Source organism: Molossus molossus, unplaced genomic scaffold (assembly GCF_014108415.1).
Source record: "Molossus molossus isolate mMolMol1 unplaced genomic scaffold, mMolMol1.p scaffold_m16_p_11, whole genome shotgun sequence".
NCBI classification, from domain to species: Eukaryota; Metazoa; Chordata; class Mammalia; order Chiroptera; family Molossidae; genus Molossus; species Molossus molossus.
Window position 1 is genome coordinate 20,562,860 of NW_023425346.1, and position 1,153,433 is coordinate 21,716,292.

At 38.8% G+C, this 1,153,433-nt stretch overlaps 1 protein-coding gene and 4 pseudogenes across 1 annotated transcript; 3 read left to right on the top strand and 2 right to left on the bottom strand.

Moving 5' to 3' along the window:
* Positions 1-74,739: 74,739 nt before the first annotated feature.
* THSD7B (thrombospondin type 1 domain containing 7B) lies at positions 74,740-923,646 on the top strand. Its single transcript, XM_036254339.1, has 28 exons — positions 74,740-74,879; positions 195,894-196,066; positions 360,629-361,439; positions 393,437-393,685; positions 409,406-409,575; positions 447,623-447,778; positions 458,035-458,232; positions 529,556-529,747; positions 531,453-531,687; positions 539,751-539,866; positions 569,942-570,071; positions 573,520-573,623; positions 690,696-690,890; positions 695,789-696,052; positions 735,240-735,418; positions 830,166-830,299; positions 834,586-834,736; positions 875,646-875,787; positions 878,241-878,356; positions 880,869-880,986; positions 895,870-896,015; positions 901,371-901,530; positions 902,583-902,756; positions 902,848-902,943; positions 905,286-905,368; positions 906,804-906,996; positions 910,148-910,235; positions 922,467-923,646. Exons 2-28 carry the CDS (start codon positions 195,928-195,930, stop codon positions 922,546-922,548), a joined length of 4,821 nt encoding a protein of 1,606 aa, XP_036110232.1. The 5' UTR covers positions 74,740-74,879; positions 195,894-195,927; the 3' UTR covers positions 922,549-923,646.
* LOC118625503 lies at positions 296,207-314,993 on the bottom strand (annotated as a pseudogene).
* On the top strand, positions 613,983-618,840 carry LOC118625504 (annotated as a pseudogene).
* LOC118625907 lies at positions 743,152-743,245 on the bottom strand (annotated as a pseudogene).
* A 23,496-nt stretch (positions 923,647-947,142) lies between the features above and the next one.
* On the top strand, positions 947,143-948,303 carry LOC118625585 (annotated as a pseudogene).
* Positions 948,304-1,153,433: the final 205,130 nt, after the last annotated feature.

Consider the following 1,153,433-nt stretch of genomic DNA (forward strand, 5'->3'; position numbering starts at 1 on the left):
GTCCCTGACACGTGCAAGTATCTGAATGTTTCATCAAATTTCAAAATCAGTGTATGCAACACTAAAATTTATTATGTTCTCCTGAAAACAGACTTAAGTTCTGAATCTTTGTGAATATCACCAGTATCAGTTTTGATACACACACACACACACACACACACACACAGAAAATTAGTCCTGCTAGACTCTTCTCCCACACCAACTTATTTGAGTCAGTCACTAAGACACACCAATTTATCTTTCTAAATATATTTCAAAATTATACCCTTTCCTTATGCTCACTGCCATTGCTTTAGTTAAAAATATATCATCTCGCATCCCAACAATTTTAATAACCTCCTCACAGGTCACTCAACAGCCATTATCGTCCCCTCCAATTCATTATCTGCACTTCTGTGGAATGCTCATTTTTAGAACTCAAATCTGACTCATTTATTCAATAAATATTGATTGAGTACTGACTAAATTTCAGATGCTATGTAAGGCACTAAGAATATAGCAGCAAACAAAACATACTTTTGCCCTCATGGAGCTAACACCCTACTGAGAGATGATCATCTTGCTTCTCTAATTATGACCTTTCCCCAGTTCCCAATTGTTTGTGTGGTAAATTAAATTAAAAAATATTAAAATGATACACAAGTTTCCTTCACTATCCAGTTGGGTAACTCTCGACCTGTTGTGTGCATTTGAATCACCTGAATTCTTGTTTAAACTGTGTCTTTGTTGGCTGCTTCTTAAAAGATTTTGTCTTGGCTGAGTGGCTCAGTTGGTGGTAGCATTGTCCTATACACCAACAAAAGGTTGCAGGTTTGATTCCTGGTCAGGGAACATACATAAGTTATGGGCTTGGTCCCTTGTGGGGGAGGTTACAGGAGGTAACAGATTGATATTTCTAATTCACGTCGATGTTTTTCTCCCTCTCTCTCTTAAAAAAAAAAATCAGTGAAAACATATCCTCTGACGAGGATTTAAAAAAAAGATTCTGATTCTGTAGGTCTGGGGTGGAGCCCTCAAGACTGGAGCATCTTTAGACTCCCAAGTGATTTGAATACAGAGTTCATGGGCCACACTTTGAAAAACACTTATCTACACTTTGCCTACTTGTCAGGCCTGACTTCCTGCCACTTCTCCCTGTTAATCTTATGTTTTAACAGTATAAGCTGTCTTAGTTTCTTAACTACAATGTCATATTTCTTACCTCTGTGCACTCACTCATGTTGCTTCTATTAGTCAGGTTAATTAACACCACTTGCTGTAACAACAACAACAACAACAAAACCAGTGACTTAATACAATGGAATTTATTTCTCTTTTACTCAAAGTCCAATGTAGGTATTCCTGAATAGATGCCTTTTCTTGGTGGCTCTCTTTCAAGTGGATTTAGGCTTCTCTGTCCTCAGGTACTACAAATATTTGTCCATATAAAGGGAAAAAATATATGGGGAAGGAAGTCATATTTAGCCACTACAGACTAGAAAGAATGCATATCATGTCTACTCACATTCCATTGGCCAGAAATAGTCACATTATCCCACTTAAGTGCCTAGTGTTCTGGGAAATGTAGTCCTGGATGGAAAGTCTTTTTCCTAGCTGAAACTCGGCTTACAAACGTTGGTCATTAGAGACATGTACCCCTCTGATTACTAAATATCCACGTGCCTCCTTCTCTCCCCACACAGCACACATTCACTTCCCTCCCCATAAAGGCTCATCCCAAGTCCTGTCTAGTCACGGTATTTAGCTCACAGCCCATGACTTTTGAGTGATGTGCAATCTCCTCATTCAGTTCAGGTGTGGTTGCTAAAACATCTTGGCCAAGCAATCTGTGAACTGAAACGACGAGATATCCTTCCTGCTCCCACTCCCACATCCGGTGTGCAATGGTGGAGCACGGACAGGGTTACCTCTGGACAGACACTGATTTGGGGAAAGGAAGCATACAAGATACAGCACTGCTATGATCTTGGAAGTTATGGAACACTGAGCATTTTGAAGGCCTCTTACTTTAATGGTGGGGACATTTTTTTTTTTTTTTAGGCCCAGATACTGCTCCCCGGGGACAGCTGTCTTGTCCTTTGTTCTCAGTCCCTGGATCTGCCTTATGGGCCACGTTTTTCTTTTTCTTTCATTTGCAAGTCCTGTTTGGCCACATCTGAAAAAGGTGTTGAGGGGCATGCCCTCCTTGGGGACTGCATAGTTTTTATTCCCTTCTTCCTGCTCTGGCAAACTAGAGTACCCAAACGTTATTTACCACTGGACTAGTCCAAAACTTTTCTTTGGCAGTAATGTTTCTTCAAAACTTGATCACCTTCTGATCTATTTGCTTGTAGTCAATTTAGGTACCTGTAAGCATGCTCAAGAGTTACTAGAGGTAGCACTTGGTACTGATGTATTTCATAGCTTCTCTTCCTCCACGACCCTGTATGTTGCAACCTGATGATGACCACCTTTAATATGATCTTTTCACTAAACCACTTTAATCAATCAAAAGAAGTTTTAAGTGTCTGCGATTTGAGACTGTCTTTATTTTTTAAATTTCCAGTTTTTAGTGTTTGGAGTCCTAAAGCAGTCAGCCTTTTTTTATATATATATTTAATTTTTTTTTCTTTATTGATTTTAGAGAGAGAGGGAAGGAAAGGGAGAGAGAGAAACATTGATGGGAAGATCATCGACTCCTGCATGCTCCCCAATGGGAATCGGGCCCACAACCTGGGCATGTGCCCTGACCAGGAATCGAACCAGCAACCTCTTGGTGCATGTGTTGATGTATGACCACTGAGCCACACCGACTGGGAGTAGTCAGCTTTTCAATCATGCAAAGCCTTACGTATTTGCTGTCTGCTCTCTCATGTCTGCTTGTAAGTCAGCCAGTTCTTTCCAAATCAGGACATATTACTAACAGTCTGCTTTCCAGCCTCTTCTCTCAAAGCTACAGACTGAGTAGGCATGTCTGCCTTCCTAGTCACCACATGAAAAAGTTTGACAGGTGTTTTGCTTCTACATAGTGCAAACTGCCGTCTTTACAACCTTTGATATCAGTTTTTTTTGCCACCTGAGAGCCAAGACAATGTCACATTGCTCTATTTCACTCTTCGATAAATTCGTAACTTCAGTTGCCACCAGCCTGCAGGTACCAGCAGCATCCCATTAATAATAGCAACTCCAATGCCACTGGAACACACTCACAGTCCTGCATAAAGGGTCAGCAGAGCCTCGACAGGCCTTCCCCATGCTCATAAGAATCACAGTGGATTTCCAAGCAGGTTCGCTTGCATTAGGTTGCTTTTGCTGTTCTGCCAATATCCTCTGGACACTGCATATTGGTCCAGCTTCCATTATTTTCTACTAGGCAACTGCTAGGCATTTCTATGCCCACTGGGCATCTGCCACCTCCTGCTGAGCATCTCAGTTTCTGCAAATGCTCTTCTAAGTCACCCTTCCGTAATGAACTAAATTTCTCATTGCCAAAGTGTGCTATATTTTGCCCTGATTTGTCACCTACACTTGGTACCACCCTTTGGGGTCATTCATAGTGGCTGTGCATGATGTTTCAAAATTCCCCCATGTGCTTTTGCTCCACAGACTATTTCTGTGGCACTCTGTTCGTAGGGCTTAGACCACACCATCAAGCCTGTCCGTGGCCCAGATGCACCTCCTACACACACTGGCTTTCTCGTTTCTGTCTCCAGACAGTCCCCCAACTTTCTCCTGTCAGGTCTTTTTCTCATGGATAAATCAACTTATTCAACTGATCCCTTAGGATTCCTGGGCTCATACCTTTAGACATTTTAAAATCTAAGACTAGACTCTCCCATGACTCCTCTATAAATACAAAGCGAGTGGATAAATGTTCTCTTCCTAGGTTATCCTTCTTACTTTGTTTAGCCAGAGAACTGTTCAGTCTTCAAAACCCCAGTTCAAGAGTGACCTTGGTGAACCATCTCAGTCATCCCCACCCATCACCAGATAATCTCAGTTTCTGATCTGCACTAACTCAGTTTATAGCTTATTAGCTGATTGGCAAGTATTAACTTGCTTGTCTGTCTCCTGTATCTTTTTTTTTTTATCCTCACCCGAGGATATTTTTCCATTTTTTGTACTGATAGAGTGGGAGGGAGAGAGAGGAAGGGGGAGAGAGAGAGAAACATCGATGTGAAGGGACACATCGAATGGCTGCCACCCGCACAACCGACCAGGGCCGGGGACAAACTGCAACAGAGGTACATGCCCTTAGTGGGAATTGAACCTGGGTCTCTCCGGACCGCAGGCCAACGCTCTAACCGCTGAGCCAAACTGGCCAGGGCTGTCTCCTGTATCTTATAGCGAGATTCTTAAGTATATTCTGTGTCTGCCATGTAGAAGGTATTTGGTCAATGTTAATTTGTTTAATTTTACTAAATTCCCTCATCCTTTTCTCATCTTCAGAGATTGTGAAGGTGTTTTCAGCCTGGCCTCCCTGTCATATACCTGTGGCTTTACTGGCTGCCTCTCAGAGGGTTGGGAAGTGAGTGGGGACCGTGTGACCCTGACAGTGACACAGCAGGTAAAGATTGCTCCCTACCCCGCCCTCGCTCTCTGACGTACCCTTGATGTACCCTTGATGTGTCAAGGCTTTATCTGCTCCTCGTGTTTCAAAAGTTCTAAGATGATCAGTGTGCAGAACTGCATGTAGCAAGGAACAACATTTTGTCTTACAACATCATTCGAGTTGTGACACAAGGCTCCTTGACCTAAGTCATGAGAAAACACGATACCGTTTTGATCTAAAAACTGCTATAGAAAGTAATTGTCCTCTGAAACACTTCTCAGACAATGCAGATACCAACTTAATTTTTCTCCTTCACTACCGTTATTTATGAGGCAGAGGCTCAGAGAAGAGAGATGTTTCCAGATGAAAGGTGAAATATTCTATTGTGGAAGTATGTTTTATGAGGAAGAGAAAGAGATATATAATTTCTGACTCTGGGTTTGCATAGGCTCCAGATATCTTTTAAGTAACTATCTCAGCACATTATTTAAAGCTCTGTTCTCTGGGATCTTGAAATCTTTTAGATATAAAGTCCTATCATTCACAGGTAAACTCTCCCCTAAAAATCACTATGCCAAGGGCATTTTTTTCCCTTGCATCTTCAAGGTTAAAGGATTTCATTTGCTCAGAATATTTTTAATGAATACATATATCTTGTCTTAAATATGCTTTTAATGATTTTTGGCTTATATAGAATTATTGTCCACTAATTTATTTAATGATGGTGCCCTTCTCTGCTGTGGTTTGGACTTGGGAATAGGACCATAAGTAGAATGGGGGATTTAAGAACAAACGTGAGGCCTTACAAGGCGGAAGCATTTCCGGGAATTCTCTCAGTGAACCTGGTTCTAACCCTGACTGGCCACGGGCACTGACCTCACATGCCAGGTCTGCACAGGTGATTCCCACAGGGATGGTGGCAGGGCTGTTCTGGCATTTGAGAAGTCTTTTGGCTGAGCAAGGTCCCTTTCTTGCTGTCTCTTCCTGAAGGAAGAGAGACCTGGCCTGACCCTGAAAGGAGCTGAGGGTGTGGGCCGAGAGGGGTGCACGAGGAAGACAGCAATGGGCCAGAGAGAGGCTCCGAAGGCGGTGAGCACAGTGGAGACGGAGAGTGACGAGTTGGGGATTGCAGAAATGATAGCGAAGGGCTGTAAATTGCAAAGACACACATTCTAGTGGAACTCTTCTGGAAGATATCGGGCGTCAGATGTGGTTTTGGGGTCCCAGGAATGGCCCAGACCTCATTCTCCAGGCTGCACAGGAGTCAGGTCTGGTCTTCAAATCTCCTCTTACCTCTTATGCTCAGACCCCAAACCAAATGTTGAAATATCTGGAGTGCGCACCGTGGGGTGGTTGGGACTGCCTGAGAGGCAGCTGTAAAAGCTTTCCGTCTAGGCCGGGGTTTCTCATCTTGGCACCATCCACATTTCCGGCTGGATAACTCTTTATTGGAGAGGGGACTGTCCTGCGCACTGTAGGATGCTTACAACAGTCCTGATCTCTGCTTGCTAGATGCCTCTAAGCAACACCCTCGTGTGCAACAACCAAAAATGTCTCCAGATACTTCCACAGGCCCTGGAAGGGTAAAAGGGCTTCCAGTTGAGAACCACTCTCTAGGTCAACATGCAGACAAAGATCACATAGCCTCAAGTCCTTGTTTTACCTAGAGCATTCTAGAATATGACCCTAGAAGCTTGAGCTGTTCTCCTAGATTTCAATCTCTCAGTCTCCCTGAACAACACATCTTAAGCCTGAATGACGACCCCCGGAGAGCAGGCGGCGGTTATTGCTGCGTCCTCGACCTGGACTCCCAGTTCTGTAACTGGAAATTCCTTGGGAAACTCAGGTGGAGCAGGGAGGTGAGACATCTGAGAAGAGTCGGCCTGCTTTTGAATTCTCTTTCTGCCATGTAATAGCTGTGTGAATCCGAACAATTCACGGATGTCTTTGGGCCTGTTTTCTTATTGGTAAATCATGATATTAAAAGATCTGTCTCACCCAGTCAGTGTGGCTCAGTGGATTCAGAGTTGTCCCATGGAATGAGAGGTCCTGGTTCGGGTCCCAGTCAGGGCACATGCCCAGGTTGCAGGCTCAATCCCCAGTGGGGGGCGTGCAGGAGGTAGCCGGTTGATGTTTCTCGCTCACATCGATGTTTCTATCTTTCTCTCCCTTCCTCTCTCTCTAAATAAATCAATAAAAACATATTTTAAAAAAGAATTTTTAAAAATACATATATATATGTGTATACATATATATATATACACACAGCAGGTTTTCAAAGAAATAAACAGCAACAAGTACTGTGCTCGTATCACTTAGCAAGAATCTATATTTGGACTAATACTTACAAAGACAGACTTCAGACATGAACCAGAGAAGAGGGGATTGTGGCTGTGTCACTACTACAGCTTATTATAAATGATATTACTGTAGACCCCACTCCTTAGCAGCAATAGGTGCAGGGAGTGGGGTACAAAGAAATGCAAGCCCAGGCCATGGTCCCCAGTGCCTCAGAAAACCAAGTGTCGCTCAGTGAGCAGGGCAGGTATCAGTCACCTTTGAGCTCAGAGAAAGCGGGTTGTGAGCTGTCTCTGAATCCTTTTGTTAGACATGGAGGAGGAGAGAAGGGCACTCCAGGTGTGGAGAAGGAACATCCCAGGCCTCTTTGGGAAAGGCGGGGGGTGGGGGGGAGGGAGTGAGCAGCTCTGTCTGGCAGGGCCAGAGGAAAGCCAGAGCAGAAAGACTGGGGTGTGCACTGTGGGGGCTGGGCCCAGGGAGGGTCGTAGTGGCCCACAGTGAGAGAGTCTGCCTGGGGGGTGAGAGGCAATGAGAGTCAGTTAAAGAATAAAAGCTCAGGTCCAGAGGAGACCCAGGAGCTAAAGGGCCAGACAGAGGTGTGGCTGCAGCGAGATGCCTATTCATACGCATGCACTGTTCAAATTACAGAGGTTTAAAAACTCACTTTCATCTAATAACTAAATATTAATAAGGTACTAGTACCTTATTGCTAAAACATCGTGGAATTTTTAAACTAGCGTGCCCTTTTCTCATTTCAACTTAGCCAATATTCTCTTCTGTAATACTCATTTTCTTTTTCATTGCAGTGCAGGCTTATTGAGAATATACCATCTTTAGAGCCTTTCATTTTATAGCATAGAAAATGCAACCTTATTTCTTTCATAATATATTTTTAAACAGCAATAATGAATCTCTTGAAATTTTTAAGTGGCTATTTAATGATAGACTTACCCTGAGCTCAAAACTCTTCTAGACAATCAATGATTGTTCAATAAAAATGCAGGAATATTAATTATTGCTGATACCAACTCTCTTATCCTCCTAGCTGCATGATTCAATTTGTTTAAAACATCACTCATCTTACACATGAGGCTGGGAATAAATAGGACAGGAAAGTACTAAATTAATGATCACCTCATTGCAAGACAGACTCTTCTGTTTTTCTGAATGTTTTTAAGATTAGATAAGAGCACTGATTCCTGTGGGACTAGAGATGACACATGACAAGAGAGACTTTGAAAGCTCACAGGAAAGCTCGCTCTGCAGGGTCTGGAGTGTGTGTGTGTGTGTGTGTGTGTGTGTGTGTGTGTACCCATGGAAAAAGAGGAGGGGCCAGAGGCTAGAGACCAGGTTTGGATCTGAAGGGAAGCGAAGGAGCAAACATTGTCATTGATAGAGAAAGGAACTATCTCAGGTCCAGTAATGATCAAGGTCGTATCTTGGTCACTAAGTCAGCCTTAGGGAGTCAGTTTCTACTCACTCAGAAACTATTTTGAGTATTACGTGTCAGGCACTGTTGTAGGTACTGAAGGTATGGTAGGGAGCAACTCACACACAGTTTCATCCTCTTGAAGCTTATATTCAAATGAAGGACAGGTTTCATACACCTACAAATACATACAAGATGGTTCTACAGGGTGATAAGTGCTATGGAGAAAGAAATAGGGTTAAGGTAATAAAGAGGGGATGAGTTTTAGGTTCTTAGGAGGAAAATGGAAGGAGCGGCCCCCTCATGGTTCTGACAGGAAGAGAGGAAAATTAAGCATTTGGAAACACATCCATAGTGTTCTGTTCTTTTTAACAAAGGTCTTCCCTCAAGGAATACTGTTTTTATCAATCTAACCAAAGTGGGTTTTACCAAAGCCTAACCAACAAGAGGTGAGTGATAAACGCATCCCCAGCCTCCTCCAGCCTTCCTGTCTTAGCTCCAAAAGGCTGAGGGGCCCTGGTGAAGGTCACAGCCAGGGGCACAGGCCCACTGTGAGACTGAGTTCTAACCACAAGATTGTAGAATGCTACCCCCCACCCCCCACCCCCAAAACACACACCTCAGGGGATTACAAGGCAAAGAACTGCAAGGCTCAGACTCTATTTACAAAGGTCCCTCCAGGGAAACTCAAAGATAACAGAGGAGACAAATATAAAGACACTTTTGACACCAACAGCAAACAGTAAACCACTTCCCTCCTAGCCAGATAAACATAAGACCTCACACTAAAGGTCCATTTACTGCAGTTTCTTTTACCCAATAATCATGTTTGGCTTTCAAAAAAAATTACAAGGCATATGTGATATTGTGATATGATAAGAAATATGTATTTGCCTTATGTTTCCAGTTCCTGCATAGAGTTCCCTTGGAGTCTCCGAGTGTCTTTTGCATGCTAATAGATGGCTGGTGGCAGGGGACCCTTAGATAGCTTTAGGATGGGGGCTTGTCATCAGAAAGGCCAAAGAGGTGATTAGACTGTTGGAACTTTCAGCCTCACCCCACCCCCAGCCTCTGGGGAGAGGGAGGTGCTGGAGAGAGAGTTAATCGCCAATGGCCAATGATTTAATTAATTATGTCTACATAATGAAGCCTTTATAAAAATCCTAAACAGTGGGGTTCCAAGAGCTTCAGGTTAGTGAACACACAGGCGTTCCAGTGTGGCATGCCAAAGGGGGGCTTGGAAGCTCCAGCCTCTTCCCTCACTCCTTGCTCCATGCGTCTCGCCCACTGGCTGCTCCTTGACAGTAAGTCAGTGAATGTAAGTGAAGTGCTTTGCTGACTTCTGTGAGCCATTCTAGCAAATTGTGGGACCTGAGGAGGGGGTTGTGGGAACCCTTGACTTATAACGAATTTGCCAGAAGTCCAGGAAGTCCAGGTCTTGCGTCTGCAATGATCGGGGAGCAGTCTTGTGAAACTGAGCTTTCGACCTGCGGGGTCTACACTAATTCTGGGTAGTTGGTGTCAGATTTGAATTATATTATCGGGCACCCAGTTGGTATCTGGAGATTTGGTTGATGGGAGAAAAACAAAAAACAAATCCCATACATATCTGGTGTCAGAAGTGTTGGGAGAGAAAATGGAGCATCAGCCGGTGACAGCCCTGGAGGGTTTCTCTAAGAAGGTGACCCTGAGCCAAGGCCATTCACAATCAGAGGAAGAATGAACCAGACACTGATGAGCAAAGGCAAGGCACGGAGGTGGGACTAAGCTTTGACTGAACAAGAAACGAGACGGTGGTTGGTGAGGAGAGAGCAAAGGCAAGGTCACAGAAGTGGGCAGGAGCCATGCCACGTGGGATCTGGTAGACTATGGGTAGAAGTTGGGGTTGTATTTGATTTGAATCCAAGTATTTCCCCATCTCCCTTTCCCATGAACGCATCAACGTGGCCGCTCAGGAAGGACGTGTATGGGCCCCGAAGGTGAGATGGCCACTACCCAGCAGGGTCAGACTCTGTCCTCTTTCCCTTTCGCATTCCACAACCGGCCAGGCTCCTTTAGGACAATCACACTGTCCCTGTGGGAAGGGCTGCCAGGTAAACCCTGGTCAGTCCCATTACAGGCAACCTTTGGCAGCAACCTCCGCTGGCCTGACTTCCCTGGGAGCCTCCTGTGTCCCTGCCCGTGGCCTGAAGACCAGGCACTTGCCTGTTCTGCCCTGGACACAAGCTTGGTTGTCCGGTTAAGTCTTCCTCCTCCCAACCTAAGACAGCCTCAACTTTGCCCCTTAATCCTCATTATTTTTTTGACCCCTTTTGACCCATTATTAAGATAGGAACATTCATATCTAGGGTGGGGAGTCTGGTCCTGTTCTGGGCTTTCTCCTTTGCCCAAAACTAGCTTCTGTGGCCACCTGGGCCAGGGAGGAAGAAGCATGTCTCCAGTCCCGCAACATCCAGACGGACCTTCAACCAGCCACATGTGCCCCCCCATCAGTGCGTTCAGCTGCCCTGGCTCTTCCTGCCACCCTAAACTTTGACCCCTTGCAGCCAGGCAAAGCCCCTGGAGCCTGCCTTGAGCGTGGTTGTGACATGTGGCAGAGAAACACACAGAGAAACAAATCAAATAAAACGGTCATGCGGCTGCTGTCATTTCTGGATTCTTTATTTCACTGATTGATTTCCCTAGAATAGGCCTGTTCTTTAATACAGTGCATGTATCTGAGTGTTGCAGCTGACACAGATAGTCATGGGCTTACACACCAGGAGGAGTCACATTTATGCTCAGAAGTGTAGCAGATCTTTACCTAGTTGTTCTGGTTTACATTTATTCTTTGTGAGCTATATTTCCCTTTTGTGATAAGTTAAAGGTCACTCTCAAAATTTACATTCCCCATCCATCATAGCTATGATTATTATTAATAACCAGGATCAAAAGCACCACCATTCAATGAGCTCCTTCTCCATGCCAGCATGATCACTTGACACCCGCACCGCCACCACCCCGCGGTAAGTGCACACACAGACCTTAGAGCAAGGCTGCAGTGCAGAAACTTTCCACTTCTTCAGGTTAGGAAACTGATGCTCCTCGATAGCAGGAAATTTGCTCAAAGCTGCCTATCAAGAAAGTAGCAGAATTCAAATCTTGTCCTTTCAGAGTAAAAGCATCAATTCTATCTCAGCTTTCTCAGGCTGAAGCTCCTGAGACTGTCTGCAGAGGTGCATGCAGCTGGGGGAATTGCCAGTGTTTTGTCAAGCCAACCGGTCAAAACCCCTTTGATTGGTGTCCACAGCAGAAAAGTGAATTTACTTTGCAACAAATAAATATCTTAGTGGGTTGAGCAGTTATGTAAGAATATATCCTGCCACATTACTGCCCCTTATACCACTTATAATATTTTCTTATCTTTTCTGCATTGGAGTCTCTGAATCTTCTGTTAGTCTGGGAGTTTCCATCTGCCTCACCCATCTCTGCTGAGTAAAGTGCTTGGTGCAGAGTCAGCATTCTTTTGAGCAAATGACTCCTCTGCTGTCTTCTTTATTGGCATTCCCTCCTCTGCAGGTCAACCTCATCCACCCCTGCTCAGTCCCCACCCGCCCCAGGACAAGCTCCCTCCTCATCTTCACGCTTGGAGACTTTTAGAAGTTCGTCATACTGTTAAACCAGTTGGTATCATTTGATATATTTTTCAAATTTTTATGTTAAATGCTTTTTGATTTATTCCTAATGGGTTATCAAATATACCGTGTAAGGTTCCAAAGCTTCCAAAGGGTATGTAGCTACAAGTAAATCTAACTTCTGCTATTTCTTGTGTATCCTCATGTTTCTCATGTGTCCTTGCAGTGACAGTCTACATATACCTAAGCAAATGTACATGTGTGTGTAAAATTTAAACGTACAATTTAAATTTCCCCTTCTGAGAATTGCATATGCAATATGCTATCATATATGTTAAAAATGTGGAATATAATGAACAAAATAGACCCAGAGACATAGAAAGGAGTATGGTTCAGACTGACAAGCCTCAGAGGAGGGGGACGGGAGGATGGATGAGATGAACCAAAGAACTTATATGCATGTATGCATAACCAATGGACATGGACAACAATGCTGGAGAATGGGGTAGGATCGGGAGGAGGGTGTCTTGGGGGGTGAAAAGGAGAAACATCTGTAACAAAAATAAATTAATAAAAATTGCAAAAAAAAAAAAAAGAAACGATAAAAATATGTTTCATTTAGACAGTTTTTATTGGACTGTACCTGATGCATTTACTAAATGTATTATTTAGACAGTTTCTAGTGCCAAAGTACCAGGCACATTTACTGATAATTACACTGTGTTATTCGATACGGTGCCATACACATAACCATCAGATCTCTGCTTGGGCTGGACTGGATACCAGGTGTTGTGCAATAGAACTGCTGACTGGCTTCCTGGTGAGCCCAGTGGACTGCACAGCTCTGGACTGTGCCTTACAGGGGCAAATCCAACTAAGACTACCTGTGATGCTGCTCATACAAAGAAATTCAAGTGGCTTCAGGCAGACCCTGATCTCTGCTTAATAATTCTGGCCTCCCTACTGCCCTTCGGTCGGCAGGGCTCCTGAACCAGTTTGCAAGGCACAGGAAGGCCAGGGCAGAGTGGTCAACGGCGTTATGGGGGTCAGGCTGTTGAAAGCCTTAACTTTCATGAAAAGAAAAATAACAAAGGAAAATACAAAGAGAGAAGTTTCATTTTAGAAGTCCAATGGGAAGCTTTAGAAATTTTTTTATTTCCTTAAAAAAAAGAAAAAAAAAAGAAAGAAACTCATGTTCCTCGTGTTTTAGCTTGGCTTCAGGTGATGCCCTAAAGCAGGAACATCTTTCCATGCAGCTTGTCCTTATGGGCTGGTGGGTGTACCATATTTTGTGATTGCAATCCCGGGGACAGGTTCATGGACAGAATCAAATGGGAGGAAACTCGGGTTAGAGGAAAAGGGGGAAAAGGTATTTTTTTTTTTTTAATTTTTGTCAGGCTCCCCGACTTCCAAAGGGATTTCTCCAAACACTCTCCTGGAACTGTCCCCAACGGGACGCTGCTCTCCGGAAGGGCAGTGCCGCCTGTGCTTCGAGCCGCTCGGGGAGTGCGAGGCGCCACCGGGAGGGGCTACAGCTCCTGCATCCTGTCCTGCCCGCTTGCTTTTCCCCTTTAAGTACTATAGTAAAAACTCTTGAACCGTTTTTATTTGTAGTCTTATGTTCTGTTATAGGAGAACTGATCTGTCCGTATTATCTAAAAAAAAACACTCTATGCACTGGTCGGTTTGGCTCAGCAGTTAGAACGTGGGCCTGCGGAACAATGAGTCACGGGTTCGGTTCCCGTCAAGGGCATGCACTTCGGTTGCAGTTTGTCCCCGGCCCTGGTCGGGTCATGTAGGAGGCAACCAGTCGATGTGTCCCTCTCACATTGATGTTTCTCTCTCTCCCCCTCTCTCTCCTTCCCTCCCACTCTGTCTGAAGATAAATAGAAAAATATGTTTGGGTAAGGATCAAAAAATACAAAGCAATAAAAGAAAAGCACTCTAATTTGGCAGGCTTTGAGCTGCATTGTAGCCTGGGGCAATCGCAAGGTTCAGAGCTCTGCACCTCAAGTGTTTGTTTCATTTCTGTGATTCCTCCCTCGGAGGCACACGGAGATCTCCACTGATGCCGCTGTGATGAGCCCAGAAGCCTCTACTTCTCCCCTTTCTCCACAAAGGAAAGGGAACTTGGTGCTTGAAGCTTGGCGAGGCCTGGAGAAGGCAGTGGACCTCTGGCCAGAGGGAGAGGAAGGCAGTGACCCAGCATACAGGAGCCGATTAAGCCTAGTCCACACTGGACTTCGGCTGTGACTCTTTTCTGAGGATTCACAGGGTTGTTTGCAGCCGGGCTGTCTGTTTGGCTGGACTAATAGTTTCTTTTGGATACTCTTCTCTGGGGAAGGAGGATGGAGATGGAGGAGGTGCTTGATAAATACAGTGTGCTTCCTGTCCTTCCCTTATGCATCAACTTTCTTCTTGTCATGTCCATTCTTTCGGTAATAGCTGCAAACCTGCTCAGATGTGTGTAGCTGTTTTCCCCTAAGCCAGGAACCAGTATGGTGCTGTGGGAGGAGCTGGGTATGTGGAGCTCTGTCTGACGAATGGTTTCCCCAAGGGGACTGACTGCCCTCAGAAAGAGGATGCCAAAGGAAACGGAAGCCGCTGCGTGCACAGGCAAGTGGGCTAACCTTGGTGCCCAGGAGACAGAGCGACGTGGAGACGGGGAGGGGGCATACCCCTCACATCTGCACAGAATGTAGAGTGGCCCTGGCCCAGTGACTCCAAAGATTGTGATTCCTTTAGCACGTTGCAACTCAAACCTTCAGAACATGGAAAGCCCTCTTGATACAAACATCACTAGTCCTTTGGTGGACGCTCTGAGCTTTGTGCACTGATAATGGACAGCTGAGTGCTTTGCAAGAATCTTTATGAGACTTCCCTGGGGACTTTAGAGATACAGAGGTTGAGTACAGTAAAACCTGGGTATAACAGACTCATTCATGTGAGGGGGTGTTCGTTAAAGCTGAGAGTCCATAATACAATAAAGTAGGTTTTCCAGATATGTATGTTAAAAAATTGACAAATTAGTTACTTTGCAACAAATAAATATATTAGTGGGTTGACCAGTTATGTAAGAACATATCATGCCACGTTACTGCCCCTTATACCACTTATAATATTTTCTTATCTTTTCTGCATTGGAGTCTCTGAATCTTCTGTTAGTCTGGGAGTTTCCATCTGCCTCACCCATCTCTGCTGAGTAAAGTGCTTGGTTCAGAGTCAGCATTCTTTTGAGCAAATGACTCCTCTGCTGTCCAGAAAATGCGTGCATTCACTAGTAACTTTGAGTAGACAAATGCACATGGCAGGGCCGTGGCTTAGCGCAGTGGGACCATCACCAGCAAACCTTAAAAGTGCTGCAGAAAGTCACACCATGAGACAAGAGAGCCAGTTGCCGTGTGTGCATGCAGTGTGATCATGTGCTCATCATTGACTGAACATTGACTGAACATGTTTATGAGTAGTGACTGTTGGATTTAAATATGTAGACTATAGTTGTAGAGATGGAATGTTTACTTATGTCAGTGACATTACTACAATTCTTTTTTCCAACATATGGCCCATTCACTAAAATTTGTTAAAAATAACAGCGAATTAATAACAAAAAATAACTTGTGAATTTAATTATAAGGAAATCTTGGTTAAAAGCATTTAAAAATTAACAGGGTGTTAATTTTCACACATGACACATGGACCGGAAATTTTGTCTGTTAAATCTGAAGTCCATTAAATTGAGGTCCACGAAATCAAGGGTTCACTGTATTTTGCAAGTAATTACATTAAACAGGTGGGAGAAAAAGCAACAGAGAAATTAGGGCTTTTGCCTTTAATGTGATCCTATGTATATGTCTTGCTGTATTAGTTGTGGTGAAATTGGTACAAGCTATCCAAAGCATATTCTTCAGCTTGTTCTTCCATATCCAGTCACTATTAAATACTGACATGAAGTTAAACATTACTGGAATGTTGTTATACAGAGAGCACATTATTATACAGAAAACATTGAAAAAACAGGAACGAAACACGAAAACTCTACTCTGATATCTAATATTATGTACCGCCCTGTTCTGAGCATTTCACATAAATGACCCCATTTATGTGAAATGATCCCAAAAAGTCAGTGAGATTGCAGTACTATCCTTAGTTATAGATGAGGAAAGTACATTTAGAGATGTTAAGTAGTTTCCCCAAAGCAACATCATAACTTTTGGATCTTAGATATGAAGACAGTTCTCACTGGTTCCAAAGCCTATGCTTTTAATCACCAGACTAGGTTGCCTCTCCCGTGATTTACCTAAAACCCTGTGATTTTCTAAACTGGACTGGAACAGAAGCAATAGTTGCACCTTCTCCAGTCAGGGGAGCTACTGGAGAAGTCAACGTTCTTATCTCATTGCACTTAATGGGTGTATGGTCTAAGGTGAGATAAATATAGCTCCTGTGACATTTGCTGCTATATCTAAGAGAAGGGGAGAAAGTGGGAGAGCTATGTCCTCTCTTAAGGAAGGAGAGAGTTAGGGAACTATTATTTATCATATAGACACATGGCAGGCATAGTGTTGGACACTATCTATACTGCATTACACCTGTCTTTCTGGTGTGGACCCTATCTTAGGGTTTCAAGAAGGGCTCCTGGTGGCTTACCTGGGCTCAGATTTAAAACACAGAGCCTAGCAGCCATTTCTACACATGAGCTTCTCATGCAAACAGCCCGTCGGGGAAAAACCTGCAGTAAGCTGCCTGCGTCCTGCACTGAACTGACTGCTGTACGTGTCTGCCATCTGAGCCACCCTTATAAAGAAGTACCTGGAACTGTCCTTCAACCAGTAGGACTGCAGCTTTCCCCTCCAACTGGAGCTGTGCTGTGATAGCCCCATCAGTATCTTCACCAACCAATCAGAGCAGCTCCATTTCCCTTTCCACAGGAGACTGAAGACTGCATTTCCCTGGCTGGAGCTGAAACACCAAAAATGAAAGATGCCTCACTGGAGCGGAGTGGAGCAGACTGGCACAGGAGCAGAGCAGGGCAGAGCAGGGTAGAGCTGTCCCCTGGAGAGCCCCCCAGCCCCCCGCAACAGCTGTGCTACTTCACAGTCCTGCTGCTTCATAGTGGAGCTGGAACAATGTTAGGCTGGAACACAGCTGTGCTGTATCACAATTGAGCTGTTTGCATTGAATAAAGTTTCCTTCTTCATCACACCCCAAATTGGGGATTCTTGATGTTGAATTGATACCAACAACCATCAGTTGACAATGATGAATAGAGATACGTGAGTCCACTTCTACATTGTTTTGTTTGTTTGTAATTCCAAGTTCTTCATCAGTGAATGTAAAGTAACATAAATGCTAGATCTTTGGGTCTCGGGGAATTTAAAAGTGTGCTGAGTATCAGTTCATAATTCTTCAGTTTGATAGATTATATGATTATAATCATATTTATAATGCATACAAATGTATTTATTTTGTTGTGTATTATTATAGTAGTTTTATTCTGTAGCTCTATAAACAAGGGAAGTAAGCTAAAAGAGAATGAAATCATGTACTAAAATGCATGAGACAGAAATAAAAATGCCATTAAATTTCACAGACGAACGAGAACCATCAACCAGAGTAATAATAGCAAAGACTCTTCAAAGGAGGTATATGACTTGAGTTTGACTTTTGCTGAATAAAAAACTAGCTAGTTAGGCTCTGGCAAACTAGCTTGCATTAATGAGATCAACCCTCTCACCATCACTACAGAAAAAATTAGGTTTAAAAACTGTTGTTTAAAGGCACTGAAAGTTTCTAAGACAGCAAAGACTAGAGGATCCTGAAGGAAAAAAACGCAGGGATGCAGGTGTAACATTGGCACTGCCCTACCCTCCGAGACCTTGGCAAACTCCAAAGTAGCAGCTGAGAGGGGGCTTTGAGAGAACAATGAAATTAAGCATCTGCCAAGGGATAAAAGCCCTCATAAGGGCTTGAAGCTTTTCACTGGGACCCTTACAGGGCTACATTCTAGACGTAAAGATGAACTGGAAATAGACCAGCTCTCCCAGGGACGGAAACTCCATCTAAACCACCTGTCTGAGACTAGATGAAGATCTCTGCTCCCACTTCAATTCCTGCCACAAGCAAATGTGGAGCTTCTCTGGAGGAAAAGGACATCAGACAGAGCCGCAAGGTGGTCATAAAAATCAAACCAAAAACCAAACCCAAACAGCCCCCCCCCAAATATAAGCATGGGAAAATGTAAGAATTGACCAAAAACATGAAGGGGACCAAAGTCTGTGGACGTTCACACATACAGCCTTGGCTGGTGCGGTTAAGTTGCTTAGAGTGTTGTCCCATCGCCAGGTCATGGGTTTGATTCCTGGTCAGGGAGCCTACCCTGGGTGCAGGTTTGATCCCCAGTTGGAGCGTGTTTGGGAGGCAATCAATCAGTGTTTCTCTTTCACATCAATGTTTCTCTATCCTTCTCCTTCTCCCTTCTTCTCTCTCTCTCAAATCAATTAAAAATAAAACAAAACAAAACACATATCCTTGGGGTGAGGATTAAAACAAGAAACAAGCAAACAAAAAGAAATTCACACATAAAAGCCCACATATTTCAGTAAGTAAATTTAAGGAACTATTATTACTGTGTTCAAAAATTAACACAATGGGGAATTTTCATGGAGAAGTAAAAATGAAAATGTCAAGAGGAAATTCTAAAATCAAAAATTAGAGTAACTGAATTTAAGAACTTAATATATGGGGTTTAACAACAGATTAGGCACAATGTAAAAGTAAAAAAAAAATCGGACTCAATTATAGGAAAAAAATATATACATCAAAGATATTTGAAATTTGGTGGAAAGGCCAAATATTTATATCAGAAAGTTAGCAGAGAGAGAATGAGTGAGAAGCGATATTTGAAGAGCCATTGCTAAGATTTTCCCAAAACGTACAGGCCTTCAAGCCAAAAGATCCAAGAACTGCTTCAAAACCCCAAGCGGGATAAATACAAGATACCATGCCTAAGGACATCATAGTAAGATTGTTGAAAACTAAACACAAAGAGAAGATCTTAAAAGCAGCCAATAGAAAAAGAAACATTACCTTCAAAGAAATAATATCATACAGAAACAGTGGAAGCCAGGAGACTGTGATTGATGGCTTCAACTTGCTGGCAGCAAAAATTCCTGCTAACATAGAATTCTATACCCAGTGAAAATATTCCCCAAAAGAAGATAAAGTAAAGTTAATTTCAGACTAACAAAAACAGAGAAATTATTACCAGGAGACCCATACTGAAAGAAATAATAAAAGCTTTTCTTCAAGTAGAAGGAAAATGATTTCAGACAGAAGTATGGAAATGCAGGAAGAAATAAAGAACAAGTAAAAAGAATAAATATGTGGGTACATCAAAATGCATAAAACTCATATCTTAAATATAGTATTGGGTTTAAAGTATATTTGAGAAAGGACAATAAATACTCAAAAGGAAGAAGGGGTAGCTGGAGTTAAAATGTTGTAAGATCTTTGAGTTGTCTAAGATGTATAGGTATTAACTTGTGTTTTAATACGTTAAACATTAATCTTGTCATCTCTAGGGTAACCCCTTAAGGGGTAATGAATAGAGGAGAAAATTGTTATATTTAGGTTCACCCAAAAGAATTTCCTGTGACAAGGGCTTAAATACAAGCAGTTTATTTGGAAGATGACCTCCAGTAAAAGTGGGGGAGTGAGGGTGTAAGACTTGGTTGGGAAAGAAGCCAGTAGTGTGCATCATTAAGTGACTTACCTGTGGGAGCAGCTGGGGCTTTATGCTGGGGAACATCGGGAGCCAGGATAAAAATACTTTAGAATGATCTCATCCAAAATGTGACCCAATAATTATTTATTCCAGGTTGATAATTTCCCGGCACTTCTGGCCATGGTAGAGAGGACTCTGGTGGCAGAGCTTTCAAAGGTAGAGTCACAGGTGTGAGCAGTTGGGAGTTGGGCCAGAGTGCAAGGAAATGATAAACTCCAAGGGGATGTGGATGGGGTAACAACAGATGTTACAATAACCAGAAAAGTGTGTACATGTATGAACCAAAGACACATGGAACTATATACATAGTAGCATTATTGTAATGGTGCCAAACTAGAAACAACCCAACAGTAGAAATTTCCCAACAGTAGAGTAAATAAAATTTAATGTATTCATGCAATACCAATTATATAGCAATGAAAGCAAACTACAGCTATAAACAAGAAGATGGCTGTCTCGCAAACATACGAGTGAGCGAAAGAAGCCAGATGCTACGGAATGAATGCAAACTGAAGATTCCACTTATATAAAAGTTAAAAAGTCTGCAAACCTAATCTGTGGTGTTAGAGTAATGGATAACTTTGGAGATGAGAGGCTTTTTAACAGGGTGAGGGATAAAAGAGAGGCTTTCTGGGGTGCTGAGGCTGTTCTATTTCTCGATCTCAGAGGGGTTTACACAAGCATGCTCTCTTTATGGTGATTCATACCACTGTACATTGCCGATATGTGTACTTTTCTGTATTATCTTAAACTTCATCTTAAAATATTTATTAAAATGAAAAATAAATGAGCTGGGTGGAGAGACAAATGAAGTGCAATGGCCCACACCAATGACTATATTTGAAGCATCTCTGGCCATGAGGGGAGTGGAAACAAAAGGTCAATAATAGGAAGACAAGAATGAGCAGGATGTGTGGGGAACTGAGAAGACAATGTTCAGTGGGAGCTGTAAAACCCAATGGTAGACGCTATTGAGAATGTCAGGCTCAATGAGTGAGGCACGACCCGTTGTGGGAGATGGAGGGATTCAGCCTTGACCCCATGGAATATAAATTCACTGTTGCACAGGAAACTCCTGTCTCTGTTCCAATAGCCATCTGTCTTCACACATAACCCCATTCATTAGCATCTACTTTATTCACTTGATAAAGTGCATAACACAGGTAGGAACTTAATGGATAGTGATGAAATTAAAACTAGCAATGGTGGGGAACTTTGGTTTACTTAAAACAAAATGTGGAGAATATAGCATACCTTATCTGGTGCTTGTGAAAATCATTCATTTGGAAATTTCAATCTTCTGTCTTGAGGGCACTGAACTAGATTACCAGGTGCAAATATAATGGGTTCAGTTATGTCAACCGGTCCTACCTATATCATGAATGGGAGGGAATTCACTATCTGTGGTTGACGAGAAGAGAGAGTAAGGAGAAACATCTGTAACAAAAATAAATAAATAAGTAAAAAAAAAAAATTAAAAAAAAGGCAAGTTCAAAGTAATTGAATCTGATTTCTGGAGAGAAGTGTTTTGAATACAAATAGAGACAGGTTTAGGGATATTCTGTGTTTGGGGCCAAGACAGCATGTATTTAAGGAGGTGCATTATTGTGACAGACAGAGCTTTCTGATTAAGAGTATATTCTGATCTATCTGCCACTTTGTCTTTATTTTCCTCTAACATGAAAGGCAAGTGGAAATTAAAATGGAAACTCTGAAGGGGGCAAGTAATGAGTATTCTGATTGTTAAAGATTCCTTCCAAGTCTTCGCACAGCACGTGTGGTTGAAACAGTCTCTCTTGAAATCCCATTAAGAGCAGAACGGCTATGCCTGAGAGTGTTATGATGGTGTTTCCTGCCGAACCTTCCTTGTCAGCCCCAACCCAAGGAAAGTGAAGTTCCCCTCTGGTCAGATTGTGACTCATCTTTGGAGATTAACTTCATCACTGTTAAAGAGACATAATGGATTTCCCCGTAGCAATGGATGTTTGCCTGTGAGGCACCGGCTACCAGCTGAAGATCTGAAGGCAGGGCAGATGATGAAGTTCCCATATTCCGGAGTTGGGATATGAGAGATTTCTCTGATTTCAAAAGAAGAAGGAAAGGCTGGTACAGTGGAGGAATTATTATTATTTTTCATAACAATCGAAATTCATGAGAATTTAATGGGCATTTCTTATTTATTGACTGTTCTTGCAAGAACAGCTCATCTGCTTATGAACAAAATCCTGCTTTCAAATTCCGATGACTTCCATCAACACTGGGAGTGGAAATGAGTAGACTTCAATTGACTATCACAACTCCACATTTTAGAGTATTGTTGCAAAACCCAAGGCCAGTTCTACACAGTGTTTGTTTTTGTAAAAGCCAGTGTCCACAGGTGGTCACAAGCAGTGGCTGGAGGGGAGAGGGCCGTGGACTCCCACTGCCTTGGCTGCCTGGGCTCCCTTGCCCTCCTGCCTGGATTCCACATTCAGCCCGGGGGCTTCCAACAATGTCTATACTGACATGTGACAAGAAAGCACAATACAAACACCTGGGCAGCATGGGGAAGCTGCCTGCTACGTGTGACAAAGGAACCCTCAACAAGGCACCAGCAAATGAAAAGCAGGCGTAAAATTACTATATGCTCAGGTTTAGGAACTGCAGGTTTTTCTTTTGAGTTCCCCGTGCTGGGTGGTTACAAGCCTGTGTTTGCTCCAGCAGTGAAAAGCCTGGCTAGGTTGTCTTTGTCTGACAAATCATTACTAATGTGGAATAAAATTTTCTATCTTCCTTCTCACTCTTCTATGTTGCTTTTGCCATTAAATTGTAGCTTACAGTCTGGGTTTCTAGGTAAAATGTGGTGTGTGTGTGTGTGTGTGTGTGTGTGTGTGTGTGCAAAATAAATTAATATTTTCAAAAAGCTCCTCCATAAACTTCTCTGCATTGGTGAACAGCTTAGCTCTCCTTAACAGAGATATCGCCTCCTGTGTGGCCCTGCCTTGCAATGCCATTCTTCCAGGAAGAAAACCTAGTCCTAGGAAATGCACTTTTATCTTCAGAGAACCTCGAGGATCTTCTAATTAAAAAAAAAAAAATCCAGCAGAGTACCCTCTGCCTATATACCAACTAACACATATGCATACGGGAGGAAAGATGGCAAGCCAGCTCGTGCTTCCTGCCCAGGGCAGCATCTTCCAAGTGCTCGAGCTGATTTTCCACTGAGTACTGGGTAAAGAATAGTAGCTTGTCCTTTGAAAGCTTTTGCACTTGAATCAACTTATCAGTTCTTGAGGGTGAAAATCATACTGTCATAGAAAACTGTGATGGCTTTTCAGGGGCAGGACTGGTGGGCAATGTAAATACAGTGTGTGGGTGCTCATACCGGGGTGATGCTCAGAGCCCTGCCGGCTGCTGGGGGTCCTCTGCTGGGGCTTCACTCGCTCATGTGAAGCAGACAAGATGAAGGGAAATGAATTCTTCTTTCTCAGCCTCATTTGAGCATTCATTGTATGGCCATTAGAGAGCTGGGTGGGCCAGTGGAAGCCAGGTTGACCCTTCCAGATGTTTGGTTTCTTTATTTTTCTAACTCAACTACAAATTTCACAGGAAGAAATGAAACATACATCTAGTAGATGTTTTTCCTTTTGTCTTTCTGAAGAAAAAACAGTGGTGTTGCTCCCTAGTGTGAACTTTTTCAATAATAATGACAATAATGGTATAATGAACCCTTCCCTACCTACAAGTTTTAGGTAGAATAATCTTTGCTTCCTTGAATCCACAATCTTAATATAAATAACTGCACATTTATTTATTTATTTTTTATTTTTATTAATTAATTAATTTTTGTTATAGATGTTTCTCCTTTTGCCCCCACTGATTCCCCCCTCCCTCTCCCTCCCTGCCCTGTCCCCAGCTTTGTTGTCCATGTCCATTGTTTATGCATATATGCATATCAGACTGCTGCCATTTTTAAAAGCCAAGTTTGTTTTCTTGTTTTCAATTGTAGTTTTGGAGTTTCCCCTCACAACTGTGGGTGGAGCTGTCCAAAGTCTGTCTCAATTGCTTCCAATCTGCTTCTGACTTATGGTTCTACCTTCATGACAGACATGAAAGAAACATAGCAGAAGCGTCCCATTAAAGTGGCTATTGCCTCAGTTCTGAAAGGTTCTGGTTATCTGACTTTAGGTTTTCTTTTCTTTTTTTTTTTCTGTTCCCTCCCCCAGTTTTAATGAGATATAATTGACATGTAACATTGTATAAGTTTGTATGCAACATAATAACTTGATATATGTATATATTCTTTAATGATAACAATGAGTTTAGTTAACATCCATCACCTCACATAATTACATGTTTTTCTTGTGATAAGAATTTCTAAGACCTACTCTTAGCAACTTTCAAATACACAGTACACTATGATTAAATATAGTTACCATGCTATACATTAAACCCCCAGAACTTATTTATTTTATAACTGGAAATTTATATCATGTGACTATCTTCACCTAATTGTTCTATTCCTACTCCCTACCTCTGGTAGCCACCAATTTGTTCTGTTTTTATGAATTTGGTGTTTTTAGATTCCATATATAGATGAGATAATGCAGTATTTGTCTTTCTCTGCTTGACTTATTTCACTTAGCATTGTGTCCTCAAGGTCCATTTATGTTGTCATAAATGGTAGAATTTTTTTTTATGTTTGAATAATATTCCATTATATATGTAACCACATTCTCTTTATTCATTCATCTACTGAAATACACTTAGGTTGATTTCATGTTTTGGCTATTGCAAATAATGCTGCAATGAACATGGGGTGCAGATATCTCTTTGGGATAGTGATTTCATTTCCTTTTGGCATTACCCAGAATCGAAAGTGCTGGATGATATGGTAGTTGTAGTTTTAATTTTCCGAGGAACCTCAGTACTGTTTTCTATAGTTGTTGCACCAATTTACATTTCCACCAATGGTTTGCAAGAGTTCCCTTTCTCCACATGCTCACCAGCACTTGTCTCTTGTCTTTTTGATAAAGCCATTCTAGCAGCTGTGAGGTGATACCTTATTGTGGTTTTGATTTGCATTTTCCTGACAATTACTACTGTGGAGCACCATCTCATGAATGGTCCCTGAAATGGGCATGCCCAGGCCACATGGACAAACATGCACCGGCAAACACAGTTCTTCCCTTCTCCACTCAGTGTGGCTAAGTGAGACTGAACTTTTTTTCAAAAGCAACATTACTGAGAAGACCATAAAAGGGAATAAACAAAGGAAACACCAAACCACTGAGGCAAATGGGAATGTCCAACATTTCTTTCCAGTCACTACTGACTAAACATGCAGCCCTCCATCTCCTTCCTCAATCTGCCTCAGCAAACTGCCACCCAGGTGGCTTCTGGTTCGGGGCCTGTGCCTCTTCAGTGACTGTTTTCTAGTTCTCATTGCCTGCAGGTAAGAGTCCAAACTCTGTAAACTTTCACCCAGCTTTCTCCGTATTCTGACTCTACCTTATGGGCTCAGGACAGAATTACACTAGAAGATGTTAAATGTCCCTTCCAACATTCTCTCCCCATCTCTGCCAGTAGACTCTTCTCTGAGATTGCTTTACTAGTTTCTAAACACATCAAGCTTGTTTGCTCATGACCTTTCCCTGGAATCTTCCCCCAGTACTCTCAGGGGGTCCTATCTGGCTCTCTAGGACCCCCTCAAATCCCTTCCTTCCTGAGAGACCCTTATAGACCCAGGAGAGAGGTAATCATTGGTGCATTTCAAATCATACCCCAGAGCTAACTGTCTACTTTCTCTGTAAGACTGCTTCATGTGTCTCCACACAGGGCTACTGGATCTGGAGCAGAGACATTTCTCAGGTGCCTTTCTTCATAGTACAGGTCAACAATAACCATTCTTAACATTCTTATGTATCACTGAACCATTGTGTCTCAGGTTTAGAGATGAATCTACCTCCTGCCTCTGCCCAGTGTGTGAGTCTCCTCTGAGCACCCCAGTGCACAGTTGTCCACCTGCCAGAACATCTCACCCGGTGGTGACCTCACTACCTCACTAACATCTCATCCCCCAAAGCAGAATATCTTCCATTTATTTTAGAATTGGTATCATAGTCTGAACTTCAAGTCAGCAAAGCAAAGAGTGAAAAAAATAAAGTAATTGAACTAGTGATAAATTTGGAATGTGATCAGAGTGTTTGGGGTCTCTGGAAACGTATATTAAATATAGCCAGATTACTGAGATATAATGTTTGTTTAATATGCATCCTTGGCTACTTTCTCTTTAACGTGAATGTTGAAAAGGTAATGTCCTTTGAAACAGGTGGACTAGTCTTGAAAAATGTGTCACATTCTGAAATGGTTGAAGGCCAGAGAGGGCAGAGAACCATTGTTCTTAATCTGAATCTAAACCCATTTTCTGGGCACTGAAGGACTTAGTAAACAGAAGCTATTACAATTTCCTGGTGCAGGAATGACAAAACAGGCTTATTGCTGTGTAAGACAAAAACTTACATTGGCTTTGCCTTTGGGACATACATATGTTCTTGACAGTGTGGGGTGCTTGCTGACAATGTTGATTAGATTATTTTAAACACATGCACATTTGTGCTTTTCTTTACTTTTTGTTGTTGTTGTTGTTGCTTTGATATTGTTTTCATCTTTACAGCTTGCCTTAGTCTCAGGGGATCCTATTACTCACGATTCTTCAAAGGCCTGGGTAAGCCATGTCTTCAGCTTCCACTTGCCCAGATCCATGTTTAGTTCCGCTGTTGGCCTGATGTGCCACACTGACTCCTCCACTGATTTCTCTTTCGTGCAGTGGTTGATGATATTGAGACCACATTCAAGGCCTTACCACAGTCCTTAGACGTAAACACACATCTCTTCAAATGCTTTCAGTGAGCTAAAAATGAAAGACAAAAGTAGATGAAACTGGGTTATATTTTGTGGTTGCATTGTCTTTCACAGGTCAGGCAGTACCAACGGAAGGCAGGAGGTGCTGCCAAATCCCCCTGTGGTATGCAGAATAATGCCCTACCCCCTTCTGTAAAATGCCCATGTCCTAACCCTTTGAATACATTAATATACATTGCAGATGTAATTAAAAGGGCAGACCTTGAGGCGGGGAGGTTATCTCCGATTACCCAGATGAGTCCAATCTAATCACATGAGTGTTTAAAATAGAGAACCTTTCCCAGAAGCAGTCAGAGGGCAATGCTACTATGAATGGAGAATCAGAGACAGATTTAACTTGTTGGCTTTGAAGATGCCGAAAAGAGGACCATAAATCGAGGAATTTGAATGGCTTCTACAAGTGAGAAAGGGTGAGGAAACCTATTCTCCCTAAGAACTCCCAGAAAGAGTCACAGCCTGGCTGACACCTTGGTTGTAGCCTTGTGATAATTGTACTGGATTTCTGACCTACTATGAAAACACATTTGTGGAGGTTAAGGAACTAACTTGGTGGTAATTTTTTATAGCAAGAGTAGAAAGCTAATATGTATTTCGAAAGCTACAGTGAAAATACATATTTTATAAAAATGAATATATTTTTTTGTATTTATCATGAAAGTGGTCATTGTGTCCTGTACCTAGAAGAACTTGCAGCAGAGTCAAATTCAGTCGATCTCTATAACCCGAGAGCCTCTGGGAGGCGTGGGTGTCTAAATGCGCTGCTTGCTGCTTGTTTGGGAATCATTCAGAGTTGTAGTCGTGACTGACACCTCTTGTATTAAGTCTTAGAACTCCTTGGCGATCCAGCAATTGAAATTTTCATTTGGCTTCTACAAATGACCTTTCTAAAATGCTAAGTGGATGAGACTCCTCATCTTAAGTCCCTCAGTTGCTCTTCTTTTCCTTCAGTAAAATCCAAGCTTCTTAGCATGCTCTGCAGGGCTCTTTAGGAGACAGCCCCTGCCTGCTCCTCCAGCCTCCCCTTTGATCACTTCCTCTGTTGTGGCCATCTCATTGCCTATACTTCTGAAAGTCTTCTGTCCTTTCTCACCTCCATGCCATTGCACACGCTCAGCAGCCTCCTTCCCCCATGCCTTGCTCCTCATTCTTTCATGACCCCGCCCTGGCCTTACCTTTCCCATGGAGACATCCTTGCTCTGTCCAGCCATTCCCGATGCCCCTCTCCCAATCCTTCTCACTCCTGTACAGCGCTCACTTTAAATCCATATACCAAAGAACTTATATGCATGTATGCGTAACCAATGGACGTAGACAGCAATGCTTGGCGGGGGACGGGATAGGGAGGAGGGTGTCTAGGGGGGGAAGGGAGAAACATCTGTAACACAAGTAAATTAATAAGAAATAAATTAATCTAAAAAATCCATATTAGCACTTATAATATAGTGTTACAATGCATTACTTGTCTGTATTTTGTATGAGCTCTTTGTAGACAAGCAGGGCATCTTTCATCTCTCACCGTAATGACTGTGTTTGCCTGGCTGGCATCGGAGAGGTGCTCAGAAAGAACCTGCTGAATGAAAGATGCACCACACACTCACTGTCGTGAGAGCTCCGCAGCCTCGATTGGGAATCAAGAATTTGGCTCAGGAATTTGGAAAGCACAGTGCTTTCTTTTAATACCTTGCAGGTGGCCCAGAGTTTTTTGATTCTTCCTTTCTGTTTCTTTTTTTTACTTTCTTTCAGTATTAGATATTTTTCCCAGTTTGAGCAATGCAAGGAAGTATGGAGGATGGGGGAGAGCAAAGAATTTTGAAGAATTTTTAACCTAGAGCATAAAGACCCCTTAGAAATTCAATTTAGGGGCTTTATGGGGCCTTGAGGACTACCTGAAATATATACAGTATTTGTATCGATGTAGGTTTCTGGGAGAAAGGCAGAGCTTTTCTCATATTCTCAAACAAAAGTGGTCCAGGAATTCTGTTACAATATGGAATGGCGCAGCCAGGAGAAGATACGCACACACGCCTTCCTCTCATTCAGGCTGCTCCCAGACAATTCCAAGCTTCTCCCTCTTGGAAGATTTTTTTCAGCACTTTTGGATGCCAGAAAAAAAAAAAAAGTTTCTGTTGTTGCTTAATAGACAATTTGAGGAGGAAATCTGTCTGGAATGCTGGTCCAGGCTGATTGCTCTTTGCTAATAGGAGTGGACTTCTGTAAGCAAGTGGGCTGTCCGGGGTGGGGTGGCTTAAACACACCCAGGCAGGATGGCAGCATGGCCAGCTCTCCCCTGCTGGCCATGGGACTTCACACTCTCTTAGGAATGACAGGAGACTCTGAAGGATCACTTAGCTTAACCACCTTCTTTGAAGAAACACTTCAGATAAACCATATGAATTGGACTAAATTTCACCTGATTTGTAAGTATGCTTCCTCTACCCCTGGGAAAGGGGTTGCCCAGTCCTACCCAGGGCACTCCACAGTTCGAAGAAAACCAGAGATTAGCTGCTTGGAAAATACTTGGTATGCTGCTTTCCCATCAAGCACAGAGACGTGGGGAGAGACAAAAAGGCTTTTCATCCTTTGGTTCAGTGGTGTGTGGTCTTCCGAAGCTGGGCACGGACGCCAGCAGCACACGTGCATGGAGAAGCTCTTCTGCAAATAAACCACAAAGTCACAAACTAGGGCACAGCATTTGAATAAGAGCAAACAGAGAAAAGCTATTCCTTCCTCAAGCTCAATAGCTATGTTTCTGTGAGCTCGCTTGGGGGCTTGAAAAGACTATCTTAATCACTGGGAAGTTTTTCCTTGGAGAGCAGTTTTATGACTGCTGCATCCAATGCTCATCTAACATTGTCAAAACCGTGAGACCAGGGCAGGGAAAAGCTGGCCACACTGCCATTCTGCCTGGATTAATGATCTGTCTACATGGAATAATATGTTAGTGATTTGCGGGTGTGTGTGAATCAGGATCAAAGATTCAATCCAGCAATTTGAGTCCCTTGCATTCGCTCATTCATTCATCAAATGTCAGTTGTTTAGAGCCTCTACTGTGAGGCAGTCATTATACTAGTCCTGGGATCCTTCTAGATAGATCTGGCTACAAGGAGCCCAGTTATTTTGGCAGAACAAGCCAATGACTGCCTCTTAGCTTAGCTTATTCTTCTGAATATTAATTAATCTATATGCATTCATTAGGTTCATATTAATCCTCCTCTTCCTCGTGTGGAATTACGAGAGCGGTGTTGGCAGAGATGGCGTTGACAGAGTGCCCATCCTTGAGGAGTCTACTGTTTGCTGCTTAAGTTTCTTTTAATCCCTCTTTTAGAAACAGACGACTGATAAACTATAAATGAACCTGTTTTCCCTCTCTGTTTCCCCTTTCCTTCTGGAGGAAGAGATTGGTTATAAGAGAGCTGCTTCTAAATCTGCTTGACTGGCGAGGCAAGCTCAGTTTGGCTCTGACGGGTTGGTGCTCTCTCGCACCATCTAGACCCTTTGGGGGTCGAACGACCCTTTCAAGGGGTTGCCTAAGACATAACAGTAGCAAAATTACAGTTATGAAGTAGCAACAAAAATAATTTTATGGTTGGGGGTCACCACAAACGAGGAACTATATTAGAGGGTCGCGGCGTTAGGAAGGCGGAGAACCACTGCTCCAGAGCCGGTTTTGCTTAAACTCAGGCTCACCAAATTTCTAGGCATCAAAAATTCATAGAATTAGCAAACAGAAAATAATCTTATAAGGTTATTTTACTTCTTTTTTTTTTTCTTTACATAGAATATGATCTCAAGTAGTGCATGGAACAGACTTCATTTTTTCCATTATTTTTGCTTAGATTGTACACATTGTGAATTACCCCTGTATTTCTGAAGTCCACCCTCCTTCTACCTCCGAGGATCATTTACCCTCACTTTCCTGTATTTTCTCATATCTATGCATGTACATTTAGAGCTAGGACTTTTCCTTTGCTTTGAATTATGATGAAGTCTCCTAAATCTCGGTGCTCCTCCCACTTGGCGATCCTGTACAAAATGTGCTTTTTCTCTGCCATTGACTAATACTGACTGCAACTTGAAGTCAACCTAATTACATGACTGATGACGGCCCTTTGATCCATTATTGTAGTTAGCACAACTTGTACAGGATTAACTACACATGTAGAGTTATCTCCTTTTGGTTTCTTTTCCCTTCCTCGTTTTGTGCTACCTCTCTCTTTAAGTGGACGCCCTGGAGGCTAAAAGCAAATCAGAATAATTTTCTGTGAATATCCATCACTGTCCCCAGTATCTCTGGATCTGAAGATCATCATTGATTTGGAAATTTTTCATTTAACTAGAGAATAAAGAATTTTAAGATCATGTTAACAGTGCTTTTTGATGTTGAGTTTGAGGACGTTTTCTTAGTAAAAAAAGGTCTTATTTAAAATTCTTTGTAAATTATAATTTTATTAATAAGTAACAAAAATAGAGAAAGATATATGCAAATTTTTGTGCCATTTTTGAATACTTAAATGCTCTATATTTAGAAGAAAATATTAACTGATTGGCCGGAATGGCTATTTCTATTGATAATAGAGAAAAAAGTTTGCTTAGAAAGGATAAAGGCTAATAAATCCCTAATACCTTTATGTAATATAATAAATAATCTTACTACCTTTTAGTGACAGGCGTTTGATACTTCTAACTCTAGATAAGGAATGGGGTGACCCTCTTCTGTGCTAGCATAGCATCTAGTGCTTACATTTATTAAATATTTATCACACTGCATTATAATCATTAGTGTTCTTGTTTGACTAACTATAAGTTTCTCGATGGCAGTGAATAGTTTTCACTCTGTATCATTGCTTTCCTGGTTGGAATATCTTTTGGCTGCAAAAGACAAGAAACTGACTCAGAGAAGCTTGAGCATGGAAGAAAATCCATTGGCTCAAGTATTGAAAAGTCCTGGAACCAGGCAGGCCCTACGTCAGGGAATCAAATCATTTTTATCAGTAGTCCCTCTTTTGCTCACTGCCTTGCATGCAGATTGCATATGCACTGCGTGTTCTCTCACAGACGAAGGCACTCGCCGTACAGCTGCTGCATACTCGGAATGTGTAGCTTGCGACTGGGATTTCTCTGGCAGAATGCTTCCAGAGGCACTCCGAGCAGTTCTCCGTGGGTGCTACGCTTGTCCCAGTGTGGTCACGGGAATGGAGGGCTTAACTGCTCATGCTTGAGTCCCATGTCTCGTCTGAGGCAGGTGGAGATGGTCAGCCTCAATAAAACCATAGGAAATTGGAAATAGATGATTCCCAAAAGGATGGAATATTGGGAAAATAGTCACCCTGTTAATAACAGTTTGGGGCATATAAAAGATAATCCAGTAAATGTGGAAAACATATAAATATCACTACGTTCATTCCATTTGAACTATTAAATCTTGTCTCCCTCCAAAGTCCAGTTTGAATCCCTTTTCTTAGATACCTTCAGTTTATTGCAGCTCTGATATGCTTTTCCACCATTGGATCCATAGTTGATGTTTTTGGGCCATTAACTTGAGAACGTGGCATTGTCTTGAAGCTTTTCTGCATCGCTGTCTTGCCTTGACATCGGACTCAGTGTTACTATTTAACTTGGAATGTACCTGAGAGACTGTCACTAGAAAGAACCACATGGCATGCCAACTTCGAATATTGCTCTTAGATTTGGGGATGAACGCATTCTCTCTGTTTAGGCTCCCTTGGCCATTGTGGTTGAAGTACTGTGGACTTGTGACATGAATGAAGCTAACGGATTTCCTTCTTACTGGGCAGTGAGAAAATGATTCATATTCTTTACCGTATATTTCTCCATATATAAAATGTGAAGAAAAGAATCTCTATTCCAGGCTTGTGATAATACATTAAATCACATTTTATTTCATTGGCATCACAATTTTGACTATTTTGTCAGTAATGAAAGGTGTCTCTCTGCTGTCCAGAGTGCTGAATAAAGCCCTGTTATTAGAAATCAGGGGTATAGGACTGGAATGGGGCTAGGGAATCCTTAACTTCTAACAGTAACCCAGACAGGTCTAATACAAAGTTAATTGATCACAAAATATAAGATATATATATATATATATATATATATATATATATATATATCCTACCATATATATATATATATATGGATATAACATAGAAAAGTGATCTTTCATACATATTTGCTCATACTTCAAATAATGTCTATTATTTAATAATTCATTTATTCACCCTGGCTTGGTAGTGGGTTCCATCCCTGGTCAGGAGTTAACCAATGAGTGCCTGGGTAAGGGGAACAACAAATTAATGTTTCTCTCTCTCCCTCTCTCTCCCTCTCCTTTTCTCTCTCTCTTGAATCAATAAACAAAAAATAATTTACTCATTTATTCAATAAATATTTGTTGAACAAGTAACACAAGATGCCTGTTTTGCTTCTGGCTTAAGGATTGCAGACAATAGTTCTCAAGCATCTATGCATAGAGTCACAAGGTATGCTTGTCAAAATGTAAATTACAGGATCCCATTCCCAGAGAGTCTGACTCAGTAGGTCTGGTGTGAGATTCCCTAATCCTCCATTCACATATACCCCAGGTGGCCTTCAGAACAGGCTTTCAAAGCTAATGACCTGATATATGTGAAAATTCTCTGAAGTGGAATCACTATTCTGAGGAGGTAATGAGGATATTCTGTTGGATTTCACTAAAAGCATGGATTAGCAGATTTAGGGAAGAAATTTGTCACCCAACAATACCTAAGCCACGCCATGATAGGTTAGAAAAATGCCCAGTGTGATGGAGAAACCTAATACCCTTGAATCAAGGTTCACAAGACAGGGCTGATAGCAGCAGCTTTATTGCCAAGTAAAAGTGATAGCAAGGCACTCCCTGAATCATGTCTATTGAGTTTCCTAACATGGGTTTCAGCCTTGGAAACTTGCAGGTGAGTTGAACCTTCTCCCCTCCAGTTGCTGGGAGATCAAAGGTTTAACAAGAGATTTTTCTGACTCTAGATATCGATTCTGCCAAAAACCTTATTGGCTACCAGCTGCAGTTTGAGGGGCCTTTATTAATGTGTTACTCTAGTTCCTACAGGTTATCCCCAAGATCCAGCAGTCTTACAAGTTATAGTTTTGAAAGGAGTAGCTTATAAATTTATCCTACTTTTTAAATAGTCATTTCAGGTGTGCATGGCATTGCCTAAATATAGAACATACCCACGGTTTTCCCAGATCTGCAGGCCTCTCTCTGCACTCTGTATCGGAAGTGCTCCTGCTGGTGGCTGCTTGACTTATGAGCCCTAGAGGACTGCAGAGTATTCCTCCTTCTGTTCATCAGGAGACAAGTCTTCAGAATTGCTCCAGAATTTCTTTTATTCCAGATACAATTGTCTAAAACAAAAAATAAATTAGGATTGCATTTTTCTTTCTTGTAAGGCAAATATTATCAACTTGAAATTCAGTTGTAGGAATATTTGAATAATGAATATTTTTGGAAAAAAAGTTCAAAACAATATGTAGAAGCATAAACATTATTTTATTGTAAAGAATCTATATATCTGATTGCTTATATCCACCAAATTTTGTAGTTTAGTAGATTCTGCTAAGTAAAGACTTACATTTTTAACAATTTGTACAGCTAAATAAATAGCTGTATAAATCATTTCTTTTAGCATGCCAACAGGTAATATAAAAACACATAAGCTCTAAATGAGATTCCAGTCTCACCCAAAATATGATTTATCACCTTTATAGACAGTAAAAATACAATTTTCATGTAATCTTAGGCTCTGATGTCATAATAGCCACCAATTAAACAAACCAACATTTTCACTGGGATATTTCCTATTGAGATACCATTTACTAACTTGCACATTGCTGCAGACAAGTGGATAATGGACTCTTTAGAAATTAAAAGATATAACATTATAAAATAGGTTTTTCTTTTGAAGAACCTAAACACAGGCACATAGAAATGCATGAATTTATTTGTAGGGATCTGAGATCCAGAGACAAACCTTGATTTCTAATAACCCTCAATCAAATCATAGCATATTCTCTCAGGGGTCAGTCAAGGTCTGTCCCTCTCCTCTCTTTCCTGTGTGGAAATAAGATCACCCAAGTAAGAACAGGCCATTTATTCACAGCTTGCTACAGGAAAGGAGTCAGCCCCCATCACTTTATATTTGGCAGAGACTCAAAGCCAGGCAAGATGTTGGGAAATCTCGATGGTTCAAAAAGATGATGTCAGTTATGCCCTGCCTGGAAGTTGTTAGTGTGGGGAAGCTAGTGGCAGCCGACTAGCAGTTATGTGATTGGTTTGAGTAGCATATTTGGCTTTCTTTGGTTGGTTTTATGTTGGAAGATGAGACAAAAAATAGGGAAGGTGGTAAGTCATTGACCAAATCCTGACTGTTCTGGGACAATTGCTGCAGCCATTTTAGTTTGACTTTCTGGGCCAGTTGTCGCAAAAGTCTTGAGTTAGAGTTCTATTGTCATATGTGGGCCACCACTGTCTGTGTATTTGGTCTCTTCTTCCCCCTTCTGGTCACTCTCACAAGGATGAGTGGCTGAATAATAATTCATGGCAGCCCAGGGATTTCGATTTTCCTCTCGAGGATGATCTGGTTGTCTCCATAGTCAATAACATTGTGAGATTTCCTTCACCATTCTGTTTTCATATGATCACAGCAATCATCTGAGAGAGCAGGTGTACAGAAGCGCTTAAGACTCCGGATAGAATGCAGTGGTCTAGCATTATGATCACTATGGAAAAATAATAACAATGCATAATTCTTGTAAGATGCTTTGGAACCAGGAGCCTCAACTGCCCAACCCATGCCAAGAGAAAAAAAATCCCATAGGCCATAAGGTATATAGCCTATTCTATTTTGTCTGTTTTATTGATCCAAGTACAGACAGAAGTATTAGTAAGTAGAATGCTAATAATAGCGATCCAACAAAAAATCTAGAGCAGCCCGGCCGGTGTGGCTCAGTGGTTGAGTGTTGACCCATGCACCAAGAGGTCACCAGTTTGATTCCTGGTCAGGGCACATGCCCAGGTTGTGAGCCCAATCCTCAGTGAGGGGCGTGCAGGAGGCAGCCAATCGGTGTTCTCTCTCATTGATGTTTCTATCTCTCTCTCCCTCTCCCTTCCGCTCTTTCTAAAATCAATAAAGAAAAAAAATTTTTTTAAATGTAGAGCAGAGCAATTACCCATTAATACTGTGCCAACAAGTTTAGACTGTCTATCCATCTAGGTCAGAGGTGATATTGTTAATGACTTCTGCCGAGTTAGTGATAGATTTATTTCAGTCTCTGCTATGTATATAATTCCCACCATTGGGAGAGCTGCTCTTATTGTTCACATAAGAAATGAGTTAGTAAGTCCCCCATGTGGAGTACCTGAATAACTAAAGACGGGCCTCATTTTGGAGCTCTTGTCTGAGTTGGAGTTCCCAGCCTTGATGATTTCTAGAATTGGGATCTTTATATTTAGACAAGTGTCAGAATGCTATTCCTAAACTACATGAGGTGTCAGTCTGAGGCAAACAAGACCAGGCATCCTGGCCACAGAGGTGGTACTCTGGACCACCAGAATAGTAATGCCGGCCCTAGGAATAAAGGAGTTGTTCATGAGACAAGGTCAGCACCAAGACCTTACCTGACCTGGGTTACCTGTTTGGATCTGTATTAGTCTTGTAGAATTGGCAATGATTTGGCTCATAATCCTGTGAATTGTTGAATTCAAATTTAGAATTCTCTCAAGTCTGATCATTAGAGTGTAAGTATTGGTTATTTTTTTCTGGGAAAAAGGGACACTGGTTTTGTTTCAGGTTACTTGTTCATGTGGGAGCAGGTGCAAAGGGCGTCAGCTATAATTCCCTATGATCTCATTTGATGAGACTGGGATTCCCCAGAGGTATTTATCATGGGGATCTGGTGACTGATGACACTTTCAACAGTCTGTAAGGTTTGGAATAAGTATATTCAGATCTAACAATTATAATAAAGAGAGAAGAAAAGAGAAAAATGCCATTATAGGGATGACAATTAGATATTTATAGAAAATGAGAAGGAAAAATTATTATAAGTTAGCAAAAACCAAAACAAAAGTTAAACAGGGGTCTTGGTCTGATGTACTGGGTGAAACCTGTCCACTGTCTGAAGTCATCAGCTAGTTTTGAAGATATTGGGTCAGCTGCATACTTCCAAAGACTGGCTACTTCTAGAGGATCTATGGGAATCCTCCATTTGAAAGGCCTATTGTAGCTTTCCAATTCAGTCAATTTGGAATCGTTTTTTTTTGGTTGTGAAATATGAACCCATGGATGGACTACCTGAAGTCTCATTGCTGCATTTATTGTTAACAGTACTTTATAGTGTCTTTCCAATGAAATTTAAGAGATGTTTTTCTCTAATATCGCTTTCAATACCTAAAATCTTCTGGTTCAAGATCAAGAAGAATATGTTAAAGAAAATGTTTGGGAAGGTGGCCTTAAACTGCTGGTGTTAGGAATGGGTATATTATATGTATCCCTTGTGATATTTTTCCATAATTGCTATGGAAATCTGGTGTCTAGTATCAGAGGAGAAATTCTAAAATACATGACCTTCTAGTTACCAATTCATAAAGTGATAACTGATGTGTCCTCCAGGGAATGAACTTTATAACCATAGGACTAGAGGGAATATCTTTGGCTAAAGGGGTTCAAGGTTTCCTGAAATTTTGCTAATTTTAATTTAAGAATGATACTGGTTCTTTCAAATTTTCCAGAATATTGTGGGTGGTAAGGAAAGTGCAGTTGTTGAATAAGGGGTAATGCCTTACAGAGTTCTTATTTATAATGATTTTTATATAATGTGATCCTCAGTCACTTATTATAAACCTTGCTCTGCTCTGGGTTGGAAACACACAAATCAAACAGCTTTTTAGCAACTTTAGGGGCTGTGGCTTTGGGTCAGGGAAAATACTTCAATCCATTCTGAAAGTAGACATACGATCACTAAAGTAGATTCAAATCTCATGGAGAGTAAGAGCAGAGTAAAATCCATCTGAAGGTGTTCAAAAGGCCCCGAGGTTCTGGTTCCTGGCCCTGTCCTACCTTTATTGTTTTCCCAGGATTATATTGTGACAGGTGACACAGGACCTGCAAACAACATCAGTGGTCCTTCTAAAGTTTTCCCACCAGTACTGATTTACAACAGTAACTATTTTGTTTCCACCAAGAAGAGAGGTTTCTTGGAGAAATCTAGCTAATATATATTTTTTAAAACCAATTGATGGGATCATGTGGTTGCCCTGAGAGATCCAGAGATTATCTGAGTGGAGGATGTAACCAGATTTTTTCCTATTCTTTTTTTTTTGTAAGAATTATTTCTGAGATCTAGCCTTTGAGGATTTACATAGACTCACCTTGGTTAAGGCTACTTGCTTGGCATAATGGTCTGCGAGAATATTGTCTTTGGCTTCCATGGAATCTCTTTTTGCGTAGGCCACAACCGTCATGATAGCCACCTTGGTAGATAATAGAGTGCATCTGAAAGTTCCGTAATTTTTCCATTTTTCGTGGAGGTTCCAACTGAAGCAAGAAACATCCCTAACTCATGTACTATCCCATAAATGCTCTCTGTGTATATGATCACTTGCTGGTCTTTGGCTCATTGATAAGCTCTGGTAAGCGAGATAATGTCTGCCACCTGGGTTGATTTTATCTGAGGTAGAGGACATAGTCTAAAGTAGAACTTCAATTGGTGATGTCATATGCTGCTTGGTAAACCATGAGTTTTGGTTTCAGTTTTCCATCAGCAAATAACAGCTCAGACTCTCAGTGGGAGTCTGTAACAGATCTGAGTGAGACACAGGACAGTTCTTTAGAAGGTCCCCTTCTGGTGGGAGCAGGTGGGTGGCAGAATATAGGGCATGGCTGCAGGGAATAGTGATGTCAGGGAGAGGAGAGTAATCTCCTAGGCGGTTAATCGGCTGGCTGAAAGTGCTGTGTTCTCAATCAGATGCCATGTCTGTACCGTGTGAGAAACCATGAGGCTCCATTGCCCTAAGATAATGTGATGAACCTTTGCAACAGGATCAGGGGTGAGGTTATAGAAAGTGGGGGTTTTTAGTAGTTCCCATGAAGTTGAATTAAAATCCCAAGGGCTTATGGAGACCTCTCCTGCTCAAAGGGGCAAACGGGCTTTTTGTAGCTTGGGGTGTCTAGGGAAGGATGTGGGGAAGAGCCTTCTCCATGTTACAGAAGGCCTGTTCATGTTGGGGCTTCCAGAGGAGAGGTTGTCTTACTGAGGACTTGGTCAATTCATACAGAGGTGTCACAATCTCAGAAAAATTCAGCACTCTCTAGGTCGAGCTCAACCTAGAAATCCTCTCAGTTTTCATTTTGTGAGATCTAGGGTAAGTTAAGATGCTTTTTAACATGTCATGGGAGAGTTTTCTTCCCTCTTTAGATTGGTCATGCCCTAACTACAAAACTGTGGCTTGGCAAAATCTTTGTTCCCACTTTTGTTTTTGCTAAGACTGTGAGCAAGAAAATGGATTCCTCTTTCCAGGTTTGCTTTTTTACAAAAAGCTGGTAAAGGTGGCAGAGTTTCGTGTGGAAAGAGCAAGCCTCATTTCTACCAAGAATTGATGAGGTTGACCATCTAGATTTATAGTTCATTCATTTTCAGTTTGAGGATAAGCCAAGATATTGAGCACTTTTTCCTTCCTGGGAGCATTCTCACTGATGCGAACTTCCTGATTTTTCTTCGTCATGGTTTCTATTGTGCAAAATGGAACTATCTTTTTTTCCTAGTATCCCTTCTGTTAACAGTGGCCTTGTCAATAGGTGATCAGTGTGGAAGTGGGCCACCAGCTCTTTGATCTGCAGGACATAAACTTATATTGGGTTCTATCTGATTTTTGTTCTTAAATTCTTTCAAAATGTTCTACCATGAGCTGTAGTTCAGGTAAAGGGACTATTTCCCATTCTGATTACTGTTCTGTAGTTAGGTCTCTAATATGAGGTTTAACTCCAATGACAAAATGAGATAAAAGAGCTGCTGTTACCTCAGCACCTTCTTTAGCTCCTGAGTGCTGTTTGAAGGTATTTTTCTAAGGTGTCTCGAAAATATCCTATAGTTTCAAGTTTTATTTTTTATCTGTTTACCTGATTGAACTTTGGTTCAAGCAAATTTTATTGGAAATGTTCAGGTATAGTTTTTAAATAGCTTTAATTTATGTCCTCCCCCCCAATCTACACACACACACACACACACACACACACACACACACACACTTTTTCTTCTTCTTCTAATCCTTAGGTTTATTGTGGAAAGAGAAATCTTGTAGATCTTTTTCTGGGTCAGTCCAATCAACTTTTACCATGTAAGATTTAGCTTCTGAGGTTCTGTACAATGGGTGTTCAATTTAATATAGATCAGGTAACCCTGGGTCTTATGCATCCAAAATAATTATAAAATCTTCTGTGCTTAGTTGCTAATCTTCTCTGAGTTTAAGGAAATATTTAATTATAGCTCTTAATTCAGCTTGGGTCCAAGGGTTAAGTTCTACAGTTTCTACATACCTGGCTCATTGGAAAATATATCTTTAGAAGTAACTAGCATTTTGGAATCTTAGGAGAATCACTGGGAGAAAGCAGAGAGGTGTGGTAGGGGGAAGTAGGGGAACTGGATGAAAGGAGGCAACTGGAGGACAAGGATGGGAGGATTCACGTTGGGAATGAGTCTGGTTTATTGTTGCTTAACTTTGTCAAATTTCTCACTAGATTTGATCACAGAATCTTTTAGTAGAGCAATTTTTGATTCAGAATTCACCTGGTGGCCTTTGCCTAGCAATAAAAAAATGCTGTCAGTAGTGACTAAGCAGTCTTATTCTCTTTTCTTTCCTAAGATCTTTCTTCACTGAACAATTTTGTCCATGTCAAATGTTTCCCAGAGTGGCCACTGAAAGGCCCAAATCATGCTTGGAGAAGTTCTACCATTTAGAAAGACAAATGTAAGAATTAGGATTGTGATGAGAGTACATTCAGGAAACAAGAGTTGTTTCTGGAAGAACAGGAGATTTAGACTTGGGCAGCCCCGGGGAAGCTGACAACAGCTGGTAGAAGAGATTGTGAACTTCATGTCTGTGCACCCACCCTGACCCCTGTCTGTCTCTAAGTGAACACCCAATGATCTGCACCTCCAGCAGGCAGGACACCAGAAAGAACTATCTCTCTGTCAAAACCAGACTCTCAAGACAAAAGAGAGAGAGAGAGAGAGAGAGAGAGAGAGAGAGAGAGAGAGAGAGAGAGAGAGAGAGAGAGAAGGAAAACCTCATCTGGTTTTATTGGTGACCAAAAGCAAAAGTTTGCTAAAACTGTCCGGACTGCCACCAGTCTGGTGAGAATCTCACCCATGTATGAGGCCAGTTCCAACAACAGGCTTCAAGGGCTGGTGCCTGTGTTGTACCCTGTGATTCTCTTTCTTAAGAAAAGCAACATTTTCAGATAGCATGACACGAAATGAAAACACACAGGAGCAAAAGGAATGAAAAGAAAGGTCCTGATTCCATCAAAGACACCAAACGAAGGGTAAGCAATGAAAAAACCCAGGTAACAAAATGAGAATAAATAGTTGAGGAAAAATGTTTAAAGTGCAAAGCTGGGTCCTCTGCTCTGTTTACATAAAGGACTAAATGCTGCACATTCTCTATTCAGTTAATATTTGTAAGGTGTATAATTTTTTTTCTGGATCATCAGTTTTTTCTGCTTTACTGGATCATTGTAAACATATAATAATATTTTCCATATTTTAAAAAGTCCTCCTTGACTGCACATTTTACACACACACACACACACACACACACACACACACACACACAGAACCACTCTACTCTATTTTTCTTTGTAGAAAAACTTATCAAAAGTTATCGGTCTACATCCAACAACTTCTTCCACTCTTCAACTTCAACCCCAGTCATTATCTCTTAACCCATTCCGATAAGGTTTCCTTCCACACCACTGCAGCAAATACACTTTTGTCAAGGTCACCAATGACCTCCATGTTGCTAGATCCAATCTTAAGTCCTCATCTTGCCCCATCTATCAGGAGAAGTTGACTCAGCTGATCACTTCTTCCTTCTTGAAAGACTTTCTTTGATAAACTTTCAATAAGCCAGTTTTTCTTAGTTCTCCTACCTCTCTGTCTCCTTCTTACTCTTACTTGTTTGCTTCTTATCTCTCAGACATCTACGTAGATGAGACTGTAGGACTCAGGCTTTTTACTTCTCTTGTTTAGCTATGTTTATTCACTAAGTGACCTCATCCAGTTCTCATGGCTAAAAACTACATTATATACTGTTGGCTCTCAAACGTATAGTTGTAGTTTGGACCTCTCTACGGAACAACAGTTGGGTGCTTAATAACTTTTGTGTTTAATAGGTACCTACAATGAAACATGAGCCCAAGTTCACTCATGGTTTTGTTCCCTGAACCATTCCTTCCACAGTATCCCCAGGTTAGCCCTTTGCTACCTCGTCATTCAGACCCAAATCCTCAGCATCCTCCTTGACTCCTATCCTGCCCTCCATTCCACATCTGATTCAGAAGGGGACCTTATTGACTCAGTCTTCAAAATGTATCTGAAACCCAGACATTTCCCACTGCCTCCTGGGCAATGCAGTAGCGTCCTAACCGATCGCTCTACCTCCAGGACTGTTTCCTAACGTTGCAGTCTTCATCCACAGCCAGGATGCCTGGGTGACATTTAAACCAGATTATGTGGGTCCCCTTCTCCAGGCTCATTAATGGCTCCCCAACTCAGAATAAGTGACACATTTTTACAGTGCCCACAATATTTTGACCTCACCTGTTAGTGCTCTGAGTTCCTCCGCTCCAGCCACTCTCTGGGCCTTAAGTGTGCTAAGCACGTTCTTTAAATGTGCTAAGCAGGACCCAGCTGGAGGTTCCTCCACCCACAATACTCACTCTTCCCTGATATCTGCATGTTTTACATCTATGTTTCTTCAGATTCTGTACAAATATTGCCATGTCAATGAGGCCTTCCCTGTCTATTTTGCTTAACATAGTCCCTACTTCTATCCCCACAGCTCCAAACACTGTTCTGTATTATACACTCCTCCCCATAGCACCTCTCACCATTTGTTGTACTAGTTGTTTGCCTGTTTGTTTGTTTTTTTCTTTGTTTTATTAATTAATTTTTGTTACAGATGTTTCTCCTTTTCCCCCACTGATTTCCCTCTCTCTCCCTCCCTCTTTGCCCTGTCCCCGGCTTTGTTGTTCATGTCCATTGTTCATGCATACATGCATATAAGTTTTGTGGTTTATCTCTTCCCCACCATCCTCTCTTCTGGGGATTGTCACTCTGTACCCCACTTCCACGTCTCTGGGACTACCCATTTCTCGGACTGTTATGTTCATTATATTCCACAAATAAGTGAGATCATATGATACTTGTCTTTCTCTGCTTGGCTTGTTTCTCTTAGGATGATACTTTCCAGGTCCCTACATGTAGTCTCAAAGGATAAGAGATCTTTCTTTCTTACAGCTGTGTAGTACTCCATTGTGTATATGTACCACTGCTTTTTTATCCATTCCTCTACTGATGAACACTTGGGCTGTTTCCAGATCTTAGCTATTGTAAATAGTGCTGCTACAAACATGGGGATACATATATTCTTTCTGATTGGTGTTTCAGGCTTCTTAGGGTATATTCCTAGAAGTGGGATCACAGGGTCAAATGGAAGTTCAATTTTTAATTTTTTAAGGTAACACCATATTGTTTTCCATAGTGGCTGCACCAGTCTGCATTCCCACCAGCAGTGTACTAGAGTCCCCCCTTTTCTCCACACCCTCACCAACTTGTTTGATGATTTGTTGATGGTGGCCATTCTGACAGGTGTGAGGTGGTACCTCATTGTTGTTTTAATTTGCATCTCTCTGATGATTAGTGATGTTGAGCATTTCTTCATATGTCTCTTAGCCATTTGTATGTCCTGTTTGGAGAGGTGTCTATTTAGTTCCTCTGCCCATTTTTTAATTGGGTTCTTTGTCTACCTTTTGTGGACTTGTATGAGCACTCTATATATATTGGAAATTAACCCCTTATCTGATATATCATTCGTTTGCCTGTTTGTTGATGTCTGTCTCCCAGAACTAGAATGCAAGCTCCATAGAGGCAATGATGCTGTTTTGTTTCCTGCTGTATTTCTGTGCTCATAGCAGTCTCTACTACAAAGTTGAGTATATGCATAAACAAAACCATATCTAAATAAAATATTTAATAGGTGCCCACTTAGTGATGCTATTTAGCTATGATGCTGAATACTCTAGCAGATCCAAAAGGAATAAAAGGCAGTTTGAAATTGAAAGACAAGATTGTGGGGGGCTGGGGGAAGGCTAGGGAATGACTGTGCTGGCTCGACTACAAATACTATAGAAATTCAGAGGAGGGAAAGATGTTAAGGCTTAAGCAAGGAAGACTTTCTGGAGGGTGGGAAAAGGGGCCTAATAGACACCTTGAAGCTGAGTGAGAGGAGCCCAACAGAAGAGAGTGTCAGTCATGTACCATCTCTACTTTCTATCTTGAAAGTGATCAAGGCCAGACATTGAATGGGCAGGGATTCAGCCTGGACAAGAACCCATATTTCTTTCTTTCTTTCTTTTTTGGAGAGGGAGAGAGAGAAAAAAAAACATCAATGAGAAAGAAACATTTATTGGCTGTCTCCCTCACACTGCTCTCTGGGGATTGAGCCCAAAATTTGGGCATGTGCCCTGACCAAGAATTAAACCAGTGACCTCTTGGTGCATGGGTCGACACTCACACACTGAGCCACACCAGCCAGACAAGGAGCCACATTTCCTTCTTTCTTATTTTTTCATTATTCCTCACCCGAGGATATTTTTCTACTTATCTTCAGATAGAGAGGGAGGGAGGGAGAGAGAAAGAAACCTCGGTGTGAGAAGAACACATCGAATAGTTCCCTCCCATACTACCCTGATCAGGGCCGAGGATGAACTACAACTGAGGTATGTGTCCTTGATCGGAATAGAAGCCACAACTCTTTGATCCATGGGCTGATGCTCTAATGTGTGAGAAAGATCAGAGTGGGAAAGGAGCAGAAGCATTTTGACACATACTCTTTAAAATTATTGATTTTTATTAAAAAAATTGATCTGAAAGCACGACAAATGTTTACTCTGACACCCAGCACAGTAATACATTGAGCCAAAGCAGCCAGGGTGGAGCCACATTTTTTAACATTCAAAATCTCTGGCTTTAGAGTTCTTTGGATAAATCAAAGCAATGTCTTCCCTAATGAGTCATTCTTCATGTATGCACTCATTCATTTTTACTTTTATTCTCTCAAGTATTTATTGAACATTTCCTTTTTACTCAATATTGTGCTAGGGCTGAGGGTGATAAAAGATTTATAATATGATCTTTGGAAGATTTTACAAGCCAATTGAAGAAAGAAAGAAAACAAAAAACAAAACAAAAAACAAATGCACAAATTAGCCAAGTGAAAAAACAAGGCAGCATATAATTACATGCCTGATGACTGGCAGGGTCAAGGTCATTCTGTTTTTGGTGTGTCTTCCAGTTCACAGTTAGATGGATAACATTGCCTGTATCACAGCAGCTCCGTGCCTTACATGAGCTGTCATACAACAAGTACTTCGTGTACTGTCAAGTGCTGCTCAAACATTTATTATCACTATCTAGAAGCAGGCAGAGGACAGGCGACCCTGCAGAATTGATCTATGCTTCCAGTGAGAAATTATAACGCTTGAGATCCATTAATCTAAAGACCTTGAGAGCTGACCAACTTGAAACTGTGGAGGAAAGGTGGCAATACAGGATGTGTAAGTCTCAGAGAGGGCAATGAACTTGACTTCCCCAAACTTCTGACGTAAATAAGAATGTTTCAAACTCAGGAACCAGTAAGAAGCCACCCTTTTGTTGAATTATTTTGGAAAAAATACATTCTTTAAAGACCTTTCATGAATCAAAGTCAGTCGGTACGTTGTTTAACAAAGCCTTTAGGGAAAGTGGTCTTGGTTTGGTACTTCCAACTTCCTTTCTCCCTGTAGCATAGGAGGGAGTTTAGTCCCTGATGTGTCCTCCTGGCCAAACTTAGGCCCCCCAGAGCTGGTACCTTTCAGATTGTACCTTCTTCCAAAGTCCATATATTTGCAAGAATTACTCCTCTGGAAATGATCATTACCAGAGAGAACAAGCTTTGCGAAACCATTTTCTCTTCTTTGTCGACAAAGTTAGATTGAATGGTTCTATTTTTTTTTTTTTTCATTTTCAAGAATTGAGGAAATGGGGGGAAAGCGCTTAGGTTTTAGAAGCAAAAAAACTGAGGAAAACTTTTTAATGTGTGAGAAAGTTCAGAGTGGGAAAGGAGCAGAAGCATTTTGACACATACTCTTTAAAATTATTGATTTTTATTTAAAAAATTGATCTGAAAGCATGACAAATGTTTACTCTGACACCCAATACAGTATTAAAAAAACCCCAAATGTCAGGGTGAAAATCTGATGGGCTACACCCTGAGTGGAAGGAAGGATAAAATATCTTATGTGACCCAGGGGTGCTAAAAATGCCTAATTTTGTCTTTCTGATTTTTATTTGTTCACCTCAGTTCCACTCATCTAGGAAAGAGGAGGAGAGGTCATTTCTACTATGAATGTTACTTTGTTACTCTTCAATAAAGGGGATTTCTTCTCTTTGTTTAAGTAAGAATGAGTAAACTTGTTAGTATTGTACCTTATTCTTCTAGTAATAGACGTTCAATCATTACACGGCTACTTAGAAGTGATGAGTCAGCACTCTGTGGAAACAAGGGGCAGCCATGCCATGCTAAATAGTTTTTCTTGCAGACCTCACAAATATTCTTGGGCCCCAGAATGTATTGATTTTGTCAGATGTGCTAATTTGGCAATCCTCTGGTTTGAATACCATAATTACAACACAATATACAAACTATGTATACAGGCTTATTACAAGGAGAAAAACTTTTGCTTTCAATTTATTTACAGCAAATGTACACATTATTTTTCCTGCAAATGCTAGTTATAAATCTACCTTCTGTACCCACAGGCTCTGTTATTATAGTCTTTATTAATAAACTAAGCAATTTCATACAGTGTTAATGAGTTAGTGCTTATCTTGGGCTCTCTTTTATGGTTAAAATGTGCAGAAGAACTGGAAATTTTATCTAAGTATGTGGATAACTAAGGTACATGACAGTTTTAATAATTAGTTTCCATCTATCTCTATTTTCATTGATGAAAAAATGTTACACTTCATTTTCTCATTTTCATAGCTGTAACAGAGTTCAGAGAAAACAAATCAAACACAGTAATATGATAATAGAGCTGAATTATAGAGTATTTTCACTATAAGTGGATTTTTACTGCATTCTATGTACACTGTGCTTTTGAAACAATTACTAAAACATGAGGAGTAAATTAGGTTGTTCTTGTTATCTTTTAGAATACTAATTTTATTTAAGGCACAGCTGCCTGTTTGTAAATGCTTTCTCCCTTGCCACCCTATGTCAATTTTTTCTGAGAATCAATTGCACACCTATCATGTGCTGGGTACTGTGCAGATAATTTCCTCTTTGTTCTATCTACTTAGCTAGATTTATCAAGGGTGCAGGGGTGCTGGTGGAGGTATGTGTATATGTGCTGCCCTCTACTGGACTTGATTCCTAAATAAGTTTTGGGAGTTGTTGTTTTTTTTTCTTTTTTAAGGGAAAAGAGGACAATAATTTACGGAGAACTGTTTTTTTCTTCTTTGTGTTATTGCAGTTCAGGAGTAAGAAATGCATTTCATGTAGCCTAAGAGTCCCATAGTCTAGCATCATGTACAAAGTAGGTGCTCAATAAATGTTTATTAAGTAAATAAAGAGCTTACCAGAATTTTTCTCCCTGATAGATGGTGTCTGTAGTTATTCAACCACATCACCTCAACCTTGAAATCTATAACAGAGTCAGAAAAGGAAACCCACAAGTCTTAGAGATAGGGTAGGTCATTATAAGACCCCACATGTGAGTAAAAACTTGGTTTGTAAATTTTAGTACTAATACTTTGGTCTCACATAGTTAGGAGTCGGGAGCAGGAAGAAGAGTAGGCACTCACAGATCTGCTAGCAAATTTACCCAATTGGACAAAACCTTCAGACAGTGAATTTGGCCACAAATAAAGCAAATATATTATGGAGAAAGATGATCTTTTCACAAACATCTTGCATTTTCAGCCATAGAGCACATTTCCCCTCTCTTATACCCAGCCATAAAACAAGCAAGAAGAAAAGCCCTTTAAGTGTGCGTTCTAGAACAATGTGGGAGAGATGGCCAGTTGCCTCGTGAAATCTGTCTGCATCATTCACACGGTGCAGTCTTAGAGGGAGAATAGCTGCCTGGTCAGGGGCTGCACCTTGCAAGCCCCTTGCGTCTAGACGTAGCTTCCAGCTAGACCAGTCACAGACTGGTCCTCACTAATGAGATGAGAATGGAAGTGATGACTAGTGTTTCTGCTCAAGTCTTGAGAAGCTGGTGCACCTCTTGACTGTCTCTTTCCTTTTCCAATGACTGGAGCTGACAACAGCCTGGGCCCTGCCTGCTGTATTTATGAATTAGATGGCATACTACTGAAAAGGAGATAGGTTTTATATTAAGCCTCCAGGATTTGTTTGTTGTAGTAGCCAACATTACTTACTGCACTGTTCAGAAATATATATTTAGTATATTCTTCTATTGTACCAATCATACTATACTACTAATAGTAATACTATACTCTAGTACTGTACTGTTGTACTATGCTATAATGGTAATACTATAATATTAATATTATACTGTGCTATACTATACTACACTAATATATTAAGGTAGAAACATGTATCTTTTAGGAAGACACCCAAATACAATTCTTAAAATTAAAACAACAGCAAGAACAAGAACTTGGGTTAGTCACCCAGAGCACACCTAGCGGTGCCCAGTAGCAGGAAGCTCTGCAGCCTGTGCTGGTCTGAAGTGTGTAAATTTCCTTGTGGCTCAGAGAGGGGTGGCTGCGAATAAAAAGAGCAGAGTCTAAAGACACATGCATTAGATAATAGTGCACACACAAATTCCTTGGTCCGAGTAACAGTGAGGCATCACTGAAAGTGTTGGTGCCTGGGCATGAAGGGGAATGGGAACACTAATGCTCTACTTTTGTGTTAATTCATCATGGAAAAGCCAATATCTACTACCACTATGTAGCTAACTCTCCACAAAACCAGCATTTTTATCCTCAATGGACAACATACCAGTAGTTTTAGGATATCTTTAATTAATTAATAACTCAACTAATTAAATACATACTTGGTTTGTTATCTTCATTCATCTTGCAGTGAATAAGATATTTGCCTCTGTGTTTTAATAAGATTGCTACTGTGAGAAAACTGGAAAGTGTGTTTTGATGAATGTAGTTGAGATGTGCCAGAGGAGATGTCTTGACCCCTGCAGCATGCAAAACATCAAATAACGGGCCAGGCTATAACCAAGTTTTGATGCCTGCACTTCAGGGCCAATTGTTATCATCCTATTTCATAAAAGATCTTTGCATTTTTTAATGGGAAAAAGTGTATGTAAACACTCACTTGTTGGGTTAGAAGATGCTCAAACATATTATGTTTCTCTTTCTCTTTTTGTTCACATTTTATTGTACATTTCCCCGAGGGCTCTTGAATGAGATCATGTTTATTAATCCAATAAAGAAATACATGTAATGATGGTCATCTAGTTCTGACCTATAAGGAATAGGTATTTATTTTATTGGTGTAATGAAGTTTTATAGTTTCAGAAACTTTTTGTTCTTTAATTTCCCATAGAGTCCAGGGTTTTTTTAGTTTCAAAAATATAAAGAACATGTTGATATAAATCCACACTCCTGGAGTCTTTGGCCTGGACATAACTTTTTGAAATTCTCCTCCTGTTTGAGTTTTCATTTTCTGGCCCACTAAAATATATTTTGTTGGAAACTGCCCTATTGTTGGATGCGAGAGACCTTTTTATCATTTGGAGATGGGAATTATCATGGGTTATAATGAGGTTTGACCTGTAGACACAGACAGAAATGTGTTCATGACAGCTTTGTTGTAATTCTGCCTGGGGGCAAGGCCAGAGACTAGATAACCTCCCGAGGTGTGCCCTGTAACTCCATAATTCCACCATACTAATCTCTTTGAGTGAATCCAGCTTTCCTATTCCTCCTTTGAAGATGCTACTACCCTATGATTTGAAAATATGCTTCTCTTTGTTTCTGAGATATCAGAATATATTGTCAAAGAAAAAGTGGAACTTTTTATAAAATTGGTGAGCAAGAGGTCCACTTCATTTTTCTGAAGGAAGTGAGAAGATGGAAGAAATCTGTGGTTTCCATTCAATTCAATTTAATTCGATAAACAAATACCAAGAGTCTATTTATTTGGCAGGTACTGTGGTACACAAATGAGGAGATAGGGTCTGGCTTATCACAGGTCTGTTGTGAAGATGTAATGTGATCACAAATGTGCACAGAACCTGGCACACAGAAGGCCCTCAATACATGTAGTAACTACTGTCAGTAATAGGAGGCTCCTTGACAGCTTGAAAGAACTTTGACCTGTAATGTTTTATTGATGTCAAGTTCTCAATGTTAAGTACTACATAGAAGGCAGTGTTGAGTCTCCAGGAGATCTGGGTTTGAATTCTATTTACATCTTTGCTATATCACTTTTAAAATTAATTAAATGTAATATTTCCATCACCATTTATATATTCTATTCCCTCTTCTACATCCACCCCTCCCTTCCCCACCACTATCACCACACCGTTGTCCATGTCCATGAGTACTCTCTCTTTTTTTCTTTTCTGCTCAATCCCTCCAACCTCCATCCCCCACCCCCAATACCAGAGCTGTCAGCCTGCTCTCTATCTATGAGTCTGTCTCTATTTTTCTTGGTAGTTCAGTTTGTTTACTAAATTCCACACATGAGTGAGATCATATGGTACTTGTCTTTCTCTGGCTGGCTTAGTTCACTTAGCATAATGTTCTCCAGGTCCATCTGTGCTGTCAACAAGGGTAAAATGTACTTCCTTTTTATGGCAGAGTAGTATTCTATTGGGTAAATGTACCACAACTTTTTTATTCAGTCATCTATAATAGCCAAGATTTGGAAGTGTCAGTTTTCATATTAGGACTGTCAGCTCTGAGTAAAGTAACTGGCTCATGGCAGGCTCCCATTCAAAGGAAATGATGGGTATGATTAAGATATTCTAGATATGTTAGGCTGGGTCCTCCTCAAAGCAGAGTCTAAATCAGAGCCTTGGGTGTAGGTTGATGACTTGGGAAGTGAGACCAGGGCATAGAAGTAAGGAGCTGGGAAATAGGATGAGGAAGGAGAGAAACTAATGTAAGTGACTGAGTTGGCCCCTACTACAGATGACATATTGACTCTTGTCAGAACTTCTGGAGAGCCTTATGAAATGTGTCTCAAAACTGTCTAAAAAGGGAATTGTATTAGTCAAGGTTCTCTAGAAAAACAGAAGCAATAAGATATGAAAGGAGATTAAATATGAGGGATTGGCTTGCAAAATTATGGAAATTGGGAAGTCTCATGAGCTGCTCTTTGAAAGCTGGAGACCCAGGAAAGCCAGTGGTGTTGCTCAGTCTGAGTGTAAAGGCCCAAGAACCAGGGGAGCTGATGACATAAGTTCCAATTGGAGGGTAGGAGAAGATGAGATGAGATGGCCCAGCTCATTGATGAGGCAAGAAAAAGGTGAATTCCCCCTTCCTTGGCCTTTTGCTCTATTCAGGCCAAATATGGATGGGATGATGCCCACCCACATTACAGAGGGCAATTACTGAGTCCACCGATTCAATTGCTGATCTTATCCAGAAACACCTTAACAGAAATAATGTTTAATCTGGGCACCCTGTGGTTATTCATTGGCATATAAAATAAATTATCACAGGAAGAATTTACTCAATGGCTACCAGTCAGTGGAGGGCAGGAAGGGAAAGGTGGGGGCTCAGGTTTTAGTTTGGGGTGCAGCACCAAGTGAAGCTGATTGCTCAGTAAACTAGTTGTTACAGTGACTCAAGCAAGGGGCAAGGTCAAAAGAATATGAAACGGTGAATAGAAATGTCCACAGAGAAAGAAACGAGGTGGTCACACTGATGCTAAGGTAGGAAGAGATGCATACCTGTAAATATAAAATGAATTTAGAGGAGCTAATAAACTCAATTTAAAGTGTGACTTTGGGGATCCTCTGGTCTCAGTAGGCATGTTTCATTTGTTTCTGCTACATGTTCTTTAAACCTTAGAAGGTTCCCAACCTTGCAATGTAGTAAAATCTCTGAAGTAGATCATTTTTGCTATCTCTTCTCACTTTCGAATGTTGTGTAACCCATTCTCCTGAAGCAGAACTCCAAGAACATGACTTCTCAGTTGTAGGTTAGTCAGCAAATCTTTAACTAGATGAGGAAAATTAAATACAGATGTCTTAAATTGTAGCTCTATTCAGAAAAGTGTCCTCTTTACAATTTTTCTGAACCAAAAAAATTGTTTAATCTTTACCAATTGGTGGAAAATGATTTTAAAAAAGAGAGATTCCTTCTATTCTTCTTCCTTCAGAGCTATTAGAATTCACATTTATAGCAACTTTTTGTCCTCTCCAGAAGAAAACCTTTATTCACCTGTAAGAATAGTAGTGTAATATTAGCTTTCACAGGTTTCCCGGTAAGCCGCTATCAAGGACTCTATATTTCTATAGTCTGAGAGTGTGAGGGCAGAAGCTTTGGCATCGGAAGCAACTTTTACAATGGGAGAAAATTTGAGGCTGTCACCCAAATGCCATTCAGCCTTGCTTTGAACATTGTATAAAAGGAATCAAAAATAACTAATAAGATATGCTTGTCACTTAAAAATAATCTATTTAGCCATATAATACCTCTGAGTAGGGAGTATATCTAGCCTAAACAATGAAAGAGTCATGGTCTTATATTACTTAGTAAAAAATTTAAGAGTGACATGACTTTATTTCTTAGTGATAATTTAAGAGCTAAGGATTGGCTGAAAATAGTGAAATTCTAACTTCCCCTAAATTTCTATAGTTTAAGAAAATCTGCCATGATAAGACTATTTAATATTTTGGAGCTTCTCTTTCAAGAATATATACAAATCATCAATCATATCATAGGTCTACTTTGACTAACAAAGGCATCGATCTATCAAAATAGATGGGTTTAAGTTAATTCTTAATTAGGAAGAAAAAATAAAAAATCCATAGTTGTATTAATGACAAACTGGAAGAACATGCTTAACTTTAGCAATTAAAATGGTTCATTTTCCTCCATTCTCAGACATCTTTTGTCTTCCTCTAAATTACTTAAATGCTTGTGTAAAACTCAGAAATTCAATCAGAAGATGAAATAGTAAAAAATGTCTTTTTTCATTGTTGTTCTGTTGACTTAAGAATGAGAAATAGTTTACTGATTTTCATAATAATGAGTCAGCCCTGGCCGGGGAGGTCACTTGGTTGGATCATCCTCCTGAACACCAAGAAGGTCTGGACACAGACAGGAGGCAACCGATTGATGTTTCTCTCTCTCACATCAATGTTTTGCTTTGTTTTCTTCCTCTCTCTCGAAAAAAATTTTTTTAAAAGTGAATATTTTGAAAAAATGTTGAGTGAATTAAATGACATCTCTAGAGTTAATCAGCAATGCCTGTGTTTGCACAGAATTATTAGTTCATCTCTTTTCACTGAAATAATTGGTCACTTCCAACAAAGGACTTGAAAGATTTTGTAAGGTCAAGATGAAAAAAGACAAACGTTGTTTACATGCATTACATAACCATTGGGACTAAATTTTCCACTGTATTGACTAAATGACCTAATTAAGAGCTAGGTTTAGCATGTCTACATAAGGGTGACCTTCCAAGCATAGCCTGCACTCAGAAAACGGAAAGCCAGTGTCCCCAGACATCTATTTTGTGTGAGGACAGGGCCTTATTTTGGTGGACAGCCAGCTTCTTTTTTTTTTAATGTTGCTAATTTTGTCTATGCTTGTGTTCTCCGTTTATTTCAGAAAGATTGCTGCTTGTTATGTATCTATATACACCTGGGAAATGACATTTCTAAGACTAAGAATAGTATTCCTTTGGGAGCTAAAGATTGGTCAAAAAGCCTCTCATCTCCTGTAATTTTTAAAATTCAGCCTGAGTAAACTGTTGGCCTCATTTCAAGAGCTGTGTCTCTACCAGTCCATTGCATGGGAATGGCAAATGAAATATTTAGGTGGTGTTTTTGGAAAATTTCACCTATTTGGATATTTTTATTCTTCTCTTTCAGACAAAACATCTGAACAAATGAATGCAGATGTTCTCTTAGATTGAGCACATTTGAAAGCTGAGCCATATACTTCCAAAGTGAACTGGTAGATGAAAAGAAGTGCAGTGTTATGTGTTCCTCCGGCGCTACTTGTAGAGGTCTCGTCTCCCGTCAGACCCATGTGTACGTGGCAGGAATTGATTATCAGTTCATTGTTATCAGCCTCTTGGAAGGATTCATTAATTTTATAACACAACATCTCTTTACAGTGAATGGTGCTGCAACTGGGAGCTTTGTTATTCAGCCTGAGCCTGCTCGGCATGCTGCAGGATTCTTTGGGGATAGAGTTTTGTAGGATGAGACGATTCCTATTTTAAATAACCCACATCTGTTCATGCAGCGTCATCAGTAAAGCAAATAATAAACCACTCTCAACAGAACCTATAAAAGGCTCTTCTCCCCATCCCGAGCTGGAGCATAATCCTCCCCCAAATCAACTCTTATTCAGGCCCAGAAAAATGGTGTAAGTAAATTATCATGGCTATTAACCTGTCAGACCATGAAAGGAGAATGAAAAAATGATGCCTGAGTTAGGGAGCCAACAGATCTCTCTGAACTTTAACTTCCACGTCAGTAAAATGGGACAATAATGCCTTCCTCACAGAGCCAATATAATGATTGCATGAGAAAATATATGTGAAGGGTGAATGGACACCCTCAATTATTGCTCAAAATTTCAGTCAATAGTTTTATCACTTAGAATACTTTGTTTCAGGTCATGAAAACCCAACTCAAATGGCTTGCAAGAAATCTGAAGGTATAGCAGATCCAAGGTTGGTGAATTCAGTTGCATGGAGATGCCTGCAGAGATTCAGATTCTTCTGGGATTCCACTGGACCCTTCTTAATATTCTCCTTGGGATAATTTCTTTCACAAGACAGATTTTTTTTTTTTTTTTTTTAGTTTTAGAGATCATATCTTCATTAAGAAATGTCCAGAGTCAAAAAATGGGGCTTTTTAGTCCATCTATCACTTGCACTAGTTCAGGAAGCTTTCCTGGGATCCATCTGTCTCCCTCATCAGTAATGTGACTACACTTGTGTCCTATCCTCATACTCTCTGCTGTCTAGTCCCTGGGAAGAGAGATGGGGTCATCATGATCAGCATAAACCAACTGTGATTTGTTCCCTGAGCCGGGAGCTGGAGATGGAGCTCTTGCCCACTTCCTTTGGGGCACCTGGGCATGCCTACCTGATTGAAGTCTAGGTACCGTTAGCAAGATTTAAAGTGAGAAATAGCTGTTGGACAGGCAAGCAAAGAATCTGCTACACAAGGATTACCTTAAACCTCACCATAGACTTGTCATGGTACCAAATACTGAGCGAACACAAACATTCCTCCCACAGGTATAAGAATTGAGTTGGAGGAGATAGGAAACAACTCTAATGGAGTCTCATAGGGCACAGAGCAGTGCTTCGCAACCTTGAGTGGACATACAAATCCCTGAGGGATCTTACTAAAATGTAGACGCTGATAGAGTAGGTCTAGAGTGGGGCCAATACTTGGTACCTCTAACAAGCTTCCAGGTGATGCTGATGTTGCTGGTATGATGGGGGTAAAGACCTTATGTGAAGTTAGATGTGTAGAAGGAGTAAAAGCTGAATCATTCTGGAGTGCTTCCTGCAGGTGGCACAGTACTGTGTGGACCCCAAAGCGTGTAGGATTTTGACAGATGGGGGAGACAAAATATATGCTTTGGGGTCTTTTATGAAAACATATTTATTAACTTGATAACACCAAGGAAACTAATGTGGCTATTAAGATACAAGAACAGTGTATAAATTTGCTGGACTAAGCAGCTGGTACACTGTACCAGAAAGTCATAGCTCTTAGAATCACCTGCTCTTCTTTTCTTTTGATCTTAATGCCCGAAAAAGAAATGGACATGGCAACAATACTCCTGTGTCCCAGAGCAGAACTGCAAGCTGGATGAAGTCAGCCAGAATTTGGATATCTTTTTACAAACAGAAGTGGGCTTTGCCTAAAAATAATTAACCTCTGATTTTTTTCTGGTGTTCCTTACACCTTAAAAGACCAAAATAAAATACTATCTTAATGGTTACACTTTTTCTTTGTTGATCCTATTTGTTTTTTTATCTTCTGAGGACATTTTTGCATTCATCTTCAGATAGAGTGGGAGGGAGAGAGGGAGGAAGAGAGAGACTGAAACATCAATGTGAGAGCGACACATCGAATGGTCACCACCCACATGACCCCAAATGGGGCCAGGGACAAACTGCAACCGAGGTATGTACCCTTAGTGGGAACTGAACCCTGGTCTCTCTGGTTCATGGGCTGATGCTCTAACCGCTGGGCCAAACTGGCCAGGGTGATGCTATTTGTTTTATGAATAAGTCAGGTGAATCACTTCTCAGAAAATGAAGAAGGCAGTGAGGGAAATTAAATACTAACAAAGGATGTGTTCTTAAAATTAACTTCCTCTTAAAAAGTATGTATATATATGTAGGTAAAATGGCAATTGCAGTAGTTGATGTTGACCTGTCAATAGGGCCTGGGTTATAATAACGTAGTTTTTCTTTCGGAGGTATAACGAAGATGCCCTGCAGTCTCCAGAATAAACTGCAAGACATTAAAAGGGAGGAAATACAATTATGGAATGTCATTGATTACACAGCTAATTTGCAGACTGTTGCTTGAAAAGCATTTCTGTCCTTCCCTGTAAAGGCCAGGAGGCTGGTGTTTAGGAATATCTGGGAGGCTGTTTCATTTTTATATGGGTTAAAATGAACAGCAATTGGAAATGGAGAAATAGAAGAGATCCTAGGTCCAAATTCTGGGTTCTTCTGCATTTGGTGGGTCATAGGTGGAGCACTATATTTTACTATAATGCAGTGTTGTTAATCAAATGAAAAAAATAGGATTAGGTCATCAAAATAAATTAAGTTTGAAGATTGAGATGCTCACTCTGGCATTACAATGAATTACCTGTCTGACTCTCCATTTCCTGACTTGCAAAATGGGAGAGTTGAAATAAATAGTGTTTGCCAAACTACTTAACATCAGAGTAATCTGAGTTTTTTAAAAGCTCAAATTCCTTGGGCCCACTTGACTCTTGCTGAATTAGAATATCCCATGGTGGGACCCAGGGAATATGTATTTTTATATTTATTTTTAATCCTTACCTGAGACTATCTTTAGAGAGAGGAAGGGAAAAAGAGAGAGAGATTGCTTTGAGAGCAAAACATCGATTGATTGCCTTCTCTAGGTGCCCCCACTGGGGATGGAACCCACAACCTAAGTATGTGACCTGATTCAGAACCGAACCCACAACTTTCTGGTGCATGGAATGACGATCCAACTGACTGAGCCACTTACCCCTAGTGGAATAGGCATTTTCAAAAAGCTGTGGGCTGGCTCTCACAGAACACTCTCTTCCCAAGTCAGAGAGCACCATATTTGGGTACCACTGTGCTAGAAAAGCTTTTAAGATCCAATTCATCCCCAACACCTATGATTGTAATGCAACAGTTAGAGTGGTACTTTAGGAATGAGAATCCTGGGAATAAAATTATTTGGATAACCACAACCATCATCATATTCTTACATGATTAGTTTACCATGAAATGACTTTCCCAGTGATTGGACTCCCAGGATTGAGTCTTAATCTTGCCCTCACCTCACCTTTGCCTCTGGAATGCCCACCCATCCAAAGAAAAACTGACTTGGAGTCAGACAGGGGGAGAAAAACCACTATATTTACATTTACAGATCCTGGTCTGCATTTATTCAAGCACCATTAAAAACAGTAGGGTTTCCCAGTTAACATTTGGCAAAACTCACAAGAGATTGTTGTTTTGCTTATTTGGGAGGAAACAGGTTTTGTTTGCTATGGGGGAGGAAACAGGTTTTGATAAGAGTATAGTCTTAAATCTCCAAATGTGAAATGGTGTACGGGTTTATGCATCAGTGTAGGGGCTAAAATACCTTGTGGTCAACTTTGAGGGCCACTGGGAGCAGGAACTCTTCCTGAGTCTTCTTCATTAGCTGCTGTGGCTGGATTTCTTAAGAGGACTGAACCTTTTTTTTAAAAGGTGATGCATTATTGTTGGAGTCTTGTATTTTGGTGGTGCTTTTGCCTCATTGACTGTTAGAGAGGTGTTTAAGCCACACAGCTGGTCCCCAGAAGCAAGGGGCTTTGTTGTCCTGGCTGGCTTGTGTATGTGTGACAATTGTTCACATCCCAGTTGTGTTAGCTCCTGTCACCTCTATTCTGTGCCTGCATTTACCTGGCTCCTGGCCATCTGCCTGAGATGGATTTTGAGTGTTATTTTTGTCCCTCTTTCATAGACCCGTATTGTACTAGCCTTCTTATTTTATCTGCTACTTCAAGTAACCATCTGCTGAAGAAAATTCCAACCACCAATATTGCACCCCTGATACATCTGTCCATCCTCCTCACCACCACCCCCATTATGTTTCCTCTCTGTGTCTGTGCATGGAGACCGGTATATGAGACAAAGTGTATTTGTCTTATTTGAGACCTATCACAGCCCTGTGGAGATAACAGTGTAACTCGCTGCCTCTTAAACTGCAACATGCAGATGAATCATCTGAGGGTCTTATTAAATGCAGATTCTAATTCAGTAGATCTGGGGTGGGCTCTTCTAATAAGCTTCTAGGTGATATAATGTTGGCATCTGTGGACCACAATTTTCATAGCAAGAGTATAACTGATCCCAGAGGCGTGTAATAGAGAGCAAGGTTTTTCAACCTCTACTCTACTGGCACTTTGGGCCAGATAATTCTTTGTTTTTTGAGGAGGTGTTCTGTGCTTTATAGAATGCTAGGTGATGTCTCTGGTTTCTAACCACTAGATGCCAATAATGTTCTTCCTTTCTAGTCACGATCATCAAAACTGTATGTCTTCAGATTGCCAAATACCCCGGCAGTAAAATCACCCCTGGTTGAAAACCACTGGTATGAAGGTTATCATTAAAGGCTATGGGTTAGAATGTTTAAATTCAAATTCTGGCTCACCTATTTACTGGGTGAGTGGCCATGGACAAACTACTTAACTTTCCTGTGCCTCTGTTTTCTTCTCTATAAAATGGGGGTGATAAAGTTATTTACATTAGGTATTCATAGAGTTGCTGGGGGGATTAAGTGATTAAATATTCATCAAGTGCTAGAAGTATATGCATGTGCATATCAGGAAATTAATAAATGTTACAAATATTATCAACATTTTGCTCTGCACTGGCCTTTTCATTAAAGAATGCCAATTTACTAAGAATGTACTTTAGTCAATCAAAAAAATATAAATTTTACATATACTTCAATAAAAACAATGTAGTTTATTTACTTATCCTGATTAATACTAGAAAAACAGCTCATTAAATATACATCTTGGCATTTTGAATTGACTTAATTCAGTTAATCATGATTTTGTATGTGCCACCTAATTAATGTCACTGGAATCTCACATAGCAAGGGAGGTGAATAGTATACTTCTGCATCTGACTCTTAACAGAACAGTGGCTAATCACTATACAATCCAAGGAATTCTGAGATTTTAAAAAATTGTCCTGCAGTCTCCCAACCTTGTCTCAGAGCTTACTGTGTACATCTCCTTTGGTTGCAACAAACATAATAATATTTTCCAGGTTGACAGGGCTAGGATTTAGTTACTCATGTTCCGGTATTTAACATCTAATTAAAGCCACCTGTTTGCCTGATTGGGTTCTTTGGAATTCTTTCCTTTCATTATCAATATGTTTTCTTTCCCTTTATTAATTTTGGAGAGAAAGGAAATTAGAGGGAGAGAGAGATAGAAACATCAATGAGAGAGAACATCGATTGGCCGCCTCCTGCATGCCCCCCACTGGGGATCAGGCCCACAACCTGGGCATGTGTCCTGACTGGGAATCAAACCAGAGACCTCTTGGTGCATGGGTTGATGCTCAACCGCTGAGCAACACTGGCCAGACACTTGTCAAGATGGCAAATAGTTTACTTCGGAGAACTCTCTCCATCATGATATTTGTATTATTATTTTTTAATTATACATCATTCCTTGACCTTGCACAGAACTTTAGGAGTAAGATTTATTTAGAGTTTACAGGTCTCTATGTAAGGTTATGGGACAAGAAAGCACAATGTGTCAAAGGAAACATTCACTTAGGACACTTCTACATCATGATAGAACAGCTGTTCATTTCAGTGGGGAAAAGCCCACTGGTATTTGATTTTATGAAGATCAAAAACAAATGAATATAACAGCCTGAGGAATAGGGTAGACCCAGAAACACGAAAGTAGGGTACAGACTGACAACCCTCAGAAGAGGGAGTGGAGGGGGCTGGGAAGAGATAAACCACAGAACTTACATGCATGTATGCATAACCAATGGACATGGACAACAAAGCCGGGGATGGGGCAGGGGGATGGGGAGGAGGATGTCAATGGGGTAAAAAAGGAGAAACATCTGTAACAAAAATAAAATTAAACAAAAACAAATAAACAAAAAAACAAATGCACCAGGAGATAAAATTTTAAGTTGTGGACTGATATTTTTCCTTGCCACAGCATTGTGTCTCTAAGCAAAAATGATGTGAGATTCATAGCAACTGTATTTGTTATCCAACCGTAATCAATGTGGCCAACAGTAGAGTGCTTACTGTATGCTAGGCACTGTTGGGCATCTGATGTGAATTATCTTGGCTTATCCTCACTTCAAAACAATATGTTCTTATTTCCCCTTCCTCATTTTACAGAGGTGTAGAAAGATTAAATATCTTGCCCAAGGTCACAGGGCTAGTAAGTCTGTGGTATTAAGACCAATATTAAGTCTGAGGTATTAAGAGCTCTTTCTTGTGATGCTATCTCTATCAAGATTATGCAGTAATCCCCCCCCCAGCTATTATAGTTTGCATTATTATTACATGGGGGTCTGGGGGTAACCCTGCCTCTGCTTCAGTCATGTGGGTGCCAATCCCGTCAGTCACCGTGTTGCCAAAATTTGTTTTAAAAGTTTCTCAATTTTTATACTCTGGATGACAGTAATGACATTCTGAAGGCATGAAATAAAAAGTTCCTGGTTCTTTTGGTTGAAGAATCATTTAATTCACATAAGAAAAAAATACATATATTCTGCTTGGGTATCATTGGTTCACTGCCCAATTTTATTTTCTGTGTGCATTTTGAAGACATCTCTAACAATATCTTGACTTCTTAGGAGTACATATCTTCCTTTAACAGAATACTGTGTTTGCTATCTGTTTATATCTTTATGGAAAGAGAAGACTAATTTGCTGTTCTACCAACTACCTTTTTCTACTTATTAAAATGGCTGTGCATTCAGAGCTAGTGAAAAGTGTAGATTGATAACACTGCTCTAGGAAGCCACAGAAAGGAAGAGTAAATCTTTCCCTCACTTCCTGCCCATAATCTCTGACCAAAACCTGGGAGGTGCATTTTTAGAAAGGAGAGACTAATTTGTGGTATGAGACAGTCACTCTAAAATTTCCTTGCAAGTCCCAATTAGGATTTGAAACTATACACTCAAGAGGAGTTTAATTTTTTCGAGCTGTATGATTAAAAGAGAAAACAGCTTTGGAGAAAGAGACTTTGTATTTATTACTCACCTTTAAACTATTAGGAAATATGAGTTCCTTTTTATCTTCAAGGCTTATCGTCAAGTCCTGGTTAGTTTCTTAATAGTCCAGAGGAGCTAACCAGAAGGGAGCCATCCTCAAAACAATGTGATCTTGAAACTGATTGTAAGAAATGGGAATGTTTGGATTGAACAAGAGAATTATGAGTGGCCTATCATAATTATCCTGAAATATTTAAAAGAGCTGTTATATTAATAGTAATATCTGCCCTTTATCAACACCTCTAGGTATTAGGCATATTGCATACATCTCATGTAATTCCCACAACTTGAAGCTTTATGTACTATTATCACCCCCATTTTACAGATAGGAAATAAATTACAGTGGTGGTTCAGGGTGGAGTCAGGACGTCATTCGGTTCCACCTGCCTTAGTGCCCCTTTTCCCCACCACAGTGCACACCCCTCTTTGTGAATGACGGCTCGGGTAGACACTCAGCTCTTGAAAACAGACCCATTACTAAGGGGTAAAAGTGTCAGGGTGCATATTTAGGCTCAGCATGTCTAAATTTAAAGTACGTCAATTTGAAGTCAAGAATTTAAAATTTATTCTTTATATCAGTAGGGAGCCATGGAAGTGGTTTTTAGCAAAAGTGTATTGGATTTGGAGAAGGCAGGAAAAATAAGTTTCTTATCTTATTAGAAGTTTGTTTATAACAGTCTAGGCAAAAGATGACGGAGTCTGAACTTTGGGCAGATGATGAGGAAGAGGGAAAGAGTACAGGCGACAGATTCCAGAGCTACCTAAAATGTAGGCAGGAGAGACTAGTGATCAGCTGGGTGTGGTGAGTGAGTAGAAGAGTCAGGGATGATTCTGAGGGCTCAGCTTGGGAAGCTGAGTGTCCGGTGACACTAGTAACCTGAATAGGTTAGACAGGTTATAAAGAGAGGCTGATTTGGGGTCATGGGGCAGGAAGTAATGGGTTTTGTTTTAGACTTTCTGCATTTGAATGTCTCTGGCACATCAAAGTAGAGGTATACCTTGGGCAGTTACAAATAAGTTTAAAGTTCAAAAGAAAGGTCAGAGCTGGAGAATGAGTTGAGGCCCTTCCATGGGAGCTCTGGGAGTGGGCAGAAGCTCCCCGGGAGATCAGGAGGAGTGACGAGAGCCAAGGACCATTCACAGCGTAGTCATGTCTGTTCCGGCCATGTAGCAGGTGGTTGCTGGTGGAAGAGCACCACAAAGAGAAAATTAGATAATGGAGCCTCAAATCACAAGAGAACATGTTGTGTTTTTTTGAGACTGTCTGCTAAATAAAGCAATCTGTGTGCAGCTGAACATTTTCAGTCTCCTCTTTTTTTTTTTTTAATTAAAAAAAAATTTTTTTTTTATCTTCGTCCGAGGACATCCTTCCATTTTTTTTTTTTTTTTCAGACAGAGTGGCAGGGAGAGAGAGGAAGAGAGAGAGAGAGAAACATCACGTGAAAGGGGACCGGGAAAAAACTGCAACCGAGGTACCTGCCCCCAGCAGGAACCGAACCTGGGTCTCTCTGGAACAAGGACCGATGCTCCAACTGCCCAGCCAAACCAGCCAGGGCTCAGTTTTCTCTTACAAAAGGCTCCCAATAGAACAGAAGCAGGAGAAGCTGGTTCCAGGAACTATGACTTGGGTTGGCATTCTTAAGACTTCTCCTCCTCCCCCTCCCCCCATGCCTCTTCACCCCAGTGATCTGAGAATTAACCCGTTTTCAGAATTATGATTTGCCAACGTTCTATGTTTGGAAGAATTTCTCTTTGTTAATGACATACCATCCTTGAAGTGTGATAAAATACATAGAGAAGGCTTCAAGTTGATGTTTTTTGTTTGTTTTTGTAGTAGCCTAAAAATGTCCCTTTTTATCTTTTTAAACACTTTTCTTCAACTGCAGGGAGAATGGTAAGAAGGCCATCTTACATGTTATCTCCCCTTCTGTCTTTTGACAAGCTGTGACCTTGTGCAACACACCTCGGCTATTGGGGGCTCAACTATCCTTATCTTTAAAATACAGGAATCGCACTATATTTTCTCTGAGGTATCTTTCAGCTCAAAAGTTCTGTGATTCCATAATTCGGGCCCTGCACATAAATGCCACTTAAATGTCATTGGTTAGATCACCAAAAGGCTAATAATTGTATAATCAAGGATAGATCAAATACCAATGAAATACGGTTCCTTCAAGATTGAAAAAAAGTTCTCTTTATAGAAATGAAGTAAAACGTATTTTATTTTTTTTTTTATGAGGTCTAAACCTCCAGTTTGGTCTGAACTCTAATTAAATTAAATCTTGAGAAATTTAGACAAGAAATATAGAAGACCTCCCTCCCTCCCTCCCTCACTGACTCTAAAGGTTATAAGATAATAGAACATGGTTTTGGGAAAGAGTATAGACTTTTAAGAAAGGTGAATAACTATTGTCTTAGCTCAGGCTGCTATAACAAAATACCACAGTCTGGGTGGTTGCAACACCAGACATTTCTTTCTCACAGTTTAGGAGGACGGGAGTCCACAGTGAGAGTGTCAGTGTGGTCAGGCTTTGGGGAGGGCCCTCTTCCTGTCTTGATGGTGGCCACTTTCTTGCTGTTCCCTCACAACAAGAGGGAACAGAGAAATAGGAAAAGAAAGATCTTTGATCTCTCCTGACAAAGGCACTAATTCCATCATGAAAATGATGGGACCCCACTCTCATGACCTCATCTAAACGGAATGACCTTCCTAAGGGCTCCTCTTTCAAACATCATCACACTGGCATTTAGGGCTTCAACATATGAATGGGGGGGGGCGGGGCACGCACATTCTATGCATAGCTACTATCTTGCTGAGGAAGTTGTAGGTCTAAGATTATGGAATCAGCTTTGACAAATGAGGTTACGGAGGTCAGACTGGACTGTGTTGTACTAAAACAGTGGAAGCAATATCCCTTGAGAGATGAACCAAATCATGGTTGATGTGGAAGGCAAATGGTCCTCAGAGGAGAAGCATGCCAAGAGGTACTGAGGTAATGGATCAATAGGAGGCCATACACAGGAAGCCAAATCAGGGAGTCAGTGCTGGGGAGGATCAGAGGAAGTCCAGAAGCAAGACGTGAGAATATATTAAGGGGAATCAGTACTAGATAAAAGTTGATACACTACGAGGCCCCACCTTCCTGTCCTGGTAGTTTTGAGAAGCCAGGTAGAAGCAGACACGGGAAGACCAAGTGCCTTTAGTCTCTGGGCAGCTCAGTCTAGGGAGAGGAGACTGTCAAGGAATAGAGAGATCTTTTCTTCCTCGAGGGCTTTAGAAATTAGACCAAAGTTATGTAACGTTGTGGCATCAAGATGTGCCTGTGTGTCACAACACCTTTACTTTCTATCTTTCAGCGGACTTGGAAATAGACCCTCAGATCAGTCTATTTCTCTCTCCATCACTGCCCCTGCTTCCCCTTTCCCTCATCTTGGGTGAGTCAACCTTCCAGAACAGTGACAGCCGTCACCAAAATTGAAAACTCGGTGTGACAAAAGGGCTGTTTTCACAGTTCTCTTGCAACATAATATAAAAGTTCACCACATCAGGCACATCATCTTAATCACTGAGGTCAAAGGAACCTCTAGATGTGACAAGTAGCTGCCTCCTTAGTTAACTGCCTCCTTCTGATTGGCAAGCAGAGGACTGCAAATCACCAACGCATGGATGCTCACTTCCCTATTTCATTTCTTTAGATTTGTCTTCATGAGTTAAAAATAAGAACTTCAGCCTGAGTCTTTTGTATTTGAAGGATATTATGGAAAAGAAGCTAATGCTCATGCGTAAGATGTATATGAGTCTGTGCATAGCACCAGAGTCCCCAAGAGAACTGATGAATGCATTTCTTCAGTCCATGCCAGCCGAGCTCCTGCTCTGTGTGCCTGGCACTGTTCTCTAGGCCCTGAGGGGTCCAAGAGTGAGCAGGCAGACCAAGTTTGGCTATAATAGAGCCTATATTTCAGTGGACGAACAGATATAGAAATAGCAAAATAAATAGTGACAAGTACTATGCAAAAAAAACAAGTAGAGGGATGTGATAGAGAGTGACTGGTGGCTACTTTATTGGGGAGTTCAGAAAGGCCTCCCTGAGAAAATGACATCAGCACTGAGATTTGAATGATGAGAGGCAGCCGCATGTAGGCTTGGGGGTGAGCATCCCTAGCACGGGACTGAGTTGGCCCAAAGGTCCTGAGGCAGCAGTACAATTGGTGTGTCAGGCTGTAATGACAACACAGCTCAGAAGTAGCAGATGCCTGCTCAGAGAAAGATAGCAGCTAGACGTAAGGAATCTGAAATTTAGTCTAAGTGTATTGGGAAATCACTGGAAGGTTTTAAACAGGGAGAAGATTTTATAAATGTACTGTTCAAAAGGGTCAGTCTGGCAGATCGGTAGAAAACAGGCTGTTTTAAGGATGAGAATGTGAGAAAGGAGATCAGTCAGGCGGCTGCTACCATCACTACCGCGAAAGACTGTGGTGGCTTAGATCAGGGTGCTGGTGTGGGGAGGAGTGGATGCATGCAGGGTTTAATGTGGGGATAGAAATAGCAGAGCTAGTTATTTCCACGGGGGTAAAGTGTGAAAAAGAAAGAATGAGGGTGATTCTTAGAGTTTGGGGTGGGACAGTTAAATGGATGGTGATGTATACTGAGACAAGGAAGACTGAAAGAGAAGCAGAGTTGGGGGAGGAAATCGATGTTCCGATTGAAGAATACAGGCTTGGACGGTTAAAAAAATCAATGTTCATTTTGAAGTACACAGGTGATGGCAAAAAGAAGTCAAGTAAACACTTGGCTATGGAGCAGGACCGCCGGGGAAGCTCTGTGTTGGGGCGGTAGAGACAGTTATTACTCACTGTCCATTCATGTGCTTGTCTGTATTTTCAACCACTTTGCCTCTTTTGTTTGTTTGTTGAATCCTCACTGGACAATATGTTTTTTTATTGACTTTAGAGAGAGGAAGGGGTTGAGAGAGAGAATGAGAAAGTGAGAGAGAGAGAGACATTGATGTGGGAGAAGCACTGATCAGCTGCCTCCTGTATGTGTTCCAACAGGGGATCAAACCCACAACCTAGGCATATGCCCTGAATGGGAATTGAACCCACCACATTTAGGTGTAGGAGCGTGCTCCTAACCAACTGAGTCTCACTGGCTCGGGCTCCATCACTGCATTTTGGTGAGTGAAGAATGAATTGGAAATTCTTTACGATCTCTCCTTCTGTGGCCATAATGACCAGCAATGTTCCAGATGGCAGAACCCTTTTCCGATCAGGTCCTTGAGCTGGTTATGTGAAGCAGAGTCACCATTTCCTCTGCTAAACTGTGTTGGCCATTAGGATGAGAGAGAAATAAACCTTGTGTTAAGCCTTTGAGATAGAGGGTTCATAGGTTACTGTAGCACAATTTAGCCTATACTGACTACCGCAGCCAGAGAAATGGATTTAAGCATCTTCAGTAAAAGATACTACTTTAAATAATGAAAATGGATATAGTCATTTAAGGAGAAAGTGTAGATGGAGAGAAAAAGGGCTCCCAGCCTAGAACATTCTCAGATGCTTTAGGATACAGAGGTGGGGCAAAGAGGAAAGCCAGGACGGCGTAGTTCTTAGGATGCTTAGAAGAAGATGAGCTTTAAAAATAGGACCCCAGAGCTCCTGAGTACATGAGCATAAGGGATGCTTTGCAGCAGCCATAGACATTGCAATGACAGTGTGTGTTCCCTCGATTGCTGATTGTAAGAGGAAGCCTGTGTTGTGATTTCTTAGAATGACGTCACGGGTAGAGCAAAACACACTGTAAAAATGCTACACTGATAAACTATTTCCAGCTAGCAGGTCATACAACCAGAGGAATTTTTTCCTGACTCTGAATTTGGGCTCCAACCTGAGAAGCTTTTTCTGGCTCACTCTACGTGTGGTTAGATGGTCTTCCTTGCTATTTCCATTGTGTCCACAGGATGCCTCTAAGGCTTATTATATTGCAATTTAAGTGTCTGTTTCCTCAGAGAATCATCTCCTCCAGGATTCTCCCCAATGCTTACAATAGTATTTTCCACTAAGCAGATTTTTAGTGTTTGTTCAATGAATGAACAGTCTTGTCTGGCACCTGGCAAGACCAACTCCCAGGAACAAAGTGATAAGGGCGTTGGTTGTCACAAACATAAGGTGATAAGTGTTTCTGTTAATACCACATGATGAAATGAAGCCTAACCTCTTGGTTCAGATGCTTCACATACCTCCGCCATCAACAAGTGCTTACTGAATGCTTGCTGTGCCCCAAAAGTGTGCATTGAATGGGAAGAAAAGAAGCATCTCTCTTAGTTTCTACACTCGTGGAAGTAACAGTGCGGTCGAGAGGACTAGGCGAAGGCTATGAACCCATTTGAGAGCAATATGAGACGGTATGCAGTTAATTGAAATAGCACAGACAATGAGCATTCTAGGAGTTGGGTAAAGGAAAGAAATTGATAAATGTGAAATGAAATTAGATCAATACACATTCCTAGAGGTGGTGGGACTTTGAGGGGAGGTCAGGTCTGCAAGGCTGTGGAGGGAGACAGCGAGGTCCTGAATCAGAGCTTCATTGACTTTGAAAGGACAGGGAGAGGGATCCTGGGAAACAGAGGAAAGCATGTTACTGGACAGTGGCCAGAAACATGTTGAAAAGGTAGGGTGGGGCCTCATTAGAAAAGATTTCAAAGGTCAATAAACTAGTAATTTATGTCATGTATTCATTCATGAAACATTTATGGGGTGCCTACCATGTGCCAGGCATGCTTTTAAGTATGGGGTGTGTATGTGTGTGCTCACACGTTGTCCTGACCTCATGGGGCTTATGTTCTTGATGAGAGGAGAGATAATAACATTGAAACAACTACCTAATCAAAGTTCAGATTGAGACAAGTGCTCTGAAGCAAGCAAGCCAGGAGAAGGAGATAGAGAGATGGAACAGGCCATCTCCTCCAGGGGAGCATCAGGAAAGGCTTTTCTGAGGAGCCAATAATTATGACAGGAACAAGTGAGAAGGTAAAGAGAAGAGTAGTTTCCCGGGACGCCAAGTGGTGTGCCAGAGTATGTCAGGAGGACAGCGCATGACACAGAGAAAGGTGGGAAGTCAAGCAGCTGGCAGCAGGAAACATGGCATAACGTAGAATCTAAGAAGAATATGCTAGAAAGCTTTAGTTCCAAAAGATTCTCTTATATAGAGTTTCTTTCTAATATCATATTGGTGATTTTTTGTTTTCTAGGTAATGAGATACTACAGTTTAAATGAATAAGAAATAAAACCCTCTGACGTTTGTTCCACCCCACGGACCACACTCATGAGCAAGCTAATAGCACTGCCAGTTTCCAACATTTCTGTCCTCCTACCTGTAAGGGGACCTGCTGCCCATTAGATAGACTAATGTCCTTGGAAAACAGCAAAATAGAAGGTGTGGGCCCTCCTGCCCGTCTTGTCAAAGTCAGGCCTGTGAGTATTGCGTGGTAGCTTTGTGCCCAGTAGAAGGGGGTTAAGGTTGCCAAATCTTTCTATAATAACAAGCTTCAATCTACATAACACCTGGTCTTTACAAACCAAGTCATTATGAATACGATCCAAGTTGTCACTCCAGGGGTTTGATTATTTCCTAATTAGTCGGAGTAGTTTCTGATATGTATGGAATTTGCCTGCCTGTGTTCGCTTGTCAAGTGGGACTGCCTCTCCCGCCATCGCTGTGGCTCGGTGGCGTTAGAGCCAGTGGGGCAGAAGGGGCTGTGGCAACCCTCAATCCCGTGGTCAGTAAGTATTACAGAACGATGAGCAGCAAAACAAAAAACTCACTTTCTGAACCTGGAGGGGTATTCTAGGACAGGGCACAGACATTTAGGTCCCAGAGTTGGCCAAATGGTGAGCTCATCTTATCCACAATACACACATGTGGCAGGAGAACAGATCTAAGGTCCAGTAACTGAGATAAAGAATGTGGGATTTTGGATTCTGAGGTAAGTAACTGGTTGCAGATGTGGGAAGGGGTGGGAAGGCAGTAGCAGAAATGAAGAAGTAAACAGGGCTTTCCAAATAGTCATCCACCCATACGGTTCTCTCCCTTTCCATCAAGCCACAGTCAACTCTTGCCTGGATGACTGTTCCACTCTCTTTTCTTTGATTGTTTTCTCTGAACAGCTTGCAGATGATCTTTTAGAAGCTGAAATTAAAATGTTTCTATTGATGTATAATATATTAAAAATGCACCCATTTTATTTTTATTTTTTATTATTATTATTTTTAATCCTCACCCAAGGATATTTTTCCACTGAATTTTAGATTGAGTAGAAGGGAGGGAGGGAGAGAGAGAGAGAAACATTGATGTGAGAGAGACACATCGATTGGCTGCCTCCTGTAGGTCCCCAACTGGGGCGGTGATCAACCTGCAACCCAGATGTGTTTCCTTGACCAGGAATCAACCCTCCCCATTCGAGGGCCTACACTCTAACCGCTGAGCCAAACTGGCCAGAGAAAAACATGCACCCATTTTAAAAGGTAGAGTTTGAGTGATGCAAAATGTATACATTATTGTAACCACAACTAAAATTAAAACAAACATTACCAATACCCACCACCCCCCAGGCCAAATTAGGTCACATCACTCACAGGATTAAAACCACCCATTGGCTTACAAGGACCTGGGAGCTCTGACCCCAGCTGGCCCCTCCTCCCCTCCCTTCATGTCACTCTTCCCAGGCTCACTAGTCTCCAGATACTTTGAACTCTGATAGGTTCTTTGTGAGCCAAGCTCTTCAAGCCACAGGGACCTTGGTCATGTTATTCCTCTGTCCCCCTTCTTGGCTGATATCTACTTATGCGAGATGCAATGTTACCTTAGTGGTTAAAAATGTACACACTACAGACTATCATCTGTGTGAGTAAGTTGCTTAAAATCTCTCTGCCTCTGTTGCAAAATGGAGTTGATAGTAGTACCTGCCACCAGGGCTAGGGAGGAGGAGTAAAGGATATATGTAAAGGACTTAGCCTAATGCTTAACATCCAGAAACATTTTAATAAATGTTGCCTGTTATTGTCTTTGGGCTTCAGCCTAAACATCGCTCTCTCTGAGAAGTCTTGCCTGAACCCTATCCTACCTTCATAATATCCTCTATTATATTCCTTATTCTCCAAACCCTTTCCCTTCATTTTGTATGTTTATAATCGGTTGTGTATGTGTTTATTGTCTGATGCTCTTGTAAGACTGTAAACTCCAGGAGGGCAAGGACTCAGCCCACCGTGTCCCTGAATAATCAACATGTTGTATACTGTCAGGAACATAGCAGACACCAAGAAACATCTTGCTGAACGAATGACTAAAGGTGTGGTTCAGGAATGAGTGTGTGAAAGCTGAGTGTCTGCTGGGAAAGCCTTGGCCCCGCAGAGAGCCTGATTTGGGCCAGAAGCCAGGGGAGTTCCTCTCCACTATTTTTCAATACATTATCTTTACATTATATGTTGACACATCAAAATCAAATTACTGGACCAAGCTCAAAACTTACATTTGTATGCCAGTATTAAAAGGTTTTCTTCCTTTCTTTCTTTCTTTCTTTCTTTCTTTCTTTCTTTCTTTCTTTCTTTCTTTCTTTCTTTCTTTCTTTCTTTCTTTCTTTCTTTCTTTCTTTCTTGAAAGAAATGTTTGCATTCTCATCCAACCTGGAACTGGCCTGAATGAATCGTGTAGATGAGATAGCCATGGTTTCTTCCCCTCCTCTTTTGGGCCAGAGTAGACCTGGGTAGTGACTTTCTGGGAGGTAGGCCCAAGATGTTGGCTCAGGCTTCATTTCTCAATTCTGTTTTTCGGGCTTCTTTATTGACATGTCTTCTTGATCTCTTAATGGTAAAGTTTGTCTATTTTATTTACACAGCATTTTCCCATCCAAGCCTGTTAGACTGTATAGAGAACACTGTATTCAGAAAGAGCAAGGACAAATCCACACAACAAAGATGGAAATTTAAACCCCAGTGATATTTGGATGGTATAAGGTTACATTCCTCTGTGGCTCCCCCTTGGTTCTCACTAGGTACTGGGTCCCAAGAGACCTTCTCCTCCCACCCCTTCTCCTCTTCCATTGTTCTCTTGGACACGGTTGGAGCCTTTGACATCTGTGTGTAGAGGGTTATGGAAGTTTATAACCTCCAGCTTATTCCAGCTTATTTTCCACGTTGGAACTTTGATCTATTCCCTACACATTGTAATGTCACCTAGGTTTTTTAGGATTGCCTTCTTCCAAATCCTTTCTTTGATATAAAAATACCCCTACCCACCCTCAGTCAGTCATCACCGACAAGGTCTCTTTCCCTGCCTGGGTTATCCTTTAAATGTTACATTTGAGGGCAGTGCTCTTATTAAGGACCAAAGCTAACTATCCTGGCAAGAAATGCATATTATCAGTACAATATGTATTTAAAACATAAGTGAGGAGTGTGAGCTAGAACTTTCTGCCCTTCTTTCTACCAGATTTGTATGCAGTTGAACAACTTCAGAAAGAGTTCGGGCACCTTCCACTATTTGACTATACTGAAATACCTGTGGTCAGCATAGTGCCTTAATGAAAAGAGACTATTCTGTAGATTAAAGGAGTCAGTAAGCTAACAAAAGGTAGCAATGTTTAAAGTTCATGATTCTTTGTATTTTAGAAATAATTTAGCTTTTATTCTTATACATTACTTACTTTTGACTTTAAGAAGTCCAATGTCCAGGGCGTAATTACCCTATCTATTTTCCTAGATTCAAAAAACAAGAGACCAAATACAAACAGTGTGACCGAGGAGGTAAGTTAGTCCAAGTATTCTTTTTTTTTTAATCCTCACCCGAGGACATCTTTTCCCTATTTTGTTCAGATAGAGTGGGAGGGAGAGAGAGAGAGAAACATTGACGTGAAAGGGACACATCGAGTGGTTGTCACCCGCACAACCCAACCAGGGACGGGGACAAACTGCGACCGAAGGAACCAAACCCGGGCCTCTCTGGACCGCAGGCCAACGCTCTAACCGCTGAACTAAACCGGCCAGGGCAGTCCAAGTATTCTTATGAGCACTATACTTAATCACTGACACAGAGCAAGGGGCTAATGAGAATGGGCTGCCATTAAATTAGCATGTAGGTTGAGCTCAAATTGCCCATCAAAAGAAAACATGTCACTGCCTCTGAAGAGGGAGGAGGATGAATATATGTTCATAAATGACATACTCAGAAGTCCTTCTAGATGACCTCTTTCCAGAAGGACTGCATACACAATATGGTTGTTTGTGCAGAGGATGTAGTCTGAAAATGCTGCGTCGATTCTGGGAAGACTAAAATCTGGGAATCCTGAATGTAACATTTTAGGTAAATATAATTTTTTATTTTTTGGCTGGTGTTCCTGAAGTTACTTAAATGAGACTCACTGGCTATTGATCCATATCTATTGAGATCACAATAAAACATAATGGACTAGTTTTCCTTTTCCCAGGCTCAGAGGATTGGCATTTTATTTCTTGAGAGTATTAAGTCATGGTTTTGGATTTGGGAAAATAGTCTAGGATCTGGATGGCAGCTGATATATTTTTAAGACTGATATCAGAAAGAAAAGCATAACCCAGAGTGGGATGGCAGTAGCTCACTGGGAGAATAGCCATTGCTGCTTTAAATATTAACTAAGGTGCGTTCCCTTTCTCACTTTCTGAATCCAGTCCCACAGCAAGGTGGACCAGGATCCCTCACCATCCTATTCATTTTCCCTTCTTCAATGGCACTTAGCTTCTTTTGATTTTTTTTTGTGTGTGACAATCCTAGCTGCTCTGTTTATCTCTAAATTAATTTGCTCTGTGACATCAAGTTTTAATTTTCTTGTGATTATTTCGCTTCTTTTTAAGCACCCATGGTGTGCCAAGCATGGGATAAAATAGAAAAGATGCAATTGCTGCTGTCCCTGGGCTCACACATTAAAAGCAATATGACAGGCAAAATATCCTGCAATTGGCAATGGGTAGTCCTTATGCTTTTCCCCCCTTTCACTCTGTTAAAGAAACTTCCTCTCTCTGAACAAGCCTAAGAAACTCCCTAGATCAAAGGTATCAAAAACCAGGAGGGTTTAGAATAAGAGTCAGAGATTAAGCAAAGGAGTCTCAGAGCTGGGACTCTGCCCCCAGCCCGCCCACCTGCTCTCTGCCCTCCTGCCCTCCTGCCCTCCTGCCTCACCTGGGCAGACTCCCTCTCCACCTCCTCAGCTGCCACCTGCACCCCCACCACAGGGAACCAAAGGCTCTCTTCCCCACTCCTCACGCCCATCGCCACTTCCCCTGCCCCCCAAAGAGGGCAAACCCTGTGAAAAGCTTTTCTCAGGTTCTGGTCTGGGGGACTAGCAGTCTTGAGTAGCCCCTGAGCAAGGGGATGTCCAAGCAGGTGAGGACCCAGCTCCTGGTGTTCCCCTGACTCACCTCCAACTTTCCCCCTTCTCTCTTTTCCACATATTTAGGATCTTTGTTTTTCCGTGTAACACCGAAGCCCTCTCGTGCCTGGGACTGCAGAGGAACACGGGGCATGGACCGAGCGGCAGGCTCTGTGTGTGTGCACTTCATGGCGTGTGTCTCAGTGCCTGACGCCTGCCTGAGTGGGAGTGGAGGGGTTATAAACAGGGAGCAAAGCATCCCCCGCTGGCTCTTCCTCCTACCCTCTCCCCATCACTTTATGGTTCCCTGAGGTGCAAAGTGCTCGCCCCTGTCCCCTGCTATCAGTGGCTTGGGTACCCCAGGCTCAGGTCAGCTGGGGAGTTCCCCTCAACTGGTCCGCACCTGCACCCCACCCCGAAGCTTCAAAGTTGCAGAAAACAGCCTCGGGAGGCGGAGGAGCCAAGGTTGAGGCCAGCAAGCCTGCGGTTGTCCCCGTGGGGAGAGGGTGCGCTGGCTCTTAGATGGGGCGGAGGAGGCAGAGGGGCAGAGGGCGAGGGGCGGGGAGGTGGGGGGCAGCTGCGGGGGGAGGCTAGAAGCAAGGTGGCACCCCACTGCCGAGCAGCGGCTCTGGGGACGCACCAGGCAGCCAATGGCTGCGCAGAGTTGTACAGCAGATGGCGTCCGACTGCGCTGTTCCTTCCTCGTCCTCCTCCTCCTCTTGCTTCAGTGCTGAGGAGCCAGAGTCACCACCGGGTTGCCAGACGCTGGAATGGGTGGTCTCCCGACACACACCACCATCTTTCTTGCGCCTGGGAAGCTCGGGACGAGGTGGCTCCCAGAGGCTGCGGCAGCTCTGGCCAGGCTGGTGAGTGCGGGTGCGCGGGGGATGCCCGGCTTGCGGCCAGCAGGGGATCGGGGCAGGAGCGGGGTGGAGGGCTCACCAGGGGCACAGACTTTGCTCTTTCCTCCCTGGACAGCCTGCCTCACCCCTTCTCCCAGCCAGACGCAGGAACTTGCTGGCGGAGCTTCTCAGCGCTTCTGGCAGCCAGAGGCAGGGGGCTGTGGAAGGACAGGCTGCCAGGGCGCTGCGCCGAGACCCTGGGGCTGGGCGAGCACCCCACATGGAGACTTGGGCACAGAAATCAGGCAAGGGGACTGAGTCATGGAACTGGGGCTGCGGAGCGCTGTTCCCTCCACTCCAGCTTGCTTTGGCGGGTACTGAAGAAGGAAGTCTGGGTCCCCCATCCTGAAGGGGAACCTGGGAGCCAGGATGGGAGGGCAGGGAGTTCTGCGGGCTGTGGCTTTGCAAACAGGTTGACCCAGGGTTCCCTTTCCGTGTGCGGGCTGCGTACCTGCGGGGTGCTCGGTGGCTCTGGAGGATGGCCGAGCTAGCCAAGAAGTTTTGCAGCTTCCCCTGATTTCTCAGTGGAACGTCAGGAGGCTGCAGCAACAGTTTAAGGTTCCACTGTCCCCGCGGGGGCGAGGGGCCAGCCGGGGAGAATGGGATTCGGGTTTGGCGTGACATTAGGCAGCCCATCAAGAGAAAATTGGGAACAGAGCAGGAGAGTGAGGGGCAAGGAAGAGAACACGTGTAATTTTTAAAGCATTACCCATAGGCTCCTGTCACCTTTCCTTTCTGACATCCCGGGTGTAGGGTAGTATTCAAGTTATTTGAATAAGCAGGTGAAACCTCTACTTTTGGAAGTCCTCACAGTTTGAGTCTAGAAGTTGGAAAGCTTGAGTGTGTGTTTGGGGATGGAGGGCATTAAGCTCTTTCAATCTCTTTTTGAAACAAGCAGGGGTCTTTATTTCCGGGGGAAGGGCCAGTGACCTAATGCTATTTTTTTTTTTTTTAATCATTCAGAGCCTCCCTTAAGAGATATTACAATTTAGTTCCATTCCTCCATTCTGTATGGTCAAGGTGGAGTGGTACCTGGCATGTTCTCTGGTAGACTCCTTGGTTTTGTGGTGCCAGGGTGGTCTGCTAGTGACCTGCAGTTTTCCGTCTTTATGTGCATTTGTGCTCTTGTAAGGGACGAACAAGCCAGAGGAGCCTTCTTGGTGTTTTCCAGGAGTGAACCTGCGGGTGCTCTATTATCCTGGAAATGGTAACCCATGCAGGCTGGGTGCAGCTCAACCAGGTGCGTGTGTGTGGGGGGGCGGTGTGTGTTTGTGTGTGTCTGTGTGTGCACACGTGCATCTGGAGTGTCCTTTTGACAGGCAATTTTTGGATGTCAAAGTGATACATTTATCTCTCAGGCCGTCTGGATAGTATGGGCTTGTTGGGTAGCTGGGTGGCGGTGATCTCCAGGGAGGCCTTCCTGTGCTATAGATATACTATAGCTTTTTTCTTAAGGTGAAAGCCACTTAGGATGTTACCAAACAAATCAAGAAGTGCTGTCCAATGGTGAGTAAAATGCTCATGTAGTTGTGCGTTGAAAACTGTATAAAGTTTTCTGTTTCCTGCGGGTAGATAAGCCAACTGAGCAGGTTCCTGGGAATTGGCTTCCTATTTCTACCATTCCTGAGCACTGTGTTTGTTTGTTTGTTTTTCACCTACCAGCTGGGAGTTGAGGACTGAAAACTCTTCTTCACGCATATTTAAGAATCATAAAGATAATTTTTCTGTCCCTGTTACAACATACACAGATACAATTTTTGACTTAAAAAATGTGGGAAAGGCTCGCACATCAGCACAAACAGTTCCAGCAGCGCTAACACCTGCCAAGTATTTGGGGTTCTGAAGCCTGGAGATTATCTGTGATAAGTGCTTGGAGATGTGTGGTCCAGGGAAAACTGCCTGCTGCTGGTGGACTTTGGTAGCCCATTTTGAGGGTTCATACCACGTGGGATTACTTTATATCTACCTTAATATTTAAATTGATACTTGAAAAATGATCTTCACAATGTTTCTTAATCCTCTATCATCTCACACCCCATTGTGTTTAATCAAAGTGTTTGATTGTTAAAGAATTGAAGGTCTAAGAAGCAGAAAGACTCTTAGAGAGGTAGACAGTAATTACTGATCATAAAAACAATAATGCAGACTCTACAGTTTGAGGACTGATATTAATTAACTGGCAAATAAAGGTACCTTTTTGTTCTCTGCTGAGTGTGCTTTTTGAGAGAAAGAAGGTAAAGAATAAAAAGGTAGTACAACTAAAATGTACTTTATTAGGAAGGCTACTAGGACCTTGTCTACTTGCTGCAGATCCTGTTTCTGAGGGAATAATACTTGTTTTGACATTTGAAAAAAAAAAGTTTGTCTTTAAAGAACAGATTTAAAAAGCAGAATAAAAAATTAGGAGCTAAGTTAGTCGAACAGGACTGTCCAAACAACAACGACAAAACACTCCAAAGCATGTCAATTCATTTTAATTATACTCCACAGACTGAAGCTGGAGTCATATGATTTCTTCAAAGAAAATAAAATCCTGCCAAACCTGCAATTTTGCTGTTCTGCACACCTTCATAAAGATTAGGCATTAAGGCAATAACATCATTTCAAAGGTTTGAATAGAATGAAGAATAGTTGACTGGTCTTATTGAATTAAGAGTCAAGATGACAAATGATACAATATATTAAGTACACAATCAAGACAAACAGATTAAAAGATTCTAAGTAGTGATAACTATACTACTTGGTGGAGAAAAGAACAGCACCATTAACAACACAGCTTCAGAGACACTCTGCAGAAGAGTGTGAAGGATGGGGCTTTAACTGGAGGGTATTTCAGTTAGAAACTTTTTACATAAGCTACTTAGATATGCTTTTGCATTTTTGGAGTAAGGATCACTCATAGGTGCTTTGTGTTTTTGAAAGAAGACTTTCTTCACTGTGTAACTGTAAAAGAAGCAGGTGCATCCACTTCAACAGCAGGCAGCTTTCTAAATATAACACAGGCCCTTAACTTAGAGCTGTTAACAGGATTACTATCTAAGTGATAATTAACATGTTAAACCTGTGAAAGTAGATGGATTTTTTAAACTCCACTCTCAATTTTGAAACTCTAGAAGTTGTGAGTTCGAGTGGGATCAGTGTAGCAGCAGATGGGAAGCCTGTGGTCCCCTTGCTTCAAGATGTAAAACATTTTCTTCACCCTTTAAAACTTCTCCATTAGTTGGGATTATTTTGTGGGTGTATTGCTAGCATTTTCATGGGTGGTTTTCATAGCTAATGGTAGCTACTGATGAAAGCAAACAAAGAAGATTAGGTGCAGTTCCCTGCCAGCTCGTGTGTAGCTCTTGACGAAAGAGGAAATAGGGGTCACAATCACTGAATTCCTAGGATTAGGCTTTCATTCTGAGCCATGTTGCCTGGAGTGGGCCAGTTATACAAAATATAAAGACTTCGTTATTTTTTCAGTTGTAATCCACCTTTGCTTTGTTACAAGCATTCTATAGCCAGCAGATCAAGCACCTCATTTGAAGAGGAAACTAGAATATTAGTGAAATCCAGTTATTCCATGCTTGGCTTTTGGTTGACTCTTAGAATCAACCCTGGAGATGCTGTGGAAGAGAGTTCTGGGGCTGCTGGGAGCTCAGAGTTATTGCTGGTGTGGAGAGTTCAATGCAAGCTTGGTTTGTAAGCTGAGCAGTTAAATTGTCGAGTGTATGTAATAACTAATAACTACTCTACATTTGAAGAGTTTGTGTATATGCTTTTGTCCATGCTATTTACAATAGCTAAGATCTGGAAATGGCTCAAGTGTCCATCAGTAGAGGAGTGGATAACAAATCTGTGGTACATGTACACAGTGGAGTACTATGCAGCTGTAAGAGAGAAAGATCTCTTACCTTTTGAGGTGAGATGGAGGGACCTGGAGAGTATTATGCTCAGTGAAATAAGCCAAGCAGAGAAAGACAAATATCACATGATCTCACCTATGGAATATAATGAACAAAAATAAGCTGATGATCAAAATAGATCCAGAGACATGGAACTAGGGAACAGACTAACAAACCTCAGCTAGCAGGGGGATGGTGTTGGGAAGAGATAAACCAAAGAACTTATATGCATATAGGCATAACCAATGGACACAGGCAGGAAGGGGTGGGAGTGGGGAGGAGGGGGTCAATAGGGGAAAAAAGGAGGGGCATCTGTAATAGTTTCAACAATAAAAACAAATAAATAAATAAATAAAACATATTACATTTAAAAGCATCACTATTCATACCAGCTTTTGGTCATTTGGTATTTTTGTAATTAATAAATTCTAAAAAAGTACAACTCTCTGCTGTGATGTGGAAAGCTGTAGAATTTTTTGAAGTTAAAATAAAAGAGGTCCTCAGATCAGAAAAGGATGGACGTTGACCTAGATGCGAGGATCTGTAAAAACGTGGAACTGTTCCTCCGTGGAACAAAGGGCTATCATTGTGGAACTTAGGTATTTTGCAGCCAGGGACATGATACTTGCTTTTGATTTTGCCTCTCTAGGCATATTTTAATTACGAGCCTCTTGTAATTAAATATGCTGCAGCTAAAAACAGAATCCTGAGTAACTAATGCACAAACGATCCTTCAGTGCCTGGGCTGGAGGAGCTCCTTGCTGCGTCCCACCGCCTGCGTGGGGGTTTGGCCGCAGATCCGCGCCCCTCTGTGATGATAGGGAACAGCTCATTACTTCTGGAAGAATACAGTGTTGAGAAAAGCACTCAGCTTCATGGCAGTTAGGCACCATAGCCGTGGTCTGGTCTTAGATTGTAGTTTTGCAATAACGCATAATTTAATTTTGGGTTTATCAGGTGGTTATTTTTAAAAGCATGCCAGGCAGTACACATAAATGAAAGATTTTAATTATAACAAGACCAAGGCTCGGGCTAATCTCTCCTTGCAGAGTTTGCCTCTGGGCTCTCTGTTGATTTCTGCCTTTTGTGCTTATATTACGCATATTCAGGGTGAGTTGGCCAGTGTGCCCTGGGACAGTCTTACTGGTGATCAAAATATTGAAATACGTCTGTACCAGTAGATAAACAGTGGGTGCTGCTATAAGCTTCCTGAAGGCCTGCTGCAGCCTCCGCCCTACTGGCCACTCCCCTGTTACAGCCACTTGGTATGGCTGAGGGGCTGGGACCTGCTCCAGGGCTGTGGTGGGAGCCTGTTCTGACTGCTTGGTGCTTGAGCCCTGCCACTTGGTAAATATTCTTTATATTATCCCTTGATATTTTCACCCATAACATGAATCAGTGCAACCACTGGCATTATCAAGTAGTTGAACCTGAAATCTGCTTAACCTTACATTTTAAGTTTTTGTGTCTAACATTTTATATCTGCTAAAAACAGTTAAATATTATTTGCATATACTTATATTACTAAAGAGCCCACCGTTACCTAGATATCTTTTAGTTATCAATTCATTTCAAACCACTCTCCCTTCAATTTCATTTTTTTTCCCTGAAACATAAACTAACCATACTGAATCCTAATGAGAAGGGGCAGAGCCAAACTTCTTATCCAGGTCATCGGTCAGGACTGTATACCTCTTTCCACCCCACAGCTGTCTCAGACCACCTAATTATACTGTCTGCATAGAGGAGGAGTTAAATAGGCTTTTTTCTTTCTCTTCTGGTGGGGGGGGGCAATTATTTTTTCCATTTCTAGCCTTCAGAATTAACTCAGTTTGTTTGTATAGACTTTTATTCATTTTTGTGATTAAGTATTGTTAATGGGGCTTCGTTCATCTGAATCGACCCATTCTATGAACTGGAATGTCTTCCAGCCAGTCTCAGACGAGAAAGGGATGTTGACTACTTGGCAGGCCCTTTAATGAAAATTCTTTGGTTGTTTCTTCTGGATCTCTAATAGCTAAAACGCAAGCACTGCTGGATGGGTCCTGAAAACTACAACTTACGTTTTGCTTCTTTCTTAAACAGTGTTTCAGATCTTACATAAAATTGACTCATGCCAGCCAATTAACTTCCCATCACCCACCTTCTTCTTCGATAAAGTCATTCTCCTTTAAGTCACTCATAAAACCTGCACCTATTTATATTTATTTATTTTTCTATATTGATTTTAGAGAGAGAGGGACTGAGAAGAAGAGAGAGATCAAAACATCAATGAGAGAGAACACTGATTGGCCTCCTCCTGCATGCCTCCCACTGGGGATCGGGCCCACAACCTGGGCATGTGTCCTGACTGGGAATCAAACTGACGACCTCTTGGTGCATGGGTCAATGCTCAACCACTAAACCATACTGGTCGGATCACACCTATTTTTAAAAAGTATGTTTTTATTGATTTTTAGAGGGAGAGGAAGGAAAAGGGAGAGAGAGAGAGGGAGATAGAGATAGATAGAGAGAGAGAGAGAGAGAGAGAGAGAGAGAGAGAGAGAGAGATATCAATCAGTTGCTTCCTGACAGGAGATTGAACCTGCAACCTGGGTGTGTGCCCTGATGGGAAATCCAACTGGCGACCTTTTGGTGCACAGGATAATACTCAACCAAACGAGCCACACCAGCCAGGGCAACCCACACTGGCCAGAGTGACCCATGTGTATTTTCAAAGGCCCTCATTGCTGCTTTGGGCCCTGGGCCTCCAGTTATTCACATTTTATCTGTTAGTCAACACCCAGTTTTAGTTATACTTCCACTGAGCTCTCTCTGATTGTGCCAATTCACAAGGTCTTCTCTCCGTCTGAAGAACTCAGGTGGTAAATTCTAATTTTAATGTTTGATTGAATCTATTTTCCTATTAGCATCTACTTGTGGAGTTCTGATAGTAAAGGATTTGAATGAGAAAGGGCATCGCTCTCTACTGAGAATTCTGGAAAATGTTTGGGAGGAAAATGTGATGCAGAGTAGGGGCCTGGGTGATAACAGCCCTTGGAGGATCTCTAAGACAAGACTTCCCAACAAGAGTGGCTGGGTAGGCAACAAGAGTGGCTGTCATTTATTGATTATCTATGTCATGCTGCATGGCAGGCTAGTTACATTAGAATCAGTATGTCTAATCCTCATAATAAAGTTGCAAAGCGGGTTCTATTATTTAGTCCCATTTTTCATACAATGAAACAGAGGGTGAGGGACCTTTGGCACCTGGCGTAAGGCCAGTGCAGCTGGTTAACCACAGAGCCAAGATCTGCATTCCAGTCTGTTGGCTGCCAGGCCCGTTTTGCTTCTGATACACCAGACTGCCCTAGGGACTGAAGTTTGGGTCACTGAGTTTAGTCTTACCCTCTGCTGCAATTTCTCCCAAATGCAAGAGCGAGGCATGCACATGTACGTACACACACACACACACACACACACACACACACACATGCTCTCTCTCTTTCTCTCCCCCTCAGTGCCAGATCCTCACCCAAAGGAGAAGATTGACTGGCAGAGTATTGCTGAATCACTTCTTCCTGGACGTAGAAGTATCACTTGAAAATATGGGTAAAGGCTGCATTTTTGTTTTGGCACAAGCCTTATGCATGAAGATTATAATATCTTAGATTTGTAAAGAGCTTGAGGCATTTGTATGTAAAAGTGTTGGCTTCCTGAGGAATCACTGGAATTCAGAAAATCCAGACATACCTAGGAAAGCCACCTCTATTCCTTCCCACTAACAGCTTAGCAGTAAGACAGAATGGTTCTGCTGAACACGCACAGCATTAGCTTTTGAAATTAGCACAGAGAGCAGGAAAGGGGCAAAGCAGACTTCGGACGTGAGTGTGAGTGGACTGGCAGTGGCCTTGGTCACTCCAGGGATGGGGCTGAGCGATCTGGCCAGGTGAGTCCCCTCCTCTAGTCTGTCCTCTTTGTTCCATGCGCTTCTCCACAGGGAAATGTCCTTGGTGGACGGGGACAGCTTTGCTAAGAGGAGAAGGATGATTCTTTGGTGAAGCATGTATGAGAGACCGTGTTTCTGAAGGTCTGTTTTGCTGGGTCAGCATGAGGTGCCCTGATGTGAACTTCCATAGAAATATATAACATCCCCATTTCTTTTTTTCTTTAAATAGTTTTTATTGATTTTTTTAGAGAGAGAAAGGGAGAGAGAGATAGCAACATCGACGTGAGAGAGGTACATCGATCGGCTGCCTCCTGCGCACCTCCTTCTGGGGATCGAGCTCGAAACCTGGGCATATGCCCTGACCGGGAATCGAACCAGGACCCACCAGTTTATGCAAAGATGTCAATCCCCTGAGCCACGCCCGCCAGGTTAACATCCCATTTCTGACACCAATGTCTCATAACAATTTCTGTAGAAATGTGCTGTTGGAGTACAAACAGTTTCTATCCTTGCCTGTGGTACGATAATATATAAAGAAGTTGAGACGATTGGAAATTGTAAAGACATTAAGTTGACTTGTCCCAGGAATGAACTTCTTCGCATTCAGAGCTATCTACGAATGTGATAGGCTGTCTCACGGAAATGTGCATTCCCATCGTTGGGGGTATTTATACAGATGAGGAACAAGTACATGTGAGGGTATTCTACAGAGAGCACATGTGCATGGGATGTTAAGAACAGATTCATTGAACTTATACTATGTGCCAGACGCTGTGCTACATATGAAATCCTCTCAAAAAGCTTGGTGTTGATTGTGTTGTTATTCTTCCCATTCTGCAGATGCAGAAATAGTCAGTGAATTGCTCCGGGTCAGGATCTGATCTCGGGCAATCTGATTCTAGGGGAGTGAGTCACACATACACTTCATATATCATATCTTAAATTTTCTGGTGGCAATATTGTAAAAAGGAAAAAAAAAAGGAAGTTAACTATAATAATATATTTTACTAGCCTCTTATAGCTAGGATATTATAATTTTGACACATATTGATTATGAAACAGTTATTAATGAGATGTTTTAGATTTTTTTGTACTAAGTCCTTGAAATCCAGTCTGCATGTTACACTTGCAAGCACTTCTCAAGTCAGACTAGCCTTTTCTCAATAGCCAGCTACACGTGACCGTGGCCGCCACAGGAGACAGGCCAAGAACTCGCACCATGGACAGTTCCATTCTACTGGCTGTCTATCGCCTGCCAGTTTCCTTCCAAGGCCTAGAGCATCAGTCTTTGCACATGTGATCCCATTCATCTATTTATTAACTTCACCCTTATATATCAGCACAAATAATCTCTTAAATAAAAGACTTAAAACACTTTTATGTCTTCTCTCAGGAACACATTCACAAGATAAAAAGATTTGTCCGTATCGTATATGAAAAAATAAGTGCCTTTTGTTGGTGAAGACAGGACGTATCAGGATTGTTTACACTTCACAACTATGGGTGCACCTTGTGGAATCACTGTGCCCTTCTTGTTTATAGGCTGAATAGTGCCATTTTTGTCATCTTTGTTTGGTTTTGGTTTGCTGGTGTACGTGTGAAGCTTGGTGCATGTGAAAGGGGCGTAGCCTAGGGCCTACTCATCTCTGGTAACAATGAAGGGGAAAAATAACCTTTAACTACGGTCGAACATAACCAGTTTTTCTCACTTACATGTGGTGGGTACTTTTCCGTCTTTTTCTATATCTTTACTGTGATTACTGCAATCAGAAATGACACATGGCTCACCAAAATGATGTTTCTGATCAAATTGTGGTAATTTTTTTGGTAGGTTTGATTCATTTCCTGGCAGGCAGAATTCTTCTCAGTTATCCGAAGGGCTTTTCTCAAGTCGGATTTCTGGCAGTAACTGACCCTCTGGGCTGTGGAATGCTTCCATTGAAAAAGCGGAGTGTGACCTGCCTTTGATTGTGTGTTACATATAAAAAGTCCTGTGTTTCCTTTGTAAGGGCAAACTCTATTCAGCTGTACATGGTAGTATGAAACATTTTAATAATTCCAAGTCTCTGTCTGGAGGTGAGGGACATATTACACGATAGCTTAAATCTGACTTGTTGCTCATTTAAAAGAAAGTATTAAGAAGAAGGAAGGCTTCAACTGGAAACAAAGAAAAATGTTAAACTTCATAGGGAGGAAATTCCTTCACAGACTCTAAGGATGTGTTATCTAATATTATGTTCATAAATATTAGATATTTCATTTGGATTATAGAGTCAGTGGAATTAAAATATGATGCTTGTGGATATATTATATCCCCAGTGCAGCTCATCTTTCAGGTGTTTTTTGTTTTTTTTTTTTAAACAACTAAGCAGTTTTCACGCAATGAGACAAACCAATAGAAATTGCAAGATGCATTTGTGTGTAAGCTATATGAATACAGTCAAAAAGTACTTATTGAGCACCTACTGCATCCATGGTGCAGAGGGGATGACAGCAGCTATGTGACACCAGCCCTATTTCCCAGGAATTTGCAATCTGACTGGGAAAACGCGACATGCACCTCCTCTGCCTTGGCAAAGCCAAAGCACCTTGTTCAGACATATATGAGATTTTACTAAATAAAAGCAGAGACTGCGTCTTATTTATATTTGGACCTTCAGCACCTTGCAGAGAATGGGTATATACAATAGGTATGTGTTAAATTGAATGAAAAGGGTACATTGATTTAATTTATATGTGTGAATTAAAATATAGCTTTAACTCTGTATTTATAATGGGACCACCTGTATAAAAATCTCATTCTAAATAATGAAGATGAATGAAGTCTCTTCCCAGTCCCTTTGCTAATCCCTGGCTGGATCTGCTCTGCTGAGTGCAGTTGGTAACTTCTAACAGCTTAGCTGCAGTTGAAAAAGATGGTTTTTAACCTGAAGCAAGTGTGGGCCTCTCTTTTCAGCATGCCAGGGTCATATCAGGATTTAACTTCAGTCGCAAATTCCTTCAGAGGACCAAAAAAATCTGTTTTGAGGATGAAGAGTCTTGACATTCAATAATGCTAATACGTAATCCTTATAAGTGTGCATATGAGAGGTAGGGAGTAGGGTGGGATAAGAAACATATTTACAGCCCTGACTGGTGTGGCTGAGCAGTTAGCCTGTCAGCCCATGTGCCAAAGGTCTCAGGTTTGATTCCCTATCAAGGGCATGTACCTGGGTTGCAGGTTCAATCCTCACCCCAGCTGGGGTCGTGAGGGAGGCAACCAATTGATGTCTCTCTCTCACTCTCCCCCTCCCTTCTTTCCACTATCTCTAAAAACCAGTGGAAAAGTATCCTTGTTAAGGATTAACAACAACAACAAAGAAATATATTTACATATGTCTGCATTTGGGGTTCCAATGACTATTGAAGAATATAGAGCTAACCTGTATCGGGACGAACACTTTGTATTTGTGAGCAATATAAATCAGCTAATGATTTGGCAAGGTTATATATAACCTACAGAGGTGGAGCACCCTTTGATTAGCTTATCAAGCTACAGGAGGTGCTTCGTTGCTACTTTGGCTATTTGACCAGCTACAGAGGCGTTGATGTAAATAGCAAGGGCATCAGGGAGACATTTCTTTAACATTTTACAGGCAAGGACTTCAGTACACTTGCATAGATTAAAATAATTCTTCTCACCCTGCTATGTTCCTCAAGGAAAATTTAGCCAGTGGTTACGTACTGTTTTCTATGGTATGCAATGCACTGCGCTTGGCCCAGTGAGGTGGACAGCCATTCCCAAGAACTGGCCATGCCCTTGAGGACTTTCATGGAATTCATGTGAAAGTAGGAAACAAAAGAATGCTTCAAAGATAAGATTGCACCTGTGGAGTTTTCTGGATTAGTAGATTCAGCATGGGGAGGAAGAAATTGGGCTGCCTGTCGACCTGTTTGCTTTTCTTACCGCTTTCCCAACATCATTTATGATTCTGTGTTACACACGCTAGTCTTAAAACTGGTCGTTTGTGTTCTCTTTAACATAAAATCTGTGTCATATAGTGTTTGGAAGTCCATTGCTTGTGAATCCTCTCCAAGATGAATTCAAAAAAACAACAATAAACCCTCCTGCAGCCTGGCAGCGTGGGCAGATTAGCTTATCCCTGGATTACTGGTCTGCAGAGAACTTTATCCCATTCTCAAATTCTGTGTTTTGAAAACTTGTGATGCTCACAGACTAAATAAAGTAAGACCCAAATCCTTGTAATCTAAGGTAAACAGTTTTGTCTTGGCATGTGTCAGTGTGTGGCGGGGAAATGTACACAGGGGCAGAATTACCCATTGATCTGGCAACAGGGTTGGTTGGCAAGCATAGATGTTTGGTAAATGCCTACAAGATAAAAGCATCTGAAATAGCAAAGTAGTCAATCAGTCCCAAGAACTAAAAGCTAAGAGATGCTTAAAATAGTATGAAATCATTCTTGCTGTGAAGGCTTAAGATAGAATGATGGAAATTTGGTAAGGTGCATGTGTACAAATATCGTGCATATTTGAATGATAGGAAAGTGATAGCAAATGCAAGATGAGAAATGTCAGGAAAAGAGGAACAAAGGAAGGAAATTATTCAACTGAAAGGTGAAAAGCATTCTCAGCTGTTGAGACTAGACATATGCCCAGAAATGTCATTTAATTGAAACCAACAGATGAGTCGATTAGAAGGGAGTGGAGGAACGGCCTTGGAAAGAACACAAGCTGCCCCAGAGGTTGAGCCAGTTGCAAAGGAAAGACATCTGCATGACTCAATCAGATGATGCATTCTCTGGACTTAGAGAAACTTCATTTAAAAGGAGCAAGAATGAATGGGAGAGAAATGAAGCAGTGGGTAATAATAGTGAAATTTCATGCTAGGTATAATGCACATTAGAAGTTCATAGGTAGAATATGCAAGTCCAAGTCTTTCCCATTTAAAGCAAAGAATTTACTCTTGATTCCCCTTCTACTTAACTCCTTGTCTCTTGCCTTCCTTTCAAATGATACCTTCCCAAACTAGCAGACTTTATCACTTTCTGTAATTCACTCTTCAAGTTACCCAGCCTGGGTTCTGCCCCACACTGTTCCAACTGAAATAGTTCTTGCCCAGGTCACGAATTACTTCCCAGTTGTTAAATCCAATGGATAGTTTCCAGTCTTTTTTTATTGTGATGATTAAAAGAAGAATCTTAATATATTAGAGACGCCAAGAATGGATTGGCAAAACTCCCGTGATCTTGCCATTTTGATTCTGTCTTTTACAACTGCCAAAATAACTACTGAAGATTGAGACATGCAAAATGGGCAATTTTGGACGAAATGTAAACTGGAAGAGATTGAAATGTATGGGGCTTTGCCAAAAAGAACAGTTCCAAAATAAAGTTGTGATTGGAATATCAACCTTTGGAAATTGAGGAAGACATGGGTAAGTGAAAGGAAATTTAACTAGGATTTATTAGTAGCAAATATAGCAATCCTTTATGAAAGATACCCTGTTTACTGCACAGGGGACAAAGGAAAATTTTGTTTAGTATGAAGCCATATTCCTCTTCCTAGGAGACTTTGAAGTGTAAAGAAGAAGTTACAAGGAGCAAAGTTTTTTTGTTTGTTTGTTTGTTTTCAGACAGAGCAGGAGGGAGAGAAGGGGGAAGAGAGAGAGAGAAACATTGATGTGAGAGAGACACATTGACTGGTTGCCACCCACACAACCCCAACTTGGGCCAGGGACAAACTGCAACCAAGGTCCATGCCCTTAGTGGGAACTGAACCCGGGACTCTCTGGTCCACAGGCCAATGTTCCAACCGCTGAGCCAAACTGGCCAGGGCACAAGGGGCAAAGTTTTAAGGAAAGCATAGAGATAGACATGAACTCAGAGACAGATGCCCCCGTGAGCACCAAACTTATTGATCCAGAGTGTGGGGAAAATAAGGGTTTGCTTGTAGACTGTTCTGGCTGGCAGCATTACCACTGAAATCATCTTTCAAAGACCACATCAGTCCCTTCTCTAATCCTTGCTGGTGGGTGGGGTTTCCCAACCAAATTCAAAGGTAACTGTTTACAAACTCTAGGTTTCTTTCGTATTTACCTTTTCTTATCTTTCTTATTTGTTCAGAAACTGTCACTTTAAGAAAATTCAAGAGAAAGGATAAATGGAAGGGGATAAATGTTAGGTCAGTCCTTTTAAAAGAGAAAAGACACACTAATGCCGCTACCACCATCAAGAGCAGACATTTATTAAACAAACACCTGCTCTAGTCCTTTAAGTTATCTCTAAGGTCAGGAAAATTCTGAGTGCTCAGAAACTCTGCAGGGAGATTTGTCCAGAGAAAAAGAACACATCAGCTCATTTTTAAAAAAGACTTAGGCTATCAAGTCATCTCCAAAGCACCCCTTCAAACCCAACAAGTCAAGCAAAACTATGGTTAATGATATGCTTGTGTTTGTCAGAGCTGACCTGATGGCATTAAGTAAAATTTATGATATGTTAGAGTTTACATTAGTTTTATTTTTGTGCTTTGTGTATACTTGAATACACTGGATTTCATTGTATTATTTCTACATAATTATAATCTCATTTAGGGGACACTTGTGCTAAATGGTTACCAGAATATCTTGTAATTTTTGTTTGTGACATGTTAATGAATATGTGTGTACATAACTATATATGTATATATGGTTCATGTGTGTGTGCATTTGTGTGTGTGTGTGCACGCGTGCATGTGTGTATATGTATATTCTTTAAAATGTGAAGCCTTTGATCAGGAAAACAACCTCAACTTATAATTTATAACATTTTTCCATTGAGAAATATAATCCAATTGATGACCCAGATTCTCAGTGCACATTACAACAGAAAGTATCTTTGTTGGCAAGTGGCATTAATATAAATATTGTTATATTGTAGCTTAAATTATGTTCTGGCTTTTTTTATATGAGTATTGTAAGTGTTTTAAGGTCCCAAACCTTGTATTATATTTGGATTCTCTCCATTATGCTGAGCACATTACTATATATATAGTAGGAGCTAATTTAAGCATTTCTTAAATGAATCATATTAAAGTAAGAAAAAAAACCTTGAAAACCTTATTGAACATAGGTAATTCTTGCTTTGATGATTTAGCATTCCTTTAGGAACTTGGAGTATTCCCAGAAACACTAAGAAAATCAATTACCATTGAATGGCACTATAAATTGTGTTTATTTAGGTTTTCTGGGGTTTTAGATATATACTAAATGGGATTTTACTGTACATATGAATAGATATGCATGCACGTGGACCCCGTCAGTCTACAGGAGTCCTGTGGCAGAGTGCACGTGGCTGTGGATGCAAGTGGTGCTAGTCCAGCTGTCACGCCTGCTGCAGAATGCCGTGCACGCAGAGTACATGCGGAGAAATGATAGAGGAGCACTAGAGTCCGGTCTGAATCTGGGTGAAATTTAAAGGTCAGAGTTAAAGGAGTCGATTGGCAAAGGCTGCAGTCTGGCTGCCCAAAGATAGCTACATGTAAGAGTGTGCGTGCGTGTTTTTGGCCTGTGTTTATTTCTGTGTCCCCAGCCCCCACCCCAACTGACTTTGATTTCTTCTGTGCAGGGTTAGCAGATTCTGCTTTGCCCCAAGGCTCACCATTCTCCAGTGTCTATCATTGACCTGCTTTCCATGTTCACTGCATGTAAAGGACTCCCCTCTGCAAATCATCCCTTGGAGTAATGAGTCTTTAAATAAGGTTCTCTCAATACTAAATTTTGAATAAGTACTTAAACAAACATTTTAGATTCTTGATCCCAAACCTGATCTCTTGGTCCTGCATTTAAATCCATGAGCCTCTCACAGCTTCTCATACTCTCACTGATCAATCTAGGTGGCCCTTTGTTAGGGCTCCCCAACGTCTTTGAGTCCAAAGAGTTATAAAACAGGTCTCTATTTCCATCTATAATTGAAGAGATCAATAATCAGAGGAAGGGATGGCCACAGCGCAGGTAAACATTGGTGCCACTAGTGCACATAAAGAGCGTGTGTAAAATGCTTCCTGAAATGTGCAAACTGTCTTTTAAAATCACTGATTTCATTTTTTTATGATTTTTAATACTCACCTCAGGATATTTTTCTATTTATCTTCAGATAGAGTGGGAGGGAGAAGAGGGAGAGAAAGGGAGAAAGAGACACATCGACATGAGAGGGACACATCAACTGGTTGCCTCTAGCACGACCCCAACCAGGGCTGGGGCCAAACCACAACCGAGGTACTTGCCCTTGACTGGAATCAAACTCGACTCATTGGTCCGCGGACTGACACTCTACCGCTAAGCCAAACCAGCCAGGGCATGTTATGTGATTTTAAATGTGCGTGTTTAACAGGTTTAATAACAAAATTTTACAAGTAGATGTTTTCAGTTTTATATCTATACCAGAGGGGGTGGGAGGGAGGGAGGGAGAGAGAGACGAGAGAGAGAGAGAGAGAGAGAATCATTCAAGTTGGGCCAAACCCAAAACAAATTATTTTGCATTTTATCATTGGGAATGGAGACTTGCATTATATTTGGCCAGATTATCACTTGCTTTGGAGACTTGTCCAGGTGCCCAGCTCCCTCCTGTTGGTGCACCATGGCCTCTCACTGGTTCCCAGGTCTGGCAGGCTCACAGGCAGCCCCTGTCTGCCACTCAGACCATTGCTCTGGCCTCCTCCCAGACCAGTGCTCCTGGTTTCCAATTACCTGCCTGGCTGACCTCCAGTTCCTTGCACCTATGCCTTGCTCACTCTCTCCAGGGCAGGCTCCAAACTCCCTTTTATTGTAGTACATGCTTTCATAGCACCATTGCCCTTTCCTTCAAAGTATAATCAGTTTTGTTTTAATGCACCATATACATTTAAAAAATCACCATGTCATGCAAAATAGCATCATAAAAACCACAGGGCTGTTGGGAAAACGGGGTAGGAGCACAACGTTCAAGACTTACCCAGTGACACATTAACAAAAGAAAAGATCACCCTGGCTGGGTGGCTCAGTTAGTTGGAGCCTCATCTGTATACTAAAAAAGTTGCAGGTTCGATTCCCAGTAGGGTCACATGCAGGAGGCAACCAATTAATGTTTCTCTCTCACATAGATGCTTCTTTCTTTCTTTCTCTCTCTCTTACCCAAATCAATAAAAATATATCCTTGGTGACGATTTAAAAAAAAAAAAAAAAAAGATCAGAATCTAATACAAACTGGTAGCATGCTTTTGCACATGTAAAATTATGAATGCGCAAAGATTTCAAAATATTGTATTTTCCCTTGAAAAAGACCTGAGGTTTGCTTGTGGAAGTGGGCTTTGGAAAGGCTGCTGCTTGTGAGAGTTGCTGTGAAGTGGCAGAGGAGAGTTGTCTGAAATCCTTTGGAGAACTGTACCATCAGACGGTGTGGCCCAGGATAAACTGAGGTCCCTGGAAGAGGGTCCCCGGCTCATGTTCCATACCCTTTCCTACCTGGCTCTGTTCAGCTGAGTACAGGTTTTTGCTTGTTCATCTAGAGTTTCTCACAGATGAAATTACTGCATAAGCAAGCACAAAATCCTGTTATGCTCAAATTGTTCCCTAATATATCAATTTCACAATTTTAAAACAAACAAGTGTTAAAACAGAACTGATGTACACTGTAGTAAACTTACACTTATTTGTATTATTTTCCATGAATGCCTATGCTCCCCATTAGACTAGACACTAGAGCGGCAAGACCTGCTTGTACTCATCTTTGCAGCCCTGTCAGCTAATGTTGCCTGATTAGTGGTAGGCACTGAATGAATGAATGAATGAATGAATGAATGAAGAAATCTTTTCCTCTCATCTACTCTCTCAAGACCCTTATGCCTGGTGTATGCCCTAAGAGCGAAAAGTTTATGGCTGATTATGGCTTAGTGTGTTTTCTACCCAGAGAGCAAAATTTGGGGATGGTTTCTTCATTAATTATTCACATGGTCCCTGTATCAGGCAGAATTGAGCTGGAAAAACAGATTTCATGCCAGGTTGTTCAATGGAGGGAACTGAAGTTGGGCACTCATTCAGAGTGTGTTTTTGAAAGCTAAAAAACCTAAATGCCTGTCTGCGGATGGGTGGATAAAGAAATTGTGACACACACACACACATATATATATATATATATATATATATATATATATATATATATATATATATATATATATTTCCACCTTGAAAAAAGGTGATTCTGCCATTTGCAACCACATGGGTGAACCTGGAAGACAGTATGCTAAGTGTAATAAGCCAGACAGAGAAAGAAAAAATTGCATATCTCATTTATGCTGGAATGTAGAAAATTCAAGTACTTAGAAACAGAGAGTAGAATGTTGGTTACCAGGGCCAGGGAGGTGGGGGAAGAGGAGATGGGTACAAAGTAACAGTTAAGTTGGATGAATAAGTCTAGAGATCTAATGTGCAGCATGATGACTATAGTTAATAATACTGGATTGAATACTGGAAATTTGATGAGAGCAGATTTCAGGTGCTCTCATCAGACACACGGTAACTGTGAGAAGATATGTTAATTAGCCTGACTGCAGTAATCATTTCACTATGTTTATGTATATCAAATCATCATGTTGTACCCCTTAAATATATACAATTTTTATTGGAAACAAAAACAAGCTGGACGGTGAGGCAGCTCAGAGACTGGCGACAGCAGCAAGCTGCTACCCACTATCGGGCTGGAGGGAGGGGTCGCAACAGAATTAGGAAGGGCAACCAGAGGGACCTGGAACCACAGTCACAGCCATTGAGGATAATGCTGCCTAAGTGGGGGCGGGGTTAAAAACACCCAGTTTTCCTGTCCTGCCCCATGTCCTGCCAGTGCCTCCCTTGCAGAAATTTAACCAGAAGCCCTTTGGTCAGGGAGTCCTGGGGTGCAGGTCGAAGGCACCAGCTCCCTGCCCGCAGAGCAGGGCTGAGGCAGTGAGTGATGGGGCAAATGGTTGGCACCAACCCACTGTTTTATTACCCCCTTTTCAACAAGCAAATTGATCAGTGGTATCAATGCTGTCTATGGATCATTCTGTTAATGAAAGGCTTCTCCAACAATTCATTAAGAGAAGTATGCAACTGTTAAGACTTTAATTAGAGTTTTCTTGAGAAAACATACTGGTTAATGGATTATTTATATTCAGGTGTGAAGTGTGGGTCACATAGGTCCAGCTAACCAGAGGGGAGCAATGTGTGTCAGGATGAAACTTTTTTCCTAATGAGTCATAATGCAAAATATTTTTTAGAAAGTGAAGTCTCTGTCTAGCTTCAAGTCACAACAGCAATGCAGTGCCTCCCACCTTTACCCTGTATTATTTTCTTGCAGATTTTGGCGATATTGTCCTCCAGAAATTATATTTCCTGTTAATATTAAAGTATTCTCCAGGGCAAAACAAAAGTAATCAAAATGGAGCTTTTACAAATAATGATTTTGAGCACAGATTTTCCCTGAGACTGAGAACATCCTATTTGGGTTGCCTTTTTATTTAGTTCATTCCTTGTATTATTTAGCACAAGAAGGCCAAGTAATGCAGATATGGTTAGGAGAAGATTTGTTTTTTTTTTGTAAGATATTAAAGTCTCAGGCCAATAAAAAGACTATACTTACTTTGTAACCTCCATTCTTTGTTTTTGTAAAATATATGAAGAAATTTAAAATGCACAAATCAGAGGCTCTAAAAGTCATTGGCTAATTCCTCCTTATAAGGAGGAAGTATTACTGAAATAAAAAGTGCAATTTAATTTTAATAAGTGTATCTTAAATTTCAAAAAATATTGAATTTCCTTCTACATGTTCTATAGTTCTATTTCAGAACTAACATTTAGTTCTGACTTTCCAAGGCATTATATGCAAGATACCTTTTTTATTCTTAGTCTATAAAATTGCCATTGGAGGAAATATTTGTTAGCCTTTCCTCTGTTAGAAACATTGCGCATTGCAATTTACAAGGCAAGTTACAGGGACATCCACTGGCTCTGGAAGCGAGGATAAATTATGCTAGCTATATTATTTTTAAGCCTCATACTTAACAGCATAAATAACTAGATCTCTTTATTTTACTCTTGTGTGACAATCTCTGTTTTCAGAATGCCTTTCAGTCTAATGGCAGAATTGTGGGTTAACTTCATCTTGTCTGTCTTTTTTTTTCTCATTCAGTTCCGAATATTCCTCTTGCTTTTCTCCCCTGCATAGTATCTGCTGTGGGAGAGGTAGCTGGCCCTCGGGGGTCTGCCATGGGCTGAGCTGGCATCCTCTGAGATGTAAAATCTCTGCTGGTCCTTGGGCATTATTAGGTCTCCCTCATACTGGCCTCATCAGAAGATCCCGGTCCCCACCTGCTCTCTCCTGATTAGGTCCATCCTGCCCTCACAAGGCACCCTGCACCAGTGGGGGAGGCCCTCTGTGTCTGCCCCAGCCTTGCCCCTCTGGGTCATGAATGCAGTGTTTGCCTGCTCCCCTGTTTCATCAGTTCATGCAGAACTAGCTTCTCTGCTAGTCCCTTGCTGCCATCACTACCTCATCTTCTGGCCATGACACATGGGGACAATGAGATGTGTGGGGACAGGGGGCCACTTGCCATTTCTCAGGGCTCTAGAAGGAGAGCAGGACTCGCCTTATTGTTTTCCTCTACCCCAATTCTTAGAAATCCAAACTGTGTCCAACTATTCTGTTTCTTTGTAAACATTTCTGCTTTTTTCTTTTTTTACAAGCAAACATACAAGGCCACTTTTTAAGCCTAAAAGTCAAAGATTGGAAATTTCTGTTTTCTGATTCTCTTAGAGGCAATGAGCAATTCAGTAGAAGTCATGAGATTGGGAGAAAAAGTCTTATAGTCACAGGCAAGAAATTCAAAACAACTTGGGTGAGGGAGCCTCAGTTAATACCCAGTGCACTTTTATTATTTTACTTTATTTTTATTATCAACACTATTTCAGATGTTCACATTTTCCCCCCATTTGCCCACCTTCCCCCTGGCCATTACTACACTGTTGTCTGTGTCTCTTCTGGGTCATGTATATATGTTCTTAGGATAATCCCTTTATCTTCTTTCATCCAGACCCCCTCCCCCATCCCTTCTGAGATCTTTCTGTCTATTCCATATATCCAAGCCTATGTTTCTATTTTGTTGGTCAGTTTAGGTTGCTCATTAGATTCCACATATAAGTGATATCATATGGTATTTGTCTTTCTCTGACTGGTTTATTTCACTTAGCATCATAATCTCCAGGTTCATCCATGCTGCATAGGTTTTCATTGTGTAAATATACCACAGCTTTTATATCCACTCATCTTGGGCTATTTCCACATCTTGGCTATTGTAAATAATGCTGCTATGAACATAGGGGTGCATATATTCTTTTGAATTGGTATTTCAGGATTCTTAAGATATATTCCCAGAAGTGGGACCACTGGGTCAAAAGAAAGTTTTATTTTTAATTTTTTGAGGAAACTCCATACCATTTTCCATAGTGGCTGCACCTGTCTGCATTCCTACCAGCAGTGTACTAGGCTTTCCTTTTCTGCACATCTTCACCAGCACTTGTTGTTTGTTGATTTATTGATGGCAGCCATCCAGGCAGGTGTGAGATAATACCTCTTTGTAGTTTTAATTTGCATCTTTCTGATGATGAGTGATGTAGAACATTTTTTTTTATGTCTATTGGCCAACAGTATGTCCTCTTTAGAGAAGGGTCTATTCAAGTCCTTTGCCCATTATTTTAATTGGGTTGTTTGTCTTCTTGGTGTTGAGTTGTGCAAGTTTTTATATATTTTGGAAATTAACCCCTTATCAGATGTATCACTGGCAAATACATTCTCCCCTACAGTGGGTTCCCTTTTCATTTTGTTGATGGTTTCTTTTGCTGTGCAGAAACTTTTTAATTTGATGTAGTACCATTTGTTTATTTTTCCTTTGTTTCCTTTGCCCTAGGAGATATATTGGCATATTTCATAGATCTTGAACAGATATTCCAAAAATTTATATGGAACCAAAGAAGACTCTGAATAGCCTCAGCAATCTTGAGAAAAAAGAACAAAGTTGGAGGTATCACGCTACCTGATATCAAACTATACTACAAGCCATTGTAATCAAAACAGTCTGGTACTGGCATAAAAACAGGCATATAGATCAATGGAACAGAACAGAGAGCCCAGAAATCAACCCATGCCTTAATGGTCAATTAATATTTGACAAAGGTGGCAAAAACATACTATGGGGTAAAGACAGTCTATTCAATACATGGTGTTGGGAAAATTGGACAGATACATGAAAAAAAATGAAACTAGACCACCGAGTTATACCATACACAAGAGTAAACTCAAAGTGGATAAAAGACTTAAATGTAAGTCGCAAAACCATAAAAATGTTAGAAGAAACCATAGGCAGTAAAATCTCAGACATCTGATGTAGCAATATTTTTGCCAATATATCTCCCAGTACACTTTCTTAATGCACGTTGCGTCCCACCTGTAAAAGAGGGATTATAACACCCAGTTTATATGGTTATTAGGAAAATTAAATGCAGAAAATTAGGTCAAGTGTCAAACCCAGTGATCAGTCACAAATATTAGTCCTTTCCCCACCACATTTTCCTTCTCCTTTAGTTTAGAGACAGAGAAAGGTTTAGCTGATATAGATACACAGGAGCAAATAAAATCAGAGAGCCAACTGCAGGCTATAATCCAAAGTATTACTCATATATCTACTTTGAGGCAAAGCCTTAAAAAACAATCTCATATTATTATAGAAGTAGTACATGTGTGTTGTAGAAAATTTGACAACGCTGACAAGCAAAAATAAGTTAAAAAATCACCATATTCCAACATGTAGAGATTACTACTATAACATGTTAGTGTATATTCACTTTAATTTCTCAATTTCTCTCTGTACATATACATATGTATGTACATATAAATTTATAAGTTAAATTTTATCTCATTTAGAATTGAAGAAGGTTTCAATTTTCCCAGTTGGTCCCTACGTGCCTCGTTGCTGGCTATCCAATCAGCATCCAAAAGAGGATCACATATTCTTCGTGTTTGTAATGTCACTTAGCATTTCATCTAACAAGAGCAGTCTATTTTTTAATGCCATTGGCTTATTGAAATTTCTCACCTTCTGGGTTTGTCTAATTGATTCCTCCAGGTGTTGTTTAGCTTGTTCTCTTGCTATTTAACTGGACCATTTATATATTTTGTTTAACTTTGCTTCATCAGTGATGCTTCAGATTGCATCATATCAAAAGATAAAATTTTACCAATTCAAAAATTAATGGCTGGATTTGGGTGGCGACTCAATTGTGCAATTATATGTTTTTCCCTCTGTCTAGTTAGTGTGGGGCTGTTTTGGCATTATATGAATGTCTAATTCCCAATCAATGATTACCTAACAGTTTTAGCACCAATTATATTTATAAAGATATTTTGAATAAGAAGAAATGACTAGTCCTGGATGCTTTGGCTCAGCGGTTAGAGCGTCAGCCTACAGACCAATGAGTCTTGGGTTCAATTCTGGTCAAGGGCACGTACCTCGGTTGTGGTTTGTCCCCAGCCCTGGTTGGTTGTGTGGGAGCCAACCAGTCGATGTGGTTCTATTGCAGTGATGTTTCTCTCTCTCTCTCTCTATCTCTCTATCTATCTCTCTCTCCCTCCCTCCCTCTCACTCTATCTGATAAAATATCCTCCAGTGAGGAATAAAAAAAAGAAGAAATGATGAGACATGTTATAAGGATAGAGATTGACATGACAAATATTATTTAGAAAGTGGTTACATCAGCTTTTTTTCTGTTTAATTTAGGAAGTGGTCAGATCTCAGTAGTCTTTAGATAAGATGCATTTTGGTGGCCAGGATACACAGGATCACCAGAAATATCAAGCTTTGAGCATAAAATTCAGAAGAAAGCTTAGAGGGATTTTAACAAAGAATGATGCTGAGTTTGTGCCTGGCATGAGTATAAGGGGAGGGTGGAAGTTTAGAAAATGATGAAATTCATAGTCTAATATTTAAGTCCTTTAAAAATTAAATCTAAGGTGCTCCTAAAGTTGAAGTTGGATGACTCCTTGTTTTTTTCAAGGAAATTTTGAGTTAGATCTTTTTTATATCTGTATAGTACACTTTTGATTGAGTTCCAGATTTTTATGAACTCTGACAATTTGTTCATAAGTTCTTTCTTTTCAGCTCTCCAGATGTAAATTTTTGTTTGCCAAGAGTGAATTACCCTGTGCTCCAGCACAATGACTGCTGTGAGAATTAGATGATACTGCATTCTTAAAGAGTTTAAAGCCTGGTTTTTAGGAACAGGCTGCTTTGAGAAATATTCCTCGAGTGTAAGTTTAGGAAAGGAACAGATTTGGCTGATCTATTTGTTGCTTTGGATGACAGGATTAAAAGTCCCTCGGAGGGTTGGAGTAGAGACTGAAGTTTTCCTTGGGAAATATAAAGGTTGATGGTTTTAGAAGGTACAATAGATGTATTATTGTATTATTACCTTATTATCGCTTGTGTTGTTAGAAACTCATTGCCGTCTCTTGTTTCAGGGGCCTCCCATGCATAGCTTGGTCAATGAAATTATGAGTGTTATTTCCAAGCAGAAGTTTTAGGAACCACTGTGTGATTCAACCAGTGCTATTTTTCTCCCTCTTCTGGGAGTCTTGCGTGTCCCAGATAGTGGTGGCTGTTTCAAACTAGCTCTTAGATCTGTGATAAACGTGAAGCATATTTGAGAAATGAACCTTTTTTGGGGGGCTTGGAAGGCACTAAAATTTTGGTTTGTTTATTATTTCAACCTAACTTAGCCTAAACTGACTGCTGCAGAGGAGAAATGAGATTCATAAATACAATACAGGATTATGCTGATACCAACTATAGTTTAGGGTTGAGAATTATAAAGTCAGTAATCTGCTTTGCACAGTTGATGGGAAAGCATCTGGCTTTTCCATTCAGCTCTGTGACTCAGTGAAGTAAACTGCAAAACCAGAGTGGGGTTCAAGTGCCCACTGGCAGACACCTCAAGCTACCAGTCAGGTCTAGCACTACAAATCACGGTTGATTGCAAGAATGAGAAAGAACTGCTGATTGGCGCATTATTTAACTTTGAGGGTAGTGCTAGTGATCTGTTGGAACAATTAACTGAAAGTGAGCTGGGACTTTTTAATTACATTTCTTTCAGATATGCTGTTTGAGATAGTTATTTGAATTATAGTGTCACATCACGAAATAACACAATCTGCTGCTTTTATAGTCACACAAATTAATTTTCAACTTAAGAATGAATGTCAGCTGATGTATGTCATACTCAGCTTAGAAAAATATTCCTTTATATTCAGTGTATTTTTTTTTTAAGAGAACACATGCTCAGAATAAACTGTGAGAGCTATGAATTGAGAGGAAAACCAATCTCTCTTCAATTCAAATTAATTTCTCAGAACCAAAGCAGGATAAATACTCCTGCTGAAGTGTGTGCTGTAATTACAAACCTCAGGATCTGAGGTTATGGGGCTCATTTTGAGCATGCAAACCTGTGCCGCATGCCTGGAGTTAGCCAAGCTATCTGCTAGGTGGTTATACAGCATTATCCTGTATAAGGACAGTTACATAAAAATTAGGAATTAGAGACATTGCTTTTCACTTCACTGGTTGAATGAAGTTGTTCTTCAAAAGGATGTTTTCCTCTGCAGATTCTTTGCCACATATCGGACATTTCCAGATATAGGTAATTCAGGCAATTTAGAAACAGACGAGCTTCTATCATTTATAATTGAAATTTAGCCTTCAGATTAACTGCATTAGTAAGCAGCTGATTAGGACATATGTATTTATTAAATGAAATGACCTCTAGATTTGCATATTCAGTACAAAATAGGTTCTTGGAGGTGTAAGGATGTTTAAAATCACTATTTAAAGGGATATTATTGCCAAGATTTAATAATTAAAATGAGCCGTGGCCAGTTTGGCTCAGTGGTTAGACTGTCATCCTGCAGATCAAAGCTTGAGTGTTTGATTCCTGGTCAACAGTATGTACCTGAGTTGCAGGTTCGAGCCCTGGCCCTGGTTGGGGTCGTAGGGGAGGCAACCAGTTGATGTGTCTCCCTCACATATATGTTTCTCTCTCCCTCCCCCTCTCTCTTGTCCACTCTATCCAAAAATTAATGGGAAAATATCCTCAGGTGAGGATTAACAAAAATACAAAATAACAGTTAAAATGATAATAATTTTTTTTAAGTTTTTATAGTTTTTGAAAATGCTTTTAGGCCATTTTCTTCCACACTTCAGTCCCCACAAAAATAATCTTTATAACATTAAAAAAAAAACACACACCAAATTTTTAATTTTAAAGAATTGATGATTGCTACATAGTTTGAATTTGAATAAATAATTTCCCTTCAGTTCACAGAGCAGCTCCTGTGTATTGGTCACTGTGCTAAACTGATGATACAAAGATTAAGAGACTTGTCCTCTACCCTCAAGAGGCTTACAACTTAATAAAGGAGATAGACACTTAAAAAATAAGCAGTGCAGAGCTTTATATATTATATGATGGGGATATTATAGAGGAGAGAGTAATTAATTTTGTTATGGGGAAATAGGGAAAAATGAATAAAACATTATGAAAACATTATTTTCAAATTGGCTTCTGCATCTAAACAACAACAAACTAAAGATGAACATTAGTTTAGAGAATGAAGATAGGTAATGTTTTTATTCCCAGTTCTTACAGCACGTGACATTGTATGAGCCAGGTGTCCTTGCATTTCAAGTAGCAGAAAGCATGGGGCCCTGTGCAGCTGCATCCTACGCCGTTGTGTTTCCCACATGTATATTGGGGTCTTTCATGGCCTGGGGATGGGAAGGGGGTTTGTGCTCTGGGACTTACCACATTCTAAGCTCACCCTTTCTGTCTAACTCTGTCACCTACTAATGCCCAGGAATCTTTCCTAGTGGTGTGTGTGTGAGAGAGATCCATTCTACTTGCCCTGGGTTTTTTGGGGGAGTAGGCTCTTGAAACTCAATTTGTTTTCTCACCTCACTTTTGATGGATTACACTTCCTCACAGGCAATAAAGCCCACTTACAATAAAACATGAGAAAATGTTTTCAATAACATCTATTGAATATGTCAAATTATTAAAATAATATTTGGCCACTTTATGGAATTATTGTTATAGTATTGATTTTGATTCTGTAACAAATTGTATTTTTAATTAAATTAAAATAAAGTCCTGCCTGCTTTCTGAAGTTTTTATCAATAATTTGTCACAATTATCTTTATTTTTATTCCAGATTTCTACAACATTTATAATTTTTGTAAGTAATAGAACTTCAGTTATATATTGCCTTGTATCTTGTTTCCTACTGTCTGTGTTTAAACATTTTCTCCCTAAAAATGTAAAGGTCCTTGGAGATTTCAAGGACTGCAATTTACGCTATCTCTACCATGATAGTAAAAATGCTTTGTAGGACTTCTAGGTTCCCATTGGATAATGGCATTGAGATAACTCCAAATCTATCTGCACATCTTCCAAAGAAAGAATACTGTTTAGCAAAGAGAGCAAACAGCCCAGCCAGTGTGGTTCAGTGGTTAAACATTGACCCATGCACCAAGAGGTCGCCAGTTCGATTCCTGGTCAGGGCACATGCCCAGGTTGTGGGCCTGATCCCCAGGTGGGGGCATACAGGAGGCGGCCAGTTGATGTTTCTATTTCTTTCTCTACCTCCCATCCTCTCTCTCTCTAAAATCAATAAAGAAAAACAAACAAACAAACCCCACAAAAAACAAAGAGAGCAAATAAAACCGCAGCATACCTAAGAGATCTAGGGACACTATAAACTTCAAGTTACCTCTAACTAGAGAAACACCCAAGTCTAGCAAAAGAAACTCAGAAAGGAGGAGAAGGAAAATAAGAGGGTTGTTGGAAACAGAACACTTTCTGGGCAAAGAGGAAATACCACCTAGACTGGAGATTTTAAGAGGAGCTTTAAGACTTGGGAGATCAGTGTTGGATATATGGGAATTAAAAGGAAATAACTTGAATGTTTTTTGAAACAGACCTGGCTGTCTCAGGGAGGCGTTACTTCTGGTGGAGAAGGGCATGACTTGGCATGGGGTGGAGCATCCATCAGAGACTGGGTAGTAATGGGAAAAAAAGAAGAAAGAGGGAAACATTAAGCATCCCAGAGAATCAAAATCAGATGTAGCAACTCCCAGTCACCCCTCGCCCCAAACACTGTATTCTTCCTGCTCTTGGACAAAGAAACCTGGTGAGGTATAATTATGCAACCATCTCTACAAGTCAGTTGTTTTCTTTTTTCTTTTTATTTTCCTTTATTTTTTTTAGAGGTAAGTGAAAGGAAAGTTTTATTTGAAAGATAGACTCCCCGCAGTGGGGAGGGGACCCAAGTGGGTTACCCCAGTTGTTTTATTTTATTTTATTTAATACTTTTTTTCTTTATTGATTTTTAGAGAGAGAGGAAGGGAGAGGGAGAAATAGAAACATCGATGAGAGAGAACATCAATTGGCTGCCTCCTGCATGGCCCCCACTGGGGATTTGACTCACAACCTGGTCATGTGCCTTGACCAGGAATTGATGCATAGTGCATGGTGCACCTCTTGGTGCATGGGTTGATGCTCAACCACTGAGCCACACTGGCCAGGAAGTATTCACTTTTTAATTATCTAATAATAGCCAATTGCATGGATATACCACATTTCATTAGTCAGTTAATGGTCATTTACGTGTTTTCACTTTTTAGCTATTATGAGTAGTAATGCTGCTATGAACATTCTTTTTTTTAAATTTATTTTTATTGTTGAATGTATTACAAGTATCCCCCTTTTTTCCCCATTGACCCCCTCCTTCCTGCTCCCACAGTCCCTCCTGCCTTATTCAGGCTAGTGTCCATGTTGATTGGTTGTGCATAGATGCATGTAAGTTCTTTGGTTTATGTGATCCTAAGAAGCCTGATATACCAATCAGAAAGAATATATCACCCCTATGTTCATAGCAGTGCTTTTACAATAGCTAAGATCTGGAAACAGCCAAGTGTTCATCAGTAGACGAGTGGATAAAAAAAGTAGTGGTACATATACACAATAGAACACTATGCAGCTATAAGAAAGAGAGATCTCTTACCTTTGAGACAACTTGGAGGGACCTAGAGAATATTATGCTGAGCGAAATAAGCCAGTCAGAGAAAGACAAGTATCACATGATCTCACTTATTTGTGGGACATAATGCTATGAAAATTCTTATACAAGGTTTTGTGTGGGCCTTTTGAATTTTTCTTGTATATTTTCTAGGAGTGGAATTGCTGGATCATAGGGTAACTGTATGTTTAACCTTTCAAACTTCCAGACTGTTTTTCAAAACACCATTTTGCATTCCCACCAGCAGTGTATAGAATTTTATTTTTTTCATGTGTTTGCCAACCTCTGCTATTATCTGTCTTTTTTTATCCTGTTGGGTATGAGGTGGTATCTTGTGCTTTGGATTTGTGTTTTCCTGATGGCTAGTGATGCTGAACATCTTTCCATGTCATGACCTAGGGATAGTACTCTTCCATCATCTCTCAAAAATTCATCTGTGGGGAGCCATAAGTGCATATTACTAAGTGAAAGAAGCCATACTGTAAAGGTTACATACTATATGATTCCAACTCTATGACATTCTGGAAAAAGCAAAACTGGAGATGGTGACAAGATCAGTGGTTGCCAGGAGTTAGGGGAGGGAGGGGTGAAGAGGCAGAGCACAGGGTTTGTAGGGCAGTGAAACTGTTGTGTATGCTATTATAATGCTGGATATACGTCATCACACATTTGTCAAAACCCACAGAGTGTACAACACCAAGAGTGAACTTCTATGTGAATGATGGACTTTGGGTGATAATGACATGTCAGTGTAGGTTCATCCATTGTGACAAATGTGTCCCTAAGGTGAAGGATGTTGATAATGTGATGTGGGGGGAGGGGCTGTGTCTGTGTGGAAACAGGGAGTATATGGGAAATCTCAAATTTGCTGCAAACCCCAAATTACTCCAAAAATAGTCTAGTTTTTAAAAAGTGTCTCTGTTTACCTTCAATAAATCCCCATTCCAAAGACAAGCAACCGTTGATCTTTTTTATATCTCCATAGTTATATTGTCTATCTTAGAAATTTTATATAAATAGAATCATACAAGAATAATATTTTGTGTTAGGCTTCTTTCTCTTACCAGAGTATTTTTTAAATTCTCTCATGTTCAATAGTTAATGCCTTTTTATTGCTGAGTAGTATTCCATGATATTGATATATCACATTTTGTTTATTCTTTTTATAAAATTGTTATTTATTAAATTTGTTATTTAAATAATACAATATTACAGATATCCCCAATTTACTCACCTGTTTCCCTCCTCCACAGACCCTCCTCCCCTCCCCAGACCTTTACCACACTAGTATCTGTGTCCGTGGGTTGGGAATACATGCATGTATATTCTTTGGTTAATCTCTTTCCGTCCCCTTCACCCCCTTTCCTCTGAGATTTGTCAGTCTGTTCCATGTATTCATGTCTCTGGACCTATTTTGTTCATCAGTTTATTTTATTCATTAGATTCCACATATAAGTGAGATCATGTGTATTTCTATTCTTTTAACGTTTGAATTGTTTCTCTTTTTTTGGGCTGCTATTCAGTTTGTCATTTCCTTTGCTTAACAGTGTCTTTTGAAAAGAAAATTATTTGATTTTGACCCAGCATCATTTACAAATTTTGTCATATTTTTCATGTACCATCAATTGACTTTGAATATTAAACCAATCTTGCATTTCTGGAATGAAATGTTATATCATCCGTTTTATATATTGCTAAAATGTTGTTTAGGATTTTAGGTCTGTTTTCATGAGGAATAATGGTTTGTAGTTTCATTTCTTGTAATAACCTTCCTGAGTTTCAGTGTCAGAATTATCATAGCCTCGTAAAATAAATTGAACATTGTTTCTGCTTTGTTTATTCCATAAAGGTGTAGATTTAAATCTGGTATTGTTTCTTCCTTAGAAGTTCGAAGGTATTCATCAGTAAAACCTTCTGGGCATTTGTGGAAAGGTTTTGCATTATGGATTCAGATTTTTATTTATGTTTCCATATGTTTTGGTAATTTGTATTTTTCAGTTTTAATATTTCCCTTTTATCTAGGTTGACAAGTTTATTGCCATAAATTTGTTCATAATTTTCACTTATTATCTTTTGGTCTGTAGTGATCCCATCATCAATTCTTGATATGTGTTTTGCATTTTCTCTTTTTTTTCTTATTCTGTCTTACTAAGTGTATATCAATTTTACAAATCTTTTAAATTAGGCAACTTTTTGGATCTGTTGAATTCAGTATATCTGCTGTTTCACTAATTTTTGTCTCATCTCTCTTATTTCCTTTTTTATACTTTGTTCAGTTTTAATTTTTTGTTATTTTGGGGGCATAAGCTTAGATAATTGATTTTCCATCTTTATACTGTCAAATACATGTAGCTAAAATTTACCCCTAAACACTGATTTAGTTGCATTGTATACGTTTTGATAAGTTACATTTTCACTATAATTCACTTAAAAACAGTTTCTAATTTCTAATTTCTACTTTTTCCTATTCAGAAGTGTATTAATTAAATTTCAAACATTGATGGATTTTTCTAGTTATCTTTCTTCTTTTTAATTCTAAATTAATTCCTCTGGGATCAGAGCACATTGTCTATATGATTCAATTCCTTGGGATTTGTTGAGTTTTGCTTTAGGACCCAATGTATGATCTACTTTGGAAATGTTCTGTGTGCTGACAAGGCATGTGTGTTCTGCAGTTGTTGGGCATCATTCTATATACTTTGGTTAGATCAGTCTAATTCATTGTGTTGTTAATGTCTTGTGCACCCTTACTGGTTTTGTCTAGAGCTCTTTCACTTCTTGAGGGAAGGTTGTTCAAATCTCTAGTGATGATGGTGGATTTGTCTAGTTTCTTATATAGTTTTTGTTTTTCCTTGAGTTTAAATATTTAAGACTGTTATGCCTTCTGGTTTAACTGGGACTTTTATATTTATGAAATGTTCCCATTTCTGTGTTTTAATATGTTTTTATTTATTTATTTATTTATTTATTTATTTATTTATTTATTTATTTATTTATTTTAAAGGGAGAGAAAGGAGAGATGGAAACAATTGATGTGAGATACATCAATCAGCTGCCTCCTAGACGCCCCCTACTGGGGTCGAGCATGTAACCTGGGCATGTGCCCTGACCTGGAATGGAACCCGGACCCTTCAGTCCATGGACCAATGCTCAGTACACTGAGCCACACCAGCCAGGCTCCATTTATGTGTTTTAAAAGATCTTATCAAAGATTCTAATTGGTCTAGTAGTCATATAGCCATATTTGTTGACATATCTTTTATTATCCTTTACCTTTGACTTATCCATATGTTTATGTTTAAGATGTTTCTCTTATAACCTATTATTTTAGTTTCCTATCGCTGCTGAAAAAAATTGTCATAAGACTGTTGACTTGAAACAGTGCACATCTATTTTCTTGCAGTTCTAGAGGTTAGACGTTCACAATGGGTCTCAATGGACTAAAATCAAGGGGTTGACAGACCTGCATTCCTGCTGCAGTCTCTAGAGAAAATCTGCCTTTTCTAGCTTCTCGAGTCTGTCCACATTCCTTGGCTCATGGTCCACCATCATATTTAAGGCCAGCTATTGCCAGTCTGACGCTGACTGTCCTGAATCCCCCTTTCGCTTATAAAGACACTTGATTACACTGGGCTGCCTGGACATTCCAAGATAATATTCCTGTTTTAAGATCCTTAACTTTGCAACGATAGGTCACATATTAATCTGTTCTGGGGATTAGGCCATGGATGTCTTGTGAGACCTGTTATCCTGCCTAACACACCAGCATATAGTTAGATATGGTTTTTTTTTTTTCCTCACCTGAGGACATTTTTCCATTTTTTGTTCAGGTAGAGTGGGAGGGAGAGAGAGGAACAGAGAGAGAGAGAAACATCGATGTGAAAGGAACACATCGAGTGGCTGCCACCCGCACAACCGACCAGGGCCGGGGACAAACTGCAACCAGATATGGTTATTTTTATGTATTCTGACAATTTTTGTCTTTTGATTAGTCAGCCATTTATATGTAATACAATTAATGTGATGAGTTCACATGTGCCTTCTTGTTCCTTATTGTGTATTTGTTGTGCTTCTTATTTTTCATGTCTTCTTGTGGATTAAATAAGTATTTTATTATTTTCTCATATAATCTGTTTTAGTGATGCATAGTTGTATGACTTTTTAGTGGTTGCATTAGAAATTCCAATATGTATCCATGACATGATAGTTCATTTTAATGATCATCTTTATCACACACATTTTGTATGTTAGCTCTAACACCTGGGTCACATGCGAATCTGCTTCTGTTTCTTTCCTTTTCATTATCAGTCTCACTAGCATGTAAAATGCACATGTGTATTCATACATAATGTACACATAATATCTTACCCTTATTTACCCTCTTCCCACCTAGAGCGTGTCCTTCCTTCTCTGTATCTTGAGTTCATTTAGGCTTCATTTCTCCCACAGCTTTTTGATGGTTTTTAAAATTTTATTTTTGGAATTTATCCTTTTTTATAGTAGTTGCAGCAGGACCTCAACATGTGGCTATACCCTGTACAATGATTCTAAAAGCACAAGTCAGGGCGTATCGTTTATGAGGGAGAAACTCTAAAGGGACTGCACAGAGCATGACAGGCATGTTGTTAGACCGACACTGGACTGATCTCAGAAGGAGCATTAGCTGGTGTTTGCGAACCCCTCATTTTTGTTTTTCTGATTTTAGTAGTTTTTTCCTGAAAAGGTTTGTAAATTTTGACATGGCATGCATTCCTGCTGGGAACTATGGAACTTCAATAGTAGACTATATGGTTATCTCATTTATACCAACCTGAGAGGTTCTATTTGGAAACTAATCTAGTTATATCAAGGTCCCATTGAAATCTTTTGAGAGTGGATTATAAGAGTTGGGATTACCTGTAGGTGGCAATAGAGAGGCATTTAGTTATAAAATCTAATTCAATATCTTCAGTGATTAATTACTAAATTATAAAATCAAAATATTCTTCAGTATTTTAACCTTTACCCTTCTAAACAATTCTGGTATTTTTTTTTTTTAGCTTCTCTAAAGTTAATATTTGTTCAGATTTGTAACCACACTCTGAAGTTACAGGCATGTCACAATGTAAATTCTATCAAGACTGAGATTATGAATGTACCTTTCTCCTTGAAGAGCTTCCATTTTAATCTTAGAGGTTTTTAAATTTTATTTAAAATTATGAATAGAATTTGCTCTACTTCTATATTTGGGACATTTATGAAGAAATCCTAGTTAAATTGGAAAGTGTTTGGCAGATTATAACATTGTCAATTTTACTGGTCAAAATATCAAGATACCATATTTGATGACCTGCCAAAAAAAAAGGAAGTGAAGATTCATTTTTTTTTGTCAAAAGAGAGAAAGAATGTCAGTAATAAGTGAAGTGTCTGGGACATTTTTTTTTGTAGAAATCAAATTTTATTTTTACTAAAGGACCTTTGAAAAACAATAGAGTAATTACTTCTGTGTGTTACTGACCTTCAGATACTGGAACAGGTTGTTAAGAGAGGATGAGAAATTTTATTTCTGGGAAACTATTCCAGTCTTTACTGGCTGGTTTGGATACTCATCACTTCCCTTCACCTCCAAGTCAAGGGAAATAGTTAAACAACCACTTTCTCTAGTTCCCTCAAGGCCATGAATCACTAAAATGCACAAATTAATTATATAACCTCCCTGCATTTTGGATTAATGGATTTAAAAACAACTGAAGAGCACGTAAGTCTTTCCATAGGCAAGTTCATGATGAACAATGTCAGAGACGACATCATTCTAGTAGAGTCTCACCAGTGCAGGTGAAACTTCAGAGTAAAGACCACTGAGTAGGGCTTATTTAAAGTGGGCTTGTTCATGTATTACAGAAGAATAGGCCATTGATTACACTAATGATTGCTCATGCTCTTATTGAGACTGGTTAGATAGAATGCAGTACAATTCTGCTCACATTTTAATCATTTTTTATTGAGTGGTGGCACTTCTATTTTTCTGAACCTTTGGGGAATATTTCAGTCTTATCACTTAAAGCATTTAGCTTGATATCAAATTATGCTGGTTTCAAAGCATTAGAACCTTCTTATAAAGAAAATGACATTTCTAAGTAGTCTTTACTATATGCAAACACTTATAGTTATTTAAAACTAGAATTTTTATATGGGTTCTTTGTTTGCTTTTGCTTACCTATACCAGAGGGGCTGGTGAATTTTCTGTCTTGCCATTTAATATATCTGACCTTTCCTTGGATGTGATTATACACAAGACAAATCACATTCTTGCAAAAACTGGTATGTAGGACAATTTTCAGGGAACTCAAGACTGTCACTTCTAAAGTTATAAGCAAATAATCTAGAAAAATTATGCATTCCATTAAGTTTATTTTTTCTCTCTTTCATGCTGTCTTTTATGACCAGATTTCACTTGGAATATAATTTCTTGAGCCCCCAACTGAGACTCAAGGATGCCTATTGGTTGACACAGTACACTGAGTTCTAACATTATACCTTTTATCTAAATTAATTTCTCTAGTTTGACTGTCTTCTATCCCGTATTAGAAGAACAAGATTCAGAGGCTGGATTCCTCAAATCCTGCATGTTAGCAACTCCCATTCTACACATTAAGATATGCCTGATTTTCTTGAGTGTGGACTAGTCTTGGCTCACTACTAATCACTTGGGAACAGTTCCTTTAAAACTTTGTGTTCAGTTCTTGGGTGTCTTTACAACAGTGTAAAGTTACAAGGACTGCTTTAGACTCCAACTAACTGGAGTTTGAAGGAGGTGTGGTGGGTAGGGAAGTATTCCAATATTCTTTAATGAGGTCACTAATAGTATTCTAGGTGGGGTAGTTCTTTACTGTGTAAGATTATAATGTATATTCTAGAATGCCTAGCATTCTTTTCTTCTTCCCAATCTTCTAAATGCTAGTTTTTACTTTCAGTCATCCAAAAATATCTACACATGCATTTTCAAAAGACCCTGTGGAGAGGTGGTACAGTCCAGATTGAGAACCAATGACCTATCAACACTAACAAAAACCAAAACAAACCAACAACAACCAAACTGGCCAGTAAATATTTTTACTCTCTTGCATAATCAACATTGGCCAACATTGATTGACCACTTTCTCTTGAACTTCTGTAAAACAATAATTATTTATTTGCTGTTTATCTAGCCAGTTTCCTTTAAAAGCTCAAATTTTCATAAACTTTGATTAAATAGACAATAGAAGTAGTGTAGTAATGTTTTCACCTTGGTTTGGGAGTGTACACTCATTTCCTAGAGACGCTCTTGCCAGTGTTTGGCATCTTGCCCTACTAGACTTTCATATAGCTGCTCAGAATCTGAGATTTGGGGGATTTGTCTAAAGCTCCCCTTTGTAAGCTTCCTTGATGAAGGAACTCTTTTTCCTACTCTTCTTTACCAAACAAAAGAATATCTTCCATCTAAACTCGCCATGTAGGAGAGTGATAAACTAATAAGAAAAATAATTTATTTACATATAGCAAGAAAGATATTTCCTGGCTCTGGGATTTTATTATAGGGTTATTACTGACCTACACTGTAATGGTCCAATTTCTTAGTACAAAATACATTTTGGAGTGTTTTAGCTGATTGAAAAATAATTTTAACATTTAAGTTTCATGAATGTTACAAATGTTTTCTTTTAAACAGTTGGAACCATTAGCTAGAGCCTATTTATTTTTATTGCAGGGACAAAAAATGATTCCCTTCATCAAGAGTTTCCATAGATGGCATTTTTCCCCCCAGCTTGATTTCACCTTCAAATTCACTGACCTGTGTTCCAAGCATGTCTATAATTTAATTCAGGTCAGTTCAGATACATTGTAAGCCATTACTTCCTTTCCAGCCAATCAGCATTTGATTTTTCAAAGTCACTTTTTAATTTCCAAGAGTGTACATACACACCACACACAAAAACAAAGATATTCAAGCACATCTTTCTTTGTATATTATACACACTCCTTTTGTCACTGAAGTACTTCTCCTGGTTCAGTGTTACTTTGAAAGAAATACAGAGCTTTCATATATTGGAATATTGCTTTTTCAATGGCATCAACAGAAATTTCTACATGCCCAAGTAGGTTATTTCAAAAGGCCCATTCTATTTAATTTATCTCTGTACATACAAGGACATCTCCATTGTTCTAGATCCCAAGATGAGTCACTTTGGTTTCACTTCTGCCCTTAGTAACATGAATATGATTGAGTTATTGTGCAAATAAAATAACTGCAAGTGTGCTTTTTAAAAGGTATTTAAAAGATGAAAGCATTTAAAAATATAGAGTTTCCTTTGAAATACATATTCACTTTTAGTGGAATAAAAATTATTCTGATAAGTGGTGGTGTATAGAAATTTAATTTCACTTGAAAAACAATTTAAAATACCATGGTTTAAGGAAAACTGTTTGTATCTGAACTTTCACGCAATTTCTGATATTAAATTAGGTTCTATAGTCTTTTATGTAGTATATCCTTTTTTTATTAATTAATTTTTGTTATAGATATTTCTCCCTTTCCCCGCATTGACACCCTAGGATATATTCCTAGAAGTGGGATCACTGGGTCAAATGGCAGATCAATTTTTTATTTTTTAAAGAAACTCCATATTGTTTTCCATAGTGGCTGCACCAGTCTGCATTCCCACCAACAGTGTACTAAAGTCCCCTTTTCTCCACACCCTCACCAACACTTGCTGTTTGATGACTTGTTGATGGCAGCCATTCTGGCTGGTGGTGTGAGGTTAAACTTCATAGTCATTTTAATTTGAATCTCTCAGATGATTGGTGATCTTGAACATTTTCTCATATGTCTCCTGGACATTGTGTACGTGCTATTTAGAGAAGTGTCTATTCAGGTCCTCTGCCCATTTTTTAATTGAATTGTTTGTCTTCCTTTTGTTGAGTTGAATATTTTGGATATTATCTCTCTATATATTGGAAATATATATTAGGTATATATTTTGGATATTAACCCCTTATCCGGTATATCATTGGATATTAACTCTATATATTTTGGATATTAACCCCTTATCCGGTATATCATTGGCAAATAAGTTCTCCCAGAGAGTGGATTTCCTTTTCATTTTGATGCTGGGTTTTTTGTTTTGTTTTGTTTTGTTTTTTGCCATACAGAAGTTTTTAGTTTGATGTAGTCTAATTTATTAACTTTTTTCTTTGTTTCTCTTGCTCTAGGCAATGTATCAGTGAAAATTCTTATATATGATGTCTGAGATTTTTCTGCCTACATTTTTTTTCTAGGATTTTTATGGTTTAAATATTTAAATATTTTATCCATTTTGAGTTTATTCTTGTGTATCATGTAAGTTGGTAGTCTAGTTTTATTTATTTATTTTTGCATGTAGCTATCCAATTTTCCCAACAACCTTTATTAAAGAGACTGCCTTTACTCCACTATATGCTCTTGCCTCCTTTGTCAAATATTTTTTTTTTTTATTTGTTTGTTTTTTTATCCTCACCTGAGGATATTTTTCCATTTTTTGTACAGATAGAATGGGAGGGAGAGAGAGGAACGGAGAGAGAGAGAGAAACATCGACGTGAAGGGACACATCGAGTGGCTGCCACCCGCACGACCAACCAGGGCCGGGGACAAACTGCAACCGAGGTACATGCCCTTAGCGGGAACCGAACCCGGGTCTCTCCAGACCGCGGGCCGACGCTCTAACCGCTGAGCCAAACTGGCCAGGGCTCCTTTGTCAAATATTAATTGAGTGTAATGGCTTGGGTCAATTGCAGGGTTCTCTGTGCTGTTGTACTGATCTATATGCCTGTTCTTGTGCCAGCACCAGGTTGTTTTGATTATAATGGCTTTGTAGTATATCCTGATATTTGGTATTGTGATCCCTCCTACTTTGTTCTTTTTTAAGATTGTTGTGGCTATTTAGGCTCTTTTTTGGTTCCATATAAACATTCAGATTATTTGTTCTCATTCTGTGAAATATGTCATTGGTATTTTAATGGGGATTGCATTGAATCTCCAGATTGCTTTGGGTAGTATGGGCATTATAATGTTAATTCTCCCAATCTATGAACAAGGTATATGCTTCCACTCTTTTATATCTTCTTCTATTTCTTTTTTCAATGTCCTGTAGTTGTCTGAGAACAGGTCCTTTACTTCTTTGGTAAGTTTATTTCTAGGTATCTTAATTTTTTTTGTTGCAATCATAAATGGGATTGTATTTTTAGTTTCTCTTTCTCTGTGTTCATTATTGGTGTTTAAGAATGCCAACAATTTCTGGATGACAAACTTACAGCCAACATCATACTCAACAGGCAAAAACTAATTTTGCATCCTACTTCCTTGCTGATTTCATTTATTAAATCTAGTGGTTTTTTGATGAAGTCTTTAGGGTTTTCTATGTATAATATCATGTCATCTGTGAATAATGACAGTATCACTTCCTCCTTTCCAATTTGGATCCCTTTTATTTTTTCTTCTTGTGTGATTGTTGTGGTTAAGACTTCCAGTACTATGTTGAATAAGAGTGGTAAAAATGGACATCCCTGTTTTGTTCCTGTTCTTAAGGGAAATGCTTTTAGTTTTTGCCTGTTGAGTATGATGTTGGCTGTAAGTTTGTCATATATGGCCTTTATTATGATGATGTATGATCCTTCTATTCCCATTTTGCTGAGAGTTTTTATCAAAAATGGGTGCTGGATTTTGTCAAATGCTTTTTCAGCATCTATTGATATGATCATATTATTTTTATCTTTCATTTTGGCTATGTGATATATCTGTGTAATATACTCTTAAAAATATTTTTCAACTTCAAAACTTTGTCCATCCATTATATTTATATCAGTTTCAACTATTTTTACAATTGCTACTTTTTGTGACTACCTCCTATAAATATCATGTTAAGGATATAGATTCTTGGCTTTGACTGAATTTGAAACCTATCTCCACTATCTCATGATTTATTTTATCTCTCTGTGCCTCACATTCAGTATCTATCTGTAGGTCATTATTTTGTGGCATATTCTCCACAAAGTGCATTATAATATTGTATGACTTATTGCTGCCAAATCAGAACAGAAAAGTTTAAACCTGTAGTCAAGGGGAAAGTGGATTTGTTCATCTGTTAATTACACAGCTAAGTAAATCTGTTTAGAGTAATATATTGTTCAACTGGCATTGAGACTGCTGACATTATATTTTGGAAATAAAATGATTGCTGATGGAAGTTGGGGGTGGGGTGGGGTTCCTCATCCCTACCTGTTGCTCATTGGAGTGGAATTTTTACGATATCCCAATAAAAAGAATTTTCTGAGACTTGCACAGGAAAACAAGTGATTTTTATTTGTGTGGAATTAAATCCCCGAGTCCCCAAGTTCCCCTCTCCCTCAGTCCCATCATAAAAGAAATGTAGCTGTGGTTTCAGTAGGACTATAATTAGAGTCAGTGTCCAGAGCTTCCTTTTCATGTCTGCACACTCCAGTCCAGCATCAGGCTAGCTTAGCTTGTGTTCCTTGCTGCAGTCCATCAGCCCATTGCATGTGTGGTTTGCAGGGCCACATAGCTATAGAGGAAACATGGGTGAATGCAAGGAAGCAGGAACAAGAGATCCCCACAAGCCAAGACCTACTGAGCAACAAGAGCCAAAAGAGGGTCACAGGAGAGTGAATTCTTCTGTTTAAGGGATTATGTATTCCTAAATTTTCACAGGCTTGAAGTAGCTACATGCCGATTCTGACCAACCATCTTTGTCCCTAGGCTTGACTGACAGCCAAGTACCTTCCCCATGTCAGTCCAACTTCACTGGGCATTCATCTAGCTCCCCTTTGTTGGACCCCTTCCCCCAGTGATCTGAGGGGAAAAGCTAGGGTTCCCTGGGAGTGTGAAGTTGCAGCTTCCCAGTGAAGCAGTTCAAGTGACATGCCCATAATGTCTATCCCCCCTTTTGCTCCTTCCCTATTATTAATAACTAGCTAATTACAACAGTATCAACGTGTTTGCAACATGAGCTATTTTACAAGTAGATGTAGATTTGTATGAGCTTCCATAATTTTCTCGTGTTTTTCATCTTAACATTTGGGATGATGGGCTAAGCCTCTATAGGAGTGAACTGAGAGCAAAAGGTAAGACAGAGAGAGGGAGGGAAGGAAAAAGAGATAGAAAGATAGAGACAGATATATAACAGCTTTCTAGATTTTCTTAGCCTGAGCTTTCTAGCATCTCAGATAACACAGAACTTTGTAGCTCCATGCATACACTAGGATCTTGAAGACTTGAATATTTTGACCAATGCAGTTCCCTGAGCTTATCATAAGCTCACCTGTTTGTCTGCCAGGTAAACTCCTACTCATCCTTTAAAACATATCTGGAGCCACCTCACTCATGAAGTCTTTCCTGATGTTCCCAAGTAGACTTGGAGTTTTTTCTCCTAGTTCTCCCTCATCCACTGTGCACGTGTTCATTCTAGGAATGGCCCCAAATCTTGATGGTTTACATATCTCTGCCCCCCCCCCCATATAATTCATCTCTTGGAAGGCAGAGAAGTTTATTCTGATATATGATACGTTTTGTAGCACAGTCTGTCACAGCAACTAGAGAAACAGGTAACTTTTTAGTTCAGATTTCTCATTTAAAGGTAAGAAAAAATGAGGACTCCCAAAATTCTGTTTCCATTCAGTAGACTTGGTTGTATCCAGAATTATTTGGTTGCATCGGATGGACACATTTGGAATACACCCCATTTTAAGAAAGGGAGATGGTGGGGCTGGCTAGCCTGGTTTCTTCTCCAGCTTTTTAGAAAGTTGATCTCAGCCTGAGGTAGTGTAGATCACCTCTTCAGATACGGTTCACACAGTTTGCTTTTCTTCCTTCTGCAACCTGTTTTAATATTCTTTGGTTAGCATCTTCACTAGAAGGAGAAAAACAGCAATTTTTAAGCAAAAGAAGGGCCCATTAAAAAGGCTCTAGTAAGTGTAAGTAAGAGACACTTTGAAAGCAGGAAGGATGGTATTGAATAGTATTGTAATGCAATTGGCAAGGCAGCAAGTGGCAAGTGGCATTGTGTCTGAGGGCTGGGCTGTGATTGTGTAGCTTTGAATGGCTGAAAAGAGGCAGTAATTTTGAGCACATGCTGCGATCTGGAGGGCTAGAACTAAGAGGAGACTTCGCAGAAGGAAATGATAGTATCTTAAACCAGAGCATTATTTCATTCTGGTTGCATAATGTAGACTTGGTAGTTAAACTGTTATTGTAGAGAAATGGTTTATGCATAGTGAGCTGCCTGTATCCATATGAGTGGCTGTTACAATAACACAAATGCATGTGTGGTTTCCCAAACAGTTAATAATTGTTTAATAAGTAATTCCTCGTAAAACCCCCGAGTCATTATAACTTGGGTAGAGATGGATTATTCTTCTCCATTATTAGGGACAGAATAAAAAATAGCTGGTAACGAGGAAAACACTTTAAATATAAGGGGAACATTAAAGGGGTAAACTGCCAATTACCATCACGAGAGATTTTTCAAAGCTGATGGAAATGTACCATGTGGGAAAGGAAGTGAGAATAGCCGGAGGCAATACAATCTCATGAATCCTTGGAGAATTAACTTTCTTTCATTTCAAAATAGATTTAGCAATATATGTACAGTGAAGGCAAACAGGAAAGCCATGCGCTAGCAAGGGAGCCAAAGTATTTTGGCTGAAGTCCTGACTTCCTCTGTAACAGGAGCCGTGAGCATAGTTTCTCTTGATTTCAGCAGGGTGCAGGGCAGGAATAAAGTCTACCTGTCCTGAGGTCATTTCTCCTGAGAGGATAACACAATCATCCACAAACAAAATGCTGTAATTGCCTATGATAACCCAGCGTTGTGGTCCTTCAAGCATCGCCACCTGTGTACTGTTGACTGTAATGCCTTTTAAAATGATTTATGAATTAAAATTTTATATACTGGTGGTGTCTGATCACTGTTTTTGTACACAAGAGTGGGTCAAACCCACTATGATTTGTCTACAATGAAATATTAAGCAGCCCCCTAAATATTTAATTCACCAGCTGAACTGCAACAGAGTGGTTTAGAAATGTGAGTCCTTCCTCTTCACTTAGAGGGACGCTGCTGTATAACCAAATACATTATTAATGCCATTATTATTATTGAGATCTTTATTATCACCTAATAATGGGCATGCTAGGAAACATTTCTCCTGCAACAAATAGAGCTAATGTCTAACAACAAATTCAATGCTGTTGTTTGTCAGAGTGTAAATCTAAGCTCTTACCTTTTATGAGCCATAGGAAAATAAGGAAAAGGATGCTTATTTATAAAAACATTTGATAAACTATCTGGTAATGTTTCCAATATTATGCATTTCTACTTCATGGATTTAGATATATCATGGATCAAATCATATTTCCTGAAATATAAAAACATATATAAAAAAGACATTGATTTGTTCTAAAATTTTAGTAACATACAATAAATAGATATAAAATAAATATCCGAGACCATAAAAAGAAAGAAAAGGCAATTTCTCCACCAAAACATTAATCATGCTGTTGTGATTGAGTTTTAAATTTGAGGCTGGCCATCCTGACAGTCAAGCCTAGGCTGAGGCATATAATGGTGGGTTGCAAAATTCTCGTTATCGGGAAAGCGAGAACATGCCTATTTTTGAAGGTAAACTTATGTCCACAGCAGTTCTAACAGAAATATTTTCCATAGGAACACGTGTAGGAGACTTTGGGTGTGGTGAGAGTTAAATGTCAACAGTGGCTGTTTGATAGGAAAATGCAGATGGAACATTTTACCTGGCTGTTTAATAAAGAATAAAAAGGAGATCACATGCTCCTATATAAAGTTTGGTAGGATATGGTCTCTGTGACCACTAGTTTATCCATTTATAAACTGTGATCTTCAGTAATTCAATTACCATGTATGTATTTATTTATTTTTAAATCCTCACCCAAAGATATTTTTCCATTTATCTTCAGATGGGGGTGGGGGGGGGCGGGGAGAAGGAGAGAGAAAGAGAGGAGAAACATCTACTGGCTGACTCCCACAAGACCCCTACCAGGGTCTGGAACAAACCACAAGGGAGGTACGTGCCCTTGACCAGAATCAAACCCGAGACTCTTTGGTTCTCAGATCGACGTTCTAACTGCTGAGCCAAACCAGCCAGGGCTCAATTACCTTTTATAGTCAGTTTCCTCATCTGCAAAGACCTTCCTTGCAGCATTGTTGCAAGGGCATAACAGATTCATGCGGATAAGTAGAGGTTCAAGTTCACTGCCACTTTCTCTCTTTATACCTTAGCCCCTTAACACCAGTGTTATGGATGCTTGTACCACCACACACTCTTCCTCTCTTTTTCATTTGAGATGTATCCTTAAATATATTAATGCTGGGGAAATAGTCCTGATTGCTTATTAAATTTAAGGCTATGAGGATCAGTACGAATATCAAAGTTTAGCTTGAGGTGTTTCAGTGATGATACAGTGCAGAGTGTTAAGGTCTTGGGCATTCTTCTTTGCAAGGTTCAGCTGGTGGATTACCTTTCCTGCAGACAGGCTGGAGCTCTGCAGAAATTGGCTTTCCTTTTCTTGAAGTCATGGTTTCGGTTTGGATACCTTAAAAATACATTTAAAGTACTTCCTGTTTGGGTACTTGTTTTTTAAAAAAAGAAAACTTGCTTGATTGTTAAGACGGATAGGTCATGGTGCTGTCAGAGTTTCCTTGGGCCTTGAGTCAGGGCCAGCTGTTTAGACTAGTCCAGATTTACTCTCTCTTCTAGGGAAATGGTGCCCCCTACAGTCTACTGATGAAAATGGTGGTCCAGGAGTTAGGCAACACAGGGCCCTTTTCTGGCTGGTGACTAAACAAACTTAGGTTAGAATTGCATGGCGTCCACTTAGCAAACTGGTGAACTGAGCTAAGCCTTCACGAACTCAGGCCGTGACTGCTACTCTTTCCCTCTCCCTGGAAAGACTGAAAGCACACTGATTCCATGCAGTCCTTATCTCAGGGGAAATGAATCAACCAACAAGCAACGTCTCTCGTCATCTCCCTGCAACTGCAGAGCTTCTGCTAAAGTAGACTCTTGTACATGCGACAGTTAAACAATCCAGGGATCAAACTGAAATGTTTTTAGGTTCACTTGAACTAGAAACAGAGGGGGAAATATAGTGCAGTAAAACAGCATTTTTGTGACCTGACCACTGGGTGGGAGAGGTGGTCGTTGTGAGTTGGAATAAATAGCTCTCACTGAAGCAGTGGCACCGAGTCGGCTGTCACGGGTGCAGGGAGAGCTGGGAGCCTGGCTCCAGGTGTGGAACACCTGCTGTTTCCCCTCCGGATCCAGCCCACCCCCTTGTTTATCCTGTTGTGAACTTCAGGAGACAAAACCATATTGGTTGCTTCTTTGGTGTCTTTGCCCATTGGTTTCTGATGGGTCCCTGGGGTGGGAGAAAAATAAGATTGGAGCCTTTGCTCCCCCGGCTTCCTCCCTGAGAGGTCAGTAGTTCCTGTCAGGTGGCCTTCTTCACCTGGGCGATATCCCTGCTGCTGGCCCATGGGCCCCATGGTGAGGAGCAAAGTTGGAGACTCTGGTCATGGATTCATTCTGAATGAGTCTCAAGTTGGAGGAGGATTCTGAGCCTGGGAATGATGTGGTTTGATTTAAAACTGTAGTCCCCTCTTGCCTGCTGTATATGGAGAAACCTCGGAGTTAGTGAGGAACAAAGACAAGGGACCAGCTAGGAGGCCTCCGCCCTCGCCTGGGTAGAAGATTCTCATGCTTGGTCTTGGGTGGTGGTGGTGGTGGCGGTATGAGAAAAATGCCAGCTAGCACAGTTGTGTAGCTTGTGTGCTGCCCAAGGTAGGTGCAGAGTAGGCGGCGTGAGCTGGCAGCCCTGTCTTTTACACTGTGACTCATCCACTGTGAGGGAGATGCCCTTTTTGCCATTTCTTCCCCCCAGAAGGTAAGGGGTGGCCTTTGTAACTCCTGCAAAGGCAGGTGCGTGCCAGCTGTGCTCAGGGCAAGAAGTCTTGGATTCCGTTTGGAGGCCTGAGTAGTTAATGTGCAGAGAAGAGTGTGACAAAGGCCTTTCTCTTTCAGTTTTCACTTGCTCTGTCATGTGCTGCTGCCCGAGTTCACGGCCCGTGAAAGCTTTTCCTGGAGAGCAGAGCAGCCGCAGAGCAGCTGTGCTGAACTCTGAATTTTCCAGAGAGCAGTCTTTCAAAGAAATTGCTCCTGTCAGGGAAGGAAGAAAACAGACCCAGTCATTTGTTTCGGGCTTCTCTCCGTGAGCACATAGGAGTGAAATCTCTTTAAAAACGTCTCTATACGACTATAAAAGCGGTCACTAAATGTAACAGGAGAGAGCCAGCCACCGATGCCAGTTTGCAAGCTGCGCCTGGTGGTTAATCTCCCTACTGCAAACATGGTCTGAAGATAAGTCTTGTCCAAAAATGAAACCATAAAAAGATGTATCGTGGGTTCTTTGGCTGCTGAAAGGCTGTGGTTTCTCTGAGAATGTCTTCATCAAGCTGGGTGTCGGCAGGGGCTCACCTTAGGTTCCTTCACAGAAGGCAGCTGTGCCCTGACGGGTCCTCTGGCAGTGCGTGGACACCGCTGTGGGAGTTTCCTGGTTGTGTCCTTCGGCACTGTACACTCCAATTGGTCTGACTGCCCTTTTTGCTAACTTAGATCCTTCAGATGTGTTCCTGTAGATGATGCATTGGTACCTTGCCAAACCCTCTGGAAAGACACAGGAATAGATTGTGATATTATTACTGTGGCCCTTGGGGTGGCAGTGCTCCTGGCATGGATTGAGTTTCTTCATGGGGATGTCATGCTTCACTTGTTCATGAACATGAGGTGATAGGAACCATGGTAACAGAAGCTGGAGAGGCAGCAGGTCCTGGTGAGTCTCATTTGCTCCTCAGGTTTCCTCTGTTGAGCTGGACCCTACCCATAAACTCCTTTCTAAAACATGTCAAGTGCCGGTAAGTGGGAGTGTGTTGGCCAGATCTATCCAGGACTCATTTTATATTCATTTAGATAGGAGTTGGCATTAAACTCTCAGCTGCAAAACACGTTCTTGGACGAATTTATTCTCTAGAGCAGGAGACCCAACACCCAGCTCCTACTGAGACCAAGCATACACCAGTAATGAGCGTGGAGGCCTGTGGGCCTGGAGAGCATACAGACTTCAGAGGAGGATGGTCACCCACACGCTGGTGGTCACCGTGTGCAAATGCTGTCCCTGCGTGGCCATTTGGAGACATTTCAACAGAAGCCAGAAATTACAAGCCTTCTGTAACATCTACCACTTTTTAAATGATGGAAAGTAATTGAAAAATATTCTACACATTGTTCAGACCAGTTGCTTTAGACCAAGGGAACTATGTCCAAAGGCTAGATTCAGCCACTGAAATGCTGTTCTTTATATATATTATTGTTCACAGTATTACAGATGTCTCATTGTCCCATGCGCCAAAATGTCATCTGTCTGATTTCCAGTCAGGGCACCTGCCCAGGTGGTTGGTTAGATCCTCAGTAGGGGGTGTGCAGGAGGCAGCTGATGGATGTTTCTCTCTCTCCCTCTCCCTTTCTGTCTCTCTAAAAATCAATAAAAAGATATTTTTAAAAAATCAGAGCGGAGGAGGATAGGGAGGAGGGAAGAGATTAACCAAAAATGTATACACATGTATGCATAGCCCATGGGGCCTGGGGCAGGGCAGGAGCTGGGAGGAGGGGGTGAGAGGGGGAATTGGGGAACATCTGTAATACTGTCAACAATTATATATATATATATATAAATTGCTGTTCTTTTTTTAATATCCTCACCTGAGGACATTTTTGCATTCATCTTCATATAGAACGGAAGGGAGAGAGGGGGGAAGAGAGAGAGAGAAACATTAGTGTGAGAGAGACACATCAACTGGCTGCCACCTACACAACCCCCGGGGCCAGAAGCAAACTGCAACCGAGGTACGTGCCCTTAGCAGGAACCGAACCCTGGTCTCTCTGGACCGCGGGCCTCTCTAACCACTCAGCCAAACTGGCCAGGGCTGAAATGCTGTCCTTAAAGCTCAACCATAGTGTATGAATAGCTCGTCTTTTTCAAAATAGTGTTTTAACAATAATGATAAGCTAATGAGCTGAAAAGGAGCCATGGAAAAGAAAATTTCACAAAAAATAAATAATTCTTATGAGTGGCAGAATTGATGTATATAATCTAAAGAGGAAACCTAATGGTAATTGCTGAGCCTTCTGTAATCTAGAAAATAAATCATCCCAAGAAGTCAGAGGGCCAAGCTCCAAAGTAAGAAAGGTGAAAGTCCTCACCCTCATTCCTCCACTATGTCTCTCCCCTGGCAATTATTTACCTACCATGTGCTGTGCATTTATTCGAAGGTCCGTGGATCTACAAATGGGAAAAATACTATTCCCTACCTCTACTTAGTTAGTTTGTAAAATGAATTCCAATCTCTTAACCCAAAGAAGATAGACGTGTAGTCCAGGCCATGTCAGGATGTCCCATAGCAGGGAGCACAGGGGAGGGGGAAGCAGAGCCAGGACTTGGCTTTGTAGTTGGGCTACTTCCTAGTCCTATCTACACTAACATAGAATGAATTATCAAGGGCTACATGAAGGAAATTACTTCATTAGAGCAATAGTTTTGCACATTTTAGAATCATGTGAATCATGTATAACTGATTAATTCATTCTAAATCCAGTCTAGCTTTGTTTAAAAATATCAGTAATTTGAAATCTCATTTTAGAGCCCTTCAAAGTTGCTGGAGCATATTTTGAGCACACTTTGTATTTCAGCCTAGAAATGCTGATTTTTCTTCCTTCTTTAATTGGCCAACACCTTATCATGTTATTTGCATAGTGTTGGTAATAAGAAATTTTAATAATGTATCAGTGAATTATCTGAAAAGAATATAAAAAACATGCAGCACTGTGTTGACCTGAAGCTTAACAATTGACAATAGCATACTGTATTTGTTTGGTTCTTTGCAATATAAAAAGCACATTTTTATGCTGTAGCTTACATGATTCTGATACTATGCTAGTGAAATAGGTGTAACCTGAAACTCAGAAGTTGAGCAAAATGTTAATGCTCTTAATAACAGCTACTATTTATTGAGACGTTTCTATGTGCCAAGCACAGTGCTAAACACATACATCATTGTATTTATTCATCAGAGCAACTCAAAGAAGCAGGCACCAGTATCTTCATTTCTTCTGTGAAGGCACTGAAACCTGAAGCAAGTTGCTGGAGGTCACATGCAAATAGGTAGCAGAGTGGAGTTCAGCCTCAGGCCTGTGTAACTTGAATATCACCACCGTGCATTCTCTAAGTTATACACTAATAAATGACAACATTAGTATTCACACTTGAATCTTCTAATTTTAGATATCATTGTTTTTGTAGACTGTGCTAAGTTTTCCTCTAAAAGTACATTCGTTTTGAAAGTTCACACAAACAGTCTGTACTGGGAGACTATGAACCTGTTTGCATGTATCTGAAGACACCATTGAGCAACACCAGTTGGTAAATGAAATTCCCCAATTACATTAAATCAGTTTGCTTCAGGATAAGAGAATACTGTGGCTGGATAAAAGTGTGTCTTGTGTACCATGTTTTTCTTCTGTTACTCTTCCTCTTTTTAATTAATTTCCTTTCTGAAGCCTCATACTTGTTTCTTTTTGATGAATATGCAATGATTTTTCCCAGTATGCCTACACTGAGTTTGAAGGAAAAATATTGACCTATGTGTCAAATAATTTTTCTTTTTTATTATTACTCTTAATTAAAGCCATTTAGCCTACCCTCAGACCTGCTGGGCTTCACTGGAGACCGCTGTGCCTGCAAACCCTTTGGATTAGCCCCACAGTGTGATGACAAAGCTCCCATTGGCTGGAACATTAATGATGGATACCTCTCATTTCCCAAGAGAAGAAAAAATGAATTGACTGCTTTTGAAAGGACGTAAACACACACACAACTGACAAACAGCTTCACTGTATTTATACTGATATTAGTTTGGAGACCCTTGATGGTTTTTAAATCCTGCTTTCAAATTTGAACTCATACAACTTTGAACGTGAACTGAAAAAGTAAGAATAATATTTATGAAAATGCCATGATTTAACTTAAGTGTTACTCTGTCATTTGTTTTTTAAGCAAGCTCTACTGAATAATTTTTTTGTTGTTGTTTCCAGAGACGTAGAGTGAAATAATGACCATATTCTTCAAAGCGAGATTGCTTGTTATATTATGTAATGAGTATAATCAGCTTATTGTTAGGCTTCTAACACCACCCAATTTCTCTTTTGGATTTTATTAGTAATTTTCACATTTCTCCCCTCAGTTTACAGAGGGCTTTTCTCCTTTGATTCTCAGAAGAGTCTGTGAGTTAAGTGATCTCCGTTTTACATGTAAAGATCTGTGGCTCAGCAAGTGACAGGGTGACTTGCTCTCTGAGCTTGGTGTGGGCAGTGGAGGCTGGTGACCTCAGGTTTTCTGACCTGGGCTGTGGCAGGCTTTTGAAATTCTCAGTGTTTCCCAGCATTCTGTTGCATAAGATTTCCAGAGCTGCTGGTCAGGAACTTTGACTTCTATTTTTCTTTGAACTTTGAACTGAATTAGAATTTCCTTAGAGTAATTATTGAATAACAATTACATGAACTGCATACATTGATTTATTCCTGGATGAAGACACCTAAATTTGCATATAGAATAAAAACAGGTCTTTAGTAGGAAGAGGAGGGAAAGTTAAAGTTCTATTACTATTATTATTATTATTAATTGCTTTAGGGTAGGTGAATTGGTCCAGTATCAAGGGCACAAATATGGGGCATCAAATGTACATGAGTTAAAGTTCTTTTATTAATGTATACTCAGTTTCAGAATGGCCTTGCTGGTAAAATGTTTGTGTGATTAAATGGCACCAATTATAGTTCTTCTTATGTCCTTTTCAAAAATAATGTTTTTGGATAAAGTGCATGCCCTTTTTGCCTTGATAAGTAATATTTTGTATATACAAAGAAATCTTTCGGAAAAATTATTACAGACAATTGGACTTCGGCTTCCATCAATTATATGAGCAGTAAGATTGCCAACCCCAACGGTCTGATAAGCAGGGGTGCCAGACGGTGGCCTGGGAGGCAAGTCTAGCCTTCAATCTATATCTGTGTGGTTCTTGAGCTAAGGAAGATTTTTATGGCTGAAAATAAATTGAAAGAAGAACGATACTTCGTGATTTGTGAAATTACATCCTATTCAAAATTTAGTGTCTATGAGTAAAGTTTTATGGGGACACAGCCATGCTCAGTTCGTTTATTTGTGTATCTTCTGTGGCTATGTTCACAATGACAGTTGTATGGTTGTGACAGGCTCTATGGTCTACACATTTCAAAAGTTTTTACTATTTTGCTCTTTACAGAAAAAGTTTGCCAACTCTGAGCTAAAGGAAAGTTATAGAAAAGTGTATCTGTATTGTTTTAAGTACATATTTGATTTCATTGACTTTGGAAAGAAGAAGCATAGTATTCATTGATCTTCAGCAAGAATTGGCTTAAGTAGGCCAGTCAGGCAGAAAGATTAACTTTTGGCCCCTTCCAAGAGCTGCCCCCTTCAGGCTTCATGACTCTTGATGCTATAAGGGACAGTCATTAGCATTAAGACATTGTTTCTCCTGATAAACCCTGTTAAACTAGACCCAGGTCGCCTATCAGCATTCATTAAGTTGAAGTTCCCTGTTGGAATCAGTAGAAATGATGGAAACATATGAGATAGTTTAATAGATGCTTATTTTTCCGTGACCAGTGTATTTATTTTAAGATATTAGAAAAAAATAGTTACAACATCAACCTCTTGATTTCAAGGATGATGTGAGATTGAAGTATTCAAATAAAACATGAGCTGACATAAAGATAGAGAGTAGCAGATAATATGTTAATTTGGTAAATTTTTTTTTTATTCTCATTCGAGGACATTTTTCCATTTTTTGTACAGACAGAGTGGGAGGGAGAGAGAGGAAGAGAGAGAGAGGGAAACATCGATGTGAAAGGGACACATCGAGTGGCTGCCACCCACATGACCAACCAGGGTCGGGGACAAACTGCGACCGAGGTACATGCCCTTAGCGGGAACCGAACCCGGGTGTCTCCGGACCGCAGGCCGACGCTCTAACTGCTGAGCCAAAGTGGCCAGGGCAAATATTTTGAATTTAGTAAGCAAATGGTCAAAGTTTGGAAAACTCTACTTTAAAAAATAAAATAAAATTTGTTTTCAGTGTAGTTGGAAGATCCTGGGCATGCCAGAAACACAGACGTAAATTTTGGCTGAGGAAATGCCCTGACCAAAGTAAGGCTAATCTTCTAGTAGAGGGAGGGGCTCAGGGGAGGGAGATCAGAATTTGGTCTGGGATTATTTGGAACATTAATACAGCATTTCTCTGCACCATGCTTTTTTAGAGTTTATTCAGGTATTGAGTAAAGAGGTTCCTAACATTATTTTGTTATATCTGATTGTATTTTATGGGATACGTACAGATTTAAGGATTGGAAAGCTCAAAAGATATCTTTTTTATAATCTTTTGTCTATTACATGCATACTTCCTATGAAATGAGAATATTTCCCTCTTCAATTGGGTGTCTTGGTTTAATAGTTTATTGTTTGCCTTGGTGGTGTGGCTCAGTGGATTGAGTGTCGTCTCATGGACTGAGAGGTCCTGGTTCCTTCCATTCCTGGTCAGGGCACATGCCCAGGTTGTGGGCTTGATCCCTGGTAGGGAGTGTATAGGAGGCAGCTGACTGATATATCTCTCTCATCAATGCTTTTATATCTCTCTCCCTTCCTCTCTCTCTAAAAAATCAATTAAAAAATAGTTTATTGTTTAAGGCTACTTCATATGTTTGAAATCAAGGATTTTAATAGCTGCATAAGGTTCCATTGCATGAAAGAGACATAGTTCAATCAATTCTCCTTAAAGTTTTACATTTTTTGTTTTGTTTTGCTATTATAAATAATACTGAGATAAACAACCTTTATAGTGCATTACATTTCTGATAATCTCCTTAGGGTAGATTTTTATACTGGTTTCCTTGGTTTAAAGGATATACACATTTGTAAGATTTAATGTGTAATGTCAATTGCCCTCCAGAAAAGTTGTACAAATTTACATTGTGCATGAATGCAAAGTTTATTTGTTTACATATCAATATCCTGATATTGAAGAGAAGTTTTACAACTTTTTAAATATAGGACTGGCACATTTCTCATGAATATTCTAGCCAAAGATTTATCTGTTGTTATGATGAATGAAAATCTTTATTTCATTATATTTTCCATAGACTTACTAGTGGTACAATGGGAAAACAATAATTTTTGGTTAATTTTGTATATGGCTATATTGATGAACTCTCCTATTCATTCAAAAAATATTCTCTCTATTGGCATTTAGGCATCAGAGGTTAGAGTAGATTCTAGGAGTGAAAATATTTGAACTTTCCTGTCTGTTTGTAAAGATGCACATAGAAGACTCTGTTGTTGGTTGTTCTTACTAAGCCCCAAAACTATGCTAATAAGTAAAGTGCTGATTGAATTTGGATGAATACATCTGAATTAATCTACTATCTTGAATGCTTCGCTTTAAGAATAGAACATTTAGAAGGTCTTATTTGGTGTTACTCATCATATTTGTTTTAATAAGAGAGAATATGATTCTTCTTAGAAAACAGTTGAATTATGTTCAGCATTACAAAGAACCCGGGATAGATTAGGATATGGCTACAGTTCCTGCTTCTTTTAAAAGAGAAAATATGTTTTAATTTAGTTTTTTGTCTTTGTGTGAAATTGGTTAACAAAAGTGTTAAGGTCAATGGTACAATAAAATGTCACTGATTCCTCATTTCTAATTTTTTTTTTTCATTTAGCAATGTCCATTGGCTTTCAAGTAAGTTGATTTTGAGGGTACTGGATTCGGCTAATAAAATGATGCTGTTGTAAAGGAGAATTGTCATTTTAGGTGCTATCAGGCTTTTATGCTCTTGATATCCTGGCATCTCAGTGAAGAATTAGGTATTTATGCACCGGTGAAAGCCGACGTAATGAACATGAGAAGCACTGTGAGGCTGTGTGCTTAATACTGTGTTTTGCTTATTTCTTCTCAGTCTTCCCGTGTCAACACTGGGAACAAAGGGATCCATGCTAATGGCCTTAAAAACAATGTGATGGGCAAAATAATCCTAGTCAAATTGTCATTTATTAAGGACTTTTGAGTCAAGATTATTTATTTTAAAAGAGACAGTGTATAATTATGTCAATGCACTAATGATACATACAGGGTGGAGCAAATGTCAGTTTACATTTGCTTATATAGACAATAATACAGTGATTAATAAATAATAATACAAGAATAAACTCCATCTTGCATACTCATAAGCTGTAAACCTACTTTTGCCCCATGCTGTATGCTGTTTATTTTTTTTTCTGCTCAGTACACCTTCCTTTTCTTAGAATTAGGACCTTAACCTACCTCTAGAGAGAATCACCACTCATTCATTCTCTCCCTGTGTCCTAGGGAGAAATTGGCCTGATCGACACAGGTGGATTTGTGATCCAGACCTTGTCTGTGTCCAAACACTCCTTCCTTCCTCTTCTCTCTTCACCTCTTAGGGATTTACTCAGGATTGGACCTGAGCTAAGCAAGGCAAATGAATGAGGTTCTCAAGACGTGTCCTCAATATACTAGGGGGAGAGACATTCTTTTCTCATGGGGATGACGAAATAAATACAATGAAAGTCTGGATGCGAGATGGGCATCTGAGCCCCCTACCAAGGAGGATAAATTGGAGTCAAGGCAGAGAGAGATAAGCTCCTGAGGCCCTTGTTTTAGACCCTCAGTCAGTTTTGCTGAAATGAGCTCAATATTACATTGTTCTTCCCCCTCCCTTTCATTCATGTGGGAGTTTAGGAATGTTTGGTCAAATGTAAAAGGAAGAATCCTGAGAAATATATTATTCTGCTCCAGCCACATGGCTCTTTGTTGTCCCTCTGACATACAAGGCACCTCAGGCCATTTGCATTTGCTAGTCCTTTTGTCTGGAGGGCCCTCCCCTTTCCCTTGGCTCTGATCTTCACCCCTTCACATCTGTGCTGAGAAGTCCCTCCTTAGGGAGGCTGTCCCTGCATTTTTACTTAAAATGGAAACATGCAGAACTCTTCATGACCCACCCCTGATATGGCTTTTAGCATACAAAACCCCCAATTATTTGTACATCATCAGGATTCCCCCATCTCCACTGATATATGTGACTCATGAAGGAAAAGATTTGTGTCTGTTTTATTTCCTTTGGTATGCCTAGCACCTCAAAGGGTTCTTGAGAGGGTGGGTCCTCAATAAATATTTCTTGAACTGTGTGTAAAAATGATAGCTAATTACTCCAGAGATTACAGTCAAACCTCAGTTCTCAAAAGTCTTTCATCTCGAACAATTCAATTCTTGACCCAGTTGTTCACAGAAAATATGTCTCAGCTGTTGAACAAAACTTTGGTTCTCACCCCCACAACCCTTTCGTCTGATTACCTGTATGTTCAGTCATGCATCTCTCAGGTGACAAAGGAGAGAATGTGGGAGTAGGAATCCATTTACTGCTAAACGTCACATTGCTAACATCTCAGGAAATTGTGCTGTGACCATTTTCATGGTTTTTTGCTTTTGTTGCTACTTATTATTATTATTAAATGTGTAGAGTAAGTCACCATGAGTCCCAAGAAGGTTAGTGATAGTAGCAAGGTGAAAAAGAAAATTGTGAGAACAATGCTAGAGCTTAAAAAAGAAATAATAGCAAAGTGTTTATAGATTAAATAGTACGTTAGACATATACTGTATATGAGAAAGGTTAAAGCAGGGAATAATTTAGGGGTCCAGAATGGATTAATTCAATCTGCATTCTTTCTAATGGGGAAAAAAATGATTCAGTTTTCAAACAAATTACTTCTCGAACAGCCTCCCAGAACAAATTAATTCGAGAACTGTACTTATTAATTACAAAGGGAAAATGGTAGTTGATACAGTGGAACAACCTGGAGAATACCATGTTAACCAGGGATCGAAGTCAATGTCACCAACAATGGGATGGATGATGTCACATGCCTCCCTTTATGATGCAGGGAGAGGGACATAGCGTCCCTTCTGCATTATCGTGCCATAAATCAAGGAAACATAAGAAAACATCAGATAAATCCAATATGAGGAGCATTCTACAAGACATTGGATGTTATTTAAAAAAAATGCCAATCGTATAAATGAAAAAGAAAGCCTAAGTAGTCTTCTGGATGGAAGAAAACCAAAAAGACACGGCGAGCAAATGCAGTGTGTGGTCCTGGATTAGAAAGCATTGCCATGAAGGTTCTTATTGGGACGATGAAAAGAACTTAAATGTAGGCTGTATATTAGGTAACAGTAGTGTATCAATGCCATATTTCTGAATTTGATATTTATACTGTGATTATGTTTTTTTTATTCTTACAAAAACCACACTGACGTAGTTAAGTGTAAATTATTATAGTGTTTGCTACTTTCAAATATTTCAACACTCTATCTCTGCATCTGTAGCTATATGTTTATATCTGCAGCTAGCTATAATCTGCCTGCCTGTCAATCATTCAGTCAATCAAGAGAAAACAAAACAGCAAATGCCATAACATGTTAGTAATTAAAGAATTAAAATGAGCTGTAAATGAAAATTTATTGTACTAAAAAACTTACAGGTAAATTGCAAGAGTAATATTAGGTAGGGCCATATATAAAGTTACCAATATTAGGCCCTTTTTGACTTATAAAAATGCCAATTTCATATAGTTTATCTAATACTCGTAACTTGCCTGTTTGATTTTTTAAATGCAAATAAATAAAAGAAAGAAAATGTTGTGGGTGTGACTGGAAAATCTTTGCTGAGTAACGTATTTATGAGAACCTTTACTCCTCAATATTTATATCAGCTTGACTTTTTAAGATCCCCTATTCCACGAATTTGCTGAGCGAAAGAAAGAAAGAAGATGTAGAGTTGCCAATTAGTGGCTTCTCGGCCCTTGCTAATGATTTGCAATACTTGATATTCATTTATGAGCAGTTTGAAGCTCTGAACTCCTCCCCGTGCAAGTAGTTCTGAGCCCCTGGTCCTGGTGCATCTGGGATGTGTCTGCTGGGCCTGGCACACGTGGACTGTTCTCTCTCCTCACTCCCCCGCTCCTCCCAGCCCGTCTCCTAAGCAGCTGGTGGCGGGTGGGTAAAGAGGCCTCTTCTGTGAGTGACAAGCACAGCAGCTGGGCTAACTGAGGAGGTTCCTTTCTCTGCTACCACAGGCCTCGCTGGCTGGTGCTGAGATACAGGCCGTGACTTCGGGGGGCCCCCTTACTCTGTTTGGCCCTGGTCTGCTGCAGTTTCCCCTGCCTTGGCGTTCACAGCACAGGCAGTTCAGTGTTCTGCCCTGGCTCCGAACTCGGTGCCCTCTAGGAGAGCCTTTAGGTCTTTTTATAACCTTCACCCAGTGATACTGCCCAGTGTCACTTCGCACAGTGATACCTGTGACTGTGAATCTCCTTGCCCCCTTGCAAACGTAAGCAGGACAGCCTTGCAGTATGCGTGGGACCAGATAAGAGTTCAATAAATGTGTGCTGCCTACAGAGAACACAGCAAATGACATCAAGACACGAGTGTCCGGCAACATAATGGGATGGCTTGGCCCTGGATCATGGATCAAGCCCCTCTGAAGAGGGAGAGTGAGCCGTGTTCACACTAGACAGGATAAGGTAACTAGGGTATAATTGGAGTTACAAAGAGGCTATTCAATCCTCTTTCCTCCTGTATCTCCTGAAGGGTGCAGGGGCCAGTGCACTGGCAGTCTTGGTGAGTTCACTGGTCAGAGTTATGAGGCCCACAGTGCTAAAACCACATGCAAGCCTGTCTCCCCCAAACTCGCTTTAGGATCATTTAATTTCACAAAGAATCCCTGGGCTGTTTGTGTGGGTGCGTGTGCTGACATACAAAAGCCCAGGGGCATTCTGTCCTCCTGGGAGGTATCATACCCCACCCCAAGGTGGACTTCTGGTGCTGCTTCCACCAGGGGACTAACAACAGTCCTTCACTAAAGGACATGTGAGTGGCAGGCACACCTTTAGCGCCTGAAACACTTGGAGTCGTTTGGTCCTCAGATCAACAGAGCAAATTGGAGAAATGAGCATTATTGTTCCCATTTTACAGATGAAGAAACTGAGACTGAGGGAGGTGGCTTGGCTATTGCATTCTGTAGAGAGACTTGGACTCAAGCTCTGACGGGTTCAAAGTCTGTTGCTCTTAAGCCCTGTCTTGAAATATGCATAAGTATGTCTAATAAAAGAAGAAAATGTCCTGAAGAAGGAGCTAGTGGAAGAAGGCCCAGGATATGTTTACTATGTCTGAACATCACCGCAGAGAGCATGACTCAGTGGACGGGATGGGGAGTGTACTCTTTTCTTTTTTAATATGTTTTTATTGAATTTATAGAGAGAGAGGAAGGGAGACAGAGAGAGAAACATCAATGTGAGAGAGAAACATCGATCAGCTGCCTCCTGCACACCCTCTACTGGGGATCAAACCCACAACCTGGGCATGTGCCCTGACCGGGAATTGAACCAGGACCTCTCTGTCCATGGGACAACATTCAGTCCACTGAGCCACACTGGCCGGGAGGGAGTGTGGTATTTTTAAAGCACTCCAGGTGATTCTGATGTCCTTACTGCCCTGGAGAGTTAGCTAGATTTAGCTCTGGACATTCATTAAACTCTTTATTCTGGGTAAACATGTGAATCTAATTCATTTTGTGAAATACTGTTGGGGATCTTACCTTGAAGAAGTTTGGGCTCTAATTGCAAGGCAGTATGATCAATGAGCACCTTGTCCTGTGATTTGGGTAGTATTTACAATAATGGTGGGCATGGCACATGCTTTCTGTTAGTTGGCTGGTTATTTAATGCGGAAGAGATGAGTATCATCTAAAAAAGGTGCATTCCTGTAGGATATTGTAGTACAGATGGGTTTTCAAAGATAAAGACAGAGAGCCTGGATAGCCAAGGAGAATGAGCCTCTTAGTAATAACATTTAGAAATTCTACAACTATCCTCCAGTGTGGGCCATTAAGACTCGGCTCATTTGGCCCTGGCCAGTTTGGCTCAGAGGTTAGAGCATCAGCCTGTGGTCCAGAGAGACCCGGGTTCGGTTTCCGCTAAGGGCACGTGCCTCCGTTGCAGTTCGTCCCCGGCACTGGTTGGTCGTGCAGGTGGCAGCCACTCGATGTGTCCCGTTCATGTAGATGTTTCTTTCTCTCTCTCTCTCCCTCCCACTCTATCTGAACAAAAAAATGGAAAAATGTCCTCGGGTGAGGATACAAAAAAAAAAAAAAAAAAAAAGACTCGGCTCATTTGAAGATATCCAGTGGCTCAAGTACATCCCAGGTCGTTCTCTCTGAATTCTGGTTCCATACTCGTTTTTTCTTATGATGAACGATATTTACTGTGGTTAGCAGGAAGCAGATTTCTTTTTAAAGGTATAGTTAAATATATAAGCTCACCTCCTTACAATTATTAGTTAACCTTTCCTGCTCACATCTCTCTGCTTCATAAGGTCTTCTGTCTTTTGCCAGTAACATTTTTTTTTTCATTTTTAAAAATTAAATCTTTATACATGTACTTTTTAAAACATAAAAACTGGCCTAACTTTTACTTTTCATGACATTCCCATTTGCTCTTCATTCTCCACAAATATCTTATTTTAGCCAATTTATTACTTGGACACATTTTTCTTTTCTAAAGTTCATTCTTATTGTCTTCCTGATTTTTCTCCTCCTTTGCTCAGGGTTTAGAATTAATTAATGTGTACTTGCTTTTAATATTTATATCCCAAAGGAATTCCTCTGTGATTCTTTACTGAATTAACTAAGAATGTTTGAGTGAGTCCCTTCCTTTGAATTGTTACTGTTGGTATTAGGAAATCAACCAAGACATGGAAAACAATAGATCTGATGAATATTGATTCATTGACTGGATTATCTGGTAGATTCCTACCATGATGATGATGATGATCCTATTGATGAAAATAATCCTTAAGATGTGTTAAATGCGTACTGTGGCTTAGGTGGTTGGGCTAACATTTTGCACGTGTCATCCCCTTTATTCTTCATAGCAATGTGCTGAGCTCAGTATTTTTTGTTTGTTTTAGAGAAAAACAAAACAAAACAAAACACTGTTTCACTAGTGTGTGTGTGTGTGTGTGTGTGTGTGTGTGTGTGTGTGTATGTGCCTATGGAAGGAAAGAAGGGCTAAGGGTGAAGGCAGAACCTCCTGAGAGAGAACAGCCAAGAACAGGTGTCACTTGTGGCTCTGTTTAGCCTGATAATGCGAGAGGGATTGTTTCATGGGGTCCCATCTAACATCAAGACACTGTTTACCGTGCTCCTGCACCAGGGTGTCAGAGACGACAGGAATATACATTTTAATCAGTGTGCTGCCTCTGTTAACCACACGATTAACCCATTCTTTGTGGATTTTGATGCCACGGTGTGAATGAGAAGGTTTCACACAGAAATACTCTGGGGCGGTCTTTCTGACAAAAGGGCCAGACTTCTGGAGGGGTGGGGGAAGGAAGAGCAGAGTGAGGAGAGCAGGAGAGCAGAGCCCAAACTTGAAATGGTATATTAACTGCAAACTTTTAAAATGCTGTTAGGGCCTGGCCAGTGTGGCTCAGGGGTTGAGCATCAGCCCATGCACCAAAAAGTCGCCGGTTCGATTCGTGGTCAGGGCCCAGGCCCAGGTTGTGGGCCAGATCCCCACTGGGGGCATGCAGGAGGTGGCTAATCGATGTTCTCTCATCACTGATGTTTCTATCTCTCCTCTCTCCCTTCCTCTCTCTCTAAAATCAATAAAAAAATATTTTAAAAAATCCAGTAGCTGTTCAGGAGGCACTGATCCAGGCAGAAAGAAGCCCAACTAGTGTTTCCTGTAGGAAACAAAGGCAAGGGGTATTTGTGAGAGAGGAAGAGGAACGATTCCTTCAGAAGAAGGGAAGCCTTTCTGTTGGTGCAGATATAAGCTCACATAGTGACACCAGTTCAGTGTTTTCTATTTTCAGTCCAGTAACCATCAGTGGGTCCTCATAATATCTGCTTTCTTGTTATCTTCGTCAACTGTTGTTTTGGATACAGTGATGCTTTAGGCCCAGCCTAAAGGTTAATTTGCGCTGTTTCAACATTCCGAAGGTCTGAGGCATCGGACCTGCCAGGCACTTCTCTGGGGTAGCTGCTCTTACTCCATTTTAAAGTGGTTCACTTTATATTATTATTACTTTTTTTAACAAAGAAGTTAAGAATCTTTGCCAAAGTACAACGTAGTGTGTAATATAGCCGAGCTTTGAATGAAGATAGTTGCTGTGGACATGTTCTGTTCCTTTTCTGCTTTTCTTTAAAAATAAATAAATAAATATTAATTTTGGAACTTTTATTCTTTGTTACATGTAAATACTTTCCAATTATTTAATATTATATGAGGCTAAAATCTGTTTTATGTTCATTTCCACAAGATGATTTTCTGTTATACAAGCTTGGAAGCTAATTTTTTGGACCCATCTACTGTATAAACCCCAAACTTATTTCTTTTAAAGGGCTATTCCCAGAGTGTTGACAAATCATGTTGTGTGGGTGGGCCTCAGTATTTTGAGTGTACCAAATATAATCAGTGTTTGACTGATTAAATAGGTTACTTGAAAAATATTTTATAAGGTTTGCAAACTCTAATACATGGCCTACTGTCCTGTTTCTGATAGCTAAGGGTAGATATGGAAACTTTTAATACATGGTGTGTCTTCTCTTTGCTGATAGATGGTTCTGTAAAAAATGGATACGGTGATGAGATCAGAATCAGCTGTGTTTCTTATGCAGAACCAGCGCTTGAGATGCATGGTGAGTCCCTAGCTATGCATCTCATTAACTTGCCTAGTACTTGGAGATCTGCATACTGACTTGGAGAATATTTTATGACTATATTTTTCTGAGGAGGTTTTACATTAACCAAAGAACTGAAAAGATATGTGTCTCCATAACTCAACTAGTTGTATATTATGGTCAATCTGAAAGATTGCCTCTGATTACCTGGGGTTGCTCTGCAACTGCTAAGCTAGATTAGGTTTCTGGCTTATTTCCTGATTGACTGGGTCCTGTAAGGTTTAGGGAAAGGAAAGACCCTGAATTTTAAAATGTTATTTCATCCTATTCAGCTCTTTTCCTTAAACATCGTTGTCTACTATTTTCTTTTAATTTTTGCAACAATTTAAAAGAAAAATGAAGAGACAGTTGTGGCCATTTTACAGCTGGCAAAATATGAAGGAAAATGAGTTATTTTTCTATTGATTCTGCAACCAATCATCCTAAACTTAATGGCTTAAAATGAACAGATTTATTACCTGACTGATCCGTAGGTCACAGTCAGACATCGTCTCACTGGGCTGAAATCAAGGTGTCAGGCGGGCAGCGTTCCTTCCTCGAGGCCCCGGGGGTCTTCCCCCTTCCAGGGGCTCACGGCCCTTCCCCTGTCTTCAAGTCCAGCATCAACAGTCCAGTACCTGTAGTGGTTCCGATCTCTCTGCCCCCTTCCCGCACCTCTCTTTAACCTGCCCAGCAAAGGGTCTCTGCTTTTGAGGACACACGATGAGATTGGCTCCACCTTCATAGTCCAGGATAATCTCTTCATCTCAAAAACTGTCATTTTGCAGTGTTGTGACCTTCACAGATTCCAGGTATTAGAACATGGACATCTTCGGGGCTGGGGGCATTCTTCTGCCTAACTCAGGTCCTCCAGTGTCAGCATCATCCTTTTAGTTATGAAATTTAATACTTTGAAGTAGACTTTCTGAAATGTAGCATAGTTCATAATTATTTAAATGAACTCCAGTGAAATAGACTTCAGGAAATGACAGCTAGAAAGAAGGAGACTCTATTTACTTCATTTCCTCAGGGTAAGAAGCCAGCTCCCTAGGATTATAATTGAGAACATCTGTAATGGTCATCGGTGGTTTAAATTTCTTTGTGTGTTCATTATGGCTTCCACATCAACTGTAGCTCCCACACAGCCCGAAGGAGGTGAACCGGACCCGCCCTCTCTTCCCAAGAGGAAAACGCTCCGTGCCGAGCCCATGGTTGGTTGTCCATCTGTTGACTGCTGCTAAAAAGTTGTTTGCGTACCAAGGAGCTTCAGTAGGGCTGGTCAGACTGGGCTAGGCCCAGACTGTTCCAGTTTCAGCCTCTTTCTTCCTGTCTTCCTTTCTATGCCAGACTGTCCCACCTTCCTCTAGAAGGGAAGAGGAGCCTTTTGACCTAGCAAAATCTGCTGTTCAGTTCTTCACTCATGATTCCTGACAAAATGTGTTTGTTTGCATTGTAATAGTAATAAAATCTCCCAAAGAGAGATGTGATGGAACATCAGATGCAACCAATAACTGGAAGAGGAAATTTTTGGCAATAAGTCTTTCCACCCTGGCTGGGCTGCTCAGTTGGTTAGAGAGCCATCCCAATACGCCAAGGTTGCCGGTTAGATCCCCGGTCAAGGGTACTTACAAGAATTAACCAATCAATGCATAAATAAGTGGAACAACAAATCAATGTTTTTTGTTTTATTTTTTCTCTCTCTCCCATCCTCTCTCTCTAAAATCAACTAATTTTTAAAAAAGGACTTTCCTGGTGGTCCTCAAATCACATTACACTCTTTGTTTTCTCTGTACTGGATGATGTCCTCATTGCTACTAGACAAGATCTGAGAATAAGTGAGAGTCTAGTAAGAGCCTTGAGCAGTGCATCTACCTCTGGGTAGACTTACTGATTCATTGATTAGTTCATATACAGTCATCCTTTGCCACTTGGCGCTTCGACCTTCATGGCTTCACTCTATCACGGTTTTTTCAAATACAGTGTATGAAAAACACCGTGATAGAGTGAAGCCGCAAAAGTAGCAGGGACAACTGTATATAAATAAACAATTCTACTTCGTAGAAATTCATTTATCACGGTAGAGTCTGGAACTGATTAACTGCGATAAATGAGGGCCGACTGTATTTATATCCTCATCTCTTTGAAGACAGAGTTTTTGACTTTTTTGTTTTTTATCAAAGGGTATGTGCTAATAAATAGACACCTAGAATTTAGAAAAACAGAGCAAGGACATGATAAATATTAATGTAGTTAATACAGTTTCTGTGATTAACAAGCGGACTCAACCTTATAGTCACCACAGCTGAGAGAATCATGAGAAGCCACGGACCCCTCTGGAAATGACAGGTCAGCTGCAGACTTAGCCAGGGTTTTTGACCCAGTTTTTCAGAGGGAGGGACTGTTTGCCTCTCATTGACTTGGAATACACAGCATAATAAAGAGTGTCATAATGTGCAAGATATTTAGAAAACTCATATTCTGGTGTCTAGACCTATGCGGGTCAACATCCTGAAAAGAAAGATTAATGGATATTCCTAAAGTGTTTGGAACAAACAGAACAAGAATCATGTGGCCTTAAGCAGCAAAAAGAGAAAAATAAAAGTGTGGTTTTCCAGGCCAGGTGAATGGCAACAATGCATCTATACACTAAGGGATAAAAGTGAAGTCTTATTGGAGGAAAGGATATTCCTCAGTGGGCCAGCTCTGCTGCTGGGGTGTTTAGTGGTTTAGTGGAGGTTGACAGGGGATGAGTATAACGAGCACTAGAAAGTACCCTGCAGCCTCAGATGCCAGAGTGATACGGAGCAGGAAGCAGTGTTCAGTGTGTCATGGACTTTCTTTAGCAGCAAATACAGGCACATTTCTCGAGTTGATATTTACAAAGATGTTAGTTGCCAATGGAAATAAGATACTTAGAGACAGTTAAACAGAAAGGAAAAAGAAGAGGAGAGAGAGACAACGTAAGTAAATAAAAGAAGGAAATAATTTAATACTTTACTTTATTTCAGATTACAGAAATTTAATTTAGCCTTTTTCTTTTTTTACCTTTTTTAATTATTCAGGGGAGGGAGTACCAATTTCTAGTAGGTCATCTGAGTTGTGTGTTTGTTTTGAGTGTGTGTTTGTTCTTATGTGTTGCTGGTGGACATAACATAGGAGCCATGAAGATGCTAGCAGATAAGTAAAAGCTGACATACACTTTTCCTCTATTGTCTTTGCTTCTCAATCTTTAGCTCCTCCATCGCACACACTCATCTGTCACCTGACCTCTCACTCCACACAAAATTGCTGAGGTCTCTGGCAACCTTCATGATTTTAAGCTACAAGTCCTCATCTTACTTAATTCTCAAGAGCCTTTGGTACTTACCATCCTCTCCTTCTCAAAGCAGACTTTTCTGTGTTCCTGTCTCAGTTAATGGCACGAGCATTCGTTCTGTTATGCAAATCAGAAACCTAGAGCTATCCTTGATCACTCTCTCTTCCTAATATCTATATCCACTTAATCAGCAGATTTGGTCATCTTTTCCTCCTCCATCTCCACTGCCATCACTGTAGTCTAGCATGTCATCGCTTCTCGTCTGATCTGTTGAGGTTGATGTTTACAATACCTACCCATATTCATTCTTGCCTTGCTCTATTACTTTCCCCACATAGCTTCCAGAAATGTACATCTGAAGATGTTATTATTTTAAAGTAAAACTCCTAACATGGCTTACAGGGCCCAGTATGCCTGGTCTTGACTCCCTTTGAAGCATCATCTTGCGCTCTTTGTTCCTTGCTCCTCGCACACTAGCCACACGGCCTTTTTGCAGTTCCTAGGAACTGCCAAGCACTTACTAGCTGCAGGACCTTTGCACATGCTCTGTCCTTAGCTTTGCCTATTCTTTGCCTATTCTGTTCCACATGGTTAATGCCTTTTTGTTCTTAATATTTTAGCATGTGTCACTTCTGGGAAGTTCCCTCTGAATTTCCTTACAAGATTTTTTCTCCTTTTTATCTCTCACATAGCAGCATGACCCTCTCCTATTAATGACTATTTTCCACTAGATTGTAAGCTCCATGAGAGCAGGAACTGTGCCTACCTGACACAGAGTGTGTACTCAGTAAATATCTGTTGAATGAGTGGAATCTTACTTCCTCAACGAAATGTCCGTTAACTGTTTATACCATATAGTTCTCTGGTTTCTAGATTACTCTAGTGTTCATTACTCAAGTCTAAGTCTTCTCTTGTTCTCTTCTTCATTTATATTGGGGTGTTCTTCTAACTAGATATTAAGTCATATAAGGACAAGAATCATATCTTATGCATTAAAAAGTCCTCCACAGTACCTCAGATAATTCTGAGCAAGACTTGGGGATTGATTTACCTTTGTTCGTACGTGGAAGTTCAGCCATAATCTTTTACACATGGTGTCTCTTTTCTTGGCTTTCTCCTCCAGCGTCTTTAGATGTGGAGCTCGTGGGGGTAATGAGAAGTGGAAGCAGTGCCGTTGATTTGCACCCCTTCTCTGTGGGAGCTTTAGGGAACCTTAGAGAGAGCAGTGTTCCTCTCTTCACCCGTCAGATCAGGAGAGAGACCTGGAGAGCAGCGTCTCTCGCCTTACCCTAGGCAGGCGTGCCGTAAATTAGGCCAGGTTGCATAACTAATTGGAAGGAAAGCTGTGGCCATAACTTCGGTCCCCTGACTCCAGGCTCATTGTTCTTTGCGGGGTTGTATCATTTAAATTTAGAGAAGAAAGAGTAAGCTCTCATTAATAGGATGGGGCACACCTGCTGGGAAGCGAAATTAATAGGGATGGGAAAGCCAGGAAGCTCCTGGGGGAACCTATGGGTGTGTAGGTTGAATCAGGTGAGGGAGGGATGGCTTATATATTTGGTGAAAATCATTATCTAGAATTTATTTTTGTTTGATGCATTACATTATATCTAGTTTCTTTATGCCTCGCTACTTTAATTTTACTTATAGAATAACTATACATTAAAACAACCCTTTAAAATCTCCTTTTCTCTTGTCCCCTTTTATATTTTTTTATATGTTTACTGTAAAAGCCATATGTTGTGACCCAACAGGGTATCCCAGTCTGTAACTGAGTGGTTGTGTGTGTGGCTTAGTTTATGTCACACACACCTTGTTGCCCTTCCTCCTGGTCCTTTGCTGCTGTTCTTTTTTTAAAGTACCAGATGTCATGTCTTTTTTGTTCACCCATGTATGAGGGAGCGCACACATGTACACACACACACACACACACACCTGAATGTGCATAAACAAAGATTGCACTGAAGGAAAATACTGTGACATATGGTATCTGCAAATCCAGGGTCTCAATAGCAGGGCGGTAATCAAGGGTGCAGATGTTTTGCATTTGACAAATAAAATTTTTTATGTAAAACTGTTTTAGTGCATTAAGTTAGAAGATGGAAAATTAGCTGCATATTGTAATGAACATATCTTCCCATCGAAAAGGAATAAAATGGGGAACTTAAACAAATAAGGTAGGCCCCCAGTGATTTTCTGAATATGTTTTTCTAAGTTCTCAGATTTCGTGTGTATTTCCTCTTGGGGTATCTCTGTTTTTTGCTCTACGATTCAGCTTACACAGAGAGCTTGGCAAGGTGTTTTGAGTGTCACTTACCTTAAAACATTTGTAAATACATTATCAATAAGATGCTTTAATATTATCTTTCTTCAATGTCAAATTTTATTATCAATGCAATTTTTTTCTTCTCTTTATTCTTCCAGACTTTTTTTAAAAAGTTTTTTTTTCCTTTATTGATTTTTAGAGAGAGAGGAAGTGAAAGGGAGAAACAGAAACATTGATGAGAGAGAACATCAATTGGCTGCCTCCCACATGCCCCCCACTGGGGGTCAGGCCCACAATCTGGGCATGTATCCTGGCTGGGAATCGAACCAGCAACCTCTTGATACATGGGTCGATGCTCAACCACTGAGCCACACCGGCCGGACTATCCTTCTAGACTTTTTAGTTCCTCATTTTCTCCCAGTTTCTAAAACCTGTTTTCCCTCCTAACCACCTTCACTTAGGTATTTGAAATGGACAATGTTTTTTTTGTTTTTATTTCAAATATATTTCATTGGCTATATTATTGTCATTGAATTTAGCTCGATATACAATTTGTCACTTATTTATTCCCTGTCCAGAATGTTCCTTGTTTAATGTTTGCTAATTTTTACTCCCCCTTGATTGTAGATCTCTTAAAATTAGGAGTTAGATCTTGTGGTAAGTGATTCATAAATACCTGTTGATTCATTTTTAGATTGTTTTTAGAAAAAGGAGGAGTCACATTGCTTAGCAGAAAATGACATATGTGGATGAATGATAAATACATAAAACAATCATCAACCGGTGATTGCTATCAATAAAACTAGTCTGCATTTCTTCTCTCAGGCCCTTGGCACTGTGCCCTTACTGCCTAGTTTGCCTTATTTGGACGGTGCTTCAAGTTCTAGACTTGCAGAATAATTCTTTTCAGGCGTCTTCTCTTTGTCAATGGAGTTTTAAAAATTCTCTTTTTATCAGCGGCAACTCAAAATGCTATTTCCTAATAGTATCTTTTACAAAGAAATAAGGATCTTAACTAAAGATGGAAAATAAACATATTCAGTAACTGATAATTTTATATTTTCATTCATCTTTACATTTGGCCCTTATAACACACAATCCTTTAGGTAGGCAGACACTTATGTTCTCTTTGTGATGGTGAAACTGAAGGATCGAAGGATCAGGCAAAGGCCATGTAGGTGTTAAATAGCAGAGCTGGAGCTTCAGCCCAGTCAGCTGGCCTCAGTCAGATCCTTCACTTTCCTCTGCCTGCCTCCGGTACAGCGTTGGTAGAGGAGCTAGCCTGTGAGTGGACGCTGCATGCTTGCAGTTCCATGCAAAGAGGAGTTCTCCAAAATACACACTGAAAGCACTTCTCTGTGGGAAAGAAATCTGCTACACTGTTTTGCCTTGTAGCACAGACTTGATCAGTAATCCATGGACATCAGCTGTGGGTGGACATGCCACAGTTGGTGTACCAAGGAGAAAGGTCCAGTGGTTAAAGTCAAATGTTTTGGAGGCTTTAGGAAAATTTGAGGCTCTGCTAAGTATCAACCTTTGGGAGTCTACTCCCTAGTGTTGGCAGACGATCTTTGGTATGCATCCCCTCTTCTTCCCTAGCTCTCTAGAATAAAGGCTTTTTCTTCCTTAAAATCCGGCACAGCCTTCCTGTGCGCCTCCTCCATGTTTCCCAGGACACTTTGATCTCTTTCTTTTGGGACACTCCTGAAATAATTGTCTGCTCTGTTCATCCAGCACTGAGCAAATGTACTAGCTTACTGTTTTTGTAAACACTCTACTTCCTCGACTGGATTTAAGATATTTTGCAGATGGAACCAAGCTTATACTTTTTTTGCGTTACCAGTTTGGCCACAGTGGATGGGATGGTACTGTCCCCAATGGCCCAACCTCTTTGTCACCGACCATCCCAGTCTCCAGTCTTTCATGTACCATTTAAAAAATATAGCCATCATTTGTCTGCATATAGCAAGCACTATGCTAGCTAGATCGTCTGGTATCCGTCTCCCATTTTATAGTTGAGACACAGCAGCTCAGGGAGTTAAGTAGCTTGTGCAAGGTCACCCAGGACAGAGCAGATTTGGGGTGCACTTTCTCCCACCACACTGTCTCTTGGAGTCCAGTGCCCATCTTCTAAATATAACTTGAACCTTGCTTTTGCTTATGCGTTGTGTCCAGGAACATTGGTAGCTAGATAACAAGTTCTGGAGTTTTCAGATAAAACCATCACTCTTAAAAATCTCTTAATGGGCTCTGTGATGGGTGATTATCATACTGGTAGAAGTTAATATGAAAAGAGAACCCACTCTCTGGGAGAATATATTTGCCAACAATACATCTAATAGGGGTTAATCTCCAAAGTATATAACAAACTCACACAACTCAACAGAAGGAAGACAAACAATCTAATAAAAAAAAATGGGCAGAGGGCCTAAATAGACATCTCTCCAAAGAGGACATACAAATGGCCAAGAGACATATGAAAAAGTGCTCAATGTAATTAATTATCAGAGAGATGCAAATTAAAACTGCAATGAGGTATCACCTCACACCTGCCAGAATGGCTGCCATCAACAAATCATCAAACAACAAGTGTTGGCGAGGGTGTGGAGAAAAGGGGACTCTAGTAAACTGCTGGTGGGAATGCAGACTGGTGAAACCAGTATGGAAAATAGTGTGGCGTTTCCTCCAAAAATTAATAATGGAACTGCCATTGACCCAGTGATCCCACTTCTAGGAATATATCCTAAGAATCCTGGAACACCAATCAGAAAGAATATCTACAGTAGCAACATTATTTATAGTAGCCAAGATCTGGAAACAACCCAAGTGCCCATCAGTAGGTGAATGGATAAAAAAGCTGTGGTTTATTTACACAATAAAATACTATGCTGCTGTAAAAAATAAGGCTCTTTTACCCTTTGAGACCGTAGGAAGGGATCTAGAGATTGTTAAGCTAAGCGAAATAAGCCAGACAGAGAAAGACAAATATAATATGATTTTACTTATACCGTATGTGGAATCTAATGAGCAAAATAAACTGATGAATAAAATAGAACTAGAGACATGGAAGCATGGAACAGACTAATGAATAGGGGAAATGGGGGAGTTCGGTAAGGGGGGGAGAGATTAACTGAAGAATTTGTATGCATGTATGCACTGCCCATTGACACAGACAATAATGCGGTGAAGCCTGGGGAGGGTTGGGAACCTTGTGAAGGGGAAGCAGTAGGGTAAAAATTAGGAGGGACATCTGTAATACTCTCAACAATAAAGATTTTTAAAAAGTAAAGGACAATTAGGTGTACAGATCTTGATTACTTTCTAGAAACTTGCTCTCATTCTGTTTTTTTTTTTTTTTGTTACAATGAACTATTTGGTACTTTTAATGATCCATCTTTTTTCTTTTTAGATTTAATATAATTAGAGGTAATCTTGGCTGAATAATCACGAAGCAGCAAGAGTGGGTCTCATAATTAAAAAGTTCTGTAATGAATATTGTTAAGAATATCCTATTTTGGTCCTGGGCAGTTTGGCTCAGTGGTTGGAATGTCGGCTTGCGGACCAGAGAGTTTCAGGTTCGGTTTCCGCTGGGGGCACATACCAAAAAAAATAAGAATATCCTCGTTTGCAGTTTTACTTTTGTGTATCTAAGTCACATTTCTAAAAATTGCTGATTTAGAACTTAGTTCATAGAAGAAAGTGTTTTTCACTCAAAGTGCAAAAGGTGAAGTAGAATAATTTAGGCCATCATGAAGCACCTTTTCTTCCTCACGTGTGATAGGTCCACTTGCCCAGGCTTTGCTGAGGGCAGGAATGAAACGAGTTTGAGATCAGATGGAAGGAAAGTTTGTGGAGACATGGAAAGTCACTTTGACTCATCAAAATTATAAAATTCAGTAACATTAAAATAATTTTAAAAAAACACTATATTTTTACTTTTTGTCTAAAAGATGTCACATTCCCTCAAAATCCCTGTAGGATTTTTGAGATTTATTTCTGGAATTTTGAAGCTCACTAGTATAGCCAGAGCGTTTTCTGGCTAAGTTTTCCATGACTAATATGTAGCCAGTACTCGGCAGTGTGACCACGTTGCTTGTCAAAATATTCAAGTTTTCCTTGTTGGTTCATAAAATTTACTTCCCCAACCTGCTGAAAGGTCTCATAATCCAAGAGCAAAAGAGTTAACGTAGTTAATCTAGGCCCGGCTGGTGTGGCTCAGTGGACTGAGCGTCGTCCCATGGACTGAGAGGTGCGGGCTCGATCCCCGGTGTGGGGCATGCAGGAGGCAGCCGATCGATGTTTCTCGCTCCCATTGATGTTTCTCTGTCCCTCCTCTCTCTCTAACAAAATCAATAAAAACGTTAAAACATGTAAAAAATAAAAGAGTTAATGTCTAGTACATTAGAAGTCACCAAGGAACCCACTCCTCTCTGGCTTCCATCCTGCTGCTGCTAAGTGTTTTAAATCTCAGCCTTGACGGTTGTTACGGGCTCTTGGCTATAACACGCAGAGATGCGTAGCTCAGTGACCTGGATCATTCCTGCTCCTTTCCAAGTTTAGAGTTGCTTTTTAAATGTTTTTTTTTTCACAGATACTGTTCCAATTTAAAATTAATAGTAAAATCTTCCAATTGATAGATATGATGCCTTAAAAAAGCCCTACCTTTCTAGGCAGAAGTGAGTGGAACGATGCCTACTTTTGATGTCTTGTTTTCACTGGCATTATTTCCTGAAGGAATGCATATAGGTGACTGTGTGAAATATTCATGGAGTTCTCAGAGTTTTATGCTGTAGATATTTAGGATCGGGGATTATATGTTTATTTCTATGACTGTAGCTACAAATACATTCTATAGGTTGTTGAATTGTTTTGACTCCAGGATTTATTAAAAGAAGACTAAATTGTGATAACTGACACATCTGTGTCACCTTCTATATTTTGTGTAGCAATAAAATGTTCTAAATCATTAATGAAACATGGCTGGATATAAATAAATATTTAGATATACCCATTGTCTCATTTTATCCTCGTAAAATCAGTAAGAAGCTGCTACTATGTGTATTTCATAGATTAAGTGACTTGACAGAAGCCGATGCTTCTGAACAGTAGAGCTAAATCCAAGACCTTGGGTCTGCCCCAGAGCCCCACAAAACTGTGCCCCTCACTCAGAGACTGGGGCATCTCCCATTGATCAGGACCCTGTCTCCACACAAAGTCCAATGTTTTAAACAAGATACTTGTAAAATTAGGAAACAACCAAAAATGCCAGTTTAAATGTGAAACGGGGATGCTGTACTTGTGTTCTGGCATCATTTATATAAGGAGAGGGGCCAGGAAAATATTTTGAGCTCTTTAATTGAGTAGAGGTAAAATTCTCCAGTGACTGCTAAACCGTATTTTCTTTAGTTACTGAAATAGGATTATTAATGCTAGCTTGCTTCTTAGGAGATGTGATTGAGTGTTGAGAAACTTTTAAATTATGAATATTGATGATGTAAATGACCATGATGCAGAACTTGAATTCATTAAGTTTTTTCACCCTGAGGAGGCTCTGGCTGTCTTATCTGTCCCCCCACTGATGTCAGGAGTGGGTGAGGCACTTTGGCAAGATGACTTGTGTACCCTTTCTTGTCTTTACTTTGTGGACAATCCTTAAAATTGCATCCTTGGTCTTCTCAGAAAGGTAACTCTATTATCAGTAATTGGTTTTAACATTTTTGTGCTTAGGCATGAAGAATATCTAAAGTATAATCTCTTCAAGTTTTTGTTTCCCCATACACAATGGTGAAATAAAAGAGTTGGGTATATTTTTTTTTTTCCTTTCTGAAAACCATTCTATACTTTGTGAATGTTCCAGTCTCAAAAAGAGAGCCTGGTACACATTTGAGATGTTAGATAAAGGACTGTCTCTGTCCTTGCTGTTGATAAAAGAACACAGAAGTTTTAGATGCATAAGGACAGAAAATGACTGAGAATTAATGTCTGTTTATCTTTGCTTTAGGGGAAGAAATTAAACTAATCTCATCAAAGTTATTTAGGAAGTTTCTGACTCTACTCTTTAATCTTTGTTTCAGAAAACAGAGCCTGCATTATTAAAAAGGAGATCACTGCGTGTGGGGAGAGCATTCGGTGGGTGTCTGTTTTCAAATATGAAATTAAAAAATTTGCAGTTAATTCCAGAGAGAAAGGAACTGCTAGTCAAAGCAGTGTAGGCCATTTTGGAAATGCTATTACATTATTTAAAGCATATTTATTAAAATATGTGTATGTAAGCTGCTGTAAAGACATCCTATGGGTGTAATCACACAAAAACATCACTGATACTGAGCATCAGATACAAAGTGGATAAATATATTAATTTGATCTTTTTTTGTTTTTTGAGCTGGTACATATTCAACCTTCTCCAGAGTTGAGATGATAGAATTGAGAAGCCTTTTTCCATCGTCACTGTCAGGAGGTGTGTGCATGCACACCCATACACACACAATGTTTTAATTTCTATGGTTCAGTTCTGTGGTTAGCAGGAACGAGATTCATTAGTTAATGTGTGTTAACATTTTATATACAGTGTAACAATTGGTAAAACCACCTTGCATCCTAACATTCTCCAAGGGAGGTTAGCTCCTCACTGGTTGTCCTTTCTCCATCATTTTTCCTGGATCCCCATGCTTTGTTGACCTCTCAATGTTTGATGCATCAGGGCTCAGTTCTTGGACCACTCGTTTTATCTAACTACATTCACTCCTAAGGTGATTTAATCCAGTCCCATGTCTTTATGCCATTGATATGGTGAATATATCGATATTTTTATTTCCAGCCATAGTAGACTTCTGTGTCTATTGTTTATTGTATATATCTGCTTGGACATCTAAAGTCATCCCATACCCAGTTTGGCTAAATGATAACAATTGATTCCTGCCACACACATACACCTCCCCATCTTGCCCCTCTCTTGTCTTCTCCAACTCAGCATATGGCATTACCTTTTTCCCAGTTGCCCTGGACCAAAAACCTAAGGATTAAAGTTTATCTTTCTTATGCATTTCATATTCAATCCATTACCATGTCCTGTGAGCTGTACTTTTAAGATCTATCCCACATATATTCCAAGATAAATCACAGCAGCTCTTCCTTGATTGGTCTGACTCCATCTTTCTCAGATATCTCTTTGTGTCCCCTGTTAACCTGATGGTGGTCAATATATACTCTCTTATTCAGAGTGAGCCATCAAAAACATAAAACTAATCTTGTTGCCCCTCTTTTTCCAAAGGCTTTCTGCCCTACTGAGAATGAATTTTGAGTCTTTACCATGGCCTTCAAGGTTCACCATGGTTTGGTCATTGTCTATTTGGTCTTTATTTCTTTTCTACTGCTTCTCTTCTACTCCAGCCTCATTCACTCTGCTCTAGCTCTACTGGCCTCCCATCTTGGCCACCAACTCTCCACTTTAGGGTCTCTGTTCCCTTTGCTTGCAATGCACTTCCCCCAGATATGTGTATGGCTTACTCCCTCCCATCATTCAGAACTCCTTTCTGTTCCCCCAGATACTGCATGGTTTCCTTCCTCATCTCACTCAGAACTCTGTTCTTCGACTCCTCTAGCTAAAATAACAACATTATCACTCTCCCTTGTTGCCTAATATTTTATAGTAGTTCTCATTACCAGAAGTAATGTTGGTTATTTCACTTGTTCACTCATTGGCTTTTTGGAAAGTATAGAAGCTCCATTTAAACATGGCATTGCATATTTCTACAGCAATGATATCTGGCATATAATGAGTGAATGAATAAGTCATATGATTAAGTTCATTTGTCTTCCTTGATATCTTTGCCAATTCTCTATTTTCATCATATGATGATTTAAACTCTCTATGTCCATTTCTGTTTTGAAGACTCAACAATGTTCTGTTCCCTTTAGAATGGAGAAACAATTGATTTAAAGGGAAATCAAGAGAGCGTAATAATAATAAAAAAACTCAGAATTTTTTCTTTTGCCAAATCATGACCTTCGAGATTATTGTTTCACTATGGACTAATTCATTTAAGCTTTGAGACTCATTATCCATCATTGACCTTTTTCCTCTAGGCAAAACCTTCCCTCCACCTCTTAGGAGATACTTGACCTTCAAAGTGTAGGGTGTAAAGGGAAAAGACTTTCAAAGAAATAACCAATGGCTTTTTTTTAACATATTGATAATATTATGGTATTAAAGTGTTTTATATTCCCCTTTTTCTGCTGGTTCTATGGGGCTTGATAAGCATCTAGATCTCATTGTTTATATTGGTCTTGCTAATTTCATGCTATCCATCAATGAGATCAAACAGGTCTAGACAGATACATATACCTGAGTAGAGTCAATGGAATTTAAAATGGCATCTCTTATACATATGCATATGTCTTATATACATGTCTCATTTCAAGGACATGTGTTCATTAAGCATTTATTGAGTGCTGGCATGTGCCTGATATTATATTATTGTCTGGGGATATTAAAATGAAAAGACATGGGTTTTAGATTTCAGAAAAACTCATTCTAATAACAAAAACAGGTAAAAAATAAGTATAGGGCAGATTGACAGCACTGTAAAAGTATATATAAGAATGCATACGGAGTATGGACAGGGCATTGCTCATTTTACCGGGCAGTTGCAGGTCGGGTCAGTGAAGACTCTTTGAGGAAGTTACCACTGAGTTGGGGGTTGAAGAACAGCTTGACAGGCAGACAAAAAGGAAGTGGTACAAACAAGTCACTGAGGCAAACATGGCAAGTTGCAGGGACTCTAAGTAAATTTATATAATTAGGGCACAGGAATTTTGATGAATCGGCAAGAAATGAGGTGGTCAAAGTAAACAGAGTGCAGATCACCAACAGCCTTGGATGTCTTGCAAGACTGAACCTTATCCTAAAGATGGAGGCTACTACAGGATTTTAAACACAGGAGGGATATCATCTGACTGGTATTCCAGGGAACATGCTCTGGGCATCATATGGAGAATTGACTCTATGGGGACGAACCTGCTGGGAAACCAGGCAGGAAGCAGCAAAAGATGATAGGAAAAGTATAGAGTCAATAAGCATGCTAAGTAAAGTGATAGCGCAGGATGGATCTTAGGGCTGTGAGAAATGAGAGACAAAATATAGAATGATTCCAGTTTTGGGTTTGTTTAGTTGGATAGTTGGTGGTGCTATAAAGAACAGGGAACATAGCAAGGAGAGCTTCTCATACCATCATCACTGCAGGTAGCATTTACTGAGCACATGCTATATGCACCATGCCCTTTGCATTCATTATTCAATATCCCTGTGAGATACGTATCATCATTATCTCATAGTCTTCATACTAGAAACCTGAGCTCCAATGGGTTAGATGCCATGGCCAAAGTCATACAATCAGAAGTGTCAGCCAAAATTTGAACCCATTCTCACTCCAAAATCTGCTTTAAAATATTTTAAGTGTATATATATATAATTTTAATATAACTTAATTTTAAAGTTAATGAACATTCATTATATAAATGAGAAAATATCTAAAAATAGGAATAGGAGAAATGGTCATCCAAGTAGGGTTTTGCCACACAAGAAGCCAAGTCTTGGCTTTATCATTCTGGGTAAACTTTTTGGGGGCACAGAAGAACATCTCCAAGTTACACAGTTGGGTTTGAATATATGAATCTAGATCTCAGACTAGCAATCAGAGTTAGAGAAACATATTTGGAAATTGTCAATGGACAGGTGGTAAACCATATAAATGGAGAAAAAATATTTTTAAAATAAGAAAGAACCATATATAGTAACCAAACCTTTCTTACTTTTGCAACTCTATGGATGCTGACTCCTTACAAAGAAAATAAAAACTTTGGATTTTGTCTGAAGAAGTGAAAGGATCAGTTTGTGTAAGCAGATTGATATGGATTCTGATACTTATTATCATGATAAACTTTTATAATTGATTCTGAAGATTTCTAGCCGTTCCTATGTTAGTCTGTTGCTAATTTCTCAATGTCTTCTGCTTTACAATATGGGACCTAAGTCATTCACAGGCTAATTGAACTCTAAAAATGATACTCAGAGGAAGCTAAGCATAAATTTGTCAAAAAGAAGGATTTAAAGACAACTGTTTCTAAAGAATAGCTAGCACTCTTGCTTTATCACTTTCTTTTTTATCCACATGATTTCTGTGTTCTTGGGGAAATATTAACATTCATCATTGTTAAGTTGGAAAAAGAAATAACCACACCAGGTTATTTTATAGATGTCAAAAGCTACATAGGAAGTAAAGAATACTACAAGGTACTCACAGTGTGAAACATTTTGTATGCCTTGTACCTTGTCCAAAATTAATTGACTCATTAATCTCAACTATATCAATCTGGTCCCATTATCAGGGTCAAAGATAGGTTAATTTTAATAAGTGGATGAGTATCAGTTCACAGATAAGCATGCACTTAACAGATATTATCTTAGAAATGAAGCAATAATTAGAACAATTATTCTGAGGTGATTTGCCATGAATGAAACCCTCACTTTCTACCTCAGGATCATCAGGAGAATAAAAACTGAGATATCTTTCTAAAACTGACCTTTGGAAATACAGCACAAAGTACATTTCTCTTGTCTTTGGGAAAGTGTTTCTGAAAATAATAAAATATTTTCACAAAGGGAAGAATGATTTCAACCAAATCACCGAACAGTGTAGGTGAAGAAATAGGAGGATTTGACATCAGATTGCTTTAGCTTTGAATCCTGACCTCATCCCTTCACTATTTGACTTTGGGCAGGAAATTTAATCTTTACAGGTCTCTGTTTCTTTCTTTGTGAATGGGTCAATGATATATTTCACAAATTTATTTTAGGGATTGAACAAGAAAATATATGTGAAATCAGCGTGCACAATCCTTCATGTACTGTAATTGTTCAGTAAATATCCTTTTTTTTTCTTTCTGAATAATGAACTCTAATCAGGTACTTATTGGTATGATCTCCCTTTAAAAAAAAGCAACACCCTCCCCCAAACCTGTTATTGTAATTTTGAAGTTGAGCAAAGTAACTGTTCACTCATACCAAGTGGTTTCTTTCTTTTTCCTTTGCTTCTGACTAAGACATTACTTTCTTTCATTTAACTTAGCAGATTTAAAAGCACTGTTTATACTTCCATTGTCAAGGGTAATCATTCACTTGAAGTAAGGTAATATCCCATTGTTACAGTTATTGGTGCCTATTGGGGGAAAGTTAGAATTTTATCAAATCAGTTTAAACATCACATTCCTTACATTTCCCAAGAGGAATTCTTGCTTCATTGAAATTTCTCTCTGATGATACTTATATTACCATGCTTTTCCCTCATAATGGAATTGTATTCATGAGTGTCTTATTGTACTTTTCTCCTGCATCATCATCCCACGTGCATAGGTAAACCAAAAATAAGAAAAGGGAGAAAAAACGCTACATTTAAAAAATTTTAACATTCAAGAGAAAATTAATGAAATTGACTACATGCCATGCACTTTCTTACAGGTGGAATTTGATAAATAAGACAGAGCTGTTTCCATACTCCAATGGGAGAGAGAGACATGAAAAACCAATGGCAAAAACAGTAACATGATGGAGGCATGCATCTGTTGTTGGAGATCTCTAAAGATGAGTTGTGTGCAGGAACTTACCACCTGGTGTGCAGAAAAAAGGTACATATGTTAGTAAGGTTGCTTCTCTGTATTGGGCAGGTGAGGAGGTACCCAAAATAGGCCCTCTGACTGTTCTGAGGTGGCTGCTTATCCGCACTATTGTTGTGTGGTTGGGTTCTTGGGTAATCTTTATTGTTTCCTTTGAGCTCCAGGGATTTTCTCCAGCTTGCATGATTCTCCAATGGGCATGTGCTGTCCCCAGATGTGGGGGCAATGTGTAAAGTGGTCATTGAGGGTCATCCATTATGGATTGTGAACTGGACTCTGAGAGGCCAGAGTCCTGACTGGAACAGAGAACATGATGCTTTCCACCCCCTGTGGCCAGAGTTCCATGACTCTGATCATTTTAGATATCAGGCTTCTGCATATGGTTTTGCTCTTGACAAAGTTGTATTAGTCAGGGGTCAGTCAGGCAAACAGAAATCATTCTAGATATTACAAGCAGAGAGAATTTGACCTAGGAACATGGTAACACAGGTGATAGAGTTGAGAAGCTGGCCAGTGGACAATGTGGTAACTATGAGGTGACAGCTGGAAACTGTGACTATTCCTCAGTCTGGAGAAACAAGGTGGAGGGAGAGGTGTTGCCAGAGCCCAGGATCTGGGGCCACTTGGTGGAAGGCAGTTTTGGCTGTCTGTGTGTCAAATGCTGAATCTGCAGAGGGAAGGATGTTCCAGCAGGAGCTGGAATCAGGGAGGAGAGGCCACCCAAACAGAGTGACAGGGAAAGGATACCCTGGCTTCTCCTTTCTCCTGCTCCCTAATCGCCTCCTCTAAGCCAAACTTGGTAGGGGAATTGGGAACTGGTCAAAGGTAATTTGTAAGAGAATATCCAAGATTAAATCTGAGCCCAAAGAAGTCATGACCATGAAGAAGACATGGAAATGCACCCTCCTTCAGAGAACAACCAGCTGCAGGAAGTGTGTCCAGCAGATGACTTTCAAATGCCAGCCCCTTCCACTTATCTCAGCTGCAGACAGGCTGAGGTCATGCCCAGTTTGGGGCAGCCCACATCTGGTGACTGAGCTGGGAGAACATCCAAAGGTCTGGTCATCTGGGCTCCAGGTGGCACAGCTCTGACAGCAATGTTCCCTCAGTAGCTCCCAGATGTGTTGGCCAAGACTTTGTCAAGCTTGAATGCCAATTTGACTTCTCCTTCTGCCCAATTCCACTTCATCCTTTTTGTCTTTCACAGGTAAATGTTTTGTACTACAAATTGCACTTTAGCACCTGCTTCTAGATAACTAGACCTGGGACACAGACATATTTGTCAACTCTAATCTTTATAGATTCAAGAAGCAGCAGAAAAGGGAGAGTCCCTTGAACACTTGAGCAGCTGGACAAGTCATCAAGGAGGAGATAGAAAGACTGGGAGATTTGATAGGTGGGTAGCAGTGAAGGGAAGTTTAGGGAAGAGATGAAGGGTTCAATCAAAGGCATAACAGTAGAAATTATTATATTTAGTGTAATAAGTAGCACAAGAATTTAGGACCTGGCATTGATACTAAATTCTGCTCCAGGGAAGGATTAAAAGCCATGATAAGAGAAAGAGGTGTTTCTTTTAAACTTTGCCACATCTGGGGAAACATATTTCTTAGCATGGCAGAAAGAGGTGTACAGATTTTAAATAAGCTTCTAACAAGGTTTTGTATACAGGTTCATTTTTCCCCATACAAAGCTTTCGTCAAAAAAAGCATAATTAAGCCAGGTAGAAAAAAGTCATTGTTTTACTAAAATTTTTTTTTTATTTTCTGGGGTTTCATATTAGAAGGGAATAGAATCAGAAAGGCACTCTTAGAAACAATTACATAATGGAATGGTGTGCTAACCTACTTGAACTTTGGTTTAGCAAAGGAGTTATACTAGTACACAAAGGCAAGATGTACTTTTTTAGTTATTCCAGAATAGATTTAGGTTGTCTTTGGCCATGAATTTATCATGCTTCTAAAGAAAATGACTATGCTGAAAATGCAAATAATATTTTATAGCTAGGTTGAGGAAGAAAGGGACATCATTAAAAGTTATTCCTGAACACTTGGGAGCTTAAGTTGAACATTCCTACTGATTTCTTTTTTTTTTTTTTATCTTTAATATTAACTTTTACTTTTTAAATTTTTTGTGTAATTCTTTAAAATTTTCTTCTTTTTCTTTTTTTTTAAATTAATTAATTTATTTTTGTTACAGATGTTTCTCCTTTTCCCTCCTCTGATTCCTCCTCCCCCTCCCTCCCCGCCCTGTCTCCAGCTTTGTTGTCCATGTCCATTTTTCATGCACACATGCATATAAGTTCTGTGGTTTTTCTCTCCCCCACTACCCCCTCTTCTGGGGATTGTCAGTCTGTACCCCACTTCCACATCTCTGGGACTACCCCATTCCTCAGACTGTTATGTTCATTATATTCCACAAATAAGTGAGATCATAATACTTTTCTTTCTCTGTTTGTCTTGTTTCACTTAGGATGATGCTTTCCAGGTCCCTCCATGTCGTCTCAAAGGATAAGAGATCTTTCTTTCTTACAGCTGCATAGTACTCCATTGTGTATATGTACCACAGCTTTTTTATTTATTCGTCTACTGATGGACATTTGGGCTGTTTCCAGATCTTAGCTATTGTAAATAGTGCTGCTACAAACATGGGGATACATATATTCTTTCTGATTGGTGTTTTGGGCTTCTTAGGGTATATTCTTACTGGTTTCTTGGGATCCTATACAATCCTAGGATACGTGTGTATACAAAAGGAGTATTTGGGCCATCTTCAATGCTGGCCGGGATGTGGATGGCCTAATGAAGGAACTCTGGTGAGTGCAGGAGGCAGTCAGATGTCTTCCTGTCACTGTCTCTCATCGTGGCCCTGGGAATGCTGGTTAGGTTCCTGAAACCAACTTGAGAATTTCAATTTTTATTAATGATGGATGTTTATTACCAGGGAAAAAATCATGAGAGGAAAAACCTTCCTGATAAAATGAGGACTTTGTTGCCATGGATTGCCCCATCCACAGAGATGCGGGCTTTAGAGAGTGAGCTTCCCAGGCCGTTGCCTCTTCCGATAAGGATCGAAATGTGATGGCCAAGGAGACCCCAGGTACTGAGACACAGTTCTGAAAGCCACTCTTCGAATTTTCTTTATACTTCGTGTTGTGTGGGAAAGGAGCCAAAACTAGGTAGTGTAGTCATTTCGTTCATTAAATAAATGAAAACACTTTCTGCTGCAGTAATTTGATAATAAAATATATATATATACTGCAATAAACAGGAGCAAGACCCAGTACCTGCCTGATTTTCTTTACTTATGAAGCTGATGCTAAGTAATCAACATGAGAATCATTTACAGATGCCCTTGTTTTATTAAAAAGCACTTCATGATTCCATTTTAACCTTACTTAGTAATTCATACAGAGCACAACCAACAAAGGCATCATCATAATTATACATTGAAAATTGCCCTACTAGGATATTACTGTTTTACTCATATGATGTAGAGTTCAGCAAGCATATGTACAGAGCTTGGTTTGTGGGGAAGGAAATCACACGCTGAAGCAGTGTATGGGTTTTGTGATACACAGACCCCATCGTCACTTTAGGACAGCGTTAGAGTTTGCTGGCAATGTTCTTTCCTAGGACTCTATTGATAGGTAATAAATACCAATAATAAAAATAATGGTGAGCCCTGGCTGATGTGGCTCAGTGACTGAGCATCTTCTGGTACACCACAAGGTTGCCCGTTCAATTCCTGGTCAGAGCACATGCCTGGGTTGTGGGTTGGATCCCTGGTCAGGGTGCATGCAGGAGGCAGCCGATCGATGTTTCTCTCTCACATTGCTGTTTCTCTCTCTCTCCCTGTTCCTTCCTCTCTCTAAATATTAATAAAAATATATAAAAACATTATGATGAAAAGTTGAGATTTCAATTTTTATACATCCTACTGGATCTATGTGTAACCATATGGATTATTGAGAATTTAGGTAAAGCTTAGCTCTGGCCCCAGGAGACACATTTGAAAGGGCTTTTGTCTGACACGAATTCTTATGGTCCCTCTCACCCCCATGAGGAAGACTTTTACTACTGAATTAAATGTGAGAATGAAGATGTATTGTGGATACATGTTATTTTGGATGGAAATAAATAGAATCTCTGTGATTTTGAAATAAAAGCTCTGGCAAGGAAGCCTGCTGCCCTGTTGAGAAAACACTGTGCTACTGGTTGAGTCAGTGCTGATGAAAGTCATGGAGAAGCAATAATACTTGCAGAATGAGAAAGTCAGATCCAGCCAGTAGGATCTGAAAGTGGCCTTCCAGGATGGAGTGAGTGTGCACAGAGGGTTGCTGGGCTTTAGCACCGCCTAGAACTCTCTGGAAGGCAATCTTTGGAGTCATCAGGATACCCCTTTTTGTTGTGTAGGTATTATAGGTTGAGAAAGAATATTTGGTTGTAGGGAGGGGTTGGTGATGCTTTCTGTCTCCTGGATCAAAGCAGATGGATATTCTTGGGAGGAGCAACATGCCTTTTAGAGAAAGACTTTAGTGGACAGTTTAGAAACCTGAATAAATGTCTGGATTCAGTGTTAACTTTGAAATGGTAAAATATGTGATTTATCATATACAGCATATTAATTACAGTTCTTAAGGAGGTTTCTCTGTGTTAAGTAGGAATAAGAGATGCATATATATGTCAGCTGATTCTCAGTGGAGGCACAGAATCCTTAAACTTGATAAGGTCATTCTGTCAGTGCCCATGCAAGGTTGAGTACCTAAGGCTCACCTTCAAAGCTATGCCAAAGAGCATTTAAGCAGATATTTGTTGTTTGAGAATCTCATGACTGTCCTTGATTTTTTTTACTTGAGACACTGGCAGGGTTACTTCTCTACTTGAGGCTTTTATTTGGTGTGAATGAATACATTGAAAGCAAAGCATGTGGATTCTAAAACCACACACTCCAACTCAGCCTTATGCATCTAATTTTTTTTTTTTGGGGGGGGGGGTCAAATTAAGAGAGCTTTATTAGTTGTGCGGCGACTGTCCCATCCTACTCAGAGGAGAGAGCAGCCCTATGCATCAATTTTTCACGGGAAAACATTTGGTACGATAACAGCTTTCATTTGAGGGTTCTCCCCATCCCATATGGGTTGTCTATCACAGAACTTTGGGCTGGAAAGAACCTAAAAGGTGATCATATGTAATGCCTTTCTCTATGCTTTGAAGCACGTGAGTACAGAGACCATTACTTGTAGCATCAAGATGTAAGGGAGTGGAGAAGTCTAATCCAGGTCTAATCCAGATGAATTCCTTGACCAACACACCTCTGGCAGATGTGGTCAGGGCACTACAAGTAAGAGTGGGCTATTCGCAGGATTTGGAAACTGAGGCTCCTGTTACATAACCAAGTGCTGTCAGCTCTAGTTGGCCTCAGAATCACCTGGAAGGCGGTGAAACAGATTGCTGGGCTCTACACCCCCTCTCCCCCTGCCCGGCCGAATTTTTGACTCAGCAGGCCTGGGATGAGGCTCTAGAATTTCTAACAAATTTCCAGGTGCTGCTGGTGTAGAGACCATACTTAGAGAACAAAAATATAACCTATAGTTTTGGATGGTTCCTGAGATTTGAAAATTAAGATCATATAAAGAAAGATGCTAAATTAGGTAAACAATATGAATTCTAATAACTTTTTTTGAGAATGCTTATCAACTGACAATCTTAATTTTCAATTTTATTTTGATTATGAATATATTTGTTGAGAACAATGAAGACTTAAGACCTAAGCACTTGTAATATCTTTTAATTCACTTTTTGCCAAGAGGTAAGTCTACCAGTCATTTTGAGAAAGCTGTAGGGGTTTTAGTTATGCAAAGCTTTGTTGAGGAAAAAATGTTCTTATTCTCTTAAAAGCTGTGCCGAGACAAATTATATGGAACAAGAGTTTTAGTAGTTTCAAAATTCATAATTAATTTCTCACTCTGTGACCACAAATTCCAGTTTCTTCTTCTCTATCAGTTTTTTAGAGAATAGTAACATTGGCGACAACAATAATAATAGCAGCTACTGTTTACTGCATGACTGAGTGACTTTTTGTACCTAGCACTGTTTTTTTTTTTAATTCCTCACCTGAGGACACTCTTGCATTTATCTTCAGATAGAGCAGGAGTGAGAGAGGGAGGAAGAGAGAGAGAAAAACATCGATGTGTTGTTTTTGACTGGTTATCACCTACACGACCCCAACCGGAGCCAGGGACAAACTACAACCGAGGTATGTGCCCTTAGTGGAAACCGAACCTGGGCCTCTCTGGTCTGCAGGCTGACGCTCTAACCACTGAGCCAAACCAGCCGGGGCTATGCCTAGCCTTTTAATATTTGGGGCCTCCACGTCTCGCAATTACTCTGCAAGTTAAATGTTTTTATTCCTATTTTCCTGATGAGGAGATTGATACTAAGAAATGCCATGTAACTTATTGAAAGACATATGCAATTTGATATTTTAGTTTGTAAAGACTTATATTTTCTCCATTATAAAACACATTGCCTTCCCACCCCCGCCCAAATGAAACGTATGTTTTCTTAAGCATTTTGTCTTTGTTACATCAATATTGCTTGAAGGAAGTTTAAGATGCTGTGTGCCTGTTAGATGTCATACATTTCATATATGTGACTTCATTTATTCCTCTTGGTACCCTGCAATTGTAGTCACGCTAACCTAATGTTTAGGATGAGAATTCTGAAACTTCAGGAGAAGAAGAGACCAACCTAAATAATTTGAGGAGCAGCATTTGAACCTAAATCTTTCTGGCTCCTAAACATGTATACTTTTCGAAACACCACAGTGTTGCTGTAAGCTTTGAAATGGTTTTAAATGTTATTAAAGTTGATAACTGTTGTGGTTAGTTCAGACTTACCCCTGGGCAGGACAGGAAGTCTTGCGAAAGAGATGTGTGAATAGGAGGAAGTCCGGTCCCCACTCAGCCTCCCTGGTACACCAGCAGCCAATATGTATCCATTAGTGTTTCCTCGCTGTGAATGCAGCGTTGCTCTCCCCAGTTGTCCTCTGCAAATGCGTCCACCCTTGGGAGGGCTAATGCACTGAAATACCCTCCCAGGCTGCCTTTAATTCTCTGCCGAAATAAGCCAAATATTCTTTAGAGCAAATGTTCAGATATTTTTGTTACAGCATATTAGAGAAATCCGTAAAGGTAAAGCAAATAATATGACATTTGTGTGTATAGCACCCAGCTTTATCAAATTGTGATAATTTTCTGTATTTAGAAGAATTTTTTTTAATACGCTTTTTTTTTTTTAACATTGGAAACCTGTTATATTCTTTGTTGGAAACCCATTCTTTGTCACCCCATCTGCCGAGTTGAGCACTGCCCTATATTTGGTGTTTATAATTTCAGTGTATGTATTTTATACCATCTATATGCATATATTAAAATATATTCTACTCTTTGAGGTTTTTACACTTTACATAGTTTCATACTTCATGCATCATTCTGCAATTTGCTGTTTTGCTCAACCTTATTATTATTATTATTTTTAGATTTATCTGTGTTGGTCAATGTAATTTTAGTTTATCGATTTTCACACTGTATAATGCTGATTGTATGAGTCCACTACCACTGGTTTATTCATTCTCTTCTGAATGGCCATTTAGTTTGTTTCCATATTTTGCTATTAAATACGTTGACATAGTGACATTTTTGCATACTTCTCCTCTTGACTATATTTGAAAGATCTTTCTAATATGCCCACAAGAAAGGTGAACCAAGTAATCTAAGATATTCAGAAGTGGAGCTGCAGAAAGAAAGGCTGCACCTGCAACTTTCCTAGATAAGTCAGTTTTGCAAAAGGGTTGTGACAGTGACAGTACCTCCAGCAGTTTCTAAGAATTCCTAATGTAAGACTTTCTTCTTTTTTTTTTAATTCTCACCTGAGGATATTTTTCCATTTATCTTCAGATAGAGTGGAGGGAGGGAGAGGGGCAGGGAGAGAGAGAGAGAGAGAGAAACATGGACCTGAGAGAAACACTTCAATCTGTTGCTTCCCCCAGGACCCCAACTAGGGTCAGGGACGAACCACAACTGACGTCTGCGCCCTTGGCCGGAATCGAACCCAGGATTCTTTGGTTTGCAGACCGATGCTCTAACCACTGAGCAAAACTGGCCAGGGGGAGACATTCTAAAGTCAGATATTTAAATTTTTTTTAGTCTGGGGAGTATGAAATGGTATCTTAATGTGTTTTAATATTCATCTTTCTGATCAGTGCTGTTGAACATTTTTTTCTTATGTTCCTTGGTAATGGGTAAAGGATGGTTTTATCTATTTTTTAAGCTTAAAAAAAAACCCTTGTGTGACCCTGGCCAGTTTGGCTCAGTGCTTAGAGTGTCAGCTCGTGGATGGAAGAGTCAAGGGTTCAATTCCGGTCAAGGGCTTGTGTGGGAGGCAACCAATCTATCTCTTTCATGTCGATCTTTCTCTCTCTTTCCCCTCCTCCTTCCTTCCCTCCAACTCTATCTGAAAATCAATGGAAAAATGTCCTCGGATGAAGATTAAAAAAAGAAAACAAAAAACCTCTGTGGTAGCAAATGTTTAATTATATATTTAAAATACTAATTAATTTTTGTCAATTTTTTTTTATTATTATTTCTTATATTCCACATATTCTCTTTAGTTTCACTTTTCTTCTTTCTGAAGTGTATTCTTTAATGAGTTTCTTAATTTTCCTAGTATTTGTATGTCTAAAACTATTTTTATATTGAGCTTGGTCAGCAGTGATAATTTATCCAATTATAAAATTAGAGGTTCAAATTTATTTTCCCAACCATTTCAAGATATTGTTCCATTTTTTTTTGTTGTTGGTGGATCTTTGATGTCAAAATAATTGCTCCACTGTAGGTCATTTCTCTTCTCATTCTGAAAATGAATAGTCTTTTTAAAAAATTTATTGTCTCTTTTTTTTTTCTATGTCCAGATACAAATTTATTTTTAATTTTCTTTTTTGATACTCAACATATTCTTTTAATCTGAAGATTCATGGCTTTCCTAAATTATGTCAAATTCTATTCTATTTACCTCTGTATTCTTGTTCATCTCTTTTTATCCTTTTTTCTGTACCTACTATCAGTTGCATGTTACACTGCCCCTCATTCTACCTTCCACATCTCTTAGCTGCATCTTGTTGCTGATCTCTCCTTTGTCTTTGAAGGGATTTTGGATGCTTCTTATAATATTTTCTGATTATTTATATTTTTCTTTTACTCTGTGTAGGCTAGCATTTATCTCATTGTACTGTTAGCTACTGTTCCTCCAAACCACCTTCTGATTCAATGGCATAAAACAACTATCTCTTATTATTGTTTATTTGTTTGTGGGTCATCTGGAAATCAGCTGCTCTTGGCTGGGCTCAGCCATGGTGGCTTTTTTTGCAGGTGTTTCTCATCTTTAGAGAACCAGGACTAGAGAAGGATGTTCTTCTCATGGTGATTTTAGAGGAATAAGAGGAGAAATGGAAACACTCAATATTTCTAAGGCTTAGTCTTGCATCATTTATGATTCTTTCTGTTAAATAAAATAATTCATGTTGGCTGAGCCCAAAGTCAATGGGTGCAGGAGGAATTCCAAAGTCAATGGCAAAAGGTATAATAACTATGTGGAAAGATGAAAAATTGAAGGCAATAATGCAATCGGCAACAAATGTATATGTGTGTGTATACACATATACACACACACACACACACACACACACACACACACGTATAATTTCTGTAGTAGCAGAACAATAGCCCCCAAAAGATGTTCACACTCTAATCCCTGTGGATATGTTCTATTTGTAGATTTAATTAGTATTATGGTCCTTAAAATAAGGAAATGATCCTGGATTATCCAAGAGGCCCAGTATAATCTCATGAGCCCAGAAGAGCAGAGAACTTTCTCCAGCTCAAAGTGAATAATATGACAGAAGATGAAGGCAGTGAGATATAGCAGAAGGGGTAGTGAGAGAGAATCCAAGATTCCCCACGGCCAAACTTAGGTCATGGATTCTAGAGAGTATACCATAGAAATAAATCTGTGATCTTTTCAGTGTATGAAGTCAGGAGATGCACAGTGTTGACCCACCAAATCACCACTGATGCTAACCTTGATCACCTGGTCAGGATGATAACTGTAGGTTTCTTACCTTCAGAAACAACCATATTCCTTTGTGTTGTGTTAGCATTTTCTGGGAAGATACTGCTCTACTATGCCAAACTCCTCTGATCAGGTTTGCCATTCTTTGATATTTCTGCTTATATTAACTGCCGCTACCATGATTGGCAAATTATGATTATCTAGTTTCATCCTTTTCACATTTGCTGATTAGCATTTTGCTGTGAGAAATAATTTTCTCTGATTTCCATTTATCTGTTTATTCATTTATTTTAATTATATCAGCAAGGAGTCCTGGATTCCTGTTTTGTTCAACAGGGTGTAATTCTATACTGTCATTAGTTTGTTTGTTTGTTTATTTGTTTGATGCAGATTTTCCTTGATTAGCCTATGGTAGATCTTCAAGCTGGTTTCTGTCCTTCTAACAGATCCTCCTTGTTCTTTGAGCACTCTCTTACTTTCTGGCTTAGCAGGATGTTTCAGTCTCAGCTTGTCATTTTGTACTTTTTCTGACCCAGCCTGGAATCGGTGATTTTTTCGGGAGGATGGTATTTTAAGAGCAGATCAAGACATTCAATATGTTAACTGCTGCTTGAATGCTATTGCTTCTAGGATGACTGCATATCATTGCTCTTAAGAAGAATGTCATTTCCTCTTAAGAAACAGAGCTCATCCTCCATGGAAAATCACTTGATGTATAAGCATTAAATAAAAATTTAAATGGATTGTATTGACTTGAAATTGCCACCAATTTGGAAATGTGAGTTCATGAAATTATGTGACCAAGATTAGCTAAAGAACATATATGCAACCCATAGACACAGACAACAGTGTGGTGAAGGCCAGGGACTGGGGGAGGGGGCTGGGTGGAGGTGGACAAAGTGAGAGGGATGGGGACATCTGTGATGGTGTCAACGATAAAAAAAATAGTTTAACAACAAATGACAAGATCTTAAGTTGCCAGAGCCAGGCTTTCCGTGTGACATTTGGTATGTCCACTCTGTGCGGAGGCTGTGGGGTGGAAATGCTCTGATCCCACTAGGCCAATCCCATGGCTGGCCACATGCTTACGTTCCTACTAGATGCAGAGGTAACTGGCTAAAAGCAGCAGCAACTTGTTTCTCTGTTTCCTGACCCTGACCGTGTTAAAGCAGATTTCCCTTTTCCAAGTTCTTCTAGGCATCCCGTCTGTCTTTTCTTCTCCCTTGTTTATTTATTTATTTTTTTTGCATGTGGATCTATCTTATGCAATGCCTGTGAAATGTTTCTGTGGCTGTGTGAAATTTGCTGGCATAATATATTTGGGGTAGTGACTGGGCGGTCTACCAGATATGGGTTGCTAAATTCACACAAGACAACTCCAACAAAATCTCATACAAAATCTCATACAATAAATAGGTTTACAATAATTTGAGAGGGGGGGGGTGGATGGAGTCATGTCTTTTATAATATTTTCCATTGTTGAACATTGATATATTATCTTTCCTTTGTCCAAACTACATCTGCCTCCTGCACCTGCAGCTTAAGCCCATTTCTTGCTGTTTTAGCATCTGCAGAGAATAGCTGTTTGCCTCCCGTGTCTATTTACTACCCATTGTATTGCTGGAAGGCGGTTATATTTATTCACTGGCTGTCTTCTGTTGTATTCTGAAATATCTGTAGTTCCTGTAGCCTTTTTCTCTAAGCCTAATATCTTAACTTTTTACTCTGCATGGGTGTAGAATTGCAAACAGCTATCTTAAAAACATAACATTGAAGGAAAAACATAATGTTGGAGCAAACCATTGGAGGAAAATAAGGAACTATTTAAATGAATAGAGATTTGTTATTTAGATATGCTAATTAAAACCATTTAAAAGTAATGTTTATTAAATAAATATATATTTTTGGCTTGGGTAGCACATTTAAAAATTTTCTTTTCTTTTAGGGGTTGAGAATATCTAGTTTGAAGAAATCAACAAATAATAAAAGGGAGACTAGTTTTTTATTTAAAAAAGAATCTAGTTCTATTCGATGATAACTGGGTCTAATTTGGGAATTTCAGACATGCAGAAATGTGGTTCATCCCAGGCTTGTCTTAAATTGTTATTTCTAGTGTATTTTCATTTCGCATAATATAAGGCTAATGATGCTTCACGTTTTTGTCCATTTCCAGATCAACCTTGGGCATCGTGTGACGTGCTTAGGTAATATATCAAAAATATGTTCTTTTACCCAATACACACTATTTAAATAGTGATACCTTGCTTGACAGCAGCTTCTGCCAACACTGTGTTTTATTTATATGATCGAAAAGTGATACCATTGTGATCCTGTAGCTATATAAGTCCTATCCATTTGTGTTTTTATTTTTCTATTTCTTTTACGTATGTGTTGGAACACTATACTGGGAAATTGACCTAATATTTCTAGGTGATGAAGTACCTTTCTCCTTCCCATTATCTGAATTGCTCTTGCCACCCAGTGTGAAAATGGAAAAAAACTTAGGCTGACGTCCCATAATATCTTCCCATGGCGTGCCCTTATTGAATTATTTCCAGGTGGATGGGACAGATGTTCATCAAGTCGCTCCCGGCTTCCACTGTTAATTGAAGCATAATGGGAGTGACAGCAGGGAAGGACAAATTACGGGAGTAGAGATACAATTCGAACTCTGCATTCTTATGACCTTCATGGAAATGTGGGTTGGGCTGGCAATTTCTGGGCTTTGTGTTGTTGTTGTGTGTTTTTTCCTCCACATACATGGGAAAGAATGTGAGCTTGTTTCGTTTACAATATATCAACGAACTAATGTCCTCTGAAATTAGTCATGTCTTAGAGTTGACACCTGTTATCAATCAACTTGTCATTTCTTTAACTGTGATATGTTAACAGGCTACTAAACCAAGACTTATAAGTCCTAACTATGAATCATGGCTTTAGAGAAGTCACTTAAATGTGATGAACAATAATTTTATCATTTTCAAAAGGATAAAATGTTGCCTATGTGAAATGATACCTTCTTATGTTTGTTAATTATTTTTGGATTATCTTTTTTTTTTTTTTTATCCTCACCCGAGGACATTTTTCGATATTTTGTTCAGATAGAGTGGGAGGGAGAGAGAGAGAGAGAAACATAGATGTGAAAGGGACACATTGAGTGGTTGCCACCCACACCACCCAACCAGGTCTGGGGACAAACTGCAACTGAGGTATGTGCCCTTAGTGGGAACCAAACCCGGGTCTCTCTGGACTGCAGGCCAATGCTCTAACTGCTGAGCCAAACCGGCCAGGGCTGTTAATTATTTTTGAAAGGAGATAAGCATCATGCATATACTTATCTTGAAAGTCATTTAAACTAGAATAAAAAATTTTGTACTCAGATAATTGGATTTGGTGCAGAAGAGGGACTCAAAGTTGACCAAGTTTAACAAATACTGCATTGATGTGCTACTAGATGACTGTTATAGCAACCAACAGTCAGAGAAGGCTCTACACTGAGAATATAATTGACAAAGTTCCTGAAAATGAGTTTGGAGGATTCATTTGGTGAATGGCAGTCACCAAAGAAGATGACAAGAAAAGGGATTGAATGGAGGGGTGGGATGGCTGTGAATGTAAACCCCCTACCTGTGTGTGGCATCCGAGAGAATGCATGGTTATGCGTACACAGCCACAGGATGTTTTCAGTGTTCATTGGAAAGAGCCATCCTACAAGCTTGTTGGTGTTTTATTTGAAGAGACGTGGAATGACCACAAAAAAGAGTCCCAGAACAAAAATTGTCAGAAAGGGAGGGAAGGGAGAATCCAGACTCATTCCTTGAATTGTAGTGGGAATGACAGCAGGGACTGACACACCGTTCTCTTGTGTTTCTCAGCGGACCAGGGGAGAGCAAGAGTGACCAAATCAGTCCAGAAATGAAAATTGGAAGAGTTACGTGTAGAACCCAGTTTAATATTGGGGTATACTAAAGAAGATGGTTCATGGTTTATTTGAATTGTGGAGGGCAGTATCTCTGGAAGCCGGGAGTGGAAAGAGGCAGGACTCAGAAGAGATAAAGATGTGAGTGGAAGGAACATATATGATTGTTGATGGTGGGCGTGAAGCAATCCTTGGTCTCCTCTATCTTCACTCACATTACCTTGGTGACCTCATCCAACCTCACACTATTTATAGCTAATGCCTTCCAAATATCACCAGCTCTGGGCTCTCCCTAGAACTATAGATTCATGGATATAATTTTGTATTTGTCATCTCTACTAGGATGTATGATAAGCACTTCAATATGAATATCTGAAACTGAAGTCCTGACATCCCTCCTATCTCACATCTGCTCCTCATACCTCACAGCCTTCCCCTCTCTGCAAATTGCAATCTGTTCTTTCAGTTGTGTATGTCCAAAATCTTGAAGTCGTCCTCGATTCTTCTCTTTTACTCACATCTGGTCCATCAGCAAAGCGTGTTGGCACTGCCTTGAGACTATTGCTAGACCTTGACAAATTCCTGTCACCTTCACTCAGAGCTGCCTGATATCTAGTCTCCCCGTTTCTATATTTTCCCCTCTTGAGTCTATTCTCAACACAGCAGCTAAAAAGATCCTGCTAAATTATGTCACATAATGTTGCTGTTCTATTCAAAACACTCCAGTGGCTCCCCATCTCACTCACAGTAAAAACCAAAATTAGTGCAGTGATCTACAGAGGCCCTATACTCATTCTGTTGCTTTTCTGACATCATTTCCTCTATTTCTCTTTTGCTCACTTCACTCCAACTTCATTGACTTCCATGCCTCAGAACCTGGGCATTTACTATTCCTTCTCCCTAGAACACATTTTTTCAGATATCCACATAGCTCACTAATCTACTTTAAGTTTATGTTGTTTACTGCTGTAATTCTTTTTAATCAATAAAAGCAATACTTAGTATACAGTAGGCACTCACTAACTATGTATTGAGAGAACTGAATTATTTTGAATTCACATATGTACCTGAAGGTTAACCTACCTATTTGGGTACCATGGGAGGGATTTGCTGAGGAAGTGAGATAGACATATTCTGCCACAGGTAGAGGCAAAACCTGGTATAGAAATGAATTGTGTGAGGCAGAAATCTAGGACCTCATTATTTTGTGGATTACCTTCCTTAATGGTTTTTTCCACTTATTTTGTTTGTTTATTTATTTATTTTTGTTACAGATGTTTCTCCTTTTCCCCCCACTGCTACTCCCCTTCCCCTTCCTTCCCGCCCTGTCCCCAGCCTTGTTGTCCATGTCCATTGGTCATGCTTACATGCATATAAGTTCTGTGGTTTATCTCCCCCCCACCCCGTCTTCTAGGGATTGTCAGTCTATACCCTACTTCCACGTCTCTGGGACTACCCTGTTATTCAGACTGTTATATTCATTATATTCCACAAATAAGTAAGATCATATGATACTTGTCTTTCTCTGTTTGGCTTCTTTCGCTTAGGATGATACTTTCCAGGTCCCTCTATGTTGTCTCAAAGAATAAGAGATCTTTCTTTCTTACAGCTGCATAGTACTCCATTGTGTATATGCACCACTGCTTTTTTATTCGTTCATCTACTGATGGACATTTGGGCTGTTTTCAGATCTTAGCTATTGTAAATAAATAGTGCTATTATGAACATGGGGGTACATATATTCTTTTTGATTGGTGATTCAGGCTTCTTAGAGTATATTCCTAAAAGTGGGATCACTGGGTCAAATGACAATTCAATTTTTAATTTTTTGAGGTAACCCCATAGTGTTTTCCATAGTGGCTGCACCAGTCTGAATTCCCACCAGCAGTGTATTAGAGTTTCCTTTGCTCCACACCCTCGCCAATACTTGTTGTCTGATGATTTGTTGACGGCGGCCATTCTGACAGGTATGAGATGGATGATACCTCATTGTTGTTTCAATTTGCATCTCTCTGATGATTAGTGATTTTGAGCATTTCTTCATATGTCTCTTAGCTATTTGTATGTCCTGTTTGGAGAGGTATCTCTTTAGTTCCTCTGCCCATTTTTTAATTGGGTTATTTGTCTTCCTTTTGTTGAGCCATATGAGAACTCTATATATTTTGGAAATTAACCCCTTATCTAATGTATCATTGGCAATTATGCTCTCCCATAGAATGGGCTGAGATATGATCCCTTTATTCCCACATTGCTGAGTATTTTTATCAGAAATTGGTGCTAGATTTTGTTGAATGCTTTTTCAGTGTCTATAGATATAATGATATAAATTTTATGTTCATTTTGATTATGTGGTGTATCACATTTATTGATTTGTGAATATTGTACCAGCCTTGCATCCCACTTGGTCATGGTGAATAATTTTTTTGATGTATTGCTTGATCCGATTTGCTAGTATTTTGTTCAGAATTTTGGCATCTATGTTCATCAGGCTTTTTGGCCTATAGTTTTCTTTCTATGTAGTGTCTTTTTCTGGTTTTGGAATTAGAATTATGCTGGCCTCACAAAACAAGTTTGGATGTCTTTCTGCTTGAATTTTTTGAAATAGTTTTAGGAAAATGGCTATTAGTTCTTCTTTGAATTTTCGGTAAAACTTCCCCGTGAAGCTGTCCAGTCCTGGGCTTTTGTTTGATGGAAGAGTCTTGATTATATCTTCAATTTCCTTTGTTGTTATTGGTCTGTTCAAATTTTTTATCTCTTCCTGGTTCAGTTTTGGGAGACTAGGTGTTTCTAGAAATTTGCCCATTTCGCTTACATTATCAAATTTGTTGCCGTACATTTGTTCATAATATTTGTTAACAATTCTTTGTATTTCTGTTGTGTCAGTTATTATTTCTTCTTTTTTATTTCTGATGTTGTGTATTTGGATTCTCTCTCTTTGTTTCTTGGTGAGTCTAGCTAAGGGTCCATCAATCTTGTTTATCTTTTCAAATAAACAGCTCTTTGTTTCATTGATCCTTTGAATTGTTTGTTGTTTTCGTTTTTGGTCTCCATGTCATTTATTTCTGCTCTGATCTTTACTGTTTCCTTCCTTCTACTTGCTGTGGGGTTTTCTTTTTGTTTGCTTTCTAGTTCTTTAAGTTGTGTGGTTAGATGGTCTATTAGAAATGTTTCTTGCTTCTTGAGGTAGGCCTGTTGCTTATCTCTTTGTTTTTAATTTTTGGCATTTTAATTACTGTGTGTCTTGGTGTGGGCCTCTTTGGGTTCTTCTTACTTGGTGCTCTCTGTGCTTCTTGAACTTGAATGCCTTCTTTCTTCACCAAGTTAGGAAAGTTTTCTGTCACATCAAATATTTCTTTCATATTTTCTTTTTTTTTTTACCGACACCGAGGACATTTTTCCATTTTTATGCACAGACAGATTGGGAGGGAGAGAGAGGAAGAGAGAGAGAGGAAAATCGATGCGAAAGGGACACATCGAGTTGCCGCCACCCGCACGACCACAGGCGGGGACAAACTGCAACCGAGGCACATGCCCTAGGTGAACCGAACCAGGGTCTCTACGGACCGCAGGCGATCTTAACGATTGAGCAACCGGCCAGGCTCATAATATATTTTCTAACCCTTGCCCATTTTCTTCCTCTTTGGGCATTCCTATGATGCAAATGTTATTACGTTTTCAGTTGTCCCACAATCCTCTTAAGCTATCTTCTTGTTTTTTAATTGTTTTTTCCTTTTGGTTTTCTGATTGGTTGATTTTTTTCTGCCCTGTCTTCTAATTAACTGATCCAGTCCTCAGCTTCCTCTACTCTGCTGGTTAGTCCTTCCAATGTGTTCTTTATTTCTGCTGTGTCATTCTTCATTTCCACTTGGTTGGTTTTCATTGTTTCTATATCTTTACCCATGGTGCTGATGTCCTTACTCATGCTGTTGAGCTTCCTCAAGATCATGGCTCTGAACTCTACCTCTGATAATTTGCTTAAATGCTTTCCATTTATCTCACCTTCAATAGAGTTCTCTTGTTCTTTCATTTGGGATTTGTTTTTTTTGTTTTTTTGTTTCACCATTTTTGGCTATCTCAGTGGGTTTTGGAGCCTGCCAAATTTTCCTTGTGGGTGTTGGTGTTCTGCTGTTTGTGGCTCTCTTTACTGGGTTTGGATGAGCCTGGATGGGCCCACTTTAAACACCACTGTCAAGTCTTACTTTCCTGGGTACATTTGCAAGCCCACGAAAGGTTCAGTTATCCTCTAACTTTTTGCCTGGAGGATAATAGTTTCAGTTACTCAGGGCCTTGGAATGTAGCCCTGGTGTTCTGAGTAAGAGGATTTCCAGAGGGTGGGGCAGATGCTGGTTGTTAATGAGCCTCAACTGACATTTCTTTGCCTCACCTGTAAAAGGCTGAATCTCTGAGGGAAAGGCTGTTGCTTTTCCTCACAGCTCTTGGAAGGAGCAAACTGGCCACTGTCCTTTGTGGCCACAACTCAGCAAAACTCTGAGTGCCCTCCAAATCCTGGGTATTCGTGCACAGATTTCCAGTCCAGTCTGCCCTCTCTCTCCCGGAGCCCCAGGTGAGTGGCTGTAGCCAAACCAGTGCTCTGTTCCGGCTCTCTGTGCTGTGGAGCAAGCTTAGTATTTTATCCTCAGGGGCACTGCTCACAGCTAAGACCGCTACTGTTCGTGGGCTCCCAGCCCGCCACCCTCTTGCACCTCCACAGATCCTACTGGTGTCCCTGGTTATATGGTCCTGTCCCGCTGCTTTTCTGTTGCTTTCTTCCGAAGATTTGTCTTTCTTTAGTTGTAATTCCTGTTTGGTCCTGGGAGATCATCTGTGTAGCTTCCATTTACTCCGCCACCATTTTCCTCCTCCTCCACTTATTTCTTAGCTGTTTAATTTTTTTTATTTGTCTTTAGAATTTTATTGTTTATATTTCTTTTTTATTTATTTCTTTTTTATTTATTTATTTATTTTATTTAATTTTTTTATCCTCACCCGAGGACATTTTTCCATTTTTTGTTCAGGTAGAGTGGGAGTGAGAGAGAGGAACAGAGAGAGAGAGAAACATCGACGTGAAAGGGACACATCGAGTGGCTGCCACCCGCACGGCCAACCAGGGCCGGGGACAAACTGCAACCGAGGTACATGCCCTTAGCGGGAACCGAACCCGGGTCTCTCTGGACCACAGGCCGACGCTCCAACTGCTGAGCCAAACCGGCCAGGGCTGTTTATATTTCTTGAGCATCAACTATGTGCTAGGTCCTATGATGATGGGTGCTCAAGAAATTTTATCTCATTTAAGACACTACCACAATAAACCCATGCATTAGGCTTTTTTTTTTCCCTCATTTTGCAAGACAGGTGGAAATAGAGATTTAGAGTCACAGAGTAAGCCAGTGACAGAATGAGGACTTGAATATGGTTCTTTCAGTTTTGAGTCAGGTTCCCTACACTTTGTAGTCTTTAATCCATCAGCAGAATAATCATGTGTCTACTCTGTAAGAGTCATTGTCATTGATTGTCCCTTACGATCTTCCTTTTGGGGAAGTGATCTAGAGAAATAGAAAGAACCTAAGTGTATTAGTCATTTATTGCTGTGTAACAAATTTCCCCAAAATGTAATAGCCTAAAACAATAACAAACATGTATTGTTTCACAGACTCTCTATAGGTCAGGGATCTGATCAGGAGTCTTTTAAGGGGATGTAGTCAAGACATCAGTTGGGGCTGCAGTCATTTTCAGGCTTAACTGGGGCTGTAGGATCTGCTTCCAGAGGTACTTGCATAAATGCCTGGCACATTAGTGCCACTTGTTGGCAGGACGTCTCAGTTCTGTGCCACGTGGATTCTCAGTATACAGTGATACCTCGGTTCTCGAACGCCTCGGTTTTCGACCAAATCGGTATTCGACCAGGAGATTTGAGAAATTTTTGTCTCGGAATCCGAACAAATATTTGGAACTCGAACTTCCGAGATGAGCCGAGTTGAGCCGAATGGCGTTCATTCGGCCCAGCGCGCCTTGCTTGCGTCATCAGTGTGAGTGCAGAGAGAGAGTCATGCTTTGTGGAGTCACGCTTTCCTATTGGGTTTCATTGCTTCGGTTCTCGAACAATTCGGTTCATGACCGTCCTCCTGGAACGAATTATGTTCGAGAACCGAGGTATCACTGTATTTCCTGGAGTATCCTCATGATATGAAACTGAGTGTTTCAAGTGAATGAACAAGAGAGTGCAAGAAAAAAGCTGCAGTATCTTTTATGACCTAGTCTAGGAAGTCATCCACTATCACTTTCACAATTTTCTATTTAAAAATTGTGTGGGAGGGGACTGTACAAGGTGTGAATACCAAGACTGAGAACCATTGAAGGCATCTTGGAGTCTAGATTCCACAATGAGCCCTATTTCCCCCAGTGATTCCCTTCTTTCTCATTCACCCCCTTTCTAGATCCCTGCAAATCCCATAGCATCAGCTCATCATCTAAATTATGCCTAGGTATTATTACTATTATTCCACAAAATTTTGCTATTTTAGGTCCCCTTCTACCCATCAGGTCATTTTTTCTCAATTTTGCATTATATCAAATATTTAATAAACATTAAGCATTAAGGTACCATACTAGGAACATAAAAACTGATAAGGCAGAATCTTTGTCAATGTGGATTTCCCAGTCTGATGGTTGAGAGATGTATAAATAATCATTGTACAACATAATTTCGGATCATAAATTGAGTAGTAACTGCTCAGATAAGCTAGAGAAGATCCTACAGATGAGGCACCATTTGTGCTAACCTTGAGCATTGTAGACAAGTTTATAAGGCTGTCAAATAGAATGGAGCTTATTACTCAGAAGAGATGGCATGAGCAAAAAACTATTCTTGTCTTGAATATTAGCAGACTATAAGTTCCTTACCCTCCTTCTCTTTCCATACTAAAATCTCTCACTTGGAGAGCTTGCCCTATTTTCTACTTTCATGAACTTAACTACCAACTTGATATACCTGATTTTCCAAATTATAAGTCAACTTTGACTCCTTTCCATTCCATGTCTCCACTCTCTAACAGACATTGTTACTTGGATATTGCTTTACATCATTACATCAAACTCGTGACAAAGCAAAAATTGCCATCACGTTTAACTAGCTTCTCCTTCCACCTCTGTCAGCTTGAGACCTCTTCGTAAGCTATGACCATCTCCATTTTCCTCCAATGTGCACTTTTTTTTGTTTGTTTGTTATTTCTTTTGCTGTCTTTCCATTTTTCCTGTTCCATAGGAGTTCTGTATCTATAGCAGGTCTTTAAACATTAGTTATTGCTCTACTCTTCTACTCTGAGTTCATCTTCCTTAATTTACCCTATGTGCTACTGTCAGTTATATCCTGAAGTGCAGTTTCATATTACTTCTTGTGAGAGAAACAGTTGATCACCTCACCATTGACTGTGGAGTAAAATCAGAAGCTTTTACATTTCAGACCATTTTCCCTGTAGGTCCAATCTCCTTTTAAATCATTACCCCAACTCTTAGCACTTTACTTCATGCAATTGCCTTCTTAAAATTCCATGAGTGGCTCCACGGTCCAACCTTGTCTAAAATCTACTTATTTTTCAAAGCCTTCTATTTGAAGTCATTCTAGGAACTCCTAGAATGCTCATGGTCTGTAATAGGAAATTGGAACTTACATAGGCTACTTGGTTTAGTTAAGTAAATCTGTACTTACTATATGTCCAGTAATTTCAAATGGTTGGTAGGCATCCTAAAAAGAGGGACCATGTGTGAATCTTTTTGGTTTCACCTGAACCTAGCAAGCAAGCTACTTTGTCTCTACACTCTGGTATTCACTAAATATTTGATGATGGCAATATTTGATATGAAATGTGTTAGAGTAGGAGCAGAATCATGGGACTCTTTTCACTATATTTTTGAGACATAATATCATGGAGTTAGGTGTGTGTCAGATTTTAACAATACTGAAGGGACTATTTAGATCCTTTTACACTAGAAATCCATATAATATTAAATTAAATAAGTTTTCAGTTGGCTGGGGAAGTGACTATCACTGTGATAGAATTTGGCCTCACTTTTCTGAATGGACAGCCAACTGGAGCAGAGAATCTTGGGAAATATAATTACAGTGGATTTAAGTTGGGTTGGGGGACTAGGAAGAGAGACCCATGGCTGGTGCAAGTGTGAGGAATGGGAAAGGAAAGTAGAAAGAGTAGACGTCTTGATCTCAGATTTTAAGCTTTCATTACTGAAGGCACAAGCAGCTTCAGTAAAAATAAATCAAACTTGAAAGAGGCAAATTATTTACATGTAATTTAATTTTCATGATAAAAGATATAAAAATTATCTTGCAATAAACCTTGTTTTTTTCACAGGGACCACAAACCTCGAGGGTCTGCTTTTTGTCTTGCTCCAGGCATTTCCATTAAAAGTTGATAGGAACTGTGTTTAGATGAGCTTTGTGGAGCACAGAGGAGTGGGGGAAGCATGTCCCCTCTTCGCTACTTGGAGAAGAATGGCTACATGGGGAAATGATGCTTTTTTAAAAGTAGTTGTTAAAATTTCTTTTGCAGCAGATTATTTTCCTTCCTGGAAAAACATCACTTCACTGACAAATTGCCCATATCCACACAATGCAGTGGAATGGTCTCCCTGTAGCTGCCTCAAGGAGGCACACTCTGTGTGCTCCAAGATGTGCCGCATTTTGTGTTGAGTACACACAGTGTGTTCTGTGGGTTTTCTTTTTGAAAAATCTGTAATATAAAGGTCATTTGAACTATATTTCCTAATTCAAAATGTTTAAATCTTGGATAAGTAAGAAGACAAAAAAAAAAAATCTCTGATATTTCTATTGTCAAGACTAACATTTTTAGTATATTTTTTTTTTCCAAAAAATGTAATGCATATATTTTTTTTCTCACAAATTTAGTCAAATATGATATAATATTGAGGGTTTTTCAACTTACCATATACACATTTTAAAAAATATGTTTATACAATTTGTCATTGTATATTATGGCTACACAATACTCCATTGAGATGATATAACAAAGTTAATTAATTATTTCCTTATAGTAGATTCTTAGGTTACTGTCTCTCTAATTAGCATTATCATGTTTCTGATTAACACTAATAATAAGTCCTGATATAAATACTTCTGTGCAAAGCCCCCCCTTCCCCATTAAGATTGTTTTTAGAGCAGTTACCGTCTCACCCAAATCTCCTTCACTTGACTGGCCACAATGAATCAGGGTGCTAATGGCTCACCATCATGCCCTTCTCCAGAGAAATGCCCTTCATTCTCTGGAGGCATGTCCTGAGAAAGGGGCCATATTGGTGAGGAATGGAAGCCATGAATAAAGGGGAATGGTTGTAAGGGAGCCAGACATGGTTAGTCCAGAAAAAATAAAACTTGGAGTTTTGTTAAGGATGGACACATGAGATATATTTTTAGCTATAACTGCATGAGAAGTGTTTTAAGATCAAGGGCTTTAGATAAAGAAGGAAAAACAACTATCTGCATTGAGATGCATATCCTAATAATTGGAGCTATCCAAAAATGGAATGGGCTGCTTTGTGGGGGCATTGAATTAATTCCCTGTCACTGAAAATATTTAATTACTGCTAAGAATATTAGAGCAACTTTAGTTATCTCTTTTGGTATTCTTTTAATTCCTTGATCCTTTAAGCATTTGTGCCTGGGCTATCACTATTCTCTTAGATGTTTCCACATTGACTTCAGCATTCATTTCTTCCTGTGCATGTGAGCTAGAAGAAATGTGGGAAGCGTTACTCCACTGGAAGAAGGGACATATTTAGAAAAACAGTGGCATGAATTGGAAGTTGATGAGGGAATATAACATCATCAGTTAAGAATTGATATCATCTCTGTATTATAGTGATGGATATGTGCCATTATACATTTGTCCAAATTCATCACATTTACAACACCTAGAGTGAATGCTCAGGTAAACTATAGACCTTGGATGATTACGAGTTAATGTAGGATCATCTTTCATAAAGAGTGTACCATTCTGGAGTTAAGCTGATACTGGGGAGACTATGCATGTGTGGAGACAGGGGAAATCTCTATCTTCCTCTCAAATCTGTCTACTAAAACTGTCCAAAAAAGTAGTCGTTTAAAAAGTGGGGAAAGGGGGGAGAAATGACATCATCACTGGAAGCTGACATCATCAATTAAAACCAGTGTCATTCTCATAAGACTGTAAGAATCATTCTACTCTATTTTTTAAAATAGTGACAAAGGCTTGTTGAAGTGCACCATCTGCCCTTACCTAAGTCTGTTGAACACCCTGCTCTGTGACAAAAGCATGGATTTGTAAAGCAGATGGAGATTAAGGTACATCTGTGACCATAGACAGAGTGATCTGAGTAACCCACAAGGTGACACATTGTGTTTCTTTTTCTCTTGTTAATGTACAATTCCACATGAATATGATTTGATAAACTTGAATGATTCATTTTACCTCTGGTTCCCCAAAAGTATTATAAACACCTATGATGTGGGAGGGATTATCATTTTTCCAGTGATGTTCCCAACAGGGCAGAAGGGACATTTCATTTTTAAACATTTGTGAGAATGCCTATTTTAGTTTTATTCCTGTCATTTATCTGCTTCTTTTTTATTTATATATTTAATTAATTGATTTATTTTTGTTACATATGTTTCTCCTTTTCCCCCCACTGATACCCCCTTTCCCCTCCCTCCCCACCCTGTCTCCAGCTTTGTTGTCCATGTCCATTGTTCATACATACATGCATATAAGTTCTGTGGTTGATCTTCCCCCCACCCCCTCTTCTGGGGATTGTCAGTCTGTACCCCACTTCCACGTCTCTGGGACTACCCCATTCCTCAGACTGTTATGTTCATTATATTCCACGAATAAGTGAGATCATGTGATATTTGTCTTTCTCTGCTTGGCTTGTTTCACTTAGGATAATACTCTCCAGGTCTCTCCATGTCGACTCAAAGGATAAGAGATCTTTCTTTCTTACAGCTGCATAGTACTTCATTGTGTGTATGTACCACGCTTTTTTATCCATTTGTCTACTGATAGACATTTGGGCTGTCTCCAGATCTTAGCTATTGTAAATAGTGCTGCTACAAACATCGGGGTACATATATTCTTTCTGATTGGTGTTTCAGGCTTCTTAGAAGTAGGATTACGGGTTATCTGCTTCCTTCATAAGCAACAATACCTTGCATTTGCACTAATGCATTTGGATTGTGTCATTTCTGTTTGAATGATTTCAAGATATTTCTGGTATTTCTTTGCTCATTCTCAGACTAAGACTTGTGTTCCCACAGACATCTCTTCCTGACATTCAGATTTCTGAAGTGTATACCTCTTTTCCTAGCTGACAGTGGTTATGTCTATGTTGCTGTTAATATATAGTGCTCTGATATAGCAAAGATCAGATCTGTAAGAAATTATATTTTGAATTTTAATAAAAATTACTATGCTAGCACATATTATTTATTTGTTTTATTTATTTATTTAATCTTCACCAGAAGATATTTCCATTGATTTTTTTAGATAGAGTGAAAAGGAGGGAGGGAAGGAGAGAGAGAAACATCGATGTGATAGAGACATATCAATTGGGTGACTCCTGCATGACCATAGTCAGGGCCAGGGATTGAACCTGCAACCCAGGTACATGCCCTTGACTGGGACTCAAACCTGTGACACCTCAGTCCACAGCCTAACACTCTAACTACTAAGCCAAACCAGCCAGGGCAAGACATACTATTTTTAAAGGCTCAGGTTTTTTGAAAGCTTCTGAAATTTACTCTTAACTCTGTAAAATAGAGTGATTATTTCTATTGTCAATTATATTTTCTTTTTTTTTTTTTATCCTCACCCGAGGATATTTTTCCATTTTTTGTACAGATAGAGTGGGAGGTAGAGAGAGGAAGGGAGAGAGAGAGAGAAACATCGACGTGAAGGGACACATCGAGTAGCTGCCACCTGCATGACCAACCAGGGCCGGGACAAACTGCAACCGAAGTACGTGCCCTTAGCGGGAACCGAACCCGCGTCTCTCCAGACCGCAGGCCAACGCTCTAACCGCTGAGCCAAACTGGCCAGGGCTTTAAAGGCTCAGGTTTTTTGAAAGCTTCTGAAATTTACTCTTAACTCTGTAAAATAGAGTGATTATTTCTAAAAATATTAAGGCATCTGATAGTTTAAGACTATTAATACAATGGACACACGTCATTTAATTTTTTTTTAAAACAACTTTACCTAAACATTAAGTAATGTTTACTTATTTTATTAAAATATTTCTTTGGAATTTTATTTTTTGTGTACTATTACACTCAGAAAAATTTTACTTCTTCAGGCTTTAGAGATCATCCAATATCATACTTGTTGATATTTATTCCAGCTGTGGAATAGGTAAGTCCAGAAAGTGTTAGCAAAGTGTAATGTTGGTAGGGTAAATAGTAAAGGTCAGATGTCTAAGAAAATCTGTGAAATGGCATTTTTCACTTTTGGGGGTGGGCATAATTGGAATTTTTTTTTTGGTATGTGCTTGAGGTTACTGGCTTTTCCAGGTCAATTCTTTTATTTTTTAAATTAATTAATTTTTGTTACAGATGTTTCTCCTCCCCCCTCCCAGACACCCTACTTTCTATCCTGTCCCCCCAATACCCCCCACAGCATTGTTGTCTATGTCCATTGGTTATGCATACATGCATGTGTTGTTTGGTTTATCTCATCTATCCCCCCCCCACAACTCCCCTTTTCTCTGAAGTTTGTCAGTCTGAACCATACTCCTTTCTATGTCTCTGAGTCTATTTTGTTCATAAGCTTCTTCTGTTCATTAATTCCACAAATAAGTGAGATCATGTGGTATTTGTCTTTCTCTGATTGATTTATTTCGCTTAGCATAATATGCTCCAGATCCCTCCATGTCATCTCCAAGGATAAGAGATCTTTCTTTCTTACAGCTGCATAGTGTTCCATTGTGTATATGTACCACAGCTTTTTTATCCATTCGTCTACTGATGGACACTTGGGCTGTTTCTAGATCTTAGCAATTTTATCCCAATTCTTCTTGGTTCATTCTAATTTTATTAAACTAGAATGTACCCTGCTGTAGCTATTTTCTTCATTCATTCCCTTATTTATTCTACATTAACTGTGCACCTACTGGGTCTGGGTATTGGCTGCAAACTAGGAATACAAGAAGAAGGAAACACGGCTCCCAACTTCAAGGAACACACTTTTGGTTGGACAGTTCAGAGGCCACAAGACTATTATTGAGTCTTGTGTGTGTGTGTTTTAAGGTTTTATAATATTAAATATAATTATAAAATAGTTCCTAAAATGTGATGCTGTGAGAAAACAGCATTTGTCTATGTTGAAATATTTTTTCTCAGCCTTATTGAGGGATAATCAACAATTAAAATTGTAATATTTAAAATGTATGCATGACCATTTGATATACATATACATTGTGAAATGATTACCACAATCAAGTTGGTTAACACATCACCCCCTCACATAGTTAACCTGTATTTGGTGGGCGAGCAGGGGGTAAAGTGTTAAATAGAAATGAAAAGAAGCTCACTTTTACTTTCCTTACCTGTAGGCTATACAGATGGCCACAGTGTAACTAGTTAGAAGTTATCTGTATTTTCCTTCCATTCTGTGTATAAATAGAAATTTCTTTATGTGTGTTTTTTTATGACAGCTTCAATATTAATGATTAGAAGTCATTAAATCAGGCCCTTAATTGAATTCTTTATGTCCTCAACTATTTTGATAGCTATTTCAGAGTCAAATCTAAATACTGACCGATGAAGATTTTGTAACTCCTCATTCCATTCCTCTTCCTGAATAAACCAGGTACACTTTCTAAGAAATGCCTCTTCATCTTACCAGATCCGATTGTGTGTGTGTGTGTGTGTGTGTGTGTGTGTGTGTGTGAATAACTGGAAACTCATTCCTAATACCAGATTGCAGAAGACTTTTTTTTTAGTAGAACATCTAGCTTTCTTTTGTTTGATATGAAATTCATTTTACTTCCTTTTCAGATTCAGAAATCACTGTGATTTTTCCTTGTGGTATATTAAGTTTTTGAAACTGTATGTATTTAACAACCAAATATCCCAAGCAAATAAATGGATTAATGTCAAGAATAAAAGTACAGACATGTGAGGTTATTAAACACCAATCTCAGCTGCCCTCTTGGCTATCCTAGGTGGATTGCTTCTAACGTCAGTGGACTCTTCGGTGGTCACTGTTGGCTCATTTGCTTTATTCTGTAGCCTGTGGGTCTCTGTGCAGTGGAGCCAGTCTAGCTACAGTTGCCCAAGTACAGCATGCAAACAAGGAAATGATTTTCATTCCCACACTTCACCAATAGACCTGTTTCCTCTTCCATAACCACAGTTTTCTCTACCTTCATAACAAAAATGGAAAGGTTTAGGCATATTTTACAGAGTAGAATGGTGTCAAAGAATATACTCTACAGTAAATAGTGTTAGTGAACTGTTAGTAACAGTAATATCTTCTCACAGAAGATATCCAACCTTTTGCTCTTTAATTAAAATCTTTCCACTGATGAAAAGTTCTCTCTGGTGTTTTCTTTAATGCATTCATGATGCATCTATCTGGGCTCCCTGGCTAGAGATATCTTTCATTATAATCCACTTATCTAAGTTTGTAATTAAATTCTAAAGTAAAATTTCCAGTGGAAAATTGCCAGAGTGCCCAGCGAACTTGTCTTATTTATCCGAGAGAAATCACTTTGAAAATTTTGGTTTTGTGTTTTGATCATTTTATTATTTAAAAGTCTGTCTGTGTGTGTGTGCGTGTGATAATACAATGTGGTACATGAAGATGAAGAGTAGCATTTTGTGTGGTATCATCAATTTCTGTGAAATTAGAGGTAGGTGGCATTGGTTAAGTGAGTGTGTTGCATTTTTTTAAGGTAAGAAAATGGTAAATAAAATATATTTCAAGACAAGTGCCTCCAGGCTTTGTTGATCTAGAGAAAAAAGCAAAACAAAAAACAAAATAAAACAAAACCAACCCTTAGAGATGCTAGTAGAAATAATAAAATCTGTTTTCTGTTGGTCAAGTATGTTCTTACAAATTTCCTTGTGGTTTATGTAGTAAAGAATCTAAAATCACCTTTTGCATTTCAATTAAATTTGGAATGTTCTTTCTCAGATATTATTTTATGCTTTTGGGAACAATGAGATGAGACAGGATTAAAGTAAATTCTATCAGATATCCTGAATCTAATGAGAAAATTATTATTGCTTAATGCCCAGCCGTAATAAAGGAAAACTTATAAAAGATAATGGAAGAGACTGCTAGAAATTTTTATAGGCTTACAAACATGCTATTTTTTTATGTCAACAGTGGACACATTTTTCAATAAATTCCTTTGCAACAGTGGATGCATAATTAATCAAGAGAACACAATGCTATATTACAGTTTATCTGGATAGTTCTCTTGACATTAAATATTTATTATCTTACATTGCAGAAAATATTAATGAGTAATTAAGTATTTTTTAGTTTCAAAGGTCAATAGCTTGAGAAGGGGATATTATCTTGTTCATACATTCTAGGTATACTGAATTCTTGTAAAGCTTTTTAGAATAACTGTTATATATAAGCCCACAAAAATCACTCTCTCCATTTATACATATATATCTATGTATAAATATTTATATACAAATACAGGTATATAATATATCTTATATATTATATACATATATATAACATATTATAAATAAATGTATATTTATTAGGTAAATTTGGTCAAAAGGGATTATTGAATTGTTTCCTGCAACTTTAAGCAGAATAGGCTATAGTATAATATCATAAGTAAACTCTTTTATTTAAAAAAATCTACAGAAGCAATTGTAGTGACTTTATTACTCTTTCTAGAATGCAATGCTCTCCAATTTAATGTTTCTTTCTTTTTATAATTAACCTAAGCTCCTCCAGATTATAAAGATTTTATTTTTTTCTCTAGTGACTGCCTTAGGTATTTTCATATTATTTCCATTAAACTCTTTAACATTCATTTTTCCCCCCTTCTTTATAAAAAGAGTCCTCTACTTGAGGACTCTTTTTCTATTTTTTTGCTCTTTGGGGGATGATAGCATGGTATGTTTGTAATTTATTTATGAAATAGGAGACAATTCTCAGCTGTTTACCATCATCCAAATGATTTCCAGAGTTTTACAACTACTAAATTAACTTTACTGAGCACAGAAGAGGGACATTAGACACTCAAACCAAAAGAAACTCATTACATTATAAAGTTTACCATTGGCCTGTGCAAAACTAACCTAAACATTATTTGAGAGATAACCTATTGCTGTTCTCAATTGAAATAATTTTTATTTTTCTGTAAACTAAAAAAGTTAAAATGACAAATAGACATTTCAATCAACAATTTTCTTTTTGCTTTAATTGCAAAGATTAGGATCCTGATATCTTTTACTGAAGCAGATTAGCATTCAGTAGAGATAGTAGTTGTTGAATTAATAATGTAACAAATGTCCTAAGACAGTAAGTAGAAAAGTATACATTTTAGAAGCCATTCCTTTGAAATATTTTTCTTATAATTTTATTTTTTCCCATAAGAGGCAAAAACTTTATGTTTGAAAGCCAGATGTCTTTACTAGTGAATTCTACCAAACATTCTAACAAGATTTGATGCCTATCTTTCTCAAACTCTTCCAAAAAATTGAAGAAGAGGCAATACTTTCTAACACATTTTATGAGGCCAACATAACTTTGATACCAAAACCTGGAAAGTATAAACACACATGAAAACTACAGACCAATATCTCTCATGAATAAAAATAAAAAAATCCTAAACAAAATACGATCAAGGCAAATAGAACAATACATTAAAAAATAATACATCACAGTCAAGTGGGATTAATTCCAGGGGCACAAGGATGATTCAACAAATGCAAATCAATCAATGTAATACAGCACATTAACAAAACAAAAGTTAAAAATCATATGATTTTATCAATAGATGCAGAAAAAGCATTTGATAAGATACAACATCCATTTATGATTCAAATATTCAATTAAATGGGTATAGAAAGTACCTCCACAGTATAAAGACCACATATGACCAACCCTCTGCCAATATTGTATTCAATGGTGAAAAACTGAAAACTTTTCCTCTAAAATTAGAAACATGACAAGGACGTCCACTCTCACCACTCTTATTCAACATGGTTTTGGAAGTCCTAGTCAGAGCAATCAGCCAAGAGAAAGAAATAAAAGGCATCCAAATTGGGAATGATGATGTGAAAGTGTCACTTTTTGCAGATGACATGATTCTGTACATAGAAAACCCTAAAGACTCCTCCAAAAAAACAATTAGAAGTAATACACAAATACAGTAAAATGGCAGGATACAAAATCAATGTACAAAGATGTACTACATTTTAATAATGTAGTTTTTCTAAAATTTCAGAAAAAGAAGTGAAAAAATTTTTTTTGCAATTACAAGAATAAGAATAAAACACCTAGGAATAAACTTAACAAAGGATGTGAAGGACCTATATATTGAAAACTACCAGGCATTATTAAAAGAGATTGAAAAAGAAATAGTGAAATGGAAAGATATTCCATATTCATGGATTGGAAGAAACAACATAGTTAAAATGTCCTTATTACCCAATGCAATATATAGATTTAATGCACTGTCACTTTTTAAAGAAATAGAACAAAAATTATCAGATTTGTATGAAACCACAAAAGACTTCAAATAGCAAAGAAGTTCTGAGGAAAAAAGAATGAAACTGGAGGTAACACACAGTTCCTGACTTCAAAGTATTCTACAGAGCAATGATAATCAAAACAGCATGGTATTGGCAAAAAACAAACAAACAAACAAAAAAACAGACACACAAATCAATGGAATGGAATTGAGAACCCAGAAATAAAGCCACTTGTATATGGGTAAACAGTTTTTTACAAAGAAGGCAAAAACACACAGTGGAGAAAAAAGAAAAAAGCCTCTTCAATAAATGGTTCTGGGGAAATTGGAAAGCCACATGCAAAAGAATAAAATTAGATTACAGTTTGTCCCCATGTACAAAAATTAATTCAAAATGAATCAATGACCTAAATATAAGATCTGAAACAATAAATTACATAGAAGAAAACATAAGTATTAATCTCATGGACCTTGATCCTAGAGAACATTTTATAAATTTGATCTCAAAGACAAGAGAAGTAAAGGCAAAAATAAATGAATGGGACCATATCAAACTAAAAAGCTTCTGCACAGCTAGAAAAACTGCCAACAACAACAACAAAAAGGCAATAAACCAAATGGGAGATGATATCTGAAACAATAGACCTGACAAGAGGTTAATATCCAAGATATATAAAGAACTCATAAAACTCAACACCAATCAAACAATCCAATTAAAAAATGGGCAGAGGACCTGAACAGACACTTCTCCCAAAAAGACATGTAAATGGCCAGCAGATATATACAAAGATGTTCAACTTCACCAGCTATTAGGGAAATGCAAATAAAAAAAAAATACAATGAGATACTACCTCACACCTGTTACAATGGCTATTATCTACAAGACAAGTAATAACAAGTGTTGGAAAGGTTATGAAGAAAAAGGAACCCTCTTTCACTGCTGGTGGGAATGCAAACTGGTACAACCACTATGAAAAATAGTATGGAGTTTCCTCAGAAAAATTAAGAATAGAGTTACCATATGACCTAGCAATCTCTTTTCTAGGTATCTAACTAAAAATCTTGAAACCATTTATTCACAAAGACCTATGTACCCCTATGTTCATTGCAGCGCTATTTAGTGGCCAAGACATGGAGGCAAAGTGTCCTATGATAGAGGATTGGATAAAGAAGATGTGGTACATATATACTATACAATACTACTCAGCTATAAGAAAAGATAAAATATTCCCATTCGCGACAACATGGATGGACCTTGAGAATATTATGCTAAGCGAAATAAGTCAGACAGATAAAACAAAGAACCACATTATTTCATTCATATGTAGGATATAAAACTAAAACTCATAGACACAGTGTGGTGGTAACCAGAGGGAAGGGGGTGGGGAAGAATTACAGGGTAAAGGGAGCCAAATAATGGTGATGGAAGATGATTTGACTTTGGGTGGTGAACATACAGGTCATGTATCACAGAAATATACATTTGAAACCTATATAATATTATTAATTAATATCACCTCAATAAATTAAATTTTAAAAGGCTGATTAGAAAAAATAAAAAAGTAAAATTTTTATGTGAAAATATTATTTTTATAAAAATAAGAACCAGCATTTTTAGTTCTATCTTATGCAGCAGATAGTTCTGTATGTTGGATAGGATCTCATAACTGTGTGTTTGAACATATTATATATGTTTCAAATATTAGTATTTTATACATAATTTTTAGTATATTCCAAAGCAATCTAACTTTTTAGGTATATGGGTTTTTCTAGGCATCTGTCTCTCATTGTTTGCTAATATCAAATTTATGGTCCAAGAGCAAGAAAACTTAACTAGAAAATCATTTACAAATGTAGAGTAAATAATACATTTATTCATGTAGTAAATCTTTATTGAATATCTGTTTTCCAAGCAATACACAAGGCACTGGGCATATAACAGTGAACAAGATAAAGAATGCTAATAATACTTGAGAAGATGAAAATAAACAAACTAATATATATTAGATTGTCACATGTACATCTTTTCTAAGTGTTACAAACAAACAACAAACAAATGTCAAGAGGATAGAGTGGTTGCAACTGTGATGAACAGCCCCGGTGGTCTGGGAAGGCCTTTGAGAATAATTAAGTGAGAAAGCAAGCCATTTGGATACATAAAGGAGTGCAAGGACCTGCAGAGGGGGTGTCCTTGAAGAACAAGAGAAAGGCCAGTACATCTGGGCTAGAGACTGAATGAAGCATAGCAAAGAGAGGAAGCAAAAGTTCAACCAACAAAGACTTTAGATTTTATTCCGTAATGAGAAGCCATGAGATGCTTTTTAAGAATAGAAGTACAAAACCCAGATTATTCTGGATTTTCTATACAAAATACATCAATGGCAACCTTGAGTGAAAGCAGCGAAACCAGCGAGGCTGATACAGTATCTCAGGTGAGAAATGATGGTGGATTGCACCGGGAAGGCAGTGGCATAAACGTGGGAAGTGGCTTGGTACTGCATAGACTGTGAAGGTGTGGCCAACTAAGTTTGCTGATGGATGGTTTTCAGATGTGAGAAAAAGGATTTCAGGACAGCTCCTGGGCTTCTGGTCTAATAAAGTGTGGTGCCATTATTGAGACAGGAACAATGAAGGAGGAAGGGGGCTGTAGGCTACAGAAGGGAATCGGGAGCTCTGCTATGTGAGTTTTCTATCAGACATCCATGTGGAGATGTTCAGTGATAAGTTGGGTGTACAAATTCAGGAACAAGCCAGGACTAGAGATATGGGAATGGGTACGGAGAAATGGGAAATGTGAAACGTGGTATGTAAAGCTGAGAAGTGGGCAGAGCTGGAGAAGAAAAGGAGTCTGAGGACAGAGTCAGAGATATCAATGTAGAGGTCAAAATGAGAGCAGAGGCTGGAAAAGGAGGCTGAGAAGAAGTGGCCAGAGAGAAGTAAAAAGTGAGGAAAGCTTGAAGCCCCTGTCTCAAGTGATTAAGAATGGAGTGAAGATTTGAGCACCACCAGTACTAGGGGGTGATGAGAACATGATTTCATGAGGGGATGTCAGGGTAGTTCTATAAGTGTATCAATATATCCATAATACCTTTAGAATCAGAGAGGACTTGACAGCCACATAGAACATAACTCCATAACTCTATTCTTATTTTGGACTAGGTCTGTATAAATGGATTGGTTTTCATTGGGAGATCTGAGACAGTTCACCAGAGAAGTTACTACCTTTCTTCTTACATACGGTTGCTCACACATGATGCACCCTTTCTTCACTGCAATGGCACTTATAAAAAAATGACAGCAGCTATATGTTACTTTTCTTTGAATAATACATGTATTTTTAAAATATTTTTTCATTATTGATTTTAGAGAGAGGAAGGGTGAGGGAAAGACAGAGATAGAAACATCGATAAGAGAGAACATTGATTGGCCACCTCCTGCATGCCCCCACACTGGGGTTTGGGCCCACAACCTGAGCATGTGCCCTGACCAGGAATTGAACTAGCAACCTCTTGGTACATGGGTCGATGCTCAACCACTGAGTCACACCGGCTGGGCTGAATAATACATGTATTATGTGAAGAAGTCAATATAGAGATTACACCAACCTCAACTACTTAGAAATAGGGACATCACATTCAGATTGACGGGGTTCCCATGTGCTACTTGAAGTCATTGAGAAGCTATGTAGAGACACACGCACATGAGTAGTTATGTCTAGGGACGTGGATATGGTAAAAGTCATAGTTGCTGTCAGCTCATGTAACAGAAAACACACAAAAAGGTGGCTTAAACTGAAGGCAGTTATTTCTGTCACAGTGCAGAAAGTTCAGAGGATGACAATCTAGGATAGTTGCTAAAGTCTCTAATGGCATTGGAGTCTCAGGCTTCTCCTGCCTCCCTGACGTGATTCTTAATGGGTGGCATCCATCCTCATGCTCACAAGATGGCTGCTGTACCTCCAGACATTACATCTGTTTTCCAGGCAGGGATGATAGGAAAGGACCCAATGGCAAAGGATCACACTTCTATACTTTCTCCTTTGGGGTTTTATTTATTTATTTATTTTGGAGAAGGGAAGATATCCCCCCTCATCCTCTTGACACTCTTAACACCCTGCAAATCATTGGCTGGGAACTGTCATGTGGCCATTCTAGCTCAAAGAAATCTGGAAATATCATATGTATATATATATATATGAAATATATATTTATATATCTAATCAGGACAGGTGAACATTCTGAAAAAGTTGTAGTTCTAGAAAAAAGGGAGAACATAATTTTCTGCCACAGCTACCAAGATGTCTTAAAGGTTTTGTCAAACCTGTCTCAAACCCTCTTTTTGTCTATTACATTCTGTAGTAAAAGTTTGTTCAGAGATATGTCAATTATTTGGGTAGATTTTGTGCAAAATTTTCTATGACCTCATTACATGAAGCAAACCTATTGCAGTTATTAATACAGTAAACAAAACCTACAAGATTGTATATTTTTATGGTATCCTGTGCTTAAACGGATAGAATTTGGGATTCTGCAGAGTGAGGTGCATGGAGGAAGAGGTTGGTGGTTAAAAGGCTTGAGGAAGTTACTAAATGTCATGTATCTCCCAGCCAGAGGTAATTCTCTCATGAAATAGAGAAAAAAACTTGTTTTCCCCTTCACAGGGTCAGTGTGAATCTTTAACAGGGCTCTTCGTACAGGCTGCTTTTAGCTCATCGGAAATAAGGCACAAGTTTACAGGATTGGGTGGTTGGGAAAATCATCTCTCATTCCTCTGCTGCAGGGCAGGGTTGCACTCAAACCATTCCTTAAGTATTGCTGAAGAAAGAGTTTTTCTGAATTTTGAGAGAATGATGACAATTGCAACAATGGTCACCCTTTTGTGAGTGCTCATTCTCTGGCTGACACTCATCTAAAGTCTAAGTACTTCCCATCCACTATTTTATTCCATCCTTACCCCCTTGGGGATGTGGGATCACTGTCCTTCTCATTTTGTAGATGAGGACCCCAAGGCTTCGAGGTAGTGACCCTAGAAGGTCACCACATGTGGTGCAGTAAACAGACCAGCGCTGCTGTGTCAGTTTTGACATTTTCTGGCTGGCGTGACCTTGGAATAATTACTTAACATCCTTAGGATCAGTCTCTTTTACATCTGAACACTAGGAATACTTACTCATAATATTACAGGAGAATTCCGTGAAGTGATATGTAAATGTCCTGGCAGGACCTTCTGTGAGCAGGGGGTTTCCTGGATTATGAACATTTCTGGTGTCGGTGTTGGGTCACCAAGTTAGTTTCTCTCGTTCAGAGTAAGACCCCTGAGGTTACTGGCAAACAACCTTCTACCTCTGTGACCTTGGACTTGTCATTGAACTTTCCATGCCTTAGTTTCCTCATCTCTAAAATGGGGGGCGAGGGGGGGGGATAGGAATAACTATTTCACAGAGCTTTGGTTAGAGTTAAATGAAGTACTTAGGTCAATATTTTGTAAATTGGCAGATTACAAGAGAGGAAGAGGAGTGTACAATGTTGCAATCAGAAGCTAGGCAGCTGGTTGAGGAAGAGCAAATGCTTCTGTGCTTTCTTCAGCGTTATCCACTTAATAACCACTGGCATTGGCAGCTGGCTGGAGTGGCCATCCCGGCAGCGAGTCCGCCTGGACCGTGGGTGTCCTCACCTCTAGCCTGCTACTCACACATCTTCTCTGCACAGTTGCCATGAGATGGCGCTATGGGGATGGTTTACTTTTCTCCCACTTGCTGCTATTCCTTCAGGCTGAAAGCAAATTGGAGCAGTTTTTATTTTATTATTTTGAGTTTTGTGCTTTCTAAATATTCAAGAGCTTTGATGATAAGAATACGTTTAAGGGAAAATGAAATGCATATGAAGGTTAAGATACATTTTTCATAGTTTGAATGGCCTTTTAAATGATTAGAACACTGAGGCTAAAAGGAGAAACTGTATTTTTTATTTTCTTTTATTATTCATCAGTTTAGAACTAACCTTGCAAGAACATTTTAGATATATAGTAAATAAGTTGATTTGGAAACTCAGCGACTCTCATGATATAAATTATTCATGTCATCGTAGGTAGCACATATTTCTTGCATAATATATATTTTTATCATAGTTAAAGCATTTTTACATTTATGTTATACAAACAAAGGAGAGGAATCTAATTGTTTTCTTGTTTTCTCTCATGTTATTGTTAACTCTTATATGGCTTTTCAAGTGATGAATGAAAGAATGACTCACTGTGTCTTCCAGGGAATACTTTAGTGAGTTTCAGGCATTTGGAGGAAAGAGAGGCACCATAGTTTAGTGGAGTAAGACAGATTCCCATTTAAATTCCGTCCTGCACTGTCCATCAAGTCTCAGAGATTCTCGTTTTACTTACGTGTGTAAGCCACACAGCACGGCACATGATGGACTTCATCAAGCCTGCTTTCCTGCCCTGTTCTCAAGCTTCCTGGGAACAGAGAAGTAATGAGGTACAGGGTATGGGTACTACAAATATTGAAATGTGTGGGTGTTCTTAGAAATAAGATCACTGTGGCATCCTAAATTAAGATGCTTTTGGTCATTCTCTAAGATCTGTGTTTCATATATATTTTTATTTTTTTCAGAATAAGTCTTGGGTTTCTACTGGGTCTATCCTTGTTAGTCAGTGATAGCAGAGAGACAGGGTGTCTACAGGAGTCTAGTAGGCTTTCCGAGCCACTCAGCCCAGGGATCTTCCACAGAGGGGAGGGTCCTGGCTTAAGTGAACACAGAAGGAACCATAAAGACATGGGGTCCCTTGGCAGAGTCAGCACAGGGCTCTGGACCAGTGAGGAGGCCTATGTGGAAACCAGCATTCAGAGCAACCTAAATTCAGGTCATGTTAATGTGTTTTTTTGTTTGTTCATTTGTTTTCAGTAAAAATCCAAAGATTGACGCAAAATTCCAAGTATTGATACATAAATTATTGGCGAATCATTCCAGCTGACGTGTGGTGTCACTTGAATTCCTAATTCTTTTAAATCTCTTTTTGGCTTCCTGTCTATATAACCATTTATAATACAGCGAATATGCTTTTGTTCTTCCTTCTTTTTAGTTTACATCTTGATGATTTGAATATGCTTTGTATGTGCTTGATGTCTGTCTCCCACTCATGAGAATGGACAAAGTCATCTCCTATACCCTGGTGATGTCCTGTCGTAGAAGAGATGGTCTCAGTGGAGAGCTGGCCCTGCTCGCCAATTCCCTTATTAATAATAATAATAGCCTGGTATCAACTACCTGAAACACATGTCATCACTTTTATCAAAACTTTTCTAATACTTCAGTGACTCATGTCCATCATTATGCAGAAGACCAGTTTGTTTGCTTTCCCAGGGGTATATTTTTCAACTAATTTGTTTTACAGGATTCACTAGGATATTATATTGTTTTATGGGGATGATAGTTAGATGTTTTTTCAGCTGCCTCAATGATGTCTTCTAAAAAATGTCCCGAATCAAATCTATATTGTGAAGAAGTGATCACCCGTGTGTGTGTGTGTGCAATGATGTGCGGTAAGGGGGCACAATTCACATGGTAGACGGATGCTAACTTATATGGGAGTTTGTGGTGGGAGCTGAGATCCAGGGCTTCTGGATGGAAAGGAGAGCCCCTTCCTACATAAATCCATAATGACCCCTGTGGCCTTGGGCACTCAACAGAGTGGGTGTCAACACATTCCATTCCTAACCACTTGGGGGGTCTTTGAGGTGCATTAGCTCCCTACAGCCCCAACTCTGAATGTGAGACCATCTCCTTACCTAGAGCATAAGAGGGAGAGGGCAGAGTATGCTTCCTGATGGTAGCCTGCATGTCAGTAACTCTTCACGGTGTAGTGTCCCTGTGTATACTCACAGGCTAGGCTGCTGTCCAGGGGGCTCTGCAGAAGTCTTGTGGCCAGAACAAGTCAGGTTGTGTAATATTACACTAGTGAAAAATGTTTTTACTTTTTTTGATTCACACATAAATAACTAAAGGAGCTGGCAATAGCCTTAGAATAAACTAAAATTAATATCCATGTTGCCCAACCTTTAGCAAAACCATGGTTGTAGGAAGTCATCCTCTTGCATGTTTTCTACAAAGAAATGTGGACAGTTCCGTTCTTTAGGCCAGAGGTTTTTGAATTCGTCTAGTAATACCCAAAGGTTCCATGATATTCTAACAGGCCCTTGAGGACAAAGAGTCAAGCAAGAAAGCCCTATTTTATTTCTGCTACAGCACTCCACTTTTATGCTTCTCGATATTGGTATGTAAAACAGAAGTTTGAAGAAAAGCTTTGGTTGGGTATGAAGTATTCTCTTCATCTCTGCATCAAGGAAGGCCATCAGAGAGCTGTGTACTTGAACTTCATTGCTTGACTCCTTGCAGAATCATTTTTTATTGATTTGTACTTTGCCACTGCACCCTTAGTGTGTTCTAGAAGTGCTCTGAGATGCCACTCTATACAAATTTCCCTGTCTGTTTTATTGGTGAACACCTTCTGTATTTATGAGGACTCGGGGTAAATTCCATCAGTGCTTTGAATAGAGCTGTGGATTCTTCTAAAACAATACTAAAAAAAAAAAGAATACGTAATTTTCTCCTGTGTAGATCATGGCTGTGGTAACGACTTCTTTCCTTTGATCACTAAGATATCTGGTCTCCACGTTTAACTCATCTGTGGCTAAATATTTAGGGATAATAACTTCTACCCTTGATATTGTTGTATCGTTCAACCATGTTATCCCTTTTGAACTATGTCTCTTGATTTATTTTTCTAATACATGTAATTGTGGCAAGTTATTTAGGATCTCCTAACTCCAGGTAGAATTTTCTTATTATTGTCTGGAAAAATCTGCCTGGATATGTAGTAGGCACATCAGACTTATACTCTCTAAAGGGAATTCTTTGTGTCTTTCCTTTCAAACTTGCCCCTCTGCCTGTTTCTCCTCTTTGGTAAAGAGCTCCCAAGGGTCCAGACATCAGTTTGCCGTCTTGCCGTCTTTTGAAATCTCTCTGTCTCTCATATCCCAAGTCCTTTAATCCAGCCTCAACACTACCTTTCAAATTTTTCCTGACTCATCAGTACTGGCCTGGACCAGTTCTTGAGGTCCCTAGCTGGCCTCAAGTTCTCTGACATCTCTCCCCAGCAATCCCTTAACCCATTGATGTCAGTTATATAAAGCCATTTGCTCTCCAATCATTTTTTATTGCTATTTACAGAATGGAGCCAGATCCCCCACATACCATTCACGGCTCTTTATCATTCGCTCCCTAGCCTATGTTCTCAATCTCATCTCCGTCCCTTCCTTCCTCCCCTCTGTGTCTTTCACAGCCCTCATCAGACACTCTTCGAACACAAAATGCATTTTACACCTGGTTCTCTCAGCCTGAAATGCCCTTCCTGGCACCTGGACGCCCTTATATTTCCCTAAGGCTCTTCTCAAATATTATTGTGTGTGAGATTTCCCTCTCTTTTTTTTCTGACTACAGAAGCATGCTTTGCCTCCTCCTCAATCTTTCCATTTCACTTTCTTAACAGTACTGTTAGAGCAGTCCTCACCCTATTTTAGACTTTGTTTTGTATGTGTATCTTTCTCTGCGAATTGTGAGCTCCTCAAGGAGTTTGGCTGAATAGAAGGTGGGGATATACCAGGTATCTGCTATCGGTCCTTTTAAAAATCAAGGTAAACTGAATGAGGGACTGTGGAGATTCTAGAATTGATAATGCCGTCATTGGGTACGAACTGAAAACGTGGCTAATTAGCTGGTGACCTTAAAATGTTAATATTATATCTATTCTCTTTATGGTAATGGAAAATTTGTAATGCTTTCATGATAAAAGTTCTAGCAGTCAAAGTGAGTTTGTAGAATCTCTGTACGAAAGAAACTTATCCGATTTTCTTTTTTTCTTTTAGGAATAGGCAAGCCAAGAGGCTGAAAATCTGAAGAATGTTTCCAAAGGGTAATTTGGCTGTCACTTGCTGGGTATGGAGGAGCATGAGGAAGTTATTTCTATTCCTTTTTCTCTTGCTGTTCCATGCAGCTCATTTGGAAGGCAGAAAGGATAATCAGTTCATCTGGAAACCAGGTAGGAATGTCCTGGCTGTTCCTTTGTCCCATGTTCATTAATGAGAAGAATATTCTTTCCATCCTTATTCTAATTTGTGGAGTACTGGGGAAAAATCTAGAAAGAGGGAAATTAATTTATTTTTTATTATAATAAAACGTACACTTGATATTTATTCCGCCATAACGGTCACCTCCATCCCTGATGCTTGTTATCCTTCTGAATTTGTATAATATTGTCAATTAAAGACATGATTTCCACAGTTACATCTGCTTCTCCTTGGTCAAATATATCACCGCTGTGCAGTGTACTTGTAACAAAAATGACATCTGAATTTAGCTGATACCCTCAGCTCAAAATACTTTGGACCACTTCCGTATGTCTCTTTCTTTTAGGGTGCAAGTCAGTTAGCTATGTATTATTGTATAGTTTTTAGTAAACCTGTATACCTAGGCTTGGGAGCATGAAAAATTATCCTAGCAACTTGGCTCATTAGTTGTGACTATAAAGTCACCTTAATGTGTTTTTTACAAACCCATATTAATAAGTTGAATTGAGTTTTGGAGGCTTTCATGTAACTTACATTCTTTCTTCCCTAACTACTTCCTTAATTTGGCTGTAGAAAAGATCTGTTGAATATAGTTTTAGAGGCTAATAATTTATTAACTTAAATTATGAACCCCGGACATCTTGGCTCTTTGTATCATTGATATTTTTCTTTGCTCTGGATGTTAATTTTCTTAAAGTTCCCCAATCAGATCATTTAGAATATTTATTACCGTTTCAAGAGTCCATTCTTGTGAATACAGATAACTTATACGTTTAATATCTTGGAATGGAAAAATGTGATGTTGTAGAAGATATATGGTCCTCAAAGAGTTTTCATTTTAGTCTCATCATCTGTACATTAAATAGACTGCAAATGTATTGTGTCAGCATGAAAATATGTGTAAGAGATATTTGTAATATTTAAATGACTTTGCAAAAATGAAAGTAAATTATGCTTTAAAGTATATTAAGTTAAAAAAAAAAAACAGCACTATTAGAGATACAGTCTGAAGGAAGTTTAATTGTGTTAAAGCCACTGTAAGTTAATTTAATTATGGGCTCTAATATCACATTAGTGATATGCATTTTTTTTTTTTTTACCATGGTAGTTTTAGCAAGCTTTGGAAATAGTTCTAAAATATTGCATTTCTATGAATCAGGCTATTTTGTTTTAATTACAAAAGACTAAATATTTTTATCACATTTAAATAAGTACATTTATATGAATATACTCCTATCTAAAGTTCTCAAAAAAGTGCAATTAAAATGAAAGTAACAAATCTGAAATATGAAGGTGGGAACCCTGATGGGGAAAAAAAGAGACGTATTAAGAAGGGCTGCTCTTGGCTAATGGGGCTCACATTCTAACAAACAGCCTAGTGGCCATTTTCACACAGGGCCTGTCCTGCTAAGTGCACCTCACAGAGAAGTCAGCGCTGAACTCCTGCCTCTGCGCTGAGCTGCCTGCCTGCACTGTTCCTGCCACCGGGGCCAGCCCTTAGAAGGGAGTTCCTGGAATCCCACTTCAACCTATAGGAGCAAGGCTTTCCCCGTTCAATCAAAGCTGCACAGCTCTGGCCAATCAGAGCAGCTCTGTTCTGACTAGTCAGGACATTGCCTTTGGACTCATCAAACTTTGAGGATTTAGAGTCCTCATTTGCAGGAGGATGGACCAATCAGGGACCAGGGATGGGGACTCCTGACCATATAAGCCATTCTCCTCTGGCTTAGGGAACACACTTTCCCTCACCCTAGAGGATAAAGACTGCCTCTCCCTGGCTGAGCTGAAACACCTACGGTGTCTCACCAGAGCAGAGCAAAGCAGACCACCCTGGAGCGCAGCAGTCCATGCATCACAAAGCGGACTGGCATGGAGCAGACCAGACCATCAAGGAACAGAGCAGTGCTGTCTAGTTGAAGAGAGGTCTGGCTCCAGGGCTCACAGCCATGCTGTATCACTATTGAGCTATTTGCACTGAATAATTTCCTTCTTCACTACACCTCGCATTGGGGATCCTGTTAGCGTTGAATTGTGCCAACGACCGTTGGTTGACAAAGGAGATGTTTTAAGAAAATGGGCTTATTTTGAATAATATTTTAAAAGTAAGTCTGCTTTTCTAAAAATAGGTCAGTGGAACAAGGTAGTACAAATCCTCTCTACAGTGGATGAATACATTGATAATTGTCAAAGGAAGCTTCAGTGTGAGAGTCCTTCCCATCAGACACATTGCATTGTTCAAAATGAACATTGATGTCAACACTCTTATTTTCCCTGGTATTTGTTACTTCTTTCCTTCCTTAATGTGTCCTAGAAAAGGTAATATCTATTTTCATTTGGCTTTATTTTTGTATTACAAATTTATTACTTGTAGTTGACCAGGCATTTTAAAACTAGAAACAATTTAAAAGATACAATATTAAAACAAAAGTTTAGACCTATCTGAATGTGTAAATCACACAAAGCACACACACAAATATTTCTATTATCATTAATAGGGTTCTGCCAAAAAAATAAAATAAAGTAAATGGCACACACAAAGTAGGTAATTGAGAATCATGTAATAAGAGGATTATTTGCAATGGTGGGATAGTGTGAGCAGGGTTTAAGAACAGTTCCAAAGAATTGGAAAGTGCCCCTGGCTAGTATTAATCTTTATGACTTCTGGTTCTGCAGGGGCAAAGAAAGAAAGTGGTTTCTAGACTCTCAGGAGAAAGCTTTATGGAGAGGATGCTGGACAATGATGTGGCCTCTAGAGGGATATAACCACTTGCAATAAGAATAGGAAGGGGGAGTCAGCTCTTTGTGGCTCCACAGATGGAGACAGACTATAATTGTGGAAATGGAGACATTGAGCACCTCAGATGAATAGAAGTTCAGTATCTAAGTGACTTGCAGCTTATCAGCTAAATCAAGAACCTTGATTTAGTAGCAGTGGGTGTTCTCCTTTTGCATTATTTGGAGTGTGCAGAGGTAGCTACGCATGGGATAGAAGACCTACTAAAAGTACATTAACAGGAGAGATTCCAAAATGGCGACCCAGTGATCCCACTTCTAGGAATATACCTTAAGAAGCCTGAAACACCAATCAGAAAGAATATATGTACCCCCATGTTTGTAGCAGCACTATTTACAATAGCTAAGATCTGGAAACAGCCCAAATGTCCATCAGTAGACGAATGAATTAAAAGCTGTGGTACATATACCCAATGGAGTACTATGCAGGTGTAAGAAAGAAAGATCTCTTATCCTTTGAGATGGCATGGAGGGACCTGGAAAGTGTCATCCTAAGCGAAACAAGCCATACAGAGAAAGACAAGTATCATATGATCTTACTTATTTGTGGAATATAATGAACATAACAGTCTGAGGAATGAGGTAGTCCCAGAGACGTGGAACTGGGGTACAGACCGACAATCCCCAGAAGAGGGGGTGGTGGGGGAGAGATAAATCACAGAACTTATATGCATGTGTGCATAAACAGTGGACATGTACAACAAAGCTGGGGACAGGACGGGGAGGGAGTGGGAGGGGGGAATCAGTGGGAGAAAACGGAGAAACATCTGTAACAAAAAAAATTTAATTAATTGAATAATAATAATAAAAAGAATAGGAAGGGGGCCAGGGCTCCCATTGGCTGAATCCAAACAGAAGCTACAAGGCAAGGGAGCCCATTGATGTGTCCACATAGACAGCCTCCGGGGGAGGGAACATGGTGGAGAATGCTGGGGAATGTGGATGTGAAAATACCAAAATCATATGAATGTGTATGTGCATACACACACACACACACTTTGCCTCATACGATCAGAGCCATGCTCTGCATCATTTTTTGCAGTTTGCTTTTTATCATATAATGATGTCTTGCTGAACATTACTTGTGAGTTCACGTGGGTCAATTTTATCTTTCAGTGGTTGCATAGTATTCTTTTGTATTTTTATTCAATAATTTATTTAACCAGCACTCTGTTGCTTCATCTTTTCTTCCCTATTGCTTGGAATTTCAGTGATGTTTTTTGTTTTGCTATTACAAATAATACTGATATAAATAAACATAATTTTAAAGATAAACAATAGATCAATTTGAGGAGTCATAGGTCCTTAGAACAATACTGAGTCGTCATCACCTTCAAAGACAACCCCAATTGCTTATGGGTGAGCTTATTATGTTACACTTGGATTTTCTTTTTAAACTGCAGTTGGAATTTGCTGAGTTTTTTGGACTGTGTTATCAAATCTAGCCATTCAGGTCCAATGTAATCTAGAATTAAACAAATTTCCATGGAGACTCAGTTAAATATACTTTATTTTAGAAACCTAGAAACCATTCTCAGGTGTAGATTATAGGGTCAGCCACTTAAGCTCTGGTATCTGTTGTGTTTCCTTGAGTCCATAGGTTAGATGTTAGTTAACTTCATCCAATTTAGAGGCATTTCTAAATGAGTCATCGCTTCAGATAAACAATGAGTTGTTGAATAGTAAGAGAATGATATGAATGTTCTGAAGGATTTCTGATCTCAGGAAGAGACTGGAGAGCTCTAGGCTATAGGGACACTGATCTGGCAAGGTTGTTGAATGCCTGTCATCATTGTGATAAGATCCTCTGACCTTTGTTTAGTGTCAGACGATCTGTCATGTGTGCCAAGACAGAAGGATCACATCAGCAAGAATATCAGATAAGGTGTGATGTTTTCTGTTTAAGTAAATAAAACTATTCCTGTCTGCACACTTTGTAGAGATGAACAGGTCATGGTTTCTCAAGTCATGGTAACTAATGGCCTCTTAAAAATTTTCTCAGTATTAGTTCTCAGATGTTTGTTCATTCCACTAATACTTGTCAGGTCCTTATGCTGTGCCAGGTACTGTTATGAGCACGTGAGACAAATTGAGGATAAAATGGACAAATCCTCGGTCCTCATAAACAGGGTAAAAAACGCAATCAAGATGTTAAGTAGGGAACACGTTTGATGGTGTTAAGTGCTTACAAAGAAAGAAGGCAGGGACGAGTAGATACCCAGTGATAGGGGAGAGACGGACATTTTAAGTAGGTGGGCTATTGGGTGCCTCCCTAAGAAAGGGGATTTGAGTAGAGACTTGAAGGTAGTGAGGAGCCAGTCATGGGGATATCAGGGTGCAGAATATTCCAGGTGGAGGGAACACAGGCAGAAGGCCCTGAGGCAGGAGCACATGTATCAGATCTGAGGACCAGAGAGGAGCCTGTAGGTGGAAGAGTGAACATGGGATTGTCACAGTAGATTCGGTCAGAGAAGAAGGAGGCTCAAACCAGGCACATCCTCATAGTCAAATACAATGTTGGCTTTTATGCTAGATGAGATAGAAAGGCATTGGAGAGTTTTGAGAGAGTGGTGACATGGTCTGACTTTCCTTTTAATAAAATCTTAATTGAATCGTTGTGGGAAGTCAGTTGAGAATTGTAGAAAGGGAGGAGCAATTAGGAGGCTACATAGAAATAAAGAGAAGTTACAGCTTGGACCAATGTCCAGGCTGTGGCGGTGGTGAAAAGACATGGAATCTGGGCCCGACTGGTGTGGCTCACTGGTTATGTAGACCCATGTACCAAGAGGTCACCAGTTCAATTCCCAGTCAGGGCACATGCCCAGGTTGTGGGCCTGACCCCCAGTGGGGGGCAATGCAGGAGGCAGCCAGTTGATGTTCTTTCTCATTGATGTTTCTATCTCTCTCTCCCTTCCTCTCTCTCTAAAATCAATAAAGAAAAAAAAATTTTTTAAATAAAGAAATGAAATCTGGGATATACTTAAAGCCTTGGTTTTCAACCAGGGTTTATTTCTTCCTGTGGGGACATTGGCCATGTCTGGAGATATTTCTGATGGTCACAACTAGGGTGTGTTACTGACATCTGTGAGTAGAAGCCAGGGATGCTGCTGACCATCCTATGCACAGGACAGCCCCGCAACCGAGAATTACAGGGCCCAAAATGTCAGTAGTGCCAGACTGAGAAGCCCTGGTTTAGGGTGAAGCCATCCGGATGGTGGATTTACTGATGTGTGTATAGGGGAAGGGACACAGTGGGGATTCTGAGGCTTTGTGCTAAGCCACCGAAGAGTCCATCTGTCATCATTTAATAGGACTGACTGTGAAGGAGCTGGTGTGGAGGGAATATTAGGAAGCTGGTACTGGATGTGTTAGTGTTGGGCCCCCTGGAAATTCCTGTGGAGATATTAAACAGGTCGTCGGATATGTGGGTCTAAATTCAAGAGAGAGGTCTCTGCCAGAGATGTACATCTGGAAGTCATGCGCAAAGAGGTGGAATTCCAATGTGTAGCCTTAGAAATGAAGTGGTTGCCTTGAAATGTGTGACTCTATATATGCAGAGGATGCATTTCCAATGTACTTCCTTTGGTCCAGATGATATTTAAAAATTATTGTGGTAAAATACACAACATAAGCTTTACCATTTTAACCATTTTAAGGCATACAATCCAGTGACATTTAGTGTTTTCACAGTGTTATGAAACATCACCACTATGTATTTGCAGAATATTTTCATCACTCCAAATTATACTTGTAAGTGAATTTATAAAAAAGAGTGGAAAACAAATTTTGCTATGAATAGTAAGTTCTGAAAAAAATACACACTTTTCTCTTTGTGAGAGGTTCCTTTAATTGTCTTAAGTCATCCTAAGAGACCACTCTGGTATACTAGAGAGATCTGGAGCCTTGTACATAGGAAGAACCCACATTCAAATCCTGTCTCTAAACAGAAGAGGTATTGAACCTCTCTGGACTCTATTTATTCATCTGAAAGTGAAGATAATAAACACTTCACAGGACTGTTTTAAAAATTAAGTGAAATAACGTATTGAAATACCTGGTGTATATTGGCTGCTCAGTAAGTGGGAGCTATTAGTTGTCATTGTTATATAATAATTTGATGTTTAAAATAGTCTTTTTTTTTTTATGCTGTATAATTTTATATACTTTTTCCCCTTAGACACACAAAAAAGATCAGTTTGATAGCTATATAGATTTTATTAATAAATAGCCATAAGTAATATCACTGACTTTTTAGGTCTAAAACTTTCTATTTGATAGGCTCTTAGAAAGTTTTAATTTCAGAAGCTCCTTTACAGCAAATAAAAAGGGGTCAGAATAATGACCTGTGCTCTAAGAACTAAGTAGATGAGTTGAAATTAATGTTCTTGGAAGAAAAAAAGAGGGACTATGAAAATGACATAAATTAAGGAAAAAAAAGATTCTTATGTAAATTGATATTTAGTTATAAGTTAAATAATGATGTTTTCATTGTTGAAAATACTTTGAGAAAAATTTTGTATATAAAATATATGTACATTTTAAGTTTAGGAATCTTAGAGAAAATAAAATATTCTTAATAGAGAACTAATTTTGAGTATGTGCTAGAAGTCCATGAAATATTTCTTCTGGGAATTTGATTAAATTGAAATAATTTTAATTATTTTTATGGATATTAATTTATCTTAGAGGCATGTGTATAATGAACTCTCAGGGGTGTTATTTCTATGGTATCAAAAAGCATAGGCATGTATGGCATGGGATTCACAGCTAAAAGTTCTAATTATTTTTTCTTAGAGGGCATACATACTAATTTTATCATGCCCCCAGTAAGTCAGAAAAAAGTCTATTTTATCTGAGTAATATAAAATAAGTAATTCTCCCTTTTTTCCCCTAAATAGTACTATAATGTAGGTTCCCTGAGGACAGAGATCTTTGCCTATTTTATTCATTGATAAATTCAAAGTACCAAGCACATAAATAGCTGTTGCATATAATATTCCCAGTGCATTAAGTACAGGCAGAATAAGGGCCTCTGTGTGTGTGTGTGTGTGTGTGTGTGTGTGTGTGTGTGTGTGTATTTAGGTGGGCTGAGAAATAAGAAGACTGAAGGAAAAGAAAGTATAATCCTATTATTCTAGAACTTGAAATAAATATTCAGGAGATAATATACAATGAATGAAAACCAAAATCAAATGTATAAATCAGCAAATAAAAAAGAAATCTTCCACATTTTCTTACTTCTTGGCTCCAGCCCCTTTTCTAATCATCTCTGAGAAAGACGTTGCACACTTTTTAATGCAAAGGGGCAGGTACCCAAAGGTAGAAATTCATTGACTACTCCGGTTGTGACAATGAGATATAATTATGTGTCAGTTCCCAGTCCTTTCCACAGAGGCAGCCAGTTTCAACTCTTTTTCTGACGTTCTCCATATTTCTATGTAATATGCTCATTATTGATATTTCTGGATTTATAAATATTGGATATTTTCTATTGATTTTATGTAATGTTAGTTGAAGATTTATCTCTCATCTCCCTACCTACTTTCCTTTTTCGGTTTTTGTTAATCCTCACCTGAGGATATTTTTCCATTGATTTTTAGTAGAGTGGAAGGGAGGGAGAAAGAGACAGAGAGAGAAAAACATCCATGTGAGAGACACATTGTTTGGTTGCCTCCCGCACAACCCTGACTGAGGCCGGGGATCAAACCTACAACCCAGGTACCTGCCCTTGACTGGGAATCAAACCTGTGATCCTTTGGTACGCGGGCTGACATTCTAACCCATGAGCCAAACTGGCCTACTTTCCTTTTTTATTGCCTCCTCAAAAATAGTTACATCCAAATATTTAAATCAGTGAGCAGTGCTTTATGCTATTATGTCTGCATAGCTATTGTTCTCTGCTGAGCCAAGCAGGGCACTAAGCTTCTGTATCCCCTTCAGCTTTTTGCTTTACAGAGAAATAAATTTTAAAAAGCCTCATATTTTCTTTTGCTGCACCTTCTTTGAACCTACATGCCTTTTTTTTTTTTTTTTTTTTTTTTACATACTTATGCACTGTTTCAGACCATGTGTTTCCATTGGGGGATCTTTCCAGAGCCCAAGTCCTCTGGCTGGCTGGCTGCACAGTTGTCATCTTTGGAACCTCCTGCATTTCTCATCTTGAACCCCTTTGCTATTTTCTGAAACTGCTAGACTTACCCCGCAGAACTGCTAAAATAGCATACATTGGAAGCGATTTTTCACATCTGAAAGGGTCTAGTGCTTGTCACATACTTGACTGATAGCTTGCACATGGAGTTCAAGGTTAAAAAGCGTGTTTCCTTCAGGATTTTGCAGGAAATTCTGTGTTCCAGCCTCCACTGTTGTTACTGAGAAGTTTTACGTTATTTGGATCTCGTCTCTTTGTAGGTTCCTGTTTGTTTTTCTCTCTGGACTTTTCTTTTTACCCGTGAAGTTCTGAACTTTCATGATTACGTGCTCTCCTGAATTGTGTTGGCCTTGGGAAGGTATGACATCCCTCTGACCCTGCCCTACAGTTCTGAGATCGATTTGTTTCTGCGACGCCCCCCCACCCCCACCCCACACACATACTCTGTTGTCTCTGTTTCCTCTGAAACTCCTTAGACCAGTGGTTCTCAACCTGTGGGTTACAACCCCTTTGGGGGTCAAACGACCCTTTCACAGGGGTCGCCTAAGACATAACAGTAGTAAAATTACAGTTATGAAATAGCAACGAAAATAATTTTATGGTTGGGGGTCACCACAACATGAGGAACTGTACTAAAGGATCGCGGTGTTAGGAAGGTGGAGAACCCACTGCCCTAGACGGATATTTCACTTCTCCACCTGATCCTCAACTTTTAGATATTTTCCCTTTTGTTTGTATTTTTCTAATTTCTAAAATTTTTATTATCCTTCATCTTTCAACCCTTCCAGTTTGTTTGCTGTGCACAAGAATGTCTTCAGAGGAGTTGGATTTTGCTGTCTGTTTTCCTGCAGAGACTGAGGAAAAGACAGAGGAAGGGCTCTAAGCGGTTAATTCCATTGATAGACTTTTTTTATTTTTATTTTTTGGTATGTGCCTCTAGCAGGAACTGAACCCAGGACTCTCTTGTCAGCAGGCCAACGCTCCAACCGCTGAGCCAAACCAGCCAGGGCTCATTGATAGACTTTTAATTATTCCCCATCAAGCCTCAGCCTTACTCCTTCCTAGTGTCTCCAGGGTCCTAAGCTTCTCAGAGTTCTGCAAGTATAAATTGGCTTTACCTGTTGTTACCAGACTCTACTGTAGGCCTGAACGTCAGCTTCCTTTCTATTGTCAGGGTGCTTCCTGCTCCCCTCTTTGCTCTCTGTGTCCCAGAACTCAGGGCTATCTGTTCTGGACCTCTAGCTCTGTGCTCTTGATCCTTAAAGTGTTATATCTTTAAATGCTTTTACTGTCATTTCAGTGGGGTGTTAGGAGTGTTGGAGGGAGTAAAAATATGTATGTGTCATGTCCCCAAGTTAATAGGAAGTCTTCTCGCTTACTTTTCTGTCACTTCTACTAGAGGCGACTTATTCCAGAATAAAAAGGAGGTTGAGTAAGTTCATTTTATGGTGATTGGTTCAGTTACTCTCTTTGAGCATGTGCTACTAAATCTGTCTACAGTCAAATAATAGCAACCAAACTTTGCCCAGGTTAAAATTTTTAAAAATCAAATTCAAATGTTCATTGGCTTCCACATGATTGGAGTTGGATGGAGCTGTTGGGTTGGTGATTGATATGGGAATGATTCTTCCCTGGCCATCAGGACATCAATGGAGAAATTCCTCTATGACCACCTGGAATTGTCTCCTGTCACCCTTTTTCTCTATGACAGAATTTTGATATGTAACTTAATTTGAATAATTCTTAACTAGAAAAATATAGGATGCTGTGCAAAGAAAAACAAAAGTCAAAGATGAAGACAAGTCAGACCTATCAAAGTGGGATTCAAATAATAATTTAAGACTAAAAGACAGTATTATGAAGTCACAAAGCAACCCTAAAAGCTTATTTTATAAACATCTCCATGGCCATGACCTTAGGTACCATGCAGAGCTCAATTTTGGTTGGAACCAAATAACAAAAAGCCTACCCTGTGTATGCGTGTGTGTGTATTTGTGTGTTGATTATTAATGAACTCAATTCATGCAATTATTTTGATCTTTCAACAAAATTCTCCAAACTTACAGCCACAGGTGACATCTGAGCTAGAGACATGAGTGCCACATAATAGCTGAGACTCCATCAGAAAAACATTCAAAAGGTGTGCGTTTAATACCACTTACATGCACCACTCCCTTTAACACTATGTTCTGTTTAAGCTTATTTTTCTTAGCAAAAAATGAATATGAATTAACCATCTCATCTTTATCTTTCTTTTTTTAGTTACTATGGTAACCAAACTGTGGTTAATGTAGGGAATCTGAGATGCTATTACCCCCTTACATTGATAAATTTTGCCCCCAAAGAGGGAAATAATAAACTATTGTGGAAATACATAGTTTTATCTCACACTAATAGATTTCACTCATGGATACACTCCACTACAAAAACAACATAAGAAATGGTAAGAATAACATACGGATGCGGGTGTGTGTGTGTGTATGTACTTTTCCGCAGGGTTAACAATTTTTTAATTGAATGCAGCTGCTCAAAGATTGTTGTTGCTTAGCATATACTATGTTGGGAAGAAGTGGCTGCATATTTTTCTTTTAGAAAATGATTGGAGGTTTAATTACTCAGCTGTATTTTTATAGAACCCGTGAACAATAAAGATGCTGACACTACATCCTTGGATGGTGAGAGAGCTCAGAGCATGGACACTGGGTCAGACTGCATGCTACACTGAGCTGTGGGTGACCTCAACTTCATGCCTTTGCTCTCTCATCAGTAAAATGGGGATAAATGAAAAATTCTGGGAAAACACGTACCTTATATTAGAGTACATAATCAGAGTATGTTTTTTTATACTCAAAGTCAACATTACCTAATAAAAGTCATAATTTAATACTCAATTAATGCTACTTTTTATTATTTAGTGGTTGCTACTTTAAGAGACATAAGTCCTTCCCACCTTTGACATGTAGAATACAATTTAGTTTGGATATATAAACACACACATATAATAAATATCATTCCTCTTAAAAGGTCATTTGATATTAACTTTCTTCACTTTAAAGTTTATTTTCTAAAGTAAGTATTTCCATTTTATTGCTTATTTCTAGTGGTATTCCTCATGCACCGTAACTGTTTCAAGTATTGGACCTCTAATATTTCCCCTGACATTTCCATTCATAACACTGTATGTTATTGTTTTCAAAGCAAGAGCTGTGGGATTCTGTCAGAGAAATTCCCAGGCAGAATGCAATCTCAGAGATTTCTCAAGAGCCCAGAATTTGTGGCCTGTTTGACCACACTTGGGTCTGAATTTAGACGGGTCCAGAAGATTGACTTCTTCCATCTTCAGACTCGAAATGAGAAAGAGCAAGGATGTGAGCGACACCTTTATATTTGGCAACAGGTCAAACAATTATTATATTAGAACAACTTTTCTTTCATTTGTCTTATATGGTCCTCACAGCACCTGTGATGCTGTAGGTAGGGTAAGGACCTCAATTTATCCTACACAGGAAGACACCGAGTTTGAACAGCATAGATATTGAGTGATGGGCCTAAGACTAGCCCGGTGCCCTTTGAATCTTCATTTCTCAAAGGTCTTCGGTTTTCCATTTTGAAACTTTGAGTTGAGAACTGCTTATGATGCTGCCGTTCTCAGTAGAGAGTTTAGTGAACAAAAAAAATACTATTTTTGTATTTCCTCAGATTTCATGTTAATTGGTTATCATTCTGGTGGTTGATGATCCAGATAAATGTTTTATAAGTAGAGGCTTTTTTTTTTTTTACAGCATTCTACACCGTTACAATACTAGTAATTTTTAACATGAAGGACTCATTATTTTTGACAACTTTATTGAAGTGTAATTTATATACTGAAAATGTATTCATTTAAAATGGACATTTTAATTATTTTTACTACATTTACTAAGTTGTGCCTCCATCACCACCATCTAACTTCACAGTTAATCCCCATTCCCACCCCAGCCTTAGGCAATCGCTGATCTCCTCTCTGTCTCTGTAGACTGCCTTTTCTGAAAATTGCATATAAATGGAAAAACACAGGATGCATTATTTTTTGTGACGGGCTTCACTCACTTAGCATAACATTTTTTAACTCTTTTTCTATTACAGCCTATATCAATATTTCATATTCTGGTTTATTGACAGAGCATTTTATATCCACTCACAAGTTGATGGACATTTGGTTTGTTTTCATATTTTTGGCTGCTATGAATGGACATGTGCCAGTCTTGATGTGGACATACAAATATATATATATTTTTTCTTGGGGCTGGAATTGCTGGATTGTATGGCAAATAGATGCTTAACTTTTTTAGAAACTGCAAACTATTGTCCAAAGTATCAATACCTTTTATATTCCCACAGACAATATCTGAGAGTTCCTGTTTTTCCATAGTCTTGCTAACATGTTATTGTTTGTATTTTTTATTAAATTCGTTTTAGAGGGTATGTGATAGTATCTCATTGTGGTTTTGATTTGCAATTCACTAATGAGTAATGATGTTGTCTTTTCATGTATTTATTAGCCATTGGAACATTTTTGTGTGTGTGAGAAATATCTACTAAAAGCCTTTTGGAATTTTCTTTTAAATTGTGTTATCTTCTTGTTATTGAGTTCAAGAGTTCTTTTAATGTTTAGAATACACATTCTTTATCAGATGAAGTTCGCAAACATATTTTTTCAGTCTGTGGCTTGCCTTTTTAGTTTTTAATGTGTTTTTGGAGCAAACTGTAAAGGTTTTGATTTTGAAGTCCAGTTTATCATTTTTTTAATTTATGGATTGTACTTTTGATACCACAGCTAAGAGAACTTTGCCTTATTCGAGTACCCAGAGATTTTTCTCCTGTATTTTCTTCTAAAATTTTAATAATTGTTTAGCCCTTATATTTTGGTCTGTGATACTCTTTAAAACACTTTTTTTGGTATGATGTGGGTAAGGGTCTCAGTTTATTTATTTTGCATATGGATATCCAATTGCATTTGTATAATTTGTTGAAAAGACTATGCCTTCCTCATTGAATTGCCTACGCATGTCTGTGAAAATCAATGAACTGTAAATATGAAGCTTTATTACTGCACTTTGGGTTCTGCTCCACTGATCTATAGTCCTTGTGCCTGCGCCATACTGTTTTGATAACCAAAACTTATCTTGATAACTTTACAATACATTTTAAAATTGGGTAGTGAAAGTCCTTCAACTTTTCTCTTTTTAAACATTGCTTTTGCCATTTTGAATCTTTTGCATTTCCATTTCAGTTTCAGGGTCAGATTGTCAATTTCTGCATGAAACCTGCTGGAATTTTCAAAAAGATAATGATGAACCTATACATCAATGTAAAAAAAACTGCTGTCTTAACAATATTGAGTCTTCCAATCCATGAACATGGAGTATCTCTATTTCTTTTGTTTCTGCTTGTAATATTTTGTAATTTTCAGTGTACGCATCTTTGTTAAATTTATTCATAAGTATTATTCATTTTCGATGGAGTGCTCTTAATTTCCTTTTAAGATTGTTCACTGCAAAAAAAAAAAAAAATTCTTCACTGCTAGTACAAAGAGATGCACTGATATTTACTACAGATCTTGTATCTTGCCCTGAGTTGTTATTAAGCTTACTATTCAGTGTTTAAGCTACTCCCTGATTTAAAATTGATAATACTAGGGAGCTATTCACAGAAAACTATAGGACATTGAAAAAAGAAATAGAGGAAGATATAAAAAAGTGGAAGCACATACCTTGTTCATGGATTGGAAGAATTAACATCATTAAAATGTCCATACTACCCAAAGCAATCTATAGATTCAATGCAATCCCCATCAAAATACCAATGGCATACTTCACAGAACTAGAACAAATACTTCAAAAGTTCATATGGAACCAAAAAAGACCCCAAAGAGCCATACCAATCTTGAAAAAGAACAAAGTTGAAGGGATCACATTACCAGATTTCAGGTTATACTACAGAGCCACTGTAATCAAAACAGCCTGGTACTGGCACCAGAACAGGCAGAAAAATCAATGGAACAGAATAGAGAACCCAGAGATGGACCCAAGACAATATGCTCAATTAATATTTGACAAAGGTGGCAAGAGCATACAGTGGAGTCAAGACAGCCTCTTTAATAAATGGTGTTGGGAAAATTGGACAGCTACATGCAGAAAAATAAAACTAGACCATCAACTTACAACATACACAAGAATAAACTCAAAATAGATAAAAGACTTAAATTTGACTCATGAATCCATAAAAATTGTAGAAGAAAATGTAGGCAACAAAATTTCAGACATCATATGCAGCAGAATTTTCACTGATACATTACCTAAGGCAACAGAAAAAAAGGAGAAAATGAACACATGGGACTACATCAAACTACTTCTGCACAGCAAAAGAAACAACCACCATAATGGAAAGGCAACCCACTCTATGGGAGAGCATAATTACCAATGATATATCAGATAAGGGGTTAATTTCCAATATATATAGAGTGCTCATACAGCTCAACAAAAGGAAGACAAAGAACCTAATTAAAAAATGGGCAGAGTAACTAAATAGACACCTCTCCAAACAGGACATACAAATGGCTAAGAGATGCTCAACATCACTAGTCATCAGAGAGATCCAAATTAAAACAACAATGAGGTATCACCTCACACCTGTCAGAATGGACGCCATCAACAAATCATCAAACAACAAGTGTTGGCGAGGGTGTGGAGAAAAGGGGATTCTAGTACACTGATGGTGGGAATGCAGACTGGTGCAGCCACTATGGAAAACAATATGGTGTTACCTCAAAAAATTAAAAATCGAACTTCCATTTGACCCAGTGATCCCACTTCTAGGAATATACCCTAAGAAGCCTGAAACACCAATCAGAAAGAATATATGTACCCCCAGGTTTGAAGCAGCACTATTTACAATAGCTAAGATCTGGAAACAGCCCAAATGTCCATCAGTAGACGAATGGATAAAAAGCTGTGGTACATATACACAATGGAGTACTATGCAGCTGTAAGAAAGAAAGATCTCTTATCCTTTGTGACGACATGGAGGGACCTGGAGAATATTATCCTAAGTGGAACAAGCCAAGCAGAGAAAGACAAATATCACATGATCTCACTTATTTGTGGAATATAATGAACATAACAGTCTGAGGAACAGGGTTGTTCCAGGGACGTGGAAGTGGGGTATAGACTGACAATCCCCAGAAGAGGGGGTGGGGAGAGGGATAAACCACAGAACTTATATGCATGTATGCATGAACAATGGACATGGACAACAAAGCTGGGGACAGGGCGGGGCAGGTGGGGAAGGGGGTATCACTGGGGGGAAAAGGAGAAACATCTTTAACAAAACTAAATAAATTAATTAAATAAATAAAATAATAAAAAGAAATACTAGGGAGCTATCTAAAATTTTCTGGACTTTGTGGATATTAAATATAGGAGTAAATTTTCTTGCAATACTTCCTGCCTAACAGAAGCTTGTAGTGTGTTAAGACTCACTTGGGATGTAATACTTGGTTACTGAGCCTTTTAACGATCACTTCTATCTCTTATGTCCAGAAGGCCTCTCCTAGTGCCTTATCATGGTACAAATCTTTTTTTCCAGCAAACAAATCAATAGAACAAATATCCTTTAAATCACCAATGAACCATGTTAAGCAAAATAACCTTAGTGAAATAAGTAGACTATTAAGACAGAACAGAACCTGGTCAATGTCTTTTAGCTTATATTGTTGAGAGTACTGGTTTGAGAGCGGTTGTTATTCTGTTTCTTAAAACTTTGTTCAAAGATCAATCCTAAAGCCTGTGTCTAGTGCTCTATAATTCTAGCCTTGTGGGAGTTAAATTTCTTGTTTTTGTTTTAATACTTATCAAGATTGTGTATTATTGTATACTTCAACTACAATTGATCAATCAACTGTATAGCATAAAGGTGTTAACTGCATTCTTAAATGTGATTTTAAACCTGTATTTTGGCACTGTAATCTTTCTTCTGGGAACATATGTCCAATTTTATAAGTTAAGTCTATTGAACAGTGTATTTCAATGAACATAAATCGGTTTTGTATAAGAACATGCCTGTAGTTTCTAGTGAAGCACGGCTATATATACTGTCCAGAAATTGTGGGGAGCTTTAAAAAGTTCAAAAAGTAGAAGTAAGTGAGAATTTTGTTCACTTCATTTCAGTGAGTTTATGTTACAGTTGTAAGAAGGGTTCCTAAAACTGCTGGTGGGCAAATGTGAGGATTATGAATGACTAGACATTCGTGTTTGATACTTCCCAGAATTTATAGAAAGTTCAGAGAATCAGATAGATTCTGATTTTCCTGGGAGAATATTACATGTTGAGCATTGTACACTGATATTAAGATCCAATAATTGAATAATTTAGGCAAAGTGTAAGTTCTGTAGTTGTTAAGAGGTTGAGAAAATGCTGGGAGATATTTGGCTGGCATCTTTGGTAGCACTGCTCCCTGCACATGAGCATGTCTTGTATGGCTAGACATGAAAAATCACTTTTCAAATTAGAACTTAATAAAAACTTTCCTGATCTGAACACTAAGCTCTGCTCCCTGTGCGATTAGTGGTTTCATTTCTTTCTCAGCAGTTGGGTAATGATTATGGCCCCAGATGCAGTGAGAGTGGTAAAGAGATTGATTAATTTCACTTGAAAGGGCATATATTCAAAGAGAATCCAATTGGAACACTATGAATGAAGATCTGACATCTTTGCAGCTGAGAGTTGTACTCTTACTTATTGTCCCATTGAGGCTGAGAAGAGGATCTCTACACTGATGGGATCTCTTCCCACTTGGTCTATAGAATACTGGGTCTTGCTCATAATGCAGTATACATGTGTGTATGTGTGTGTGTGTGTGTGTGTGTGTGTGTGTGCGCGCACGCGCGCGTTCTTGTGGCCTTTCTCTGTCTTTTCAAAAAGCTATTTGTGACAGTTATAAAGCTTCCTTTATCCCTTTTACCCTAGGGGATGCCTTTGAGTTGTCTGTTGTTATTGATCAATACAAACAAGGTTGCCTCCAAACTAGGACTTGCTTAATTTAGAACACACACACACACACACACTCACACAGTATGCATACACACTGCATAACAAAACTTCTCTATAGTTTAGTGTGGAAAACATTTTGGAAATAAAAGCAGTGTGACCATAGAGAAAAACCTTATATTACATTTTATAAAAAACTAAAAAGGGGCTGTTTATTTAATGCTTTATGAGCTTACATCTATTTGATTCTTAATATTTCCTAGGGCACTTCAGCATGAAGATATCTATCCTATAACACTCTCTTTCAGTTTGATACATTCTGTAGCTTTTTAAATACTTTTGACAATTTACAAGTGATTGAAAACTTTTAAGACAAAAATAAAACCTCAAAAATGGTGGGCTAGCCCTGGCCGGTTTGGCTCAGCGGTTAGAGCGTCGGCCTGCAGTACTGAGAGACCCGGGTTCGGTTCCCGCTAAGGGTGGGTACCTCGGTTGCAGTTTGTCCCCAGCCCTGGTTGGTTGTGTGGGTGGCAGCTACTCGATGTGTCCCTTTCACATCGATGTCTCTCTCTCTCTCTCTCTCTCTCTCTCTGTTCCTCTCTCTCCCTCCCACTCTACCTGAACAACAAAAAAAAAAAAAATGGAAAAATGTCCTCGGGTGAGGATAAAAAAAAAAAAAAATGGTGGGCTAAGCCCTAGCTGGTGTGGCACAGTTGGTTGGAGAATCACCTTATAATCTTGTGTACTGAAAGGTTGCTGGTTTTATTCCTGATCAGGGTGCATATCTAGGTTGTGGGTTCAATAGATCTCTAGTTGGGGTGCATACAGGAGGCAACTGATCAATGTTTCTTTTTCACATTGATGTTTCTCTCTCTCTTTCTCTCTCTTCCTCTCTCTCTAAAATCAATAATAACATATCCTTGGATGTGGATTAAAAAAATGGAGGGCTAAAATTTTAATGCAAGAAAGGTAAGCAGGCACAGTTGTGATTTGAGCATGGATCTTGAATTTAATGAGTTTTGTTTCTGAGTCTGCAAATGAGTAGGTATATGTTCTTGGATAAGCAAAATACATGCCTCCTCCTCTTGGAAAGTGGCTCATATACAAATCTCTATCATAAGGCATGAGGTGAGCAAACTATATACATTCATGACACTACTTAGAAAACTGTCATAACTTTCACTCCGTGCTCCTGTAAGTCCGGGCCCTGTTCTCATTCCTTGGATTTTCTGATTGTTTTAATAGAGAAACAATTTGATTGGAAATACCTTAGATTCATTCTCTTGCCTGTATGCTTGGATGTTAAGATTCTGTTCATGTATCACACAGTCCTTGGTGTCACTACCTGACACAGCCCATGTCAGGCAGGGATTTCCTGACCCCGACTCGAGCCCTCACACCACTGCCCGCAAAGGCCCACGCTGAAGGAACCAGGGAAAAGTCTCCCTCTAAGTTGTACTGATACAAAACTTTGGGTGTCTTAAGAATATATTTGTTCCTCAGTGCTTTTCATTTTTTTAAAGCTCTAGAATATTATCTGAGAAAGCCCAAGTGCTTCCTAGTTATTAAATAATGAACTAGACAATAAGGTTGGTAACGGATGGTAACAAGGTAGGTGGAAAGGGCACATTTGAGAAGAGTTTTATGGATATGTAAGCACTCCTCAGCACTTAGGTTAACTTTTAAAAAATTATTGGAGAAGTCACTGTAGTTCTTTAAGTCCTTCTGATATTTGGAAGACATTTCCATTAGGGTGAACTTTGACAAGAAGAGATTCCCCCAGGGAGTTATATTTGTAACATTTAAGAAAGAGATTAACCAAAGAACTTATATGCATCTATGTATAACCCATGGATGGACACAGACAATAGTGCAGTGAAGGTGTGGGGGGTTAATGGGAAAAAAGAGGGGGGCGGGAACACCTGTAATACTTTTAACAATAAAGGAAATTTTTACAAATTCGTAGCATCTCAGATAATTCTGTCATGTCAATAAATATTTTTTTTTCTTTAATGAAAGAAACTGTGTTCTCACCAGGATTTTTACAAAATCAAGGATACATTTTGTTTTTAAAGTATTTTTGAAAAGCAGTTTGTATTCAATATTAAAGCCAGTGATAAATTAAAAGTTAGGCTTTACCATATTTTATTCCATCTCTGTTAGAATCTCTGCTGTGCTTGCCCTTGATTGATTTTTGAAATAGAGGATCCAGCTTTCAGAACAGGAGAATGATTTAATTATTACAGAGCCCAAGGCCCAGAATCAGATTTGAAGTTATGTTGAAACACTGTTCTGAATGAATTAGTGAACAGCTGTAGTATATGTTGCTGATACCGGATACTCACATGCTGACCTAAAAGGAATACATTTCATTGTAGGTCTTTTTTTTTTTTTTTTTTTAAGGTCCATCTGATTTTATTTTATTTTCCCCTTTAGGTCTTTAACTCTAACTGTTAAAGGGGTGAAGTTAATGGTGCCTTTTAATACAGAATGAGTTCGCTTTAGTCTCATAGTGGAAATTCTGAGACTGTAAAAGAATCTGGAGCTTAGAAAGGAGAGAAGAGGAAAAATGTATGCTGTGCTGAATGTATTGGATAGTTAGGGACCATGTTTTAAGGTGACAAAAATAGGAGTCTAAACACCAATGTCAGTACTGAATCAGAGATAAGCTAAAGTACAATTCATTACTTTGGTAGCTTCATAGGTTGCTATGATTGTTTGGATCATTATGAAACACGTATTTCAGCCAATGTTTTCAAAGAATTTTAGAGTTAGAAGAGACCTCACGGTGACTAAACTTGGCCATCTCAGTAACAGGTGAGCAAGCTGGGGGCCAGGAAGACAGGTTGGAGCAACAGAGATAGAACTGGGATATGCATCCTCTAAGCCCATCCTTCTTGACCCATTTCCAGTTTTGTTCACTTCCTTCTTCCAAAAGGATCGATGATGGAACGTACCACTGCCTGGCTATGAGTGAGCAGATGGTAGACTTCAGTGGTGCACATTCTACTTTTTATAGTCTAAATAGTAGGGCGTCATTAAAACGGGAGCTAAAAGTAGTGAATTCAAGCAAGAGTTTTCAAGAGAAAAGGCAGAGGAAAGGTTATAACAGATTTCTCTCCCATTGTTAGACAAAGGAGTAGCTCCTGAGAGATGGGACCTGCACTGGCAACTCCGGAACCTGGTGAACAGAAATGGCCACTTCAAATTATTTACATGGGGGAGACTTCATTTTAGCATCAGTGCCAAGAATGGCCAACCTTCCAGTTTAGTCCAGCATAGAGCCATTCTGAAGCTGAATGAACCTGGTTTGTGTCTGAGCCTTGCTCTTACTAGTGTGTGAGTTTGGGCCAGTGAGCATCCTCTTCCTGCCTTAGTATTCTCCTCAGCTCTGAATGCCTCCTCTCATTCATTTGGTAAACATGTTTGTAGCATTATTATGGTCCCTATAATATTCTGTAAAATAAGGCTATTAGTCTCTATCCCAGAAGGGTTTTTCAAAATATGAAATTGGATAACATGCTGAAACACTTAGCACAGTGCCTGGTATGTGTTAAATGTTCCACAGAAGATAAAAGTGAGCTAATGTTGAACTGTTGGCATAAGGAAACCAAGTTGGCAGACGGACGAGGCCTCATGCTGCATTGCAGAGGTCATCTCTGACCTGTCCAGGACACTAGGGTGGGACAGCGGGTGTCCAGCAGTAATGGCGCATCAAGTTGGGGAGAAGCAAGGAGTGGTCTGGAGACCTTCAGGAACCTTCAGTGATTGACCCTGGGATTTCATGGGGAGGTAATTTGGGGACAAATGAAATAATTTGGGAAAAGGAGTTAGAGAGAGCTGAGAAAAGAAATTGCTTTCAACAAATGTGTGTTTCATTTGATGTAATTTTTTGTTTTTGCTCAACTGATGTAGTTGATCCAGAGATTCCTCAGACTCATAAGTTGCTGGAGCTGGTGCCACCTCCCATGTTTCCACTGAGAAAACAGTCTGTGGGTGGGAATTGACTCTGATGGACTCCTTGGCCTTCATCTCCACATTTATCTAATGTGATTCTCATAGCAACCCTATGAGCTTAGTGCTGGAGTTTTATTCTCCAATTCCACATGGGTTGCTTAAAATAATGCAGAAAAGCACTGGTAGAGATGAAATAAAAATTAAGCTTTCCAGATACGTGGTTGAGTGCTCTCATCATTATCCTACTTAGTTTAATAGTGAAATTTCACAAAACTTAACTCTACCTTCATTCCTTTAATTGATTGTCAGATATTTATGAGGCATTTTCCATGGAGCTTGCCATATTTTAAACCCTGAGGATACAATGGGTATTTCCTTTTCTATACTCTAAGGAATTTTCCATCTAGTTGGTGATGTAACACATAAACAGATAATTACACACAAAAAAAGCTCACAGATATTTTAAAAGCATTATGAGAATATAACGATTACATGAGAACTATTGCTTTGAATAGTGGAGAAGAGCTGTAATAGTCTGTATAGCAGGCACTAGGCTAAGTGTTTAGCATGAATTGTGTTGCTTATGTATTAGAAAGACTGTTTCATGGGTTACGAATTAACAGCTAGGATTATAGTTATCTTCTCTAATCATGTTAGTGCTTCTACTCTTCACTAAGCTTTGATAGAAGGTTCTGGTATCTAATACAATATTGTATAACTTTGGTTTTTGACAGACAAACCAACCATAACCAATTTGACGTCATAACATTGAGGCAAATTATCATTATGGATAATCTGAGATTGAGGGAGCATGTAGTCTTGTGCGAAGACAGAAAAGCAGTAGTCAGATGGGAGAGGACACTGGGGCTAGCATTGGAGCCTGTTGTCCTGGGGAGGGGAGGAAGGCACGCAGGCGGCTCTGAATACTGAGCACCAGTGAGAGATGCTCACAGCTACCAGCAGATCAAGCTGTGGCAGAGGCTTGCCTGGGCAGCCGGCAAGCATAGACAGGCTCTCACTGCATTGCTGGTGGAATCAAGTGTCAATGTTGTAGCACATTTACCATGGTCTCCCCCCCACTTTCCTCCTCTGCTCTGCTTTTCCTGATCCCTTTTCTCATTTTTCTCCATTTCTTAATAGGGTTTTTTAAAAAATATTATTTATTTCCTCTTTTGTCCAATTTTGCTTGTTTGGAGGGAATTTTTAGGGGAGTCTGGGTTTAGGGGTGAACTTTTAGTCAGTTGCAGGAAGATACCCTGTGAGAGCCTCCTAACTTTAAAATACTTAGTCTTCTAAAGTTGTTGACTATCAGTTAGAAAGAAAAGAAATGTGCATTTTTATGTGTATGTATGGGGGAGGGAGGAGGGAGGGAGGTGCGTGATCGGGTTTTTTTTTGTCCTTATAGGGTATTTCCTGGGAGAAAAGGTGGATTCACTCGGGGTCAGCATACAGCCATTGAGGAAAGTATGGAGGTCCCTCAAAAAATTAAAAATAGCACTATCATATGACCCAGGAATCTTTCTTCTGGGTATATATCCAAAGGAAATGAAGAAATCACTGTTCCAAAGAAACATCTGCACCTCCACGTTCTTTGAAATATCATTTAGAACAGTCAAGACTTAGAAATCATCTAAGTTTCTATCGACATGTGAGTGGATAGCAAAAAGGTGGTGTATGCACAATGAAATACTTCTGAGCCATAAAAGAAGGAAATCGTGCCATTTATGACAACATGGATGGACCCTGAGGGAATTATGTGAAGTGAAATAAGTCAGAGAAAAACAAATATTGCATGATCTCATTGATATAGGAAATTAAAAAAGAAGCATAGAAATTCTCTAGACAAGAAATAGAAAAAAGATTTTCATGTTTTTTTTTTTTGTTTAAAAACAGACAAAAAAGGCCCTGGCCAGTGTAGCTCAGTGGTTAGAGTTTCTTTTGAAAAGACAACTGCTGTATTTCACTGGCCTGCAAAGATTTCTGCTTAGAAATTTGTGTCTTTTCCGCTGAAGCTGAAAAATAGAGGTCACCAACATTAAGCAGCAGGATGTCTGTTTGGTGCTGTATTTTAGGTGATAGAGATAATAGTAGAGGAAATTTGACAGGGTGGCTATCTCTGATGAAAAAAACATTTATCTGAAGTTTTTATATTTGACTGAAAATTGTATCTTCAAGTTCTCAAAATTGAGTGATTCTAAGTGATTCCATTAAATTTTTCCCAGGGAATTTATTAGACAGGTTTGATTTAAACAACTTCATGTTTTTTAATAGTTTTAATTTTTTTTTTTTGGTAGAGAAATGTTGAATATTACTGCCAAAATTTGCTTCGAAGGCTGATTTTGAAATCTCCAGAGCTGCATAAGATACTGTGTCATGTACAAAATGAATAATGTATAAGAAAAATATTATAAAAATTCCAAATGTGCTAGAAAAAAATTAGCAGCAGTACTATTTATGTTTAGTGACCAGTTAATACATCACGATTGTTTTTACATGCTTTATTCTACTGAATCTTCACAAATATCCTATGAGATTATATCTCCATATTACATCTGAGGAAACTGAGTCCCACAGAGGTGTGTGGCAGACATGGAATTCGAGCTAGAATTTCTTAATAGTAAATTTCTGCTCCTAAACAGTTGCTTTAAAAAAATGAAACACTGAGCCTCAGATGAGGGTCCGTCATAAACCTTGGAGTCTCATTAGGAGGAGAATACCTCCTCTAGAGCCCTAAGTCTATTGGTCATCCACCTCGGAGATAATCTGCACACATGGGGCCATAACACTTGCTTATTGAATGGACAGATAAAGGAGAACAGAGGTTCAAATGAATGGCATCACACCTTGGTTAATTACATTGGCTACATCAACAACAAGCTGCAAAGACTGAGTGAATTAGTGTTTTATAGGGGAAAAATAGGACATTTTGAGGCATGGATATTGTAGATTATATTTTCTGAATACATAAAAATGGAACATTACTTAATAAGTAAACATTATTATGGGAACAATGGGACACATTAATTAAAGGTGGGACTGCCCTAGAAAATGCAACTGAATTGTCCTTTAGCTTATGGTAGGGATTTTCAACCAGTGTGTTATAAGAATTTTTAAGACATATAATACCTGACTTAGTCAGGGACACTGACCTATTTTCCTTTAGATTGTCAAATAAAAAAATGACACCAGCGAACACAATAATAGATACCTGGTGTGAATGAATTCAAATTATACCTATATTTCATTAGATCAGCAAAAAATATATTTTTTGGGTGTGCCGCAGAATTTTAGTAATTAGTTTATGTGCGTCACAAGGGGAAAAAAGGTTGAAAATCGCTGGCTTATGGCACAAGAGAGTAGAACAGGAATGAAATGTGTAGTTTAGATGTTGACAAGATGGCAAGATTGGAGAGGAGTTGGAGAAATGAGGGCTGGGTGAGGAATGACACAGAGAAAGGACAGGGAGGGACAGCAAGAAAACATCTTTAAAAAAAATACGTTTTCATTGATTTTTTTTTTAGAGAGAGAGGAAGGGAGAGAGAAAGAGAAACATCGATGTGAAAGAGAAACATTGACTGGCTGCTTCCTGCATACCCCCTACTGGGGATCGGGCGCACAACCTGGGCATGTGCCCTGACCAGGAATCAAACCGGGACCTCGCGGTCCATGAAACAACTTTCAATCCACTGAGCCACACCAGCCAGGCAAGAGAATATTCCATCACTGATGATGGCTGGTACTCCTCTGTTTGCACTCCTGGAGTAGAAACCCTTTGAGATCACGACTATTTCTTACTCATCTTTGTATCTGTCACAGTTTTGATTCTATAGGCTTGCTCGTTTTGAGTTCAATAAATGTGTAGTGAACAGAAGAAGAAATGCATGACAAAATACATACATGACTTTGGAAAATCCAGTTTGAGCTCCTATTTCTCTGAGAAACTCCCAGTACTAATCAGGTTGTATCTGACGTAGAGTTCAAAATTACAAGTGCAAGGCATCATTAATTGAGGGAGTGTGAACATTTCCCAAACATGTTCAAAATGAATAAATCAGTAGAATCTACGTGATGCTTTCAGTATTCATAGTATGGCCAAACTGTTTAAGTCCTTTTTTTAAATTTAATTTAATTTTTTATCTTTATTGTTGAAAGTATTACAGATGTTACCCCCTTTTACTTCCATTGACCCGCTTCTCCCTCCCCCTCTCCCCTCCTGCTTTCCCCAAACTATTGTTTGTGTCCAATGGTTATGCATATATGCATATAAGTTCTTTGGGGTTGGGAAGAGATATTTCAGTGCTTTACTGTTGTTATTTATTGTTTTGTTTTGATTTTGGTTATTGTTACTGTTCATTTTTCTGCATGATTTCCTTGGGTGTGAACACATTACTGGCAGAATGCACTTGCTGAGCACCCTCAGAGAAGAGCATAGGGTGGAGTGTCGTTGGCAGGTGGACCAGGTAGACAAGCTCTTAGGTATATATTGATGGTAGGGGCTCCTCTGGAGTCAGTAGGGAGGTATCTGCCTTAGTTTGAAGTACTTTCAAAAGCAGGGTCTAGGTTTTGGGACTCCTGGAACAGTTTCTAGGGAAAGAGGAGTCAAACAGTGTGTCAGTGTCTGGAGAAACTCTGCCAGGGAGATGAAAATAATGCGAACTACACACATCTAGAATGGAGTGTAGGCTAAACAGTGTTAAACAGGAGGTACAGAGCGGGATGGCAGCCAAGAGAGAATGAAGAGAGACTTCAAAGAGGAAGGGCTGAGCCCTGGCTGCTGGTTCAATTGTTTGGAGCATTGTTCTGTACACCAAAAGTCTGCATGTCGATTTCTGGTCAGGCCACATACCTAGGGTGCCCAGTCGGGATGGTACAGGAGCCCCTTGATGTTTATCTCTCACATCAATGTTTGTCCCTCTCTTTCCCTCTTTTTATCTTTCTAAAAAAAATAAAAGGATATCCTTGGGTAAGGATTGATTTAAAAAAAAAAAAAAAGAGGGAGTCCTGAAAAAGCCAATGTGCAGATGGTTTTGAAACTAGAAATGTCCCTGGTGGTATCATTCTGGAATGTGGCACACACCCAGGGATAAGAAGTCAGAGATTGACTCCGCCATCTCCATAGGATTCATGATACTAATATAGATGGAAAACTACAGTAAGTAAGTTGAGCCTTAAGAATGTTTTCTTGTTTTGTCTTGTCTTCTAATGCACACATGGGATTTTTGGTTATTGACATTATACAGACATAGCTTCATTGGTCCAAAAATTAGTGATCCTGGAGCTTTAATGAATGTTATAAAATATGTATTTGTTCAAAGGCTGTATTATGCACGGGGAGAATCAAAGTCCTTTGCATATAGGAACTATTCAAGGTTGTAATGTAGGTTCTGGAAACACACAGACATGAGTTTGAGTGCTGACTCTGCCATTTGGTAATTACATAATTTGGGGCAAATCTCTAAGCTCTCTATGCCTCATTTTATTTATGTATAAATTGGACTTTATGGTACTGGAATGATAAGATCCAATGAGATAATACATAGTTCATGCTTTGTTCAGTAACGAGTACATAGTAAGGGATGATGCTAAAGATGATGCTAAATTAACTGGGGGAGATACACATTTTGGTCAGCAATCAACTTTTGTCTGCTTTTGGTGATGACACATATTGCTGTTACCTCAAAGGACAGGTGTATTTATGTGATGCTCATGGAAATCTTTAATGTTCATACCCACTGAGATCATTTAGAATGACGATTATGTTGATATGACCCATATTCACCTCGAAATTATTCTTTAAATGTCATTCATTAATAATTCTCTGATCTTTTTGTTTAACAAAATTGATAAAATTGCTTTCACTGTTTCTTTCTAATAAAAACCTTTGGCATTCCTCTGGAGATTTTATTGATAAACTCTCCCTTAAGCATACATCCAAATTAAATGTGAGAACCTGCAACTAAAAGAAATTGCTTCAAGGCAGTGATTCACTGGGATGAAAATCAATAGCAGTTTCATTAAGGAAGGAGAGATAGTTTAGACATATTCCTACTAGCCTTTGTCTTACTGAAAGGAGCAATTGTACATTATGTCTTTCCTTTTATATATAATGTTCATCTTAGTAACATGGCTGCTGTATAGTAAGATTGTACATGTCCCTTCAAATCTGCTGGGTTTCTCGAGTAGAGCTAGTCTTCACATTTTGAAAATTTGACAGGCATTTAAAGTACTGTTTCTTTAATAATGCATACCATGCTGAGCCTACTACTGCAAGTGAGCACTTCACAGCTACCAAATCTTACTGATGCATTTGAATTAAACTCCAAATTTCTTTCTAAGCATATGCTTTAATTCCTTCTTCCCTCCCTTCTACTGCTTCGTTGATAATAGGTGAGGAGATAGAGAGATGAAAGGACAGATGGATGGAAAGCAAGTAGGGAGGAGAGAGAAAGAAGGAAGAGAGGAATTAAAGGGTTCAGTGTAGCAGTATGTGTGCCTGTAGCTGTGTGCATTCCTGCAGAAGGACACTGGGCAATGTACTCACACTCTCTCTGCCTCAGTTTTATCACTTGTGAAAAGGTCATAATAATAGTTATGACCTCATAGGACTGTAAGGATGAAAATGAGTTATGTGAAGTGTTGCTTTCAGGGTTTATAACATGATAGGTACTGTACAACTATATAATTTGGAGCTATATTATTAGTAATGTTGAAACAAGATAAAGAGAAAAAATAAATATAATGTTTAAGATACCATTTTATATTAGAACAATTCAAGATAAAAATAATTGCTTCTTAGCTAAAAGGAATACATATGGCTTTGGGGTTATCTCAGATGGGAGTTGGACAGTTTGGGTAATAAAATGCCCCAAATGGAAGATGGTTTTGTCTCCAGGGCTGATAAAGGGGAACCACATTTATGCTATAGAATGAGGTACCAGTCTTTTTCAAGACATTTAGGTATTGAGGAAACATTCATTTGGGGACCACGCTGTGCTCTGAACTGAGTAAGGGACTTGAAAAATTATTTTCCAAAGCCAGGTGAAATGGTTAGTTTTTTACAGTGTAGAATAATCAGGACACTCAGTCCAGAGCTAGAGAACTTTATCATAACTGCTTCATGTCCTGTGTCAGGTGTAAGCATGGCGATAGCATGTTGTTTTTCCTGTGATCACAGCAGGCAACAGGAGTATCAAATAATTTTCCAGCAACTTTATTATGAAATGCTACGTCAGATGCTCAGGACTTTAGCCCAACCAGTCTTTACTTAGAATATTTCTCTCAAAGACTTGTGAGATTAACTCAGTAATAATGAAATATAATTGCTAACATGTACTACATTTTAAAAACAGTCCAGCACTGTTCCAATTGCTTTATATTGATTTTTGTATTTTCTCTCACAGTGATTGTTAGGAGCTTGGTGATATTACTATTTCAGTTTTGTAGATCTAGTGACTAAAGCACAGAGAGGTTAAGTATTCAGCCCAAGGTCACACAGCAAGTCAGTGGTAGAGCCAAGATTCAAAGCCACTTTGATTCCAGAGCCTGGGTCCTAAACTCATACTTTATATAATAAGTGCTTAATATTTTTAAATGGTTATAATAAAAATCTAGTATTAAGCATAGCAAAATTCATTTCTGCTCAACATGATAGTTTATTTCCAGGTTTATTGCTTCTGTCAAGCATGTGTACTTGAAGGACATTTAAAAACAATTGCAGAAATAACCAACCATCTCTTTTCCTTCAGGTACAAAAGGAGATAAAGAGCCACTTTTACTTTGCCTAATGATTGTTTAATTTCTTTCTTTTCATTCTAAACTTTGCCAGAAGGAAGAAGGAAAGGTCATTTTCTTTTTTTTTTTAATCCTCACCTGAGGACACTTTTCTACTTTTTGTTTAGATAGAGTAGGAGGGTGAGAGAGGAAGAGAGAGAGAGCAAGAAACATCAACATGAAAGGGACATATCAAGTGGCTGCCACCCACACGACCAACCAGGGCTGGGGACAAATCTCAACCGAGGTACATGCCCTTAGCGGGAACCGAACCTAGGTATCTCTGGACCACAGGCTGATGCTCTAACCGCTGAGCCAAACTGGCCAGGGTCATTTTTTTTTCTTTAACCCACTTCTAGCTATCTCCCCAAAAAGTGCGGGAAGAGCCTACTTCAGTGTGGTTGTTAGATGTGAGATTGTTTTGACTCTGTGGCCTGTAGGGAGTTGGGGGGCAAGGATGTATTAATTTTTGCCTATGATAGTTAACGGGAGTATTTGGTCTGTTGGTTCTGATTGAACCTTGTGGCCTTGAAAGGACTTGGAGGCTGCATCCAGCGGGTGTGGGAAGCAAGGTGCTATCAGCGGAGGCCTAGCGTGTTGTGCAGACTTGACTCGGTTCTTTACAACAACAATGTGAAGAAGGCACATTGTCACTGCACTGTAGGTGAGAAGAGCCGGGCATGATGATGTTCAGAAATTTGCTCCAGTCACACAGTGTTGACCTCGGATCTCTGGGGCTCCTACCCACGTCCCACATCCCATAGTGCTTCTAGTCTAGTCCATGCATGGGATCTAGAAAATGCTTCGTCCTCCTTGCTTCTTGCTGGACATGAAGTGCAGCAGCTCCCAGCTGGTGAGCTTTGTCTGGTGTCTCTCACTATCTCGTGCCTCCTTTTCGACCCAAGTAGTTCAGCCATGTGAAGGCTGCTTTGCCACTTCTTCTGGCTCTGCTACCCACGCATGGGTAAGGATGAGCAGCAAATGGCACTTAACACTTTAGAGTGGAAAAGGACCTGAGTCCTGATACTGCTTGTCATGAATCAGTGGTCTGATTCTTCACCAATGAAGCTGAACTTCTTTGAATAGACCTCAGGGTCCTTATGTATAAAATATATAATTAGAGTTATCCAGCCTATGTTACAGGAGGCATGATTATATCTAGAAAGATAGCATTCATATTTGACAAGGATTTTATTGGTCTCATATGGGAAGAAATTTTTATAATCAGTTAACTTTCACGAGGAACATTTTTGACTTTGGTATGACTTATATAAATGATGACATCATCCAATCTCAAACTTTGGAGCACAAAGAATTTATATGAAATCTTCAGTTTGAACATGCGGTATTACCATTCTACAGACATTGTGGTATATTCGCATTGCCACAATGTCTGTAGATATGATTTAGCTTATTGGAATAGCATTTATTGGTTTTTTCAGTGGGGATGGGCAGGCTTATTGCTGCATGGTTTTGTCTGTGGACCCCCGAAGCCAGCTCTTGTCTAACTGGGTCAGTGAGTCAGCTCACAGTTATTGAGCTCTCAGCTGGGGGCGGGGTAGAACTAGGCATTTTAACCAGAACTGAGCATCTGCTCAGTACTTAAGTAGCATGAGCCTCCAGACTCTGCTAGCCTAATGGACTCTCCACTGCGTCTCTGCTATTGAACAGTGATTAGTATACAGATGGGGACATATTTGGTTTCAGTTCAGTCTGTTTCCACAGATGAGGCCCTAGGATGATCACATCATATGAATTATTTAAGGTGCGGCATCTATGTAACCTGAGCCATAAGTAAAAGTTGGCTCACCATCTGCTCTGTCACCCTGGAGGACTCTTTATTTTCCAAAGGAAATAGTCCACCTTGTGAACTGACATCATTAGAGTCGTAAAAATTCAAATGTGCCTTGAGCGATGTCTTTACTTTGGCATAAAGTCTCAAGTACAATATCCAAAAGCTTAACATTCTTTAACGGGAATATAATGGCTCAGGGATAGAAGGAAGACATTTCTAGAAGACTAACGCAGTTCTAAAACAGTGTTTCTAGTTGTAGTCTATAGAAATTTGAATCTGTAAACTCTATTAATTTTCAGGGATTCTGAAAAGTTCAACTTTTTTTTTTGTTTTCATTTGTGAAGTTAGCTTGATTATAAATACATTTAGCATGATCTTTTTTGGAAGGTGAAGTAGACTACAGAAATGATTCTTATATAATCGTTCACTTTGTATGTGATGAACTCTTGAGTCTAGAAACAAAATTGACTAGTTGAAGGTCCTAGGATTAGAACCAGAGTTCAAGTCCCCTGACTCCTCGAAGGAGCTGTCTGTTGCATCATCTCCTACCTACATAATTCTACTTGAAAGAATTCAAACCTAGGTGTCTATGCTGTTCATTTCCCCACTCTGGTTTCAGCAAGCTGGAAATAGCAAAAGCAAAGGGAACTAAATCCCTCTCCCCTTTCCTCTTGTTGAATTACCTTGCTGAATATAGTTGTTGCATTCTATCTATTCTCATCCTTGTCTGGACGGGACCTGTTCCTGAGCCTGTCCTCGGTCTTCCCTGGGTGCATGTAAGGAAGACACTGGGGCAGACTGGCGGGGGACAGCAGCCCTGAAGGTGCAGCCTGGCAGTTACAGACCCACTGCTCCCGGGTTTATAATTTACATCCCTGGGAGGGAGGATGACAACAGATGTGTCCACAGCTTTGTTTCTGCTCCATTACAGGGGTTCCGAATTCCAGCTGGGGAACCTGGCCTCTTTAGTGATTTTTCCAAGGGTGCCACTTTAAATTGGTTCCCCCTTTTAAGGAAGATATCTAGACTCAATCAGTGGAGTTAAAAGGGACATTAGTTTCTTCAAACTGGTATCTTCGTTTTCTTAGTGTATAGTGTGCTCGTCTTCTGACCTGGACGAATGAAGCGGACACCTCCGCCTCACACTGGGGGCCTAGGGGTGAGTATGTTCAGTGGGAATGCTGGCCCTGACCTGGCTTCTCGTCATGGGGGCCCTCATTTCTCTGGTCTCCCTGGTTACGCACCCACTGTAACTTTTTTAAAAAGTGGCTTTAGCCCGGCTGGTATGGCTCAGTGGTTGAGCATTGACCCATGCACCAGGAGGTCACTGGTTCGATTCCCAGTCAGGGCATATGCCCAGGTCGTAGGCCCAGTGGGGGGCATGCAGGAAGCAGCCAGTCGATGTTCTCTCTCATTGATGTTTCCATCTCTCTCTCTCTCCCTTCCTCTCTCTCTAAAATCAATAAAGAAAAATCTATTTTTTAAAAAGTCGGCTTTAGTACTAGTCCTTTAAAGTGGTGCTTCCCAAGCCCCCAAACAAACAATTTCCCAAATGGCAAATTTATTAAAAATGTATACAGTTTAGGGCAGCGGCAGTAAATAATGGGCAATTCAATAGCTTTAGTCCTTTTTCTTCCCTCCAAGCCCTTAACCGAAGGTGGCACTCACATAAAACCACCACAAAAGAAATAGTTGCTTAAAACAGCAATGCGTGGAGTACAATTTTTATTTTGCCAAAATATATCCTTGATTATTTCCTGGTAATTAGGACTAGCTCCCTGCAGGATTAAAGGAGGCAGTTCTCTTGGAGTGTCCCCTCCTTTTCTTGGCCATACTTCTTTTTTTTTTTTTTTATCCTCACCCGAGGACATTTTTCCATTTTTTGTTCAGGTAGAGTGGGAGGGAGAGAGAGGAACAGAGAGAGAGAGAAACATCAATGTGAAAGGGACACATCGAGTGGCTGCCACCCTCACGACCAACCAGGGCCGGGGACAAACTGCAACCGAGGTATGTGCCCTTAGCGGGAACCGAACCCGGGTCTCTCAGGACCGCAGGCCGACGCTCTAACCGCTGAGCCAAACCGGCCAGGGCTTGGCCATACTTCTTTTAACCTTGCAGCAATCTGCCTTTCAGGAGCCTGGCTTACTTCAGTCTGAGGACCCAGATCAAATTATGTTAATGACCATTTATAATAGAAGTTGCTTCTCATAGGAATGCTTATTCTAAATGTGCCATATCATAACCCAAAGGACTGTAGCTACAACTGTGGTCAGCAGGCTTGTCCAAATTGGACTTCAGGGGACTTTTTATTCTGGGAATCCATAAACAGTACCATGCTCTGCCTATGTGCAAGACGACTTCTATATATAGCATACACTGGATTTCATTTCTCTTACAAGGTCAGGCCACGGGCTGGGTAGGATGTACGAAGCTAAGGAAAGTGGAAAGCACAGGAAGGTAGAGGTTTGGAATGTGTTCCAGATGTTTACTATTGGCAATACTGTCTTAAGGGATGGTTGGCAATTTTAAATCAGCATTTCCTTGATTTCTTAGGTTTTTAAGATTCTTAACATTTTCCTAATTATAGAATTAATTAGCATGTTAATGAAAAAAAATATTGGATGATGGAATTCATAGAGCTTCTGTTTTTGTAATCGATTATTTGCAAAGCTGAGCACTGTTGCTTTAATTACAGTGAGCAGAGCCATTGAGCCAACTTGCCCCTGTCCCTAGCTTGTGAGAACTCAGATGTTTCTTATCTTTCTGACTGGTTATCACTTCACACAGAGATGGCTGTTTTCCTTAGAAACTTTCCAAGCTGTAAAAATAAGTTAGAGAAATTGGAGCCTGGGGTTGCTTTCATGCTTTTTCGTATTCATTTCTCCTTAGTATTTACTATCTAATCTCAGGTATGACTTTATACACACTAGCAAAGGAATAAAAAGCCCCAAATGTATTCTGAAATATTCTTTTCTTTCTCCTTTATTGTATGGCCTCTTGGTTCTTGGGTACCTGTCCCCACCTCTGGTGGACATGAGCAACCAAGTTCAAGGTGACTGTCTAGCATCACCTTTACCTTAATTCCCACTGGGCTGCCTAGTTCACAGTGGGAACTCACTGCAGCCATCCTTTGATAAGAAAAGACTGATGCCACCATAACTTGTCATGTAATTATATAGCATACTGTCTGCCCTTCTTCCCCACCCAATGCTACAGGCTCTCCGCCCTTCCTGCGTCCTCCTCCCCTGCTCAACATCTCTGCACTGGAAGTCTTGCCATATCCGGCTTTTTAAAGGTGGTGGAAAGAGGAGGGAAGGGTGTCTAACAAAGCTACTATTTTGGAGGAAAGCATCCGCTTAGTTGGCCATGATGCAATTTCTAGTTGATGATCTTTCAACCTATCAACCAGAAATTGTACCTAAAAAATGTAATGAGCTTCCTTATCTCTATATGTTTTCGCTTTCATCTGCTCCATTGAGCTGGAGACATAGGTGTGAGACAAACATTCTGTTTGCTACACTTGATTGATGAACCCTTATTTGCAACATTTAACTTATAAAGGAGATAACCTTGACAGAATTATATCTTTTTCTAAAGTAAAACTCTGTAATATCCTCTTTTCCATGACTAGTCTCTCTTTTTCCATCAAGCTAGCTATAGCCCACATTTTTGTAAGAACAGTAAAGCCAAACTTTTAACCCTCTAATTTGCACGCCACATGATTTTACCGCACTGCTAGTCCTCTGTATGTTCGTGCGGTGGGTGTGCACGTGGATTTGTAATTGTCTTGCTTTTCCTTTTTTATCATGATAAAAACCATAGACCATATCATTTACCATCCGAGCCCGTTTCAAGTGTACAGTTCAGTGGTGCTGAATACATTCACATGGTTATGCAACAGATCCTCTTTTGCATCTTGCAGCACTGAAACTCTATAGCCACTAAACATTAATTTCCAACTCCTTCCCTCAGCTCCTGGCAAGCAGCCACTGTTAGGCTGTTTCTGTGATTTTGTCTGCTTAAGATATTTCATATGAGTGGAATTATACACTGTTTATCCTTTTGTGACTGGCTTGTTTTGCTCAGTGACATATCCACAAGGTTCGCCCATGTTGTAGCATATGGCAGGATTTCCTTCTTTTATAAGATTGCATAATGTTCCACTACATGTATTTTGCACATTTTCTTTATTCAGTCATCAGTTGAGGGACATTTAGGATGCTTCCAACCCTTAGCTATTGTAAATAATGCTGTGATGAATATGAATATGAAGACATCTCTTCAAGATTCTGAATCTTATTGGATATATACCCAGGAATGGGATTACTGGATCATATGGTAATTGTGTCTTAATTTTTTGAGGATGCATCCCCCCCCCTCATACTCTTTTTCCATAGTGGCTGCTGCAATGTACATTTCCACCAACAATGCATAAGGGTTCCAGTTTTCTTCACATCCTTGCCGACACTTGTTACTTTCTATTCAACCGATGGTGGTCATCCTAATGAGAGTGAACTGATATCTCATTGTAGATTTGATTTGCATTTGTCTTATGATTAGTGATGTTGAGCATCTTTTCATATGGTTGTTGACCATTCATCTTTTTTGGGGGGAATTGTCTATTCAAGTCCTTTGCCCATCTTTTACATTGAGTTATTTATTTTGTTGTTAAGTTGTAGAAGTTCCTTAAATATTCTGGATATTAACCTCTTATTAGATATATGATTTGAAAAAAATGTTGTGCCATTCTGTAGTTGGGTTGCCTTTTCCCTCTATTATTTCCTTTGCTACACAGTTTTTAAATTTGATGTCATCCTGTTTGTCTATTTTTGCTTTCGTTGCCTGGATTTTTGATGTTCTATCCAAGAAATCACTGTAGAATACAGGGTCCTAAAGATTTCTCCCTATGTGTTTTGGGCAAATTTTATCATTTCAGTGCTTACACTTAGGTCTTCAATCCATCTTATGTTAATTTTTGTATATAATGTAAGATAAGGGTCTGACTTCATGTTTTACATGTGGATATCCAATTTTCCCAGCACTGTTGGAGACTGTCCTTTCCCCATTGTGCAGTCTCGGCATGCTTGTGGAAAGTCATCTGGCTGCATATATACACGTTTATTTCTGGGGTCTCTGTTCTGTTCCATTGTCTACATATGTCTTTATAGCAGTTATTTTGAATTATGCTTTGAAATCAGGAAGTGTGAGGGTTCCAAATCCGTTACTCTTTTTTCAAGATTGTTTAGTGTATTTGGGATCCTTTGCAATTTCATATGGAGTTTAGGATGGTTTTTATATTACTGCAAAAAATATTTTTAGGATTTTGATAGTGCATTGAATCTGTAGATTGCTTTCAGTAGTATGGACATTTTAACAATAGTAAGTCTACCAATCTATGAGCATGGGGCATCTTTCCCTTGTGTACTGTCTTTGATTCCTTTGAGCATTGTTTTATAGTTTTCAATGTACAAGTATTTCACTTCATTGATAAATGTATTACTGAGTCTTTTATCCTTTTTTCACTCAGTGGTAAATGAGATTGTTTTCTTAATTTTTTTTTTTTTTTTGGATTGGTCACTGAATTTTATGTGTTGATTTTGTATCCTATAACTTTGCTGACATTGTTTATTGTGACAGTTTTTCCTTTTTGTCCTATGGAAGCTTGTGTTTTTGACATATAAGATGATGTCATCAATGAACAGAGATACTTCTTTTTCAGTTTGGATGCCTTTTGTTTATTTATTTACTTTTTTATCTAATCGCTCTGGCTAGGACTTCCAGAACTATGTTGAATAGTAGTGGTGAGAATGGGCGCCTGGGCCTTGTTCCTGATCTTAAAGGAAAAGCTTTCAGTATGTTGTTAGCTGTGGGCTATTCATGGACAGAGTTTGTTATGTTGAGATAATTTTCTTCTATTACAAGTGTGTTGGGTGTTTTTATCATGAGAGAATGTTGAAATTGTCAAGTACTTTTTCTACATCATTTAAGATGATCATGTGGGTTTTGTGTTTTATTTTGCCAATATGGTGTGCTGCATTGACTTTTGTCTGTTAAACCATCTATGCCTTTCACATAGAAACCCCACTTGATAATGTGCTGTTGAATTACGCTTGCTAGTAATTTGTTGAGGATTTTGCATCAATATTCATCAAGGATATTGATCTGTTGATTTCTTTTCTTATTGTGTCTTTGTCTGATTTGGGTATTAAAGCAATTCTGGCCTCATAGAAGGAGTTTGGAAATGTTCTCTCTTCAATTCTTTGGAAGAATTTGGGCACTGGTGTTAATTGCTTTCTAAAATGTTTATTTAAATTCTCTAGGAAAGCCATCTTGCCTGTGCTTTTCTTTTTTGGGAGTTTTGATCATTGCTTCAATCTCCTTACGATTTGTACATTAAAGACATTTAGTGACACAATTTTCTTGGTTTTCTCCTTCCTCCTAATGTACAACACATGCATTTTATGCTGTTGTTCATGATAGAAAGGGATATGACATTATTCCTTTAAAAACGTAAAATAATTTAGGAATGCTACACAAAATGGTGTATGTTTCTCTAATACTCTCACTCTCCTTCCTCTCTGCAAATAACTTTTGGATCAACTTTAGTGGGAAAACAAACCAAAAACAGCAACAAGAAGATCTCTGCTTTTCACAGACTCCTTACTGCCGCAGTTGCTTGTGTAGATATTATTTCCTCCTTTTCCCCATACCTGAGGCAGGTGGATTCTCCTACTGTTCTGGTCACATCCCTTCCCCTGGAATCTCCATGTTGATAACCTCTTCATTAACTTGCTCCAATAAGTGTTCTTACCTTCTTATATTGACTCTGGCTCTCTGTTTCCCTCTCTCTCTCTCCCTCTTTCTCTCTGTTCTTTCTCTTCATCTTTTACAAAAATGTTTTTTTCTCCTCAACCTGCACTTTCCTATTTGCCACCAGAATTTCTCCGGTGAAATTGTGAAAGACTGTTGTGGAGAGAGCACTTGAGGTGTGGTGCTGCGATGGCGCGACCTCAAAATCCTGCTCCGGTGCAGCTGTCTTGTGATGTTGGACACGTTACATAAACCTTTAGAGCCTTTACTTTTGTTACTTAAAATAAACATAACAACCCAATGATAATACCTCCTCTATAAAGTTGTAATTATAAAGATTATCAACTATACATGTTGGTCTTGACCTTTCTTGACATCACTGATGCATTTAGCACTGTTGAAGTATTTTCTTCATAGAAATTGTTTCCTCTCTTGAAAACCTTTTTCTCATTTTCTTTCTATATCTCTGGTCTTTCTTTCTTTTTCCCTTGGTAAGTTCATTTCCTTCACTTGCCTTTTAGTATCTTTATCCCTCAGGGATCTGCCGTTAGCTCTTTTCTTGAGTTCTTGCTCTCAGAAGCACATCTACATTTTAAATATTCATGTGGGATTCACATGGCAGACACACACTCACACACACACACTCACACACACACACACTTCCAAATGTCTTGTGAAATCTACACATGCTTACGGCCTGTAGATCTCTCGGGAGGCTGCATAGTCTCCTCAAACTGGTGCCCATCAGCCCCTCTGGGAAACTCTCATCTATCCCGTTTGCCACTTCTTTGGTTTCTGTGAGATCTTCTCTGCCATGCTGGCTGTATTAACAGGTACGCCCCCGCCCACCCCTCTACTCTGTAAGTCATCCCCTTGTCTCTGTCTGAAGTGGTCTCCTTGTCTCCAACTTTATCTTTATACAATGAAAAACTTCTCTGCAAAAATCCTTTAGTAATTATCTATCAGTTTAAGGATAAATCTGAACTTCTTTCTATGCCAAAAGGACCTCTTATGACTTCTCTTCTGCCCTAGCTTTACAGCCTCTTTCATGGCATACAGTTTGGGGCAAGAAGGAATTACGCGTCTTCCTTGAAGTGCATGTATCTTCCTTCGTAGCTTTGCCCCTCTCCCTCTCCTCCTTACCCGACTCCCTTTCTCCCTTCCTCTCCCTCCCAAGTTTTGACTTTCTTATCTCTACATAATTAACTAATTTTAATCTTCTAAGAGCAGCTAAAACATTACCTGCTGTGAACTCTTTCCTGATCACTCACCTCACATACATACTTGGTCAGATGGAGTAGCTCAGCTTGGTGCCCAGGGCAGCCGTCTCTTTGTGGTTAAGCCTGCTTTGAGCTTCAGAACAAATTGACTTCTAGAATACTAACAAGAGAAATTTCTTCTACTGCCACTCCACTAGCATCTTTTGACATTTAGATAATGTCCTGGGATCCTTATTAAATAATTGGTCTCAGGGGTGGAGTCCTTGCTCAGTATTGAACAGATGTCACCTGTGTAGGGAGGAAAGGGCTCAAGTTTGACAAACTGCAGAGCATGTACTCAACCTTTCTGGGGAAGGAAGTCTACCTTGGTTCAAACAAGTAGGCTGGAGATGGTCAGGACTGACTGATGGAGACATTGATAGGGAGCAACCATTGCTTAGGTGTGTAGGAATGTTGACAAGAATGAAGTTTTTCAAATCAATATCTGACACCAGTTATTTCAAAGCAGTTGTTTCTTCTTCTTAAGGGGTAGTAAAAGCCGTTTTAATTGTCCAAAAGACACGTTGGATTATATCCATTCTTATTATGAGCATCCTCTCCAGGACTGGAGGTCAGGAGGGAGGAAGATGGGGGAAGGAGAGAGGGATCTTGTACACATTTTTTTTTTTATCCTCACTCGAGGACATTTTTTCATTTTTTGTTCAGATAGAATGGGAGAGAGAGAGAGAGAGAGAAGCGTCAATGTGAAAGGGACACATCGAGTGTTTGCCACCCACACGACCCAACCAGGGCCGGGGACAAACTGCAACCCAGGTATGTGCCCTCAGCGGGAACCGGGACTCTCTGGACCGCAGGCCGACGCTCTAACCACTGAGCAAAACTGGCCAGAGCCTTGTACATATTTTTATATTCTGAATGTCAGCTTCAGTCTGTTTTTTTTTTTTTTTTTTACCACTTTGCTTATAGCTGTATAGTCTTTAATATTTCAAAAGCATATGCCTAGCGTTTGTTTTTTAGTGTAACCTACTGCATTCTATGTTTGATTATCTAAAACCAATTTATAATCATATGTTAACAAGATTATTTGACTATGTTCCTGGTATACCCTGAAGAATATATATTTAATGGTCTGGGTTTGAAGAAAAATTCTTAATATAATCAGGTAATCACTTCTTTTTACTAATGATTTATATGAAAATGAACCATATTTAACACCTAAATTTAAATCCCTAGAATTCATAATTGAATGATGGGCTTCTTATTTCAATTCAAGAAAGTCTGATATTAAAAAAAATAGTATTCAGAAAAAAACCACAAATATTTTAAAAAGGAAAGTCATAAAAACAAATTTATTGAAGACTTTAGGAGCCCAACTCATATATATCCACAGAGAGAGTTGATAGAAGAGTCATAAAGTATAATGCATGCAAAAAGAAAAAAGCTATTAAAAAAATCTTTTTTCCCTTTATTTTAATCATAAAAAATCATGGAAATTGTTCTATAAACATGAGTGAGCTAAAAAATATTACCATAGTATTAGTTACCAGAGAAACAGAAATGAAATTTGGAGCTGAGATTTATCATCCCCTCACTTTAATTTGTACTCCTGCTGTACTGTAAATGCAATAACCATCACCATGAAAAATGTAACAGATTGATAATCCCATTGAGTTTTAATTAAAGCACTGAAATGAAAAGGACCCAGATGGATAACTGGGAAATGTAGTTATCCTTCATGAAATATGCGGGGTTGCCCATTTGCTCTGTTTCTTATAAACTGATGCTGTGCCAAAAAACAGTGTCCCATCTGAAGATTTACTAACAGTTTTTCATTGAAGTTTATAAAACAGATGGTTGCTTAGTTTATTCAGTTGAGTTGTAAACTACTTATCACTCGAAAGCAGCGCTTGCTGGCTTTCTTTACCCCTTCCCACCACGAATTCCCGTGGCTGAGGCTTTCTACGGGAAGAGATCAGCAGTACTAACTGTGTACATTGTGTTTTTCTACAGTCATTGCTCTGATCTATTTGCTGCAGAGTGTCAGGTTTTTTCCATCTTATTTTAGTAGGTTTCAGGTTCTGTGAATTTGTAAGTTAAAAAAGAAAAAAGAAATGGCACTTTAAGAAGCCGTTAAGCTGGGAAGTTTTTATCACTCCTGAGAACAGCAGCGAATGACATCAGTTTAGTTAGGACGTGAAGAAATGGTGTTTTTCTTATCAGTTTGATGTAAGGATGAATTGACTACTTAGGATTCAGGAGGTAAGGTTTTAAAATGTTTTCTAAAGATGGTTGCTGGTGTCCACAGTGGCAGACTGCTGACCTATTTATGAATGGGAGCAGCAGGTCCCCCCTGTGGGAGAGTCTCATGCCATGAAACGATTGTAAACATGTACAAATTTCCCGTCTCTGGCTTCCCTTCTGTCACATGACCATCTGGAGATGACCTTTATCCAGTAGCAGGACCGGGTTTAAATGTTGAGCTAGAAACCTAACATTTTCATGACAGCTACAGAGAAATGAGATAGATGAGTTTAATCACAGAACCGTTCTGTTTGTTTTTTGTCCCAGGGTTAACTATTTAGAATATTGAAGTTTTCTGTTTGTAAAGGGCATGGCAATCAGGTATCTGTTGCTCCGTGCCCATTACGCGCAGCACTGGGGGGACCATGTCTCTAAGGAAGGTATCTTCGAGGAAGATATTGCTAAGATGTGTCTGTGCTCTTAAAGGATTTATAACCTTAATGGAAAGATGGCAAAACAATGAGGAAATAATAAATTATTATTATTTATCTTAGATTACTACTATTATCTTGGATTGTAAGAATTCAAGAAAGGACAGAATCAATATGAGTTGCATATTAAAAAAAAAGAGCAAAATTGGAACATTAGGTTGTAAAGGTTGATTGGATTTGGGAATGCAAAAGTAGACCATTTTACCTAATGAGATTAGCATAATTGGAGGCCGGAGGGAGAATGACTGTGATATGACATTCTTGTTATATTAAGTACTGGAAAAGAACGGTTCATAGCAAGGAACAGTAACAGATAAGGATGGCTAGGTAAGGGAGGACCAAGCATTGATATGGCTTTATGTCTAAATAACAAAAGTTTGATTTTTTTTTTTTTTTTTTACTGGCCATGCAAAATACTTGTTGGTTCTTAAACCTGGAAATAATCTGAAAGGAGAGTGGTGGGAAGAGGGGTCTGGAAATGGTACCAAGCTACTGTGATTATCCAGGCTGACAGACTTATTATTCGAAGAGTAAATAATGACTAATAACTTAAAACAATGTAGGAGTCTATTCATTCTCTAAGATCAAGAATTCAAGATGCCAGTGTGGTGTAAGTATAGGCCAGCATCTGTCTTCTCAGGGCGCCCACTTGGCCTCTGTTGGCTGACACCTTGTGCCCCTCAGTCCTGCACAAGCTGGTTCACTATAGTACTACATTCCCCAGGGTAGAATAATTTGGCCAGCCATGAGTATTTAACTCAATATGTGCCAATAAAAGTGTTTTCCCAGCCCTGGCTGGTTTTTCTCAGTGGTTAGAGCGTCAGCCCACGGACCAGAGAGTCCGGGTTTGGTTCCTGCTAAGGGCACGTAACTAGGTTGCAGTTTGTCCTCAGCCCAGGTTGGGGTCATGGGGGTGGCAACCAGTCAATGTGTCTCTCTCACATCGATGTTTCTCTCTCTCTCCCTCCCACTCTATTTGAAGATAAATGCAAAAATGTCCTCAGGTGAGGATTTAAAAAAGGGGGGTTTTCCAGAATTTTTTCTGATTGTTCTAGTTAGGAAAAGTCCTATAGTCCTGTGAAGCTATTAAGATATACCCCTAGTTCTGTCTGCCACTGTTGTCAGAGTTTTCTGGAACAGCAAGGCTGAGAGAGTAAAGCCAGCATACAGAAAAATGTAGTGATAAGGCCAAGGACTAGGGGGTTGGAGGGAAGTGTGTGTGTGTGTGTGTGTGTGTGTGTGTGTGTGTGTCTTTGTCTTATGCATCCATACATGCATGCATTAGTATAGCCCTAGAATGTAAGCCTTACTAGCCTCATTTTGTAGATGAGGAAATCATTGCTCAGAGAACCTAGCAATTTGGTCAAGGTTAAAGAGCTACTTACATGGTAGATTGGGAACTGACACCTAAGTCTGTCTGGTTCCAAACCACTGCCCTTTTCTCCTAGGAGACTGCCTTTCATCACAGTAGGGGAGGGGCACATTCAGACTGAACGTTACTTTATGCTGTGAGGGTGTTTGCTCAGCAAAGGCAGCTGTGGCAGCTTTGCTCTGTCCTGTAGGAAGGTAATGTTTTGTTCTCCACCTGTACAGGATTCTCAGTGTATGAGACATGGAAAGCTTTTTCCTCTAGAGAAAGTGTCACAAAGAGTGTTTAGTCAAACCCAACCAAAAAAATCTGTATCATCAATATTATAGTTCATAAAATATTCCATGTTAATAACAAAAAAGTAGAATGTATTGTTACCAAAAATGAAAAGCAGAAAAATTAAGCTAGAACTAGCTTTTAGTGTACAACACCTATAGTATACAGGCATATTTAGTTAAAAGGTTTTAATAAGTGGGGAAAGAGTTGTAGAGACTTCAGATAACATTTTAGTCACTGTTCAAATTATTTAATGTAGACAGTAATAGTTCTGATATATTTTCAATTACATTTAATGAATATTTACTGGAGTTAATACTCTTTAAATTAGATTTAATGTAGATAATACTGGTTCTGATATTTATTTAAATCACATTTGTGAATTTTCTTTTTTTGATATAGTTATATCCCATTTTTTGGCTCTTTGATATAATTTTCTGAAGTCCTGTTACCAGAAATAACACACTTATTAGTGATGATTTACCTGAACCTGAACCTTAAACTCATAGATCCATTTTTCACTTATTATAGAGTTCAAAGGGTGACGTAGAAAGAAGGGTACGGAAAGACATAGACAATTATTTTCCCAAAGAAATTTACTAGAACCTGGCAGAGCTAAAGTAATTGAATGAAATGGATCCTTAGACATGTGAATATATCTAAAAATTGATTTCTCTAGGTGAAATCACTTGAGTCAAGCAGGAAGATATGGAAACAGTGAAAAATAAAATGAGATTCTTTTTTTAGAGTTTGGGGAGAAAGAGGGTGGTAAGGAAGCAGGAGGGATAAATAGTTCCCCGTTCTGGCCACCAGGGGGTGGTAATGTCCCAGGGAAGCAAAGAGGGCACCTAAGGCTTACTGGGGTGCAGATAAAGCATTAGCTGAATTGAAAAGGGTTAAAAGAAGAAAAACATGGTATTTGTAAAATATCAGACTTTATTCAGGGGGAAGTAATTATTCAATTTATAGATTATCCGTTTTCTTTTTGCTTAACATTTTACTATTTCGTTGTGTTTTTAATACATTCTCAAGTAGGTTGTATTTAGAAAATAAAAGATAAACTCCTATCTATTGTGGTTACTACTTAGTGGTTGTCATAGAAAATTATTGATTGCTTAAGAGATTCCAGCTAGATATTTTTTCATTGATAGATTTTAATTACATTAGTCTCAATTTTATAATCAATCACTTTCTCCCTCTCTTTCTCTTTGCTCCCTGTTCCCCCATCCTTCAGCATTATCACAGAAATGAAACTTCTGCTCTCTTTTCATATTACAATCCTGAATTGCATTAATCTAATTAACAGTGATCCTAATTGAAAATTTAAGCAATTCCTTATCTTTTCTGCTGACATAAAGTGGCAAGTAAATAAGAAAGTATAAAACTCCATGGATCTTCCAAATCCATATTTACGTAGATGGCCTATTATCTGAGGTTGCCAAACTAAAAGTGTATTAATTTTTCCCTCTTTGGGGAGATATCAATTCAGAAATTCAGACAGTCTGTCGGGCAGCCTTTTCTACAAATCATGTCCACACAAAAGACATTAGTCTAATTAAATTAGGGGCTATTAAATCCACAAATTAGCATGCAAAGTAATAAAACTCATATCTTACTAATTTCAAAACCTTTCATTTAACTCCCCTTACATTTTTTTCAGAAACTTTTTATAGTAAAAATCTATTTTAAAATTTTCCAAAAATTGGTGATCAATAATTGTTTTCTAGTCAGTGAGAAATGCATTAACTTTTACATTTACTGCATTGTCACATACTTAAAATATATATATATATTTTTTTTAATTAATTTTTTTTTTAGAAAGAGAGGAAGGGAGAGAGAGAAACATCTATGTGAGAGAGAAATAATGGTTGCCTCCTTCATATACTCTGACCAAGAATCTAATCCATGACCTTTTGGTGTACGGAATGATGCTCAACCAACTGAGCCACATGGGCCAGGGTGCATTGCTACATCTTACTGAACTCTCTTCTAATCACCATATTATTTTTGGCTGAAAACACATTAGCTATAAAAATTCATGAAATAAGAAACACAACAAAATAAAGACTTTGTTTAGGTATAGTAGTTAATGGATTGTGCAGAGCAGTGGAACACTCTCATTTCCAGTAAAAATAAATTTAGATCCTCCATTGTTTTACACTTAAACATGAATAACTTCATTGCTCTATCGTTGCACAAACAAATTATGGCCAAATGGATTTGTAGCTCCACAGAGTTTTTATTTATCTGGCAAGACATAGGAATCTCAACATGTTCTGTGGATAAAGATAGACAGCAGTTGTATATGCACATGGGGAAATTCGTTTTTACTAAGAAGAGATTATTAGTCAGCATTAACTTTAGAAAATCAATGTAGTGTGGCAAAAAGAAATTAGGCATACCTAAGTCATTTTAATGTTTTAGCATATAATTCCCTTTTCCTCTGGGTGCATGTTCAATTTTAGTCATTTTAGCCTATCTCAAAATTTCTACCATTTTATTCTATAAAAATGCTCAATTTGTAATTAGATTTTTATTCCTAAATCACATCACAATTTTACCTAGTGAATAGAGAGCATAATACTAACTTATAATTCATTATTTCAAGAACACTCAAAAAACTTTTAAAATTAGGATGAATATAAAAGATATTCATAGTTTTCTGAGATAAACCTGCAGTATTTATGCAGAATATCATCACAAGAACAGGCTCATGGATCAAAAGACAGTCAGAGTTTCATATTCAGCCTTAAAAGCATCTGAAGACTTTTAAGAAGTGATTCAGATATAAAACTTTCTGTGCTCTAACATCAGCTAATGTTTGTACTTATATGTAACTCTACTGTTTCTCCTTTTAGAATATTTCTGGATAGGCTTTGGGTCAGATAGACCTGCATGAACATTGATTTCACCACCTCCCAGTGGTGGGAAAAATCACAGAACTTTTCTGATACTCAGCTTTTTCATCTATATGAAAATAGCATAATTAAGCTATTTTTATTGTGTCTTTTTATTCTTTGTAATGTAGAGCCTAGAATTAGGCGGAATATATTGCATATAATCTAGGATGCACCAACCACTGGCTACTTTAACCCATTTGTATATCAAGAGAATGAATTGGTTTAAGGATGAGTGTTTTCAACTTGATGGGAAAAGCCCATGGACTGAAAGACAGCAGTCTACTGAGATTCAGATACGTTGTAAACTCGGTGTCATTTCTCCACTAGGAAGAAATCACATGTGGCTGATATTATTGACTCTTCCCAAAGCTTGAGGAATGCTAAGCAAGTCTGCCCTACTTTGGAGTAGATAAGAACGTGGGGGAAGAGAAGGCAGGTTATATTTGTGAAAATCACCAGGGAGAAGAGCAAAGGGACAATGTTGGTCAGACATTTTTTGGTATATACAGAGATATTTATAAGATTTTAGAATATTTAAGATAATTATATGAGATGATTTTGAAGACCCTTTAGTGATGATGATTATCAAAGCCATCTGTACCCCCCCCCCTTTTTTTTTGCTTTTTAAAAATTAAATGTATTGGGATGACATTGGTTAATAAAATGTTATAGGTTTCAAGTTTACAGTTTTATAACAAATCATCTGTATATTGCATTGTGTGTTCAGCACCCAAAGTCAAATCTCCTGTCATCATATATTTGACCCCACCCCCTTTACCCTTTACTACCTCCCCACTTTCCCTCTGGTAACCACCATACTGTTGTCTGTGTTTATGGATTTTTGTTGTTGTTTATTTTCCTTGTTCATTTGATGCTTTCTAGTTTATGTCCCACATATGAGTAAAATTATATGGGTCTTGACATTTTTCATCTAAGTTATTTTGCTTAGCATAATATTCTCAAGATCCACTCATGCTATGACAAATGGCAGTATTTCATTTTTTCTGATGGCCGAGTAGTGTTCCATAGTATATATATACCACATCTTCTTTATTCAATCCACTATTGAGGGGCACTTTGGTTGTTTCCAGCTTTTGACCCCCGTGAGTGAGTAGTGTTGTAATGAACATAGGAGTGCATATATCTTTATGAAGAAATGGTCTCAATTTTTTTAGATAGATACCCAGAAGAGAGGGTTGCTGGATTTTATAGTAACTCTATTCTTAACTTTTTGAGTAACCTCCACACTGTTTTGCATAGTAGCTGTACTAGTTTTACATTCCCACCAGCAGTGAATGAGGGTTCCTTTGTCTTCACAACCTCTCCGACACTGGTGACCACTTGACCTGTTGGTCATGGACATTCTAACAGGTGTAGGGTGGTATCTCGTTCCAGTTTTGATTTGCATTTTCCTCCCATTTGTAAACAGCATTATTGAGATGGAATTTACAACCCATTTGACATATTCAATTTAGTGGTTTTTAGTATATTGACTATGTTATGCAACCATATTCTAATTTTAATGTTTTCATCACCCCGGAAAAGTTTCTATATTTATTAGCAACCACTCTCTACCCGCCTCACCCCAGACATAGGAAACCACTAATCTACTTTCTATTACTTTCCTTATTTTTGAGCCCTTCTCTCGCATTTCCTCTGATTAGCATTTCATCTCCAGCCACTCGGGTTGACTCAAATTCTCTAGTACATGGTTTTTGCTTTGCCATCTGTGCCTTTCCCCCCCATTACCCCTCTAACCCCACCTTCCTAACTCTGTCTCTTTCCTTTGCTGCCTGTGCAGACCCAACTAATCCCAGCTCAAATCTCATGCCCTCTGTGAACCCTTTGCTGATGTCTCAGGATGAGGTCATTCATGTCTTTTCTGACTTTGGATCGCTCCAATTGCTGCACATTTTATACAGTCTTGTGTCAAACCTTCTGCTATTTTATTTATCTATTTATTTACTTACTTACTTAAAATATGACCAGCCGGTGTGGCTTCATGGATTGAGCATTGTGCCATGGACTGAGAGATCCTGGTTTGACTCCTGGTCAGGGCACATGCCGGGGTTTCAGGCTCGATACCCAGTAGGCAGCCAATAAATGTTTCTATCTCTCTCTCCCTTCCCTCTCTCTCTAAAAAAAATCAATGAAGCTATATTTAAAAAATAAAATGTTTTTATGATTTTTACATGTTTGAACCACATGTATCCTCTAGAGAATTTATGATTCGTGTATAGAGTCGATATTCAATAAATATTTGTTGATTTTTTACTTCAATGCACAAATTAATATTAACTACCATTCTTACTCATTCATTAGCTTGACACAGTTGCCCAGATTTGGCTCTAAGCCACCGTCACATTCCGTAATGGAGGAGTTCTGCTTCTTGGACCTTTGGCAGATACCTCTTGTCCAGAAAAAGCTATGGCCTCACTTGCAGTTGATGAGATCTCAAGGTTAACTATTAAAGAAATAGCTGAGTAGAGCAGTTGCTTGATTCTGTGATTGAGTAAATACAATTCTTGCCGTAGTTGAGCATGTGGCCTCAGAAAGCTGCTTCCCATGTGGGTAGGGTTTGTACCAAGATATACTCTGCTTCTCTCCAGTTTTTATATAGGCTGGATTAAGAGGAAAAAATAAAATGAAAAGAATACTTTGAGAGGTGAAAGAAGTCCCCAGAAGAGTGTGCGGGGCAGCGGGGGTGAGAAGTCCAGCTCACTTTGGCCGGGGCTGTGTCTGGGAATCCGCTCTTGGCCTACCTGCGGGCAGTGCTGATGCAGAAGGGCCCTGCCCCACACCTGGAGCACCCAGCTGGGGAGGATGGAGTCCTGGCCTTGCGAAATAGTGCGGCGTGAGGTTTCTGAGAGGGGTCGGGGTTGAAAGGAGAATGTTAAGACAGGAGGGAGAGGGGAGAGAAAGATGCAGAACCTGGAGGCTGAGGAGCTGAAGGAGGAGAAAGGGCGTCATTTGGTTCGAGTTTGCTGGGCAGTGGGAAAAGGCAAGTCAGAGGTGGTGCTTTCTTTTCCTTCATTTAACTAAAATCTTACTATCAACTCCGTCCCATTTCTCCTAAAAATAAAAAACCAAAAAAAAACACCAAACTTTAAAATCTATTCTATATAAATATATGCATAGTTTTAGGGGTTTGGCTTTTATTCAGGCACTTATAGTATGTAGGATCTGAAATAAATGTTCTTTTCCATTCGTTTGGAGTAACAAAAAATACAGGATAATGTTCTTTGCTTTTGTTGTTGCAGAGATGAGACCCTGTGCAGAACACATGTTCCCTTTGTTCCTACTGTGGTGCATGACTGGGAAGATTATGATGTGGTGCTGCAGTGGTGGATAGAGCTCTTTTTAAAATTTATTTTATTATTTTTATTTTTTAATCCTCACCAGAGGACATTTTTCCATTTTTTGTTCAGATAGAGTGGGGGGGAGAGAGAGAGAAAAACATCAATGTGAAAGGGACACATCGAGTGGTTGTCACCCACACGACCCAACCAGGGCCGGGGGCAAACTGCAACCAAGGTACATGCCCTTAGTGGGAACTGAACCCGGGTCTCTCTGGACCACAGGCCGACACTCTAACCGCTGAGCCAAATCAGCCACGGTGGATAGAGCTTCTGAAAAAGAAATAGGAGGAGGACCCGAATTGATGAGGCCCCATTGTGTCCATGTCTGTAATAGAGTAATTTGGTGAATAAGCCAACCTGACTTTGTGTGGTGTAACAGAGGTGACTGTCATGTAGATTTTAATTACTAGAGAATTAACGTGGGGAGGGAAGAAGCTGATACAATCCCCACTGCTACAGAAATCTAGATGATTCACGGGGCACAACGATGGATGGGAAGGATTTTCCATAACTCCTTCGCTGTGTACTGAGCCCGTATTGGCCGCGAGCTCACCTGGCCATGCGGAACATGATTCCATGGCGCGTTTTCCAGGCGTCTTCTTTACAGAATGGTGGCATTAAAAATGAGTTTCCCACCCCTTCCATTGTCTGCATCATTTGTCTGGTTAGCTGGGCCTGCATTTCTGAAGCTGGCTTCAGCTCAGTTCCATTTGTCTCCCAAGTGCAATTAGTCACCATGTTATGTTGAGAATTCCTTCAAATCACCTTTGCGTTCTTACTACCAACCACCCTAGAAGCAGCATCCAAATTGTTCTTCATGCTCTTGATATAACCTTTTCTAATAAATTCTGGAATAGAAGATGTTGGATGCATTTTCCCCAGGCGTAGATGCTAATGTGTTATCATGCCACTGGGATGTTTAAACACCACCCCCTGCATTACCTGGAGTAAGTAGTTTCATTGGCTTTCATGTGGCCTACTGGTCTTTACGATCTGGTGCCCTGTGATTGTCTAATATAATTCCTGCCAAGTTGTGTCTTTCCTTTTACAGTGACTGTGGTGTATGTGTTCCCCGTCCAGCGATTCCCTGAGCCTCGGCTCACCTCTGTCTCCTCCCGTAGCCTTCCTTTCTCTCTGACCACGGCCATGACCTTTTCCTTTCTTAACCACCGTGTGCACAACATCTCTATTATGACTCTCGCTGTCATGTTGTATTTGCATCTCCCACCTCACCTGTGAAGTTTGCTCTCCTCAGTTTGTCTCACACACACAAACTGTGCCCTGAGCTGGGTGCAGCCATCTGACGAATGTGCAGCGTCAATTACAAGGGAGCCCTAGGCAAGGGACATAGAGGACTCAGGGCCCCACAGCCACCCTGCCGCTGCCCTCTGATCCTGTGGGGACCCAGAGTTTTAGTTTCTGTGCAGAAAGGGCAGCGTATATTAATGAGTCTGTCATTCTATAGCCAGGAAATCCTTCCTTCATAATAAGTGGGGTCTGTAAAACTCACCTTCAAACAGTTTAGTTTTGATATGATCTTAATATTTGTGATTGTATGCAGCTAAGAGAAAGTCTCCCTGCTACCAAGGAAAGTATGTAAAGTTTGTCGCTTTCTATTTATTGTTGAGTTTTCCACTATTACCACATTGAAAGGCAAAAATGGAAAAGTTACTGACATGATAGGCAGTTAGAAATATTTGATTAATTGAGATATTTGAAGAATTATTAAGATTATTTTTCTTCTCATAAGGCATAATCTTGATGTATTAAATCTGCCTTTCACCTTTAAAAATAAAATCTTAAGCACACAGGGAAGGAATCATATTTTAAATGATTTCCTAAATTTGTTAGGATGCTTTCATAAACAATGCTACTGTTTTGTGTGTGTGTGTCGTTAATCTTCACCTAAGGATATTTTTCCATTGATTTCTAGATAGAGTGGAAGGGAAGGAGGGAGGGAGGGAGGGAGAGAGAAAGAGAGAAACATCAATATGAGAGAGTCACATCAACTGATTGTCTCCCGAACAACTCCCACCGGGGCCAGGGATCAAACCTGCAACTGAGGTTCGTGCCCTTGACTGAGAATTGAACCCTCAACCCTTCTTTCTACAGGCTGATGCTCCAACTGCTGGGCCAAGCTAGCAAGGGCACCTTTTTATTGAGGTAAAATTGAATATATTAGTTTTAGGTGTACAATGTAATAATTTGATACTTGTATACAATATGAGTTGATCCCTACAATAAGTCTATATAGTTATTATCTATCACCATGCAATTGACCCCCTTCACCCATTTTTTCCCATCCCCCAACCCCCTCTGGTAACCACCAATCTGCTCTCTGTATCTATGCCTTTGGTTTGTTTTGTTTGTTCTTTTGTTTTGTTGTTTAGATTTCAATATACGTGAAATTATAGGGTTTTGTCTTTCTCTGTTTGATTTATTTCTCTTAATGTAATACCCTCAAGTTTCATCCATGATGTCTCAGATGGCAAGATTTCTTTTTATGGCTTAGAAGTATTTCATTGTGTGTGCATGTGTGTGTGTGTGTGTGGTGTGCATACTACAGTACATCTTTATTCATTCATACATTGATGGATACTTAGGTTGTTTCCATATCGTGTCTATTATAACAATGCTAACTTTTATGAGAAAAAAATCCAATGCCAGTCAGGGGGTGAGTTTCCCCTTAATTTACTCTGTTGTAGATATGATTTCTTGAAGGAGAAACAGCTTGAATCTAAAGATTTGTGATCATAGCCTACCCTCATGAAAGATTATCCAATTTGCAGATTATTTTGGTTTATCTCTCTTGTTTGTCTTGTCTCCTTGGGGTCATTTCCCTGAGAAGAAGCTCTCTCCTTAATGAAGGATCCAAAGAGGGGAAATCCTACTTTGATCTTTAATTCTAAGAAGCATGTAAGTATGCATCAGGCTGAACTGTTTATTTCTACAGATCATGTGGGATTTCTATAGATCACCTGTTACGTGATTTTGACTCTTCATTTAACAATTAAAACATTTTCTCTGTTATTGTTTTCTGTCTTAGAAACTTGACGCCTCAATTTAACTCATTCACAAATATGTCTCTCCGCACCATGTGCCAAGTGCCTAGCAGGTGCCTGCTGGCCTGCATGGGGTGTTCTGCAGGCCTGGGCTCCATCACCTGTGCCCCTCACCTGACAGTCTTGTCTACTTCTGTGAGTGATGACCCATGAGCTCTCTGAGTTGATGATTATCTTCCTTTTCTTTGTAAACAAAGTCTTGTCAGTTCACAAGTCCTACTCCTTCTAATCCATTAGAGGTGCTTTCTAAATGACTCAACCTAGAGTAGAATAAAAAAAAATAGAAACAGAGGAAACATTTGTGGACAGACTACATGAAGAGATCGATCCATCATTACTGCCCAATATGACAGGCTGGCTATCTCAGAAATGTAAGTTCCACCCTCCACGCCCCTGCTCACGAACTGCCCCATTGTCTCTAGAAAAACCGAGATTCCTTAGCCTGGCTGGCAAAGCCCTCATGAGCTATACAACCCTACGTGCTCTTCTTCTGTTCTATTTTTTTCCAGTAGACAATCTCGACTTCGCGTGGTTGGCTGGACGGGATCGCAACCTCCAGCCTCCCTCCCGTTGCTTGAGCGCTGCCTCCCCTGAAATGTTCTTCCCAGGGCCACGCTTCAGGGTGCCGGGGGTTCCCAGTTTATTTCATGACACAAATGCTGTTGTCTCTTAGGAACCTTCACTAGTTTCACTCAGCTGAAATGGTGTTGTTGGTTTTTTTTTGCTGGAATTTCAATAGTATATTTTCCCAATTATTTATATATATATATTCTCATATATAAGAGAGCCTGGCCAGGCCTCTTTCAACTTTTTAAGGACACATATATGGCATATACGTAAGAATATATATATTTAGCCCTGACCTGTATGGCTCAGTTGGTTAGAGCATCATCTGCCAGTACACTGAATAGGGTGGGGTTTGGTTCCTGGTCAGGGCACATACCCAGCTTGCAGGTTCGATCCCTGGTCAGGCACATGCAAGTGGCAACCAATCCATGTCTCTCTCACATCAATGTTTCTCTCTGTCTCTCTCTCTCTCTCCCTTCCTCTTTCTCTAAAAATCAATAAAAACATATCCTCGAGTGAGGATAAAAAATTAAAGTTGAGAGAAAAATATCATGAAAATCTAGGTAATAAAAACATTATTTTTAGTGCAGTGAAATTGAGGAAATTTACTAAGGCACAACAGCATTTGCATATCACATGCACGTGCATACACACACACACACACACACACACACACACACTGAAAATTAAGCTATTTGTCACTCACAATGCTAAGAGCTGTACAGGCATTTTACTCATTTAATCCTCACGCCAAATAAACATAAAGGCAATGTATGGTTCATACTTTATATGACAGAAAATTTTAACCTAGTACAGTAGAAAACTTGATGGCTTTAAGGCCACTCCTGACAAACCTTGGTTTTAGTTACCATATGGTAATAAGATAGACATAACTTACAATTTACTCAGTCTGCTGGCTGAGAAACCATTTTGTTTTGATAAATTAAAAAAGACATACAGATGAATCGCATTATTTCATATATATGAAATCCTCACCCAAGGATATTTTTTCATTAATCTTCAGACTGGGTTTAGGGGAAGGAGAGAGAGAAAGGAGTGAGAGAGAGAGAAAAACATCGATGTGAGAGAGATGCATTGATTGCCTCCCACAGGACCCTGGCCAGGGGCTGGGGACTGAACCACAACCAAGGTACGTGCCCTTGACTGGAATCAAACCCACAGCTCTTTGGTCTGCAGGCCGACGTGCAACCCGCTAAGCCAAACTGGCCAGGGCTATTTCTAATATTTTAAATATAATAAGACCTCATTGCCCTCTCTCATTTACACAATTCAAATTTGCACAAATACATGATGCCACAGGACTGTAGTACTAATTGAAAGCAATTTGAATGGGTAGAGAAAAAAAAAGAGCAAATCTTCTAACGGGTTATAGAAACACACTGGAATCATTTCATGTGTGAATTTAATTTATGCAAGTTTAATCATACAATCTTAGTGACCAAAATTTATACAGTCTTGGGCAAAATGGGTGAAGATGGTCAAAAGGCACAAACGTCCATTCATAAAATAAATAAGTCATGGGGATGCAATGTATAGCTCTGGGAATGAGACATGCACTTGAGAGTTGGCCTTGAAGAGATAGATTCATTAAGTAAGGTAGAGAGATACCACAAAATATGCTCCCCCTCCCATTTTCTTATTTCTCTCTCTCTCTCTCTCTCTCTCTCTCTCTCTCTCTCTCTCACACACACACACACACACAAACACACACACAGACACACACACACACACACACACACACACACACAGTTTAAGTAGTTTGTTGATTAATGTATTCTGGAAATGTATTTTAGGTAAAAATGTAAGTTTAATTTTAATAAAGTGAACTCTAATAAATATCTTTTTTGGGTAAAGAAATACTCTTAGAATTCATTTTATATGTAAACTCCATTACTGGTTATTAAATTTTCTTATTCAACTTCCTCTCTGTATTCTGTCCTTCATTTTTTGCTGATACTATCAGAGCTACACAATAGTGTTTTATGAGGGAGAATGGTTTGATTTTTGAAGTGATTTTGAATTCAGATAATTCAGGTAGAATAGTCAAAACCATTATCAATGCTCTGTGGTGCTCAGAGAAAAAGAACCGTTAAAATTTCAACCTAAATTATCAATCAGCTTTCCTCTACCATTACAGTGTGGTTAACTCATCATCAAGATTATTTTATTTTTATAGTCAGTATGTTTAAAATAAAGATGGAACAGCATAAAAAAAAGTACTTATAATGAACTTATTCAAATTACATCAACTCAACATATTTCACTGGATCATGATATAGAAATACCTTTGGATATTAGATTATTCTTTGTTGAAGTAATTGTTTTAATGAGATTTTTCCTACACTTGAATATGATTAATGTACTGCAGCTCCCATTTCTTGTTTCCATGAAAATATAAATGCACTGAGAGACATAGTCTGTGCAGAATACTCTCTTGCATGTGTATATTGTTTGCTTGTTAGTATAAGTTATTGAATTTCCTTTCCTAGAAATAGCTGAGATGATTTAAGTATAGGCTTGTTCAGGGGAAGAGGACTAATCTTTGGAGAATTTTTTTTTTTTCATCTGAGTAAGACAGTAAATCATCCAAGTGATCCAAATCCATTTCAATATTTTTACTCTGTGAATTACTATGTGAAATACATGATTTATCAGCATTTGTAAAGAGGTTCTCAGGACACCTAAAATTCTTCGTGTATTTTGTGTTGAGGTATTATTTTTTTGTTGTCATGACCATGTTCTCTAGAATCAAATATGAAGACCTTGAGCCCATTTCACCTTTGACCTTAGACAGCCTATAAATTTTGAGTCTCTAGGAATGACCTGGTAGAACATTAAGAGAGTGGGCTACCTTCTCCCTTGTGTATATCTGAGATTTGCTATTAGTGGGGATAAAAAATTTATAAACCACTTAGAAATACCATTTTATATGAATTCTTACAAAGCAAATGTTTATGATAATTTGTAACTGTAGCCAAATAACTGTACATAAATAACGTGCTATTTTGTTAAAATTAGACATTCCTCGGAAAAAATAATTAAAGACCAAGGTGAATAAATAAGTATGTAATATTGTATAGGTAACATGAAAAAATACTTTATTTGTTACTGATCCAATAAAAAATGGCAAATATTATGTAAATAAAAGAGAAGTTTAGAGAGGTAAAAAAAAACAACAGTAAAATAAACATGTTTGAGATCTTCCACTTATATCTTTTTAACCTATACTTTGAGAAGAAAGGAATGGACAGCTGAAGGCCCCACGGTAGAGATAAAATTTTACTTAGATTAATTTTGTGGAAAAGACAAACTCCTCTTTTGGGTTTCAAAGCTAGCTAACTCCTTCAAAGACAGCACCCCGTAATCCAATTATTGGTTTCAAAGGACCCATTAAGCTATTTTAAAGATCAACTATTTTCAGCCTCAGGAACTTCTTTGCACATTAGGTTACAATGTTTACCACTCAAAAAACAAGGGACTCTAAAAGAGAACTAGTTTGGATCAACAGTTAGAGTGTCAGCCCTTGGACCAAAGAGTCAGAGGTTTGATTCCAGCCAAGGGTGCGAGCCTCGGTTCAGTCCCCGGCCCTGGTCGGGGTTGTGCGGAAGGCAGCCAATTGATGTGTCTCTCTCACATGGATGTTTCTCTCTCTTTTGCTCTTTCTCCCTCCTACTCTATTTGATGATAAATGAAACAATATCCTTAGGTGAGTATTTATTTTAAAAAAGAGAGAGAGAGAGAAAGAGAAAAACAGTAAAAAAAATTGTATATCCTTATGCTTAAACTTTACTTGGACATGTAGGATTCCAGGATTATTTTATTATTATGCCACTTAAAAGTCATTAGTAAGGGTTCCCATGGGTCATGTTTAAATGGAGCACCATAGTGAAAGAGAAATGACCCCAGAGCCACTACACCATCTACGTGCATTAACCAAACATCACTTTGGTCATAAATTAACCTCATCAATCCTAAACACAAAGTCTACAAGTAAGCATGTATTCTTAAAGCATCAATCACCCATAATCCCTAATTCTTACATAGTGTTTTTGTTCTCCCTGATAATCTCATAGATATTATCTTGTTTTCTGTGCTTATTTCTATCTAAGATACTGAGAGATGTTAAAATTGTCTACATTTCTAGAGTTTAATTTACTTAATGGCAAAGAGTCAGAAATACAGCCTCACTGAGTCATCTAAATAGTGATATGCTTTAGAATTTTATTTTAGAGTCATATTCTAGGGAGAAGGAGAACTAGGTGGTTCTTTCTGTTATTTGCTCAAAAATTACTTATTGGACCATGCTGGCTTGTTTGGTTCAGTGGTTAGAATGTTGGCCCATGGATCAGATTTGATTCTGGTCAAGGGCATGTACCTGGGTTACATGTTTGATTCCCCAATTGATGTGTCTCTCTCACATCAGTGGTTCTCTCTCTCTCCCCCTTCCCTTCCACTGTATCTAAAAATCAATGAAAAAATATACTCAGGTGAGGAATAAAAAAAAAAAAAAGACATTTTGAACCATTTATTGACACTGCTAGGTGCTGGGGACATGAGCGTGATCCCTGCAGTCATTGGGTTTATAGTATAGTCATCAGATATTTAAAAATTATTATGTTATTTATTATGGAGTCTCAGTTGTGAAATATGCTTCAAAAGAGAAAAATAAGCCGCTGTGGGCATTTAATGGGAGGGGGCCTAACCTGGTCTAGGAGTCTGGAAGGCTCCCTGAGGAGATGGTGGTTAACCTGCGATTTGAAACAATCCATCAAAGGGTAGCCAGGTTAAAAGACAAATAAAAGTGTTTTGCAAATCTTTCTTGGTCAACTCATCTCATAGTGATTTTCCTCTTCATTTGACGTATTGACCGGTTAGAGACTCTGCCTTGTATTTAAGATATGACGTAAGAGCTTCCTTTTCTGTGTCTTACATTGTTCCTCTGGCCTCTTCTAACAGACTCGAAAGGGATCCATTTCTGGGTTCTCAAGCTTTAGCCTACAGTTTCCAGAAATTCTGTTTTTCACTGATTATTTCCTTATGGTTGTTTGTGCTAATTTTGTGTCTTTCAATAGGCTCTAGAGTTAAACTATTTCGCTTTTTATAAATAGATTGTAATCTTGCTTTCTCAGTTTTCAATATTCTTCAAGATCACATATTTGTAATTATATATCAGAGGGACCCTAGGACCATAATGGAGAATGAGGGGCAGACCACTAAAGGTGTAGAAATGAGGACGACCCACTGGTGAGCCTGAGTCACAGCTTGTGGGAACTCTGCCCTTGTTGGAAAAGCTTTAACAATACAATTGTGTGCAATTTAAGGTAATTTTTCAGAGAGCTGGAATGCATATATCGGGCACCTCGATGAGCTAATGTATAAATGGAAAATCAGAGAACTGTTGTTTGCCCAGCTCTTTAACTAAGTTTCAGTTATAATATCAAATTATTGTAACTTAATTTAGAAAATACCTAGCTGAATTAGCTTCACTCCAGAAGGGAATTGGATGTGATATGACTAACATAATCTACTCTGTATAGATTCTTCTTATGTATTAATAATAGCTTCTCATGCTCCTTAAGTGGGAGGCTCCAAGCAGCAGATATGCCACCTCAGGAAATCCAGTCACGGAACCAGATGTCACAGTTCCTTTAAAGTTGCAGTTCCCTTAAAAATCAGTATTGATTAGATTTAGGGTGTGCAGTGTTTTATTATTTTTTTAATTCAATTTTAAGTTTATATAGAAATTTCTTAGCGTGTTGCATATAAAATAAGTGAATCTAAAAGAAGGGCAAAGTGAGAGCCATCATTCATTGGAGGCAGTAGAAGAGAGGGATTTGGAAACTACATGTTTTCTTGAACATAAAAAAAACATTAAGGTTCTTATTCTCAGGCAGTAGAAATATTTAATTAATAGATCAAGCATGGAGTAAGATAAAATTTACCCTAAATACTTTAAATAAGTAAGGAAGCCAGCCACAGGAGTCCTGAGCTAAGCCTTTGATCTCAAAGGTAGTTGGCAAAGTAGACATGACTGGGTTTTAACTTAGTGTCAGCAAAATAAATTATTTAAATCATTTAGCAGCATACAAAGCCGTTTGGCCCTGAGCGAGGATGGATCTTAGCACTAGCTGCGATGGAAAATGTGGTTGTGTGTTTTCCAAATCTGGGAGCGACACTAGGCTGTTGGCGCCTGGAAACATTACAAGTTAGTTTATTGGTGTGACATAGCAGACCAACCCTTTTTTTTTTTAAATCCTCACCCAAGGATATTTCCCATTTATCTTCAGATAGAGTGGGAGGGAAGAGGACAAGGAGAGAGAGAGAGAGAGAGAGAGAGAGAGAGAGAGAGAGATCAATGTGAGAGAGACACATTAATTGACTGCCTCCCAAATGACCCAGACTGGGGCTGGGGACCAAACTGAAGCATGTGCTTTTAACAGGAATCAAACCCACAACTCTTTGGCCGGCAGGCTAATGATCTGCTGCTGAGCCAAACCGACCAGGATGCACTCTTTTAGATGACAAAGTGTTCTATGGCTAGTGTACCATGAGGATTTTACTGGGCCTAGGCAGCGAGTGATCATCAATTGCCTCTTCCTCTGGCGACAGTAGCGCAAATGCCCTCTGTCTTCCTCAGGTTGTGTTCAGGAAGGACTTCTCTCCTTGCTCCAGACAAGAGCAATTACTTGGCCTGGCCAGTTAGTGTTGTTTACAGTCATGCACTGCACAACGACACTTCAGTCAGCAACAGTCCACATATGCAATGGTGGTCTGATGAGAGCTGAAAAATCCCCATCGCTTAGTGATGTCATAGCTGCTGTAAAGTCTGTCCACAGTTCAATGTGTTACTTACTGTAACTCTTTTACTTTATAAAATCAAAAAGTGTATAAAGGAAAACAGTTACAGTAAGCTAAGGTTAATTTATTACTGAAGAACAATGTTATAAATTTAATGCAGCCTAAGTGTACAGCATTTAGAGTATATAGCAGCACAGTGTGTCTAGGCCTTCACACTCACTCACGTTCACTCCCTGACTCACCTGCGGCACCTCCTGTCCTGCAGCTCCACTCATGGTAAATGCTCTGTACATGTGTGCTGTTCTTTATTTTTCATACCATTTTTATTTTACCTTTTCTATGTTCAGATATGGTTAGATACACAAATACTCCCCATGGTGTTACAATTTTGTATAGTAACAATGTTATGGGGGTTCATAGCCTAGGAGCAACAGGTGTACCAGATAGCCTAGCTGTGCAGTAGGCTATACCATCCAGGCTTGGTAAGTACACCCTGTGATGTCCACACAGTGATGAAATTACCTAACAATGCATTTCTCAGAACATATCCCTGTTGTTAATTGACTCATGACTATACTTTCTGTGTTAGTTCATTTAACCTGGTTTTGGAGCTGGTGTTGCCCAGAAAGAGACATGTTTCTTCTAACAAGAACTGAGTCTGGGAGGACATAGGGTGTGCCCATGTGCAGCCAGCATGGAGGAGAGCAGAGCTGATAGATGGAGAGGGACTGAGTCCTGATGGCACTCTGTGAGCCTAGAATCCTGCTGGGGCAACTGTAAACGTTTTAGTTACATGAGCCAATACAGCTTATTATAATGTTTCTTGCTTTGATGAGTTCATTATTATTAACCATTATTATCATTAATTATTATTAAAAATGCTACCTTTTTGAATTGTACAGCAGAGTCCTGGTAAGTACAGTTTTATCAGGCTTGCTAAAGCACTTCATTTTTCTTTGTTGCTATGTTGCAAAGCACTTCCCGAGTTTTGTGTTTCACATCTGGGTTCCAGTCCTCTCTAGATCTGAATGAATGTGGCCTTGTACCTTCCCGTGATTCAGTTGATACCACATATCATCACTTTGTGGATAAAGTATAAAAAATCTGAGCCCAGTGATAGCCCAAACCCTCAGGGACTCTTGATTGTTTGAAAGACTATCCTAGAATTGTGAAAATTGAAGTCACATTATTAACCAGGTACTGGTTGCTAACAGTGTGCCTTAGGGCTGTGAGTAGTTTAAATCTGGTCAGTATTTTCCTTAGCATCTTGAAGTTAACTATTAATGAGGATATTTGCTAATTGGACACAAATCTAAAAGGGATGATTAATATCTTGCATACCTAAATCAGGATATGCAAAGGTCTCCAATAACTAGCATAGTTATTTGTATGTAATAACATGAACTTTGAGTTCTGATTTTTTTATAATGGTGCACACTGGTAAGATTTGGCAAGTCTATTTTTCATATTAGAGCATTGTTATATGTATAGTAAAACAAATTAATATTTCATCTTGATTTACTTTGCAGAAGGGTGGGGCTCAGATGAAGGAGAGAACATGGTTGAGAGGGCCTGACACTATTCTCAGAGAATTGGGGAGGGGGGGGGAGTTTGCCTGGGAGGAATGAAGACTCGGGGTCAATATAACTGTGTTTAAATAGTTGAATGATATTTACGTGGGAGAGTGAGCAAGTTTATTTTGAGCAGCTCTGGAGAGCAGAGCTGGACATACGATTTTGGAGGCAGGTTTCAGGTTGCTACAGGACCAGGCCGTCCAATGGGCAGAGCTGCCCTGATGCGGGCTGGATTTCCTCTAGAGTGGTTTTTCGACAGCTTAGCCTCAGAGACGGGGGGAAGGCTGGCAGAGGTGGTGGCGGTGCCGGACAGGAGGACAGTGTGCCTGCCTCACAGGATTGCCTCCAGCCTGGGATCCTGGAAAATTCTTTCAGAAGTGGAATTGGTTTTATGTGGTATCGGCTGCTGGGTTATAAGGAAACCTCAGAGATAAGACACCATCTGGGGATTATTAGCACATCCTAGAGCAGGCGCTACTTGGACAGAGACAGTTTCAACTAATTTGCTCCTGCCATTATGGCTCTCTTAATGATTTCCTGCTTTGTCTGAGAGTGCAGCTTTGGAGTCGCCTAGGGAGGTAGGAACTGAAAGGCTTAAGCTGCGGCTCTGTCCTCTGGAGCAGCTCAGCGTCCTTTTGTTCCCATTTGCGGCGTCTGTCGAGGTGAATGACTGAAACTGGACTCGATGTCTTAGCTCTTCTTGTTATAGTACGTCTCATTCTCTACCAGGGGTGGGGAACGTCCGGACTGCGTAATCAATACCAGCTAACATCACACGCCTCACCACATTAGCCTGACCCAATACAGCAGGGTAATTTTGAAGTTGATGATTTTGTATGGCCTGCGAATGATGTTATAAATATCCGAATGGCCCTTGGCAGAGAGAAGGTTCCCACCCCTGACCGCTTCACTTTGCCCCATGCACAGGTGCTGAAGACCTACTACTTCCCACATTGTCTTCAAGTTACCTGGTTGTCAAACATGCATTTTCAGGGTCTTTTTTGAATAGCACATTTTATTTGGTCAGAGGAATCATCTTGAGTTTCCTCGTTGATTTTTCAGCAGGATGGGCTGAACTTTAAATTACTTAAAGCCATCATTTCTTCACAACAATGTTTTTTAGTCTGAACTCTGGATGACGGGAAATAAAATATATGGCTAGGCAGAGGGAGGTGTTCATGCCCCTAGCAATTACCTCCATACATATGTTACAGAGATAGTGAGGAGCATTTTTATGTTTGTTTGGTTAAAATAGTTCTGACATTTATCCCCAACTAGAATTGAGAACTTGCAACAGAGAGCGACTCTGGGTGGGACTTCAGAAGCAGGAATCCGGTTAAGTAAAGTACCAGGACACTAGACAGGAGGAAGGCACACTGATTCAGAATGAGAATCACCCAGATTCAGAATTGAGAGCTGAGGTGCTAACCCTGTGTTGTGAGGGAGTTCTGGGTTGTTTGACCTGATACTGCAGGATGGATAAGCCATCTCTCAGATCCTCATCTGAGGGCATTCGGTGGGTTGAGGCCTAGACAAGAATGGCTTTAAAAGTCTCTTCCTAACGTACAGCTTCTACGTTCTTGTCCGTCACTGCTGGTAATAACAGGGCCGCCTGGGTGGGGAATGCCTTTGGCCTTTCCACGCGCTTCTCCAGCTTCACGCCACTCTCGCACAGGGATAATTCCATCGTGTTTCTCGGAAGTGCTTTTCAACCAGTAGCCTCAGCACAGCCCCCCGCTGTCAGGCCTCCCCATCCGCCAGGCTTCCCAACTTGAGTCTCCTACACAGAGAAATTCTGGAGCTTCGCCGTCACTTAGAGTCTGACGGACAGAGGAATGGGGGATGGAAGGTGGGCATCGAGGGTTTAACAACAAAAAATGACATTTTAGAAAATGTGAGACCAGGAGAGTTTTGACCAGTTCTCAGATAAAAATTTATTTTGATGGAAAGCTTTTGGTATTATTAATATTTAGGCATTCGACATATATTCTTCAATGTAAATAGTAAAGCTAAGAGGGAATCAAAATGGATCATCTCCGGCAGGACCCAGTGCCCTTTATTATGGAGGTCTTCAAACAAGCAGTTCCGACTCAAAACAAGGAAGCGCTCATTATTATGGATTTATTGCTTCCTTAGCTTTATATTTAAAGAAGACAAAAGCTCATGAAAGAGGGGCGTCCACGTGGGCTGTGTGGGAACTGTGAAATGTGGTTAACGCCTCTTTGATAATAATGGAAGAATATGAAAACCTCATGCAACTTTCAATTACTCTATCAACAAGAGAATTAGAAACTAAAGAAAATGAATTTGAGAACTTCAACAGATTTCTTAGATTTTTGTAATGTGAGTAATTCGGGTAGACAGAATAATGTCTGCCTCCCCACCCCCTAGAAGAAACCCATGTCCTAATCCCTGGAATCTCACAATATGTTTTGTCACATAGCAAAGAGGAATTACGGGTGCACATGGAACTAAGGTTGCTAACCAGCTGAGCTTGAGACGGGAGAGTATCCTGGATTTTCTGGACGGACCCAGTGTAATCACCAGGGTCCTACGAGTCAGAGAGAGCGGCAGAAGAAGGGTGGGTGTCAGAGCGACGCAACATGAGAGAGACTCGATGTCACTGCTGGCGTTGGAGATGGGAGGGAGCCATGAGCCCAGGAACATGGCAACCTCTAGAGCCTCCAGAAGGAACATGCCCTGCTGGCACCTTGACTTTAGTCTAGTGAGACCCCTTGCAGACTTCTGACCTTGAGAATTGTAAGATAATAAATGTGTGCCGTTTTAAGCCACAAGTCTGTGGTCATGTGTTATAGCAGCAATAGGAAACAAATAAACTATCTGTAGTCTTAAAATGTGTGATCTGTATATATTTTATATGGCAATCAAAATTCTAAAAATTGAAGAAAACCTTGCCTTTGGAAGCAGCAGAGTTGGGATGGTTTAGCCTTGCCCCGCAGGTAATCTTGAGTGAAAGGAGGAAGCAGCCCTTCCAAAGGCTCTGGACCAGATCATCTGCTGAAAACAAAGGAGACACCTCTGAGGCTGGTTGAATAGAAGAAAAGGAGGACACAGGAGCCGGCCTGGGCTGCAAAAGCTGCTCTAAGGCTTTAGAAACACGTACCAGATGTTTGAAGAAAAATCGTGTGTAAAATGATGTTAAAGCACTACATAATACAGATTCTGCTGAGAGATTTAATTATAAAGATAGGTGATCTATTACTCTTCTTAAGGAAATATCAAATTTGTGGAGATATTTTCTTTTGCTAGTTGTAGAACATGCATAGAATTTGAAAGAGGGAACATAAAGCTAACTCTTCACTTCTGACCTAACATTGATTTTGGAATCCAGGTTTTGTTGTTCAGTTGTGTTGATGATTTCAACAGAGGCTGCAACAGAAGTTCTAATGAAATGGCAAACGGAGATTACATTATGGTTTCTGAATATTATATTCCAGAGATACAAACATTAGTTTTTTGCCTTTTTTGGGGGGGAGGGGGTCAGAATTATGTAAATAAATGATGTAAAAAGAATGAATGTGTGACTACTCACCATCACTCTCCTGCCCCTACTCTCACGGAAGACTGGACCGGCGTGGTGGACACTGCATGCTCTCTCCGTCCCTCTCACTCCACCCTTTCATTTATTTTGCAGATCAGAGTAATTACTAGAGAAGAGTAGGGGGAAAAAAGATAGGTGATAATGTGCTGGATAGGTTCCTGACTTGCTCAGGAGAAGTGGAAGGGAATGAAAGCAACAGAAAGAGGAAATTAAGAGGGATGAGCAAAGCCCAGGTCAGCCTGTGCGTGGTGCTTTGACGGGAAGAGCTGTGAGTCAATTGTGATGAAAGGTGTCAAGGATATCCCTGAGTGTGAGTCAGTGAGCAGAAGAAAGAATGGCATTTGTGTGTTTTGAATCAGATCTATTCAAGTGTTCTTTGAGAAGAGTGAACAAATAATTCCTTTTTTCTTACTACACTTTATGTATGTGCATATCAATGTGCAAAAATGGCGAGACTAGACCACGTGAAGAACTGCTATTCATTCGGATTACAGCTATTTGTATCACTATGTTACCACTTGGTAGAAAATATTGCTAGTCAGATAAAGCCAACCCTTTATCCACTGTACAATTGTACTTTTGCAACTGAACATAGCTGAGAAGGAGTCCACAACTGTGTTGCTGAATACTCATGCAAAATTTCATACCAGAAAATTCTCAGTAGTGCCCACAGGTTCCATCACATGTCCTCAGCAAATTCATTTTCTCATGTCCAAGGCAACTGTTTTATGTCTTCTTTTACTAAATCATCAGCACCCTCAATTCTCCTTTCACTGACAAAGGACTCAGAGTAGAACTGCCTCATAATCAGTGGACTTGCATTTATTCCAGGCCTTGCTGCCTTTCTCAGTGGGGTAATTGTTTCCCCTTCAGTCTGTGGCCAGTTCCAACCAGGTGCACCGGAGTCTGCCCCCTCTGCACTTCTTAAGGGCATCACTTTACTAACTATGCCCCTTATTTTGACTTATTAACTTTTCCCCCTCTCTATTTGAACATTCTTTTTTTTTTTAATCCTCACCCGAGGACATTTTTCCACTTTTTGTACAGATAGAGTGGGAGGGAGAGAGGAAGAGAGAGAGAGAGGGAAACATAGACGTGAAAGGGACACATCGAGTGGCTGCCACCCGCACGACCAACCAGGGCCGGGGACAAACTGCAACCGAGGTACATGCCCTTAGCGGGAACCAAACCTGGGTCTCTCCGGACTGCAGGCGGACGCTCTAACCGCTGAGCCAAACCGGCCAGGGCTCTATTTGAACATTCTTATCTTCATAAAAATATTCTATTCTATCTCCCATCCCCAAACAAAAACATCTCCCCAGCTATCATTCCTTTTATCCATACAGCAAACCTCCTTAGAAGCTAGCTTTACTTCCTCACCACCCGTCACTGCTTTTACCCACTTCAATCAGATATCTTGTTCACACTGCTCTTTTAAAATTGCCCTTGCGAAGGTCATCTTCCGAAGTCCTGTTGTCAGTTCTCTGTCCTCATATTACCTGACCTTTCATGTGACACAATTAACATGCCTTCCTCTTGATGCATCTCTTTGACTTGGTTTCAGGACATCCTCTGCATGGATACTATTTTAGGCATTCGGTTTCTATGAATGAGACGGCATACAAGCAAATGTGAATGAGAAACACATGGTGATAAGTGCTGTGATGAAAATGGAGTGTGTGGATGGAAAAGGAGGGCTCAGTGGTTATAGCTTTAAACTTGAGAATTAGGAGAGGTCTCAGTGAGAAGATGGCATTTGGGCCAAGGCCTGAAGGAGCAGCCAAGAGGGAAGAGCCCTGGGGGAGGGGCATGTGCAGAACTCTCCCTGGTATGTCCTCTCGCTACTTCACATGGATGAACCTGCTTTCATGAAGTCCACCGACGACTTTTTAATTGTCAAAGGCATTTCAAAGGTCCTTTCTCTATCATTTCTCCTTGACATCTCTGTTGTATTTGCTCTATTACTTTTTCTTCTACCTTTTTTTTTTTTTTTACTGTTCAATTGAGATAATCTGATTTCCTTCTGCTTCTGATTTTCATTTGCCTTTTATTATATTGAAATACTAAGGACCCTTGAACTACACCGGTTTGGATGGCACATATCCACTTATACATGGATGTTTTTCAATAAATGCCATACTGTTTTTGACCCATGGTTGGGATTCTGTGGATAGGAAGGACCAATTATAGGCATTGACCTATGCTATTTTATACTGGGGACTTGAGTATCTTTGGATTTTGGTATCCAGAGGGGTCCTGGAACCAATCCCCCACAGAAAGAAAGGGATAACCAGTGTACTGTAGGTAAGTTTTGGGGAGTTATACATGGATTTTCGACTGTTGCATCTAACTCCCATGTTGTTTGGGGATAAACTGTATATCTTTGTTTAAAAAAGTTATTGTGGTAAGAACACAGCATGAGATTTACTCTTAACAAGATTTTTAAGTGTAAATAAATATTGTTAACTATAAGCAAAATGTTGAACAGCTTTGCATAAAATCTTTACACCTGTGGTTGCCAGAGACTAAGAGGAGGAGGAAATGGGTGAGGTGCTAATCATAGTCACTTTTTAATGGTCTTCCCACTTGTTAAATTTCTTGCACTTTCTATAGTTCTTTTTCTATATTCTTGTTATGGTATATAACATGTTGGTGCTCAATGCATAATTCTGCGCTAAATTCATTAGAGATATTTATCACTTCTCTAGCTTCAACTCGCACTTTTCTGAACATGCATCTTTACTCTTCTGCTGACCAAACTTTTTCCTGAGTAAATGTTCTAATTTTCCAAGACCATATTGGGCTTTTTTACTTGATTAATCAGCTTCTGTCTCATTATCCTCCCGGTGCTTAAAATTGAACACATTTTCATATTCAAAACTTCCTCTCCTGGCTATTTTCTTTCTCGTGGTGGTCTCAGGGATCTTGCTGTCTAGACCCAATGTCAGAGCTGGTTTTAGCTTTACTCTCTCCCTCCAAATAAATTTTTTTTTTTTTTATCCTCACCCAAGGATATTTTTCCATTTTTTGTACAGACAGAATGGGAGGGAGAGAGAGGAAGGGAGAGAGAGTGAGAAACATTGACGTGAAGGGACACATCGAGTGGCTGCCACCCGCATGACCAACCAGGGTCGGGAACAAACTGCAACCGAGGTACATGCCCTTAGCGGGAACTGAACCCAGGTCTCTCTGGACCGCAGGCCGACGCTCTAACCACTGAGCCAAACTGGCCAGGGCCCTCCAAATAAAATTTATATCAATTCTTTCTAAACAATGCTTGTTCATTTTTTTACTCAGTTCCTCTGTTTTCATTCCTACTGCTGTATTTTAGCTCAGGTCTTACATCTTTTTGTTTTGATTGCTATAGTGCCATGGTTATTTATCTTTTGCTTTCTTATCTTCTATTGAACTGATAAAAAATCTGGTTCCATTAAACCATTTCCATGTTGTGTTTGCTGGTCTTCTAATTCTACCCACACCTGTTTTGCTTAGTGTCCTCAGAATATACTCAAGCACCTCCCCTGTCTGGAAAGAGTTTTTCCTTCTTTCTAAGTCTTATATATGTTTCAAGACACAGATCAAAAGAACTCACTTGTGGTAAATGATTTTCTTCCTCCACCCTGTCTTATCTGTAAATCTATCTATGGATCCATCCTTCTTTCTACCTATCTACCAATCTACCTACCTACCTCTCTACCTACCTACCTCTCTACCTACCTACCTACCTACCTGCCTACCCTTTCTCCTCCTCTACTAAATTCTCTACCTGTTGTCATCTCTGGAACACATTGAACCTTGCCTTTTATTTTGCTACCATTCTCTTTATACATGTCCTGTGTCCTCGGCTAAATTGTAAGCTGCCTGGGAAACAGAATACTGCTAGTATTTTATTATGGCCTCTACAGTGCTCAGCATAGTGCCTTGCAGGTGGGGGATGAGTACTCAAAACCAGCATTTTTTGGTTGGCTATTTGAAATGAATTATTGCAATGCAATTATATTCTAAACCAGTATTTTAAGCTTATTGGGTATCTCTACAGGGATGCCACACAGGAGTGTTAGACACAAAATGTTCACACTGTTCCTGTCATCTTCTCCACCTTGCTCATGCTGACTCGCTCACCCTGCTCTATTGCCTCTCCCTATTAGATGGTGTATTTATCCTACCAGTCACCTGAATACAGTCTTGAATACATCATTATTTCCTCTATTTCTCTTTGTTGTTGCACCCAACACTCACCAAATGTTATTAATTCTACCTCTACTATGATAACCGCAGTCCTACTTCTCCCCCTCTTCTGCCATCGTTCAAGACCTCGGGTCCTTTCTCCTGGGGCATTGCAACAACACATTCCTCTGCTTTCGACATTTTCTTCTCTCCATCTTCTTTCTTATTAATATATTTCAAAATATTAATATATTACTTTATTTTTGGTAGATACTCTTAGAGAAAAAAGATATGTAAATGCAGGCTTGAAAAGTACTTGTTACGTGAGCCATGACACAACAGCCTCGGCCGAGAAACAGAGCATCGCCTGAGCCCCCGAGAGCCTGGTGCCTACTACCCTCTGCTCCTTCTCAACGGAGGAAAGCACTTTGCCTTATGTTTATAATGTTTCCATTTCTTTTCTTTAAAGTTACCGCTGATGGATGCTTCCCTAAAGAAAACAGCTTAGTTTTGAACTTTATGTAAACTTTATGTAAATGGAATTATACTCTATCTGGATCTTCTGTGATATCCTTTTTTACTCCATTTGTTTTTTTCTGAGATTCACCCACACAGTGCCCTGTTGCTGTATGGTTTTTTTTTTTTATTGCTGCATAGCATTATACTGAATTAATATTATACAGTTTATTTTTTATTCTATTGTTAATGGACATTTAGATTGTTTCCATTTTTACTCTTGTGCATAGTACTGCTCTGAACATTTTAGGAATGTATCACGATACAGATGTGCATGAGTTTCTGTGGGATTCCTGTGTCGGAGTGGGTTTGCTGGGCATCTATATTTTTAATTTGCTATTAATTACAAGATCTTTTTCAAATGGATGAAACCAGTTTATACTTGTTTTAGCATTATATGGGTATCCATATTATTCATATCTGAATGATATATGGTACCGAGCTTAAAACAATTTTTGTTTATTGTATTTAAGTATATATCTGTTCAAAGGCATGTATCTGTGATTAGTAGTAATTAGGATCTTTCCATGTTTATTAGCCACTAGGAGTTCCTTTTTGTTAAGTACCTATTGAAGTCTTTTTGCCCGTTTATCTGTTTTGTTTTCTCTTTATTTCTTATTGGTTTGTAGGGATTCCTTATATGTTCCTGGGATGAGCCCTCTGTTGGTTATATATAATGCAAGTTATTTCCCTTTTATGTCCTCATTTTCATTTCTTTGTAGTGTGTTTTAAAAACAGAAATTCTTAATTTTAATGTAGAAAAACATCAGTAATTATAATTATACATTTACAAGCTTGTTTAAGCTTTTATGCAACAGCCTAACATTCCATTATACAGTTTTCTATAATATTTAATCAATCCCTTATCAAAATGTATTTAGGTTGTTGAAAACTTTTGTTATTGCAAATCATGAAGCGTGACCCTTGGCTTATTTATAATACTTTAGTTGTCCTTGTAAACATTGAATAGACTTGGGCTGGAGGCAAGTTGTTGTTAGGGAGAAAGTACTAGCAGATTAAAATGGTGGTTCTCAAATGCTGTGGCAGCACTCAAGGTCACTGGCAGGTATTCTCAAGGTTAGTGCTCCAGCTGTGCCCACGGACAACTGAATCCATACTTATTTGTAGGGTGTAGCAACTACATAGACATGGATTTATTTTAAAAACTCTTCCAGTAATCTAGTGGATACCCACAAATGAGAATCATTGGAATTCAAGATTATACAACCCCCTCCCCACCCGCTATCATTTTAAAACATTTACTCTGTGGCATAAATTGAATCACAATTATAATTATGTAATTTCTTACTGATTGCTCTCTACAGATTTTCTCTCATCTCCAGTCTTGCCTTCTCTGCCAGGATCTTACTCCCACCCCCATGCCTCAAGTTAAGAACTCTTGAGAAGCACAAAGGTTAAAATTGGGGTTACTGTTTCTTCTTTCCTTACTTTATATTGTAACCAGTCTTCTCATTCTTCCAGAGGAGCAGAGCATGCCCCATTTGAACTGGCCATTCTAGAGCATGTGCTTCCCTATCTGGCCTTGCCCTCCTTCCAGATGTGTGATGAGTATCTTGTCCGGGATAGAGCCCCTTGCCTGTGGAGTTCTGCATGTCCCCTAATGGCCCTAATGGCCCAGCTTTTCAGTGTGGGAGAGACTCTGTCTTCTTTTATATCCTATTGTGGCAAACAGATTGAATTTACAGACTAAATAACTTTGTTTTTCTTTATACTGCAGTATTTGTCATTATAGGACAAGCAAAATTTATTATTTTCAAGAATTATTTGTGGAAATGAATTTCCAAGTCTTCAATAGTATTCACTCTATTTTTGTACCAGTAGAAAAGTGTTTTCAATTTACTTTTTTTTTTTTATCAAACCAAACTTGACAAATACATTGTACTGCTATGCCATCTGTAGCAAGTTGTTGTAATTACCCAGCTGTTTCAAATTGCTGTTTTGTTAGTACATTTTTGCATTTGGTGTTTTGCATAATTAGGTTTATTAAAATCACACCCTTGAGTTTTAATATTTAGGGTAATATTTTTGAACTCTGGCATTCTGGAAAGTACAAGTTAGTATATGGAGTTTTGATAAAGGCAGATATCTTATTCTCAACGAATTATATTGGTTAAGGAAACAGTATTTTAAAACTAATGTAGCATGAGACAATGCTTTGTGTAGTCATGTATTTTGAAAGGTTTTTATAGTTTAATGAAAGACTGACTATATGGAAGTGATTAAGTAATGATGATTCAGATTATATACATGTTCATTATGGTTTCTATAAAAATTTAATGACTGCTCATCTGAACTTATAACATTTATTTTTATACTGCTATTAATAATTATTTGCTCTTTGCATTGTCTTTTGTTGTGTCTACAGTATTTTGGTATTCTTATGATTTAAAATGTTCTTATATGGTTTGCTTCAAAATGTGCTATTTTACTTTCATTAAAGGTTTATTTTACTTTTATTAAAGGTTTTATTTATTACAGTTTGTATTGAGATCTATGTAAAAGGGTGAAATAATGTTTTAGGTAAAATTTACTCATTAGGCAACTGAAGTTCATTTTAAATGGAGATTTCATAGTTGATATCTTTAAGATATAAAAGAATTAATATAGACTAATCTCTTTCTGTGATGTTTTATACAAGGATTTATATAGAATATCATAGTTTGAGTTATGGTTTATTAGAAATTGATTATATGTTTTATTTAGGCATACTTTTAAAATATACACAGTCAACCCTGGGTAGAATGCTGAACTTGGTAAATAATATAATGATAATAATAATGTAAACATCTACTGAGTTTGTATTACATGTCAGAAACTATGTTGAAGGAATAACCTGTATTATTGCTTTTAACCTCACCAAAACAATAATAATAATAATAACATCTTAAATAGATATTACTATTATATTTAATTTACATGCATAGGCAGAGGCTTAGGGTTATATAACTCTCCCAAATTCACATAGGTCTGATGGCAAATATGAGTTTAAACCAGATTATATTGTCTTACGTTGTCTTATACATTAGGTAATTGTTCTTTTTAACTGTACTGTACATAGTATGTAAACCAGGCTCCATTCAGGAAATATAAACTACTGTAGGCAGTTCAATTAGAGTGAATTTAATATGCATATAGGGAAACTGAGAGAGTACCAAGTGGCCAAAAAGATAGCCTGGAAGTTGGTAATTGTAGAAAGTGGCTATCGCTCCTAGGGCAGGGATAACAAAGGGAAGAGGTGATGCTCTAAGAACTCAGGAGCTCAAGGAGTGGCCACTGTGGGGCCAGGACTGGTACCTCCGAGAGGGACCATCCATCAGGCCATAAAGGATGTGAAATGAGCAGGTGCGTGCAACAGGCTTCTAAATGTGGAGGTGGTTGGAATGCTTCTCCTGGGCTTCTTAAGGGAATGTCAAACAACGTGCATGTTGCCATGATTTTTTCAGATGAGATTAGTGTAAATTATCCAAAGAATATAAATCATAGTCTAGATAATCATTCCTGCCGAGAGAAGCAGATATACCTTTGTAACCATCACTGTAGAAAGTTTATTTCTGTCACTTTGTCAGCTCCCACTGGTGAGAAGCTGCGACTCTGACAGCTCATCATTTTGGAAACAGGACCAGTGCTGTCAGAACACACTCAAGCTTTGTCTAGTGGGTGTTGGGAGTACCTTGATGCCATCCCAGAGTCCAGAGGTATTGGTGGCAGCAGAAATATTGACTATGAGTTATTTAGTCCCCCTCAATTCAGCATCCCCTTTGTGAGGGCACCATGGTGTTACCTCCCCCTACCTGTCAGCAGTGCAGAAAGGCCGTCATCAATACCCCCAGTTCTCAGACGAGAACACTTCGATTCACAGTGGTTCCAGCAACATTCCAACGTGCGCCACACCTAGACCTCTCTGTCCCGTCTGGCATTCAAAACACATGCTGGAGGGCATGGGGGAATAAAAGGGAGCCCTTCTTTCCTTTCAGCAAGGTTGTTTAGACGGGGCAAAGGCTGTGACTGCTGAAGCGTGAAAGATCGGTGTGTCCTTGGGGGAGGCTGCACCTACAGAAACGTAGTGGTGGGAGCCGCCAGGGACAGCCATGTATTTAGTGCCTCGATGAAACAACACTCATAAAAATGTGAAAAGTAGAGTGAAAACTGAATCAAAAGGAATGGGACCAGCACGGGCAAGACGTTGAGCAGGTGAGGATGGGGAACGGTGAGAAAGGAGGTCACGGTCCCTGCATGAAGGTACGGATGAGGCAGCCATGGAAAGTGAAGACATCCCATTGGTGAGGGGGCTGCTGAGAAGCCATGGGAGCCTGTCTTTCTCACCAGCCTCTCACCACACGGCTCAGACCGCCGACCTGAGCTCCAGACTCGTGTCATTCCAACACGGTTTGCATGATTCTGTCAACATTTCACCTAACTTAGTAACTGCATCCTTTTGTAGTTAATCGAGGGAGGGTATGTGTGGAAGGTTTTACATCCAGTCACCTTCTGTTTACCCAAAAGGATTAAAAAATAAATGACATTATTTTTGGAGTGAAAACTACTCTTTCTGAGAATCTCTGGCAATACCAGCAAGTGGAGACTTTCCCAGATCCTCAGATGAAGTTGAGAGTCAAAAAGAGAAAAATCTATTATTTTTTATTTTTCAATCCTCACCTGTGGATACTTTTTCACTTATTTTCACACATGGGATGGAGGGAAGGAGGGAGGAAGGGAGGGAGGGAGGGAGGGAGGGAGGGAGGGAGGGAGGGAGGGGTGGAGAGAGAGAGAGAGAGAGATGGGGAGAGACATCAATTCAAGAGAGGCACATTGACTGGCTGCCTCCTGCAATCCCGACCAGGGCTGGGGACCTAACTGCAACTAAAGTATGTGCCCTTGACCGGAATTGAACCTGTGACTCTCTAGTCCGTGGGCTGACGCTATAACCACTGAGCAAAACTGGCCAGGGTGAGAAAATTTTATTTTTATATGGAGTAGAAATGTCCCCTTGAAACTGAAAGCCATAGGGACTCAGCTGATTATATCAAATACTTCATTTTTTAAAAAAGCAACAAAACTTTGAGATATAATTTATACTGCATAAAATTCACCCATTCTAAGAATACGATTTAATAATTTCGGTAAGTTTGCTCACTTGTTCAGCCATCGCCAGTGTTAGAGTATGTCTACCACCCAGTAACATCCGTGGTAGCCTTGGGTTTTTAATCCCCTTCCCGCTTCCGGTCCCAGGCAGCCACTAATGTTCTTTAAGGCTCTAAAGATTTGTCATAGGCTTTATTTTAAGGAAAGCAAGTTGGATCAGGAAGTTCCTAGGGTGAATTCTGGTGTCTCTGGCCTCAGAAGTGGGTAGGGACACTAAATAGAAGCTCAGGTTCTGCAGTCTGAATGTCCTAAGTCTTTTGATTTTTACCTGTAGTAACAAGAGTGGCCTTGGGCAGTAGAAGAAACAATACCTAATCTGAATTTGCTTCCAACTCTGCCAGGGACAGTTGAGAAACTTCTTTAAAAGGTAGTTTGAGATGTTTGGTCCTTTCTCTGGCCGTAGTGTGACCTCCGGTGACTTTGCCTGGGAAGATATGTGGGTAAACTGGTTCCACCTGTGAGCAGCTTCCGGCCAAGACTGTCCTTGCGGTGGCTGCAGGGGGAGAACTTTGTCCTTACCCTCTGAAAATATTGACATTTTCCGAAGACCCCTGTAGCCTTTCGGGGTCACTCATGCATTTTCCACTTCGGGCATGTGAGTTTTGACTCGCACATCAGTGGTGGCCAGTCTTCCCAAGTAAGATCATCTGAGTCATGCCGGAGAAAGGATTAAAAAAAGCTCTAACTACATTTTAAAGAAGTTTCTCTGCTCTCTTGGCAGATATGGAAGCAAGGGTCCCTTATTCTTTGTTTTTCACTCAAAATGTAATTGGATTGCTCCTGCTCAATTCAAAATCACGTCTGTCATTTAAAATGTTCAAGAAGGCTTCACTACCCTCATAACTGTCCCTTCCCTCTTCCATCCATTGAACAAGAATTTGTCATGTTGAGCATTGTTAGAGATGATAGGGACACAGGTGTGAATACAAGAAACAATACTTTTATTCCCCTAAAGGTTACATTTTAGTCACGGGAGAGAAATAATAAAGAAAGAAATAAGGTATATCTAGGCAGAGGTCAATAATGGAAAGAAATCAAAGCAGGGTGTTGGAGTAGGAAGGATGAGTGACGCCTGAAGGTGGGTTGATGTGGATGAGGTGATCAGGGGACAGCCTCTAGGACGACATGGACCTTGCAGCTGAGACTGCAGTCACAGAGGGAGCCAGCCGTGTGAAGATGTGCCAGGCAAGCCTTCCAAGCAGACACTATGGCAATTGCCAGAAGTAGCTGGGCATGAGTTCGGGTGCTTGAAAGACCAAAGCAAGATTGGTGTGGCTACAACTTAGGAAGGGAGAGAGTGGTTCAAGATGAGGTCAGAGAGGCTGGGGCCCGTATCAGGGCATTTGGGCTTTGGTAAGCCATGGGGGAGAGGGGGCATGATACCACCTGATTTACATTTAAACTGAATAATTCTAAGTACTGCATGTAAAATGAAATCTAGGAGTCTCTGGAGCAAGCTGGGACATCCCTTTGGAGATGAGAATGGAAGCAGCTTGTATTAGGATCATAGTGCCTTCTGGTAATTTCATGTCGATACTTAATGTGATGCTTTCTCTCTTTATTCTTTGTGTATTTTTCCGGTTAATGGTGTATCTTCTGCTTTATTTCTTTTTCTTTTTAAGCTAAGTCCTCATGAATTGGCTTACCTAAAGTGGGGATGACTTTAAATCATTGAGTTAGAAGTATATTTAGAGATAGTGCAGTACAATCTCCTCATTTTAGAATTGAGGCAACTGAGGTGAAGACAGATATCAGGGACTTGTCAGAGTTTATACATCTATTTCATGACAGAGCCAAGAATGGAACTTAGGACTCCAGGTTTCTCACCGATTGCTCCTTCCACTAATATCCAACCTGGTTTATGTTCTCATAAAATGTACACAGTTTCATGCTCTGTGATGTTAGGGGTTAGACAGATCGGTCAGTGGACAAGGAGGCCTGAGCTAATAGGACAAGGTAGTGGAGTCGATCATTCTTTGTATCAGCCCAAGGTGATCCAGTGCCTGAGCAAGGCGGGCAGAGAGTCAGCAGTCGACAGGACTTCAAAAGGTCAGAGCGATGGAGTCAGCAGATGGACAGAGCTGTAGGGGGGAAGCGTCAGGCAGGGAGCAGATGAACCTGAGATGGTCTGAGGGCATTACAGGACAGTCAGCAGATGGGCCGCGCCAGAGCATGGGGCGAGGAACACGGCCGTTGACACTAATTACTAGTGATGGAAGTGCTTTGGAAAACATGGGGGGAAACGGCCTTATTTTATAAGACATTTGCTGTAATGATGGACACGTTCACAATAACTTTCCACATTAAGTGCACTACATTGAGGAACCAGGGAAATATTTGCAGTTTCCTCTTCTTCTAATACCATGTTTGAGAGGGAGATAGCGATTAGGACACGCCATGGTGCCCAGGCAATGGCATTTCGTCTGAGCATTGAGTGTTTTCACAAATTAGAATGCCCTTAGAAGTGAAATGTTCAGAAGCAAAACAATGCATAACGTGACAGATGAGGTGATTTGTAACACAAATCATCAGGTAAATTAGGAGAATCAAATGTGGGAAAGACTTGAAACTGTTGTATTATCTCTGTTGGAAGAGTTGTACACCAAAACAGTAAAAAAGATGGTTATATGTTAAATATAAGGAGCTTGAGCAAATGTGAGAGTCAATGCAAAGGCTGTACTTTTATCCTGTTCAGAAAGTTCTAGGTAAATAATTTAGCATATTAATTCAAAAGATTTTTTTTTTTTTTGAGCAGTTATTATGGGCCAAATGCTGTGTTGGTGATACAAAAATTAAAAATGATAGGATCTCAAATCACTCATCATCACTGAGAAAGTAAAAAATAATTCTAACCTTACTGCTGTCATAGAGGTAAGTAAAAAGGTGTTTTGGTCACATGAATAATAAATGACTAAGATACGAGAATAAGAAAGTTAAATATGAAGGTCAATCATGATCCTAAGAAAATGGGTTGGCTAAATAATATATTTGCAAAAAAAAAAAAAGTCTGTCTTGTGGTTACTTTAGTGTTGTTGGCAGTCTCTAACATGCCTGGCTGTGCAGTACCTTTGACTTCTCTATTACTATCACTTTGGCTTCAGAGGAGCAAAAAACTAAATGGAAGCTGGATGTTTCCCAGTGTGTCTCTGAGTAGCTGGAAGAGTTGGGTTAATTGAGTGCAGTATATCAGTTTGTTTGTAGGCCCTTCCATTCGCTGCTCATTTATGAGACAGCAAGAATTAAGGATTTGACTTAGCTAATTTTTTTTGCATTCTGTCCTCATAGCCAGCTCGTTCTTTGGTCCCATTACTTTTTCTTCTGCCTCCCTTCTTTAAATTCCCTTATTTCCTCACTACTGCCCCAAGGCTAGATTAAATTTGTCAAGAGTATTTTGGAACTCAGGTCCATAAACTTTGAATGCCAAACCACAACTGTTTGGTTTTCACGATTTTCAGAAGCTTGTCTGGCCCTGCATCAGGATTACTTGTTTGGCTTCTGTCTTCTCCATTAGTCACTTTACCATAATGAGAATTACAGAGTCCCCTTCAGCAGTCGTATAAGTACTAAGTTGTGTTCATGAAAATCAGTTAAAATTTTATCCTCACTGCCTCTCTTGCCCAGCACACCAATATATGATTTTATTTCAGACTTGGAAAAAAATCATTTAGTTGATTGATATAGCGATAAAAAGACATTTTAGATCAACCGAGATAAAATGCTTGACTAAAATGCCTTTGTTTCACAATAATCTTACTTCTCAAGTTATCAAGACCTCTCTTAAATGACTAAAGTATGGTATATAAAATTTGTTCTCTGGCAAAACTTTTACTGATTGAAAGCTAATCAGAAGGAGTTTTCATCTTGAAGTACGATTTTGGTTCTGTGAAAATCTTGGGGACCAATTAATTGTGTGTTTCTTGGTAGTGTAGCTATTTCTGATAGACATATGCATTACTGTGGAATCTCCCAGAAGCAGATCTGGAGATCAGGGCTGAGTGAATGAGGTTTGCTTGGGAAGTCCAGGAAAGACTCATAGGGAGTAGGGAAGGGAGGCAGGAAAGGGAATGTAGCCAGTAAAAGTGAACTATTAAACCAACATTACATTGGGTGCCTAGACCTTGACCCAGAAGTCAGACTCTGGGAAATAATGCAACACATGCAACCGAGATATGAGGAGGTAAGGCAGTTGGGTACTATGTCTCAAGACATTTGTTGAAGACTGTCCTGATTCTGGGGGTGTTATCTCCTTGGGACTTCTGGCCTGCCATGCAGTAGCACCTCTGGACAGCTCAACTTTCCTCATTCCAGAAACAAAGGTCAGCTACTGGTGACTGGAAGTCAGCTGATACCAGCACACAAAATGCTCCCAGGACAATGTACGGGTCATTGACGGTGCCTGCTATAATGCAATTGTCAAATTTTAGCTTATCTGAAGATCTGCTGAATAGAGGGAACAAAGTTAAATTCTAAAATCGTTGCTCTTTTTTTTTAAGCCCCTGCTTCTATCTTGGCCCTCATTGACAGTTTAATCAAGAGATTTCTTTCTCTCTCTACTTGTGCTCTTGTGCTGGAAGAGATACCCAGAGGCAATCAGGTAGTGGGCAAAATGAAGAGAAACAAAGCTCCCTGAATGATTCATAAACTGGAGAAGCAGACCAGGAATAATCAATGATTGTCAGAAAGGCCTTTGCAACTGAGAGGATGCTCTGGATGTTTCAGCTGCATATAAGAACAAATCATCTAGTGCTGTGTCACTGTCATCATTAATGTCACACATTTAGCGGACATCTCCATTTGAATGAGACACTTTCCGGCAGTATGAAAAGCAAGTCAAACCAATGTGCTCCTTCCCCCATGGAATCTAAAATCTGAACAGGGCATTGAAATAAGCACAAAAGCATAGTCCAGAGTCACAAAAATGAAATGTCTGTAGTGGGCGATGAAGGTAAAATGAACAGAAGGCAAGCTAGTGCAATATGACAAATAGTAAGTAATATTTAGCCTCATGGTCAGGAAGATAACAGTGGATGGTAGAGTCTCTAGTAAAATGCAGAGCTTGAGCTCCGTCTAGAGCAGATAGGTTGTCATATAAAGATGCAGTCCCAGTGTTAGGGATCCTCCAGACTTCCCGCAACAGGTGTATGTGGATGTTCATGTGACGTTGTTGAAAATTTAAAATGAGTAGGTAATTCTTATACATTTAAAATACTGTGTGGCCCAAATATATTTAGGCCAAATAAAAACACATTTGCTGACCAGAGTAAGTAAGTAGGTCAAATTCATTTGAAGAGATCTGACACAGCGAGATGTATGAATAACAGATGACTCATTGCCGAAGTTGGAAGAGTTGGATGTCTGGGTATCTGTGAGTGTGTGTGTATATGAGAGTGGAAGGACAGGAATCACCTGGTGTGCTCACACATTTATATCTGTGCATATATGTATACATACATGTTGAAAACAATGAGAAATATATTTTCTGAGAAGAATAAAGAGGAGAGCAAAGATAAGTATTTTCCATATACTTCTGCCATTTCTATTATGTTCTCAATTAAAGTCCAACTCAGACATTGTTGCATCACCAACCCCTTGCCTTTATTGGAAAGTATTTTTACAAGAGGGAATTCTTGATGAGTAGGTAAATTTAGAGGGAACGCCATAATTAAATATGCTTGGCATAAGGTAAGCTATTTAAACTGCTAAGTTTGTAAGAGAGAATTTGGAGACCATTGTAAGGACTTTGGATTATAGCTTGAGAATAGAAACAGCATAAATTGATAGTTCCTTGACGCTGAGTCCTAAAATAGGTATTTTGCCTTTGTTATCTCATTTAGTCCTAATAGCAATCGTATATGGTGTCAGCGAACCATTTTAAAGAAGGGAAAATATTCCCGTCTCTAAATACGTGTATACAAAGACCTAGAGTTTAAACAACTTGATCCAGATTATAGAAATAATACACATCAGTACCAAGTTTCATATACAGAATGCATACAACCGGTGGCATAAGGTTTTCTAAGCAAGTTTTGTCTACGTTCTCCTGAAAGTAGGTAAATAGGCATTAAGGTGTATTTGTGTCTGACATCCCTGTTGGGAATACAGGTTGATGAGTGTTGCTTGATAGTGAGCATGCACCTTTCATGAAAACTTAACCAGCCTGAATGAGTTACTCCCACGGCTCTTATGTCCCTGGAATCTTTCTTGTGGGTTTACTTAGTTTTTCACAACAGTGTGCTGCTCTGTCCGCAAACATCTCAGCCAGTTGAAAGCTTGCATTTGGAGCAGAGGGGGAGGGTTGATCTTACCCAACCCAGAACGTCATGGCTGGGAATGGTTTTCTCTGAGTAAATGGTGGGGACTCTGATCAGAAGGTGAGGAAGGGGCATTTGCCAGTGGATGTTGAATGTGATGTGTCATCAAAACAACAAAGATGGGGTTGGATGCTGGAGTAGAGGGCAGGAGTGACTGAGTGTAGCAGAGCCAAGACTCACAGAAAAGGGCAGAGACCAGCAAGTCTGCCTCCCTGAGACATGGAGAGAGTAATGACACTTTCTCACCGCTTGCTTCTCAAAGACCAAGCTCTTCTTCCTGCTTATTTCTGTTCTATTCTCCCAATTTTTTCAATATATACCTGTTTTTAATTTGAACTAGTCTGACTGTAATTCTGCTTCTTGAAATGGAGTGACCCCATCTACGTGGTCATTTCTAGGGCAAGTGTGACGTGGATCAATACTGAAGCCATCATTTCCCCCTTACTTGGGAAAAGAGCAATATGGATTGTCCAATCGTTAAGTGTCATAACTTCATCATCTTAAGGAGACAAAATCTCATGCAGACCTCATGAGGTCAGGTGGTGGTTATCTGCCTTTTTTTGTCCTTAATGTAGAGATGAAATTGAGAAAAAAATTGTCAAAGGTAGAACTCTACATGGCACATTGAGGCATTTTTCTCTGAGTTATTTATGTTGATGCTAAGCGTTAGTTATAGATGAGTAGAATGAGTGAATGAGGACAGAGTACCTGTGTTACTGAGATCAGTCAATAGTGGTGTGTCCCACATTAGAATTATTTTTCTTTTCTTCTAAATATATTTTTATTGATTTTTTTTTTTGAGAGAGAGAGGAAGGGAGAGAGATAGAAACATTGATATGAGAGAGAAGCATCAATCAGCTGCCTCCTGCACACCCCCTACTAGGGTTTGAACCTGCAACCCAGGCATGTGCCCTGACCAGGAATCAAACCGGGGCGTCTCAGTCTGTGGGATGACGCTCAACCCACTGAGCCACAATTATTTTTCAATCCTTATTTCTTGATGCACCAACTGATTTCTCTCCTAAAGGTTTTAAGAAATTTTTTTTTTTTTTGCTTTATCTCACATAACATTTTGTATCTCTGAATATCAACATGTAATTTAAAGAGGTAATAGCATTATTTGAAGTTAAATTGGCTTTTTCATGTATTAATCCTGTGTGTGTTGAAATCTCTGCAGGGATGCTGGGATAATATTAATCTCTGTTTTTGCTGATCTGTCTGTGCACAAGGCTAACAGACTGGAAGAAGTTACTTCACAATTCATTATATAATTGGAAGAGACATCCCAAGTACTACATTATTAACAAATGAGTCAGACTGCATTTCTAACATGTGATTTAGAAACACACTAAGAACACATATTTGTGCATTTAATAAAAGGATTTCATCACTGATCAATCAATATTCATCAGGTACTCTTGGAAAGAGTGTGTTAGATGCCGTAACAAATATACCGAACAAATGATTGAGAGAACTTTTTGCTTTATTAATGCAATATTGTACTTTTTCTGCTGTTGGACTGAATTGGAAACATTTATGATACAACTTTTGCAGACCCAAATGATTGGGGCGTGGGTTATCTTTATGGGATGCATTTTCTAAGTAGGGATGGGAAATGTTTTTTAAAAAAACTTATTGTTGAAAATCTATAATACTATTTTGTCTCATCTTCTCCTTGGAAACGGAGTCTAATAATGCAACTAATTGCTCTTTGGATTCAAGACTTTTTTCAGGTACCACCAAATTAGTCGTAGTAAACATCCAGGATTATAATAAAGTTGAGGAGTAAAATCGACTGTGCTGAATCTGTGTCAAGCTGAGTAAAGCTCTTTTGTTGAAAGTCGTTCCTCTTTTCTTTCTTCCTTTTTTGTCTTTTATTGCCTCTTTACCTTACTTTTACTCTACTTTCTTTTGTCAAAATCCTACTGATGAAATTATTTCATTGACATTTACTTTATTCTTCTAACAGTAGAGGACAAATATAAGACAACATTTACTTTATTCTTCTAACAGTAGAGGGCAAATATAAGACAAAATCTACATATTTGAGAGATTTATTTAATTGGGGATTAAAGTATTAATATCTTATGCAAGTTATGTCCTTGATTTTGCGTGGAAATTGTTATATCCTAGACTCAGTGGGAATAATATTTTGAAAATATTAAACTGATGTGGTTTATTACCTTCATCCACTGATTTTTCTACTCCAGCCACATTAGGAAAAGCAAATCAGGTGCATAGATACCACCAGAAGGTCAAAGAGGCTATGATGGGGTCCTCTAGTCTCTGGGAGTAGAAAAATAGAGGGGAGTGGAGGTCATAGTTTTCTTCTTCTAGACACAGCAAAATAAAACTCTTGTCACAGAGAGGGCCTGAGTCAATGAGTCCTTGCCTAACCAGGTTGCTTATGTCCTGGAAGTGATTCAGATATTTCATGCTAAATTTGTGGGGATGTAGGAGGAAGCTGAGCTCAAATCCTGGTACCACATAGTTTACAGGGTGCAGAGCTTAAGCTAAGTGGAGCCTCAGGACATGGCCACAGCACTAGCAAAGGGTGAGGGGGGCAGAGGCCTGGCCTGGATGAACTTGGGGAAAAGCCAGGATTCACCACTCACACTTTAACAGGTGACTTCACAAGGTACCAGGATAAACTAGAGCATCAGAAGACACCCACCAATGACCCACATAGACTCAACAGCCCCACCTAATTGTCACAGCATCACTTAGTCTTTCTGCTACTCTCAAGTTGTCATTTTGGGAAGAGGAAGCATTAGAAATCTAGAAAGCCTATAATTTGTCCTTAAAAGACAAAATTTACTTTCTAAAATAATCTGAGAAACAGAGACTATAGGACCTGTATTGTAACCTTTATTTTCACTTTTTTATGTTTTTGTTAAATTTTTTAGAGAGAGAGAAAGGGATCGAAACATTGATGTGAGAGAGAAACATCAATGGGCTGCCTCCTGCATGCCCCCTACTGGGGATCTAACCTGCAACCCAGACATGTGCCCTGTCTGGGAATGGAACCAGGACCTCTCAGTCCATGGGATGATGCTCAATCTGCTAGGCCACACCGGCCGGGCAGTAACCTTTAAAACTTCATGCTTTTCTACTGCTTCAAAAGCCTCATAAACAGGCTGTGAGCACCCCCTCCCCGGTGACCAGGTGTAACTGGTGGGAGGGATCAGGTGAAGCCATATCATATGATCTCCTTCCTGCCTTCCTGTAACCGTAACCTAGTAACATTCAAATGCACCGATGAAACCCCTTGCACTTTTTCTTTTGTACCCCACGCTGACCCCCAATAAAAGTACCCATGTGTACCTGTTCTCTCTGTTTCTCACCTGTTCGGTTGAGTCCACTGCCCTGGTGCCCTCTTATGTGGTCCCTTTTGGTGTGAGTGACATCTCTGTGCGGCCTGTGAGTATAACGAGCTGTTTTCCCTAAGCCTCCACTCTGTTTCCTCTTGTGGCCACACCTCACTGGTGATTTCAGAAAACAATACAAAACAAGATTTAAAAACAGAAAGAAAGAAAAGAAAAGGTAAAGAATAAAGATACATTTATTGGCAAATTTAAGTTGTTTTTTCCCCTTTCTTTATGGGATAGGGATGTGCTTTTCTATACATTTGTTGTTAACATGTACAAACTTTAACGCATGGCTCACCGTAAAATGTCCAAGGAAGGGTGCTTCTTTTCTCTGTATTACTTCTGTGGGAGGGCACCCCTAATGTCAGAGGCTGGAAGAGCTTTGTAACATTTGCTGAGGAATTAGACTTCAGACATAAAGCTTGGCAATATTGAGTCATGTGGAGCATTGTATTACACATACCCTTCTGAGAGTGAGAGAGTATTTGCTGGCTTCCTAGCATCAATGTACAAACCTGTTTTATTTATTTTTTAATTTTTTTTTTCCTTTATTGATTTTAGAGAGAGAGGAAGGGAGAGGGAGAGAGAGACAGAAACATCGATGAGAGAGAGAGAACATTGACTGGCTGCCTTCTGCATACCCCCAACTGGGGATTTGGCTCACAACCTGGGCATGTGCCCTGACCAGGAATCGAACCAGCAACCTCTTGGTGCATGGGTCGATGCTCAACCACTGAGCAACACTGGCCAGACCACACCTGTTTTCTTTTAGAATTTAGACTTTTAGAATTTAGAATACTGCTGGTGACGATTCTCTTCAGGATATGACATTTAGGTTTCAGATTCTCCAAGTTCTGAGACTAAAGCTATTTCAAAAAAGCAGAAAAATAAGCAACAGCTTTGAGAAGTTTAAAATCACACTTGCCAATAGGTAAAAGAAGTGATTAGTGACATTCATTTTTATCATCATCTGCTATTTTTCACTCATGAAAATAATAATCCCTAACACACACACACACACACACACACACACACACACACACACACAGCTTTTCTTTTATCTACATCTGAAGCCAGGGTGAAGATCCTGTTCAAGATTCTCCTCCTTGTGGAAGTCTTAGCCAGACACTCCCGTCTCTTACCTATTCAGTATCTATTTTCTGTGTTCCTTGGCTGGGGCCAATTGTCTTTGACCACAAGAGTTATCAACAGTTTTATGGGAGCTCAGTGTTTCCTCAGGAGACGTGGGGAGTTGTATCAAGACAGGAACCATGTCTTGTGACCTAGCCCTACTCTTCCGGACACAAAGGAGATAACACATACTTAGCAATTAAAATGAAAACCATAGAGCTATCCCCAATAAACACGTGTTTTAGAAATTCCCAGTGAATCCTTTATATCAGCTCTGTTAAGTCATATTTATTTGTTTAATATATATATATATATATATATATATATATATATATATATAGTAATGTTTTTATTGATTTTTTAGAAAGAGGAAGGGAGAGAGAGAGAGAAACATTGATCAGCTGCCTCCTGCATGCCCTCTCCTAGTGATCAAGTCCACAACCCGGGCATGTTCCCTGACCCGAAATCAAACCAGGAACTCTCAGTCCATGGGACGATGCTCAATCCACTGAGCCACACTGGCAGGGATGTTAAGTCATATTTAATAAAAAGCTGAGCATGATGAATTTGTGTGTTGACAGAAAAAAACTAGGAAAGTTCTGGGTAAAGGAGGAGGATGATTGATTAAGTCAGAAACTGTGTTATGTGTTCAAGCATGGCGGTAGTTTTGATGTATCCTGCTTGTGCATCAGTATGAACTCGGCTGAACTCATCCTAGAAATACTGAACAACGGTGGCAGCAGGTAGGGGATTAGTTAGCTCACTGCATCTCAATGCTGTGCCCTACCCTGCAAGCATACGATTTGGGCATCTGTCTCACCAGCAAGCTGATGAATCTGCAACATTGTGAGCAGAAACTCACACTATTTTAGAAATCCGAGCATACTGTTTAGACTACACATTTCAAATATTGCACCCCTGTTAATGTCTTTACTAAATTCCAGCTGGGAAATAATTTTGGTGCAGTAGGGGTTGTATGCCAATTTGTACTTTTACCTTTGGCTTTAGGGCTTAGTCAAGAGAATCTGTCTGGTGCTAATGTGTTCAGTTTGGCACTTTTTGGAAATGAATAGATAATAGTTGGAGTTCCAAATCGAATTGTGAAAAATATTCCAGATATTTTTAGGGTGAATTCCAATTCCAGGGAGGCATTTTATTAGAGTTCTATTAGGACAAATTACATTTACTATCTTTTCATAAATTGTAACAGGAATGTCTAACTGCTGATATTGACTACCAGTTTCTCTCCAGGGGAGTTAAAAACCATTTCTTGAGGCTGAAGGAACAAACATACAAAGTTAGGATATAATGGATAAGAGAAAAACAGTTGCTATTATGCTCGGAAATGTGCAAAGTAACATGTTTACTGAGCCTACCTACCTTTTCTTCTCTAAGATTTACCTTTTCAAAACAAATGGTGGCTAAAACATAATTTTGTTGTGACCTAGAAGCTGTAGACTTTCCTCTCTCTCTCAGAATTTAACTGGGGCACTGTGTTGACATCATAGAACCTGGAATGCCTTGAAAGTCTTTTAAAGCTCAATGTCATTAAGAGGTAGCATATTTTACCAAACATCACAGTTGTGACTCTATCTTTAGCATTTAAGAAGCAAAACTGATCCTGTGGGGTTTGATTATTAACTCTGTTATTATGCTCCTAGTGCACTCATGAAACTGTTTGGTAATGTACTCACCATTTATTTTTATTTTATATTTTGGAAGCATTGTTACACGTTAATTGGCTCTATATTTTACAAGTTTGCATTACTGATACCAATAAAAATCTGTTTATATTGTTCTTCTGGGATTCTGATTGCATTAAGGAATGATTAGTCCTAATTAAGTTCTGTAGTCTGTGCTAATTACAATCAAATAAGATTGTACATGAAAATGTGAAATTATGCTGAAGTAAATGCATTTTTGAACATTAATTAGAGAACTACCAGTCATACCTTTGCAAATGTTTTTATTTATTGTATTTTATTTTTTACAAGAAGGAAACCTCAACAACCTCTCTCTCTCTCTTGTTTTTTTTTTTTTTTTTAAATGGAAAGTAAACCTCAACAAGCAGCCATTGGATTTTGAAAAAGTGTCTTCCATTGTTGCTGCAGAAAGGATCTAGTTAATTATAAATATGAGTGATGTTTCCTTATTTTACTCCTCATGAGCACTAAACTCTCCTCAGCTGTTCCTCATCCAACCTCTGGATAGTAATATTATGTTTACATTATAGAATAAAAATGAGAGGCTGAAGGTTTTAAGAGCATGCATTCTGTTATATTGTCTCATTTAACTTTTATGCACTGCAGTCCTTGACATTTCCCTGATTTCTTTTTAATGCTGTAGATTCATTTGGACTCTCCTGTGTGAGGTGGTAATGATACTTCTACAGGTGGAAGAGTATTCTTTTGCCCTCAGCACCTTATTTTTTAATTCTTTTCCTTGTTAGGATGCTTGACTTTCATATGTAAATGAAGAAGGGATTAAACGGATAGAATGATACTTTCTGGCCAGGTATAGGTTATTCCAGACTTTCATAGGAATCACTGAATGAGATAGTGATTTTAAACACAGCATTGTTCCTGGTGCATGGAGGGTTCTTTAAATGTTAGCTAAAATAATAATTACTGTTAGGATTGCATTGCATTCAGTACTACCGGAAGTCCAATTTTAGACCAATTATTGGTTTTGATTTCAGGAGGAAGAAATATTTCATTAGACTTCTCCAACAATTGCACTTCCTTTTCTACAGTCGTCCTGCTCAGAGATGCTTTGCTTTGCATTTGGCAGCTAAAGCAATGGCAGAAGCCAAACTCTCATGGCTGTGTTAATGACCCTGAAATGCCCATTTCGATGCAGTGCTGAAAACTCCAATCCAGTAGCAATACGCATGTCTTTGACCATTCATCTACGCCGTAACTTTAATCTACATTTTCTAAACCACCTACTCATTCATTTTCTCACTCTCACTTACTTTTCTCTCCTATTTATCAACCAAGAGCTATTTTCTCCACTTTTCTGATTTTTAATTGCATTTCAATGTCTTTGTTCCCCTTTATCAAACCTTTTCCTTTTGGCTTTCCAAAAGAATTTTGCTCATTCTTCAGATGCTGTCTTGATTATTTTATTCCTATGTATTTTTGCTGTTGCCCTGTCTTCAGTCGAGCAGATGGCTCCAAGTGTCTACCTTCTTTTCCATGTCATCACTGTTATTTCTCTCTAAGTCCACACTTCAACCAGCAAGTATGAGTTTTGCCTTACACTTATGACTCTCATTTCTAGCCTTGGATTTTTGTACATGACTTTTGCTTTTCCTGGGATTTCCTCCTTAACACTTTGTCAGTATCCATTCACATCACTCCTTTATGTTCCTCCTTGAAATTATTTTCTTCCAAGAAGTTTTGCATCAAGATTATGTGCTGTGCCTCCTCAGTGAACTAGAATCATAGAATACTCTAAATATCTTTGAGATCATGTAGTAAAATCTCCTCCCATTACAGATGAGAAAACTGAGGTCCAAAGCGTCACCTGAGCTGAGCAAGATTATGAGACCCTTCAGTGTCAAAACAGGACCTAGGTTACTACAAAGTCCATGTTTGTTCTGTTCACCTGCTGCATCTCAGCACACATATTTCCCCTTTGGTCTTGTGAGATTTTTTAAAAAAGATTTCTTCATGTATGTGCCCTTCTCCCACTCAGCTATTTTTTAAGTTCTTAAAAAACAGGGTTTTTGCTTTCACTCTTTGCCTTCTATTATTCTCCATAACATCTAACATGAATAGAATTCTCAACAGGGTTCAGAATATTGTTAGATATCATTGTCCATCTTGCTCTAGCATTTTTATTTTCTGTCTCCTGTCTTAGTAGAATCCATATAATTGTTCCCATTTCTTCTTTTTTCCTCTCTTTTGCCTTAATATTTTCCCCCTAATCCCCACTACTTAAAAGATTATATTTCTCTGTATTATATTACCTTTCCATTTTGTGTGCAGATTTTTTCTTGTACTTTTTATATCTATATTTCAGTTAGAAGATAAAAGGTAGATAGTCGCTCTCTTTTTATTTTTAAAATATTTTTTTCTTTTTATTGATTTAATAAAAAGAAGGAGAGAGCTTGGTCTCCTCCCGCATACCCACACTGGGGATCGGGCCAACAACCTGAGCATGTGCCCTGACCGGGAATCAAACCGATGATCTCTTGGTGCATGGGTCAACACTCAGCCACTGAGCCACACCAGCCAGACATGGCTCTCTTTTTAGTGGATGGGAAGCAAAACCCAATAGCAGGGGTGTCAATTCTTGTTGAAATCATTGAACTTTATTTACAGGATGTCTGAATAAACTAACCCTGCATTTACTTACTCTTTTATCTAGTTGACTGTAGTTATCTCATAAACTTTTCAAATGTTTAACATTTTTCTCTAGGAAATGTCTTTATTTATTGATTTGTAAGTCAGTTAACAACTATATGATGATCTGCCTAATGGGAAGAGTTGAACTAAATGCTGTTTTTCTTTCTTTTTTTTTTTTTTGTTTTAAATACATTTTTATTTATTTAATTTTTAATTAATGGAAAATGTAAACATATTCAAAATTAGATAGGATAATATAATGAACTCATTTTTATTCACTATCAAGCTCCTGTAATGAACAATTTATGGCGGATGTTATTTAATCCATATTCCCATCCACTTTCTTTTCTATTATTTATTTTTTAAAATCTTTATTGTTGAATGTAACATGTATTACAGATGTTCCACATTTTTCCCCCATTGACCCCCTCCTCCCCACTCCCGCCCCCCTCCTGCCTTTTCCCACACTGTTGTCTGTGTCCATTGGTTATGCATATAAGTTCTTTGGTTTATTTCCCCCCCCCCACCCCTTTCCCTTTGAGGTTTGTCAGTCTAGCAATGAATTTGTACTTCTTAATCATTTCACCTTTTTCACCCATTCCCCCAACCTCCCTCCCAACTGGCAACCAACAAAATGTTCTCTGTATCTATGAGAATGTTTCTGTTCTACCTGTTCATTTTGTTTGTAGATTCTATTGTTGACAGATATGTATTCATTGCCATTTTGTTTGTTCATATATTTTATCTTTTTCTTCAAAAAGACCCTTCATCATTTCATATAATAACGGTTTGGTGGTGATGAACTCCTTTAACTTTTTCTTGTCTGGGAAAGTCTTTATATGGCCATCGATTCTAAATGACAGCTTTGCGGGATAGAGTAATCTTGGTTGTAGGTTCTTGCTTTCATCACTCTGAATATTTCTTGCCACTCCCTTCTGGCCTGATTTCTTTTGAGAAATCAGCTGACAGCCTTATGGGAATTCCCTTATAGGTAACTAGCTGCCCTTCTCTTGCTGCTTTTAAGATTCTCTCTTTGTCTTGAACCTTTTGCAATTTGATGATGATGTGTCTTGGTGTGGGCCTCTTGGGGTTCATCTTGTTTGGGACTCTCTGTGCTTCCTGGACTTGTATGTCTTTTTCCTTCACCAAGTTAGGAAAGTTTTCTGCCATTATTGTTTCAAACAGGTTTTCGATTTCTTGTTCTCTCTCTTCTCCTTCTGGCATCCCCAAATGCGACTGTTGACACGCTTGAAATTGTCCCAGAGGCTCCTTACAGTATCCTCACTTTTTTGGATTCTGTTTTCTTTTTTGCTGTTCTGATTGGGAATTTTTTGCTTCCTTATATTCCAAATCGATGGTTTGCTCCTTGGATTTATGTACTCTATTATTGAAGCTGTGTAAATTATTCTTTATTTCAGTTAATGTCTCCTTCAATTCTGACTGTGCATCCATGATTTCTGACTGGTCCTTTTTTATGCTCTTGAGGCCCTCACTAAGTTCACTGAGGTTCTAAGTTCATTGAGCATCCTTATAAGCAGTATTTTGAGCTCAGTATCTGTTAGGTTGCTTATCTCCATTTTGCTTAGTTCTTTTCTTGGGGTTTTGTTCTGTTCTTTCATTTGGGACCTATTTCTTTGTCTCCTCTTTTTGGCTGCCTCCCTGTGTTTGTTTCAGTGTATTACTTAACGAGTGGTATGGGGCTAGCTGAGACCAGATGCTGCTCTTTTGAAGGAATTTAGGAAAAACCTGAAGCAGGATCCAAGACAGGCCAGTTCTATGGTTAAGCAAGTGGCAACAGCTCGGGTCGGCTTGAAAGTTGGGTGGGCTTGAAAGTTGGGTGGGGTGGGGTGGGGTGGGGTGGGGCGGGGTGGGGCCTCAGGGAGTCATCAGGGCGGGGCTACCAGTGTGAGCCAGGTTGCTGGAGTCCAGATATGGCTTCTGTCTGCCGCCCCAGGGAAGGGCTCACCAAAGGAACAAAGGCCTCTGACAGCAGGTTTGTCCAGGAGAAAGCCCCCTCTCCAGCCCTCGCTCCAGTGCCAAACAGCTCAGTTCTTCCCTGTATGTCTCTGGCACCCCTCAAGCTGCCTCCCCTCCAAGCTTAGAGGGAGAGAGTCCGTTAAGTCCATGTGCGGGCCCTTTAAGGAGCTGCCTGGGGCTCCAGCCGCTTCAGCTTCCCTGAGCCTCAGTTCCCACTGGTTTTTCCAGCCAGAAGTTATGGGGACTTCTCTTCCTGGCATTGGAACCCTGAGCGGGGCACCTAGTGTGGGATGGGGACCCCTCAGTCCTCAGGAAGGACCTTCCCAGCAGAGGTATCCTCCTGATTTTTATCCGCCACACGTGGGTGTGGGACCAGCCCCTCCACCCCTCCTACCAGTCTGGATGTGGCTGCTGCTTTAATTCCATAGTTGTAGGACTTCCATTCAGCTTGATTTCAGGTGGTTTTGAATGATGGTTGTTCTGTAGTTTAGTTGTAACTTTGATGAGGTTGTGGGAGGACGAGATACCGCGTTTACCTATGCCGCCATCTTGACCGGAAGTCAAATACTATTTTTCTATATCGATGGAATAGAAGGAACCATACATTGCCTTTTACAAATTTTTAGCATATAAATCTCAAAGACATGGTTTGATTGTCTTGGAGTCATGCTCCTTTAGAAAAATCTTGAAAGAGGGAGGTTGAGATTTTGCTAAAGAAAGTAGGAAGAACATTCCCGGAATGAGAAATGGCCTTGTTAAGTGCTTAAGAGTGGAGGGAGGGAGAAGGTCACTGTTTTCTTGCCTTTAACAATTTAAGGAGTGGATTAAAAAGATGATAGGGTATGATAAGTATACTAGTATAATGAGACTAGTTGTTCAAATTATTGAAGTCAATGATCAAGTGTCTCCTATTAGATATAAAGCAGAAATAGAAGACTTGGCATGAGATACAAAGTCATTAAATGAAAGGGTCCCTTTCTTTGTTGAACTGACATGACTCCGGTTTTCATATAAATTTATTTAAAGAACCATCTTCAGGTGACCTTCTTCACCTAGAAGTATTCTTAGATGCACCCGTTTACCATATATCCACTGTGTAGGCCTTCCTGTCAATCATCTGCTCATGAGTCATCACAGTTCATTCTGAACTGACGTTATCAGTTCCATCTTACGGATGACGGAAGAGTCACAAAGTGGGCGGTGACATGTCCATAGTTAAATGACAGCATTTTGATTTCTAAGCTACATTACTTTTTCTCTTTACTCTGAAATTAAGTTTTATTTTAAAAGATGAAGCTTTGTACATCATTTTAGAACAACGAAATTTAAAAATTCTAGGAGAGTCAATCATAAAAAATTGTCTGTACAAATAATTAAATGAGTGGTAACATTTACTAGTGTAAAATGTCACACAATTCAAATCACAGCATAGATCTTCAGTGATCCCAGTGTTTTATCCCACGCAATGAGGTCTGGTCAGTTATAAGTTAAATTTTCCCCTATGGATAATCTGTTCTTTTTTTTTTTTTTTATGAATTTTTATTTATTTTTTTGTTACAGATATTTTACCTTTTTACCCCATTGGCACCCCCCACCCCACCCCCCCTCCACCCCATCCCCGGTTTAGTTGTCCATGTCCATTGGTCATGCATACATGCATATAAGTTCTGTGGTTTATCTCTTCCCACCCCCCCCACCCCCCCCATCCCCTCTTCTGAGGGATGTCAGTCTGTGCCCTACTTCCATGTCTCTGGGTCTACTGTATTCCTCAGACTGTTATGTTCATTATATTCCGTATATAAGTGAGATCATGTGGTATTTGTCTTTTTCTGCTTGGCTTCTTTCACTTAGGATAATACTTTCCAGGTCCCTTCATGTCGTCTCAAAGCATAAGAGATCTTTCTTTCTTACCGCTGCATAGTACTCCATTGTGTATATGTACCACAGCTTTTTTATCCATTCGTCTACTGGTGGACACTTGGGCTGTTTCCAGATCTTAGCTATTGTAAATAGTGCTGCTATGAACATGGGGGTACATATATTCTTCCTGATTGGTGTTTCAGGCTTCTTAGGGTATATTCCCAGCAGTGGGATCACTGGGTCAAATGGAAGTTCAATTTTTAATTTTTTGAGGTAGCACCATATTGTTTTCCATAGCGGCTACACCAGTCTGCATTCCCACCAGCAGTGTATTAGAGTCCCGTTTTCTCCACACCCTCGCCAACACTTGTTGTTTGATGATTTGTTGATGGCGGCCATTCTGACAGGTGTGAGGTGATACCTCATTGTTGTTTTAATTTGCATCTCTCTGATGATTAGTGATGTTGAGCATTTCTTCATATGTCTTTTGGCCATTTGTATGTCCTGTTTGGTGACGTGTCTATTCAGCTCCTCTGCCCATTTTTTAATTGGGTTCTTTGTCTTCCTTTTGTGGAGTTGTATGAGCACTCTATATATATTGGAAATTAACCACTTATCTGATACATCATTGGCAATGATGTTCTCCCATACAGTGGGTTGCCTTTCCATTTTGATGATTGTTTCTTTTGCTGTGCAGAAGCTTTTTAGTTTGATGTAGTCCCATGTGTTCATTTTGTCCTTTATTTCTGTTGCCTTAGGTGATGTATCAGTGAAAATTCTGCTCCGTATGATGTCCGAAATTTTGTTGCCTACATTTTCTTCTAGAATTTTTATGGATTCACGGGTCACATTTAAGTCTTTTATCCATTTTGAGTTTATTTTTGTGTATGGTGTAAGTTGATGGTCGAGTTTCATTTCTTTGCATGTAGCTGTCCAATTTTCCCAACACCATTTATTAAAGAGGCTGTCTTTACTCCACTGTATGCTCTTGCCACCTTTGTCAAATATTAATTGAGCGTATTGCCTTGGGTCCATTTCTGGGTTTTCGGTTCTGTTCCACTGGTCTATATGCCTGTTCTTGTGCCAGTACCAGGCTGTTTTGGTTACAGTCGCTTTGTAGTATAACCTGATATCTGGTATTGTGATCCAACCTACTTTGTTCTTCTTTTTCAAGATTGCTGTGGCTATTCGGGGTCTTTTTTGGTTCCATATGAACTTTTGAAGTGTTTGTTCTAGTTCTATGAAATATGTCGTTGGTATTTTGATGGGGATTGCATTGAATCTATAGATTGCTTTGGGTAGTATGGACATTTTAATGATGTTAATTCTTCCAATCCATGAACAGGGTATGTGCTTCCACTTTTTTATATCTTCCTCTATTTCTTTTTTCAATGACCTGTAGTTTTCTGCAAGTAGGTCCTTTACTTCTTTGGTTAAGTTTATTCCTAGGTATCGTAATTTTTTTGGCGCGATGGTAAAGGGGATTGTTTTTTCAGTTTCTCTTTCTGTGAGTTCATCATTGATGTACAAGAATGCCGTCGATTTCTTGACGTTAATTTTGTATCCTGCTACTTTGCCAAAGTCATTTATTAAGTCTAATAGATTTTTGATGGAGTCTTTAGGGTTTTCTATGTATAATATCATGTCATCTGCAAATAATGACAGTTTCACTTCCTCCTTTCCAATTTGGATCCCTTTTATTTTTTCTTCATGTCTGTTTGCTGTGGCTATGACTTCCAGTACAATGTTAAATAAGAGTGGCGAAAGTGGACATCCTTGTCTTGTTCCTGTTCTTAATGGAAATGTTTTTAGTTTCTTTTCATTGAGTATGATGTTGGCTGTAGGTCTTTCATATATGGCCTTTATTATGTCGAGATATGATCCCTCTATTCCTACATTGCTGAGCGTTTTTATCAGAAATGGATGCTGGATTTTGTCGAATGCTTTTTCAGCATCTATTGATATGATCATGTGGTTTTTATTCTTCATTTTGTTTATGTGGTGTATCACGTTTATTGATTTGCGAATATTGTACCAGCCTTGCATCCCTGGAATGAATCCCACTTGGTCATGGTGAATAATTTTTTTGATGTATTTCTGGATCTGATTTACTAATATTTTGTTCAGGATTTTGGCGTCTATGTTCATCAGGGATATTGGCCTGTAGTTCTCTTTCTTTGTAGTGTCTTTTTCTGGTTTTGGAATTAGAATTATGCTGGCCTCATAGAACGTGTTTGGAAGTCTTCCTTCTTCTTGAATTTTTTGAAATAGTTTGAGGAGAATGGGTGTTAGTTCTTTTTTGAATGTTCGGTAAAACTCCCCCATGAAACCATCTGGGCCTGGGCTTTTGTTTGCTGGGAGAGTCTTGATTACCTCTTTAATTTCCTTAGTTGTTATTGGTCTGTTCAAGTTTTCTATCTCTTCCGGGAATAGTTTTGGGAGACTGTGTGTTTCTAGAAATTTGTCCATTTCGCTGAGATTGTCGAATTTGTTGCCATATAGTTGTTCATAGTAGTTGTTAACGATCTTTTGTATTTCCCTGCTGTTGGTTGTTACTTCTCCTCTTTCATTTCTGATTTTGTGTATTTGGGTTCTCTCTCTTTGTTTCTTGGTGAGTCTAGCTAAGAGTCCATCAATCTTGTTTATCTTTTCGAAAAACCAGCTCTTTGTTTCATTGATCCTTTGAATTGTTTTTTTTTTTTGGTCTCTATGTCATTTATTTCTGCTCTGATCTTTACTATTTCCTTCCTTCTACTTGCTCTGGGGTTTTCTTTTTGTTTGCTTTCTAATTCTTTAAGTTGTGAGGTTATACAGTCATTTAGAAATGTTTCTTGTTTTTTGAGGTAGGCCTGTAGTGCTATGAACTTCCCTCTCAGAACTGCTTTCGCTGCATCCCATAGATTTTGTGTTGTTGTGTGTTCATTTTCATTGGTTTCCATGAAGTTTTTAATTTCTTCCTTGATCTCCTCGGTGACCCATTCATTGTTTAATAACATGCTATTTAGCCTCCATGTGTTGAAATGTCTTTGCATGTTCTTGTTGCAATTGATTTCTAGTTTCATGCCATTGTGATCTGAGAAGATGCTTGATATGATTTCAATCTTCTTGAACTTGTAGAGATTTAGTTTGTGTCCTATCATGTGGTCTATCTTTGAGAATGTCCCATGTGCACTTGAGAAGAATGTGTATTCTGTAGTTTTGGGGTGTAATTCTCTGTAGATATCTATTAAATCCATTTGGTCTAGAGCTTCATTTAGAGTCTCTGTTTCCTTGCTAATTTTTTGCCTAGAGGATCTGTCCAGTGCTGTCAATGGGGTGTTGAAGTCCCCTGCTATGATTGTATTGTTGTCGATTTCTCCTTAGAAGTCCTCCAGAAGATTTTTAATATATTTTGGTGCTCCTATATTGGGTGCATATATGTTTATCAAGATTATATCTTCCTGTTGGATAGATCCTTTCAATATTATATAGTGGCCTTCTTTGTCTCTAGTTATGGTCTTCATTTTGAAATCTATTTTATCAGATATGAGAATTGCTACCCCAGCTTTTTTTGCTTTCCATTTGCTTGGAAAATTTTTTTCCATCCCTTCACTTTCAACCTATGTGAGTCTTTTGTTGAGAGGTGGGTCTCTTGTAAACAACATATAGATGAGTCATGTTTTCTCATCCAATCAGCTTCTCTGTGGCTTTTTATGGGAGCATCCAATCCATTTACGTTTAAGGTGATTATTGATATGTACTTATTTATTGCCATTTTTGTTTAGTGTGGTTCTATTTTTCTTCCCATTTCTACTGCAAATTACAGCCGTCCTTTTAACATTTCTTGCAGTGCTGGTTTGGTGCTAATGTATTCCCTTAGCCTTTTTTTGTCTGGGAAGCTCTTTATTTGATCTTCTATTTTGAATGAAAGCCTTGCTGGGTAGAGTAGTCTTGGATTCAGATTCTTGTTTTTCATGACTTTGATTACTTCATGCCATTCTCTTCTGGCCTGTAGTGTTTCTTGTGAGAAGTCAGCTGAGAGCCTTATGGGGTTCCCTTTGTAGGTAACCTGTTGCTTATCTCTTGCTGCTTTTAGGATTCTCTCTTTGTCTTTAATTTGTTTCCTTTTAATTACTATGTGTCTTGGTGTGGGCCTGTTTGGGTTCTTCTTACTTGGGACTCTCTGTGCTTCTTGAACTTGAATGCCTTCTTCCTTCACCAAATTAGGGAAGTTTTCTCTCACTATTTTTTTGAATATATTCTCTATCCCTTGCTCATTTTCTTCTTCTTTGGGGACTCCTATGATGTGAATATTATTACGTTTCCAGTTGTCCCATAGTTCTCTTAAGCTGTCTTCCTGTTTTTTAATAGTTTTTTCCTTTTGTTTTTCTGATTGGTTGATTTTTTCTACCCTGTCTTCTAATTCACTGATCCTGTCCTCAGCTTCCTCTACTCTGCTTTTTAAACCTTCCAATGTGTTTTTCATTTCTGATATGTCATTTTTTATCTCTTCTTGTTGGTTTTTAATTTCCAATTGGCTTATTTTCAGTGTCTCTATGTTCTTACTCATGCTGTTCAGCTTCCTCAAGATCATGGCTCTGAATTCTAGCTCTGTTAACATGCCTAATTGCTCCACATTGATCTCATCTTCGGTGGAGGTCTCTTGTTCTTTCATTTGGCTTCTGTTTCTTTGTTTCACCATTTTGGCCATCACTGTGGGCTTTGGAGCTTGTCAAGTTCTCCCTGTGGGTGTTGGTGTTCTGCTGTTTGTGGCTCCCTCTCCTGTGTTTAGATGAGCGAGGGAGGACCCACGTTGAACACCACTGTCAAGTCTTACTTTCCTGGTTAATGTTGCAAGCCCTGGAAAGGTACTGTTATCCTCTAGCTTTTTGCCTGGAGGCTAGCAGTCTAGGTTACTTGATGAGTTTTGGGTTGTCAGTTGATTGAAAAACTCCCTCTGGTGCTCAGCCAAGGGGCTTTCAGGAGGGTGGGGCAGATGATGGTTGTTAGTGAGCCTCAATTAGCACTTCAATGGCCCACAGGGTGGGATTGGATCTCCGAGGGAGGGGCTGCTGCCTCTCCCCAGAGCCCTGGGAAGGAGCATCGTGGCCGCCGTCCTGAGTGGCTGCACTCAGCCAAAGCTCTGAGGGTCCTCCAAACCCCGAGTGTCCCGACACAGTTCCAGTCCAGTCTGCCCTCCCTCTGCCGGAGCCCAAGGTGAGTGGCTGTGGCTGTTTCAGCCTCTGTCCCGGCTCTGCGCTGTGGGGCCGCCTGGGAGTGTGACCCAAGGGCGCTGCTCCCAGCTGAGGCGGCTGCCGAGCTGCCAACCGTGGGCTCCCAGCCCCCGTCTCGCGCCTTCGCAAGCCTACCGGGATGGAGTCAGTGTCCCTCATTATATGGTCCTCCAAGCTGCTTTTCTGTTGGTTTTTCCCGTCGATTTGTCTGTGTTATAGTTGTAATTCCAGTTTGGTTCTGGGAGACGGTCTGTGTAGCTCCGTTCACTCCGCCGCCATTTTTTTTTTTTTTCTATTTGATAATCTGTTCTTAATTACACCTCTCTTAATGCTATCTTCTCAAACAGTAGGGTGTAGCTGGCCACGGTGGTCATTCGAAAGTGGTGGTTATAGGCTTTGGCCATTTTTATGAAGCCATCGATGCCCTGGGCTGCACCCCAGCTTTTCTGGACAATCCAATGCTTATTGTTATTCAGTTCTGCGCCTTCAAAGCCAGAGCCAGCCACCAGAACACCATGGTTCAGATCTTTGCTGCTGCATTCTGGTTCATGATAAATGCCTTTTTGATAAAACTGGAAAGGTCTACAGCTCACATTTATAGCAACAGAGATGGCCCCCACACATGCCACTGCCTTCATAAGGGACCCCTGCTGCTCATGGATGTGCCTGAAGCCAGAGTCATGGGCAGCAGGAAACTCAGGCTTGCTTTGGCAGGATTCATCCCTTCATGATACGGATAGGATTCCCCGGAGTCCAGGTTTGCTGTCCTCAGCATCCCGGAAGGCATTGTCCATTAGGCCACCGCTGCAGCCCTCGTTGCCTTGAGACTGAGAGCAGCCCACAGGGTTTTGTTTGCCAGTTTTCTGGAACATCTGCACTAAAAGTCCAACAAGAACCACCCAGACCCTGGTCCCTCACTGCAGGTACACAGCCTTTCTCTCTCCAATCCACAGGTGGGGGGATCTCAGCAAAGGGAGGTTCTTGGAACACTTTTCCCTTCCTGTGCTTCTGGCTCCGAAGGCCATGTTACACCGGCCTGAATTCTTCACTGGTCATTTCACCAGAGGCAGCCATTGCTATGGTGAAGCTATGTTTGCCCTGGCCGTGTTTCTGATTGTACGGGTCCATCGTTTTTGTATTCTTCTCCTACACTGCTCTCCTCCATTCTTTTTCATTCTCATGGTATAGCTTCCTGTGTGTTACCTTCCACTAGTTCCATTGTGCCGCTCACCTGTGACCAGGTTTGGCAGCTGCTGGGGCTCTTCTGAAGCAGAGTGCAGTCAAGGAGAGGGAAGGGTTCATGTTTCAAAAACCTGCGGCGAGAGCAGCAGCAGGAACACAGGCAGCACGAGGGAGTCCAGGGATTGCCAAGGCCCCTCATTACTTCTTGTTATGAAAAATATCATAGAGCCCTGGCCGGTTTTGCTCAGTGGTTAGAGCATCGGCCTGCGGTCCAGAGAGACCTGAGTTCAGTTCCCGCTAAGGGCAGGTACCTCGGTTGCAGTTTGTCCCCGGCTATGGTTGGGTCATGCGGGTGGCAGCCACTCCTTTCACGTCGATGTTTCTCTCTCTCTCTCTCCCTCCCACTCTATCTGAACAAAAAATGGAAAAATGTTCTTGGGTGAGGATAAAAAATAAAATAAAATAACTTGAAGCTTTAAAAAAAAAAAGAAAAATATCATAGAGATTTAATGAGCTGTAGTCACAAAACCATAACCTGTCCACCCTCGTCCACTGATGCCCTTCTCCTCCCCACCCCTCAGTGCTGCCTCCTGAAAGTGTTGCAGTGACAACCTGCTTTGGTGTCTCAATTGTGAAAGATGGGAAGCTTCTGAAAATCCAACATTAATTGATAATTTTATAGGAAATTATTTTTGTCATCACTCAAAAGAAAAAGTCATTATGATGAGAATTCAAAGATGGCTTTGTGTAAAATTACTCTCTCTCTCTCTCTCTCTCTCTCTCTCTCTCTCGTACTCATTATCCTGGAAGAAACTCTATAGCTCTGTATTCTATAAATCATATTTTTTTCTTAAGAAAACAATTGCTTACTTAGGAGTTGGTGGATGTTATTAAAGTCTATCAATGTGCCCCCTATCGTGGTTTGAAAAAGAAGTCAGCAATACACCAAAGAACAGAATACTTCACAGGGAAAAATTACATATTTGATGTTGACCATTGTAACAGGCACGAGATTTCTCACTGTGGCTTTAATTTGCATTTTCCTAATGACTAGTGATGCTGAGCACCTTTTCATGTTGGCTTTTTTATATCTACTTTGGAGACATGCCTATTCGGATCCTTTACCCATTTAAAAATTTTTTTTTATTTGTTTGTTTTTGCTGCTATTAAGTTGTATGAGTTCCACATGTATTTTGAATATTAACCCCTACCAAATATATGGTTTGCAAATATTTCTGGCAATTTTGTAGATTTTCATTTTGTTGCTGGTCTCCTTTGCTGTGTAAAAGCATTTTAGTTTGATGTAGTTCTACTTGTTTATTTTTATTTTGTTAGATATCATATTAAAAAATAATGACTATGACCCATGGCAAGTAGTCTTTATTCCTATGCTTTATTCTAGGACTTTCATGGTTTCAGGTCTTACATTTAAGTCTCTAATTGATTTTGAGTTAATATGTTTGAGTGGTATAAGATATGGTTCCAGTTTCACTTTTATATGTGAATATCCAGTTATCCCAGGATCATTTATTGAAAAGACTTATCTTTTCTTCATTAAGTTATTCTTGGTTTCCCTTTCAAATATTAGTAAACTGTATATACTTGGGTTTCTTTCTGGAATCTCAGTTCTATTTCATTCCCCTATTTGTCTGTTTTTATGGCAGCACGATACTCTTTTGATGACTATACCTTTTTAGTATAACTTGAAATCAAAGTGTGACGCTTCCTGTTTTGTTCTTTCTAAGGATTTCTTTGATTGTTCATGGTCTTTTGTGGTTCCATACATATTTCGGAGTGTATGTTATTTATTTCTATAAAAAATGCCATCAGATTCCTGATGAGGATTGCACTGACTGTAGATTCAATGTCTTATTTCGAATAGTGATCATTCACTTCAGTTAAATTTAAGTATCTTGTTTTGTTTTAGATGCAATATAAATGGGATCAGTTTCTTTTGCAAAAAAATGTATTGTTAGTGTATAGAAATGCTACTGATTTTTGTATGTTAATTTTATATCCTGCAATTTTACCAAATTTGTTAATTAAATCTAACAGTTTTTTGGTTGACTCTTTAGGATTTTCCCTATATAAAATCATACAGTCTGCAAAAAGAGACAGTTTTACTTCGTTCTTTCCAGTTCTGACACCCATGATTTGTATTTCTTGCCTGAATGCTCTAGCTAGGACTTCTAGTACTATGGTGACTAGGAACGGGAAAAGGGGCCACCCTTTATGTTGAGATATGTTCCTTTTACGTGTAAGTTGCTAGAAGTTTTTATCATGAATAACTGTTGAATTTTGTCAAATAATTTTTCTCTATTAATTGAGATGATCATATAATTCTCCCCCCCCCCATTATATTAATGTCTTGTATCATGTTGTACGATCTTTGCATCCCAGAGATAAATCTCACTTGGTCATAGTCCATGATCTTTTTAATGTGCTGCTGAATTTGGTTTGCTAGTATTTTATTGAGAATTTTTACATCATATTAATCAGGGATATTGGCCTGTAGTGTTCTTTTCTAATAGCGCCCTTTCCTAGTCTTTGGTATCAGATAATGCTGGCCTCATAAAATGACTTTGGAGATATTCCCTCCTCTTTAGTTTTTTGGAAGACTTTGAGAAGGGTTGGTGTTAATTCTTATTTCAATGTTTGATAAAACATCTCATTCTGAGCTATTCTTTGTTGGGAGAGATCAGATTAATGATTCAATATATTTACTATAATTAATATAATTGGGTTTTCTTTTTTCTTCCTGATTCAATTTTGATAGGTGGTTTGTTTCTAAAATTTTTTCTATTTTTTTCTAAGTTGTCCAATTTGTTGGCATATATTTATAACTTTGTTGATTTGTTTTTTGTTTTTATCCTCATCTGAGGACATTTTTTCCCATTTTTTGTTCAGATAGAGGGTGAGGGAGAGAAGAGGGAGAGAAAGAGAGAGAGAGAGAGAGAGAGACATCAACGTGAAAGGGACACATCGAGTGGCTGCCACCTGCTCCATCAACCAGGGCTAGGGCTAGGGACGAACTGCAACCGAGGTACATGACCTTAGCGGGAACTAAACCCGGATCTCTCTGGACCGCAGGCCGACGCTCTACCCGCTGAGCCAAACCTGCCAGGGCTGATTTGGTTTTTTTATTTGTTTATTTGCTTTTTCTGTTTTCTTTGGTTAGTGTAGCTAAGGGTTTGTCAAGTTTGGTTATCATTTCAAAGAACCAACTTTTAGTTTGATTAATCATTTGTATTGTTTTTATGCTATTTGTTTTTTAATCTCTTCTTTAATTTTTATTATTTCTTTTTTTTCTACTGACTTTGTTCTTTAATTCCTTAAGATGTAGAGTTAGGTTGTTTATTTGGGGTCTTTCTTGCTTCTTAATATAGGTGTTTATTGCTATGAACTCCCCTCTTAGAACTGCTTTTGTTGCATTCCATGGATTCTATTATGTTGTGTTTCCATTTTTGTTAGTCTCAACAAACTTTCTTCAATTTCCTTAAGTAAATTTCTTCTTGGATCCATTGATTGTTCAGGATAATGTTATTTAATTTCCATGTGTTTGTAAATATTTTAGTGTTTTGTTTTGTTTTGTTTTTTAATCTAGTGTCATGCCATTGTGGTCAGGGAGGATACTTGGTTTGATTTTAATCGTCTTGAATTTGCTAAGACTTGTTTGGCAGCCTAATATATGGCCTAGTCTAGAAAATGTTCTATGTGCACTTGAGAAGAATGTGAATTCTGCTGCTCTTGAATGGACTGTTCTTTTTATGTCTGCTACATTTATTTGATCTATAGTGTTGTTTAAATACCCTGTTTCCTTATTGATTCTGTCTGGATGATCTACCCATTGTTGAGAACAGAGTATTTAAGTCCCCAACTATTGTTGTGCTACTGTTTATTTTTATTTTTGCTCTGTTAGTTTTTACTTTAAATATTTAGGTGCTTCAATGTTGGGTTCATAAATATTTTCAATTATTGTATTTCCTTGATGTATTATAATAGCCCCTTTATCATTATATAATGATCTTCTTTGTCTCTTTGTACCATTTATAGTTTAAAGTTTATTTTGTCTGATATAACCACTCCATGGGTTTTTTGTTTCTTTGTTTTGTTTTGGTTACCATTTGCTTGAAATGTTTTTTTTCATGTCTTCATTCTCAATCTCTGTGTGTCATTAGGGTAAAGTGAGTCTCCTGTAGGCAGCATATTATTAGATCTTGTTTTTTTTAATCCATTCAGTCATTCTGTGTCTTTTGTTTAGATAATTTAATCTGTTTTTGTTTAAAATAATAATTATTAGGTAAGGATTTGCTATTGCCATTTTGTTAATTGTGTTCTGGTTGTTTTGTTCCTTGTTTTTCATCCTGCTGTGTGTGTATGCGTGTGTGTGTGTTTTGATGTCTTTTGGTATTAGTATACTTTGACTTCTTTATCATGTATTTTGTGTAATTACCACAGGACTTTCCCTTGTGTTATCATGAAGCTTACATAAAATATCTTAGAATTATAACACCCTATTTTAAACTGGTAACAATTTACCTTCAATAGATCAATAAACTTTATACTTTTACTCCTCCCCCTCATATTTTAGGTTATTTCTGTCACAATCTACATGTTTTATTTTATATTGTGTAACTAATAACAAAGTATTATAGTTATTGTTACTTACTACACTTTTAAAAAATTTAACTAGAATTTTAAGTGAATTATGCTCCACTATTACCATATTGCAGAATCTATGACTATATATTCATCATCACCAGTGAAACTATAGTATCTTTTTATATTTTGATTATATTAATTGGCATTCTTTTTCTTTAACTCAAAGAACTCCCTTTAGAATTTCTTATAAGGCAGTAATGAACTTCTTCAGCTTTTGTTTTTTTTTGTGGTAGGCTTATATTCCTCTTTTAGTCTAAAGAACAGCTTTGCTAGGCATAGAGTTCTTGGCTGGATGAAATTTGTTGAGAAATTTGCCAATAGTTTAATGGGGGTTCCCTGGTGTGTAACTTCTCTCTTTTCTCTTGCTGCTCTTAAAATTCTTTTTTGTCTTTGACTTTTGACAATTTAGTTATGTGTCTTAGTGTGTCCTATTCAGGTTCAAACCATTTGGAGTCCATTGGACCTCATGGATATGTATGTCCATTTATCTCTCTCTGTTTGGGAAGTTTTCAGCAATTATTGCTTTAAATATACTTTCTGTCCCTTTTTCTTTCTCCTCTCCTTCTGAAATTCCCATAATGCAACTATTGTTACTTTTCACAATCCCTGTAGGCTTTCTTAACTCTTTTTTCTTTTTGTTCCTCTGACTGGGTAATTTTCAACATCCTATACTCTAAGGCACTGATTCTTCGTTCTGCATGGTTGAGTCTACCTTGAAGTTCCACGTAATTCTTTAGTTCAGTTATTGTATTTTTCAGCTCTAGGATTTTTTTTTTTTTTTGATGGTTGCTATTTCCTTATGTTTGTTGTTGTTGTTTTGCTTGTTTGTTTTTGCATGCATTGTTTTCTTAATGTGATTTAGTTGTCTGTCTGTCTGTGCTTTTCTTGGAGGTCACTAAAATTCCTTAAGAAGATTACTCTAACTTCTCTGTCTGACAGTTCATAGACCTCCATTTCTTTAGGGTCAGTTATTGGAGCTTTCCTAATGTCTTTTAGTGGTGTCATATTTACCTGATTTTTTATTATCCTTGATTCTTTACATTGAAATCTTCATATTTGAGTAATTGGGCTTCTCTTCTAGACTTTATAAGTTTTCCTTGGCAAGCTTGAGTTCTGGATGTTTCTGCTAAAAATGTCCTGTGGCACGTGGGCCTGCTATTATGCTCTATTTTGGGGCAAGGCACCTGTTTGAGCTCTGAGAATGGGGATGGGGTGGGGTGCCACTGGCTGGAACAGCTGGGTATAACTGCTGGCATGGCTTCCTACTCAAGTGAGGCTGTAGGTTGACACTTGAAGGTGCCTGGACTCTCTGGTCAGGCTTACTAGAGAGTCCGGACTGGATATTATATTCAGTTGTGGATGGTTATCAATTGGCTTCCCTGCCCTGGTACGACATCAGGATTGGACCCAGGGACTGTGTAGCTCAATGTTTGGGAACCCGAATTAAGCCAGATTGTGCACTGAATCCTCTGGTTAGGCGAGGCCAGCAGTGATGCTCTGCAGAGGAGAGAATCAATGGTGTTCTCAGTTCAAGTGCCGCTGTATGTAGGGCTGTTGCAAGGGCCGTGCAGCTTCCTGGATGCTCAGGCTCGGTTCCCTGGTTGGGAACAAGGAAGGCCGTATTCAGCAATGAGCAGGGCTATGAATTCGAGTTCCTCCTGAGGCACAGGTGAAAAAGTAGCTCCAAAGCCAGTGCATCTCTTTGCTGTCTTGACTCAAGCCAACATTTACCCCAAGTTCCCTGACTGAACAGGGACACTGGACTTCCTTTGCAAATTATCAAATGCTGCTGGCCCTCACCACTTCCAGGAGTTGTCAACAGCCAAAAGACACTCTCCAGAGGGTAGGGCTATGTCAGGTTTCCCTTGCCTGAGTGTGGGCAACCTGGGCTTCAGAGTCAGCAATACTTTCTTTGAGGATCCAATTCAGGAAGATCTTCACCACACTGGGTTCCCTGGCCAGAGTGTGCCCCCACCTTGGTTCTGTAGATAAGCAAAGACACTGGTTGGGATTACTACTTGGACACTGCAGGTATGAATGTGGTCTTCCAAGATCTGTGTGCTGGTTATTGCCAGCTCCTCCTCCCTTCTCCACCTGTCGATTTCAGATGGTTGAGTCCCCCACAGTCCCTTGTAATCTCAGTGGTGTAAGATCAGAGTAAGGGCTCCTGCAAAGCTACCCACAACTCTGGGGGTATTAGTTGTTCCTCCTGCATTCTCTTTCCCTACTGGAGGCTCAGGGAGACCTCTCCTTGTGGTGCTGCTTTGGTCTGGAAGAGGGGCAGTGCAGTCAACCCACAGGCCCCGCTCCTCCTACCCTTCTAGTGCAGTCTTCCCTAGTCTCTGTGGTGCAGGGGGTGCTTCAGTCCCACCAGGTGGATCATCTCTGGTGTCTCGTTCTTGAAAAGTCATTCATTGTTCTTACTGTGAGGACCAAAAGCAGGAACAACCCAGGTCACCCTCTTGGTGACCAATTTTCAGGCTTTTTAAAAGAAAATGTTATTTCAGTACTCAACCAATTTATTTTACCACTAATTTTTCTCTTGAGCCAACAGATATTTACTAGCAAGTCAGTCGGTGGAGGTGACAGATTCTGAAATCTGCTGCAAAGTATGTCTGTGGTTCAATGTGTGAGTTCCCTAAGGAAAAGAAATGTAGGGTGTGATGCAGAAAATGTCATCTGCTGTCTTCGTTCCCTAGGGTAATAGCTTTGCTTTGCCATCAGTGAAACTCCCCGTGCTTTACTTTGGGGCACTGGCACTTGGTGACTTTTCACATCAGTTCAGCTGTGAGATGTCACAATTCTCAGAGACCAGAAACTTGTGTTGGCATTACTGTAGGTAGAAACTGAGCTAGCTTAATAGAGGCAATTGTTTACCTATGTTGTTAACTACTCCATGTCATAGTTACCTCTGCAGGTGCCAAGTTTCATGAACTTCAAGTCAGGCAATTAATTTGTCGTCTATTGTAGACCCACAATCTAGGTTTTGCATCATACAGAGAAGAGGAAGAAAAGCTATTTTTTTTAGATTATGTTGTATATAGTTCAAATGGTACAATCATGTTATGTTATTAACTAAAGTTTCACCTTCTAGAGATTTTAATATATATTGTTTTTATTGAATTTTTTTAGCAAGAGAGGAAAGGAGAGAGAGATAGAAACATTGATATAAGAGAGAAACATTGATTGGCGGCCTCCTGGACACCCCCTATTGGGTATGGAGCCCACAACCTGGGCATGTGCCCTGATGGGGAATTGAACCGGGCGGGACCTCTCAGTCCATGGGCCAAGGCTCAATCCACTGTGCAACACAGTCCATGGGCCAAGGCTCAATCCACTGTGCAACACTTTCCGGGCCCACCTTCTAAAGATTTTATTTTTGTCTCTGCCTTAGAATTGAATCTAATAATGTATTAACCATATTACAGTGTTTGGATGTCACCTGAATGGAGAGAGAACTCGCTTGAGATTTTATGTGTGTGCATATATTTATGTGTGTGTTATGTACATATTTACAATAAATAATGAACTTTCCATCTTTTTAAAATTATTAAGAAGAAAGATTTCAAGCTAGTGATATTAAATAGAGAAACATTGCCATATCTTTAAACACTAAAGCAGTAAGAACTGTCTCCAAAAATGTGTAAACTGAATTTCCATCTGGGTTGTTTAAGGAATAAATGCGGGGTGTGTGTGAGAAGCATGATTGTGATGTGGGCTGGGCGTTGTGTAAAGGAAGCTGAAGAACTCCACCCGTAATCCTGGTTTGAATGGTGAGTCCCTGTCATACTCAGCACCCACCCTCCAGCATCAATGCTGAGAGAGAAAACAACCAACTCTCTCAAATCCTTTTAGAAATAAGCAGGACATAACTTAAAAATTAAATATTTATGCCCGGGCTGGTTTGGCTCAGCGGTTAGAGCATTGGCCCTTGGACCAGAGAGTCCCGGATTCAGGTCCTGCTAAGGGCACATACCTCGGTTGCAGTTTGTCCCTGGCCCCAGTTGGGGTCGTGTGGGTGGCAGCCACTCAGTGTGTCTCTCTCACATCAATGTTTCTCTCTCTGTGTTCCTCCCTCTCTCTCTCCCTCTCTATCTGAAGATAAATGCAGAAATGTCCTCAGGTGAAGATTAAAAAATAAATAAATATTTATCTCAGTGCAGGTTAATACCCATGGAACAAATATGAATTACTTTAATATTGTACATCTCATTTCATATTTGTTGACAATTTTACATTTTGCAAATTTTGGTTCATCTAGTCTTCCATGTTCCCTATAGCTACATAGTTACAAAACATTATTTTACCTTATGGATTTAAATATTTTTGAACCAGCATTCATGGACTGTATGAAACAGTGATTTCAAAGACTAGAATATAAACAATGTAAAGAGGATTTTCCATAAAATATTGTAAGTTTTACTCAAATTACTATTGTACAAAACATTTTCTTCCTAGCTATGTAGATGACAAGCAAATTAATGTTAGGGTCCTGTTAGCTTTGATGATATAATATTTCAATCTATCAGGGTGACTTTATAATGTTCTGTCCCATTGTTTATGGCACAGATGGTGGAAACCGGCATGCGGACTGACTGTCCTGAGTGCGGGTGTGCGGGCTGTCTCAGTTCTAAGGGGCACATGTTCATGAGGTAAAATGGGCAGTAGGGAAGGAAATCCTAGTTAAATCAGACATTTGTCTCTTTAAGGGAAGACTTTGTGGGCAGCTTATATTACATCTGAGTAAAGATAAATGACTACAATGTCTATTTAAATTATACTGTGAAGCATTTCAGCAATTAAAAGTGTCTTGTGGATTGGAATCACGTTAACATCCAATAGGGATATAGGACCGTCTAATGGAGAAAGGAAGGCGGGAGCTTTCTGGGACAGATCAGAGGAGCCTAGTCTGATACATGTCCCTGTCAGGGAATAAATACTCACAACAAAAGTACAAGTTCATGCAAGATTGCTTGTAAACTGTGCATCAACAAAAGATGAATGAAATTTTTGACCTGATCAGACCTTGAATTCTACATTGGACCATTAATTGTGGCAAAGGTACAGCACTGAGAGATAAAAATTGCAAAGAGACACTCTTGTGCCATGTTGGTGGTAACGTAAAGCAGAAATTAAGGTAATTACCAACAGTGATTAACGCAATTACCAACAGTGATCATATTACCAACGAAAAACTTGGACAAAGAACTCTCTATGATAAACTCATTAGCTCCGAAATCTTTTTTATTTAACTATGAACCACCTAAATACCACTTACCTTTCAGGCCAATTGATATTATCATTATTATTTTTTAAATATCTTTGAAACAAATATCCATCATAGAATATTAAATGATATGTGGACTGCTTTTCTGAGCATGGTTGATGTTAGTCGGCTTGGTTTCAGCAACAATTACTTGGAAGGTTCAGATAACCAGGTAAGTTTTATATGATGTTAATGCAATAAGATTTAATGGTTTTATATCTAATCTATTCTCCTAACAAAAGCATGAATAAGTCTTATATTATCAGAAAAAGACTGTGTCCTAATTTGGACTGGATCAGGAAAATATACTGGGTCCAAATTTTGATTTGCAATTTACCTATTTGCAAAACTTCTCTGTCTCCAGAGGTAAGCCTTGTTTAATGATGTAATAATAGGAGAGTGGGCGGAAGTGCATCTAATGTCCTTTGGCAGACAGCAAATTGAACACTTAGAAACAAATTATTTTAAGAAGCCTCATTTTGAAAAAGTTAAAAAAAATAAGAAGGAAATTTAACTAAGGGGAACTATAAAATAAATCATTCAGCCGAAGGGGTACAGTGTGTCTTCAGATGTGATCTTGTAAAATGTTTTCATTAGCTGTTAATGAAACTGAACTTAGGACCTAATTAACAACCCAAAGTGCTTGGTGCATTTCTTTACTTAACCAGATGGAAGTAAATTCTCTCAGAATATTGACTGTGCTCTCTTGTTTTATGTGATTGATTTCTGTAGTGAGAGTGTGTGTGTGTGTGTTTCTAATGTTATGACATAAAATTCTAATTTTTTTATAAGAGCCTATCTTATTGAAACCCTTGTCTTTGCATGGACGTCACGATTCAAATATTCTGTTTCACATAAATGAGGAGAGTCATAATAAAATATCATTGTTTATGAAGGAGTTAGCGATAATTCATAAATTTTACCTATTGTCAACCAATGCCAATTAAGTGACCTTAAGTGGTCTCCTTTCATTCTTTCATTTTTGAACTAAAGTCTTTTGTTCCAAATTCATGTACAAAGTACAGTGCAATCTGTTATTCGAAATAGCAGTTTAGTTTGTTCTTTGAATGTTGACACGAAAATGCTTCTGACAGTCTCTACACCTAAAATGCCATGTGGGTTTTGTTTGTTTTTCTGCAGATAGAAAGGAACAGAGTAAGTTAAAAATCATTGATGTGATATCTGGCACCAGTCTTAAAAACACAGATGAATTATAACATAGAAATGGGGGTGATTATCAGTAAGCAAGGGTAGAGAGCCATGCTTTGCTGGTGACGCTCACCAGTGGGGCAAAGGTCTGCCTTCCTTGTGCCCCTGCGGCATCCTAGCTATTGTAGGCTCTGGGGCTGGTCATGCTGGGTTGTCATTATTTGCATGCCTTGAGTCCTTGAAGGCAGGGATTCTTTCTTTCGGTATTTAGGTCTACACCAGGACTTTTCTACGTTGGCAGCACTCACACTCCAACCAGACGATTCTATGTGTGGGGGCTGTTCTGGGCATTGTAGGTTGTTTAGCAGCTTCTCTGGCCTCTATCCTCTATTTTCCAGATCCCCAGTCTCCACATGAAGACTAGCTTCATGTCTGGCATATCGCTGACATTTAGTAAATATTTTCTGAATAAATAAGTGCAGTTATTGATGCTGCATAAAACAATAACATCTTTACCGGTGAACGCAGCAATTAGTTCTGGGTTTGACAGATTCTGGAAGTGTCACTTAGTCATATCAGGGTGGTAAAATAGCTCTGACCTCCCAACCCCAATTCTCTATGCAACTCTGAAGAAATGTGAGTGACTTTCTCTTCTCCACCTGCTCCCCACGCCACCCCACGCCTCCCCACGCCTCCGTTGAGGACCTGTAGCTGTGTAGTGCCGGCAGACTGCAGGTCCTCTCACTGTGCAGACAGTTAGTCCCTTTGCTGAGGAGTCGTGTAGCACCTTCCAGTCAGGTACAGAGCCACATACAGGCACACTCACTTTGGCAGGGGTGGAAGACAGCAGCTGAGTGAACGTGGAGCTCCTACTTCAGTTACGCATGTACTTCAGACTGGTAACCTCTGTTAATCTCCATGTCTAGGGTCAGCCTATATTTACAGGAATCTTATTTTCACTTTTCAACTACGTGACTTGGGACATATCTGCTAAGTTCTCTGACCTGCTGTTTTCTCACTGATGAAATTGAAAGAACAGTTATATCTACCTCCTTGCCACTGTTAGGGGGTCTCTGCTCTGCCCTTCCAGCTGACTCTCAGCAGTCTGTGTTGGAATACTCATCACACTTGGTTATAATCGCATTTCCATTGATCAGCCCTCTCGGCCACAGTGCCAGTACCTGTTATTCCTCAAATAAAGGTATGAAAGTGTTTTGTAATAACAAGAACTATAGTAATGTTAGTGATTGTCATTTAGTCATTCAGTAGATATTTAATGAGCACCTGCTTTGCAAAGCCCAGTCAGAACTTCCTAGATCCAGAAATACATCCAGCAAAGAATATATGTAAGTGGCTGCCTTCATGGAGGTCGCACTCTAGTGGGCCAGGCAGTCAGTAGGAATTGGCACCTCTATTAACCATCTATTACCTTCTGATTTCTGATCATTGTAAATGGGTGTGTGCTATGAAAAAAATACAGTGAGATGAGATGAGAGTCATGGAGGGGGCTATTTTATAGAGAGTGGAAAAGAAAGGCTTCTCAGGAAGTAATTAGCATCATAGTTTTTAATCATTATCATGATTAACATTATAATTAAGGTGATGCTATTCATCTTTCATTAGTAGAACTTGTACTTTGATTCATTTTCCTAATAGTGATGCTGAACTATTTACATTCTCTGACCTGGTTCCCCTTGAGACCCACAGTAGGGAATGGGGTTGGGGTAGATCTTATCACTTGCAAATGCAGATGTTGACCATGCAATGAATCAAACCTGTGGCCTTACTCTAGCCAGTCTGCATATGAGGACCTCTATAACGAGGGTTTTCCTCACAATTTAGAAGGGGATTTATACTCTATTTGTTTTCTAAACAACTCACCACATTTTTTTTTTCTCCTGGTTGTTATAAAGAGGGCAACTTTAGTGAGCTACTTAAAATCATTTTTAAGGTTTTAGTGGGTCTACCTCGGCACTTTTGACATTTTGGGTTGAATAGTTTTGTTGTGGGGGGCTGTTCTGTACATTCTAGGATGTTCAACAGCATCTCCGACCTGTATCTCTAGATAGATGCCAGTAATACTCCCTTTCCAGCTACTGTAATGGAAAATGTCCCCTGAAGCAGAGACATGGATATTAAAAACGCAATGGGATATTACCTCATGCCTGTCAGAATGGCGATCATCAATAAATCAACAAATGTGTTGGCGAGGACATGGAGAAAAAGGAGCCCTCCTGCACTGCTGGTGGGAATGCAGATTGATGCAGCCACCGTGGAAAAGAGTATGACGGTTCCTCAAAAAATTAAAAATGGAACTGCCTTATGGTCAATGATAGCACTTCTGGGTATACATCAAAACATGAATTTCAAGGGATATATGCACCCCTATGTTCATGCAGCATTACTTACAATAGCCAAGATATGGAAGCAACCCAAGTGCCTATTAATAGATGAGTGGACAAAAAACTCTGTGATACATTTACATGATGGAATACTACTTGGCCATAAAAAAGAATGAAATCTTACAATTTGCAGCAGCATGGATGGATCAAGAGGGCATTATGCTAAGTGAAATAAGTCAGGCAGAGAAAGACAATACCATATGATTTCACTTATAGTGGAATCTACAGAACAAAGTAAATGAACAAACACAATAGAAACTGACTCAGACACAGACTACAGACTAATGGTTGACAAAGAAGAGAAGGGCTGGGTTGCTTGGTGAAAAAGGTGAAGGGATTAAGAAATACAGATTGGTAGTCACAAAATAGTCACTGGATGTAAAGTTCAGCACAGGGAATATAGTCAATAACATTGTAATAACTATGTATGGTGCAGGTGAGTACTTGAAATATCAGAGGGGCAACCACCTTGTAAAGTATTTGATTGTCTAACCACTATCCTATACACCTGCCACTAGTAGTACATTATTGAATGTAAAATATACTTGAAAAGTAAAATTTAAATTAAAACAAAAAGAAAAGAAAATGTCCCATGAGGGTTAAAATCAGCCTCAGCTGGAAAGGGCTGCCTTGTGGGAACCTCTATCTCCCCAGCTACTGCACAGTTTCCTGCAAGGGCGTCCTCTGTCCGCCTGTGTTCACGTGTGTGGCACCACAATCTCCTTCTTTGAATCTCATGTGTCCTCCAAGACCCAACTACATCTTCACCTCCTGCACTGAGCCTGCTCTCTGGACTGCAGTCTGTTCCTCCTTTGCTGCTTCAGAAGTCACATCCCAAATCTTTTCTGTCTGATCAGTGTCATTTTCATCCATGACTCAGGCCACTGTTGTTTACTGAAAGGTTTACATCTTTTTATGTCAACTACTTTATAAATTCTTTGAAAAAAGAGACCTTACCTTGGTCACCTTTGCAACTTCATAGAGCATCTAACAAATATTTGGAATAAGGACATTCATTCAGTAATGGGTTGAATCTAGTATAAACAATCTTATTCACAAAATGTCACCAACAACCACCCTTAACCAAGAGAAGTGATAGATAAAACAAATGGTATAGTTTTCATAACAGTCAATCACTTTGGAAACTCATTTTTTTAAACAAACCTAATGTTTAATTCAAGTGTAACAAGTGTCATGGAGCTTCAGGAACTGGTAACTGGTGAAGCTGAGTTTCTAGAACTACTTTTTCTGAAAGATTTAAGTCTAAGGTGATCAGAGTTGGAGGGTCAGAGCAATTTAAATAATGGTCTTCCAACTCAGCAATATGGCTCACCTACGTGTTAGCTCTTTATGCAAAAAGTGGTTACATAACTAGTTAAGACCACACTGAACTTGATCATCTTTGGTGACAAGGTAACACGGTCCTTTGAGGTGAATGCATGGAAAGGGTCATCCATTCAGGTAAATCTAACACATGTCTTTCTAGAAGATGATGGTTTTGTTTAAGGGCAGGTTCACAGGTCTCACTGGGAGGAAAGCCTGCACATCCAATTCTTCTCTGCTTGAATACAACTTGTCATTCACAGTGTGTCTATTTGTTCAGTACATTCAGTACTCATGTGGCATTCGAGTAATGACTGAACATTGGAGAACCAAAGTCAAGGTCCTTTTAATGACATTTGAGCAGTGTAGGATAACTACAGCCATCTACCATCACATGCCGGCGTCTCCAGTCTCCCAGTGCTCACTCCACTTAAGTTATGATCGATAGCCATTCTTCTGCTTTCGTTTGCTCATTAGCAGACTGCATAGGGATTTCTGAAGCATAGGCCTATCTGATACTTCTCATAAATAAATTCTTCTAGATTGTAAAGTGAATTGTATTATTTCCAAATATAGTAACTGGATATAAACTTCCTGGGGTATGGACTTACCTAAAAAATGCCCATGTGGAGAAGAATTCACATATCAAATTATATATCCATTCAAATAGATTCATTATAGTCAGTCAGGATAACCCTGCATGAAATGAATATTTACTAAGTTCTTTCTGAGGGTACAGTAAGGGGCTTATAACAAATTGATTATTTTATGTGTTAGCTTCTCTACATGTAGCAATTCATTGAATTCTAACCACAGCCTTTTGTGAGATTTCCCTGCAGAGAATTCCCTTATGGGGTGCCTGTCTTTAAGATTCCCCCAGCCCACTCCCTCCCTCCCCCAAGGAAGGCTTTGGGGACCAGGCTCCTGTGTGTGACTTGGTGCCCCTGGGACAGAGCTGGGCCACCCAGGTGCTCTTCTGGGAATTAGGAATTAATATTCACAGAAAGGAGTTAGTCTCTGCTGGTCACTAAGTGTTAACCTGTGGTCACAGAGAGGCACAGCCCGTCACGCTCATGCTGAGAAAGCAACGACGCGGAGGAAAACATAAGCAGAGATAGAAAACCGCAGCCACTGAGAGAGTGATTGCTTTCCACGTACTTTCCACTTTCTGCTTCCCTCCCCTGCAGACCTGACTGCCCGTCCTGTGAGCAGGTTCCATGTCATCGTCCTCATCCTTAAAATCAAGTCATCTTGTTTAGTTTGCACCAGTTGACTGGGTTTCTGCCAGTAACTTGAGAGAAGTTATTTTCTCTGTTTTCTTAGTGAGAAAGTGAAGTTCAAAGGAGCCAATAGCTCTTCCAGAGCAGTGCAGCTGGGATGTGGTCACGTCAGGATTCAAGCCCTGTGCTCAACATTCTGAGGCCCACGCAACTACCTGCATGGCCATGGATCCTACCAGCACAGTTCAGTGTGGCTGCAAATCCGTGTGCAGACTAGATGCGTTGTGAATGGTCTTGTGATTGGGTATTGGTGTGATCTTGCTCATTCCTTGGTGGTGCTGAAAATGCATGCCGCTGGGCCCATTGCTTAGGACATGTTCCCTCACCTGCAGACCAGGATTGACAGTTCCTGCTGCTGCTGTTCCGCAGTGTTCAAGCCATGCCTGCTTGCTCAAGGCTGTTCCCTCAGCTTAGAGTTTGCCAGTATTATCAGTCCTGGAGCGCTTTGCTTTGGTCCATAAACATTTAGGTGCCTTCGTTGGCTTGGGCTGCTCTAAAAAATGCATAGTCTGGGTGGCTTAAACAACAAGTATTTTCTTTCTCATAAGACCGGAGGTTGGGAAGTGTGAGATCAGGATGCCAACATGGTTGTTCAGGCTCTGGTGAGGGCCCTAGTCCTGGCTAGGAGACGGCTGCCTTCTGGCTAAACCTTCACGTGGCAAGGGGATGGGAGTTGGGAGTCGGAGAGAGACAATAATCTTTGATTTCTTCTTCTAGGGTCACTAATCCCATCAAAGAGATCCCATCCTTATGACCTCATCTAACTCTGATTACCTCCCAAAGGCCCCAACTATTAAAACCATTACATTGAGGGTTAGGGCCTTAACATATGAATTCTGGGGAGACACAAACATTTAGTTCATAACAGCACCATATTTCATATCTAGTAAGGACGACATAGATTATAGTTCCTAATTAATTTTCATTTAATGTTCTCATTAATTTACCAGTTGCACACTCACACCACACAAGCATACCCACCACATCTAGTTCTTTCATGCTTTGCTCCAAGCTTCTCTGGTCCCCTTTGGACCTCCCCATCCAGGCTGCTCAGCACTGGCCTCTTTCCTTGTCTGCTTCCTTAGAGGCTTTGCCCGATGTTCATGTCATGACTACAAGGGCTGTGCTGACTCAACTGTGAACGGCCCTGATCAGTTCATCAGAGTCACTCAGAAAGACGGGCCCTCTGTGATCAGTCCTCTGCCTCCCTCAAGCTCTTTTAAGCCACTTTGCCCTTGCTTTCTATGCTCCAGTCCAACGAGACATCTTTTATTTCCTTACCGACATCATGCTCTCTCTTCATGTCCTTGGAACTTTGAAAATGCTGTTCTCCACCGAGCTCCTCTTCACATCTCCTCTTACAGGCCTTTCTTGACCCCAGGGCTTCTGTTCCCTTTAATCCACTTATATCGCATACACCCTGCATCTTAACACTACCATAGATTAAAACTGATTTTAAAATGCATATCTCCCTTATTAAACAAACGAAGGACTCCGGGGAGCAGTGACCACATCTGCTGCTCACAGTTCTGTACCCAGAGAATATCACAAACAGGGGTACAGAGTCATACTAATGATAACTACAGTAGAGAGCGACAGTTCCTTGTTCAGCACCAGGTACCTGAGAAATGTGGCCTTTATTGCTATGAAGCAATATACTTTTTCACTTTGATTGACTCCGATGGAATTTTGGGAATTTCAACTTAGTTAGACTTGGGGATTTCTCCCTTCCTGTCTCATACAGAACGTTGGAGCATCTGTAGTCATCACTCATGTGTTCACAGATGACTACTGAGACCGCCATTGTGTCTGTGGCTTCCTGGTGCTTCAGCGCCATGGATGGGAGGGAAACCACTGGTGAGGGTGGACACCTCAAGGCCGTCTGAACCCACCTCCTCTGACATACCATATCTGACATGAAACTCCACATGAATTGTATTCTCCTGGGACGTACCATATTTAATTCCCTGAAGGGTGCGGTCAGTGCAATAGGAGCTGACCCGAATCACTCCTGAACCATTATTCCCACTTTAAAGCGTCTCTTTCTAATCTCGGGAAACTCCTCTTGGCCTCCTGCTTCTCTCAGAGTCTTTATCCCTTCCCTAAACATCACCACTTCCGTTTTCTTTCAAAACTAGGCTTTGATGACCTGTACATTTTAGAACCTGAACTCGCGCCACACAAAACTTAGCTCCCGTTTCTCGAGAGCAGGGAGGGCTTACTCATCAAAGTCACCCTGGAGATGAAGAGACGTGGAAGTATTTGTGTTTCCTTCATCCGGCGCAGCAGTGAATGGTACAACAGTACAACTAAACCTGTATAATATCAGATATCAGTATTGCTACCCCAGATTTTTTTTCTTTTCCATTTGCTTGAAAGTGCAGCCACTATGGAAAACAATATGGTGTCACCTCAAAAAATTAAAAATTGATCTCCCATTTGACCCAGTGATCCCACTTCTAGGAATATACCCTATGAAGCAGAAAACACCAATCAGAAAGAATATATGTACCTTCATCTTTGTAGCAGCACTATTTACAATCACTAAGATCTGGAAACAGCCCAAGTGCCCATCAGTAGACGAATGGATTAAAAAGCTGTGGTACAGCCCTGGCCAGTTTGGCTCAGCAGTTAGAGCGTTGGCCTGCGGTCCGGAGAGACCCGGGTTCGGTTCCCGCTAAGGGCACGTACTTCGGTTGCAGTTTGTCCCCGGCCCTGGTTGGTCGTGCGGGTGGCAGCCACTCGATGTGTCCCTTCACGTAGATGTTTCTCACTCTCTCTCCCTTCCTCTCTCTCCCTCCCATTCTATCTGTACAAAAAATGGAAAAATATCCTCGGGTGAGGATAAAAAAAAAAAAAAAAAGCTGTGGTACATATACACAATGGAGTACTACGCAGCGGTAAGAAAGAAAGATCTCTTATCCTTTGAGACTACATGGAGGGACCTGGAAAGTATCATCCTAAGTGAAACAAGCCAAACAGAGAAAGACAAATTTCATATGATCTCACTGATTTGTGGAATATAATGAACATAACAGTTTGAGGACAATCCCCTAAGGAGTGGGGAGGTGAGAGAAGGATGAACCACAGAACTTATATGCATGTATGCATGAACAGTGGACATGGACAACAATCTGGGGAAGGGGCAGGAAGGGAAGGGGGAGGGGGGGAATCAGTGGGGGAAAAAAGGAGAATCATTTGTAACAAAAAATAATCAATAAAAAAATAAAAAAATAATAAACCTGTATAATAAAGGAGCTGGCTGTTCATATCCTGCTACTGACACGTGTTGGCTGCTTGCTGTGTCAGACCAGGCGAGGTGCTAGATGCTTGGCCTGGGATCCTCACAAGAATTCTTTGTAACAATCGCATGTGTGAGGACAGAGGCTCCAAGAGGGTCAGCCCTGCCTGGACAAAGTCACAGCGAGGACTCTAGCCCCGTTAGCCTGGCCTGGCTCCGCTGTGGTTTCCCTTCCAAAGACTAGAGGGGCATTGTTAGGTGAATCATTACCTGGGAGCTTTTTTATTTTCTAAAGTAAAATTATATATATATATATATATATATATATATATATATATATATATATCTAGATATATATATTATATCTAGATATATATGAGAGGTTTTCAGGGTATATAAGAACATAGTATTCAGTCGGCTTCAGGAGATATTTTTGATAAATGCCAACTGTCACCGTCTCTCTCTCCAACTACATCTTTAGAAAGCTGCAATTTCTGACCTCGGTTCGAATGACAGGGTATATATTTGGCAAGCTGGACAAACACTGACATCTCAGCGTGAAACCTCCCCCCGGGGCACACCCCTTTCTGTGAGCACCGCTCTGCAAGGTTCCTGGCAGGCAGCAGGCTGTAGCTGTTTTCTCTTTATGGCTGTTGTTTGATTCTCATGGGAATTATCAAGGTTTATTTCATTTAAACAATGCTCCATACTTAAACCAGAACCCGTTCCCTGAGAACATCAGTGGCATGAGAAGAACATGTAGACATGTACACGTGCCTGGTGTCGCTCTGCAGCCTGGACTGGCCCGCGGTCCTCTCTCCCGGCTCCCTCGGAAACCTCGGAGGTTTCCTGGCAGCCTCTGCCTTAACCCAAGATGTAGTGCAAATACCATTGTGATGGCTTCTAGATATTGAGATGCTAAGCAGATCGTGTAGTTTATAGTCTTTCACCCAAAGCACTTGGGGCCAGATGCTTTTTAAAGTACAGTTTTGCCCTGGGTGGTTTGCTCAGTGGTTAGAGCGTTGGCCCGTGGACTAGAGAGTCCCGGGTTCGGTTCCCGCTAAGGGCACGTACCCCAGTTGCAGTTTGTCCCTGGCCCCGGTTGGGGTCGTGTGAGTGGCAACCAGTCGATGTGTCTCTCTCACATCAATGTTTCTCTCCCTTTCTTCCTCCCTCTCTCCCTCTCGCTCTATCTGAAGAAAAATTAAAAAATGTCCTCGGATGAGGATAAAAAACAAAATAAAACAAAGGACAGTGTTGAAAGTGTAATACAGGGCACACTCTTTTCGTCAGTCTCCCCAACCACTATAATCAGTCATAGTATTATTTCTTCAGCGAAATATGAGACCATTCACTTCAAGTATCAATTTGTATCAGAATTTACTGCCAAATTAGAAGATCAGGTTTTGCCCTCAAATGAGCTGCAATACAATGTTTTTTGTCTTCACATCTGGAGGTGGGTCAGCATGGCGGACGAGAGGCCGTGTGCCTGTAGTGTGTGTTCACTCTTCTTTTTTAAAGAAATGTTTTCATTGATTTTTTTTTAGGGAAGACAGGAAAGGAGAGAGAGATAGAAACATCGATGTTGATCGGCTGCTCCTGCACACCCCCCACTGGGGATGGAGCCTGAAACCCAGGCCTGTGCCCTGCCCGGGAATCGAACTGGGCCCTCTCGGTCCATGGGATGACACTCAGTCCACTGAGCCACACCAGCCCAGCTGTGTTCTTTCTTCTGATCCAGAAAAGAAACATAACTCAAAGTAAAGTTGAATATTAACTTGAGGCAAAACTAATGCTGAAAGAAGTGGCTCTGTGTTTTCTCCTGCTCGCTCTCTCTCTCCCTCTCTCAGAATAACAACTATTAGTAGGGACAGAACCAGTTTTGGGAAGGAACTGAAGAGCCAGGAGGGAAAGAACCACCAACTGCAGTCGGGGGGCGGGGAGAGGAGAGCGTGGGCGAACTGCTGGCTGCGCCTGGAAAGGGGGCAGGACGTGAAGTACAGGTTCAGGTTCGATGACTTGGTTTCCGAGTCATCCTAGGGGGCCAGTGTCATCTGCTCAATGTCAGAGGAACAATGTTTGGGTTGCAAATGGCAAATGCTGACGTGTGAAACAGATTGTCAAGTGGGACCGAGGATTCAGCTGAAGTGTAGATTCCTGATATCAAACCTCTGGTTGTCGGGACCTGCCTTACGCTCTGTCAGTCCTGCAGACTTCACTGGTCCCTCAGGTATCGAGGGCACTTCTCCAGTTAATGCCATATGATGTCTTACCCTCTAAGATGCTTCTATGACTCTTTATTTCTAGTTTGAACATTGAGTAAAATCATTTTTAACTTCGGATGGTCCCATCGAAAAGGAATATCCAGGTCCTTTTTCTTTAGATTCTGAGCATTTGGGTTCAAAATCAATGCTGTCCCTCAGCTTGCCCCATTATAAACATATTTGAAAGGTTCTGTTGTGTTAAGATGTGATAGGAGAAATTATTATCTATGGGGCAGAGGGAAAGACTTTTTGTCTCATTTATGTTCTAACTGTCTTTGGATTAGATTCGTCCCTTTCTACAGTCAATAACTCTAATCTGTTTTCAGCATCTTTAGATGTAGATTGATGTTGTGAGCTGAGAAAGTGAGCCGTAAATTCTCTCTTTTAAAGACCAATGATTTCAAGGACCATATGATTTCATTCATATGTGGAATCTAATGAACAAAATGAACTAACAAGCAAAATAGAGACAGACTCATAGAGAGCAGGTTGACAGCTGTTGGGGAGCAGGTATGGGGGGCTTGGAGGGGTGAAAGGATTGAGCAAAAAATAAAAATTCATGAACACAGATAACAGTGTGTTGATTGCCCAGGGTAAGGGAACTGGGGGAGGTGGAGGAGGGTATAGGGGGATAAATGGTGATGAATTGAGTTTTGACCTGGGGTGGTGAACCCATAATACAGTGTACAGGTGATGGGTTGTGGAATTGTGCACCTGAAATCTGCATATTTTGTTAAGCAGCGTCAACCCAATAAATTCAATGAAAAGGAAGAAAAAAGTAAAATCCAATTATTTACCCTTGTATATAACAAAAATGCATTATTAATAAATTGTACTTTAGATTAAAATATTCTGTTAAAACACAAAATTTTTAACTTTAGAAAAATTTTCGGAAAATATTGTAAAGTTAGACAACAAAATACACTTCATTTTGTGTTTCCACTAGGCATAAGAACATTTTTAAGATTTCAAAACAATGATTTATTGGTTGGTAATAAAGTCTCAAAAATGATAGCAGAGCCCAGCCGGTGCGGCTCAGTGATTAAGCATTGACCCATGCACCAAGAGGTTGCTGGTTCGATTCCCAGTCAGGGCACATGCCCAGGTTGTGGTTCAGATCCCCAGTTGGGGACATGCAGGAGGCGCCAATAGATGTTCTCTCTCATCGATGTTTCTATCTTTCTCTCTTCCTCTCTCTCTAAAATCAATACAGATAAAAAAAAATTAATAAAATGATAGCAGATACAACCAAAGAAACCTTATATGAGCATAATAGAAGTACTGAAAACAAACTTAAACTCTGGATATTTACATATCTATACAATAAATGTTAAAAAATTGGGAAAAACACAAGGATTCCCAAGCACGCATTTATGTTCTCAGAGTAATGCTGTTGTCAAACAAAATATGAATTCTTGAAAACTTCATTGTGATTTTTATAAATGCAGGTTCCAGATCTGCAGGAAATTCAGTTTGCATTGTGGAAGACACCTATGGAGCAAAGAAACAAACACAATAGGGTTTATTATTTTAGTAAGCTCAAACGTGCTATGTTGATAAGTGATACAGTTCAATATTTACCATTTTTGGAAAATAATGCAATAATTAATATTAAAAATATCAAAAGTGTGATACTATTATCTGGCATTCTGTTATTCCATTTCCAATATTTTCTTTCTTTTAATTTCTCTGTTTGTGAATTAGCAGCAGTTTCCTCATATTGTGTACAAAACTGAATGCAGACTGTTTTCTCTGCAAGCTGTTGTTTATGTTCCCAAAACCTTGCCATCCCATAAACACAATGGGCTACAGATTTTAGTCACAGCCCTATTCTTCTTGTTTTCACACCCATTCCAGTAAGTCACCAAATATCTTAATTATTTCTATGAGATAGAAATTTTCAAATGTGTTTTTGTTATAGTTTTGATTCCCTCCTTTTATCCCCTTTCTAATGCTTTGCAATCCATTCTCCAGCCACACCCAGTACAACCTCTCCTCTAGGGCACTGTTTCTGACCTTTGCCACCTCCTGCCATTCTAACCCGTGCCCCATCCTCTGTGCTGCATATCACCCTACAAACACCTCTGTCCAGGAGTTAACCTGGTTTTTTTTTTTGTAATTGTTGGTCTATTTGATTCTCTCCTCCATTCAACTCATTCATGTCTCCAAATGGAAAACAAGGCTTGGTTCTCAGTATATACTTGGTGAATAAATAAAAGAGGTGCCCATGTGATCTGATCATTGTGTGCTTACAAATCCTTATTGTTATCCACAGAATAATTTTCAGCTCTTACATGTGACAAAGCAAACCCTTACAATCTGTACTTGACCATGTTTCTAGCATGCTGCTGAACTATTTTCCATGCTGTGGACTTTTATAATTCTTTGCCTTTGCACATGCATTTCCCCTGTCTCAAATACATTGTCCTGTGCCCTCCCACCCACATGCAATGCCTTTGACCAGGCCCCTTCCACCTGGTAAACTTCTATACATCTTACAAACCCACCATGTCATATTTCTGTGATGCCTTATAATTCTCTGTACAAGTCTTACCAAATGCACTTATATGATTGCATTGTGAATGCTTTTAGTTTAGTATTTATTGTGTCCTTAGAGTTCAGCTCAGTGCCTGGCATCTCTCAGATGCTCTGTAAATGTGGTTTGATTAAATGACTGTGTCTTGAGTTAATGGAATAGTACAAGGATAAAAAAAAAACAGATTTTGGAGACAGAAAAAATATATTTAATTTGAATACTGGTACTGGTTGTTACCCATTATGGAAGCTTAGGCTAGAGACGTAATAGCTCTCATCTTCAGTTGTCTGTAAAATGGAGATAATAATTCATATCTAATAGGTTTTTGAGGATTAAGTTGGAGAACATGAAAATGTCAGGCACGGACCTGGGAACATACAGTTGCCCGATGAAAGGCAGATATTATTATTAGCTATGGGAATCCTGCAGAAGTGGAGATCATTTACAGTTGGGTTGTATTTCCAGGAGATGAGGTTTTTACCTGCACTTTAAAGGAGGACTGAGACCCTAATTAAAGGAGATGAGACAGGTGTCCTTGCAGGTTAATCCAGGCAGTGTTCTGAAGGAAGCAAGTAGACCAGGTGAGTGAAGGGTGTAGCACATTAAGCCAGCAAGCGCAAAGCTCCAGATGGCGGAGGGCCTTGAGTGCTAGCCTGAGGGGCTGGCCATTGACTTCCTTCCAGAATTGCTAAACCATAGCAATTCCTTCAGAAAATTTTCCCCCTGAATTTCTCCTATTGTGACCCAACTGATGTCCATTCAAAAAGAGCAGATTTTACCCAAGTCCCCACCAATGGGCACACACATGTAACTGGCACTGAAAGTTAAGCTGTGCCATCTCCTGCAATGTCATTTCATGGAGAACCTAACCCCAGGGGTCACCAAGGAGAGTGGATCCGTTGAACCCTGAATACTTCCTCCCAGCGCTCCATTAACAGAGACCATTCTCACCTGCCTCTGGTGGCCCTTCTGCATGTCAGGCAACCAGCGCCTGGAGGAGCCACATTTCATTACATCTTCCAATGTCATTTGTCAACTGGTCAAAGAGAGGAGCCTTCTGAGCAGAGCTAGCTTCTCTAGTGTGAATATTGCCATCACCACTCATACTAAATGCCCTTGTTTGTGAAGCTCTAGGGGTTGGTGGGAAAAGTTGTAATCTAGTAATTCACGTGTATTTATTCTATTTATTCTTCTTAACTAGGGAGTTTAAGGAGGAAGTGTACATCTTAGCTAGGAGACAACCCCGTGTTAGCTGGCTGAGGAGCTGTCTAAAGAACAGTGTGTCTCTATAAGCACTTTGTCTTGGTTGGTTAGGTTTTAATACCATGAAGGTTTTACCACCAATTGTTGGAATTGCAGAGTTTTTAAACTGGAAACATGTGTTTCTTTGTATGATATATGCTTTCTGGGGGTATTGTGTGGCCATTTTCCTATCTAATGGCTCAAATTTGGTGGAAGTTTAGCCTTTCTAGCCCGAAAAGAGGATCTAGAGGCACACTGTGAACGTTTTAGCCACTGGCTACATGTGGCTATTGAACATTTGAAATATGGCACGAGTGACTAAGGGTGAATTTTTTTTAAATTTTGTTAAAGCTTGATTAATTTTTAACAATTAAAACATATTTTATTTGGTTACTAGAAAGCTTTCAGTTATTGAAAAACTTTTGGTGACACGAATCTACTTTTATTAAAATTAATTTTTTTACTTTATAGATTTAAATGCAATTGTAAGAAATAGTACAGGGATCCCATGTGTCCTTTACCATTTCCCAATGACAACATTTTGTAAAATGATAGCGCAAGGTCACAGCTGGGATACTGACAACGATACAGTTAGAGTCAGAGCATTTTCATCAGCACAAGGACCCCTCATTGGGTCCTTTTATGTTGTTATAGCCACACCCTCACTGCTCCACACATTTCCTCCTCCCGGACCCAGGTAACCACTAACCTGTTCTCCACTTCTGTAACTTGGTCATTCCAAGAATGGTATATAACGGAATCACATAGTAAGCATCTTTTTGAGTCTGGGTTCCTTTGTTTAATTTATTTGAGATTTATCCACCTGGATACAGGTTTATTTCTTTTTACTGCTAAGTAATGTTCTCTGGTATTAAATATACCACAGTTTTTATAGCTATTGATCTGTTGAAGGATGTCTGGAGTTTTTCCAGTTTGGGGCTATTATGAATAAAGCTGTAATAACCATTTGTGTATGGGTTTTCATGTAAACACAAGTTTTTATTTAACTGAGATAAATGCCCAAGAGTGAAAGTCCTGTGGTAGTAGCATGTTCAGTTTTGTGAGGACTGGACGATTGTTTCAGGGGGGCTGTGGTGCTTTGCATTTCCACCAGAATGTGTGAGGAGCCCGTTTCTCTGCATCTTTGCCAGCATGTAGTGTTGTCGCTATTTTTTGTCTTTTCCATTCCTACAGGTATGTAGTGTGAATGTACTTTTTCAACTGGAAATTTTGAGAAATCTACATAGAAATCAAGTGTTTGTAATAAAAATTTAGCATTCACAATAAATGTGCTGTAGGTATAAAGTGCACCCTGGATTTTGAAGATGTAGTACTAAAAATGTAAAATATTTCAACAGGTTTTTTTTTTGTTTTGTTTTTTTTTTAATTAGTAACATGTTGAAAGATTTATAGACTACATTGATTTATATAAAATATACTTTAAGCATTAATTTCAACCTGTTTCTTTTTTCAATGTGGCTACTAGAACATTTACAATTACATGGTGGCTCCCTGTGTTTCTATTTGACAATGCTGGTCTGGACTAATGATCACAGAGCTCACCAGAGCCTCTAGGTGGAGGGCCTTGTTAATTTGTTGTGGGAGTCAGCAACACATTCTGTGAAAGGCCAGCTAGTAAATATTTTAAACTTCGTGGGCCATAAAGGTTCCCTTTTTGAGTTTAAAACTGCACAGCTCTGCTTTTGTAGCACAAAGCCAGTCATAGCTACTACTTAAATGAATGAGCATGGCTGTGTTCCATTAAAACTTTATTTACAATAACAAGCAGTGAGCCTGTTCACTCGTATAGTGAATATAAACATATGAACAGCTAAAAAGTCCATACACTTTGGCTGTATCCAATATGCTCTAGTCAATAGAAAAGAAATCCTTTTCCATATTTCAGCAGAAGGCATTTAATAGGTTATATGATGGAAGAGCTGAGAAGTTAAATGGGCTAGTGAACCATCTTAGAAATTAGTAACCACTGGAAAATGCTACCACCCCCAGATTTGGAGGGACAAGGGACGGGAGTAGGGTGTTCTCAGAGTTCATCTGGTGGGAGCCAGTGCCATGCTGGGGCTGCCAGTCAGGGTGAGGACTGTGGCAGGAATGGCTCCCACTAATCCAGACCCCAGAGGAAGTCCGGTAGCTGCCAGGGGTTCCCCATTTTCTGCTAGCCTGGCTGCTCCAGTGCTGTGCAGTGGGTGAACCTACATCAGGGAGGGACTCTGGGAAATGTAGTTCCAATGTAGAGCAGGGCCTGGAAGCACGGAGAACGGATCTGAGCGCAATGACTTTTCAATGCACAGATTAAACCTAAATCACAGGGAAGGCAGGAGCCCTGAGATAGCCTGGTGGCCAACAGCGGCATTTCATGCAGCATGTTCCCTTCCTTTCTGCGACTGTTTTTTAGTAGTTTCATTATTTCATCCCGCAGGGAAGAGAGTTAGTCAAGATAGAATAAGATATAAGGCCCCAGGACTCACCACTCAGATGGGGCTCAGTTCCCTCGTCAATCATCAGGGTGAGGGTGAGGGCCTGTGAGCAGCTGGCCAGTGTGACATTTGCCCTCAGGGTGTGAGCCACCCGTGCGGTGAGGTTGGAAAATGGGGGAACCGAATTTCACTTTAAAACCATCTAGTGGCCAAGGTATTTTTTTCTTCCTTCCCTCTTTTTTTTTTTTTTTTTCTCTTCCATTACTATCTGAAATAAGGTAAGACTTCAGTTTTGCTTCTATCCATTTCTGAGTTCCGAGAGCTGGGTTTGAAAGTGCCAAGGCAGTCTATACCCCACTTCCACGTCTCTGGGACCACCCCATACCTCAGACTGTTCTGTTGATTATATTCCACAAATAAGTGAGGTCTATGATACTTGTCTTTCTCTGTTTGGCTTGTTTCACTTAGGATAATACTTTCCAGGTCCCTCCATGTTGTCTCAAAGGATAAGAGACCTTTCTTTCTTACAGCTGCATAGTACTCCATTGTGTATATGTACCACTGCTTTTTTATCCATTCGTCTACTGATGAACACTTGGGCTGTTTCCAGATCTTAGCTATTGTAAATAGTGCTGCTACAAACATGGGGGTACATATATTATTTCTTATTGGTGTTTCAGGCTTCTTAGGGTATATTCTTAGGGGGTGGTGGGGGAGAGATAAACCACAGAACTTATATGCATGTATGCATGAACAATGGACATGGACAACAAAGCTGGGAGCAGGGCAGGGAGGGTGGGGAAGGGGAGAATCAGTGGGGGGAAAAGGAGAAACATCTGTAACAAAATAAGTAAATTAATTAATAAAAAAAAACTAACATGGAAAAAAAGGACAATGTAATCAGACAAAAAAGGAACTACAGAATTGTAAATGTACATTTTAGGACATATTATCTTCTAAATAAAATAATTCTATTAACAACAACAACAAAAAAATAGAAAGTGCAGAGGCAAAACAAAGGCTGTTGCCTGCATTTCACTCTCTTTGAAATGACCTCTGCCCATGGACAGGCCTCCTTTTCCCCTCACTGTGTCCTGCAGAGATGCTTTCCAGACATCTCTAACCTTCAGGTAATCAAAATTGTTCTATGAGGGAAACACCTTTTACGTTTCTTTATATTTCTATGTAAGGTATCACTCCTGGACCCATGATCCATTGCCTCACTCTCGTCAGGGGCTGGGGCAGACTGAGCTGATTGGGATTTCGGAGGCGGATCCAGACAGGTGTCTCTAGCCCTTTCATGCTCATCTCTCAGTGAGCAGGTGTTGGCATATGCTCTCTGCTAGGTGTCTAAGACCTTGCTCCAGTGTAGGCATGCTTTTGTTCACAGCTGCCTCTGATAGGGGACGAGGTGGGACTTAGTATTTTTCTTTCTTTTTTTTTTTTTTTTAACTTTATTTTTATATTTGACACTATTACAGATGTCCCCATTTCCCCCTTTTGTCTGCTCTCCCCCGGCCCTCCCTCCCCCCCAGCCCTACCATCACGGCACTGCTGTCTGTGTCTGTGGGTTATGCATAAGTGTTCTTTGGTTAATTCTTTCGCCTTCATTCACCTAGTTCCCTACCTCCTCCCTCCCCCTGACCTCAGTCAGTCTGTTCCATGTATCCATGCCTCTGTTTCTATTTTTTTTTTTCATCAGTTTATTTTGTTCAGTAGGTTCCACGTATAAGTGAGATCATATGGTATTTGTCTCTCTCTGACTGGCTTATTTTACTTAGCATAATCTTCTCCAGGTCCAGCAATGCTGTCACAAAAGGTAGTATTCCCTTCTTTTTAACAGCCAAGTAGTATTCCTTTGTGTAAATGTAACACAGCTTTTTTATCCACTCATTTATTGATGGGCACTTGGGCTGTTTCCAGATCTTGGCTACTGTAAATAATGCTGCCCTGAACATCAGGGTGCACATACTCTTTCGAAATGATCTTTCATGATTCTCAGTAGTGGGCTTGCTGGGTCAAAAGGCAGTACCATTTTTTAATTTTGGGGGAAACTCCATACTATTTTCTACAGTGGTGACACTAGTCTGCATTCCCATCAGCAGTGTACTAGGGTACCCTCTTCCCCACATCCCTGCCAGCACCTGTTTGTTGATTTTTGATGGTGGCCATTCTGGTAGGTATGAAGAGATCTCTCATTATGATTTTAATTTGCATCACTCTGATGACTAGTGATGTTGAGCATCTTTTCATATGTCTATTAGCCATCTATATGTTTCCTTTGGAGAAGTATCTATTCAGGACTTAGTGTTAGTAAGGGGGTCTAAATTTATATTATTTTTTAAAATTAAATTTATTGGGGTAACATTGATTAATAAAATTATATAGGTTTCAAGGGTATAATTCTGATATACCATCTGTATATTTATATTCTTTAATAAGCATTATAATTTATAAAAGTCATATTTAGATCTCTATGCAATTGATTTCTGTATTTGTGTCTCAGTTCAATTTTAAATTTACGAGAAGTGTGTGATATATTTATTGGGTCTCTCTAAAACCTAGAAAATTAAACATCCCTCTCTCATAATAGGGGAAACCTTAAAACAAGAAACATGTTAGCATACCTGTATTACTAGTTGATATTTAATATATAATCTGATTTAGGTATTATGCTAAAAGTACTCTCTCTCTCTCTCTTTGGTCCTCCCACACATAGTCAAATTAATTTGGGGAATTAATATTCTCCAGATTTTCCACATCTCAACAAATAACACTACCATCACTAAGTTTTAGAGGCCAAACCTATACATATTGTTGGCTTTTTATTTTTTCTTCATCCATAATATCCATATGCAAGATATAGGCCAATCTGTCCACCTCTCATTCACCAACCTTTCCAGGTGCGCCTCCACTCCGTGCCTGGAGTCCCGCCGCAGCTCCTGTCTGAGCTCATTCCTCCATGTTGCCTACTTAGTCATTCTCCATGCAGCCAGAGGGTGAACTGCTGCAGACTTCTCCGGAGTTTCCTTTTAAACTGAAAATCCACCCAGTCTTCTCACCGAGCGAGTAAGACCCACAAAACAGCCACTCTGCCTCCTTCCCTTTCTCTCTCCACTTCTTTCACACTGACCTTTTTGCTCTTTCTTAAAAGCATTAAATTGGTTTATAACTTAAGAGTTTTATATACTATAATTTTTGTCTCAAATGCTTGTCCCACAGATTTTGCAGACTTCACCTTTTTTCAACTGAAATGTAACCTGATTTCTACCCCAAATAGTCACCCTGAACTGATTGGGATATAGGTATCATTACCCTGTTTTATTTTCTTCCTAGAACTTCACTATTTGCAATCTTATGTGTGTGTGTAGATTATTTAGTGTAGGTAAGTGGCAGTAATAAATAGCTCACTGAACGGTATCATAGCTCTATACCTACAGACATTTATTTATTGCTCATGAAATAGTCCAAGGTAAGCATCCCTGTCCGCAGGTGCAGATACAGGGTCCCAGATGCCTTTCATCTTGTCCCTCTGCTGTTCTCTACAGTTCAACGTCAACAAAAGGGAAAAATGAGAACTGGCACCTAGTACTGCTGTTAGAATGCTAGTCACGCGGCCTCACCTACATGCAAGGAGGTGGAGGTCATAGGGCATAGAGTACACAGCTGTCAAGACACTAATCACCAATAATAATATACCATGGAAGGCGAGAAACAGGTTTTGTTGGGACTTAGACATTCTGCCACATCTGTTCCTCTAGACACACATTTCTGTAAATAGCCTTTTTTTTTTTTTTTTTGACATAGAGCATATACTCATGTCCTTTCCAAGTTAGACAGCTCAAGGTCCCATTTCATATTCTCTGAGTGATTCTCCGTTCTTTTCATCAGGACCAGATGGAGTTCCTCATGTTCCGATGACTGAGTTGAAAGATGAGCTATTCTTCTCCTACCCTAAGTAAAGTGGTACAGCAGGGACAAGATATGGATAACACAATTCCAGTTTTTTAAAAGGGGGAGGTTTGAATGGGAATTTGGATATAAAATTGGGAAACACATCAAGTCAATAGTTCAGACCAGTGACAGAATGTTTGAGACAGGGATCGTGAACCTGTTTTTCCAGTGAAGGAATTTTCCTAGTTAGAATCTAGATTGCTTTTGGGAGAACACCCTTTTTCATTGTTCTTTGTGGTTCTTTCCTTTGCTTTCTCAGAAGCTCTTTATTTTTTAGTTTCCCCTAGGGCTGCATGTGCAGTGAGGTCTAGGAGTGTGTCTTCTTTGGAGGCTGTACATTTTTTTGCAACTTGCTTCCTGCTCATGGAACTTTGGGAGACCAAAGGATTTGAGAGTGCAAGGCTTATTAAAGGCCGGGCTCATGGTTTCTTGGGCAATAAAGTTTCCTCAAAATGTATTAGCATTTTGATCTATTTGCTTCTAATCAAAGTTGTGTATCCACAGTTTTATCCTGTACAGTAAGGCCTCAGATAAATTCTGGGCAATGCAGCAAAACAACATGTTAGAAAAACAACTTTACCCTAGGCTCATTGGTACAACCTGGGTTCAGTACCTTCAGCATCTCAGCAACATTATAATAAGCAATGACAACATTATAATAAAACAACATTGCAATAAAAGAAATGACATTATTCGAGAACCTGCTGTGGATCCTTTTTGCAGCCGCTGCACTGTTGCTTCCTGAAGCCCGTGCCGGTCCCCTCAGCCTATGGTGGCCACCTGACAGTGTGTACATTGGGAAGCAACACCTATAATCTTAGTTTTGTTTCCAGCTGAGTCCATTTGTTTAAATTATATTTCTAATAAACACTTGTCCTCATTTTTATTCTCATTTCCTGGTTCTTATGGTAATTTATCATTTGTCTCTCCATCTCATCAAGTCCCCTACTTTCTGCTTGCTAAGCAGTCAATTTTCCCCTGGGCATATTAGTTTCTTACAATACATTGCAAAAAGCAATAACTATAACCTGACACAAACTAATACTCAAAAAGTGGAGCTCTTGGCTAAGTAGGTGCTTCATCAGCCTTCCCGGTTGTTGTAGGCAAAGTGTTCTAAACCATTTTGTAACTGTATGATGCAGGTCTTCATATTCTAGCCTGCGATATCTGCTCCATGCCACTCACTACCTGGCCGTTAAATCAATGCCAAGTATTTAGGTGATTTTCATAGCAGCACCCAAATCATGGCAGTGTGTTCTCTATCTGTTAGGACAGCGTTAGATAACAAACAGTCCTCACAATGCAGTGTGGGGCAAAAGTAGGTTTACAGTTGTCAGTACTCAAAACACAAAGTTTATTTTTGTGTTATTATTTACTAATTATTTTATAATGGTCTAGCCTGTAGATGACTACCTACTACCTACACAGCAGTTCTGGGCAGCTCTTCCTGGCTAGCAGGTGTCTTTCCTCCAAATAGTGATCTGAGGACTCAGATAATTTCCATGAAGAGGTTTCTCTATTCCTTGGGACCTTATTATTATCTCCATTTAGGTCACAGACAGGCAAAGAGAATCAGCACCCCTCCGCTGATTGCTTAAAGCCAGTGCTTCTAAGGGACACAAATCTCTTTAGCTAAAGCTCTATTGGCAGGAAGTAGATACATGGCCACATTTTATACGTGAGGGGAGCTGATGCATTTAATCCTGGGTGAACAAATGCTTCTGAATGACAAATCTATTCCCTGAGAGAGGAAGTATGCATTTTGGTGGACTTGGAGTCATCTTCGCCAATGCCTGTGTGCACTTATTTTCTGTCTATCATATACCTTGATTAAAATGTAGGCTCTAGGAGCCCAGGGACTTCCTGTGTTTTTGTTGGTGTATTCCCAGGACACAGAGTAATGCCTTGATTAGAGTAATCATTCAGTGAATGTTTGTAGAAGAAATGCCAATACAATTAATAAATTGGACTTAGAGTCATTATCCTGACTCTGTCATTTATTGTGAACTCAATGTAGTTGCTTCAATTTCCCCATGATCAGAAAGTAAAATCATAATATGTATCTTATACAGTAAGGATTAAATAAGATAATGTATATATAGCACTTAGTATTGTTCTCGGCACATAGTTAAGTATAGTCATCAGAACATCAATAAATGTTAGCTAATCTTATTATTTCTGTTATTATATCCACATATATCTATACAAATATGCCATATTATAACATTTTGAGGATAATTGGATAGAATATTACTTCTAAAATAAAAAACAGCCCGGCCGGGCCCAGCCGGTGTGGCTCAGTGGTTGAGCGTTGACCCATGCATCAACAAGTCGCTGGTTCGATTCCCAGTCAGGGAACATGCCCAGGTTGTGGGCCTCACCCCCATGGAGGGCATGAAGAAGGTGGCCAATCCACACATTTCTCTCTCTAAAAAAAAAAAAAAAAAAAAAAAAAACCGTTTCCATTTTTAAAATGCTTGTAGTAGAAGTTTGATGTTAAAACAATTCACTGTTTTGATTCATAAATTTGGAGGATCATATTCTGACCTAAAGCAAATCAAGAGCCTCAGATAGGAGCACATGTAGCCTTACAGCACTGGAACAGTCATGCTGATGCATGGAAGAGATGGTGGCTATCCTCTGCACTGGGGGAAATAACATCTCATGGGAACTTTAAATTACTGACAAGTTATCAAAAAAATCAGCTGCCTTAATAAAACATATCATTTACGGGGAAATTTCATTATCTTTGTCAAACTTTATGCAGCACACTCAGGAAATGAGAAAACACCCAAACTTTCAGTTATTCAATAAACTTTTATTTCACGCTTATCCCTTTCCTGTCACTGTGGTAGGCACTGAAGTTTCAGTGATGAGCTCGGCAGAGGGGTGATAGAGCAGAAGCATCGGAACAAGGTCATGAGAGGACAGAATCCAGGCTATCAGTGCCACCAGGAGGAGAGTGCAGCATCCTATGGACACTCTCAAGGGCATCTGCTAGACCAATGGGGACCCAGATTGTTCCCCAGAGCAAGTCATATGCACGCTCCACCTGGAAAGTGAGTAGGAGCCAGTCAGGACAACAAAACTTGGGCTCTTTCTGATGGCCTAGAATTGATGTTTTGTTTTATATTGCTATATTGAGAATTAAAGAAAATATGCAGAGGTACATACACATTTTTCATATCCCATCAGACAAAGAAAATCAGTTAATATTTCAATTTATTTCATCCCTATTTCTGTGCAAATTTTCTATAATTGAAATAGGACAATGTAAAATATTTTCCTGTTGTGTCATCTAGAATAATATTAGAAACATTTTTCACTTTCTTTATAAGAACTGTTTTAATGGCTTAAAGATATCCCATCTGGTGGATAAATCCAACTTATACCTCATGGTTGTACATTTAGGTTCTTTCAATTTTTAACATTTTAGAATTCACTGGGGCTTAATATTTTATTTTAAAGACATTCAAAGGCATGTAGACATACTTGTCACAATATGGCAAAATCTACATCTTTTGAGGATAGCCCAAAGAGAAAAATCGAGGGATAATTCATTTTCTCTGGCTACTGTGACTGCAAAAGTAGAATCTTCTGTTTATAATTTTGCTGGATTACCTTTCTTAGAATCAGTGTTTAATTGAGTGTTCCTGTGTCATGTGAAGAAAGAGGTTCTCCAGAGTGTTGGTCAGTATTGAGATGGCTTATTGTAGACTTTCTTGGGGACTTTAATATGCTAATGAACATTGCTAATCTAGAGAAGAGGTATGTCACTTGGGATCCTGAGGTTATTTAGTCATGATACCCTGTTTATGTAGAGCTTGTCCTGAGAAAAGTGTTTCGTGGCTTTTCAAAGTGTTGGGGCTTTTCAGCATTAGTGACATGAAGTATTAGGTTAAGTTTATCTAGAATATTTTCAGGTATTAGTCAAAAGAGCATGGCCTACTCATTAAGAGTCTTGGTTGTGAGTCAGAAAGTTGTTGGTGTAGCCCTGGCCAGTTTGGCTCAGCGGTTAGAGCGTCGGCCTACGGTCCGGAGAGACCCGGGTTCGGTTCCCGCTAAGTGCGTGTACTTCGGTTGCAGTTTGTCCCCGGCCCTGGTTGGTCATGCGGGTGGCAGCCACTCGATGTGTCCCTTCACATCGATGTTTCTCTCTCTCTCTCCCTTCCTCTCTCTCCCTCCCACTCTATCTGTACAAAAAAATGGAAAAATATCCTCGGGTGAGGATAAAAAAAAAAAAAGAAAGTTGTTGGTGTAGATCAAACTCCACAATTCCGGAGCTGTGTGACCTTGAACAGATACTTTAACCTTGCTAGGCACCAGGTTCCCATTGGGATATGATCAGTGTGTTGTGACTATTTAGTAATAATAGATTTTCAACAGTTGGCACAAAGTAAGTGCTCAATAAACCCTAGGCTGTAGTTGTTGTCATTACTATTGTTATCTTTATTTTTAATATGCATGCCCCTACTACCTGCATCCCAGGACAAGCTAAAGTGAAATTTAACGTAGCAAAAAAATATTGATACACTTGCACCACTTCTCTATTGAAAGTAGTTCTGTAGTCTCTTACTTTTATTGGAGCCCTTGTATTTTGTCTCACTTGGCCTCAGAAGCAGTGTGACAAGGGTGCAACTAGACTGTCATCTCCATGGGGGAAGGGATAGGTACGTTTTGTTTACCACAATATCTAGCTCATTCTTAGACCTCACTTAATGTAGTCGCAAAGGAAAATAATAAAATATATTTATTTGGTAAATATATTTGCTTTAGAATTACCCATGCCACCGCATCACATTCTCTAACCCACGGTGTTACACTCCTGACCAGCTAATTGGTTGCTTTTTAATGAGCTGGGAAAGGCTCTCAGAAACCTTACACAGCATTCCAAGAGCACCCTGAGAAGTTAAGACAGGAGGTTAAAAAACTGTTTGTCATTGTGTGTTGATATTTGACCTTAGATCTTTTGTTGACACTTCAATCCCTGGCTTGAATTTGCTGGTCTCACTAAACAGATTACATTTCCTCAAGGACAACAGCTTTGTCATAGTTGTCTCAGTGTATACTCGTGCTTAACAATGTACCAAGTGCATACTAGCTGCTTAGGAACTATCTTTTGAGTCTCTGAGGGAATAAGCTTGTGACTTACCTCATAACATTCTGTGTCTATCTAAGGTCTTCCCCTAACAAGAAAATCTCCAACAGAGGCTTACTAGTGCTCACCAATTTCCACTTCTCTCCTTGATTAACTTAGAACATATTAGTGCACTTAATAAAATTAGCTTTTCACACAATTTGCAACAAAATTTTTTCCAGGTTGGAGATTATAATAGACCTGAAGTGTTCTTTGTATTACACAATGTGTTTCTGAAAACTTGCTTGAGAGGTAAGGTTTTCCACTGTTGGATTATAGTTGAAATGCATATTAGAGCTAGTTTAGTAGATCATTTACAAAGCATAAAAATTTATGTAATATGCACTCCGATATGTCATTTTCATAATTCTGATTTTCATGTCTTGCAAAAATAAGATTATATGGCACTCTTGGGAATAAATCATACTAGGTAGTTGGAATATTCAAAGGTTTGGATATTTTCCTTTATGTATTTTTGTTATGGTTTTTTTCTCAGGATTGCTTTGGCTACTTGGGATCTTTCATGGTTTTATGCACATTTTAGAACTGTTTGTTCTATTTCTGTGAAAACTGCCATTGGGTTTTATAGGAATTGCATTGAATCTATAGATGTTTAGGTAATATGGACATATTTTAATTTAATTTATTTTATTTTTTAAAATACTTTAATTGAATTTTAGAGAGAGAAGAAGGGAGAGGAAGAGGGAAAGAAAAACATCAGTGTGAGAGTGAGACATTGATCCATCCACCAGACAGGTACCTCCTGCATGCCACCTACCGAGGATGGAGCCCACAACAGGCATGTGCCCTGGCCAGGAATAGAACCAGCAACCTTTTTTTGTGTTTGGGACAACACCCAACCAAATGAGCCACACCAATCAGGACAATCTAGACATTTTAATAGTGTTAATTATTCCAATCCATGCACACAAAATTTCTTTATGTCTTCTTCAATTGCTTTCAAGAATATCTTGTAATTTTCAGTGTATTGGTCCTTCACCTGTTTATTATCCTAGTTATTTTATTCTTTTTCTTGTGATTATAAATGAGATTGTTTTCTTTACTTCTCTTTCTGATATTTTATTGTTAATATATAAAAACTCAGCATATTTTTATATTGATTTTGTATACTGTGACGTTGCTATCTATATTCATTTATTGTTTCTGATAGTTTTTTGGCGGAGCCTTCCTGGTTTTCTCTATATCGAATTGTGTCATCTGAAAATAGTGACAGTTTTACTTCTTCCTCCCCAATCCGAATGGCTTTTATTTCTTCTTCTAATTGCTCTGGCTAGGACTTCCAGTACTATGTCAAATAACAGTGGCAAGGCAGGGTATTCTTGTCTTGTTCCTGATCTCAGAGGAAAAGCTTTCAGTTTTCACCACTGAGTATAATGTTAGCTGAGGGTTGGTCATATGTGGTCTTTATTATATTGAGGTATTTTACTTCCATACCCATTTTATTGAATGTTTTTATAAATAATGGATGTTGTGTCTTGTCATATGCTTTTTCTAAGTCTACTGAGATGATCATATGATTCTTATCTCTTTTTTTTTGTTAATGTGGTATTCATGTTGATTTGTCTGTGGATGTTGTACCATCCTTGCATCTCTGAAATGAATCCCACTCATGTCATATAATCTTTTCATGTATTATTGTATTTGATTTGATAGTATTTTCTTTAGGATTTTTGCATCTGTGTTCATCATAGATTTTGGCTTACACTTTTTTGTGTGTGGTTTCCTTGACTGGTTTTGGTGCAGGTTAATGTTAGACTTGTAAAATGAATTAGGGAGCATTTGTTCTTCCTCATTTTTTTGGAAGAGGTTGAGAGGATAGTTATTACATTGTTGCAAGGTGGGAGAAGACTCATCTACCCCAGTGGCTCGTGGAAGAGTTCTTGTGATATTCCAAGAAAAGGAATTTTCTGAGACTTGCACGGGAAGATGAGATATGGTAGAAAACTTCATTCTCATGGAATTACACCCCTGGGGTTCTAAAGTCCTATTTCCCTTAGTCCAATCATAGAAGAAATGTAGCTGGGGTTTCAGCAGAGCTAAAAGCAAAGCCAGTGTCCAGAATTTCCTTCCCATGTTGGAGCCAAGTCCAGTCCAGTATCAGGCTAGCTTAGCTTGTGTTCCTGGTTGCAGTCCATTACTCCATTGCATATGAGGTCCACATGGCCATGGGCCATATGGGCAAATGCAACAGAGCCAAGAGCCAAGAGCCATGTGAGCAACAAGAATTCCAAGAGCACTCTTTGTTTAAAGGATTACGTATCCCCAAATGTTTGCATACTTGCAGTGGCCATACCAATTCTCGCCAACCATCTCTGTCCTCAGGTATGATTGACAGGCAAGTATCTTCCTTATGTTACTCCAGCTTTACTGGGCATGCATCTGTCTTCCTTTTGTTGCACCCTTTCCCTCCCTGGGGAGCTGTGAAAATACAGCTTCCTGCTGAAGCTGCCCTAATGATCTGCTTATATTACGTGGTCTTTCCTTTGCTCCTTTCCTATTATTAATAACTAGCTAATGACAATGGTATCAACATCTTCTTTGAATGTTTGGCAGAATTTAGCAATGAAGTCACCTGATCCTAGATTTGTTTTTGGGAGATTATTGATAGTTGTTTTAATATTTTTACCATCAATTGGTCTATTTCAGTTTTCCAATTCTTTATAATTCAGTCTGGGAAGATTGTGTGCATCTAAGAATGTGTCCGTTTTTTCTAGGTTGTCCAACTTGGTGGTGTATAGCCTTTCATATTATTCTTGTATAATGCTTTGTATTTCTGGAGTCTCTGTTGTAAATTCTCTTTCATTTATGATTTTATTTGAGTCTTCTCTGTTTTTTCCTTATTGACTATAGCTAGAGGTTTGTCAATTTTATCTTTTCAAAGAATCAGCTCTTTATTTCATTATCTTTTTCTATTGCCTTTTTTTCTCTATATTTTATTTGTTTCTACTGTAATTTTTATTATTTTCTAACTCTACTGACTTTGGTCTTCATTTGTTCTTCTTTTCCTAGGTTGTTTTTTTTTTTTTTTTTTTTTGGTTAATAATAGATTGTTCGAGACTTTTATTGTTTCTTCAGGTAGGTCTATATTGCTCTAAACTTCCCTCTTAGTACCACTTTTGCTGCATCTCTAAAAATTTGGTATGTCATATTTTCATTTTTATTTGTCTTTATATATCTTTTCATCTCTCATTTCATTTCTTCTTTGACCCATTAGTTTGGGTCAAACATGTTGGCATGTTGTTTAATCTCCACATATTTGTCCTTTATCCAGCCCTCTTCTTACAGTTATTTCCAGTTTCATAATGTTGTGGTCAGAAAATACACCTGGTACGATTTCAATATTCTTATATTTTGGGACTAGTTTTGTGTCCCAGCATATGGTCTGTCCTTGATATAAGGTTCCATATGCACTGTGAAGAATATGTATTCTGTTGTTTGAGGATGGGAAGCTGTATCAATGTCAATTAAGTCCATTTGTTTTAATGTGTCACTTAAGGCTAATATTTCTTTATTGACTTCCTGTCTGCATGATGTATCCATTGCTGTAAGTGGGGTATTCAAGTTCCCTATCTAATTGCATGTTTGTCAGTTCCTTCCTTTAGGTCTCAGTGTCATTGCCTTATGTATATTGTTGCTCCCAGCTTGGGTGTATATATAAATAAATGTCGTGTCTTCTTGATGAATTTACCACTTTATCAGTATAAAATGTCCATCTTTGTTTCTTGTTACTTTTCTGCCTTGAAATCTATTTTGTATGATATAAGTATAGCTACACCCTCTTTTCCCTAGATGCCATTTGCTGGGATTATCTCTCCTCTAAGTGTGTGTGGTTTTTTTTTAATGGCTGCTTCAGATGGAAGTATCTCTAAAATATATTTTAATTTTTTCTAATGATTCAAGTTTATCATTATGGAACAGCTAATATTCGCTAAAATATAGTTCTATCAGTTTCTTATTCCTTAGTAACAAATATTTCAAAATCCAGTGGCCTAAACCAATATCATTTTATTATTGTGTATGTATCCACATATACATTACAGGTCATCTACATAATTCTGCTGACCTGGGCTAGACCTAGCTGATCTGGGCTGGATTGCCTCTTGCATTTCTAGTTAGTTCGAGGGTCTGCCAGAAGTTGAGTGATGTACAGTGGTCAAAACTGGTATGTTTATTTCTACTCCATGTGGTTTCTCATCCTTTAGCCAGCTAGCCCAGGCTTGTTCACATGATGTGGTGGGAGTACACAGGAAGCAGGAGTACACAAGGCCTCTTGAGACCTGGCACAGTCACTTCCACTGCATTCTTTTGGCCAACGTAAATCATGATGTTAGCCCAGTTTCAGAGACTAGAAAAGTAAACTCCACATTTTGATGAAATTGCTGAAAAGTCATGTGGCAAAGAGTATAGGTACAGGGAGGGTTGAAAGCATTGGGCTATTTTTTGCAAACCACATTATGAAGAAGGAATGAGCTCCAGGACTCTCAGGAATCTCCCTAATGCTAATTGGCCTCAAACTAGTGTGATCTTTGAGCTCTACTGTTTACATTTTGGGATTATGTACCTCTTTTCTTATCATTAGGCTGTCTATGTTATCTTTGCCATTGATGTATCTGCTTCTCACAGCCATTTAACTATACCCTTCTCTTTTCAAACTTTACTTTTTGACTCACTTGATTGTTAACCAGTTGGCCAATGTCTGTTAGGAATAGGTCCAAGTAATTCTCAGGAAGTTTTGTGACAATAGGAAACTATTGATGATGCATTTTCACAACTTGGAAACATAACTTCTTCTTAGAAAATATTACAGAGAGGTTTGTTTACAGATTATTCAGGTGAGGTTCTAGATAATGTCACTATATTGTTTTATTTCCCATAAACGAGAGCACTTCATGTGTACCGCAATAAATTCCAACACGGAGGACAGGGATGGTGCTTCTGTTTTTTCACACCAGTCTATCCCTGGGTCCTCACACAAGGTGTAGGGCTCATGCTAGGTAGAACGAATGACTGAATGCATGGGTGATTTGTAGTATTTTTAAACCTAAGTAGACTTGTGAAAATCCCCAGTGCTTTCTGTGTTCCAAGAAAAAGGTAGTGCAGGCAGTACTTCCTTGCCTCTGAGGGGTATTACAAAGATGAACTAATGTCAGGAAAGGGCTTTGATGTGCCTGGATGAAGGGCGTTCCATAACTTTAATGTTTTATTGTTATAATACCATAAAATGCTTTTTTGGGACATATAGCTTACATATTTTCCATAAAATTAATCCATAAATCATGTACAAAATATATCAAATCCAAAAGCAATAGCTTTGACCTTAGAATTGCTGCAGCTGTAGTTTGATGATATACCACCTACTACATCAGCAGTACTCTGAAGAACATTAAATGTGCTTTCATATATTCAAAATGTGCAAGCACTTCAGACAAATTACTCTGTGCTTTCAAAAAACGATGAAACGATTCAGTTTTTCATTTGAAATTATAAGTATTTATTAGACATTATGGAATTATAAGTATTTATTAGACATTAACACAAATCCTGAATTTTTAGTCCTTTTTACTAATTCACATGAAATGCTGCTTCCTTCAAAATGTTTGATAGAACTACCTTATGATATTTTTGAAAAGTAATCTTCATTTTTTGATGTTTCTTTTTAAGAGCCATATACAAATGTCACAGAGCTTTTAATGAAATGTCAACACACTTAATTGTTTTGTGACATCTTTGTTTTATGTTGCCAACATGGCAAATGTAATATCTACATCTTTTCAAAGAAATACTCTCATTTTTCCTCCTCTCTTACACTATCAAACATATGAGTAACTATAAATGTAACTTGTAACTGTAAATGATGGGAATAGGTTATCATTACCAGTGTTTCCAAAGAGTGATTATGTGCTTCAATATCTTTGAAGGAAAAGTTTTTTAAACTAATTAATTAATTATGTTTATTGCAGATGTCCTTCCTTTTTCTCCCATTGATAACCCCCTCCCTGCTCCCACCTACCCCGCCCCCATACTCCCACCTCACTCTTCACAGCTCTGTTGTCTGTCTCCACTGGTTATGCATACATGCATATGAGTTCTTTGGTTTATCTTTTCCTATCCCCTCCCATTCCCCCTTCCTCTGAGGTTTATCAGTCTATTTCCTGCTTCCATATCTCTGGGTCTATTTTGTTCATCAGATTATTTGTTCATTATATCCCACAGATATGTGAGATCATGTGATACTGTGTTTCTCTGGCTTATTTCACTTAGCATAATATTCTCCAGGTCCCTCCATGTTGTCTCAAAGGGTAAGAGATTTTTCTTTCTTACAGCTGCATAGTATTCCATTCTGTATATGTACCACAATGTTTTTATCCACCCACCCTGTTTTTATCCACCCACCTATTGATGGACACTTGGGTTATTTCCAGGTCTTAGCTACTGTACATAGTGCTGCTATGAACATAGGGGTATCTATACTCTTTCTGATCGGTGTTTCAAGCTTCTTAGGATATATTCCTATAAGTGGGATAATTGGATCAGGTGGCAGTTCCATTTTTAATTTTTTCAGGAAACACCATGCTGTTTTCCATAGTGGCTACAAAAGTCTGCATTCCCACCAGTAGTGTACTAGAGTCCCCTTTTCTCCACATCCTTACCAGCACTTGTTTGATAGATTTGTTGACGGCAGCCATTCTGGCAGGTGTGAGGCGATAGCACATAGTCATTTTAATTTGTGTCTCTTTGGCATTAATGACATTGAGGAGTTTTTCATGTCTCTTGGCCATTTGTATATCCTATTTGGAGAAGTGTCTATTCAGGTCCTCTTTCCATTTTTTAAATTGGATTGTTTGTCTTCCTTCTGTTGAGTTATGTAAGTACTCTCTATATTTTGAAAATTAACCCCTTATCTGATCTATCATTGGCTAATTTGTTCTCCCAGAGAGTGGGTTTCCTTTTTATTTTGATGCTAATCTCTTTGCTGTGCAGAAGCTTTTTAGTTTGATGTAGTCCCATTTATTTTATATATTTTTTTCTTTGTTTCTCTTGCCCTAGGTGATGTATTGGTAAAAATTCTGTTATGTGTAATGTCTGAGATTTTGCTGCCTTCATTTTCTTCTAGGATTTTTATGGTTTTATTTAAGTCTTTTATCCATTCTGAGTTTATTCTTGTGTAAGATGTACGTTGTTGGTCTAGTTTCTTTCTTTCTTCTTCTTCTTTTTTTTTTTTTTTTTTGCATGTATCTGCCTAATTTTCCCAGCACCATTTACTGAAGAGACTGTCTTTACTCCATTGTATGCTAACAACTTTCAAATAAGATTTTCAAAAGCATAAAAAGACTATCTGTCACAAGGAGACTTTTGCTTAAATAGGGTTTTTTCAAAGACCTCCAACTGTTGTATAGTGTCTATAGAAGAACATTATTCTGCAAGTATTAAATCACAATGGTGTGTGCATTTCTTTCCCCAAGGGATTTAGCAGAATAGGAGAATATCATGGGAAGGTTATCGCTATCACAGATGCAAGGTAACCTTTCAATATTTGCATAGTGTAATACCAACCAGCAGGTGTAGAGGGACAAGTATTCACTCCTACTGGATTCCACAGTGGCTGGGCTGAATCTTTCTCTGCTTCTGTCCCATTTGATTGAGACAATCAAGACCATTTGTTATGAATTCCACCAAAATCACCCACAGCACTCCTATTTTCTCCTTCTCTGAGAAGAAAGTGTAGTTATAATACTTTGCTTTCCATGAAACATCTAGTTTTCTGATCAGATAATTTTTTTGACTCAGTGTTTCTAAAGCCTTTATCCATTGTTTGGAGTAACTTCTCATTCTTCATATTAATATTACCTTAGTGAAGTCTTCCTTTCAGAGGGGATTCTAAATATTCTGAAGGTAGAAGTGGCATAGTAAATTTCTGTTTTTAATATCTGTTTGCTCACTGGTTAGATCATCAGCCCACAGACCAATGAGTCAAAGGTTTGATTCTGGTGAAGGGCATGTACCTCGGTTTCACTTCATCCCTGGCCCTGGTAGGAGTCGTGCGGGAGGCAGCCAGTCAATGTTTCTCTCTCTCTCCCCCTCCCACTCTATCTGAGGATAAGTGGAAAAATATCCTTGGGTAAGAATTAAAAAACAGCCCTGGCCAGTTTGGCTCAGCGGTTAGAGCGTCGGCCTGCGGTCTGGAGAGACCCAGGTTCGGTTCCCGTTAAGGGCACGTACCTCGGTTGCAGTTTGTCCCCGGCCCTGGTTGGTCGTGCGGGTGGCAGCCACTCGATGTGTCCCTTTCGCGTCGATGTTTCTCTCTCTCTCTCCCTCCCACTCTACCTGAACAAAAAATGGAAAAATGTCCTTGGGTGAGGATAAAAAAAAAAAAAAGAATTAAAAAATAATAACTCTAATAACCATGTTTTCTCAAAAAAGGTTGCTTAATACTGAAATGAATTAAATTTATATATGTAAGTATTAGAAATCATACTCTAATACTATTTTATTACTTAATAGTGAATTGAATATTTTCTATATGTGGATATTATTTTAACTCGGAACAGTTTATGTTTATATATTGTAATTATCTAAATATAAATGGACACTATATTCTTTTACTTAGACTAATGAAGGGCCATATGAAAACGGAGCTCATGTTTTTATCAACTCAGTGTGTGTGTGTGTGTGTGTGTGTGTGTGTGTTTTGGTATGTATGTAATGTGAATACTGTATTTTTGTTAAAAAGGGACAGGCCTTTATGAATTCATTTTATTTTTCCAAAAATATAGTCTTCTGTTTTTATTTATCACACTTCTGTATCTGAGGGAAGGTCTTATTTTTATTTTCCAACAAGTCTTGATGTGGTGTGGGGGGATCATAGTTTTGCTTTTCCCCTCCTCTCTTCATCTCTTAATCAGATGAATGTGGATTTATCTGACTAAAGTTCTTTTTGCACTAACAGTTTGCATCTTAAGATTGCATTTTCTCCCATGTTTCCAATTGTGTGACAAGGTGGAGTAAACAGGGTAGTTTCTATTAGCTTCATGTCTTACAGAGTATACAGAGAAGAGAATTCAGAGGACATTAAAATAACTTTAGGGGTGTTAACGAGGATGTTTGAAATTAGGGATGATGGATACAGTAAAGTTGGTGTTGGTCATGTTTCCTCTGAGGAGAATACCAAATGTTTGCATGTCTGTGTTAAGATTTTCATCCTATTTAATGTTTAAGAAAAAACAAAAATGTTTTATTGGTCTCTTTTTTGGGATAACCAATGATTTCAGGATTTTTCTTAACCTTGTAAAATTTTAACACAACATAGAATGCTGACCAATTGTTTTTAAATTTTACTCTGCATTTGGGCTCAAAATGGTCATACAGTTATCACTCAGTTTGGAATTTAAGAGGCTGTTTGTCCTTAAAAATTTCCTTTCTCAAGAATGTTTCATGATTTTTGAGGTTCTAGGAATAAAAAGTGATTGAACTATTTGACATTTTCTCTATGAGATTTTATTTTTTAATTAAATTTTTTTTCTTTATTGATTTCAGGGAAAGGGAGAGAGATAGAAACATCAATAAGAGAGAACATCAATTGGCTGCCTCCTACATGCCCCCCACTGGGGATCGGGCCGATAATCCAGGCATGTGCCCTGACCAGGAATCAAACTGGCGACCTCTTGGTGCATGGGTCAAAGCTCAACCACTGAGCCACACCAGCTAGGCTCTCTATCAGATTTTAAAGCATCTTCTTAAAACCTGCTCTTTCAATATCACCACAGAGAAGAGTTGAAAGCCAATTGGTCATGTTCAAACTCGCCTGATGAAGGCATCACTTGTCTGTGCTGGGCAGCAGTTTTAGTGATCCTCATGGACAATTTGTACCGATGATGACAAGGGCCCCTGTCCCTGGATAAGAGCCACCGCTATCCTTGTCTGCTAATGAGCGCCACTGCTGGGCCCATTTCCACAGTCTTAGTTTAGATTAGATGGGAAAGTTGGATTTTGTTGAATTTGTACTCAGTTTTTTGGGGAACATGGGTTATTTTGTGTTTCTGTGGGGAAGGTAAGATTAATTTTTTGAGCATGTGAGAGAGAGAGAGAAAGAGAGACATGGATATGAGAGAGACACATCAGTTGGTTGCCTCCTGCATGTGCCCAACTGGGGCAGGGGATTACCTGCAACCCAGGTAAGTGCCCTTGACTGGGAATCAAACCCAGGACCTTTCAATTCTTGAACCAATACTCTAACCACTGAAAGCAGCCAGGGCTGGAGACACTTTTGTTTTTGTTTTAATATTTTTTGTTTATTGATTTTAGAGAGGAAGGAGAGGGGGAGAGAGAGAGAAATATTGATGAGAGAGAACATCAATTGGCCGCCTCCTGCATGCCCCAACTGGGAACTTGGCCGACAACCTGGGCATGTGCCCTGACCAGGAATCAAACTGGCGACTTCTTGATGAATGGGTTGACACTCAACCATTGAGCTACACTGGTCAGGTGTGGAGACCCTTTTGATTGTCACGCTGGGTGAAGTGGTGCTACTGGCATTTAATAGGTGGAGGCCAAAGATTCTTCTAGACACCCTACAATGCACAGGACAGCCCTTCACAACAAAGAATTATTTGTCCAAATGTCAAATGCTGAACTTGAGGTCAATACTTGTGCAGATCAAGAGCCTGGTAACAGACACACCTTCCATGTGGACTTGTTATTCATTCAGGGTTTACTGTGTGCCAGGCACTGTCTCAAGAACTTTACACACATCATCTCTGTTTTCACAAGCCTACAGCTTGAAATGACTGAAGACCAAGGCCAGATGTGCTGTCCATGGTGACAGAGTGTTAAAGGGCAAAATCCAGATATGGACTAAAAGCCGTGTAGCTCCAAAGCACTCCCTAAAACCTGCTTTCTCCTAGTTTAAAATAGTTGCTGTCATTGACTCTTTGCTTTAGATATTTGGAGAATACATAACAGGAGCATTTAAGGCTGGTTTCTCACTGGCGCGGAACCCCGCCCACTGTGCTGTGTGTCTATTTGCATGCCCAGAGGGTCAGAGAAGGTGTTGCCGCTGGCTGGTGCTGTCCCCTGTTCCTTATTCTCTTTTCAGGCCAGGCTTCTAGACCACTGACAAGTGTTCATGTATGCAGTCAGCCCCTAGCAGAGAGAAAGGTTTGGCAGCACCGTCAGTGATGCTCTGCCTCCATTACTTATGGTGAATGTCACGAGAAGTAGACCAAAGAGGAGCAGTGGTGCCCAGCCAGTGTGGCTCAGTGGTTGAGCGTTGACCCAGGCACCAAGAGGTCGCCGGTTTGATTCCTGGTCAGGGCACATGCCCAGGTTGTGGGCCAGATTCCTGGTGGGGGGCGTGCAAGAGGCAGCCAGTAAATGTTCTCTCTCATCAATGTTTCTATCTCTTTCTCCCTCTCACTTCCTCTCTCTCTAAAGTCAATTTTTTAAAAAAAAGAGGTGTTAAAGCCCCAAATGGACTCTCTCCAGTGACAATTCTAGAGACTAGACAGTGCTTGCAAATGTGTTCTAATTGAAAGATAGATAGGAGCTTTGGAGTGCCTCCCCCCCCCCCCGATTCAGTATGAAAACTAATTTAGATTCTTCTCTTCCCCTAAGTGATCAAAGAGGTAGCGTTATCTTTTTCTGGGATCCGTAGATGAGTTGCCCAACATATCCCACAGTTCAGTTGGAAAAAAGGAAAGGACAGGGATTCATGCCGAGACTATATCTGTCATGAACAGAGTAAAAGAAAACCTTAACTAAATCTCAATGTAGATTAGGAAGTGTGGACTTCAATTATAGTAATCCTTGCTTATCCACGGTTTCGTGTTCCATGGTTTCACTTACCCACGGTCAACTACAGTCTGAAAAGATTAAATGGAAAATTCCAGAAAGCAACAATTCATAAGTTTTGAATTACATGCCAGTCTGAGTAGCATGATGAAATCTCACAGTCCTGGTCAGTCCTGCCTGGGGCCATGACTCATTCCTTTGTCCAGATTCTGCATGCTGTATATGCTCCATGCCTGTTAGTCACTTAGTAGACCTTGTGGTTATCAGATCAATAGAGCTAATGTTCAAGTCACCCTTATTTTACTTAATAATGACCCCGAAGTGCAAGAGTAGTGATACTGGCAATTCAGATATGCCAAAGAGTAGCCATAAGGTGATTCCTTTAAGTGAAAAGGTAAGTACAGAATAGTAAGATATCTGGGGGAGAGAGAGAGAGAGAGAGCGAGCGAGCGCGCATTCACATAACTTTGATTACAGTATATTGTTGTATTTGTTCTATTTTATTTTAGTTTTTTTGTTATTGTTGTTAATATATTACTGTGCTTAAATTGTAAATTAAACTTTATTATAGGTATTTATGTATAGGAAAAAACAGAGTATATACAGGGTTTGCTGCTATCTGCAGTTTCAGGCAGCTGCTGGTGGTCTTGGACAATATTCCCTGCTGATAATAAGGAACTACTGTATTTCAAAGTGTGCAGGCTTTTGATAATGTGTTTCACCAAGGTGAATTAGGATGTGCCCAGACTAATTCTTGAAATCACAAGGGGGATAAAGAGTTGTAATAGCATGTTGCAGTCAGTTAGTACCCAGGGAGTAGAATGTTACGGTCCACATTAAATTTCCATATCTAGACCATGAATTAAATATTGATTTTTGTAGGACAGGAATATAACAGAGGATACTTCACTGTAAAATTACAATGAATGTAAATTAATCATTGTGTGGGTGATTCAGAGATACCTTTGTTTTATCTGTGCGGTCTCTGTGTAGAGAAAGACCTAAACTGAAGTTGCTTTCAGGTTGGATATCAGAATACTGATGTTGGTATTTACATGCACAGTATTTAAGGGGGATAGTGTGGAAGGAAGTCTCCCTGATGTACTGAGGATGAGATAGGATGGGAGATGCAGGTTAGCAGTACTTTCTGTCATAGAAGCAATGTGTATTAGAGGTGGGTGTGCAGATGTACCTACAAAATATACTAAAAGATTAACAAAATCAACTGGTAATATAAATTTATGTGTATGTGTATACACACACACAAACTTATACACACTTATATATTATAATATAATGTAATATATTGTTATCTATTATGTATATTTACATCTACTAGATACTAAACATATAATAAAATATATGAAGTATATAATGTATAAGTAGAATTGGCTTAAATATATATAATCTATTAATGTGATATTAATATTAGTTATAGTATATATTTCATAAGGTATATAATATAAGGTTAATGTGTGTGATTCTGTTTATTGTATATTGTTGCAGAATATAAGACTCAGGTACTGTTTCTGACATGGCATACCTAGCCCATAAAGCAGTGTTCTGAACTTGAATTGGTGATTACGTAACTATAATTCACTAATGTGTGGCCAGTAAAGTACACCTCGTCATATCCTGAAGTAATATCAGCATAACACAAGCTATGTTTGAAAAGATATAGAAAAGCTAAGATTAGAGGACATAGACCCTTTTTATTGGCTGTAGTTAGTGACATGTCTGATCATTGCTCTGAACTGGTTCCTGTCTTTCCAAAGTTAAGCCTTGTCACTGTGCACTTTGATCTCCTGTCTTAGGTCTTTGAAGTGCTTGACTAACACCCGGCAAACGTGGGTCTCTGCGGTGTGTTTTGTATCATCTCATTCTCTGTGAACAGGTGGCAGACCTGACATGTTTTCTGGGTGTTCATTGCTTGCTCATGTGCTTATATCCCAGAAAGGATACAAGTATAGGCTTTGGACTAGAAGTTGCATTTTGGCCTCAAGTGAGGATGTGAATCCTAAAATAAAAATTATAAAAGTGTTTTATTTTATGGTAGCTATAATAAGGATTTAAAAATATGACCAACTTCCTCATCTAACAACAGAAATACACATACAAAATATTTCCTTTTTTGTTTTTCCTCTAGAAGAGCACTGACATGGAGAAAGAAGTTTGTGAACTTTTTCACACTAGGGACGAGTTTTTAGAGATTCACAATGTGCATTAAGGACCCTGAGAAGTCATACAAAAAAAGAGAATTTCAAATTTTAACTCTTCATTGTTCCCAAGTTTACCTGGTAACAGGGCCCCTCCCTGCCTACTGGTCTCAGAGGATGCCATTATTCCCCTGGAAACGTGGGAAATTCCCAAGCGATGCTCTGTTATCTTCTGTTCCAATTGGATAGCGATTACACCGGGACAGGCAGGGGGGGAAGCACAGCACGTCTTTGTCCCCAGGAGCTTTAAAATTTAGTCTATTTTTTAAAATCATTTGTGTACTAGCATTAAGTCTATCAATTGATAAATGCTACCTTATAATAATTATTTTCATGATGTAAATGTAAACTATCCCCATGACTCAAATGACATTTCTTCAATTCCTTTTCATTGTAAGTGGAATGCCCACAAAGCACTCTGTAAAATTCCAATTATTCACGGGATGGGGGGAGGGGAGCAGACACAGGAAGAGTTGACATGGGCTGCGGGCCTCGGCCACGTGCTCACCCAGCTGGAACAGGGTAATGAGGATGGATTTCCTCAGGGCAGTATTGAATAGAAGGGCTTGAATGTCCTGCGGGGCTGTCAGCCCTTGAGTGGAGAAGGATGTGTTTATTATTATGTCTCTGATTCCTTTTAATTATTATACACAGTGGTGATTATGGGTGTGGATACCCATCTCAGCTAAAAAAAAAGGTATATTTGAAATAATTTGTTGATTCATCTTTAACTTAAGTTTGATGATTATTTTGAGCCCCCTTTACCATCAGGGTCCCTCATTTCTTTCTCTGGGAGGTCCTCCTTAAGCCATCGGTCCATACTGGTCGCCACTTAGCTGACCCTTGTTCCTGAGAGGCTGGCTGGTGACTCTCTGGAACTTTGTGCCACTATTGGTCCATTGTGCTGCTTTCCGAGGGGCTCAGTGGCCGTGGCCTCCTCAGCTGGGACACCCCAGGCTGCCATTTCCTTTCTGGGGAAGCAAGATACAGGGTTTCCCTCTCCTCACCCCTTCCTTTTCCCCTCCCCTTCTCCATCTTACCAGTATTGCTCTGGGCAGAAGTACTGGAGAGGAAGCTTTTTATTTTGAGCTAGAAGGTGTGTGCCTGGGGAAGAGGACCCCTCCTGAGAAATATCCCACGGAACCCTCTTGACAGACTAGACTTCTGGGAACACAGAAAACCAGATGCTTGTTGAGTTGTGTTTATTTTCAAAAATGTCTTTCCCTCACCTTCTCTGAATGACTCCGTGTTTCTCTAAGTAAGATACTTCTTACACACACTTCTCCCCTTCGCCCATCCCACATGTAGGTGGGTGCTGGGTTTCTGACTCAAACTCCAGCCCTGCTAGGCTGTGCGCATGCACGCATCCGGTGCGGGGCGCAGCGCTGGGGGAGCCTGCCTTCTGCAGACTCCCAGCTGCTGTTCCCTCTGCTTCTCCTGCTGGTCCTGAGTGAGCGGTCCAAGCTAACAGCCTTACACACACCTTTCAGGACTTTCCCTCCTTGGGGGTTTTCCTGGGTATCTCAAAGTCAACAAACGCTAAAGAGACCACATTCAGGCCTTCTTTATACCTTCTGCCAATTTTCCAGAAAATGTCTAAGAAACTTAAGGCATCTGGAAGTTCTTCAAACTGCAAGGCCACTCCGAGGACTGTGTGACACAGTTGTTAAGAAGTGTTGAGCATAGTGTCTGTCTGCCCCACTGTTGTGTGGATATTATAATGAACCTGTGATCACCATGATAATTCCATCTCCTATCACTTTCTAGGTTTGTGACTGGTGGGCTGGAATGTTGGATCTGATATTTAATTATTATTTATTTGAGTCGTTGATACTATCATAGATGTCCCCCATTTCCCCTCTTTGCCCCCCTCTACCCAGGTCCCCCACCAGGCCTTCACCACATTATTGTCTGTGTCCTTGGGCTATGCACATATACATATATGTTATTTGGTTAATCTCTTCCAGTACCTGCTTCCTTTTTTATTAGAAAAAAATAATTGCATCTTGTTGAGTTTAATTGCTGTATCAATTAGGGCATTCGGATTAGAACTCTAAGATCAATGGTATTTCTGTAGATTTAAGTATTTCAGTATATTCACATGCTAACCCAAAGATTGGACACTCCATCCCTGAATACATGGAATTTATGGAGCCTGGCAAGAAGGGGCCCAAAGTTGTAAGAATAATGACATTATAAATGGATTTGGGGAAAACCAGTATTGAAGAATTCTGTTGGGCATTATGCTGGAGGTTTCCTTCTTTAAGCATAAGCTACAAATCACAGAGGAGACATTTTAAAAAAAACAGTGTTTCCCTCTCTGAGGAAAATCTATTAACCTATTGGTGTGATGAGTTTCCAGGGGTGACATTACTCCTAGTTATATTCAGACACGATTCTGCTTCCTACTGTGCTGTTGCTCCTGCTCCAACAGTGTGGTGTTCTGGCGCTGGACACAGAGTGGGGAACAGGGCCCACATGTTTCTGCCATTGTGCAGTTTCGAACCCAGTGGGCAGGGCAAGTATTAAACCATGGATTATACAATTGTATTTGTAATTGCAAGAGTGATGAATACTTTATAGAATAGTAAGTTACTGTCAAAGCACAGGGAAGAGTTCCCTAAGGAAGTGACTTAAGATTTGAGGAGTGGGTAGGAATTAAAACGGGCTCTGTGGGGTGAAGCATGTGATTCAGCTTTAGGGACAGTATTTGTTGCTGACCAGGTATGAGGGAGCTTGGAGCACTGGAAGATCAGAAAGATGGGCAACCTGGCGGGAGAGCAGTGAGTGAATGTGGGTGGTCCAGGCGATCAGAATCTGGTGAAGGGGAATGGGGCCGGATAAGGGAGGCACTTGTATGCCATGTTAAGAATTTTTTCATTGTTCTGAGAGGGATGGGAAGCCTTTGATGAACTTGAAGTATGGAAATGACATACAGATATCAGCTGCACCCAAATACAAATTTGAATTATTCAATGTATTTGTCTGCAATATGGAGAAAGGATTGGTGGTATGGTTGGAGTGGGGTGGGGCAGTAGATTCTGGAAAGCCAGACATGAGTTTCCCCTTCTCATTCATACAAGAAAAAGTGGTGTTTGGACAAGAGTGGAGATGGGGAGGCTGAAGAAGGGTGGACAGATTGCACTGTGTTCGGGAGGTAAAGCTGACCAAGGAACAATTTGATTTGATGTTTGTAACTAGTTTCATCAGGGTGCTCATTAGACTATGTTGGGTAAATAGACATTTCCAGTTGTTTCTACATGGAAAAAATATAGTGATTCAGCCATGGTACTGCTGTTTCTCAAATATTTTTAGCAAATGCAGTAATTGGGAAATTATTTTTCAGAACATTAGAGTAGTGTCTCAAGTAGTCATAGAAATGCCACTTCTACACAGGAATGATTATTTCTTTGAAAAAGAAGTTAGATGGACGAGATGTCTGTCCACCAAAATGCAGCCTGTATTTTGCTCTCTCTCTGTCCTTTGGGAATGTCTGCTACTAGACAGAGAGGTGTGTTGAGAAGCAGATATAATCCATGTAACCATTAGAAAATTAAAATTACTAAGAAAAACATATTATCTCAAGTACGTTTTAGTGAAATTTTTATCCTAGAAAAAATGAGTTTCTGAGTTACGTTCATGGCAAACAAGAGGGCCGTCAACAGCCCTTCTGCTCTGTGCTCGGATTCCTCCCACGCGGACTTTCCAGCGCACCTCGAATGGGCGACGCGCAGGGCTCCATCATCAAGCCCAGCGTGGAGTGGTTCCTCATGTGGAATTAGCACTTGACTCTCTTGTGGGAGGACAGACACAGTTCAAAAGTTCAGCCTCCCAAGTGCCTGTCCCGGGTTGCTTTCTGTGTAGGTAAAGAGGAGATTTCTGGGCCTCCGGAAGGGTGCTCTCTGCCTGGGTGGTCAGTAAGCTCAGGGAGGAAGTCCTTTGGAAGAGCCTGGTGAGGGACCAGCTCCACTCTCTCTGACTCACTCTTCATTGCCTTTTCCCTTAACGGATGCAAGGCAGCTGAGTGAATGAATTTCTTCCACTTCTCCAGGGAATATGCAGGGCTTAACTGAAGCTTTCATTATAAGTAAAGTCAAAGTTGAGCGGAGCCACATGTATGGGATGAGAACCTCCCATAAATATCCCTTGACAGGAATCGGAGCCACAGGAGTTCTGGGGCCACCACTGAGCCAGGCCATTCAGCTGGGACTGGAGGGAGAGGAGGGGCAGGGCTCTGGGTCCTCACACCCCTGCACTCACAACATAACAACTTCCGAATATAATGTACCTACAGGCTTTGCAAGGCTTTAATTGCTCAAGAGATATTTCTGTTAAAATAGTTATGCCCTGGCTGTGGCTCAGCTGGTGAGAGCATTGTCCGGTTCAACAAAAGGTTGTGGGTTCCATCCTGGTGGGCACGTATGGGAGACAACCAATTGACATTTCTTTCTCCCTTTTCCTCTCTCTGCAATCAGTAAACATATCCTCAGGTGAGGATTTCAAAACATAGTTAAACTGCATTTGTTGTGGGAAAGGTTTGGAGTGAACAGAATTGTGGAGACATTCCGGTCTCAGGGCTCCCGAGTGGTTTGTGTTGACCAAGTTCTTTGACTTCGTGCTTCGATGGTCTCACCTGTACTACAAAGCACACCAATGCTGTATGTATGGTCCTGGGAAGACAGTAGTTATCCAAAAATGACAGCTGTTACTAATATTGCTGTAGTTATTCTAGGGACACAATTTCTCATTGGTGCCCAAGGCATCTTCCATGTGCTGAAGTCCTGAACGTTGCTGGATGTTCTCACACAGGAGCTCAGCCGTGTTCTCAAGCATGCAAAGGCAGGGGGTCGCAGTTCACGGAATACATCGTGAAGGGTCCGAGAGCAGCTCTGTGCTTAGTCCAGGAGACCTAAAAATCTCAGCATTAAAAGGCTTGTTGCTTGTGTTTTTATGTAATTTCCATTTTGTTGTTGTTGTTTTTCCTCCCTTCCTTTTCCCACACCTCGGATTATAACCATCTACAGAGTCCTTATTCTTTCGTGGTAATCTTAGAGCTGTTATAATGGAAGCCAGTGTGATAAAGTGTAAATACCACTGGATCGGGAGTCTGGGATGGAATTGTCAGCCCCACCGCTGCTCAAAGTGACTGTGTGACCTTGGGCAAGTAATTGAACTTGTCTGGGCTTTAGTTCCTCCTCCAAACACAGTGGGCGAAAAAGATTCCCTTTTCATTCACACATTCTAGGCATTTAGCAAATTATAGGGTTTAGTGATTGAAAAGATCCGCTCTGTATCAGAATGCAGTGAAGTTTATGAGGTGTGAGAGTCTTTTTTAGGCTTCAGAATTTTCAGAAAGTGGAACTGAAACCACACATATTGATGAACAATTTTTAAAGGTAGTTTTCTGACTGTGATGTTTGCATTAACCGATGAGTTGTTCAGATATATTTCTAATCTGCTTTGCTGTCGTACTACCTTTAATGAATGTTCTAGCCACTGGCAACTAATAACTTGTAGTCATAAGTGATAAGTAACAGGAACTTTGCTTTTCATTCAGAGGCATCTGTCCGCAAAGATGAAATGGACTTAGAACATGCTATTAGGTGTCAAATGAAAACAAGCCCACAGACAGAGCCTGGGGTGTTAGCAACAGTGCTGTGCTTTTCTGTCCAAATGCTCTGTGTTGTTCTCACATGGAATCGTGTACTGTTTCCAAAGTAAATCTTTATAGTCTGTACCCTACCTCTTTGTCTCTGGGTTAATTTTGTTCAGCAGATTGTTTAGTTCATTATATTTCACAAATAAGTGAGATCATGTGATATTTGTCTTTCTCTGCTTGGCTTGTTTTGCTTAGCATAATACTCTCCAGGTTCTTCCATGCCATCTCAAAGGATAAGAGATCTTTCTTTCTTAGAGCTGCATAGTACTCCATTGTGTACGTGTACCAAGCCTCAGAGGAGGGGATGTTGGGGGGGAGAGATAAACCACAGAACTTACATGCATGTATGCATGACCAATGAACATAGACAACAAAGCTGGGGATGGAGTGGAGGGGGGAGGGAGGAGGGTGTCAATGTGGGAAAAATGAGAAACATCTGTAACAAAAACAAATTAATAAATTAAAAATAAATAAATTAATTTTTTAAAAAGTAAATCTTTATACCTATGAAAAGGCAGTTATATTTAGAAGCTTTTAACTGTTGCTGTTAAATTTTTCTGAAGAGAATTATTGGAATATTTTAGCACACATACCCTATCCCCTTCAGATCACAAATGTGTGCTTTGGAAGTAGTTTTGATATTAATAAAAGATATTTTTGGTTCCTGTAAAAAAATGCAATGGAAATTTTTGATGAAATGCATCAGGGTTTAAATGCTTGCTCATTTAATAATTTTTTTTCTGTGCTGTTACATTCTCTATGTTGTATTTCTATTGATATCTGATGCATAACTCACTAATGGCTGTTACTAATGAACAGGTTTTCTCTGCGAGTTTAGAAAGTATTGGGTGGCTAGTGGAGGTTATTAATTATCTCTTCGGGCCTCTGTCAGCGTACCTGCCCCCCATGCTCTCACACACCTGATCTCTAGGAAGTCAAAGCAGTAAGACTGTGTGTGTACAATAAGTATAGACAGCCTGAAGGAGGGGCCAAAAGTCCTCTTCATGAGCAAATGGGCATGGCATGCAGTGCACAGATTTTTGGAGATATTTAATGTCTCATTCATTTTTATATTCCCAGAGTCTATTATACTACCTTTCAGATAGCAGGTAATTAATCTTTGTTATTTTAACAAATGAATACCCAGATGACACTTTTTTGTATTCCCTGGGTTCTTTGATGTGTATTAGAAAGTGTGATTTCTTAGATAATGCCATTTCTTAGATAATTGTCCACCTTGTAAATGCAGATATTACTGTAATTATTTCACGGTTGATATGAAAGCTTTTTGAAAAGTTACTACATGAATGCCAAGCTGTTTCCGGAAGTGAGGCATCTCACAGGTAAGGCATTGTTGTTTGATCTTGTCTCTTGTCCTTCCGAGATTCGTGAGTGCTTTGATGCGGTAATGATCTACAAACAACTTGTTTAAGACACTGAAGCTCTGCACTGGCATTTATGTCCTTCCTCAACCCCTTTGCTCCAGTGAAAAATAAAGCGGTGTCAGGATAATAAAAGCCATGGTTAAAACAATGCATGATAAAGCAAACATCTCTTCCTCTTGCATGAGTGGTATTAAATTGGGGTCGCTGCCAAAAACAGTAGCAAGAACTGTGCAAAAGCTATGGGGAGTGCTCATTTGCATTGTCCTCTAGAATGCTCTTTTTTTTTTTTTTTTCAGACATCTTAGTGAACGCCATACCCCAAATTCAGGCATCCAGCAGGCTGTCTGGAATGTGATGATTCAGACTGGGCAATACATTCCTTGAAATTAATCCAGTTAATGATAATCTAATTAAGAGAACACAGTTTGCCAGCACTTTTCTGCTTCTGGAGGAATATTACATTAGAGCATTCAGATAGTTGCACTTTCTGCAAAAATATGGGCAGGAAAAAGAGAGAAAAAATCACAGACTTAGATGGGAATGTGACCTGAGAGTTCATCAATCCTACCCGTCCAGTCCAAATAATTTATTTTATACCAGAATTTTAACCTGTTAATTGAAACTGACATGACCTAAAAAATGTAGCACTTTAATTCAGGATAACTGTGTTTATCTCACAGAAAGGGTAGTAAGTTGCAGGTAGCTGGACGATGTTTTTATATAATGTTGGTCCAGGTAAACAAGTACAAAATTGCTGTTTCTATTATGCCATTGAAATGTTTTCTGCAAATATAACATGGTATGCGTTTTAGGTTAGAGCCATATTATCTCCGTAGTTAAACTTTTAATTCTTTAATTGTTCTAAATTTGTTTCATTTGTATTACTTGAGACCTATTTTCAGGTAAGAACTATAAAGTGATTGATGTTTAAAAACAAGGATTTTCTTAATATTATTTATCTCAGATATATATTCTGAATATAGTCATAGTTTATATATATGACAAATTTTTCTTCATGCAACTGCTCGAAATTTTGATATGTTCTTTTATTTCTGAACTTGGAAAAGGGATATAAAAAATCTCAAACTGCAATCACATTTTATTTTAACATGCATGTTTTTAGAAATAAAAATATTTCTCAGCGCTGTGTGATTTTCACTGTTGTGTGTGTTTAAAGTTCATAGCCAAATATAACATAATAAATCATGCAACACATTTTCTCTCTGTGCCTGAAAAATGAAAATCGTTATAGGTCAATTGCTGAGAGGTCTCGTCTCCATCTCATACATCTTGCTTGCAATTTGTTTTTCATTTATTCCAAGCATACACAGTTCACTTTACATTTGCTTATTATTTACATGGTTTTTAGTTGTTTGCTTTTACGTAAGAAGAAACTATTCTCCCTGACTGTGGCTTTCTAAATGCCCCGGTAATGTTTATAAACATGCATGTATTTTACTATGTAAGAACTGCTCTCCTGAATTTCCAGGGCCAGGAGGGTGAAATCACTGCTCACATACCACCTTGATTATTTGTTCTACTCATATTCAAAATCTATATTAACCAATAAATAGAAGAGATCAGAGATCGTAGTTAAGCTACCAGCAAATCTGCCTTGTGATTATTTTTTCAATTTAATTATGACTTTATTGTCCTGATAACAACTACTTCCCCTTTTTGCTGAGAGTATTGCTGAGAGTATTACAGATGTCCTCTCTTTTATCCCCCATTGACCCTCTCCCCTCCTCTCCAGCCTCCCCCTACCACAGGCCTTCACTGCACTATAGTCTGTGTCCATGTGTTATGCATATATGCATATAAATTCTTTGGTTTATTTCTTCCTGTGCCCTTCGCCCCCCCCTTCCCTCTGAGATTCATCCATGTCACTGGGTTTGTTTGTCAGTTTATTTTGTTCATTAGATTTCACATACAAGTGAGATCACATGATACTTGTCTTTCTGTGACTGTCTTAATTTGTTTAGATTTTAGGGTCACACATACCAATACACACCAGGAAAGGGCTCCTTTCAAATGCAAGGCAAGAGCCCAAGCCAGGAGTCATGGGGATCTGGAGGCCCATACTGGCTATTCCCCTTTGATGTGCTTAGTCACTTCTCTGACCTTCCTTTTCCCCAATGGATACAATGTGCTCACTAGCCCCACCTCCTGGGACTGTTATAAGGAACATGAAGGAAGGAAGGTACTTGGTAAATCACTGGTGGTGTAATATAAACTGGCTCTATGTGGTTTTTTTGTTCTTTAAAGCCTTGATTTGCTTTAATTTGTAGTGTGGAATAAAACCTCCCAGCATGGCTAGTGTCCAACTATAAATGATTTAACAGCCACCTGGTAAAATGCCTCAATATTTAACAGTCCCCTGCATCAGCCAAGTGCAGCCCACCACTGATAGCCCTCAGTAAGTGGCAGTAATTATTTCTTAATAGTTATCTTTTGTCTTCTATTGATCTAGAAAAATTTTTCCTGTTTAGTAAAATTCTATATAGATGGAGGATGTGAAGCTAAGGACAGAATAGTAATTTATAATGTTTAAAATATTAATGATTTCAAAGAACAAAAAGAGTTACCTGCAGAATTTTGAAAGTAGGTTGAAACAACATTTAAGAATAAGAAATGGAATATATGTACCCCTATGTTCATAGCAGCACTATTTACAATTGGTAAGATCTGGAAACAGCCCAAGTGTCTATCAATAGTTGAGTGGATAAAAAAACAACAACTGTGATACATATACACAATGGAGTACTATGCAGCTGTAGAAAAGAATGATTTCTTATCCTTTGAGATGGCATGTAGGGACCTGGAGAGTATTATGCTAAGTAAAATAAGCCAATCAGAGAAAGACAAATATCATATGATCTCACTTTTTTGTGCAATATAATGAGCAAAATTAGCAGATGAACAAAATAGATCCAGGAACATAGAAGAAGGGTTCAGACTGACAAACCTCAGAGGGGAGGGGGATAAACCAAATAACTTATATGCATATATGCATAAACAATGGTCACAGGCACCAATACTGTGGGGTCAGGGTGGGATCCGAAGGAGGGTGTCAGTGGGGGATAAAGAGAAACATCTGTAACAAAAACAAATTAATTAAGAAAATAAAATCAATGAGAAATGTGTTGATTAAATGCTTTACAAGTAAGAATAAGGGTCACTTTGTAAAATGTTCTAGGTGAATTAAACTTAATATTAACTTTTTAGGATTAAATTGAAATGACTCAACGGTCTTAGATTCTTTAATCTGCACATTAAACTATCCTTACTGGAAAACTGTGTGTATTTGCTACCTAAACAAATAAAGATAAGCTGACAGACATTGTATTAAAATGCAGAGCTTTACAAAAAAAGAACACACACACAAAAACCTCCTTTGATTGTATCTAATAATTGTTTTATATCATTCAAGGCTGATTTTAGATTTTAAAAGTTGGCTACAATCATATGTTTTTTTAAAATATTCCTTTACTGAGTAACTGTGATGATTTTTTTTGCAATAATAATTTGCATGTATAGTCTGACATGATGGACAGGGATGGCATGTTAAACATCTGGACATATTACGTCTGACTATACATTTATACCTTTCATGTAACAACGTACATCTCAGTACACAAAGTACAAAGGTATAGATGCTCTAGAAGGGAACTGGAGACTTGAGAGCAGTTGATTAAATCAGTTTGTGCTGAGAGCCCCACTTTCCCTGTACGTTTCCTGGGCTGTGAGCAATGCTGAGGCAACGTGCCTGGAAGTATGTGGCAAACTCAAGGGCATTTGGTGAGTAAAAGCTGATTTACTCCAATGAAACTCCTCTGTCCATTTCCACAAGAGGAGACTAGTATGGAGGTACTGACAGAAGAGAGGGTATTTTTCATGTTAATCTCTCTCACAAAGTACTAAGCCATTGGAACTATACCCTCGGAGGGTGTTGCCTAGAGTACTAGCTTTGCATATCCAGGACAGAGACATGAAGATAACTGGGATGACTGCATCAGAACCCAAAACCATTGTCCCACTATAGTGACAGATTCTCACCGTGGCATGTGGCCCCAAATGGAAATGCCTGTCTCTGGGCTGCTTATGTCTGTTTCTGAATGTGTGACTGTGTACACATGTGCTGTTCCTAGAAATGGAATAGACGTACATGAAAATATATTCCAGGAAGTAATTAAGTGGCATGTTGGGTGTTTGATCAGATTCGGGGAAAGATTGTACCTTCTTCCTCTCATCTGTATAAATTTAAATGTTTCTCAGGGTGTGGATCGGTCTTATGGTTGTCATAATCTTAGTATGGGGGTAAAGGTTTCGTGGTTCAGCTGAGAAACATTTTTCAGGTTCATATTTCATATTTCAGTAAAGTGAAATGGGTAAATCTATTTTTTTTTTCTATTGACACAAAATGGGATTACTTGGAGTCCTTGTGAAAAGATAATATATGATCAGCCTTCTGGACAACCCAGCTGGTATGTCATCAAAAAAAATGTGAGAAACATCAATTGGCTAGTCTTTCATCTGTCCATTTCTTAGACTCGTTCCCCCAAAAAGTAACTCTTTAATTTAAGGATTTGGCATATTACAAAGCAATGCTTTACCTGGAGTTAATACCTGTTGGAAATCAAAAAAGAGTGTATTTCTAGGACGGTAGAAACAGGGTTTCTATAGGCAATTCAGTGCTAATTCTTCTTTTATTACCTTATTTTTATCCCTCATATCAGATTTCTTTTATGCAATCTATTCTGCAAGCAAAAACCAAAATTGAGGACAACTATTTATAAAATGAAAATATATTTAGGATACTTTGGCGGGTTATTTTTTTAATAATATATTTCTCCTCTGAACTATTTAAGATATGAGCCAGAGGATTGGAAACATGATAAATCCTACTTGATTAAAATCTGAATTTAGGGCTTTGCTTTTAGAGGAAACACTGCCCAACTGGAAAGTATTAATAATGAATTTGATATATAGGCTTGGTACCTAATAATTACAATGATTCCAGTCTTTTTAAAAGTGTGTATTGTCTACTTGGTACCACATTATATCATTGATCTTCAGAACAAGTCAGTGCTTTTTATTATCTTCGTCCTATGTAGTTAAGAAGCTAAGGTTTATATATTTTTTTAAATTGTCACCTGAGGGCATGCTTAGAGAGAAGAAGGAAGGGAGAGAAAGAGAAAAATATTACTGTGAGGGAGAAACATTGATCGGTTGCCTTCTGTAGGTGCCATGACTGGATCAAACCTGCATCCCAGGTATGTGCCCTGACCAGGAATCGAACCAGCGGCCTTTCGGTACCCAGAACAACACTCAACCAGCTGAGCCACTCTGGCCGGGCAAGGCTGAGACATTGTAAAGTAGTTAGTCCAAGTGGGTACTGCTAGTAAGCGGTGAAATGGGGATTACATAAAGGCCAACTGATGGAGAGTCCCTATTCTTAACCACTCAATTATATTGTCCACCAGAATCTGTAATTTCACACCGGCTGCGTGGGGAAGTGTGCAGATTGGCCCGTGTGTGAGGATGGTGGCGTGGAATCGCTGAGTCGTTGACACTTTGTTTTTCTGCCTGTAGGCCCGTGGGGCAGGTGTGCCGGAGACTGCGGAGCTGGAGGAGTCCAGACGCGTGCGCTGTGGTGCTTCCACTTCGACGGCTGGACAAGTCACCTCTCTAACTGTGATGAGAGCAGCAGGCCTCCAAAGGAAAGAAGCTGTTTCCGAGTCTGTGACTGGCACCGCGACCTCTTCCACTGGGAGGTTTCCGACTGGCACCACTGCGCGCTTGCTCCGGCCACCCCGGGCCACGCGGGGCCGCGGACTGCGGAGTGCGTGACGGCGCAGCACGGGCTGCAGCACCGCACTGGGCGCTGTGTTCAGAGGTGGAACGGAACCGTGGTTGCGAATGAAATATGTGAACACTTTGCCCCCCAGCCCCCCACGGAACAAGCTTGCCTGATTCCTTGTCCCCGGGATTGTGTTGTATCTGAGTTCTCACAGTGGTCCACGTGTAGCAAGGGCTGTGGGAAGCAGCTGCAGCACAGAACTCGCGTGGCCATTGCGCCCCCTCTCTATGGAGGTTCTCAGTGTCCCAATCTGACTGAGTCAAGAATCTGTGACGCCCCCATTTCCTGTCCACTCGGGGAAGAGGAATATACTTTTAGCCTTAAAGTTGGACCGTGGAGTAAATGTAGACTGCCTCATCTTAAAGAAGTTAACCTAAACGGAAGACCTGTTCTGGATTTGAGCTCTGATTCCAAGGAGCGCGTCACCTCCAGGCATCAGAGTTACAAGCCACATCACCATGCCAAGCCCTGGGACATAGAGATCGGCTATCAAACCCGGCAGGTTTGGTGTACAAGAAGTGATGGGAAAAATGCGATGTTAAGGTAGGAGGCCTTCAGTATTTATATCTTTGATTCACCTAAATATCGTACAGTATAATTTTATAAGGTTTCTTTATGATTTTCTACAAAAGGAAAATTTTAATCAGGTTTTGGGTTTGGGTTTTTAGAAGTTTTATTTGAGAAGTCTTCAATTTCAGTTATGAAAATTTCAGAGTGTAGACCAGGCAATGCTCTAAATTCTTGCATAATTGCTAGTGCAAATTTATTGGATGTCTATATTTACACATTTTATCAAATATCAATCAGTTAAAACAAAAATCTTTTGTTACTATAGTAATAAAAGATATAAATATTCATGCTCACTCTCAAATTTGTGATATAAATTATTTATATTATCATTTTTCATAATGTTTATGTTTCTTAAACTTATTTTGTTTTTGCTTGTTAAGTTTTGTTTTCATGATTAAGAAGTGTTTTTATGTTTGATATACATTTATTTTTATAGTAGTAACAATACCGATGTTAATCCAAGACTGCTTTCTTTAGCATTGATTTGATAAAAATGTTAACAGCAAAGAATTAGAATTACAATCTATAGTAGGAATGAAGTAAAACTTTTTAAAGCAATAGTTTAGGTTTCAAGATTTTGGTAATCTTTGTATTTTAAATTGTAGGATAAAATATCATGGCATAAGCCCAGAGAACTATGTTGAAAGTAATATATTTGTTTAATTTTCCCCCAGAAAGTCTTAAATGGAAGCACTGGTATATTGCCAAGTTTGTTCCAAATTAAGATGCCTTTCAATAGCATTTAAATTACTAAACAATGAAACACTCATCTTTAGAATTAATCATTATCATCAGTTACTGTTTTCTGGGGACCCGCAGCTGGCTACCTCTGCTGTTCAAGAACAAAATAATGTGGTGATTTCTTTTTTCATATGACTCCACAAATGAACATATTTTATCTTTGATGTTTCATTCTGATTTATACAATTGGCAAGTCCATTGAAAAGTGATTTTCTGCCTTTTATTGCCTGACTCTGTGAATCCCAAAAGATTAAGAAGATGGTTTGTGTTATTATTATTTGACCATGTGGGTGGAATTTTGTAAAAACATTGTTTCCTTAATATTCTACATTAGATTATTACATAGAATAGTTTCATTTTTAGTTTGTATGTTTTTACCAAGTTCTTTTTAAAAATATTAAGAGACTTTATTTTTAAAGCAGTTTTATATTTACAGTAAAATTTAGTGGAAAATACAGTGTTCTCATGTATCTTCTTATTACTCCCCCTCCACACATATCTTGTATTAATGTAGTATATTTGTTATAAAAATGAGCCAATATCAATAAATTACTATTGACCATAGTACATTGGAGTTCAGTTTGTATTATACATTATATGGGTGTGTTCCAATATATAATGATGTGTATCCGTCATTGCTGTATCATACAGAATAGTTTCACTGCCCTAAAAATGAGTATTCTGTCTATTAATCTCACTCTTCTCCCTGAATCCCTGCTAACTCTTGATTTTTAACTATCTCCATAGTTTTGCCTTTTTCCAGAATGTCGTAGAATTGGGCTAATGCAATGTATGGCCTTTGCTGTTTAGCTTTGTTCACTTAGCAGTATACATGTAAGGATCCTCCATGTCTGTTCACGGATGCACCACAGTTTATTTACCCATTCACCTACCGAAGGACATATTTGTTGCTTCCAGCTTTCAGCAATTATGTATAAAGCCGCTATAAACATTCATGTGAGATTTTTATGTGGACATGTGTTTTCAATGCATGTTGGTAAATACTGATGAGAACAATTCATGAATATTATAATAAGAGTGTATTTTGTTTGTAAGAAATTGCCAAAAGGTCTTTCAAAGTGGCTGTATAATTTTTCATCTCCAGTACCAATGAATGAGAATTCCAACTGCTTTGCATAGTGGCCAGATTTGATGTTCTCATTGCTTTGGGTTTTAGCCATTTTAATAGATGCATAATGGTATCTGTTTAATTTGCAATTCCTTAATGATGTATGATGTCCAGCACCTTTTCATATGTTTATTTTCCATCTGTATATCTTCCACGGTCAGGTGTCTGTTTAGATCTCTAGCCTATTTATTGAGTTGTAGGTTTTTTTTCCCTTATTGTTGCGTTTAAGAGGTCGTGTATGTGTGTGTGTGTGTGTGTGTGTGTGTGTATTTATTTTTTGACTCCTCACCCAAGGATATTTTTCTGTTTATCTTCAGTTAGAGTGGGAGGGAGGGAGGGAGGGGGGGGAGAGAGAGAGAGAGAGAGAGAGAGAGAGAGAGAGAGAGAGAGAGAAACATTGACATGAGAGAGACACATCAACTGGCTGTCTCCCTCACGACCCCAAACAGGGCTGGGAACGAACTGCAACTGAGGTCCCTGCCCTTGACCGAAATCGAACCCACAACTGAACTCAGCAGTCCATGGGCCAATGCTCTCCCACTGAGCCAAACTGCCCAGGGCTTTTTTGTATATTTTGAATACCAGTCCTTTATTAGATATATGTTTTTTTTTTAATATTTTTTTGTGTTTTTTTTTTTAGAGAGAGAGAGAGAGGAAGGGAGATAGTGATAGAAACATTGATGTGAGAAAGAGACTTCGATTGACTGCCTCCTGCACACCCCCTACTGGGGATCGAGCCCTCAACCTGGGCATGTGCCCTGACTGGGAATCAAACCCAGACCTCTTAGTCCATGGGATGGATGACACTCAATCCACTGAGCCACACCAGCCGGCCTAGATATGTGTTCTAAAATTATCTTCCAGTTTGTGATCTTTTTATTCTCATAACAATGTCTTTCACAAAGAAGTTTTTTTTTGTTTGTTTGTTTTGTTTTGTTTATATTTTACCTTACTGAAGTCAAATGTATCATTATTTCTGTCATGGATCATTCTTTGGTATTAAACCTAAAAAACAAGAAAAAAAATCACCAAACCCAAGGTCAACTATATTTTATCTGATGTCATCTTCTAGAGGTTTTATAGTTTGAAATTTTACATTTAGGTTTATGATCTATTTTGAGTGAATTTTTGTGAAAGGTGTAAGGTCTGTGTCTGTGTCTTGATTTTTTGGTTGTTCTATCACCATTTGTTAAAAAGACTATTCTTTCTCCACTGACTTGCCTTGTTCCTTTGTCAAAGATCATTTGAGTCTCTTTGTGTGGATGTATTTCAGTGGATTGCATTTATCCATTTATATATCCCTTGCCAGTTACAAACTGTCTTCAGTACTAAGGCTTTGTCATAAGTCCTAAAGTTGGGTAGTCAGTTCTCTAAATTATTTTTTAGCATTGTGTTGACTGTTCTGGGTCTTTTTTCTTTTCATATAAACTTTTGAAGTACTTTGTCCATATCTGCAAAATAATTATCTTGTATAAATCAATTTGGGAAGAACTAACATCTTGATAATATTTAATCTTTCTATTTATGTACATGGACTATCCATTTATTTAAATTTTTCTTTGATTTTTTTCATCAGAGTTTTGTACTTTTTCTCATATAGATCTTGTACATATTTTGTATATTGTTACTTGAGTATTTCACATTTTTTGGTGCTAATATAATTGTATTGTGTTTTTAATTTTAAATTCTGTATTTTCCATTGCTGGTATACCTGATAGCATTTGACTTAGGCATATTAATTGTGTATTCTGCAAGTTTGTTATAGTTGCTTATTTGTTTTAGGAGACTTTTGTTGTTGTTGTTGTTATTGATTCTTTGGGATTATCTGTGTAGACAACTATATCGTTTGCAAACAAAGACAGTTTTCATTCCTTTCTTTTCAATCTGTATACCTTTTATTTCCTTTTCTTGTTCTATTGCATCATCTAGTATTTATGATATAAATAGAAGTAGTGAGAAGGGACATCTGTGCTTTGTTCCTCATCTTAGCAGAAAAGCATCTGGCTTCCCATAATTAAATATAATGTTATCTGCAGGGATTTCATACATGTTCTTTATCCAGTTGAAGAAGTCACCCTCTATTCCTAGTTTGCTGATAATTTTTATCATGCATAGGTATTAGTTTTTGTCAAGTGCTTTTTTTTTCATGTATGCATAGGACTATATGACTTTTCTTTTAAAGCCTGTTGATATGATTGCATTAATTGATTTTTTTGAATGTTGAACAAGTTTTGCATACCTCAAGTAAATCACACATGCTTTAGATGTATTATATTTTTACATATTGTTGGATATTTACTAATATTTTGTTGATAATATTTTTTTTTAATTTTTTTCTTTTTTAATCCTCACCTGAGGGTATTTTCCCATTTTTTGTACAGATAGAATGGGAGGGAGAGAGAGGAAGGGAGAGAGAGAGAGAAACATCGATGTGAAGGGACACATCGAGTGGCTGCCACCCGCACGACCAACCAGGGCCGGGGACAAACTGCAACCGAAGTACATGCCCTTAGCGGGAACCGAACCCGGGTCTCTCCGGACCGCAGGCCGACACTCTGACCGCTGAGCCAAACTGGCCAGGGCTTGTTGATAATATTTTGCATACAAGTTCATGAGAGAGATCAGTCTTAATTTTTCTTTCTTGTAATGTCTTTGTTCTGGTTTGGTATTGAAATATGGCTGGCTTCATTGAATGAATTGAACATATGTCCTCTACTTTGATTTTCTGAAATAGATTACAGAGAATATAGATAGATAGATAGATAGATAGATAGATAGATAGATAGATAGATAGATAGATAGTCTGGCCAGTGTGGCTCAGTGGTTGAGCATCAGTCCATGTACCGAGAGGTCACTGGTTAGATTGCTGGTCAGGACACAAGCCCAGGTTGTGGGCCAGATCCCCATGGGGGGCATGCAGGAGGTGGCCAATCAATGTTCTTTCTCATCATGATGTTTCCATCTCTCTCTCCCTCTCACTTCCTCTTCCTCTAAAATCAATAAAGGAAAAAAAATATATATATATAAAATTTCTTCCTTGAATGTTTGGTGGAATTTAACACTGAACCCATCTGATCCTGGTGCTTTATGTTTTGACAGGTTATTAATTATTGATTCAATTTGTTTAATAGATATAGATCTATTCAGATAATAAATTTCTCCTTATGTGAGTTTTAGCAGAGTGTGTCATTTAAGGAATTTAATTGTTCACCTAAGTTATCAAATTTGGGGGCATAAACTTGTTTATAATATTCCTTTATTATCCTTATAATGTCCAGGGGATTATTAGTGATGACCCCTCTTTCTTTACTGATATTAGTATTTTGTATCTTCTCTTTCTCTTTTTTGTCCTTAGTTAGCCTATCCAGAGGTTTTCATTGAGCTCTTTTTTTCCCCAAAGAACCAACTTTTGATTTTAGTTATTTTTTCTATTTATTTTCTATTTCCAATTTTATACATTTCAGCTCTACTTTTTATTATTTAATTCTTCTTATTTTGGATTTAATTTGTTAATTTTCTATTTCCTAAAGGGGAAGGTCAGGTTATTGATTTTAGATATTTACTGTTTTCTAATATGCAAATTCAACACCACAAATTTTCTTCTTAGCACTGCTTTCATTGCATTCCCTATATTTTAATTGTGATTTAGTCCAAATTTTTGTATAATTTCTTATGATATATATATATATATATATGATATTTAGACCTTGTAGTATTTAAAAGTGAGTTGTTTAAACTCCAAGTATTTGGGGGGTTCTCCAGCCATCTTTCTGTTATTTATTTGTAATTTATAATTTCATTGTGCCCTGAGAACATGTTTTGTATAATTTCTATTCTTTTAGATGTGTTAAGGTATGCTTTTGTAGGCCAGAAATGTGGTCTGTCTTGGTGAATGTTCTGTGTAAGCTTGAGAGAATGTGCATTCTTTGTTGGATAAAGTATTCTATAAATGTCAATTATGCCCAGTTGATTAATGGTGCTGTTTAGTTCAACTATGTCCTTACTGATTTTCTGCCTGTTGGATCTGTCTATTACTAATAGAGGAGTGCTGAAGTCTCCAGCTATAATAGTGGAATCATCTATTCTTCTTTGAAGTTTTAACTGTTGTTAGGTATATACTCATTCAAGAATTGCTATGTCTTCTATGAGAATTGACCATTTTATTGTTATGTAATGCCTATTTTTATGCCTGATAATGTTCCTTGCTCTAAAATCTGCTCTGTCTGGAATTAATATAACTACTCCAGTTTTCTTTCGATTACTGTTATCATGGTATATCTTCTCTTTCCCTTTACTTTTTAATCTATTTGTGTCCTTATATTTAGTTTACGTTTCTTGTAGGAGTACAAAGTTGAATCTTGTTTAGACAAGTCTCAGTCCCTTAATTGATATATTTATATCATTAACATTTAAAATGATTATTTATATAACTGGATTAACATCTATCACATTTCTTATGTTTTTTCATTCATTGCCTATGTTCTTTGTTTCACTTATAGACTTCTGATTTTAATTGAACATTTTATATTATGTCATTTTGTCTCCTCTTTGAGCATATCAATTTTACTTTTTCTTTCTACCTGTTTCAGCGGTTGCCTTAGAGTTTACAATGTAAATTTACATCTAAACTAAGTCCACTTTCAAATAACACTGTACCACTTCACTCCCAGTGCAAGTACCTTATAGCAGAGTATTTCCAGTCCCCTTTTTCCATCCCTTATAGCTATTCATTCTACTTACCCCAACTGAGAATCACTGAATACACTGTTATTATTATTTTGAACAGATTACTAACTATTAGATCAACTATGAATACAAATAAAATATTTTATTTTACTGTCTTTATTTCTTCTCCAACAGAAGAAATATACAGAGCTAAGTTTCTGTAGATCTACGTTTCTGACCTATATGTATTATTTTCTTTTTTCTGAAGAACTTTTCTTAACATTTCTTGCAAGGCAGGTCAGGTCTATTGGTGAAAATTTCCTCAGTATTTGTTTGAGAAAGTATTTATTTCTCTACATTTAAAATACAATTTTTAAAATCATAAAAGATAATATCAGTAGGTGGATTTTCAGTTGGTAGATTTTTTTTTTTTCTTTCAGCAATACTTTCTTTGTGCTTACATGGCTTCTGAAAAGAAATCTCATGTAATTCTTAGCCTTTCTCCTCTATACCTAAGGTGTTTTACCACCCCTCATTTTTTACTTCAACTTCTAAGATTTACTCTTTGTCTTTCATTTAGTGCAGTTTGAATATGGTATACCCAGGTATAGTTTTTTTAAATATGTTATTTTATTTTATTATTTATCCTGTGCTTAGTGTTCCCTGAGCTTTTTGGATCTTGGTTTGTTTGTCCTCAATTTTAGAAAATTCCTACTTATTGTTACTTCAAATGTGTCCTCTGTTTCTTTTTCTTCTGATATTCCCATTACATCGATATTACACTGCTTGTAATTGTCCTAAAGTTCTTGGATAGTCAATTATGTATTTTTAATTTTTTTCTTTTACATTTCAGTTTTGGTTTCTATTGACATTTTTCAATCTCAGTGATTTATTTCCTGGTTTTTTTCAGCTTATTGATGAGCCCATCAATGGACAATCTTCGTTTTTGTTTCAGTATTTGGATCTCTATTATATCATTTTGATTCTTTCATGGAATTTACATCTTCTACTTATAATACCCATTTTTGGTTGCTTAGTATCTATTTTTACATTAGAGCCTTCAGCATATTAATTATAGTTATTTTAAAACTTCCAGTGTAATATACCAAAATTTCTCCTATATCTTAGTCCGAATTTGATGCTTGCTCTGTCTTTTCAAATTGTATACTTTACCCTTTGGTGTGCCCTGTATTCTTCTTTTTTATTTATTTATTGATTGATTGATTGATTGATTGATTTGTACATGCCTCTAGCGGGAACCAAACCCGGGACTCTGGTCCACAGGCCGATGCTCCAACCACTGAGCCAAACCGGCCAGGGCCCTGTATTCTTCTTTAACAAGCCAGATACACTAGATGAAAGTAACAGAAAGATAGGCTTTTAGTGTGAGGGTTAGCACTTATTTGGCTAGAAGTCAGGCTATGTTTGCCGTAGCTAGAGGTGCTAAAGTCTAAAATATTAAGCATTTCTCTGGTATCCTTTTTTTTTTCTTCCTTATTGTCTTTGTGTTTCCTTAGAGAATTCTTCCCAAATGAGGTCCGGGACATGCAGTTCTTGCTGTTGTAACTCCCTGTTACTATACAGGAGCTTTATTGATGATAGGCTGAGCTTTAGGCGGGGAGAAGAGCTGTCTTTCCTTCTTGCTTACATAATTTAGGAAGGCTAGAGGGGGCTGCAGTGGGGATTTTCCTTCCCCCAGGCCACTTACACTGTGGTGAAATCCCAGTTGGTTGGGTTTTGGTAAAATAGTTTGAGGGCAGACCTTTTTAAGAAGAATTCTCTGGATATATTTCAAAAAGGCTACATTTCCCTGCTGGGAGCATGAGGAGGTTTTTCTCCTTACTGTGTAAACCTGGTAGTACTCCCAGGGTAGTAGTCCTGACAATGTGGGACCTCTACTGGGACTCACTCTACCCAGAGTTTTAACCAAGTCTTCCGATGTCGTGCTAGTTCCCTCATCTTCTCCTGGGCGCCCCGTCATCTGTGAGCCTGGCCTCCACCTGTCTGTCTGATTTTGAGGGCAGCCATCTTCCCTGTGGTCCAGCTTTTCTGAGAGACCTAAGAATAGTTGCCGATTTCCTTTGTTCAGCCTTTTTTGTTGTTGTTATGGGGACTGCAGCGACACCTTCCAAGCTGAAACCGAAGCCAGAAATCACCACGTTCTCTTCTGAGCTCGAGGCAGCAGATGGAACCAAAACAACTATTTGTTTTCTTACATGATATCACGAAATCTGTACTCTTCATTTCATTTAGTCATCAAAGCATTATGAAATTACTCACACACTCTCATGAAATGATGAGATGCAGTGGGGACATGTCTGTTTTGCTACCTTCCACTGCAGTCGCCGAACATCACCCTTGACATCTGTGCGTCCGTGCTGTGGACACAGTTGTCTCATTTCCGTCCAACCTGATGGACTCTGAACTGTGTGGGCAGAGTCAACCACGCTTATTTTGAAAGGCTAAATCTATCTCTGAAAAGTCCACGTGTGTGTGTGTGTGTGTGTATCTGATGCATTCAGGAAAGCATTGTTGTTTTGTGTGTCTGTTGACCTCTAGGATGAACTTGAAGTTTCTCATAAACATTAAAAATTGCCCCAAGGTATGGACTCCTTTTCCTCACATCTACCTTTACATCACTTTCTTTTTGTGGATTCTGGGAGACTGTGGGGACAGGTGGCATTTTGTTTTCTCTTTTTTGATCATGGCAATGGCTGATTATCATACCATTTATAACAGGAGGTCTCTCTCTTGACTTTGTAATGAAAGCTCCTGTTTGTGTCTTTCTGGAAAGTCACATTTCAATCTAGGACACTGCAGAGCTCTTATTAATGCCCTGTACTAGCTCTCCCATTGATTACCGCACATTTTGATAATCACCTCCAGCAATTTCCCTCCATAGTTATGTGTGCAATGTGGTAGGCAATTCTGTTATTCTTGGTGCCTCTCTGCTCCCTAATCATTCATTTGCCTATTGGATTTACATATCTTTTGTTTGTAAGTTTCTCATTGTATATCCTATTTACTTAATTTGTCTTTTATTTTGACAGGAGTTTCTCTGAGATTCGATTACATTTTAAAATAGCTATCCTACAGCTGTTCATTATTCTTTCTCAGATATCAGTTATGCTATTATTGATTTTTTTATAATACCTTAATTTAATGAAATGAAGTAGTCTATATTCAGTCTTTTTTCGCTTTCTTTTTTTTTAAATACAAATGAATCTGAATTATGAAATTTGATCTGTAGACTAGGCAGCCAGTCAGTTTATATGAGTATGAAAATGATTCTGATTCAATTTATTGTTTGTGTGAAAAAAATTCAGATTAATGTTATGGATTTTACTTTTAATTTAATATTGAGGAACATTTGGCATGGGCACTGGTTTAGAGCTGTGATCATTTGGTACAATCGAAACATACTCTAAATTCTCAGGCTACTATAATGATTTCCCCTGAAAGGAGTTCCTGAAGGATATTAAATTTTAACTGTATAAAAGAAACATTATTGCTAAAGCTCAAATATTATTGTTACTTTGTTTTTTATCTCTATTATGAAAATAGACTTGGAAAAAAATTTTCTGTTCCTATCCTTACTAAAACATAAACAAATGCATGCCCAAGCAAGAAAGGTCTTCTTAGTAATTGTTTTTTGAACACAGTCGAGAATATTTTGCTTTTGTTTTGTTGGTGGTAATGGAGGATTTTGTCTTTTCTCTCTTTCCCTCTCTCTGTCTTTTAGTTTTCTTTCAGCTTTAGATTTTATTTTCCTTTTCTTATCTGTAATTTAAAAAAATATGTATATTGAACATAAGCATTTTCTAGAAGTCAAAATTATACATAAAGTTAACCCTGGCCAGCATAGCTCAGTGGTTAGAGCATCAGTCCCAGAACCCAAGGGTTGCAGGTTTGATTCCCTGTCGAGGTCATGTTCTTGGGTTGCAAGTTCAATTCTTGGCTGGGTTGAAGCATGTTTGGTAGGCAACCAATCTGTGTGTCTCTCTCAGATTTATGTTTCTCTCTCTCCCTCCCTCCCTCCCTCCCTCCCTCCCTCCTTTCCTTCTACTCTCTCTAAAAATTAATGGAAAAATACCCTTGGGTGAAGATTAAGAGCAACAAAAAATATATACATAAAGTTAGATTCAAAGGAGCATTACTCTCTCCTAAAAACCTTAATCCTGTGTCTTCTACCCCTTGTAGATATTGAACTTTTTGTTTTTCAGTTTATGTTCTTTGTGTTTCTTTTTATTTTACACAAAAGGTAGCATAATCTCTTTTGCACTGTTTTTCACTTAATATTATTTCCTAGAAAGTACTCTATTCAGTTATTCAAGAGCCTCCTGTTCCTTTTAGTACAGTTGCGTAGTGCTTCATTGAGAGTATACACCACAGACTATTCAAATGAACTTTTATGCTTGGGCATATAGGTAGTTTCCAACATTTTACAATTAAAAATAATTTTTCACTGACTAACTTTTAGCTCATGATTTCCATTTTGTCTCAGGTGTATTTTCAGGATAAATTCTTGGAAATGTGATTGCTCGGTAAAGGATAATGCATACGCGTTTTGTTAGATACTGCAATTCTTCATGGGAGTGAGGCCATAGCAGGAACCTTACAAAGAGTGTCTGTCAAGCTTTTGAATTTATTTGCCAATGAAATGTGATTAATGATGTCACAATAGAGTTTTAATTTCCATTTATCTTATATGTATGAATTTGAACATTTACCCATCTACTTAGGGGCCATACTTATAGGTCATTTTGTGAAATGCTTGTTTATATTGTTAGTCTGTATTTCTAAATGGAGTTTTGTCTTTTCTCTCATTTTTAGATCTTTGTAGTTAGGGATATTATCCCTGGATCTGTCATATGTTCTCATTTTGTCTCTCAGTTGGCAGTCTGTGTTTTGACTTTGCTTATGGGGATTTTTTTAACCCAAACATTGTCTTAAATTTCTATATTGTCATTCATATGTATGGATATAATTTGGAATTTTAGTCATGTTGGAAGGCCTTTCCCACTGGTTTCTTCTACTGTGTGCCTAATTTTGTATCTTTACATTTGAACCTTTGGTCAACTTATACTGTGTTCTTGTATATGGTGATTGTATATAGATATATCACATTTTATTTATTCATTAATTTGTCAGTAAACACTTATGTTGTTTCCATGTCTTTGCTATTATAAATAATGCTACAATGAATATGGTTGTGCAAATATATATTTTTTATTAGTGTTTTTATTTTTCTCTGGACAAATAACCAGAATTGGAATTCCTAGATGATGTGGTAGTTCTATTTTTAATTTTTTGTGGAACATTCATACTGTTTTCTACAGTGGTTGCTCCATTTTACATCTCCACCGACATTGCCTGAGGGATCCCTTTTCTTCACATCATTGCCAACACTTGTTATTTCTTGTCTTTTTGATGATAGTCATTCTAACAAGTGTGATGTGATATCTTACTATGGTTTTGGTTTGCACTTCCCTCCCCTAATGATTAGCAATGCTAAGCATAAGAATCTTTTTATGTACCTACTGGCCATCTGAATGTTCTTTTTGGAAAAATGTAAGTTTAGATCCTTTGTCTGGTTTTTGTTTATTTGTTTGTTTTTTGGTTAATCCTCACTTGAGGATATATGTCCATTGATTTTTAGATAGAGTGGAAGGCAGGGAGGGGAAGAAAGAGAGAAACATCAGTGTATCAAACCCGCAACCCAGGTACGTGCCCTTGACAGGGAATCAAACCTGAGACCCTTCAGTCTGCTGGTTGATGCTCTAACCCTGAGCCAAACTGGCTAGGGCATCTGCCTATTTTTAAATTGGATTGTTTATTTTTTTGCTATTGACTTCTATGAGTTTTTTTTATATTTTGAATATTAACCCCTTGTTGAAGATATGATTTGGCAATATTTTCTCTCATTTAGTAGACTGCTTTTTCATTTTGTTGATTTTTGCCTTTGCTGTGCAGAAGCTTTTTAGCTTGATGTAGTTCCACTTGTTTATTTTACTTTTGTTGACTTTGCCTTTGGTGTCAAATTAAAAAAAAAAATAATAATTGTCAAGACCTCTCAAGAAGTTACTGCCTGTGTTCTCTTTTAGGAGTTTATAGTTCAAGGTCTTACACTCAAGTCTTTAATCCATTTAAAGTAGTTTTTGTGTATGGTGTAAGACAGTGGTCCAGTTTCATTCTTTTGCATGTGACTATTCAGTATCACTAGCACCATTTATTGAAGAGGTGGTCCTTTTCCTATTATATATTCTTGGGTACATTGTCATAAATGAATTGACAACATGTACATGGGTTTACTTCTGGGTTCTCTATTCTGTTCCATTAATTCACATGTATGTTTTTATGTCAATAACATACTATTTTGATTACTATAGTTTTGTAGTATAGTTTGAAATCAGGAAGTGTGATGACTCCAGCTTTGTTCTTCTTTCTCAACATTGCTTTGGCTATTTGGGATCTTTTGTGGTGCCATACAAATATTAGGGTTATTTGTTTTATTTCTGTGAAAAATACCACTGAAATTTTTATTGCTTTTTTATTGAATTTGTAGGTTATTTTGGGTAGTAGGCAATTAAATTGTCTTTTTTTTTTGTATCTACATACATGTTTGGAATTAGTTTTTATCTGATCACTGCTTTAAATAGATTCCATAGATTCTAAACATGTAGTATTTTTATCATTATTTTATTTTTAAAATTCTATAAATTCTTTTTGTATTTTTCTTTTCACCAAGGTTTGTTGGATATAAGGTATTTTGATTTCCAGATAAGGAGGACACCTTGTATTGTTTCTGTGTTTTATTTTTAAATTTTAGTTTTATTGCACTGTAAACAGATTGTTTGTAATATTTCTACTTCATAGAACCTATGAATGTTTTCTTTGTGTTATAATATATAATCAATCTTTATGAATGTTCTATGTTTACGTAAGAGAAGGTATATTCTCCATCATAGGTTTTTAACATAATCTATTACTGTGTTATATCAGTTTTAAATGATTGTTGCTTATGCCTTATAATCTGATTTTTTTCTACTTTGTCATTTTTATTTATTTTTTTGTTCTTGTTTTTATTAATTATCGCCTGAGGATATTTTTCCATTGATTTTTAGAGAGAGTAGAAGTGAGGGAAGGAGGGAGGGGAAGAGAGAGAGAGAGAGAAAGAGAGAGAGAGAGAGAGAGAGAGAGATTGGTTGCCTCCCGCAGTCGCCCCTTCTGAGGACAGAGATCAAACCTGCAACCCAAGTACATGCCCTTAATTGAGAATCAAACCCATGACCCTTTGGTCCATGGGTTGACACTCTAATCACTGAGCAAAACTGGCCAGGGTTCTACTTTGTCATTTTTTCTCTCCCTTACCTTTTTGTCTTTTAGGTGAATAATTTCTACTTGTCAGAACGTGTAATGTTTATATGTTGACCTTCTACACATGACACCATTCTCATTGTTGTCTTAATTTTACAGTTAATATGTATGAAATGCTTAGGTTTGTGTTGTTTTTTTTAATCAAAGCTTTCCAAATGGTCTTTGGTTAGATAAATTCAAATTTTATCAGATTCCTATGGAAAAATCATAATTTGCAGTGTTTTCTAAATTTGGCAGATTAAAAACTACTTGAAGAGAAGCTTAGCAGGATATAATATTCTTGGTTCACATTTTTTGTTTACTTTTCTTGAAAATTGCTATTCCACTGCAGCTTTGATTTATATGTTGATTTTGAGAAGTTTGTTGCCAGTTAATTTTTGTTGTTGTTGTTTTGAAGTTATTTTATCTTTTTACCTGATTGTTTTTCTTTATCTTCAAAGTCTAATAGTTTTACTAGTATGTGTCTTGTAGTTGATTGTTTGGAGTTTTTCATGGTACCTGGTGGGTCATTTCAATGTATTTATTCAGGTCTTCTTTTATTTTGGGAAAGTTATTTTGAGGATTATATTGTAAACATTATTTTGTTCCAGTGTATTGATTTTTCCCCCAAGGACATCTACTTGGGGAAAATTTCATCTACTTTCCCTGACCCATTTCACTTCTTTATCTCATGGTTTTCTGTTTGTTTTTCCCCCTACTTTTCTTCAATGTCACATATTATGTTTTTATTTGAATTTGTTCTTATTTGGGCATCTTATAATTAAGTATTCAATTTTGAAATGATTTTTTATTTGATTTTCTATATGAGTTCAATCAATTCTCCTTTTATTTCTTCTTGCTTATCTTTTATTGCCATTGTGGTTTTAGTTTTTGTATTTCTGATTCAAGGTAGATTTTAAAAATGTTATCTTCAAATGTTTATTTGAGGATTTTTATTGAAGTTTCATGTGTCATATTACAGTTCTTTTCTGCTTTGTTTCTGGTTGTTTGGAGGAGACTTCTTACCAAACAGAAAATCTTTTACATTTTCTGATTTTTTATTGTAGTTTTGAATAGATATAGTCTGCTTTATTTCTGTTCCTATTCATTCCTTGAACTGTTCCTATTTCAAAAGCATCCTCTTCTGACTGTTTGGCCCTCTTTTGTGAGGTTTCATTTATGGATCTTGTTACTAGTAGTGGTGGTGGGGACAGATGAGTGTGTGTTGTTCCACTTGGTTTCTGCAGGTTCCTTAATCTCACTCTCACTTTTCCTTCTTTCCCTAGACTGCCTCATTTCTCAGGACCACCAGGCATTATTCTCTATGTAATTATCCTCCAAAGGAGTGCGTCTCCAAAGCTGCCCCTTCCAGGCCTGCACACTTTCCAGGCCCTTCTCTGATCTGTGCTGGGAATCACCAAGTTCCAATCAGCATTCTGCATTTTGAACTTATTGGTGAACTTTCTTGATCTGGAAATGATTTATGTGTAGTTTACCTACGTCTTTTAGTTTTCTGAGTCTTTTTGTAATGGAAACTCTTAGGATGCCCCTTCTCTACTTTCCATTCCCAGTAAATTGCATCTGTAGGTGGTCAGTGGGTAATCTGTTAGAATATTTTTCTAGTTAAGGAAGATCTGAAGGGGTGTATGGTGTGTAGGGTGTGTGTGTGTGTGTGTGTGTGTGTGCATGCATGTGTTTATGTGTTTTTGTTCTCTGTCTCCAGTGTGGTTTTATTTGATCTTCCTGTTGATATTTTGGGGGGTAGTTATGATAGGAGAAATTCAGAGTCAGGCAACTGCCATGATCTCCAAACCTGGAAGTCAAGATAGGCTTTTCCTTCTCAATGCAACTATCAGGCTTTATCAGTTTGAGCCTGTGTTAATAGCTGCCATACAGATTAACTGTAAACACAATTTTGGCTTAAAAGACAGAGGAATTTCATTTAGTCTTGGCCATTCTATATTTTTGCTGTGTGCCCATTAAAAAAAGTCACACAACTCCTTTTAGTATCAGCTTACTTCTCTGTAAAATAAGGGTAGTGGCTAAGACACTCAGATGGTTGTTAATATTGCTTTCATCTGCAACCATTTACACACCATAATCAAATATGTAACTATATATCATTCTTACCACCCTAAGAAATTTGGAGATTAAATTCATTTTATTCTGAGACTTGCACTGAATTTCATGTATCTGTTGAATACTATTTTCTAGTAACAAGAAATGAACAGAGTACTAAAAACATTCTCATTTTTATCACTTTCAAGGATGTTCCAATTTAATATATCAGTATATGTGTGCTTATCTCATATCTATAGAATAATCTCTATCCCACAGAAGCAAGTGAACAGAATATTTAAAATATATTTCTATCTTGCTATTTTAATTTTAATGCACAATTTTAGGGTTATTAACTGTTGAAAAGTTTAAAATGGTATAAATCAACAGAAATTAAGAGGTATTTTAATAGCTTTATGCCTCGTATGTTATTGAGAATTAGAAAAATCTTATATAGCTAAGCAGTATCCCCCGTTGGTATAAATTCTGACTTAATATAAACATTATCTTTGTTGAAACAGACATAAATGACCTCAAGTTAATTTGGTCAATCAGGGAAGTTATAGAGAAAATAAAACTCATAATCTCCCAGCTAAAATTTCTCAGCAATTCTTAATATTTTTTTTTAATTCAAAATTATTTCTTACATTTTTAAAATTGTCTTCCAGACAACATTAAAAAACAAAGAACAAAACAAAAACCCTCTGTTTATTCAAATGTTTTTACTTGCTGTATCTTGTAGTAGGCAGCTCGCATTTAGTCTAGTTTCTCAGGCAGCCAGGTATTTCATATACACTTCAGTGTGTACATGTTTTTCGTCTTTGGGTTATTATTCTTATTTTAAAAGGCTATTCTTATGAGTTCGAATGGTGGCAAAAAAAATGTTATCAGTTTGGAATCAAAATCATTAAAATAAATAACGTATCTTTTATTTGATTTCCGACGTCTATTATTTTAAAGCCTGTCTCAGTCCTGGATCATTTCTCTTCATTTCTCCATCCCCATTCTATTCCCGGGTGTTATTTTCATGATGTCATCTTGGAGTTATTCTTCCTGTGGGAATGGGTAAGCCCCTCAGGCGCAGCCCCTTGTCCTGCAGCTGTGATTTGTGTAAACTGCTACCGCAGGGCGAGCAGCGTTCTGTAATAGTTGGAATAACTGTGATTTCGAATGGCCCCGTTTTCTCAAGGTTTCTCAAGTACTTTGTTCATTGTACTTTCACCTCTGAAAAGTAACTTTTTAACTGCAAAGCCGATGCTGGAAGTATTAAATTCTTTTCTTTATTTTGAAGTACTCTATTTCAACAGAAACATTTCAACAGAAAACTGTGCTTACCTTCACTTCACGTTAGCCTGTGCCAACACACTGGAGATCTCACACTCACATGTGCATATTAAACAGAAACTAAAAGTGAGAGAGAAAGCAAGGAGCACGTCTCTCGAGGTCCTAGTGCACCCAGGGCTTCATCAGGAGCACTGCAAGGTAACCGGGTAAAGGACACAAATGGCATGTGCTTCCCTGTATGTAGCCATCATTGGATACTTGTCCCCAGCGATGTTTATCTCCTTTAGGTTACATTGTGAGTGAGTTCTCAGCTCGCTCCACACATCCACTCTTCAGTAGGCTGTAAAACAATGAATTTGTCAACAAAGTGTAGAAACTCTTGAGAGTCTGGTGACTTCTTAACAGCTCTGCTGTCAAACCTAATAAGTTCCTAGTTATCGCCAGTCTAAGAAAGCCTGTACAGACACCTCTAGGTAATTGTTGAAGTCCTCCCTGCAAGTATAAATTCTATAAACAAATATTAAATAATTTAGAATAAGATGAGTAGAAATGAAGCTTTCACAACTCAGTTCTTGACTCATACATTTTTAATTACTTTTAACTAGTATTTTTTTTCCCCATGTATAATGTAGATTTATCTAGCTCTTTAGGAATTTGATTTATAAATTGGTCAGTCTGTAAGTTTAGCAAAGATTTTTTTGTCAGATAACTTTTCAGATTTCTGGTTAAATAGGGCAAAATGAATGTCGCTATTTATTACTGCTATATTCTGAAACCCCCCTTAAATAAAGTGAAGGAATCAAAAGGCACAAACTCTGAAGAACAAAATCGGAAAAACTGGAAAAGCTAAAAAGAAACGCCAGCAGGTTCCGGGAGCTGAAAGCAGACAGGTGATGGGCATTTACTTCGCAGAGGAAAAGCTGGAAGCGCCCCTTCAGCTGGGGGGTCTTCCAGAAGCAAGTCAGTTTACATGGCACAGCTGTAGCAGCTGCAAAGCTCTGGCTTTCCCACTTCGCCTCTTCCATTGCACAGAGAAAGGTGTTTCACTGTCTCCTTTGCAGTTATCCTGGGGACATTTGACCGAGCTCTGACCAATGAAATGTGGGCAGGTGTAACAGAATCACTTCTAGGCTAAAGTCAGCCGTCACTTTGGGCCGTCCTCCCACTCTGCCTTTCTTTTCTAAAGGTGGATTTGGAAGCCATGTGTTCTAGATGGTCAATCTGTGAGACAAATGCAAACTGGATCCTTAAGTCTTCGGGCAGAGGAGTGCCTTCTAGGAGAGCTGAATTACCTGCATCAAACTGCATGCAGAAGGAAAATGAACACTTGGTCTGTTCAAGCACTGAGATTGCAGGGTGTATTTGTTACCACAGTACTAATTAGTGCTAACTAATACAAGATTCTTGGAAGGCTTAAGAATTATAGGTAGTAAATAACTCTGAAAAAAAATTGTTTAATAAGCCTAAAAATTATTCCTTTACCTACAGACCATAGTGTGAGTGGGAAGCATCATTCTGTGAAAATGCAGGTTAAATAAAAGCCCATACATAGCTTGTGAGAGCACCCTGATGGTTTATAATCGTGATGCAAGGGGGGGGGGGTTCGATTCAGGAAAAAATGGTGAGCTAAAGAGTAAAGGCTGATGGAGACCAACATTTGAGGGTCCGACATAAAATGGTCTGAGTTCTGCATAGTTAGTCAACAATAATGTTTACTATTTGATGAGCCCTACCTATACTAAAAGAGCTTCCAATCTGTGCTTGTGGTAACTTACTCTAATCCATAAGGGCAACAGATCACTAAAGTTAGAATTTATATTGTCAAAGACAGGAAGTGTAATATCTCATTCATGAAATAAAAGCAGGATGTTATTAAAAAGAAATGAGTAGGAAGTAAGAGAAATCTTAGACATTAAATATTTGATCGCAATGTGTGTTTAAGAATTAATGAAACGTTCAAAGATAATTTTGAAGACGTTTTGAAAGAAAAAAACACTGAACATAGAGAAAATATATTCAAATCACGTAAGTTAAATATGATGGGTAGAATGTATACAATGTTGATGTTTCCAAAATTGGAGGTCTTGGAAAACACCATACTTGAAAATCGATATCAAATCAATTGATGACCTATATATAAAGTTTGGAAGTATAAAGGTTCTCTAGAAGAAAATATATGCGTATTGCCCTGGCCGGTTTGGCTTAGCGGTTGGAGCATCAGCCTGTGGACCAGAGAGTCCTGGGTTTGGTTCCTGCTAGGGGCACATACCAAAAAAAAAAAAAAAAAAAGAAAAAGAAAATATATGCGTATAACTTTATGACATTGGGCTGGGGAAAATCTTAAATGTGGCATAAAAAGCACAAACTGTGAAGGGAAGACTGAACAACACGCTAAAAAAGTGTGTACTGCAAAAAAGACACTGTAAACACAATAAAAACAAAATTACAGGGAAAGGTATCTGTAACATACAGAACAAAGAACAGGTTACTGTATAGAGTGTATGTGTCTACATATTTATTTATCATGATTATCTATATATGTTAGAATGTGCTTCTTAAATCCAGTAAGAAAAAGTCAGCCCGGTAGAAAAATGGGTATATTAGTTTCCCATTGATTTTGTAACACATCACAAAAAACTAAGAGGCTTAATACAAACCGTATTATCTTACAGTTCTGGAGGGTAGAAGCCTAAAAGTTAAGAAATCTTGAAATGAAGACATTATCCTGTGTTTTGTGTTTTGTTTTTTTCCCCAGAGGTTCATTGCATTTTTAGAGGTTCAGCCAGTTTCTGGAGGCTGCCCATTCCTTGGCCATGACCTTGTACTTTTCCCACCTGTGATTCTGTTATCACATGTCCTTCTTTGTTTGTGGCCCTTTTGCTTTCTTCATATAAAGACCCCTGTAATCACATTGGGCCTACCTGTCTAACCTAGTCCTTTCAAAATCTTTAACAATCACGTCTGCAAAAGTTCCTTTGGCATGTAAAGTAACATATTCACAGCTTCTAGAGATCAGAGTGTGGACATCTCTCAGGGGCCATTCTTTAGCCAACAATAACAGACAAACAGTAGGAAGAGTCAGTTCATAGACTAGAACATTTGTGTGGTTACTAAAGATGTGAGAAGAATATAAATCTCAAAGGTAATATGAAAAACCAAATGCACTTTCTTAATTATTTAGAAAAACTACATCTAATAATACCAAGAGTTTTGAACATGTAGGAAAGGAGAATTTTCACAATAATGAATACATTTGATAACATGAATATTTATGGCCCAACTACAGGAAGACATACTAGGGAAAATTTCTCACACATGTGTAACAAATAGATACATGTAAAAGGAGGTTCAATACATAATCCTGTGTAATTGTAGCAAATTGAGCAAAGGAAAAGTGCATTGATGGTAGAGTGATATGTATACACTGGAATATGACTCACTAATAAAAATGAATGACCATTATCTGTATTTATCAACATGAATGGATCTAGCAGTTTTACTATTAAGGGATATAATTTCCAGAGTAATACATATAATAAAACAATATTTAAGCAACAGTTTAAAAAACATGTAAAACAATGAATGCTACATGTTATTTATGAACATATACATATTTAGTTTAATATAAAAACATGGTAGAGAATAATACAGATCACTTTCAGGACAGTGGCTGTGTCTGGGGGAAAAGAATGGAATTGGGATTGTAAAGAACACTGGAAATTGACTTCTCGAAAATGGCATCAGAGTGAATGGAAGCTACACAGACAATCTCCCAGGACCAAATGGGAATTACAACTAAAATAAAGACAAATCTTCAGAAAAAAAGCAACAGAAAAGCATCAGAACAGGACCATATAACCAGAGACACTGGTAGGATCTGCAGAGACGTGAGAAGGTGGCGGGCTGGTAGCCCACGGACAGCAGTGGACTGAGCTGTGAGCAGCGCCCTCAGGGTTAAACTCCCAAGGGGCTCCACAGTGCAGAGCAGGGACAGACACTAAGATAGCCACAGAAATTCACCTGGGGCTCCAGCAGAGGGAGGGCAGACTGGTCTGGAACTCTGTGGGGACACATGGGATTTGGAGGGCACTCAGGGTTTTTGCTGAATTGCAGCCACAAAGGATAATGGCCAGTGCGCTCCTTCCAAGAGCTGTGAGGAAAAGCAGCAGTCCCCCCCACCCCCCTTCGGAGATTCAGCTCATTAACAACCATCATCTATTCCATCCTCTGGAAATCCTCTTATGCAGAACACCAGGGCTACATTCCAAGGCACTGAGTAATCAAGACTACTAGCCACCAGGAAAAAGCTAGAGGATAACTGAACCTTTCCTGGGCTTCCAAATCTACCCAGGAAAATTAAGACTTGACAGTGGTGTTTAAGGTGGCCCCATCCATGATCATCCAAACCCAGCAGAGGGAGCCACAAACAGCATACCAACAACCACAGGGAATATTTGGCAGGCTCCAAAACCCACTGAGATAGCCAAAATGGTGAAACAAATCCCAAATGAAAGAATAAGAGAACTCTATCGAAGATGAGATAAATGAAATGCAGCTAAGCAAATTATCAGAGGTAGAGTTCAGAGCCATGATCTTGAGGAAGCTCAACAGCATGAGTAAGGACATTGACACCATGAGTAAAGATATAGAAACATTGAAAACCAACCAAGTGAAAATGAAGAATGACATAGCAAAAATAAAGAACACATTGGAAAGACTAACCAGCAGAGCAGAGGAAGCTGAGGACTGAATCAGTGAATTAGAAGACAGGGTAGAAAAAAATCAATCAATCAGAAAACCAAAAGGAAAAAACAATGAAAAAACAGGAAGATAGATTAAGAGAACTGGAAATGTGGGAAAACTGGAAATGTAATAACATTCACATCATAGGAGTCCATGAAGAGGAAGAAAATGGGCAAGGGTTAGAGAATATATTTGAAGAAATACTGACAGAAAATTTTCCTAATATGGTAAAGGAAGAAGGCATTCAAGTTTAAGAAGCACAGAGAGCCCCATGTAAGAAGAACCGAAACAGGACCACAACAAGACATAATAATTAAAATACCAAAAATTAAAGACAAAGAGAGAATCCTAAAAGAAGCAAGAGATAAGCAACAGGTTACCTACAAAGGAACCCCCATTAGGCTGTCAGCTGACTTCTCAACAGAAACACTACAGGCCAGAAGGGAATGGCATGAAGTAATCAAGGTCATGAAAAACAAGGATCTGAATCCAAGACTACTCTATCCAGCAAGGCTATCATTCAAAATAGAAGCTCAAATAAAGAGCTTCCCAGACGAAAAAAAGTCTAAGGAAATATATTAGCACCAAACCAGCACTGCAAGATATGCTAAAAGGAACAGCTGTAATTAGTAGAAGAAATAAAAAGAAAAATATAACCACACTTAAAAAAACAAATGGCCATAAATAAGTACATATCAATAATCACCTTAATGTAAATGGTTTGAATGATCCAATAAAAAGACACAGACTAGCTGACTGGATAAGAAAGCATGACTCACATATATGTTGTTTACAAGAGACCCACCTCACAACAAAAAACTCACATAGATTGAAAGTGAAGGGATGAATAAAAATCTTTCAAGCAAACAAAAAGCTAAAAAAAGCTGGGGTAGCAATAGTCATATTTGATAAAGTAGATTTCAAAATGAAGGTGATAACTGGAGACAAAGAAGGCCATTACATAATATGGAAAGGATCTATCCAACAGGAAGATATAATCTTATAAACATATATGCACCCAATATAGGAGCACCAACATATATTAAAAATCTGGAGGACTTCAAAGGAGAAATCAACAGCATTATAATCATAGCAGGGGATTTGTATGCCCTGTTCACATCACTGGATAGATCATCTAGACAAAAAACTTAACAAGAAAACACAGACTCTAAATGAAGCACTAGATCAAATGGATTTATTAAATATCTACAGAGAATTACACCCCAAAACTGCAGAAATTACATTTTTTCTCAAGTACACATGAAACATTCTCAAAGATAGACCACATATTAGGACACAAACTACATCTCTACAAGTTCAAGAAGATTGAAATCATATCAAACATCTTCTCAGATCACAATAGCATGAAACTAGAAATCAGTTGCAACGAGAACATGCAAAGACATTTGAAAACATGGAGGCTAAATAACATGTTATTGAACAATGAAAGGGTTACTGTGGAGATCAAGGAGGAAATTAAAAACTTCCTGGAAATCAATGAAAATGAGTGCACAGCAACACAAAATCTATGGGATGCAGCAAAAGCAGTTCTGAGAGGGAAGTTCATAGCACTACAAGCCTATCTCAGGAAACAAGAAAAATTTCTAATAGAATATCTAACCTCACAACTTACAAAACTAGAAAGCAAACAGAAAGAAAATCCCAGAGCAAGTAGAAGGAAGGAAATAGTAAAAATCAGAGCAGAAATAAATGACATGGAGACCAAAAAGAAAAGAAAAAAAAAATTCAAAGGATCAGTGAAACAAAGAGCTGGTTCTTTGAAAAGATAAACAAGATTGATAGACCCTTAGCTAGACTCACCAAGAAACAAAGAGAGAGAACCTAAATATACAAAACCAGAAATGAAAGAGGAGAAATAATCACTGACACCACAGAAATACAAAGGATTGTAAACAAATATTATCAACAATTATACGGCAACAAATTCGACAATCTAAGCAAAATGGACAAATTTCTAGAAACATATTCTCCCAAACTGAACTGGGAAGAGATCGAAAACTTGAACAGACCAATAACAACAGAAGAAATTGAAGATGTAATCAAGACTCTCCCAACAAACAAAAGCTCACACCCGGATGGCTTCACGGGGGAGTTTTATCGAACATTCAAAAAAGAACTAACACCCATTCTCCTCAAACTATTTCAAAAAATTCAAGAAGAAGGAAGACTTTCAAACTCGTTTTATGAGGCCAGCATAATTCTAATTCCAAAACCAGAAAAAGACACTACAAAGAAAGAAAATACAGGCCAATATCCCTGATGAACATAGATGCCAAAATCCTGAAAAAAATAATAGTAAATTGAATCCATCAATACCTCAAAAAAAAAATTATTCACCATGGCCAAGTAGGATTCATCCCAAGGATGCAAGGCTGGTACAATATTCACAAATCAATAAATATGCTACATCACATAAACAAAATGAAAGATAAAAGTCATATGATCATATCAATAGACTCTGAAAAATCATTTGACAAAATCCAGCACCCATTTCTGATAAAATGTTCATCATTCTTGGAATAGAGGGATCATATCTTGACATAATAAAGGCCATATATAACAGACCTACAGCCAACATCCTACTCAATGGGCAAAATCTAAAAGCATTTCCCTTAAGAACAGGAACAAGGCAAGGATGCCCACTTTTACCACTCTTATTTAACATAGTACTGGAAATCTTAGCCACAGCAATCAGACATGAAGAAAAAATAAAAGGGATCCAAATTGGAAAGGAGGAAGTGAAACAGTCATTATTTGCAGATGACATGATATTATACATAGAAAACCCCAAAGACTCCATAAAAAATTTACTAGACTTAATAAGTAAATTTGGCAAAGTAGCAGGATACAAAATTAATGTCAAGAAATTGACGGCATTCTTATATACCAATGATGAACTCACAGAAAGAGAAACTTAAAAGCAATCCAATTTACCATCATGGCAAAAAATTAAGATACCTAGGAATAAACTTAACCAAAGTAGTAAAGGACCTATTCTCAGAAAACTACAGGACATTGAAAAAAGAAAGAGAGGAAGATATAACTAAGTAGAAGCACATGCCTTGTTCATGGATTGGAGGAATTAACATCATTAAAATGTCCATACTACCCAAAGCAATCTATAGATTCAATGAAATCCCCATCAAAATACCAACGACATACTTCCATAACAAGAACAAATACTTCAAAAGTTCATGTGGAACCAAAAAGGACCCCGAATAGCCACAGCAATCTTGAAAAAGAAGAACAAAGTTGGAGGGATCACATTACCATATTTCAGGTTATACTACAAAGCAACTGTAATCAAAACAGCCTGGTACTGGCACAAGAACAGGCAGATAGATCAATGGAACAGAACAGAGAATGCAGGAATTGACCCAAGACAGTATGCTCAATTAATATTTGACAAAGGTGGCAAGAGCATACAGTGGAGTAAAGACAGCCTCTTTAATAAATGGTGTTGGGAAAATTGGACAGCTACATGCAAAAAAATGAAACTAGACCATCAACTTATACCATACACAAGTATAAACTCAAAATTGATAAAAGATTTAAATGTGACTCATGAATTTATAAAAATCCTAGAAGAAACTCTAGGCAACAAAATTTCAGACATCATATGTAGCAGAATTTTCACGGATACCTCACCTGAAGCAACAGAAACAAAGGAGAAAATTAACACATGGGACTACATCAAACTCAAAAGCTTCTCCACAGCAAAAGAAACAACCACCAAAATAGAAAGGCAACCTACTCCATGGGAGAGCATAATTCCCAATGATATATCAAATAAGGGGTTAATTTCCAAAATATATAGAGTGCTCATATAGCTCAACAAAAGGAATACAAAGAACCCAATTAAAAAATGGGCAGAGGAGCTAAATAGACACCTCTCCAAACAAGACATACAAATGGCTAAGAGACATATGAAGAAATGCTCAACATCACTAATCATCAGAGAGATGCAAATTAAAACAACAATGAGGTATCACCTCACACCTGTCAGAATGGCCGCCATCAACAAATCATCAAACAACAAGCGTTGGCAAGGTTGTAAAGAAAAGAGGACTCTAGTACACTGCTGGTGGGAATGCAGACTGGTGCAGCCACTATGGAAAACAATATGGTGTTACCTCAAAAAATTAAAAATTGAATTTCCATTTGACCCAGTGATCTCACTTCTAGGAATATATCCTAAGAAGCCTGTAACACCAATGAGAAAGAATATATGTATCCCCATGTTCATAGCAGCACAATTTACAATAGCTAAGATCTGGAAACAGCCCAAATGTCCATCAGTAGAGGAATGGATAGAAAAACTGTGGTACATATACACAGTGGAGTACCATGCAGCTATAAGAAAGAAAGATCTCTTATCCTTTGAGATGACATGGAGGAACCTGGAAAGTATTATCCTAAGTGAAACAAGCCAAACAGAGAAAGACAAGTATCATATGATCTCACTTATTTCTGGAATATAATGAACATAACAGTCTGAAGAACAGGGTTGTCCCAGAGACATGGAAGTAGGGTATATAGACTGACAATCCCCTGAAGAGGGGGTTGGTGGGGGGATAAACCACAGAACTTATATGCATGTATGCATGACCAATGGACATGGACAACAAAGCTGGGGACAGGGTGGGGAGGGAGGGGAAGGAAGATGTTAATGGGGGAAAAAGGAGAAACATCTGTAACAAAAATAAGTACATTAATTCATTCAAAATAAATAAATAAATAAATAAACGAACGAACACAGGGTCAAATGGCAGTTCAATTTTTTTAAGTGATACCACTTCTAGGAATATACCCTAAGAAGCCTGAAACACCAACCAATCAAAAAGAATATATGTATCCCCCATGTTCCTAGCAGCATTATTTATAATAGCTAAGATCTGGAAATAGCACAAAGGTCTATCAGTAGACAAATGGATAGAAAAGCTGTGGTACATATACACAATGGAGTACTGTGTAACTGTAAGAAAGATCTCTTATCCCTTGAGTCTACATGGAGGGACCTTGAGAGTATTATCCTAAGTGAAACAAGGCAAGCAGAGAAAGACAAATATCACATGAGCTCACTTATTTGTGGAATATAATGAACATAACAGTCTGAGGAACGGGGTAGTTCCTGAGACGTGGAAGTGGGGTACAGACTGTCAATCCCCAGCAGAGGGGGTGGGGGATAGATAAACCACAGAACTTGTATGCATGTGGATATGGACAACAAAGCTGGGGACAGGGTGGGGACAGTGGAGGAAAGAGAAGAAACATTTGTAACAAAAATAAATGAATTAATTTATTTAAAATAAAATAAAATAAAAAAAATATTAAAAAAAGAATAACAGGAAATTTTACCTAAATTTGTAATTTTCTATTTATTTAATGAAATCTGAAGCTTTTGGTAATAAAGAATGGGAGTATTATATTACTCTTCTTTTCTGAATGTTATAGTTCATTTAATTTTTTTTTAAATGGTAATTGAAGTGATAATGAAGTGAGAATACTTTTCTGGTGTTTTTTATTACATAAGAGTTTCTATCCTTATTCTGTCCTTATTTCCAGAGTAATTTTTAGTTTCAAAGATTTTCTTTACAGTTGAATACTTTGAAGTAGTTTATAAATGACAACATACTCTAAAAGAGTCAAGGAGATGTAATTTTCATAGCATCTCTTGATTGAAAAGACAGATCAACAGAACATGTCTGTTTTATCGAGGCCACCCCCTCTCTGGAAGGATCGAACCCCATGTCTGGCTGTACACAGCATCTTTGTAATGGGCTTTAAGTTACACTAAAGGTCATCAGGGTTCTGAGGTGTGAGCAGATCACATCTCATTATTCTTTTCTCCTCCAGTAGTGAAACCAAGCAGGCAAGAGCCTAAGATCGTGCTAATACATTGTGATGCCAAATTCAGGACCAGATATTTTTGATTCACAATTTAATTCTGATTTACTGTTCTGGTAAAATGGAATCTCATGGATCAAATTAGACCAGGGTCCTGTGTGGTACCTTTTATGATTACTTTTTTTTTTTTTTTAACAAGGAGACTGGTTAGTGAAAATAACATTAAAAATAAGTAAATATCTAATCAACAGAACACATCCCCTTTCCAATTCCAAGAATTAGGAGCCCTTTCCAAAAGCACAAGAATGCTTGAATACTCCCTGCTGCTCCATGCAAGAGCTTGTTCTGCTGGAGTCCTGTGTTCCTTCTACCGGTCTGAGGTGTACTCCAGTCCAGGGAGGGGAGCAACAGAGAGTGAGCGCTGGCGAATGGGAGGAAACGAACCACCGCTTCACCCGTAGACAGAGAGTTGCACTGTGTGGAACCTCCTTTTTGAAAGGAAGAGGAAAGTCCATCTTGGAAATTGAAACTCTTTCTAAAAACATACACAAATTGAAAAACTTTATTATGTTTCTGAATCAGTTTGCTAGGGCTCCCTTAACAGATCACCACACACTGGGCACTTACACAGTAGAAATTACTTTTCTCAAGGTCCAAGGCTGGGAAGTCTGAGATCGGGGCCAGCAGGGTTGGTTTCTTCTGGGCCTCTTTCCTCAGTCTGGAGAAGTTATCTTTTCTGTGTCCACACATAGTCTTCCCTCTCTGTGTGTCTGTGTCCCCATCTCCTTTTACAAGGACATTGGTCATATTAGTTCAGGACTCATTCCAGGGACCTCATTTTAACATAATTACCTCTTTAATGAATCCATCTTCATATACAGACACATCTGAGATGCTGTAGGTTAAGATTTCAACATATAGTTTAGGGTCAGGGGGACACAACTCAGCCAGTAACAATTTTAGTCAAAAACTAAAAACTATTTGCTGATGAACAGCTTTCTGTTGTGTTCTTCTCACCTACCTGCACAATGCACAGTGAACAACGTGTCCCTCCACCTGCCTGCACATTGCACAGTGAACGAGGTGTCCCTACACCTACCTGCACATTGCACAGTGAACGAGGTGTCCCTTCCCTTATCTGCACAGTGCACAGTGAACAAGGTGTCCCCCCACTACCTGCACAGTGCACAGTGAACGAGGTGTCCCCCCCACCTGCACAGTGCACAGTGAACGAGGTGTCCCCCCCACCTGCACAGTGCACAGTGAACAATGTGTCCCTCCCCCTGCCTGCACATCGCACAGTGAACGAGGTGTCCCTCCCCCTGCCTGCATGTTGCACAGTGAACGAGGTGTCCCTCCCCTTATCTACACATTGCACAGTGAACAACGTGTCCCTCCCCCTGCCTGCACATTGCACAGTGAACGAGGTGTCCCTCCCCAATCTGCACATTGCACAGTGAACGAGGTGTCCCCCCCTATCTGCACAGTGCACAGTGAACGAGGTGTCCCTCCCCTTACCTGCACAGTGTACAGTGAACAACGTGTCCCTCCCCCTGCCTGCACATTGCACAGTGAACGAGGTGTCCCTCCCCCTGCCTGCACAGTGCACAGTGAACGAGGTGTCCCTCCCCCTACCTGCACATTGCACATGAACGAGGTGTCCCTACCCCTACCTGCATAGTGCACAGTGAACAACGTGTTCCTTCCCCTACCTGCACATTGCACATGAACGAGGTGTCCCTCCCCCTGCCTGCACATTGCACAGTGAACAATGTGTCCCTCCCCCTATCGACACATTGCACAGTGAACGAGGTGTCCTTCCTCCTGCCTGCACTTTGCACAGTGAATGAGGTGTCTCCCCACTACCTGCACAGTGCACAGTAAACGAGGTGTCCCCCCCTGCCTGTACAGTGCACAGTGAACGAGGTGTCCCTCCCCCTACCTGCACAGTGCACAGTGACCGAGGTGTCCTGCCCCTGCCTGTGCATTGCACAGTGATGGTGCGTTCTGTATTAGGTGGAGCGTGTTCAAGAGAGATTCTTCCCAGTGTACCTTGATTCCAAGCCCCTAGAATGTCACATTGGAAAGCAATGGTAATAAAGTATACATTGCCTTTTTCATTTGGAAGGAAATAATGTGATCTGGATAGATTTCAAAATAAAATATTGGACGAAAGGTTTATCTTATATTGTCATGACTTTTGAAAGACACACTAGCTCTCCATGGCTTCATGAAGGATGTCACTATGGAAGTCTCACTGTGCCTTGTTCACCAGTATGGTCACAGATGAGCGTGTTTAATTTCCCCCTTAACACCACCTTTTATAATCCATTTATCTGTTAGTGCTTCCCTTATCTGCATATTTCCTAAGTCAGAAACTTGGAATCTTTTTAATATTTCTCTCCTTTTTGAGATGCATACGGAGGAATCATTACCAAATCCTATCTATAGCTCATTATTCCATAAGATACCATAGGCCCAGCTTTGAAAGTCAGTATTTTAACATCAACTCTTTTTTTGATTTTACATTCCTGTCAAAATTACCCTTTCCCCCCCAAAAAAGTAAAGGACACCTTAGATTGAATAAAGGAAAAGCCAACCCCAAGAAAGTAATAAGAAGAAAAGAAAGCCAATCAGTGTTTGAAATACTGTCTTGCAATGTGAGTCTGATTTTCCTCCACTTAAAATTATGCAATGTTCAATGAAATCCAAATTTGTTAGCCCTTGATCCGAAGCCTTTCCAGGCATCCTTTTGAAGAACCCGCATACCTAAGATCTATTCACTTCCTCTTTGCACTTCATGTGTCATAGTTTGAAAAGCGTGTGACAGGTGACAAACCGGCGTTGCTTTCCGCCAGCACTATGTCTGTAAATGTTTGAGCAGCAGTCCTGGTGGTCAGGGGTCAGGGCTTGATTTGCAGCATTTTCTGGTATCTGTAGCATAAACACTCCCACCGTGACCACTTTTCAGTGACTTACATGAAGTCAACCGGCTTGCCAAATTCTCGAAAAGTTGGTTCTTGTGACACAGGATTCCCAGCTCTAGCATTTCACTGGTTCCTGTCCCCTCAGAGCATTATGTCGTCTTTGAATATGTGGTTTTCTTAACTTACTCTTTCTGTGCCTGAGAAACTCCTATTGATATATTTTTTTTTTTATCCTCACCCGAGGATATTTTTCCACTTTTTGTACAGATAGAGTGGGAGGGAGAGAGAGGAAGGGAGAGAGAGAGAGAGAAACATCGACATGAAGGGACACATCGAGTGGCTGCCACCCACACGACCAACCAGGGCCGGGGACAAACTGCAACCGAAGTATGTGCCCTTAGCGGGAACCGAACCCAGGTCTCTCCGGACCGCAGGCCGACGCTCTAACCGCTGAGCCAAACCGGCCAGGGCCTATTGATCTTTTAAAATACAGCTCAGATGACCTCTCTTAGAACCCCCAGCGCCACCCCGCCTTTCCAGGGGCTCCATCGTTGCCGTGTCAGTTTTGTCCTCACAGTTCATTCTAAAGGTTTTTCTATTGAGTTCATCACATTATTTTATTTCTATACCTTTATCTGTTTTCCAATTAGATTGCTAGTTTTTGATAGCACACTAATGTTACAGATGAGGAAATTGCTGCTTAGAGCCTAAAAGTGTAGGGAAATAAATATAATATCACATTTGTTTATTTTAAAATAGCCTAGTATTTAAAAGAATGAATATTCTCGTAGGGATGGGAAACCGTTTTTCTGCCAAGGGCCATTGGATATTTATAATATCAATTGAGGGCCTTACCAAATTATCGACTTAAGAATTAGCCTGCTGTATTTGGTCAGGCTAGTTTGGTGAGGTGTGTAAAGCTAGCCGGAATTGATTTCGCTGGCCTTACCTACTCACCCTGCGTAGGTGTCTTGCTGGAGTGAAATAAGTTCACAGTTTCAAATAAAATAGAGCATACAATTTTTAAAATGCACATCCTTCAAAAGTTTATCATGATGCCTCTAACATTTCCTTTTTAATCCTCAAATTTGAACACTTAAACCAGATTTCAATTTTTTTTTTTTAGTTGTAAGCACTTCATAGTGTTGGTCGCATCAATTCAATCTGTGGCCACCTGGTCTCTGCTTGTGTTCCTTTAGCCTTTGCACGAGAGACTCCTTCCCTTTGACCGTCCAGTCCTGCGTCATGCCGAAAGACTGTGAGACTTCCCAGTGGTCCTCCTGGGGTCCCTGCTCCAAGACGTGTCGCTCAGGGAGCCTGTCACCAGGGTTCAGGAGCAGGAGCCGGAACGTGAAGCACGTTGCTGTTGGAGGAGGAAAGGGGTGCCCTGAACTCCTGGAGAAGCAGGCCTGCATCGCGGAAGGAGGACTCCTGCAGCCTTGTCCCAGGTACTGTGAGTTCTGAGGAATCGCTTGCCGTATAACTTCATTTTAAGTGACACTTGAATGTTAGCAATAACAGCAGTAGCGACCCCTGTTGGTTGAGTCTTGACTCAGTGCCGAAGTCCATACTAGGCAGGATAGCAACGTAGTTTAAGAGCCTGGGCTTTGGTATTGATTCTCTGGGCTCTAATCCTGTTTATGCGACTCACTAGTTATGTGAATTTTAGCAAGTGACTATATTCTAGTGTCTAGTTTAGACATCTACCAGCAGTAATTCATTCATCACCTGGCACATAATAAATGTTCAATGACCATCAGTTATCATTGCCTCGCATGTTATACCGAATACTTTTAAAACCTAAGAAACCATTCATAGCCCTGGCTGCTTGGGCTCAGCGGTTAGAGTATTGGCCTGTGGACCTGAGTCCTGGGTTTAGTTCCTGCTAAAGGCACGTACCTCAGTTGCAGTTTGTCCCCGGCCCTGGTTGCGGTTGTGTGGGTGCAACCACTCGATGTGTCCTTTTCACGTAGATGTTTCTCTCCCTCTCTCCCTCCCACTCTATCTGAAGATAAATGCAAAAAAAACAAACAAAAAACCCTTCATAGTACCTTCACTTTGCAAGTTAGGTCACAACCGCCCAGACAGATGAAATGATCCTTGAGGTTGTATCAATAATGAGTGGGAGCACCCTTTTGTTATCCAGTCCTGCCTCCAGATTTAACTGCCGCTCCGGGAGCCAGAGAATGTTGGACAAAAGGCTATCATAGACTAGTAGCTCTCTTTTCACATCTTGATCTTGGTTTTATTTTTTCTGGCTGTACAGCCCTGGGGCAAACCCTCCAGTGTATGTTCCTTTGTGGTGGTGGCTCATGAAGGGCCCAGTCTGATCGTGAGAGAAGTTATTCTGGCTGCTTGTTCAGAGTCTGTTGTGGATGGGACTACAGTAACTCCTGTTAGTCTGCTACCCTGACGCTTATTTGTTAAATCTGCAGCTATTTTAGATAGACCTTTTCTATAGTTACTAAGATTTGAAAATCATTTTCCCAGCAAGAAAATGAAATGAGCCAAAAAATAGCTTCTTGTAGAAATAAATCATCTGTGGATATGGGAAGGGTCGTGGGTTACAAACTCAAAAAAAAAAAAATGTTTTGATGGGCCTGGCTATTTCTTAAACCTGAAATGATGTGTGTATTTGGTGGTAGGGATGGATAGAGGGTCAGTTTCTCTTGTCAGATTCTTAGCCACTAACTTCCTCTACCTCGTCATTGACATCAGGGTAGGCTCAGCATGCTCTTCACATACTGATTGCTCATCTAAGATGACCCCTTGCATTCTTATCATTTACCTCGAAAGCAGACATGGTAGGTGCAGTTCATGGTCCTGGACAGATTAAGATATTACCTCACAGAATTTCCCCTCTTTGTGTCAAGTGGATGTCTAGTCTTTCAAATCACTAGTTTGGGGAAAAGCATGGTATTGGAAAGAACATGAAATGTGGCATCTCTGTGCCTCTTGAATATGGAGGGACCTGGATTAAAACTGAATCATCATCACTTATTAACTCTGTGTCCTTGGACAAGCCATACAATTTCTCTAAGACATTTAAATCTTCAATAAAATATGTCTAGTTATGCTGTCTGTGTTGAAGGTTAAAAGCTACATACCAGGTATGTAAAATGTAATTCCCGGTGTTCAGCATGTAGGAGGCACCATTGCAATTTGTTAGTGTTCTTATTTCCTTCAGAAAGAGAACCTCTCTTTTCCATATACGGCACACTATAGTAATTTTATTGGGTGTAAACTTATTTCTTCTGGGTAATTTGGATACCTTTGTTCCCTATGGATGAAAAATTCAGAAAGGTCCTCAATGGTAAACTGCCAGGAATAGAATCTGGGTTTAATGTTGAGCTCGATACTGGTACCTTTTTTCTTCATCCCTTTCCTGGAAATGCTAGTGATATCTTCCAGGTATTTTGAACAGTGTGTTGATTTATAGACATCACTCCATTTTCTTCTTCTTTTCTTTGTTAGTAACTATTACAATTCTCTTGGAAGTCAGGGTGGTGCCTTCTCATTGAGGCCAAGGAAGTTGACTTGCATATACATTTGTTAAGTAATGACTACATTTACTGAGGACCTACAGAGTGCCAATAGCTATATCAGAGATTTTATAAAGATTGTTTAGAATAATGTAGAGTTTATCATCCAACAGGGAAGTTTTGAGAGTAAAAGGTATATGAATTGGTATTGTTCAGATTCAAATTGAGGTCATTTGGCTCCAAAGTCAGTATTCTTTCTATTAAATCACAGATATGGGTATGTATATACATAAAGATGTATTACACGTATCATTTTTTCCCTAACAAAATGGGAATGCCAATTATTCACGACGTACCCAAGAGAAATTTCTGTACTGATCTTCATTTCATTGTACCTTAACATCTGAAAATAGAGGAAGAGGCATTTCATAGGTGATGTACCTGGCCCTCTAGTTCTGTTATTTGATGACGTTACTTAGCTTGACATTTTTATTTTTATTTATTTATTTTAACTTAGAAGAGACCTTTTTCATTGATTTTTAGAGAGAGAGTTTGTTGTTCCACTTATTTATATATTCATTTGTTGATTCTTGTTCGTGCCCTGTCTGGGGATTGAACCTGTGACCTTGGTATATCAGGACATGTTCTAACCAACTGAGCTATCAGGCCAGGGTGAGCTTGACATTTTTTAAAAAACCTTTTTAAATAGTGAATTTGCAGGAAATAGAATCTTGGAAAATTCACCGACTACCAATCAGTGTGTCTAGGGAGAATGATGTGTTAATTAATGATTCCACTGTGTGGTTAAAAGGACAAGGCATAAATAACAACAAAGTTAACGTTGGCTGACCTTCTTATTTGTCTGCCGTCTGAGCTGTGGCCTCTGCTGCAGGAAAGCATCAAAGCTATGTCCTAACTTTTGTTTCTAGTTTGACACTGGTGATTACAATTCATTGTGAACAAGGGGAATGGAAACACTACCTTATTAGGGAACAAAAATGCCCATTTTTCCTTCCCAGTATTTATGAGCAATTCATATGCATCAAGCAATTTCATTCATCACCTTTCTCACCAGCAGGAAAATGTGCATTTTTTATGACTTTTCGTAGTGTTTTTTAAAACTGTCTTAGGGAGAGATGACGGCAGGCAGGACCAGAGGGAGGGTGAGTGTGAGAGAGAGTGAGCGAGTGCGAGTGGACGCGGAGGTGGACGACCAAACCCGAGCAGTGCAGAGCCGTGGAGCAGAAGGTTCCTGTGCTGTGGACGGAGCAGCCGGCTATCACGGTAAGCGGCCCTTCAGGGTGCTTCTTCCTGTGCTGCAGGGAGGTCCCACTATTTTGGAAGATACTGGGTCTTCCCTGGGAGGAGGCAGTGGGAGCGGCTAGGGTCCAGCAACCTGAGCCCACCAGCACACCTGGTACCATCGGACCAGTGGACACCCTGTCAACACAGACCAGTGCACAGTAGTGGAGCTCCCAAGGTGCTGGTCACAGAAGCCGCAGACAGCCTGGAACCCAGCACCATCCCCCACAGTAGCAGCCTGATCAGAGTCGAGATATACCCCCAGCAACAGAAGCTGGGGAGCAGAAATCCATCCCCAGGCAACAGAAGCACAGACCAGCAGATGAAAACCATCTCCAAAAACTACAGCAAAAGCTGAGCGGGAGTTGAGCCCCATGGGGCAGCAGCACTCCCCAGCTACCAGCGGTGGGACCTGGGGCTCCACAGAGGCCTGTGAAGTCCAGTAGCTCACAAGTGCAGTGGGAAGCCCGAGCCCAAGAGAGACTGGGGCGATCCAGCTGCCCACCCTTGGGAACTGCAGGGTACAGGGGCACCAGAGAGGCCTGTGCCACCCAGGAGGGACTGTGCGATCCAGTTATCCATGGGACCTGTGGGGTGCCGAAGCACCAGAGAGGCCTGCAAGACCCAGCAGAAACTGTGCCATCTAGTTTCCCAAGGGACCTGCGGGGTGCTAAAGCACCGGAGAGAACTGTGCAACCCAGCAGGATTTGCATGATCTAGTTACCCATTGGCCTGTAGGTTGATGAAGCACCAGAGAGGTCTGTGCAACCCAGCAGCACATAACATAGGCATAGAGCCAGGTCCCATGAGGGACTGTGCGATCCAGGACTGGCAGGGTGTGGGGGCACCAGAAAGGCCTATGTGACCCAGCTGCATACAAGATAGGCTTAGAGGACATAAAAAAGGAGGCAGAGTGAATAGAAGCCACGCAGATGATCTCCCAGGACCAAATGGGAATTACAACTAAAATAAAGACAAATCCTCAGAAAAAAGGCAACAGAAGAGCAGCAGGACAGAACCATATAACCAGGGACACTGGCAGAACACCAGGGCTACATTTTAAGTCACTGAGTAACTGAGACTACTAGCCACCAGGAAAAAGCTAGAGGATTACTGACCCTTTCCTGGGCTTCCAAATCTACCCAGGAAAGTAAGACTTGACAGTGGTGTTTAACGTGGGCCCACCCAGGCTCATCTGAACCCAGTAGAGGGAGCCACAAACAGCAGAACACCAATACCTACAGGAAAATTTGGCAGGCTCCAAAGCCCACAGTGATAGCCAAAATGGTGAAACACAGAAACAAAAGCCAAATGAAAGAACAAGAGACCTCTACTGAAGATGAGATAAATGTGGAGCAGTTAAGCAAGTTAACAGAACTAGAATTCAGAGCCATGATCTTGAGGAAGCTCAAAAGCATGTGTAAGGACATGAGCACCATGAGTAAAGACATAGAAATGTTGAAAATCAACTAGTTGGAAATTAAAAACCACCAAGAATTGAAGAATGACATATCAGAAATAAAGAACACATTGGAAGGACTAAACAGCAGAGTAGAGGAAGCTGAGGACCGGATCAGTGAATTAGAAGACAGGGTAGAAAAAATCAACCAATCAGGAAAAAATGATTAAAAAACAGGAAGATAGCTTAAGAGAGCTACGGGAAAACTGGAAACGTAATAACGTTAGCATCATAGGAGTCCCTGAAGAGGAAGAAAATGGGCAAGGGTTAGAGAATATATTTGAAGAAATAATGACAGAAAACTTTCCTAACTTGGTGAAGGTAGAAGACATTCAAGCTCATGAAGTACCGAGAGCCCCAAGTAAGAAGAACCCAAACAGGCCCAATCCAAGATACATAGTACTTAAAATGCCAAAAAGATTTAAATGTGACTCATGAATCCATAAAAATCCTAGAAGAAACTGTAGGCAACAAAATTTCAGACATCATATGCAGCAGAATTTTCATTGATATATCACCTGAGGCAACAGAAACAAAGGAGAAAATGAACACATGGGACTACATCAAACTCAAAAGCTTCTGCAGAGCAAAAGATACAATCATCAAAATTGAAAGGCAACCCACTCTATGGGAGAGCATAATTCCCAATGATATATCAGATAAGGGGTTAATTTCCAATATATATAGAGTGCTCATACAACTCAACAAAAGGAAGACAAAGAACCCAATTAAAAAATAGGCAGAGGAACTAAATAGACACCTCTCCAAACAGGACATACAAATGGCTAAGAGACATATGAAGAAATGCTCAACATCACTAATCATCAGAGAGATGCAAATTAAAACAACAATGAGGTATCACCTCACACCTGTTAGAATGGCCGCCATCAACAAATCATCAAACAACAGGTGTTGGCGAGGTTGTGGAGAAATGGGGACTCTAGTACACTGCTGGTGGGAATGCAGACTGGTGAAGCCACTATGGAAAACAATATGGTGTTACCTCAAAAAATTAAAAATTGAATTTCCCTTTGACCCAGTGATCTCACTTCTAGGAATATACCCTAAGAAGCCTGAAACACCAATCAGAAAGGATATATATATATATATATGTTCCTCCATGTTCATAGCAGCACAATTTACAATAGCTAAGATCTGGAAACAGCCCAAGTGTCCATCAGTAGAGGAATGGATAAAAAAGCAGTGGTACATGTACACAATAGAGTACTACGCATCTATAAGAAAGAAAGATCTCTTATTTTTTGAGACAACATGGAGGGACCTTGAAAGTATTATCCTAAGCGAAACAAGCCAAGCAGAGAAAGACAAATATCACATGATCTACTTATTTGTGGAATAACAATCTGAGGAATGGGATAGTCCCAGAGACGTGGAAGTGGGGTACAGACTGACAATCCCCTGAAGATGGGGTGGGGGGTAGAGATAAACCATAAACTTATATCCACAGGATTTTTATGGATATGCATGTATGTATGAACAATGGACATGGACAAAAAAGGTGGGAGCAGGGTGGGGAGGGAGAGGGAGGGGTGAATCAGTAGGTAAAAAAGGGGAAACATCTGTAACAAAAATAAATTAATTAATTAAAAAAATAAAATAAAATAAAACTGTCTTAGAATGTGGCTTGGTTTTTACCCTTCCACCAGCTTTGCTATAGGAGACATGTTCATTCATTCATTAAACACATAATGAGCTCTTGCTATGTGCCGGGTACTGTGGTAAGTGTTTTGGATACCCCAGAGAACAAAATAAACTTCCCTCTTCATTATTGGACTTAAATCCCAAGTAAATATAACACCTTAAGTGAACTATATGTTTTTTTGTGTGTGTGAGCTGTAGGTAAGTAAGACATTAGAGCAGGGTTAAGGTTGAGGCTTCTGGGATGCTGTGATGAGGGGTCAGCTCAGGGTGCAGAATTAAACAGCGTCATTAGAGAAGCCTCATTTGAATAGGCAACATTTGGGGGCCAAGTGGGGAGGGGCATGAAGGAAGTGAGGAGATCCGGGGAAGAATATTCTTTCCCTTGCTAGAAAGGGTTCCAGTTGCTGCATATGAACATTGCTCCAAAAGTTCTTCAATTGCATAGCTTTGGTAATTCTCTGGGCTCCACAGGCCAGTATTTTAGCTCAAAACACTATGAATGCCAGTCCCTATGGCATCATTGCATGAAAGGGATTGTGACCTAGAAGAACCCATCTAGAAGCACTGGGACACCAGAACACTTCAGAAGTTGCCCTGGGGCAACTAACTTAACTTGAAAGGAGACAGAGTTGTGTATGTTATGCTAACTTGGGAAATGTTAGCACCACTAGGGAGTTAACTTTGAGTGTACCCTTAAGCTTATTTCAAGAGTTTGCTTTTTGTAATTTAAAAAATTGTATTTTAAATATAATGTTATTGATTTTTAGAGAGAGAAGAAAGGAGAGGGAGAGAGATATAGAAACATTGATGAGAGAGAACATCGACTGGCTGCCTCCTGCCTGCCCCCTACTGGGGATTGAGCTTGCAACCTGGGCATGTCCCCTGACCAGAATTGAATAGGTGACCTCTTGGTGCATGGGTTGTTGCTCAACCACTGAGCTACACCACCTGGGCAAGAGTTTGCTATGTTTGACCAAGACTCATATAGCCAAGAGACTCCTTCCTCCACATTACACAGTCTACTTGTGATTTTATGCTCTCTCCCAACATAACACTGGACACTCATATTGTATGTTATGGAGTGGAGATAGAAATGAGAGACGGGATATATTTACATGTCACTTGTCACCTTTCCTCTTGGTGTGTTTATCTCCTACATTGACCTTTAAGTCCTTAGCCATTATGTTATTCTCTGCCTCCAAACATTGAAAGACAGGATACCTTGGCATGTGGGTCTTTTCTTATGTTCTGCTTAACACCTAAAAATATTAGATCCTGTTGGAACTAAGAGGAAGGTAAAAATATTCGAAGACCATAAATGGTAAGGTGTCCCTGTTTACTAGGTAGCATAAGGAAAGAAAGAGGACCCAAGGGCTGTACTATTTTAAATGCTTAATGTCTGAGATTTTAGACATGACCTGAGGCTAAAGCAGGTCTGACCCCAGATCCCATGTATTCAAGTAGAGCCCATTCTGCTTGGCGACAGAGTAACACAAACTATTGAAGACATCAGCTGCGGACATCTTTCTTGGAAGTGGCAGGTCTGATAATCTACCAGAGTCTTCCACCATCTCATTCAGCTTTCACGCAGAACTGGCTGTTCTACCTTGCAACTGGTCATTTAGAGTTTAATAGATAGAATTCGTAAAAGGTGTCGGTGACCAATCTGCAGTGAAACTGTTATAAGATCTCATGGCAGAAGCTTCATTGCTGATATTATGTAGACCGTGATATCACCAGACACAAAAGCCAATTTGTAAACCATCGTTTCAGTAGTCCTGTCTAGCACTGAATGATAAACTCTTATAATCCACCCCTCCTTGTCTCTGGTATGTACGAGTTTATCCTTGTTATGGCTAATCTAAAAGATTCTTCACAAGTTAATCTGTGAAAACTCACACTAAGAGATCTATGTGGGTCTCCTGCAGCCCACTTTCATGCCCTTGTCAAACAGACCCCTGTGACCAGCCTATGTCGCAAGATCTAAGGAGCTGAAACCAATAGTAGATGTTCTAGATACAGTCACTTTTCTTGAGATCTTTTTAGATGGCTGTTGAAGCCAGGGAGAGAGCCAAGGGAAAAGCGGGCAGGTAAAAGCTGTCTCGACCTTGGATTCCTTGGCCCATTGGAACAAAGACAGTGCTGGGGTTGACGTGGCATGAAGAGATGTTTGCTCACTACCTGCTTCGATCTGAAACTGTGCAGTTTGGGAAACTGGAAACTTTATGTTTGTGTTCACTTAGTTTATTCATATTAAGAACCTGGTGTATTATACTTTCTATAAAACTAGAGCATCCAGAAAATGATAACCATGTCCTCTAAGAATTTTTATTAGTTAGTGTTTCCACACATCATCCCATAAATTACATATGGTTATGGCTTTTTTATTTATTTATAATTTTTTTCTGTGCTTTAGAATGGATAGAATCTATAAAGGCTCTTGGCTCATAGTAAATGTTCAGTAAATAACAGATGGATGAATGGATAAATGCTCAAAGGCAGGGCAGTTCCAGAACAATGTGATGCACAGGGCACTTTGTTCCATGCTTATGCTTATGTAGTGTGTGCGCAGAGGATCCAAAGTCATTTTCTATAAAGAACAGCTGAAGTTGGCATCACCAAGGAGATCAAATAAGGACACACACTCAGGGAAGAGATGGACACACCAAGCTTGAGGTGGTACCCCGTGACCTCCTTGCTTCTGCTAGCAATGTGTCTGGCTTCCCAGCGAAGAAAAATTGCTGTTGTCCTTGGTTGTATGAGTAGGTCCAAAAAAGGTGAGGAATGAGTTCAGATCTAAATTAGGAAAAGTTTACCTTCCAGAACAGAATGGCATGTACATCACCTACCACATGGTCTGTATCTTCTTCCATTTACCACAGCACCTAATACCCTGCATATAATAGGGGCTTGATAAATGGTTGTCTGAATTAATTTGTTAAGGGATTTTTAACTGTTTTCATTGAGCAGCTTTTCTGCAGCACTTGAGGAATAAAGGAGTCATGACCTTTAGAGAATCCATTTTTAAAAAGAAAACTGTTTCAAAGTATCTGTAAATTGTTGGAACAGAAGGAAACCGATGCCTTTCTATTGAGTCCATCTTTCACTCCTGCATGTTATTGCCTGAGTTGCCACTGTGCCACTTGAAGTCCCCAGGGATGGGAGATTTGTTCCCCCGTTAGTGTAAGAAAGTTAACAGTTAATGCACTGCTAAGTGCTGGGCATAGTGATAGAACTCGATTAATAATACATATGTGGACTTTGGCTAGCGAAGCCAAATGCTGAAGAGCAAAGAGCTTTGCACTTCAGAGAAGCTTTCCATAATCAATAGTCCCACTTTATTCAATAAAAAATTACTAGAGCATAAAATGTACAAAGCTTGATGGGTTCCCTTTATTTTGGTTGTCTGTTCAGCAAAAAATGACAAGTTAATTCTTTCTAAATGCATTTACAACTTTAAAAGGACAACAGACATTATCATAAATTAGTCATGCTGCAGTAACTAATTTTTAACATACACACATTTAATTTGAAAAGCTCGCACCAGTGTTTCAAATCCAAGTGTGTTTGCAAAACATACTTAGTCAAAACATGACCATTAACGAGTGCAATTATTCATTCAATCTGTCATCATTAAATTACTTAAGATTCTACTCCATGTTGCTTTGCTTGAAGTCCACGCCTTTAGAGGAAGGAGAAAAGTAATCTACCCTTTTTAAGCAATTCTAAGCCTTCTGAAAGCAACAAAGCGTGCATTCTAAAGGGCAGAACATGCCACAAAACTCTGATGGTCCCTCCATCCTATTGCTATTAGAGTCACTTTATGTCACATTAGTAGGGTGGATGGAGGTCTTTTAAAAATAGTTGTTAAATGTGCCTACTTTTCTAATTTTGGCTTTGCTAATTTAGGATGTTGTTGCTCATTACTTCACAGCAATTAATTAATTCCTTACCCCTTCTCCACTCCGCACTTCCATTTGGAGGATAGTTTGATTACAGGAGTCCTTGGCTTAGATAACATCACCCTCAGGAAGACAAGCTGGCTACCCTGGGTGATTGAATTTCAGGGTGTTAAGCATGCTTTTCTAACCCAGAATTTGTCTCATATCTCTTGATGAGATATTATACTTCCACCATTAGAAGATTCCTTTCTTTAGCTTAACCTTGGTTTCTTCTTTCAAGCTGTATATAACTGCTTAGAATGGCAACATAGTTAATGTTAATTTTTAATGTATGATGCGAGTACATTTATTGACTATTTCCTAAAAGTCAGCTAAAATTATGGGGAATCTCTGATGAAACTGAGTGATGAATTTTAGGTATGAAAGAAAGGTTCAGAAAGCAGATTCTAGGAGGTAAATGGAGAAACACTGAATTTCCCAATTCTACTACATGGTCTCCTCAGTGATTGAGTTCTTGTCCCCAATTCCTGGACTATCTTATCTGAGAATTTCGTGCCAAGAAATTGTGCTGCTAATACTCAGAGCAAACACTCTTTGGAAGCGTCTCTCCCCGCTTTCTCTCCCATCCACATCTAATTCACTAGAAGGTTGTCCCCACCTTCACAGAGTATCCAGAACCTGATCATTTCTCACCCTGTTGCCTGTGGCTGCCAGGCAAAGGCTTCCAGACCTGTCACACCTCCCCATAGTCGCCAAGCACTGTCCCTTCCTGGGATCTTTAAACACGCTCTTTTCTCTGGCTGGAATACTCCTTGTCCACTTATTCTTGTACTCACTTCTCATTTTATTCAGGATTCTAAGGACTTCCCGGGCACGGCACTAAAATGGCCCTCTGTCTCTCTTCCCTGCATTTTCTGATGCCATGTTATGTATTGATGCCTCTCTCCCTGTCTGCCCTGTGGAAGGTAACCTTGCCAAGGTCGGCAACTTAGCCTTGCTCACTGCTGTGCATTTCTGCCGTCAGAAACGGCGTCTGGCACCTAGAATTACTTATTAGGAGAAAGGATGAATGAGCGCACGGCTGGGCTAAGTGAGTCACTTATTATTTGGGCAGGCCTATTTCTTTTTCTAGGGAGTCCTGACCTTTCCGTCCTTCCTGCTGTCAGTCTGCCACACATATGTTTACGTGAACGAAAATGTCCTTGTAGGAATTGTTTTCCCTGGGCATTCAATATTTGAGTTCTCAGCGTTCCCCTTTTCCGAGGTTCGAGTTCCAGAGGGGCTGATTGTACATGGTCTCACTAATAGTGGGGACTGGAGTTGTTCTCAGGTGTGTGGATAATGGCAGGTTTACCTAAGATTCCGAATCACCGGGGAGAAATGTGGGGAATTTGATCCCAGGGCCTTGAAAAGGCATTTTTTTTCTTCAAAAAAGTTGTCTGCTGTGACTTCAAGCGGGATTTTCAACTTTTATAATTACAGATTCTGTTATGTGTATTATATTTTGTTTCTCTTATTAACTTGCAATTATTTCCTGAATGTACTATAATTTGACCCTGTGTTACTATGGTGCTCTAATTAGAAAATGATTGACTATAAAATATTCCCAAATTGTGTTTGTGTTTGAACCGGAAGGAAAGTTGTTTTGGCAAGGTGGAATCTTGGTCGGTTGTCACTGGCAGTATCTTTGACCCCAACAGAGGACTTGTTGTTTGTTTTGTTTTTGCTTCAGTCTTGGGAAACACTTCCTCAGACCAAGACTAACACTGGCTTGTCCTCAAAACGACAAGACTGAGCTGAATTTGCTGTATGTCCTCTGATCAAGTTTCACTGGTTTGCAGTCTACCAGCTCGTCATTTCATTAAGCTAATACGCTTCAGAATCCGATAAACCTGACTCGGAGTCCTGCTCTCCCACTCACTGAAGCATGCGATCTTGGGAGACTGCTTAGCCTTTCTGCGGGTCCTCCCGCTTGTAACAGGGGAAGTACTGTTTTCCTCACGGGGCTGTCAGGGGTCAGTGAAGCAGAGCACCTACCTTTGTGAGTGCGCTGTGTGCCAGAGAGCGAGCGTGCAGAACACACTGTTGCCATTATTACTCTGGGGATACGTTGTGATACCTTAGCGGTGGAAGGAAGGAGCGCCTTGTCGATCCTGTTCAGAAGGACCCTTTGACCAAAGCAACGGCCTGCACATCGCGCTGGTGAGGAACTGCGGGGATTGTCTGACTTCTTTCACCCACGGCCGTCCACTCTACTTGAGCCATTTCCACACTCCATTTCAAAGCACTGCTCATTCAGAGCAGGTGGGACTCTGGCCTTTGAGTCCCCATCTTTCTCTCCTGAACAGAAGGACGGAACGAGGATGTGTTGAATAGCATCAAGCTGTGGGAGGAAGTAGAAAAGACCTGGCCTTTGAATGGACTTGGCTGTTGGCAGGAGTGTCCCAGGCCAGCAAAGCCAAGTTGCTCAGAGGCTGGAGCACTGTCACCGTGACAGCTTCTGCAGGGGAAAGCCAGGAAGGCTGAGCTGAGTGGACCCCTTTGATGTCATTCTGTCAGGTCCTCACGACACCTTCCTAGGCTGCTGGAGCTCAGGATGATCATTTTCATGGCTACTGGGCGTTTTGTGACTAAACATAGATAGCCCTTTTGAAACACTGAAGATGAAAGGATGAGAGAAGACTGTGAAAAGACCCTCCTTTGAGAAAGGAGTGCCGGAGTCTACTGGTGTGTTCTGTCCTCTGCCAAATGACCATGAGCGATGGCAGAACACACCACGTTTCTTAGAGAACGTGTCGTTTGCAAGGGAATGGAATTTGTGTGTCTGTTTTTAATGAGCCACCAGCAGGGTTTTTGTTACCTTGTACAAAACCGAAGTCATTACACTTTCTTTTCCATTTTCTCTTTAATGACTTCCAAAATTCCTCCATTGCTAATTCTTACAGGGTCATGGTAAAAGCAGTTCCGACAGCCGAGGCTATTCCTGTCTCACAAGCAAACAAATGACTGTGACTTGCTTTGATTCTGAACTTCGTTTTCTTTATGCTTTTTGCTGAACGTTGATTGCTGGAAGTTACACAGTGGCATTCCTGAATCTCTAATATTAGGACTTTGGAGAAAATCAGTGACAACCTCATCAATACAATGGGAATTGTGTGTGCATAAGTGTGTGTTTTTCTGTGGCAGCAAGGGAGCACAGTCACATGGAGAAGGACATAGGAAGAAAGGGAATTTATATTTATTGAATATTGATTATATGCCACATTCAACGTTTGCATTATTACCCTCATATTACGGATGAGTAAACAGAACTGGGCCAAAGTTCTGTGGACTAGTAAGTGGCGAGGCCCCGGTCAGTCTGACGTGCAAGCTGCCTGCTGCCTACACCACACTGCCCGCTGTTTGCCTATTGTATTTGCTGTCCCGGGAGCCAGGAGTCAGCTGCTGAATCTCACCCCCTCCTCAATAGCCGGAGAGCTCTGGTTGTAGGGAACCTGTGTAGGAAGGCAGTTGGAAATGAGGACTTGGTCACCATCTACTCCACCACACCCTACCTCCCTGTGTCTTGACCTGGAACTTCCTTTGCCGTAAGATTCAGAGACAGGACGAACTAGCCTCGTGCCTGAGTGACCACACAGACTACGAGAAGGACGGCGACTGGGAGTGAGGAGAAAGGGCTCAGGAGCAGCACCTCTGGAGAAGGACCGCCTCTGGGGAGAATCAAATCTCTGCCATCTCTCACGTCCAGGAATTAGAAACGTACTTACTGCCTTTATTCACCGGCACAAGGAAGACATGGACTCTGGACTCCAAACTCTTGCCCAGCCCTTCTCCAGCCTTGGAAACCATATGAAAGTGGAGAAATGAGGCAGAGGGGGCGTTTGTTACAGCGAATCCCCAAGCGTTGTCCAGGTCTTTTTCCACAGTGGTCTCTTCACAAGACTTTGACTCTCAGCTTTCAACCCTTTTACAATGATGATATTTATTACGAAGGGGTTGGTCGCTCTCAGATTTCTTAGAAATTTGCCTCCTGACTTGGACATCTGTTATTGGATTTCAATTTTTCTCTGGTTTCTATAAGGCTGGGGTCTTGGTAATGTGTGCTTATTTTTTATTGCTGTTTGTTTTCTTTTAAACAATCACAAAGCTGAGGATTTCCCCCCGAAATCTGAAATGGGACAGCAGACACGGAAGAGTTCTTGGGTTTTGTTTGTTGTTTCGGAAGTTAATGACTCTGTTGGTCTTTGTGTGAATGCCATAGAATTGTACACATACCGTGGGCTTGAGGAATGCTGTGGTGACCCACAAAAGGAGATTCTGTCAGAAACAATTCTCCAGGGATGAGTGTGGTGTTGTTATGGTTGTTTGTTTTCTACCAGTTGTGTGCAGACTCCATTGTGTTTTCACTCCGACTGATATGTGTGTGCATGAGTGTGCTTTTTTCTATTAATATGTATCTTAACCAGTTACAAGCCAGGAGGACATACTGCAAAGTCAGTTTAAATAACAGCATGTCTGCGTATATAAAAAAAGTGCCATCAATTAAACATTAGCGCTACTCTATTAACTCATTTTTTTTAATATGTGTACCTTTCTCCCAGTAGGGTCAAAAATGTAGAAATACACCCTGGCCAGTTTGGCTCAGCGGTTAGAGCATCAGCCTGCAGACCAGAGAGTCCTGGGTTCGGTTTCCGCTAAGGGCACGTACCTCGGTTGCAGTTTGTCCCCCACCCCCGTTGTGGTCGTGTAGGTGGCAACCACTCAGTGTGTCTCTCTCACGTCAATGTTTCTCTCTCTCTCTCTTTGCCCCCCCCCTCCTGCTCTATCTGAAGATAAATGCAAAAAAAAAAAAAAAAAAAAAAGTAGAAATACTTTCCTTTATCAAGAAAGTTATAAAGCTGGAGGTCATTTCAGTCTATTTAAATTAATATATTTCCAACTTCATAATTCAAACAGTATCCTACTAATTAAAAAAAGAAAGGCCAAATTTCACACAAAGTTATCTGGAATGTTGTGAAATGAAACCCCATTACAGCTCAGCTGCTGTGAATTAGGCTCATTTGGTTCCCATCTCCGTTTACTTCCTTACATTCTTACAGCTTCAAAGCTGAGAAGATTCTGCGATTGAGGCAGATTTCCTTCCTTTCCCCCTCTCATCCTATGAGGCTGCTGTGATTTTTTTCTCTAGGACATTACAGGGATTTAGTATTCAAAGCTAGTAGACTTCTTTATCCATAGGCAAAGATTTGGCCCTAGAAAGAGAGATTATTATGCACAGTTGGTGCCATGACTTAAGTTTTCTCTAGAATTTTATATTATCCTTACTTCTTCTTCTTCTTTTAAATTAACCAAACCAAACAGGTATTCCTGGAGGACTTCTGAGTGGAAAGAATGCCAAGTGTCTCTCCTTCTGGAGCAGCAGGACCCCCACTGGCATGAGTCGGGACCCGTGTGTGGCGGTGGGATCCAGACCCGGGAGGTGTACTGTGCCCAGAGCACGCCAGCGTCCACCGCACAGAGGACCAAGGAAGGTAGGCAGCCAGTTCCAGGGACAGATGGTGCCGCTGATCACAGGGGAATCAACTCCAACCCTCTCTCTTCATAGTCTTCTGGATACAATGGACTCTCAGCCTTCACAAATTTAATATTTGTTTTGTTGACTATTTGCACATTATTCCTAAATGCTGCTACTTGCACTAATATGGAATAGTTAAAAACAGTAGTAATCATAACACCGCCAGCCTCAAAGAGTCACTGTGAAAGTGAAATTAGAAAATAGACCCAAGATCTGCAGCACAAATGATTACTGCACTCTGAGAGGCTGGAGTGAGTCAGTTAGTAGAGAATGAGTAGTAGTATCGTTTTGTTTTGTTTTTGTTAGTTCCCAAGAGTGTTGTGTGTGTGTATGTGTGTGTGTGTGCATGTGAATTTGTGAATGTAGGAATTTCTACAGAGGTATCACTTTTAAATGTCAAGGCCAATGTCAATCGACTGTCAAATTGACAATTTTAGATTTTATGAGAAGAGGAGAAAGAGAAACAGTTTCCTCCACGGTAGGCTTTTGACTGGGCAGGTGTGACCTCCACACTAGCCCCTTTGTTTCAGAGTTTGGGATCGTGAGAACATATAGAGGCAGAAAAACTGGCACAGACTTATTTAAGTCAAGAGATTGAAAAGTCAGGAGTAGACGATAATGCTTCTACTCTAGTAGAAGGTGTGACCTGTTCCAACCACACTGGAGAACACAGCAGAGCCCTGTGCAGAGTGGTCAACGTGCGAGTGTTCCCTTGGGTGTGCACATACATTCTTTCTTGTGGAATTTAGTTAAGGACGTAAGATGCTCATTTTCTTGCTATGGAAATGCATCCATTTTATCCCGTAAAACTTTTCATATCAGGTGCCTTTTTTTTACGTGGCCTTTCATTGTTCCAGGGGCATGTGTGACCATAGCCTTGGGTGATACATAGAGGAATAATCATTACAGACTCCTTAGCATTTGCTTCAACAGTTGAAGTTGCTACCACATTTATGGAGCTAGGGTTATTTTAAAAGGGATAGTTAAACCTTAATGTCGCTGTGGAAAATGACAATTTACACACATTCTGTTCCAGGACCAAACATGACTCTGCTTACTCCTCTGAACTTGGAAGAAGAGAATTTAGATAAAAAGCTCCAGCTTATTCTTTCAGACTTTGGTGATCTTTCTATCCCACCTTCTCCTTCTCACCTTTTCCTATTATCTTCAGTTCTAGGATATTCAGGGGTCAACACATAAATGAGAATTTATGACCTACCTATTTTCAGCTTCAACTTTTAATCTTCTTTTGACATGTTAATCTCCCTGAAGTTTCTTTAGTAAAAATAGCATTACTGCCCACCTGGTGTGGCTCAGTGGTTGAGCGTTGACCCATGTACCAAGAGGTCACTAATTCGATTCCTGGTCAAAGCACATGCCCAGGTTGTGGGCCCGATCCTCAGTGGGGGGTGTGCAGGAAGCGGCCAATCAATGTTCTCTCTCATCGATGTTTCTCTCTCTCTCCCTCTCCCTTCCTTTCTCTCTAAAATCAATAAAGAAAATTTTTTTTTTTAAATAGCTTTATTTATAGATCACCTCTTTCTAAAGTTTCTTCAACCTTCATCTTTCCAGCTTCTTAGTGGACACATGTTGAGCAGGAAGATGGTATTTAGGAGGCAGGTGTGGGGAGTGTGTTCTAGAGTGAGAGTGCATGTGAGCGAGGCGGCTATGCAGAGGAGGGGGTTAGTACAGGGTTAGCAGCCTGTTAGACCCTACAGTTTGTTTCCTGCATGTGAAGAAGAGGGAAAAAAATCTTAGGCCAAGTCACATTTTCAGATTCATATGTAGGCTCACATGGAAACAAAAGGTACTTAGAAAACCCTAAGCCTGGTAGCCCAGTTCTTGGAGGTGTTATGGGGTTGGGAGGGTCTTAGATATGGGACAAGATGTAAACACATCTATGTATACCAAGACCATTACTCTTTTTAAAATATATATATAGTTTTATTGATTTTTAGAGAGAGAGGAAGGAAGGGAGGGGGAGATAGAAACATCAATGTGATAAACATCGATTGGCTGCCTCCTGCATGCCTCATACTGGGGATCAAGCCCACAACCCCGCAAGTGCCCTGACTGGGTATTGAACCAGGACCTCTCAGTCCATGGGATGATGCTCAATCCACTGAGCCACACGGCCGGACAAGACCATTACTCTTGCACAGAGTTGAACACAGTGAGTCAAACTATTGCTGCACTGGAAAATGAAGCCCAGTCACAATTGCCTTAAAGGCAAAGCTTCCTCTTTTCTTTGTAGATATTAACAAAGGTTTTATTTTGCTCTTGTGTGGAAGTGAACCAGAAAGATTGTTCAACCATTACTTTTCTTCTTTATAAATGCTTTACTTTCCTACAGTTATCACTTATAAACCTTGACAAATTTGGCAACATGGAAATTTTTCTTAGCTCAAATTACACATGAGAATAATTGAATTGCCATTGTAAGGGACTAATGAGTATATTTGTCCAATTAAAGCGACAGAATTTAAATATTTCTAACCTTTTCTGCTAATGCAGAAAGAAGGCCAAAATGGATGACAATTTCCATTTTCGTGAACATCTTTCATTATTATTACTATGTTGGATTTTGGAGGGAAAAATAATTTTAATGGCATTGATTTTGGAAACTCTTTTCTCAGTCACAGTTGACTTTCCCAAAAGGTTAATTTTTTCCTTAGGCTCCAGGATTGTCTGTTCAGTCTCTGGATTGGAATTGCTTGACTTTTCTTCCCTGCGAAATTCTGCCATTCACTATGAGTTCGCTGCACTGCTTTCTAAGAACCTGATCTTAGATGAACCCACGATCCTGTGGGGTTCAGGGGGTGGGAGAAAAACACAAAAACAAAAAAGTTATTTCTATGGATCTCTCATGCAATAAAATGCAATAGAAATTCTAGATGGCAGAATAGGAGTAGGGAAAAAATGCTAATTCTCTCTCTAGGGCCTCCAAGTCTCTTGCTGAGGCTGAATTTTGTTCTGTGGCAACTTATTCTTGCTGATATCCCAGTCTGCATTTGACCTCAATTCATGTTGTTTGTAGGAATAGTATAATAAAGCTATGACATATTTGTTCAGTGTTCATGTGATGTTTTAGCTGCAGCCAAAATAGTACTGTAACAATCAATATAAGAAGGATTACCAGTAATAGTAGCCAAGCCAATAGAATTGGGGATAAAAGTCTAGAGGGGTATTTATGATTTTGTTTACCACTTATTGATGTAGAGAGAATTGTGTTTCTCTTTTATAATTCAGAAGCACCAACAAGAGCGATGTGTACCTGCAAATCTAAAAGCTTGGCTTTGTTGAGGCCATTTTCTTTTGCCCTTTTCTCCAATGAAATTAAAGTCACTTAGCCTGCATTCAAGGGTGATTTCTCAGAATGTAAAACATTGAAACAAGGAACACACTTTTAAAATCTAATAAAGACTGGGACACATGCATTCTATTATGACAATGTGGCCTAGAGACTAGAATATCAACGAACAGGGTGAACCAGCATAGAGACAGAATATATCCATTAGGTGAAGGGAAGATAAAACGAAACACCCCACAGAAACTAAATAAAAAATTAGGAAAGGTATCAGTGTGGTTGTAGTTAAGTAGGACACTACTGTTTTTTTGTTTGCTTTTAAATTTTAGATTCATTGTTTGACTTCAAATGGACAAAGCTATTTTAAAAGAGGAGCACTCTGCAGCTTTGAATTGTTGAGTAGATTAGTACACCCCCCACACTCCAGGAAGATTCAGCGGTTCTTAAAAGGCCCAAGTCTTTATCCTGTTGGGCCCAGAGTTGATATTAAGGGAGTGCATGATCAGATAATGGAATGTTCTGGAATGCTTAGTACTATATGAAAACTTAGTATATTTTTGCTCTAACTAGTTGTATGGAGACTTAATCTGCTTTGGCTCTGGGTTTAAATCTGACCTGCATGGAACTTGGATAAGTCACACAAATGTTGTTCCAGTCTTCTGGTTCATTAAATTGGTTTTAAATATATTGATGAGGTGAGTAAAAGGTAGATGGCAATGACACAGTCTTTCTTTTAATAATTCACGTACCAGCTATGTTTTAGGCTATGTGTTGGACACTGTTATTATCAAGGTGCCCTTCATTAATTTATAGTCTCTTAATTGGAATGGAAATTGAAATAACAAGTAGGTTAGTGTGTCTCAGTAATGTGATCATTATATGTATGTGTATATGGGGTGGGGCAAAGATATGTGTACAGTTGTTCATATGGAAAATAATGCAATAATTAATAATAATAATAATACAAGAATAAGCTGTGTGTTTCACATACACACAATGGAAAGACCTACTTTTGCCCTACCCTGTGTGTGTGTGTGTGTGTGTGTGTGTGTATCTATCTCATGGTTAAACCATGGTATAATTATGCCCGAGGGTGATCTTCATCAAGGAGGCGATACTGAATGAGAGTTTGGAGCATCAACAGGAAAGACTGCTGGAGCAGGGCAGGGAGGACACATGGAAAAGCAGGGAGGTATATTCCCTCGTGGCCCGCACACTGCCTCAGGCGAGCTGGGGAGTAATGAAGTTAGTGAGACTGGAAAACTCGGCCTTTGGGCTACTCTGGAGGTAAGACTCTTCCTGAGACTAGGTACCCACTCAAGTCTTCTTCCCTCTGCAGGCTTTTAAGCATAGGAGAAATCTCATCTTTGTAGCTGGATCTAAAAATTTAGAAATGTCAGTACACTAAGAAAATTTTCAGGAGCGGTCATGTCCTATTCTTATCTGATTATCCAAGAAGATTTTAGATATGAAATAAAGTATTTTCTGAACAGACGAACAGATTTCTTAAGAAGCGGTTGAAGGAGATACTTCACCATCATTTGAACAGGTGTTCTTTACCTATCTTTAGAAATTGGTTCTAAAGTCAATAAGCTCATTTGGGTGTGAGACTAAAGTGTCAGGAAAATAATGCACTTAGAACTTCTCTTAGTTTTAAACCTTTGAGGAGGAATGAGATTGTTTCAAGGGGTTACTGAAGTTTCTCTTGCTTCATGCTAGCAGAGAAGCAGAGCTAACTGATGAAATAATCTTTGCTAATTAACAGCAGGATATTTGATGGCAATTCACTGGAGACTGTGAAACAGAAGGCCACTGGCCTATAAACTTTCTACCTTGGAAACATACTCAGTTATTGGAAATATATAGTTATAGGGAATATATACCCTGTATATTCTTATAGTTCAGATATTCTCTCCAAAAATCCGAAAGTGGAAAATCTGAGAAAAGTTTAGAAAAAGAACATTAAATACTTGGAGGCAATTAGGCCACAAGGAGTCTAAATTAAGATTGGTTTCTACTGGTTCTATTTCATTGCATTTGTATCTCAGTTTAGTGACTTTTTAATCAGGTGTAACAAACTGATCTTAGTGCACTATAGCAAGTGTTTATTGAATTACTGTGCTTAGCAAAAATATTGAAGAGTTCCTACTTTAAGCATTCATTAAATTATCAAGCTGTTCTTGACATTAAATTTTTCTTAATTTATTTAGCTCAAGGTGTAATTCACATGATTGAAATGAGAGCAGGAGAGAGTCCCTGGAAAAAATTATAGAGGCAAAATGTTTCAAAGGAAGGTCTAGCATTGAGTAAGGTTACTCCTGGCGGAAAATTTTGCTTGTGGGAAATGGGCTTTTCTAGCAGGTGAGTCCTGCTTACCCTTGCTCCCACTGCTCCTACCCCCTGATTTCCTTCCCCTGGCCGATTCTCTTCAAGCACGCAGTTGCCAGTCAGCTTTCAGACTTGGGTAAAACACTACATTGGGGTGCACAGAATCTGGCTTCTTTTTTGTTTGTTTGGTCAGATAGAGTGGGAGGGAGAAAGAGAAAGAGAGAGAGAAACATCGATGTGAAAGGGACACCTCTAGTGGCCGCCACCCGCACGACCCAAGCAGGGCCAGGAACAAACTGCAACCGAGGTACATGCCCTGAGCAGAAATCGAACCCAGGTCTCTCGGGACCGCAGGCCGACGCTCTAACCACTGAGCAAACTGGCAGCATCTGGCTTCTTGAGTAGCAATCAAGGGGTTGGATGTTACAACCTTGCAGATAGAACCTGGAAGTGCAGGAGACTCAGCTCCTGAATGAAACTCTGCCAATGGGAAGCACGATTTCGGAGGGAACCAGGCTCTTCCCATGCACCTGTGTGTTGTGCCAGTGTATCTGCAACCCTGCCAGATAAATCTGCTTTCCAAAACCACCAGTCTTTGTGGTTTAACGTGCAGTGGGTAGTCAGCACAACAACACACCACACAGCATTGCGTCCTGGCCTTCCTCCTGTTGCTTTCTCTTAACACTGCTTCCTGGCCTTGCAACTCCCCCGTAAAGTGTTAACACCTCAATTCTCACTGTAGGCTCTGCTTCCTAGAGGACGTCTGTTACAATAAAACTTAATGAATATGTGTCAGAGGAAAGAGTGAGAGACAGTGTTTTTAAGGATTTATCATCACAGTCTACAGCAGACCTAGGATGAGCTTGAAGGAAACAACTTCTAATTTATTTTTTTTCTCCTTTTTTGTTCTCAGTCTCATTTTTCCTCCTCTACTTCCTCTTCCTCATCAGGCAGTTTTTCTCTGTTTTTCCCCTTCGTCATCCTTTTCCTCTTCGTTTCCTCTGGCTTGAATCTTGAGAGCGAGAGCAGGTTTGGGGACCCTGGCGGACTTCTCCGCAGGTGGCACGTTGCCTGGACCAGGCAGTGTGAGCTCAACAGGCGGTTCAGGAACTAATGAGTGTAATCCCCACACGTGGTCTTAGCATTCCATTCTAGGCTTTTCTCTTCACATCGGGACAACTTTCCTCTTGATTGCAATTGCACGTGTCCACCTGCACTTCATTAATGAACAATTAAGTTCTCCTCTCCAGACTAGAAGATTGCGTCTGGAAAAGCAAGCTGAGACGGGAGCATTCGCAGTCTCTAGCCGGGCGTCTCACGAAACTTTATTTTTTCAGCTGGATTAGATTTTTCTCGAGCACCAAGCCAAGAGGTAATGAGGTTCCTCTTGGCAGTGTAATTTCCGAAACAAAGTTATTCCTTCCAGATCTGTTTTCCCAGCTTTGTTGAATATGTGAATGCCCTGGCAAGGAAGGCAGAGAAGAAACATCCGCTCGTTGTCCAAACCCTCCTGCGTGAAAGTTTCACGAGTTAGTCACCAGCTTACTCCAGCATCTGGCATTTTTTCCGCGCTCTAGTTTGAACTTCTCATCAGTTCTGCCCTCAAGAGAGAAGACCCAGGAACCTCTCTATGTGTTTAAGAACGGTTCAGTTACTCCTCTGTCTTCTGACCATTTTCTGGGGAGTCTTGGGGAGGAGAATTAATTCCCACAACAAGAGGAAAGCTGGAAAATGAGCTGAATCATGATGCTGCTTCTAAGAGTCTCTGTGTCTCCTTGTGGAATATATCGTTGCAGTTTACTTTATTCTTTTAAGGTCTGTTTTTCTAAGGCTTCAGTTGTATCTGACTCTTGATGAAATTCGTCCAAGTTGCCCCAATTCTTTATAGGACTGGAACTCAGAATTGTAAACAGCTATTTCAAGTTGTATAACCTGTAAAATTTTAAATTCCATGTTCCCCGTGTTGGACTCTGTTATCCTGCCAACCCCACTTCAGGTTCTTTTTTGGGGTCCCATAGTTCAGAAATTTGCCCCTCCTCTGCCCAGTGCTCGAGCTAGAAAACTGGGCAGTGTCCTTGACATGTCACTGTCACTTACCTTTCGGTCCACATTCAATCTATCACTAAATTCTATTGATTCTACTTCCCAATATATATTTTATGTGTTTATTCTATTTATTTATTTTCATCTATCTTCCCTTCTGGCATTATTTCTCACATTAACTCCTCACCGATTTCCCTCCTTCTACCCTTCCTCCCAAACAGAGTGGGCAGACACACTTCCTCTGTCCACATTCTTCCCCTGGAACTCACAAGTGTGTAACCTTGTAACCCTTCACCTTCGGAGGGTGAGCGGAGACAGTGAGCGTTCCTAGCTCATGAGAGTGCTATGGAATTAAATGAACACACACACACTTTCCACTTAGAGCTGAGCCTGAGAAAAAGAGCACTCGACAACTATTAGCTATTATTTTTCTTTTCCGCACTCCTTCCAAAGCAACCTCACAAGAAAGCTCATCTGGGTAGACCATTCCCATGCGAGATGACTTCATAGGCTTCCTCTGAATGAAAAATATTTTAACATCACTCATAGAGGCCACAGGTGACCTGGCTCTTGCTGACCTCAAGGCTTCAACTTACTCCACAGTCCTTTTCACTCATTTTATTTCAGCCCCACTGTGTGGCCTTGGACAAGTTAGGTGACTTTCTGTGCTTGAGTTTCCATCCTGTGGCCAGAAGCTAGCATGGGATCCCTCGGCCAGCAGAGAGCACACATGTCAGGGACCCAGGACTGAAACATCTAGACTCTGAACTGATGCACTCCCCCAGTCCACTAAGGAGAGTGGTCACTGTATGCCAGTCTCGATGCAAAGTGATGAGGATAGGGAGATTAGGGGTCCTTGGAAAATATAAGCCCTGGGGGCAGCCATTTCTTAGCAAGAGCTGTACCCTTTGGAAGGACAGCTAGCTGTCTCTGCTGCAGATGTTATTTTTCTGTTGATTGTGCCCCTACATCAATTTATTATTTCTGCTCTAACAAATTACCACATGCTAATGACTTAGAACATCACAAATGTTTTATCTGACAGTGTTGGAGTTCAGAAGTCCAAAATGTTTCTCAGTGGGCTCAAGTTAAGTGTTAGCAGGGCCGTGTTCCTCCCGGAGGCTCTGCGGGAGAATCTGTTCTGACTTTTTTCAGCTTCAAGAAGCATTTCTAGGCTCATGACTCCTAATTCTGTCTTCAAAACCAGCAACATAACATCTTCAGATGTCTTTCTGACGATGACTCTCTTGGCCACTTATAAGGGCCCTTGTGAGTAAGTTGGGCCCACCTGGATAATGCAGGTAATCTCCTCATTTCAAGGTCAATTAATTAGCATCCCCAGTTCTACACAACCTTAATTCCCCTTTGTCGTGTAACCTAACATATCGCAGGTAGTAGAGCATTAGGATTTAGACTGCTTGTGTGTTTATTGTTTTAAGTAGTAAAAGCTCTTCTCTTTCTTCTGAGAAATAAATAAATACTTGGTGTTTATGAAAATTAACTAAGAGGGTAGTGCTTATGAACATATGAATTGTGCAATATGAAGGAAGGGGTACAGAAGTTCAGTTAGTTTTGCAATGAAGACATTAGGCTCTGAAGTGGGGATGGCACATCTGAGCACTGGCTCCCTTGTTTCACGCTGTATAACCTGTAGCATTTTAAATTCCGCGTTCAGACTGTATGATGTTGGTCACATCACATAGTCTCTCTAAGCCTCCAGTTTTCTCATCTGTAAAATGGAGATAACAATATCAGGATTAAATGAGTTGTCAGGATTAAATGAGATGATTTATATTTAAAGGAGAAAAAAATCAGAGCACAGTACCTGATACAAAGCAAATACTAAGTATGAGGTGTTATTTTATATTTTTTGGACACTAAAGGCTTAGCTTTTTGGTGCATTCACATATGTATTGAGGTCCTGACATAGACTAGACATTGTATCAAATACTATTACAACAGAGGGATGAACAAACCAGTTTTTAATATCAGGAGGTCAGAACCAATTTGGAGAAAGAAACATAAAAACAAATTAGGTTTGTTTAATATCATGAATATTGTATTTTAGGTTTGTAAAACATATTTTTTAAATGCAAGATTAAACCATAAGTTACCTAGAAGAAGAAAAGAGTATGTTCTTTAAAGTTTCTATTAAAATGCAAATATTTTAGCTTTTTCATCTGTAAAATGAAGTTGGAATATGATCTAATATGGCAAAGTTTCTTTCAGAAATAAGATAGTGTGATCTGTTCTTTCTGAGAAGGGGTAATATTAAAAATGTTTAACAGCCAGCAGGTCATGGCCCAGGCACTGACCTGTACACTAACTGCCCTATCCGGTAAGGTATATATACCAGGGGCCACTACTTAAGCTTCTTATTGGTTAATCTCTGCTTGAGATTAGTCAGTCACTGAGAACAGGACACCAGTCTCTGAGTTCTCTGTGACTCACTCAGAGTCGACTGCTAATAGATTTGGCACTTTCTTACAAATTAGAGAATTGAGTGCATCAGCATTCTAGTCAAAGCATTTCTGTGGGTTGTAATGGAAGAAGTCCACAGACCATGGCCTAAGTTCCATTGCAACAATTTGACACAGGAAAAGTGGTAGATGTGAGAATTTTGGAATGGTATAAGAGAACATATGAAAAAAGTTTTGATGTTTTTAAAAAATTGCCCAGGGCTGTTCAGGTACTTATTTGAAATAACCAGTTGTAAAATGACTATCCAGGGTTTCTTAGCACACAGAGAGTTGAAAGGCAAATAATTCTAAAGGAACTGCGCAAAGTCATTTTAGGAGGAGCTACTTGTAAGCTCAAATGTGAATAACTGACATACACACGTATCAAGAGCCATAGAAGGTCTCAGATATAACATGTTAGCCGGCAACTGTTTCGTCAGTATTGGCAGAAGACACGAGACCCCTTGGTCAGAGACAAAGGTCAGTTTGTTACTCACAGAAATGTCGGTAGCCAGAATAACATCATCTGTACTAATTTCTTGGGCCATAGTCCCCACAGCACAGCACAGCACAGCACAAGGGTCATGTGATCTCTGCACATATAGTGAGTGTGTGTCAGGGGGAGACACTGAGCTTTAGAAAACCTAATTTCTTTATAAGGAGGCTGAAGGCAAAACAGCACAACCTTTGCCACTCAGGGTGACATTATCCTTCTATTCCAATGCTATTTGCTATATAAACATCCTTGAGAAGACAGTCTGGAATAAAAGTTGTCAGTGTCTCTGATCATGCAAAAATATGACAGATCCATGGAGAAATTGTCTTGCAACAACAATACCCACACCTATATGCACACACACACACACACACACACACACACACACACACTGGTTAATATATCCCTTTTCATTAAGAATATAACTAAAATAATTGTATATAATGAGTGATCTGCTGGTGTTCCAATTATATAAGGAAATAGTATCTCCAGTATATAAAACAATAAAATGCCTATGTTCTTCAACATCTTTGATTGGCTAAAAGTAACTTCATGTATATATATATCTCCTACCTTGTGGTGTTAAGTCAGAGAAGGAAAAAACAAAAACAAACAAACAAAACCCAGAAGCAACAGATACTTTTATTTAGAAAACGACCTATCTCTCTTGGAAAGTGCAGCAACCACACTTTTCTTGGGAAATGTGTTCTGTTTCCCTGACTCAAATAAGTATTGTAATGGTATTGGGATACTGGTGTGTAGTTTAATCCAACACACCATGAGAAGAATTTATTAAGGATGAAGAAATAAATATGTAACAGATTGGTTTATCCCATAGAAATTTTTGAGATGTGAAATTTAAAATGTTTTGCCCAAATTGGTAGCTGGTAGAGGTAATGTTCTGGAAATTCTACTCCAGACAATTAAAGATTTTTATCTATAAATTACCTCTTATTAATCTCAATGTAACAAACATTTTTTTAAAGATTTTATTGTGGGAATTTTTAAATGTACATAAAGTGAAGATAATAGCGATTACTTTTGGATAGAATAAAATTATGTAGAAAGAATTACTGAACTGAGACTTAAGTAAACAGATTTTTAAAAATTTTCTCTTTATAACTGATAATAATATTTAAAATTTGGTAGATGAGTTACTAAATTTTGGCTTCAGTTTATCCTAATGTAAACTAAAGATAACAGAATGTATTTGTTCTCATCTTATGGGGGTATTAAGTACTAGGAAGAAATGTAAATGTAAAAATTAATTACATTCTGAATAAAATTGGTTTATATGTAATATTCTTTTTCTTATTATGTGTAATGTGTTCTTCCACTGAAATAGAATTGATTGGGGGCAGTACAAATATATTATTTCCCCAAAATTATATACCTGTAATTTTTGTTGTTGTTGCTAGTTAGGATATACTGTCAAATTGGTCAGATTCATTTAATATTCTTTAGACTGGATAAAGCGTGAAACAATATTTTTCATTTTTTAAGACTATTAAAATAAACTATGTAATTATTTGTGGATTTGATTGTGCCTTTACTCATCTGCTTAGGCTATAAGAAACTATTATTTGAAGCAAGTTTTTTAAAAAAATAATTTTGGAACTGAGAGGAAATGTAGATATCATTTAAGTGTAATTATCAACAAACGTGGTGATATGAGTCACCTTGATACTGTCAAACATATGACACCTTGATACTGTCAAACATATTCCTTCCTGGGCTCCTCCCCTAAAGATTCTGCTTTGGTATATCTGGTGTGGGTCCAGAAATTTGTACATTTTAAAATAATAAAAAAAGATAATTCTTATAAATGAAGAAGGTTGGGCAAGATTGACACAATTCAACAGTTTTATGCTAAAATATGTAAATTGAGACTTGCAGAAATTGAAACTTGCCTGGTTCTCCAAGTTGGTCAGTTGTAGAACTTAGGCCCATGCTTTGGACTTGAAACACTTCATCTGGTTTTCCATCCATTATCCTAGCCTAAAACTGAATATGCTTATCAAATATGCATTTTCTCTATTAACTTATACTGATACTTTCACCACTATTCTCTCACTATTCTTAGTGTAGTGTGTAGTTTGCAGCTTTAGCATCGATTATTATTAATTTTTTTAAAGAGAGAAACATCTATGTGAGAGTGAAACATCAATTGGTTGCCTTCCGCATCCACCCGGCCAAGATTTGACCCCCAACCTGGGTATGTGTCCTGATTGGGAATTGAACCTATGACCTTTTGGTGTATGGTGTATAGATGATGCTCCAACCAGCTGAGCCACCCAGCCAGGGAAACACCAAAGCTCTTAATGACTTGCTAACATATTTGTTTCTTAGCTATGATTTCATTTTTCTGGTTATTCTTGTATTATAGTAAGCCACATGGCTTCTCTTTATGACCCCGCAGAAAACTTATATTGTGATAACATTATGTCAAAGATGTTTGAAAATCTGTAGCCTGTTTTAAAAACAAAGATGAATTTTTTTTTTTTTACCCAGTTTCCAAATGGCCTTAGATGGCTCTTAAAGCTTAAAAGACATGGTGACTAAATACTAGGAATCAGTCTGCATACTCTCTTCTTGGAACACTGAAGTTCAATTTGTTAGAACTTTCTCCTGGTTTCTCTTTTATCTTTAGTGGAAGAGAACATCTACATAGTATAATTTAAATCCTGTCATCACAGGTCAACATGTTTTATTTTTTTTATGTCAGATGGAAGACTTCTTAGAGGAGCTTTATTTTCTTTCTCTTCCAGTTCTATATTGGACATCATAATACATTTAAACTCAACTTACATAGCTGATTCCTTACACCACTTACCACTAGAAGCATTTTTAACCTGCATTTTGACCATTTATATCATGGGGTGAAGGATCCCAACTTAAGAAACAGGTCTTTTCTGAGTACCTCATCATTCTTTCCAAATGAGAATATGGATGCCCAGTTGGGGTAAATGGTTGAGGTGAAAGAAATGTTAATCAAGTATAGTTGATATTTGATGTTAGAGGGTGAATACCAGAATATGTCTTAGAGTTTTGATGTTTATCCAGAAGATTGTCAAGGCCAAGAGATCCTCCAGAACTCATGTAAGGAGCCACCTTGGCGGGGGCTGCGCTGGAGAGCTGGGGAAAGCGCGGTCAAGGGCTGGGGGACAGAACTGGCAGATGGTGAAGGCCCCGTGTTCATCTTGGGTATGGGCAGGTGAGGTTGATTAAAAGGACCAGGACAGTATAGTTCCTGAAAAGACACATATTGCAGGGCTAATTTCTTAACATGTTTTACTAGTAGATACATTCCTACCTGCCCCACTTGCTTAAAGGGTTGAACTGCGCTTTCATTTCAATCTCCTTATTTACTAGGGTCCCCACCTCCGTTTTTTTTATTTTTTTAAAGAAGTCATGTATGTGTTTGTCTTCGGATTTTTTTTTTTTTTAACTAGAGAGTAATGGAATAGACCTTCTCTAATGGTCAGATAAGGAAATTTTCTTATATGTGTTCATATAACATAGTAGCAATAGGTTTATTAACTGCCCAGTATTAAGTGACCATCTCTTACCTCAGAACCAACCCTTCTTCTCTTCTCTTCTTTATGCAAATGAAGGCTAGGACTAGACGCATATCCTTAGCAGTTTTGTGACCATTCCTGAATCTTTTACTAGCTGAGATAGTGGAATCATAATGTCTGCTCTTTGAAAGGAGGTGGGTTGATGTGAACCATTCTCCGATAGCCATTTCCTTTTGAAGTGTCCCTGAGTGCAGTTTCAGCTTGCATGCCAGTGATAACTAATTCATCCCTCTATCAAGTTCCAATTATTACATAGAATTCTCTTATATTGAATTGCTTCTTGTTAATTTCCATCCATTTCTCCCAGTTCTGTACTTAGGAGCTACATAAAATTAATCTATTTTTCATATAAAACCCTTCAAAAATTTAAAAACAGCCACATTATATTGTCTTCGTTTTTGTCTCTTATACCAAACACCCCCAGTTTTGAACTTTTACTCATGGGTCATATTTTCATACTCTTCCATCATAAAGGATGCTTAATGAATTCTAATCATTTCATAATGGAGCATGATTTCCTTTCTGTGGTTACTGTCTATTAAAAGCAAGCCTTTGAATTTTTGCCTGTGATTTTTATCACAGTGAATACACAGTGGAACCTAACCTCTTTCCCTTTTGGAATGACTGTCAAAAATTGATTTCTTTTCTCCCTATACTTCCATGTCCAAAATTCCTCATGTACCTATGCCCCAAATAATCTATTTTAAAACAAGTTGAAGGGACAGAGCTCCTTGGATGGGTGGGTGGTGGTGGGTGGAGATTTTAATGGGTCTTCTAATTATTCGGAGTCTGACTTCAACTTCTAGAGCTAGTACAGTAAAAGGGATCCATCTCCTCCTGCCATGCTGACAATACAGGAGCTAATGTTTTTCTCTCTGAATACTGTTTCTGGCGTTTTAATGAGCCTGCAAATTACCTGAGAGTCTTTTAAAATGCAAATTATGATTCAGAGGTCTGGGGTGGAATAGGGGTCCTGCATTTCTAATAAGCTCCTAGGATCTGCGTACACTGTTGCTCCATGGACCATACTTTGAACAGCACTGTCCAATAGATATCTGCAGGTCACACAGGTAATTTTAAATTTTCTAATTGCCACATTGATTTTTTTTCTTCTTTTTAATCCTCACCCAAGGATATTTTTCCATTTATCTCAGATAGAGTGGGAGGGAGGGAAGGAGAGAGAGAAATATCAATGTGAGAGCAACACATTGACTGGTTGCCTTCTACATGGCCCCAACCAGGGCCAGGGCCGGGGACAAACCACAACAGAGGTACGTGCCCTTGACCAGAATCGAACCCTCGACTTTTTGGTCCGTGGGACGATGCTCCAACCACTGAACTAAACTGGCCAGTACCAATTTGCCGCATTGAAAATGCAAAAAGAAAAAAAAGCAAAAAGAAATAGGTGAAATTAATTTTAATAATATATTTTATTTAACACGACTTATGCAAAACATTATTATTTTAACATGTAATCAGTATAAAAGTAATGAAGATATTTAAAACTTTGTGGTTTAAAATCCGTAGGTATTTTATACTTACAGCACGTCTCCTATTGGATAAGCCACATTTCAAGGGCTCAATAGCTCTGGCCATGGGCTCCTGGCTACCATATTGGAAAGTGCAGCCCTAGGTCTTCAGATTTGGATCTCTCAGATCCTGGAACTAACACAAAGATGTTAACACAAACATCTGTTGATGTTTACTTTGTGTGTGGCACTACTATGAGATGTAAGTGCCATATAAATGCTTTAGATATCATCTCATAAGATCCTTACAACATCCTTATTCCATAAGCCACATGATTAACCCCATTATATAGATGAAGAAAGCAAAGTTTTGAGCTGGCAGTAACTGGTCTAAAGTCACAATGGCAGGGCGAAGATTCTGATCTAGAGAGTGTGACTCTGGAGCTCTGTTCTTGAAGAGCAGTGATCCAGAGCAGAGAGCCCCCTGTGGGAAGCAAGTCCATGGACTGCAGGGCGTGGCCTTGGGGAGGAAAGGCCCACCTGGCAAGATGATTCCCTGTGGAGGGCGGGGCCACCAAACTCTAAGGCTGAATTTCCAATTTCTTTTTAGGGGGTGGTTGTAGTTTACTTATGCTATCCTTAAGCCTTTGGTACAGCTGATTAACTTCTACAGGTTAGTAATAGTAGCCTCCTACTGACAGTGCCTATGGGGATTACAAGGTGGGGAAGCAAGGGGGATCTAGTTCACACACTGGCAGCGGCAGGCCCCAAGGCGACAGGTGCCTGTGTCAGCTAGACCATTGGTCCAGAGCATGATGGGATGTGCATCAGGAGGTAAATTAGCATTCTGGAAGAATCCTCAAACCTATTTCCGGGGAGGAAAGAATAGCCATGCCATGTGGGGTGAGGGCTTGATGATTTTTAGAATACTTGAAGCACTGGGTATATAGTAGCTCCCCTTATCCAAGGGGGACAGTTTCAAGACATCCAGTGGATGCCTGAAACCACAGAGAGTACCAAAGCCTTTATATACTATGTTTTTTTTCCTATGCATACATACATATCTATAATCAAGTTTGATTTATACATTAGGCACAATAAGAGATGAACAACAATCATAATAAAATAGAAAATTATAACAATATACTGTAAAAAAATTAAGTGAATGGGTCTCTCTCTCAAAGTGTTGTACTGTGCTCACCCCTTCTCTGATGACGTGAGATGACGCAAAGCCCACGTGATGAGATGAAATGAGATGGATGATGTAGGAGGTGTGACGCAGAGTTAGACTACGTGAGGGCCACAGAACAGAAGCACCGAGGTACCTTGACTGAGGTGGCTGCGAAGTGACTAAGGGGCTGGGAGCGTGTAGACGTGGGTGTGCCAGACAAAGGGATGAGTCTAATTCCTGGCAGGATGGAGCAAGATGGCTGGAGATTGCATCATGCTACTCAGAATGGCAAACAATTTGAAACTTATGAATTGTTTATTTCCCCAATTTTTTATTTTATACTTTTAACTGTGAATTAAGGGGTAGGGGAGTACTGTACACATTTTCTCATCTATTCTGGATTGTGATTTACCAAGAACAGACAGCTAGTTTTATTTTGAAAAGTGAGCCCGGCCAGTATGGCTCAGTGGTTGAGCGTCGACCCATGCACCAAGAGGTCACCGGTTCGATTCCCGGTCAGGGCACATGCCCAGGTTTTGGGACAGATTTCCAGTGTGGGGCTTGTAGGAGGCAGCCAATCAATGTCCTATCTCATCGATGTTTCTGTGTCCCTCTCTTTCTTCCTTCCTGTCTCTCTAAAATCAATAAAGAAAAAAAAAATTATTTTGAAAAGTGACATGATCTCTTTGCCTGCCTGAGAGTTTTGATCCCCTCTTAACCCAGTTATTTTTACCCTTTTCTTATGTAGACAGGATTTTCAGTAATAACAGCAACAAGGAGAGTTTGAAAGGTAAATTACCACATGGTGCCTCAAGAGTGAAGTCTCCAGCCCATCCCCTGATCACTGCGTGACCCAGACAGAGTCTCACACCCTCTATGAACCATAGGGTCATCCACGCCTAAAATAAGGCTAATAACAGCGTTGGCCTCATAAGGCTATGCCAAGCATCATATGAAATAGTTAGCACTTAGAAAATATTCAGCAAATGTTACCTCTTACACTATCGTTGCCATTTTTTACTCTTATGTTATTATTCTATTTGCCTGAGATGAAAAGTAATTCAGTCATTTTACTTACCTTTCTTACCATAAAATGTTTACAGTGCCCCTTCCTCTCCTTTGGGTCCCTTTCCCATTTTTACAGACCCAATTTATGTCAACCATCAGTTCTGGCAACATTATTCTAATGCCATGCTGAAGTCACTACTATTTGCTCTTGGTTATTTCCTTCGTCCTAAATTTGTGCAAATCTAAAATATGTGCTCGAGAGATCCTTGTGTAGCCCACAGGACCCCCCCCCTCTCCTCAGAACTTAATTCTATTGAATTCTCTTTGGGGTTCTTCCAATTGGGGGTCATACTATTTTGGAGGGGAGCCTACACCTTAAAATGTATTTCTCCTTAAGAGATTTAACCTGTGGCTTTTGTCTGAGGTTATTGAAACTTGCATTTCTGATGTCTGTGAGGGTAGCTCAGCCCTCTGCATCCCTCTCAAACTCCAAAGGAACTTGCAGGGAAGTCTGCGAGGAGCAGGACCCTCCATGGTGGCCCCAGTCTTGGCTCATCTCCACCTTGAAGCAAGACTCAGGCTCTGAGTGCAAACTCAAACTAGAGCTCCAATGAAACTATGACTTAACAAGAAATGGAGGTTTTCCTGGTAATTTAAGGAAAGAAAGAAATGAAGAGACAAATCCTATATCAAACAACTTAATAACACTCCTCATTAGGCCAATTGACTTACTGTTCTTCCTCAGTATCATCCTCCAAATTCTTATTCTCTGCTGGCTTCTTTTTCTTTTTCTTTTTCTTTTTCTTTTGTAAACCCATACCTTTGTTCTTCTTAAAAAACAACAACAATTGAATTATTTTGATGTTAACTATATTACAGTTAGCAAATTAGCAAATCAAAATTTTGAGGGTTAGAAAAATCGTGTCCATATATTGCCACTAAGTAGGATCACAGGGGACAGAATCTCAGCTAATCCCACTCACATGGCCTTTCTCCGGTGCTCTCAGGTCCACGATACCAAAGGTAACGTCTCATGTGCCGGGCTGTCCTGGCGTAGCTGCTCCTTTCCCTACTTCCTTTATAATTTCAACTATGAATGCCCTGTCAGTAGAATTTCCCAGATGCTCTGCCTTTGGTGGAATGAGATATTCATGAAGTACTTGCATAGCTGAAATTCTCGTTTTACCTTAACATACCTCTGTGATTTTTAATTGAGGTATAATTTACATATAATAAAGTGTTCAGATGATAACTATGTGTTTTGATCCAGGCAAAACCAGACACAAGCATTTTCATTATTCCAGAATGTTCCCTTTGGACCCTGCCCAGTCAGTCTCATTTCACTTCTCACCCCCACCCCCACCAGAAGCATCCATTCATCTGATATCTGTAAACATGGGTTAGATTGTCCTCTCTAAGGTTTTATATCAATGGAATCGATATCACGTACTTTGTGTGTTGTGTTTCACTCAGCATAGCATTTTTGAACTGCATCTATGTTACCTTTTTATTGCAGAGTAATATTCCACTTTGTGGATATAACAGTTTGATTATTCATTCTCCTATTGATTGGCATCAGGATTGTTATTTTACTACTATTTATAAGGCTACCATGCACATTCTTGTACGAGGCTTTTGTGAACAAATGCTTTCATTTTTCTTGGGTAAATACCTAGGGATGGAATTCTGGGGAATGGGGTGCGTATTGTTTTACTGTTTAAAAATCTTCAATTAATTTTTTTCAAATAGATTATACTGTTTTACACACCTGCTGGCTGTGAGGTTCCGTTGCTTTATCTCCGTACCAACATTAAGATTTTGGGTCCCTTTTTACTTCTGACTGTTTTTCTGGGTGTATTTTGGTATCCCATCATGGTTTTAATTTGCATTTTCCTGGTGGCTAATGGTGTTGAATCTTTTTTTATGTGCTCATTGTGTGTCTTCTTTTGTAAAATGGGAATCTTTTACCCTATGGGGAGGGGTTGTGATAGATTTTCAGTCTAGAATAATAACGTCCATGTTCTTTAGCAGATGGGCTGGGCTTTTCTCCCCCAAGGTTGCTTCTCTTTCTCTATCTTCTCTGTGACTCCCCTGAGTCACCCATCATGTATTTAGCTTCATTGATTTCCAAGCAGGTGACCATAGTTGTAACATTTAATGTGAAAATATACGTGAATCCACCATATTATAAAAGTTTTAAAAATTTGAATTATTTTCCTACCTCATTTTAAAATTAAATTGAGGTGGTTTTTTTTTATTTAAGGTTATTGTGTGCCATAGTCTAGTCAAATGCCCTAGCCCAGAATGCCATGGTGTTATTTACAATATCCTGTTTAACTCCTTCTGCTATATTTCTAGTTCATTCTTGCAGCAGTATTATTTTATTAGTTCACTCTTGTGCATTACTCAGCACATCTTCCACTGTTTTTTTTGTCTCATCATTCAACATTCTGTGCTCCATTTATTCCATTTTGTAGCTTTCTATCAGTCCTTTTCTCTTTCCATTCATTTCACCTTAAATTGCACCCTGTAGTTATTCATGGGGTGTTTCTGCTGTGTTGACATGCAGTCCTTGCTGTATAGACATGTTGCTGCCAACTGAGGGTCAGTGAAGTACGTGCACAGAATTCTTTTCAAGTGATGTTAACTGATTGCACTTAGTTATCTCCATTCTCCTAGCAGAACATCGTCAGAATTCTTGAAAAGACTGAGTAAGTAACACTTCTTCTGCATCCAAAGGAACACATTTATGAGGCCATTTGGATGTAGTGTAGAGCCTGGGTGATACAGAGCTGAGTCCCATCACTGACCAGTGCCACAGTGGGACCATCCCATGGACCAGCAGGTGGCCCTGTCACAGTAGGCACATGGCATTAAGAAGGTTAAGGAGCAGGAAAAAGAGAAGAGCATTCTCTCAATCTGTTTCAGTCATTTGAATGCTAGTTGTGGAATCCTGAATGCTGCACTCCAAGGCTATGAGTTGTCTGTCAGTCAGTGGCCATAACTTTGGGTGTTGAATAACAGGAGAGTTAGAGATTCCACCAAACTGCCCTTTGGTTCATGAAAATATTGCATTTGCCTTCATGATCCATTGTGTGATCCCCTGGAAACCCTACATAATAGAAATATTCTTGCTGATATCCTGCTATTAGCAATTTAGTCCTTTGGCTTAAAAACTGCGCTTAAATGAAAGTATCCTTAGTGAAAGGATAACACATTATGTCAAATACCACATGACATTAAATGTCAAGGATGCTCTAATCTGAACTAGTTTAATGAGACAACATTCCATTTAATTTTTGCTTTTTCTAAGTTAGTTTGTATTTATAAAAGAAATGTGTTATTATAAAATTTTATATAAAAAATGTGTAGAGCAGAAAGTTAAAAAAAAATTTCCCTCAAGCCTGCCTCTAATCTCAGCAATAGTTATTGTCAGTGAGTTGGCATCAATATTCCCTGGTCTGATTTTGTATACATACAGCACACATGCAAACACGTGCATTCAGATGTATATTTTTCCCTTAATGCTGGGCATAATTTTGTACAACTTGCTTTTTGTCACTTGATTTTTCTACGATAGTAAATACATATAGACCCCTCATTATAATAGTTGCATAATGTCTGTGGTCTGGATGATCTTAGTTAATTTAATCATTTTCCACTAGAAGGGCATTTAGACCTCCTTTTCTTATAACAAATAGTGCGAGGAGACTGTCCAACTGTCCTCTAATTATAAATCCAGCTTTGTTCAAATTTCAGCTGTCAATATTTTTTTTAAATATGTTTTTATTGACTTTTTTAGAGAGAGAGAAAGTGAGAGATAGAAACATCAATCTGCTGCCTCCTGCATGCCCCCTACTGGGATCCAGCCCAAAACGGAGCATGTGCCCTGACTGGGAATCTAACCAGGACCTCTCAGTCCATGAGACAAAGCTCAATCCACTGAGCCACACCAGCCGGGCCAGCTGTCAATATTTTAATAAGATTCCAAGAAACAGAACTGTTGGGTTTGTACATTTCAGATTTGATGGATACTGTCAAAATTTCTTCCAAAAGTGCTGTGCATTGTAAATTTCAAGTGCCCAAGCGTCCAAGTGTCCAAGCATGCCACTTTCTCTCTCTCTCTCTCTCTTTTTTTTTATCCTCACCCGAGGACATTTTTTTCTTTGCATTTATCTTCAGATAGAGTGGGAGGGAAAGAGGGAGGAAGAAAGAAAAACATCAATGTGAGAGGCATCAACTGGCTGCCACCCACACAACCCCAGCCGGGGCCAGGGACAAACTGCAACTGAGGTACATGCCCTTAGCAGGAACTGAACCCAGGACTCTCTGGTTCACGGAATGATACTCTAACCACTGAACCAAACCAGCCAGAGCTCCTTTCTTATATTCTTGTAAGCATTAAATATTTTTATTTTTTTTGTTTTTATTAATTTATTTTATGCCAACTGGATGAGAAAATAGTAGTCTTGCTATTTAAAGGTTTTTTTCTCCATGATCAGTAGTGAGAATTTATTCATCCAACAAATATTTATTGAGCATCCACTGTATTCTAGGACCTGTTTTAGACAGTTGGAATGCAGGCGCAAAGAAAGCAAAGTCTCTCCTGTGGTATTTACATTCTGATGGGGAAAGAGAGATTAACAGATAATTTGACCAAAAATATATATATTGGGGGGTGACGGGCGGTATGAACAAAATAAAGCAGGCTGAAGGGAATGGTGAGGACACGGGTGAGACCCGCGTAGCACTTTAAATAGGGATGTCAGAAAAAGTCTTTCTCTAGAGGTGATTTTTAAACAGAAACTTAAGTGACGAAAGAGAGTGAGACTGTAGCTCTCTGGGAAGGGGTGTTGGAGGCAGAGGAGAATGTGTGAAGCCCGGGGCAGCGCTGTGCTGGGACCTGATGCAGGTGCTCCCAGGGAGGAGCCTGAGACAGCGGTCAGGCGGAGCTGAGTCCCAGGGGCAGCCCGGACCAGGACCGCAGGGAGCAGGGTGAGCCGGTCAAGCAAGCATTTGGGATTTAGTCCCGTGACATGAGATACCACAGCCCAGTGGTGAGCCAAGGGCAGAGCAATGTGAGTGGTAAGCCTGAGTCAGGCAATAAACGGTGAGTTGTCTGTAGAGAATGCATACGCTGCAGTAAGGCCAGTCAGGAAAAACACAGAGGGACCAGGTCAGTGGTCGCCAGGCTAGTTAGTGATGAAAAGGGGTGGGCGTATCTATGACGTGACAGCACAAGGGAGCCCTGGTGGGGTGTAATGGTTCTGTACCTCGATTGTGTTTCCGCTCACACATCTGTGCAGGTGAAAAAATTTCATAGAACTACACATACACACGGACACACAAGCAAATGGATGCCGGTAAAGCTGATGAAATTTGAATAAGCTCTGCAGATATTACCAATGTCCATATCCTGGTCTTGATATTGAACTCTATCTAGTATGCAAGAACTTGCCAGGGGGAACTTGGCAGAAAGTACACAGGACCTACACATTTTTTTTTGGTAGCTTCTTGTGCCTCTATAATTACTACAAAAACAAAAATATATCACCAAGAACCTACAATTCTTAGCAATATCAGTGATAAAATAGTCTTCCCCTGGGGCAGGCTACTCCCAGGCCCCACCCTGGGTGCTCACTGTTACAGACAGCCTTAACCTGCATGCTGCGTATTACCCCTCTTGTCTGCTAAGCACTTGGGAGTGGATACATTGAATACAGGTTTCGATATGGATCAAGACATAGACAGTGTGTTTAAACTATCACCAAACGCTTCCTCTATATCGTGTTTTTGACATGCGACACTTCATACTTTAATAAATAATATGCGAATAACCTTTTTTAACTGGTAAAAGAAATGTTACAAAATGTAATAGGTAACAATACAAAGTAAGCGTAAGTAATACTCAGAAATTAAGGACAGTAGTTAAAACTTTATTATACTATCTTATAAATTCTTAAAGTTTTTATTTGATGCTCTTAAATTATTCAAGCAATAATCATATATAAGTAATGTTTTTCTTTTCTCATTTAAAATTTATAACTTTAATGTCCTTTTAAATTTTATTTCATTGGTTAAAAAATCTAGTATAACGGTAGGTCATAACATGTTAGCTGATATCCCTGCCTTATTTCTGACCTAAGTATTCAAAAATTTTCACTTATAAATTATTTGGTTGTGATTTATGTTTCTTTGTTTGGCTTGGAAATTGAGTGTTTGATTATTGATAACTGTGGAAGTTATAGATAAATAGTATTTATATATTGTATCATATTATATAATGTCATTTTATTATGTGTTTTTGAGATGAGGTTTTTAGTTTCCTCCCTCAATTTATTTATACAGTAAATTACATTAATAGATATCCCAATGTTGAACCATTTTTGCATTTTTAGGAAAAAACTATTCTCTGTTACCTTTTCAATTCTTTTAATATTTTAATGTGCTTGCTGGGTTAAATTTCCAGTACCATGGACAGGAACAGTGTTGAATAATTGTCATCTGGATTTTAGCACATTTATTTTATAATACAATTTATTTAAAATGCAGTTTCACTTGTTAAGATTTTTTTTGGAATTGCTCACCAGACCCTGGTTTTCTTCTGTAGACACCTCTCTCATGTGCAGTTGGTACTATCACATGCAAACTTAACTAATACTTGTTCTACAATAATCCCTTATTTTTATGTGTGAATCTAATTCCTCTGATCAGATTATAGTCTCTTCTCGGGGACTTGGTCGTGGTGCCTAGAAAAGGGGCTCAGAGTTAATGTTCTGCTTCGCCTGGAGGACGCAGCCAGTGGAGGGGGGCAGGAGGGAGCCTTAGTCGTCCCATTATATTGCCATTGCAGCTCAGTCAGCACGTCCTATTTGACAGTGATTTCTGTCAAGTGGGTACTTTCTGCCTACAGAATATTTCCTTTTGTGAAGAATATATTCCTTTCCTTTAATATTGTACTGCTTATTGCTAAGAGGTTAGCAGAGGTAAGTGGCCTAATGTGGAGCCTGTCACACTGCTTCTATTTAAATTTTTGGACTTTGGAATCATTAACAAATAAGTTTAACATTCTAACCTTTAATGCATGCCTCTATTAACCTGGCTCTTAGTTCCGCTAGCGTTTCTCATTCTGTGGTTCACTTATTTCTAATAAACTATGCTGGCTATCTCAGACCCTAAGAATCTGCTACCAATCGGTTCTTGCATCTGCTGTTTTCATTGGTGTGGAATAATATTTCTTTCCTTGATCAGTCACCTGAAATTTTTTTTTTTTTTACTTTTGAAAATATGAATCTTTTAGGTTTTTTTTTTAAATAACATCTCTGATGAAGTCAATATTTTTTTCAAATGTAAAACAACTCCTCACCATAATTTATGACTCGAAGGATGCCTTCAATTTCAGGGGGCACTTTTAAACTGATCCGACTCTGCAGGTACTTCGTCTTCTTTTTTTTTAATTGATTTTAGAGAGAGATGAAGGGAGAGGAAAAGAGCTGGAAACATCAATGAGAGAGAACATTGATTGACCACCTTCTCCATGCCCCACACTGGGGATCTGACCCACAACCTAGGCATGTGTCCTGACCAGGAATCTAACTGGTGACCTCTTGGAGCATGGGTCAGTGCTCAACCACTGAGCCACACCGGCCAGGTGGTACTTCTTAAGATCATGTATGATCATGGCCTTGGACAGTATAAACTGCATCATAGTGTGAATTAGAAAGTCACCCACTGTGGGCATAAACCATAGGGTGGAGTTTGGCAAGAGGAACCCGGCTGGATTTCAGCGCTACTTACCCCCTTGGCAGGTGACTTATTTTGCAGACTCAACCTATATAACCCTATGTGGAACCTGTATATGAACATTCTTCAGTTATCTTCATACCCTCTCAAATGTTCACCAAATACTTGCTACCTAACTCCTTTTTCCTTTACTATCTGGGCTAGAATTGAAACTCATATAACACATTATTTATGTATTTTTTTCAAAATGTGTTGAAGGCTGACTCTTCACTTGCCAGTTTCGGAAGGCCTGGTGTTACCATGATGAGCAGGACAGACGCAGTGTAATACGTATTCCTAAGTTGCATTATATTGAGGATTTAACTCGGTTTATGTTATTATTTAAATATCTACACAGCCTTTCATCGTAGGTAGAATGTTTCTTTCAAACTGCTTATTGGAAAAAACATCCTGATTTATTTTCTCTTGGCAATAGGCACTTCACTAGCTAAAAGCATGCTAATATTGACTCTCAGGTAGAAGTATATGATTCTGTGCGAACAACAGGGATTTTGCAACCTAACTGAGAAGGAGAAGACATGCCCATTTCATGGAGAAGAGTATCATCATCTGCAGAATAAAATATGCCCTCAATGAATGAGAGCTATAGGTGTGATTCGGGTATGATAAGATTAATCAAGGATATTGTTTTCTTTCAACTAGATCTAGCATAAATGAGTGAATTAAGTGTCAGGACAGGGAATTCCAGGTAGATATTTAAATTAACAATATGCTGCTTTGAAGCAGGTTATATAACCACTTTTGGCCTTGATTTTCTCATTTGTAGGAATGGGATCTTGTAAAAGATATCATCAAGATTTCTTTCATTACAAAATTACCCAAGAGACCGTAAATCTTAGGGGAAAGGCTACTCCAAGAAGGTTTCCACCTTCCTTAGGATCTGTCTGTTACTCTTGAGACAGAAAACTTCCACAAACACACATGTCTTAACTCAGAATAGGATTGAGAAGTTTCTTTTCTCTAAACAATGTAGCAATGCATATCTGTTTTTGATCATTATAGTATAATAAAATAACTCTAGATGAAAGATGTCTGATATAATTAGTTGATTATTAATGTTAAGTGGAGAGGACAGATTGGTTATTACCTGGTGGCCGGCAGGGTATAGCCTGTCTCTGTCCTCAGCATAAGAAATATGTCAGAGAGCAAGAAGCGGGTGTTAGGGCTCTGTGTCCTGTTCAGATTCTGTTGGGCCAGACTGGGGGCAAGAAGGTTCTGGAAAGTTAATACTGGGAGTTCTCAGATGAGATGCTTCATCATGACCTCTAACCCCTACAGAGAACCCCTGAAGGCCCCCTGACTTCTGTGTTGAGTTCTCTATTTTTTTTTTAAATATATTTTTTCTTTATTGATTTTAGAGAGAGAGGAAGGGAAAGGGAGAGAGAGAGAAACATTGATGAGAGAGAATATCAATTGTCCACCTCCTGCATGCCCGCTACTGGGGATCTGGCCCACAACCTGGGCATGTACCCTGACTGGAAATCGAACCGGTGACCTCTTGGTGCAGGGGTCGATGCTCAACCCCTGAGCCACACCGGCCAGGCTCGAGATCTCTATTTTAAAGATCATGAGCTGCCAGAGGTCTGAAAATTATCTGGACAAACATAACTACTATTCATTCAGGGTCCTTCCCCCAAAAATAAATGCTATGATGAACACGTCTTAATTTTTAGTTTCATTGAGTTGAACAAAATAATATTTGTTAGACCACCTCAGTTAAAAAATTATAAATTTTTAAAAAAACCAAAAACGATTGTAGCAGCTGTATCTCTTTTTATATCATAAAACTCTATTTTTACTTTGAAAAATTTGATTCACCTGTCCTTTTAAAATTAGGTAATAACACTTTCAGAATTAATGTTTATTTGTATTTAATCACCTATAAATATGTCCATGTTGCTTTTAATATAAAGTGTATAAATGCATTTTAAAATTAAATAATTGTTATTATCCTATTGTTTTTATGCATTTTCTCTCAAGTTATGACTTCATAGAAAATGATTGTAATAATTAAAAATACATGTCATTGTCCTCTTTATTATAACCTATTTTTCTCTGATGTATATAATTGTAAAAATTTAGAGTATAGAACTTCTCAGGATGACTTCTTAATAACATGACTGATACTTAAGCAGAAGATAAATTCATAAAGTTTTACAGCTTATCAGCTATTTTGAATTGTTCATATTCTTTACATGCTGCAGAATTCTCCCAGAAAATAGCGTATCTTATTGGTTAATGTATTATCTCCTGCTTATTGTAATGAAAAATAAGCACATAGGTTCCAACTTCAAGAAAACACAGGTTTTAAGAAGCACCATGGCCAAATTTAAAAGATAAGTTCCAGCCTACAGCCGTGGAGTCTAAGAATTCTTAGTACAATGAGTCTAAGAATTCCAGAGCTTACGCTGGAGGAGTCTACCGTGGTGATGAAGAGGGACAGATGGACTCACGCTGGCCGAGCCCAAGTCCTGTCTCTGCCCTTTGCTAATAACGAAGCTTGGACAAACTTGTAAAACTTTGTCTTATTGAAAAATGGACATGCTAGTAGTAAATACTGCATAGAATTGTTTTGGTAATGAAATCAAAATATACCTGTTGTAAATGCTCGAAGGGAACACACATTAAGCTCACTGTGTGTTCTAGTCCTTGTATTCCCAATGGGGATAATATTGCTCCCAGAGAGACCAAAACTGGTTCTTGGGATGAAAAAATGTATACTGTACCTCTTATATATACAGCATATATACACACATACACACACAGGATATTTGTGGTATGAAAATGTCATAGGGAAGGGAGGTATGGACGATTTGGGAAAAAGTGTTTACAAAGGCCCCTTAGGGTGGAGATAATGTAACCAAAGTGATAGTTTATTTATTATACAGAAGCTCAATTGCTAAGAGATTTGCCCAATTCACACAGGTAGTAGTAGGCTCTCGGTTTAATGGTTTTTTAATGATAGTATTTTGCCAATTGGGTTTTCAAAAATCACACTCCATGAATTATTTATAAGATTTAGTCCCCAACTCATTAATAAATAAAGATTTTTGACGATATAAATCCTTACTGTACTTTCTGCTACCCCTTTCCCAATTCTGACACAATGCTTCTGAATTGGATCTATGTTAGACCCCACTGGCGTAGCCAGGTTAGATGCTACTAATTTATAATATTTGCCTTGACACAGTGAAGAGATATATAGTCTAGGTCTTGTAATAAATGAATAGACCTGGGAGAAAAGGGCTTTCATTTAGTTCTACAATGCAGAGATTTCAGTTTATAATTTTTGTTTTATGTCTAAAAATTCATAATGCAGTTTCTCATGTAATAGAAAGAACTATTCTGCATTTCAAAAAGTATTATTCTGTATCTTGTCCCTATCACTACTTAGGGACCTGGTGAATCCCTTGAGCCTTTCTTTGAAGTTGAATTAACTTGTTCAGTCTAAAACGATTTGTAGATTTAAAACAGAATATACTAACAAGGACATCTAGTACGGTGAGGCCTTCATTTTTATTTCCTTTAAAAACAGACTGGCGCCTGGCCAGTGTGGCTCAGTGGATTCAGCATTGCCCTATGGACTGAGAGGTCCCAGTTCAATTCCCAGTCAGGGCACATGCCCGCGTTGTGGGCTCTATCCCCAGTGTGGGGAGTGCAGGGGCAGCCGATCGATGTTTCTCTCTCACATCAATGTTTCTCTCTTTCTCTCCCTCCCTCTCACAAAAAAAAAAAAAAAAAATCAATTAAAAAAAAAAAAACAGGATGGCATGCATATTTATTTTAGGGGCAAATAGTTCTTTCTTGACCCCGTAAAATAATCATATTTTTTAAATGTATTTTTAAATTATAGTTGACATACAATATTATATTAGTTTTGAGTGTAAAACATAGTGATTAGAAATTTATATGCCTTATGAAGAGATCACTCCAGTAGACTATTACTCACCTGTTACCATACACAGTTTTTACAATGTTATTGACTATATTCCCTATGCTGTACTTTACATTCTTGTGACTACTTTAACTTAGAGGGTACTATACTAAGTGAAATAAGTCAGACCGAGAAGACAGTGCCACATGATTTCACTTATATGTGGAATCTAAAAAAATAAAAGAAATGAACAAACACAGCAGAAACAAACTCATGATATAGAGAACAAATTGGTGGTTGCCAGATAGGAAGGGCTTACAGAGATGGGTGAAAATGTGAAAGGGATTAAGAAGTACGTATTTTCCCACTTGGCTTTTGTTCCTTTTATTTTGTCCCTAAAGTTTAGAAAGTGGTTTAAGCTTCGGTTGTTACAGTGTTGTTCTTAGAGGACTATGTCACCTTAGAGACATGGATTGCCCATTCTTGTTCCATTATTAGAACTTCTCATTTGGTTATTCCCAGGTTGAGAAACCCACCTTCTAAAGCAACACAGATGAAGGTCTCACTTGCTTGGTTCTGAGGGACTAACAGGGCATCTGTGACCAGTCCTGAAGTCTGAGAGTCCGGGCTTTGCTTTCTGTCATTCTCTCCTTACCTTTCCTACCAGATCTTCCTGTTCCCTTTTCCTCCTCTGAAACATCCTCATCTCCATCATGTTTTTATATTTCCAAAACACTCTTCTGTCCAATTCTTGTCCAGTGGGTCTAGGACGTGGCACTGTTCCCTCTGTCCCCTCTCAGTGGATGAGCTACACAGGGTTGATAAGGAGACAGAATCGTGCAGTAAGAAAGTACGGCCAGTGGAAAGTGAGCTTTGACCTACTTGTTGCCCAAATGGTTCCTTTGGTCATTGTTTACTCTAAGAAAATCCTTAAAGGGGGAGGGGTGCTTATTGTGAACTCATTGTAATTCCTCAGGAATGGCCCTAAACCTAAATTTAAAATGGAAGTAGTCATGATAATCTAATTTCATCTACTCTCTCACCTTAAGCAATGATCATAAGTACCTTTCAAAATTACATCAAAAGTACCAGCCTCGTTCCTCATTCTCATTTAACAGTACTTGCCTTTCCTGAGGTTTGGCCTTTATTACTGATATTTTTAATCTTTTTTTTTTTTCTATTTGATCTCACTTGAAAAAAAATTGGAAATGGACTCAGTGTTCACTTATTTATTTTTCAGATAAATTTTTACTATTACAACAGATTTTTTCCATCATTATTTATTACAAATACAACATCATAGTTTAGTGTAGTATTAAAGGATATAGGCTTTTAAGAGCCCCGGGTTGGTGTTTATCACTTATTAGTTGTGCTGTTTTAGACAAATAATTTATCTTCAGTTATTTCATCTATGGAATGGGAACAATAATTGTACTTCCCTTGGAGTAATGGTGATGAATACATGAGAAGCTGTATTTAAGTGCTTAGCACAGTGCCTGGAATCAAGTGGCTGTCAATACATATGAACTATTATTACAAACATAACCAGTGAAACAGGCACTTGCAGTCATTCTGTCATTGAGCTCTTGTCATTGTTTGCATGGGAAAATGAACCCAGGTTGCAGAGTGCAAGTATGACAAGGCTTCTTGCACTAAAACCCTTTTAGTAGTTGTACCTCTCCGGCATTGTGGATCCTGTTGTTGACGTCTCTGGAGATAGCTCTGTCTCTCTCTTGCCTCTCTGCCTTTTCACTTTTCCTCTTTGCCTGACCAATTCCCCATCTTCCACTTATCTCCTTTCCTTCCTCTCTCATCACTGATGGTCTTTTTAACTCTCTAAGTTATAAAAGATGCCATTTAGGTAATCTCTTGTTCTTTTCTTTCTTTCCAGACCCCTGTGCTAGCTTTCCAACCATCAGATAGAAATTCTCAAAGTTGGAACAGAGAAGAGAAGATCTCATGATAGAAATATATCAATTTAGGCATGAAAGCTACTATATTTCTCCCTGAATTATGTAATTATTGAATTTGATTCTGATTACTTACTAAAAATGTATATATATACTTCATTTATTATTGTCATCATTTGTATTCTGAATATTGTTCTTTTGTCTTTGTTTATAGTGTTGTTACTCTGTAGCATAGAGAAAATCACTAGTTGATAAACATTTTCTAATTGGCTATGTGAAAGGAATGAAATTTGGAAAACTTTTTAACGTGTGGCCAAATTTCACATAATCATTTCTAATTGCAGGAATTATTTTTAGACATTAAATTTTCTGCACATACACACCCATCTTCCTGCCAAATTGTATTGCACAGTACTTTGCCAAGAGAGTTACTATATGGCTAAAATTAAGCTTTATTGGGTATAATAGGATGAAATGTGCTTTAATTCTTTAAGCTGACTATAAGTGCTAGAAGACAGATTTATTTTTATTCTATCCACTAAGTTAAAAGAATGATACATTATTTTGCAAATCCCAGTGGCAAAAGGCAATTGAAATAATACATGAAGCTTCTTGAAGGAAAATAGCTTTCTGGTTAAAATTACAACATTATTTATCTTTCCCCTTCAACCACTTGACTCCTTCAGTCTGGAGAAGAGGCCTATTTATTTTAGCAGTGAGGTGGATTGAATTTCTGCCAAGTCAGTATACTCACTAAATGAATGTGTCAGAGGCAATCTTGTTTCTCAAAAATCATTCAGAAAGCAGCATTTTTACATAAGTAGGCTCTTTCATTAGTTTTGGATTAAATTGTAGCAATTGCTGTTTCTATTATGGTTATTTCTTGGAGAGACTGTGGAATCCGGGGGTCCTGACTTTTGATGGGAATTCCCTCTGGGGTTTACAGTGCCTGCATTTGATTTGGAAAGTTGAAATGAAGATAACTTCTTTGTCTAACTTCTCTGTGCAGGTTGATGTCATTCTGGAAATCAAAACTGTTATATCAAATCAACCGAAGATGGGATGCGTTTGTAGTAGTATTTAGTACCTAACAGAAAGCAGGCTTTAAGAGTGCTCAGGTAGCATCATTTTTCTTTTCTTTTCATCTCCTTGGAAATACTAGGAAAAAAGCTCTATCTGTGACTAATTCCTTGACCGTATTCAAGATGCTCCTTTCTGTCCAGAGGAAAAGGTGAACTCCATTATGCTCAGGTGGAATTACTTCAAACACTTTCTGAATTTTGAAAGACTGAAAATTTTTCATCCCATAGCAGATATATTAGAAAATAAGAAAATTCCATTGACTTTTATGATAACTCTCTTTACTTTAAGCAAATGTAACTTATTTTAAAATACACTAGAGAGAGCTGCCAGGTTATTAATTATAATTATTATTACTATGTAATTTTAGTTTGATTTCTTTTTGAGGAGTTAAAAGGATTGAAGTTTAGATCTCACAAAATGGCCATCAGCAGGGGTGAGGGTAATATATTCTTATTGAATCTTTGCCAACTTATCTCTGCATTAATTCACATTACTTTGAATCAGAGCTTGATATAGTTTTAAAGAATAAAATGTGAAGGAACTCATTTTTCTTTACAATGGCAGTCATGGACTAAGTGATCACAACAGGCATTTTTCTTCTTAATTACAATTCATTTTGATTAAATTAGTGTGCTCATCTGAAATTACCTTGTGTTTTAGGAAAATCATGAACTCGGTACATTTCTAGAATTAAAAATAATTTTTTAAACATTCAACATATCATCTACCCAGCATATTTTTCCCCTTGTTAATTACCATGCAGTTCATGGAGTAATTCATTATTTATGATAACTTTGCAATCATTAATAGCAGACTTTCACATTTCTTGTAAGGCAGGGCAATTTAATAATTTCTTACTGCAAATAAAAAAATTCCAGCTTAGGTACCAAAATATCCCAAATATTAATGGCTATGGCATGTGCACAATTGCTTAGAATACTGTAACATAGTTGCTAGCATTTAGAAAGCTACCACTATGTAGGAATATCATTGTATCCTAGTTATATATTATTTTGGCTCTTTAACCCTTTGTGGCTACGAGAGGTCTCCATAGGGGCTGGCGTCCCTGTCTACAAAGGCTAAGTAGCCTATATGACCTTGAGTAATTGCTTATCTAGTCAGGCATTTGGTTGACACAGGAATGGCAGAGGGCCTAAGTTGACATGGTCTAAAGGCAGCTGGAAAAAGGGGGCCAACAGGGAATAATCACAGCCCTGCACTGACTAGGCACATGGATTAGAGCAGGAATTCATTGCAGTAGAGAAGACAGAGTTAGTAGATAGAGATAAAGTCATTTCAGCCCATAGACTCAGAGAAGGTGCAGATGAGTAGGAAAGCAGTGATTTTTCCCACAGGCATCATGGCAGGAGTTTGGTCAAGAAGAAAGGAGGCTCCATGAGAAGTAAATGCATAGACCATCCGATTCCAGGTGCTCAGGTCACAGCCTCCACTCAAGCCACCCCAAAATAACTTTATTACAACATGAATAGCTGCCAATGTAACGAGTAAATAGTCATTTAAAGTGGAGCAAACTTTGGTCTCACGGCCTCCTGCTTAGTGCAGGGGGGTCTGGGAAGAGGTTTGGAGGAGTTAGAAGTATCAGTGAAGGAGGAGAAGGATGTGGATCCTGTTTAAAGGGTTACATGGAGCCTGCAGCCTTCCTGGGTAGATTCTATAGATCTGCTTTGGCCCTGGCTGCCTCCAGTTGTGGTCCCTGTGATTCATAAATGAGCTCCTACATCCTGTCTGATGCTTTCATTCCATGAAAGGAACATTAAGAGGGCCAGCTGAAGGTGAATCAACAACCTGGGATAAGACTTAGGGCTTTCTGTGCCCTGGATTTGCTTAGTGAACTTGGAAAAAAGACCTAATGTCTTTGGAACTCAGTTTTTCAGTAAAATTGATGAATTAAACTAAATTAATTAGCTCAAAGACTCTCTGCTAGCTCGAACAGTCACTAGGCGTAGACAGATCCTGTGCTCACTATTCTCGGGAGATGACTACCTAAGTGGTCTGAAGCTGGGAAGTGCTTTGTGACTTACTCATGATTTATTTGTAGAGCAAATGTAGCCCAGGGGGTCTGAGATGGAGATAGGTTGACCCAAGCACATTGATTCAGTGCTTAAATGAAGCATCTTCGACATGTCGCCGAGGACTGGAAGAATTTATTGATATGGATCAAGATCTACCGTTTGTCAAAGCAGCAGGTGCTGCAGAGGCGTAAGTGCTCTGACAAATGTCCTCAATCCCACCCCTACGCTTCCAATTATGTCACTTAGGAGTCCCCAGGGAAGCCTCTCCCTGTTCTTCTCCAGCATACCCCGTCCTTCTCTCCTACTTTTAAATCTTAGGAGTACCATTAGCTCTAATGTCCAATAGTCAACTGATTGACAGTTAAGAATTCATCAAAGGGGACCTCAGGGGACTTAACCCCATACCTCCCAATAATCCTCAACAACCCTCCAAAAATAAGCCATGGAAGTATAATACCTATAATAACAGACACAGATTTAGGACAAACTCCTGTCTAATTCCATTTGCACTGCCCACCTGGAACCTTAGGGACACAGACAATCTGGAGCTTCTGATGGGATTTAATGAGGCCTACTGTGTGCTTGGTCATTGCATGGCAGAATGACTAGTTTCAACTCAGGTACAGAGGCTCTAACAGCAAGTGTCTTCTGGGTCTTGTTCCTGAGTGGTTTGGGGTACCTTCTCAGCACTGATCATCAGACACTTAAGGCCTGTCTGACTGGTGTTGCAGAGAAACAGCCTTGGCAAAAGAAAGGGAAGCAGCCATAATAGCTTTCCGGTCTTTTTGGAGTGAATGCACTCATGTATGGTTGGTTTCGACTCACACTGGAATACGGGCTCCATGAAGCAGGGGCCTTGTCTGTCTTGCTCGCTGTTCTGGCTTCAGCACTGAACATAATGTTAAAACATGGGAGGCATTTATCACTGTAGCTTGAATGACCAATGAAGAGTACTTAGTGCCGTGGTTAAGAGACAGACCCAGCGATCCAAATCCCAGCTCCCCCGCTCACTAACTAGAAATATGGGAAAGAGTAAATATTTCTGTGTTGCAATTTCCTCATTTTTAAACTAAGAATAACAATAATCTATATTTCAAAGGGAAGTTGTGCAGGTTAAATGAATTGATATTTATAACCAGTGCCTGGCACACACTATAAATGTTTTTTTTTTAACTAAGTAGATTAATTTGTTTACATGCCCCAAGTCCTTTATTATCAAGGTTTTGTTTTTAGAACTAAAATTTGAGTTTGTGAGGACACATTTGTTGTTGTTGTTAATTCTCACCAGAGGATATATTTTCCATTAATTTTTAGAGAGAGTGGGAGGGAGGAAGGGGGAGAGAGAGAGAGAGAGAGAGAGAGAGAGAGAGAGATGGATGTGAGAGAGACACATAGGTTGGTTGCCTTCTGCACGACCCAGACAAGGGCCGGGGACCAAACCTGCATCCAGATACTTGCCCTCGACCGGGAATCCAACCTGCAACCCTTTGGTCTATGCACCGTCGCTCTAACTGCTGAGCCAAACCAGCCAGGGCAGAGAACACATCCTAAGAAGCTGGGCCCAGACACAAACATACTTCTGCCTTAACACCTCTGCCTGTGCAGCTTTCTACTTATATGATGAGCTGAAGCATCTCTTTTCATCAGTTTTGTTCACACGCTACTTGACTACCCTTCTTGACTTCGAGCTCCTTGAAAACAGACTCCCTTCAAGAAAGCCTGATTGAGAGTGGGTGCTCAGTGGTTTTGAAATGAATAGCTGTCTTGTGTGTCTTCTTTTGCTCACACCTAGGAAAGAACTCACAAACCCCTCCCCCCATCCGGCTGGTTCATTTTTACCCAGAATCCATTAGTGTCATAAGTTCATCCCCAGTCCTGGTCACTCCACCATCCCCGTCCCACAGTTATCATCACCAGCACTGTCTCTGTTTGATCATCAGCTCTCTTCACCCTCCCTTTCGCTTTCCCCCAATACCTGTTCTCTCTTCCTCTACCTGTCTCCTCCACTGGCTTGTGAACTTTGACCTTTGTATTTGCAATCTTGCTTTGCCTCTGCCTTTTACTTCTGTCAGGTCAAGTCCTTTTGGTGAACTGTAAAACAATTAATTTCAAACAAAATATTATTATTATTCTTATTTTTCTTTGTAATATTTTAATTTTTTCATTCACCCTCATAATTGCCCCCAGGCTGTGCCATTGTTCATTAGAAACCCCTCTTCTCTCATGGGCTACAACTTCTTCATGACAGTGTTTTCTAAAATGTTATTTTGCTATTGTTTTGGATTATGTTCAAAGTTCTGCTCAGAGCAGTGATTTAGTGCCAACTTTACCTGATTTAATTCACATCTCGCGTAAAGTGTGAGGAAGCCAAGTAGATGGCATGATTCACCACCCAATTCTCTCACGCCAGTCTCTGCCTTTGAAGCGATTCTGATCTGCTTAGCTGGGTGGAAATAACATAGGAGATATTTAGACAGTAGTGCAAGCAAGTCCATAAGACCAAACCTTCTGAACTTAAATCATTTGCTCACAAACTCTGAATTGCTCCCAAACCACCTTAGTGTGAGGCCATTCTGTGCAAGTGTAGTTATACATTTGGTGTTCTTTTATTGTGCATTTTTAGCTATTGCCGTCCTAGTTACTTTTATGTTTTAAACTGCACAGGGATCAGGACCTCATCTTCTCCTTCATCTGTGCATTTTCATGGTGCCCAGGATGGGTTGCACCGAGAGAGGGCACTTGGTGAATTCCACTGGTACCCAGCTGGTTACTGTGTCCTGAAGTGACCAGTTCTGGGTGTGCTCTGGCTACAGGTGCTCACAGGAGGAGCACAGAGGCACTTAGCTGGGCAGCCCCTGCTCTCCTTAGGCAATCCTGGTGCCTCTGGGCAGCCTTACTGATGAAATTGCCTTTCAGGGGCAACTTTGCCGTCACAGATCCTGATTATTCGTATTTTAAGAACCATTTTTCTTCTGTGTCTTTGCCAGCACCACCCCCAAGGGAGTAACAGCAGTAGATTGGTTATGCTAACCACCCCACTCAGGGGTTCGATTTTTTTTTTTTTAACAGCAACCCAGTCATTTATATAGTTGAGATGGACTCATCTTGAAACATCACTAAAGCCATTTAATTTTTTAAATCGTAACTCTAGATTTTTGTATCTATATTTCTGGTCCTCTCTTGATTCCCAGGGGATACTCTGAGAAGCAGGAAACCCAAGTACAGGCCTTTTTTTAGCTACTGTTTTTGGCCTTTCTCACCCCAAATGCTTACAATGTATAGCCGAGCAAGCGTGTATTAGAGAGTGTTTTGTATTTTGTTGGCATTTGCCCTTTTAACCATAAAGCTGATGTAGGCAAGGCAAGCACACGAGACGGGAGCAATTCTAGGCCTAACCAGAGAACGTGACGTGCTCCATTATTTTTTTCTCCTTTCCTTTAGTGTTTAGACCTGTGGACAAGACGTTGTGTTTGGGCCCTGCCCCTGCAGCCTCTCAGCTCTGCAGCACCCCTTGCTCTACAGACTGTGTAGTATCTTCCTGGTCAGCCTGGGGCCTGTGCATCCATGAACACTGCCACGATCCCCAGGGGAGGAAAGGTGAGTGGCTTGTTTGTTTGTGCTTCATTTATTTCCAGCATATGCATGTTTACTCTAGAGGCTAAGTAACCGATTAAGCCTGCTTAAGACAATATTTGTTTGTAAAATTTAGATAACCAGCTCAGGCCTGACAGCATTCAGTTACAGTATTAGGGAGACACAAGGGACATTTCTATGGAACAGAGACTCTGACCTTGATTGACCTTCCAGTTAGGCTCATAGGTAGTGAAGTGACTGTTACTCAAAAAGTGGTATAACTTGATGCTTTATATATGTAACTGGATACTGGGGAAATTAGACATGATTTCTGTAAACACATCAGGAAAGAAGTGTTTTGCATATGTGTTTTTGATTTCCACATGCTGAATTTGATGTATTTCATATGTTTATGAGGGGCATGTATGCATGTTTACTTTCAGATGTCCTCATGTGAAATCTTAAAGATTTGTGTGCTTGTTTACCTTTGTAGGCCTCTTAGTCTTGTTTTCTTTCGTTTGCTGTTAAAATACACATCTTCTTCTTTAAAAGTTTATTTCTGGTGACATCTTGACTTTTCTTTCATTGGTTCTTCCGTTTGCATTAATATCATGTCCCATTACATGGCAATACTAATAGGATGCATTCCCTTTATAAAGATAAATGAGATCAAAGACATTCCAGAAGGTAGGTTGCATTTCCGAAGCTCTCATTCTAGTTACACATGTAAAGAAAGAAGGCCTGGGCAAGTCTGAAGTCTCAAAGCTGGTGCTCATTGAAAACCCACATTCGAGCAGTCCTGCACAGCACAGATCACATAATGGGCACATCCAGGCTCACACACCATGCCCCTGGGCTTTTGTCTTCATTCTGTTCTAAGGCAGAAGAGAAAGGTGTGTATTGATCAAGTCTAAGGCAAGAAAAAGAAGCGAACTTTCATTTAGTTATCCAACAATAGAAATCTGGATCTCAGGGGACCCTGGAGTGGATGGGGGCTAGTGCTACTTTGTTATTTGACATGTAGCCATAAAATCCCCCAAGCCTTGTCCGTTTATGGAGAACAGATAATTTCTCATTAATACTGAGACCCACAATCCATGGTCTTAAGGTCCCCATGTGTACAGTTGGGCCATGTAAGTCTCTTGTAACTGCACATGAGACTTCCCAGCCTGACCTACGTACTCTGAGAACCAGCCCTCTTATGTTTGACCTGTGCCACTCTGTTTTAAGGTCGCTGTTTGGAAAATGACTTGTGTTGGGCTTCGGCTCCTCTGGCCTCTGTGGCCGCGCTGTCTGTGCTGGTGCAACTTACTGCCGAGTGTTTCTTCCTTGGTTTTCAAAGTGTAGAACCTACATTGGGCCAAGTGGGCCTTATGTTGTTTGGGACACTTCTTTTGGGGGGAGCATCATCCAAAGGTCTTGGGCCCCTGGACATTTTGGGTTATAGGTGACAGAAACACAATTCAAAGTGACTTAAGCCAAAGGAGGGAATTTATTAGCACATATAAAAAAAATAGAAGGGAAGATAAGGCTTCAGGTTATAGGTCTCAGTCTTTCTCATTCTTTCTTCTTTCTTTTATGATCTGTTTCTCCAGTCTTCTTTTCTCATTGCCTTTAGAATCTTCTCTCTCTCCATATTTTGGTTCTACCTTTCTCTGTATTAGGTTCAATTTATGGCAGGCCCTCTCTATGGGGTAAGGACAAGCCTTAAAAATATATTTTAGGTTACTAGATCCAATTGGGTCATAAAATCAAAAATTACATTTTATGTACTGTCTTTGAAACATGGTAATAAAATCAACATAGTGTCTTATAAAAGATGACATATTTTAATGGTCATTTTTCAGCTTTATTGAGATTTAATTGACATGTAACATTGTGTAATTTAAAAGTATACAACATGATGATTTGATATGCATGTATATTGTCAAATAATTACCACAATAAGATTATTTAACACATCCATCATATCACATATTTGCCATGTGTGTTTGTTAAGAAATTTTAAGATCTGTTCTCTCTCTGAACCCCCTTATGTTCATTATAACATTATTCACACTAGTCAAGACATAGAAACAACCTAAGTGTCTGTTGACAGGTGAATGGTTAAGTAAAATGTGATATATATCCATATGCACACACACACACATAAATACATACATACATATACACAAAGAAATGTTATTTAGCCATAAAAAGAAGGAAATCCTGCCATTTGTCATAACCTTGAGAGCATTATGCAAAGGAAATGTCAGACAGAGAAAGACAAATACTGTTTGATCTCACTTATATGTGGAGTCTTAAAAAAAAACCACAATGGAATTCAAGGAAACCGAGGTTAGAATGGTGGCTGTTTGGAGGAGTGGGGCACGGGCATCAGTGGGGATGGGGAGGTGTCATTCAAGGAATACACACTTCCATATATAAGATGAATCCTTTCTGTTCTAATGTACAGCATTGTGACTACACTTAACAATACTGGAGTGTATGTATACTTGAAAGTTGCTGAGAGTTGATCTTAAAATTCCCACCATCAAAACTAAAAAGATCATTTCCTTTTTAGATAGTAAATAAAGTAGACAGAAATGTCTTTCCCTGTAGTTCCAGGAAGAGTCCTGCAACTGAATCTCATTAGCTAGTAGGTGTCATGTGACCCAGTCACTGTGATGGGGGGCTGGGGGCTGGAGTGTCCAGGTCCAGGAAGGGACAGCTCTGTCCAGCCTCCCAGACTGAAGGTGGGAGAGAAGCAGCTCCCTGCAGGGAAATGAGCTGCTGATGCTGCCGGAGGTGGGAGCAATGCTCTGGGAAGATGTCATAGATGTTTCCTAAATGCTCTGTCCCCTTCATTCTGGGCCACAGTGTCTCTGCAGAAATCCAGACAGTCTCCTCCCAGTTCTCTGCTGTAATTTTTGTCACTTGAGCCCAAATTTTCACAAAGACTTTTGTGAAAAGCTGCTCTTTCAACTTCTATTTCAGCCTATCTTTTCCACATAACTCAGAACTGTGCATGGAACTCAGCTGGGGCACTCACAGCATTCTGACCCTCCATCTGCCGACCTTTGTTCTCATTGGCCCCTGTTCTCCTGTTGTAGAAGTCAACTCCTGCAGATATAACCGGTCCAGTACTGATTATTCATCACCTGCTGCGGGTTGAATGGTGTCCTCCAAAATTATATGTTTAGTGCTAACCCCAGTACATGTGAATGTGACCTTATCCGGAATTGGCTTTTGCAGACAGATGTAATGAAGTTAAAATGAGGTCAAATGTGATTAGGGTAGTCCCTAATTGAATGCCTGATGTCCTTATACAAAGAGGGGAATTGGGACAGAGAGATACACACAGAGAAGAGTGCCATGTGTAGAGACAGACATAGAAGACGCAGGAGAAGGACATGCAAAGACAGAGACAAATATAGCAGTGATATCCCCACAAGCCAAGGAATGCAGGCATTGCCGAAAACCACCGAAATCTGGGAGAGGCAGGAAGCAGCAGTCCTTCCCTGGACCATTCAGAGGGATCATGGCTCTAGGACACCTTGATTTGGGGTTTCTAGCTTCCAGAACTGTGAAATAGTAAGTTTTTCTTCCTTTACATCACCCAACTTATGGTACTTTACTTTGGCAACCCTAGGAAACTAATTAACAGCTCCAATTTGCATCCGCATTTAGACATAGCAAGGATATAACACTTCATAAAATGCCAAAACAAAAGTGTAGAGAAGTAAAGCAATTTGTCCTAAATCCAATAGTGATTTAATAATGTTCATGCCAGCAATAAGGACCTGGGTTTCTGTTTCCTCTGTTGAGTGTTCCTCAAGGACTAGGCTTTCTTAGTGATTTTCTCCATAAGCCTAAATAAGTTTGAATCAAGACACGGGAGTCTCCCTGGGGTTAGCAGAGAAGCCCTCTGCCTGCGTTCACCTCCTTGGCCAGTGGGAACCATTAGCCTTGGGGGCCAATCTTTGAGCTGATAGTAGATAAGGTGTGGGGTCTGGGATACCTCCCTGCACCAGCATACTGCCTTTGAGGGAGAGGAAAATCAACTGCAGTGTGTGAGAAAGGGAGGGTGTGCCGAGAGCAGCTTGAGAGCACCAAGTAACAGGGATGTGTATTTTGTGCCCCAAACAGCATATTTTTTTCAAAGGAAAAAGGAGAGACTAGAACTTCTCACCCGAGTGTCACCAAAGCCTCCTGCAGAGTCTAGGGGCAGGCTGGGATTGATAAGCAATTAGACTCTGTTTTATGGGACTCATACTGAGGTGAAATAACTTGCTATAGGCACTAAGTAATTGCAGACAGGAAAGAGTGTAAATACAATGATTATTATTCAGGTCTGGGAGTTTGTTATTTTATAAAGGCTTCCCTAGAGCAGAGAGAATTTTGATTTTTAAGGACTTGCTAAAACCTGCCATGACCACCTGCTTGTAATCCCTCTTGGGACGAATAGAAAATGGAGCTTTTCCTCCAGGGAAATGAGTCTGTGCTACCAGCAGTCCAAGCATGTCATGATGACAGGAAGCAATCTTCTTGTTATTTCTGCTGACTTGTGAGCATGGGGTCTGAGACCTCTCAGTCTCGGTCTGTCTCATGCTGCTACCCTGGGTTCTGCCAGAGTCACCGACTGGCACAGGCTAGACGTGCTATAGACTTGCAAGGAGGCTGGAGTGCCCAGGCTGGTGCGTTCAACACTGTCGACCTCTGGAGGTCACCTGCACTGTTCAGCTTCACGTTGAATTCTCTACCCTAAAGGAATGCAGTGAGGCCCTGGCTGGTATGGCTCAGCAGTTAGAGCGTCAGCCTGTGGACCAAAGAGTCACGGGTTCTACTCCGGTCAAGGACATATACCTTGGTTGCAGTTTGTCCCTGGTCCTGGTCGGGGTCATGCGGGAGGCAACCAGTCAGTGTGTCTCTCTCATATCCATGTTTCTGTTCCTCCCTTACACTCTATCTGAAGATAAATAAAATATCTATCTATCTATCTATCTATCTATCTATCTATCTATCTATCTTTGGGTAAGAATTAAAAAGAAGAAGAAGAAATGCAATGGACATACTAGCAGAAATCTAGGATATTCATACTTTCCTAGATTATATATCTGTGTCTATATCTATGTATCTGTAACTATATATCTACATCATCTACATCTACACATCTGTACCTATATCTATATCTGGTGGAGAATTGGGGGAGAAGAAGCAAACCACAGCAAGAAGACAAATGTGGAAAGCTAGAGATAATTTCTTTTGTCTCCTCACTCATCTTTTTCTCAGCCACTGTATTATAACTTTAGTATGTTCCTTTTGTTTACTTAAAAACAAAAGAGTAGAGCCTGGCTGGTGTGGCTCAGTGGTTGAGCATTGACCCACGCACCAAGAGGTCACCAGTTCAATTCCCGGTCAGGGCATGTGCCCAGGTTGTGGGCCCGATCCCCAGTGGGGAACATGCAGGAGGAGGCTAGTTGATGTTCTCTCTCATCGATGTTTCTCTCTCTCTCTCCCTATCACTTCCTCTCTCTCTCAAATCAATAAAGGAAAATTATTTTGAAGAAAGGGTAGGAAAGGATAAGAAAGCAGCAAATGTTTCACTAACAGCGACTACAGGAGCTGTCTTCCTGTGGCTGTTCCTTGTAGGCAGACGCCCTTGGTCAGGAGTGAGGTGTGTGCCTGTCAGCTCCACGGCACGTTAGGAAGTTGTACACAGCCTTCGCACCCACGTCAGCCTGGGACAGGCAGACAGGAACAGTGCTCGGCAGGTTGGTACTTGTCAAGTGAGGCTAGAACACCTTTCAGAGGGACTTAAATTGGGTCAGGTTTTATCATTCATTGCTTTCTTTTTGATGCATGCCCAGAGAGTTATAATTAGAGCTACATGAAAGAGAAATAACCTGAAAAATTGCTGATGGATGAATGCTACATATAGGTGCAATGCATTTTTTAAAATGATATATAGACATACATTTTTGCTCCTTTTAGACATATTTTCAAAAGGCCACCCTGCTCGCAGAAGAGGATGCCAGGAATGTCATCTTCCCATGCAGAACTGTCCCCCCCATCCCCCGCCATCACAGCAACTAAAGCCCTACAAGTCTCCGTAGGAAAAGGCACTTTGAACCGGAGAATCCATGACTGTCTTTACAGAGACAGTCTTTTATGCTGTGATACAAATCGATTTAGATAATACATTAAAGTAGGGAAATATATGTTTTAGATCTTATATAATAATAATGGGAAAAATTTCCATTTTCTACCCTCATCTGCTGGAGAAATCTCCCTTTAATGAGAAGCATATAAAATCACTTTGCTTTGTCACAGATAATACATACAGTAAGAGACTGTCTTTTCCCTGCCTGTTTTCATTCTAAGAATTGAATTCTCATGTTCACGATCACTCTATGAACGCGTCTTCTTCTTTTCAGTATTCACAACAGGGTGTAAATTAATAATGATGCTATAAATTGCTACCTCTGCGTGGACAGTGGTTTCATTTCTGGAGTCGGAATGAAAGATTTAATCTGCTCAACTTCTTTGACTCAGAGTTGTCAGCATGTCCAAGACTGACAGAGAGAAGACAAATGGAAAGCTGAAAATGGAATGAACTGTCACCTTTGGTCATCCTGCTGGACCTGGCTTCAAGCCTGTCCCAGTGGAGTTAGTGTAGACACAGCACTGGCCATGGGTGGCTTTGTCGAAGCTTATGTGAACACTTTCAGGTTAGCAGCCCGTGAAGAAATACAGTCCTCAGTCCTGGATACACCCACCCGAGCCTCTTTACAGTGATACCTCGGTTCTCGAACGCCTCGGTTTTCGACCAAATCGGTATTCGACCAGGAGATTCGAGAAACTTTTGTCTCGGAATCCGAACAAATATTTGGAACTCGAACTTCCGAGATGAGCCGAGTTGAGCCGAATGGCGTTCATTCGGCCCAGCGCGCCTTGCTTGCGGCATCAGTGTGAGTGCAGAGAGAGAGTCACGCTTTGTGGAGTCACGCTTTCCTATTGGGGTTCATTGCTTCGGTTCTCGAACAATTCGGTTCTTGACCGTCCTCCTGGAACGAATTATGTTCGAGAACCGAGGTATCACTGTAATTTGTTCCTGGCTTCAGTTAAAAAATATTGACCCTTCTGCTATTTGTCCTTCTCTTTTCTCTCCTTAATCCACAATTCGCTCATTTTCTAATTACCTCCAGTAAAATATAACTCAACTAGTTGACTATACACTAAATCCTTAGGTTCATAGAAAAATGCCAACCCTGCGAACATCAGCGTCACTAAAGGAGAACTGAATCTGTGGTCAGGAAGTGATGATTACAACTCTTGCTCGCTATCCAGTGGCTGAGATTCCCCTCTCTAAACTGCACACCTTGAGTTTAAGGAGGTGACCCGTGGTACCTGTCAGCTCCGCTGGATGAAGTGGGACCGGGGCTCCTCATACACAAGAGCTGACTCGAATCCTTTCTTGTCAGGAGGTAATGACTCAGAAAGACCTCCGCTGCATTTCACACGTATCCATTTCATGAGTAATGAGCCTTTGGAGAAGCAATAAAATATCCCCCAGCTTTAGTTTTTAAATATGTAAAATGAGCCTAGTCAGTGATGCAATAGTTCTGATGATTTATTAATTTGGGGTAATATAAGTAAAGTGGCTGTCACAGTCTTGATATGAGGTAGATGCTTAATTGATGCATGCGCCTTCCCCCTTGTTGGACTACGTTCTCTATGAAGGTTAGATTTATGTTTCTGTTCCTCCTGTGGCTTCCCACAGTACATTACAGTGATCTACATACAGCAGTTAATGTTTACGGAATGATGCTATCTGATTAATATGAAATGCCGTAAATGAAGGTAAGCGGTTGGCTGGCCCAGCCACCATGGGCTTGGCAGTTGGGTCGGTTCAGAACAGCAGCAGCGGGGTGAAGGCTGATGTCTATGGCAGGCATGAACACTGACGTGTGATTAAAGTCAAGTGCTAACAAGGGAATCAAGGTTTTTGTTTTATGCTGAGCTTGTACTCTGATTCGATCCTAGTTAGAGTCAGGACAAGGGCAGCACAAATGAAAGACTCAAAGAATTTATTGACGGAGGAGCTGCAATCTATAGATTTATGGCAGGATGGATGCAACTTGATTCATAGGGAAAACTGCACATGCCCCTCAGTGACATGAAGGTATAGGACACCCAGAGTCCCTCAGTCAAGATTACTCAATTTCTAAGCCGGTTGTCAAGCCGCGTAAATCACGGAGACCCCTGCTGTGTTCTACTCAAAGATATAAATTGAACATGCACAAACATAGATGATAAATAAGTGGCACCTAGGCATTGCATGTGAGAATAGAGGTCATCCAAAGTGCATGGCAGTGAGAGCTGAGGTCATTGTAGTTTGATGTTTAAGTGTAGAACCCTGTGTGTTTCATGCATCTCTACCCCAGGTGGCCCAGGAAGGAAGCCTAGCCCTTCCCTGGGTTTTATTTTGACTAATAGATAATATGGACTTGGAGGGATGAAGCAGGCAGAAGCCATGTGTTGTCTTGATCACACCTGACAGTAATATTTTCAATGCCGTGAGAATGCAATCTCTGATTGGCCGAATGGAATGATGCCTTCCCAGAAGTGGCTGGTCCTTAAAGTACGAGTCTAAGAGTCTCTTTTAAAGGGAGGTCATGGGTTAATCCTAGACCAAGCAAACCCAAATGCAGTTGTTAGGACTGCTTAATACTTGTCCAGCCCTGTGCCATTATAAGGAAGCTTGGCTCCCTCTTGTGGCCTAAAACCACGTCAGTGTGGTCTCCCCCTTGGCCCTGCTAAGAGGAGCCTGTCTTTTGCCACCTGCACCTTGAGCTTTGTAACCTTTTCATTTCATTACTGCTAGTGGAATAATGGGCATGGCCCTGGAACAGCTGTGGGAGAGCTACACCTGGCTGTTACCCTCAGACTTCCTAACACCTGGCTGTTACCTTCAGGCTTCCTAACTTGTCCTCTTGTTGAAAGGGTGATGGGGTATCTAACTCGCATTCTGGAAATTCAATGTTTTCATGCTATCTTCCTATCAAAGACTCTTTTTTTTTTTTTCACTTACCCCAAGGCATAAATGAATAATAATTTCTTAAAATGTTACCATGCAATAAGATTAGTTTTATTTAAAAAAAAAAACACAAGTTAAAAGAATTGAATCAGTTGATGGAATTTAGTATGCTAAAGAATGGAAAATAAAATGTGAGATCCATGGAGGGTAGGCAGAGCCTTTAGAAATGATACATCATGAGGCCCACAGACGTAAAACTCAACTTAAAGGGATTTATCTAGTTCCCGGTCACTTTAAAGGGATTTATCTAGTTCCCGGTCACTTTTCTTTAGCTCACTTAGTTTTAAAAAATTATTTATTAGTTTCTATCATTTAAAAATAGAGAGACTGCATATAAAAACAAAATATAACTTGGATTTTTGGCCTCTCAGACAAACTCAGAAAAGTTTTTTAAAAGAGAGTCCCTATTTCCTCATGGTAACAGTCAGTGGACCTGAAGACGAGCCAACCATTTCAGAGCCAGACACCCCCTCCATCGCCACAGACCCCACCACTCCCTACAGTCTTCCGGTTTCCCATTCCCTCAATCTGTACCTGCTTGACTTCTGTGAGATGAGCTTGTGACCGTGGGCTTGCAGCATTCAAGTCTGCTTTATACCTTTATCGTGGTGGGAATGTGTGCCCTAATTTCATAGAACTTTCTTTTCACTGAGTAATAGCCCAGTGACCCACGTTTAGCCAGGATGAAGTGCAGGTCCAAAGAGGTGCTGTGCTCTCAGGGCAGGCTGACCTGAAAGTCTCAGGGCACAAAGCTGTAAATGCTCAGGCATTGGGGATATGCCAACGCGTAGATATAGTTTAACTTAACACAGAGTAACAAGAGTCTCCAGAACTACAGCAGAAAGAAAGTGTGGATTTATCATACTTAGGCTATTTCTTTAAGTGTCCATTCATTTTTACTTGTTTACTGATACCATTGGCCACATGCTACTTACTCTTTCTTTTGATTACATCTGACCTCTCCAGCTTCTAGGCCGTCATCTTTGGAAGACAGACTTCTTGTTCTAATTCTTTCCCATTCACTTCTTCCCTTTCATCTTCTTATCTTTCCCATTTCCCATAAGAGAAAACACATAAAAATCATCCGTATTTTAGAGCTACAGGCATTCAATGAAAGTGGCATTTCTTTACCAGCTGCTGCGTGTCTCCTTTGTTGGTTAGGTATGGGACCCTGTGCAACTCTTGTTCTTTCTCTTTTAAGGATTCAGAATGAGACAGCGCCAGGTCCTCATGGAATCCATGGGACCTGCAGGACACTGCCCTCATTTGGTCGAATCCGTTCCCTGTGACGATCCGATGTGTTACCGATGGCTGACCTCTGAAGGGATCTGTATCCCCGATCACGGAAAGTGTGGCCTGGGACATCGCATCCTGAAGGCCGTCTGCCAGAACGACCGCGGTAAGATGCAAACAAACACAAGTATTTTCTAAGTGATAGCTGCTCAATGCAACATCACCTCTCTAACAGCTTTTCCTGACAGGGAGAAACAGTTCTTTCTATCCTTAAATATTTATATGTAATTCAAGTGCCACAGTACTGCAGAGTAAGCTGCCTTGCTTTATATGGAGCTTCATACTCCACGGACAAAAGGGCACTATTCTAATTCTGCCTAAACGCAATAAAGTGAACCTGGAGACTACTCTGATGTTTTTAATTTATCAAGACGTAGAATACAGAAATTGTCCTGACTGGTGTGGCTCAGTGGTTGAGCATCAACCCATGCACCAAGAGGTCACCAGTTCACCAATTCAGTTCCCAGCCAGGACACATGCCCAGGTTGTGGCCCAAATCCCCCGTGGGGAGCACGCAGGGGGCGTCCAGTCGATGTTCTCTCTCATCGATGTTTCTCTCTCTCTCCCTTCCTCTCTCTCTAAAATCAATAAAGAAAAAAAAATTTTTTTTAAAGAATACAGAAATTTTCTGGATAGCATTTACCTTATCAGTACAAAACAAGTTTTATTTGCTGTTTGGGAGGTTGAGGTGTAGCATGCTTTTATTTATTATTAACAAATTCTATGATGTCAATGTTTCAGGGTTTCCACTCTGAAAAAAAATACTAAGCTACATGTTTTCATTTATATAGCATTATATTGAAATCAGTTCTAACCATAACACTAACGTTTCTAAAAGTAAAACATTTTTAAATATAGGTAGTCACATTTACAAAACTATTAACAATGGTGTGTTTCCTCTATTGCCAAGCTTTTAGAGCAACGGTTATTTGAAATAAAATGTAACTTAGAAAATATGTAAGTCACATGGAAATGAGAAAAGTGACATTTAAAAGCTTTATCCTACACTTACAAAAAATTCAGTTTCTGGGAAGAACGTCGAGTATGTCTATTAATCAGCTCTGCCCTGAGAAGTGCCATTTGTAATGCTCTTGGTATGTGGAGTGAAACGCTCTGACTTATGGGATGAAATAATCCGTAGAGCAGAATGAAATTCAGAGTGGAATCAGAATGGATATTAACATCCACACAGGCTTGACATTCAGCAATGCATCTCCTTGTCTCCCTTCGTGCTTCTCGAAGCCTTCTCTCTCTCTCCCACCTTCCTCTCTTTTTTCTTCTTCACTTCCCCATTTCCTTCCCCCTTTTTTATTTCCTCCTTCTCTCCCCCAGTCCTTCCTTTTTATTATTATTGCTGTAATTAGACAAATGTACATCTTACCAGGTGATGTAACCCGTCACCTCTGAAGCCAGGTGGTTAATTAACAGTGAGCAACAGCAGATTGTATTAGCCTAGCCCTTTTTGACAAAATACTTAAAACAAGTAGTGGCTTCTAGTTTGACCAAATAATGTTTCATTTGTGGTAACATAAGTGCAATTTATTAACAGTGGCAAATAAGATCACTTCTGTATTGCTTTCATTTGATTTCAGGAGGAGAAGTATGGAGATTTAAAACCTGGGCTTAAAACTGAGGCTCTAGAGTCAGACAGGTTGGGATTTCAAATCTGCTGCTCATCTGCTAGATGGGTTCAGGGAAACCACTGAACCATGGAAGCATGCTTTCATTCGGGTGCAAAGTGGGGGTAACAAAACCTACCACTCAGGCTCAGAATGTGAGTTAAATTCGTTATTTAAAAGTGACGAGTGAAGTGCCTGGCACATAGCCATTCTAAATAAACTATAAGCATGTTTTACTTGCAATGCACATTTATTACTGTTCTCTGTCCTAGGAGAACAAAAAGCATTCTTTTATAAATGAAAATAGTAATGAGGATTAGAATAACCACTCTTCTTCTTCCTCCCAACCTCCAGCTGTGGAGTCAAAAAGGTCATTTGTTTGGTTGAGACACAATAACAAATGACTGTGGTGCTTTGTCGTTTGATAGCAGGTATTGAGGGCTTGGCGTGGTGTATAATGTCCACAAGGCTTGGGACTTCTCACATTTTGTGCTGTGCCTTCTACGGTATTGCTGAGTGTGACATTCAGATTTAAAATGAGATATAACCCTGGCTGGTTTGGCTCAGCGGTTAGAGCATCAGCCTGCAGACCAGTGAGTCTCAGGTTCGATTCCAGTCAAGGGCACGTACCTTGGTTGCAGTTTGTCCCCAGCCCTGGTCGGGGTCATGTGGGAGGCAACCAGTTGATGTGTCCCTCTCACATCGATGTTTCTCTCCCTCCCTCCCACTCTATCTGAAGATAAATAGAAAAATATCCTTGGGTGAGTATATAAAATAAAATAAAATTAGAGATATATATTTAATCTTCATCACAGTTTCTGGCACAAAGCTCCTAAAATCCTTGGAATTTTCTGAGTGATGAGAGCAATAGAACCATCTTTTGTTATTAAATTTGGTCTCTTGTCCTAGGTTCCTGAAATTGCTTTCATAAAGGTGAAATGGGTATCTTCTAATTCATATCAAGCCTCTTCCCACCATAACTGGGTTTATGTGAATGAGTTGACTTTCAGAAACCATCTAGGAATGAGTGCTGGTTGCCAGAGGAGCCAACCAAGAAGAGAAGTTGGAACTTTCCTTTCCACCCCCTGATTTTCAGAGGGGAAGAGAGGGGCTGGAGTTTGCATCCATCACCAATGGTCAATGGTTTAGCCAATCATGCCTATGTAATAAAGCCTCCATGAAAACCCTAAAGGATGGGGTTTGAGGAACACATGGAGATTTGGGGAGGGTGACAGATGGAAGGTCCACACCCTTTCCCAAACCTTAACCTATGCATCTCCTCCATATGGCTGTTCCTGAGTTATATCCTTTCATAGTAAACCAGCAAACTAGTCAGTAAGACAGGTTTCCTGAGTTCTGTGAGCTGCTCTAGAAAATTAATGGAACCCAAGGAAGGGTCTTGGGAACATCTTATTTGCAGCCAGTTTTTCAGAATTACAGATGAGGACTTGGGCTTGTGATTGGTGTCTGTGGTGAAGGGTTGTTTTATAGGACTGCAGAATATGATGCTGCCTTCGGGTAGGTAGTGTTAGAATTGAGTTGAAGAGTAGGACAGTCAGCTGGTGTTGGAGAAGCACTTGATGTTATGTGAGAAAATCCCCACCCCAACACACTCACACACACTGAAATTGGGTGCAGAACCCTTGTTAACAGAGGTAGTGACTTTACCATTCTACAGCAGTTCTAGAGTTGTACTGCTTTTTTCTATGAAATGTCTAATTTTCAGCATTGATCTCACTCTCAATTCCTATGGGGGAGAAGTAGGAATTTCTGCTTGTTCAAATCAGTTTCATGAATTCTTTGTGGTTTTCAAACACCTGAATGACTCCTTCATCATTTGTGGGGCAATAGCCATGTTCCTCATGGTTATGAGAACATCTTCAGTCCAGTGAGAAACTTAAGATGTGGTCTGGTGCAGTTTCCACAGTCCAGCTTCTGTAAGATTTGGGATGATTAACGATAGAAGTTTTGCAGAAAAGTGTTTCTGTTCGACTCTCCACATATTATTACAGTCTTTCTATAGCTGCAGGACTTGGCAGAACACTCACATAAATGCTTGGAGAGAAAAAGGGTTATGTATACATTTAATAAGTCTCTTATGACCATTTATCTTGTAACATTTGGTTTTGTTTTCATCACTCCACTCTGAGTTTAATTGTTTTATAACCTTTTGTAAGAATTATTCAGAGGTAAGTGGATAAGACCAAAAGAATGTCTTTCTTTTGATTAAAAAAGAAAAAGACAACTTCATTATTAGATCTAATCAGACCTGAAGCTTCTTATCATTTGCAAGGTAACCTGCCCTTATTTTTAGGCTGGTGTGTGTTTATTCACCCCAGATATCGTATATATCAAAAGAACATTTGACACATCCTTGCAAAACATCTGTATCCCATTGGGATGGTGGAGCACAGAGATGTCTACATAGTCATGATCAAGATTCTATAGAACTTTTGTCGGTGTTTTGCTGAGCATTGCTCAAGCCACTAGGAAGACATATTTTCCTTCACAGAACATCATTCAGACTTAGCTTGAACATTTCAGAAATACACAGTCTATGTCACACTGAAACCAGGAAGTAACTGGAAATAGCACTTTGATATACCTAAGACTTGTGGGTTAGTTCAAGAATGTGATCTACTTTGTGCTACCTAAGATCCAAGTTAGTCATAGATGAATTTATACAGTGATCTCTGTAGATACCCTTGGAATCATTCACTTCTTTGATTTATTAGTAATGCTGTCCGGTCAGTCTCACTGAAGTGTCTATTTTTCACCCAGGTTGTGATTGTGGCAATTTGTTAGTCATTAGTCAGTGATATTTGTTTTCAGAAAGAAAACCCTCTAATAGATTACATGAATGAGTATTCTGATTTGGAACTGGTTTCCAGTACTTTGGTGGATCACCTTTGATTTCTCACCTGTACATTTTATCATTAGTAGGGGTCAATAGAAGTTTACTGAGTATAAAATATACATAGGTTTTTCTTGTCTCATTGACAGTTATGTTTTCTATTTTTCAAAGGAGGCATTTGAAAGCAAGTTAATTCATTGTGTTTTAAACTTTGTTTCTCCAATATGTAACTAGTGCATTGTTGCCAGGTTTACCTGCCGATTGAAGGGTTACCACTGTGACATCTTCCCAGAGCAGACTGGGGAAATCCCCATAAAGCCAAAGCAGTGGTTGGTGTTCCAGTGGCTGATGAGTGACCACTATTTATCATCTTTGATGTCTCCATAATACAAAGTGGGTGATAGCACAGTGTCACTGGATAAACACCTTACTGCCTGCAGGAGCAGTCAAGCCCTGGTACTCACCACATACTCTGTTCTACAGTTTGCTAAATAGGCTGTCTCGAAAAAAACAAGTGTCTGAATATTTCACCAAACATCTTTATTCAGAGATAATCTAATATAAATTCTGTACTCATAGAAAGCAAATGCCCACACAGGTTAGAAGTATAATACTTCAGGAAGAATGTTCACGACTTAACAGGTACATGGAGATAGAGTTCCAAGTTGCTGCAACACTCCCCTTGCATACAAGGTTTGTTATTTCTCACAATTGCAATAGACCTTTCCAATGCAAATATTTTTCTCATTTGCACAGAAAGGCTGAGAAGTGATTTTGTCATTAAGGTGACATTGCTTTTTATTTCAGAGGCATTTTTCTATGAGTACTTGCCTTGCATCATTAACCTTGAACAATCCAAAAATGTAATCTTTATTCTTGACTAAAATGGCATTTGCTTATAAGCTCTAACACAATAAGGACCTTCTAAAGGATAACTTTAATTGGTGAGATGCACGCTAAAATAATTATTTAGCTGAGTTGGATTAAATTTTTGATTAACATAGATAAATCGATGATTAAAAAGTCGGATGTTGTTTTGCTTGTGTAAATATCATTTTTAACTTAAAAATTTTATTGAATTTATTTGCATGACATTGGTTAATAAAATTATATAGGTTTCAGATGTACAATTCTATAATACATCATCTGCATATTGTATTGTGTGTTCACCACTGAAAGTTAAGTCTCCTTCATCATCACTCATCCTACCTTTACCCTCTTCTGCCTCCGCCTGTTCTCCTGTCCCTCTGATAATCACCATACTGTTGTCTGTATCTCTGAGTTTTTTTTTGTTGTTGTTGTTGTTTAATCCCTTTACCTTTTATACCCAGCCTCCCTCCCCTCCTCCCTTCTGACAGCTGGAAGTCTATTCTCGATCTATTAGTCTGTTTTTATTTTGTTTGTTAGTTTATTTGTTCATTAAATTCCACAGATAATGTAAAATTATGTGCTACTTGTCTTTCTCTGACTGACTTTTATACTTAACATAATACTCTCCAGGTCCATCCATGTTGTCACCAAGAGTAAGATGTCCTTCTTTTTTACAGCCAAGTAGTATTCCATTGTGTAAATGTGCCACAGCTTTTTTTTTCCCCATTCATCTATTGATGTGAACTTTGGCTGCTTCCAAATTTTGGCTGTTGTAAATAATGCTGCAACAAACATAGGGGTGCATATATTCTTTCAAATTAGTATTTTGGTGTTCTTCAGATATATTCCCAGTAGGGGAATCACTGGGTCATAAGGCAGTTCAATTTTTAATTTTTTAGGTAACTCCATACAGCTTTCCACAGTAGCTGCACCAGTCTACATTCTCACCAACAGTGCACAAGGGTTCTCTTTTCTCCACATCCTAACCATTTGTTGTTTGCTGATTTATGGATGATAGGCATTCTGACAGGTGTGAGGTGATACTTCAGTGTGGTTTTAATTTGCATTTCTCTGATGATTAGTGACATTGAACATCTTTTCTTATGTGTATTGGCCATCTGTATGTCCTCCTTGGAGTAGTGTCTTTTCAATTAGATTGTTTTTTTATTTGGTGATGGGTTGTATTAAGTTCTTTATACATTTTGGATATTAACCCCTTATCAGATGCATCATTGGCAAATATGTTCTCCCATTCAGTGGTTTGTTTTTTCATTTTGTTGATGATTTTCTTTGCTGTGTAAAACGTTTTAGTTTGAGGTAGTCACATTTGTTTATTTTTTCCTTTTGTTTCTCTTGCCTGAGGAGATATACCAAAAAAAAAAATTACTGCTTTGAGAAATGTCTAAGATTTTACTGCCTACGTTTTCTTCTAAATTTACATGATTTCAAGTCTAACATTTAAATTTTTAATCCATTTTGAGTTTATTCTTGTGTATGGTGTAAGAAGGTGGTCATATTACATTTTTCTGCATACATTTATTCAATTTTCCCAACACATTTATTGACTAGACTGTCTTTACCCCCTTGTATGTTTTTACCTACTTTGTCAAATATTAATTGCCCATAAAGGCATGGATTTATTTCTGGGCTCTCTATTCTGTTCCATTGATGTATATATCTGTTTTTATGCTAGTACCGTGCTGTTTTGATTTTTATTGCCTTATAGTAAAGTTTGACATGAGGTAGCATGATTTCTCCAACTTTGTTTATTTCCTCCTCAAAGTTTCTGTGGCTATTCGGGGACTTTTGTGATTCTGTAGAAATCTTTGTTCTAGATCTATGAGATATACCATTAGTATTTTAATTCAAAGAAATTTCTTTGAAATCTATAGATTGTTTTGGGTAGTACAGTCGGCCCTTGTTTATCACAGTTAATCAGTTCCAGACTGTACCACGATAAATGAATTTCCTGGAAGTAGAATTCTTTATTTATAAATCAAATATTTTTGCAGTTAGAGCATAGAAAACCATTTGCGACCTTCTAAATACATTTTCTAACATTAGCTAACATTTTCTAACATTTTCTAAACATGAAATAACACCCTTTAGTCACCATTACACTCATATTACCCAATATATTGGACAAAATAAGAGAAAATAAGACATATTAAATGTTACAAATATTATATTATTATTATTGTACATTTAATTACACACACACACATTTCTTACACACAACCACTAACCTATGAAAACAGTGCAACTTGTTCAATGATGAAGCAATGAAGATGAAGAGATGTACTTCACAGCAAAGAAGAGCAAGGTTACTGCTCCTCTGAAGGCACGGCCTCAGTAGGAGAGTCTTCAGGTGGTGCAGTATCTTCAGCAGGTGCATCATCGTCGTCTTCTGCTGAAGGAGTACTAGGAGTAAGCAGTGGATGTTTGGGTGCGTGGCTGAAGAACATAGTAGTAGGCAGTTGCTGGTGCTGTCTTTTCATATGCGTGAAGAGGCTTTTGTAGGGTTCTATCACTCCATCAAGTGCACTCTGGAACTGCAATGCACGCATCATTTGTGGGTCCTATTCGCCAATCATGTCCTGTACTACCTTAATAGTTCTCACAACTTGCGAGAGACGCTCAAGTGTAAGGCCAACTTCTTCCTTCTGACCCCCAGGAACCTCTGGCTGCTCTTCCTTCTCCTCAGTTGCAGACTTAGTCATCTCCACCAGATCCTCGTCAGTTTAGGACACCTGTTCTGGATGATACTTGCCCTCCTCAAGGATCTTCTGAAACGTATTGTTCACATAGTCCTCTGCTGCAGGCTGGTCAGCAGAAGCAACTTCTCTGTGGAGAACAACACTCTTCAGATTATACCTTTCTGGAACTTCTCGAACCAACCCTTGCTTGCTGTGAAATTCATGAACGTTGCAGAAGAGGGTCCTGGTTGAGGTTTGTCTGCTGTAAAGCACTGATGGAACTGCCTCACCTTCTCCCGGATGACCAGTGAGTCCAACGGAATGTTTTTCTTATGGCTGTCGCTGATCCAAATGGCTAGGGAAGACTCCATTTTCACTATGAACTTATTACGACTTGTTACAACGCACTTTGCTTCCTTGTTGAAAGAGACAGTAGCTGTTGCATGAATGTTCTTTTCATCTTTACGGATGGAGTGAACGGTAGACTCATTATAGTCGTAATGACAAGCAACCTCCATGATTTCCTTGCCATCTTTGATCATATCCAAGAGTTTCACCTTCTCCTGCATGGTAAGCATTTTCCTCTGGTGCTTAGTTTCATTGTCAGAAGGCTTAGAAGCAGCAGCAACTTTAGGAGCCATCATGGGGCTTAGATAAAAGTTCTCAGAAATCGTAAACACTTACAAGAGCAAAGATACTTCTGATGCATAGTGATGTAGAAGCATGTATGAGAGAAATGAACTTGTATGAGGCTGAACCAATCAATGGCCAAAATAGGAAGAGGATAGGATAGCCAATCAGTGAACAGCATGCTGATTGGCTTGGTTTCACCACACCCGATTTTTTTGGAAAAAAGTTATTGCCCATACACGAGGAGTGGTTGAGCGGTTGCACCTGACATTGAAGGATTTGCAGGGGTCCTCAAATACATAGGCCTACAGTCCATACGTACATTAATTTTAGTTTTAATTGTAATAAAGGAGTGCATAATTGACTCAGGCAACCAAGCGTGCACTGTATCATTTTCACTGTCTCGATCAACTTTTTAATGAATATATTTGAAAAAACCACGATAGAGTGAAGCCGCAAAAGTCGAAGCACGAAGTGGCGAGGGACAACTGTATGGACATTTTAATGATGTTGATTCTTTCTATTCATGAACATTGTATATACTTCCATTTATTTGTATCTTCTTCAATTTCTTTCTTCAGTGTCCTATAATTTTCTGAGTATAGGTCTTTTATATCCTTGCTTAAATTTATTCCTAGGTATTTTTTCAGGCAATTGTAAATGGGATTTTTTTCTTAGTTTCTCTTTTTGATACCTCATTATTGGTGTGTAAAAATGCACTGATTTCTGGATATTTATTTTGTATCCTGGTACTTTACTAAGTTCATTGATCAGTTCTAGTATTTTTTATTGGAATCTTTAGGGTTCTCTATATACAGGATCATGTCATCTGCAGATAATGACAGTTGTACTACTTCTTTCCAATTTGGATGTCCTTTATTTCTTCTCTTTGTCTGCTGTGGCTAGGACTTCCAGTACTATGTTGAATAACAGTGGTGAAAGCAGACACCCTTTTCTTGTTCCCCATTTTAAGGGAAACACTTTTAGTTCTTTCATTTGGGTCCTGATTCTTTGTCTTCTCATTCTAGATGCCTCTTTGTGTTTGTTTATATGTATTAGATAGACTGCTGTGACTGTCTTGGTTGGGTGGCCTTATGTCGTAGGTGTTCTGTGAGACCCAGTGGTGCAGTCTCCATGATCACCTGAGCTGGGTGTTCCAGGACTGTCCCTTATTTGGGTTATGTGGGCCCTCCTGTTGTAACTGAGTCTTGATTTCTATTTGCCTATTTGTGTGTGGGGTTGACCCTCAGGCTGGCTGACTAAGGATCAACCCTATCCCAGTGCATGAGCCGCTGTGCAGATGCTGAGCACATGAAGTGAAATTTACCTCAGCGAGCTCTTGTGCCTGCTAGGATCTCTCATTGGATATGCCACTTTTGAAGCTAATTATGTTGGTTCTGGAGTACCCTGAGATTTACTTCCACCTGCCTCCACCTGTTGACTGCCTGTTAGGCTCAGTCACTGAAAGAGCCTCTGATGCTACTCAAGTTGCATGAGGTAGGTTCTCAGTGAATTACCAAGTAGGGGTGAGTGATATTTCTCTGAATTATATGGGTTCAAACTTAGTGCCGATGTTGGGTCTGAGGCCACTCAGCAAATGTCTTCTGTGTATAACAAGTCTAGCTGGGACTTGGTTGGGTGGCCTTATGTTGTATGTGTTCTGTGAGACCAGTGGGTACTGGTACTCAGACACCTTTGTGTGGGGCAGTGTCTTAGAGAGTCATCAAAGTAAAGCCAGCAGAGTTTATCAGGCCCAACGAGGCAAAGATTTGGTTGTGTAAAGGGAGGGCTCTGAACTTCTCAGGTGTGCAAGGGAAAATCGTCCTTGTCCTAAAGCCATACAACTCAGTCTGTCCCAGATTCTGCCAGGTGACCAATCACAGCAGGGTGAGGCTTCCAGGAATCAGGAGGATAGAGCTAGTGGATGTCCCATGATGGGGAGTTGCTTGTCAGGCCTGGGGGGAGTTGGGGAATATACCCACCCTAAAGCCACACAATTCAGTCTGTCCAGGTTTCTGCCCAAACCTTGGCAGAGCAGAGCCACCAGAAATTGGAAGGGTAGGGCCTCTGGGGGCCCAGATAGTGAGGCTAGTGGATATCCTGAGAGTGGTAGGTACCAGTCAAATTCACTGAAAAGTGGAAGGAATGGCCCCACACCAAAGCCACACAACTCAGTACCTGATATGCCCTGAGTCTGCCCATACATCTATACCATGGCCCAGGCAGATCACTCCTCAGCAGGAGACAAGCTCTGCAGGGTAGAGCTACAGAGTGTCTAGAGGGTGGAGCTATTACTTTCCCTCAGGATGATGCCACATGAAGGGGTGTTCTTCACCCAAGGAAGATGGTGTTGGTGGTGTGGGAGAGTGACTGAGTAGAGATATCCTGGTGGCTGTCCCTTCAGTCTCTCCTCTGATCCACAAACCTCAGTTTCTCCACATTTGACTTCAGTTCATTCTGTCCTCCCTCTGCCAGAGCCCAGGGTGAATAGTTGTGAGTGTGATTTTGTGTGTTGGCCTATTAAAAGGGTGTGTGCATTTCTAGCTGCCTCTCATTGGTGGACAGAATCCCTGACTATTTTTATAGCCAGATGGTATGTGGGCATCTCTTACCATCTCTGGTGCTCTGGGCTGCAGAGCCCTGCTTGGGGTTGAGACTGCACGCTCCTCAGAGGGAAACTTTTTCAGCTGAGATATTCCTCTGGAATCTCAGCCACTGCCCACAGGAGCAAGGCTAGCCCCTTTCACGTCTCTGCCCTTCCTATCAGTCTCAATGTGACTTCTTCTGTAAATCCTTGGTTATAAGACTTCTCTTTAGCTAGTTTTCCCTTCTTTATTGAGGTGGATTGCTTTATATCTTTGTTGTAATTACAGTTTGGTCCTGGGAGGAGGTGAGTGTAGCTTCTATCTACACTACCATCTTGAATATCCTGTTTTTTATCTTTAAGTCTCAAGAACTCTTCTTTGGTTCACTTGTGAGAATAAGGTCAAACTTCATTCAGATAAGTTATTTATTGAAATATTTTATGATCCACAAGAATTTTATTTTTTATTGAATTTTATTTTTTTCTATTTGGTATGTAATAATTCTTTTTTTTTTAATTTAATTTTTTTTTACAGATGTTTCTCCTTTTTTACCCCATTGACACTCTTCTCCCCATTCCCCTCGCCCCGTCATCAGCTTTGTTGTCTATGTCCATTGGTCATGCATATATGTATATAAGTTCCGTGGTTTATCCCTTCCCACCCCCACCACCCCTCTTCTGAGGGTTGTCAGTCTGTACCCTACTTCCATGTTTCTGGGTCTACCCTATTCCTCAGACTGTTATGTTCATTCTATTCCATATATAAGTGAGATCATGTGGTATTTGCCTTTTTATGCTTGGCTTGTTTCACTTAGGATAATACTCTCCAGGTCCCTCCATGTCGTCTCAAAGGATAAAAGATCTTTCTTTCTTACAACTCCATTCTGTATATGTACCACAGCTTTTTTATCCATTCATCTACTGATGGACACTTGGGCTGTTTCCAGATCTTAGCTATAGTAAATAGTGCTGCTATGAACATGGGGGTACATATATTCTTTCTGATTAGTGTTTCAGGCTTCTTAGGGTATATTCCTAGAAGTGTGGTCCACAAGAATTATAAATAGAACCTCTTTTGTGTTTTCAAATCATTGTTTTCTAAACCCTTTGATCAAGCTATATTTTATTTTGATCAACAATGACTACTTTGCTTCTCTGTGTATTTCTTTTCTTTTTCTTACAAAATTTAATTTTAATTTTATTTTTTCTACCATGATTTATCTTCTCTACGTCCTCTTCCACTATCCCCACCCTCCACCCCCTGCAATCACCACACTATTGTCCATGAGTTCTCTCTTTCCTCTTTTTTTTTTTTTTCTCAATCCCTGGACCCAGCAGTAGCATCCCCCACCAGAGCTGTCTGCCTGTTCTCTATGAGTCTGTCTCTATTTTGCTTGATAGTTCATTTTGTTCATTAAATTCTATATATGAGTGAAATCATATGATACTTGTGGTACTTATCTTTCTCTGACTGGCTTATTTCACTTAGCATAATGTTCTCCAGGTCCATCACTGCTGTTGCAAAGGGTAAAATTTTCTTCCTTTTAATGGCCGAGTAATATTTCATTGTGTAAATGAATCACAGCTTTTTTATCCACGCATCTACTGATGGACCCTTGAATGTGCAAGATATTTTCTTATAAGACTTTTTAACTGCTATTTCAGTGCAATATTTTCTTTCTTTTATTTAAAGAAGAATGTAGAATAGATTATTTATCAGATACTTTTTTTGCCAAACAAGTATATTCCTGCAGTGAATCAACCTATTAAAGAGATACTACAAATGTAGAGCCACCACAGAGAGCACAGAGCTTCTAAAATAAATTTCAAATACATACCTTTTTTAAAGTTTTGAACAATGACACATTGGTTGAATTAAGTATGCAGTTTATTAAGATGTGCATTTTGAATGGAATAATAGTAATTGAGATATCTCTTAAAAGAAAGGGTCATTTTCTTCTTATACAATAAATGTTTTGATGTTTTATTTGTTTCTTTCTTTATTCTTTAATTTTAGTATTAAAAAGACTTACATTTACCTTTGCAAAAGGTTTGGCAATCTTAGAACTATATTGCCAAGTGTTCAGAGGGATCAAAAGAGAGGAGAATAAACATGGACATGCACTTTATTGTTGCAATGCAAATTTGGATAAAGAGCTTTATGGAGTAATCAGACTACCTCATACTGTTGTTTTCTTTCCAGATCTCTTTGGCCATTATTTAATATTTCTGTGCATGTCAGCCTCAAATTTCAGTGACACCACCTGCATCTCTTTGCCCAAGGAATTCCTCTGGCCATTGCAGCCTTCTCTGCCCATATATGCAGTCAGAAGTGGGAGGGAATTGGCAATCCCAGGGAGCAGCCTTCAGCCAATGATTGAGAGTTAGTGTGTAAACACCAACTCCCTTGTCCCTTAGATGGCATAACCTTGAGGTGTATGTTCTTCACCGTTTCCTAGAGTCCCTGGTGAGGTGAGTTGCACTTACTCACAGTGCTGAGTTACTATATCACACATCCTTTAGAAGCTTCCTTCCCTTTCTGTCTCATTCCCTGACTGCACTGGTTCTCTGGCATTACTCTCCAGTAAATACTTGCCCAAGAATCTTTGTCACAGAGTTTGGTTATGGTACAACCCATACTAAGGATACTTATGAAGTATTTAGTGGATTCACTCCTGTATCCAGAAAATGCAGGACCCAATTCAATTATACTATATGGAATGAAAACATTTAGAGAATCTCTTTCCAAGGGAAATGATGCAGTCTCTCATGAGAGCTCATTCAGTATTTTGAACAACCCTCACTATTTATCAGTAATTTGGTGATATCGGAAAGACTTCCATATACTTCTTCTGTCCTGCCTTTGGAAACATAAATACAGTACTGACTCCCATTTTCCCCCCAGTTAGGCAATACCAGTAATTTATACCATCCTCTTGAGTCTTGGTTTCCAACAATTGAGTAATTCTATGACTCTCAAGAGAGGACTAGCTTATTCATATTTTAATTTTGCAGTGGATTCCAGAGTGTATTGGATGTTTCTTCATAAGAACAAGAGAATCAACTTTTTGAAAGTTAAAGGAATGATCTGTTTGGGAAAATTGAATCTGAAGTGTTCAGGGAACAGGCTGCTCTCTCTCCCTTGTTCTAGATCAGGGTTTCTAAACTACAGTGTGTATTGGAATCACCCAGGAGGATTCTAGAAGCACATATATGTGGCCTCTACTCCAAGATTCCTGATTTAGTAGGTCTAGGATGGGCTCAAGAATTGTTTCTAACAAGTTTCTAAGTCACGCTGATGATGCTGTCAGGGATCGTACTTTGAGAAACACTGTCTAGGCAGTAGGGGGCTATGGGCAGAATTGTAATGTGAGTGCACAACAGAAGTAGGCTAGATCAACAAAAGGGGTGTCTTACATTCAATCAGAATACACAGTAATATTGACTCTAATCTGCTGTTTCTTGTTTCTTGCTGGGGAAGTTATTCTCAAAATCCATAAATAGATTACTGTCTTTCCAGAAGCAAGCAGTGAGTTAATATTCTTTTATTTCTTCATTGTTACCTAGATGGCTTACTGGAAGATCAAACAGTGGAAAACAATAGTGTACTCTTACAGAAACAGAGGCACGTAATACGCGAGATGAGTTATGTAGGGTTAGAGGAGAGAATTTTCATTTTCAGCAAGCTCTCTTTCTCAGACCACCAGCTGGTAGCAGTTTGGTGTCAGTGTTCTTAAGGGCGTGTGGTGATGACACACACGTTGTATTAAATTTTGAAATGAACCTGACATTGCAGCCGAAAGTGCAGTTAGATAAGGCTGCTATTCATGCTACAGGAGTCAGACCGCAGAGGAGATTAAATTTGAGAGTTCCTGTAGCCAAGTTCCTCCTTCCTTTTCATTTAGACATCTTGCAGGGAAATTAAAGGTGAAACTTTAATAATGTTAGGCAATGAGGGAATCCAAGAGAAAAATAGAGACTTGCTCTAATCAGTTTCCCTGTTATGAAGGGTAGTTGAGGAGTAGACCAAAACTGGTGAATCAATTTAAATGCTAAAGGGAGAGGAACTGCAATATGGTTTAAGCATATTTACTGCATGTTGTCTGTCGATAAAGAGGTATTGTATTTTGAATGACTTCCTCTTTCCACTCTGTTATATAACCTAGACATGGCAAGATACCTTTTCTCTTTTTTCTTTTTTACCAGGGGTTCCTAGACAAAGGACTGTATTCACATCACTACCCCAACAGTATTTCACAGTCAGACTAAGTATAGTGTGACTTTTTTTCATATTTTAATATTTAGAAATAGCGTAGAGGAAATTGCTTCCTGAGTGTGCCTGTGTCTCCTAGAAAGGCTGTCTCCTTTTTTCATCTCTTCCTAAATTCTCACTGGGCAGTCTATTTTCTGTTTCCATTCCATATGATTCAAAAAGCAAAATGAATAATAGATGGAACTCATACTTAGAAATGTAGTTTATATGATTAAATGTCCAACCCAGTCTTTCAGTGGGAATTAACATGAGACTGTCACCGTTGTCATTACTTCAGTTTTCCTCTCAGACATGCTCCAAGTTTCCCGTTTCCATTGTGTATTCTACTGGTGTTGCTAACAGAGGTTAGTTACAGCATTAGTTACAAGGATATACTTTTGTTTACTCACTCTGAAATTTATTTTTAAGGTGGTATGTGGCTGTTTTGTATGGCCTTTAGTTGATAACTCTTGACATAGCATCTCCCCATGTTTCTCTCTATATGACATCCCTTGTGTGTCTATGTGGGCAGTCTGTGTAGTCCGTTTCATACTTACTGAGCTGAGTGTCTGCAGCGCACAAAGGATTATATGATTTTTCATGGAGATGATGTCTGAGAAGTAGAAACTAAATTTTTTTTGGAGAAAATTGTACATTTTACTTCAAAGGAATATGAACTAAAGCGAAAAAAATGTGTCAATAGTTAATTTAGACCTTGCTACTTCTCACTCCGTAGGTAGATTTCTGTCACCAACAAGCATCAAGGAAATACATAGCTCATAATAAGTACTACTTTTGTTGTTTCCTCTGTAGTAATTTGCTTCTACAATCATGTTCATGTTGTTCCCCTCTTGGAGATGCTCCTCCTCCTCTTCTTCCTTTGGCTAATTTATTTTATTTTTATCATGTTTTTATTGATTTTTTTTCTAAGAGAGAGAAGAAGGGAAAGAGTGATAAAAACATCTATGTGAGAGAAACATCAATTGGCTGCCTCCTGCACGCCCCCCACTGGGGAGCGAGCCTGCACCCCCAGCATGTGCCCTGGCCAGAAATCGAACTGGGACCTGTCAGACCATGGGACACGCTCAATCCACTGAACCACACTGGCTGGTCCCTTTGGCTAATTCTTAGTCATCCTTTAAAGTCTTGGATGATGTCCTTCAGAAAAACATCCCTCCACTCTCACTCTCCCTCTCTAAAGGTAGTCTAGAATCTTGAATGTTAGAGTCTGTTGTCATAGTTGATTGTAATAATTCAATTTCCTTTGCATAGATTGGTTCAGAAATGTGTCAGGCTCAATGTGTTTCAGCCAACAAGATGTGAGAAGAAGTACATGGTCAAGGCAGGGATTTGTTTCAGCTGCGTGATCTACAAATTATGTGGCTTTGGGATGAAGGTATTGCCGTGTACAGTAGGACAGAGAGTTACAGATACTCTGGGTCCCGGAAGACATTGTTAAGTCCCTGAATTAACAATAGATTTCTATATTGTAAAAGCCAGTTTCTATCAGAGTTTATATGAACTTCTGGAGAAATCATCCCAACAGGCTGCCTGTCTTCTGTGTCCTCATAACTCGTTGTGATTCAGCTTTCTAAGATGTTACCACATGATACTGAGATTATCTGTTCATTTGGCTATTTTTTCTCATTTGACTCTTCTCAACGGCAGAACCTTGACTCATTTATCGTTTTATTCTTGGCACAATATGCCAGAGTATCTGGTATATATACATGTACCAAATAAATATTTATGCAACCTAAAACAGTTATTTCAACTGATTTGCTCAACAGCCCAATTGGAAATTATCATTCCAAGTTTATTGATGAGGACAATATAGGCCAGAGATATCGACAACCCAGAGTCACTCAACAGTAATTTCTGACACCAGAATTTTCAAGTCCAGACTTTGGTCATCAAACCAGTGCTTGTTCTATTTAATGAAGCTCAGCAAACACTTTTCACATGTACTAACAACATGCCTCACCCCAGGCAGTGACGCTCATTAGTTAAGGTGTTATTTTTTCTTAAGTGAGACTTGGCCTGAGATTTACTCCTACTGTAACATTAAAGGCAACCACTGACACCTGACTGGTGTAGGTACAAGCAATGAAACCCATTGCTAACTGCACACTAATAATTTGACTTCTCTTTTTCTTGGTGGGCGCTGACAGCAAGACAGAGATCACCAAGGGCAATGAAACCGTAAAGCCCATGCATGTTTCCTTCTGGCACCAAGCACGTTTGAGTGAGCTGTGTTGTACTTAGTTATCCGCTCTTCCCTGGCAACTTTAGTTATAACCATGATTGTGTTCAGACAGCTAAACAGCATAGAGCTTATTGATCAGACTGTATTGGGAGTAGAGAGAGAAGCAGATGCTCTGAAAACAGAGACAATAGGAAACCACAAAGGAGAAGGTGGGAGACAGCTATTCAGGGACAAGCAGCTTTTCATCCTTCATAGCAGAGGCATTTCCACAGGGAGAAATGCAAAGACGGAGCTGCTAATCACACCATGAAGTGAAGTTTGAGAGAGTTTGGTAAAAAGCAAGAAAATGCATACACAAAAGTGGACCTTTGTATTACATCAGAGTTTATTAAAATATACTTAATGCATCTTTGCTGTGACATATTGTTCTAGAAGGAACATAGGTAGAAATGAAACGATGACAAATTTTGGCTTAGCATGTGAATACATGCTTTATTTTAGCTGTCTAACAAAGGTGACCAGGATCATGAGCCCGATGTCATGGAACACACTGACACAGAGGCTGGAGACCTTCTCTCAGGGTTGCTGCAGGGGAAAGCCCCACATTTTTCTGTAAGAGTGGGTGACTCTGTAGGTCCTCCGCTGCCATTTTGGATAGGACAATTCTGTATTATTCTTGATTTTCCTGCATTTGAGGATGTTTAGCATCTCTGGTTTTCCCCAGGACATTCTGGTGTCTTCTCTACTTATCTTGTCAGCCCCAAATGACCTCACATATTTCCAATCACCCCCAGGAGGATTTTTCCTGATAGAAAATCACAGGGTGAATTTCTCCTCTTAGAAAGGCACAGGCAAGGAGATGCCTGTGCCTTTTCAAAGGTATCAAGGAAAGGATATGTTTAATTCTATAATTAATTTTAATTAATTGATTGATTTTAAAAAGTTAATAAAAATTAAGACAAGGACATTTGCAGCATACGTTGAATGCACTAAATGGCTAAATAAGATCATGCCACGAATTAAAATTTGAGGTTTCAGGTAAATAGAAAATTTACTTATCCAGAAGGGCCAGTCAGCTCCCTGATGGATCAGTAAGGGCTTTCCCTTTATAAGGTGTTCTTGGAGGTGTGTGAAATGAGGCGAGAGAAGTGACTTCCTTTGTAGAGGAATAGTGAGACTCTGTATGGGAGTTAGTTACTGGATAAGTAGAAACAGTGTACTTCAGGAACCTGGCAGGAGCATACTCTCACAATTATTTCTGTCCAATATTTATCATAAGTGCATCTGGGAGAAACAATATTAGTCCTGGTATTCTGAAATGTTTCCCTGAATTAAGTCAGGGAGGACGAGAGCTATGGGCCTGGTGCACATACTATTGACAGTTTACAAAATTGTTTTCACAGAATTATTTATTGCTGTGACATCAGCTGCCTATAGTGTGTCCTTATAAGATTCTTCCTCATGGAACATTGTCCCTTCCTCAAAAGGTATAAGAGTCGGTGCTTTAAATCCTGTATGAGGATCCTTAGGAAAAACACCGGCTGGACCGAAGCCGAGCCTGCTTGTCCATCTCCTGGTCATACGGTTGGCTTTTGTTGAATGCATTCCTGAAAGTGTACTGTTGTCCAAACGGTTGTATTTGCCTCCCTCCTGGATTCATTTCATGGTCCCATGCTTTGTTGCTGCCTTTCTTCTTTGCCATTCGAATGTCATCCTGTATACTGGGTATCTGCCTTGTTTCCCCACTTCCTGGATGTGTGACCTTGAGCAAGTTACCGATTTCCTTGGCTTCTCAATTATCTCATGTGAAATGGGCATCAAGACAGTACTTATATCATAGGGTGATGGAGGTGTTCACTTGATCTGTGTCAAGTTCTTAAGACAATTTCTGGCATGTGGTTACTGCTGCAAAATGATTATAATACCTATAATAATTATAATACCTACAATTATTATATTTTATTTTTGTGTAAATAAGCTGCTTTAAGTATTTTAGAAAGAATTGCTGGTATCAATTAATAGAAATGGTCACTGACTTTAGACAAATGATTAATATCTCAGAGGCCTGGTGTCCAGACTCATGGGACTAGGATGCCATTTTGTAAGATTTTTTTATCCTCACCCGAGGACATTTTTTTTCCATTTTTTGTTCAGATAGAGTGGGAGAGACAGAGAGGAAGAGAAAGAGAAACATCAACATGAAAGGGACACATCAAGTGGCTGCCACCCGCATGACCAACCAGGGCTGGGGACAAACTGTAACCGAGGTACATGCCCTTAGCAGGAACCAAACCCGGGTCTCTCTGGACCGCAGGCCAATGCGTTAACTGCTGAGCCAAACCGGCCAGGACCATTTTGTAAGATTTTAATTTTATGTTTTAGTTTTTATTTTAAACTAATTTCAAACTAATTTCAGACTTATAGAAAAATTGAAGACTTATAAAAACAGCACAAATAGTTCCCTTATATCCGTCACCGCTAGCCCCATTGTTAACGTTTCACATAACCAGAATTTCATTGTCAAGAACCAGAAATTAACATTGGTACAATATAACTAGCTTTGAGGGTTAAGTGAAATAACATCAAGGCTTAATGGAGGATCTGTTAGCAGTTTTTATTTTTCCAGAATTTGATCTTGTCTGCAAAATAGAGTGTCTGGTAATCAGTCCATCTAGATGTTTGAAATCATTGCTTACAAATGACGATCATGCCCTGGCCAGTTTGGTTCAGCAGTTAGAGCATCGACCTGCGGTCCAGAGAGACCCAGGTTCAGTGCCCGCTAAGGGCATGCACCTTGGTTACAGTTTGTTCCTGGCCCTGGTTGGGTCTTGTGGGAAACAGCCACTCGATGTGTCCCTTTCACTTTGATGTTTCTCTCTCTCTCTCTTTTCCTCTCTCTCCCTCCCGCTCTATCTGAACAAAAAATGGAAAATGTTTTCGGGTGAGGATAAAAAAAAAAAAAGACTATTATAGCCTGGTTGGTGTGCTCAGTGGATTGAGTGTCCCATGGGCTGAGGTCCTGGTTCCATTCCTGGTCAGGGCTCACGCCCAGGTTGCAGGCTTCATCCTCAGTAGGGGGCATGCGGTGCGGAAGACAGCTGATCGATGTTTCTCATATAGATGTTTCTATCTCTTTCTCTCTTCTTATCTCTTTGGAAAAAAAATCAATAAAAACATACTTTTTAAAAAATGACAATCATGCCCTGGCCAGTTTGGTCCAGTGGTTGGAGCGTCGGCCTGTGGACCAGAGAGTCCTGGGTTCAGTTCCTGCTAGGGGCACGTACCAAAAAAAAAATGACGATCATAAAAAGTTTGCAATTTATGAACTAGAAGTTGCACAAAAATTCAGGCTAGATCACGTCCTTGAAAAGAATTAATTTATTTTTTAATTAATTAAAGAAAATGCCTTGGAAACAGCATAATTTACTGTAAATCCTGGCATATCCCTATGGTAATAGGAGGAAACTTGGTGGTCTAGGGCTCTGATAGTAACGTGACCCAAGCGACTATGTGATCAGCCATAATTATACCTAATGTCAAAACAGGGACCTGGGCATTGATGGATATAGGCCTTTACAAGCAACAGGAAAGGACATGTATGGAAAATCAATTTCTTTGTTGTGAAAAATGACTCATTGTCATTCCTGACATTTTATTTTGGGCTGGTTTCATTTTTAGAGTTCAAATCTGTTTACGGTGTGCAAGGGATGAAAAAAATGCATGTGTTCTCTGGTGGTTTTGATGAAAGATACTGGCATCTTCCATATCTATACTGCTTTACACTTTTCAAAACACTTACTTTTACTTGCATTATTTTATTCTGTTTCTCACAACAACCCTGCATGGTAGTCAGGAATTAGAAGCTTATCCTCATTTTACCATAGAGGAGATTAAAGATGAGAGGTTTTTGTGGCTTGTCTGCTGTCACAAGGCAAACACTAATGCTGTGTTCTTATCCCTGAACCGGTATATTTCCAAGCTACTGAATCCTGGGGTTCTGAATAGAATGCAGAGTCGAGACAGCTATTAAGCTATTATCATATATATATATGTATATATTTTCATATATCCATTTATATCTGTATTGTGTATGTTTATATCTCTATGTCTATATCTAGTTACCAGTTACACATAAAACTCTGATTCCCTGCCAGGGCTGGGGAACCTTTTTTCTGTGAAGGGCCATTTGGATATTTATAACATCAATCATGGGCCATACAAAATTATCAACTTAAAATTTAGCCTGCTATATTTGGTCAGGCTAAATTGGTGAGCTGTGTGATGTTAGCTGGTTTTGATTTTGAGGGCCTTATACGGCCCATGGTCCGGACATTCCCCACCCCTGAGGCCGAGACTGATAGCTGGGGAAAGAGGAGAGGGAATCAGAGAGTCAGCGGTGAGGCAGAATGATAGAATTCTCACTGTACTAGAAACCCATTCATAAGGCACAAATGGACCAAAACTAATTCTAAATATGTTTGGAGATGAGGAGAGGCATTTGGGGATAGGAGGCTTCATTTCACTCATCCAAAATGAAACTATTGGGAAGAGTTCTTTACTCTTTTTTTTGGATTATATGTACTTATTTATAGCCACAGATGAACAACTTTTAGCTTTCTGTTTTGTTTTGCCATCTCCCCAGTGACTCGTGCATTACAACCAGTGATGTAGAGTTACATATGGAGAGCAGAAATGATGCTTGGTCAGATGTTTGGGTAGTCCCCAAAAGGAGCCCCAGAAATGGCTAACACCCACCCAGAAAAGTACAAGCTCCCCACAATAAAATCAACACATAAAAACAAATTATTCAAAAAGAAAGTCTAGCCCTGGCTGGTGTGGCACAGTTGGTTGGAGCTTTGTCCTGTGCACCAAGAGGTGGTGGGTTTGATTCTCGGTCAGGGCACATACCTGGGTTGCGAGTTTGATCTGCAGGTGGTGTGCTTTAGGGAGGAGACCAGTGTTTCTCTCTCACATCTCTCTCTCTCTTCCTCTCTCTAAAATCAATAAAAATAATATATGTTTTTTTTAAAAGCAAAGAATGTTTGGGGGACATTCTAGCCACAAGGCTGGCTGGCTGCAAAGTTTTATCCCAGGTGACCTTCAAACACTTGGTTTATAAAAGCCAGGCAGCTTAAGAGACGGGATAAAGAGAGTATGGGCCGTGGTTTCCTGTGCCATCTTCCAGTTCTTTCACTAATTGATGACATTTGAGGTCATTATTGTGACTGTGAAATGTGGTTCATTGCCCAGTCTTTGATGTTTTGTAGCTGTTACTCTTAGAAAGAGCTCTGTGAAGAGAGACGGGCATTGGGAATGGTGGTGTGAGACGGGAATTGGGAATTGAGCTGGAGTGTGAGTGCACGTCAGGACGGAACGCGGAGCCACTCCTCAGGAGATCTGTGCTCGACACAGTGACCCAACAAATAGACCACGCGGGCCAGTTTACACACAGTCGAGAGCAGCGATGCCTGGTTACGGTTCAGAAGGCGGAGAGTGCTTGCATTCTGAATGACTGTTGTTTGCCTGGAGTTCTGTCCTGAAAGGGTGTTAATAACCTTGAATAAATGTGACAGGCCAGCACACAGCTTAGGCAGACATACTCCAGATCCCTCTGCTTTTAAGAAGTTAGAAGTCCCAGGTGTGGAGAGGAGATCTGGGAGGCCTGAAATGAATGCCGGCGTGACAACCCCGGCTCTTACCACCCCAGCAACGCACGTGAGTCCCGTGAGAGGAGCTGAGCTGAGCTGGAAGAAGTAGGTTATTGTTTATTTTGCATGAAGTAATGTGTTGTACTGCTTAGAATATACAACAGATATTTCCTTTGTCGTGCGGTTCTAGCTATAGCTCATTGTTTCTCAATTTGGATAATAATTTTAATTTTTTGCAAAGGTACCCCTTTTCCACACCATTTCCTAACAATGTATATATTCAAGAGCAAAGATTTTTATGCCAAATTTGAAAAAAAAAATGAAAAAAATGAGAACACAAACCTTTATTTGCTTTCTTTTTTTTATCCTCACCCAAGGACATTTATCCATTTTTTGTACAGATAGAGCAGGAGGGAGAGAGAGGAAGAGAGAGAGAGGGAAACATCGATGTGAAAGGGACACATCGAGTGGCTGCCACCCGCACGACCAACCAGGGCCGGGGACAAACTGCAACCGAGGTACATGCCCTTAGCGGGAACCGAACCCGGGTCTCTCCAGACCACAGGCGGACACTCCAACCGCTGAGCCAAACCAGCCAGGGCTTTATTTGCTTTCTATGGGAAATCCCCAGGGAATAAAGATAGCAGCTCTAGACCTTGCAAGGTAGGTCCCATTGCTCATATGCATCCTTACAACTCAGCTCAGTGCCATGGTAGGTGCTCCTGTTTGTTCAAGGAATGATTTGTCAAAGAGAGGTAGAATCCTGCTCCTGGCAGCCCGCCAAGCCCCCTTCCTATCACTGCATTTATTAGTGAATGCATATTCATCAAAGCGGGGCTACTTTGATGTTTCTGATTTTGTGAGTTAGAACATTTTGAGCAGATAGTATATCTGGAAATGTAACTCATCCCTTTGTAACAGAGCATTTTCCAAACCCTGTACCATGAGACATTAATTCCAGGACTTCCTAATGAGGAACTGAAAAAATAGATTCCTTATTTAAATAAAAGTGGAGAATGCAGCCTACATTCTCTCTCTTTTGGGAAGTCCAAAGACACATAGCCACCAAAAGCACTCCAAGAAGAACGCCTTTGAAGAAACTTCCTGCGTGGTTTTCCTCGGACGTTTCCTGAACTTGTTTGAGCCTTGAGCACCTTATTTGTAATGTGCACCTGGACACTTTGTATTCCCAGGGATGACATTTGGGAACTGCTGTCATCTAATGTTCAAGGTTGACCAAGTATGACCTCATTCTCTGCTGTCCTAGGGACCAACCTCCTTTTTCTGTGGTGTGATAATCTGAATGTCACCTAAACTTCTCTCCCCCCAAAATATTAGTCGTACCCACACATTTGTGAGAAATACATATTGTCCTGAAGTTTTCATAGGAAGGATGGAAGAAGGCTTTTGCCTAGAGTGACCATTCACCCTGGTTTGCTCAGTACAACCCAGTCTATTCCCAGTGTCCTTCCGTAATCCTGAATGCCACCCCTTTTCAATCTCAGGAGTATCCTGGTTTGTTTGGCCACATGGTTATTCTCTCAAGCCCAAATCCTTCCACATTAGCCACCATTTCTATTCAACTGATTCTCTCTCCTTTGCTATTTGAAACTTGGGAGCCAGCCCTTCCTACCAGAGTGAGCTTTCCAAAAATTCTTGACATGGAGACTGGTTTCTCCCTGCCAAAGGATTTTCATGTTTGTTGTTAAGAACCTAGGAGAGAAATAATTAGAAAAATTGAAACAAACAGCTCTATATAAACAGGCCCTGTAACATAGTCCCCGGAGGATGTCCTGTGCTGTCCACATTCAACATGGTATCCGCTATGGGCTGTGTTCTTTCTCAGTGTGCCTGCAGGTTCATCCGTAGCCAGCACTCTCTAGAGCTCAGGTTCTAGTGTGCTCCATCCACAAGAGCCTCAGGAGTCTTCACTGGGGTCTTATGGTCACTTGACTGTCTTACTCTACTTGCCATGGGACCATGTTCTGTGTTCAGGCTGAGCTTCCTCTGACTACACTGCCCTAATTGGCTATTCCCATCTCTCCTCTCCCATTTCACACACAGTTATTACTACACAGCTTTACACTTAATTGCTCTATTGTACATTTACTTTTACATTCTTTCAATAATATATGCTTCTTGAAAACAGAAGCTGCCTTAATGATTCTAAATTGTGTGCCATGCCTAGCATATTAAAAGGCTCAAATGAAATCGGAGGGTTTCAATCACAGAAGGTATTTTAGGCATCGTTAGTTCAGCCCTTAAACATGTCCAGCAACTTGCATAAGGTCACCTATGTGAAGAAGGACAGTCCAGGCTGCCAGGAACACCTGGGAAGGTCCAGATACTGAAACCTTGTTCTGGGCTTGACTGACTGAGGAATGTCTTCCCTTATTGTCTCCTGAGTATTTCCCATAATCGATAGCATGGTGATGATTTTATAAACTCTGCAGACTTGAGGTGAGGGTTACATGAGACAGTGTAGATGTCATTCGTTATTCAGAATCGGGGACCTATTAGGAATTTGATATATTAGAGTTCATATCAGTTGTTTTATTCCAGTTTTTAATTCTTCTGTGTTAAAATTGTACACAGAACCGGAGCAAGTTGCCTGAGTTTGGGCAGCATATGGTGCAGAGTCAACATCATAAGCCCTACTCTGAGCATCTCTGAGGCGCTGGAGTGTGGCATTGCCATGGTGACAAAGTTCTGCCAGACCCGCCTGTAGCCAGGGTGCTCGCTCATGATCTGAACCCATTGGTTTGATGACATGTGGCATGGTATCTGCGGGTGTTTATGGCCCTGACTTTTGAACCCTATGGTTTTTTTGGGTCATCTTTTCCTGGGCTCCCATGGGTCAGAGGAACAACTTAAGCACTGAAAGCTGGACAAGGCTCCAGGAGCATGTATGCGTATCCAGCACTTTAGTTCACAGAGGAAATGAATTGCAGTTCACAGTGTCAGGAAATCACATTTCTGATAAGTGTAGGCTTTTTTATTTTTTTTAAGAGCTTTTAGGGGATTTCACCTATTCCCCACATGGAGAGTTGACGGGGCACATATGTCATCAGCTGTCACTGCTACTCTGATGGCTGTGAGCTGGCAGCAGATTTCCGTGTGTCTCCTCGTGGCAGACCGCTCTTCACTGGGCTCAGCCAGGCTGAGAGATTCCTCAGCCGCAGGCTGCTGACGGGCTCCTGCAGCCCGGCTGCCCAGTGCAGTGTGGCATGGCCCTTAGAGAAGGTCTTGGGACCAGGAGGGACTCCTCTTTTAATGAGGGTTTGCTCAGCCTGCAGAAGCGTTGGTGGTGACTTCCACAGGTGATGCCTCTCTTCCTGAGGATGGCAAGCAATTTTATAAATATATATATAGATATAGATATATAGACATATATATACATATATATCTATATATCTATATCTATATCTATATCTATATCTATATCTATATCTATATCTATATCTATATCTATATCTATATCTATATCTATATCTATATCTATATATTGCTATCCATGCACTAGAAGGTCGCTGATTCAATTTCCAGTCAGGGTACCTGCCTAGGTTGTGGGCCAAATCCCCAGTGGCAGGAGACAGCCCAGTCGATGTTCTCTATCATATGTTTCTCTCTCTCCCTCTCCCTTCCTCTCTCTAAAATCAATAAGAGGAAATAAAACAAAATAAAATAAAATAAAATAAAACATGGCTCCCCTTGATCCCTTCACCCTCTGGCCTGGCAAGTATTCATTCGACCAAACACTATGTCCACAAAAGGCAGGGTTTATGATTTCCTTCTCAACTTCATCCTCTCCGAAGTAGTTCATTATTACAAGATACCAATGTGTTCCTTTTATGGTCCATTTATCATTTATTTTCACAAGTTTGCAGGAATTCTCTAATTACTGTGTTTTCATTGCTCCTTGGCTGCACCCTCAAGGACCAGGAGGGAGCTGAGTATGGGGCGAGGGTTGGGGTGAGGAGTCGCCTCACTGCTCTGAGCCAGCCTGGCACAGGACAAGGCAAACCGGTGCTTGTCCCAATTTTGTCGCTTCCCTACTGGATGTCTGAGTCAAATGTTTAGTAAACTACTAGGTTTCCGAGACGTAAAGTTCTCCTTGCCTCTGGACCTTCATTCACACCATCCCATCTGCTGGAGCATGTTCTCCATCACACCCATCGCCATCACCCTCCCGTCTTCCTCAGGCACTCACCTCAGCTGGGGTGTTATCTCCAGGAAGCTTCTTCTGAAGTACCCCCAAATATCCCACCAGCCTTACCCAGCCCTACCCAGCCCTAGATTTGCGGAAATGGATTATAGTGTGCATACCAAACAATGAGCATTTTATGGATCACTTATGTTTTTCTATGTCATTTTTAATGACTTCCTTGTATATCATAGGACAAATGCACCATGATTTATTTAAGGAACCACCTGTTGTTTGGACGTGAAGAATGTTTCCATTTTCTTGGCTATCACAAATAATGCTGAGACAAATATGTGTATGGCTGCATCTTCATGCTTTCCTTAGGATGACTTGTTGGAAGAGGAATTGCTACTGTTACCATTTGTGTTTTGTGGGTTTTTACCTCCTACAGTATTACTGGGGGTGGAGACATGGCCACAGCATGGAAAAGGGGATAGAAAACTTCTGGCTGCACGCCTCCAAGCATTAATCCTTTCTTAGACCTAGATGGCAAAACAAGCAAGCGTGTGCATCCCAGAAATACTCCTGACTCTGTACTTTTTTGCTCCTGACCTCTTCAGTTATTTGACATTAGACGGAAGTGTGAATTTTCAGTCTTCAGCTTTGTCATCTGGAAAATAGGTTAATAGTCCCACCTTAATACAGTCCCTGTAAAGATAAAATAGCCAAGGCAATGCAAGCCATGGAAAATCGATATTCCCAACTTCTCCTCCAAACACAATAAGGAATAATGAACATAGCAAATAAAATTGCACAAAACCCACAACATAAGCATAACTAGATGACAGAGAACTGAGCTTCCAATTACATGAAGTAGAAAAATAAACACTAAATGGTGTGAGCTGTCTCCACACGCCCTGCCTTAGAGGTGGGGAGGGAGGGTGGGGTGCACCATAGGAAAGAGGACACAGGGGAGCTAGCAGCAGACCTAAAATGGACATAAAGTCACCACAGGGAAGAAAAAAAAAATCACGCTATGTGTAAAAATGCTGAAAAATGCACTTCAGTTCAGAGCTTTTCCTCTTGGGAAGAGATTGAAAAGTGCATGCCCGATCTGAGCAGGCAGTCCTGAAGACCGTGATCCACAGGGAGAAGTATGCTAGTATTTTTACTTACATTGCATTGATCTTATTTTCTGCCAAGGTCCATTTGGATATTTACAACATCATTCATGGGCCACATAAAATTATCAACTTAAAAATTAGCCTGCTGTATTTGGTCAGGCTGATTTGGTGAAGCGTGTGATGCTAGCTGGTATTGATTTCATGAGCCTTATATGGCCAGTGGACCGGATGTTTCCCACTCCTGTATGGGAGAATTTCCATCTTTATAATGTTGATTCTTCCTGTCAAAAAGCAAGGGTATCTTCACCTGTGCTCAAATCAACATGCATGTCCTTCAGGAGTGTTTTAATATTTCCTGTACATAGGTTTTGAACATGTCTTGTTAAATTTATCCCGAAATATTTCATCCTTTTGCTGCTGTTGTAAATGGCAACATTTTTCTCTCTCATCATCTTCCAATTAATTATTATATGTGTAATTAAAGACAATCAATTTATGTTAATTTTACAGCTTATTACTTCATTGAATTCTTTTATTATTTGAGTTAATGGTACCATTATTCTCCAGGGTTTTCCAAGTAAAAAATTATGTCATCACCACATAAATATTCTTTCACTTCTTTTTGCTTAATTTTTATTTATTTTTTTTCATTACCATTTATCACTATGCCCTCTTCCACCTCCCCCCACCCCCCTCCCCCCAACAATCACCACACTGTTGTCCATGTCCATGAGTTCTCTCTCTCTTTTTTTTTTTCTTTTTTGCTCAGTTTCTCCACCCATCCTCTACCCCCCCCCCCCCCCCGAGCTTCTCAGCCCACTTTCTACCCATGAGTCTGTCTCTACTTTGCTTGGTAGTTCAATTTGTTCATTAAATTCCACATAAGAGTGAAAACGTGTTTCATTTTTATTTAAAAATTAAAATTTCTTGTTTAAATGCACTGGGTGTTATATGATGAACAGTGGTAGACACAGTGTGAAATCTTGCTTTTACCTGACCTTATAGATACTGTTACTGTCTTTGCATTAAGAAAGATACCAGCTTTTGAACTAAGGTGAATATATTTTAAGAGTGTATCGATCAAGTTCTGTTTTCTTGTATGTTTGTTATTGGGAATGCGTGTAGAATTTTGCCAAATGGTGTATTAAATTAATGGATTTTCTAATGTTGAACTAACCTTGCTTTACTTGGTTAAGTCCCACTTGGCCATGATGCATTATTTTCTTGATATGACATTGAATTCTGTTCACTGATATTTTATTTAGAATGTTTGCATTAACATTGAAACATGTTTTATATTCTGTATTATTTTAGTCTTTATCAGGTTCTGTAACAATTTATAGAGCATGGGTGCTATCTGGTGTTTGAAGGTTGAAAGAATTCCCATGAGATCATATGGGCCTTTTATGGTATAATTTGATGCTCTGCTCTCCTTCAGTATTATTCTAGGAAAATTTGTCTAAGTTTTCTATTTTTTAAACTTATTGAGATAACATTGGTTAATAAGTTTTAGATGTACAATTATATGATATGTCATGTGTATATTGCATTGTGTACTAGTTTCCTTCTGTCACCATATGTTTGATCCCCTTTGCCTTCTTCATTCTCCCTCAATCCCCCTTCCCTACGGTTACCACCATACTGTTGTCCGTGTCTATGAGTTTTTGTTTGTTCATTTGTTGCTTTCTATTTTATATTCCACAAATGAGTCAAATCATATGGTTTTTGTTGCTTTGCATCTGACTTATTTCACTTAGCCTAGTACTCTCAAGATCTGTTCATATTGTTGCAAATGGCAGTATGTCATCATTTTTTATGGCTGAGTAGTATTCCATTTATGATGAGTAGTATTCCTCATCATCTTTATTGACTTATCAGTTGAAGGACACTAATATCAAAAATATAAAATGAACACACACAACTCAACAACAAAACAAACAATCCAATTTAAAAACAGGCAAAGGACCTGAACAGACAGTTTTCTCAAGAAGACATACGGATGGCCAACAGATATATTAAAAATGTGCAAATTCTCTAGCTATATGGGAAATACAAATCAAAACCACAATGAGATGCCACCTCATACCTATTAGAATGGCTATTGTTAATAAGACAAGAAATAACAAATGTTGGGGAGATGTAGGTAAAAGAGAAGACTTGTACACTGTTAGTGGAAATGTAAATCAGTGCAGCCTCTATGGAAAACAGTATGGCAGTTAAGGATGGAGCTACTTTATGGCCCAGCAATCCTTTTTCTGGGGTATATACCCCCCAAATTTGAAAACACTTATTTATAAAGATATATGTAACCCTATGTTCATTGCAGCATAGGCAAGACATGGAATTTTTCTATGAGGCCAATATTGGCAAACTGTATGTTCCTAAGAAATTATACATTTCATTTGGATTTTCAAATGTATTTGCATAGAGGTTTACCAAGTAGTTTCTTGAGATGTTTTAAAACTACCCTTCTGATTGAAGTGAAGCATTGTTCATTTTTATTCATGATGGTTCTAATGAAAACCACACTGAGATATGATTTATCATATAGGATTGGCATTATTTAACAGTTTTTTGTTTTTGTTTTTAATTTTTACCGGAGGATATTTTTCCATTGATTTTCAAATAGAGTGGGGGGGGGTGGCGAGAGAGAGAGGGGGGAAGGAGAGAGAGAGAGAGAGAGAGAGAGAGAGAGAGAGAGAGAGAGAGAGAGAGAAACATTGATGTAAGAGAGACACATCAATTGGTTGCCTGCCACATGACCCCAACCAGGACCGGGAATCGAACCACAACTGAGGTACATGCCCTTGACGAACCCGCAGCTCTTTGGTCTGCAGGCCAATGCTCTAACCCCTGAGCCAAACCAGCCAGGGCCATAATTTAAGTTTTAACAACAAACTCTGATAGTAAAACTGTGGGGATGCAGAGTCCCCTGCATATTGCTGGATGGAATAAAAATTGGTATGACTCTTAAGAAGGGAAATTTGTAAGTATCTATTGAAATTATGCGTGCTTTTATATTTTGATTTGGAATTCCAACTCTTAGGCATTTATCCAGAAAATGTTCCTCCCACAGGACAAAAAAATATATGCACAAGGTTATTCATTGTGGTGTTATTAGCAATTGCAAAGTACTGGTAGTATTCTGAATGCCCTTACATAGTAGAGGCATTGAATGGAAGGTAGTGAATAAATTATAATACATCTACACAGTATAGTAAGATGGAGCTGTAAAAAAAAACAAAACAAACAAACAAAAAAAAAAAAAAAACATGAGGGATGTTTTATTAACTGATGTTGACAGATTTTCAAGGAAATATTGTTAAATGAAAGCTGCAAAGTGCAAAATGTTACTCTTCTGTGCTACCTTTTATAGAAGAAACATTTAGAAACACAGAAAAGAAAGCCCAGAGCTGAAGGTTGGTTCCTTACACTGTGTGAGTAGAAACTGAGTGGAAAAGAGAGGAGTTAGGGATGGTATTGGTAGAAAACTATCCTTTTATGAATACACCCTTTCTGTAGAGCTGATTTTTAGAACCTTGTTAATGTTACACAGATTCAAAAAGAAAAAGAGTAGAAAAGAAATAATGTTCACAAGGAAAAGGGGGAAGTGGAGTTAAGGTGAAAACAAATGGAAATAAATGAGCTGAACTGTGCTTAAAATGAATAAACATAGTCACAATGAAGTGGGAGTTGGGGGAAACTTACTCCAGTAACTTTTAAACAGAGTACAGTTGGTCCACAGCATTGTTTCATTCAATGTCACTTTGTTATGATGTTGATCAGATACTGTAAGAACTTGTTTACATCAATTAGCCTATGATAAAATTGGTTTTGTTATGCCTTATGCTTAAAGCTGCAGAATCTATCTGGGACTTTAAGTGAGAAATCACTATATTTGAATCATATGGTCTTGATCAAAAGACAAAAAACTAACTAAAAAGCTCTAAAGAAATATTGAACTCCAATTCTCTAATAAAACATTTTCTTTGCAGAGGCATGGGTTAGTAATTCTTAAACTACTTTTTAATTTATTCTATGAGCCAGGTTTTGCCCTTGGGGAAGTGATTTTCACATCTGGAAAGGAGAAGTCATGGAATGAACTCCATAGCTGTGTTTAGAACTGGCAATATCAATATGAAATCACCACCTTGAGTATGTGATAGATGGACAGATAGATACAGGTAAACATATGTAGGGACTTTTGGCTTCAATTTCAACACATAAAGAGCTTGAAAGTCTTCATTTCCATATGCACAATAAAGAAAAGCTACAAAACTGAAAATTAATTCATTTTCTTGGACCCATTTGAGAACCAAGGCCTCAGAGCAAATGCCATTCTAACATCTAGAGAGCTAGAGAGAGAGTGCATCACATAAATAAAGCAACTGAGTTATGTGTACATTGAACAGAAGCTGCTAGAACCATAAATAAGCGGGAGCACATAAATAGTAATTTTGACAAATTGCTAGAGGTGGAGCATGAGTTAACTTAACAGTTAGTAACTTCTGCGGGTACAGTCTTCTGGGGTGAGCTCACAGTTTTATAGCCTTTAGGAACCTTATCATGTTCTCATGGTGAAAATCTCAGAAAGATCCCTACCTGGCTTTGGCAGGGGTAGAGAAAGAGTAACAATTGTGAAGTATGCCAATTGTCCTTCATCACAAAGGCCTACTGTCCCTGGAGAAGAACTTCACCAAAGCTCAACTCTAAAACTATCGCATTGCTTCTAGGTCCTCTTAGCTGACAGAGGTAGGAAATATGTGTATACAGTAATCATGTAGATACACACATATCTGTAACTATTTCTTTTCATATCCACCTGTATACACAGTAAGCAAACCATGAGTTTATACTGATGTCTTCAACTCTAAACTGTTACCACAAGGATCATTCTAGCCGCCCCCCTTGTCTGCAAATTTCCACCCCAACAGTGAGAAACCTGGTCCCACCATCCACCATCTATGTATTTAATTGTTCAATTCCCATATAAATGTACAGTGCTGTCAAAATTGTTAACCTATATCCCTTTGTGAGGGAAACAATTGCATAACCTGGAGATCCTTATGTATAATTTCTTTTGACAGTAATCTTACATTGTCCAATCATTTTCAAAGTGTGGAAGGTATGGGAACTCCCTACTATATTCACAACCTTTCGGTAAATCTGAAACTATACTAAATAAAAATTTTATGTAAAAACTAGTAAAAGCAAAATACTGCATTTAAATGAATATGTATAGACAGGTGTACATGTGTATATGTATAAGTGCATGTATGTAAACATACGTCTGTTTTCAAGCTTTCCCCTGAGAGGGTCTAGAAGCAGTGATACTGCAGTGGTAATGAATACTTCTGAAGCTCAGATCCTGGTTTCTAAACGCCATTCTACACTAAAATGACCCTGGGCTCCTTAGAAAAATAGCTGACACCAGGACTGGGTAAGGAAAGGATAAAATGAGGCTAGAACATTGTCTTGTATGAAAAAGTACGAAAATGTTCAAAGAATGGTAAAGCTATAGGAAAAGAATACAAGAACCACTTTGAAGGGTTTCTATTGGTCACATCATGGACAATTAGAACTTCAAATAAATTATAAGTATCTACTGGGTAGAGTATAAATCTGCTTTGGTAAAAATAAAGAATGAATGACTAAATAAAAGGGGAGAAGGAAAAGTTCTTCCTCACAGAAGAAATCTAAGCAATAATCATGCAGAGAATAATGGAGTTAGAAAATCACTTTTTACAATGACTGTAAAAATAATTTAATCAGGCAAGTATCATCAGTGGATGTTGAAACTAGTTGATGAACGTTTGAGAAGGAACAGAATATTTATTTACCTGATCTGAAAATACATGTCCACAAGATACATTTTAATAATAAAGGGTAACTTTACAGATGAAAAGACCCAGCAGACATCACTTTAAACAATTAAATATCAGTGGTAATGAGGCTGATGGACAGCATGTGCCTCCTGGTGGGATACCTTCAGAAGGACTCAGCATCAATTCAGTGCTATTTCTGCCTTCCCACGATGTGTACTCTGAATCAAATCATGAGGAAATACCTAAGGCAATTATGGAAAGACACAAATTAGGGGCATTCTGCATAACTCTCAAAAATGTCAGTCATGAAACACACAGAAAGACTGAAGAACACTTTCAGATTAATGTAGAAAAAGGTGGATGACAACTGACTGCAAAATACAATATGATTTTGGATTTGCATTATTGGTATGACTAGAAAAATCTGAAAAGGTCTAGAAATCAGAGGAGGACCTTACTTGAATGTTAAGTTACATTGTTTATGGAACCCAGAGAGAGAGCAGCAGGAGAAGTTGGAAGACAGACGGGGGTCGGGAGAGTACCCAGTTTAATGTGTAGGAAAATATGACACCATTGAGGCAATCTTGTGGAATGGTGTGCAGGAATAGTTTGCTTCCTTCTTGTACTTTTATGTAAATCTGTGACTAAACCACTCAGGCTGCTGTAACAGAATTCTGTAGACAGGCTCGTGAGTCCAAAATCAAGGCTCCAGCAGATTCGGGGGGCTGGTGAGGGCCAACTTCCTAGTTCAGAAAAAGCCATCTTCTTGCGGTTTCCTCACATGGTGGATGGGGCAGGGAGGCTCTGGGGACTCTTATAAGCATGCGGACAGTGCTAGCCCCGTTCATGAGGATTTTGCCTCATCACCTTGAGGATTAGGTTTTAACACACAATTTCAGGGGACAGACTATAGCAGTATAAAATCATGTATACAAAATATCAAAATAAATTGAAATAAAGATTAAATAATCAAAATATGTTTCAGTCAGACACATGAAGCAGGAGAAATAGGGACACCATCTTATATAGAGAGAAGCTTGGACATTGTGAAATGGTGATCTATTGAAAGATCCGGGGGGAGATGTCAGAGGATGAATTGGGGACACGGAGTACAGTGGGCAGTTCAGGAATGCTCTAGTTCGAAGGGGCAGGAGGAATCTTTATTCTTAGGTTCTTAGGAACATCACTGCGACAACTTCTGCATTCTCATACTGCATTCAACTTCTTCTCATAATTTCAGGGCATCAGCATTTGCTCAGGAAGTTTAGTACATGAAAGCTGAAAACGCATGGTTCCCTTCAGTGCGATAAATGCCCATTGTCTTAATGAAATGAGAACAAGTCAAGTGGTCCCATACCAATCATATAACCTGTGTGCCATTTCCTGCTCAACACTGCTCCTGCACATGCACACACAGGCAAGGTGTGGGTGTGGGGGAAGGGCGGGTGAGCTCCGTTTTTATTTCCAAGGAGAAGCAAGTGTACCCTTCATGCCTCTGTTTATACTCCATTTTTTGGCTTCTCTGCGCTTGTTATTTAGTTCCTACTTTTCATTACCTTTTTTTTTTTTTTTTTTTTTTTTTTACCAAAAGAAAAAAAAAAATGAAGCAGAAATAGTAATGAGTTTGTACTGTCAGAATCAGAGGTGTGATGGGTACAAAAGTCAGTGAGATGAGTGAATCTCTCTTGTCCTCATTTGTTTTCTTCCTTCTGGGTTTCCTCTGCTCACTGCCTGAGCCAAAGGAAAAATATGAGGAGACATGTTTCAATGGTGCAACCTGAATATTATCCTTAAGCCTCTGAAAGGCAGATCAGGACACTTAGAGAGGAATGAATTATGTTTAACTAAAATCTGCTTACTGAGAGTAAATGGAAAAACAGTTCACCTTTCCTCCACAGTTCCTCCCAAGCTTTAGAAGCTGCACATGAAAGACAATTCAGCTGTGACATCAACCACTTAACCTTCTGAAGAATAGAGACTCAGGGTTTCAGGTGCTGCTTTTCAGCCGTCTGAGTGGTGACCAGATAATGCCCCCTTCCCCTCCACTGCATACATGTTCTTTGGGTGGTCAAAATATGTTTAGAAAAGGGCTGGGGTAGGAGCTCTATATGTATAAATGAGAACGTGGATCCTGATTAACTCCCGACTTCTGCAGCCTCATTAAATAGTTGTATCCTCAACATAAACCTTTAAGATATATTGGTAAGTGAGCAGTTATACATGAAAAATATTTTACAAAACATACTTGTTTTTGTTTTCTAGACAAATAATTTATTTATTTTAATTTTTTTGTTAATCCTCATCAGAGAATATTTTTTCATTGATTTTTAGATAGAATGGAAAGGAGAGAGGGAGAGAGAGAGAGAGAAACATTGATGTGAGAGACACATTGATTGGTTGCTTCCTGCATGAGGCTGACTGGGGCTGGGGATCTTCAACCCAGGTATGTGCCCTTAATCAGGAATTGAACCCAAGACCCTTCGGTTCCAGGTATGACACTCTAACTGCTGAGCCGAAGCAGCCAAGGCTAGACCAAGAATTTAAATTACCTTACCATTATTTTTTTACCCTTATTATTTGAATATTAGGCTACCTTTGGGGATTTTCATGGTTTTACCTAAGATCTTTAGGTAGGGGAATTTGAATGTCCTGGATTTACTTATCTATTTGAACTTAACAAAAAGAAAACTTGTAGACTCAGACAACAGTATGGTGAGTACCAGAGGGACAGGAGAGTGGAGGTAGGTGGGAGTAACAGGGATAAATGGTGGTGGACGGAGACTTGACTTGGGGTGATGAACACATAGTACAATAAGCAGATTATGTATTATAGAATTGTACACCTGAAACCTATATAATTTTATTAACCAATGTGCCCCCAACAAATTCAATAAAAATTAATCCTAGCCAGTTTGGCTCAGCTGTTAGAGTGTCCACCTGCGAACCGACGGGTCTTAGGTTTGATTCCTGTCAAAGGCACATACCTGGGTTGCAGGTTCCATTCCAGGCCCCAGTTGGGGTCATGCAGGAGGCATCCAATCGATATGCCTCTTTATCTCTCTCCCTCCCTCTCTCCCTCCCTTACTTTGTCTAAAAAAATCAATGAAAAAATATTCTTGGGTAAGGATTAACAACAACAAAAAGTTTTAAAGGTTCTAGGAAAGGAAAGAATACACTTAATATACGTTACAAAACTACATGCTAATTTTAAAGCAGTTATGAGATTCCAACTTACGTATAAATCCCTGACATATGGTATAATCACAGAACTTCAAAGTTATCTCTTTTCTTTACCTATATACTGCCCGATTCAGCTAATAAGCAATCAACAAGGATTGACAGCACAATACGTTAGTGAACAAATTCTTTTGGTAGGGTTAAACTTATTAACTTGTAACCAACAGCTTTCTATGGCATCTTTCAAAGATTCAGAATTGCTGGTTAAGCCAGAGCTGAGGAAGAGAACTGGAAGGAGCTGAGAAAGGCCACAGATGACTGCAGCTATTTCCTGAAGGATGGAGAGTGGAAGGGAGGGCGGAATGGAGTGGGGCGCAGCTGCAGGCCCCAAGGGGGCTCTGGGGACAGAGATGCCTAATGTGGAGTTTTAGGATTTTTTAGTTATTGTTATATTTTGATTGAAAAATTTTCTTTATTTGTTCTTTATCTGTTCAAGGAACTATTAAAGACTTACTTTAAAGGGTGGAAAAAAAAACAAGAATGGATGACTTTAGGGCTCCTCACCTTACCACTAGGGGGCAGAGCGGAGTTACACAGCATCCCCAGCACAACCCTGGGTGGTCTACAATGTAACTGAGTAAATAATGGGAATGCCCTCACAGTCTGCATGTGGATTGTATCACTAACCTTCCATGTGTAGTTCTTCACTGGCAATGGTGAACATCTTTTAAGAACAATGCTTTCATCTGGGTTTTATTTTCATTTTTCTTATTGAAAGAGAATATGATATGCCTAGTGTTTTATATTTTAAGAATATGTAATATACATATTTATGCACATTGCAGATATTTAAAAATAAAGATTTACGTACGATAAAATTAACAGTTCCCCTTCTCAAAGCCCCTTCAGTCCCAGTAACTAACAATATGATTAACATGTTTAAAAAATGTTTTCATATATACATATAAATATGTCATGTATTGGAATGCAGACATATTAGCTAGTCCCTTTTAGTTGATTCTCAAAGATTTTACATACTTGGTTTTAATGATGACCATCCTGAAAAGATTGAGAAAGCTAATTCCAAGACGTATTTCATGGAGTGGGAAAAAAGAATCATGCCTAAAATAAAATTCAGAGTAAGTAGAACATATTGCATCTTTTCTTTTGATAAGTGAGGATGATTTATTTCCCTATCTCAGAGTTTTAAAAATTCTTTTTATTTTCTGCTTAACTAAGGGAAATATGCAAATATAAGAATCTTGCATTACACTTTTGAACTTTACTTGGAAGTAAGTTTTAATAGAGAAGATGAAAAATATGAAGTCAGTGCAAAAACGTCAGTGCAAAATATTTTCCAAAGACCAGGTGGCTAGAATGATTAATGAGAAAACAATGCTGGTGGCCAGATATTTTTAGAGACACAACTGAGATTTGCAAAGAAATACCCTTAGAATCTGACTAGACTGTTGGAGACTCTTCACATAATTATGTCCTTTCAACTCTGCAAGGAGCATTGGAAACTTGAATATTTTTCAGCCTTTAATGATTTTCCCTTTACTTAAGTCCTTACATCTGTACCACTGCATTTTCCCTTAGATATTTCAGACGTATAGGTCTTTCCTCTGCGATGGCAATAAATTATTCAAGAGCCTGGAAGTGCCTTTTTTTCCTTGTATATTTTTATATATCTTTAGTCATTCCCTCCCCTCTGGGTATGATATGGATGCTCTGTAAGTGCTTGTTGAATTAGTAAGAGAACTTCACTCTTTTAAGTGTCCATCTGAACCTATTTTAATGTAGCATTAGATAATATTAAATTTTTATAAATATTTTAAATAGGGTGTTCAAGTTGGTTTAGAGCTCTCTGTACATTTTTGTTTGTTTCTTGGTTTAACAGGAGCTGATTTTTTAAATGGGCTTATCCTGATTATTTATTTATTTATGAGTTTATTTGACCCAAAATGAGGACATGTATCTGGGAGCAAGATCTCAAGTTCTCACACTGGCTAGTTTGGCTCAGCAGTTAGAGTGTCGACCTGCGGACCAGAGAGTCCCTGGTTCGGTCCCCGCTAAGGGCACATACCTCGGTTGCAGTTTGTCCCCGGCCCTGATTGGGGTCATGTGGGTGGCAGCCAGTCGATGTGTCCCTCTCACATTGATGCTTCTCTCTCTTCCTCCTTTTTCCCCTCCTGTTCTATCTGAAGATAAATGCAAAAATGTCCTTGGATGAGGATTAAAAAAAAATCTCAAATTCTACCCATTTATTTTTTATTTTATTTACTTATTCATTTAGTTAGTTAGTTAGTTAATCCTCACCCAAGGATATTTTTCATTGGTTTTTAGATAGAATGGAAGAGAGGGAGGGAGGGAGGGAGGGATGGAAACATCAATGTGAGACGCATTGATTGGTTGCCCCCCCCCCCACATGACCTGACCTGGGCCAGGGATTGAACCTGCAACCCAAGTATGTGCCCTTGAGGAGGAATCAAATCTGAGACCCTTTGGTCCAAGGGCCAATGCTCTAACCACTGAGCCAAACCGGGTAGAGCTCTCCTATTTATTTTTAAAAGATGTAAAAAATTTTTTTACAAAGTATAATCCATAAATAGAAATCAGTGTAAGTCATGGTGTTCTATGGATGAACTGTAAAAGTATAGTAACACATGAACACAGTGCCCATACTAAGAAATAGGACATTCCTAAGTCCCAGCATCCCTCCTCGTGCCCAGTCCCGGTTACACATGCTGTCCAAGGTAATTTTTATTTTGACTTATACACTATTGTGTTTGAACTTTATGTAGAAATATCCTATTTTCTAGGATCCGTCTATGTTGAATATCAGTGTTAAATGTTTTTGTAGTTCATTGTCTCATTACTAAATAGCAATCCATTGTTCAACTCTAATAGATTTATTGATTTGTTCAATTTTGATGGTTGTGTCTATGTATGTCTTTATTTAATTTAAGCCTCAGTGCAGAATTATGTCACATGGTGTGCCGAAGTTGAGCTGTGCGCAGGTCTCCAGTGTGGTTGTACCCATTAGGACCCAGGTCAGTGGATGGTAGTCCTGGGCTCTACACACCCTTGTCAGTTTTGGTGCTGTTGTTGGTCTTTTCCTTTTAGGTACTCAAGCGGGAAGGTAGCAATGTCTCATTTATGGTTCACTTTGCATTTCTCTGGTAACTAAAGCAGTTGACCCCTTTTTCTACCTTTTTCAACCATTTATATATCTCTCTGTGAAATTCCTGCTTAAGTCTTTACTCAGTTTTCTGATGGCCTCTCTGCTTTTTTTCTTTTTAGCTTTAAGAGTACTTGGTTCTCAAAATATTCTGGATATTGTTTTTTGTTGTTGTTGTTTGTTTCATATAATCTTTTTCTTCGTTGTGTATTATACAATTTCACTTTTATGACACTGTCTTCTGAAAAGGAGATTTTTTTTCCTAAGTAGCAAATTTAAGAATTTTTTTTTAAGGATTCTGCTTTGTTGAGTGAACTTGTGCGTGCTGTTGTTTCTATTGTTCTCCTTGAGTTTTGTGGTAGGCTACTTCTCTGAAAGATATATCTGCATTATATTCCTTGAACTTGTGAATATTACTTTATTTGGAAAGGGTGTTTTAGGACGTGATTAAGTTAAGGATCTTGAAATGAGGAGATAATCCTGGATTACCTCAGGTAGGCCCTAAATGTCATCCCAAGTATCCAGAAAAAAGAGAAGGGAAGGGAAGGGAAGGGAGGGGAAGGGGGAAGGGGGAAGGGGGAAGGGGGAAGGGGGAAGGGGGAAGGGGGAAGGGGGAAGGGGGAAGGGAAGGGAGAGACAGGAGAAGGCAGGCGATGTACAAAGACAAGTAGATTAGAGGGTTATGTGACCAGAAGCGGGAATGCTGAATGCTACCAATAGCTGGAAGAGGCAAGGAGCAGATTCTCCCCTAGAGCTTATGTAGAGACTGCCACCTGGCTTACACCTTGACCTGGGGCTTCTGGTCTTCAGAACTGTGAGAGAATACGTTTCTGTTGGTTTAAGCACCGAGTTTATAGTAATTTGTTAGCAGCCCTAGGAAATCAGTACAGGTTTCATAAGGTTTCTCAAGTGCATGGCCCCTGAATTTGGCCCAGGTTCACACCAAGAATTGAAAATGCTCTAAGGACAGAGGGATTGCAGAGTTTAGCCAAGTCTCTGTGATTCCATCTTTCTGGAATCTTGACCTCCTATCTGAATCAGCAGTTCACCTATGCTGATAGATGGTAGGTAGGTAGGTAGGTAGGTAGGTAGGTAGATAGATAGATAGATAGATAGATAGATAGATAGATAGATAGATAGATGATAAATAGATAGATCTAGACAGATAGTATTGTATTTGGCATTTTTAGTTTGTTCTCAGTGGGCTTGTTGGTGTATGGTAAGTTGTTCCATTACAGAGAGAAACAAAAGTTTGAAAACTAAAGTTGCTTTTCTCAAAATAATTGGAATTCTTCCTTCTCTTTTCTAAATGCACTTTGTTTTCTAGAAAGATAAATAATAACTGTTCCTAACTCTTAGATAGAGTATCCCCTGGTCTAAAGGACCAGGCAGTGAATACAACAGGAACTCTCATCCTCTTCACTGATATTTCAGATGCCTGAAAAAAAGCTATTATGTGTTTGTTCTTTACTGGATAGGAAAATAATAATTTTTCTATTTTCTAGCATTAAGATGAATGTAAAGGAGAGAAAGATTATTCAATTTTTTAAAATAAAAGTTTTTTTTTTTTAGTTCTCAATGGTATAATGAAAAATAATATCTAGTTTTATTTATTTGTTAGTTAATGAATTAACATGTGGACTTGACCTAGGTTATACTTCTGGTTCTAGCCCCAAACTTCATCTTTCTTTTTCATTGCAATTTGAGATAAGGAAAATTAAAAGAAATAATTTTTAGTAGTTAAAAGTATAATTTATTAATAGCCATGATAACTTCTTAGTTCACTTAAGAACTGAGATGACAGTAGCACTGGGGATGTTAAAGCATATCAATGAGGAGTAAGATGTGTGTGCTAGGATTTCAGAACCTAGGACTTTGTGCACTCTGTTTCCCACTTTAAATTTCTATTCATTAAAATAAAACACTTGAAGAGGAACTTTGAAAAGTCTATGATCACAGACGTCTTTGCATGAACTTTGCTATCCAGGGAATCTGGAGAGATGCTACTACATAGCACTCTCCCCTCAGAGACAAACCTCTCCCTGCCAGGTGGGCATAGGCAGGCCTTTCGATGAGAAGTACGAGTGTGTGCAGGAAAGATAACCACAGACAGTCTCACGGGAAAAGGAACAGTTTAGAGCTGCAAGCAAAATAACATCAAACCTTTCCAGTTTGGTGATGTGATGATAATTGGAGTAGCATGACAGACAGATGTGCTGTCGAGTCCTCTGGGCTTTGCATGTAAAGTCGGCCTGCTGCCTGGCACCAGGGAGGGCTCTGTGAAAACAACATTCAAATCTGTTTGTTTAAAGTTGAAACTTTCTCCCCCCCCCCCCAAAGAAAAATCAATTTTTAAAAAGCTGCTTCAACGGTCCTCAAAATAAACTTAAGATATGAATACATCATACTTCTAATGAAGAGACAAAAGAGAAGAATTAGTTTTTCACCTTATCTACTTATCTTCCAGTAGAAAATGCTTGGTCACAGTCAGGAGAGCATGGTGCATGTCATTTGCCCCTGGAGCTGTGGTCGTCAGATTTCAGTATTTTCTGTGGTGCAATGTAAACTGTGAATTTTTATTAGCCACCTTTTCATTTTGACTTTTCTGTTTTTAAGTTGTCTATGTGTGATTGAGATCTAAGGTTAAATAATTCGTCTTTTTGAGACATTCCCATTGACGTTGTGGAGCTGATGATTTTTAAAAGAAAACCATTTAACATGAGACATTTTCTTTTATTCTTAATTTTTTGTTTAGTGTTACCAATTCTTAATACAAATTATTAAGCCTAGTGTATATAATTTCAAAAGTTATTCGCATTATTGCTTGATACCACAGCTGTATGGAACAAGTTCTTGACACACATTAAAGTTTGTAGAATTTCATGTTTATAAAACAAAAATTTACATATAGGTCATTCAAAATGTTTTAAAATACGTGGACAGCCCGACTGGTGTGGTTCAGTGGTTGAGCATCGACCCATGCACCAAGAAGTCACCAGTTCAATTCCCAGTCAGGGCACATTCCCAGGTTGTGGGCCCAATCCCCAGTGGGGGGCATGCAGGAGGCGGCAAATCAATGTTCTCTCTCATCAATGTTTCTAACTCTCTCTCCCTCTCCCTTCCTCTCTCTAACAATCAATAAAGAAAAAAAATAAATACATGGACATATATGCAACCAAAAGGAGGACAAAATCTATGTTTGTATATTTAAAGTTAGCAAGGCAGGGTTAAATTTTTACTAGATTAGACAAATTAGAGACATTTTCTTTTAGAAATAGATATATAAACTATACACACACACACACACATTTATTTAACATGTGGCATTATTCTGGCATCTTATCTATATGAAATATATCAGGAAGTCAACTAAAAATATTGTTATATTTAAAACTGTGAGTTGTGATATATATATATAGTATTTTTCATAGCTCATGCAGTAGTGATCTAACATAGAATTTTAGCAAATTTATTAAGAGGTAAAAAAAATCCCTGAACACATTAGTGTTTGTAAGACTGAAATGATTGACAGACGCTGGAGCCAAGGCACATCAGTCACACATGACAACAGCCTCACCATCATGGAACACCGGGTTTGAATAGGATGCCCGACGACTGTGAGAGAGGCTAGCAGGTCAGGATTCAACCCCAGTGAATGATCTAAAAGAGTGTCTTTGACCTACCACCCTCCTCCGTCTCTGTGTTGACTCTGGGTAAATGGATCCAGATGCCGCCATGGGCCCATCCCAGTGGAAGAAGACAGCAGGATGCCACCAGCGCCATTGGTCTAATACCGGTTTTACTGCTGAACGGAGTGCCAGTGACAGTGGACAACCGGTGGGTTTTTAGAGAAGATTTTTGGAGATTGTGAAATTTTTCCTTAGGCATTTAAACGTCTGCCATGTAGAACATGTATAAAGTGTGTCTGATGTGGTCCCAGAGGGACTCCAGAGACTGCCAAAGAGTCCTCTACCACACGTGGATGGAATTTGTAAGAAATCTTTTTGGTCAATGTAAGGAAGATCTATGTTTATTGTCACTGGAAAAGAATTAAGTAATGATTGACCCCTGGCTAACGATGTTTTCAGGAAATTAAGGAAATGGATGGTTAAACCCAATTCTTCCGTGCCTATTCCATTTTTTAATTATGTAACTATTTATTTATGTATGTTTTGCTTTTGGTACAATAGAGGCAAAACCTGCTTTCTCCTTGTTATCTCTGAGTTAAGCAGACATGAAGCCTCCGCTGGGTTGTGGTTTTGGATGACTTTGAGCATGACTCTCCATTTTGGAAGCTCTTTTCCTCCAAGTTCATCCCTTTCTACCAAATGCAGGTGTGGAGAAATGGCTCCATAGGTAAAGGTCGAGAGTCCTGAGGAGCCCTACCTTTGAATTTAAACATTTTCATTTTCCACATCATGTGTGTCATAAATCCCAACGTAGTAATTCTGCAATAACCATGCATTAATTCGGACATGACTTGCTTTCTTTTTGCATTTATCTTCAGATAGAGCAGGAGGGAGGGAGGGAGGAAGAGAGAGAGAAACATCGATGTGAGAGAGACACACTGAGTGGTCGCTACCCACATGTCCCCAACCGGGGCCGGGGACAAACTGCAACAGAGGTATGTGCCCTTAGTGGGAACTGAACCCGCAAGTCTCTGGTCCGAGGGCGGATGCTCCAACCACTGAGCCAAACTGGCCAGGGCCCTACTTGCTCTTTTAATACATTATTTATCATTGTGTTAAAGATAATGTCAGCAGTACGTTGTTGCCAGCATATTGCTCCATATTGGTAGTAAGTAAACTGGCAATACAATCTGTGCCTACTCTGACAAAGAAAGTAGTTTATATTTTCAGCAAAGATTCTCATTTTGCATTTTTTTAATCTACATGTCTTTTATATTCCTTTCTGTTTTTTAAAGGGGGCAGTTGTGGGGGGCGACTTCGGAGGCAGGGCATTTTAGTGGCTGATGTTGAAGCAGCTGCCAACTGCTCTGTATCATCACCTTGCAACTGCACTCACTCCTCAGCGCTACTGTGGGAGCTTGGAGGCCATTAAGTGTGGCTGTGAGCTTAAATGACTTGCCTAAGGGCAGGCATACAGCACCTGGACAAAAATGGACTTTATGTTCACCAATTTAATTAACGAGGGAAAAGCAATAAACATAAATAAAAGTATTTAATGCCCCAAATACACTCATATGTATCCAATTGCCACTCACAGGTTCTCAGCCCTGAAAGCACATTAAAATTACCTGGTTAGCTTTTGAAAAATATCGCGGGCCTCATCCCCACACACACTGCCTTAACTGCATTTGCATTGAACTCTAGCATCAGTGCATTTTAAGATCCCCAGATGATTTTAATATGCAGACAGGACTGAGAAAACTGATCTCTATAAACATTGAATAGGGCCCATGTTTTAATAGAATAAAATTTTGGAGAGTTTTGCTCAGGAAGGCATTATGAGTACAAAGAAGAGGTATGTTTTGTGGTAATGTAAGGGCAAAGATACATTTTGTTTAACTTTTTGGACAGTCACTATTCATGGGCAATTTTTTGCTGAGACACCGTACTGAAGTTGAATGCAAGAAGAATAATTGATGCATTTTCATGGTGTACTGTTTGGAGAAGAAATGTGCATTGATCTGGTTGGGCTTGAGAAGGTTATCACTAACTTCCTAGAAAGCAAAGTTCAGCAGGGGAGTGGATATTAATATTAGAAAGTAATACACATTGTCCACCCGGTGTGGCTCAGTAGTTGAGCGTCGACCCATGCACCAAGAGGTTGCCGGTTCAATTCCCTGTCAGGGCACACGCCCAGGTTGTGGGCCAGATCCCCAGTGAGGGGCATGCAGGAGGCAGCCATTCAATGTTCTCTCTTATCGATGTTTCTCTCTCTCCCTCTCACTTCCTCTCTCTCTAAAATCAATAAAGGGAAAAAAAATACAAAGAAAGACATACATATTTAAGTAGGTCAGTTAGGGCAGGATGGAAGGAATGAAGAGGAGGAGCAGGATGTGAAAGTGCTAATGCATCTGCTAGTCAGGGCCCCTTGCCGGGTTCATATGTTAACTACAGGGTAGAGTTTATTATGGACATCTTTTGTATTACAAATAAGGAAGCTGAGACACAGCAAATTTGAATTATTTGTTCAAGGTCAGAAAATTGGAAATGGGTGATGTTATTGTTCAAATCCAGGTCTTTCTAGTCCAAAACCTGGCTCATTGAACTACATCACTTTCCTATCAAGCCCCTGTAATAGAAAGGGCACCTAGAGAGCCTTCAGGGAATCCAGAACTGTTGAATTACTGCCTGTGAAGCAACAGGTGGTGACAGATTTCTAGCTGCTGTTTGCTGTTCATGTTTTGGTCACCAGAGCATGAGGCAAATGCTTTGCAGAAAGAAAAGCACATCAGTAAATTATGCAGCATCAAAACAGGTGGAAAGACACAAAAGGAATAAAGTGAGCTGTAAGGATGGGTACACAGCATGGCTTAGGTAGTGATGCTGAGATGACATTGGATTGACTTATTCGTAGACAATCGTGGGGGGGGTAGTAAGTCACTAAGAAGTGGGTGATGGGCAAGAACATAAGAATAGAAACCTGGAACTATGTACTTTTCTCTTGGAATTCAGTGATTTTCTATTCATTCAAAACCTCAGTCTCTTTGCCAACTCTTCTGTGAAGCTGTTTCTGATCTCTTTGTCCTTTGTCTATCATTGCTATTCTCAAATATCTATAACACTGATCAAACAGGTCTTTGCTTACATAGTTGTCTCCGCTAGATTCTGACACTCTTGAAAACAAGATTTGTTCTTCCATTTAAAACAAATGGATAAAAAAAATAAATAGATGAATGGATGAACTGAGCATAGCCTTTTCACTAGTGACTATTAGCAGGTCCCTCAATGTGCCAGATTTGTGGTCAAACACAAGTCACAGTTACATTACTTACCTTGAAATAATGTAATTACTGTTATACCTATTAGCTACTTAAAAAATGTGGCCAGATCTGTAAACTGATTTGTTTAACACTGACATTTAAGAACTTGAGCTAGATGCTGATGGAGTCTGCAAATGATCAAGTCACCACAATAATGCCCAAGCAATTATTTAATTTACCTGAAATTCTAACCATGAGAGATACAAAAAAGTTACAAAACATTATTTGTATTTAAGAATTGCAGCAGTTGCGGTGACTTGGCATGTGTTATGAGCTCGACTGTATCTCTGCCATATTTACATGTTGAAGTCGTAACCCTGAACACTTCAAATGTGACTGTATTTGGAGATAGGTCCTTTAAAGGGGTAATTAGGTAAAATGATGCCTTTAGAATGAACTTTAATATGACTGGCGCCATTATAAGAAGAAGAGAACTGAACATGCACACTGGCTTCAGGCAGGAACACACACAGAGGAAAGACCAGGTGAAGACACGGTGAAAAGTGGACTTTTTCAAGCGAAGGAGGTAGGCCTTCAAAAGAAGCCAAATCTGCTGACACCTTGATCTTAGACTTTCAGCCTCTAGAACTATGAGAAAATAAATTTCTGTTGTTTAACCACCCAGTCTGTGATTTCTTGTTATGGCAGCCTGAGCAAACTAATGCAGCAAGCATTAGTTTATTCTTCTTCTCAATGATGCTGCTCATCTAAGTTTTTTATAGTCACTTAAGCTTTCACTTTTTGACATTTAAGTAGCTATTATCACTAAGTAATCAATAAGCATAAGTAGATCATGCCTACGCATGTAAACATGCAATATTAAAAACTACCACATGTACTTGGGAAACTTTGCATAATTGATGTAGAGATATATGGGGAAAAGAAGTACTCTGTAAAACGCTGTTAAATATATGAATTTATTTTAAAGCACCTATTGAAGCTGATTTAAGTATTTGCTCTTATTGTCGTAAAGGGGCTCTATTTTATTCTTTTCTTTTCAAATTTAAACATTGAAATCAATCAGGAATAAATCTCTTTCTAAAATGCCTATAAGTCATTGTCAACTCTATAAATTTTGAGTGGGAGGATTTTATAAGAAATTACTTAGGCTGGCTTGGTGTGAGGTAAAGTAATACATTTAAACAATTTAAGTGGAAATGAGAGGAGTATCAGAGACTATAGCAATAAACATTCATTTCTTCTGAAAGTTTTAAACATTTCTCTTGTACAACTTTTATGTTCACTTTGGCATTGTGTCATTTAATGAGATTATGTTCCAGTTAAAGTTTAAAAGAAAAGTTATTTCAGAAGATAGAATGTAGCCCTCTTCGTATAACAGGCTTTTCCATGTCATGGGTTATGTACTCCTTATCTATCTTTTATTTATTCTGAAAGGATGTTAGAATAATTTATTTGGGGAAGAAGGAGAATTTATTCATATTATAGTTGTTTCTTTCAAACTTATGTTCTATTGATTGCTGAAACATTAGCTATTCTTTCTTAGCTATACTTTGTGGCTTTTTTTCCTTTTCTTTTCTGGAGTTCTATCCTAGCAAAGTTCTTCCCAGGCATTCAGTGTTTCAAAGGTGTCAAATGATCTCAAGTAGCTTTCACTTCAGCTCAGGAGGTAAGATTTGCAGAAACAGAGATAGCTACTGGCCATGAGAAAAAAGCATTTTATGATCCAGCTGTTTTTTATTTTTGCTCATAAAATTTGACATCGAGTATTGGGACATAATCCATTTAAAATCATTACCCCAGATTGCCTCTCTGTTACTTCATACAGAATCTGCCCACCCTACACTCAAAACACACACACACACAAACACACGCACGCGCGCACGCACACACATGCACATGCACACACACACACACACACACACACACACAAGCACTGGAATATGTCACAGTTGTGCCCTCAATGCCTTAAACTCAAGATCTTCACAATGAAGCCAATATTTTATATGTACTAAATGATAAAACATTAAACTATTTGATAAGTATATATTTATTATGTAAGTTTTATTTTTAATTCATTTATTTTAATATTATACTCATGTACCTTAATTATGTAAATAAACTTTTAATATCCAGCTTTTAAATGACATTAGTAGAAAGACCTGTGTTTGACATATGGCTCTATCATTTGTTAGCTGACTTGGGGCAACTGAATTAATCTTCCTGTGCCTCAGATTCCTTGTCAAAATAAGACTATTAATACCTCTTTTAACCCCTATGATGATGGCTATGTAGTTCACAGTATGGGAAATTGCTTGGCAAACAGTTAAGTGCTCCACATGGCTTTTGTTGTTGTTGTTGCTGCTATTTTTATCATTATAATTATGGTCATTATTTCAGAGTATCTTTTTTTTAAAAAATTAATATGAGCACTTACATACTACTAGATTAAAAAGAATTTTTTTTCTTTAGTAATGTTAGAGAGAGAGAGGAAGGGAGAGGGAGAGAGAGAGAGAAATATCAATGAGAGAGAACATTGATTGGCTGTCTCCTTCATGCTCCAACTGGGGATTTGGTCCCCAACCTGAGCATGTGTCCTGACTGGGAATCAAACTGGTGACCTCCTGGTGCATGGGTCAATGCTCAACCACTGAACCACACAAGCTGGGCTATTACTAGATTATTTAAGAAAATCAAGGATTGGAAATCAGCCTTGAGGCATCCAAATTGGAAAGACAGAAGTAAAATTGTCTCTTTTTGCAGATTATATTCTTTTATATGTAGACAATACTAGTGTCCACCACACACACACAAACACACACACACAAACAGTTAGAATTAAAAAATGATATCAGTAGAGTTTCAGGATACAAAAATCAGCATACAAAATTAATTGTATTTCTGTATACTAACAATTAACTATCTGAAAAAGAAATAAAGACAGTGATTTTATTTATAATGGCATTGAAAACAAAATTTGCAGCAATAAATTTAACCAGGGAGATAAAAATTCTATACATTGAAACTATAAGATATTGATGTAAGAAACTGAAGAAGAAACAGGTAAATGGAAAGATACCTTGTTGCTTGGCTGGCGTGGCTCAGCTGGTTGAGCATCATCCCATGCACCAGGAGGTCACTGGTTTGATTCAGGGTTGAGGCACATGCCAAGGGATGCAGGCTAGGTCCCCTGTGGGAAACGTGCAGGATGCAGCTGATAGATGTGCTGCTCTCACATTAATGTTTCACTTTCTCTCTCCCTCTCCCTTCCTCTCTCTCTAAAAATCAATAAAAAGTATTTTTTTAAATAACAATATCTTGTGTTTGTAGATTAGAGGAGTTAATGTTATTAAAATACTACCCAAAGCTATGTACAAATTCAGTGCAATTTCTATCAAAATACCAATGCTGTTTTTCACCAAAAAAATTGGGGAAAAAAATTAAATTTGTATGGAATTATAAAAGATCTTAAGATAGTAAAATAATTTTGAAAAAGAACAAAGGTAAAAGCATCATCACACTTTCTGATTTCAAACTATATTACAAAACCATAGTAATCAGAAAAGTATGATACTGGTGTAAAAACAAATACGTAGAACAGTGGAACAGAACTGAGAGCCCAGAAATAAACCCACACATATACAGCCCACTATATGGCATGAAGTAAAGAAGACTCAATTTGGAAAGGACTACTATATGACATGAAGTAAAGAAGACTCAATTTGGAAAGGACAGTGTCTTCAATAAATGGTGTGGAGAAAACTGGATTTTCACATGTAAAATGCTTCAAGGTGAACCTCATCTCTAAGTTAACATTTTCTTTTTTGCTACACTAAGAGGATAACTTTTTCCCGTGCTTTTAGTTCAGAAATTAAAGGCAATCTATAGTCAGTCATGAATATAAAGCATTTTAAAGAAGAGAAGTAAGTATATATATATACTTTTTCTTAATTTTAGAGAGAGAGGAAGGGAGAGAGAGAGAAACATTCATGAGAGAAAACATGGATTGGTTGCCTTCTGCATGCCCCCCACTGGGGATTTGGCCCACAACCTGGCATGTGCCCTGATTGAGAATTGAACAGGTGACCTCTTAGTGCATGGGTCTGTACTTAACCACTGAACCACACCAGCCAGCTGAAATGTGACACTTAATATGTAAAAACATACACTAATTATTGAGGACAGCTTCAGGGACAAAACTAAGATGATATAAAAGGGAAGGCCTGGGAAAGAACAGCAAATGATATAATATTATGGCTCAGAAATCAAAATGAAAACTAGAATATTCTTCTTGACAGTTGATAGCTGAATAAATGCTCAAGGACAGGAATGTAGTTTAACTTAGACCCAGATATATGACGTTTGCTTAAGCAAAAAACGGTTCTAATCTCCATACGCTAGTATCTGCATGCTTAAAAAACAAGTTGTAGGGAAGTCTTATCAAGTATGTAGCAGGAATTTGAAGGAGGCTGTGAGGTCATTTCAAACACACTAGGGATATTAGCATATCAGGAGCTGAGGGAGTCCTTGGCTAAGCCTTAGTCAGGGCCCGGAGCCTCCTGCCGGACTAGGCCTCACCTCGAGCTTCAGCTCTGTCCTTGTGAAGCCCACTTTTAACAAGGATCCTGCTGTCGGTGTAGACAGACTCTCATCCTTCATAACTGATCACTGTCAACACCTGACCAAAGTCCTCATCTTCTGTCATCTACCAAATGATATGTGTTCATTCTGGCCTGTCTTTAGCAAGAGCTCTGTTAGGTCAGTTCAGCGAGAATTAAATTACTCTTTCTGTAATTTTTTATCCACAACTCCTCACTCTGCTCCTTGGCTGTCAAATCCTACTTTTCCTTCTTGTTTTCTAAATTGAACCTGGTTCTGTACTGACATCTCTTTCCCCTATTGCAAAGTCCTTTATTCAATCTGTTCTTACCATTTTAACTGCTGTCCATGTCCAGTTTTTCTTTGCTAGAGCACATAAGCGCTGTAAAAATTGTCTGTGGACTATTTTTAAAATTTATATTCCAGCCCTGGCCGGTTTGTGCAGTGGTTAGAGCATCAGCCTGCAGAACTAAGAGTCACAGGTTCAATTCTCAGTCAAGAGCACATACCTGGGTTGCAGGTTTGATCCCCAGCCCCGGTTAGAATTTTGTGGAAGGCAACTAATAATGTGTCTCTCTCACATCGATGTTTCTTTGTCTCTCTCTCTTCCTCCCCACCTCGCTCCCTCCCTTTCTTAAACTCTATTAAAAAAATAAATGGAAAAATATCTTTGGGTGAGGATTAACAACAACAGAAAATTTTTATCCCAATGAGATAGATATTCAGTATAAAATATATATCTGATACACCTTCAATATACCAGGTGCTTTATATCACCACTCTCTCCACTTAATTTTTTTACAAAATTAGCACATAATGATATAGTATATGGTATATACTATATACTATATATAATGTATTTGATATTAGTTAATATTATTAGGCTAACATAATATAGGGTGTCCCAGAAAATCTATACACAACTTTGAGTAATTATAAAGCCAATGTTTATTAAAACATATTTCATTTTCAAAATGTAATAGAATCTACAGATATTCTGTATACATTTTTGGGACACTTATATATGATATAAAAGTTATGTATAAGATAATAAGCTATTTTTACATTAAGTTAATATTAGGTTATATATATAGCATGTAATATAATACAGTTTATATTATACTGCAATATAGTTCATAGTATGATGCAACATATATAATAGCAGATAATCACATATAATTATACATAATATAATTATCTACTAATAGTAAAAATTCAAGTAGAGAAGCAGGGCGTTGATTTCCTCACCCCCAGTGTTTTCCCAGTCAGACTGGGCTGACAAAACCAACACCAAAAACCCATTTTGAAATCTTGATCTTGATCCTGGAAATCTCAACCAAGCTTAGGATCGTGAATTATTCTCGTCCTTATTTAAACCAAAATAGACAACAGCCACTGGTGATGACAAATGGCAGGCAGAGCTGGCTCTCAGAGCCAGCCCCGGGAGTACCCAGGTGACTAAGTGCTCAGGTGCGTCGCGGTCATTCCAGTAACTTCACAATGATGCGATCTGTACTTTATGAAATTGAAATTTATAGAATCCACTTATTGCATTAGGTTGAAGTTTAATGTACTAAAGCCATGAATTCAGGTTTTGTTTATGGTTTTCATGTCTAGGATCACACTTTATTTAGGATTTATGCAATTAAAGTCAGTGCTATTCAAAATTAAATGAAGTTGCCTTTTTAACTTCTAAATGTACATGCAATGTATCATCTTCTTTTCGAATAAAAAAGTTACACCGAAGACCAAAGTTAAAACAAAGACCTCAGCCAGTTCTACTGGCTCACACCTGTCATCAAAGCGTAATATCTTATTAAACAAATGATATAGAAACACAATTTTTAAAGTTTTTTCTGTTGTACCTAGAGAAACAAGGAAGAATACTGACAATAGTTTCACATAAAAACTAAAGCATATTTTAAAATATTTTTTTTCTGTAGTAAAATTCAGAGTACCACAGAATAAAAATAAAAAGTAATATATTTTATTCTGAGATAGAATTTTCATGTCAGTATGTTTTAGGTGGGAGGAAAAGAAATAAACTGCTAAATTGAAAGCTTTGATTCTAGCTAATAACCTTACTCCATAGGTTTTATGTCTTAATGGCAGTATATATGCTTTTCCCATGTATATTGTTTTGTTTTAGGGGAGGATACAAAGCACTTAACATTGTTACTGTGCTTTTTCATGGATTGTCTGTCTGTTTGCCACCTTCACTGTGTTTAGAATATAAGTTTGCTGACATCGAGGACCATGGAACAAATGGAAATGGATCTATTAAAATAGAATATAAAGTTGAGTAAGTCCCTTTAGCGTGTTATGTAATAAATAAGTTATGCCTTTAATAGAAGATAGAGATACAAACATTTTTTAAAAATGTTTTTATTGATTTTTTAGAGAGAGAGGAAGAGAGAGCGAGAGATAGAAACATCAGTGTGTCTCACATCAATCGATTGCCTCCTGAGCACCCCCTACTGGGGATCGAGCCTGTAACCTGGGCATGTGCCCTGACCTGGAATCAAACAGGGATCTCTCAGTCCATGGGATGACATCCCGTCCACTGAGCCACACCAGCCAGGCGAGAGATACAAACATTTTAACGGAATCTATTTTTACCCTTTTTTCCAAGAGCTGTGGATACCAACGCAGGTTGTATGAATCACGAGAAATGACAGTGGAGTCCCTATGGAGAGGGGCTTCACTTGGAGTGCGGATCTGGCTCTGGAATGCAGGGAGGAGCATGCTGGCCCGCCCAGCTCCACAAGCCCTCAGCTGAGGATCTGTAGATGGGGAAGTCAGGATAGTACAATAAGTGTTCAAATGTTGACCTAATAAAGATGAGCACCTAGAAGTAATCCTTCTTTGCTTGCAAGATTGTAACTCAAAGGTAAATCATGCAAGATGACAGGAAACACACTTACTTTTAAGGATTATGTCAAACCATTGGCCACGTTTGTTGTCTCTTGATGTTTGTGAATTAGCTCTTTACTTTTGAACTAGTGGAAATGTTATTTTTGAATTTTGTTTGAATATTTCTTCTCTAAAATCTTGAAAGTAATGTATCAGAATTAGAGTCTAGGAAATTATGCATTCCTTAACTAGGTTTATAGGTTAAACTATGAGATAAACGCGGAGGTACATAAAGATAGTGAAATTCTGTTTGCATCCTCAGTGTTTCAATATTTTATGAAATTAGCAAAGCTTTACTGTATTTTCTGCCCAGGCACTCAATTAAATAGAAGGCATACTAAATAAGAATTCAAAAGCAGAATTTTGTTAAAGGGGAATAAATTAGAAACAATAATGTAATCATGCTCATATATATTTTATGAATTTCGTGCATTCTGTATTTGAAGGTTTGTAAAGGTATTGAAATATAGATTAACATTGAAATTTTTAATTTTTTTATGTTTACATACTTATTCCTTGGCGCACAAAAGTATAAAAACTTCTGCCTTAAACTAGTTCTCAGGATATTCTCTTCCATTATAAGAACTGAATAATAAGAAGAATTATAGAATATTTTCCAAGTTAGAGAAGCAATATTGCTTTCTTGCACTCTGGGGCCTTTTGTATTTTGAGGCAAGTTATCACACATATATTTTTTCCATTTTAATACCTCAGTTTGGAAGAGTGGTCAAAATTATTTTGTGTAGTTTTGAGATTTTAGGTAAAACAATATATGAGGGACACAGAACAGAGCTCCCCGTCTGTGTTGCTGAAATTTCATATATGCGAAATGATAAGAACCTCTGACACTGCCTGCTGGCGTAGAATGTACAGTTACATCTGAGCTGGACACAAGTGACCCATGGGACCCAGATGTCCAAGGGTGAGGTTGGCATGCTCACTGACGATCTTGTAAGTCAGCTCAGTTTGGGCTTGATCTACAGACTGGGTCAATGAGTACACCTTCATAGTTTGTGAAATTTCACAGGGAAAAAATGAGCCTTGGCTGATCTCCACAAACTCAACTGGACAATCACATGAGGTCAAGTTGGTAAGCAGAGGAATGCATTGCTGGTCAGGCTGCCAATGGCAGCATCAGATTTTCAAGCGTGCTCGAATGGCACTGTTTAGGTGCCCTGCCCTTGCCGGCCTCAAAGCGAGCTTTCTCCTGTGTCTTCTGAAGTGGTATGTGTAGTGGGTATTTAACTCTATTTTGAATATTCTGCTATCTTCTGTCTTACCGCTTTGTCTTTTTGATACTTAAATGAGAGCCCATGTTACAAAATTTTTCCTTTGACATATTCCTCTTGCTATACAGCGTTGTGCCTCAGCATTTTACCCTGAGGCAGTATATGCTCCAAGGAGTATTACCTCAAATAAAATAACAGTCCGGGTAAACCCACTGCCACAGCAAGCAAACCGACAAATCCATGGTGCTGAGCAAAACTTTGCATCAATGCCTTAGATATGTTCATTATTTTCTGCATTCTTCCCTTATGTCTCTCCTATGCTGAATAGTCTTTCACAGATTTCATTGCATCTATAATGAACTTATGCCAAAATCTAAAGGCATTAATAGAGGCTGGTAGACATATGTCATCATCATCATCATGAACACATATTGAATACTTACTAGATGCCTGTTACTTTAATCTTACTTTATTTCTTCATCACATAACCCCTATGATAAATTGGTAGGAATCATTATTTGTATACTTAGATGAGGAAGTCAGTATGTAGAGAACTGAAATAACTTACCCAGTGACACACAACTGTTAAGGACAGGTTGGAATTCAAACCCATGTCTTTCTGATTCTGAGCCAATGTTTTGCTCACAGGAGTAGACTTCAATCAGGTATATTGATATTGGTACATTCCTAAGCACTTAAAAATTTCCGCAACTTGCCCTGGCTGGTTTGGCTCAGTGGTTAGAGTGTCAGCCTGCGGACCCAGGAGTGACGTGTTCGATTCCAGCCAAGGGTATGTACCTCAGTTGCGGTTTGTCTTTGACCCTGGTTGGGTTGTGCAGAAGGCAGCCAATTGATATATCTCTGTCACATCTGTGTCTCTCTCTCTCCCTTTCTCCCACTCTATCTAATGATAAATAGAAAAATATTCTCTGATGAGGATTAAAAATAATTGTTTTTCCTCAATGTGTGCTAGCTCGAAGGATGCCAGAAATGCCTTGGACTCTGAAACATCTATTCAACTCAGTTATACTTACTTTAGTTGGATTGGCATTTATTGAAGACTTACTATGAGTGAGGTACTGTTCTAGGCACTGGAAATTCAGACACGTCATTTTCTCTGGCCAAGCAAGCAATATAAAAGGTTCAAGACATATGACATTATGCAACCTTCAATTTATTGAGCAGATGTTTCTCTCCATTTATTATGTCTCAGGAAAACAGTGTCTATTTACAAATAACCTAATAACTGCTAGTTTCCCTGCCTAGAAGAATTAGAAAATTATTCTTCTAACCAGTAGGCCAGTTAGAATAAGATAAATGATCATAAATATCTAATATGCTTAAATTGCTTCCAAAGTAGCCATGCCTTGCAGGCAATAAATGTCAGCATAATTATTAATGATGTAATTAAGGATTTGACCTCTTAAGTGGAGCAGATATTCAATAAAATAATATTTATTTCATGAAATACAAACGTGGTTCTTTTTGGTGTCAGTGCAGAAGTAAAAGGAGTACACAGATTTCAAAGGCCTCTATTCATCTCTTCTTATTCTGAGCATTCAGCTTGAATCAAATGCCACAATTACTCTTCTGAAGTACTGGGGAGAATTGGGCAATGTTTGAATTTTTGAAATATTTGCTTAAGTTTATTCTGTGTATTTTGAAATATCTCAGCATACATTTTACTTAATTTTAAACCTACTTAAGTTCATTTATTGAATTTTTTTTTTTTAACTATTTGAGATTGGCTAGGAAAAGGGCAGTGTCAGATTAAGTTATTCTAGCTAGCAGATCAGTTTGGGGAAGATAGACAAATAGAGATTGAGGTCATTCTCCTTGAGAATTCATTCAATTGCTAGAAAACATCAGTATCAGCCAATACTAGTGAGGTATGGTAGGTAAAAGTTATAATAGTAGACATGCATAGATTCTTGGACCTCATCCCATCCAAGTGATTAATCTAGGTGAAAACACTTTTATTTACTCTGTGTGGTTTCCCAGCTGACTTTAGCTTGAGTTGAATGAGAACTTTAATAAAACTTGTGTTTATTCTTTTACCATTTTATTTTTAAAACTATTAGCTACCTAGTTTTTATATGAAAATTTCATTTTTTTTTTTATCTCCCTGGTTTTATGAAAGACTGAACTAAATGTTTAAAAGCTGTTTTCTATTTGGATCTCAAATCTGGATAAATAATGAAATACTCTGAGCATCGGTTGATGTGTTTCTTGATCTCTGGTACTGTAATCCTATATCTGAACTAAGTTTGTGAAACAAATTGGAAAAGCAGTATCCAATTACTAATTTAGGGTCTTAATTAGTTTGCAACATTTTGATGAGAAAATGATTATAGCATGATTCTCTACGAGTTCAACACTGCAAATCCTACATATAGTTTTGTGGTTTGCTGTTTTATTATACTTCTTTAAAATGGTACAGAGGTAATCATCAGACCCCTGCCATGTTCTGCAAAATGGAATATGAACAGTTTAATAGCCAGGGGATCAAGCATGGAAAAGGCATCAGAAATGTGTTTTAAAGGGAAACGCTATAGTTTTCCTCTGAGAATTACACAATCAGGGCTGTATGGCCACTTTAAAATATTCTGCTTTTGTAGAATTCCTTCCCGGTACAAAAAATTAGAGTTTTGTGAACTGTACATATTCTGTATAGATCTGAAATTGTGCAGAGTCTGAAGGGAAGAACTGGCAATGTCATGGTCCCTATAGCAGCAGGAATGTGATTTAGAAAAAAAAGAAGAATGTACCAACTCAAAGAACAGAAGCTTGTCTTGCCTTCATTGGACTTTATTCAAAGACAACCTTCCGAGAGGCCTAAGATTAAAAATTTGTTGGAATAAAAATAGTTTGCAATAGTGCGTAACTTTCAATATGGTACTATCACAATTATATCATAATACCTGTTATATGAAATATTATGGTGCGGGCTGCTGTCTTAGGGCTTTGTATCTGTCAAGCGATTATACTTTTACAATAACCTAGCAGAATAGGAGCACTATGCGAAAGGTACTATTATCACTGCACTCCCCTGTGAATATAGGTCATTGTATAGACGAGGACACTGACGTACAGTGAACTTAAATGGTAGCAAACAGGTGTCAGATGCAGGGTTTGAACTCAGGCAGTCTGACTCCAGAGTTCACTATGCTACACTTCTTCCCGGCAATGTTGGGTGAGAAACCTCACCTGTATCCCAATTACTGCCTGACATCTCTATATGGATTCATCACGACCATCTATCAGTAGTAGGGTTGGGGTATATTGTACAGAAACCTAAGATATAGTTTACACTTTGAACAGACTGAACATCTTTTCCTTTATATCCCACTTGTTTATTTTTATCCAGAATTTACTAAGATCTACTATGCACCAGACATTTTGCTAGATGTTTGATGCAATTTTATAAAAGAAAAAGTACCATTTTTATAGGTCATGCATTGTACTGCTTGTATGCTACATGAATATTGTATTTGCCAGAAGTTAAGCTCCATTGTATCACATATATTATCAGTATGTTATAATGCTTGACTCTCAGTTGTCACATTCATAAATATTTGCCCTATGCTTTAGTACCATATTTGAAAAATTTATATTTGTGTTATATGCTAGGAAATGTTGGTTGGAGAATTCACTATACCCCAAATTATGAAAATTTAGGTCCTAATATGTAAGTTTCAACTCATTTTTGGAAGCAGGTAATATATTTTGATTCCTTCCTGATAATATATCTAGATATGGCATCAAAGCACAATCTATAAAGAAAAAGTTGAAAAATTAGATTAAAATGTAAATTTTAATTAAAAATGTTTGCTTTGCCAAAGATACTCTTTGGAAAACAAAAAGAAAGACTATAGACTTTGAGCATATATTTGCATCTCACAAATCCAATGAAGACTTTGTACCCAGAATATATAAATAATCTCAAAACTCAACAATACGAAAACAAACCACTTGTGTTAGGTCTAGCTACTATAATAATATACCTAGACTGGGTGGATTGAACAACAGACATTTATTTCTCACAGTTCTGTGACCATGGTCCAGGTGCCTGCATATTGTGTCTGCAGAGGGCCTGCTTCGTGCTTTCTCCTCTTCTGTAAGGACACTAATCTCGTAATGAGGGCCCCACTCTCATGACCTCATCTGAACCAAATTGCCTTCCTAAGGCCCCACCTACAAATACCATCGCATTGGGGCTTCGAGCTCTGATAGATGCATTTTGGAGGGACATAAACATTCAGCCTAGAACACAACCGAATTAAACACTAATCCATTGAAAAGATATTTCACCGGTGACGATACTGAGATGGAAAATAAGCGCATGAAAAGTTTGTTCAGTGCCTTTAGTCCTTAGGAAAATGTAAATGAAAATTGCAGTGCAATACCACTATGTCCCTATAGAATGATGAAAAGTAAACAGTGGTCATAGTGAGTGTGGATAAATATACAGAGTGACTGAACTCGCATACATTGTTGAATGCACAGTGACACTGTGACATCTTCGGAAAAGAGTTTGGCAGTCTTTTATATTTTTATGATGAAAAATAGGTATTTATTTATTTAATTGAAGTGTAGTTGACATACAATATTACTGTGGTTTTGAGTGTACAACATGTTAATTCAACATTTATATATCTTACAAAATGATTATCACAATAAGTTAGGTAATCATCTATCACCATATAAAGTTCTTACAATATCACTGACTGTATTTCCTATGCTGTACATTATATCCCCTTGACTTATTTCTTTTACAACTGGAAGTTTGAACCTCTTAGTCTCTGAAACCTGTCTCAACCCTGCCACCACCCTCCTCCCCACTGGCAACCATCATTTTGTTCACTGTGTCTGTGAATCTGTTTCTGTTGTTGGCTGTGTTTTGTTTTACTTTTCAGATTCTACATATAAGTGAAATCATATCATATTTGCCTTTGTCTGAGTTACTTCATTTAGCATAATACCTTCTAGGTCCAACATGTTTTCCCAAATGGCAAGACTCCATTCCTTTTCATGACAAAGTAATATTCCATTATGTATATGTGCACACACAATGGTTGCTTTCATATCTTGGCTATTGAAAGTAGTGCTGCAATGAACATAATAAGAGTGTATATATCTTTTCAAATTAGTGTTTTTTATTTCTTTGGATAAATACTCAGAAGTAGAATTGTTGGATTATATGATAGTTCTATTTTAATTTTTTGCACAACCTCCACAGTGGCTATACCAACATTCCCATCAACATTGCACAAGGGTTCCCTTTCCTCTATACCTTCACCAACACTTGTTGATTGTTGTCTTTCCGATACTAGTCATTTTGACAGGTGTGAAAGCAGTTTTCTAAAAAAAATTAAATCGACATTTATATATGATCCAGAATAACCCTCCTAATTATGTACCTCCCCCAAAAGATAAAAAAAACTTATATTCACACAAAAACCTTTACTCATAATTTCAAAAATGCAGAAACATTCAATGTCCTTGAGCAAGGTAACGGATAAGCAAAATGTGCTCTATCCATACACTGTAAGTCTACTTAGCAACCAAAAATAATGAATTCTTGATACATGCAACAACACAGATGCTCCTCAAATACTTTTCTACAGTGGCTACATTTGTATAATTCCATTTTTATGACTTTCTGGGGGAAAACTCTAGGGATTTTCCTAGGGACAGAGAGCAAATCTGTGGTTTCCAGGAACCAGGATTGGGGCAAAGGGTTGACATCCAAGGGGCAGCTCAAGGACATTTTTATGGGGGCAGAGCTGTCCTGTATCATGATTTTGGTAGTGGACACAGGGATCCATGCATTTGTTAAAACTCAAAGAACTACACAACACAAAGAGAGGATTTTACTGTATGTAAATTTCAAAAGTTGACAAATTATGAAAATAAAAATAATAAATAATGAAACAAAACAATTGCAACCTTTTTTTGTGCAAGAACATTAATGAAGCTCACATCCCCTGAATCCTTGGACTTTGTCTTTCCATTTCTAGAAATGTGTTCTCAGGAAAGCAATCAACAAGATGGTCAATATTATTCTTTGCAATCTTATTTATCACAGAGAAATTGAAAACATGTTTGTTTTTTGTTTTTTATCCTCACCCGAGGACACTTTTGCATTCATCTTCAGATGGAGTGAGAGGGAGAGAGGGAGGAAGAGAGAGAGAGAAACATCCATGCGAGAGAGACACATCAACTGGTTGCCACCCACAAGACCCTGACTGGGGCTGGGGACAAACTGTAACCGAGGTACATGCCCTTAGCAGGAACCGAACACAGGTCCCTCTGGACTGCGGGCCATTGCTCTAGCTGCTGAGCCAAAACGGCCAGGGCTGAAAACATCTTAACTGTACAATTATAGTGAGTTTGTTAAATAAAGATATATTTCCCATTTACAGACACTAAAATATGTTTCTGAAGGTTAATTTCAGAGAGAAATGATAATTCCTTACTGATATATCAGTTTACTCTATTGACTTACCAGTTTAACTTTAAAAATAGTGATTTTCAATATTTTAAAACTTCTTGACAACTTGAAGCACTTTCTAAACATATACTTAACATATTCAAGTTGGTTCAAATTCTTTTCTGAATAGCCAGATAGCTAGATATATAGAGATATAGATAACTAGATAAATAGATAGGTGTAATTAGTAATTTTATTTCCACCTTTATAATTATTTCAGTTCCTCTTTTATTTATTTATGTATTTTTAGCTAAGACAAATGGGATGAGAATAGAGCCAATATCTTTGACACAAATAATTTTTTTAAATTAATTAATTAATTTATTTTTGTTACAAATGTTTCTCCTTTTTCCCTCACTGATACCCCTTTCCCCCTCCCTCCCTGCCCTAGTCCCAGCTTTGTTGTTTATGTCCATTGTTCATACATACATGCATATAAGTTCTGTGGTTTATCTCTTTTAAAGTGAGAGTCACATAACACAGAATTAACCTTTTTTTTTTTTTTCTTTCTTTCTTTCTTTTTTTTTTTTTTTTTTTGTACATGCCCCTAACGGGAACTGAACCTGGGATTCTCTGGTCCACAGGCCAACGCTCCAACTGCCGAGTCAAACCAGCCAGGGCGACACAAATAATTTTTCTATTAGGAATGTCCTTTACTCTCATGTTCACCAGTAATAAAGAGCCACATAATATATAAATGATGCTTTGCAAATTCCAAAGTCTCTGTAATTCATCGCCATACCCGGTGGTATAATCAGGGATGACAGTAGTCCCCTTCCCCCTCTTACACAGGGATCTGAAGTCTAAAGAAGCTTAACAATTTTGCAGGGTCACATTTGGTAGTGGTTAAAGTCAGAACACCAATCTAGATGTTACAACTTCTCATCAAATATTCTGTTCATTATAATGCATTGTTTATTTCCCTCAAGATTTTTCCTTCGGAAGAAGTATGTCTTGGATTACAGGGGTCATTTATTCCATTATTGTCATTCTGGATTCATCTTTTTAAAATTGTGTAGTCTGTCTATAAAGTTATAATGAGAAACAGAGTTTCTATACTAAGAAGTGTTCAGATTGTGTTTTGAGATATATCAGCATGCACCTCTGTGCCTTCTCCACTGTACCTCCACGCTCTTGCTGATTTCTGAGCTATCCAATGTATCCAGAACAGTTCAGGTTATTCCTCCAATGCAAACAGACAGAGCAAGTCAGTGCTCAAAAATAGATTCTTAAAGCTTCGTTTAGACATAGTAATCCTAAACACCAATCTTTCATATGCAGGAGCCAGGCACATAGGAGAAAAGTGTTTTGTCCATTTTAAATAGCTCCCTTCAGATATCAAGATGGGAAGAAAAGTACTCAGGATGCAGTTTTCGCATAATCCAGCATCTCACTTTGGCCATTTTCCTGGGCCAGAGAGGTGGTGTCTAGGGATAATTTGGAGAAGAAGATGTAGAGAACCATGGATTAGGGCCCCTGCCCCCTCTCATTCTGCAGATGAAATGTTGGGCTGAGGAAATGAAAACAATTCAGATAAAGGGAAAGACTCTGGGCACAGAGGTTCACCATACTCCAACATAAAGGGAGAGGGCTTTGATCGTGAGACTCTGACGTGCTGTGTTTAGGCACAGACTGCACCTGAACCAGGTGCTACCCGCCTCCAACCTGCTCTCTGGGCCTATTGATGACATGGTGGTGATCCCGGAATCCCACCATGTTCCAGTGTGAGATGTGGAAGTGTTGACTGCCCCAGGAAACAAGAACTGGCTTGGAGTCGGGTCTAGATGTTTTACTGTTGTGCTGGGTACATTCTATGTGGTCAAGTGTTAGCTGCAGTCTGTTGCTGTGTGCTGGGGAGCTCCGTAGAGCTACTCAGTTATCCAGGCTTCTGAACCAGGTCACAGGTGGTGCAGGTGACCTTTCAGCTGACTCCTGGCCTCTGCAATCATGTCTGCCTTGGAAAGACTGGGTTCTTGTTTCAACTGTTATTATTTTCTACCCATTATTTTCTTTGTAATATATTTTTTTTTCAGTTTTCCTTGATGTTCATTTTAATATTTGCTCTTATGTTGTCTCTTTTTTCCTTTTTTATCGGTGATTAGAGTTTTTTGTTTTTGTTTTACTTTGTGAGCAGCCTTACACGATTATTATATTTTTCCCTTGTTTATGTCATTTATCTACTCATGTATTGAACTGTTGCAGCTGAATGTCCCTATTGTCCCCTTCCTTTTGGTGTTACATTCTGTCTTATTCTTCTGTCTCTCCATTCTGAGCTCTTTTTCTCTGCTGGTCTATTCTAATTTTGAAAGGTATTGTCCTGTTCTGCCCCATTCCATGATGCAGTTCCCAGATAATCAAGGTGCCACTTCTTTCAACTTACCGTTTCCAATACTGCATTTACTGAGAGGCTGACAATGAATTACAGAGAACCCCTTCTTTATGGATTGGCATCAGCTAAAAGTAATGTAATGGGAATGATACACGTGAGATACGAACCAGGAAGCAATACAGCATAACAGAAAGAACGTAGTTCGTAATGCCTAACACAAAGCTTTTCCAGTTCCAGCTCAGACACTGATTAGCTACACAATTTCCAGCAAGATTTTTTTAACCTCTCTGTGCTTCAGATGAAACAATAGTGCCTAAGGAATAATATTAATATGGATATTCATTAAACCACTACATGTAATATGGTTAACATTCTTACCCATTGTCAGATAGTGATGTTATTTTAGGGCAGTTGTTTTTGTTTTTATGAATATGATAATACTGAATATCGTGTTTCTTTATTTGTCTTCTTATATGTGTAAACTACATGGACAGGTAAGCTTCAGATTATGAAATTAGCAAGCAGAAATATTCACTGCAATTGCATTGTTGCACATAGATAGCTTGTTTAGCCCTTAGGTTTTTTTCATCTTTTATTGGTTTGCAATATAAACATTTCCTTAGCTGATTGGGTTCCCGGTCCAGGAGTGGCCATGGGCTGCTTGTCTGTGTGGAAATAACATTTAAATTTTTAAAATGGAGTTAAGCAATATGAATTCCAGTAAATTTGCTATGTACTGTCTGTTGACATCTTACTCAGCTGTCGGCAAACATTTAATCAACGTTTATTGGCTTTTCTTTTTGGAAATTTAAATAGAACATAAAATTTTATGATAGGCAAAGTATTTTCAATAACTGTTTTATTATTTTCCATCGATAGTATAATAGTATATAAGAGGAAACATCCATATAATACCAAGAGTGCATTATTTTTAGAAGAATATGGTAATTTGAAGTTTGTATAATGACAAAATATTGGTGTACTTTTCAAATCATACTCTAGATTTGTGGATATCTGAGTTTCTCTTTTGTCTATATATTTTTTTCTTTTTGGACACCTATAGTCTAGGTCAGAAAACTAAGAATTATAATTGTTTTTTCCATTGTTATAAAAGATAGATAATAGTTCATAATATTAAATTCTGGTTTCCCAGAAGTCACAAAACAACAAATGCCATAAAATGTAGTATATAACATATGTATGGTGTAAACACTAGCTTGATGTAGAAAGCCCAAACTATGATAGCTATGTTAGTGTTAAATTTGCGTGGTTGACTTGACCAGTAGTTACAGAGGTATGTTTGCCATGAGGTATTTATACTTAAAAAGAATGTACATTTTAACTGGAAAAAAATTTAGTGAATTTTGAGTATACTATTATGTCCAAGAAGCTTTCTCTCATCTAAGTACCATGGATTTATCTAGGAATACTCAGGCATGAGAACAGGAGCATAAACTCTGACCCATATCTAGTCATCGGCCATTTATGCCGCAGTTCCCAGAATCACAAAAAAATAAAATAAAATAAAATATAATTAGTGATGGATATGACCACAGAATTTTATTCCTAGATATATATACAAAAAACATTGAAAACATGTACTCAAACATGTACATGTATAAATGTGTTCACAGTGGCACTATTCACAGTAGCCAAAAGATGTTCATCAACAGATGATTGGATAAAAAAATTGTGGTATTCACATATAATGGGATATTATTTTATCATAAAATGGAATGAGTAGTGATATATGCTATAATGTAGGTGAATCTCTAAAACATTATGCTAAGTAAAAGAAGCCAGCACAAAACTGGCTTCTTTTGTATGATTCCATTGACATGAAATATTCAGAATAATTGAATCCAGAGAGGCAGAACATAAATCGGTGGTTGCCAAGGACTGAGGAGAGTGGGGTCAGGGGGAGAAAGTGCTTAATGGGTAAAGGGTTTTACTTTAGAGCAATGAAAATGTTTTGAAACTGCATAGAGGTGGTGGTTGCCCAATGCTGTGATTTACTAAATGTCACTGAAGTGTTTACTCTAGAATGGTTCATTTTGTGTAATGTGAGTTTCACCATATTAAATTATTTAAAAAAAAAAATACTGAATGACAAGGTTGAAGCAGCATCATATCTCATGTTCTCAGAATCGCAAATGGTTTAAATAAGTCTACATTATGAGGAGAGAGTGTAGTTTGTCATTATTGATCCCAGGGAGGCTGATGAGGGCTGGGAGTCATTTTATAGATTTCTTGAAAGATGAATTAAATTTCCCTCTTAAATATATTCTCTTTTATTGTTATATTAAATTATCAGAGCTGGTGAAAATTATTTTTAATGGCTATGTTTCTGTGCCATGTGCTGCTTTATTTTCCATGCTTGCTTGAGATTTCAGCTGGTCTCATTGATCCCTGCAAGAACATGAAAGCAGGGTTCTCGCTGGGAAATGGGAAGATAATTATACCACTGTAGATTGACAGGTGAGGTTATTTCAGGCACACGTGCTTTATTTTTGGCTTTCAGTAATTTCGATGAGCTGACCATACAAATGAAATAATATGTAAAATGAGAATTCGTTTTGATGTTTTGTGTGGACCAGCCTGCGAAGCTGTTGGTGTTTATTTGTGCGTATATATGAATGGCAAAACAAGTGCTTTCCATGGCTATGGCATAGATGTCTCAAATTTTCAGATGAATAAGGCCATTGGGTTTTTGTAGTATACATCTTTGCAAAGGACATTTTTAAGGTTCCTATACATTGAGAATCTGCTATCTGTTGGACACCTTGACATGCATGTGGCATGAATGATTCCCAATCCTTAGAATGTCCCTGAAAGGTAAACATTACTTCATTATCACAGATGAGATAACTGAGGTTCAAAGATGTTAAATGATACACTCAAGAGGAGAAGTGCTCAGATTCCCCTTTCGATACTTAACTGTGTCAGACCAGGACACTGTGACTAGGATCCTGTTCGTTGTACCGCTATTGTTGCTTTTATAAGATTTTATATAAAACAGCTCACATATTTATTTCAGAGTGTGCTTATGACTATAGTTTGGTTCCCTCTAAAGAAAGGCTCTTCTCTTTGATCTTATTTATGCATTAGCATGTATAGACAAGCTATCAAAATGTTGATGGAGTGTTGACATTTAATTGCACTGAGGAAATGTGTGTATCAATTTGTATGAAAGCTTAGACTTTAAAACACATCCACGCACCCAAAGTGATTACTAAAGTTGCTGATTGGTGACTAGGGAGAATGTTAAATTTGGGTAATGGGAAATCTAAGCAGCTGGGAATTCAAGGAAGGAAGAAATATAAAACAACTGTGTGTCAGTCTCAGTCATTCAGAATTTGATATCCAATAACTCTCCCAACACGGGCATTGTCTTTTCCTCATGGAGCTGCAGCATGAACTGTCTTCCAAATACCTTGTATTTTTCTCCTATTATCCCTTTGTTGACACTTTGACGCCTGAAATACCTGCCCTCGTTGCCACCAATCCTCAGCCTTTTTTTTCCTCCCTGCTGAAAGCCTTCAGCTGTCATGCTGAATCCCAGAGGTCCTTCTCTTCCCTGAACTGCTGTGGTGTTTCCTCTTCAAAACACACATTTGCAGATTGGCTTTTACTTTTTTTTTTTTTAAGACTTTTAAAATTGATGTTTTGAGAGAGAGGAAGGGAGAAGGCGAGAGAGGCCATACATCGGTCAGCTGCCTCCTGCCCACCCCCACAGGGAATCAGGCCTGCAACCTGACCAGAATCAAACTCACAACCTTGAGGCGCATGGGACAATACCTAACCAACTGGGCCACACTGGTCTGGGCTTGGCGTTTACTTTTGGAGATGGTTTTATTCTCATGTGTTTATAGCTCATCTCTATGCGTTCAAGGGGGGTAAATAATAGTTCTTTTCACCTATTTATATACCATCATATGCTGTGGACATACTATGTGCTCATCCAATAGTTGATAATTGTATAACTCTTGAAGGCAGAGTTTTCTCAAAACATATTCATAGAAATACTGTTTCTGGGACAGATGTTAATAAGGGATGGCCATTGGTCAAATAAGGTTGAAAAACACTACCCACCCTTTCCACCCAGGGAAATTTACACTACATACTGGTGTTTTCAAAACTCTGAGGAATTCTTTAGTAATAAGACCATTTTACTGATTTAATCCAGTCTCTCTCTGACCGCCCCCCTTTAATTTTTTTATTCCTCAAAATGTTCTTTTCAAGATACTACTTTAAAGTGTTTTGTATACAAATGATGTTAATAGTATTCACAAGATGGAAATTGAATTTTGATTAGATGTAATTTGGCATTTTGTGTGGCCTGCCTCCTTCTATACTTGGAAAAGCACTACCCATTAGTTGTATTGGGGTATGTGTGTGTGTGTGTGTGTGTGTGTGCACGCATGCATGCGTGTGTGTGTACCTACCATACAGTGTAGACTCTACCTGAAAGTAGATCGAGACTAAAGAGAGAATGATTGGAACTGGTCTTTCAGCTTGATTATCTGCCAGAATCTCTATTACTTCTCATAATAAGCTTGAAACGTTTTATTTGTACCTCAAGGGCAATGAGCCTGGCCTCATTTACAAATAAGAATGCAGATATTATCAGTGCACAGTCTCCTCCGGGCAGTCTTGCTTACTGCCAGGTTGTTTTATTTACTTCCTCAAGAAAGGAATGTCCATCTCCTTGGAATTAGGCACAGCATCGTTAATGGGAGGAGCAGAAGTTTGGGAGTCAGAAAATTTTAAATTGATTCTCAGCTCAGGCCTGTGTGATCCTGACCATGTTTTCATTCTGAGCCACTGACTCCTCATCTATATGAGAGATGTCACACCTGCCTCTCAGGGTTTTCTCCAAGGACAGTGCCTGGCACAGAGGAGACACTTTATAAGTATTTCCCCCTTTGCAGGTATTTGTGTGTCAGATTATGACAACAGCCTTCCACAGGCACAAAGACACACAGACAAAACAGCCTCTCCTGTCATTGCCATTCCGTATTTCATGTCGTCACTTCAAACTGTAAGTGGCATCAGTGTGGTTCATGCCTCTGTTGTTATGGCGTCACTGCGAATGGAGGAATAGGAAGAGCTGAGTTGTTAATTGTAAAGAAGAATATCTAATTGTAAAAATAGGGAAGAAATAACCTAAAAGTGAGCTTTTTAACAGTCATTGTAATCTTTTGAGATATGAAAAAGTAACTTAGAAATGATCACCTATATCTTAACATCTGTCCATTATAAATATATATGTATATTTATATTATAAATGCAGGATGTTCCAAAAAATGAATACACATAAAAAGTGTAATTATGAAGTAAGTGTTTATTAAAGTACATTTTATTTTCAAAATGTAATAGAATCTACAGACGCGCTATATACATTTTGGGACATATTTATATGTTAAATATAAATATATGTAAGTAATTTATTAAAATATATATATAAGTAACTTATGAGCTCATTCAAAGGGAGGATAGAAAATGCATTTAGAAGAATTTTGGACTGGCTTTCAACTTTTATCTCAACACATTATATAATTTAGCCACGGATCCATTTCAATCGTGGTTTCAGACTATTTGTCATTATGCACAAATAGAATAAAAGAATAATGATGTGCTAATCTTGCTTAAGGTTATATATTTGAAAGTAAAAGCACACACCAGAAAATTGGATTGGTAAAATTCTTTTTTTTAGGGTAGAATAGAATGCTCAACATAAATTATGCTTTTTCAGGCCAACAGACTACTGTGACCCCTATTTTGCAGAAAAACATATATACTTGTTACATATGGTTGTCAATAATGCATCAATCGCGTCTGTCTCCAGCCATCTATGGCTAAATTGTTGCTGGAAGAAGCCCATCTTGTCCCTGTGAAGAATGACAAGTGCCAGTTTTGCTGTGGTAGCTCCCTTCCTAAATGCCAAATGATGTCCTGGCAGTTTTTCTTGACACAAATATTATGAATGGCTGAAGAAACCATCATTTTTTGCACTTTATTGGTTTAGACATGAGGTGAAGTCTTCTAAGCTGAACTGAAGCAATAGAGGAAGCAATGAACCTAAATGTTCCTTGGACTGGCCTCGAGTGTGCATTAAGCAGCATCTGTCTTGATCTGGTTGATTACAGGAGAAGATGTATCAGGGACTCTCTGCCCAGCAGCTCCTCCTCCTGAGCGGATGGCTTGTGAAATTCCCTGCAGGATGGATTGTGTGGTGAGCGAGTGGACAGAGTGGTCATCTTGCTCCCAGTCTTGTTCAAACAAAAACTCGGATGGGAAACAGACCAGGTCAAGGACTATCCTGGCATTGGCTGGAGAAGGTGAGTAATGGTACATGTTTCAACAGTGTTCCTTGTCAAATTCTTGTTCTCCCATAGATAATTGTGGAGGTCATAGCCTGGCAGTAGCCACATAGAGGTAATATCTGTGTTCCTTGAATCCAAATGAACTCTTTTCTTTCATTGTGTCCCTGGTCTCTTTAATCCTCAAGTTTATCTGTGCTGAGTTCCAGTATTTCTATGAATTGTTTTAGTTCATTCTATGTTATTTTTTTAAATTATGTTTTCTGAGGGAAGAAAACAAAGTTTGGTTGATACACATCCAGCTTTAGATCATGTAGCTGCGAACATAGCTGGGATATGCTTGGTAGAAAGGGCTCCAAACTGGGAGTCAGGAGACATAGCTTCTTAACTGGAAACTGTTCACACCGGCGAGCTACCTGATCCCAGTGTCCTGATTTTCTGCTGTCATGCAGTGAGAGGGAAAAGCGTGAAGGCTGTAAAAATGGTTTTGAAGAAGCTAAAATGTGCCATGGGAATGTCAACGCATAGCATCAAAGAAAATTAGAGGAGCAGCTGTTCCTGTCATTCATGCAACGTCGCTGTCTCCAGAGGACATGCGTCATTGCTCGGGCCCTCCGTTTGCTTTGCCTGCCCACAGCTCGGTGGGAACAGCAAGCAGTGTGGCTGCAGGCTGCAGGGAGCTCCTTTCTGAGCAAGATTCTCTTCTGTGATTCTGAGGACAAGGGCCAGGGTCAAGATGAATGAAGATATTTATATTCTTAAAGTGCAGTTGCTTCCCCTTCATGTCTTTTATATTTTTGGAAGGAGGGGGAAAAGTTCATAGTACTTAATGGGGAACATTTAATAGAATAACAAAACCAAAGTCACAAATCTGCATGAGCATTTGACGCATGGAATAAAATATAGTGTGGAAGAATGGGGAAAAAAATGAATGCTTTAGATAAATACCAGTTTTTACATGGAAATAAAAATGTGAAAGAGAAGACAAAACTGAAACTTGATCGTCTGACTCACCAAGTTGAGGATCCACATCTGTCTGTTCTCCCAGCTTGTGGATAACACATTGTCAAGTATGATTTTAGAGGGCAAGGATGGGCTTTCTCTTGCCAAACTTTGAGAGAGACTGCTGGATTTCTCAAATTGTAGTAAAATGCACTGCTTGATGGAGGATGGGTGTCTTAAAATGGTACTCTGATAAAAATAATGCTGTCTTCTCAAAGGGAGACCATATATAGGCAATGTGTGTGTGTGTGTGTGTGTGTGTGTGTGTGTGTGTGTCTATGTCTATGTGTATGTTTGATCTAATATCAGTTCAAGGTCATGGGCTATTTTACGTAACTAATTTATGTAGGCATAGTAATATTAAAATAAATGAAGATTTCTCTGGAGTTCATCTCAGAGATATATGATTCAGAGGTGGGTAATGGAATCAGTAAGTAGCGTTTTAAAATATAATTAATATGTACTGCTCCCTGTTGTTTAGAGAATGGTGCAACATGTTGTCTTCAGATTGTTATTCAGGACAAAAGAGCATGGCCTTACAGTGGGAAAGGGTGCAGTGGCTCAGACCTTTGGAAAGCTGTCTCAAAAAGGTTATTTTTCTAGACCAATAAAATAGAAAGACCAACAAATTAAGAACAGCAATAACAACAGCAGCAACATGTTAATAAAAAATAGCAACAGCTCTGTATTTTTTTTTTTTTTAATATTTTGATTTTTGCAGGTGGAAAACCATGCCCCCCTAGTCAGGCCCTCCAAGAATATCGATCATGCAATGACCATTCCTGTATGCAGCTCTATTGGGAGACATCGCCTTGGGGCCCCTGCTCTGAAGACACACTGATCACTGCCCTCAATGCAACCATTGGATGGAATGGAGAAGCTACATGTGGTGTGGGCATTCAGACACGAAAGGTGTTTTGTGTCAAGAGTCACGTGGGACAAGTGATGACCAAAAGGTATTATCAATAATTTAGTAAAAGTGCCTAGGATTTTTGCTTATTTGGGTATTTTTAGTCAAAAGCATTTTTCAAGCACTGAATATGTCTCAGTTTGCGATAGAGTAATCTATTTTTGTTTGACTCTTAAAAATCAAAAAATACGTCTTAACACAGGAGACACTTTACTAAGTTGCAATCTGTGCATTAATTAACAGATAACAGTAAATAAGACCCACAAATATGGAATCTGTTTGAGTAATCCAGTTTTCTAGAGCTGATCTCAACTTTTTTGACTCTTTCTTAATCACATAAAGAGTAGGTTCACATGAAGGTAGGTTATGGACTGTGAAAATACAGGGTTGTGTTATATTCTTCTTTAGGTCCCATTGATCTTTTCTGCAGTCAGAAATAAATTCACACAGCCATTTTGAATGGACTAATTCATGCCCTTTTACAATCCCATGCACATGGAGATGTAAATTTTTTAAAAGCAATAGGAGATTTTTGGACATAGAGACTAGGATATAGATATCAAAAGGGTCAGGAATAATTGGCAAGGGATGGAGGAAAAGCGTAATTGAGTAAGAGAGCTCAGCTCTGGGAGTTTCACCTCTAGACTAAATGAGGAGACGTGACTCTTCCTCAAGTCCATGTGGGAAGGATCGTGGAGAAGAGAATGTAAAGGGCCTATGCAATATACAGAGACTGGGTCACTGGCCTTCCACAGAGGTTTCCAAGTGGCCATGTTTGAACTAGTCCCCTTTTTGTGGTGAAAGATCCCATATGGTCAAAAGAGTGGTGGGTCACCAGGATGGGCTGGTGCAAACCAGGCAACTTAGAGATGTTCCCCAGGAATTTTCTGTTTGGGAAAATGAAACCCTCTCTTTTTTGTCTGGCCGGTGTGGCTCAGTGGATTGAGCATTGATTGCCCCATGGACTGAGAGGTCCTGGTTCAATTCCCGGTCAGGGCACACGCCCAGGTTGCGGGCTTGATCCCCAGTAGGGGTCATGTAGGAGGTGGCCCATGGATGTTTCTCTCTCACATAGATGTTTCTATCTCTCCCTAAAAAATCAATAAGAACATATTTTAAAAAAGAAACCCTCCTTTTTTCTATTCCGGATGCTTTAAGTGTGTGCATTGGGAGTTTCCACAGCCATGGCTAGGCCTGGTGGAAAAAGCAGGAAGGAAAATGAAGCTGATACTCAGAAAGAAGCAGAAATTGAAGCAGAACAAATCCTGGCAGCATCAAGCCCTGGTCCCAGCCCCTTAATTATACCCTTGCCTTTCCTGGCAACCTAGGCAAATACATTTGCTCTTCTGTCTAATTCAATCCAATTTGTGTTGCTGCCATGGGCAACTCAGACACCTGATTAATTTCATCTTGGGGCACCATGATGACAGGCTCTGGGCCTTATCCACACTGCCATGGAAACCACATTAACTGTGCGTAAGGAAAGCCACAGAAGCTCAGCGAAGGCAAGCGTGCTGCTGACGGCAGAAACCGTGCAGCCTGGCCAGATGCTGCTGGTGTTGGAGCATCCAGAGCAGCTGGCTCTGAAGTGTAAGCGAAGATAACTGACTTGAAGTGAAGCACAGTCGGGAAGACCTCATCTTTCTTCCCCATAATTGTGGCTTCCAAAGCACTGGAGTTGGATGTTCTCCATTGTAAGAATCCAGCACCGTGTCTGGCATGTATTTAGTGTCTCATAATTCATAATTCTTGTGAATTAACTTGTGTTACTGTGTGTAGGAAAGTAATGGGTTCGTCAGGGGTTGGATATGAATTGCAGAAAACTGAGAGTAGATGATGTTTATTCTGCTTCAAAAATATATCTTATCTACCATAGTACATTTTGGCAAAGGAGACTGCCGTGAAGAGTAGTGAACAGAACCTTCTTAAGACCTTCTGCTCTTATTACCTCATAAATGTTATTTCTGTTGAGATTCCGATGCTACATTGCTTGTGATGTTTTCTGGAATATCAAATTATGTTGTGTGTTTTCGCTTGCCTGGTATCCTTAACACCATGTGCACTGACTGAGTCAATGGGAGTTATAGCCAGACATGGACAATTATGTTTACATATCACCTGGTCCAGGTGACTATTTGGTTCCTGGGGTTATGGTACTATCCTAAATGGCTTCAGAAGGTATTATGTAAGAGAACTCTTTTTATTTTGGAAAGGATTAGCCTTGATAATGTTATTTATATGATGTAAATGTTCAACTGCTTTAAAAAAAGATGCATGAAATATGAGCTTTAATGTACAAATAAAATAAATAGGTCCTAGATATAGGAATATACTTTATGTAACATGCAACTATGTTCTTTATGGTAATGAGAAAATTTAGCACACTTGAAGTCTGATCTTCTACCTTTGACAAAACTTCTTGGTTCTTAATTGGAACAGAAAAAATCCCCTTGATGGGAATGCGGTTTGTTTGTTTATTTATTTATTTTTGTACGTGCCCCTGGCAGGAACCAAACCTGGGACTCTCTAGTCCGCAGGCTGACGTTTCAACTGCTGAGCCAAACTGGCCAGGGCAGTTTGTTTATTTCTTAGCATAGGAGAATTGGAATTGAAACTGACATCTACCAAATAAATTATCATTACATTTTAAAGGCTATTTGGACATGAAAAGTCAGATTATATGTCCAAATAGTCCTCCATTTCCTCTTTTATCCTCATAATTACTTTGAATTACAGATTTTTTAAACCTTTTTTTTTTCTTTATTAATTTTAGAGAGAGAGGAAGGGAGAGGGAGAGAGATAGAAACATCGATGAGAGAGAACATCGACTGGCCACTCCTGTATGCTCTCCACTGGGGATTGGGCCCACAACCTGGGCATGTGCCCTGACCGGGAATCAAACCGGCAACCTCTTGGTGCATGGGTCGATGCTCAACCACTGAGCTACACCAGCCAGGAGAAGACAGCTTTTTATTAAAGTCTGAGCACATCAGCTTATTCAACTGCTAACTTCATGATATTCTTGGGTCTTCCCAAATCACAAGAGCAAAAGTTTATAGTTGAAGGAATAATTAAAAAATGAATATGCATTTCTTTGAAAATTTACATAAGTGAGACCAAACTATTATTATTTGGTGACTAACCTCCAGTTTTGTTCAGTTACCAACCCAGAAAAATGAATTGCACAGATGTTTATCTTACACACACACACACACACACACACACACAGATATTACTAATTACTTTTTGCACTATTAATGAGGCTGGAGACTTAAACTAATTTTAATTCTTACTGGATGTCTCCAAACAATTCCACTAAACATAAGGAGCCTGAATTTAAAGTTAATTAAAACTATTGAGGTTAATGAGATTAATCGAGCTAAGAAAATAATGCCTACTGTCCAGTGAAACATATCATGAAAATTAAAGATTATCAATACTAGAAAATATTCTCTTTTCTCTGCCCTTATAATATATATATATATATATATATATATATATATATATATATATATATATATATATATTGTGTGTGTTTATTTTCACGTGGTAGCCACTGCAGTGGGAAAAGATCCCCTGCCATTTGTGAAATCTTTGAGGTGGGGGTGGGGTAGAGAAAAAAGAAAGGAGAAGAAATATCCTAAACAAGAATGGCCTTCAGGTAGAAGGAACGAAGCATGTCTCCATGGAATGGATGGGCTAACAGAATATATTTTCTCTCTAAGCACGCTGCACTGGAATGCACAGAATTCCTCACAAGTTCTGGCTTCCCTGGGTCGATGCTTTGGTTTCCATACAGTTGTGTAGATGAGAACATTACCATTGTATGAGTAATAGAACTGATCATATCAGAAAATGAGAACTAGCTAGGGCACACCTCAAACAGAAGTGAGAGCTTGTTGGTGTATTTCTAGGGTTTTGTTTGGTTTGTTTCACAATTTAATGCTTTTTCCCAGCTGCAATGTAGGAAAATAATAGTAAAGATTAAAAACACACAACTCCAGGACTTCCAAAGGTCCTGATAAGTCACTTTCTGCCTTTACAGTAAACACACCGAGCACTCTGTGAGATATAGGAATATGAAGCTCCAGGGAAGCATTCAATGTTTAAAAAGTTGCCAGGTTTGCCCCCTTAGCTGAGTGGGATGGAGCCTCCGTCTGGGGCAGGAGGGCTCCTCCAGAAGAGGGAGCACTGGCGTCTGCATCTTCACTAGGGAAGCAACCTGAGAACGGACAGGTCTTTGCAGCTCCATTTACTGCTTTTCAGCACAGCGCTTCTGAGTAGATTAGCCTACAGGGTGACCAAGAGACCATCATTATAGAATACGCCAGTGCAAGTCCAGGAAAATATAGGGTGTCCCAAAAAATGTATATACAACTTTGAATAATTATAAAGCCAGTGTTTCTTAAAATACACTTCATTTTCAAAATGTAATAGAATCTATACAAACCCTGTATACATTTCTTGGGACACACCATGTATGCGTTCAAATGAAATGCCTTCATCCTTTTATCAAGAGCACCGCCGGTCTAGGACCAGAGTGTCTGAGAAAGTTGGGAGTATAAATTATGACAAAAGGCCAGGGTCACACTTTGATTGCTAACTAAAAAGTGAACCCATGTTTCCTTGCATTTAAAGACTCCATTTTGTTTTGGAAATGGCTAGATAAAGTTGTCTAATATTCTCAGAGATTTATTTGTCTTCAGGCTGTGATACCATAGAATATGATTCAAACATTCACCTACTATTGCTAATATTCTCAGTGCACTAGGATCTGGTGTTTTAAGATATAGCTTACAGTGGCGTTCTACCATCGAAGCATTCAAAGTTAATATATGTATTTTGCACACACACACACACACACACACACACACAACAAAATAGTAGCTTGAAACATGTCAAAAGCCTTTTTTTTATGAATGGCAATACAACAATACAGAAAAGAAAACCTTATAGTTTTTAGAAGGGGAGGGCACATACGTTGCTAATGGCCAAAGAGAATAGTTGTAAAGACTTAGAGGAAATTCGTGGATATAGAAAATGGGATGATCCTTGAAGCAGTAGACTACATGTAAATAGAAAGGAAGAGGAGGTGAATCCCTGAAGAAAAGGCCAACCTTTTTGACAGAAGAAATGAACAAAAAGACAGCATCAGAACAGAATCACATTCCTGGAGAGCCCTCAGTTCACGGCCTCTATAAAAGCCATATAACCTGAGTTTGACCTTTGCCATAGAGGGGATGGTACCATTTCTCTCTCAAGGACTTAGTGGAAGAAGAGGGAGAGGGGGCCGTATTGTGGAGAACTGACATTAGGCTCAGTAGTACGTATTGTGAGTGATGCTAATAAAGTAGGAATAAAGTAGGCAATGTCAGTGCTCTAGAAAAATGAATATCCACTGCCAACCAAAGTGAGCAAAGTCCCTGCGGTGTAAGCCACCCTCTCCAGCAAGTCTAAAGCTAGCGCATGAGTACTTCTAGCTCTTTTGTGTGTGAGTGTATAAGTGAGTGCGGCCTGGGTCAGTGTGGGCCCTCCTGCCCACAGGGCACACAGGAAGTGGCTTTTCTCAAGTTGCACTTTCATTTCCAGTCATATACCAGGAGAGGCTGGAGAGGAGTTTGAAGCAATAGTTCGATTTAATTTGAGTAGATTTCAGAGTATGGATAAAGGACTTGGGGATGATTTTAGTGATTTTGCTGTCTCTACTAAATTATGATATAAAGTTTCCTTACCAGAGTTGCTTGTTTAAATAACAGTCATCCTCATCAAGACACTCTAAGAATACTGTATTTTTGTCTCTATTGTTATGTTCATTGAATTGAACTATTTGATAAACAGATTTATGTGTGTGTTAAGCATGACTACTAATAATCCCACTAAGAAATAATTGAGCAGTTCTTTATCTGTGAGTATATATATTTTCCATTTTCATCAAAATATGATATGCTCCATAATAGAAATAAAATAATACACTTTATTTGTTGATGATGGAAAGAACTGATGATGGAAACAACTGGTCCCCAACTACCTCCTCCACTTAGTATCCCACATCCCAAATACAACCACTTCTTAATAGTTGCTATGTTTTAGTCCCCCCACCCTCTCTTTATTCTGAATGGGTAAACCTTCGCAAGGTTCACAAATCTTAGCAGTATACAGGAGACACATAACAATAACAAGAAGAAGCCTTAGCACACCCTGTTCCCTTTCCTTGCCTCCTTCCCTGCCACTGGCTACTGCTTTATTAGTTTCTTATCCATCTACTGCGTCTTTATGTCAGTAGTAGCTGCCCAGGTATATATTATTATCCATATTCCCTTTCCGAAGTTTAACTCCAATGCTACATTATATATTTTTCACATGTCATTTATATATCTCTTCATTTCTCGATTTAAAATGTCCATTCATTGGTTCCTCTCATGATAATAAATTTAGCCCATTCACACTAGTTTCTCTACTGATTCCCCACATTGTTGACCTTATTTCTTGTTTCTTTTATATGTAGATTGGCTCTCTGACCCCCTGCTTTGTGAGATGAGGACATCCAAGCCCCCACTTTCTGCCTCTCCCTTCTATCTCCTGTCCTTTGCCCACTGTGTCTTTGCATTGTGACGGCGGGAATCATATCGCGAGCATTCTGTTCCACAGCCAAGTTCGCTCTCCCATGTTTTGTCTATGTATTGTTTCTAAAGATTTAAAACTAAGAAGATGTTGTAATTTTGATAACTACATAAACTGATGACATCTAATATCAATCAATTCTCCTACCTTCGTAAATGACCTATATTTTTTCCTCTTCTCCCCCAACCATTATCATCTCTTCTCTTACTTTTTCTTAGAGTTTCCAATTCGGACCATCTCTCTGTTTGTCCATAACTTTGTAAGACGGTTGGTGGACTTTTCATCTGAATCATCATGCTCTCATTAGCTTTTTGTTTTTTTTTTCTTATTAACTTTATCTGCTGCATTTTTTGTTCTCTCCTACTGGAAGGTCTTTGAACTTGCTAGACCTGGTGCCTTCTCTCTACTTTTCTTCAGGCACTCTGCCCCATGTGGCTCTGGGTCCGTTGCTCATCATTTTAGCGCCTCAGTTTTATCATCTGAAAATTAAGATTATAATGCTTTCACTTTATTATTAGGAATAAATGAAAGAATGTAGTCAAAACCCAACTCAGCAATGGATCTCAAATAGCAAAGCTCACACTATTAGGCTTTATAGTGTGCCTTCATGCTTTATTAGAAATGTATGGGGAACAGAATTGAAAATGCAAATATATGTAATGGGATTCTTCTCTGTTTTTCTTCTTGGCATATCACTGTTTTAGAAGATAATAAATGTGCTTTTGAGCCCTGTGAAGTTATTTAAAAAGACAACAAAGACTTGTTTGCCATATTCGGTGACTTTAGTTCTTCTAAGTGATATGGATGCATGGACTATTTATATTACTTTTCCTCCTAAGTGTGAGCATTAAGTGAATTACCAATAAAATAACAGAGCTGAAGTGTTTCTCTTGTTAATGCTAGTTAGTGTATATGTTATTTGTAGTCTGCCATATCTTGCTTACTCCAACTCATCAATCTATATGCTCTAAAGAAATACCTGACAATTATTGAACTATTGTAAATTCTGTTAGTAATCAAAAGTATATAATCTATTTAAGTGGTCTTCAATGATTTTTTTCCCAATTTATCTATGTATTGCCTTGCAGTTTCCTCTTCCTTTTGAATGATATCAGTGATTTGATGCATTAACCTGAATAAAACACTTTTCAAAAAATATATGCTCATTATAAAAAATAAATCAAATGATGTTTGAATTGATGCTGATGGGGAGAAGCCTTCTTGACATTTGTCTTTAGTTAGTTTCAGGGATTGTTCTCTTCCTGGTCTAGTGGAAAGTATTCCGGTGCCAGGGACTGGAGAGACTGTCTCCTTCTGCTCCGTTTCTGGCTGTGAGCCCTCAAACAAGTAGCCCCAGCTCCCTGCGTCTGTCTTTCCTCCTCTATAAAAAACAACAGGGTGATGTTTTCTGTCCTGAAATCCTACAGTTCTGTATTCAAGCACTTACTTTCCCCACCCGGCATTGATATGGTCTCTTCACATTGACAGATGTCCAGATTCCACTCGGCCAGAAACAATGCGCCCTTGTCACCTCCCGTGCAAAAAAGACTGTGTTGTGACCGCGTTCAGTGAGTGGACGCCCTGCCCGAGGCTGTGCAAATCAGGTAGGCGGATACTGTTTTCTCAGCGACTTATTTACCAACCACCGGATGGTCCCCCTGCTAAGTAGGTGAGAGACTGGAATGTGAGCACCCTTCTTTTTCAATGGCATGCCACCCTGGGAACAAGGTTTGTAAGTTTTGTAGAGGAAGCCTTGGATTTCAGGTCCATCAGAACCAGGCAGGGAAGACATATTCAGTTGTTATGTGCCGTAATTTCACTGGCTACATTGTTAACCTGTTGGCATTCTGACCATTCATATGTGGCTCCTTATACAACATCACCCCCATCACAATTTTTGTGTTGCTCTGTCTGCTTGGAGCCCAACTCCAGGTGTTTTTATTAGAATATAGGGCCTTAAGCACAAACACTGATAAATATAAACCTGTGGAAGAACAAGGGCAGATACTTTTAAAAGTGTTGACCAGGTATAGAAATTGGCAATATAAGATTTCTACTTGTTTACTTTTAGTGGTTATGCTTTATGCCCCTGGGTGTCTTGGAGGGCTATGATCCATAACACTTAATACCAAGTCCTAATAAACACACAGGAGCACTTTGGTAAAATGACCCTTGTCTTAGAACAGATCTTTCCTCCCATACTTACTATTCCTTGATGAGCTAGTCCACATGGAGTTATAACTGCTACTAGCCCCACAGCTCCATTTAAGCAAAGACCAGAAGTTAATAATGTATTTGCTCTTCCTTAGTCTCACACCTTAGCTGTGGTCCTATAGATCCCACCATTGTCACAGTGAGAGAAGGCACATCCAAGAAAAGGAAGGATGGAGAGAATATTAACCTTAGTACCCAGAGTAAATTGGGTCTTGGCCACTGGCCTTCTCTTGATAGTTGTGCCCTCTGGAGCAGGGAGTGGCCCTCCCTGTTGCTTTACTTACCTCCTGGAGGAAGGGAGAATGAAGTAAGTCGTCTTCGAAAAGAGAATGCATCCCAGGGATTGAGAGCATGGATGCCTTTCTGTGCAGAATTCCAGCCCTGTGAATCTGGGATCTCCCAAATGCACTTTGACTCTCGCACTGCTTCATGGGAGTGACATGATGAGATGGCCAACATTGGCATAGACCTGACTGCCACTTCACACCAGCTCACAGTGATTGACAAAGTTGAAGGTCGTCATCGCCAGTGTTTCAGGCTGTGGGGGTAGGGCCCTTGCACAGAGTTTTTACAACTGTGTCATTTCCTCTTCATAATACTCCTTTGTCACAGCAGGAATAAAGTAGCAGCCAATGACTTTGCTTTTGGATAGAATCAGAAATAAATATATTGAATACGAAAGAGCTTCAAAAATACAGTGAACTATTTATCTGATCTTTCAAGGGGTGGAAAGAACAATCTCCTCTAGAAATTCTCCGAAGCTTATTTTTCTGAATGAAGTTCTGACGTAAAAGAAGTGAATGGACAGGGCTTGTTCCAACCAGTCAGGGGAATGTCATTTCCAGACAGAGTGGGGCAGAAAACTATATTTGAAAAGCAGCACCTAGGAAACCAGCTTTTGGAATTTTAATAGTGATGAACCCGAAAAACATTTCAGCTCTTGAAGATAAATACTGGATACATTCACAAAGATAAAATATTCTGTGACGATGGAATTTTATTGAGGTTTAGTTATTTCTTCTAGCTTCTTCTCCATCAAAGATTAGCATGATTCCTTTGTCAAATGGTTATAAGAAAGGAAAAGACTGAATTAAAAAGTTGGCAGCCAGTTATTGGTGCTGGAACTGACAAGGTCCGCTGACCCTCAGGAGGTATATTAGTTTTGCTGGGCCGGTGTGCCCTCGTGGCCAGAGATTGCTTCAGCTACTGCTGTTGAATGTGCTACAGTCAGGAAAACCCCTCGCTGCCCGAGGGTCTTCTAGCACTGGCTAAGGATGGCGGCGTCACAGGGCATATGAAATGATTGCTCTTCCAGCAATATGGAATTTTCCTCCAATTTCCAGAAATTCACCTAATTATTTGAATGTTGGCATTCAAATGAAAATAGTTCTAAACCTCTGTGGTCTCTTTCTGCCTCCAGTTTTTCAAGCCTAGATAATTCCTTCCACAGCCTGGCAGCCAAGGGACTTGAAGGAGCAAAGATCCAATTTTCAGATTTCATCTAGCTTCCCACATCAATTCTATGTACCCTCATGTTTAGCTTATACCTTGGGACCAGGACAGGGGTAGGCAAAAGTAGGTTTACAGTATTGAAATGAAGTTTATTCTTGTATTATTATTTATTCTTGTATTATGTAATTTTCCCTAAGAGCATTTGTAAGCCTACTTTTGACCACCATGGGTAATTGGTGTGACGGGGGATGGGTGACTATGAGAGGGAGGAGATTATTGGACAAAATGCCTCTCATTTTTTATTGCCTTTGAATCACTTGGAAGCATTATTAAAATGCATAGTTTCAGCTCCATGGCCAGAAATTCTGATTCAGTAACTAAGACACATTTCTTAAAAGTCTGAGTTGTAAGAAGCTGCTGCTAAATGGAGATGCTTTCTCCCCCTTATGATAAAAAAGGAACACAGGCACATTAGCTAGCACGCTTGAACTCTGGATATATAGTATGTGTTTTTCAGCTCCTTGAATGCATTATGTTCTTTAGAGTGCAAATGATGTAGATTGTGTTAACTGAGAACATCAATGATGGAACCAGAGGGCCAGAATTGAATACCAAAAATTGCTCTGTGACTGTAAATACATCACATCATCTTTCTCTGCCTCAGTTTCCTCATCTGTAAAGCACCTAAATATAAGGAAAGCAGTTAGAACAATGCTTTGTGTGCAGTAGGCACAGGGCAAGCATTTCTGTAGTTCTTCTAAGCCTTTGCACCTGCTGTGTATGACGCTAGTGCTGTGTTTAGCTGCCCCTCTTTCTTGAGCCCTCAATTTGTGCATCCCAGGGACCTGCTGTAACAATCTCTACCCAGGATGCTACTCACATCTCCCAAACTGCATTAGACCCTCCCCCGTCCACCTCTCTAACTACATTATCCCACAGCATCCCATATGTCTCCTTCATGACGCTCTCTTATTTTTCTATTCTTGTTAACATTGTCCTTGCTGATTGTAAGTCTATGAATGTGGGGACCAATTTAGTTGTTTTCACTGCTGGATCCTCTAACCCCAGCATAGTATGTGGCATAGTTGTCACTCAATAAATATTTTTTGAATAAACAGATAAACGTAAATGCTTATACAAGTCCCCTGGGAGACTTATTAAAATATAGTCTAAGTCAGTAGACCTGGATAGGCCCTGAAGTTGTATCTGTGATCAAGTTCCCAGGTGGTACCTATATGGAGGTGTGGGGTGGGGGGGCACTGGGCTTCATTATAAATTTTTGAGCAAGGCAATGACATGGTCAAAGTTGTGAATTAAGAATTGCGGACTAGGAATAGATCAGCAGGTGGGAGCATATATGTGGGTGGGTGTGGGGTGGAAAAAGTGATTTAATGTACACTGAGAGATCAGAAGGATGGGCCTGAGCAGGTGGCAATCTCAACCAATGAAGATGGATGACCTCTTTTTTTTTTTTTTTATCCTCACCCGAGGATATTTTTCCATTTTTTTTTTTTTTTTGTACAGATAGAGTGGGAGGGAGAGAGAGGAAGGGAGAGAGAGAGAGAAACATCGACGTGAAGGGACACATCGAGTGGCTGCCACCCGCACGACCAACCAGGGCCGGGGACAAACTGCAACCGAAGCACGTGCCCTTAGCGGGAACCGAACCCGGGTCTCTCCGGACCGCAGGCCGACGCTCTAACCACTGAGCCAAACTGGCCAGGGCGGATGACCTCTTTTTTTATAGCTGTGGTTTTAGGTTGGGCCATCAATGTTGAGAAGAGTTTATGTCCATGGTCCTCAAACTTGGCTGCAAAATGGAATGACCTGGAGATCTCTAAAATATACCAAGACATTATGATTTAATAGTTTCTTGTTTGTATGTTTGTTTTGGTGTCACCCGGGAATCACTGGATTATGTGAATCCCAAACCAAATTTATTCCAAACCTCTCAGAAAGCCAAAGTAGTTCCAGGGGGGAGAGTGCTCCAAGAGTGATTGGTATCTTAGCAACGGATGACTTGTATCAGATTGTTTTTGGTGCTGACTGGGTTCATGAGCTAAATCCTTACAACTTAAAAGTATTCTCAAGCCATAAACACTTTCTCATCTGATTTTCTTCCTCACCTGAGGATATTTTTCCATTGATTTTTTTTTTTTTTCGAGAGAGTAGAAGGGAGGGAGGGAGAGAGAGAGGGAAAGACATTGATGTGATAGATACATATCAATTCTTTGCCTTTCAAATGACCCCAGCTGGGACAGGTTTCTAACCTGCAACCCAGGTACATGCCCTTGACCAGAATCAAACCTGTGACCCTTCAGTCCATGGGCCCATGCTCCAACTGCTGATTGTCTTCTTAAAGGATTAATGCAAGTCTCATGTTCTTTTAAGTAAACCAAATATTTATCAAGCTGTGGTCCTGTTGTGGTCTCTCCAGTTTTTAGGTCCCAGTAATAAATTAACTCCATAATCAAGGACCATTGTTTGATACATTTTTTGCCATTTTTTCTTATTTTTCTTATAGCCTATAAAACAAATACCTGCTTGAAGTATCTAATGTTGTTTGCTTAATAACAGTAACAGTTTGTTAATTTAGAGGTCTCAGACCCATGGAAATTTTCAATGTGTAGATGTCTGAGATTCACCTCAGCCATTGTTAGTCAGAATCTCTTCATGTTTAAGGGAAATTTGCAATATTAATATTCTCCAGGGTTCTGGTCAAGATGGCAGCATAGGTAAATGTGGTACTCAAATCCTCTTACACCACATCAGAATTACTACTAAACTATAGAAGAACCATCATTGAGGACCTCCTGAAGCCTAGCTGAACCAAAGTCTAGAATTAAGGGTATGCAGAAGAAGGACATGGAGACTAGTAGGAGGGGTAGAGATGTGGAATGAATTGGTCCGACATCCATGTGTGGCAGACCTAGCACTAGAGGCAGCTGGCCCTGGGTCAAAGCTTAGCCTCTTTTGGGTATCTCGAAACCCAGCATAAGTAGCAGTCATCTGCAGATCACTTTGTAGCTCATGCCAGGTGGCCCCAGGCAGGGCACAGGTGGCAACTGATGTTTTCCTGCACCTCCTGGGAGGTCCTAGAGCTAGTACTGTCATTGGACAGCTTCAGACCATGTTGAAGCACCACCTCCATGACCAGCACACTCAATGGGCAGATTCAACAGGCACCCGAGCCCTGATTAAGTAAGCCTTGTTCTGTGGGGTTTGCCCACACACTGCTGATCCTCCATGGTGGTTGCAGCCAGTCCTTGCAGCTGATTGGCCTAGGGATAAATCTCTCCCACTGAGGTAGCAATGGCTATCAAGGCTCAACTACAGCTGAAGGGTGTACATATTCTACATGGGGAGCACACCTGGAGTGCCAGCTAGAGTGATCAGGGAGGCTGTGCCACTAGACCCTACAGAACACCTACTATAATAGGCCACTCTACCAAGCCTGGGAGATGTAGCAGTTCTACCTAATACATATTAAAAAACACAAGGAGGCAGCCAAAATGAGGAAACAAGAAACATGTTCCAAATGAAAGAACAGAATAAAACTCCAGGAAAAGAACTAAACAAAATAGAAACAAGCAATCTACCAGATGCAGAGTTCAAAACAGTAGTTATAAGGATGTTCAGTGAACTTAGGGGGAGAGTAGATGAACTTAGTAAGAACTTAAAGAAATAGGAAACATAAAAAAGAACCAGTCAAAAATGAAGAACATATTAACTGAAATAAAGAATACATTACAGGGACTCAACAGTGGAGTTAAATCAAATAAGAGATTTGGAAGATGAGGAAAAAGAAAATACCTGATCAGAACAGCAAAAATGTTTAAAAGAATCCCCCCAAGTGAGGATACTATAAGGAGCCTCTGAGACAACTTCAAGTGTACCGACATTCACATCATGGGGATGCTGGAAAGAGAAAGGAGAGAGCAAGGACTTGAAAACCTATATGAAAAAATAATGACAGGAAGCTTCCCTAACCACATAAAGGAAATAGACATACAAATCCAGGAAGTAGAGTGAATCCCAAATAAGATGAACCCAAAGAGGCCCACACCAAGACACACCATAATTAAAATAGCAAATGTTAAAGACAAAGAGAGAATCTTAAAAGCAGCAAGATAAAAACACATATACATTATTTTATTTAATTCTTACCTCAACCTACAAGAGAACTCCCAAAAGACTGTCAGCTGATTTCTCAACAGAAATATTCAAATTGAATAGGCAAGGACCTAAAACCAGGATTATTAGACCCAGCAAAGCTATTGTTTAGAATCAAAGGACAGATAAATAGCCTCCCAGACAAGAAAAAGCTAAAGGAGTTCATTACCACCAAGCCAGCATTATAAGAACTATTAAAAGGTCTTCTTTAAGAATAAAAAGAAAAAAAAATCAAAATATGATTAATAAAGTAGCAACAAATACATATCTATCAACAGTTACTTCAGATGCAAATGGTTTAAATGCTCCAATCCACAGACATATGAAGGCTGAAAGGATAACAAAACAAGACCCTTACATATGCTGTCTTCAAGATTCAGTTCAGATTGAAAGATACACACAGACTGAAATAAAGGGATGGAAATGATATTTCATGAAAATGGAAACAAACCAACAAAAAGATAGGGTAGCAATACTTATACCATAAAAAATAGACTTTAAAACAAGAGACAGAAAATACTCAGCAATTCTATGACTATATATATTTATTCAAAAAAACAAAACAAAATACTAAATCAAAATGACATATATATCCATATGTTCACTGCAGCATTATTAACAATAGCCAAGTATGGAAGCAACATAAATGTCCATCAGTAGATGAATGGATATAGAAAAAGTGGTGCATTGATACAATGGAATATGACTCAGCCATAAAAAAGAATGAAATCTTGCAATCTGCAATAAAGGGATGGACCTGAGTGAAATGACAGAAGAAGATAAATGCGATACAATTTCACTATATGTGAAATCTAAAAAGAAAAGTAAACAAGCAGATCAGAAACAGACTCATTGATGCAGAGAGTATGATAGGGGTTGCCAGATGGGAGGGGGTTTGGAAGGTTGGGTGAAAAAGGTGAAGGGATTAGGAAGTACAAATTGGTGGTTACAGAATAGTCATGCGGATGTAAAACACAGCATAGAGAATATAATCAATAATATTGTAAAAACTATGTATAGTGTCAGATGAGTACCAAATTTATCAGGATGATCACTTTTATAAGTTATACAATGTCTAATCACCTGAAACTAAAGTAATATTGTATGTCAACTATAATTTGAAAATAAAAGTAAAAAAATAATAAAATTAAAAAAAATTCTCCATAAGTGACTCTTGTAAGTGGGCAAGAATGAGAAACACTTACTTAGTGCTTTGTACTTTACAGTATGGCTTCACAAACATTTTAACCTAGGAGATCATTAATGTTTGCCTGGATAGTACTGGAAATTAATTATCTTGACCTCTGCTCTCATTACCACCACATCTAATTTAAAGTCACAGATCAATGCTGACTTTCCAAGATTTCTCTCAGGCTGTCTTTAAAAGGCCTCATTGTACACTTTCAGCATTTTATAATATAAATTTTAGACATACACATAAAATAATATTATGTTAATATGAAATATTAATGATTAAGAGAATGTACTCTTGTGTAGCCATCACCAAGTAAAAGTAACTAGCAAGTTATGGCCACTAGTATTTTGTCTATACTACTATTATCCCCCCTGCTGCTGTAAGTGGACTATTGAAAAATTCCCAGATGTATATACCATGTCAATGGGAAAAAAAATAGGTAGGGGGTAAAGTTATTAGAATGGAAGATAGTATGTGCATATTCAAAAGGGCTCTTCTTATAAACTCCTAGGAACCAAGGAGCTAGTGATGAATAATTTGTCAGTGTCTATGATTAAAGACTGTAGGAGCTCCTTTCACTTTCACCCCTAAGGGGCAGGATGGAGCAGTGTCATGGTAACAGGAAGGCGAAAGGCACACTGCTACTGGACATTGGTAAGAAACCTCATTTGGCAGTACCCTGTGTCCAATCTCCTGCACTTATGGCTTGAGTTTCTAGTATCAAATATACAGGGTGGGGCAAAAGTAGGTACTGTTGAGTATGCAAAACAGAGTTTATTCTTGTATCTTTATCATTATGTTATTTTCCATACAAACACCTGTAGACCTACTTTTGCCACACCCTGTAATAATGTTTTTTCAATGCCTAGGTAGAGTGGTTAGGATCATGGAGTCTTGAGTTTGACTTCCTTGACTCAGGATCCCTTTTTTTGTCGTACAAGTCAATTTAGATTCATGTTAAACTTGCCGTGTTTCAATTTCCATCTTTTTAAATGAGATAATATTAGCACCTGCTTCATAGATTGGTTATAAAGATTAAGTAAGAATAGAACACATGGAATAATGTCGGGTTTATGGAAATTTTATTGTTATTATTATTAATATGTAAGATCCTTAAGATTAGAGAACTTCTCTTTTATTATGTCGGTGTCCTACAGTATCCAGCCCTGCCTGTGCTGATATCATGGCACTTCTTTCCACGTTTGTATTTTTTATTTAGACAAGTTATAAAGTGTAACAGGCAGAGTCTTCTGATTTCATTAATGAACTTCTAAGCTTAGCATAATGTCTGGCATATGATAGGCATTCAGTAATTTTTGAATGAGTGAATGAATGAACTCTCTGTATGTCCCACAACAAGTCTTAATTTCTGGAGATTTTGTTTCCATTTAGATGAAGTCACAGCATTAATGGGTTGCCTAGTGGATGCAGGCAAATTAGGGAAAATAATATTGGTCATTAGGAATTTCAAATAAGTAAAAACTATCCTCTTCTGGAATTGAGAATTTCTTCTACTCAAAGGCAGACTATCACCACCCTTTCTTCTTACTTACCCCTTTCAAGCACGTATGGTCCCTTCTTTCTCCCCACGAACCCATCTGTACATATGTCCACTTGGGCAGTGGATGATGAAGTACTAATTTCATAACAAATAATGAAGGGTTCACTGTGTTTGAGTAATTGATAATTTGAGCCTGGAACACTGGCCCTCAAAATAGTGTTGGAGAGAATATAATAATCTAATGCCTTTCCTTCAGAAAGTGACCTAAGTTTCAGTTATCAACTGTAAATTTTGAATGTTATCTATCCCCAGGGTTTTTTGAAAAATGAAGTAAGATGTATATCTCACATATATGTCCCAAGCCCAAGCCCCGTTATACATAGTATAGGTGCCTTTGATTTTACAAGCTCTGCTGGGGGTGACATGCCTCCTTTAGTCTAGAATTTAAAGCCCAGAGATTCCTACATAGTCCTAGAACTATATAAATTTTCCTGGACATTTTGTAGGAGGAATGGCAAACACTTGGACTTGGAGAGATTACGTTTCTCAATGATACTCCTGCCAAACTGAGGAGTTCTGCTAATAAAATTCATAAAAGACACTTTTCTTAATTCATAGGGGAAAAAGAGATAGATAAAGTTCTCTTAATTCCTTGTAAGTTTTTCATCCTATGTGGGTTTTTCTCCCCCTTCTGCCTGTCTCTACTAAAAGCCAGTGGGAAGTGGATTTGATTTGGCAAAACAACACCAACAACACACACACACACACATACACACCATTTTACTAGAGTCCCATGACCACACCCAGACGTGGAGGAAGACCACTGATAAGAACTGCTGCTCAAAGCCAGGGATTCTTAGTTGGCATCACCTACACTTCTTCATAGCAAATGATACTGCAAATGTCAGCTGACAGGGGAGCATTGTCAGGCCACACACATCCTCCTGTCCCCTACTTCCTCTTCCTCTGGGCCAGAGATCGATGTACATTTACAGACACCTGGAGTTCACAGTATCACTAGCTGGGAATGGCCCAAGGAGGCAAGTCTAATTGTATATGACTGGCAGGTGAGGAATACCCACTTCAAAAAGATGAAATCACTCATCCAAGATCACCCAGCATGTCAGAGGCAAAGCCAGGGTTGGGATCCAGATTTCTCTGACTCCAGGGCCTGCCTGTATTCATCCCACAAATTATCTCTCACATTTATAAGCACAGCTCATCTTGTTTGTTTATTACCAATTCAAGAGTCGGAAGCCTGGTGCAGCAAGGGAATATAGTCAATATATCGTAATAACTTTGTATGGTGGCAGATGGGTACTAGGCTCATTGCAGTTTTCACTTTGTAAGATATATGAATGTTGAATCATTTGTTGTACATCTGAAACTAATAAAATATTGTATGTGAACTGTACTTTAAAAATAAGTAAATTAATTTTAAAAACAGGATTTGAAGACGGGTGCTCTCAAACCCGTGATGCAGGCTCTGCGAATCACAGGTCTGTCACACATTGTTTTCCTGTGTGCCATCTCGCTGGCCATCGGAACAGCCTGAGGACAAAGGCACAGTTCTTCCATTAGTCCTTCTCGGTAAATGAGGATCTTCAAGGGAAGTACTTCTGGTCACCTAGTCCAATAGAAGCAAAGATACCTGACTTAAATGTGCTGTATTGCCTTGCCTGGTGAGCCTGCACAGTACTGTAGAACATAAAGCTGGACACGTTCAAACGCTTATCAGTAACAGGCTATAATAACTTAATATCATGGCCATGGTTTGGCTTCGTATCACTGCCGCTTTCTACCAAATTAGTAATCGTTGTGACTTATTGATATGCCTTATCCTATTTATTTATTTATTTATTTATCCTCACCCAAGGACATTTTCGCATTTATCTTCAGATAGAGTGGGAGGGAGAGAGGGAGGAAAAGAGAGAAAGAAACATCTACGTGAGAGAGACACATCGAGTGGTTGCCGCCCACACGACCCCAACCGGGTTCGGGGACAAACTGCAACTGAGGTACGTGCCCTTATCGGGAAAGGAACCCAGGACTCTCAGGTCTGCAGGCCAATGCTCTAAGCACTGAGCAAAACCAACCAGGCTCTTTAATTCTTACCTCTGCATTATCCTCTTTAATTCTTACCTCAACTCTATATGAAAAGAATTATTACAACCCCATGTTACATGTGAGGATATAGGGACTTGGATATAGGGCCCAAGATTGCAAAACTAATAAATGGCAAAGCACATGGAATCCTAGACTCTTGACCACTCATTCAGGAGTTAACACTTGCTGAACGAGCACTGTGTCCCAGGCACTTAGCCAGGGTAGGTCCTGTGTGTATATGCGCAGAGTGGTGACTGGAACACATCCCTCCGTTATGGAGAGTACAGTCTCGGGAGGAAGACAGTGATGGGATGGGATTACCTAAAGGAGCATGCAGTTACAAAATGTGGTATGTGCTCTGCAGAAATTCAGGGTGCAGTGAGCGAAGGTAGTAAGGAAACTCAGAATTACCCTCCGTCTAGAATATCTTTCTCTTCATCTCTGTTGTTTGCCCACTTTACCAGATGTAAATCCTGTCCTCCTCCACAGGACCTGTCCTGGTCCTCCTGCTGGACACAGTGACCCCTCACTCTCACGCCACATCACCCTGTATGAGGGGCTTGCCTTTTAGCTGTTGGTAAATGTGTTTTGTTTCTTCTCTGAAGGAATGTGAAGTCCTGTGGCCTGGGACCTTTTCAGTTTTCATTCCCCAAAGTGCCTAATAATAAACTTAGTACAGAATAGAATTCAGTAAATCAGGGTCAAATAAATGGATGCCAGTTAAAACCTACATGCTTAAGCAAACCTAACAAACTGCTGAAAATGTCGATCTGCCTTTACAACTAAATTCCTTTTCTAAATGAGTTGTGTGGCTTGTTAAAAGAACACACATGATGATGCTGGAGATGGAATACATGGGACTTGGAATCAGATTCAATCCAGTTAGCTGGCAACTGTAATTAAAAGGGAAACATGTTCTATCCTTTTTAAAAAATAATTAATTACTTAATTAATTTTTAAATTTATCTTTATTGTTGAAAGTATTAGAGATGTCCCTCCTTTTGTCCCCCACTGACCCCCTCGTTCCCGCTCTGTGACACTGCTGCCTTCACTGTGTCCATTGGTTGTGCATATAAGCATATAAGTTCCTTGGTTCATCTCTTCCCATCCCCTACCCTCCCTTCCCTCTGAGGTTTGTTAGTCTGTTATCTACTTCCATGTCTCTGGATCTATTCTATTTATCAGTTTAATTTGTTCATTAGATTCCACATATAAGTGAGACCATGTGATACTTGTCTTTCTCTGACTGGTTTATTTCACTTAGCATAATACTCTCCAGATCACTCCATGCTGTCTCAAAGGGTAAGAGATCTCTCTTTCTTACAGCTGCATAGTATTCCATTGTGTACATGTGCCACAGCTTTTTTATCGAGTCATCTACTGATGGACATTTGGGCCGTTTCCAGATCTTAGCTATTATAAATGGTGTTGCTATGAACAGAGGAGTGCCTATATTCTTCCTTACTGGTGTCTCAGGCTTCTTAGGATATATTCCTACAAGTGGGATCACTGGGTCAAAAAAGAGGACATACAAATGTCCAAGCAACTATGGAAAAATGCTCAACATTACTAATCATCAGAGAGATGCAAATTAAAATGACTATGTGTTATCACCTCACTCCTGCCAGAGTGGCCACCATCAACAAATCATCACATAACAAGTGCTGGCGAGGGTGTGGAGAAAAGGGGACTCTAGTACACTGCTGTGGGAATGCAGACTGGTGCAGCCACTATGGAAAACAACATGGTGTTACCTCAAAAAAAATTGAAAATGGAATGTTTTATCTTTTTAATTTTTTATTCATTCATTTATTATTTTTAATGAAGTCAGTTTATTATTAGTTTTAATGAAATCTTATGAGTATCTCATGGGAAGCAAAGGCTATTTGATCACTAGTTCCTAAAAGGCATTTCTTATTGTAACTTCACATTTCAACACGGGACTCCAGCAGAGGTGATATGTCTATAGGAAATGGAGTAAGGGCTTCATTGTTTGTTTTTTCTAATGAAACCCAAGGGTATAATGTTAAAATGCAAAATTGTGGTCATGTGCAGTCTTTCAATGGCCTAGACTGACCCAAGAGTAAAACAATAATTTCGAACAAGTTTCTGAAAGTGTGGTCCATGAACTTCCAGCTCAGAATTACCTGGAATGTTTGCTAAAACCCTAAGAGATTCTGATTTTGAAGTCAGGACTGTGGGCCCCCAAATCTGAATTTTTTAAACAAACCACCTTAGTAATTCTAAGACATATTAAAGTTTGAGAAGCACTGGACTATAGAAACATTTGATTTAACCAAGGGCCAGTGGATTCTTTAAGAAATGTGGAACTTTCATCTATATATTGTTCTAATTGAATTGATTTCCCTTTTCAAGGATTCAGTCCCTCTAGCTACAAGAGATGACAAGGGACTTGTTAGGAAGTGATAACAGGACATCCTATCGATGTCCAAAAGAAGAAAAAGAAATCGCGTAGGTGGTATGGGAACTTGACCTGCAAACAGGAGCTGAGGCTTCCCTTTGGCTCCTCACCCCACCTCTGCTCCTCTGTGAGCCTGCTGCCCTCCCTTCCAGTGGGCTGGCTCTGAGTCTGCGCTCTGACCTCGAGCAGACAGAGAGCTCAGAACCGCTGCCCCAGTCCCTGCTCCGAAAAATCGTTTAAGTCAAGCACCCAACACTGACAGAATCTTCCCTTGGGGCTCTTTATTCAACTTACCAAATAACAGAGCCTCTTGCCCAGTTTTTGCCAGGTTCCTCAATCAATCAGCAGCAGCCTGTGGATCAGCTGCCTTAGCATCAGGACTTGCCTAGGACGGGAGTGTGTAGAAAGAACAGAGTATGGGAGCAGTCCCCTCAGTTAGGGAGAGTGGTTGTCACCCTGAGACTGACCTCTCGGAGACATTCTAGCTCAGCTCTTTGATAGAGATTCCGAATATGACCAACGTTCTCCCTTCTGTGTCCACCCGTCCCTCTCGGTGCCGACCCATAGGCAGAGGAAGGCCAAAGCTTACCTCTTTTGAAAACCAAGACAAGACAACACTGCAAAAGCCACTTCAAAGCTTCAGTTTGAGAGCACAGCTGTTGTAAATAAGGTAGAAATACAGAAAAGGAAAATGGAGCTCCAGGGAATATAAATACGGTAGAATAACATTTTCTTGTAGAACAGAAACTTTGGGGAGGGAGAAAGGGTTCTCCTTGAGCATGGTCTGGGCTAGGTATTTGACTTTAAACAAACAAAATATGCAGTCTCTGTGTACTTGGATTCTTATTAAAATGCCTAGGCTATCATTCCTAGGAATACTCTATCATAAACAGTGTTGTCTTGGTTTTCTTATAAAATAAACTAACATATCAAACAAAATTAAATAAGCAAAAAAGCAAACAGAATAAACAAATGCCGACTTAATGCATGAAGTTCTGTCCTTTACACCTGAAATCCGCTATTATGTCTTCTTAGTTAGCATCTAATAGTTTCTCTAAAGCACTATTAATCTTCTTTATTCAAAAGTCAAGCTACATTACCATAAATAAATCCTAAGGCTCACATGGATATTTATAATGATTCATTGTTAGCCTTAGTGGCAAAAAAGCTGCATTTCTTTGGATGTGAATGCTCTATCTTTTCAAAGTGTTTTTACTTCTGGCTTTTTGCATTCTCATATGTAGAATTCTCTGCAGACCATACAGTGCAACACAATGTAATCCTTATTTGCTTATAGAGTTAAATGGATTGCCTTTCAGAAACCAAGGTACCCATTATAATTAGAAGTTTATTTTTAGACTTTCAATGTACTTCCTATGAAGAGCTAGAATAAATTAATTTTGATTTAACAGGGTGTTACTTTATTAAATAATTTTCTACAATTAAAAAAGAATACATTATTTTTCACTTCCTTGACTCTGGTTGCATTTTAATATGATTCTAAATTAGATGTAATTTCAGGAGTTTTTTTGACTCACTGAATTAGCTAGTGATGGTAGATTTATAAACTATTTTATTTGTATTACTGTAACAAAGCCTGAAGTGCCTAGAGTTAGAGGTAGAGTTAAATGTTGGGATCTTAATATGTCAATTTAGAACTTTAGGTTTTATAAGAACATCAAATAATGTATGTAACAAATCAAGAAGATAGCAAATTCATGCTGAAAATATAGTAGATCCCTCAGTTTTAACAAACAACTTTTAAGTATTTCCTAATAGAAAAATTATCACTGGATATTCTGCTAATCTCTTGAAGTTCCTTCAAAATTAAGTTTCTATATGGAAATGGTTCAGATAGAATACCTACTGCAGGACATGTGTAACGTGATGTGGAATAAAACATTCCAAAATCAATATGCTAGGGGTGATAGATTGCCTGCCATTTGAGATTTTTCCAAGTTATATTTAATTTACCCTGATACTTAAAATATGCTTATTTTTTAAATTTAGAGGCCTTGTGAATGAAAACCAAAGTAGAGGCTGCATGAATATGATGATGAGTTCTGTGGGAAGTTATGCTCATTTCTTACTTGAACCTGTAGTGGTCTCCCCCATGGCTGAATGACCACAACACTTTCTGCGTTGAGCTTTGACTGCATTCAGTATAGCACTTAATTATTCTGTGTTGAGCGTCTCACTAATTTGTTCATGTGTGGTGGAAAGAGCTTGAACTGTAGAATCTAACATACCTAAAATGGACTCCTGTTGTTTCCATTCAGTGAACCTCTCTGAGACTGTATATATTCATCTTGCATGTAGATATAACATGTACCATTCATGAGACGACCTGCTGCCTGGGGTTTACTTATCCTGCATATAGAGGCCAGCTCAGCAATAATGGCTCCAACTGTGGAAAGTTCCTCCCTGTCTTCCATTTAATATTTCATCTCCCCTGAGTAAATCGTAGGATATATAAGGACTCAAGATCAAGTCATAAAAGTTATTATTATTAATTTTTTAGCTTATCTTTATTGTGAAAGGTATTAACAGATGCCCCCCCTTTTCTCACACTGACCCCCTCCTCCCCACTCCCACCACCCTCCTGCCTTCCCTACACTGTTGTCTGTGTCCATTGGCTATGCATATATGCATAGAAGTTCTTTGATTTATCTCTTCCTGCCTCCTCCCTTCCCTTTGAGGTCTGTCAGTCTAACAACCACTTTGTAGTCCTTTTAATAAAGAAAATACACTTAGAAGTAAGGGCGTGTGGCCAACAAACTCGGGCATGGTCTCGGACACTGAGGAAGTCTAAGTTTTCCACTCACCCTAATTCGGAAACAATTGAAGGTTCGTCAGAGCAGAGGGAGCTCAAAACACCAGCTGTTTCTCAACCCCAGAATTAGACATGCTTAACCACCTGGTCACAGCCCATGTTGTATACTTGAAAACATGCATGAGTGTGACTGAGAAAAGATCAGAACGTGTGCAACCCCTGTGCAGATGTATCCAAACGACAGAAAAGGAGAGGGAAGGAGGAGCCACGCATGTCCTTCACCCAAAGCCGTGTGCTAGGTGCCACTCATTCTTCCCAAAGGAGAAACCGGTGAGCGAGGTCATGCGTCCTGGGCAAGGAGTGCTGGAGAAGTGGATCACCCTCCACTTGCAGGAACAATCAGGCGGCTTCACCCGCACAGTCTGCTTTACAACTTCGTGAACTCACGTCCTACCATCCTCTGCTTTCCGTACCTTCCTCCAGCCAGGGCCTCCTTTCTAACCAGCGTGTTCAGCTTTCCCTGGCTGCTCCTTCTCCCTAAAATGCTCTTTGCCCAGCCCTTGGTACAGGTGCTTTTCAATCAACACTTTGTTTTCGGTTCAGACACCGCGTCTCACTCTTTCCCTGACAACCTTATTAGGAAACCCCTCTTCCCCGTCTCTGTCTTGCTCATCACCCCGAGTTATTTTCCTCAAAACAGTTACCGTTCTCCAAATAGGCTCCTTGTGCTGCGCCCTGCCTGAACCCAGCAGTAGCTGCCACAAAGCAAGTGCCTAAATATTTATCGAATGAATGATAATGGATGAATGTATCATTAACTTAGTAAAGCCTTTCTCTAGGGTTGATCTTATACCAAGGTTTTTGTCAACTGCTAATAATATTAAGATGAATAACACAAGGTTACTTAAATCATAGGGCTTTTTAACAGGGAACAATATAGAAACATATTTTTTCTGTAAGGAATGAGCACGGGGTATTGTGCAGCCAGGCAAGGGGTCTTCCACTAGCTCAGGGCCCAGGGGAGATGAGAGCTGGTATATCAGGAGTTTCAAAGTAGATCTGGGTAGAATTATGTTACAGGTAGCGTAGGGCATGTGTGTGCAGAGGCTTGTCAGTGCGAGAGTACATTTTAATTAGATGGATTGCAGGCAGGCAGCTTGTGTACTTGGGATGCATGATGCATTATGGGGGAGTGATAAGAAATAGAGAAATGTGCAGGGAACGGCTCATGAAGAGGTTTATGCCATTCTGAGAAGATTCAACATTACATGGAATTCTGATAGACCATTTACATTTTAGGCATGGGCGAGATAATATCAGATTTATGTTAAAAAAAGTAGTACAGAAAATAATGAGGTTAGACAGCATAAGAAACCAGAAAAATTATGAGGCCATTTTATTATCTGGGCAAGTAATGAGGAGAATCTGTTTTCTTGAATAATAAAAACAAATGTGCATTATAGGTCAGCAGATAAATTACTATAACCCAACATTGTTTAATAGCGTATTTTCCTGACCCGGGGTGTCCTGGGGTCTTTGCCCATCCCGTGGAGTTCCCGTAACTGGATGATGATGCCAATGCTCCCTTCTGCTCAAAGGATGTTAGTGCTAAGAGAGAAACCAAACCAGACAGCAACTCTCAGAATCCAGGACCGAGCAAACCCCGCCTTCTCACCTCTGAGTGAGTGCTTCTGAGAAGGAAAAATCCCAAAGACCAACAGGGTCTTTCTCGCTGCCCACATGACCATCTGTTCTTATCAGGACCAGCAATATAATTTGCAGGGCCCAGCGCAAAATGAAAATCTGGGGTGCCCTGCTCAACATTATTAAGACTTTCAAGACAGTCGCTGCAGTGTGTTAAAGCCAGAGCCCCGCTGGGCCTGGGGCCCCACGAGTGGGCACAGATCACACGCCCAGGCCTGGGATCCTGAGCCTGATTGGTTTTTTCTAGGGGCGTTATCCTCCCTGACTTTGAGCTTTGATTCCTGGGACACTTGCACTGATCCTGACTGTTGGATTGTGATTCTTACACTGGGCTGGGGCCACTCAGGGGTTGAGGGACGCACAGAGAGGTGGTAGAGTGAGGGCAGCCGAGGAACACGGGCTCTGGACGCAGACTGCTGGTCCAAGTCCTCTCCATCACGCCCGGCACCTTGGGAAAGGTACAAGACTTCTCTGTACCTCCATTCTCTGGCCTGCAAAATGGGAGCGACAAGCGGGACTTGTGTTTTAGGGGCGCAATGAGGGGTAAATGAATTGATTCATGTTAACCATTTGGCAAGTGAATGAAACATGGAAAGTGCTTGGGCCTTTTCTTTTTATTATTGTTTTGGTGATTATATTCTGGAGAGGAAATTGTGCTTGGTTCCATATAGTATAAATATTGCCATTCAGGGGGAGGTTTGTCATTCAATGAGCAAAAATGCTTAATTTTAATATAGTTAAATTTATCAGTCATTTACCTTATGATTTTCATTTTCTTTGTTTTGAGATATTCTTTCCTATCCCAAAGACCTAAAGATATTGCACTGTCTTTTTATTCAGAAAAGTTTTTTTTTGCTAATTATTTTTTATATGATATTTGAAGAAAATCCAATTTCCTTTTCCATGAGGAAACACTGACCTTTTCTATCTTCCCTTTGTACCCCAAAGTACTCAGTGATCCAGCCACTATTATTTTTAATACTCACCCAAGGATTTGTTAGAGAGAGGGACGGGGGGGGGGGGGAGAGAGAGAGAGAGAGAGAGAGAGAGAGAGAGAGATCAGTTGTGTCTAGTACATGCCCTGACCAGTAATGGAACCCACAACCATTTCGTGCATGGGGATGGGGAGAGGGAATGACTCTAACCAGCTGAGCCACCCTGAGGGTGAACTAGCCACTCTTGTCTCCCTTGCTCTTTCTGTGGTTTGACTCTGGGCCTTTGCACTTACTATTGGCTCTGCCTAGACTTGTCTTCCCATAGATATTATATAGATGACCCACCAATCTCCTTCATGTTCTTACTCAAATATTCCCTTCTCACTGAGGCTTTTGACATTTAAAATCACAACCCTCACCTGGCTGGTGTGGCTCAGTTAATTGAGGGTCCTTCCATGGACTCAGAGATCCCAGTTCGATTCCCAGTCAGGGCACATGTCCAGGTTTCGGGCTTGATACCCCAATTAGGGAGCACATAGGAGGCAGCCGATCGATGTCTCTCTCTCACATCGATGTTTCTATCTCTCTCTCCTTTCCTTTCTCTCTAAAAAAAAATCAATAAAAACATATTAAAAACATAAGTTAAATTAAATAAAACCACAACTCTCCCTCTCCCCCACTATACACACACAGACACACACCCACTCCCTTCCTAACATTCCCATCCACATTTTTGTTGTGTTTCTGTTGTTTCTGCACAACACTTAATTGCCAAAAGAAACATTAAATATTTAGAATTTGTTTTTTAATTTTCTTTGTCCTTTCACTGGAACCTAAAGCCCATGAGGACAGGACTATTTTTGTCTTTTGTTGTGCTGTCGTCTCAATTTATAAAACAGCATCTCCTAGGAGGATTTCATTATTCTTTGTTTCCAGAACAATCCAGAACACCTTATAAAGAGTTATGTCTTTGGTTTTGTCTTCCAAGTACAGTAGTGGGAATTTTAGCTCCACACATGTATTAATTAATGGAGGCGTCTGCTTAGGAAATCTCGGGGTGACTTTTTTTCCCCCTGTTTTATTTACAGTGAAAGCCAAGACAGACCACACTCTCACTCTTTCCCTTGGTCACAGCAGGATTTCCTTTTATAGTCCACACACCGAAGTCGTGTGTGCGCGCGCGTGTGTGTGTGTGTGTGTGTGTGTGCGTGTCTCTGACCAAAGCTTGTCCTACTTTGGTGGCAGGCTTTGCTGCTTATTTCCTAATTTAGCATACCTGTTCAAAGCCAGGCCTCACCATCAGCAATAGAGAAATGTTTCCAGGGGCCAGTGCTCAAAAATTTTCCCTTAATTTTCTACCTTTTTTTTTCTGACTGTGCATTATCTTGAAAGCCTTTCAAAGAGAATTGCAAAGGAAACAAAAAGAAAAAGAAGAGGAACCTACAGGACATATCAGCAACTTGAACCCATTTGACAATTGGGATCTAAACTGTAACTTAATGACAGTTGGGTGATTATAAGTATTTTAGGATAATTGGTATTAATATTTCAAGGTATGATAGTGTTCCTAGGGTTATGTTTTAAATACGCCCTTTTATACATCTATTCTGAAATATTTATAGATAAAATGATAAGATAGCTAAATGTTCTTTGAAATAATTTGGGTGTCTGTGAATGAGCAAAACTTTAGGGAAAACAAGCTTGCCATGTAATTATTGATGATGATGGATGGCTACATTGAGTTCATTTGATATGCTTGAAAATTTGTAAAATTAAAAATATTAACACTTTACATTGAATTAAAAGCAAACCTCTGTAGCATTTTAGCTTCTCTGTACCAGCAGAGCTCTTGCAGACGTGTTCTCTGTCTCATGGGAGAAACGAATGTCTGAATTTTCATTAAAGAAAAACAAATTGTAGAGGCTGTATGTTCATCTAATCACAACTTTCACTCCTGTATTCTCATTTATTCAGAAATCATGTGCTATTGTCTACTAGGTTTTGTGAACTGTAGTAAGTCCTGTAGATGCTACTGTTTGGAGGCAGAGGGAGACAAGAAGACAGCGAGGTGCACTGAGATCTCTGTGGAGGAGTGGACGCCTGGACAGAGGGCTGTGTGGCTGAGGGGCAGGGCTGGAAAGACTTCTTGAAAGACTCGATCCTTTGTTGAGTCTCAGAAGCAGCATAGGAATTATCTAGATGAAGAGGCAGAGAAAAACCAATCTCCCACACTTACCTGCCTACCAACTAAAAATTTTACATACTTAACAGATGCCAAACACTGAATTAATATATATATATTTTTTCCCTCTATTTTTTTAAAGCCCCAGATAAGGAATTCTAATTATTCCCCTTTGAGACACCAGAAAATAAATACTTTTTCCAAGTTCACAGAATGGGAATTCCAAAATCACTGATTCTAAGAAGTCATGTTATTATATCAACACTAAGTCATAAAAGGAATTTCAACAGCAGTGACTTCATATTGATGCTGCAAAATGGTGAAGACAGCAAGGGGAGCAATAACACGTGCTTCGCACATAAAGGGATAATTACAGTCTTTGTCTGCATTGTGATAACATTTATAGTTAAAAATGAAAAGCTTTATTTTAATTGGCTTGCTTGCACAGAGTTATTTTCCTTTAACTTGTCTTACCACTATCCCCCAAATAAAAACTTTAGTAAAACAAGTGTTATTAATGTCTGAGTGGTTTCCCACACCTAGCATTTAGGTAAAACAGTTTTCACATCTAGACACATCCTGGAAGAGACGTTGTAAACAGTTGCAGAAATCAGGATCCACATTGTTGAGCCATGATGAGAGGAGGAGCATTTAGAACAGGGCTTTCTCCACACAGCAAATAGCTGGGCGATAATCCCGTAAGAACAGAGGATCTGAGGACCTGGCGTTGCTATCTGTGCATTTCTTTGTGCCCTCCTCATGCTGTGACAGGTAAGCTTGACCTAGAAGACTTCTTGTCCTCTAGCTGTCAGCTCCGTGCTAGGCACAGGTTGCTCCCGTTAATACCGATGAGGATATAGAGCATTAATTCATTATGGCAGCATGGAGTATTTAAAGGGGTTTTTCTAATATATGGTTCAGTATGCATGCCTAATAATGATGGTAACATCTTGAGCTTGTGTCTTAGGTGACATCTGTGCCCTCCAAAACCTGTTTATATACAGTGCAATATGGTGTCGCAGTGCATTTCAGCATCAATGATGACGGAGTGCAGTACGTCAGGGAGCCCTGTAGCCGGCAGCCACTAGACGTTGCATCTGCTAAAGCGAAAAGGGGTCAGGATTGGGGGAAACAAATGCCTGTTATTTCACACACATTGGCAAGAAGAAAAGACAAGTGCAACTCGTTATTATAAATTGTGTTGTTAACCCTCCTCATTTATAGTACACATTTCCAATTATGCCCATTATGATGTACTTAGCTAGAGGGCAGTTTGCATTTTTTAAATGTGTTGAGAGCAGTAATGATCTAGCTAGTGCTCATTTGTTTTCTACTGCTTGGTTAGCCATGCTACATTGTCTTCGCTGTTTTACATATTGGATGAATAAGAGATGCTGGCTGTAAAATGCTAAGGCAGTGGTCCTGTGTCCTGGAGGTTTTTAAAACACGCCAGTGCTTGGGCTTCACTCACCAGAGATTCTGCTTTAAATGGTTTAGGTGTGGTGTGGGTGGGGACATCATGAGTCTATAAAAGCTTCCCTTGAGATTCTAATATTCAGCAAGGGTTAAACTCTTCATGGTTCGGTCGAGTAGACCTCAAGATTACCTATGGGTGACTTCAGTTGTGATACTTAAAGAGAGGAAGGGCCAAAGTCGAAGACTGTCACTATTTGATAAGGTTTGATCTTCAAACTGGAGATGTTTTAAGAGCACTAGTAGTTGGACAGGAAATAGAGGGCATTGGAGATGGTCCCTAGAAATTAGAACTATTGCATAGGCTTCAGAGAGTGTGTGGTGCTGACCATAGAGAGAATATGTTTATTAGCCTGGACTGTTGTCCTAGCTGGTTTATGAAGATCTAAGCATGTGTTATTCCTTATGGTAAGAGCTTGCATATAAAGAATTTTAAGTTCAGTGATTAGTTATATATGTATTACCTTTGCAAAAATGCTTTAAATCCCATTTAATTAAACATTCCTAACAGCTGTTCTGTGAGTTGGTGCCACGGAATTACCCACAGAGGACAAGCCAGAAAATTGATGCTTGAAAGGTTAAGTGCATTGCCCAAGGTCATATAACAATTCTGTAATGAGCTGGAACTGGAAATCAGAGCCCTGGAGGTCTTGTCTGTTGCCAGAGCCACTGAATTTGGCCTCTGTTGCAAAGTGAATGATGATTATGAAAATTGAAGAATATAGAATACATTTTTTCAGGCAACATTTCAAAATGAAAGAAGTACATGGATATGCTGGAGCCTATTTCTACATTTCTAGAAAGTTTAACAGAAAAGCTTTGCAGTTTTAATGCTATATATATATATATATATATATATTTAATTATATATATCTATAGATAGATAGATAGATAGATAGATAGATAGATAGATAGATATGCGCTCAATGCTAGTTTTGAAGTACTTGAAGGTCTAGCTAGATGGGCAGGAATTCTGGGGGAGGAGACTGCTCTGATGTATTTGCTCTATATATAGAATAGCCAGAAAAATAGGAAGGAAGTATATGAAAACTTTCCACTCATTGTTTTTCTAGGACATTATGTATATTTTTTTACCACTTAAACTCTTCATTTCTCTTTGAACAAAGAGAGAGCATACTGCATTGATGGCCTTTGGATAATAAACACAAAGTTATATTATCTTTTCTGATGCTTATAAAACCATGGAGAACTACATTATTACCCATCCAGCAAGTTTCACTCCCGCTTCTCTGGGAGATGTAATAATGCATGTATGTATGTTGCCCTATAATACACAGCACCTGGGTGCATATCCTACATGTATTCGAAACATGATAAATATTTATCAACAGTGACAGCACTGTATGTCCTAAGTGGCTTCTCTGAGGACTTAGGGTCACAGTATCTATTTCTCCAAATTTAAGTGGGAGATATTTGGGCTTATGGTGAGCCTAGTTTTGTACCTTTTCTATAAACAAATTCAAGTCTGAAACTCAATAAAAGTTGTAAATAAACCAGAAAGGGGTATTCTCTTGTGTATAATTAGTGAGTCGAGAGAATGTGCTTTTTAGGGGATTTAACGTTGAAGAAACTTGGGCTGCTTAACATCATACTGTGATCCCTGTTTGTAGAATTGACTTAGAAAGAGACTTCCTAATGACCATTCGTCATTTTTGCCAAATTAAAGTTGTTTGGTTCTCATATCCATGCTCCACTTTGAGCAAACACCAGTTCTCTTTAGTTGTATATTATCTATTGGTGATGTTTCTATCATAACAATATATGAAGTAGCTCCAGTCAACTATTTCCAGATAAGCCCTGTCCTCGCTTTCCCTGTTTGATTTAATGATTCATGAGCTAGTCTTCTTGGGACACGCAGCGGTCTTCTTCAGATGCGTGAACTGCTATCGCAAACAGAATTATATGGCAAGAAATAAAAGGGTCCAGTAATCAGACTGAACAGGTAATTTTAAGACCAGCACGGCAGCCTACCTTTTCTACACATTTGAAATGCAACTTGGTGCTGCAGTGAAGAACAAAACATGCGTGTTTCTTACATTTACATGGGGTAATGGTCTTTTTCTGAGGATTCATACAATTTTTCACACTAACTAAAGCATTTCTGAAAGGGAGTGAATGAGCTATTAATATTTAAGCCAGCATAACAGGCATTAACTAGGACTCTCCTGAGCAAACAAGTTTAATCACTCTATCCATTCCTCTCTGATGATATGAGAAGACAGTTGGTACCAGTTGCCTGGCAACTGTAGTTTAATTTAACCAGGGCCGTGGAATTACATTAAGTCATTCATGGTGTCCTAGATGCTCAGAACATGGACAAGACCCAGCACTGATAGAAGAGTAGTTTGTCATATTTTTCTTTTGATTAGAAACAGCTTCAACTGCTGAAGCTTTTCTTCTACTATTTTTCTAATCTTTTTCTTTTCACGTTCTTTCCTGAACTCATATTATGCTAGTGAAGACTCCTATACCAGGTAATCTGTACATGCTTTATATGCAGTAACTCATTTAATTCTTACAGTAGTCATGTAAATAGAAACTTTTATTTGGTCTGTTTTATAGCCAAGGAAACTGAGGCTTAGCAAGATCAAAGGAATTTCCTGAAATCCAGTAAGCATGAGGATTATAACTCAAGCCCAGAAAGTATTTCATCTGTGGTTGTTTTTATGATATGACTATTAAATATCATTGGTGCCATCCTTTTGCTTTAAATCAGTGAGAGGAGAATACTGCGCAGATTTTTGGTTTTGTTTGTTTATTGGGAACCTGGAAGTGTACGTGGGGAGGAGGAACAGAGTACCAGGTGAGAAGGCAATAAGCCTGGAAGACTATTGGTATCATGAAGCCAAATGAGTCACTGAGATTTATTAGACCTGTAAGTGTTGAAGGTATTCGAGAAATAAGGGAAAGGCAGAGAGGTCTTATTTTTAAAACTCCACCATCAGAATTTGGAAGATTGGTGTTGAACTAACTGCCATGCATTGCTGATAAATATCCACCCTGTGTCTCGCTGGCATATCCGCTTGCCCTCAGGATCCCTCCCCTGGTGTTCATGTCCAACCGTTTCCTCGGCCAGCGTGCTCGTGTTCACCATGCTCTACACGCTCCACTCGCTTTTCCTCTACTCTCACATTTCAAATCAATTGGAAACTTAGGGGGTCAGTTCTTTACTTCAAGTCACTGTTGAATAACCCGGCACCAGGGCTCAACACTCATGATTCTTCAATTCTGTGTGATGTGCCCCGGCTCACCCGGCCATGAATCTCCGAGGTGCTCTTCACCGGCTGATTTGCCCTCTTTCCAGGAAAGGCAGTGTAGGTCTTCAGGGAGAGTCTATAAATATTCCTCCATGTCTGCAGCCCACTCATACATTTCCTGTTAGATTTGCATAACTCAAAATTGAATTGAGACTAGTTGCTTATTAGCCATAATCATGCTTGAGCAGTAGTTTATGTTTGCGGACAGGCACTTTAATTTACTGTTATTTTTTCATATGCGTAAGTTTGGAAGCTTCATTCACCCCGCCCCACAAACTCCGTGTTTTCATTGACACTTAAAGCCTTCTGCCAATAGGGTGCTATTGAAGAATTTATTAGAAAGGAAGAGATATCCTTTGGGAATAACAGAGGACCTGTTATGTGGACTCCTCCCTGGAACGGTCCTTTCTTTCTCTTTATCTTACTAAAAAGCCGCTTTTATGAAAAAAGATGCATGGATTTTGATGTCTGTTTAGTTGCAGTTTTAATCCTAGCTGGGTGACTTTGTGCAAATTATGTATCTCTTTCTCCCTCTGTTTTCTTATTTATAAATTATGTATACTACTACTAGTAGTAGTACTACTACTAATAATAATACCAACCTCGTAAAGTGGTATAATAATAAAGTGAGATATCATATGCAAAATGCCCAGAAATGTATCTGGTATAGATCAAGGTTATAATACCTGAAAACTTCCACTACATTTTACATATATTTGTAATACAAATGCTTTCCACCTGCAAAGCCACTGTCTTCCACTTCTCAACCTTCACTTTAATACAATCAGTGCAACTATTTTTCCCAAAGTTTGAATTATTTGACCTGGGATTACACCATAAAGCAGAATACCTCTGTCTGTGAGTGTGCACTGTGCATGTGTTTGTGTGTATGGTGAGTTTGTGTGTGTGGATTCAGTGGGAAGGAAGAGGTACTGGTCATGTTCTCTCTCAATGTGAAGTAAAGGCACCCCATTTATTTTTTCTATCATCTTCAGTCTTCATTTTTTGTCTCCTAAGATAACACTAGGACAGGACACACACACACACACACATTATTATGTGTACACCCTAAAGGTAAACAACATTTTTTAGAGTAAGTACAATATCATTGGAATTAACTGAGAGGGTGAGAATAAACTTTTTCCCAAAGGCATAATTATTTACAAAAAGTGTCCCTACCCAAATGAAGATAGCTTTAATATTATTATGCAGAATCATTTAAATTACACTTTTTTCCCCCTCTTTTTAATCTCCCTTTTCTATACTCCTCACAGAGCCCTAACTACATTTCAAAAGGAACCAAGCACAGCAGCCCTCTCTCTCAAATGCTAGTAGCATCTGTCCTTTGGCAATATGAGCAGTTGCTGTCAGGAGAAAAGGTGGCTCATTCAAATGGGGCAACCGGAGAAAATTAAACAGATCATGTACAAAGCAGTGGGCGGGATGGATGTAAGCCAGCAGGACCTGGGCTAGTGAGAGCCCAGATCCTGAAAGCAGATAGAGGTAGGAGCAGTTAGTAGAACTCAGATGAAGTGGCTATAGGAAAATGCCCCTCCACAGCAACTGGAGCTTTTGACGGGGTGTGGAGCCCACTTGTGATGATCCAGAAGATGAAATCTGGTGGAATAAATAACCCAATTTCCCTCTCTCCTTTTGCCATCATTTCTCCTTCCATTGTGTGCCCCATCCCCTATTTGCCAAGCCCAACTAGAAGCCAATGAATAAGCAGACTAATGATGCACTCCATCTATGGACAGTCTCCTTGTTACAGATCAGGTTGAAGACAGGCAACCAAAAAAGGGAGCAGATGGAGAAGATTGCATACATGCCCTTCATTTACAGTTCAAGATTATTAAATGTATAAATGTGCTGGTCTTCCTTTTATCCTTAATCTCATCAAAATGATAGAAAGGAACTTTTAAAGCCCTAATTTCTTGTCAAAAATGAAAGGAGAGGACCATCAGTGGATAAGAGATCTAAATTCATTTACGGAAGACTTAATGGACAAGGACCAAAGAGCAGAGAAGCTGATGACATCACAGGAAGCCACGGCCTAACTGAGCAGGAATGTGGGTGGCAGTAGAAGAGGAAGCCATGTACCCAGGAAGACCCAGAGCATTCGTGGCTGTTTTGATGGAAGACAGGAGTGAGCAGCAGGACTGAAACAATGGATTATATAAAGCTTTTAAACAACTAGCAGACACATAGAAATAGCTATATAATTATAAAAAATTGAAAGGTGGTGCAAAGTAAATTCTCATCAATTATAGTAGAAAGTCAATCGATAATGTCTAAAGCTAATAAATCTAAAAGTAATGCCATAAGCATGTTAATTATAGATTTAGAGGTAACCACAGAAGTAAGCACAGAAACAGTTTATAGTGTTTGGAAGGAGGACAGGGAATAGGTAGTAGGTCAGTTGCTTCTCAGTATATCTTTTTGTAATAATTATTTTTTTAAAAACCATGTGAATAAATATTTTTTAAAATATGTTTTATTGAGTGCAGAAATAGACGAAAGGAAAAGTGAGAAACATTGATGCCAAAGAGAAACATCCATTGGCTGCCTCCCGCTGTGCATGCTCCCCACTTTGGGGGAACCAGGACCCGGGCATGAGCTCTGATCAGGAATTGCACCAGAAACCTTTTGGTGCATGGGGCAACATTGAACCCGCTAAGCCACACCAGCCAGGGCATGAGTAAATAATTTAATAAAGGTTCTTTTTAATTCCCTTTTGTTTCACTACACTTAGTTTACTGGTTTTCTAAAACTATTCTTAACATGGTTGGGTGCATTATCTGTCCCAAACCTACAAATTAACTCAAATTTCTCCTATACGCCCCCTCTCTCCATTTTTATAGACACCCTTTTATGCCCACACACAAGCCATATGCAAATCAGCCTTTTGAGTGCAGTTACATGTCTCTCTCTCTAAATCCCATGCACCCTATGTCTCAGTGCCTTTTCTCAAACGGTTTCTTTGGCCTGGAAATGGCTTCAGCAGTTTTTTGTTGTTGTTGTTGTTAATCCTCATCCAAGGATATTTTTTATTTTTTCCATTGATTTTTAGAGAGGGTGGAAGGGAGGGAAGGAGGGGGAGAGAGAGGAGAGAAAGAGAGAGAAACATCTTTGTGAGAGAGACACATAGATTGGTTGCCTCCCACACATCCCCCAACTGAACCAGAGATTGAACCTATAACCCAAGTATGTGCCCTTGACTGGGAATCAAACACAAGACCCTTCAGTGTGTAGGTCGATGCTCTAACCAATGGGAAATACCAGCCAGCACCACATTATTATTTTTATTCAAGCTGCAAGTCTTGGAATAAATCCTGCCTCCTCCAAGAGCTGTCTTTGCTCTTCAGAGACATGAGTGATTATGCTTTATTCTGTGTTCTTCTAACACTACACCTCAGTCTGACACTTCTTGCTCTACAATGACTCAGAACTAGTTGCGTATCTATTGGTCCCTTGTCTTTCTGTTTAATTCTAAGTTGAAGAATTGGTATCTTCACACCTAATGTAATATGTTGCACATAGTAATTGAAATAGCTGATAACCACTTTAACTATAATTGGTTTTTGTTGGTGCTGTTGATTCAGGAGACATCTAAAGTTATAAAATGAATGCTACAACACACTAAAGTGAACATCAGCTGTCTTTTTAGCAAGATGCTTATTAATAATTCTGCTTCTTAGCAAAACCATGAATTAGACAATATTTTCTCACAAACTTAGTGACTCTTTTCTAAATTTCAATTACATACATATTATCTCAGGTTATGAGGAATAAGAAATCTAACACACTAATACCCATAAATATGTTACTAATGTAGTCATTTTTATGAGTGTTTGCATTGTAAAGAGTAGCCTAGAGAGGAAGCGTCTTACCCAAGAGAATGACTGGCTGCTAATGAAATGCTAGGCCCCTGAGCTGCTATTTGAGATGAGAGAGCGTTTCTGCAGCTCACAGATTGTGCCATGTCATTCTTATGCCACAGGCAATATGGATTCAGATGAATTTCAAACACACTAAGACAGTGGGAAATAACCTTAGTATATTAGGACACATAGATTCGAAGTCACAATTATTAAGTGTAAAACGTGTCTCTCTACAAGTCAGATTGATTATTAACCACTAGTCTTTGCTTGTTACTCTCGTTTCCCCGGTAGTCTTTTTATATATTCTTACTTCACCTCTGTTTTTTTCAGTTGCTAGTTAACCCTGGATTTTCTCTGCATCCACCTAATTTTATGTTCCCTTTACTTCAGGAAATGCCACAACAAGACAGTCTCGATACAGGATCATCAACCAGGAGGCAGCCAATGGAGGTCGAGAGTGCCCAGATACCTTATTTGAAGAGCGAGAGTGTGAAGAGGTCTCATTGTGCCCTATATATCGGTAATTAGTTACCTTTTGGAATAATCATTAAACTTCAGTATAAATTATGACTTATTTTTCTCTCATATAATATAGGGTTGCTTAGTGAGAGATAAGATGAGGTGGTATTGTTTATCTTTAAATACCTCTATGTTTTCCCATCCTATCTAGAATCTATCTCGAGGGAGTAAAGACTATCAAAGTCTAATTTATAGGAAACAGACAGATAAACATGTTTTGACTGTTAGTGAGGTTCTGGAGTTCTGCCATTCAGGAAATCTTTTCAAGATCAGGATTCCAGGAGATGCAGGATGAGGTCTTTACCTAAACCACAGACACAGACACAGACACAGACACAGACACAGACACAGACACACACACACACACACACACACACACACACACAAAGGTAATTTATCTCATTCTATTATTCTCATCCTAAAACCTTTTTTATCAAGAACTGCAAACCTAATTTGTACTTATTTAATAAGTAATTAAAAAATGATTTTGGTTCTCAATTTTAATTATATACACATTTTAAGAAAAGATCTAGTTAGAAAAATTTAATCTATGAATAAAATGTTAAAAAAAAAAAAGAAGATGCATAACTTTTAAACTATAAATGTTACCTATATATTTCTTCTTGGCAAGTGTGTGGTTATTTATAAGAAACAATACCTGAAGTTCGTGTGTCTAGTCATAAACTTCCACTCTTTTAACACTGGATTGAAACATTGCTTTAAAAGGCAGCTGAATTAAATTCACTTTTGGATTTTACTGCTTTGTGAAGAAATCCCATGGTCTTAAAAAGCATGTAGTTCCAGCACACTTAAAAATGCCTTTAGCAATAATGCCTAGTGTCTCCCTGCCTTATTGGAAAAGCTATATCTTAAAGCCATGAAATTTAAGGGCTAATTCCTTCAGAAAAATATGTTCTGTTTTGTTTTTCTTTTAAGGAGACTCCTTACATTAGATAAGTTTAGGGTGTCATTGAAGAAATCTAAATTGCTACTGATTTTATCATCCTGTACTCCCATTGTTTCCATCTGATAACCAGTTTGGGGAGGATGCAGATAAACAGTGGGAACGTGCCCAGACTATTGCTTTCTCCTTAGCAACCACGGGCCATTGTGGAAACACTGCCAATAGCCATCCCTTTGTGCCATGGATATAAATATTGAAACTTCTGAGCCCAGCTAAAGCTCTCTTGGGCCTAGTAGCCAATTGAAAACATTAGCCAAATCAAATATTATTACACATTTTTATTAACCCAGGGCTATTATAATCAGAGAAAATCCTAGGAACCATTAGTGAGCTTTTCCTTTCTATCGTCCACTCTCTGGCTCTCTAGCTGCACTTCAATTTGGCCACTCAGATTTGAATTCACTCCCATTATTGACCTCCTACCATTTCCCCCAGAAATCAGTTCCACTGTGTATGGACTGGATCATTTTCTCCTGATGTGTGTAGTTTAATATATGTCCAAGTTACCAGCATGATTCTCTGCTCCTTAGTAAAACATCCTTCAGTTTTAAGTTAATATGGTTCCAATTTTGTTTTTTATTTCTCCTGCATTGGTATGTTGGGGAAGCAAGTTAATGTAGACCTTTTTCATTATATTGTAATTCTTCTTTTTGACTCCATTAAGGTGACATATTCACACCTTTACCAAATCAGAGCAGAGTCAAAATGTCCACAGAACTGTTTCTGTGAGTTTGAGCATCCTCCAGCATGTGAGGTTATAAGTGAAAGGGAAGACAGCAGGGGCCAGGATTCTTACATGGAATGGGCAGGGGGCCTGTGCCTGAGCCCCCAGGATTGAAAACCGGTATGTCCCGACTTGTACAGTCTCCAACATGTCACTTAACCTGAGCTCAGGTCTCAACACTGGGAGTTTAACAAGAGAGTCCTGAAAATTTCTTCCTTCTCTTTCAGTCTTGCAGAACACTAAACTAGATAGAATCCCTTGGTCTCATTTTGGTTCAGAAAAGCCATGTAAATTTTAGGGATCTGAATAAATGACATACCCTAGTTGAAAAGTCAGACAAACCCCTTACCATTTCAGTTTTTATGACTTGAAATTATATTCAATGAGTCTATGCATATACAAAGTAAATTTAGAACTACTTAAAATCAATAGGCAATTTATTTTAAAAGGACAGGTTTTTCTAGTTAACTGTTTTCTGATTTCTTCCCAATTCTTCTCAATATGGAGGCCACTTGAATGAGGTCAATGATATATTTGTTTCATTTTTGTATTTGAATGTGCTGTGCTTGATTTTGCAGCATGGTCTGTATCTCTCTCTTAAGACCACCTCTGCCTCACTTACCTCCCTGTCCGAGAGACTCATGTAATCTAAAGGAACGAGAGGAGGTCGTGAGGGCTGACGTTAATGGCTGGCTATGCTCCACACACTATGTGTTCACATAACCAAGAGGGTCCTTTACAGTGACTTTTCCCGAGCAAAGGGAGTCTGCTCTATGTTCTGCCGTATATATCCTTTCTTTTGCTAAAACTTTTTTTTTTTTATGGTGAGAAATGCATATCATTTACTATGTTGATTATTTTAAGTGTACACTATAGTAGTGTTAATTATACGCACATTATTTTGCAACAAATCTCTAGGACTTTTCCATCTTGTGAAACTGGACCATGATATTTTACTTTCTGTTTCTGTTTTATTCTTTGAAGGTATATTGGCTTATATGAAAAAAGCATAACAATATACAAGCAAAGAAGAAGCAGAATCTGTGGTTTCACTTAGGTTTGTGTTTTGTGGGACATGCTGAAAAGATAGGTTTTTGGATACACGTCACTGTCTGTCATGTGGGTCATAAAATAGAGAGTTTTGTTGACCTGAGAAAGGAAAGATGGGAAGGCCAAAAGGTGTCCTCAGAGACTGTTTCTTCAGAGGAATAGAAATATTGGTAATTCATCAGGGGCAGATCAGCTCCTCCTCCTTGGAATGAACTATCCACCTGTGAGTTGAGTTCTTCGAAGTCCTAGGAAACACATTATTAAGAAATTGAAGTGGAAGATCAAGTGTGAGGTTTGCTTGTGAAACTTTCCCATCTTCAATACGTGCTTTTCTAATGCTCTAATGGGACGTCAGAATCGTCCCCGTTTTTTCCTAACAATTTTAAGTTCATAAAGAGGTAAGCCCTCTAGATTTGATCTGCGCTTCTAATGCTTTTATTGCCACTTTGCGGTATGAACTAAGGTTTATGTGCAAAATGTCCACATTTTAAAAAATGGAATCACAGCATTAGCCATGAATCTGGGTCAGAGTCGGAGTGGACTATTACCTCAAGTGCATACCAGGGTTCCGTTTTATGACGTTCGCTTCAAACCCATTTTTATTGAATTACTATCTTTATGCTTTTGGATTTCCAACTTACCCATTTCAAGTATGTCTTGTGTGTGTCGGTCCTGGTGAATGTTGCAGTTCCCTGTTCTTTGTAATCGCAGGTGGAGGCCTCAGAAGTGGAGCCCCTGTGTCTTGGTGCCAGAGTCTGTCAGGCAGGGAATAATGAGCACCAGTGAAGCCTGTGGAAAAGGGGTGCAAACGAGAGGTAAGAGGATTTCCACGCAGTTTTGCGATGAGAATGTAACTTACAATCATGGAACTCTTATGAACTGTTTATATTATGTTTATATTGGAATGAGTTGCGTTATTGTCAGATTGGCTTATTTGTGAGTGTTTGTGAGTTTTTGGCTTAAGTTTGGCACCAGTTAATGCCCATCTGAGACTATCTTTTGACCATAATCAGCCAGTGCATCTGAGGACTAATGAAACGTAAGCCAAGAGCTGTTCTCCGTCATCAACATACCCCAGTGCTGTTCTTCCCAATGCGTGTTGGATATTAGCCAAGGAGTGAAGGATATGTCAAGATTAGACCTAATAGCATACATTGCAGTTTTTAGGTGCTAATTAAATATTTGTTGAGTGAATGAAAGGATAACTGAATTAATTGACTAATTTTAATAAGCACGTCTTAAACCTTATTGTTTTATATATATAAACTATATACTATATAGTCCATATATAAAATACATAGAAAGGAACTATTAAGATTTCTAGAAACACAGTGAATAGGTTTCCAGATCTGAGTAATAGTGTCTTTTATTGTCAGTGTCAAGAATGGTGGCATGTTGAAATCTCTGAACAGCACATTTGATGATAGGTGCTGCTGTGTACACCCTGCCTTATGGCTTGGTGGGTCAGTAACACCCAGTTCATTCATGATGGGCAGCTCGGGTTGCATGATAACTTGGTGTCCATGGTTAAGCTTCAGTCTCTACAGTAACAGTAACAGGCCAAAGCTGTTTCTGAAAAGGAAAGTAAATATCTTCAGCAGATGGTGGGGCTTTTCTCTAAAACCCTAGGGACCTGCGCTTGGTCAGCCCACAGCAGCGAGCCACAGACCCCAACAGCACCATCTGCCACTAAGACCTCGGTGGTGTTAGAGCTGCCGGATCGTGGTCCATGCGGCAGAGCAGTGTTCATGGTCGCCTGAACTTGTTTTGGAGACTCTTCTTATTCTGGGTGCCACTCAAAACTAGCAGTTTTTCTTGTCACTTGGTAAATGGGCTAGAATAACACACAGAGATGAGGAGTACGTTGTCTCCAACATCCAAAGAGGCCCACTTGATGTCGTGGCTCTTTGGGTTGTGAGGGTCCGATGCAACAAGTTACCCTTCACTTGAGAGGGTATCTCGACGTTACTGAACCTCTAGCAGTTCTGTTGAGGTAGAAGGCCCAGGAATGCATCAAATATGTTTTCCATCCATTGATGTGAAAATGTCTTATGAAACGGTCTACATTAGTTGCTACTTTTTGCTTACTGGATTCAATCAGCATAATGTCATGTTCGTAGTGGACCAGTGTGATCTTACTGAAGAAAGACTGATCAAGATGAGCACAGCCTCAATTATAAAATAGAGCTGGAGGACTGCTATGCCCCTGAGATAGGACAGTGAATGTGCATTGTTGGACTTGCCGGCTAAAAACAAACTGCTTCTAGTAGGCTTTACACCTTCAAATACAGTAATAGCTGGAACTGTGGCTTCAGTGTAACTTTGAAGAGGGACACAATTCAGTTCATAACAGTTACACTTTGGAAATGATGTCCCTGTCGGAACATTACATATTGGCAAGGTTGTTTGACACAGGACTGCGATGAGGGTGTACAGGCCGCGACTCTGTTAATTATAAGAAGGGTGGCTTCTGAAAATCAGTTTATTTCCTTATGTCAGAAAATTGTTGCAATACTATGATCTTGTTGTTACAAGACCTTTACCTACCTTCTGCTAGACAACTGTTATAAAATACCTAGATGGGCAGTATCTACATGAATGATGTTTTTTTTTAAATGGCATATTTGTGTGGTGTCCAGCTTAACTCTGTATCGTGACCTGGATTTAACTGTGCTACTGGAGTATCAGAATGGTTGCTTTTCGCCCTGGCCGGTTTTCTCAGTGGTTAGAGCATCGGCCTGTGGACCAATGAGTTGCGGGTTCGATTCCGGTCCAGGGCATGTACCTCAGTTACGATTCATCCCCAGCCCTGGTTGTGGTCGTGTGGGAGGCAGCCACTTGATGTGTCCCTTTCACGTCGATGTTTCTCTCTCTCTCTCTCTCTTTCTCTCCCTCCCACTCTATCTGAACAAAAATGTCCTTGGGTGAGGATAAAAAAAAGAATGGTTGCTTTTCATTAAAATACCATTTAGTAAATTCTTCAGAGACAATGCTCCTAAATTATGTAGAATCTTATCATATAAGTGGCAAATTATTTCACCTGTCTTGGGAAAATCCTACTTTGGATTTCAATTGAAACACATTCTGGCTGCAGTCCTCCTAGTTGTTTAGGCAAGTGGCCTACTTGAGCTTTCCCCAAAATGCACCCCATCATTAGAGAACTCCTAGTGTTTAGTTGTGCAGAAATTTGCACTTTCAAAATAGTAAGATGAGTCTTCAATTTTCAGATGGTGGAGCAAAAACGTTTCTACGACCATCTTTTCTCTAAAATTACTTCTAAGCCAGAGAGGAAAACATGGAACAGTGACACGAAGTTACTCTCCCATGAGAGCCCCCTTGTAACATGTCTCCAGAGAACAAGAAGCACCCACAATCGGCTCACTGCAAGGGCGTTAGGAGCCATCTGCAGCTCCAATTGGAACACATGGTGCAGAACGGGAATGGAGGTGGTGAAGTACTGCACAGGGCAGTGTGGTACCTCAGTGTGGGCAGGCGTGATGGTGTGGAGGCTGAAGCAAAATGAAGCAGTCTGACCCGGTCACCTCCATAAAGGCACCGGGAATTGCAAAAGGAAGTATGCAAGGTATAGTGTGTGTGTGTGTGTGTGTGTGTGTGTTCTAGGAGTGGGAGAAAAAACGGGGGGCTTTTGGAAGTCTGATTAAAGATCAGTGACCATGCCTGGCTGATGTGGTTCAGTGGTTGAGCATCGACCCATGCACCAAGAGGTCGCCAGTTTGATTCCTGATCAGGGCATATGTCCAGGTTGTGGGCCCGATCCCCAGTGGGGGGCATGCAGGAGGCGGCCAGTTGATGTTCTCTCATCGACGTTTCTATCTCTCTCCCTCTCCCTTCCTGTCTCTCTAAAATCAATAAAGAAAAAAGAACGTAAAGATCAGTGAGCACCCTGTCCTTCAGTTTCTCATCATTCACCACGTGCAGTCAGGTCTTACATCCTTCCGTCCTTGTAAAAGCCCGGAGGTTTCTTGTCTGGGGATATGAAGCCAGAGGCACTGTGCACTTTGGACAACTGGCAGAGCTGGTGGAAATGAGGGGCTGGACTCAATCAGGGGCCAAAGGAGAGTCTGAATAAGGAGTTAGGAGACCCTCAGTGCCTATGTTCCTGCTGCTTCCACAGGCTGGCCTGTCGGCCTTTACACTTCTCAGTCCCATAGAAGCCCTAGCAGCCTGGAAACACTCTCAGACACATTTATCTTTCAGGATGCTTTGACTCACAGAGGGAGCATGAATTCATATCATAAAGTCTAGGCAAGGCCAGCTCGGGGTTACACATTCTCATAAGAGGTTTTTCCCCCTCACCTCTCAGTGTTGTTTTAGATATGCAAGTGGCCTTGCTGAGACATTCTGTTTGGCAAATCTATCCCTAGTTCACTGTTAAACCGAGGGCCAGCCTTTGAGGTCATCGCTTCTGGTATGGGGACTTCTATGAGATTTTCCGTAACGGGCCTTAAAGCCATGGAAACGTGGGTCTCCAAGACTTGATAGAAACACTCAGGATAAAAACTCTCATTCTAGCATACCTCGCATCCAAGCTTTTACTTTGTCTTGTCTTTATGGGTTTCTTTGGGTTTCTTTTCAGCCCAGCAATACATTTAGAGGATATACATTTTATTTTTATTAAAAAATTATTTTATGATTTCTAAGCCATTATACTGCCAAAAATAGAAGTAGTCCTTGTTTTACCTTATTATGTTTATATTGCTGACCTGGTTAATTGATTTACAGTAAGAATATATTTATGCAATATACCACCGATCAAAAAAGAAATAGAAAGGCAGATAGGATTGTAGCAGTAACCAAATGTTTATACCATCTCCATGGAGATGGGCATTTTAAGTTCCACTGTCCTGGCTGTCCCGTTTTTGAGGGACAGTGGTGTATTTTCTGCCCTGCTTCTGAATAAAGCTTTATTCAGCTTAATCTGAATAAAGAAGGATGACAGCTCAGCTTTTATGGCAAATGAAAGCATAACAGGAAGAAACGTAAATATTCTAACATACTTTGATGACACTGCCCTTCATAGGGGAAAAATTAATCCTAAGAAAGTGAAATAGTGAAGATGCTGGCATTCCTAGAGGAGAGTGAATTTGTCTGTGGGTTGATAATGTTCTAAATCTTATTTTGCTGTTCACAGTGACCACTTGAAAAGTGGCGAAATGGACTGCTGGTATTTTTCTTTTGGATATTATATTCTTCTCATTCATTAGCTTGTGAGTGCACTACACTCTCATAGCATAGAGACTTGACATCAACCACAATATAATGGAAACAGAGTAGGTATTATATAGCAAAGTTGTCCTGTCTAAGATATCCTTGACTCCCTGAATGCCTGAACTCTCTCCGGTTCATTTTCACTGAACACTGTTTATGAGGACCCAAGGAGGCAGATCTCTTATCGCTGTCAAATCTTTTTGTTCTTCCTTAATTGGTTTTTGTCACGGGGAAAGGCATAGCCTTCTTACATAATGGTTTTGATGGAATCTGTTCATTTTCTTTGCAGTCAAGGAATTTCTTTAAAATGATGGTACTTTTTCAGATTAAAATAAAAGAGAGAGAGAGAGAATTGGCCGAAGTAATCTACTTTCAAAATACGTTCTGGGTTACCTTAGCTTTTAGAAAGGGAGGGAGTAAGAAATCGGTAGGCAGGAGTGATGTCAGAGGAATGGTGGAGTAAGAGACCCCCTTAGTCCACCCCCCTTGAAGTTTTTACAATTTGAACAGCTACAACTCATCGATGGATCTCCTATTCAATGCACAAACACACCTGAGATCTACATCTAAAGGTGGCCGGTGGGAGTGAACCAGAGAGGTAAGAAGGGAGAAATGCAGAGACAAGCCACACACACAGCCCTAGAGCTGCGAGCTCACAGCAGGGCTCAGCCTGGAGAGGGGAGGAATCAGGATGTGGCTGGCATCCCCTTCAGCCCTGAGAAGCAAAGGGATTCAGTGGGCATTCCTGCAGGAGCGGGCAGTAGGAGATACAGGGCTGCAGCTGAGCCCAGAGAGCTGGGCAAGGACACAGAGGTGTGGTCACAGTTGTTGGGCAGTGGACATCACAGACAGAGAAACAGAGCCTCGGAGCCCGGCCACCCAGTCACCTCCCAGAACTCGCCTCCCTTTGCCTTGGTGTCCAGTTGTGGATCATGTACCTGCAAACCCAAGAACTGGTACTATAGAACCACATTTTTCCATGAGCAAAGGGTGCACTCTTGACTGGTCCCGGTGTTGGGGTACAGAGGGGATGCCCTGGAAGTTCACTGGTTGCCATTACCAGGAGAGCAGAATGAAAAAAGTAGCCCCCTGGGTTCTCCCAGCCCACCCTCCCACAGCATCCTTGTCACGCTGACAGCAGGGCTGGCTACAGGGGGCCAGCAGCACGGGGATGCCATGGATTGGAGCCCCATGCCCACCACATTCCTCTGCGGGGTTGGTCTCCCGGGACCCGGGTGCCCAGGTCACAGGCGAGGCACCCACCTTCCCAATAAGCACAGGCCATTTTCCACCACTCTGTCTAGATCTGAAAAGCCAGAGAAGTACAAGAGAACTAAAAAAATCTGTGATTCAGCGTTGCCTACTGGAAAACGATAGAAAGACTTCTTTTTATTAATCTACTAGAGAAATGCCACTCACTACCTGAGTTTAAATGATACTACAAAGATGATAAAACAGCATGGTATTGGCATAAAAACAGACACACAGACATGGAACAGAATCGAGAGCCCAGAAATAAAACCACATGTAAATGGGCAAATAATTTTTGACCAAGGAGCAAAAACACACAATGGAGAAAAGAAAGCCTCTTTAATAAATGGTGCTGGGAGAATTGAAAGCCACATGCAAAAGAATGAATCCAGACTACAATTAGTCCCCACATACAAAAATTCATTCAAAATTGATCAAAGACAAAAATGTAAGATCTGAAACAATAAATTCTATAAACAAAAACATAGGAACTAAACTCATGGACCTTAGACTTAGAGAGGAGTTTTTGAATTTGCCCCCAAAGGCAAAAATAAAATAGGACCAAAGTTATCTCAAGCTAAATAGGTTCTGCACAGCAAAAGAAAGGGCCAATAGAACAAAAAGGCAACCAATCAATATTTTTTTGTATTAAAGATCATTCTTGGGGGGATTTCTAACTTCAGTTCTGACTTTGACACCAGAAAAACCAATTAGAGGACATCATGTTTGTTATTAATGTATCTTACTAATTAGTTCCTGCTACCAAAATGATTGATTATAAATAGGAAACTTTAAAAATCTCTCTTCTAAATATAACTTGTAGAAGCTAAGCTGACAGTGTAGGGAGTTTGGGAGAATTTCACGGGGCTGCCCTGGCCTGTGTGTGGCTCAGTTGGTTGGCATAATCATGTGCACCAGTAGGTTGCTGGTTTGATGCCAGTCAAGGACACATACAAGCGTTGCAGGCTGATCCTCGACAGGGAGTGGGCAGGAGACAGCTGATTGATGTTGTTATGCTCTCACATCAATCTTTCTCTCCCTCTCCCTTTTTTTTCCTCTAAAAATCAATAAACTACTGTTAAAAACAAATTCCTGGGACCTAGAGACCAAAGAAAGAGCCTGAGAACTCCATCATTACATCAGAGGTTCATTAAGGGAATTTTTTATATGATGCAAATCTTGGGGGGCAGCAAGACGATGTGGACGTCTTCTGCACCACATGGCAGGCACTGTGCATAGCACAGGGAAAGGTGGACAGAGGTACTGCTATGTGACAACAAATAAGGGGATAATGACGTACAGGCTTGCCCTGGGCAAGGCAATGACCTGTGCCAGGAACCAGCACTCTTAGGTCACAGGGGGAGGTTGATTACACAGTCTCTGACGGGATTTACAGGAAGCAATCTGTTTGGTAGGGATCTAGCTCATAGCTCCTGCAGCAGTCACTTCAGGGAACAGTGTCTCCTCCATACAACTCTCCAAATTAAAATATTCTTCGATTTTAACAGGAGGGTGTCAATGGGGGGGGGGGGGACATCTGTAACAAAAATAAATTAATAAAAAATTTTTTTAGCCCTGGCCGGTTTGGTTCAGCGGTTAGAGCATCGGCCTACAGTCCTGAGAGACCCGGGTTCGGTTCCCGCTAAGGGCATGTACCTCGGTTGCAGTTTGTCCCCGGCCCTGGTCGGTTGTGCGGGTGGCAGCCACTCGATGTGTTCCTTTCACATCGATGTTTCTCTCTCTCTCTCTGTTTCTCTCTCTCCCTCCCACTCTACCTGAACAAAAAATGGAAAAATGTCCTCGGGTGAGGATAAAAAAAAACAACAACAACAAATTTTTTTTTAAATCCCGAAAACAACAAAACAGAAGAATGGGTATTATAATACCATAGGTGTTGGTTTAGAGAGTAAAGGGGGTGACTGAACAAAGATTGCATTTTAATGTGAGAGAGTCATGGTTCTGGGAGGTGTTTTTCATTTCCGTTGCATGTCTTAGGATAGGATTAGCTCTGTGGCTTTCATGGTTGCTGCAGGTAGAATACACGCATTTTTCAAAATTTAGAAATAAATTAAAAATAAATATTACAGGAGGTAGGTGACCTAAAGTATGATGCGTTAGTAACACAATGTTAACTAAATACAGATTCAGGGATGGAGTCTTGTACTACCATCCTCTCCATTTTTAACATAATAAGCTAGAATGTAAAATACCAATAAACTCTTCAGTCTACCTACACCCCAGTCACACCCACAACCGATAGTACCCTGATGAAATCCTGTTGGGGGTGAGGGTGGGAAGCAGGTACATTTTTTTCATTTGAGGATGCAGTTACTTGCTACATGAGGAGAAATAAATTTATCTTCTGACTGCCTGACTCTCAGCTACAGAACCATCTTCCTTTCAGGAATGTTAATATGACTTTCAAAGTCTACTGCAAACTGTATAAATGTAATAGGATTACATTTCTCTTGTCCCAGACCAGAATTTAGTCTCTTCAAATAGTGTGAATCTCTTGGCTTCCCTTAGCTCTCAGGTGGCTAAGGTCAAGGTTTCCATTTCCATGTAGCCCAAGGAGCCACTTTAGGATTGTAGCAGAAGGAGGTAATGTTTTTACGTTTTTATTTGCATTTTTAAAGAAAACAGGAACTCCAACACTCTTTTTAGTAGCAGCAAGAGGAGGAGGCGCCTGCACTTGTGCGGAGGCTCTAAACACTCAAACTCGCCCTGGCCAGTTTGGCTCAGAGGTTAGAGCCTCGGCCTGCGGTCCGGAGACACCCGGGTTCGGTTCCCGCTAAGGGCATGTACTTCGGTTGCAGTTTGTCCCCGGCCCTGGTTGGTCGTGCGGGTGGCAGCCACTCGATGTGTCCCTTTCACATCGATGTTTCTCTCTGTCTGTCTCTTCCTCTCTCTCCCTCCCACTCTATCTGTACAAAAAAAAAAATGGAAAAATATCCTCGAGTGAGGATAAAAAAAATAAATAAAATAAATAAAATAAAATAAACACTCAAACTTGTCTCACGGTTTTTCAAATAGACACAAAAGAAGGCAAGATACGTGCCTTCTTAGGCCAACCGTGTTGTGAAGGATTCACATGGGGTGAGGAAATACAGTGTTTTAACCCAGATGCATGAGGAATTACAATTATAAACCTATTAGAGTCAATTAAACTCAATAGGTCCATAGACAAATCAAGCTTATTGGAAATTCTTGAAAGTAGGAACCACAAGGAGGGAGGTTGAGGTTCATGGAGGTTTTGTAAATTGTACCACAAAGGGTTTGAAAGCCTATACCAGACTTTGGGAATTAATTAGAAGAAATACACATAAAGGCTTTTTAAAAAATCAGTTGGAATTATAGTCAAATTGGTGCCCTGGTGGGTGTATGGCTCATTGGTTTGAGTGTTGGCCATGGACCAAAGAGTCGAGGTTCCATTTCCAGTCAAGGGCATGTACTCGGGTTGCAGGTTTGATCCCTGACCCCAGTCAGGGCAAAAGTGTAGGAGGCAACCAATTGATGTTTCTCTCACATCAATGTTTCTCTCTCTGTCTCTCCTGCATCCCTCCCACTCTCTTCCACTCTCTCTAAAAATCAATGGAAAAAATATCCTGGGGTGAGGATTAACAAAATAAATAAATAAATAAATAAATAAATAAATAAAAGCCAACTTGACATATACAGCAAAGAATAGAGATGAATTGGAGGAATTCAATAGTTTTAGACCAGTGAGAATGGAAAATATTGATGCAAATACAACATAAATAATTGATACAAATAACTTCAGAAAGAGGGGGAATATTGGAATATGTGAGAATAATCATATCTAGAACATTTATTTTGGAATCACCTGTTTAAAGGTTGTATATGATGATGTCAGTTCTTTTTGGGAGAAAGCACAGAGAGAGGAGAGGCCCAAGGCCTAGAGGTGAGATGAAAAGAAATGTTCTTCACTTTGGAACTCCAAGGCTCTTGGATCAAATCATAGTTTTTCTACTCACTACTTTTGTGAGTGTGGTTAAACTGATTCACCACTCTGTGCCTCAATTTTTTCATCTACAATAAGAATAATGATTCCAGTTTCTTGCCGCTTTTACCAGTGTTTGTAGTTGCTCAAGAAATACGAATCTCCTTTCCTTTTCCAAATCGTGGAAGCCAGTGATACTGTTATAATTAACCTAGTTATTAATAACTGACTGGAAGGGAACAAAGGGAAGGCCAAGTGGTATAAGCATGCCAATTGGGCAGCTTTGCTAGGAGGCTGCAGTTGAACACTCCCTAGGGAGCCACCTGTCTGTTCCCTGAGTATCACTGGGGGAAGGGACTGAACAAGGTGGACAATGGATGCATGCCGTAAAGTCTGGATGACATAGGGAAGGTACTTGCCTGTCAGTCACACCTGGAACAGGTCATTGGCCAGAGTTCAAAGAGATTCACTAGTTTCATAAAAAGAAGAAGGATTCTGTGACCAAGTTAAATTCCTCTTGGAGATTTTCAGTATAGATTAGCATATTGAAGGCCCTTACAAGTGCTGCAGTAAAGAAATCCATCACATTTTTTATTTTTATTTTTTTTCATCAGAGACTTTTTCCAAACTTATTTACTCAGGGTCCATTTTTATGAAATACCAACTAACGTATTTTTGTTATTGAGACATGTGACCACAGTATCATAAAATGACAGAGAGGAAATTCTCAAGAAGTATGCGTGTGGTATTGCCAATGTTTTAGAAACACACGTGTAAATAAAGTTTGAAGAAAGGATTTGGCAACTGAGTGGAGAGAGCTGAATTTTCAGTGTAGTCTTAGCAGAGCAATTGTAGTTAAAAAAAAAAAAAAAAGAATTATAGTTTTGCGACCATGGACTGAGAGGAAATGGATCGAGTAGGTGACTTTACAGAGTATTTGTCAGTGAAGGAAAGACGTAGCATTATAGCTCAGAGTTCCAAGTGGGAAAATAGGACCATGCTATACCAATGTGAAGACGAGACAGAACTATGTGGTGGGGAGATAAACTGCGGCTGTGAGAGGGAGAAAGCGTTCATGTGAGCGTGGTTCTGGAGACGAGGGCAGGCAACTGAATGCAGAGGTAACTTCTGGACTTGGAAAGAAGAGAAATCTGTTTTCCTTTTTTTCTAAACTAGAGGAAACGGTCAGAACACAGATGTAGGGCCAGCGAGGAAGAAATACAGAAACCCCTTTCCGGGTACTCTCATTGTAAACCCAGTAATCTTGTTCTTAGTACCACATGGGTCTACTTTTATTTTTGAGACCCCTAACCACTATTCCCATGTCCAGTTTCCCCCAGTGCTTCTTTGCCTCTCCGGAATACTTATGTCCCAGTCCCTGAGCCTGACTTCTGTTCCTCCATCCAAACCTCACATGACCCCGTTCTTCATAGTTCTCCTCTCTGCTTTCATCGTCTCCAGTATACTGTCTCCCCACATAACTCCAACTCTTCGGAAGCCCTGGAGGTGATCACCAGGTCTGCATGTCAAGGGAAATATTTCTCTTAACTGACAATTGGAATTTTCACTTGCTGAAATTTCATCATCCTGCAGACAACATCCTGATCGTTCAAATTTATCGTTTCCAAAAGTGAACCTACTTTCTTCCTCCAGAAGCTGGATTTTTTTCCCTGAGTTTTCAGTCTCCAATGGTTGCATCTCCATCATCTGTTCACATAGATAGTCAACCCTCCAATCCTGTGAGTTTCGTCTTCAAGAAGCCTCTGCTGTGTATGCCTCCCTTTTCCAGACCACTGTTAAGGTACTCCTGGGACTTTTTACATAACCTCCCAACTGTTCTTATCACAGGCGTGTTTCTTAGAAATCCACCCTTGAGTTCTGAGAACAGAGCCATCTATTTAGAGGCACTTATCTGATGTTAACACTCACCTACTAAAGAATTTTCAGTGATGTTTCCCACTCAAAGTGATTGCCTTAAAAATCCTCCTAAGCTCTCACCCTGCTTCACTTCCCCCCCTTTTCTCCAGAGGTTCCACCAACCTGCCATTGCCCAGGCACCATCTGTAAGACACAAACCACTCCTCAACTTAAAGCTTCTCCTTCAGCCTGGACATCTCCCTCCGCTTATTGATAGCCTACACTCCTCCTGGCCCCATCTCAGATATCACCTCCTTCCACAGATAACTCCGTTCTTCCAGTTATGGTTAAGCACTTCTCAGTGTACACTCCCTACTTACTCATAGTTTATGTTTTATAATTATAGTGTATCTTGAATGACCACTCTTATTATAGTTTTTTAGCTCCTGAAATACAGAGACTGTACCTTATTCATCTCTATATCACCAGCGCCCCCAATAGCCCTAAATTATAAACATAATAGTTGCTCAATAAATATATCTGCTCAATAATTATTATGCTGTGTACCAGAATAGGAAGTTTAGAACTTTGCCCAAAATATGATGAATAAAAGTATGTATAATGTATATGTAATTTTATTTTGTGAAGGCAAAAACAGAAATGATAACACATTTAAATTACTATTATAAAATATTTTATGCTTAAATCAAGCAATGGAAAACAGAACTCTGCTTATGTGAGTTTAATTTCCTAGAGAGTAGTCTGTATCAACTTTATAGTGTGTGTATTTTACCAATTGCTTCAAAAGTATGTTTCTACTGTAAGATAATGAGGTAATGATAAAATACCATACAACCTGATTCTCTGATGTCAAGACTGAGAATTGAACTTCTGTAATTATCAGGTGCCTCCTTATCAATTGATGTGAGAGTGGGAGGATTTTGTCCCTTACCTGTAGCAGTGGGGGCAAAGGTGTTGCTTCGCTCTCTCTAGAGCAGTGGTTTTCCACCAGTGGTGAATTCGCCCCCAGAGAACACTTGGCAACATCGAGAGACATTGCTGGGGAGCAGAAGTGACAGCTGGTGCGTTCTGGCATGCCAGTAGTGCCAAGGTCAAGAAGTATAGGGTTAGCTCCACTTTCTCCTGATTAGACAGATCTAATTTAAAAATACCTTTTCATTTGCCCTGGCCAGTTTGGCTCAGCGGTTAAAGCGTCGGCCTGCGGTCCGGAGAGACCCGGGTTCGATTCGCGCTAAGGGCACGTACTTTGGTTGCAGTTTGTCTCCGGCCCTGGTTGGTCGTGCGGGTGGCAGCCACTCGATGTGTCCCTTCACGTCGATGTTTCTCTCTCTCTCTCCCTTCCTCTCTCTCCCTCCCACTCTATCTGTACAAAAAATGGAAAAATATCCTCAGGTGAGGATAAAAAAAAAAAATACCTTTCCATTTAAAAGACTAATCTGGATGCTTCCCATATAAATAATATCTCCTACACCTGGAATTATTTTTTAGTGACATAAGCTGATTGGTTAACTGTGTGTATAGCTGTAAATGCATTATAAGCTGGAGTTGTGCTAAAGGCTTTTTAAAAAAAATTTTCAACATGTGGTTCCAGAGCACTTCGGAATTTACAATTGGATGGAGGATGGTTATATGACACATAAAAAATTTCAGACTCATAACCTCATTCTGACACACTCGTGCTGACTAAAATTTGAATTCTGTGACATCTCTCAGCAAGTGAATGGTATAGTTATACTTTACATAAAGGGCTATTTATTCTGTGTTTATGTTTCAGAATTTGTTAAGTTTAATTTGTAGTGGTATTATTGTAACAAGAATCTACTGTTAACAGTTTACATTGATTAAGTATTTCTTCTTCCTTATATTCCCAGAAGAATAACTTTATCTCCACCACTCTTTTTATTTAATATCTTTTTCATATAGGTTCTTTATTCTCTCATGCTAACTACCAATATTTGTTGGTCATAAAGACCCTTACCTTTTCTTACCTTCCAGCAGTAATGACATAATTTCAGCTCATGCTAAATGCTCTAGTTCATGACTTCATCATGACCTCAGTCTGCACTGGCCTTTTCTACATTAAGAATGACTTGCTCTTCATTTCTTTTATGTCTTAAATTAAATTTGTACATTAGCACTTCCTATCTCCACCAGCAAGGGGATTTTTATTTTCGTAGTGGAACTATGGCTCAGATTGCATGTCTTCTCCTTGCCAAGTTGTAGGAGACATGATTTCCCAGCCACTCATTAGGAGTTTTGGATATTAAATTGAACCAATAGTGGTGCTTTCAATAGAATTTCTTTGCTATTAAGACTTAGGAACTGTCCTAGTTTTTGTTGTGAAATATGGAATTAATGTTTTTCTTATTCTCTTAAATACCTCATATCCTTCTTGTTCTCTTTCTCTCTCTCTCTCAAGTTAATGAGAATCGATTCTTTTGATTGCACTTTTAAAACCCTCACTGATACACACATCAATACCCCTATTTGTTATTCCTATATTTCATATTTTTAAAAGGGTATAACTGTGAAATTATTCTGGAATCTTCCCAATTCTTAACTGATCATATCTTACTAAGCATAAAATCCTATACATTCTTCCTCAAATCTATTCTCATCTCTCTTTTTACTACCGCCAATGTACTTCAAGAACTCATTCCTATCTCTGGACTATAATATATTATTCTCTAAATGTATGCCTGGTATTTCTAAATGATTATCCTAGAATTAATATCTCAGATGTCACTACCTGTTTAACATTTTAAATACATCCCTTTTTACATCTAAAACATGAAATACAAGCCTATTCATCATCTGGCCTCCACTTTCATTTCTCACCTCACCTGGCCCTGTCCCACCAGAACCTAATTCAGCAATGCACTCTGTGTTCCCCAGATGGCTTTCCTCTCTTTGCTCAACACTTTGCTGTGCTTTCTGAATACGAGATTCTCTTCTCCCATTAAATTCTTATTTTAGGCTCTTGTAATGCTAGTCATAATGGTTGGTTTACTTCTCTGTCTCCTACTGGTGGGCTGAAATTGTGTTTTATTCATCTTGGTAAACCCTGTACATGCTGTTTGGCTCATTCCAGGCCCTCAGTAAATATCTAGAAAATTGATGATGCTGATTATCTTCTCTTGTGGTCATGAAATTCTAACTAATGCTGACTTTTTTATTTTTTATTATTCAGTTTCAATATAGAACTCATACATATACATAGACCCATGCTACAGAATTACTAACATACTACTTTCGTGTTTTCTTTCTTCCCCCATCACTGCTATTTGCTCACCTGTCTCAGATGTCATTTGTTAGGTGAGCTTGCAATTATCTCCATTTTCTTCACATTGTGTCATTGAAGTCACTGTAGAAAAACAGCATCGTTGTTTCAGTCAAAACACTAGCACAACCTGCAATGGTGTAACAACAAATTTTAAAGAAATCACTTAAACAACACAACTTGTCAATTGAATGAATATTTACCTTTCTATTTTACCTAGTTTATAGTACTGTATTAGAATGGTAGATCCTAAATCTTTTTCTCTAAAATGCACAGGGGAGAGCAAAAGTAGGTTTACAGTTGTTCATATGGAAAAGAATACAATAATTAATAAGTAATAATACAAGAATAAACTGCGTACTCAGAGCTACAAACCTACTATTGCCCACCCCTGTATTTATACACATGTACACCCCCCCCCTTTTTTTTCTTTGCATCTGTTGCCTTCATAAGATTTCCTTGGGAATTTTGAACTTTTCTACATATCATGTCCTGTCCCTCAAACAGTACAAAAATAACAAATGGATAGTGATAAACATATCCATCTTAAATAGAACATCTTACCCTACTGAAATGAGAAAATCTTTTTTGTTAGTGGAATCTCCTGGCTTATATTTCTTTAAATGCTGATGTTCATGGTGACTAACTTGCTTCCATTAATATCAGAAGTGCCCAGATATTTTATCTTTTGTTTGCCAACCTAGATTAGGCTTCATAGATCTGTGTCCTGCATGACCTGACCTCTTTCAGTCACCAAGGATTGAGTTCTTCCTGTGAATTCTATCTATGGGACATGTTTATGGCTCTCAGTAAGGCGCAGGACAGCACACTAACCCAGACATCAAAAGGCAAATACCATTATCCTCTGTTGTAAGTGAATCAAGATTCTGTGGGAGAAAAATAATTCATTTTGCTTGAACTTGACATTTTTTTCACATATTTCTTATCACAAATTTCTTCTAAACATTCTCTATTGAACTATAGGCTCCTAGACATGAAGAAAGTGCATTCCATGTTGTTTGCAAATGTATTAAGTCATTATACTATGTTTAACTGGAATATTTGCTAGTGTTCTTCAGCTTAACTCGTTACAATTAAGGGTTTTCTTTCTTTTTTTTATTACTTTTTAAAATCATTTAGTGTTACTTTCTTGGTTACAGTGACTCAGTTTGCTACCCAACTAACATAGAACTTTCTATGAAATAGATATCCCACAATGTGAGCGATGCCAGATAGGATTTTAAATCATTTTGTGTAGTTTATAGTTAGTAACGGTTGATGAACACCAATACTACATTTGAATTCTAAATGACAAGTTAGACACTGCACATATAAGGTCATATAAACTGAAGATATATATATAAATATTTTTTTTTCAATCCTCACCTGAGGACATTTTTCCATATTTTGTTCAGATAGAGTGGGAGAGAGAGAGAGAGAGACATCGACATGAGAGGGACAGATTGAGTGGTTGCCACCTGCAGGACCTAACCAGGGCCGGGGACAAATTGCAATGGAAGTACGTGCCCTTAGCAGGAACCAAACCCAGGCCTCTCTGGACCGATGCTCTAACTGCTGAGCCAAACTGGCCAGGACTAAACTGAAGATATTTTGAAGAACCTCCCTAAATCTCCTACTATCATCATAGGAGGCAATAAATACACAGAATCAGGTTCAGAATAAGACTTCTACCACCTGGCTTTGGGTGCTGTATCGATCAGGGTTCTCCAGGGCGGAAACACACACACACAAACACATACACGCACATGCACATACATGTGTGCATATAATAGCTAATATATGACATATGACATATAACCTATATAGTACATATAAAAAGAACTGTAATGAAGAATTAACTCATGTGATTATGATGGCTGACAAGTGCCAACATTTGCAGTCAGCAAACTGGAGACCAGGAGGGCTGATGGTTTAAGTTAAAATTGAATGTCGGCTGGCTTGAGATCCAGGAAGAACCAGACAGAAACAATGTCCTAGTTCAAACAGACATGCAGGAGAAGTTCCCATTTGTTCAGTGTTTTTGTTTTTCAGGCTTTGTTCTTTTAATGACTGGACGAGGCCCACCCACACTGGGGAGGCAATCTGCCTTACTCAGTCAATCAATGCATTCCTTAATCTCATCCGGAAATACCATCACATACACACACAAAATAATGTTTTACCAAATATTGGGGCAGCATGTGGCACGGTCACGTTGGCACACAAAAGTCACCATCACAGGTAGTGTTAGTGCCTACGGCCAAGCTGCAGTGACTAGGAATCCGTGGATGTTGTGGCTTCCTTGTTCATTGCTTGGGCCATTCTGAGACACTCAGCTGCTCCTCTAATTGGCTTCCCTCTAAGTGGCATAGCAGGCTCAAATATTTGGCTCATGTTTACTGTTTTGCCTTGACTGCTTTTGTCTCCAGTAAGCTGCTTTATTATTATGCTTTGAATGAGTGGATTTGTGCATTCTTTTCTTTTCCAAAATAATTATAGATATGAAGGTCAGAGGGGATCTCACAAAACATCTAGTGGGATTACCCCCTAGTCTTATGAAGCCTTCTATACATTTCTTATGGGTAAGCATACTGAGTTCAGCTTGGTCAGATTTGAAGAAATTTTTTTAGAGCCACAAATTTCAGATAAGAAATACTCATATATCTAAAAGGAAATAAATTGATCACCAAAAACCGATTTTATAAATAGAGCAATTTTAATATTTAAAGCTGAGTTCCATGATGACATTACTTGCCCTTGAAGTTGGTATAGTACCTCATTTTCTCCTCTCATTCTCTTGGACTTAACCCTAACTGCCTAACAATATTCTACAGCAATTTTACTAAAGTGATTTCCTGTAGTCCTTATATAAGTATGTATAAATATAAGTTGAACTATAAGAGCTATTTATTTTACTTTGTACTATTGAAAGATTGCATGTAGGTTTTTTAGATCAAGAAATCTCAGAGGATGAGGTTATAAAATTACATTTTAGTTCAACTATCAACTACTTGACTTAGATACAGAAAGATGTGGGGAAACGTATCTTTTATTGAAAAACAGCAAATGTACTCTTATCACATTTTTGAAAATACTTAAACCTATGGTCTTAACTGACTATTAAACTTCAACATTGTATCTGTATTTAATACTGAATAGTTGCCATGGCACCAGAGGTCTTTCCCTATTCAGTATGGAGAAGTGATTGGGCACAAGTGAATGGTAGATGTGATTTTTAAATTTTCTCTTTCTATAGGTTCTATTTTTGAGAAAATTTTTTTAATCCATAAACATGTATTACATGCAATCTCTTACATCTGTTCTCTCAGTTGAGCAATAACATAATGAACAATATTCCTTACAGGAACCTTGCTGTGTCTCATGGTTATGTGCTAGATGAAAAATATTTTATCTACTTTTATTGAATGAATAGCACTAAATAAAGGTTGATTATGATTTCTCAAAATTCTGTTTCAGAGATGGTATTGTTCCTCTGTATTTTATGAGCTAAGGGAAATCAAATAAGAATCTCATTATACTTAGCATTTATAAACTTAATGCTATTTTAATTGCTTCTTATTTCTACTCACCCCTGTCCTTTGCAAGTTTCTAAACCAAGAAAAGAAAAATGTTAACTTATTCCAACTAAAATATCCATATTGAGTATACCAATATCATTTAATCAGTTATAATAAAGAGCTTAACCTGGGCAAGTTATTTTGTTATGTATACAGTGATATGAAGATGTAGATGCTTTCCCTCCCTCCCTCCCTCCCTCCCTTTCTTCCTTCGGGATGATAATTGTGTGTTATGCCATCTCTGCTTCACCTACCTTCTTAGTGACACAACTCGATCCAGTGATTACAGGGTGAGATTTTTTAAATACATTCAACCATTGTTCATAAGGACATTTCCACATGGGAAATTAAACTTTCAAAATGTATTAATAATTTAATGTGAAATAGAAAGAATAAATTGTCATCAATATGTAATTTATACTGTCTGAAAATCTAGAGATGGGACATGTAGAGGAATTCATGGGAGGATCACAGTGCTATATATAGAAAGCACATGCTGGATAAATGAGGAACGAAAAAAGCCACAAGAAAACATGCATGCTTGTATGATGTTTTGATGTGATATTGAATATGGGGAAAGTAAGAAATAATGAAACAAATGTGTATAGGAAGAAAAATTAAAAGAGCTTTTGCAGTGATTGAGGAGAGTAGAGAACAAGACAGTCCAGTGAGGACAGAGGCAGCAGGGGACACGCGGGGAAAATATCCAAGCTCTAAAACCACCTTCATGGGGTGTGTGAAATATGTGCAGCTATGCTACATATGAAGTTGTTTATTGCAATCCTCACCACTGACACAGGAATTAAAGTATTTTTCTAATTGGAATGTATAACCTTTCTTATATTTCATAAAGCAACATAAAGAACTCCCTCCCCTGCCCTGGCTTGTGTGGCTTAGTTGATTGAGCATCTCCCCATACACCAGGAGGTCACCAGTTCGATCCCGGTCAAGGCACAGGCCCGGATTGTGGGCTCGATCCCCAGTGGGGGGTGTGCAGGAAGCAGCTGATCCATGTTTCTCGCTAGTATCAGTGTTTCTCTCTCCTTTCTTCTCTCTCTAAAATCAATAAAAAAATATTAAAAATAAAATTAAAAAAACAACAACAACTCTCCCACTGGCTCTAAAGAAATCATTACACCCACCACTGCATCAGAGCTGGCTCAATAATGTGTATTATGGACATGAACCCATTTGCCCCAGCTTCCCTTTGAATTGCTGCTCTTGCTTTTTCATCCTGACTCCCAGGTGACTGGCTCTGGACCCCAACTTTTAATACAGACTTAGAACTCTTTCAGGCATGATTGTTTGTTAAACTATTCATTTATTGATTGATTTATTGATTGATTGATTAAACAAATTTTTTATGGGCACTAGCTCTATCATAAGTACCAGTTCTAGATACTGTAATATATTAACAAATAAAATGAAAAACCTTACCTCCTGGTATTTATATTGTGGTAAAGAGAAATGGATTATCCACCAAATCAAGTGCTAGAGGAATACGAACCAGGAAAAGGATAGAAAATGCAGGAGTTTGGTGAAGAAAATGACGTCCTTTTAAATATGTTTATTAGGGACCTCTTGCTAAGAAGTGGCATTTAAGCAAAGGTTTGGAGGTGGGGGAGGAAGTGAATGATGCTTATATCTTGGAAATGCAAAAGTCCCAAAATAGTAAAGAGCCTATTGCATTCAAGGAACAGGAAAAGACGGGGGAGTTTAAGCAAAACCCCAGTAAAAGAAAAGGGGCAAAGGAGGTCAGAAAGGTGGAGAAGAGACTTTTAAGTACTTTTGATTTTTATTGTGAGTGGAATGGGAAGCCATTGAAAGTTTTATGCAGAAAATTGCAATGAACTGACTTACATGTCTGTTGAGTTGATAGTAGACTGTAAGGGGCAAAATCCAAGCATGTATCCACTTAGAAGGTTACTAGAACCATCCAGAGGAATGATGATGGTGACGTCAACCAAGATGCTACAGTGACAGGTGCAAAGTGGTCTAATTTTGAATAGGTTTTGAGAGTAGAGTTATTGGGATTTGTAAAATAATTGGGTAAATTATATGAGTGAACGGTTATGCTTGGATGACTGGAAATACAGCTTTGTGAATCTTGAGCCCATAGTTGATATTTAAACAGTGAGACTGGTTGAGGTCACCAGGAGATTCCCTGTAGCTAGGGAAGAGTCCAGTGATTAAGCTAAAGCTAAAAGGTGGGAGAAATGAGAAGAAATTAGCAAAGAAGTCAGGAAAACAGGCCAGTTACAGGACGAAAACCAGAAGAGGCTTGGATACCAAGAAAAGGAAATATTTCAAGGAGGAAGAGGGATTGACTGTGCTAAATGTTGCTGGAAGGACAAGTAAGATTGGTTGGAGATTTTTCCATAAGATATAACAACTTGGAGGTCATTGTGGATCTTGACAAGAACAGTTGTATGAGGCAGTGAGGGAGGATGGCAAGAGCATGATTGCGGTGGATTCAAGAGAGAACTGAGACAGTGACTGGGGAAAAACAAATAAAACACCCTGTAATCACTTTTGATATGAAAAGAATAAAGAAGTAGGCTGTGTACTTGAAACCTATTAACTAGTGACACCCCAATTAATTTAATTTAAAGAAAGTGGGGTAGTAGGGGGCAGTGGAATCAAGCAAATGATTTTTTGTTTGTTTAGTTCTTTTGTTTGTTTCTAATATATTGGGAAAATAAAAGCTGAAAGGAATGATTCAGTGGAAAGAGACATAATGGAGACAGATATTTGCTGGAAGGATTTATTTATTTATTTATTTTTTTATCCCTATCCAAAATTTATTTCAGATGCATTACAGATCTAAATGTAAAGGATTAAATTGAAATCTGATTGAACACGTAGAAAAACCTCATTGCAATCTGAAAATTATTAAATATTTCTAACACAAGATATTGTAAGCAATGGTAGTCAAAATATTGTTGTACTACATTTTTAAAATGCATTTAAAAAACTGTTCACCTAAAAAAAGTATTTAGAAAATATAACTTTCAGGTATTTGTATCCAGAATATATGAATAATTTTTACACACTAACATCTCCAAAAAAGGCAATACCTGGAACACATCTTCACATAGGCAAACATACATTAACCACAAGAAAAAGTAATTCACATCATTGATCAACTGGAGAATGTTGTTAAACCAATAATCAGAAAATTATGCTGTATTAATTGGTTATCCATATAGAAAAGTAATTTAATTATAAGCATAAATTTATAATTCATCAAAGACCAAGGTGTGAAAAACCTATACGGGAACTTAGAAAAATTGTAGAAAATGTTATGATAATTGTATGATAAAGAATTATTTCTAAAAGAGCCATGGCATGCACAACAAAATATAAAATGTAACTATATAAACATTAAAATATCACTAAAAATACAGATAACGAAAATGAAAAGATAATAAACAAACTGGATAAATTGTTCATATGTGGATAGAAAAAAATTACTAGGTAACAATTTATAGTAAACAAATCAATACAAATAAAATGTATACATACAATTCAGAGAAAAATTACAAATAGCAAATAAACATGTGAAGAGATTATGAATCACTTTATGAATGTTGGAAACAAAATTAGACCAACATTAAAACACTGCTTAATACAGAATAAATTGGGCAAAGGCAATGTATTTATTTATTTATTTTAATTAATTAATTAATTTATTTTTGTCACATTTATTTCTTCGTTTTCCCCCTCCTCCTCCCTCCCCGCCCTGTCTCCAGCTTTGTTGTCCATGTTTATTGTTCATGCATACATGCATATAAGTTCTGTGGTTTATTTCTCCCCCACTACCCCCTCCTCTGGGGATTGTCAGTCTGTACTCCACTTCCACATCCCTGGGACTAACCCATTCCTCGACTGTTATGTTCATTATATTCCACAAATAAGTGAGATCATATGATACTTGTCTTTCTCTGTTTGGCTTGTTTCACTTAGGATAATACTTTCCAGGTCCCTCCATGTCGTCTCAAAGGATAAGAGAACTTTCTTATAGCTGCATAGTACTCCATTGTGTATATGTACCACTGCTTTTTTATCCATTTGTCTAGTGATGGACATTTGGGCTGTTTCCAGATCCTAGCTATTGTAAATAGTGCTTCTATGAACATGGGGGTACATATATTCTTTCTGATTGGTGTTTCAGGCTTCATAGGGGATATTCCTAGAAGTGGGATCACTGGGTCAAATGGAAGTTCAATTTTTAATTTTTTGAGGTAACACCATAGTGTTTCCCATAGTGGCTGCACCAGTCTGCATTCCCACCAGCAGTGTACTAGAGTCCCCTTTTCTCCACACCCTCGCCAACACTTGTTTGATGATTTGTTGATGGTGGCCATTCTGAGAGGTGTGAGGTGATACCTCATTGTTGTTTTAATTTGCATCTCTCTGATGATTAGTGATGTTGAGCATTTCTTCATATGTCTCTTAGCCACTTGTATGTCTTGTTTGGAGAGGTGTCTATTTAGTCCCTCTGCCCATTTTTAAATTGGGTTCTTTGTCTTCCTTTTGTTGAGCTATATGAACACTCTCTATATTTTGTAAATTAACCCCTAATGTGATATATCATTGGCAATTATGTTCTCCCATACAGTGGGTTGCCTTTCCATTTTGATGATTGTATCTTTTGCTGTGCAGAAGCTTTTGAGTTTGATGTAGTCCCATGTGTTCATTTTCCCCTTTGTTTTTGTTGCCTTAGGTGATGCATTATTGAAAATTCTGCTGTGTATGATGTCTGAAATTTTGCTGCCTACAGTTTCTTCTAGGATTTTTATGGATTCCTGAGTCACATTTAAGTCTTTTATCCATTTTGAGTTTATTCTTGTGTAGGGTGTAAGTTGATGGTCTAGTTTCATTTTTCTGCATGTAGCTGTCCAATTTTCCCAACACCATTTATTTTATTTTTTTATTTATTTATTTTTTTCCTCACCCGAGGACATTTTTTCTATTTTTTGTTCAGATTGAGTGTGGGAGGGAGAGAGAGAGAGAGAGAAACATCGACGTGAAGGGACACGTCAAGTGGCTGCCACCCACACGACCCAACCAGGGCCGGGGACAAACTGCAACCGAGGTACATGCCCTTAGCGGGAACCGAACCCGGGTCTCTCAGAACCGCAGGCCGACGCTCTAACCGCTGAGCCAAACCGGCCAGGGCCCAACACCATTTATTAAAGAGGCTGTCTTTACTCCAATGTAAACTCTTGGCACCTTTGTCAAATATTAATTGAGCATATTGCCTTGGGTCCATTTCTGGGTTCTCTGTTCTGTTTCACTGGTTTATATGCCTGTTCTTGTGCCAGTACCAGGCTGTTTTGATTACAGTGGCTTTGTAGTATAACCTGAAATCTGGTAATGTGATTCCTCCTACTTTGTTCTTCTTTTTCAAGATTGCTGTGGCTATTTGGGGTATTTGGTGGTTCCACATGAACTTTTGAAGTATTTGTTCTAGTTCTGTGAAGTATGTCGTTGGTATTTTGATGGGGATTGCATTGAATATATAGATTGCTTTGGAAAATAGGGACATTTTAATGATGTTTATTCTTCTAATCCATGAACAAGGTATGTGTTTCCACTATTTTATATCTTCCTCTATTTCTTTTTTCAATGACCTGTAGTTTTCTGCAAATAGGTCCTTTATTTCTTTGGTTAAGTTTATTCCTAGGTATCTTAATTTTTTTGCCACAATGGTAAAAGGATTTTTTTTTTTTAGTTTCTCTTTCTATGAGTTCATCATTGATGTATAAGAATGCCATCGATTTCTTGATGTTAATTTTGTATCCTGCTACTTTGCCAAATTCATTTATTAAGTCTAGTAAATTTTTGATGGAGTCTTTGGGGTTTTCTACATATAGTATCATGTCATCTGCGAATAATGACAGTTTCACTTCCTCCTTTCCAATTTGGATCCCTTTTATTTTTACTTCTTGTCTGATTGCTGTGGCTAAGACTTCAGTACTATGTTAAATAGGACTGGTGAAAGTGGGCATCCTTGCCTTGTTCCTGTTCTTAAGGGAAAGGCTTTTAGTTTTTGCCCATTGATTATGATGCTGGCTGTAGGTCTTTCATATATGGCCTTTATTATGTCGAGATATGATCCCTCTATTCCCACATTGCTGAATGTTTTTATCAGAAATGGGTGCCTGATTTTGTCAAATGCTTTTTCAGCATCTATTGATATGATCATGATTTTTTTCTTTCATTTTGTTTATGTGGTGTATCACATTTATTGATTTGTGAATATTGTACCAGCCTTGCATCCCTGGGATGAATCCCTCTTGGTCATGGTGAATAATTTTTTTGATGTATTGCTGGATTCGATTGGCTAGTATTTGGTTCAGGATTTGGCATCTATGTTTATCAGGGATATTGGCCTATAGTTTTCTTTCTTTATAGTGTCTTTTTCTGGTTTTAGAATTAGTATTATGCTGGCCTCATAAAACGAGTTTGGAAGTCTCCCTTCTTTTTGATTTTTTTGAAATAGTTTGTGGAAGGATGTTTTTAAAGGCAAAGGGATGGGTTTCATGTTTTAAATCTCTTATATATTTAAAAAAATGAAATCATGACCTTTTTAAAAAGAGAAGAAAACAAACAAACAAAAAACAATACTGTATAAATTAATTCCTTAACCCTTCATTTGTCCAACCACAATCTTATTTTTCAATCTTAAAAGTTACTTGGTAGGCATCTCTCTAGAATAGCATGGGTAAATATACACACTGGCATGCTAGAGAAGCATTCTTAAAATACAGGTTCCTACTGTGCTATAACCATAGCAGTATTTTTAAATATTAATCATATAAATGTATTTCCAAATAATAATTTGTAAAAGTCCCTCATTCATTTCTAACTTACATTTAATTTTTTCTCTAATCATAAAAATTGATAGACATTATTAATAAAGTTAGAAAATAAGGAAAAATTGTCATCTGAAGAAATACTTTTTTTCTAAACTCATTTGCCAGAAAAAAAAGCTATATTTTTAATATAAAATTGGTGTTTTGTGTTATACAAATATAACAATGACAACAAAAACAGAAATGAACATCAGAGATTTGCTGTAATTCAAATGCTTTATTTTAGTTGCAAAAGCAATGACTTGGGCCCAGCAGGTGTGGCTGGTTTGAGAGTCATTACATGTACCAGGAGGTCATTGGTGTGATTCCCAGTCTGGGCACATGCTTGGGTTGTGGGCTAAATCCCCAGTAGGGAGCATGCAGGAGGCAACAGATCGAAGTTTCTCTCTCTCTGTTGTTTCTATGGCTCTCCCACTTCCATTCTCTCTGAAATGAATAAAAATATATTAAAATAAATAAATGAAACCAAAACAATAACAAAGAAACAATGATTTGGTTCTCAAAAATTAATCTAAAGTTTTAAAAAATTCATAGAAACATTAAGAAATGGAAATTAGTATTGTAATTTTAATTGCGTTTCTTAATGGCCATGAGATTATTTTCATTAATAATAATTGGTCAATTGTATCCTAAAAATCAGAATGTAGCTCTGATGTCTAAATAACAAAGTAAACCTTCTTAAAGTTTAAATATTAATTAACTAATTTAAGATAGATTTATCAAGCACTGACCATGTGTTCAGTGTTATCTTAGGATGTGAGGATGCAATAATTTCGATACAGGTAAAGGTCTTGCCTCATGGAGCTCACAGTCAATTTCAGAGCAGAAAATACATGTTCAGATATAAATCTAGATTTAAAAGTAATAATTGGGAAAGGTTGATTTAAAGGCAAAATTGTCATAATTTCCAAAAAAAAAAAAAATAGTACATTGTGGGAAAACTATTATAGTTAATACCTATTATAAATGAAATGAAAATTACAAACAAGATGTCACAGTCTCAGTAAGCCCCCTACATATCCTTCTGCAGTCCTAACTTAAATACGTGTGCTGTTACTTTTCCAGAAGATTATAATATACCCTGCTAATTGCTTCAAGTCATATAACATTTAGCTTGTTTCATTTATGAACCAATACTCTCTTTTATTTTCTTTTCCTGGAGTTTTCTTTTTGTCTATTTATTTTTGTTAAATATGTAATTTTTTTAGCTAATGTGCACCATAATTATACTTGTAGATTTTGAGCATACTGAGCATACAGTCTGCTTTAGGGTGAATGCTGTCTTCTTGAAGACATATCTGTGGAGTTTTCCAGACCACTACATGATTGTGAAACTAAGACTAGAACATAAATTTAGTTTTACTTTCATTTCTTGAATTTGTATTTAATTTTGCTTGACTTATTTTTCAGGAGTTCTGGGGTGTTAAATTTTCTGAGCTCTTATGTATTCAAAAATGATTTTCTTTTCCTTCGAAACTAAAGTGGCGGTTTGATCAGCTATAGTATTCTAGCTTTGAAATTCCTCCCCTACCCCTGGTGGCAGGTCAGAAATATTATGCTAGTCAGGCACTCATTGTTCCATTTCAGGACCCACCAGGAGAGATGCAGAATCAGTAGGACATATGGATTAACTAAGGGAGTTGGCTTATGCAGTCATAGAGACTAGTTCTGCATTCTCCGTAAGGTTAGACCCATCCTATGCTGAAGCTTGAAGTCCACAGGGTAGGTGCTCAGTATAAAGCTGCCATGCGTAGATGGAAACCACAGCACTAGCTGGAACCTCACAAGGATTGAAGTGCAGTTCTGCCTCTGACCTTAGTAATGAGGATAGTCTGCAGAAGCTGGATTCTTTGTCAGAGTTAAACACACAGCCTGGCCCAGGAGTCAGAGAAGCTAAAGGAGGATCTAGAGGAAGGTAGAAAAATTGTAGGCTTAGCACTGCTTCATGCCAAGGAAGCCAGTCAGCAGATCAGGAATAATGTCCATGAGCTGTTGCTTCCCTTCCTCCTTTCAAATCCCTAAGAATCTTTCTGGAGACCTATTCTACACTGAATATTCAAGTAAGGGAATTCTGAGAAATGCAGCCAAGTTTCTAGGCAACTAGACAAGTTGGGATGTTACAAAACCATCATACATGGTTTCTTAGGTGTTTTAGGCAGCCCTCTTTTGTGAACTTTTACTTCTTTCCTCTAAAACTTTAAGATTTTTTTTTAATATGAACTTCCAAAATTTGACAAGAATCCACCAATGTGTTTATCGTCACCATCATCTTCATTCTCTTCCTCATCTACATAGTTTACTGTTAAAGTAGATATTATTGTTTTGTTATTTTGGTTATTGCTCTATACTTAGTGGGGAAAAATTTCAAGATTTACATGTTTCTTTAGTGAAGAAGAATTATATTTCATTCTTTCTATCCTTCTTTCCTTTCTATTTTTTTCTGTGATAACTTTATACTGTATATATGATCTATATTTACCTTCTATAGTTCAGTTATTTTTATTATTGTTTATCCCCATTCACTTAATTTTTGTTTTATTATTTCTGAGATGGTTTGCAGCATGCCTGTAGTATTTTAAAATATTTTTACTGAGTAATTGTAAATACCAGTTATTTTTTAAAATTGTAGTAATTCATTCTTATTTTCTGATTGTTTGTTTTTCAAAACATATAAGGAAGACATGAATGATAGAATTTAATATTTTCAGGGCACAACCTTTTTTAAGTTGATGCATTATCTTCTTAAATTCTTTAGAACAGAAATACTTTAAATTCTCTTTTATAATCTGCATCGTCTTGGCCTGTCTTTATTCAACTGTTGGATTTCCTCATTTGTCTTTAGATTCTTGGTTGTTAATTTTTATATTGTAGTTAAAGGACTAGTTAGAATCATCGGCTTCAGCAACTGCTTTACAAAATAGGCATATTCCCTAAAAGGGAAGGATTATTTTGTGATTAGCAGCTCCTCCAGGTTTCACAACACACATGAACCCTCAACAGAACCCAAGTTGACTTACTGAAACCACTGATGTCGGTGCTCCCAGCCCTTCAGCAGACTGACCTTCACTCATGGTAACTCCCAGGTCCCCCAGGATCACAAACAGGAAGGTGCTACCACCTGCCAGCAAGAGGTAAAGATTTTTCTGGGAATAGTTGCAAATAGGGTAACTATTTCCTATCATATAAGTTCTTTGTCATCCTGTCCCTACTGTCTCATTGATAAATATATATGATGCACTGTAAAGAGTGGAAGCTTTCCATTATCCTTCCCTCCAGGTGTTAAATTAATCCCTTCTGGTTCCCCCCACCTATTTCTACAGCATTTCACACATGGGAACTCACACTCACAAACTCAAGCCATGACCCAGCTGTGATGGGGATGGCTCTACCCTGTTTGAGTTCCACACAGAAACGACCACCAGGGTAAGAGAACAGGCACTTTTAAACACTGTGTGATGGTTCATTTGACTGACAGCTTTCTGATTCCTGCTTTTCTGCTTAGGCTTCTTTCATCTGTGAATAGCGGTCTGGTAGAAGCAGTTCTTTGCTTTTAAATATGTATAAGCTTTATAAGCGATGGACTGCAATTATATACAGCGCGCCACATTTTGAAGGCCTCTTTAGATTCCATTCAGGATTTTTTTTTTTTTGGCTTAGCTGTTATCTCTGTAGAGAGGCTGTATTTATTTTTTTTTATTAATTTATTTATTTATGTTACAGATGTTTCTTTTTCCCCCACTGATTCCCCCCTCTCCCTCCCTCCCTGCCCGGTCCCCAGCTTGGTTGTCCATGTCCATTGTTCATGAATACTTGCATATAAGTTCTGTGGTTTATCTCTCCCCCACCACCCCCTCTTCTGGGGATTATCAGTCTGTACCCCACTTCCACGTCTCTGGGACTAACCCATTCCTCAGACTGTTATGTTCATTATAGTCCACAAATAAGTGAGATCATGTGATACTTGTCTTTCTCTGTTTGGCTTGCTTTGCTTAGGATAATACTTTTCAGGTCCCTCAATGTCGTCTCACAGGATAAGAGATCTTTCTTTCTTACGGCAGCATAGTACTCCATTGTGTATATGTACCACAGCTTTTTTATCCATTTGTCTAGTGATGGACATTTGGGCTGTTTCCAGATCCTAGCTATTATAAATAGTACTGCTACAAACATGGGGGTACATATATTCTTTCTGATTGGTGTTTCAGGCCTCTTAGGATATATTCCTAGAAGTGGGATCACTGGGTCAAATGGAAGCTTCTGCACAACAAAATATACAGTCATCAAAATGGAAAGGCAACGCACTGTATGGGAGAGCATAATCGCCAATGATATATCAGATAAGGGGTTAATTTCCAATATATAGAGAGTGCTCATACAACTCAACAAAAGGAAGACAAAGAACCCAATTAAAAAATGGGCAGAGGAACTAAATAGACACTTCTCCAAACAGAACACACAAATGGACAAGAGACATATGAAGAAATGCTCAACATCACTAATCACCAGAGATGCAAATTAAAACAACAATGAGGTATCACCTCACACCTGTCAGAATGGCCGCCATCAACAAATCATCAAACAAGTGTTGGCGAGGGTGTGGAGAAAAGGGAACTCTAATACACTGCTGGTGGGAATGCAGACTGGTGCAGCCACTACAGAAAACAATATGGTGTTACCTCAAAAATTAAAAATTGAACTTCCATTCATAATTTTTAAGGACAGTTGAGGCACCCTAGCCCTCAGCTGTCCATTAGTACACATTACCACATTGTTGTCAAGTTACAGTAGTATCACACAAGCAACTCCTTTCTTTTGCTTGTTTAATATTTATGTAATCTTCTTGTTTCCAAAATATAATGCACTTTATTATGATTATAAAAATATTATGTGTTTTTTTAAATCTCAGTTACACAGAATTCTATAAAAAATAATATAATATAAATCAACTGAACTTTTACCAGCCTGAAGAAAAATTTATATTTTAGTGAGCAACCTTTCAAACATCTCTTATACACACATATACAGAAAACACCTACTTTTTTTTTTTTTTTTATCCTCACCCGAAGATATTTTTTCTATTTATCTTCAGATAGAATGGGAGAGAGAGGGAGGGAGAGAAAGGGAAAGAGAGAGAAACATCAATGTGAGAGGGACACATCAACTGGTTGCTTCCCACACGACCCCAACCAGGGCCGGGGATGAACCACAACTGAGGTACGTGCCCTTGACCGGAATCAAACCCGAGACTCATTGGTCTGTGGGCCGACGCTTTAACCACTGAGCCAAACAAGCCAGGGCCCTTTTTTTTTTTTTTTACTTCTTAATAGTTGCTAATATAAATAGGCATTCTAAAAGTCCTGTTATTATGATGCAAAGCTACTGATTATATGGATGTTCCATTTTTCAATAACCAATTTATTATTGACTAATGTGAAGGTTTTTCTCTATTAGATAGAGTACAGAACTACAACTATGTCCACTTTTAATTTTAGGATTTACTTCTAGAAGTGTAATTGCTGAGTCAGAGATAATGTATCTTTAGAAAGTTTAGAAACTTATTTCCAAATTAGCTACCAGAAATGCTGCATCACTTTATTCTCTCAAAAACAGTGTAGTACAGTGCTCACACCCCAACACTCTTTATCTAATGCAAGGTCTGCTCTAGCCTGATAGTATTTGTCAATCCTAATGGATAAGTGATCATTTGTTTTTGTATATGTGTTTCTTTTTCTTTTTAACTTATCTTTATTGTTGAATGTATTACAGATGTTTCCCCCTTTTTCCCCCCCACTGACCCCTCCTCCTCTCCAATCCCACCCCTCTCCTGCCTTCCCCACACTATTTAGTGTCTGCGTCCATTGATTATGCATATATGCATAGACGTTCTTTGGTTTATCTCTTCCCAAACTCCCTCCCTCCTTCCCTTGATGTTCATCAGTCTAACAACCAATTTGTACTTATTAATCCCTTCATCTTTTTCACCCATTCCCCCAACCCTCTCCCATCTGGCAAGCAACAAAAAGTTCTCTGTATCTAGGAGTCTGTTTCTGTTCTGCTTGTTCATTTTGTTTGTAGATTCAAATGTTAATAGATATGTATTAATTGCCATTTTCTTGTTCATATTTTTATTCTTCTCCTTCAAGAAGACCCTTCAACATTTCTTTTAATACTGGTTTGGTGGTGATGAACTCTAGCTTTTTTTTGTCTGGGAAACTATATGGCCATCGATCTAAATGATAACTTTGTAGAGTAATCTTGGTTGTAGGTTGTTGCTTTTCATCACCTTAAATATTTCTTGCCACTCCTTTCTGGCCTGCAAAGTTTCTGTTGAGAAAGCAGCTGAAAGTCTTATGGGAGCTCCTTTGTAGGTAATGAACTGCTTTTCTCTTGATGTTTTTTAAGATTCTCTCTTTGTATTTTTAACCTCTGGCATTTTGATGATGATGTGTTTGGTGTGGACCTCCTTGGGTTCATCTTGTTCGGGACTCTGCTTCCTGGACTTGTATGTCTATTTCCTTCACCAAGTTAGGGAAGTTTTCTGTCATTATTTTTTCAAATAGGTTTTCAATTTCTTACACTCTCTATTCTTCTTTTGGCATCCCCATGATGCGAATGTTGGTAAGCTTGAAGTTGTCCCAGAGACTCCTTACACTATCCTCATTTTTTGGATTTCTTTTTATTTTTGCTGTTCTGATTAGGAGTTTTTTGCTTCCTTATATTCCAAATCGATGGTTTGCTTCTTGGTTTTACCTACTCTATTATTGATTCCCTGTGAATTATTCTTTATTTCAGTTAGTGCATCCTTCATTTCTGATTGTTCCTTTTTTATGTTGTTGATATTCTCACTAAGTTGCTTGGAGTTCTCCTTAATTACCTTGAAGTTATCACTAAGTTCACTGAAGGTATCACTAAGTTCCTTGAGCAACCTTATAACCAGTGTTTGGAACTCTGCATCTGTTACATTGCTTATCTCCATTTTGTTTAGTTCTTTTCCTGGAGTTTTGTTCTTTTCTTTCATTTGGGACATGTTTCTTTGTCTCCTCATTTTGGCTGCTTCCCTGTGTTTGTTTCTCTGTATTAGGTAGAGTTGCTATGTCTTCTAGGCTTTGTAGAGTGGCCTATTATTGTAGGTGTCCTGTAGGATCCAGTGGCACAGCCTCTCTGATAACCCCAGATGGGCCCTCAAGATGCACCCCTAGTGTGGACTGTACACTATTCTGTTGTAATTGAGCCTTGATTGCTGTTGGCATGTCAATGGGAAGAATTTACTTAGGCTGACCAGCTGCAGGGACTGGCTGTGCCCACTGACCACTGTAGTTCTATTTCTTTGATTGCTAGTATTTCTTAACCAAGAATATTCCTTTGAAAACATTGCCTCTCAAAGTCCTATTTATATACTGGTTGTTTGCCTTTATGTCTTTCCCTATCATTTGAAATTTAATTAGTTTATTATGAAAAGTAAGCCTTTATTTGTCACATATTTTTAAATTATGTTCCCAGTTTTGTATTTCTTTTAACCATGTCATTTTACTGATAAAAATAGTACCTGAACTTTTAATATGTTTTTTAAAATTATTGAACAGTGTTTAGAGGTTGATATACATACTTTTTAAACATTTTCTGGAGGCAGTGCCCATCTACTTTTACTTTTTTGGTTCTAGTTTAGGCATTATATTAGAAAAGTTTCTCTTTTCCAAGATTATAAAAATACGTATTAAAAAATACGTATACTTCCTTCTATTGTTACATTATTATTTAAATGTAATTATTGTGTTATGTTGGACAAATCTGAGGAAAAGATTGAGGTAGAGATGGAATGTTTTGTTTTCTAACTAACCAGCCAGTAACCCCCAACTACGCCTCAATTTGAAGAGTTGCTTATCAAAACTTTCTATTTAGTCTGTTTCTGAAACTGTTATCTTTCTGTGATATGTTTATTCACACATCAGTAATTTCACTGTTGCAATATCCCTAGTGTTATAACATGTTTTAATATCTAGACCAAATTTTTCCCATTTTATATTAATTTTAGAATTGCATATATTTATTCTTCCCTGTGAATTTTTGAATCCTTGATTATATTTTATTTTTCTTTTAAGGCTTAGCATTGTATGCATTAGTCTTAAATATCATCTCAGATTTATTACTTGGGTAAACATATTACTTCAGCAGGATAAATCTGGTGGAAATATATTGGCTATTATAGCAAAGAGGTATATATCATCACAGATGTGTTTAAACTGACGACCTCTGCAAAGGCTGTCTGTGTGGAAGAGAAGATTACCACAAATGGTAGCTTCGAATGAATCCTTAAAACACGGTAAAGGTTAAATGATTTATCTTAACAGAAAGCCACAGTCTTCATTTCTGTGCTAAAAATAACCTCTGACATTAGCCAAAAAGGAGTTATTAAGAATTTGCTCTGTTTCTCTGATAAGTTTATTCCTTCCAATTTTTATATATTTCCCCAACTATTGAAAAAAAAATCTAGATTCACCAAAATTAGTCATCTAAATAAGAACTAACAGCTGTGAAGAAACAGCAATCAGATTTATATATCCCTTTCCTTGGGTGTGGAAAAGTATAGGTGGAAAGCATGAACCAGCAAAAGTAGAATTTATAATCATTGAGTATATAATCATAAAGTGTTACTAACTTTATATAAATTTATTGCTCCCAGGGGATAATTAAGGCTTTTTAATTCTCTGACTTGGCAGGTTCTGACATAATCTGTATTTCCACAGTAAAAGTAAAACCATAGGGGAAAAAGTCTGTAATTTAGAGTATAAATTGAAATCATTTATAAATATAATTCTTATTCTCAGTGTTACACTGATCCCTGAATGCCATTGACAGTTTTTCCTGGGTGGTGTTTACACATAAATTTTTTGTATAGCTTGATTTTTTTCCTGTTTATTTATTTTTGCAGAGTACTAATCAGGTATTATTTTTATCATTAAAATGACACTGACCTACATAGTAGTTTCCTGGGATCTATTTTTATTTTCCCCAAACATCTGTGAGCAGTCATTTCAAGTCCTTTTATATACTAAAATAGAGTATTCTTTATGACTGCAAGATGTTCAGATAATGTCTATTGATAATTGCATAGGAACCATTACACATAGACATTTTTCATGATACAGTATGAGCATATTTTCTGCAATTACCCACTTACACAAGCACTTTATGGAATACAGTAACTGGAATACTTATTTTAGAGGATTGAATGATGCCAAGTCAAAAGAATACAAAGATGCTAGACTATTCCAATCAAATACTTTTATAGTTCATCTACAAACATCTCTGGGTGGGGTGTGGGGATTCCAAATCTGCTCAGGGTAAAACAGTTTTATTAATTCATACCACCTTGACCTCTAAACAGTGTTGGTCCCAGTTCACATGTAGCTATTCCCTGATTGAGTTCTAATTACTCAATATCAATTACATCACATTTTTGTGTTCTGTAAACTAACTTTATTATTAGTCAATATTGTTTTCATTATTATAACAGAACGTATAACAAACTAGGCCAGTTACAAAGAGAAGCAACGTTTTCTCACATGGCTGAAACTCTAGGGTCCAGATCTTGCTTCAAGCGTTATGAATTCGGGGACACGGATGATGTCATCTGAACTGGAGCATTCAGCTTGGCCCCACTTCCCTGTGTGCTGGCTCTGTTTTCTGTCTGTCCCCAGCCATAAGGAAGTACCTCTCCAGTTAAAGCTTAAACCACAGGACAAAGGGAACGTTTTCTTTCCAAAGGGTCCAGCAAATTGAGGCTTACTGCTCTGATCTGGGGTCATGTTCTGGAACCAGTCACATTACTCCCATTGGCCAGCCCTAAGCGTAGTATCCACCACCATATGGCCCAGATGGCATCCAGCCTCTCTCAAATACAACTACTGAACCTGAGGGGAAAGGCTGTGCCGCTCCACGGAAGAAGCAGGCTGCTAGCAGCCCAGGACAGAAGGGAGTGTACACTGGACGACGACAATAACATTCGAAAGTCACGATCCTACATAATTTCTCTATTCCTTTCTGGCAGAAATAGCATAAGATTTGGAATCTAATGATCTGAGTTTGTATTTTGATTCTACATAGACTTAATAGCTGTTTACCTTGGTTTTAACTTTTTTTTACCTCCATGCCCCACAGTTTGCCCGTCTCTAAAATGGGAATAGTTCTCTCTGAAGATGTTATGAAGATTGAATTGCATCAAATATGCAAAGGTGTAATGTGTAGTATATCTGCAAATAAGACTCATAAAGCAGAATTTTAATGGAAGTTGCCTATCTGTCTTACTATTTGTGACCCTGCAATCTTTACTCTATTGGAGTGTAATACATCCTATAAGATATCTCTGTACTCTCTATAATTCCATGAATAACAGACAACATTCTTTTTTTTAATCCTTAGCCAAGTATATTTTTTCCATTGATTTTTAGAGAAAGTGGAAGGGGGAGAGAGAGAGAGGAAGAGATTGATTGGTTGCCTCCCACATATGCCCCAACCGGAGCTGGGGACTTGAACCTGCAACCCAGGTGCATGCCCTTGACTGGAAATCAAACCCACCCTGTGGTTAGTGGGCCTACACTCTAACCACTGAGCGACAGTGGCCAGGACCATAGAACATTCCTAAATTGGATCTTTTTGAAGACAACATAAAAGACAAAGAAAGGAAGCAAAGCTTTGTTACTTCTGTGAAGGACAGATAATGTGTGGGTCCTGAGAGCCAGCTGCTCCTCCCAAGGGCACTGGCAATAAGATGCCACACTTTGGTGTTGGAACTGTTCCGTGTGGTCCTCTTCTTCTTTGTCTTGGGGGCGCTGTTACTGCTCCTGCGTTACTGCTCATGTGATATTTACCATGATGTTCACATCAAGCTTCAAGGCTCCTACTAATATCTATAGAGAGAGGTGCTAGTCTGGCTTTTCTCTGATTCAAAGCACTTGTTCCCAGTGTTCTTGTGCAAAGCTGAGGGAAGTGGGTTTTATCTGTTGCTTTCTGTGGAAAGTGTTTCTCGCCTGCAGTGTGTGGTGCAGACTGCTGATTTCCTTCCCATGTGGTAGTGAACATGGCTGCGTGATACCCAAAGCTGTAACTCCCACCAGAGAAGCATGTTCCAAGGGGCATCTGTGTTTACCTGCCGCCGCGCACCATGGCTATGTAGGTGTGAGCGGGTTACTGTTCTCCTGGCAGTTGCTTGTTGTTAGGGATTTCTCAGTGACACTTTCTGTGTTTCCATGGCTGTGTGCCCAAGCCCCTCTGATTTGGGCCATTGCTGTTTAATCACTTCATGTTTCATATTGTGTGCTGCGAAAGCATGTGATAAAGCATAAATAGGGCACTGCAAAAATACCATCGTTACTATTGCTGTTTTCTCAATGTATTTAACAGTTTGGATTTTTCATATCCTACTATGATGGAACCTTTAATTGCCTGAACAATTTTAATTTTCTCCTTTTTTCTTAATAACAGAAACTTGACATGTGAGGGGGTTCCTAGCTTTATTAATTTTTTTTTTCTTTATTGATTTTAGAGAGAGAGGAAGGGAGAGAGACAGATAGAAACATTGATGAGAGAGAACATCGATTGGCTGCCTCCTGCATGCCCGCCACTGGGGATCGGGCCCACAACCTGAGCACATTCCCTGACCAGGACTCGAACCAATGACCTCTTGGTACATGGGTCGGCGCTCAATCACTGAGCCATACTGGTTGGGCTAGGGGAGTTTCTAGCTTTAAAAAACTCATTTGGTTCCCAGGCTTCCTTGAAGGTAAAGGTAGCAATGTATTGTAAGCAGAAATTATTGGGTAGGACTTCTGAAAAATATTCTTTGTGGGGGCTCACTGGCTTGTCCTTGAGCCTGCTTTTGCCTGGCTGGGGGGTGAGACTGTCGCTGGGGCCCTAGCTGTCGTCTGTGGCCTGAAGGATGGAGGAGGGCATGCACCCAGGACAAAGGAGCACAAAGACAGAGGGAGCCTGACGGAGCTGCTCCATCAGCCCTGGGCCACTTGTTGCTGGATTTGTTTTATACAAGAGAATAAATTAGAAGTGAATCTAATGTGTTTAAACCACTGTAATTGAATTTCTGTTATTAGTAGTTGAATATGATTTCTAACTGATAGACATTCCCAGTCCTTAATACACATATTTAGCATATGACCTCACACAAGCGACCATAGCTGTAGACAGTATATATATGTAAGGTATAATGAGATCACATTGTAGCTCAGTTCATATATTCCAAACTTATATATTTTTTCTATATGTATCAAGGTACTTTTTACACCAAACAGCACTTTTTAATTTTTTTAGCCTACTTTACCATATTTACCCCAAGAAAAAATGTGTCCCCCCTCTCTAAAAATATTATCCAAGTTTATTAGAAACTATACTTTAAAATTGTACACCTTCAGTAAGATTTACAGTCTTTGAATAAGCAAATAGCATTGGATGCACAATTTGTCCTTCATAAAGCCTGATTAATTTCGAGTTAATCTCTTTTTGGGCCATGTAGGAATTAACTATAAATGTGGACTAGTATTACAGTTCTAACTTTGTATGAAATGCCTAGGTAATGGTTTCCTATCGAAACAGAAGAATACATTTAACTATATGTGTATATGTAATACACACACACACACACACACACACACACACATAATTTGCCTTCAAAGATGAACTGGAAGAAATAAGTCCAAATTAGTGCAAATGCATTAGTTTCTCTCTGCTCCTAGCTTTGGGACAGCTATTACACTCCCTTGAATGCCCTTTTCCTTCTCTGCCTTATAAAACCCTACTTATCCTCCAAGGCCCAATCAGATGGCACTTTTCTCTGAAGACTTCCCAGCTTCTAGGACAGCCTCAGCCCTCCCCTTTGCTGTTTTTCCACAGCAGTGGGGCAAAACACAGACTTGCCCAGACGACGGATTTGAGCTTGCCTGTACCTTAGACAAGTGCCTTGATTTCTTAAGCCTCAAGTTTCTCATCATGAAAATAGCAATAATAACACCTATGCCATAAAGTAGCTTTGAGATTAAATTAGTTTAGTTATATAAGAGTCAGCCTATATTTAACCCTTACTTTATAGAACTTTTAAAAGTCCTTATTTTCTTCAGTAGCCCTATGTGAATTATTTTTCACTTTTGCACCTAACATATGCACCTAACATAATTTATTTTTATCTTTTTAAGTTTTTATTTTTATTTTTTTAAGTATTTAATTAATTTATTTATGTTACAGATGTTTCTCCTTTTTCCTCCACTTACACCCTCCTTATGTCTCCCTCGCCCCAGCATTGTTGTCTAGTCCATTGGTTATGATTATATGCATAAGTCCCGCCCCTCTAATTTAGAGGATTATTCCTCATAGAGGCTAAATTCTGTACATTGTACAGAAGGAAAAGTCTCTTATTCAGCTTTGAGTAGCCTAGACCTAAATAGTGAACAACGTATTTATTGAACAGATTAAATCTAATATCAGTATACTTTTCATTGAGGTATAATTGATATACAACATTAGTTTCAAGTGCACAACATGATTCAGTATTTGGATATATTGAATAATCATCATCATCAAAAGTCTGGTTAACATTTATGACCTTATATAGTTTCAGAATATATGTTCTTATGATGAGAACTTTTAAGATTTACTCTCTAAACAACTTTGAAATACACAAAACAGTATTATTAATTATAGTTGTCACTATACTGTTTATTATACCACCAGATTTATTTATTTTATAAATAGAAATTGTACCTTTTGAATTTTTTCACTCATTTTACCCATCCCCCACCTTCACCTCTGACAACCACCAATTTCTTCTCTGTACCTATGAGCTTGTGTTTTGTTTTGGTTTAATTTTAGATCCTACATACAAGTGAGATCTTACAGTATCTTTCTTTGTCTGACTTATGTATTTAGCATAATGCTCTGTGTTCCATTAATGTTGTCCCAAATGTCAATATTTAATTTTTTTAATGACTGAATATTTTTCCATTGTATGTGTGTGTGTATCTTTACCCATTTATCCATCAATGGACACTTAGATTGCTTTCATAGCTTGCCTATTGTAACAGTGCTGCAATTAACATGAAGATGTATGTATCATTTTTAGTTAGTGTTTTGTTTGTTTATTTTTCAATCCTCACTGGAGGATATTTTTTCATGTATCTTCAGATACAATGGGAGGAAGAGAGAGAGAGATGGGAAGAGACAGAGAAAGAGATTGATGTTAAAGAGACACATTGATTGGTTGCCTTCTGCACAACCCTGACCAGGGCCGGGGACCGAACCACAACCAAAGTATTTGCCCTTGGCAGGAATCAAACCCACGACTCTTTGGTCTGCTAGCCAATGCTCTAACCGATGAGCCAAACTGGCCAGGGATAGTTAGTGTTTTCATTTCCTTTGGATAAATACCAGGAAGTGAAATTGATAGATCGTATGGTAGTTCTACTTTTAATGTTTTTGAAGAGCCTTCTACTTGTTTCCATAGTGGCCGCACTGATTCACAATTCCACCAGCAGTGCACACGGGATCCCTTTTCTCCGCACCCTTGCCAGAATTATTCTCTTTTGTCATTTAGATAAAAGCTATTCTAACGGGTGTGAGTTAATATCTTATTGTGGTTTTGGCTTGCATTTCCCTCATGCTTAGTGGACTGAGAATCTTTTCATGCACTTGTTGGCCACCTTAATGTCTTCTCTAGAAAAACGTCTATTGAGATTCTCCGATGATTTTAATCAGATTGTTTGATATTTTCATTGTTGAGTGGTATGAGTTCCTTATATATTTTGATAGGTATCTTTTGAACTAGTTAATTAATTAGTGATTGATTTATTTGGCATGCCTTATGCTTTTTTATATTGAGATCATACATATGCACTTGGAGGTTTATATGAGAAGTACTGTGTTTGTGTTAATGAATCCACATATTCATTATTGTCTGGTCACGTACTTCAGAAAGAGTGAGAAAGCCTTCCTGTGATACTGAATAAAATTACCTTCCACAGATGGGGAAGATATCCATAATCCAGACTTGGTTAGCCTGGCACACCATCAGCAGAGCCAACCAATCATAGCCACGATAGGAGTGAGGCAGCGTGGCAATGGCTAAAGTGGATTCTTCTGAAGAGAAATGTTTGAGAAGTGGTTAGTGATAGGAAATCAAGCCCTCGGGGCACTCAGATTAACCCTGGGATGGTGAACAGTGTACCCTTTCAACAATTGCCAAGAAATACAAATATACCAACCATATTGTGTTGTTTTAGTTCATGCTGAATTTCATGGCGTATAAATTCTTGTCCAATCTAAGCACATCTGTTCATAATAATTAACTTCAGCGCCTTATGAGCAGAAAAGCAGCATCAGCTATGCAGTGAGATGCATTGGCTTTATTTCTGTTTGTCATAATGATTCATTGAGACATTATGGGAAAGCAGATGCTGTTTATGCACTCCAAGACTCTGCATTGTGGCTGCCTACGCACCACCATTACTCCTCAGATGTTGAATTAAGCAGGGTTTTAAGGTTGTAGAGCATTAAGGTTGTCAAGTGTTAATATCATGGTGGGAATATAATTTTGAAACTTTAAAAAGTCATTTGCTCATTCCAAAACTCAGTTCCCTTTCCCCCCCTGGGGTGGGACCATAATTTAAAACAACATAATTTATCTTGATTTTTTAGTAGAAGCTTTTATAAAGTTGCAAATCACTGGACTGGAAGTTTCTGTGAAAACTTTAATTCCAGTCCCAGATCTACCACCTTCTTTGTCAAATATGGGTAATAACACTTCCCCAGTAGAGATGTTATGATGATTAAAATGCAATTACAGGAGTAAAGCACATAACAGTAACCTGCATATAGTAATAATAACAGTCAGTGAAAGTTACTTCTTAGCTCTGTTCTAACTATATTGGTCATTGTATTTAGTACTCAAGAAACCCTGTAAGGGGGTACTAATACTGTACCCATCTTATGTATGAGGAAACTAAATCTTAGAGAAATGATCTTTGTTAAACTCATTCATCAAGAAAGTATGTAACCAGGATTCAAGCCCACCCTACAGTTGATATCCATAACTGTTCTTAACGTCATACATGTTAGTTGACAAATCTTTGACTAAAGCTAAGACAAAAGCATATTTTGACCTAGAATTGAGATTTGATCCGAGATTGCTTAATCATAATCATGGGAATGATTATGATAAATTTAGGTAAGCTATAAGAAATGCCCAAGAAAACCCTCTCATTCATTCTGGTTTCCAGACTTGGAACATCTCTGTTTATCACAGAGCCTCACCTTGTTTTCTTGCAGGTACTGAAGCCTAGTTTTAATTGGTGTAGGAAGATATGGAGGAGAGGATGTTTCATTGTCTCTATCAAAACACATCAAGAACACTGTCTGACACTCACAGACCTGTTGTAAAAGGGAGTCATTACAAACCTCCAGTTGAAAGAGCAGCCCTTACCCAACCACATTTGTCATTGTTTGGCTCCACATCCCTGACTTCCAGACAAGCTCACTGGCCCAAGCCAGTCAACATCCAGTCATACGTATAATTTAGTAGAAACTCAAAGAGACCGTGATGGATCATGTGCAGTCAGAAATTTTGAATGACAAAAACTATGAGTGAGTAGAAACCATGGGTTTAAAAATAATCTACAAATAGAAGGACAAAAAGCACCAGCATCGTTGACAGAGAGTAGACTGGAACAGCTATGAGAGGGGGGCAGAGCAGAGGTAGCCTGACAGAGACACCACTCAGCCCGTGCACAAGGGAACAGAGGAACATCACAATAACTTTCTTATTTTTAATCAAAAGAATTAATTAAAGCATCTACTCTTCACCGACTCTGCTGGAAGGTAGTGTGTGTCATTAAGGAGAGGATTTTGGCTGCACACAGTTCTGGGCTTGAATCCCTTCTTATTAGCTATGGAGGGACTGAAGGAAGCTATTTTCACTAAGTAGTAATGACTAGGTGAGTGTTTAGTCTCTTGCTTATGTGAATGAATTTGACTAGAAATCTGATGACAAATTTGTCTTCAAGTCAAACTGGAGACAAACTGTGGCGAATTGGTAATTTTGAAAGATATTAATTCCATAAATTTCACAGAGGAATATTCGTCATTTTATATGAAAAATTTAGGAAGACAAATGAGATTCTATTTGACAAGAATAAATGTTCTGGTTCTAGCAAAGTGAAATTTTGCATTATTGTCAGCAGTAACACCTTTCATTTATTTTCATGTTTTCCCCGGGTTATAATCATTTTGAACGTGAATTTTAAATAGGAAAATACATCACTCTCTGAGGCTCATGGCAATGAGTAGCCACAAAAGAGACATCATCCTTCGAGACGGAGATCATCTTTCCCTGTTGTCATACTTTGAGGGATATAATGTGTTTCAGAAGAAGAAGTGAGAGGTTACACTGGGAAGATGACACAGAGTGACATCTTCCTTTCACTCATCACACTATTTTGTAGTTTGTAATTGCCTCTCTGTGTCCTAAATACCCTAAGGCAGAGATCAACCCCTTTGACACTTACAGCCCTGGAGCCTTGTGTAGTTGGACACAGAGTTGGCATTCAGTAAATGTTTGTTCAATTAATGGATAAAACAATAAACTAATGAGTCTCTCTGGCTGCCGCTGCCACCCCCACCCTTGCCTTTGATGCACATTAAAGTGCCAGCCAGCACTGACTGAGGACTGACGCCAAGTACTTCACAGCCAAGAAAGAGGAAGAAACCTTTGAATTAAAGGCTGAACTTAACCATGAAAAGAAAGAAAAGAAGAAGGAGGCTGTGAAGAGAGTGATTGCTGCTAGGACTATGGGGAAGCGTGTTAGCTCTCTCTTTCCAGGTGTAGTGAACTGTGTGCAGACTGACCACCGGAAAGTAAAGAAGCGGTGTGTCTACTTGATGAACTCTGCCAGCAGCCAGCCAGACATGGCCAGCATGCTGTCAACGGCTTTGTGAAGGACTGTGAAGATCCCAGCCCTCGGATCCGGGCTTTGGCAGTCAGAAGCCCAGGTTGCATCTGGATGGACAAGATTACAGAATATCTCTGTGAGCCTCTCTGCGAGTGCTTGAAGGATGAAGATTGTTCACAAAACAGCAGCAGTCTGCGGGGCAAAACTCCATGATACAATGCCCAAATAGTGAAAGTTCAGGGATTTCTGGATTCTCTGCAGGGTCTCATAGCCGATTCAAATCCAGTCATGGTGGCTAATGCTATAGCAGTGTTCTCTGAAAACAGCGAATCTCATCCTGAACCCACAGAACATGAATGAGCTACTGACATCCCAGATCAAGCATCCTGGATGGGGCCAGATTTCCATCCTGGACTGCCTGTCCATTACAGCCCTAAGGAGGACGGGGAGGCTCAGGGCACCTGTGAGCGGGTCACTCCCCAGCCCTCTCATGCCACCTCAACAGTGGTGCTTCCAGCAGTAAAATTCCTAGTGAAATTTCTAGAGCTGTTACCCAAGGACTGTGTTTGCAAAGCTGTGCGGGCCGTTGGACAGGGTGCCATCGCAGAGGAGCAATCTGCAAAGCGTGTGAGCACATTGCTTGATCTCATCCAGACCAAAGTAAATGATGTGGTCCAAGAGGCAATTGTTGTCATCGGGGACAAGTACCCCAACAAATATGAAAGTATCACCGTCACTCTGTGTGCGCACTTAGACTCCCTGGGCGAGCCAGACACGCAAGCAGCTAAGACTTGGATTGTGGGAGAATATGTTGAATGAATCAACAGTGCAGATGAGTTACTGAGATCTTCCTGGAAGGGGTTCCTGATGAGAGCACCCAGGTCCAGCTCACTCTCTTACTGCCCTAGTACAGCTGTTTCTTGAGAAACCGTCAGGAACACTGGAACTGGTACAGTAGCTCTTGGGTTTGGCAACGCAGGGTTCTGATGATCCTGACCTTCGAGATAGGGCCCATATTTATTGGCAGCTTCTCTCAACAAACCCTGCCACAGCCAAAGAAGTAGTCTTGTCTGAGAAGCCACTGATCTCTGAGGAGATAAATCTTACTGAGCCCACTCTGCTGGATGAGCTAATCCACCATGACCTCGGTCCCCCAGTTAGTGTGCCACAGTATCTTCCATACAGGTAGATGCAGTGGACCTCTTAGGAGGACGACTAGATAGTCTGGTGGGACATCCTTCCTGCCAGCCTCAGTGCCTGCAGCCACTGCTCCTTCACTCCTCCTGCTGTGGTCGGCAGTGGTCTGGATGATCTATCTGAACTCTCTACAGGGACAGGCATGGCACAGGGTGGGTTTGTGGCTCCTAAGGCTGGCTGCCTGCAGTAAAGGCTGAAGGCTTGGAGATTTCTCTAACATTTACTCATCAGCAAGGGCACATCTATATGGAAGTGAACTTCACCAATGAAGATCTGCAACACATGTCAGATTTTCAGTCCAGTTTATCAGAATAGCTTTGGTGTCATCCCCAGAATTCCTCTGGCCATCCATACACCACTGATGCCAAATCAGAGCTTTGATGTCTCCCTGCCTCTCAACACCTCGGGCCCAGTTATGAACATGGAGCCTCTGAATAACCCGCAGGTAGCTGATGTCTTCTCCTTCAGCTACCTCATCCCACACAATGTGCTTTTTGTAGAAGATGGCAACATGGAGCATCAGCTCTTCCTTGCACCATGGAAGGATATTCCCAATGGAAATGAATGTCAGTTTCAGATTAAGGAGTGGCATTTAAATGCTGACATTGTTTCCAGCAAGTTCAAACAACAACTTAATACTCTTGCCAAGAGGACTGTGGAAGGGCAGGGCATGCTATAGGCAGGGCAATCTCAGAAGCTCATTAATGGCATTTGGGTCTTGGCTGAGCTACTTATCCAGCCAGGAAACCCCAATTAGATGCTGTCACTGACGTGCAGAGCTCCTGAAGTCTCTCAGTGCATCTATCAGGTCTATGACAGCGTCTTGAAAAACTAATAGACAGGTCTGGTGCCCTCTGGACACCCTGTGATCAGTGCAAGCCAAGAATTCTTAGCTGGAAGAAATTGTATTGTCATGTAGAATCTGAACCTAAATACACTGAGGCCACCCACCAAGGCAGTGACTAGTCTAACCTGTGCTAAATTAGGGTGCAGCCTGTTGGATGGTGTTAGCTTCCTGTGAACGTTTATAGCCCCCGCTTCCATCACTTCCCACCTCTTGCCACCTGCTTCTGCCGTCTGTCCTTACTTGTGTGCTTCTCCATACTGGGCCAGTGAGCATAGTTTGATATTTTGTAATTGAGAGATAATTTTGAAAGCAGAAAAACACAAAAAATATTAAAGCAAACTGTCACCAAAACATAGAAAAACAACACTAATGATGTTAAATCTCTTCCTTAATGAGTTATAAATCCATGGTTATATCTACAATGCTTGAATTCATATTCCTAAGGAGAAAAATGATGTCAGCAAATAATTCATGGGATTCATTGTTTTTATTCGACTCATTGAGAAATTAATGAATATTTTAGAACCCATTCATTTATTGCTTTGAATTTTACTAGACATCTTAGAAATAACAACAACACAAATAGCCTCTATCATTCATACCTTCAAATTGATTATGGTTAAAAGAGATATAAGTGATATGATTACTAACAGATATACTTATTGGAGGGATTCCTACTTATTTGCATGATTCTATAACTGGACCATTTAAGAAAAATGTGCAGTCTGTCAAAAAATGAAAGTTAAAGTATATTTTGTATAAACCAAGTGAAAAACTAATCAAATCAAGGGTATAAAACCAGGAGGGACAGTTAAAACAAAGAGCCATGAAGACACATTACAATGGGAGTCAGAACAAAATGCATGCTTCATCTTCCCCTTTTCTGAGAAGCTTTTCTCCTGGGAGGAAGAAAGCCTCAGACATTGAGTCAACTTGATCAATACATGACTCCTCCCTGTGGACCGAGGTCAGCAAATCCATTTGCTAGTTAACTGCATTCAACCAGTGTTCAGTGTCCATGATATAGTATAACAGGATTTCTCAGATTCAGTGGTTTTATTTCTAATCTAGCCTGTGGTTTTACCATAGGTATCAGCATTTGGTGATGTGTTGATTCAAACTTTTGTTGTGAAAAGAAGTAGTTACCGCCTGATCAGTGTAGCTTAGTTGGTTGAGCATGAACCAGGAGACTACCAGATGGATTCCTGGTCAGGGTACATGCCTGGGTGACAGGCTCCATCCCCAGGAGAGGGAGGGCAGGAGGCAGCTGATAGATGTTTCTTTCTCTCCCTCTCCCTTCCATTCTCTCAAAAAGAAAAAAATCAATAAAAACATATTTAGAGAAAAAAAAGTTACTGGACAAGCAGTTGTAGGTTAATAAGAAATCACCTCTGTGAATCTGTGCTCTCCTCCTCAGCCCTCTTTGGGGACAGACCCCGGAGAAGGACTGCCCCAGGGGAAAGTGGAAACCATCGGCTGACATCTACTTTGGCTTGCTTTTCATCCAGTTATTTTTTTAATTTCCCATTTTTGCTTCCCATGGAAAAGAGCGAGAACAACAATGAAAGCGGGCTAAAAATACCTGTGCCTAACAAAATGATATCACAGAAAGAAACCTGGTAATGGGGTTGGCCAGACCTGCGTTTTCTCTGTGTTAGCTGCCTGGCTGTGGTGAGATGAAGTATCCTTCATCAGTTTCATGATCTTTAAAAAGATGGGACATGCATCAGAAAAAAATTTTGAGAGGTAAATGAAATACTCCACACCAAAAAGATAGCAGCATGTCTGGCACTCAAAACATGTTATCTAAGTTTAATATCAGTAAAATGGGAATCATACCCATTTCTTTTATTTGACAGGAAAAAATAGAATGATATAAATCTATTGGGAGGGATTAATTTGTTGCAAGTAATTTAAAACTCTACCCAAATTCACTCCCTTTCCAGAAGTCGAGACTTTGTGTCTGCCTCATCGTTTTCCTGATTATTGTGACTGTTCTGTGCCTCCCTCCTTCACTGGCTTCTCTGTGGCTATACAGCGCCACACTTACCCTTATGTTGCCAAAGGAGAATAGAAGTATTTCCCAGTGCCTTGTCTTAGGGGCCTCCCAGGGAAAACTCTTCCAAGAAGCCTTTGGAAATATCTCATGTGCCATTGACATGGATTGAGTCACAAGCCCATTCCAGTACTAATCTTGTCTGTACATGACTATCAAGAACTGGTTTCCTTAAGTTTGCATTCTTAATTCAATCAATATTTAGGGAGTATTACCTTTAGACTATACAAGTGTATTTTGGCAATGGTGAGGTGCTTAACTTCTGTTGAGCTACATGATCATAGGTGGGAAGGGATAGATACCCCAAAGAAAATTACAGTTTTCTCAGAAAGGGGAAGAGTGACTAAATAATGTAGAAAAAACAAACAGCATCATCACAATATGTGAACATGCCTATATTTTTATCTGGCATATACTTGATTCTTACTGTAAACTTAACTAAAGAAACTTTATAGTAGGTTATACAAGACTATTTATATTCCTAAAAGTAAGAGCTGAATGATTGACAGTGGGAATAGTGGCCCTATTTGTTGTTGTTGTTAATCATGAAATCCACCCAAAATCATGCCTGCCAGTTCTCTTGTACTGTCCTTTTTAGTAAGAAAAATTGTCAGTTAGTCCAAAGCATTGATTTCAGGTCTAGCAGATAGATGCAGAGCTGCTTGGAGATATCAAAATAAATAGAAGACACTGGAATGAACTTTGTTTGGAAACAAAATAGCTGATGAAATTGGATGTACACAAGCGAAAATGACTTGAGTCTTCACAAAGTGGCAAGTAAACCAGCACAAATCAATAGAAGAATGTCAGAAGAATGCACCCCCTTGAAACATGCAGTTAACAAACAGTGGTTTAAAAGGCTGTTTGTCAATCTGTTAACTTGTGTATCTATATGTGTCCTTTCTCTGAGTAAACATAAGACTGTCTAAGAGTGAAAAATAGAGAACAGTTTCATACTCACAAGCAGGCACACTTAAATGTGTTTTGTGATACGTATCTAAGTGTGGAAATAATAAATGCATAAAAGTCTCTCTGTGGGTCAATGAAAGAACATTTAAGCCTGTTGATTCTTTCCTGTAAAACACGTGTATCCATGTATTTAATGGTTTTATTTCTATTTGACTAAGCCATCCTTCTTTCCTTTAGTGGTTAGCAAGTTATTTGTCATTTCTAAATGCTGAGTGTATTTTTTGCAGGATCTGCATATTCTCTTATTGAAGTCCCTGATTTCAAGAGCAGGCATAAAACAGAGAGGGCTGGAACAATCTGGCCTGGTGAGGGTCTGGCAAACCCAGGGTATTGCCAAGCCTCAGACTCTGAGTGCCATCTGCTGAGCATAGTGTACCTCCATACTGACCTGCCCAAGAATGTGGGCTCGTGCCAAATACCCGAAGAATTCAGGATTTAATTGGTTAGTTTTGATTTGTGACTGTCAGTATTAGAAGTACCTTATTATAATGGATTTTTTAATTATAACATCAATCAGTGGAAACTCTGTATAGTTTTACTATGATTAATTAACCCAATCTCTGACTGAAAGTTTGACAATATCTTTCTCCTTATCCTTCCATAAACTCTTTTCGTCTCCCTCTTCATTTTCTCTTTTAGTCATCTACCCCCTTTTTTTCTCTTTTGTCCCCACCTTCTCTCTCCTCCCAGTCCTTTCTCCATTTGTAGTTCTTCCCTCCCTTTTCTATGTTTCTCCATCAATAAATATTTTTATTTCAAGCTCATCATAGTTAGATCAATAAATATGAGTTGGATAAGAATTTATAGCAGAGAGTTTTCAGTAAGCTCCAACTTTTAAATATGTAAAACTAAATGTAGTAAAAAGATGTGTTCAAGAAACAATTTCAGAATTGTTAGAGAATGACATTAATTATAATTTCTAGCCCTACACATGTATTTCTTGATAGCACAATAGCTAAACAGCATTACTTAATCATTATAAAATAAAAGCTGTCAAATTCTACAGATGTGGCCTTTGGAGTTTCCAGATTGTTCTTCAGGGGCCTCTTTGTGAAAGGTATGCTGACATTTTGAAAAGCAGAAAGTCCAAGTTGACATTTTTTTCTCAGCTGGATGAATTTTCCAGACACTACTGAGGTAAAGAATAGCAAAGCTCTTGCAGTGTCTTTACCTTATGGATATGGGGATGTTTGCTTTCTAATTAGGTATTTACAAGAAACTAGCATTTTAACTGCTTCCCTTTATAAGTTGGACATCATTCTATAACATCCAATATTTTATTCTTAGATAAACAGATTGATCAAAGCAATTATATAAAGAAAAATATTATTTTTAAAGTATGTTTTTATTGATTATAGAGAGAGAGGAAGGGAGAGAGGGAGAGAGAAAAACATCAATCAGCTGCATCTTGCACGCCCCCTACTGGCGATTGAACCCACAGTCCAGGCATGTGCCCTGACCACGAATGGAACCAGTGACCTCTTGGTGCATGGGACGATGCTCAACCAACTGGGTGCATAAAACATATTATTTTAAAAACAAATTGTAAAATGGCAAAATTTTTTCACTGGATTTATTTTCTTTCATAATAATTTCTCCCTTAAAATGTGAACAGGAAAAATTTAATGACCAAATACAGTAGCCAGTTTCCAATAGCAAAAGGCTTTGGTTGTCCTCTTACTCTAAAGCAGCGGTTCTCATCCTGTGGGTCATGGCCCCTTTTGGGGTCAAACAACCCTTTCAAAGGGGTCACCTAAGACATAACAGTAGCAAAATTACAGTTATGAAGTATCAACAAAAATAATTTTAATGGTTGGGGGTCACCACAAGAGGAACTGTATTAAAGGGTCGCGGCATTAGGAAGGTTGAGAACCACTGCTCTAAAGTGAATTGTATTGAATTTCATGGGGAAACTTCTGAAATTTAATATAAAGCTTTAAAATCTTAAACAGTACACTGTTAATTATCCCATTATTTTTCCTTAGTGTGATACAAAAGAACAAAATCTTTTTATTCTCAACCTAAAATGTGAAGAAAACAAAACAGAATATATACTAACAGTAATTACATTTCTTCCTTTGAAAAGATGTTGTAATGATTCATAGACTCAGTTTTCAACAGGGCTCATGATGTGACACCTAAAGATTACTGAATGTCTCAATAAAATTATCGTCAGAAATGGTATACCATTATTATCTTATTTAGCTCTATGGTAATATTGCATTAATCAACATTCTAATTTCCCTTAAGGGCAATTTGTTGCAATCTAGCTAAATGAACAGTTAAGTATGATGCTAAGAATGCAATTTCTTATTGGTGAATATCTCCTTGAAGACCTTCAGAGCCATCCGAAATCAAGAATTGAACATTAGTTCTAGCTCTTGTTTCTTTAGTTGGCTGTGCTATAAAATTTTGGATTTTGGATTTTGGATTTTGTCTACTTTTCTGTTTTCTATGCTATAAAATTTTGGACTCTACTATGTGGCCCTCTTTTAGCTGGCTCTGTTTCATCATTGGAATGTCTCCACATTGTCTTTTCCTCAGCATGTAAGCATTGGAACATTTTATGTGATGGCATAACAAGCATGTGATGGAGAGCCAATATTGAAAGGCAAAAATGATAAAATGTCAGCCTTCTCACATTGCAATTTCCTAACATGGCTAAGAAACAAAAATCTTTAATGAAAATGCATTTATTTTCCAGTTGTACCTTTTGGAAATTAAGGAAAATTTAGAAAAGATTTGTGAGAAATAATGGTTCTTTAATCAGTGCATTCTCAGAATTTTCAAGGATCCTCACCTAACTAAGTTAAATCTTGCATTTTCTTGTCTGTAAGTACATCTGCATGAATAAATAGCTTCTGCACTCAATCCATCCTTCAGTCACCCTTTAGTATGTTATTCAGCCTGTTTTTAGACTGTGCCAGACACCATGAAAGGCATACAAAACATATAGTCCTTGTATATTAAAAAGCTGTTGCCCAGTTGAGAAAATAAAATTCCTATGTGGATTAAAACGAGAGCCAGAAGTAGAAAAAAAATCTAAAAATTTATAGCATGGACCACTAGAGAAAAAAGAGTCTCAAGGAGTCTTTATTTGTCCTTTTGTTGGAAAGTTAGATTTCCTTGGATAGCTAAAGATAATTCATTTCCTTCTGATTTCCCAGGTACGTTCTCTTCACTCCCTCTTCTGGGTTCTGCACTTTGTACCACTGTGCATTAGCCTTTACTATGCATGATCCCTTAGTCTTGCTGGTACTGGTCTGCATCGTCCCTCGTCTCTTTCCATTGATTCATCCCTGGCCACACTAGCCTGTAGCAGGGCATGTAGTGATGATGGGGTGAGGAACAGAAGACAGACTTAGATGGAAAAGCTCTCTCCCATGATAGGACTTGTTAAAATCCATACCTAAACCCCTTGTCCCATATGGATTTAAACTAGGAGTCAGCAAAATTTTTTTTCTGTAAAGCTCCAGATAGCAGATATTTTTGTATTAGTAGATGATGTGGTTTCCGGCATAGCTATTCAGCTGTGACATTTAGGACGAAAACAATCATAGACAATACCAAAACATGTGGGTGTATCTGCCACCCAATCACACTGTAGTTACAAACAGGAAGCAGCCCCCATTTGACTGACAGGCTATGGTTTGCTGAGGCCTTTTCTGGACCATCCATTTTCTCGCCCAATGCTAGTTTCCACAAGTAAGCAGAGAAAATAACAAGCATGTATGATATATTTGGTTCCGTCACTCTTCTTTCCTTCCTTCCTCAGTCTATCCCAGCATCATCTCCACAGGAGTTTGAAGGTCGTTATGGAGAGAGAAAGGAGTCGGTGTGAGGAGTGGATGAATTCTGCCTTTTTCTCCACACCTTGATTCTATGTTCAAGAACCTTGGCCCCTCTGTCACCCCCCCGATGTCTTGTGCAATATTCTCCTTGGCCCTTCAGCTTAATGTTAACCCCTCAGTATGCCTCTGCCAAATGCTTTCATTCCTCTCCACTCCTCCAATCCCTTCTTCTCCTGCCCAGCAGGTTGGCACCCATGATTAACCCAGCAGGACATCTGGTAAGGGCATATGCTCCTGGCATTCCAAGGTTATTTCCCAGTCCATTTTCCCTTTAGGGATTCTGCTACAGAAGACATGTGATTAGGATTGGGTTAAATAGATTTCTGTAACATACTCCCAGGCATAATTTATTTCTCTGGGAAAAAAAGTAGTTATGTGGAGATTCAAACTGAGTTCATCTTAACATAATGAACATTTAAAATACAAGCATTCATAAATTAGAAATTGCCCCTTAATCTTATTTAAGCCAAGAATTGCCTAGTGTTGGAACTGTCTCAGTGCTCACAGATGAGGCAAGTAGAATGCTGACTATTAGTAATAGACGGCCAAGGAAGGAGTGTCCTCCTCCGTGGGCCTTGTAAACACTGTCTGATCTGCCTGCTGTTTCCGTGAAGGGTCAGATTATTAGCAATTGACACATCAGTTCTTGCTCCTTTTATCTTCACCCTTTTTGTTATCAGCATCTCTGAGAGGGAGTTTTTTCTTGTCCTCATTGAATTCTTGCCAAAGTTAATAAATAGCCCATACTTACAGCCTGTGAATAAATCAGCATCATTTTCTTCCAGTTTGAAATGTTTGTTTTTCTTTTCTTATTTAGTTTGCAGTAGTTTATTTCTACTGATTTATTTATTTATATGTTCCCTTGTAGCTTCATTCTGGTGGTGATATATTCCCTTAGTGAAGCATTAATGACTATTATTTAATAGCCTTAATTTCCAAGAAACATGGATGTTTACTAATTATAGAAATATAAAAGAAGTACAACAATATAAAAGTTTGTTGGTCATTAAAAGTTAAGTGCTGCTTTTCTTGAGACAGTAGAAGAAAGTTCTCAATTATCAATACTGCAGAGTCAGGGAATCAGTTGATCATGAGGATTCGATCATCAAAAATATTCAAGGTCACTTTAAATATCTGGGCCTATTTATAATTTAATATGTATATCTGATTTTAAGGAAATTAACTGCCTGCCAACATAAAGAGCTAAGACAGGAAAAGTGTGTAAGTGAGCTGCTTCTCCCTGACTTTTACTTTTACTGTCTTTGGAAATGAATGATGGCATCTGTTTCATTTCATTTTAGTTTTCATTCCTTCAACTCTTGGTTCAATAGGACAGGATTTTGCACTGTCCATGTGACAGGCAAGGATCTACACTGTGCATTAGAAAATACAGAGTTGGCATTAGAGAACACCTTCCCTTCCATCTCCACCTCCAGAATGGGTTGCAAAATCAAGATTCATGGAAAACTGTCAGTATTATCAATTGCAGTAACAGGACATCTTTTCATGATCTTGTCCTCTGTGCTGGGAACATGAAGAACTGCCATGAGATAGACCCCAGACAAGCAATTCAGTTCTAAAGCCATGTTTTTGGACATAAGACCACACAACTGTGTGTCAGTCAACTTTTGGGGAGAACTCTATCCTGCAGCATTATATACATAAAAGTTCCCCATTATATTTATGCCTTTAAAAATAATGATTTAAGTGTCTGCTTCATAAAATGAAGCATTTGTATAGTCACACCTAATCCTCCTCCACCCACATATTTTAATGAATGAACTTTATATTTACTTTCTATTTAAGATAGTTGTTGGCCTACAAACAAGTTGTAAAATAATGCACTGATTATTTGTATGCCAGTTTTTTTTGCTGTTAACATTTTACATTAAAATACTACAATTATTTCCTAAACCAGCAAAGTATAATTGATGCAATGCCATTTTTCTTCATTAATCTATTGTTTTATTTTAATTTTTAAATTATTGTTATTAATTTGTTTTTGTTACAGATATTTCTCCTTTATCCCCCATTGATACCCTCCTCCCCATTCTCCCCACTCCTTCCCCAGTTTTGCTATCTATGTCCATTGGTTATGCATACATGCATATAAGATCTGTGGTTTATCTCCCCCCACTCAACATCCCCTCTTCTGGGGTTTGTCAGTCTGTACCCTACCTCTATGTCTCTGGGTCAATTTTGCTTATCAGTTTGTTTAGTTCCTTATATTCTACAAATAAGTGAGATCATGTGATGTTTGTCTTTCTCTGCTTGGCTAGTTTCGCTTAGCATAATACTCTCCAGGTCCCTCCATATTATGTCAAATGATAAGATATCTTTCTTTCTTACAGCTGCATAGTATTCCATTGTGTATATGTACCACAGCCTTTTTATCCACTCATCTACTGATGGACACTCAAGTTGTTTCCAGGTCTGAGCTATTGTAAATAGTGATGCTATGAATATAGAGGTACATATATTCTTTCTGATTGGTGCTTCAGGCTTCTTAGGGTATATTTGTAGAAGTGGGATTACTGGGTCAAATGGTTCCATTTTTAACTTTTTGAGGTAACAGCATAGTGTTTTCTATAGTGGCTGCATTCCCACCAGCAGTGTACTAGAGTCCCCTTTTCTCCACACCATTGCCAACACTTGTTGTTTGATGATTTATTGATGGCGACTGTTCTGATGGGTGTGAAGTGATACCTCATTGTTGTTTTAATTTGCATCTCTCTGATGATTAGTGATGTTGAGCATTTTTTCATATGTCTCATGGTCATATGTATGTCCTGTTTGGAGAGGTATCTAGTTAGGTACTCTGCACATTTTTTAATTGAGTTATTTGTCTTCCTTTTGTTGAGTTGTATGAGTACTCTATATATTTTGAAAATTAATCCCTCATCTGATATATCATTGGCAATTATGCTCTCCCATATGGTGGGTTCCTTTCCATTTTGAGGGTTGTTTCTTTTGCTGTTCAGAAGCTTTTTAGTTTGATGTAGTCCCATGTATTCATTTGTTTCTTTGTTTCTCTTGCCTTAGGTGTAGTATCAGTGAAAATTCTGCTGCGTATGATGTCTGAAATTTTATTGCCTACATTTTCTTCTAGGATTTTTATGGATTCACGAGTCACATTTAAGTCTTTTATTCATTTTGAGATTATTCTTGTGTATGGTGTAAGTTGATGGTCTAGTTTCGTTTTTTTGCATGTAGCTGTCCGATTTTCCCAACACCATTTATTAAAGAGGATGTCTTTACTCCATTGTATGCTCTCACCACCTTTGTGAAATATTAATTGATCATAATGTTTTGGGTCAATTTCTGGGTTCTCTATTCTATTCCATTGATCTATGTGCCTGTTCTTGTGCCAGTGCCAGGCTGTTTTGATTACAGTAGCTTTGTAGTATAACCTGAAATCTGGTAATGTGATCCCTCCTACTTCGTTTTTTTTTTTTTTTTTTTCAAGATTGGTGTGGCTATTTGCGGTCTTTTTTGGTTCCATATGAACTTTTGAAGTATTTGTTCTAGTTCTGTGAAGTATGTCATTGGTATTTTGATGAGGATTGCATTGAATCTATAGATTGCTTTGGGTAATATGAACATTTTAATGATGTTAATTTTTCTGATCCATGAACAAAGTATGTGCTTTCACTTTTTGATATCTTTCTCTATTTTTTTTCAATATCCTCTAGTTTTCTTTTATTTCTTTGATTAAGTTTATTCCTAGATATCTTAAATTTTTTGCTGTGATGGTAGATGGTATTTTTTTTTTTAGTTTTTCTTTCTGTGAGTTCATCATTGGTGTATAAGAATGCCGTCAATTTCTTGATGTTAATTTTGTATCCTGCTACTTTGCTAAATTCATTTATTAAGTCTAGCAGATTTTTGATGAAGTCTTCAGGGTTTTCTATGTACAATATTATGTCATCTGCAAATAATGACAGTTTTACTTCCTCCTTTCCAATTTGGATCTCTTTTATTTTTTCTTCATGTCTAATTGCTGTTGATAAGATTTCCAGTACTATGTTGAATAAGAGTGGTGAAAGTGGGCATTCCTGTCTTGTTCTCATTCTTAAGGGGAATGCTTTTAGTTTTTGCCCATTGAGTATTATGTTGGCTGTAAGTTTTTTATATATGGCTTTTATTATGTTAAAATATGATCCCTCTGTTTCCACATTGCTGAGCGTTTGTATCAGAAATGGGTGGTAGATTTTGTTGAATGCTTCTTCAGCATCTATTGATATGATCATATGGCTTTTATCTTTCATTTTGTTTATGTGGTATATCACATTTATTGATTTGCAAATATTGTACCATCCTTGCATTCCTGGAATCCCACTTGGTCATGATGAATCATTTTCTTGATGTATTGCTGGATCCGATTTGCTAATATTTTGTTAAGGGTTTTGGCATCTGTGTTCATCAGGGATATTAGCCTGTAGTTTTCTTTCATTGTAGTGTCTTTATCCAGTTTTGGAATTAGGATTATGCTGACCTCATAAAATGAGTTTGGAAGTGTTTGATCTTCTCAGCCTTTTGGAATAGTTTGAGGAGAATGGGTATTAGATCTTCTTTGAATGTTCAGTAAAACTCCCCTGTGAAGCCATCCAGGCCTGGGCTTTTGTTTGCTGGGAGTTTCTTAATTACATCTTCAATTTCCTTTGTTGTTATTGGTCTGTTCAAGTTTTCTATCTCTTCCTGGTTCAGTTTTGGGAGGCTGTGTGTTTCTAGAAATTTGTCCATATTTCCTAGATGGTCCAACTTGTTGCCATATAATTTTTCATAGTATGTTTTGATGATCCTTTGTATTTCTGTAGTGTCAGTTGTTACTTCTCCTCTTTTGCTTCTGATTTTGTTTATTTGGTTTCTCTCTTTTTGTTTCTTGGTGAGTCTGCCTAAAGGTCCACCAATTTTTTTTTTTTGTTATCCTCACCTGAGGACCTGAGGACATTTTCCCATTTCTTGTTCAGATAGAGTGGGAGGGAGAGAGAGAAAGAGAAAGAGAGAGAGAGAAACATCGACGTGAAAGGGACACATCAAGTGGCTGCCACCTGCACAACCCAACCAGAGCAGGGGAGAAACTGCAACTGAGGTACGCATCCTTAGCAGGAACCAAACCCTGGGTCTCTCTGAGCCGCTGGCCGACACTCTAATCACTGAGCCAAACCAGCCAGGGCAGATCCATCGATCCTGTTTATCTTTTCAAACAACCAGCTTTTTGTTTGATCGATTTTTTGAATTGTTTTTTGTTGTTGTTGTTGTTTTTTGGTCTCTATGTCGTTTATTTCTGCCCTGACCTTTACTTTTTTCTTCCTCTTACTAGCTCTGGGATTGTCTTTTTGTTTACTTTCTAGTTCTTTAAGTTGTAGGGTTAGAGAGTCAATTAGAAATTTTTCTTGTTTCTTGAGGTAGGCCTGTAGTGCTATGAACTTCCCGCACAGGACTGCTTTTGCTGTGTCCCATAGATATTGTATTGTTGTGTGTCCATTTTCATTGGTTTCCAGGAATTTTTTATTTTCTTCCTTGATCTTGTTAGTAACCTATTCATTGTTAATAGCATGCTATTTAGCCTCCAAATATTTGAATGTTTTTGTGTGTTTTTATTGTAATTGAGTTCTAGTTTTACGCCACTGTGATCTGAGAAGATGCTTGATATGATTTCATATTCTTGAATTTGTAGAGACTTGCTTTGTGTCCTAATATATCGTCTATCTTTGAGAATGTCCCATGTGCACTTGAGAAGAATGTATATTTTGCAGCTCTATAAATATCAATGAAGTCCAACTGATCTAGTTGTTCTTGTAAGGTCTCTATGTCCTTGTTAATTTTTTGTCTAGAAGATTTATCCGTGGTGTCAGTGGTGTGTCACCCACTATGATCATATTGCTATTGATCTCTCCCTTGAAGTCCTCCAGAAGTTTTTAAATTTATTTTGGTACTCCACATATATGTTTACCAGGGTTATATCATTGTGTTGGATTGATCCTTTTAATATTATGCAGTGACCTTCTCTGTCTCTTATTGTGGCCCTCGTTTTGAAGTCTATATGAGTATTGCTACACCAGCTGTTTTTTTATTTTCATTTGCTTGGAAATTTTTTTCCATCTCTTCGCTTTCATCATGTGTGAGTCTTTTGTTGTGAGGTAGGTCTCTTGTAGACAGCATTATGGGTTGTGTTTTCTTATCCAGTCAGCCACCCTATGTCTTTTGATTGGAGCATTTAAGCCATTTTAATTTGAGGTTATTATTGATAGATAGTTATTATTTGCCATTTTAATTTTATGCCTGTATTCCTCTCTCTTTCTTTCTCTCTCTCTCTCTGTTCCTTCTTCTTCTTACAACAATCCCTTCAGCATTTCTTGCAGTGCTAATTTAATGGTGGTAAATTTCTTTAGCTTTTTTTTATTCGTGAAGGTCTTTATTTCTCTTTCAATTTTGAATGATAGCCTTGCTAGATAGAGTAGTCTTGGATTCATACCCTTGCCTTGCATTACTTTGTACACTTCATGCCACTCCTTTCTAGCCTGCAGCATTTCTATTGAGAAATCAGCTGACAGTCTAATGGGAGCTCCCTTGTAGGTAACTTTCTGTCTCTCTCTTGCTTCCTTTAAGATTTTTTCTTTGTCTTTGATGTTTGCCATTTTTATTATGATGTGTCTAACTGTGGGTCTTCTGAGGTTTATCTTGCTTGGAACTCTCTGTGTTTCCTGGACTTGTGTGACTTTTTTCTTTACCAGTTTAGGGAAGTTTTCTGTCATTATTTCTTCAAACAGGTTTTTTTATTCCTTTCTCTGATTCTTCTCCTTCTGGTATCCCTATAATGTAAATGTTGTTATGTTTTGTATTGTCCCACAGCTCCCTTAAACTATCCTGTTCTTTAAACATTTTTTTTTTTTTTTATTTGCTGCTCTATTTGGGTATTTTTCTCTACCTTGTCCTCTAAGTTGCTGATTCTGTCTTCAGCTTCTTCTAATCTACTATTGAACCTTTCTAAGGTATTTTTCATAACAGCTATGTCATCCTTTATTTCCTCTTGATTTTTATGCATAACTTCTATCTTCTTATGTGTAGCTTCTACCTGTTTTTTTAATCTGAAGTAGTTCCCAGTGAGCTCTTCATAATTATTATTAAGTTGTTTGTAGTTCTCAGCAAATTGTTTGAGCACCCTTAAAATCATTGCTTTAAATTCTTTATCTGACAGGTTGCTTTCTTCCATTTCCTGTAGTCCCTTTTCTAGTGATTCGTCTTTTTTTTTTTCCCTTTGGGTGTTGTTTCTTTGTCTCCCCATTTTAGCTGTCTACTAGCTCTAGACCCGGCGAGGGATATTTGGATGTGTAGGCAACTCACTATATATCAAATAAGGCTACTGTGCCTCCCAGACTGTTCTGTCGTGTGTCACCTCTTGCTTGCTATGGATCCTGGAGGAGTGACTACTGGGGGCTGGTATTGGTATGTCCTGGTAGGTGCTGCTGCTGGATTGCATGGGCCCCTCTGAAGCTTTGTTTCCCACTGGTCACGGGTGCCACCTGTAGTTGTATTGCTCAGGCCCTGCTGGAGCTGCACTCCCTGCACACACCTCCGGTGGCTGGGTCATGCAGGCCATCTGGGGCCCCAACTCTGCACTGCTCTTGTGGGCCTCTGGGTCGCACAGGTCCCTATGGATCCCTGGGTCTGCAGCACTCTTTTTTCTTTTTCTTTTTTTTTTTAATCCTCACCTGAGGACATTTTTTTCCATTTTTTGTTCAGATAGAGTGGGAGGGAGGGAGGGAGGGAGAGAGAGAGAGAAAGAGAGAGAGAGAGAAAAACATTGACGTGAAAGGGACACATCAAGTGGCTGCCACCCGCACAACCAACCAGAGCCAGGGACAAACTGCAACCGAGGTATGCGCCCTTAATGGGAACCTAACCCAGGTTTCTCTGGACTGCAGGCCGATGCTCTAACCACTGAGCCAAACCGGCCAAGGCGGCATCACTCTTGTGAGCAGCTGTGTTGCACAGGCCCCTATAGAGCCTCAGGTCCCACCGCTGGCAGCTGGGGAGTGCTGCTGCCCAGTGCGACTCAGCTCCCGCTCAGCCTTTGCTATAGTTTTTTTTTTGAGGGGATAGTTCTCTGCTGCTGGTCTGTGCTTCTGTTGCCTGGGGATGGATGTCTGCTCCCCAGCCTCTGTCACTAGGTGTATATCTCGACTCTGATTGGGCTGATACTGCCCGGAATGGTGCTGAGCTCTCAGCCCTTTGAGGTTACAGAAACCAGCACCTTGACAGCTCCACTGCTGTGCACTGGTCTGTGTTGACACAGGGTGTCCACTGGCCCAATGGTGCCAGGTGCACTGGTGGGCTCAGGTACCAGATGCTGCTTGTTTGAGAGATTTTAGGAAACTCTGAAGCAGGATCTAAGTAAGATAGGCCAATCCTGTGGTAAAGCCTTTGGAAACAGTTTGGGTGGGCCCGAAATTTAGGTGGGGTAGGGCCTCAGGGAATTACTAGGGTGGGTCCAACAGTGTGAGCCAGGTTGCTGGAGTCCCAAATATGGTGGCCGTCTGCCTGCCCTGTGGGGGAGGGACTCACCAAATGAAAAATGGCCTCCACCAGCACGTCGGTCCAGGATAAAGCTGCCCCTCCAGCCCTCGTCAGGGGGCCAAATAGCTCAGTTCTTCCCTGTTCTCTGGTGCCCCTCAAGCGGCCTCCCCTCAGAGCTCAGAGGGAGCAGGTTTGAGTAAGTCTGTGCACGGGCCCTTTAAGAGGAACTGCTGGGACTTCTGTAGCTGCAGCCTCCCTCTGCCTCAGTTCCTGCTGGTTTTACAGCTAGAAGTTGTGGGGACTTTTCTTCCTGGCCCTGGGACCCTGAGCTGAGCATCTGGTGTGGGACAGGGACCCCTCACTCCTCAGGGAGGACCTTTCCAGCCGAGGTGTCCCTCCTGATTTTTATCTGCTACACTTGGGTATGGGACCAGCCTGTCTGTGCCTCCACCCTTCCTACCAGTCTCCATGTGGTGGCTTCTTGAATTTCACAGTTGTAGGACTTCCATTCAGCTGGATTCCAGGCAGTCCTGAATGATGGTTGTGTTGTAGTTCAGTTGTGTGTTGTAATGTTGATGTGGTTGTGGGAGGACGCGATACTGCGTTTACCTCCGCCGCCTTCTTTCTGTCCTCCTCTCAGTTATCTTTCCCATGATTCTGTGACTAGTGACTTGCATGCAGTCACAAGGTAGCATATGTAATATGTAGTCTCAACTCTCAAGGAACTTAAAATTGATTTCTCTGTGACATACAGAAGTAACAGTCTGAATTTTCTCTTAAAAATTGACAGAAGATAAACCTTTTATTTTTTTCTGAGTAAATATCTTTGAAGACAAATAAAGGACTGACCTCGGGTACTTCTTTTCCGAGAGCTATGTCCCCAGTCGGAGTCTGTGCCATTAGAAATGCAGTCCTTCTGCTCCGACAACAAGTACAACTGTTGCTGTCAGATGGCGTGCGTCCAGGGCACCTAGGAGCGGCTGGAGCAGGTGCGCTGGCAGTAGGCGCAAAGTAACTAGATGAGAGGGAAGGAGCACCAGCTCCTCCATGCTCCACTGAGTGCTACGGGAAGAAGAACAAAGTATCAGTACGGAATCTTCCTTGTCATATTTGGGAACATGGGAATGAATGAAGCAGAGAGAACAGCTTAGACCTCGAAAGTATGGAGTGAGGACTAGCGTTCAAGTGGTTGTCCTAACTTTAAATTGAATTTTTAAAAACAGAAAGCCTCTTCACTTGTGATGTAAGGTTCCTGGTCATTTTAAGTCAGCTGTTGTTAATAAATTGGTCTCTCAATGAGAGTGATAAAGGAAAGTGCTTTGAGCCAAGTGATTATCAAGATGTGACTCTGCCCAGACGTCTCTTGTTAGCTCTCTCCTGCTCCCTAATTCAGTGACGAGAGAGACAGCCTTGACTTGAGTGAACAGAATGGGCTTTTTTTGTTTGTTTTAAATAACAGATAGACCTGAGGTTTTATCCTTGTTTCTCTAGTCACTAACCAGGTGATATTTAGCAGTTTGCCTAATTCTCTGATACCCTAGTTTTCCTTTTTTCTAGAATGGAGATCTAATAACTACATCATAGGATTATTTTGATACAGAAACTTACAGATTCAGTGTCTGGTATATTGGAGATACACAGCATATAGAAGATATGGTGGTTTATAGTCAATGCAAATGGAAATCACTTTCTTTGTTATAGGCATTTTACTTTGAACTGTGCTCTTACATCCGGAACTTTCCTTTAATCAAATAAACACAAACCTAAGACATATTTTCCAAACTGTAAAATTCAAGGAAAATTTAGACATCGTTTAAAACTTTCAAGTTGTAGATGAAATATATCTTCATTTTAAAGATTTCTTAACTGATTTTTAGAGAGAGAGAGAAACATCGTTGGGCTATTTCCTGGGCAACCCGGGCATGTGCCCTGACTGGGAATCAGAATTGAACTGGCAGCTTTTCAGTACGTGGGGTAAAACTTAGCCTACTGAGCCACATCAGCCAGGGCAATGAACTATATCTTAATAGTCATATGCAAAGGATGTACATGGTTTAAAAGGAATTCAGAAAACAACTATCTAATTTAGCAAAGTGTTGGGGTGTCTCAATTTGGCACTGTAGGTAGTTCAGACAGGATGGCTCTGCTGCGCATGTCCGTCCTGGGCAAAGCAGCATGTTTACCTTCCTATACCAGGTACTAAATGCCACCAGTCATTGCAACAAACACAACGCTACTCATTTTTAAATTCTACCTATAGGAACACTGTTACCCCTAGTTGTGAACCTCTGGACTAGACTATTTATTTATTTATTTGAGAACAAGGGGTATGTTTCTTGATGTTTAGGCTGAGCACATACTGCAGTAAACAACTCCCACATATAATTCTTAGACATGATATAAAAAGCAATTTAACTTGTGCATAACTTCATTCTTTAGCAAAGGTCCTTGATGGGCCAGAAATTGCTAATGTAACATAACATAGCCCTTGTAGCTTAGTTGTTTAGAGTGTCGTCCCGATATGCCAAAGTTACAGGTTCAGTCCTGGTCAGGGCACATACCAGAAGCAAACAATGAATGCATACGTATGTGGAACAACTAAAAGAGTTTCCCTCTCTCCCTGATTTTGTAAAATCAACATCTTTATAAAAAAGGTTTAGAAGATGGTGGAAACTGTGGTCTCCACTACACATGTTGGGTTTTAAGGTGGCCTAATAAATAGTGTTTCTTTATCCTCTTTGAGCTCTGAAAGAATTGAGAAAGAAGAGAATGGGTTAAAACACAGAGAACTAAATATTTCTGTGTTAATTAAATAAGCTGGTATTGGAGAATGTTATTCTGGGGATGAATGGGTTTCAGAGTGTGAGACCGAAACAGACTTACCAGCTATTATTCCTGCACCAGACTGCGACAGGCCTTCCCACACTCGGGGGTGTGGTCGCTGCCCCGTAACATGCATTGCGTGATGAGCAGAGACCTCGTGGTTTCTGCAGGCAGGCCCACACTTGAATAATTGTCCAGGGAAGAGACAACCAGGGAGTGTGACAGCTAGTGGAGCTCCCTTCATGCTGGAATAAGTCATATTTCTTTAATTATTATGTTGGAATTAACTGCTGCAATGGCAAGGATGTGCCATGTCGCTCTCTCTTTTTTTAATACTCAGCTGAGGACATTTTTTCCATTTTTTGTTCAGATAGAGTAGGAAGGAGAGAGAGAGAGAAACATCGACATGAAAGGGACACATCGAGTGGCTGCCTCCTGCATGACCCAACCAGGTCTGGGGACAAACCGCAACCGAGGTATGTGCCCCCAGTGGGAACCGAACCCGGGTCTCTCTGGACCACAGGCCGACGCTCTAACTTCTGAGCCAAACCAGCCAGGGCAGATGTGCCATGTCTCAAAGGAGTGGATATAGGGAGCAGAAGGAGCATGCGGATGGTCTAAGGACAAATGAAAAGGTGGGTAGTTACCGTCTATAGAACAGAAAAAGGTTGCTACTGCATCTCCGTACCCCAACCTGAGTCAAGCGCAATCATGGGGGTAAAGGTTGTGACGGAGCCCGATATTTGGCAGTTTATACGGAAAAGACAAATTGGTGATGCCCAAAAGGAACAGGGATTGCCCTGTTCAGGGACTGAGCCCGGGGCTTCTTTGACTACATATTCAGACTGCCACCCCACTCTGAAAACAGGTGTGATTACCAGCCACAGAAGTAACCTCTTGCCTTCTCTAACTACCATCCTCAGACATGTAGTATATACTGATACATCAAATAGTCTAACAGAAAATCTCAACTATCAACAGATACAAATAAGAATAGTCATCAAACATTTAAGGAAAGCCACCATCACCAAAGCAGGAAAGAAAAAACTCAGTGAATGAAAGAATCTGCTACTAAAGGAGTTTATTGAGAAAGCACACTAGGAATAAAGCAGAGTTTTCTACTGCTTTTCTGATGAAACACTCTGACTACACACAGGAACTGGAACAGGGCCCTCAGAGAGCTTAGAGAAAATAACTTGCCACCTAGAGTTTTATGCCATACCCACCCTATCCTACCCATGTGTGAGGAAAACAATAAAACTTAAAAACAAAAACAAAAAAAAAACAGACATACAGAAACATATAATGCTCTCTAGACATTGACCTTTCTAAAGTAATTGAAAGATGTGCCACAGAAAAAAGATACATAATTTAGGAAAATAATGTGATGTAAGAATCGTTGCTACTTAAGGATATCTTCAATCAAAATGACAACTACAATTTTAAAAAGAGAGAGGAAAAAAAAGGAGAAAGAAAGGGAGCAGGAAAGAAAAAATGCATATGGAATCCACGAAGTGATGGTGATCGAGAAGAGTAATTAAACAAAAACAGATAAAAATAGCAGTGCATCTGGCCCATGTGGCTCAGTGGTTGAGCATCGACCCATGCACCAAGAGGTCACTGGTTCGATTCCTGGTCAGGGCACATGCCCAGGTTGTGGGCCCAACCCCCAGTGGGGGGCATGCAGGAGGCGGCCAATTGATGTTCTCTCTCATGGATGTTTCTATCTCTCTCTCCCTCTCCCTTCCTGTCTCTCTAAAATTAATAAAGATTTTTTTTTTTTAATAGCAGTGCATCAGGCCTAGAGAACAGTTAACTAGAGGAAGAAGGGGACATGTAGATTTCATGGACTAGAGAGTTGGTGAGATTAGGAAAGAAATTTTGATGTGAGCAAGTTAGAAGATGCAAAAAAAAATAAATAAACAAATAAATTCTTTAATTTAGTGAACACCTGCATCCCTCACCCTGGCAAGGTGTCCTGGGTTGCTTGGTGTGGTGGGGGGCGTGGCTACAGAACTCACCCTTTGTTCCTGCTGAGGCCTTGGGTGCCATCAGCTACTTCTCAGTTGTGTGTACCTTTGTTTACAGTCTTTACCTTTCTTTTGTGAGCCTTTTTAGATTGTGGTTAAAAACATAAAATTAACTACTTTAACCACCTTTTCAGTGTAGAGTATAGAATTTTTCCGTACTTGTACATTGTTGTGCAACAGATTTCTAGACGTTTATCTTGCAGATCTGAAATGCTGTACTCATTGGAAAACAGCCTCTCCTCTTCTCTCCCCTCAGCCCCTGGCAACCCCCATTCTACTTTCTACTTTGAAGAGTTTGACCACTGTATATTTCTCATGCAAGTGGAATCCTGCAGTGTTTGTCTTCTGTGCCTGACTTATTTCACTTAGCATCATGCCTTCACGGTTCATCCATGTTGTAGCATAGGACAGAATTTTCTCCTTTTTTAAGGCTAAATTATATTCCATCATGTATACAAACCAAATTTTGTTTGTCTATTCATCCTTTGATGGATATTTAGGTTATTTTCACTTGACTATTGTGAAAGATGCTGCAATGAACATAGGTGTGCAAATAGCTCTTTGAAATCCTATTTTCAATTATTTTAGATATATATCCACACATGGGATTGCTGGATCATATAATAATTTAATATTAAATTTTCTGACAAAAATCTCATAGCAGCTGCACCATTTTACATTCGCACAAACAGTGTACAAGTATTCCAATTTCTCCACATCTTTACCAACATTTGTTATTTTCTTTTTTAAATATGTCGTATTGTGTTTTTTTTAGAGCGAGAGGAAAGTAGAGAGAAAGAGAAAAACATTGATGTGAGAGAGAAACCAATTGGCTGCCTCCTGCACACCCCCGACTGGGGACTGAGCCTGCAACCTGGGCATGTGCCCTGGCCGGGATTCGAACCCGACCTCTCAGTCCAAGGGGCAACACTAAATCCACTGAGCCATACCAGCCAGGTAAAATTTGTTATTTGCTAGTTTTTGTTTGTTTGTTGGCGTTGATTTCATACTGCCCATCCTAATGGGTGTAAGGCATTATCTCCTGTGGTTTTGATTTGCATTTCCCTGAGCACTAGTGACACTGGACATTTTTTCATGTGCTTTTTGGTTATTTGTGTATCTTCTTCAGAGAAATGTCTAGTTGAGTCCTTTGCCCATTTTTTAATCTAGTTATTTGTTCTTTTTGTTGTTAAGTTGTAGGAGATTTATTTTCAGAAAACACAACATTACTAGGGGGAATCTAGAACAGTTTCACAGTAGCTGCACTTAAATTGGACCATTAATCATTTTATTTGTGTTAATTCAACAATGTGGAAAGGTCTATATAGGTGCAGTTGACTTATCTTAAAAGCTCTCATGTGAAGAAAGGCGTAAAACCAAATGCACAATTTCATGGACATCCAATTTAAGTAGACACTCAGCAAAATATATGATTACAATGTCAACAGTAGACTATCTGGATGTAGACTCTACCAGGTGGTGTCAGAAGCCAGGCATAATTTAATAACTAAAAAGCAGTTGTTTACCACTGAATACCTACTGACACTATCCATAACTTTAGGGCCAGATGTTCAGACTCATGTTTTTTTTGTTTTCTCTAGTTTTTTTATTTTTATTTTTTATTTTCTGGCTGCTGTTAATCATATGTCCTTGATGTGCAGTGTTCAATCAATTTTGTTAGCCTTTTATCATTTAAACAGTTACAGACTATGTCTCCATGGAGTGTGCCGGAAATGTCCTTATGTTGCACCAGCCTGTGCTTTATGAGATAAACACATGAGTAATTCAAGTTTTGTGGTGAGTCTGTGTGTCACATAAGGGCTCAGCCATAATTTTTGAATTGTCTGCCAGTGCACATAAAATCAAAGTGTCTATCTGAAACAGTAGTATTATTTCATGAGCTGTATAGAACAGTTCATTATCCCATTTCTAAGAACTCTTTTTTTTTTTTTTTACCTTTTGAGTTTTACTTGGGGGCTGGGAGAGTACAAACTTTTAACTTTATTTTAATTGAAGTATTATTGACATAACATTATTTTAGTTTCAGGTATACAACATAATGATTCAATATTTCCATACTCTGTGAAATAATCACCAAAATAAATCTATCTGCCATTGTTACTTTATAAAGTTACAATTTTTCCTTGTGATGAAAAATTTTAAAATGTACTCTCTTAGCAAGTATCAATTATGCAATATAACATTAACTGTAGTCACCATGCTGTACACTACATCCCCATGACTTATTTATTTTATAAGTGGAAGTTGGTATCTCTTAACCCAATCACCCATTTTCTGTACCCCTTAATGTCCCTCCCCAGTGACAGTTGCCAATTTGTGTGGTTTTTAAAATTTCTACACATAAGTGAAATCATACAGCATTTGTCTTTCTCTCTCTGACTTGTTTCATTTAGTGTAACCCTCAGTGTTCATTCATGTTGTCACAAATGGCAAGATTTCATTCTTTTTCATGGCATAGTAGTCTTTTTGTGTGTATATGTGTATATATCACATTTTCCTTGTCAGTTCATCCATTGATGAACACTTCAGTTGATCCATATTGTGACCATTGTAAATAATGCTGCAGTGAACAAAATGGTGTGTGTGTGTGTGTGTGTGTGTGTGTATATATATATATATATATATATATATATATATCTTTTCAAATTGGTTTTTTCATTTTCTATGAATAAATACCTAGAATTGGGATTGCTGGAACATATGGTAGTTCTATTTATAGGAACCTCTATACTGTTTTCCATAATGGCTGAACCAATTTACACTCCAACCAGTAGTGCACAAGGGTTCTCTCCTGCCCCATATTTACCCCAACACTTATTTCTTGTCTTTTTTATAATAGCCATTGTAACAGGTGTGAAGTGATATCACATTGGGATTTTGATTTACATTTTCCTGATGATTAGTGATGTTGAGTATTTTTTCATGTGACTCTGGGGCAACTGTATGTCTTCTTTGGAAAAACGTCTATTCAGATGCTCATTTTAAAAACTGGGTTTTGTTTTGGTTCGTTTTTGCTATTGAGTTGTATGTGTATTTTACATATTGTAGATATTAGCATATGATGTAGAAATATTTTCTCCCATTAAAAGGTTGCCTTTTCCTTTTTTTGATGGTTTTCTTTGCTGTGCAGAAACTTTTTACTTAGAAGTAATTTCACTTGTTTATTTTTGGTTTCATTGCCTTTGCTTTTTGAGTCAAATCCAAAATACCTTTTCCAAGGCTGATGTCATGGAGCTTACCTCCTGTGTTTTCTCCTAGGAGTTTTATGGTTTCAGGTCTTATGCCCTGGTCTTTAATCTATTTTAAGTTAAATTTTGTGTATGGTGTAAGGTAGTAGTCTAGTTTTATTCTTTTGTATATGGCTGTCCAGTTATTTTGAACACTATTTATTGAAAAAGACTGTTCTACCCCACTGTATATCTTTGCCTCTGTTGTTGTAAATTAACTAAGCATATATGTGTGGGTTCATTTCTGGGCTCACTCTTCTATTCCATTAAGGAATAGACTGTGTGTGTTGTACGTGTCTGTTCTTATGCCAGTACTATACTGCTTTGATGACTGTAGCTTTGTAATATCGTTTGAAATCAGGGAGAGTGATGCTTCCACATTTGTTCTTTTTCAATTTTCTTTGGCTATTTAGGATCTTTTGTGGTTTCATACAAGTTTAAATACTGTTTGTTCTATTTCTGTGAAAAACACTATTGGAATTTTGATAGAAATTGCATTTAATCTGTAAAGTGCTTTGGGTAATATGGACATTTTAACACTATTTACTCTTCCAATGCATGAGCATGGAATATCTTTCCATTTATGTGTGCCTTTTTAAATTTCTTTCACAGGTCTTACAGTTTTCAGTGTACAGGTTTCTGACTTCCTTTGTTAAATTTATTCCTAGGTATTTTATTCTTTTTGATGCAATTGTAAATAGAAATGTTTTCTTATTTTCTTTTGTCAATAGTTTGTTTTTAGTGTATAGAAATGCAACAGTTTATATATATATATATACTACCCTTGCAACACTATTGAATTTGTTTATGTGTTCTAACAGTTTTTTGGTGGAGTTGTTAGGATTTTCTATATATAAAATTGTGTGTCCACAAATAGTGATAGTTTCACTTCTTCCTTTCTAGTTTGATGCCTTGTATTTCATTTTACTGTTTAATTGATTTTGTTTTACTATCTAATTGCTCTGGCTAGGACTTCTAAAACTATGTTGAATAAAAGTGTTAAGAGCCGTTATCTTTGTTTTGTTCCTGATCATAGAGAAAAAGTTTTTAACTACCACAGTTTAATTTAATCAATGTCAAAGTTAAGGCACTGGAATCTAAACACTGCATTTTTTATTGCTATTTTCTTGCAATTTTAGTAAATGAGAACATAAATAGCATATTGCTGACTACAGGATATTTTTTTCTCACTTGGGGTTTTAAAAAGTGTTAATAAATCTGAAAGTTTTATAAAAATTAATATTGTAAAGTAATTATGAAATAATATATTTCTGGCCATCTAAAATAGTGATTAAATGTATGTGTGGGTGCATGTGTGCTTCTGTGTGCATGTATGTGTGTGATTTCCAAGACAAGAATAAATTTAGATAAGGTAGATAATGCATTTGGTGCTATGGCAAGAGCCTTTATTTGACTCTATGATCAGAATGGAACATGGCTTCAGAAGCATCCATTCAAGTGTATTACTTTGGGAAATCATATGCAAGCAATCATCAGAATCTTCTAATCAAATTAAATTATGTTCCCTATGGAGACATTATTTGTGATTTTTTAACAGCCTTTTTACCCAATTGCCATATCTTTATGGAACAAAATGATTATAAAAAGGAATATTATTAATTTGTGATGCTGATTGCATTCCATTTCAGCTGATTAAAGCCAGCTGGGACATGGTACCCCAGTGGGGTTTATAAAAATCATGCCTGGCATGTGCAAAGTTCATAAAAATCCTTAGCAATTTGTTAAACAATGTGCCAGGTGATAACTATAGATTTGTAATATTTTAGAAAGGTCTATCTTTAATTCATGAACCTTTCAATTGCCATAAAAACTTATGCCAGGAGGGCAAAGCTGTCTGACCCACTTACACTTATTGCAAACTCTGCTTCCAGTTACAGTTTCAAAGGAGGTTATTGATATTACCTGCTGTGTTCAACATTTTATTGAGACCATTTTTCTTTGACTCTTGAATACTCAGGTAGTTAATTTTGATAGTTATTTCAAAATTTTATTCCCTCTCTCATTTTTAAAATGAGCCCATACTTTATCAAAGTCTTTCTTAATGATCATCCAATAAGAACTTTAATATGTTAGAGTCATAACATCAAAAGAACTACCAGAAATTAAGAGGGATTGATGTATTTTTAAGATATCTATCTTTTCTGCTAAATCCCAGATAATTCATAAGGTGTGCCAACTGTTCATCATCATTTTCTAGGCTATGTTTCTCATATTTCTACTCTGGAACACACAGTTAGGGACCAGAAAGAATGGTATTGCTATCATGTGTCACTAAAAATGTTACTTACATATTAGATGTTTCTCATTCATTTATTTGAAAAAGAAGTACTGTTCGGTAACCTGCTATGCACCAAGGTACTAGGGGTAGTATGGAGAAAAAGGTATGTGCAATGCTACCCTTGTGAATCCTTTTACTTGATTGCTTCTCAAAACTAGAAAGCATTAAACAGTTACATTATTTAGTCTATCCTCAAAGCAACACTTTACCTAAAAAAGGAAATAGAAGGTGGGGTGGAGGGAAGGACCCACTCTACATAATTATAAAGGAAAGACTGATTCCATGTGTTAATCATGTAGACAAAATAGAGATTCTGCTCTTCCTTCTTTTCCTCATCGTCCTACATAATGCAGATGGTCTGCATGGGATGAACCAGGATTGGTTCTGAAAGTCCACATGCTTCCGTTTACCTTTTTTCAAGAAGGACCAAAAGTCTGTTTTCCTACTCATTTAAAAACAGTCTAGTTTTGTTGGAACTTCAGGAACCTGAGCTGGCTCATGGAACGAGTAACTAAGTCTTAGTTTTAGAGGCTCTCAACAGTCTTATTTTTAAAGTCATTTTCTCATGATTTATGGGATTTACAAGATCCCTACCATGATTGCATCTGTCTTGAGGCAAATGTTCCTCAGCGGTTCCTGACATATAAATTGTTGAGGTGCATTATGTGTCCTTGACACTGTGCCCACGACACATGGACCACACATCAGCTCTCCAATTGAACACATGTAGAATAGTGTTTCTCAAATTGTAGTTAAGATTAAGCTCTTTGTGGAAATGTTTTAAAATGTTCAGAGGATAGACAGGTTCAAAAAAAAAAATCTTACATTTAAAATACATTTCTTTATTGATTAAGCCGAGTTAAACAGGTTTGTTTTTTCATTTGAACATTTAGAACTTTCCTCATATAGATATATATTATGAGTTTCTAACAGGTGGAATTGCTGTGCATTTTCCCTAACTTTTTTGATGGTAGAACAAAGTATGCTTAGTATCACCTACAATTAGTGTCCCCTGGAATACAGTAAAATGTTGAGTTAGCCAAAAAGATTTGACACCTATTAATTGGTCTAGTTCTAGAATTCTGCTCAATTGAGATCACTAATTAACCCAGTAAGATTCTCATTATTGGAAAGACAGAAAGGCAGTGTTAGGAAGAAACCAGGAGTAAGTGGAAATGTGGATAGTAAGAAAAACAGTCAGAAAGAATATGAGTACTGAGTGTGATGGGACGCTAACTAAGGGAGAAACAGACAACCTCATCTGAGAGTTTAGCAAGATGTGTCAATTACTAAAGGTACTGTCAAGTCATTCGTATTGCTGTTTGCTTCTGAGTGATGATGAACCTTTGTCCCAGTTCTACAAAAGGGGCCATGCATCCCAGCCTCCCTGTGTATCCTTCACTGACCTAACCACCCATGCTCCTGTTGCTTGCAAGTTGGAATGTCTTCTAAGCGGGAGTTGACACTGTGTCCTATCCTGGATAATGGCATAGATTTCCCTAAGAGAATTCGTCTTTTAGACAGATTAGGTAGTTTGTAAATTAGGTAGTTTCTTTGCATGCCTAGAATTCTTTTAAAGACTTTATCAGTGCAAATTCACCTAGATTTATCCTTTTTATATTTCTAGATAAAGGCTTATAAATAAATATATATGAATATAAGAATTGTATGTCTATTTCTGCCAAATATAATGGAATCTCCAAACATATAGAAACTTTCCTTCAAATCTTTCAAAATCTTTATTTTACATAATATAGGATATTCCATTTGTGGTTGAAAAAGAGGTGTATTTTTGGAAAAATTAGTAGGCTGTAGCTACAAAAGAAAAATACAGTACCTTAAAATCAATCTCTGTGTCACTTTTTATTAGAGAAAGGCAGTCTAGCCATCTGGCCTGCTTTTCCAGTCTCCCAACTGAGTGTTACTGCTGATACTCTTCTCTGTCTTAACTAATCCTGTTTGTATCAAGAGGGCTTGCCTTGGAGGCAGAACTATTATTTCTCTCCCCTCTGCTTACAGACAACTCTGTGCATTGCTATTATAGTTATTTGTTTATATATTCAGCTTCCCCATGAGATTATGAGCTTTTTAAGGGCTGTAGTAGCATCTTATTTGCCTTTGCATTCCCATGGCTTCATAGATCTCAGATGTCGAATGCATGAATATAATTAGTACAGTCAGAAAAGATCTCTTTACTCTTGATATCTTAATTCTGGTATATGTATAATGCATAATGCTTTACCTTTTAAAACTCCCTCTTTTAAGATGAAAAGTAAACTAAATAAATTCCTACAGGTAAAAGCTAATAACTTATAATCATATTCATAGTTTGACCATCAAATGGATTTTCTTTAATACAATTTCAAATCCTCTGGTAAGCGTTATGAAATAACGTAATATTACATTTAGTTTCTTTCTGTTATAGATGTCCAAGAAAGTAATTATATATATATATATATATATATATATATATATATATATATATATATATTTTTTTTTTTTTAATAAAATAGGATACAACTGGCAATAGGGAACAGACACAAGTTAAGAGTTTTGCCCACAGATTTTATCATCACTTGTGATAGTCATTTAGCAATTGCCTTTATGGCTATATATGATATTATGAAATATATGATAATACTGGCTTTATTATAGTCATGAAATTTAGAATTAAGTTGGGGCTACTTTTGTTTAAAAAAAATCAGCTCATAAATTAAATCCTATTTTTGAATGAAGTTCAAATTTCAGGTCCCTCTGGGTATCTGAACAGCCATTTATTTTTCTGTACCTTGATCATCTAATCAAAAGGGAATATTCTGAATGCATTTTCATTTGCCTAAACGTAATAGTAAAGCTTTCAGTAGATGTTATGCGAGATTAGAAGAAACTGTTAGATAAAAAGATTACCCTAAACAACCAGTGGTTCAAAGAAGAAATTAAAGGGGAAGTAAAAAAGTTTCTTGAGACCAAAAAAGAAACACAATATACCAGAACTTGTGGTATGCAGCAAAAGCAATTCTAAGAGGAAAGTTTATAGCAATAAATACCTACATTAAGAAGCAAGGAAGGCCCCGGCTAGGTAGCTCAGTTGATTAGAGCATTGTTCCAATTTGCCAAGTTTTTGGATTAGATCCCCGGTCAGGACACATAGAAGAATCAACTAATGAATGCGTAAATAAATGAACAACAAATCAATGTCTCTCTGTTTCTCTGTCTCTCTGTCTCTCTCTCTCTGTCTCTCTGTCTCTCTCTCAGAATAAATAAATAAATAAATAAAACTAAAAAAAAAAGGATACAAGCAAGATTTGAAATAAAGAATCTAACTCCACATCTTAAGGAACTATAAAATAAACAACAAATTGAGCACAAAGTTATCAAAAGAAAAACTAGAGCAGAAATAAATGGAATAGAACCAAGAATTGGTTCTTTGACAAGATAAACAACATTGACAAACCCTTAGCTAGACTAACCAAGGAAAAAGATAAAGGCCCAAATTATAAATTAAAAAATAATAAATAAAAAGAAGGCATTATAAAGGATACCACAGAAATGCAAAGGATCATAAAAGACTACCATGAATAACTCTGTACCAACAAACTGGACAACCTAGAAGAAATGGAAAAATTCTTAGAAATATACCACCTACCAAGATTGAATCAGAAGGTATAGAAATCTGAATAAGGGAATTGAATCAGTAATAAAAAATCTCCCAACACAGAAAGAATATATGCCCCCCCCCCCCATGTTCATGGCAGCGCTATTTACAGTAGCTAAAATCTGGAAACAATCCAAGTGAAAATCAGTAAATGAGAGGATAAAAAAGCTGTGATACATTTACACAATGGAATACTATGCAGCTGTAAGCAATAAAGATCTCTTATCATTTGAGATGACATAAAGGGACCTGGAGAGTATTATGCTGAGTGAAATAAGCTAGTCAGAGAAAGACAAGTACCACATGATCTCACTTATTTATGAAATATCTATCATGAACAAAATAAGCCGTCAATCAAAATAGGTCCAGAGTCATGGAAGTAGAGAACAGACTGACAAACCTCAGAGGGATGGGGGATGGGAGAGGGTGGGAAGAGATAAATCAAATAATTTATATGCATATATGCATAACCAATGTGCACAGACAATAGGAGGAGGAGGAGGTCAATGGGGGAGGGATAGGAGAGACATCTCTAATACTTTCAACAGCAAAGATAAAAAAAGAAAAATCTTCCAACAAAGAAAAGGCCAGGACCAGATGGGTGAATTTTATCAACCATTTGAATAGGAATTACCACCAATCCTCAAATTCTTCCAAAAAATTGAGGAGGAAAGATTTTCAAATCATTTTCTGAGGCTAGCATTATCCTGATAACAAAACTAAAAAAAAACAAAAAAGGACACTACTAGAAAAAAAAATTACAGGCCAATATCTATGATTAATATAGATGCATATATAGTCAACATAATAGGAGCAAACCAAATTCAGCAGCACATTTAAAGGATCATTCAACATGAGCAAGTGGGATTTATCCCTGAGATGCAAGGATGGTTTACATACAAAATTCAATCAATGTGCCTGGCTGGTGTGGCTCAGTGGTTGAGCATTGACCTATGCACCAAGAGTTCTCCGGTTCAGGACACATGCCCGGATTGTGGGCTCAATCCCTGGTAGGGGGTGTGCAGGAGGCAGCCTACCGATGTTAATGTTTCTCTTTCTCTCATCAATGTTTATATCTCTTTCTCCCCTTCCCTTTTTCTCTCTCTAAAAATCTAATAAAAATATTTTTTTTAAAATAAATCAATGTTATATATCATATTAATAGAATGAAAGAAAAAAAATCATATAGTTATCTTAATAGATGCAGAAAAAGCATTTGACAAAGTCCAACATCCAGTCTTGATAAAAACTGAACAAATTAGGTATAGAAGTAACATAGCTCACTATACAAAGACCATATAGAACAAGATCAGAGTTAACATTGCACTCAATGGTAAAAAGTCAAAAACATTTCCTGTAATATCAGCAACAAGACAAGGCTGCCCACTGCTGTGACTCCTAGTCAGGAGAGTACTACAAGTCCTAGCTAGAGCAGTCAGGCAAGAGAAATCAGTAACAGTTATCAGAACTGGAAAGGAAAAAGTAAAATTGTTTGCAGATGACATATATAGAAAATTCTAAAGACTGAATCAAAATACTGTTAAAGCTAATCAATTAATTTCTTGAATTTGCAGGATCTAAACTTAACAGGTGAAAATTAGATGTGTTTCTATATACTAATAACCTATTTATGAAAAAAAGAAAAAAATTCCATTTATGACAGCATTTATGAAAACAATAAAATACTTATGAACAAATTTAAGGAGGTAAAAGATCTCTACTCTTGACACTATGAGACATTGATAAAATAAACTGAATAAGAAACAAATAAATGGAAAAGTATCTCATGCTCATGAATTGAAAGAATTAATATTGTTAAAATGTCAACATTACCAAAAGCCATAGATTTAATGCAACCCTTATCAAGAGTCCAATGGAATTTTTTACAGGAATAGGAAAAAAAAAACAAAACAAAACAACACACTCTAAGACTTATATGGAACCACAAAAGATTCTGAATAGCCAAAAAAAATCCTGAGAAAGAAGAACAAAGCAGGAGTCATCACACTTCAATTTCAAGCTAAACCATAAAGCCATAGACATTTAAAAAGCATGATGCTGGCATAAAAATAGATGAATAAACCAATGAACATAATTGAGAGCCCAGAACTAAAACCAAGCAAATATAATAAGCTATTATTTGATACAAGATCCAAGAGTACTCAATGGAGGAAAGACAATCTGTTCAATAAAAGGTGCCGGGATAATTGAATATTTACATATACAAGAATGAACTGGACCCCTATCTAATACCACACACAAAAATTTCCTGAAAATTAGTTAAAGACTTAAATTTAATACTTGAAACAATGAAAATTCTTTAAGAAAACATAAGGATATAGCTGCTTGACACTGATCTTGTTAATTAATTTTTGGATATGATACCTTAAGCACAAACAACAAAATCAAATATAAACAGGTAGGACTACATCAAAATAAAAGCTTCTCTATAGCAAAAAGTAACCATCAACAAAGTAAAAAGCCTATAGAAAGAGAAAAAATATTTGCAAACCATATATCTGATAAGGAATTAATATCTAAAATATGTAAAGAATTCGATAACAGCATGCCTCACCCCTCCACACACACAAATAAGCCAATTAAAAAGTTGGCAAAGACCCTGAATAGACATTTCTCCAAATGAGATGTAAAAAATGCCAGCATATAGATACATGAAAAGATGCTCAACATCACTCATTATTAGGGAAATGCAAATTAAAACCACAATGAGAGATCACCTCACACCTCTTAGAATGGCCATTGCTGGGTCATACGCAAGTGTTGATTTTATAAGGAACTTCTTACACCTGTCAGAATGACTATTAACAAAAAGATAATAACAAGTGTTGACGATAATATGGAGACAAGGAGACACTTGTGCACATTGGTGGGAATGGAAAATGGTGAAGTCACTATGGAAGTTGTGTAAAAAATTAAAAATAGAACTACCATACAATTCAGCAATTTCATTTCTGGGTACTTATTAAAAACATAAATAGCCCTGGCCGGTTTGACTCAGCGGTTGGAGCATCGGCCTGTGTACCAGAAAGACCAGGGTTCGGTTCCCGCTAGGGGCACGCACCAATAAATAAATAAATAACACTAATTCAGAAAGCTATGTGCACCCCCATGTTCATAGCAGCACTATTTACAGTAGCCAAGACATGGAAACAACCTAAGCATCTGTCAGTGGATGAATGGACAAAGAATATACAATACAATCTTATTCAGCCATAAAAGATGGGAATCTGACCATTTGCCACAGTATGGATAGACCTTGAGGCATTTTGTTAAATGAAATAAGTGAGCAGAGAAAGATAAATACTGTATGATCTCACTTACATGTGTAACCTAACCAAAAATAAATAAATAAATAAAATAACAAAAAACTCCAAACCAAACTCATAAAAAAAAGAGAGAGAGATTAGACTCTTTTGGTTACTAGAGGCAGAGGCTGCGGGGGAGGGGAACTGGAAGAAGGTGACCAAAGGTACAGACCAGTTATATGTTAAACAAGAACTAGGGATGTAATGTACAACCTGACTACAGCTAACACTGCTGTATGATATAGGGAAAAAGTGTTAACAGTTAATCCAAAGAGTTCTCATCACAAGGAGAATATTTTTATCTTTCTTTTCTTTTTTATGTAACTCTATGAGAAGGTGGAAGTTAGCTGAACCTATTGTGGTAATAATTTCATAATATATGTAAATTAAACCATCATGCTGTACACCTTATTTAGATAGTGATATATGTCAATCATTTCTCACTGAAGCTGGGGAAAAAAAAGATTAGTAAGGGACTGTGGCAGTCCAACAAGGAGATGGCAAAGTAAACAACATACGACAAAATTTAGTCAGCGCCCACTGTATCTTTAATACATTTATTTGGAATGATTCACATTTTGATCGTTTGTGAAAGGCATAATCATGAATGAATTTCAGACCTCAAATATTTATGCTTTTTAAAAGAAGAGCCACAATCTTTAAAGCTTTTTAAGTGCCTCGGGTTCTTACGGTGGATTTTATTTTTTCTGGAGCCAAAGCAATAAAAATAAACCAATACCATCAACTCTAACATTGAAATGTTGCTGACCATTTAAATACTGAAAGTCCAGAAGATCAGAATGGCCCATTAAAGATGTGTTGCAAAATAAGTAATATCATATGATTGATACTTATTTTACAAGGACGTAAATACCCAATCATACGCAGGAATATTTTAGTAAGAATAACGGATATCTCCTGTAAATGTATATTGTAACACCTACATATTTTTCTAAACGTATCTCAAAATAGGCAGAAAAGTATAAGAAATGTCAGTTTACTATGGAGAAATATAAATAGATCTTTGCACAGACCAGAAATACAGTGAAGATTAAAACATTCTAATAGACAATTCCCAATTTATGAATGCTTTTACAATCATAATCACCACAAACTTTCAGAAGAGCTGCAAATATAATCACACCGTGTTTTTCTAATTAACTGATCTATGAAGGCAGCAGGAGCAGGGGAGAGAACCCATGATCTGGAGGGAGCCGGCCTGGCTGTGAGTCATGGCTCTGCCTCATAACAGCCCCTTGGGTTTGAGGGGTTTCAATGGGGGGGGGGGACATCTGTAATGAAAAGAGAAAAAAAACTGAAAAGCAAAAAAGAAAGTTATTAACCTTTTTTTGTGTCTATTTCCTCCTCTACGAAATGGGAACAATAATAGAATCCAACTATAGAGTGCATGGAATAGCACCTGGAATATAGCCCATGCTCTGTAAGGTTTAGCGAGCACTACAATTTTTTTTTTTTTTTTTTTTACCATCTGCCTAATATTGTTGTTTTCTGAAAATCACAGACATGGTAGTTGTCATGTACATCCAGCCAGGAGGAAACGGGCATCTCTGAACTCCAGTGCACGCATATGGTTCTCAGTGATGCAGCGAGTCGCTGTTGAGGCTAGTCTGCTGTGACGGTTGTTACTCCTCACTGAGTCCCACTGGGCCACCGGGGTTCTCAGCACGGAAACAGCCTCATAAGGGGCACTGTGGTGTGTTACCAGTTGTGCATATTTTCATGCTCAGGAGTTTTATTTTTATGTACACATCTCAGGGCTATACCTGGTCTAGGGCCTCCATTTGGGACTGATTTCATGATCTACCAACTCAGGGGCTAGAATTTTTGCCCCTTTCTTTCTTTAGAAATTGACTTTATTTTTTAAATTAAATGTATTGAGGTGACATTGGTTAATAAAATTATATAGAGTTCAAGTGTACAATTCTATAATACATCAGCTGTATATTACATGGTGTGTTCGCCACCCAAAGTCAGTCTTATTCTGACCCCCTTTACCCTTCACTACCCCCCCACCCCATGTCCCCTCTGGTAACCACCATACTGTTATCTGTGTCTATGAGTTTTATTTTGTTTGTCTTGTTTCTTCACTTGTTGCTTTCAGTTTTATATCCTATATATGATTCAGATCCTATGGTTCTTGACTTTTTCTTTCTGACTTATTTTGCTTAGCATGATATTCTGAAGATCCATCCATGTTGCTGCAAATGACAGCATTTCATTTTTTCTTATGGCTGAGTAGTATGCCATAGTATATATGTACCACATTTTTATCCAGTCCTCTACCGAAGGACACAGCAGTTGTTTCCATGCCTTGGCCACCGTGAATAGTGCTGCAATGAACATAGGGGAATTGACTTTAAAGAGCACATTTAAAGGTATCTGTCCCCCTTAACTCTTCTGAAGCCAAGCATCTGATTGTATCTTTTTTAGAAGCCTGAACAACAAGGCTGCTCACTCATCCTTCAAAGGAAAGCTATTTTCACATCCAGAAAGGTTTCTGTAGTAGAGTGTTATTTTAATAGGTGCTAAGAAATCTCAGAGCCTGGTATCTAGGTCCTTTGGTGTAATCCCCTCCCACATCGATTCTGTGCTTACCTGTAGAACTTGCTTTGGCCAATGGGACATTAGTGAAGATGCACAAGCATAGATCAGATAAGTGCTTGTCACTGGAGGTTCCCTTGTGGATAGCTGCCACCCTCACTTGAGGAAGCCTTGTGTTCCGTGAGGGTGCGACACCTCATGGAGAGGAAGCCCAGCCACCCCATCTGTGGTAGCTCAGCTCAGCCTCTAATGATCTTCAAGCTGATGCAGTCCCATGAGTAAGTTTGGGAAAAAAAACAGGAGGAAATTGCCTGTACAACCCACAGTTGTTTTAAATCTTTGTTTTGGGTAGTTTGTATGCTAAAGCAGATAACTGATACACACAGTGCACTGTTCACGCTAAAGTACTTTCAGACACCTCTCTTAAGTGAACACACACACTTGCACACTTTTATCCCTGGTAGCACACTTTCTACCTTGGCTTGAAAATGTTTTATGTTAATAGGAAATGCATTTTCTGATTATACTAATCAAAACCTAATATTGACAATATATGTGTAAAATTCACTAAAGGACAGATTCCGTAAATACCCAGAAAAGATTTAGCTGGGTGTTAAGGAAAATACGCAGAGATACAATATAAATTTATGTTTTACAATTAAACCTCCTTGAATGTACTAATGCTTCAAACTGTTTCCCTCTTCGGAAGCTAAGTACGCTGCAGTGACCACATGCTGGGAAGTTTGGCCACCTCCATAGTGGGCATAAACCTGGCACCTCAATTTACTACTTTTTTATTTGAGGAAACATGATAGGCTTTCTGAGCTTTTGATTCTTCCTCTACTAGATTGTATTAGACAATGAATTTAAAGATATGTAGCAAAATGTTGGGCCCTCAATGTCCTAGATGTTATTTAGCACATGCAGCGCCCTCTCTTCTCCCCGTAACTGGTTTGCCAGTTTTGAGGCTATCTGGACATACTTTGAATGAAACCACTGGAAAGAGTTGTTGTTTGAGAAACATGTTTGAAGATGGCTTTCCTAACTTGTCTCTCTTCTGAGGACTACAGGCATGCCAGCACCACAACCCCCACTCTCTGATCTTCCGTTCCATATGTCAAGACATTGACCAACAGTGTTGTAGGATGAGACAAGTAACAGTGATCAGATTGTAATAATCCATGTAAGAATGGCTGTTAGAAGAGTGGCAATTATATTTTACTCTGGTGCTCATTCCTGACCTGTTAGAACATTTCAAATGGAGACTGAGGCTCCATTGTGTCTAATGGTCCCCTTCTAAGTGCGCATTTTAATCTTATCACTTACTCGTCTTTCAGAGCAAAATATTTCTCCATTTATTCTCTTGTGACTTTGCTCTGACACTTACCTTTTTTTCATGCTAACTTTTTCTTTTCTTCTTTTTTTCTTGTATTTCCTTTTGTTTGTTTTTTTCCCATTTCTGCTAAGTGAGTGCCTGTGCCCATGGCATGGACTCTGAACCACTGCTTCATTCAAATATCTTATAACAAGAAAGTCAGAGGGAGGGGAGGGGAGTCGGTGGAGGAGGGCAAAGGGAGGAGAATGGGGGGGTATCTGTGATAAAGTTAACAATAATAATACAATTTTAAAAAGATCCTCTTGTAGAGAAGAAGACTCTTTAGATAGCTCCCCACTACTACCCCCCAAGAAAGAAATTCTGAGATTTTCACTGAAATTTCCTCATGGACATGTTTCCTGAAAAGACACATTTTATTAATTGCCAGCCAAAGCTCTAAAGAGAACCTTATTTGTCTTTCTCTTGTTTTATAAAATGATTCAGAACAGAACTGACCTTTCAGTCTCATGTAATAGCATCTGCGAAATCATTTGTGGTCATAATTAAGGGGCTGATTTAGACAGTAGATTATTTAGATGTAGATTTATTACAACTATAAAAATGTTTACTTAAGACTGGATATAAATAACTCAAATTAGTTTGACAAAATATCTTAAACAACAGCAAACCTGCTTTTGATTTTTGAAAGATACCATCTCAGGACACAAGGCAAATGCATTGTAGAGAATGGCTGTCATGTAAGCTAGTAACAGCTTTATGCTTCTGCCTTTGGTGTCATGTGTCACCATATGGAGGTTCAAGGGCAGAGAGACCAATCAGGAGTGCTGGTAGATCCACAGAGAGTGGAGCTATGTCTTGTACTTTGGACCTCTTTAGCGCCAAACACAGTCTCCCACACTGAGGTGTTTATTACTAAACATATATTCGGTGGGTGTCTATAGTACCTTTACTTTTCTAGGTATCACAACCTGGTTCAGCCTTCACTATCATTTATATCAGTGTCTTGGATGCCAGTGTATGGATCAGAGGATTCTCTGAGTGCCTGCAGGTCTTTTCAAAGGCTTTTGCTATGGGCATTAATTAGATAGCCTAAAACACATTCTTCTACTGAAAACAGACAAAGGTCTTCTATAGATTCCCATTACCTGGGAGACAAAGTCTTTAACAGAGCACCCAGGGCCTGCCCCAGTATTCTTTGTGTCTACTTTTATAGTCTTGCGTTCCATACAATTCACAGATTTTAGTCTGAGAAGAGCTGATTAGCCCATGCCATTCCCTCTCTGTAGATTGTCTCCCTCCCCCAAGTATCGGGCATAATCCTATGCATCACCCATGGTCCTGAGAAGGATCTACCTGCTGGAGCATCTCTGCCAACACTCAGTGCAGAGGTGGGTGAGCAACAGACGGTGAGTGGACCAAGACTTTGATAGGCTTCGTGGAAGAAAGGCCTGATGGGGCTTAGCACCAGGAAAGAAAAAACAGCTTTATCTAAAAATGGTACAAGAGTTAAATTGAAGCAAAGGGGAGGCAGTATCAAGCCATCAGAACACAGGAAAACGGGGTGGCATCAAGACGGATCATGCGGAAGTTTAAACGGTGTTACCAACAAGATAGGGTGGATGCTTCAGGGAAGGGTCTCCCTGAAGGAGGGTAGCAGGAAGCTGCAAACAGGCTCTGGCCTCATCTGACCTGGAATTACTCCATACTTACCTTTGAAAAGAGCATAATAACCTGTGGGGTCTGGTAAACTTCAACACTTGCTAGAACATTCAGTGCCCTCCTGGGCACCATGAACTTCTAAAAACACAGGTCATACACCAGGTACTCTTATTTATTTATTTATTTACTACTTATTTATTTATTTATTTAGAGAGAGGGAAAGGAGAGGGAGAGAGAAAGAAACGTCGATGTGAGAATGAAACATCGATAGGCTGCCTCCTGCACAACCCCTAGCAGAGATAGAACCCCCCAACCCAGGCATGTGCCCTGACCCAGAATTAAACCTGGCAACCTTTCAGTGCACAGTGTGATGCCCAGCCATCTGAGCCACACTAGCCAGCCAGGTACTCTTTTTAGACCTTTTTTATGACATCTCTCTCCTGCTCTACTGTATGTCTTGTCTAGAAAGTGGGGTTTGGTCCATACTTACCTCTCCGTCTTTCTTACAACCCCCCATCCCACATTCATAGATACATAAGCTCCCAGCATAGTTGGTATTCAAAATATTTTTCTTGAAATAGTGAATAAATCAACGAACAATTAAGCCACTTGTAATATAGGAACCTTAATGTGCTATTCAGTAATATGGATAAAAGAGAGCTTAAAGATACATCTTGCAGGTTACATTAACTGAGTAACTGCTGCATTTTCTGAAACCTAAAAATTAACTTGCCAAACAAGGATATGCTGAAGTCTATGAAATTTAAAATGAATCTAACAATGTCCTCAGAAACACTCACTGTCTTCTATAGTGTGAAATACTGAACAGAGTGACTGCAGAAAACTTGGATTTGTGGCCACCTCTACTGGACATGAGGGTTAGCATTTTTGAGCCTCATTTCCACCTCTGTGAAATAAAGACAATTTCCTTCCTTGTCTATTACCCCAAGTTTTGGAAAGGATCAAATAAAAAAGATCTATGGAAATTTCTTGGAAAAATTTTACATCATAGAAATGTTGTTTTATTTTTACTGATCAACACATTTATGTAGAGGAGAACAGGGCCTGTTAGCTAAGTAATGAATTTTTTATTATTTGCCCTTTTCAGATCTTATTTGCGAGAAAGGCATATTACTGCCTCATTTTCTCCGGTTTCTCTCTCTCTCTTTTTCTTTTTTTAAACTTATCTTTATTGTTGAATGTATTACAGATGTTCCTCCTTTTTCCCCTATTGACCCCTTCCTCCCCAATCCCACCTTCCTCCTGCCTTTCCCCATACTGTTGTCTGTGTCCATTACTTATGCATATAATTTTTTTGGTTCATTTTTTACCATCTCCTCAACCCCTTTCCCTTGGAGGTTTGTCAGTCTAACAACCAATTTGTACTTCTTAATCCCTTCACCTTTTTTACCCATTCCCCCAGCCCCCCTCCCATCTGGCAACCAACAAAATATTCTTTGTATCTATGAGAATGTTTCTGTTCTGCTTGTGCATTTTGTTTGTAGATTCAGTTGTTGATAGATATGTATCTATTGCCATTTTGTTTGTTCATACTTTTTATCTTATCTTCTTCGAGAAGACTTTTCAACATTTCATATAATAATGGTTTGGTGGTGATGAACTCCTTTAGCTTTTTCTTGTCTGGGAAACTCTTCATATGGCCATCAATTCTAAATGATAGCTTTGCAGGATGGAGTAATCTTGGTTGTAGGTTCTTGCTTTTCATCACCCTAAATATTTCTTGCCACTCCCTTGTGGCCTGCAAAGTGTCTTTTGAGAAATCAGCTGACAGTCTTATGGGAGCTCTGTTGTAGGTAACTAACTGCTTTTCTCTTGCTACTTTTAAGATTCTCTGTTTGTCTTGAACCTTTTGAATTTTGATGATGATGTGTCTTGATGTGGGCCTCTTGGGTTCATCTTGTTTGGGGCTCTCTATGCTTCCTAGACTTATATGTCTGTTTCCTTCTCCAAGTTAGGGAAATTTTCTGTCATTATTGTTTCAAATAGATTTTCAATTTCTTGCTCTCTATCTTCTCCTTCTGGCACCCCTATGATGTGAATGTTGGTACGCTTGAAGTTGTCCCAGAGGCTCCTTACACTATTCTCATTTTTTTTGGATTCTTTTTTCTTTTTGCTGTTCTGGTTGGGTGTTTTTTGCTTTCTTATATTCCAAATCAATGGTTTGCTTCTTGGCTTTACCTACTCTACCATTGAATCTCTATAAATTATTCTCTATTTCAGTTAGTGCCTTCTTCATTTCTGACTAGTCCTTTTTTATGCCCTTGAGGCACTCACTAAGTTCACTGAAGTTCTCACTAAGTTCATTGAGCATCCTTATAAGCAGTGTTTTGAACTCTGCATCTATTAGATTGCTTATCTCCATTTCGCTTAGTTCTTTTCCTGGAGTTCTGTTCTGTTCTTTTATTTGGGACATGTTTCTTTGTTTCCTCATTTTGGCTACCTCCCTGTGTTTGTTTCTATGTATTAGGTAGCGTTTCTATGTCTCTTGGGCTTCCTAGGGTGGCCTGTTGTAGTAGGTGTCCTATAAGGTCCAGTGGCACAGCCTCCCTGGTCTCCCAGCTGGGCCTTCACTGTACACCCCTTGTGTGGACTTTACACTCTTCCATTGTAATTGAATCTTGATTGCTGTTGGCATGTCAATGAGAGGGTTTTACTCAGGCTGATCAGCTGCAAGGACTGGCTGTGCCCACTGACCACTGGCCTCTGACTACCTTGGAGGATCAGCTGTGCAGGGGCCTACTACACAGAGCATGGCTTACTTCAGCAGGGCTCTTGTACCCACTGAGTCCATTCCTTGAGTGTGTCACTTGTGGAGGTGGTTGGGTGGTGGTATTTCAATGTGGTCTGAAGCTGTCCACTGGGTGTGATGGCTCTGGGGCAAGGTCAGCCACTACCTGTGTTCTATCCAGGGCCACCAAGCATAAGCTACAAAGCAATCTGCAGATGGCTGCTTCTTGTGCTGGGCTTGGAGGTGTCCAGGCAAAGCCAAGTTGTGAACCAAACCTGGCTGCTTCTGGTGCCAGGCCTGGGGCCACTTAACAAGAGTTATAGGGCTTGCTGAGACCAGATGCTGCTTCTTTGAGAGAATTTTTAAAAATCTGAAACAGGATCCAGGACAGGCCACTCCTATGATAAAGCAACTGGGAATAGCTTGGGTGGGCCCGAAAGGTGGGTGGGGTGGGTTCTCAGCTAATCACCAGGGCAGGGCAAACTGTGTGAGCCAGGTTTCTGGGGTCCTCGTGGGGGGAGGACTCACCAAAGGAACAAGGGCCTCTTCCAGCATGTCTGTCCAGAAGAAAGCTACCTCTCCAGCCCTCAGCCCAATGCCAAACAACTCAGTTCTTCCCCTTAGGTCTCTGGTGCCTTTCAAGCTGCCTCTCCTCCAAGTTCAGAGGGAGCAAGTCCGAGTAAGTTTGTGTGCAGGCCCTTTAAGAAGAACTGCCTGGGGCTCTAGAAGCCTCAGCCTCCTTCAGTCTCAGTTTCCACTGGTTTTCCAGCCAGAAGTTATGGGGATTCTCTTCCTAGCACTGGAACCCTGAGCTGGGCACCCGGTGTGGGACAGGGACTCCTCAGTTCTCATGGAGGACCTTCCCAGACAAGGTGTCCCTCCTGATTTTCATCCACCACACGTGAGTGTGGGACCAGCCACTCAGTGCCACCGTCACTCCTACCAGTGTGGTGTGGCTGCTTCTTTAATTTCGTAGTTGTAGGGCATCCATTCAGTTCGACATCAGGTGGTTCAGAATGATAGTTTTCCTGTAGTTTAGTTATAATTCTGATGTGGTTGTGAGAGTAGGCAATACCGAATTAACCTACGCCGCCATCTTGGCCGGGAAGTCTCCTGTTTTTCTTTTTCTGATTTCATGTCATCAGCACATTTTGAGGAGAAGAAATTTCAGAATAAGATGTAGCACACAGGTGACAGAAAGGGAACTTTGGGGATATTAATGACAATAATTATTTAATATTTATGAGAAGTACATACTCAATGCAATTATTTGAAATATAGACATTATCCGTATTTTTTTATTCTTTTTTATTTTTTTAACCTCATCTAAAGATGTTTTTTTTTTTTTTATTTTTTATTTTATTTTATTTTATTTTTTTAACTGAGAAGTATGCCTACATACCTTTTATTTTGGTTATTGTAAATGAAATATTCTTTTTCTTTAATTTTTAATTTTATTTTTGTTACAGATGTTTCTCCTTTTTTACCCCATTGACACCCTCCTCCCCATCCCCCCAGCCCCATCCCTGGCCTTGTTGATTATGTCCATTGTTTATGCGTACATGCATATAAGTTCTGTGGTTTATCTCTTACCTCCCCCCACCACCCCCTCTTCTGAGGGTTGTCAGTCTGTACACTACTTCCATGTTTCTGGGTCTACCCTATTCCTCAGACTGTTATGTTCATTACATTCCACAATAAGTGAGATCATGTGATATTTGTCTTTTTCTGCTTGGCTTGTTTCACTTAGGATAATACTTTCTAGGTCCCCCTATGTTGTCTCAAAGGATAAGAGATCTTTCTTTCTTACAGCTGCATAGTACTCCATTGTGTATATGTACCACTGCTTTTTTATCCATTCGTCTACTGATGGACACTTGGAATGTTTCCAGATCTTAGCCATTGTAAATAGTGCTGCTATGAACATGGGGGTACATATATTCTTTCTGAATGGTGTTTCAGACTTCTTAGGATATATTCCTAGAAGTGAGAGCGCTGGGTCAAATGGAAATTCAATTTTTAATTTTTTGAGGTAACACCATATTGTTTTCCATAGTGACTGCACCAGTCTGCATTCCCATCAGCAGTGTACTAGAGTCCCCTTTTCTCCACACCCTCACCAACACTTGTTGTTTGATGATTTGTTGATAGGGGCCATTCTGACAGGTGTGAGGTGATCCCTCATTGTTGTTTTTATTTGCATCTCTCTGATGATTACTGATGTTGAGCGTTTCTTCATATGTCTCTTGGCCATTTGTATGTCCTGTTTGGAGAGGTGTCTATTCAGTTCCTCTGTCCATTTTTTAATTGGGTTTTTTGTCTTCCTTTTGTTGAGTTGTATGAGTACTCTATATATTTTGGAAATTAACCCCTTATCTGATGTATCATTGGCAATGATGTTCTCTCATACACTGCGATGCCTTTCCATTTTCATGGTTGTTTCTTTTGCTATGCAGAAGCTTTTGAGTTTGATGTAGTCCCATGTGTTCATTTTCTCTTTTGTTTCTGTTGCCTTAGGTGATGTATCAGTGAAAATTCTGCTGCATATGATCTCTGAAATTTTGCTGCCTACATTTTCTTTTAGAATTTTTATGAATTCACGGGTCACATTTAAGTCTTTTAACCATTTTGAATTTATTTTTATGTATTGTGTAAGTTGATGGTTTAGTTTTATTTTTTTGCATGTAGCTGTCCAATTTTCCCAACACCATTTATTAAAGAGGCTGTCTTTACTCCATTGTATGCGCTTGCCTCCTTTGTCAAATATTAATTGAGCATAAAGTCTTGGGTCCATTTTGGGGTTCTCTGTTCTGTTCCACTGGTCTATATGCCTGTTCTTGTGCCAGTACCAGGCTGTTTTGATTACAGTCGCTTTGTAGTATAACCTGATATCTGTTATTGTGATCCCACCTACTTTTTCCTTTTTCAAGATTGCTGAGGCTATTCGGAGTCTTTTTTGGTTCCATATAAACTTTTGAAGTATTTGTTCTAGTTCTGTGAAATATGTTGTTGGTATTTTGATGGGGATTGCATTGAATTTATAGATTGCTTTTGGTAATATGGACATTTTAATTATGTTAGTTCTTCCAATCCATGAACAAGGTATGTTATTCCACTTTTTTATATCTTCCTCTATTTCTTTTTCAATGTCCTGTAGTTTTCTGCAAATAGGTCCTTTACTTTTTTGGTTAAGTTTATTCCTAGGTATCTTAATGTTTTTGCTGTGATAATAAATGTGATTCTTTTTTCAGTTGCCCTTTCTGTGAGTTCATCATTGGTGTATAAGAATGCCGTTGATTTCTTGACATTAATTTTGTATCCTGCTACTTTGCCAAATTCATTTATTAAGTCTAATAGATTTTTGATGGAGTCTTTAGGGTTTTCTATGTATAATATCATGCCATCTGCAAATGACAGTTTCACTTCCTCCTTTCCAATTTGGATGCCTTTTATTTTTTCTACATGTCTGATTGCTATGGCTAAGACTTCCAGTACTATGATAAATAAGGTTGGTGAAAATGGGCATCCCTCTCTTGTTCCTTTCTTGAGGGAAATGCTTTTAGTTTCTGCCCATTGAGTATGATGTTGGCTGTAGGTCTTTCATATATGGCCTTTATTATGTCAATATATGATCCCTCTATTCCCATATTGCTGAGTGTTGTTATCAGAAATGGATGCTGGATTTTGTTGAATGCTTTTTCAGCATCTATTGATATGATCATGTGGTTTTTATTCTTGTTTTGGTTTATGTGGTGTATCACATTTATTGATTTGCGAATATTGTACCAGCCTTGCATCCCTGGGATAAATCCCACTTGGTCATGGTGAATAATCGTTTTGATGTATTCCTTGATCCGATTTGCTAGTATTTTGTTCAGGATTTTGGCGTCTATGTTCATCAGCAATATTGGCCTGTAGTTTTCTTGCTTTGTAGTGTCTTTTTCTGGTTTTGGAATTAGAATTATGCTGGCTTCACTAAACAAGTTTGGAAGTCTTCCTTCTTCTTGAATTTTTTGAAATAGTTTGAGGAGAATGGCTGTCAGTTCCTCTTTGAATGTTCGGTAAAACTCCCCTGTGAAGCCATCTGGGCCTGGGCTTTTGTTTGCTGAGAGAGTCTTGATTACCTCTTCAATTTCCTTAGTTGTTATTGTTATGTTCAAGTTTTCTATCTCTTCCTGGTCCAGTTTTGAGAGACTGTGTGTTTCTAGAAATTTGTTAATTTCACTTAGATTGTCAAATTTGTTGCCTTATTATTGTTCATAATAGTTGTTAACAATTCTTTGTATTTCTGTGGTATCAGTGATTATTTCTCCTCTTTCATTTTTGATTTTGTGTATTTGGGTCCTCTCTCTTTGTGAGTCTAGCTAAGGGTCCATCAATCTAGTTTATCTTTTCGATAAACCAGCTCTTTGTTTCATTGATCCTTTGAATTGTTTTTAGGTCTCCATGTCATTTATTTCTGTTCTGATCTGTACTATTTCCTTCCTTCTACTTGTTCTGGGGTTTTCTTTTTGTTTGCTCTCTAGTTCTTTGAGTTGCGAGGTTAGATAGTCAATTAGAAATTTTTCTTGTTTCTTGAGGTAGGCCTTTAGTGCTATGAACTTCCCTCTCAGAAATGCTTTTGCTGCATCCCATAGATTTTGTGTTGTGTGTTCATTTTCATTGGTTTCCAGAAAGTGTTTTATTTCTTTCTTGATCTCCTCGGTAACACATTCATTGTTCAATAACATGCTATTTAGCCTCCATGTGTTCAAATGTCTTTGCATGTTTTTGTTGCAATCAATTTCTAGTTTCATGCCATTGTGATCTAAGAAGATGCTTAATATGATTTTAATCTTCTTGAACCTGTAGAGATTTAGTTTGTGTCCTATCATGTGGTCTATCTTTGAGAATGTCCCATGTGCACTTGAGAAGAATGTGTATTATGTAGTTTTGGGGTGTAATTCCCTGTAGATATCTTTTAAATCCATTTGGTCTAGTGCTTCATTTAGAGTCTCTGTTTCCTTGCTAATTTTTTGTCTAGAGGATCTATCCAGTGTTGTCAGCAGGGTGTTGAAGTTTCCTACTATAATTTTATTGCTGTCGATTTCTCCTTTGAAGTCCTCCAGATGATTTTTAATGTATGTTGGTGCTTCTATATTGGGTGCATGTATGTTTATCAAGGTTATATCTTCTTTTTGGATAGAGCCTTTCAATATTATGTAGGGGCCTTCTTTGTCTCTAGTTATGGCCTTCATTTAGAAATCTATTTTTATCAGATATGAGTATTGCTACCCCAGCTTTTTTTTGCTTTCCATTTCCTTGGAAGATTTTTTTCCATCCCTTCACTTTCAACCTATGTGACTCTTTTGTTGTGAGGTGTGTCTCTAGTAAACAATATATATGTGAGTCATGCTTTCTTACCTATTCGGCTACTTTGTGTCTTTTTATCGGAGCATTCAGTCCATTTACATTTAAGGTGATTATTGATATGTACTTATTTATTGCCATTTTTGTTTAGTTTGATCATATTTTTCTTCCTATTACTTCTACTAATTACAGCAGTCCTTTTAACATTTCTTGTGCCCTGGCTCAGCGGTTAGAGCATGGGCCTACAGTCCAGAGAGACCCGGGTTCGGTTCCCACTAAGGGCACGTACCTCGGTTGCAGTTTGTCCCCGGCCCTGGTTGGGTTGCACGGGTGGCAGCCACTCGATGGGTCCCTTTCACGTCGATGTTTCTCTGTCTCTCTCTCTGTTCCTCTCTCTCCCTCCCACTCTATCTGAACAAAAAATGGAAAAAAAAAATGTCCTTGGGTGAGGATAAAAAAACAAAACAAAAAATAACATTTCTTGCAGTGCTGGTTTGGTGCTAATGTATTCGCTTAGCCTTTTTTTTGTCTGGAAAGCTCTTTATTTGACCTTCTAGTTTGAATAACAGCCTTGCTGGGTAGAGTAGTCTTGGATTCAGATCCTTGTTTTTTATGACCTTGATTACTTCATGCCATTCCCTTCTGGCCTGTAGTGTTACTTTTGAGAAGTCAGCTGATAGCCTTACGGGGGTTCCTTTGTAGGTAACCTGTGCTTATCTCTTGCTGCTTTTAGGATTCTCTCTTCGTCTTTAACTTTTTGCATTTTAATTACTATGTGTCTTGGTGTGGGCCTGTTTGGGTTCTTCTTTCTTGGAGTTCTCTGTGCTTCTTGAACTTGAATGCCTTCTTCCTTCACCAAATTAGGGAAGTTTTCTGTCACTATTTCTTCGAATATATTCTCTAACCCTTGCTCATTTTCTTCTTCTTCAGGGCTCCTATGATCCAAATATTATTACTTTTCCTGAAGTCTCACAGTTCTCTTACGCTGTCTTCCTGTTTTTTAATAGTTTTTTCCTTTTGGTTTTCTGATTGGTTAATTTTTTTAACCCTGTCTTCTAATTCTCCGATCCGGTCCTCAGCTTCCTCTACTCTCCTATTTAGACCTTCCAATGTGTTTTTTATTTCTGATATGTCATTCTTTATTTCTTGGTGGTTTTTAATTTCCAATTGGTTGATTTTCAACATCTCTATGTCCTTACTCATGCTGTTGAGCTTCCTCAAGATCATGGCTCTGAATTCTAGCTCTGTGAACTTGCTTAACTGCTCCACATTTATCTCATCTTCAGTAGAGGTCTCTTGTTCTTTCATTTGGCTTTTGTTTCTGTGTTTCACCATTTTGGCTATCACAGTGGGCTTTGGAGCCTGCCAAATTTTCCCTGTGGATGTTGGTGTTCTGCTGTTTGTGGCTCCCTCTACTGGGTTTGGATGAGTGAGCGAGGACCCATGTTAAACACCACTGTCAAGTCTTACTTTCCTGGTTAGAGTTGCTAGCCCAGGAATGGTACAGTTACCCTCTAGCTTTTTGCCTGGAGGCTATCAGTAGTGGTTACTTGAAGAGCCTTGGGTCCTAAGTTGAATGAAAAACTCCCTCAGGTGCTCAGCATAAGGGGATTTCTCGAGAGTGGGGCAGATGCTAGTTGTTTGTGAGCCTCAATTTGCATTTCAATTTCCCACCTGGGTAGGGTTGATATCTGAGGGAGGGGCCGCCGCCTCTCTCCGGAGCCCTGGGAAGGAATAAGATGGCCACTGTGCTGCGTGGCAGCAACTCAGCAAAAGCTCTGAGCCCCCTCCAAATCCCGAGTGTCCCCACACAGTTCCAGTCCAGTCTGCCCTCCCTCTGCTGGAGCCCAAGGTGAGTGGCTGTGGCTATTGTAGAGTCTGACCCTGCTCTGCGCTGTGGAGCTGCTTGGGAATGTAACCCCAAGGGCGCTGCTCACAGCTAAGACCACTGCTGTCTGTGGGCTCCCAGCCCCCATCTCGTGCCTCCGCCATCCTACCAGGATCGAGTCATTGTCCCTGGTTAGATGATCCTTGCAAGCTGCTTTTCTGTTGCTTTTTCCTGTTGATATGTCTTTATTTTAGTTGTAATTCCAGTTTGGTCCTGGGAGGCAGTCTGTGGAGCTTCCATTCACTCTGCCGCCATTGTGGAATTCAAGATTTGTTTTGTTTTTAACTTGATTTTTAGAGCGAAAGGAAGGGGGAGAGAGAGAAAAAAAGAGAGAGAGCAAGAGAGAGACATCGACATCGAACCTGCAACCTAGGTATGTGCCCTGACTGGGAATCAAACTGCAACCTTTTGATATATAGATCGATGCTCCTACAAACCAAGTCACTCTTTTGATATAGTATTAAATTAGAGAATTTTTATAATTATTCTCCTTCTTTCATTTCCTTTGCTACAATCACTATTCTTTCTCTACCAAAAACCCTTTAAATTCTTTCTGAAGTGAGTATTAACAGAACTACTTCAAGGAAGATAGTATTAGAGATTGTTTTTGCCTCTTTACTTCCAAAGTGATACTATTTCATCTTCAAAGTTACTAGTTATTTTTTCAGAATTAAATTATCTGGATAGATGAATAGATAAAATGAACAGTAAATTACCACCTTTTTTTCCCTTTTGCTTAATAGTTTCCCCTGGTGTCTATGCTTCAGGGATCAAAGTATTTGTTAGTCTCATGTCCTATAGCTATGAGTATAGTTGACTAACATGTCCCTTAGATTCTGTGTGGCAGAAAACCAGATAGAGTATCAAGAAATCTGGATTCTAGACCCATTTTTTCTTTTAATTACTTTTTCATTTAATTACTCAGCTTGGACAAGTCACCTTACCTCTTTGAACTTTAGATTTCTCATGTTTAAAAGGAGAAGGTTGGCAGAAATCAGTCATAGGCATGAAGCAGGTTATGCAAATGTATTGTCAGGGCAGGAATAATGCTGTTAGCAAAGATGAGGCTTGTGTAAAGTTAGTTATCACCTCTAAAGTAACTTCTAAAATATTCTTTAAATTGCATGAACACCAACAAAGCAAACTGCAGGCTAATTCAAAAGGCCACCAACTGTTTTAACCCTCAGAATGAGTCGTCTCTGAGTACCTTTCCAGCTTCTCTAGTATTATGTAATACTCATAACCTGTACTAGTCGGCTAGAGTCATCACAACACACACCAGAGACTGGAACAACATAGTTTATTTTCTTACATTTTTGGGGGCTGGAAGTCCAAGATTAAGGTTCCAGAGGCTCAGGTCCTCGTGAGGACTTTCTTCCTGGCTTGCAGATGGCCTCTTTGTTACTAAGTCCTCACATGGTCTCCCCTGAGTGTGTACAGGTGGGAAGATATTTCTCTTTCTCTTCCTCCTCTTATAAGGCTACTAATCCCATTGTGAGGGCCCTACCAGTATAAACTAATCTAACCATAATTACCTCCCCCCCAAAAGCCTCATCTCCAAACATTGGCATATTAGGGGTTAGGGCTTCAACATAGGAATTTGGGGGGACACAAGTGTTCATTGATAACATATCCCATTCAGTGTGTTTGCCTGAAAACCTTGGACAGGGTTGGTTATATAGTTAAAAGCTCTGAAGTATTCAGACATGTTCCTTGATGGTGGATGACTGAGAAGGAAGGAAGCTTTCATGTATCTGAAGATTATGCAGAGAATATGAGTTCACTATTTTCTGTTTGTATTAATGAAAGAAAATGGAACTATCTTCCAGAATTAAAGAGAAATAGATTTAGGATATAGAAAATAAAATAAATTAATCTAAATCTCCAGATTAAAAAAAATATATATAGAATATTTTTTTTTAGGATTTCCTACCAAAAGACTAAGCTATTGATTTTTCTTCTCCCTATTTTTTTCTCCCTTTTAAAAAAAGTATGCATTGGTAATTCAGGCATTTATCTAACTCTTTGGGTTTCTCCTGCTATCTATAAGGGGAATTAGGTAAATTAATTCTGGATTCTTCAGCAAGTTTACATTTAATTGTCTGTAAAAGGATAGCATATCAATTTAGTTGATTTCAGCACAACCTCATTTTGTCAATGATGTCATATTCAAATGCCTGGGTTACTTTCCAGATATAATTTTATTGTGCTAATTTAGACAACAGAATTAAGAATTAAAGATTATAGAACTAAGAGCATTTCACTGTTAAAAAAAAAACAAATAACAAAATGGACTCTAAGACAGAGAACTGACTGGTGGTTGTAAAGGGGAGGGGATTGGGGGGCTGGGTGAGCGAGATGAAGGGATTAAGCAGCACAAATTGGTAGTTACAAAATAGTCACAGGGATATGGGCTACAGCACGGGGACTATAGTCAATTGTATTTCGATGACTATGTGTGGTGCTGGGTGGGTGCTGGAGGGGAGGGTTAGGGACACTGAGGTGATCGTCTGGCCTCTGTGTTGGACACTTGAAGCCAACATAAAATAATGTTGAAGGTCAACTAATTGAAAAATAATAAACAAATAAATCAGATGTATTCTAAATTTCCAACATTTGGAAAGTAACTTAAAAGGAAACTAAGCTTTCATGTTAACCCCAGGCAGGAGGTTGTAGTTTTATTCTGACTCATTCATTCCCAATTCCCTGCTACCCAGAAAATGGGTTTATTAGGTTACTTGGATTTGGAATCTGACTGAAAAAGACGGCCATCATGTAATTTTCAGAATCCTCAATCACATTTAAATATAACAGAGACTTAGAACTCTGCTTGGAATTTATCAAACTCAGTTTCATTTTGACACTGAGTCATCTTGGTTTCTTTTAGAATGATTCAACTTTTGCAGGTAAATGAACTAGTGGGAGATTTGACTGTTAGCAGTAGTACTTAAATGTTTTAAAGCCAAATATTTTAAGAATATTTTACCATTTTCATACCCAGGCCACCATCTGTTTCCTTGGATGTCTGCCCACTATCTCTTCCTGATTGGGTTTGTTTCTTTAAAATATTTTTTGTTGTTGTTGTTTTGAAACAACCATATTGCATATTTGCATCCCTTTTCCCCACAAATTTACACACCCTTTGAAAGGATGCAGGTACTTCCCAGTCACTAATGAGTTTGTTTTGGCTGAGAATAAAATTAGATAGTTTTGGCCTGTGTTTGTTAATTTTTCCAGGTTTTCTGTCCAAGTGATCTCTGGAATTATTTCTTTAACAAGCAGGAGTGGAGATGCCCTCAATACCAGAATTTCTGCCCACTCCCTTGTATTTGCACTGGTTTCTTTGTGACTTGTGAAATCAAAAGGATACAGAAATTAATGCTACTCTTCTATTAATGGAGAAATAGGAAAGGAGAAATAAAACCTGAGATTGTGTTATCTCTAAATCTGTAATTTTGGGGATTTGAACGTCCTAAAGGGGCAGAATAGTTATAAATAAGAAAAGTGAGCTAAGAACTTCTAAGTAGCTAGCTACCTTTATCTTTCCATGTAGCTCAGTAGCAATTACTCCCTTTTGTGGGCCCTGGTGTTCCTGCTAGTTCATCTCTCATTATGAGCCAATAACCATTACATGTCATCCTCACCATTTTGACCTCTGTCACCAATAGAATTTTTTTTTGTGTGGTCCTATTCTAGTTTCTCCTTCTAGAGGTTAAAAATAAATTATATCACCCATCTAACCTACTTTCTTTCCAACCAAGAACTTTAGCTATCAAAAGCCAAGGACTGGGCTTCTATTTTTGTGATTTTTTTTTTAATTTATTTTTTTTTACTTCATAATGCTTAATAGAACACCTGGCACATAGTAAACCATTAATTTAAAAATAATAACTGTTTCTATTTTTTTTACAAAATCAAAAGAAAAAATCTGCCTCTTTATATTCTTTTAGTTGAGAAAGATAAGAAATAAATAGGTGGAATATCTAAAGGACTGAAATATGAAATTATGCTCCATTGTATTTTATTGACAAAAGGAGGCACATTAGAAAGACTTGGCCTATAAAGAATGTATTAATGATGCATAATCCAGTATATTATGTATATAATTTGATGCACTATTTTATAATCTTGTGGGAGTATCTTAAAGATGTTATATTTATTGTTTTATTCATTCATTTTTATTTTTGTTTCATTTTTAGCTAATGTATACATATCCATAATTTAAAAGGTCAAATATTTTTACAACAAAAAATAAAAAATTAAAATAGTTCTGTGACAAAAGCCTCTATTTGTCCCTCCTCAAAGTCAACTACTTTCAGTTATTCTAGCTGGTTATGTTATTTTCTTTAAACCACATTACCAGAAAAATAGATTTAGCTTGTGACTTCTTATAAGTTCAAATGTAAACGTTACCTATGGCCTTTCCACTACGAATAACAAGGATTTAACTCTCCTCTCACCCGGCCCTCACTACGGAGTACTCTTCTCATTTCCCCATAGTGTTATTGTGTATTGTATTAGATCAGTATAGTCAGTGTTTATAATTAAATTAGTAATTATAATTACTATTATAAATGTTTTTGAAAGGCTTACCATATGTAAGTAAATTAGGGTAATGTTTGTTCCATGCAACATTTTATTGTCTCTGACATGTAAAGTTTCTAGATTTTTTTTTTTCCTGTTGAGTTTTTTATCTTCTCAGCACTGAAAAAATACCCAAATTTTTCATTGATTGAGTCAATGTTTTCTCAAGATGATCAGACTCATCAGTTTTATGTTTCAGAAAAACTCTCATGGATATTTCTGACGTACTCAGTCTGGACTCATCACATAGAGTGCACATCCATCATCCTGGATCTCTCTTGAAAACTATCCTCTGTTCTCCTTCTGTCCTCTGCTCTTTCTTGTTTCCTGTCTTCTTTGAGAGAAGTTCATCCATCTGTAGTTTCCTGAGAAAAGATGTGGAGGTAAAATTTTTATACTCATTAATGTTTGAAATGCCTTCATTGTTTTCTCACATTCAAATGGTAATTAGATAAGGTATAAAATTTTAAGTGGGAAACAATTTTCCTTCAGGATTTTGCAAATAATCTCCCTATAGGATTCAATAGAGGCAGCTAATTAGAAATTTTTGATACCTTTGTTCATGACATTCTAAAATTTTCCTAAAATGTACCCTCATATGGATGTATATTAATGTTCTTCAATAGACATTTAGCATTCCCTTTATTATTATTATTTTGTTTTGTTTTGTTACTCTTCACCCAAGGTATTTTTTTCATTCATTTTTAGAGAGAGTGGAAGAGAGGAAGGGAAAGAGAGAGAAACATCAATGTCAGAGAGACACTTCAACTGATTGCCTCCCATATGACCCTGACTAGGGTGAGGATATATCCACAGCCAAGTATGGGTCCTTGACTGGGAATCAATCCTGTGACCCTTTGTTGTGCTGGCCAATGGTCCAACTGCTGAGCCACACCGGCCTGGGCCAGCATTCCCTTAAAATTTGGAAATATATATTCTTGAAATTTCCTTGAATTATTTTTTAATGATTTTCTCCCTTGCATTGTTTGTTCTCTTGCTCTAAAATTCCTAAAATCCAGATGTTACTCCCCTAGACAGGTTTTCTAAATCTTTTTCCTGTCCTAGTTTCCATCTGTTTGTCATTTTACTCTACTCTGAAAGGTTTCCTCAACTTAATCTTACACTCTTTTGAGTCTCTCTTTTAATTTCTGCTATTTCATTTTTGTGGAAGATGTTTACTGCTCAGTATTTTCTTCACAGTATTCACTTCCAATTTCATGGTAAAAAATGGTTTTAGTGATAGTTTTTCGTTCTCAAAGTTTTCTCTGCCTTACAATAGTTCAGCTATTCCAACTTGGTTTCTATCTCATGGTTTGTATTGGTAACTGTCTTTTATGTCAGAAATTTCCCTCAGGTATCTGGTAGCCCTTGGGTTTCTGCTTCTCTTTAGAAGTGACAGAGTTGAGTTATGTGAATTTGGCTGCTGATGCTGGCTTGAGAGTAGGGTGATCCAGCTTGGCTGTTCAGTTGGGAAACTTCATGTCAACATAGTTGGATCTTTTCTCTTGTACTGTTTGGGTTTCCCAGAGAATACTTTCTTTCTTTTTTTTTTTTTATCCTCACCTGAGGACATTTTTGCATTTTTTGTACAGATAGAGTGGGAGGGAGAGAGAGGAAGAGAGAGAGAGAGAGAAACATCGATGTGAAAGGGACACATCGCACGACCAACCAGGGCCGGGGACAAAATGCAACCGAGGTACATGCCCTTAGCGGGAACTGAACCCGGGTCTCTCCAGACCCCAGGCTGACGCTCTAACCGCTGAGCCAAACTGGCCAGGGCTCCCAGAGAATACTTTCAATGTTTTTGCCTGGATGGGGAAGACTTAATTGTCAGTTTTCTCACAACTGAGATAGAAAGAAAGGTGTGGGTTTCAGTATTCAATATGACAAGGGTCAAGTAGTCTTCTCTGCTGGGCTTTGGCCTCCAGATACTTTTTAACCTCCAGTCTTGTGCAAAGAGAATGGAGCAGGAGAGTGAGTGTGCCTGGGGTCTGACTGCTTTATAAACACACTCTGGGCTCTTTTTTAAGCACATCCATTTCCCCCATTCAACCCCACTTCTAGAGATTGGGTGATGGCAGATTAACCCTTGGCTTTTGCTGTTTCCACCTTAAAATTTAACTTTTTCTTTGGTCTATTCAGTCCTTACATCTATTGACTTGCAGCTTCAAAAATCATGACACCATTCTGCTCTTTTCCATTCTTTTAATGTTTATCAAGGTTTTGATGAGTTTTTAGAAAAAAGTAGAAGTATATTCAAGCTCTACTCTGCAATCTTTACTTGGAAGTTCAACTAATATGTATTTGTTATGTAAAATGCCTTCCTAAGTGAAGTATGGATTTTTTCTTTTACCAAAATTGTAAAATGTTTTCCTTCATGTATTAGCAGGCGATGTGTACTTAACATGTCACTTAGTGAAATAAAAACAATAAGGCATAAATGCTTGCTTTGGTACCAGCTGGCTATGCTAATCTTGCAAATTCTCAATAGAAAATTGAACTATACTCCTGAGAATGCTGTCTACATGCTTGTACCCATAATGTAATCAAGGAGTATTAGAGCTGGAAGGAACCCAGATCATCCTGGTCCAACTTCTTTATTTAGTGTATAAATATACTTAAGTCTAAATGAGCCTCACCCAGTGGGTCATGCAGCTATTATGGGAAAATACAGAACTAGACTCACTCTCCTGACTGGCCAAGTTGCCTCCACAGATTGTGCTTGGGTTCTGGTTGTTGGCTTGGAACTCAAGCTGAAAACAAGTTTCACTTCAGTGGGGCAAAGAATTGAAGCAAATGTGTAAAAGAAGAAGATCTGGTTACAAGCTCTAATTAGCCTTGATAATTTGCATCATCCAGATGGCCATTACTACCTCAGAGTATTTAAATGTATAGATTGAATATTGTTAGTCAAATTAAGATGAATTCTTTTTCAATGCTTAGAGGTAAAAACAGATCAAATTTCTGACTTAACTAATAACTGGTAAAACATTGGAAGGCAGTTTTACTCTTAATCCAACTAATTTTAGCAGGTAAAAAATTACACATAAGAAATTGAAGGTCATTTGATTTTGAAATATACATCACTTTAAACAAATTCAATTTCACATACGCACAACATTGGTTTTTTTACATTGAAAAATGAATATTTGAGGTTAAATAGCATTTTTCTGGAAAGTCATCCCTTCAGAAGCAGGCTTCCTTGTTGCATTAAAATAGATTCATTTCCTTCATATTTCTTGCATGCAACTTTTCAGGAATCCATTTTATTCACATATTATGTGAAGTGAGTTGTTCTTCATTAAAAAGTCTTGTAGGAGAAACTAAATTGGATAACCATTGAATGTATATAGTGCAAAAGAACTCCAATATGATCCTCTGAACCCACCATTACTCTTACTTTTATTATAGGGTTTTATTAAGTTTGAGATTCTAAAACAGAATTAAAGTGTAACAGATTTGTTTTTCATAAAGGATGTAGCAGATGCATGGTCTCCAGAGGGACCAGAGAGGAAGTGTAGATGAATAAACATCATTTCAGCAGAAGCTTGGCAGAGTTTATGGAAGAGGAGACCCACCAAATGAAAACAAATGTCTTCTTGACATGGCATCAGCTTTGTACATAACAGTCAATTTATTGTAATAGTGGTGATTATGGTTCCCTGTAAAGCATGAATACTCATATTGAGCTACAAAGAGGAAATCATTTGTAGAAAAAGGGAAGTTCCTTAGATGTTTTAGGTAGACAGATCCAACAGAAAGTGTAGTATCCTTTGGAGAGGAAGGGAAATAAATGTGGATGTTATGCTGATTTATTGTTTCTCTGTAGCAATGAGATAATTAATATCCTGGGTCTTTGCAGTTGTTTTTCAATAAAGAACACCAAAGTATTTCTAAATTCCAGTTTCGCGTCTCATTTGTTACTTCATTCCTGTTACTGGAATAATTATATAAAGTGTAGCTTCCCGATAAATGATACAGCACTTTTATTATCAAGATAGTTTATTTCATGACAGATAATAGTTAAAATTTCAGTTTTACACAGGCTTTTAAGAATCTTACCTCTTATACTCCGAGAGTAAGTACATTTAAAAAAATCTATAATTACTTGCTATAGTGATTTGGCCCAACTGTTTGCTGTGCATTTATGTGAAGCACAGCATGTAACTAAAACCCCATCCATCTGTCAAACCCAGAGCAACTATTAAAAAATACCCAGCCCATTTCTTCTGATTTGGAAGTTGGTTGCACAACAGCTGTTTGCAGAGATACAGGTGAAACTTATGTAAATACTGCCGTATTCTTTTAAAAGTGAAATAAATCATCTTCTACATGCAGTGTGTGAATTAGCATATTTATTCTTTCACATCTGCCAAATGTACATTTCCCTTGTACATGCACATAAAATAGGGGCTGGAGGAGCATAACGCTTCCTGTATATTGCATAGTTATAGGCAATATTCTTTAGAATGAAGTGTATATAAATTACTTTTCTAAATATAAAAAAGAAATGTCAAAAAACTTTCATACTATTTGAATTGAGGTCTTAATTAGATGTAAGACACGGAATTTAGATGTAGGAGATACTACTGAAAGAAACTGAGCTGATGTCTTTTTAGTGACTGTGAGAAAAATGACTTGGAAAAACTAGAAAGCATCTCATTGTTAGTTTACAACTCTAATGAGGCTGTGACATAGAAAGAAGGTAAGAACAAAAGCGCACACTGATAAGGGGAGTTAGATTTATTTCTTAGCTGACAGATTTTTATAGCATAGTAAGAAATGAACTCTAACCACCACACAATGCTTTGGCATTCTGTATACCTTTAAATCTGGGTGGTTCATATATATTTATATATTTAGTGTTTTGTTCCCCCACAGGATGGACGTTGAGTACTCCATGTAGATTATGAACACTCTTAGGTCAGAAAGTCTGTCTTATATCACTGTTGTTTTCCATAATTCAACTGACTGTATTCTCCAAATATCATTCTACAGAATTTAAATGTGGCACCACAGAAAGTCTATGACAGTATCTTTTTTTTTTTTTTTTTTTCTTAATACAGACAAAATTTAAAAGTTAAACTTTGCAGATCAGAAGTATGTGGAAAGAACTGCACTCATGATGAATTTTAGTTCATTATTTATGGGCAGACTTTCATTTATAAAAGTTAATATAAATGGTGTTGAGCCTAAGTTTTGGGAGAACAATTTCTTTGCTAGCTGGTAAATTCTCATGATCCTTAGGGTTTCTCAAAATGCAGCATCTCATTCACATGATTTTGTAACATGACTCCCGAGCTCTTTTTCTAAAATTACATTTATTTGTTTAAGAGTTAAAAATTTTATAGCAGCTTTGTTGAGATAAAATTTCACTATTTAAAGTGTACAATTTAGTTTAGTTGCAGAGTTGTGCAACCATTGCTTTAAACAAATTAACTCTAGGATATTTCATCACCCCCAGAAGGAACACTGTATCTTTAGTAGTCTTTTCCTACTGTATTATTTTTAAGGAACACAACAAAAAATTCAACTAAATTAAATTCAGCTACTCCAGCTATTGTAAAACTCGGGGATGTACAGAAAGCTTGGTTGTTGTGAAGACTCCTCATACTCACTGTCATGACAGTTTAGAGTGATTGCTGCCATATATCCTGCTGACTGGGATGCTTTCTATGCACTCATACTGGTTTTCTATAAGACAGGTGTCTCTAAAGGAGAAAGGACTCTGTTTAAATGGAATGAGTGGCTAAGAATGTTTAAAAATGAGTTTGCATTGCAGGTTCCCTCTATTCAGAGTTTATATTTTTTTTGGTCTAGTATAGAGGAGGAAGAGGTTGGGGACTAAGATAATTGTCTTGCAGTTTTCTTAGCAGGCAAGCTATTCTTTGCACTTACATATTATTCAGGTGGTTTGGTTGTAACTAATGGAGGTCACTGGGGGTCTAAAGCTACTCCAGGACGACTTGTGTTCATGCAAACATCATTATCAGGCTACATTGTGAAGGACAATGTAATGCTTTTCTTCCTTGAGTTTAGGATTTTTTCCTGATTACTCCTCCTCCACTCAGTTTTTTAAGCTGCTCACTCTATTTGATATTGTTTTCTTTGTTTGTTTTTAAAATTCTCTCCCAAGGCTATTTTTCTATTTATCTTCAGATAGAGTGGGAGGGAGGGAGAGAGAGAGAAACATGGCCATGAGAGGGATACATTGACTGGTTGCCTCCCACATGACCCCTACCAGGGTCGGGGATGAACTGCAACTGAGGTATGTGCCCTTGACTGGAATCGAACCTACGACTCTCTGGTCCACGGGCCGATGCTCCGACCACTGAGCCAAACCAACCAGGGCTGTTTACTCTATTTGTATGGGACCTCCTGATTTTCTGATTTTCCTGGGAAGGCAACTTGGATCCCTGTGTTTCCCATTTTCATCGCTCACTGCTCAAGGCCCAGAGCTGATCCTGATCACTTTTCTTCCAGCCATGGCCGGGTGACTGGACCACAAGTCCCAACATTCCTTTGGGAATTTGCCACACAAGATCAGCAAGAGTTTAAGATCTCTCTGTGTGACCCTCACATGTATTAGCTTTTAAAGAAAAAAAAAAAGGGGTTGAGATTTTATTAATAAATTCTTTATGATTTGCTTTTGTTCTCTTTTTTCTCTGAAATGCTTATTCTCCTCAATATTTTTAAGTTAGGGGGCAGGTATCTTGAAACCAAGAACCCTACCTGTGTGCATTTCTTTGCTTGGCTATGAACACAGAGAACTCCAGCACTTAACAAATGCCTTGGAATAAAGCAAATGGAATTTTTAACTCTGTATTTTCTGATCTTGTATTAGGACCTAAATACAGTGTTTCAAGTTTACCTAAGGACTAAGAATGGGCTATTAGCTTAGGAAGTGTTTCTTATTTGAGTTTTTTCTGAGAGGGAACCAAAAATTAGGAATATATTTTCAACATGCAAAATGAGTTGTATCTTTCCATTGCAAGCTTATAATTGGGCTCCTGCAGCCTCACAGCTTCACATATGGTACTTAGGAGTCAATTAAAGCACCCTAACAAGCAATTACGGGTTTATTGTTTAATTCAATTTCCACAACTCATGCTGTTCCACTCAAAAGTTGCATACATGTCAGTCAGCATGTAAGAATAAGCACACACTTTATTTAAATGCTCATTTTGAAGAATAGGACTTCCAAATACAGTGCTCCAAACATTGTGTCCTGCACAGGGAGAGAAAACACAAAGGGGAGAATGAAAACACTTGAGGTGTGGCAAGAATGGGCTTTCACGTCTAAATAGACTCACTTAGATAACAGCAAGTAAACATGTTTTCTCGACTACTTACAATTGTCACAGAAATGTAATTATCACTAGGATATTCACTGAGTGACTAGAGTGTATGGAGTGGTTGGTTTGTTGAGCTGAGGTGATTGAAGTCCAAAGGGGGAGGGCCTGGGTCTTTAAATGGAGAAGTTGGCTTTTTCAGGCAGGGGTGACCCCAATCTCTGTGCCAGGAAATATTGGTGTTGGGGGGCCACCTTTCCTGTTCCTCCTGGCCCTCTCCATACCAATGCTGGCCCCTTAGGGAGGGGATTCGAGCAGTTTTTTCCTCTCCTCTGCAGCCTCCTAGGCACAGGCAAGCTGGGCAGACTGTTCCACACAGCATCCAAGTGACCACATTGCTGTGCACCCAGCCGCCTCTTGGCTGGTGGGCATGGTGGGAAATGTGGGAGGGCTCACTTCCCGGAGTCAGTTCTGAGCATGTCCCCATAATAGAGTCAACAAAAATGCTTGCTATGAGAGAAATCATAGTTAGCCTGCTTTTCTGAGATAGAAAACTTTGTATTATTTCTATGGGTCCTCAGGTCCTTCTCAACGCCAGCATTTCTCTGAATGTTGGAGAACTTGCCGTGGATATTCCAAACTGAGATTTCCCCAAACGGAAGCCTGGTCGTCGGGAGAATGTGGCTTTTTATTTTACATGGCTCAGACTGACCCGACTACTGTTACTTGTCATTGGGATGCACTTTTGTTGAATGTAGATGTACATTCTTAAGGATGTTTGGTCTTAAATAAGAAATAAGTCTACCAGTCTGTTTTCCCTAAGGACACCCACCAGGGTGTGGGAAGAGCAGCTGCAGAGGTCCCCGGGGGGGGCAGGTTAACTGAACAATCAAAGAACTGAAAACAGCTGCTTGAGAGCAGGCAATGGGAAGTTAGGGCACACTTGTGTCAAATCCACTGTTCTTCTCCTTACGGGACCGGTGAAACAGGCTTGGTTCTTATGCCAGCACCTGAAGCGATGCCTCAGTGCTGGGAAGAAATACCTTTCCCTGTCTTGTAGGCTCAATGACAGCCCCCCAAAATGCCCGGCTTCTGATTCCCCAAACCTGTAAATATCTCACCTTACATGGCCAGAGGACTTCGCTGGCGTGATTAAGTTAAGCAACTTGAGGTGGGGAGATGATCCAGGTGGGTCCGGTATAATCACGAGGGCTCCATGAGGGGAGACTGTGGGCGGCGTGCTGAGGACGCAGCAGGCGGAGAGCAGGTGGGGAGGCGGTGCGCCCATGGCAGCAGCTGGTGGAAGGCCCTGGGAGTGAAGGACTTAGGGGGCCTCCGGAATCCGAAAAGGACGAGGTACCTGATCCTCCCTAGAGCCTCCAGAGGGAGCCAGCCCTGCTGGCAGCATCGTCGCGTGGTGAAACTGGTTTTGGACTTCTCCCAGAATTGTAAGGAAACAAATTTTTGTTCTCTTAAGCTGCTAAGTTTGCGGTAATTTGTTAAAGTGCCAACAGGAAAACAGGAATGCCCCCCAAATAAACTAGCATTTAAAAAAAAAATCTCATGGAGCTTTCCTGATAAGGGCACACCTCGAAGATATGCAGGTTCGCTTCCAGACCGGGCAATAAAACGAGTCGTCATATGTTTGCGGGTGGAGGGTCTTGCTTTCAGTTTGTAGAAAACATAACATCTTTGAAATACAATAAAGCAGAGCGCCGGAAGCCGAGGTGTGTCCATATGAAGGGTCAGCAGTCACCCAGAAGCCCATTTATGTCCTCCAGCACCCAACGCTGAACTCTGCCCGAGGCTTGTTGTACAACCGCCCTGCCTCCGACTCCGCGGTGGGCCTGACAGAACCCACTGCATTTAGTGGTGCCTTAGTGTGTGGCAGTCACTTATTAGGAGACACGTAGGCACACAAGCCAGCCAAGGGCTCCGCACTCCTGGGACTTGGCACCTGCTGGTGAAGCCTGTGTGTGCCAGGCCTTCTATTTTAAAATGCTTCTCAATTTCCATTCTTAATCCAGCAGGTTTCTCTGCCTGCACCCTGAGAGTCATTATGGCTTCAGGAACAGGAGATGGATACAATGCAGGGGATGTCCTTCAGACAGCACGGGAAACAATAAGGTCTCTTCTTGCCAGGGTGGTGAAGGGAAGAAAAAGAGATGAGACTGGGAGAGGGGAAGGGGGAGCAGAAGGACCGAGTGTCCTGGTTTCTCAGACCCAGGGTTGATGGTCTGGAAGTGAAGAGTCTGAGGAAAAGAAGAAAAGCTGAGTGTTTCTGCTCTGTCTTGCTTGGAACTCTGGAAAGAGATGGCTTATAGGGGGCCCACTTCAGAAGGAGGGCCTTAATGCCTCCCCAGATGCCTGAGGATGTTGTCTGGTAGGCTTCCCAGGACCCCCTACCCTAGATCTCTCGGGGCTCCGATCACCTACCCCAGCGGAATATTCCACACCTAGACCCGGTGAGAGCTCATCGGCCAGAGGACTACAGCCCCTGACCCTGCTCAGAGAGAACTTTCAAGAGTTTTTTAGCCTGAGATGAGACCTTAACAGTGAATGTCACCAGGGTGGGCAGTCACCAAGAGGACAAAGGCCACTCTTAGGGATGCTGGCAGAGACACAGGGAGCTTCAGAAGGACCGTGATGCAGATTTGAGACCCTTGCTGCTGCCAAGGACACCCAGGTGCCATCCTGGAGAGCAGAAGGGGAAGTGACAAAGAGTAAGACTGCATTTATCTAAAAAAAAAAAATATTTTAAACAGGAAGGAAACTAATTAAAGTGGCCAAAACTGAGCTAGTGTTAATTGGCATTTGTACCTTTCCTGATTGCCTACTAGGAAGGGAGCTCTTAGGGATGATTGTCAGGCTTTAATGAAATAATTGGAGTGGAGTGCAATTCTGCCCTGAGACTCAGCGAGAGGGCCCTGCCTGACCTCACGCCTTGGAGGCCCCTTCTGTGGCCTGATTGCAGCCCTGCTCCTTCCCGGGGGTGAGGGGTCCCACGGGAGCTCATGCTTCCCCTCCCATCCTCCTCATTTAAACCCTGGCAACATGCAAGCGTGCTTCTCTGCGTGTGACCTCTGAGCAAAGCTGGCAGTACCTGTGTGCACAACCCAGGCCTGAGGGGTGCAGGGCTGGGGGAGGGGCTGCTGTGGGAACTGAGCTTTGAGGATTGAGGGCAATGCCCACTCACAGTGTAAGAAGGTCCCTCCTCATGTAGAACACATCTTTGAGAAGCAGAGGGCAGGCCAGAGACCCAGGGCTGGGCATTCCAAACTGAAACTCCAAGTCATCGCAATTTATACTGGAACCTGGCTCTCTAAGGCATCATGAAGATACATATGTTAAAGTAGAACAGAACCATCCCTTAACTCTTTAGACTTCTGGTTTGTGACTTCTGTGTTCCAACCCTGGGCCCACACACATTAAGGGCAGCCTGGCCTTGTGTCACTAGGTTAGTGACCTCATGCCACAGATGTGGAAGATGTAATGATAAGTATTAGAGTCTTAGCAAAGGGGTTTTGAAGAGTCCTACAGATGTGCAGAGCAAGGGCAGGAAGCCAGCTTCACGTCTCTAGGTTCTCACACAGGTACGTGGTGTGCGAGGCCCCCGCACAAGGTGTCTTCACTGGGTCCGCGCTGCTCATCTTCCCCGATTCACCTGGGTAGATCCTCTGATGGCCAGGGCCTGAGGCCCCAGCACTGGGCTCTGGCAGGGCCCTGACTGCACTGAAGTGATATTTCTATGTTTCTTTCATCTGCATCCCAGGCCACTAGTCGGGGGGCGGGGGCTGGCTTTAGAACACGTGGTCTGGATGTGGGTGCAGCAGTATTTGGGCCCCACCCTCTCCCTCTGGCTCCCTCCCCCTCCTCACTGTGCCTGGGACTGGAGCTCGGGAGCTGAACTAGAACAGCTTGCAGGACAAGCTACTAGGCTACTAGTCCTTCTGTCTTCCTAGCACGTCACCCCCATTTCCTGGAGACCGTGACCTCTTCCCTTTCCTGTCAAGTCTTAGAGTTGAACTCTGGTCAAGAGCAACTTCGGGGGAGCAATGTGGGGTCCTTGAAGGTGGGAAGCGCGGACGGATCTGAAGCAGCCGGCTCCCTCGTTTGTGGAGACGGTCCAGGTAGAAATGGTGATTTCTTATCATAAGGCCGGCAACCCCCACCCTCTTCATGTCATAGCTGGAAAGAAGGCAGACTCATCAGGGCATGTCTGACTGTCACAATTTAGAGGTGACGGGGCAGAAGAAGGAGTCTTTTAGTTGTAGTTCATCTGCTGATTTAGTCTTCATGGAGGCCTAAGAAGGCTGCCTAACCGTCCCATACGAACAGCAAGTTTCTTTTAAAAAATCAACTAGGAGACACACTGAGGATTCATACAAGGCTTTGTTTCGCTTTGTTGTTTTTTTTGCTAAATTCTCAGATAATTGTACATTTTATGTTGGCATCCCCCCCCCACCAATGCTGCTAGAATTGAAAGTCAGATAACGGGAAAGCAATTAGTAAGTCTTCGCCCCTGTCTGGTGGCTCTTTCTCCAGGCTCAGCGTGTTGAGTAATTAAGAGAAACTTGAAGTGTCTGAACTCAGTTCTGTGTGTTAGTTCCTTACTACACGCTGTGAACAGGAAAATTGACCTCAGGCTTCGCGGAGATTTTGGCAGGGTTCCAGGTGACCCTCCCACACCCACTTACCCTGTGACAGTGCTCGAGAGAGCTCCTGCCTTCTCCGTCATTCCTCAACAAGAAGACCCGCTGTCCCTGGCAGCTGCTCCGGGCGCTTCCCGCCCAGAGCTTAATATGGCTAAACTTCCATCAGTGCAGCTAATGAGATTGTTCTGGAGCTGTTTGAACTAATTTTACCTGGGAGCGCAATTGTCCTCCTGACAGTATTTCACGTTTAATAAATAAAATATAATTTAGCATTGAAGAGCCATTCTTCTTAAGCAGCTTAGTGCAGGGAGCACTACATGACAAGAAGGGTCAGTAATTACCTCTCTCTTCCTAATGGGAAGACCTTTCCCTCCAGTAGAGGACAGTTTGTTAAACACTTAAAAGGACCAACAGAGAAATCTTTTCTCTAGATTGAGGCCCACGCGTGGTTTGCTGTGATCTGAAAGGCCCAGGACTCAGAGATCAACTAAAGAGCAAACGTCTGACAGATTAATTCTCCGTAATGGCTTCTTTTTCCTGCCTGCGCATTGCACGTTCTTTCCATTCAAGACTGAAGTACCCACCCCACTTCTTCTGTGCACGTTTCCCCATTGGTCATCACGACTGGGGAAGTGGCACCATGCACTGCTGTCTACCTGCCTGTCATTGCTGTAGCCTCCTGAAAGCGAGATTATTATATGTTCATGTGTGTGTACACTCAGGGCCTTTATAATTGGTGGCCGTTTTATCTCTCTTTCTCTCTTTCTTTCTATCTATCTACCTATCTATATTTATATACATTGTGACCAAGTAAGTGGATGGATGGATGAATGGATCAAGTTCAGTAAGGTCTGTTAGGGTAGATGGTGTAGGTAATAAAGACCGGTGTATATAAGCAGAATCTAGTGTCTAGACCATGATGGAGGAGAGAAAGGAAGTGTCCTTAAAAAGGTTCATTCCTGATCCCAGGGCATAAGCTTTCTTCTTTTTTCTGACTTATGTTTATCCCTCTTCTGACCAGTAGTGAAGCCCAAGTGATTCTAATGGTCAGAAAACATTTGACATATGCCCTAAGTGTTACTTAGATATTAAAATTCTCATCAATTCAGCTTTCGCACAGAGGGGCATGGTACCTGTATCTGCTGAATATGACCAATTCAGTGAGTGAGTTATAAAGATGTAAAGTGGCCAGCACTCTTGTGCAGATGTTCACCTTCCTCTTATTAAGCTCTTTGTTAAGCTTTGTTAAGGATTTTGATCTTGGTACTTCTAGGAAGAATTCCCTATAGACCTTAGATTTCAGTTTCTGACTTTTCCTGGAATGGCAAGCTTATATGGTAGCCTGATTTTTGTCAACACTAAGCACAGAGTGTCATTTGGAAACAAAACACCATCCTTTGGAAGTAGCTTCTGACTTGAACATTATACTTCAAAGGAGGCTCTAGTCATACTTTTTAGGGGTCAAGAGTGTTTAGTGGTATTTGGAAAGTTCTTCCTCAAGAACCAAGACAAGTGATGATGAATTCCTTAATGCCATTTCTTACATTGCATTTTAAATAAACTACATAATAATTTATAACTCTCAGGGAACATGTACTAATGCACTAAGTGCTCAGCTCTGTTCATTTGCATCAATTTATTATATGATGTATATATTCTTATCATCCCCATCATCTGGATAAGTTGAATCTTAAGAGAATTTACATACTTTGCCCAAGGTAACAGTAAAATTAAAAAAAAAAAATTGATAATCACCATTCTGTTTGAAACCAAGACCTACAATTTGATCAGCACATTTTACCTTAAGAGGTTCTCTGGATTAGGGAGTCTGCACACCTTTAATATTAATCACAGAACTATACTGTGGGTGAAAAGTAATTAATATTTAAGAAATATCTTTTGCCCATAGCTTCCCTGTGGAAGGGGTGGGCCTCTGAATTCGGTTGTACCTCTGGCTACCAGTTATCCTTATTTTCTCTAAATGTCTTAAATTTTTATTTGTGTGTGTATCTGTTTCTTTTGTTTGCTGGTCTTCCAGTTCTGCAGATTTCTTGCTATGTCTTCAGTATTTTCCTGCCCTTTACTAAGGTTCAATACCCAGTCATTCATCAAATGTTTATTAATTACATTATTCCTTTCATACTAGGACTGTCCCAAGAAGAAAATTGCTTCATTTAACTTGTTCAAAATTTTGTTTCTAGTAATTTTTTTTTTTTATCCTCACCCGAGTACATTTTTGCATTTATCTTCAGATAGAGTGGGAGGGAGAGAGGGAAGGAGGGAGAAAGAGAAACATCGATGTGAGAGAGACACATCGAGTGGTTGCCACCCACACAACCCCAACTGAGGCCAGGGACAAGCTGCAACCGAGGTACATGCCCTTAGCAGAAACTGAACCCGGGCCTCTGGTCCACTGGCTGACACTCGAACTGCTGAGCCAAACCAGCCAAGGCTCTAGTAATTTTTAAATTACATTTATTAGGGTAACATTGGCTAATGACATTGTATAATTTCCAGATGTACAAGATTATAGTTCAACATTTGGGCTCACCACCCAAAGTCTACTTTCCTTCTGTTAGCATGTATTTGACACTTCACGGTGCCCTCACCCTTTCCCTCTGATAACCACCATTCTATGACTTTTTGTTTGTTTTGTTAGTTATTCTTCTCACACTTGAAAAGAAATCAGAATCTTGAACTTGAAGAAATCTGAAAACTTTAATGCCCAGACAAAAGTGATGATTGCGTGATCTGTCGTGTATCAGTTGCCTAGGTTACTTGATCATCAGTGGTAACATAAAGCAGTGTCTTCAGGTTAATGTGGGTGTTTTTAACCTTCAGCTACCATTCTGAATGAGTTCTGTGGGACTTGGAGACCTCCAGTGTCTCCATTACGCTAGTTTACTGCATCCGTTTGCACAGGAGTGATGGATCTGATTTGCTCTGTGTAGCTCTGCTAATAAAGTGACTGTGTTAAGGACTTATCTGATATAGTGGTTGACAAATGCCAGTTTTTTTTATTTGCATATTTTTTTATTTATCTTTATAGTTGAAAGTGTTACAGACATCATCCTTTTCCCCTCCACTGACCCACCTCCCCACTCCTGCCTCACCCCCTTTAGTGTAGTGCCAGAAGCAGGTGAAGATTCAACCACCGTTTTCTCCTCACCTTCATCCTTCAGGTTCTGAGGATGGCCAAGGGAAAGAGGAGGCATGGAGAGAAAGAGTGTTAATATATACTTGGTAGGAGAACTATTGCCTGCTTTATTTAGAACAAATTTAAAAACAAATATAAAGGATAATAATAATTAGCCCTGGCTCGGTAGCTTAGTTGGTTAGAGCATCGTCCCCATACACCATGGTTGCTGGTTCAATCCCCAGTCAGGGCACATACAAGAATCAACCAATGAATGCATAAATATTTGGAACAACAAATCAATGTTTCTCATCTCTCTCTTTAAAAAAAAAAAAATCAATAAAAAAAGATAATAATAGATAGCATTTATTGACCCTAGGTTTGTGTGAAACACTGTGTTGAGAATTTTCACAACTCTTTGTTATAGATGTTTTTTATTATTTTTTTCCTTTTTATTGAATTTATGGGAGTGACAGTGGTTAAGAAAATTATCCAGGGTTCAGGTGCACAATTCTACAACACATCATTTGTACACTACATTGTGTGTTCACCACCCCAAGTCAAGTCTCCTTGCATCATCATTTATCCCTCCTCCCACTCCCCACCCCCTGGCAATCACCACACTATTGTCGACGAGTTTCTCTTTTTTGCTCAATCCCTCCATCCCCTAGCCAGCATCCCGAACACCTCCAACCTGGCAGCTGTCAGTCTGCTCTATATCCTCTGTCTGTCTCTATTTTGCTTGTTAGTTTATTTTGTTCATTAAATTTCACATGAGCGAAATCTCATTATACTCATTTTATTTATTTATTTATTTTTTAATCTTCACCCAAGGATATTTTTACATTTATCTTCAGACAGAGTAGGAGAGAGGGAGGGGGAAAGAGAGAAAGAAATATCAACATGAGAGAGACACATTGATTGGTTGCCACCTGCACTGCCCCAGAGGGGTGGGGGACGAACTGAGGTAGGTGCCCTTGGCCAGAATTAAACACACGACTCTTTGATCCGCAGGCTGACTCTAACCGCTGAGCCAAACTGGCCAGAGCTCATTATACTCATTTTAAAGATGAGGAAACTAAAGCATAAAAGAATTTAGCACATTTCAGTTCACATAAATCCCCAATGCTCATATTTCATTTGCATTCATGCCGTTTGACAGGTCTGTTAATTCCAACATATGCTATAGTTTATTCTTTCTTAATTTCTTATTCTTTCCTTTATGTATGCAAATATTTCTATATAGATATTCATGATTCCAGTGCATTCTACTTTAAATAGTTTGAATAACTTAAAAATATCAGTGAATGTTTATTATAGCATTCAGATTTTAGACATTAATTTTCTAGAATTTCTTTTCAATATTGGAAAATTTATTATTGAAAAAATCCTCATTTATATGTATAGATATAATCTATATATATACATATATATGTATATCTATATTCTATCTATATCTATTTCTATATTATATAACTGTATATCTATATCATTTTATATATATATATATATATATATATATATATATATATGGAGAGAGAATTTAAATCCCTTCAAATCGCAATGCTTTTTAAAAGTATCTAAAATTTTTCAGTTATTTAATGCATTGTCATTTTGGAAAAGAAAATTGGTCTAATAAAAATGTCTTAAATTGAATTCAAATTATTTGTCAAAACATGCAATTCAAATAACTTTTGCTTGTACTCTACTTAAGAAAGTATCTTGCTGTATGCATCACTAATGACTATAATATTTCCAATTTTAAAAAATGCAGGTGATGTGTGATGAATTTTTTGTTCCTAGGATTTGGTTAAAAACAAAGCTATTCAAAATGAATGAACAGCTCTACCTGCCACAGTGCAGATGTGCAAACTGGGAAGTAACGTGTGTGCGTTCCTTGTCATCCTAGCTAATTTCTTGTTCCCAAAGCATTAGTAGGCAGGCTTTTACCAGTTTAAAACATTGTTATTTGTTGTGCTCAGAATAAAGAAAATAATTCAGAATATAAGAAGAATGGGCAACTGAAAGGAACCTCTATGTACACTACCCTGTATTGGAGTAGTTTATATAAAGACTTTTAACAGTGTTGATCCGAAGCTGTAGTCTGTTCCTTGTAACTTGGTAAATTTTAAAGAACTGTAATAAAAACGACCCTACTCTATGAACGTGAACTCAGCAAATATCCATGAACACACCTCCTGTCCAATGGCACCATGCCAAATGTGGGTCGTCAGTGGACAGGCTGATCGAAACCACCTGGGGCACGTACAGTTAATATATTCCTGACTCACCTCCTCTACCCCCAGAGATGCTGATACTATAGCTCTGAACTCATACCATGGAACTTTTGTATCTTCATAGACGTCCATGGTTAGGAATCAATTTAAAAGAATAGTTTTCATCCCGACCGGTGTGGCTCACTGGTTGAGCATCACCCCAAGCACCAGGTCATCAATTTGATTTCCAGTCAGGGCACATGCCCAGGTTGTGGGCCCAATCCCCAGTGGGGGGCATGCAGGGGAGGCGGCCAATTGATGTTCTCTCTCATCGATGTTTCTCTCTCTCCCCCTCTCACTTTCTCTCTCTCTGAAATTCATAAAGAAAAAATATTAAAAAATAAAAGAATAGTTTTCAACAGTGGGCAATATTTGGCAATGTTTGGAGTAATTTTTGTTTTTCACAACTGGGGAGGGTATGTGTGCTACTGGTATCTAATGGTTAGAGGCCTGCAATGCTGATAGATATCCTACAATGCACAAGAAACACTAATGTACCCATATACACAAAATTCAATCTAAAATGTCAATAGAGCCAAGACTGAGAAATACTGGTCTAGAGAACATAAGATATATCCTTAGAGAGTTCATAATTAATCAGGGTGATTAAAAGATGCATAAACATAGCATTCATTCATAATTAGTCCAAAAATAAAACAAAACAAAATTTTATTAATGTTTTGGATATTTTATGGTGTGACTAGAGACAGTCTATTTAAAAAAAAAAAATATGTGAAAGAAGCTTTGGAGAGTTATCTGCAATTGGTAGGATACTTGTATTGGAAGTTATCTGAATCGGGTATAACTTTACTTGAAAACAAGTTAAGTCCAGCCAGTGTGGCTCTGTTGGTTGAGTGTCATCCCATTCACCAAGAGGCCACTGGGTCAATTTCTGGTCAGGGCACATGCCCAGGTTTCTGGTTCAGTCCCTAGTTGGGGGCATTTAGGAGGCAGCTGATAGATGTTTCTCTCTCTCCATCTCCCTTCCTCGCTCTCTAAAAATAAATAAAAACATATATTTTTTAAAAAGTTAAAATGTTTTACTGTTCCTGAAATTTAATGAGAAACATTTACTTGTTGACAGCAGACATTCTTTTTTAAGTACTGTGAGAGAAATCAGGACAACTTCCATCAGTGACATTAAAGCAAGAAAACCAAGAAAATCTAGGAAGAGTTCAGAATCGCGCGCGTGTGTGTGTGTGTGTGTGTGTGTGTGTGTGTGTATTGACTTCATATTACTCACTCTTGCAGGTACTCTTACCTAGTTTTGCATCATCCCTAGAGATCAGAAACTCACAAGCAGGATGTACATAATGAATTACTGAAAGCTATTTCGGTTGCTGTCAATGCAGGGTTTGGATTAATAACATAACCAATTAATTCATCAAATACCTCCACTGGCTGCAGTAAGCATTAAATTTTTAGAGGAATAAGGGTAGCTATGTTGAACTCCTTTTGCAATCACAATGATAACTAAATTTTCAAACATTGGGAGATTCTGCTTCTTTTTGTCAAGGAACCAGCAGCAGACTGATTTATTCAAAATAACCAAATAATGCATGTATGTGTTTTATTTTTAGCTGTCTCATGCATCTCTGATGACAACGAGTCAGCAGAAATGGCCGAGTGCCTCAAGCAGGCAAATAGCATGCCTCCCCTTGTGCAAGAATGCACCGTCCCTTGTCGGGACGACTGCACCTTCACTGCTTGGTCCAAGTTTACGCCCTGCTCCACAAATTGTGAAACAACCCGAAGCAGACGGCGACAGCTCACAGGTAAGTGTGCTTTTCAGGTCTTAGCTTCAGACCACTGATGCACTCCTGAACTATCCAATGCCAATGTAAGCTCGAGAAAGGTAGGAAATTGTGTCAGGCCTCCACCTCTCCCCAGCCCCCCTGCTTTTGTGCCTCCTCTGTGCCTATGCTTAGCACATCCTGTGTACTCAATATCTGTGAAATGAATGAAAGATGTGAACCATTCTATAACTCAGAAGTTCTCTAATCTTCGTACAGGGTGGGGCAAAAGCAGGTTTACAGCTGTGAGTATATGAAACAGAGTTGATTCTTCCATGATTTTGTATTATTTTCCATATGAACAACTGTAAGCCTATGTTTGCTCCACCCTGTAGTCATAGTCATAATTGGCAATGTGTTTACCAGCTGTCCTGGAGTAGTTAATGGCTGCGTTCTTGGTGCCTGTCATGCCCGGATCTCAGCAAGATGGAATGCTATCATTGATTTGTAAAGAACATCAAAAGTATGTCTAACCTGTATCGTTGTCTTTTGACATTACCTTCTAAGCATTTTAGCATTTAAAAACTTTAATAGTGTGAGGTAAAAATCAAGTTGCATACATAGATTCTGCTTTTGTGGTATGTTATTAATTAATGTTGACCGCTCACGAGTTGACTCGTGTTTGCACTTGCATTAGCTATTTCAATTTTTGAAACTCGGGGTAATATAGAATTACTGTATTTGTGACTCTTTGCCCTGAGGGTCGAAGTTCGAAAAACAGCACACCGTTCTATCTTCTTGAAGTAGCTGGGGGATGGATATCTGCTGGTTCAAATGAGTGCAGCTCAGAACCTAACACTTCTTCTAAAAGAGCTCTTTACATTGATTCACCTTTTAGGCCTTCAGGGCAACTAAAAGACCACGTTTTAGAAAAAAATAGTCACTGGTATAAAAAAAATCCCTCTAGAACGTGTAAGGTGTGTGTTTCAAAAGGTGATTGCTATACAGTATACCACACCAAAAAAATGACTAAAATATATAATATGTAGCAGATATGTACAAAGTTTCAGTTAAATTCATTATGTATAAATAAAGTATACTGAAGTTTATTTAGATTGTTTCACTTTCATATGCAATTACGAAAAAATAGTCGGTGACATGAGATAACTTCTGCGTAAAACTGCCAGTCAACAATGTATTAATTATTGGTTCTGTTTACATCCATGGGATTTAATAAAAAATTAAAGCACTTACTAGCTCAATCAAGGTCCCGGAGCATTTTTGCCTGTAATATACAAGTACTTGAGGCAGTAGTGTATCTTACTACTTGCCTAGGTAAATATGCCAGAATTTTTCTTAATTGTTCTGTATTCGTATATGTGAAAAACTTAATTCGGGGAATGGAGAATAAAGGACAAATTCAAAATAATTATTGGGAAAATAAAATTGTTGGCATTGAAGAACTCAGCACAATGACCATTTGTTCTTATCAGCAGTTCCAGTGCTAATTCTCTTGTTTTCAAGACCCCTTTGTTTGAATACATTGCTTATAAGATTGAATACATTGCTTATAAGAATGTAACTCATTCTAATAGATTTACTTAATGGGTGAGAGCATTTAACAGCTTAAGTTTTTGTGAAACTTAGAATCACATATAGAAACATCAGATAAAATACACTGTGTTTCTTGCTCTCTCTTTTACAAAAATCTTTGCATATATAATTTTAAGCAGCATTGCTTATGTTTCTAAGATAAAACAATATAATGGGATATAATGTGTATTTCAATATCAGGGGGTAACTTAGGTGAAATGTGGTTTGCGGGTTCATACAGAATGAGTTGGAAGCCATTATCCAAGTTACTCTATATCTTTGAGATGAGCAAGAAAATCTCCTATAAAGGAAAAAAAAAATCCTCTAGAGGAAATAAAAAAGGTTTTAACTAGTGGCCAGTTTTTCTTTGTCTTGAAGTTTGCTATTGATATTTTATATTTGCAAACTGAGAAAGGAAAATATTGAAAATCCTAGGATATTTTATTTTGCAACTAGCATAATTTGTTATGAATTGTCAAAACTTTAATGAATTTAACATATAAAATGTACTTTTTATGTAAATATTGAAAATTTTTTTAACATTTTAAGAATTACTTATACTAAAAACTACTTAGAATTAGTTTTATAAAGTATTAATTCCTATGCTTTTAGCTGGCTAATTGATCATTTATGTATCTTAATATCTAAGTTACACCTAAACAACTTGTCAATTTAATGAAATACGTGGGTTGTGCAAAAATACCAGTTAGATAAATAATTTAGTATCATTGTTGGAAGAAAAAGACTTATTTCGATTGTGATGCAATGCTTATATTTTTTTTCTTCCATGTGATTTGGTAGTAAACTTAATAAGCAGTCCCTACAATGAATGACAATAAAAGGCAGGAATTTAGACCCTAAAACAATGTGACTCTTTACCACAGACACACACGGAGAAGCACGTGCGCGCACACTCACACGCCCCTCCATTGAATAGGGGGCCATCAAGGGTGTTTATTTTTCTCTTTCCATTTTTAACAGGAGGCATCAATATCTGGGTGTTCTATGCGTTATACCTAAACTAGAACACCACAGGTTTTAGATTGAGTGGTAATTAAAGCAGATGTTTATATAATGCTGGGAATAATCCATAGAAGATATGTCCAGGTTTTAATTAGATGTGTAATAAATAACTGGACAATCAATACACACATATTTAATGCTTGCTTGTACTTATGTGTTTTTGTGGGATTTCTCCCTCCTTCACTCTCCCTTCCAGACCTGAGATGAATAGTTATGTTCATGATGGCTTTTTGGAGGAACAGTCTATTAGTTTGGACCTGAAGGACATGTAAGCAGTCACTAGTATTTGGAGAGAACATAGAACTGGTGAGAATGTCTGGAGTAGGCCATGCAAAAGTCATAAGTCAAATGAGTAAATTCTAGGAACTGAAAATTACTAGCTTGTAACATGTGTCAATGTAAGAAGTGTCGTAACCTGTAGAGAATTTTTGTAATTTATTTGAGCCAAAACTGACAGCATAGGCCAGAGAGCAAGATCCAAGAATATCAGTTTTACAACTTCTTTTTTTGCATTTGAAATTAAGGAGGGAACATAAGAAAGATTATAGGAGAATGGGAGCAAGCAAGGTGGGAATCTTATTACAAGATTACATGTTTTCTTAAATGGTTACATCTTCAAGGGGGTATTTCTTCTGTCATGTCAAAGGTATGTTAATCTAGAGTCACAAGAACAATGGACAGGGCTTGCTTAGAAACCTTTCACTAAAGAAGTTACAAGCCTGTGGCATGACTAGCCACCACAACCTGTCCAGGTAGGAGTTTGAATATTAGAGCCCCCTTTTTTGTCCACACATGCCTGAGGCAGAGTGGTTCAACTCAGGCAGGAGGCAGACAATTATGGGCTCAGAGCCTATGGTTCTTAGTAACTATGGTGAGGAGTCCAGATTTCATTCCATGAACTGTTATAAATCACTGGAGAGTTTAAGGTAGATAAATGATGTGATCAGATTTCAATCTTTGTAAGCTGGTCCTGACTGTAGCGTGGAGAATAGATTGAAGGGAGTAAGGCACAGTGGCAATAAGATTTTGGAAGAAGACCTTGTAGTGATTTAAGTGGTGATTTGGAGGTGAGCTGAATATGGGTGATATTGGTCAGAATGGAAACAATGGACTGATTCAAGAGATATATAGATATTTGAAATGACAGGTCCTTGCCATTAAACAGATATAGGTAGTACAGCACAATGATTCAAGTATGACATTTCCAGTTTTTGTCTTGGTCATGTTGATATAACTGGGAAATGCAGAAGAAGAAAGATAGTGATATTAAAATAATGAGTGTGGATTTTACCAGGTTGAATCTGATTGGTGTGGATTTCTAGTCTGTGGCTAGAGAAAGTAGTCCATGTGTCAGCTTGTAGCATGTATTTCTAAAACAGCCATACAGCATGGAAATAGATCAATAAAGATGCCTACTTTTAATAACCAACCATGGCTAGCCAATGACCCACTAATGAGGAAACAAAAATAGTTACTAGATCTAGGAAAACTTTTTAGAATCTAGAGGAAGTATGTTGACACAAAAATTGAATCAAGTTACAGGCCTACTTTGAATCCATTAAACAGGATTATCTAGTACTCAGAGCTGTGAAAAATGACTGTGTTGTCATTATTCAAAGTTGGGATTACAACTAAAAAGTTCATTAAAGTCATTTTGGTAAGGTAAAGTCATATTCAGAATACTTAAGTTAAAAAGGCCTCTCAAAGTAGAAGCCATAGCTTTTTCTCACATTAAGGTATCCAATATGATTTTAGCATTTATTTCAATCTATTGATTCTGTCAGTTTGTGAGCTGCCTGAAAATGGGAAACAAAGTAAGTTCTACGTTGTCTATCACCCCAAAGTCTCAATCCATTGTGTGTGAGTATATTATTTTTTTCCTTGAATAAAGTCACTTGAAAAAAAGGGGGAAGGAGTCAATATTTATACCATTTTGTTAATTTCTCTGGCAACCATTAATCTCAAGGAAAGTGATGACAAGGTAATCAATCTGTTTTTATCAACATATTGTAGGGGAAATAATAAATACATTAACAAGAATTTTCTAGTTGTCGAGCCACTGTAGCAAACATTTCCTACATATTTTGTGCTGCCCTCCAACATCAAAACACTTTTTTGTCATGTTCCCTTGAATTTCCCAGTTACTCCGGGGGTTGCTTTCATTGTCCTAGGACTTAATTCCATGCACAGAAGAGTGAAAATAAGAAAGGCTTTATTTTACTTAAGACTTAATATTGTAAGAGCGTTTAAATATAATAACATGAGTGACTTTTAACAAAACAGCAGATATGAAATTAATACATCAACGTTTCTTGTTGGAACAGGAAAAAGCCGGAAGAAGGAGAAATGCCAGGATGCTGACATTTACCCGCTAGTGGAAACAGAACCCTGTCCTTGTGATGTGTTTACATCTCAACCTTATGGAAATTGGTCCGATTGCATTCTCCCTGAAAGCAGAAGGGACCCTCAGCGAGGACTGCGGGTGCAAGGGGACAGCAAGCAGTGTGGACAGGGCGTGCGCCTTCAAGCGCGAGCTTGCTCCGACAAAAGTGGAAGGCCTGTGGACCCCTCCCTCTGCGGCAGCTCTGGTAAGGAGATGCATGAGGGGTGACAGATGAGAACCTTGACATGCAACCCAGGAGGTTTGTCCAAGGTCTAGAATTAGTAGCTTTGTTATTTAATAATGTTTTCTGTTCTCCTTTGTCCATAACACAGTGCCTCTCCTAAAATATAGACATATGGAATGCACGGAACCGTATCTCATGATTATCCAGAGTGTGTTTGGGATCCTTGGCTCACCTCACTCTCGACTTCACCTTTGACCACTTGTTTGCTGGCAGTGAGCACAGTTGCTCTAGTTCACGGAGAATTTAAAAGCCCAATACAAATGCATGTGTTTTGTGGTGTTTATTGGTGCTCTGATCATATATATTTTTATATGAATGATCAGGCCTTCAATCTCTACTAAGGGAGTTTACAAAATACCAATGAAAATTTAATTTTAAGTGTTTTACAATACAATGTAAGTTTACTCTAATTAGTAGAATAAAACTGAAAAAAAAAAAGAAATTTGGTAATCTGGGAGTGTTTTATGAGATGTTATCAGTTAGAAGATGGGTTTTTTGTTTTGTTTTTCTTATTTGAACTTGAGAAGTTGAAAAATATATGTGATTGGAAAAAAGGATGAAGATTAAGTGCATTTAGGGCAAACATTGATGGAAGAGGCTGAGACTAATGATTACAATGGAGTTTATGAATTTCTTGCTCTATTTGCATACAGGGGGTTACTACTTTTTTTTTTTTTTTTAAAGAGATTGAACAAGTTAGGAATTTTATTGAGGGCATAGAAAAATTTGTGTTTGAATAGCCAACACTGAGAAAAAAAAGATTGATTCTTGGTCTCTGTCATCAAGGTCTTATGTTTTAAAAAAATTTTCTCAATAATACCACAAATGGCAAATTGAATTTAGTTCTATCACACAAGTCAGGTAAATGATAGTTTGTCTTTATTGTCAGTGTATTAGCTTGCCTTTAGGATATACCTGTGTCATTACATGAATGCAATTTAAGGTTTAATGATTTTTAAAATTTGTGCCATCATTATTCTGCTTCCTAGATTAGTCTATAGAACTGTTTTCAGTGATTTGACTTTCAGAAGCATCACAAGCAAGTAATAGACCCATTTTACAAAATAAGTTCTAGCCTTTTAACAAGTTTGATTATAACACAATATTGTTGGCTCTAGTCACTATACTGTTCATTCAATCTCTAGGACTTAGTACTTGTTGCCAGGTTTTACCCTTAAACAGCCTCTATCCTATCCATCCACCAACCTATCCGCCCCCATCACTGGTAACCACCATTTTATTCTGTTTTTATGAGTTTTGCTTTTTTTAAAGAAAAAAAATGTTTTATTATTGATTTTTTAGAGAGGGAGATAGAAACATCAATGTGAGAGAGATACATCAATCGGTTGCCCCTGCACACTCGCAAGCCCAAAACCTGGACATATGCCTTGATCAGGAATTGAACTGGGATCTCTCAATCCACCGAGTCACACTGACTGGGCAGTTTTGCTTTTTTAGATTCCACATACAAACAATAACATATAGCATTTGTCTGTCTCTGTCTGACTTATCTCAAATAGCATAATGTTCTCAGATCCATGCATGTTGTCACAAATGGCGAGATGTCTTTCTAATGGCTGAATAATATTCCAGTGAATATATATACCCCATCTTTATCTACTCATCTGTTGATGGGCACTTAGGTTGTTTCTATGTCTTGATTATTATAAATAATACATGGAAGTGCATATATCTTTTCCATATTCCATTCTCATTTCCCTTGGATATATCCCTAGAAGTGGGATTGCTGGCTTATATGATGATTCTATTTAAAATTTTTAAGAAATCTTCATATTGTTTTTCATATTAACTGAACCAATTTATATTCTATCAACAGTGTACAAGGGTTTCCTCTTCTCCACATCCTTGCCAACATTTGTTATCCCTTCTTGATGTTACCCATTCTGACTGGTGTGGTATGATATCTCCTTGTGGTTTTGATTTGTATTTCCCAGATGATTAGTCATGTTGGGTATCTTCTCATATACCTGTTGGACATTCAGATATTTTTTTGGGGAAAAAGTCTATTTGGTTCCTCTGCCTATTGTTTAATTTGATTGTTTGGTTTTTTGTTGTTATTGAGTTATATGCATTCTTTATATGCTTTGGATATGAACTCCTTATTCAATATTTATTTTGCAAAATTTTGCTCCCATTCTGGATGTCACCTTCTTATTTTGTTGTTTCTTTTGCTGTGCAAATCTTTCAGATTTGATGTAGTGCCTTTTTTTTTTTTGCTTTGTTTTTTTAGTGTCATATAAGTAATAATAATAATTACCAAAACCAATGTCAAAGAGTTTGTTGCCTACATTTTTTTCTAGGAATTTTATGGAATCAAGTCTTAGATTTAGGTTTCTGATCCATTTTGAGTTAATTTTGTGAGTTTTGTAAGACAGGCATCCAATTTCATTGTTTTGAACATATCTATCCATGTTTCTCAACACATTTATTTTTATAATTTTTTTCTTTATTGATTTTAGAGAGAGGAAGTGAGCGAGAGAGAGAGATATAAACATCGATGAGAGAGAACATTGATTGGCTGCCTCCTGCATGCCCCCCACAGGGGATCGGGACCATAATCTGGGCATGTGTCCTGATCAGGAATCGAATAGTCCACCTCTTGGGGCATGGGTCGACTCTCAGTTACTGAGCCACACAGTCCAGACTCTCAACACATTTATTGAAAGGACTCTCATTTCCCCATTTGGTGTTCCTCGTCCCTTGTCAAGTATTTGTTTTATGTCCTATCATGATCTACCCTGGAGAATGTTTTATGTACATTTGAGAAGAATGTGTGTTCTGTTACTATTGGGTAAAATGTTCTATGTAACTCAGATCCATTTGGTTAAATTATAACATTTCGTTCTTGAATTTTTTCTGTCTGGATTATCTGTCCATTTCAGAGAGTGGGTACTGAAGTTCCTTTCCATTATTTTTTATTTTTGTTCATTGGTTATACGTACATGCATATAAGTTCTTTGGTTTATCTCTTCCCTCCCCCCTCACCCCTGAAGGTTGTCAGTCTGTTCCCTACTTCCATGTCTCTGGGTCTACCCTGTTCCTCAGACTGTTATTTTCATTATATCCAACAAATAAGTGAGATCATGTGATATTTGTCTTTCTCTGCTTGGCTCTTCTCGCTTAGGATAATACTCTCCAGGTCCATCTATGTCGTCTCAAAGGATAAGAGATCTTTTTTTCTTACAGCTGCATAGTACTCCATTGTGCATATATACTACTGTTTTTTTATTCATTCATCTACTGATGGACACTTGGACTGTTTTCAGATCTTAGCTATTGTAAATAGTGCTGCTATGAACATGGGGGTACATATATTCTTTCTGATTGGTGTTTCAGGCTTCGTAGGGTATATTCCTAAAACTGGGATCACTATGTCAAATGGCAATACAATTTTTAATTTTTTGAGGTAACACTATAGTGTTTTCATAGTGGATGCACCAGACTGCATTCCCACCAGCAGTGCACTAGAGTCCCCTTTTCTCCACACCCTCACCAACACTTGTTGTTTGATGATTTGTTGATAGGGGCCATTCTGACAGGCGTGAGGTGATCCCTCATTGTTGTTTTATTTTGCATCTCTCTGATGATTAGTGATGTTGAGCATTTCTTCATATGTCTCGTGGCCATTTGTATGTCCTGTTTGGAGAGGTGTCTATTCAGCAACTCTCCCAATTTTTAATTGGGTTCTTTGTCTTCCCTTTGTTGCGTTGTATGAGCACTCTATATATTTTGGAAATTAACCCCTTATCTGATACATCATTGGCAATTATGGCCTCCCATATAGTGGGATCCCTTTTAATTTTGATGGTTCTTTTTCTTTTTTTTCATTTAATTTATTAATTCATTTATTTTTGTTACAGATGTTTCTCCTTTTTTCCCCACTGATACCCCCTTCCCCACCCTTCCTGCCCTGTCCCCAGCTTTGTTGTCCATGTCCATTGTTCATGCAGACATGCATATAAGTTCTGTGGTTTATCCCCCCCAAAACCCCTTTTCTGGGTATTGTCAGTCTGTACCCCACTTACACATCTCTGGGACTACCCTGTTCCTCAGACTGTTATGTTCATTATATTCCACAAATAAGTGAGGTGATACTCATTGTTGTTTTAATTTGCATCTCTCTGATGATTAGTGATGTTGAGCATTTCTTCATATGTCTCTTAGCCATTTGTATGTCCTGTTTGGAGAGGTGTCTATTTAGTTCCTCTGCCTATTTTTTAATTGGGTTCTTTGTCTTTCTTTTGTTGAGCTCTATGAGCACTCCATATATTTTGGAAATTAACCCCTATCTGATGTATTATTAGCAATTATGCTCTCCCATACAGTGGGTTGCTTTTCAATTTTGGTGGTTGTTTCTTTTGCTGTGCAGAAGCTTTTGAGTTTGATGTAGTCCCATGTGTTCATTTTCTCCTTTTTTTCTGTTGCCTTAGGTGATGTATCAGTGAAAATTCTGCTGTGCATGATGTCTGAAATTTTGTTGCCTACAGTTTCTTCTAGGATTTTTATGGATTCATGAGTCACATTTATGTCTTTTATCTATTTTGAGTTTATTCTTGTGTAGGGTGTAAGTTGATGGTCTAGTTTCACTTTTTTTGCATGTAGCTGTCCAATTTTCCCAACACCATTTATTAAAGAGGCTGTCTTTACCCCACTATATGCTCTTGCCCCCTTTGTCAAATATTAATTGAGTATATTGTCTTGGGTCCATTTCTGGGTTCTCTATTCTGTTCCGTTGATCTATATTCCTGTTCTTGTGCCAGTTACAGGCTGTTTTGATTACAGTGGCTTTATAGTATAACCTGAAATCTGGTAATGTGATCCCTCCAACTTTGTTCTTCTTTTTCAAGTATGCTGTGGCTCTTTGGGGTCTTTTTTGGTTCCATATGAACTTTTGAAGTATTTGTTCTAGTTCTGTGAAATATGTTGCTGGTATTTTGATGGGGATTGCATTGAATCTGTAGATTGCTTTGGGTAGTAAGGACATTTTAATGATGTTAATTTTTCCAATCCACGAACAAGGTATGTGCTTCCACTTTGTTATATCTTCCTCTATTTCTTTTTTCAATGTCCTATAGTTTTCTGCAAATAGGTCCTTTACTTCTTTGGTTAAGTTTATTCCTAGGTATCTTAATTTTTTTTGCTGCAGTGGTAAATGGGATTGTTTTTTAGTTTATCTTTCTGTGAGTTCATCATTGGTGTATATGAATGTCATTGATTTCTTGACATTAATTTTTGTATTCTACTTTTCAAATTCATTTATTAAGTCTAGTACATTTTTGATGGAGTCTTTAGGGTTTTCTATGTATAATATTATGTCATTTGCAAATAATGACAGTTTCACTTCCTCCTTTCCAGTTTGGATCCCTTTTATATTTTCTTCATGTCTGATTGCTGTGGCTAAGACTTCCATAACTATGTTAAATAAGAGTGGCGAATATGGGCATACCTGTCTTGTTCCTGTTCTTAAGGGAAATGTTTTTATTTTTTGCCCATTGAGTATGATGTTGGCTGTAGGTCTTTCATATATGGCCTTTATTATGTCAAGATATGATCCCTCTATTCTCATATTGTTGAGCATGTTTATTAGAAATGGGTGCTGGATTTTGTCGAATGCTTTTTTAACATCTATTGATATGATCATGTACTTTTTATTTTTCACTTTGTTATGTTGTGTATCACATTTATTGATTTGTGAATATTGTACCAGACTTGAGTCCTTGGAATGATTTCCACGTGGTCATGGTGAATAATTTTTTTGATGCATTGAACTGGATCTCAATGAACTGGATCTGATTTGATAGTATTTGGTTAAGAATTTTGTCATCTATGTTCATCGGGGATATTGGCTTGTAGTTTTCTTTCTTTTAGTGTCTTTTTCTGGTTTTGGAATTAGAATTATGCTGGCCTCATAAAATGAGTTTGAAATCTTTTTTCTTCTTAAATATTTTGAAATAGTTTGAGGACAATGGGTGTTAGTTATTCTTTGAATGTTTGGTAAAACTCTCCCGTGAAGCCGTCCAGGCCTGGGCTTTTGTTTGCTGGTAGAGTCTTGATTACATCTTGAATTTCCTTCATTGTTATTGGTCTGTTTAAGTTTTCTGTCTCTTCCCGGTCCAGTTTTGGGAGACTGTGTGTTTCCAGAAATTTGTCCATTTTGCTTAAATTGTTGAATTTGTTCCATATAATTGATCATAGTATTTGTCAATAATCCTTTTTATTTCTGTGGTGTCAGTTGTTACTTCTCTTTCATTTCTGATTTTGTGTATTTGGGTTCTCTTTCTTTGTTTCTTGGTGAGTCTAGCTAAGGGTCCATCAATCTTGTCTATCTTTTCAAAAAACCAGCTCTATGTTTTATTTATCCTTTGAATTGTTTTTTGGTCTCCATGTTATTTATTTCTGCTCTGATCTTTACTACTTCCTTTATTCTACTTGCTGTGGGGTTTTCATTTTGTTTGCTTTCTGGGTCTTTAAGTTGTGAGGTTAGATAGTCTATTAGAAATTTTTCTTGTTTCTAAGGTACGCCTGTAGTGCTATGAACTTCCTTCTCAGAACTGCTTTTACTGCATCCCATAGATTTTGTGTTGTTGTGTTCATTTTCATTGGTTTCCAGGGAGTTTTTAATTTCTCCCTTAATCTCCATGGTAACCCATTCATTGTTTAGTAACATGCTATTTAGCCTCCATGTGTTCAAATGTCTTTGCATATTCCTGTTGCAATTGATTTCTAGTTTCATGCCATTGTGATCTGAGAAGATGCTTGATATAATTTCAGTCTTCTTGAACTTGTAGAGACTTAGTTTGTGCCCTAACATGTGGTCTGTCTTTGAGAATGTCCCATGTGCACTTGAGAGAAATGTGAATTCTGTAGTTTTGGGGTGTAATACTCTGTAGATATCTATTAAATTTGTTTAGTGCTTCAATTAGAATCTGTTTTCTTGTTAAGTTTTTGTCTGGAATATCTATCCAGTGTTATCAGTGGGGTGCTAAAGTCCTCTGCTATGATTGTATTGCTGTCAGTTTCTCCTTTGAAGTACTCCATAAGATTTTTAATATAAGTTGGTGCTTGTATATTGGGTGCATATATGTTTACCAAGGTTATATCCTCCTGTTGGATAAATCCTTTCAATATTATGTAGTGACCTTTTTTGTCTGTAGTTATGTCCTTCATTCTGAAATCTAGTTTACCAGATATGAATATTACTACCCCAGACTTTTTTCTTTTTGTTGCTTGGAAGACTTTTTTCCATCTCTTCACTTTCAATCTATGTTAAGTCTTTTGTTGTGAGGTGGGTCTCTTGTAAACAACATATATATGAGTCATGCTTTTTTATCCAATCAGCTACTCTGTGTCTGTTTATGGGAGCATTGAGTCCATTTACATTTAAGGTGATTATTGATATGTACTTATTTATTGCCATATTTGTTTAGTGTGGTTCTATTTTTCTTCCTATTTCTTCTAATTACAACAGTTCTTTTAATATTTCTTGCAGTGCTGGTTTGATGCTAATGTATTTTCTCAGCCATTTTTGTCTGGGAAGCTTTTTATTTGAACTTCTATTTTGAATGATAGCCTTGCTGGGTAGAGTAGTCTTGGATTCAGATCCTTGTTTTTCATAACTTTGATTACTTTATGCCATTCCCTTCTGGCCTGTATTGTTTCTGTTGAGAAGTCAACTGATAGCCTTATGGGGATTCCTTTGTTGGTAACCTGTTGCTTATCTCTTGCTGCCTTTACGATTCTTTGTCTTTAATTTTTGGCATTTTAATTACTATGTGTCTTGGTGTGGGCCTGTTTGAATTCTTCTTACTTGGGGCTCTCTGTGCTTCTTGAACTTGAATGCCTTGTTCCTTCACCAAATTACGGAAGTTTTCTGTCACTATTTCTTCAAATATATTCTCTAACCCTTGCTCATTTTCTTCTTCTTCGGGGACTCCTATGATGTGAATATTGTTACATTTCCAGTTGTCCCACTGTTCTCTTAAGCTGTCTTCCTGTTTTGTTTTTTGTTTTGTTTTTTTAATTATTTTTCCTTTTAGTTTTCTGTTTGGTTGATATTTTTTACCCTGTCTTCTAATTTACTAATCCGGTCCTCAGCTTCCTCTAGTCTTCCTTTAGTCCTTCCAATGTGTTTTTTATTTCTGCTATGTCATTATTTCTTGTTGGTGATTTTTCATTTCCAATTAGTTGATTTTCAGTGTTTCTATGTCTTGAATCATGGTGTTGATGTCCTTACTCGTGTTGCCGAGCTTTCTCAAGATCATGGCTCTGAATTCTACCTCTGATAATTTGCTTAACTGCATTTCATTTATCTCATCTTCAATAGAATTCTCTTGTTCTTTCCTTTGCGATTTGTTTCTTTATTTCACCATTTTGGCTATCTCAGTGGGTTTTGGATCTTGCCAAATTTTCTCTGTGTGTGTTGGTGTTCTGCTGTTTGTGGCTCCCTCTACTGGGTTTGGATGAGCCTGGGTGGGCCCACGTTAAATATCACTGTCAAGTCTTACTTTTCTGGGTAAATTTGCAAGTCCAGGAATGGTTCAGTTATCCTCTAGCTTTTGGCCTGGAGGCTATTAGTCTTGGTTACTTGAAGAGCCCTGGGCTCTCAGTTGAATCTCCTTACTATTATTGTATCGTTATTTCTCTCTCCAGTCTGTTAGTATTTGCCTAACATATTTAGATGCTCTGATGCTGGGTACATATATATCTTTTTTGTTATATCTTAATGTATTAACCCTTTTATCATTATACGGTGACCTTCTTTGTTTCTTGTTATCATATTTGGTTGAAGTCTTTGTTGTTTCTTTGTTTTTTGATAAATATGGCTAAACCCACCTTCTTCTGGTGTTGACTTGAAGGGAACATCTTCTTTTATCCTTTCACTTGGAGCCTGTGTGTGTCTTTAAAGGTAAAATGAGTTTTACCTTTATGCTGTAGGCAGCATAAAGTTAGGTCTTGTTTTTTCATCCAGCCAGCCATTCCTAATTCAATCTATTTACACTTAGAGTGATTATTGCTACCTAAGTACTTGTTACTGCCATATTATTGTTTGGCTTTTAGTTGTTGTGTTTTTTTTTTAATCCCTATTGTTTTGTTTTGTTTTCTGTTTCCACCTGCTTTTGTAAATTGTTGATTTTTCATGGTGGTATGCTGTCTTCCCCTTTTTTATGTTTTGTGAATATATTCTGGATTTTTGGTTTGTGGTTATTACCTACTTTTTGGGAAAGATCACTGTCCTCTACCAGAAAGGTGGCCACTGCCACTGCCAGAAGCCTGACCTCTTGTCTTGTCACCCTAGGGAGGGGTACCCACTTTGGCAACTTCTTCCTCTCTTCTATATGTAAACTTCTCTCTGTCACTCTCCAGTGGCATTCTGAAATCTTCTCTCAGGCAGTCTGTACTTTCAAAAATTTTCTTGGCCCAGTTTTGTACGCTCCAGGCTCTCTCTTTCCTGATGGAGTGAGTGGGGATGGGGCCAGTCCACTAGCTCCCTGCGTTTGCAGTCTCCACTGGATCTCTTTGTTTATTATCAGATGCTCAGATGAACCAGACACCTGCAGATTTCTCAGTGGAGTGCTAAGTAGTTTTCATAAAAAGGGAAGAGAAGAGAGGAATGCTTTACTCCCCCATGATTCTGATGTCACCTACCTGTTTGTTTATTTAGTCATTTATTAAAACCCTATATATTGAATACCTGCTATATATAGAACCTTATTATCTTCTATGATTTGAATATACTGTTATGGGTAAATCAGGAAATTGTACAGTTTATTGTCTAGCAGGATATAGAAATGATTTTAAAAAGGAATTTCAAGTCTTGATTAGTTCTTAAGATGCTATGAATAGAAATTTTTAGATTTTAGGGAACTCCTCACTGAAGTGACATACATTTGAGGTGTGAAAGGTGAGGAGGAGGGAGGCAACCATGTGAAAAGTACACTCAAGGTAATTTTAGTTAATAGGACAAGCATGTCCAGAGGATGTAAGTCAAGAAAGAAATTCTGGCCAAAATAACAAAGGAAGCCCTGTGGTTTAAATGTGTGAAGTGAGATTTTAGAAGTAGGTAGACGCTTATGGGACAATGCAGAGGAGGCTGGATCTCATTTAAGTGCAATCATCAGATGGGATATGAGTGTTTAAAGAGTTCAACAGGCAGAATTGCTGTGTCTAATAAATACAGATCCATAGACAAATAAGCTGTGCAATACACGGTCAGAAAAACTCTGCAGAATATCTGATTCTATTTTGTGGTTGACATGCAGTTTGGCATTAGAGGAAATGAAACTGCATTGCTACAAGTGGACAAGTAATGGTTTTGAAAGAATGGAAAATGCAGAAGAACCATATCTAAGGGATCCAGTGATAACTGTGTGAATAAACTTTAATCAAATTCTAAAGTGAAAATGCAGTCTGTTTTATATTAGATTCCAGACAAACTATGATTGATTTTTATAGGCAATTAGTTATTTTCATTAATATTTCATTCAAAAATAATTTAGCATTTGTAGCTTAACTCTATTGCAACAATTTTATTAGCTTATTATATTTAAGGAAGTATAGATAGAAAACAAAGCTAAGTAACATAATCTTTTTGTAAATTAAAGAACTAACATTTCACTTATTTGCAGTCACTGGAAAATATATAAATTTAATCTTAATACATTTAGAAGCTTTACATTTTTTTTGTGTATGAGTTAAATTTTAAACTATTAAAAGATCTCTCTTACCTATTTTGAGCTGTCTACAAATACATCACACAGAAGGGACTGAATATTTATATCCTACCCTCTCTTGTAGGAAAAAAAATAATCATTTGCAATTTCTGCCAAATAACTACTTCTAAATCCTCTAACACTTTTATGATTCTTGAGACATTGCAAAGTTCTTCACATCACCACTTGAGGGGGAATTAACGGTGCATCGTCCGGGGAAGGAAATTTAACTTGACAAGATGAAGAATGTGTTTCTGTGTTTCATGTTGAGATTTTGCTGCTTTTTCTTTTGTTTTAATGTGAGTGTTGCTATAAAAGTTGCTGTGCTATTACTGCTGTAGAGTGTTTCTGTCTTCTGTCCGTGTTTTCCCATCTCAGTGGCCCTTCTAGTTCGCACTTCTGTCACCTTTCCCTGATGCTGCAGTGTTGGTCCCTCACCGGTCCCCTCGGTGCTTCCTCCGCCATCCTTTTCTCTTATTTCAATGAGAGGAATCAGTCCAAAAGGCAAATCTCGTTATTTCTCACAGTTTTAAACTCTGTGTCAACTGTCCAGACCAGCACTTCGTTTCTTGACCCTTGTTTAACCTCTAAAGCCTTGTCTTCCCTTCTTCCCATGCTGGATCCCAGCTGTTTTCGAATTTTGCATAGCTCAGTATCTGCTGTTCACTCCCATGGGGCTTTTGTCTCTGTACCTGTACACTTTACTTTTGCTATGACTTTTATTTTTGTTCCTTGCAACCGAATTCTCTAGTTGATTCCTAATAACCTTTCTGGACTTACATTAGAAATACTACCTCCACTGGGAAATTATAGGCAGTCCTGTCAGTCAGCCCTTCCCCAACCCTTAGAACCCATCAGGAGCTGAGCAGACCTGCTTTATGTCCCTTATCAAGACAAAGGTACCAGTCCTAAAGCTTCTCACATTTGTTTACGTACTTTATTGGTAGTCCACCCTGCCACGGAGGGGTGCGTGCTCCTGAGGGAGAGGCTGTGTCTACCTCATCATTCCATCCTGACGAGCCCCTAGAAAAGTGTCAGCTTATCATAAATCCTCAATACTTTATCACAAGATACAGAATATAGATCTGTGCTTATGCATAAAGACTTTTAATATACATATGTATATTAGTTCTCTGTGACTTCTGCAACAAAACCACATACTTGGTGGATTAAAACATACATTTTGTTCTATCACAGTCCTAGAGGTTAGAAATCCAAAGTCAGTTTCACTGGATCAAAACCCAGGTCTAGTCAGGTCCATGCTACCTTTAAAGCCTCGCAGTGGTTCCCTACCTTCCTAATGCTGCGACCCTTTAATACAGTGCCTCAAGTTGTACGTGGGCGTATCTGCACGTGGGCGGACCCGCCTGGAGACGCATAGAGCAGCGGTGTCTCGGTTCCTAAGACCTCCGGAAATATGTGTTTTCCGATGGTCTTAGGTAACCCCTGTGAAAGGGTCATTCAACCCCCAAAGGGGTCACGACCCACAGGTTGAGATCCTGGACTCTAGAGGGAGGATCTTTTATCCTGGGATTTTCCAGGTTCAAGAGCTGCACTCCTTGGCTCATGGCTTCTTCCTGGGGTGCAGCATCTGATCTAGTGCCTCATGACCTTCTCCTTCCGTGGCAGCTCTTCTGGGTCAAATCTTTCTCTGCCTTCTTATAAAGACACTTATGGTTACCCAGCCTGAGCTGAAACTTCAGCATAATCTTCCCATTTTAATATTTGTAACTTAATCCCAACTGCAAAGTCACTTTTGAGACATATGGTAATATTCGCAGGTTACAAATTAGAACCTGGATATCTTCTATTATTCAGCCAACCACAATATGTTGATCTTGTTATATTTGTTAGCTAAACTGTAAAGATGTGCACATGAAAAATAATGGAAAACTTCTCTCAAGTGTTAAGAACATTTACATAGTGTTATTTTATTTCGTTATGTGGGATGTCTACACGGGTTATTTGAATGATTGATATCAGAATTCCAAAAACTATCAGGCAAATGTTATTGGCCAAAATTTAATGAAGAAAGAAAAAAATTGTTTTTAGTTATTTTCTTGAACAATGATATATGGAACTATTATTTTTTTGTTTTTGCAGGGTATGGGGTAAACCCTTGTCTTCAAGTCATATGTTAGCTTTATCTTGTTTATTTCTTATGTTCTGTTTTCTAATTTCGGCCTAGTTAATGATTCTGAGAGACAGACAAAGGCTTACAGATTTCATTTGAAGGGGAGATTCTGCTGTCGACAATGTTTGAGGCACTCAGTCTAAGATCTCACTTACTGAAGGAATACATTGGGAATACTGGTTCATTTGTCTATGTATTCATTTATCCTTTTATCAAACATCTATGTAACTACTGGTTTTCATCAGCATCATTTCTACATAACAGTATAGAAGGGTAAAAAAAAATAATGCTCGGTGGTATTATTCAGTCTAATATAGCATTATATTTAGGTATTTCAAATTCAGGATTATTTTCCCCTCTCTGAGTCAGACCATACTTTAGTTTATTTTGTTTGTTGGTTGGTTTTTGAATTACAAGGAGACACATTTCAGGACATCAAACAGTCAAACCATTTCATATACCTGTACGTCTTATCACGAATTATGTCCAGATAGGGAGTCAGGGTTTCTGTATTGGTAATTAGAGGCAGACAGTGACAAAAGACTTGACGAGGGCCTTTCAAACCTTGCATCTATGTATTTGATTGGAACACCTTCCTGAAAAAGGCAGTGTGTGTGGTAACCCTTCTCAGGAGAAATTAAGGACCCATGATTAAATCCATGTACAACTTTCTTTTAACCTAAATGAAATAAAAAGGCAGCATGTTTTATCTTAAATTAGAAAGTAAACAGAACTTCTAAACAAATGCTTTTTAAGAAATCAATGTCTTTTAGTCTTTTTTTCAATGCAAACAAGCAGATATTTTGTGAAGAAATGCAAAATAACTCTGCCTGCATTGCTTTAAAAACATAGTTCAATTGCCTAAGATCAGGAATAAAACAAGAATGTCTACTTTTGACTTCCATTCAGCACTCTAATGGAGTTTCTATTCAAAGCAATTAGGCAGATAACGAAATAATAAGTATCTAGATTAGAAAGGAAGAAGTAAAACTGTATCTATGGGCAGATAACATGATCTTTTAGATAGGAAATTGTAAAGAATTCCCCTATAAAACTATTAGAGCTCCTAAAGAAATTATCAAGTGTTCAGGATACAAGATCAATGTACCATCAATTATATTTTAAAGCTGGAAAAATAAAAAATCAATATACCACATCATTTGTAGTTCTTTATACTAGCAATGAACAATCTGAAAGTAAAGAATACAATTTCATTGGTAGTAGCATAAAAAAATAACAAAATACTTGAGTAAATTTAACAAAAGTAAAAATATATATATATGCTCTAGAAATTTTAACACTGTTGAAAGAAATTAAAGAAGACCTAAGTAAGTGGAAAGATGTACCATGTTTATGGACTGGAAGACTAAATATTGTTAAAATGCCAATACTCCTCAAATCTATCTACAGATTTAACACAATCTCTATCAAAAAAATCTCAGCTGACTTTTTTAAAAATAGAAATTGATAGACTGATCCAAAAATTTACATGGAAATGCAAGAAACCAAGAAAAATTTAATCTTTAAAGAAAAAACTTGGAGGACTCATACTTTCTGACTTCAAAACTTACTACAAAGCTACAGTTATCAAGACACTGGTGGATAGACATATAGATAAATAAAACAGATTTGGAGGTTTACTTACTGGCGTTTGAGAAGCGTACCAAGACTATGCAATGGGGAACCAAGAGCCTCTTCAAAAAATGGTACTGTAAAAACTGAACATCCACATGCCAGTGAACTCAAATTCAAAGTGGATGATAAACCAAAATGTAATAGCTAAAACTATAAAACTATTTGAAAAAAGCAGCTGTAAATCTTTGTGATTTTGGCTAGGCAGTCATTTAAGATACAATGCCAACAATGCTAGCAACAAAAGAAGATATAGATAAGTTGGACTTCATCAAAATTAAAAACTTATGCACTGCAAAAGACATTATCAAAAGTATGTAGAGACAACCTACAAAAGGGAAAAATGTTTGTGAATGATTCATCTGATAAGAGACTTGTATCAAGAATATGTAAAAAGTCTTGTAAGTCAACAATGAAAAGGGAAATAACCTGGTTGAAAAATGATCAAAGGATTTAAATTTATTTTTCTTCAAAGAAGATATTCAAATGGCTACATAGAAAGATACTCAACATCATTAGTTATTAGGGAAATGCAAATCAAAGCATAATGAGATGTAACTTCACACCCACTGGGATGGCTACAATAAAAAATAAAAAAAAGTGTTGCTGAGGATGTAAAGAAACTGGAACACCTTCACATGGCTGGTGGGAATGTGAAATGGCATGTTCCTTAAAAGATAAACATGCCATTACTATATGACCCAACAGAAATGAAATATAGACCCAAGAGAAATTAAAACACATTCACATAAAACACACATGAAATACTTAGCAGTATTACTCATGAAACCTGAAAAGTCGGAACACCTCGTATTTTCATCATCTGATAAAAGGACAGATCAAATGTAGCATATTATATAATAAAATTATTGGACAATGAAAAGAATGGCATATTGATACCTACTATAACATAGATGAATTGTAACATCATTATAGTAATCAAAGAAGCCAGTCACAAAAGACCACCTAGTGTATAATCCTATTTATGTGAAATGTGTGAAACAGTCAAAATTATAGAGATAGAAAGTAAATTAGTGTTTGCCAAGGTTTCGGGCGGGGGGCGGGGGTGGTAGTGGAACGGGGAGAATCTGTATCAGTCACTTCAGGCTGCCATAAAAACATAGAGTGGGGTGGCTGAAACAAAAACATTTTCTCACACTTCTAGAAACTAGAGGTTGGAGATCAGGACACCATCATCATTTGGTTTTGATGAGAGTTCCGCTCCCTTGCAGATGGCCACTTCGTGCCTTGCAGATGGCCACTTCCTTGTGTCCTCACATGGCAGAGAGTGAACAAGCACTCTGGTGCCCCTTCTTATAAAGGGCACTGAGGTCAACATGAGGTCCCTATCCTCCCTACCGTCCCTACCTTATCTAAACCTATTACCTCCCAAAGGCACCATCTCCAAACACCATCACATTGGGGTTTAGGGCTTCAGTATCCAAATTTAGGAAGGACACAGTGCCGTCCATGGCAGGCTAATGGATATGTAGTTTCTTTGAGTGTGATGAAAATGTTCCAAAATTGATTATGGTGATGGTTGTACAACTTGCTGAATACACTAAAAAAAAAAATGAATTGTGCATTTTAAATACATGTATGTGAATTATATCTCAAAAGTAAAAATTAAAAATAAATTCTGAGATCTAATAAATTTATAATTCAAAAGAATGCAAAATGCATGTAACATGTCAATGTATGTTTACACACATGCATATGTGTGCATGCATGTGTGTGCACAATATACATCCATTCACAGGCATATCTAAAATATATGTACCCCCATGTTCATAGCAGCACTATTTACAATCGCTAAGATCTGGAAACAGCCCAAGTGTCCATCAGTAGACGAATGGATAAAAAAGCTGTGGTACATATACACAATGAAGTACTATGCAGTGGTAAGAAAGAAAGATCTCTTATCCTTTGAGACGACATGGAGGGACCTGGAAAGTATTATCCTAAATGAAATAAGCCAAGCAGAAAAAGACAAATACCACATGATCTCACTTATATACGAAATATAATGAACATAACAGTCTGAGGAATACGGTAGACCCAGAAACATGGAAGTAGGGCACAGATTGACATCCCTCAGAAGAGGTGGTGGGGGGGTGGGAAGAGATAAACCACAGAACTTATATGCATGTATGCATGAACTTATATGCATGTATGCATGACCAATGGACATGGACAACTAAGCCGGGGACGGGGTGGGGGTGGGGTGGGGAGGGGGGTGTCAATGGGGTAAAAAAGGTGAAATATCTGTAACAAAAAAATAAATAAAAAATTAAAATAAAATAAATAAAATATTGGCACTAGAGTTTTTTTCTTATTTGAAGAAATTTTTTAAGACTGTCTTATGTTAGAAACAGACTTGTAAATATATAAACTTAATTAAATGTGGAACATACCAGAAGAGAAATATGAACAAAGTATTCTGAGGAGACAGTGATAATTAATTCTGGGATGGTTTCAGCATCAGTGTCTTGGAAGAGAGAGGATATTTGATCTGACCCTTGAAGGAAAGGAAGCATTATGTTTTGGTAAAGATAACTAGTCCTATGTGACCAAGGTATAGATAGGTGAGAGAAGACAAGGTAAGAAATGTCAGTTGAGTTAATGCATGTAGGAACTCATATGGTAAAAATATTTTATTATTCAAGGCATTTTTTTTTTAAGCTCAAGTAATGTTTGAACTCGTTTTTTTTTTATTTCTTAGGGGACTCCTATCTAACAGAGCTCCAGTGTTAACCAAAATTATTTTTATGATACAAAAACAGAATGGAACATTACAAGCTGTATACCAAAAGAGACACAAACTTTGTAATGTAAAATTTTGAAATTTGCTGTTCTATAAAATTATCTGTGAGTACTTAGAGACCAAAGAGTCACACTTCTATAATTCAGCTTCAGTACAGTAGTTCTCAAACTTCTCCCTATGGTACAGGTTCACCTAATAATGTTTCCCCAGATCATACTCATCAGAAGTGAATATTGCCCAAGGGTTACCCTTAGATAAAACTGCCTGAGGACGTGCAAAACCCAGGACCTCCTGTATTGTTCCCACAGATTCTTCAGCTGTCAGGACATTGCTACTTTGGAAAGTAGGGTCGTTAATCAACACTGTTGTAATGAGATTAAATGTTTATTTTAGAAAGGTAATTCTGGCTTCAGGGTTGAGGTTGTATTAGATAAAAGAAAAATTAAAGGTAGAGAAACCAACCAGGATTCAGTTGCAGTGGCCCCTGTAAAAAAAGTCAGAGACCATGGTGATGGGGACTGAATAAAAACTTGGGAGTCAGGAGGGATGACGCAGATTAGTGGTCAAGCTGGGTCAGTGACGGACTGTGACACTAACCAGGTAGGGACAGCTGGAGAGTGAACTAGGCAGAACAATTAGAGATATAAAAAAACACAATGGCAAATACTTGATTAAAGTCAGAAGAAAGAACTTTTTATTGCAAGAGATTTGGGATATAGATTTTGGAATAGCTTATAGGTGGTAAGGTAGGTGGTACGAACAATGTTGGCAAATGGAAGAGATGACATCAGAACTCTAATAAATATTTTCATTTGAGATGGTTCTCACTGACTAGAAGGTCATTACTATAAGTCAGTTGGACAGCTCTAAACTTGGAAAGATCTTTATTTTTAAGTCTAAATACAGCTTCCTTCATTCATTGGTTCCATCCATTAACTTTATTCAATTTGCATTTATTCATGACCCCCCCACCCCCAAAAAAGCTATTCCGGGAGCACTGATTTCAGGCAGAAGCCCAAATAGTGTTCCAATTAGGAGACAAAGGTAAAGGGTATTTTTACACAGTGATGCTAATTCTAAACAAGGTTTTTAATTTTTAGTTTGGTTGCCATCATTTCCATATTCATAATGTCTCCTTTCTTGTAATCCTTGCAAACAAGCTTTCTTTAGGCCCAGTTCCAAGGTCACGTTGCCCTGTGTATCATTCCGCAGGTCTGAGGCTAGGGTGTGCCAGGCAGTTCCTCACCTCAGCAGCTCTGGCCCCATTTTGAAGTAGCTCCATATGTATATATATTTTACAAATTGAAAACAAATCACAAATATTATTTACATCAGAGCATTTCAAAATTCTGAAAATAGATGAACTCACAGAAAGAGAAACTGAAAATACAATCCCATTTACCATTGTAGCAAAAAAATTAAGATACCTAGGAATAAACTTAATGAAAGAAGTAAAGGACCTATTCGCAGAAAACTACAGGTTATTGAAATAAGAAATAGAGGAAGATATAAAAAAGTGGAAGCACATACCTTGTTCATGGATTGGAAGAATTAACATCACTAAAATGTCCATATTACCCAAAGCAATCTATAGATTCAATGCAATCCCCATCAAAATACCAATGGCATACTTCACAGAACTAGAACAAATACTTCAAAAGTTCATATGGAACCAAAAAAGACCCCAAAGAGCCACAGCAATCTTGAAAAAGAAGAAAAAAGTAGGAGGGATCACATTACTAGATTTCAGGTTATACTACAAAGCCACTGTAATCAAAACAGCCTGGTACTGGCACAAGAACAGGCATATAGACCAGTGGAACAGAACAGAGAACCCAAAAATGGACCTAAGACATTATACTCAATTAATATTTGACAAAGGAGGCAAGAGCATACAGTGGAGTAAAGACAGCCTCTTTAATAAATCGTGTTGGGAAAATTGGACAGCTACTTGCAAAAAAATGAAACTAGACCGTCAACTTACACCATACACAAAAATAAACTCAAAATGGATAAAAGACTTAAATGTGACCCATGAATCCATAAAAATTCTAGAAGAAAATGTAGGCAACAAAATTTCGGACATCATACGCAGCAGAATTTTCACTGATACTACACCTAAGGCAAGAGAAACAAAGGAAAAAATGAACACATGGGACTATATCAAACTCAAAAGCTTCTGCACAGCAAAAGAAACAACCATCAAATGGAAAGGCAACCCACTGTATGGGAGAACATCATTGCCAATGATACATCAGATAAGGGGTTAATTTCCAAAATATATAGAGTACTCCTACAACTCAACAAAAGGAAGACAAAGAACCCAATTAAAAAATGGGCAGAGGAGCTGAATAGACACCTCTCCAAACAGAACATACAAATGGCCAAGAGACATGTGAAGAAATGCTCAACATCACTAATCATCAGAGTTATCACCTCACACCTGTCAGAATGGCCCCTATCAACAAATCATCAAACAAGAAGTGTTGGTGAGGGTGTGGAGAAAAGCAGACTCTAGTACACTGCTGGTAGGAATGCAGACTGGTACAGCCACTATGGAAAACACTATGATGTTACCTCAAAAAATTAAAAATTGGATTACCATTTGACCCAGTGATCCCACTTCTAGGAATATATCCTAAGAAGCCTGAAACACCAATCAGAAAGAATACAAGTACCCCCATGTTCATAGCAGCACTATTTATAATAGCTAAGAATTGGAAACAGCCCAAGTGTCCATCAGTAGACGAATGAATAAAAAAGCAGTGGTACATATACACAATGGAGTACTATGCAGCTGTAAGAAAGAAAGATCTCTAATCCTTTGAGACGACATGGAGGGACCTGGAAAGTATTATCCTAAGCGAAACAAGCCAAGCAGAAAAAGGCAAATATCACATGATCTCACTTATTTGTGGAATATAATGGTCATAACAGTCTGAGGAATAGGGTAGACCCAGAGACATGGAAGTAGGGTACAGACTAGACTGACAACCCTCAGAAGAGGGAGTGGTAGGGGGAGGGAAGAGATAAACCACAGAACTTATATGCATGTATCCATAACCAATGGACCCGGACAACAAAGCTGGGGACGGGATGGGGGGAATGGGAAGGAGGGTGTCAATGGTGTAAAATAGGAGAAACATCTGTAACAAAAATAAAATAAATTCTGAAAACATATGTCATTGCCCTGCATTTATAAACTTATAAATGCTTAATTTTGCAGGCTAAATATTCGGAGTGTTTGGTAGTCTGACTCACATGGAAGTTCTAGTCCTTTCCTGATTGTGCTCTTTTCTCCAGTGTGTTTCCATCAGGCAATAAGCACTTACATGAGAACAAAGTGAATAGATATCCCGAAGTCACTCAGCCACATGTCACGTCCGTGTGCTGCGATCACGCTGCCCGCCGCCTGCCGCTCCGCGCACCTTCTGTTCTGCGTAGTCCATTCCTTTGCCTGTGTTCTCCTCTGGCTGCTGTCTTTTTCTCTAAATGGTGAACTTTTCTACTCACCTTTTGAGCCCTAAAGCAAAGCAGTTCTTTTCAATTTTTCAGAGCGCATTTTCCCAAGCTTCTCCATCAGAGCAGTTGTACCTTCTCACAGAAACATAGCCAGACTTTTCTGCAGAGCAGGATTTATATGACTTTATCTCTTTGTATGTTTTCCTCCCCTTCCAAAGGGCTAGCCTCCAATTGTTATCTCATTTATTCATTAATTCTGGACATATTTATTAAACACCTGTGTGCCAAGCACTAGGACACACCTTAATTACCTAGTGGCAGGCAAAACATATATGAGCCTTGCCTTCATGGAGTTTGGAGTTGGCAGCGTGGTAGTTGAGAGAGGTATTAAGAAGATATATACAAAGAATATATGATACTATATAAATTTTCCCAAGTGCTGTGATAAAAAAGCATCAGCGGACTAGGGGGGAAAGAACAAGGAGGGATCACTCAAACTGGGGAATTAGATAAGCCACTCTGGGGATCTAAAAAGTGAAGGCTGATCCCAGCCGGTGTGGCTCAGTGGTTGAGCATCAACCCATGCACCAAGAGGTCACCAGTCGATTCCCAGTCAGGGCACATGCCCAGGTTGTGGGCCTGATCCCCAATGGGGGGCATGCAGGAGGCGGCCAGTCGATGTTCTCTTCAATTGATGTATCTGTCTCTCTCTCCCTCTCACTTCCTCTCTAAAATCAATAAAGAAAAAAAAAACTATTTTTTTTAAAGTGAAGGCTTAGTAGTTGTATTCAACCAGAGTAGAGATGTAAATGCCTCTTGAATAAATAAGACAATATTCCCAACATTCTTTTCCCTGCCCTTTCTTTGTACCATGTTAATAGTACTTTTGTTTAGGTTTTGTTTTATAAACCACCTCAAATACTTATTGGTAGATAAAATTTACATTAAAAAAACAAAATGCATAATTTATTTTGTATAGTGACTATTCATGAATTTTCAGTTTATACTACAAAGAAAATATCTTGAAGTCTGATCTTTGGGAGCTGCTATAAAACTGTATCTCCCATTCTGAGTCTAGATGTTCAATTGCCTTTTGGGTATCATATTGTGGAACTGTGCTTTTCTCTGTATTATCTCTCACATAATAATGAGTTGCAGCTCATTATTCTAGCTTTTTAAGCACGCTAAGTCTCCGTTCTGACATCCAACATATTAGTGATAACTCTTAGCTTTACATCATCCCCAAATTTGATGAGCATGCCATCTATGTCTTTATCTAAGTTCTTAATCATAATGTTGAATGAAAAGGACCGAGCATTCACCCCCCCCACCCCCACCCCCCGCAGTGTTCAGCAACAGGGAGACATACTGATTCATTAATCAACTTTGTTTGTAACTACAAAAATCCATCTAGCTCCGTGTCATTATTTATGAGGGTATAAGGAGAGAGTTTTTGTCAGATGACTTTCTACTTACAACATCCTCTTCTTTCTTCTCTACCAGTCTAGTAAATGCATGAGAAATAAATTATATCACTTTCTCTGGACTGATCTCAATAAGCCCATTTTAATACCCATTGCCCACTTCTTCGTTATTAATATATTCACGAGCTTTTCAATAGTTTGTGCATGAAGTTTTTGGTCAGAGCTGGGCACGGCCTTACCTTTGTGATACCTGCTCTGGTTCTGTCCCCTCTGGCTGGGCCTCGCACTCCTGGGCAAAGGTAACATCTCAGTCGCTTGAAACCCAGGCCAAGTTACACAGCTCCCAGAGAGAACAAGTCCTTACCAGCTGGCAGATCTTTCGGGTGGTGATATCATTCAGTAGGCAGACAGGGCGATACAGCATATAACTGCAGAACACATTTCCTACACCAACTTGACCTGGCTCTGCTTTTCTGTGTTTATTTTCCATATTCGGTATGTTGGTCTACAGATAACAGGAGACACAATTATTATTCTTTAATTTCTATTCTATTGCTTTCTTCTTTCAAGGATTCAGGCCTTCTCTACTGTTCATCCTAGTCTTGTTCTCAGCTTTATACTTTTTTTTTTCCTGTCAATTGTTTGTCCCTCTCCAAGTCATCATTTCCTATATGTCTATTATAATTCATAGCCTAAAAAACTTAATCACATTCTTCGTTACTGTCTAGGCTGCAAGCACTCCCTCTCTATCCTCTGCTTTCTCTTCTTTAACAAAGTCTTCTTCTAGAAAAAGAGTAAAAACTAGTGATACCATAACACCACCTATAAGTCCCCCAAGTCCCTTAACCTCATATCTAAGACTAGTCCAGGAGCTAGTTTCCAGATTTCTCATCAGTTAAATTCCTTCCCACTTATATCTTCAATGTCAGTAATAATAATTTATTTGAGTTTCGACAGGGTTTTTTTTGGATGCTGAAGTTATGTTTGGGGAAGGTGAGGGGCAAGATATTGACTTTTTGAATATATACTATTAGGCACTCTGCCAGGGGCTTCGCTTACATTATTCTATAACATTTGTTTAATATAAATAGAACGTCAGGCCCACACAGCTCAGTCTTGATATGGTGTCACATTGGAAGAAACTAAAATATTTAAAATTTTGTCAGATTCTTGAGATGATACAAAGAATCAGAATAATGCTTCACCATGCCGGAGATATTAAATATAGGTTTTCTTCATTGCCGTTCCACCAAATGTCCATTGCAGGGCTTTGAACAGGAGAAAAATAACACGAGTTATCTGGGAGGTCATATAATAGTTTTCTGTGTCCTTATGTATTATGTCTCAAGTTGAACAAAAGTGCTTTCTCAGGTATGCCCGTGAGAAATTTTCTCTGAGTGCCCAATCAAACGTATGTATTATCAGGCTATTTTGAATGTAAAAGAATGAGGATACACTGAAGTAACCTCGGATATCGGGACCCATTGCTGGGCAATGGGAGCTAAGGAAACAAAGAGAACCTCCTTCAGCTCGGGAGGAAATGCGTCAGGGCTCTTGGTTCTGCGCTCTGTTACTGCCCCCAGTGTGATTCCCTTGTTCTCGAGACTGAGTATTTTGATTTCCTGGGTCTCTTGACAGCCTAGCCTTCCCCTTCTTCTCCTGTCGCTACCACTTTCTTTGTCTGACATTTAAAGTTCCTGGAGAGAGAAGCTGACTGAGTTGCTGCGTGCGCTCTTCGTTAGTCCATGCACTTTTTGTATTTGTAATTGTTTCATAATTTTTTTTGTTTACTTGTATCCCCAATCCTATGAACTTTCCTCATATTTAATTTAGAACCTTCCATGCATCTGTTTATATTAAATATATGTATTCTGAAAGTATAAATATAAATAAAGATTATATATAATTATTTTTCTTTTGCTTTAATTTACATTTATAATATAGATTTTTTCACTTTTATTGGAGTATAATTGGTGAGTAATATTTGTATATATTTAAGGTGTACAATTTGATGATTTGATATATGTATACACTGTAAAATGATCACCTTAATCAAGTTAGTTAACATATCTGTTACCTCATGTAGTTAGCATTTTGTATGTGTGCATTAAGAACAAATAAGATCTACTTTCTTAGCAATTTTAAATATATAATGTGGTATTGTTAACTGTATTCTCTGTGCTGAACAGTAGATCTCCAGACTTTATTCATCTTGTACAACTGAAACTTTGTCGCCTTTGTATCAACATCTTCCTATTACCTCCACCCCCAACATCTGGCAGACTTCATCCTGCTCTGCTTCTAAGAGTTCAGCTATGTTAGATCCCACATATGGGTGAAATCAAGCAGTATTTGCCTTTGTGTATGGCTTATTTCACTTAGTACAGTGCCCTTCAAATTCATCTATGAGGCAAATGGCAAGATTTCCTTCTTTCTTAAGGCTGAGTATAGTCCAGTGTGTGTGTATTGCAGTTTTTTAAATTAAATTGATTGAAGTGACATTGTTTAATAGGATCATATAAGTTTCAAATGTACATATCTATGATATGTGTTCTGTATATTGCATTTTGGGTGGACACTACCCAGAGTCAAATCATCTACCATCACCATATATTTGGCTCCTTTTACTCTTTTACCCTTTACTACCCTCCCACCCCTTCTCTCTGGTAACCATGATGCTGCTGGCTATCTGTGTCGATGAGTTTGTTTTATATCCCACATAAAAATGAAATCATATGGTTATTAGCTTTTTTTTTTTTTTGTATCACAGCTTTTTAATCCATTTAGCTATTGGCAGATATTTATGTTGTTTCCCTATATTGGATATTGTAAATAATGCTACAGTAGAAATGTAGATATATCTTTGAGATACTGGTTTTATTCCTTTTGGTTATAACCTGTAGTAGGGCTACTGGATCATAAGGTACTAATTTTATTTTTAATTTTTTTTTCTGATAAATTATGATAGCCAACATTTATTGAGCCCTTACAGTGTGTTATACCTTTCTCTAAGTGCATTCTCTCTCTCTCTAGTAACATTTTATTCTGCTATCAACAGGATTAGATATTATTTACATTCCCAGGTTATAGAAAAGAAACAGAAGTTAAGGAACTTGCATAAACATTCCCAACTAGGAATGTCAGGTTTGTTTTCTCATCTATGTAATTTGGTTCTAGAGTGTATCTCTTAATATATTAACTGCCTCTGTTTTTCTGTATGTAGACTAGTTTATCCTTTTGGAGAACTGCATAATATTCCTCTTTTACACATATTCAGCATTTCATATTTCTTTTCCAATAGTGATAGATTGTCCAGGCTTCATTCTAGTCTTGGCCCATCAACTAAGGATGTAGTAAATATTCCAATAATGGCATCTTATGCTGCAGTGTGATCACTAGGTAGCTAATAAGACAGTATACGTATAATTTAACAAACAAACAAAGAAAAACAACAACAAAAAAATAAAAATAAGACCATTAATGAAAAAGGAGAAATATTCTGAGATATTAGTCATTGGTAGCCTTTAAATGGTGAAAATGTTTTCTTCCAACACTACCCTTTTTGATTTTAATTTTCTGACTAATTTTTTTTTCCTTTATTGATTTTAGAGTGAGAGGAAATGAGAGGGAGAGAGAGAGAGAAACATTGATGACAGAGAACATCAATTGGCCGCCTCCTGTATGTCTCCCACTGGGGATTAAGGTCTACAACCTGGGCATGTGTCCTGACTGGGAATTGAACCAGCAACCTCTTGGTGCATCGGTCGATGCTCAACCACTGAGCCACACCAGCCGGGCTCATTTTCTGTATCTCTACATATAGAATTGTAGTATTGACAACAAGCCCTCAGATTTTGAGTCTCAGTGTGAAATCAAAGCCAGAGAGAAATTTTTGGATTTGTGGTCTGTATATTATGCCCCTGAAAATTGAATAATCTAGGTAGAAATTGATTTCACCCAATCATTTCCAACACCTGCAAAACAAAAAATTACATCCTATGCCCTGGCCGGTTTGGTTCAGCGGTTAGAGCATCGGCCCGTGGTCCCGAAAGACCCAGGTTCAGTTCCTACTAAGGGCACGCACCTTGGTTACACTTTGTCCCTGGCCTTGGTTGGGTCGTGCGGGTGGCAGCCACTTGATGTGTCCCTTTCACATTGATGTTTCACTCTCTCTCTCTCTCTTCCTCTCTCTCCCTTCCACTCTATCTGAACAAAAAAATGGAAAAATATTCTTGGGTGAGGATTAAAAAAAAAAAAAAATTACATCCTAAAATAGCTTACTTGGCACTATCTTAATTCTCTTGAATAATAAGACTTGAAGATTTTTATCTTATCTGTTTTACAAGTCATCAAAATTTAGGACTTGGGAAGAATGAATGCAGCGCATTTTAACTTCAGGTGGAATAATCCATTACTTTCCTGGATCAAAGCTATATTTCAAATATACACAGGTATAGATAGCCTCATCTTCCTAAACTGATGATGATTGCAAAGAGATCCCTTTGAAGCTGAGATGGTTGTGTGGAGCCTGCTGTAAAAGGAAGCTGTCTTCACTGCTTCCTGAATTGTCTCCACTTTGTGAAACTGTTACCACATGTTGAGCATTGAAGTTACAGAACTGCATGCACCCTTAATGCAGTGGACAGGTGTGGAAGTCCCTGTAAGTCCTTTCAAAGGGCTTGGGCTTTAAAATGGGATCAGCAGAGAATACAGAAGGAGGGACAGAAGTTAGGGGTGTGGGAGTCGTAATAATTTTAATGTGTTTTTTAAGGACTTTTGGCCTAATTCCCATCTTTAGTTACTTTCAAGCTGCATTTGTTCATTATTTTATATACACCTGCTCTAATTAGTATGAATCTATTAATTGCCACATACCAAAAGCTTTTCTTTATTTGTTCTATGTGTTTGATCAACAAATAGACAAAAATTCACAGGAATGCTCTACCCATCCCTGCACACCACGCAAGTGTGGGCCTTGAGGAGATTCAAGATGTTGGATCTCCTCATCTGTGGGAGTTCTCAATTCGGGACTGTCTTCCTACCTCTCTCCTACACTAAAGATGATGTTATTATACCTTTGCTTTTGGAAAATAGTAATAGTAACAGCAATAGTAACTTCTAGGTTTAGACCCTCTAATCGACAGATAAATTCTCTGAAATGGGTGTAATAATTTTCTTCATTTTGCAGGTTAAAATAGCGAGGCTTGAAATTGTTCAGTCACAGACACAAACTGATAGCCCTAGTCACAAGTGTTCTGGTTGACTTGAAACCGAGGTCGTCCTTGTTTCTCAGCCCGTGCTCTGCTCCCGCATGGCACCACGCTCTTTCACAGAAACAGCTTCCTTACCAAGTGCGTGTTGGTCAGCACTGCTCAGTGCTCCCATTCGATCCTCATCATCATCTCATGCAGCGGCTACTGTGATCATCCTCATTTGTAAATTCGAGTTTGCACATGTCTTCTGTAAAGGTCCAGATAGTAAATATTTTAAACTTTGTGGGCCATACTGTCTTTATCGCAATGAGTCACCTCTGCTCTTGCCTTGCAGAAGTCACCATAGACAATGCTTAAACCAATGGGCGTCACCCTGTTCCAACAAGACTGTATAAACAAAACACGCAGAGGCTGGGTTTGACCTGCAGGTCACAATTTTTCATCTTTGTTATAGATAATGAAATCGAAGCTTAGAGGATTTAGATAGCTCTTGCTGAAGTGAGATATAGGCTTAGTTTGGCTTGCTGTCAAAGGCCAGATTCTCATCCATATGTTTTACTGTCTTCCTTATCAGAGTCTTCATTTCTCACATTAGTGGGTTGAATTACGTTCCTCCAGAAGATATGTTTAAGTCCTGCCTGCCCCCTCACCCCGTACTGGTGAATGTGACTTTATTTGCAAATAGAATCTTTGCAGATATGACGAAGTTAAGGAACTTGAGACAAGACCATCTGGATTTCAAGTGAGTTCTAAAGCCAATGACAGACATCTTTATAAGAGCAAGGAGAGGGATGTTTGAGATACAGAGGCACATGTGAAGGAAAGACAGAAATTGGACTACTGCTACCACAAGCCAAGGAATGCCAGGAACCTCTGGAAGGGCAAGGAAGGGTTTTCTCCTATAGACTTCAGGGGGAGCGCAGCCCTACCAACACTGCAATTTCAGACTCTCAGCCTCCAGAACTATGAGATAATAAATTTTGGACATTTGAAGTCACCAAGTTTATGATGATTTGTTATTTCAGCCCTAGGAAAGTAATAAACTCTCTCTCTCTCTCTCTCTTTTTTTTGTTCCCCTTTTCAAAAGAGATTTCTGGTTGCTCTTTAGACTTTTTCCTGGTTAAAAAGTTCTCTCTCTTTGCAAATTGAAATGATCTATTTCCACTGTTCCCTGACACTGTTAGTGTAATTACAAGATTGCTAACTTCCAATTTTCTTAGGAGAAAATAAGTATCTCACCATTCCTGCAATTTTTGTTCCTTTAGCAGGTATATCATTAAATATCCATAAATAAAATTGGAAGATATTTGTTTGACTAAAGAAGGCAAGAGAAGCCTAAATGTAAGTCTCTGGATTAGTTGATGCAGTATCCATTAGGAAAACAATTTGTTGGTAAGTGAAACAAATTCACCATTACCAGCATGCAATATAAATCAAGGCTGGGAGTCATATTTAATTTTACACCTTGGCGGTATTTCAGAGTTTTTTACAGTAACTTGCAAGGAGTTAATGTACTGTGAATTCATTCCAGTACACCAATTTCTGCATTAGCTCAGTAAAAGATGTAGTTCTTTGGCAAAGGCAAACTTTTGGAGGTAAATTTTCTTGGTCGTGTAATCCATAATTTATAACAACTTGTTTTATTCTTCATGAATACAAATCATTGTTAAGATGACCCAATATTGCAGCAAATTAAAAAAATAAAAAGGATCTTTGTCTCTGAAGTGTGTTCCATGCAACCAAATCTCTTTATGGGCTTTGTTCTGTGCTACAGAGTTTGGTGGAGGTTGGCTCTGAATTCCGGATACCTTCATCTACCTTGTTCCTGGTAGACATGCATTCTAGGTATTTTTGATGTCTCTTATTGCCACCTTTAGGAATTATTTTTAAACACAGGTGTTAGTAATACCCAAGGTACTGATGGCAATAGAACTCAACCCACTTAATGAAGTTTAAGTGTTAGGAACGTTCTGTTGCATGGGTGTCTTCCAAGTGGAGGTTCCTAACTGGACAGCTCGTAGGTGCTTTCATGTGATGAGTAGGGAGAGCCCTGACTGGAGGGTCTCTGTGTCTTCTGCCTTCCCCCGCAAAGCAGCAGCACTCAGCCATCTGTTCTTATGTTGGAATTATGAGTTACGTTTTTGCATTGCTTTAGTTGGGGGAGAAATCCTTACTTTAGAAATTTAGACTGTCACTCTAAGGGACAATAGAGGACTATAAAGGAATATGTCATCTGAAGAGGCCCGGCCACACAATTGTCACCATCTGGAATGAGGACCCAGGCATTCCCAGGTCCTCCTCGTTTTCAAGAGAAGCCAGAAATCCTTCTTTTTATATGAAATCCCCCAATATTGAACCCTTTGCCTCAAAATAATTATACAGGATAGGGCAAAATTAGATTTACAGTTTGTGAGTACATGAAACAGTTTGTTCTTATATTATTATTTATTAATTATTGTATTATTTTCCATGTGGGCAACTTTAAAACTACTTTTGCCTCACCATATATAAATAAACAAGAAAATAAATAAGCAGGTAGAGAATAAATAAATCCAATATGCTGGCCCAGTATAATGTCTGCATTCAGATCAGAGCTTCCTTTAGAACCTTCAGGATGAAGCAAAAAGGATAAAGACACTGTTTGCTAAGTTTATGCATTTTCCAACCCCATGGGATACTTGGAAGCATCTGTTTACTCGTAAACTGGCCATTGCTCATTGTTAGAATTAGTTACATTAAACCTGTGTCAACAGTTGGAAAATGCAGAGCTGGTTCTCTGGTCATTCTGAAGATAGTAATTTCCATGTGGACAGTGTATTAGCCATGTGTACATGTCAGAGCTAGTTAATTGTAAGTAATATTCTATCATGTTTTTATATTTTCTTTAATATATAAAAATGTGTATATATAAGATTTATGTATATATGTAATATTTATGTATATAGTATATGTATATAGTATATAATATTATGTTATGTACATACACACAAAACATCACATTTAGTGGCCTTTAAAACTAAGGCCAGCCATTAGTCACTTAACTTCTAAATTTTTCAGTTATCTAAGAAGCCAACTTGTTCTCATGTTGTCTTTTCTTCTACTCAATAGCACACCTGTATGATCATCAGAATTTTTTAGTGGACCACTATATCTATCTATCATCTATCTATCTATCTATCTATCTATCTATCTATCTATCTATCATCTATCTTTATTATTTATTTTTTAGAGAGAGAGGAAAGGAGAGGGAGAAACATCAATGTGGGAGAGAAAGCATGATCAGCTGCCTCCTGCACGCCCCCTACCAGGGATCAAGCCCACAACCCAGGCATATGCCCTGACCAGGAATCAAACAGGGACCTCTCAGTCCATGGGATGATGCTCAATCCACTAAGCCCAACTGGCCAGGCATTTTTAGAATTCTTAATCAACTTTCTAAGCACTCCAGCATGACATCCATGTGGTACCACCTGACTTAGTCAATTCTTTATGTCTTCCCAACCTCAAATTCTTATACAGAAGATTTCTCTATTCACTTGTGAAAATTTTGTGTTCACTCCCATCTTCTGAATTAATTTGTGGTTATCTCTTCTGCCTAGATTGCCATCCACATGTCTTTGTTGTTTGTTTGGAATTCTTCTATGCTTCAGAGGTTATTTATTTTGAGTTAAAGTATGATATATTAGAGTTGTGGTTTAGGGACATTAATATAGCAGTTGATCAGACATGGAATGGCTTAGAACAGATTGGGAACTTGGAGTCCAGTTAAGGGCCACTGAAATAAGCCAGGTGAGAGATAATGAGTGTCTGGCCTTGGCTGCAGGCAACAGACTTGGAAAGACAGAGATGGACTCAGACAACAGTTGCTTTACTGATGCAATACAGAATCTCTCATCTGTCAAAGTTATCTTAGCCTTTAATTTACATGGAAATGATCTGGAACGCAAATTGGCACCCAAATTCGATCATTACCCTATAATTTAGTTTGCTAAATCATCTTTGCAAAATTATATTCTCTATCAGTCACTAGCACTAAAAACAAGATAAGGAAAAAGCATTTTTACCTTGCTATAAATAGCTTTTCCTAGTGTCAAAATATTAGTATGTTATTTATATATGAAAATTAATACAAACTTCTACTTATTACATTTTTATTCTTACAGTATGCGAGGGGGATTTTTTTTTTAAAGGCAAGTATTATTACCTTTTTATTTCTACATGAAGAAACTGAATTATTGAAATTTAAAATTTTATTCCAGATCACATAAAGTTAGACCTTGGTTTATGATCCATATTGCTAGTCCTTTTTCAAAGAATAAATTATAAATTTTCCTGAAATATATATCTTTAGGCTCAACTTTTGCAAAGTCACATTCTATTTTCATTAACTTATTTTGTTCATTCCACAAATAAGTGATATTTGTCTCTCTCTGATTGGCTTATTTCACTTAGCATAATACTCTCCAGGTCCCTCTATGTCATCTCAAAGGATAAGAGATCTTTCTTTCTTATAGCTGCATAGTACTCCACAGTGTATTTGCACCACAGCTTTGTTTATCCATTCATCTATTGATGGACACTTGGGCTGTTTCCAGATCTTAGTAATTGTAAATAGTGCTGCTATGAACATAGGGGTACATATATTCTTTCTGACTAGTGTTTGTAGCTTCTTATGATATATTTCTAGAAGTGGGATCATTGACAGTTCAAGTTTTAATTTTTTGAGGAAACATCATATTATTTTCCACAGTAATTGCACCAGTCTGCATTCCCACCCGCAGTATACTGAGGTTCCTTTTTCTTTACACTTTTACCAGCACTTGTTGCTTGATGAGTTGTTGATTGTAACCATTTTGGCAGGTGTGAGGTGATACCTCATAGTTGTTTCAATTTGCTTCTTTCTGATGATTAGTGACATTGAGCATTTTTTCATATGTCTCTTGGCCATTTATATGACCTGTTTAGAGAAATGTCTATTTAGGTTCTCTGCCCATTTTTTAATTAGATTCTTTGTCTTCCTTTTGTTGAGTTGTAAGAGTACTCTATATATTTTGGAAATAAGTCCCTTATCTGATATATTGTTGGCAATTATACTCTACCATATAGTGGGCTCCCTTTGCATTTTGATAGTTGTTTCTTTTTCTGTGCAGAAGCTTTCTGTTTGATGTAGTCCCATGTATTCATTTTTCCCTTGTTTGTCTTGGCTTAGGCATTGTTTCATGAAAATTCTGCTATGTGTGATTCTGAGATTTTGCTGCCTACATTTTCTTCTATGATTTTTATGTATTCATGAGTCACATTTAAGTCTTTTATCCATTTTGAGTTTATTCTTGTTTATAGTATAAGTTGGTGGTCTAGCTTCATTTCTTGGCATGTAGCTATTCAATTTTCCCAACACCATTTATTAATTTCACCATCGTGTGCTCTTGCCACTTTTGTCAAATATTAGTTGAGCATAATGTCTTGGGTCAATTTCTGCATTCTCTGTTCTGTTCCATTGATCTATATGCTTGTTCTTGTGTCAGTATGAGGCTGTTTTGATTACAATGGCTTTGTAGTATAACCTGATATCCGGTATTGTGATCCCTCCTACTTTGTTCTTCTTTTTCAAGATTGCTATGGATATTCAGGGTCTTTTTGGTTCCATATAAACTTATGGAGTATTTGTTCTAGTTCTGTGAAATGTGTTGTTGGTGTTTCAACAGGGATTGCATTGAATCTATAGATTGCTTTGGGTAGTGTGGGCATTATAATAATATTAATTCTTCCAATCCATGAACAAGGTATACACTTCCACTTTTTTATATCTTCCTCTATTTTTTTTTTTTTTAATGTCCTGTAGTATTCTGTGAATAGGTCTTTTACTTCTTTGGTTAAGTTTATTCCTATGTATCTTAATTTTTTTGTTGCAATGGCAAATGGGATTTTTTTAGCTTCTCTTTCTGTGTGTTCATATTGGTGTATAAAAAGCAAAGTCACATTCTAATTTTATGGTGATTTACAAACTGTGTCAACAGATGATACAGCTTAATCTTATTTTTTCAGGGCATTCTGTATAGACTCTCAAAATATTCTAAATATTTATTTCATGGGGATTTTTATTTTATTTTCTGAAGGTATACTTGACTATGCCAAGGTTGATTCGTAACCAGTGCAATAGGTTATGATGTAGTACCGAATGGAACAGACAATGTCAGCAGCTTAGTGGATGAATGCCACTAGGATCACTCATTATCCATGTCCATGTTTCATCAAAATTGGGTTGACTTGGGAGCTCTGTGTAACTCCAGGACCCTGGCTGATGGAGCAGCCACTATCTGGAACATTTCTAGTTCCCAGGCATAGGGAAAGAAAGAGTGTGGCAAATTACAATAGGGCCCTTAAAGCTTTCAGCTGTGTTAACACGTTCACTTCTCATATTTCATTTGCTAAAGCAAATTATAAGATCATACCTAACTTCAGGAGGCAGAGAAGAGCAAATATAGTTTGTGTCTATTGCCAAAACCTAAAATATTTGAGGAATAGCACTGACAAATATAAGGCATACTCTTATAAAGGTCAGCTTTTTGAACTTTTAAAGACAATGCAGAGAATGTTTGGTATAATTTAAGGTTTCTCAGGGCAAGGAGATACAATGAGAAGACTCATGCTGACTCTTGCAGCCACATTTCTAAGAATTACTTGGTAATATTGACTAGCAACAGTCTGCATATCTTTGTAATGTTTTAAATGCCAAATTTATTATGTGGGTAAAGCATTCAGTCACTTTAATTTCAATAGCACTTATTTGCAGTAATGATAGAAACCACTTAGTATATCATTGCTGTTTCTATCTCTCTCTCTTACTCTCCTTTCTGTTCTCTCTAAAATCAATCAAAACATATATTTTTTAAAATGGCTGATCTCTTCTGAAATATGGAATTCTTTAAGAGCAGGGCTTGATTTATTTTTTTAAACTTCTCCAGCACCAAAGAGAACATTCTGAGGCCATAATAATGATTTTTTCCTACTTGATAATGAGCTGGGTATCACAATGAAGTCTGGGTTTGAGTTCCCTTTCTATTTCTGACCATTCTATAAAACTAATCTTTTAACCCAGTCGACCTTGAATCTACATCTAAAATAAACTGCACCAATACATTACTTGTTTGATTATTAAGGAAAGTGGTTTACACTTAGATGTCTTCTTTCTGGTCAGTGTAATAAAATTTAATAAATACTTATTCTTTGGGATATGTTTGGGTTTTAAGGAATCCAGGCAATTTTTTTTTTTTTTGTCAATACAACTATTTGAATTTTATGAAACTTCTAAATCAGCAATATTTTAGGTATCTGATTAGGTTTTGGGTCCCAATAAGACACTTTATTTGCAGTACCATAACTGTTACTTTATAATGCTCAGCCTTGGAGAGTCTCTGCTGAGGAGGTTTCATATATGCAGTAAAAACTATTTTACTACTAGTAAATTGTATTTGCAAAATATTTATTTTAATAAGTCAGAATTTAAATAGGAGGAGATAATTTAGGTGCTTCCCAGCTCTCTCCTGTCAGGCTTCACTGAGGCCTAACCAAAGTTAGAACCATCTTTGAAGGAACGTAACTGCTACTCGTGGGCAGTGTTCTTGGGCCAAAGCATAAGTTCACAAAAGCAGGCTGGCAACCTTACTGAGGGTGAGCTACATTTCCACACACTAGATGGGTTGAGATAATAAATAAATGTCCAATACTGTCAGTTTTCCCTGGAATCCAATGGCAAAGTATTGATCTAATTTCTCAAATTATCTTTCTTGTAACCATGTCAAAAACATCTACCCCCATATTCCCACCTCTTCTACAAAATAGGTGTACTTTAAACTACTCCGATGTGAGTCATCAGATGCTTTTTGGTAAGATAATTACTAGATAAATAGTAGTATTAAAGTATATAAATTAAAGCAGTAACTCTTCAAATATTGATAAATGAAAACATTATATTATTTTAACTCACAAGTTTCTCCAAGATCTTTACTTTGAAGTGGGGAGGAGACACTCAGCCTTTTCCTCATTGTTTCCCTGTCTTATTTTTGGTAGTGTTTTTATTATTCTAGCAAAGTGCCGGTAAATAAAACATGTACTGTCTAGTAGGATGTTTGCCATTACTTTACACAGTAGGAAAAGTTAAGTAAATTAATCTAGGTTATTTCCTCAGGCTATGAATATCATCAGTAATTTCTTCTTTCTAATCCTTGGAAACAAGTTCTTATAAAGGGAAAAATGTGTTAGTACTTGAATAATGGAAGAAAAAATATGCACAGCTGGTAATATCTGGGAAGTAGTTTTATCAGTAAGACTGTCTTATACATAGAACATGGGTCAATGCTCAACCACTGAGCCACATATGCCAGGCAAAAATATCTGTTTCATTATGAATAAAGATGAACTAAGATCTATGATTAGTATCTTATTTATGGAGGAGTTTATTGAATGACTTACCCATTCAGGCTGAAAGACCTGGAATGACTTTTCAATCTACATTGCTACCCCCCAAATATAGCTCTTAAGGTTAGTATAATGGACGTAGGTGAAACACTATGTAGTTTAAATAAATAAATTAAAACATATACTTTCTGAGTACCTACTATGTATATGGTTTACAAAATCACAATGTTGGGTGTGTAGTCTATAGATCTGTAATAAACACTTTATACCTAACTTTATATGCAAACAGATAAGTAAAATAGGACATGAAAATACCCCCAGGATAAATAATGTGATGGTTTGTTCAGCTGGTGTTGTTCAGTGATTGAGCATCAACCCATGCACCAAGAGGTTGCCGGTTTGATCCCTGCTCAGGATACATGCCTAGGTTGTGGGACTGATCCCCAGTGGAGGGCATGCAGGAGGCAGCCAATCAGTGTTCTCTCTCATCGATGTATCTATCTCTCTCTCTCTCCCTCTCCCCCCCTCACTTTTCTCTCTAAGATAAATAAAGGAAACAATTTTAAAAACAAAATAATAATATCATGATCCAAACAGTATATTCTGCACATGAATTGTAGTGTAAAATTGTTTTGGTAAAAAAAAAACAAAAAAAAAACAAAAAATGCTTCTTTCATAGCAATTGGATTTAGATTTATGAATGTTGCTCGAGAAACTATTTTGTGATATATTTTATGCAAATGAGTTTTAAAACATTAGTGTAGTTTCCATCGGAATTTGAATTCTCATTTGGGAGGTTAGCCTTGTATTTAGCCACATCTGATCATATTCTGTTGCCAAAAATTGTTAAGTATTAAGTCTGTGGGTAAAACTAATCCCTTCAATTATGAGATAGGCATAAGAATATGCAATTATTAATGGTTTTCACTCAGGGCTTTCCTTTGGGGTATACTCTAGCATGGATATAACTTCCCTGAAAAATAAGTGTCACTGTTGCTTAGTCCTGTTGAATTTCAAAACTATTTTATACTTATTGAATTTATGACCTTGACTGGCATAGAGATCCTCTGGGTTTATGTCTTATCAGGAGAAAAAAATAAAACAAAGCAGTGTATTGGAGGCTCTCTAATTAAAATCCTTCAATATGCAAATATAGATGAAAATAAAAATGAACCAGGAATGCTACACTGGCTAGAGAGAGAGTAGATTTTCATGAGGAAAGGCATAACTAGTATTGGAGAAGATAGAGTAGCCTACGTGGACAGGTTTCAAGACAGACGAGAGGGAAGGGCAGAAGCAAAACAACTTAGAGTTGTGGTCTCAGCCTTAACTGACATTAGACCTCCCGGGACCTTTGAAAACAACCAGTGCCTAGATCCATCTCTGAGATTCTGGTCAAGTTGGCCTGTGGTGTGTCCTGGGCAATGGGACTACATTTTACAGTCAAGTTCAAAGTCCTCGTTTAGAGCCTCTTGTTTAAGATCTTACAGTTCTGGCAAAGTAATTGGCACTTTATTTTCAAGGAAATGGAGAATCAACAAAGGTTTTAAAAGAAGAAGCCTAAATCATGCATTTGTATCTTTCTTTTTTAAATTATTTTTTAAATGTATGTTTTATTTTAGTTGATTTACCTTTAGAAGAGGAACTTTTCCCTCAGAGTGACTGATCCATATTAAAGGAGAAAGGTTAGGGAAAAGCGAGACTAGTGAAGAGACGATTGCAGTATTCCACCAGAACAGTGCAGATCCTGAACCAGGGGCTGACAAAAGAATTGTGGAATAGGAGACATATTTGTGACATTTTAACATAAGAACTTATTACACCTTTTAATAAATGTTTAAAATAATGAAGGAAGGTCTGAGAGGACAGTGAGATTTTTTTATTTTGGATAATCTTAGTTTTCAGTTGCTATATCACAAACTTAGCTTAAAACATTTATCATCTCAGTTCCCAATGGTCAGAAGTACAGGTGTACCTTCTCTGGATTCTCTGCTTAAGGGTCTCACCAGGCTACAGTCCTTGTGTGGGCCAAGGCTGAGGTCTCAGCAGAGCCTTGACGGGGACAGCTCCCCTTCCTAACTCTCTTGGAACCGTTGGAAGACTTTGTCTCTATGCCCCTGTGGGGTTCAGACCCCTGTGTTCTTGCTGGCTGACACGCAGGGACTGCCCTCAGATTCTAGAAGCTGCTCTCCGTCCCCAGCTGTGTGGCCACTTCACAGACACTTCATAGTATGGCTCTTTGCCTTTTCAAGGCTATCAGGAGAGTCTTTCTCCATACAAAGGGCCCAGTCACTCTTTAAAGGTTTTTCACCTGATTATCTAGCTCACTCAGGATAATCTCCTTCTGGTTAACTCAAAATCAACTGCTTTGGCATCTTAATTGTATCTGAGTTCCCCTCCCCTTTGCCGCACACTAGAACCTAATCATGGGAGTGGTACCCTATCACATTCATAGGTCCTGCCCAAACTCAAGGGGAAGAGATTATACAGACATGTACAGGCAGCAGTGCATAGGAATCAGATATGTTGAGGTTAATTAAGATGAGGAATATAAGATAATTAGCAGATTTGAATAGAAGATCGATGGCCTGTTGAATTTGGGGGTAATTGGGCACCCAATTAGGGTGGATGAACTCAGTAGAAAGATCAGAATTCAAAATATATATTTGACAGTGGTCATTTGAGGTACTAGTTAAATAATGAGATTATCTAGAGAAAGATCGTAGCAAGAACTGGGCTGAGGACAAGAGTGAGAGCAAGTAAAGCTAGAACACCTACATCTGCGTCTCAACCGTATCACTTGACTCCAGCCCAATACCTGCTAGACAACCTTTTACTCTGCCTCTACTTTCTCCTTTCAATAATGTGCTGTTCTTTGTAGTTCATGGTGCACGCTATGTCCTCTTCCTCCCCACTTCCTCCCCACTCAGTACCTGAGAGAAAGAATCAAGAGCTTTCTTAGTGAAAGACTTGCAGATCACAGACACTAAGAAAGATTGACCCTATTATGTTACCTGTCTCCAGATGGAATTATAGAACTAGTGGGACACACAGCCCACTGAGGGGAGGTGATACCGTTAGCCCTGAACTGCCTCATTACTTCTTATCAGAAAGTGGGACTGTGTGCACGTTTCCTGCTCCTTCCGTCCCAGAATTGTCTGTGAAGTACACGATGGCACAGATTGGATTGCAGATGTACCCACAGGCATTTACCCAGGAGAACTTTTGTCTGTTTATTTGAGTAGAAAACTATCGAAGTTTCGTGGCAGTATTGTTGAGCAGTCTGGGCTGTGATAATGGAACAGAAAGTGAATTTGATCGACACATTTTGATCAGACTTTTCTCCTTCCTGTTCACTGTGTTCATTCCAGGTTATATTCAAGAAGACTGTGTCATCCCCTGCCCATTTGATTGCAAGCTAAGCGATTGGTCCAGCTGGGGGTCTTGCAGTTCCTCCTGTGGGATTGGGGTGAGAATTCGATCCAAATGGCTAAAAGAAAAACCTTACAATGGAGGTCGCCCATGTCCTAAACTGGATCTCAAGAATCAGGTAAAGTGCATGAAGCCTCAAACACAAAGCTAAAAGAGGATGCTCTTTATTATTTCCTATTGAAATTGAAGCCATTATCTTGTTACAAGCAGCTCATCAAAGTTATCATAAGTTCGGAAGAGGGGTTCAGCGGGCAGAAATTAACATGATACAATTAGTAACAGTAGCCTTGGCCGTTCCTAGGTAATGTTGGTATTATTAGCACTAATGTTTACAAAAATTAGACTCAATTGATTTTAAATAATCTTGAAGTATAATTTGATTATTTGTGATATTATAAAAATGATGTGTATACACACACACACATATGTACAAATGTTGGGAGAATGTCAATTAATTTATGGTCATAAATGTAATCACGGTCTCATCATATACTCGAGAATGGTGTTCGATTTTTCCTCACCTCACTCTTCGTTGCGATTCTTCCCTTTGTCCTCAGCCTCACCGGTGTTTTCAGCTCTTCATGTCTCTTTTGAGCGCCTTCCCTTCCTGTTTCCCAAAAAGTCAAGTTGGCTTTACCCCTGTAACAGAGTCTAAGATTTAGTCAGGCATTATAATAGAGAACCAAATTTTCTCCCACAATTGCATACTGATTATCAGATTAGGTCTGATACATATTTTTTAATTTAGTTGAATAGGTGCAGAACAAGATGATGATAGTTAAAAGTCCTTTGTTCTTCAAGAGGCGCAGTGTGTCTTATGTGGTCTGTAGACCTTTACACTCCAGAACTGCTTTAATAGGGAGCTACACAGGCTTGTATTACTAATTCTGGTATATTAATTTCTGTCATCTTGACCCCATTTTGATTAGATTTTCTGTGCGGTTGTTTAATGGAGGGGAAACACATGCATCTATTTTTAATTAATTTGAATAGCTTGTCTAGTACTACTTGGATTTAGATATCATTTGTCAATTAAGACCAATATCTCTAGCTACTTTTTTGTCTAAGTTTTGACAAACGGCACATAACTCATCAAACATGAAAATGTGTCATTCCAACACGAGTACTAAGTCCTATCACAGGACAGAGTGCGATGTGCCTTGCATGTTAAGGTTATGTGGTAAAATAATGACCCAGTGTTTTCTCTTAAAGCAAATGTAAACCTATTAGGGAAAACAAGGCAAAGGGTCATAAAATCAATACTAAGTTTGCAAAAAAGCTGTACATGTGCAGTAGTTTGGTGAAGGGGAGATAAATGAAGGAATTTGATTAATGAAAATAGGAGGAAGATAGAGCAGAGATAATCTGAGGAGATAAGCCTTTCTTTAACACAAAGAAAGGAATAATACAAGGTTATGGTGAGAAGGAAGACCTTTAAGTAAATACTCTGTGGGAAGACTATTTGACCATCCCTCAGATTTTCTAGGCATTTAAAATGGAAAAACCACTAAGAATTTGTAGTTATAAATAATGTATCATAATTCTTATATCATCCTCAAAGGCATCAATGAAAATTGTCTTTATAACACTGGCATTAAATATTATATTTAATATATGTTATGAACTAGGAAATTATCAAAGGAATAACAAGACTTTATTTGAGCATCGACTTTAAGACATCAGTTTAAGTATACAACAGCAAATATGTAGAAATATGTCTATCAGCTTTGAAAGTATAAATATAATAAATGTTCTTGTAAGCCTGTTGTGACTTAAAAGAAACGTGTTTTAAGCAATTCATCGATATAATAAAACTTGTAACCTTAAGTAGTAGTACAAACTAAAAACTAACCCCAAGCTCAACAGTCATTTAGATAAAGTCCTTAAATTAAAATGAAGTTCAGGTGGGCCTGTCTGCAGGGCTGTTTCCTTGACATTTCCGAAAGTCGTTAGAGCTTTTCCAAAGGCAGATGTTTGTTGTGATGCTCAGAAATGAACCCTGACATCTATCTAATGATCAGCAGTTGAATCTGGTGTGGCCTGTGTTCTACTATAAAGAGCTTTCGGATATCTAGCATGTATTCGGCTTGATTAAAGTTGAATCAAAAAACTCCACCCCAGTCCATACTTTATGTTTTAACATAAGTTAATTGACCACAGCGATAAGTAATACACACTCTCTCTCACTTGTAAGTCTGGGAATGCAAGGGAAGAGACCAATGTGAAAAATCCTAAATTTCAAAGAAGCCCTCCTCAGCCATTTCTTTTATACAGCAAGTGCATATATACCTGTAAGTATATTTGTGGAAATCTCTCTGTGGTGACATTGTTATGTATTTGCTCTTATGTATGGTAGAACCTCCTGTGTGTGTGTTATGTTATATATAGAATTCTTTTGGAGTTATCCACATTTTCTTAATTCATTTGAAAATATATGGAGTTGTCAGGAATTTTCATTAGTTAGGAAATATTTCCAAGCTTCTATTATTTATGGTGCTTCTTCAGGAGAAACCACTGTTTGTTTTTCTAAGCTGGAAATAATGGTGTAGTTAGAGGGGCACCCACTTGAGGCTCTTTTGTAAAGTTCAATTTTACTACTGGCTTTAGGATATTTGTCTTCTTTCCAATTGGTTTTTAGGCTCAGATTTATTTTCCTACTTGGGGAACCATATTAATACTCTATCATCCATTCACCCATAAGAGCTTTAAAACATGTAACCGAATTAATCAGCAACAGAGGCACATATCGTTAGACCTGTGCATGCGGAGAACTCAGTGTATATGTCAGGCTGAGCCTAACATACTGTTCATAAGAAAATGGTAAACTTTCTCTGGTGTATGTATTGCCTATTATAATATGCCTACATAAATGTTAGCATACCTCATATGCTTATTCATTCTCCTCCTTTGTTTCTTCTCAGGTCCTTTTGAGGACAAGGGTTGTCTTTCTGCTTTTATGAGCATCCAAGCCCTTAGTAGATTGTCAGATTACATTCATTGGATGCTTGGTTTGAAAGGAAGCCTGCTCTCTCGATTAGTGGGCAGACAGTTCCATAGAAATATAAATTATGTTAGAACTCTGGTCTCTTTTGCTGTGATTTTTCCTTCAAATTCTCAAAAACATGAGCTCTCGAAGAAAGAAGTAAGAACCTCTGAATTATGATTGCCCAGGATCTTCCAGGACTTGCCTGGAAAAGCCTGGATGTTTAGATCCCCACTGAAATCTAACTCAGTGATGTACACGGGAAAGTTGGTATTATATAACCTACACAAGCTTATAAAATGTTCTGAATCTCTTAGTAAAATCAATATTTACAATCTCTCGTAAACAGCCTCCCTTTTAAACCAAAACCCATCAGCGTGATAGTTCTTTCTGTAGAAGTGCCAAAATGACAGCAATACTTGAGTAGGTTCTGCGAAGTATATTTGTGATGCTAAATAGCTCCATCCTGCAGTTTACCCAAAGCTCTTATCTAAGAGGGAAACTTGTAGTTTAATGGATAATCAATTGGTTGATGCTCTTGACACTACTGTGCATAATAAAATATGTAATACATTTTAATTTGTTACAGTCTGTAACGTGTTTGGTGGATTCAAGTGCACTTGTGCTACATACTTTTGTGATTTTTTTTTTCTTTTGGAATTCTGCTTAACAGAAGATTAAATAGGGGGACATTAAAGCTTCACTGGACTTACATATCTCTTTATGAGTTCTTCACACAAGTGAAGGCAAGAGAGTTCCAGGAAATTATATTGTGCTTATCTGTTGCAAATCTTGTTTTCACAGTGTGTTTGAATAAAAATCTTATACTGAGATTCACTACCTACACTTTTACAAATGCATGCTGTCCATTTAAATAAATTTTAAAGAGTTTTTAGTCTGCTTGCAACAGACTTAGAGGACACAAATATGTGTGAACTCTAGAAACAATTGGTGTTTTAAAGGTGTGTCTTCTCCCCAAAGAGAAGTGGCCTACATTTGGAAATGATGAGTATAATGCACTTTATTTATCATTGCATTTTCTTTCTCATAGCAGGGTAATAATGTTTTGAAGAATACCCCCCCCCTCAAATATATAGAGATATTTTTAGCATGAACATTTCTTCCTTAGAAGAGAAAGGTTTCTGTAGAGAGATAGCGTTTGCTCGTTTCAGTGCTGCTCCGTTCATGATTAGCTTGCCAGAACGCAGAAGCAGGAGACCGGTCATTCTGTCTGAATGTGTGTTTACCCAGGAACACATGGAGGCCCATCAGTTTTAGTTCAATTCACCAGTTTTGGCCGCCTCTGTTCAAGTAGCCAGACGCACACTTGCTCTAACCTAAACCACATCACCCCTGGCGCTGCCCTGATCATGCTGGACTTAGCACCTTCAGCAGGAGCCCTAGACGGTGATGGAGCAAGAAGTCGTCTTCGGGGGAATTAATATGGAAGGCAGCCCAGTCTATCCAAGGTTAAGTACACTCAGGTGTACTGCTCTTGCATGGATTGGAGTAGGGGTTTGTGGTTTCACCTTTGGCTTAAGTATAAAATATCATATGTCATAGAATTAAGGGATGCAGAGTGATTTATTCTCAGGGACATTTTTTTTTAATATGTTTTATTGATTTGTTTAGAGAGAGATAGAAACATCTTTGTGAGTGACATCTATCAGCTGCCTCCTGCATGCCCCCATTGGAGATTGAGCCCACAACCCAGGCATGTGCCCTGACCAGGAATCGAACCGGGACCTCTCAGTCCATGGTACGATGCTCAATCCAGTGAGCCACACTGGCTGGGCGGTTCTCAGGGATCTTTGAGATGATTTCATGGATGCAGAAACTCCTAAAGCATTTTACCTTTTCCCAGTGTGGTAGTTACCATCCCAAAGCCCAGGAACACTACACCCCTTCTCAGAGGTAGCTTGAAATGGCTCCTAAGGGCGAGTGTCTTCCATCTGTGTGCTTTGTGCCTGTCTGCCAACTCAGGCTCTCTGCTCGTAGGTGTGACATGGTGCTGATGGAGCTGAGGAGAGCTCAGAGGAGAGGCGCTCTTTCTTTTTTGTTTTTGCCTTGTCAAATTGTTTTCTTCTCAGGCGATTCCACTCCTCCACCTTCGCATTCACGCACACCCCGTTCTTGTTCTTTCCAAACAAATATCTCTCAGGCTTGTTAAAATGTTGGAAACTTGGATTCTTTTTCTTGAGAGCTGCCTAAGTCATTCATGAGAAGCAATTTTCTTACACCTTCTATCCACTCTGTCTTGCATTGTACCGTGTTTTTAAGTACAGGGTGTTGCTACTCTGCATATATTCAAACTCACTTTTAGTGGTTGTTCAAGTTATTCTATGCTCTTCTAGAATGTTCTATACTCGAATGGCTTGGCACATGTCACGAATGCTGTCCCTAAGCAGAGTGTTCAGGACTGGCTGGGCTGGGGATAGCTATAAAATTGTGAAGTAGGCACTTTTTGTCACAGTTTATCGTTGGAATTCTCTGGATGTGCTCCCATATCTCATGTTATCCTTAGGCCCTGAACTCTTCAACTCCTGAAATAGTATATTAGACAGCGTCAGCTTAGCAGAAAATCTCATCATCTGTGTTTGCAATTTTGAAAAACTGTCCTCTTCATCAAGTACTTCAAGTAGAAATTCTCGAGTACTTTTCTAGAGAAAATATTGGCAGAACCTACTTTTCTTTTTTTTTTTCTGAACCATCCAATCATTTAAACTGTATTGAATGAAAATATCCCTCCTTTTTTTGTACCTTGAAAGAATATGGATCTGACAATCCCCAGAAGAGGGGGTGGTGGGGGAGAGATAAACCACAGAACTTATATGCATGTATGCATGAACAATGGACATGGACAACAAAGCTGGGGACAGGGCAGGGAGAGAGGAGGAGGGGGGAATCAGTGGGGGGAAAAAGGAGAAACATCTGTAACAAAAATAAATTAATAAAAAAAATAATGGCAAAAAAAAAAAAAAAAGAATATGGATCTGACTTTAACCACAAGCATTTGGTTATACTAAACACTATCACCTGAGAATATGTTTTTTCATTGATTTTAGAGACAGGAAGGAAATGTGGAGGGAGAGAAGGAGAGAGAGAGAGAGAGAGAGAGAGAGAGAGAGAGAGAGACAGACACAGACATCAATCGGTTGCCTCCCGTACACACACCCAACTGGGGATCAAGCCCACAAGCTAGGTATGTGCCCTGACCAGAACTGAACCTACAGCCTTTTGGTGCACAGAACAATGCTCAAACCTACTGAGTACCCAGCCAAGCCTACACATTCTTGTTAGAAAATGAAATGGTGTACTGATGAAGAGTGCAGCACCTTCTTTAAAAAAAAAAAAAAATTTGCTTAAGACCTATGTAAAATTAAGATTCTAAATAGCGTGCTACTTCTCTTTTAATTGAGATATAATTAACATGTAACATTATATAAGTTCTAGATGTACAGTGTGTTGATTTGATACATTTATATGTTACAGTGTGATTACTACCATAGCATTATCTAATGCATCTCTCAGGTCACATGACATCGTTTCTTTTTTTGTGTGGTGAGAGCAGTTAAGATCTAGTCTCTTAGCCACTTGGGAGTTTGTAATAAGTTACCATGGACCAGAATCACTATGCTGTGATTATATCCCCGGGACTGATTTGTCTACCAGGTTCAAATTTGTACCCTTTAGACTTTCAAGCCTTTCCCTCTATGAAATGACCAGAAAACCAATTATCTAGATCCCAACAAAATCCTATGGTAGATTCTGCAGAACAGCATTTGTTGGATTTTGATTTACATTTTTTTTTCCCTTAAAGTGCGAGGGAGAGAGAAAGAGAAAGAGAAACATTCATGTGAGAGAGATACATTGATTGGTTTCCTCCCACACAACCAGGACCAGGACCAGGGATGGAACCACAACCGAGGTACATGCCCTTGACTAGAATCAAACCCACAACTCTTTGGTCCAAGGGCTGATGGTCTAACCACTGAGCAAAACCAGTCAGGGCTTGATTTACATTTTCTACATGACTTAAGAGTTAAGATAAAAACAGTCTCTCTTAGAAGCTTGTCTAAATCTTTTGATATCTGCTGTTTAATTTTTCAAAAGCTTTACTGATCATAAGAATAGAAAAGTCACTGGTTTGGAGGAAAGTTGGTATAAAAAGGTTTCCTAGGCCCCTGCTCTGAAGACTGGTCAGTACAGTCACCGTGGCTCCAGGAACGTGTATTTGTTAACAGTGGTTGTCCTTGCTGGTTCTTCGCATTCGGCGCCTTGGTGAACATGCCAGAATGAAGACTCTTGTTGCCGAGGCTACCACGTCCACTGAATTTAGCTCCAAAATAGTTCGTCTTCAGTTGCTCAGCCTGTCTTTTCCAATGTAAACAAGGAACACAACCACAGTTTGCCATCAAAGCAAACCTGGGAGGACCCTCCCATTTTATAGACAACGAGTCTAAGGCTTAGAGGGGTGAGATGACTTGCCCACTTGCACCCACTGATGAATATAAGGGGTCAAGGGTCAATCAGATCTGAGGTCAAATACTGCCCTGTCATCTACTGGCTGTGGGAACATGAGAAAATGTTTTAACCTTCCCAAGTCTCAGTTTTGTCATCTGTCAAATGGGTATAACAATGGCAACTACCTCATAAGATTGTCGCATTAATATAAAATGAAAATAAATATTATCTCCTTGCTTGACATATAGCAAGTACTTGACATGTGTTAGGTAGGATTATTTTTCCTTGGTCTCTAACACATAATTTGTTTCAAATTCACTTTGCTTTTACTTATACCATATTTCCTTCTAGAACAAAAGTCTGCAGACTGATTCTCTTTTTACATCTGTCTATGAAACTACTTTTAAAAAGTGGAAGCCTTCACGACTTTGCATGTCATCCTTGCTAATCTTCTCTGCACCACTCCAATTTCAGTAAATGTGCCGCCGATGCGAGCACGCTGCTGAAACATTTAAAGGGATATAATTTAGTTGTAATAACTCAGCTTGGAGGCATCATAAAAGCTGTTGTCACTGCTTCCTCTATGGGAAGTCTGTTTTATTTTATTTCTAAACAACGTATTTGGCATTGCGATTTTTCTCGTAATAAAAAGGAATAACTATTTACATATTTATAACTAATTTCCTATGAATTTGTGATTCTTTGGATTTTTATATAAATGTTTTTATTGAGGAGTGTAAGCAAAAGATACACAAATCATTATGGGTAGAGCTCTCTGAATTTTCACAAAGTGAACCTTCCCATCCAATTACCACCCACATCAAGAAATAACAGTTCTAAGACCTTCCTGGGATACCAAAATCCATGGGTGCTCAAATCCCTTATATAAAATTGTGTAGTATTTGCATATAACCTACGTACATCCTTCCATATACTTTAAATAATCTGTGGATTACTTATAATACCTAATACAATATAAGTGCTTTGCAAGTAGTTGTTATGCTATATTTTTTAGAGAGAGATGACAAAAAAGAGTCTGTATGTGTTCATTACAGATGCAACCACCATAGGCCTAACTACCTAGAGCACGTCAGCAACTACAGAACTTTCTTCCCGAATGTTTTTGATGCATGGTGGTTCCTTGAATCTGAATGTGGAACCTTGGATATGGAGGGCAGACTGCACATTATCAGTGTCTCAGATGCCCCTCGATGCTCCTTCCCGCATGTCCTCCCCCCATGGAGAACTCCTTTTCAGACTGCTGACACTCTAAAGTAGTTTAAGCAAACACAACCTTTAATAATGGATTCTGAGCACTGTACTCTTGTGTGTCTGCTGGTTTTCCTCCTTAGCTTGTTCGTGGGATTTGGCCATGTTGTGATGTGTAGTAAACATTGTTCATCTTTATCACTTTGTTATGTGCTTGTACATACCTCGTTATGTTGTTGCACAGGCCACATTTTCTCCATTATGTTGTTGTGCAGGCCAAGTTTTTTCCATTTCTATTGTTGATGGATGGACATTTGATGCTTTCCCAGTTTGAGCCATTACGAATAACACAGCTCTGACCATTCTTGTAGCTGCCCTTGGTGCTCAGATGGTGCATTTCTATTGGGTACATACCTAAGAGTAGAATTTCTAGCTCCTAGGACAGGCATATATTCAGCTTCAGTAGATAATTGGCATTTCATTTTAACTTGTAAAGTATCACAGGTCTCTCTGAATACAGATACTATATAAGTCTTGATGATGACTTGACCTGTGACCTGTGTGACTATGAAAAGGTGGGAAAGCCACCTGGATGCATTCAACATGTGCTTCTGCACTTCTCCTGATGGCAATGACTGCTCCTGGCTCCCAAGCCTCTCTGTTTCCACAGAGAACATGGACGAGCACCCCTCACTGCGGGGCTCTGCTCACCTCTCCTGAACACCATCATGACCATCATTTTCTCTGTGTCTAGTCGCCTCTTCCCACCCCCACTCTGTTCCTTACACAGCAGTCTCCATGGACTTTCTAAGCCACAAATCTCTTCATACTTAAAAGTCTTTCATGGGTCGATCTCTTGTTACCTTTGGGATAAAGTGCAAACTCCATAATGCAGTTTGTAAGAGATTTCATCACCTGGTTCCAGCCACGTTCTCTGAGCTCAGAGTCAGCCAGGCCTTCAGGCCAGGGAACCTGCTGCTGAGCCAGGAGGAGGACCCCCCCCCCCCGCCCCACTGTCTTTATCTCCTTATCAGCCCTCAGACAGGCTTTTAATAAAGGAGGATAATTTCATCCCCCGTGTGGCTCGGTGGATTGAGCTTGGTCCCCTGGACTGAGAGATCCCCAGTTTAATTCCTGTCCAGGACACGTGCCTGGGTTATGGGCTTGACCCCCAGTGGGGGGCATGCAGGAGGCAGTCAATCAATGTTTCCCTCTTACATTGATGTTTTTCTCTCTCTAAAAAGAAAGTTAATAAAACTATATTTTAAAAAGAATGATAATTTTACCTTCTCAGGATGATCATATAAATAAATTGATTGATGTCCAACTTGGTGTCTTTGAACAGAAATTGCCTTTCAGTTCACAATTCACCAAACATTCTCTAATGAAATTAGGTATTTGAATTTACTCCGATGCCCTTTCTCTGGAAGCTACTTATCAGGTTCCCTCGACATTGGATTAAAATCATGCCCCACTGTCAGTGAAGCATAAGCAAATTGAAGGTGTTCCTTTCTTCCCTGAAGAGAAATCGTTCTCTTAGATAACAAGGTAAGGGACACCATGCTTATCTCCAAAAGCAAGTAAGGAGCCAACTGCGAAGTCTGCTTTCAAAGACTGTTCCAAAACAGCAGAAGGGCTGTACAAAGCCCTCTTCCACCCTAGTAGACACAATCTTGTCACCCTTAGACCTGAAAGTAAGTTGAATAGTGGTATTAGGAAAGAAGTTTGAATTAAGCCAACCCTCCAATGTACTATCTTTGAAATGGGGGCTGGCAGGGACCATGTGTTATTAGTTAGAATGGCAAACAGAGTTGTGTTGCTCTGTTTTTAGAACATGGGAACACAATGGAATTGAAGTTATTATTGATCCAAAATGTTGTGTTTTTTTGTTATTTAAAAGGACATGTCAACTGCAACTGTATTTATATATTTTTAACTTCTGAATGAGTCCTATCTGATTACCTACTTAATACTATGCTTTGCTCCCCCAGCCCACACCCCTCTCTCACCTTTTCTTGGGTCTCCTTTTCCTACTGTATGGTTTTCTCATGTATTTTTGGTTTCAATTTTTGGCTCTCTTTGCCACCTTCAAAACAGTTATACTGCCCGGTTTCTGATGAGCACCTTGAAAGCTGATAATAGTGCTGTCTTAGGTTGGGTTCTCCTGGAAGCAGAACCTGAGACAGGATTCAAAAGCAAGAATTGTGCTGGGCACACTCTTGGGGAAGTGACTGAGAAGTGTTGCAGGGCAGGGAAGAAACCAATAAGAGATGTCTCATAGTCACCACGGCTCAGCTTGCGGGGAGTTCTCGGAGACTGGACAAAACACGTGTCCCAGATTTATTGGACCTGAAGGGCCAGGAAGCAGGAATATTCATGGGGACATTTCTGGAAGTTCCTGGTTGAGAGGAATGTTAAGGCTATACACTGTGGGCTAAGCATAGGCAGCCTTCGTCTTCTGGAAAAGCTCACAGGCACAGAGATACAGATCCTGACAGCTGAAATGTAGCCAGAGTGCAGTGGAAGTGTGTACTGGTATCATCCCCATGTGGTTTCAAGTGAGAGGCATTGAAGTTGCTCAGGTGGTTGTGTGTACTGAGGGTAGTGTGTTGTCTGTGCTATGTCATAATCGGAAGTCAATTTTTTCCCAATAAAAAGATACTTTACTGCAGCCCAATGGTCTGATGGATGTACACTTTAGGTAGTCACATTTGGAGTAAAATTGATTTATAATCATCTGGCTGTGTAGTCTCATCTGGTCTTTTCTGAAACTGATTTCATGCCCTTCATGGCTGCTGGACCAAGGTGATGGGAAAGGGTAAGTATGGGTCAGAAACCGAGCCAGGCCCTGATTCATGAGGTTGAAATGAGAGCATTCAGAAGGCTTCAGAAGAACACGACCTATATCCTCTTTTATTCCTTAATGCCCTGTGTGTCGTGTTGTATCGTGGCTGGTACCAGTACCATTTCGCTTGCCTGGAGGGGGGGGTAAGTGGAGACAGGAGAGTGGGACCAGCATGTGGCTCTCAGGCGGCATTCTCTGTGCGTGACAGAGGGGGCCCGCCTTCAGCTGAGGAGTCCCAGGAGGACTGTGTGAGCCCATCGGCCCCTGGGAGAAACCTAAGTCTGTCTCACCTGTTCTCAGTCACATCCGATTTACTGCGGATACTTGACATCGCTGCTCCCAACCCAGACCAACTAAATCAGACATTAGGCTGGTGGGATCCAGTTGTCTATGTTTTTAAAAATCCTCAGGTGAGCCCTGGCCAGTTTGGCTCAGCAGTTGGAGCGTCGGCCTGTGGACCAGAGAGTCCCGGGTTTGGTTCCTGCTAAGGGCATGTACCAAATAAATAAATAATAATAATAAAAAAATCCTCAGGTGGGGATTGTCTAACGTGCACCGGGCACTGAGAACTGCTGTCCCATGTACCCCCACCATCTGGTAAATGAGGTCACGGGCTCCGGGAAGGGCCTGGACACCTACCTGGGGACTAGCACAGGGCCCTGCCTCTTGTGCATTGCTGTTCCTTTCCTCTTTGAACACCTCCTCCAGCCAAATGAACGTGAGTGCAGTAAGCAAGGCCAGTGACCCGGATGTCACTACGTGTTCGTTATCCTCTGAGGAGAACAGGTGAGGGCACGCTGACGCATCCTGCAACATTTCCTTTTGCTACAGCGACTCTCTCAGCATGAGTAAAAGCAAGTGGCATTTACCATGAGCAAGTGGCCTCTTTGCGGAGATGATTTAACTGAACATGTGGCCTCTGACAACTGCCTTTTCCTCAGCCACGAGGATACTTAGCTGGTGGCTGCGGAACTATCCCTGAATACGTAGAAAAGTAAAACATAAGGTGTCCGATGAACCTATGGTTTGGAGTGGTATAATGTGGTGGTATATATATATTTTATTTTGCATTATTTAACAAATATCACATGTAAATCCTCATGCTACATATTTAGGGATATTGGGAGGAGACCTACAGAAATGTAATGTGGTGGGTAAAATTGGGAAAGTGCGTGATGTGGAGAGAGACTCTTAGCAACAGCAGTTTATTAATGAGATCTGGTAGCTTTCAAAGAGAGATGTGGAAACAAAATGGAATTAAAGGTAAGTAAATATTTTGAAAGGCCTCTTTGATTCTGTGCACCTGTGGCCTCCTTCGTTCATTCTTCCATTCTTTCAGCAAACACACTGAGAACAGCAATGTGCCAGGACGAGATATTGCTCAAGGTTTCCACTGGGAACCTGCGTTCCTGGGGACTCCAGCGAGTGCGTGGATGGCTCGGAGTGTGGATGGTAGCACCCTAGATGCTCATGGCATCAGAACCGCTTTACATTTTTAAAAACACACGGAACCAGTTTAAACTCAATCAGCAAAATTACCTATTCGTCTTGTATATTAGGATGATTTGCAACCAACAGAAGCCTCATCCCTGATTGGCTGAAACAGTAAGGAAATACACTGTGTCCTATAATGAGTAATAAAGTGCTAATGCAGGCTCAGGGGTTGGTGGCTTCTGTGGCTCGGCAGTGTCATAAAAGACATAGCTTCTTTCCGTCTTTCTGCTGTCATCTTCAGCATTGGCTTCATTCTCAGGATGTGAGCAAGGTGACTGTCAGCAGCAGGTTCAGCGTAGCCTCTTGATAACCTGTCCTTTGGCGATCTTAGAAACAAAGAACATTTCCGTAGTCTCCCTGGTTCCTGGAACGACTTCACCTCACACCTCATTGGCTGAGGTTGGCTTCTGTGTGCATTCCTAAACTAACTTCTGGAAGGAGTCACAGATGAACGTGATTACTCAAACAAGTACTCCCCAAACTTTTGTTTTTTAAAGTTCATGACACATGCAGACATCTATATTTATCTGGCAAATTGGGCTGTGTGAATGGTCTGAGACCTTAGGCTCTGTGAGATCAGGACATCCTTGTATTAGGCACACCTGAAATCCACTCATGAGACAGGGTGTGGTTGGGCAGTGTTTCTCAAACTTGAATGTACATATGACTCACATGACAAATCTTACTAAAATGCAGACTCTGATTGAGTAGATCTGGGGAACTGGGGATAGAGAGAGCAATCTTAAGTTCCCAGATGGTATTATGGCTGCTGGTCTGCAGATCACACTTGAAAATGCTGCTGCACCAGAGGGGAGCCCTTTCGAGACTGATCTTCTGGGGCGAAGTGCATGATGAGAAGTGAACCAAAATGCCCACTCTATACTCTTCATTTTATTCTCTTTGACATCTAATTTAATAGAAGCATCATTAGTTTTTGTTTGTTTTTTTATCCTCACTCGAGGACATTTTTTTTATATTTTGTTCAGATAGAGTGGGAGGGAGAGAGAGAGAGAGAGAGAGAGAGAAACATCGACATGAAAGGGACACATCGAGTGGTTGCCACCCGTACAACCCAACCAGGACCAGGGACAAACTGCAACCAAGGTACATGCCCTTAGCGGGAACCAAACCCGGGTCTCTCAGGACTGCAGGTTGACGCTCTAACCGCTGAGCCAAACTGGCCAGGGCAAAGCATCATTAGCTTTTAGTAAGATTTTCAGACTTACATTGGGATAGAAAAGTTAAGCAAGGTTTTTAATCGAATGTCAGAAAGTCTTTTTTGTGTTGAGAAGAGTGACCAAATATTTTCCTTCTGAGTATACGAATGACCTTGACTAGAGCTCCTCCATGATGCTACTTTTTCTTCAGGATGTTATCATTCCATTTTGCAAGTTATTTGGCATAACCAACCTTCCACTGCCTCATTCCATCTGTTAAATAAGCAGACTTGAAATGAAAGCTGTATATTTCTGTACCATGCATCTCCTGTTTTCCATGTTCTATGTAACCCATGCAAACCTTTCTATTTCTTCACCAATAATTTAAAAGCAAACTGGAATTATGCACATCTTGGTGAGGGTTCATAACAACACTAATGGAGAAAGGCAAGTCTGAAACCCCCTTTGTATCCCTCCGGAATGTTTCAACCCAAGTAAACCTATAGACCGTTGATCATTGTGACACCAGTTTGTAGTGAGAGTAGATGGCAGGGATCAGGAGAGCTGAATATCATTTTGCATAAAAATGAAGAGCTCATATTTATGGGGAAAAAAATACCAGTGAATATTGCTCCTTTAAGGCGATTTATATATTTAAATTTAGATATACGCCCTGGCCGGTTTTGCTAAGTAGTTAGAGCATCGGCCTGTGGCCCAGGGAGACCTGGGTTCGGTTCCCGCTAAGGGCACGTACCTCGGTTGCACTTTTGCTCCAGCACTGGTTGGTGTTGCGGGTGGCAGCCACTCGATGTGTCCCTTTCACATCGATGTTTCTCTCTCTCTCTTCCTCTCTACCTGAACAAAAAATAAAATAATGTCCTCGGGTGAGGATAAAAAAAATAATAAAAAAATAAATTTAGATATAGGGTTGTTTAAAAATATTTAGAGTTGCTTTAAAATTAAAAGACCCCTGGGGGATGATACTTTCAGAATAGGTGAGGGAGGGAGCTTAGAAAATGCAAAGCAAGAAGACATCATACACTTAGGGCTTGGTTTAATATCGATGCCCATGTAGTTCCTTGGTAATGTTCTGATTGATATGTATTTGTCCGGGTTCAAGGGCTGCTCCGTCACTAAAATTAAAAAAAAAAAAAAATGTCTTAAAGGTACATGCATTTTTATGTATGGGTAAACTTTCCAACTTGGTGGAAGCACTACATCTTCTCTCTGAGTAGATTTAGAGTCATTGGAGAATACTCCGAGCGCTATAGACTGAATGTTTGTGTCCACCAACAGTTCATGTTGGACCCTAATTCCCAATTGTGATGGTTGAAGTGGGGGTTTTGGGGATATGATGAGGATGAAGCACTCATGGTATTAGAATCCGTATAAAAGAGACCCCAGAGAGCGACCTAGACCTTCCTCCAAGGGACTGGGCTGCCACCACCTTGACCTCCCAGCCCCAGAACTATGAGAAATAAAGCTCTGTTGTTTGGAAGCCAACCAGTCCATGGTACTTTTGTCATAGTGATGATGTGTATTTAGATACTTTGCGTTCAGATTCCATTTTTGGCCTTTTATATACTGCTCTTAGGGCTTCTTTATGGGGCTTACATTTATAACTCAGAGCTAGCACCTAGATCAGCTGAGTCAAGCCCTCGCACCTAGACTGAGAGGGGGGGCTTTGATCCAGTCTTCTGCTGTATCAGTGTGGTTCCTTCTTCCCTTTTTGGTGAAAAGAAGACTGGCTTTTTGATAAAAACTGAATTGCTAACTCTGTATATTTCAGTTTTTTTTTAATGTTTTTTTTTCTACAAGTAGTGACGAAAGCCATGTCTACATGCATCTGAAACAAATAATTCAAAAAATTTCAGGGAAAATAATCTATAAAAATGGAACATTTAACATGAATATAAACCTTTGTAGCCATATCTGGATTCTACTCATCCGCCTCCCTGAATTGTAAACATTAGACTAGAAGTCTTCTATGTCTAGGAAACCAAACAATAAAAATAACTAAACAAAATACTGGATAATTGTGTAGAAACAATTGGTAAAATTAGCTATTTAATGTTACATAGAGATGGCAAAGAACTAAGGGAAACTGACTAGAAAGTGCTTTAGAGTGTAAAAATGAAATAAGAACATTTTGAACCTAATATATGATTCTCTTTTCTTGAGTTATTGCCTGTCATTTAAAATGCACAATATTCAAAACTACTGAAAAATCTGCTCTGGCTTATTACTTAATTAAAAGTAAGCTATGAGCACTTTCAATCTTTATATAATTTATATAATTTGTAAGTTGTGGATTTCCCATAATTCTGTTGGCCTTAACTCATTAAAAAAAAAGTTATGACTGTGCTTAAGTACAGTCACTGTGCATCTTTTCTACCCTAGCAGATGTTACAAAAGAAATTACCACAGCTGGTGAAAATTGATATTCGAACGTCTAAAATGTGGCAGTGAGAAGATTAATTATCTGTATTTAATGCCCTTAATTCTTGAGAACCTGGACTTTTTTTCACAGTAAGGCCAGTGGTTTCATTGTCTGCTTGGCAACGGGCAGATGACAACGTTCTGCTCTGTTTTACTTTGTGATGAACCAAGGAGGGCCGGTTGTTTCGCTAATGAGTTTGTAAGAGATGCTTCGATGCTGACACATTAGCGCATCCCTTGGATTGCTATGAGGAAGTGAAAAGTCGTTCCAACAACTTGTTAAAATTATCACCATTAGAGTGAATGAAGCAGTAAAAAAAATGTATATATATATATACCAGATGTTTAAAATGGTTAGGTTGGGGAGAAAACATACAATTAATTTACATTTTAGTACGAAGTACAAATTTTAATTTATTCTGATTAACTAGTTTATAGCCCATCTAGAATACCATTTAAAGATGTTATAGAAAAGCTGTAAAAGTAGTCATAATCAAGAGATGATACTTTACTGGCATAGAAGTAGAAGAGTTTCATCCCCAATGCCTATGTTACTCAGAAGGGGTCAAGTTTCACTTGCCCAGAACCTGTTACTGAATGAACACCCTGGAATCAATATGGGGAACAGACTTAGTTGATTACAGCTTGTACTAAGGTTTAATTCCTCCACAGACCAGAGAAATTGTTCTAATCTACACGGACATACTTTAACTTACTACAGTCAACCCATCATGCAAAAGGGTCAACTGACTGGTTTATAAGAATAATACAAAGAGGCCTGGCTATGTGAAAACTGATGGTTGAGCTCCAAACGTTTCCCATAGATGCAAAAAACATCTGAAAGCATGAATGCTGTTCAGATCATGTGTTCCATGGACCTAATATAATGCCTAGTGTGTGTGAGGCATTCTATGTGATTGCTGTTATTACTAACATCATTTTTAATCATGTTGCTGTTACTAGAGAAAGTCTAGTCTGGAAATAGGTTCTTGCAGTGTCGCAGGAAAAGCATTTCAGGGACACTTGCAAAGGAGGATTTGAGCAATAGCTGTGAGATTTATTAGAGTGTCCTTGAAAAACTGCGCCACTCCACGAGGTGTTTCCCTGGCGGGTCCAGCAGCAGAAGCTGGTTTACGTTGTCATGGACATTGTCTGTTGTCGATCTGCCCCCATACACCACATCTGTCTCACCCACCATGGTTCAGCTCCATCTGGCTGCAGAAGTCTCGCTTCCAGGGCCCCAGGCCTACATTTGTGAAACCGGGCCCGGAAGGGTCAGGGTCCACAGCTGCAATGCCATTAGCCCCAGAACCCAAGACTCCAATAGTCCAGCTCAGTCTCTGCTCCAGGCTGGAATCAAAATTGAAAATTCATTTTTTTTTTTTTAATTTATCCTTACCCAAGGACATTTTTGCATTTATCTTCAGATAGAGTGGAAGGGAGGGAGGGAGAGAAAGAGAGAAACAATGATGTGAGACACATCTAGTGGCTGCCACCCACACAACTCCAACCGGGGCCAGGGACAAACTGCAACCGAGGTACATGCCCTTAGCGGGAACCGAACCTGGGATTCTCTGGTCTGCAGGCCAACACCCTAACCTCTGAGCCACATTGGTCAGGGCTGGAACCATAATTCTTAACTGTGTGACCTTGGGCAAGTTACTTCTTTGTGCCTCATTTTCCCATCTTTACTTCTGCTGCCAAGACGCCATGGTGCCCAGGCCATGATCCAGCCTGTGTAGCTGCCCCCCCGAGATGAGCCTTTATTCAGCTTTAATTATATTTTCTTGAGTTTGGGAAGGGGCAAGCTTTCTTTCAAACTATGCAGTCTTTTTCCTGGTGTTTCCCAGGCTGTACTAGTGCCCTCCCCCTATCTAATTCTTTTCCTGAATCTTCCGGGGTTTCATGCTCTTAACCTATGTAGTCTTTGCCCAGATATTCCCAGGGGTAGTCTCCTTCGCCTTTATGGTTACCATGTTGGCTCCTGCTGCATGGGCTTAGGAAAAGGATTTCTTGCCTGGCTGGTGTGGCTCAGTGGTTAAACTTTGACCCACGTACCAAGAGGCCACTGGTTCAATTCCCAGTCAGGGCACATGCCCAGGTTGTGGGCCCGATCCCCGGAGGGGGGGGGGGTGGTAACATGATAACATAAATGATAGAAAAATAATGTGGAAAGTTTCAAGAAAATAGAAAAGGCTTAATTCTTAGAGATTAGTTATTTATGTCACATGCTGAGAATCTGCAGGTGTTTGGGTTGCAGCCCTTGACTAAGTCGCCTTCCTCCTGTCCATTGCAGACTGCCTTTTTCATGGCCCAGAATAGGTGCTCAGGAATATTCATTGCTTGTCTTAATGCCAGAAAGTAAAATCTGTGGAACATATTAAGTTATTTCAGTTGAAATAGGAAGGGATTTGGGAGAGTTTTATCTAAAAGTCTTTTAGGAAAGTGCCCTTAAAACAGTGATTATCAACTTTTCTGATTGTCAGGGCCTTTACTCTCTTAAAAAGTAATGACCTCTCAAAGACCTTTTGTTTTTTCCGGGATTTGTATTTATCTACATTTACTCTACTAAAACTTGAAGTTTAGAAATGTATGGAGGAAAAAATGGGGAGCATCTGTAATACTTTCAACAATAAAAATAAATTAAAAGCAAAGCCAGCTATATGTTGTAAGCACACTTAGTGCAATAAAGAAGTATTTAAAAATATTAAGTTAGAAATTTAAAAAGGATTTTTTTATTTTTAAAAGAATATAATTGAAGTTAAATTTTTTACATGCTAACATTAATAATACTTTTATTAAAAATAATGTTATATTCTAAAACAAAAAATAATTTTAAAAAATGGCATTGTTTTATATGCTTATAAATTGCTTTGGTATCTGGAATCACAGAAGATAGCTGACTTCTCATCTCTGCTCCAGTGTTCAGCCTTTCACAATGGGTTGTTTCAGTGAAGTATATGAAGAAATTCCAGCCTTGCACAGATATATGGCAGCAAACAGAGGCTTTTTTTAGTAGATCTTTTTAGATAACCTTGGATAGTTTTTGAAACTGTTGCAAAACTTGACAAGTTGTAGTTTTTCAGTTTAGTTGCAGTATGGAATCTGAAATCATAATGCACTTGATACTCTGTTACATTAAAATCTACCAGGCTATCTGGTGCTTTGAATATATTGTTAACCCATGCACTATTTTGTAACTTCATGCATTGATCATTTGGAGCATATTTGTTGAATGAATTATATGCCTAAATGTTAACATTGCACTACATAGTATCAAAAATTCATTCTTATTAATATCACCTCTGGCCTGGCCAGTGAGACTCAGTGGACTGAGCATTATTATCCCTGGACTGAGAGGCCCCGACTTGATTCTCAGAGCACATGCCCGGGTTGCAAGCTCGATTGCTAGTAGGGGGCGTGCAGGAGGCAGCCAATCAATATTTCTCACCTCCATGTTTCTATCTCTTCCTTTCTCTCTCTAAAAAAACCAATTTTTAAAAAATATCACCTCTGATCTTATCAGAAAAGCTCTGAAGCATTATGATGGACAAATACAATTTATTTTTATTTTTATTTTTGCTTGAGACTTACATTTATCATTGCAAACAAATACTGTTAGATATTTTACTTGCCTTAAGTGACAGACTCACTTTATTTTGGGAGAAATTATCTGCTAAATATTGAAGTCTGCATAATCATTATTTTTCTACAAGATGTTCTTTTAAGTGAAATGTTTCATCATCAAAGGAGCTAGTGTTACAACTGAGCTGCACAAGTGCCTTTCATTGTGAGAACCATCTGACCTTGGTGTGCAGTAGAAGTGTTTTATGCACGCTTCAAAATCAATCATGCAGCGTAGTATCAAGAGGTGTAATCAAGTGCACAGTGCTGAAGAATACAATGACCACGAGTACAACGATGTACCCCTCCTTGATTCATTTTAGGTGCCAGTTTTACCCACTACTGCTTTCATATCATTGCAAACGTCATGTGTCTTTTTTTAAAGCCAGTAACATCTGTATCGTTATTATAAAGTGGTTTTGATCTATAGACCCTGTTGACATGTGCCAAGGACTTCTTGGGTGTCTGCAAACCATGCTTTGCGAACTACAACCTTGTGAGTGGAAAGATGAGTGGAGAATCTCAGGAAAGGGGATGGGGAGAGTAGAGAAAAGGCAGTGAAACTGCATTTTCCTCTTAGATTTCTTACTTAGTCATAATAATTCCATTACAAAACAACATTACAGGATTTGGGGGGAGAATGCTACTTAACCTCTTTTCAAGATATTACAACTCTTACTGTTCATCACTTTTTTTTTTTTTTTTTAATCCTCACAGGAAGAGAGAGAAGCATCGATGAGAGAGAGAGACACATCAACTGGTTGCCACCCACAGGACCCCAACCGGGGCTGGGGACAAATGGCAACCGAGGTACATGCCCTTAATGGGAACTGAACCCTGAACTCTCTGGTCCATGGGCCGACGCACTAAATGCTTGAGCCAAACTGGCCAAGGTGCTCCTCACTTTCAGAAAGCGGTTTTCCCTCATAACCCAAACCCTCCCTGCCAGACGTGAGGCTCACTGTGTCAGTACACATCTTCACCGTGCTATTGTGATTCTTCTGCAGAGAAGAGTATGAAGAGCTCTGAAGTTGCTCCTCAGTCTTCTGCTTGTGGCAAACTTCAAAGTTTTCCTGAAATTTCTTCGTGTGCCATTCATCAGCCTTCCCCCTGGACTCCTCCCTGTTTATTTCCGACCTCATTTACGTCATCAGACCAGGAGCATGGAAGTGAAATGATTTCAGACCTGTCCAAGTCTAGGCCCTGGGGTCTGCGGTTTTCCAGCTTTGCCAGTGGCACTGTCTTCTCCCAGGACAGAGACCACACAGTCCGAGGAACTTGCCGGGATGCATGGGAATGCTGGTTACCCCACAGGAAGTGCTCTTTTGCCCCTCCCCCAAGCTTTGTATTAGTTTGTATTAGTTCGCAACTCATAACAAAGACACCTTAGGTGACAATCAAGATTTTAACATAATCGTTCTTGCTCGGTCCATCTGTTTGTCTAAGTAGTAAGCCTCCCCATCAGTGTCTTAGGACACAGTCATAGGGTCACAGGCACTGGAATCCTGTAGCCATGTCTTAAGACTTGCAGTCATTTAATTACTGTTTAACCTTTGGCCAGATTAAACTCACAGAATCCCTACATCCTCATCACAAAAGGTGATGAGACTATCTACATGACTGAATTAACCTGGGAGAAGATGCTACACCAGAGTCATGTACCACAGTCTGTGGCTACCCTAGCACTCAGTAAATGATAGTCGCACTGCTCACGTTAGTAAGTCATTCTAAGGGCCTATATGCCATTTCTACTCACTTTTTCTCTTAGCTCTTTGTAATTCTATCCAACTGTAAGTCTCTTGGGTATTCTTTTTTTTTTTTTTTCCCCACACAGACCAGTATCCTCATTGTGCTTGGTGACGTCATCTACTGTCTGTGTGTGTTTCTCACAGTCGTATTGGAGTCTCTGCTCACAGGTGTTTAACTGTGCATCCAGTGTTCAGGTCTTAGACTTACTGCTTTTTGTATTCTTTCGGAATGCTCTTTCACACTTGGAGTATGGATACAGTATTAGACTAGCTTTCGTGATTCTACAGGAAATGCTCAAGATATTCTTGCTTCTGCTATTTAAAATCATAGTTGTCAACTTAGTGTTTAAAAAGAGTTGTGCCCAGGTTCTCTTGTAAAGTTTTCACAGACTCATATTGATTAACAGTACAATATGCTATCTTCAAATATCAACACAAGACCTTTGCCATAGCCCTCATGTAGGTCTCATCAAATTCTGCAAGTCAATAAAAAAAAAAGAAAAATGACTGTCAGTTTTTGATGGCTGTGTTAATTTACATGTAGAGGGTTCTACACAGTGAGCAATTGCTCCGAAGTTCTATCTTTCACCATGAAAGATCAGAATTTTCACTTTTGATTAAGCTAAATTGCAAATCTCAAGAACTTTCCAGTTAATTATAATTCAAATAGAGTTTTTCATTAGTGTCGGAAGAGGCTAAATTTAAGTGCATTAATAAATTTAAAGGCTTAAAATTTTAACCATGTGAAGAATAGTGGGAAGTATCTATATTTTTACAGAGATAACTTCGTAAGCATTTAAAAATCAAGTTCTGATTTTGAAAAAATATTTTCCCAGAAGTACTATGCATACAATTCTTAGTTATGTCTCAAAACACAGAAAGTTGTTTTCTGCCACAACTTTTGTAGGTCATTCAGAAATACCAGGTTTTTTTTATGTTTTAATTTTATATCTGTGACAGTTTTAAGGTTTTGTCCTGTAATTAGATAAGGTGGCAAATTGAATTAATATGGATAAAAAATTCTATAAGATTACATTTAGAAAGATATCATCAAAATGTAAAGAAAAAAATAACCCTAGAAATCAGGGTCAGCAAGCGTCTTTTGCAAACAGTTCAGATACGAAATATTTCAGGCTCCGCAGGCCACACCATCACTGTCAGGACTCCTCGACTCTGCCGTTGGATGGCAAAGGCATCATAAACAATAACTAAGTTAGCATGTCTGGGTCCCAAAATCTTTACTTACAAACAATAGACTGGATTTGGCCTACGGGATCTAGTTTGCCAACCCTAAAGCCCCCTAAATAGGAATAGTTTTTTAGAATATAATGAACAAAACAAGCAGATGAACAAAATAGACCCAGAGACATAGAAGTAGGGAACAGACTGACAAACCTCAGAGGAGGGGGTGGGGGGAAGACAGAACTTAACATGCATATATGCGTAACCATGGACATAGACAACAACAATGCTACTGGGGGCGGGGGGGAGTCGGGAGAAGGGTATCAATGGGGGGAAAAGGAGAAACATCTGTAACAAAAATACATTAATAAAAAAATTAAAAAGAAATCAGAGATCACAGCCCTGACTGAGTGGCTCAGATGATTGAGTGTCGTCCATGCACCAAAAGGTTCAGGTTCAATTTCCAGTCAAGGTACATATGTGGGTGGTGGTTTTGATCCCCCTGAGGCACATATGAGAAACAACCAATCAATGTTTTTTTCTCTCTCTCTCCCTCCCTACACACTTCCTCTCTCTAAAATTAATTTTAAAAAATTATCCTCAGGTAAGGATAAAAATAAATAAATAAACAAAGATCACATAAATAGCAGGTCCTGTTTGCATCTTCACACAACCAAGGGCTCTCAGGAACAATGCCTCTAAAATTGATAGTGCACTTCCTTTGGGATACTGGAGCTAGCATTCTGTGTAAGAGCTTAGCCATATGCTATCTTGATTAAGCTAAATTGCAAATCTCAAGAACTTTCCAATTAATTATAATTCAAATAGAGTTTTTCATTAGTATCAGAAGAGGCTGAATTTAAGTGCATTAATAAATTTAAAAAATTGAAAGTTTAACCATGTGAAGGATAGTGGGAAGTATATATAATTTTACAGAGATACTGTAAAACTTTTGCATATAAAACTGTTGACTGCCTTAGTTATTAATGTAGACCACCTTTCCAACTATATTCTACATATTCACTAATAAATGCATTAATGTTCTAAGGGTAGAGGTAATTGTATAAAATTTTGTGTTCATAAAATAATTTTCAAAAACATAGGATTGAACTAAATTATTTATTTATAAAACTTCTAGTAAACAGTATAAATCTCTAGGTCACTGGGTGAATATATTGTTATATTTCCTAAACGTATTTCATCATCAAACCCCCAGTGAGTAATCACAGGAGATCTATGGGATATAGTTTGAGAAATGCTGGTATAGCTAGTCCTGGGCTTGGGTGTTCCAAACTGCATTTTTAGTTATAACTGACATTCTGGAAGTAGCTTTCCCAGCTGAAAGGCTCATTAGCTCTCTCCAGCTTCCATTTAGGGCTTTCGTTCCTTCGCTTGTACTTCTCAGAACTACCCTTTCCACCTTGATTGTGTTCCAACTTCTTACCTTGTTCCAAAACAGAAACGACAAGAAGGAGGGGAAAGAAGGAAGAGTATAAGAGACATGTATGCCCAATACAGCTGAGGTTTTCTGAAATACGGATGAATTGTATCTCAGACTCCTGGAACATAAAAGCTTTGCAAGGCGCTCTGGTTCTACAACACTTTGACGAGGGAGAAAGAGGGGGGAGTTATTAAGTGGCAGAGTCATGGGTAAAGCTATGAGTTTGTTTTGTCCACTTGGGACTGAGAAGTGTGCCCAGCCCGATGCCTTGGGACCTAGAGCTTCTCATCCCTTGGCCTTCAGCTGCACCGAATTGTCATTTGTTCTGCTGCCTGGTGGCTCTCCTGCTTAAGGGAATCATACCATTAAAATTAGTTCTTGGACCAATCCTGTGGGGAAGGTACTATTATGGTGCCTATTTTTTTTTAATAGATGAGGAAAGTGACCTTCAGGAAGGTTTAAATAATTGTCTTAGTTGCACAGCTAGTAAATCATGAATCCAGGACTAAAACCCAAGAGAGCTTGTCTCCAGAGTCATCACTAATGCCTGTCTCTAGTGACCTGGTGCATGGGGGAGCTGAAGCCCCTACTCCCAATAGAGAGCTTGAATGGCCACTGACTATGCCGAGCACTGAGCCAGGATCAGTACACTCGAAGAGAAGGTGGTCTACCTCTTACCCTGGAGGCCCCTGCATGCAGCACCTATTTCACTGAGTTATAGTTACTGTCTATTTCTTTAGAGGTGGATTTTCAGAAGCCCTAAGGGGGAACAATTTATTATGGCTGATGAAGTTGGGAAACGCTCAGAGGAGAAGTAACAACTGAGTGGAGCCTGTAAGAGGATTTTAACAGACAGGCAACAGAAGGAAAGCCTTCGGGGCAGGGGGACACGCACAGGCCCACGGCCTCTGGTGGAGGCAGGGAACAGTGAGCTGTCAGTAGGACTGGGATGGATACTCAGAGACAGGATTTACAGGGTGTGTTGCTGGGTTGAAACTGGAGGCAGAGAGAGCTAAGGAAGAATCGTCTTTCAAGCTCGGGTGGCTGGTGAGTGCTCACAACGTTAATGGACAGAAACACCTTGGGGGCTGGATGCGATGCACTGAGCTCCAGACATGCCTGGTCTGTGGTTCCTGAAGGTGCTTAGCTGCAGATTTCCAGTCGGCTGCTGGATATTTAGGGTTGAAGCACAGCAGAATGCTCAACATTGGGGGGGAGGAAAAGGCAAATATTTCAACTGACATTACCTTTTATAATGAAAGAGAACTTCTTATATTTAAAGAATGTTATGAAATAAATATTAATTAACTAAATAAGGTATTTACATATGTATATGCATACATATCACAAGATGTATATTTTTTTATGCACATAATAGGTATATCAGTACATATACATATATACAGGGTGGGGCAAAAGTAGGTTTACAGTTGTTCACATTGAAAATAATACAATAATTAACAAATAATAATACAAAAATAGATTCTGTGTTTTGTATACTCACAACTGTAAACGTACTTTTTGCACCCAACCTGTGTGTGTGTGTATGTGTATATATGTATATATGTGTGTGTGTATGTATGTCTTCTATGAGAAAAAGCACTTTTATAGATGTAGATCTGGGGGTATATTTTTATTAAGATTAACCTACCCATTATTCTTTCAACTACTTACAATATAAAATATAGAATTTTTACTAATTGATGATGAAATTGTATATATTGTTGCTAGAACACAAATGTTACTGTTTGGGAGAAATAATGATTGTCACAATAGATGTCTGTGATAAAGGTGATGTCTTCTAAAAATTAAGAAAATGGCTCTATCTATATAGGACTGCCATTTCACATTATTTTTCTCCATTTCACATGTGTATATGTACACAAATGTAGTATATTATTCAGAATCACAACCCCGAGATGGGTAAACTAAGACATGCCCTGTCAGTTATGGGAGAAGGGACCGTTCACTCGTGCACTGCATGAGAGGAGAGATGCAAATCACTGTAACCGAGTGGACTAGGACTGAGTTTGAAATTGCCAAATGCTACTGAAGAAAGAACTTTGTCTGTGACAAAACCCCAATTTCCTGCAGCATGAGCCTCAGAGATGTACCATGACTTTCCAGGCATGATGGGCAGATTCAGGACTAGAAAGCGCTTTCCAGGATCCCAAAGCAGCGTTTATCCTGGCTGCCCTCCGTCCTCTGCTTCTGGATAAAGTTGGATTTTGTTTATGTTAACATATTCTGTACTTGTTAATATTGAATCCAAGGAGGAACATTACATTATTTTCTAGGTGGCTTATAATACTGCGAATAGAAAAGACAGATTTGGTCTTCTAAACCTCTTTTTCTCAAGAAACTATGAACACATCCAAACTCTTCACAAATAGAAAAGAACTTGTTAGATATTGCTTCTTTGGTGCTTAACAATTTAGTCTTAATGACCATAAGTTGTTTTATTTTTGTTTTATACATTGCACTCACTGAAGTAAAATCATATGCATATTAGAAAATTATTACTATAACTTTAAAAATCATGTTGAGCCCAGGCAGTGTGCTTTAGTGGTTGAGCAATGACCCATGCACCAAGAAGTCACCAGTTTGATTCCTGGTCAGGGCACATGCCCAGGCTGTTGGCCAAATCCCCAGTAGGGGGGCGTGCAGGAGATATTCTCTGTCATTGATATTTCCATCTCTCTCTCCCTTCCTCTCTCTAAAACCAATAAAGAAAAAAACATTTAAAAAAATAAAAATAAAAATCACCGTTGAGTCACTCTGTAGGTGATGCAATTCTTGAATGGTTAAAAAATAGAAAATCCTGACATGGTGTCTATATATAATACGGTGTTGTGCACTTAAAATTTTGTTAACATCAATCAGAAAGAATATATGTACCCCCATGTTTGTAGCAGCACTATTTACAATAGCTAAGATCTGGAAACAGCCCAGATGTCCATCAGTAGACGAATGGATACAAAAGCTGTGGTACATATACACAATGAAGTACTATGCAGCTGTAAGAAAGATCTCTTATCCTTTGAGATGACATGGAGGGACCTGGAAAGTATTATCCTAAGCGAAACAAGCCAAACAGAGAAAGACAAGTATCATATGATCTCACTGATTTGTGGAATATAATGAACATAAGAGTCTGAGGAATGGGGTAGTCTCAGAGATGCAGAATTGGGGTACAGACTGACAATCCCCAGAAGAGGGGTGGTGGTGGAGGAGAGATAAACCACAGAACTTATATGCATGTGTGCATGAACAGTGGACAACAAAGCTGGGGACAGGGCAGGGAGGGAGGGTGAGGGGGGAATCAGTGGGGGAAAAAGAATCATCTGTAACAAAAATAAATTAATTTTTAAAAAAAGAATATCACGTATTGAATGTCCCTCATCTGTTTAGTAAAATTTAAAATGCTAAAAAACAAAAATTAACAATATAGTGTTGTGCACTTACAAATTTGTTAGGAAGGTACCTTCTCATCTTCAGGGTTCATACCACCCAAAAGGGTGACACGGGAAACTTCTGCAGAATGATATCTATGTCTCTTAACTTGATTGTAGTGTTGGTATCATGGGTTGATATGTAAATGTCAAGCTTATAACATGCATAAGTCAAACCTCATATTGTATATGCATCAAATGTGTGCAGCATTTATGGTATATCGGTTATACCTTAAAAAAAGCTGTGGAGAAAAAAGAAAATTCTGAACTGGAACCCAGAATTATTCCTGATGTGTACACACAGATATACACACCTCACAAATACATTCTCAGTTTGGAATGATTTTACGTTTTGCCAGCTGAAATCACCGACCATGTCTTAAGACATTCATAGCTTGAAGAGAAAACTTCTTTGTCCTCCACTGTCTCCTCCCACTGCTGCGTGCGCACTGCTGGGTCTGCAACACATGGTTTTGAAGTCCATGAAACAACATTCTTTTTTTCTGTGTGGTATCACACAAAGCAACTCCAGAACAATAGGTATTCATTAGGAAAATCTATCAGAAAAGTCAGTGGTAATTTGAGTTTCACCAAGGAGAAATGCAAACTGATTGAACAGAAGATTGGAGTGTTCACCAAGCCAATGCAGACGATGATGCTATAAATAACGGTAACGTGAGTACAGCTAAAACATGTGTTTTCTGGCCTTAGCATTTGACAGCTAACATTCAAAAGATATCCATTAAGTAATGAGTGAGGGCAAGTTGCTGTGGGTCACTGACAGGACAATGATTTATTAGAACTTCTATTTTGTAGATGATATGCAATTCAAAATGTAAATTTTAATTATGGTTTAAATTGATGACAATTCAGTTTAAATGCACAAGGCTATATTTAAAAAAATCCATTTCTAGTGATGTTCAAAAGTAAGGTAAGTTAAAAGTTAAAGACTTTAATAGGGTGCTGGAGTTTTTCTATTATTATTGTTATTATTATCCCTCAGAAGATTCTAACAGCATTGTTGTTGAGAAAGTGATAAATATGCTAATCTTCTTTAGGAAAGTTTCTCCATCTGGAGTCTGATGATTCCAAGAAATAATGGACCTAGTCCAGACAGCCCATACATTCTTTGAAAGAACTATGCATGCATATATTTGGTAGTTTTAATTACAAAGATAATTCTTGTAAAAAGAATAAATATAAGTGTATTCTGATTATCCAAATAAACCCTTTATATGCAAACATAGGATATATTTGAACCTTTACTTACATGTGTGTTTCTGGTCACACTAATAAAAAGTAATTACTTAATCCCAGCTGGTGAGGCTTGGGGGTTGAATGTCAACCCATGCACCAAGAGGTCACTGGTTCGATTCCCGGTCAGGGCACATGCCCAGGTTGTGGGCCAAATCCCGGGGGGGGGAGGGGCATGTAGGAGAAAGCCAGTTGATGTTCTCTCTTGTCAATGTTTCTATCTCTCTCTCCCTCTCTCTAAAATTAATAAAAAAAAATTCTTTTAAAAGTAATTATTTAAATGATTTGTCTTAAATCTGATTTGAGCTCCCTGGACTAATGACAGTTAACAGAATTATTCAGTTGGCTCCCTATTTCTTTTCATTGTGGTAAGAATACTTGACATGAGATCTACCACTCACTAAGATTTAAGGTGCAGAATACAGTCCTGTTAACCAAAGGCAGAGTGTTGTACAGCAGATTGCCAGAACTTGTTCTGTGTAGCTGAAACTTTATGCCTGTGGAATAGCTACCACCTCTGCTCCTTCCCTCCAGTCCCCGGCCATGATCATTCCACTCTCTGCTTCTGTGAGTTTTCCTACTTTAGTTTCCTCATACAGTGGAATCATGAAATGTTTGTCCTTCTGTGATGGGTTATTTCTCTTAGCACACTGTTCTCAAGGTTCATCCATGTTGCTGAATGTAGTGGGGTTTCCTTTTGAAGGCTAAGTAATATTCCATTGCGTGTATATACTGTATTTTCTTTATCCATTCATCTGTCAATGGACATTTAAGTTGTTTTCACATATTGACTTTTGTAAATAATGCTTCAATGAACATGAGAGTGAAGTTTGTTGTGTGGTCTTGTATTTATAAGTTAGAGACAGATTGTCCCAGATTATTCCAGGGAAAAAAATTCACCAGCACATAAACCATTTTCAATGTGAGTACTTACTGTGTGCATCATAACATTGTGTAATAAAGCTACCTATGCACAATGCACACACATGTGACCCATATATGCACACATACAAAAATAGTGGTATTTTACCCTCTTAACTAGATTCAAGGCAAGAGAAGAAGAGGGAAAGATGAAGAGAAAGACAGAGAAAACAGATTCATCTTTTTTTCTGAATTCACTACTAGAAAAGACTATTCAGGAATTACAGGTGTGGCCACCTTTTCGATGGGACTGTTACTATTTCTGATTGCCTATTACTCTGGGTTTATATAACAGGAACTGAAGGAAATGTATCCGTCTAGTCAGTTCTGTTTACATGATGCGATGCAGTGTATTTACCTGCTTCCCTCTAATCCCCTACTCTCAGGGTTCTTACTAGATGGACTACTCTTTTGCCATCATGTGGATACAAGTTTGGATGCAGGGTTGACTAAAAGGCCTTGCTGCTGACAAGGGTCTTCACCCCTGGCCACAATTTGAAACCAAGATGTCTTGTTTGCCTCACTGGTTGAAATTCTATTCCAGTTCCTGTTTAAAAGATTCTACCTTCCCTACTTGTGATTTCAATTGCAAGGAAGGTAAACCTTTTAAGAATGAAAAAATTGGAAAAAAATGCTTTAAAGAAAATGAATTAAGTGTCTTCTAGCAGATTAGTGTACAACTCCATTGATTTCTAGATTGTTTCTAGTATTCTACATTCCATGATTATTACCTGATCTTATTAAGTAATCAGTGCTGTTTGATCTTGGAAAAATCTAAAGCTGTTTTTTTTTTTCTTTTCCATGTATTTATTTATTTTGTAATGAGTGCTACTTCTGATCTGGTCCTGGTCTCAGCTGATCTTTGCATTTCAACAAGGAAGACAAGAGCAATTTCTTGATTAGCTCTATTTTCAGCTGTATCATCCTTAACCGTTTCACATTTAACCCTGAATTCTTTTTCTGCTTCTTCAGGGTACAAATACATATCTAGTATTGCAACAGGAGGGAAATGAGACCTCCTTTCCCAGCTTGCAGACAACCCCGGTTAAGCAGAACTGGCTAACTGCAAAATGATGAATTTAATTTTTAAAAATTCCTTTTCTTTCCATCTTATACCTGCTTGTCCAGGTTCAATGTTCCTACTCACCAAATGGCATTGTGTCCATATGCCTGCTAGGAGCCTCTTAACACCTTCTCCAGTTTAGTGGTGTTAACCTCCCCACTCCTACTCGTATTAACCAAACAAACTCTTAGGAAGAAATGATGTGAACTGAAACAAATCACACCATGGTATAAGTGAATGAGTAGCTGATAGGCATAGTATTGTCAGCTGCCCAGAACAGTTTGTGTTGCAAAGAAAAATTCCTTATTCAAGCTAAGTAAGGAGGAGATAGAAGGTAAGTGGTTTTAATAGAAAGAACCTCAGATTTGGAAACAAAAATAGCTGAGTAGTCTTTGGGTACCCATTTATTCCTGTTTCCCCCTCTCTGAAAATGCTTAACAATGGCGACTTGCCAGGAATCTTGCCATGATTCAATTAGATAATATATATGAAGCTCCAAGCATAGTGTCTGACATAAAATAGCAGTTAATAGATGACGTGAGAAATTAGCACTTAGATATGGTGTACTTTCGAGCACTGTGGCAAAGGAAACTGTTTTTGAACAGCAGATCTTTGTTGTTTTCCTGTTTTATTCATCGTATTCCTCAAATCTTTCTTGCTGTGTTTGGAAAGAGATTTATAGGAATTTAGGAGCCAAATTTACTGAGGCCCTTTCTTTATAGTTTGCATTTGCTCATAGCTCGTAGAATGAGCCTCATGATTTTGGCCACAAAGAGGCAGGTTAAATGTCAGCAAGAGATTAACTTTATTATATGTAATCAGAGAACAGCCTGAAGCGAATAAACCAGCACATGGCGCTGCCTGTCTCTGTTGTCCTAAGAGCGGCTTCCTCCTGTTCCCCAGCCACCAGCTTCACACACCTGCACAGTGACACAAGTGAGGGCCCTCGGGGCTCACAACTCCCTCCTAAGGAAAACCCATTATCATCTTCAAATAAACGAATGGCGGGTGGTGAAGGTCAGCTCATGAGTCCAATTTTACCTTTGGTTTATGGATCAGAGAGAAACAGAGCTACACAGATGTGAGGCGAAATGCTGACGACTTTGGAAGTCGGAGATCTCAAAGGCAGACAATAGTAACGCAGATGAAATATGTTATCCTCTGCTCCTACTTTATTTTCCCATTTTATTATTTTTTTTTTTTCCATTTTGTTCAGAATGTAGTTTAGGAAGAGTGTCACTGTCACTTGGAAGTGTTCCTACCACTGGGCATTTATACCCTCAGCACCCTTTGAAAAACGATAATGTTAAAACTTCAGCTCAACTCCTCACATTTTATATTACTTCACCCTTTTTCATAAGGAATCATCGGCTTAGTAATTAAGTTTGATGCATGAAGATTTTGAATTATAAATATTTACTGGTAAATAAACTGAATAATAGCATATCATTTTCCCAAGAGAAATCAATCTTCCTCCTCTTGATTAACCAAGATGTGTGAAGAGAAGGCATTCATTATTAAATTTTAAAGCTGTGGTTAACAGAAAGTTACTAATTTAATCTTTGCTGTTAAAATTAGATGGAAAATGATTAGTCTAATTCATAGCCTTATTAAATAGAGCATGTATGCTGCATGTAATCAATGGCATATTCTCTGATGATTGGGTCCCTATATTTCCTTAATATCCTTATTTTGCACCTGAGAGTACAGTAGATGAAAATTCATAAGATATAGGAAAATGGATTGTATCAACTATAAAACATTTCTTAAAATTTACTCTTTAAAAAATAAATTGGCACATACTGCCATTTTTCAATATGTCATTATTTCTGAAAGTTAAGTACAGAAAAAAATAAAGATAGTATTTAGTTGAGATCCTGTATGTTGTGGTTTTCTGTAATCTAATCAAAAATGAATCTGTGATGATGTGATATATGGACAGGGAATACAGTCTGTCTCCTTGTTTTTCTGCCCTTTTTAAGGATCAAGCAAAATGGTCATCTCTTTTCACTCAGAAGCATTTATTAAACCATTTGGCCACTCCTGCCCACTGCTTCCTTACTTTTCCTGCATATTTTTATTACCTTGTGTCTACTTTTAACTTCTTAAGCTATATTTTGCTCCCATAATCATTTTTGTAGCTACCGTTTATTGTATCAAGAGAAGGTTTAACCACTCTAGCTTTGTAACCATGGCTTTGTGACCTGGTGCTATGTCCCTATGGACAAGTCATCTAGAATTTCATTCAAACTTCCTTTTTTCCCCACAAATGGTGGGCTTTGTTTAATCCCCATCCTGTGTACCCAATCCATTTCTCTGTTCTCTATAACTCCTGTGTTTTGTGTCACCTTCTCCATCCCAAACCTCACCTGGAGCTGCCCTGGTCACCATCTCCATCACAAACCTCACTGGGTGCTGCATGGCATTTTGTGGGCACAGGGGTACACTCTATCATTCATCACTTATCATAGTATAATTACTGGGTTTTTTTGTGTGTGTCTATCAGGTAATGCTAAGTACTGTGTACTAAAATGTTAATTCAGTCAATTATTAATATTTTCTATTTAGTAGTGCATGGGGGAAAAGGTATAAAATCTTCAATGAGTATACCATTTCAAATTCAATAATAACCCAAAGGAAAAATGGAAGGTATAATACTTACCATAGCCAGGCAATAAAAGAACAGGCCCTTTGTCTTCTTTCTTTTCCTTGAAAGTTGTGCCTTCTGATTCCCAGCTGTTATAGCCACTTTGCCCACTTGAATACTTCCCCCCTTTTGGTGTTGCCAGGAAATGCAAGTCTTTCCTCCCAGCCCCTTAATCTTTCATGCATAATAATTCCCAAATCCAAGAATGTTTACCCTGGGGTTTATTTACTCCCTGAGCTGTTGGAGGAGTGTTCTTTTTCCACACAAACAGGGTAAAAGATTCAATGCCCCAAGAGCTTTCTTGAGACAGACTCTAGAGTGAGTTAATAAATTAAAAGATCTGAAATTCAGTTTTCAATAACCAACGAATGACGGGTTCAAGAGCCTGACTAGGGGCCCTGAGAGCCCAACTGCCTACCAACCTCTCCAAATGCCCCCTAACTCCATAGCCTCTGAACAGTGGGTGGTTATGTAGCTAAAAAAGACTATGCACATTATGTGCCCAAAATCAGAGTCACAAAAATTTGAGCACGAAAAGTTTGAGATTAGATATAGTTTGAGTCCTTGAAATTCAACAAGTAGAGGTTAAAGTTATTTTTCCTAATATTGTCAAAGACTTTCAAGCTCAGTTAATGAGCTTCCTCGTTTTTCAAGCAATGCGTAGATTCTAGGCCCCGTGCTCTTAGGTGATTACCTGAGTTCTCCTAGCACAGCCAAAGAGGGATAGATCTGGAGTAAAACCTGGTCTCCTGATAATCACATCAATGCGCTTTTCACTCCAGCTAATCCAATCTATCTCCTCTTGCATTTTAAAGGTAGACTTAAATCTAGAAATATTAATTAGAGCTCTCTGTCAGAATTGTGTCCCCTCCCCACTATAGGCCCGTTTCCCACATCTCTGAGTCCTTTATGTTTTGTGGTTTTTCTTATACTCTAGCCTTTCTTATATGCAGATTTCCCTCATGCAACCAGCTCTTTTAAATTATTTTCAGTTATAATTACTGTTAAATCAATAACTTTTCTCCTTCATTGCACTTTTTAAAAACCATGGGCAATGCTTAATCATTTTTTTTAGAAGCATAAATCTGATTCACTTATGTATAAAGGAAACTCTTATAATTGGAAGAGTTCTAAAGTGATCATTATGTTGTAAATACCCTGTGAATAAGGGCAGTTTAAAAAAAATTGATTTAATTTCTATTCATGCAGTGTAACTTCTCATTATTTTTTTTCCCAAAAAGATAATTTTTATTTCAGCCACAATATTTGAGTGACTACAGTGTACTTGGCCTTAGGGATTTGGAAATTAATATACTCAGAGGGTATCCTAAGGAATTCCAATTATCTAATCCATGTATTCTTCTGGGGCAAGTCAGTCACCTGAATTTGTAGAAAAAATTCTATGATTTTTGATTTTTGGTATGTCCATTCTTTTATTTTTTCCTGCAGAAAACAGTCATAATTTTTGTTAGTTTCTCCAAGGGCTTATCATCCAAAATAAGGTTAAGAAATGCTCATCCAGGCAAGTTTTCCAAATGTAATACAAGTAAAGACTTCCAGAAAGATTGTTGCTCACTTTAATTGTTCTCTCTCTCTCTCTCTCTCTCTCTCTCTCTCTCTCTCTCTCTCACACACACACATATGTTAAGCCTCTTTCTGCTTGTTAAGATAAAGGTCTGTTTATGATGGTACAATAATTTTAATAGATTTACTTTTTCTTTCAATTACTTCCTGGCAAAATAATCAGATCATTAAAACATTTAATATGCACTTAATTCTTGTTCTAATTTTTCAATTACAGTTGACATACAATTTTATATTTGTTTCAGGTGTACTACATAGTGATTACACATTTATATAACTTATGAAATGATTATTCTGATTGGTCTAATACTCATCTGACATCATATATTGTTGTCACAATACTACTAATCATATTATATATGCTGTACATTGCATCCCCATGACTGTTTCCATAACTGGCAGTTTGTACTTCTTAATCCCTTTGCCTTTTCATCTTTGGCCCCCCAAGCCCTTCTCATCTGACAACCATCAATTTGTTCACTGTATCTATGAGTTTGTTTATTTTGTTCACTTATTTTGTTTTTTAGATTCCACATATATGTGAAATCATATAGTATTGTTTCAATTTGTTGGTAAACTGTGTAGATTACCCTTGAACTTCATATTATTAACTATGATTTATTTTTGCCCTCTTGTGAGGCTGGATTTATTTCCAGATGTGCCAGTTGCATACAAGCTTTCTGTGATAGAATACAGCAAAACACACATTTTCTGAATGAAGAATTTCCTCTGGCATATGGAGAAAAATGGTTGACTTCTTTTAAAAAAACCCTAACGGCAGTATAACAATTCCAACTGCCAGAGACTACTGACTAAAATCACTCTCATAAAATAAATGCACTACTAAGTAGCAGGAAGGTTTCACAAAAGATTTCATGACTCCTTCATTGGCTCCCATTTTTAAACTCACACATGTATAATGTTAAGAGAGTAAATTAATATTGGTTTTTATGGACAGCTGATTTCCTTTTAAGTCTCACAAATCTAAAGAAATATGTTCCACCAAGATGAAACAAAAGGTTGCCTTCCTGTTGAGAACTAAGATCCGGCGGTAATGTATTCTCCTTGCAATCCTGGACATGAAACAACATAAAAGGACTCCTTGTACCGCAGAACACTGGCTTCACTTCTATCACAGCCTGAATTATGTAAGGCATAAAGAACTCAGCCACATATAAAATGGTAGCATGACAACTAATATATCTTGTGATTTCTTGTGGTTTTTAAAGTATTTTCAGATAAATATAAAATGAAATTAATTCAGAGATGAGAATATCCTCTTTGACTTCAACAAAGACATAGGCACTGTCACCATGACCACTAACATGGGCAGTGCTGAGGTTACCTCGGATGCCTTCCTAGGCCAGAATGCAGGTAGAGAGGTTCTGGAGCTCCCTTGTATGGCTGTGACTGAGAGCTTGGCTCACAAGCATCTGCGGATACTGGTCCAGAACTACCAGGAAACTTGGGGTAGGCTGGGAGCCTCTTTCAGGAGAGGGGCAGATGTGGAGGGCTGGCATGAGCAGATGAAGCAGGATCAAGAAATCTCAATGATTGGTGTAATGGGACTAATTACATGTGGGTAATTGTGAGGTCTAAAGGACATTTGCTTCTTTAGTATATTCTATTTCAGTGTTCAATTCCTCTTTTACTCTCCATTGTTCATTGTAAACATAAAGTAAATTGGAAATTGCAAAGACTTCTCCAACCTGCAGAATTTGAGAGCTTTTTAATATATCTTATTGTTTGCAGAAAAAAGATATGAATATTTTCAATCCAGCTAAAGCACAAATGTTTTACTTAATGCTTTCATAAACAAAACAATTTCTTCATTCCAGTGTTTCATTATCTTTACAAATAATTTCTCTAATTTTGCATCTACTTCCAGTTTTTCATTAGAAGATCCATCTCATCTTCTACTTAAGAACTTTCAGCATTTTATGGAAAGACAACCAGCCTGTCAACACTGGAGGGTTTTCATATGGTTCAGATGTTATTTAAATCTAACAAGTATTGAATAGCTTACATTCTCAGTAATATCTATTAATGGATATCAGTGTTCTGTCCAAGGGCTCCATGAGCCATGAAATGTCAAAGCTTCTTCATGTGGCTTTGTGCACAGAGTACATCAGCAATGGCAAATGTGAGCTGGAGTGTGAGGGGATGGACCAGGAAGTGCCATGTGGTGACTGTGTTGAATGACAAGAGAGTGAGTAGGTGTTGCACCTCACCCACACCCCTCCTGCATGACTTGAATACTAGCAGAAATTCTTGGAGAAGGAACACATTGCAAGAGTTTGGGCAATACAGTAGGATCTGTAAGCAATGAGGAGAGTATTAAAACCATATAAATACTAGCCCAGCCAGTGTGGCTCAGTGCTTGAGCATCGACCCATACACTGAGAGGTTGCTGGTTCAATTCCTGGTCAGGGCACATGCTCAGGTTGTGGGCCAAATCCCCAGTGGGGTCCATGCTGGAGGCAGCCAGCCAATGTTCTCTCTCATCTGTGTTTCTATCTCTCTCTCCCTCCCCTTCCTCTCTCTCTCAAAAAAAAAAAAAAAAATCAATAAAGAAAAAATTTAAAAAAATAACAACAACTATATAAATGCTGGAAAGAAAGATGAGCATAAAATATTCCAAGTCAAAAGGAATTCAGCTTATGAAAAAAAAAAAAGATAATAAAGGATTGTAGTGGTGACTAATCCTTGATGATATACAGAAAAAAATTAACAAAAGCAGATAGATTTCAAGATACCCACTGTTTAATCACGAAGGTCAGACAAAAACCCTCATTTTTAATTGAAAATGCCTTTTCCTTGAAAAACCATCACTAGTCACTACTGAAATACTGACCTAGTTAACATCCTTATTTTGAAATCTCAAGGTAAAGAATTGAATGTTGAATAACAAAACCGATCTGCGTGCATAAGATGGAATAACACAGGAATCTAACACAAGCCAATCTAACACTATGACTCTGTTTAGGTCTGCTATGGGAAACACAAATTAAAGCAATTATGTGGATAATCCAGACACATCGTTCTGACTCAGTAGCTAAGACCTAGATATTGTGGATGTGCACTTTCAGGCAGATGACTGAGTTCTCAATTTGGTTTACTCTATGCCCAGTTTGTGTTTCGAGTTCCCTGGGCCTGGAGTTCCTGCACCAATGCAGCAACTGAGGCAAATCAGACAGGTCTAAGGTTTGTCAGGCACACCTGTTTGCTTTAAAACTCTGCCACGTACTACCGTACAACCCTGAGAGTCACTTTCACTCTCTGAAGCTGTTTTTTAAATATGTAAAATAGGCATACGTATTTCCAAGGATTTCTGTGAGGACTAAACAGAATATGGCACATTACCTAACGTGGAATCTAACATACAGTAAGCACTCATTGATATGTATTGTTTTGCTTATACATCAGTTAATGAGAGATATTACAGACATTTCTAAGCATTTTAGCACACACGAGTGCATGTTATATATCCAGGAGGTCCATCACTCAGTGCCTAGTGACAGTCTGGCCTAGAGCCTGGATCCTGTGCAAAGAAGGATCACTGAAAATGTGTATTGTGACTGCAAGCTTAGTACCTTTCAGGTTTTGTGGATTTTAATGTACTGTACAAAAGGAAAAAAAAAAAAAAAAAAACAGAAATGTTTTCCAATTTTGTTAGATTTGAATGATTGAACATTCTAGTACCTCACACAGGGGTAGAATAAACTGTTTGGCAGTGAAAGTAACATTTAGAATCACCCCGAATCGTGACATTTACTTTAAAAGCTCAGCTTTATCAGGGAAGTATACTGCTTTGCCTAGCACCCTTTCCTAAAATCGTAGAACTGAGGACTCACTACATCCATTCTTGTGGAATTGGATACCACCAATACAAAGAAAAGTGTTTCTTTAGTCAACACTGAAGGGTATCTATATACCGAAAAGAGGAGAGTCCACAAAAAGGGGTGGGAAAATGACCTCTCTTAAGAGAATATGGTATGTCTCTTCGCACAAAGTACTTGCAATAAATGCAAGGCCAGTAAGTAATGAATAGTGAGTGATTTCATTCCTAAATTAGGGTCACCTCAGTATTACATCGGGGTGTTCTATGCCCATCTTTAAAAAACAACACCAGCCCAGCTGGTGTGGCTCAGTGGATTTAGCATCAACCCATGGACTGAGAGGTCCTGGTTTGATTCCTAGTCAGGTGACATGCCCAGGTTGTAGGCTCAATCCCCAGTAGGGGGCATGCAGGAGGTAGCCAATAAGTCTTTCTCACATTGATATTTCTCTCTCTTTCTCTTTAAAAAATAAATCCATAAAACATTAAAAATATTTTTTTAAATAATAAATAAAGCACCAATAAATTTGGTACAGGTATTTTTATTAAAGAGATCAAAATATATAATTGCAAAAAAGTTTTTATTGAGGTTTATTCTGTGACATATTATGAAAATAAATCTATTTCTCACATCATTTTGCTTTACTTATATTAGCTGATACCCCTGTAGGTAGCTTCAGAGATGAGAAACTTGCCTTAAAGTAGAATGGAATTTAGAGTCACACTTTCTCCCCCAGACACACAGAAAGGGGTCCTTGATGTACTACCAATATGATTATATTTATAGGAACCACTCAAGTAATTTGCATTTAATTCAAGATTTCCTTGAGAAAATTGCCTATGATTTACTCCTCTAATCGTGGGTTAGCAAGGAAATTAATATCTCTGAAGCCACAGAAGAGCAGAGATAAGTGAAATTTAGCGGCTAACTGTGAGGGTAGTTATAGAAATCTAAACAGGGCATTCGCTCAATGAAGAATGTTGAGCTTCCCCTGGATGCAACTGGAAGTGCTTTGGGGGCTGTGGTCTGGCTAATGAATTGAGTAATTTAAACAGGAAAGGATTAAATGGGCACTGATGATCAATGCACAGGCTAAAAGTGTTGATTTGTGGGATCTCAGTGCTTAACCTAAGCCTAAATACTACAAGAAATGCATAAACCAATAAATGATGCATAGTGAAATATTTTGTATAGTCTGATAATAAAGCCAATGATAATGAACTCAAATTCTGTGCACTGGGGACAGAATCCTTGTAGTTACTATTCTTCCAACATTAATGTTCTTCCATCATAATGATTTTGCATTTGAGCAGTTCTCTAAGTCAGTAAGTCAGACTGTGCAATATAAATCTTTAATAATAGATACATATATACATGTATGTATCTATCTTTCTTACATATATACATGTATAGAGACGACAAGAGGGAAAGACAGCTAGTGAGACAGAGAGAGAAGAAAGAAAAAAATGAGAAGGAAAGGAAACAAAGAGGAAGGAAAAGGGAAGGAAAGAAACAAGTTCAAGTTTGAAAGGACACACATTGAGTCTGTGAATGAAACCTCCCAGGCAAAATGGATACTATGTAGCTTCTTACTAAACTTGACCCTTGGCACTAAGTAAATGCTTCTGTTTCAACTTTTTTTCTTGTGGCTTAAGACTGAAATGTGGTGAAAACAGCTGATTTGAGGGTGTTCAATTTTTTATGACTGCAATAAATATTAGCTGGGATTAATTGGCAATTCTACTCCTTAGGACACATTCCACTTTGATTAATGTAATGCTGACATACCTTGTACTCAGATTGCCCTTACTTTGAGACCCCTTCTGGTCAATGTCAGCACCATACGATATCTCTGCCTCCATGAGTCACAGTTTGGAATATTTATTTTCATGTTGATGAATTCATATTCTTAGAGTACTATAGAAAATCATGCAAAATGTATATGTTCATAGAATACAATATAATTGGGAAAGATACTTTTTCTGTGTGATTCTTATAGGATGAGAATCATTATTGCATACTACATATATTAATAATAGGCTGTATATAGTAAGAAAATGTGTTTCTAAATGCACTTTTCAGTGGATTGTGACAAAGATACACACTTGTGTAACTGTCATTCTAGTCAAAACACAGAACATTTCTTCCACTCCAATCTGTATATAGAACATTCCTCCCCAAAAAGGTTTGCTCATGCTCTTTTTCAGGCACCATCACTCTTGCTTCAGTCTTTGGGGTTTGGAGGAAAATCAGAGATACTCTTCATTTTAAGCTTTTCACCACATCGGTACTAATAAACATGGTATGTGTTGGGGGGTAGAGACATGTGAAAGTATTTTGAAAATTCTACATTACTGTTCATAAAGATACTAAGATAATTTTAAATGTATGTTTTTTTATGGTGAGACTATTAAGCAACTGGTGAGTAATGAAAATAGAACTAGGATTTTATATAAAATTTTATATAAAAAGAGACCTGGTTTCAAATTCAAGATTACTTACTTTATTAATAGAAAGTTTTCACTCAAGTCCCATAACCTCTGTGAACCCTGGCTTTCTCCCCTGTTAAATAGATATGACACCTACTTCCAGAGTTCAGAAAGGAGAAAATGAGAGCCTGTGGGTGATTTTACCCAGTGCAGTTATTGCCATCTTTATGGAGCTGAGCACACCTCATCCCCAAATTCCTTTTGCTTTGTGGCCAGTCTCAGCCTTGGGCCATATTTCTAACTCCGTGGGACATGGTTTTGTTTTGCTTTTTAATTTTTTTTTCTTTATTGATTTTTAGAGAGAGAGGAAGGAAGAGGAGAGAGAGTTAGAAACATCGATGAGAGAGAACATCAATTGACAATTGACCACCTCCTGCATGACCCCTACTGGGGATTGGGCCTACAACTTGGGCATATGCCCTGACTGGGAATTGAACTGGTGACCTCTTAGTGCATGGATTAATGCTCAACCAGTGAGCCATACCTGCCGGGCGTGGGTCATGGTGTATAATGTTTCTTTTCAAGGTGATGAGTTGAATTTTTTTTTTTTTTTTTTTTTTAGAGTACTGAAGAGATTCAAGCAAAGAATGTATATTCATACATGGAATACAATGTAATTGATAAAAGTCTTTTTCTCTGTGCATTTTTTAAAAGATAATAGTCATTATTACATATCTAATCAAAGCCTAGCCATTCTCCTTCAATTCGTTTTGCACTGCTGAATGATTGGGTTCCAGACTTGATGTTAGATTATTTCTTTCCCATCTAATCCAGTAGGTTGAGTATTTTCCTTCATGAGCTTGCTCAAAATAGCAGCAACAATCCCAACACTTGTCCTTTAAATGAGGACACTTATTACTATGTTAACCTAAGATGGCTATTGCTACAATACAAATATGATTGAGTCCAACAAAGATTAGACCCTCACTGCAGATCTGATAAACTGTCTATAACTGTCTCATTTTGCACTTTGTATATAGTCCCCCAGTCCAACATCTACCGGATATTCAGTCTTGAGTCATAGCTTTAGAAAGGGGTATATGAGACTGCTGCTTTGCTGGTGGGCAGGATGGGTATCTGTATCCATGTAATTGCCACTCAGCCAGGTTTTGTTATTGTTGTTTGTGCCTGTTGTGTAGTTTTGCCAATCTAGAAAGCTGCTACTTGAAATGGTATAGACCTGTTTATTATTCCAGATTTTCCAAAAGGCAGACCCCAAGACAGAATTAAAGGCATAAGCGATTTATTGGGGAAAATGGCTGTGAGGGAGAATGCGGTGGTGCTGGGAGAGCCATTGGACCACAGTGCAGGTCAGATCCTGAGCAAAGGGGAGAGGGAAGGAAAGAAGGTTGGTGCAGACATCTTAGAAAACAGTGTTAAGGGAAATTCAACAAGGTCACGAGAGTCCTTGAGCCAAATGTACCTGTCAGGGGAGTCCCACATTTCCTAAGAAAGGGCTTCTTAGTATACCCTCTGTAATCAGTCACAGGCTGGGAGCAGCCTATGGGAAGCTTGGCCCTGGTGTGAACACATGGCTCTCAGAGTTCAGCATTGTGGAGTACCGAGAGGTGGTGATCTCCTGACCGCAAGTGGTCCTTTTCAAACTTTAATGAGAATATAAATTACTTACATACTTTCATAAAACTCAGCAGATTATGATTCTGTAGGTCTTTAGAGAAACCTGAGAGTCTGCAACTCCAACAAGATCCCAGAAGCTGCTTACGCCTCTGGTCCAAGGACCAGACATTGGGTTGTAGTGGTAGAGAGCACTGTTATTGACTAGCCTGCAGCAGTGGGTTCTTCACTCTTCCATTCACTTGTAATCAAGGAATTCCAGTTCCATAGGATATTTTTACCAAACCAACTTATAGGTTGTTGTCCAGTCTAGAGAGGACTGCAGTGTGTCACATGATCATCCAGGGACCAATAATATGTGATTAATATGTGACCAACTTCCTGGAATAAGGTACAAGGTATGGTAACTTTGCATAACAGATAGCCAGTGCTTTGTTTTGTTTTTAATACTCATCTGAGGATATGTTTATTGATTTCACAGAGAAAGGAAGGGAGACAGAGAGAGGCAGGGAGAAATATCAATGTGAGAAACCTCAATCAGTTGCTTTCTGTGCATGCCCTGACTTGGAATTGAACCCACAACCTTTTTGGTGTATGGGATGGTGCTCCAATCAACTGAGCCACCTGATCGAGTCACTAGCCAGTGTTTTAAAATGCCATGCATTAACAGAAAATCAGATACAGTAAGGCCAACAGATCAAGAGAGGGCTGCCATTGAAAAGACAGCTTCTTCTTCACATACCCAAGAGCAGGGGCACAGCACACTTCCTGGGGCCATGCTGGAAAGCAGTAGTGTTGCAGGAAGCAGACAGAGAGGGGACTGGGGCAAGGGCCTTTACTGTGATTTCACAGGAAGGAACAAGTGAGGCAGGTGAGCAGGCTTGGGACTGACTGGCTGGAATATTTGCAGCGGGATCGGGTCATGGGGGCTCTCTCTGGTTGTCTGTTACCTGGTCCTGGGTGACTGGGGCTGGGGATAGTGGCCTGGAGTACGAGAGCCCAATAAAGGAGGTGCCTGGGCTGTGGACTCTGAATGGATTGGTTTGTATTTGAAGAGAATTCCTCCTGAGGAATGGTTGGGTAAGATGAAGGTGACAGGAGGTCATGGCAAAGTGACTTGGGCCTACCACCAGGTTGTCCAAAGCAAGGAATGTCTGGCAGTGCACACCAGGCAGATGTTCAAGTGTCAGATTTACAGAAACCAGAACCATGGTTAATTCAGACAGCCCTCGGCTTTGTTTTGGAGTGACTTGTTGGAATCCAAAGTCCTACAGACAGTTTTGTCACAAGCATTATCACTTACACCCCGTGGGATTGCTCTAGAAATGTATGCCCTTGGGAAAACAAATTTCCTTACACATAATTATTTTTAGTACTTTTGATTAAAACATATTTAAATACGTATTTCTAAACTAGTATCAGTCCACTAAAGACCCCCTTTAATTTCTCTAAGAAGACAGTTCACTTGCCTTCGACTTTCTGTCCTCCTCTCACACATTGCTTGGTGGAGAGCCAACAGGAGGTGGAAACTCAGCTGCTGCTCAGGAGAGAGGTTCAAGAACCCACACACAGACGTGTCCATCAGCATTTACCACACAAAGCTTCAGAGAATGGACATCTTTCTCTTTAGAACTCTCTCATAGTGTTCAAGTTTGGGGATGACCTCTTGATGAAAATCTGACTCCGGAAAAAGTTCAAGGTGATTCCAAAATGGTGGTGGAGTGAATGGAAGCTACACAGACCATTTTCCAGGACCAAACTGGAATTACAACTAAAATAAAGACAAATCATTGGGAAAAAGCAACAGAAAAGCGCCTTCCGAGAACCATAGTATGAGGGACACTGAATTTATCCTGGATGGTGGCCATCTTACTGCCTCCCAGGGCTCTGGGGAGAGGCAGTGGCCCCTCCCTCGGAGATTCAACCCCACCCAGGTAGGCCATTGAAATGCAAATTGAGGCTCATTAACAACCAGCATCTGCCCCACTCTTGGGAAATCCTTTTATGTGGAACACCTGAGGGAGTTTTTTTATTCAACTGAGAAACCAAGGCTCTTCAAGTAACCTCGACTAATAGCCTCCAGGCCAAAAACTAGAGTATAACTGAAACATTCCTGGGCTTTCAAATCTACCCAGGAAAGTAAGACTCGACAGTGGTATTTAACTTGGTTTCTCCACACTCATTCAAATCCAGTAGAGAGAGCCACAAACAACAAGACACCAACACCCATAGGAAAAAATTTGGCAGGCTCCAAAACCGACTGAGATAGCCAAAATGGTGAAACAAAGAAACAAATCCCAGATGAAAAAATAAGAGACCTCTACTAAAGATGAGATAAATGAAATGCAGTTAAGCAAATTATCAGAGAACTCAGAACCATGATCTTGAGGAAGCTCAATAGCATGAATAAGGACATCAACACCATGAGTAAAGACATAGAAACATTGATAATCAACCAATTGGAAATGAAAAACCACAAAGAAGAAATGAAGAATGACATAGCAGAAATAAAGAACACATTGGAAGGACTAAACAGCAGAGCAGAGAAAGCTGAGGACCAGATCAGTGAATTAGAAGACAGGGTAGAAAAAAAATCAAACAATCAGAAAACCAAAAGGAAAAAAAAACAATTTAAAAATAGGAAGACAACTTAAGAGAACTGTGGGACAACTGGGAATGTAATAATATTTGCATCATAGGAGTCACTAAAGAAAAAGAAAATGAGCAAAGATTAGAGAATATATTTGAAAAAATATTGACAGAATACTTCCCTAATTTGGTTAAGGAAGAAGGCATTCAAGTTCAAGAAGCACAGAGAGCCCCAAGTAAGAAGAATGCAAACAAGCCCACACCAAGACACATAGTAATTAAAATGCAAAAAAATTAAAGACAAAGAATTTTAAAGGCAGCAAAAGATAAGCAACAGGTTATCTAAAAAGGAACCCTCATAAGGCTATCAGCTGACTGCTCCATAGAAACACTACAGGCCAGAAGGGAATGTCATGAAGTAATCAAGGTTATGAAAAACAAGGATGTGAATCCAAGACTATTCTATCCAGAAAGGCTATCATACAAAATAGAAGGTCAAATAAAGACCTTCCCAGAAAAAAGAAAGAAAAAAAAGGCTAAGGGAATACATTAGCACCAAACCAGCACTGCAGGGAATGTTAAACGGATTGCTGTAATTAGTAGAAAAATAGGAAGAAAAATATAACCACACTAAACAAAAATGGCAATAAATAAGTACATATTAATAATCACCTTAAATGTAAATGGGTGGAATGCTCCAATAAAAAGACACAGAGTAGCTAATTGGATAAGAAAGCATGATTCATATATATGTTGTTTACAAGAGACCCACCTTACAATAAAAGACTTACATAGGTTGAAAGTGAAGGATTGGAAAATATCTTCCAAGCAAACGGTTATGAAAAACAAGGATGTGAATCCAAGACTATTCTATCCAGGAAGGCTGTCATTCAAAATAGGAGGTCAAATAAAGAGTTTCCCAGAAAAGAAAAGAAGGCTAAGGGATTTCAAAATGAAGACCATAACTAGAGACAAAGAAGGCCATTACATAATATTGAAAGGATCTATCCAACAGGAAGATATAACCTTGATAAACATATATGCACCCAATATAAGAGCACCAGAATATATTAAAAATCTTCTGGAGGACTTTAAGAGAGAAATCAACAGCAATATAATCATAGCAGGGGACTTCAACATGCCATTGACACCACTGGATAGACCCTCTAGACAAAAAATTAGCAAGGAAACAGAGACTCTAAATGAAGCACTAGACCAAATGGATTTAATAGATATCTACAGAGATTTACACCCCAAAATTACAGAATTCACATTTTTCTCACATGCACGTGGGACATTCTTAAAGATAGACCACAGGTTAGGATACAAACTAAGTTTCTACAAGTTTAAGAAGATTGAAATTATATCAAGCATCTTCTCAGATCACAATGGCGTGAAACTAGGAATCAATTGCAACCAGAACATGCAAAGACATTTGAACACATGGAGGATAAATAGCACATTATTAAACAATGGATGGGTAACCAAGGAGATCAAGGAAGAAATTAAAAAATTCCTGGAAACCAGTGAAAATGAAGATACAACAACACAAAATCTATGGGATGCAGCGGAAGCAGTCCTAAGAGGGAAGTTCATAGCACTACCACTTTTTGATATCTTCCTCTCAGGAAACAAGAAAAATTTCTAATAGACTGTCACAACTCAAAGAACTAGAGAGTAAACAAAAAGAAAACCCCAGAGGAAGTAGAAGGAAAGAAATAGTAAAGATCAGAGCAGAAATGAATGAATAGAGACTAAAAAAACAATTCAAAGAATCAATGAAAAAAGAGTTGTTGTTTTGAAAAGATAAACAAGATTGATGGACCCTTAGCTAGACTACCAAGAAACAAAGAGAGAGAACCCAAATACACAAAATCAGAAATGAAAGAGAAGTAACAATTGACACCAGAAATACAAAGTATCATTAAAAAATACTATGAACAATTATATGGTAACAAATTTGACAATCTAAGCGAAATGGACACATTTCTAGAAACACATAGTCTCCCAAAACTGGACCAGGAAGAGACAGAAAACTTGAACAGACCAATAACAACTACGGAAATTGAAGAGGTAATCAAGACTCTCCCAGCAAACACTAATCCAAGCCCGGATGGCTTCACGGGGGAGTTTTACCGAACATTCAAAAAAGAACTAACACCCATTCTCCTCAAACTATTTCAAAAAATTCAAGAAGGAAGACTTCCAAACTCCTTTTATGAGACCAGTATAATTCTAATTCCAAAACCAGAAAAATACACTACAAAGAAAACTACAGGCCAATATCCCTGATTAACATAGATGTCACAATTTTGAACAAAATACTAACAATTCAGATCCAGCAATGCATCAAAAAAATTATTCACCAAGACCAAGTGGGATTCATCCTAGGGATTCAAGGTTGGTACAATATTTGCAAATCAATAAATGTCATACACCACATAAACAAAATGAAAGATAAAAACCACATGATTATATCAATAGATACTGAAAGAGCATTTGACAAAATCCACCACCCATTTCTGACAAAAATGCTCAGCAATCTTGGAATAGACGGATCATATTTCGACATAATAAAGGCCATATATGAATGACCTACAGCCAACATCATACTCAATGAGCAAAAACTAACAACATTTCCCTTAAGAACAGGAACAAGACAGGGATGCCCACTTTCGCCACTTGTATTTAACATAGTACTGAAAGTCTTAGCCACAGCAATTAGACATGAAGAAAAAACTAAAAGGGTTCCAAATTGGGAAGTGAAACTGTCATTATTCACAAATAACATGGTATTATACATAGAAAACCCTAAAGACTCCATCAAAAATCTACACTTAATAAATGAATTTGGCAAAGTAGCAGGATACAAAATTAATGTCCTAAGTGAAACAAGCCAAGCAGAGAAAGACAAATATCACATGATCTCACTGATTTGTGGAATATAATGAACATAACAGTCTGAGCAACAGGGTAGACCCAGAGATATGGAAGTAGGGTACAAACTGACAACCCTCAGAAGAGGGAGTGTAGTAGGAGGAGATAAACCACAAAACTTATATGCATGTGTGCATAATTGATGGACATGGACAACAAACCTGGCGATGGGGTGGGTGGGATGGGGAGGAGGCTGTCAGTGGGGAAAAAAAGAGAAACATCTGTAATAAAAATAAATAAAAAAGAAAGGGAGGGAGGGAAGGAGGGGTGGGGGGAGAAAACCTGACTCTGTGGTGCTGAGCGCGAAGCCTTTGTTGTCTGGGAAAGTGCTGGAAGCCACTGCGAGCCTGCCAGGCTCCTGGGCTCAGGACGCAGCTAATAGCCAACATGCACGAAGCAGAAAGGATTCCTGCACAGCGAATTTAAAGAAAGGTGAATTGACAACTTTCCACTCAGCAGCCAGCCGCTTGCAAGAAATAACAATCACATAATTGATGTTTTCGGGATAAGAATACAACTCAGCTGGCAAATACCAGGTACTTGGGGATATTTGGTGAGGGCAGCACAATTCATAATTATATCCTTGCAAGAAAAATAGACAGTCCTTCCAATAATACGTATTCTCATTCATCCAAAATCTGACCTATTTGTCAACTAGCAATGGGAAGGAAATGGCTTTCACTCTTGGGCCACAGAGTAACAATCCTACCTCCAGGCCTCTCTTCACACCAATGAAAATAGAGCTACCTGCACACAAAGTCCAGAATTGCCAGCCCCGGGGAGGTCAAATCACACATTATGGGTTTGGGATGTTCAGAATATAAATCATACCAGAAAGTCTACTGTCTCTCCCTCTAGGCAACAAATTCCCCGGACTTTGGAGTTCAGTGATTTGAAAATCCTGGAGTGAGGTCTGGGGGAATAAGCTCAGCGGGCTGGGAGGCAGAACTTCTGTTAGCAGCTCTTCGCATTAGGCAGTGGGCTTAAATACCAGGACGTCATAAATCCCGCTTCCCTGGTAACTGTAATAAGGGCCTGAGACAGGTAATAACTGGGAATAAAACTCCTTGAAAAGTTATAATAATTTCCCTTCAAACAGGAAATTAATTTCAAACCAGAATTTTTTTGCTTTATTCAAATCCATTCTCGTTCCTTTCATCCCTCCCTCTCTTTTTTCCTTCCTTCATTTTTTTTTTTTTCCTATGAGGGATGAAATAGACTTTTCAGAAAGATGGTTTGGTCTGAGAGCATTGGTCCAATCAATAGGTTTTCTGCAGATGCAGGTTTTAGTTAATATAGTAGCAATGAGGAGCAGGTACTGCTGACCCGGCTCTCTGGGAGCAAACTCGGTTACCACTGAGCGGCTGTGCAAACGTGAGCAGGTTCCTTAACTTTCATGCGCAGCAGTTTCTTCATCTTTAAAATAAAAAAGGATAATGGTATCTGCTTCATGAGGTTTTTATAATGATGAAATAATCAATTAAAATAGTGACTGGCATAACATTATCACTGTATTTGTTAAGTGGCAATTTATACACCCTAAAGTGTGACTAGAAAACATACAAGTTAAGCTGAGTTTAGATTTCAGTTGTTTGAAAGAAATTTTTTTCTTTATTGTTGAAAGTATTACATTTGTCCCTCTTTTCCTCCATTGACACCCTCTTCCCTGATCCCCCCACTCACCTTCACAATACTATTGTTTGTGCCCATTGGTTATACATATATGCATATCAGTTCTTTGGTTTATATCTTCCCACTCCTACCCCCACCCCCATCCTTTTTCCCTCTGAGGTTTGTCAGTCTGTTCCCTACTTCCATGACTCTGGATCTATTTTTTTCCTTAGCTTATTTTGTTCATTATATTCTACAAATAAATCAGATAATGTGGTACTTGTCTTTTTCTGATTGGCTTATTTCACTTAGCATAATACTCTGCAGGTCCCTCCATGTCATCTCAAGGGATAAGAGATCACTCTTTCTTACAGCTGCATAGTATTCCATTGTGTACATGTACCACAGGTTTTTTATCCACACCTCTACTGATGGACACTTGGGTTGTTTCCAGATCTTAGCTATTTTAAATAGCACTGCTACGTCCATAAAGGTACATATATTCTTTATGATGGGTGTTTCAGGCTTCTTAGGGTATATTCCTAGAAGTGGGATCACTGGGTCAAATGGCAGTTCAATTTTTAATTTTTTGAGGAAACACCATAATGTTTTCCATAGTGGCTGCACCAATCTGCATTCCCACCAGCAGTGTGCTAGAGTCCCCTTTTTCCACACCCTCACCAGCACTTGTTGTTTGAGGATTTTTTGATGGCCACCATTCTGGCAAGTGTGAGGTGAGATATCGTAGTGTTGTAATTTGCATCTCTCTGATGATTAGTAATGTTGAGCATTTCTTCATAGGTCTCTTGACTATTTGTATGTCCTGTTTAGAGAATTGTCTTGTCAGGTCTTTTGCCCATCTTTTTTAAAAATATGTTTTTATTGATTTTTTTTTTATTATTATTAGAGAGAGAGGAAGGGAGGGAGAGATAGAAATATTAACATGAGAAAGAAACATTGATTAACTGCCTCCTGTACATCCCCCACTGGGTTTGAGCCCACAACCCCAACATGTGCCCTGTCCAGGAATCGAACTGGGACCCCTCAGTCCATGGAATGATGCTCAATCCACTGAGCCACACTGGCTGGGCTCCTCTTCCCATTTTAATTGGATTTTTGTCTTCCTTTTGTTGAGTTGTATGAATATTCTCTATATTTTGGAAATTAACCTTTTATCTGATAAATCCTTGGCAAGTATGTTCTCCCATACAGTGGGTTTCCTTTTCATTCTAATGCTGGCTTATTTTGCTGTACAGAAGCTTTTTAGTTTGACGTAGTCACATTTATTAATTTTTTCTTTTGCTTCTCTTGTCCTAGGAGATGTATTGATGAAAATTCTACATGTAATATCTGAGATTTTCCTGCCTACATTTTCTCCTAGGATTTTTATAGTTTCATGGGTAACAATTAAGTCTTTTATCCCGTTTGAGTTTATTCATGTGTATGTTGTAAGTTGGTGGTCTGGTTTCATTGTTTTGCATGTAGCTGTCCAGTTGTCCTATCACCATTTATTGAAGAGACTGTCTTTACTCCATTGTATGTTGTTGCTTCTTTTGTCAAATATTAATTGAGCACATTGCCTTGGGTTGATTTCTGGGTTCTCCATTCTGTTCCATTGATCTATATACCTGTTCTTGTGCCAGTTCCGGCTGTTTTGATTATAATGGCTTTGTAGTATAACCTGATATCCTGTATTATGATTCCTCCTACTTTGTTCTTTTTCAAGATTGCTGTGACTATTCAGGGTCTTTTTTGGTTTTATATAAACTTTTGGACTGTTTGCTCTAGATCTGTAAAATACACTGTTGGAAATCATTTTTTTTTTTTAAGTGAATTAGTTCAACTGAATTTTTAGGCATAAGTGTAGGCTCAACACTTCCCTTAGACCTGGGCAAGTAAGGCCCCTGTCCCTTCTCAATGGACTTTTAGTTTTGGAATGCCCTCCTTGATAAAAATAAATAAAATACCCTTTGTCTTGGAATCACCCAGCATTGGCAGGACCTTCTGGGCAGGGTCCTGAGTTAGATTTAGAGCTGGATTGACATGGCAGCCTTTCTTGCTTTGTGCCTCAGGGTAATCTTTGACACTCTGTTCCATGTGGGGTTAACCAAGGAGTCCCAGGGCTCACCAGTCTCCTGGGGAACTGTGGCCAGGTCCTGGTTCCTAAAAGGCAACCTGGCAAGAGAATCATTCTCGTCGACCAGAGAAGTATTTCTTTTTCAGGGTCATATGAGATAAGACTGCCAAAACAGTGCTGATATTGATTTTGAAGGACTCAGATTGTTTCTATAAACAGAAACATCACTAAAAAATATTTGCGCAGGACCCTGCAACCCTGTGACAGCCTTGTACAGTCTAGAGTCATCGTTCTTTCTCTCTGTGTGTGTTTTTTATCTTTTATTTTATGTACAATAAAATCCAGCCTTTCTGAGTTTATAGTGAGAATTTTGGCTACTCCCAAAATCAAGTTTTAGAGCACTTCCATTATTCTCAAAATTTCTCTCATGCCTATTTACGATCAGTCCTGTGGTTAGGTGCTTCTACTTTTATCATTGTTTTAGGCTTGTGATATATTTTATCATTAAATATGATATCCCTATCTTTAGTAATATTTCTTCTCTGAAGTCTATTTTGTATGGAATTAGTGTAGCAATTCCAGCTTTCTCCTATTTATTGTTTGGGTCATTCAACTTTATTTTTCAATTTATTTATGTCTTTGAATTTAAATGACTTGCTGTAGACATTATATAGTTGGAGTTTGATTTTTTTCCAGTCTGAACATCTTTCCTGGTTTATGTTTTCAGTAAATTCACATTTATTATAATAATTGGTGTGGCTGGATTGAGACATGGTATTTGGCTACTTGTTTTCTAATTCTCTCAATTATTTTTTTTATTCCTCTGCTCTTCCTTTCTTTTTTTGTTTATGTATTTTAATAGCCAGTTCACCCTCTCTATTAACTTTTTACCTGTATTCCTTTACCCTTTTTCAAGTGATTTCTCTAGGAATGATAATATCATCTTTAATTTATTATAAGTTAACACTGACTTCTGATAAAATACAGGAATTTTTGCAAAAATGTAGCTTCATTCCCCTTTTGTATTGCTGTTATGTTTATTACATCTCCATGTATTTTAAACCCTATATATAGTATTTTAAATTCTGCTTCTCACTATTGTAAGTCTTAAAGAGGTTGAGAGAAAAATATATATGTATATTTGTGTGTGTGTGTTTTATATATTTACACCATATTTATGATTTCTGGTGCTCTTCATTTCTTCCTGTGTAGCTAACTTGTCATTTTGTGTTATTTTTCTTCAGCCTAAAGGACTTCTTTTTAGTATGTTTTATAGTGCAGTTATCCTAGTAACAAATTTTTTCTTTCTGGTTTTCTTTATTTTAGAAAAGTCTTTATTTCACCTTCATTTTGAAGAGTTATTTTTTTCTGGATATAGAATTCTTTGTTGATTACTTTTTCTGTCAGAGCTTCAAATGGCATTCCCATGTCTTTGGGTTCCACTGTTTCTTAGGAGAATTCTGCCATAAATCATATAATTTTTCCTCTTTATATGATTTGACATTTTTTCTCTCGCTGCTTTCAAGATTTTCTCTGTATTTTTTGACTATCAGCAGTAGACTATCATATATCTAGGTGCAGTCTTATTTGCATTTATGCAGTTTGGGGTTTCTTGAGCTTCTTAGATGTATAGTTAATATTTTTCACTTATTTGCAAAATTTTTGGTCATTATTTATTAAAATACTTTTCTTCTCCTTTTTCTTTCTAATCTTCTACTGAGACTATTAAGTGTTATAATACTTAATATTATATTACAGAACCCTGAAGCTTTATTTATTCTCATAAAAAATTTTTTTTTCTCTCTGTTCTTTGGATTGGGTATTGATCTATCCTCAGATTCATTTGTTTGCTTATTATTTTTATATTTCTTAATTCTTTGATTTGAACATATTTTCCTTAAATTTGAGCATAGTTACCATAGATATGTTGTAGTTTGTCTGCTAACTGTATTCTGGGTCAGTTTCTTTTGACTGGGTTATCCCTGTGCATTGGTAACTTTCCCGTTTCATTTCATGCCTAGTAATTTATTTTGTGAGAAATTGGATAATGTAGATGACATGTTGTAGTTTCTTTTACATCAGTTTTATTTTTTTGACAGTAGTTTTGTAGTCCGTGATGTGTCTGTGCAGTGTTTGATAGCCTGATTCCCTTGGAGTAATATATGCAACGCTTACACTCACACCCCCATCCTATAAAGTTCCACCTTCTGTAACCAGAGTTGTGTGTTGGTTGAAAATTGGACTCAAAGGAATGGCTAATCCTCAATTCCTTAAGACTTTCAACTTTTACCCAGACCCCTGGTGTTCCCTACATGCATGTGTAGTTTAAGACTAAGCCAGGATGTATACAGAGTTTATGATGTCAGGGTTTCTATGTCTCCCTCACTTTTACAGTTACTTACTTAAATGTCTGATTACTTTGCCACCTGCTCTGAACAAAGTCTGCAAATACCAGTCGATAAAGCTAAGGGATTTGGCTCCTGAGCAGAGAAGAGTGAATGTGTCCAACGAGATGGCCACAAAATCACCATTCTTATGGATGAACTAGCAGTGTGTCACAAGTAAACAATTTTCAACTCCTCGCCCACCTTTGATCATTTTCAATGTCATGAAATGATCATTTTAAATAATGTTAACCAATTTTAAACTTGTCTGCAGAGTATAATCACTGAGCTCTCTCGTCAACACATTGTTAGAAGTAAAATCCTTTCATTTCATTTTAAGTGTTTTCATAAATCATTCATGGACATATATGCATTTATAAGTTTCTTTACTTGCAATAAACCTTAGAGAGTTTCAAAAGACGTTGAAATGCTTATGATAAAAGATATTGTGTAATTAAAGATTAATGTAGTGCAAGCACAATTGTAAATCCTTTACGCGTAGAAATTCATTTTGTTTTCACAACTCTCCGGCAAGGCAGTATTATTGTCCTCATTTTAGATGAGTAAACCAAGAACAAGCAGGATAAATGACTTGCCTAAAATCACTCAGCTACTAAATTATGGAGCCAGGAGTCAAATTCTGGCAGTCCATTACATCCAGTCTCTTATTTCGTATCCTTAGAGAGACAAATCTAAGATTGTATCAAATGTTTTCGAGAACTGTTCCTCAGTTTCTGTTATTGGCCAAATTACAGTTTTTTAAAAAAGGTGAAAATACATGATCTCACTTATTTGTGGAATATAATGAACAAAACAAGGTGATGAACAAAATAGACCCAGAGACATAGAAGTAGGGCTCAGACTGACAAACCTCAGAGGAAGGAGTTGGGGAGGGGAGGGAAGAGATAAACCAAAAATGTATGCATATAAGCATAACTAATGGACATAGACAACGATGCTGGGGGTGGGGTGGGAGGAGGGTGTCAGTGGGGGGAAGAAGAAACATCTGTAACAAAATAAATTAATTAAATAAAAAATAAAATAAAAAAGGAGATAATGTCCAAGCAACACCATTGAAAACCTCAAAATAGTATCCAATCCCTGATATTTCCCAGTGCCTTGCTCATTCTTTTCCACAATAAGAACTCAAGTTATTTTTAAGCAATTGGAGCTAATTTGTCATATTTTTTAAAGCAATATTTATTTCTCTATTTCATTCCCCTTACTTAGTGCATTCAATTAAATTCAGTTAAATTATAATAAGCAGCAGGTTACATGCAATTCTACATGAATTTTTTGAGGGCAAGGATTTGGGGGAGACAGGAAGTTTTGCTGCATCACCTCTCTGAAAGGGTCTAATAAAGTAAATTGTTGAATAATCGATGACTGCTATAAGGTTTATATTTTAATTGGAGGTGGAGAAAATGGACAGTGGAGGATTTAGCTTCACATAACAATCTAGGCATTATCTATGAAGCAAAAAAGCAAGTATAACATCCTTGAATACTTTATACTAGAAAACTATGATCTAAAAATTGAATGCTAGGCATAAATATGTTGTGTGCATTGATAATTTCAAATTTTCAGTAACTTATAAAGCATACAGTCACATATCAAATCTAAAAAAATCCTGTAATATAATTTTGACTACAAATCATTTAACTAATATAGGTAAATTTTCATTAAGAACGATCTTCTTTGCTGTCTAACTGGTGCAGGGTGCCCTAGAAAAGAGGTCCTGAGGCAAAGCTACAAGAAGCCTGGGGAGGGCTGTTCTGGAACCTCACACTGAATGGGGGGTTGTCCAGAAAAGGAGCAGAGTTTGCAGTCAAGGCAGAGGTGGAAGGTGAGTCTGTGTGAACAAAGCCGGAGCCCTGGGAGACAGGTATTATCCAGAGGCTATGTGAAGGGACATCCATCGTGTCACACACAGAGCCTGACTATATCACTCCACTTCTGTAAAATATAATGTTCTATCTCAAAGTGGTAATTTAGTTGTGTTCTGTCTCTGTGCCTAACTATATACATATATTTCTTTTTCTTCCCCTTTCTGTGACTGGGCATTAACTGAAAATTATTAAATGCCTCAAAATTGACCTTGCACTCTCTCTTACTGCTGATAGATATGACAGCAATGTGATACCTGCTGCATTGTATTATCTGTCACATCAATTACAGCCCATGGGGGAAGATCAGAATGCTACTCAGTTCTTTTGGAGACTTAAAAGGCAATGCTTACTTCTTGTATTTTCCAAAGTTTTGTAAACTTACCATGTATTGTTTCAAAATCAGAATAAAATATATTTAAAAATTTTATTACACACTTAAATAGTTCTTAACATTTAGTAGTCAGAGTATCTGAGCCCAATAGAACTAGAGTTCCAAGCCTAGTTCTTTTATTTGATAGCCCAACTACCCTGAGCACGTACGTCATTTATCTTTTCTAAGCATCATTATCCTTATCTGTAACATGGCAATAAAAATACAGCTTGAAGAGTCATCATTAAGATGTATCTATCAGCCATTGCCCAGTAGGAAAATCAACACCGATTGGGTATTTAAGTCAGAGGAGGCGTTTTTGGTAGGAAAGTCTACAGAAGTGTTAGAAGAACTGGAAAAGACAAAGGGGAAGAAGACATTACTCGGATATCAGGACGTTGCTACCTTCTCGGGACTGATTGTCCACAGAGCAATCTTGCCACTAAGATGGTTAGGACAGCCGCCTTCAGTCCTCTGGAACTAGGGTCTCTGCATTCAATGGAGCTGCTAGCTGCTGCTTCCAAAATGCCTCCTCAGCAGAACTTGGGCTGCTGTTATCTAAAATAAGATACTTTTATTTTCAGCATCTCTGGGGCAGACTGTATGCACGTGGCTACGGCTGCTGCCACTACTACGGGCTTTGCCTGAAGCAGAATGTCTTTCTGCTGATTTTCATTTTGGCATAAGTACTTCTGAGTGACAGAATATAGCCAGAGACAGAATATAGCAAGGAAGCTTGAAAATGATAGTTTGCAGGGTTCTAGCCCTAGAAGTTTGAAGGCAAATAGAGAAGGACAAGTTTAGCGCTGAAACTGAATGGGTAAATGTCTCACACATTAAAAGGAAACAAAAGGCAATGCATCTGTTAGAGGTAGGGGTCTATTTCTATATATTCAGACCTTCTTATAATGTTTTTCAAATCTACTTAGAAATGTCTTGTTAGAAACAGTTCATAAAATATTTTTTAAAACTTTGTTATGTCACTATGAGTTTTTAAAGGAGACACATATCTCAGAGAGTGAGAGACCATTGGGAAAAGAATATCAGAAGTTTCAATGCTTGTTGCCACAGCCTTTCTGACAGAGCTCGGGGGTATGGACAGCTTTGTCACAGGAACTAGGCAAGAGGATGCTAAGAGATGAAGACCCCTGTTCCAATGCCCTCCGTAACCTACAGACATGTTATATTATTTAATAGTTGAGTGGAAAAGCTCTAGACTTGGAGTCAGGATGCATTCCTATATCCATTTTTCTCTCTAATTGGTTGGGTGACTTTGATAATACATTAGTTAGCAGAGTGTTTCTTCTCTTCTCAACAGGAAAAAAGAGAGAGAGTTTGAATTAGTTAAATCTTATAAGACCTTTTCCAGCTTTATTGTGCCATTCTGTCAAAAGATAATATGGATGATGATGACGGTGGTGATGATAACTTCCATATCTAATAGAATCTAATTGTTATGAAAGCTAACGATTTGCTAGAGACTTGGGTAATAGCTCTGCACATACACAATAATCATCATTCATGTGTGACACACCCCTGTCTAACAGCGGAGTGAATTAGGTACAAGTGCATGAACTAGTTACTTTGTTTATGTGAGGGTAGCTAAATCCAGAACAAAAAAAGTAATTTTCACTCTCCATTAAAAGCATTAAAGGTATAAGAAAAAGGTGTCTGTAAATTCTAGAATATATTTTGTGGGTGTAGTCTCCCTGGTACAGCAGGAGCACTTGTAAGCATGCTGAGGTGATTTCTTGCTTGATTTCACTTACCAGGCGATTCACATGCTATTCTTCGGTATGAGGTACTTGTATTTTCAGCATCTTTGTGGCACAGATATGCACTAGCAAACCAATGAACATGGCAATGCTTCATTTTAAATCACAATTATATATGATTGCTTTCATAATGTTAGAGGGTGATGAAATTGACACAGAATTACATTTGATAATATACTATGATTAGTCCTTAGAAATGATCAGCAGTTGGACTTTATTACCATCTTCAAATTATTTGAAAATTATGTCTCGTGGACTCTTGTGGATGAACTCTGTGGTCAGACAGAAGTAAAATATTAGCTCTCTCTGTATTTCTTTGACCTGGGGCTGCCCTTGGGTTGTTTTCGCTGCTGCCTGGCAGTCAGTGGGCAGGGGTGATATTGCTCCAGAGGTGAATAACCCTGTGGGCATTGCCCACAGGATAACGTGTAATTTATATGAATCCCTGCATGAGAAAGAGATGTTGCGGGATCTCAGGGCCTCATATTATGGAAATTTTACAGTCCTTATTTAGTAGGTACTCTAGCCCAAGTCATCATTACAGCATAATTCCTAAAAAATAGTAAATCAGATATTTGTTGAGCTGCCACCGTCACGTCACGTAGAAGCTGTGACCCTGAAGGCCAGTGATACATCACTGTCGCTGTGAAGCTTGGACTCTATTGGATAGATTACTCAATAGGTGAATTATAATAGGGCATGCAAAATGCAACCCGAGCCCCAGCTGGTTTGACTCAGCAGTTGGAGCATCGGCCCACAGACCAAAGTGTTGTGGGTTCGATTCCGGTCAAGGGCACGTACCTTGGTTGCGGTTCAGTTCCTGGCCCTGGTCAGGGTCTTGTAGGAGACAACCAATCGATGTGTCTCTCTCTCTCCATCTCTCTCCGTCTCTCTCTCTCTCTTCCTCCCTCCCACTCTATCTGAAGATAAATGGAAAAATATCCTCGGGTGAGGATTTAAAAATAAATAAATTTTTAAAAATGCAACACAAGCTTGTCTAAGGACAGGAAGCCCAGAGAAAGCACATGCCCCTTTGCCTTCTCTTTGGACTTCTCCTTGTTCATTAATTCACGTCTCACTGGCAGAGATGTATTGAGCTGGGGAATAGAGCTGTTAGTGTTTCAGCCTGTTTTCTGTGCTCAGAGTGCGCTCGGAGGAGGTTGACAGGCCATCTGGCAAACCTCTTTCTGGTAGATGGGAAGAGTAGAGGGGACACTGGCATCTGCCTGGCTTGGAGACTTCTCTGACAACCTGGCTCCCCTTAAAGCGTATGGTCACTGCAGCCGCGGAGGAGCAGGGCCCCTGTCAGTGAGAGGACGTCCACACAGCAGAGCAGACGCCTGTCCCTGTGCTGCGCAGTGACCTCACTCCAGGCTCTGCTATGTTCCAGCACAAGACATTCAGTGCTCAGATCTCTGTCCGTGGGGGTCATGAAGCACAATTTCACAGGTCCTGCTTGGCCCTGTGCTTTATAAACTCGAACAGCCTCCTTCACGGAGGCAAGCCTCTCTTTCTTCTGAATTCAGCCTGAGGACTGTATGGACTGGGCTGCCTTGTTCTGAGGTTTGCACCAACTCAGATAAACCTCTCTGGGTGCGGTAATCAAGACAGCCCCTTGGATGCCCTGGATCAATGGCATCTCAGTGTCAAAGACCTAAGCTTAACTCCTAACTTTGTAATTGTTTCTTTTGTAACATGAGTAAGGAAATGAATGTGTCCCAATGTGTTCATCTCAGAAACAGGATGATAACAAGGCAAGAATTTCAGAGTGGAGACTGACTTGCATACTTTTGTTTTTTCCTCTGTGTTTAGCATATTTCTTGACACATAGCAAGTGATTGACGTCTGTTTGCTGAAGGAACGGCTGGTGAGAGAAAGAAAGCACTTTCAACTGGCTTTTTCTTTTCTTTTTTTATGTTAAAGAAGAGAAAAGAATATGGATGGGGGCAAAGGTGGAATCCCTTAGCAGTTAGAAACTCACTTGCATTTCCTTTGCTCTGAACTAAAAATCCTCTGTATAATTTCATTGACACTGTTATAAACCAGCTTCAAAGGACAAAGTTTTGTAGCAAAAACACTTGCTACTTGAATGAGAACAAAGAAGATTTTGATTAAAAATGTCTCAACAGAACAGACAGAGCGCTTGGAATTACACGTCCTGATGCAATATGCACTTATTCCAAATAGATCATTTCAGCATTTAGACTCTGTCTATTCCTCCCATTTGTGCTGGGTGATTGCATTCAGACGAGCTGTTGAGCTGTCTGCTGGCACGTCGTTCATCTGTGAATATTCCTAGCATATGGTAGCAGATGTTCTGCACAGTGGCTACTAAACTGACGTGTGTTTTGAATGAATGCGCTGGAGGATTAGTGCTTGACATTGTAAATGCTGCAAGCCAAAGGAGCTTCAAGGAGTAATGCATTTTCCTTAGGCCACTATATAAATGCTATTTCAGATTCACAGATGTAGAAATGGACTATGCATATGCTCAGTGCTCTGACTGTAGGTGACAGTTGTTGTTGTAATAGCCTCCTTTATCATTAATTGAAAGTTCCATTTTGCCACATCAATTTTATTAGTTGATACAATCTTCAAATGCTTTCTGTGAGTTCATCATATTTCGTGATTATCATATTTTCAAGGCCAGAAAGCTCTGTTTCTTCTCACCTTTGAAGTTTCCCTTAGTGTCTTGAATTATGGGCTGTAAGAGGCAGGAAGAAGTTTAGAAATTATTGACTGCCATCCCACATTTTCCCGAGCCGTTGTCAATTACTTCTGTGTGCTCACACAGAACAGGAAGGCTACCAGAAGAATTGATAGGATAAATACTATCATTTTCAAACTATGCTCTGGTAAGTTTCCCATCTCACTCCGAAAATTTCTAAGAATGATCTGATACTGGGAGTCGATGGCAGACACAGTTAGCTGCCTACCCGATGATTGCCTGTCCCGTCGCCATTCTTCCTTCCATTCCTTCTCCATGCTCACAGAACCCAATGTGCTCAGTCAATTATACATCCAGCTCTGCTGAGTGTGTCCTGATGGCTCTAAGCTGGTCATGGTGTTTCTATTATGCTGTTTTACTCAGTCTGTGACCTCATTCTGACAGTCTCTACCTAGAAACCCCTGGATACACTCTTTTCTTGAGCTGTAGGGTGGGACTCAGGTACCATCATTTATATTTTTTGAGACCATTGTATGATTCTAAACGTGAGGTTGAAAGCCACTGCTATAGCACATTCTAAACAAATATGTTCTCAACACAGGCCTCTTATTTAAAAAATACATTGAGGGGATTTCATTTCATGTCAGGGTTGTTTTATGGATTTTTTCCCCCCCCATTAAAGTAGACTAATCAATTTCTGGATTTGGTCCAACTCTATTTACAGTCCAGGAAGTGAGGCTGGGTGTGTGTTTACTGCATTGAAACCCGAACAACAGCAACAACAGAAAGTCCTGCTGCTTGGAGTTTTGTAGCCTGTCCAAGTGTCAAAAGCTTTGGCATTGAGAGCTCTTTTCAAAAGAATGTGTTGAGCTACTAATAGGGTATTCAGTAAGCCCCTGCAAAATACCAGCTCAGCTTGGAGAGGAGTTGCAGTTAGTGTAAGAGACATTTTCCAGCTCACGAAGGGGTTCTCCAAGCGGAACCGCCTCCTCGCCATCCCTGCCACGGGCCACTGGAAGCCCCTGCTTGGCTGGCAGTGTCGGGTCCATGCTTGCTAGAGCTCACTGTTTATTTGTTTCTTTCCTGCTTACTACTAGTTTGGGGTCAAGCTATTTTGGAGTACTGGGTACCTCGTCACCTTCCCACACAGTTCAGAACAGAGGCCTCTACAATTTTAACAGATGGTGGCTGTATCTTTGTTTATGTCATTAACTAAGGACAAAGACCAAATATATTTAATTTTATGATGTCACACAGTCATCACTGCTCTGAAACCTGCATTCACTTGGATTTTGACAGACCTCTTTGGTTATTTGCTGCTCGCTCTCTTGCTCATGTGTGTCAGCAACTGGATTGAAGGCTAGAGGAAGATTCATGCTTCATGCTTGCGGGATTGCAGTTGGCTTGTCTTTTTGTGTGTGTTAGTTGCTTTGAGTTTGACTGACTTTCCCAAGATGCTTGGCCCTCGGGTAGTACAAAATTAATATTTGTTGTTGGGTTAGGAGGGTCAAAGCAGCAAGAGTAGCGGGACCACTCATGACTGTTAGGTTCGCATGAGCAGAATACTTACAAGGGGTCGTGTCTGAACTTGAACTGCTAAAGAGAAAATAGAAGACACAGACCATACACCATTGTGTGCACTTTCTCTCACTGATCCCAGAAATCCCAGTTTATCCTAACTCCTAACATCACAAAAGAGAACCACTACCCCAGCTAACAGAGGAGGTGGGAACACCCAGCTTCGTGGTGAATGCTTCCTCACTGTGGCAGGAGCTCGTTAGCACGTCTCTGGGGCACCCATTTCATCAGGCAAGCCCTTTGCAAGAACTAGTTACTTAGGCTTATTTACCCAGGCATGTGCAATTTTTTCCTCTTCTCTTGAATCTCCTAACTGCCACTCAGGGATAAATTCTAAAATATGCTGTCGTTATGCAGCGTAAGTAGTGTTCCGCACTGGTAATTTGTTGTGTTGATCGATGCGGGCCACACTTGGCAAACATAATAGTGCAATTTAATTTGTTTAAATATCATCAATACCGGAATCTCATAATGTACCATGCTTACGAATGGAAATATTATAGTCAGGGTGTGTAGCAACTAGTGGAAGAAAATCTGCTCAACAAGGAGCTGCTGGCCAGTTCACACAGCTATAAATACTTAATGAGTCAGAGGGGTGTCCATAAGTAAGTGTCTCTGTAGCCAAATTACTCCCTCTGTCCCTAGCTCTTCATGTATCCATACATCTCTCTGTAGGAGTCACATAAAAGCCAGCTTCACGCCCCCTCTGTTACACCTGGTGGGACAGCCAGCCCCTTGCCTCCTTGGTCTGTAAGGACTCCTTCTCTTTGTCCTTTGGGCTCTAGGATTCGCACATAGACAGCCTGACATCATTTGGCCTTTTCTCTGCCTTCCTTCTTCCTGTCCCCAATGTCAGTACAATAACTGCCTGGAGAAAAGGCAGGGAAAAGCCCTGCCCCGGCCAGCCTCCCCTGGAAGCTCCCCCGGGCAGGAGCAGGGCACCTGGCTACTGGGTGTCCCTTCCTAACCATTTCATCAGGAAGGTGGAGTGCAGCCAACATTCTGAAAATGTAAAATAGTCATTACCACACATGCATGACTGCTTATAATATGTTCACGTATTCAGCCAACAGTTATCACTTACAAGACATTGCTAGAGCTATGACCTCGATGAGTTTTCAGTTTATGGAGGAAGAAACTGGTTTTTAGCTTAATAATTCATTTCTTTGTGTGTAACTAATTCGATGTATGATTATGGCATTGACACACAATAATTGTGGCACACTGTGATGTGTTTTGAATAAGGGGCTATGGGAACATAGGGACAGGTGTCTTAGAGACTTGAACTGTGCTTTGAACAATCAGCAGAATGGAAATTTACACACACCCTCAAAAGGGCGTACAATATCCCCAAGGAAGAAAATCCCCAGGAATTTTGTCCTGCTTCTCCAATCTGAAGGAAACCAGCAAAGAGACAGGTCAGGAAAACCTCCCACTTTTCTTTAGGGAAATGAACAATTTTGGAAAGGGAGTAAATACTACGCTAGGGATTGCTGGCAGGAAGTATTGATCACAGAATTAAAGTATCAATAAAAGAACAAACCAATGTACTTTGGCTGAAGAATTACAGTGGCTATATGTGCACACAAATTAGTTTAAGGTTTTTTGTAAGGGCTTGAATTTGATGGAACAGTGGGTTATTTTGAGAACAAAATAACATAATTCAGTCCATTGTTTGCAAAGTAATTTTATTTGAATAGATTCAGTCCATATTAACAAAGTAGTCTTGTAGAATCTGTGTTTGTGTGTGTGTGTGTGTGTGTGTGTGTGTGTGTGTAAACCATCTAAAAACATTCCTTGTTCAAATAAGTTTTTGTTTATTTTGGTGGTGTGTTATAAGCAAATTTAGAAAAAGTATTATCTAATTCGCCTGTGAGTTGAGTTTATCTTGTCATAATTTATTTTTTCAATGCCATCAGTTTTTATTTTCCTTATTCAATATTTTGCATGAGATTCAGGTGTATAAGATAGCAGTTAGGCAATCACAGACTCTACAAAGTGTTCCTCTGCATTTCCAGAATTCACCTGCCACCATACATAGTCTGTCAAAATAATTTAAAGATATACTGAGTTATGCTGCTGTTTCCTTTAGCTAAACATGTGTAGATTTGCTAGTGTTGCTGTCTCCAAGTTTTGGCATAATTAATCCAATTTCATTTTGAAAAACCACTTTGCCCCACTATTAGTCCGTGATGTTTGGGTGATGCTGAATCTGCTGGATTCAAATGTAAAATTAGACTCCTACACGGAGAATCTGAGGTCTGAGGAGCTCTGGTTACAGAAGTTGGCTCAGGAAGACACATATGACTCAAGAAGAACTGCAAATGAGCCCAGCTGGTGTGGCTCAGTGAATTGAGTGTAGCCCCATGGACTGAGAGGTCCCAGTTCGATTCCTGGTGTTGCTGCTTGATCCCCAGTAGGGGGCGTGCAGGAGGCAGCCAATGGATGTTTTTCTCTCACATGGGATGTTCTAGCTCTCTCTAAAATATCAATAAAAACATATTAAAAGGAAAGAACTGCCAATAATGTTTAGCAGAGATTGCTGGGGGATAAAATGTGCTGTTTCATTAGACTTGAACTTTGGAGAATATGAGGCTGGAGCTCTGGAGGAAGCCAGGACCAGTGGAACTGAACATGGAGATAACAGAGATAGGAAGAAATTGGTTTCTAGGGTCATTTTTTAATTCCCAGAATCAAGTGATACCTAGAGTCTACTATGGACCTTTTAGCCATAAGAATCAACACGTGTTCAGGTTGCTTTAACCACTGGGCTTGTATTTGCCATTTGCAATAAGAACAATCCTTATACAAGCTAATTGGATACCTACATTTTTAACCTTCAATAATATCAAGTTCATATCCAACTTTGTTGTGCACCAAATTGATGTCTGTTGTATTTTGTTGCATACTTTGGAAGTAACTTTGCAGTTATTTGCAAAGGCAGCGTGGTGTAGAATAAAGAATGGATTTTAATAAAGATGGATTTGGATCCTCACTCCTATCACGTATGTGAGGTGTAACAGTGAGCATGTCGCTTCACCTCTCTCAGCCCCCTTTTCCTCCTCCATCAGAAACAGTAACGGCGGCCTCACCGTACTTTTGTGCTGCTTAATTGGGATAATATGTTGTGTAACAAGAGAAGAGTAGTGTTTGGTGGAATATTGTGAATCAAACAAAAGGGATTTCAGTGTATTAGTCCCAATGCAGACTTTACTACAGTGCTTCACTTCTAAGTGTGCTTACAGATCATTCAGGTACTATCCTGTCTCATGCAAGAACAGCAGCACCTAGCTCACTAGATGCAGCTGTTTATAATCGTCATCCACACCCCTTGCCTGATCTAGTGCTGAAGTCTCTGGCAGTGAGGGGCGAACCTTCCTGATTTAATCCAGCCCCACGCTGCCTAGTTCATAACGTCCTGGGGTTTCTCACTGCCTGCACATGGCAGTCTCAAAATTTCATTTGGAGGCATGCAGCATCAGAAGCACAGAGATGGTACAAATACATATTCCTGGACTTCATTAGACTTAGGAGTTTCTGAAGTATACGCTGATGTTTGTGACCTGGTCCGTAGCATAAAGACTGTACTCATTGGGATGGCACACCCAGGAGTGGAGGGTCTGGCGCTTTCCAGACTTCTCTTTCCGCCGTCTAGTTCTCCTTCCACCCTCTGAGTTCCAGCCACACCAAAATCCCTGGCATTCCTTCAGCATAGCATTATCTTCAGTCATTGAAAATTTCATACATGCAATTATTGTTACCTGGAAATCTTTCTCTTCAGTTTTTAGTAAATTCCCACTTAATCTCCAGGGATAGAGGTGACGTTAACTCTTTTAGGGTTCTCCCACATTCACAAGCAGAGTTAGTTCTTTTTCTTTCTAAGACACTTTCAAATTAATGAACTGTTTGTTTTAGGTGACTGTCACCTGCCTCCCCACCCTATTTCCTCCCCCGGACTGTGAGCAATGCAGATACAATCATTATTATTTAATGAGGTCTTCTGCAGATGTTTGTTGGCCAAATGAAACAATGAATGATTCATGGTGATAAGCATTAGGAATTCAATGACACACAGGCAAGGGGGGACTTTCAATGCAGTCGAGGAATTAGCTCTTCACCTAAAATTTTTTAATAACATAAGGCCTCTATGTCCTAACAGAATAACGATTGTCCACAAGATAAAGGCTAAACAATGCCATTGTGCTTAGGGGGCCTCATAAAAAAGGTAAGGGAAGAGTTGAACCTTCAAGAAAAAATAAAAAATAAACAAGCATTTGACCAGCAAGTGCAGTGTAGAATGTTCAAGAAACTGGATATTTTAAGGCATTTCAAAATTTAAAAGAAAGACATCCATAGTACATCTGTTCTTTGACAAAACAGGGAACTTCAGAAATTCAAATTACAGTGTAAGCTTTTAAAGAGGGATATATTTTTTAAATCATCAGGAGAATTAAACTGCTCTTTAGGTATCACACTGAATTTTTTTTTTTAATTTATTTGGGTACAGGTTTCCAGTGTACGACTCAACAAAACATCATCTGCATACTGCGTTGTGCACCCATCGTCACAAGCAGTCTTTTTCCATCCCCTCTCCCCACTTTCCCCTCTGCCCACTTCCACTTCCACTCACCCTTCCCCTCCTCTCCCTCTGGCTAGCCTCAGACTATTGTTTGTCTATGTGATAAATATTTTTGCTTAATCCCTTCACCTTTTCTATCCAGTTCCCCCACGCCCACTCCCCTCTGACAGCTGTCAGTCTGTTCATGTAGCTGTGCCTCTGTTTCTATTTTGTTCTTTCTGTGGTTGAGATGAGGGGTGAGCAGAGGGACTCGTGGGTTTATAGTGTGGCCATCTAACTAGGAAGCAACACTCAGGGATTGTCTTGCCATGCATGTGAAATTGGACTGACAAGTGGAGGATGATTGGATTAACATTAAAAGGAAAGAGTATGCTTTTTAAGTAGTGTGTGGGAAAAATTAAGTAGAAAGGAGCCTTTGTTTTACTTCTCCCTCTAAATATCAACTGTTAATTGAAAAACAGTTACTGTTAGTAGCACCTGTCCTATAGAACACCAGGGAGAATCAGAGTTTAGCAGCTGTGAAAATCTTCCCTGGCCAGTGTTGCTCAGTGGTTAGAGTGTCACCTGTGGACCAAAGAGCTGCAGGTTCAGCTCCAGATCAAGGGCACATACCTCAGTTGTGGGTTTGATCCCCAGACCTGGTCGGGATTGTGCAGGAAGCAACCAATTGACGTGTCTCTCTCACATCAATGTTTCTCTCTCTGCCTCCCTTCTTCCCACTGTATCTAAAAATCAATGGAAAAATATCCTCAGGTGAGGATTAAAAAAATAAAAAGCTGTGCAGATCTGTAGAAAAACATCAGCATCCTACTGATGCTCTTGCAGTCAGCTACAGACGTGCGTCCATCCTTCCACCCTTTCCATCAGCCGGTTGTTGGCTCGTAGGTAAAGAAGTCCTAGGATCCAAACTGAGGAGCCATGTACACAAGTGCAGCTTCTGATAGTGTTTCCTGAGCAGGTCCCAAGGATGTCAGACAGGCTGTTGTCATATATTCTGCTTCCAAGGGGTTTCATGTTGAACTAAGTTTGAAAACCATGAACTTTCACACATTTAAACTCCTTTTTAGAAGTCTCAGAACTTTTGATATTTAAATGTGCATTAGGACAGAAAGGAGCTATGGATGCACACAAATGTACTTCTATATGCATATATGTATAAGTAAGGCAATGTTTTACAAACATGTTTGATTACAAAACTATTTAAAAGTTGGACATGGTACAGATTTTCATTCTTATTTTTGACCACGAATATGCTGCAGTATGACCTGTTGAGCCATCGGGGAGATTGCATGAGCACATTGCGGGCAGGGCTGCAGGACCTGGGGGCCTCACCGTGTTTCTCCCTGAAGTGGTGCACTCCTCATATTGTAGTCCCTGTAGACAGTGTTGCTCGGGCAGAACTGAAATGGGACTGAGCTGCAACAGGAATGCTACTTCCTGGATTTGTCCGATGACATAGAGACCAGAGAGAGCTTTAAGTCCTCTTAGTCGTTGGTCTTGCGTGGATCATTCTGCTGCTTTAGCACTAGGCTTTCCTTTTACTTACCAAGACAGGAAGATGAGCTGCACTGCTGCAGGCCAAGTGGGCGTCCAAAGGACCGCATAAAGGGAAGTTCTGGTGGTCAGTATTTGCAGGCCGGACCTTAGGTGCCAGGATGCAGAAGCAGGACCCCTGGAGGCCTGGAAAGAGGGAGCAGGGTTCTGCAAAGCACAAAGGAGACTAACACATGTGAGAACAACAGTGAGACCTGTTACTCAGCTTGCGGTGACAGGGATGGATCCCACAGGGAACGTGGCTGAAGCCTAGTTATCAGAACCAGGATGCTGAGGAGCACAGCATCAATGATCCAGGGATTTTGATATAATCTTCCAGATCCATCCCTTCTCAAACATCCAAACATGCCGTATTTGGGGTAGATTTTCCCTCAGTACAAAGCATTTTTGTAGCCTGAATCTTCTTTGTAAACGGTGGGTCTATAGATTGCAAACGCATTGTTTGCACAGCCAGAAAATAAGACAAAATCACAGTGAGCAAGCGTATTGTTCAAGGGGAATATTCGGTCCCGCAGCAGTGAGGCATGCATGCCGTTTCCTCTGCGAACCGTCCCCGACTGTACAGTATTTCCATTGCTGGATTCTGAAGATCAGTTAAATAGACTTGTCAAAGTAAAATGTTTTCTACAGTTAATTATGGCATTTAGACTTAATAGTGAACTCAAGAAAATATCCTAATACAGATGCCCTTGCCACACCACTTTGAAAAAGTATGATATGGGTATGATTTGAGTCAACAGTGGTTTCCCAAAGAACCAGGCACCCAGGCTGAAAGTTGTACATGAGAAAATCAGTTCTTAAGCACTTGAACCCCAGACGCACTCTTACTTAATGAACATTTTACGAAAGCTTATGTTCATATTTTATCTTCTGCATTAGAGTTTTTGAAGCAATACAATTACATGAAAATTCATATCACACCTACAATTACCTAATAATTGGTGTAATTAACCAAGGCTTCCCTTGGGAGGATACAACTGACCAGTTATACCCGAAGTCAGCTAATTTCAGGTGCAATTATATTTGCATGCAATTTTGTACACCTGTAGTTAATTGCAAGGGCTAAAGGTGAACTTAAGACAAAGGAGCTTCTGTGACTATTTCCTCTTAATGCTCCTGTGTTTTACACCACTACCTTGTGTCTTATGCTTAATTCAGCATCATTTTAAAGTCTTAGTAGAGACAGTGTCTTGCTTGAGTGACATGGAGACATTGGGTGAGTTGTGGTATTCTGCTCACAGAATATCAAGCAGTACTATGGGCAGAGAAATAAGCCTTATTCTAGGACTCACAGCCAAACAGAGATGATTAAATTCCTATAAAATAAACAGAGCAAGGCATATTAGGAAAGTAGAGCTAATTTTAATTGTATTTTTGGAGTTGAATCCTAAAGAAATGAGTTAGGGGCTCTGATTTACCAACTTAATTGCTTTGAATAATAGTGAGAACACAGTAAGTATTCAATGAGTGTTTGGTGAATGAATGAACAAGCCTTGCAATTACTTTAGGATCATTTGAAATGTGCACCTTGGGATACCATTAGAACCATCTTGATTAAATGTATATTGCTGGTTGCTCTGCATATTAAATGCCAATATAGGATATTTTCCTAAATACATAAAGCCATTACTGATTTTGCTCCTAAAAGAGAAATTCTAGGTCTTTGATATTACTAATCACTGTTACTAACTTTTAAATTGAGGGAAAAAAGAATTATTCTGGATTATTCTGTTTCTGTTTTATAACTTACTAAATTCCTACAAAACACATATAATTTAGATTTAATTTGATGGGATCTACAACCCTCAAGGGAAAATGAACATCTCTGAGGTAAGATTTTCTATTGGAGAATGCTATAAATTAAATGCTTTGCTATAAACTATTAAACTGTCTGGTGAGAGAACAGAGACAAAACATGTTCAGTCACTCAGAGTTGTCTCAACACAGAGTGTGGTTGCTTCCTCCTCCTGTCTTTGTCTTTCTTGCTCTGTCTGTGAGGTTTCATGATCACACTTGTGCTTTTTTAATAGGGAGTACTTTAGAAATTTTACACTGACGAACAGCTATGAAAAAATCTACGAAACAGCTGCTTATTGACTACAAAGATAAAATCACAGTCATAGGATAAGTAATTCTGATAACAAAATCAAAATAGTATTTAAGTCATGGCTTTGATATAAGAATTTAATTCATACATCTTAAAATTTTCAGATGAGGAAGTGTGTATCTGAGCCACCTGTTTGTGCAGATAGGATACACGATATAGCAACATATACCATATATATGTCTATATCCAACATTCATCTTTAAACATACACATATCTATGTAATGTATCTTACACAATATGCATATAACAGTACTTATATATAGATACATACTGATATAAGTGTATGTAATAAAATAGCATATTTTATTAATAGTGTAGATTGAAAATATTAGATGGAAAAGACAAAATATACTTGTTTTATTTAACTCACAAATTGCTTTTAGGAGTAAATGACTCCCTATTGATAATTTAATTTCTTCAGAATACATTATTCCTGACTCTTCTTGTATCAGGAATGTTCTGATTCTTCATGTCATGACTGTCCAGAACCTATTCCATAGAAAACAAGTAAAATATGCAGTGAGTAAGACCTGGCGTTCCAACACTAGTTAAATCTACCCCTTCTTTATGTATTCACGTGAAAAAAATCATTTGTCATGTTATTTTATAACTTTCAGATTGACCTAGATTTGTTAACTCAACTAATTACTCATCCTTTATCGCAACACCTTACTTCCAAAAAGAAAGAAAGATTTCTTGTTATTTGGATATATAATAAGAAGTTAAATAGAGTGGACAGAGCTTTAGTTGTTGTTATAAATTACTTTAGGGTATTGGCATTTTTGTTTGTTTAAAATTTTCCATTTAACAGTGGCATTATTTAAGGGCCTAGTCTAGTGACATGCAAAGCAGTGTATTATGAATGTGATATAAATAACTCCCTACAAAAGAAAAAAGTAATGGTTCCCTAGATAGGTGATTGCATTTGTTTGAATGTGGTCATAGCACAAATAGTCTTAGCCTGGGCTGCCCGGGTTCTCTAGGTCATTGAGATCCCAGCAAGCTGCGTCTGACTGTGGGACTCTCTGAACCAGCAGTTTGCCTCTAATAACTGTTTGTTCGACTTCCTGATGGAGCTAAACACTTGATTCGGTGACGCCAACTTTAGGACCTTTCTCCCTTCAGTGTCACTTTTGTTTATTCATATATCTAAAGAAAAGTATAAAATAACTCTACCTATGCACAAATGATCATACATGTGCCCATGTGAAGTGCACATGCATGCGCGCGCGCGTGCGTGCCCTCGCGCGCGCGCACACACACACACCAAAATATTAGAAAAGCTCATTTTGTTCCAACCTTGATTATCTACAATTTGAAACACTGAGTATTTTCCTATTTCTTCCATTTCCCCTTTTGTCTTTGATCCAATTTTATTCCTCTATTTTTAATTTCCCTACTGGAAAATAGAAGGAATCATTTATTTTTCTGCCTTCTTACATATTTTTGGAAGATTTCAGAGGATTAATGAGAAACAGGGTCCTAACAGCAGTACATCTATTTTGAGACATCATTGGTGGCTATTAAATAGTATATAACAATCCCTTTTATGTCATTGTGAGCATAGAATCACATTTTATGACCAACTAAAAGTTGCACTCTTAGAAAAACATCATTGATTAAATTTCTGGGCAATGTACTTTTTTTCTCATTTTGTCTTTGAGGAGACAGCAAAATCCAGTTGCTCTAGGAAAGAGGGAGCATCTCTGAGTTGTGTTTATGTTATACAACTTTTTCATCGTTCATGAATTATAAAGTATATAATACCTAATTCGTTCTTATCACCATGTACTAAATTACATAATTTATAAAGACATTTTATGTACTGCATATTAAAAATATATGCTATCACCCAGCTGGTGTGACTCAGTGGATTGAGCATTGTCCCATGGACTGAGAGGTCCCGTTTGGATCCCCAGTCAGGGTGTAGGCCCAGGGTTGCAGGCTCGATCCCCAGTGGTGGGCATGCAGGAGGCAGCAGATTGATGTTTCTATCTCTCCCTTTCACTCTCTCTCAAAAAAATTAATAAAAATGTATTAGAAAATAAAAATATATGCTATCAATATATATTTTTTCCTCAAATTTTAAGATATGTCGAAACATACACATAGCTCTGTAATAAATTTGCCATTATCATCTCTTAGGTTCTAAAATAAGCTCAAAAGCATACTCGTTAGGAGCATCTTATATAATTTTCATAAGAAGCAACGTAATGACATGTTCTCTCATGTAATCCCATATTAGACTTGAGAAAATGACTACATCTGGTGTGCTTTGGTTTAATTATAATATTTCAAAAAGTAAACAGTCAATTTATGTATTCTCCTAGAATTGAAATTGGCTTTTGTCTATTGAACCTTCTTTAACTATTTACTCATAAAAATCCCTGTTCTTCTCCAATTTTTTTCTAAGGAGGATTCCAAATATTCTTTAACATGTTATTTCACTTTATGGTGTTTGGTTCTATTAAAAGCTACGAGTACATAAAAAAAAAAAAAATACCAAAAATGTTGTGAGAGTAGGTAATACTATGGAAAATTCTATTCACTTTTAGTTGTGGTGAATATTTTAGATTCACATTCCCCTCTGTAACCATTCACTATGTGTGCAGGGTGGGTCAAAGCTAGGTTTAGAGTTGTGAGGATGCAGAACACAATTCATTCTTGTATTATTATTTGTTGATTATTGCATCATTTTCCATACGGACACCTGTAAACCTACGTTGCCCCACCCTGTATATGTTATACCACTTCTCTCCATTCTTGTTAATACATATACATGCAAATTCATTATTTGTGGAAATGCAGAGGAGGGCTGTGCTGAAACACACATGAGGAAAAGAGAAGGAAGTTCATACCTCCCAGAAAGCCACCTGAGTGACCATGACTGTGATTGATGTTTCAGGTGCAGAATAAATCAGACTGCATGAAAATGGAATTCTAACACCTATTCCTAGCTCTTCTAGTATAATGACCACTATGACTCCATGTTATATGACACAGCTTCAAAGTATCTTTTGACCGACTTTTCTTATTCAGTTACTCATGTATAAACAGCAGGTTAGTCCCTCCCGAGTGCCATATGCTAGGGTGCATCTAAGAACCAAATATTCGAAAGCTCTGCTCTAATAAAGCTTATATGACATTCTGACAAAGAAATAGATTGCAAAGAAGTGAACATATAAATAAATGGTTGCAGATAATGATGGGAAGTGTGAAGAATATAAACAAGGGTGGGGGGATAGAATGGTCAGGGAAGATTCTTTGAGATGGTGACATCAGAGCGCAGTCGGATCAGGTGAAAGGGCACTGTGACAGCCTGAGGAAGGAACAGCGTAGCCAGAGGGACAGACCCAGAAGTGGCCACCACTTCGTGGCTGAGGAACAGCATGAAAGGCCACGTGACTGGAGCGGAATGACTGCAGGAAGAGAGTTGGATGTAATTGTGGAGAAAGAGGCCGGGTGAGTCACTTAGAGCTCGGTGGGCCATGACCGCGAGCACCATGGACACGGTCCCAGTGTGACAGGGTCCCTGCAGTGTTTCGAGTGGTCAGGTGAATTGGTCCTAGCTCGTCTTATGTGTGTGCTGCGGACCCCATCTCAAAGCAGACTCAGACTCCATCTAGGGAGATAGAACATGGGTTTAAAAAACTAAATCTGTGGTACAGTGTGTTGTGCCACAGAATTCAGAGGAATCTGGAAGCACACATTTGGGAAAATGGAGGGCAGGAGAAAGCAAGACCTGAACCAGGCATAATAGAAACGATAGTACTTAGACACGTGGAAGCGGATTGGCCCGGTGGGAAAGGTAAGCAGTTTGTTTGGGACATCCCAGCTGGCACTGTAGCCGCTTAAAGAAGAAACAGCCAAAGCTGTTTGACTAAAGCCAAGGACAAAGATGAAGGCTACATATAGAGGTCAAAGTGGTTGAAACATCTGAAAGAATTTTGAGGCAGAAGAATAGAAGATTGGTGTTTTCCAAAAAGTATGTTATTTTAACCAGAGAGTCATTGTGACACCAAGAATGTCAAAGAAAGGAAAAGTAATGTATGTAATTTCAGGAAAACAACTTAGTTCATCAAAGTACAGTCAAATTCCCATATGTAATAAGATTATTAATGCTGCAGAAAACGTCAGTATGTAATGAGGAATATCAAAGAGGCTCTTTTGATTGCTTTATTTATTGCCCTGTAGAAGTTTAGTTAACCATTTATATAAAAGATTACCCATTATTATTTAAAGAAGCAATTCTTGGCTTTTAATATTAACAATGCTTTCATTATTTAGACATATCTGTTCATATTTTCTGAAGAAGTGCAAGGAACTGATATTAAATAGTTTTAGCAACCCTTGAACTATGGAGCTATAGTCCTAAAACCCTACCAAGTCTAAGCTCTGGACAAGCCAAGAAACATAGCGTATCAACACAAGGACAGGGTAAAACAGTGACGTTTCTGTGTTCATTGATCCAAATTCTGATCCTTGGGCTGTAATCATCAAGATTTGGTCATATTAAATCTGAGAATAAATCATTTAATAGATTTAATACTAATGTGCAATAAAATAATTTGTGAACATTGTTCATTGATCACTTAACTCTGAGATAATTATATCTGACCATGAAACAGACAGGTGTCTGTCAAGAATTTCCCTGACTCTCTTATCATGAAGCACTTTTAATGTTTTTATACTTCTAAACCAAAGATATTCTTTTTTTGATTAACCTATGTGATTACAGTTGGGAAAATTACACAAAAGAGTCAAACTTAAATTCAAAATGAAATGAAATTTGGATTTAGTTTATAATTTTTCAGATGTATCTAAATATTTATAATATATACTGCCTTGGAACTACATTTATTCTTTCATCATTTTACAAATATTTTTTAAATAATTACTCTATGCCAGGCACTGGATAACTAATGAGAATATAATGTTGAAAAACAAAAATGATACCCTGCCCTTAGGGAGCATAGTCTGGTTGTAGAAATGATAGTGATTAAATAACGAGTCAAATAAGTTCAACATTAAAATGTGGCAAGGTTAAAGAGTGGAGATCAGGGGGGCAGGTGGGTGTGGGCAGAAGGAACAAGTGTCACATAATCCACATTCTAAGACTTAGTCTGGTCTCTGTGTGCTGCATTCTTCAAAGAATAATAATTCTTGTGTCTTTTTCTTTTGGCCAAGATTGGTGAGCTGTAACTGTGATACTTTTTAGGAAATTTGACTTAAACTTAAGAGATATGTTGCATGTCCTTAAGCCTTGGTTTTAGGAATCAGCTCTCATAGCCATAGGGGAGACAGAGAAAATCTGCTCAGCTCTCTCAGATCCATATATGTTCTTTATTCAAGCAGAATCATGTGCTTGATTCCACTTAGAGGGGGTATTTTGTTTGAGAATCAAGAGGGAAACATTTAAACACTAGCTTAAATGTAAGCCATTAATTTTGAATAGCCAGGGGAAAGGATTTCTACTTTTTTTTTCAATTTTGCATTATAATAGCAGCTCAACTAATAAATATATAATTTTCTTTCCCTTTTGCTTGTCATGCACTGCCAACATGGACTTCTACAAAGGCTCAGGTTGGTGTTGCAATCTGTTTTGATCTTTACTGTTTTCATTTAGTGAAAAGAAGCTTTGATGTTTTTCTTCACAAATCAGCTTTTTTTCTCTTTGTAAATCCTGATCAAAACATTGTTCATACATGGGAGAAAAAAAAAAAATAGTCACAGAGGAGAGTCAGTTCCTTGTATGTTGCTATTGAATGAATTCCTTTACATCAGCAAAATAACTATTTCAGAAACCCAGAAAATGGATTTATATCCGCTTCAATTTGCCATGCCTGGCTTATTTCATGATATGAAGAAAACAATAATCTGATATTTCAGAATGTACCAGGCTCTGAAAATGTTTTTTGGTATTGAATCTGCTCTCTGCTGTCAGAGTGTATTGGATGGCATTGTGCATGATTTCTCTAGCTCCAGACTTAGTATTGAGAATTTCATACACAGCTTCCTATGGACATGCTTATTCTAGAATCACCAAGTTCTTATCAGATAACATTCAGAATAGCAGTAGTTTTCTCAGTCTCTCTTTTTATTTTTTAAAGGCATTAATCTTTTTTTTTCAAGATTATATCAATATCTCATAAATCTCAGTTCTTTAGTTTTATAGTTTAATAAATCCACACACTATATCTGACCAGCCCAATTTTTGTTTGAAATATTATTGGTCATATAATGAATAAAAACATCAGTAATGTTTGCAGAGGCTCCCTGAACAGTAGACTAGAATGATCTTTATGGTGCTGAGGGGCCAGAATCTAAGTAGAGCTAAAGTGAGGTTGTCAATCACAGTAGCATCCAGATTTTTTTTTTTTTCCCCATGGGCCAGGTTTTCCAAGGACTAGCAAGAAAAAAATAAAACTTAGATAGTTTTGATTCCATACGTTAGGGAGAGTATAAAGTATACAACTCCAGATGTACCCAGCCTTCTGTTGACTGAAGGTTGGGAAGCAGACTTATATCCAAGGGATTTGATGGTGGCATATCTTCTGTTGCGTTTAAGCTTATCTGTTGCTCAAATTTGCTTTTTTGGTCATATGGTATGTAAAATCATGGCATGATCTTGAGGTTGTCTCTCATTTCATGCTCTAGACATATATAAACAGCTCATATAGAGGACAAATTTGCTCAAATGTAATGTTCATTTCACATCCTATATTTAACTTCCAAGATTATTATAATAATTTGTCAACATGATATCTCAGTCTTATAGAATTTTTTTCTCTCTCAGTAAGAATAATTACTTTTTATGAAGTAGGGTGTATACCACACTGCATGACACATGCATCTTGGTGGATTGGTTTAGCTTTTAACCCAAAAAGTCATTTTCTTATTTTAGGTTGAAAATGGTGGCCATTTTTTCTCCTAGTTCATGACATATTTCTTGCTGAATCATCAACTTTTTATCATATTCATTAGTATATTTTATTTTTATTGAACTTCATACCAAAAGATGATCCCATTTTAAACTTTTCTTCCACAATTTGGTCATACAATACAAAAACGAAAAGGTTTAATATAGGCTACGATGTCATATATAAAATGGACGGTGAAATGTAGAGAACGGTTAAACAAATACAGATTTGCAGACAGTAAGATTTCTCTTGCAACTTTGCAACTCAGCCCTGTTAGCACAAAAGCAGTCATAGACAATACATACATGAATGAGTATGCCTGAGACGCAATAAAACTTGATTTAAAATAACAGGCAATGTAAGTAAAATAGCAAAGAAAGGACATCCCAAAACCCCCTCCTGCATAAAAGCAACAAGAACACTGGCAAAAATAGTCCAAATCAGGTTTTCAGTACTCTGTAATTTAATCAAAGACTGCAGCATTCTGGGGAGCATGTACTCAAGAAAAATGGCTGAATCTCAGAACAGAAAGTGTTATTGCATTTTAACTAATCTTATTTCCATATGCCCAAGCCCAGCTCCATAATAGCCTTGAAAGGTGCTGCCGACAATAGTGGTAAAAAATAATCAGCCTGACAGCCACTGCAGAGAGCTGAACAGGGCTGGAGCTTCTTCAAAGTCCTGTTTTTGAATGATCATTATTTGACTATCTGGTGGCTCCCTGGAAGACCCCACTCATAATGCTGTCTTTGTTTAACCAAAGAATTGGCCTAGTAGGAATAGCTTTTTCCTTGGGGACATTAGTCTAAACTATTCAGAGACAACCATTTAACTTGTGGGTATCTCAGATAGTAGCTAACAGTTGGAACAAACAACAGGATAACAAAAAGCTTAAAAGGAAAAGTTTAGGGGGTGAGATGTCCATAATGGTTTGAAAAACTCCGACATATTCTTGGGACTGGAAAGGCCATTCACATGCATGGGGCTGTGCACTACTTAGGGAAGCTCTGAGGAGACCCTCTCACCTCAGGCTAGCCTGAGGCTCTGTGCCCGCGGAAAGTGAAGACGAAGGCAGAGCTGTAAATTGTTTGGTTGGTCCCTCATCAAAGACTGGGAGACTCATCAGTACCAAGCATAAAAGGGAATCTCTGTCAGATTGTTGAAGACATCATGAGATAAGACAAATAATACAGACTTCACAGGAGTAGCTCAAAAATTCACTAAAACCAACAACAATAATAACAAATAGCAATGACAACAAACACTAAAGGGAGACAAGAAGCTGGCTTCCAGAGTTGCCATATTATATTATTTTAAATGTCCAATTAAAAAAAGAAAAGACATGCAATAAAAATAAAAAAATAGTTCATACACAGGAAGCAGTCAATAGAAACTTTCTGAGGAAGCTGAGATATTACACTTACTAAGCAGAGATTTTGAATCAGCTATTTTAAATATGTCAAAGAACTAAAGGAAAAATATGAGAATGAGGTTAAGCAAAACAGAGAATATTAAAACAAGGTAGAAATTATAATGAAGACTCAAATAGGTGTCCTAGAGTGAAAAAGTATACAAACTGAAATTAAAAACAAAACAAAACAAAAAAACTCTCAGCAAACTGAGAATAGAGGGAACATACCTCAACGTAATAAAGGCTACATATGACAAACCCACAACCAACATCATACTCAATGGGCAAAAAGTACAAGTGCTTTTCTTTAGATTGGGAACAAGACAGGGATGTCTGCTTTTACCACTCGTACTCCTAGTCACAGCAACCAGACAAGAAGAAGAAATAAAAATATCCAAATTGGAAAGAAAGAAGTAAAACTGTCATGATTTTCAGATGACATGATACTGTATTTAAAGAACCCCAAAGATTCCACTAAAAAACTACTAGAACAATCCAATTTTAAAAAATGGAGAAAGGACCTGAATAGAGACTTCTCCAAAGAGGACACAGTTACAGATGGCCAATAAACATACAAAAAGATGCTCAACATCACTAATCATCAGAGAAATGCAAGTTAAAACCACAGTGAAATATCTCCTCATACCTGTCAGAATGGCTATCATCAGTCAACAAACAAACAAATGTTGGTGAGGATTTGGAAAAAACAGAACCCTCGTGCACTATTGGTGGGAATGCAAATTGGTGTAGCCACTGTGGAAAGCAGAATGGATTTACCTCAAAAAATTAAAAATGGAATTGCTTTATGACCCACTGATTTTACTTCTGGGAATATTTTCAAAGAAACCCAAAACGCTAATTCAAAAGAATATACGCAGCCCTGTGTACACTGCAGCATTACTTACAATAGCCAAGATTTGGAAGTGGCCCAAGTGCCCATCAGTAGATGAGTGGATAAGAAAGCAGTGGTACTTTTATATAATGTAATACTACATGGCTGTAAAAAGAAGGAAATTTACCCTTTGCAACAGCATGGATGGACCTAGGAAGTGTTATGCTCAGTGAAATAAACCAGTCAGAGAAAGAAAGTACCGTACGATGTGACTCTCACGTGGAATCTAATGAACAGAATAAACTAACAAAATAGAAACAGACTAATATGGAACAGACTGACAGCTGTCACGGAGGGTGGGATGGGGGGCAGGGTGAGAAGGATGAAGAGATTAAGCAGATGCAAAAGAGAATGACTCAGGGACACAGACAACATTGAGGTGATTGCCGGGGGAGAGGGAGTTGTGGGAGGTAGAAGAAAGGAAAGGGGGGTACATGGTGACGAAAGGAGACTGGGCTTGGGGTGGTGAACACACAACACAATACACAGATGACTTGTAGAATGGTATACTGAAACCTGTGTAATTTTATTAACCAGTATCACCCCAATAAATTTAATTATCTTTTAATTAAGGCGAAATAAAGAAACTGCCAAATAAATTAAAACTAAAATAATGTATCGGTGGCCCTACACAGAATGCTAAATGAGGTCTTTCACACTGAAATGAAAGGGCACTTGACAATAATTCAAATACAGTGAAGAAATAAAGAGTACCACTGGTAAAATAAATGTAACTACATACATACAAGACTCCATCCAAGAACAGTACAACGTGCGTTATTCTCATTTTCACATGGAACATTTTCCATGATGGCCATCTAGTAGACATAGAACAGTCTCCATGTGTTCATCTATATAAAAACTTACACACAAATATCCATAGCAGTAGCATTCATACATCCAAAAGATGCAAACAACCCAAATGGCCATCAACTTGAAGAGTGGATAAACAAATATGGTATCAAACAACAGAATGTGACTCAACCTTAAATAATAATGAAAGTGCTTATTTATGCTGCAGCACAGATGAGCTTTGAAAAGATTATGCTAAGTAAAAGTAACCAGACAGAAAGGCCATGTATGGTGCAATTTAGTTTATACTGAGTAAATAGAAAAAGCAAATCCATAGAGGAAGGATGTAGATTAAGTAGTTGATTGCCAGGGGCCAGGGGAAGCAGAGGATGGGTAGTGACTACTCATGATACTGTTTTGGGGAAGGGGTGATGAAAATACTCTGAACTAGAAATAGTGGTGATGGTTGCACAACTTAGCAAATATTTTAAAAAACACTGACTTGTACACTTTTAAGAATGAACTTAATGATATGTAAATTCTATCCCATTTTTAAACAAGAAAGAAAGAAATAGGCAGCAGGCCAAATTTGGCCTACGGGCCATCGTTTGCCAACACTTACTCAAGAGAAAAGGATTTGTGTCATCTTTATTTATCTAGCATCTAAGGAGATTATGAGTCTTACACAGAAGAGCATAGTGAATGTCTGATGAGTTAATGCACAGGTAAATGAGTAAGTACAAGAGACATCACTCCAACTGTTCAAAGATTTATAACTGTTATCAGATTATAGTTGTCGTTAATAAAGAATAATTTTTATGATACTCATTCTCTTTTCTTTCTATTCCTAACTAATATCTCATACTCCACCTTGTAGGTAGTAAATGGTCCCTAAATTAATAATGGTTTTTAATTAAGTCTTTGAGCATAAGGCACTTTATATGTCTCAGCTATAAAATTAGAGACTTTTTCTTTTTAGGAGGAATCATTTCATGCTCAAGGGGAATGTCAAAAATTGATGAGATTAGAGGATTTGTAAAGAGTCCTTTGTATCCTTATCAGAAATGACAGGGCTGTTTTCGGAGTGAGGGGTTGTTTTGCTGGCTCAGCTGGTCCTGACTGTAGATCTCTTTCTCAGCAATGCAGTAGGTGCTGTGGAAGATGAAAAAGCATGTAAAACATCCAGGTGTTTATCTATTTCTTTCCCTCTCACCTCTCCCAGGTTTGGGTGCAACGTCAGGGACTGTTCAGAGTTTATCAGGTTAGTTTTTCATAGGAGTACAGGTATAATTCTGATGAAAATGATGCAGTTGAGATAGATGATCATACATAGTTTACTTCCCTTCCAAAATATCTTCAATTCCATGCCTCAATGCGAATCTTACTTAACGCAAATGTTGTTACAGTGAACACTTTCAACATTTCTAAAGCTCATGTACCATGCTGTACTTCTTTTAAAAAGATTTATTAACATCAGGCTATAAAGAGAAAAGCTAGACCCCAAAAGTCTCTTAAGTGTGCTGCCCAGAAATTAATGGTGGAACCTAAAACAAAACTCCTTCTGACAGATTCCTTCAAACTTCTCCACTAACTCCACCACAGATAATCTTTCACACAGTACAGAGTATCACTGCAGCCTCCAAAGAAATTAAGCCACCCCCATAGAGGATCACATTATCAATTTAATGGATTCGGCCAAGGAATCCAATAACGGAGGGCAGGAATCCAAAAAGTAGACTGTTTGTTGATGACCATCTCCTAAACTGCTCTACAGATGCTGGTTTCATTGATCTGAAAGCAGTGTTGATTCTTGTTAAGGAAGAATATTTTAATAGACGCCTGCCCCCACCAAGTGAGGTATATGCTCAGATCTAGAACCATAAGCCCTATGCTTCTCAGAGTTCAGGGAAGTTCAACATTTCTTTATTATGAGCCTGCCACGGCCCAGTGGGTGCCAGATGCTGTGTTCAACATAGAGATGTGCAACATGAGAGGTAAGGTCTCCACCTGAGAGATTCAGTTGTTGCTGTGAGCCTGGCTCCTCCATGCCAGCAGGTTCTACCTTTACTTAGGCATGGTGATTGCTGAGCACCTTGTATACTACCTGCCTTCAAGGAAAGAAAAAGTCAGTCTTTTTAGAAGATTTTCTTTTTCTGAATTCAAGGTAACCATAATTGTGATGTGGAAATGGGGTACTACTACCATATATATTCAAAGAAATCAGAAATGAGAGAACTTCAAATTTACAGGCATCTAAGAAATGTCAGAAAGACTGTGAATTCACTTGGTTATCCACTTTCAAAAATTGGGAATCAGAGTATAATGCTAAGCAATTGGATTTTAATTATTGGTACATAATACTAAAATTCCTGTAGAAATAATTACAAAGAGGGTAAAACGTTTCACTTCCGGTGCTACCAGCATTATGGTTTTGTGCAGGCATGCTTTTCAGGAAGCAGGCACAGAAAATGTTTCTGCAGCCATTCATTTATTACTTATGCTCATATACATCTATTGAGCACAGAGGATAAACCAAGGACATGATGCATGGAGTTTTGTTTGTGTTTTTTGGTAGGGGGAAGTCTGTTTGCAGAAAATACAATTTCTGGAATTCTTAGTCTTCAGTAAATATCTCAGGAAGACTGTCGGTTCCACACGCACACGTGCATTTATGTTTTCAGTGTTTTATCGAGGCCACGTTTATGTAAATGGGTTAACTGATCATTCAGGAACAGATTTTAAGGCCTTCATTGTCAAGTGTTTCAAATAACCCGTGTTGCAAGTCCCCAGATAGAGTTCCATTGTTTACGTTGTGTGTAGTAACATGACTTCTGCCGTACCATCAGCTGTCTTTCCTTTGGTCAAGATAAGGTTTTCTAAAATGGAGGCCAGGCACAGGTCTGCCGTAAATGATCATTTTCCTTCCATAATCTTCTGTTTTTATTTTGTGACGAGCCAAAGAGTTCTGTACCAGCCCCTGCTTCTCCATCAATGCCTGTCTCAGAGGAAGAATGTTTCTAATAAGACACTCTTTATTATGTAATGCAAAAGCTTTCAATTAGCCCCTAGGGAGATTCTCCAACTGATGAAATTAGGGTGGAAATCAGGCCATGATCCCAGTTTATCACAGTGAATGGCAGGGATTCCATTATCCAATCAAGCTTGCCTCTGACTTCGACAAAGGTCAGGCTGTGCCATCCCCGGTTATAAAACATCACTGTGGCTCCATGTTTCACTTTAATTTAGCCCCAGACACCTCAGGTTTGTTACGGGAGAACTCACACCAAGAGTTCATATTTTAAAAAGCCATTTGTGTTGTGCCTGGCCTTGTATTTTAACAGGGAAGAAAAACTGTTAGAACACAATGCAGCCTAAGAGTTGCTTCCTCTCACACTTATCTGCAGGAGAAAATAAAGATCCCTGTGTCTGTGAGCACACAACACAGAACATCTTTTGCAACTTGGCTCTTTAGGGATATTGTATAGTAATAAAGGATATATTTTTCTTTTGCCCCAAACTATAAGGAACTAATAACTATATCTGTTTTTTCTTGGATGGAAAAAGGCAGTGATCTCCTTCCCTCCTCCAGCTTTTTATGATAGGATCAATTAGAAATTAGCAAATACAAATGGAGATTGCAGACTGCAATTCTTAGGTTGCTCCTTTTCATATTGGTCTTACTAGACAGAGTAATGGCCATTTTATTTATTTTTTACCCTCACCTGAGGACATTTTTGCATTTATCTTCAGATAGAGCCAGAGGGAGAGAGGGAGGAAGAGAGACAGAGAAACATCTTTGTGAGAGAGACACATCGACCGGTTGCCACCTACACGACCCCAAGCAGGGCCGGGGACAAACTGTAACTGAGGTACATGCCCTTAGCGGGAACCGAACCCAGGACTCTCTGGTCTGTGGGCCGACACTCTAACCGCTGAGCCAAACCAGCCAAAGAAATAGTGGCCAGTTTTGATAGCTCCTTCTTGTGTTCTTTTCTCCTTAACTCCCCCATGCCATGGGATAAGTGATGCGTGAGAATGTGGCGCTTCGGAGCAGGGAAGGCTGGGGTGTGGCAGTGATTAAGAAGCTGCAGCCTGGTGGGCCCAGAGCGCTCGTCGCCTGATCAGAAACACGTGGAAAGGAATTTCGTACCCATGATGGGTCTTCCTTTTGGATGAGGACTGGAAGCCAGTTTTGTGCTTGCCTGCTGAGAACATTGGTGAGCTCTGGGCAAACCTTCCGAAGACCAAGCTGCTTTCAGGTTACACAGAGTATCCGATTTATCCCAACTAAGCCAACATAAGATGTAAGAAGATGGCAGATACATCATGGAGAAGTGTTTGTGTGTGTGTGTGTGTGTGTGTGTGTGTGTGTGTTTTATTGTATTTTTTCAAATACAACAAAGAGTTTCTGCTGATTTGCTCATTAGCAAACTTCCCTGGAATTCAGGGCACTTGGGAAACTGATGTCTCTTCATAATACTGTTGGTTAAAACAAACAAAAACAAACAAAAACAAAAAAGAAAGAAAGAAAAAAAGAGAAAAGGAAAGGAAAAAAAGAAAAGAAAAGAAAGCTTTAATGTGTTCCTAGGTTCTATAACATACTAATCTTAAATGGTTCCAAAAAGTAGCAGTGCTGTTTGGATGGGCGCTTTCATTTTCACTGCTGAATCCCAGTGTCTCTTCTTCCCGGTTACGTTGAAAGCTTTGTGAAAAGGGCAGTTGATCGTTATTCTGTAACCATAACCCATCACCTCTTATCGAACCTGTGACTTATGCCTTTCTCAGCACCTTCAATCTCATCCTCTTTACGTTCAAAATCGCTGATGGTCCCCCAACTTTATTTGGACTATCTCTCTTGATATAAATCTCATAAGGCTTAGTGGCCCTCACTGTCTACAATAGATTCTACTTCATCAAACTTCCCTTGTACTTACCCCAGGCAGCTCCTTCTCCAGGCCTCATCCTGTATGCACCAGGGCCCTTGTGTACAGTCTGTGAGAATTCTATTTAGATTTTGGTTCATTTGCTAGATTGATTGACAAGTCTGTCATCCAAAGTAGTTCATATTAGATTAATCCTAACTATGGCTACTCATCCTTGTCCATTTGTATTTAGTAGTCCAGCCACACAAAAGCAGGATTTCTATGCCTAAGGGGTATTCATTTTAAATTATATTGCTTCTTTATACAAATGCATTTTTATAATCCAAATTATATTGATTTTCTAGGCATGGTTGAAAGTATGTCTCTTTGAAGCCCGTAGGCTCCTTACTGAGTGAAGAGACAGTGGCCCGTATCCTGGAATACAGGGATAACATGGGTGCTCTCCACCACGAGAGCAAGTGGGAGCTGAGCGAGACCTCTCCCAGCAAAGGCCAGTAGGGAAGAAAAGGGTGCCCCCAAAGCCTCCACTTCTGTTTGACACTTAGATAATGAATTGGGGGCCTCAGGTGCAAACCCCTTCTCCATTTCTTAAGAAACCCCAAACAGTACCAGAGACGATTCTGATTTATTTGCCCTTCAGACATCTGTTTCTGAGAACTGAGACCTGTGAAGCTCTGCTTTAGTGCCACCTTGTGCCTGTAACATAAAACTTCTGTTACCTGCCCGGAGGCGGAGTGGTCTTCCTTTCACACTCTCGGTGTCTTGCTACAGAGGGAAAGCTTTCCTTTCTTACCTGATTTCTGATGGTCATATTCTGGTATCCAATATCTATCTATCTATCTATCTATCTATCTATCTATCTATCTATCCATCCATCCATCCATCCATCCATCATCTATCTATCCAATGTTTGCACTAGACTCTTACATCCTGTCTTTTATGGTTAGGGCAGAAGTTCTCACCCCAAACCCCTTCAGGTTTCCATGGCACAGTCCAACTCGCTCTGGGAGACATACCTCTTTTTAATTTTAAAAAATTTGTATTGAGCTAAAAACACTTAAGTTTTCGTGTATAATACAATATTCTTATCTACAGGCACAGTGTTGTCCAGCAGACCTCTAAAAGTTATTCATCTTGCATAAGTGAAATTTTGTTCCCACTGATTAGTGTCTCCTCATTTTGCCCTCCCCGCAGCTCCGGCCAACCACCGTTCTAGTCCTTGTTTCAGTAAGTTCGACTGTGAGGTACCTCATGGACGTGGACTCATGGAGTGTTTGTACTCCTGTGATTGGCTTATGTCACTTACATAATGTTTTCAAGGTTTATCTAGAATGTCTTTTCTGAAGAGCTATGGGCTCAATTCTTGCAGTTTTCTGGAAGTATCAATCATAGTTGACATCGGGTTGCCTTTTTTATTTCAGTTTGAGAACTGCAATCTGTTCTATGAAAATCCAAAGGGCCATCATGATAGTAGTCCATGGCGTGCTGCGAGCAATCTCCACAATGCCATCTGATGTCCTGCCGCACACCGCATGGCCACGGGAAACAGCTCCCAGGGTGTCAGAGAAGGCCGTCCAGATACTGGGGCGAGATTCCTGCCCATTGTTAGGATGGTTTGCACAGTGCTGCGGTGCCCCATGTGGGCTGTACCACGGTGTTAGCCTTACTGTAGATGCCATGCCCTTGTAATCTGCACAGTGATCACTTTTTTCCTGCTGAGAGTCCCTTACTCTGCAGTCCACTTTAACACCATGGTTTAGTTTCACAGTCACTTAAATAACACACAATAAGAAATGTATATCTGCTATAGGGAAAAATGTAATATTATGCTTTCACTAGGGCATTTTTACTTATTTGCCTTTATAAATAATCTAAAGTACATCAGCAGAGATAACAGAGCTTTAGCCATGCCGTTTTAGATGAGGGTTTTGGGGCTCCCCTCTATTAGATACCTTCTATGATGAATGAACTGAACGTGATGTCTTTCAAGAGGGCAGGGAACGTGGGGGAGGGGAGGACGTACCCGCCTTGCTTCTGATCTTATTTCCTCTCACAATCCTGCCACCACGACCCCCCTCCCACCCAGTGTTGGAAAATAGGACTATGTGGGTGACGGAGGCGGTTTAGCTGTACACGGATGTTGGCCTTGCTTTTTAGGATGTGCCTAAAAGATCAGTAGTGATGTTTAGGCCAGAGGGAAGAGGTGTAGTGGTTTAGACCATCAGAAAATGAAAGGTAATGAATCTAGAACTTAGAACTTCTTAGCAAAAAATATTCTTTAATGTTCACTTTTAGAAAAATGGCTATTCTGTACAACATCTTTGATCAAAACATAAAGAGTAATGTGATTTTAGGGCATGGCTTTCTTGTTGGTCCATTTCTTCTCTTCTCTGTATGTGAAGGCAGTGATTCCCTGACTTTTTTTATGTTCTTAATCTACACTGACAAATTTCCTAATGAGTGATTTCAAATTCATCAGTTCTTTCAAATGAAATTTAAACTTCATTCATCATTAAAATTCATTTCACCAGTGGTGGTACCAACATGTCTGAGAGTATATCATTCATTAAGACTACAGGCGAGGTTTGGTGTGGGAATGCACTGTAACTAATGCTGTCCTTCCCGGGATCCGCTCATCCAGCTCAGAAACCGCAGTGTTTAGGAGCTGGAAAATGTAGCTACCACTGTTATTATTATGATAAACAGTTTATTGGCTGAAGTTCCACAATTTACTTGTCAATATATTTTGCAGATAAAGCTGATTCAGTCTTATCACGTTTATTTTAGATTTTTAACATCAAAATTGAAAATAAAACATATAAGACATGTTCAAAACCAATGGTGAATTCCACAAAGCAGGCTAGATGATCTGCTCAGAGCAGTCTGAGGAAGTCTTTGGTTCTCTGTGCTTGTGTGTACAGATGCCCAGAAGTAGGAGGGCAGCCACAGGGCCTAGGCCTTGCGCATCTGAGCTCAAATCCACACCCTTGAGCATGGACCACTGCACTCCGAGATCTCCAGAAAACCCATTACCGCAAATGCTGTGCTCATCACCAACCCATAGCACACGATGACATGGTTTTCCCACAGACACCAACTAAAAACATCCGTGGATATTTTAACCCACCATCTTCACACACAGGCCTCTTCTTGCATTAAACATGGAAGTTAGTATTATGAGACAGCTTTGGGGTTCTTCAAAATTGTGAAAGGAGACTCTATACCCCAAGACAAAGAATGCATTGCTCATGCAATATTTTTGCTATATAAAGTAATAGAAATCATCTACTACATAGACACTTTTGAAAATTCGGTTCTTGGTTTTACTTTTTTAGAAATTTATAAATAGTAACATTATCTTCCTCACTGAGAAGATATTGGCTGTTTCTCAGAGCAGAGCAGTGTGTCTGGACCAGCTACACAGGTGGCCTGTGCTTAATTCACATCACCAGACTGAGATGCCGGATCTCATTTTGGGCACCAAATGAATGACTAACTTAGCTTCTTCAAATGTTAGTTATTTTTGATTGTGATAACCAAGACCTAAGATCGAAGATGTCTTATATAAGCTATAGCCTTTCACACAGCATTATTGTGGTGACCAGGGACTGCTGGTGGGCCCATTGCAAAGCACACGGGTTCAACTGCATATGTCACACTGCGGACACACAGTTAAATGCATAATTAACGAAAATGGAAGCAAAAGGTTAATGGGTAGCTCTGTGAATCTGATAGCTCTGTTAATCTGATACTTGCTAGTCAGTCAGATAGGCCTAATGGAGGACAGTATAACTTAGCTGCTGATTGAATAAGAAAAAGAGTCAATTAGGGAAGCTGAGCCTAGAAGATCCTTCTGAAGGGAAAGCATGAGGCCTGGAGAGGAAAGAGTGGCAGCCCGGATGAGGGATGTGGACCTTAGATGCGACCAGAGGCAAGTGTATACACCTTATGTTAAGAGTTCATAATATTTGAAGAAGAGGGGAATCCTTAATGCTTTATAGATCTCACCACTCCTGGGGACCAGTTCCTTGCACATTCCAATGGACCAGCTCCTGACTCTAGTCCCAGATGGGCCTCTGAACCAATTTTCAAGTTCAAAGAAGTAGCCACAGTGCCCAGCATGTAGGTCTCCATCCTGAAGCTTTCTACTGTTTTTTTTTTTGTTGTTGTTTTTTATCCTCACCTGAAGACATTTTCTTGATATTTTTTTCAGGTAGAGTGGGAGGGAAAGAAAGAGAGCGAGAGCGAGAGCGAGAGAGAGAGAGAGAGAGAGAGAAGAACATCAACATGAAAGGGACACATCGAGTGGTTGCCACCCGCAGGACCCAACCAGGGCCGGGGACAAACTGCAATCGAGGTACGTGCCCTTAGTGGGAACTGAACCTGGGTCTCTCCGGACCACAGGCCAACACTCTAACAGCTGAGCCAAACTGGCCAGGGCTCTACTGGGTCTTTTTTTTTTTTTTAATTTTAAAATCTTTATTGTTAAATGTATTATAGATATTCCTTGACTGCTTCACTGGGACAAAGGATTATTGCTATAGGAAATTTGAGACTGTGAATTTTCCTTGATTTGTCTCTGTTTTTATTGTGGTTTGGGATATTTTGCTTTATTTGAGCCCTGGAAACCTAAGATTCTGATATATAATAATGTCATTCACTGATGCCCAATTAGATTCCAATTTTTTTTTTTTTAAGGGAGTCAGTCTATACTTGGAGAGTGGTACTTTGATCATTGTAATTACATTGATCAATTACCATGAGCAGTGGCTTATTTAGTAAATACTAAAAGATTCACTCAGTGAATCCATTTATGGTTATGACCACAGAATGAGCAAAATTATAAAAACACAATTCCCCAGTGAAGAAGTGATAAGTAGGACTCGTTACTAGGAGAATGTAATGATATCTCTCTCATAGGATTTAGACTTTTCAGGGGCATTTTTAGCATTGATGGCCCTATTAAACTCTGTGATTTTCTTCCTAATTTGTGCCATTAAAAAATGGCTTTCATTTAACTTCCCCATGGCTCATTTCTCTCCTTCAGAACATGGCTATGTGATTCCCTGATAAAGTCCATGTTTTCACACATTTCCATTTTACAACTATAAGCACCAACGAAATGGCCATGTGAAAGAGGCAGGACATGAGGGACTGACAGGAGAAGAAACTGGGTATTGAGAGAGTTAATTTTTATTCCTGAATGCCTGCTGCCTTTTCGCCTCTTCCCGGTGTTTGAGACCCCCTTGCCTGATGGGCAAGGGCTCTATTCTCACAATGGTTAAGGGAAGGCCTTTCTTTCCTGTAACAAAATGAACACGCAGCACCTTTTGATGACATAGTGATTGCTATTCTTCACCGCAGCCCCATCATGGAAAGAAAGGTTTGCATTTTACCCCTTCTTACTGCCCTTCGAGCTTTATAAAATGCCTCTTACACACTGAGTGGGCCTGCGTTCTCTGGAGAATTAGGAGCCACTTAGCAACCTGGGCACATTCAAACATTAGTTTTAATTCAACAAATACTTAAGCACTACCATCCTCTCCATGTCCTGTGAAGCACAGACATCATGGAAACGTCCCTGCCTGCCTCAGACTCCAAATTTGTTTGTTTTCTAAAGGTAGTCACGTAAGTAAACACCAGTAGTCCAGACCTGATTCCGGTTAAAGAGACAGCAGCAGCCTGTCTGGTATGGACAGTGCAGACTGTGTTTCTCTGAGCATATTCTCTCAATATTACTTAAGGTAAAATAGGCACATACAATATTCAGACTAAGATGAAAAAAAAGGGGAAAACTAGTATGAGAGAGGAGTCAAAGTGATGACTTTTTAAAATGTGTTTGCTCCCCCAGCAAGCTTAGCGTGGCCCTGATCACCACCCCCCTCCTGGTCCTGTACCTGTGCATCTGATTGTAACGTAGCTCCCAGTCCGAGTAAAACGGACCGTCACTGAGTACCAGAGACATACCGACTGGAACATGGGAAAAGCCTTGTGGAAGTGGTGGGATTTCCTGTGCTTTGAGGGAAGGGGAGAGATTTAGCAGTAGGAAGAGGCAGTGAGAACATTATTGAAATGGCAGACACACATGGGGAGGAAGCCCAGTAAATCCATGAGACTGGAGAATCTTCTCTAAGAGAAGCTCTTGTTACACCATTAGTCAAGAAGGTGGGTCACCCAGCCAGTGTGGTTCAGGGGTTGAGCATCATCCTATGCACCAGGGGGTCCTGGTTCAATTCCCAGGCAGGGCACATGCTCCCTAGTAGGGGATGGGTAGGAGGCAGCCAAACAATGTTTCCCTCATCATCGCTGTTTCTATCTCTATCTCTGTTTCCCTTCCTCTCTCTGAAATCAATAAAAAATTTTAAAATGAAAGAAAGTGGGTGAACATCTTCCTACATAAACCTGCTTTCTCTCTTCCAAAAGCTTGTCATTGAGGTTAGCTATTCTGCCACAGGTGATCACTGGAGCATCACGAATAAAGGCAGCAAACCAATATATCACCAAGTGTTCAGTTGTTTATATAAGAGGTACATGCAGCTAAATGGTTTTTCATTTTCCATCTGACCTTGGGGCTTTATATGGGAGGGAGGATAGAAATAAAAGTTTTGCTTAGTATCTATAGCTTTAGAAAAATAGGTGTATCTCAGGGAAGATATCCCATCCTTTTGCTTATATATTGACACATGAAGGGTGTGGGGAACATTATCTTTTTAATTTGTTTCTTTTCCCTTGTTTGTGCAAAGTGGTTTGACAGACTTTCTTGTATCTCAGATGCAAGCCAACAAACTTCTTTTGAATTGCCTGATACATATTGAAGGGTTTATAGAACAAACCTATAAATTTAGAGAGTGCTTCATTTCCCTGGTACAGTTGGGTCAGCTAAGCCTTCAGCTGTCATCAGCTCTGTTTATTGGTGTCTATTCAGTTGGGGTCATGTCTTTGCAATTTCATAGGTTTTTCTCTTACCTTTTGCATCCTAGGAGGTTTTCTTTGGCACTTTTCTCCCTAACAAGTTATTCTAATGTAGGCACTGGTTTTGACCCTTTCATTTCATTTTCTTCAGCATTCTCAGCATGAAAGGTGATTCTTTTATCACTTAATTCCCTACTTTCCCTGCACCCGTTTCCACGTCTATTTTCCATCTCCTTTCATTTCGCCCTCACATATTTTTCACTTTGTGGTTTCCCGTATCCTCGTGCACTCTCCAGGGGAGCCAAATAGAACCCCACAGTTAAAAATAGTTTCTGGCATTATTTGTGATTCCGAAGATGTCGTCTCACAAATAACCTTTTCTCATTTGATTTCCATCCGACGTCCTGACAGTGCTGCAATCTTGTTTTCTGATTATCCTATTACATGGTGCTCTCCCTTGCATTTAGTAGAAACTCGGAAGTAATGGTTCTATTTGGATAGCACTGCCTGGCCATTGTTTGCTATTTTAGGGAATTAGAAAGGGAAGGGGAGGAAAATACCCAGTCTTAAATTCTTATTTAAGAGGCAAGGCATTAATTAACTATTTTTATAATGGCTGAACCACTTTTTATCAGCATGCTATGCTAACACCATCATTGTGGTCTAGAGGAACATATCATGTGACAGATTTTTTTTCTTACGAAGGAGATCACTGTGCTCTCTATTAAGAACTAATGCATTTTAAATTCAACCTCAAAGAGGCAGACAAACTCATTTGACAACCCAGTGGGGGTACAATTTCAGGAAAAAATATCACAAACAAATACATAGGCAGTAACCTAAGAATTCATTTATAGCATTCATTGTATTTACCAAGAAATTATAAATATTCATCAATAATCATGCATAGCCTCTAACAGTTAGACAGCATTTGTTGTTGTGTATGTTTTGGCTGTGCTCTGAAAACACCCTACAAAGAGCTAAATTCATATGAAGCCACAATGCCCAGGAGGCTAAATGATTGCCTGTTAGCATTGATCATTTGGGAGCATAAAAAGAAATTTTCGGTGCAAAAATACCACTTTTCTTATGCATTCTAAAAACCTCTTACGTTCAAGAGTAAATTTTCCTTACATGTATTTGTTTCAGTTGACATCTTAAAGTGCATCTGAGACTACAATACACCATATAATTCAGAGCTGAACCATCTAATAGATGCTGTATGAGCTCTTTGAGGAAATGAAATGATAATGGAATTCCTATTCTCGCTCATAGGAAATGACTGTCCTTTGTTCTCTTCTGCAAAGGCATACCATCATATTTTAGTTGATTTCCCCTGTATATTTCTTTAGGTAAGTCAGTAATTTCAGAGAAGCCAAATATATCTTGCTTTGGGGATGTAATTTGGCTGTTTGGACCAGCGTGTAGTTCTCGGGTTATGTTCAGCAGGCATTATAAAAAAGATAGGCAATTTTTTTATAACTTGGATAGTTTAACATAATTTTTTCCTCTCCTGTTCTTCACAGGTGCACGAAGCAGTCCCATGTTACAGTGAGTGCAATCAGTATTCCTGGGTTGTAGAACACTGGTCTCCATGCAGAATCCACAGTGAGCTGAGGTCCCTGCGCTGTGGAGGAGGAACGCAGTCTAGGAAAGTCAGGTGTGTGGAGATGGAGGCCTTTGGGGAAGGGGGCAGTGGAACTTGCACGTTTCTGTACAAACTGCAGTACTGTGTGTCCAAGTACACTCTGGTTTTCACACAGTGTACTCCGGCTTGTGCTCATCTCTAAGTATCCGCGGGGCACGTGTGCCCTGAACTGCCATGGTGCGGTGGACTTTCCTCCGCAATGAAGACGGAATGCTTACCTGTTCCTGCAAATAACTTTGGTGCGAAAGCCAACTGCATGGAGCAGGCTGGCATCCCTCCGTGACTCGTGGCCAGCACCGTTAATACACTGGGAGACTTGGACTGTGTTGCCGTGCTCTTATAGGAAGAGGAGACGAGGACACAGACACACCCAGAGGAAAAGGCCAGTGAAGACACAGGGAGAGGAGAGACATCCACAAGCCAAGGACAGAGGCCTTAGGAAGAACCGATTCTGCCAACACTTTCCTCTCAGACTTGAACTCCTACAATTGTGAGAAAATCAATGTCTCCTGTTTAGGCCACCCCGTCTGTGGCATTTTGTTAGGACACACCTAGCTAACTCACACATGCTCACCGTGTTATATGATTTATTTGTATAATCACATTTAAATATGTGAAACAGATTTTCCAGGCGTCTTGCATTTTAACCATTGCTGACTTGAATAGCATGCTCTTTTAATGAATAAAACAGCTTATCCCTTCTCCCCCTTAAAACCCACCAACCGGAGGGCATCTTCATGGTTCATCCATGATTGCTATCACTTACAAAGTTACAAGGTATCTTTGAATATTTGCCTTCTGTCACAAGAAGAACATATTCTTTCTGTTATCAGGCACTGTACTAGGAACTGGGGATAAAAATGGTAAAGAGTTCCTGTCCTGCCCTGGCCGGTTTGGCTCAGCGGTTGGAGCATCGGCCTGCGGTACAGAGAGACCGGGGTTCGGTTCCCGCTAAGGGCATGTACCTCGGTTGCAGTTTGTCCCCGGCCCTGGTTGGTCGTGCGGGTGCAGCCACTCGATGTGTCCCTTCACATCGATGTTTCTCTCTCTCTCTCTTCCTCTCTCTCCTTCCCGCTCTACCTGAACAAAAAATGGAAAAATGTCCTTGAGTGAGGATAAAAAAAAAAAGACTTCAAGTCTAGTTGCAGAGAGAAAAATAAACACACAAATAAATATACTGGAAAGTCTTTGTTATGAAATGCCAAGAAGAAACATAAAATTGGGTCAGAGAGATGGAGGATACTATTTAGGGGAGGTTGATCAGCAAAATGCTTGAGGGGAGACCTGAATGAATGTGAAGATCTGCAGAAAGGGAATTCCAGGGAAGAAGAGTCCCCAGCAGGAGCCTTCTCGTTATAACAAGATGAATAACAGACTGTCCATGTGCCTGGTGCCAGTACTCACATCACGTAGTCTAGAACAAGGTAAAAGGAGATGATTCCTTTTATTAACCTGGAAAAGGTAATAAAATATATTCTCCTCTAGAACCCTCAGAAAGGGATGCAGCTTTGCCACAGCACAGACTTAGCCTAGTGAGGTCCATGCTGGCTTCTATCCTACAGAATTATCAGATAATACGTTTGCATTGCTTAGACCACTAAGTTTGTGGTAATTTTTTTTAGTATGTTAACTTTAAATCTTTGTTTTCAGTATGATATTAGGGAGCCATATAGTCTCTAATTCAAAGGTCCTTTTTATGACCCCCTTCCAGCTAATAAACCTGTAGTTACCTGCAGCAACAGGGAGGGGCCATCACCCAGCTGTGGACTGGGAGAGGGGGTCCTGGGTATTTAAACATACTTTCAATAAATTAGGTAGTTTTTTAGCCTCTTTCATCCAGATTCCCAGAGTTACTTAGTGCCATAAACTTCCAAGTAAGTCATGTGTCCTGTGGTGTAAATGGAGTTACTTTCTTTGTTTTTCCTTGAAAGCTTCGTATTTGGCTTTCTTGGTGTTAAGGCCGTTACCACTAACCCATCATTTTCCTTCTGTTGCCTTTGTCTGCTTCGTGTTCTCTGTCCATGCAGGTAATGCCTTTCCATCCCCATTTGCATGAGTATGTGTAACAAATTATTTTACATTGTTTTTGTGCATATGAATAGTGAACAGCACAAAGACTAATGCATCAATTCAACTGATAGCATCGTCCAGAAGTCTTACCTCTTCTTTCTCTGTGAAATCACGAAAGGACCTCAGTGGAGAGGATGCAGACAAGAAGAAAAGCACCTTCCAACTTTTAACTATTCAGGGAAAGACAAATAAGGCATCTCGTGGTCCCTCCTACTACTACTGACTATTACTGCAGGAGAAATTAAAGTCCATGGATAACTATACCGTGTCCCCCTGTATTTATTGGGAGGCATTACATACCTATGTCCTTTCTGTCTGCCATTCTCTGCTACCCTCCTTTCTCATTACTTAGCTCCTAATACAGATTTTTATTTTGTGCCAAGTGCTAGAGTACTATACAATTTTCCTGGGATTTTAAATACGTCTCACTATATATGTATAGGACAGTTCATTTCAGCACACGGTGATTTGGGAGTGCCAAAGCTCTCCCGCCGCCCCTCTTCAGGTGCTCACTCTCTGTAGCTTGGTGTCTGAAATAACCAGGTCAGCAAATGACACCATTTATCTCTTCATCATTGTCATTTTCACCTTGTCTTTGATTATTATCATCAGAAAAACACATTTGAAACAATAAAGATCTTACCTGTCATTTCTTCAATTCTGTACCCCAGTTTCCAGGAAAGGGCCTGGGGCATAGTTAGCCCTCAAAAATATTTACCAAATGAATTATTATTAACAAATAATAAATTTTATCCCAAGAGCTAGCAAAAGAGCTTACACATAGCAAGCCTATATTAACCACCTTTGAAAAAATAATTTAAAAATAATCATCTAATTAGTATATACTGTAAGTGCAGAGAAATGCCCACATTGTAGAGGAACAGCCTGGTGAATTTTCATAGTGTGAACACATCTGTGTAACTGCCCAGACACCAAGAAACAAAACGGCACCAGCCCTGCCTAAGCCCCTGTCAATCAGTAACCATCCCTCCAAGGGTAAGCACTGTTCTCACGTCGGAGACCATAGATGAATATTGTCTATTTCTTAACGTTATATGAATGGAATTATAAAGTAAATGTTCTTTTGTTTAACATTATATTTGTAAGCTTTACCCATGCTCTTTTTGTAACAGTGGTTCATGCATTCTCACCACTTTATAGCATTGAATTTGATTAATTTACCATAATGTATTAATTTTACTGTTGCTGGATAGATGTTCTAGATAAATTATTTCTAGTTGGGTTGATTATGGACGGTGGTGCCATGGACATTTTTGGTGCACATTTGTCCACATCTGTTTTGCAGATGAATATAGACTGGGTTGTTGAGATACACAGTATGTATATATATATATTATATATATATATGTATATTTATATGTGTGTGTGTGTGTGTGTATGTTTGTTTAGTTTTACTAGATACTGACAACTAGTTTAACAAAGAGTTTGTGCTCCAACCAGCAGAGTAGGAAGAGTTACAGTTGCTCCACATTCTAGCCAACCCTTGATGTTGTCTATGTTTGTATGTAAGCCATTCTGGTGGGTCTACATAGTGGTATAACACGTTGGCTTTCATTTGATGGACTCAGTGGCAGGATCACTTATGTGGCCTTCGCCAGCGTACCGCAAAGCCCGACAGCGGGGAGTCCGAACGACTGCATGTGTGCGTCTGTCCTGTGTGCCCAACTGCTCCTCAAGAAGCCTTGCTCATCGCCCTGTGGTTTATGCTGCCAAAACTCCTTCCTGATTTGCAAAAAAACACCTGAAAGAAAAACACGTTCAATTAATTTTCACTTTATCACGACCTTCAATGTGTTGGACAAAGATTGGGGAGGTGTAGATGGTGTGATATGAGCCAGAAGTCTAGGAAAGGTCTCAGCTGTTACCGAGAGATGGATTCCTTTAGAGGAGAGCCTTCAAGATTTGCGACAATAACAAGAAAATCCACCCTGTGCTGGACCTGGACAAATATACCGTAGATCTCTTTAGATTGAGATTTGTTCAAGGACAATAGTTGTCTCGAGTCCCCATTGTTCTTTTCTGCTCGGCTGAGTAAAAGGTTCTGCTCAGTTATCACTCAGTAAAGGCCAAGTTAAATTATTTTTCTAATATCTCTGCTGATCTTATATTTATGTTTGAGGAGTAAGTCCCTCTGATACGTCATTACTATTTTAAATGTTCTCTCCACTGTTTTAAGTAATACATTATGTGGTGGTCTCGCCTTACAGATGTGTGAACACCGCTGTTGGTGAAGCCGGAGCAGTGAACACCAGCCTCTGCGACCAGGATGGAATACCCCCGGAAACCCAACCCTGCTCTCTCCTCTGTCCCAGTGAATGTGTCATGTCCACATGGGGACCATGGAGCCAGTGCCCACAGGTGACTTCTCTTCCATTGTCCAGTCAGTGCCCGGTTCTCCGGAGCCGCCCTCATTGTTGTTCAGGAATTCACAGTGCTGCTGTCAAAAGCATTCTTCTAGCAATACGAAAAATATTTTTTTTTTCTTTTTTTTTTTTTTTTATCCTCACCTGAGGACATTTTTCCATTTTTTGTTCAGGTAGAGTGGGAGGGAGAGAGAGGAACAGAGAGAGAGAGAGAAACATCGATGTGAAAGGAACACATCGAGTGGCTGCCACCCGCACAACCAACCAGGGCCGGGGACAAACTGCAACCGAAGTACATGCCCTTAGCGGGAACCGAACCCGGGTCTCTCAGGACCGCAGGCCGACGCTCTAACCGCTGAACCAAACCGGCCAGGGCCGAAAAATATTTTTACCTAGGAAAGAAAAAGAAAAAAATTCAGCTATTGTGATGGAGCCATTTAAAATGCCAGTGCCTTTTTTAGGCCTTTATCAAAGGAACTGAACAAGGAAAATGAGCCTATAATGATGATACTAGGATTCAAATGTGCTCCTGTTGTTAAAGGGGGCTCTGAAGTACCCAGAAGAGTCTCATTGTAATCTCTTGGTTCTGTTCCATTTTTATTGTGGCAGAATCAATTTTATCTTAGTAGCTCAACTCCACTGTGTAATTTAGTTTCTGATAGTGGTCATCTGTTTTTGTCTTTTGCTGTGTTCCCAAAGATGAGGTGTTCTTGGTCATATTTTCCCAGAACTTACAAAGAACCTTTTTTGAAGTCCAAAGTATTTGCCGTCACTGTTCTTCTTTTTAAAAATGAAAATATAACCAAATATGCCAAAGTGGATTTTCTTCAAGTAGAGTGGTTCACCTTAATACAGTATTCTCAGAAGATAAGTTTTGAAGTTTTATTAGAGTTATATTTCTGCCTAGAGAACTAAAAAATAAAATTAGGATAAAGAACATATTATAAGTGTCAAAATATTAGAAGGAAAGAATTAGGATACTTTGGAGTCAGTGGTGATACTGACCGTTTGTAGAAAGATTGTGCAACATATTTATAAGCAAATGAAAAATATGTTTAAAATTAGTTAATATTCTACATTTGCATTTTAATCATTGATTTCTTATTAAATTTTTTTTTCTTTATTGATCTTATAGAGAGAGAAAGGAAGAGGGAGAGATAGAAACATCGATGTGCGAGAGAACATTGATTGGCCGCCTCCTGCATGCCCCCCACTGGGGATTTGTCCCACAACCTGAGCATGTGCCCTAATTGGAAATCAAACCAGCAACCTCTTGGTTCATGGGACAGTACTCAAACACTGAGCCACACCGGCTGGGACATTGATCCCTTATTAATTATTGCAGTCTTGTCTTTCATGTTTCTATAATTATATTCCTGAAATAAATTTCCTTTGTTAGTGTTATTTTTTTATTTGTTGAGTCCTGGGGATAGCTCAACATAATATTAAGATGAAGAGGTACTAATAGAGAGTAATTTATAGAATAGAATGTTTGTCCTATTGTGGACTTAAGACTAAGTTATTTTTGTGTGTAACTTAAATATAATGAATATTAACATTTATTGAGCACTTACTGTGTATAGGTCATATGCAAAAATTATGTCCTTTAGTCCTTGTACAATCTAAGTACATCTCTTATGTGTTCGTTACACAAATAACGAAACTGATTCTCAGGAAGGCTAAGTAGTTTACACAGGTTCCACAGTGATTGAATGATGGAGCTGGGAATGAACCTGTTCCCTCTGATGAAGCCAGAACCTTTGCTCTTATGTCCTTGGTTCACGTATTTTGGAAGAATTAAGGTGATTTAGACTCAATATTTTTTCTTGCTTTAAGATGCAACATTTTTTAAAGAACAAAGTGAGTTATTTTTAGCAAGTTATAATCTGTGTGATTATTGCATGACTGAGTACATATAGTCGCAGTTTAGAAAGCGTGGTAGCATATACTTTTTATTAATCAACTTGCAGAAGAATTAGCAACCCAAAGAAGTTTAATTAAATGTAGAGGTCATAATTTCTCGCACTTCTTTTTTTTTTTTTCTAATTTGCTCAGAGCAGACTCCATTAGCTGTAATCACTTTGCAATGAGAATGTTTCCCTCTTAAGTCCAAGTATCTGACTACAGAGCTCAAATGGTTTTGGTAGGAGCATTTTATACAGTGTTGTGATGACTGGCATCGTGTGCTTGCCTCTTTGAGGTTCTAAGAGACTCTTTTCTTTAAGGTTTGCTTTGGTAAACACAGTCACTCTATTTTTGGAGGATTTATAAATTGGAGATAGAGAAAATATTTTAACTTCCTTTTATGTACCTGGAAGATGACATAGTAACTTGCTTGTCACCATGAAGTTGAGAGGGTTGTCCTTCAACTGCTTATGTACCTTCAAAGCTACATCATCATCATCATCATCATCATCATCATCATCATAATATAATAGTAGTAACAACAATAGCTATGACAACAACAACAATAACTTTCGTTGAGCACATCTTAGGTAACCAGCATTGTGCTGGAGTTTTATAACAACCCCATGTTCTGATGACAGAATCCAGTCACTCAGGTCTGTTCTACCACGGCGGTTCTTCCTCAGACATCATGCTGTTCTCCAGTATAAATAACGACTTTAAGATAGAAAAAAAAAAGTTAATTAGTGCTCACAACTTATGACTGTCCCTGTCTCTGGATATGTTGCATAAGTTTAATAAATTGCAGCATCTTAACATAACGTGCCAACATCATAAATGCTTACACAGTACTTGACGATGATCATGATCATGATAACAGCCAAGTTAGCAAGCTGGATCTTTGTGCCTGAAGTTTAATTAGCACATTAATGTGCATTTTCAGAGGAAAAAGGAAGCAATTATTGTATAATTGTTTTCTATACCGTGTTGAATCACAGTACAATATTGGCCATTATTTCACCAAATTCTCTTTTGATAGTCTGCAGCGTGACATATATTAACAGAGCCAATTCACCATGTTTTTTGTTTGTTTGTTTTTGCCTCCTCTTTTTTCTTCCTAGGGCAGTTCTTTAAAACCAAACACTTAACAAACAAAAAACAAAACAAAACAAAAATAAACTCAAAGATAAAAGCAGAATATTTCTGAGAGAAAACATATTTATATTTATCTTATATACCCACAAAATGCAGCTCCTTGGCCCCACCCAGAGACTGCAGTCTGGTAGCTCTGGGGCAGGGCCCGTGAATTTACAGTCCTGGCACATTTCCAGGTGATGTTGAGTCAACTCCTTTGGGGGGAACACGCTTTGGGTCTCAAGTCTCTTGGCCATTACATTCAAATCATGTTCTTTCTCAGTCTCACATTAATTACAATATCATGTGGAAACTTAGCTTATATTTACAGATGCTTTCCATGTGCTAGACAATGTATTTAGCATTTACATGTATTATCCCATTTAATCTGCATGATGCCACTATTAAATAGGTACTATTATTTCCCAATGTATAGACGAATAAACTGAGTCTCAGAGAGGTTAGTAATCTGCTGTTTTTGTGCTTGGAAAAGGCATAGTGACCATTTCAGCCCAGGTAGTCTATACAGGCTGGGACAAAAGTAGGTTTACAACTGTGAGTATGCAAAACATGGAATTTATTCTTTTGTAATTATTTGTTAATTATTGTATTAGTTTCCATGCAAACAACTGTAAACGTGCTTCTGCCCACTCCGTACATTTCTAACCACTACAAAAGAAAAAGAAGCCACACTTTCTGTACTTGAGAATATTCTATCTACCCTGTCAACTTTGTTATCTCCTTTTCTAGTTCACTTTGGTTATGAGTTTGTGAAATTAAGATTTTTCAAAATTGAATAACCCATCTCATTTGAATAGATTGTCAAGGAAGGGAAGGAAGGGTCATGAAGGGGTGTGGTCTTATGCTCGGGGACACCTGGCTGTGTGACTGTGGCCAGGTTTACCTAAATTTCTGAACTACAGTTTAATTTTAAGGAAAATAACAACAATGACATCTGTTTTTTTCCAGGTATTTTTAATGACTGAAACAATATGTATAAAGTGAATAGCACAGAGTATAATTTAATACTGGTTTGTTTGTTTTTTTAAAAAAAGGCTGCAAATCAAAGATCCCCCTTACATTGTTTCCATGTGATCGGAGAACAGAAGATAGGTAGCCATACATTTTCTGAATCATATAGTGATCCCTTCCCCCACACAAAATGAGTTATTACTTGATCTTACAGAAATAAAATGACACCACCTTTGCTGAAAAATATCTTATACATGATTTAAGAATAGTCCCCATCAGAAAGCTAACTTTGAATGGTTTGCTGACCTTATAGTAACTGCCAACTGCAAGCCATACCAAAGAGCAAACAAGACAAAAGCACCAAAAATTATATTAGGACAATTTTAACTGTATTGGGAAGGACTGGAGACTAAATGGATCAAGCAAAAATAAACACAGTTCTAGGCAGAATTTGAAAAAAATGGAAAACCATGTGTTCCACTTATTTTCATGTTTTTTTTCTTGTTTCCATTATATATATATATATATATACACACACACACACACACATATATATATACACATATATATGTATACACACACACATATATGTATACACACACATACATGCATACATATATACACACATACACATACATACATACATATATACACACATACACATACATATATATATCATTTATTTTATGACCCTAATATGCTCACTTTTAAAGCATGCTTTATTATAAAAGGAAACTTAGGAATTTCTCATATAAAAACTCTTGCAGTAGTGTTTATTCTTTAAAGATATATGTGTGGGTAAAGACACATGTGTATATGTACACACACACAGGTGTACAAATACATATATGTATGTACTTAATAATGTGTTGTTTGTTATTTATTCTGCTTTTATCTGCCTAATTTTTTAGTTTTTATTTATTCTTCATACTTCAAAATTATGCTGATGATAAGTCATAGAATTACATATTCTTCAGGAGAGGTTTATAAATTTCTGAATGCAGATACTGTTCAGCCCCTGATATATCTGAGAAAATGTATGGTTCTCTTCATTTATGCCACCAATCCCTATAGAAACTTTCCATTAAATAGTACAGATTTTCTATTTATGACTCTCCTTGGAGGCTTGACAAAGGAATTTCATAATCAATAATATTGATAGGAAAAACAAAGAGGATCTTGGAGAGAAATTTCTAAACTGATATATACTCTATAAAAGCAAGTTTTTGGAATCCCTCTCCAGAAGGATGACTCAAATTTTGCAAACCAATTTGGACTTTAATTGATTCACTTCAAGCTGAATGCATCAAGGGCTGGCATCCTCTTACACTGCGAGAATTGGAAATTCAGTACACAGCGGTTCAAGTGCAGCCTCATGGTCATACAGTGACTCAGCTCTTTGCATTATCTCCAGGACAATCTCTGAAGAAGGATCACACAGGAAGACTATGTGGGACTTAAGAATAATCAAATGTAAATTCTATCATAGACTCAATATTGTGCTTCTGAAATACATCTTATTTCTATACTTTTCTCCAACTCTTTTTTTTTTAATTTTTAAAATCTTTCTTGTTGAAAATATTACAGACATCTCCCTTTCTCCCCATTGATCTTTATGAGGCAGGATACTCTAGTGAAAGCCAGTGTGGGCACATATCAGCAGATACACAGCCATTACTCGGCAAGTAGTGACCCTTCTTCAAAAAAGAAAGAGAATTGTACTCCAGTTTTCTGATATGTGCTCCAGAATTAAGAATTCGAGGTTAAGAAAAGTGCCTTTTTTCTCATGGTATTCCAATGTTATTTTTGGTAAATGACATCAACAGTGATAGTCCATTACTGATGACTCAGCATTTTCAATACCTTATGACTATCCCCGAAAGCTCTGTTTCCAGGGAAGCGAATTGCCATAAAGTTTACTACTAGTACTCACCTGCAAGTTCCTTATCAACCCATCCTCACAGTCTGGAACATGACCCTTAAGCTGCCTAGTGCTTTTCTTTGGCTCACAACTAAAAACCAGAGGAAAACTATTAAACTTGTATATATTCTGAACTGAAAATTCCAATTGCTTCTGCTAAATTGATACTGTGTTTCTTTGTCAGCAGTCAGTAACTCATTACTCAAGGGCATGTGGAGTATTTTACCCCTGTGTGCAGTGAGGTTTAATATAACGTAGAACCATTACTATTTCTAGAACCACATTCAGGCCTGCAGAACGGGCACCTCATTTCATATAGTACTGAAGCAAATGACAATTGATGAAAGCAGTCTTGGGCTGTTCTGGTTTTTAAAATTCAATATGTTGTCATTTTTAAACAGTGTGATTTCATTGATCTCACTATCACAAATTTGAAGTATAAAATAAGGGTATATCGTTGTTCTCAGTCTCTCTTTTTCCTTTTCTACCTATTTTTATCTCTATTTTATAGTAGAAATTCTCTCAAAAAATGATATAATGAGCCCCATAAATTGATTAACCAGCTCAACTTTGATCACCAGTTTCAATAGTCATCTACATATGACAATTTTGTTTATTTTTCCCCACCTTTTTTCTTTCTCCTATAGATGACTTTAAAGACTTTAAAGTATGCCACACTTCATATCATTTTTCCATGAATACTTCTATATATCTTCTTAAGAGATAATGACTAATCACAACTACAGTAAAACATAACCACAATACCTTTTTACACCTTGTAAAAGTTTAATTTTCAAAAAATTAAAAACATGAGTCCTTTCAAAAAATTAAAAACATGAGTCCTACAAAGTGTCAAAATTAATTAACTTATTAATGATAAAACCAGCATGATTGCAAACCTAGTCCAACAAGAACTGAAGAGGGCAGAACATTTTCACTTCTAGCAATAATGAAATATTACTGGATTTATTTGGATTAGTTTGATTATGCTCTCATTATAAACAACTAAAAAGGAGCAAAATATGTAAAACGACAGTTTTCAGACATTGGACAACAGGTAGCATGGAGCTATGACCTAAGGGAAGATAAACCAAGTGAGGTGAGCCTAGTAACACCATGGTCCCTGGATGGAGATACTATCTGGATAGCGGTGGCAGGAATGAAAGTATATCAAGGAGCCAGAGATCTGAGAAGTAGAGGAAGCTGAAATATGAAGAGCAAAATACTGACGAGGGTAAGGCGAGGCAAAGAAAGAAATCTAGATATATAAATAAGAATATTTTAGAGTTCTTGTCTAAATTCTAATTTATGGAATGGTGAACACACAATACAGTCTACAGATAATGTGTTGTAGAATTGTGCACCTGTATAATTTTGTTAACCAGTGTCACCCCAGTAAATTCAATAAGAAGGAAAAAATAAAATAAGAGCCTATACATGCTGTCTATAAGAGACTTACTTCACATCAAAAGACACACACAGACTGAGGATAAAGGGATGGAAAAAAGATATTTCATGAAAATTGAAACAAAACAAAAAAGTTGGATAGTAATAGTTATATCAGACAAAATAGATGTTAAAACAAAGGCTATAACAAGAGACAAAGAAGAACCCAGCAATTCCACTTCTGGGAATTTATCTGAAGAAACCCAAAACACTAAATCTAAATATAAATACAACCATATGTTCATTGCAGCAGCATTTACAAAAGCCAAGATATGGAAGCGACCTTAGTGTCCATCAGTGGATGAGTAGATAAGAAGAGGTGCATATATACAATAGAATATGACTCAGCCATAAAAAAGAGTGAAATCTTGCCACCTGCAACAACATGGATGGACCTAGAGGGTATTGTGCTGAGTGAACAAAATCAGGCAGGGAAAAACAAATGTCATATCATTTCACTTATATGTGGAATCTAAAAAGCACAATAAACAGACCAGAAAACAAAAAATTCTAATTTATACATGTATGGAGTGAGGGGTGGGGAACATCTGGCCCATGGGCCGTATAAGGCCCATGAAATCAATACCAGCTAACATCACACGGCTCACCAAATTAGCCTGAACAAATATGGCAGGCTAATTTTTAAGTTGATAATTTTCTGTGGCCCATGAATAATGTTATAAATATCCAAATGACCCTTGACAGAAAAAAAGGTTCCCCATCTCTGCAAGGCAAAGAATGACCTCTAGATTGCAGCCAGGTATAAACATTCCAAAGCTCACACAGACCTCGGAGACATCTTAATTCCATCCATCCAACATAAACATACTTCTTCAAGCCCTCAGGCCATTTAATAATGACCCAAAGTTTATGCTTTAGGAGGCCCTAGAGTAAAGTAGTCTCTAGATTTCCCTAATAAAAGTTAAAGATAAACCTTGGAAGAATCAACCTGATCCACAAGTAATCTTACTGTCTGCCAAAGTAAACTTCAACACATGTAAATGGAAGACACACACACACACACACCTCACACACTTCAATAAATGTAATATTCACAATGTCTAGCAGTAGTTAGTGACTAGAAGGCATGGTAGGGGCTTAGGTAGTACTAGTAATATTGGTCTCTTGTGCTCTGGTCAAGTTACTTGAGTGTATTCACATTGTGAAAAGTCATGGAGCTGCATTCCTATTACAGGTGTATTTTTCTATGTGTGTCCTCTACAAATTGTAATTCTTAAGCAAGAGGAAAACCAGTCAATAGAAGCAGAAATAGAAGGTAAGGAACTTAAAAACAGTTATAATAAATCTTTTAAGTATGCTCTGGAATTTTAAGGGAAATATAAACATAATGAGTAAAATAGAAGATATTGAAAATAATCATATATAATTTTAGAGATTTAAAATACAATGTCAGAAATTAGAATTTTACTAAATGGGAGTAATAAAACACTAGACTTGTTTTTCTCTGGCTTGTTTCACTTTGCATAATATTATATAGTATAGTATAGTATAGTATAGTATAGTATAGTATAGTAATTTGAAATTATACTATACTATACTCTACTACACTACACTACACTACACTACACTACACTACACTACACTACACTACACTATACTAAATACTGTATTTGAAAAAAACACGATGGAGTGAAGCCGCGAAAGTCGATGCACGAAATGGCGAGGGACAACTGTGTGTAAAGAAAGAATCCTACTTTGAAGACATTCATTTATCACGGGAGAATCTGGAACTGATTAACTGTGACAAATGAGGGCCGACTGTACTCTCTAGGTCCCTCCATGTCGTCTCAAAGGGTAAGAGATATGTCTTTTTTACGGCTGCATAGTACTCCATTGTGTACTAGATTGTTATCCACTTGTCTACTGATGGTCACATGGGCTGACTCCAGATCTTAGCAGTTGTAAATAGTGCTGCTGTGAAGTTCTAATCTTCAGCTAGAGTTGTAGAAGGCAGGCATCTGGCTATGCCAAGTGTGCAGAGGCTATGTGGGTAGGGGTCTAATCACTTCAAAAATTCACTTTCAATGAGTACTCTAGTTTTGAGCCCTAATTTTATCTCCTTTTCCAGAGGTACCTGCTGCTCAAATTGCTATTCTGAAGCTTCACAGAACAAATCAGCTTCTAATTGACTCATTGCTGGTTTGGGATTCAGTCCTCTCAGGCCAGCCAAGGCAGTGATCCCATCAGTTTTCAGTGTCCTCATTATAGTTTTTTTTTGCACTCTTACATTATCATCATCATATTATCATGTGTACACCTTTAAAAACAGATTCCTTCACTCTCATCTTAATATCATTTTAGTGGTAATTCTGGGAGGAATTCTGTAAAACCTTCCATCTTTAACCAAAATCTCAGTTTAATCTTAACACAATTTATGGTATATTCTACCACAGAAAAGTATTTGATTTTTAGGAAATTTAAGTTTCTCTCTTGCTTAAAAACTTAACAGATGTACTATTGTGTTTCTGATAATTTAATTTTTTAAAATATATAAAGATATTTAATTCATGTAGGGTTTAATTTTGTATATAGTATGAGATAGGCTTTTCAATTAAATCCGAATATTTCTCCTCTGACTGTGTCTGTATTTTATATTCTAGGTATTTTTTATTTGTTCATGAGAATTTGATACAATAATGTATCTTTATTGTTGAAAATATTACAGATGCCCCTCTCTTTCCCCCCATAGACACCCTCCTCCTAGTGCCCCCTCTCCCTCACAGCCTTGTTGTCTCTGTGGCTCATCAGTCTGTTCCCTACTTCCATGTCTCTGGATCTGTTTTGCTATTCAGTTTATTTTGTTCATTAGATTCCACATAAATGAGACATATTCTTGTTGTATCCAATTAAATGTTCCATCACTAGCATTAAGATATTTTTATGGTGTGCATTTCTAACTGGTTAATTTAGAGTCTAATTACACTGTTGGGTTTTATGTATATCTTACATGTATCATGTTTATATAACAAGCATAGAGTATACAATATGATTATTTAGAAAAATAAATTTGGAAGATTTTCATTCTTTTTTCTCTAAACCAAAAATTTTTTAACATAGAAATTAGTTCTTTGAAATTTTAAACACATCTGTAATAAGAATATTTTTCAATGGTATATTATTTTGACAATCTTTTCAGTTTCTTCTGCAGTTATATTTTTCTGCAACCTTCTCATTCTTGAGTAAAATTTAGTCATCTATATACTGCATGAATATAACAATTTTTGCTAGATTTACAAATACCTATTCAAATGAAGTACATATAATTTTTGTATTAGTTCATTTAATCCCATATATCTGTACTTATGTTCTTCTATAAATACACACACACACACACACACACACACACACACACACTCTGTTGACTTCATTCTCTATACTGTACATTACATCCCCATGACTTATTTATTTTGTAACTGGAAATATGTACCTCTTATTTTCCTTCACCTTTTTCACTCTTTTTCCCACCTCTTCTCCTCTGGCAATCATCTGTTCTCTATTTCTATGAGTCTGTTTCTGTTTTAGATTCCACATATAAATGAAATCATAAGGTATGATTTATTTTACTTAGCATAATACCCTCTAGTTCCATGTATGTTGTTGCAAATAGCAACACTTTGTTCTTTTCTATGGCTGAGTACTATTCCATTATGTGTATATACCACAACTTCATTATTACGTATCTATCAATGGACATCTAGATTGCTTCCATATCATAGCTATTGTAAATAATGCTGCAGTGAACACAGAAATGCATATGTCTCTTTGAATTAGTGTTTTTGTTTTCTTTGGAGAGACACCCAGAAGTGAAATTGCTGGGACATATGGTAGTTCTATATTTAGTTTTTTTGAGGAACTTATACATGTTTTTTATAGAAAGCAGAACGCTCATGCACTATTGGTGGGGTTTCTCTCTCTCTTTATCAAGTATCTTAAGCATAAAGAAAACTGCAGAGAGTTATGTAAATAAAACTTTGTAGCTTGGTAAAATCTTAATTTGTCTATTTTTTTTTTTTTTTAAATGCAATTCTTTCTGTATGTCTGAGAAATGTTGTGGCCTTCTTTCTATAGGCATTTGTATTAAGTTTATACTTAAGCAGTAATACTTTAAATGACAATACTTATAATGTTATTGCTAACATGGAAGGAGGCAAAGGATTGTATTTTCTTTACTTTTTTCACATATTTACTCATTTAACTGGATTCATATTTGTTCTTTCAAGTTTTGGATGTGTTCTCTTGGTATTTTAAGAGCTATAATATATCATCTCAAACAATGAACACCTTTATTCTGACATGAGTGTGTATAACTTTTTTCTTCTCAGACCTTATTTAGTTGGGAAGAGCTAACAATGATGACTAATTATATACTACTGGCCATGAGCATCTTTGTCACATTCTTGAGTTTCTCAGTGACAAGTGTTTCATAATTATTATGACTGTTACACTGAGATAGGCAATATCTACTATTTTTCCTTAGGCTTCATGAATTAAAAAAAACAAAACCAAAAGTAAGGCCACAATACTGTCATTTATATTTTAAATAATTATAGGAAATTGACGTGAAGTTATTGTCTGTTGATTTCATATTCGTCTTCCACGGTCCTGATTTTTCTCTTTGCTGTCAGTACCTGCCTGTCCATGACTTCACACGTCTGAGAGCCTGGGTTGCCTGTTCCTTTTTCCTTGAGCAGCACTCAGAATATTCTCTTAACACCATTCATTCTCTTACACTGGCTAAGCTGCTTCACATGGCTAATGCCAGACAAAGACTTTTTGGCCAAGACACAGCAGTGTAGGGCACCAGCTCGAGGACGGTTTTCTGAGCTACAACTGGGATAGGGTGAAGCCAGCTGGGATGGGAATTTGTGCATCATAGACATGATTACCTGTCTAGGGTATCTGACTGTGACAGTAACATGCTTGTTTCTATACATGGATGAAACTTTATCAGGCATGGACTTTGGATTTTCCTTAATAAATATTTGTCATGTATTATAGTCGCTCTGGCTTGCGTGTGTGTGTGTGTGTGTGTGTGTGTAAATCACTAAACTCATGATATTTAGAAAATTTTTATGAAGCATCTTTGCTTTCCTAGGAAACACAACCCAATCATTTACAGTGTATTATATTTTTCAGTGTTGCACTAGTTTTTTTAAAAAACATAGTTGTATCTATATTATTAGCATTTTAGTGCTTTGGCATCATGTTTGTATAGTTGAGACTGACTTAAAATTTCCTTCTCATGTATTACTGTTATAAGTAAGTCAGGGTTATCACATGATATAAAATAAACTTTGGCTGTTTTGTTTGTTGTTTTTTATTTTGCTGATCTAAGAAAAAAGGTGATACCTGAAAGAATTTATCTGTAAAACTGCTTGGACATTGCCTTTTGGGAGGCAACCTTTAGTTACATCCTCAATTTCCCAGGATTATCAGTACATTTAGGGTTTCTATTACCTCTTGAGTTAGTTTTAGGGACATTTTCTCTATATACTGCTTAAAAATCCCCTCAGGGAGAGACTTTCTGTATCTATTACTGTATCTGCTTTTATTTACCTTTTGTTTATTTTCTTTATCTTGGTTTAATTTGTCAAAAAATTATCTGTTAGAGATTTTTTGTCAGATTTTTATTTCATGATAAATTCTAATCGTCCTATTTTTATATTTTAATATTTTATTTTTTGTTCTTGCACTTAACCTATTTTCATTGGGTTTTAAGGTACATATTTTTCAACTAGAATGAAAACACTTTTTAACGTATTGACTGTGTTCTGTAGTAATGAAAACAGTCAAGGAGGTTAATATCAAGGACATTATAGGATTTATCTATAATAGAATTTGAGCAGGTGAAACCAGCTGGAATATTAAGGGCCTGGCTCTGACCTTAAATTTGATATGAAGTATTCTCATTTTCACTACTGATGGAGAAGCCCACCAAATTGCAAATGTCCTCCTGTCCTAAACAGTTGTTTTACAAGTAAATTTACATTTTTAAATTTCAAAGCCTTTCTTAATTATTTAATCTTTTATTTATTAATTTATATTTGCTTTTTAAAATGTATTAAAGTTTACTAAGAGACTACTGTACAATCAGTATTTGTTAGTGTTCCACTATGAGTAAAGAAAAAAGATTTATTTTCTTTCTTAGAATTCATGTTATATATATATATAGAAAAATTCAGCTTTATTTATTATATTTTTCAATATTCTTTTGTCCACATTTGTTATTAGCCAACTTGGAAAATTATAGTCTGACAGCAATCTGCTAGAATATGCTATTATGATTGCATTTCTGTCAAATCCTCCTTGCCTATATAATCGTGTTTTATTTCTATACCTTGATATCATATTTAGCACAATAAGCTTTATAAATATTTGCTTCAATAATTTTCAATTGACCTTTGTTTTATCAGAACTGTGACATTTTATTGCACACTTCCTGGTAGATCCTTCTGCTCTCCTTTCGTTTGCGTGTGTTTCTATCTTCACTCATTCTCCCCCTACCCTGTGATTTTATTTTGAAAAAGACTTGTGCCTGGCTGGTGTGGTTCAGTGGTTGAATGTGGACTTATGCACTAAGAGGTCACCAGTTCGATTCCTGGTCAGGGCACATGCCCAGGTTGTGGGCCAATCCCCAGTGGGGGGCATGCAGGAGGCGGCCAATCAATGTTCTCTCTCTCCCTTTCCCTTGCTCTTTCTCTAAAAAATCAATAAAGAAAAATAAGTAAATAAATAAGTAATAAAAAAGACCTGTTTTGCAAGTAAACATTAATGTTTTTGGCTTTTTATGGTAGTGTTCGAAATATGTTTTAATATTTATAACTGGCATCTATTGGTTATGCTTTTTAAAAAGTATTGTATTGTTCCCAATGTCTTTATGGACTACATATTGCATTTTCTATGATTTGAGTAATTTTAACATTACTACTGATTATCTTTCATTTTTATTTTAAAAAGTCTTGGACATATTTTTTTCTGTTAAAGTTCTGACAAAACATTAAATTATAAATACCATATTAAGGATATATTTATCTTGCTTTATTTCTCCCCAAAACTTTCTATCTTTGTCAATATAATCTGAAATTATAGACCTAGATGATTATTTTCTGTCAGCTTCTCTGTCTTACACAATAATATATTATTTGTAAATTTCCACATAGAAAATGTTAATGTTTCTTTTTTTCCATTAGACTTCTTTTTTTTTTTTTTTTCTCCTATTAAGAGTATGGTACTCTTTATTTGCTTTATTATATTTGGAATATATCACCTCAAGCAAGTTGGAATGATACCTTGAGTTTCTGTTTACTTCATTATGACAAAATTTCAAGTTCAATTGCTTTTGTGTATTCTAAGACAATAACTATTATTCATACACTACCTCTCATTATTTTCTATTACTGGACATATCTTAATTCTTACTGAATTTTTCTATTATCCATGTAGTAAGGTTTAGAGTATTACATGTGCATTTTTCCTTTCCAATTTTAGGAAATTTAAATAGTCTTCTGATGAACTATACATGTCATACATTAAAATGCACAAATCTTAAAGGTACAATTTGATTTATTTTTACTTTTTATACATCTGACTAACTTCCAACAGATTAAAATATAGATCAGTTTCAGCACCTTACATGCACCTTCATATCTCTCTTCAGTTTACACAGCTAGTTCCCCATCCCAAGTTAGCCAGTAGACTTGTTCATATCTATTGGTTTTGTCTGCCTCGAACTTCATCTCATTGAAATAACAGTATGGCCCTGGCCAAGTGGCTCAGTTGGTTGGAATGTCATCCTGTACACCAGAAGTTTGTGGATTGTATTTGATTGCTAGTCAGGGCACACACCTAACTTATGGGTTCGATCCTTGGGTTGGGGAGCTTTTGGGAGGCAACCAATTGATGTTTCTCTCTCTCCATCCCTCCCTTTCTCTCTCTCTAAAATCAGTAAATACATATCCTTAGGTGAGGATTAAAACAAACAAAAAAAGAAATAACACAGTATGTACCCTTTTGTGTCTGATCTCATTAGCTTAATATGATCTTGCATATTATATGAATGGAATCACAGTGTATATTCTTTTGTGTCTAGCTGATTTTGCTCAATATAATGTTTTTGAGAGTTATGAGTGTTGTTGAGTTCATTTGTTCAATTTTGTTGTTACATGTTATTTCATTGTAGAAATATAGCACCATTTATTTATGTGTTCTCTTGTTAGAGAACATTTGGGTAATTTCTACTTGAGTTTTCTTGTGAGCAGAACTGTAACAATTCTGTGAGTGGTTTTTGGATATCTGCACTCATTTCTTTTGCACACATATTTAGGAATGGAATAGCTAGGTCAAAGGATGGATATACATTTATTATTAGAAATGTTCAAATAATTTTCAAAGTTATCCATTTTACACAATTTCCAGCAATGTATGAGAATTCCAATTCTAATACTTCCTCTTTCACATTTGGTGTTTTCAAGTTGTTGTTTTTTTGTTTGTTTTTTTTTTTTAATTTTATTTTAGCTATTCCATTGAGTGTGTAATAATATCTCATTGTGATTTTAATTTGCATTATCCTGATGACTAATAATGTTGAATAACTTTTCATATGCTATGGGCCATTTAGACATCTTATTTGTAAAGTGCCTGTTCAAGTCTTTTACCTGTTTGTTTTTTAAATGCTTTATTTATTTGGGGAGGTGTCTTTTTTGCCCAGATTTCTTGAGAAATAATTGACAAATATCATTGTGTAAGTTTAAGGGTGTACAATGTGGTAATTTGGTATACATACATATTGAGAAATGATAACCACAGTAAGGTTAGGTAACACATTCATCATGTCACATAGATAATATTTTATGTGTGTGTATGGTAAGAATACTTAATATCTATTCTCTTAGCAAATTTCACATATACAATACAGTATTGTTAATTGTAGTTACTATGCTATATATTTGATCCTGATAAATTATCCATCTTATAACTGAAAGTTTGTAATCTTTGTCCAACATCTCTCTATTTCCCCATCCCCCAGCTTATGGCAACCTGTATTCTCTCTGGTTTTATGAGTTCAACGTTTTTAGATTTCACATATAAGTGATCATACAGTATTTATCTTTGTCTGACATTTCACTTAGCATAATGCCCTCAAGTTTCACCCATGTTTTTGCAAATGGCAGGGATTTCTTCTTTAAATAGCTGAATACTATTTCATTGTATGTGTGTGTACCATATATAGTGACAATGAACATGGGGGCTCAAATAACTCTTGAAGAGTTATTTCATTTTCTTTGAATATATACCCAGATGTGGGATTGCTGAACCTTATGGTAGTACTAGTTTTAATGTTTTGAGGTATCTCCTTACTGTTGTCCATAATGGCTGTACCAATTTACATACCCACCAACAGTGCAAAATGGTTTTCTCCAAAGCCATGCAACATTTATTATTTCTTGTCTTTTTGATGATGGCCATTCTAACAGGTATGAGGTGATAGCTCATGTTGTTTTTGATTTGCATTTCCCTGGTGATTAGAGATGCCAAGCATCTTTTCATGTACCTGTTAGCCATTTGTATGTCCTCATTGGAAACTGTCTAAGTCTTCTGCCCACTTAATTGGATTATTCAATTTTTGCTATTGAGTGTATGCTTTTATATATATAGTTTGCCAATATTTTCTTCTGTTCCATAAGTTGTCTTTTCAATTCGTTGACTTTTTTTATTTTTGATGTACTCTGTTTTATTATCAAAGTAATGTTGGCCTTATAAAATGTTTGGACATTCCTTCCTTTTCTATTTTTGTCAGAATTTAAGAATTAGTGGTGATTTAACACACACACACACACACACACACACACACACACACAATAGGATTCACAAGTGAAGCCATCTGGTTTGGGGGTTTCTGTGTTGGAAGGTTTCTGATTACTGCTGTTTTCTTCTTACTCAATATTGGTATATTTCAATTTTATATTTCTTCTTGATTCAGTCTTGTTAGAGTGTATATTTCTAGAAATTTATTCATTTCTTTTAAGTGTCCAATTTGTTGGCATGGAATTGTTCATAGTAGTTCTTCATGATCCTTTGTATTTCTGTGTTATCAGTTGTAGTGATTTCCCTTTTGTTCATAATTTAGTTTATTTCAGTCCTCTGTCTTTTTTTCTTGGTGTGTCTTGCTAAAGATTTTACTTTTTTATCTTTTCAATAACCAAATCTTATTTTTATAGGCACTTTTCTATTGTTTTCATTAGCTCTATTTTATTTATTTCTGCCCTAATCTTTATTACCCTTTTCCTTCAGTTGACTTTGGGTTTAGTCTGTTATTTATTTTTTGTAGTTTCTTGAGGTGTAATGTTGGGGCATGTATTTGAGATATATGTTTTTAATGTATACTTTTAGAGCTATGAACTACTTCTGTTGAATCCCATAAACTTTTTTCCATTTTCATCTGTCTCAAGATATTTTTGGATTTCTATTTTGATTTCTTCCTTGACCACTGGTCATTCAAGAGTGTGTTGTTTCATTTCTGCATATTTTTCTATTTACTTTCTGTTATTGATATTTTGTTTCATACCATTATATTTGGAAAAAATACTTGATACAATTTCAATTTTATTGACAGTTTTTAGAACTTGTTTTGTGGACTGACATGAAGGATCTACCTGGAGAATAATTGTTCTTATGCACTTGAGAAGAATGTGTATTCTAATACTGCCAGTTGGAATGTTCTTTATATGTCTGTTAGGTCTATTATGTCTATAGTGTTACTCAAATTCACTATTCATTAATTTTCTTTCTGGATGACCTACCCTTTGTTGATAATGGGATACTAAAGCCCCTCATTATTATTATGCTGCTTTATATTTCTTCTTCTAGTTCTGAAGATATTAGCTTTATACAATTAGATGCTCCATTTTGGGTACATAAATATTTATAATTCTTGCATCTTCTTGATCCATTGACCCCGTCATTACTATATTAATTAACTTTTTATCTTTTGTGACTGTTTTTAACTTAAAGTGTATTTTGTCTGATATAAGTAAAGCAAGTACTACTCTATTTTGTTTCCATTTGCATGTGGTGCCTTTTTCCCTCCTTTTCGCTTTCAACTTACCTGTGTCCTTAGAACTAAACTGACTCTCTGGTAGGCAACATATCATTGTATCTTCTTTATCCATTCAGGCATTCCATTTATATTTAAAGTAACTATTGATAAGTAACATCTTACTATTGCCATTTTGTTCATTGTGTTCTGATATTTTGTAGTCCCTGTTTCTTCCTCTCTTGCTTTCCATTGTGATTTGATCACTTTTGTGGTGGTATTCTTTTATTCCTTTGTCTTAATCTTTTGTGTACCTACAACAGATTGTTCCCTTGTTGTTACCATGGGGATTACATAATTTGCTTTATAGGGATAATACCCTATTTTAAGCTGGTAACAACCTGGCTTTGATAGTATACAAAAACTCTACACATTTTCTTTTTCTCCCTCAAATTTTAAGTCATTGCTGTTACACCTTACATCTTTTTAATGTTGTATATTCAAAAACAAATTACTGTAATTATAGTTATTTTATTTTTTTGACATTTATTTATTTTATTTATTTATTTTTGTTACAGATGTTTCTCCTTTTTCTCCCACCGATCCCCCCCTCCCTCCCCGTCCTGTCCCCAGCTTTGTTGTCCATGTCCATTGTTCATGCACACATGCATGTAAGTTCTGTGGTTTATCTCTCCCCCACCACCCCTCTTCTGGGGATTGTCAGTCTGCACCCCACTTCCATGTCTCTGGGACTATCCCATTCCTCAGACTGTTATGTTCATTATATTCCACAAATAAGTGAGATTATATGATTCTTGTCTTTCTCTGATAGGCTTGTTTCACTTAGGATGATACTTTCTAGGTCCCTCCATGTCGTCTCAAAGAATAAGAGAGCTTTCTTATACCTGTATACTACTCCACTGTGTATATGTACCACTGCTTTTTTATTTATTCGTCTACTGATGGACATTGGGCTGTTTCCAGATCTAGGCTATTGTAAATAGTGCTGCTACAAACATGGGATACATATATTCTTTCTGATTGGTGTTTCAGGCTTCTTAGGTATATTCCTAGAAGTGGGATCACTGGGTCAAATGGGAGTTCAATTTTTAATTTTTTGAGGTAACACCATAGAGTTTTCCACAGTGGGTGCACCAGTTTGCATTCCCACCAGCAGTGTACTAGAGTCCCCTTTTCTCCACACCTTTGCCAACACTTGTTGTTTGATGATTTTTTTGATGGCGGCCATTCTGACAGGTGTGAGGTGATACCTCATTGTTGTTTTAACTTGCATTTCTCTGATGATCAGAGATGTTGAGCATTTCTTCATATGTCTCTTAGCCATTTGTATGTCCTGTTTGGAGAGGTGTCTATTTAGTTCCTCTTCCCAGCCATCAAAAATTTACTAGACTGAATAAATGAATTTAGCAAAATAGCAGGATACACAATTAACATCAAGAAATTGATGGCATGCTTATACACCAATGATGAACTTACAGAAAGAGAAACTGAAAAAACAATTCCATTTACCATTGCAGCAAAAAAAATTAAGATACCTAGGAATAAACTTAACCAAATAAATAAAGGACCTATTTGCAGAAAACTATAGGTCATTGAAAAAAGAAATAGAGGAAGATATAACAAAGTGGAAGCACATACATTGTTCATGGATTGGAAGAATTAACATCACTAAAATGTCCATATTACCCAAGGCAATCTATAGATTCAATGAAATCCCCATCAAAATACCAATGGCATACTTCACAGAACTAAAACAAATACTTCAAAAGTTCATATGGAACCAAAAAAGACCCCAAAGAGCCACAGCAATCTTGAAAAAGAAGAACAAAGTAGGAGGGATCACATTACCAGATTTCAGGTTATACTACAAAGCCACTGTAATCAAAACAGCTTGGTATTGGCACAAGAACAGGCATATAGACCAGTGGAAAAGAACAGAGAACCCAGAAATGGACCCAAGGCAATATGCTGAATTAATATTTGACAAAGGTGACAAGAGCATACAGTGGAGTAAAGCCAGCCTCTTTAATAAATGGTGTTGGGAAAATTGGACAGTTACATGCAAAAAAATGAAACTAGACCATCAGCTTATACCATACACAAGAATAAACTCAAAATGGATAAAAGACTTAAATGTGACTCATGAATTCATAAAAATCCTAGAAGAAACTGTAGGCAGCAAAATTTCAGACATCATACGCAGCAGAATTGTCACTGATACATCACCTAAGGCAACAGAAACAAAGGAGAAAATGAACACATGGGACTACATCAAACTTAAAAGCTTCTGCACAGCAAAAGATACAATGATCAAAATGGAAAGGCAACCCACTGTATGGGAGAGCATAATTTCCAATAATATATCAGATAAGGGGTTAATTCCCAATATATATATAGAGTGCTCATACAACTCAACAAAAGAAAAACAACCCAATTATAGTTATTTTAATACCTTTTATTTTAACTTTTTTATTCATTTACTTTTATCCTCACCTGAGGACATTTTTGCATTTATATTCAGATAGAATGCGAGGGAGAATGGGAGGAAGAGAGAGAGAGAAACATCAGTGTGAGAGAGACACATCAAGTGGTTGCCGCCCACACTACCTCTACCGGAGCTGGGGACAAACTACAACAGTGGTACGTGCCCTTCGCGGGAACCAAACACAGGACTCTCTGGTCCATGGGCCAATGCTCTAACTGGCCAGGGCCTTTTATTTTAACTTTTCAACTAAAATTGAAAGTGATTTATGCACCACCGTTACAATAATAGAGTATCTGAATTTGACTGTATATTTACTTTTACTAGTGATTTACATATTCATGTGTTTTTATGTAGGCATTGTGCTTTCAAAATTCTCATTTCTGTCTGACTTTTGACAATTTATGTGTCTTGGTGTAATTCTTTCCAGATTCAAAATATTGAGGATATTTGGACATTATGAATCAGAATGTCTATTTGTCTCCCCACATTTGGGAAGGTTTTAGCCATTATTCTTTAAACAATCTTTCTATCCCTTTGTCTCCCTCCATTTCCCACTTAATGATGGGATTACAGTCTGAGAAATTTTGTCATTGTGGAAACATCATAAACTTACACAAACATGAAAGCTATAGCTACTCAACAGCTAGGCTCTTTGGTGTAGTCTATTGCTCCAGGGCTACAAGCCAGTGCAGAGCATTTACAAACAACACAGGAAAAAAACAAATACAAGAAAATAATGTAATCAAGACACAAAGTAAACACACAGTATATGAGGCTGCTGTCTGCATAGCATGGCATATTGTTTTACAGCAAACTATTTTACAAGCAGAAAAAATACACTTTAAAATAAAAAGTATAGTATTGTAAGTGCATAAACCAAAACGTGTTCACAATCACTATCAGTTATTACATACTGTACATAACTGTATGCACTACACTTTTATACAACTCACAGCACAGTAGGTTTGTTTACACCAGCATCACCATAAGCACAGGCGCAGTCTATTGCGTTACTATGTTACAAGGGCTGTGACATCACTAGGTGATAGAGATTTTTCAGCTCCATTATAATTTTATGGGAGCACCGTTGTATATGTGGTCTGTTATTGACTGAAACAATGTTATATGGCTCTATATTATTTCTTTTGATGTTGTCTCATAAGTGTTATACACATTCTTCACTCCTTAATTATTTTTTTCATTTTGCTCTGTAGATGGTTAACTTCAGGTGACTTGTTTATGAGTTCACTGATTCTTCCTCTGCTTTGTCCACTCTGCTGTTGAAGCTGTCTATTGACTTTTTCAGTTCAATTATTGTATTCTTTGTTCTAGGATTTCTGTGTTTGTTTGTTTGTTTTTGGTGGCTTCTGTTTCTTTGTTGAACTTCTAATTTTGTTCATGCACTGTTTGCCAATTTTTTTTTTAGTTGTCTATTTGTGCATTGACTGAATGTTTAAGAAGATTATTCTAAATATTTTTCAGGTCATGGATCTTAATTTCTTTAGAATCATTTATTGACCGTGTTCTTTGTGATCTTATTATCTTTGCATTGCTATCATTGCATTTGGGGAAGTGGCCTCCTCTCCAGGCTTTAGAGGTCACTTTCAGTAGGAAAAAATCATCAGTCAGTTCAGTTTGAGGTTATAGATAGGTCAACTGCTAATGTTTGCAGGCAGGTGAGGTTTACTGCTTTGGTCTCTAGATGGACAGGGCTGTTGCCTATGCTCTGAAGTTGAGGGGCTACTGGCTGATCATATTCAAGTGGGACCACTGGTTGGAGAGTTACAGGCTGTGTCTCATGTAAGGGCAGTGTAACATGCTGGATTTCATGGTTGGGAAGGATTCCTGGCAGGTGTTTGTGCCAGGGTAAGGCCACAAGCTGTGCTCAGCGATTGGGCAGGGTTGTAGGATGAGTTCTGTTTCCAAGTGGAGTTATATGCTGAACTCTGTAGTGGGATGGTCATATAGTCTGAGTTCCAAGGCTGCTCATGGTTAGTGTCAGACTCTGCATTTGAACAAGGCCACTGAATAGGTTCTCTGTCTGGGCAGGGCTATGGGGTGGCCTCCATAGGTGCCTATTGTCTATGGCTGGGCTCCTTTGTCAGGTAGGGCTGGAGGCTCTGCTCAATCATTATGCAGAACTGCAGGCATCATCCACTGCCAATTATGGCCATTGGATGTGCTCTGTAGCTGACCAGGGTCTCTGGTATGGATTTCTGGTTGGGTGGGGCTGGAATCTATGCTCTGAAATTAGGCAGGGCTACTGACTTGCTTTACTGTCCAGGTTGGGGCTGTAGAATGGACCCCATGGCCCGGCTGGTTCATTGTCTGGGACTGGGCTCAATTACTGAACAAGTTCCCTAGGTAGATGGTGTCACTAGCTCACCTGTGTAGATGGGCAGAACTGCTTGTTGGCATCTATGCTCAGGGGCCACTGGCAACACAAACATGGTCTGCCAAGTTCACCCCCTGGTTGCTGTGAGCGCCACCCCCTTCTCCATCCCTAGCTGATTCCCAGTAGTCTTGTGCACTGATTCTCCAAGTCATCCCCATTAGGTGAAGCCTAAGTGGGCCTCTGGGAAGCATCCTATAACACTGAGGAAGCTGGATTCCCAACTTGGGCTCTCCCCCCCCCACACTGCCCCTCCCCCACTGGAGAAGCTAGACCCAGGGGAACCCACTGGGGGCAGCACTGTGCCATCCTAAGGGAGGGGCAGTGCAGTCAAAGATCATTCCTCTTACCCTTTTAATGAAGTTTTTCTTGGATTTTATGGACTGAGGGGATGTGTCAGCACCACTGACAGGTACTGGGATTTTCACAAAGACATGTTTTCTGTTGATAGTGGCTAGGCCTCTTTCCCTGAGGGGAACTGAATGTAAAAACTACCTATTCTGCCATCTTACTGACATCACTTCATATTTTTATTTTGTTTTTAAAGAAGTCCTTTCTATATTTTGGTGTAAGTCCTTTTGTCAGATATATGCAATGTGAATACTTTCTCCCAACCACTAGCTTATCTTTTTTTTTTTTTTTTTACCATCATTGCAGTGGGTTTTGTTTTAGCAGAAAATTGCACTTTTGATGATGTCTATTTATTGTTTTATTTTGTGGTTATTCTCTTTTTTGTTCCTGTAAGAAATTGGTGCCTAACCCAAGACCGTAAAGACATTCTACTATGTTTTCTCCTAATAAGTTTATAAGTTTTCTTTGCATATTTAGATGTATGATTCATCTTACCAATTTGTATGTCACATGGTTACAGAGTGTTTTAAGTTAGGTTCTTCCAAAGTTGGTTCCTGAGTCAATAATTCAATTCAGTGCAAGTGACTTATTAAAGAAGTATTTCCAATAGAAACCAATAAGGTAATGGGAAAGACGAATTTAATTGGGAAAGAACTAAGCAAGGGGGCCATTTCAAATGAACTTCCCAACTCAGCCTGATCTTGAAAGAAGGTCTGGAGCTCAGCAATACCACAGACTTGTCCTTTCTTGAGGCAAAGGAACTAGGTTCATGTCCACTGTCACTAGTTCTTCACCAGCAATAGGCTGCCTTTTTATTTATCTATTTTTTGTTACAGATGCCCTCTCCTTTTTCCTCCATTGACACCCTCCTCCCCACTCCTGACCCCCCCCCCCCCCACATACACACACCTTCACAGTATCATTCTCTAAGTCCATTTTTGACAAAGGAGGCAAGAACATACAGTGGAGTAAGGCAGTCTCTTCAATAAATGGTGTTGGGAAAATTGGACAGCTACATGCAAAAAAATGAAACTAGATTGCCTTTTTATTTTATTTATTTATTTATTGGTACGCGCCCCAAGCAGGAACCGAACCCAGGACTCTCTGGTCCACAGGCCAACGCTCCAACCGCTGAGCCAAACCGGCCAGGGCTAGGTTGCCTTTTTAAAAGTGGGCACTTAGCCCGGCCAGTGTGGCTCACTGGTTGAGCATTGACCCATGCACCAAGAAGTCACCATTTCGATTCTAGTCAGGGCACATGCCCCGGTTGTGGGCCAAATCCCCAGTGTGGGGCATGCAGGAGGTGACCAATCAATGTTCTCTCTCATTGATATTACTGTTTCTATCTCTTTCTTCCTTTGTCTCTCTCTAAAATCAATAAAGAAAAAAAAATCTAAAAAAAAATTGCATTGCAGTTTCTTTCAACAATCCTGTGATTTTGTTTGATATAGCATGCAATTTATAAATCAACTTTGTGAGGACGGATATCTTAATAGTAGCCTTCCAATTCATGAACATGATATTCTCTCCATTTTTAAGTTCTTTTTTAAAAATATGTTTCTATTGATTTTTTTGGGGGGGGGAGGAACATCAATGGGCTGCCACCTGCATGCCCTCTACTGGGGGTCCAGCCCACAACCCAGGTATGTGCCCTGTCCCAGAATCGAACCGAGACCTCCTAGTCCATGGGACAACGCTCAATCCACTGAGCCACACTGGCTGGGCTTTAAGTTCTTTTTAAAGTTCATTCAGAATTGTTTTATACATTTCAATAAAGAAGGCTTGCATTTCTTAATTTATTACTTAAGTCTTTGATGTTACTCTAAGTGAAACTGATGTCTTCACTGTCCCAATATTGGTTGCTACTGTTCAAATATTCGTTAAGCTTTTGAACATTAGTTTTGTATGTCATTACTATGCCAGGTTCACTGGTGCTAAAAGCATTCTTTATTTGTAGCAAACCGTGTTTCCGTCTTCATGTGGACTCTTTCCTCATGACATTCCCTCACTGCAGCACGTGTGAAGGCTTCCAACTCTAGTGTCTGTCATCTGTTCTAACACGACAGTATTCAATTATAAGAAAATGTAAAAATGCCTCACCTGCTCCTTTTGTTTGTCAGTCTAAGTTTCTCCTTTCTCTACTGCGTCTTCTCTGGGGAGTGGTGTGAGAACATTGTTGTGGTGGGTTCCGTAGTGTTGTCACGATTTCTGACATATGTACACCATATGGCCAGCTCAGGGCCCCAAAGCAGGCACATCCCAACATGCAAGAAATGCATATTTTCTCAGAGGGGTTGCAGGAATGGCATAATATGTAAAAGATGTGTCTGCTTCCTGATGCTTTGGTTGCCTTGCTTGTATAAATTCACTCAATTTCTGTTTAGCTGAAGCTTTTTCAAATATTAATCCAGAATAATATAATTAAAAATTTTCCCTGGCCAGTTTGGCTCAGCAGTTGGGCGTTGGCCTGTGGACCAGAGTCCCGGGTTCGGTTCCCGTTAGGGGCACATACCACCAAAAAAAAAATTTTTTTTTACTGTGTTGACTTGGTTTTGGAAGTAGTCAGCTTTCACTTTAAAATACAACAAACTGCCCTGCCGGTGTGGTTCAGTGGTGAGCATCGATCCATGCACCAAGAGGTTGCCGGTTAGATTCCCGGTCAGGGAACATGCCCAGGTAGTGGGACCAATCCTCAGTTGGGGGCATGGAAGAGGGGGCATGTTCTCTCTCACTGATGTTTCTATCACTCTTTTCAAAGCCCTTCCTCTCTCTAAAATCAATCAAGAAAAAAAATTTAAATAAATAAAATAAAACACAACCATCTTTTGTAGATAGTCTTTTGAGAGGAATCTTATTTTTTTTTAAATGAATACAAGGTGGGCAAAAGTAGTTCTACCATTGTGAATACATGAAACACAGTTTATTCTGGTATTATTTATTTTTTCATACGAACAATTTTAAACCTACTTTGCCCACTCCTGTATGTGTGTGTGTGTGTGTGTATACATTTCCATATGTGGTAATGAAAATATACATAGATGTAGATACATATCATCATGAATGACTTATCAGTCATACAAAACTTAGTAAAGAACTTAGAGGTAAAACTTTTAAAATAAAGGACAATATAGCACTTTCATTTTATAAAGCTCTTTGCCTTTTCTCTGCTCTTCCCTACTCAAACTTTACCTTTCCAGAGAAATAGTATTAAGAATTACTTTGTTACTAAATTACACGCTTACACTTTACTTTCATTGAGAAAGACCCTTAGTTTGAAAAGAATGGGCTGCCATTTTTGTTGAACAACTTCTTGCAAAAGAACCTCATTGTAGTTAATCCAAGAAAGTATTGATGCCGTGGACAACTGAAATGGTACATGGAAATAGATTGGACTGTGTGTTCTAGTCTGTCGTAATGGCATTTCGAATAGTGGAGTTCTGCCTTTATTATCGAACACCTGTAAAACTGGGTTATGATTCCCTGGCTTTCCACCGGTTTTAAACGTGACCTCTCCAGTGCCCATCAGGCCTCAGGGATGGTCTTCCAGTGCACGAACACAGTTTTTGAGTGTTTAAATATGTCAGCTGTAGGAACCAGCTCTCAAAGTTACACTAGTCCAAGAAGGCCCAGGGTGCAAAAGAGGGGGGAAACCTGTTTTGTCAATGATAGTGGTGGTTTATAGACTTTGTCTCACTACCAAAGAGTTCACCAGGCCTCTAGTTCATGTAAGTCTTAAATAGTCACAGGAAAACTTGACCAATGGTCAAGAGACAGAGAGCAAGTAGTTCGAGAAACTAGAGGCAGCATCAAAAACAAAATACCCAAAGTCAGTGCAGTGTGCTATGTTTCGAACACACACCACAATTCCATTTTATAGCTTCGCTGTCTTGATTTGTAAAAAAGCAACATTTTTCACACTGAGTTTTCTGAACTAAGACCTGCAAAGCCTACAATTTGGGCAGTTCCAGTTTAATTGTTTTGAATTGGGGATGTGCTGTTTATTGGTAAGAGACTGACTGGTAGAATTGCAATTATATCTAGAGGGATAATCCTCACTTTCCACTTGTGTAACCTAAGTTATTTAGGTAACTATCCCTCAAGGGGTCCCTGAGAGAACTAAATGACAGAACATATGAAAGCCTCCGGTAATTTAGCATGGGCTCCCTGTTCCTCTGTCTCAAACTCCACTCTCTCACATCCTCTCATCCCTGTCCCTGTCTCTTTTCTCTTTCTTCTTTCCCTCTCTTATCTCTTTTCATCTCCATCTCCAAACTGAATGTGTGTGCATATCTCTATAAAGAAGTCAAAAAGGCACAGAACATTATTTTCATCTTGATGCGGGTAGTCTACCAGATGGTTGTTTTCCAGACAGCAGCCAAAAATGATAAGAGGTCCTCAGAACCTTAAATTATCACTCCGCTACCTCTGACAAATCTGGAATGTGGGATAAGGAACAAAAGGTGATTTTCTGCTCATGCTCTTGTAAAATTTTAGTAAGGAATGTAAGTTCCTTGTTATTCAGAACTCAGACAACTTCAGTCTACGGTTCTGCCATGCATTCCATAGCCATTCACGCATTCACAGCAAGTGCTTACAGGACAGCTAGTAAACATTTACATTGCCTTGTACAGTGTGTCAGGGTACATGCATCTATTAAACAGTTATAACTGTTCAAAACCCACTAGAGATGCATTCACTTTAGTTTAAGGGTCGCACATTTCCCCATAAATGGCTTGTTGTGAACAATGTAAATGTGCATTCCTAAGAATAAATTAAATACATTTCCTGCTATTGTTAATGTGTTGGAACAGTTGGGCCATAAATCACTTGAACAGCATTTATAGATTATTATACTCTATCTGGGCCGAGCTTGTAAATATCTGTGTAACTCATAATTCTATGATTTACAACCCTCTATAGAAAACCTTGGAGACTTTTCTCTTGCTTGTTTTCATCTCTTCTCATATGATATCGACAAACATCCAGCTCAAAGAGATTCATTTTGAATGCTTTCATGGAGCTTTGCTATTTAATAGAAGCCAAAGAATTTAAAGTATAATGAGAAGAAAGAAATCTACCAGAAGCATATGGAGTTATTTTCACTGCTCATAATTGGCTCCTCACCTACAGATTCTTTTGCCCTTTTCCTTCCAAGCTATCATTCCTGGGAGACTAAGGGATTTCCTGCAGGCTTGTGGCCGCGAGAAGTGACTGATTTCGATGGTGGTCTCTCTTTTTTCCCCTCTTCCTTTTCCTTCTCTTATCCACCCCCCCCCCACACACACACACAATTGTATAGGAATCACAGCAGACACATTTTGTCTACTCCAGCATTTTCATTAGAATTCAGGATACAGCTGAGCAAAATGGACATTCAAAAAGTATAGACCACTGGTCTCAGTGTATCCTTGGAACCACTCTTCTAAGTAAAAGCCAATGAAAACAAACAGTGTTTCTCCGTGCTAGCATTTTGTATGCTTTATATCATTTAATGCTCATAAAGCATTATTAGCCCTTTTCTTTTCATGAGGAAAGTGAAAGATACAGAAATGAAATAACTAATCAGACTCATAATACCTGAGTTTGCAGGGTCCGAATTGGAAATTGTGCCTAATTCAAAATTCGGCAACCATATTTTTTCAGCGTCACGTACTTGTTCATAACTGTGGCAAACTGGTCTAATCTTCTGAAAAGCCATCCTGTCTGTTTAGAAGAATTTTCTGAAACTTCACCTTCATGAACTGTTTGAGTTTCCACACTAACAGGGCCTGCTACTTCCCGCCTCCACCCATTGCTTTCCTTGGCCTGTCGCGCTGGGCCTCCAGGCCAAGGGAACAACCACACTTCTTCAGGGAGTCAACCCCCAGTTCTCCTCTACAAGTCCGATGCACTTCTGTGTCCATGTCAACAGGAAACGGGGACCCTCACAGTGGGGGTCTGTTTCTGTCACGCATGTCATCCGCTCTCCTCATGCTCCCTGATGCCCATTCTAGAGCTGACGTCTGTCTGGTGCTACCCCAACTTTCTTTTTTTTCTTCTTTTATTTTTTTATTGATTTTAGAGGGAGAGGAAGGGGAAGAGAGAGAGAGAGATAGAAACATCAGTGAGAGAGAACATCGACTGGCTGCCTCCTACATGCCCCCCACTGGGGATTGGGCCCAAACCTGGGTTTGGTCCTGACCGGGAATCGAACCGGCAACCTCTTGTTGCATGGGTCATTCTCAACCACTGAGCCACACCAGCCAGGCTCTCCCAGCTTTCCATTTGTTTCTGGTGGCACTTGATTGAGTGGCTCCAACCTTTGGGTAATTGGTGATGAGTTGGAACTGAATGATTCTACGTTTCCATGTAGATGATGCTCTGATGAACTGGTCTCTCATGGCACAGTCCAGCATGAACTCTTCCCCTGTCCTGAGTGCCCGCATTTGTTGTGTGGGCACCACCATTCGGTATCTGTAGAATGTAGTTTATTCTTCAGAGTGATCTCAGACTGCTCTCATTTCATCGTCTTCACTTCACTGCGAATTATGTAGGGAAATCTGAGTGAAGAAAGAGACATGGAGAAATGACTTTTATTTCTAGAGTCAATGACTAGTTTTTTAAGGACATATATTTCTGTCAATGCCCCCTTCATAATCACAATGTGCTAAATAGATTCTCAAAATCTCTAACTTATTTTATAGGATAATTTTGACATAGGAATGTCCAAATCTCTACCTACTGCATTTAGATTTTAGTCACCCATATAATTTAGAATGGGGAATGAAGATGAATTAGCCACTGTTATAATCAAAAAATTATTCTTGCTATTGAATTAATATTGATGAAACATTATTCATTAAGCAGGTATAAAAAGACAGTGCTTCATACAGTTCTGGGCACTCCAGAAGACAGTGAGCGGAAAAGGGATATTGGGGTTCTGGTTTCTGTTAGCTGCTTATGCATTGTGACTTTGATAGTTTGCTGACACTCTCTGAAGCTCAGTTTATTGACCTATAAAAGTGAATATAATTACTTTTTGAACCATCACATGTGAATTATTATTGGGTGCTGCAAATGCATAGAAATTAATACTACTGAAAATTTTAAAACAACAGAGCCTGGCTCTGGCCGGTGTGGCTCAGTTGGTTGGGTGTCCTGCCATGTACCAGAGGGTTGCCACTCCGACCTCCAGTTGGGGCACAGGTCCTGGTTATGGGCTCCGTCCCTGGTGGGGGTGTGCAGGAGGCAAGCAATTGAATTTTCACTCTCACATTGGTGTTTCTCTCTCTCTATCTGTCTCCCTCTCCTTTCCTCACTCTCTAAAAATCTATTTTTTAAAAAAAGAGCCTGAACCCAAATTTATTTATAATATTTATTATTGTTCATAGCTTTGTGAAAGAAGGTACAGAGTTTTCTTCAAGAATTATGAAAGGATTGACTATTTCAACTTTTTTAAGTAGTGAAATATAAAACTTAATTTTTTTCAAGTGACTTAATTCCTCTCTTTGATCTCTGTGAGATCTGTCTTTACTGCCCATAATATTTGATTACCAGGATGGCTACTATGAAAACTTGAGTATCAAACCGCTACATAGTAGTGGTTTAGAATTCAGGTTTCTGATCTGTATCTATTTTACTTGTGATTTCTATTCCATCTCTATTATGTTCCATGTTCAGGAAGAAAAGGCCAGATTTTCACTTTGAATTTTAAACGTGTTTACAGTACATGAAGGCTGCCCCGCATGTCGTTCTCTGCATCGTTTCTATCCTCCGGGTTGGTTGTAGGCAGAGAGAATGTGAAAATGCCTTTACACCAATGGCGAATTACAGGGTTGATTGCCAGGGAAAGTCTCCACAAAATGCCATGTCTGATGAGTCATAATGGACAGAGAGATCTCTTGCTGATTTTTGTACACACTTCAGCTTTTGAAAATTTATGTTTCTCTCCAAGTCTTAATCTCCATTTCATTTAGGTTACACTATACGTATTATCTTGAAAAACATCTATGAATAATTTTCCGTAAAATGTGATTTCTAAAAAAAGAATGTGTTTTACTGTATTGGATTTATCATATCATAGTACTATTTCCTAGTTCTTCGTATTTGCCTGTAGGGTTTTTCTAAGTTTTAAAACATTACATTTATTATATGGTACTAATAGAAAAATAATAATTCTGAAATTGTAGGAATAAATACAATGGGTGTTTTTAACTTCAAATTAGTTTATAATTACAGATTTTATGGAGATCACATTCCCACCCCCCCGTATTATTCTTCCTGTTCCAGAAGGCCCTTAGATAAAATGCAGTTGAGTTGCATGTCTTTTTCTAGATGCTAATTTTCATGCTGAAAAAGAAGTGTTAAGTTCATAGAAATGCTGCGTAAACAACTGTGGGAAGTAAGTCTGAGATTTAGAAAGGGCCCAAATGCAGTGCATTCTCTTTCCTCTCTGCCTCCCTTCTTAGCACTGGCTTTGGGCAAATTATTTAACCTCGGTAAGTCCAGAACATTGGAAACTAGTGCACAACTCAGAAGTTGGAGCAGGGACTGCTATGCATAAATTGTTTAGCACAGTGACTAGCACATGAGTACAGAAATAAATGGTAAATATTTTGCATTCAACAAGTATTAAGCACTTACTATATCACAAATGCTAGGTTAGACATGAGGGCTATGACAATGGAGAATCCTCGTCCTGAAGAAACCTGCCTAATTTTTTATGGGAAACATGTAAAATTTCTAATAATTTTCAACAGAGCAGAAGATGTTAAAAGAGAAAAAGCAGAGTGTCATGAGAGCATATATTGGCACATTTTCTAACCACTTGGAGGATTAGTGCATTTCCTAGGGAGATAATATGCGTATGGAAAACTCAGCGATGAGTAAGGGTTAGTTAGCAAGAGTAGGGGAGTAATGAGGGAGGAGAGGAGAAAATAAAGAAAAAAGAAAATATTGAGAATGAGAGCCTAGAACAACAGTGTGGATAGAAAAAATAAACCTAGATCAGAGTCCCCTCTGTGTTGTTAGCCCGGGCATAGAACTCAATAGCACTTCTTCCTCCAGCAGATCAAGAGGCTTTGGCTAACCACAGGAGAGATGCTTCTGGGGGGAAAGGGGCCCAATCATCTCTGATGGGAAAGGGAAGAGGAGAGAGAGAACCAGACCCATTCCAGATGCAGCGTGTGACCCTTTTCTCTGGTTTATTTGGGGATGGGAGTATAGAGAGGCACGAACAGTAAAACAAGAATATCATAGCAGTGACCGTTTTTTAGTCTTCTGGGATCTAAAGAGGAGCTCAGCACTCCTACGCTGCAGGCAGACACCAGACCATTGGTCCTGGGATTCTCATTCCAGACAGCGTTCTGGGGCCCAGCACAGGCAGGAGCCCCGGTGAGACCTATTGCTTATTTTGGCTTGACTTTTCTTTCATTTGGTCTGTGAATGGTTGGAGATGAGCGTGAACAAAGAGAAGTAAGCATCACATGGAAAATAAAAGATGCAGAAGAAGGGGAAAAGTAAAGAGAGTGGGAAAGATTACTATTAAGAGTTAGTGTGCTTAATGAAATAAATCAGAGAAAGTTAAGAATCATATGATTAAACTCATATGTGGGATATAAAATTGAAAGCAACAAATAAACAAGCAAACAAAAATTCATAGACTCAGACAACAGTATGGTGGTTATCAGATGGAAGGGGAGTGGATGTGGTAAAGGGGGTCAAATCTGTGGTGACAGAAGGAGATTGGGCTTTAGGTTATGGGAACACAATGCAATATACAGATGATGTATTCTAGAAATGCATACTTGAAACCTATATAATCTTATTAACCAATGTCACCCTAATAAATTTAATTTTAAAAAGGGCTAGTGTGCCCTCGGTTCACATAGGAGTTGCCACTTGAGGATTCTCTGAGTAGCATGTAGTTGCGAATTCACGCTACATTCTTGTCCTTGATCAGTGTCCCCTGAACATTGGTCTGCTGGTGCCATGTATAGTTTTCTCTTACTGAAGAAACTTTATTTCAAAATATTTCAAACTGACAGAAAATTTGCACATTGAAATTTTAAGTTTGCCACATATGCTTGAACAACTCTCTGGCACCCCTCTACACATGGTCACACACACACAATGGTAAATGTGTGTATACTTACACTATTATTATTCCTGAGCCATGTGAGCACATGTTGAAGGCGTCATACCCTATCACCCTTCATACTGATAATTCAGCAATGCATTTCCTAAATTCAAGGATATCTTCTAACATAATCATGATACAGTTAAATTCAGGAAATAAAACACTGATACAATACTTATAACTAATGTGTAGGTCATATTCCCATGGTCCCAATAGTCCTTTATTGCATTCATAGTCTTTTGAGTGTGGGCTCCAGACCATATTGCATTTAATGATCTCATGCCTTTAGTCTCTTCAGTCTTTATTTCTCTTTCATGGCTGACATTTTTGAGGAATGAAGGCTTTTTGAGGTATTTGGCTTCTATTTGGGTCCTTTCTTCTTTGCCAATCCCCAACAATAATATAAACAGGTGACACCTTAGACTCTCTCATTGGCTATGCCATACATCATTTATGAGTTTCAAGGCCTCTGATTGGTTTATAAATATGTACTTTCACAATTTCTTAGTGTCATAAAACACCAGCCAGAAGGTCTATGTGGCCATTATAAAATCTTCACCCAAACATCTTAGCTAAGCAACCCTCTCCTGACGTTTATGTCATCCGAACTTCCTCTAGCAATAGCCAGCAAAGCCTTATGAGGAACATTATATCATTTTGATGACATCATAGCTTCTGCCCCTGCTCTTGTCAGTCCCATTACACGGAGACATGTGTCTGCACTCCTGCTTCCAATTAACTCCCTAAATCTGACAGGCCAGGCCATCAGCGGGGAGCCCCTGCGGTTCCTCAGAGGCAGGCTGCAGGCCTCACATACTGTTCTGTCCCCAGCTGACTCCCCATTCTTCAACCTGTGATTTATCTTGCTTTTTGGTTAGTTAATAAGCCATAGTGCCTTACTTTTCTTTCTCTCTTTTGCCATCTCTGATTACCACTGTCCATAAGCACAATCACAATGTAGGTCTGTGATACATTGTTCTACCCACTGTCCCTACCACAAAATATTCCTCTAGTCCACTGCAGTTGAAGATACCGAGAAGCAAAGTATTGCTCCCAGATTCAAATCCTGGATTGCGCACCTACTATTCCGTTGTTATAGTAAAAGCACACCTAGATCATTGGGAGGTTAGATTAAGAGAGAAGGGATTATGAGATACCCCCTATGGCATGTTCATCAGAGTACAGGCATGTGTTCATACTCTGAAATGCTGCCTGTTGCTATTATTTGGGGTATAGTACAGCATCCAGAATATGCTTTCAATTTCCCTTATTATTATCCATTTAAATTCTCAAAAGACAAGCAGAAGCTGTAAGAGTCTATACTTTTATACCTACTTATTGAGTTTTCTAGGTAAAAATTTAATTTAATATTTATTCTGTTCCAAAACTAATCCTGGTATTTAGGGACACAAATAAATGTTATGGTAGAGAGAAATACTCTAGAGAGAATGAACATCCACACCTTGAAAAATGTTTCAGTTTATACTTGCAAAATAAAAACAGAGCAATATAATAAAAACACAGTTTCACAATAATGCTCATGGCAGTCTAACTGAAAGATTCTTTTGATAAGCATTTTTATTAAATTGGTGGCTTTTGAATATTTTTGATCATGAAACACTATAGATAAAACATGTTATATCACAAATACTCACATACACTGTTATTTACTTACTGATATGTGTGTGTGTGGGGGGGCATGCGTGTGTGTATGCTTTATATATATATAAATAATAAGATATAATCATTTTGGGAAATATTCTCACTCTGAGTATATGGTAGACATTTTCTATGCTATGCTTTATCAGTTGTAAACATGCTGTTTTTGACCCACTAAACTAAAAATCAAGATAGCGTAGTTAAGAGCGTGAACTCTATAATAGAAGATTGATGGGATTGAAATCTTGGCTCTTCCCTTTTCTAGCTGTGTGATCTTGATGAAATTACTTAATCTCTCTGCACTAGCTGTAAAATAAGGGAAATAATATGGAGCTGTTATGACAATGAAATGAGTTAATTTAAAGAAAGTAAAATTGCCCTGGCCAGTTTGGCTCAGCAGTTAGAGCGTTGGCCTGTGGACCAGAAAGACCCAGGTTTGGTTCCTGCTGAGGGCATGTACCTCGGTTGCAGTTTGTCCCCAGCCCTGGTTGGGGTTGTGTGAGTGGGAGCCACTTGATGTGTCTCTCTCACATCGATGTCTCTCTCTCTCTTCCTCCCACTCTTTCTGAAGATAAATGCAATAAAAATGTCCTCGAGTGAGGATTAAAAAAAAGTAAAATTGACCAGCACTTAGTAAGCATTATAAAAGTGTTTGTTATAAAATAGTGTTCACAACCCACTAATGTGTCACAACTTCTCATTTGAATGAAACATGTCTTTGGATGACTAAGACCAGCCTTATGCACCTGCCCCTTTATCTTTCAACACACACAAATTAGTAAATGAAACTTAACTTCCTCAGAGGCAAAGTCAGTAAATGCTTTTGTTTTTTACAGTGAGGAAGAAATAACTAAATTTTCTTTTAAGTCCTTAAACATGTTCTTTTAAAATGTAATTGTAAGTCTTTTGTGGATACAAGGTATGATCTCTTGAAAATCCAAAGTATAGAAGGAAAATCCTCCCTGAATAATGTTTTATTCATTGGTGTGGTGCCTTGCATTTAATATATTTTCAAACACAATTGTTTAAAGTGTTTGCAAAACCTTACTAGGAGAGTTTTCAAGGACAGCAATTGATTCACAAAGATTAATTTAACCACTTTATAATTTACAAAAAAGTTTATGTTCATTTATTTAAAATATATAAATTATTTGTCATCATTTATATGGGTAAATAAAATCGATGTATTGGTATGTTTATTAATTTAATGATAGATTCAGTTATTCTGGGAACTTTTATCTAGATTTTGTAGAAAATGTATGAAAATTAGAGAAGTGATTCCACTCTCTCAGCTATACAGATCTATGGGGAATCCTTACATTTAGGCAAGGTGACCTTAGTCCAGGGTTGACCATTTGTCTGCTAATGGCAGCTTACAAAAATTCAGTCGTATTGCTCAAGAAGAATCAAATTATTCTACACAACAAATATTGATTATTTGTAGACTCTATGCCAGACACAGAACAACCCTCTCAATGTCCAAGAAAATTAAGGCATAGACTTGTTCTTTAAATAGCCTACGGGAGTCCTGGCCTGTTTGGCTCAGCGGTTGGAGCGTTGGCCTGCGGACCAGAGAGTCCCGGGTTCGGTTCCTGCTAGGGGCATGTACCAAAATAAATAAATAGCCCATGGGAAGGAACGCACACACGTCAATACATGTGCAAGTGCAGTGCAAATGTGTATTACATGAGGTGATGCCATTGATAGGGGTCCAAGGAAGTCAATAGAGGATCACAGAAGAGAGATGTGATTTAACTTTGACAGATGAATACACATACTCAGTTCAGGCCTAAGGGTGAAGGCATTGTTGCTAGAAAGAACCAAAGGTGTGAAGACACAGTGCTATAAGGAATAACTGAACTTTAAGTAAGTGCTGGTTTTCAAAGGTAATAAGTTAGAAAATCTAATCTCTTAAAGGGGCATATGTACCAGAGACTACAGCAGTTGTGTCTTATCTGCAGGGAATACACTCCAAGGCCTCCAGTCAATGCCTGGAACCATGGCAGTACTGAACCTTATGTATACCATCTTTTATTCCTATACCTACAAACCTTTTCACTTAAAGGAATATTCTTTGGCATATCCAGATTGCCAACATCACTACTCTTGTGCTTTGGGGTCATTATTAAGTCAAATAAGGGGGACTTGAACACAAGCACTGCAATACTGACAGTTGATCTGAAAACTGAGCCTACTAAACGACTAATGGACAGGGAGCATATACTGTGTGGATACACTGGACAAAAGGATAATTCCCATCTCAGGGAGGTGGTGTGAGATTTCATCATGCTACTCAGAACGGTGAACAATTTAAACCTTATGAATTGTTTATTTCTGGATTTTTTTCATTTAATATATTTGGACCATGGTTGCCCTTGGGCAAACCACAGAAAGCAAAATTGCGGATAAGTGGGAAGTACTATAACTGGTCTTATTGGTCATCTCCTTTCCTAGCAAATAAACCTGAGCTATATAACATTGATCTTTATAATGGAACTGGCCCAGAGTTGGCTTTGGGTTAGTAGTCCACACATTGCTTTCTCGCTTTTTTATTTAGAAAGTTGACAACATGTCTTTATATAAATACTCTAGAAAAGAGGAATCTTGGTTCAGTAAACAAATCATCCAGATCTAAGCTTCCTTTACTGTTCCTTTTTTGTTAGTCCCCCACCCCCATATCCCCGTGACCAATTCATTATTGTATGAATTTGTATGAACTTGTAAAAGGCTAACAGACAAAAAGTAAGGAGAAACACTAACCCATCTAGCACCTGTGAGCAGTGCTCGGGCAGTCTTTATAAGGAGGAATGTAAAAATCCTGCCTAAGATTAGGTTGGATTGTGTTTGAAGATTTTAGTCCCTCATGCTCCCCTTTGCCTGTTTCCAGAGGAAAAAAGTATTAGTGGGAGAGTTAGCTTCAGTGTTGGTTTTCAATATGTTAATTTCCAGAAAGTGATTATCAACTTCTAGATGGTTATGTATGATGGGTTAGGTTCCAGAGGATATTTTAAAACCATATACAGCAGTCTTAGAGACTAGAGATTGATATACTGTGAGGAAATTTTTAAATCTTATCAAATTATACCCCTTTCTTTTAGACCAGCGGTTCTTAACCTGTGGGTCATGACTCTTTCACAGAGGTCGCCTAAGACATAACAGTAACAAAATTACAGTTATGAAGTAGCAACGAAAATAATTTTATGGTTGGGGGTCACCACAACATGAGGAACTGTACTAAAGGATTGCGGCATTAGGAAGGTTGAGAACCACTGGCTTAGACTAAGCGAGTACTTAAGTCTTTATATATATTCACTTGGTTCAGACATTGTGTTTTTAATAAGGTAGAAAAGGAGTAATCAGGAATGTCTACCAAGATAACTCATATTCTTTCATTGACAAGTTATGTAAGTTATTACTCCTTCTCATGTGGACAAATTAATCAGTGAACTAATAATAAATTATTGGTAACCATTCAACATGGGATTTACTTGCAGATAATTAAGAATAAGTATCTGGTTTCAATGGCCCTTCTTGATTATTCAATACAATTAAAATACAAAATTACTTTACAAGTATTGACAGATTATCCAACTATAAAGTGACATAAATAGTAAATGTCTTTCAATGGCTCCAAACACTTAAAGTTAGAAGGAAAAACTTGTGGCATTTCCCTGCACAGTTCAGTGCAATCTAACATTAACATTTTTATTAACAGCAAAGATTCAGTTTACAGGTTGTGTTCTTGCTACAATATCTGAAAGGTAAAGGGAATAAAACAACAACAACAACAACAACAAAAATCCCAAATATGGAAATGATGATCTGGTGACCTTAATTCAGAGATTTTTTATTTTTCCTGTAGTCTGAGCATCTCTGTGCCTCTTTAGATTTCTGGGTCTGAATTTGTGTTGTTGTCATATTTAATACTATTCATTGAACAACCACTGTGTAAAATATATACCAATATTTCAGTGAATGAAATGGCAAGTAGAAACCATGATCTATCATGCTCCCAAAAGCTTTATAAAGAAAGGGAAAAGCCAGGGTCATACAGAACAACATTATAAGGGCAGGTGTAACATATAAGTGTATGTGTATGTATATATGTTTAGAAGCAAATCCTGTAGAGTAATTCCTGAGCATGGGTGGAAAGTTGCTCAGAAAAGAAGAGAAGAATTTATTTTTTATTTTTATTTTCTTTAATTGATTTGAGAGAGAGAGGACGTGAGAAAGAGAGACATCGATGAGAGAGAACATTGATTGACTGTCTCCTGCATGCCCCCTATTTGGGATTTGGCCCACAACCTGGGCATGTGCCCTGACCTGGAATCGAACATGTGACCTCTTGGTATATGGGTCGACGCTTAACCACTGACCCACACCAGCCAGATGAGAAGAATTTATCATTATTAAAAGAAAGACTGTTGCTCTGGCTGGTTTGGCTCGCAATTAGAGCATCGGCCCTCAGACCAGAGGGTCTCAGATTCAATTCTTGGTCAGAGGTACGTGCCTGGGTTGCACGTTCAGTCCCCAGCCCTGGTTGGGGTTGTGCGGGAGGTAACCAATCAATGTGTCTCTCTCACGTCAGTGTTTCTCTCTCTTTCCCTCCCTCCCTCCCACTCTATCTGAAAATAAATGGGAAAATATCCTCTGGTGAAGATTAACCAAAAAAGAAAAACTATCACTGATAAAGGCTCAGTTAGTGTTCTGAGCAATGGGAAGGAGAGCTGAGAGGAGATTCTTCCCATAGGGGAGCTTGAAGGTCCACTGTGGGTGAAGCCAGTGCAGATGTGCCTGGCCAGTTACCTGGCTCAAGGGCATTCTGTGAGTGGGAACTATGAGAGAACATGTGGGCCCGCGGCAGAAGGAATATTTGCAAGAAATCTGACGATCACATGTGCACGTTTATTTTGCGAAAAAGGCCGTGGCTCCTAGGACCTCCCAAATAAGAGGAGAGTTCTGGTCTGTTTGCAATATTGATCTAATAATTCTCTGTGTATCTGTTTGTTCCAGGTTTTTAAAAATGATTTTCTCATTACAATGTTCTGTGCGGTTACTTCTATTGGGCTAGACTATCTGAGGGCACAAGGACAATGTCTTCCTTTTTCATTCATTTAAACATTCAGAATGCATTAATCTCTTGCTGAGGGGCAGACTGAGAGTACAGAGTACACTTAACTAATGAAAAGAGTCTCCATGCGTAATTACCCATGGGAGGTTAAAAATGTAGGCTTCACCACAACATAAAAAAGAAGGGTTGTCAGGTGACAACACCAGAAACTATTTACATTGAATCATGGTGGTTTTATGCTCTAAATATTGTGTTTAATATTTTCAACAGTCTCTTTCCTATAGTTGTTGTACATGTTGCTACAAGTGTACAGATCGTCGTAATTTACCAGCTAACTTGGGTCTTCCCTCACTCTGCCTGCTCTTTGGTGTTCGTAGTCATGTGATCCCCACACTATGCAGAGGAGAACTCGCCACCTGCTGAGGCCCTCGCTGAGCTCAAGGACCTGTGCCGAAGACTCCCAGGTGCGGCCTTGTCTCCTCAATGAAAACTGCTTCCAGTTCCAGTACAATCTGACAGGTACAGTTGAAGTCCACGCCATGCCCTCCTTCCTGAACGCTGACAAACTTGAGAATGCCTGGCCCTGGCCAGTTTGGCTCAGTGGTTAGAGCGTTGGCCTACGGTCCAGAGAGACCCACGTTCGGTTCCTGCTAAGGGCACGTACCTCCGTTGCAGTTTGTCCCCGGCCCTGGTTGGGTTATGCGGGTGGCAATTACTCGATGTATCCCTTTCACGTCGATGTTTCTCTCTGTCTCTCTCTCCCTCCCACTCTATCTGAACCAAAATATGGAAAAATGTCCTCAGGTAAGGATTAAAAAAAAAACTTGAGAATGCCTGCACATGTTTTCTTTCTCTAGGTTAAGAACTGATAATAGAATGTGCAAATATATTGCACAACGGGCTAAGGATTTGACATTTCCTGTGTCCCTTTGCAGAAAGAAATGCCCACTCTTTCCACATACATTCAGCAGTGCCACCTAGAATCTCTGAATTGAAAGATGCTCAGAGAGATTGGGCCAAATTTCAGAATCCAGTTGAATTAAGCCATGATCAACTGAAACAATAAAAACTTCAGGGGATAATTTACCATTTAGGAAAGAATATAATCATTCTGCCATAGAATGTAGCTCTTTAATGGTTTCTACTATTTCAAGAAATTCAAGCTTGTGATGTGCTGTCTCTGTGGGTCTCAGTGAGGAATGCTGTCGGCTGCCTGGAAGGGGTGTTCGAGAGCCTGGGAGCCACCGCAGCCGCTGCTCAGACTCTTCCTGGCGCCAGCGTGCTCAGTGTCCAACACCACAGACTGCTGAGTGATATTGATCTACTACCAGCATTTCCTGCAGCCGCAGACATACAAAATGCCCCAGAATGTGGAGCCACGTGACATCTCAGTACTGGATTCAATACTGACAACCAAACTGTCCCCTGCCCGCAGAGGCAAAGCAATGTTGTTTCCTGAACCTAATTCCCCACTGAAACCCCAGTGGCGCTGCTGAGATTCCTCTTGTAGGCAACTGTGTAGGGAAGTCTCTGGGGCTGTATGATCGTCTTCATAGGTGGAAGATGACTTCATGTGTTTGTTTTCTTTCTTTAGTGAAAGGTGCATCAGATCCTTGGTTTTCATAGTCATTTCTTCAGAAATACAATTCAATGTGCTTTCCTGGAAGAGCATGTCTTTAAAACACTGATTTTATTGCATAAGAGTTCGCTATTTCTATTAAACTCTTAGATCATCTACCAAATATGGAAAATCTCCTTTAAAAAGATCTCATTGCAGCCCTGGCTGGTTTGGCTCAGCGGTTAGGGCGTCGGCCTGCGGTCCTGAGAGACCCGGGTTCGGTTCCCGCTAAGGGCATGTACCTCGGTTGCAGTTTGTCCCCGGCCCTGGTCGGTTGTGCAGGTGGCAGCCACTCGATGTGTCCCTTTCACATCGATGTTTCTCTCTCTCTCTCTGTTTCTCTCTCTCCCTCCCACTCTACCTGAACAAAAAAATGGAAAAAATGTCCTCGGGTGAGGATAAAAAAAAAAAAAAGATCTCGCCCTGGCCAGTTTGGCTCAGCGGTTAGAGCGTCGGCCTGCGGTCTGGAGAGACTCGGGTTCGGTTCCCGCTAAGGGCACGTACTTCGGTTGCAGTTTGTCCCCGACCCTGGTTGGTTGTGCGGGTGGCAGCCACTCGATGTGTCCCTTCACGTCGATGTTTCTCTCTCTCTTCCTCTCTCTCCCTCCCACTCTATCTGTACAAAAAATGGAAAAATATCCTCGGGTGAGGATAAAAAAAAAAAAAAAAAAAAAAGATCTCATTGCATGTGATCAAGGATCCTCCTTTTTACCCGCACCAAAAATAAGAATTTTTAAGAAGCAGGTTAATTATGGAAGAGTTTATTCCAACTCTCAGCTGTCTACTTTGTAATGCAATGAGCCAAATCTATAAAACCTTCTTTGATAAGAGAATAATATTTAAAAATTAGTTCTGGGGACAGTCCGTATAGCTATGATTATGCTGAACTCTTTCCTTTCTAGGTACTTCTCTTGGCTTCACTGTATCAAGTGTGCCAAATTGTTTAGATGATTATATTTATTCCTTGAAAACATTTTCAAGTTTACACCAAAGATTGGCTTCATTTCTGGGTTATTTTCTCTCTCAATTATCCCCAGCAGACAGATGATTCCAAACTTGTTTTCCTCTGTCATCCTTGTTAGTGTCTTTCTTTCCCAACCAACTGTGAGATGGTTTCTAACAAGCATTTGCCTTTTTACCTCAAGAAAGCAAACTTAGGAAGGTAATTCATTCTTATTAATTTGATTGTTTGTTTTTCTCTAAAGAACTGTGTGATGTTTCTGCAGCCAGCTGAAGAGGTTTTAGGCTCGTGTGCACACCTCCCCTCCCAGTAATGCAGACAACCGAAGGCTCGTCGTCTTTTGCTCGTGTGACCATGACTTTGAAACTCACGTTGGTGATTCTGTGCCTGCAGACTGGAGCACGTGCCAGCTGCACGAAAACGCGACCTGTGGGCAAGGCGTCAGGACTCGCCTCCTGAGCTGTGTGCGCAGCGACGGCAAGCGGGTCGGCGTGGACCAGTGTGAGCAGGTGACTGGTTTTATTTGTATTTCATCCCCAGGGTTGTGTTTTCATTAATATGTGCCGCCTCCTGGATGCTTGGTATAAATGGCAGGCTGATTTCCATCACAGCTTGGGTTCCGTTAGAGTAATTGGTACTGCGATAGTCCAATTATATCTCACTCACAATGGCAGGAAAGGTCATTTTGCACTGGGGAAATGAGTTCATTAAAAAATATGTATTTTTTGTCCGGCTGGTGTGGCTCATTGGTTGAGCATCGACCCATGCACCAAGAGGTCGCTGGTTCGATTCCTGGTCAGGACATATGCCCAGGTTGTGGGCCAGATGCCCAGAGGGGAACATGCAGGAGGCGGCCAATCGATGTTCTTTCTCATTGATGTTTCTATCTCTCTCTCCCTTTCCCTTCCTCTCTCTCTTAAATCAATAAAGAAAAAAATGTATTTTTTTTTATGATTTTCAGTAACATATTTAGATATACTTGCTGGCCAACAAACCACTGACATCAGGTGACTAATATTTAGATATGACTGTATTGGGCAGCAACTCATTTGCATATGTGAGAAATACTGTCCCTTGCATATAAGATGGACACTGACACTTGTTATTAGAATACTCTGCTAATTTTCTTAGTATGCAATTGCTAGATAATTAGTACAGTTGTATTTTTCTTTTCAAACTAAGTTAAAATGCCTCCCTACCAAGTTTCAAATGAGCAGGTTCAGAATTGCAGCTGCTTCCCTTCCTGTGACAAACTCCATGGAGTTGGTGTAAATGCTATTCGAAAGAATTTGGCATCACCTTCCCAATGTACAAGTGAAAAGCTTACCATGGGGGCAATTTAATAGAAATAAATAGGACTGTATGCTGTCACACTATAAGAATCACTAAACCACCTTTAGAATAAATTGAACTCAGATCACCACACAAACTTGATCAAACTGGAAAAATAAAAGTTGTTCTATGTCCCCTAACATAGGTGGAGTCTACAATTAGAAATTAAAAGTAAAACTAAACCACCCTGGCCAGTTTTCTCAGTGGTTAGAGCGTCGGCCCATGGACCCGAGAGTCACGAGTTTGATTCTGGTCAAGGGCACGTACCTCGGTTGTGGTTTGTCCCTGGCCCTGGTCAGGGTCATGCAGGAGGCAACCAGTTGATGTGTCTCTTTCACATCAATGTTTCGCTCTCTCTCTGTCCCTCCCACTCCATCTGAAGATAAATAGAAAAATGTCCTTGGGTAAGAATTAAAAAAACAACAAAACAAAATCTTCCTCATCTATCTTGATTCAATGTGTTAAATACTGTCACAAGAACATGCTCTCTAACTAAAAGCATAGCTATAGACCAACACCAATGCCGAGACCAGACCACCTGAAAGTGGATGCCCCATTTGGTGAAGTTCTGAAACTGGGTAATACATAGCAGAGTTCTATCTACCAAGAACCAGTGATTTCTTTTAATGTTTTATTTTATTTCACCTGCTTCTCAAGAAGTCGGCTTCAAGAAAAATAAATTAGCAATCTACAACAACTCCAAATAAGTGAAAAAAATCTTACATTCAGTATGTATAATAAATCTTTCCCTTTGATATAAAGATCTAAAGTTTTCATTAATAGAAAAATCAGTTTTTCTGCTTTCCAAATACCATATGTCCAACAAATATTTTAAAAATATTAGCTTAAAGAAGTCCCAAATTATTTACCTAACTAGAATATCCATATCTTGTTTGGATCATAGATCCCAAACGGTCATTTCCATTTTGCCCACTTGTCAAGTAATCTTACTATGATCATTAATGTTAGCTTGGCATGGACATTGCTAACACTTGCCATGTGTTGAAGGTCAAAGTTTTCCTAAATAAGCACACAGTGTACGATTACTAAAGCAGATTTTTTTTTTATTATCCTTTGTGCTTCTTTGATGATTTATTCTTTCACTAAGACCTCTTCTACCTTGATCATTGGAAAATTCAGATTTTGCCTAGATACAGGCTTGAGAGAAGACAAGAGAAAAGCGAACTGTATCACCGACTTTTCCCAGGATTGAGCCCATGATTATGTTTTTAAACATAATCGGTCTTTTAAAATAAACTTTAGATGGGTTATTGATTTAAGTCTTATTCTTTTTTATTTATGTTTTAGCCTAGCTGGCTGTTTGTTTGGAACTCTCTGTGTACTGTTCACTCACCCGGAAGCGCAAGGTGCTTAAAGTTAGCACTGAGCGTCCTCCTGGTCCCTGCTGGCTGAGTGACAGGTCTCTTTGTCATGTAACCACCTGCTTTCCCAGGACCCTAATTGCAGGTCTGCTGTAGAGTTTATAAAAAGAAAATTTGATTGACAGATGTTTATTGTGTGAAGTAAGGATAACCTTTGTATGTGATTGCTACCAATTTATGTAAGAAAGGATATTTTTCCCCACAAAATTCATAAAATAAAGGACAGTCTTTCCCATAAAAGGGTAATGTTTTGATTTGATGCCGATATGAATGCTCCAGTAAAATCATATTTCACTTCCATCTGCAGCGTAACTTGGAGAAGCCCCAGAGAATGAGCCTTCACTGCCTGGTGGAGTGTGTGGTCAACTATCAGCTCTCGGAGTGGACAGCTTGGACAGAGTGTTCACAGACTTGTGGCCGTGGAGGTATCTGGGTTCTCGGTGTTTGTTCCCACTGAACAGTTCTGTGTTAAGTCTTTCAGTGTGCTGTAGCTTGACAGGCGGATAAGGTGTGCGGGCCCACTGGAGGCCGCATGAGGCTGACACGGGGAAGGGGCGGGAACCCTGGCCTCGTGTCCTGTACGATTAGGCAGAGCCTGAAGAACTGACTGGCTGACAGTGGCCAGTGCCAGAGGAGCTGCTGTCTGTGTGGCACAGTGTTTACTCTGAAGCTCACCCAGTTGTAAAAATGTAGGCCTCTGTTGTTTTTGGAAGAAGCGTGTTTTATGTAAGTGAAGCTGGCTCCTGTGTCAGGTAAATGCCCACATCGAAGTGGCTTAGCATCATAAACTGGAGACTCATTTTTTATTCACAAAAATGGTAGAGTCGTTTGTGCTCACCAAATCCATTAAGGACAGAGATTGATGAGGGCTCTACCACTTTAAAATAACCAAGTTTCTCTGGAGGGTTATAGCCAGCTGGTTCTGGGCAGGATTTTATGGACCAGATTGGAAAGAGCATACATCTCTCCCATCTATATTCTAGACAAAATGCAGTGCCATGTCCCCAGCTCCATGCAAGATGGTAGGGCAGGAAGTGTAGTTTCTATAATGGCAAGGAATGTAGAAGGCAACTGATACTCAGAGGTTATACAAACGGAAGTGTAGACAGCACTCCAGTGACCAGGCTAAAGTAGGGACCAAAATAGGTCGCCATGCAAGAGAGTGCCACAAGAGTTAACAGGAACGCACAGAACTGTGGTTTAGGATAGCACTCTAGTCCTGAAAGAGAGTTACAATTTATCACAAGTAAATGTCAGAAATTTAGAGTAGGGACCTACAGAGAAATCCTGTTATAAGAACTGCAAGTCAGAGAGATGGAATTGGGGTAGCAGGAGAGGATGCCAAGACGTGGATCTAGTTGTCAAAGATATTTGGAAGCAGTTGTCTAAACATCCCCTGACTGGCTCACTGGCACTAGAAATGAGCTCATTTCTGAGGTACTCACAAATGAGTGTGATAATTCTGCCTTAGCTGGCTTCATCTGAAAAGCAGGCAGGATGTCGCATGGAAAAGGAACTCATCAGTGAACCACGGGCAGAGCTAAAAACAGTAGCCAGAATATGTGTTAGGAAAATGTGGCTAAGGAAATTAAAAACTGTTCCTGCAAAGTGCATGACTTCAAATGAAAATGCGGGAATCACAGTATCTAATAAGAACATGCCATTTCCTGCACTGTAGATCCTGCAAACAACCTCAGAAAACCAAATGGTAAGTTTAGGATGAAGATTTCGGTGACTGACCTAGAGTTCCTCAGGTTTTCGGAGTGGCAGGATAGTATAATTTCCAGCTGGGCATCCACTTTAAAATTGGGTAGGTCCAGATTCATATTGCAGCTGTTTCAGCCAATTGCTTAAGTTTTCTGAGTCTCAGCTTCTTCATCCCTAAAATGAAAGTCATGCACATATTAGAGGTACTGTGTTTGGTCTGAGAAACAAATGATGTGAAGTATATAAAGTTACCTAGAATATGTCAATTTAATGTATGTTAGTTTCCATCTCTATTTTCCTACCCACCAGCCACAGAAAGGGCTGTCAGGAACTCTAGGGTCTTTTAAAGATCATTCCACGGACTCAGTCCCTCTCATCTCCCACTCTCATCTCTTACCCTTTCACCTCACTAAAAATCCATATGCCACAGTCATAGCGTAAGTGAACTTTTAAAAATGCCTATCTGGTCCTGGCTGGTTTGGCTCAGCAGTTAGAGCATCAGCCTGCAGTCCCGAGAGACCCGGGTTCGGTTCCCGCTAAGGGCACGTACCTCGGTTGCAGTTTGTCCCCGGCCCTGGTTGGTCGTGCAGGTGGCAGCCACTCGATGTGTCCCTTTCACGTCAATGTTTCTCTTTCTCTCTTCCTCTCTCTCTTCCTCTCTCTCTCTCTCTCTCTCTCTCTCTCTCTCTCTCTCACTCTACCTGAACAAAAAAATGGAAAAATGTCCTGGGGTGAGGATAAAAAAATTTAAAAAATAAATAAAAATGCCTATCTGAACACTTATTTTCCTGTTGACCTCAGAGTCACTCATCAGTTCATTTGTCCATAAGCACATACCTGTGCCAGTTACAGGTTGGTGTGTTGGGGTCACAGCAGTAGAGAAATAAAAGACAATTCCCCTATTCTCATGGAGCTTACAGTCTAGTTGAGAGAAAATAGACAGTAAAAAAAAGAAATAAATAGGTATTACTGTATGTTGATGAGTTTGCTAAAGACTCATACAAGTGAGAGGTGTTCTTTACATTGGTGATGTCTTTCTTCAGAACGGCTGGTTCTTCTTTTGTCTGGGGTGACCCACCCTGGTTTTTCCACAGCCATAAGCACTACAGCCTTGTCTGCATGGCCTCTGCTGGGGTGTGTGGCTCACAGGAGTGAAGGGTAGAATGAAAAAGGAGAGAAGTAGTTCTGCATTGTCAGCATGGTCCACAAGGACCTGCAGGAGCTCACGTGTGCCTATCACCTCCACTGTCCAGGCGGCTGGCTCTCTGTGTACCAGTGTAGCCTATTTCAGTCACAGCCTTGAGTGTCTATGTCCTTGTACCTTGTTACCTCCCTGTGTGGAACATTTCACCATCACTCCCCTACTGCTTCTTCCTACTTTTATCATGCATGAATTAAATTTTAATGGCTAAGGAACTAAACACATCATTTGGGTTCTTCATGGGTGAATCCCCTCAGTTCCCATAAAGCACAGCACCTGGCACACTGGAGAAGTTTCTCTTAATATTTGTCATTGCTCAGGTGGTTCTGGGAAAGCTTGAAGGGGAAGAAGAGCTTGCAGACTGGATCACCAGCCCAAAGGCAGCCAGCCCCTGACAGTAGCTGTTTCTGAACTGAATACAGAAATCATAGGCATCCCCACCTAAGAATATGTTCGGTGCACAGAGACAGAAATCTGTTATAATTTTACTGAAAGTCCCAATTCTGCCACTGTGCTAAGTCAGTGAAACATGACAGATCACCATGTATGCCAACAAACCACCTTTAAAAATAAAACCCGAAATTGTAAGTTTAATATTAAAATATCACTTTAACTTTTCAAAGTTCTCTTAGTGATGTGGACTCATGAGACCCTGCTTGTCTACTAAAAAGAAAGGGCAGGGGGAACCCCTTCAAATCTGGATCCCACTATTGGAGAATTCTAGGCAATTAGAATTTAAACTTAAATTCACGTTTCCTAATCCTTAGAATAATAAACAATCAAAAGACATAAAGGTTTCCCAGGGAATGCCATTGTGTGACCTAATGCAGGAGAACTAGGGAAGGAAGGTTAACTACTTGGAGAAATCAAGTTGTATAAAGCACTTGGAAATCATCTGAATAGTTTCACTGACACACAGATAAGGCATTAGTGATGAATCACCTCGAGCTAATTTCTAATGCTCCAGCACAGTGACTTTCACGGTGTGCAGCAAGAATTTTTCAGACATGCAATATCTGCCCATCTAGTCAGGGGCACTGTAGTTTATCAAATAAAAAAAAAAATGACAACAGCCAACAAAAACAATAGCCTTTTGGTGTGAATGAATCAAAATTATAGCTTTTTTTTTTTCCTTTGGCCAGATCAGCCAACAATATATTTTTTGGTTTGCTGTAGAATTTTAGAAATTAGTTTGTGTGTGCCATGAGATGTAAAAAGTCGAAAACCTCTGCTCTAGTAGGATAACTTCTTGTGTATCTTTTCTTGGATGATCTCCTAAATGTTTTTAAAAATATATTCCTGAATCCTGATATCTGACAAACCCTCCAGTGCTCTGCTTTAAATGTGTATGTATTCTGCGTGTTTTCCCCTTTATTTATTCAACAAAGATTTATAAAGCTGACACTTATTATTCAGATACCTAATGGTGTTCTCTTTCATTGTCAAGAGTTGGCAGTGTGGAAAATAATATATAATGACCCTGCTATTTTGAGTTCTATTCTTGAAGGCAGGACTATAGAAGAAATGTATTCATACATTTCACAAATATTCATTGGATGCTTTCTAAGCACCAGGAGCTGAGAATGCACTGTGTCTGGAACTAAATTCCCTGACTTCACACATTCCATATTCCAGTGGAAAATTAGAGGGTGGTGACCAGGCAGACAGATAGATCAACCAGTAAATAAACACATGAATAACAGATGCTGATGAGGGGTATGATAAGACAGAACAGGTCATGTGATGGAGCATAACAGTGGGGGGGGGGCAGAAGGTTGCTGAGGAGGTGATAGTTATTTCCACATTGAATCACAAGGTCAATAGCTCTTACAACTGTTGTTTTCTTTACCAGCTGCTCAGGGTTCAAGCTCAAAAGCATTTTCTTTTTATTATCTGTTGCATTCAAGGCTCAATGTCAGGACCTACAGACAAAAATATAAAAATGAGTATTTTTCTAGTTACATTTATGTGAAATGTCAATGTTAAAAAGAATAGAATAGTACAAGAAATAACAGGATACATGGCCTTTGAAATGTTAAGCATCTCCCCTCAGGACTCTGCTAAGACAGCCTTTGTGGGATATTATCCCTCACCAGTTCCAGTCCTACCGCATCCCTCCTCTGGCAGACAGTCGTGTTTCCCTAATCCTCATGCGGCATGACCTAAAACACACACATGGTAATCAAAAGCACAATTGTATGATGCCGATGAACTTGCTTCGTAAGAGACCAAAATGCGGAGCTGAAAAGGGTTGGAAACCAGCGTGAAGTAACAGCTGCGCTGGTCTCTTCTAAGTCAGTCCGCCAGCTCTTTGTTCAGCAGTCACTTTCTTTCCTCCACCTGGTGGTGGCTGTGGGGCAGAGACCACAGAGGAGAGCGTCCACTGAGTCACAGTCGAGTCAGCAAGCAGGCTGCCTGGGAGTCTGACTCCAGGTCCTGCGCTCTGAGCTGCCCTCCTTGCCAAAGGCAGACGCTCACAAGATTGTCGAGGCATCCACTGGGTTGTCAGGCAAAGCCCGCTGTGCTGGACCCTCTGTGCTTCCCAGAACCATGCTTCACCTTCTAGTCCACAGAACGACAGGGATCAGAGGGGACATTTTGAAATGAGTTCATCCTTCCTTCCCAAGCATCTGGATTACCTCTTTAATGTACACCTGATGCTTGGCATATATTACTTTCTAATTGTGTTAAAGATTTCAAGGTCAGAACAGTTTGAATCCAATTTATTTTATGTTAGAGAGAGACTGATTCTAAGCTTCCACTAAGGGATCTTTTTAGAAAGATTTCAAAGATCAAAGCTTGTAATAGAGGAGCTTAATATTTGGATTAGGCATATTCTTTGTCTGTTGAATTTTCATCACTTCACTGGAACGTAGAACTCCCTAAATTTAACATTGCATGAATGATTTATAATTATTATTTAACCAATAACATTCCAAGAAAGTTCTTAATCCAACTATGATTTTCTTATTTTATATTTTCAATTCAAAGTATATGAGTTTATAATATTTTTCTCTACTATGTAATCTAGCCGCCTTCTTATGACTCCAGGATTGCATATAATTTTTCTGGCAACAGTGGCCCACGATGAAAAAATAATCTAATATTAATTACAAAGCACCACAACTTTGAAATGTCCAGCTTTTCTTTTCTTGTTTTATTTTTCTTGTTTAGATTTCAAAGGCAGGTGAGTCACCCTTATTTTCAGTGTCTGCATAAAATGTGATCAGTGTGCATTCTGGATCAGGCACAGCACAATAGTTGTAAGAGTTCAAACTTATTTGCTGTATCAGTTAATTAGTTCCTGTGACAAGAGAACAAGAAGCTAAATGGTAGAATGGAAAAAAGAAAGAATAGAGAAGAAACCAGAAAGTCTTTGCTTTAGTGCTGGCTTTTCCCACGGCAAGTCGTCAAACTTGAAGCTCATCTTTGCAGAACTCACTTGCACTATTTTTTAAAATTTGTAAAATGATAATATATTAGGGTAATCGCTTTGTAATATCTGTTGGGCAACAGCATAATTATTATTTTTATTGATTTTTTTAGAGGAAGGGAGAGATAGAAACATCGATGTGAGAGAGAAACATCACATAACCCAGGCATGTTCTCTGACCGGGAATCAAACTAGGACCTCGCAGTCCATGGGACTTAGCCGTCCATGGGACGATGCTCATTCCACAAAGCCACACCAAGCCAGGCCAAAGGCACAATTATTGATACCAGGAGAGTTTTAATAATCTTTCATAAGAGTACCATGAAGCCATGATCGATGTGGCTCAGTGGTTAGAGTGTTGGCCCTCAGACCAAAGGGTTATGGGTTTGATTCCCAGTCAAGGGCACATACATGGGTTGCAGATTCAATCCCTGGCCCTGGCCAGGGTCATGCAGGAGGCAACCAATTGATGTGTCTCTCTCTCTCACACACACACACAGTACTATGAAGTATAGGTATAATTTTACAGGTGAGGTGATAGGCAATTGAGCAACCTGCTTAAGGTTATGTGGTTTTTAAAAAGTGGAGGAAAGCTTTGAACCAAATTCAGGTGTTTCAATATGCCCCTTTGTGGACATACAAATGGCCAAGAGACATATGAAGAAATGCTCAACGTAACTAATCATCAGAGAGATGCAAATTAAAACAACTATGAGGTATCACCTCAAATCTGTCAGAATGGCTGCCATCAACAAATCATCAAGCAACAAGTGTTGGCGAGGGTGTGGAGAAAAGGGGACTCTAGTACACTGCTGGTGGGAATGCAAACTGGTGCAGCCATTGTGGAAAACATGATGGTGTTACCTCAAAAATTTAACTGAACTGCTATTTGATCCAGTGATCCCACTTCTAGGAATATACCCTAAGAAACCTGAAACACCAATCAGAAAGAATATATGAACCCCTATGTTCATAGCAGCACTATTTACAATAGCTAAGATCTGGAAACAACCCAAGTATCCATCAGTAGATGTGTGGATGAAAAAGCTGTGGTACGTGTACACAATGGAATACTATGCAGCTGTAAGAAAGATCTCTTATCATTTGAGATGACATGGAGGAACCTGGGCAGTATTATGCTAAGTGAAACAAGTCAAGCAGAGAAAGACAAATATCATATGATCTCACTTATTTGTGGAATATAATGAACTAAGCAAACTGATGAACAAAATTGACTTAGAGACATAGAGATAGGGTACATACTGACAAACCCCAAAAGAGAGGGAGTTGGGGGGAAAGAGATAAACCACAGAACTTATATGCATGCATGCATAACCAATGGACATAGACAACAAAGCTAGGGAAGGGGCAGGGGGTATGGGGAGGAGGGTGTCAATGGGCGGGGGGGAGGAGAAATATCTGTAACAAAAACAAATTAATAAAAATAATTTTAAAAACATTCCCCTTTGTAAGTGTTCCTGTTGTGTGCGCGGACCTGGGTTGGGTGCTATATCACTTTATAAAAATTCTCAGAATGTATAGGTTTATTTTAAAATAAGCAGTGGAAATGGACCTCAGATTGGAACACAAAGGGTGTGAGGGCTTTTAGAAGTCCCTCTGAATACCCTTTTCATTATCAGCAATGTTGCATGCTATCTAGTCCATCTAACTGGCACATAGGCAGAAGCCAGTCTTACAGGTAGGGGATGTGTGACTATGATGGACAGTAGCTCCAGAATAGCCAGAATCACTTTCTCTGACCACCTCATTTTTCAGACCAGGGGTAGCACCTCATCTGGAGTATTTCTGCTGTATGTAGGTATTTACAATGGTTTTTCAACTTTTGTTAGCTTCTAATAGGATTCACGTGTGTCGTTGAGGTAAGAGGTTAGAACACATAAATTTGCTATATCACAGAGAAGTCTGGAGTTCTTTATTTTCAAGCAACACCAAAAGTGCCTAATCTTCTGCCCCAAAAAGAACATTCCTGTGATACCGTGGTCTATCTTCACCCTGAAAACTGTTATTACTCCCTTGCTTAGCTTAGCTCTGTCCCAAATAGCTGCTCATGGCTGAGACTAGTCTGTTTTACTCTTGAAAACCTATGGAATCTATACCTTGCCTTACCTGAGTGTTCTTTGGAATGAAAGGTGTCTGAGGGCCTGAAGCAGTATTCAGATAATCCAGGAAATCCCTCTCATAGGGAAACCCTTGGACTGCCGCTGTGAATGGAGCCATGACTGCATCTTCCATGGCTAGCACTGCCAAAGATCTCTTAGGTTGCAGATCAAGACATAATTTTTCTCCCCTCTCTTACATTAGAAAATAACCAAATCCATGTCCCCTGGGGTATATATTTAAAAGAAAGGTTGTTCTTAAAAACTTGGATAAAATTTCCAGATGATATTTAAGAGATAAAAGAAATAGATACCCAGCATAAAGAGCTTCGTGGAATTAACTGAGCATTTTTATTAGAAGTCTAGCTTTCCACTGCTTTCGGAAATTTACTCTGACAAGTACCAACAACCAAATGAAGAGTTATCACAGAGAAAGCTGTTAGCATGATACCTTTAATTACTTTTCACTGCAGGAAAGTATGAAGTCTATAAACACAGGTTACGCATTTATTGCAAAGGCGCACCTAAGTGCACTCCTCAAAACTGTTCCAGTGGCCAAACGACAGCGACGCATCTGACTTGGACCAATGAGCCTGAGATCTGTGGAAGGCACACACTTTTGGATAAAGACAAATCTTCGTCCCAATCCTCCTTGCTGTGTGATTTTGCAAATAATATTCATCTTTTATGAGCTTCATTTTATCACGTATGAAATGAGAATATTAATAACTGTCTAAAGCAGAGTGTAAGACTGGGATTCTTGTTGAAATGGTTTATTTGAGGGACATGGAGAAAGCAGATACTCTCAGGAACAAGAGCAAAGAAAGCAGGATAAGGAAGGGTCAAGGATAGAGTAAGAATGGGCTGTATCATCTCTGTATCACAGCATGTTGTATTCACTCAATTGAGTCCTTCCCTCTGTAAAGAGAAATACTTTTATAATGCCAAAAGGTATTATACAGCAAATTTTCTTAACCACAGAGACATGTTATTAAAATTGATTAATAGATTGGCATGACCAGCTATTAATGAATTTTTATCAACTTTCCTTGCTGTTTTTATTTTTTGTGTGTGTGCTAGTATTTTCTGCAGTCTAATATTGGGTAGCAGGTACCAAATGCTTAAGAATAAATTCACAGGAGAAAACACTTAAAAGTGGAAATGTTTTATTCAATAACCTCATTTTTAGGTGCACATTGGGAAGGACCACCATCAACTTGAAATTAGTGACATTGAACCCCATCTTTCCATGTACAGTTTCACAACCCCTTGTAGACATCAGCTCTGGAAGGCCCATTACCTGCCAACAGCTGTGCGTATGCCTTGAAAATGTAACTCTTGTTCAAAAGAAATAATGCCTAGGCAAAAAGCAAACCAGTAATAATATTCAGATAACATGCTATAAGCTCGAAGTCAGTTCATATGCTGTTATGTATTTGTGTCTACGGTGCATTGGAGTTTACAAGTATATTCATGTAAATTGCTCAGATAGTCTATTTGATGAACTATTTAAGATTAAATGGGTATGTTCTTCTATGCTCTATTATTATTGTATTCCCTTTTCCATTTTCTTGTACGTACATACTTTACATTGTTTGCCTGGGTCATATTTAAATTGTGCAGAGCTCTCAAAACTACCATTTTCAGTTAATTCAACTGGTCACAAGAACTATTTAAAACACAGCACTGTAAAGGTGCATGATGCTGGCTACTTGCACCTGGAGGGATGGTCAGATCAGAAAACTATTGCATTTGACTCCATTTCCTTTTATGACTGTAGAAACTGACTTAGTATTTAACAAGTTTTGAGGTTTTTTACTGTTTAAAATTTCCCACGTTCCTGCTGTCACTGAGGCCTCAGAGTGAAGTCTGACTATAGGTGGGTTCAATGGAAATGTGAACCTCTATGTAGGTTTAAATCTTTTGGCCTCTATGAATTAAGTGTGTGTGTGTGTGGGGGGGGGAACTAGTATGCTTCACTGTCTTTTTTCTGTTTTGTATTTTTATTGGTGGTCTCACCAGGCAATCCTTTTTCCTTCTTTGCAAGTAATCATTGCTAATTTAATAGTAGGCTCAATATCACTGTTTCTTATAATGAGTTCCAAATATTTCCCAAGAGAGGAGAGAAAAAGGCTCAGAGAAAATTACTAGCAAACTTACCCTACTGGAATTTGGGTTTTTGTTAAATGGAAACATAATTTGTAAGGAGTGCTTTACTCTTCTTTATAGCCTGAAGAGTAGATGGATAGAGAGTCAGTTTCTATTTCTACAGCTCACTGGTATTGCTCATTAAATAGATTTCCAAATAGATTCCTAGGTTCCAAATAGATTTCTAGACCCATATTATGTTTCTATTGAAAAACGTGAATCCAAACAAGTCCAGACAGTGCCCAAGAAAGTCTCCCAACATCAGATTGGAAACATGAGGATATATATGGCAGCAAACTTCACACTTACTGTGAGGGCAAAAGCAGCCCAGACTAGGGTGTAAGGGGTATTGTGGGTTGGGAACAGGCTGAATCATTACGGATTTCATAGTCATGTGCTTTAAGTATTATAAACCCAATAGTATACAAGTGGCATGCTTTATGTACCCATTACTGGCTTGTTCTAGGAAATGATATAAAATAGTTGATAAAATAATTTAAAATATTAAAATTTCAACAAGTACCTACTATATTTTACATATGCTATGAGGTGGTTTATATATGTGTTTTAATTTATATAATTAGTGTGAGATAAGGACAAAAAGTCCACATCATGTCTGCATTCTTCACCTGCATTGCAATGAACTGACCCCTTGTAAAACCATCCCCAGTGAACAAACATCCTCATTGCATCAGGATATTTGTTGTTCAATCTCTAGCAGCAAATGGAGTACAAAATAGAGTGATCTGTACACAAGAGATTAAAGGGAGCTCTTGAGAAAATTGATGAAAAGTGACTTAAAGGCCAAAGATGCTATAATCAAACTGCTCAAGCCAGTCATGACACAATGGATCCTTTATAGGATAATCATAAAATTAAAAGTATGAAAGAAATATCAGTAGCTGATTTATTCTTTGTCCTGATAATGAGTGCATAGTCTCAATTATAATCTGCATGGTAGCTAATATTAGATGAAATAAACCTACTTGCATATTCTTTAGTTCCAGAAAATGCCCCATTTAGACATTTTATTATTTATTTAAAATAACTTCCATTTCCATTTTAAATAGATTCACTTTTAAGTGGCATTTTCCCCAGCATGAATTATCCTCAGATAATAAGGACTTCCTGTGTACTTAATTTTCTTTTACAGAAGAGAAAATGTATGCTCAGAGGAGTTAAAGGACTTTCATGCCATCACCTCATTTACTAGCTGTTAATTTGAGAGAACTGTTTGCAAATAGAAGATTTTGATGCCAAGCCCAGGGTTCTTTTCACCACACATCAACTCTTTTAAAATTCTCTTTCTTTTATGTTCTACGTTATATCAGATTTTGAAATATCTTTAATTTGGCAACAACCTCCACTGTTTCCCCCCTCACACAAAAATTTACTATCACCAAAACCATTTCTGCATCCTCCTGCCATTAGGGGTCCCTTTTAGAATAATCCTTGCTGAGAGATAGTTTGGTTGAATGTTCCATCCAGGCTGATGTTTAGAATTCAGGTCGTATTTGACCACTTTCCTTGGAGTCGATAGGCCTCCTTGTTATACCATCCATATTCCATATAACTACATTTTATATTTACAACTTTAGAACTTGTGAAAAAGTGTCTAATTTGAGGGATACTTTCTCCAGTTATTCAATTTATACAACCATATAACCCTGACTTAAAAAAGCAAAAGGAGCCTATTAAAATATATCAAGTACCCCACAGACATATCAGGACCAGGAGTTACCTATTAGACTTTTTTGCCTTTAGTAGCAATTTTTAACTGAATGTTAATATTAGACAACTAAATATATGACAATATACTTTAAAATTTTGGGTTGTTACATGTGTTTTGGTTTTTTAAAAATGTGTTCTTGGAAGTAAGTGGCATTGTTTGAAAATCTTACCTTTGTGATTGGATAGCAAAAGGTAGAGAAATCAATGAACAGATCTAAGACTGCATTATTTCAAAAAAGTTATAGCATCATTACTTTCCCTGTTGAATCCATTAGGCAGATTCCCTCAACCCCTATGTCCAGGAGAAGATATCAGTCACTTTAATGGAATAAATAAAATAGTTCTAAAATAATGGCCATCCACATGCCATCAATTCAAGAACAAGCTTGAAGTTTCTTGGTTATATGAAATAGAGCCTCTAGCTATGATAAAGGCAACACTATATTGCCATTATTCTCACAAAGATGGATCTAGAAGGGAATGCAATTATAATGACATTAAGGTAATGGGTGTTTAGGTCAAGAAAATAAACATAAAGATTATTATAATACTGAAGAGTATATAAGCAAGAACTAATATAAAATCTTGAGCCAAATGTGTTCATCACACAGGGATAACATTTCATATGAATGAGGTGATGTCTGACTTATATGATTTGATTTGAGTGATGCTAGGAAGAACATCTGTCCAAACACAGATATTCCACTTAATGCCCAAGGATGCAGAATGGGTAGATTCTGTTGTTCAACAAACCCATGTTATCTTTGACACAATTTGACCATCACCCAAAATTTCTTTTGCATCTCTTTGGTACTAACCTTGCTGCCTTACCTATGTGTACCCAGCATCATGACTAATACGGCAGCCTCTGGATCAAAAGTTTCTGAATTTGAATTCTGTTCTGCAACTTACTGGTTTGTTTTAATTTTTTTGTTCTTTTACCTTAGACAAGTGACTTAAACTCTCTGTACCTCAGTATCCTCATCTATAATATGGAAATATAATAGAATTTTCCTCTATGGTTATAATGATTACTAAATGAATCAGTGTCTATAAAGTATTTAGAATATTGCCTAGCAAGTGGTAACTGCTCAATAATTATATTCATATTATTACATTATCACATATTTTTGATGCCAGATAATATGTAGATAATTTATGAGCATATGAATTAAAAACCATGTTAAGAACAGAAGCCCAAAACCTCAAGGAATTTAGCATTCAATGGTTAGAACTTTGTGGTTTTCTTCAAGGGTCTTCTCAGAGAGCGTTAGTTTGCCACCAAATTCATGATAATATTCTGGTGACCAGTAAGATGTCTACCCCACTGAAAGTGTGAGTCACCCTTGCTCCTCTCTGGACGTGAGAGCATCTGAGAATTGTTCCTCCCCAGGGCCTGAATTCTACCTGAAAGTGAGTCATCACTAGCTTTCCAGTTCTCTTATGGTGCAAATGTAGAATCTTTGGAATTGACTCAAACACTCCACTTTTAATAGCTTTACCAGCATTGTCTCAACCTATTCTTTCCCTGACCCTCTGTTCCAGACACACTGGCCTCTGTCGGGTCCTCAGACGCAGTCTATTCTTTCTCATCTCAGGACCTCCTAACATGCTCTTTCTTCTGCAAGGGACACTCTGTCCTGTTGGCTTGCACCACTTAGAATCCAGCTTCAAGTTCAACTGCTTGAGGAAATGTTTTCCAATTCCCAGAATGGGCTGCATCCCTATAACATTCTCTAATAGAACTTTCATTTTTTTTCTTGAATATTTGATCACAAATACAATTGTATAAGTAATTTTATAACAACAGTGGGAGGCCATTGTACTCACAGATATAACTGTAATAAAACTCTGTGCACATAGTACCTCATCAGTAAAAGAAGAGTAAAGAAAAGCATGAGAGAGAGAGAGATTGAGACAGACACACAGAAACTTGAATTCCATCCCCTCTTCCACTTACTGGGAGCCCTGCCCTTTCCTTGCGTATTCTTATTAACCACTTTTCTTTCATTACAAAATGGAATACCAGAATTTGAACATGGTTTTTGAATAGCACACCTCCTTCACATAGGGCAACAACTTTATTTTTTATTCAATGGGAAAAAAATAGCTTTAAACTCTAGGAAAATTAGCCATGTGGACTTAATTGAGCAAAACTATTGGGAGCTTGTGGTAGCATCTAACTAGGGGAATTTCCCAGGGCAATTCGGATTGTGTGTAATTTTTACCTTACTTGCTCATTTGGAACCTGACAGATAAAGAAGATACAACTGTCTCCTTTTTTTTTTTTTTTTTTTTAATCCTTACTGAGGATATTTTTTCCATTGACTTTTAGAAAGAAAGAGTAAAAGGGAGGGGGGAGAGAAAGGAACATTAATGTAAAAGAGACACATTGATTTGTTGGCTCCCACCCTAACCCTAACCAGGACTGGGGCACGAACCTGCAACCCAGGTATGTGCTCTTGACCAGGAATTGAACCCTCAACCCTTTGGTGAGCAGGTTGACGCTCCAACTACTGGGCCACACTGGCCAGGGCAACTGTCTCTATTTTTAATATTTGTAATCCTGGTCTAAAATATAATTGCTGTGAGGGCTGAAGGAACACCTGGAAAATTCATTACTGTATCCCTATTACATAGCAGGACGCCTGAGTGATACTACAGCTTAATACATAGTTATCGGAGGAATAAACATTCTGCCTGTGTCTACAGGATTCGTCTATTTGGAAACAATGCAGAGTCTGTACTTGGGGACACTGAAGAAGTAGAAGAGAGGACTTCAGATGCTAAGCATTATGCAGACCTCAGATAACCCGTGTCTCTGTAGAAACTTATTAAAGTGGCAGAAATACAGTGACAAAGTTCAGTGTATTTCAATGAAGACTTACGTATGCAAGACAACATTTTGTCCTTTCGTTCCCTTTCTAAGCCAAATTGTACTGAAAAGCTGACATCTTCCTTAACATTTTAGGTCGAATGAGCCGGACTCGATTTATCATGCTGCCAACCCAAGGGGAAGGACGGCCATGCCCCACAGAGCTTACCCAGCAGAAAACCTGTCCAGTGACCCCCTGCTACAGCTGGGTCCTCGGCAACTGGTCTGCATGCAAATTGGAGGTGGGTCATGTAATGAGACTTAAGAGAGATGATTCTCAGTTCGTCCAGAGCACTTGTCTGGACAAACCTACGTGACGGCGGGATAAATTCCACAGCAGCAGGGCCTGGCATGACGTTTTTTTCTATGCAATGGAGTGCATGGGAAAATACAATCGAGTGATTTAACCTCAAGCAGAGTGATGTTGCTAGGAAAATACATAGCCATTCATTAGGTACTGATCATAGGCAGGGTCACAGGACTTTCAATCTCCTTGGCATCCTCAAGAACTCTATTATTTTCCTGGCTTGTTGCAAATATCAAAATATTATTGAATTAGGCAAAACACTGATGCTATGGAAATGTGCAGCTTGCTGCAGACTGTGTTTCTTAAAGAGGTACATTTAGGCTCCGACGAAATCTTGCGTATAGGCAGAAAACCAAAAGTGTATGAAAGTTGTATTTTAACATTATTACACAAACCAAAGCTACTACATTTTCCTCAATGATTACTTTTTTATTGGCCTGAAATATAAATGCCTAAAAACATCATCATATATCACAGACTGAGAGCTTTTGCTGGATCAGCAAAGATCCTGTACTGCCTTTTCTCCCTGGCTTCCTGTGTACGAAAAAACACATTGGTTTTCTCAACTTGACTAGTATACTCTCTGGTTCTTATTCCAAAGCTTATTCTAATTAGGTAACAATACTTTGGATTATGCATTAAGAAATCTGCAGAGTATCCTCATAAAGATGTTTGGTGTTCCTGTCAGATGACATTGTCTTGCAGCATTATCATCTTGCAGAAGTTAAATGCCCATGTATTGTAATAAGTCCCAGAAGAACAAACGTGGTACATTTGTTCAGTCTCCTTTTTACAGAAAATAAGGCAACCATGCTAAGTAATTCAATACTGACTTAATGGCTTCAAATATGAATACTTTGTCTGCCACTCTGAAATCTTCTTTCCTAATCTACTTCAGCAATTTTAAAATAATGCTTGGAATCACAATTAAGAGAACAAAAGGAATATTTATCTTTATAATTGCAATAAATGTCGACAGAGTAGAGAAAATAAGCTCAAAGAATTCAAGAGCCCACTGCAGAGGGAGGGAGGGTTGACAAACCCCATGCTCAAGGTCTTCCCAGGCACACTGCTGTGACTGTCCCTCACTAGTGCTTCTGTCTAGTTCTCTCTCCCTTTTGTCTTCTCGGGCATCATGAGCCTTTCCTTTTCTTTCTGTTTTTTTTTTTTTTTACTTTTTTTTTGGGGGGGGGGGCGGTACGTGCCCCTAGCGGGATCCAAACCCAGGACTCTCTGGTCCAAAGACCGACGCTCCAACCACTGAGCCAAACTGGCCAGGGCTCTGGGATTTGTTTTTCTATAGACAAGTCCATCAAATTGTCCCATGGGAACATTAATGGGGAAATGCCAAGTGCAATGTTTACTTTTGTTGTTTCCTACTGAGCTCTTGGCAGAATCATGGGGGCAGAAGTGGTGGGTTGTGCATGTTCCCTGTGGCAGTGCTGGTGAGAAAGGTATGGTTGCGGTATGTTTTAGCAATACCCAGACTGGGAGGCCCTACAGACCACAAGAGCAGGTGTATCTGGAAACTCCAGAGCTCCTCAGATTTCTAGGTGAGGTTTTTCCCACTAACTGACATGTCCAGAGAGCAGAAGATTTGGAATTAGAACTTGGAACGGGGCAAAGCTCTTAGGAAACAAGTGTATAGTTAATCGTTTTGGCACCGTACCCAGCAGGGCCAATCAGCATTGTCCCCTGAGAATGAGGAATGGCACTGAAGCTGTTCACTGACGCTGTTTTCAGGAACTCTTAGCTGCCACATTGGCCACCTCGTCGATAAAGCCAGGCCCTCAGGAGCAGGAAAGATTAAGGAAAGTAACACACAGAGAGGCAGAGGCAAAAAGAGAAAGGGGATCATGATATTTGACTCTACTTTTTCCTGAGTTCAAATTGCATTTCTGCTTCTCCTGAAGCCTAATTGTGAATTCTCTGTGAGACAGAAAGCACAGTATCTTTTCAGTGAGTTGTCTTTTCTTAAAGGTACATGCAAGCTGAGGTTTTGGAATTACTAATCAAAGTACATTTTCCTTGGCCACAAAGGAAAGTCATCTCTCTCTCTCAACTTCACTTGCTTGTCCCATCGTAGCCTAACCTGCCAAATGCAGGTATGCACCTGCTCGTTCACTGGGGTGGTGATGACATCCAAGTGGCTGATTGCCATCAAGAAGCATCAACCCTTCATAAGAGGAGCTTGCATAGGGCACTGTTGATGTGCCAATTTTGCCCTTACCTTATATGGAAAGAGATCAGCAAATAAAGTGTTTATTCTTGGGCTTCACTTTAAGTGTTTTTCGAACTCTTTCTTTTCCAATTCCTCAGCTGAGCATGTAGCCACTCCACACATACATTGGTCAATCTGTTTTAGGAGCTTAGACTCTGGAGTCTAGCAGGCCTAATTTTAAGCAATGTTTTCTGCCAGTTCCTAGCTCTGCAATGTTTGCAAAGTCCCTAAGCTCCCCCACGTATCTGTTTTTTAATCTATACCACGGAGGTAGCAGAAGTACACATTTTGCTGGAGATTTTTGGTAGGCATCAGCCAATCCATATGCAGTGCTTAGCGTAGTATCTGGCAAAAAAAAAAAAAGAAAAGAGCTCATCAATTGTAATTGCTATTAGAGTTTTGATTAAAACTATAATTATGATTATTAGCACCATCTGCCTATCTACATCTGGTGATGCCAATTAAGAGTATACAAAAGTCTTTTAATGATCTGGACAGTGTAGAGTTAATGAGAGAATCCTTGCTGTTGGCAGCCTTGCCCTAGAAAGCCAGGCTCCGCTGTCAGGCCCTAGTGTGTAAGCCTCTGGGGGCAGCGTGAGCAAACGCCTGCTTTCTGAGTGAAACTATCATTCTGATGCCGATGCACCTTCACGTGGTTGCTGCTGCTGTCACAGGTGTGAGAGGTTAGGTAGAATGTAGATACCTACTAGGGGCATATTATCGTTTGTCTTGGTTGTTAAAGTGACCCCTGATGTAGACTTGTGTCCTGACATTTCCTTACACTCTGTCTCCTGGAATGTCAAACAAAACTCGAATCAGTCGCATCTTCTGTTACTCAGATTCCAGATGGCAGTGTTTTCAAATGTCATACATGCTGCTGGATCTTTAGACTCGTGTCTCCAAGTACACAAAGTCTGGTCCTCTGCTGCAGAACGCGCACCTTAGACAATTCTTAGATCCCTCTGGTAGAGTAAGTAAAAGAGACCTCCCACCATGACATCTAACTTGCACTAGTTACTTTCCACGTCAGGGCATAAATATGTACCACAGCATTTGCTTTGCATGAATCTGCTGTGAACGGATTTCCAACGTCCACTTCTCTTCGAGAAAATGCACACAGGCCCAACGTCGGTGCATTTTGGGGACAATTTCAGGACAGCTGTAGAAATGATTAGAGCAATTATGGGGTATTGATAAATCAAGCATGGGCATTGCCATCTGAGATAAATAAATCATAATTCTTGTTAAAACATCTCTAGAAGAGGAGGTGATAGTCCCAGTTTATGTGCCAACTCAGATTCTTTAGGCTTTAGTTCCTAAAATGTGGACCTCCTCAGAATTGCACCTTTTCTTTTCTGCCAATATGTCTTTGAATCCTAACTTCCTTATATAAGGACTTGTCTCAGCAGCCACTGTGTACCGTCCTGCACCTCCAGTGGTCTATCTACAACCTGTCTTGACACGAAGTAGCTGCTGCAACTCTGCCTTGACCTGGGTAGTGCTCAGCAGGCCCCTCTGCCCCCGGATCCCCTGTCCCACGTCCCGTACACTGTCTTGACTGCTTTAGCTGACCAACTTGCCCTTTTTCCTCCTGCCGCTACAAGAGCCATGGTAGCTCCAAGGCCCGGGCAGTGCATTTCTGAGAACTTATTTCTGAGTTCTGTGATAGATGGGGGTAAGGTGGTGAGATCCACTTTCCCAGTGCAGCGCAGTCACCACTCTGTTGCCTGATAATGGATTCGTGGGCTGTAGCATGTAGCATCCCTGACTGCAGGAACAGAGGTGCAAAGGCTCACGCACTTCTCTCCCCCCACCCCCTCCCTTTCTCTGTCCCTCTGTCCCTCTCCCCCTCCTGCTTCAACCACACCAGCAGGAGTCATAAAGGCTCTACCTCCTCCAACTTCTGGATTTACGGGAAATGGAGTCGCACACCTTGGAGCACAGAGTAGTTATACACCCTGAGATGAAAGTTGACAGACGAGGAGGAGGATCCAAGGAGAAACTGGCATTTAAATACCTCCCCCTTCTTTCTCCCTCACCCCCTCATGGGCAGTTAGCTAAAGGCGAGCCCCTGTGGCAGGTCTGAAAGATGCTGTAGGTGGCCACGAAAGCAGCTATGCTGACTCTGGAAGTGGAGGCCAGCTTGGTAACACCATCTTATATTTGCTTTCCTTCCATTCTTGGTTCAAGTGTTTCCCCCTCACGCTTGCCATCCTGGGATTTCACCTCCTTAACAGAAAAGCTTGCCTTAGGCTCTGTTTTTTTTTTTTTAAGCTATTTGTGTAAAAACAGAGCTATCATCTAAAGTTATCGAAACATCCAATGGAATTCTTTTTGAAGTACGAGTACCTGCCTAAAATTGAAGAAAGAAGACTCACCTCATGACTATCTGACAACAGTGTTATGGTGGGAAACTCCATCAGGAGATGCTTGGGCCAGGTAACCACGAAGAGCCTTCCAATTCTAGGCTTCTGCTTCTGTGAAATGCTCGGCTTCTTCCTAATTGCCAGGAGTAATCTGAATGGGCTTTGTAAATATCTTCAAAGAACATTATTCATCACAGAAGGCATGCTGGGAAAACAACTCTTGGCAATATAGAAAATCATTGTTGCACTGGAAACCCCAATCTAATCCATATGAGAAGTACTGAATTCCCTACAAGAGAAAAACAAGCAAAGGAAAAGAGAAGTTGATGCCCCGTGGCTGAACATGCTCTCCTGGGGGACTGATTATGGATTAGGCCATGTTATCACACACACCTAGACAAATTATGTATTTTTTTCTTTCTTTTTCAGTCAATTGTGTCTGAGTTCTAAAATGAATGGTCATATTCTAAGAGAAGAATTTCATGGCATAAATTTGCATTTCTTCTTCAGCTGCTCTGTTAGCTCTCAGCGAATTGCTGAGTGATGCTTCATTGTTAGGAATTGAGAGAGAACTCCCCGGAGAAGGCAGCTGCTGAAATACACAGCTCAGGTTTCCTTTTTTTTTTTTTTTTTTTGAACAAGAGGTAGCAGGAACCAAAATGAATTATTTGGGTGATTCTGACTGTGTCCTTTCCTCTCCCAGGGTGGAGACTGTGGGGAAGGAGTCCAGGTCCGCAGCCTTTCCTGTGTGGTCCACAGTGGCTCCATCTCGGACTCCGCTGTGCGTGTGCAGGAGGCACAGTGCAAAGATATGCCCTTTCCCGATGGCATCCTGAAGCAGCTGTGCTCTGTGCCCTGCCCAGGTATGCGTTTTTCAACAGTCGGGAGTGCCTTCCAAGGTGCTCTTCTTACTTATTAGCTTTCCCTGAAGAAGCTCTATCTCATCAACATTGAAGCTTTTACTTAACTTTAATTCATGTTTAATTGTGGTTATAACTTTGGGATGTACCGACAATGGAGGCAAGAGGGAAAAAAGAAACACTGACTTGGACCTTTAAGAGCTAAGTTCGAATCTTGTCTGTATCACTTCCCTGCTGTTTGACCTGGGGCATAGGGTATCGTCCCTCTGAGCAGTGGTTGATCCATCTAGAAAAGGTGTCACTAATACCTGACCTGACAGCACCTAGCACATTGGCCACACTCCAAACATGTTGACTGAAGCCATGAGTGGATGAGCCTCCGGGGGTGGCATGGTAGGGACCAGCGAGGCTATCTGTTTATGAAAATACTGTCAAACTGTCATGTTCTACGTAACTGTGAAGGTCACCATTAGTTACATAAAATGTATGAGTTTATTTTGATTCTAATAACTTAGGGTACACAGCATAAGTTTAAGATGGCTTATAATGTGGCATGTAAAATATACATACGTGCATATCTATATACATATGTACATATACACACACAGATGTGTGCGTATGTTTAGGTTTGAAATTCGACATTCTTTAGAGAGTCACTTTAATGACCAAATTATTCTCTCTATATTTTCTGTGAACATCAATGTTATAATGTTATGCCACTCTTTGAAAACTTAGTTACTTTAATATCTACGTCTCCCGTTAAAAAAGTTTATCACCACTAGCAGACACATAGTGTTCTCCAGATAAGACTCTGATTTGAAGCAAAGTAATGCCAATCTAGTTTCGGCACTGCCTTCCTAAAGTGGATTAAACCATACATGATCCATCATTTTTAGTACTTTCTAATTGGAAAATTGGTCAAAGTAGAATGTCTGGTATCTGGGTCCCACCCCGTCACTACACCCCCACCACCATGAATCTCACTGTGAACCTGTCCACGTAAATGTTGTCAAGTGCGTCTTGTCTTCCCCACTCTGTTCTGCACAACCATCCAGGCGACTGCCACCTAACGGAATGGTCCGAGTGGAGCGCGTGTGAGTTAACCTGCGTCGATGGAAGAAGCTTCGAGACAGTGGGCCGCCAATCTAGGTCAAGGACATTCATAATTCAGTCTTTTGAAAACCAAGACAGCTGCCCCCAGCAGGTTCTAGAAACACGTTCTTGTACAGGTACCAAGGGTACTTTTCAGTCCTTTGCTTTAAGCTTATTCTTTTTCCCTGTCAGCGAGAATAAAACTGCTGTTATCATATTTGCTTGCAGGAGGCAAATGTTATCACTACACATGGAAAGCAAGTCTTTGGAACAACAATGAACGGACTGTATGGTGCCAACGTTCAGATGGCATTAATGTCACAGGTACTCCTATCTAAGGGTCATGTGGTACCTCCAAAAGATCTCTGAGCGCTGCTATTTGTGAGGATAATTAGCTTACTAATTATAAGCAAAGAAAGACTGGACAGATGGTTTTAAATGATCTCCTTGTCAAATTGCCATTACATCTTTGCATCTCAGAAAGCAAACAATTCTATTCAAACCCATAATATATAGACAACTTAAAGAAATAAGCTGAAACACAATATTTTTTTCTTAAATATCAATCTTGAGACAAGCTGAAAAAGAGAGGTGATAGCTTAAAACAATGGTCTGTAAAGTTTTGAATCATGTACCTTCTTAGTAAAAGTTTTCTGAGGACTTTTCTTCATATATAAGCTTACATCCCACATTATGTGCTTATATGTTATAAAATGCACAGAAATTGAAATTAAAATGTTTTTGGGGTATACAAAATATATATTTGTTAATGGTGATAAAATTGCTGCAAGTTATAGATGTTTATAGCCATTCACTGGAAGCTTAGATATTAAAGATTGTGCCAGTCATGATTATTATTTAATATCTAAATATAGACTGAGGGAAGTGTTCCTCATTCATGATGATGGATACAATTTGATCTACAAATAGTCTTCTCAGGTTTTTTTTTTATGCCTTTTTAAAGAGCTTTTTGATGCCTTCTTATCAGGGAAAATTAAATTGCCATTGTTTTTACTTGGTACCAGGCTGACAAAACTTATTGTGTGGGGAATCATCAGCTCTGTCTTTGCATTGTTGATATTCCCTTTAATCCATGGTTTATTCAATTTGTTTTACGCTACTTGTACATTTTTTCCGATTAATTTTATAGAGAGGAAGGGAAAGAGAAAGAGATAGAAACATCGATGAGAGAGAACATGGACTGGCCACCTCCTGCATGCTCCCCACTCGGAATCTGGCCCACAACCTGGGCATGTGCCCTGACCTGGAATTGATCATGTGACCTCTTGGTATATGGGTCGACGCTTAACCACTGAGCCACACTGGCCAGGTTACTTGTACATTTTATAAGTTATGGTGAAAACTAAATACAGTGTAAGTCAACCTGAGCAGGAAACATCATCCGTCCTCTGCGGTATGATGAGAGTTGAAGTGGCGCTGGTTGCACTATGCTTCATGCCCAAGGTGGACGGACGTCTGCGAACGAGCTCAGGTCACTAGCGTCATCTGCTAAGTGTTATTCGAGTTTAGTTTAATTCTTTAAACAGAAGTGTTGTATGAACTATATAAATTCAAACATTTTCTTCTTAATTCCCAAGAGATCCCCTCCTGTACCATGGGCATCGCTGATTTAAAGAGGATAAATCAGCCCCTCCCGGCACAATTGGTAGCAACAGGACTGTGTGATTATTGCCACTAATGTCCAAATTAATAACTCCCCACCAAAATTTTGTGTGTGTGGATTATTTTCTTTTCCAAGTAATAGTAAAGAATGGTTGCTTCATTCTCAGGGAAACTAGATCTGACTGTCCTCTACACTGCTTATATTCAGAGCTTTTGCTAGCTACAAAATATAACTAGTTGATAATTATAGTAAGGTAAAGGCTACAGTCTGTAAATACGACCAGTATTATAAATAAGGTTTAAACACTGCCCTCAAATAGTATGCAACTTCTTTGCTTAGTACTTGGAGTCCAGGAAGGCAAGGCTAACGTGAAGTGATTTTGAGATAAGGCATGTGTTCTTCCATCCACTTAGTCACTTAATTTAATATTAATTTAATGAGTACTGTGTCAGATATATGACCGCCCCTCCTGGAGCTTCTATATTTGCTCTTAAAAATAAGTGTGGGGGTAAGAGGGCTTGTGTGTATCTGTATCCTGATTAAAATATATATTTAAAAATGTTGCCCAAGTGTTAGATATTCTGTTCCCATAAATTGATTAGTGGCCTTCTTTTAGCATTTGGTTGTTGGGGATTGGCCTAGTGCCCAGCTGGGGTGTTCCAGAAGTGGAGAAAAATAAATGTAGAATAAATCTCAAGCAGATTACATTTTATGCTCCTGAACTTAAATTGAGATCTCACCGATTCTTTTACTGATTCTGGCACTCACAGACGTCACCTTCAAGCAGAGCCATACGATAGAATCACATTGCCAGTAGCAGGAATAAAAAATCTCCTATAAATAGCTTCTGTTAGCAGAGCCTCCCCTCTCAAACAACCCATCCTGGAGTGATCAATAACATAAGACTGGGCTGCATGTCAGCAGAAGGTTAAATAACAATAATACTGTTACAAAGTGGTCAGTGGCAGAGAAAGAAAAAAGAAATGTTCTTTAATGTTTATCATAGAAAAATCTGCAAATGATGGTGGGATTTCCTTTGTAGGAGGCTGCTCCCCTCAGGCACGCCCCGCTGCAATTCGACAGTGTAACCCAGCCTGCAGGAAACCTTTCTCGTACTGTACACAGGTGAGTCACGTGCCAGAGAGTCCACAAGTGTTTTAATTGCTATGTTAGACACATGCTGCTGGCTGTCTTCCGTCTGCTAGAGCCAAGCAGCAGTTCTGTGTGCCCACGATACCATCTAGAGGCAGGTGCAGGAGTAATCACAGCTGTAAAGAATTTCTTGGCAGGGACGGGTGTTAAGGCAGGGACGGGTGTTAAGGCAAGCAGTCTTTTTTCTATAAATCTATGTATAGGCAAATCTTTTTTCAGATATCTAATTTATATAAGTTCTGTTTGTCAATAAATGTTCTCCATTGATTTATTCATTGATTCTTAGCCTTTCATCTGCCTAAATTATTTTGAAAGTTATTATAAATGCATGTTCAGATTTGCTCAATGTTATTTAGTAAAATTGATTATGTTTTTAGTTCATTTTAAATAAATGCCTGTGGATAAAAATGATATATGCGTCTACAAACACACACACCATATATATACACACACACACATACACATATATATTTTTTTAAAAGCAGAAATCTTTCTCTCCTAACTCCCATCTACCACTGCTTAGGAATTACCGCAAACTGTGCAGTGCATATATAATTTTTTAAAAGTTATGTCATGTTCTTTAAACAGGTTTTTCTCCTCCCCTTGGCTGCCATCCTTGAATACAGAACCAAGCCTACAAGCAGAGAGATCGTTCAGACCAGTTATTGATCCATGGTAGCAAATGAGAGGCACTGGGCAGCGGGGGCTGTAGCAGGGCTCAAGGAAGACGTGTATATAATGTCTGCTGCTTTGCTTCTCAGTGTCAAGGGCGGGTTGGAGCGAATGGGCAGGAAGCTGGAAGAGTTGAGGATAATTTGATTAAATGCCTTAAATATCTCCATGAGAGAATAATATCCTCTAATGACAAAGAATTGTGATTTCATATATATTTTTAAATTTAACATTATTGTTGGCCAGGCCGGTGTGGCTCAGTGGATTGGGAGTTGTCCCAAGGACTGAGAGGTCCCAGCTCGTTTCCCAGTAGGGGGCATGCAGGAGGAAGCCAATTGATATTTCTCTATCTCTCTCCCTAAAAAAAAATCAATTAAAAAAAAAAACACATATTTATCTTTATTGTTGAAAGTATCACAGATGTATTCCCCCACCCCCCAGGCCTTCACTGCACTGCCTGTGTTCATGGGTTATACATATAAGTTCTTTGTGATTTCATATTTGGAAGGTGTAAGAATTGTAAACCACTAAAAAAAAGCTGACGATTTATTTAAGGGTTGACATTGGAATTCAGAAAGATGAACTAATTATTGGATATTCATCTCTGGCAAACACGTTGCTGAAAAACCCAAAATTGTCATGAGATATGCAAATGTCAAGTCATTCCAACATTTAAATTACTTTTTCATCTGCACAATTCAGTGTATAACCATAAAAATATTTTTTTATGCTTTAGGGCGGAATCTGTGGTTGTGAGAAGGGCTATACAGAGATAATGAGATCAAATGGTTTTCTGGATTACTGCATGAAAGTTCCTGGCTCAGAGGATAAGAAAGCTCATGTGAAAATCCTTGCTGGAAAAAACAGACCTGTGAATTCAAAAATACATGATATTTTTAAAGGATGGTCTCTTCAACCCCTTGATCCAGGTACGTTCAGTTATGTGTTAAGTAATGTAAATTTTCTTATGAGGGGTTAGGGTTCATATTGTGACCAGTGTTCACAACTGAAAGAACGGAGAAAAGAGACACCATGGTTTAGTCCAAGGTTTCTCAAATTTGTGTGTTGGATAATGCATACATAACTTAAGAACAAAAAGTTAAATTGAGTCTCGGGAACATGCATATACCTTAGGAAATGTCCAAAGACTCTATCCGGTTTGAGAAACTCTGGTGAAACCATGTTAGTAGAGAGCATCAATTTCAAAGACAGACGGACCTTGTTGACATCGTGGCTCAGAATATGCCTGTTTTGTCATTGAGTATAATTTCTTCCTCTCTGATATCATAGATGAGGAAACAGGTGCATTCTCAAGGCGCCTACCCTGCAGGACTTGTGTGGGTATTAGCACAGACCTGCAGGCTCAGAACAGGAATGAACATTTATTAGATGCTTTCTGTTTACCCCGTGGTTCTGTGTTGGTTATATTACATGAATCTTCTCATTATATTCTTACAACCTTAGGAGATGCTATTATTCATATTTTAGAGATTAGGAGTCTGAAACTGCCCATGCAAATTAATTTTACCAAAGTCAACCACAAGGAAGTGACGGCAGGGTTTGAAAGGCAGGTCATTAAGGCCTTTACATAGCACTGGTCTCGGCTTCCCACCTTGTCAAGTAGACAGAAAATGAAAGCAAGATACTCTGCCCATCACACATACCTCTTCTAGGAATTCAAATGCTACTAATGACGGAGCAAAGTGGCATCGCTCATGGGACAGGGAATAAACTGACAAAATATACCCTGGGAGCTTTTCTGCCAGACCTTAGACCTTTGCTGGACCAAAAGTGCCTTGGTGATGTATGTAAAGGGAGCAAAAACCAAAGCCAGCCCCAAAGAACCCTAGGCCTTGTGGTAGAAACAAAACGTATATTCCTCAACCAACTTTTAAGGATGACCACGTCTTAACTAGCTTTTGATGCCCTTATATGTCTGGGCCTGCCATAAATGTTTAAAAACATCTTATTTATGTTGTGACTAAGTTAGCAGTTTATTTGACTTTGAAGGACACGTGAAATGTAGCCAGAGTCACCTGTTGCTTGTAGACCACGTTTCAGAAGAGAATTAGGGTGAATTTCCAAGGAAATGAGTCTTCAGATCCACAAGCGAGGTCCTTAACCTTTGGGGGTCTAATTAAAACATCAATAATATGTATGCAAATATACATATGTGTGTATATATATATATTTAGTCTGGAAAAAGAGGCTATAACTTGTTTTCATGATGAGACTGTAAATTGGATCAACCTCTAGGAGGGAATCTAGGCAATATAGAACATATACTGTTACCTAAAATGTCTAGCAATTCAGCATACAAATTTATATATTTATATGTATTTATATATACACATACTAAAATAAATATGTAAATGCTATTCATTACATGATGGCTTGTTATATAGCAAACGAGTGGTTACAATGTAAATGTATAAATAGAATAATGATGATAAAATTATGCAATATATATCCTATATTTCCATAATCTATTTTTTAAATAAATCTAACATACTTTTAAGTGAAAATAAGTACAAGTCAAAGGGAATGATATGCATCATTTGTGTGTACCTGTGCTTGCTTCTGCAGAAACTGAAATAATTCACCAGGTAACAGGGATAGATTCCAGGTAGGGAACTGAGAGGGTGATAGGAAGACTTATTTTCACTACATATCTTTTTTTTTTTAAATTCCTCACCTGAGGATATTTTTCCATTTATCATCAGACAGAGAAGAGGGAAGGAGAGAGAGAGAGAAATATCGATGTGATAAAGCCACATCGACTAGTTGTCTCCCACACGACCCTGACCAGGGCTGGGGACGAACCGCAACTGAGGTACGTGCCCTTGACCAGAATCGAACCCGCGACTCAGTCCATGGGCTGACCCTCTAACCACTGAGCCAAACCAGCCAGGATACTACATATCTTTTTTATAGTTTGAAATTTGGCCCTGTTCATAATGATGTTATAAAAAGTTATATTCTTTTTTAAGTAACATACTTATAGGTCATTGACCACACACCTCTCTACTGGGGATTTAAAAAGTGCTGGGTTCTCACAATTCTTCAACTCTGTTAGGTCCGGGGGTAGTAAGATTAAAGGTACATTTTCATCAATATAAAAAACTCAGACTAGGGGATTTCATCATTAGTGTTTCAAAGAGATCAGAATCAAAGCTTTATAAAAAGACTTTTGAACATAGAAAACTATAACTACATTGAAACCTTATCCTAAAACCTGGCTGAGGCTTCAAAGTGTTTTGTAAGCAAAACGATTATATGTGATCATAATATAATTGAATGTAATTATGAGTTTATTCCAAAGAAATATTGTTTACAACAGATTTTGATTGTTTTTATTCCTACAGAAACATTTAGAACAAGATGCTAATATATCTGTTTTTCAAACCTGCTGTTAATTACATTCACGTAGTATAATGAACTTTCTGTGTAGGTATATCTTTCAGAAAGGACTACAGTTCCTTTGTCAGTCAAATTCTAAATTTAGTTAACTAGCATTTTTTTTTCTTGATTTTATGTGCTCATATAAAGTTCCAGAAACAAGTTAAATATCTATTATATATAGAAAAAAAAAATGCATACACCCAAGTTATGGCTTAGATGGAAGTCACAAAACTGATCAAATTATTTGGTTAATCTATTTTTCTTTAACTCCAGCAAATATAAAATCTAAAATAATGTATATTTGTACACATATAGTTATAATTTTACAGTAACTTGGTAACTAGATTAGATTATTTGGTCATGAATGGCAGGAAGCAAAACCACAGAAATGGGCATAGTCATTCTCATTGTATGCAGGATTGTGTCTTAATTATAATTTTTGTTCTATTTATGTGGTCAAGATGTTTTACAATACACACTTCAAAATAGGTTGCCAGCTGTTAGATTTTATGAAGTAATGATTGTCAGTGTTTGCTTAGCACTGGATTTTTTTTTTGATAGACTAACTTTTGATAGCTGTCACAATTGCGTGTTTATGACTTATGCAAGACTCAGAATTCAGATGAGTGATAAAGATTTTGTATGCTAAGCTTGTTATTTTATCTCTATTTTAAACAGATGGCCGAGTAAAAATTTGGGTTTATGGTGTTTCAGGTGGTGGTTTCCTTATCATGATTTTCCTAGTATTTACTTCCTACCTTGTTTGGTAAGTATTAATTTTTAGTTTATACTCCATAATTTTATGGGTGGCATGTTACACTAAGGGGAAACATGTCAGGATCACTGGCCATTATAACAGAACGCTTGAACCCACAAATAATCACCAAAAGTAAAATTGTTGAATCATTGGAATAGGAGATCATTGTCTTTATAGGCCTCATTTGAAATAATATTTAGTTGATTTTCAAAAATCATCAGAAGGTACATGAGTCCATTCATTGGTCAAGACTTTCCCCTTTTAGTATTTTGATTTATATCACTAGTTTTCAGCTTGGCAGCACCCCCCTGACATCTCCAGGGGACCGATACTTGGGTCCCAGCCCCAGAGATTTCTGATTTAATTAATCTTATGTAGGGTCAAGTTGTCTAGATGTTTAAAGGTACCCAAATAATTTTAATATGCAGCCAAAGCTGAGAGACATTACTCTAAGTAATTCTAGTTCTTAAGTTTTGTTATTAAAATTTTCCATTAAAAGAACCTAGAATGGCACCTTCTGATTTCACAAGGACGCTTTGGCTTGCATGGCTGACATTCCATTCATCTAGAATGACTTTTATAGCATTAGCTGTTGGCATTCTACCAGTTCTCCCCAGTAAGACTTAAGTGTCAACACTTCCTTATAAAAAATCTAGAATAACTTGTTCATGCCTCCTCCCCTGAAGCATTTACCCTGTGCTGGTGTAGTAGCTACTCGTATAAACATCCTCCTCCTCTACCAAACCACAAGGACTTTGTGGGAGGGAAAGGAAGAAGTCTAGTTACTCGATTTTATTGATATATTTTCCAGAGCACAAGTTTGATAAATGTGGATTGAATAAATGAGTGGATAAGTAAAACAAATACTGTGTTGCCCATTAATTTAGACACAAAGGTTAGGAAAAATATCTAGTATTTATATGTCTAACAAAGTACTGTACACAGATTGCCTTATTCAGTTCTCATGGTTTTCTAATGAGATGTTGCTATTAGTATCCTCATTTTAAAGAGATCCTCAGAAAAGTTAAATAATACACCTGAGGTCATCAGTGTGGTAGCATCTACTCCAGGTTTGCCAAACCCCAGAGCATATGCTCTTTCCGCTGGTCTTCCCGTCTCCATAGTGTCTTTTGTTGTGTAACCCTAAAATCTCTTAGACAGAATGCAGTGCTCACTGCTTTCACAATTTTGAGAGGCTCCTAGTTTTTCCAAGTAAATTAAGCAACAGACCTAAGAAAAGATCTAATTGATATCAATACACATTGTATATACCCTGAAGAAAAGATCTAATTGATATCAATACACATTGTATATACCCTTACTTATGAGCTGCCTAAAGAATTCAAATAGATACTATTATGGCATATACTTCTATTAAATAGCTTGCGAAAGAGTTAGTGGAAGAGTTTTGGAGATCTTATATTTTCTCCCCCCAAAAAAGGCTTAGGACAAGACAACTGCTACAACATGCCAAGGCCTTAGATGTGTACTTTAGATAAAAGCAACTTATAATGCAATTTGGAAATGTTTGGGGGAAAATATAGAAAAATCTTCTTCTTAAAGACCACTTTACTCAGATACAACTGTACCTCTGCCATTAGTGTTTGAAATATTGCTGATGTCCCAGATCCCCTGGCAATAAAGATCCATGAGGAAGTTAATGGGGATGAGCACTGGGTGTGCTTGAGTTAATCTGGACATAGTGCCTGGAAGTTCCTCCAGATGATGCATCCATTCTGCCTTACTCAGCACAATTCGGCCGAAGTCTGAGAGCGGTGCTCACACTTCCAGAGGGTCAGCCCTTAAATAACTGCTTAAACAACAGATTTCGGCTTTCATTGAACTATTTAATCTCCACTGGCCTGGTGATGAGTCCTTGTGGCTTAAATTCAACAGTGCTAAGAAGTGCTCACAGCTTGCCTGTCAGTTCATAATGAGCTCACTTTTCTGGCTGAATGGGTTTATCCTTTGCTAAGATGCAAATGATCTTGGAAGAGGTCACTTGAAAATGTGTTAGTCAATGATCTCTTCCAGCCGGGGTCGCAGGATAGATTAGAGATGACTGGTGGTGGCCTATGTGCCAGGCATTTGTGGGTCCTGATTTAGTGTGAATGAGGTGATCATACCTTTTCTGATATCAAAATTGAGGTAAAACATGTATAAAAATAAATTTTACTTTTAAGGGAATATCAGATAGGGAGAAAGGACAGGGAGCAGAGCCTCTAAATACAAGTGTCCTAGAGAATTTGGGTCAAGATGCCAGAGCAGGTAAATGCCATGCTCACATCATCCCACAACCACATCAAGTTTACAACTAAATTACAGAACAGCCATCACTGAGCATCATCTGAAGACTAGCTGAACAGAAGTCCTAGAACTAAAAGTATAAAGAGGCCACATCAAGACTGGCCTGCACCTCTTCCAGTGGCTTTTTCATACAAGCAGGCTGTCTCAGCTTGGGCTTCTGACTTGTCTAACATCTCTCAAAGGTCCGCAAACCCCAAACAAGCTACCGCTGGCCTTGGCGTGCAGCGTACCTCTTGCGAAGCAGACTTAATACTAGCACTAGTGGCAGCCTGCCTTGTTTCATAGCATAGATCTCCCTGTCACCTCTCAACCCAGCATAAGTGGCAACCAACCACAGATCACTTTTTAGCTCCTACCAAGTGGCCCCAGGCCGGGCACTCACTATGGATGATCTTGGCCTACATCAGAAACCCTCTCAAGAAAGCCCAGAACCAACACATCCTGTGTCCAGCTTCAGACCACACCAGAACACCAGGCAACCAGCTCCACAAATGACATACCCAAGGATGGACTCAGCAGGCTCCAGAACCCACTAAAGCAAATGTATCTCTATGGGGTTATCCTTGCACAACAGCTTGTCCACTGTTGTCTTAGCTAGTCAACATGAGGGTCAGTCCCACCCACTGACATGTCAACAGCAATCAAGGCTCAACTACAACAGGAGAATATACACAAAGGACACCCTGGCTCAGGTGACCAGGGAGAATGTGCCACTGGCACCCACAGGACACGTACTACATACTACATAAGGACATCCTACCAAGACTGGGAGATGTAACAGATCTACCTAATACATAGAAACAAACACAGGAAGGCAGCCAAAATGAGGACACACAGAAACATGTCCTGAATTAAAAAATAGACACAAACAAAATGGAGTCAAGCACTCTATCAGCAACACAATTCAAAACACTAATTATAAGTATGCTCAATGAACTTAGGGGAAGAATAGGTTAATTCAGTGGAAACTTCAACAAAGAGAAAGAAACCACAAAAAATGACCAGTTGGGAATTAAAAATACAATAACTGAAATGAATTCCTTAGAGAGAGTTAACGAGTTAACAGCAGATTAGATGAAGCAGACATTTAAATCAGTGATTTGGAAGACAAGGTAGCATAAAACACCCAATCAGAAGAGCAAAAAGAAAAAAAATAATTTAAAAAAATTAAGATGGTTTAAAGCACTTCTGAGAAGAGAGAGAACAAGGGTTTGAAAACCTATTTAAAGATATAATGACCAGAAATGTCCTTAACCTAGCAAAGAAAGCATACATACAAATCCAGGAAGCAAGAGAGTTTCAAACAAGATGAACCCATAAAGGCCCATGCCAATACCCATCATAATTAAAATGCCAACAGTTAAACATAGAGATAAACTTAAAAGCAGCAGCAAAAAAAAAAAAAAAAAGCAGTCAGCCAAGTTCAAGGGAGCTCCCATAAGAAAATCAGCTTATTTTTCAAAAGAAACTTTGCAGGCCCTGAGGGATAGGCATAAAATATTCAGTGATGAAAGACAAAGATGTAGAACCAAGGTCACTCTACCCAGCTAGGTTCTCATTTAGAGCTGAAGAAGAGATACACAGCTTCCTAGACAAGTAAAACCCAAAGTAGTTCATCACCACTAAACCAGTATTACAAGAAATGAGAAAGGGACTTCCTGAAAAGAAGAAAATAAATAAAATAAAATGAGTAAGAAAATAGGAAAGAAAAAAAAAATCACTTAAAAGGCAAACAATCAAAGTCATGGACCAACCAACTATGAAGCTAATACAAAGGCAAAAGTAGGAAGACTATATAAAATTACAACAATAAATTAAGGGATACACAAACAAAAACACACCAAAGAAGTAAAAAAAATAATGATGAAAACAAAGGTGGAGGGAGGCGAGTAAAAATTGAAGTGATTTTAGAATATATTTGAACTTAAGAGACCATTAATTTAAAATACACAGCTATGGTAACCATAAACCAAAAATTTACAAATGATTCACAAGAAAATGAAAGGAGTCCAATACAACACTTAGAAAGTCATCAACACACAAAAGAAGAGTATGAGAATGAGAACACAACAGAGAACTATTAAAACAATAAGATGGCAATAACCACATAATTATCAGTAATTACTTTAAATGTAAATGAAGTAAATGCTCTAATCAAAACATATAGGGTGGCTCAATGGATAAAGAACAAGACCCATACATAAACTGCCTACAAAAAACCCATTTCAGATTGAAAGACACACACAAACTGAAAGTAGAGAGATAGAAAAAGATATTTCATGCAAATGGAAATTTTATAAAAGCTATTTCATGCAAATGGAAATTTTATAAAAGCTGGGGTAGCAATATTTATATCAGACTAAATAGACTTCAAAAATAGGACTTTAACAGGAGACAAAGAAGTGCATTTTATGTTAAAGGGATCGATTTAGGAGCACCTAAATATATAAAACAAATATTGGCATACATAAAGAGAGAGATCAACAGTAATAATGTAATGGTTGGGGACTTTAACACTTTATATCAATGGATAGATCTTCCATACAGAAAATAAACAAGGAAACAGTAGTTTTATATGAAACATTAGATCAGAGAGGCTTATTATTATTAGAACATTTCACCCCAAAGCAGCAGAATATGCATTCTTTTCAAGTGTACATGGAACATTTTTCAGGCTAGATCACATGTTCAGCCACAAAACAAGTCACAACAAATTTAAGAAGATTAATATCATATGAAACTTATTTTCTGACCACAGTGATCTCAAACTGGAAATCTAGTAAAAGAAATAAGCTAACATATGATGGCTAAATAGCATGCTACTAAACAATGACTGAGTTAACTATGAGATCAAGGAAGAAATCTAAACATAATTCAGGACAAATGAAAATGAAAACATGAGGCCCTGGCCAGTTTGGCTCAGCAATTAGCGCATTGGCCTGTGGACCCATGAGTCCCGGGTTCAGTTCCTGCTAAGGGCACATACCTTGGTTGTGGTTTGTCCCCGGCACTGGTTGGGGTCGTGTGGATGGCAGCCATTTAATGTGTCTCTCTCACTTTGATATTTCTCTCTCTCTCTAAAAAAAAAAAAAAAAGGAAAACAGAACAAAAAACTTGAGGACCCAAAAATCTATGGGACAGAGCCAAAGTAGTTCTAAGAGAAAAATTAAAAATAAACAAGAAAAGATCTCAAATAAACTATTTAACAAATACCTAAAGGAACTATAAAGAGAAGAATAAACAAAGTCAAAGTAAGTAGTTGAAGGAAATAATAAAGATTAATGTGGAAATAAACAAAATAGAGCCTTAAAAATTCAATTTAAGAGATCAATGAAGTCACCCTGGCCAGTTGCTCAGTGGTTAGAGTGTCAGCCCATGAACCAATGAGTCGCAGGTTCAATTCTGGTCAAGGGCACATACTTCAGTTGTCGTTCATCCCCAGCCCTGGTCAGATCGTGTGGGAGGCAACCAGTTGATGGGTTCCTCTCACATCTATGTTTCTGTCTTTTCGTCCCTTCCACTCTATCTATTACAAGAAAAAAAAAAAAAAAAAAAGATCAGTGAAACCAAGAGATGGTACTTAGAAAAGATTTTTTAAAAATCAATAAACTAATCAAGGAAAAGAGAGAGAGAGTCCAAATAAAATCACAATGAAAGAGAAGCAGTAATGAGAAATGCAAATGATTATAAGAAAACACTGTGAACAATAATATGCCAACAAATTGGACAACTTGAAATAAATATGTATATTACTAGGAACATACAATCTTTTAATGCTGAGTCAGGAAGCAACAGAAAATCTGAACAACTGACAAGTGCTAACCAAGTCAAATCAATACAAATAAACTACCGAAAAACAAAGTCTTGGACCAGATGGCTTCACAGGTGAATTTTACCAAACATTCCAAGGATCTACACCTATAATTCTCAAACTATTCCAAAAAAAATGAAGAGGAGGTAAGGCTCCCAAGTTCATTTTATGAGGCCAGCATTACTCTGATAAGAAAGCCAGACATTACAAAAAAAGAAAATTATAGGCCATTGCCTTTGGTGAATAGATGCAGAAACCCTCATTGACATGTCAGCAAACCAAAGTCAGCAATATATAGAAAACATCATACACCATAATCAACTGGGATGCAAGGTTGGTTCAATATCCACAAATCAACTAACATGATACTAACATAAACAAAATATAGGATAAAAATAATATGATTGTACTGAGAGATTCAGAAAAAAACATTATATAAAACCCAGCATCCATTTATGATAAAAACTCTTAGCAAAGTGAGGAATAGAAGAAACATAACTCAACATAAAGACCATATGTGTGAAACACACAGCTAACATCATACTCAACATGAAAAACAAAGTATTTTCTCTAAGATCAGAACAAGACAAGGATGCCTACTCTCAGTATTCTTAATCAACATAGTATTGAAAGCCTATCCACTACAATCAGACAAAAAATAAAAGGCATATAAATTGGAAATAAACAAGTAAAGCTGTCATTACTTGCAGATGACAATATAATTTATAGAGAGAATTCTAAAGATTCCACCAAAAACTATTAGAACTAATAAATTTAGTTAAGTTTCAGGATACAAAAATAATATTTAGAAATAGGTTGAATTATACACCAACAATAAACTATCAGAAAGAAAAAGAAAATAATTCCATTCAAAATAGCTTCAAAAATAATAAAATATCAAGAAATAAATTTAATCAAGGAAGTAAAAGACCTGTACTTGGAGAACTACAAAACACTGAAGAAGATACAATTAAATGGAAGCATATACCATGCTCATGGATAAGAAGAATTAACATCATTAAAATGACTGTATAACCCTGGCCAGTTTGGCTCAACAGAGCTTCAGCCTGCAGACCAGAGAGTTTCTGCTAAGGTCATGTACCTCAGTTGCAGTTTGTCCCTGGCCCCGGTAGGGGTTGTGTGGGTGACAACCACTCAATGTGTTTCTCTCTCTTTCTCTCTCTCTCCCTCACACTCTATCTGAAGGTAAATGCAAAAAATGTCCTCAGGTGAGGATAAAAACAAAATAAATGTTTGTATGACCCTAAGCAATCTACAGATTCAATACAATCCCTATCAACACACCAATAGTATTTTTCACAGAACTAGAACAAATAGTCCTAAAATGTATATGAAACCACAAAAAACTCTGAATAGGCAAAGCAATCTTGAGAAATAACAAAGTTGAAGGTATCATTCTTTCTGATATCAAACTATACTACAAGGCTATAATAATCAAAACAGCATGGTACAGATCACAAAGATACATAGATCAATGGAACACAATAGAAAGCCCAAAAATAAACCCACACCTATATAGTCAACCAATCTATGACAAAGGAGGCAAGAATATACAATGGAGTAAGACATTCTTTTCAGTAGTGGTGTTTGGAAAACTGAACAGATACATGTAAAAAAAATGAAGCTGCACCTATTGTTTATATACATACGAGAATAAATTCAAAGTGAATTAAAGACTTAAATGTAAGACCTGAAACCATAAAACCTTTAGAAGAAAATATAGGCAGTAAACTCTTTGATATAACTTTTAGTAATAACTTTTTGGATATGTCTCCTCAGGGAAGAGACACAAAGGGAAAAATAAACAAACAGGACTACATCAAACTAAAAAGTTTTTGCACAGTGAAAGAAACCATCAACAAAACAAAAAGACAACCTATTGAATGGGGAACAATATTCACCAATGATCTATCTAATAAGGGGTCAATACGCAAAATGTATAAGGAACTCATACAACTTTATACAAAGAAGAAAACAAATACAACCCACAATCTGATAAAAAAAATCATGTACAGAGGACCTGAATAAACATTCCTACAAAGTGAACATACAGATGTCCAATAGACATACGAAAAGATACTCAACATCACTAATCATCAGGAAAGTGTAAATTAAAACCACAGTGAGATAAGTCTTTGCATCTGTCAGAATGTCCATCATCACTAAATGAACACATAAGCACGTGGAGAAAAGTATATGCTCCTACACTGTTGGTGAGTTTGTAAATTTGTCCGGCCACTATGGAAAATGGCATGGAGTTTCCTCAAAAAATTAAAAATAGAACTTTTGACCCAGTGATCCCATTTCTGGAAATATATCTGAAGAAACCCAGTGCACTGATTCAAAAAGACATGTGCAGCCCTATGTTCAATGCAACATTATTTACGATAGCCAAGATACGGAAGCGACCTAAGTGCCCATTGATAGATGAGTGGATAAAGATGATGTGGTACATATACACAATATAATATTACCCAGCCATAAAAAAAAGAATGCAGTCTCACCATTTGTGATAATATGGATGGACCTAGAGCGTAATGGTAAGGGCAATAAGTCAGAGAAAGACAAATATCAGATTTCACTTATATGTGGAATCTAAAAAATAAAAGTAAATATGCAAATAAAACAGAAAAAAAAAAAAAGATACACAGAACAAATTGAAGATTGCCAGATGGGAGAGGGCTGGGGTGGGTGGCTGATAAAGGTGAAGGGACTAGGAAGTACCAATTGACAGTTATAAAAATAGTCACCGGGACATAAATTATTGCATAGGGAATATAGTCAATAATATTATAATAACTATATATGGTGTTAGAAGGATAGGAGAGTTATCAGGTGATCAATTTGTAAGTTATATAAATATCTAATCACTAAGTTATACACCTGAAATTGATATAATATTGTATGTCAACTGTAATTTTAAAAAAGGGGCCTCCTGTCTGCTGGCTGGGTGAGGGCAGCCCGGCCAGTCTGCTGCTCTCAGCACACCTTCATGCTTTTCACTAGCCCACAAGCTTTGTGGAGCCACAGATGCCCAGCAGAGTACCCCCTTATTCAGTGTGTGCCAACATTTCAGAACTTTTAAATTCTATGAAATTTCTCAGATCTCACACACATGATTTTAGTATCTGTCAGTTGAGAGGGTACACAATATGAAAAAAGTCAACCTAAAATGAGATGATCTTCACAGTGATTCCCAATATACTCCACAGCCCACAAAAATCCAAGGCTTATATCTTAGGAGCCCTCTTTTTTTCCCTAGAGGTAGATACAATGTTCATAATTCTCCATGTGAGAACTGCTATAAAAATATCTGTGTAATATTTAGAGCAGAATTTTCCAGGCCTCGCTCACAGTGGCTGGACCATATTAGCTGTCTCCAAGGAAATATTATCTCTTCATAAAGATCCAGACATCTCTATCCTTCCTCCCCATTCCCTTACAACTCAGCAATCCCGTTTCTTTTTGCCTAATTACATGTAGCAAATGACAGCTAAGAGTGGATTGTCAAAAAACTGTGAAAGAACTTATATTTCTTCCCCCTCTCTTCCCCTGCCCCAGAAGAAAATAGGTGAGAGGGGACCCTCTACTGTCATTTCAGATGAACCTCCAGGTGTTCTTCTCAACATTAAGATAACCCCCAATATCATTGCTACCACCGGGGTGGATATATAAGCTGTCACTTCCAAGTTGTCCCAAACTCTTATTTGTGTGTTTTCTTAGTACCTTTAAATGTTTCAGATTAGAGTCCGTAGGGCTCCATTTCAGTCAGGTCCATTTTCCATACAATGTGACTAAAGCCACTGGAATCTATGTACATATTACTAGAAAGTTAATTGAATGTTGCTCATCTGATGATGCAATAAATACCCTTTGGAGAAGTGGAAAAGACCTCGGAAGCAGGAAATTGGTGGCCACGGGTCCCTTCCCAAAGGATTCTAGAGCATGTTTCTGCCTTTCAATTTCCCTGGTTGGAAACTGCTTGCCTGCAGTCCACGTCCATGGAGCACCCACTGCATGCCAGCGGCCGGGGTGGGGGCACCGGTAGGTTCCCTGATTTCTTTTAATAGGTCAATCATTTTAATTGATCTCTTTAGCTCCTATAATGTGCTGTATAAATCAAACCTTTAAAGAAAACAAAAAGGTTTTCTCCTTAAATTAGAACTTGAGCATTTTAAACTAGGACATTCTCCCAACATTTTAAAATTAAAATTTTAATTTTATCAAACATTTTTTAAAACTGTGGTACAGTTCAGATATCGTAAAATTCTCCATTTTAGCTATTAAGTGAAAGAAGTCAGATGCAAAAGTCCGCAAATAATGTAGTTACATTTATGTAAAATATTTGTAATAGAAAAAGCCACAGAGGCAGAAAGTTGGTAAATGGTTGGTGGGCGGGCTGGGATGGAAAAGGGAAAGATTGCTTAGTGGGTATAGAGTTTCCCTTTGAGGTGATGGAAGTGTTCTTGGACTAGACAGGCGTGATGGTTACACAGCATGGTGAATATACTAAATGTCCCTGAATTGTACACATTAAAATGTTTAGTTTTAGCCTGGTCAGTGTGGTTCAGTGAATTGAGGGTTGTCCCATGGACTGAGAGGTCATGGTTCAATTCCCAGTCAGGGCACATGCCCGGGGTTGCAGGCTCTATCTCCAGTAGGGGGCGTGCAGGAGGCAGCTGATCTATGTTTCTCTCTCATAGATGTGTCTATCTTTCTCCCTTCCTCTCTTTCTAAAAATCAATAAAAACATTTAAATGTTTATATACATATATTTTTTAAATTCTCACCTGAGGTTTTCTATTTATCTTCAGATAGAATGGGAGGGAGGGAGAGAGAGTGAGAGGAATATCAATGTGAGAGAGACACATCGATTGGTTGCCTCCCACACAGCCCCAACCAGGGCCAGGGAACAAGGTGCATGCCCTTGACCAGAACTGACCCCGCAACTCTTTGGTCCATGGGCTAATGCTCTAACTGCTGAGACAAACTGGCCAGGGAAAAACAATGTTTAATTTAAATTCACTCAAGAGTATAAAAATCATTCATGTCTACGCACAAGAAAGTTGTTTCTACCAAGTGCCTAAGTAACAGCATGTGCAGAGAGTGTGCTGAAGAGCTGGTGTTAGTCTTGCTTGGAATCTAGGCTTTGCCACTCACTGTGCAACTTGAGAGAGAGTAAATCATCTCTCCCCTTCTCTGTAAGCAGCAGTACTCTAATGCCTCCCTCTCAGGGTTGTTCTGGAATTTATTGAGATATTTTATATGAAACGCTCATCAAAGAGCTTGGCACTAACTATGCATCTAATTAATAATAGATGTTGCTGTGAAATAAATAGCATAGAAATTTGGAGACAGGGAGTGAGCTGGCTCCTTGCTAGTAAGGATAACCCCAAAGAGAGCTGGTAGGGCAGCATGTGGCATAATTCAAACTATAAATATTCATAAATATAAATTGAGATTCACCCGTACTAAGAATCAGAGTGTAAGGGAGGTTGTTTTGCTCAGGACTGTGTGAATTGGGTATGGTACTAATCGCACCTTCTCTCTGCATGGAAGGAATAGCAGCCCTTCCTGACCTAGCCAAGTTGTTGGCCTCAGGTAAAACAGACCAGGTGAGAATGGCTTGCATAATACAGCCTCAGTTTAATTTTTCTTACATACTCTGGGGGCTTGACAGCTAAATGTTAGGTTTCTGACCAGAGCAGAAGTGTGTTTCCTTAAAAACAAGACCTGGGTAAGACACCAGAGTCTGGCTTCTCCAGCAGTTTATGGTATTAAACAATTGTGCTGTGAAGGTTGCTGTAGCTTAGGTAGCAGTGAGCAGCAGATGTTCACAGTGCTATATATAAACAAGAACAGGTAAGGAAAGCAGCCCTCTGCCAAGTTGATTGTTTCCACTAAACCATCTGCAAGATTTCGAAAGCACGATGGCCTCTCCTAAAAACAGCATTTAAGTATACAAGTAAGAAAACCCCAAGTCCAGAGAAAAGAATCTTTTGTCATTTAACCCCTCGAATTTCTAAACCTCAATTGTTTTTGGCAGATGAAACAGAGCTCTGTGAACTTGCTTTATCTCAGGAATTCTTTTCCCTTTGCAGCAAGAAGCCAAAACCACATCAAAGCACACCTCCCCAACAGAAGCCTCTGACCTTAGCCTACGATGGAGACTTAGACATGTAATCCGAAAAAGAAATCCAAATGTAGACATCAACTGCCTTAACTGCTTTCTCTTTTGTAGCTCTCAGAATTCTCAGTTTTTTGAGGAATCTCACAGTGTGATATATTAGGCAGAATACAAATACTGCAAAAGTAATATTGCCTCAGCTTCATTTGGACATGGAGTCAAGGATTATTTGGTCTGCCATTTTGATTTCCAGTTGTTTGTGGGTGTGAGTGTTTGAGTTTTTGATTTTCCCAAGGGACCCGAAAACCCTTCTCTTCCTGTTTGGAAATGGGAGGAAGAATACATGATGGAATTCCCAGAGACCTGAGTAAGCTTTATCTTCTGTAGCATGATGACAATCCGGAGGAAAGTCCAATCAAGGCATTTACTGTAAATGACACGTCTGACACTGCATTGTTACGCACTATATTAGTGCAAGTCTTTATTCTTCCCATCCTGCAACGCTGAGTTTTCTAGAGTTTACATTAGTTCAAAGACTTTCAAATTGGATTGACTATTTTCATGAACACAGAGAGAATGGGTTGCCATTTCAGAAATTCTCTGAGTTTTTAACCCTTAAATATTGTATTTTGTTTTGTAGCCAGGGGGTGATGGCACTTCATGGACTATCTCATGAAAGAAATGGAGTGTGTGTAATTGATGGGCTAGATGAAAGCTAGCTTGTTTCTAAATGAAATTTGTACTAAATGTTAGAGTGTACAAATGAAATAGGTGGTGATACTGGAGAATGAGGTAGATCATTTGATTACTAAAACTGCATTTTAACAACTTAGCAACGTAGATATAGAAGTAATCACACAGTTGTAATTCCGTTTAATGATGACAAACTCTGCTTTTGTAATTTCAATTTTCTTATTCAAATATTTATAAATTCTTTTTTTGAATTTAAGTATCTGACCTCATTTAATATACATCAAATGTCGATCCTGTTTATAGCAAGTCTTGCTTTTATAAGGTTTCAATATCTAAAACACATTAAAAACTGAAACCATTTTATGAAGATAATTGTTTGTAATTGTAGATGTTGAAAGTAAGAAGGTGCCATCTTGTGGTATTGACTTGTATTTATAACAAATAAAGTACTCAAGAGACTGAGAAGTTGACTGTTCCAGATTTGTTCATTTCCAAAGTGCCCTTACTTTGACAAAAATACTTTTAATAGCAGTTTCCCTGTTTAGAGGTTGACACCTGAAATCATTGACAGAGAAAAGGAATCTTACCCCACATTCTCAACTCTATCTAGTAAGCTGTGAAATAGAAACAGCCACAATTACACAGAGTAGCTTTTAAGGAATATTTAAAGCTCAGTCAATTTTAGAACAAACAACTATAAAAGGCAAATGCTGACATGTCAGTGACCTGAGAGACCTCAGAAAATGGGAATGTTAGAAATGTGATACAATGAGCAAGGTAGAGGATGTTTGTATTTAGAATATGGCTTCCTTAACCATTTAGCACTTAAATGGGTAAAACAAAAGAGTAAATGAAAAGATAACATCTGTCAATATTGTGATTGAGGGAACAACTGCTAGAGTTGTCCCTTTATTATTAGTTCACTTTAGCTAACGTTTCAATACTGTTCATAGTAGTTCAAGAGATCCTGCTTTGGAGATCAAAACATTAGTTACCACCTATATGACACTTACTCTACAAGAACTGCAATCTGTTCCCCTGCTGTTGGTCCCACAAAATAAACATAAGAATATTATTTTCCCCTTAAGATAGACAATAAATGTAAAAAGGAGTTCCAGTTCAAGATGGCAAAGTAGGAAAATCTGAACTAACCTCCTCCCACAGACACACCAAATACACAGCTATATATGGAACAATTCCCTCTGAAAGGAAATTCAAAAACAAGCTGAGCAACTTTTAGACACCAGGCAAATGAGGCAAAGCACACGTTGAAACAAATAAAAAAGGCTGAGACGAAGTTTCACCATAAACCCCCTCTCAGTATGCAATACATAATTGGAAGGGAACTCACAACACCCAGTTATTTTCTGAGGAGCAAAGGGTTTAATCCCAATATCTGGCAACCCAGGTTTTAAGATCTGCACCTGAAAGATGACCCCCCAAAACACTTAGCTTTTCAGACCAATGGAATTGTATCAGAAGATCCACTAGGCTGTAGCAAACTGAGAAACAGTGTTTAAAGGGCACAAATAGATTCACGATGGCTACCCCCGCGCTCAAGGCAGAGCTCAGAAAAATCAAACAGAAACACCCAGTTTTTCTATGAAAGAGCCATAGCCTGAGGGGAAGATTCTAATTAAACACACATCTAGAAGTCTGACTGTAATCCTCATCAGATCAGGGAGGCTGGTGAGTACCATCTTTGGCTCTCCCTCTGCCTAACCCAAGTCCCCAGTATCCCCAAGAAAGGAGTGTGGGCACACATCTGGCAATCTGACTTTTGTGCCTGACACCCTTTCATAGCTTAGCTCTGGTGAACATAGCTTAGCTCTTGTGAACTCTGGTGTTCATGAGTTTAGTGGAATAGTAGCAAACAAACAATTCTTAACTGGTTATCACCCTCCCTCTCAGTGTAGAAGAAACAGACAGAAATGCCTGCCTCCCAGTATTCCCCTGAAATAGGCCTCATTGGATACTTTAAAGTCTGCTGCTTGAGGATTTGACATCCAGTCAGCCTAAATCTAGGTGATGATTTATATCCTACCCACTTTGGGACACTGACAGATGTTGACACACTCTCCACTACTGGGAACCACTAAGTGCAGAGTAGGCTGCTGTCTTCTTAAGACAATCACAAAGGTTCATGCTGACAAACAAGAGAAATGTGTTCTATATGAAAAAATAAAATCTCATAAAAATACTTAATAAAACATAGATAAGTGATTTACCCTATAAAGAGCTCAAAATGACAGTCATGAAGATACGTACACTGAGGCTAGGAAAACAATGCATAAACAAAGTGAGAATTTCAACAGAGAGGGAGAAAATATAAGAAAGTACCAAACAAGAATTATAGAGCTGAAGAACACAAGAACCAAACTGAAAAATATAATAGAGAGGTTCATTAGAAGATTAGATAATGTGGAAAAAAGAATCAGCAAGCTTGAAGATAGGGTAGAGAAATTCATACAATCAGAGCAGCAAAAATAAAATGAAAGTGTAAGGACAGTTTGAGGCACTTCAAGGGAAACATCAAGTAGACCAATATTTGCATTTAGGGGTCCTAGAAAGAAAAGAGAAAAAAAATGGGGAAAATATATTTGAAGAAATAATGGCTAAAAACTTCCCTAACCCGGAGAAGGAAACAAACACGCAAATCCAGGAAGTGCAGAGTGTTTCAAATGAGAGAAAGCCAAAGAGATCCAGCTCGAAATACATAATTCAGATGTCAAAAGTTAAAGACAAAGAGAGAATCCTAAAAACATCAAGGGAAAAATAACTGGTTATACATAAGGGAACTCTAATAAACTATCTGTTATTTCTCAGCAAAAAATGTTGGGGATAAAGTGAATAGCAAGATATAGTCAAAGTTCTAAAGACAACAAACCAGCCAACCAGTAATACTGTACCTGGCAAAATTGCCCTTCAGAATTGAAGGAGAGCTAAATAGTCTTATAGACAAACAAAAGCTTAAGGTTTTCATCACTACTATACTGCCTTAAAGAAATGTCAAAGTGACTTATTTAAGCTGAAACAAAAGGGTGCTAAATAGTAAAAGGGAAACATATGAAAGCATAAACCTCACGAGTAATAGTAAATATATAATAAAATTCAAAATCTAAAAGCTGTAGAGGAGGTGAGTTAATCACTTTACAAAGCTGGTTTGAAAGTTATAAGACATTAAGTAGTAAAAACAACTATAGAAACAAATTTGGAATAGATACAGAAGATTCAATGTAAATTGTGATATCAAAAACATAAAACATGAGATGGAAGTAAAAAAGCATGAGCTTTAGAATGCATTCAAAATGAAGTTATCAACTTAAAATGAACAATTATAAGTTGTTTCATTTGTTTCATCATAACCACAAAGCAAAACTCTACAGTAGATATGCAAAAGAGAAAGGAATATAAACATACCACTATAGAAAATCATCAAATCACAAAGGAAGAAAATGAGAGAAAAAAGAAACAGAGGAACTACCAAATAGCTAGAAAACAATTAATAAAGTGGTGACAAAACCATACCTATAAATAATTACTTAAGTGTAAATGGACTAAACTTAACTGAAAAAGTGGAGTGGCTGAATGGATTAAATAAAATCAAGATCCAAACATATGCTGCCTACAATAGATTCACTTCACATATCAGGCTTCACAGAGACAGAAAGCAAGGGAAAAAAAAGTTTTATGCAGTGGAAACAAAAAAAAATTTTTAAAAAGCAGATATAGCTATACTTATATCAGACAAACTAGACATTAGAATAAAGAATATAATAAGGGACAAAGAAGTTTTTATATAATGCTAAAGGAATCATCCATTAAGAGGATATAACAATTGTACATATTTATGCACCTACCATAGGAGCACCTAAATATATAAGTCAAAGGTTAATGGACCTAAAAAAATAAATGGACAGAATTATAATAATTTTAGGTGACTTTTATACTCCACTTTTATACTCCATCTATCAATGGATAGATTATCCAGACAGAAAATCAATAAGGAAACTACAAACTTAATATGTTTGACCAAATGAACTTAATAGGCATTTACAGAACTTGCCATCCAAAAGCAGCAGAATGCATGCACAGTCTTCTCACATCAGACATTCTCCAGAATAAATCACATTAGGCCACAAATCAAGCAAGCTTCAATAAAGTCAAGAAAATTTAATCATAACAACCATCTGTTCGAGCCATGAGGGTGTAAAACCAGAAATCGATTACATGAAGAAAACTGGAAAAAAAACCAAACACATGAAAACTAAAGAACATGCTACTAAACAACCAATGGGTCAATGAAGATTTATTTATTTATTTATTTATTTATTTATTTATTTATTTATTTATAAATTTATATATAATAAAAATTATATATATTTTATATATAATTTATATAAATTTAAACATACTATTTATATAATTAGACAAATGAAAATGGAATCACAACTTTCCAAATCTAGACGATACAGCAAAAGCATTTCCAAGTGGGAAGTTCATAGTGATACTGACCTACATCACAAAACAAGAAAAATCCCAAATTAACAATATAACTTTACAACTTAGTGAGCTAGAAAAATATATAAGAACAAAATTAAAAATAATTAGAAGGAAGAAAATAATAAAGATCAGAGTAGAAATAAACAAAGTAGAAACTAAAATAACAATAGAAAGGATCAATGAAGCTAAGAGCTCATTCTTTGGAAAGAAACAAACTTGGTAAACCTTTAGTCAAACTCATCACAAAAATAAAAGAGAAAGAGCCCAAATAATCTAAATAAAAGAGGAGAAATTACAACTGACATCATAGAAATACAAAAGATCATAAAAATTTTTTACTAACAATTATGTACTGACAGATTGGTCAACCTAGAAGAAGTGAATATATTTCTTCTTTAATTTTTTTCTTTATTGATTTTAGACAGAGAAGATGTGAGAGGGAGAGAGAGAGAGAGAAACATCAATGAGAGAGAACATCGATTGGCCGCCTCCTGCATGCCCCCCACTGGGGATCAGGCCCACAACCTGGGCATATGTCCTGACTGGTAATCAAACCAGTGAACTCTTGGTTCATAGGTCGACGCTCAACCACTAAGCTACACCAGCTGGACTGGATACATTTCTAGAAACATAAAACATCCATACTGAACCTGGAAGAAACAACTTCTGTATAGGCCATTATAAATAACAAAATTGAATCAGTAATAAAGAAAAACTCCCAACAGTCTAGGACCAGATAGCTTCACAGGTAAATTCCATCAAACATTTGAAGGTAAATAATACTATTCTTCTTAAACTATTCCAAGCAATTTAAGAGGAATGAACACTTCTAAACTCATTCTATGAGGCCAGTGTTACACTGATAACAAAACCAGACAAAAACTCTACAAAAATAAATAAAATTACAGGCCAAGATCACTGATGAACATAGATATGATTTTTTCAGCAAGTTATTATATAATCAAGTGGGATTTATTTCAGGGGTGCCAGGATGGTTCAATGTTGGCAAATCAGTGAATGTGATACTCCACGTTAACAAAACCAAGGATAAATATATGATATTTCAATAGATTCAGAAAGAACATTTTTAAAAAATTCAACATCAATTTATTATAAAAACTCTTAACAATGTGTGTGTAGAAGGAACATACCTCAACATAACAAAAGCTATATATGACAGACCCACAGCTAATATCATATTCATTCATCAAAATTTGAAAGCTTTTCCTCTAAAATCAGGAATCCCATGCTCACCACTTCTATTCAACATGGTATTAGAAATTTTAGCCATGGAAATGAGACAATAAAATGAAATAAAAGACATTGCAATTGGAAAGAAAGAAGTAAAGTGTTTACTCTTTGCAGATGGCATGATATTATATATAGAAAACCCTAAGGGCTTTACCAAAACTTTTAGAACTAATTATTGAATTCAGTAAACTTTCAGAATACAAAATTAATATACAGAAATCCTATGTATATCTATACACCAATAATGAATTATTAGAAAGAGAAATTAAGAAAACAATTGCATTTATATTTGCATCAGTGTAAAATACCTGGGAATAAATTTAACCAAGTAGGTGAAATCCTGAACTCTGAAAACTATACAATATTGATGAAAGAATTGAAGATGACACAAATAAATGTCAGGATATACTATGATCATGGATTTAAAGGACTCATTAATTAAAATGTCCATACTACCCAAAGCAATCTACAGATTCAATTCAATCTTATCAAAGTACCAATTCATTTTTCATAGGACTAGAACAAATTATCCTAAAATTTATATGGAACCACAAAAAAGTCCAAACAGCCAAAGCAATTTTGAGATAGAAAAACAAAGTTGAAGGTATCACACTAGCTGATATCAAACTATACTACAAAGCTATAGTAATCAAAACACAATGCACTGACACAAATACAGACAGATATATTAATGAAATAAAATAGAGAATCCAGAAATAACCTCGTGTTTACATGCTCAGTCTACAACAAAAGAGGCAGGAATATACAATGGGTAAGTGAATTTCTTCAATAAATAGTATTGGGAAAATTGGTCTTATAAAAATGAAACTGGAGCACACTCTTGAACCATATACAAAAATAAATTCAAAATGGGTTTGACTTAAATGTAAGATCTGAAACTATAAACCCACTTCAAGAAAACACAGAATAAGAGACCAAAAGGATGGTACCTAGAGGATGGAGAGGGGCTGTGAGGAATGGGAGAAAAAGGTGAAGGGGAACATAGTTAATAACACTGTGATAAGTATGCATGGTGACAGATGAGTACTAGAATTAGTTGGTAATAACCTTGTAAGGTATAAAGCTGTCAAATTACTATATTGTACACCTGAAACTAATATAACTAATATAATATTGTATACCAGTTATACTTAATTAAAAAAACAAAAACAAAAAACATAAACAGTTAATTATTTGACATCAGTCTCAGCACTATTTTATTGGATATGTCTCCCCAGGCAATAGCAACAGAAGCAAAAATAAATGAAACTACATCAAAATAATATTTTACACAGTGAAGGAAACTATAAACAAAACAAAATGACAACATACTGAATGGGACAAAATATTTATAAATTATATATCTGAAAATGGATTAGTATCCAAAATATATAGCAACTCATACAACTTAATATCAAAACATAAACAAGCAATCTGGTTAAAAAAAAAAAAAAGTAGAGGCCTTCAACAGACATTTCTCAAAAGTAGACATTGATATGACTAACAGATATACGAAAAGATGGTCAGCATCACTAATCATCAAGGAAATGCTAATTAAAATCACAATGACATATCTACTCACACCTGTCAAAATGACTATCATCAATAGACAACAAACACATGTTGGTGAAGATGTGGAAAAGAGCCCTTTTGCACTGTTGGTTGGGTGCATGCACTATGTAAAATGAGCTTTCTCAAAAAATTTTTAAAAATAGAATGACTATACAACCCAGTAATTCTACTTCTGGATACTTATCTAAGAAAATAACAACAAAAAATATACAAAGAGATATATGAACCTTTATGGTCATTGCAGCATTATTTTCAATAGATAAGACATGGAAGCAATCTTGATGACTATTGAAATAAATAGATAAAAAAGATATGAGATACACACACACACACACACACACAATGGAATATATCTCAGTTTTTAAAAATCTGAAATGTTGCTACTTGCAACAACATGAACGAATCTAGATGATACTGTGCTAAGTGACATAAGTCAAATAAAGACAAACACCAAAAATTTAATTTATAAGTGGAATCTAAAAAAAACAAAAAAATAAAAATGAACCAAACAGAAACAGACTATAGATAGAGAATAAAAACTGATGATTGCCAGAGGAGTCAGGGTTGGGGTAGATAGGTCAAAAGATAAAAGGGAATAAAAGAAACAGACTTTCAGTTTTGTTTTGTTTTTTGTTAATCATCACCTGAGAATATTTTTCCATTGATTTTTTTTTTTTTTTTTTTTTAGATATTTTCAAGTGAGGGAGAGACAAAAACAATGATGTGAGAGAGAGACATCAATTGGTTGCCTCCTGCAGGACCCCAACCAGGGCTAGGGATCAAACCCATAACCCAGGCAAGTAACCCCAACCAGGAACCAAAACCAAGACCCTTCAGTCCATGGGCCAATGCTCTAACTACTGAGCAAAACTGGTCAGGGCAAAACTTCCAGTTTCAAAAGAAATAAATAATGGAGATGCCTTGTATGGCACAGAAAATACAGTAATATTATAATAACTTTGTACAAGCAGATGGCTTAAATTCACTAAACTTCTGGTGATCACATCATAAGATACATGAATGTTAAATCACTGTGTTGTATACCTGAAATATAATATTTTATGTCAATTGTATTTTAATAAAAAAGTAATAAATTAAGAAAATCTCATTTACATTTGCTTTAAAAAAATACCCAGGAATAAATATAACCAAGGAGGTCAAAGTCCTTTATACTGAAAATTATAAAACATTGATGAAAGAAATTGAAGACACAAAAAATGGAAAATTATTCCATGCTCATGGTTTGTAATAATTAATATGGTTTAAAAATTTATACTACCTGATGTAATCTACAGATTACAAAATTCCAATAGCATTTTTCAGAAAAATAGAACAATTCTAAAATGTGTATGGAACTACAAAAGACCCTGAATAACCAAAGGAATTTTAAGAAACAACAAATTTGGAGACAACATACTTCCTGATTTTAAACTACATGACAAAGCTATAGTAATCAAAACAGTATGCTAAAGGCATAAAAATGTAGATGAATTTTGGAACAGGATAGAGAGCCCAGAAATAAAAATGTCAATTAATTTACAACAAAGGAACCCTGAATATACAATAGGGAAAGGACAGTCTCTTCAATAAAAGACAAACAGAAAATCTGACAGCCACATTCAAAAGAATGAAGCTGGACCACTATTTTATACCACACACAAAAATTAACTCGAAATGGATTAAAGACTTGAAGGTAAGACCTGAAACCATAAAACTCCTAGAACACTAAGATGTGGTAAGATTCTTAATCATTCTTGGAGATTTTTTTTATTTGACACCAAAAGCAAAGGCAACAAAAATAAAAGTAAATAAGCTGGACTACAACAAACTAAAAATATTCTGCCCAACCAAGAAAATGATCAATCAAATTAATAGACAACCTACTAGATGGGAGAAAATATTTTCAAATCATATAACTAATAAATTATTAATATCCAAAATATACAAGGAACTCATAGAACTCAAAAGCAAAAAACCCCAAAACAATCCAATTAAAAGATGCAGAGAGAGTCTGAATAGACATTTCTCTGAAGAAAATATATGGATAGTCAACAGGTACATGAAAAGATGTTTATTAACATCACTGATCATCAGGAAAAGGCAAATCAAAATCCCAATGAGATATCACTTTACACCTGTTACACTGGCTATTATAATAAAGACAAAACACAATAAATACTAGTGTGGATGTGGAAAAAAGGACACCATGTGAACTGTTAGTGGGAATGTAAATTGGCGCAGCCATTATGAAAAATAATATGGAAGTTCCTCAAACAATTAAAAATAGAACTTCTGGATGAACTAGAAATTTCACTTCTAGGCATTTAGCCAATGGAAATGAAAATAATAACTTGTGCCCTGGCCGGTTTGGCTCAGCGGTTAGAGCGTCGGCCTGCGGTCCTGAGAGACCCGGGTTCAGTTCCCGCTAAGGGCGCGTACCTCGGTTGCAGTTTGTCCCCGGCCCTGGTCTGTTGTGCGGGTGGCAGCCACTCGATGTGTCCCTTTCACATCGATGTTTCTCTCTCTCTCTGTTCCTCTCTCTCCCTCCCACTCTATCTGAACAAAAAATGGAAAAATGTCCTCCGGTGAGGATAAAATAATAATAATAATAATAATAACTTGTAATGTTGTTTACAGCATTATTTATAATAGACAAGACATGGAAACAACCTAAGTGTCTATCAATGGATAAATGTAGAGGGAAAATGTGGCATAAAGGTATACCTTATTGTATTGAGCTGTGCTCTACTGAGCTTTGCAGATACTGTATTTTTTACAAATTGAAGGTTTGTGGCAACCCTTGGTTAAGCAAGCATTGGTACCATTTTGACAACAGGCTCATATGATAGTTAGCACTTTTTAGGAATAAACTATTTTTACATTAAGGTATGTACATTGTTTTTTAGACATAATGCTACTGCATACTTAATAGACCATAGTATAGTATAAAGATACTTTTTATATGCACTGGGAAACCATAAACTTGTGTTACTTGTTTCATTGCAATGTTGTGTTATTGGGGTGGTCTGGAACCAAACTAAAATATCTTCAAGGTATGTGTGTTTGTGTGCGTGTGTGTGTGTGTGAGTGAGTGAGAAATGTAATATTATTCAGACAGTAATATAAAGAAAGAAATCCTGTCATTTGAAACAACATAGGTGGACCTTGAGGCCCTTATGTAAGTTAAGTAAGTCAGACAGTGGAAGAAAAATACTGTAGGATCTCAGTTATGTAAAATCTAAAACAAAAACCAAACTCACAGAGAGAAGAGATTGATAGTAGCAAGAGGCAGGGGTTGGGGTGGCCAAAATGGATGAGTGATCAAAAGGTACACACTTCCAGAAATAAGTCCTGGGGATGTAATTTACAACATGGTCATTACAGTTAATAATGATGTATTACATATTTGAAAGTTGCTATGAGCAATCTTAAAAGTTTTCATTATTAAAAAATGTAACTATGTGGTGATGAATATTAACTAGACTTATTGTGGTGATCATTTCACAGTATATACATATATCAAATCATTATGTTGTACATCTGAAACTAATATAATGTTATATGTCAATTATACCTCAATAAAAATGAAAATATATAGGAGAAACTAAAATTATCAGTATGTTCTAATAGTTCTGGTTACAGCTTATTAAGGCAGAAGACTAAGAGTATAATTTTACGAAAAAATCCTCAATATTATCTATCTATCTATCTATCTATCTATCTATCTATCTATCTATCTATCTATCATAATTTTGTCCCTTAAAAGCCATACAAAAATAGATCATTCATGCCCAAAGCAAAGTATTATAAACTTTTTTAAAAACTTAGTATTGATTGCTTGCCTATTACCTCATATGCTAGAATATCATGTGTTTTTCTTTTCTGTTATCTTGAAAATGATCTGAAATAAATAACCCTAGATATGGAGAAATGAACTAATACATCTGAGAGTAAGTTCACAGTAACCTCCTGCCATGGTTTTGAAACCATATAGATTATATGACTTTTGCAAAATAATGGTATTACTAATAAATATATAACCTTATTCTAAATAATAATAAATGTAAAATAATGAGTATTAATCACATATAGACATATAATAAATATTATCTACAATTAGTATTATATAGCATATTCAGCTATAGCCTTTGATTTATTCAAGTTTTTCATTTATTAAAGATTCCACAATTGTCCAGGTATTGAACTTGTGTTTATATATTAAATTTTCAGCATCCATGGCTTGAGTACAATAATTTCTGAAACAATTATTCAAAATATTTTATTACAGTTAATACTTATTTTTCAAATATAATACTACAGATTTTATTAATTCATTCTAACAACATATGTTTATTAATCTACCATGGCAAGGCACAGTGCTAGGAGGTATATTTTGAATCCATGAAATATGATTCCCTCTTTCACTTTACTTGAAAATTATACCACATCAAAAGTATGAGACCTTTATCCTCTAGAGCAAAACCAAGTAAAGAGATATAAGTGAAAACAACTTTTGCATAGGCTGATAGAGATTCTGAATGCATGCATGAAGTCTGTGAATTCTTTCTTAGGAGAACATAAGCTCCTATAGTAAATACAATTTCAACTGTGTGGTTCTTACAGTCAGAGAATATGGGTAGAAAGTCCAAAGAAATGAGTGTGACCTGGAATTGCTAGTAACCTTTAGAAGCTACCCACATCCCTTCTCGTACTGCAGTGTAGAAAAGACACAGCACATACCATGGAAAGCATGCCGAGGAATTTGGATTTTAGTCTGTCTATGCATAGCCACAGCAGGCTTTGAACAGTGGAGTGCCACGGTGTGATGCAGCCCCCACTGTCTCATGACTTTTACACCCCTCACCCTGGATGGACCAGGCCCATTCATCTGTGTTTCTTGCCTGGTCTGTGCTACAGGTCTTAGTCCATAAATACTCCATGACTGAGAAATAATTATAGTAATGGAATCTAAAAAAAAAAAAAATCAAACAAACAAACAAACAAAACAACGACAGTATTCAAATACTCCATCTCAAAACATTCCTCTGTGGACAGAAGCCCCAGGAAGACACGGATTGCCTGGCGAGTTTTGTGCAGTTCTCCACAGCAAGCTCAAAGATTTCAAAACACAGAGACTTTATGGGAATTTTGTAAGTTTTATATATTTCATTTGCTATAATGTTTATAAGTTGTCTTCTGCAAAAATATTATTGTAACCAAAGTAGCACAAAACCTAAGACCCAGCTTACCAACCTATATACTAGACAGCACTGCTGTGTGAATGGGTACAGGTGTGCTGAAATATCAATTCTCTTCCACCTTGGGGGTAACTTAGTGATGGCCTCATTACTTTAGCCATATATGTTATAGAAGTATTATGCTTTTATATGAATGTGATAAGTTTCGGTAGTCCTGCAATGGACAACAATCATAATTTGTATATTTGTTTTCCAAAAGAGAAAAAAAGTAATTCCATTTGTGGCTATGGCTAAAATTATGAGGCTCATTAAGACAATTTGACAAAGGTTTCTTGAGTATATTTCTATTTCTAATAAATTTACAACTAGGGGAACCACATATAAACAACAAAGAACAGTGATATAATCAGTGCACAGGAAGACTTGACATATCATTTGGGAGATTAAGGAAGGCCTCGGGAAAAAATTGGAATTTGAACTACATACTGAATAATGATAACTTTTGATGAATAGAAGAAAAATTTACTGTTAATTGGCTTGGCATTGCTGCCCCAGAAACTGAAGATAATTTTCCTAAGGACCAAGGTGAGGATAATTTTCACATTCTTAGGTTGGCTCAACAATAAATCAGTCCAAAGTGAGATATGTGAATTTCTTCATCAAGCAGTATTAAAGGTTTTTCATTTACACCTTCTTATGATTGGGCAGAAGCACTAGGACTCTTCCTACTGAAGGGTTTCTATCCCATGTCAACCATGGAGCAACCGCATCAATCTCACACCAGAAGTGGGAATTGTGGAAAGCAAACCATGCTACTCAGATACCTCATTAAGAAAACCCTGCCTCAGTGCATTGGCAGTTAGAGATCAGGGACCTGAAAATATTTAATTGCTGTTTAGTAATCACACACACACATGCACAGATTTTCCTCCAGTGTCACTTGGCCTTTCTTGATTATGCTCAAAGAAAAATCAACACATTAAAATGGCTCAACCGTGTCAAACAAAATTGTGTAACTCAGAGGTCCCCAGACTTCCTTGGTTTACAGGACCCTGACTGTCTCTGTAACTTTTTCATGGAGCTCAATAGCCAGAAACAATACCTATCATTTCTGTGTATGAAGTAATTAGGCTCAAACAACTTAATAACTTATGCTTAACTTAGTAACATTAAAAAAAAAAAAAATGCAGCTTGGCCAGTGTGGCTCAGTGGTTGAGGGTCAACCCATGCACGCAGAGATCACTGGTTCAATTCCTGGTCAGGGCACATGCCCAGGTTGTGGGCCTGATCCCCAGTGGGGGGCATGCAGGAGGTGGCCAATCGATGTTCTCTCTCATCAATGTTTCTCTCTCTCGAAAATCAATAAATAAAAATAATTACAAATTAAAAACAACACACATAAGTTTAAATTTTTAATTATGAATAACCACACAAAGTGGGGGGAAGGGATAAGATAAACCAAAGAACTTATAGGCATGTATGCATAACCAATGGACATAGACAACAATACTATGGGGGTGGAAGGGTGGAATGGGTAGGAGGGTGTCTGGGGGGGTGAAAAGGAGGAACATCTATAACAAAAATAAATTAATAAAAATTGAAAAAAAATAATAATTGTGAATAATCACAATTATATACTAAGTGGATTTGTGCTCTAAGAACATCTTAATTCTTGGAATCAGATTAGATGCTGCCACCTTCATTTCCTATTCTATATTGATTTTTATTCTCCATTCATTTTGACCACAATGATGAATGAAAACTCGGCTTCCAAAAAATACATCATCAAAAAAGTAATGCTATCTAATGTTAAAATATGAACTATCTCAAGCTAGTAGTTCATATCATATCTGGCAGATTCTGCATTTTGCTGTGTTTTCCTTGTAAATATAGTATGTGGTAAATGTAATCCTAAGAGACCTTTGATACACAGCAAATCAGAATTGTGTTTCTGAAGGGCCATGATTGCACAGGATTTCAGTTATCCATGTCTGTTTTCCTTGGGCTTGTTTGTCATTTCATGGATGAATAACCACTTGCACCTCATTTATTTGTTTTGTTTTTGTTCCTAAATATACAGCTTCAATTTATTTCTGAAATCTCCCAATGTATCTCTATCAAACACTATTGATTTGCTACATATCTTAAGCACAAAGGGAGCAGTCAAAGGACTTTCTGAGTGTGTGTGACCACTCACCCCAGTAAATATGTTCCGGACCAATATTATTTTTTAGAGGACTTCTTTAAAATAGAGTAACAAGTCTGCCCCACCAAGTCTTCTGTGACCAGACCCTTTATCTAAAGTCTCATTAACACCTACTTAGTACAACCATATTTATCTATTACAAAATAGTAAACAGGGAACATGCAACTGGAACAGCAGATAGGAGATGGCAAAAAGTTACAAAGAAATGGAAAGAATGGAAGTAAAAAAGGAGAGAATCTCCAGCTAATGATTATTACATTATTAAAGTATCTAAAGCCATTGCCACAAAAAGCAATTTATGAATTTTTTCCCCCTGAAAAATTGTATGAGAATATATATTGTGTATGTATATATGTGTGCGTATATATGTATGTATGTGTGTATATGTGTGTGTTTATGTGTGTGTGTGTGTGTGTATAAATATATAACCAAGAGTATACTGGAACCACTCAAAAGTTAATGTATTGCAACTCACTACATTAGGAAAAAAATTGAATTATTATCCTGTTTACAAATGAGGTTAAGTTCTCTAAAAGATGATTATTCCATCTGTAAGTTATAATAAATTCACTAGAATAGGTTGCAACTATCTAAAGAATTAATCTTTTAATCGACAGTCTATGGCCAGCAATCATGTCACTAACCAGTGTTAAGAATGGCAGGTATCACGTTGCAAAACTTTGTAGATTTGTTCCTGATGTCAAGCATGAACACATGGCTATGCACCATGCAGGGTCACTGAAGAACCCTAAAAATTACTGTTCAGCTTTTTCATCTTCAACAAAATGAGATATTCACTTGTAATGGCTCAGAACTGTATTTCCCCTGGATAAAAGGACAGGACAAGCCAATGAGGTAAATCAACTCCTGAGGAATGGACAAGATACCATTAATGGAGAAAACAGTTTAAAGAGCTTTCAACAGGAATATGGAAGGGGGCGGGGGAGAGGAAGAAGGGGAGAAAGAGAGAGATCAACTAATGAGGAGTTTCAAGTTCTCCTCTTTATGTATGTGGTAACAAAAGAAAGGAAACATTCACAGTCCTCTTGTAGGCTGCAGGATGGGGATTGCCCAGCTCCATGGAGCCCCATTCACCATTAATTGCCCCACTGGGGATTGCCATTCTCATTGTTGCCTAAGTGAATGTTTCCAACTGGAGTTACAATGCTATAGCCCTGAAGATATTCATAGAGGTGGATTCTAAAATGGCGGCAGACTGAACAGAATCTACACAGACCATCTCCCAGACCAAACTGGAATTACAACTATAACACAGCCAAATCGACGGGAAAAAGCAACAGAAAAGCAGCTTGCGAGGACCATGTAACCAGGGACACTGACTCCATCCTGGTAGGATTGCGAAGGCGTGAGAAGGAGGCTGGGAGCCCACAGACAGCAGCAGCCTTAGCTGTGAGCAGCGCCATCCGGTTAAAGTCCCAAGCACGTCCAGAGCGCAGAGCCAGCACACAGGTTAAAAAAGCCACAGCCACTTACCTTGGGCTCCGGCAGAGGGAGGGCGGACTGGACTGAAACTGTGTGGGGAAACTCGGGATTTGGAGGGCGCTCAGAACTTTTGCTGAGTTGCAGCCATGCAAGGCCAGTGGCCAGCTTGTTCCTTCCCAGGGCTCTGGGGAGAGGCAGAAGCCCCTCCCTCGGAGATCCAACCCCACCCTGTGGGCAATTGAAATGCTAATTGAGGCTTATTAACAACCAGCATCTGCCCCACCCTCAAGAAATCCCCTTACACTGAGTACCTGAGGGAGTTTTTCAATCAACTGACAAACCAAATCTCTTCAAGTAACCTGAACTGCTAGCCTCCAGGCAAAAAGCTAGAGAATAACAGTACCTTTCCTGGGCTAGCAACGCTAACCAGGAAAATAGACTTGACAGTGGTGTTTAACATGGGTCCTCCCTCACTCATCTAAACCCAGGAGAGGGAGCCACAAACAGCAGAACACCAACACCCACAGGGAAAATTTGACAGGCTCCAAAGCCCACTGTGATAGCCAAAATGGTGAAACAGAAGCCAAATGAAAGAGCAAGAGACCTCCAATGAAGATAAGATCAATGTGGAGCAGTTAGGCATGTTAACAGAGCTAGAATTCAGAGCCATGATCTTGAGGAAGCTCAACAGCATGAGTAAGGACATAGAAATGCTGAAATTAAATGAATTGGAAATTAAAAACCATCAAGAAGAGATAAAAAAATGACATATCAAAAATGAAAAACACATTGCAAGGTTTAAAAAGCAGAGTAGAGGAAGCTAGAGACCGGATCAGTGAATTAGAAGACAGGATAGAAAGAAATCAACCAATCAGAAAGCCAAAAGGAAAAAACGATTAAAAAACAGGAAGACAGCTTAAGAGAACTGTGGGACAACTGGAAACGTAATAATATTTGCATCATAGGAGTTTGCAAAGAAGAAGAAGAATATGAGCAAGGGATAGAGAATATATTAAAAAAAAAAAAAATAGTGACAGAAAACTTCCCTAATTTGGTGAAGGAAGAAGGCATTCAAGTACAAGAAGCACAGAGAGTCCTAAGTAAGAAGAACCCAAACAGGCCCACACCAAGACACATAGTAATTAAAATGCCACAAATTAAAGACAAAGAGAGAATCCTAAAAGCAGTAAGAGAGAAGCAACAGGTTACCTACAAAGGGAACCCCATAAGGCTCTCAGCTGACTTCCCACAAGAAACACTACAGGCCAGAAGGGAACGACCTGAAGTAATCAAGGTCATGAAAAACAAGGATCTGAATCCAAGACTACTCTACCCAGCAAGGCTATCATTTAAAATAGAAGGTCAAATAAAGAGCTTCCCAGACAAAAAAAAAAGGCTAAGGGAATATATTAGTGCCAAACTGGCACTGCAAGAAATGTTAAAAGGACTGCTGTAATTAGCAGGAGAAATGGGAAGAAAAATATAATCACACTCAGCAAAAATAGCAATAAACAAGTACATATCAATAATCACCTTAAATGTAAATGGATTGAATGCTCCCATAAAAAGACACAGAGTAGCTGATTGGATAAGAAAGCATGACTCATCTATATGTTCTTTACAAGAGACACACCTCACAACAAAAGACTCACATAGGTTGAAAGTGAAGGGATGGAAAAAAAATTTCCAAGCAAATGGAAAGCAAAAAAAAAGCTGGGGTAGCAATACTCATATCTGATAAAATAGATTTCAAAATGAAGGCCATAACTAGAAACAAAGAAGGCCACTACATAATATTGAAAGAATCTATCCAACAGGAAGATATAACCTTGATAAACATATATGCACCCAATATAGGAGCACCAAAATATATTTAAAATTTTCTGGAGGACTTCCAAGGAGAAATCAAAAGCAATACAATCATAGCATCCCGTTGACAGCACTGGATAGATCCTCTAGACAAAAAATTAGCAAGGAAACAGAGACTCTAAATGAAGCACTAGACCAAATGGATTTAATAGATATCTACAGAGAATTACACCCCAAAACTACAAAAAACACATTCTTCTCAAATGCAAATGGGACATTCTCAAAGATAGACCAGATGGCAGGACACAAACTAAATCTCTACAAGTTCAAGAAGATTGAAATCATATCAAGCATCTTCTCAGATCACAATGGCATGAAACTAGAAATCAATTGCAACAAGAACATGCAAAGACATTTCAACACATGGAGGCTAAATAGCATGTTACAAAACAATGAATGGGTTACCGAGGAGATCAAGGAAGAAATTAAAAACTTCCTGGAAACCATTGAAAATGAACACACAACAACACAAAATCTATGGGACGCAGAGAAAGCAGTTCTGCGAGGGACGTTCATAGCACTACAGGCCTACCTCAAAAAAAAAGAAAAATTTCTAATTGATTGTCTAACCTCACAACTTAAAGAATTAGAAAGCAAACAAAAAGAATACCCCAGAGCAAGTAGAAGGAAGGAGTAAAGATCAGAAAAACAATTCAAAAGATCAATGAAACAAAGAGCTGGTTTTTCAAAAAGATAAACAAGATTGATGGACCCTTAGCTAGACTCACCAAGAAACAAAGAGAGAGAACCTAAATACACAAAATCTGAAATGAAAGAGGAGAAGTAGCAACCAACACCACAGAAATACAAAAGATCGTTAACAGCTACTGTGAACAACTATATGGCAACAAATTCAACAATCTAAGCAAAATGGACAAATTTTTAGAAACACACAGTCTCCCAAAACTGGACCAAGAAGAGATAGAAAACATGAACAGACCAATAACAACTAAGGAAATTGAAGAGGTATTCAAGACTCTCCAGGCAAACAAAAGCCCAGGATCAGATGGCTTCATGGGGGAGTTTTACCAAACCATTGCGGCAAAAAAATTAAGATACCTAGGAATAAAATTAACCAAAGAAGTAAAGAACCTATTTGCAGAAAACTACAGGACATTGAAAAAAGAAATAGAGGAAGATATAAAAAAGTAGAAGCACATACCTTGTTCATGGATTGGAAGAATTAACATCATTAAAATGTCCATACTACCCAAAGCAATCTATAGATTCAATGCAATCCCCATCAAAATTCCAATGACATATTTCAAAGAACTAGAACAAATACTTCAAAAGTTCATATGAAACCAAAAAGTCCCCAAATAGCCACAGCAATTTTGAAAAAGAAGAACAAAGTAGGTGGGATCACAATACCAGATATCAGGTTATACTACAAAGCGACTGTAATCAAAACAGCCTGGTACTGGCACAAAAATGGGCATATAGACCAGTGGAACAGAACTGAAAACCCAGAAATGGACCAAGGCAATATGCTCAATTAATATTTGACAAAGTTGGCAAGAGCATACAATGGAGTAAAGACAGCCTCTTTAATAAATGGTGTTGGGAAAATTGGACAGCTCCATGCAAAAAATGAAACTAGACCATCAACTTACACCATACACAAAAATAAACTCAAAATGGATAAAAGACGTAAATGTGAACTGTGAATCCATAAAAATTCTAGAAGAAAGTGCAGGCAACAAAATTTTGGACATACGGAGCAGAATTTTTACTGATACATCACCTAAGGCAACAGAAACAAAGGAAAAAATGAACACATGGGACTACATCAAACTAAAAAGCTTCTGCACAGCAAAAGAAACAATAATCAAAATGGAAAGGCAACCCACTGTATGGGAGTACATCATTGCCAATGATATATCAGATAAGGGGTTAATTTCCAATATATAGACAGTGCTCATACGTCTCAACAAAAAGAAGACAAAGAACCCAATTAAAGAATGGGCAGAGGAGCTGAATAGACACCTCTCCAAACAGGACATACAAATGGCCAAGAGACATATAAAGAAATGCTCAACATCACTAATCATCAGAGAGATGCAAATTAAAACAATGACCAGGTATCACCTCATACCTGTCAGAATGGCCGCCATCAACAAATCATCAAACAAGTGTTGGGGAGGGTGTGGAGAAAAGGGGACTCTAATACACTGCTGGTGGGAATGCAGACTGGTGCAGGTGCTATGGAAAACAATATGCTGTTACCTCAAAAAATTAAAAATTGAACTTCCATTTGACCCAGCGATCCCGCTTCTAGGAATATATCCCAAGAAGCCTGAAACACCAATCAGGAAGAATATATGTACCCCCATGTTCATAGCAGCACTATTTACAATAGCTAAGATCTGGAAACAGCCCAAGTGTCCATCAGTAGACGAATGGATAAAAAATCAGTGGCACATATACACAATGGAGTACTATGCAGCTGTAAGAAAGAAAGATCTCTTATCCTTTGAGACGACATGGAGGGACTTGGAAAGTATTATCCTAAGTGAAATAGGCTGAGCAGAAAAAGACAAATACCACATGATCTCACTTATATATGGAATATAATGAACATAACAGTCAGAGGAATAGGGTAGACCCAGAAACATGGAAGTAGGGCACAGACTTACATCCCTCAGAGGAGGGGTTGGGGGGGTGGGGTGGGAAGAGATAAACCACAGAACTTATATGCACGTATGCATAACCAATAGACATGGACAACAAAGCTGGGGACGGGGCGGGGGTGGGAGGGGGAGAGGGGTGCCAATGGATAAAAAAGGAGAAACATCTGTAACAAAAAAATAAATTAAAAAAAATTTTTAAAAAGCTACACAATAAATGATCCTATCAGTAGTCACAGGATAAAAAAAAAATCTTTGTAGAATAATATTCTATTTTATCAATTTACAGAAACACAAAATGAACATATGATTCATTATTTGGTGTGTTTTCTTCACAACCATTGATTGATCTGACTCTAGGTATTATATACACTACCAATTCATTTAGTTCATCTCTCCCCCAAAACGAATAAACTTGTAATTAAAGTTTAAATTTTTAATAAGTGCACCTAGATATAAATTGAAAAATAACAGATGAATATTAGTCACTTTTAAGGACACAAAATGTTTATATAAATCTTTAAGGACAAAAATTTCAGTTAAGTAAAATTGCAAATGTATGCCTCTTTTCAAGCAAGTTTAAGACATTGATTACAAATAATTTATAGAAATCCTAGCAGGGATATGCATAGTACAGATACATGGTGCTGGATATTTTTGCATCCAATTCAAACACAAAATTGGTTTTCCTTTTTGGCAGTTTTCTGAAACATGCATTATAGCTTTGTTTAGTTAAACCAGTTACGACACTTCAGGCTCTGAAATGTTAATATCCTGCACCCAGCTTCTACGTGTGTTGATTTTGCTTCTTTGGTGGAACAAATTTCAATCCATTTTATATAGAAAACTAAGATGAGCAGACATTCAGGTAATGTATATGTTAATTAAAGCACAATGTTCCCTGGGAGTTGGTGAGCAAAGACCCTATTATTGTATGTATTTTAAGGAAGTCATTTAGTCATATAAAATTCAGGAGCAATGGGTCAGAATGATATATTGCTACATGCTATAAAGTGATGCCATAACAATATATTTAAAAACTAAAGAAAGTCATGCTTTTAAAAATAAATTTGGATGTTTCAATGCAACAGAACTGTGGTTTCCATCAAACATTGTATAATCCTGAGGGTCACCAAGATCCTATAACTGCTTCACCTGACAGATTTTCTTCATAACTATGAACATCCATTGGTTGATGGGTTTACATTACCATAAATGATTCATTTCGTTTTGTTTTTTCATTTGAGCTGAAAATTATCATCAGACTCTTTCACATTAGTTCACTAGTAAACCACTAGCTTGCAGCTCAAGAGACAAAACCCCGTGTGACCCTCTGCTGCTAAACTTTCATGTCAGCCCAATACACATATTAAACAATGACTGTCTCATAAAAACAAGGCATCAAAAAATCCCCCAGGCTTCAGGCAGTCATTCCAGAACTTGCTCACTAACTTCCAACTTGTCTTTCTTTTGGTCATTGCATCCAGTTCCCAAATTCTATGAATTTTTCAATTATTGTTCATTCTGGTTCTATTGTTGGTACCTGTCCCCCAGATAGCCATAGATCTTCCTGGGTTGTCTACGAACTCCCTCTCCTTCAGACCAGCATGACCTTGCTTGTTCTTCCATAGCATGCAGTCAATGCATTCACGACTTTCTTTGAAAAGTAAACCTCTGACAAGCATGTGTTTCCATGCATAGATAAAACATGACCACACTTGAAAGTGAATTACAAAGACAAAATTGCATATACAGTTGGACATTTTGAGGAAAAAAAAAAAGTAAACTAGAGAATCAACAAGACCAAAGCTTGGGTTTTTAAAAAATACTACAAAATAAATAATCAAGACTAATCAAGAGAAAAGGAGATTTACAAATAGAGAAGATCTAGAATGAAAAGAGGGGCATACTGCATGAGATAGTGCATGAAAAGTAATGGGGATAACGTGATCCACTTCCCCAAAACTAAAATTTGCAGCTTACATAATTTACAGTTTTCCCAGAAAAACTAAAACTTAAGAAAATGAAAAACCTGGACAGATTTGTTAATATTGAAGAGACAGTTAAGAACTGGCACAGATGGTTTTTCTGGTAAGTTAGAGCAAACACTCAAAAAGTAATTCCAAATATTGATCATAAACGTTTACATGGCGACGCTTTCCAACATATTTAGCAAGGCTAGCATAGCACTGATGCCAAAACAACAAAGGACTGCACGAGTTGTGAAAATCACTAGCCAATGTTATTAAGTCTAATTCAAAAGAAAATGTTAAGAAATTTAATCTAGCAAAAGGCATCATGACATTTGGAGATTCATCAAAAAATTATAAGGTTGGTTGATTATCTAATGATAAGCCAAAGTATTAAAGCAGGAAACTATCAGGATCATCTCAATAAATATGGAAAGATAATTTGATAAAAGCAATTCATGATCAAAATCTTAATTGGAAGAATAGAAGAAAAATACTAACTTGATAATAGTAGTTCGCCTCCAAAATGGCCTCCAGTGATCCTTACCTCCTGCTATTCATTCACTCTATGTAATTCCTTCTCACTCTGTATTGGGCTGATCTGTGAGCTCAGTGAGATAAGGTGGAAATAACAGTGTGTGATTTTGACCGCTGTTATAAAAATATGTTGTCATCTGCCTTGCTGTCTCTTGGGCTGATCATGCTAAGGGAGTCAGCTGCTATGTTGTGAGCAGACTCCAGCAATCTTAAAGAGACGCCCATGAAGAAAGGGTCTGAAGCTTCTATCCCAATGAGAAACCTGATAAAATGTTTTTATACAAACTCATAGAATTATTAACACACAATAATAAAATGTTGAAATACTTATGTTAAATAAAAAATAAAACAAGGAACCCTACTATCACCATTTGTAATATTCTCTGGTAAGAAGCTTTACCCAGCTCAATAAGATGGGGAGAACATTTCCTGTTGGAGCCTCTGGTCTGAGAGCAGCTAGCCTTCTCCTTCCTCCACGATGGTGTGTGCTCATTCACTGATATCCACAAATGGGTTCAACTGGCAAAAATGTCACTTTGGTTTGGCCAATGTGGCTCAGTGGTTGAGTGTTGACCCATGCACCAAGAGTTCGCTGGTTCGATTCCCGGTCAGGAACGTATGTCCAGGTTGTGGGCCCAGTGGGGGGCATGCAGGTGGCCAGTCGATGTTCTCTCTAATCCATGTTTCTATCTCTCTCTCCCTCTCATTTCCTCTCTCTAAAATGAATAAAGGAAAAACAAAAAAAAACAACAAAAAAAACCTCCTTGATTTCTTTTAAACAAATGTCACTTTGCCTGCTGTGTTCGAGGCCCCCATTTGACCAGCTATTGCAAACTTTGTTCACACCAGTTTGTACAAAAACAACAGACAGCCCTATATGTCAGTGAGTTACATGTCAGCAATCAGAGCCGAGTCCTGGGGTCCTGGCAGAGTTGTGGCTTAAATTCCCAGAGTTTGAGATGGTGGCTACTCACAGTTCTGGACAAGGTGTTTCTGGAAATATGTGCTGTGGGGGCCACATGCTTTCACCAACACAAACCTGGCACTGTTGGCAGCACAGCATGCACACCACACAGAAGCGGTATGCCATCTGCTCTGCACTGGCTGCCTGGGGCTTACCAGCGCTGGTTATATCTAAAGGTCATTGTGTTGAGGACGTTCCTGAACTTCCTTTTGTGGCTGAAGACAAAACTAAAAAGTATGAAAAGATCACAAAGGCTGTCTACTTCTTAAGAAAGTTAAGGCCAGATGTATGAAAAAGTTCAGTGCCACTCTGCTAATGAGAGCTGGCAAAGGCAAAATGGGAAGCTGTCATTATATCCAGTGCAGGTGTCCCTGCATCCTCGATAATGAAGACAACAGCAGCAAACTAAACATTTTGAAACTTACTCCTAGGGGGCATGTGGGACATCACTGCACTAGGACTAGATGTGCCCTTCGCAAGTTAGGTGATCTGTATGACCCTTGGCATTAAGCTACCTCTCTCACAGCAGCTACAATTTGCCCACGTGCAAGATGCTTGGTTCAGACCTTAGCAGAATTTGAAAAGCCGAGAAATCTAAAGAGTCCTCCAAGCACCATGCAACAAGATTAATTGCAGAGTCCTAAAAAAGAATTCACTGAAAAACCTGAGAATCACGTTGAAGCTAAACCCATATGCAAAGACAACATGTCATAACACTGTTCTTTGCCTGGTCAACAATCACAAACCCCAGGTGGATAAGGGAACAGCATCACGGGGTTCCATGCAACAAGCTCACTGCAGTGAAGAAAGGGAAGAAGGATGTTGTATAATCAGAAGCCTTTGGTGGAAGTACAGACTGCAGCTACTAAGGAACCAGCAGCTGAAAAGAAGCCAGCAGAAAAGAAACCCACCAACAACGAAAGAAGCCTGTTGCGTAAACATAAATGTGTTTATTCCATAAAGATTAAATTATGTTAGACAACTTATTTTAACAAAGACCTGATCAAAGAATCAGTGAAAAAGAAAAACACATGAAAAGATGGGGGAGGAGGGATTATAGAGATTGTGAAAGGGAAAAACACATTATTTACAGGTGAAATGTTGTCTCAATAAACAATACAAAATAATTTACAAACTATTAAAATTAATAAGAGAATTAGTAAGTCAGTCAGATAGGAAATTAAAATGTTGATGCCTATTGCAATTCTTTATATCAAAAATAGCAAACCTACCAAATTCATAGGAAAATATCAGATTTCTGATTAACAAAAGTGGGGGTTGGGAGAATCAGATGAAGGTCAAAGGTACAAACTTCCAGCTATAAGGTTAGTGCAATATGATGATTATAGTTAACACTGCTGTATAGTATATTTAAAAGTTGCTAAGAGAGTAATCCTAAAAGTTCTCATCAGAGGAAAATAAAATGTTTTGTATCTGCATGAGATATTGGATGTTACCAAACTTATTGTGGTAATCATTTTGCAATATATGTAAGTCATTATGCTGTATGTCAATTATATCGCAATAAAACAAAGCAATCTTTGAAAAAGAAATGCATTGGCAAGTGCATGCCAGCTGCCAAAGAATTCTTTTCTTACGGCTCCATGGCTTCTTGCCCCAGAATGTGCACCCAGAGGGGCTAAGTAATGCGAGTCGGAGATCTCTCATACGAAGGCAACAAGGGCTCACAGCCACACACTGCACAGGGGACGACCGTGGGCCAGTGCCTGCACAACCCCACATAACCAGGTTGCTGAGCCAGGGTGGAGACAGGCTGGGCAGTTGCCCCACTGCTCACTCTAGGAGACAGATGCACCAACACCATAGGGCCACAAACCACCAGGGTCAGAGATGTCTCTTCAACCTGTCTCATACCTCTCCCACAAAGCTCCTGATGATATATCTTGGGGGTGGCTGGGTCCCTCCCAGGTCAAGTCTGTCTTTTCAGCTTCAATAAAAAGAGCAGGGTGGGAGGCAGGCACATGCATTATGCCCATTCTGTAGGCAGAGCCATGGATGGGCAGCCCCGCGGGGGCCTTAAAGGGAAAGGCCCTGGAAGCAGCAAAAATAGGACCAGATAAAGCTACAAGTGGGAGGGTGGCAAGGAGGCAAGCTCTCCCCACACATGACCCAGCCCAGAGCCTGCAGGGAGCTGGAGAGGCCCTGGGCACTGAGACTTCATCATCAGAAAAATCGGGAGCCAATGATGGTCAGAAATGATGGTGGAGGATGCTACAATGGAATTGAGTTCCTTGTTTTTAATAAAAATGATAAGATCCTACATAGAAAAGACCAAGTTTCTGTACTTAAAAACAGCAGCTCAAATTATGCACCGTTGTCAAAAAATTTTCAGGGACAGGGTGGTAACCACAGTATTTTGACCCATAGGGATCTGTGATGGCTGTTAACTGATCACAAGCTCCCTAGAAATGAAAATAGATTGCAAGTTTATTACGGCACTGTTATATACACAGGACAAAAATCCTAGGTCTGGTGCAAAGATGTGACTCACCAAAACAGAGAATGTTGGGCTCTTAAACAATACTGAGACCTAAGTAAGCTAGTTTATGGACCTACTGTCCCTTCGTAGGAAAGGAAACAGTACAATGCAGTACACAATACTGCCCCCAAAATACCTGTGGCCATTTCCCATTATCTTTGTGCTGTACAAAAATGGAAACACACAGACCTTCTGGACATAAGTAGGTATGAGCTATTCACCAATACTAATGCCTAGGTACTGAAAACTTCAGTATGTTTCAGAAGTCAAAGAGGGGATTTGTGGAGTCAGGTGATAGATAAACCGCTTACTCTAATCCATCTCATAATTAGTCCAAAGAAAGCTCACATATCCTGTGATTATTTACCTTACCCAAGAATTAAGACTTGGCACAGATAAAGTAAATAAAGAGAACAGTGCTTTTTAAACCATATCATACACCAGAGTCATCTGGAAAATCTCTTAAAACAGATTGTTGAGCAACACTCCCAAACCTCAGCCTTACTAGATCTCTGATAGAACCCACCAATTTGCATGTGTAAGTTTCTAAGTGGTAATGATGTCTTTAGTCCGAAGATTATAATTTGAGAACCCTACCCTAACCAAGTGGGTGTTCTAGATCAGTGGTTCTCAAAATATGGTCTAATTCATAGAATGAAGCCTTTCATTTCCTTTTTTCGTCTGAACAATGCAAAAGCCAGATGTCTTCTAGTAAACATCAGCACAAACTCAGTGATGTCAATTATAGCTAGAAGCCATTTGTCTTAACACATCAGGGACAACAGTATACTAGTATGATCTTATCATCAGACTATATTAACCCTCCTTCTTTCTGTCTTTAATATGGAGTTTGATTTTTCTTATAGCTCACAAAAGATTAACATTTTGCTCATTGTACCTACTGAGTAGGAAGTAACCCATGTGCCAGAGGGTAGGCAATAAATACCCATGAACATGCAGAGGCCAGCCACATCAGGGTTTCTGCATCTACTGATTCGTAGCATGTTTTATAAAGTAAAAGAGGAACTTCTAGTCTTTGCCCTGCTCACCAGGGAAGAAACAGACCCAGCGGTAATGACATTCTGGATTTGGGGTTGATCACAATGTATTCAGGCAAGCTGTTTCAAGATGTTTTCTGGGTTAACTGAAAGCCCCTGAATTAAGAGGGGGCCTTGAAGCAAGTCTCTTCAGCAAGTGCAGCCCTCAGTACAAGCTGTCCATCATTTGGGAATTATGACCCATAGACACATTCTTTGGGACATATCTGTGAGGGGATGCTGAGTGAAATGTCCAATAAGCTCTCACAGAAGAACCATAGTACATACCCTGAGGTCTTTGGAGTGGGGTCACTTACTCTCTGCCCTCTTTGACGACTACACTCCATTTGAAAAGCAGCCCCTGGCTTGCTACTGGGCACTAGGAGAAACAGAATACATTGATTATGGGGCACCAAGTATCTCTACAATCTAAATTTTCTGTTATGTGCTTTTTATCTAATTTGCCAAATTATAAAATTGGAACTTTTTAGCAGCCATTGAATTACAAAGTGGAAATAACATGCAGTCCATACTAGCAGATGCAGAATGCATGGGTAAACTACACAAAGTGGTCCCGATTTCAGTGCCTACTCTCGCTCCTTCACTGTCTCTTCCTCATCCTACTTACAGCCTCATGGAAAGATCAATTAATGAAAAAGGGAAAACAAAAAATCTGGATCGTGAATGAACAGGCACAGTGCTCTATAAGCAGGAGAAATGGAGAAAAAGAAAAGATAGTGACTAATAGAGTATCTTCCCAGTGGGTTGGATGTTCACTTTACATAAGATAGAGATGGCCCATGATAATGATTGACACCAATTCACAAGTGATGCTACATGCTGGCTGGAAAGTTAAGGACTTTAAAATAATAAAATTAGGATGGTGGTGACAATATTTGAAAGTGAAGTTGATGACTATTTTGGCACAGAGTGTAATGATATTCACGATCTACATAAATGGCTAGTAGAGGATATACAGTATACACAACATAAGACACTCAGTAACGAGATGCACAAGATCTATTTTTTGATGTCAGTCTGATTTTTGTTCCCAGGCACTATGGTGTTTGCTAAATGGGTTCATGTACAGTGAGGCCCTGATTATAGTCATGGAGGTTATACACAGCTCAATAGCCTGTTTCTTCCATCACCAAAGCTTAAGTACATATCATTATTGTTGAGTACAAACCCTGATAATAAGAGAAACCAATTTCCAAGGAAACAAGCTAGCCACCAGATGGCTGATTGATTATATTGGACCCTTCATCATAGAGAGAACAGGAAGTTGATTTCACAGAGATGGAAATATATTCTTGGGTCAGATTTCTATTCCATTCCTTTACCAACACCTCTCTTGTGGGTTAATAGATTATATTATCATTTGTTAGGTATTTCACACAAAATCACCTTGAGCCAGTAAACACATTTTATGACACATGAAGTATGAAAATAAGCTCACTAAATTCAGCATTCCTACCACATGTTCCCATAACCAATAAGAAGCTGGCTGGATTGAAGGGTGAAATTACCTATGGATGGCAACATTTAGGAGACTGACTTCAAGGTCAGAAGGGGCACTCTAAGGGATGCAGTAGGCCCCTTTAAGTTGTCTTGAACTAGCAATGTTCTCCCTCATGAATATTCTAAAATCAAAGTGTAAGAGGATGCCTTAGTCTGTTCTGGTTACTAGAGCACAATACCTTAGATTGCATGGCCTATAAACAACAGGAATTTATTTCTTATGGTTTGGGGAAGCATAAGAATTTACAGTGCTGGCAAGTCCAAGATAGAGGCACTAGTAGATACAGTGTCTGGTTAGGGCCCATTTCCCAAAGAGCTGTCTTTTTGCTTTAACCTCAACAATACAGGATTAGAGGAGAGCAATCTCTTGTACCTCTTTTTTAAGGGCACTAATCCCACACATGAGGGTGCCACATTCATGATCTAACCACTTCCCAAAGCCCCTGTCTCCAACTCCCTCACATTGCATATTAGGTTTCAATATTTGACATTTGAGGAGCACACAAACATTCAGCTCATTGCCGAGTAGGAGTGATTCCTCTTAGAATTTCACCAAACTACCCAAAAAAGTTGCATCTATTCATAGCAGCTTGGGATTAGTGTGGTGTAAGGTCTTGGGGCCCTCAAATTCTTTACCCAATCTATTATTGCTTAAAATGTGGGTTGTTTCTAGCTATGTGCTTTAAAAAATTAAACTTTAATGAATATTCTTATGTAAGTCATGCATAGTCACATATGAAGAATTACTGGTTCACATGATCAAAGCTTGGTTAACTTTATTAGAGAATAACAGACAGTTTTCCAAAGTGGTTGTACAATTTTAGATTCAAGGCACAAGTTTCAGTTGCACATCCTAACAAATCCTTGGAGATTTTAGCAGATCTGGTAGGTGTAGTGAATTTCTGTTATGCTTTTGTTTTAACTTTACAATCACATTTTGGATGTAATCTGCATTCATCATGTCCTTCAGAACCTTTTCAATGTTTATTGGTCATATATAAATAAAGTAGCCCATTTTTTAATTGGGTTTTTGTCTTCCTTTTGTTGAGTTGTATGAGTACTCTATATATTTTGGAAATTAACAACTCAACAAAAGGAAGACAAAGAACCCAATTAAAGAATGGGCAGAGGAGCTGAACAGACACCTCTCCAAACAGGACATACAAATGGCCAAGAGACATATGAAGAAATGCTCAACATCACTAATCATCAGAGAGATGCAAATTAAAACAACAATGAGGTATCACCTCACACCTGTCAGAATGGCCGCCATCAACAAATCATCAAACAACAAGTGTTGGCGAGGGTGTGGAGAAAAGGGGACTCTAATACACTGCTGGTGGGAATGCAGACTGGTGCAGCCGCTATGGAAAACAATATGGTGCTACCTCAAAAAATTAAAAATTGAACTGCCATTTGACCCAGTGATCCCACTTCTAGAAATATACCCTAAGAAGCCTGAAACACCAATCAGGAAGAATATATGTACCCCCATGTTCATAGCAGCACTATTTACAATAGCTAAGATCTGGAAACAGCCCAAGTGTCCATCAGTAGATGAATGGATAACAAAGCTGTGGTACATATACACAATGGAGTACTATGCATCTGTAAGAAAGAAAGATCTCTTATCCTTTGAGACGACATGGAGGGATCTGGAAAGTATTATCCTAAGTGAAACAAGCCAAGCAGAAAAAGACAAATACCACATGATCTCACTTACTTATGGAATATAATGAACATAACAGTCTGAGGAATAGGGTAGACCCAGAAACATGGAAGTAGGGTACAGACGGAAAAACCCTCAGAAGAGGTGGTGGTGGGGGGAGGAAAGAGATAAACCACAGAACTTATATGCATGTATGCATAACCAATGAACATGGGCAACAAAGCTGGGGACGGGGCAAGGGGAATGGGGAGGAGGGTATCAATGGGGTAAAATAGGAGAAACATCTGTAACAAAAATAAAATTTAAAATAAAATAAAAATTTTAAAAAAAGAAATAAAGTAGCCATTATTATAAATTTGTAGGATTTTTTAATTTTTGATTTGAAGATTTTTTTAATATGTTATGAATATAAATCCTTTACTTAATATGTTTTATGAATATACTTTGTGTCTGTGGTTTAACTGTTTTATGCCCTTGCCTTTATCTTTTTGGTATACAGAAGGTTTTTATTTTAAGTCCAATTTTCAAAATTTTTTATGGTTAATACTTTTTCTGTCATAATTAACAAATATTTTCCTTCAATAGAAGTTTTGTTTAGTTTTAGAAGCTTTAAAAATATTAACTTTGACATGCATCTTTATAATGCTGTTTGCATGATTTTTGGTGCAAGGGTTATGTTTGGGAAGCATCGATGGTAGTTAATCGTGTGAATATCCAATTTCTCCAGCAATATTTGTTGTAATGATTAATTTTATGTATCAACTTTACTAGGCTAAGAGAGACCCAAATAGTTGGTTAAACATTATTTTCTGTGTATCTGTGAGGAGGTTCCTAGAAGAGTAAGCATTTGACTCAGTAGCCTGGGTAAGGAGATTCCCTCTCACCAGCGTTGGTGGGCATTATCACATCAACTCAGCTTAAACAGAACAAAAAATTGAAGGAAGAATGACTTCATTCTCTCTCTCCCTTTGTCCCATGAGTTAGGATTTTGATTATCCTTTTAGAAGTTAATAGTTTTTTCTTCTGTGTTCATTCTTTTAAAAAGACAACCCAAGGAATTATTCATTTCAAATATCACCGTAGAATTTCAATTTTTTAGTTTCATCCAGTAATTCCTCTAAATCACTAATTTATAATACTGATTTTCAGCCTACTAATTCCTGCATTTGTGTCATCTGTGGTTCTGCATCCTTTGACTTATTTACTTTGTATTATGAGTCACATTTTCCTGCTACTTTGCATGTCATTAAGTTTTTTTGTACTGCTCTTTAAGTATCAAATAGCAGTAGAGATTCAGTGGATAACAAATTTTTTCAGAAGAGATTTGTTTTGTTTCTTTGTCATACAGTCAGGTGCTTATGTCTTCACTTTAAATGATTTGTGTTCTGCTTTTCACAGTGAAATGGGCCCTGCCCTCCAGCAAGGCTTTGAAGTTTAATTTTTAAAAATTAAGCCATTTATCTCTTCACTGTCCAATTAGCCTTCAATTGTCCAGGACGATTAAGTCACCAAATTTCCTATGTGAAGAATTGGTTAGCAACCACAACAACCAATTTTCAGATATAAAACTCTCAGTTATCTCTTCTTTTCTCCATAAGGTCCTTCTCCCTAAAACTTACTTTTCTACCCAATTATTTCTGTAGACTCAGCAAATGCATTAAGAAATAAAAAATGTTGCTGATTTTTGCTCATCTCTGAAAAGGCTAACATCTCTAAATTTTTTAGACCTTTTTTTTTCCCCTGTAGCTCTTTGATGACTTTTAAAACCATGTAATTTTTAAAGTTTATGTTTTTTTTTTTTTAATGTTACAGAGTGATTGATTTTCCTTTTTGACCATCTACCTATAATTTAACCAAGATCAAACTCCTACATATTTTAATTTTTCTCCCACTCTTTACACATTTTATTTTTTTAAACTAATTTATTTTTGTTACAGATGTTTCCCTTTTTTTCCTTTATTGAATTTTAAAGAAAGAGGAAGGAAGAGGAAGAAAGAGATAGAAACAGCAATGAGAGAACATCTATTGGCCGCCTCCTGCATGCTCCCTACTAGGGTGGGGATCAGGTCCACAACCTGGGCATGTACCCTGACCGGGAATCGAACAGGCGCCTTCTTGGTGCATGGGTCATCACTCAATCACTGAGACATATTAGCTGGGCTCTTTATAAATTTTTACTGCTACTGTATATTAAGAGAAAAGAACAGTATTTTATGTTTCAGAAAAAAATATGACTGAATTGATATAATCTTAGAATAATATGGTAGCTGTTGAAATTAGGCATGGGACTAATGTTTATCACCTTTTTAAAAATTTTAATTTATTGATTGATTTTTTTTAGAGTGTGAGGAAGGGAGATAGATTTGTTGTTCCACATATTTATGCATTTACTGGTTGCTTCTTGTATGTGACCTAACCAAGGATCAAACTCACAACCTTGGCATATGGGGATGATGCTCAAACCAACTTAGCTACCTGGCCAGGGTGGGACTAATGCTTTTCAAGAGAACAAAAGGCAAAAGTAAATTCTGAAGAGGAAAAAGCCTGCAGATTTAACCTTCACATTTTCCTACTATACTCTATCCTCCAGAAATTAATTTATGAATTTCATCAGTGACCTCCCTTATTCATTTTATACCAATTGGGTTCATTCACTAAGCTGGAGGCACTGGTAGAAGTGGAAGAGAGGCATATATATACCTTCTGAGATGCTTGGCATATACTATGTATATCTTGATCCACTGATGGTTCCAAAAGTATATTCATATGTAACCATTAGTTAGGCTGAACACTTAATATTTGTGCACTATACTGTATATAAATTCCAACTCAGTAGAATATACTATTCTACTGAATAGTAAACTAGAGTTCAAAGACAAGATAAAGATGTCCTCTAGTATCATCACCTGTATTCAACATTGTGGAACCATGAAAAGTCCTCCCCATTGTAAATGCAAGAAAATAAATAGATACAGCTTGGGGAAAAAATAAAAACTGATCAAGCCCTGGTAGGGTAGCTCAGTTGGTTAGAGAGTCATCTCAATATGTCAAGGTTGTGGTTTGAGCGATCCTAGATCAGGGCACATACAATAATCAACTAATAAATGCATAAATAAGTGGAACAACAAATCAATGTTTCTCACAAATCAATAAATAAAAATGTAAAGAAATTTCATATTTTACACATAACATCATTTTGTATACAGAAAAAAGTTATTAAAAATAGAATTTAAAATCGAATGTAATAAGGTCTCTATATTTAAAGTAAATATGTAAATAAGTGTATATGTCTATGTAATAACATAAAATTACAAACTCATGTTTTCTTAAAAATTAAACCATTTTTATTAGCATCAAGAACAGTAAAAAGCAAATAAACTAAAAGATATATAAGACACACATAGAAAAATTACAAAATACTTTTGAGAGAAATTAAAGGTGTCCTGCCTAATATTTACAAATGAAAGATGACAGTCATCTCTAAATTGATCTATAAATTAAAGGAAATCCCAGAATATGTTTGTGTGTGTGTATGTGTGTATAAATTCATATGCTGCTTCTTAAATACACATGAGACTGCAAAGGGCCAAGAATAAACAAGACAAATCTGTAGAAGAAAAACAAAGTTGGAGAAATTTTATTACCAGATATCAAAACTTATTATAAAGCTATACCAATTATGTCCATGCAGTGTTGGTGATAGACAGATTAATAAATCAGAAGAATAAAACAGAATGCAGAAAAAGACTGTGCATATATAGTCACTTGATTTATAGCAAAAATGACTCTGTAAAATAGTCTGAAGAAATATCTTTAATAATTAATGCTGAGTCAATAGGATATCCATATAGAAAAATATTTAATCTTGACAAATACCTCACACCATATGAAAAAATCAATTCCAGAAAGACTATAACTTTAAATGTGATAGATAAATCAATAAAAACTTCTGAAAGTTTATGAAAATATGTTAGAATATCTTAAGCTTGGGGTTGGCAAAGATTGCTTATATTAGACATAAAAGCATAAACCATGAAATAAAAGCATTATAGATGACATACATTAAAATTTAAAATATTTATTTATCAAAAAATCAGTACAGAAAGTGAAACAGTAAAGCAAAAAGTACAGTGAATATATATCATATATCCAGAAGATATAAAGGACTATTATGAACCAATAAATGAAAGACAACACAATAAAAAAATAAAAGACCTGAATAAGCAATTTATAAAATAGAATATTCAAGTGACCAACAAATGCTAAATTTTAATAGTCAACACACCGAAATTGAAACCACAATGAGTTATCAGCACCTATTTGTCAAATGGCTAAAATTAAAATAAAATTTAAAAAAATAAGAGAATATAAGAATGTAGCACAATGGAAAACCTCACGTACCACTATTGGAAGTGTAAACTGGTCCTGTAACTTTAGATAAACTTTGTAGCAGTTTCTGCCAAAGTGGTGTCATAGCACATCTCATAACCTATTGACTCCGTTTCTATGTGTGAACCTCTGTACACCAAAAGATATATAAGAATGTTCATAACAGCACTAGTAGTTATAAACCTCAACTAGAAACAACCCAAATGTTTAATTGTGGATTGGATAAATTATGGTCTGTTCATAAAATTAAATATTATACAATAAAAATGATGCAAAGATTTTTATATGCCACAAGAATTAATTTAACAAACATGTAAACAAAAAATGCCAGACACAAAAAAAGTATATACTGTATGGTTCCATGTAAAGTTTCCCTATATATCAAATTATGTGGTATGAATCTGTGATTTATACACTATTCAGTATGTATGATAGGCATCATTAAAAGTGTCCTAAAAAAGATTCAAATATACCTTTTATTTTACAAATATACATCCATGGTTCTGAAAAGATATAACCAAATAAAGCATATAATAGAAATTAAATCATCAGTGCATTACAACATATATACATTGGTGTTATTTGCAGCATTTTTTATAGTCAGAAAAAGAAGGAAATATCCAATAAGGACTTTTTAATAAATAATAACATGAGCACATCATGGAATATTATGCTGCCATTAGGAAGAATTACAGTTATACCATTTGACTTGGATGAAATACTAAGTAAATAAAGCAAGGTGCTAAAAAGTAAAAAAAAAAAAAAAAAGATGTAGAATATTCAATTTTTATAAAAATCACCCACAACTTCTACATATGTAATATAGTTATAGTCATATACATTTTTATATATTATTGTGAGATTATAGAGAAATCTTGAATAATGCTTATGTTCTTGGATAGATGAGGATCGATATGTGTTGAAAGATAATGAGAACAGGGGAATTAGACAAGTTTAAATAAAGAAAAAATACATAGCTAAATTTACTTATTTTTGTTACAGTGAATCAACATGTGTAAAAGTAAGATAAACTATGTAAAATGAAAGTATTTATGACATAAAAGAAAGAAGACCAAAAGAATTACAAATGAAAATTATAGGCCAATATCACTTTGACCATGGACACAAAAATCTTTTTAAAAATATTAGCATATCAAATCCAAACATTTATTTTTAAAAACATATCGTGGGAGGCAGAGTCAAGTGGCAGAGTAGGTCTATCCTGAACATGGATATCTTTCCATGGACATACCCCAATATTTCAATTAAATATAGAACAATCCTTGCTGAGAATGCCTGAAAACTAGCTGAACAGAGTTTCTACAACTAAGCATATAAAGAAGTCACACTGAGACGACTGGAGGAGTAGAGAAGTTGTCTGGCCATAACCCACTTCCCTGGTAAGGCAATTTGCAAATAGGAGGGATATCATGACCAACGTGGTCTCCCCTGAGAAGCGAGCAGTCCAAGTCCTACAATGGGCCACCCAGTCCAGGGGACCTACACCAGGAAGAGGATCCCCCATAACAGCTGGCTTTGAGAACCAGTGGGGCTTACTTTCAAGAGAACCAAAGAGTTACAGAAAAATGAGCCTCTGCTCTTAAAGGGTCTGTGCATAAACTCACTTTGAGATCCAGTGCAGAGGCAGCAGTTTGAAAAACACCTGGATCATACTTGAAGGAATTACATCGATTAATTTCAGGGTGAGTGCAGGGAGTGCAAGGATCAGTGGTAATTTTCTGCTGGGATGGAAATATTGGCAGATTCTATTGTTTCTTTTATTGTGCTCTATTTCCACATGGCTGGTCTAGTACAGGTGGGTGCTTATTCTAACACATTCAATTAACCTGGCTAACACTGTTTATCCCACCCTAGCATTCCCTTGAGGTCTTGCCCAGCCCAATCTACTCACCCAGCCGGAGTGCTTCCCAAATGGCTCTAGCACCAGCATATGCAATAGCCAGCCTTTGCTAGCATCATAGAACCACCAAGCAGCTCCAGAACTGGTACACATGTGGGATAGCCTCATATTGCACCAGAGTGCCCCTCCCTCCCAAGTGGCTTCAACCCCAGCACACATGGTGGCAGGCCTAGGCTTGCACTGGAGCCACTCCCAAGCTGCTCTAGAAATTGCACATGCAGGGATGAGCCTCCGCCTGAATTGTAGCCTCCTCATCCAAGTGGTTCCACAACTGACACACCCACATATGGGTTCAGCTAGTACCGTAGCACTCTAAAGCATCCCCCAATCGACATACCAGACTGTCCATGGTAATCATGGCCAGTCTTCACAGCTAGTTAGTCTAAGGGTCAACACCACCCACCAATACACCCACAACAATGGCAGGAAGGAGCCCACAATTCATACAGTACATGCCTCTGAGCATCTGGCTCTAGTAATGGGGGAATTGCATCACTGGAGTCCACAGGACAACTTCTATATAGGCCATCTTTTAGGACTGGGAAACATAGCTTATCTACCTAATGCACAGGAACAAATACAAAAAGACAGGAAATAAATAGACTGAGGAATATGTTTCAAATGAAAAAACAAGACAATATTCCAGAAAAACAACAAATAAAATAAAGATAAGAAATCTACCAGATAAAGAGTTCAAAGCAATGGTTATAAAGATGTTCAACGAAAATGGGAGAAGGATATATAAACTCAGTGAGAACTTTAAAAGAGATAGAAAATATAAAGAAGATACAATGAGACCTGAAGAGTACAGTAACATAAAAAAATACACTAGAGGGAATAAATATCAGATTAGATGATAAAGAAAAACAAATTGACAAACTGGAAGATAAACTAGTAAAAATAAAAAACTAATTGGAACATAAAATAGAAAAAAATAAAAGAATCATGGAAGGAATATCTGACTTAACATCAAGTGTACCAACATTCACATTATAGGAGTCCCCGAAGGAAAAGAGATAGAAAGGGACAGAAAAATCTATTTGAATAAATAATGATGAAGGAAAAAAGATCCACATCCAGAAAGCACAGAGAGTCCCATAGAAGATAAACTCAGAGACTTACACTAAGATACATCATAATTAAAATGCCAAATGTTAAAAATAAAGAAGGAATTTTAAAAGCAGCTAATTAAAAAAAAAAAAAAAAAACTCGTAGGATTATCAGCTAATTTTTCAGCAAAAATTGTTGCTGGTAATAAATACAAACCTACCTAAAATTACCTTAAATGTAAATGGATTAAGTATTCAAATAAAAAGATATGGGATAGCTAAGTGGATATATATATATATACACACATACATATACATACATACATACACACACACACAGGACCCATACATATCCTGCCTATAGGAGATTCAGTCAACATCTAAGGACACACACTGACTGAAAGTGATGGGGTGGAAAAAATATTTCATATAAACAAAATGAAAACTAGGCTAAGGTAGCAATACTTAGACAAAAATGGTTTTCAAAACAACATTGGTTTCAAGGGATTAAGAAGGGTATTACATAATGATAAAGGGATAGCTACAACAGAAGGATTTAACACTTGTAAACATCTATGTATCCAACATACAAGAAGATATTTAAATGCATATAGCAAGTATTTACAAACATATAAAGAGATTGACAGTATAAACAATAATAGTAGGGGATATTAACATCTAACTTATATCATTGGATACATCATCCAGACAGAAAATCACCAAAAAAATCGGCTATAAACATCAACATAGATGATGACTTAATAGATACAAAAATAAAATTCTATTCAAAAACAGAAGAATACAATTCTTTTCAAGTGTACATAGAACACCCTCCAGGATAGATCATCATTTTAGGCCATAAAAACAAGTATCAATTAATTTAAAAAGAATGAAATCTTATCAAGCATCTTTTCCCATCACAAGTATAAAACTAGAAATCAATTACAAGAAAAAAATGGAAAAAACAAATATACATATAAGTTAAACAACATTCTACTCACAATCAAAGGATTAAAAAGAAATCAAAGTGAAAATAAAAAAATATCTTGGTACAAAAACACAGAAGCACATTTAAAAATCTATGGAACACAATAAAATTATTAAGAGTGAAGTTCATAGTATACAGGATTACTTCAAGACATAAGAAAAATGTCAATAAGCAATATAATATTACAACTAAAAGACTGAGAAAAATAAAAACAAAGCCCAAAGTTTATAGAAGAAAGAAAAAATGATAAAGATTAGAGCAGAATAATTAAAATGGAGACTAATATATCAATGAAACTAAATGCTGGTACTTTGAAAAGATAAATGAAATTGATAATTCTTATCCAGACTTATCAAGAAAAAAAATGAGAGAAAATTCAAATATATAAAATCAGAAATTTAAAAAAAAGAAGTTACAACTGACACCACAGAAATCCAAAGGATCATTAGTTAATACTGTGAGTAACAATATGCCAACAAATTGGACAACCTAGAAAATGGTATGTTTCTAAGAATTTATCTATATCCTCCAAAACTGGATAGGAAGAAACAGAAAATCTGAACAGACATTGCTAGTAGTAAAATTGAATCCATGATCAAAATCTCCCAAAAAACAAAAGCCCAGGACTACATTACTTCATAGGAGAATTTTATCAAACATTTAAAGAGAATAACTATCCTTTTTAAACTATCCCAAAAAATTAGAAAAGGAAGGAGTGCTTTCAAACTCATTCTATGAAGCCAGTATTACCCTGATACCAAAACCAGACAAAACATTACCAAAAAACTACTATTCCTAATATTCTAATAGACTAATATTCCTAACTAACACGATGAAAAAAAAATCTCTAAAAAATATTAGCAAACCAAATGTAACAATACATTAAAAGGATGGTACACATGATCAATTGGGATTTATTCCAGGAATACAAGGATGGTTCAATATTCAAAAATCAATCATCACATTAACAAAATAAAAACTAAAAATCATGATCTCAATAAACACAGGAAAATCATTTGACAAAATACAGCATCTATTTATAATAAACACTCTCAACAAAGTGGTACTAGAAGAAACATATCTCAATAAAGGGCATGTATGCCAAACCCACATCTAACATCATATTCAACTCTGAAAAACTGAACAGTTTATCTCTAACATCAGAAACCAGACAAGGATGTGCATGCTCAGCATGCTTAACCAACATAGTATTAGAAGTCCTAGCCACAGCAATCAAAGAAGAAAAAGAAATGAAAGGTATTTAAGTTGAAAAGGAAGAAGTAAAAGTGACCCTATGTGCAAATGACGGAACACTATATATAGAAACCCTAAAGATTTTACCACAAATTTATTAGAACTAATAAAGGAATTTAGTAGATTCAGGATAAAAAATTAGTATATAAAAACCAGTGGTATTTCTTTACACTAATAATTATGATTAAGAGGAATTTTAAAAATAATCCCATTTATAATAGCATTAAAAAACTAGAGAAAAATTAATCAAGGAGGTAGAAGCTCTATACTCTGCAAACTAAAAAAAATGCTGATGCAAGAAGTTGAAGATGATATAAATAAATAAAAGGATAGATTGTGCTCATGAATTGGAATAATTGATATCATTAAAATGTCCATACTACCCAAAGCAATCTCTAGATTCAGTGCAACCCCTATCAAAATACCAAAGGCATTTTTTTTCACAAAACTAGAAGAAATAATCTTAAAATTAAAATGAAACCAAAAAAGACTTCAAATAGACAAAACAATCTTGAGAAAGAAGAAAAGCTGGAGCCATCATGCTTCCTGATTTCAAACTATACTATAAAGCTATAGTAACCTAAGCAACATGGTACTGGCACAAAAACAGATGCAGAGATCAATGGAGCAGAATAGAAAGCTCGTAAATAAACACACATATATTGGTCAATTAATGTATAATACAGTAAGCAAAAATAAAAAAGGGAGAAAAGACAGTCTTTTTAATAAATGATATTAGGAAAACTAGACAGATTCTCGTCCCCCCAAAAAAGTGTGACCACTTTTTTATACCCTATACAAAAGAAAAACCTCAAAGTATATTAAAAAATGAAATGTAATACTTGAAATCATAAAACTTCTAAAAGAAAACATAGGCAGCAAACTCTTTCACACTGGTGTTAGAAATATTTTTTATATATATTTTCTCAGGCGAAGGTAACAAAAGCAAAAATATACAAATAGGACTTCATTAAACTAAAAAACTTTTACACAGTGAAGAAAACCATCAACAAAATAAAGACAGCTTAATTTGAAAAGTTATTTGCAAATTATATATCCAGTAAGGAGTTAAAAATCAAAATCTGTAAAGAACTCATACAACTCGACATTTGAAAGTAATCTGATTTTTAAAATGGGGAGGGAATCTGAATAGACATTTCTCCTAAGAAAACATACTGATTGGCCAACAAACATGAAAAGATGCTCAACATTACTAATCACCAGAGAGATGCAAATCAAAACCTAGTGAGATATTGCCTCGCATTGTCAGAATGGCTATTATAATAAAAATTTTAAAATGGCACATTTTGAAGAGAATGTGGAGAAAAAGGAACCATTGTTCACTGTTGGTAGGATTGTAAGTTGATGCAGCCATTATGCAAATGATCATGAAGTTTCCTCAAAAATTAAAAATAGCCTGGCCAGTATGACTCAGTGGTTGAGTGTCGACCCATGCACCAAAAGGTCACCAGTTCAATTTCCAGTCAGGGCACATGCCCAGATTGTGGGCCAAATCCCCAATTGGGGGGCATGCAGGAGGCAGCCAATCGATGTTCTCTCTCATCAATGTTCTCTCTCATCAGTGTTTCTATCTCCCTCTCCTTTTCTCCCTCTCTGAAATCAATAAAGAAAAAAATTTTAATTAAAAATAGAATTACAATATTACCTAGAAAGTCCACTAGGATATTTATCTAAAAAAGTAACAAAAATACTAATTCAAGAAGATATATGCACCATTATGTTCATTGCAGCATTATTTACAATAGCCAAGATATGAAAGCAACTTAGATGCCCATTGATAAAGAGATAATAAAAACATGGTTTGTGTGTTGCATATACATTATGTTTGTGGCAGGGTGGGGCAAAATGAGGTTTACAGATGTGAGAATGCAAAACACAGAGTTCATTCTTGTAATATTACTTATAAATTAGTGTATTATTTTCCGTATGAACAAGTGTAAACCTACATTTGCCCCACTCTGTATATATGTATATTACTTAGCCATAAAAAAATAAAATCTTGCCATTTGGGACAAAATGGATGGGTCTAAAAGGTATTATGCTAAGTGAAATAAGTCACACAGGCGAAGACAAATATGATTTCATTTAAATGTGGATCTAAAAAACAAAGCAAACAAAAAATAAATAAACAGAGCAAAACAGAAACAGACATAGATACAGAGTACAAACTTGCCAGAGTGGAGAAAGTTGGATGGCCAGGTGAAGAGGAATAAGAGGTACAAACTTATAATTATAGCCCTGGCTAGTTTGGCTCAGCAGTTAGAGCATTGGTCTGCGGACCAGAGAGATCCAGGTTCGGTTCCCACTAAGGGCACATACCTTGGCTGGAGTTTGTCCCCTGTCTTGGTTGGGGTCATGTGGATGGCAACCAGTTGATGTGTCTCTCTCACATCAATGTTTCCCTCTCTTCCTCCCTCTCTCACTCCCACTCTATCTGAAGATAAATGCAAAAATGTCCTCAGGTGAGGATAAAAAACAACAAAAAACAAACTTACAGTTATAAAATAAATAACTCATGGGGATGTAATGTGCAGCATACAGAAAATGATCATCAATATCCTAATAACTTTGTAGGTAACAGACGTTTACTAGACTTACTGTGGTGATCACATTGTAAGGTATGAATTAATATGTTGTAAAGCTAGAACAAATATAACATTGTATATCAACTATACATAATGAGAAATAAATTTTTAAAAGTATCATGATTATATCTGGTGTATTTCTAAGAATGCAATGATGACTTAACATTTAAAAGCCAATTCATAAATCTAAGTCTCTACATTTGGAAATTAAAGTAAGAAAAACAATTATTTCAAAATATACATAAATCATTTGATTAAATCCAATATCTATAAAAGTAGGTGGAAACTTCCTTAGTCTAATATAAATTATATACATGCATTATCATTGCTGAGGGAGACATGGGTGCCCAGTATGATTGCTTCTATTCAATATTATTGTAAAGGTCCTATCCATGTGGTAAGATAAGATAAATAATAGACAGATATTGCCATTATTCAAAATGATGGAATTGTTAACATTTAAAGGGTAAAATTCATGAGCAACTTTTATTTAAATAGGAGGAAGATTTTTTTTCTGATATAAACTTATGTAAAAATATGATCTTTGCAATGACCATAAGAGTTCAGTTTATTTCTTTGATAGAATCTTGACTTCAGGACGATAATAAAATTTCACGTCATTACAATCTGGAATGTCTTGTTTTCCTAGTTTATCTAGAACACTGCAGTCACGACTGCTCAGGATACCAGTATAAAACCACTTCCGCTCAGTAATGTTATGTTGTGGGTGATTAGATGTTGGGAACACAAAGATAAAATGAATATTACTCTCAATCTATACGTAGAAAAAGGGCTCATAATTGGTATGGTATAATAAAATATTTAGTTAATATTTAAGGGTATGTTCAGAATATATTGGAGGCCCAAAGATGCTAAGTTTGCCTGCAGTGATTACAAGACATCAATGTCTTCACAAAGGATTTGGAACTGAGTTTTGAGAAAAAACGGGGAATGGCATTCCAGGCAGAAAAAGCAGAGCTAGCATACCATGAAGGTATAAGATACCTGAAATATTTGAAACTATGATTAGACCAGTATGACAGGAGCACAGATGTAAGTGGGATTACAGAATGAACTTCTTAAGAGATACTGAAGGGCTGGATTTTAGAGTTATCCATAGCATAACAAGCATTTTAAAAATGTTTTAAACTTTATTTTTATTGTTGACATTATTGCAGATGCCCCCCCCCCCAACCTTTGTCCATCTCTGCATAGTCCCTGCCATCCCTTCCCTGTGGCCATCAACACATTGTTGTCTGTGTCTATGGGGTATGTATATATATGTTCTTTGGCTAATCCCTACACCTTTTTTCATTCAGTTGACATTATCCAAAGACTTGGAGAACCATTCAATATACTCAAGCAAAGTACAACCCAGATGTACATTTCAGTAACATGGAGGAAGAAACAGAATTAATAGAAGTGAGGAGGTAATGACTATGGAAACAAAAGGGAGATGAACCAAGAATGTATGTGGATCTGGTTTGATGAACAAATGAGATGAGTCAGGGAACCATCTAACCTGAGGTAACTGTGGGATCAGTAGGCCAAGCTCTTCGGCTCTGCAATACTGAAAAAGGGAAATCCACCTCCAGGGCTGATTTTAACTATCTTCAACTCCCATTGGGTTAAAAACTCTTTATATTCACTTTAGATTGACCAAAAAAACAAAAAGATGTGATCTTTATACTATTTAAGTTTACCCAAGTTTCATATGTACATATATATCTATATAAACATTTGCAATGCATATGTAAATATTTGTACATATATATACATGTATACATGCGTTATACATGTGCTGTACATACATTATACATATATGCATAAATGTCTACATACACTGTCTCACACCTGCCAGAATGGCTATCATCAATACATCGACAAACAAAAAGTATTAGAGAGAATGTGGAGAAAAAAGAACCCACATACACTGTTGATGGGGGTGCAGATTGGTACAGCCACTGTAGAAAACAATATGGAGTTTTCTCAGAAATTAAAAATGGAACTTCCTTATGACCCAGCAATTGCACTTCTGGGTATGAAGAAACCTAAAACACTCATTTGAAAAGATATATGTACTCTTTTCTTTTCTAACATTGATTTTTATCTTCCTTATTATAAATATTTTGTTATTCTCTCTTGGGGGGGGTGGGGATATTTTACAATAAAATTTCTGTTTGACGCCCAACCAGTGTAGCTCAGTGGACTGGGCATCATCCCATGGACTGAGAGGTTCAGGTTCAACTCCCGGTCAGGGCACGTGAGGGGGTTGCGAACTTGATCCCCAGTGGGGGGTGGGGGTGGGGTTTGCAGGAAGCAGCCAATCAATGTTTCTCTCTCACATCAATGTTTCTAGCTCTCTCTCCCTTCCTCTTTCTTATAAAAAAATTTAAAACTTAAAATTATTGTTTGATATTATCTATACCTTTAATCTACTTTTGTTTATATAAAGGAAATAATTTACTCCTTTTACCTTTTAGTTTACTATTAATTAGTTTTCCTTTAATAGTCATTTAAGTCATTGAGGTACATCAGTTTCTTCATAGCTAATTCAACTTTGTCATTTTATTTTCCTTGATCAGGATAATTTACTACCAATTATAGTTGTATTTCTGCCTCTGGGCTCTACAGGACACACATGGGTTCTTATATTTAGTGTTTACAGTTTTCCTCCACTTGATTTCTGTTTTCTTTTAACAAAAGAGACTTCATCAACTAATATATATAAGTTAAAGCTCTTGATTTTAAAGAATATTTCAGTATTATTTGAATGTTAAGGTGATTAAAATATGTTCGATATCTGTTCTCCTACAAATAATATTTTAGTGATTAATTGGGGACAACAGAGAACAAATCAGAAGGCTGAGTAGTCCATTCAAGGCAGACCTACCTCAAAGCTACCTCCTTCATGAAGACATCCTTAAACACGGGTGCTGAACTGTTCCTCTTTAGCCCTCAAAGTGGCTGATCTCAGCTATTTAGATGTTCTTGTGCATTAACGAAGAGATTCTGAATCCATCACAGATTTCCCACCTTACCTAATTGGACATATTTTCATAAAATATAGAATGTTCTTTATCTCAAAAAAATTAAAAAGAATGCTTTTCTCACAATTAAGTTCAATTTTTTTCAATTAAATATACTTAACTTTATTAAAAAATCACTCTACATTTTTTACTATCAACTGGCACTAAAGCCTCAGTCTGAGGTCACTTCTCATTCTTCATTTTTAGCACCTGTCAGTTCACAGTTGGTATTAAATTTATTAAGGTACCTTCCTCTCTCTTCCATTAAATAGTATGTCCCTTGGAGACAAAAGTGTCTCTCTTATTCATCTTTGCCTTAACCCTGGTACCAGTCAGCCCTAGTACATGTTTTATATACAGTCAGTGCTCACTGATACATTGCTGAAGGTTATGTTATGCATGCAACTCAGAAGCAATTGATTTTATTTTTTAAAGTTCAGTGCAGAGTTAAGAGGGAAATAGGTGAGAGTAAAATTGGGCAAATCAAGACTTCTTTTACCTGCATTATTCAAACGTTTACTGTAGGAATTGCCAAGTAGCTCAACAATGGTACAGACTTAAAACAAAGTCTCATCTCACCAATTATCTTTGCTTTATGGATCCACTGACTACTGGGGGGCGGGGGGGAATTTTTGAGGGCTAGTCCTAATTACATAGCTTTTCTTTTGAAAGGCATCTCTATTTTTCTATCTTAACAGTTTCAACAGCTCTGGGTTTGACAATAATAAGTGTCTTAGATATAAATTACAGGCTAAAAGCATTGTTGAGTAATTTGCATTTAATTCAGTGACTGAAGTTATCAGGCTGGGTTATAATAGATTATGGCTGAAGCACCAGATGTTTAACACTTTGGAAAGTTACTTTGACTGGAAATGACTTCAAAAGTAAGCAGGGATCTTTCTGGAATAATAATGCAAACTGAGTACATACTTGCTAGGTGATCTGTCACCAAAGATTAGTTCTTATAAGACTAAGTGGGACTTCTAGCAGCAGAGGGAAGCACACACTCTCGCCCTCCTGTTGCAGCCACAGCACCTGACAGCAGGGTGGAGTTCTGGCCCAGCCACCTCAGCTCCCCAACTCTGGCAGCTCTCTGGTTTGGCAAAGGATTTGCCTCAGGAGTGGTGATTCTGCAGGCAGCTGGCCTCTGGGGGTGCAGTAAACTCAGAGACAATCTGATTCTCTTCTGGGCAAGAGGGGACTTTTATCAGGAGTCACTTTTACATATTTTGAACACACTCTCTAACTCCATTTCAAACCATTTAATTGCTTCCCACACAGCATATATTTCAATCAGGGAGTCTCTGCACTAGCTCCAAAGAAATAGTCTTATATAATCCACTGAATGAATCTCACTTGACTGCTCAATTACTGCCAGTACACATATTAAATCATTACTTCAAGGTAATTAGTTTTATAATTATTTGACATCGTAAAATTAATCACCTGGAAGCATTACAAAGTAGATTTTTCTTTTCCCTTTTTGCCAAACACAAAATGTGGCTGAAAACATTATGTCGCATGGAGTTTCCTCCTGTCCTCCCTGAGCATGTCTTCTCACCATCCTCCTCCCACCCACCCAGGCAGCCCCGCTGTGCACACTCAGGGTAGGCATGGAGCATTCCCCAGCTCGGTGCTCCCTCAGGTCCTCTCCAGTGCTCTTCACTGGTTAACTCGTCAAGCAGTTGACTTTACTCAGCATTCTTGCCTCAGCCTTAAAGTGGCTTCTTCAGAGAAACCATCCCCCACTTCCCATATTAGGTTAGGTACTTCAGATATAGGAAAAGTCTGTCATTTTAATTACAAGATAATTGACGTTTCTCTCACTGGACCACTAGCTCCATTCTGACAGGTGCTTGGCCCTGGCTGCTTTTAGACCTGTGCTCAACAACTACCACAAAGGTGTTGGCAACAGCACTCTTCCTTTCTGCAGCAACGACATGGAATATGACAGCAACAGTGACTATTCCGGGCTAGCCCTTCAAAACAGCAGTCCTTCAGGTTTTATATGACTGTCATTATGGAGCAATGACCAACGTGGCAGCAGCCACAACTTTTTCAGGCAACTACCCTTAAAACTAATGGTTTCTAGAGTCCTTCTTTGACAAGTCTATATGCATTGCTATTTCACTGGGAAAAAAAACAGCAAGTCTTCCCAAACGCTCATTTGTGGATAGAAACATATGTACTCCTGGGAATTTGTAGATATCTGTAGAGGCAGATCTTTCAATGTCTGTATGCTCTTACAAGACTAAGGGATGGTAGTGGTGAGCATAGAGGTTTGGGGAAGTTCAGGCAATGATACACCTCCCCTGGTGTATTTATCCGCTCAGGCTGTCATCACTAAATGTCTCAATCACACAGCAGGTGGCATGAAAAGCAGAAATGTATTTTCTCACAGTTCTGGAGGCTGGAAGTCCAAGATCAAGGCATGGACGGATTTGGTTGTTCCTATGGCCTCTCTCCTTGGCTTACAGGTGGCTCTCCTCTCAGTGTGTCCTCACCGGCCTGTCCTCTGAGCACCTGTATCCTACATGTCTCTTCCTTATAGAAAACACTGGTCCTACTGATCAGGCCTCTTCCTTATGACCTCTCTTAAACTTAGTTATCTCCTTATAGGTCCTATCACCAAATATAATCACAGTGTCAACATATGAGTGGGGGAGAATTCAAGCCATAACATTGATTAAAGTTCAGAACACCAGGTTCATGAGTATATGCTCTTTAAAAGAGTAATCTTTAATTTGTACTTATGCATGTATATAATAAATCCTACACATAAGTTATTTTGTACTATTTATATACATATTTATGTATAGAATAAGGATTAGACTTATAATTCTGAAACGGACCTCAAAGTAAAGTTTGTATTTTGCAGCTAAGATTACACAGCTAACTTATCTCCAATAGATAGCAGTATGTTGTTATTTTAGGAAAGATTTAGATCACACAGACAAATTCCGCTCTACATCCTTCGTTGCATTTGGAGGAATAAAAAGTAATTGCCAGCTTCTGCTATAAGACAGCTCTTACCGTTTCCGATATGAGAACGGAGACCTTTTGAACCACTGACATGGCCCTGTATTGTGCATTTTAATATCCGGGGCTATGAAAAAATATAAAATTCATTGTTTTGCATAGGCTTCTCTAAAATCATTGGCACACTGATGAGATTTTCTTCCTTGTTTTTTCTTAATCTGTGTTTCAAATAGATTCTAAGCCTGTTCCTGATCCAAGGTATTTGTGTTGAAAACCATCTTTAGGAGCCCATTTTGTCCATAGGAAGGTGAGACAGCTCAGCCTGGGTGAGGACATCTGCTCTGTGCCAAGGCTGTTATCTTTTCTGACAGGGAAAGCTCCCGTCCTCTGTTTAATATAATCGGTGGAGGAAGCCTATGAACTGTTTGAATTGCAATGAAAAACCATAATGATGACATTTATAACATCTGTCACATTAGATTTGCTTGGTCTATATATCTCTCTCTGTGGAATAATAGTGATTTATACAAATTGCTGTTCACTGCAATTTGTATCAGTGTAAAGATGCCACCAGATATATGGAGGACTTTATTTGCTTCAAACTAAATGTCTGTTTAATTGTATTTGCCACTAAAGGAAAATACAACCCTCTGGCATATCCGTTTAGATATAATGCTTAATTTATTCTGTGGTTTTATAACTTCAGCCTTTTCCACTTGTTAGATACTTAAACATAACTTTCTCCCTCTTCCTTTCTGCAAATCTATGTTTATGTATATGTCACATCTTTATGTCACAAATCTGGTAACTATAATTTTATTACTCCAGGAATGTCATTGCCTAGGTATATCTTCTTTTCCCTTGCAGAAGTTAAAAAAAAAAAAAAATGTCCTCTAGCTACTATTCAACTTTAGCAATGGTTCCCAAAACAGGGGAAAGGAAAATTGTGTCCTCCAAAGGGTACTTAGTGACTAAAACATGTTGTCCTGTTAAAAAATGCTACTGGCATCTAGTGGATTGAGGCTAGGGTACTGCTAAGCGTCCAGTCACAGGACAGTCCTGTGCAACACAGCATCCTGTCTGAAATGTCCATAGCACCAAGGCTGATCCATCTAGAACTACCGGATGGTTTCCTTAGTGCAATGGAGTTACATCATCAAGACATCCCTACGTAGAACCAGACATTTCTGTTAAAAGTAAGCAACTTTTAAAACATCTAAAAAAGTTACACAGGCATTGTCATGTAGATGATTTCTAAGCAATTCAACTGCACTCTTAGTTGTGATTTGGAACACTTTGGATTTCGGAGTTCTTTCCGGCTGCCCCTCTTGAGCCCCCTACCGTGTGGAACAGAGCCCAATGGGCACTTAGCCTTCCCCACAGGCCTGCTTTCCTTTGAAGGAGGAGAGCGGGGGTGCCCGGGGACTCCTCCCAGCCATGGCTGTGGCTCTCTGCTGCCCAGCATTGTGTGGCTGTTTTCCATGACAGGCACCATCTTAGCCCCTCCTCTACCTCACTGTCCCCCTTTTCTCTGTCCCTTTCACTGCAGTTTTTTCCTCCCCCTTCCATGTAGGTATCACCCAAGGCTCTAACACAGAACCTTTCTTTTCTTGTAAATTTGCTCCTTTGACAATCCCATTTGCTTTCTGGTTTCAACAATGATTTCCAGGTGATTATTAAATTTACAGTTTAAAACCCAGTCTCTTCTCTGATTTTAGATGTTTCCTTGGGCACCAGCTGTTTTACGGAACTTCGCGGCTGCTGTTTAAGGCACTCCCAGTCCCCTTGAGGTTCACCACCTTCATTTCCACGGTCAGTGCGAAATCACAGACTGTACCTCATGAGGTTACTTGCCTTCTCCACCTATTCAGTCCTATACATACATTAAAAAAAAAAAAGGATCTATCTTTCAAAAGCAGAGATTCCTTGTATTACTGTGCTGCTAAAACATTCAGCACACACTCTTCATCTTATGCATTAAAAGTCCTCATCCAGACAGTGAGACCCTCTCGAATACGCCCCTAAACAGTCTTTTCCGCTTCAATAATGTGTGCAACCAAAAGACCTCCCCTCTCCAGCCAAAGTAAGCTGGTCCTGTAAACACCCAGAGTACTTATTTTTTCAGTCCTTGCCTAGTGGAGCGGTCATTTGTGATGTCTAATTTTCCATGTTAAATAAACTGCATATTGTTTAATGAAGGGCATAAATTATTTTACATGTTTTTCTTCTAAAGCACCGAACAGAAGGTGCCGTGTCATTCACCGTTCAGTAAACGTGTCATATTCAAATTGCAATCTACCTCTTGCCCTACATCTTCAACTGCTGACAGCACACTTTATTTCATTTTTATCTCAAATTCTACTTATATTTGAAGCCAAACTTGTCTTCTCCTGATCACAAGATTCCTCATTTACAATTCCTTATTTTTGTCAAGGTAGGACATTTTTCTTATTAGCCAAGTTTAAAAACAAATAAATAAACCATTAGTCATTACTTTTACACTTCCTCTCCTTCTTTTAAAGCTTTTAAAGCTGTCTTTGATTCTTTCATTGAACCATTTGAACCTGCATTTTCCTTCATTCAAACAATGAAAGTAATAGCTACCATTGTTTTGATGTTTCCTATATACTAGGTCCTACCTAAACAGTTCATAATCAGTCATTTATGAATTTGCACAACAATCTTACTATCATGAGACCCAGGGAGGTAAAATGCCTTCTCCCTAGTTACAGATAGTAAAGTGGTGAGACAGGCGCAAACCCAGGCAACCCAGCAGCGAGGGTGAGACTCTTAAAACACTTACATGCACTTCTTCCCATTCTCAGATTTCTCTTCAACTATTACCAGAGTAATTACATCACATCATATGATTTTCCACCCTGGCCAGTTTGGTTCAGTGGTTAGGGTGCTGGCCTTCGGACCAAAGGCTCTGAGGTTTGATTCCCAGGCAAGAGCACATACCTGGGTTGCAGGTTTGATCCCTGGCCCCAGTCAGGGTCATGCAGGAGGCAACCAATCAATGTGTGTCTCTCACATCAATGTCTCTCTCTTTCTCTCCCCTCCCTCCTTTCTACTCTATCTAAAAATCAGTGGAAAAATATCCTCAGGCGAGTGTTAAGAAAATAAATAAATGAAATTTAAAAAGTGCCCATTTTCCATGGGGGAAAAAATCATTTCTTAGAATGCTAGACCATCCTCAGTTACTCCCAATGGCACTGACCCAAGCTTGTCTACTGAAAGAGAGCTTCTCTCCAGCAGTGCAGACTCACTCCCTACCCTGTCTCTATACCTTGTTCAGGCTGCTGGCCTCCCCTTTCCTGCTACCCAAGACCTCCTTACCCATAACTCAGAAGCTGCAAACTGGATGTAGATCTGTCAGAGCTGGCCTATTCAGCCGTAGTTTTATGGTGTTTTAAAATAAGATATTTAAAAATTAGAATAAAACTGGACCATACACAAAAATCAATTCAAAATGGATTAAAAACTTGAAGGTAAGGCCTGAAACCATACAATTCCTAAAGTAAAATGTACAGGTTCCTTAACATTGGTCTTGGTAATGATTTTTTGGATTTAACACCAAAAGATTGGCAGTAAAGCGAAAATAAATGGACAAATGGGTCTACATCAAACTAAAAAGCTTTTGTATAGCAAAGGAAACCATTAAAAAAACAAAAAGACAAATTACCAAAGGAAAGAAAATATTTGCACATTATATCTGATAAAGGGTTACTATACAAAATATATAACTCATATCACCCAAAAAAATAATCCAGTTAAAATGGGCAGAGGATCTGAAAAGACATTTTCCAAAGAAGGCGTACATATGGCCAACAGGTACATGATAAGGTGCTCAACATCAGTAGTCATCAGAGAAATGAAAATTAAAATCACAAGGACATATTACCTCACACCTGTTAGAATTACTATTGTAAAATAAAAAGTCAAGATATAAGTGCTGGCGAGGATGTAGAGCAAAGGGAACCCTTGTTCACTTTTGGTAAGAATATAAATTGGTGCAGCCACTGTGGAAAACAGTATGGAGGTTCCTAAAAGAATAATAGAACTGCCATATGATGTAGCAATTCTACTTTTGGGTATTTATCTGAAGAAAATTAAAACACTTACTCACAAAGATATATGTACCCCATGTTCCCTGCAGCATCATTTATTATAGCCTAGGCATGTAAACAAAGTAAGTGTGCATCAATGGATAAATGAATAAAGAAAATGTGGTTTAATATATAATGGAATATTATTCAGCCATATAAAGAAGGAAATCCTGACATTTGCAACAACATGGATGACCCTCAGAGGTATTATGCTAAATGAAAAGTCAAGCAGAGAAAAAAAGATACCATATTATCTCACTTACATGTGGAACCTAAAAATACAAAAACAATCAATTCATAGATACAGAGAAGAGATTGGTGGTTGCCAGAAGTGGGTAGTGGAGGAGTGGGTGAAATGGGTGAAGGTGGTCAACAGTTACAAACCTCTGGTTGTAAAATAAAGAAATAAAAAATGAGCAGGTTTCACGAATGGATTCCGGTTTCTGGTTCTCAGAGAAACGAAATGATCTGGCAACCGTGAGCGGCATGCTGTCTCACAGTATCTGTCAGGAGCTGCGTACTTGCTGCTGTACTGGGATGGAGTGGAAGCTACCATTCCCTCAGCCTCCCTAAGACGGGAACCAAGGTAATAGTCACTAATTTCTGTTTGTTTTGCTTGTTGATATATTGCCTAGAATAGTGACATTAGAAAAGATAAAAATATTTCTTATATTAAAGTTTATTTGAAAAGTTGGAAAATAAAATGGCTTTTTATAATTAAGAAAATAAAGACTTCATAAAGCCAATACAAATTGTTCTTTTGTGTTTATTAATCAATAAATGCTTGCAATGAAAATAAATGTGTTAATAGGTAGGGAATTAAATATATTTAACCCTCACCCTGTCCCAGGCAGTTCCCATGTTTTTACATTAAATACTCGACTAACCTCATGAGGTAGGCAGGGTGTCCCCAGGTGAGAGATAAGACAGCAGAGGCTCAGAGAAGACCGGTCGCTCACGACCATGCACTCATGTAGCTGTTTAGCAGTATGGCCAGGATTCAATTCTGATTCACCTGGCTGAAAAATCAGTCTTTCCCACAAAACATACTGCTTTACTTAGTATACAGATTGGTTAATTACCTAATTAACTGTTAATCAGGGCTCTGACACTGTTACTAATTATCAGAGTCTGTAATGTGCTGGCTCACACTGGCTGAGAGCCTTCTGTTCACATCTTCTCGGCTCCTCTGTGAGGCTGCACTGCTTGCTTAAAATAAGCTGTGGAGGGAATATTTATATCACAGAAATCTGCAAATGCTAAAAGTTAGAGCTATTTTTGGTGGTGGTTGGTGTGTGTGCTAACTAGTTCTAAAATATGTACCACCACAATCTTTTTAATAAATAATCTGGTCAACGTTTGACCCAAAAGAGTTTATATCCTTCATTTATGGGAAAACCTCTCCTAATATTAAGAACCTAAAAGACTGAATAGCCTAATGATTAGAAAAACAAAGTTTGTGGTTGATCAGTTCTTACTTTAAATCCCTGTCCTGCTGCTAGTTACATAACCTTGGGCGAGTTACTTCATGTCTCTGAGGTTCAGCTTCTTCACCTACAATTCACAAAGATGTGCATTATCTTCAGTAAGTTACAGGTGGCCAGAGAACAGAGGCAGGTACTTGGCTCTCAACCTCTCAGAGGCAGGCCAGGGACTGCTGGGTAGGAAGGATTTTAACCATCCAAACTATAATAAAATTGTCAAAATGGAAAAACAATAATCTAATAAATTATGAAACATAATTTATAGTTTTATTTTATCTATATGAGTGAAAATACTATAAAAGTTTAATCAGGGTGTTCTAGGCCCCTTTCTTCCCCCAAATATTTTAGTTATGTTCTGCTTAAGATACTTAGCTCAAAGAACTGTTTAGAACATGAAATGAAACAATATCCATAAGACCCCTAGTGCTGTGCTTGGTACACAGAAAGGTAAGATAATGCTAGCTATTTTTATTAGCTCCGTGGGGAGAACACTCTCCGCTACTTATGCAAACAAATAAAAATATAGACAAATTTATGTCTCTAATGCTCATTACAAAGCAGCCAGAAAATTGTGAGCAAAAAGACTCCAGAAGGGCATTTGGTGAAAAAAGCCAAGGAGAGAATACTTGGCCACAGAGAATGTATATTGGGCCTCAGCAGAAATAAAGGCGAGACTTGCCCTTGATTTTTTGCAGATGGTCATAGCACTCACTGGTAAAGTAGAAGCAGTGTGATCTCGTGGAGTTTACATTCCATAACACACTAGAGCTCAAACTCCTGGAGCCCCATGACAGTGCCTTATATGCATTTCACTATGCTAAGAATCCAGAACTTTGATATATCTACTAGCAAACATTTAATATCAACATGACATGTAATAGGCAAGGTTCAACAAGTAGTGAGATTAAGAAACACTATGTAGCCCTGGCCGGTTTGGCTCAGCGGTTGGAGCGTCGGCCTGCGGTCCAGAGAGACCCGGGTTCGGTTCCCGCTAAGGGCACGTACCTCGGTTGCAGTTTGTCCCCGGCCCTGGTTGGTTATGCGGGTGGCAGCCACTCGATGTGTCCCTTTCACGTCGATGTTTCTCTCTCCCTCCCACTCTACCTGAACAAAAAATGGAAAAATGTCCTCAGGTGAGAATAAAAAAAAACAAAAACACTATGTAGTGGACCCATGTGGATGTTACTGTGATGAGATATGAAAGCCTTGGGAATTTGAGTGAGGGTTTTGCCCAAGCAGAAGGCAGGATAAGCTTCTGAATAAGAAGGGGTTGAAAGAGAGGGGAGAGATGTTTTACCAGAGGGAGAAAACCCGTGAAGGGAGACCAGGTGGCTAAAAGTTGCATACAGGGACATTTCCCGCTTTGTGTGCAAAGTGAACACCTTTCCCCACACAAATCTTCATTAGCATCTGCATTATTCAGCAAATCTTTCAAGGATGGATATTTGGGATGGGGGGGGGGGGCAGTTACCAAATGCTAAACCTAGCCTGAACATGAACACGAGACAAGGGCGAAGCTGCAAAGGTCCACGTTACAGTAGGCAACCCAAACTGTTTGTCCTTGTCATTGTGTTTTATGTGCCATGAAGCTGCTATTTGTAATCATGAACTGGGCTGGGAGGCCACTTCCCTATTTATTGACTGCGTGTCAAGAACCCTGATAACTGCTGAAAGTAGAGTAGTTTTAACTCACTATGGCAGATACTGCAAATTGCCACCCAATATCCATTCTCTACTTCTTCCATAAAAACAGAACTCAATCTTTATTTGGAATTACAATATAATCAACTTTCCACTACTCTTTACAGCCTTCCTTTCAAAAAAGCGTGGGCATGTGAATACATTACTGCGCGTAAGATGTATGCAGGAGTGTTATGTGGGACTTACAAAAAAATTGCTTAGAGGGAGTGACTTAATTCCACAGCCTCTCTGTCTTCTACTTTCTTATTGCCTGATTGAAGTTAAGATGGTTTAAACCCCAGAAATCCATCTTTGTCCATGAAGCAACCTTGAAAATAAAAGGTGGTAAAGAAATCTGAACATAAAACTAGAAGTAGTTAGGTGGCTGAGTAATTCATCAAATCACTCACACACACACACACACACACATACATGTACTGGGCATTGTTCTTTGGAGAGATCTTTGGTTATAAAATGGCAAGTAGGACTACCTACTTTGATGTGTTTATCTGTTATTTTGAATTTTTTCTTCTATGTAGCCATACCAATCTTATAATCTTAAAACCCCATTATAAACTGCCCAATATAATTTTGAACAATGAAGAATTTTGTTTGTAAATGATTTCTGTGTTTCTAGAGACTCATGGACATCCATTTCACTGAAACAAATACTTTCATATTTTTTATTCAAGTTGATTTTATTTATGTAAAGCATTAATTTATACTTATTTAAATCCATTTTTCAACTTTTCTTAGTGATTATTTGGAGTATATTAAAAGAAAATGTCATTAGTAAACATTTAGTTATGTTTTAGGATATATTACTTTTTCTAAGACATAGGCATTCACTGAAAAATGTAATACTTTTTATCATCAGCAAAAAAGTCCAGTTACATCTATTTTTTAACTTCATTATATTTAATTTTTGTAATCGAAATAAACTGCCTACCTAGTATTAATTCTTCTTTACTGACATGCCAATTTTGTAGACAGCAACAAAGGTCTCAGCTTTAAGTAAAACAAAACCCCCCTGGTGAGTGTGGCTCAGTGAATTGAGATTTGTTCCATAAACTGAGAAGTCCAGGTTCGATTCCTGGTCAGGGCACATGCCAGAGTTTCAGGCTCAATCCCCAGTAGGGGGGTCTGCAGGAGGCAGCAAATAGATATTTTTATCTCTCTTCCTAAAAAATCAATAAAAGAAGAAAAACTAATCCCTGCATTTCCTTGTCCCTTTCTCAGACACTGAAGGCCAACTGGTGCAATTCTGGTCAAGGAGATGTAAATGCAAGTAATGGACAGGTCTTTCTGAAAGCTCCTTCAAAGGGAGTTGACTCAGCAGGTTCATGCCCTTTTACACTTTGCTGGTTCTGTTCCTCCTGTCTGGTTTGAGAGCTGGCACTGGTGTGGCCATCTTAAGACTATAAATGAAAAGCTAAGAGGATCCCAGACGCGAATATCTTGTAGCAGCAGGACTAACACCAGCAAATACCTGCCTTCATACTTCCCATTGTATGAGTGAACTATAAATTCCCAATTTGTTTAAGTTATAGGAACTCTGGCAGACAAATTCAATCTCTAACAGTTACAATGCTAACGGGAAATATAAATAAATAAAGAAGAAGCAAATGATGTGTATTTTAGGAGGTGGAATACAAGAGGTGATAATTTTAAAGAACTGTTTTCAAGCTTGTTTTTCTGTACTTTTTTTAGTTGAGGGTTGGCAATATTTTATTTTTCTACTCTCTTCAATCATGAGAGACACTGTAGTCATTTCATTCTCTTCTTTTTCTTTCACCCATTAAATAAAGACATTCTTTCCTCAGGACTATTCTAAGCCTCTTACTCGTGGATAATTGAGATTTTGTGTCTCCTTGTTCTTTTTCCATTTCTTTCCCTAATTTTCAATTCTTTTACATCAATATTCCATGGATTTCCTTCTTTTTAAAAAATCACCCGAGGATATGTTTTTTTTATTGATTTTTTTAGACAAAGAGGAAGAGGGAGGGAGAGAGAGAAGGAGAGAAACATCAATGTTAGAGAGAAACATCAATAGGTTGCCTCCCATATGCACCCTGACCAGGGATGGAACCTGCAGCCTCGGTGTGTGCCCTAACCAGGAACTGAGCCCTCAGCCTTTTGGTATATGGCACAATGTTCCAATGAACTGAGCCACTGACCACGGCAGCTTACCTTCTCACCCTACTTTTCTCCTTTGCTTTTTCCCCTTCTCTTATCTTTTCTTCACCTCCATTTCTTCTTTAATCTATTCTTCAATTTGATGCATTTTAAATAAACATTACAACTCCGAAAAATTCAGTCATTTACTCTGTCTTTACCACCATCCCAAGTACTTGTGTTACTGGTGAAGGTGGGGCAAGGGGATCCTCATCTCCACCTGTTGCTAGTAAGAGTGGGATTCTTGTGATATCCTGAGAAAAAAGAATTTTCTAAGACTAGCAAAGGAAAATGAATGATTTTCATTTCTGTGGAATTAAATCCCAGAGTTTCCAAAGTCCCACTTCCCTTTGTTCATAGAAGTATAGCTGGGGCTTTAGCAGAGTTAAAATCAGAACCAGTGTCCAGAGTTTCCTTTCCATGTTGGAGCAGAGTCCAATCCAGCATCAGACAGATTTAATCTGTGTTCCCCACAGCAGTCCATCATCAGTCCATTGCATGCAGCATCTGCAGGGCCACATAACTATGGGGGAAACATGGGAGAATGCAAGGAAGCAGGAGCAAGAAAGCCCATGAGTCAAGAGTCAAGTGCAAAAAGAGAAAGAATCCCTTCATTATTATGTATCCCCTAATTTTCGTGTGCTTGCAGTGGCCTTGCCCATTCTGGCCAATTACCTCTGTCCACAGATTTGACTGACAGGCAAGTACCTTCCCTTGTCACCCCAGCTTCACTGGGCATGCACCTATCCCCACTTTGTTAGACCCCTTCCCCCAGTGATCTGCAAGAAATGGACAGGTGGTTCCCTGGGGAGTGTGAAGTTGCAGTTTCCTGGTGAAGCTGCCCACAAGCATGCCTACAATGTCTGGCTTCCCTTTGCTCCTTTTCTATTTTAATAACTAGCTAATTACTACAGTATCACTTGAGTTACTGAAATTTTAAAAAACATACAGAGGAGGCAAATTAATTGTTTAGCAGGTAAATCAAATGATAATAGTGTCAGTGAACTGCATATATATATATATATATGCAGACCCATACACACACACACACACACACACATATATACATGAGGTGTACTAGTCAATGTTCTTTGGAGAGAGCTTTGCTACAAAATGGTAAGAATATCTATCATTGGCAGGAAAAAAAACCCTCGTGGTACATCTTTGATCCCATTGATTTTCGTAGCATATATTTGTTGGTATGAAATGCCAATGTGTGTGCATAGGTATAAAGTTTAAACACTTTATTCATACCATATTTAAAGCAATTTTCCAAACTCTTATACTTATTTGAAACATAATGTGAGGTCTTAAAAGTACTTGCTCACTTTTAAATTTTTTCTCTAATTCTTCAGTGAACTTGATATTAGAGATTTCTCCCACACCTTCTACCTGCAGTTTTTTCCCAATGTGAAAGTAAATAAAAACTGAAATAGCCATTTGCCATCTTTACAATGATTTAAGTAATAAATCAATCTTGTCATAAAATAGTCTCTTTAGGTAAATCTGGTGGGGAAATAACAGTGCCTGAAAATTATTTTATAACTTGTTTATAACTTCAAAGTCCTTTTCCAGGTTTTAAAGATAATTCATGGTTTATTACCTTAGAGTCATTTCATGACGGCAAATGGGGTTTTCTTGACATAAAAATGCCACACAGGGAATGAATATAAAGCAGGTGCCTCCAAAAAAAGGGAACTGAAGCTCAATCCTGACAGCCATGCCTTCTGAAGGGAACACAGGCAGGAGAGGATAGTGAAATGACAGGCGATGTAAGCTGTAGGTGGAAGGTTGTTGCTTCATTAATTTAGCAAAAGATTTCGACCCCTCACAATACCTGTAATGGCTTTGTTGTATGAGGTGCTTGGCCTCTTTTCTTCCAAAGCTATTTTCCAAAAGATTTCTAGAAATATCTTAGCACTACCAAGCTATCCTATTGTAACTCCTGGAACTCAATAAAGGCATGTGATGAAAATGCCAGGAATGGACATTAAGAGGTTTTGTTGCTTCATTTAAACATGGAAAGAAAAGACAAAAAGAGCAATAATCCCCAAGCCTGTCTGGGTGGGAGCCTGTCACTCCCCTGTGAATAGACTTTTGTGGGTTTCGCCATTCCCTGGAGGTCTCTGTGTCATCCTCCTTAGAATTACTACCTAAAGCCTTCACTTACAAAGGCACACAGAAAAGGACCACCACCATGCACCTTCTCATTGTCAAGAGAAAGCACAGCCTTTTAAAGACTCACATACCAGGATGTGGAAGCTACGGAATATCATAACACACATTTGTGGATGAACCAGTCTGTGCCAAGCACTGGTCTAAGCCCTCCATACACGTCGTACCTTTTATCCTCTCAGAAACATTAGTCCCTTCATTTTGTAGGCTGAGTAAACCAAGGCAGAGAAATTAAGTTACTCAGGGTCACACAGCGGGTGAGTGGCTGAGTTATAAAGTGAATCTAAGCTATGTGACTCCAGAACTCCCTTCTGAACAGTTAGCGATACCACCTTAAAAAAAAAAAAAAAAAAAAAAACCTGTCTGAACTGTGGTTTCCAAAATGCTGACCTGAAAATTCAGCCTGCTGTATGCCCATTTGTTCAGCTCCTCCTCCTCTCCTCGGGCACTTAACACCAGTGGATGCTGCCAGGCTGAGTGCTCCTCTAAGTGAGGGCAAAGATTTCTAAGCAGCCTGAGAGGCCTGAGGTTTCTGCATGGTATATTTAGAAGTGCATTCCTTAGAAGGCTGATCCTTTCCAGGCCTACAGGACAATTAGAACTTGTCAGTTGAAGACAGGGTGCATTATTCTCCCCTTTAACCCTGTTGTATTTGCATTTCCTTATCAGGGTGCCCAGGCAGCTACTGATCTGATTATTAAACGGGTGCTTTACCCTGCTGCTGTCCCTGCAGGCTCTAATCTCTCCTCACCAGTTCAGCGCTGCCAGTTTTGGGGGTGACCAGAGTGATTTCTTCTGCCTCTGATGTCTTCCCTGTTAACCCGCAGAAGCTTTCAGTATTGTCACTCCCTACCCCCCTAGAAATTTTCTTCAAGATGCATTTTCTGCTCAAGTCTGTGAAAGCATCTGAAGGTGCAGCCCTCTCCCTCCCATCCCCTCCAGGCATTCAGGCCCAGAAACAAAACCCAAACTGGCCAAAACAAAACTGTCTCATCAAACCTAGAAAGGGCTAGAACAATTTATTCAATTGAGCCATAGAGATTACCAGTAGATTCTAACATACTAGAAGGGATCCCACTTAATTTATTTCTACGTGACTTTTTTTAAGTAAACAGGCTGCTAAATTCAATCAGATAACAGGATACTTTAGTCAAATAACTGACTAGAGTACTGCTTTATGACTTGTTATTAAGGAATGAAAACTATTTTTGTACATTAGTTGAACAAGCCTAAGAACCAGGTGCCCAGTGCTTTCATTTCAGATTGTATTCAGGTGAAATGGCTCAAATTTTAGCCTAAATAATGAGCTGTGATGTTAATTAAGAGTATATTGTTAAGGAGAAAAAAGGGCAGCAGAGTGAATGGAAGCTAAACAGACGATCTCCCAGGACCAAATGGGAATTACAACTAAAATAAAGACAAATCGTCAGAAAAAAGCAACAGAAAAGCAGCGGGAAAAGACCATATAATCAGGGACACTGGTAGAATTATGGAGGTGTGAGAGGGTGGTGGGCTGGGGGCCCAAGGACAGCAGCCATCTTAGCTGTAAGCAGCTCCCTTAGGGTTAAAATCCTAAGCCCACTCCACAGTGCACAGGGCTGAAACAGAGCCCTGAATTGGCAATAGCCACTTACCTTGGGCTCTGGCAGAGGGAGGGCAGATTGGACTGTAACTCTGTGGGGACACCGGGATTTGGAGGGTACTCAGAGTTTTTGCTGAGTCACAGGCACAAAGAACAGTAGCCAACTTGCTCCTACTCAGAGCTATGGGGAAAACCAGCAGCCCCTCCCTCAGAGATTCAACCCCTTCCAGGTGAGCCAAAGAAATGAAAATTGAGGCTCATTAACAACCAGCATCTGTCACCCTCTGGAAATCGTCTTAGGCAGAAGACCAGAGGGCTACATTTCAAGGCCTTGAGTAACTGAGACTAATAGCCTCTAGGCAAAAAGCTAGAGAATAACTGAACCTTTCTTGGTCTTGCAAATCTAGCCAGGAAAGTAAGACTTGACAGTGTTGTTAAACATGAGCCTTCCCACGCTCATCCAAACCGAGTAGAGGGAGCCACAAACAGCAGAACAACAACACCCACAGGAAAAATTTGGCAGGTTCCAAAACCCACTGAGACAGACAAATGATGAAACAAAGAAACAAATCCCAAATGAAAGAACAAGAGAACTCTATTGAAGATGAGATAAATGAAATGTAGTTAAGCAAGTTATCAAAGGTAGAGTTCAGAGCCGTGATCATGCAGAAGCTCAATAGCATAAGTAAAGTAATTAAAATGCCAAAAATTAAAAACAAAGAGAGTCAATACCATGAGAAAAGATATAGAAACATTGAAAATCACCCAATTGGAAATGAAAAACCACCAAGAAGAAATGAAGAATGACATAGCAGAAATAAAAAACATATTGTAAGGACTAACCAGCAGAGTAGAGAAAGCTGATGACCAGATCAGTGAATAGAAGACAGGGTAAAAAAAAATCAACCAATCAGAAAACTAAAAGAAAAAAATAATTCAAAAACAGGAAGACAGCTTAAGAGTACTGTGGGACAACTGGAAACATAGTAACATTCACATCATAGGAGTCCCTAAAAAAAAAAAAAAAAGAGCAAGTGTTACAGAATATATTTGAATAAATAGTGACAGAAAACTTTTCTAACTTGGTGAAAGAAGGCATTCAAGTTCAAGAAGCACAGAGAGTCCCAAGTAAAAAGAACCCAAACAGGCTCACACTAATACACATAATAATTAAAATGCCAAAAATTTAAAACAAAGAGAATCCTAAAGGCAGCAAGAGATAAGCAACAGGTTACCTACAAAGGAAACCCCATAAGACTCTAAGCTGACTTCTCACAAGAAACACTACAGGCCAGAAGGGAACGGCATGAAGTAATCAAGGTCATGAAAAACAAGGATCTGAAGCCAAGACTACTCTACCCAACATGGCTATCATTCAAAATAGAAGGTCAAATAAAGAGCTTTCCAGACAAAAAAAAAGTCTAAGGGATTATATTAACAACAAACCAGCACTATAAGATATGCTAAAAGGACTGCTGTAATTAGAAGAAATAGGAAAAAAAATATAACCACACTAAACAAAAATGACAATAAATGAGTACATATCAATTATCACTTTAAATGTGAATGGTTTGAATGCTCCGGTATAAACACACAGAGTAGCTGATTGGATAAGAAAGCATGACTCACATATATGTTGTTTACAAGAGACACACCTCACAACAAAAGACTCATATAGGTTGAAAGTAAAAGGATAGAAAAAAATCTTCCAAGCAAACGGAAAGCAAAAAAAAGCTGGGGTAGCAATACTCATATCTTATAAATTAGATTTCAAAATGAAGGCCATGACTCAAGACAAAGAAGACCACTACATAATATTGAAAGGATCTATTCAACAGGAAGATATAAACTTGGTAAACATATATGTACCCAATATAGGAGCACCAAAATATATTAAAAATCTTCTGGAGGACTTCAAAAGAGAAATCAACAGCAATGCAGTCATAGCAGGGGACTTCAACACCCACTGACATCACTGGATAGGTCATCTAGACAAAAACTTGACAAGGAAACAGAGACTCTAAATGAAGCACTAGACCAAATGAATTTAAGAGCTATCTACAGAATTCACTTTCTTCTCAAGTGCACATGGGACATTCTCAAAGATAGACCACAGGTTAGGACACAAACTAAGTTTCTACAAGTTCAAGAAGATTGATCATATAAAGCATTTTCTAGGATCACAATACCATGAAACTAGAAATCAATTGCAACAGGAACATGCAAAGACATTTGAAAACATGGAGGCTAAATAGCATGTTATTGAACAATGAATGGGTTACCATGAAAATCAAGAAGAAATTAAAAACTTCCTGGAAACCAATGAAAATGAACACACAACATAAAATCTATGGGATGCAGCAAAAGCAGTCCTGATAGGGAAGTTCATAGAACTACAGGCCTACTTCAGAAAACAAGAAAAATTTCTAATTGACTACCTAACCTCACAACTTAAAAACTAAAAAGCAAACAAAAAGAAAACCCCAGAGCAAGTAGAAGGAAGGAAATAGTAAAGATCAGAGCAAAAATAAACAACGTGGGGACCAAAAATAAATAAATAAATAAATTCAAAGGATCAATAAAACAAAGAGCTGTTTTTTTTGCAAAGATAAACAAGATTAATGAACCCTTAGCTAGACTCACCAAGAAACAAAGAGAGAGAACCCAAATGCACAAAATCAGAAATGAAAGAGGAGAAATAATTACTGACATCACAGAAATACAAAGGATTGTTAACAAACATTATGAACAATTATATGACAACAAATTGGACAATCTAAGCAAAACTGACAAATTTCTAAAACACATAGTCTCCCAAAACTATACCGGGAAGAGATAGAAAACTTGAACAGACCAATAACAACAAAGGAAATTGAAGATGTAATCAAGACTGTTTCATCCAACAAAAGCCCAGGTGTAGATGGCTTCATGGGGCAGATTTACTGAGCTTTCAAAGAAGAATTAACACCTATTCTCCTTAAACTACTCCTAAAAATTTAAGAAGGAAGACTTCCAAACTCGTTTAATGAGGCCAGCATAATTCTAATTCCAAACCCAGAAAAAGACACTACAAAGGAAGAAAACTATAGGCCAATACCCCTGATGAACATAGTTGCCAAATCCTTAACAAAATACTGGCAAATCAAATCCAGCAATACATCAAAAAATTATTCACCATGACCAAGTGGGATTCACCCCAGGGATACAAGGCGGGTACAATATTTGCAAATTAATAAATGTGATACACCACATAAAAAAAATGAAAGATAAAAATTATATGATCATATCAATAGACACTGAAAAAGCATTCAATAAAATCCAGCACCCATTACTAACAAAAATGCTCAGCAATCTGGCAATAGAGGGATCATATCTTGATATAATAAGGGCCATATATGAAAAACCTACAGCCAACATCATACTCAATGGGCAAAAATTAAAACATTTTCCTTAAGAACAGGAACAAGACAAGGATGCCCACTTTTGCCACTCTTATTTAACATAGTACTGGAAATCTTAGCCACAGCAATCAGACATGAAGAAAAAATAAAAGGTATCCAAATTGGAAAGTGAAACTGTCATTATTTGCAGATGACATAACATTATACATAGAAAAACCTAAAGACTTTGTGAAAAATATACTAGACTTAATAAATAAGTTTGGCAAAGTGCAGGATACAAAATTAACGTTAAGAAATCAACAGTATTCTTATACATCAATGATGAACTCACAGAAACTAAAAAACAATTTCATTTACCATTGCAGCAAAAAAAATAAGTTATCTAGGAATAGGCTTAACCAAAGAAGTAAAGAACATATTTGCAGAAAACTATAGGACATTGAAAAAAGAAATTAAAAAAGATATAAAAAAGTGGAAGCACATACCTTTTTCATGGATTGGAAGAATTAACATCATTAGAATGTCCATACTACCCAAAGCAGTTTATAGATTCAATGCAATCCCCATCAAAATACCAATGACATACTTCACAGAACTAGAACAAATACTTCAAAAGTTTATATGGAACCAAAAGAGAACCTGAATAGCCACAGCAATCTTGAAAAAGGACAAAGTAGGCGGGATCACAATGCCGAATATCAGGTTACACTACAAAGCTACTGTAATCAAAACCGCCTGGTACTGGCACAAGAATCATTGGAATAGAACAGTGAACCCAGAAATTGACCCAAAACATTATGCTCAATTCACATTTGACAAAGGTGACAAGAGCATACAATAAAGTAAAGACAGCCTCTTTAATAAATGTTGTTGGGAAAACTGGACAGCTACATGAAAAAAAAATGAAACTAGACCATCAACTTATACCATTCCCAAGAATAAACTCAAAATGAATAAAAGACTTAAATGTGACTCATGAATCCATAAAAATTCTAGAAGAAAATGTAGACAACAAAATTTCGGACATCATACGCAACAGAATTGTCACTGATACATCACTAAGGCAACAGAAACAAAGGAAAAAATGAACACATGGACTACATCAAACTAAAAAGCTTCTGCACAGCAACAGAAACAACCATCAAAATGGAAAGGGAACCTACTGTACGGGAGAGCCTAATTGCCAATGATACATCAGATAAGGGGTTAATTTTCAAAATATATAGAGTGCTCATACAACTAAACAAAAGGGAGACAAAGAACCCAATTAAACAATAGGCAAAGGAGCTGAATAGACACCTCTTCAAACAGGACAAACGAATGGCCAAGAGACATATGAAGAAATGCTCAACATCACTAATCATTAGAGAGATGAAAATTAAAACAACAGTGAGGTATCACCTCACACCTGTCAGAATGGCCGCCATCAACAAAGCATTAAGCAACGAGTGTTGGTGAGGGTGTTGAGAAAAGGGGAGTCTAGTACATTGCTAGTGGGAATGCAGACTGGTGCAGCCACTATGGAAAACACTATGGTGTTACCTAAAAAAAATTAAAAATCAAATTGCCATTTGACCCAGTGATTTGACCCTAGGAATATACCCTAAGAAGCCTGAAACACCAATCAGAACGAATATATATGTGCCCCTATGTTCATAGCAGCACTAATTACAATAGCTAAGATCTGGAAACAACCCAAGTGTCCATCAGTAGACGAATGGATAAAAAAGCAGTGGTACATATACACAATGGAGTACTATGCAGCTGTAAAGAAGAAAGATCTCTTTTCCTATGAAACGACATGGAGGGACTTGGAAAGTATTATCCTAAGCAAAACAAGCCAAGCAGAGAAAGACAAATATGATCTCACTTATTTGTGGAATAAAATGAACATAACAGTCTGAAGAACAGGGTAATCCCAGAGAAATGAAAGTAGAGTACAGACTGACAATCCCCAGAAGAGGGGGTGGGGGAGAAAGAGATAAACCACAGGACTTATATGCATGTACACATAACCAATAGACATGGACAACAAAGCTGGGACAGGGAGGGTGAGGATGGTGTCAATGGGGGAAAAGAAGAAACATCTGTAACAAAAATAAATAAATAAATAAATAAATAAATAAATAAATAAATAAATAAATAAATAAAGGTAGGTATGTATGTATGTATGTTGTTATTATAATTTAAATTCAAAATGGAGCGGAAGCTTTCCTGATAGCCTGAGATGACTGGGAAAGGACACAGGAGGAATATCCCCTAGAAGCACTCTGGTTAGACCCAAAAGTGCCCTTAATTTGTTGCTGTCTTGTGTTGATGGCCAAATTGATAGGACAGATAGTTCATTTGGATATAGCCTTTGTTTTGAAGCAGTACTTTTCTTATATTTTGAATTTAATGCACCACTGCATTTGAGGCTAAAAACCAGAACAGTTAGCAAGTGGTTAGCAATAATCGAATTAAGTGCCTTGATGGCATTGGTAAACTGAGCCAACTTGAAAGATGACCAGCAATGGCTGTGTTAAAATGCAAAGGCTATTATCAAAAGAGAAAAATGTTAGTCCCTAGATGATTCCGTCTATGTGGTAGGGTTCAGGAGGCAATGGGCACGAGCCCCATACTTGGTATTTTTTTTTAATGAAAGAAACTGAGAATTATATTTTATTTTCTTACCCAAAGGAATAAATATGAATATGAAGGCTAGTGTTTAGTACTTTGGATCATTTTCAAGAAAGCTATCTAACTGAGAGACTAGGGTAATATGGAGTGAATGTGTTTTATGTTTGTGAATTTGCATATTCAAAGAAACCCAGAAGCTATGAAATTTTCCTCCATGAAGTGTTGCAAGATGCATTTATATTTGGGCAATGAAATGGCCTATCTTCAAAAATGCCTGTAAGCTGAGGTTCTGAACACAAACCTGTAAGAATGTTTCAAAGACACGTGTCTCTAAATGCTCCTCCAAGTGTTGGTCATAGAGCCTGATTCTGAAGTTTTGGTGTTATATGTAACATAAAATGTCATTTTTCTTGGATAGCCCCATAATACAGGACATAGAATAGTGACATAGTCTTCAGGTTACTGCTGCTGAAGATTTTGCTGCCCCTGTACCTGCAGTAAGGGGCTTGTTTGTTATCCTTTCTGTGCTTGATTTTAAAATATCTCAGCACACACAATATATGTATTTAATTTTTAATCTATAACCTCGGGGCCTTGAATGAGTTCCTTTACTAGGAATACACCAGCCTCTAGCCTGTAATCTTCCAGTTTAGAGGCTTTTACTGTCTTTATCTCCACTTAACAGAGCCCTTAAAAGTTAACATTCTGAATGGTGACATGCATTTTCACCAGTGAACTGAGTGGCATGTAAGATGGGTATGGAGGAGAGTTATTGTTCATGACGGTATATCCCACTCAAACACCTTCATCAGAACAAAGTAAGAACTGGGAAACTTAATAGGTTCGACATTACAATTTCTTGTCCTAAATTGAGGATTCTGAAATTAGACCTGTGTTTTACCAATGGATTAGCATTCTCCAGAAAAGCAGAACCAATAGAAGGCTATAATGTATAATTATTATAAGGAATTGTTTAAAGCAATCGCAGAGGCAGACACAATCTAAGATCTGCAGGAAGCATGCTGGAGTCTCAGGAAAGCCGGGGATGTAAGTCCCGGTCTAAAGGGCAGCAGGCCCAAGACCCAGGATGAACCGATGTTTCAGTTCAAGTTCAAAGTCAGGATAAAGCCAATGTCTCAGCTCAGAGGCAGTTAGACAGAAGGACTTCCCTCTTATTTGGGGGAAAGTCAGCCTTTTTGTTCTGTTCTGGCTTTCAACTGATGTTATGAGGCCCACCCGCTTAGGCAGAGCAGTCTGCTTAATTCAGCCTTTTGATGTGAAGGTTAAGCTGATCCAAAAACGCTCTCCCAAAAGCATTCAGAATAACAGTTGACCAAATATCTGGACACCCTAGGCTCACACATAAAGCTAACACATAAAATTAACCATCACATGCACCTAGCAGAAAATGTTGACACTTGCCCCAACTTATAATGGTGCCTCTAAAATAATGTCACATTTGTTTCTAGGAATCATATAATGTGATGTCGGAACAATAAAATGGACAGAGATGTGTGACTGCTTCAATATCATTGAACATATTCTATTATTTTTTTGCTTGATAATAACCTTGGTATGTATAGCTGAATTTGTTTCCACTGTAACCTACTACCTGGGAAAGAGACTGTTAGAGGGATATCTGTAGCTCTCAACTACCTCTAAACTACTAGAGACATCCCAGGATACACCAACAAAGAACCTCATAATTGTGAACAACCATAATACCTGAGCTTAACTAGACTGCAGCTAAAACCACTTCAGTAGAAAAGTGACTTTTCCTACTGAAGTGGTTTTGAAACGCCCTTCCCATCTCAATAGCACCTGTGATCTCAGAGTATAGCCACGGGCCTCAGGTAGAGTAGAGGCTTGCAAGAGTCCACAGCTACCTCTGACAGTCTGAAAAACAGGAAGCTGGCATTGAGCAGAACCTAGTGAAGTAAAATACAGCTTCTAGGAAATAGGTTGATAAAGGCTATCTCATGAGCAAAAAGTAGAAACAAAAGAAATCACTAGAACCCAAAGAAAGAAGCAGACATCAGAGCACACTCAATGAGATCCCAGAGAAGATCAAAACTTGTCCCTTAGGACATCTTCAAGAGTTTTTTTTTTCAGCTTTGTGGTAATTACAATCAGACATTAAAAACCACTGAATTACTTTAGAGTTCATTATACTACGTGTTTAATTGAAATGTTATATAGCTCTTATTGGTCTTCCTTTTGTCCTCTCATATATTCCCTAAATAAAGAACTCTTCCTGTTTTGTTATGGGATGAAGGAAAACCATCTTATAAAATTAGAGTCAAGATTCTGTTGCCTTGAATGGGTTAAACAGGTAAGCAGCTGCATGGATAGAATACAGTACCAATCAGGCTTAATTCTCTCCTTGTAGACTCTACCCAAATGGAAAACAATATAGCCCAAGAAACAAAACAAATAACTATTAAAAAAATAGATAGATAGATAGATAGATAGATAGATAGATAGATAGATAGATATAGATAGATATAGATATTTTATTCAAGATTATACTTTTTAACTCTGGAAACAAATTTACCTTCCAAAATATTTTAAATTTGCCATTGAACATGAAGTCCCTTTGCTTTAGCTGAGGACATCTCAGCAGGATTAGAAAGGAGGATAATTGCAGAATTACTTTGAATGATGTTCTCTCAACTAACTTTAGAATGAAATGTTTGGAGACTTACAATATGTACTTTCAGAAGATACAGTAACTTATCAACCTTGCAGTGTTTGCTCTAGTAAATCACTGCATCAATGTCTAAAACCACAGGTATTCAAATGGTCGTTTTCTTCCTAGAACAGCCTTTTGTGTACTTGATGTCTTTTGTTCAATCGACCTTCAGCCTTCTACTCATTCCTTCACATTTTATCTCCTCAGGACAGTTAGGATTTATGTGGATTACTAATGTCTTTTTTTTCAGGGATATTATCCCCATAGGCTAATTCTTGTTCTGCTGTGAGCTTATCTAAACATAGGGCACCATAGACATTAAAGGGAGATCTGTTCAGAAAACATTCCCATAAGACTTGGATAAAAACAAACAAACAAAACAGTGAAAAAAAACAGGTAATGAAGCACAGCATGCTCTCCAATCAATCCAACCCTCCAGGCAGACTCCTGGAGTGATTTTAAAAATGAACATTTCCTTCCCTTTGTGGAGAAACAGAAGCAGCTTTGATTGTAGGTATCATTTATTCATAAGTTAGAGACACTGAAGTTGAATGCGTTCATATGTGTGGAATTTACTCTGCATTCGCATAATGGGATAGTCCGCCTATGTCTCTATATCGATCTGAGATGGCAAGCATACTGTGGGTTCTTTGTACTATAACTTAATTATGTATCTGGGGTTTTACTCCCTCAGCAAGATAAACTTTTCCATTACATATAAGATCACATTTAAGAACTGGTAAGATTAAGGAGGAGAAAAAGGCAGCTGAGCATTTTGATAGTACCAGAAGGGGAAATTTAGCTGAAAAAAAAGCTTTATGAACAAAATTGGTAAAAACTCAATTATTCTTCTCTCATGAATTTCTTGGATACTGCCATTTCTCACAATTTAATGTTCTCCTCCCCATTCTAGAAGTCATTTGTCACTAATAGAGGCCAAATGGGGGAGAAAGAAGGAAATCCAACACACAAAACTATATTTGCTTCCTTTATGGCAACCACTGAAATCATTGAATTAACAAAAAAGAATTGTCCAGTAAATGTGAACTTCAAAATAAATCCTAAGTCATTTTTTTACCCTTTCATCCCATTTTCTATCCAATTTATTACCAATTCCATTTTTAAAAATATGTTTTTATTGATTTTAGAGCGAGAGGAAGGGAGAAAGATATAGAAACATTGATCAGCTGCCTCCTGCACACCCTCTGCTGGGGATGGAGCTGGAAACCCAGGCTTGTGCCCTGACTGGGAATCAAACCAGTGACCTTTTGGTACATAGGACAATGCTCAATCCACTGAGCCACACCGGCTAGACACCAATTCCATTTTTTTTCTCCTTTTAAGATGTTTCAGATTTTCACTTTTTCCTTTTAGGACTTAGGACTGCACTACTGCAATGATAATAAGAGTAAAAATACCAACAACAATAAAAAATTCCACTCTGACTTCATCTCAGTCTCTGCATTTTTTATCTGTAAATATTTGCAAACTAATTTGAGGCTTAAGTTTAGCTACCTAAGATAGTGTGCTTATTGAAGAGAATATCAAGTACAGATCACTCTAACTTTACATTTAAAACACATCTCTGAGAAGTAAATAGCTGGGTCTTACTGAGAAGATAGAGACAGGTTAGGCAATGAGAGATGGGACCATGGGAAGGGAAGGCTGAGACAGGGGGACGTTTGAGATGACCTGGAACTCAGCACACAGGCAGGCAACCCAGTACACAGCACATCTGGAGGTGTAACCAGACTCTACATATCTCAAAATAAAACTAAAATCAACATGGGAGATTGTGCCTCCCAGGTCAGAAACTCCCAGCCCCTATTTATAGAAATGCAAATTAGGAGCTCCTGGAAGGAATGCAGGTCAATTACATAACAACAACAACAACAATTACAACAAAAACCCAGAAAGGCTGATTTCAGCAAGGGGAACAGGGATTGATTGTAAAATTCCTTTTTTCTGGGTTTGCAAAGGAATTCTATTTATTGTTAAAGAATATAATGTTGGTGATTCTAACCTATTCCAATTAATATACCTACTGGTTTCTGGGAGCAAAGCAACAAGATTGCTGAATGATTGGATTCGGGGGAGAAACTAAAAGCAAGCACAGGGTTGCTCCAATGGCATTTTTTCTTCTTCTCACTAATCCTCTGGGAGAAGTTGCCCTGGCCAGTTTGGCTCAGCGGTTAGAGCATTGGCCTGCGGTCCGGAGAAGTTGAAATTATCATAAAAAGGGAAGCCACTAAGGCTCCTATAGATGATTTAGGACAGAACCAAGTCAGGTGGAAAACACAAGCTTTAAAATGTATGGATGTTGCTAAGGCAGAATTCCGTGAAAGGACCAATCAGAGGCTAGCAAAGTATATATCTATCCCTAGACAACAGAACTCTACCTGCAACCCACTTGGGTCCCTCCCTGCTGCAGGGAGTCTATTTTTCAAATAAACTTTCTTTGTTTACCCACTGTCCCTGAACTCATTCTTCACTTTCGGGAGACAATGAAACCAAACACTGACACTTGGTTTTATTACTTTGTCTTTAGTCTGATAATTTCTGCCTTTTAATTGGAGAATGTAGTCTATTTTAGTATTATTAAATAAATATATATTTGGAATTTGTTTTCTATTTGGCTCATCTGTATTTTTTTATTTGTTTGTTTTGTTGTGTGTGTGTGTGTTTGGGGTTTTTTGTTTTTGTTTTTTTTTTGTCCCTCTGTTCCTTCGTTCCCTTCTACTTTTGGGTTAAACAAATATATTTTTCATTCTATTTTCATTTCCTTTTTGGCTTTTTTGCTGTACTTCCTTGTATTATTTTCTTTAGTGGTTGTTCTAAGGAACACAATAGGAATTGGAAATTATCACAATCTAATTAGAATGATTTTTTGTGTGTAAATTATAGGAACTTTGCAACAATAAAATATTTCTGTTCAGCACCTTGTTTTTTGTGCTATTGGCATATATTCATATCTACATACATTATATACATATTGTACAGTGTTAAAATTTTGCTTTAAGTATATGTCCTTCATAAAAATTATTAAGAGAAAAAATTATATTTTGTGTTCTATATTTACCATTTCTAGTGATCTTTGTTTCTGGCCACCTGGAGAAAAGTTTTCATCTGGTATCATTTTCCATCAGAGTGAAGAATTTTTCTAGCATTTCTTCCAATGCAAGTTTCTTTAGATGAACCCCCCCCCCTTTTTTCTTTATTTATTTTAGAGAGAGAGGAAGAGAGAAGGAGAGAGATAGAAACATTAATGAGAGAGAACATCAATTGGCTGCTTCCTGCCAAACTGGGGGTTTGGCCCACAACCTAGACATGTGCCCTGACCAGGAATTGAACCAGTGACCTCTTAGTGCATGGTCAATGCTCTACCACTGAGACACACTGGCCAGGCAAATTCCCTACTTTTTTCTTCACCTACAAATATTTCCATTTTTCCCTCTGTTTTAAAAGATATTGTTTCTAGAAATAGAATTTTTTTTTCTGTCAGCAATTTAAAGAATTCACTCTATTTTTCTTTGGACTTTTATTGTTCCTGACAAGAAGTCGGCCAGTATCTTATTGTTATCAGCATTTATGTATCATTTCTCTTACTGCCTTAAAAACGTTCTTTTTAATCTCGTGATTTTGGCAGACTGGCTGTGCTGTGTACACTTTCACTGTGTTTATCTTGCTTGGATTTCTCTAATGACTCTAAGCTACAAATATATGACTAATGATTTTGTGGATTAGATCCCCTTACAAAGAGAGACAGCCTCCATCTAGAGGCACCGCTTTGCTCCTCTTTTGGCTAGCAGGTACACTCCATGGAAAACAGTTACTGTCTTGCTACTGGGGTCTTGTTGATACTGAACTCTGAATTTGTGGGAGCTTTTTCACTCTCCAGCTTGATATCTCCATCTGATGTAGTCAGTTTATTTATTTATTCATTTTTCATTTTTTTATCCTCACCCAATGACATTTTTGCATTTATCTTCAGACAGAGTGAGAGGGAGAGAAGGAGGAAGAGAAAGAGAGAAACATTGACGTAATAAAGACACATCGAGTGGTTGCCACCCACATGACCCCAACCAGGGCCAGGGACAAACTGCAATGAGGTACATGCCCTTATCGGGAAAGGAACCCAGGACTCTGGTCCACGGGCCAATGCTCTAGCCACTGAGCCAAACCGGGCAGGGTGATGTTGGTCAGTTTAGGCCCAATGGTTAACAAGGTGTAAAACGTTCATCAGGCCTTTCAAATGGATCTGGTATTTAACAACACAGCCAGCCTGGCCTGGGACCGCCACCTTGGCTTTTCATTAAACCTGACAACTGTCAACGTTGGGGGAATCTTTACCCTCTACTATTTAAACAAAGCTGTTCACTCCGTTGTACTGTCTCAACACACTGCCTTGGCCTGTGTGCCTTAGATGTGCTGATATACCTAAGCTGAAATCAAATGGTGCCCATTGGGTTGCTATAGCTGTTCTATTTCAGCACTACCTATGAAGAACCAAAATGAATGTAATTGTTCTGTTTTGCAGGTAATATTTTTCTTGGCGAACCTTCTTATATTTTTACTGGCTATAGGGCTCTTGCTTATGGCCTAGCTGTTTGGTCCACTTCTTGGTACACTACAGACGGGCAGTTAACCCTCTTTGGGTTACAAAACTGAAAACAAATCATGGCTACTAATGGAGACTTCTTGGTTACTCACGCAGATGTCCATGGGGAGGGGCCATTTTCTGATGAGACTGCTCAACTTTGTACAGTTTTGATGGCCACCACTGCTGCCTGAATTCATCATCATACCAGACAGGGCAATATATCCACTATCATAGGGTGAACACTATATATATATATATTTAATCCTCACCTTGAGGATACTTTTCCATCGATTTTCAGATAGAGTGGATGGGAGGGAGAAAGGGAGAGAGAGAAACATTGATGTGAGAGAGACACATCAACTGGCTGCCTCCCACATGAACCCAACCAGGGCAGGGATCAAACCTCAACCAAGGTATATGCCTTGACCAGTATTGAAACCGCTATCCTTTGGTCCATGGGCCAACACTCTAACCACTTAGCCAAACCAGCTGGGGTGGGTGAGCACAATATTAAGGACATTATTTCTGATGGAGAGGTTACCACAGCTTGGCAATCTCATGACCCATGGCAAAACTTAACCCCTTTGTCTTGTGGTTGAGCCACTACATTCAAAGGGCATGGCTCTCATCCACTCCAGTAGACTCGATAGATCAAACCTTGGACTCCTTCTAAGTCTAACAGTGGTGCTTCAGCTCCCTTCATACTTGTTCTTGTTATGTTGTTGCTGCACAATCAGGTCTATCTGGCCACAGTATAGCCCTTGAAACCAATCCTCCTCATGTGTTTCACCTTCCAAACCATTTGCAGTCTAAGAAGTTCTGATTAATCACAAAAGACACTTAACAAGTTGATTATCAAGGTATTTCACGGAATTTCTGTATTGCCTTTCATCTACATATAACTGATATTGTACACTACAATAGTCCCTTCAAAAATTGAAAAATGTTTTTGCTATTCTTTTTATAAATTATTTTCTTTTTATAGATGTCTCTCCTTTTTCCCCCATTGACACCCTCTACCCCGCTCCTATCCCTGTCCCCCATCTTCACCATACTATTGTTTGTGTCCATTGCTTATGTATATAGGTTCTTTGGTTTATCACTCTGTTCCATACTTTTATGTCTTTGGATCTATATTGTTCATCAGGGTTTCAACAAACAAGTTTTGACTATATCTTTCTCACTTCCTCCTGGTCACAAAATTCAAGTTTCCCAAGAAATGGATCATCTCCTGTGGTTGCATCTTCAGTACTGATCAAGATCAAAACCCCTTTTGAAAATTTAGGATTGTCCCCTTATTCATGGGCATGAAGCTTACTACTGTTTCCTAGTAGAAATGCAGGCCACCTTGGTTGACATATCCTTTGGATAACAGCCCAGCCAAAATGGGGCATAAAGGATAGAAACTTAATTCTGCTTCAGCCACCTGAGATCTCACGTTGGATTGACACGGTCCTAAATCAGAGGATAATGATCTCCTGGTTGACTAAATTGTTCACTGAGTCCCCATTCAGTGACATATCCAGGCCAAATCAGGGAACTTAACAGATTCCTATAAGTTTTATAAAAATGCCTTTTTTTTCCCTGTCATACCTGACATTTTTGTATAAAAAGTATAGGTGTGAGTAGGGAATGATTGCAAAGTTATTGATACTGAAAGGGGGCACATTGCATCTGTGGCAGTACAGAGAACACCTCAGACACCAGAAGGGATGTGGGGATAGGAGGAGGTACTTTAATCATCTTTGTTTTTCAGAATTACCTCTGGAACCTTTTTTGCAAAGGAAAATACCCTTGTTTTGCCCTACAAAAATGTGGCAAGTGCTATAAAATTTAACTGACTATTTGGTGTACCACTCCCCCAACCAGGTATCTATGACAACAATGTAATTATCACTCCCCTTACCCTTACCGAGAAGTCTACTAGAAAAAGCATCTCCTGTACCTCCCATGTAGAACATCTGTCAACACATTTGGATGTTTTCCCCACCCCTATTCTTATAGTCCTTGCTCATGAGGGAGACCAATTCCACCCAACTGCTGGCACAGACAAACAGGAGAGGTGGGATAGACTTCCCTCAAGCAGGACCAAAGCAAAGACTTGTTTCAACTGAACTAGAGATTGTAAATTCTAATGGCCAGACAGAAGACCATGTTAGAAACCTTGTCAACCAGTCGCCCTGACCAATGGCAGTCCCTTTAAGTATTTCAGAAAACCCTACCACTAAGATCATGTAGCCTTCATATGATTGTGGAAGTCTCTCCAGTAACTTTGATCACCCTCAGTTATTCAGAGGAGATTTCAGGAGAGATAAGGACTCATCATTTATGCATACACTGTGGAAGTTACTTCTACAATGAGGGTCATCCAATTAGAAAAGGTGGTATGAAATTAGCCCCTAACTTAGCTAACATGATCAGTAACACTGCTTTAATTCTGGAATGTATTCAGATTAGCCACAATCCAATGACTACAGTTGTGACATGTGATAAAATTGCCCTACATTCTTTCTGTGGTAAAAATAGCATCTGTATGATCACTGATACATCTTATTACACCTGAACTAAGGTTTTGTACCAAATAGAAAGGTCAGTGCAGAAATTTAAAAAGAAAATAACATGGGTTTCTGTGGTAGACACTAATGGTTTGTGGAATTTATTTAGTCAGGTGGGTCCAACTGGAGGGAATGGTCAATACTGCAGATTGTCCTGCTGCTTAGAGTCCTAACAATGGCAGGTGTATAAATAATACATGAAACAAAGTGATAGACCTAGTTCCAACCCATATCGTTTAGATTAATGTTAGTTGACAACAGAGTAGCATACTCATGAGGAAATTCACCAGATGTTAAGACAGGGTAGCAACGTGGGACAGATATTGTTGGGAGATAAGTTTGCAGAGATTGCTTGTGTTTTTGTATACCATTTAAGGAAAGCAGAGTTACTTCCCTTTACTTTTACTATCTTTCTAAGGATGTTTGTATAGAGAAGAACAGCCTTGGAACATAGAGATAATGTTTCCCTGCAGAGCAAAGGGAAATATTTCTACTGTCAAATATAATGAAGATAACACTTCCCTATGAAGGCAAAGGATTGCCATGCTTATTACCTACTGTGAAATATTAGAGAGGAGGAACACTGTGATTAGAACCCTAACAGCCCACAGAATGTTTAAATGCTTTCCGGCCCTCTTCACGTAGCTGTGTGGGACTTGGCAGTTGGAAGTACACTGTGGAAAACATGAAACTATCTACTAGCCTAGCTAATGCTATTACTCTGAGGAATAAACAATTACTTTCTGACTAAACCAGGAGTCCCATGTAATCTACCAGCATCTGTGAAACTGGCAGGTAAGTTGTTAGCTTGCAAGAAAAGCAAAATCTCAGAACCTTCAGAATTGACAATAGGATAAGGTGAAACATTATACATAAGCTGCTAATATAGTTTCTGGTACAATAAATAACCTTAATATTGGAAGTTGTGAAATGTTATTTTCCATCCTGTCACAATATATAGCATATGGTAGATTTTTCATATATACTGACAGCGGGATTGGTCAAATTTTTCAATAAAATATTACTATTAAATGGTCTGTCATAGCTATCATCGTAACATCATAAAAGAATGACTTTCAGGTATAATTGGATAGCCAAAAAAGAAATTAATAGCCAGTTCTGAAAACTCTTTTTTAATGCAACACATGCCAATCAGAACAGCTCTCACAAGCTGTTTTTATTTATTTTTTTTGGCTTAACTTTCCATCCAGTAGATGTCAGCAGTGATCTTGCTGAGCTGACAAGGCTACTTTTCTCAATTGCCTTCTAAAGTTAGTTCTTTTCCTAACTCTTACAAACTTTCAACTTCAGAAATTCTTCTTAGAATTAGGTTTCAATAGTTGTCCAAATATTGGTAGCATAAGAATCTGTGTCAGCTAAAGATAACATTTTGATAGCATAATAATGGTAATGTTCAAGACTTTATATATCTAGATACACCAGCTAGACTCTTGAGGGAGTTCTTATTTGTTTACGTTAAACCCTGACAATGAAAAAATACTGGAATCTACTGCTAATTAAAATCAGAGTAAAATACGAATTTATTTTCTCAGTAATATTTAGTACTTATTTAATCCATAAGATTTTTATTGAAGAGGAGGAAAGGATGGAGCCCGTATTATATTATAATGCAAAATAATCTCTACCCTTTCCTGTAGAAGAATTATACTTATTAATTTCAGTCTTAAGCATAACTAGTTTTGTTTGGCCAATAAAAATGAGCAGAAATCATGTGTGCCACTGATGAGTAGAAACTTTTAAAGCCATCATGTCTGTCTTTCACTGTTCCATTTTCTTCCTGCTATGAGACTGGAAATGTCCAAAATAGGGTTGTTCCTTCCTCCTGTGCCCCAGAATAAGATAAACTGTATTGAATCCATGATGGACATGCAACACAGCAAAAACTAAACTTCTGTTGAAGACCCTGAGATGAAGGAGGTTATTTGATACTGCAGCCAAATTTAATGATCTGTCTGACATAGGGACAATAGATAGGGGCAATATAAAAGATTATTTATCACAACAGAAGTTGGGTAAAATTAACTAAGAACACATTGTTAAATCAAAAGCACCACAATTCTATACATTTGAAGATGAATATAACTTTGGATGTAGAAAGTTATTAGCTTTCCCTCTTCTTCATTCACTCTTTGTAAGATTGTCTATCCTTTACTTTGTTGGTGTCTCCTACCATTAACCAATAAGTTGTCTCTCCATCCATCCTCCCATCCCTCTTCTTAGGCAAAGACTCAGTGAAAATTCATTATGCTCAGCAATGCGTCAGCTTTTCTCTCTTCATCTGTTCTCATACCTTATAGAAAGAGACTCCTTATAAGATTTGAAACCCATTTATGAAGCAACCACTATGTGTGATATTCTGCCTTCATGTTTTCATTATCAATATACTTTATACTTCTGATCAAGATGGCAGAATATGTAAACTCTACACTATCCTCCTCCCAAAAACCACTTCAAAATTACAACTTAATTATAGAACAGCCATCATTGACAACCACCTGGAGACTAACTGAGAGACTCCTACAACTGAGGATATAAATAAGAAGCCATGTAGAGACTGGTAGGAGGGTCAGAGACATGAAATGGGCAGGTCCCAAAACAATGGTGTGGCAAGTAAAAATCTCAGCTGCAGAGGTCACCCCTGAAGAGCAAGATGTCCCAGCCCCATACCGGGTTCCCCAACCTGGGGCATCACTGCCAGGATGAGGAGTCCCCAAAACATCTGGCTGTGAAAACCAGCAAGGATTGAGTCTGAGAAAGAAAAGGGCTGCTAGAGACTGAGGTGTTGAAGGTTTCAAAGGGCCTACACAGAGACTAGCTCAATCAAAAAACACTCGCACTCTGAGCTCTAGCACATAAATATATGGGGAGGAACTAAATTGACTAACTTCATGGCAAGGGCTAGAGGGACAGGGTTCTGGACAACTCTCTCTGGGGATGAAAACTCTGGCAGACATCACTGTATCTTTCCTAAACTCTCCTCCCACCCATCCAGTGTGGCATAGGCACCAAATCTGAGTCTCCATTTACCAGGCTAACACCATTCACATAGTCCTGGTGATTTCTTATGACCCAGCCCAACCCAACTTTCTCATCCATCCACGGCCTTTCCTAGCAGTTCTTCTACACAAGCAGCCTGACTTGGCTTGCAATGCATCCTTTCCCCAACTCTCTCAAATATCCACAAACCCCAAGCAGCAGCCAGCCTCAGCATGCCAGGTAGCTGTTGCTAAGTCTCCCCAACTCCAACACCAGTGGTGAACAGTCTCAACCTGCATGGTAACTCCCATAAGGTAGCCCCAATGCTGGCATAATTAGTGGCCAGTCTTAGCTTGGAACATAGCTTCAGCTACGTGATCTCAAGGCCAGCAAAATGGCAACTGGCCTTATCTCACATTGTGGTGTCCACCAAAATGTCCCAGACTCAACACAAGTGGGAGCCAACTTCAATTTGCAATGGAGCTTCTCCCAAATGCCTCCAAGCACAGAGCAAAGGCAACTAACCACAGATCACTTTGTACTCTCTACCAAGATGCCCAAGTCTGGCACAATTGGCAGCTTGTCTTGGCCTGCACCAGAGCCCAACCCAAGAGGCTCTAGAACCAATACACCTCATGGCCAGCGTCTGACCACACCAGAGTACCATATAACCAGTTCCATAAGTGACACCTGAAGACCAAACATTTCTGGCACCAGAGACCCACTGAAGTGACTACCACTCTGTGGGGTCAGCCCCAGCACACTAGCTTGTCTACATTAGTCATAGCCAGTCCTCATAGGCTGTCATCCTGATGGACAACCCCACCCACTAACATACCAACAGCAACCAAGGCTCAAATACAACAGGGCAACATATACAACCTGTAGAGGGACGCCACTGGAGCATCCAGTTCAGGTGACCATGGACTGTGTTACTGGGCCCCACAGAACACCTTCTCCTTAAAGACACTCTGCCAAATCCAAGGTATGTAGCAGCTTTACCTAATACACAAAAACAAACACAGGGATTCATCAAAAGTGAGGAGACAATGAAACATGTCCAAAAAGAAACAATGAGACAAAACTCTGGAAAAAAGAAATAAACAAAATGGGGGAAAGGATCTACCAGATAAAGAGTTGAAAACACTGGTTGCAAGGATGTTCAATGAATGTAGGGAATAATAGATAATTCAATGAGAGCTTCAACAAAGAGACAGAAAACAAAAGGAGATAAAAAGCATAAAAAAGAACCAGTAAGAAATGAAGAATACAATAACTGAAAATAAGAATAAATTAGAGGAAACTGAGATTAGATTAGATGGAGTAGAAGACTTAACCAGCATTTTGGAAGACAAAATAGCAGAAAACACTCTATCAGAACACACAGGAAAAAATTTTAAATGAGTATAATTTAAGGGACCTCTGGGGCAACATCAAGTGAACCAACATTTAGATCATAGGGTAGCAGAAAGAGAAAGAAGAGAGAAATGGATTGAAAACCTATTTGAAGAAATAATGACTGAAAACTTCCCTAACCTGGTAAAAAAAAAAATAGACATACAAGTACAGCAAGTACAGAGAGTCCTCCTAAAAATAAACCCAAAGAGGCCCTCTTCTAGATACATTATAATTAAATCCAAAAGAATATATTTACCCCTATTCCACTGCAGCATTATATGCAATAGCCAAGATATGGAAGGAACTCACGTGTCCATTAGTAGACTAGTAGACAAAAAACAGCTGTGGCACAATATACGCAATGGAATATTACTCAGACATAAAAAAGAAATGAAATCTTCCCATTGCAACTGCATGGTTGGACCTAAAGAATAAGACAAAAAAACCAATGATTTCACTTATATGTGGAATCTACAGATTTCACTTATATGTGGAAAGAATAGAATGAACGAACAAAATTGAAACAGACTCATTGAAACAAAATTGAACGAACAAAATACAGAGAACAGACTGATGATAGCCAGAGGGAAGGGGTATTTGGGGAATGAGAAAAAAAGATGACGTAAGTAAGAAATTGGTAATTCAAAATAGTCATGCGCATGTAAAGTACAGTATAGGGAATATAGTCAATAATGTTGTAATACCTATGTATGGTGCCAGGTGGGTACTTGAAATATTGGGTCGAACACTTTATAAAGTATATAAGTGTCTAACCACCATGCTGCACACCTGAAATTAATATTTAGTATAAACTGTTATTGAAAAATTAAAAAGAGAAAAATTAGTGAAATAAATTAATCAAAATTAAATCAAATTTTAAAATAAATAAATTAAATGCCAAAGGGTAAAGATAAACAGATGACCTTACAAATACTAAAAGAAGCCTGACCAGTGTGGCTGAGTGTATTGAGTGTCCTCCCATGGACTGAGAGGTCCCAGTTCAATTCCCAGTCAGGGCATTTACGTAGGTTGTGGGCTTGATCGCCAGTAGTATGTACAGGAGGCAGCTGATCAATGTTTCTCCCTCACATCAATGTTTCTATCTCTCTCTCTCCCTTCCTCTCTCTCTAAAAAAAAAAAAATCAATAAAACATATTTATATTAAAAAAAAGAAAGTACCATATTTGTTACTTTATATTAAAGTATCAAAAGAAAAGCAGTCAATTAACATGCCAGGCTGTGCCCACAAGACTGTTAGCAGATTTCTCAACAACAACTTTGTAGGCCCAAAGTGATTTGGAAAAAATATACAATGATGAAAGTCAAATACCTACAACCAAGATTGCTCCAACCAACACGGCTATCATTTACAACTGAAGAAGAGAGAGCATTACCTAGAGAAGAAAATTCTAAGGGAGTTAATGACCACTAAACCAATATTATAAGATGTGTTAAAGGGACTTCTTAAGAAGAAAAAATACATAAATGAGAAGGGGAAAATAAGCACCTCACTGACAAAGGCATCACCAAACTATAAAGCTAGCATAAAGGTTAAAGGACAAAAATAGGAAGAGCATGTGTAATTACAACAATAAATTGAGGGATAAATGCAAACACACACACATAAAATAAGTAAAAAGTACTGACAAAAACATAAAATACACTGCTACAAACATAGTTTTGTATATATGAAGCACATAGTAACAACCACACCAAAATCTATAAGTGAGATACAAGAAATAAAGAGAAAGAAATCCAAGAATAACACTAAAGAAAGTCATCGACGTACAAGAGAATGGGAAAGGAATAGAAAAGAACTACAAAAACATAAGAAAACAATGTTAAGACCGTCTCCCAGAACCAAACTGGAATTACAACTATAACACAGAAATTGATGGGAAAAAGCAACAGAAAAGCTTCTTGAGAGGATCATATAACCAGGGACACTGACTGGATCCTGGTAGGATTGCTAAGGCGCGAGACGGGGACTGAGAGCCCACGGTCCGCAGCTTGGCAGCAGCCTTAGCTGGGAGCAGCGCCCTTGGGTTAAAGTCCTAAGCAGCTCCACATTGCAGAGCCGGGACAGAGGCTAAAATAGCCACAGCCACTCACCTTGGGCTCTGGAGAGGGAGGGCAGACTGGACTGGAACTGTGTGGGGACACAAGGATTTGGAGGGTGCTCAGAGCTTTTGCTGAGTTGCTGCCACTCAGGATGGTGGTCATCTTACTCCTTCACAGGGCCCTGGGGAGAGGAAGCAGCCCCTCCCTCAAAGATCCAACCCCACCCTGTGGGCCATTGAAATGCTAATTGAGGCTCATTAACAACCAGCATCTGCTCCACCCTTAGGAAAGCCCCTTATGCTGAGAACCTTAGGGAGATTTTCAATCAACTGACAACCTAAAATTCTTCAAGTAACCTCGACTGCTAGACTCCAGGCAAAAAGCTAGAGGATAACAGTACCTTTTCTGGGCTAGCAACTTTAACCAGGAAAGTAAGACTTGTCAGTGGTGTTTAACGTGGGTCCTCCCATGCTAATCCAAACCCAGAAGAGGAAGCCACAAAGAGCAGAACACCAACATCCACAGGGAAAACGTGACAGGCTCCAAAGCCCACTGATAGTTAAAATGGTGAAACACAGAAACAGAAGCCAAATGAAAGAACAAGAGACTTCCACCGAAGGTGAGATCAATGTGGAGCAGTTAGGCAAGTTAACAGAGCTAGAATTCAGAGCCATGATCTTGAGGAAGCTCAACAGCATGGGTAAGGACATTGAGATGCTGAAAATAAACCAATAGGAAATTAAAAACCACCAAGAAGAGATTGAAAAAATGACATATCTGCAATGAAAAACACATTGGAAGGTCTAAAAAGCAGAGTAGAAGATGCTGAGGACCAGATCAGTGAATTAGAACACAGAGTAGAAAAAAATTAACCAATCAGAAAACAAAAAGGAAAAAACGACTAAAAAACAGAAAGACAGCTTAAGAGAACTATGGGGCAACTGAAAAAGTAATAATTTTCACATCACAGGAGTCCCTGATGAAGAAGAAAATGAGCAAGGGTTAGAGAATATATTCAAAGAAATAGTGACAGAAAACTTCCCTAATTTGGTGAAGGAAGAAGGCATTCAAGTTCAAGAAACACAGAGAGCCCCAAGTAAGAAGAACCCAAACAGGCCCACACCAAGACACATAGTAATTAAAATGCCAAAAATTAAAAACAAAGAGAGAATCCTAAAAGCAGTAAGAGATAAGCAACAGGATACCTACAAAGGAAACCCCATAAGGCTCTCAGCTGACTTCTCACAAGAAACACTACAGGCCAGAAGGGAATGACATGAAGTAATCAACATCATGAAAAACAAGGATCTGAATGCAAGACTACTCTACCCAGCAAGAATATTATTCAAAATAGAAGGTCAAATAAAGAGCTTTCCAGACCAAAAAAAAAGGCTAAGGGAATACATTAGCACCAAACCAGCACTGCAAGGAATGTTAAAAGAACTGCTGTAATTAGTAGAAGAAATAGAAAGAAAACTATAACCACACTAAGGAAAAATGGCAATAAACAAGTACATATCAATAATCACCTTAAATGTAAATGGACTGAATGCTCCCATAAAAAGACACAGAGTAGCTGATTGGATAAGAAAGCAGGACATATTTATACGTTGTTTACAAGAGACCCAACTCACAAAAAAGGACTCACATAGGTTGAAAGTGAAGGGATAGAAAAAAATTTTCCAAGAAAAAGTAAAGCAAAAAAAAACAAACAAACAAACAAAAAAACACTGTGGTAGCAATATTCATATCTGATAAAATAGATTTCAAAATGAAAGCCATAACTAGAGACAAAGAAGTCCACTACATAATATGGAAAGGATCTATCCAACAGGAAGATATAACCTTCATAAACATATATGCACCCAATATAGGAGCACCAGAATATATAAAAATTCTTCTGGAGGACTTCCAAGGAGAAATCGACAGCAATACAATCATAGCAGGGGACTACAACATCCTGTTGACAGCACTGGATAGATCCTCTAGTCAAAAAATTAGCAAGGAAACAGAGACTCTAAATGAAGCACTAGACCAAAATGGATTTCATAGATATCTATAGAGAATTACACCCCAAAACTACAGAATTCACATTCTTCTCAAGTGCACATGAGACATTCTCAAAGATAGACCACATGATAGGACACAAACTAAATCTCTACAAGTTCAAGAAGACTGAAATCATATCAAGCATCTTCTCAGATCACAAAGGCATGAAACTAGAAATCAACAGCAGCAAGAACATGCAAAAACATTTGAACACATGGAGGCTAAATAGCATGTTATTAAACAATGAATGGGTCACCAAGGAGATCAAGGAATAAATTAAAAACTTCCTGGAAACCAATGAAAATGAACACACAACAACACAAAATCTATGGGATGCAACAAAAGCAGTTCTGAGAGGGAAGTTCATAGCACTACAGGCCTACCTCAAGAAACAAGAAAAATTTCTAATTGACTGTCTATCCTCACAACTTAAAGAATTAGAAAGCAAATAAAAAGAAAACCCCAGAGCAAGTAAAAGGAAGGAAATAGTAAAGATCAGAGCAGAAATAAATGACATAGAGACCAAAATAACAATTCGAAGGATCAATGAAACAAAGAGCTGGTTTTTCAAAAAGATCAACAAGATTGATGGACCCTTAGCTAGACTCACCAAGAAACAAAGAGAGAGGACCCAAATACACAAAATCTGAAATGAAAGAGAAGTAACAACCGACACCAAGAAATACAAAAGATCGTTAACAGCTACTATGAACAACTATATGGCAACAAATTCGACAATCTAAGCGAAATGGAAAAATTTCTAGAAACACGCAGTCTCCCAAAACTGGACCGGGAAGAGATAGAAAACGTGAACAGACCAATAACAACTAAGGAAATTGAAGAGGTAATCAAGACTCTCCTAGCAAACAAAGACAAGGCCAGATGGCTTCACAGGGGAGTTTTACCAAACATTCAGAAAAGAACTGACACCGATTCTCCTCAAACTATTTCAAAAAATTCAAGAAGAAGGAAGACTTCCAAACACGTTCTATGAGGCCAGCATAATTGGAATTCCAAAACCAGAAAAAGACACTATAAAGAAAGAAAATTACAGGCCAATATCCCTGATGAACATAGACGCCAAAATCCTGAACAAAATACTAGCAAATCGGATCCAGCAATACATCAAAAAAATTATTGACCATGACCAAGTGGGATTTATCTGAGGGATGCAAGGTTGGTACAATATTCACAAATCAATAAATGTGATACACCACATAAACAAAATGAAGAATAAAAACCACATGATCATATCAATAGATGCTGAAAAAGCCTTCGACAAAATCCAGCATCATTTCTGATAAAAATGCTCAGCAATGTGGGAATGGAGGGATCATATCCTGACATAATAAAGGCCATATATGAAAGACCTACAGCCAACATCATACTCAATGGACAGAAACTAAAAACATTTCCATTAAGAACAGGAACAAGACAGGGATGTCCACTTTTGCCACTTTTATTTAACATAGTACTGGAAGTCCTAGCCACAGCAATCAGACATGAGGAAAAAATAAAAGAGATCCAAATTGGAAAGGAGGAAGTGAAACTGTCATTATTTGCAGATGACATGATATTATACATAGAAAACCCTAAAGACTCCATCAAAAATCTACTAGACTTAATAAATGAATTTTGAAAAGTAGCAAGATACAAAATTAACGTCAAGAAATCGACGGCATTCATATACCAATGATGAACTCACAGAAAGAGAAACTGAAAAAATAATCCCATTTATCATCGCGGCAAAAAATTAAGATACTTAGGAATAAACTTAACCAAAGAAGTAAAAAACCTATTTGCAGAAAACTATAGGACATTCAAAAAAGAAATAGAGGAAGATATAAAAAAGTGGAAGCACATACCTTGTTCATGGATTGGAAGAATTAACATCATTAAAATGTTCATACTACCCAAAGCAATCTATAGATTCAGTGCAATCCATATCAAAATACCAACAACATATTTCACAGAACTAGTAAAAATACTTCAAAAGTTCATATGGAACCAAAAAAGTCCCCGAATAGCCACATCAATTTTGTAAAAGAAGGACAAAGTAGGTGGGATAACAATACCAGATATCAGGTCATACTACAAAGCCACTGTAATCAAAACAGCCTGGTACTGGCACAACAACAGGCATATAGACCAGTGGAACAGAACTGAGAACCCAGAAATGGACCCAAGGCAATATGCTCAATTAATATTTGACAAAGGTAGCAAGAATTTACATTGGAGTAAAGACAGCCTCTTTAATAAATGGTGTTGGGAAAATTGGACAGCTACATGCAAAAAAAAAATTAAACTAGAGCATCAACTTACACCATACACAAAATAAACTCAAAATGGATAAAAGACTTAAATGTGACCCGCGAACCCATAAAAATTCTAGAAGAAAATGTAGGCATCAAAATTTAGGACATCATATGCAGCAGAATTTTCACTAATACATCACCTAAGCCAACAAAAACAAAGGAGAAAATTAACACATGGGACTACATCAAACAAAAAAGTTTCTGCACAGCAAAAGAAACAATCATCAAAATGGAAAGGCAACCCACTGTATGGGAGAACATCATTGCCAATGATATATCAGATAAGGGGTTAATTTCCAATATATATATATAGAGTGCTCATACAACTCAACATAAGAAGACAAAGAACCCAATTAAAAAATGGGCAGAGGAGCTGAACAGACACCTCTCCAAACAGGACATACAAATGGCCAAGAGACATATGAAGAAATGCTCAACATCACTAATCATCAGAGAGATGCAAATTAAAACAACAGTGAGGTATCACCTCACACCTGTCAGAATGGCCGCCATCAACAAATCATCAAACGACAAGTGATGGCGAGGGTGTGGAGAAAAGGGGACTCTAGTGCACTGCCAGTGGGAATGCAGACTGGTGCAGCCACTATGGAAAACAATATAGTGTTACCTCAAAAAATTAAAAATTGAACTTCCATTTGACCCAGTGATCCTGCTTCTAGGAATATACCCTAAGAAGCCTAAAACACCAATCAGAAAGAATATATGTACCCCCATGTTCATAGCAGCACTGTTTACAATAGCTAAGATCTGGAAATAGCTTAAGTGTCCATCAGTAGATGAATGGATAAAAAAGCAGTGGTACATATACACAATGGAGTACTATGCAGCTGTATGAAAGAAAGATCTCTTATCCTTTAAGACGACATCAAGGACCTGGAAAGTATTATCCTAAGTGAAAGAAGCCAAGCAAAAAAAGACAAATACCACATGATTTCACATATATACGTTATATAATGAAGAAACAGTCTGAGGAATACGGTAGACCCAGAAACATGGAAGTAGGGTACAGACTGACATTCCTCAGAAGAGGGGTGGTGGGGGGTGGGAAGAGATAAACCATAGAACTTATATGCATGTACGCCTAACCAATGGACATTGACAACAAATTTGGGGGTGGGGTGTGGGGGATATGGGGAGGAGGGTGTCAATGGGGTAAAAAAGGAGAAACATCTCTAACACACAAAAAAACAATAATTAAAAAAATAAAATAAAGAAAAATAAATGAATAAAAGAAACAAAAAAGAAAACAATGTTAAAATGGCAATAACTATATCCTTACATGTAAATGGATTAAATGCTTCAATCAGTAGACATAGGGTGGAGAATGGATTTAAAAAACACACACACACAAAGTAAAATGCTGGAAAAAGATATTTCATGCAAATGGAAATGTAAGAAAAGCTGAGGTAGCAAAATATATATAAAGAAAATAGACTTTAAAAAACAAAGGCTATAATAAGAAACAAAGAAGAGCATTTCTTAATGATAATGTAGTCAATCCAACAAAAAAATATAACTCCTGTAAACACCCTATAAACCCAGCATCAGAGCATCTAAATATATAGCAAACATTGATGGACATAGAAGGAGAGACCGACAGAAAGACAAAAATTGAATGGGACTTTAACAACAAAGTAACATCATTTGCGTCGACCATCCAAACAGAAAATTAACAAAGAAACAGTGACCTTAAATAGCACATTAGGCCAAATGTACTTAATTGATATTCTTAGGATAATTCACCCAAAGGCAGCAGAATATACATTCTTTTCAGGTGCACATGCAACACTGTCCAGGATAGAAAACTTGCCACAAAACAAGTCTCAGCAATTTAAGAAAATTGAAATCATATCAAGCCTCTTCTTTAATCACAATGTTATGAAACTAGAAATCAAATATAAGAAGAAAATTGAAAAACACAAACACATGCAGGCTGAGAAAATTACAACTGTATTTACAAAACTTCCAACAAGGCCGGCCCATGTGACTCAGTGGTTGAGCATCAACCCATGCACCAAGAGGTCACCAGTTCGATTCCTGGTCAGGGCACATGCCCAGGTTGTGAACCCAATCCCCAGTGGGGGGCATGCAGGAGGCAGCCAATCGATGTTTTCTCTCATCAGTGTTTCTATCTCTCTTTCCCTCTCACTTCCTCTCTCTCTCAAATCAATAAAAGAAAGAAAAAAAATTTAAAAAAACTTCCAACAAACAAAAGTCCTAGAACAGATGGCTTCACAGAGAAATTTTACCAAACATTCAAAGAATTAATGCCTCTCCTTCTCAAACTCTTCCAAAGAATTGAAGAGGAGGAAAGGATCCCAAACTCATTTTATGAGGCCAGAATTACCCTGATACAAAAGCAGCAGAGACATTACAAAAAAAAAAAAAAAAATTATAGGCCAACACGCCTGGTAAACATAGATGCAAAAATCCTCAACAAAATATTAGCAACTGAAGTCATACACCATGATCCAGTGAAATTTATTATTGGGATACAAGGCTCGTTCAATATCTGCAAATTAATTAACATGATACATCACAAATAAAATGAAGGTTAAAAATTATATGATTGTAACAATAGATGCAGGAAAAACACTTGACAAAATCCAGCATCTATGTATATGATAAAAACTCTGAGCAAAGTGGGGATAGATGGAATATATCTCCACATAATAAAGGACATATATGACTAACCCACAGCTACCATCATACTTAACAGTGAAAACTAAAGATGCTTTCCTTAAGATCAAGAATAGAAAAAAGATGTCCACTTTCACCATTTTTATTCAACATAATATTGGAAGTCTTAGCCACAGAAATCAGACAAGAATAGAAATAAAAGGCATTCAAATTGAAAGAAAATTCAGAAACTGTCCTTATTTGCAGATGACAAAATATATGTACAGACCTAAAGATTCCATAAAAAAACTTTAGAAGTCATAAATAAATTTAGAAAAGTAGGATACAAAGTTAGTATTCAGAAAGAGATTGAATTTTTATATACCAATAATGAACTATCAGAAAGAGAAATAAAATAATAATAATCTCCTCTACAAATGATCAATAAAAAAAATACCTAGAAATAAATTTAACCAAGGAAGTAAAAGACCTGTACTTGGAAAATTATAAGACACTAAAGAAAGAAATTGAAAAAGATCAAATTAAATGAAAGCATGTATTGCATACATTGATAGGAAGACTTATCATTAAAATGTCCACACTCCACAAAGCAATCTATAGGATCAATGTAAACCACATTAAAATACCAAAACATTTTTCACCAAACTAGAACAAATAATCCTAAAATTTATATAGAATCATAATATGCCCTGGATATAGAAAAATCTTAAGAACAGAGTTGTAGGTATCATGCTACCTGATATCCAATTATTCTACAATGTTATAGCAATTAAAACAGCATGTTATTGCTATTAAAACAGACATATAGATCAATGCAACAGTAGAAAACCCATGGTCAACCAATCTATGACAAAGAAGTCAAGAATATATAATGGGCTAAAGATATTCTCCTCAATAAATGGTTTAGGGAAAACTGGAAAGATACATGCAAAAAATAAAACTAGATTCTTTTTTACACTATATAGAAAATAAACTCAAAATAAAAACTTAAATGTAAAACATGAAACCATAAAACTCCTAGAATATAACATAGACAGTAAACTCTGACATCAGTCTTAGCAAGATTTTTTTTTTTAGAAATATCTCCTCGGACAAGAGCAAAAGAAAAAAATAAACCAGTGGAACTGCATCAACTAAAATGCGTCTGCCCAATGAGGAAACCATCAACAAAACAAAAAGACAACCTACAGAATCAAAGGAGATATTCACCAATGATACATCTAGTAAGGGTTACACAAAATACATAAGAAACTAGTACAATTTAGAACCAATAAACAATCTGAATGAAAACTGGATAGAGGACCTGAATACATATTTCTCCAAAGAGGACATGGAGTGGGCAATAGCCATGTGAAAATATGCTCAACATCACTAATTATCAGAGAAATGCAAATCAAAACCACAAATATACAAAGAACTCAAACAACTCAACACCAGGAAGACAAACAATCCAACTAAAAATTGGGCAAAAACCTGAACAGACACTTCTCCAAAGAGGACATACGGACGGGGAATAAACATGAAAAAATATTCACCATTGCTGCGGCCTGCACAGCTAGTCGAACCAGACCTGAGGAGGGGCGACGGAAGACTAAGAAAAACAGAGACATTATAGAGAAAAGCTGGGGCCAGGAGGGACACTGCTCTCTGATGGAGAAACAGTGTGACTCCAAGCTAGCTCAGCAAGATTATTATATAGCCAGCTGAAGGGGGGTAAGTTCAAAAGCTTCATTGTTTTCAAACACCAAATGTTTCCACCAGCCTCTGAGCTCAAGGTGGAGGCTGTCAGTACATTCTTGCCCACGGCTCAGAAGGCTCCTGTGTGGGCCTTGCCAGCACACAGGATCAACAAGTGACCTTGGGCAGAAAGCTCCTGGGTGAGCCTTGCGAACACCACAGGGCCTTGTTCCTGGGTGAGCCTTGCAAACACCACAGGAGCAACAAGAGACCGTGGCTCAGCTGCCCTCCACACAACATCACTAATCACTAGAGAGATGAAAATTAAAACTACAACCAGATATCACCTTATATCTACCAGAATGGTTATCATCAATAAATCAACAAATAACAAGTGCTGAGGAGGATGTGGAAAAAGGGAACCCTAGTACACTGCTGGTAGGAATGCAGACAGGTGCAGCCACTGTGGAAACAAGTATGGAGTTTCCTCAAGAAATTAAAAATGGAACTGCCATTTTGACCCAGTGATCCCCTAATTCTGGGAATATATCCTAAGAATCCTGAAACACCAATCAGAAAGAATATATGCACCACTATGTTCATAGTGGTGCTATTTACAATAGCTAAGATTTAGAAACAGCCCAAGTGCCCACCAACAGATAAGTAGATAAAAAAGCTGTGGTACATTTACACAATGGAATACTGTGCAGCTGTGTAAAAAAGAAGGATCTCTTACTCTTTGAGACAGCATGGATGGACCTCAAGATTATTATACTAAGTGAAATAAGCTATATAGAGAAAGACAAATATCACATGATCTTTCTTACATGTGGAACCTAAGGAACAAAATGAACTGGTGAATAAAATAGGTCCAAAGGCATGGATGCATGGGACAGACTGACAGATCTCAGAAGGAAGAGGGTGGAGTGGATGGGAAGAGATAAATCAAAGAATTTTATATATATATATATATATATATATATATATATATACACACACACACACACACACACACACACATACATATATACACATACACACACACATATACACACACATACATATGCATATACACACATACATACATATACATATACACACATACATATATACATACACACATACACATACATACACACACACACACACACACACACAGAGCGTGAGCCAGTGAGTGAGCGCCCATGGTCATAGACAATAGTGTGGAGGAGGCCTGGGGTGGGCAGGGGCTGGGTGGAGGGGAGCAAATGGGAGGAAAATGGGGACATCTGTAATACTGTCAACAATTAAAAAAAAAAAAACAATTATGTACCTCACAGTTGTCAGAATGATTATCTTCCTAAAGTCAACAACTAAGTGTTGGAGAGTATGTGGAGAAAAGAAAACCCTTGTGCATAATTTGGTGCAGTCACTATAAAACCAATAATGGAGGTTTCTCAAAAATTAAAAATAGAACTACCTTATGCCCAGTAATTTAACTTCTGTGTATATATCTGAAGAAATCGCAAAACTAATTCCAAAAGATATATGCACCCCTGTGTTTTATTACAACATTCTACAATAGCCAAGATAGGGAAGTAACCTCGGGTGATCGAGATGAATAGATAATGAAGATTTATGGCTGATAAATCATTCTTAGCCATAAAAAAATAATAAAATCTTGCATTTGGGACAACATGGGTGGACATAAAGTGTATTATGCTAAGTGAAATAAATCAGACAAAAAAAGACAAATACTAAATGATTTTACTTATATCTGGAATCTTAAAAACAAAATAAATGAACAAACAAAACAGAGACAAATTTATTAATACACAGAGAAAATTGATGGTCTCCAGATGAGAGGAGTGTTGGAAGGAACTTAAGGAAAAGTTGAAAGGGATTAAATACAAATTGAGGAAGTATTTGAGATCATGCTCCCTGGCACATGTTGTCAGTTTGGCTCAAATAAACTCTAATAAAAATTCAAAAAAGAAGCATAAATTTATACTTATAATAGTCACAGAGATATTAAGTACAGCATAGAGAATATAGTCAATAATATTTTTATAATTATGTGTGATGTCAGATGGATACTAAACTTATTGGGGTGAGCACTTCATAAGGTATGTTAATGTCTAATCACTATGGTGTACACCTGAAACTAATATATGTCAAGTGTAATTGAAAAATAAATTTTAAGGTACATTTCATATAAGCAAATCATATGTATACATCATCTTTCTAGTATGTATGACTCAAACAAGATTCAGAGTGCTTAAGAAAATCAAAGACCATTGCATAGCTGCTAAAGGGCCAGAACTAAGATTTGAATTCAGTTTGTCTAGTCCCAATGCCCCTGATCCTTCCACTATACCATTTGCATAAATGGCAGCATGAGAAAACTGCATACATTATTAAATCTAATTTCCTCATGAAGCCAGAAATATGTGCAATAAAATATTAACATGAGAAAGTGATGAATTTAAATTAATATTTTTATTCCTAATTTGTAAATCTTTCAAGTTGTTAACTCTTAGTCTAATGCTATAAAGTTATGAATTAAAAGTATTGGCAAATAATTAACATTGAAGAAATTTTTTGAATAAATCCAGGTAATTGAGATAAAAATTAATCAATTGCCTCATAATGTAACTTTTTGCAAAGGTAATTTCACATGATCTACTTGGTTATAGGTGGCTGGACTGGATTCACTGAATATAAGCTTAGAACTGGTATTGGTTTAATGCTAGAAGACTAATAGTGAGACAATGTGAAAAGCCACAATTGTAGTTTATTTTTTATTTAAATGATATATAGGGCTCTTCAAATAAATGTTTTAAGGTAACAGTCAGCACCATTAGAACTGAAAAAAAAAAAATTTGATTTGCCTGGGACTAGATAAATCCAGACAGTGTTTTTCTAATACATGCAAGAAGACAATTTCCACAAAAGAAATAATGAATGCTCTAAATAGAGTGTAAAAGATGAAAATTAGATATATGATGTAGTAGGCATATTTTGGTGTGTCTTCCCAGCTCACAACTATTTTCCCTTTTCTGAGAAGTACACTGGAGTAGGTACCACCTGCTCATGTGTGTTAAACATCATCTTACCTTCATGGCCATAATCAATTAACCCACTTTAGATCCTGATCCAAGATGACCCATTAGAATTTCTTTCAGGGAACATGTAACTTGTGACAGAAGCACGAAGGAATTGGAAGTCTGGAGCTCAGTCACACTGATGGAAGCTCTCAGCATATTCACGTACACTCATGTTGCTCAGGATGGCAGAGATCCTTCAGTTTTTGCCAGTCTCAAGGGTTATCTCAAATATTAAATATATTCCTGCAATTCTGCTATTGATCTCTCTGATTTCTGGGGATTTTTTCCTACCTTTGTTTCACTACTTAATTTAAATCTCCAGTTTTTATATTCATAAAAAATTCTAATAAATTCTAATGCACACTTTTGGTGGTTGAGCCTGATACTTAATAATTGAGCAAGATATTTAAACATAATACATAAATACATCCTTGTACTTTCTCATTATATTTTCACACACACACACACATAATTTCAATTTATTTTTATTGATTTGAGAGAAAGGGAAGCATTGATTTGTTTTTCCACTTATTTCCACTTTCATTTGTTGATTCTAGTATGTTTGAAGCCACAACCTTGGTATATGGGGACAAATCTCTAACCAACTAAGCTACCAGTCAGGGCAAAAAAAAGTATTATTTTAAAAATGTTGACCAAAAATTATGGTCTACACACATATCTACAAGCATCCAGTTGACATCTCTAGCAAAAGATTATTTACAAAAATTAGAACATTGTTTATATCATAAAAACTGATGAAATAAATGTGCTTTAACTTTCTGTTCCTGCTCCTGACCCCCACCATGTATATTAATATTCTCATGATCGAGTTTTTATAATTTATATTCTGTACCAAAACCTTAATTTCTACAACTATTTAATTTAATTTCTATATTTATATAGAGTCAATGCTTTTTAAACTATGACTTCCTTCATCCTGCCGTCTTTGTTTTATTTCTGATTTATGAGGTTTTATCTTTGAGTAGTTTTGTTTATCCAAGAACTGAGAATATATTAAATTTCTTTTTAAATTGAGGTATGTTACACCTGATAAAATGTGGATTTTTAGTGTACAGTTCAATACGTTTTGAGAAAGTTATATACCAATGTAAATAACACTACAGTCAAGACATAAAATATGTCCATTATCTCAGAAAGTTCCCTTGTGCCCTTTTCCAGACAATGATCTGCCGTTACTCCCCCTTCTTAACACTTTTCCAGACAAAGTTCCCTCAAAAATCTCCTTCTCGACACACATAAAGATAGTCACTGGTTTGATTTATGTCATTGTATCACCCCAGCTTACTTTTGTTTGTTCTAGAACTTAAGGTGTGTTTGGCTTCTTTTGTTTGACCATTTTTTAAAAAATCCATCTGTATTGTGGAGTGTATCAGTGGTTTATTCATTTTTGTTGCTGAGAATAATTCACTGTGTGAATTTTGTGAATTTTCCAAAATGTCTACCCCCCATTTACTAGGTAATGAATATTTGAATTGTTTGCAGTTTGAGGCTATTATGGATACAGCTATCATAAACATCATTTTACAAGTTATTGTGGACATATATTGTCATTTATCTTGGATAAATAGGAGTGGAATTGCTAGGTCATCATGTAGGTGTGTATTCAATTTCTGAAGAAATCACTAAACTGTTTTCCCAGGAGGTGGGACGAGGTTACCTCAAGTCATCAGTGTATGACAGATCTAGTTGCTTTGCATACTTTTCAGTATTAGAAATTATAAATCTTTTATTTACAGTGTGTCATTATGATTTCAGTGTGAAGTTTTCTGATGACTAGGAATGTGGTTAAAATCATATTATTTGGTTATTAGCCATTCTTATATCTAACTTTGGAAAGTGTCTATTGAAATTTTTTTGTCATTTTAAGTTGAATTTATTTTCTTATAATTGATTCATAGAAGTTATTTATATATTCTAGACAGAGTGTCATGCATAAAAAATAAGTTATACATATTTTTATATCTATCATACTATATCAAACTATGTTCATTTTTTTTCTACATAAATAACCAATTTCTCATCACATTTGATGACAAGACTGTTTTTTTCTAATTGAATTCTTTTGGCATCATATCAAATATCTATTGACTATATATGTTACTGACCATTTCTAGACTCTAATATTAATCTTTACACCAAGACCACATTTAATTTATATAGTTTTATACTTCAGCAGTTCAATTGTCCCTCCATTCAGTTCTGCTTTTCCATGTCTTTAAAGTTTATAAAAGCATTCTTCATTAAATTTCCATGCACAAATATCTGTTTCTGAGTCTGTTTCTAAAGAAACAAACTTAGAACAACCTAAATATTACTCAAATCTTGTGTACACTTAATCATTTATTGCCTTTTTTAATCAATTAACAAGAAGTGTTAAAATATCTAAATACGTTGTAGAATTGCCTCTTTTTCTTTTTGTTCTGTCTTTAATTTTTTGCTTGATGTAGTATTTTGAAAATTTTTTTAAAAATTTTTTCATTGATTTTAGAAAGAGAGGAAGGGAGAGAAAGAGAGCGACAGAAACATCAATGAGAGAGAACATTGATTTGCCGCCTCCCACGTGCCCCCAACTGGGGATCAGGCCCACAAACTGGGCATATGTCCTGGCTGGGAATCGAACCGGTGACCTCTTGTTCCATGGGTTGATGCTCACCACTGAGCCACATTGGCTGGACTGTTTTTAATTGTATATACATTTATAGACAAGTTCTTTTCCCTTTTATAATCAGGAAATGGTGCTCTTTTTTAATGGTTCTACTCCTTGTTTTCTAGTCTAGTTTGCCTAATATTATGAAGTCACACTAGCTGTCTCATGCTTGATTTGCATAATATATATTTTTCATCCTTTACTTCTTTGTTGTTAATCTTCACCATAGGATACTTTTTCCATTGGTTTTGAGAGAGAATGAAAGGGATGGAGTGAGGAAGGGGAGAAAGAGAAAGAAAGAGAGAGAGAGAGAGAAACATCAATGTGAGAAAGCCACATTGATTGGTTGCCACCCCTACCAGGGCCAGGGATTGAACCTGCAACCTAGGTGCATGCCTTTGATCAGGAAACAAACCCGAGATCCTTTGGTGCTTGGGTCAATGCTCTAACCACTAACCACACCAGACAGGGCTCATCCTTTACTTTTAATAAGGCTTTATAATTAAAGTTACCTAAATATTTAGTGTCTTTATATTTACAGTACCTCTCATAAACATATCATAAAGTTATATCTTGCTTTTTATCTAGTCTGCTAATGTCTGCCTTAATTGAAGTATTTTGTCTTTTTACATTTAATGTATTTATTGCTATGATAGATTTTAAGTCTACCATGTTACTATTTCATTAATGTTATCTACTTTCAGTTAATATCTTTCAGTTTTACATTCTATCTTATCTATTAGCTTTTTTATGGTAAAATATGTATAACAAATTTAGAAATAACAGAAAGTAATCTGGGGCAATACAAATATGTGGGAATTAAAAACACACTCCTAGGTAATCACCGGGTCATAGAAATAAAAAGAGAAATTAAAAAATACATTGAGATTAATGAAAATGAAGACACAACATATTAACACTTATAGGAGGAAGCCAACTCAGTCCTTATAGGGAAATTATATTTTAAAAATGAGAAACATATCAATTAATAACCTAACTCTCCACTTGAGCAATGGAGAAAAACAGAGAAATCTAAACCTAAACCTAGTAGAAGGAAGTAAATAATAAAGATTAGAGTACTTATTAATGAAGTAGAGAATAACAAAATAATATAGAAAGTTGCTAAAACCAAGAGCAAATTCTTTAAAAAGATCAAGAAAATTTACAAACCTCTAGCTACATTAACAAAGGTGGGATGGGGTGGGAATAGAAAACTCAAATTACTAGGATTAGAAATGAATGAGGATACATTATGACTAATCTTATAGAAACACAAAAGATAGAAGAATACTTTGGCCCTGTTGGGTGGCTCAGTTGGTTGGAGTATTGTCCCATACATCAAAATGTTGAAGGTTTGATTCCTGGTCAGGGCACATACCTAGGTTGCGGGTTTGATCCCTGTTTGGAATGTGTACAGGAGGCAACTAATCAATGTTTCTGTCTTTCCCCCTTCTTCTCTCTCTAAAATCAATACAAATATATCCTTGGGTTAGAATAAAAAAAAAAAAAAAAAGAATACTATGAAGAGTTGTATGCTAATATATAAGATGAAATGGACAGTTCTCCGAACAGTCACAAACTCCCAAAATTGATGTAAGAAAAAGAAGACAATCTAAGTAAATCTACAAGTAAACAGATTCAATTAGTAATTAAATAACCATTAACCAAGTAAAAACCAAGAACAGATGTCTTCTTGGCTGAATTTTACCAAATAGTCAAATGATGTATCCTAAGTAATAATAGCTTCCACTTACGTGCCAGTCTTAATAAGACAGACAGCACACTAAGTTCTTTGAGTATCTTAACTTGAGGTAATCCTCACAAAACCCAGATGAGATAAGTGCTATTATTGTTCATATTTCAGGATGGTAAAATCAAATTATGTGCAGTTAAACTATTTGGCCAAGTTTGCACGGGTGTAAAGAAGCAAAGTTGGGATGTAAACACAGTCAAGTCTCAGAGACCACATACTCTAATTTCCCTCCGCTGACCTGCCCCTGGAGAACCTGGAAGAATTTGAAATTTTCACGTTTCCCACTTAGCTCTTTTTATCTGCTCCCACAATTCAAAAGATGAGGTAGAAACATTTAAGCTGAGTACTTTTGTATATATTTTAAGCAGTGCTACATAAATATTTTAGTATGATTTCTTTTACTGCATAGAATGAAGTAGGTATCCAACTATGTATCTCTTCCTGATACCCAGTCTGTGCCTAGTCAAGTGATCCTCCACTAGTTTGCTAATGAGTGAATCAAGGAATAGACAATCTCTTTTCTGAATTATTGGCTCCTTAAAGATAAATCAAACAATGCAAAAAGGTGTGTATATTGGATGAATAAACTATGAAGTGTTGAGAAATGAAACGCATCATATTGTTCTCCCTCTTTGTAATCTTAGTGAATCTTTGCAGAGTAGGTACTTTAAAAATACTTGAACATATATTCAAAACCCTAAACATCCTTTGATTTCAAAGTTGCTATTTCCTGACTCCTCTAAAAGTAAAATGACTCAAACTTTTTTGGTTTCTCTTATTCTTCAGCTTAATGAAAACTTTCCCCTTTCATTAAATTTTGGTAGGTGTTTGAAAAAGACATCCGAGCTTTGTGGCTGTGCTTTACTTTGTATCCTGTCTGCCACTCTAGGCTTGAAAGGAGCACGGGGGGACTCCCTCCCGTACTGGCTGTAGTACTCCTTCCCTGCTCTGTGCTGACACAGCCGACAGTGCCGGGATGATTAAAGGATCTGGGGAATCTGTGAGGAGCAGAGCACAGAATTTTGAATGTGTGAACCACTTGTCAAAATTTTACAGTAATTAGGAGCTGAGCTAAGTAAAAAGAATGTGGCTGCTTAAAACTTCTTAGAATTTCAATGTGATGCATATTCTTTTTGAGATTTTTAAATGGCCTGAATTCATTAAGAAGACAAAAACTTCAAGTTCCATTGGGAGAGGGAAAAAAAAATTGTGTAGTATCTTAGGTAGTGTCCTTTAGAAGGGGGCCTCTACTTGGAAGTGTTACCGAGACTCTCAAACTTGAGCACCTACCACTTCATCCCCCTTTTCTTGCAGGAAAGTAGTCATATCAACCCTTTCACTTATTTGCTCTTTCAGTCCAGATACCATAATAGACATGGGGATAAATGGTGAAGAGAATAGCCATGGCCAGTATGGCTTGTTGGATGGAGCATCGTCCCGTGCACTGAAGGATCATGAGTTTGATTTCATGTCAGGGCACGTACCCCGGTTTCAGGTTCTCTCCCCAGTCCTCTCAGGTTCTATCCCTGGTCGGGACCTGAATAGGAGGCAATTGATTGATTTCTCTTCCCCTTCTTCTCTCTGTACAATCAATTTTAGAGATCGAGATAGAGAGATAGAGAAATAGAGATGATAGAGATAGAGATAGAGATAGAGATAGAGATAGAGATAGATAGAGATAGAGATAGAGATAGAGATAGAGATAGAGATAGAGATAGAGATAGAGATAGAGATAGAGGCAGAGGCAGAGGCAGAAATAGAGAGAGATCTCATCAGGTAAGGATTTTTTTTAAATGGTGGAGAGCAAAGAGCAAGTATTTGGCCTTGTAGGCCTTCAACTTCATTAGGACATTTTATCCTAGTTTTTACTATGTTAATTACAACTACTGAAATATTTGTTAAGCTTAATGATCTCCTATTATTGAGAAGTGCTATTGTTTACATAATTGTTTCTCTGTCTAGAAACATGATAGCTGTTTTATTAAACCTAATTGGGCTATAAATAGCTCATCTTTAAATATTATTCACTTGTCAAAAGGAGAATTTTGAGGTAAAAATTCTCACTTAACCTAGGGTTTGATTCAATTGATCCAAGGTAATCTTTTCATGAGGAAAGCCCTAAGTTTTCTATGTGGCTTTAGCCAAAAGAGATAATTAAAATGACCAACCAGAGGGTATACAGATTAGGAATCAGTTTTCCTACTTTAGAATGTAGCTGAAGTATTTATTTATTTACTTATTTTAAGTAGGGTAGATTCTTATATTTAGAAACTTATTATTTGTTGCTCTGTTTACAGTCAGGGAACAGCAGGTAAGTTGCTTATTTTTTTTCATTTGACTGTATAATAATAGAGCAATTTGAATAATTGACAATACTTTAGTTATTCTGGATTATGATGGAAGAATACTGGAAAGAAAACTGTAATTTCCCATAATTGGAAATTGAAGAAACATGAAGTACAAAACTACCCTTCTTGGAGGCATGTAAGGGTTTGAGGGCTATATAATGAAGACAAAAATATGAGCTCGAGTTTTAGGTGTGTTGCCGAGGAAACTGTGCCTTCTTTTCCCCACCTTGATTAAGTGCAATGACTCTGGGAAAACCAATCCCTCTGGTCTGTTGTTATCAAATGCTGTAAAAAGTTCACCTTCATCATAGCAAGGAGGAATAAATGTTCTTATTTCATTATTCCATTACAAAGGTCTCAGGAGAAAAAACAGATTTGAATTATTCCAACTAAGAATATACACCACCTCAGCTAAGTTTTACTTATGTCTTTGCCATTTCCTCTGGCTGTAGAAAAAATGGAATTAATACAAAGTATCCAATTCTCATTAGAGCTCATGGTGAAAAAGAAAACAAAAAAGAAGCAGCAAAAACACACTTCTGGGGAGAGAGTCTTAAAATTCACCACAATTTATCAGGGCAAATAGAATGTGTAGATTTGAGGCTCCCAAAAGGAAATCTAATAGAAAATAAAACAATATTAGCAAGTAGGCCAACCTAAAAAAAAAAAAAGGAGACGGAAGAAAGAACTGCCCATCAAAAAAGTCCATATTCCACGTGAAATACAATATGGTTGTTTGCCTTTTACCAACTTGATGCAGACAAAGATGTTGACTTTGAAAGATATGTGTTGAAAATGATAGAGGTACATGATAGAAAGAGCCTGGGTTCTTGGAAAATAAATTTGGCAGAAAGAGCTGCCACTCTCAGGAACATCCATAGAAGAGATAAACTTCTATTAGTATGTGAAGCAATATAGAGTTTTAAAATATTTCTTTGTTATGACAGCCAGTATTACCTTAATAAATGCACTAACTGTACATACAAAAAAACAGAAAACAAGCTCGTGATAGGTGCAACTATAATTCAAGGGTTAGAAGCACATTTCTCTCAACTGTTTCAATTGAGTGCAATAAGAACTCAGAAAACAACATATTAAAATGACAAAATTAAAAATTAAAAAGAACTACAAAATTACCTAGAAAACCAAAAACATTACGATGGAATTAAGTAAGTTAGAAAGAGAAAATATGAGAATAAACATTTCTGGTTTTCAAATTATTGCCCTGGATAAAAACATGATATAAACACAGTAAATACAGGGAAAAAAAAAAAAGAAAGATAGTAAAAATAAGTTTAAAGGCCCTGGTTGGTTTGGCTAGTGGATATAGGCTTGGCCCGTACAACAAAGGATGGCAGGTTCAATTCCCAGTCAAGGGCACATGCCTGGGTTGCAGGTTTGATTCTCAACCCCACTCAGGGCACATGTGAGAGGCAACTAATCGAACTAATCGATGTGTCTCTCTCATAACAACATTTTTTTCTCTCCCCTCCCCCCTTTCCACTCTTTCTAAATATATATGGAAAAAATATCCTCGGTTAAAGATCAACAACAAATAATGTTGAAGAAATTCAACAGAAATTACACCACAATGTTAATTGGTAGAGAACACTACAAACAAAATATAAAAAATAAAATATAATACAAGAAAATTTATATAAAAATTAAAATATAATACAAGAAAATTTCTAATTTATAAATATTACAAAAATACATTTTATCAAAAGATTATTTTTAAGAAAACCTAATCCTAAAAACTTTTCACAAAGATATACCCTAGTTAATACATAAAAGGTCAGAAACAGATTAAGAGTCTTTCTTTTTTATTGTTATTTTAAAATCCTCACCCAAGGACATACGTTTTTGTTTGTTTTTATTGTTGATTTTGGAGAAAGGGAGAGAAGAAGAGAGGGCGAAAGGATCAATCAGTTGCTTCTCATACATGCCCCAACAGGGTATTAGAACTGAAACCTAGGTATGTGCCCTGACTTCTGACATTGGTGGACAAACAATTCAGACTAACTCTCCTTCAGTTAATAACAAGAAAAATGGGACAATATAGATATATCAAATATTCATCATATTTAAATTTACTGGAGATAGAACAAGTCCAAAAGTTGAGTGCAGAGCTAAAAGCATAGAGTGAAGGGAAGTCCAAAGAGGTGAAGTGTATGTATACTTGTGTCACTTTTTCACTTTAGACTTTGTTCATTTAAAGTTGTGGCATGGAGTCTGAGAATCTGAGCAGAAGTAGAAAAATTGAGAATCTGAGGAGGGATTTGGGCTATTTCACAAAAATCAGAGATCAGGGATCATAAGGGAGAAAGAGCTTTTGTATATATTCCAGATTTCCAGCTGTAACCAATTCCAAAGAACCATACACTAGGAGGCCCTAAGAGGGCCACACACTTAAAATAAAGGTAAATTGGAAATAGGCAACTTCACATTAGCTCATTAATTTGCTGAGCCTAACCATGGAACAGAAGCAAAAGTTAATCTTCTCTGGGGAGAGGTTAAATCAGTCAGAGACAAATTGGCTTTAAAAACATTAATTATAAAAAAATCAATATATAGAGTTCAGTTAATAATAACATTGCATCATCATCAATTCAATATATAAAGCAAAAGCATTCAACACTCATTTATGATAAAAACTCTCAGAAAAGTTGGAACAAAGGGGGACCTCCTCAATTTGATGAAGAATATCTTCAAAAACCTATAGCTAACATCATCCTTAATGATGAGAAACTAAAAAATGTTCCCACTCCGACAAGAACAAGACAAGGATGTCCTCTCTCACCACTCCTTTTCCACGTCATACTGGAAGTGATAGCCACATGCAATAAGACAAGAAAGAAAAGTCAGAGATACACAGATGGGTAAAGAAAAAATAAAACTGTCCTTATTTATGAATGTCATAACCGTCTAGGGAGAAAATCTGAAAGAACTGGCCTCCAACTTCCAGAACTAATAAGCTATTTTGCCAAGGTTTCAAGATACAGAGATAATGTACAAAATTTAGTTGCTTTCCTACATACCAGCAATGAACAGTGGAATGTGAGAAGAGATAAACCAAAGAACTTACACCCATATATGCATAACCAATAGGCACACACATTGTGGGGAAGGCAAGAGAGGGGTGGGAGTGGGGAGGAGGGGAATCAATGCAGACAAAAAAGATAAATTTTGAAAAGGCAAAAAAATAAATAAATAAATAAAAACACAGTGCCATTTATATTAGCACCCCCACAAATGAAATACTTAGATATAAATCTAACAAAATATGTACAAGATGTATATAAGAAGAATTACAAAACTCTAACGAACAAAACGGAAGAACTAAATAGAGATATTCGATGCTTATGGATAGGAAAGCTCAATATGGTAAGATGTCATTTCTTCCCAATAAGATCTATAGAGCCATGCAATCGCAATCAAAGGAAACAGCAAGTTATTTCAATGAGTTATCTACAAACTGATTCTAAAGTGTATATGGAGAGGCAAAAGATCAGGAATAGTCAACACTTTATTAAAATAATATGTAATTTATAAATTCATTTTATATCAGTATATTTATCTTATCCTTCTATTTATAAATCATTCATCTATCTGGATATCCAGAGAATAACATCTAATTGGGTTGATAATAAAAATGTGTGGGTGGTGAGTTATGTTTCTTAAAAAAACACTTCATCTTTGTGGGTACCTGTGTGTGTGTGCATGTGTGTGTGTGTGTGAATAGACTTACTTGTTAGAGAAGTTCTAACTTCAGAGCAAAATTGATTGGAAAGTCCAGAGTTCTCATATATCCCCTATGCATCTCCCATCCTCCACACATACCAGCCCATACCATGTTTTTTGTTTTGTTTTCTTAATTTTTTTCTTTATTGATCTTAGAGAGATAGGAAGGGAAAGGGAGAGACAGAAACTTCTATGAGAGAGAACATCAATTGGCCACCTACTACTGCACGCTCCTCTGGGCATATGCTCTGATGGGGAAATCAAACTCTTGGTGCATGGGTCGGTGCTCAACCACTAAACAACACAACCTGGGCCACACCATGTTTTGTTACAATGATGAACCTTCCTTGATCCATCATTATCACACAAGTTTACCTTAAGGTTTACTTTTGGGAGTTGTATATTCTATGGGTTTGACAGATACATAATGACATGTATCCACCATTATAGTATCATACAGAATAGTTTCACTGTCATAAAAATTTTCTGTTCCTTCTATTCGTTCTTCTCTTCCCTCAGACACTGGAAACCACTGATCATTTTACTATCTTCATAGTTCTTCTTTTTCCAGAATGTCATATAATTGGAATCATATAGTGTGTAGCCTTTTCAGATTGGCTTCTTTCACTTAGTAACATGCATTTAGGTTTCTCCTGTTTTTTTCATCTATAGCTTATTTCTAAAAAGAAATGAAAATGTTGAATAACATTCCATTGTCCGAATGTACCAGAGTTTATTTATCTATTCACCTACTGAAGGACATTTTGATTGCTTCCAAATTTGACAATTATGAAGAAATTATAAAAAAATCCTGTACAGGTTTTTGTATGGGACTGCATTTTCAACTGAAGAGTATTGTAAGGTCATGTCTATTTTGCAAGAAACTGCCAACCTGCCTTCCAAAGTGACTGCGTCCTTTTTCGTTCCCACAGCAATAAATGAGAGCTTCGTCTGCTCCTCATCCTCACCAGGCATCCTGTTTAGGTCTCGGGCCGCTCTCATAGGCGTGTAGTGGTGTCTCACCATTGTTTTAATTTGCATTTCCCTGATGACATGTGATGTAGAGCCTCCTGTCATATGTCCTTTGTGTTCCTTTAATTGGTTCAAAATTCTGTAAGAGCTTTTTTTTTTAATTATTATTTTTATAAAAACAATGGAAAACCATTTGCTTTAAAGGGGAAAAAAAATGCTCAAAGTTTTAACAGTTTAGTTTGGATACGAGAATATAAATTTTTTCTTCTGTATTTTTTTTTATTTATTTATGTGCTTTCAAATTTAAAGAAGTGTTTAGGTGACTTTGTTTAACCTACTCTTCTGGCACAGATGAGAAGATCAGGTGTAAGCTGGATCTTCAAACCTGCTCATTCTGACCCTGGATTTCTCTTCGCTCCGGATGATGTCCTGTCGGAGCCAAGACCTAACAAACTCTGTGACCAGCAGCGTGCTGCACTCAGACCCGGCAGACATGTGCCTGGGGGGCTGGTTGCTCCTGGGATAAGCCGAGGAAAGCCACATTGCCCCCACTGCCTCTCCTCCTCTGTCGTCTGCTGCTTCCATTCTCTCTTTTCCATACCTATCTGCTTTTTCTTTTTAATATTTCCCAGTAGCAACACACCTATTGGGATATCATGGGAGCCAAGTCCTAGATAAGTGAAATCCCCGTGGTGAGTCTGTAAGGTCCAGCACGGCAGAGCCTGCTGCCACCACTAAGCAGCCGAGGCCGCAGAGGGGCACTGGTTCTGAGATTTCCACTTTCTCGGCATTAACTGTCTATAATAAGCCTGGGGAGGGAGGGGGGAGTAACCCTCTGCTGTAAGAATTAAACACGTGAGAAGAAAAAACAAAGGAGAGAAGGAGCAAGAAAGGGAACAAATAAAGCCACAGATGGCTGGCTAATGTGGGATGCTGACAGAGGGAGCTTACCCAGACCTCTCCTTCCTCCTCACCGCCCGTCCCTCTGATGAGTCTTTAGTGGATGACTCTCATTGCACTTTTTAGAGTTAGCTTGTAACTCAGGGCTTGTTTTGTTGGCAGTCAAGCAGCTTTCTGTTTGCTAATTCTTTTTGTTTTATAAGCTAAGCTGAAGAAATCACCTTAGCAAGACAGAACAAACACCCAAACCACCTTAGCAAGACAGAACAAACACCCAACCATCCCGTGAATACAAGCCTAGGCCCAGGCATTATCAACAGCCTGGCAGTGCTTGCTGAATGAGAGAATGCTAAACCCCAAAATTAAATGCCTCATCCAAAGGCCCACCCCGTCCCAGGTCTTCATGAAATCTAGTAACATCCGCCTCCTAGCTCAGCTCTGGGAAACGTAACATCAGGAGGGGCTTGGTGTGCACCTGGGACTCCTCACAGCCGGGAGAAATGTTTTCAAGGGAAAGGAAAAAGCCTGGAGCCAGACACCCAGTCTGGAAGCTGCACAAAACCCAAAAGATCAACTTTCCTCAGAAATGCTGTGGAATCACACAAATCGGAGTCAATCAGAAAGTCTACTCTTTGTTTCTTAATATATTAAAGAACAGAAATAGTGTGAATCTCTATGTTCAAAAATAAAATACATGCTTTTTTAAACTCTGGCAATTCACTGAAAATGAATAGTAATTTGAAACAAGATGTCATGGAAGAATATATGTACTGCAGGGTTCCTAAGCCACTACTTACATCCGAGTGACTCCTGCTGCCCAATTTCACCCCTTGGAGTCTCAGCTTCCACATTTTGAAATGAGTATGTCTAGCCCTGAGAATTTTTATAATGATTCTAGATAATGAGTGCAATGAATTTGGCACAAGCTCACAATCATTGATGATTTAAATATTGTTCATAGATTAGCTTTTCGGGCCAAGCAATTTTAGCCCAGTAACATCAGTAGGTTCAAAAGCACATAAATTAAGAAGTCATGTGTTATTGATATTGGTTCACATTTTCCTAATAAGGAATAGATTTGGCAATAAGAAACAAAGGGGACTGAAGAACCCGGAAGAGAAAAACTGGAGTTCTTTCTTCAGCCAGGCTGTGTCTTCACAAGGAGGCAGCCGGAGGCAGACCAGAAGAGGAGGCTGTCTGTCCCTGGTGCGCTGTGGCCATCACCTCGTAATGAATGTGTCAGTAGGAATCAATGCAAATGACATTTAGGAATTTTTACAGCCTCACATTTCTTGTCTCTTATATTCTGTTCTCCCACAGCTACCATGAATTTTTGAATTATTATAGAGAATTTTGGTTGCTGAGGAATTATTGCCCAGACGCAACAGCATCTACTCTTAACACCAATTCTTCCTGCTTGGAGCAGCAGGTAGCATTTCCCCAACACAGGCAAAGAAATCCATATTGGAGGTAGATCAGAGCCTGCATATATGGGACAGAAATTCAGATTGTCACCTTCCTCACTAATTGTCATCTGAGTCCAAAGCCTTCCTGAGTGGCTCCACCTCACTCCCCAGGGTTAGGGCTGGCAAATGCCTCTGAAATTGACAATTAGAATACAAAAGTAAGACAGAAACTTTAGAAGAACCCTCTTTATGAAGGACACATGCTGCTTCCATTTAATGTGGCAATCATTTGTCACCAGCAGACACCTTGTTATGAGGGAAGAACATTGATTATTTATTTCATTTCTAAAAGAATGTGTAAACTGGTTTCCTCAAAGAATATATTCCAAGCTTCAAATTCTTGATAGTTTATAGGAGAGGATTGAGAAAACTGCACATGGAAGAACTGGGACGGGGGCGGGAGGTTTGCTTATTATGATTATGTAATTATCTACAAAATAAATAGGTCGAAATACATACACCCGAGAACTCAAGGTTTTGCTCAGCCCTTCTGCACAGGGCTGGTAATTAAAAGCACGCCAATGATAGACAGGTGGGCACAATTAGCTTGTTACCATCAGTCACAGAGGAAGCTGAGAAAAATAAATGCCCTAATATTTGAAGCTCAGCAAATGATTTCTTGAATGCTTCCTGTCTGCCAGACACAAGAGGTGCCCAGAGGAATCCGATGTGGTCTGTGCTTTCCAGACGCACCCTGCACACTGGTATCAACGAGCTGATTGAAGATATTAGCAATATCATCGGTTGTTGCTTCCTCACCACAAGCCTGAGCCTTCATGCACATTTCACACCGAAATTTATGAGCCAGTTTTACAAGAAAACAGACAAATGCAAACCTTAGGTTCAGAGTCAGTTTCCCAACGTGTTTCAAAATGTAGATTTTATTATTATTATTCAATTATGGTGAAGCCAACAGATCAAGAGACGGCTATAATTGAAAAGATAGTTGTGCCCTGGCCGGTTTGGCTCAGCGGTTAGAGCGTCAACCTGTGGTCCAGAGAGACCTGGGTTCGGTTCCCACTAAGGGCACATACCTTGGTTGCAGTTTGTCCCCGGCCCTGGTTGGGTTGTGCGGGTGGCAGCCACTCAATGTGTCCCTTTCACGTCGATGTCTCTCTCTCTCTCTCCCTCCCTCCCACTCTATCTGAACAAAAACTGAAAAAATGTCCTCAGGTGAGGATAAAAAGAAAAGATAGTTGTTACTCACAGATACCAAGAGGAGCCACGCCACACCACGCCACACCATGCCACGCCACACCAAACGGGGAAGCACCAGGGTTGATAGGCAGGGGAAGAGGAAAGGAAACCTGGGCAAGAGCCTTTATTGTGGCTCCCCGGGAAGAAACAGGTGAGGCAGGAAGCTTCGGATTGGCTCGTTGGAACAATTTCAGTCATTTCTAGGGTGTAGGGGCTGCCCCTAGTTATCTGGCACCTGGGCCTGGGTGATTAGAGCAGGAGAGAAGTGGCCTTGTGTGTAAGAGTCCCAATAAGGAGGTTGTTGCAGGGTCAGTTCTGGATTGGTTGGTTCACAGATGAAAGGCACACTGTCAGGTGAGTTCTTTACTACCTCGAGGGATTGGCTGAACCTGGAAAGGCAGTCTCTCCAGGGTCAGCAAGGTGCCAGATGTCAAAACATCAGAAATGCATGGTTCATACCCTAGGTCACAATGCTAACAATGCAGGAACAGAATTCAAACCTAGGTCTGGCTACAGAGCAACCACTCCCCATGACTCTGCTCTGCCTCGCGAGGAGCACCCTAACTCACCCTCATCCCTTGGGAGGAGCGCCCTAACTCACCCTCATCCCTTGGGAGGAGCGCCCTAACTCACCCTCATCCCTTGTGCCCTAACTCACCAACTAGTTTTCTTTTTTAAACCTCAGACAAGTTATAATATTTCACTGAGCTTTAGTTTCTTACCTGCAAAGAGGAAGTAATAATGTTTAGTCTGAAGAGTTGTTCTAAAGATTAGAACACGTATTAGCATTGTCTGTTTAAGAATTGCCCAGGAGCCCAGCTGGTGTGGCTCAGTGGACTGAGCGTCATCCCATGGACTGAGAGGTCCAGGTTTGATTCCCAGTCAGGGCACAATCAAGCCTGGGTTTGGGGCTTGATCCCCAGAGGGGTGCATGCAGGAGGCAGCCAATTGTTTCTCTCTCACGTCCATGTTTCTATCTCTCTCTCTCTCTAAAAAAAAAAAAAAAAAATCAATACAAAACATATTAAAAAAAAAAAAAAAAAGAATTGCCCAGGAAGAGCTCCCTCTCTGTGGAATTCTTGTGGGCAGAGAAACATTAGCAGATGCTTAAAAGGACTTTAAAAAAAATACTTTTTAATGAGTATAACTATAGAGATGTTTAGACAAAAACAAATAAACCAACCAACAAACAAAAACTGTTATGGACTCAATGTTTGTGTCCCCCCAAAATTAAGCCCTAATACCCCATGTGAAGGTATGTAGGTGAGGCCTTCCAGACATAAACAGGTTAACTCAGGCTATGAGAGTGGGGCCCTCATGATGAGAGACACAGGATTCCTGTCCCAGCCCCCTGGAGGCGATAAGAAGACACAGCCTCTGCAAACCAGGAAGAGGGCCTCACCGGTCCAACCATGGCGTTGTTTCAGCAGCCTGGACTGCTTAAGACAAGTCCACACTTCTAAGTGCAGCGATTGCTGTTTGACCAGATTACACAGAACCACAAAGGCATAGCAATCTGGACAAGGTTCTAGAAAGTATCTACAAGTCAGCAAGTAGTTTTAAAGACATTAAATGTTTTTCCCACCAAAACCCTGGGCTTTAGCAGCAGCTGATGTTATAGCAGGGGTCCCTGGAATCAGTTCCCAAACAGGCCCTTTCCTTCACATGGTCCATGTTGCCCAGGTTGGCTTTGTATATACATAAAATGGCATCAACACTCAAGCTATGAAGACATATTTATCCTTATGTAATTTGCTGAGCTCATTACTTGGGACTGTGGATTCCAAATGTTAAGCACACTCCTCGGATTTAAAGATATCTCCTTATTAAAATTCTCACATTAAAATTCTCACAGTGAATCTGAGTGGTAGCACTGTGCACAAAACTCATCAGTCTCAGAATAAACCACGGTGAGCCCTCAGCCAGGTGGCTGTGGTTTGTTTGATTGTTTTTCACTCTAACAACCTCCAAGCCCCACAGCCATAGGTCATTGGTGACTTGGCCAATCCATCAGGAATGGGAGCCTGAACAGCTAAGTGGTGGTGCTATTTGCAGGTTGGGAATTGTGGACATCAAGAAAAATAAATAGCAGCCGCTATCTAGATTTACCACCAAAATGTATGTCTGGGTAGTTACTTAATTATATCCTGAAAAACAGTCGTTTATTTAAATTGACTGGCTGCTGGATCATCTGGAACTGGAAATAAAAAGGGGTAGTTCAGAGAGGAGCAGCCACTGAACATCCAGGGCCCAGGATGTGGCGTTGAGGTGTCTGACCTCCTTCGACCTGGGGTGTTAGCTGCAGAGAATCACACAAGAGTCTCCACGTAATGAGAGCTGCAGTGTTCCCTCTAGGCCAGGGGAATTCGACCAGGACCTTCAGGTGCTGACCAGGGAAAGAACTCCTAGGGGAGGTCCCAGCAAGAGCCCTGGGCACCAGAGTGCAGATAAGGGTCTGACAGATATCTGGAGAGGGTATTTGGCCCTAGGTGAATATTTTCCTGAAAGGAATCTTTGAGGTCATCTGCTTCAGTTATTCTAATCAGTAGCCAATGTGTGAATAAATATAGTTTCAATATCTTTAAAACTTTTAAAAGATTTTTCTGACCTTGCTTTTATGGTTACTTTGCAGCCTGCAGAGGCAACATGAGGCAGCACTTAATGGCATGGGTTTGAAACTGAACAGACTTGTGTTTAAATGCCCACTCTGCCACTGAGCACGTTCAATTACTTCTCTTGGAACTACAGTCTCCTGAAATGCAAAATGTGAAGATAAAAGCTACCCGACTTAACTGTTGTAAATTTTAAATAAGTTAGTATGCGTACGCTAGCCTTCACCACTGAAAGTGTCCAATAGTGTTGTTGTCATGGGTACTGGTTATGCCAACTTGGTAGTGTGGGGTCATTCGGGAAACCTAGATGGACTGAATAGAAGGACCCATTAACCGAATCCAATGATTGATTTTATTATTATGTCTTATTGTTTTGTCTGAATCGACTACTTGTTTTGGTTTCATCTAGAGACCTTAAATGATAGGGGCTAATGAGCTACTGAATCCGTGCAACAGGCACGCGCCTGGCTCTTTCGTTGTCTACGTTCTAATTCTTTGTACCTTGTCATCAGAGGGAAATGTGTAAGCAGAGTGAGGAGGTTGGTAATTAAATAGAAGGTCCCGTTAGCCTTAATATACTAATTTTTGTGAGGTGATAAAACATTGTAAATACACGGTGTCAGGAGCTGAAATGGAGCCAGTTGCATTTTCCTTCCGGAAATGACAACAAAGCGCGTAGCGCCGGTGTGATGGCACCAAGACTGGAATCGCTGTTCGCTTTGTGTACTTAAAGCCAATGAAACACGAACGTTCCTCTTTAAATCCTGTTAGTTTTTTAACCTCCTGTTCATCCGTTGAGCCCAGGTTGTCAGCTCTCCTTGTCACTGTTTCATTACTGGTGAGCTGTGTGTGATGGAGGTTAATTTCTGTGTGATCTGTCCCTTCCCAGACCTGTGTCCTGTCTGCTTGGGACACTCCTCTCAACGAGCCAGGTGAACAAGAAGGAACCGGTGGGAAAATGTACATTTTGAAGAGCTTTGACTAAATCGGATTATTTGAATTACTAGAAGCTGCTATTGTCTGTTAATCCTTCTGAAATTGGTGTTGATGAGTCGGGAGGTCATTTCAGTTCATCCCATCTGAGACCATTAAGTTGAAAGCCAAGGTTAGTTCCTTAGTTCCAGTGAACTCCTGCAACCTCTTTTTTTTTTTTATCCTCACCCGAGGACATTTTCCCATTTTTTGTTCAGGTAGAGTGGGAGGGAGAGAGAGGAACAGAGAGAGAGAGAGAGAGAGAAACATCGATGCGAAAGGAACACATCGAGTGGCTGCCACCCTCACGACCAACCAGGGCCGGGGACAAACTGCAACCGAGGTACATGCCCTTAGCGGGAACCGAACCCGGGTCTCTCAGGACCGCAGGCCGACACTCTAACCGCTGAGCCAAACCGGCCAGGGCTCCTGCAACCTCTTAAGGGGAGTGGGATGAGGAAAGTTGAGAATAGAAGAATTGGAGAGCCATGGGTTTATATCCTGTCAAGATATTTAATCTATATATGATTTGGAGCTTGGTATGAAGTTTCTCTGGTCTAAAACATTCACACGTGAAAAATGTAAATAATAGGACCTCTATAGTGGGCTTTGCTGTTTCTGCTTATCTAAGGTTTCCAGACTTAGCAAATAAAAATAGAGGACACCCACTTAAATTTGAGTTTCAAGTAAACAGTGAATAATTTTTTAGTGCAAGTATGTCCCAAATATTGCATAGGGCATATTTTATACTAAAATGTATGCAATAGTTAGGACATACTCATACTAAAAAATATACATTATTCATGTGAAACTAAAATTTAAGTAAGAATTCTGTATTTTGTCCAGCAATTCTATGCTTATCCCACCCCCTGTTCTCTGACAAGTCCTGGTTTTCCCTGGGAAACCAACCCTCTGCCAAAGTAAACCCAGGTTTCAGGTAGAGTTCTCTGGACTCGGCACTAGACAGACAATGGAAGGCAGCTTTGGGCGAGCAAGCACCGAATTCTCCTTGTCCCTGTTTCTTGCTCAAAGCTGGTCATGTGACCCACAGTGAGTCAGTTGGACCCAATCCTAGGACTCAGTGAATTAACTCTGAGAGATGAATTTACTTTCTGTTGGGACTGATGAGATATGGATATAAGACTAGAGCAGCTGGCAGCCCTTTTGCTGATATGAGTTGAGAGGCTGTTGGAGAGCTTCGCCAGGATACCACCACGTGGACCTCAGAGTGGGAGGGCAGTACGTGTCCTGATGATAGTGGTTGCGCCCCTGGTTTCGCCTGAGCCTGCCGCTAGCCTACCCCTGCACTTGTTTTATGAGCCTGTTTCATTAAACTATGTTTGGCATAACATAGTTTCCTATGTTAAGCCATTTGAGTTGGATTTTCTCACCTGTAACCAGACAAGTTCTGAAAAATGTAGAGCATCATCAATTTTGTGAGTATGAAATGAAAATATGACAATAAGAGCTAAAGAGAGGGTCGGTCACATATAAGATGTTTAACAAATATCAGTCCCAACCTCCAACAGACAAACTCCCTTTTCTAACACAAATAGTGATATATAAACAGATGGAGTCATACAAATTTATCTCCAAAGTCAGAAAGAAGCAACTTAGAAAAAAAAAGTTTCTTCATAACTATGAGGTCAGACACATTTCCTTTATAAAGGAGAGCACTGTTATTTTTTACTTTCTTTAAGCACAAAATATAGAAGCTCCTCTCCAATTACATTAAAAGCAAAGGCAAATAAAAAATCTCTTACTGATGAGAAAGGTTTATAGTGCTGAAATGAGAAACTTGAATCTTCTTGAACCCATGTAGCATTGCTGTAATTACTAGTTGAACTGAGATGTTTGCTTTCCTACCAGTTTATAGGGAAGGTGATTGTGTGAAAGCTTATGCTAACCTAGAAAGTGTAGCTGACCTTTAATTCTGTGTACCGAGATAGGAAAACCTGTTTCTGCTTGAATCTGTGTTCGTGTGTGTGTGTGTGTGTGTGTGTGTGTAATGTAGGGTAGGATTTTTACTGGGAAATCAAGTGAGAATACGTTCTATTGAGTCTAGTGGTCTGGTTTTAGGGTGAGATGCTTAAATATTGCCCAAGTCATAAGGCTAATCACAGTATATACTAATGGATTATAACATCATTCTGGCTTTTTTAATTACAGAAATTACTTTGTTTTTACATCTTACAATCATGTAACACAATGAACGTGGGTTAAACTCCAGCTTCTGACAACTATTAGCTTCATGGGTGTAAATCAGCAGTTCTTTGGGGGTCGAATGACCCTTTCACAGGGGTTGCCTCAGACATAACAGTAGCAAAATTACAGTTATGAAGTAGCAACAAAAATAATTTTATGGTTGGGGGTCACCACAACACGAGGAACTGTATTAAAGGGTTTCGGCATTGGGAATGTTGAGAACCACAGTCTCTCTCATCACACAGTGCTGGGAGGATGTGATGAACTGGGATGGACAGCTAGCAGAATATCTGGAACCAGGCAGATACTCACAAAATGATGAGCTCCAGACATAGCTGAACCACAGCTATACTAAATTTTCATATGTTAGTCTGAGGAGATGGTTGTCATATCCATAGACTGGCCATTTTTCCTCTGTCTACTTCAAATCCCCTGAAGTTAGAATATGCCACCACCCACAGTTTTTCCAGCCACACTTCAATTAATGACTGGTCAGTTATCCCAGGCAGTGACGTTCATAATATTTTTGATCATGTGAAACACTTCCCCCAGTCCCAACTACTTTCTGTTATTTTAGTATTGTTTCCCCCATTCATTATATCGTTGACATTTTAGCTTCTAAGATAATATTTTATCCTGTGTCTGATCCACTTCTAGCCCTTGCATACGTTTCATCAAACACTCAGGTCTACACTGCGTACTAGTGCGCAGGAAGGCGGTCGGGAGCGAGGCTCAGCCAGGGTCAACCACACTGCAGCACTCGATTCAGGACAGTGCGGCACATGGTTTATCGGTGAGGAGTGTGGGGCACAGTTGGCAGATAGGGCTGGAGTGGAGGTGAGGCCAGTGAAACTCACAGGGTGCAGATTTAAGAAAGAATCCCCCAGAGGGCCGTGCAAACGCAGTGTTCGCTCCTGGGACCTGCCCTCACTTCACCCTAGTCCTGGCCCTGAACTGCAATGCTAAGTCATGTTAACTACAAACGTTTTAGAGCATTCAAAGCTTGGAAAAATGAATCAGCTTTAACTTTCCATGAATTGTGTTATAAGTCAGTGCTAAAAGGAACCTACATTCATAAATATATTTCAGTGACAGATTGTTTTATAATTAATCAGTACCATGTAGGACATGCCTTTATTACTTTTGGTTCCAGGAATCATTTTGGTTTAGCACAACAGGAAAAAAATCATGGGTATGTTGAAGGAGGGGTTTTTTTGAGAGACATACACAAAAATTGTTTTCCAACTTCCTTTCATTGCCAAGAATAGTCTCCACTTGATTTCTGAAATATTGAGAACTTGAAAAATACCCAGGGTGGTCTCTGCTATGTGAATTAATTTTTATAAGTTGGCAGATTTCAGAAACACAGGTTTGTGAGAGCATTTGAAAAGAGAAATGTGAGAGTATTTTAAGACCATTCTGACAACGTCCTGGCCCAGGAGAGAGAAAAAGTAGCCCCCAATAAATTTCAAAATCAAGAACTTGCTTAGGAGCACTTCAAGTTTCCAAGTCTAGGACGAGTTAGCCAACCTTTACCAAGATGAATGTTCTGCTATTTGTGTGAGAGTCAAGGAGAATATTCACAACTGTTCATTCAGCAGTCGGGTGGGTCCTCACCACTGCTCCCTTCCAGCCCCTTCCACCCCGCGCTCAGTGCGCACTGTCCCTATCAGACTCTTTCAAGCTAATCTTTGCTGTCAGAGTTTTAAGAAATCCAGGTGTTGTGCATCTTCAGTGATTTACACCTGTGTCTGCAGATTGGCTCTGGGTGGGGTTTGGGGTCAGGTTTGGATGTCAGGTAGTACACGCTTTGCAGAGAGACTTCACTGAAAGTTTGTGTCACTTCCTGTCTTTGTCCTTTCCTTTTCTTCTCTCGTTGTGTGTTTGTTCCTTTTTCTTTGCAAGAAAGTTCACATGCTGCTGGGAAAACGCTGAGTGATCTATAGCTTGACGAGACAGACAGGTTTTTGATGAAGTCTCGAGTCGTAGCGAGACCTTTTCCACTTGGCACTCATTACCAAATTTATAGACTTCCTAACTGCTAGAGAAGACAGAAAGATGGTCTCAAGGTCAGACAGAGTGATTTACTTGAAATGACATTAACCCTCCTTCTAGCTGATTATTAGGTAGAAACAAAGAGCAGCGGTGGGGGGAGACTCCAATCAAAACCCGTTAAATGTTCTTTTGAGGGGAACACTTCAATCTGCCAACTTTTAAAGCCCCCCCCCCCCCACAAAGTGGTTGGTCTGATCCTCGTACTTTGGAGAATTCCCACAAGAATTTTCAAGACTTCAAAGTAATTAAATGTGTCCCATTACCCATCAGATCTTGTAAGCTATCTGGCATAATAGAAAAACATTAGACTTGGCTCAGAAATTTTATACTCCAGTATCAACACTATAACTAACTCTTAAAAGACAAGTTTTGTTTTTTTAATCTTCACCCGAGGATATTTTTCCATTTATATTCAGACAGAGTGGGGGGAAAGGAGGAAGAAGAGCGCGCGAGAGAGAGATACGTCACTATGAGAGAGACACATCGACTGGTTGCCTCCTGCACAACCCCAGCACAACCCCAACCAGGGCTGGAACAAACCGCAACCGAGGTACATGCCCTTGACAGGAATCGAACCCCTGACTCTTTGGTCCACAGGCCAACACTCCAACCACTGAGCCAAACTGGCCAGGGCTGGACAAGTTTTTTGTTTCTTTGTTTGTTTTTCTTTTTTGAGTCTCAGCTGTCTCATCCTTAAATCTGGGATTTTAAATTAAATCTCTATTCTAGCTCAAAAGTCCACAAATCCATGTTACTCTATGTTTGATATTATGGGAATAGAAAAGTATAAGTCACAGTCATGACTGGAGGATATAAAGCTATGCATGTGAAATAATAGCAAGCATTATAGAACAGATTGTATTTTAGTTATGAATGGAGTGAAATAGATCACGAATATCAAAATATTTTAGAAGAGGGAGAGATGAAGAGATAAAGAAAAACCTCCCTAGAGAGGACCAGACTCAGGTTTAATGTAGGTAGATATATTGTGTAGATACATTAAAGGGCAAAGGTAATTTGCAATACTAATTCAGTTCATGGGAACTACATGACCAGGAACTCAGATTTGAAAGTGAAAATGGAAAGGTCAACTAAGAAAATGGCTCAATAATATATCATTAGTTTCAAATGGTAGAAATTGTTTTATTTCTAACTTGAAAAATGCCTCTTTCCAACTTTCTGACTAGTTTGGATAAGAACATAACTCAAGACCTGGAGTATAATCAACTGAACTATCCATATACATTTACATGTTATTTACTTCTTAGGAGAGCTTTCCTATGTTATACCCCAGCCTCCTGTGCTTCATGTCTGATCATGACCTCGGATTGACCTCCATCTCTTTTCCACCAGCTTCCTCAGAAACTATTCTACCAATGAAATTTTCATTGTTGAATTAAGGAGTTTATTCCATTCCCTTTGAAAATTTCCAAAGTTTCCATTACAAGGAAAGTTATGAAAAAAATTTAAAGAACAAATAATCTTTCCTTTCTCGTGTCACAGAACAAAATCATGGCATCTTCATGTACCACCTATCCCAAAATACCTGATCTTCCATCATCTTCCTGCAGTTCCTTAGGTTCTGACCCTGGTTCCCCATCCTTCAGGACCTTAGAAAACCTCCGTACTAATTACTGATTATATGCTTCGCTGGAAATATACACTTTGCCTTCTAAGCAGGGATCCTTGGAGTAATTACTAACTCATTCATTTTCATGATTTAGCCACATGGCATGATATGGATTGCTTTCTTCCCTTTTCCACCCATTGTTTGCATTCTGAAAATTGTTCTACCTTGTGGGGAAGAAGGAAAATTTCTCAAAGACATTTGGGGTCAGATTGCAGAATCTCTTATTAGAAATAAAGTGCTTGCCTTCTACTGGTCTATCTCCTATTTGGTATCAGAGAGATCAAGGCAGACATTCAGGTTTCTTCCAAAGTATGTAAAAACGGATATTTGAACCAAGACTAAAGGAGATGAAAACTTTCCAAGCTCTGCTTCCTTTAACTCTGAGAAAACACCTCCTAATGAACGTGGCCCTATTTCATATTCCATCTGGTGTTCATTAATTACCGAGAGCACTGACGATGACTTGAAAGCCATTTTGTAAAACAATCAAGTAGAAGTTTTTCCTCAGAATATTTAATGCTCTAGACATTCGTTTTATTACACCAATTTCAAACAGGTGGGTCTATTATGTTTTTTGCTATTCGTCTCACATGACTGATTCTCACTCTTACAGCTTTCACAACGTCATGCTAAGTGACTAAAAAGGTGCTTAATTAAATGTGTGCTTGGCAATTAGAGAGTTTCAGAAGCAAGTACAGATGGACTAAATGTAATTGAATGAAAGAACACAGCGATCCAGTGAGATTTTATGTAGCTGTGGAATTGTATAAGTAAGATATTAGAAGATTTTAGTAGAAGTCTAATAATGGAAGTTTTATTTGCCTCCCTAAAATTTAATTGTTTTGAACTCTTCAGATTCAGTCAGCTCGAGGCGAGATGGACAAACATGTATACCTAATTTACAGGGACATCATGTGACTAGTTTGTTGGGGACAGTCTTAGTTAACATCTTATAACTGATGCTGTTGGTTTCCACCTGACATCACTTTCAAGTCCATGTCTAAGGTATTCTAGTGCAAGCATTTGAGACTCTGTAAGGGCTTTTTATTGGCTCTATAGAGAGGCAGGCCAGAAGAGTGTAGTTATTTATGCCTCTGGGGGTAGGCCTCAGACGATTTCTCCTTGGAGGATAGCCCTGAGGTTGACTGATTTTCATAGTTTCTCAGTGGGATTGAGCCCCAGTTGACCTTAGTGGTAACTGGTTTGACGGGTGTCTATTATTGGCTTCCCTCTGGTCCTTGTATTAGTCCACTCTCCCCACTGCTACTTTCTGGGATAACTTCCGAAATAAATACCTTTTTTTTTTCAAATTTTTGTCTCCAAGTCTGCATCTGAGGGACGATACCCTGAGACAAGCTTGCTATCTGAGTAATTTTTAAAAGAGTTTTCTTTGCCTCCCAGAAGCTTGTCAGGTTGAATATACATTAGACAGCCATCCTAATTATTAGATATCAGGATACATTATCATTTGACTCATCTAAACTGCAGAAAATCTTGCCTTGTTTATTTTAAGATTTGTTTTGGGCTAATAGTTCTAAACAGTCCTTCACTTAGTCTTATTACAATCTTCCAGTAGACAAGTAAATACTCTAGTCCCTCTAACAGGTCCTTCTGTGTTTTTACAACATACTATTTATAAATCTCTTATAGCACTTAACATATTAAATTATAATGACAATTTATATATTTCTTCCACTTGATCATAAGTTCCTCCAGAATCTAAGGACATTAGCTCATTGATCTTTCAATTTCGAGAGTATGACAGTACTTGGCATCTTTAAGTAATATTCATTTAGTGAGTGAATGAGTGTGAAAATTGCTTGCATCAATTATTGGGCTGACCCCTTTGAAAATTAGGTCTGGACTTCTGGATTTGCGAAAGAATATTCACTGGACAATGAAGCCTCCTGTTCCTCCCATATGCCCAGTTACTGTTGCAGGAGTTCCAAGTTGCATAAACAATGTGGCTCATGTACCAATAATAGCAAACCTTTTCCCTTTGTCTTAACTCTTTCTGTCACTGATTAGCACTTGAAGGAAAGGCAGCCTCTAAATATCTTGGGGCAAAATTCCACCCTGTAGGGATGCTCTTTTGCATAGAAACAAAGAGCTTATCAGTTTCACTTTTGTGGAAATGAATCCCTAGGCACAGAGAGAAGGCAACACACATTCTTGTGACTCCTGAAGAAACTGGAGGCATTTCTCTAGTTTTCTATAAACCCCATTATTTATTCTGGTCTTGTAATACTGGAAGCCCCAAAAAGTATCTGGATGAAAAATTGAAGTTCATTGCCATCCTACATTTTTTAGTGTCTTCAAAAAATATATGTTACCAAATGCAACATGTTTATACCTCCTGCTTGCAATGTTAAAAGAACCAAACCAATGCAGCACAGGAGTGGATAAATGGATTGAGTCCAAAGTGAGATTGTTGTGTGAAAACAAGTGAGAAAGAAACGCAGGAAGATCATGCTCTAAAATATGTTATTTCAACTTCCTTGACTTTCTTATTTGATATCTGACTAATGTGACTCAGATTTCAGTCAGTATCAGATTTCAGTCATCTTGTATCTGTAGGTGTCTTGATGCACTTGCAATATAGAACAATGCCTGCTATTCCTAGTCTGCTTTGGGAATATACTCTGGACCCAAGGATGCAGAATACTTCTCACACTTAAGACAAAGTAACTAAGACATAGTAGCCACCATGTGACAGAATATCTAGACAGAGACAGACTGCAACCCTCTCCCAGACATGCAGAGAGTGACACTCCTGCATGACTACTTGGGGCTTAGTGACATTTATAATCCAGCTATCTGTTACAACAACATATAGTGTTAGAATCACAATATATAAAATAATAGGAAATTCTCCTATTTTAAAACTCAGCTTTCTCAGATATAAAATAACCCAGAAGTCATCCAGACAGGTTTTGTCATAGTAAAGAGAAAAATAACAATCAAAAACTGAAAGTGAGCAAACAAAACTTAGAAGTTAATATCCTAATTATGTACAGCATTCTAAAAGTTTTCAAATAGCTTGTCTCTCTTATGTCATTATACTTGGTACAATAACCCTATCGGGTAGGAAGGGATAAGAGAACCCTGAAAAACAGGGAAGGTACACCATTCAGCTAGTTATTGGCTAGATCCATACAGGAGCTCTGTGCTACTTTTGTATTGTCCAGGACATCAGCAGGCATTGCCGTTGTTGGCCTCCCACAAGTCCTCTAGAGAACCCCCCCGTTCTTAATCTACTTTTCTCAGGATACAGGAATGGCCACATGCCTCAGGTCTGGCCAATTGGTATATTTCTTCTCACCGAATAAGTGATATGCAAATACTAAGAGAATAAAGCCATCTTTCCACTGGGGTTAATGAACTGTTGGTATGAATCTGAAACTATTGGATAGTGTCTTTTGTCTGTTTAGAGAAAATATATCTTCAAAGAGAGGACTTAAAAAAACAAGCAAACAGTAATGGGATTTGAATCCTGGTGTTTTTCTACGAGATGAGACCTTAGTTTTTACAGCTTTTCCTCAAGTCTAGGTATCCTTTCTAGTTTTCTAAGCCAGTAAGGGCTCTCAATTTTATTACTTTGTTCAGGCTGCTTTGGGTTGTTCTATTCTTCCTTGCATCATTTTACCTTTTATAAAGATAAATAAGGTGAACTGATAAGTCATGTTGCAGTCAGAGTACAAAATGAATCAATCATACATGAAATTATGAGGTTTAAAGAAAAGAATTAGAAAAGTGACTTTAGCTAGGAGATGAAGAAGAAAGAGTTGCCAGAGGGTGTTCAAGGGTCTAAGTCAAAGATGGGACCCTGAAGGACAGATGGGGCAGGGGAGGAAAAGGGAGTAGAAGAAGGTAACTCATGGAGCATGAGGAATGTATGTCAGCATCAAAAACTTGAGGAAGTATCTTATAGGTCAGGAAATAGTCTTTTAATGTATGCAACTCGATCAACTCCCACAGCTCACCCAATGAATTAACAAATGTCTGAGGGTTGTCTTAGTCCACTAGTGTCCAGTAACTGAGGTCTCTGCCTTTTGAGCTCAGACTCTTGAATGTTGCTTTCCATCAAGCAGCCTCATTGCAACTTTGGTTTACGAGTAAAATGCTTGTCCCTGGACAGAGATAATAACCAGTCTGATTTAACACTGCAATCATTTGCAAACTTCCAGAGTCTGCAGAAGCCTGCTTTCTCAAGAAAACACTTAGCTTGTTTATATTCTATGTAAAGAAAGAAATTAAAAGCCCTGGCCAGTTTGGCTCAGCGGTTAGAGCATCGGCCTGTGGTCCGGAGAGACCCGGGTTCGGTTCCCGCTAAGGGCACGTACTTCGGTTGCAGTTTGTCCCCGGCCCTGGTCGGTTGTGCGGGTGGCAGCCACTCGATGTGTCCCTTCACATCGATGTTTCTCTCTCTCTCTCCCTTCCTATCTCTCCCTCCCACTCTATCTGTACAAAAAATGGAAAAATATCCTCGGGTGAGGATAAAAAAAAAAAGAAAGAAATTAAAGACAATCAGCAAAATGGGGATTGTTCTGTTTTGTGCTCATTTAAGCATTTATGAAATATCTTGGTTGTAAGAGAAGCATTGTCTCTGAAGCAAACAATCAGTTCAAGGAAGGATTGAATGAAGGTTAGAAAGTCAAGTACCTTAATAGAAAGACTGCTCTTGTCAAAAACCACTGAGACAGATTTTGTAAAGGCACAATTTAATAAGGTAAATACAGTCTTCATATTTACAACCACCAGTGAGTGGATGGTTGAGCCAGAAAGCCCTGTAGTTGGAATCTGACCTTGCTAATTTAGGGAATAGTAATCTAATCACACAGGCATTTTTGCTCGCGACCGTGCTTGCTTCTAGAGATACAATGGTGCACAAGTGTGTCGTAGTTCATAATGTCCAATGGGAAGGGAAACCATTAAGACAAATAACAATGACATTGTGAAAAGAGAATTATGATGGAGAAGTTTGGAAACCTGGTAGAAATTACAGCAGGGAGCCTGACTAATCTAGGGACATAGAAGGCCTTCCTTTCAAAATTAATGTTTAAGCCAAGGTCATAGGGACAAATAGGATTAGCTAAATGAAAGTATCTGTAGAGAGTATTTTGGGCAGCAGGAACAGTATGTATGAAGGACAAGGCAAGAGAAAGGGAGCATTGACCCCTGGTGAAAATACAATGTGTCCATTATGGTTTGAGCATAATAGTGGGTTGAGGACTGATGGAGCTAGCACAGTAGCTAGCATAAGTAGTTACTAAAAGAAATATTGAATCAGTTCATCTCCCTGCCATTGGATTGTTTTGTTTTGTTTTTTAGTATATTTTTTCTTTATTGATTTTAGAGAGAGAGGAAGGGAGAGGGAGAGAGAGATAGAAACATTGATGAGAAAGAACATAAATAAGCCGCCTCCTGCATGCCGCCCACTGGTGATCGGGCCCACAACCTGGGCATGTGTCCTGACTGGAAATCAAACCGGTGACCTCTTGGTGCATGGGTCGATGCTCAGCCACTGAGCCACACCAGCCATGAGGTGTTCTTTTAATCGGGAAGTTTTCTTACTCAGGTGCTCATTTATTTGCCATAAGGAGTTAGATTGTAGAGTGTCTTATAAATTATTTTAAGGAATTTAGATTTGGTGTTTGAAGTTTCTTTAAGATAGCTATCTACCTATCCACCCATCCATCTATCTATCCATCTCGCTGCTTATTTAACAAATATTTAAGAAGTGCTTACAATGTGGCAAGCTCTGTAGCAGTAATTAGCTTTATATTAGGAAATAAAGTAGACATGGTTAATGTCTTTGTGAATTTATATAGAAGGTGGAGGGATGGACAATAAACAAATAAAAAGAAACAAATATGTGATTCAGCTTATTAGGACAGTGAAGAAAACAACCTTCTTACAGTGACAGAGGACAATGGAAATTAACACACCTAGATAAGGTCATATGAGAGAGTTCTCTAAAGAAGTTTAATTTATGTTGATAAATGAAGGATAAGAAGAAGGCAGCCATGTGAAGAATGGGATGAAGAAGATTGCAGGCAAAGGGACAGTATGTGTAAAGGTCAGAGGAGAAAAACGTCTTGAAACACTTGAGGAAATGAAAGATGGCCACTGTAGTTGGGGTGTAGAAGGAAGGGGAGAATGATCCAAGGTGAAACCATTGGAACTGTAAGCAGATAGTAACATGTCCTGATACTATATCTTTATGCTTATATTGTTAAGGATTATTCTAATTGCTGTACGGAGAATAGATTTGTAATAGTCTTCTGGGTTGTCATAACAAGACACCATAGACTAGGGTGCTTAAACAGACATTTATTTCCTCACACTTCTGGAGGATGAAAGTTCAAGATCAAGGTATCAGCAGGATTAATGCCTTCTCTTCCTGGCTTGCAGATGGACACCTTCTCACTGTGTCTTCACGTGACCTTTCCTTGAGAATGTGCAGAGAGAGAGAGACCTCATATCTCTTTCCCTTCTCACAAGGACACTAGTTTTATTGGTTAAGGACCCCACCCTTATGACTTCATTTACCCTTAATGATCTGCATAAAGTCACATTGGATATTAGGACGTCAACGTGTAAATTGTTGAGGGATATAGTTCAATCCATAACAAGATTATAGATCAAGAAAAGAAATGGAAGCACACATATATGCCAGGATAATAATTGTGTCTTGGAGCAAATAAGCTACCTAGTGTCAAGAAATGTTTAGAGGTTAAAAACTGTCAGTGGCGATGCCATGATGAATAAAATATCGCCGAGAGGAAAAGCCCGCTGTACATTAACATTTAATGGACAGAGAAAGAAAAGGGCATCTAAAAAATAAATTAAGAGACAGAAAGGCTGGAAGAAGACCAGGAAAATGTGTCACCTGAGGTGGAGAGAGTTTTTAAGAAGGAACGGGTGTCGGTTCAAGTCTCCAAGACCAGGGTTCCATGCTTGTCTAAAAGGACTAAGAGAATTCAGCATTTAGGTGACCTGGGGCTATGACTTATTCCAGTGAGAGGATACAAGGCAAAATCCACAAAGACCCAAGAGTTATGTTCAAAGGAAATGAGGCACAGGTTTCCAGGTGTCCTCTGCTAGGGGAAGTCACACAGAACACACTAGTCCCCCCAGCAGAAAGATGTGACAATATAAGTAAAACACTGCCAACAAGGGAAGCTCATTAGAGACTCAGTGGCCAGAGGAGGTGGTACTGAGGCTGGTCATATAGTCACTCTCTACCTGGCACGTATCAGAATCACAGACTCCCTGAAGGAGCAAGTGTTCAGCAAAAACCCTATGCTTTGCACAGGCAGATAAGGTACAGAGAGCCACTCAGATCAGTCCTGGTAATAGAAGGAATCCTGAAATCCAAGTTCTCTAATGCCTCCAAAGGACCAACCTTACAAGGAGGCTTTCTAAGGAAAAGCAGTCCGACCTGCTTTTTACTCTATTCTGTCTAGTGTCCAAGTGTGACATGCTGGTTATGAGGGTTACAGCTAAAGAGAACTGAAGAGTCTGATTAAATTATGTAACAAAGTTATTGGTGACATCCTAAGTAGGACAAATGTGTAGGACAGGGAAAGCTAGTTTGCCGTGGGTTGAGGCATAAACAAAGGCTAAAGAACTAAAGACAATCAGAACACTCGAGAAGACTTGCTTATGAAAGAGCTGAAGTGAGAGTAGGGTAAGTGCGGGTTTGGGTTGTTTTTAAATAGGGAAGTCTGGAGTCTAGTATTAAAAAGCTAGTATGCACAAGTCGGTAGAGAAAGGTAAAAATAAAGGAAGAGGATCAAAGAATCTGAGTTCTGAGAAGCCACCAAGTGCCAGAAAGATTGGCCTTGGACCGGAGGAGAGACTTTGCTTTCCTCTGGAGGGGAGGCAAGACAGGATGGATGTGTTTTAGGACAGGAAGATTTAAGGTTTTCATAACAAAATACTGAAATGGTTTGCTTCTTTTAGCATTTGTTTACTCCGAGAAACGGGAGACCAGATAGAATCTCTGTCGTGAGTCCCACAGAGGCAGGTGTTGGAGGATCACTGAAAACGGGAGAGAGGTGAGTAGAGAAACCCAGAGGTGACAGTCTGGTTCAGGTGGGCGACCACAGTGCATAGTTGCAATGAATACTTAGTAGGGTGACTTCTTCAGAAAAAACTGAGAAAGAAGCCCTGGCCGGTTTGGCTCAGTGGTTGGAGCGTCGGCCTGCGGTACAGAGAGACCCGGGTTCGGTTCCTGCTAAGGGCACGTACCTCGGTTGCAGTTTGTCCCCGGCCCTGGTTGGTCATGCGGGTGACAGCCACTCGATGTGTCCCTTTCACGTCGATGTTTCTCTCTCTCTCTCTTCCTCTCTCTCCCTCCCTCCCTCTCTATCTGAACAAAAAATGGAAAAATGTCCTCGGGTGAGGATAAAAAAAAAAAAAAAAAACTGAGAAAGAAGACATGTGTAGTGAAGAGGACATTGTAATTCACTAACAGAACCCTATGGACATGAGGTAGTACTTAGAAAACCTATGGGCATGATGTAGTACTTAGAAAAGGTACCAGATGGGGAGGCAAGCAGCCCTGAAAAAGGTAAGGTGGGCAGCAGTGAGGTACATTTTCAAAAAAGTAAAAGCAGAATTTATTCTGACTTGGCTTTCCTGTCTTTTGTCTCAGGAAAAGGTGACAACCAACATTTACTGAACACTTATTACGTGACATAGAGGGAAGTTGTTTTGCATAATAAAATAACCAATAGTTTAGTTTACCATAGCATAAAAAGAGGTAATTAAATCAAAATAAAAAGTGATGTAATCATTTCTCTGTTCTCTCACAGGGAGCTCAATGTTTTACATTATTTGAAACTACTATGATATTTTCCTAGACTTCCCATGTGATTTATACACAAAATATTCTGGCCTTATACTATTCATGTTGTATTTTCTAACTTCTCTTATTTCACTATAATGAATCTCACTAATTAGTTATTTTCTTACTATAGCCATTCTAGTTTTATTTGTTGGGTTTGTTATAGATGGTGCATGTTACAGAAACAATGCTAAGGGTTGTCATTTCCTCGGTTTTAATAAACCCAGGTTTTAATGAGGTGTCTGGCTGATCCATAGCACAGACTTTAGAGGATAAATCAAGCCCTCATTTGAAAATAAGAATCTAGACTTTGCTAAAAATGCCGCAATACTTTGTTGGTCTGAATTGACAAGAGAAAAAATGCTATTTTTAACATTCATTTTATTCTTGAATGTTATTCTTGAATATGTAGGCATAGCCTGATGAAAGTATTTCCATTTTAAACTTTGGGAAAGCCTTGATTATAAAAATAAATTGAGAAGGTAGTATATAGCATTTTATTTGCATTTCTCATTCAATCTCAGCAACCCCAAAAAGCAAATATTCTAAAATCAGACGGGCAAAAATTTGTATGGAAGAAATAAATATTCCTACAATGACTATGTTTATCCATTTAGCTGACATCTTAAGAATGAGACTCAAAGACTTATCACATTTTAATGCAACAACTATGTACTTAGTATCACTGTACACCAAGAACAATGCTAACATCTATAGAAGACACAAATAAACTACAGTCTCTGTCTCCTGGAACACAGGGGCTAATGATGAAACATGGAATGTATGACATTTGGATAGTGGAAGGCAGCCCTGAATAGAAAGGCTCCAGTAGGGAGTGATTACTCTGGTCTGTAAGATATAGTTACTATTTCAACAACCAGCAGCTCCAGAACAATGCTCCAGAATGAACTCTTCCATGATTGTGCTTCCATCTCTGGCTTAATCCTCATCCATTCCCTCACTTAAAACTTCTGGACTAAGCACTAACACTACCCAATTTTACCACACAGCCCCATCTCGTTTGTTGTGTCATGACTTGTTTTTGGTTCTCCCTCTGCCTGGAAAGCTGCCTCTGAGTCTTCACTCTATTGTGACCACCAATTTCTAGCCATTAAAAGGCAACTCAAACATTACTCTGGGACACTTCTCAGACCCCACCTGGCTGGATTAGGAAAACTTTTTGTGTATTGTTAAAACATCTTCAGTGACCTTTGTCCTCAAAGTTAGCACCATGTCCTAAAATTGCCTCCTCTCTATAGCCTGTCAGCTGCTCACAGGCAGCATGGCCCTGAGAGCTGTCTGTGTGAATGGGCGCCATTCAGGAACAATGCCGGCACACGAGGGGTTCTCCAAACATCATCACATGGTTTAATGAAAGGAAATATTTGATAAGAAAAATATTCTAGTTAAATGGGACATCAACTTGTCAATTGTTTCAGAAACATAAACAAAGATATAATGGCCAAAAGCAGTTTGATTTCCTGTAGGGCCTGTGAGAAGGTAAATCAGATGGTGATAAAGGGATAAAGTGACCAAACAACTAGGATGAGACACGTAACTTAAGAAAATAACTATATACAATATAAGTTTGAGGATGTGTATTTACTATGTGCTAATCATTCCTAAATTCAGTATCTCATTTATCCCTCAAACAACTTTGCCATGTAAGTATTATGATAGCTTTTAGGCACTTCAACTTAAAATTGTCTAAATTTCATCATATTTGCTACCATTTGATCAATATTTATTGTAAAAACAATATGTACACATAATGGCATAAAATTCAGTACAAAAGGCTATGATGCAATTGTCATTCCTAATTACCCCACAGGTAACTATTCTTAACTATTCATGATTTTAGATTTCTGGTAGTTAAAAATGTTTTAATAACGTGGAATGACTCCATTGCTTGACCTGTCAACAGAATAGTTCTATTTAATTCTGTTATTGGAGATTGGAAGTTCAGTTCATTTATTCTTCCACATATCAAACCTTTCCATTTTTCTAAGTTTAGAGACTTACATTATTTTAGCTCTTCTAAATAATTTATAAAAATGTAAATAAAATATATGGGCCAATGTTATTGTTCCATCAACTTTATAGCTAAAAAAGAGGAAGAAATTTATACCCCACACTAAACTACTTATTTCTTTTCTCCCATACCATTAATGGAGTATCAAGGCTTATAAAACATACTTTATAGTACAAAACTATAATTCAGATATCTCCATAGTTTGAGATTCTAAAAATCTGAATGACAATAAATGGTATTGATATTTTGATTATCCAAATACTACTCCTTTTAGAACCAAGTAGTATACTTGAACCCAAAAAATAATTCAACATCAGGTAGATAATATGCTGATGAAAAGAGAATGTTCCCAGCATTAGTCAAAATAATTACCTTTTTAAAATGTCTATCAATTGTTCCAAGCAAGCCACATTTTGCTTTGCTTTATATTTTGAGCAAGACTTCTTGTACAGCTCTTAGTCTGTCTGAGGGTTGCTTAGCACATCTCTATTCTGCTGATGAGAAGCAGCCAGACTGTAAGACAGAACTGAAATCTTTCAATTTTTAAGTCATAATATTTGATAAGTAGGATCACTTTCATCTTCTAGTGATTCTTCTTGGCACATTCTTTTCTTCTATCCCCAAAACAGCCATATAATTCAGAATGGGGACTGGATTCTAGGGAAAAGACATTGTGGAATGGAGCCACAACAAAACCATGATGGGCACGTGACTTAGGCATGTGGAATTATTTGTTACCTCAGCATGACGGAACGTGTTCTGACTCATACGAGCCTGATATGTATGGTTGGAATTTATCTTTTCATGATTTTTTTTTTTTTTACTTGTTGGAGAATTTATTTATTTATTTATTTTTATTAATTAATTTTTGTTACAGATGTTTCTCCTTCTTCCCCCACTGATTCCCCCCTCCCTCTCCCTCCCTGCCCTTTCCCATTTTGTTGTCCATGTCCACTGTTCATGCATACATGCATATAAGTTCTGTGGTTTATCTCTCCCCCACCACCCCCTCTTCTGAAGATTGTCAGTCTGTACCCCACTCCCACGTTTCTGGGACTACCCCATTCCTCAGACTGTTATGTTCATTATATTCCACAAATAAGTGAGATCATATGAAACTTGTCTTTCTCTGCTTGGCTTGTTTCACTTAGGATAATACTTTCCAGGTCCCTCCATGTCATCTCAAAGGATAAGAGATCTTTCTTTCTTACAGCTGCATAGTACTCCATTGTGTATATGTACCACAGCTTTCTTATCCATTCATGTACTAATGGACACTTGGGCTGTTTCCAGATCTTAGCTATTGTAAATAGTGCTGCTATAAACATGGGGGTACATATATCCTTTCTGATTGGTGTTTCAGGCTTCTTAGGGTATATTCCTAGAAGTGGAATCACTGGGTCAAATGGAAGTTCAATTTTTAATTTTTGAGGTAACACCATATTGTTTTCCATAGTGGCTGCATCAACTTACACCCTACACAAGAATAAACTCAAAATGGATTAAAGACTTAAATGTGACTCATGAACCCATAAAAATCCTAGAAGAAACTGTAGGCAACAAAATTTCAGACATCATACGCAGCAGAATTTTCACTGACACATCACCTAAGGTAATAGAAACAAAGGAGAAAATGAACACATGGGACTACATTAAACTCAAAATCGTCTGCACAGCAAAAGATACAATCATCAAAACGGAAAGACTACCCACCACTGTATGGGAGAGCATAATTGCCAATGATATATCAGATAAGGGGTTAATTTCCAATACATATAGAGTGCTCATACAACTCCACAAAAGGAAGACAAAGAACCCAATTAAAAAATTGGCAGAGGAACTAAATAGACACCTCTCCAAACAGGACATACAAATGACTAAGAAACATATGAAGAAATGCTCATCATCACTAATCATCAGAGAGATACAAATTAAAACAACAATGAGGTATCACCTCACACCTGTCAGAATGGCCGCCATCAACAAATCATCAAACAACAAGTGTTGGCGAGGGTGTGGAGAAAAGAGGACTCTAGTGCACTGCTGGTGGGAATGCAGACTGGTGCAGCCACTATGGAAAACAATATGGTGTTACCCCAAAAAATTAAAAATTGAACTTCCATTTTCATGAATTTGAATTACTATTCAAGCATCTAGTGCTTTTGATAATAGGCATGATACCAGTTTCATTATTGTTCATTAATTATTGATATATTTCATCTTATTCTCTTAGGAAAACTTAGAATCTCTATCTTTTTGAAGGAACTTTCATAGGATGTGTCTTAGTTTAAATCTTGTTTCATTCATTCTTCAGTTGAACACTTCTATCTTTCTCTAGTTCTGGTAGATTTTCTTCTCTTCTTCTTTCTTAATTATTTTTCCTCCTTCTTAATTAGCTTTTCAGTCTGAACTTAAATCTTCCAGGTTCTAAATCATAATATTGAATTCTGTTAGGTATACAAGTTCTAACATTATATCTTTAATTTGTCTCCCATAGTTTTAACTCTCAATTTAATTGGAAAATAAATAGATTGTAGTCTAAATAAATTGTCCAAATCATAAGATCCTGCTGGTTGTAGGTTTTGTGTAATTGACTCACCTTCATTTCTCCTCTTTTAATTTTTTAATTACGTTTTAAGTTCAATTGCTTTGTCTTCTCTCCATGTCATTTTCACTAATAGTTCTATTATAATGAAGATGAATATCTTCTCGATTCTCTTTTAGAATAAAAATTATAATTTTAAAAGTTATTTTATCTTCACTGAATTCTGTCTCTTTTTCTCTTAAATGGTTAGTCTGTGTATTCATTTTGGTACTCCTATATCAAGCCATTTGTTTTCCTCAAATGCCTAATTGTCTTTGATTTTTCTATCATATTTATTAGTAGCCAGTGGGGTGGATGACCATAGATGATTGTATAGTTGATCTAAGCAGTTTCTGACAATCTGACTATGGTTCTTAAAACACCCAAACCAAAACCAACCAAACATAAAACCCTCCTTAAAATTGAAGGGCTGGTCCACAAATCCACAGTCCTGGGCGACTGGGCAGGACAAGCTGGCTGCCCAGTGGCCCTTCAGGGCACACAGGTGGGAGGGCGCAGGCAGACCGCCCTCCTCCCACTGAAGGAGAAGTGCTTCTCTCTCAGGCACACACTCTTCTTAGCACCCAGACTTACATGGAGAGATTTTCAAAATCTTTGGAAAACGATTTTCAACTCTTTGTTCGGGAGGCCAAGTCCACTGCTTCTGAGTCTTGGTGTGTATAGGTATACTTGGATTGAAAGAGTCAAATGACTTTGCTTTTTATTTAGACAGTTTCAGAATGAATTATTCAGATTATTATCCCACAGCCCTTTCTGCTTTCCCTGCCCAATGATCCCAGGGTTCGGCCAGGGAGCACAACTCGTATTTCTAGTGTAGCCTTCTTTTGGCTTTTTCCCATATTCTGGCTTATGTGTCAATGTGGTCTCATCCACCTTCCCAGGACATCTGATTTACTGAGGCACTCTTCCCATTCTTGGTGCTTTTAAGGAGTTATTCCATTCTGTACTTTCATACTCTGATTTCAGTGCTATTTTACATGCATGTGCCTCGGTCTGCCATTTTGATCAGGAAGCAAACACATATATTTTTCCAGATATTAAGTAAAGGTAGGAATCTGCTCAATAATAATATAGGAAGGAAAAGAAAAGGGGACTAACATTTGTTCATCACCTACTGAATACCAAGGGCTGTGTGAGAGAAATTCTTTATTTTTGTGACCTAATTTAATCTGTACAATAATCCTATGAGGTGTCACTATCTCCATTTCATAAAGGCATGTACTGGGGCTCAGGAAGTTTGACTTGTGGCCTCATGGGTATAATGAACAGTAGAACAAGCTCTGGATGCTACTGCCTCAAATCACCTGCTAGTTCCTGCAGGGGTGGGAACCTTTTCTCTGCCAAGGGCCATTTGGATACTTATAACATTATTCTTAGGCCATACAAAATTATCATCTTAACAATTAGCCTGCTATATCGAGTCAGGCTCATTTGATGGGGTGTGTGATGTTAGCTGGTATTGATTCCTCAGGCCTTACACGGCCCAGGGCTGGATGTCCCCCAACCCTGCACAGCATGCTGAATGAATGGCTTACACGGGATACTGTAACATTGTGAGTTGTTTGCATTTTACTGTTTTTTAAAATAAGAGAATAATGTGAGAAATTATGATCGTATTTATTTGCATTTTAAAATTTTAGAAAAATCCTATTTAAAGGAAAAATTTTCACATATATTTTACTGGTGGCACCAATGGTGGGTTATAGTATGTCCCTGCCTTTCACTGAAGTCCAACTAGTGATTATAAATATATATTTTTTTCCCTCTCCCTAGATTATTCAGAGATAGTGACAAAGATGTAAATATCTGTTTTTCAATGTCAAATCAAGGCTGAAACAGTGAATGCGTGCGTTGGAGCTCATGGACTATAAGAAAGGACAGTCAAGGGGGGTTAACCGAGTTCAGTACTCGCCTTCAGTGTGCTCCTCACCAAATAAAACCTGGGAAAAGGGCAGCCACATAGCATTCTCCTCATTCATTCAAGAAACAGTTCCTTCCTTCCCCAGTGAGTTAAGTTACCTGTGACACTATCGGTGTAAGCCAGGTGTTGTGAATTTTATGTCGGTGGATGCTGGCATTTGTTTTTTTATTAATTCTTACCCAAGGATATTCTTCCATTTATTTTCTTTTTTATTTTATTAATTTATTTTGTTACAAATGTTTCTCCTTTTTCCCCATTGACCCCCTCCCCTCGATGCCACCACCGCACCTGTTGCTGGCATTTTTGTTTGTTTTTAATTCCATTAAGTATTTTAAAACTTTGTTTTGGGATGCACCTACTTGTTTTATCCTTTTGAGGCTTGTTTTTAAAATGTGGTAGTTTGGCGAAGAGTAGCCATAATTTGGGAACCAATTTATTCTATTTATAAGGTAGTATCCTCTTGAAGACGCTACTTCACGTGCATACATTAGGAGTTATTTCCACTTGGCTAATGAAAATAGGAACTGTTCCTGGCCCTGTGTGAGCTCCCAGTATGATTCTCCCTGCATAATTTTTATGGATCTTTGCTAGGTACGGGTAGTTTGTTCATGTGCACGGATCAGTACTCAGCTACAGGCAGAAAGCAAAACTCTCTGAAGATCTTTGAAACTCTCTCTCTGTGAAATCCTATTGTTTCTAGAATTCTGCACCACAGATTCTCGTTCCCGAGGTCTCCCTGAAATCCAAATGTGTTTTCCTCAACTCAGATGGACTACCAGGCTCCACGTAGGGTCGCTCTCCTTACACGGTTGCCTCAAAGTTCTATTCAGTCCGTAGGGACAGTCAGGGTTGATCTCGTTTGTTTCCTTTCTCTAGGGGATCACTTTTTGCATGTTGACCACTGTTGTTCAATGTGTCAAATATCGCTTTGCATATTTTGTCTTATTTTTAATTCTTTAAGCTAGGAGGGTGTCTTAATCTACTTGGGCTGCTGTGACAAAAATGCCACAAACTGGGGGGCTCCCACAGCAGACATTTATTTCTCACCATTCTGGAGGGTGGGACATGCGAGGTTGGGTGCTGACAGTCAGTTCTTGGTGGGACGCTCTTTCTGGCTTGCAGATGGCCGCTGCCTCCTTGCTGTGTCCTCACGTGGTAGAGAGCAGCTGGAGGGAGCGCTGGGCATGGTTCCTTTTCTTAAGGGACACTAATTGCATCATGGGAGCTCTTAAATCTGTGACCTCATTTAAACCCGACTACCTCCCAAAGGCTCCACCTCTATTCCCCATCACATGAAGGGTTAGGGTTTAAACACATGAATTTGAGGGCGGACACAAACCCAGTCCATACAGAAGGTCAAGCGGGTCTCTGTCACTGTTGATTGGAAGTGAAACCTTCAGGTACTTTATGTCTACTTGAATCTGGGCAATAAAAATGGCTGTTAGAATATGGATATAGACAGCTTTGCTTTCCACTCATCCCTATTTTAAACTAGATGAAAAAAAAAAAAACAGTTTAAAAAATAAAAAATTCAAAAATTTATTTTAAAAGATACCAACCATCCGGTGGGAGAAAGAGGCAAATACTTGGAGGATGAATGGCCTGCATCAAACATCCAGATTGTTTTGACATTCACAAGTTTTGCATCCCGTTGATATAGCTTTATTTTACATAAGGTGGATGGCATTTTATCATACAGACTTCATCTCAAGTATTCACTCATTTTTGAAGGATAGTGAATATAAAAGACCATAAAGCAGAAAAATAGGTGTGGTGGTTCACATACAGAAGAGCTGGTTTGTGGATAAGCAGGTTGGCTAGAAAACGAGGTCCCACTGCCCAGCCAAATTGCTTGAGAGTATTAAGGACCAAACACAATCAACTGAAAATATCAGGGCTATTCACTATGTGTAGCTAAAAAGGACAACAAATAAAAACTAATTTTAGAGGACTTGCCAGTCATTTGGACTTGGAAGACATGTCTCCAATGAGTCAGAAGGCAGGGAAAGGTTGTAATTATAGTTTGCATCCAGCAAATTATTGGCTGTGTGCAGCCTTTAAAATACAAAGAAAAAAAAAAACAAACCTTTTTTTGTGTTAGTTTTTAAATCCTCAAACATTCAAGTGGCCCATCTTTTTCTTCGTATAATTTCAACGGTCCATCTTTTTCTTCGTATGTGCCATGACACAGACGTCCTAGTTTGCCACACAGTACTGAATACAAAGCAGTGTGTGCTAACCATGGGACATACAACAATGAGTAATAGTCTTATTTCTGAAGGAAAAGGGGATAAAAAAATGTGCCCAAATCTTCACAACCTGAAGCTCTGTGTGTTAATGTGCCACAAAGATCCTCTGAAAAAGAGCATTTCGGGGAAGAGACCTCCCAGGAATTGTTCTCCGAGGTCAACGTTCCTGGAGAAGGGAGACTGTAGGTGGTGGAAGGTGAGCAGATGCCCACAGGAGGAGATAGGAGTGATGAGAAATGACTAAGGGCAGAGGCAGCAAACCACAAGGTAGTCAATTTCACAGGTGAGTTCCTCAGTGTACATAGAAGATGAACTGGAAGGGCTAATGGGGAGAAAGTTTTGTCACAGGAGTATAAAGAGCTTGATAGGACAGGCTGAGAGGCTGTTCCGTCAAGGTAGACCACTCCTGAGCTCCCATCTACAATACGCCAGGGTAAGGTTCAAAGTCTACGGTTTCACATGGTATGAATTCAGAAACTGGCTTTATTGGTGAAACTTAAACAGACCAAAGACACGTGCCATGGGAGCCCTGACTCGGCGCTCAGTTCACAGAGAAGGGTGCTGCGGCCCAGGCACAGGGCTGAACTTGATGAGCACCCAGCAGGAGTTGACTGTCCACTTGTCCTTGTTTAGTCTCACTTCTAACAGGAAACGTGGGTGGAATTAGCTGATCAGTGGATGTATCAGGGCTCTCCAGAGAAACAGAATGAATAATATATAGAGAGATATATATGAGGAGATTTATTATTAGGAATTGGATGATGTGGTCAGGACAGCTGAGAGCTGGACGGAGGCCCAGGAAAGGTGGAGGTGTAATTCCAGTCCCAGTCTGAAGGCCTGAGAATGAGAGGAGCTGAGGGTATAAATCCCAGGCGAAGGGCAGGAGAAGACGCCATCAGGCAGGAAGGAAGCAAAGAGGGTTGGATTCCTCTTTTCTCTTTCTGTTTGCTCTATTTAAGTCCTTAACAGATTGCCCTCGCCAGTGTGCATGGGTATCACACAATCTTCCTGGTAAGATTTGAGTGCAGGATTCAAAGGCTAACCTCATCAGAAAATACCCACACAGACTTACCTAGAAATAATGTTTAATCTGGACACCCCGTGGCCCGGTCAAGTTGCACATTAAATTAGGTATCACAGTGAATGAATGCATATTACTTGGTCACATGAGTCTGAATTTGGGGTGCAAGCTATTCATAGGAAGTGTCCAGGGAAGGAAGAAAGCCGGAATTTGGAGACTGTGGAATTCACAGGATGTTGCAGTATCCTCTGTGGAGGGAGAAGGTCACTTTGGAATTTGACTTTCAGTGGAGGTCCCAAAGTCCAGCTAGGTGTCAGGGTCACTTTTGGACAAGTCTGCTTGTTATGCTACCAAAGGATTGGCATTAACAGAGTAAACAGAAATTGTAAATTAAAAAAATTAAAAAATTTAGGCACAAAACAGAATAAAAAAGCAAATGATGGGATTTGTGACATACTAGAAAGATTGAGGCCATTCAACGTTAACTTTTTGAACACACACACACACACACACACACACACTCATCCTATCATCCTATTCAGGCCTTTAACATTGTCTTATGACCCTGATTTTGCCAGTAGCAATATAGGTAATGGAGCTCCAAAATCAAAGAGATTGTTTAGCAGACTGCTGTATTAAACCAAAGAAGATACAGGCTGTGACAATAAAAATGATGGGGCAAAGACAGATATTAGCAAGAACCTGAGTAACACAGGTCAGCAGAATTTGCTGACCCGTCAGGTGTGAGTGAAAGAGAGAAGAGTCGGGATAACTTAACCTATGAAAACAAGTGATTACGAATATGGTAGATAGTACCCTTAGCAGTAATAACACATTTAGCACATTTAGAACGGGAGCTGGTTTTGGTGGGAAGTGAGCATTCATCTGGGTTATCAACACACTGGATTTGAGAAGTCACACCGTTTAGCTAGAACGCAGTTAATGTATCAGGCACTCTACCATGCCTTTGATATAGAATACCCATTTAATGCTTAGAATTATTTTACTAAGAAGAAACTATTATAACTCCCATTTTATTGGGAAGAAAACTAAGACTTAAAGAAATTAAGTGATTTGATAATTATATTATTCATCTAGCAAAGCCCAAACAAAGTCTATGTGATGTCAAAGCTGATCAACCACTGAAGCAACACCCAGGCTCCAACCAAAAGGCCAGATCTCACCTCAGGGCAGGAACAGAGGCACTGAGCCATTTATCTTGTCCTGACAGCAGGAGCTGCAGAAAGAAACAAATTGTTTTAAGGGAACATACAAAGATCAAGAGAAAGATGGCCATGAACAAAAGCACTGCGGTGGCCTAACTTGGTGGGTAGTGAGACATAGGAAGGAACAAGACCACGGAGAAGAGAGAAATCAGAACACAGAAGTGGGTCTGAGTCACAGAAAATAAGGAAAGAAATTTCAAGGCAAATCTGTAATCTGTGGTGTAAGTTGCTGCCGAAGGGGGGAGAAAATGGCAAGGGTATTGGAAACTTTGGGATAACAATGGCAAATACCTGAAAGATGCTTATTGTATGTCAGGAACTGTGTTAGGTAAGTTATGCAGAATGATTATATAATTGTCACAAGTTTATGAACCCATTTTACAGATCAGAAGCGGATACACTGAGAAGCAATGCCCAAAGTCAGTCAGCGAGGAAGCGGCAGAGCCGCAGTGTCACCAAGGGGTCCAAGTCCAAGCACAGACATCCTTTGCCATTCTGCCAGTTTCAGGAGAAGGGCCCTGCACTGAAACATGTAACATGTAACATGTAACATGGCTAAGGGAGAGCTCTTCCCATCCGGCTCTTTGGTAGTGCTTTAGGGGGTACCCGGCTCAGGCTCCTTCCTTTTTCTAAAACATTGACCCCCAGGGAACTGGAGCCAGGAAGGATCAGACTGCTCCTGCTGCCATGGCAACACTGCAGCTTCGTGGCCCTGGGTCTCTGGATTCCACATGTGGTCTGAGGCCTTGAAGGCCAGGACTGCCACTTCCGTGGGAGTGTCTTTAACTGGCTGCCACTTTCTTTCAGGCATATTCTCTCCAAGACAGTAGAGAGGCGGAGGGACCCGCGGGTGTGGTAGGACGGAGAAGAGAGGCACTGAGGGGGGCGGGGGTCCCCAGTCAGGGCCGAACAAGAGGGCGCCCTGATGTCAAGTTCAAACCCTCTTTCCTTGGAGTCAGGCTCTGCGTTGTGCTGCAGAACACGAGCCCCAGGGATGTGAATGTGGCCTTAATCCCACCAAAGGACAGAAAGCCACCTGCTGCCGCCGAGGAAAAGGAGAGGCTGGACGACACCCAGCAACCCCCGCCTTGGCGGAGGCTGTGCCGGTGCCCAGGGCTGGCGCCAGGATTTCCGGAGCCCCGTTCTCCACAAGGCCTCAGCCTACAAAGACTTGACCAGACAGAAAATAAAAAGACCCGAACAACACTGACAGGGTTCCAACAGCTGAACACGGCCACCTCCCTGGGGCGACCTCGCTTCCTTGACAGCGCCGGCTGGGGAGGCTCAAGGCTGCCCGGAGAACAGGGAACACCTGGCGGGAGGCCCCTGCCCCCCAGTCTGGGAGGGCGTAACAGCCAAACTTTGAAAACCCAGCTAGCAAACCCAGATTTCGTAAGGACCAAGCTGTTAACAACTCTTTGTAATGTTTTCCTTCCCTGACTCGCTGAGCCCCTGCTCACCCCACCCGTTCATTCCCTCACCCTCCTTGCAAACACCCAGCCGTGAATGGAGGCTCGTCCGTTCTCGCTGGACCCTTTTCCCCATGGCCATAGTCATCGCTGATTAACATCGGTCCTTCACTTTTAACTAGTGTCCGGCCCTGTCTTTGACAGTCTCCATAAGGATGCCCTGTTGGTGCCTTTAATCGCCCGTGTTCATCAACAACTTGGGAAGGAGCATTGCAAGCTTCAGCGGGAAACGCAGCGTTTCTCCACTTGAGCGCATCAGTGGGAGCAAAGGGGAAGTGAATGTTCCTGGCAGATATTCGGGATAAATGAAAGGCTCTGGCTCCAGAGAGGGACTGAGGAGGATTTGAACAACTGCTCTTGTCATCTTGGAGCCGCAGAGGCCCACATGCCTCAGCCCCATTTTCCGGAATTTGTGGCCCCTTCAACCTCCTCCCTGCTAATGTCCCACAGTCTTCTGCCTTCACCTTCAGGCTCAGCAGAAGTTCCATGGGTGACATGCGTGGAGGGGGCAGAGGGAGGCAGACCAGAGCAGGGAAGTGGGAGTCACTGCCCTCCACTGAGGGGTCACCAGGGGTGAGTGTGCAGAGACTTTTCTTCTTGAAGTAGGTGCTAGAAAAACTGAAAACAACTCCCTGTCAGTGTGTCCCACACTTTGCTGCAGATTGTAATTACTTGGGGTCTTTGAAAACTATGGATGTCTCATTCCCACACCCAGACATTCTGGCTAGGATGGGATGGGCATCCCCAGGTGATTCTAATATATAGCAGAGTTTGGGAGCCACTGGTCTACATCACACTTAGCTTCCTAAGCAACTACGGTGACATTCTGAAAAGGCTCACAAATCTTCAAAAATCTTACTCTTGTAACTCATAGTTATACAAGTATTTTTTAATAGTAGCAGTAACCTTGTTGAGTGCTCCATAGGTAACAAATGTTTCACATCCATTAATTCATGTAACAACCCTGAGGTAGGTGGTATTCTTCAGTTTTTTAATGGAGAATCTAAGTCTCAAATATCTTAGAAATATCATGTTTCAAACTTACAAAGTAAATAAAGAAGGGGGGCAGGATCTGAACACAACATTTACCCCAAACCAGTTAGTCTTAACCACTATACCATACTGCCCCTAACATCCTTCCAGATGCCTTTTAGTAGCTTTGAACATGTAGCCTGGAGCCTGCCCAGGGAAGACTGGATCCAACAAACATTTGTTCAAGTTGACATGGTGCACTTTTTTTGGTCAGTATCTAGTATGATGTCAGGCTTATTTAAATGGCCTTCCTGACTCCTATATCTCTTACCAAGAGTGGCCAGCAATCAGGCTTGGTCAGCTGGGGATTGAGTAGAGAAGACACAGCAGGTTGTGTCTCAATGAGGTTGGTGTGGCTTCATTGGTTGGGCGTCATCCCGTGCACCGAAAGGTTGCTGCTTTGATTCCCAATCAGGACATATGCCTGAGTTGCAGGCTCATTTGATCCCCAATAGGGGGCATGCAGGAGGCAGCAGATCGATATTGCACTCTCACATCCATGTTGCTCTCTCTCTCCCTCTCCTTTTTTTTGTCTCTTAAAAAAAAAAGTTTTACAAAATGAGTTTGAAAGATTCTGATAAACAGTGAAGAAAGAATAAAAGGAATGGAGAAGGCAGAAAAAATCCATTAATTCATCAAGTCTTAGTGTATGAGCAATAGCAACATTAGTAGGGGTACAGCTTGATTCCAAAGCCAAGGCTACTCATGGGGAAGGCAGCTGCTAGAAGACCTGGCTGGAGCAGGAGGAGGAGTTTGGTGGTCATGGGGGGATGTGCTGACACAGATTTTGTCATCTTCATTCTGTTCTTTTGTATGAATATGTGAATGATATGTGTCCAAAACAAACAGGACTGAATACATGAAAACATTGAAGCATAAAAACTAAAATATACATTAGGGCAGAGTCATCGGCTGGGTGACACAGAAGGACCACAGCACACGTGGAAAGCCTTGCAAAGGAAGTGTTTTGAGTTGTCTAAGACAAGAGCTCCACCATTAGACCTGGGAAAACCGGGTCAGAACACATGCTCCTGTGTGACCTGGGCAATTTACATGCCTTTCTGGGCCTTCATTTCTCTGTCTGTAAAGTTCAGGAGTGGTTTCTCTCAAAATGTGTTGTTGGACTAAGTAGGGTAACGTCATAAACATGTCTCACATTTCTTGGCACATGGCACGTGTTCAACAAATTCCAGGTTCTTCGCTTTCTGTGTCATCTTGTTCTTTTATGTCTGAAGTAAACATTTGGAAATATGCGGCAGGTTGAGTATGCTTCAATTTAAAAATATTACAGGTGATTAAATGTAATAGAATATGTCAAAGTGTTTTGGAAATTGTAAAGTACGAAATGACTCTAAGGTATCATTATTTTAATTGCATAATTACATGAGCAGATCCTGTCTTGTGGCTCTCTTACCTCCTGCTGCAGACTCTCAGATCTGCATTTCTAGGACAGGTCCCCTAAGGCCTCCCTTCCTCAGGGGCATTCACAGATCACCATCTCGTATTTCCAACAGTGGACTGATCACCTTCCCCAGCGCCTCTTCCTCTTACTTCTATCGGCATTTGAAACAGGTTCGTCCTTTGTACGTGAGGGTGATCTGGCTGCAGGCAGGTCAGGGTGGTGGAGCAAGCTGAAGGAGGATGACTGCAGGTGGAATCAGAGGTCATCGTTTGAGATCTTGGAGTCGGAATAGCACATGGTAAGTATCATATGTTCTAGAATTTAATTGTCTTTGTTCAAATCCCAGCCTCACCTCTTGTGAGCTGTGTGACCTGAGACAAGCTCCCCGACTTCACTGTGCCTCAGGTGCCTCACCTGTAAACTGGGGATAGCAATAACATCAGTACCCTATCAGGTTGTGGGTTGTGGTGATGATTAAATGAGCTAACTAGTTAAACCATTTATTTATTTAAAAAATTTTTTTGCCCTTTATTGGTTTTAGAGAGAGAGAGGAAGTGAGAGGGAGTGAGAGTTAGAAACATCGGTAAGCGAGAACATCAATTGGCCGCCTCCTGCATGCCCCCACTGGGGATCAGGCCCACAACCTGGGCATGTGCCCTGACCAGGAATCAAACTGGAGACCTCTTGGTGCATGGGTCAATGCTCAACTGCTGAGCCACACCGGCCGGACATAAACTATTTAAATACTACATTACATATTGTCATTATAGACTTACCACTTGCTCTGTAGCCAGGTAGTCTTGCATAAGTAGCTAAACTTGGAGTCTGTTGGGTCATATGTGATGTGAAAGACAGTGATTGCCTGTTAGTGAATGAGATGATTAAATAAGAAAGCAAATGTGCTGTCAGGGAGTTGGAATCATTCTCGAGGTTAGTGTCCAGGAGGATGGTGGGCTGAGTCCAGTTGCCTACTGAAGATAGAATATGGATGTGGTCCCTTTCTTGCTTCTCAGGTGAAGCTGGTACCCAGGCTCCTGCACAGGCCAGCTCGGCACAGGCACCCTGGGCAAACACTCTCGCACTTGCTGTCTGTCCGTTATGTAGGTAGCTAGTTACTGATAAATAGAGACTGAGGGAAGTTGGCGGAGCCTGTTTGCTTCACCAGGAAGCTACAACTTCACACACTCATTCACTGCAGACTCCTGGGGGACGGGATGGAACAGAACAGGGTGGTGAGCACATGCGCCAAAAATGGCAAATGTCACGGGAGGAGGAGCTTGACCCTAGAGGCCTGTCAGTCTAACCTGAGAGAAAGATCACTGGCTAGGCGGGGGACCCAAGGCAAGCCCCTAAAACTTGGGAAGATGATTGGTTATTTTTAGAAAGCTCCTGGTTAGAACCCTAGGGGAACAAAGAGCCCCCACCCCTGACCCCCACTTGCCTCCTTTGTTTGTGTTCCTCTCCGGCCTGGGAATGCAGGACCACGCGGGGACGGCAGCGATTGGCCCGCGGCCGACCAATGGGCTCCAAAGGACTGAGCTTTAATATGAATCAGAGACTCTGGACGCTGACCTTTGTCTTGTCCTTGCTGAACACAAGGTCAGACTCTATTTTCATGGCAGGACGGACGGAGATGTGACATTGAACACAGGGAGGGGGACTCCTTTGATTTGGTACCACAAAAAAACCTCGCCACACTACAATCTCCCACCCGTGGATCTGAGCAATGCTTTTCTCGTGAGCCATGGAAGAGTCTAATTTCAGCCGACAACTGTGCTTCCATTGCCTCATCGTGGCTGAGACTGGGACTCAGGATTACACTGAAGGAGAAGACTGTAACCTGAGCAACATGAGTTCTTCACATGGCGCATCCCTCATTACTATAGTCCCTTCCCCTTGGGGCCTTGCAGAGAGCCCCCAGAATAACCAAGAACAGTTTGCCTTCTATTTGCTATCGGGGCCTTGGTTAAGGGTATCCCTAGACTCTGGCGACACCGTCTCTCCCTGACTCCTAACCACCACACTCCGGAGGAACTATTTCTGCGTTTGATGTGATCAGTCAGGCTGAAAAGGAGGCTCTTTCCTTTCTCCCAAAACGCCCGCTGCATTTACCTCCCAACGTCCACGCCCACAAAGAAGTGGACAGACTTTCTTGCAGACAGTGGCTGCTTCCTTGTTAAAACCTCGTGTATGCAGGGTGGGGAAAAAGTAGTTTGAGGTTGTGAGTACACAAAACAGAGTTTGCATATTATTATGTATTATTTTTCATATGAACAACTATAAACATACTTTTGCTCCCCCCTCGTATTTTCTTAGTACTATGAGGTCAACAGTCCCCCTCTCTGTCGTTGTCCATATTTGTCAGTCATCTAATAAATGTTGGTATCAGATGTCTCTCACTTTTTTGACTTGCAAGTGTTGGTCCTACCACAGTCCGTTACTTTTTTAGTTATGGATTCATTCGCCCGTGCCTTTCCCAGTTGTCTTTGTACAGAGGTGGATTTGCCGCAAGGTGACGACTGTCACTGAAGGTCCCTCCTGCGCTGCAGCGGGTTCAGCAGCGAGTTTACGTGGTCACATGCTATTGCAAAATCAGCAAAACGGTGCTATTTAACCCAAATCAGCGAAGACTGCCATGTCTTGCTGCTTTGGCTTGGGTCTGTATGACAGTAATCTAGTGGTATTGATATATATCCCTTTTGGTTCACAATCACATTATATGCTACTTTCCTACATTTGGGGATGTTTTTGGAATCTGTCAGTCTTTAAGAATTTGTAATATGCTGTGATTTATTTCCTCACTTGAAAGAAACACTCATTTTTGTAGCTAATTTTGTATGAAAATACCCAATTATATAAGTTCCAGTTTTTTAAAAATAGATTCACTCTTGCTTATATTTAAAAAAATAAAGAAATGCCCTCCCTTCTACTATTTCCAAATGTTCCCAACCCCCAACCACTGTCAGCATGGAAGGTCTACTCTCATTGACTCCTTGTGGGTGTCTCTGAATTCTATGCATCTTTCTGAACCCTAGCATTGCACGTCGGGGTGCAGATACTGAGCTCCCAGTTATTTCTCCTTTTCTTCTGACAGACATCACCCATACATTACACACCAAGGTAAAGATAATGAGCTCACAGTTATTTATTATTCTCACCTGACAGACATCACCCATACATTATCTCTCATTTTTACAGCCAGCAAGAAAGGAGGCATCATTATGCTCATTCTGTAGATCAGGAAACAGGCTCAGTGAAGTTGTTCTGCCCATTATCACAGAGTGTAGATGGCAGGAGCCAGCATTTTCTATTGTCTGGGAGCAGTACCATTTAAGAATAATTTTCCCACATCAGTACAGAGTCACCTTTGAATCCCAAAGCATTGACAGTGTCCACCTTGTATACAGCCAACTATTCGTGCTAAGAGTTAACGATTTTGTAGACATTTCTTATGTCCTCCACCTTCCTCCGCCCCAACCACAGTATATTAACCTAAATGTCTGGGGTAAGACCTCCCTTCCCTTTGTATCTTCCATAGGGCCCTCTGATGCAGACAAGCTGGTCTTTACTCCACAAAGGTACAAATAGATCGCTCAATTAGAAAACAAAAATAAAAGCAGCAGAATGGAGACCTCAATTCCACATCATATGGGGCATTGAAAGACTGAGAAGAGGTGGCTTGGCGCTAACATGCTAAGGCCAGAATAGAAGAGAGGAGCTAAGTGTTGGTATTAAAAATACCTTTAAATCCACAGGGTCAGCAGATGTATTTAAAAATTATTATTCACAGAGAAACATAATTTTCATGTGTCCTGATGCTGGCAGGTCACTGTAGGTGATGAGACTGAGAAGGAATTCAGAGATTTTAGAATACAGTTGAAAAATTATGTAGGGATTCTGGGACCAATTTCCATTCTCCAACCTGAAAAATACGTATTTTTCAAACCCAATTAAAATACAGTGATAATGAGGACTCACAAATACTTTGCTTGTCAGAAAGGACATGATTCTAGTGCAGTTTTCTGTTTTCTTTTTTAAACTTTATTTTTATTGTCGACACTATTACAGATATCCCCATTCCCCCCACCTTTGCCCACCTCCACCCAGCCCTCACCCCTCCTTCTCTCTGGCCATCACCACACTATTGTCTGTGTCTATGGGTTATGCAAGGTTTTTTGATTTTTTTTTATCTCTCTTTCGGTACCTATTTGTCAATAGGTTGTTTCATGGAATAATGGGAATGAGAATTATTATCTTCAAGTTTTCATTTTCTTTATTTTTTTTTCATATCCTCTTCCCCCCCACCCTCACTGGGATGATGGAATATTTTATTGCCATATACAAGTCTGCCTCCACAGAGCATGCTGGGAAAATTTCTCTGCTGTCTGGCCATTGGAGAGTCATTTAATCACAGAATCTTATAAGAAATGTTAGATATTATATACTGCAAAACATTTCGCCACTAATAATCATAACCGTTTAGTATATTTAACACTATGTTAATAATACTTCATTTCCTTTTGAATGGAAATCCAAGGAAAATATCGTCTTTATTTTACCGAAGAGAAAACATAGGTTTAAGCAGTTAAATATAATAATAATTATTATTATTAGCACTTATTAAGTGCTTACTATATGTCAGATGCTGCTCTAAGAGTTTCCGTATGTTTTTGTGCATCATCCTCACACAAAGCTGAGGATGCTATTTGTGAGGAAGGTGCTCTCATTGTCCACCTTTTATAGATGAAACCATTCAGGCCAGGAGAGCTTTAATGTCACGCCAAGGTCACACCGCTGGTAACTGGCAAACCTGCATTGAAAACCAGGTCACTGAGCTCCAGAAACCACCATTCCACACAAAATAATGCATCTATTCAGAGAGAGTCTTTGAACTTTTTTTTATTCCAAAGTCTGTTTTCTTAGTTACACTGTTCCAAACCCTTTTGCAATTACTTTACAAAAGGTTATTAAGCCTCAGCTGGAAGCCCTGTTACTGTTGGGAGACTCGCTGCTTCTGGAGAAAGTTCATTCTATTTTTGGACAGCTCTGCTGTTGGGAAATTCTCCCCTATATTGAGCTGAAGTCTAACTCCCCATTACCTGTGCAAAGGGAGTGGGCTGGGAGAAAATGTCATCAGCTAGGAGGTGAGGCTGGAAGGTAAGGCCAGAGTGTGACGTGCTTTGAAGACCTGTCAGCCTCTAATGCTGGTGTGGATGCTGAGCCTCTGGCACACACCCAGCTGTTCAGAGACATCTCCCATTCTGCACTGGGATGGCAATTTGTCCAACGTCAATGCAGAAATGTACATGTGTCCATCCTGCATTTGACATTGTTGGTTTCTGCTCATCATTTCCATGTAAAGATATGATGTCCCGATTCTGACTTTCAGTGTATCAGCTACACGTCTAGCTTTCCACATTCATCACGCTTATCGAGAAGCTCCTGAGAAAGTTCTTACTGGGTGGCACCTAAAAGTTACAATGGAAGTCGTCAGTCCTCGCTCAGCTGTGGAATTCTTGCCTAGTGACTTTATATCAGCTTTTCCCTTTTTCTCACTGGCCCCGTGCTGCGTGCTTCAGCCGCCAAACAACTACTGGGGAAGAAACAGTAAAAATTCATGAAACGTGGACTCTGTAGCCAAGGAGGATGTTTCATGATGCTGCACAAGAAATGAAATGCTATTTATGTTTCTGCTTAATGGAGAATCAATGTTTAGCTATGATCTAATTGGAAAGTTCCTCTTTGAACACAGAAAGAAAGAAAAAAAAATGCCATGAGCCTTAAAATCCCTCCCAGAGCCACTGCTGTAAGAACAGCGTGGAGTCACGTGGGCAGACGGAGCAAATACTGGGCTGAGACAGAAGGATACTGCCCAAGAAAGCAGAGAGAGGCCATTCTTTCCTGGCCACTGAATAACCCACAGCAAAAGGCTGGCTTTCTGCAGACTGCAGTGGACCAAGAGTCTCCCTGAGGAATACTTGCTAAAGACTCTGTTCCTTAAAATCTGAACTTTTTAGGCTGTAGCTGTAGAAAGAAAAAATCTCTGCAATTACAGTAAAGATCTTGATACCAGGAAGCAATCATCCCAGCCACCTGGGAAGGGCCCGGAGAGGTGCAGCCCACAAAGGAAATGAAGTTCTCCTAAGAGAAAGAAAGGAAGAAAAGAAGCAAGGAACTCTGAGCTAAATGAAAACAGAATCATTCCCATCGGTACGACCAGCTGACCGAAGACTCACTAGGTATTAATAGAGAATGAAACTGAAGAGTGTGCTATTGATAACTTCCATTTTACCATATGTAATCATTCTCAAATTGCTTTTTTTAAAAACAGTTTTTTTTTTCTTTATTGATTTTTAGAGAGAGAGGAAGAGAGAGGGAGAGAGAGATGGAAACATCAATGAGAGAGAACATTGATTGGCCACCTCCTGCATGCCCCCCACTGGGGATTTGGCCCACAACCTGGGCAAGTGTCCTGACCAGGAATCGAACCGGTGACCTCTTGGTGCACGGGTCGACTCTCAACCACTGAGCCACACTGGCAGGGCTCAAATGCTGTTTAATAAACTACATAGATGAAGTTTTATTTTTAATAGCCCATCTGTTTTCTCAAAAATTAGAAAGAGCACTATTATTTAAAAAATAGTAATAATAACTCTCTCTCCATATCATGTCAAAGAGATTCCTGGTCGGAGCTAACCAAAATTGAAAATCACACTTCACACTCATGTTGTGACTCCAGGGTTCACCTGGGCAGACCACACAAGCAATCTTGTTGACAGTCTTCTCTCAGGCAGCTCACTGTCACCACACGTCCATGCACCTTCTGTTGGGGTAACAGTCTGCCTCTTTCCTTGAGACATCTGATGCTTTCAGTAAGATGTACTCTCCTGTGCAATATGCCCATGCCCTGTCACATCCTACTGAGCCCCCATCACACCATGAGAGGATTTGTCAGTTGTCACAGGGACAGTTAGTTTGTACGGCCCTCTGTGCATGTCCTCGCTTAAAACAATGACTTTAGTTTACGCCTTTCTGAATTCTCATTGTAACTCTTTGGCATAGGTTTAATCATCCCAATTTTATATTTGAAGAAATTGCAGCTCAAAGGCTTGATGTGTCTCTTCTAAAGGCAGCTAGCTAGGAGACGGGGAAGGCGTATCTGCTTTCCACCAGGTAGTCATTCACACGCTTGAGGCAGTTCTTACGTTTTACTACCAATTCCTTTCCAAGATTTTCTCCTATGACCCTTCCAGCACAATGATTCTGTTTTTACGCCCTGCATTTTATGGCCTGCATGGGCTCGCCACCTCACCTTCGAAGCGCTATCAAAGTGCTGTGTACCTCAGTCAGCCCCCCCCAACTCCGCCGTCTCTGCTGGGCACAGGCAAGGATACAAATGCAGACCACAGTCATTTGTCTAAAATATTTCATTTCTATACCAAGCTAAGACACCCTTTAGTAAAATATGCTTGATCCTTCTAACTTGACAAGTATATTTTTATAAAGACCAGAAAGGTCATATTTGAGTACAGAATTATCAAAACTCTTGCCTAGAAGCCAAAGAGATCGCCCTGGACCCCAGCAAGCCTCTTGGCTCCACCTCTTGCTCCAGTCTGTGCTGAGAGGGCCTCTCCTATCATCCAGGCTGAGTCTAGGAGTGTGCTCCACCCCAGGGAGGGTAACTGCACAAGAAGCCTGTGTGGGGCTATTAGGACAAGGAATCGTGGGGTTCTGGGCACCTGCATCATGGTGTGAGAGGGGAAGGTGCTAGTTTTGGGGACATACTTTGTTGGTCTCATCTCATGGCAAGGAGCATACTGACATTAGTCCAAATGTGACCTTCTTTGATGGCAATAATGCTTGAGATTTCTCCAAATCTTGGCTTCTCTCATTGAGGGCCGTTGAAATAATGAGGAATAACTGGCCCAAATGCCGGACACATTGCTTTGCAAGTCAGACTGGTCTTTTAAAGCCAAATCCCTTCACCTCTGTAGAATACTTTCTTCCAAATCCATACCTGGTGCTTTTCTACAAGTCCAAGCCATACATCCACAGAGGACATAATGTAAAACATTAACACTCTAAAATATGTTACCTTTCTCAAAGACCTTATGTAGTTTATTTTAAAAGAGGCTGTATTTTGTCCAGCTGGTGTGGCTCAGTGGATTGCGCATGGTCTCATGGACTGAGAGGTTCTGGCTCAATTCCTGGTCAGGGGACACACCCGGTTGTAGACTTGATTCCCCAGTAGAGGGCGTGCAGGAGGCAGCTGATCTATGTTTCTCTCTCACATCCATGTTTCTATCTCTCTCCCTTCCTCTGGCTCCAAAAAAAATCAATAAAAACATTTTTTTTTTTTTTAAAAAGCTGTACTTTAAACCACAGAAATAAATGTGCTGATGAAATTTCTAGCAACATTGAAAATATACCTGGGGACAGAAATTTTCTTAATATAAATTTGTATTAGTTCCTTAGGGTTGCAGTAACAAATTACCACAAACTTGGTTGCTTGCTACAACAGAAATTTATTTTCTCTCAGGTGTAAAGACCAGAGTCTGCATTCAAGCCAGGCTCCCTTTGGAAACTCTAGTCCAAGGGCTCTATCCCGCCTCTTCCAGCAGGTGGCGGCTCTAGGCATTGCTCGGTTCATGGCTGCATTACTCCTGCCTCTGCCTCCCTCTCTCATGGCCTTTGGCTCTGTGTCTCACATCTCCCTCTGCCCTTCTAAGGACACAGGTCAATGAATTCAGGGCCTGCCTGGATAATCAGGATGATCCTTCTGAGGATGCTTAATTATATCTGCAAAGACCCTATTTCTAAAAAAGGTCATATCACAGGTTACAGGTGGACCTGTCTTTTGGGAGGTTACCATTCAATACATTACACCATCAAATTCTGCTATCTGGGCAACATCCTGGTGCACCCAGAAACTGAAGGCAACCTGCTGTAGGCATAGGAAGCAGGAAATGCTGAGCACTGGAGCCCTGCTGTGATCTGCCTGCGTCAAGGTCATGGACAGCAGTCTAGCTTTCCAGGCCTCACAGAGGAACTTCAGCTGCAAAGAGGGAGGAAAGGAGGAGACTGCACTTGCGGGCCTGGAGCAAGGTCAAGGTACTGCTTTTTGGAAAGTTTTAGCCAAACTGAAGCGGAGCAAAGAATGAATCATTTCTCCTTACCTTTTAAAACCCTTCTTTTTATCACAATCATGCCTAGAGATTCTTTGAGCTTAACATCTAAAATTTTAAATATGCTTTATTTTTCCCCTTACAGAGAAGACAGAACAAAGTATTAAAACTGCCTATTATGTCCTAGATTTTAATCTGTAATTTCTTCATTCTTACTTTCATAATAGTCCTATAAAGAAGATATTAATATCCACATCCATTGTACAAATGTGGAAACTGAGGATCTGAGATATTAGGCCACTTGGCAGTATCCCACAGCTAGGAATTATAGGCTCTGAGACCCACAAAGTCCATGCTCTTTCTAGGACTCATTGCCCTAGAATCAGTCTGGAATAGCCCCACCACACTACGCTGATTGCTTTGACATGGTTGATTTTTCTTTTCTTTTCTTTTTTTTTTTTTTTGAAACAGCAACAAAAAGCTTCCTTTACCTTCAGCAGGACAAGCCCAAGGCCGAGGAGACTATTTTATTTTGCTTACACTGCCATCTAGTGGTGAAATAATTAATGGCAGAAGATAACATTTCTGGAATAGAAATTTGGGGTATTGGTAATTAATTGGTATTTAAATGTTGCCTTTAAAATAGTGAAACTGACATCTCAGGGGGAGAGACTGGAAGAAATGAACCAAAGAACATACACATCTATATTCATAGCCCATGGGTGAAAAGGGGAGGCCGAGTGGAGGGGGCCAAAGGGAGGGAAAAATAGGGGACCTCTGTAGTAGTGTCAACAATAAAAAAAAAAAAAAAACAATATGCAAAGAAAGAAAAATAAAATATTCATAGGTTTAGAAATAGAAAAAAGTAAAATAGCAAGTCTATCAAAACCCATATTGACTTCCTGTGCCTGCTGGCCAATACTCCACGTATACTCCTCTGTACACCTGTCCCACATACCTGGCTGCCTTGGTGTAGCAGAGAAGCTAAAGAATCTGCCCACTTTCAGCCCTAACGATGACCGCAAATGTGCGGTAGTTAGAATGCAAGTGAAAACATGCTCTCCCAACTCCCCCGAATGAAGCTGTGCCCCTTAGCATTGTCTACATGTACAAAATTTACATTTACATTCTTTGCTCCGCTTTTAGAGAGAAACTGAGACAAAAATTAGTAATAGCTTAATCATCATTCATACCTGAAAACACAGCTTCTTTCCCATCGAAAATAGCTGCCATGCTAAGTTCAAGGCAGAGCTGCTTCCGGCACTGAGTCCGGGACACACGGTGTGCGCTGTGCAGGGAGACCGTCCGCGAGTGGTTCCACACTGAACACCTCCCTCTAAGCGTGGGGAGGGAACAGACAGCTCTGAGTCACCCTGTTGTGAAATAGAAGTTCTGAGGCCTCTTAAGACACCTATTAGTACTAGTCTCCTATTGCTGCTGTAACAAGTGACCCGACATTTGGTGGCTTAAAACAATTATTACCTAAATATTTCTGGAAGTCAGAAATCTGTAAGGGGTCTTGATGGGCTAAAATCAAGATGTCAACAGGTCTGTATTCCCTGGAGGCTCCAGGGGAGAATCTGTTCTCCAGTCTGTTCCAGCTCTAGAGACTACCTGTCACCTTGAGCCTCTTCTGTCTTTAAAACCAGCAATACTGGTCCCAGACCTACTCATACTGGCATCTCTCTGTTCTCCTCCTTCTGCCCCCCTCTTCTACTCTAAAGGAACTTTGTGATAACACTGGACCCACTGTGATAATCTAGGGCAATATCCAATATCTATATTTTAAGGGCAGCTGATTAGTGACCTTAATTCCAGCTGCTACTTATGTCCCCTTTGCCATGTAATGTAACGTATTTAGAGGTTCCGAGGGTTAAGGCATGGACATTGTGGTGGGGGGCATGATTCTGTTTCCTCAACATCCAAGAGAAGGGGATCTGGACTGGTGTGTTGGTGCTGGGTCACGGTGGGAGGGGAGAGCCAGCCCCCATGCAGAGTCCTTTCTTCCCCTCCTCGTTCCTCCTCACCCTCGCAAACTGCAAGAAGCCTTTAACCATGCATGAGAGTACTCCCCTGTAAGAGTCTACCCTCATGTTCACCACGCACATTCAATAGTAGATAAGAGCATAGATTCAGACATATTTAACTTTAAATTTCAGATCCCTAGATGTGAACATTTGAATATATTACTTAGCATTTCTAAGCTCAGTTTCTTCATTATTAAAATGGGCACGACATCTTCCTCAGAGTATTGTTGTAAGGCTTAAATAAAAGTGTCCAAAGAGTATTAGCAGAGCACCTGTGTACGAGGATCTCAGAGCACATGTGTATATGAGGATTCTCGGAACCAGTTCTGAGAATGAGAACTTCACCATTCAGTTGGAAAGAGAGATTAAATAAACATCTAGCTGAAAATTGACTGGGTACCTGCAGGGCAAGGAGAGGACAATGACTGCTCTCACTGAGTTAACTTCCAGTGGATAAGATTTCACATGTGAAATGAGAGACACAACATGATTTACTGTGAGATTCCTCTTCTGAAGTGGATAGGGAAGGCATCCATTGTGCCTTTGGTTAAGGTATAGAATTTGCCCAATCAAATTAGGTGTGGTGCATTTGAAGAGAACATAGAAGAGAAAGACAATGTTCCCTTCATTCTTTTCTATTCTTTATTTTCTGGAACATGCATGATTATGTCAATACCTAAGTGACTATTTATATATTGTATAAGAGTAGACATAAAAAGATGGTCATTATGCCCGGCCGGTGTGGCTCAGTGGTTGCGCATTGACCCATGCACCAAGAGGTCGCTGGTTCGATTCCTGGTCAGGACACATGCCCAGGTTGTGGGCCAAATCCCCACTGGCAGGAGGCAGCCAATGTTCTCTCTCATTGATGTCTCTATCTCTCTCCTTTTCCCTTCCTCTCTCTCTAAAATCAAGAATTTTTTTTTAAAAAAGATGGTCATTTTGACTTGTTTCCTAAAGCTAATTGAAGGCAATAATTCACAGATATGCATGTGTGTGTATTGCTACCACACAAATATGTATGTACCATCGTGTTATCCTGAAACCTATTTTAACCCTGATAAGGAATAATTTTTAGCAATGAAATTAAAGTGTTTTTAAAAACATCTTAGAATATTAAAATTTATTCTCAAGTGGAAGTTCTGAAGTAATGAATGAAAAAAGTTTATTGGTTATGACCTACCTATAAACAACATACTTAAGTTATAAAAGAAAATATGCTTTTAGGTAGGTCCTATAATTTTGTTCCAATAACAAATTTATTTAAGAATATATGCATTGAGAAGACAATTTCTGCAACTGTCATAAAAAAGTTCTGAATTTGTGGCATCTAATGTTTTGAATGCATATTTTATTTTAGGATTTTGCATAACTCTTTCATGGCTATAATTTGTGAATTCCGTAAATGTAGCAACTATAGTGTAAAATGCTATTTAGTACATTAAAAATATAAGAAGGACATCAAAGCCCTAAGTTGTACTTTACCTTATGGTCTTTTTGTTTCCCCCAAGATCAGACAAGATAGGCCTCCAGGCCTATTAGACATTCCTGGAACAACAGGGAAGATTTGGCCACGAGCAGTTGTTCCTGGGTTTCTGCCAACCCTCGCACTGAGGTGGCAACATTGAGAAGGGTCACTACCTTTGGATATGGCTACAGCTCTCCTCCTGAAGGCATCTCTGTGAACCTCAGGAGACGGAGGCCCACGTGAGGACTGGAGAACCTAGCATCTGCATCAAGATCATAGCTGTCAGCTGTGCACAAACCTAACCTTCCTTACTCCCGGGGACTCCAGCATGAAGACATTGAAGGCAGCCTGAGGACCAAATCCTCCATCTACATCTACACAGCGGGAGCTGAGACGGACTGGGTGGGGAGGAGGCCATGGCTTGGGAAATGACACCACTTCAGATTGTGGGAAGTTATAGTTTGGGAGGAAAAGTCAATGGTGTTGTTGCGCACGCACACACCTCCCTCAGAGAACTTCATGCAGCTTTATATTTGAGAAGGGCTCGGTCCTCAGCTCACGGTCAGTGCCCAGGGCTGTGATCAAGACAGTCAGCTCAGTCCATGTGGCGGTCACTACGGCACATCCGAGTGGAGCCTGGGGGTGGGCGAGCATGGTCAGAGGCAGGCTGGAAAGGGTTTAACCAAGAACTCATCATATTTTGTTCCTCGCTGCCTCATCGGGAATCTTTTGGAAACTGAAATTGTATAGAATTTAACTTTTACAAGGAAGCAGCTAGTTCAATTCAGAACTTAGATTGGACTGGTTGGTAATATTTATTTAATACCTAATGGCAAGCACGCTACTGAGAAATATATATATGCAATCCCTGATGACAGAGGTCTAAAGAATCAAATGACTTGCCCCAATTCACAGAGAGTGAAGAGGAGTGTTGGTAGTTCCCCTTGTATCTCTAACCCGTTTGATTTTCCCTATTAGAGAAGAACACAATGGCCAAATATATATTAATTAACAAATAAATCTTAAAGATATTTAATTGACCTTTCTCATTTTTATTCCACTGATCAGGCTCCTCAGATAGAGTTTGTCTCGGTACCCTCTGCAGCTGTGGCCCCTCAGGACGCTCCTAGTTGGGTTGTGGAGAGTGATTCAGAAAGGGGTTACTTTTGGATTTTTCATCAAATGGATTTTCATCAAGAACATTGGCAATGGGTCCTTTCCTCTTTGTTCTGAATTAGATCATGCAGGTGATAAGTAAAGATTTTTAATAAAATAATGAAAGAGTATATGAGGAAATGGATGCAATAACTGTTCAAAGTAGCCAGTGGGAGACAATGGAATATTATATCCCACCCATACACCCTGAGAAGACAATTATGTGATAGTTTATATTACATCTCATATTTTAATTATGACAGAATATCTTAGTTTCTTTCATTAACACATTGATTTAAACTTTTGTTTCTGCTCAACAGTTCTTTATTTCTACAACCAACAGAAAGAGATCAATGGGTCTTTATCTCAAGCTTGTGTGCATAAGTCCAGTAAGTGAAAAGGATTGTTTTGCAGCAGGTTCGTAATGCTCTCCCCTCCACTGGCCTGAATCAAAGGTGAAACTCAATTGTCCCTTCATGAAGCACTTCTCTCTCTCCTATAATGAGGAGGTGATGAGGAGGAGAAATGCATTAACATGTAACACAGCCCAGAATGTATCGTAAAACATTAACCAATGCTTTCCTTTTACTGGTAATAGATGTGTGGCATGGTTTCTCACCTCTTTAAGAAATGGCTACATTAGTGGCGAGGTCACATGACTCCGTGTTCTATAAGTTACATGGACCTAGTTCTGAGCTAAGGTGCTTATTGCTGCTAAAGCCATTCATTTTTTTTTTTTTTTCAATAATTAAAAACAAGAGCTATGGATGAACAATAATTAAACGTCTCTTAGAAAAGGTCACCGGTACAAGGAAATGGTTAATTACACTGAAAGAATAATAGGAAGAAAGTTGAACAGAATGTATTTTGTCAACCACAAAACTGAGTAAAAGCTATCCACGCTGGGATATTTACTAATTCAAAGCAATTAAGTAGTTAATTAAAAGTCTGTAATTATCTTTGCCACTTCATTAAAAACTCTGTACAGATTTCCCAATATAACTTGTTGGAAACCCTACTTATCTTGGTTATTGGGAGTTCGTGAGAAAACTGCTTTCATTGGGTTAAAGGAGTGTCTCATTAAAACTTTGCTCAGCCATCCATGGAAGCAGAAGTTGATTCCTAAGAGCCTAATAGTCCCGAGTTTGTTGGGAAAGTGTAACTGAAAGGGGGCAGAATAGCACAAGTAACTTTCTAATCCTCAATTGCCAGATATTCATCCACTATGCGCAGCTATGGTCTTAGTGCTTAGCTATGCAGGTATTCATTCTTATTGGCTGTGGCACTGTTCTGATTGGTTAGTGCCTGGGCTGTGTTAGTTTCTAAATGTTATGCAGATCACCTGCTCTGCAAATAGGTGATTGCCCTTAGGGAAAGTTAGAACCCATAATAATAGTATGTAACTTCAGGTCACCTACCTTGGCAATAACTTGGGAGCTGAACCTTACTGTAAATAGATTAATAGAAAAAAAAAACATAGGAAGACTAATTTCATCAGGTGATATAGAGAGAATAAAATTAATGGATATGTATAACCTCTAAACCCAACTCTGGCATAGAATAAGTACTTGATAAATGGTAAGGAATGTAAGGAAAAGCACTTCCCATATTTTTCTGACAGACTACAACCTGATTTTTTTTCCGTTGGGTACATGCCCCTAGCGGGAACTGAACCCAGGACTCTCTGGTCCACAGGCCGACGCTCCAACCGCTGAGCCATACCGGCCAGGGCTACAACCTGATTTTTAAGAGTATGTATCTCTTCACCAAATGAGTGCACTGTGATGATTTTAATGACCTCACTATAGCTGAACATTTTGGTTATTTTGAAAATTTTGAAATTGTAAACACACATCATGAACATTTGTCTGCATAACACTTTCTGCATTTTGGGTTATTCTTCATTCTAGATTTCGTCGACTGGAATGGTTGCATCAAATGGGTGAATTTGTTCAACACCCTGTTACAAATAGTCCTCTTCTTCTTATTTACCATCTACATACTGATCACGGTGAACTATATCTGGTACTTAATTTCAAATTTAGATATTGGTGGAAAAGATTAATAAAATAACTACATAGCATGTCCTAAAAGTGAAAAAAGGAATTTCACACTTCAAGTGGGGATGAACACTGGACTTGGGAATTCAAGGAAGACTTTAGATTATTCCATCAGACGAAGGACAAGGACAGAAATATATAATGGTATACTTGCAGATAATAAGCAGATGAATTTTGATAGAACAGAAATAATGGGGCATCAAATGAAAATCTAAAGTAGATAAAGACCAGACAGGGAAGTGCCTTCAATATCAGCGAAGACATCTCAGCTGTGTTATCTAGGCAACTGGGAGAAAATTCAACATCTCTCAGTATGAATTGCCATGCAAAAGACATAATAGAAATTCAAGATTTCAGGTTGTAAGTGGGGTGTGGACTGCAAGTGGTTAAAGAGAGAGCAGAATGCTGGCAGCTGTCGGTGTGTGATGAAGAATCTAGAAGTGCTTTGCTGTGCAAAAGATAAAAAAACTTGAAATAACTATCGTTCTTATTTTATGTGTTAAGAATGTTGGATTAAAGTAATATTTAGAAAACGGACAGATAATAAAATAAAAAATAATCATCAGTGCCATTTTAGTACTTACCATGTGTCTGCACTGGGCGAAGTGTTTTACATCCTGAAGCCTCCTCTAACCTTCCCTCGTGGCAGGCAGCACGATGGCATCGACTCCACAGTCGAGGGAACAGCAATAGAGAGCACGCGTTCTGTGTTTCATTCGGATTACAAGTGACAAAGTCTGGATTTGAACCCAGTTCTGCCTGGCTCTAGAGTGTGTATACTATCATCCTTCAAGGGTGGACATTTATTAAAAACATGGTTTATTTATTAGAAGAACTTTTAGAAATCCAGGCAAAGGGCGGCTCCAGGGGAAAGGCAAATGAGGGACAGGTGCAGGATAAATTACTACATTGAATTCCAGAAGGAAGATGAGCACCCAAGGACCACTTCAAGTGTTTGAATATGGGATACAGGACAGTAGTAGTACCACTAGGAGAAATAGTAAAAACCATAGAACAAGTTGTTTTCCAGTAAGAAAATAAGTTTTGACTTAACAACAATAAAACAGTATGGGCTCATTTTATTTATTTTTTAAATTTGTTTTTATTGACTTTTAGAGAGAAAGAAGGGAGAGAGAGAGAAATATTATCAATCGGCTGCCTCCTGAACAACCCTGCTAGGAATTGAACCCAAAACCCTGGCATGTGCCCTGACCAGGAATCGAACCAGCAACCTCTTGGTGTACAGGTCGACACTCTACTACTGGGCCACATTGGCCAGGCAATATACGGGCTCATTTTAAACCAAAGTCCAAGTTTTATAATTGTATCACTTGAGCCTAGCAGTTCCCAATATAATGTTAATAAGTGTGAAATGAAGTGTTCCTAAATGGTGGCTTGATCACATGCTTCTCTTTTTTCTAAGATAAGAACACACAACAGTAACGAAAACAGACCATTTGGTGAAGCAGCTCAGCCACTGTGGACATTGCTGTCCTGGCTCAAAGATATCCAGCTTCAGTCATTTATTAAAATGTCCCCAATTAATGAGATAGTTGATCTGCTTCTCCCTTAGTTAGTCCTACCAACTGACCATCCTCAGTCATGGAAACCGAAGCCCCATCAACTTTTCACTGCCTTGTTCTTAAATATGAAACCAAGAATCTGTGGGCATGCAAGAAAAATTGACATTATGAACACACACACACAAATAAACATAAAATACCAAGAAAAGAAGGGAAAATGGAAGGGAGGAAGAAGAAAGCAAAATAATAATTAAGAAAAAATAATGTTGCTTACTACCTTCAGAGAGTCCAGAAGCTATTGCATTTCTAAAACTAGAATTATAGAACTTGGAAGTCATCACTTTTCATGTCTTTTGCTGATCATGTTTATTTAAAAAATGTATTTAGATGAATGCTGGTCGCCTGAGGGCTTCTGACATAAACATGTTCATTGTTAGTACCTTTCAAGAAAATCATTGACTAACTATAGCTGTGACGTAGCAATAAGGGACAGTTTTGATTAAAAGCATTTTCCTTGATCACGAACGACATACCTAGCAGGGTTCACAGCCCTTCGAATAAGGTGGTGATTAAAGGAAACACCCCTCCAAACTCCTTGAGACGCCCTGTAATGTATTACATGATCCGGGCAGGTGTCTCTTAGAGGCAGCGTATCTTATAGACCTCAACAAGGTTCTTCCCGGGCCGTCTGTGCAGGTACAATAGCTATTTCTGGAGACTGAAATAAGGTTGGGAGGTGACAGAGAGGGCTTCCTACATCCTACTCTGTGGGCTTTATATTATTTGAGATAATATTTTCATATTATTGCAGAATCATAATACATATTCATGTATTATGTCATTAGAAAGGAGGCCTAATGTTTTAAGCAATCACAGCAAAAAAACATTTGCCTATGCAAACAGATTTTTTGAAAAGCTATAGATTATCCCAATACACTAAAACAATAAAAGCATTGGGTCCTCTCAATGGATATCAGGTCCCAGTGGGTTTGGGGCATTAAGGGTTGGGGACCTAGATGGGAAACGAGGGTTAGCAAGACCAAGGTCAGCCCAGTTTTCAGAAGAAGATGGGGATCAAAGTCTCCTCGAAACAGAGACTAGGTTAGTTGAATCTCATTTCCACGATTTGAAATAGACTTGCCAGTTGGAGAACTAACGCTTATTCTCATCCTTGCCATTGTTATTTTTAAAGTTCTGTAGGAAACCGCATGATAAAGGGCTCCATGAGTGTGGTCCTGGAGGGAAAACAAAAGGCGTAGGGAGCAGGGTCACTGTGACGGTTTACTGGGGGGACTGCTTACAAAGCGGGAGGCCAAGGTGAGGAAACCAACAAGAAGAGGTGCAGCGCAGAGGAGCACAGCAGTGCTAAGCCGCTGGCACCCCCAGACCTGAGGAAGGGTCGCGGTGCCAGGACCCGTGAGGTGCTGCTGCAGAGAGCCCAGCAGCTTTGGCTGATGGAACCGCACAGCTGCTGCTCAAGTGGAAGTGAACCTGAGGAATCAGAGCCTTTTCTCCTCCTGCCCTCGGGCTGTTTGCCAGTGCTCTCTTTTGGACAGGCTGCCCCAAGATATTTCACAACGTCAGATTGATTAATTAAAAGTAAAATCACTTGAGAAGCAGCAGGAGCGGGAGGAACTCTGTCTCTCTAAGCGCAGGAAATAAATCAAGAGATAGGTGTCCTCCCTGCTCCTGAGCACTGAGGGACAACCTGCTCACAAGTTATAAAACCCAGAGTGGAAAAAGCCTATTCAAACAAGCCTTGTAATGCTTTTACTAGTTAACTAAACCCAAACCTTGCTTAGATTTCTTTCTGATGAGCACTAACATTCTTTGTCCTATACATTTCTCACAACCTTATTGTTTCTTTGGCTAAAAAGTTTTAAAAGGTGCCTACCTAGTTCGATCATTTCTTTGAGTCTCATTGTATGATCTGAGCATCATGTTGCAATTCTCCCATGTGCATATATTAAAGTGGGTTTTCTCCTGTTAATCTAGTCTTGTGTCAATTTCATTATTTTGTTGTTAGTCTAGCCATAAGAACTAAAGCAGGGTAGAGGGAGGGAATTCCCTTCCTCCCCAACAAATCATATCCAAAGGATAAGTGATACAGGAATAGGATGGAACGTTTGAGGGGATAGTCAAAGACCAATGCTACTATTTTAATTATAAGGTGCCTGTGCTTTTAAAACAAACTGATATTTGGGACATCCCTGTGTTATTGTTGTTATATCTTACTTTGCTATTGTATTGTATATATCATAGGAAACAAAATGCAAAATGAGGTGCACTTAACAATTCAACCATACTGGATGTACTTAAAAGATGCAAGCAAAGACTGCAAAAACTAGAATATTTCAGGCAGAATTCATGTCTGTTTGGGCTGGTATAATTGGAAACCATAAAGTGATTCCCCCATCTTTGTCATGAGGCTGAAACAATTTTCAACTGTCTCATTATTCCCATGATGAAGAAGATAATATGTAAACTATAGTTGCACTTTGCAAGGGTTTTATTATTTTTGTTTTTTGGGTAGCAAGACATTGCTAGACATGAAATTCAAATGATGTCTGTGGATAAACCAGTAGCCGCTCTCCAGTAATCCTAAGTAACAGTCGGGAAGATACTATGTGAATATAATTTTCCTTGGATGTAAGTAAGTGAAACTTTAAAAAGTATTTCACTTTATTGATTAATTTTTAAAAAGCACCCATTCTATTATAAATTCAAATATCATCCTCTATGACTTTAAATAAACATATAAAATTAATATTAAAAAATAATAGAAGATGCTTCTCTCATTTGAATTTTCTTTGCAAATAATGAATGACTGCCTCGAGTAGAAGAAATAGCAACTTGTGAGCTGCAGGGACGTGGACATGTCTGGAGTGCTTGAAGAATAGCCAAAGGCCAGAGGAGGTGCAGCAGAGGGAGTAAGGAGCAGATACACAGATAATAATGTATCTAATGAACGAGTCATGTAGCCTCTTGTTAGCCAAAGGAAGAACTTCAGTTCTTATTGTGGGTGAAAAAGAGCAGATGCTTCCAGGGATTGTGCCTGCATCTGCCTGCTTTCACTTACACTCCTGACATCTGTCATGAGAAAAGTAGACCCCAGGGTCCCAGAACTGACCTACTGGGTCCCAGACCTACCGATTGTCATAACTTCTTGTTGTAAATCACAAATATTTTGGGGTGGATTTGTTACTGCAAATAAATTGAATAATATACTTCCCTAGACTCTGAGCTTCATGTGTGCATGTTATGTGTGTTTTTGATCAACCTTTGGATGCATAATGCTAGTGTGGTTCCCATCAAAGAGTTGGTGCTTAAAAATAAGGGTAGTATGCATAAAAGTCAGATGTGAAGTTTCTAAAATTGTAAAAATGCTTGGATCGCACCCCAGGTTATTGAACTTGAATAGAATTTCTGGGTGTTAAGTTCAATATTTGCATTAAATATTGTTATAAATATTAGAGAAGAAATATATGTTCTTTCTTTAAAAAGTCACAACACATGAGATACAAAATAAATCTTCTGCACTCACCTTCCCGTTCTGTTACTATTTCATGTGTATACCCACATATGTTTATGTACATATGTATATATGTATAGATGCATATGTATGTGTCATTTATACACATATATTTATATAAATGACATTACAACATATATGTTTATTTGCAACTTATTTTTTCACAAAAAAATGGCAAATATATTTTATGTTGTTTTTTCTCCTTTCTGAAAGCTGCATAGTACTTTTTAATATATCTATACCATTATGCATTTAACTAATCTCTTGTCTCTTGATTTTTTATTTCTAGATACTTTTCTACAGCTCTGCCTGTGCATGTCTACATGCATATCTGTCATGCAAATTTGTAGAAATAGAACTACTAGGTTCCGGGGCGTGCATAACTTATATTTTGATAGCGACATTGTTTCCAAATGATTTTTCCATATATGTTTTAAATCTTCATAGGTAATGGTAATACATTCTTCTGGTTGAAACCACTGGATTGGGTAGAGAAACACAGAGGAAAGTTGAGGTTAGATGAACAACTTTTCCAATTATGTCAACAATCAGGAGTGAAGAGAATATACCTTGGTTAACAACAGCCATTAGCTTTCTCAGTTTAGTAAATTCCTCCCTTATAATTTTCTGTATACCCAGATACCTTTTTAATTTGAAAGCTAATTATAACAAGTGATAATATTCTAAATGAATCCCTTCAGTTCTTAGTTTTTTTAAAGAAAGACCAAATATAATGTTCTTTATATCCAAGGGTCAATGGATTCAAATTATGCCTCACTGAACTGAGTTATGGCTGATATCTAATACTTTGCATAGGTTTTAGAGCAAATTTGAATGTAGATTTTAAATATCTCTACATTTGAGAGGTATTGTATGCCTCAAAGTTTCAGGTTACTATTTTCTTACAGACAAAATGTTTAAAGTTAATAGTACATGTCCATGTAATGACAAAGAGAAATGAGCTGATCACTTTTATTGGAAGTACCAATCTCCACAGTAGATGGCAAGATTTTTAATTGATGACATTCACTCTTCACCTGTATTTCTTAAATCTGAGATGTTTAATTTTTGTTGAAAAGGCTGTATTGAATTACATCTTAACCATCTAAATGCCATGATAAATTTGTAGTGATAATTAAAGATGCATTTACCAATATTTCTAGATGTTAACATTTTATAAAATGGTATTGAGGGAGAGACAGAGAAGGGTCAAAAATATGATAAATTATTTATTAAACCACATAGATTGAAGTTAAATAAAATGGCAATTTGATTATAACATGAAAAAATTGTTACAAAATGAGAATTTTCCCCTGACTGGCATGGCTTACTCTCACAAGCTGGAATGTGCTATTAACCACACCTAACGGACCATATCAAGTTAAATCATAGAGCATATCATTGACTCGACAGACTTTATCTGGAGTTTTGGGAATCATGGTAATAGCATTACCTCTCAACCTTTAAAAATACATACCTATTTAACAAAACTTAAAATAAAAAATAAGTCTTAAAGCATTATGGTAAGTTTTTTTTTTTTTTTATCCTCACCCGAAGATATTTTTCCATTTTTTTGTACAGATAGAGTGGGAGGGAGAGAGAGGAAGGGAGAGAGAGAGAGAAACATCGACGTGAAAGGGACACATCGAGTGGCTGCCACCCGCACGACCAACCAGGGCCGGGGTCAAACTGCAAGCGAAGTACGTGCCCTTAGCGGGAACCGAACCCGGGTCTCTCCGGACCGCAGGCCGACGCTCTAACCGCTGAGCCAAACTGGCCAGGGCGCATTATGGTAAGTTTTAAAATGAGGCTCTATTTTATTATCATCATTATTATTATACTGTTAATTCAATTTAATCACAAATTCATAATTTAATATAATGAACATAAAATAACTAAACTAAGTATACTAATTAACGTAGAACCTCCTTATAAAGAAGGATTTTGAAAAAAAAAAATGGCCCCCTAATTTCAGATCTTACCATATATCATCAAAAATATCATACAGGTCTACAAGAAAAAAATAAATATCCCAGAGTGCACACCCACATATAATTAAAAGACAAAGACTACTAGAACTTCAAGTTATATATTAACTACAAGTTAATAAACAAGACAGATCATCAGAGTCGGATATGGAGTCCATGCATTTGTGATAAGTCATATGTGAATTACACAGAAGAGAAGCGATGCATGGGGTTCCCACAGGAGAATACAGCTTACATCAATTAGGATTAATCCTCATAAGGAAAGAAACCTACTGAGTGGATAAACCTAAAAACAGGTGCTAATCATGGTGTAGCAGAGCACTGAATACTGGGGAGTGAAAATAAAAAAGAAAAGGTTGGAGTATGTGAGGGACCAGAGGAGACAGCCTCGGGGAAAAACTGTCTCTGGGTTTGGGGAAATGGGGAGGCAATGTGGAAGAGGGGTTTAATGATAAAGAGATAGAAAACAGATGAAGAGAGGGCCCTTAAATATGACTATTTCTAACAATAGAATAAGTTTAAATGTCATAAATCATAAATTGGAAAACTCAGAACTAGGAGATATGTGAAATAAGGGCTGAGTCTAAAATAAATAAATAGATAAAGAAACAAATAAACAAGTTTATCTCAGTAGAAAAAAAGGTTACAAGAAGCTCAAGTATAACCGAAAATTCAGTAGGAGTATTATAGATAATAGAAATTAAAAAAGCAAAAAACTAAAACCAAAATAAATTAAAAATTTTAAAGAGTACAGTGAGCGTGATAAAGAGGCACAGAAGGTTTAACATATATATAATTGGAGTTTATGAAAAAAAGAAATACAGAAAGAGAACCAATATTTAAAACTATAACTCAAGAAAAGGTTCCTATTAGAAAACCTGAATAATCAACTCCTAGGTGTTATGTAATTCAGTTATTGGACTTCAAAGATAAATAAAAATTTCTGTAGGCTTTAGATAAATAAGTAAAATCACTTACAAATGAAAGAAACTATGTTAAAATTAGACTCATCAACAAAACCACAAAATAAAGAATTGTTTTCAAGAAACTGAACAAAAATTATCTAATGATTTTATATTGAGTTCAGTTTTCTTTGCAATATCAGGTTGTAGGAATACAAATAGTTATAAGTCCTTAAGAATCTATGAATATTTTCTCAGGCATTCTTTCTGTGGAAGTTACTAGTAAACTTTTTCTATCTAAGAGATGGTTGAGGAAACTGGCAAAGTCATTGGTAAAAAGCACTGAATATTTAAGTTTAGATCTGAGGTTCAAAAGTGGATAAAGCCTTGGCTGGTTTTGCTTAGTGGTTAGAGCATCAGCCCCAGGACCAAAGGATCACCGGTTTGATTCCCGGATGAGGGCACATACCTGGGTTGCAGGTTTGACCCCTGACCGAGGTCAGGGTCATAGGAGAGGCAACCAACCGATATTTTTCTCTCACATTGATGTTTCTCTCTCTCTTTCTCTCCCTCCCACCCTATCTAAAAAAAAAAAAAAAAAAAAAAATCAATGGAAAAAATATATTCAGGTGAAGATTAACCAAAAATAAATAAATAAATAAGTAAAGATGGAGGAATAAAATGCAAATATTATATACTCAGACAAAAAGAGACACAACATATCATTTTCAACAAAGGAGCCAAAAGCAGACAATGGAGAAAAGAAAGCCTCTTAATAAACGGTGTTGAAAAAGCTGGAAAGCCACATGCAAAAGAAGAAACTAGACTGTTGTTTGTTCCCATATACAAAAATCACCTCAGAATGGATCTAAGACCTAAATATAAGACCTGAAACAATAAATTACATAAAACATAGGTACTAAACTTGTGGACCTTGGTCTTAGAGAAGATTTTATGAATTTGATCCCCAAAGCAAGGGAAGTAAAGGCAAAAATAAATGAATAACACTATATTAAACTAAAAAGTTCTGCACAGCAGAAGAAACCAACAACAAAACAAAAAGGCAACTGACTGAATGGGAGATGATATTTGCAAACAACAGCTCCACCAAGGGGTTAATATCCAACATATAGAAAAAATTCATACAACTCAACACCAAGCAAACAAACTGTAATACTTTCAACAATAAAGATAATTTAAAAAACAGAAATAATAAACAAAATGGGCAACCTCCACAGACAATTCTCCTAAGAAGACATGCAAATAGCTTACAGATATATGAACAGATGTTCAACTTCAATAGCTATAAGAAAAATGCAAATTCAAAGTACAATGTGTTACCCCCTCACATCTGTTAGAATGGCTATTATTAATAAGACAGGTAATAACAAGTGTTGGTATGGTTATAGAGAAAAAGGAACTCTCATTCATTGCTGATAGGAATGTAATTTGGTACAGCCACTATGAAAAACAGTATGGAGGGTCCTAAAAATATTAAGAATAGAGTTACCACATGACCCAGCAATTTCTCTTCTAAGTATCTTCTCAAAAACTTGAAAACAGTTACTAACAAAGATATATGCACCCCTTTGTTCAATGCAGCACTTTTCATGATGGCCAAGACATGGGAAACAACTGTAATGACCTTTGATGGAGGATTGGATAAGGAAGATGTGGTACATGTATACTGTGGAATACTACTCAGCCATAGCAGTTCTGTGAGGGACAAACTCTGAATGGAATTGTATTTAAATATCTCTGAAGGTTAAATTAATTAGAACAAATATAAAATCAACAGGTATTGAAGAATATGAAAGTCTATTAAATCTGTTCTCCACAACTACACTACAATGACCGATTTTCTCTCCTCTCTTATTGTCTCCAGTTGTGCAACTGCTTTGTAACTTGTCATTTGATCATTTCCACCCCCTTTCACACCACAGAAAAAATAATGCCTGCAGAGATCTACACCAAACACTAAATAAGAGTTCTTTCTGTGCAGTGGATCTAAGTGACTTGATTTTATCTTTATCTTGACTTTGAAAAATAAACATATTTGCTTATTTAATACACTTATTTTTAAAAGCACTTTATGAATTGAAGTTTATGTCTTTGTATAAATAATAACTGTTCATCTTGTTCATTTATTAATTACACTTGTCTCACTCTTTGAAACCACACCCAGATTAACTTTCATAAGGTCTTTATTTTCAATTTTGTTAGCATTGTATATGCTCCTGGAAACAACTGTTTCTTATGTACTGTTGTTTAAAGATTTAAAGCAGAATTATTTTAAGCCTTAATGGTTAACAACTGGTAACATGACTGCTTACTTCACCACCTGTCTACAGATGGCTGATTAGTTAATTTTCATAATAACATTAGCCAACATGGTCTTAGAGGATATATCCATCTTTCAGAATTGCTTTTTTTTTTTCTGTAATCAATAAAAATAAGTTTTTACAAAATTAGTCACAGACTACAGAGAGGCTTCTATAGGATATTCTTATTTTCTGCTTCCATTTTTTATCAATAGTACCCTCACTGGTAGCACACAAATGCATCAAGATTTCTTAATTTCAGCATTGTCTTTAGAAACCCTCAGGATAAACCTAAATGAGACCTGATGTCTGCTATGACTTTTATACTACTCATGGAAAGCATTTAAGTCTAAGAAACTGTAGCTTCATTGTTTTTAACCCAAGTGAAGGCAGGGACCTTTCCCTGCGGACCTAGTGACTATAAGAAAGACTTTAGTAAAATCATTCTGGTAGAATTCATATCCCCATCTCAGGCTCAAACTGATAAGCACTATACTCAAACCCCAGTGTGTTAAATTAGTAACATCAGCCTTCTATGATGTTATTGAGGATACTTACATGAGATTACACTATTGAGAACTTTCTGGAGTACTGGGAAGACAAATAAAAATGAATAAATGTAATAATCAAACCAAGAGTATTAATATTTTACATTATATTTGGGATAATCTGTATATATTATTTAAAGTATGTATGTTAGAAATGATCACATTAGTTTTGTGATGTTCAGCTATGAGAAATTCTGATTAAGTTTATAAACTAAATTGAAATATTCATGGGAAATCAGCTCTCAACTTTTAGTTTATTTATTAGATTAATAAAATTTTTTGTTTAAAAAATAAAATATACTTATGAATTCAATTTAGTATGTTTAGAGAATGTACTTTTCTAAGTTTAAAAGTGGGAGCACGGCTGGTGTGGTTCAGTGGTTGAGCATTGATTCGTGCACCAAGAGGTCCCTGGTTAGATTCCCAGTTAGGGCACATGCCCAGGTTGCGGCCAAATCACCAATGGGGGGCAGGCAGGGGGGTGGCCAATCGATGTTCTCTCTCATCGCTGTTTCTATTTCTCTCTCCCTCTCTCTTTCTCTCTTTCTAAAATCAATAAAGAAAAAAAATAAATAAATAAATAAATAAATAAATAAATAAATAAATAAATAAAAGTGGGAACCACTGGTTAGGGGACATTTTCTGTTTAATGGGCTAATCAATCATTAACTGTAAGTAAAATAAAAGATACTACTCTCATTTTTATTCAAATATTACTTATAAATTAAAAAATGCTACCTACGTGAACTAAAAGGTTTAAGAACAATTTACTTTTTAGTGAAATTGAATACTAATTTGAAACCTCCAAACATTAAAATTCATGTTAACATGCCGCAACCCGGAACGTGAATTTGTGTATAGCACAATTGATGATTGCTTCTATTCTCCATCAGATGTCGCTTCTAGATGTTTGTGGAGGCAGAAAAGAATGATGGGAGGGTAAAAAAAACGTGAAAGCAGGCAGGGAAATAGCAAGCAAATGGTGATTTGTGAGCTCCTGGAGTCAAGCCTATCTCCTTAGCAATTTGAAACCAGGACTCAAAGACAGGATCATCTCTTTAAAGACTTTCTAATATGAGTTTAAAAGGAGGCTATATAAATGCTTGGCTTTCATTATGATACAAATTCAGTGGATGGCAGCCTGCCAAGTACATAGGGCAGGGAGCATAAAACCTCTAATCAATCATCTGACCCATGGAGCAGTTGGTGGTTTTTGAAACAAATTTTGAAAATAAGGATAGACTTTCTCTTGAATACCCTTATTTGGACATATCTTCATAATGTTGTCAATGATGTGCCTCAAAAAAAATTAGCAAAATCCTCTTGGCTTCCCAACAAGCTAATAGCAATAAATAGTATTCAAGGAGACTGGTAGGCTCTTGAAGAAACTTCATGGAATTATAATCACAAAATTTGGGTTGGAAAAATGCACATTTTAAAATGTTTGTGTTTCGTTCTATGTAGCAATAATTTAAGCTAGTATTTTTATAAAATCCACAAGGCAAAAGAGCTAACACTAGGTATATTAACAGAATGTGTTGAATTTTAGTACTATGAAGCAATATCAACCAAGTAAAAAGCGAAAGCATTTCTACACAAAGCTATAAATTTTTATATTAGCAGATAAGACCTCTGATTTAGGAGGAAATGGTCCATTTGTCAAGTAGTCAAAAACTGTATATTCCTTGAAGGCATAGTGTAATATCAAAAATATATTCTAATTACCTAACATTGTGCTTAGACCTTTTAGATCTTCAATAAGATCTTGTGATTGGCAAAGTAGAATAATCCATAACTTACACAATTTCTGTATCAATGATTTTTAGTTGAAAGGTTTGTTTGGCCATTTTAATGTCAAGTTTGTATATAATAGAATCATAAAATAGGTCTCTTTGGTTTCTAGAACTATAAAGAAAAAATTTATCCACCAATGCCAAGTCTAAGAAGCAATCAATTAATAACTGAATATGATTTATCTATATATCTATGTATGTATGCATGCATCTACCTACCTATCATCAATCTAATATAGGTATTTTATATATTTTTTAAAAAGAAATAAATACTTTGGCTAAATGGCATAAAAATGAATATATAATCCCTACCTTCAAGGCACGAGACCCCAGGAGGAGACAGACCCATAACTGGTGATATGACAGGAATTCAGGTATGCACTTAGTAGTACACATTACAAAAATAAGAGGAGGTAACTGTCTTTAAGGGCTTTGGAAAGTTAAGTACATGCACACTAAACCTAATGTCACATACCAGGGGGATTGCTTTAACTTGAAGCCAAATAACAAAGGAGAATTTTTAGTTTCCTCTATACTGTATTCCACATTTCTGATGAGTTGTGCACTGTACATTTTTCTCAGTATATCTGGAACTCCATAAATCCTTTCTAATTGTCTTTCTTCCTGTATATAGACTGGCTACCCAAGCAAAACAAAAATAAGTTGTCATTCTGAAATTATAAGGACTCCAATAGAAACTTTTTGTACCTCAATAGGAAAAGCAAATTTACCTGTATTCAAGATGGTCAGTCAGCAGTGTTGAGTATGGGGAGATATCAAACAATGAGTTTAACTTGGTTAATATTATGCCACAATGACAATAAGTGAATAACTGTTTTATCTTCAACAATTTAGAATCAAAGTCCTAGCTCACTTTATCATGTTGGCTAATGAGAAGTTCTCTCTGAATTCGGGGGTAACATCAGTCACGGGTTTCTGTAACATGCATTTACAGAACACTGACAATGTAATGGGTAATGTACCAGGAGTGGGGGATGCAGACACGGAGCAGACAGACAGAATATCTGTCTTCATCAAACTTGTTTTCTAGTGTGAGAGAAAATGCTAAGTAGGGTAAATATGTAAAATACATAGTTAGTAATAAGTACTATGGGGAAAAAAAAACAATAGAGAGTAGTGGTATGAATAGGTTTTTTGTTGGAAGGATATTATTCTTTTAGACAGAATGATGATAGAATGTCCCACAGAGAAGGTGACATCTGATTAGACCTGAAGGGGGAAAAATTATATATATATATAACATATGTTATAAATACTCATCATTTATATATAATAAAATATCTATTTGACATAAATTCAACCAATATACATGTTATAGATATAACCAATAATTTATCTTCTGGTTCAATGAAGGGAGATTGCTAATTCAAACTATTGTCTTCTAGCTCTTAATATTAGAACTTGATTATATGTTCCCAAGTTTGTACTTAACTCCTGAAATGACAGTCTATACAGAGTCTTTTAGCAGGAGACTTCTGTGATGTTTCGGTCAAAAAAGAAAATCAACAGTGATAGCAGGTACCAGGGATTTGCTAACCCAATACTTATTCAATCCCACTCTCTTTTGCTTGCCTCTCTATTTAGACCTGGAATTTCTAAATGCTCCTTTTGACATGATCCCTTGCAGCTAGAATAGTCATATAATATTGGCAATTAATATGGAAACACTCTAACTTCCTGAAAGATTATAGGTTCTGTGGCTTTGTCTTCCCTTTTTTTTCTGGCCTTGAATACAGACGAGATACCTGGGCCTGGAAGATACTCTGGGCCACAGAGTGGCAAGGATGAAGGAAAGGACAAAGGAATCTGAGACATTATTCCTGCTATCAAGTTGTTAAATCAACACCAGAAGGTACCGTACTCAAGACTATTTTATTCCTTGAGAAAAATACACCCCTCTTCATTTGCATTTCTGTAACTCAAGTTTTCATTTATTTGCAGCTTAAGGCTTATCTACCTTTTAGAGACAGAAACAGGTAAGCCCAGCATCAGTGGTATTATGTCTAATGCATGTCATCATGTAAACACAGGGCATCCCTGTCCCCAAGACTGGTCATGTCATCCATGGATCTCAAACTCATGGCATCTCACAAATGGTAAACATCAATCTCATCATCTTTTCAACTTAAAAACACTATTTTTGATTAAAAAACACTCTTATTTCAGAGACAATTTTAGTCTCATAAAGGAAGAAGGAGTTAAGTACAAACTTGGGAACATATAATCAAGTTCTAATATTAAGAGCTAGAAGAAAACTTAATATAAATGTAATTTCAATCTTGAGAAAACGATACTGATCACCCTGGCCGGTTTGGCTCAGCGGTTAGAGCGTCGGCCTGAGGTCCAGAGAGACCCAGGTTTGGTTCCCGCTAAGGGCGCGTACCTTGGTTGCAGTTTGTCCCCGGCCCTGGTCGGTCGTGTGGGTGGCAGCCACTCGATGTGTTCCTTTCACATCGATGTTTCTCTCTCCCTCCCACTCTACCTGAACAAAAAATGGAAAAATGTCCTCCGGTGAGGATAAAAAAAAAAAGAAAAGAAAACGATACTGATCAATGTCCAGTGACGCCAAATAAATGTCACTATTCAATAAGAAAGCTATTTCTAGTCCTGGCCGGCTAGTTCAGTTGGTTAGAGCATCATCTAAATCTCTAAAAAAAAAAAAAAATCAATAAAAATATTTTTTTTAAAAAGAATGCCATTTCTATATGGATCTTGGTCTTTTGCTGTCAGTAGAATTGTAAATTGTCATTCAATTGTACAAATTTTATTTATTAACTCATGCTTCAAAAAAAAACCAAACAAATTATAACTACAGGTAGAGTATTTGCTGGCTTGTATTGAGAAAAAAATAAAGTTTATTCTTTTGATAAATTAAGAAATAATTTACAATATGCAGGGTATTGTAACAAGTATTATACATCCTATGAAATAGGAAAATTAACTACTCATTACCACATATTTTATTACATATTTATTTATAAAGATTTAGAAGCCCTCCAGTGTTCAACCATTACTAGTTTTCTCTTCCTCCTACCCTCAGTTTTAGAGTCAGAATTATGTAAAGGAGGAGGAAAGGGAATCAGATGCATTTGCTTGACTTACAGAGAAAGAAAGTGGATTTAAAATATTCTTTGCTGAATCATATAGAGTGAATAAATTATGGAGGAAAGAGTTGGCTTCTATAACTTCTAATTAATTTGTTTCATTCAATGTGTGATATTGCTCTCAAGTTTTCTAAAATTGCCTATTTTAAGTATCATTATAGCATCCATTGTAGAACATATTCAAAATAAGGCTCTGGGGGGAAATAGCATGCTTGTTTTTTAAGACTATTTTACTGACATCTGTGAATAGAAATATACTTGCAAACGTGAATTTGGAAGAATTGATGCACCCATGAATATGTTAAGGGAGTTCTGTAATTTCTTTCTCACTTTGGGAATTGGAGAGTCATGTAATGTGTGTCTTATAAATTTTGTAAATTGAAATTAACTAGAAATAGTGATTAAGGGTTACAGTTAAATGTGAATTCTCTCTGTTATTTGTAAGCTCTAAGAAAGAAAAACGTAAATGCCTCTATTTCTGAGGTTCTAAGCAAATGTTTCCAAGGCAGGAAAACAGTCTGTATAGCTATCCATCTTTTTAAAACATCTTCCTGGTCATGTGTATGCATTAACAAAAAAAATTTATGAAGAGCTCTGTACAGTAGAATATCCCAGGACTGACTTACCCCTGCTTCTTCTGGCCATGATTAACAATGCTTCAGCAGGATGTGTATCTATCTGCCAGATATCACTCATCTTAACACGAGTCAAGATAACATTCGGAGAATTATAAAGTCCAGAAATCTGTGACTTGAAAGGGATCTATTTTAGAGCTATCTCTGCAGTTTATTTACAGGAGGCTGAACTGATCGAGTGAAGCCTGAAGTCCCCTAGAACAGTAAACATGGATGTGCTCAATACCTCTTCCCAGGGCTATTCAATGAAGTGTCTTTGTTTCTTACGAACATACTTAAAACTATTCAGATCTAAAATTGCAATGCTCTGTTTCTAATCACCATATCACTATTATCTGGACATCAATTAAAACCACTTTGCTTATCAAGATTCATATGTACAAGATCTTTCTAAATGTGCATTTTACTGTTGGGGCTGCTTGCCATTTGTGCTGTTCAGTAACACTTTATAGGATTGATTCAAAAGTGAAGAATGCCTCTTACTGATGCAAAAGTAAAGGTTTCTTTTTTTCCCCATGGCTTATACTCAGCAGAGACCTAAGAGTTGGAGAACTGGGTATTAAATCTAGTTCTTCCACTCAGGTATGCTTTGACTTTGAACAAGCCACTTGGATGAATCTCAGTCTCTCAGATTTAAAAATAAAGTCAAGGTAACAATACACATTAAAGTACTATTTAAATAGCACTCTTCCTGGCCGGTGTTGCTCAGTGGTTGAGAATCAGCTCATGCACCAAGAGGTCATTGGTTCAATTCCCAGTCAGGGCACATGCCCAAGTTGTAGGCACAATCCCCAGTGGGGGGCATGCAGGAGGCAGCCAGTCGATGTTCTCTCTCATCAATGTTTCTATCTCTCTCTCTCTCTCTCCATTCCTTTCTTTCTAAAATTAATAAAGAAAAAAAGAAAAAAAAGAAATTGTACTCTTGATTATTATGAAGGTTTGTAATTATTATTTATTAAGTACTTCAGATATAATGCAATATTATAAGTACTGTAAAATGTAATATATTGTTTAAATTATTCAACTGGGGGATGGAGAGGGTCAAACACATATAAGGTTATTAGATGCAAAATTATTTCCCAAAACCTGCATACAAAGGTCTGAATCACTGACCATATAATGAAATGGACAGTTCATCTGTCCATGTTTCTCCTGGCCAGTACATTCTCTGAGGGTGCCACAATTTTACTTTGATCACTATTTTATTCTGGAATGTGCATGGAGCCTAATATACACATGCACACACATACACATTACATATATATGGACTTGTCATGATTATATGCATAAATGAAAGAGGAAAACCTTTCCTTTCTCCATGCACATCTAGGGGTGAAAGATAAGGGGGTATGGTTGAGATGAGGGTATAGGTGAAAAATCAGGACCAATTAGTGGAACCAAGAGGAAATTAGTAAACCTATGTTTTAAAGACACTTTTTCAAAAATAGAAACAACTATATTGATAATAGAGAATTCTTTGAAATGAGACCTGTCCAACAAAGCATGGATGGCTACCTGCCATGGCTACATTAGAAGGACTTACTGTGCTGGTTGGGAGGGTGTTCCAGGTAACACCTGTGATCTTCTCTAGTAGTCAAATGTATTGCAAATCACACTTTTAAGAAAACACTTTGGATATAAGGTAATTAAGTTGTTTGAAAAAAATTAGTTGTTCAACTTAGTTCATATAATTGATCTTGGATACCAATCCAAAAGAACATGTTCCGCACTGGAACATTTTGCATGAATTGATCAAGGCGTGAGCAAAGGAATGAACTGAAATTTTAGGAGAAGAAGGACTACTTCTCTTTTATAGACAGCAATCTTGTTTGCTTTTTTCTTAGCGAAACAGTGTTTCACAACAAGCATCTCCCTTCCTATCCGCTGGAATGTGACCAAATATTTTGTTGCAAAATTGACAGGGAACAAGGACTCTCTGAACCTGACATTTTTAGACCCTAACATCTTTCAAAATCTCAAATAATGGACTTTGCCATCTTAAGTGTTCTGAAGATAAAAGTGAGAGCTGGTTGACCAGCTAGACTCACAGTTATTAGTTCTAAATGTTGAGTAATGGAGAATAAGTCTTTTTGTCATCAAGAACATCCAGGAGAAATGGTCCTTAAAATGTCTCCAGCATAAAATACTGTCACTGAAGACTTACCATGAGGTAGATAAGCAAGGTGGATGCATATAGGTTGTTTTTAATTGCTTGAATTTCAGAGGGCATGACACTTGCTTTTTATTTAGGAATGGGCTTTTATATAATTGTGAGCATTAACTCATGAAGTCTAACAGAAGAGATACACTCCTAGTTAAATGCTTCAGTTATATGTACTGTTAAAAACCACAGAGTCATGAAAAGAGAGGTGAGAGGAACTTGAGAGAGCAACCCTCTTCATCTCATATTTCAGGTAAGAAAGCTGAGCCCAGATTAAGTATCTTTTGTAAGATTATGTGGTAATTTATTAATAGGTCTATTTGTCGTTGGCCTCAGCCCAATATACCTGTAACTATTATATAGCAATATTCATTGAAAGGTTAATGTAGCAATGAAACATCTAAATTAACTTAGTGACATATTTCAATATAACAGGGCAAATTGGCCTTGCCATCTTTCCAGCTACCCCAAATCCATAAGGAGATATTTATGTGACATTACAGGGAAAGAGTGAGAGCCAGCTATATGCGAGAAATGTTTTCAAAGAGCCCACGATTCTGGATTCTTTTGCTCTGATCACGTGTCAACTAAGATTGTAAGTACATGCACCAAGTTCATCATACTCAGACAAGGTGGGGTCCATATGAAGACAGAAATCTAAAAAAGGTATTGCCACATTTATAATATTCTAAATTTAAAAGGGGCATACATCATACATTTATGTATATCTATATGTGTGTTCAGATATATACCATATAGAATTATGTTTAGTAATTATAGAGTATGTTTCAAATAGAGAGAGAGAGAGAAATAAAAAATGATTAAGGTTATATAGTCTCTGCCACTAGACTCTCTGAGTTTGAATTACTTTTCCTCCAGCTGTGTGGTTTGGGGCAAGTCACCTAACTACTTGGAAATTCTACTTCCTCATTTTAAAATTCTGATGATAATAGGACTAAACTCATAGGCTAATTTTAAAGATTAATTTATCTAGTTAAATGTTTAAAACGGTGACCAGAATATAGCAATCTATAGATACGAAATACAATCTTCATTTTATAACAGAAGGAAAAACACCGGAGGCCAATGTAGTCCGTATGAACAGTGGTTAACTCTGGTTTCTGGAATACTCCTGGAAGCTAGCTTGAAGTGTTGTTCACAGACATTTACTGCCCTTCTCTTGGAGAGGATTAGATTTCTCCATCTCTTTGACATCTGTCTTCACCTTGCAACTTACTTTGGTCAATGAAATGTGAGGGAAATTAGCATGCGTTTTCTGAGCAGAGTCTTGAGAAAAACCAGTATGTGATTCACATCGTTTTTTCCTATGTCTGTGATTATGAACATAGAAATAAAGCTTCCATCAGCCAGGAACCCACCATCACCATGAAAAACTTGGAGTTGTGAAAAACTCCCTTGCAAATCTACAATGAATTTGCAGCAAGTGTGAAAGTACGACTTTGTGTTTAAGTCACTGAGACTTTTGTTTTATTTGCTGTTGTAGCACATCCTGACAGATGCTGAGGCATTCAGATTGCACTTTTATGAATGTTTAAAGTATAATAAATTTAGGGGACTGTTGTGTTTTTCCTAAACAAATATAACTCTTGTGACTTTTTTTTACCAGCTATGTGGTTAAGTATCAGGCCTATCAGACTTGAGCTAGACACTGTGGATACAAAGAAATACATTTTACTCTCTGTTTTCAATATGTGCATAATATAGGAGGGAATGTTTAAAATGAGTAGATCAAAGTATATTTTATAACAGATATTAAGACCATTTTTTCAATGGTCTCTGTTATTTTCCTAGGAGTCAAGAGTAAGGACAATGGGTGAAAGGTGAAGAATACAGACCATCTAACGGGCTTCCCTGAATGGCCCCCACGCTAGTCCTGCAAACCTTAGTACATGATGTACCCCCAAACAAAAGCCTGACAGGAACCCCTTCAGTCTGAAGGGAGAGCAACCAGTTACAGACAGAAAACCTCTCTGTGAGAAGCTGGTCAAAGTGTTTGCATGGCAAAGAGAGAACAACATAATAGGAGCAGTCTGTAAATCTAGTTTAAAACGACAAAGGGAGTGGTAAAGTTTTGAAGTTCATTTTGTAGGAGGTAGCTGAACTAGAGTCATCCTAAAAAACTCCAACAGAGAAGGTTGCCCTGCCGGGGTGAGGTGACTCTGAGGTTCCACCAGGGGGCGCACTGCTCCTGCTAAGAAAAGGTGCCTTGGGAGGAGACCGCTGAAGTAGACCATCCCCAAAGAACAAGCAGCAGCAGATCAGAATGTGTCACCCCAAAATATGTTACTTTGTTATAAGTTGAAGACTTTTGAGATTCAACAGAAGCAAAAAAAAAAAAAAAAATGTTTGTTTGTTTTTTATCTTTCTCAGAGCTTCTATTACCTGACTAAAAGCAGCAGCTGTAGGAAACAGACCTGCCATAGATTCCTCTCTGGATGACCTTCTGCCTGAAGGGAGCACTTGAGTGAAACCTATTCCAAATCCCTTCCCCACAGGAGTTTTGTGGCCCTGCTTCAGGTGGAAAGGCCACGCAGACCTACACAGACAAATGTGATCACAAACTTTCTTATTTCCTATTTTTCCTCCTGAAAACCTATTTTTCCAAAAAGTCTTCTGTGTTCCCATAAGTGACCTTTCTCCCCTCCCCATCATCTACTGAATTAGATATTCAGCCCCAAGCTCAAACCAGCCTTGGAGTTCCTCGTCACTGGGTCTCCCCGGCATGTGTCCACTCTGCCGGCATCAGCCCTGTGCTCTTCTCTCCTGATAATCCTCTCTCGTTGGCTTCATTTGCAGGGCCCCAGCCACTGTGTGGAGGGAGGAGGAAAACTGTTTTCTCTCCACTACACATCCTGGGGTTAAAGAGGCAGAATTTGTACATCGGTCACACAAGCCCCAACCAAGAAAGACTTGGCCTTTTCTGTAAACCCTCCTCACTCCTATGCCTGACTTTATTTATTTATTTTTAAAATATATTTTTAATTATTTTTAGAGACAGAGGAAGGGGGAGAGAGAAACATCGACGGGAGAGACACATCAATTGGCCACCTCCTATACGCCCCCCACTGGGGATTGGGGTCACAACCCAGGCATGTGCCCTGACCGGGAATTGAACTGGTGACCTCTTGGTGCATGGGTTGATGCTCAACTACTGAGCCACACTGCTGGGCCTGTACCTGACTTTATTTATTTATTTATTTATTTATTACTTTATTGATTTTAGAGAGAGAAGAAGGGAGAGGAGATGGCAACATCGATGAGATAGAACATTGATTGCCACCTCCTGCATGCCCCCACTGGGGATCGGGCCCACACTGGGCATGTGCCCCGACCAGGAATCGAACCAGCAACCTCTTGGTGCATGGGTCGGCCCTCAGCCACTGAGCCACACTGGCCAGGCCTGTGCCTGACTTTAAAGTGTGCTACTAATGAGTGGGTGAGGATGAAAAAGAAGAAAGAGAAAACTTCCTACCCCCCTACAAGTCTGAAGAACTTCAGGTCAAGCCCAGAGCCAGGGCAGGAAGGGGGGAACAGAGAGTTGAAAATGTATTTTTATATTGGCCTAGACTGGCTTTTATTTTTTATATTTTGAAGAAATTGTTCACATAATGGGAACAATTCTAAGAATACAGCTAGGTAACTTTTCGCATAGGTCTACACGTGTGTAACCACCGGGCGGAGCTTCTGAGTGAATCACTGCTGTCCTGACCTCTTTCGCTTCGGGCGGTGAGCGCTTCTTGAACTGTACGCAGTGGGACTATGCACTATGAAATCTTTTGTGTTGAACCTTCTTTCCCTAAATATCTTGTCTATGAGTGTCATCCAGGACGTGTCTGTACTACTTTGTATTGCTCGGTGAGCCCCCACCGTGGAAACGCAGCTCCTCGGTCTATCTGTTCCGCTGCTGGTGAGCGTGTTGCTGCCAGGCCCTGACAGTTATGAATCAAACTGCTGTGGACACATTTGTACAACTGTCTCAGGTACCTGCCTAGGAGATTTACGGGGTCTTAGAAGACTACATGTAACATTGGATCCTGCCGAACAGTTTTCCTAACCTCCAGGTGTGAGAAGAATGATGAAAGAAGGAGAACTTGAAAGTTAGTGGATAAAACAAGTAGCTGCTTTTTGCTTGCACCCTGCCAAGTCCAGAGAATTCAATAAACAAACTCCAATAATTTAATGAATCCCATAGGAAATTTGTATATAAGTAGTTAACGTATTTGAAGAAGGGGACAAAAATATTACAACATGAATACTGATGAGGGTAAAATTCAACTCTATTTTGATGTGTCAATAAGTATTCAACAGGAAAAAAAAGAAGAAGAAGAAAAAACTAAACTGTAAGAGCAATATATCTCATGGAATAGAAAATAAGGGATGGGGGATGAAAACATAGGCAGGATGATCAGTAGTGGCTTAACAAAGGTGGAAAAGCCTCCATTGTGTGGCCATTACACTGATGTTCAAAACGAAGAGTAAGGCCGTGGTCGGCCCAGACTGCCATACTCTCTTGCCATACTCCATCTCTCCGTTGTGCTCAGCATACTCCAAGAACAGAAAGTACAAAAACTCAATTTTAAAAATGTCTAAATAATTTTATTCACCATTTATTTTTAATACCTACTATGTGCAAAGCACACTTTAAAACATTTGGGATACAAGGGTGAACAAAGCAGGTACAATCTCTACCCCTATGGAGTTTCCATTCTAGTGAGGAAAAGTGAGAGTAAATAAGTTCAGAAAGAAACATAGGATACAGGGTTAGGTTGTGGGAAGGGCTATGAAAGAAAAATAACGCCTGGTTGAAGACAGAGTGATACATGAGTGTGTGGTGGGGGAGCATCATAGATCACAGGGGAAATGACTGACAATATCTGGAGGAATAAGAAATAGACAATCAGAAGCCCAAAGGCAGCAAGAGCTAGGAGAGTCCAACAGATAGCAAGACAAGTAGTACAACCATGTAGAATGATTCAAGAAAACATGGTATACAGTAAATCCAAAAGATCACCTGGGGGCTTGGATTACCTGGGGGTGGTGGGGTGGGGGGGTAGATACTGATGAAAACTCTGGATTTGTTCTTCATGTCATGGAAATCCATTGTAAAATTCGAGCAGAAAATAATGTGATCTGATAAATGTTTTCAAAACATTCTGTGGGTCTCCTATTTGGAAATAATCTGGGATTGGAGTGGTAAAGAAATAAAAATGGAAGTAAAGAGACATGTCAGATGTTATCGTAGCAATTTTAGGAGAGAGATAATGGCAGCATGGTCTAGCATGGTAACTACAAAAGAGATGAGAATTCAATTTACGATGTATTGTTAAAGTGAAACTAACAGGCTTAGCTAATGGACTGGATGTGGAGTGTGTGAGAAATAGGGAGGCGAGGCTGACTCCTAAACTTGGGGCCTGAGCATCTGGCTGATCAGTGAGGGGAAGCATCAGATAGCGACAAGAAGGAATCAAGTTTATGTTTGGACATGAAATCTAGAAGTCTCTTAGACATCCCAGTGAAGGTGCTGATCTGGCAGTGAGATAGCTAAAGCTGGAGTTTGAGGAGCAGTCATGGCCTGATGTGTTAATTGAGAAATAAACAGCATTTGCTTAATACTTAAAGCTATGACATTGGATGAAATTATCTGGAGAGAATGTAGACTTAGAGAACTTCCAGTATTCAGAAAACAAGGCAATCCAGAGAGGTTTAAAATAAAAGTAGAATGTAAACCGAAGGCCACAGGCCATGCAGTACCAAAGAGAAAGCACAAATGAGTCCAATGTGTTGTCTCTCTTGTTTACATGGAACACTTGCAGCAGGAAAGGGTAATGATTAAGCTCCGGGATGTGAAGTCAGACAGAACTGAATTCCAATGCATCACTAAATTTAGGACAGTGACATTAGGAAAATAAATAACCTTTCCAGATCTGTTTCCCCACCAGCAAAATGAGCATTTCATCATTCTTAGTTCATAGAGTGTTATGAGAAATAAACGAAGAAGGAATGTAATGCACCCAGCACAATGCTTGGCAATTAGCAAATGCTCAATAGATGAGTGTTTGGCTATAACACAATGATGACTCCATGATATTTCCTTAATGTTTCCCTCACGTGTGTTTAACTTTTAAACTTGTTTCAGTAAATGAGAGCAATTTAAGATCTTAATAGGAACATGGGATAGGGAAAGAAAATTCTTATTAGCTTAAAATATTTTAGAGATAGCGGGTAATAAAACTAAGTTAGGACATGAGGGTTATACATTTTAAGCACAGACAAAAAGATGTTCTGAGAATAGCATCATCTCTAATCAGATAGCAAGTCTTTAGTTAATTCTTTCATTAAAGCAGTGGCAAAATCATTGGGGAAAAATGTTTTACGGCAACTTTACTTGTGAATTTATGAAACATTTGCACTGAGAGAATTTAGCATAATTTAGGTGTGTTTTTTTTTCACCCACAGTAATTAAAAAATTCTGGAGGGAGGACAAAATATAATATTCTCTAGGAATGCAAAGAAAGGAAGATAACATTTTGGCACTACTGGAAATAACCATTTTTGTATATGCACTATCAGAAGAGGTCCCATACTGTGGACTAAAGTTGAAATGAAACACAATAACTATCTCTGGCATTAAATACCCATGAGCATATTGTACATTAGTGTATGCCTACCAGATATATAACAATAACAACGAGATGTGAGTATATTTTAAGAGAATTCTAATGTGACTGACAGATAACAACCAAATTGTTCACAACAATTTCAGCTACAAAACCGAAAAGAGGAATTTTCCTTTTTACTTAAAAATTATGTGGGTAAGACAATGATGTGAAGCTGAGTGATACTGCAAACCAGGGTGAAATACAAGAAGCAATCTGCCCCAGTCACCTACCCAACTTCTCCATACTTCTGCTAAAGTTTCTACCTCCTGGGGCAGCCACAAAGGACCTGGGCAGAGAGCAAGGCCAGTGCGTAAGCAGCAGATAACTCCTCTGGAAGCAGGGGCTCCCCATGCTCCCCAATTCTCGGGTGCAGACTCCTCATTTCCAACTGACAATAAGGATGCCAAGTAATGGGGAAGTTGCTGTAATTCTGGGGCTGATTGGAAGTTGGAGCCCATTTTGTTCACGGTGATCTATCGTTATCTTTGTGACCAGTGTTCGTATTTCATCACACGCACGTGCTCTCCTGGGAAGGTGCATGGCGTTGCCGGCTCTGATTTAACACAGAACAGCCCGCCTTGTGCTTTGGGGGCTTCCCCGAGGAGCCAGCCCACTCTGGGGAGGGCACTGCCCCGGGGAGCGGAGTGATTTCAGAGACTTTGAATGTCCTGCGATTCCCCAATTGCCAGGGGCTGCCTGATTGGCCAAAATAGACCTAATACCCTCAGTATAAATTCTGTACATGATTGGCTAACTAAAAGCAAAATCATGATGGATTGTGACTAGACAACTGTAGATTCTCCCAGGGGTTAGTGAATGTATACAGAGTTTCATTGGGCAAACAGGAGGAGAAGGACCTGAATAGCTGAGGCAGCATGGATTCTATAAGAATATTCTATACACCTAGCAGTCTTTCAGGTGTAAAATTCTCTTCCTTCTTATTGTAGTTTACCTTTGGTGAAGGGGCACACAAATAATGATATACAAGTTACATTTCAATAACCTCATCTGCTTCCGGAGAAAATAAATAAAATGCAAGTCACACCGGGTTCACTTTAATCCACATCTTTTGTTATTAAGCTTTAAACAGTTATAGCATAGTCCCTGAATATAATTCACTCAGGTAATAATTGATCCACTTCACCAAAAAAGCTACAAATAATAAAACAATAAATGTGTGTATATATAATTATAACATATTATATAGCATGTATTATATATAATCATAAACTTTAAATATATCGCAGGGATATACTTGTATGCAAAGGAATAAAAGATACATTAAAATTACAGTAGTGATGGTGGATAATGAGATTGTGGTGGTTTAATTTTTTCCGTATTTCAATGCTGATACTTCAAACTACAGGGACCCAGTCTGAGAAAAAAAGTGTTCACAGTAAAAGATGAACTAAGCTTGACTCTTATAGACCATGAGCTCTGGTGCCCTCCTTGTCATGAAGTGAGGGTCATGGTCACAGGAAAGCAATGGTCCGCTTTGGAAACAAAATCTCAGGTAACATCCCAAAGCAGACATTTCCAAGTCGTTTTCCACTGCTACTTTGCAAAACAAAATGAAACCCATCATTCAAATAGAAATATTTTATTTAAAAAAGCACCACAATCTTGCTTAAGTTAAAATGTAAGGTTAGCTGGTCTCGCAACTGGAGTGTGAAGAAGTAGTTGAAAGGATTACGATTTTTATCTTAAGCTGCAGTTGCTGCAAAACCTGCAACCTTTATTGTTATCCTGCGGTTACTAAAACAGTAGGATCTTTGGCCACGAGAGGGCGCCCTCATCCAGTGAGACAAAATCTCCAGCGAGCCCCACAAAAGCTCCAGAAAGGGGAAACAATCCGGACCTAACTTGCTCTGCTTTCTGTGATTTATGCACTACATTTGGAGCACATTAGACTTGCCTTTGAGGATAGTAAATTCACACGTGTCAAAAAAAGAAAAAGTAACAAATTTTATATTAGCCTGTTGGACCAATCCCAAACCCAAGTCCGGAAGTTATGCTGCATGCCTCTCCGAGAAAGCTTCATGTCAGTGGTCACAAGTGGATACAAGTGAGGAAAGTGCTGCAAAATGTAAGACACATTCCGACGTGTTCACTGCAGCTGAAAGGTCAGCTGTGAGCGAGACATTTGCCCAGATGTAGCAAAGCTGGAGCTAATTTGCCTAAGAAACTTCAGTGGCAATTGCATGCTAACGTTGGCTAAAAACATCAGAGAAGTCGTATTAAGATACTTAATTTACGAGGCTTAGTGATAGGAATGGGACAGTGGACGTGGCGGGTGCTGAGCCCAGTTTGGGGTTATGGTTATAAGAACCTAAATCTAAAATTAGCCACAGAATATTCTGCCAGCAAAAAAAAAAAAAAGACACATATTTCTCAGTTATGATTCTTATTAGTTTATTTCACTTTTTTTTTAGCTGCAAAATCCTTAGCAGTGTAATTTTGAGAAAAATGAATTAACCCCGGGAACCCCGGTTCCCTCACATGTATTTAACGTGCACTCCCAACACCCCATCTCAAGGGGATACCTAAGTCTGGCATGGAGCATTTTGACCGTTGTATTTTCCTTTCCTGAGAGAATTTATGTTATGTAATCGTTTCCTCCTATATCTCTGGTCTACCGGCCGTAAGTAAATTCCAGATCCTTTTTGCCTCTGTCTGATTTATTGTATTTACTATTTTCAACTTAATCTATGTCTTCATATTACTTTTTTCATCCACTAAGTCTTTCTACTTAGCCCGGTGAATTTTCTGTACCACTGTGGAGAAAATAAAATAATTTTCTCCTTAACCAAGGATTGCCACACTTGTCTAGCCTCACAGAGGAGACGTGTGACGTGTGACATGTGACGTAAAACGTACCCATGCCTCTAGCTGGACGACAGACCGCCAGGGCCAGGCCTTCCCTGCGGCTCTGCGATTGCTTCTCCGGCATCTGTCTTTGCAAGTTTCTCGGGGAATCTCATAACCAGGGTCTCAGGCAGGACCCGTGGCTCCTGCTCTGTTGTGCTGACCCTGTGGGCTGGCTCCTGCCACTCCCCAGCCCACCGTCGAGCCGCCTCCCACGTGCCTTTGCACTTGGCCTCTGCCAGGCACCTCCCCTCACCTACCGGGACACCGCCTCCAGGACGAGGCCTCCCTGGGCCTCCTGGAACGCTCAGTGTTCCAAAGTGAGCTGTTTCACCTGCGCACCCACGTGTAGAAGCTGCAGTAAGTTTCCCACACAGTGGGAAGAAATGTGCAGTGGACCCTGTCCATCTCTCCCCACCCATCCACTTCAGTCCACTACCAGACAAATATGTGCACACGCCTTTTAGTTTCTGTTCTTTGTTCCAAATGCCTTACACGCGTGGCCTTCTTCAAAGGTTGGGCCATGAAGCAGTTCTGCCTCACACAGAGATCTTAGTCTGTGACCATGCCCTGACTATTGTAAGAGTCTAATACCCTGGTTCCCTGGTCTCAGAGTGGGGCACATTCTGCTCTAATGTATAGCCTAGAGCTCCCCAACAGTTCAGGCTAAGGCCGAGGAGTTGTCTAAAGTTGCTTTACATTTCCTTCTCTGCTACAAGCTTTTCCTGGTCCTCAGTAAAGCCCTTGCTCATGGAGCTGTACCTCAGGGTCTGCTTCCCCGAACCCTGCGTAAGATATTTGGTACCCAGATTACAGGGGTGGTGAATGAAGCCAGACTCCATGGATGCGGTACTAGAGTTATGTCACCAGCCAAATGGCAATAGGGTCCTATCGCAGGTGGTTGTGGAGCTTGGGAGTCCCTGGAACACAATTGCTGAGCTTTCACCTGGGTTAGTTAAAATCATTACATGGGTTGAAGTACGTCCTCCAAAAATATGTTGAAGTCCTAACCCCAGTAGCTGTAAATGTGACCTTGTTTGGAAATAGGATCTTTATAAAGATCAGGTTAAGATCCAATAGAGCAATGTCCTTGTCAGAAGGGGACATCTGGGCACAGAAACAGACACACATACAGAGGAAGATGATGGGAAGCCAAGGAACACCTGAAGCCACCAGACGCCATGAGAGGCAAAGAACAGATTCTCCCTCACAGTCCTCAAAAACAGCCCCATTGATCCCTTGATGTTGAACTTCTAGCTTCCAGAACTATGGGACAATACTTTCCTGGTGTTCGAAGCCACCCAGTTTGGAGTACTTCATAAGGCCGCCGTAGGAAATGGACAGAAGGGAGAATACCAGGTTGTGCTGTTTTCTTTGGCTTTTGAGAAGTACAAGATACAAGGTAATTACAAATACTGGATGGGTTCCTTATCAAACTCAAAAGAGAAAATGAAAGGCTCAAGTTGGCCAACTTCAGGAATGATGAGAAAGTCAGAAGATGCCTTCCCGACTTTTAAATCCTCACCCGAGGATATTTTTCCATTTTTTGTACAGATAGAGTGGGAGGGAGAGAGAGGAAGGGAGAGAGAGAGAGAAACATCGACGTGAAGGGACACATCGAGTGGCTGCCACCCGCACGACCAACCAGGGCCGGGGACAAACTGCAACCGAGGTACGTGCCCTTAGCGGGAACCGAACCCGGGTCTCTCCGGACCGCAGGCCGACGCTCTAACCGCTGAGCCAAACCAGCCAGGGCGCCTTCCCGACTTTTAAACAGGTCCATCCAGAGATGGACCGTGCTGAGGACCAGGCCAGGACCAACTGTGAGAACTGTCAGCCTAAAGAGACAGAGTCTGTGTCCTAGGCAGCAGTCGGGATCTTGATAAGAAGGAATGAGGCCTCGAGACTTGGAATTTGGAACATGTCAATAGATAACACTTCAGAAAGATCGAACCAAGTGTACCCATGTACACATGGAAGCCTAACCAAAGATTTACTTTATGGCTTATATTCATTCTTGGACCTTAAAATGAGTAAGGTGATTAGACCTTATAGTTCTAACTGCGACAGAAGGAAAGGAGTGACTCAAATTCTCCATAATATCTGTGACCACAGTCAAGCTACTTAATGAACTTGAACCACAATTTTCTTATCTGACAATAAGTGGTTAATTACACATAATGAATGCAATGTGAAACTACTTCATGAAATGGGTGCTTGACAGTTGTAATCTATTAGAGTCGGTCTAGCTCAAAGGTCCCTCATTGTAATAAGGGATAAGTCTACCACCTCGTCAGGAGCCCCGTCAAAGGTAGCCAGGCAAGGAATGTGGCGGGAAGCACTTCCTTTTTCCTTCCCTTTCATCTACGGAGAAGGAGATGAAGTCAACAGCTGTTGAAACAAACAAGCTCACTTGTGAGTTGAATAATATCAAACCATTGCTCAGATGAAAAGAGCAGCTGGCTTCTTACCAAGGCATCATTGTCATCACACCCTCACATTTGGGATCATTAGAAATTTACATGGGGTGAATAGCACTGAAAACTATATTTACTTTTCCATAAATCATCAGAAAAACGCCAGCAGACTCTCAGTGAGATGTGAGGGGAAAGAAGAAACCCACAGCAGATGTGTATTTTTCATGTGAATGAGAAGGAATCTGCTGGAAATAAATGTAAGCTTTTCCTGAGACAAAGAAGTGGCAGGCATTCAGAGGAAGAGAGACGCCCGGAGGAAAATGTGAAAGTGTGGCAGAGAAAAATGTGATCCATTTAAAGGCACAAATTAGTTCAAATGTTTTAGATACAACTAATTACTCCTAGGCCTGTTAAGAAGTACTACCTCAGGATGTTAGCGTTTTAGACCTAGGAGTATCTAAGCACACAGCTCCAAACTTTACCAAGTTTATTTTTGTGTTGTTGTAAGTGTTCAGTTAAATATTCAGTTTGTTAAATGTAAGTAAAATACACGGCCTCATAAGGGAGTGAAAATTAACTCATAGTACAGTGTAATTCCTTTTAGATTATTTTCTATACACATTAATATAGAGGATATCAAATAGTATATAACGTTTTGAATCCTGCCTTTTTTATTCGAAATTATCTCATAAAGAAAGGGGCGGGAGAGAATAACAGGGATAGTCCTGGTGGGGTCCTAGCCATAGTTACAGGAAATGCTGAACATCCTTGCTCTGCTCATGGTGATCGCTTTGTTCTGGTTAAAGAAAGCCTGTTCCGACCAGGCTAGGAACTGCTCATCCTGGGAGTTTCCCTCAGGAATGCTGTCCATCCTCCTTAACCGAGAACAAAGGGAAACTGCGCAACATCCTGGGAAGATCAACCACCTGTGAGAGGCACTGGAACCCTGGAGGCGGCCCTGGCAACACCCTTTACAACCCCAGCCCGCATTCCTTCCCTGACTAGAATGGCGGCCTGTAACCATTTTACCCCCCCCCCCTTTTTTTTTTTTACTTTTTGCCTGCCTCCACTTTCTCAGGTAGTCTTTGTCTTTCTGCTCCTTTATGGGCCCTGGGTAACGGGGGTGGGGTGGAGGTGGTCGGAGCAGGTATTTCAGGGATGACCCACTGCTCTCCCATACTGCTGGCCTTATGAGAACAAACACTCATGTGTGATTCACCCTTGTTTCTGCTTCACTGGCTCGAGTAGTGACAGGAGGCCCGGACCCCTTCGTTGTCTGATTTCACTAATATGTTTCAATATTATTCCAAATACTTTATAAACATTATTTTAATGATTGTACAATATTTCCTTGTATGAACGTTCACAATTACTAGCAATTCCTTATTTAGAGAAATTAATTTTATTGTTAAATATAAGTAAGATGTTATAAAGTAATCAAAATTTAATTTACTTTTTAGATCATAAAATTCATATGTTGTGAAAAATTTAGATAATAAAGAAAATTACAGCAAATTAAAAAAAATATTTCCATTTCATTCTTTCCTAATGTAATCACTCATAACATTTTAGTTTCTTTTTTTCCAAACTTCAGAAGTCTTCTGCCATCTCTGGCCCTTTCCAGCTCTATCTCTGCTGTGTTCCATTGCTTATTCCTAGACAAAGCCGTATCTTAAATTCAATCAATTCCTATAACTGTGTTTGAGTTTCTGTGAAAGCCTGTAAGGAGATACTCTCCAGCACTGCATTTCAAATTTATACGTACAGGTTTCTGGTGTTCAGTCCACATTTAAGTGTAAAACAGGTTGCCAACTTCACCTGTGGGGCTGGTTTCACCTCACACACTCACCAGCAGCCCCCACTCCTTAGGCCTCAGTAACTGGGAGCAGAAATGGAATTATTGCAATAACCCACGTTCCTTGGTTTTTGTTCCCAGCTGCAGGAGAGTGACTTCCCTCCTCTGTTTGCACCCAGATATTTCCAAGGAATCACTGAAGAGTGCTGGGCTGCTGCTAGTTGAAGAAGGAATCTGTACAGTCTGTGCCGTGACGGGCTCCGCTCGTATGCTGATTATGGAACGTATTCTCTCACTTTATTGTAAGGCTTGTTGTTACCTGGAGTCTTAGGTCAGGTTCCCTCATGCCGACCTTGCGATGAGGCTCCAGGTGGAAGAACTTCATTAAGAAAGTGATGTCAGAGGAGAACGGGAGAGGAGCGAGGGAGGCAGGGTAGGAAGAAAGAAGACGAGTAAGGTTGTGATTTCAGACAAAGTCTAGCTTCGGCCTCATCCAGCTAGAGGCCAGGAGAGGGGTGGGGAGGGGTGTTGGGAGGGGGCTGGATTTTCAGATGTTGGAATCTGAATGTCAGTCTTGCTGCTGGGAGGAGGAGTCCAAAGAGAACCTAATCTCCCTAGCACCCCCTGCTCTCTGCAAAGGTCTCCAAAGAGAGTCTCAAGTGCTGGCCTTCCAAAGCAAAGTACAAAGCAGCTTGTAGAGGGTTCACAGAAAGAACGAAGGGATTGAAAATATCTGCTGGAGCATCAATAATGGTAACTTATTGCTATGGACCAAATGTGTATGTTTCCCCAAAATGTACATGTTGAGGCCTCATGCCCAAGTAATGGTATTGGGAATTGTGGGCTTTGGGAGATAATGAGGGTGGAGCCCTTATGAATGGGATTAGTGCCCTTATCAGAAGAAGCTTCTCTCCACCTTGTAAGATACAAGAAGAATATGGCTGTCTATATACAAGGAAGTGGGTTCTCACCAGACACCAATCTACTGGCAGCCTGATCTGGGGCTTCCCATTCTCCAGATTTGTGAGAAATAAATGTCTGTTGTTTAAGCCACCGAGTCTGTGGTGTCTTGTTATAGCAGTTCAAACTGAATAAGACAACTATTCATGTCAAAATCCTCACTGAACTATATTATCTTTATTTCTCCCACATCTAGCATTATTAATGGTAATGAACGTTAAATTTAATTCTGTTAGAAGTTTTGATAAAATTAATTTGTTTTTAACCATTTGACAGTCAAACCACTTTTGATTTGAAATGCAAAACAGTTCAATCTTTGAAATTTTACGTCTTTTGTAGATGACTTTAGCCATGGAGAAAATGTAAAATTTTAGAAATTATAACTAAAATGTTGTTAGCACTGAGGTTAATGCATGAAGTTTAATATTATCTATATGCAAAGGCAATAATCAGTGTAAAATTTAATTGGAAAATGGCTCCATTAAAAAGTTAGTTATTAGCCAGTTTAACAATGGCTTGTTGCGATGGGAATGACAGTGAGCTACTTATTTTTTCCTTTGAACACGTTGAAAACAAACCTGAATCTTCATATGAAGATCTAGAGTATTAACAGCATCAGTAGAGGTCGAAAAATTTCCATAAGATAGGCCTCTCTGCTACAGCTTACTTAGAAATACCTCTGAAAAATAAGGTCAAAATGGGAAGTGAGAATGAGGAGAGGGGCCTCTGGGAGGCACAGCTGATCCGACTCATCCGTCAAAACTCAGGCAGAGAAGGTGCCACCTATTGGCATTCCCCTACAATGGCAGGCAACATGGGACCAGAAGGAAAAGTGCCAGCTGGGTCTGAGTTCAGACGGAGTAAAGAGAAAGAAACTAGATTTTAAAACCTGGGAGAAGGCTATTTTCTTTTCCACTAGTAATGTGACCCAATATTTTTCAGGTATACAAATACAAGCCTCACAAAATAGGATGCTGTTCAATGTGAAGCCAGAGTGAGACCAGAGTACTAGTTTTCATATTCCCTGCACTGGAAGAGATGGGAAAATCCACCTGCTTAGAGATAAAGCAGAAATATTGGGAGAAGAAAAGTATTATGCTTCGAACCCCTGCCCCCATTTTTCACCCTGTTTTTTTTTTTAGTAGTTGACCTGAGGTTTTAAGTTCCAGAAGAAATCTGATACCAGTTCAAAAATTCATGCCACCGCAGAAAACATAATTTACACATGACTGTTTCACCCTCTCTTATTATAGATCATACACTACCAAGGTAAGTTCAAGTCAATACAATGGCTATTTGTTTGAGGTGCTCCAATTAACCTTATGTTGCCCCTTCAATCTTTAGAATAACTATAAAACACTATCCTTAACATGGGGCATTAGTTTGTTATCAACACTGAAAGGAAGTTTTTAAAAGATCCAGTTTTATGCAGTGTATTTATAGTTAATATACGACAGATTTTAGATTTACCCATTCTATGTCCATAAAGCACTATTTTTCCTAATATGTACTTCTTGCAGGCATTATTTTCTTTTTCTTTCTCTCTTTATCCAATGCTAGCCAAATAAATGTGTGAAACCAACTAGATACATCCATAAATTTAGGGAAAATATCTTTGTGATATGAGTTTGGACAATAGTTCAGGGGAGGCTGAAGGTGAGTGTGCACCCAAGACAGGCACGTTAGAGAGTCAGTGAAATGCTGGGAAGTGTGACCTCGGTGCTGTCTTACTCCACCACTGTGGGGAATGTGACATTCTGAATACGACCAGCTTCCCCTTCACTTCAGCAAGAAGGGATCAGGCCTCCTGAGCCTCTGTTCAGGCTTCAACAGAGAGCACAGATGTGGGCCTTTCTCCCTCTTGGGCAGGCGAGGGGCCAAAGAACAAGAGAACACTGTCAAGCCAAAGTGTGAGCACTGATAGCAAGCGACATTTTCAGGGAACTGCTTGGCTTTCAAAGATCTGAGGGTACATCTGGACAATGGCAACACAGGTCTCCTATCAGTTGATGGATTTCCTGATCCCCCAAAAGTCAAGAAGCCAAGTGGTAAGCAGAGGATTGTGTGCATTTGCAGTAAATAGGGTGTTGGGGATACAAAGTGTCAAAAAGCTTCCTCCAGGTGCCTTTGCAGGGACTTGTCAGAGCAGGACTAACAGGGACAAAGTCGTTTTGGTTTTTTTGCACCATCTGTACTTTTCCAATAATCAGAAATGAATCCCAATGAGAGGACAGACAAAGTAGGGTAAGCAGCAAGAGAGAAGATCAGGTGGAGCTATCATGATATACACCAGTAAAATATAATTACTAGAGAGAATGAAGAAAAGCTAAAAAAAAAAAGGACATAAGAAAATTCAAATACAACACAATAATAATAATAATAATAAACAGAAAATATGGAACTCTATAGAAATATATTTGAAAACCTAGAGTAAATGAATGAATCTCTAACAAAGCACACATTGCTAAATTAAGAAGCGGGACATTTGCATGGGCTATTCCCCATAGAAGAGATTCGAAAGGTGATTAAAGATATATCATTGGGAAAAGCTCCAAGAAAAGTATAAAATACTTGGTAATCAATTTAATGTGAATGGCATACTATCTATATTTACAATTCTCAACCTTGGCTTTACATTAAAATTACCTTGGGGAGCTTTAAAATATTCTGATTCTGATGTCCTCAGACAAAACAAATCAGAATTTCTAGATGTGAACCCTATGCACTGGTATTATTTAAAGCTTATGTAATTCCAGTGAGGTATTCAGTTTTAAGAGTCACTTGTCTCCATGAAGAAAAATTTTAAATTGCATTTAAAGGTGTAAAACAAAATGTGAAAGGAACACATGGTCTTAGATGAGAAAGCTTAATTTCAGGGTATTGTTCTTTCCCCTGAATTAATACATAAGCTTAATGAAATTCTAACCAGAAACTGAATAACTCTTTTTAATTGGAAAAACTGACTTTAAAGTTTATATTAAAGATGATTACATTACCAAAAATAGCCAAGAAAAAGACCATAATGATTAACCAGTTATTAGAAAATGTTACAATTAATTCATCATTGTATTTGTATAAGACAGGAAAAATAGATCAGCGGCGCAGAATTGGGAATCCAGAAATGGCATCCAATATAAATGAGAAGGAATAGATGATCTAGGTGGCAGTTTAATTACATGAGAGAATGATGGATTATTTAATAAATAGTATTGTACAACTGGGTGTATATCTGGAGGAAAATTGAAGTGGACCACCATCTTTTAAAGTTTACCAGTAGGTTCAAAATTGCTTATCATTTTATATGTATAGTTAAATAATTAATGCATTTATATATACATACATATGTAGAGTTCCTAGGAAACCTGATGTTCAAAATAGGTGAGACTTTCTTAACCAAGACTGCTACATAGCTTCCCATCTCTATTTTTTTTTTTTTGAGAATCACCTAAATTCTTTCCTTTCTCCTTTCTCCTTTTAGGCCTGCAAACTGTGCCTTCAACAGTACCCTGCTCAATTCATTTGCTTAGAAATTCTTCCCATTTTCATCTGCTTTTACCAGAGGAATTGGGCACATGAAGGAAGTTAAATGGAGCCTAGAATAATCATTCAAATGCTCCTTTCACGATACCCTCAACATAACCTGAAGCATCAGGGCATGGAGACAACTTTGAGTCTAGAATCTACCAGAAAATTCCAGTTGCATCATGACCAGAAGAAAAAGTGGCTATTTTTGCCTTTATTTTTCTTACTTATAGGAAAAGATTTTCTCTCCGACTTTTCAATTGAAAAAAATATATATATATTTGATATCTTAAGCTGTTTAATTAGTGTAGAAATTAATTCTGCTAAATTAGAAAATCTCTCTGGTAAATTGGCTTCAGTATATTGGTTAACCTGGCAGAACAGCCTGTGAGAAATTATATTGACCTTGATTACACAGTGCATCCATATTGGATACTCGTGCATGCTTTGGGTCTAATTTCTTCTTATACTTGAATGCCTATATACATTTTACAGAGGTGCAACTGTACAGGCTTAGAATTACTTTATTAAGGTTTTTTGTTGTTGTTGTTGTTGTTGTTTTTTATCAAACACACCAGAATTTTTATATTCAAATAAGTGTTGTCTCTCCAAAATATCCCATGATAATGCCACTGTTGTTACTAGTAATACATTGGTTGATCTTTTCAATTTTTCTTAGAACCTATCAAAGATTCTTTGAATATCTTACTGATCATTTGAGTCTATATGTGCAATCTGACAGCAGCCAAAATCATATAAAGTAAAACCTGGGTAGTCATAAAGAAATATATAGTATAGCCCTGGATGGTGCTCAGTGGTTAGAGCATCAGCCCACAGACCAGAGTCACAGGTTCAATTCTGGTCAAGGGCACATACCTTGGTTGCAGTTCCGTCCCTGGCCCTGGTCGCAGTGATGTTCCTCTCTCTCTCTCTCTCCCCCCACCCTCTTTCCATGCTATTTGAATATAAATGGAAAAATATTCTCAGGTGAGGATTATTTTTAAAATATATATATATTTTATTATATTATTATATTATAATATTATATTATATATATATAATAGTTATATAGCCATAGTTGAAAACAATTCTTGAATAATAATGCTGTTTGTGTGCACCCACATATACAGGTAACAAAGTATAAATTCTAGTTTCTTAGGTGTTTCAAATGTATTTTAAACATAATTCTAAATATTTAACATTTCTAGGTAACTGCATTGAAGCCCACTACTCACATGGAATACAACTATCATTTTGGGAGATTATATTTACTATCTTATGGTCACACCTTTTAAATGCTGCATAGGTACATAAAATATCTTTACTTCTCCTTTCAGACCATATAGTCCCTCCACTAAAGCCCACCTAATCTGCTCAACAATTCTCCAAGGGTGTTGCTATCTCCAACTTCAGAAATACTCTTTATTTCACTAATACCCCTGGCCAAATGACCCTCCTCAACCCTATGTCAATCCCTGTCCAGCACTGCTTTTGAGACCTGTCTCTGGGTAGCCCTTCCAGGTATTATTTCCTGTACAAAGAAAATTTTGCACTTACAGCAGCACTTGCCTAGGAGATAATAAACTTAAATGTTGTGTTTCATTACAATGGATCCTAACCAAAAGAAGCTCATTAACCACTAGGGACGTCGGTTCCAGATCCCAGACCCTTTCTGGATTAATTGTAGACTTTTTCATCAGTAAATGGGGGGACCAGATTACAGATCTCATGTACGCACAGACTTCAGCCCTGTGTGATAGGTGAGTTTTCAGTGTTTAATTACCACAAGCACCATGAGTCTCCACTTTCTAGCATTTAAAACCCTAATGAACAAAATAAACAACTAAATGAAATAGAAACAAACTCTGATACAGAGAACAGACTGACAGGTGTCACAGGGGAGGGGTTTGGAGGCTGGGTGAAAAATGTGAAGGGGTACCTCCTAAACACAGACAACAGTATGATAATTTCCAGAGGGAAAGGGTGGTAGGGGGGGAGGTAGAAGAAGGTAAAGGGGGATAAATGGTGACAGAGACTGGACTTGAGGTAGTAAAGACACAATACAATCAGTATACAGATGATATATTGTAGAACCATATACCTAAAACCTATATAATTTTATTAACCAATGTCATCCCAATAAATTCAATTAAAAAAAGAAACATGAGTTTTGTTTTTTAGACTCCAATAGTCAGTAAATTCCTTCACTGGTGTGTGTTCCTTAATAAACTCAACTCCACAGGCTACCCCTACCCCTGTAGGCCAGGGTGTTTGTATTATTCCTTGTCATCTCTAACCTCTTCTGCTACAATACTATTTAATCAGGTGTATGTCTCAGAACGACTAGAGTGTATTGCACTATGTTTTATTTTTAAAATATGTTACTTGCCAGTATTCGTATTTTGTTATATAGATTTGTTATATATATATGGCTATGTTTCTAATACATCTGCTAAAGAAGACTATTAAGGACAGCTTGCTAATACTTGATTTCTTTTTTCAGCCCTAGAGGTGGTGGTCCTCAAATTGTGGTCTTCAGATAAAAGTAGGAACATCACCTGGGAATCTTAGAAATACACATTCACAAACCTTGGCTCAGACCTGCTGAATCAGAAGCTTTGGTCCTGGGGAACAGAAGTGTAGTTAAGCAAGCCCTCCAGGTGTTTTCAACCATGTACTCAAATTTGACAACCATTTTCCTGGGGTTTTGTCTCAGGGTAATGTCTCAATAAATGCCTGCTAGTTTGACTCTGCTAAACCTTCCTCCCTCTCAAGCTACAGTTAAACTTAAGTTAACCCAACAATACTAGGCAGAACATGTGAAAAAGACACAAAGGATGCAGGGATTTTAGGTCCATAGAAGAAGCTAATTCTAAAAGATTCACAACATATCAATTTCTTAGCTCATGTTTGTTTTCCAACTTTGTCTCATTGTGGCTGTGTGATCCCACCTACCTTAGTGACTCTCCTGGTTGTCTTCTAGAAGGTTACACACAGGTACTGAGAAAAATCTTTAACTTTCTGCCCTTTATTCATATTTCAGTTTACATTGTCACGGAAAACTAAGTATCATTGAAAAGGTATGCAATTTCTAGGGAATCTTGCATCACAGCTCCCCAGCAAAACCTGTTTCTCTTTGCACCTGTCCACTAAAGGTAGGGCTTTCTGATGGCTCATATTTTCCTTTACTAACATGGTCTTTAGATACCACTTAAGTGATAGCTCCCTGAAGCAGAAGGAAGCACAGGTTGCTTGGGGCAAAGGTGGCAGTTGGAAGTAAAGGAAAATATGGACTTTGAGTGGGATACTGGGTGGCAAAGTTGGAGAGTACTAAACTTTTCTAATTTTTTTTTTTTTTTTGGTGTGCTAGGGCTTCCTAAATCATAAATCCAGTGGTACATGGTAAATATTCATTTGATTCACTCTTTGGAGCAGTGACTCCCCACCTTTACTAGAATATCAGACTTATCTGGGGATTTATTTATTTTTTTAGTCTCTGGGCCTGGGACCCAGGTATCAGAATTTCTAAATTGCCCTGGTGGTTTCAATAAGTAGCTGAGGTTGAGAACCCCTGTTTGAGATTTTCTAGTTAATGATTGTTAACAATGAGGTATCTCTGCCTATTTCTCGATGTTCCTCTTCCTACATTCAGGTCCCAAAGACCAGATCACAAATGGATCAAAGAACCACACATAAAAAAAAAAGGGAAACTGAGTAATTTCTCAGTATCTCTAGGATCAAAATAAAATACAATTAAAAGACCGACATGCTCTGATACCATCTCCTTTTTTCCCCTATCAACCCAAGATCCCTATTCTGCTCTTGTGACAAAGTGCTCACTGTTGTTGAAGAAAAATATTTGACAAACTTGCTGTTGTTGAAGCTTCAGTAATCCAAAAGGTGACTTCTATTCTCTTTGATTAACATTTGCATTTTCAAAACTCATCTGAAGAGACAAACATCTAACTCAATGAGCTGAAATAGTAATGGTTATATTTCGGGCTAGAGAGGTATCTTTGCTCCAAGAGACATTCCCATGATGCTCTGTGGAAAAAGCATGCTGCCTCTGGGGAAGTCAGCTTACAGATTTCCAAACCCAGAATCACAGCAAAAGATACAGAAGTATGGACTTGGAGGTGAGAGGTGATATATTAATAACTGACATATAGGCATAATATAAAAGAATTTTTAGCTCACTGCCTGGCACAGTAGACATTCAACAAACACACACTCACTTCTGTTAACTCTCCCCTCCTTCCTCAATGACCCACATTTTTACATTTTACAAATCTTCAGGAAATGTAAAACAATGTGTGAAATAGAAGACATGTATTCACTTTAGCCAATTTCTAGAAATATGAATTGCTTTCAGTATGTGATGGGGATCTCTTCATATTTTAGATCAACATTGATATATATCAGGTACAAACCTTGCTAAATCACCCCTCCTACTCCTGAGGGCAATGCAATGCATTATCTCAAGGATATTCCTAACCCATAAACACTCACAGCAAAGTGTAGATTCTAGACATTTGTACCCAAAACTTAAAGACAACCTAAAATGCAATACCAAATAATTTCTAAATTATTCAAAGCTCAGTACTTTTTCATACATTTAACATTTGGATAATCAACTTTATTTTATTTTATTTTTATTTTCTTTATTGATTTTAGAGAGAGAAAAGGAGAGGGAGAGACAGAAACATTGAAGAGAGAGTATATTGATTGGCTGCCTCCTGCATGCCCCCCACTGGGGTTCGGGCCGACAACCTGGTCATGTGCCCTGCCTGGGAATCAAACCAGCAACCTCTTGGTGCATGAGTTGATGCTCAACCACAGAGCTAGACTGGCTGGCCAGGCTGCATAATCAACTTTCTTTTAAACAGTAACTGAAAAGAAGAGAGTTTACAAATTACAAAGGGATAAAAGAGGCCTTTCACAAATTGCCAAGATTTGCTTCACTTTTTAAAAATCAAATAAAATGCAGGTTGAAAAATATGAAGGAAGCGCCTTCATGCATGTTGCCTCTGACTGCTGTCTAAAGGCAGACACTGCCCGTTGATTATAGAATCACTCCTAGAACACTAATGCACAGAAGTGCTTTCTCTAGATGTAAGATCCAACCTTGTGGTCATGTGTGGTGTGGGTCAATAGCCCAAGATAGGAGTGTAGCTGGCAATTTAAGTGTGCAATTAGATTTCCGGTATTATCAGTCATTTAATTGCACATCCAAATGTATTCTACATTTGGACATTTAATTAATTATGTCTTAATTGAAAACATTCTGCTCATAATGATTTGTTCTAATTTCCTTTTAAATCAGATTACCAAGGGAGAAATTTAGTTCTGGAATTTGTTTGTAGAGTTTTTTTTTTTTTTTTTAATACATAGTGAATAAAAAGTAAATAAAATGGATTTTCAAACTACTTCTTAAAAGAAAAATTTTTTCAGTTCCTTTAGAAGTTCAAAAAAAAACACAAACAAACCCATTAAAGACAATTGGATAAGTATGATTTCATTTGAACGGGCATCTAACTTTGAAGATAGAGAGAATATTTTTTTGTATTGTTGTGAATGTGTCCATTATAATATTGGTGTAATTAGTTTTTCAGCTGCAACTCATACTTCTGGATCAGTGCAAAAGGCCTTGTTTATTTAGAGGAGGCAATTCTCTGAGAAAGTGGCTCATTAGCCTTAGATTCCTGGCACATACAGTCTGGCCCACAAATTCTCTTTATGAGAATCGTGCCTGGTAGGGCACTTTCACATGCAATGAGGTCTTTATTTTCACATATGGAGGTTCCACAAAACCAGGAGAGACGAGTTTTGTATCTTTAGATATGCCATAGTTGATAAATCCCGAGATCCAGATATTAACAATCAGGTGAACTTTTTCATTTCCCATAATTTTGTTTTGAAGCCATCCATTAACCTAGTACTACAGAAAAGAAAGAAAAAAAATGTCAAGAAATACTAAGAAAGAGAGATAGCTCCCAGTTTTGTTTTTTAGGCATATAATTATAAAGAAGTCAGATTAGGCTTTTAAAATTAATGCGATCTGATGTCATACAAAGAGGTCAATTTGTGATTCACTTGGGAGTTATAGTACTGAAATTACTGGCTTGCGCATGTAACAGTTTAGCTTTAACTTAGGCATTTAATTTTGCATTCATTATAGTTTCTCTTCCATACTGATCCTTACCCTGAACAAGATCTCATTTTATAAACCCAATTAAACATGGTACTTACTGTGGCTTAAACACCAAGACAGATTTAATGTGTTGTCCAATTTCACAGATCAGCAGTGTTTCTCTTCCTGCATCACTTGCCCATGACAGAGATGTAAGTGAATAGTCTGTGCCAGTGGATGGGCCAGAATTCAAACAGTATATATAGTGCTGTTCTGTAGGTAGGACAATTGGAAATTCTTCACCTAAAGTGTCAGAAAGCTGTTGAGTGTACTGTAAAAATAATATTTCATATACACGAATTTCAGCCTTTTGAAATAAGGCAGAATGGTTTCTGGAAGGCAGCGAGTCTCTTTGCAAATTGCTGAAGTAAAATGCTTAGTCATTAAGTAAATCGGTGTTATTTTCATCAATATCTGAGTTGCCTTTCCAATTGGGTGCATTTTCTCACTTAGAGGAGGCTTTTAGTTAATATGTTTAAATAGTAAGAAGTCAACACGGAGCAATTTTATTCTTACCTCACTGTGGTCTTTGCCTGTCCCACTCTCCTTCTGTGTCTCAGGTACACTCGCCATGATGTTGATGTGAACCTTGTCAGGTAGTATTGCTTGTCTCTCACTACCCATAATCCCTTATTTTCTTAGTTTACAATCATATTTTGGGCACGCTGAACAAGTTCACAGAACATGGATTCCTCTTCCAATCAAAGAGGATGAACCATGGTTGGTCTAAGCCATAAATGTGATAGACTGCATTATTTGTTCATAATTCTTTGTTTCCCCAACACCCTTGCCATGCTTGATTGAGGAAGAGAACATATCCCTGCCTCACTGATTTTGGCTTGGCTATATGATTGGCTCACCAATGGAATGTTGGTAGAATGGAGAGTGCCTGTTTTAAGCAGAACTGTTAAAGTTGTGTTTCCGCTTCTCCTCTTACACGTCTGCTCTGAATGATAAAAATAAAATGCCCCAGCTAGTCTCTGTCCTGCAGCCTTCCAGAAAGGAGGGGCTCATGGAGCACACCTGGACCTCACACTAAGGTAGAACTGCTGTGACTAATTCAGTAACTCATAAGCCAGAAACAATAAAAATTTGTGTTAACATGTTAGTGTGTTTCTTCAGCTACATTATTGTAGCAAAAGCTGATTAATACAAACGTTGATTTCATTCATCTTTGCTTGCTATTGATTTAGGGATAAAATGTGACCTGTTTGTAGCTAATCAGACATATTAGAAAGTTTGCTGTGAGAGGGAGCTTCTGAGCAGGATTTTACCTCTGATGAAAAAAGAGAGATGGTGAAAAGAGGTACTTTTAACATTTCTTTGGCTTTATTGTTTACAGAAGTAATTATAAAAGTTGTGGTAGTGATCTTTTAACTCTGAAAAATTACACAGGACGAAAATTAAGCATGCGAAGAGTAGCAGAGAAGAGAGCTAGGGAAGAGCTGGGTACTTAATGACATTGTTGAACTGCTGCAGAGAATCTGGTCGCTACAATTTCCAGAGGCCTTGTCATATATGTATAATTACTGTATTGCGTAAGCCACCATTAGTGACTCGTCTGTTACTTGTGGCCACATGTGTCTGATTAATACGGTATGTTTCTAGAAATATCCTAGAAATACAGACCACAGACCATATACATAGAGATTTTTTAATTAAAGTATCACACTATAGAAATTGTACTGTTTTTCACTTTAAAAAGGCAAATGACATTTCCATACATTATAGCACCTGTATGTTATAGGACAAAATATCAGCCTCATTAAAAAAAAAAAAATAGCTGCCTAGTATTCTATGCATGAGTATACCGTTCCTTTGTATTGAATTAGTAATCTAGAAGATCAACCTCAGTGAACTATTCCAAAATAAATTTTAAAATACATAAGATTTTTAAAATATGAAAGAAAAGTTAAGTGACATGTGAATTAAATTTATAACTAATAATATCCACCTAAAGGTGTCATCAAAGGATATAACAGAAAAAATAAGGAGAAAGAAACACCCAAAGAAATAACAGAAGAAAATTTCAAAATGTGGAATAAGGAAACACATCTTAGGATGTCACTACCCACTCAATGCTAAGTTAAGTTAATTTTTTGAAAAAGACCCTAAAGGCAGGATTAGCTTTTGAATTTGTGTGTTGCATGCATACGTGTGTAGTGTGTGTATACTATTTAAAACATTTATTAAAAAGCACTTTTATTGAAATATCAGATATTTACATATAAAAACAAATTTTAAGCTTGATGAATTTTTTGAAGTGAACACAGCTATTTAACTATCCATCAAATTAGGAATAATACTTAACCAGCAACTCTTACCTGTTTCATGTTCACTATCATTTACTCCTTTCCTGTTTCTGAAAGGCAACTATTAGCCTCATTTCTCATACAAATGTAAATGGAATTATCAATACATATTTTTTTTCTGTCCAATATCTTCACTAAGTACATTATTTGTGATCTTCATCTGTGCTATTTTACATAGCAGTGATTTTTATTCATTATTCTATAATATTTCATGTGCAAACAGATGACTATATTTTCTCCTCCTGATAAATATTTGGATTGGTTTCTGTTTTTTGTTATTACCAATATTATGCTTTAAATATTCTCATTCTTTCTTAACATGAAAATATGTTTGGATTTATAGCTAGATAGGAAAGGCCTTATCTCTGGGAAAACCTGGATATCTGAATTTTTAATTCTTGGCCAAGATAATAGACTTATAACACAATTTGCAGTCCAGAAACATCACCTGGTGACATGAAGGGTTGGGTTTTTTCTTTGTTGGTTTTGGTTTTACCAATGGTTTGCAACTGGCCTCATTGGTTTGCCAATTTGACTTGAACGCATGGTCACAGTAATGTAAAAGGCTTGCAGGGGTTTCTCCTCTGAGCTCTTTCAGCAAGATTCCTAGCACAGATCTTAGGAGTTCAAGCTGGAAACAGAATACACCCTGTGTATGTGAATAAGGAGAGAACTGTGGAGCCTAAACACAGAATGTCTTCAGAGACCCTCAATGCTCACCTTCATGATCTTTCACTTGCTGCATCCTATTCTTTGCACCATATAAGCTCTAGTGCTTTCTTACAAATATCCAAACTTTGCAAAACTTTCCATTATGTATACATTTCTTTGTACATATTTAAAAATGAATTTGCTCATTCACAAGATACCCTTATATTGAGTTTTAGAAGATACAGCCAAGGTTTCCCAATGGTTGTACTAATTTATACTCCTACCAGCAATGTGTTAATGTTTCAGTTTCTACACATTTTTCCTCTTATTGGTGTGTGTTTGTTTTTTTTTTTTAATCCAGCTATAGCTATTTTATTTTATTTTTTAGATAGAGTGGAAGGGAGAGAGAGAGAGAGAGAGAGAGAGAGAGAGAGAGAAACATAAAAGTGAGAGAGACAAATCAATTGGTGGCCTCCCACATGACCCCAACCAGGGCCAGGGATTAAACTTGAAATGCAGGTTCCTGCACTTGAATCAAACCCATGACCCTTCTGTCTGTGGGCCAATGCTCTAACTGCTGAGCCAAACTGACCAGAGCCAGTTGTAGCTTTTCAAAAAGTATGTTTAACAAAAACATTTTTTTTTAATTTTTGAAATAATTCCAAACTTAGACAAAAGTTGCAACACAGAGAAATCTTTTCTTGAATCATTTGAGAGGAAGTTGCCCAATAGCTCTAATACTTGGTGGTAGATTTCTTACAGAAGACACTTCTGTCACATAGCCACAGCAAACTATCAGCATTGGCTGTACAGTCATTAATATAGTGCTATAATCTAATCCTCACAGCCCATTCAAAACCCTGACATTCTGCACAGCTACCCCCATGTGCAGTCTCGCTTCTCACTCTACTATGGCTCCAACGCCCCATGCTTGGCTGTCATTCTCAGGCTGTGATCCCCTATCTAGGTCACTACCCATCATAGTGTAGTGTTAAAGATACTCTTTTTAAAGAGTCCTTCCTGGGCTGGCCACATGTGAGTGTCCACCCCACTCGGGGTCTGACACTCCACACCATGCCACATCTCTGTGGAACTGTCCTCTTCATCTTGTTTGGGTTTGAGCATCCCTTGCTAGCCTGCCTCTCCTTCTACATGGCCATTTCCCTGCTCCTATCCCTTGGCTTCAGTACTTGAAACCATGAAGCTTTCCTATAGTGATATCCTCCTTACCCTGCTTGGACTCAATTTCCACACTGAACTTTCTCTCCCATAGGACACCTGTTTTTATTCCTCCTCTCTTTCTGAAGTTCCCCTCTGTGCCACAGGCCTACATCAGTGTTCCTCCACTAGCCCCTTGGACTTAGACAATAAATACTGGAAAATACTTTTATCTAGATGCTCTCCTCAGCTTGTTTAGATCCTGACACCCCATATTAAGCCACCTACACACATTGAAACCCTTGCCCAGCTCCGGCTTTAACCCACACTAGGCAACCTTTCATGTAGGCATGCATTCTTTTTTTTTTTAATCCTCACCCGAGGACATTTTTCCATTTTTTGTTCAGGTAGAGTGGGAGGGAGAGAGAGGAACAGAGAGAGAGAGAAACATCGACGTGAAAGGGACACATCGAGTGGCTGCCACCCGCACGACCGACCAGGGCCGGGGACAAACTGCAACCGAGGTACGTGCCCTTAGTGGGAACCGAACCCGGGTCTCTCTGGACCGCAGGCCGACACTCCAACCGCTGAGCCAAACCGGCCAGGGATAGGCATGCATTCTTTAAGTCTGTCCCACCTAATGATTTTAGGATTGAATTGTGCAAGAAGGAAAGATGAAGAAAGGGTAGGAAAAGAAAAAGAAGGAAAGAGAATGCATGGGAAGGGAATGAGGAATTGGAAGAGTAAAATCTTATTTTGGTTTTAACTTGCAGTTTCCTAATAACACCTCTCAAATTTATCGACCTTTTGGGAATCATATTCAGTGTAGTGCCTCCTAAAAGTCTATTGTCCAGTTTTCTAATGGGCTGTAAGGTTTTCTTCATTGATTTGTAGACATTCTTTAAACATTTTGGGTATGAGACTTTTACCCAATTCAGTTATATGTATTGCATGTACCTTCTCCCAAAAGTCAGTCCTTTCCCTTGTTGTTTTTAGAAATATTATTTATATCAAAATTATAAGGTATTCTCATATATTACATTCTAAAATATTGTTTCCCTTTCATATTTAGATCTAGAATTCATCTCAAAGTAATTTTTGCATTTGATGTGAGATACTGTTCAATTTTCATGTTTTATCCCCCCACAGGTGAATAATTATTTTCCCCAATACCATTTTACAAAATACCTTCACTTTCCCACTGCTCTACATGCTATCTTTCTCGTAAATGACATGTCCACATATGTGATCTCTTCTGTCTGCTTCATTCTGTTCCCTTGGTATATTTTCCAGCTGCCTAATGCCACACTATCGTTATCACTAGAGCTTCGTGTGGGAAAGAAGAATTATTATTTCGAATTTTTCTTAAGCAAGTGTTGTCTTCCCTTCTCCATTTATTTATTTATTCAATTAGCTACATGAGTACAGACTCATGGATATTTATTCTATTTTATGGAACAAGATCCAACAATATTAGTATTTATCTTATTGCTCAAATTGCTTGCAGTTTGGCCACTAAGAGCCTCTTCAGGAAGGCTGCTGTGTTCTTTCACCAAGCACCCCGCTTTTAATTCTGTTTTGTTATTTACTTATGTTTTGGCACTTCCTTGTTTTCTGGCATTGCAAGATGTTCCGGGCTCATCTTGTGCTTTCTCCACCCTAGTCCAAGAATTAGCCATTTTTCCAATGAGTTAGCTCCTTTTATTGAAAAATGGTGTTTAGATAAAATATTTAGGTGCTGGGTGTTCTACTGACATGCATTGCTTTTAGACCCTCTCCCCCGACAAAGCTAAGGGATATATATGTATATATTAACCAGCACATACTGTAAAGATAAAGTGATGAAAATTTCTTTGAGGAGGCAGCTGGTAATCTCCCCACACTCTCCTCCTTAGACTGTATCCTCAAACTTCTAACAGGCTCAATAAGAGATCTGACCTTTTGCCCTGGCCAGTTTGGCTCAGCGGTTAGAGCATCTGCCTGCGGTCCTGAGAGACCCGGGTTCGGTTCCCGCTAAGGGCACGTACCTCGGTTGCAGTTTGTCCCCGGCCCTGGTCGGTTGTGCGGGTGGCAGCCACTCGATGTGTCCCTTCACATCGATGTTTCTCTCTCTCTGTTCCACTCTCTCTCTCCCACTCTACCTGAACAAAAAATAGAAAAATGTCTTCGGGTGAGGATAAAAAAAAAAAAAGAGAGATCTGACCTTTTACTTCACAATGAAAGTTTGGGGACCTTCTGATCCTTGAAACTATAAACACATACCTCCAAAATTAACTCAGGGCCTTTCACAATGACACTACCATCAGGTATGGCCTTTTATCTCTTGAGGAGATAAGAGGTTATTTTTGCTTCTGCCTTGCTAAATAAATTAGTTGAAAATCTGCCCAGGCTTGCCCGGACGGCGTGGCTCAGTGGTTGAGCATCGCCCCATGCAGCAAGAGGTCGCTGGTTCAATTCCCGGTCAGGGCACATGCCCAGGTTGTGGGTGCAGTTCCCAGTGGGGGGCATGCAGGAAGCGGCCAATTGTTGTTCTCTCTCATTGGTGTTTCTCTCTCTCCCTTCCTCTCTCTCTAAATATTAATAAAGGAAAAAAATTAAAAAAAAAAAAATCTATCCATGCTTTTTGCCACTTTTTTTTTTGCCAACTCACATGTATGTAAATCTAAGGATGCTTACTAAATAATAAACTGTGTTCTCTTTTCTATATTGCTTAGAGGAATCTTTTGTTGGCAGGCTTGATTTATTTCTTTCTCTCTCTCTCTCTCTCTCTCTCTCTCACACACACACACACACACACATACACACACCTGTGTTTCTGAATCTCTGAATCTATGCTTTAAAAAAAGGAGTGACCTTGGATGGTTAAATATTGGTGGAAAGGCTCCACTTTAAAAAAAAAAGATGCAGAAGGAAACATATTTAAAAGTTTGGTGACAGGAAATGAAGACATTGTATTCTGGACATCAATTATCTTCAAAAAAGTAGAAAGTAGGTCATTTTTTTAGAGTATCAGTGGAATTAGAAGAAATGGAGTTTTATAAAATTAAAATAGTTACTGCTAATAATGGGAAAGTCATTTCTTGGATGATTTCACATTGATAACTGTCGCCATAATCTCTTGTTGCATAACTTGCTCTCCAAGGCTGGCTGCTTTGGAGCCGGTCAACTCTCTTCCATACATCCTGGCCAGCGGTTCAAGATCCTGCTGCACCTTAGATCCACCAGGGCATCTTTTAGGAAGTACTGATTCCCTACCCCCTGAGAGTCTATTGTAATCCTCCTGGAGTAGGACATCAGCATCCAAAATTTAAAAGTTCCCCACATGATTCTAAAGTGTCCTGAAGGATGAGAATCACAGATCAGACATACTACTCATCCTATCCATTGTTCACCGTGAAACGCGACCCAGGCAAGGCATTTGTAAGCACAGAAGAGTTCACTGAACGTTGGGAACTGGGAGTTGCAAAAACAAATGCAATCCAATCACATTTGATTCTGAGTTCTCACAATTTCCTTTGACCCCATCAAGGGCTGGAAACACTCGCTGGGCCTTCACCCCACATCATCTCCACCTTAAACCAGTTCATTAGTTCATGTTCCCTGTCTCTCCTCTTCCCCTTCTTGTCTCTCCTCATCCCCTTCTGGTCTCTCCTCACCCCCTTCTTCCTCCTCCGCCTGACAGCGGGGAATACTTACTACTTCTCGGCTGTTACACGGAGTGATTCCGCTCCTACGGACAATCTGGTGTCCTCCACTTTCTTGCAGGAGGTCTGTGACTTTTCATTCCCTTTGAGAGTTTCTGAGAGGCAACATTCTTGCATATTATCTGTTTGTAAAATGAGGACAAATGGTTGATGCTTACAGGAAAGCTTCCCAGGGCCCAGGAGCTCCTCGGGAATTCATGGTAGACACAAACTTGTAGGATAAACGGATTCTTTTTAGGTTCACTCTAGTAGATAGTAATAGCCTGCTATATGTTAGGCCAGTGAAGGAAAAAAGGCAAATACAGTTCAATGGCTCAGTACACATGAAGGGCACGACAGAAACACATGAACAAACTACAGGATGGGCAGAGACAGGATTGAGGGAGCCCTGCAGGGAGTGAAGACCCAGGGGTCCAAGCAGCTGCCTGAGTGCAGATGTAAGAGTAGATTACAACACCACGGTGATGTTTGTGACACTGTAGTCTAACCATCCCCTTTACAGATTAGCAAATAGACACCTGCAGGCTAGGAGCTGAACTGAGTGGCAGAAGGTCTCACAGCAAGTCAGTGGCGGGGCCAGGATTAAATTAGAATCTGTGCACCCCACAGTGTCTCTGCCCAGAGGGGACCAAGGAGGGAGAGGGAGAGCGATCCTTTGTCTTGAGTGTGGAGTGTGGGGAAGGACACATACTGAAAACAGAGAGGAGAATGAATGATCTTAAACAAGAAGCACTCTAACAAATGTTAGCCTTTTAAGTTATAAAACAAGTATATCCTCACCCTGTTATGTTCATTATATTCCACAAATAAGTGAGATCATATGATACTTGTCTTTCTCTGTTTGGCTTGTTTCACTTAGGATGATACTTTCCAGGTCACTAACAGTGTGAGGAATGGGATAGTCCCAGAGACGTGGAAGTGGGGTACAGACTAACAGTCCCCAGAAGAGGGGGTGGGAGGGGAGAGATAAACCACAGAACTTATATGCATGTGTGCATGAACAATGGACATGGACAACAAAGCTGGGGACAAGGCAGGGAGGAAGGGGAGGGGGAATCAGTGGGAGAAAAAGGAGAAACATCTGTTAAAAAAAATAATTAATTAATTTTTTTTAAAAAAGTGTATCCCAGCATATGGCATAACTCTGGAAAATTCCAAGAGAATGAAAAAAGAGCAAATAAGATGACTGTGGGATCTTGTGTCTGAAAGAAGTGGAGAAGCATTTAGTGACATAGGCAGCAATGGTATATGTCTACCACCTACGGAGGAAATAAAGACAAATTCACAGCAGGCCTGTGGGAAATTTCCAGTTCCTCTGGAATTAAGAGTAGGAGGGTAGATCACTTCTTAACTCACTGTGTTTAGAGCTGCTTGAACGCTGGCCAAACTGGGAAAAAATTTTATCTACTGGGGTTGTCCTAGTGTCTGTAATTCTCTCCTTTCCTTTTATTTCCCTATACCAGGAGGGGCTAACATAACAAAATGATCTATTCAATTGGTTTCACACTCTACAATTTCTGCCTTTGTAATTATAACTCAAAAAATGTATTTGCTCCGAATGTTTTTACATTAAAACAAAACCTTTCCCAAGCGTCCATTTGTACATCCAACAAGCAATTTCTTCATTACACACCAGAGGTCAGTATTGGCTTATTAATTTATATGAGCTATTAATTTTTATTTTCCCAGTCAATAAAAATGAGAAATAAAATACTGAAATAGGATCCTTATATTGAAACATTGGTTTAATTCCTTAAGCAAGCATCATCTGGGTGGGTATGTGCAGACCATGAAAGACTTAAGAAAAAGAAAAAAAAAATTAAGGGAAAGTAAGAAATACAGTGAAAGGCTTTCTTCCTTAGGAAAGCGTTCATAACTCATTCCAGGCACATCAATTAAGCAGCTTTTGCATGATAGTTACTCTTACAGGTGAAAACTGTTCCTATTAGCAGTGTTAACTTACATGCCGAAAGTGAGTTGAACTCTATAGTGTTTAGAGTCCAGGAAGTAAGAGTCTTATTTAACTCTGTGTATACCTACGACAGTGTACCAGTTTTGGATGGCAAGACTTACAGATCATTTGTACATATAAGACAGGGGTTCAGCAGTATAATAATAATGTGAGTACCTAGAAAAGTTAAAAGATTGAATAAAAAAAGAAAAGACTAAAGACAGATCTCATAGCTGTCTGCAGATGAATTAAAGGCTTTCCATAGAAAGAGAAAAAAGATCAGTCAGTGTTGTGTTGCTTCAGTCAGCAAGGGGTAGAATTATACAGATAGAAATTGCAACTATATATGAAATAAAATGTTCTAAAAACTATAGCTGTTTCTACATTTTTTTTGTCCAGGGTGCCATAGAAATAGTTCCAGCATGGAGTATCAGGATAAATTAGGTGAATGCCAAACTCTCTTATATTCTAAGGGTGTATGAATGTGTGATTGTGACACCAAGGTGCAAATATTCTCATGGATTCCAGAAATTCTATGTCTCCTTCCAGGCATGTATATTCTAGGTGCCATCTGCTTTAAAAAGTATCCCCGAATCCTCCAGAACGCAGTTCGCTCATCCTAGGTATCTCTAATATTTTAATCATGCCTTTTGCATTTTCTCATCATTTAAAACATTGTGCATTTTTGTATTTTATAGCTTTGTGTTTTTATGTCTTAACTACAAATTAGATTTCTCTTTTAGAAATACATGTATTTTCTCCTCTGGAATACTTAGTATAATACAATGGAGTTAGTAGATACTCAGTATGTGTAGAGCAAACATTCTTCTTTACCTATAAAGCAATGAATAAAAACACCCACTTTCCCTGCCTTCCTGAATTGTTTTGAGGATCAATTGAGAGAATGCGTCTGAAAGCACTTTGAAAAGTATACAGTATAATGCTACACAAACATACGGCATTATTTCAGAGGAGGTTATCTCCGTTATAACCTTCCATGTCAGCTTGAACATAATGGCAACTAAAGAACATTTTTTAAAAACTTAATCTGAAAAGAAACTTGTCCCTTCTGGGCACAAATTATAAGACTCCTGAAAATAAATGTTTGTGCATATTTTTTTGGTTGTTTCTAAATAGCACCATGAGCTATGGTGTTTCAGGGAAAATGCTTCTCTAATAGAAGTAATTCACAATGTAGAAAAGTGCCCTTGTGCCCCTTCAGTCAGGAATTGCAAACAAATGAGCTATTTTGTCTTCTCAAGCAATGGGACTTACTGGGCATGGGTGGCAGCTGTTCAAGTCCATCTGGTCAAGAATTCACTAAGATCATAATGTGAAAGTAGCTCAAATGCAGGTTGGCACGACAGCCTGCCAATGTTCCTTTGGAGGCAAAAATGGTCTCTCAGGCCAATAATCTGCATTTTTAAAACTCTCTAAATATGGGTTTGTGGAACAATTCATAGCAGCTGTAAGGAACTGTTATGCTACGCTGGGAAGTCATCCATACTGCAGGACATACCTGTTCTGTTCGCCTGCAAGTATTTGTTTATGGTTGGCCTTGATCATATCACAATTTTATGAATAGTTGTTTTCTTTTTTATTTTAAGAACAATTTTTCCAGACAAAATATTGTGAACAAATAAGGAACACAGCTAGATTTTTGAAATGCCTTATTAACTTTGAAATGATATTTTAAACCCTAAGACATGCATGATCACAAATAAAGGGGGACAGAAAAATAATTAACTGAAAGTTTATAAAAGCTTCTCAGGAAGCAAGCAAATGGGAAAGAGGTGACTGATCGAACCATCTCCTCTGATGATATATTGTTTACATAACAAACTATTTTTAGCACTTTAACATGCCTTTTCTTATTAGATCATGGGAAGGATGTTGAGAGGTAAAATGTGTATGTTTTATAGATGAGTATACTGATGTTAAAAGAAGTTAAGTGATTGATTTTGATTTTGTATTTCAATGATCTCAACAGCACAACTGAACTTAGCATTTAGGATTGTGCTTGTGTCTGGGGTCAGTCCTATTTTCGGTGAGTCTCTGGAGGACCCTACGCTGATGGCATTGCCTCTGAGCCCTGGCCTCACCTTGGCCATTCTGCCTCCTCTAAGCCAAACACTTGTCTCTTCTCTTCGGGATCCTCAAGAAACTCCAGGAACATTGATGCGTAGGGAAATCATTTCCAGGTTTGCTTCACAATTATCCTCCAGTGGGCTAGGGTTGGTTTAGAACTGAGGAAGAGGAGCCAAAGGGCTTGGCACAATGTCTACTAGTGCTAGAGGCAAGAGTTAAAGTTAAAGGCACCAGAACCATCTCCCATTTCCCTAGGGTGTCCTAATAAATCTTTATGTCTACCGCCTGCCCAGATTTCACTCCAGCAGCCAGGGGTGTGGGCAGCCTAAAGAAAGCTTTGGCAGTCTTTGGGCAGTCACTATTCACTCAGGGAGTTCCAGTGACTGCTCAGGTGTCAACGAGTTAGGAGGTTAAGGTTAGGGACATCTTGGTGGTTATTTCCACCAGAAACACAAACTCAAGGCAACTTCACTATTCAGGGGTGAATGCTGACTTGAAAGTTACAGTAGTTTGCCCAGCCCGTGTGGCTCAGTGGTTGAGCATCAACCCATGCACCAGGAGGTTGCCTGTTTAATTCCTGGTCAGGGCACATGCACAGGTTGTGGGCCTGATCCCCATTGAGGGGCATGCAGGAGGCGGCCAATCTCATCGATGTTTTTATCTCTCTTTCCTGTCCCTTCCTCTCTCTCTAAAAATCAATAAAGAAAATAAGAAAATAGAAAGAAAGAAAGAAAGAAAGAAAGAAAGAAAGAAAGAAAGAAAGAAAGAAAGAAAGAAAGAAAGAAAGAAAGAGTTACAGTAGTTTATCTCCAGGGTTCTTTCTACCTGTTCCAACAAGCATACAATTAACATGCAGAACTCTAATCCCTTCAGGATCTCCAGCTCTAACTAATCTGGAGGGTGAAATGAAATAGGATGATACCTGATCCAGAGGTTCTGGAAAGAAAGCTGATTCTATAGTAATCAGGGCTCAAGGTAGATCATCTGGGGATTGAGAGAGCAGGAGGTAGGTTCAAAGTCTATCTATTATAAAGGACTCTTATTGATTTCTTGGAGCCAGAAGACACATGAGTCTCTGGGAGGCAAGATGTCTGGATACTCCAGACCAGGGTGAATGCCTGGATCTCACTCACAATTGCCAGAAAGGACCTCTAGGTCCAGTCCTGATGTGTTGATAAAATTCCTGGCACATAGCAGGTTTTGAACAAATGTTAGTAGACAAATGTTTATCGAAAGACAACTATCTGACCAATGGTGAGAACCTACTATTAAAATATTGTATTTCAATTGTTTGCTTTTTTTTTCTGTTGTCCAGAAAGAGTTTCCCCAAGAAAGAAACTTTGTCTTGTTCATGTCCTTCTCCCCAGTGGCCAGTATAACTCCAGGTATCCAATAAAGCACTCTGTTTTCAGAATGAACAAACCAGGTGAGTACAGTTACTTACTATCATATAGCTCAGGTAAGAAAAGGCCAGGATTTAGAAAAGTACTCAATCACTGATCTGGGTGAATGAATCCCATCACATATGCAAATAGACACCAAAGCAGCACAACCAATACAATAATAATAGCAGGTTGTGCTCTAGATATCCACCAAGAGTTCAAATGAAATGTTGGCCTGTCCAAACAGATGTGTAGAATATGAGACAATTATAGGAAGGACAGCAAATCAGGACAAGGGGTATCTGTCATTACAGAGGAGGGTCCAAGCGAATGGCTACGATCCAGGACTAGGGTACCCCTTTAAAAGAAGGGTGATGGCAGATAACAAAAGAGGGATTCAGGAATGGGGATCAAGCTAAAGCTTGGAACAGACTGAGACCCATTTACCAGAACTAAGGAAGGACGTTAAAGCAGAAACGAAGTAAACAGGATTGAACCACAGCTTCCAGACATGTTGCCATATAAAAGTCCCCAGCAACAATTCAAGATGAGTGCTGCAAGTCAAGGCAGTGGTGAAGCTGCAGGAGGTCATTAGGCTGCCGCAGCCCAGGAAGGAAGAGACTTACACAGACTAGAAACCAGGCCTGGGCTAATATTTGCAATAGTGAATTTGATTTAGGATGTTCATTCTAACGAACACCAATGTAATTTTCCTGACATGTTCCAGGACGTTTATAAGAGCTAATTTCCTTGGAAATAAATTTTGAAACATTATAGAAAATTCTTTTGCTGCTTACACTTTAGAAAAAAGTATATTATTTACAAAAGATGGGATATTTTGAACTATTAAGCAGGAGGAAAAAAACCTTCACGAAGTGCCTTCTCCAGCTACTCCTTACAGATGTATTCTTAAAATAATTATTTGACATATTTATATGTACATCTTTAGTTTAATATCTTACCTAACTGTCCAACAAACTAATTCAGTGTTATTTGCAATGCATTAAATGAACAAAAGATAAATAGGGTAATAGAGAATGAAGAGAGCCTAGTGGTCCATGAAGTCACTGGATTTGCAAAGTGATTTTCTTTTCAGAGCTGTGCACTATCTGAGAACAGAATCTGTTGGCAAATACTTTAGTGGCAACCAAATAGAATAGAGAGACATTAGGAATGCCATACAGGGGCAAACCACTGATCTATCCAGGACAGCCTATCACAGTGGCAACATGAGATGTGTTTTGGAGATCATATTTATATGATGTGGTATCAGTTTATAATGATGGATGTATTTAATATATCTTCTGAAAATCTCCTAGTGAACTGACACATAACTCCAAACTACCAGATTATAATTTATACAACTTCCTAGATTTTTTAGCAGCTCTCCATAAATGTAATGTCTAATATGTAAAGAGAAAAGTAACTTCACCCTTTTTCTACTCGCAGACTTCTAGATATTTCTGGCATTTCTAAAACCTCAAAATCTTCTTAGTATTTTAAACTGTTCCCATCCCACTTTGCTGTGCTGAGGTTCTCAATGTTTGGTTCTCAGACCAGCAATATGAGCTGAGAAATGGTTAGAAATGTGATTTCTCAGCCCTACCCCCACCCCTGGAACTACTGAATCAGAAAATCTGGTGTGGGCCCAGCAATCTGTATTTTAACAAATGCTCCAGATGTTTCTAAGGTATTCTACAGATTGTACTGCTATCTATCTATACAGTAAGATTATCCATCCACCTTCTAGCATAAACATATCATTGCATCTGCTCTTTGATGTTTTATTTATTCCTCTGATGTTTCAGTTGGCAACACAAACATTTAGAATTTGATACACTGAAATACAAAAAGGGAATGAAGAAGGAAACAGTATTGATAGTAAAATCAACAACTATAAAGCAGTTTAGGGTTATTTGGTTCAGGGGCAGGTAATATACCTCAAAAACCCAATGAACATCACATTTTAAAAGCACAGCCCCAATGATGATGAATTCCAGTGATGCTCCTTAGTAATGAAGAGAAGATTAACTCATATTTGTTATACCCAAATTCCTCTGTTCAAAAAATAAATTAGGAAAACATTTGGAGACATTTTTATCCAAATGAAAATAATAAATTTTTCAAAAATAATGAAGAAAACTTATATATGTACAAAATATTGACATATTTGAAGAAAATAATACCTTTATGTTATTCTGTTTGTCCTCTGAAACATAAAATAATGTTCCATTACTTTATCAATTTGTAAAACTGCAACTCTGGACCCATTAAACAGTAAGTCCCCATTTCCCCAAACCCCAGCCACTGGCAACCACCATTCTTTTTGTCTCCATAATTTTGACTACTTTAAGTGCAATCATACAGTATTTATATTCTTGTGATAGGCTTATTTAACTTAGCATAAGGTCCTTAAGTTTCATCTGTGGTATAATGTATTGAAGAATTTTCTTCCTTTCCTAAGGCTGATTAATATTCCATTGAATGAATGAATATATATATATATATATATATATATATATATATATATATATATGTTTGCTTTTCTATTCATCTACCAATGGACACTTAGGTTGCTTCCACATTTTGTCTATTGTAAATACCTGTAATGCTGCCATAAATATGGGTGTACAAATATCTCCTTAAGAACTTGCTTTCAGTTTTAGGGAGTATATACTCAGAAATGGAATTGCTGGATCACATGGTAATTTTTAAAATTATTTGAGGAACTTTTCCAAAGTGACTGTATCATTTTACATTCTCACCAATAGGGCACAAGAGATTCAATTTCTCTACACTCTTACCACACTCTGTTCTATGCTAGTTGCCATCCTAATGGGTGTGAGGTGCAAGCTCACTGTTTTTTATTTTCATTTTCCTTATTATTAGTAATGTTGAGCATCTTTTCATGTGCTTATTGGGCATTTGTTTATCTTCTCTGGAGAAATATCTATTCAAATCCTTTCATTTTTGAATCAGGTTGCTTTTTATTTTTGAGTTTTAGGAGCTCTGTATGTATTATGGAGATTAACCATTATTGCAAATATTTTCTCTCTTTCTGTGAGTTGCCTTTTTATTCTAGTAGTGTATTTTGATTAACAAAATTTTAAGTTTTCATTAAGTCCAATTTGTTTATTTACTTTTGTTAACTGTGCTTCTGATGTCTTACCCAAGAAATCATTACCAAAACCAATGTTGTAAGTCCTTTTTGCTATTTTTGTTATCTAAGACTTTTACTGTTTGAGGTCTTACATTAAAGTCTTCCATCTATTTTAACCTAATTTTTATATATGGTGTTGGGTGAGGGTCCAACTTCATTCTTTTGCATGTGGATATCCACTTTTCTAGCATAGTGTGTTGAAAAGATTGACCTTTCCACTTTAATGGTTTGTGCAGCCTTGCCAAAAATCATTTGACCATACATGTGAGGGTTTATTTCTGGGCTATCTATTCTATTCCATTTGGCTATATGTCTGTCTTTATGCCAGTACCACACTATTTCAATTACTGTAAATTTGTAATAAGTTTGAAATCAGGACATACAAATTTCCCAGATTTGTTCTTCAAAATTGTTTTGGCTATTCATGGTCCATTAATAGTTCACATAAATTTTAGGAATAATATTTTGATTTATGCAAAATGTCATTGAGATTTTGATAGGATTTATATTGAAGCTGCAAATTGCTTTTGGGTAATATTGACATTTGAACAATATTAAGTCTGCCAATCCATAAACATGGGATGTGTTCCTATTTATTTATTTCTTCTTTAATTTTATTCAGCAATGTTTTTAATTTTCATTGCACAAGTCTCTCACCTCCTTGGTTAATTCCTAAGCAATTTATTCTTTTTGATGCTATTGTTAGTTAAATAGTATTTGTAGTTTCTTTTTAGATTGTTCATTGTTAGTATATAGAAATGCAACTACTTTGTGTATTGATATCTTCCTATTTTATTTAATTCATTTATTAATTGTATAAATTTATATAGCATTTTGATGCTTTTATTTCTTTTTCTTGCCCAATTGCTCTGGCCAGAATTTCCATTACTATGTCGAACAGAAGTGTTCATGAAATGTGGGCATCCTTGCCTTGTTTCTGATCTTTGAGGAAAAGTTTTTTATCTTTCACCACTGACTATGAATGATGGTCCCTGTGGATTTCTCACAGATGGCTTTTACTATGCTAAGATAGTTTTCTTCTATTTCTAGTTTTGGGGTGTTTTTATCATGAAAGAGTGTTGGATTTTATCAAATCCTTTTTCTGCATCAGTTGAGATGACCATGTGGTTTTAGTCTTTATTCTGTTAAGGTAATGTGTTACATTTATAGATTTCCATATGTTGAACCATCCAGGAAAAATTTGACTTGTTCTTGGTGTATAATCCCTTTAGTACAATACTGAATTTGGTTTGTTAGTATTTTTTTGAGGATTTCTGCATCAATGTTCACAAAGATCTGTAGCTTTCCGTTTTTTGTTTTTTGTTTTTTTTTGTCTGGCTTTGGTATTAGGGTATTACCAGCTTCATGGAATGAGTTAGGAAGTGTTTATGCCTCTTCAATTTTTTGGAAATGTTTGAGAAGGCTTCAGCTATTAGATATAATTCACCAGTGAAGCCATCCAGTATACAGCTTTTCTTTTTTGAGAATTGTTTGATTACTAACTCAATCTTTTTACTAATTATAGGTCTATTCAAGTTTTCTATTTCCTCACAATTTACTATTTTAGGCTTTGTGTTTCTTGTAAATTGTCTATTTCATCTACATTATCCAACTTGTTGGTATATAATTATTCATAATACTCACAATATTTTCTATTTCTGTAGAATCATTAGTAATGTCTCTGCTTTCATTTCTAACTTTAGTTCATTTGAGTCATTTTCATTATTCCATCTACCTAAAAGTTTGTCAGTTTAGTTGATCGCCTTACAGAACCAACTTTTGGTTTTATTAATCTACTCTATTGTTTTTCTATTGTTTATTTCATTTATTTCTTCTCTAATCTCTATTTTCTTCTTTCTGTTCACTTTGGGTTCTTCTTTTTTCTAGTTTCTTAAGTTGTAAAGTTAGGTAGTTTATTTGAGATTTTTATTTATTTTTTAATATAAGCATTTATAGCTATAATTTTTTGCTTTAGCACTATTTTCTCCACATTCCATAGTTCTGATATGTTGTATTTTCATTTGTCTGTATTTTCTGATTGGCACTGTAACTTCTTTGATTCATTGGTATGTTGGTGTACTTTCTACAATTCTGTGAACATTCCAGTGTTTCTTCTGTCATTTATTTTTAACTTCATTTTCTTGTGGTCAGAGAAGATACTTTGTATGATACCAATCTTTTAAAATCTGTTGAGATTTAATTTGTGGCCTAATATATAGTCTATGCCCCATGTGCACTAGAGAAGAATGTGCATGTGCTGTTGTTGGGTAGAGTGTTCTGTATATATCTGTTAGATCTAGTTGGTTCTGTTAAGTCCTCTGTTTTCTTAATTGGATATAATGTCTTCTGTTCTATCATTATTGTGAGTAGGGTACTGAAGTATCCAGTATCATGAGTTAGGTGTTATTATAAAATTGCCTATTTCTCCTATCAATTCTGTTAGTTTTTATTTCATATATTTTAGTAGTCTGTCATTAACATGTAAATTATTTTAGTTGTTATGTCTTCTTGCTATCTCTTTTATTAATTATAATGTGCTTCTTTGTAATCTTTTTTATTTAAAGTCCATTTTGTCTGATATTAGTATAGGTACCCCTGCTCTCTTTTGGTTACTATTTTCATGAATTATTTTTTTCCATTCTTTTTCTTTCAATATACTTGTGTCTCTAAATGTAAAGGAACTTTTGTATACAGTGTATAGTTAGACTACAAATTTTTATCTGTTTTTTTCAATCCCTTTCAATTGGAGAGTTTAATCCATTCACATTTAAAGTCATTCACAGTAAGGAGGAACTTATTTCTGTCATTTGCTATTTGTTTTCTACAAAATTTATAGCTTTTTTTGCCCTTCATTTCCTGCACTATTGCTTCCTTTTGTATTTAGTTGATTTTTATAGTGAAATATTTAAGTTCTTTTCTCATTTCCTTCTGTATATATTCTATAGCTATTTTTTGTGGTTACCAGGGGGTTATATTTAATATCTTAAAGTAATAACCCTCTCATTTGAATTTATACCAGTTTAACTTCAATAACATACAATACTCTGTTCCTTTGTCACTCTCTCCCTAATCCTTTAAATTATTGATGTCCCCCAAATTACATCTTTATACATTGTGTGTCCATATACATCAGTAACTATTTTAAATGCATAAGTCTCTTAAATTATGTACAAAACAAAATTAGAGTTACAAACCAAAGTTATAGTAATACTATTTTTTAGACTAATAATTCTTTTTTAATGTATCAGTCTCTCAAATCCTGCATAAAAAAAAAAAAAACTCTAGTCACAAATTAATGTTACAATAATACTAACTTTATTGAGATCTTTATTTCTTCTTATAACTTTGAGTTGCTATCTAGTATCCTTCAATTTCACTCTGCAGGATTACCTTGAGCATTTCTTGCAGGGAAACCATAGTGGTAATCGACTCCCTCAACTTCTGTTTATTGGGCTGTCTTACTCTCTCCTTTGCTTTTTAAAGAGTTTTGAAGAATATAAGATTCTTGGTTGACAGACGTTTTCTATTAGCTCTTTGACTATATTGACCCACTGCCTCCTGGCCTCCAAAGTTTCTGATGAGAAATCTGCTTATAATCTTATTGAAGATCCCTTGTGTGTGATGATTTGCTTCTGTCTTCCTCCTTTCAAGATTTATTCTTTGTAACAAAAGAAAAAATAAACAAATGGAACTACATCAAACTAAAGAGTTTTTGCAGAGCAAAGGGAACCATCAACAAAATGAAAAAACAACCCACTGAATGGGAGAACATATTTGCCAATGATACATCTGATAAGGGGTTAATTCTCAAAATTTATAAAGAACTTATCTAACTCAAACCATTTTTAAAAAACAAACAAACCATTTTTAAAAAATGGACAAAAGACCTGAACAGACACTTCTCCAAAGAAGACGTACAGATGGCCAATAGACATAAGAAAAGATGCTCAATGTCACCAATCATCAGAGAAATGCAAATTAAAACCACAATGAGATATCACCTTATATCTTTCATAATGGATACTATCAATAAATCAACAAATAACAAGTGTTGGTAAGGATATGGAGAAAAGGGAACCCTCGTGCACTATTGGTGGAAATGCAGATTAGTGCAGCCACTGTGAAAAGCAGTATGATGTTAACGCAAAAACTTAAAAATGGAACTGTCTTATGACCCAGGTTTCCACTTCTGGGAATTTATCCAAAGAAACCCTAAACACTAATTTGAAAAAAAAAAAAATGTATCCCTGTGTTCATTGCAGCAGTATGTATATTCACTAAGATTTGGAAGAAGCCCAAATGTTCATCAGTCTATGAAGGGATAAAAAAAAGCTGTGGTACATTTACACAAGGAAATACTACCTTGTTGTAGAAAAGGAAGAAAATTTTACCCTTTGCAACAGCATGGATGAACCTGGATAACATTATATGCTAAGTGAAATAAGCCAGTCAGAGAAAGATAAGTACCATATGATTTCACTTATATGTAGAATTTAATGAATAAACTGAACTACCAAGCAAAATAAAGATAAACTCATAGATAGAGAGCAGGCAGACAGCTCTGGGTAGGGGATAGGGGGATTAAACAAAAAAGAAAAAGAGAGACAAAAATCATGAACATGGACAAAAGTATAATAATTGTAGGGGGGAGAGGGAGGGTTGAAGTGGAAGAGGACATAGAGGGAATAAGTGGTGATAAAAAATATTAAGTTAAATTAAAAATAAATTTTAAAAATAATTTGTTTTTTGTCTTTCCAAAGATTTATTATAATGTTTCTCAGTATGTATCTCTTTGAGTTTATCTTACTTGGAGTTTGTTGAGCTTTTTGGGTATTTATATTCATAATTTTCATCAAATTTGGGAAGTTTTCAGACATTATTTCTTCAAATATTCTCTCTGCCCCTTTCTCTTGCTCCTCTTGTCTGGAACTCCACAATGTGTGTGTGTTGGTCTGGTTGATGGTGTTCCACAGGTTCCTTAGGACCTTTACTTCACTTGACTTCAATCTTCTTTCTGTTCCTCAGACTCAAAAATTTCCATTGTCCTATCTTCGAATTCACTGATTCTTTCTTCTACCTGCTCAAATTTGTATTTGAATCTCTCTGTAGTAAGTCCTCAATGTTGTAAACAGGTTCTATGACTTTGAGCATAATGACATATAACAAAATCAATTTCATTATAGGCTAATTGACATAAACAAGAGTTAAGTTCTGCATCTCATTAATGTTATAACAAATGATGTTGAGGACCTGCTGTAGTGAATTTATTATTTCAGTTACTATGCTTTTTAGTTTCAGAATTTTTAGTTTTCTTCTTTAGATATTTGTATCTCTTTACTGATATTTCAATTTTGTTCATACATTTTCTTTTCTCCACATTTTCCTTTAGTGCCCTGAGTATTTTTAAGACACTTGTTTTAAAGTCTTTGTCTAGTATATCTGCCATGAGGGTTTTTTGTTTGTTTGTTTTAATTTTAGGAACAGTTTCTATGTATTTTTTTTCCATTTAATGTACCATATTTTCCTTTTTCTCTATGTGCTTTATGATTTTTGTTGTTGTTGAAAACTGGCCATTTGAATCTAATAGTGTGGTCACTGTAGACACAGATTCTCCCCCTTCCAGTATTTGTTCTCTTTAAAAGTGTTATTATTTTTGTTTCTCTAATTTATGTTGGCTGTCTCTGACTGAGGAGAAATCTGAACTATAAATTTAAAGTATTTTCTGAGCCATTTCCTAGATATGCATGGTTACTTTCTAATCTTCCCAATATAAAAAAAAATGTTTGTAAATAAACTAGTCTTTAATATCTGGCTCTCAAAAAGGAAAAAATAGAAAAATGAAGTGAGATAAGGGTATTAGCTCTTTAAATGCACTGGAAGTCACATCATCAATAGAGGGAGGGGCATGCAACAGTGGAGTATGGGTAAAAACAATAGGTACTCGCCCTTTTGTCTACACTTCTGTGATCAAAAGCAGTAATTGGTGATGAGAACAACAATTCATGATATTTGGAGAATATCATGTTGCTCCTACCAGCTGTGTGCAAGCTGCTTCAAGAACATTGTGCATCACTGCGTGCCACATGGCTGTGGGTGGAGACAGATAGATGCTACTGTTTTAAAAGCTAAAATTTACCACAATTAGCTACAATTTTCTATGGAAGTGTAAGCCTTCAATAAACTCCAGAGTTCCAAAATAGTTACATCTGACATATTCTGCCAGTACAATTGTTGTCTGGGTGAGGAGACAGATTCTTGGTTCCTCTACTTTACCATCTTCCTGAGCATTAGCTGTTAAACATGTTCCAACTGAAGAATAAAAAAAGACTGAAAAAGATGATTTGGACTCAAATTCCATAATGACATTCTTATGTGTTTATCACAATGGCAATTTTTTACATACAAACACTTTTTTTTTAACTTAAATTCAAACTTCACAACCTTTAACTTATTCTGAAATGTACCCTGAGTGCCTGAAATTTGATTTCATGTTCAATGTATGTTTGTTGAGTGAGAGAACATGTGACCAATATAGCATGCAAACCCCAGACCGGCTGTATCAATGGCAGCAAGAATTTTTCCCTGAGCCCACATCCTTACTGAGCCAGATTATTCAGTCAGTCAAGTAGTAAATTTGGTGAAAAACATTGTTAAATTTAATAAAGAAAATATTCCTTGTTCCCTATTGTCCAACATGTTTTTATCCACTCAATTGTTCTTCTCTGGATTTCAAATTGAATTTCTAATAATTAATATGAACCAGTTCTATCATCTAGTTGCTCATTTTCTTTACATTTGACCTTTATAATTATATTCTAGCCTTTGAATATAAGGATAATATCTCTGATCCATAATTCATAATGCATATGACTTGAATTATGTGTTTTGTCAGATGAATGGGTTTGTATTGATCCCTGTCATTGGACTTTCTTTTCCAGTCTTCATGTGAGCAACAGTTCTAGTGAAAGACTGTCATGTGCATTTGGCTTGCAACTTATACCAAAAACAGGACTGATCAACCAAGATGTTGTAGAAATTCAGCAAAGGCCCTTGCCTTGGCCTCATTAGCAACATAACCAGCAAAAGACAGTGGTCACTCATCATCCATTTAAATAGATACTAAAATTTATCTTTGGAAAAATTCAAAGGAAAAAAATAAAGACTATATAGTACTATAAATCTGCTGCTATGAATATGTGGATGATAAAATTGATAAGCCTAAGATCTTTGCAATGATAAAATTGTCAGGAATGATTAACAGTGTGTTCTGACAATAAGAGAGCAGGAAAAAAGAATGTCCTGGTGAAACATAAATTTAAAATTCTCTGGACATTTTCTAAAGAAGACAGTTCAGCCTAAGGGTGTTGGAACAAAGGGAGGTAGTTCTGAAACAAGGAAATACCAGACTTGAGACCCAAGTTTAAGATTATCTGAATGTTCTTTGTATAGATGGAAAACACGTCTTTAAGTATGAAAAATATAATTTTATTATTATAAGTAGTGCATATTCATTGTTAAACTTACAAAAATATTTAATCCAGAATATAAAGTTCCCTAAATTAAGGTGACTATACATCCTGCTTTCCTCTAGACACTTCTGAATCATGTTGATAATTCAGATGTAAATATTAACAGTACTCCCTTTAGTTCACAAAGTGTACTGGTATATATGTGTATGCACACATATGTGTATATACATATAGCTTTTGGGTTTTTTTTTTTTTGGCTTGTTTTTTAATAATGGAATTATATCTATCTATCTATCTATCTATTATCTATCTATCTATCTATCTATCTATCTATCTATCTATCTATCCTATATACTCTCCATTGAATATAGTTATATAATCTTCTATTAAAACCACTAGCATAGTTTTGAATTTTGCAAAACTACAAATAGTTTTGCCACACATATTTTTACCCCTAACTTTGAGCACATGTTTTTAGTGTTTGTGTAGCATAAATTTTTGGAAATAATATTGTTGGATCAAAGAACACGGACATTAAAATCATAAGCAACCTTCAATTTAATAACTCATAAAACTTCAACTTTTCCCCCTTGATAGTATTTCTATTTTAAACTTACAAGTTTCAATTATTTAAGTCCACAAATATTTCATTGAGTTGGAGCATGATATATAAAATATTTAGTTTTGTAATTTATTTTTTGCAAAAACATCACTGTTCTTTAGAAACTGAGGAACTGGCCATACAAGTACAACACAGACATGCTGGCTATTCATATAGAGGCTGAGACCCTCCTGGAGCCTAGGACATCCTATATAGTTCCTAGAGTCCACCTTTAAGGAGCTTCTCTTAGTTCTCTGTTGATAAAGTATATCAAACCAACTTATCATCTAGTGTAAAATGACTGAGTTCCTTATACAGTTGACTACTGAACAACCTGGGTTTAAACTGCTTAGGTCCAGTTATACACAATTTTTTTTCAATAAATATGTACAGTACTCTAAATGTGTTTTCTGCTTTCTCTAGCTTACTTTATTGTAATACGTGTATATACTATATATAACATACAAACTTCATGTTAATTGAATGTTTATGTTATTGGTAAGACTTCCAATCAACAGTAGGCTATTACTAAAATTTCAGGGGAGACAAAAGTTACATGCAGATTTTCAACTACACGTTGGGGGGGTGGTGTCAATACCCTTATACTCCACATTGTTCAAGTGTGAATTGTATATAAAATTAAAATAACCTATCAAACCAAACTGTTCCATGTAACTATACGATTCATTAACCCTTAGCTTTTATGACTCTATGAAATCAGTGACATAGGCAACAGTCTCACATGTTGAACTAGGGCAGCTGGTGACAAGAAGTAAAATATCACAGAAATAGTCAACTATATAACTGTGTTGTTGGATGTGAGCAATATGCCAACCTTGATGCAGAGAAACCCTCTCTCACTGTTCCTCCACCTCTTCTAGTGCTGAAGGTTGTGCCAGTCCATAGAGACCTGCGACACAAGGTCTGCAGGTGCAAACTCCTTCCCTTCCTTCCATAATAAGGAAGCCTTGCATATTTCCTTCCTTCCTTCCTTCCTTCCTTCCTTCCTTCCTTCCTTCCTTCCTTCCTTCCTTCCTTCCTTCCTTCCTTCCTTCCTCTATTTTCCTTTTAGTCATTCCTCTTTCCTCTTACCCCAACTCTTTTCCACATGATCAGTGTGTAGTAACAACTGGCCTTAAAGAAGACACAAATAATGATGAAGATCTTGCCCCTGAAAAAGCCCACAGGTTAGTCAGGGAGACAGACATGTAAACAAAGAATTAGCCTGATGAGTGCTATAATTATGTACCTAATATCACTAGCAGAAAAAGATAACTGAGAAACTAATTTTGCCGGGAAGAATCAGGACAGCTCTGCAGAGAAGATGATACTTATAATATGTCTAGAAAGTCATTCCTTGTGAATCCGGGAGGGGGTAATTAAGGCACCTGGACAGATGGGCCTGCCTTTTGACTGCATCAAATGCAATGTGCAGAGCAGATGATGTTTCTGCCCCCAGTCTCTAATCTGCTTAACACAGACAGCAGTAATCAAGTTTAATACAGTAGTTTTTATTTGTACCTAAATACAAGCATACCTCATTTTATTGTGTTTCACTTTATTGCACTTCACAAATACCACATTTTTCTTTTTTAACAAATTAAAGGCAAGTCCTTCCATGAGTAAAAAGAGGACCACTTACTTTATTGCAGTGGTCTGGAATGAAACCCTCAATATCTTCAAAGTATACCTGTATGTCACTGCTAGCTGTGGAGGAAAAATACCCCTAGAACAATGCATCTACCTCCCCTTGTGAAAATAACCCCAGAATTTTAATTTTATTTCTTTTGAAAAAGCATAATATTTAAATTTAAAAATGACCCCATTGCTCTTGACATTTGTAACTATTTCTTTAATAATAGCACCAAATATGCTGATACTCCATTTTATATCCACTAATCTTTATTCTGGCTTATCCCCAAAGGTCAAGGCATGGCCAACAGACTGGTACTGTTCATGCCAGCCAGGAAGACACAAGCATGATAAGGCTCATACCAGGTAGATGTGTAACTGTAAACATTATTAGAGTTATCTAATCAAATCCGCAAGACTATTTGCTATGTCTGGAGTGAAGCCTCTTAGACACATCAAGTGTGTGTGTATATGTGTGTGTTTCCCTCTAATTTAAAGCATGTTTCTCAAAGTTTTGATATTTCATAAGTTTAGATTTTGTTGTTAATTCTCACCCAAGAACATTTTTTCCATTGATTTTAAGAGAGAGTGGAAGGGAGACAAGAGGTGGGGGAAGATGA

What these genes read in the sequence shown, in the direction of transcription:
- THSD7B (XM_036254339.1), top strand. Translation starts at nt 195,928, where the DNA reads ATGTTTCCAAAGGGTAATTTGGCTGTCACTTGCTGGGTATGGAGGAGC. An exon ending in CGATCCCCAGGGGAGGAAAG is followed by an intron (nt 447,779 to 458,034) that starts GTGAGTGGCTTG and finishes TTCTCTTTTAAG; the next exon opens with GATTCAGAATGAGACAGCGC. An exon ending in GTTCCAGTACAATCTGACAG is followed by an intron (nt 875,788 to 878,240) that starts GTACAGTTGAAG and finishes CTGTGCCTGCAG; the next exon opens with ACTGGAGCACGTGCCAGCTG.